The sequence below is a fragment of the Rhinoraja longicauda genome, chromosome 2 (genome assembly GCF_053455715.1).
Source record: "Rhinoraja longicauda isolate Sanriku21f chromosome 2, sRhiLon1.1, whole genome shotgun sequence".
In the NCBI taxonomy this organism is placed as follows: domain Eukaryota; kingdom Metazoa; phylum Chordata; class Chondrichthyes; order Rajiformes; family Arhynchobatidae; genus Rhinoraja; species Rhinoraja longicauda.
In genome coordinates, this window is record NC_135954.1 from 28,169,553 (window position 1) to 29,271,200 (window position 1,101,648).

Consider the following 1,101,648-nt stretch of genomic DNA (forward strand, 5'->3'; position numbering starts at 1 on the left):
CTGCAGAATGAAATAAATTATTTCAGTTTTGTAAACCAATCACGCAGGTAGAAAGTTCCCTTTCAAGAGGAAATATGAACAGCAAAACTCCAGCAACCATATCGAGTGTGTATATCTGACTAACCTTCATGTTGAAAATGTCATTGGAAACAGCCTTTCACAGTGCTTCATCAATGGTGCCAAGGCAAAAGGCCTACTGGGATGGTCAGTGTTTCCCACTTCAATGCACTTGTCAAGATGTTCCCAACCATTGTGCAGGTGACTGTGACTTCACTACTTGCCCAGATCTTGGTGAACTCACACCTCACAGTAGCGACCAACAGAAGAGTGAATATGCATCTGGCCAAATTTGGTATGGTCATCGAGCCATAGAGTGATCCAGTGTGGAAACAGGCCCTTCGGCACAACTCGCCCACACTGGCCAACAATGTTCCAGCTACACTAGTCCCACTGGCCTGCGCTTGGTCCATATTCCTCCAAACCTGCCCTATCCATATACCTGTCTAACTGTTTCTTAAACAATATGATAGTCCCAGCCTCAACTACCTCCTCTGGCAGCTTGTTCCATAAACCCACCACCTTTTGTGTGAAAAATTTGCCCCTCGGATTCCTATGAAATCTTTTCCCCTTCACCTTAAACCTATGTCCTCTGGTCCTCGATTCCCCTACTCAGGGCAAAAGACTCCGTGCATCTACTCGATCTATTCCTCTCATGATTTTGTACACCTCTATAAGATCTCCCCTCATCCTCCTGCGCTGCATGTAATAGAGACCCAGCCTACTCAACCTCTCCCTATAGCTCACACCCTCTAGTCCTGGCAACATCCTCGTAAATCTTTTCTGAACCCTTTCAAGCTTGACGATATATTTCCTATAAAATGGTGTCCCGAACTGAACACAATATTCTAAATGCGATCTCACCAACGTCTTATGCGACATGACCCCCCAACTTCTATACTCAATACTCTGACTGATGAAGGCTAAAGTGCCAAAAGCCTTTTTGACCACCTTATCGCCTTGCGACTCGACCTTCAAGGAACCATGCACGTGTACTCAGAGATCCCTCTGCTCTACAACACTACCCAGAGGCCTATCATTTACTGTGTAGGTCCTGCCCTTGTTTGAGGTCCCAAAATGCAACACCTCACATTTTGCTGTATTAAATTTCATCAACCATTCCTCCGTCCATCTGGCCAATCGATCCAGATCCTGCTGCAATCTTTCACAACCATCTTCACTATCTACAAAACCACTAACTTTTGTATCATCAGCAAACTTGCTAATCTTGCCCTGTATGTTCTCATCCAAATCATTGATGTAGATGACAAACAGTAATAGTCCCAACACCAAACTCTGAGGCACAGGCATCCAGTCCGAGAAGCAACCTTCCACCATCACCCTCTACTTCCTTCCATTGAGCCAATTTGCTATCCATTCAGCTATCTCTCCTTGGATCCCATGCGATCTAACCTTCCAGAGCAACCTACCATGCAGAACCTGGTCGAATGCCTTACTGAAGTCGATGTACACAACATCTACAGCTCTGCCTTCATCAACATGTTTGGTCACATCTTCAAAAATATCAATCAGATTTGTGAGACACGACCTCCCACGTACAAAACCATGCTGACTATCCCTAATCAGCCCTTACCCATACAAATGCCGATATATCCTATCCCTCAGAATACTCTCCAGTAAGTTACCAACTACAGATGTTAAGCTCACCGGCCTAAAGTTCCCATCATTTTCCCTGCAGCCCTTCTTGAAAAGAGGCACAACATTTGCCGCCCTCCAGTATGTCTGAATACTCTGACAAAGTAGAGTACACATTCACAATATCGGCAATATTTATGAAAAGGAGATACTTTATCACAGTTCACTTTTGAACTTTCTGTGCATTGTGGTGATACACAGGAGGTGATTGATGGACCCCTCCTCAGTCCACGAACTATCTCTGGCTCCTGCCTCACCACCTTATCTCCTCACTGGCTATCTTCCCACTCCACTCTCAGTTCTGACGCAAGGGTTTGACTGAAAATGTCAACCAAGGACGGCACGTTGGCGCAGCGGTAGACTTGCTGCCTCACAGTGCCAGACACCCGGGTTCGATCCTGACCACGATTGCTGTCTGTACACAGTTTGTACATTCTCCCCGTGACCTGCATGGGTTTACTCCAGGATCTCTGAGTTCCTCCCACATTCCAAAGACACACAGGTTTGTAGGCTAGTTGGCTTGGTAAAATTGTAAATTGTCCCAGGTGTGTTAGCATGCGAGGATCGTTGGTCGACGCGGACTCAGTGGGCCAAAAGGCTTGTTTCCGCCCGGTAACTCTAAACTAAACAAAACATTCCTTTCCACCCACAGATGCTGCTGGACTCTTTGAGTTCCTCCAGCAGAATATTTGTATTTTTCCATAACTATTTTAAAATCAATTTATGGTCACTGATTCCAAAGTGCTCCCCCATTGACGCTTCAGTCTGGTTCCCAGCTTCATTTCCCAATTGGAAGTTCAGAGTTGCCCTCTCTCTAGTAGGCTCTCTACATATTGCTTGACATTTTTTTCCTGGACATTCTTCACAAATTCTATTCCATCTATCCCTTAGTACAATAATAATAATAATAATAATCCATTTATTTTATATAGCGCCTTATCACATGCTCAAAGCGCTTTACAAAAACAATTAACATAGAAACAAACAGACAAACTATCCTGACGGAAAAGCGGCGAATACTCAACGCCAGCGTCCTCTCACGTCAGGGTCCGGCAGTAGACATTAAAAAGCACAAGACACACAGATATAATTTTTACACAAAACAGCCATCACAGTGATTGTTCTAGGCATACCCTCACTGTGATGGAAGGCAAAGTCTTATCTCCTCCTCATTCTTCTCCCGTGGTGCCACGAGGTGATCGAGGCTCCCAACTTTTTGAAGCCCCCACCGGGCGATGGAAAGTCCCAGGGCCGAGCCGAGCAGGCCGATGAAAGTTCTGAGCCCCCACCGGGCGATGGAAAGTCCCAGGGCCGAGCCGAGCAGGCCGATGAAAGTCCTGAGCCCCCACCGGGCGATGGAAAGTGCTGCGGCCGAGCCACGCAGGGCGATGAAGGGCCTGCGAGCGGGTTGATCATACCTCGCGCTTTGGGGCGGTCGAAGCTGCTACGGCTGGAGCTCCCAAAAACCGGTCACCAGCCAGGGACCTGCGAACTCCCGATGTTGCGGTCTGCAGGGCCCACGGCCGAAGCCTCCGAGATGGTAAGTCCAGGCCCTGCGACCGGAGTCTTTGAGGTCGATCCCAGCTGGAGGCCGCCGACTCCACGATGTTAGGCCGTAGCGCGAACGGAGATACGACACGGTAAAGGTCGCATCTCCGTTGAGGAGGAGATTTGATAAAAGGTTTCCCCCAACCCCCCCACCACCCCCCTACATACACAGAATTAAAAATAAAACAAAACGTACATTTAACAACGAAAATGACAAAAAAAACCAAAAAAACCAGAGAGACTGCCGGTGAGCCGCAGCTGCAGAACACAGCCACGCCCCAGCCAATGACCTTCTTACAATTCCTCTTCAAGTTATGATCTCCCCATTTCCACTTTCTCACAATCCTGGAGTTCTCTGCTTATCAGCAGATCCACATCTAGTGCAATAATTGAAGAGAAGGCCCTCTAGCACCTTCTTATAGGGGAATGCCTGTTGTGACTGCATGCCTCCATACTGTGGAATCAATAACAAATGTACTATGGTTAGTGATTAGACAAACTCCTATGCTGGTTCATGGCCACACTATATATAATCATAAAATAATAATAAATATACCAATATAGCATTGCCTCTGATGATTATTTGATTATTTTACAGCATTGCCTGAATGTTCAGAGGAATATAGGCCAAAGGCAAGCAAATGGAACTAACTCAGACATCTTGGTCAACATGGACGAGGTGGGCTGAAGGGCCTGATCCATGCTACGTGACTCTATGACTCTATGAATGCAAGGGGCTGACAGATCATAAGATCATAAGTGATAGGAGTAGAATTAGGCTATTTGGCCCAACAAGTCTAATCTGCCATTCAATCACGGCTGATCAATCTCGCCCTCCTAATCCCATTCTCCTGCATTCCCCCCCATAACCTCTGGCACCCACACTAATCATGAATCTATCTATCTCTGCCTTAAATATATTCACTGACGTGGCCTCCACAGCCTTCTGTGGCAAAGAATTCCACAGATTCACCTACCTCTGACCAAAGAAATTCCTCCTCATCTCCTTCCTAAAAGAACGTCCTTTAATTCTGAGGCTATGACCTCCAGTCCTTGACTCTCCCACTAATGGAAACATCCTCTCCACATCCACTTAGTAACAGGTGAAGCAATGCTTTCTATTATCCCACTACAACCTATACATTCATTCAGCAAGGACTACAAATCAACAACCAGAGCAATATTGGCGACAGCATTTTATTACACTCTGACAGATGCCAAGAGAAAAGAAGCAATTGATTATTTGCCTTGATTTTTTTTTATTTTAGTCACCCGTAAATTAAAAGCTGAAACTGCTAAACCAAAACTCAAAGACACAAGGGAGGTCACTCAGAAAGGTGGCAAATTTTCCTTAAGCTCCCTCCATTTGCAAAGTCCTAGATCGAGAGTCAACACAATTTGTTTGCCAACTGAACATGGTTTTGAGAACAAAAACCTTCAACCTTCCCATTCGTCTTTTCCTGTACTGGCTTCAGTTTCAGGCAGGTTATGCTGTCAGGTAATCTTAAAGGACAGTAGGTAAAATAAATGATCACAGAGTGACCAAACAGGGCTCGAGGAAAGAGACAAATGCATATACACACATATATATATATATATATAATTTATTTTAGAGATACATCGCAGAAACAGGCCCTTCAGCCCACCGAATCCGCACTGACCAGCCATCCCCGCACATTAACACGATCCTACACACACTAGGAACAATTTTACATTATACCAAGCCAACTAACCTACAAACCTGTACGTCTTTGGCGTGTGGGAGGAAACCGACGATCTTAGAGAAAACCCATGCAGGTCACAGGGAGAACGTACAAACCGTACAGCCAAGCACCCGTAGTCGGGATGGATCCCGTGTCTCTGGAGATGTAAGGCAGCAACTCTACCGCTGCATCGCCCTCTCCTCAAATATCTCCACAAATTCGGAAAATTAGATTGTTGATCTTGCGAGCAATTATTATAGCACAAAAGATGCAGATTCACACATTGCAACAACAGGCCCTTTGGCCCATCAGCCAAAGTACCCTGTCCATTAAGTACCCTTTTACACTAATATAAAATTAAGAGAGGCATACTGTAGATAGATAGGATAGATAGTCCGAGCCCTATTCCCTTGGTGGTAATGTCAAATACTTGAGGGCATAGCTTTACGGTAAGAGGGCGAAATCGGAAAGGGGAGTTACGAGGCAAGCATCTTAACCAGAGAGTTGTACCGTGCCTGGAGCACTTACAGGGAGTACTGGCCAGGGAGCACACATTCAGACAATCCTCAAAAATGCATGGTCATAAGGTCATAAGGTCATAAGTATTATGAGTAGAATGAGCCCATTTGGCCCATCAAGTCTACTCCACCATTCAATAATGGCTGATCTCTCTTCCCCTCTTAACCCCATTCTCCCCAAGATTCTAATCAAGAATCTATCCTATCTACCTCTGCCATTGATCCCTTCTAATAGTGCCTGTTTACCAGGGGATATCGATGTACTGAAACATAAAGTGGATTTTGCTAGGTTTAGTGAGAAAAGGGTGCTTTTATGCCTAGTATGATCTTGATGGGTCGAAGGGCTTGTTTTTGTGTTGTATCAGTCTATGGCTTTACGATTCTATCTGAGCAAACATGGCAACAGAGATCTATGTGATACAGGCATGCCAAGCCAATTGGGTGATGGGTAGATATCTCCTGCTGATACCTGCAGTGACACCAATGCTGAGATTGTGACTGAGTGTCAAAGTTGTTTCCTGGACTGACGACACCAGGATCTGGCAGGTTTTAGTAATGACTCTTTCTTTTGCAGAAGCATCAGAGCAAATTTTTGTGTACATACCTGAACTGCATTCTGCTGGACTGGATCACCTTCCCTTTATAAAACCAGTCTAATTCTCATCCGTACTACGAAAAAGCATTCCCAACAGATGAGCATATCAGGTGCTGGCAGCAAAATATCGTCATCCAATGCTTAAGTGTGATATCGACACTGAAGGAATAAGTCTTAATTAATGTTGTGATATTGTGAACTGCACTTAAATCCTTTCCTGTAATCTTCCTTCATCCGCAGACAGTGCAAACAATAAGGGGAGTGTAGAACACACAATATTGTGTGTCATGAAATGTTAAAAAGCCGCAGCAAGACTCCAATAAGATCAATAATCTCACTTTGCTCACCAGCGGAGAAGCAATGAATAACAAACAGCTACTCGGCGATCTGCAGATCACACACACACACACAACTTTAATAGCCATGAAAAACTGGGATGGGGATGGCCTGGACGGGGACAAATGCACCTGTGGTCACTGGCAATGTTTTTGACCAGTGACTAGCTGTCATTTCCTGAATCTGAACGTGAAGAGGTGAGTACAACTGGCAGCCTCTAGTCTCTAGTCATGCGTTTATTTACTGCCGCAGACCAAGGCTGAATTCCCACCCCTTTCTCCCCACCCCTTTCTCCCCACCCACTGTTCTTTTATCTGATTGCCAAACATCTGCACCCCAGTCCAGGATGTTACAGATATGTGCTGAGAACATTTCTAAATTAAAACCATGCAGGATTCATTCATCTGATTATGGTCATGTTACGAGACACACCATGATACTCACTTCATTGTACACTTGCCTTAAATCCACCGAATTAAGGTGGGACAGGATCCAATTTATGGAACCGTGTTGCACTGGCGTTTAACAAAAGCCTGTTAAAGGCATGAAAGCTCCATCAATACAGGGATCAGGTATGGGACGTTAACCTGTGCTCCTGCTCTCATGAAGAATGTAATGAATTTCTCACCCACCCCTTCAAGGTGCCAAAGGTTATATTTTCAGTTCTTACTGCATTCTCAATAACATGCCTAAGTATTTAACATATCAGGGAATTGTTTTCTTTCTCTTTGGTGGATTTTGTCAGAATTTTCCCCAGACGGGCGAATTCCAAAAATTTGACATCAAATAAACAACTCAACATAGCATTTATTAATAAACATGTTTTGGTTAAAAAATGATTATCAAAGTCAACTTGAAACAGATTATTAAATGGAGGGCAGCTACATTAAAACAGTTTTTTGTTCTGATTTTATATTCCATAGTTATTTGTATCCCCTGGGACCAATTATATATTCACTACAATGGGCACCTTTTCATTTGTGCCATCCCAACTGGGACAATAGTACAAAGATACCAACCCAGAGCACTGGAGAAAAGAACTCTGTGATGCCACGCTGAGCCATCCTGAATCGGTGCATTATTAATAAATAGAATCAATAACAATAATAAATCTTAAAGCTTTGTTGATAATTAATCCAAAACCTAATCTGAATTCAGTTTTAGTTTTTGTTCATCTGTTACCTCATCCATGACTATAAGACAAATTATCTTACCTATTAGCAGTAATATATTTATACATTATGGGAGTTGTAGTAATACATAGTTTAAATTGACATATTCTTGATTTGTAAGGATGTCAGGGGTTATGGGGAAAAGGCAGGAGAATGGGGTTGAGCGGGAAAGATAGCTCAGCCACGATTGAATGGCGGAGTATATATATCTATATATATATATATACGTATATATATAGATTTAATACGTTCCTGAACTACAGCCAAAACGGTATACGATAGCGTGACAATTTTAGCACCACCTTAATCACCATTGTCTTGTGGTTCAAATGGTTGTTATATTTTTTAAGTATTTCACGTTTTAAACTTTAAAAATCACCTTTTAAAAGTAAAAGAAAATACCTTCAGCCACGTTGGACATCACAATGGGACCCGCCAGAATGATGGGAGTGGCAGCCAATGGGGGGGGGGGCTGCTGAGCTGACGAGCTGAAACTTTACTAAATGCACTTCTCCCCCCCCCCCCCCCCCCCACCGCCAGGAGGACAGGTGCCCGTGGTGTAGCGCGGCGGCAGAGGGGGTCCACAGATCGTCAGTTGGTTGCCGGGTCCACAGCAGGAGAGTTCTCCTCACCCCCCCCCCCCCATTGACCGCCATTCTCGTGACCCGTGCAGGTCCCATTGTGACGTCAAACGCGGCTGACGGGCAGGGCAAGTGGAAAAGGGAGGGGCCGCCACCCTTTTACTTACGTAAGATGGCCACCGTATTCCCGTGTGTGCAGTTGGGGGAGGGTTGTCGCTCGGAGGGGGGCAGGACCCGCACGAGTTACGGGAGTGGTGGCCAATGGGGGGGGGGGGGGTTAAGGGGAGCTCTCCTGCTGCAGGCCGCAGGAGAGATTTTCACGGAGGGTTGCCGGGCCCAGCAGGAGAGATTTGGACCCAATGGGACCACGCCTGTCTAGTGTTATTTAATAGTCAGGTCCACATCTGCCATCGTGTCCTTCCTGCCCTGCCTCTGAATAATATTCCAAGCATTAATGGAGCTGTGCCCCACAAACTGGCTACACTTACAGGGTTGTGGAGTCGTAAAGAGAGCAGTAATGAAACAGGTCCTATGGCTACAGGTCCTATAACACTAACCATCTGCTGCCTATTCTTATAGTCTTATCTAGTCTTATCCTAACTCTAGTCTTATCCTAACTCTAGTCTTATCCTAACACACTTTATTCTCTACACAATCCATTATCTCCTCCACCCTTTTGTTCTACAACTCATCAGCCTGCCGGGCGTAATTTGTCACAATCAATTAAGTTAACAGCCAAAATCTTTATGGTATGGGAGGAAACCAAAACATCCAGACAAAACCACTTAAGAAGGATCCCAACCCAAAAGGTCACCTGCCCATTTCCCTCCACAGATTTTGCTTGACCCACCGAGTTCCTCCAGCACTTTGTGTTTCACTCCTGATTCCAACATCTGTGGTTTCTTGTGTCTCCAGAGGTAACCCATCCAGTCACAGGAAGAACCTGCAAATTCCACACAGAAAGCACCACAGATCAGAGTTGAATCCAGATCACTGGCGTTGTGAGGCAGCGACTGTGGTACAATATGGGAGAGGGAGCAACAAAGGCTTTGTGCACATTCTTTTCATTTATGTTTAATTCCATTTTGAAATGTGGTGACACTTCAATCACAAGATCAGTTTGAGTAGCGGACAACAGCAAAATGTTTTATTGCTGTTTAAGAATAAGGGGTAGGCCATTTAGAACTGAGATGAGGAAAAACTTTTTCAGTCAGAGAGTTGTGAATCTGTGGAATTCTCTGCCTCAGAAGGCAGTGGAGGCCAATTCTCTGAATGCATTCAAGAGAGAGCTGGACAGAGCTCTTAAGGATAGCGGAGTCAGGGGGTATGGGGAGAAGGCAGGAACGGGGTACTGATTGAGAATGATCAGCCATGATCACATTGAATGGCGGTGCTGGCTCGAAGGGCCGAATGGCCTCCTCCTGCACCTATTGTCTATTGTTTTGTTCACACAATCTGAGCTCTGCTGGCAAGGTCAACATTTCCATATATTCCAAATTGTCATCAAAGAGGAGGTGGCAAGACCACCTTCATTAAAAAACTGCATCAATTCAATACAATGCAGTGGGTTCCTTGATCAGCTATTTCAGAGGGCAGTTAAGAACCAATCACATTGCTATGGGATGGCCAAGTGTATGACACATTTCCTTCCCTAGAGGGCAATGGTCAACCGTACAATTGCTTTTAAAACCGTTTTCGAGATTTCTGCTCCCTATTACTGATGCTAACAAACATATTAACTAATTGCCCAAGCACACTGATGACGCTTGAACTTACATGTCTTGTTTTGTAGTCCTACAACACCAGAGACAGAAGCATCATTGCCACCAGTCAAGCCGGGAAAGTTCATAACTTCAGAAGTCATAGGAGCAGAATTAGGGCATTCGGCCCTTCGAGTCTACTCCACCATCCAATCATGGCTGATCCATCTTTCCCTCTCAACCCCATTCTCCTGCCTGTTCCCCATAACCTTCGACACCCTTACTAATGAAGAATCTGTCAATTTCTGCTTTAAAAATACCCAGTGACTTGGCCTCCACAACCGTCAGTGGCAATGAATTCCACAGATTCACCACTCTCTGACTAAAGAAATTCCTCCTCATCTTCTTTCCAAAGGTATGTCCTTTTATTATGAGGCTGTGCTCTCTGATTCGAGACTCTCCTACCAGTGGAAACATCCTCTCCACATCCACTCTATTCAGGCCTTTCATTATTCGGTAAGTCGCAATTGTCGGTCTCGTAAGTCACCTTAAACTTGCTTCAATATGGCATTGCAACATCACTGGCTTCCCATTTGGCAGTGGGACACCTTGTTGGTGAATCACACCACAATATAAAGAAGGCTCAATTAGTTCAGTAAAATCACCCTTTGAAACCTTTCAGGTTAATCTGACCTCTGCGACTCAGAAGCTTCGCCCCTTGCTGATATCCAGGAGCTTTCTGGAAATCTTGCTTCCTGTTTAAACATTGATCATTCTTCATGGTATCACTAACTTACCCAAGAAACTATGAAAATTATTATTCAGTGGTGACTATTGCCTAACATTTCATATATTCTTATGTCGAAAATAGCATCTGACTCAGTCAATGAATTAAATGTAGGAAAACAACACTCACACAGAGGGATACATTGGTAGTATATTAAGAGTAATAAAGAACTGGTGCCACTGATTAGTCTACTCGCAAAGTGTTGGGATGTCCACTCAGCTCTCTAACCTTGTTGTAATACTAAACCATGTAAAGGGGTTCAGAATCATCAATACATGAAGTATGATCTCAATGAGAATCACACGACAAAATAGACCTCCAGTGTCAAAGTTAAAAATTCCATTAAGGTTAGTACAACAAAAAAAGACACAATGTGCCGGAATAACTCAGCGGGCTTAGCAGCATCTCTGGAGTAGGTGACTTGGGTGGGTGACATTTCGGCTTGGGACCCTCCTTCTCTCTCTGTTAGGGTTAATGTAGGGTTCTAACAAGAGACAGAAGATAAATTTAAAAGATAGAAATGTCCTAAATAAGAATTTAGGCCTCAGAGTTTGTGTGGAGTTTGTACGTTTTCCCTGTGACTGCATGGGATTTTTCCGAGTGCTCCGGTTTCCTCCCACATTCCAAAGACATGCAGGTTAATTGGCTTCTGTAAATTGCCCCCAGTGTGTAGGACAAGGAAGAGGGATGACATCGAACTAGTGTACGGGTGACCTATGTTTAGTGTAGACTCGGTGGGCCGAAGGGCCTGTTTCCATGCTGTAACTCTCAACTAAAATTTTTTACGTTCCTCACTTCAACACTCTGAAGTGCATTGGAGTTTGGCTGGGAAAAAAATGGAGTTGAGAAACCAAAGTTAATTTTTTTAAATGAGTTGAACAAACATTAAACGTTCCTTGTTCTTGCTTTGATGCCCCTTTTATTACTCTCCCTCAAATTTCAAATTTATAGAGTGATTTTGTTTTCTTTCTGCAATTTCAAAGTCTGCATTCGAGTAAAAGCAACATTGAAATAAATTGCCATTTTATGGAGGATAACTACAGTCTTCAGTATGTGTACTAGAATTAAAAATAGAACGGAATGTCGATGATCGTGACATTTCAGAAAACTTTGGAAGAGCAGAGTGTTTTCAGACTGCCAAAATCTGACAGTTGACCTGCATGGATCCCAAAAACAAAAAGAGCTTAGATAGGGTCTGAAGAAGGGTTCTGACCTGAAACGTCACCTACTCCTTTCCTCCAGAGGTGCTGCCTGACCCACTGAGTTACTCCAGCATTTTGTGTCTATCTTTGGTGTAAACCAGCATCTGCAATTCCTTCCTGAACCTAGAGCTTGTTCAGCTGCAGTGTGTGCAGGGTTAATAGAATTGTCTTTGCTACCAATAATTCACTTAGACACCTTATTAAGAGAAAGAGTTACCATGTGACAAGCACATAGTTCACATATTTTCATAGCTCGTTAACATTCCAGTGCCTCGCTCCATTGCAGTGCAGAGGCTGTTTTCCAACACCTGACCACGATCATGATTTGTGCTGTATAAATCTCACATTACTCCCTCCACCTTTGATTCATTTCTAACCTTATGCCATGACTTTAGCTGACACTTCAAAGCAATTCAGATGGATTGTATCAATGGGTCCCTGTGCCAGGCACAGAATGAAGGAAGCCATCAAGGACAGAGGACATTGAACATGCCCCTCAGCCACGATGTTTGTGCCGAACATGATCACGAATTAAACTAACCCCTTCTACCTGCATGTGATCCATGTCCCTCCATTCCCCGCATACACATGCGCCACAATGTTAAATGTCACAATCATATCTGCTTCCACCACCATCCCTGGCAATGCTTTCCATGAACCCACCACTCACCATCCTACCAACAACTCAAGAGCAGTCCTGAACTACTATCTACCTCATTGGAGACCCTTGGACTATCTTTAATGCCTCCTCCACCTTCCCCCCCTCCCCCCCTCCCCCACAGTCAATGTATCAGCGACTCCAGGGAAGAAGAGGAAGGAAGAGGTGGTCAACACAAAGACGTGGCAGCTGGTGAGAGGGGAGGGAGCCCCATGGTGACCTATTGATGGCGGCGGCCCGATGAAAGCACTGCTCAGCCAGGAGCTACAAGGTGAGCCGCAACAACAGCTGCATCAACCGGACAATGCGGCAGCTGGTGAAGAAGGGCTCGTTGGTGCACTTTGTGGAAGATGTCAGTGACTCAGCCGAGAGGTGTTCTCCACTGCCTCCCTCGTTCTCTCTCACCATCACAGTGTCCAAGCGAGCCTGGGCGACGCTTTTATATCTTGAAGTGGACGGAAAGCCCTCACCATCCTCCCGTTGCAATAACACTGGTCATTCAGGAAAAGGGGCCAGCTATTGTGAATTGTTTATGTCAGTGTGAGTTTACGTAACTCAGCTATCCTGCAAGTCGGGGACTGCCCGTATAGCTAAGAAAGCTATCACAAACTCCTACAAAGTTCAATCATCCATTGGAAAGATTTAAAAATCAACATAAAGTGAATGAAATAAGTGTGGACAATTTTACTAACTGAAATAATAATGCATTTCACAATGGTTTTTTAAAAAGCTGTAACATGTAACATTAAATATATCTGAAATTTACAAGCTTTCAATTACTGTTGAATTCTTCTTATGCATGAGAGGTTTGTGTAGAGTTTACATTTCCACACCACGCTTAAAACCAGATGCACCACCCTTTGAAGGCATTTAGCTAAGAGGCGGATGTGAAGTCATTCCTGACCCTTTTTTCAACAGGTCTCAACTCCATCCCAGAATAAATGCACAGCTCAGCAATGGCCAGCACACCGAGGACTTTCATGTTCCATCGCATACATTGCAATTGCAAGAGGTGGGTTGATTTAAACGGCTGAAAGTCATTGCTTCCAACTTGTCGAATCATAGAAACATAGAAACATAGAAAATAGGTGCAGGAGTAGGCCATTCGGCCCTTCGAGCCTGCACCGCCATTCAATATGATCATGGCTGATCATCCAACTCGGTATCCCGTACCTGCCTTCTCTCCATACCCCCTGATCCCTTTAGCCACAAGGGCCACATCTAACTCCCTCTTAAATATAGCCAATGAACTGGCCTCAACTACCTTCAGTGGCAGAGAATTTCACAAAATCAACCCAGAACAGTTCAACCCCATGTGCACCTTTGCCTATAAAGCTCGTCCTGCAAATATCAAAGGGGTTAATTTTCCAACTTGGCTTCCACGGAGTCCCACCAGCCAAGAGCACATAATGTCCTAGGAAATGATGTGCTTCATTATCTCTAATGATCATAAAAACAACCATCAAATGCCCCAGAAATCACAATATATCCATTCAATGGAGAAGGCTCTCAAATAGAAGCCTAAAATTAGAAAATAATCTTTTCAAAATCCAAAACTTACATTAACCTACTGACCACCAAATTTCTGATCAAGTGGGAAGAAATGGAATTGTGTGAGGGATAGCATCTGGGAAGAGCAACAAAGGAACGAGAATAACCATTAAGTGTTGGGATGTTGAAAATTCTGGAGGTATGTATTGGAATGCCAGTCCACAGAACTTGGAAAGTAGTGAAACAGGTAGAAAAATAAGTATGTAAGAAGGAACTGCAGATGCTGGTTTAAACTGAAGATCGACCCAAAAAGCTGGAGTAACTCAGCGGAACGGACAGCATCTCTGGAGAGAAGGAATGGGTGACGTTTCGGGCGAGACCCTTCTTCAGACTGGTTCGGGATAAGGGAAACGAGAGACATAGTGGTGACGAATCTCCTCAAGGTTAAGGTATGTCTACTTTGAAGAAGTTCTCCTCTCTCCGACAAGGATTCTGCAACATCCTCTCTCGCTGCTCCCCCTCTGTGCATTCATTGTTCTTTATCTCTCCACATCACCGCCTCTTTCTCTCGTTTCCCTCGTCCCTAACCAGTCTGGAGTAGGGTCTCGGCCCGAAACGTCACCCATTCCTTCTCTCTCGAGAGATGCTGCCTGTCCCGCTGAGTTACTCCAGCTTCTTGTGCCTATCTTAGGTCGGAAAATAAGGTGGTTAATAAGGAATAAGTGTGACTTGTTTTTCTGACTGAGTCGGAGAATTGAAGAGCAGCAGTTAAATAAAAACTGAAGCGAAGTCACAGCTGGGAGACTGAACACAATTTGGTCACCACATTACAGGAAGGATGTGATTGCACCAGAGAGAATATGGAGAAGACTTATGGAAATGGTGCCAGGACTGGAAGACTTAAAAAGCTCTTGCTTATTGACTTATTGACTTGAATTGTTGTAATCTGCAAGGTTATGAGTCGAGAATTTTTAAGTGGGATTAGGCTAGAAGGCTGTTCTTCAGCCAACATGGACAGATGAGCCTCGTGTCTACTTTCTGCACCATATATTACTGTCATCCAATGATATTATAATATCTCCATTTTTTTCAGGCTGGCTACAAAACAAATGTCTGACTTCCCTCTGTGTCCAATCATTCTTAATTGTGACACTTGATCTGTGAAAAATTGTCTCATTAAAAGCTTCATCATGGTAAGACCTTCATAGTCGTGAAATTTTTCATGGAGTGCATTAGGGAGAGTTTAATCAATGAGAATAATCCTTTAAAACACCAAACCTGGAACATGCTCTGAATTCCAGAAAGACTGAAATCCTATCCGTTAGCAGAGCCAAGAAGGCAATTAAAGTTGCACTGTCAATTTTCACCCTCTGTTCTGAGTGGATTGGAAAGATACCTTGCGTCATAGGTACCTTGAGCCCTTTGGGCCCTTCGGTCAATCAAGTTGCTTAACCAAACTAGTCCTGCTAATCCATATACTGTACCTGTCCAAGTGCTTTTTAAAATGTTGTATATCACTTCCTTTCGCACATATACAATACCCTCTGCATGAAAAAGTTGCCCGTCAAGTTGCTTTTAAAACTTTCCCCTCACCTGAAACCTCGACCCTCTATTTAAGATTCCCTTAGCCTTGAGGAAAGCCTATGGCTATTCCACTTATTGATGCCCCACATGTTTTTTATACACATCCATACGGTCACCCCTCAGCCTCCAACACTCCAGGGGAAAGAATACAGCTTATCCAACCTCTCCTTATAACTCAAACCTTCCAGACACAGTAACATCCCCATAAATCTTGTTGCACCCTTTCCAGTTGTGTGATATCCTTCTTAACCTTCTTAGTGTACAGAATTGTACACAGTACTCCAGACATGACCTTACCACACCCTTATGCAGCTGTAACATGTCATCCAACGCCTGCACTCGATGAAAGCTAGTGTGCCTTCTCCACCACCTTGTCTATTGAAAATTGGCAGGTCCTTTAAAACAATGCATTATGGCGAGTCCGAGACTTGTAGTTGTAGATGAAGTTTATTGCAACCGCAATACACGAATACAGAATCAAAACAACAAGTCGCAGGACAACCAATATAAACTTACTGTCTTCCTTGAAGACTCAAACGAACTAACTCAATCGGGCGCCAAACGCACCCATGACATCGCTGACCAATCAGCGATGTCCTTCCCTGGACCAATCCCCATGGTCGCGTTCCCACGTGACCTTGCTGGCCAATCCGAGGGTTCGACGACCTAGACCATTCTCCATGGTCGCTACATGACCCCCCCAGAACCCGAGGTGCGGAACCTAGCTGGGAGCCTGATTTCGCGACCACAACGAGTACGGAGAGGGACAGCCTGAACCACAGGAGCCGGAGGTTCCGGACTTGGTGGAACAGCCGGGACGAGAGGTTCTGGAGGAACTACCGGCACGGGGGGCTCTGGAGGAACTGCCGAAACGGGAGGTCCTGAAGGAACTGTCAGAACGGGGGTTTCTGGACTGGGCGGAACTAACGGAGGTCGGCCTCTCCGAGGGGTTTGACCGACCAAAACTGGTTGATCCGGGTCCAAATGGGCAGGTTTGAGCCGGGCCACCGAGACGAGTTCGCTCTTGCCGCCCATGTCTAAGGTGAAAGTAGCCGTTCCCTTACGTAACACCCGGAACGGCCCTTGATAGACCCTCTGCAACGGGGCGCGATGGGCATCCTTACGCAGAAAAACAAACTCACAGTCTTTCAGGGCAGCCGGTTCATGCACCATGGAACACCCATGGCGTGAAGTCGGCACTGGAGCCAGGGAGCCCACCCGTTCCCGGAGAGATGCTAACGCTGATGGGACCGAAGGGAGCAGGGCTGAAGGGTCCGAAAAAAGGTCTCCGGGTACTCGAAGTGTCGAGCCATATACTAGCTCTGCAGACGACGCACCGAGATCTGGCTTAGGAGCAGTCCGGATGCCCAAAAGAACCCAAGGGAGTTGGTCCACCCAGTCCGGGCCTTCAAGCCTTGCACTGAGGGACGCCTTAAGTTGGCGGTGGAACCTTTCTACGAGTCCATTTGCCTGGGGGTGATATGCAGTTGTGGGTTGTAACTTGGACCCGTACAGTTCCGCCAGCGCGGCCCAGAGGGACGAAGTGAACTGTGGCCCTCTGTCAGTGGTAATGACTGCCGGGACCCCAAAACGAGCTACCCAATGGAGGGCCAAAGTCCTAGCACAAGACGCTGACGAGATATCAAACAATGGGAAAGCCTCTGGCCACCGGGTGAACCGATCCACCACCGTGAGGAGGTGGGTGTAGCCCCGGGAGGAAGGCAAAGGTCCGACCAAATCCACGTGGATGTGAAAAAAACGAAAGGGCGGGACCTCGAAATCCTGTACGGGGGGCTGGACGTGGCGCTGGACTTTAGCGGTCTGACAGGGCACGCAGGAACGTGCCCACCCCGCTACCTGTTTTCTCAGGCCATGCCAGACAAACCTCGCTGCTACCAAGGCAGAGGTGGAGCGGATGGACGGGTGCGCCAGCCCGTGAATGGCATCGAAAACCCGGCGCTGAAGGGAGGGCGGTACTACCGGCCTGGGGCGAGGAAGAGAAACATCGCACCAGACTTTCGTGCCCTCCGAACCACAAGCTACCTGGGCCAACTTCAATCCCGAAGTGGTGGACTGGTACGTCGAAACGGTATCCGCCAGGAGCTGTGCCTCCGCAAGCTCCTGGGGATCCACTTCGCAGTCCACCGCCGAAATAGGGGGAAAAGCAGGTCTAGACAGGGCGTCAGCAACGGCATTCAGCTTACCCGCGATATGACGGACATCTGTGGTAAATTCTGAGATAGCCGTGAGGTGCCGCTGCTGGCGGGCCGACCATGGGTCAGACAATTTCAAAAAAGCGAATGTTAATGGCTTGTGGTCCGTAAATGCCACAAATGGGCGGTCCTCGAGGAAATACCTGAAATGACGGACAGCTAAATGGAGAGCTAGAAGCTCTCGGTCAAATGCGCTATATTTCAGCTCGGCCGAATTTAGTTGCCGGCTGAAAAACGCTAAAGGCTGCCAACGGCCACCAACCTGCTGCTCCAGAACTCCACCCACCGCCACGTCAGAGGCGTCGACCGTCAGGGCCGTGGGGGCTGAGGGGCTCGGATGGACCAACATGGTGGCGTCTGCCAAGGCTGCCTTAGCTGCCGTAAAAGCCGACTCTGCGGCCGGGGACCACAACAATTCTACTGGATTACCTGCAAGGCATTGGAAAAGCGGGCGCAGGACTCGCGCCGCTGCCGGAACGAATCTATGGTAGAAATTAACCATGCCAACGAACTCCTGCAGCCCTTTTACTGTGGTGGGCCTGGGGAAAGCCCGAATAGCCTCCACCTTCTCTGGCAAAGGGGCAGCGCCGGCAGGGGTAATTCTGTGCCCTAGAAAATCGAGAGCAGGGAGGCCGAATTGACATTTGGAGGGTTGAATAATGAGCCCGTGGTCTTGGAGCCGCTGGAACACGGTCCGCAAATGGGCCTGGTGTTCCTGCACTGAGGGGCTAGCTACCAGGATGTCGTCTAGATAGATAAACAAAAAGGGTAAACCCCGGCCCACGCGGTCCATCAGTCGCTGGAAAGCCTGTGCCGCGTTCTTTAAACCGAAAGGCATACGCAACCATTCAAACAACCCGAACGGAGTTATAGTTGCAGTTTTTTGTATGTCCTCCGGTCGCACCGGAATCTGATGATATCCTCGCACCAAATCGATTTTGGAAAACACTACCGCACCTTCCAGCCCAGATGAAAAGTCCTGTAGGTGCGGTATGGGGTAGCGATCAGCCGTGGTGACAGCATTGAGACGCCGATAATCGCCACATGGCCTCCACCCCCCAGATGCCTTGGAGACCATGTGTAACGGCGAGGCCCACGGGCTGTCAGACTGACGGACAATTCCCATTTCCTCCATCTTCCTGAACTCCTCCTTTGCCACCACCAGTTTGTCTGGCGGCAGTCTCCTGGCCCGAGCGAAAACGGGAGGGCCTTCGGTGTGGATGTGATGGACCACACCGTGTTTAGCCGAAGGTGCGTCGAAACGTTGAACGAGCAGCTCTGGGAACTCGGCCAGAATCGCAGCATATGAGTCGGGGGCCGCGACGACGGCCTGGACAGTAGGGCTGAGCGAGGAGGCGATTGTCGGAGCGACGTGCTCGTCTTCGGCGGAAGGTCAAAGGTCGTTACCGCGGACATCAGGAACCAGTGAAAAAGCCCAGAGAAAATCTGCGCCCAGGATCGCTTGTTTGACGTCGGCTATGATGAATGGCCATTCGTACGTGCGGAGGCCTAAACCCAGGGACATTTTCCGTGTACCGAACGTGCGAATTGGGCTGCCGTTCACCGCGATGAGGGTGGGACCTGTCTTACCCGATCTGGTTTCGAGGTCGGTCGGCGGCACTATGCTGACGATGGCTCCCGTGTCTACCAAAAATTCTGTGTCCGTGAATCGATCATGGACATAGAGGCGCCGGTTCTGGCCAATCGTAACTGCCCCTATGTACGATCGGCCGAGGCATTTCCCGCGAAGGTACAAGGCAAGCGGCAGTTGCGGGATTCGTTACCCCATCGTAGGTGATAATAGCACCAGCCGCGCTTGTGCGGATCTTTTTGGCGGGCTTTCGGAGAATTGGCGGGAGACGTGGCGCCATCTTGCCGTCGCTGTGGCGTGGTCACCGAGGTCGAGACTTTGTTGATGGAATCTCCTGCCTTGTTTTTTCCTGCTATGAGCGCGTCCGCTTTCGCTGCATATGCTTCGGGGTCCTTAAAAGAACAATCCGTAAGCAGCAATCGGACATCCTCGGGGAGTTTTTCGCGGAATGCCTGCTCAAACATCGGGCAATCCGTATGCTCACCGGCTAGCACCATCATTTCGGCCATGAGGACGGAAGGCAGTTTGTCTCCAAGCTCCGGTAGGTGCAGAAGTTTTGCCGCACCACCATGCTTTTTTAACCCGAAGGTCCGCAGTAATACCTTCTTCATGGTTTCATACTTGTCTTCCGCAGGTGAATTTATTATGAACCGCATCACGCGCTTGGTTGTGTCCGGCGATAGCGCGCTGACGAGGTAGAAGTACTTCGTGGAATCATCCGACACCTTCTTTATATGGAATTGGGCCTCGGCGTGGATAAACCAAGCTTGCGGTGCGTACGTCCAAAATAACGGAAGATGAACGTCCGCCGCGCTTGACTCCGGTGTGCCCTGCTCGGTCATCGTCAACGAGGCGTCGGGTTTTTCTCAGTCGGTGATCGTCCAGATCACGTTCGGGGTCACCAATATGGCGAGTCCGAGACTTGTAGTTGTAGATGAAGTTTATTGCAACCGCAATACACGAATACAGAATCAAAACAACAAGTCGCAGGACAACCAATATAAACTTACTGTCTTCCTTGAAGACTCAAACGAACTAACTCAATCGGGCGCCAAACGCACCCATGACATCGCTGACCAATCAGCGATGTCCTTCCCTGGACCAATCCCCATGGTCGCGTTCCCACGTGACCTCGCTGGCCAATCCGAGGGTTCGACGACCTAGACCATTCTCCATGGTCGCTACAGCATGATATTTTGTGTAGGAAGGGACTGCAGATGCTGGTTTACACCGAAGATAGACACAAAATGTTGGAGTAACTCAGCGGGCCAGGCAGCATCTCTGGAGAGAAGGAATGGAGGATGTTTCCGGTCAAGACCTGCAGACTTTTGTCAGTGGCTTTAACCACGATGTTTGGCAGAGAAGAGTAATGGCTTTTTTGCCATAGCAACCTATCTGGGACTAGGCATTTGGACACAAAGAAGCAAGATAGTGTCCTAATGCAGGCAAACAGGATTACTGTGGATGGGTAAAAGGGGTCAGCACAGAAATGATGGACTGAAAATCCCATTTCCATGCTGAACAACTGTATGACTCTTTGAGCGTTCAGCTTCCAGTTCCATTCATTTCTCCAGCACCTTTTTCCTGAATGTTAATTTCTTTCAGCTCCTCGTTCACTCAAGATGTATTATTTTTCACACTTTCAGATAGATTTTCTGTGTTTTTCCTAATATCTGTTTAATTTCTCTGCCATTTCCTCACCCTATCCTCAGGCTTTTGGTTCTTTTCAGTAACATTATAAACATTTTTGTTTTGATCTTATACTACCTTTACCTTCTGTTGTTGGTTTATATGCCTTAAGGGACTGACATTTCCTGTAAACATTTTATTAATTTGTTCAATGTCAGTGATTGTTCATTTACTATTGTACCTAAATGTTGTTTCATAACAACCAAAGTTACCCCATGCCTCATACCTTCACGGTGTGCATTGTTTAGATTGAACACCATGGTTTTAGATTGAATTAAATCACTTTTAATTTAATATAAAATTCTAACATATTTTCATTAATCTTTTCTAAAGGACTCTTAACTAGCAGATTATTATTTTTGCATTATCTAGGGTGCATGAAAGGAATAGATAGGGTGAATGTAGAGTCTTTTACCCAGGATAGGGAAATCAAAAACCAGAGCTCGTAGGTTTAAGATGACAGGGGCAAGATTTAATACGAACCTGAGGAGACACTTTTTCACTCAGACGGTCGTAGGGATATATGAAGCGAGCTGCCAGAGGAGGAGGTAGTTGAGGCAAGTACAGTAACAGCATTTAAAAGTCACTTAATAGGTACATGGATAGGAAAGGTTTAGAGGGATATGGACCAAACAGGGACAAATGGGATTCTATTTGACTTTAACTAAATTGCTCACTTCCTAGTTTCTAATATGGTAATCTGGAAAACTATATCATTTACACTCCAAAAATTCATAATTCACACATTTTTCTATATTCAGGTTGATATCTGCCATGATAATTATTATTGCTACACGCATCTCTACTTTCCTTATTATTTAAAGCCTTATCCATAGTCCAAGATATTCAATTCACAAGTGAACTGAGCCTAGCTTGCTTCAAGTGATCAGTCCCAATAAAACAATTCCATCCCAACTGAGTGCGACATTTTCCCCTTGTCCTCACCTTTCACCCAACCAGCCACACATGCCACAAATAATTCTCTAATATTTCCGTCATCTTCAACACGATCACAGCACCAGTCACATCTTTCTGCCCCCTCACACGTTTCCATAGAACCAACTCCTTTGTTCACTCATCGATTCCCCTGCCACTCGTCCCCTCTCAGGACACTTTCCTCTGTAGAAGATGTAACTCCTGTCCCTTCACCGCCTCTCCCATTTCCATTCAGAGACCCAGCAATCCTTCCTGGCACCTCTTCCAACCTCACCTATTTTGCACTTGGTGCTCCTGATGTGGCCTCCTCTACATCGGTGAAACCAAACATAGACTGGGCGACCATTTTGCTGAACACTGTTCTCTCTCCATCAAGGCCTACTGGAGTTCCTGGTTGCTAAGCATTTTAACTCCAATTCCCAAACCAACCTTTCTGTTCTTGACCTCATCCACTGCCAGAGTTAAGCCACATGCAAACTGGAAGAAAAGCAGCACATATTCCTTTTGGGTGGCCGACAACTCAAAGGAATGAATATCGAATTCTCTAATTGTAAGTAATACCCATCTAAACCTCCTCCCCCCCCCCCCCCTGTCTGTACCCATTATGAACACATTTTGCCCACCACTGCATCATCCTGTTCCTTTCCCTTCCTCCTTATTGTTATCTCCCACCCCTTCCATCTCTGAGACCCCCATTGCTTTTTAAAATTCCCTTATTTTCCCTTCCCCCTTCCCCATTACACCCATATCCCCCACTCCAGCTTCACATTTCACTCTTCCTCTTCTTTCCTTCTCTGCCACCCTTTTGTCTACTTTTCACATCATGCCTTTGTCACTTGCTACAACCATCTGCCAATCACCCATCTTGCCTGTATCCACCTATCACTTGCCAGGCTTTGGCCTACCCCAATCACTCATTTCCAGCATTTCCCCGCCTACTCCATCAGTCTGAAGAAGGGTTCCGACCAGAAACATCATCTGTCTATTTCTTCCACAGATGCACCCAAACTTGCTTAATTCCTGGTTATTTTAGCTCAAGATTTCAGCATCTGCAGTCTCGTGTCTTCATTCTGAGTGCAAGAGATCATTCCTATGATATCAACTGGCGGCCACCTGACATCCCCTCTGGTTTTGGGAAAAACGGGAAATTACACTTGAGAGGCAAATGCAGAATCAAGTGTGTTTATTATGATGAAAAGTTAGCAATGTTTCCCTCTCCCCAGATGTTTCCTGAATCTCTGACTGCTTCATCTGTTTTTCTTTTAGAATTCCATTATCCACAATATTTTCCTTCTGATTCGACTTTCTTCAAAAAAATATGAAAATAAATAAGTGAAGTCCGAAGGAAACCTTGGATTGGCCGTGCCGTGATAGTGCTGTTGGAGTTAGGCCAATGCGCTGGAGAAATGCTGTATGTTTTCAAAAGCAGATGCTGGGGAAAGATTCCAAGAACTTATTAAACGCAATGTGTAACAAAGAAATGCAAGGAATCAAGTGACATCTGGGTGGCAGCCTGAACTGCATACTTTAACCATGTGATGAGAAAAGAGGAAATTTATTTGCTCAAGTAAAGCATTTGGCAGAATCTCAGAATGTGAAAGATAGAGGTCAGTTCATAGCCACCTGGCTGAGAATAGTACACAATAAAAGAGCCAGAAACTTACTCCAGTGGGAAGATCTTTAGAAACTGGCTGAACGGCTGTATTTGAAGCCAAATTTGATGGCACTTAGCAATGAAAAATGTCTAAAGGAGGAAGAAATACGGCTTGATTAAGTGTTATTACTACACAATTACATAAGGGACCTTTGAGACTTTATGCCTGAATTATGGCTGAAAAATAAACAACACATTCTGCCTGAAAAAAACACATTCTTCATTTTCTCAGTGTGACTGGTTTAAACTTGGTCCTTGACTTTTCACACCTGCTGTGATATCACCCACCCATCCCCAACTCCAACCCCATTTCAGTTCAATTTAGTTTATTGTCACGTGTTCTGTGAGAAGCTTTTGTTGCATGCTAACCAGTCAGCAGAAAGACAATACAAAGGTTTCAAAGGTCTTTTATTGTCACATGTACCAATTAAGTTACAGTGATATTCATATTACCATATAGCCATACTAAAAAAAAGCAATAAGACACACAACTGCATAAAGTTAACATATCCACCACAGCGGATTTCACATTCCTCACTGTGATGGAAGGCAATAAAGTCTAATCTACTTCCCTCGATTACAATCGAGCCATTCACAGTGAACAGAGTATCACAAGGAATAACGTTTAGTACAAGATAAAGTCCAGTAAAGTCCAATCAAAAATAGTCTGAGGCTCACCAATGAGATAGATAGTTGTTCAGGACCGCTCTCTGGTTGTGGTAGGATGGTTCAGTTGCCTGATAACAGCTGGGAAGAAACTGTCCCTGAATCTGGAGGCGTGCGTTTTAACACTTCTATACCTTTTGCCCGATGGGAGAGAGAAGAAGAGGGAGTGGCCAGGGTGTGACTCGTCCTTGATTATGCTGCTGGCCTTGCCGAGGCAGCGTGAGGGAGAAAATGGAGTCAATGGAAAGGAGATTGGTTTGTGTGATGATCTGGGCTGCATCCGCAATTTCTTGCGGTCTTGGTTGGAGCTGTTCAAAAAACCAAGCTGTGATGCATCCTGATAAAATGCTTTCTATGGTGCATCTGTGGAAGTTGGTGAGAGTTGCAGGGGACATGGCAAACTTCCTTAACCTTCTAAGGAAGTAAAGGTGTTGGTGCTTTATTGGTCGTTGCTTCAATATGGGTGGTCCAGACGTTGTTGGTGATATTGACTCCTACGAATATGAAGTTTTCAACCATCTCTACTTCATCACCATCAATGCAAACTGGGGTATACTGTATACACCGCTTCGTTTCCTGAAGTCGATCAGTTTCTCCTTTGTCTTGCTGACATTGAGAGAAAGGTTGGTGTCTCGACACCAGGACATGAGGTTCTCAATCTCGTTCTCAATCCTGTACTCCGTCTCATTATTATTTGATATCCGCACCACAATGGTGGTGTCATCGGCCACCAGTCTGCTACCAATTGTAAATTGAATTAGATTTGTACATGGCTCCACAGTCATGGGTGTACAAGGAGTAAATAAGGGGGCTGAGAATGCATCTTTGCAGAGCACCAGTGTTGAGGATTATCGTAGAGGATGATTTGTCCCCGGTCCGCACTAATTGGGGTCTCTTGGTCAGGAAGTCGAGGTATGCACAAAGGACTACGCACATTATGCCAATTCACAGTTGTTTCTTCTCTGCCACAGATGTGGCTGTAATCAGGATTTGTCTCCATCAGAACTCAATGGTCTAAATGCAGACATCATCTTCAGGAACCGTTGGACAAAAAAAGAATTTGCTTCATTGCATGAAACAATATCAGTGGATTGGTGACTGCTGTTAGAGTGTCTTAGAGTCATACAGCATGGAAATATGCCCTTTGGCCCAACTTCCCAAGTCGACCAACATGCCCCATCTGTACTAGTCCTACCTGCCTGCATTTGGCCCATATCCCTCTAAACCTAACCTATCCGTGTACCTGTCTAAACGTAACATAAAATAATCCGTCAGAATTAGTAGTTAACAGGTCCAGAAATGATCCGTTAATGCAGCATTGGAATGAATTGAGCGATATCTGAGGCCAGTGGTGTCTGTGGTCAGCTGTAGTTATCGAAGTTAGGCGAAGCAGCATTACATTCAGCTCTCCGGGCTTGGTTTATAGCTCCAAACTCAACGTCTGTCACACCAGTACCTGCTCCAAGCACTATACAAGCTCACCTTAAAAGATGACGAGGAGCTTTAGGTGCTGTTAGCAATTCATGATATTCAGAATAAAAGACATACCTTTAGAAAGGAGATGAGGAATTTCTTTAGCCAGAAGGTGGTGAATCTGGAATTCATTGCCACCGAAGGCTGTGGAGGCCAAGTCAATGGATATTTTTAAGGCGGAGATTGACAGATTCTTGATTAGTACGAGTGTCAGGGGTTATAGGGAGAAGGCAGAATGGGGTTGAGAGGGAAGGATAGATCAGCCATGATTGAATGGCGGAATAGACTTGAAGGGCCGAATGGCCTAATTCTGCTCCGACGACATTCTGTTCCAACAACCTTACAGACTATCCACCGACCTCTATCTGACACCACTTATCCCACCTGCCAAATGAGATTCCGACATTGACCTCATTGGCCACTGCAGAATCCAAAAAAACAGAGTGAAATCATGTCATCCTCAATGCCAAAGGATTGCTGCAGAACATTCGGGATTAATGAATAAAACCCACTCCCTGCCAGAAATCTTAGGATTAGAAATCTTGCCTCCATCATTTCGAAAGCCTAGACTTGGTACCATTAACAGAAACAATCACGATCTTGCTGAATCTTCCACTAAATAATGCCAGGAATAAAAGAATGACAAGAGAAAGGGATGCATAATCTAGTGTGTATCCCTTTGAAAGTGACGACTACTCAAGACAGTCAAGCGTCTCCGATATGTTAAATCGCCTTGGCTGGGAGTCGCTGGAGTCAAGATGCACCAAAGCCCGCTTATGTACTGTCTACAAAGAGACTCATGGCATCATCCCCAGTAACATATCTCACTTTATCCAATACCCAGAAATTTACAAGACAGTCCTCAGGTCACCATTTATACTAGAATTAGAGCAAACAAAAATAGCCACCTACAGTCACTATATCCACCATGGACTATTCCAGAGTGGAACATCCTTCCCGACACATGTGCATCAACCTTGTCACTCTTCAAGTCACAGCTCGACAACTTGGACATGGATCATCTCACCAAACTTGCCCACATAAAAATCTAAATAACCTCTTTGCAACCGGTACCCACGCGAGTGAAACCTGCACGAGATAGCCCAGCTGTTGGCGGTTGTGCAGTAGAAAACAGAAACAGAAACAGAAAGTAGAAAACTAAGGGGTGAACTAATTGGAATTTCTTGAATTCATTAAAAGATTTGAAAGAAACTTCATCCTCGAGTGAGGGATTCTGACAAAGGGAGAATAATAAACAATACCTGATCCTATGCCTTCTCTATCACCTCCATCAGGGAGCCCAACAGGCCTTCCAGGTGAGACAGACGTTTACTTGCACCTTCTCCAAACTCAGCTATTGCATTCACTGCCCTTGATGTGGGCTCCTCGACATGAGTGAGACCAAGCATAGACCATGCGACTGTTACACTAAACACTTCATCTCCCTCTGCCAGAGGCAGCCGTAGCTCCCAGTTGCAAGCCACCTCAATTCTCTTTCACATTTCCACATCGACCTGTGTGTCCTGTGTGTCTCTTTTGTTTTGTAAACCAGCATCTGCAGTTGCTTGTGTCTGTATTAAAAGGAAGGTGAGTGCAATACGGTTCAGGCATGACCTCACCAATTGGTGGAATGGGCTCAAGGACCTGACTGTACCACGTTTGTGTCCATGCTCTTATGTTCCTATGGGAGGAAGCAAAATCCAATCAAACTAGAATTAGATGCTGTTTCTGCTTTCTCACACTGAGATTTATTCACATCAAACTGCCCAGAGCTGATTGAGAACTTTTGTTATTTTTGGTTTTTATTCCTGCAGTCGCAAGTGCACTTTGATGTATGATGCATCGGCTTCCATCTGAAGTCATGATTGCAGCTCCTTTGAGGCGTCCATGCACCGACAAAAGAAAATACATCTTAATTCTGCACATAAATCTGGCAATGGGCATTCACTGGAGCTTGGGAGGTGGCTCCTCTTCTCTTTTAAATAATTTTCTGCATGTAAAAGGCTGTCAGTATTAGGAAGCTGCCAGGGTCATGGATTTATTAAGGGCTGGAAATCTTCCTTCAGTATATCATGGGCTCATTAGAAATGTTTGGATGAGGAACTTCTCTGAAGCTCATATGTTATACATTACACATCTGGGAATTACAACATGGTGGTGTCACTTAGTGCCAGGAGTTACTTAATTTTTTCCAGCCCCGTATGTTTGCATAGTCCTTTAGCACTGCTTTGGAGACAGGTTTTCTGATATCAAAAGTTTGAATACATCCACGTCACAAGTTTCTTTCTGAATCGCAACATGAAACTGATTTTTTTTTTAAATGGAAATTATTTCCAAGGATTATCCTGCCAGCTTCCAAGAAGCATAGGAAAATGCATATCGTCAATGGTTGAAGAACATAACTGGAGGCGCACAAGAGGGAGTTGATTTCTGGTTGTCGCAACTAGAATTTCCTCAGAAGTTCACTCACTCGGCCTCTTAACCCCAGACTGTTATGTAAGTGGGGGTTACTACAACTGGTCAGAAGCAACTCTTAGGTTATTCCTGGTGAATAACAACAGAAGAAACAACGTGGAAAGATTTCCTTTGATGGCTCCTGCCTGTAACATTGTAAGTGATCCAAATGAAGTGGATTTTTGATTCTGATGGAAATAATGACCAGGGATATTTTCCCACAATATTAATTAAGTTCCAATACATAGTGACCAGATGGCTCCTTACAGTTTTTTTTCCCCTCAGAATGAGACATCAGTGAATGGCCCATTACTTAAAATCACGAGGAAATTGAGTCAACCACATAGTGTGTGTGCATGGGTCATATTGACTGAGTTTTGTTGACCAAATGAATTTTTATGGCTATCATAAAAATGGTTTTATTAATAAGAAGCTGCCTTCATTATGATCATTTGCTTCACAACTAACCTCCAAAGCAAAGTTCTTTACCCCTTGCTTCATGGACAGACTGGTAGCAATGCTCATCACCTTGTTTAGGTTTATGTTTAGAGATACAACACGGAAACAGGCCCTTCGACCCACCGAGTCCATGCCAACCAGCGATCCCTGTACACTAGCACTATCCTATACACCAGGGACAATTTACAATCTTTACTGAAGCCAATTAACCTGCAAACCTGCATGTCTTAACCTTGGGCAGATACCATGATTGCTGAAAGGGGTTTATGTGAAGGGAATCACCCAAAGATACCTGTGATGCCTGCGAGAAGGGATATGAAGTGCTGGTCAGTGGGATTGCATCTTCTCTGTTCCTTGGACAATGAGGTGATATAAAACAAGAAAATGAGGGAAACCAGAATTAAAAATTGTGGGCAGCTGCTCTGGTACTTGAGATGGGCAATATACTCAGTTGTACATTGAACAGAGAGGTGCTTGAGTAAGTGGACACTACGTGGAACAATCACCCTTAATGGTTCAGCTTCCTTCATGTGGTCACTAACTCTTAGGTTCGTCCAACTCATTCTAGTCTGTTGCATCTCGGTGTACCTCGACTTTCAGAAAGCCTTCGACAAGGTCCCACAAAGGAGATTAGTGGGCAAAATTAGGGCACATGGTATTGGGGGTAGGGTACTGACATGGATAGAAAATTGGTTGACAGACAGAAAGCAAAGAGTGGGGATAAATGGGTCCCTTTCGGAATGGCAGGCAGTGACCAGTGGGGTACCGCAAGGTTCGGTGCTGGGACCCCAGCTATTTACGATATACATTAATGACTTAGACGAAGGGATTAAAAGTACCATTAGCAAATTTGCAGATGATACTAAGTTGGGGGGTAGTGTGAATTGTGAGGAAGATGCAATAAGGCTGCAGGGTGACTTGGACAGGTTGTGTGAGTGGGCGGATACATGGCAGATGCAGTTTAATGTAGATAAGTGTGAGGTTATTCACTTTGGAAGTAAGAATAGAAAGGCAGATTATTATCTGAATGGTGTCAAGTTAGGAGGAGGGGGAGTTCAACGAGATCTGGGTGTCCTAGTGCATCAGTCAATGAAAGGAAGCATGCAGGTACAGCAGGCAGTGAAGAAAGCCAATGGAATGTTGGTCTTCGTAACAAGAGGAGTTGAGTATAGGAGCAAAGAGGTCCTTCTACAGTTGTACCGGGCCCTGGTGAGACCGCACCTGGAGTACTGTGTGCAGTTTTGGTCTCCAAATTTGAGGAAGGATATTCTTGCTATGGAGGGCATGCAGCGTAGGTTCACTAGGTTAATTCCCGGAATGGCGGGACTGTCGTATGTTGAAAGGCTGGAGCGATTGGGCTTGTATACACTGGAATTTAGAAGGATGAGGGGGGATCTTATTGAAATATATAAGATAATTAGGGGATTGGACACATTAGAGGCAGATAACATGTTCCCAATGTTGGGGGAGTCCAGAACAAGGGGCCACAGTTTAAGAATAGGGGGTAGGCCATTTAGAACGGAGATGAGGAAGAACTTTTTCAGTCAGAGGGTGGTGAAGGTGTGGAATTCTCTGCCTCAGAAGGCAGTGGAGGCCAGTTCGTTGGATGCTTTCAAGAGAGAGCTGGATAGAGCTCTTAAGGATAGCGGAGTGAGGGGGTATGGGGAGAAGGCAGGAACGGGGTACTGATTGAGAGTGATCAGCCATGATCGCATTGAATGGCGGTGCTGGCTCGAAGGGCTGAATGGCCTACTCCTGCACCTATTGTCTATTGTCTATTGTCTATCTAACTGGCGTGATGTGCAGTTATTCAAAAGGGGAGCAAATGCACAAGCAAAGATGAAATAAAAGCTTCTTGAAGTGGCAACTACATGGCAGACAGGTTACAAATATGTTTTCTTTTAAAATGTATTCATTCATGGGGTCTGATCATTGCTAAAATGTATTGTCTGTTATGGAGGTAGTTGATAGTCACTGTCTTGGAGGGTCTGGAATGTTTTACAGGCCAGACTGGACGAAGAGAACAGGTGACCTTCAGAAAGATAAGCCAAGGGGTCAACAATGATTCAGTAGTTTATGGTTACCAATACCAATATTAGTGTTTTTAAAAGAATACAACTTTATTTCATTACTTGAACATAAACTCTCCAGCTATCATGGAGGTACGAGAAACTGAAAATGCTGGAGTCCTGAGTAAAACACAAATTGATGAAGGAACTCAGTGGGTCTCACAGCATCCGTGGAATGAAATGGATAGATGGCAGTTCAGAATCTGAAGAAGGGCCCTGAACTAAAAATTTGTCTGTCCATTTCCCTCCACAGATGCTGTCTGACCCATTGAGTTTCCCTAGCTATCCTGGTGGGATTTGAACCTATGTCAATACTTTAAATTTTAGAATCATACAGTGTGGGATTTAGGCCCTTTGGCCTAAGCTGCCCACACTGACCAACATGTCTCATCTACCCTAGTCCTACCTGCTTACGTTTGCCCCATATCCCTCTAAACCTATCCTATCCATGTACCTGTCTAAATGTTTCATAAACGTTGCAACTACCTGCCTCAACTACCTCCTCCAGCAGATAGACACAATATGCTGGAGTTACTCAGCAGGCCAGGCAGAATCTCTGGAAAGAAGGAATAGGTGGCATTTCGGGTGCACAAACACCCTTTGTGTGAAAAGAAAGTTACTCCTCAGGTTTCTATTCAATCTTTTCCCCCCTTGCCATTAACCTGTTCCCTGTTCCTCAACTCTGGGTAAAAGTCTCTGTCTGTTCACCTGATCTATTCCCCTCATGATTATCTACACCTCTTTAAGATCACCCCTCATCCTCCTTTGTTACCCAACCTCTGTCCTTTAACTTAACCACATCACAACAATGCCTCGATACAAATAGAAGCAAATCCAGCAGAGAAAAGGAGAAATTTCTCATATTTATTCAGTGTAATATTATCAAGTATATATAAAAAGAGATCTCCAATCTTTTAGAAACTTTTGGCAAATGAGCCGAAGACTTTTTAAAATTCCCCTTTGTAATAGTTTGGTATATTACATTTTTAATTTGTCTCTCTTATTTGGCACCGGATCCCACTGACTACATTTTTAGCTTTTGACTTTTGCCTGATGTACTACTTGTCTGGTAGACTTATTCCCAAACAGCAACTCATCTCGATTGAACATAATTATTGATTAAGTGGGTGGCTGCCCAATTAGGATCAGTTCTCCCTCGCAGTCTCTGGATATGCAATCAGCAATCATTTTCAAGCTTTGTGTGCTTAATCCTTCAGATCCGATGAAGAAAGCTAAGTGTTTAATGAGACCTCTACATCACAAAAGGCCTCTCTCGCTTATTGACTTTCACACAGTGGAATGCAGACTCTCCTCCGGAGATTTTCATTTTCCATTTGAAACTTGGAATGCACTTCTCCACTTTGCACTGTAATCAGATGCAGGTTCTTTATTGTGACTTATTTGGCTGCAGAGCGAAAAGGTTGTTTTTTGGGCTAGAGCTCACCTTTCATAGCGTACTTGCAGAATAGTCAGTGTTGTTTGTAACAGGCAGCTCTCACTTTTTAGCAAACCCTTCTCCTCCAGCAGCTCCCTTGTTACTTGTTCTATTGTCCCCCTAGGATACTTGACTTACTGGTTTAACTTTGGTATCCAGTGCTATGTTTTGTTCTACTTCAAAATCACGATTTTGATTATTCCACGCTAAAAGCACTCTGCAAGTAAAAATAATTCATTTTTTATGTATGACAATATTTATTCCCCAATAAAGGGCACACATCCTTACGATTTTCCCTTTCTAACCCCTACACAGACACTTTTAAGCGTTGCACCCCTGCAGCCTGCAGCCATTTCTTAGATCACTAGTCAGTTTAGTTTAGTTCAGAGATACAGCATGGAAACAGGCCTTTCAGCCTACCGAGTCTGCACCAACCAGCAATCCATGCACGCTAACACTATTCAACACACTCTAGGAACAATTTTACATTTATACCAAGCCAATTAACCTACAAACCTGTACGTCTTTGGAGTGTGGGAGGAAACCGAAGATCTTGGAGAAAACCCACGCAAGTCAAAGAGTGAACGTACAAACTCCATACAGATTGTACCCGTAGTCAGGATGGAACCCGGGTCTCTGGCATTTTAAGGCAGTTGCTCTACCGCTGCACCACCATGCTGCCCTGAACATTATGAAAATTTCTTTGGTCACTCACTTGAGGATATAAGGTAAAGTACAAATGCTCACTCTAAAACAGGTTAGCCTGGGTTAGAAAGTCACGTTAATTGAATAGCAACACCAAATACAGGACTCGCACATGAAGAAGATTAACCTGGAAAGCTCATGGCACTCATGGTACAAATTCCTTTACAGGAGGCCCTGAGTGGCAGTCTAGATCAGTTGAAACTGATAAAAGAGCACAAACAGATTTGTCGATGGGATTTTCATTCTCGCTGTCTGTTGTAATTTTATACGAAAACAGTGAAAGTGCATAATATTTGCAATGGGTGGTAGTCATAGATTCATACAGCGTGGAAACAAGCCCTTCGGCCCAACTTGCCCACACCAATAGTATACAATGGATCATATTGATTCGGTTACTTTGACCCCACTTCCCTGATTTTTATTCCATTGCAGTTACTCTTTCCTTTCTATATTACAAGGCAAAATGAAGGTAGAAGAATTAACTGTTTTGCCATTTTTTTAAAATCCAAACATAAACGTTATTCAGAATAAACTATATATAAAAACAAGAACTGTGCAAAAATTCTTTCGATGTTCTCAGCGGCTCTACATACCTTCATTTGTGTTGTGTTTGGTAGTGTTCACAGAACTATCATTATACCAGGCACCCTTGCCACTCGTGTAGCCCCTGGGGTGATATCTCTTCCTTTGTTTGAGGGGCATCTCCACCATAACCTGCCCCCCAATGGGCAGCAGCAGAAGGACCTTAGACAGTGGTCCTGCCCCACAGAGACTTGGCGTTGGCTGCACCAAGCTTCAGTGCACGTACTCCTGCAGTCTGCAATGGGCCAGTCGGCAACATTCAACTGACTGGTGGATACAGATTCTCTGCTATTTCTATTTCCATCCACCATAAACTTGCCAAGATACCAAGTTGTGTGTTCTGCCGCTCTTCCCACTGATAACCCAGTGGAGGAAAAGCTTAAATGCCCTCTGATAGTTAAAAAAAGATGATTTGTTTCCTGATGTAATGCATTTCTAGTCAGAAAGAAATCAGTCTCGGTCTCTCATTAGGGCAAAAAATACAAACTTCAATTATAAATCCTTTCATGAAATAGTTAAGCAGACAGCTTTTGCAATTACATAATTTCCTTTAAAAATATATACTGTAATCATCTCACTTACAGTTGCTACAATTGTGCTTGGCATTGATTGAACCACATCCCAACTATCGTAAATACTTATGGATTGTTTTGGAAGCAATTCAGCTTGGCTTCACTAAATTGATTCCTGGGGTGAAGGAATTGTCATGTGGAGCAATGCTGAACAGGGCTGGCTTAACTTAGAAAATAAGAATTGGTTTAATTGAAACACATGAGAATTTGGGCCCGAGGAAGGTGCAGCACATATAACATGCAACCATGGGTCTTCTGTTATCCCACTACAGCAGTTAGGTAATGATGGAAGCTGAGTGATGAGGCCTCTCACCGTGCACACCCCACTTCTCCCAACACCCTCCATCCGAGAGTCAACTCTCCCTCCTTGGCTGCCTTAGGTTGGGGCGGGGCGGGGCCGGCACAGTGGCACAGCGGTAGTGTTGCTGCCTCACAGCGCCAGAGACTCGGGTTCAATCCTGACTACGGGCGCTGTCTGCATGGAGTTTGTACATTCTCCCCGTGACTGCATGGGTTTTCCCTGAGTGCTCTGGTTTCCTCCCAAGCTCCAAAGACATACAGGTTTGTAGGTTAATTGGCTTCGGTAAAGATTGTAAATTGGCCCCAGTTGGTAGGATGGTGGTAGTGTAGGGGATCGCTGGTCAGTGCAGACATGTTGGCCATCATAACGAGAGGATTTGAGTAGAGGAGTAAAGAGGTCCTTCTGCAGTTGTATGGGGCCCTGGTGAGACCACAGCTGGAGTATTGTGTGCAGTTTTGGTCACCTAATTTAAGGAAGGACGTCCTTGCTATTGAGGCAGTGCAGCGTAAGTTCACAAGGTTAATCCCCGGGATGGCAGGACTGTCATATGAGTAAAGATTGGAAAGACTGGGCTTGTATTCACTGTAATTTAGAAGGATGGGAGGAGATCTTATATAAGCGTATAAAATTATAAAAGGACTGGACAAGTTAAATGCAGGAAAAATGTTCCCAATGTTGGGGGAGTCCAGAACCAGGGGCCACAGTTTAAGAATAAAGGGGAGGCCATTTAAAACTGAGGTGCGAAAAAACTTTTTCACCCAGAGGAATTTGTGGAATTCTCTGCCACAGAAAGCAGTGGAGGCCAAATCACTGGATGAATTTAAAAGAGAGTTAGATAGAGCTCTATGGGTTAGCGGAATCAAGGGGTATGGGGAGAAGGCATGCACGGGTTACTGATTATGGATGATCAGTCATGATCACAATGAATGGCTGTGCTGGCTCGAAGGGCCAAATGGCCTCCTCCTGTACCTATTTTCTATGTTTCTATGACTCGGTGGGCCAAAGGACCTGTTTCCGCGCTTTATCTCTGAACTAAACAGTAAAGCCAGCAAGGCCGCCGGCACTGGTTCCTAGTTAACTCTCCTCCATGTAGCTGGTCTCTCTTTTATCACCAAACACTGATGAGAAAACAAGGTATTGAGTCTGAGGCAGGATGGTGTGCTGTTTAGATGATGATGAGAAGGAGGATCCTGCAGTGGCATTCTGCCCTCTTGTCCACTGGAGCACCCAACACAAGAGCAGGAAGCAGAATGGAACACCTCCACCTGAATGTTCCCCTCCAAGTCACACACTTTCCTGATTTGAAAATATATCTTTGGACATTCATTGTCAATCAGCCTTAAATGGATGCACCAACTTTGTGAACTGTTGATAGAATACCTGTGAGATTAAAAGCATTGCCAAAGCATCATCAAAGGCAAAGGCTACTATTAGTTATAATGTGTACCACTGCAGAGGGTAGTACATATATGGGTTGAGGTGCCAGTGAAAGTTGTTGAGGCAGGTACAGTAACAGCATCAAAAAGACATTTGGACGGGGACGTAGATAGGAAATGTTCAAGGGGATATGGGTCAAATGCAGGCAAATGGGACTAGCTTAGATGAGCATTTTGGTTGGCATGATTGAAGAGGGCTGCAGGGCCTATTTCTGACCCTATGGCTAAAACCAAGCCAATGGATTTTCCCCATAACTCCAATTAGTGCCACTTATTGTACACCTGTTATGGGCAACCGTTCCAAATCACGCACATTGGTTCAGTCCATTTTCCTTGTGTATTGAGACATCTTTATAATTTAAAGCTGCTAAGCAAATGCAAATATCAGTGATCATGAAGGCAGTATCACGAGCACTCCAGGACTGTGCATTATTGCCAATTTGTGGCACTGAGGGAGTGCTGCATTGTTGCAGTTTTTAGTTTAGTTTAGTTTAGTTTAGTTTAGTTTAGTTTAGAGATAGAGATACTATAGTTTAGAGATATTACAGTTGCTATCTTTAAAAAAACCATCCCTAACTGGTTCTTTGCTACTCTTCAAGATGGAGGGCAGTGGAATCCTGTGGTACATCAGTCCCAAAAATGACTTTGAATTTGACACATATACAACTTGAGTTGAGGGTGTAGGGTAGGAAGGAGAGAAGAGTTCATGCAGGTTGCTGGGCATGAAGAGACAAGAAGCCAGGACCCAGAACCAACAATGATACTAATTATTTGTTAAATTTTACTTTCTATTAATTCCATATTTATGATGCTTACCAAGTGTTTGGAGAGGTTTTTGAATGTCTGAAACATTCAGAGTTTTTAACTGTTTGACAATGGTCCAAATCTGATGAAGAAGCTTAGCTGGCTGCTGTAAGTTTAACAGATGTCAATGGGTGAGGCGTGTTCTGGACATCCACGATTTCACCCCATAATATGATCCAACTTGGCCACAGAAGACACTGCAAAAGCACAAGGCCTCCATGCGAGGAAACATGCTGTTTGCAGGCACTGATCACATATTTAGGGCAATACTATACATGACGAAAACAAGCATTCCAAAGTGTTGTTCAACACTTCCCAAATTACACCATCCTCAGCTCAACTAAAATTCCCAATCACTCTGGCCTTGTGTCCCACCAATCACTTTGATCCAACTTCCAATGCTTTTCCATCATGTTCTCCTCATTCCTCCAACTCTATGCTTTTATTCCTTGTCCCGTCACCAGGCAGCTGTGCATTTCATATGTTTATATGTTCATAGGTTGTAGGAACAGAATTAAGCCACTGAGGACCATCACGTCAACTCTGCGATTTAATCATGGCTGATCTATCTTTCCCTCTCAACCTCATTCTCCTGCCTTCTCCCCATAACCCATGACACCCGTACTAATCAAGACCCTATCAATCTCCACCTTAAAAATATCCACTGATATTTGCCTTCTGCAGCAATGAATTCCATAGATACACCATTCATAGATATCTATTCCATAGATACACCATTCCATAGATATCTATTCCATAGATACACCATTCATAGATATCTATTCCATAGATACACCACCAAAGAAATTCCTCTTCATCTCCTTTCTAAAGGTACGTCCTTTTATTCTGAGACTATGGCCTCTGGTCCTAGGTTCTCCACTAGTGGTAACATCCTCTCCACATCCACTCCATCCAGGCCTTTCACTATTAGCCCTGCAACCTAAGCCCAAGTGTCTGAAATTCCCTCCTTAAAGCTTTGTGTGATCCCACATTCCTCTCTTCCTCCAAGGCCATTTGTAAAACCCATTTCTATTACCCCTAACATCTCCATCTTTGCTAGTCCTTTTTTTTAATACACCTGTGTATGAAGCCATGTGGGTGGGACCTACCTTTACATTTAAAGTGCTACATAAACTCCAAAGACGTACAGGTTTGTAGGTTAATTGGCTGGGCAAATGTAAAAATTGTCTCTAGTGGGTGTAGGATAGTGTTAATGTGCGGGGATCGCTGGGCGGCGCGGACCCGGTTGGCCGAAGGGCCTGTTTCTGCGCTGTATCTCTAAATCAAAAAAAAAAAAATCTAAATCTAAACAGTTGATTATTGCCTTGGCAATGATGGCAGATCTAATTAGAAATCAGGACGCCTTCAGAAATCTGTGTGCTTAAACCTTTTCCAATTTGGTGTCGGCTTTAATGCAGGAACAATTTGGTTTCCCTTAGCAACAACAACATGTTGCAAGCTGATGCTGTGGTGATATGCGGCAGTAATGGCCAAAGACAGCAGCAAAACTCAATTTGTGAGGGAACAGCTGTGAGTCAGAAAACCGGATGCCTGACCTATACAATTGACTTGCAGGCCACCCAATGTTTTAATGAGAGAGCACAAACAGTCCAGTCTTGGCATCATTCCACATTACTGAAAAGAATCAAAGGCTCTGTGTCATGTGGATAGCTAAGTTCTGCCCAAGCACAAACCCTTACCTTCTTACATGGGCGTAGGTACAGGATTAGGTTTTCATAGGCAGATGGAGGTCAGAATCTCACTGCATTTTCCTCCATATTTATTTATTGTACTTTTATTGGGCAGTCCATTATTTCTCAATATTGTTTTCCTCGGTTGGTGCATGTCTTTACCACCCTCCCTGAATCAATGTTGATACTGAAATGAAAATGACTGCTGCTTTATGGGTTCCAAAGAAATTGTAGTGTTGAGATATGTGGAGTTCAAGGGAGCCAGAAATGGATAGAGTTCATTACTGCCACAGGACTTGCATTAAAACCCCTTCCCAACCGATCTGGACATTTTAAAGTAAGTACCCACATGCCTCATTTGGCGATACAGGAGATGAACTTTCATAGAGTTGTGCCATTGCAGCACAATGACCTGTAAACCAGAGCCAGTTCCTGCAGTGCAACTGAGCGTTTACTGCAACAAGGTGCCAATGGATCCTTTAAAGCGAATCTAGGAGGCATCTGCCATGACTTGGAGTGCAGAGGGGGTGGGGTTGCTCTGATGGTAAGGAATGATATTCATTCCCTTGCAAGGGGTGACATAGAATCAGGAGATGTTGAATCAGTATGGATAGAAATGAGAAATTGTAAGGGTAAAAAGACCCTAATGGGAGTTATCTATAGGCCCCCAAACAGTAGCCTCGACATAGGGTGCAAGTTGAATCAGGAGATAAAATTGGCGTGTCAAAAATGTAATGCTACGGTGGTTATGGGAGATTTCAACATGCAGGTAGACTGGGAAAATCAGGTTGGAAATTGACCCCAGGAAAGAGAGTTTGTAGAGTGCCTTCGAGATGGATTCTTAGAACAGCTTGTACTGGAGCCTACCAGGGAGAAGGCAATTCTGGATTTAGTGTTGTGTAATGATCCTGATCTGATAAGGGGACTAGAGGTAAAAGAGCCATTAGGAGGCAGTGATCACAACATGATAAGTTTTACTCTGCAAATGGAAAGGCAGAAGGGAAAATCGGAAGTGTCGGTATTACAGTATAGCAAAGGGGATTACAGAGGCATGAGGCGCGAGCTGGCCAAAATTGATTGGAAGGAGGCCCTAGCAGGGAAGACGGTAGAACAGCAATGGCAGGTATTCCTGGGAATAATGCAGAGGTTGCAGGATCAATTTATTCCAAAGAGGTGGAAAGACTCTAAGGGGAGTAAGAGACACCTGTGGCTGACAAGGGAAGTCAGGGACAGCATAAAAATTAAGGAGAGGAAGTATAACATAGCAAAGAAGAGTGGGAAGACAGAGGATTGGGACTCTTTTAAAGAGCAACAAAAGTTAACTAAAAAGGCAATACGGGGAGAAAAGATGAGGTACGAGGGTAAACTAGCCAATAATATAAAGGAGGATAGCAAAAGTTTTTTTAGGTACGTGAAGAGGAAAAAAATAGTCAAGGCAAATGTGGGTCCCTTGAAGACAGAAGCAGGGGAATTTATTATGGGGAACAAAGAAATGGCAGACGAGTTAAACCGTTACTTTGGATCTGTCTTCACTGAGGAAGATACACACAATCTCCCAAATGTTCTAGGGGCCGGAGAACCTAGGGTGATGGAGGAACTGAAGGAAATCCACATTAGGCAGGAAATGGTTTTGGGTAGACTGATGGGACTGAAGGCTGATAAATCCCCAGGGCCTGATGGTCTGCATCCCAGAGTACTTAAGGAGGTGGCTCTAGAAATAGTGGAAGCATTGGAGATCATTTTTCAATGTTCTATAGATTCAGGATCAGTTCCTGTGGATTGGAGGATAGCAAATGTTATCCCACTTTTTAAGAAAGGAGGGAGAGAGAAAACGGGTAATTATAGACCAGTTAGTCTGACATCAGTGGTGGGGAAGATGCTGGAGTCAATTATAAAAGACGAAATTGCTGAGCATTTGGATAGCAGTAACGGGATCATTCCGAGTCAGCATGGATTTACGAAGGGGAAATCATGCTTGACAAATCTACTGGAATTTTTTGAGGATGTAACTAGGAAAATTGACAAGGGAGAGTCAGTGGATGTGGTGTACCTCGACTTTCAGAAAGCCTTCGACAAGGTCCCACATAGGAGATTAGTGGGCAAAATTAGGGCACATGGTATTGGGGGTAGGGTACTGACATGGATAGAAAATTGGTTGACAGACAGAAAGCAAAGAGTGGGGATAAATGGGTCCCTTTCGGAATGGCAGGCAGTGACCAGTGGGGTACCGCAAGGTTCGGTGCTGGGACCCCAGCTATTTACGATATACATTAATGACTTAGATGAAGGGATTAAAAGTACCATTAGCAAATTTGCAGATGATACTAAGTTGGGGGGTAGTGTGAATTGTGAGGAAGATGCAATAAGGCTGCAGGGTGACTTGGACAGGTTGTGTGAGTGGGCGGATACATGGCAGATGCAGTTTAATGTAGATAAGTGTGAGGTTATTCACTTTGGAAGTAAGAATAGAAAGGCAGATTATTATCTGAATGGTGTCAAGTTAGGAGGAGGGGGAGTTCAACGAGATCTGGGTGTCCTAGTGCATCAGTCAATGAAAGGAAGCATGCAGGTTCAGCAGGCAGTGAAGAAAGCCAATGGAATGTTGGCCTTCGTAACAAGAGGAGTTGAGTATAGGAGCAAAGAGGTCCTTCTACAGTTGTACCGAGCCCTGGTGAGACCGCACCTGGAGTACTGTGTGCAGTTTTGGTCTCCAAATTTGAGGAAGGATGTTCTTGCTATGGAGGGCGTGCAGCGTAGGTTCACTAGGTTAATTCCCGGAATGGCGGGACTGTCGTATGTTGAAAGGCTGGAGCGATTGGGCTTGTATACACTGGAATTTAGAAGGATGAGGGGGGATCTTATTGAAACATATAAGATAATTAGGGGATTGGACACATTAGAGGCAGATAACATGTTCCCAATGTTGGGGGAGTCCAGAACAAGGGGCCACAGTTTGAGAATAAGGGGTAGGCCATTTAGAACGGAGATGAGGAAGAACTTTTTCAGTCAGAGGGTGGTGAAGGTGTGGAATTCTCTGCCTCAGAAGGCAGTGGAGGCCAGTTCGTTGGATGCTTTCAAGAGAGAGCTGGATAGAGCTCTTAAGGATAGCGGAGTGAGGGGGTATGGGGAGAAGGCAGGAACGGGGTACTGATTGAGAGTGATCAGCCATGATCGCATTGAATGGCGGTGCTGGCTCGAAGGGCTGAATGGCCTACTCCTGCACCTATTGTCTATTGTCTATTGTCATACGTGATTGCCGTTATGTTTGTGAGGGTACGGGCAACAAGTTTATCACTTTTACTGGGAACAAGAAGATTAAAGTACACAGGGCAGAGAGTTTCCACTGATTGGCAGGAATACCTTGAATGCAAAGCGCTACATGTAGTTATTGTGTGGACGGCACTATCTGTCATAGTAACTCGTGGCTTCACATATTAAATAGGAATAGGGCGGTGGGTGTATGGAACAAGCTGCCAGTTGAAGTAGTTGAGGCTGGGACTATCCCAACATTTAAGAAACAGTTAGGTAGGTACATGAATAGGACAGGTTTGGAGGGATATGGACGAAGCACAGGCAGGTGGGATGAGTGTAGCTGGGACATGTTGGCCGGTGTGGGCATGTTGGGCCGAAGGGCCTGTTTCCACACTGTATCACTCTATGACTATAATTACAATATGGAAAAACATTGTTCAATCCAAACAGTCAGAGTTGACATTATTCCTTCACTGTAAGGTAACTCTGTGTTCCTGCCCAGTTCCCATATCCTATTCTCTGGGCCAGTTGCAGCTGGGACTGTAAAATGGCACCTCCTGCAAATGGACAGTGGGCTGATCTGTATATTCGGTACTGACCGGGGGATTGTGCTCGTCCATGGGAATAGTCTTGCTGAGCTGTATGCAAAAAATACCAGCCCAGCCCCAAAAATAGTCCCAGCCTCAACTACTTCAACTGGCAGCTTGTTCCATACACCCACCGCCCTATTCCTATTTAATATGTGAAGCCACGAGTTACTATGACAGATAGTGCCGTCCACACAATAACTACATGTAGCGCTTTGCATTCAAGGTATTCCTGCCAATCAGTGGAAACTCTCTGCCCTGTGTACTTTAATCTTCTTGTTCCCAGTAAAAGTGATAAACTTGTTGCCCGTACCCTCACAAACATAACGGCAATCACGTATGACAATAGACAATAGACAATAGGTGCAGGAGTAGGCCATTCAGCCCTTCGAGCCAGCACCGCCATTCAATGCGATCATGGCTGATCACTCTCAATCAGTACCCCGTTCCTGCCTTCTCCCCATACCCCCTCACTCCGCTATCCTTAAGAGCTCTATCCAGCTCTCTCTTGAAAGCATCCAACGAACTGGCCTCCACTGCCTTCTGAGGCAGAGAATTCCACACCTTCACCACCCTCTGACTGAAAAAGTTCTTCCTCATCTCCGTTCTAAATGGCCTACCCCTTATTCTCAAACTGTGGCCCCTTGTTCTGGACTCCCCCAACATTGGGAACATGTTATCTGCCTCTAATGTGTCCAATCCCCTAATTATCTTATATGTTTCAATAAGATCCCCCCTCATCCTTCTAAATTCCAGTGTATACAAGCCCAATCGCTCCAGCCTTTCAACATACGACAGTCCCGCCATTCCGGGAATTAACCTAGTGAACCTACGCTGCACGCCCTCAATAGCAAGAATATCCTTCCTCACATTTGGAGACCAAAACTGCACACAGTACTCCAGGTGCGGTCTCACTAGGGCCCTGAAACAACTGCAGAAGGACCTCTTTGCTCCTATACTTAACTCCTCTTGTTATGAAGGCCAACATTCCATTGGCTTTCTTCACTGCCTGCTGTACCAGCATGCTTCCTTTCAGTGACTGATGCACTAGGACACCCAGATGTCGTTGTACGTCCCCTGTTCCTAACTTGACACCATTCAGATAATACTCTGCCTTCCTATTCTTACTACCAAAGTGGATAACCTCACACTTATCCACACTAAACTGCATCTGCCATGCATCCGCCCACTCACACAACCTGTCCAAGTCACCCTGCAACCTCATAGCATCTTCCTCACAGTTCACACTACCACCCAGCTTTGGATCATCTGCAAATTTGCTAATGGTACTTTTAATCCCTTCATCCAAGTCATTAATGTATATTGTAAATAGCTGCGGTCCCAGCACTGAGCCTTGCGGTACCCCACTAGTTACTGCCTGCCATTCTGAAAGGGACCCATTTATCCCCACTCTTTGCTGTCTGTCTGTCAACCAATTTTCTATCCATGTCAGTACCCTACCTCCAATACCATGTGCTCTAATTTTGCCCACTAATCTCCTATGTGGAACCTTGTCAAAGGCTTTCTGAAAGTCAAGGTACACCACATCCACTGGCTCTCCCCTGTCAATTTTCCTAGTTACATCCTCAAAGAATTCCAGAAGATTAGTCAAGCATGATTTCCCCTTCGTAAATCCATGCTGACTTGGAACAATCCTGTTACTACTATCCAAATGCTCCGCAATTTCGTCTTTTATAATTGACTCCAGCATCTTCCCCACCACCGATGTCAGACTAACTGGTCTATAATTTCCCGTTTTCTCTCTCCATCCTTTCTTAAAAAGTGGGACAACATTAGCTACCCTCCAATCCACAGGAACTGATCCTGAATCTATAGAACATTGGAAAATGATCACCAATGCGCCCACAATTTCTAGTGTCACCTCCTTAAGTACTCTGGGATGCAGACCATCAGGCCCTGGGGATTTATCAGCCTTCAGTCCCATCGTCTACCCAACACCTTTTCCTGCCTAATGTGGATTTCTTTCAGTTCCTCTGTCACCCTAAGATCTCTGGCCTCTAGAACATCTGGGAGATTGCTTGTATCTTCCTTAGTGAAAACAGATCCAAAGTACCGGTTCAACTCGTCTGCCATTTCCTTGTTCCCCATAATAAATTCCCCCGCTTCTGTCTTCAAGGGACCCACATTTGCCTTGACTATGTTTTTCCTCTTTACATACCTAAAAAAGCTTTTACTATCCTCCTTTATATTATTGGCTAGTTAACCCTCGTACCTCATATTTTCTCCCCGTATTGCCTTCTTAGTCATCTTCTGTTGCTCTTTAAAAGAGTCCCAATCCTCTGGCTTCCCACTCTTCTTTGCTTTGTTGTACTTCTTCTCTTGTATTTTTATGCTGTCCTTGACTTCCCTTGTCTTACTCCCCTTGGAATCTTTCCTCCTCTTTGGGATAAATTGATCCTGCAACTTCTGCATTATTCCCAGGAATACCTGCCATTGCTGTTCCACCGTCTTCCCTGCTAGGGCCTCCTTCCAGTCAATTCTGGCCAGCTCCTGCCTCATGCCTCTGTAATCCCCTTTGCTATACTGTAATACTGACACTTCCGATTTTCCCTTCTCCCTCTCAATTTGTAGAGTAAAACTTATCATATTGTGATCACTGCATCCTAATGGCTCTTTTACCTCGAGTCCCCTTATCAGATCAGGTTCATTACACAACACTAAATCCAGAATTGCCTTCTCCCTAGTAGGCTCCAGTACAAGCTGTTCTAAGAATCCATCTCGGAGACACTCCACAAACTCCCTTTCCTGGGGTCCGTTACCAACCTGATTTTCCCAGTCTACCTGCATGTTGAAATCTCCCATAACCACCATAGCATTACACCGTAGGTAGTTCTTACGACACAACTAACGACACCAATATCACCATAATTCTGCTTCAATCACTGGTGAGACATTCCTGCACATTACAATCCTGTGAAAATCAAGCATGTTATCCTCAATTAATGTTCAGCTGATATCTGACTAGAGAAATAAAGTGTTAACACATCACGCAGGTGCTGCCAATGAAATGCAAAGTTGAAATAGAGAATGTTGGAATACTCAGCAGGTCAGACAGCACCTGAATCATTGAGTAACACAGACAAATGGCATGGAAACAGACCCTTCGGCCCACTGAGTTCATACCGTCAAATATCCATTTACACTAATCCTATGTTAATCCCACTTTTTATTGTCCCCCGTGTTCTCAATAATACACCCCAGATTGTACAACTCATCCACATCCTCGAGGCAATTTATAGTGGCTAATTAACTTACCAACCTGCATGTGTTTGGGATGTGGGAGGAAACTGCAGCACTCAGGGGTGCAACCCACTGGTCACAGGGAAGAACCTGTAAACTCCACACAGACAGCACTCAAGGTCAGGATTGAACTTAAGTCTCTTTTGAGATACACAGCGCAGAATATAATTCTCAGCATTGTAGCGCATCAGTTCCATAGACAACATCCAATGTCTGCAATGAGGTATAAGTGAATCAAGCAGTACTCTATCTTGTGGAAGGGCAGTTCAGAAGCCAGATATCAGAGGGGAAGAAGCTGTTCCTGAGTTTGGTAGTGTATTCTTTCAAGCTTTTGTACGTTCTGCCAGATAGGAGCAGGGAGAAGGTGGAATGACCAAGGTGGGACGTCTTTAATTAAGTTGGCTGCTTTTCTAAGGCAGTGTAAAATATAAATGTAGTCAATGATGGGATGTCTGGACTGTGTGGTGGACTGTGCTGTGTCTACAATTCTGTACAGTTTCTTGCAGTCATGGGCAGAGCTCATGTCCCAAACCAAGCAGTGATGCAATCCAACAGAATCCTTTCTATGATGCATTTGTAGATGTTTGTAAAAGTCACTGGAGACTTGTCGAATTTCCTCAGTCTCCTCAGGAATTTGAGGCATTGGTGCGCCGCGTTGGCTCTGGCATCAATGTGGTTGGTCCACAACGGATCGATGGTAATATTAACACCAAGGAATTTAAAGCTCTCAACCATTTTCACTTCTGCACCATTGATGCTGACAGGGGTTTGTAGAAGTCAGTAACTAGCATCTAGTCCTTCATCTTGCTGACATTGAGGGAGAGGTAATTGTCCTGACACCTGTCACTAAGTTCTCTATCTCCTTCCTGTGCCTTGTCTCCTCATTTTTCATGTTCTGGCCCACCACATCTGCAAATTTGTAGATGGAGTTAGAGCGGAATTTGGCTGCACAGTCGTGAGGCACGTTTGCGGGACATTAGTGTTAAGCATTATTGTGGAGGAGGTCACGGTGGCGCAGCGGTAGAGTTGCTGCCTTACAGCGATTGCAGCGCCAGGGTCCCGGGTTCAATCCCAACTACGGATGCTGTCTGTACGGAGTTTGTACGTTCTCCCCGTGACCTGTGTGGATTTTCTGCAAGATCTTCGGTTTCCTCACACACTCCAAAGATGTACAGGTTTGTAGGTTAATTGGCTTGATAAATGTAAAAATTGTTCCTAGTGGGATAGTGTTAATGTGCGGTGATCACTGGTTAGCACGAACCCAGTGGGCCGAAGGGCCTGTTTCCACGCTGTATCTCTAAACTAAGCTAAAAAGGTGTTGTCCACTATCCTCACTGATCTGTGGGTTAGAAAGAAGAGGATTCGATGACAGAGGCAGGTGCTGTGTACTAGGTCCATGAGTTTGCAGAAGAATTTGGATGCGATTATGGTGTTGAAGGCGAAGCTATAGGTGATAAATAGGAGCCTAACATAGGAGTTCTTGGTGTCTAGGTGTTGCAGAGATGAGTTTAGAGCCAGGGAGATGGCATCTACTGTGGATCTGTTGTGGTGGTCAGTGTGGATAAGGAAATGGAATATCATAGATCTAGTATGAACAGGTGATTGATGGTTGGCATGGACTTGATGGGCCAAAGGACCTGTTTCCATGCTGTATATTTCTACTCCACTTTTATGTGGAAAAGTGGGGAGTGAATTTAGTTTTGTACTGAAAATAAAATCAATTTATATTTACAGCCGGGTTTGAGGGACCTGAACAAGCACATTTGTTCAATCAGGTGCCCTGTCCTTAAGGACACCCCCCAGTTTTAACCTTAAGGCCCTATTGGACCCCATCCTTCAGTACATCTCCCACCAACAGACTTTGACTTCAATGCTTCAAAGAATGCAGTGTTACCTACCTGCTTCCTCTTTCCCACTGTAAACAGTCTGTTTTTCTGCTGGCATCATGGCAATGCATTAAAAAAAATCCCTGGCCCTTTCAGAATTGCTGACAGACCAGATGGTCAATTGGGATACAGCCCTGGCATTTTGGGAAACGTTCCTTGTGCTGGCAGTCAATTCCAATGAAAATTTCAGCGCAATCTGCTGCAGGAAGAACAGTTGGATGCCCACCGGTACCAGGATAAACCAGCATAAACCTTGTTACAAAATTAAAGCTCTGATGCAGATCACCAGAAAGGTCAGAACGCACGTTTGCAATGTAATAATGCTGAGGTTCATAGCTCTTTAAATTGTTACGTAACTTTTTTTTCATCATCGATTCCAGGGTCTAATCTATCAATTGCACCAGCTAAAATCAAAGGGTAGGACATTAATTTTCCGGTCAAATTTTCTGAAAGAACTGGAGCCATAAAGGAAGGAATCTGTGTCATTTGGGAGGTTTGCCAAAGGGCTGGGAGTGGTTTTGCGTAGTTCCATTAAATACAAGCACTTCAAACAGTCTGCAAAGAATAAACTGAAAGAGAAACGCACACGGCTTACAGAGATCAAAATAAACTCCTTCAGGTAGTAACAATGCAGTCTAAATATTATTCCTTTAACTTTACCCAACCTGTTATGCAGCTACTAAACAATAGAAATAACAATTCCATAATCCATCACATAAATCCATGATGGATTAATTAGGCTCATAAAGTCATTGTCTTTAGAGACCCTATGTACTGAGACTGGGTGAGCAAGGTAGATTAAATGACATTTTCTCATGATGTTTGATTTTACAAGTAAATAGGAAAGGTGTAGGGTCTTTTGTAAGATTGGTGATTGGTTTTCTCGATGTGATCAAGTGCAGTAACATGTTCTCATTATCTCTCACTTTTTCTATCTCGCATTGTGACGCGGGTTCAATCTGACCTCTGGGACAGTCTGTGCGGTGTTTGTTCACTCTCACTGTGTTCTGGTTTCCTCCCAGCTCCTGACGACATGTTCATTGGTTTAATAAGCTGTAATGTATCCCTAGTGTAGGTGGGTGGAAGGAGGAAAAGGCAGTTGAAGGAGTTAGACCTTTTCTCTGAATTGTAGAATGCTGTACACTATATTTTGCACTCTGGTATTTTTATTTTTGCCTGTGTGTTGCACTCACGTATAGTATGATCTGATTTAGTTTATTTTAGTTTCGAGAAACAGCGTAGAAACAGGCCCTGTGGTCCACCGAGTCCACACTGACCAGTAATCCCCGCACTTTATCACTATTCTACACGCACTAGGGACAAATAAGCATTTTACCAAGCCATTTTTACCTATAAATTCGTACGTCTTGGTGTGTGGGAGGGAACTGGAGATCCCGGAGAAAACCCACGCAGGTCACAGGGAGAACGTACAAATTCCATGCAGACAGCACCCGTAGTCAGGATCGAACCTAGTGCTGTAAAGCAGCAACTCTACCACTGCGTCACTGGGCCGCTCATGGTTTGCATAGCACGCAAATAAAAGCTTTTCACTGTGTCTTGGTACACGTGACGATAATAAACCCGTACCAATACGTGTTCACAAGGTAATAAGTGAAGGAATGGATCTGAAGAAAATGCTCTGAGAGGTGGTGTAAACTCAATGTGCCAAATAGCCTTTTTCCTTGTTTTAGGAAAATGTGAGAAATAATATGAGAATGCTATTTCCTCACTCATAGCCTTTCTAATTTTCACTTAGTCTCAAAATAGATCCAGTAGCCTCGTTGTTCGGTTATTAGATTAGCTTGAGTTATTAATCTGGAACTGTGAATTCAAATCCCACATGGCAACTAGAGAATTTAAATTCAAATAATTAAATAAATCTGGAATTATGAAGCCAGTAGCAACTGTGAAGCTACTGCCAGTGCTTAAAAATCCATCTGATTCGCTCATGTCATATGTAGAAGAAAATCTGCTGGTCTTACCCAGTCTGGCCAGTAAACGACTCCAGACGCCTCAATGGGTTTAACTTGTGTGTATCACTTGGGGTTAACTTTGCTTTAAATGTATTCCATATAAAGACATTGTTGTTATTTTTAAAAGGCTTAAAAATTCTCAAGCTCTTTACTTTTAGTTTTAAAGATACAGCAAGAAACAAATCCTTTGAGTCCATGCCGACCAATAATCACCTGTTGACACTAGTTCGATGTTATCCCACTTTCACATTCACTCTCTACACACTGGGGGCAATTTGCAGAGGTCAATTAACCTACAGACCCTCACGTCTTTGGGATGGAGCACCTGGAGTAAACCGACGTGATCACAGGGAGAACATGCAATCTCTACACAGACAGCACCCAAAGGCAGGATTGAACCTGGGTCTCCGCCATCGTGAGGCAGCTCCCGCAGCTGCACCACTGTGCTGACTGTCAAGTATTTTTACAAATCTTTTTATGAATTTTGCAAGTATTTTTAATGAAATAATATTTTGTCCATTTATTGTGGAAACCCACATCAAAGTTTTTCTCTCACACATTTTGTGAATATTGGATTCACTGTTTTAAGGACCAGATTTTCACAATGATTTAATTAACACAGGACGTCATTGAAGGGGCGAAGCAAAGTGAAATTCAAAATAAATAATGTTCTGAACATTGCATTTTTAAACAGCATGTCTCATAGAACATTCTAATCACCTTATTTTTGGTGATAATTTGAAGTGGCTTTGAGACGTCAATAAATTTCACTATTAGCAAGCTCATGGAGTGATCTCCACAGAAATATGAGACATTGAATATTATTAAAGTCTGCATTAACTATGAGTGCTGGCGCCACATACATACGTTCACAAATATGTGCCTGTCTGAAACAATTTAAAATATTTTTGGCAATAGTAACATGTTAGAAATACAGATTCAAGAATGTGCTAAGTATTAGGAGCTGCAGGATTGAAGTATTATATCTGAAACCCTTCACTTTACATTTACCTTTAACAAGGTCTCACTATCAGTGGCTCAGCTGCCAGTTGGGTAATTTCTAATAGCCATCACACAGACCTGGTCCGGGACTTCATGATTAACAACGTATTCCATCAGCCTAAATGCCTCGTTGCAGTCCTTCCAAATGCTGATATCATCAACAGGGATCCTTTGACATGATGTTGTACCTGAGACAGATAAGAGTTGCTACCTTTGTCAACGCAACACGACAATTGGGAATAAAAAGAACACTGTTTTACATTTCTGATTCTTCTTCTACATCACAAGTTGATAGGTGACCTCCATAAAGAAACAGTACAATATATATTTGAATACGTGGGATGGGCATATTGCTTTCACCCATAAATTAAATTGATAATCATTCCTTGATCCTATACAGGAGGTAGTTACATTCTTGAGGAGTCTCGTACTTTCCGTTCCATGTGCATTAAAAAAAAAATACAAATCACATAAATTAAAGAGGAAATATTTTAAAGAACAGATCCAGGTTGAGTGAATATCTGCTGACTGTCAGAAGAGGAGGTTCAGCATAATGATGTGAAGTACATTGTGCCGACCATCTGCATGTTCATTCACAGGCTTTCAGTCATTTCATAGCTCTCAAGTTAAATGATAGTCACAGTCATACAGTCCCTTTAGCCACCTTGTCCATGCCAACCAAGATGCCCCATCTACGTTAGTCCACCTGCCTGCATTTGGCCCATAACCCTCTGAACCTTTCCTATTCCTGCGCCTGCCCAAATATCTTTTAAGTGGTGTTATAATACCTCCTCTGGCAGCTCGTTCCTAATACACACTGTGTGGAAAAAGTTGTCCTTTAGGTTCCTATTAAACCTTTCCCCTTTCACATTAAACCTATGGTTCTTGATCCCACTACTCTGGGTAAAAGATTCTGTGCCTTCACCGTAATTCCCCTCATAATTTTATGCAGCCCTCCCTATAGGATTAGCGTCATGTGCTCCAAGGCATAAAGCCCTAGCCTGTCCAATCTCTCCCTTTAGTTTAGGCCCTTAAGTTCTGGCAACATCCTCGTAAACATTCTCGCACACCTTCCAACTTAATGGAATCCTTCCTATAGCAGAATGACCAAAACTGAACACAATACTCCAAGTACGGCTTCACCAACATCTTGTTCAACTGTAACATAACATCTCAACTTCTGTACTCAGTACCCTGACTGACGAATGTACCACAACTCTTCGGGCTACCCTATCTACTTGTGACACCACTTTCAAGGAACTATGTACCTGCACTCCTAGATCCCTCTGCTGTATAACACTCTCCGGGGCCCTTGCCCTCGCACCTATGTGTATTAAACTCCATTAGCCATTCCTCAACCCACTTGCCCAGCTGAACACGATTCTGTTGTAATTTTTGATAACTATCTTCGCTATAACATATAACATATAACATATAACAACTACAGCATGGAAACAGGCCTGTCCGGCCCTACCAGTCCACGCCGACCATTCTCCCTGACATAGTCTCATCTACCTACACTCAGACCATAACCCTCTAATCCCCTCCTATCCATATACCTATCCAATTTACTCTTAAATAATAAAATCGAGCCAGCCTCCACCACTTCCACCGGAAGCCCATTCCATACAGCCACCACCCTCTGAGTAAAGAAGTTACCCCTCATGTTACCCCTAAACTTTTGTCCCTCAATTCTGAAGCTATGTCCCCTTGTTGGAATCTTCCCCACTCTCAAAGGGAAAAGCCTACCCACGTCAACTCTGTCCGTCCCTCTCAAAATTTTAAAAACCTCTATCAAGTCCCCCCTCAACCTTCTACGCTCCAAAGAATTAAGACCCAACCTGTTCAACCTCTCTCTGTAGCCTAAGTGCTGAAACCCAGGCAACATTCTAGTAAATCTCCTCTGTACCCTCTCCATTTTGTCGACATCCTTCCTATAATTTGGCGACCAGAACTGCACACCATACTCCAGATTCGGCCTCAACAATGCCCTGTACAATTTTAACATTACATCCCAACTTCTATACTCGATGCTCTGATTTATAAAGGCTAGCATACCAAACGCCTTCTTCACCACCCTATCCACATGAGATTCCACCTTCAGGGAACAATGCACAGTTATTCCCAGATCCCTCTGTTCCACTGCATTCCTCAATTCCCTACCATTTACCCTGTACGTCCTATTTTGATTTGTCCTACCAAAATGCAGCACCTCACACTTATCAGCATTAAACTCCATCTGCCATCTTTCAGCCCACCCTTCCAAAAGGCCCAAGTCTCTCTGTAGACGTTGAAACTCTACTTCATTATTAACTACACCACCTATCTTAGTATCATCTGCATATTTACTAATCCAATTTGCCACACCATCATCCAGATCATTAATGTAAATGACAAACAACAGTGGACCCAACACAGATCCTTCGGGTACTCCACTAGACACTGGCCTCCAACCTGACATACAATTGTCAACCATTACCCTCTGGTATCTCCCATTCAGCCATTGTTGAATCCATCTTGCAACCTCACTATTAATACCCAACGATTTAACCTTCTTAATCAACCTTCCATGTGGAACCTTGTCAAATGCCTTACTGAAGTCCATATAGACAACATCCACAGCCTTGCCCTTATCAATTTCCCTGGTAACCTCTTCAAAAAATTCAAGAAGATTAGTCAAACATGACCTTCCAGGCACAAATCCATGTTGACTGTTTCTAATCAGGCCTTGTTTATCCAAATAATTGTATATATTGTCCCTAAGTATCTTTTCCATTAATTTTCCATTAATTAATATCTACAACATTTGCAAACTTACTCAGCATGCTTTCTACATTCTCATAGAGTCATAGAGTCCTACAGCACAGAAAGAGGCCCTTCGGCCCATCGTGTCCGCGCTTCCCGTTACCAAACACAGTCTAATTTTAATCCCATTTTCCCGCATTTGGACCGTAGCCCTGAATGTTGTAGCATTTCAAGTGCCCATCCAAATGCCTCTTAAACGTTGTGAGTGTTCCCGCCTCCACCACCACCCCAGGCAGTGAGTTCCAGACTCCAATCACCCTCTGGGTGAAAAAGTTCTTTCTCACATCCCCCCGAAACCTCCCTCCCCTTACCCTGTATCTATGTCCCCTCGTTGTTGAACCTTCCACCAGTGGAAGAAGTTCCCCGCCATCTACCTTATCTATGCCCCTCATGATCTTGTACACCTCGATCATGTCCCCTCTCAGCCTTCTCTGCTCCAGGGAAAACAACCCCAGTATGCTCAGTCTCTCCTCATAGCCGAGGCCCTTCATCCCTGGCAGCATCCTGGTGAATCTCCTCTGCACCCTCTCCAAAGCTATCACATCCTTTCTATAATGTGGTGACCAGAACTGTACACAATACTCCAGCTGTGGCCTCACCAGTGTTCTGTACAATTCCATCATTACCCCCCTACTTTTATATTCGATGCCCCGGCTAATGAAGGCCAGTACCCCATATGCCTTTTTGACCACCCTGTCCACCTGTCCTGCTGCCTTCAAGGACTTGTGTACCTGCACTCCAAGGTCCCTCTGTACCCCTGTCTTCCCTAGGGTCCTTCCATTCATGGTGTACTCCCTCTCCAAGTTATTCCTGCCAAAGTGCATCACCTCGCACTTTTCAGGATTAAATTCCATCTGCCACTGCTCCGCCCATCTGACCATTTCATCTATATCTTCCTGCAGCTTGCAGATCCCTTCCTCGCTATTCTCATCCAAATCGTTGATATAAACCAATAGGTCTCACACTGATCCCTGAGGCACAGCACTGGTTGCAGATCTCCAGTCCGATAAATAGCCTTCCATCATCTCCCTGTGCTTCCTTCCATGAAGCTAATTCTCTCTCCAGTTGGCTAGCTCTCCCTGGATCCTATGCCATCCAACCTTCCAGAGCAACCTATCATGCAGAACCTTATCAAAAACCTTGCCGACGCCTATATAGACATCACTCTCGTCGACCTTTTAGGTTACTTCTTATTTCTCAACTCAACCCATATAGCCTCACTAAACGAACCATCAGTAATGTCATCTCAGACTACTGCTGTGACATTTTCCTTAATCAATAAAGCAACACTCCTTTCCCCTTTACCTCTGTCTCTATCTCACCTGTAGCACATGTACCTTGGAACATTAATTTGCCAGTCCTGTCCATCTCTTAGCCAGATTTCTGTAATGGCCACAACATTCCAGTTGCATGTATCTATCCATGTCCTGAGTTCATCCGTCTTACCCTTTTGGCTTTTTGCATTAAAATAAATGCATTTCAACCCAACAGTGCTTCCTTGCTCCCTGCAAGGCTCCTACATAACCTGTCCACCAAATTTGCTTTCATCACCTTCCTTACCGATCTTCAACCTCTCACCTGCCTCAGTCCTGCATTGCATCCCATCCCACTTGCAATCTAGTTTAAACCCGCACAAGAAGCACTAGCAAATCTACCTGCCATGGTATTGGGTCCCTCCAGTTCAGGTGCAACCATTTCCTCTTATACAGCTCAGCTCTGACCCAGAAGAGATCCCATGGTCCAAATATCTGAATCCCTGCCACCTCCACCAACTCCCCCACGGATTCATCTGTCCTACCTTCCTGTTCCTACCTTCACTAGCACATGGCATGGGTAGTAATCCAGAGATCACTGCCCTGGAGGTCATGCTCTCTAACCTTTTGCCTGGCTCCCTTAATACACTTCACAGGACCTCATCCTTTTTCCTACTTGCGGCATTTGTGCAAACGTGCACGACAACTTCTGGCTGCTCACCGTCCCCCTTGAGAATGTTGTGTAGTCACTCCGATATATACTGGACCGTGGCACCCTGAAGACAACCTACCATCCTAGCCTCTCATGTGTTGCTGCAGCAGAAGATTTGCTGCCAAGTGGCAGAACGGTAGAGTTGCTGCTTTCCAGCACCAGAGACCCAGTTTCGATCCTGACCATGGGTGCTGTCTGTGCCGAGTTTGTTCATTCTCCCTGTGACTGCATGGGTTTTGTCGGGGTGCTCCAGTTTCTCCCACATTCCAAAAACATGCAGGTTTGTAGGTTAATTGGCTTCTGTAAATAGTCCCTAGTATGTAGGTTAGAACTAGTATACAGGGATCGCTGGTCGGCACAGATTCGGTGGGCTGAAGGGCCTATTTCCATGTTGTAACTCTAAACTAAACTAAACTAAACTGAACTAAACCACAGAATCTCCTGTCCGCCCCCTATATAATGAGTCTCCTACCAGTATGGCTCTACCTGACATTACCCTTCCCCACAGTGCCTTAGAGCCAGGCTTGATGCCACTGACCTGACTGTTGCTGCTGCTCACTCTCAACAGACCATCTCCGCCACAGTATCCAAGAGATACACCTGTTTTGAAGGGGGAATAGCCACAAGGGTCTCCTGTTCACTCTGTCTGCTCTCTTTCCTCGTGCTCACCCATCTACTCTCTCCCTGCACCTTAGGTGTGACCACCTCGTTATAACTCCTATCTATGAAGCTCTCAATCTCCCAGACGTTCGTGAAGTAATTTAGCCACTGCTCCAGTTCCCTAATGCATTCTGTAAGAAACTGCCACTGGTCGCACGTCCCTCACGTGTAGTCATCTGCAGTACCAGCAGTGTCCCTGACATCCCACATCCTGCAGGAGGAGCATTCCACCATTCTACTGCACTAAAACCAGGAGAAAAATAAACCACAACAATCACATACAAGAAACAGCAGACTGTACCTATACCTCCGCTCACTCTCTGCTCAGCCTCGTCACCGAAGCCTCTTAAGCCAAGGCCTCACATTTGCTTCTTAGTAGTCATCCCATTTCCTTGAAAGAATGATTACTGAAACGGGACAAAGATGTTGATTGATGAATGGTGCCAACAACTGTGTTTATTTATTTTTTAGTGCTCAAGACTGATTGCCTTTAAGTAGATTCATCCACACAAGTTTCTCCATCTTGATTGCAATATTGAATGTTGAAGGTTATCCTCAGGTTGCTATCAGGCTTGAGGGCAATCTGAACAGACCCATCATTTGATCATACAGGGAGGTTTGGCACTAGTTGTTAAACCCGAATATCTATTATAACTCACAATGTCTAGAACACTTTATGAAATGCATCTTTCCAACCACGCCGCAGAATTTCATGAGAAAACATTGTATTGCTTGTCTTCACTGCCAGGTTGATAGTATTCTTAAGATAGACACCAAGTGCTGGAGTAACTCAGGGGGTCAGGCGGCATCTCTGGGGAAAAAGGATGGGTGACGTTTTGGGTCGGGACCCTTCTTCAGACTGGAAAGTCTGAATATTATCCATTGTCAGCTACCTTGCCAATACCGCTATTTATTACTATCCTTGTCAGCTCTCCCATTTTCCTAGGGGTGCGGGTGGAATCTGAGAAGAAAGATGTTTCCAACCCATGGATATTTGCGGTGTTTGAAGTAAAAAGAAAAAACAAAAGTAGAACGATGTCAATTGATAGTAGTTGCCAGAGCAGAACAGAAGCATGGACAAGGAAGGAAATAGAGAGAAGAGGCACAGGTATATTTATGAAACCTACCGGCTCCCACAGTTAGTTATCTGCACCATATCTCCTCCACCCTGCCTCTTGCAAAGACACCATCCCCCTCTCTCACTTTCTCCATCTCCACCACATCAGCTCCCAAGAGGTGGCTTTCCATTCTAGGACTTCCGAGATGTCCTCTTTCATTAGTAAATGCAGATTCCCTCTTGCTGTCATAGAGTCATCTTCTAGGCCATCCCTCACCCACGTCTTGCTGTCATCCCCCACCCACGTCTCCTCGGTGTCCCGTAGTTCTGCTCACACTAAAGTTTATTTAGGGCAGTGTCGTGCATCAAATTTACAACCTGGCTGATACAGTTCATCACAACGGGTGCAACTGGTAATGTTGACGAGGCAGCCAACACAGTAAGAAATCTGAGTTACTTTCATCCCTGAGTAACAGAGGGAAAATATGGACAACCATTCAGGACAGAGATGAGAAGACATTTCTTCATCAGGGGAGTAGTGCACCTTTACAATTCTCTATCCAAGAGGGTTGTGGAGGTTCAGTGGTCGAGCATATTCAAGGCAGAGATAAATAGATTTTTGCATATTACAGGAATTTGTCATCATGGAGTTGTTGCATGGAGAGTTGTGCTGAGGTGAGTGATCAGCCATGATTATATTCAATGGTAGAGCAGGGACGTGGATCTCAATGGCCTGTCCCTGCCTCTGTTTCTGTCTCTTATTTGCCCTTGCTCTTATCGGGTGTCAAGGGTTATCGGGAGAAGGCAGGAAAATGGGATTAGAAGGCAGAGATCAGTGGAGTGGACTCGATGGCCAAATGGCCTAATTCTACTCATATAACTTGTGAACTTACACATCAATTTGCACATAATTTGGCAAGGTAAAATCTGGTGGAGCCAAAGGATTTTACAGCAAAGAAGGTAGCCACTCAGCCAATTATGATTCAGCTGACTACCTCCGCTTCATTATTTTAAAAGTTTGAGCATATTTCTCTTTTAAGACCTATTGTGGATTATGTTTCTATTGTACTTTTGGTAGGATAATCCACTTCGCAGCAAAGATAAACTCTCCTAAATCTCCCTTTTCTTTCATTTGACAGCTACTGCTCAGCTGGAAGCACGGAGTCAGAAAGACGTGGGTTCAAGTTGTACTCCATAGAATTAAGCACAAATTCTAAGGTGGTATTCTAGCTGAAGATTGACTAAGTGAGTGATTGTGCATGTAAGTGAGTATGAGTGAGCATGAGTGTATGAGCATGAACACGAGTGACTATGAGTAAATGTGAATGTGTGTGTAAGTCAATGTGAGTGTGTGGGAGTGAGTGAATGGGTGAGAAAGTGACTAGATAGCATACAAAACAAACGTTTTCACTGTATCTCGGTTGATTAATATACCAATACCAATACCGATACCAATTACTGTGCTATTTTGCTTCACTATCCACACATCCCTTACTTCACTCAATATTCTAAAATCTATTGATTTCAGTTCTGAATGAACTTAATGACTGAGCCTCCAGCATAGAAAGTTCCAAAGCCTCACAACCTTCTGAGTAGAGAAATTTATCTTTATTTCAGTCCTTAATCTGAATCTGAGACCTTTGGATCTTGGAAATAGCCTCCCTGCACCCTGTAAGAATATTTTATGTGACAATAAGACCACCTCTCATTCATCTAATTTTTGAAAAGGAAGTCTAGTTTACTCAAATTTTCACAAAAAAAATCTTACCATTCTCCGAACTAGTTCTGGTGATTCATTATTTAGTTAGATTTGGAGACCAAATTTGTACGCAATACTGTTATCGCTCCAAGGCCCCACTACAATTGTGGTACAACCGCTTTATTAATAAAATTGGACCTCTCACTTCCCCTCCAAAATGCTGTCTGCATATGCTGGATTATAATTAGATTTCAATGACTTATGTGCAAAGACAAGCAGGAGCCTTTGAGCATCAACATTTCCCAATATCTGCCCATTTTAAAAGTATGATTGAGTGAGTGTGAATGAGTTTGAGTGCATAAGTGTGAGTGGCTTTAAGTGTTGGCACCTCTTTCAAAATTCCGATACGTAGTTCATCTGAGTCCGAGGGACTTATTTGCTTTCAATCTGATCATTTTTTATACATTTATTGTTACTTATTTTCTTCATTTCCTCATTCTCACCAGAGTTCCGCAATATTTCAACTTTTTTTTTCTGTTTTCTTCTGTGAACACAGCCTTAAAGAATTTGTTAATTTCCTGCTACTTCCTTCTTCCCATTGTGAATTGTCCCATCTCTGTCTGACCACATTTGCCCTCTCCAATGAATTCCTTACTGTACAATTGTAGAAGATCTAACAGACTGTGTTGATGTTTTTAACCAACTTGCTCATATTTTGTCTACCCTTTCTTCATCAATTCCATGTTCTCTTCAGCTAAGTTCTAAAAATGGCCCCAATCTGTTGGCCAACTGCTATTACTGGCAACTTTACAAGCCTCTGCTTTTGATTAAATAGTATTTTTAATCTGTCATCCAAAAAGACCACATTTTCTGTTGTGCTTCTGTGCTTTGAAAGATGTTTTGTGTGTTTTTTCCTTTTAATGCTCGCAATTGTCTGTCCGCTGCCATATCTCTTAATACATTTTCCCAGCCAATTTATCCTTTATTGTTTCTTTGTTTAGATTTAAGACCCAAATTCCAAATTGAATTAAATCAATTTCGAACTCTCTGTAAAATTCTATTATACTATCATCACTCTTCTCTAGATTGTTAATTATCACTTTTTTCATATAGGAGATTTAAAATAGCTTTTTACCTTGATTAGTCCCTCAGCATACTGAGCCAGAAAGCAATGTTACATACTGATCATTAATTTATCCTCCAACGTCTTGCAGCTACTTTCATTTTCTCAATCTGTGTGTAGATTAAAGTATCTCATGATTAGTGTATTATGCTTAATATGTTCTCCTCTTCATCAGGAGATTGATAAAGGTAGGACAGTGGATGTTGCATACATGAATTTCAGTAAGGCTTTTGATAAGATCCTTGGTGGCAGGCTGATCTGGAAGATTAAGATGTTTAGGATTCACAATGACTTGGTTGTATGGTTTGGGGACTGGCTTATGCATAGAAGACAGAGGGTTGTGGTGGAGATTTTATTCTAGCTGGAGACTCTAACCAGTAGCATTCCGCAGGGATCTGTACTGGGACCTCATCTGTTTGTAATGTATATAAATGACCTAGATGTAAATGTAGATGGGTTGGTGAATAAGTTTGTTTTTACCCCAAAATTGGAGGATTTGCAGTGTGGAAGGCTGTCAGATGCAGCAGGATACAAAATCAGCTGCAGAAATGGGCAGAGTAATGACATTTGGAGTTTAACCCATGCAGGTGTGAGGTGTTGCACTTTGGGAAGTTGAATGTAAGGAGAGAGAATACAGTTAATGGCAGGACCCTTAACAGCACTGATATGCAGAGGGATCCTGGAGTTCAAGTTCGTAGATCACTAGAGGGGCAGCGACAAGTCAATAGGGTGGTAAAGCAGTCATACAGACAGATTAGACAGTCAGAACCTTTTTCCCAAGGTGGAAATGTCCAACCCTCGAGGGCATAGCTATAAGGTGAGAGGGGGGAAGTTTGATGGAGATGAGCAGGGCAAGTTTTTTGTATAGGCGGTGTAGTTCCTATGCTGTACTGTTCTGTGTTCTATGTTCACCTCTATTTTTGTGGTGTGTGCTGTGCCCAATATTATAACTATTATTTGGTAACTTATAAATAACTTCCACCAATGTTTTCTGCATTTTGTTGTTTCTTAGCTCCATCCAAAAGACACATCTAATTATACATAACAAAATAATGCTGGAAATACACAACAAAATATTATTCCATGTGGAAGGGAAACAGAGGCAACTGTATTTGTTAGAGTTTTTCAGTTTTCCAGAGCCTCTGACCTGACACATTAACCCTTTCTCTTCCCACAGATGCAGCCAGGTCTGCTGAGTATTTCCAACACTTTCTGCTTTAGTTTTAGATTTCAACCATCTAATTATACAACATGATCTGTACAGCCAAGATCATTTATCTCCATGTAGACATAAGAGAATGCAGATACGGCAATCTTGAGCAAAACACCAAGTGCTGGAGGAATTTAGAGGGTCAGGCAGCATCTGGGGAGGGAATAGACAGGTGACGTTCTGGGTCAGGATCTTTCTTCAGATCTGCATGAAACATCACCAGTCCATGCTCTCCCCAGGTACTGCCTGACCCATTGAGTTCCTCCAGCACTTTCTATTTTGCTCATTTATCAGCATAGCATTTATCTATTTTCTTATTAATAGTGCTTCTATTAACACCCGATCTTCTTTTCCTTTTTGTCTGTCTTTCCTAAATGTTGAGTATCCTTGAACAATCAGCTCCCTATTAGGATAATGGTGCAGCCATGATTCAGTAATGAGAATTGGATCATATCTTTTTTATTTTATATGTTGCCAATTCATCTACTTTGTAGCAAATACAACATACTTAGATGTTGTACTTTTAATGTCGCACTTCAACATCTTTCTGTGCCTTAACCTCAATTATCACTCAATTTTATTTATTTTGCCTATTTATTTTGTTTACTATTTTTCAAACTTTTACTTCCTGCTTTGCTCCTCTTCTTCCTGAATTCTACCCAAAGGTTCCTGTCCACCAGCAAGCTGCTTTAAACCTTCCACAATATTCTTTGTAACCTCCCTTCCCATTTGTACCAGTGTTTGTGAGTGAGATGGACTCAGCAACTCATAGATTACCTGATCCTTGTGATCTGTCTAATGGTCACACAATCCCTCTCTGTCTGCACTGTCTTAGCCTACAGTGTGACGATCTCTCTAAGCTTGTTATCCACAAAGCCTTGCAAATTGATCCCAGTGGCTTCAGCCATCGCTCGAGCTCCACAGCTCAGACCTCAAGCTGCTGCAGCTGGAGACAGTTCCTGCGCATGCGGTTGTCCAGGAAACTGTAAGGATCCATAATTTAATGCATATTCGTCTCGACTGAGCAGGCTTGCCAGCCCTCAACGGCGCTGTGAATAAAACAGAAATGAGGAAATAAATAAATATATAAATAAATGGAATCCATTTCTCTCTCATTAGAGTAGTCTAAATTTTGTGCGTTTCTTTTTATAAAGTTTTCTATTTCTTCATTCATTTATGGCTTCAGCAAGGAAAGGGCTTGATGAATTGTATCCCAAGCTGCGATAGGAAGAAATGGAGATCTTTGGGGCATGGACATAGATATTTAAATCTTTGCTAGTCACAGATGAAGTGCCCAAATGGCTGGAGGCAGCAAATGTGGTATTTTGTTCAAGAAGAGTAGTAGAGACAAGCCTGGTAACTCTAGACCTGTGAGTCCAACATCAGTAATCGGGAAGATGTTGGAAAAAAATCAGAGGGATAAGATTAATCTATACTTGGAAGGATGCAGTTCAATAAAGATGGTTGACATGGTTTTGTCAGGGGGAGTTCCTGTCTGACCAGTTGATTGAATTTTACAGAGGCAATAAAATATGTTGTTGAGGGTAATGACTTGGGTTAGACCCCATTGGATCCAAGGCAAATTGGAGCCAAAATCAGCTTGGTAAAGGAAAGATGATGGAGGAGAGGTTGTTTTTGCCATTGGAACCCTGTGGCCAGCAGGGCACTTCAGGAATCAGAGCTAGGATTCAAACTATTTTTTTTAAAGACATTAGCAATTTTTATTATAAATTAATTAGTAATTTTCACATTACTTTAAAACCAGTGGTATTGTTAACAGTGAAGAGGATAGCTGAAGGGCACAGAAATAAATTGAGCAGTTGTGAAGATGGATAGAGCAATGGCAGATGGAATTTAATCCTGAAACGTGTGAGGAAATGAATTTTGGGAGGACAGAAAAGGATAGGATTTGTACATAAAATGGTAGGATGCAAGGGAATACATAAGAATAGAGAGACCTTGGCATACAAGTTCAATGATCCCTAAAGGAGGCTGAACACATGGATAAGTTAAGGATGAAGAAGGCATTTGGGATGCTTGTTTTCATTAGCTTTGTCATCGGATATAGGAGCAGGGAGGTAATGTTAAAGCATTGTAAAATATTATTTAGGCCACAGCTGCAGTGAGTGTGTATAATTCCGGTTGTCACACTATAGGAAGGACATGATTGTACTGGAGACAATGCAGAGGAGATTTATCAGGATGTTGCCTGGAAAAGTGATTATCGGTTGCGAAGAGATACTGAATGAAGTCATCAGTTATGGTCATACAGCATGAAAACAGGCCATTTGGCCTAACAAGACTTATGCACCCATTCATGTTAATTCATCTTCCAGGCACACACCCTTCAATGCTTTGGCAATTCAAGAACTCATCTAGAACTCATCCATTAGCCCTTACGTTAAATCTGTGCCTTCTAGTTTTATTTACCTCTGATAAATTTAAAAGAGAAGTGTGGAGCACGTTTGTTTTACACAGAGGGTCATGAGTGCCTAGAAGAAAGGTATGTAGGTTAATTGACTGGGTAAATGTAAAAATTGTCCCTAGTGGGTGTAGGATAGTGTTAATGTACGGGGATCACTGGGCGGCACGGACTTGGAGGGCCGAAAAGGCCTGTTTCCGGCTGTATATATATGATATGATATGATAACACACTGTCACGGGTGGTGGTGGTGGAGGCAGATAAGACGGTTGTTTAAGAGGCTTTCAAATAGACACATGGATATGCTAGGAATGGAATGGATCATTTGAAGCCGATGACAATAGTTTATTTTGGCATTATGTTTGGTACAGACATTATAGTTCAAAGGGCCTGTTCCTGTGCTGTACTTTTCTATGTTGTACGTTCTCTATTCTAAATGCTTTCTAATGGGATTAGTGTAAGAAAATAACTGCAGATGCTGGTACAAATCGAAGGTATTTATTTCACAAAATGCTGGAGTAACTCAGCAGGTCAGGCAGCATCTCAGGAGAGAAGGAATGGGTGACGTTTCGGGTCGAGACCCTTCTTCAGACTGATGTCAGGGGGGCGGGACAAAGGAAGGATATAGGTGGAGACAGGAAGATAGAGGGAGAACTGGGAAGGGGAGGGGAAGAGAGGGACAGAGGAACTATCTAAAGTTAGAGAAGTCAATGTTCATCCCGCTGGGCTGCAAGCAGCCCACGCGAAATATGAGGTGCTGTTCCTCCAATTTCCGGTGGGCCTCACTATGGCACTGGAGGAGGCCCATGACAGAAAGGTCAGACTGAGAGTGGGAGGGGGAGTTGAAGTGCTCAGCCACCGGGAGATCAGGTTGGTTAAGGCGGACTGAGCAAAGATGTTGAGCAAAACGATCGCCGAGCCTGCGTTTGGTTTCGCCGATGTAAAGAAGTTGACATCTAGAGCAGCGGATACAATAGATGGGATTAGTGTAGATAAGTGGCTGATGACCTTTTTTTGTGCTCGTTGACTCCAGACTCAATGACTTTGTGACAATGGACATAGAGACAATCAATGGATTACTTTATTCCCTTTTTCAAAATTTTGCAATTTTATGGAAGTGATGAGCAATAGGATATAATCAATTATTTCAAACGTGTGTGAGAGGCCAGGGAAACCAATAAAGAAAATGCACTGTGATGATCATTACAAGAACGCTACTGTATTAAGAGTTTTGCTCAGGGATGATTTACTGCTGAAAAGAGGCAAGCTAAACTTGCACGCATTTGAACACGGATACAGAAGTGATGCTCACGTAGCAGGGGAACTTTATAGCCAGGACAGGAAAAGAAAGATAGAAATCAAATGCTACGTGGAAGACAAGAGGATTGTTTCGTGTTTTTGAGGAAAGAGTTAACTCTGATTTTGAAGATGTACAAAAGGAAAATGAGATTGGCATGGGGAAGCTGGAAAAGATAGATCAGTGGTGAGAAGTTGATCGGAAAGAAGTTGAGAAAGTAGCAGTGGCACAAAGGTGAGACTAAGGAAGCGGAGTAGATAATGACATTGGTGCTGGAGTCTGGACACAAGAGAAGGGGAGGATGCAGCAGGTGCAATTACATGGCTAAACTCAATCTTGACAACTATAAATGTCAAAAGTTACTCTTCCTCATGAGGTATAAATCCAGGAAAAATGTATTCATAGAATCTATTATTGATAGAAAAAATTGTCTGAATATCTCTTACCCTTACAGAGACCAGGTTTGACTGAGAAAAAAAGATGCCATGTTAGCTTCTCATGATTAACTTGCATTTGGCAATGAATAACTGCATTGGGTCAGACATTTGTTTATAACAGATTGTACGTGACAGACTCAATCAGTTAAAAACAAATAACGAATATGATCATTATAAACAAAAAGCAAATAACAAATATGAAAACAAATAATAAATATGATTATCCCATCATCTCTAGGGATGATGAGATAATCATAGAGGGAAAGGGTGGTTAAGCAAGTTGGTAACTGCAAAGGAATCAAAGGCAAAGACTTGGAGTACTGTGTGCAGTTTTGGTCTCCAAATTTGAGGAAGGATATTCTTGCTATTGAGGGCGTGCAGCGTAGGTTCACTAGGTTAATTCCCGGAATGGCGGGACTGTCGTATGTTGAAAGGCTGGAGCAATTAGGCTTGTATACGCTGGAATTTAGAAGGATGAGGGGGGATCTTATTGAAACATATAAGATAATTAGGGGATTGGACACATTAGAGGCAGGAAACATGTTCCCAATGTTGGGGGAGTCCAGAACAAGGGGCCACAGTTTAAGAATAAGGGGTAGGCCATTTAGAACGGAGATGAGGAAGAACTTTTTCAGTCAGAGAGTGGTGAAGGTGTGGAATTCTCTGCCTCAGAAGGCAGTGGAGGCCAGTTCGTTGGATGCTTTCAAGAGAGAGCTGGATAGAGCTCTTAAGGATAGCGGAGTGAGGGGGTATGGGGAGAAGGCAGGAACGGGGTACTGATTGAGAGTGATCAGCCATGATCGCATTGAATGGCGGTGCTGGCTCGAAGGGCTGAATGGCCTACTCCTGCACCTATTGTCTATTGTCTATTGACTATTGACTTCAGTTCAGTTCAGTTCAGTTTACTTTGTCACCTGTAGCTTTTCACAGTGAAAAGCTTTTTGTTTTTTGTTGCCTGCTAACCAGTCAGCAGAAAGACAATACATGATTACAATCAATCCATTTACAGATACAGTACATGATAGGGGAAGAACATTTAGTGCAAGGTAAAGCCAGCAACGTCCGGTCAAGGATAGCCTGAGGGACATCAGAGGTAGATAGTTGGCTTGGAGGGGTGAACCTTTAAAAACCACTGAAAACAAAGGAGTATTTGTTCTCCAAAGGAAAGTTGATGAAAGCATTATTGTTGGAGGAAGGCAGCAATATTTGGTTTGTAAGAGGAATGAAGAAATTATTCAGGGTTCTTTAAAACTCTTACAATCAGCTATCCGGCTATTTGGAACAACTAATGGTTCGGCATTTGGCAACCTAGATAATGTTTTCCGCACTGACTTTTCACTCACCAAGGCTCCCGTTCCAATGCTCCCGCTCCATTCCCGGACGCCCAGTTCCCACACTTCCTTCCACTCACCAGGGTCCCAGTTCTGGCATTCTATTACCACTCACCAGAGGTCCTGTTGCTGCACTCATTTTCAATTTACCTAGTTCACCGGAAAGCCTATTATTGTTATATGTAACATCTTTAAAAAAGTGAATTAAAATAGGTGTTAAGGTATGAACAGAGATGACATTCATTAAGTGGAAAATCTGCTACTTTGGCCTCACCAAAGTCCCAACCATGTCTAGGACACCACTGTGTAAGGAGGAAGTTGTTGCAATCTACAGGCAAGTAGTTTTGTGCAATCATGTCAGTACAATCGTACAATAAGATCAAGATCATGTAGAAAACAGAGAACAAAGGACCAGTTGCTGACCGGTGGCACATTCCAGTACACAGTGAAGAAAGAGAGATTAGATGAGCAAGAGATTAAAAAAGAATATTGGACCATCCTTTGGCATCAAAGTAAACTGTGATATAAACATGAAAGAGAAAAGATTTGTCAGGTAGTGTATCCGAGGACATCATAAGGTCATAAGATCATAAGGTCATAAGGAATAGGATTCGGCCCATCAAGTCTACATCACCATTCAATCATGGCTGATCTATCTCTCCCTCCTAACCTCATTCTCCTGCCTTCTCCCCATAACCACTGACACCAGTACTAATCAAGAATCTATCCTTCTCTGCTTCAAAAATATACACTGACTTGGCCTCCACAGTCATCTGTGGCAAAGAATTCCACAGATTCACCACCCTCTGACTAAAGAAATTTCTCCTCATCTCCTTCCAAAAAGCACGTCCTTTAATTCTGAGGCTATGAAAAGAAAACTACTCAATTCATCAGAGGCAAAGGTTAAGGGTAGATAGTCCAAATGGTTCGAGAGCTAATGAGGAATAAGGTAATTCAACTAATGGTAAGGAGGAATGAAGATTACGCCTGTTGATGAGATCACAATGGCCTAGGACACAACTCAATTCTGTTACATTGCCAAACTAAATAGAAATAGGTTGGACCATCTAACATTGATTGAGGCATAAAATTATAGTTTGTTGATGACATTCAGTGTGTCTTTAAGGTGGATTGTGAGCAAGATGCAGAGGGGTTTCAAGGAGACCTGGACATACTTTATAAATGCATGACAATATCACAGATGGGACATTACGTGGAAATGTGAAGTCATCCTCTTACGATACAATACGATACGATACGATAGAACTTTATTCATCCCTGGAGGGAAATGGGTCTGCCAATAGTCATTACACACAAGAAGGTACACGAAAACTTGAAATTAAAATTAAATTAAAAGTGAGAAAAAGAAAAAGACAAGCGACTGTTGGCTGATTGCCGTGTGCATATAGCGCCTTAACTGGAACGAACGAACAAACAAACAACAAACCCAGGCTATTTCTCCATTCCCTGCTTATCCATGTGTCTATTCAAAAGCCACTTAAATAGACAATAGACAATAGGTGCAGGAGTAGGCCATTCAGCCCTCCAAGCCAGCACCGCCATTCAATGTGATTCTCTGCCTCAGAAGGCAGTGGAGGCCAATTCTCTGAATGCATTCAAGAGAGAGCTAGATATAGCTCTTAAGGATAGCAGAGTCAGGGGGTATGGGGAGAAGGCAGGAACGGGGTACTGATTGAGAATGATCAGCCATGATCGCATTGAATGGCGGTGCTGGCTCAAAGGGCCGAATGGCCTCCTCCTGCACCTATTGTCTATTGTCTATTGTGATCATGGCTGTTCATTCACAATCAGTACCTCGTTCCTGCCTTCTCCCCACACCCCCTGACTCCGCTATCTTTAAGAGCTCTATCTAGCTCTCTCTTGAAAGCATCCAGAGAATTGGCCTCCACTGCCTTATGAGGCAGAGAATGCCACTATTGTCCAGGTACAATAACAACATTTAAAAGACATTTGGACAGGTACATGAATAGGAAAGGTTTAGAAGGATACGGGCCAAATGCAGATAAATGGAATTAGCTTAGATGGGCCTGTTTGAATGGCCTATATACATGCTCTATAACTCTGTGACTCCATGACTTATTAGTGAACGGCGCCATGTACAGCTTTATGGTAGATCAAAGATAAGTAACAAAATAGTTGATGATTGCCCAAGGTCTCATTCCTGAAGGAACTCATCCAGTGATGTCCGAGGGCAGGGATGATTGACATTTAACTACCGTAACCATCTTCATTTCTGTGATGAAAATGCTGGGAACTATAGGCCGGTGAGCTTAACATCTGTAGTTGGTAAGTTATTGGAGAGTATTCGGAGGGATAGGATATACAGGCATTTGGATGGACAAGGGCTGATTAGGGACAGTCAGCATGGTTTTGTACGTGGGAGGTCGTGTCTCACAAATCTGATTGATTTTTTTGAAGAAAGGTTGATGAGGGCAGAGACATTCGACAAGGTGCCACATCGTAGGCTGCTCTGGAAGGTCAGATCTCATGGGATCCAAGGAGAGATAGCTGAAGGATCGCAAATTGGCTCCATGGAAGGAAGCAGAGGGTGATGATGGAAGGTTGCTTCTCAGAATGGATGCCTGTAACTACTGGTGTGCCTCAGGGTTCGGTGCTGTGCCCGTTACTGTTTGTCATCTACATCAATGATTTGGATGAGAACATACAGGGCAAGATTAGAAAGTTTGCTGATGATACAAAAGTTAGTGGTTTTGCAGATAGTGAAATTGGTTGTGAACGATTGCAGTAGGATCTGGATCGATTGGCCAGGTGGGGGGAGGAATGGTTGATGGAAATTAATACAGAGAAGTGTGAGGTGGTGCATTTTGGGGCGTCGAACAAGGGCAGGACCTACACAGTAAATGGTAAGCCTCTGGGTAGTGTTGTAGAGCAGAGGGATCGAGGAGTACAGGTGCATGGTTCCTTGAAGGTTGAGTCGCAGGTAGATAAGGTGGTCAAAAAGGCTTTCGGCACTTTGGGCTTCATCAGTCAGAGTATTGAGTATAGAAGTTGGGAGGTCATGTTGCAGTTGTATAAGATGTTGGTGAGACCGCATTTAGAATATTGTGTTCAGTTCTGGGCACCTGTTATAGGAAAGATATTGTCAAGCTTGAAAGGGTTCAGAAAAGGTTTACGAGGATGTTACCATGACTAGAGGGTGTGAGCTATAGGGAGAGGTTGAGTAGGCTAGGTCTCTATTCCATGGAGCATAGGAGGATGAGGGGAGATCTTATAGAGGTATACAAAATCATGAGAGAAATAGATTGGGTAGATGCACAGAATCTTTTACCCAGAGTAGGGGAATCGAGGACCAGAGGACATAGGTGCAAGGTGAAGGGGAAAAGATTTAATAGGAATCTGAGGGGTAACATTTTCATACAGAGGGTGGTGGGTGTATGGAATAAGCTGCCAAAGGAGGTAGTTGAGACTGGGACTAATCCATCGTTTAAGAAACAGTTGGACAGGTACATGGATAGGAGAGGTTTGGAGGGTTATGGACCAAGCGCAGGCAGGTAGGACTAGGGTAGCTTGGCCGGTGTGGGCGAGTTGGGCCGAAGGGCCCATTTCCACACTCTAACAATCTATGACTCTCTATGACTCTATGTACCACTCCAACTGTTTTCGATTGACTTAAATTTTACTTGGGCTTCTAGATGCTACTCTGAATTAAATGCTGCATTGATGTCATGGCAGTATTCAACTCTTTGGTCTATGTTTGGACCTATGCTATGATACTGTCTGCAGCCATCTGGCAAAAGTTGTTTGACAGCATAGTCAGTGACAGCTGCCATCACTTTGGTTGATGCTGAGAAGTACACAGGTTAGGCATAATCGGCCAGGTTGTATTTGTCCTGCTTTTTGTCTTCGGTTTACCACATTGTCAAATAGATGCAAGTATTGTACTGGCTACTATTGCAGCTAATCCTAAGGGCAGGTATTTAGTATTATGACTTGCATATTGTCTGGCGTGCAGCCTTATTCTAACTGCTCTCAACCGTTTCTGATATCATATGGCATGTATCCAACAAACTGAAATCTGGCTTCTGTAATGGTGGAGAAATCAGGAGGAAGCAGACACGGATAATCCGTTCTTCTCTTCTGGTGGAATGTGGTTGTGACTGCTTCAGCTTCTCGCACTCACATATTGAGCCTCACCTTTGCTGAAGAAGGTGATATTGTGGGAGCCTTTAATTATTCATCACCATTCATGACTGCATGTGATAGCACTGTAGAATTCTGTTTTGATTAGTTGATAGGTGAGCTAAAAATAGTATCACATGACAAATTAAGGTACAGAAATTGAGGAAATGAAGGAAAGAGCAGGAAATAGACTGCGTGAATGTGAGTACAGGGTGGAAATTGTTGATTATTTTTCAGCTCAGAAGAAAAGAGGGAAATGCCACATATCCATTCATCAACATTTCAGAAAAAATGGAAGAGGAAAACTGATTAGACCTGAAACAGAATGTTATGCATATTCTTCAAAACATCGGCATTGGAAAGACCCATAACAAATTTTCATTGAAAAAACTTTTATTTGAAGGAATTGAAGAAAATATGACAAGTTCAGCCAAATGCGGTAAGTGGAAAGGAGGAGGACGGTGTAGACTATACATAGGAGGATTCTTTTACAGGAGGGATTTCAATTCCAAATGTAATGTGATATTTTACAACTATTATTTTTATTTTGGTCCATTGATTTCCTTGTGAATCCCGGGGCCCTATGGATTGTCAAATATAAAACATTGCAATGTCATTGAGCAACAATAATGGGTTGGGCAGTTGGAAAATACACTGATAATTTTATCAGGGACAACTGTAAGAACAGTAAATAACACTAGCAACAATGTTGTCTGGCATCGAAACGTTTGACTCATTGCTTTTGATGATTCATAAATTGGTGTTGGTATTGTTTCATTATGAGGGGAGTAGATGGGATGAATGCACATAGTCTTATTCCATGTGGAAGAATCAATGACTAGAGGGCACGGTGAGAGATTTAATAGGAACTTGAGGGGAAGTTCACTATTTAACCAATAATATTTTACAACTGATTATTCTTGTTTGGTCCCAAGACCTTTCAGTAAATTCTGCAGTCTGTTTACATTCCTTACAACATCAAGGGTGTGAAGAAGCTTATGTCGAGTCAGAGATTTTCAATGACTTTAATCAAACCAATAACCAGCATAAAAAACAATACTTTTAATATATATATAGCATTTTAATAACATAAAATTGTTTAAAATCACCATATTAAGATGTTTGATGTTTGAAATTATTGACTCTGTTAATGTTTGGCATATCCGCCAAGGTTTATGTGCACTGATGTTTGTTCCAGTAGGTTATTTGTTTACTGTTCGCTGCAGGCACATTTGAAGAGATTAGAAAATCCAGGCAAAAAGTCTTCAACAGACCCAGGGAGGCTTTGGTAGTTCCTTGAAAACATCTTAAGTTGAAAATTGGATTGCATACCACTATAATTTTGTACTGATTAGACCTGAAACAGAATGTTAAGCATATTCCCCTGGTGGCCGATTAGGAAAAGGGGAGATGCAACGAGACCTGGGTGTCGTGATACACCAGTCATTGAAAGTAGGCATGCGGGTGCAGCAGGCAGTGAAGAAAGCGAATGGTATGTTGGCATTCATAGCGAGGGGATTTGAGTATAGGAGCAGGGAGGTTCTGCTACAGGGCATTGGTGAGACCACACCTGGAGTATTGCGTACAGGTTTGGTCTCCTAATCTGAGGAAAGACATTCTTGCCGTAGGGGGAGTACAGAGAAGGTTCACCAGATTGATTCCTGGGATGGCAGGACTTTCATATGAAGAAAGACTGGATAGACCCGGCTTGTACTCGCTGGAATTTAGAAGATTGAGGGGAGATCTTATAGAAACTTACAAAATTCTTAAGGGGTTGGACAGGCTAGATGCAGAAAGATTGTTCCCGATGTTGGGGAAGTCCAGAACAAGGGGTCACGATTTAAGGATAAAGGGGAAGTCTTTTAGGACCGAGATGAGAAAGTTTTTTTTCACACAGAGAGTGGTGAATCTGTGGAATTCTCTGCCACAGAGGGTAGTTGAGGCCAGTTCATTGGCTATATTTAGGAGGGAGTTAGATGTGGCCCTTGTGGCTAAATGGATCAGGGGGTATGGAGAGAAGGCAGGTACAGGATACTGAGTTGGATGATCAGCCATGATCATATTGAATGGCGGTGCAGGCTCGAAGGGCCGAATAGCCTACTCCTGCACCTATTTTCTATGTTTCCGTTTCCTCAACAAGCCGGCACAGCAAGGACCCTTACAAAATTTACATTGAAAATCCTTTTTATTTGAAGGAATTGAAGATAATATGACATATTCAGCCAAATGAAGAGAGAGGAAAGGAAGAGGATGGTATATACCATGCCTAAGATGATTCTTTTAAAGGAGGGATATCAATTCAAATGTAACATGATATTTTACAACTTTTTTTTGGTCCATTGACATCCTTGTGAATTTTGGGCCTCTATAGATTGTCAAAGACAGTACTTTTACAATGTAATTGAGCAATGTAATTGGTTGGACAGTTGAAAAAAAACATTGATAATTTTCTCAGGGACAATTGTAAGAACGCGGAATAAAACCAGCAGCAGTGCTGCTTGGCATCGAAACCTTTCAGGATTTCTTGGGCAGCACCAGGCTGGTGCGGGGAACTCAACTGATAAGTCATTAAGTATTACCCACTAATGCTTTGTAATGTCCACTATACTCCATGGCAGTGCCCCGCAGAAAGTTTACAATGCCTGGCAAAACATGTGTCCCAACTACCAAACTAGGTCCAATCCCACCCCTCCATCTACCGCACCCCCTCACTACCCAACTAGTTACTCCTTCATAAATCCATAACAGACCTATTACCATACCAACTATCAACCCTCAGTCAAAATTACAATAGTATCCTTCACAATTGGTCTGTACTATCCACAGATAAAAACATTTCCTATATATTTGTCCTATCAAAATCTTTCGTTGTCTTCAAACAGGTATCAGGTAGTCTTCAACTCAGTATCAATTTTATGAAGAAAAGTGCTCCAGCCCGACTTTTTATCCTGATAAATTTTTACCCTCAATTCAGATATTATTCTTATGAATGTATATGAATTTTATCTGGAGACGAAAAGAAAACCAGTATCCAAGATGTAGACACAAGGAAACTGCCGATGCTGATTTTAACAAATAGTGCTGGAGTAACTCAGCGGATCAGGCAGCATCTCCGGAGGAAATAGATAGGCAACGTTTAGTTCGTAATATTCTTCAGACTCTCTTTAGACAAGATGGTCTTACCAAAGATCAAAACAAGCTAAAATTAACATTGGGTTTTTCATTTCTATCCCCATGGAATGCAATTTCTCTCAATCAACAGAAGAGATGAAGTCATAACTGCCTGAGTATTGGTGGCTTGGTCTTTGGTCGTCAGGTCATGGCTCAGGAGATTTCAAAGGAATAGACAGAGTCAGCACTTAATTTCATCAAGGTTGTAGTCTTTCTTACCCATCATAGGTTTGGTGGGAATGTTATGGTTAGATCTGAATGAATCAAGAGTGCTGGAGATTGGAGAAAGTGAGTTAAGTGAGAAAAAAAAAGTATTGGAGTAATCTGTTCAGTTTTGGTAACCCTGCTATAGGAAGGATGTCTTTAAGCTGGAAAGAGTACAGGGAAAAATTACAAGGATGTTGCCAGAACATGAGGGCCTGAGCTATAGGGAGAAGTTGAGCAGGCTAGGATTTCATTCCTTGGAGCACAAGAGGCTGATGGGTGATCTTACAGAAATTGTGAGGGGAATAGACAGAGTAAATGCACAGTCTTTTATCGAGAAAAGGGGAATCAAGAACAAGAGGACATAGATTTATGATGAAAGGGAAAAGATTTAAGAGGAACCTGAGGGGCAATTTTTTCACACAGAGGGTGACAGCTATCTGGAACGAGCTGCCAGAGGAGATCTAGAGGCAAGTACTATATCAACATTTAAAAGACACTGGACAGGTACTTAGATAGGTAAGGTTTAGAGGGATATAGACCAAACATGTGCAGGTAGCACTAGTATTGACCGGTCAGTTTGGTTAGCGTGGGCAAATTGGGCCAAAGGCCCTGTTTCTATGCTATACGACTTGATAACTCTATGACTTCAGGAATATATGTCAAATGCAGGCTGATAGGGTGAGCATTTAGATGCTTTGATTAGCATTTTGGTTGGAGTGGACGAGTTGGTTTCAAAGGCCTGTTTCTGTGCTGTATGACTGACTACAATTGCCACTCATCTTGATTTACCATAATACCCCACAACCACCACCCCTTTAATAATTCCTACTTGCTATTTGATCTTAATTCTCCCTACATGATCCAATTACATTGGATAGCACCTCCAAATATCCTGCTAGAGCATGCAATGCTGATGCACGTCTGATAGTCAATCCTGATTCCCACTTTTCTCAGACACTCAATGTTACTAATCCTTCCCATTTGTACTATTGGCATGCCGCTAATACCCACAAAATGCTGTATGCCGTTTGCAGTGTGAGTTATTCCTATGTGGACAATCCTTCTCCATTTAAGTAAAAGGTTTATGAGTTCGACCACACTCCGGGGACATAAAGAGAGAATCCAGCCTGCTAATACAATGTGCTGCTAAAGGCGCTCTGTGCTGTCTGAAGTGCAAATGACTTACAAAACTGAGGCCCTGATTGCTCTCTTGGATGTGAGTGCAAAAGATCCCTCAGTACTACTTGGAAGAAAGCCAGCAAAGTTATCCCCAGATTCCTGGCCAATATTATTCTCTCCAGCATCAATAAATAATAACGTTTATTGGCGATTCACACATTGTTTTTCACAGAAGTTTGATATGCCCAAATCGATTGCTGTGTTTCCTGCGATATTAATTTCAAAATTGTTCCACTGCCTGGAAAATAATCTAGGAGTTGCTGAAATTATGAAAGGTCATTTTTTTAAAGCAAATTATTATTTTATAGTAGGAAGTTATTGTCTCATTCAATCACTCCTTCAATGAGGAAATATTACTTTTAAAGAATATCTCAGGATAAATCTTCAGTTCTCAGTCAATAGGCAATAAAATGTCTGATTAAGCACAAAGAACATTCCAAAAGGTCTACTTGGAACTGGGTGGTACAGAGTGCAAAGAACTCTTTCCCTTGCAATATTGGCCACAATCCAGATCAGACAAGGGCTTAAAGACTTTTCTTGCTTTTAATTATTGCGTAATACTAAAGCAATATTAACATTATTTGCTTTAATCAGAGTTGACTCTACACCACAGAAGTGGACTTCGCATTTTACAACTATGACATACATTGACTGTTCTTTCTGAAAAAGCTTCAGTTTTATTGCTTTCCATAGTACGTTTCCATGGCAGCTTCCACACGAAATGTTAATTCACGTCATCTTTTCATCTTGCGCACAGTTGCAATGCAATATCTCACATCAGCAAAATATCAATTCAAGTGATGTCATTGTGAAATTTATTATAACCCTGTGTAACACCAAAAAAGTCATTCAGGAGTGAGTTGCGGCGTTAACTAAAATAACATTCAATAGTCCCCGATATTTACGAGCCTGGCACCACCAAAGTCCAAAGCATGCTGGATGATCGTAGTGTTGCTGTGTTGAGTTTATTTAAGGCTGAGACTGATAAGTGGGAATCAAGCAGAAAATGAATTTGAGGCATGAGATCAGCCAGTAGGTCACTGAATGGTGGAGCTGGCATGAAGGGCGGTTTAGCTTACTCCTGTTTTAAACCTTTGTGTTGGAGTCCATCTTTGTGGACTGCACTAAAAAAAAGATTGTTTAGCTATTTGCATTTTACAGGGGCAAAACACAAAGTGCTGGAGGAACTCAATAAGTCAGGCGGCATCTGGGGAGAGAATGGACAGGTGACAATTTGGGTGGGGGCCCTTCTCAGACTGATGAGTCTGCCATTAGTGAGCGTCTTCAGACTGAATCTGAAGGCAGTCACTTCAAAATGTGTGACATTTTCAGTGAAGGACAGCACAAAAAGAGGGCATTGAGCCCATTGAACTGTGTTGGCTTCCAATAAAATAATTTTGTCAGTCCCACTCTATTTTATTCTTTCTTTCTCTGTTGGTTGTATGCCACTTCTGATCTCATCAGAGTTTTAGGGCACATAAACAACAAAACATTTTCTTATATGTTTCTGTCTCAATTCTGATCAAATTGAACTATATTTCCTGTCTGCAGCAGATTAGAGATAGGTACTAAGGTATTTAATTCATTTAAATAAAAATCTTTGGGAGTTATACAATTACCTTTGGCAGAGTTATAGGGTCATGGAGCTGTAAAACATGGAAACACTACCTTATCCAACCCTTGGTATACTGGGCTAATCCCATTTTCCTGCATTTGGCCCATAACCCTTCAAGCCCTTCCTATCTATATATCTGTCCAAATGTCGTTTAAAAATCGTAATGGTATCCGCTTCTATAGATTGCTCTGCAGCATATTCCAGATATTCCAGAACACAAAAAATTGCAGAGTTGGGGGACGTAGCCCAGACCATCACGCAAATCAATCTCCCTTGACTCCATCTACACTTCAGGCTGCTACCGGCATTATCAAGGACCAGTCTCACCCCGGTCACTCCCTCTTCTCCTCTCTCCCTTCATGCAAGAGGTACAGATGTTTGAAAATGCATGCCTCCAAATTCTGGGACAGGGTCATCCCAGCAGTTATCAGGCAACTGAACGGTCCTCTCATCAGTTAGAGTGCAGTACTGACCTCCCATCTTACTCAATGGAGATCTTTGAGCTAGCTTTAATTGGACTTTATCTTGTAGTAAATGTTGTTCCCTTTATCCTTATATATGTGCACTGTGGACAGCTTGATTATAATCATGTATGGTCTTTGCTTTGACTGGATAGCACACAAAGAAAGCTTTTTACTGTACCTCAGTACACGTGACAATGTGAAACTAAACTAAAAGATATGGACTTCCTTCTGAGTGAAAACCTTTCCTCTGAGGTCCCTCTTAAATATCTCGCCACCTTACCCTATGCCCGCTCGTTTTAAAATCCTCTACTGCAGGAAAAAGACTGTGAAGGTTAACTTTATTCATGTGCCTCATGATCTTGTACATCTCAATAAGGTTACAGTCTGCTGCAAAAACTCCCAGCCAACCCAACCTCTACTTGTAACTGAAGCCCGCAAGCCCAGGTGACATTCTGGTGAATCTCACCTGCACCCTTTCCAAATTAATGGCATCCTTCCTATAGTTGGGCCACTAAAGCTGCATCATGATGTCCTTCCTTTTGTACTTAATATCCCATCCTAATGAAGGCAAGCATGCCAAATGCCTTTTTCACCACACTATCCATCTGGCTCGCCACCTTTGCAGAACCATGCACCTATACTCTTCGATTACTCTGTTCTGCAACACTCCACAGGGCACTACCATTTACTGTATATCCAGCCCTGGTTTGACATACCAAAATGCCATACCTCAGATTTAAATTATATTTTCCATTCCTTGCCCCACCGTCCCACCTGATAAAGATCCGGATGTAAACTTAAGTATCCTTCCTCATTATTGCCTACTGTACCACCAAAATTGGTATCATCCATCAATGTTCAAACAATGATAACTATACTGTCATCCAAATTGTTAATGTATACAACAAACAGCAGAGGACCCAGCACCAACCCCTGTGGCACTCTACTGGTCACAGGCCTCCAGTCAGAAAAACAACCCTCCTCAACTACCCCAAGTTATCTCAACCTATTCAATATTGGCCAATTTTCAAATCTATAAGTCTATCTGCAGCCTTTCAATTAGGGGTTCACAGCAAAGGAGCGAGAAAAGGAGCAAAGGAAGAGTTAGTGGTTTTACAGGACAATGTAGCACTTGCACACGATCTATTATTTACGACTTCACAAGAAGCCAATTACAAGGAAAATATATATTGCATTACTGCCACTTGTTTATTTATTATTGAATCAATTTATTCCATTGCCTAGAACTAGATAGATGTCTGATTTAATCTAACATCACTATGTTCAGCAGATAAGCATCATCTGACTTTCATTAATGAATACAAATATACTGGAGAATTCTCTGTTCCTACCCTGGGCATGCTAGAGATATACCCTATACTGGGTTTTCTGGCCATCTGGGCAGGGTTTTCTAGTGGAATTACACTGGCTGCCTGAATAATTTCAGAAGATGACGCGATTTCTTGAGAGTCACTCCTGTGGATTATTGTACTTGTTGTGAGTGGCAGGATTACAAAATATACCCATTCAAAAATGATTACATATTTTGTAGATAAAATAAATATATTTTAATAATATATATGCTCAGAAAATGTAATTCAAATGTATTTATTTTTATATGCACCCCAGCAAAAGTAAATGCTAGGAAAGTACATGCACTCCTATCATCCAGCGTTGTTGTGGTGTGCTTATGGGTTTATTATTAATTGCATTTAGAATTAACTAGACCAAGTGGACCCGTTGGGCCCAAATCTTTCCTGCATTGGTGCAGCATGCTCTCCTCCCCCCTCTCCCCTTCCCCTCCCTCTCCTACTCCATTCCCCTCGACGCCCCTCATCCTCCCTCCTCCCCCCCTCCCCTCTCCCTTCCCCTCCCACTCCATTCCCCTCATCCTCCCTCCTCCCCTCCTCCCTCCACCCCCTCCATCCCTTCCTTCCCCCCCCCCCCCCCCCAGGACAATAGACAATAGACAATAGACAATAGGTGCAGGAGTAGGCCATTCAGCCCTTCGAGCCAGCACCGCCATTCAATGCGATCATGGCTGATCACTATCAATCAGTACCCCGTTCCTGCCTTCTCCCCATACCCCCTCACTCCGCTATCCTTAAGAGCTCTATCCAGCTCTCTCTTGAAAGCATCCAACGAACTGGCCTCCACTGCCTTCTGAGGCAGAGAATTCCACACCTTCACCACCCTCTGACTGAAAAAGTTCTTCCTCATCTCCGTTCTAAATGGCCTACCCCTTATTCTCAAACTGTGGCCCCTTGTTCTGGACTCCCCCAACATTGGGAACATGTTATCTGCCTCTAATGTGTCCAATCCCCTAATTATCTTATATGTTTCAATAAGATCCCCCCTCATCCTTCTAAATTCCAGTGTATACAAGCCCAATCGCTCCAGCCTTTCAACATACGACAGTCCCGCCATTCCGGGAATTAATCTAGTGAACCTACGCTGCACGCCCTCCATAGCAAGAATATCCTTCCTCAAATTTGGAGACCAAAACTGCACACAGTACTCCAGGTGCGGTCTCACCAGGGCCCGGTACAACTGTAGAAGGACCTCTTTGCTCCTATACTCAACTCCTCTTGTTACGAAGGCCAACATTCCATTGGCTTTCTTCACTGCCTGCTGAACCTGCATGCTTCCTTTCATTGACTGATGCACTAGGACACCCAGATCTCGTTGAACTCCCCCTCCTCCTAACTTGACACCATTCAGATAATAATCTGCCTTTCTATTCTTACTTCCAAAGTGAATAACCTCACACTTATCTACATTAAACTGCATCTGCCATGTATCCGCCCACTCACACAACCTGTCCAGGTCACCCTGCAGCCTTATTGCATCTTCCTCACAATTCACACTACCCCCCAACTTAGTATCATCTGCAAATTTGCTAATGGTACTTTTAATCCCTTCGTCTAAGTCATTAATGTATATCGTAAATAGCTGGGGTCCCAGCACCGAACCTTGCGGTACCCCACTGGTCACTGCCTGCCATTCCGAAAGGGACCCATTTATCCCCACTCTTTGCTTTCTGTCTGTTAACCAATTTTCTATCCATGTCAGTACCCTACCCCCAATACCATGTGCCCTAATTTTGCCCACTAATCTCCTATGTGGGACCTTGTCGAAGGCTTTCTGAAAGTCGAGGTACACCACATCCACTGACTCTCCCTTGTCAATTTTCCTAGTTACATCCTCAAAAAATTCCAGTAGATTTGTCAAGCATGATTTCCCCTTCGTAAATCCATGCTGACTCGGAACGATCCCGTTACTGCTATCCAAATGCTCAGCAATTTCGTCTTTTATAATTGACTCCAGCATTTTCCCCACCACTGATGTCAGACTAACTGGTCTATAATTACCCGTTTTCTCTCTCCCTCCTTTCTTAAAAAGTGGGATAACATTTGCTATTCTCCAATCCACAGGAACTGATCCTGAATCTATAGATTTAAACTTTAAAATGTGAATAATTTTTAAAATATAACACCATTAGCACCAAAGGGATGATGGTGAGTAAGGTGGGCGTAAAATTGTCGCGCTATCGTGTACCGTTTTGGCTGTAGTTCAGGAACAAACAAACTAACGAGAGTTTTAGTATATAGATGTTTGCCACTGCTAAGGCAGGTTTGCCACTGCTAAGGCAGGTTTGCCACTGCTACATGGGTGGGTTTAAACTAAATAGTGGGGGGGGGAGACAAATTGGAAATACAAGGATGGAGTTCAAGGGAAAGAGAGTATAGGAAAAGTTAAGAAAGACACCAGAGTTAACGGGACAAAAAGCTCACGAAGGGATAGTATGGCCAAGTGAAATAGGAATTGATGTGAAAGGTGAGGTGAGTAATGGATTCAAAGTATTATATATGAATGCGCAAAGTATAAGTAATAATGTGGATGAGCTTGAGGCTCAGTTAGAGATTGGTAGATATGACATTGTGGGGATTACAGAGACATGGCTGCAGGAGGATTGAGGCTGGGAACTGAATATTCAGGGTTATACGTCCAAAAGAAACGAAAGGCAGGTGGGCAGAGGAGGTGGGGTAGCTGTGGGTGAGGGATGAAATTCAGTCTTTTGCGAAGGGTAATGTAGGGACTGACAATGTAGAGTCACTGTAGATAGAATTGAGGAATTGTAAGGTAAGAAGACACTAATGGGAGTTATCTACAGGCCCCCAAACAGTAGCCTGGATATAGGGTGCAAGTTGCAGCAGGAGTTAAAATTGGCATGTAACAAAGGTAATGCCACTGTAGTTATTGGGGATTTCAATATGCAGGAAGACTGGGAAAATCAGGTTGGTTCTGGACCCCAAGAAAGGGAGTTTGTAGAGTCCCCTGCAAGATGGATTCTTAGAGCAGCTTGTACTGGAGCCTACCAGAGAGAAGGCAATTCTGGATTTAGTGTTGTCCAATGAACCAGAATTAATAAGGGAACTCAAGGTAAATGAACCAATAGCAGGTAGTGACCATAGTATGATAAGTTTTAGTCTGCAATTTGAGAGGGAAAAGGTTAAATCAGAAGTGTCAGTGTTGCAGTTGAACAAAGGGGTCCATAAAGGCATGAGAGAGGAGTTGGCCAAGGTCGACTGGAAAAGGATCCTAGCAGGAATGACAGTGGAACAGAAATGGCTGGAATTTCTGGGAATAATCCAGAAGATACAGGATAATTTCATTCCAAAGAGGAAGAAAGATTCGAAGGGAAGTAAGAGGCAACCATGGCTGACAAGGGAAGTTAGGGATGGAATAAAACTAAAAGAAAAGGTGTATAACACAGCAAAGAGTAGCGGGAAGCCAGAGGATTGGAAAAGTTTCAAAGGACAACAGAAGGTAACAAAAAGGGCAATACAGAGTGAAAAGATGAAGTGCGAGGGTGAGCTGGCCAAGAATATAAAGAAGGATAGTAAAAGCTTCTTTTGGTATGTTAAGAGAAAAAGATTAGGAAAGACAAATGTGGGTCCCTTGAAGGCAGAAACAGGTGAAATTATTATGGGGAACAAGGAAATGGCAGAAGAGTTGAACAGGTACTTTGGTTCTGTCTTCACTAAGGAAGACACAAACAACCTCCCAGATGTACTAGAGGACAGATGATCTAGGGAGACAGAGGAACTGAAAGAAATTTGCTTTAGGCAAGAAAGAGTATTGTGTAGACTGATGGGACTGAAGGCTGATAAATCACCAAGGCCTGATGATTTCGTGGATGCATTGGTGATCATTTTCCAATGTTCTACAGATTCAGGATCAGTTCCTGTGGATTGAAGGGTAGCTAATGTTATCCCACTTTTCAAGAAAGGAGCGAGAGAGAGAAAACAGGGAATTATAGACCAGTTAGCCTGACATCGGTGGTGGGGAAGATGCTGGAGTCAATTATTAAATAAGTAATAACGGCACATTTGGATAACAGTAAAAGGATTGGTCCAAGTCAGCATGGATTTATGAAGGGGAAATCCTGCTTGACTAATTTTCTTGAATTTTAATGAGTAGGCTATTAACATTGATAGAGAATTGGTTGGCAGGCGGGAAACAAAGATTAGGAATGAACGGGTCCCTGTCGGAATGGCAGGCAGTGGTGAGTGGGGTGCCGCAAAACTCGGTACTGGGGCTGCAACTATTTACAATATATATTAATGATTTAGATGATGGAATTAAAAGTAACACTAGCAAATTTGCAGATGACACAAAGCTGGGTGGCAGTGTGAACTGCGAAGAGGATGCTGGGAGGTTGCAGGGTGAGTTAGACAGGTTGAGTGAGTGGGCAGATGCATGGCAGATACAGTATGGCAGCAAAAACAAGGAGGCATATTATTATCTCAATTGTGTCAGATTAGGAAAAAGGGAAGTGCAACGAGACCTGGGTGTCCTTGCACACCAGTCACTGAAAGTGAACATGCGGGTACAGCAGGCAGTAAAGAAAGCTAATGGCATGTTGGCATTCACAACGAGAGGATTTGAGTAAAGGAGTAAAGAGATCTTTCTGCAGTTGTATAGGGCCCTGGTGAGACCACATCTGGAGTATTGTGTGCAGTTTGGGTTTCCTAATTTGAGGATGGATATCCTTGCTATTGAGGCAGTGCAGCGTAGGTTCATGAGGTTAATCCCCGGGACGGTGGGACTGTCATATGGGGAAAGATTGGAAAGACTGGGCTTGTATTCACTGGAATTTAGAAGGATGAGATGGGATCTTATAGAATAGAAATATATAAAATTATAAAAGTACTGAACAAGCAAGATGCAGGAAAAATGTTCCCAATGTTGCGGGAGTCCAGACCAGGAGCCACAGTCTAAGAATAAAGGGGAGGCCATTTAAAACTGAGATGAGATAAAACTTTTTCACCCAGAGAGTTGTGAATTTGTGGAATTCTCTGCCACAGAAGGCAGTGGAGACCATTTTCACTGGATGCATTTAAAAGAGTGTTAGATAGAGCTCGGCGCTCGCGGAATCAAGGGATATGGGGAGAAGGCAGGCACGGTTACTGGATAATCAGCCTAACGGCTGCGGCTCGCTGGCAGTCTGTTTGTCCTTTGTCCTTTTTTGTTTGTATGTTGGTGTTGGGGTGTTTTATTTTTGGCTGTGTATGTGGGGGGGGGGTGTGGGGGGAATCTTTCTTTTTTTAGGTCGCTTCCTCGGGGCGAGGCTCGGCCGCGGGGCCTTCCATTGCCCGGTGCGGCTCGGCCGCGGGGCCTTCCATCGCCCGGTGCGGCTCGGCCGCGGGACTTAACAGCGCCCGGTGCGGCCGCGGGATTTTCCATGGCCCGGTACGGCTGCGGGATTTTCCATCGCCCGGTATGGCCGTAGGACTTTCCAGCGCGGCGCAGCTCGGCCGCGGGACTTTCCAGCGCCCGGTGCGGCTCGGCTACGGGGCCTTCCATCGCCCGGTGCGGCTCGGCCACGGGGCCTTCCATCGCCCGGTGCGGCTCGGCCGCGGGGCCTTCCATCGCCCGGTACGGCCTCGGGACTTAACAGCGCCGGTGCGGCTCGGCCACGGGGACTTCCATCGCCCGGCACGGCCGCGGGACTTAACAGCGCTGGTGCGGCTCGGCCACGGGGCCTTCCATCGCCCGGTGCGGCTCGACTGCGGGGACTTTCCATCTCCTTGCGGGGGCTGTGCGGGTCGGTCGCCTCGGTTGGGGTCGAGCTGTCTGTCCGTGGGAGGGGCATGGGGCAAGAGAGAGGAAGTTTTTTTTGCCTCCATCAAAGTGAGGGGTGTTTGGAGTCACTGTGATGGATGTTTGTGTTGGGGTTGTGTGTCTTGTGTTTTTTGTTTTTTGTACTGCTGGCAAATTAATCTCGTTCGTTAAAACGAATGACAAATAAAGCTATTCTGTATTCTGTATTCTGTATTCTATTCTGTATTCTGAATGGTGGTGCTCGCTCGAAGGGCCAAATGGCCTCCTCCTGCACCTATTTTCTATGTTTCTATTTTTCATTGAATGCTCAGCATTTATGTTAGGTTAGTTGCTCTGTACCTCAACATCTTTGCCTCTACTTCTGCCGAAACACATAATAACTCACCTCTCCAAAATCAGATATCAATTACTTCATTATGATGTGTATTCAATAGTCCCTTGAAGACAGAAGCAGGGGAATTTATTATGGGGAACAAAGAAATGGCAGACGAGTTAAACCGTTACTTTGGATCTGTCTTCACTGAGGAAGATACACACAATCTCCCAAATGTTCTAGGGGCCGGAGAACCTAGGGTGATGGAGGAACTGAAGGAAATCCACATTAGGCAGGAAATGGTTTTGGGTAGACTGATGGGACTGAAGGCTGATAAATCCCCAGGGCCTGATGGTCTGCATCCCAGAGTACTTAAGGAGGTGGCTCTAGAAATAGTGGAAGCATTGGAGATCATTTTTCAATGTTCTATAGATTCAGGATCAGTTCCTGTGGATTGGAGGATAGCAAATGTTATCCCACTTTTTAAGAAAGGAGGGAGAGAGAAAACGGGTAATTATAGACCAGTTAGTCTGACATCAGTGGTGGGGAAGATGCTGGAGTCAATTATAAAAGACGAAATTGCTGAGCATTTGGATAGCAGTAACGGGATCATTCCGAGTCAGCATGGATTTACGAAGGGGAAATCATGCTTGACAAATCTACTGGAATTTTTTGAGGATGTAACTAGGAAAATTGACAAGGGAGAGTCAGTGGATGTGGTGTACCTCGACTTTCAGAAAGCCTTCGACAAGGTCCCACATAGGAGATTAGTGGGCAAAATTAGGGCACATGGTATTGGGGGTAGGGTACTGACATGGATAGAAAATTGGTTGACAGACAGAAAGCAAAGAGTGGGGATAAATGGGTCCCTTTCGGAATGGCAGGCAGTGACCAGTGGGGTACCGCAAGGTTCGGTGCTGGGACCCCAGCTATTTACGATATACATTAATGACTTAGACGAAGGGATTAAAAGTACCATTAGCAAATTTGCAGATGATACTAAGTTGGGGGGTAGTGTGAATTGTGAGGAAGATGCAATAACGCTGCAGGGTGACTTGGACAGGTTGTGTGAGTGGGCGGATACATGGCAGATGCAGTTTAATGTAGGTAAGTGTGAGGTTATTCACTTTGGAAGTAAGAATAGAAAGGCAGATTATTATCTGAATGGTGTCAAGTTAGGAGGAGGGGGAGTTCAACGAGATCTGGGTGTCCTAGTGCATCAGTCAATGAAAGGAAGCATGCAGGTTCAGCAGGCAGTGAAGAAAGCCAATGGAATGTTGGCCTTCGTAACAAGAGGAGTTGAGTATAGGAGCAAAGAGGTCCTTCTACAGTTGTACCGGGCCCTGGTGAGACCGCACCTGGAGTACTGTGTGCAGTTTTGGTCTCCAAATTTGAGGAAGGATATTCTTGCTATGGAGGGCGTGCAGCGTAGGTTCACTAGGTTAATTCCCGGAATGGCGGGACTGTCGTATGTTGAAAGGCTGGAGCGATTGGGCTTGTATACACTGGAATTTAGAAGGATGAGGGGGGATCTTATTGAAACATATAAGATAATTAGGGGATTGGACACATTAGAGGCAGATAACATGTTCCCAATGTTGGGGGAGTCCAGAACAAGGGGCCACAGTTTGAGAATAAGGGGTAGGCCATTTAGAACGGAGATGAGGAAGAACTTTTTCAGTCAGAGGGTGGTGAAGGTGTGGAATTCTCTGCCTCAGAAGGCAGTGGAGGCCAGATCGTTGGATGCTTTCAAGAGAGAGCTGGATAGAGCTCTTAAGGATAGCGGAGTGAGGGGGTATGGGGAGAAGGCAGGAACGGGGTACTGATTGAGAGTGATCAGCCATGATCGCATTGAATGGCGGTGCTGGCTCGAAGGGCTGAATGGCCTACTCCTGCACCTATTGTCTATTGTCTATTGTCTATTCAAACAATTACACCCATAGCAACTGCCTCGCTAATCATAATGCTCGTGGTGCTACAAACCCATATTTAGAAAATGGCAAAACTCCATCCATAATAGTTTAATCAATTTAATGCATATATCACCTTTGACTCTATAACTATAGGAAACACAATGAACAGCTGACAACCACCCCACCACCTTGATATATTTTTTTCACTTATGTTTTTCTTGATCTACCAACACCAGCGGCTAAAGAATTCCAATACATTATTTATATCCTCAGCATCCCTGTGATGTTTTATTACAATTATAAAATCCAGTTAAAGTTTCAAATGATTTACGACATTTAATACCAAGACGTCTGAGGTGGTACCTTTGGCTGAAAAGACAAGAAAAGACAATGTAGATGAAATGACACAGTTCTAAAGAGTGTTCAGTAACAGAGGATCCTGGGTGTATGTGCGCATAAATCTATGAAAATTGCAGGGAATATTGAGAGGGTGGTTAGCAGAGCATATGGAATTGTGGAATTCACAGACTGAAGCGTAGTGTACAATAGCAGGGCGGTTACTTTGGAAAGTGTACAACGCTTGGTTGGGGCCACAACTGTCATGTTGCATTCATTTTCAGCCACTTTGCTGTAAGGATCTTAAAGTCTTTGAGAGGGTGCTGAAAATATTTATGACGATGGCTCCAGGGATGAGAAATTTAAACTGTAAAGTTAATGCTGCAACAAAAAAGATTCAGATAATTAAGTGGTGTAGTAGGATAAACAGAGAGAAGCTGCTTTTGTTAGCAGATGGTTCAAAGACCAGGGGGTACAGATTTTAACCTTTGACCAAAGAATATGAGAATGGGAGAAAAGCCTTTTCACTCATACAGTTGTTAAAACCTGGAACTTATTGCTGGTTGGTTTATGGAAACAGAATTAACCTGACCTTTTAAAAATAAATTAAATAGCATTACTGAGGGGGTAATTTGGAAAAGACCCAGCAAAATGCCAATGGGCCAAATGGCCTTCTTCTGTGCAGTAACAATTCTATAATTCTGTTATTCTTTGTTCAATTTCATTTTACTTGCTTATCTTCAAACTCTTATGGAAATGTTGCAAATTTACAGACTTAAAACCAGAAGCAATGATTTTTACTAATGTAATATTTCCTAGACCTTAATAAATTCTGGTAGAAAGTAACATCCATTTGCACGGCTTTGATTTAGTTTCCCCATTAAAAGTAATTAGACAGGAGCACAACAGTAATGTACTGACGAGACTGGAGCTTGCTTTTCACTGCTGCAAGTTTAATTGTGGATGTGGGCGGAACAGCTATTGTCCAGGTCATACAGAGCACAAGCTGAGCCCAGAGTCTGGTCTGGCTTTCACAGTCAATGCTTGTACTGTGCCAATTAAAATATAACAAAGAGAAAACTAATCCCTCTGTTAAGAAGGTTGTGCAGAGACTCAAACTGGCCATGTAAATTCATGATTCCGTTTTGGTGGGTATAGTTATTAACCCTTTGAGAAATGCAGCACCATCTCTATTGCCTAATCATAAAAAAACACACAAAGTATAAGTTGAGAACAAGTAAGAAATGATTCATGAACAAGTAAAACAAAGAGATATGTATTAGGTGGGAAAGATAAATGAGTATGATTTACTATTTGTTAATCATTTTAGCTGGGAGAATTTTGGGAAATTATTGTGCATGATCAACATTCCTTATGGAATAAAGGAATTCCCCTGAGGAGTACTTCAGATCTTGCATTTTATACCCATGCATGAAAGCTTCTATAAAGGCACATTCTCCTGTAGTCAAATGCTAAAACTGTATTGAAAGCAAAATCTCATTGTTATCAGTAGTTTCCAAGGTAATATGAACGACCTGTTCCCTTTGATACAAATTCTGTTATATAAGCGGGAACTGATACATACTTTCTGAAGAAGGGTCTCGACCCGAAACGTCACCCATTCCTTCTCTGCAGAGAAGCTGCCTGCCCCGCTGGGTTACACCAGCTTTTTGTGTCTATCTTCGGTTTAAACCAGCATCTGCAGTTCCTTCTTACACATACTTTGCAGGTTCTTTTGATGCCATTTTTGCATTTATTGAGGATGAACATTTTACTCTGGCTGCATGTTTCCATCTCTCCTCCAGCAGCAGCAGGTAAAACAACCTCCAAATTACTTGTCTGTGTGAGCTTTTCTCTGACAAGACTTCTGATATGAGAAGAAGAAAAGTTTTTTTTAATCCAATGGTTGGCACCATGCTTAAGACTACCATGACCTGGGTGACGTGGGTTCAAATCTCACCTCATGGACTGTCTGTGTGGTGTTTGCTCATTGTTTTTGCTCATTCTTTTCAGTTTTCCCCTCACATCATAGTGGCATGCTGGTTGTTAAGTTAATTTGCAACTGTAAATTATACCTAATGTTAGGTAGAAGAACCAGTGCTGTATTGATCGGCATTGGAGACAGAATAGGTTACAGAGAAATAAGTCAAAGAATGGGTTGATGGGAGTGTTCAGACAACCTAGACAAGCATAGACATGATGGGCTCATTGGCTCCTTCTATGCCACAGGAGAATATGAGATTATGATTAGGATTCTGTTCCTTGGAAGGCTGTGGATATTCATTTTTTGAGTATGTTGAAGTCTGAGACTGATAAATTGTTAGACACCAAAATATAAGGAAATGTGGTCTTGATTTGAATGATAGGGAGGACCTCATTGAAATTTACCGACCATTGAAAGGCTTGGATAGAATGGATGTGGAGAGGATGTTTCCACTCGTGGGAGAATCTAGGACTAGACGTCATAGCCTCAGAGTTAAAGGGCGTTCCTTTAGGAAGGAGATGAGGTGGAATTTCATTACTCAGAGGGTGGTGAATCTGTGGAATTCTTTGCCACAGATGGCTGCGGAGGCCGTCAATGGATATTTTTAAGGCAGAGATTTAGAGATAGATAGATTCTTAATTAGCACGAGTATCAAGGGTTATGGGGAGAAGACAGGAGAATGAGTTAGGAGGGAGAAATAGATCAACCATGATAGAATGGCGGAGCAGATTTGATGGGCTGAATGGCCTAATTCTGCTCCTTATGACCTTATGATCAACCATGATTTTATTGACTGGCACATCTCCTTGGTCTATCCCTGTTTCTATGCCATGTATTCTTTTGATAGTATCTGCCTGATCAATAACTGAGAAAAAAATTATTTTCTATTATTCTGCACAAGCATTTTTACTTTGGCTGGACTATTTGGCCCATAATAATAGTATCTCCATCCCAGGAGAAGTTTACAATATTTGGTTTTGTAAATATTCAAGACCCGGTGCCTGATTTAGTATGATATCCACTCAATTACCAAAGAAATTGCAGTGCAGAATGCTTCACCGTGATGGATCCTTGACTTGAAGGTGCAAGTAATCAATTCTGGGCAATTGCTCGATCCACTTGACCCTAAATATCTTGAATTGCAACTTGTGAACCGTTAACAAATAACAAGAGCCTCCCCTTGGTACCAGCTTATTCTATTACTTCTCTCTCCTGTCAAGCCAAGATTTTGCACTTCCACATGAGACTTTTAAGAGTCATTCAACTGAGAAATCTGAGTATGAGTGACAGACAAATTTAAGACATGGTCTTTCAAAGTCATAGACGCAGCCGCTTGAGCTACTAATCCGCTAGATCTGCCAGTTTTTTTAGGATGATTCATGCCTTATTATCCATGGAACCCTTTGGTGGGCACAGCTGGAGTGAGTCCATAACATAAGCTGTAAACTTTGCCCACAGCAGCACAAGCTCAAATCTGTTAAAATCTGAATACCAAGTAGATGAAAGCAGTGCTCAGACTCTACAAGAGAAGAATGTCCATTATGTTATTTTTTGACTAAAATACAAAATCAAGTGATAGATAAATTGAAGTAATATACTTGGAAAGTAAGTTTGCCCAGGGTCCGATTCTTTGCTTCGCCTTACTACCAACAGCACCCTCATCCCACCTCTCCAACACATAGGCACACGCACATCCTGCATGTGATCAGCAAGAATAAGGAAAACACCTCTTCACCCAGAGAGTTGTGAATCTGTGGAATTCGCTGCCACAGAAGGCAGTGGAGGCCAATTCACTGGATGTTTTCAAGAGTTAGATTTAGCTCATAGGTCTAAAGGAATCCAGGGATATGGAGAAAAACAGGAACAAGGTACTGATTTTAGATGATCAGGCATGAACATATTGAATGGCGGTGCTGGCTCAAAGGACCGAATGGCCTACTTCTGCACCTATTTTTCCATGTTTCTAGCAATGCTTTTTGCTCTTCCTTACACTTTCTCCTCAAATTTCACAATTACACACACATACATCTCTGGCAAGGCTCACATTCACAATGAATTGTGCCTGCTAGGCTTGTCTTTGTTCCTCAGCTTACACCAATTGCGCAAGATGAAATATCTTTGATACATGCAGACAAATGATGTAATGTAAAATGCACTGCAACATGATCTGAATGTTAAATTGCGAAATGGTTTTCTTTTCCACCATAGGAACTTTTATTTTTTAATTTAGTTTATTTGAGTTTAAATTTTCACCTGAATGTTGTAATTTGTAGAAACCTGTGGCTAGTCTAAATTAATTATGTTAATGACTGTCTAAATAGGTGATTTCATGCATTTGTGGGAAATATTTCCATTGAAATATGCGCTGGATGGAAAATGCCAATGGTTCATTTTTTTCTTAGAAGCATTCTTGTGTACTTTATCTGCACTTTCTTAGAATTTGGATTTTAGCACATTCATATGGGTGATAGAGGGTTAAGTGTTGAAGTAAAAGAACAGCTGGTGTATATTAGTCTTGTATTCTGGGGTGATATAACTGAGATATCTGGACATTCTCCTTCACTAGAGGTAGTAGAAGAGGTAGGAGAGATCTGGATCTTTCACACCAACAAACCTATTAAGGCTAAGAGCATTGAGATTTTCAAAACTGAGATAAATGTTTTTGTGAGACGATATGATTAAGGGTTAGGCCGCTAAATAAAATTAATGCAACCACGATAAAGACCAGGCGTGATCTAAATGAAAAGTATTGGAGATTCCAAATGGACTGAATGGCTTGTTCCGGTGACAGACAATAATTCAAAATTATTTTTGACCCAAATCAAATGTTGTGCCTGAAAGAAATCATCTGCATAGCTTACCTGAAACTATGAAAATAAAGTGATAGATTTGATTTGCAGTAGCCTAAGTAACGAAATAACGGTTGGCTTTGAAGAGAAGTTTGAAAGAAAGATACAGGTTGATTATTACATTTCAAAAAAATATATGCATTTTAAATGCAAATCAAGCTAGATTTAGCATCTGTCACCAAGTCCTAAGTCCCAAACTGAAAGTCAGGGACTTACTGTAATTACTTGGGAGCAGCTGAACACTGCCGTTTCCCATTGGAACCAGGGGCAAATTATAATGCCTAAAACAAAAGTGCCCCGTAGCATTTGTTTTTATTTTGGTGTTTGAATAACACAAAATAATGTAAACAAAATAAATATATCTCAAATTAAAGGCTGCACCTTTACATTCAAATTACAAAATAAATGTCCTTATAAAATGCAAGATGGGAGTGACAGGAATGAATTGAAACCACTGACTTCACTGGCACGTATAGCACAGCTGCTGGAATGATATTAGATCATTCTGTGTCACTTGACAACAGCTGCATGAACACTGAATTGAAATCATGAGTGTAATACTCTGTTTGCACTGTCCTTAAAAATCTGGAGGGCTTCCCATTTCCAGCACAAAGCAGTTTGTGAAGAACAGTATTAATGTGTAGACAGATACACAAAGCAGTCCAAAGTTATTTTTCTGTGTCCCCTTATCTTTGCTAATCCAGATCTTTGGAAGAAATAAGATGCATTGAGACTAATCATTCCTTTCTGCATACTTATTTGCAGCTGCGATACTTACTTTGAAAGGCACATGCAGTTACCTAAATCTGGCTATCTAAAATGTAATTCTGCACCAATACAATAAATTCACATATTATTTTTGCAGATGCTGTTAAATGTTTACTTTTATCTTCCCCATTCATCATCATATTGCATTTGTGTCACTGTACTCTTTCAGTGACTTTCAAAAGTAATTTAAGTCAATCTGGAAAGTTTGTGCACCTGTGTAGAATTTCCAACTCATTATGTTAACAAATATGGTTTATATGTATGCCTAATGGCGAATCACCCAAGAGCATCTGATAAATGGAAGGCTCTTGTAAGTAAGGTAGGAAGAGTTCAGGGCCACCATGCTCTTGTTAGAGTGAGGGCAAGGCTGGCTGGATTAGGAACCTTGGTTGCGGAGTGATATTGGGGCTCTAGAAAAATGAGGTATATGTCAGGTATAGGCATCTGGCAGAGTGAATCCCTGGAGAGGTATTGGTGGGAAATCAGAAGGGCAAAAATGAGTTAGAGAGAGTTCAGGGCCAGTGTGTTCCTCTTAGAGTGAAGAACAAGGCTGACAGGATTAGGGAATTCTGATTGATAATTATGTTGAAATTACCTACTATTACAATCTACAGTTCCCACACCCAAGTATGATTTCCCAACATATTTGTTCCTCTAATTTCCGCTGACTACTGATGTATAATCCAGTGCAGCATAATCACATCAAAGTGATCACCCCTTACTTAGTTCAAAATTTTACACACTGGACATTTCTCCCAGAAGATTCTCTTTAAGTACTGCTGTGATGTTCTCTCTAATCAATAGGGCAACTCTCCCTCCTATCTTAACTCCATGTCTATCTCTTCAGAGGTACCTGTATCGCAGAGCATTAGGCTACCAGTACTGACCAACTATCAACTTTGTTTCTGTAAAAGCTGTAATATCAAAATCCTCCGTGTCGATCCATGGGCTGAGTTCGTCTGCTATACCTGTCGAGTGTAGCCTATCAGACCTTCCTCACCCACTTTGTGCCCCTATCTTTTAGGTTTAGATTTATTATTGTCATGTGCCCTGAGGTACAGTGCAAAGCTTTGTTTAGCTGATCCAAACTGATCAGGTCTACCATACATGAATACAATCAAGTTAAACTAAAAAAAATATGTAGGTAGCTCAAAGGGGAAGATAAAGAGAGCAAAATATAGTTCTGAGCATTGTGGCGCATCAGTTCCATAGACAAAGACCAATGTCTGCAACAGTTTGAGGTGAATCGGACACTATCTAGTTTATGGAAAGACCGTTCAGAAGATTGATAACAGAAGGTGCTCCTGAGTCTGGTGCTGTGTGTTTTCTAACTTCTGTATCTGAAGAAGGGTCCCAATCTGAAACATCACCTATCCATATTCTCCACAGTTGCTGCCTGATTCACTGAGTTACTGCAGCAGTTTGTGACTTTTTCTGTACTTTCTGTCAGACAGATACAGGGAGGAGAAGAAATGACCAGGGTGGGACAAGTCTTTCTGCATATTGGATGTCTTTGCTTTAACATCTGTATTTGGTACCAATCGTCTTTCAACCCCCACGCAACTCACATTACTGCTTCTGAAGCTGTTGATTAGATTTCTACCCTTGACATTGAAGAATGACTCCTTTTTCCAGGCATGTATATTTCATTAAAGCACAGTTTTAAAGTAGGTGATATATGTGTATTGATGAGAGAAGATACAGTATGAAGAAAATTCAACTATGCAATAAACATTATATTTAGTGGTGTGAATCACTTAATACAAAGGTATTTATCTCCAATATTATTGTTAAATAAGTACATGACAGACATTTGATTACTACAGCAATTGCTGAATTTGGCTTGACTATAAATCAATTATTATTGATCCCTACATAAATGTTTAATCAATTATTCATGAATATGTATTTGATTAAATTATTTAAGGCAATGCACATTTATAGCATACCCTTCTGTGAAATGCCAATCACTTAGGTCTCTATATAAAATATCTATGCTGCATATCATTGTATGCAATCTATTATAATGTTTATTGCTAAAAGAAAATGAGAAAAATATATAAATTCATGCAAATTGTCGCTGATCATATCTCTGTGAAAATGCATTGAATCATTATTAGAACCACAAAGCTAACAATAGGTCATTAAGAAATTTCTTAACAAATTGGGAAGGACAAGTGTCCGCGGGTGAGCCTTTTGGAACCAGCGATCGACCACATTTCTATTAGCTTTAAATAGTTATGGATAAAGGCAGGGCAGGTCTGCGAGTTAAAATTCTAAATTGGGGCAAGGCCAAATTTGATGATATTAGACAGGAATTTGTTCAAGTTGATTGGAGTATGTTGTTTGCAAGCAAAGGAACGTCCAGAAAGTGGGATGTTTTTGAAAGTGTGATGACAAGAGTTCAGGGAATACATGTTTCTGTTAGAGTGAAAAGGCCTAGGCAGGTGGGCATAAGGCAGCCGAGAGAAATTAAGGATCTGGCCAGGAAAAAGAAGGGGGCATGGAACAGGGAGAGGCATCTGAGATCAAGTGTATTCCTGGAGGAGTTTCAGGAACTGGTGAGCATACTTTAGAAGGAAATCATGCAGGCAAAAAGGGGGCATGATGTAGCTCAGGCAGGTAATCTTAAAGGAAATCCAAAGTGATTTTATGTACATTAAGGGAAAGAGGGTGACTAGGGAGAGACTAAAGGGCCTGTCCCACCTAGGCGATTTTAAGGCGATTGCCGGCAACTAGGCTGTTGCCGAACGTTCGCCGGGGTGTTGCGGGCATGATCGTGAGGAGTCTTCAATGAATCGCAGCGGATCTCGGCGCGTCGCGGAAACATTTTCCTGATAGAAATTTCTCGGCGACAGCTGGCATGTCGCCAGGTATCGTAGCTTATTGCGGGCGCTGTCGCATGCTGTCCCCAGGTTTGCTAGGTTGTCACAGATGCATTTAGAAGCACGTTATATTAAATTAAGAAAAGGCATTTGAAGATACCAGAAGATAGCTTTGTTTAACCAATTTATTTACCATCAGGACATTTGACAGGTAGATTGGAGGCGACAGTTTGACAGTCAGGTAAGCGTGGGAATTTCGCAATGTTTCCGAAGACGGTGTAATCTCTTAGCCAGGTGCTAGTTTCACAAAAAAAGTAACTTGTATCGACCTGACTCGGCATTGTCGTGGTCATTGTCGTAGGGTAAAAGAAAATGTTGGCGATCTGCTACGACTTTGACAGTCGCCGGCAGTCGCCTAAAAATCGCCGAAGTGGGACAGGCCCATAAGGCCTCTCAGAAACCAAAGCGGTCATCTCTGAGTGGAGCCGCAGGAGAAGGACAAGGTATTTCTCCTCTGTTTGTACCATGAATAAAGACATATAAAGACTGGGGACTCAAGTCGCAGTTCATGGAATTGTCTTGAGGACTGTCAGTATTATGGTCGCAGAGGTGCTGAACATCCAAATGCATATGAAGGCAGATAAACCTCCCGGACCTGATCAGTTAGATCCATGGACACTGTGGGAAGCTCGTGAAGGAATTGTAGACACCCTGGCTGAGATATATAAATCATCCTCGGGTACAGGTGAACTGCTGGAAGACTGGAGGCTGGTTAATGTTGTGCCTCCATTTTAAATGGGCTGCGATGAAAAGCCTGTGGACTCTCGACCACTAAACCAAACATTTATTGTTACAAAGGACTGTAGTTGCTGGTTAATGCACAAAAGGACACAAAGTGTTGGAGTAACTTAGCAGGTCAAGCAGCCTCTCTGGAGAACATAGACTTCTTCAGACAGATTATGAATCATCCTTAGGTACTGGTGAACTGCCGGAAGACTGGAGGCTGATGAATGGTTGTGCCTCTATTTAAAATGGGCTGCGATGAAAAGCCTGGGAACTCAACCAGTAAACCAAACATCTATTGTTACAAAGAACTGTAGTTGTTGGTTAATGAACAAAAGAACACAAAGTGCTGGAGTAACTCAGCAGTTCAAGCAGCATCTCTGGAGAACATTTCGGGTGGCAACCCTTCTTCATAGATACATAGATACATCGAAAATAGGTGCAGACTTAGGCCATTCGGCCCTTTGAGCCAGCACCGCCATTCAATGTGATCATGGCTAATCATCCACAATCAGTACCCCGTTCCTGCCTTCTCCCCATATCTCTTGATTCTGCTAACCCTAAGAGCTCTATCTAACTCTCTTTTGAATGCATCCAGTGAATCGGCCTCCACTGCCTTCTGAGACAGAGAATTCCACAAATTCACAACTCTCTGGGTGAAAATGTTTTTTCTCATCTCAGTTCTAAATGTCCTACCCCTTATTCTGAAATTATGGCCCCTAGTTCTGGATTCCCCCAACATCGGGAACATGTTTCCTGCATCTAGCGTGTCCAATCCCTTAATAATTTTATATGTTTCTATAAGATCCCCTCTCATCCTTCTAAATTCCAGTGAATATAAGCCCAGTTGTTCCATTCTTTCAACATATGACAGTCCCGCCATCCCAGGAATTAACCTCGTGAACCTTCGCTGCACTCCCTCAATAGCAAGAATGTTCTTTCTCAAATTTGGAGACCAAAATTGCACACAATACTCCAGGTGTGGTCTCACCAGGGCCCTGTACAACTGCAGAAGGACCTCTTTACTTCTTTTCTCAAATCCTCTCGTTATGCCCAACATGCCATTGGCTTTCTTCTCTTCCTTCTGTACCTATATGCTTACTTTCAGTGACTGATGTACAAGGACACCCAGGTCTTGTTACTACTTCCCCGTTTCCTAATCTGACAACATTCAGATAATAATCTGCCTTCTTGTTCTTGCCACCAAAGTGGATAACCTCACATTTATCTACATTATACTGCATCTGCCATGCATCTGCCCACTCACCCAACCTATCCAAGTCACCCTGCATCCTCATAGCATCCTTTTCACAGTTCACACTGCCACCCAGCTTTGTGTCATCTGCAAATTTGCTAATGTTACTTTTAATTCCTTAATCTAAATCATTAATATATATTGTAAATAGCTGTGGTCTCAGCACCGAGCTTTGCGGAATCCCACTAGTCACTGCCTGCCATTCTGAAAGGGACCCATTAATTCTTACTCTTTGTTTCCTGTCTGCCAACCAATTTTTCATCCATGTCAATACCCTACCCCCAATACCATGTGCTCTAATTTTGCCCACTAATCTCCTGTGTGGGACCTTATGTCAGAAAGTCCAGATACACTACATCCATTGGCTCTCCCTTATTCATTTTACTTGTTACATTCTCAAAAAATTCCAGAAGATTAGTTTAGTCAAGCAAGATTTCCCCTTCGTAAATCCACGCTGACTTGGACCGATCCTGTTACTACTATCCAAATGCGCCGCTATTACATCTTTAATAATTGACTCCTGCATCTTCTCCACCACCGATGCCAGGCTAACTGGTCTGTAATTCACTGTTTTTTTTCTCCCTCCTTTCTTAAAAAGTGGGATAACATTGGCTTCCCTTCAATCCACAGGAACTGACCTAGAATCTATAGAACATTGGAAAATTATCACCAATGCGTCCACAATTTCTAGAGCCACCCTGGGATGCAGACCACCAGGCCCTGGGGATTTATCAGTCTTCAGTCCCATCAGTCTACCCAACACCATTTCCTGACATATGAATTTCCTTCAGTTCCTCTGTCACCCTAGATCCTCTGTCCCCTAGTACATCTGGGAGGTTGTTTGTGAAGTGAAGACAGAACCAAAGTACCTATTCAACTCGTCTACCATTTCCTTGGTCCCCATAATAAATTCACCTGTTTCTGTCTTCAAGGAACCCACATTAGTCTTAACTAATCTTGTCCTTTTCACATACCTAAAGGTTTTTACTAGCCTCCTTTGTATTCTTGGCGAGCTTACCTTCGTACTTTATCTTTTCTTCCCGTATTGTCTTTTTAGTTACTTTCTGTTGTTCTTTAAAAGTTTCCCAATCCTCTGGCTTCCCGCTCATCTTTGCTATGTTATACGTCTTCTCTTTTAGTTTTATACTGTCCTTGACTTCCCTTGTCAGCCACGGTTGCCTTTTACTTCCCCTAGAATATTTCCTCCTCTTTGGAATGAAATGATCCTGCATCTTCTAGATTATTCCCAGAAATTCCTGCCATTGCTGTTCCACCGTCAATCCTGCTAAGGTCTTTTTTCAGTCAACCTTGGCCAGCTCCTCCCTCATGCCTCCATAGTCCCCTTTGTTCAACTGCAATACTAACACTTCTGATTTTACCTTCTCCCTCTCAAATTGCAGATTAAAACATCATATTATGGTCACTACCTCCAAATGGTTCAGACAGATTGTAGGGGGGAGACAAAAGCTGTAAAAGGGAAGAGGCAGGACAAGGCATGGTAGATAATAAGTTGATATAGACAAATGGTTGGAACAAAGGTTAGAGATAAGAAAGGAAGGTGTAGGACAGGTGTATGAAAAAAAACTGCAGATGCTGGTTTAGATCGAAGGAAGACATAAAATGCTGGAGTAACTCAGCGGGTCAGGCAGCATCTCAGGAGAGAAGGAAAGGGTGACGTTTCGGGTCGAGACCCTCTTCAGACAAGTCAAGGGAGGGGGCGAAACAAAGATAGAATGTAGTCGGAGACAGGAAGATTAGTGGGAGAACGAGGAAGGGGGAGGGGATAGAAAGGGAAAGCAGGGACTATCTGAAGTTAGAGAAGTCAATGTTCATACCGTTGGAGTGTAAACAACCCAAGTGAAATATGCGCTGTTCCTCCAATTTGCGCTGGGCCTCACACTGACAATGGAGGAGGCCCAGGACAGAAAGGTCAGATTGAGAATGGGAGGGGGAGTTGAAGTGCTGAGCCACCAGGAGATCAGGTAGGTTAAGACAGACTGAGCTGAGGTGTTCAGTGAAACGATCGCCGAGCCTGTGCTTGGTCTCGTTGATCACACAATCACAATCACAATAAAACTTTATTAGCCAGGTATGTTTTGCAACATAGGAGGAACTTCATTTGCCATACAGTCATAACAGTAAAAAGCAACAGGACACACAAAATACATTTTAACATGAACATCCACCACAGTGACTCCTCCACATTCCTCACTGTGATAGAAGGTGAAAAACAGTTCAATCTCTCCCTTCTTTGTCCTCCAGCGGTCGGGGGCTCTAACCTTCCGTTGACGGGATGATCTTGACTCCCGTAACCGGCGGCGAGCCTTCCTCGTCAGGGAAATCAAGCTCCTTCATCGGGGTGGAGGGGGATCTCAGCTCCCCCGTGCCAGCGATCTACCCTGGGCCGGGACCAGTCGAACCTCGTGCAGCTTTTGGAGCTCCCGACCGGTCTCAACCCGAGACTGCGAGCTCCTGATGTTAAAGTCCGCAGGCTGCATTGGAGCATCGATCCCAGGCAAGGAATCACAGGCTCAGATGATAAGTTCATGCCCCCCAAGCACAGAGGTTGAGACCTCCAGCTCCGTGATGTTAGGCCGCAGAGCGACCAGAGATACGATCCGGAAAACAATCGTATCTCCGGCAAGGTAAGAGATTGAAAAAAAAGTTTCCCCTGACCCCCTCTCCCACCCCCCACATAAAACAAACCAGAGAACATTTACACAAACTAGTCAAACTTACCAAAAATAACAAAAAGAGTTTGAAAAGGACAGACAGACTGTAGGCGAGGCAGCCATCGTGCAGCACCCCCTGGGATCAGGGCCGTTTTTACAGCATTATGGGCCCCCGGGCAAAGCAGTGTACTGGGGCCCCTACCGTTACTCTCCCCCACCCCCCTTTCCCTACCAGCCCCCCCCTGTCGTGCCGGTGAAAAGCACTTACCGAGAAGCACTTAGCGATGGACTTAGGGTGCTACATTGTTGCGAAAAGCACTTACAGATCGCTGTGAGAAGCACTTAGGGAGCTAATTGTTGCGAAACAGATCGCTGTGAGAAGCACTTAGGGACCGAAAATGTTGCGAAAAAAGCACTTATTGAACCTACATTTTTAAAGTAGTATTTATTTATTGCAAGTCACTTAACATACACAGATCAGCATGGGGCCCCTATGCTCGTGGGGCCCCGGGCAAGTGCCCATCAGGCCCATGCGTTAAGACGGCCCTGCCTGGGATCCCATTGGAGGTGGCGAAAATGTTGAAGGATCCTCCAATATTTTCGCCACCTCCAACTGGATCCCACTACTGGCCACATCTTCCCATCTCCACCCCTTTCTGCTTTCCACAGGGACCGTTCCCTCCGAAACTCCATGCTCCACTCGTCCTTCCCACCCAAACCACCCCCTCCCCAGGAACTTTCCCCTGCAACCGCAGGAGATGCAACACCTGTCCCTTTATCTCACCCCTTGACTCCATCTAAGGACCCAATCAGTCTTTCCAGGTGAGGTAGAGGTTCACCTGCACCTCCTCCAACCCTATATACTGTATCCGCTGTTCCAGGTGTCAACTTCTCTACATCGGCAAGACCAAGTGCAGGCTCGGCGATCGTTTCGCTGAACACCTCCGCTCAGTCCGTATTAACCTACCTGATCTCCCGGTGACTCAGTACTTCAACTCCCCCTCCCATTCTCAATCTGACCTTTCTGTCCTGGGCCTCTTCCATTGTCAGAGTGAGGCCTAGAACAAATTGGAGGAACAGCACCTCATATTTTGTTTGGGTAGTTTACACCCCAGCAGTATGAACATTGACTTTTCTAACTTCAGATAGTCCCAGCTTTCCCTCTCTATCCCCTCCCCTTCCCAGTTCTCCCACTAATCTTCCTGTCTCCAACTACATTCTATCTTTGTTTCGCCCCCTCCCCTGACATCAGTCTGAAGAAGGGTCTCGACACGAAATGTCACCCATTCCTTCTTTCCTGAGATGCTGCCTGACCCACTGAGTTACTCCAGCATTTCCTGTCTACCTAAGGTGTAGGACAGGTTTGAATAGCTGTGGATTGTGAAGCCAGAGAGAAGAAAGTAGCAGGAGGAGGATGGGTTGCTGGAGGGGAGAACTGGGTGGGAGTCCAGGTTGTGCACAGCGGAGGAAAGCAGGGAGGGGGCAAATGGAGGGGAAGTGTAAGGAAGAAGGTGGGGGGTTTAGTGAGAGGTTACCTAAAATTGGAGAATTCAATGCTCATACCATTGGGTTGAAAGCTACCCAAGTTTAATATGAGATGCTATTTGCGCGTGGTCCCACCCTGGCAATGGAGGAGGCCCAGAACAGTAAAATCAGTGTAGGAATGGGAAGGGGAGTTAAAATGGATAGCAACCAGGAGATCCTGCAGGCTTTGGTGAATAGATGTTAGTCGATAATCTGTCCCCTGTGATGGAGGCAGAGAGATCAAGAAAGGGGAGAGATGTGTCAGAGATAGTCCAAGTAAATTTGAAGGCAAGGTGGAGGTTTGTGGTGAAGTTAATGAAATCCACAAGTTTTGCATGGGTGCAAGAGACAGCCCAGATGCAGTTGCCAATGTATCAGAAAAAGATTTGGAGGATACATCCAGAGTACACTGGAAATAACTTTTCAACGTAACCGACAAAAAAGCAAACATACTGTAGCTGGTGTAGGAAAGAAGTGCAGATGCTGGTTTAAATCAAAGACTGGAGTAACTCAGTGGGACAGGCAGCATCTCTGGAGGGAAGGAATGGTGACGTTTCAGGTCGAGACCCTTCTTCAGACAATGTTTCAGGTCATGGCCCTTATAGCTGGTGCCTAGTCAAGTGCCCATGGCTATATCTTTAACTTGGAGGAAGTGAAAGGAGTCAAAAGAGAAGTTGTTGAGACTCAACAACTTCTCTTGACTCCTCGGATGTCCTCCAACTTAAAGGTGTAGCCTTGATGTCTCCATCACAGACAGACGATCGAATTATGTCTTCTATAAACCGACCAACTCCCACAGTTATCTGGAGTACATTTCCACTTGCAAAAACTCTATTCCCTCCTCTCAATTCCTCTGTCTACACCACATCTGCTCCCAAGATGAGAGGAGCATCTTGCTCCATTCTTAGACATCTAAAATGTCCTCCATGTGCCATAGATGGATCTCTCACCCGTGTCTCTTCCCTCTGGCTTCACAATCGGCAAACCTTTAAAGCTGTCTCACACCTTCCTTTCTTATCTCTGGTCTTTGTTACAACCATCTGTCTATCAACAACCCCCCCTCACTGATGTTGATCTAATACCCGCCACACTTTGTCCTGCCTCTTCCCTTTTTCCAGCTTTTTCCTTTTAGCTAATCCCCTCTTCTGTAATCCAAGCAGCATTCTGGTAAACCTTTCTTGCACCCACTCCAAATCATTCCTGTAATTGGGATGACCAGAACTGCTTTCGTTACTCCACCTGAGACCTAACTAAAGTTCTATGAAGTTCCAACATGACTTTCTGACTCATACACCCAATGCCCCAATCTGTGAAGGCAAGCACATCATATGCCTTTTTTACCACTTTACCACTTTATCGACTTGCATTGCTACTCTCAATGAGCTATGGACTTGCACCCCAAGATCCCTCAATACAACAATGATGCATAGATTCCCCAGGCATTTCAATCCCAAAGTGCAACTTCTCACACTAGCGCAGATGAAACTTCATTGGCCATTTCTCTGTCCATATCTGTAACTGATCTCTCTCCTGCTTGATCCTTTGACAGCTTTACTCACTGTCCATAACATCACCAATTTTGGTGTCATCTGTAAATTTTCTAACCAACCATACTACATTTTCGGCCAACTCATTTTAATATATATAAATAATAAATAATATTTTTCAAGCAGAGGGTGATGGGCATTTGGAAGGAGCTGCCAGAGAATGGTCGTTGAGGCAGGTACTATAACAGCATTTGAAAGACACCTGGACAGTTACATGGATAGGAAAAGTTTTGAGGAATATGGCCAAATGTGGGAAAATTAGACTAGCTTATATGGGGAATCTTGGTCAGCATGAACAAGTTGGACCAAAGGACCTGTTTCTATGCAGCATGACTCTATGACTCTATAAATTAGTTTGTGATGAAGATGGAACATACTAGAAGTAATCAGCAAATCAGGCAGCATTTGAGGAGAGAAAAACAGAGTTAATGTTTTATGTAGATGCTCTGTCAGTAAATTAGCCAGCGTCATGATAAAGTATGACAAATTAATGAGTCATAGTGAATAGACATTAATCAACTTAGAAGATTCCATCTACAGTCCTTGACTGTGAGCAACATGCAAACTAACAAATCGCTGTGAGAAATCAATACAAATCACTGAAACAATGACATGATGAGGATTTACAGGACATTACGAAATCGGCAAAAGTCAACCTCAAGCTAAAAAGGCCCTTTACTAATTTGTCTAAAAGAACGATTGCATGGTGACATTTGCAAATCAAAAAGAAAAGGGTTGGAGTGTGTATAATGACAAATATACACATATTTCTGTAATACAAATTGCACAAAAAAAGGCTTTTGTGTGGAATGAGGTAATTCATTTTGAGTAATATTCAATCTCATGACAAAATAAAATCGTTATTGCAAGTTAAAAATAAGCAATATTGTTGCACATATGAAATGCTGTAAATACTCAACAGGCCAGGCAGCACATTTGGAGGGAAGCAGACTTAATGACCTGCATACTCACCCTCTCACATGGACTGCAGGGGGGGGGGGGGGGGTTGACTTCTGCAGATAAACACAGAATTATTTCTGCAGGAATATCTTGTAAGAACACTGTAGTTACATATAACATTTGTGAATACATTTATCTTGAAGGACTTAAATAATTTTATCACCAAACTTGACTGACAGGGCAATTACCCAAACATTTCTATTTTGCTGAACTGCAGAATTACCATTACAAGCAATCTTAAATGTAATAGTTGATGTGCGAATTTCAGCACTTCATTTTTCATCCGGCACCAGGCCAACTTCTCAATTTGTAGATGAGGAATTGGAGTAAATAAATAGCAAAGATGTCTTGTTCAATTCATCAGGATCTCCATCTTCTGGTAAACTGATTTCCTCCCAGCAAATAATAGCTCCTGCTCCCTTCCTTTAAGTATAAGGACCATTAATTCTGTTTCTCTCACTCGACAATTGATACCTGATATGTTAAGTGTATTCAGCATTTTTAAGTTTAATTTCATGTTTATAGTAAATGCAGTGATTTGGTTTTGTTTCAGTGTGTGAATTAAGCATATTACTGAAAGAAACCGATGTGAGAAAAGTATTATTATCAGTATAATGAGGGTACAGTGGCGAAGGGCCTGTTTCCATGCTGTTTCTCTAAATTAAACTAAACTCAGCTAACTGATGTATTTACAGAAAATAGCGCTACATTTTAAGAAACCACCGTTCAGTGATTTCATAGGAAATGAGAGGGACTGTGATAAGTCTTCAAGATAAACTCGATATTTAGTGGAGCAACAAACAATTTGCTGGAGGCACTCAATGGGTTATGCGGCATCTGTGGAGGGAAATGGATCGAGGAGTTTTCTAGTCATGCTTCTTCACCTGAACTGAAAGAGTCCAGGGGAGATGCCCAGTATAAAGAAATGAGGAGGAGGGATGGGCTGAAAGCTGGCAATCAATAGATGGGTCCAGTTGAGGAAAGGTTGATTGGCAGATGGAGGCACATGGGGGAATGAAGGTTAGAAATAGTGACAAAGGCTGGGAGGTGATAGTTGGAAGGAACAAAGCACTGCAGATGATGGAATCTGTTAAGAAAGGAAGGTGAGGCAAGGTTTATGGTGTCAGAGACATGCTTTGTCCCTGATAGGTCATATCTTATAGCTTGGTTGAGATTTTGCATGTTCATAGATACAGGTGCAGAATTAGAGCATTCGGCCCATCAAGTCTTCTCCACCATTCGATCTTGGCTGATCTATTTGTCCCTCTCAAACTCATTCTCCTGCCATCTCCTCATAACCTCTGACACCTGTACTAATCAAGAATTTATCAATCTCCACCTTAAACCTTAAATAATAATAGACTTTAGAAAGAATAAAACGGACATGGTACCATTATCTATCAGAGGGGAATGTGTGGAGAGGGTGGCGGATTTCCGCTTCCTGGGAATCCATATTGAGGAGGACCTGACGTGGAGCGTGAACACCTCTGCGCTGCTGAAAAAGGTCCAGCAGAGACTGCACTTCCTGAGGGTGCTCAGGAAGAATAACATCACTCAGAGACTGCTGTTGTCCTTTTATCGGTGCTACATTGAGAGCATCCTAACATACTGTGTATGCGTATGGTACACCAGCTGCACAGCGGCTCAGAGGAAAGCGCTCCAGAGGGCCATTGACAACGCCCAGAGGATTGTCGGCTGCCCTCTACTTACCTTGGAGGACTTACACAGTTCCCGCTGCATCAAAAAATCCCAGAGTATTATAAAGGACATTTCCCACCCCGGACACTCCCTGTTTGAACTGTTACCGTCAGGCAGACGGTACAGATCTACAAGGACAAGGACAAACAGATTTAAAAATAGTTTTTACCCCACTGCTATAAAGGCACTAAATGTAGCCGCCAAGGAACGCAGGGGCGATACATAATAAGAGACTGTGAAATCGACAGAAGGATGTAGGGTTGGGTGTTTATGCGTGCTATTTTCATGATATTTATTTTAGTTGTTTATCTGTTTTAAAATATTTTACCTTGTATGTATCGTTAGCTTTTAGAAATGTTTGAATGGTGCACTGACTGGCTGACATTTTACAATTTCGTTGTACATGGCTCATGTTACAATGACAATAAAGGAACTATTCTATTCTATTCTATTCTAAACGTATCCATTGACTTGGCCTCCACAGCCTAATTTTTGAGTAAGTGGCAAAGATGATTAATGAGGGTAGGGCAGTGGATATTGTCAACATGAATTTTAGTAAGACATTTGATAAAGTCCTATATGATAGGCTGATCCTGAAGATGAAAGTACATGGGGTCTATTGTGATATGGTGGTTTGGATTCACAACTGGAAAAACCATTGTTTGTTTGTTGCGCCAGATTCCAGTATCTGCAGACTCTTGTGTCCCTATTTTAATGGGATGGGCGGCACAGCGGTGCAGCTGGTAGAGCTGCTGCCTCACAGCACCAGAGACCCGGGTTCAATCCTGACTTTGGGTGCTGCATGAGCAGAGTTTGGACTTTTTCCCTGTGACCGTGTGAGTGTCCTCGGGGTGCTCTGGTTTCCTCCCACATCCCGAAAGGCATATGAGTTTGTAGGTTAATTGCTCCTAGTGTGTAGGGAGTCAAGAGTCAAGAGCGCTTTATTATGTCCCAAAACTAAGCAATGAAATTCTTACTTGTTGCAGCACAATAGATATGTAAACATAATACTCTGTAAAACCATAATAAACAACAACAAAAATTCAGTATATATATAAAAACAAAAACAGAAAAATAAATAGACAATAATAGGTCAAAATCAAAAATAATGCCTGCAAGTCGATATGATTTGGAGTCTATTTGCAGATTGCTCCTGCTCCTCAATTTGGACATTACAGTTTTCAAGCTCCTATACCTTCTTCCCGATGGCAGGAGTGAAATGAGACTGCGACCAGGGTGGTGTGGGCCTCTGATGATGTGGGCTGCCTTTTGAGGCAGCGACTCTTATAGATCCCTTCAATGATGAGGAGGTCAGTATCCATGATGGACTGCACACTGTTCACCACTTTTAACAATCTTCCTCATTCCTGGGGTTTCGAGTTGTCAAATCAGGCTGTGATGGAACCAGTCAATACGCTCTCTATTGTACATGTGTAGATGTTCAAGAAAGTATTCATTGACATATCAAATCTCCTCAATCTTCTAAGGAAGTAGAGGCATTGATGGGCTTTCTTTATGATTGCATCAATGTGCTGGGTCCTGGACAGATCTTCAGAGATATGTATGCCCAGGAATATGATGTTTTGACTCTCTCCATCACCATCCAGTTGATGAAGACAGGATTCGTGTTCTTCCTCTTCAAGGTTTCAAGGTTTCAAGATCAGTTTATTGTCACATGTACCAATTAAGGTACAGTGAAATTTGAGTTGCCATACAGCCATACTAAGTGAAAAGCAGCAGGACACACAACCACATAAAAATTACCATAAACATCTATCACAGTGGATTCCACATTCCTCACTGTGATGGAAGGCAATAAAGTTCAATCTACTTACTCTTTGTTCTCCAGCGGTCAGGGCAGTCAAACCATCCGCAGTTGGGGCGATCAAAACCCCCGCAGCAGACCATCGAAGCCCCCGTCAGGGTGATCGAAACTCCCGCGTCGGGGCGGTTGAAACTCTCTCCGTGGCTTGGAGCTCCCGAGTCGGCCTCTTCTTACCAGAGGCTTTACGATGCTAAAGTCCACAGGCCCTGCGGTTAGAGCTTCGATCCCCGGCAAAGTGATCGCAAGCTCCGCAAGTCCCGTAGCCTTCCGCGGCTTGGAGCGCCGGGTCGGTCTCCAGGAAAGGCCGCTAACTCCACAATGTTAGGCCGCAGTGTGAACGGTGATACAATACGGAAAAAAATCACATCTCCGTCGAGGTAAGAGATTGAAAAAATGTTTCCCCCAACCCCCACATAAAACAAACCAAGGAACATTAAAACATACTTTTTAACACATACTAAAAATAACAAAAAAGAACCGACAGACTGTTGGCGAGGCAGCCACTGCTGGTGGCGCCACCTGGTAGTCCTTGGTCTTGCTGGCGTTGACAGCAAGGTTGTTCTGGCACCATTTGATCAGTCGATTGATCTCCCTCCTATATTCCGACTCATCATCATCTGTCCAACAACGGTGGCGTCATCAGCAAACTTGAAGATGGAGTTCGAACTGTGTCCAGCTACACCTTCGTGAGTAGAGCAGGGGGCTGAGCATGTAACCTTGAGGTGCTCCCCGCTGATGATAATTGAAGGGGAAGTGTTGTTGCCAATTCGTGTAGATTGTGGTCTGTGGATGAGGAAGTCGAGATCCAATTGAAGATGGATGTGCAGAGTCCCAAATCCATGAGCTTGGTTACCATCTTGGAGGGGATTATGGTGTTAAACACCATGCTGTAGTCTATGAACAGCAGCCTTATAGATGTGTTTTTATTGTCAAAGGGGCCAGTACAGAGTGGAGAGCTAGCGAGATTGCATCCTCTATTGACCAGTTGTGAGGGTAGACAAACTGTAGCAGGTCCACGTTCTCTTCAGGAAGTTGACATGCACCATAACCAACCTCTCTTAGCACTTCATCACCATGGACGTTAGTGTTACTGGTCGGTAATCATTGAGGCACGTAACCTTACTCTTCTTGGGTACCGGTATTATTTCAATAGGCGGGAACCACAGACCAAAGTTATGGGAGGTTAAAGATGTCCACAAAAACTCCGGGCAGTTGGTCTGCACAGGTTTTAAGAACACAACAGGTATACCATCAGGTCCAGATGCTTTTCAAGGGTTCAACCTCCTGAAGGATCTTCTGACGTCAGCCTCTGTGACTGAGATTGTAATACCATCGGGGGCTATGGGGCCCAGGAAGACACATCAAGACTATCAAAGTGTATAAAACTCATTGAGCTCATCTGGGAATGATGCTTCACCGTCGCTTGAGCTGCCCCCTGATTTCATGGCATACAAGCCCTGCCACAGCTGACAAACATCCACCTCATTAAAAATGGATATGAGAGTAGGATAACATAGAACTAGTGTGAATAGGTAAGCGATTGTTGGCGTGGGCTTGCTGGACCGAAAGACCAGTTTCCATTCTGTATCTTTCAATCAATCAATTATACAACACAAGTTGCATATAAAAATATTTTAGAGCCTTTCATACTCCTTCTGTATGTTTAACTTATTGAGTTTTGATTTCTAAGTTGTAATTAAAAAATGCATCAGCTATCCAAATCCATATTTCTAATATTGCACTGACAGGTATTTAATCACCTCAATGAATCCCCGTCGTCCCAATTAGAAAATTAATCCAGTTTCTTTAAGAAGCTGATTATCTAAGTATCCGCTCATTCGGTGGGAACATTGGATGTATTTTTTGGTTTATTTCAACAATATATCAACAATGCGTTATCAGGGACATGCAAAACACCAAAGTTTGAAATACATTTATCTAAACTTCCTGCTTTCTGATAGGATTATTTCCTATGCTTTTTGGTATTTAAATCATCTGGCAAACTCTTTCTGGTTCCGAGGAACAAAGTTAAGTTTTAATCAAAAGTTTAAGTTATGATTTTCAATATTATCCTAGTAATCTTCCCCGTACCCTTACCTACACATCAAAATCCAAACTGCACCCGTTACGACAATGCACCTCCTCCAATTGTACATACAAAAGTGCCCTGGGGGTGGAGCCGGGATTGGAATTTTGCTCACAATATACATGAGTGTCACCGAAATCTCTGCTCAAAGGGGAGAATGAACAAGGACCTTGAGTGCAAGCAGAAAAATTAGACTACAGATGCTGGAATCTGGAGCAAACAAAATACTGCTGGAAGAACACAGCGCGTCCTGTGGTGTCTATGGTCGACGTTTCGGGTCGAGATTCTGCATCAGGACTATTCTACCGATAGTTTTTTTTTAACATTGACAGCAACAATAGTGGTGTGCGAAGTTGCATCATGCATTCAGTTGCGTTGAAACCTGCCCAAAACGTGTCTGTTTTATTTTTGCGCAGTTCATATAAAATTGAAATGTTTGTAAAATCGCCGCGGCAACAATCCTCGGTGAAATATTTGGATTCAGTGAATTCCTTCAGGATCCAATTAGAACATTGAGGATCACGAGATAGACTCGGATGAGAAGGTTTTTGGGTCGATCAGTATAAATCTAAAAATTAGTTTGATTGTGGCAAGTATATGTGAGGAGAAAATGAATGAATGAAAGAGCAGTGACAAATCTCAGGGGGATGGGCTGCGAGAAAATAGGACGCGACGGCGCATTAACATAAAATATGACAGACCTCAAAACACTGGAGAATCAAACTGAGCCACACGATAAATTATTTATGTCGTAAAAGCATTCCGCTACAAATTATATATGTTTTTTTGTGTGTGAGAGACTGCTAACAAACTAGGGTTGAATCTCTGCAAGGCATAAGAATATCATAGTAAAAGCATCGAAGAATCGAGGTATCAGTATCTCCGCGAGAAACGAGTGGGGCGTGTCAATTCCATCTGGTAAGGAATTTCAGATAAGGATGGGGTCCAGGAAATGGGTGTGAAATAGGCGTCACAATAACCCGCTGCCATTATTTTTGCCCAATAAGGGATCAATCAATAAATGACATTTCTAGCAGAACGTGCTGGAAAATGTAAAATGTTGCAGAGAACTACACCCAAACCTGCCTCTCCCGAATTTGAATTGGGGTTGAATGAATAATCAGCTACGTGGCGGCATCAAACTATGGAATGTGTCGCCTAACCTCTCAACGTTGCAATTACACGCTCTGCCACAGAAAATAACTGTTCTGTGAACTATAGTAAATTATCCATCCATCCCCACGCTTAATTTCTATGCAGCTCACATAGTGCTGAAGATCACACACTACAACGATCCGCGCTGCGTCCACTTTGTTTCCTTTTTTTCCCAATGTATATTTGTTTTTTAAAATTGAGGAATCACATTCTGCGGGCACACGTTGGAAAGTGTTGGGGGTTGGTGAAGAGTGGGCTTTAAGACAAGATATCTGAACGGGCGTTTACTCGGGAATGTAGCAGCGTTAACAAGTGCATGGATGTTTATGTCTGAATGGGGGGGGGGGGTGGTGAGGATAAGGGAGCGGTAGCAGCGCTGCGATCACCAGCCGGTGGGGGAGGGGGATCAGGAGGAAGGAGGGGGGGTGTTTGTGAGGGGAGGGGGTCAGGAGGAAGGTGCGGGAGTGTGTGTGAGGGGAGGGGGTCAGGAGCGGGAATGTGTGTGAGGGGAGGGGGTCACTCATGTTGAAGGAGCGGGAGTGTGTGTGAGGGGAGGGGGTCAGGAGGAAGGTGCGGGAGTTTGTGAGGGGAGGGGGTCACTCATGTTGAAGGTGCGGGAGTGTTTGTGAGGGAAGGGGGTCAGGAGTGTTTGTGAGAGGAGGGGGTCACTCATGGTGAAGGAGCGGGAGTGTTTGTGAGGGGAGGGGGTCATGTTGAAGGAGCGGGAGTGTGTGAGGGGGTCAGGAGCGGGAGTGTGTGTGAGGGGGTCAGGAGCGGGAGTGTGTGTGAGGGGGTCAGGAGCAGGAGTGTTTGTGAGGGGAGGAGGTCACTCATGTTGAAGGAGCGGGAGTGTGTGTGAGGAGAGGGGAGTCAGGAGCGGGAGTGTTTGTGAGGGGAGGGGGTCAGGAGCGTGAGTGTGTGTGAGGGGAGGGGGTCACTCATGATGAAGGAGCGGGAGTGTGTGTGAGGGGAGGGGGTCAGGAGCGTGAGTGTGTGTGAGGGGAGGGGGTCAGGAGCGTGAGTGTGTGTGAGGGGAGGGGGTCAGGAGCGGGAGTGTTTGTGAGGGGAGGGGGTCAGGAGCGTGAGTGTGTGTGAGGGGAGGGGGTCACTCATGATGAAGGAGCGGGAGTGTTTGTGAGGGGAGGGGATCAGGAGGAAGGTGCGGGAGGGAGGAGGAGGAGGAGGGGCGGTGAGGAGAGGAGAGGAGGGACGAGCCTTTCCGTTGGCCCGGAGCTGGGAATAAATTGTTGGAAAGAGGGAAGGGAGAAGGGGGGGGGCGGAGAGAGAAGGAAAATAGGTGGGAGGCGGATGAAAGGCTCGGCCCCATTGGCCATAGTGCGGCACCATGCATGCAAACCCGGGAGTGATTGGTCGCTGGCCGGCGGCTGTGTTCTCGGGCGATATTTTTCTCTTTTTTTTTACGCGGATTCGGTGAAGGGGAGAAAATGAAGAAAATAATGGCGGCGGCGAGGAGGAGTGGGGCTTCACGTCGGTGTTGAACCTTACCGTTGGCTGCCTGTGTGAGGGAGAGGGAGGGAGAGATAGTGGCGGAGGATCGCCGCTGGACTCGAGGGAGTGGCGACTGACAGCAGCTGGAGCGGAGCGGGAGGCGGAGGGCAGCCCCGAGGTCGGAGAGAGAGAGAGAGAGCCATGGCGGTGGTGGCGGCGGCGGCGGACGGCGAGTTGGCGATGGCGGCGGACGGCAGAGTGCGGTTGGCACCGCGAGACAACGGCGCACGGAACCTTCTGGACTGAGCCCGAGGGGGGTGGGGGCGATAAGGCCCACGACGCCACAAGGTGCGCTCTCGGGAGAAGGGTCCCCTCTCTCCCGCTCCACGGGAGCGGAGCAAAGGAGCAGAGGCTGTGCACCGAGCAGATTGTTATCCGACTCGGCTTCAGTGGACAATTAATGGGTGGGGGACAGATAGATGGAAAGGGGGGGGGGGCAGATAGATAGATAGAGGGGGGGAACAGATAGATGGAAAGGGGGGGGGGGCAGATAGATAGATAGAGGGGGGGAACAGATTGATGGAAAGGGGGGGGCAGGTAGATGGGAGGGGGGACAGATAGATGGGAGGGGGGACAGATAGATGGGAGGGGGGACACATAGATGGAAAGGGGGGGACACATAGATGGGAAGGGGGGAAGATAGATGGGAAGGGGGGACACATAGATGGGAAGGGGGGCAGATAGATGGAAAGGGGGGGGCAGGTAGATGGGAGGGGGGACACATAGATGGAAAGGGGGGGACACATAGATGGGAAGGGGGGCAGATAGATGGAAAGGGGGGACAGATAGATGGAAAGGGGGGCACAGATAGATGGGAAGGGGGGCAGATAGATGGGAGGGGGGGACACATAGATGGAAAGGGGGGGACAGATAGATGGAAGGGGGGGGTGCACAGCTTGGGATGTGAAAATCGGCTCTGCCTCTGTTGAAGGTCTTGTACAGGAGGTGATTCCTCCCCCCCAATCTCGGAGCCGGCACATATAATATATTGACTTGCAAGCGTGGGAGACACTTGCAGATTTTATATTCACATATCGCATCCTCGGTGAAGTTAACGGGTGAGAATAATGACAGAGAACCACCTACAACAAATGGGTGGTTGTCAGGGGCTGTTCGTGTGCACTGTTCGGGAGGTACTGTTAAGATTTGCTTGCAGGCGTCATCTGAACCATCTTCCTTTTTGTTAAAAATCAGTCACTTTTTGTTCAAGGGGTCTTTGTTTTTCAGTCCGGGGTGGGGGACGCACGTATCCGAGCGGGTTGGGAGAGAATCGGAGGAGAAAATGAGTGACTGGGCTTTGGAAGATGTTTACAGCACAGCTTCTATAGGAAAAGCTATCTAACAGGAAAATATATATATATATATATATATATATTCCCTAAGCAAAGGAGGCGTTTCCTCGTTTGATGAAGTGAGATTTGAGTTCCTGCCGGGATGATTGAGTTTGAATCGGAATATTCTATGATTGCTATTTCTTAAGGCGAGCTGCAAGTACGAATTATCGTATAACTTCTATATTTGCGACGCACACTGATAGTGTATGCTTTTTAATTTTTATTTCAGATCGTTTCAGAAACGATGAAGAACGGGTAGATTGTCGATTATCATCTGGCTGCTTTTTTGTTGTTGCTGTTCATGGATTTTTCAACGTACCGAGCCAAGGGAGTGTTCTCTTGATCTGGATTCGCTTTAAATTGGAATGAAATAATGGCGACACGTAGGTCCTGTCCAAGTGAAGAGGAAGATGGAGATGTAAATGGAAAAAAACGCCCATATGCTGGGGAGGACGAGGTATGACTAAGATTAGATGTCATGTCATTTTTTAAAATAAATGTACATATCGTAATTTTGAGCGTTCATTGCTTTCACACTCGGCTCAATGTGAAAGGATCAGCAATTGCTTTTGTGCCTTTTGATTTACCATGTGTCATCTTGTCGTATTGGGCGCACTGCCCGCCAGGCTCAACAGATTATGCTCCAGAGGTTTAGCAAGGGCTTGTGTATTATAGGTTAAGCTTCTCCGCGTAAATTGTGTCAACTGTTAGTTTTAACGGAGAGGTTGATCTGCATTTCCCGGAGTCGTGTTTCAGCAAGTGTACAAGTGCATTCGAAAACATTGAACTTTTAAATATTTGAATATGTGTTGCAGCGATAAGTTTAACAAAATACTAATTTTCAGGATAAATTTGTAAATTGTCTCTACATCGATGATGGTAGCAACAAAAGTTTTTTTTTCCAAATACCGGTTAAGTAAAGCGAATCCGTTGTTGGAATGACGAGTGAATTTAAGGCAAACCATGATTGAAATTGTGTGCGCTTCATTTGTTTTGGTTGATAAATTAACACTGAATCCGGAAAGATTCTAGTGACTGTTTATTGTTAATTGCTTTTCATTTTCAACGTACAGTTAGTTTGTTGACTACGTTGATGTGTGAGGTTTGTAAAATATTACATCAGTAAAGTGTGTGTAACCGTGAGATTTTACAGGAAAGCATATTGATAATTGAAAGTTGGTACTTTGTATGAGGGACATCTGTTACAATCACAGTACTGCAGCCAAAGTTCTAAAAATGAAATGTTGATGTTGCAGGTGCAATTATCATTTGAATGTTCACAAAAAGATAATGCAAGCCTGCAAACATAATAGGCTGAGAATGTAAAACAAAACAAACTAGAAGCACATCTGTGTCAAGAGAAATGGATAATATTCCATGCTGTTTATTTCTTTGAACCAAGAATATATTCTGGTGGTCAATAATTTCTGCCTAACTTAAGATGCTGCTCAGTGGTCCTGATGAAGAGGCTATGGAATAGCTAAGGTGTACAGCGTTTGATGTAATTCCCTGATCTCCATTCTCAACAAATGAAACTGTGGCACTTGCATTTCACAGCATACAAACTAGCCAAATAATGTATAGTACCAAGAAGCCTTAAATGCTTTTTGCATCACTTTTTGCATTAATATTAGTACGGTGATTATCTTGTCCAAAATCAAACTACTGGAAAAAATCGGTGGGCCAAGCAACATTTGTGCTGCCTGACCCACTCCGTGACCTGCTGAGATCCTCCAGCAGTTTGTTTATTGCTCCAGTTTCCAGCATCTGCAGTCTCTTGTGTCTCTGTTTTTGTCAAGACGGTCTGCCGTTGGATGTTTTAATGATTTAAAATTATACATCTCAAGTATGTGAATGCACATACACCTGCTAAACTTTTAATTTATGTCAACTTTGTAGGAATTTTGTTTGTGCTTTCTTGTAATTTTTAAAATAATTTTCAAATTGTTTTCCAGAACACACTAATGATTCTTTACTCTATAAAAGATATGGAATCAATGGGAGGGGAGTGGAGGGGGGGGGGGGGGGGGGGGCATTTGAACTATTGAGTCCATGTAAGTCAGAAAAGTCATGTCCAGACCAATGCACTTCTCAGTTTTTGGTCGGAAAACATCCTCGCTATGATACATGAAGACATCAACCGCTTTTGAATGTGGAGAGAATTTTGTCTTGTGACACCCATTCAGGCAATGTGTACCAGAGTTCTGTTATTTCGATCATATTCCACTGCAAGTATATTGCTTTCTAAATTTTGAGGTTGACATATTTTGCAGTGGCTAACAACATATCATTTAATGCTTAATGATTTATTAGCATGTATTGGAAAATCTATTCCCTGTAAAATTAAAAGAATGTATCAAATACAAAAACGAGACGTATATGATAAGGGTTTGCACTCTGGCTTATGATGATTATAAGATGTACTGGCATTGGAGGCAGTTCAAATGAGAGTCACCAGGCTACTTTTTGGCATGTGAATGTTGACCTATCTTAAATGGCTAAGAAATTATATTTGTACTTGGTAGAGATTAGAAGAATGAGGGTTGAAGACATTGAAACATTAAAGATCCTTTATGGGACATGTCAAAATGCTTCCACTGGTGGGAGAGTATCAAATGAGAGGACATTCGTAGCTTCACAATGATTAGGGGCAGTCATTTACAACTGAGTTGCATAGCAACTTCTCACAGAGGGTGGTGAATCTCTGGAATTCTCTCCCCTGGAGGGTTTTGAATGTTAGGTCATTGGCTATAATTAAAGAAGTAAATAATTTTTTGAAAGTTCAGGGAATTGAGGGCTAAGTGAAACTAGTACAGAAGAGAAAGTGGGTGAAAGACAGATCCGCTATGATCATGTTGAATGACAGGGCATGCTTGAGGAACTGATTGGTGTAATTCTCAACCTATATATTTTTTACATTCTTAACACCAGTATTGTATTGGATAGAGCAGTTTGTGATGTTTTAAGAGAACAAGATAATTTTCAGTCAGGTCTATTTTAAAACTGGAAAGGTATAGCTTTTTTTTGTTTATTGGTGTATATTGGTGTATTATGATATGCACCACCTGTGTGAAGAGTTTTGAATTATTTCACTCTTGGAGGATTTATTTTCTGTATTTCTGTTCTTGTGTAATAATGACATTTGCATTTTAAACAAAATTCCAAAAGACTTTTAAAATCATGTAATATATATTTTAGTTGTGGTTACTGTTTTCACTCTACAGAGTTTGTAGTGAGAGATAGAATTAATGAGGTTTAAGTAGATTATTGGGTGTGATTTGACTGAATTTGTGGAATGTTAACATTTAAAGTGGCTTCAGTTCTGGTAGCTTTTTTTTAAAAGGAAAGGGATTTGTTCAAATATGTGTAAGATATCCTTGGACTTGGCATGCACTTAAGGTTCTCAATTGATAAGGTACTTGTCAATTAATTACATAACACTTTGGACTTGAGTATGCACTGTTGTGGTAGTCCTAATAGTAAAACTATGCTATAAATGACATAATATATTGAAGCAATTACCAAGAGTGTTCAGTTTCTTTAGATGGATTGTACGTATCAAATTGAAGACAATAGAACTAGAAATGTTTTCCCTTTGATTAAAAAAATAATTTAACTTATTTGAAATATGAATTGATGTCTGGGGTTTACCATTTCCTGGCTCAACAGTCCACCTCTCTTATACAAATCACAATGAATAGCAATAAACTTATTAACCTGTGGAACGGAGAGAATTTCTGTTGGCATCAACTTGTCATTGATAGCAATTAGTAAATGAATGTTGGTTTAAAAAATGTTCGGATTGCTCAAATTCAAAATCACTGGAAGAATGATATAGTTTTTTTGAATACAGTTCATTTAATTAGCTTTTATTGCCCATGAAATGATACTCCCTGTTGTCATTTGTGTTTTGAAATAAATGTTTCTTTCAAGACTCTGTTCTTTCAGGTCAAATTCCAATTACTTTCTGAAACAGTTCTCCCAATCAGTAGAAGTAGTCCTTTTGTACTGTTCTGGCAACCTCAGCGCTTGAAGTTGTCGCTCATTAACCTTTATATACACTGAAGGAGAGAAACCTTTGCTGCCGCTGCTCTGGTCCTTCTCTCCTCAGGCACCTGAAATAAACTATTCCAAAGATTGTTATATTTGTGCTAGTAACTCCAAAACCTTTTATGTTACATCTACGGAAATTAACAAAGGTGTCTTAAAATACCACTATTAATAATTTTTTTCAGTACTTTTTCCTCGTAATGCTGGTGTATATATAGAACATAAACCAGTACAGTACAGGAACAGGCTTTTCGGCCCAAGGTGACTGCCAAATGTGATACAAACTTAAACGTACCTACTCTGCATGTATGTAATCCATATCCACACATTCATTTGCTTGTGTAAAAGGCTCTTAAAAGACACTATCATATCTGCTTCCACCACCCCAGGCAGCGGCATCCAGACACCTACACCTCTATGTTTTCTTCAAAATCTTGCCCCGCACATGTCCTGTAAACTTTGCCTTAAACCTCACCTTAAAGCTATGCCGTCTAGTCTTTGATATTTCCACTCTGGGAAAAGGTTCTGGCTATCTACCCTCTCTATGCTTCTAACAATTTTATGAACTGCTATCCGATCTTCCCTCAATCTCAAGACACTCCCAAGGAAACAATCCGAGTTTGTCTGGAAACAATCCAGACTTATTTACCTAGAATAAACAGTCTGAAGAAGGGTTCTGACCCAAAATGTCATCCATCGTTTTTCTCCAGAGATGCTGCCTGACCAGCTTAGTTACTCTAGTACTTTGTGTCTATCTTTGGAATAAACTAGCACCTGCCATTCCTTTCTACACATTCAAGCTTAGAAACATAGAAACATAGAAAATAGGTGCAGGAGGAGGCCATTCGGCCCTTTGAGCCAGCACCGCCATTCATTGTCATCATGGCTGATCGTCCACAAGCAATAACCCGTGCCTGCCTTCTCCCCATATCCCTTGATTCCACTAGCCCCTAGAGCTCTATCTAACTCTCTCTTAAATCCATCCAGTGATTTGGCTTCCACTGCCCTCTGTGGCAGAGAATTCCACAAATTCACAACTCTGGGTGAAAGTTTTTTCTCACCTGTTTTAAATGGCCTCCCCTTTATTCTAAGACTGTGGCCCCTGGTTCTGGACTCGCCCAACATTGGGAACATTTTTTCCGGCATCTAGCTTGTCCAGTCCTTTTATAATTTTGTATGTTTTCGTAAGATCCCCTCTCATCCTTCTAAACTCCAGTGAGTACAAGCCTAGTCTTTTCAATCTTTCCTCATATGTCAGTCCCGCCATCCCAGGATTCAATCTCGTGAACCTACGCTGCACTGCCTCAATTACAAGGATGTCCTTCCTCAAATTAGGAGACCAAAACTGTACACAATACTCCAAATGTGGTCTTACCAGGGCCCTATACAACTGCGGAAGAACCTCTTTACTCCTATACTGAAATCCTCTTGTTATGAAGGCCAAAATTCCATTAGCTTTCTTCACTGCCTGCTGTACCTGCACGCCAACTTTCAGTGACTGGTGTACAAGGACACCCAGGTCTCGCTGCACCTCCCCCTTACCTAACCTAAGCTTGTACACCCTCTCCTTGGAGCTAATGCTCTCTAATTCAGACAGCGTCATGGCAAACCTCTTCTGCATCCTTAACAAAGCTGCCACACCCTTCCTGCAATGGGGTGGTCAGAACTGCATTGTATTCCAATCTCATCTTAACCAACGTTTTATAAAGCTGCAGAATGACTTTCTGATTCCTGCACTCAATGCCCTGACCGATAATAGAAAGCATATTGCATGTCTTCACCACTTTATCTACTGTGTTTGTCACTTTCAGAATGCTATGTACTTGTACCACCAAGATCCCCTTGCATCAATGCTGTCCTTCTATTAAATGTATATATTCCCCTTTAGATTTGACCTCCCAAAATGAAACGCCTCACACTTGCTTAGATTAAGCTCGATCTGCCATTTGTCCACTTGCATCTGTAACCAATCTATATCCTGCTGTATCCTTTGACAGCCCTCCTCACTCTCTGTATCTTCTGCAAACTCACTAACCAACCCATCTACATGTTTGTTCACGTCATTTGTAAGGAACAGCACAGATCCCCGCGCAACACTGCTGGTCATGGATTTTCTGACCGAATATCTTTTAATCTGGATTGGCCTATCATGAATGACCTTATCAAATGTCTTGCTACTCCAACATCCACTGTTCTACCCTCGACTCCCCAAAAACTCAATCAAGTTGGTAAGATGTGACCTACCCTGGACAAAGCTATAATGTTTTACAGAAAATTAGTTCCTTCATTTGTATTCTATTATGTAAATGATTTTTTCAAATCGATCTTAAGTGAATTTTTGCCATGGAATTTAAAAAATATTGTTTAAGAAAATATTGATTAAGAAAGGAAAGTGCAAGTAATAGATTGTTGCAAGCTACTAATGTCCAATGAAGGAAGGAAAGGTGCTCTTGTCTACTCTTGTCTACTTTTGTCTGCATATGACTGAACCCAGAGTAACATGGTTGCCTTTAATTATCCTCAAAGGCATTGGCGTTTAAGTGGCTTTTAGATGGTCACATGGAAGTGCAGCAATTAGAGGGATATGGATCATGTACAGGCAGATGAGGTCAGTTCAGCTAGGCATCATGTTCGGCACAAACATTATGGGCTGAAGGGCCTCTTCCTGTACTGAACTATTCTATGTTAAATTGTTTATATCAAATAAGTGAATTACAAAGTCCATGAAGACGCAGCCATCTTCTCGGGGCAATTAAATCTTTGTGATACACTTATAGATTTATAGGAATATATATCTCTGAATCTGGCGTGTCTGATGCAAATTTTCCATACCACCAGAACACAAAAAAGTCTGCCTATGTAAGAAATGGCAAGTACCTCTGTTATTTCGAGAGATTTGGGCCCTTGTAGTTATATAGTATGTGTGACCTTTGATAATTTCTCATTTCATTCAGTTGGTGATGACAGGCTTTTGGAATTTTGTTTGAAATGAATACAAGTTAATACTTTTGGCTGTTTTGAAAATGAAGTGATTCAATAGGTTTTCTAAATTAAACTGAGGAAGGTTTATTCATTGCTCGAACCACAGCAACTGTCCCCTTATTATCTGACCTTTTGAAATGTAATTTACGAATGTCTTTAGGTCTTAAAGCTACTTATTTTTGCATGCACTGTTGATCAGGGAGAATAATTGTTGCCAAAATGCATCATTCAGTACTGACCATCTTTCCAGATATATTTAATGATTTAATGCTTTTACATTGCCTTTAAATATATAAGTGGCTACTTGTGATTTGGAGTGGGCGGGGGTCTCTTTTATTTGAGTTTGATAGAAAGAAAATTATTGAAATTTCGGGTGCTTGCACATGTATTCTTAGTAACCTCGTACTTTGGTGGGTTCAGTGGGGAAGATATGGAAATTATATCAACTGAGCGAAACAACTAAAGTACAATGGCAAATAAATTTAAGTTCTACCTTTATTTTCATTATTTCTATTACATTTTGCCATAGTTAAATTATAACTAAACTGACATTTGCCTCCTTTTTGAGCGTTCGGGTGGCAAAGGCAGGCATGTGAAGTTTCCGCGTTTCCGCGGATTTCCGCGTTTTAAAAATCAATTTTCCGCGCCTTTTGCATTATTTCCGCGTTTTTCACTTTGCCAAATAAACAGGGAAATCGGATCGAAAAAAAGAAAGAAAAAAAAAAAGATGTATAGACTTGTAATGAACACTAGGATTCCGCTAAAGGTCGCTAGGGGTTCCGCGAGAAATCCCCCGCGCCCTGGAAGTCTCCCTGATAATGCGGCGGCTGGGCAAGGCAGCCAATCTCGACATCGGGACTTCCACGGCCGTTCTGTGGGCTGAATTTGCAACCTGTGGCCGGGGCTCTGGAACTCCAGCCCAGCTGGAGCCAGCAAATCTATCCCCATAGCCGACTTCCTTGGCCTGCTAGATAAAGCAGCAAAGCTCTGGAACCAAAAGTGCCAGAAAATCAGTGGTGGAACTGTAATGAGTAAATATTAAATTTAAGTGCAAGATTATATAACTAATTTAATTAAGACTGGATTAAAATATAAAACACAGCAGAAAAGCCAATCACCACCTTTTTGGGCTGATTATCAATTAATGTGCGAATTTACTTCAAAATGTTATTAGCGACATATTCGCATTATTTTGTAATGTCTGTTTTTACTTTGAAATGCACTAAAAGAGGCTTGAAACGGGTAATTTTGTGTGTAAATTTTCAAACATTTTCCTATTTTTTGACCCCCGTTGTACAACCCACTGAGCAAACACTCGGCTCTTTTCCTCTTTTTTTTTTTTTTTACCTCACTCACATGCCTGCAAAGGTCAAATTCTTTTACGGACTTTTACAGCCATATTACACATGGGCACTAACAAAGATCACTTTTAACATTTATTATGTCAGATTATGAACTTTGTCTCTGTTTATCATTGGATATTTAAAAAATCATGTAAATCTGCATCAGCCACTATCTTCTCGGGCTACTACAGAGCTCATTTAATATATTTATCAACAATTACATTCCGCTGAATGCATGTTTCTTTTCCAATAATTTGGTGAGTGCCTTTCTTCATCTCGAATTGTACTCTTCTCTGCCTCCCATATCAAACCCAGAATTTTATTTGTGTTTCTGTATAGCCCAATTACGGTCTTCACCCTTCTGGAAAATACTCTGTATTTCCACAGTTCAAAAGAAGTTTGCATCCTGATGTCCCAACTACTAATTAAATCATTGTTCATATTAAGCATGTACAGTAAAAGTCAGAGAATCGTTTATGCTCTCGTGACTTGGGTTAATCATACAAGTACTACAAAACATTTTAAATGTTTATAAATATATTATGCAGTATAATTTATCAGTGACCCATATAACTTTAAAGGGTAAAAGGGAGAGGTCCAAGGAGAGAGAATTGGTTTCATGGAAGGAAGGAGAGGGTGATGGTGGAAAATCGTTTTTTGGACTGGAGGTCTGTGACTAGTGATGTGCCTCAACATTTGGTGCTGGTCCCATTGCTGTTTGTCATCTATATCAATGATTTAGATGAGAAAGTACAAGACACAATTATCACGTTTGCAGATGACATTAAAGTGGGTGGTATTGGAGATGGTAAAGATGGTTGTCAAAGATCTTGATCGGTTGGCCAGGTGGCCTGAGGAATAGTTGATGGGAATTTAATGTAGAGAAATGTGAGGTGTTGCATTTTGGGAAGTCTAGCATGGGGAGGACCTACACAGGTAAAGGTCTGGGGAATGCTGTAGAGTAGGGAGATCTAGGAATGCAGGTACATAGTTTGTTGGAAGTGGCATTACGGGCAGAGAGGGTGGGCAAAAAGGATTTTGGCACATTGGCCTTCATCAGTCAAAAGTATTGAATATAGAAGTTGGGAGGTCATGTTAAGGGCCTGTCCCACTTTAGGCGATTTTAAGGCGACTGTCATTCGTAGCAGATCGCTGAACTTTTCGTTTACCCGACGACAATGACCACGACAATGCCGAGTCGGGTCGAGATTACACCATCTTTGGAAACATTGCGAAATTCCCACGCTGTCAATGCTGAAATCACTGACAAGTCGGTAAGTACTTGAGAGTTTTGAACTATAACATCTAACATAATAAACAAGCATCACTGTAACAAGGCATAAACTGGATTTACTTCCAGTTTACTAATAGCTGTATTAAAAATAATCATTTTAAAAGTGGTTAAGTGGATTTTTGTGAAAAGTGTGTGGGTATTCTTTGAAAATGTATGAGAGATGCATATCTGGTTTCTGGGTTGCATATCTGGGTTGGGAGTCCACATTAAATACAATGGCTGATGGCCATAAACATCGCAAAATTCCCATGCTTACCTGACCGTCAAACTGTCGCCTCCAATCTACCTGTCAAATGTCCTGACGGTAAATAAATTGGTTAAACACAAGCATTTTATGGTATTTTGAAATGACTTTACTTATTTTAATATAATGTGCTTCTAAATGCATCTAAGAGAACCTAGCAAACCTGGGGACAGCATGCGACAGCGCCTGCAATAAGCAACGATACCTGGCGACAAGCCAGCTGTCGCCCAGAAATTTCACAGGATGATTTCTCAGCGACGCGCTGAGATCCACTATGATTCTTGGCAGACTCCACACGATCATGCCTGGCGAACTGTCGGCGACAGCCTAGTCGCCGGCAGTCGCCTTAAAATTGCCTAAAGTGGGACAGGCCCTTTACAGTTGTATAAGACATTGAGGCCACATTTAGAGTCGAGAGGGAGCGTTGGTGCCAGGACCCTGTGAGTTGGGAGGGTGATCGAAACAAGGGCTCTGTTGTCTGCAGGGGAGAATGGGCAAAATAATCCGAGAGCAAATGATCAGGGATAGTAAAAGCTTCTTTAGGTATGTTAAGAGAAAAAGATTAGTAAAGACAAATGTGGGTCCCTTGAAGGCAGAAACAGGTGAAATTATTATAGGGAACAAGGAAATGGCAGAAGAGTTGAACAGCTACTTTGGTTCTGTCTTCACTATGGAAGATACAAACAATCTCCCAGATGTACTAGAGGATCTAGGAAGACAGAGGAACTGAAAGAAATTTGCATTAGGCGAGAAATAGTATTGGGTAGACTGATAGGACTGAAGGCTGATAAATCCCCAGGGCCTGATGGTCTGCTTCCAAGGGGGTGGCTCTAGAAATCATGGGTGCATTAGTGATCATTTTCCAATGTTCTATAGATTCAGTATCAGTTCCTGTGGAGTGGAGGGTAGCTAATGTTTTCCCACTTTTCAAGAAAGGAGCGAGAGAGAAAACGGGGAATTATAGACCAGTTAGCCTGACATCGGTAGTGGGGAAGATGCTGGAATCAATTATTGAAGAAGTAATAACGGCGCATTTGGATAGCAGTAAAAGGATTGGTCCAAGTCAGCATGATTTATGAATCTTCTGGAATACTTTGAGGATGTGACAAGTAAAATGGATGAAGGAGAGCCAGTGGATGTAGTGTATCTAGACTTTCAGAAAGCCTTTGATAAGGTCCCACACAGGAGATTAATGGGCAAAATTAGAGCACATGGTATTGGGGGTAGGGTATTGATATGGATAGAGAATTGGTTGGCAGACAGGAAACAAAGAGTAGGAATAAACTGGTCCCTGTCAGAATGGCAGACAGTGACGAGTGGAGTGCCGCAAGGCTCGGTGCTGGGGCCGCAACTATTTACAATATATATTCATGATTTATATGATGGAATTAAAAGTAACACTAGCAAATTTGCAGATGACACAAAGCTGGGTGGCAGTGTGTAATGCGAAGAGGCTGCTAGGAGGTTGCAGGGTAACTTGGGATAGGTTGAGTGAGTGGGCAGATGCACGGCAGATGCAGTGTAACGTAGATAAATGTGAGGTTATCCACTTTGGTGGCAAGAACAAGGAGGCAGATCATTATCTCAATCGTGTCAGATTAGGAAAAAGGGAAGTGCAACGAGACCTGGGGGTCCTTGTACACCAGTCACTGAAAGTAAACATGCAGGTAGAGCAGGAAGTGAAGAAAGCTAATAACATGTTGGTCTTCATAACGAGAGGATTTGATTATAGGAGTAAAGAGGTCCTTCTGCAGTTGTACAGGGCCCTGGTGAGACCATATCTGGAGTATTGTGTGCAGTATAGGTCTCCTAATTTGAGGAAGGACATCCTTGCTATTGAGGCAGTGCAGCATAGGTTCACAAGGTTAATCCCCGGGATGGTGGGACTGTCATGTGTGGAAAGGCTTCTATTCACTGTAATTTAGAAGGATGAGAGGGGATCTTATAGAAACGTATAAAATTATAAAAGGACTGGACAAGCTCGATGTAGGAAAAATGTTCCCTATGTTGGGGGAGTCCAGAACCAGGGGCCACAGTCTAAGAATAAAGGGGAGGCCATTTAAAACTGAGATGAGAAAAAATCTTTTTCACCCAGAGAGTTATGAATTTGTGGAATTCTCTGCCACAGAAGGCAGTAGAGGCCAATTCACTGGATGAATTTAAAAGACAGTTGGATAGAGCTCTAGGGGCTAGCAGAATCAAGGGATATGGGTAGAAGGAAGGCACGGGTTACTGATTGTGGATGATCAGCCATGATCACAATGAATGGCGGTGCTGGATCGAAGGGCCAAATGGCCTCCTCCTGCACCTGTTGTCTATGGGTTTTTTTCAATGTCAAAGATCAAAAGTCAAAAGGTGTGAGATAGGGATAGGTGAAAATTGTGAAACCAGAGTAGGAATATGGAGAAAGGGGATAAATGGGTGTGGCCAGGGAAGAGAGGGGGGAAAAGGGGGGGTGAGTGATGTTGTTACCTAACATTGGAGAATTCCATGTTCATCCCATTTGGTTGTAAGCTACTCCAGCAGAATGTAAGGTGACGTTCCTCCAGTTTGCATGTTGCCTTGCTCTGGCGAAGGAGGAGCCCAAGGATAAGATGGCCATAATGGGAAGGCGAGTTAATATGGTTAGCAACCGGGAGATCCTGCAGGCCATGGCAAAACATTCGCCATTTTCAAAGTCCACACTCCAGTTCTGATGGGCAGTGCCTGTTCCATGCAAGTCCTAGGCTCATCCGGGCCTCCACCCATCTCCTTCCTTGGACACCACGACTCTCCTCGCCCGTCCACCTTTTTTTTCCCGGGGGTGTCTCCCACAGCCGGCCATGAGCGCGCAGTAGACCAGACCCCGGATCCCTCTCCTTTCTTACCGACCTTGCTACGTGCCCATTGTGTCTGTCATCGCTGCCTCCATCCTGCTTCGGGGGACAGACAGTGGCTGGCTTGGCAGGCTCCCCCTCGAGGGCCGGCGGTCTACCGTGTCCAACAGGCAGGAGCCCCGCTCAGCGACTTACTCTTGCAGGCTGCGATCCGCCGGGTGTTACGTTTGGCCGCGGGTGACCCGGTAGGCTTCCCCTGAAGCAGCGATCTGTCGGTCCAGGTCTTGAGTTCAGCTGTGCAAGGGCTGTGGCCACCTGCAGATACTTCGTCTTGCTGATATAAAAGAGGCCCCATCGGGAACACCGAAAGCAGTAAATGAGGTTATGGTGTCTCACCAGGCAGAATTGTGAGGGAGGAGGTATAGGGACTGGTGTTACATCTACATTTCTCGGGGAATGTACCGGCGAAAAGGATGGTTTGGGCGGAAAGGGATGAGTGAACCAAGGAGTTACAAGGTGAGTGGTCTCTGTGACAGGCCCTAACTCCCTCTTCCTTGTGCCCTACCTGGCCCTCTAGCCATTTCTCCTCTCCCCTCCACCTAAATTCATTACTCTGGCTTCATAATTCGCAACTCTTCTACCTTTTGTCTTCGCTGACATTTGTCCAACCATCTGTTTATCCACCCCCCCCTCAACTGTATCCAGCTAGCATTCACCAGGCTTTGTCCTGCTCCTCCTCTCTTCCATTCTTGCCCCTCACCACAGTCAGTCTGAAGAAGGATCCCGACCTGAAACACGTCCTATCCATATTTTCCAGAGATGCTGCTTGACCCACTGAGTTACTCCAGCTTTGTGTCTATTTTTGTAAACCAGCAACTGCAGGTTCTTGAGTCTGCAAGGTGAGACAAGATGTTGGATACTGTATTAGTAAATCAAGTCGTAAAGAGAATGTAAATCAAGTCGTAATGAGAAGGAGAAATATTGTTTAACATAGCTACAATTAATTATTTTTCTAATTTTTCACTTGTGTAGAAGGGGCTGCATTTTCTCTGGCCAGAACCAGATTTTCTGAAGACACTTCAAACCTGAAGAGTTTGTACTCTGATCCTCTATCAGCGAACGGTTTGTGCTTTTGGTGATTAGCTGCGGGTTGCACATTGGAGCTGCATGGTAATGTGCTTGTGAAGAGCATTGATGTGTTAGTCGGAGCTTTGAGCTTTATTTATGGGTATCCCTATGGTCCTGTGGGGAAAGGGCGTATTCACAGTGTGACAGTTTACATTATAGTAACACACAAAGGAATTTATAATGGAAATTGACTGCATGCAATGTACATACATTCAGTTCTTGTACATTGTGTTTTGGTTCTCACAGATTCAAAACCTACATGCTCTTTTATCTCCTTGCTTATGGTTTATTTTTCATTCTAACAGAATTAAATGAGAATGTAATAAAATTGCTCTGCCTTCTGATATTCATTTAGGAAAGAGACTCAAGGGGAATAAAGAAAACCATAAGAAAGGAAAGGAAATAATAGCAGTGACTTGTAAAATTACTGAATTGGAAGAGTGAAGTGGAAGCAGATAGAAAAAGTAGCTGAACACAGAGGAGCGGAGGAGAGTGAAAATGGAACAATGAGAGGCATACCACAGATGTAGAAGCAGTTAATAAGGATGTAACTCAACAACATAATGTTGAGAGATTGAAATAAAAGCTAATTGGAAGCCACCCATATTTAAAACAAATGTAAGATAGAATGAAATTGACTACATTATAGCAGGTAGGGATGAAGCCCTGCACATCCAAAGTCGACATGATTATCCTGGCAGGGTTCTGTAAAGTGTCTCTGTGTGTCGATCAATATTGAGGTTTTATTCGTGTGTACACTTCCTGGATGACATTTGCTGTTATGTGCTTCTACATTGATATAATATTCCTGCCATTAAATATCATGTTGATTTTGCTAGCTTCTCAGGTCTGTAATGTGGTAAATTTGTCCAAAAGCAAAATTATTGCAGATGCTAATGATAACACACAATGATGGTAACGCACAAATTATTTTTTATTTCAGTTTGCTTTTATAATTTAAACACTGGAATAAAGTGAATGTAATTTGAAGGCTAAAAACTCTAAAAGTAACAAAACGGTAAATGGGTAGGATAGGGCTGGTTGGAGGGTAGATATCGAGCAGAGCATGACACCACCTGACACTACCATCTACAAGACACTGGGTGGTGAAAATCTTTTCACTTGTTTGGTTAAGGGCTGCTCTAATAACACACAAGAAGCATAACACTATTTAGGACAAAGTAGCTAGCTTGGCTGACAACCCACCAATCACTTGACACTTGACTCACTCTGTTGCCAGTATATAATGCACTGCAGTGATTTGCCCAAGTTACTCTGACAGGATCTCCTGAAAGTACAACCTCACAAACGACAAAGGACAGTGGCAGCAGGTGCATGGGAACGCCAACGCATGCAAGTTCCCTTCCAAGATGCGCATCATGCTGATTTGGAAATGGGTTGTCAGTTCTTCCTCATTGCTTGGTCCAAATATTGAAATTCTCTACCCAGCAGTGCCGTGTGAGTATCTTCACCAGATACTAGTTCAAAAGCTGGCTCATTATCACTTTCATAAAGGTTTTTGGGGGTGGGCAATAAATACTAGGCTTGCCAAAGATGCTTGGATCTTTAACACAACTTAGTAACATGGTGTCAAGAGTCTCAATGTCAACAAGATGAAGTGGGTAGTTATCGACCTCGGGAGGCATGGTGGACTATATGCCCAAGTCAGCAACAATGGTGCCGAAATGGAGATGGATGAGAGCTTCAAGTTCCTTGAATATTACCAATTATCTGCCGTGGACCAACTACATTGATGCGGTACCTATCCAGGCACACCAAAGCCTCTGCTTCCTGAAGAAATTAGGAAATTTGGCATGTGTCAATAGACAATAGACAATAGGTGCAGGAGTAGGCCATTCGGCCCTTCGAGCCAGCACCGCCATTCAATGTGATCATGGCTGATCATTCTCAATCAGTACCCCGTTCCTGCTTTCTCCCCATACCCCCTGACTCCGCTATCCTTAAGAGCTCTAACTAGCTCTCTCTTGAATGTATTCAGATAATTGGCCTCCACTGCCCTCTGAGGCAGAGAATTCCACAGACTCACAACTCTCTGACTAAAAAAGTTTTTCCTCATCTCTGTTCTAAATGGCCTACCCCTTATTCTTAAGTCAAGTGACTTGGAGTCATACTGCATGGAAACAGGCCCTTTGGTCCAACTTGCCCACACCGACCAACATGTCCCATTTACACTCGTCCCATCTGCCTGCCTTTGGCCCATATCCCTTTAAACCTATCCTATACAGAACCAGGGGCCACAGTTTAAGAATAAGGGGTAGGCCATTTAGAACAGAGATGAGGAAAAACTTTTTTAGTCAGAGAGTTGTGAATCTGTGGAATTCTCTGCCTCAGAGGGCAGTGGAGGCCAATTCTCTGAATACATTCAAGAGAGAGCTAGATAGAGCTCTTAAGGATAGCGGAGTCAGGGGGTATGGGGAGAAAGCAGGAACGGGGTACTGATTGAGAATGATCAGCCATGATCGCATTGAATGGCGGTGCTGGCTCGAATGGCCTACTCCTGCACCTATTGTCTATTGTCTAAATGATTCTTAAAAGTTGTGATAGTACCTGCCTCATATACCTCCTCTGGCAGCTCATTCCATACATTCGCCACACGGGGTAAAAAATAGCTATCCCTCCGGTTCCTATTAAATCTTTCCCCCCTCACAAAACCTATGTCCTCTGGTTCTTGATTCCCTCACTCTGGGAAGGAGACTCTGTGTTTACCTGATCTATTCTGCTCATGATTTTGCACACACCTATAAGATCACCTCTCATCCTCTGGTGCTTCAAGGAATAAAGTCCGGGTCTGCTCAACCTCTCCCTATAGATCAGGCCCTCGAGTCCTGGCAACATCCGTGTGAATCTTCTCTGAACCCTTTCCAGCTTGACAACATCATTCCTATAACATGGTGCCCAGAACTGAGCACAATACTCTAAATGTGGCCTCGCCGATGCCTTATGCAACTACAACATGACCTCCCAATTTCTATACTCAATACTCTGACTGATGAAGGCCAATGTTACGCAATCCTTTTTGACCTCCCTTTGGAAAGTGACGCCACTTTCAAGGAACAATGTACCTGCACTCCTAGATCCCTCTGCCCTACACCACTCCCCAAAGCCCTACCATTCACTGTGTAGGTCCTGCCCATGTTAAACTTCCCAAAATGCAACACCTCCCATTTCTCGGTATTAAATTCCATCAACCATTCCTCAGCCCACCTGGCCAACCGATCAAGATCCTGCTGCAATATTTGAGAAGCAGCTTCACTATCTACTATACCACCCACTTTTGGGTCATGTACAATCTTGCTAATCATGCCATGTATGTTAACATCCAATTCATTGATGTAGATGACAAACAGCAATGGGCCCAGCACCGAACCCTGAGGCACACCACTAGTCTTTGGCCTCCAGTCCGAAAAGAAACCTTCCACCATCGTCCTCTGCTTCCTTCTATGAAGCCAATTTTCTATCTATTCAGCAATCTCTGCTTTGATCCCGTGCTCTTACCTTCGAGAGCAACCTACCATGCGGAACCTTGTTGAATGCCTTGCTGAAATCCATATATGCAACGTCTACAGCTCTGCCCTCATCAACCATTTTGGTCACATCTGCAAAAAATCAGATTCGTGAGACACGACCTCCCACGCACATGCTGACTATCCCATATCAGCTCTTGCCCATCTAAATGCATGTATATCCGTCTCTAATAAATTTCCAACCACAGATGTTAGGCACACTGGCCGGTTCCCAGGCTTTTCTCTGCAGCCTATCTTGAATAGAGGCACAACATATGCCACCCTCCAGTCTTCATAAGCATCAGGACCTTCAGCACCACTTTGACCGTCATACTGACTGCTCTCAAGACACTCCCATTTATTGTTGCAAGTTTCCTAGTCCTCGTGTCTTTCTCCACGGTAAAAACAGAGAAATACTCGTTGAGGACCTTGCTCATCTTCTGTGGCTCCACGCCAACATTGACCATTTTGATTCCTGAGGGGTCCCACTCTCTCTCTGGTTACCCATTTTCTTTTTATGTATTTATAAAATGTCTTGAGATTATCCTTTTTTTGGTTGCTCCTTAATTCCCAAAACTCCTCCAGGGATATACTTGATCCCAGTTGCTTATACCTGTTAAATGCTTCCTTCTTACTCTTGACTCCAGAACCTTAATTTCTCTAGACATCGAAGCTTCCTTATACTCGCCCGCCTTGCCCTTCACTCTAACAGGAATGTGCATGTTCTGGACTCTTGTCAGCACACTTGTAAAAACATCCCACTTCCCTGATGTTCCATTTCCTTCAAACACCCTACAATAAACTTGAGCGAGTTCCTATCTCATACCCTCAAAGTTGGCCTTGCCCTAATTTAGAATTTTAACTCGTGGGCCCGCCTTGCTCTATCTATTATACTTGAGTTTGTACTATTTATGTATAGTATTATCGAATTGGAAAGCATACAAATCAATTTTTTTCATTGTATCTCACTCAGTACACATGACAATAATAAACTTAAGCCTATCCCTGAAAATGAATAAATGAAAGTTAATGAGTGACAACTGATGTCCAGATCAAAAATGACCGAAGAGTATACAGGTAATGTTGTGGGGTGGTTAAGTTCCAAGAAAGTGGTGACTATTGTGAATTTTTTTTAGTGTAGATGACGTGGCTTCACATTATCTGCACATCCGTCAAAAAATACAAGTTGACAAAATTCCGTAATGAAATAAATATTGAAAAATCTTCATGATACAACAAATATTGAAGTAATCAAAATTGTCCCAACACTGAGTAGGCAATGCATTATTTGAAATTATTACCCTTCAGGGAATACTATGTGCTTAATCATAGAGCCTTTATTCTAACACGTTTCTGTTCAGCTCCATGGTCTTTGATAACTTTTTGCATTATTATGTCTTACTCTGCTGAACAGTGGCTATGAAACTTTTATTTCTCAGCCTCTCACAAATCTTGTTATTCAGCTCCTAACTTTCACACCTTCTACTCTCCTCCCCAAATCTGTGCTATCCTCTGGATTGTGACTGTATTTTGAATGGAAATGTCTAGAAAGTCTTTTTGCAGTCTTCATGCGTAAGTGAATCTCACACCCTAGCTTAGTAATTTTCTGAGTTGGAGACAATCCTGCAGATGTTTGTACAGGACATTCCTGCAGTCCATGAACTCTTATACTGCAGTCTATGTTTAAGAGACACTTACATCCACTTAAATAGACAAGGCATAGGCAATTACAGTTTTAAAGCAGAATTAGAGTAAATGGAAAAAGGTTCAGCATAGTTGTAATTAGCCGAAGGGCCATGTCTGTGCTATATGACTCTTGACTCAGTGAAATCAATATATTTTTTGATCAGCAAAGACCTGACTAAAGCCTTAGGGATCACTTAAAACTGATTAGAAATTGATAAGGAAGATGTCAGTGTCTTGGCCTCTGATTTATGGAAACTGGCTGTTTGGCCCAACGTGTCTGGCCTCCATCTTGATCCTCTCTCTTTCCTGTGCCCCAGCCATCCCCCTCGTTCCCCAGGTCTATGCACACACACCTACTATCCCGTTCCTCTTTCATCCCTTCTTTCCCTTTCCCTTCCACCTATATCCCTTAGGCTTTCTGTTTCACTGCTCTTCTTGTCTGACACCCTTTTGTCTCCTTTTCATCTCTCACCTTTGACACTTACTCCACCCATCTGCCAACAAACCCTCCTCACCAGTATCTACCTAACACCCTCTTCTTTCCAAGTTGCATCGCCAGCTAGTTCCATATGCCTTTCCTATTCTTGCAGCTGAACTATGTATCATCATTTATCCCTTCCAATCCAAATCATCCCCCCCTTCCAGGTACATTCCCCAGCAACCACAGGTGATGCAATACTACCTCCCTTGCCTCCATCCAGAGATCCCAGCAGTCTTTCCAGGTGAGAAGGAAGTTCATGTGTACCTCGTTGACTGCATTTAGTACTCCCAATGTACCCTTATTTCCATCTGCGAGACTAGGCGACAGTTTCACCAAACAATAATGTTTGGTCAGCCAGGACCTGGTTGTCTGCTGGTTACTGACCATTTTAATTCTCCTTCCCATTTCCATGCCAACATTTCTGTCCTGGGCTCCCTCCATGGCCAGAATGATGCAAACTGGAGGAACAACAATTCCTATTCTGCTTGGATGGCCTCCAACCTAATGGTATGAACATTAAATTCTCCAATTTTAAATAATACACTCTCCATCTTGATCCTCCCTCTTTCCTGTGCCCCAGCCATCCCCCTCGTTCCCCAGGTCTATGCACACACATTTCTCCTACATTTCCCCATTCCTCTTTCACCCCTTCTTTCCCTTTCCCTTCCACCTATATCCCTTAGGCGTTCTGCTTCACTGCTCTTCCTGTCTGATACCCTTTTGTCTCCTTTTAATCTCTCACCTTTGACACTTACTCCACCCATCTGCCAACAAACCCTCCTCACCTGGATCCACCTAACACCCCCTTCTTTCCAGCTTTCTCCCCCCTTATTACAATCAGTCTGAAGAAGAGTCAACAATCCAAAATGTCACCTCGACAGATTTTCTCCACAAATGCTTCCTGACCTGCTGAGTATTTTGTGCTTTGTTCAAATGTATGCCTGTAATTTTAGACTCCCCTATCCTGAAGAAAATGTTGTAGCTATTTCACGCAAGATTTTATCTACCACAATAAGATTACCCCTCAGCCTCCTACGCTCTAAGGAATAAAGACCGAGTCCATCTAACCTCTCCTAATTCAAACCCTCCAGACCAGACAATACCCTCAAATCCTTTTTTACACCCTTTTCAGTTCAATGACATTGTTTTTGGATGGATGAACTGGAATACACAACTTCCCTTGTTGATGTTCTTATCGGTTAGTTGGAGCAATGTTGCATAGAAAGTAGTTGTGCTACATTGTTACCATACTTTTTTGCCACTGAGTCAGACAAAGCTGATAAAAAAACAAAGGAAAAGCAAAAAGAAAGGTTTAAAAGCAAAGTGGTGATGATTGAAAGGGATCAATTAATGAGATGATAAACTAAAAATAAAATTATGATAGAAGTAAAAGATAGGATTAAGGAAAGCATACAAGATGAGGCTGACTAGAAATACAAAACCAATTTAAAATAATTGAACCTTATTTCCCAAAATACTTACGTGCATAATTTCTAAAACAAAGGCACAGGATCAGATTAGAAAGTTAACTGGTGGTCAGCGCCGATGAGCTCATTGGTGACCAGATATACCAGATTTATTCTGGGTATTTGTCTGCAGTATTACATATACTTTTGTGGTTTCCTGAGCCAAATAACTAACTGGAGGGTATTCAATTCTGAATACAGATCAAAATGCTAGCGTTTATTTTTTGTGATTAGCTGCTTTTATTATTATTTCCATTTGAGCACTCAAAGGACTAAAGTATCAAAAGCAACATCATTTCCATGTTTTGAAGAGTCCAGGTCAGCTCTTGTGCTGTTCAGAAATTATAGTTACAATCAGTTGAGCTACTCTGCATTGTTTAATTCTTGATGTTTCTCGGGTGAACTGGAGCTAATTATTTGGATTGTGTCCTCGCCACTATTGCAAATAATATATTCTGTCATAAATGCTAAAAAAATTTAACATTGAGACTTTTGATATTTTAAAGTGTTCAGATATACAACTAACATTAAAGCTAGAGTTAGAAAATGAAGGAGCCCCATTGATTGTCAATTCACAGACGTGGATTGACAGCTGCTTTATTGTGAATCTGGATATTTACAGCCAATGTTGAGCATTAATTTGCATATATTTGCATTAGATCTGCATTTTCCTTGATTATATCTTAATAATTGTATTACTCAACAGATGGAAATCCATATTAATATGTATAACATTTTAAGCTGTGGCATTTAAAATGGAATTTTAAAAGTCATGTTCTAAGTCCTGGGGTGTGAGATGAAAATGCAGTTAGTTATTAGACATTTTTGACAGGCATGATTGTGTGATAGGGTGTGCCTTTTAAATGCAATATTTTCTCCTTGATTTGCTATTATTTGATGGTGTAGAAAAATTATCTAAAAAGGGTTGGTGATCGTATAACAAATGTAGCTGTGCTGAAATCTTTTTTCCTGTTTCTTCCTCTTTAATTGAATAGGTCTCCTTTTATTGCTAATTGCCAATTCGCAAGTTTTACCTTTCTTGATGAAAGTGGCAGCAATACTGTTGAGTACAAAAATGGAATAGCTCGAACAATTAAATGTACTGTATAATAACATGAATGCTTTAATGGTACAAATAATCCTCGTCATAACGGGCCGTGGGAGGGTGAAGGGGGGGGGGGGGGGGAGGGGTGGAGAATGATGCCCGTCATTGCCGATTGTCTGCTATAACTGAGTATGGGATTTGCTCCTATTACAGAGCGTCAGATGTTTCTTTCAAATAAAGTTCCTTTTAACAACAAAATATATATTTTTGTTACTGTAAGGTAAAAATACTAAAGGCTATTTGTTACTTTGTTTACTAGAGTGTCATTGCACAACTATCAATGGAAGCAATTGCTTGTTAATTTCAGTGATCTCTTGCAGTGTAACTGGCAGCCTAGGTTCTTAAAGAGGCAGTAGTGTCTGATTACTGTGGGGAATGCTCCGTCCGCTATAACCAAAATCCATTATAAAGAAATCCGTAATAACCAGGGTAGGCTGTAGATGAGTTTAGATTTCTTTAAGTTGTTTAACTAGGAGCACAAAGTTGTTTTATTTTTAATTATTACGACTCTAAGATTATTTATTTAGTGTTGTGCATTGTGTATAATTGGAGGACATACTATTGTGACATTTGGGCTATTTAGTTCATATCACATCATATCATATATATACAGCCGGAAACAGGCCCTTTTCGGCCCTCCAAGTCCGTGCCCAGTGCTGAACATGATGCGTAGACTGATTCTCATCTGATTGCACAGAAGCCATATCCTCCCATTCCCTGCATGTACATGTGCCTCTCCAATAGTCTCATTAAGTGCCATTATCCTATTTGCCTCCACCACCATCCCAGCAGCCCATTCCAGGCACTTATTGCCCCACATATCTCCTTTTAAACTTTGCTGCTCTCACCTTAAAGCTGTGCCCTCTAGTATTTGATATTTCCATCCAGGGTAAAAAGATTCTGACTATCTCTCCTATCTATGCCTCTCATAATTTTGTATACTTCTAGCAGGTCAGTCACTCTGCAACCTTTGGCGTTCCAGAAAAACGAACCCAAGTCTGTCCAACCTCTCCCTGTAGCTAATACCCACTAATCCAGGCATGATTGTGCTAAAGCTCCTCTTTTCCAGTCTCCACATCCATCCTATAATGGGGTGACTATAACTGTGGGCAATACACCAAATGCGGCATAACCAAAGTCCTTTAAAGCTGCATGATGACTTCCTAACTCTTGTATGCAATGCCCCGACCAGTGGAGGCAAGCATACCATATGTCCTCTTTACCACTCTATCTACTTGTGTTGCTACTTTCAAGGAGTTGTGGACTTGGACCCCAAGATTCCTTTGTGTACATCAATTCTGTTCATGGTCTTGCCATTAATTGTATATTTTTCCCAATCATTCGACCTCCCAAAGTGCTACACGTTTTTGCTCGGATTAAGCTCCATCTACCATTTCTCTGCCCATTTCTGTAGCTGATCTGTATTCCGCTATGTACTTTGACAGCCTTCCTCGCAGTCTGTGATCCCAGCAATATTGATGTCATCTGCAAACTTACTAACCAATCATATATGTTTTTATATATATCGCAAAGGACAGAGATCCTAGCACAGATCTCTACAGAACTCCACAAGTCACGGACTTCCAGCCTGAATGTTGCTCTTTCACCACAACCCTCTGTTTTCTATCAGTAAGCCAGTTCTGAACCCATTCCACCAAATAATTGTTAACCTCGTGCATCTTAATCTTTGGATCATTCTACCATGGGGGACTTAAATAATAACTTGGTAAAATCCATGTAGACAGCATCCACTGCCCTACCTTCACCTTTGTCACTTCCACAAAAATAACACCAAGTTAGTAAAACACAACCTGCTACAATGCTAACTGTCTCTAATTAATCCATTCTCTTCTAAATGGTGGTAAATCCTAAGCTAATGAATCATCGATTGTAACATCTAGTCCTACTAATCAATCCAATAGCTTCCCTTCAATGACACCAAGCTCAATGAAGCCAATTCCCTGGATTCTCTCTCCTTCTGTATTTGCCTCTGTACTCCACAATTTGAGATTTGTAATAGAAAAAATCACATGTGGTTAAATTGTCAGATTTTAATAAAGGCCATTTTTATACATTTTGGTTTCACCATGTAGAAATTACAGCAGTGTTTATACATAGTCCTCCCATTTTAGGGCACCATAATGTTTGGGGCACATGGCTTCACAGGTGTTTGTAATTGCTCAGGTGTGTTTAAAGAGCTCTCAGCACCTAGTCTTTCCTCCAGTCTTTCCATCACCTTTGGAAACTTTTATTGATTTTTATCAACATGAGGACCAAAGTTGTGTCAAGGAAGCCTTTATGAGTCTGAGAAACACGAATAAAAGTGTTAGAGACATCAGCCAAACCTTAGGCTTACCAAAATCAACTGTTTGGAACATTATTAAGAAGAAAGAGAGCACTGGGGAGCTTACTAATCGCAAAGGGACTGGCAGGCCAAGGAAGGCCTCCACATCTGATGACAGAAGAATTCCCTCAATAATAAAGAAAAATCCCCAAACACCTGTCCGACAGATCAGAAACACTCTTCCGGAGTCAGGTGTGGATTTGTCAATGACCACTGTCCGCAGAAGACTTCATGAACAGAAATACAGGGGCTACACTGCAAGATACAAACCACTGGTTTGCCGCAAAAATAGGATGGCCAGGTTGTAGTTTGCCAAAATGTACTTAAAAGAGCAACCACAGTTCTGGAAAAGGTATTGTGAGACATAGATTAACTTATATCAGAGTGATGGCAAGGGCAAAGTATGGAGGAGAGAAGGGACTGCCCAAGATCCAAAGCATACCACCTCATCTGTGAAACATGGTGGTGGGGGTGTTATGGCCTTTGCATGTATGGCTGCTGAAGCTACTGGCTCACTTATCTTCATTGATAATAGGGAGGGGGAGGGAAGGGGTGATGGGGAAGTGGGTGGGGGAGAGGGGAGGGAGGGGTGAAGGGGATGGGGGAGTGGTGAGGGGGAGGGGCCAAGGGGAACGGAGGGAAGGAGGGGGTGCTGCACCAATGTAGGGGAGGTTTGGACCCAACAGGTCCACTTGGTCTATTGATAATACAACTGCTGATGGTAGTAGCATAATGAATTCTGAAGTATATAGACACACCTTATCTGCTCAAGTTCAAACAAATGCCTCAAAACTCATTGGCCAGTGGTTCATTCTACAGCAAGACAATGATCCCAAACATACTGCTAAAGCACCAAAGGAGTTTTTCAAAGCTACAAAAATGGTAAATTCTTGAGTGGCCAAGTCAATCACCCGATTTGAACCGAATTGAGCATGCCTTTTATGTGCTGAAGAGAAAACTGAAGGGGACTAGCCGCCAAAACAAGCATAAGCTAAAGATGGCTGCAATACAGGCCTGGTAGAGCATCACCAGAGACAACACCCAGCAACTGGTGATGTCCACAAATCGCAGACTTCAAGCAGTCATTGCATGCAAAGGATATGCAACAAAATACTAAACATTGACTACTTTCATTTACATGACATTGCCGTGTCCCAAACATTATGGTGCCCTGAAATTGGGGGACTATATATAAACACCGCTGTAATTTCTACATGGTGAAACCAAAATGTATAAAAATGGCCTTTAATAAAATCTGACAATGTACACTTTAACCACATGTGATTTTTGCTATTACAAATCTCAAATTGTGGAGTACAAAGGCAAATAAATAAATGATGGGTCTTTGTCCCAAACATTATGGAGGGCACTGTATGTGTCTCTCTTTCTCTTGGATGATCTTGGGGTCATCTTGCCACAGCTCCAATTCCCACATGCCTGTGAGTCAGGAGCAGCAGCTGGATGCACTTCCCCCAGGTGTAGTCCTCGGGGACACTGAATGTCTGCCTGACTTGCCACGTCAGCAGGAGTGATATACCAATGTCCCAACTGCCATCTCTACTGCACTAAGTCTTCAGGTGCTGTAATCAATAGATGTGTAGAAGATTATGGCTAAGGGCTCTGCAACTTCCTCGCTGATTTCCTCCAGTAGCTTGAAGACGTCCTATCTGAATCAGGCGATTTTGTCAACTTTAAGGGCAGGTAGCCTTTCCAGAACCATATCAATTTTTAGCATATTCATATTTTCAACTACATCTTTGCTGTGATTGCAGTAGCACTGTCCTTCTTGATAAAGATTGATATTATGTTTTCCATTCATCTCGTCAACCATGCACTCTGCCTACAAGCATAAATTTCATTTTTGTCATCGATTCGTGCCAACAGTACTCCTAAATCTTTGTCATGTTCATGTGCTTCTGTAATATTTTTTGGATTTTTTGGATTCCCTTTAATTCTTTTTCTAAATTATTGCCTTATCATCTTCTTCTGAGCTTTCTATAGTCAGCCTACTACTCACTTGTGTTGTGCAGAATGAGTACAGGAATTTGCTAGTCCTTTGGCACAAGAAGCCACCTGAGAGAGGTAAATCAAGTTAGCTTTTGAAAGGGGTAGTAATAAGTTAAGAGCAAAATTTGTATCTGTAACACCAGTCTCATTGTTGACCAGTCTGCTGCATTATCTGAATTTAATGATTTTGTTTTGTTTGTGTCTGTGGGTTACATAAAAAGTTTCCATAGATCTTTTTTCTCAAACAATTTATTTTTACTTATTTATTATCCTGATTAATTCTGGCTATTCTTGATAAATTTGCTAACTATTGAATTGGTGACAAATACATTTTAAAGCACTTTACTAAGTTTGATTTATGGGTAGTTCCTATGAATCATCCATTAGAACTCTTGTGCCTCTAATCATTTGTGCCTCTAATTGTCACTGCCATTAGGTTCAATGTTTGGTTTTGTTGTGGAGAAATAAGCCCTATGGTTTGTGTTTGGACATTAAGCATTTCACTTAAAATTATAGATTTAATGTTAATTTATTGCCTGGAGTTGCAGGTTACACTCAGCCGGTGTGCAGAGCTCACAGATTGGTGGGGAGAAAGGAAGTCACGTAAGAACAGTATAGATTGTGATGCAGAAGAAAGCAAAGACGTATACTACCAAGGGGGATAACTATGGCCCAGTTCACAGTTTTCGACTGTGTTAACCATAACTGGAGTTTGATTTGTAGCTTATACTGTGGCTGGAACAAACAGGTTTGTTTATATATCTATCATTTGCTGTTGTGTATGGAAACTGTTTAGACCATGACACAGCAGTTCACACGAGGCTGTATATTCTGCATCAATTTGGTGCAGTTATATTGCAGGACATGTTTTCAACTGCAAAATTAATAAGTGCCTATTGAATTAAAAATGTGTAGGAAAAGCTGTAATGCCGCAACACAGGTTTTGTATCGTATGTATTATATAATATTAAGATGGAAATCTTGGTAAATTATTGCCTTTAATTTTGATATCTGATACAGTGAACAAATTATATGGAATGCTCTACATAAAATTGTGCAATTTAACTGTTGAAATGATCAGTAACATTCTTTGCTATTTATTCTTAAGCTAGATTTATTTTCATGAGATTCGGCCTAGCTTTTCCTTGAATGGTTTAATGCTGCATAAGCAATTTGTCATGGTGCAGACCTGACTAAAAATTATTTTATTCCGAAAGTTGAAATAGTCTGAATCTAATATCTGAAACAACTACATCATATATGGTCTGTCATGTAATCAGGATTAGTTAACAGATAACAGATATATTTTGCTGGACTTGGTATAATTGGGGAAAAAGGAGGAAGTTAGTCATCTAAGAACATTCATCATAATTTTTTTCTTTTATTTACCTATTAATATTTATGCTCACTCTACTGATAAATATAGCTAGCTTTATAAATGTATTCCTGAACAATTTGACTTATTCGGAACATTCTTTCCACAATTCCAGTCAGGCCATATTGATGCAAAGAACAGTTACTGTTTCATGAGTTCTGATTAAAGTAGCCTTGATATCAGGGAAACATTACTCTAGCTTTGAGATCAGGAATTTATTGAAGTTGGGGGATAAATTGCTAACAGAAACAGTCTGAAGAATGGTCTTGACCTAAAAAGTCACCCATTCCTTCTCTCCAGAGATGCTGCCTATCCTGCTGAGTTACTCCAGCATTTTGTGTCTAACAGAAATGAAGTTGATTATTGGTGGGTGAATATGTTTAACTGTACAGTTAATAATGCCTTCCGTCACTTTCTGATGATTAAAATTAGACTGATGGGACATTGATTGGCAAGATTAAATGTATGTTTTTGTACCCGGGCAATATTTAATTGTCATGTAGATACCATTATTGCAATCGCATGGAAGCTGTAATCTAGAGGTAGTGGGTGTCTTAGTTGTTCCCTCTCTATTTTTAGAAATCATTGGCTTAATCCTATGAGTCATTGAAGAAGTTGCAGTTTATCAAGAATTCTTTCAGAACATCCTTTCAGAAATCTTAAAGGTTTCCGATGTCCACTGCCCGTCAATGACGTTGATGCATTATAGGAATGTGCTGATGACTGCTGCTTAATAGAACATGAGCTGAGGTCACATTTCAGGTCTTAGTGCACTGAACAAGTGTTAAAGGCTAATGGCTCTGATGGGAATTGGAGCTGGTGATCAGTTTCTTTATCAATGCTTCACGTTGAAGAGTGAAGCTTACACATAGCCTGTGATTCCTATATTGCTTGATCATGCGGCGGTATTGTTTCATGTGAACAGGTTGATCAAAGGTTCTTTTTATGTGCTAGGCCCATTCCTTTGTACCAGTCATTGAAAGACTCGGCAATCAGTTGGAGCCAAGTGCTCAAATGTGCATATAAAATAATTGTTTATTATTTGTAAAAGAATTTCTAGTTGGGATGATCTTGGTTCAATCTTTGCTATCTCCACTAAAGAACAATTTCCTGTTTGCCCTTTAGACTACCTCCATTCTAGCGGGTAGCTTGTTGAGGTGATGTATTTTAGCAACCCAATATGTTGCCTGGCAGTTTCTCACCATAGGTACTGCCTGTCACACTGAGTTCCTCCAGCAGTTTGTGTTTTGCTGAAAATTCCAGGATCTTGTGTTTCGTGTCTCCATAAGAAGTTGTTTGGTGGGATGATGTAATCGTACTTAATCCCGCACACATGAAATTTGGCAGTTATGGGCCTGCTGATTAGGTTTGTAGTAAGAGCGTAAGGTATGTATGCCTTCATTGCTCAGGACTATGAATCACAGCTCTATAAGACTAGTTAAGCCAATTTGAAGTATTGAGTGCAGTTCTGGTCTCCCCATTACAGGAAGAATGCAGAGGTTTTTGGAGAGAGTTCAGAAGAGGTTTACCAGAATGCTGCCCCGATTAGGGAGTACTAGCTACAAAGAGAGGATGGACGGACATGTATTGTTTTTCTGGTGGCCGAAATTGAGGAGAGGCATGATAGAAGTATAAAAGGTTATGAGAGGCATATACAGAATGGACATAGACAGTCAGAACATTTTTCCCGGGTTGGAAATGTCAAAGGCTGGGAAGCATAGTTTTAAGGTGAGAAAACAAAGTTTAAAGATGATCGGAGCAGATTTGTTTATACAGAGGGTGATGGGTGCTTGGAATGCATTACCAGGAGTGGTGGTGGTGGAGGCAGATCTGATAGTAATGTTCAAGAAGATTTTAGATAGGCACATTGCAGAGAATGGAGGGATATGGATCATGTGCAGGCAGATGAGATTAGTTTATCTTGGTATCATATTTCAGCACAGACATTGTGGGCTGAAGGGCTTGTTCCCGTGCTGTACTGCTCTTTGTTGTACCGTTGCTTGCATATTACTATTATTGGCACAAATGAAAGGGAGGAACTGAGTGAAATCCAGGTTAGTCGGGAAGTGGTGTTAGGTAAATTGAATGGATTAAAGGCCGATAAATCCCCAGGGCCATATAGGCTGAATCCCAGAGTGCTTAAGGAGGTAGCCCCAGAAATAGTGGATGCATTAGTGATAATTTTTCAAAATTCTTTGGATTCTGGAGTAGTTCCTGAGGATTGGAGGGTAGCTAATGTAACCCCACTTTTCAAAAAGGGAGAGGGAAAACGGGGAATTACAGACCAGTTACTCTAACATCGGTAGTGGGGAAAATGCTAGAGTCAGTTATTAAAGATCTGATAGCAGCACATTTGGAAAATAGTGAAATCATTGGACAAAGTCAGCATGGATTTATGAAAGGTAAATCATGTCTGATGAATCTTATAGAATTTTTCGAGGATGTAACTAGTAGAGTGGATAAGGGAGAACCAGTGGATGTGTTATATCTGGACTTCCAGAAGGCTTTCGACAAGGTCCCACATAAGAGATTGGTGTACAAACTTAAAGCACACGGTATTGTGGGTTCAGTATTGATGTGGATAGAGAACTGGCTGGCAGACAGGAAGCAAAGAGTAGGAATAAACGGGTCCTTTTCAGAATGGCAGCCAGTGACTAGTGGGGTACCGCAAGGCTCAGTGCTGGGACCCCAGCTATTTACAATATATATTAATGATTTGGACGAGGGAATTGAATGCAACATCTCCAAGTTTGCGGATGACATGAAACTGGGGGGCAGTGTTAGCTGTGAGGAGGATGCTAGGAGGCTGCAACGTGACTTGGATAGGTTAGATGAGTGGGCAAAGGCATGGCAGATGCAGTATAATGTGGATAAATGTGAGGTTATCCACTTTGGTGGCAAGAACAGGAAAGCAGACTATTACCTGAATGGTGGCCGATTAGGAGAAGGGGAGATGCAACGAGACCTGGGTGTCGTGGTACACCAGTCATTGAAAGTAGGCATGCAGGTGCAGCAGGCAGTGAAGAAAGCGAATGGTATGTTGGCATTCATAGGGAGGGGATTTGAGTATAGGAGCAGGGAGGTTCTGCTGCAGTTGTACAAGGCATTGGTGAGACCACACCTGGAGTATTGCGTACAGTTTTGGTCTCCTAATCTGAGGAAAGATATTCTTGCCATAGAGGGAGTACAGAGAAGGTTCACCAGATTGATTCCTGGGATGGCAGGACTTTCATATGAAGAAAGACTGGATAGACTCGGTTTGTACTCGCTGGAATTTAGAAGATTGAGGGGGGATCTTATAGAAACTTACAAAATTCTTAAGGGGTTGGACAGGCTAGATGCAGGAAGATTGTTCCCGATGTTGGGGAAGTCCAGAACAAGGGGTCACAGTTTAAGGATAAGGGGGAAGTCTTTTAGGACCGAGATGAGAAAGTGTTTTTTCACACAGAGAGTGGTGAATCTGTGGAATTCTCTGCCACAGAAGGTAGTTGAGGCCAGTTCATTGGCTATATTTAAGAGGGAGTTAGATGTGGCCCTTGTGGCTAAAGGGATCAGGGGGTATGGAGAGAAGGCAGGTACGGGATACTGAGTTGGATGATCAGCCATGATCATATTGAATGGCGGTGCAGGCTCGAAGGGCCGAATGGCCTACTCCTGCACCTATTTTCTATGTTTCTATGAAATTGTAACAAATCCAAATTTTAAAGGCATGTTTGGTAGTCCTTCTCTGTTGATCGATTTAACAGTCATGTAGATTGGTTGGTACTGCTTTATTTGGGGTCTGTGATCCAGAGGGCTAGATGTGCATTGCAGCTCTTGGTGGGTTAAATTCAAACTGTGATGCTGTGAGGAGTTCTTCAGCCACTGGAAGGTGGAGGACGTTGAGAAGGATCATCTTTCCCTAGGGTAGACAAGATTAATATTTTGTGTAATTGGCATAAAATAAAGTGCTGGACAGACTCAGCAGCATATGTGTAGATAATGTACAGGTGACGTTTTGGTTCGGGACCCTTTTTCAGATGGATGGGAATAACCAATAATTGCCGACCCACCCCCAGTTTGTACCGCCATCCCAGCCCCTGCTTCTGACACCATTCCCAGCTCTCGAAATGCCACCCCCAGCTCGCAAGATGCACCAGCAGGTCCTTCCCCAACCTCCTGGTCCGGGTGACGCGGCTGTTGTTGCAGCTCATGTTGTAACTCTTGGCAACAGTGCTTTCTTCAGGCCGCAGCCACTGAATGGATGCACTCGGCTACCTTGGGGCTCCCTCCCCTCTTACCAGCTACAGCTTAATGGTAAGGAGAATTATTGAATGGATCTTAATAAAGAGACAAAGCTACGGCAGACAGGAAGAAGCAGCAGCTGGTGAGAGGGGAGGATGCCCATGGTGACTAAGCGCATCCTGTTGGTGGCAATGGCCTGAAGAAAGCGTTGTCCCAAGGGGGGTACAATTTGAGGCACACTAACAGCCGCGTCAATGCACCGCGCGGTGGTGAAGAAGGGCTCGCTGGCGCAGACCAGTAGCATCGGCGCCTCGATTTCAAGTGAAACAACTCAAAATGCTAGAGTAACTCAGCAGACTGAATCAGTCTGAGGTAGAGTCCCGATGTCACCTATCCATGTTCTCCAGAGATGCTGCCTGACCCGCTGAGTTACTCTAGCTGCACTTTTGTGTCCTTTTGTGTATTAACCATCATCAGCAGTTCTTTGTTTCAACTACATACAATGATAATCCCTGTCTGAAGAAGGGTCTCGACCTGAAACATCACCCATTCCTTCTCTGCAGAGATGCTGGCTGGCCCACTGAGTTACTGCAGCAATTTGTGTCGACCATGATAATCCCTTACTTGGTTATAGTGGACAATCAGCAATAATGGACACTATTCCTCCCCCCCCCCCCCCCCCCCCCATGGTCCGTTATAATGACGGTTTACTGTAATGTCGTTAAGAGATTTTAAGAGAGGCAAAAGCAGTCATAAAAATGGGAAAGGAGATAAATTTCCAATGCGAATAAAAGAACTTTCTTGATCAATGCGTCTCCAGATTTGTGAAAAGGGAGGCATTGTTGCAATTGGTTCTGAAAAATGAAACAACTCATTCATGCAAACTATTAAATACGACTGGTACAAAAATTACATCATATGCAGCAGACTAATTGGGTATTGTAAAAGGGATATCGTTACTTCTTACACTGCCCAGAGAGATATATTCCTGGGGCAGTCTAGTATGGCACCAAATATTATTGGGTTTATTACACCCTCTTAATATTTATCACTATTACAACATTGCACCTTATCTACATCCAGTGAGTAGACAAGTTAGTTTGTCACTAATCTACAGTGTCCTCCATAATGTTTGGGACCAAGACCCATCATTTATTTATTTGCCTCTGTACTCTCTATTACAATTTATGATTTGTAATAGAAAAAATCACATGTGGTTAAAGTGCACATTGTCAGATTTTATTAAAGGGTATTTTATACGTTTTGGTTTCACCATGTAGAAATTACAGCTGTGTTTATATAGTCCCCCAATTCAGGACATCATAATGTTTGGGACACATGGCTTCACAAGTGTTTGTAATTGCTCAGGTGTGTTGAATTGCCTCCTTAATGCAGGTATAAGAGAGCTGTCAGCATCTAGTCTTTCCTCCAGTCTTTCCATCACCTTTGGAAACATTTATTGCTGTTTATCAACATGAGGACCAAAGTTGTGCCAATGAAAGTCAAAGAAGCCATTATGAGACTGAGAAACAAGAATAAAACTGTTAGAGACATCAGCCAAACCTTAGCCTTATCAAAATCAACAGTTTGGAACATCATTAAGAAGAAAGAGCACTGGTGAGCTTACTAATCGCAAAGGGACTGGCAGGCCAAGGAAGACCTCCACAGCTGATGACAGAAGAATTCTCTCTATAATAAAGAAAAATCCCCAAAAACCTGTCTGACAGATCAGAAACACTCCTCAGGAGTCAGGTGTGGATTTGTCAATGACCACCGTCTGCAGAAGACCTCATGAACAGAAATACAGAGGCTACACTGCAAGATGCAAAACACTGGTTAGCTGCAAAAATAGGATGGCCAGGTTACAGGTTGCCAAGAAGTACTTAAAAGAGCAACCACAGTTCTGGAACAAGGTATTGTGGACAGATGAGAAGAAGTTTAACTTCTGAAGAAGGGTCTCGACCCGAAACGTCACACATTCCTTCTAATAAATAAATCTAAACCTAAGCCAGTGCCAAATTCAAAATTTGCTTGTGGAAAGGAGTCAAAGGGTAGTTGTAGAGGGTTATTTTTCTGATTGGAGGCCCATGACCAGTGGTGTGCCGCAGGGGTCAGTGCTCAGGAGGCTGAGTTAATTGAAGTGTACAAGATGGTTCAATGCTTCTTTACTGTCACATGTACAGTGAAATTCTTTTTTGCATACAGTTCAGTTAATTATTACTCTACATAAACACAATCTGAGATTAAGTACAAAGTGTATATAAGTAGGCCGCTGAGACCATGTACAAGAGTCCCCAGGTTTGGTGCCATTTTCAAAGTTGAAGCTGCAGCTGGCCATAAAGACCCGTTGCAGCTGTCACCTCCATCCAGATTGTCCAGCGAACCATCGTCCCTCTCCTCCCCCGGCCACCATTCAGCCTTTGCGCCTCCCACAGCCAACCTTAAGGGCGTGAAAGGGAAAACCCCCAGTTCCTCTTACCAACCCTTTGTTCGTGCGTCCACTGTCACCGACTGCCTCCACCCTCATCTCCAGTTCTGCCGTCCTCGGAGGCGAGCAGGGGCTGGGTTCGGTGGCTTCCCCCTTCGGGCTTGGTGGCTTGGTTGGTGAGCGTAGTGCCATGTACCCCGATGGTCCTCAGTCTTTTTCTCGGGGTAGAGAATTCTAAAACTTGATGCATTGGCTCAAGGTGAGAGGGGAGAGGTTTAAGAGAGGCCTCGGGGACAAGTTTTTCATACAATGGGTAAATTGTATCGAAAATAAGCTGCCCGACACGAGAAACGGATACAATTATGACATCTAAAAGACATTTGGATAGATGTATGGATAGGAATGGTTTGGAGGGCTATGTCCAATGCTAACATGAGAGTAGCACAGTATGCCAACTTGCTTGGCATGATGAAGTGAACCATAGACCCTGTTTGTATGTTGTGCAGTTCTGTGACAGGATTTTTTTGATTATTTTAATAAATTAGATTTCTAAATTGATGTTTCAATTAATATACAATTATGGTCAACTACATTTATTAAGAGACTAACTTTAAGGTGAGAAGGGAAATGTGTTTCTGGGAATTTGCAAGGCGGGTTTTCTACACAAAGATTGGAAGGTGCCTGAATAGTGCTGAATAGGAAAGGAGGTGGGAATAGATATAACAAAGTTTAGGAGGCATTTATACATGCACAGAGTAGGCAGGGGGAAAGAAGAATATAGACCATGTGAAGCCAGGTATGATTAGTTTACATTGGCATCGTATTCAACAAAGACATTGTGGCCTGAAGGGCTTGTTCCTGTGCTGTATTACGTTCTATTGAAATTGAAGATGAAGAATTATGCTTGAAACAAGTGCTGTTCAGCTTTGATCATTGAATCTATTCTGGCAAAAGAGGTCAGAAAAATTAAATTTTATAATTTACCTATTTCAAAATATAAAATTAAGGTAGCCAAATGTGTTTTTGGATGTGGGCCATTTATTTACAGAAATATATAATTCTATCAAAATTATGTCAAATGTATATCTTAAGGGGTTAATTTTGTGACCAATCTTATCTGTTTTATTATAACATGTGGGGAATAGAACAATGTAGCATAAATTTTGTATTTCTGTATTTAATTACAGACTGTAGTTTCCTGAATTTTATATCTTGCTTCAATACTTAATCAGGAAGTCATTGAGCCTATGACCTGTTCACCCGAGCACAGATTTTAACAAGGCCTGTTTACTTTGGTTTATGCAGTCATGACCTAAATTAAAGAATGCCATTTTGAACAGAATGGGACATAAACGTAGGTTCATTTTCCAATTGTTTTGAGAGAGCTTGATTTAAGTAGTGCCACCTCACTGTAACAGAACTTGCTAAAACATTTAAGAGCCATTGATTTCCTGTATCATTATCATTCACCATCTTTTTCTTGAGTAAGATATTTAATATTAAAATTAAATTCTGCAACTTTGAAATAAACCCAAATGTTTGAAATGATCAACTGGACGTAACATTTATGCACAATGAAACACAGTTAATGTTTCAGACCAATCATGTTTCATCAGGCTTTAGTTAAAAAAGGATGTTTCAAGTTTTCAAGGTTTCAAGGTCAGTTTATTGTCACATGTACCAATTAAGATACAGTGAAATTCGAATTACCATGCAGCCATACTAAAAAAAAAGCAACAAGACGCACAACTACATAAAAATTAACATAAACATCCACCACAGTAGATTCCCTACGTTCCACGCTCTGATGGAAGGCAATAAAGTCCAATTCTCTTCCTCTTTTATTCTTCTGTGGTGAGCGCAGTCGAACCATCCGCAGTCGGGGCGATCGAAGCTCCCGCAGCCGGCTGTCGAAGCCCTCCGCGTCGGGGCGATCGAAGCTCCCTGCGGCGGGCCGGTCGAAGCTCCAGTGGTGGGGCGATCGAAGCCCCCAGCGTCGGGGCGATCGAAGCTCCCTGCGTCGGGGCGATCGAAGCCCCCAGCGTCGGGGCGATCGAAGCCCCCAGCGTCGGGGCGATCGAAGCTCCCTGCGTCGGGGCGATCGAAGCCCTCTGCGTCGGGGCGATCGAAGCCCTCCGCGTCGGGGCGATCAAAGCCCCCAGCATCGGGGCGATCAAAGCTCCCTGTCTCGGGCCGGTCGAAGCTCCAGTGGTGGGGTCTCTACCTAGAGGCCGCGAGCTCCGCAATGTTAAAGTCCGCAGGCTCCCGCGGTTGGAGCCCCCAAGACAATCCCCCGACAGGGATCGCGAGCCCCGTGATGGTAAGTCCGCAGGCTCCCACGGTGGAGCTCTCGAAGTCGGTCTCCAGCAAGGGACGCCAACTCCTCGATGTTAGGCCACAGTGCGGACGGAGATATGATACGGAAAAAATATCGGATCTCTATTCCCCTCATACACTTTTATAAGATCAGCCCTTCAACCTCCTGCACTCCAAGGAATAAAGTCCTAACCTTACCAAGCCTCTCCCTAAAACTCATGCCCTCAAGTCCTGCCATTTTTGTAGATCTTCTATGCTGAACATCCTTCTTATAACAGGGTGACCAAAACTGAACACAACACTCCAAATGCGACCTTACCAACGTCATGTACAACTGTACTATAATATGTTTTTCTTTTGACTGTAGGAAGCAAAACTGTCGTTAGTTTTATTGCTATTTCCCTTGACCAGTCCAAGGTCGTCAGAGAGCAAATGTAACTTAAGATAATGCCTTAAATTTGTAGAAACTAAGAACTGCAGATACTGGGTTACAAAAAAAGACTACTGGAGTAATTTCTCGGGTCAGGGAGCATCTCCGGAGAACATGGATAGGTGACATTTCGGGTTGGGACTGCAAAAGGTCCCGATTAAAAGGTCACCCATCTGTGTTTTCTTGAGATACTGTCTGGCTCGCTGAATTTACTCTAACACTTTGTGTCTTTTCTTGAAACTTGTGTTGGGGCACAATGTTATGTGGCTCGAACTGTGTTTCCAGTCATTGCAGAGCTAAATATTAATGTCTCACTTGTCCATAAGGTGGTCGCTTCAGCCAAGGCCAGTCCTTAATCTGTTTAAGAATGTTTTGTATTCTCTGCAACAGGTTGAAGCCCAGTTGCTAGATTAGATAAAGGGATTTGACTAAAGTAAGTGTTTAATATGTTACCCATCGCAGGGAGTTCAATGATATTCAAATCTCCAGGTCTTAATTAAGTTGTATGCATTTAGGTACTCAATAAAATCCATTGTTCTTTTGGTCTTGTTGATGAACAAGGATCTGAATGATGACATTTCTAGCATGAAAGGTCCCAGAATTTGAATTAATGATACTGGGACACTGTTTCTGGCTGCTATGCTTCTGTAGTTGCATGTATTGGGATTTTTGTCAGGGGACTGACAACTCGCCTTATAACCATATAACCATATAACAACTACAGCACGGAAACAGGCCCGTTCGGCCCTCCTTATTCAGTCTCCTCTATCATAATGGCCTAGATGTGTCAGAAAACAATTCTATATAACAGCATGAAGGTATTTAAATTAGTAATTCAAAAACAAACTGCTGGAGGAACTCAGTTGGTCAAGTACCATGTTTCGAGGCAAAAATATGCTAGTGCATCACTAGGACAAAAATGTCCTAGTGCATCAGTCACTGAAAGGAAGCATGCAGGTACAGCAGGCAGTGAAGAAATCCAATGGAATGTTGGCCTTCATAACAAGAGGAGTTGAGTATATGAGCAAAGAAGTCCTTCTGCAGTTGTACAGGGCCCTAGTGAGACCGCACCTGGAGTACTGTGTGGAGTTTTGGTCTCCAAATTTGAGGAAGGATATTCCTGCTATTGAGGGCGTGCAGCGTAGGTTTACTAGGTTAATTCCCGGAATGGCGGGACTAGGCTTGTATACACTGGAATTTAGAAGGATGAGAGGAGATCTTATCGAAACGTATAAGATTATTAAGGGGTTGGACACGTTAGAGGCAGGAAACATGTTCCCAATGTTGGGGGAGTCCAGAACAAGGGGCCACAGTTTAAGAATAAGGGGTAGGCCATTTAGAACTGAGATGAGGAAAAACTTTTTCAGTCAGAGAGTTGTGAATCTGTGGAATTCTCTGCCTCAGAAGGCAGTGGAGGCCAATTCTCTGAATGCATTCAAGAGAGAGCTGGAAAGCGCTCTTAAGGATAGCGGAGTCAGGGGGTATGGGGAGAAGGCAGGAACGGGGTACTGATTGAGAATGATCAGCTATGATCACATTGAATGGCGGTGCTGGCTCGAAGGGCCGAATGGCCTCCTCCTGCACCTATTGTCTATAATATAGTCAACTTTTCAGGCCAAGTTCCTGCATGAGTGTAGAGGAGAGAGTGGAATTTTAGGATATCAAATGTATAGAAATCCCATGATTGAAGCCTAAGCACAGTCCTTTCAGGTATTTTGCAATAGGGAAATAGATAGGGTGAATGCATGGGGTGAATTTACTCAAAGTATGGAAATTGAGAACCAGCACATAGGCTTAAGGTGAGATTTAATAGGAAACTTAGGGGAATAGAGGATGGTGGGTATAAGGAACGAGCTGCCAGTAGTTGTGGCAGGGACTATAGCAACATTTAAAAGACATTTGGACAGGTACGTTGATATAGAAGGTTTAGAGGGATATGTGTCTAACGTGGGCAGGTGAGACTAGTGTAGATGGGGTATCTTGGTCGGCTTGGTAAGTTGGGCCTGTTTCCGTGCTGTATGACTCTATAATCATTAGATACCTATCCAAATTAGCATATGAAGGTATTGGAACCTCTGTACTGGCAAGTGCGAGTGGGACTTCCTGCAGCTTTCCTGGAACAGCTCTGTGAATGTTCAGTTTTATTGTAATTTCATTTATTTCATTTTAAAAGTTTGGACCAGATTTGATGTGGTTGGAATAATGAAGGAATTTGTTCAGGTGAATATAGGGAATATATTTCCCTTTGCAATACCCATATTCCCAGGAAATATATGGTGTGCATAACGTCGCATGTCTGGTGATATGGCCTTTAAAATCTTTTATATCCCATCCATTGCCTTTATACATTTTTCATAATGAAAGTATGGCCAGAATTGTATACAATATAGTATGGTCTGGCAAGGTTTACAATCAGTTAGTGCAGCTCTGCTTTTCAATTCCATGTCTCGAAAGATGCATCAAACAGTTACTTACTAATTTATGTATTTGTACCCCCAAGTCTCTTTACAGTGTCTATTCTTTTTTGATTCTTCCAATATGTCACTTATTTTTTTACTAATGTTTTACTTTAAACAGTGGAGGTTTTGATTTCCAAGTTCAATGCCAATTTTTGTGAGTAAATTACTGATTAATTTATAACAGTTCTTGGTTTGGCTGTGCCATTCCTTCCATCCAATCCCACCCCTTTGAAATATGTGTCATGCCAATTCAGATATGTTTTTTATTTCAAAATCTAAATCCTTAACAAATGATGAACAACTGTAGTTCCAGCACTGATCCAAGTGGGACTCCACATTTAACTGCCACTCTAGAAGTTATCTTTTACTACTTCTCTCTATGTTTTATAAACTGTTATTACTTGTTTTACTAAGTTATTACTAAGTTATTATATCCTCTGACACTTACTGCTTTCATCTTGATCATTAATCTAAGATGCAATACATCTAGCACATTGTCATTGAGGAATCTCTTTAAAGAATTCAGTGACGTTGGTAAAATATGATTTTCACTATTGAAATCCTTGTCTTTTCAAAATATTTTTACGTTTTTAGTCGAGATTCTTTCATTTTTCCCATCACTGATGTTAAGTTGACTAGTCAATATTCTATTTAACTACTTAATTTTGCGTATGATGTTGACTTTTTGGTAATCAAATAATTAGAGGTTTGATGACTTATAAATAACAGCTCTACAGCTCTTAAATTATGCAGATGTAATCCAGCTGACATGGTTTTTAGTCTTTTTGAGTTTATTTATTGTTCTATTTTAAATGTGGTTATATTCTAATCACATGTTTTAATTCAACATCTACATGACCTGTTTTTCTGGTAAATAAACAAAGTCATTATTTAGTATTTCAGCCATTTGTTCATGCTCTGTTTCTGACAGAGTTGTCATTGATTTTGGCCGTCGGTTTCCAAATTTGCATACATTTATTACTTGAACTGTTATAGACAATAGGTGCAGGAGGAGGCCATTCGGCCCTTCGAGCCAGCACTGCCATTCAATGTGATCATGGCTGAACATGTTGCCCCCCCCCCCCCGGCTGCTCAACTATGCTGTTACTATCTCTAAAACTTTTGAATCAAAAGTTAATACACAATTTTGGCTGTTTCATTATAACTCAATAACTGTATTGTGAAATTTTCATTTATACTACCAGTTCTCAACTGATTTATTTTCTTCCCATAGGGAAAACATAAGAAGGATGGATGTGGGCAAGTCGAGAGCACTTCACCACAGGTGGATGACATGTTCTCATGGGCAGGCCCAAAAAACATTAATCTGCAACGGAATTCACAGGGTTTTGGGTTTACGTTGAGGCACTTCATTGTATACCCACCGGAGTCAGCTGTACATACCAATATGAAGGTCAGAATCAACAATTTATTGAGCATGCTCAAAATACCACCATTTTAAACATTATTTTGTCAGAAATGCCTTCTTAATTTTAGTACTGTTAAATTAAATTGAATGACATGCTCATAATTGTCATTTTTTGGAGCTTTAATTGGCTCGTCTTCTCATCCTCTCGAGTTGCAATGTGGTTCTTGAGAAGGGCCAAGCTCTTACAGACCAACAAAAATGATCAAAAATCTGAACGCTAATGAAGGAAATTGTGGAACAGTCCACCATATTGGCTTGCTGAGCTTTTTTGGAATGTCAGTTTTGTTAATTTTTTATAAGAATGGATTTAAATGTAGTATTGAAAAAAGAAACTGGGAAAAAATGCTCATATATATTACTTTTTGGAATTTGAACACTGGAATTAACTTTATTTATTTTTCCAGGATGAAGAGAATGGAAATAAGGGAGGTGAGTATGACATGCACATCTTTTCAGTTTATAAGAGTAGTGATAGCATAAGGCAATGGTTTAAACTTGGTATGCGTGTTATATAACCTGGGCCCTGAAATGAAGGTTTTCATAGCTCTGTGCTAACCCTAAATTTAATATACACCTATGTGTACCAATTGTAAATTTCTCAAGTGGTACACATACATTTACTTGTACTAGTTTTGAAGTTAATTCATATTTTCTCAAATAGATTTTTGTAATTTGTATGTGGCCTAGCATTGTCAACATGCTCAGTAACTATTATAATTATAAATATCCTAATTCCCTTTGAGCACCATCTCTTTGAACTGCTGCAATCCTTCTCATGAAGCGAGAGTTCTCATGCTCATACTGTAAATAGAGAGTTCTAGACCCAGTGAAGATAACGGATTGGGGATATATTTCCAAGTCGGAGTTATGTGTCACTTAGATGGGAATGTACAGGTGGTGTTCCTATGCAGTATATGCATGCAGTTCACTGGCAAAAAATGGTCTTATTGATACATATGATGCCCCTTGTTGAATCTGGCTATCCTTCAATGTGCTAAGATAAGATGTTAAGATAATTACACTACATTGCATTTTAAAGATCTAATGAGGAAACCCCTAACTTTTTTTTTACAAATAAAGACCTAGAAAATCTACTGAGCAGCATTTTTTCTTTCAAACCCTGCCATGACACAAAATGAAATAGAACAATTGACATTTCTGAATCCACAGCAATTAGGAAATTTGGCACTTTCTAATTTGTGTCACTGTTGATTCTTGGGATCGCCCAGCTTGCAAATTATTTTGATTTGCTTGAATTTTTAGGCCATTCTGTTGTTTTTAAATGTCAGCAAATTTTCTTGCAAATAGCCTTGTTTCTGACCAGGATGCAAAAGACAGAGCTTCAGCTTCTAATAGCTATATTGCAATCTTTGCCAGGCTGTGTATGCATGTAGACAAAGAGGATAAAATGTAAACCCACTAACTAAATCAATCCAAACTATGTAGCAAAGCATAGAAGTATTTTAGTGTGCTAATGTAAAGAGTTTGTTTTAACTCTCTTTGCTTTAACAAAAAGTTTGCTTTAACATCTTAACGGATTCTTTACATATCATTTCACATACGTTTATCTTGATCAGATGGGCAAGTGTGCTGAGGAATGGTTAATGGAATTTAATGCAGATAAGTGTGTGGTGTTGCATTTTGGGAAGTCAAACCAGGCAGGACCTTCACAGCGAATCCCAGAGCTCTGAGGAATGTTGTAGAGCAGAAAGATCAATGAGTGCAGGTACATAGTTCCTTGAAAGAAGCATCACAGTAGATAGGATGGTTTTGAAGGTTTTTGGTATATTGACCTTCATTGGACAGAATATTGAATGTAGATGTTTAAATGGTGTATAAGATGTTAGTGAGGGCACATTTGAAGTATTGTGTTCAGTTTTGGTCACCCTGCTGAGGGAAGATGTTTAGAGATACAGCGTGTAAACAGGCCCTTTGGCCCACCAAGTCTGCCCTGACCAATGATCACCCATACACTAGTTCTATCCTACACATTAGGGGTAATTTACAGAGGCTAATGAACCTACAGACCTGCATGTCTTGGAATGTGGGAGGAAACCAAAGCACCCGGAGAAAATCCACGCAGTCACAAGGAGAACGCACAAACTCTGTACAGACAACACCCGTGGTCATGATCGAACCTGGGTCTCTGGTGCTGTAAGGCAGCAACTCTACCACTGTGCCACTGTACCGCCCTTAATGTTCTGAAGCTAGAAAGGGTGAAGAGAAGATCTACAGGGATGTTGTAGAGACTTGAGGGCCTGAGCTGTCGGGGATAGGCTGGGCAGGCTAGGACTTTTTCTTGGAGTGCAGGAGACTAAAGGGTGATCTTAAAGAGGTGTATAAGATCACTTTATTCACAAAATGCTGGAGTAACTCAGCAGGTCAGGCAGCATCTCGGGAGAGAAGGAATGGGTGACGTTTCGGGTCGAGACCCTTCTTCAGACTGATGTCAGGGGGGCGGGACAAAGGAAGGATATAGGTGGAGACAGGAAGATAGAGGGAGATCTGGGAAGGAGGAGGGGAAGGGAGGGACAGAGGAGCTATCTAAAGTTGGAGAAGTCGACGTTCATACCACCGGGCTGCAAACTGCCCAGGCGAAATATGAGGTGCTGTTCTTCCAATTTCCGGTGGGCCTCACTATGGCACAGGAGGAGGCCCATGACAGAAAGGTCAGACTGGGAATGGGAGGGGGAGTTAAAGTGCTCGGCCACCGGGAGATCAGTTTTGTTAATGCGGACCGAGCACAGGTGTTCAGCGAAGCGATCGCCGAACCTGCGCTTGGTTTCGCCGATGTAAATAAGTTGACATCTAGAGCAGCGGATGCAATAGATGAGGTTGGAGGAGGTGCAGGTGAACCTTTGTCTCACCTGGAAAGACTGTTTGGGTCCTTAGATGGAGTTGAGGCGGGAGGTAAAGGGACAGGTGTTGCCCGGGGTTGGGGTGGTTTGGGTAGGAAGGGACGAGTGGACCAGGGAGTTACGGAGGGAACGGTCTCTGCGGAACGCAGAGAGGGGAGGGGATGGGAAGATATGGCCAGTGGTCGGTCCCATTGTAGGTGATGGAAATGTTGGTAGATGATATGTTGGATCCGCTGGCTGGTGGGGTGGAAGGTGAGAAGGAGGGGGATTCTGTCCTTGTTGCGAGTGGGGGGAGGGGGAGCAAGAGCGGAGCTGCGGGATGTAGAAGAGACCCTAGTGAGAGCCTCATCTATAATGGAGGAGGGGAAGCCCCGTTTTCTGAAGAACGAGGACATCTCGGAAGCCCTAGTGTGAAACACCTCATCCCGGGTGCAGATGCGGCGTAGACGGAGGAATTGGGAGTAGGGGATAGACTTTTTGCAGGGGACCGGGTTGACTTCATACACTTCACCTCCAATTTCCATCCTGCCCTTAAATATACCTGGACTATCTCTGACATCTCCCTCCCGTTTCTGGACCTCACCATCTCCATCACAGGAGACAGACTAGTGACGGACATTTACTGTAAACCCACTGACTCGCACAGCTATCTGGACGACACTTCTTCCCACCCGGTCCCCTGCAAAAAGTCTATCCTGCGTATCATCCACCAACATTTCCGTCACCTACAACGGGACCCCACCACTGGCCATATCTTCCCATCCCCTCCCCTCTCTGTGCTCAGCAGAGACCGTTCCCTCCGTAACTCCCTGGTCCACTCGTCCCTTCCTACCCAAACCACTCCAACCCCGGGCACTTTCCCCCGCAACCGCACGAGATGCAACACCTTTCCCTTTACCTCCCCCCTCAACTCCATCCAAGGACCCAAACAGTCTTTCCAGGTGAGGCAAAGGTTCACCTGCACCTTCTCCGCTGCTCTAGATGTCAACTTATTTACATCGGCGAAACCAAGCGCAGGCTCGGCGATCGCTTCGCTGAACACCTGCGCTCGGTCCGCATTAACAAAACTGATCTCCCGGTGGCCGAGCACTTTAACTCCCCCTCCCATTCCCAATCTGACCTTTCTGTCATGGGCCTCCTCCAGTGCCATAGTGAGGCCCACCGGAAATTGGAAGAACAGCACCTCATATTTCGCCTGGGCAGTTTGCAGCCCGGTGGTATGAACGTCGACTTCTCCAACTTTAGATAGCTCCTCTGTCCCTCCCTTCCCCTCCTCCTTCCCAGATCTCCCTCTATCTTCCTGTCTCCACCTATATCCTTCCTTTATCCCGCCCCCCTGACATCAGTCTGAAGAAGGGTCTCGACCCGAAACGTCACCCATTCCTTCTCTCCCGAGATGCTGCCTGACCTGCTGAGTTACTCCAGCATTTTGTGAATAAATCGATTTGTACCAGCATCTGCAGTTATTTTCTTATATGTATAAGATCACAAGGTGAATGCACAGAAGTTTTTTTTTACACAGAATAGGGGAATCAAGAACATGAAGGAATACTGAGATGCTCTTCTTTGAAATTGTGCAAAATGTGTATTTATTTCTTGCACCCCAGTGTTGTCAGAAATGGCAAAGTGGCAGTAAAGCATGGTGGATATCTGTTTTTTTGTCTGCTATAAACTCAGTACTTCATTAGGGAAGAAATGTATGCGATAAAAACAATGTGGTTTAAGTTTGCCAATAATTAAAGCTGTCATATCATACTGTAACATGAGATTAAATTTACGGCCAAAATAACACTTTAATTTTAAATGAAAATGATTTGTGGTAATGTGATATCTATGAATTTTTGCAACTGTCAAACAGAACACAAAATAAACTGGCATTTATATTGCATCTGGAAAAAATGATTCTAAAATAGCTATCTCGACCAGAAAATAAATTGTAAATATTGAAGCATTTATTTTATTTGTAATGTAGTTTTGTTTATTGTCATGTGTATCGAGGTACAGTGAAAAGTTTTTTTGTTATGTGCTATCCAGTCAGCGGAAGGACTATACATGATTACAATCAAGCTGTCCACAGTGTACAGATACATTATATAGGGAATATGAATTGAAATTGAATATTCTCATGGAAAGTCTGTTATTTTAAATAATGGACTCAACCTATTATCAGCACATAACCTGCCATTTTATCATTATAGCAACCATACTAACTGAAAAGAACCTAAAGAAAATTACACTAAATGTTATGTAAAAATTATGTTCACACTGATGTCCTTTCTTTTGCTTTAGAACTCTTTATAAAGGCCATTTGAAAGCAGTCTTCTAAAAAGAAGCAGTTCTTCTAAAATATTTTTATGAATACAAAGTACAGTATTTATCATGATAATGGTATGCAAATATGTAACCTCCAGGAGATTTGACATATATTTTCAGATCACTTCTAGTCAGAAGGTTTTAGGCATAAATTTAATTGCTGGGTAGTGAGTTCGTTTTGTCGCAGTTCTATTGTTAGATTTCAATTAACTTTCATACATGAAACAATTTAAGTTTGGATGAGGTTTCCTTTTCCTTACCAATTCCCCCCGTTGGAAGTGGACAAACATTGATGGCTGTATCCAGTTGACCGAGTGAATGCTCATCAACCTGTTATAAATAAGATTAATCTTGTGTTATTTGGGCAAGTAACTAACCTGTAGGAGCCATTTGGGTTTATGCTAGCTGTTTTAGCATATTGTATTATTTTGTATTTGGTTGTATTATTTTTGGACACTTGGGGGTTGTCGGGAGATGAATACATATATGGGCATAATGGATTGGGAGAAGCCAGAACTAGGTACTATATCTGGAAATGCTGAGATGGGAGGGGCAGACACAAGGAGCATGGCGAGATATAGTTCTTACCAGACCTGCGACGAGAGAAAAGTTTGGAAAGATACAGATCAGTTTGTATTACTACTTCAATAAACGACTAATTAAACTGAAACGTTTTGAAGATCTCTCTGTTTGGTTTGCGTTAAGATCAATCACTCCACTCCCTGTGAAGTAAGACAATCAGAAAGGACTTCATTGGAAAAGGACTGAAATTGCCAATACATAACCTGATACAAAAACAGAATACTGTAAACACGGAGCTGGTCAGGTAGAGTTTGAGGAAAAAAACCTGAAATAGTGTTTCAGGTCAAAGACCCATTGTAAGTTACAGAGTTGTAGAGTGATACAGTGTGGAAACAGGCCCTTTGGACCACTAGCCCACACCGGCCCACGTGTCCCAGCTACACAAGTTCCATCTACCGCGTTTGGTCTATATCCCTCCAAGCCTCCAATCCATGTACCTGTCTAAATTTTTCTTAAATGTTGTGATAGTCCCTGCCTCAACTACCTCATCTGCCAGCTTGTTCCATACACTCACCACCCTTTGTGTGAAAAGGTTACCCCTCAGATTCCTATTCAATCTTTTCCACTTCAAAAGTTACCCTTTAAAATCACTTTATCACTTTAAAAGATACCCTTTTTGCATTTCCAGTGTTTTCTCTTTTTGTTTGATTTTCTTCTGCATGTCCTAAAGAAAGTGCAGATTAAAAAAAATTGCAGTGCCAGCATTGACAAAAGCTGGAAGATCAGGACTGTACCCTAGCTTATGTGAGGACTGTACAATAGTTGAACAGCAAGGAAGAAGCTGTTTCTGAACTTTGTGGTTGCTCTTTTAAGTACCTCTTGGCAAATTGTAACCTGGCCACCCTATTTTTGCAGCTCCAGTGCATTCAGAAAGTATTCAGACCCCTTCACTTTTCCACATTTTGCTACGTTGCAGTCTTATTTTAAAATGCATTAAGTTCATTTTTTAATCAACAATCTACACACAATTCCCATAATAAAAAAGCGAAAACAGGTGTTTAGAAATTTTTGCAAAGTGATTAAAAAGAAACAACTGAAATATATCATTTACATACGTATTCAGACCCTTTGCTATGACACTCAAAATTGAGCTTATGTTCATTCTCTTTCCATCAATTATCCTTGAGATGTTTCTACAACTTGATTGGAGTCCACCAGTGGTAAATTAAATTGATTGGACATGATTTGGAAAGGCATACACCTATCTATATAAGTTCCCACAGTTGACAGTGCATGTCAGAGCAAAAACCAAGCCATGAAGACTAAGGAATTGTCCGTAGACCTCCGAGACAGGATTGTGTGAAGACACAGATCTGGGGAAGGGTATAAAACAATTTCTGTAGCATTGCAGGTTCCGAAGAGCACAGTGGCCTCAATCATTCTTAAATGGACGAACTTTGGAACCACCAGGACTCTTCGTAGAGCTGGCCGCCTGGCCAAACTGAGCAATCGGGGGAGAAGGGCCGTGGTCAGGGAAGTGACCAAGAACCCGAAGGTCACTCTGACAGAGCTCCAGAATTCCTCTGTGAAGATGGGAGAACCTTCCAGAAGGACAACTATATCTGCAGCTCTCCACCAATCAGGCCTTTATGGTAGAGTGGCCAGGCGGAAGCCACTCCTCAGTAAATGGCATTGCAGCCCGCTTGGAGTTTGCCAAAAGGCACCTAAAGGACTCTCAGACCATGAGAAACAAGATTCTCTGGTCTGATGAAACCAAGATTGAACTTTTTGGCCTGAATGCCAAGTGGCACCGCTCATCACCTGGCCAATACCTTACCTAAAGTGAAGCATGGTGGTGGCTGCATCATGCTGTGGGGACGTTTTTCAGCAGCAGGAACGTTCGAGGGAAAGATGAACGGAACAAAGTACTGAGAGATCCTTGATGAAAACCTGCTCCAGAGCATTCTTGACCTCTGACTGGGGCGGAGGTTCACCTTCCAACAGGTCAACGACCCTAAGCACACAGCCAAGACAACGCAGGAATGGCTTTGTGACAAGTCTGTGAATGTCCTTGAGTGGCCCAGCCAGAGCTCGGACTTGAACCTGATCAAACATCTCTGGAGGGACCTGAAAATAGCTATGCATCGACGCTCCCCATCCAACCTGACAGAGCTTGAGAGGATCTGCAGAGAAGAATGGGAGAAATTACCCAAATACAGGTGTGCCAAGCTTGTAGCGTCATACCCAAGAAGACTTGAGGCTGTAATCGCTGCCAAAGGTGCTTCAATAAACTAATGAGTAAAGGGTCTGAATACTTATGTAAATGGGATATTTCAGTTATTTCTTTTTAATTACTTTGCAAAAATTTCTAAACACCGGTTTTCGCTTTTTTATTATGGGGTATTATGTGTAGATTGATGATTTAAAAAAATGAATTTAATGCATTTTAAAATAAGGCTGTAACATAGCAAAATGTGGAAAAAGTGAAAGGGACTGAATACTTTCTGAATGCACTGTAACCAGTGGTTTGCATCTTGCAGTGTAGCCTCTGTATTTCTGTTCATGAAGTCTTCTGCGGACAGTGGTCATTGACCAATCCACACCTGACTCCCGAAGGGTGTTTCTGATCTGTCGGACTGGTGTTTGGGTATTTTTCTTTATTATAGAGAATAATTCTGTCATCAGCTGTGGATGTCTTCCTTGGCCTGCCAGTCCCTTTGCGATTAGTAAGCTCACCAGTGCTCTCTTTCTTCTTAATGATGTTCCAAGCAGTTTATTTTGGTAAGCCTAAGGTTTGGCTGATGTCTTCACAGTTTTATTCTTGTTCCTCAGTCTCATAATGGCTTCTTCGACTCATTGGCACAACTTTGGTTCTCATGTTGATAAACAGCAATAAAAGTTTCCAAAGATAATGGGAAGACTGGAGGAAAGATTAGGTGCTGAGCTCTCTTATACCTGCATTAAGGAGGCATTTAAATACACTGAGCGATTACAAACGCATGTGAAGCCGTGTGTCCCAAACATTATGGTGCCCTGAAATGGGGGGGGACTATGATTAAACACAGCTGTAATTTCTACATGGTGAAACCAAAATGTATAAAAATGGCCTTTAATAAAATCTGACAATGTGCACTTTAACCACATGTGATTTTTTTTTTCTATTACAAATCTCAAATTTTAGAGTACAGAGGCAAATAAATAAATGATGGGTCTTTGACCCAAACATTAAGGAGGGCACTGTAGGTCCCTTTGAGAGCATATGACTGTCAAGCAAGAAAAGGAGATCAAAACTTAACTGAGCTGGACAAGGATCTCTGCCCTATCTCTGGCAGGAAGTGTAAACTGTCAATGGACCTCATCAGTCTCCTCGGCTTAGGCAACTGAACTCGAAGCAAGCCATCCTCAACTGCCAGTGACTGCCTATGAATAGTTTTAAAGATGCAAATCTCTGTTGCAGCAGGATTTGTTTCCAGATTCTTCAGTAGTTTCTTGTGTAAAATGCTCATAGAATATGAGGTTTGGATAATCCAATTATGGCAGTGATACGCTTATTTTAGATTTAATTCGAAGCAAACACCTTTTGGAATTAGTAGCAAAAATTCCAATTGCTTTCATTGAGCGATATTTTACATTATTTTAATCCCAATAAACACTGAGGGAAGGAAATAGTTTAAGTGACTGACAGAAAATAATGATCACAGTTATTCCATACATGATTTTGGACAAGTATGTAATAAGGTTATGGTGAGCATGCTAAAACTAAAATTCTGAATAATGGCTTTTTTAAAAAAAAGCTAGGCAAAATATATATGTTGAAAAGTGATTATGTACTTCCATTTAAATCAGATTCTGTGATTACATTTTGAAAAGCTGTAATTATCAAGATGGACATTTAGTGGATGCTTACAGGAATGAAATATGTTGTTGATGTGGGGTATAACAATAATGTTATGATGTGACCAATTAACGATGAATAATAAATTATTTCTTTTGAATGATGATCAGGGTTGTAATTTCATTACTGAGGAGTTACTGTAAACATAGAAACATAGAAAATAGGTGCAGGAGTAGGCCATTCGGCCCTTCGAGCCTGCACCGCCATTCAATATGATCATGGCTGATCATCCAGCTCAGTAACCTGTACCTGCCTTCTCTCCATACCCCCTGATCCCTTTAGCCACAAGGGCCACATCTAACTCCCTCTTAAATATAGCCAATGAACTGGCCTCAACTACCTTCTGTGGCAAAGAATTCCACAGACTCACCACTCTCTGTGTGAAGAAATGTTTTCTCATCTCGGTCCTAAAAGACTTCCCCCTTATCCTTAAGCTGTGACCCCTGGTTCTGGACTCCCCCAACATCGGGAACAATCTTCCCGCATCTAGCCTCTCCAACCCCTTAAGAATTTTATATGTTTCTATAAGATCCCCCCTCAGTCTTCTAAATTCCAGCGAGCACAAGCCTAGTCTATCCAGTCTTTCTTCATATGAAAGTCCCACCATCCCAGGGATCAATCTGGTGAACCTTCTCTGTACTCCCTCTAAGGCAAGAACGTCTTTCCTCAGATTAGGAGACCAAAACTGCACACAATACTCCAGGTGCGGTCTCACCAATGCCCTGTACAACTGCAGTAGAACCTCCCTGCTCCTAAACTCAAATCCTCTTGCTATGAATGCCAACATACCATTCGCTTTCTTCACTGCCTGCTGCACCTGCACGCTTGCTTTCAATGACTGGTGCACCATGACACCCAGGTCACGTTGCATACTCTGCTTTCCTGTTCTTGCCGCCAAAGTGGATAACCTCACTGTAGTTCAAGAACATAAAAATTAATTTGGACAATTTTGTGCAAACCTTTGGTAGAAAGCTTTGCTGTAGGTTTTTGTGTTATGGGCCCAATATGTTTCTTTGTTAATTGTAGCCAATCCAGCCAGCCACTTTAATTATTTATTGGATATTGTACTTACTCCGAGGATATGATGATAGAGTTATGTAGTGTGGAACTGGAGTCACCCATTGGCAGGATTGGGTTAGGCACCGAGTTCCTTTCCAGGACGCATTTTATTGTGCCACGTAATTTTTTTCCCAACAATCCAGTTGCGTTCATGGCTAGGTACTGCTTCCAAACCAAAAACAGCCAGATAATTTTGCAGTTCAATGTCATGACTTCTCATTTGTACTTAAAACGCATTGTCATACTGAAGAGAAAAACACATTGTTGCTGTAAGTTACAACAAATAGCACAAAGTAAACAAATTGTGGTATGGCATGTAAGGAGCTAGTTAATTAAATATGCTGATGCAACAAGAGTTGGTGGAGCCCCTCCCTTCCACCCGGTTCTTCAAGGATTTTTTTAAGCAACTAAACCATCTTAGCAGCTGGAAATCTGAAGTAAACACAGAAAATGCATGAGTCCCTCTCCCTTCCCAGATTTAATCACTGTTATGAACATCCTTTTCTTGTTTGAATTTTAATTTTTAATGGCATTTCCTGAAATTGAGTTTTTATCAACACTGGACTATTATCTGAAAATAAGTTGTCTCAAAAAAGAAATTTTGGGAAGGATATGTTATTCATACATTGTATCCAGGGGAGCAGTTCTCATCGTATAATCTCCAACATCTCGACTAGATTGAATCATTTCAAAAAAGTTACAAAACCTATCAAGCCCATTTAATTTGACCTCCATACTCGTGGATATCAAACAGAACCTTTGCATGAGTAGTTGGGGGCATAATTCATCATTCTCTTCCACCTACCCCTCCTCCTTAAAGGCATTCATCAAAACTTTATCTGCAGAAGAATTTTAATCATCTATTAAGGAAGGAAATTAATTACCAAGCAAAATCTGCTCCTCCTGCCCCTCCATGCCATTTCCCAACTACCTCCTGACCTTGTTTGTAAGATCTTATTTATAACAACGTCTTTGCTTTGAGAAAGCTCTTTATTCCTCATTGGTGGCAGCCTGTAGTGTCCCACAAAAGAAAAATAAGTCATCAATTGCTACCTTTCATAAAGTCAGTATTCTCAAATAAAGATAGAAATAACTGGAAACATGCAGCAAGCCAGGCAACATCTGTGGAAAGAGGAAAAACGACTCAACATTTTAGCTTTTTCTGCTTAGAAGTCATCTTTGTGTGATATTGACTCAGTTCTCTCTTCATTACTCTGATTTGCTGGTCATATCCTACCACCCTGCATTTCACACCATTTAATGTTTTTGTTCATATTTTAACTCCCTAACTGCCCATCAACTGGATGACCCCTTACAGCTGCTCATAATGGCGGCACTGGCCACAACCTATCCCACCTCCTCTGCAGCTTCAAACAACATGGTTTTCTTGCTGTCCATTCTGTCAGAGGGCAGAATTGCCTCTGTTTCTCTTTTCCCATGTGCTGAGTGTTTGAGCGTTCTCAGTTTTTATTTCAGATAGCCAGCGACTATATTTTTTGTAATCATCTTAATTTAATCATCTTAAATTTTCTCAGTCATAGTAACTAAGTGAGAGATTCTTGCCAAAGGGTTTCCACTTGATTTTACAGATAATTGAAGTATATGCATTCTGTGCCTTTGTTGTATTCTTTATGGACCCATGTCTCAGTCTTTATTTACTTTCGTAGGCTTGAATATTGATTGGAAAGAGTGGGGTCAGTTTTTTTAAACTATTACCATGAGTTAGCAAACTGGTGTTGAGCACATTTCTACTTTTAATTTCCTGAATACCCATAGAAACAGTACAGCACAGGAATAAGCCCTTTGGCTCACCATATCTGTCCCAAACATGATGCCAAATTAAACTCATCCCTCTGTCTGCATGTGATACAAATCCATTCCTTCCATACGTGCTATCTATAAGCCTAAATGCTTCCACACCGCCCTTGGCAGCTTATTCCAGGCACCAAAAAAGGTGCCCATCGCATCTCCTTAAAATTGGCCCCCTCTTGCCCTCTTGTAAGTTGGTGATGTGAGGAAGGAAGGAAGAAAATGTTGTCAAGTACGAAAAGCAAAGAACAAGAAGGGAAAGTAGCTCATCAATCAAAATAAAATTATGAAAGAGGAAATCAAGTAAAACAGCCGAAAAAGAAAATGATGTGGAAATTGGGTCTACAACATCACCCAGTGGCCAATACATGAATCTACAATGCAGATGACAAATCAGGTGTCTTGGATATTACTCGTTCCACTAAAACTTTGTTGTTAATTTAAATGACAAAGTAGCAGATACTTCTGAAGTTCAATTACACGTCTTCTTATTTGCACTTACAGTGCATTACCAAAACTGAGAAATAAAGCAAAATACATCTGTAAGTTACATGTGCAAACAAGTTCTCTTAAAAAGAGAAATCATGGGAAGAAAATTTTAATTGTACATTGTGTTTCAATTTTTCTCCAAAACATTGAATTTATATGACTGGTAGGTTTAAGTTTGTTATTGTCACTTGTACTGAGGTACAGTGAAAATCTTTGTTCTGCATGTTATCCAAACAAATCAGGTTTACTATACATAAATACAATCAAATCAAACTTGAGTATAATAAATAGAGCAAAGAGAAAGATACAGAGTGCAGAATATCGTTCTCAGCATTGTATCGCGTCACTTCCATAGACAAAGTTCAATGTCGGCAATGATGGCCCCTTGGGACAAATTTAATTCCAGATGTTACTGTCACAACTGTCCTGCAGAGTGGCCAACTAATGCCTAGGCTTTAAGTGGCAGAACCAGAAAAGCACCCCACACTCCACCCCAAGATGCTGATAGCTTGTGTTGTCCAAAGCCTTCTCAACTATAGATGTATCTATATGTCGCAGATAATAAACACTTTAAAACACAAAGTATATTTGTTAAAATGTTCAAATTTAAATATTTTTCAAATCCTATTTAAATCACGGAGGTTGGATATTTAAGGTGGCGGGATTGTTAGTAGGGAGGAAGAAGTAATGAGGTTTCAAAGAGGTATAAACAAGCAGAGTGAATGGGCAAGATGGTATTTAATTTGTAAAAATGCGAGGGTCATTTTGGTGTACGAAACAAGCGTGATATTCTTAAATGATAAGTTAGAATCATAGAGTCATACAGCCCAGAAAGACGTCCTTTGGCCCAACCTGCCTATGCTGAACAAGATGCCCCAATACACTGGTCCACCTGGTCGTGTTTGACCCATATCTCTTTAAATCTTTCCCATCCATGTACTTGTCCAGTATCGTTTAAATGTTGTTGATGTTCACAGGAATCTAGGTATGCTTATAAAGTCAAGTTGCTGATAGTCGATATCTAAGTGCAGCAACAGGGTAAATAATTAAATAGTAAGTTGCCCTTTATTATGAGAACATTTTAATTTGAAGTAAGGAAGTCATATTCCACGTGTATGGGTCTGTGGTGAGGCTGCATCTAGATTTTTGTGTACAGTTTTGGTTTCTTGTCCTTTCTTACCTAAGAAATTATGTACTTGCCAAAGTGGGAATTCACTGAAGATTCACTAGACTATAAGAAGAGATTGTTTAGACTAGGCCTGTATTCTCCAAAGTTTAGAAGAATGAGAGGGGATTATACTGAAATTTACAAAAAATTCTTGCAAGCCTTGACAGGCTGGAGGCTGGGAGGATGTTTTGCTTGGCTGAGGAGTCCAGGATAGTTTGGGAATAAGGAGAAGACTGACTACTATTGAGAAGCAATTACTTCTTTGAGGGTGGTGAATCTTTGGAATTCTTTATTCCAGAAGCCTATGGATTTTTGGTCATTAAGTTCATTCAAAACAGGAATTGATAAATTTCTGGAAATTAATAGTATTATAGTGCTGGAAAATGCATTGAAGTAGAAAAATAGTCATGTTCTTCATGACCAGTAGAAAAGGCATAGTTCTTGGATGCCTTTTGAATGAGTTTTGTAACCTCTTATTCGCATTTTGCCAACATTCACCATCACTTCTACAAATACACAAAGGGATCTAAAATGAAGTTAGTGTTTAAGAAGGAACTACAGATGCTGGTTTAAACTGAAGATAGACACAAAAAGCTGGAGAAACTCAGAGGGACAGGCAACATCTCTGGAGAGAAGGAATAGATGACGTTTCGGGTCGAGACCCTTCTTCAGACTGGTTAGGGATACGGGAAACGAGATATATAGACGGTGATGTGGAGAGATAAAGAATGAGAAATGCACAAAAGTTACGATGATAAAGGAAACAGGCCATTGTTAGCTGTTTGTAGGGTGAAAATGAGGAGCTAGTGCAACTTGGGTGGGGAGGGATAGAGAGAGAGGGAATGCCAGGGCTACCTGAAGTGAGATAAATCAATATTCATATCACTGGGCTGTAAGCTGCCCAAGGAAAATATGAGATGCTGTACCTCCGATTTGCGTTTAGCCTCACTCTGGCAATGGAGGAGACCGAGGCCAGAAAGGTCTGTGTAGGAATTAAGTCGTCTTAAGTACAAGATTGCAAGAATAATAGATTTATACTGAGGCAGTACACAAGGGTCACCACGTTTCTGGTGCCTGAATTATGTGAGAAACATTTCCCATTTTAAATTAATTCACAAGTTTACTTTCATTTTGCAGCACAAACCAGAGGCAAATTGGAACCAATGGACACTATTTTTGTAAAGCAGGTCAAGGAAGGTGGACCAGCACATGGAGCTGGGTTATGTACAGGTAACAATTTGGGTTTTTGTCCTATATTATTTTGAGTTCTAAGTTATGTCAGTGTTTTAAATGATGTATATTTGATACATTGAGTCGGGTGAGTATTGATGCTAAATTTGCCTTTTACAGAAGTTTTAATATTTAATATTCTATTAAAAATTTCTCTACAGAAGTATAAACCATATAATGGTGGCTTAATTAAATACCCTTAAACCACATTTGTGACATTTGAAAAAATGCAGATGAAAAAATGATCTATATAAAAGACTCTAATCATCCACGTATGGTAATTGAAATCTCTTGCCCTTGCTCGTATTTACACAGAACAGAATAATACATGGACAAGCCCTTCAACCCAAGAGGTCCGTGCCGAGCATGATCTCATACTTGATTGGATTAAACTCCCTTTGCCATTTCTCTGCCCATGTTTCCAACTGATTTTCTGATCTTCCAAAACACTGATTTTCCCAAATAAATGCAGCAAACCCTTGTTTGAACAGACCCTTTTATAACCCTTCGTGGGTTATAGCCGACGGGCCTGCCAACGCCATCCCGACTCATGTCGCCACCCCAGCCCCGCCTTCTCATGCTAACCCCAGCTCGCAATGTACACCAGCGAGCCCTTCTTCATCCAAAGCGTGGCTATTGTTATGGTTCACGATGTAACCCCTGGGGACTGTGCTTTCTTCAGGCCGCTGCCACCGGCGGGACGCATTTGGTCACCATGGGGCTTCCTCCACTCTCACCGGTTTCTGCTTATTCCTGTCAGCCTGTCGCTCTGCTCGCTCGGCCTCTTCTTCCCCCCTCTGCCACCAAAGCCTTTAAAGGTCCTGCTATTAACTGACTACTTTCCTTTGGCCTTCCAAAATGCCCGGATATAGATAAATTTGTTGATATATTTGCTTTGCTATTTGAATAGCCAATTTTACCCCATATAAATAGTTTGTGTTATACTCAGTAATGTGGAAATTAAGGTCAAATAAGAAATATAACGAAAAGAACAAGCAGGTTTGTACTAAACAAGGTAGTGAAGCAAAGTTCTGTTATTTTAAGATAATTTGAATACTTTTCAGATCTGACAAAGGGTTGTGATTGAATAGGTTCTGTTATTTCCTGTAATCAGTTTTTCACTGAAATCTTTTCTTTTTATTACACAGGTGATCGGATTATCAAAGTAAATGGGGAAAGCATTATTGGGAAAACGTATTCTCAAGTTATAGCCTTGATTCAGGAAAGGTATGAATACTATTTAATTTTTGTAAATTACTGATATATATTTTATTAAACAACGAGCCAGAATTGCTAATCTACAAGAAATACGAAGTAAGTTTCTTTGTTTTGACGTATAATGACTATGGAATCTCAGAATTGTGATTGCAGTATTAGTAATCTATATCTATCTATCTATCTATCTATCTATCTATCTATATAATACTAAAACTCAGATCTTGTGTATATATTTTTTTGTGGTTTGGCCTGATATATTCGTAACAGTGATTGCAGCAAAACGGCGGACCGTAGCGCGACGGTTTTCGCACCGCCTCAATCGCCAATCTCGCGCTCGCTCGGCCGTGATATTTTCATTTAATTTGGTCGCGTGTTTTTTAAGTTACAGAGGTTTTAAAGCGCTGCCCCCCCCCTTTTTCAGGGGGGCGCTGCGGTGCAGATTTAGTTTTCAGCTTGTGGCTTGTGACGGCTACATTGTTTCGAAAAGTTTTTAACACTACGAGGACGGGCCCAACGGGGAAAGAGGGGTACTGGGAAAAGGGGAGGTCCCCCTCCCTCCCTCCCTTCCCCCCTCCCCTCCCTCCCCATCCCCTCCTCCCTCCACACCTCCCTCCTCCCTCCCTCCCCCTTCCCTCCCTCCCCTCCTCCCGGATACAATGGAAACCCTACGAGGACGGACCCAACGGGGAAAGAGGGGTACTGGGAAAAGGGGAGGTCCCCCTCCCTCCCCTTCCCCCCTCCCTCCCCCCTACCCCTCTCCCTCCCCCCTTCCCCCCTCCCCTCCCCCCTCCCTCCCCCTCCCCTCCCCCCACTCCCTCCCCCTCCCCCCCTACCCCTCTCCCTCCCCCCCTTCCCCCCTCCCCTCCCCCCCTCCCTCCCCCTCCCCTCCTCCCTCCATACCTCCCTCCTCCCTCCCTCCCCCTTCCCTCCCTCCCCTCCTCCCGGTTACAATGGAAACCCTACGAGGACGGGCCCAACATGGAAAGAGGGGTACTGGGAAAAGGGGAGGTCCCCCTCCCTCCCCCCTTCCCCCATCCCATCCCCCCTCCCTCCCCTCTCCCTCCCCTCTCCCTCCCCCCCTTCCCCCCCTCCCCTTCCCCCCCTCCCTCCCTCCTCCCTCCACACTTCCCTCCTCCCTCCCTCCCCTTCCCTCCCTCCCATCCTCCCAATGCTTGTGTGAGATGGGTGCTACATTGTTTCGAAAAGCACCACTAACAGATCGCAGTGAGAAGCACTATGTGACCGCAAATGTTTCAAAACAAGCCCTTAAAAAGCACTTATCTTTTTTTTACGTCTTTTTTTTTATTGCAAGTCACTTAACATACACAGATCAGCATTGGGCCCCTATGCTCGTGGGCCACCGGGGCAAGTGTTTCGAAAAAAGCACTGAGAGTGTGTCTGGGGGAGAGAGAGAATGGGGGGGGGGGTCTGAGAATGGGGACTGGGGAGGGGGACAACAGGGGTCGTTGCGGAGGGGGCTTGGTGGTGGAGGAAAGAGGGGTACTGGGAAAAGGGGAGGTCCCCCTTCACCCCTCAACCCCTTCCTCCCCCTCCTTCCCATCTCCATCCCCACTCCCTCCCCCCCTCCTCCCCATCCCTCAACCCTCCCCCCCTAACTCCCCCCCTCCCTCCTTCCCTCCATCCCTCCCTCCCCCACTCCCACCCCCTCCCTCCACCCTTCCATCCCTCTCCCCCTCCCCCCTCCTTCCACCCTTCCTCCCCCCTCCTGGTTACAATGGAAACCCTACGGGGACGGGCCCAACGGGGAAAGAGGGGTACTGGGAAAAGGGGAGGTCCCCCTCCCTCCCCCCCTCCCTCCCCCCCTTCCCCCCTCCACTCCACCCTCCCCTCCCTCCCCCTCCCCTCCTCCCTCCACACCTCCCTCCTCCCTCCCTCCCTCTTCCCTCCCTTCCATCCTCCCGGTTACAATGGAAACCCTACGAGGACGGGCCCAACGGGCACACTTGTGCTAGTATATTACTAAAACTCTCATCTTGCATATTTGTGGGTTTGTGGATAGATTTGTTCCCGAAATACAGCCAAAACAGTACACGATAGGGCAACAATTTTAGGCCCACCCTACTCACCATTCCCCTGCGGTCTCAATTGATCAGGTTTTGTTACATTTAAAAAACAATTAACTTAATAAACTTTAATAAATGCGCTCCCCCCCCACTGGGACGACCGGTGGCCGTCCTGGCGTGCCCCGCGCCTATCCTTCCTTCCGTGGTGCAGCGCAGTGACAGAGGGTCAAACAAGATGGCCTTCGCCGCCATGCTGGCGCTGCAGGAGGGGTCTCCACCCAACGGGTCCACAGCTTGCTCTGGCCGACGCGATGGCCGCCGGGGGCCGAGGTGAGTGGCTCCCATTCCCCTTTCCTCTTCCCCCCTCGCCTGCCCACGGCCCCGGGGGACACTCCCCAGCCGGCAACGGGACCATGGATCGTCAGTTAGGGGAGAGTTGACGGGGCCGCAGAAGTGGTTTGCACCCAACAGGGGTTGCCGGGCCCGCGGGACAGGTTTGGACACAACGGGGGTTGCCGGGCCCACAGGAGAGGTTTGCACGGTGGGTTGCCGGGCCTGCAGGAGAGGTTTGGACCCAATGGGTCCTCGCCCAGCTAGTTGATATTATAATCTTCTCATTATCATAAAGTTCAGTGAAAAGTTAATATTACTGGCAGTCCATAGCAGCCTGAAGGTGACTGTTGCTCCTTAGCATTTAATTGCAGCATGTAATAAAGAAAATATTAGAACTATCCTCTTTAGGTACTTGTCCCCTTTTTGCTCCATCCACATCAGTGCAGAATTAAACTTTGGCATTCGTGCAGAAACAGAATGAAGTAGACTGACTAAAAGAATAGAGGAACAAACTTTGAGATCTTGTGTTAAGTCCATACTTCCATATAAATCATTGTTCTCATAATGCTCCCTGTAGCAATGAGCTGCCGAGCAATTTGCTATAAATCAGTGGATCATTTAATGGTCAAGACAAGAGTATCATATATCCCATTTTACTTGCCATTTACAGCATGCTTTTGATGAAGATTTGTTTGCATTGTTGATTGTACATGCAGATAGTCATTTTCTTCTTGAGAAAAAGGCCTGCAAATTCTGTTCTGTCAGCAATGTTACTCCAATATCTCCATTAATGTGTTCGGTGTGTCAGTAGCAAATCATCCTTTCAGCTGACAGAAGCTTGAAGTATCCTCTGTCCTCTATCCTCTGCAGGCTGTTCACCATTTTTGCTTTCTCCTTCACCTAATTATGCTCGCATGTGATGTGTGAGGTCTCAAGTGCAAACCAAACTATCGATCTTCCTGATCCTTGCATGATGTGAACATCTGGACTTGATGCATGACGTGCTGGAGTCCTAAGGTGGTGCATGCTTAGATGAAGTAACTTTATCTGAGTTGATGTTGCTATTCTTTTGGGTGACTTCCTGCATTAGCGCCTCTGATGGATTAAAGACATGTAATAGAATCACAAGCGTTGATTTTTATAAGTTGACAGTAAGAGCATGTTCTTCAGTTGCTGCTTACATCATGTAAACACGTGTGACTACAGTCTTTCATGTGTCTGTCTGGGACTTAAAGATATAACAACTAGTTGGTGGCCTTGTCAAAAGTAGCTTTTTATCAATCAGGAACACTGTCTTCATGGATTTCCACTACCGCCACCTGTACAGCTCATCATTTGTGAGACAAGTGAAGGTCCCCTTTCAGTGCGCTAACCAACCATAACCTCCACATTGTGTTTTGTGCTCTCTTCTCACGCAGAGGCTGAAAGAAATAACACATGACAGAGAATTGGAGAATGTAGGGCATTTCATTGAAAAAGAGAGCCTTGAATGCATAAAGCTGAGTTAGTGGTGACTTGTCAGAAGGCAGTTTGAGTAAGTGTATCACTACAAGGGGATGGACCCATATGGAGGATAAATTAGTTTAGTTTAGAGATACAGCGTGGAAACAGGCCCTTGGCTCACCGTGTCCGCGAACACCAGCGATCACCGCACACTAACACTATCCTACACACACTAAGGACAATTTACAATTATACCAAGCAAATTAATCCTACACACCTGTACATCTTTGGAGTGTGGGAGGTAACCGGAGTTCCCGGAGAAAACCCATGCCCATCAAAATTATTTTGAGTGATATGCTAGAGTTAGTATGGAAAAATGATGAAGGAATTGGTGTGATTCTCACATTAGGAGCAGGTGTCTTTCCTGCTCTGCTGTGGTTATTAAACTGCTTTTGGCAAGAACAGCATCATTCTTCTGCGGCTGATATCTTGGGCAACCTGGACTTCCCTCAGTATTGTACCAAATATGACATCTATGGAGTGGGATTTGAAACCACAGCATTTTAACCTGATAGCAATTTTTGTACTTCCTGAGAGACAGTCAAACTCCTATATGGTATTTAACACACACATGACAGAGTAACAGTGGATTTTCCTAAGTTTTGGGTTTTGTTTTATTTTAGCACTATATTGCTTTTATTATTTATTGAGCTTTTTTTGTCTATATTATATTATTTATTGAGTAATGTATTTTCAAACCTGTTATGCTGTAAAAGAGTCATACATCGTGGATCAGGCCCTTCGGCCCAACGTGCCTGGCGCCGACCAACATGCCCCCATCTACTTTGGTCCCACCTCCCTGTGCTTGGCCCATATCCCTCTAAACCTATCCTCTCCATGTACCTGTCTAAATGTTTCTTAGACATTGTGACAGTAGCTACCTCCCCTGGCAGCTTGTTCCACACACCTACCACCCTCTGTGTAGAAAAAAATGTTGCCCCTCAGGTTCCTATTAAATCTTTCCCCGCTCACCTTAAACCTATGTCCTCTCGTTCTCGATTTCCCATATGCTGGGTAAAAGACTCTGTGCATTTACCCCATCCCACAGTTATTCCTCATCCTCCTGTGCAAAGAGCAAAGTCCTAGATTGTTCAACCTCCCTGTAGCTCAGGCCCTCGAGTTGCCGCAACATCCTCGTAAATCTTTTGTGCACCCTTTCCAGCTTAACAACATCTTTGCTATAACAGGGTGACAAAAACTGCACACAGTGTACTAAATGTGGCCTCACCAATGGCTTGTAAAACTGTAACATGATCTCCCAACTTCTATATTCAATAATCACTGATGAAATCCAATGTGCCGAAAGCCTTTTTGACTACGAAGGTAGACACAAACTGCTGGAGTAACTCAGCGGGTCAGGCAACATCTCGGGAGAGAAGGAATGGGTGACGTTTCGGGTCGAGACCCTTTAGACTGATGTCAGGGGAGGGGGCGGGTCAAAGACAGAATGTAGTCGGAGACAGGAAGACTAGTGGGAGAACTGGGAAGGGGGAGAGGATAGAGAGGGAAAGCAGGGATTATCTGAAGTTAGAGAAGTCAATGTTCATACCGCTGTGGTGTAAACTACCCAAGCAAAATATGAGGTGCTGTTCCTCCAATTTGCACTGGGCCACACTCTGACAATGGAGGAGGCCCAGGTCAGATTGGGAATGGGAGGGGGAGTTCAACTCCCCCTCCCATATAGAAGTTGGGCGGTCATGTTACAGCCTCCGGGAGATTTTTTCGTACACATTTTGCCTTCTTTTCTACACTATCTACCTGTGATGTCGCTTTCAAGGAACTATGTACCTGCACCCGTTGATCCCTCTGCTCTACAGCGCTCCCCTGAGCCCTGCCATTCACTGTGTAGGTCCTGACCTGGTATGACTTCCAAAATTAATCCCTTGCACTTCTCTGTATTAATCTCCATTATAACCATTCTTCAGGCCACCCGCCCAACCGAACAAGATCCCGGTGCACTTTGTGACAACTTTGCCATCTACAATGCCACCCACTTAGGTGACATCTGCAAACTTACTAATCATGCTAGTACGTTCTCATCCAAATCACTGGTATAGATAACAAACAGCAGTTTGTTCCAGCACCGAACCCTGAGGCACACCACTTGTCACAGACCTGCAGTCTGAAAAACAACCTTCCGCCATCACCCTTCCATGAAGTCAATTTTATATCCAGTCAGCTAGCTCTCTTTTGATCCCATGCAGTCTAACTTTTCAGACCAGCCTACCATGTGGAAGCATGTCAAATGCTAATGGTGTTGCTGCAAGTAAAAATGTATTTGTTCCGTTTCAGGCCAAATGACAATAAAACACTCTTGACTCTCATTTATATTGTCTTTCCATGAGGTTTGGGGAAAATGGTTGTTAAATTGTGTAGATTAAAGAAAACTTGCCTTTTTATAAAACTTGCGATTGTGAAAGTTACTAAATTCAGCAGTTAAACAGTAACAGTTGAGCATATTGAAGCCGAAAGGTGAGGATTAGATTGGATTTTCACAAGTTCAGTTGGTAGTATAACATATTCTGGTTATTGGCGGCAAAACAAACAACGAATGAATATGTTTATCCTGTTTTACAGTGATTCTGTTCTGGAACTTTGTGTTATGCCAAAAGATGAAGACATCTTGCAGCTGGTAAGTTTATTGGTGTTTACCTTGTTGCTTGCAGGGGGAATTCTGTTTGATTCACTTGGTTTTACACCCTTTGGAACAAGCAGTTTATTCAATAATCTAGTGATAATTGGGCATACTGATGCTCAAGTTTAACGATCAATATCTTCACCATTCTCCTTGTATTTATTTAATGGCCTGAAATTCAACTTGACATTTCAGTTACAGCAAAGGTTTGCCAAGGTTCTATCTGTGTTATCCACTGCAACAAATTTTCTGTGCTTCCGTTTTCTGTATATTCAGTAATTGCAATTAATCTGATCAAATGGAAACTTGGGCTAATGAATTTATCTGCTCTGTCTTTTCATAGCAAAATTGATCAATAATGAATCAGCACGGTATTCATTGCTTGCACAGTATTCGTTGACTTGATTTGTTTTCAGCTGTTTGCTGCAGAACTTTCCATAAAATGGAGAAAACGGGCAGTAACATTTTGAACAAAGGACCCTTCAGTTTTAAAAACAAAACCCAAATTAGTGGCGCAACTGAGTGGATCAGGCAGCATCTCTAGAAGACGGATAGGTGACATTTTAGGGCGGAAACTGTCTTCAGACTGATTGTAGTAGGGTGGATAAAACTGGAAAAGAAATGGTGCCAGGAAAAAGATTGGCAAGGGATAGGTGGATACAGGTCGGAGAGGTTCGGATTGGCAGATAGGTGGACAAAGGCAAGAAATGAAAAGAAGACAGCCTTTAGCTTGTTCTAAAGGCTGTAAGATAGGAGGAAAGAAGAGTGAAATGTGAAGCCAGAGTATGGGATATAGGTGCAATTAGACTGACGAAATGGGACAGAGTTAGTGGGAGAAATGGGTGCACATCAATGGTGCATGGGGAAGAGAGAGGTTAAGCTACCCATGTGGAATAAGGTGCAGTTTGCGCGTGGTCTCACTCTGACAATGGAGGAGGCCTAGTTCAGAAAGGTCAGCATGGGAATGGGAAGGGGTGTTAAAATGGTTAACAACCAGGAAATCCAGCAGGCCTAGGTGGACAGAGAGCAAGTGTTCAGTGAAACGGTCACCTAATCTACGCTTGGTCTTGCCATGTAAAGGAGCTCATATTAGAAGCACTGAATGCAATTGATGAGTTAGAAGAGGTGCATGTGAACCTCAGCCTCACTTGAAAGGGCTGCTGCGGTCCCTGGATGAGGGAGGAATAGGGACACATGTTACATCTCCTACGCAGGATTTCAGCGGAAAGTACCTGGAGAAGGAGAGTTTTGGGTGGGAAGGGGCAAGTGAATCAAGGAGTTGCGGAGGGAATGGTCCATACGCAAACTGGAAAGGAATGGGGATGGGAAGATGTGACTAGTGGTGGGATCACGTTAAAGTGGCAGACATGTTGGAGAATGATATTTGAATGCAGAGGTGATGGGATAGAAACATAGAAAATAGGTGCAGGAGGAGGCCATTAGCCCTTTGAGCCAGCACCACCATTCATTGTGATCGTGGCTGATCATCCACAATCAGTAACCTGTGCCTGCCTTCTCCCCATATCCCTTGATTCCACTAGCCCCTAGAGCTCTATCTAACTCTCTTTTAAATTCATCCATTGAATTGGCTTCCACTGCCTTCTGTGGCAGAGAATTCCACAAATTCACAACTCTCTGGGTGAAAAATTTTCTTCTCACCTCAGTTTTAAATGACCACCTCTTTATTATTAGACTGTGGCCCCTGGTTCTGGACTCCCCCAACATTGGGAACTTTTTTCCTGCATCTAGCTTGTCCAGTCCTTTTATAATTTTATAAGTCTCTATAAGATCCCTCTCATCCTTCTAAACTCCAGTGAATACAAGCCCAGTCTTTCCAATCTTTCCTCATGTGACAGTCCCGCCATCCCAGGGATGAACCTCATGAACCCACTGCCTCAATAGAAAAGATGTCCTTCCTCAAATTAGGAGACCAAAATTGCACACAATACTCCAGATGTGGTCTCACCAGGGCCCTATACAACTGCAGAAGGACCTCTTTGCTCCCATACTCAAATCCTCTCGTTATGAAGGCCAACATGCCATTAGCTTTCTTCACTGCCTGCTGTACCTGCACGCTTACTTTCAGTGACTCGTGTACAAGGACACCCAGGTCTCGTTGCACTTCCCCTTTACCTAATCTGACAGCATTGAGATAATAATCTGCCCCTGTTTTTGCCGCCAAAGTGGATAACCTTCATTTGCCATGTCCAAGTCATTCAACCTGTCCAAGTCACCCTGCAACCTCCTAACATCCTCTTCGCAGTTCACTCTACCACCCAGCTTTGTGTCATCTGCAAACTTGCTAGCGATACTTCTAATTCCATCATCCAAATCATTAATATATATTGTAAATAGTTGCGGCCCCAGCACCGAGCCTTGCGACACTCCACTTGCCACTGCCTGTCATTCTAAAAAGGACCCGTTTATTCCTGTTTGCCAACCAATTCTCTATCCATGTCAATACCCTACCCCCAATACCATGTGCTCTAATTTTGCTCACCAATCTCCCGTGTGGACCTTATCAAAGGGTTTCTGAAAGTCTGGATACACTACATCCACTGGCTCTCCTTCATCCATTTTACTTGCCACATCCTCAAAAATCTGAAAAGTAAGGACCCGAAGAACTCTTATCAGTGTTCTGTCAAGGGAGAGGGGGAGCACACATCCCTTCCAACCCAAACCACCCCCTCCCCAGGTACTTTCCCCTGCAACTGTAGTATATGTAGCACCTGTCACTACATCTCCGTACCTATAATGCAACCAGTCTTATTTAGAAACTTAGTGCCAGACTACAAGACCAAAGCTTTATGGGACTGACAAAATATACCTGAAACTGACAAGTTAGAACGTTTGTTTTTAAATTAGCTATCTAGTTCTAGAAAAGCAAAATCACCCCACACATGAGTGCAAAAGGAAAATGACCAGAGTGCAGAATAGAGTGTTACAATTACTGAGAAAGTGCAGATTTTAAAAGTGCAATGGCCGCAGTGAGATATATTGGAAGATTGGGGCTCCAGCTCTAGGAACACTCAATAGTTTGATAGGAAGCCAGTCCTGAATCTCGTGGTTCGTGTTTTCAAGCTTTTCTATCTTCTGCCCAACGGGAGAGGGGAATAAAGGGAATGACCAGGGTGTAAATGTCCTTGATTATATTGGCTGTTTTCCCTGAGGCAAGACAAAGTGTAGATAGAGTAGTCATGTTGGCCAGATAGCCGAGTACTGCTCATGCCCAGGGTTCTTGTGTTTTAATGTAGTCATGAAAAACTGCGCCTATTTGTAAAACTTTAAAATGCATGGGAGTAAAAATTAGTTACATGAGTTGGAAAGGGAATGAAGGATTATTGAATAAAATTCATGGAAATGAAGTTCCCTGCAAATTCCAAAGAAAGCCTGCTACGTTGTTCACAAGGTTTCCTGCTCATCCAGATTGACATGCCAGGTGCCGGTCATAGGTGGTACAATATTGGCAGCTGATAACTCCACTTCTTCTCGCTTACTTTTATCGACTGGGAATCAGGTGACTAAAAATACTTTTTTACTTTAACTACATCTTTCTTTAAGTGATTTTAGGAAACAAACTGCAGTCTGGGAGGTGCTCCCACTTTCTTGACTCACCTCAAGTTAAAGCAGTAGTAGCCAGACTGGGAACAGATTTGAAATCTTTGAAGGTTAGAATTTTCCCAGTGCTTTCAAGGTTAGCACAGCATTCTACAATGTTTTTTAATTGTTGTAGAATACTTAAACAATAGCTATTTTGAGTATGAATGCAATTACATTTTATAGGCTCTCCCAGTTTTAAAATACTATACCTTTTGATCTGTGGTCATGGCTACCTACACAACTTTTATTGTTGCATACGTGATGGGTGGGACAGTGTTAATGTTTGTGCTTGTGCATGTTGGGATTTGAACAGGAAATTTTGTAACTTGAAACTACACCTTAAGTGAATTAAGAGCTCTTGAGTTTATTTTGCTTTCAACAACAGGGCAGAGAACGTTTATATGTTCACTCAATTTGGATGCATGTGGGTCAAAATAGCTATGCAACAAATTAATTTGTCATATAAATTTGATTGTAAAATGATTACTGAGATTCCCATTGCTTCAGAAAATAAATGTAGTGAATTACGTTTGACGGGTTTTCAGAGGAACCAAACTTTGAAACACGAGGTGGGTGTCTTGAGAGTATTATTTAAAGAAATTTCACAGTAAAGCTATTTAGTATTGTACTTTGTTTTCCACTTGAGTATATTGTGTCAATTGTATTAATATTTTGTTGGATTTGGCTTAGATTAAAGCTAAAAGATAATCTGATTAAAAAAATTACTTTGAATTTATGCATTTTCACCAGAGCTTTAATGTTTGAACTTTCTGTTCATCTAACGCTAATTTATTTACATAATTATTCAATTCTAGGTGAATAAAACCTTTAAAATCTCTTCTCTATTTACTATATCATAAATTAGAATACAAGCAAAAGTATTTTGTTGAATTGAAACATAGTTGGAAAATTAACAATCTTGAGTAAATTATTTTAAAATTGAATATGTTAGAACTTTAAAGTAAATGTAGTGCAGATGAACTGTGGATTTAGTAACAAAACCATCTGCATACATCTCAAGAAACACAGATTGAAAAAAAGTGTGCTGTTTATTTATTTTATTCCACACAAATTCCATTGAGAGCAAATCTTATCCATATCTCAAATTTTGGGATTGTCATTTAGAAATTCTGCTAGGGCAAATTTCCCTAAGTCAAACAGCTGTAATGTGAGTATTTATTCACAAAGTGCTCGAGTAACTCAGCAGGTCGGGCAGCATCTCGGGAGAGAAGGAATGGGTGACGTTTCGGGTTGAGACCCTTCTTCAGACTGATGTCAGGGGGGGCGGGACAAAGGAAGGATGTAGGTGGAGACAGGAAGATAGAGGGAGATCTGGGAAGGAGGAGGGGAAGAGAGGGACAGAGGAACTATCTAAAGTTGGAGAAGTCGATGTTCATACCAAGGGGCTGTTGTCGTAGAGTAGGAGGCCAGGAGAAATCACAGAGGGGGAGCAACGAGAGAGCATGTTGCTAAACTCTCGTCGAAGAGAGGAGGAGTAATGTGAGGGTTGACTGTAGCCATGTTTTGAAATTCTCTGCCATTGGGTAGTGTTCACTTCTTTATGTTGATGGATTAAATGCTATAGAGCGTTTAATATTTATTTAGAGGGGTGAGGGAACAGAAGAATAGCTAAACATAAGGAACTGCAGATGCTGGTTTATAAAGAAAGTCACAAAGTACTGGAGTAACTCAGTGCAGTCAGGCAACATCTTTGGATGACATGGATAGGTGATGTTACGGGTCAGGAACCTTCTTCAGACTGATTAGAAACATAGTAACATAGAAAATAGGAACATAGAAAGGGCCATTTGTCCCTTCGAGCCAGCAGCGCCATTCATTGTGATCATGGCTGATCATGCATAATCAGTAACCTGTGCATGCCTTCTCCCCATATCCGTTGATTCCGCTAGCCCCTAGAGCTCTATCTAACTCTCTTTTAAATTCATCCAGTGAATTGGCCTCCACTGCTTCTGTGGCAGAGAATTCCACAAATTCACAACTCTCTGGGTGGAAAAGTTTCTTCTCACCTCAGTTTTAAATGGCCTCCCCTTTATTCTTAGACTGAGGCCGCTGGTTCTGGACTCCCCCAACATTGAGAACATTTTTCCTGCATCTAGTTTATCTAGTCCTTTTATAAATTTTATAGGTCTCTATAAGATCCCCTCCCATCCTTCTGAACTCCAGTGAATACAAGCCCAATCTTTCCTCATATGACAGTCCCACCATCCCGGGGATTAACCTTGTGAACCTATACTGCACTGCCTCAATAGCAAGGATGTCCTTCCTCAAATTAGGAGACCAAAACTGCACACAATACTTCAGATGTGGTCTCACCAGGGCCCTATACATCTGCAAAAGGATCTCTTTGCTCCTATACTCAAATCCTCTTGTAATGAAGGCCAACATGCCATTAGTTTTCTTCACTGCCTGCTGTACCTGCTTGCTTACTTTCAGTGACTGGTGTACAAGGACACCCAGGTCTCGTTGCACTTCCCCATTACCTAATCTGATACCATTGAGATAATAATCTGCCACATTATTTTTGCCGCCAAAGTGGATAACCTCACATTTATCTACATTATACTGCATCTGCCATGCATCTGCCCACTCACTCAATCTGTCCAAGTCACCTTGCAACCTCCTAACATCCTCTTCGCAGTTCACTGTGCCACCCAGTGTTGTGTCATCTGCAAACTTGCTAGTGTTACTTCTAATTCCATCCAAATCATTCCTTCTCTCCAGAGATGCTGCCTGACCTGCTGAGTTACTCCAGCATTTTGTGATACATCCAAATCATTAATATATATTGTAAATAGTTGCGGCCCCAGCACCGAGCCTTGCGGCACTCCACTCGCCACTGCCTGCCATTCTCAAAAGGACGCATTTATTCCTACTCTTTGCTTCCTGTCTACCAACCAATTCTCTATCTATGTCAATACCCCTACCCCCAATACCATGTGCTCTAATTTTGCTCCCGTGTGGGACGTTATCAAAGACTTTCTGAAAGTCTAGATACACTACATCTACTGGCTCTCCTTCATCCATTTTACTTGTCACATCCTCAAAAAATTCCAGAAGATTAATCAAGCAGGATTTCCCCTTCATAAATCCATGCTGACTTGGACCAATCCTTTTATGGTTATCCAAATGATTGTGGCGGGGGAGACAGTTGGAAGGGAGGGTGGGGCGGGACAAAATCAGGCAAGTGAGAGATTGATAGGTGAGGGGGGTTTGATTGGCAGGTGGGTGGACAAATGCTAGAAATGAAAAGAAGACAAAGGGCTGTGTTACAAGAAGAGAAGAGCATACTTGCATACTTGAGAAGGAAATCAGAAGGGTAAAAATGGGGCAGGAGATAGCTCTGACAGATAATGTTAAGGACAATTGTTCAGTATTGTGTTCAGTTCTGGGCACCATGTTATAGCAAAAATATTGTCAAGCTGGAAAGGGTACATAGAAGATTTACGAGGATGTCGCCAGGACTGGAGGATATGTTTCAAGGGCGAGGTTGAGTTGGCTGGGACTCAATTCCTTGGAGCGCAGGAGAATGAAGGATGATCTTATAGAGGTGTATAAAGTCATGAGAGGAATAGATTGGGCGGATGCAGAGTCTCTTGCCCAGAGTAGGGGAATCGAGGACCAGAGGACGTAAGTTTAAGGTAAACACAAAAAGCTGGAGTAAGTCAGTGGGACAGGCAGCATCTATGGAGAGACGAAATGGATGACATTTTGGGTCGAGACCCTTCTTCAGACTGTCTAGGGATAAGGGAAACGAGTGATATCGACAGTGATGTGCAGAGATAAAGAACAATCAATGAAAGATATGCAATAAAGTAACGATGATAAAGGAAACAGGCTATTGTTAGCTGTTTGTAGGGTGAAAACGAGAAGCTAGTGCGAATTGGGTGGGGGAGGGATAGAGAAAGAGGGTATGCCAGGGCTACCTGATGTGAGAGAAATCAATATACCACTGGGTGTAAGCTGCCCAAGCGAAATATGAGATGCTGTTCCTCCAATTTGCATTTAGCCTCACTCCGCCAATGGAGGAGACCTAGGACAGAAAGGTCTGTGTAGGAATGGGACAGAGAATGATAGTGTCCAGGTTCAGGCGGGCTGAGCGACGGTCTTCCGCGAAACTATCGCCCAGTCTGCATTTAGTATCCCCGACGTATGAAAGTCTACATCTTGAACAACGGATACAGTTGATGAGGTTGGAGCAGGTGCAAGTGAACCTCAGCCTAACCTGAAAGGACTGCCGGGGTCGCTGGACAGAGTCGAGGAAGGAGGAATAGCGACACGTGTTCTATCTTCTGCGGTTGCAGGAGAAGGTACCTGGGGAGGGGGTGGTTTGGGTGGGAAGGGATGAGTTAACCAGGGAGTTGCGGAGGGAATGGTCTCTGCGGAAGGTGGAAACGGGTGGAGATGGAAAAATGTGGCTAGTGGCGGAATCCCATTGGAGGTGACGGAGATTTCAGAGGATTAGGTGTTGTATGTGACGGCTGATGGGGTGGAAGGTAAGGACTAGGGGGACTCTGTCTCTGTTGTGACTAGGGGGAATTTAATAGGAATCTGAGGGGTAACTTTTTCACACAAAGAGTGGTGGGTGTATGGAACGAGCTGCCAGAGGAGGTAGTTGAGGCAGGGAACGTTTAAGAAACAGTTGGGTAGGTACATGGATAGGACAGGTCGGAGGGATACGGGCCAAACGCAAGCAGGTGGGATGAGTGTAGCTGGGACATGTTGGTCGGTGTGGGCAGGTTGGGCCGAAGGGCCTGTTTTCACGTTCTATGACTATAAAATTCTAAAAGATTTTATGTACATTAAGGGAAAGAGGGTAACTATTGAGAAATTAGGGCCCCTCAGAAACCAAACTGGTCAGCTTTGTAGAGCCGCAAGAAACGGGCAAGGTCCTCATTGAGTATCTCTGTTTTTACTGTGGAGAAAGATGCGAAGACTGGTATCTTGGAACAGTTAATGGAGAGGTCTTGAGGACAGTCAGTATTACAGCCGAGGAAGTGCTGGGCACCCTTCGACATATGAAGGTAGAAAAATCTCCAGGGCCTGATCAGATATATCCAAAAACACTGCAGGAAGTTAGAGAAGGAATTGTAGGTGGCCTGGCTGAGATACATGAATCTACCCATTAGACCCGGGTGAAGTGCAGGAAGACTGGAGGGTGACTAATATTGTGCCCCGATTTAAGAATTGGTGCAAGGAAAAGCCTGGAAACTGTAGAACAGTGAGCCTAACATCTGTGGTTGGCAAGTTACCTGAGAGGATTCTGAGGTATAAGATATAGACAATAGACAATAGTTGAAGTGCTCAGCCATCGGAAGATCAAGTTGGTTAAGGCGGACTGAGCGAAGGTGTTGAGTGAAACGATCGCCGAGCCTGCGTTTGGTTTTGCCGATGTAGAGAAGTTGACATCTGGAACAGCGGATACAATAGATGAGGTTAGAGGAGGTGCCTCATCTGGAAAGACTGTTTGGGTCCTTGGATGGAGTCGAGGGGAGAGGTAAAGGGACAGGTGTTGCATCTCCTGTGGTTGCAGGGGAAAGTGCCTTGGGAGGGGGTAGTTTGGGTAGGAAGGGACGAGTGGACCAGGGAGTTACGGAGGGAACGGTCTCTGCGGAAAGCAGAAAGGGGAGGAGATGGGAAGATATGGCCAGTAGGGGATCCCATTGGAGGTGACGGAAATGTTGGAGGATAATTTGTTGGATAGGCTGGCTGATGGGGTGGAAGGTGAGGACAAGGGGGACTCTATCCCTGTTACGAATGGGGGAGGGGGATCAAGAGCGGAGCTGCGGGATATAGAGGAGGCCCAAGTGAGAGCCTCATCTATAATGGAATTTACATTCTCATGCAAATCGTTATAATGTATCATTAATACATTACCAGGTGACACTAAAGTTGGTTGTTTTGTTGATAGCAGAGTGGTTATCAATAATTACAGCAGGATCTTGATCAGTTGGACAAGAGTGGGAGAAATGGTTGACAGAGTTTGATGCAGATATGTACAAAGTATTGCGTAATTGGAAGGAACTTCACAGTAAAGGGTAGGAGCCTGGGGAGTGTTGTAGAGCAGAGGGATCCAGGAGTACTGGTACATAATTCCTTGCAAGTGATATCACAGGTAGATAGCATGGTCAAAAAGGCTGTTAGTATATTAACCTTCATCAATCAGAGTATTGAGTATAGAAGTTGGAATGTTATGTTACAGTTGTACAAGACATCGGTGAGGTCCCATTTGGAGTATCATGTTCAATTTTGGTCACCCTGCTAAAGGAAGGATATTGTTAAGCTGAAAAGAGTTCAGAGAAGTTTTACAAAGGTATTGCCAGGACTTGACGGCCTAAGCTGTAGGGAGAGGTTGGACTTAATTTCTTGGAGCATAAGAGGCTGAGGGATGCTCTTATAAACGTCTATAGATCATGAGGGGAATACATAGGGCGAATGTACAGACTTTTACCCAAAGTAGGGAAATCAAGAACCTGGTTTAAGTTGGGAGGAGAAAGATTTAATAGGAATCTGAGGATGATTTTTTTTCACACAGCATATATGGGTATATGGAACGAGCTAGGATGTGGTTGAGGCAGGTACTGAAATAACATTTAAAAGACATTTGGACAGATACATGAACAGAAAAGGTTTAGAGGGATATTGGTCAAACGCAGGGAGGTTGGGCCAGCGTCGATGAGGTATCTTGGTCGGCATGAGCAAGTTGGGCGAAGTGCCTGTTTCTATGCTGCATGACTCTGCTTCTCTCACTAAGAGCTGTGAAATTGAGGTCAGCGGAAGGGATACAGTTGGAAGAGGATGGGACAAAGGGGCAGGGAGTAGTGGATAGTGTGAGAAATGGGTGCACATCTAAGAGTAGTGGAAAAGGGGGAGTTATGGAGGCAATGGGGAGAGGAGGAGGTGGGTGTTTGCTTAGTTGCCTAAAATTGGAGAATTCAGTGTTCATACCATTTGGTTGTAAGCTATCCAAGTAGAATATGAGGGATTGCTAGCGTTCCTCTCCACCTTTTAGCCAGTTATAGAGATAGTATAATTCTGGAGAAATTTGAGACATTTCAAAAATGTATGAAAAATGAGATTCACTAATGTCCATTGATGTAAAAGTAAATGAAGTGAAGTAGAATTATATGTATCAAGCCAAATAATAGGAAGGTTCCTTTAACACACAAGAACATGTTGAGAGTGACTCCTAACAAATAAAGTTTAAGTTTGTTTGATCGTTGGTAAGAATCTAATCTAAAACTGAATCTTATCATTCCTGGTGTGACGTTGGATTGATTATTTGTCATGGATAACTGATGAATTGTATCACTAAGTTTTGCTTAAGCAACTGAAGGAATCAGAATCATTGCAGGAAAGTGGCTGATGTTGTCTGTGTCTACTTCAACCAGTTTGAAACAAGCAAAGAATCTGGGATGCAAAAGGTTTACTGAACTTTACAGCAGAATTGATTAATTGTTTAAAACGTCTTATGTCCTACCTGGCAAACAGCTGGTTGGCAAGATAACTGGCAGAAGGGAAATAATACCTAAATCATGAAACTGCAGGTGGGTGCCATATTTTCCAGTAATTGCAGATGGAGTTTAATCTGAGCAAGTGTGAGGTATTGTAGATTGGGAGGTTGAATGAGAGGGGAAGGTTTATGGTTGATGGCAAGACCCTTAACAGCACTGATGTACAGAATATTCTTGGGATCCAGGAACATATCTCCCTGAAAGTGACAACACGAGCAGTAGAAAGGTGTATGGTATACACCCAGGCATTGATTGGAGCATTGAGTATAAGAGACAGAAAGTCATGATGCAAATCGATAAGACTGTGGTTTGGCCTCATTTGAAATATTGCATACAGATCTTATTGCCCCATTACAGGAGGATATAGAGGCTTTGGAGAGGAACCAGACAAGGTTTACCAGAATGCTATTTGGAATAGGTGGTGCTGACTATAAGGGGAAGTTTGACAAATTTGGATTGTTTTTTCCTGAACCCCAGAGGTTGAGGGGAGACCTGATAGAAGTATGAGAGAGTATAGAACTTATAAGAGACATGGAACTTTTTTCCCAGGGTGGAACTATCGAAGTCTAGAGAGTACAACTATATATTATATGAATATGCAGGGTATGGAGGGATATAGATCATGTGCAGACAGATGAGATCTTGGCAACATATTCTGTACAGATCTTGTGATCTGAAAGACCTGTTCCTGTACTGAACTTTTCTAATGGAAAATCCCAGAAAGATTTGGGGAGGGGGGGGGGGGGGGGGGGGGGGGGAAGGGGAGTTAGCGGATGTGTAGCTTATTGGGTGAAGGTGGTGATTGCAGGGAAAAGGGGTAATGTGGATATCTGGTTGTGGGGATACTAGTGAATATGGCTCAAAGGATGTGAAAGGCATCTTCATGAGGCCTGAGGAGGAAATGCTCCCATTGACCCACTGCAGAATCCTAAAAGAATGCCCACTATCCACTGCAGTACACAAATTGTTGGAAGTAGGTTGGATTTGAGTTCCTGGGGTATTTCACTTTCTAACGCATGCCTGTTTGTGGAAGTGCTTGTCAGTGTCAAATCTTGTTCTTTCAGAAACTGAACACTTTATGTGAAATCCATAATGGAGAAACTGAGGTGATTAGTCATATTTTTCTTGGCTTCATGCTCCTGAATTTATACTACACTGAAACCAAAACAGTAAAATCTATTAATTAGTAATTTTTGGGCTCTCAGAGTAAAGTTTCATGTAACAATATTAGGAATGTGACTTGTTTTCTAATTTTTTAATTTAGTACATCTTTCTTTTCAGGCTTATTCTCAAGATGCTTATTTAAAAGGCAATGATCCATACACAGGCAATGCTCTGAACATCCCTGAACCACCACCTGTGTGTTATCCTCGATTAACTAACACTGCTTCATCTGTGCCTCAGCCTATGGAAGTTTCACCACCAGAACCTTCTCGAGGGAGGCAACAAACTAATAGACCAGCGCAGGCAATTGCTACACCCGATAAAGGATCTCGGACTGAAGTGCAAGTACCAACTTCACCAATAGATATTGCAAAAACTAATACTGCTGTTTGTGTTTGCAATGAAACAGTAAAGACTGTTATTGTGCCTTCAGAGAGGGTTGATGATTTTGCATCTGGTAGAATTAATCATTCAAGTCCAGCTCATAGAACAGAAGAAGTACGGTATGGGTCGACTGACCACACAACTGGGAAATCGAGGGCAAGGACCGCTTCTTCTTCAGCTCTGTTGACCAGTACGACAGTTCAGCAGGCTTCAAGTGGTAGGGCAAAAGATTCTACAGTAACTACCTCTACCACTAACACTGGTAAACAGACAATCCATGGTTCATGTATGGACACTGCTTCTAGCAGGGCTACACCTCAAAGTACAGAAACTTCAACAATCACAAATCAACAGGCGTCTCCAACAACTGTAATCGCACACCAGAATATAGACTGGCGCAATTATAAAACATACAAAGAGTATACTGAAAATAGGCGTTTGCACATGTATGGCAGTAGGACAATACAGGAAAGATTGGATAGTTTAAGAGCAGCTGTTCAAAACTCAACAGAGTATCAACAAACAGCTCCAACACATATTACAACTCCAGCACGACGTCGGAGCACTTCACATGAGCGATCTTCCCAAGCAACATCAATGAGATATCGTAGCGTGTCTCAAGAAAGATTAGGAGAGTCTGTTTTAATGAAAGATTGGCCACGAAGTGCTTCACAAGATGCATTAATATCACCAGTAATTGGGCCACAGGACCACAGGACACAATCATGTGATTATATTGGAAAGCAGCCAGAGATGCCCGATATTCTCTCTGTGGATATTGCAACTTCAAGGTCAGATGATCCTGCTGATGGTAGGGTGCAGCGAACTTATGACCGGACTGCTGGAGTTCATGAACTTGGTAATAGACCTATTTCTCGAGAAGGATTCCGGCATCCTGTTAGACAAGTAGGGCAGCCTGGATCTCGGATATCTATTGGTAGTGCAACACAGTCACAGAACAATAATCTTTCACCAAATCTTTCCAATGCCGACAGTATAAAGATAAGACCTAAAAATCGAAACGCAGCCCATTCTAGTCCTGCCACTTCAAGGTGGAAGGTTGCCTCAGACATGAAATCTGTTCAGCATTCAAAGGACCACCAGTCTACCAATACAGGCCAGCAAGCTCAAATTCCTTCTCAAGAAAAGTCTTATCCACCAATGTCATTTCAAACTACTCTGCCAAGTTCCTTGTTAGCCACTTCCATTTCCTATGCAATACCACCAGTCATCTCTCCTACCCAAAGTATTGGCATTGATGCAATAAAAGACCAAAGAATGGTAAATCGTGCTAATCGATGTGAACAGCTCTTGGATCAAAGAGCAAGAGCTGAAAGTGTGCCTGAGTATCCAGCAGAAGTGGTTGTTGGAGTGAGATCAGCGTCATGTTCTACACCAACATCTGTGCAGCCGTTTGTGGCAACGAGTAGGATCGTAAAGGCCTCTGCTACCTGTGGTGTTGCAAATGCAGCAGTTAGACAAAAGAGCAAGGAACCAGAAAAAGGTACACTTGAAAGTAAACAAGAGGAGAAAGTAAGATTGGGTGTTAAAAATTCCCTTGAAGAAAATAAACATCCCTCTGCGCACAAAGAACAGGAACTTTTGGACAAAAAAGAAACCGTTGTCTTGAGGGGAAAGCCTGCGGCAAGTCGATTAACACCGCAACCACTAAGACACCAGTCATATATTTTGGCTGTAAATTCACCTGATACAGTAACCGATCCTACCTGCTGGCTACCTAATGATGCCCGCCGTGAGGTAAATATCAAGCGAATGGGTGATCAGCGAAAGGCATCGAGTTCAAGCCCACAGGATGACTCGTTAGCATCTATCCCGTTCATTGGTAAGACCAGAAATATTTTTCTGAATAAATAAAAATGTATAAAGCTCATTCTGCTAGTATATCATTAAAGAATGAGGGTGGGGGGAGCATTGAGAAAGCTTGTATTGTTTTTTAGTGATCATTCTGTTAGTTGCTTAAGTTATTTTTATTATAAGTTCTAAAGATAGATTTACAAAATTAAATAAAATATATTGGCTTTTGTTACCTTATTCTTTCCCTTACCTTTTTACTTGTTACTGGTATGTTCACATATCAATGATTTGGGATTTGGGATTCATAAAAATGAATACAAGATAAAAATGAGAAAAATACTTGCTTTGTAACATTTTTAATATACTAAATGTATAGAGGTACTTTGAAATGCGTTCATAGCTCCCATCAAAATGGCGACACAAATGGATAGGGTAGTGAAGAAAGTGTTTAGCTTGTCTTGATAATCAGTGGTATTGAGTTCAAAGATGGGGACATCATTTGCAGCTGTACAAGATACAAAGCCGGATAGAAAATTGGCTTCATGGAAGGAAGCAGAGGGTGATGGTGAAAGGTTGCTTTTCGGACTGGAGGCCTGTAACTAGTGGTGTTCCTCAGGGTTCAGTGCTGGGCCCATTGCTGTTTGTTACCTGTATCAATGCTTTGGATGAGAACCTACAAGACATGATTAGCGAGTTTGCAGATAATGCTAAAGTGGGTGGTATTCTAGATAGTGAAGATGGGTGTCAAAAATTGCAGCAGGATCTTGATTGATTGCCCAGGTTGGCTGAGGAATGGTTGTGAAATTTAACACAGAGAAATGCAAGGTGTGGCATTTTGGGAAGACTAACAATAGACAATAGACAATAGGTGCAGGAGTAGGCCATTCAGCCCTTCGAGCCAGCACCGCCATTCAATGCGATCATGGCTGATCACTCTCAATCAGTACCCCGTTCCTGCCTTCTCCCCATACCCCCTCACTCCGCTATCCTTAAGAGCTCTATCCAGCTCTCTCTTGAAAGCATCCAACGAACTGGCCTCCACTGTCTTCTGAGGCAGAGAATTCCACACCTTCACCACTCTCTGACTGAAAAAGTTCTTCCTCATCTCCGTTCTAAATGGCCTACCCCTTATTCTTAAACTGTGGCCCCTTGTTCTGGACTCCCCCAACATTGGGAACATGTTTCCTGCCTCTAATGTGTCCAATCCCCTAATTATCTTATATGTTTCAATAAGATCCCCCCTCATCCTTCTAAATTCCAGTGTATACAAGCCTAATTGCTCCAGCCTTTCAACATACGACAGTCCCGCCATTCCGGGAATTAACCTAGTGAACCTACGCTGCACGCCCTCAATAACAAGGGCAGAACAGAGGGATCTAGGAGTACAGGTACACAGATGCTTGAAAGTGGGTAGGTAGGGTGGTCAAAAAAGCTTTTGGCACATTGGTCTTCATCAGTCAGAGTATTGAGTATACAGGTTGGGAAGTCATGTTACAGTTTTTTCAGACATTGGTGAGGCCACAGTATTGTGTTCTTTTTTGGCCACCATGTTATAGGAAAGATGTTGTCAAGCTGGAAAGCGAGCAGATAGCATTTGGGAGGACGTTGCCAGGACTTGAATTTGGACAGGGACATGGATAGGATAGGTTGAGAGGGTTATGGGCCAAGTGCAGATAGGTGGGACTAGTGTGGATGAGGCATGTTGGTTGGCCTGGGGAAGTTGGGATAAAGAGCCTGTTTCCTGACTCTGTAAGATATTGGTTAGGCCACATTTTAAATATTGTGTGCATTTCTGGTTATCATACTATATAAAGGATGTTATAAAGTTAGATATAGTGCAGAAGAGATTCACAAGGATGTTGCCCGGAATGGAGACTTTAGTTACAAGGAGAGATTAGATAGGTTCAGATTGTTCTCACTGGAGCGCAAGAGGCCAAGGGGTGACCGAATAGATTATATGAGAAGCATAGATAATCACAATCTTTTTCCAAGGGCAGCAGGCTAAAACCAGAGGACATAAGTTTACGGTGAGAGGAGAAGTATGTAAAGGAGATCTGAGGGGTAAGTTTTTGACACAGGGGGTGGGGGAGGGAGTAAGTATGGAACAAGCCGCCAGAGAAGCTGGTAAAGGCGAGTACAATCTATGCATTTAAAATGCAGTTGGACACGTCCATGTTAGGAAATTAAGAGAGGTGACTCTAGACCAAATACAAGAAAATGGGATTTGTGTAAATAAGCATTTAGATTGACATGGACAAGTTAGGCTTGTTTCTGTGCTGTAGTACTCTATGACTGTGCAGCCAAAAAAACGTGAATGCTGGAAATACTCAACATGTCAGGAAGAACCAGTAGATAGAGAAATAGTTAACATTTTAGGTTGATTTTTTTCATCAGTTATGTTAAATTAATAGTAAATGTACAGTCTGCAGCAAACACAATATTACTTATACATTATTAGAGTCACAGGCATTATTATTTGTTTTTGAAAAGCACATATTTGAAAACACCTTCATATATTAATCAAATTGTAACACCCAAATTTAACTGCACAGATTGGGCCTCACAGTGAGCAGTGCCTGAATAGTTCTTCTTGGGCTCTGCATAGTTTTATTGAGTTACTGCACTAACACAGAATCTTAATTGAGGAAATGTTGACCTAACTGAGCTATTACTACCATCCTAAAGGGTTTTTCCTGATATTTTCGTAATGGGACCTGTGTCGCACCTGGATTTACACCTATTTCTCCCCTCCCCTTCCATCTATATTCCTTCCTCTAGCTTCACAATTCACAACTCTTTAATCCTTTTGTCTCACACCTAGTCTTTTTATGTCTGGCCTTTGTCCAACCATCTGCTATCAAAAAGCCCTCCTCACCTGCATCACCCTATTACCTGCCAGGCCTTGTACTGCCCCACCTCTTTTCCAGCTTTCTCCCCCACCTTCTACACATAATCAGTCCGATGAAGAGTCCTGATCCAAAACGTCACCTATCTACATCACCTAGAGATGCTGCCTGACTGAGTTACTCCAACACTTTGTGTTTTCATTTCTAAATCAGCATTTGCAGTTCTTTGTTTCTACAAAAGACTGAAACCAGGCAAGTGCAGTCCCAGTTTGCTACATGTTGAACAGAATGGTTTAAACTAAAGCTTTGCATATTTATAACAAATTCAAGCATATTGTGCCGTGAATTGGGAAACAACAACATTTTCTGGAAAAGGAAAAACGGGCAATTGTTTACAATGCCCGGGCAATCAATTTATTTTAAGGACAAAGTGATAATGCCAAACTAAAAAAGGGAAGATAATGTCTGAGGTGAAAGAACCATGAACAAGCTCAGCTAATGTAGGGGCCATGAGGAACATTGATTGAATGAAGGAAATAGAGTCCAAGGGACATGATATTGGTCTGACTAGGTAAGCAAGTCTGGACTAGGGCAGAGAGTAACCTTTGGAGACATTCAAGCTGGTGACAAGGGATGGAAGAGAAGTGATGGAGCCAGTTAAACATTAGTGTCAGTCTCTGTGACAAGATATCCATTGGATACTTCCATTGAAGATTATAGTGAAGATGTGGAAATGAGAAGATAGAATTTACCTTGCATTTCAGAATGATCTTGAAATTGTGAGCATTTTGTTTAGTGGTAAGCAGGATCTAACGGTGCTTTTTGTAGTCCAGTCACATATAACCATAGAGATTATGTCTTTCTCACTTAAATGCATCACTCTATTCCAGTCTTTTAAACTACACTGACAAGCACCATTATTTTCTTCCTTTCTTTGTCTTTCTTGAATAACTTGCTTTGTATCTAAGGTTGTTAGGTTACGAGTCCTTCCCGACTTTGAACAGGTCTTTGTTATGGCCATGGGTATGTTGGTCCTATGTGGGCATATGTACAGGGCCCTCCATAATGTTTGGGACAAAGGCCCATCATTTATTTATTTGCCTCTGTACTCCAGAATTTGAGATTTGTAATAGAAAAAAACACAAAGTGCTCATTGTCAGATTTTAATAAAGGCCATTTTTATACATTTTGGTTTCACCATGTAGAAATTGCAGCTGGGTTTATGCATCGTCCCCCCATTTCAGGGCATCATAATGTTTGGGACACATGGCTTCACGGGTGTTTGTAATTGCTCAGATGTGTTTAATTGCCTTCTTAATGCAGTTATAAGAGAGCTCTCAGCACCTAGTCTTTCCTCCAGTCTTTCCATCACCCTTGGAAATTTTTATCGCTGTTTATCAACATGAGGACTAAAGTTGTCGCCAATGAAAGTCAAAGAAGCCATTATGAGACTTTATTTATTTATTTATTACAAGAATAAAACTGTTAGAGACATCAGCCAAACCTTAGCCTTACCAAAATCAACAGTTTGGAACATCATTAAGAAGAAAGAGCACTGGTGAGCTTACTAATCGCAAAGGGACTGGCAGGCCAAGGAAGACCTCCACAGCTGATGACAGAAGAATTCTCTCTATAATAAAGAAAAATCCTCAAAAACCTGTCCGACAGATCAGAAACACTCCTCAGGAGTCAGGTGTGAATCTGTCAATGACCACCGTCTGCAGAAGATTTCATGAACAGAAATAAAGAGGCTACACCGCAAGATGCAAACCACTGGTTAGCCCCGAAAATACGATGGCCAGGTTACAGTTTGCCAAGAAGTACTTATAAGAGCAACCACAGCTCTGAAAAAAAGGTATTGTGGACAGATGAGACGAAGATTAACTTGTATCTAGTGGAGATATATTAACTTATATCATAGTGGAGAAATGGCGGCGCTGCCCTAGCAGCTGCGGCTTACCTGCGGTCCGTTTGTCTTTGTGTTTTTGTTGTTTTTTTTTGTCTCAATTGTAGATGTGATGTCGTGTTTTTGTGGTTGTGTACTATGTGTGTGTGTGGGGGGAGGGGGGAACTGTAAAATTGTAAATTTGTCCCTTCCGAACGGAGACCCGACCTTTGTTTTCTGGGTCGGGTCTCCGTTCCTGCTGCAGCCTACCATCGGCCAAACCCCTGGAGCTGGCGGCCTCCAGGGCTCTGGTTCGTAGAGCCTGCGGACCGGACTCACCATCAGCGGAGCCGGCCGTCCTCGGAGGCTGCGGGAGCGGCTGCGACTCGCCTTAGGCTCGGGCCGCGTGGATGCCGACATCGGGAGCTCCGGCAGCGGCAGCATGTTCGACCGCCCCGGATCGCGGGCCTTGGGTCGGCCCGCCGCGGACATTTCACCGTCCGGCGCGGCCTGAAATTGGCTGCGGGTTTTTTCTCCGCTCGGCGGGGGCTTCAATGTCGGGAGCCACGACCGCCCCGACGTACAGCGGCAGCGTCTTCGCCCGCACCAGATCGCGGGGCTGGGGTCGGCCCGCTGCGGACCTTTCACCGTCCGACGCGGCCTGGAACGTGGCAACGACAACAGCCTGACCGCAGGAGAAGATGGCAGGGGAAGAGAAAAGACATTCTGGCCTTCCATCACAGTGAGGAGGGGACTGGAGGAGACTCACTGTGATGGATGTTTCTTTTTTTGTGTTGGTTGGGGTTGTGTAATTTGCTTATTTTATTGCTCTTATTGTTGGACTGTGGGTGACTAAATTTTGTCGAAAAAATTTGTTTTTTGGATGACAAATAATGATATCCTGAATCCTGATCAGAGTGATGGCAAGAGCAAAGTATGGAGGAGAGAAGGAACTGCCCAAGATCCAAAGCATACCACCTCATCTGTGAAACACGGTGGTGGGAATGTTATGGCCTGGGCATGTATGGCTGCTGAAGGTACTGGCTCATTTATCTTCATTGATGATACAACTGCTGATGGTAGTAGCATAAGAATTCGGAAGTGTACAGACTCATCCTATCTGCTCAAGTTCAAACAAATGCCTCAAAATTCATTGGCCGGCGGTTCATTCTACAGCAAGACAATGATCCCAAACGTACTACTAAAGCAACAAAGGAGTTTTTCAAAGTTTAAAAATGTAAATTCTTGAGGGGCCAATCTGAACCCAATTGAGCATGCCTTTTATATGCTGAAGAGAAAACTGGAGAGGACTAGCCCCAAAAACAAGTATAAGCTAAAGATTGCTGCAGTAGATGGCTGCAGATGACCTGGCAGAGAATCATCAGAGAAGACACCCAGCAACTGGTGATGTCCATGAATCACAGACTTCAAGCAGTCATGCATGCAAAGGATCTGCAACAAAAAACTAAACATTACTACTTTCATTTACATGACATTGCTGTGTCCCAAACATTATGGTGTCCTGAAATGGGGGGACTATGTATAAACACAGCTGTAATGCTACACGATGAAAATGTATAAAAATGGCCTTTATTAAAATCTGACAATGTGCACTTTAACCACATGTGATTTTTTCTTTACAAATCTCAAATTGTGGAGTACAGAGGCAAATAAATAAATGATGGGTCTTTGTCCCAAACATTATGGAGGGCACTGTACATGCAGCTCATCAATTTCATTTACTACTTTAAGACTATAACACAATTGATAAAGTAATATAATAATAACACTTGGGATGCATTCCCGAGAATGAGAAGGCTAATGCAAACAACCTAAATACGGGCTATTACAACTTGATTTGCTCTATAAGATTTAAAGAGAGAGAGAGAGAGAGATACATTAACATTAAAAAAAAATGGAATCAGGAGTAGATTCTTTAAGCCTATTTTACTGTTCAATATGTTCATGGCTGATTACCCACTTTGATACTCAGTTCCTGCTGCCCCACCCCAATGATCTGTTAAACATTAAGAAATATATTTATGGTCGCCCTGAATATTTAATGACTTCTATGGTTGAGATTTACACAGGTTCACTACCCTCTGGGTGAAGAGGTTTGACTTGGTCTGTGACCTGAATGACATACCCCAAATCCTGAAATTGTGATTAAAAAATGTTTTCATTGCTGTAGGAAGGAACCTGGTTTATACCAAAGATAGACACAAAATGCTGGAGTAACTCAGCGGGTCAGGCAGCATCTCTGGAGAAAATGGATAGGTGACGTTTTGGGTCGGGACCCTTCTTCAGACTGATTGTAGAGAGGAGGGGAACTGGAAGCAATAGAAAAAAAGTAGGTCACATCAGGGTGGCAACGGATGGCCTCAGGCAGGGGAGTTCTCTGATGAATATAAAATGTTGGAGAAACTCAGCAAAACAGGCAGCATCTCCGGAGAGAAGGAATGGGTGACGTTTCGGGTCGAGGCCCTTCTTCAGACTGATGTCAGGGGAGTGGGCGGTACATAGATAAGGAAGTGTTAGGTGTGAAAACTGTCCTGTTTGATGGAGATCAAAGGAAAATGTAGAATAGAATATTGTTAGTTGGGAGAAGGTAACAACAAAGCAAACAGAAATAAAATATAGTCGGAGATAGTAAGACTGGTCGGAGAACTGGGAAGGGTGGAGGGGATGGAGAGAGAGGAAAAGCAAGGTTTACTTGAAGTTAGAGAGGTCAATGTTCATACTGCTGGGGTGTAAGTTTGGGAATGGTAGTGGGAGTTAAAGTGTTTAGCAACCAGGAGACCAGGCAGGTTTAGGCGGACTGAGCAGAGGTGTTCAGCGAAACGATCGCCGAGTCTGCGCCGATATACAGGAATCCACGCCTGGAACAGTAGATTATCTACAGAAGATACAGTAGATTAGTCCTTCCTACACATGTTCTCTGATAAACTGGTGGTTGGCTAGAACAGTGTGATCCCAAGAGGGATACATTGTTGCGAACAGGGGAACTGGTTAACTGACTTTTAGCTGAGAGTGGGGCAGGGGAGTGTTTGTAGAAGAAAGGGTCTTGACCCAAAACGTCACCCATTCCTTCTCTCCTGAGATGCTGCCTGACCTGCTGAGTTACTCCAGCATTTTGTGAATAAATACCTTCGATTTGTACCAGCATCTGCAGTTATTTTCTTAAACTTCTACAGAATTCAACGTTCATGCTGCTGTGTTGTCAGCTACCTAAGTGAAATCCTGAACTTGTGATCTTGGAATCCGGAATCTGAAACCCTTGGGATATCCTTCCTGTGTCAAATCTGTTTAAAGCTGTTATAATTTTACAGGTTTCTATGAGCCCCCTCTCTTTCCTCTATCCTCCAGTGACTATAGGCCTAACCAACCCAATATCTCCTCAAAAGTCAGTCCTGCCAGTCTGGAAATCAGTCTAGTAAACCATCAATTCATTTCTCCCAGAGCCAGAACATCCTTTCTGAAATAAGAAGGCTGAACCTGCAGATGGAATCTCAACAAGGTGCAACAACACATTCTTGCTCCAGTACTCAAATCCTCTTGCACCAAAGGCCAACATACCACTTGCCTTGCTAACTGCTTACTGCACCTGAATGTCAGCTTTATTGTGCCTAGTGGGGCCTGCACTGATCCTGTGGTGTGCTACGAGTCACTGCCTGCCACCTACAAAAAGACCTGCTCTTCCTGCTTTCCATTTCCTCTGTGTCATCTCATTCTCAGTTCATGCCAGTACATGAATTTCAGAAGGCTTTTGCGAGATCCCATGTTAAAGGTTGGTACGTAAAATTAAAGGGCATGGGAGTGTGCAAAATTCAGAATAGAGCCTATCCTTTGGTTCTCATTAATCTATCTGACTAGTTATACTTTAAAAGGAAAGTAGTTAAACACGATTTCCATTTCGTAAATTTCCACTGACAGCGCAGCTATACCACGAACTGGAATAAAATCCTTACCACAATGATGGGTTCTCCTCTGCTTGGAGTGGAGTGGTTCCCTGTTGAGGACTGGCTTTGGGAAGGCCTGGGATAGCACTCTGGCCAGCACAGTGAGTGTGAACTATTCAAATGGACTGCTTCCATGTGCGAACATACAACCTAAAACCTATTGTCTCTCACATCACTTTGTGTTGGGTAGTATAAAGAGAGCAAGGCCACAGTTTCCTACTTTGGCTGCACAGCTCTCTCCAGCTTGCAGATGTCTCTACTGGAACAAGCCCAAGTTCTACCTTCGTGCCTGGGGAGAGCTGTGCACCCAACAAAGAAAGAGAAGATGTCAGCTTCCATCAGCTCCTACAAGCTGTGATGCGACTGTAAGAATCCAGCCAGTCTTTCATGCAGCTGGTGCTGCATATCGTTATCTATGCCCCACGCTCACTGTCCCAACCTAAGTGCAGCTCTGAACTCTACATCTCAGTGCTGCACTTAGCCTGCCCAAGTACTAGCTTTCATAAAGTGTAGGAAGGAACTGCAGATGCTGGTTTATATCAAAGATAGGCACAAAATGCAGGAGTAACTCAGCGGGACAGGCAGCATCTCTGGAGAGAAGGAATGGGTGACGTTTCGGGACAAACCAAAACGTCACCCACTCCTCTCCAGAGATGCTGCCTGTCCCACTGAGTTACTCCAGCATCCTGTGTCTATCTTAAAAGGTTTCATAGTCAGTCATTCCACCACAAGCCATGAATGATTTGCAGCAGCAGACAATAGTATTTTGTGACAGGTTCCTGTACCTATGTTCCCATCACACATACACCAGCTAGCTCCCCACATAGCAGTGCAGGAGTTGATTTTTTTAGGTGCAAGGCAGGAGGACCCATTGCACTGAAGGAATAAGTACCCTGTGGGGTGAGTCTTTGTGGTGTCACAATGGATTCAGATAATTTAAAATAAAATTATTATATCAAGTAGCAGTTAAATAACAGCAATGAAGAATGTGTGCTTTTCAGGTTTGTCACAAACTTAGTTCTTTGGCATCAGTCCAAGGAATGTTTCGGTTATTTCTTTCAAGAGCACAGTTTACACTTGAATTCAATCTTGTTTCATATTTACACTGCAATACTGATTAGCTGACACTGAATTCTAATCTATTTCTATTAATAATTTTAGATATGTCCTTGTTCTTATTTATGCAAAAATATTCTGGTTTGGAATTTATCTCTATTGTTTTGGCATCCATTTCAAAGCCAGAATGCATCATTTTAAATTGGTTTCATGTTGGAAGTGGTTTCCACATGATCATTTTTGTCATCTATTTGAAAGACAGATAATTAAATTGTTTACATGATATAAAAACCGTTAAGTCACTGGAATTGTACAAAGAATCAGGTAACTTTGTACGGTTTTGTTCACCATATCATAGAAAGCAAATAGAAACCCTGAGTGAGATCGTAAAGTGCTTTTATGAATGCAAGTTATCTGAGGAGATAATTGCATTGCTCATAGTAAAGTCTGCTGGTGCTTTAGTAAATGTTGCGTTATTTCCAGCATTTAATTTTTTTAATTTTAGTTTTCTGGTACGTGTAGTATTTTCTCATGACATTTTGGTATGTTTTACATTGCCTCAAAAAGTACACAATATCTCATAGTTTATTTAGTGTAAGAAAATAACTGCAGATGCTGGTACAAATCGAAGGTATTTATTCACAAAATGCTGGAGTAACTCAGCAGGTCAGACAGCATCTCAGGAGAGAAGGAATGAGTGACGTTTCGGGTCGAGACCCTTCTTCAGACTGATGTCAGGGGGGCGGGACAAAGGAAGGATATAGGTGGAGACAGGACGATAGAGGGAGAACTGGGAAGGGGGAGGGGAAGAGAGGGACAGAGGAACTATCTAAAGTTGGAGAAGTCATTGTTCATACCGCTGGGCTGCAAGCTGCCCAGGCGAAATATGAGGTGCTGTTCCTCCAATTTCCGGTGGGTCTCACTATGGCACTGGAGGAGGCCCATGACAGAAAGGTCAGACTGGGAGTGGGAGGGGGAGTTGAAGTGCTCAGCCAGCGGGAGATCAGGTTGGTTAAGGCGGACTGAGCGAATGTGTTGAGCGAAACGATCGCTGAGCCTGCGTTTGGTTTCGCCGATGTAAAGAAGTTGACATCTAGAGCAGCGGATGCAATAGATGAGGTTGGAGGGGGTGCAGGTGAACGTCTGTCTCACCTGGAAAGACTGTTTGGGTTCTTGGATGGAGTTGAGGGGGGAGGTAAAGGGACAGGTGTTGCATCTCGTGCGGTTGCAGGGGAAAGTGCCCGGGGATGGGGTGGTTTGGGTAGGAAGGGACGAGTGGACCAGGAAGTTACGGAAGGAAGGGTCTCTGCGGAACACAGAAAGGGGAGGGGATGGGAAGATGTGGCCAGTGGTGGGGTCCCGTTGTAGGTGACGGAAATGTTGGCAGATGATTTGTTGGATACGCTGGCTGGTGGGGGGGAAGGGGAGAACGAGGGGGATTCTGTCCTTTTAACGAATGGGGGGGAGGGGGAGCAAGAGCAGAGCTGCGGGATGTAGAAGAGACCCTAGTGAGAGCCTCATCTATAATGGTGCAAGTAGTCTTGTATGTTCCCTTTGTTTCATTGATTAATAACTTTGAATTTCATTGAAACTTGCCATTAAACTTGGTGTTTTTACGTGACCTTTGAGCTTGGCAAGTTAAATGATATATTGACAGATTGTTTATTGCAAGAGAATGGTAGGGATAACAGTACATAGAAAATAAAACAGAAAATAGCTGCAGGTGGAGGCCATTTGGCCCTTCGAGCCAGTAGATGATATCACAAACTATATCTAAGTGGAATTCACTTATATGTAGGGAATGCTGACTTTTATGATATTTGTTTGAGTCATTAGTTGCTTGGTTGTCTTAAGAAAATGGTTTAGAATTTTATGCAGTTAACACATCCTGACTTTCAGGAAATAACTTTCTAGCAAAGTTTTGAATTCACCTTTCAGCATATATGTTGTGCTGAAATAAGAGTGATTTTTCATGTGCTCTTTCAATTTATTTTGTTTGAATTGATCTTGAAAAGCATTATTCAATTGAAGAAAGCCAGCTTTTGTGTTTATTTCAAGTCTGGGAAATAGCTTTCGATGTTATGACTGCTAGGGGTATTTAACAAAAGCTATTTTCTTTGCATTTAGTATCACAAATCACTTCTGCCAAGCCTCTATGCTATCTACATTGCCAGTGTATTTACTTTCTCGATATTTAATGAAATGTAAGAGTACATGATAGGAAAGAAAATGTGTTCACCATCACTTTACAAGTTATTGGATTTAACATGTATCCTTATGTCCCAATATGTAATATGCACAGCATATTAAACTTGGCTGCATGTTGTAGTCTAAATATTGAATTCCTGTCCAAAAATATTGGGTTAAATCGCATACATACCACATAGAAAAGTGCAGCACAAGAACGGGCCGAAGTGCATCTGTCAACACATGATCCATCCCCTCAATTCCCAGCGTATCCACATCTAAAAGCCACTTAAATGCCATGATCATATCTGCCTTCACCACGAGCCTTGATAGCATGTTTTAGTCACCCACCTCTCTCTGTGTAAAAAAAACTTGCCCTGCACATTTCCTTGGTGGAGGAAATAGGGGGAATTGAGGAATAATGAGGGGGGATCTTATTGAAACATATAAGATAATTAGGGGATTGGACACATTAGAGGCAGGAAACATGTTCCCAATGTTGGGAGAGTCCAGAACAAGGGGCCACAGTTTAAGAATAAGGGGTAGGCCATTTAGAACGGAGATGAGGAAGAACTTTTTCAGTCAGAGAGTGGTGAAGGTGTGGAATTCTCTGCCTCAGAAGGCAGTAGAGGCCAGTTCGTTGGATGCTTTCAAGAGAGAGCTGGATAGAGCTCTTAAGGATAGCGGAGTGAGGGGGTATGGGGAGAAGGCAGGAACGGGGTACTGATTGAGAGTGATCAGCCATGATCGCATTGAATGGCGGTGCTGGCTCGAAGGGCTGAATGGCCTACTCCTGCACCTATTGTCTATTGTCTATAATAAATAGGGTAATTGCACAGTCTTTTACTCAGAGTAGGGGGACCAAGAACCAGAGGACATAGGTTTAAGGTGAGGTGGGAAAAAAATAATAGGAACCTGAGGAACAACTCTTTTGCACAAAGGGAGGTAGGTATATGGAACGAGCTGCAAGAAGCAGGTACTATAATAGAGCTTAAAAAATATTTGGACGGTTACGCGGGTCAGATAGGCTAAGAGGGATATGGGCCAAATGCATGCAGGTGATACTAGTGTAGATGGGGCATGTTGGTGAACATGGAGAAATTGGGCCGAAGGGCCTGTTTCCATGTTGTATGACTATGACTCTATCAAGCCTCTCCTTAATCTGGTATTCTAGAGTAAACCATTCCAGTTTTTTCAATTTTCTTTTACATTCCCTCCTAACCTCGGTAGCATTTTAGTAAAGCTCTTTTGCACCCTCTCCAAAGCCTCCACATCCTTCCTTTACAGGGGTGACCAGAACTGCGCACAAAATTCCATAGGTGGGTTCACCTAAATCTTCTTGAGCTGCATTATGACTCAGTTTAGTCTATTGTCACGTGTACCGATTTACTGTGAGAAGCTTTTTTGTTGCATGCATTCTGAATGTTCTCTGAATGCATTCAAGAGAGAGCTAGATAGAGCTCTTAAGGATAGCAGAGTCAGGGGGTATGGGGAGAAGGCAGGAACGGGGTACTGATTGAGAATGATCAGCCATGATCACATTGAATGGTGGTGCTGGCTCGAAGGGCCGAATGGCCTCCTCCTGCACCTATTGTTTATTGTCTATCGTTGCGTCCTAACCAGTCAGCAGAAAGACAATACATGATTGCAATCGATCCATTTACAGTTATAGATTCATGATTAGGGAATAACATTTAGTGCAAGGTAAAGCCAGTAAAGTCCGATCTATAGTGGTCCAAGGGTCACCAAAGAGGTAGATAGTAGTTCAGCACTGCTCTCTGGTTGTGGTAGGATGATTCAGTTGCCTGATAACAGCTGTGAAGAAACTGTCCCTGAATCGGGTGGCGTGCGTTTTCACACTTCTATATCTTTTGTCTGATGGGAGAGGGGAGAAGATGGAGTGGCCAGGGTGCGACGTCATTGATTATGCTGCTGGCCTTGCTGAGACAGCGTGGTATAAATGGAGTCAGTAGAAGGGAGGTTGGTTGTGTGTGGTCTCTTATATTCAATGCCCTAGCCAGTGTGGCCAAACATACCATATGCTGCCTTTACCACTCTATCTACTTGTGTTGCCACTATTAGGGACCCCAAGATCCCTCTGTGCATCAATGCTGTTAAAGGTCTTGCTATCAACCATGTATCTTCCCCTCACATTCAACCTCGCAAAGTGCAACACCTCGCTCTTGCTCAGATTGAACTTCATCAGACAGTCATCTCTCTATTTCTGTATTTCAAGATTTTCTGGAAAATGTGGATTTATCTGTAATGATGATATAATTTTAGCACTTTACAAAGAGTGCTGTAAATATTGTACATAAAAAGCTCACCATGGAATATATAAAAACATGCAGGGTATGTGTTAATAAGAAAATATATTATTCTGCAAATTTTTACAACTATTTGCTCAAACCTAACATTTTATATTGATTTTTTTTTCATTAAATGCTTTTATTTCTGAAACATTTGATATTTGAATGTGATATAGTATATCTGTATACGCATGAATGAAATGACATATTTAATGGTTGAAAATTTATGATGTTCTTACCATTATTCCTAGATGAACCTACAAGTCCCAGTATTGATCATGAATCTGCTCACATTCCTGCATCAGCAGTAATTTCAGCTGGAGTCTCTGAAGTACTAAGGACAGCAGCAGTAACTTCCAGCCCGACTAAACCAGCCCCTTTTATTCGTCGTCAGTTATCACATGATCAAGGTGAGTGCTTAGGTACAAATTTAATCTGGAGATGTTTAGCTTTTACAGGCAACCCCCACTTTACGGAATGAGGGGGGGGGGGGTGCATTCCTAGAAAATAGTCTGTATCACGATTTTCCATGTGAAGCCACATAATCTGCACTGGCATCAAGAAATGAGAGTTGAAAAGAAAAATAATTCGCATAAATTTCTTGTGAGCAAATTTTATTCCAGATCTCAAATTTTTGGGTAGGAATTTATGAATTCTGTTACCTGAATTGCCATAATGTAGTGATCTCCTGTGGTCAGTGCAATTGCTACAAATTATTGAATGTGATCATGTTGCATTGCTAATTATAAGAATTTACTTTAGATGCCATCAGAACTTCGACTCCTGATTCAAAGCCCAGTGGAAAAACTGAGAGATCAAAGTCATATGATGAAGGATTAGATAATTATAGAGAAGAAAAGTTGTAAGTTACTGATTCAAAGAGGCAGTTTTTCTTGAATTTTAATTATAGAAATAATTAATTGTAGAATTAATTAGCTTTTTAATTATATTTTTTTACAGAAAATCATTGAAGCAAGTGCCTAGCCTGAAAGGTTTAAAGAAGGTTTGTAATGTGCAAAAAAATTGAACTGCTTTCCACATCCATTCATTAATTTCCCCACACTACCACATTTCAATTAAAGGTTCCCGTAACGTAAAAAAACAAGGTAGTGACTTGCCTCCAAGATTCAAATATACAATGTCTGAAAACGTTAACCCAGCACTGCAGAGGTGTACAAAGTGACGTTCATAATTAAAAGCTATATATTATATTAATCTTCCTAATTTTTTAGCAACCTCTTTTTGGGACAAATAATATTTTGCATCGATGTTAAGAATGTAGACATGAACTTTCCTTTGTAGGATGCTAAAACAAAAGTATTTTCAGTTCAGAACTCGGCCGTAGCCTTTTATTGCCATGGTGTTCCAAGTGCACACCAATAGGTTTAAAGATAGGGGGTAAAAGATTTCGAGAGGATTTAAGAAAGAATATTTTCATCCAGCAGGTGTTTGAAATCTGCAGTAAGTTGCAGGTTTGGTGAAGACACCGAATGCTGCTTCGGTGTTGTGAGAGCATGTGTCTTCACCAAACCTGCAACTTACTGCAGATTTCAACCACCTGCTGGATGAAAATATTCTTTCTTAAATCCTCTCGAAATCTTTTACCCCTTATCTTTAAACCTATGTGTTCTGGTCTTGGAACTATGGAGAAATGTTTACTATTATCTAGCCTATCCATGCCCTTCCTAATTCTGTGCATCTCAATCAGGTCCTCCCTCAGTCATCTCTACTTCAATGAAAACAAACACCAGCTATGAAGCTTAATCACGTGGCGGCGCCTAATAGCAGCGGCTGACTAGCAGTCTGTCCGTCTTTTTTTTGTTGTGTGTCGGTGTTGGGATGGTTTTTATATATATTTTTTTGGTTGTGTATGTGTGGGAGGGGGTGGTGGTGTGGGGGGGGGGGGACTTTTCTCTTCCTCACGGCGCGGGGTGCGGCTCGGCTGCGGGGCCTAACATCGCCCGCTGCGGCTCGGCCGCTGGACTTTACATCCCGGTGCGGCTTGGCCGCTGGACTTTACATCCCGGTGCGGCTTGGCCGCTGGACTTTACATCCCGGTGCGGCTTGGCCGCTGGACTTTACATCACCCGGTGCGGCTTGGCCGCTGGACTTTACATCCCGGTGCGGCTTGGCCGCTGGACTTTACATCACCCGGTGCGGCTTGGCCGCTGGACTTTACATCCCGGTGCGGCTTGGCCGCTGGACTTTACATCCCGGTGCGGCTTGGCCGCTGGACTTAACAGTGCCCGGTGCAGCTCGGCTGCGGGGCTTAACATCGCCCGGTGCAGCTCGGCTGCGGGGCTTAACATCGCCCGGTGCAGCTCGACTGCGGGGCTTTTCATCGCTGGTGCGGCTCGACTGCGGACTTGACATCGCCCGGTGCGGCTCGACCACAGGACTTAGCTGCGCAAGGCTTGGTCGCGGGCCTTTCATTGCCCGGTTCGGCCGCGGGACGTTTCAGCGCCCGGTGCGGGGACTGTGCGGGTCGGTCGGGGACAAGCTGTCTGTCCGTGGGCGTGGGGAAGAGAGTGGAAGTTTTGTTGCCTCCATCACAGTGAGGGGGTGTTTGGAGTCACTGTGATGGACGTTTGTGTTGGGGTTATGTGTCTTGCGTTCTTTTTTTTTCTATGACTGCTATGTAGTTTCGTTCGGTACTTCGGTACCGAACGACAAATAAAGCTCTGTTATACCTGTTATACTGTTAATAGTTAGGCCCATGTTTACCAATTCCTTGATCATCTTTTCATGAATGTGCATGACCATGACAGTTCTGTCATTTTGTTGTCACTAAACGGAGGAGACATTTTAGAATTAACCACATTGTTTTTTTGTGGAGTTAAATGTATGCAACCCAGGTAAAGATTTAAAAAATTTAAAAACAGACGGGTGCTGCAAATCTGGAATAAAAACAGAGCTACAAACACTCGGCAGGTCGGGCAGCATCCATGTAAAGAGAAACAGCATTAATTTTTCATGTTAATGAAACTTTCGTCAGATGATGTCAGATTTTCTTCTTTGAAGGGCATCAATGAAATAGTTGGTTATTTATGGTATTCTGAGTCTGGATTTTTAACATTCGTGGCTTTATTTAATTATTTGAATTAATTCCCCCCCAATTGTCTTATTGGGAATGGTTAGCACAGTAACTTAACCACTCCATTCCTATGCCTGTTAGAACTGTCCAGAAGCTAGACTTTCAAAAGAACATTTGTTAATTTTTAATTAAATTCTCACAGCACTTCTTTTCTCCCCAAATGATTTTTTATAAGTATGAATATAAATAAATTAGCCTGATACTTATAATGTTCACCGGAACAAAGGTCCCTTAGAAAGTGAAAACAAAGATTGGTATCACATTCGTGTCTTTGTAGGCTGAGTACAGTGGTGCACTGTAAGAAGACATTGTAATACCAACGTTGAGCAGTCTGCACTGTATTAACTTAGCTGAAGCATTACTGCAGTCTGTTGGCATGCTTCTCTCATATTATTGAAAGGCGAATGCTTAAAATGGGTTTTCTGAACTTGGAAGTTCATGTTATGAGAACATGTCTAATTTGAATTTAAAAAAATAGTTGGTAATCATAATGTATCATTATTGTGTCACCCCATGGGTTACAACATAGCTGAAATAATGTTTCTGGGAAGAAAAAAAAAAATCTGCTGTTATTTTTTTCTCATTAAGGAATATTTGCATTATTACTCTACCATTTTCTTTAGGCCTCTGAGAGCCTGAAATTTTCAGAAGATGGGAGCCCAAGAAGAGATTCATCATCAGAAAGCTTTAGCGATGCTTCTAAGGAAGGATGGCTGCAGTTTTGGCAGATTCTTACAGAAAAAGGAAAGGTAATGAATTTTCATGACTATGTCAAGTCTAATTTATTGAAAGTATGTTTAAAATTTAATATAAAGAAAATAGAAATTGTCCATTTCATATAATACTGGGAATAAATATTGCTTTTCATGAGATTAAATATGAATACATCAATAAAATCAAGCATCAATATACTGACACTTTGGTATGATTCTGATCCCAATTGGTAAGTAGTTATTGTGACTCGTTTTTGTCCACCAACTTCCAATTGTTTACTGAGTAAAAGGGTCCCAACCGCTGGAACCTCAGCCAATTAACCTACATACCCACAAATCTTTAGGATTTGGAAGGAAACTGAAGCACCTGGAGAAACCCATGTAGTCACAAGGAGAGTTATATAGTGTGGAAACAGGCCCCTCGGCCCAACTTGCCCACACCGACCAACAAGTCTCATCTACAGAAGTCCCAACTGACTGCGTTTGGCTTATATCCCTCTAAACGTATCCTACCCATGTACTTTCTAAATGTTTCTTAAATGTTACGTTAGTACCTGCCTTAACTACCTCCTCCGGCAGCTTCTTCCATACACCCACCATCCTTTGTGTAAAAAAAGTTACCCCTCAGGTTCCTATTCAATCTTTCCCCCTCACTTTAAATTTATGTCATTTGGTTCTCGATTCCCCTACTCTGGGCAAGAGACTCTGTGCATTTACCTGATCTATTCCTCTCATGATTTTGTGCACCTCTTTAAGATCACCCTCCGTCTATAAGACCCGCCACCATCATCATCCTGCGCTCCAAGGAATAGAGTCCTAGCTTGCTCAACTTCTCCTTATAGCTTAGGCATCATCGTCGTAAATCGTCTCTGCACCCCTTCCAGCTTGGCAACATCTTTCCTGTAACATGGTGCCCATAACTGAACAGAATAATCTAAATGTGGCCTCACCAACGTCGTATATGACTGCAACATCATCATAGACTCATTGTCATAGAGTGATACAGTGTGGAAAGAGGCCCTTCAGCCCAACTTGCCCACACCGGCCAACAAGTCCCAGCTACACTAGTCCCACCTGCCTGCGCTGGTCCATATCCCTCCAAACTTGTCCTATCCATGTACCTGTCTGAGTGTTTCTTAAACATTGGGATAGTCCCAGCCTCAACTACTTCCTCTTGCAGCTTGTTCCATACACCCACCACCCTTTGTGTGAAAAAGTTACCCCTCAGATTCCTATGAAATTGTTTCCCCTTCACCTTGAACCTAGTCTTCGATTCCCCTACTCTGGGCAAGAGATTCTGTGCATCTACCCGATCTATTCCTCTCATGATTCCTCTCATGATAACATAACCTTCCAACTTCTATACTCAATGCTCTGACTGATGAAGGCCAATGTGCCAAAAGTCTTTTTGACCACCCTATCTACCTGTGAAACCACTTTGAATGAACTATGTACCTGCACTCCTAAATCCCTCTGCTCTACAACACTCTCTGGAGCCTTCCCATTCACTGTGTATGTCCTGCCCAAGTTAGACTTCTCAAAATGCAACACCTCCGATTTCTCTGTATTAAATTCCATCAACCATTCCTCAGCCCAGCTGCTCAACTGATTAAGACCCTACTGTAATTTTTAACAACCATCTTCACTATCTACAGTCCCACCCACCTATGTGTCAAAAGTATACATATCGCGCCTGGCTGCCAACATGCAATGTAAACTCAGCAGCTGAACAGGGACTCAAACCGTGGACCCTAAGATTGAAAGTCTGATGCTCTACTGACTGAGCTACCCAGGCTGTGGGTATATATACAAACCAACAAACTCTAACATATATAAATGCATACAAACTCTACACAGGCAGCACCTGAGGTCAGGTTCGAACCTGGGTCTCTCGTGCTGTGAGGTTGCAGTTCTACCAGCTGCACCTCTGTGCTACTCCAGAGTGTTTAGGCTGAGTCTGTTTGTCTCTCACCCTTGTGACTCATCAATCAATCTGGTGAAACTTGTTTGCACACATTCTATTGCAAGTATGTTCTTTCTCCTTTGCACAATATTCAAATGCACTTTTACCATGACGAGGATATAACTAAGATAATTGTCTTTGAGAGAGGAGATAGATAACAAATTATCAATTAAAATTATCATTACACTTGCATCTATTTACACTTATAAAGTGTCAAAATGAGTGAATAGGTAATTTCCTGATGCTATACATTTTTAAATGCCCGGACTGAGTTTGTACATTCTCCCCATGACTGGAGTGGGTTTTCTTTGGGAGCTGTGGTTTCCTCCCATGCTCCAAAGACATATATACAGGCTTGTAGATTAATTGGCTTGGTAAAATTGTAAATTGCCCCTAGTGTTAGTGTGCATGGATCTTAGGTCGACACGGACCCGATGGGCCGAATGGCCTGTTTCCGTGCTGTATCTCTAAACTAAACTAAACAAGTGAGGGCATTTTATAAACCGCACTGTATTGAGGTTATTCCAAGCTATATTTCCTGTAATTGACTAAATCAAATGTAGACTTGGGGTAGAAAGGTGGTGAGGTTCCAGCATCCTATATTCTATCCTGATGTCCAGAGTTGCCTTTTACTGCATTGGTTTCCTCCGTGTTCCAACTTTCTCCCATATCCCAAATATGTACAAGTTGGTAGGTTATTTGCCTCAGTAAATTCCACGTAGTATGCAGATATGGTAGAATGTGAGGGAAATTAATAGACAATAGACAATAAGATGCAGGAGTAGGCCATTCAGCCCCTCGAGCCAGCAATGTGATAATGGCTGATCATTCACAATCAGTACCCCGTTCCTGCCTTCTCCCATAATGATAATATAGGGAAAATATATGGTGTTCTTGTAGAATTAGTGTAAAACTGAATGTTTGATGGTTGGTGTGGATTCGGTGGATAGAAGTGTTCTGAGCTGTTGATTATGTTGCTAATCAGCTCCTACCTCAGTAAGGGACTGGACCCATTACAATTTACCATCCCGCTACTAGGAGTGAGATCTCACTGGCTCTGCACAGGGCCACCGGGACAGTAAGACTACAGGTCGGCATTCAAACCATCATCCCCTCCAAACATATTAGCAAACTTGGAGACCTGGGTCTCTGCTCACCACATGTAACAGCATCCTTGACTTCCTCACTGGCAGACCACAATCAGTACAAATTGCCAATAGCCCTTCTTCCTTGATAACCATCAGCACAGGAGCATCTCAAGGCTGTGTGCTCAGTGCCCTGCTCTGTTCTGTGTATACCCAGACACGGTTCCCACGCACCATCTTTAAATTTGCTAACGATACCACCTTTTAAGAAAGAATAATAGGTCGTAATGATTCAGAATGGAGAAAAGCCATTGAAAATCTGATTCAATGGTGCCAGAACAATAATCTTGCTCACAAAAGTCAGCAAGACCAAGGAGCCGATTATTGACTTCAGGTGGGAAAAGCCAAGGATCCACAAATCTTTCATTGGTGGATCGGAGGTGGAGAGAGACAACAACTTCAAGATCCTGGACATGCATATTTCTGAGGAGATCAGCATGTGAACAAATATTCTATTGAACTTCTACAGGTGTATGGTAGAGAGCATACCAACAGGTTGCATTTGGTTCGGCAACTCATATGCCCAGGAATGACAGCGATTACAGAGAGTGGTAGATGCTGCCTGGTCTATCACAGGTACTGACCTTCCATCATCGAGGGGATCTATAGAACATACTGCCTCAAAAAGGCAGGCAATATCATCAAAAAGCCACACAGCCTTGGCCATGCTCTCATTTCATTCCAATAATAAGGAAAAAGGTACAGGAGCCTGAAAACCATGACCACCAGGTTCAAGAATAACTTTATATCAACAAAACCATCAGGCTCGAACACTACACAATACTAACCTGAGCAAAAATAAACATTTATGGACTGTCTTTAGTTACACTTAGGGCTTTTGTGGGTATTGTGTTTACAGCCCTGTAAAGCAGCTGCAAATAAGAATTTCATTGTTTTCTTATGTACATATACAATTAAATGCTTTTGACCGTCTCTTGACTATTATTCTTTCAATGCCACGTATAACTTTTTAAAAAGGAGACCAAAACTGCACAGAGAATCATGTTGTTTTGTCGTTTCATTGGATTATCCTTGATAAATATTCTGTTCTGTTAACACCATCATATTTTGTAGTTGCAATGAAGTCCAGTGTGTAGGTTTTGTTCATAGAGGTATTAATTATCCTTGTAATTTTTTTGCCCTCATTCGGTTGTTGGGAATTTGGAGCAGATTCATGGAAATGAGGGATATGGATCATGTGGAGGCAGATGAGATTAATTTATCTTGACATCATGTTCATTCAGTAATTGTAGATCGAAGGGCCTGTTCCTGTGTTGTCCTGTTCTATGTTTTCTGTTTTGACTGAACTTAATGAGTGAGCATCTACCCAAAGCGACAATTTCTCCTATGAAACATTGGGAGATTTTGTATCAAAAAATGCATGGTTTTGCAGATAATTCTCTTATCATTCTTCAGTCATTTTGTTGAGAGGATAAAGTATTAAAATTGTTCAATGTGATCATTTTCTGAATGTCATTTTTTTAATGTTACAGCGGGTTGGTGGCAGCATTCGACCATGGAAGCAAATGTACGTGGTTCTTCGTGGGCACTCTTTATTTTTGTACAAAGATAAAAAAGACAAGGCATCCCATGCAACTTGCCAAACTGAGGAAGATCAACCAATTAGCATCAAAGCCTGCCTGATAGATATTTCGTATAGTGAAACCAAACGTAAGCACGTGTTTCGATTAACCACTTCTGAGTGTGAATACCTATTCCAGGCTGAGGATCGGGAGGATATGTTGTCATGGATTAAGACTATACAAGAAAACAGCAATTTGGACGACGAAGTAAGTGTATTTTGTGATGTATCAGCAGAAAGAAGTAAAATGATTAACAAGACTACAACTTTTTGCCGCTTTTGCGCATATCTCTTTGATCTGAGAAATATGCTGTTGTATCAATATTTTTGAACTTTGCATTTTTATCTTGCAGCTAAAACAGCCCCAACAAGCTATCAGAATCAATATTGAGAGTAATGAAACTGCATATGCTTCTTTAAACACAGATTTTAATTGTCCAACAATTTTACAGCTGATTTTATAAATGTTCTTTGGATGTGAGATTGACAGTGTTTGAGACAAAGACCCATCATTTATTTATATGCCTCTGTACTCCACAATTTGAGATTTGTAATAGAAAAAAATCACGTGGTTAAAGTGCACGTTGTCAGATTTTATTAAAGGGTGAAGGGCAACAGGGGAAATCTTGGGAAATGACATTTTACTTTTAAAAAATCGTTTCTGTCCATATCTAACTTCCTTAGAGAATGTAGCAGCTTCACACCCAATGACAATGAAGGGCTGGCAGTGTAGGCCAAGGCAAGATGTGCGATTTGGAGGAAAAATCCGGATGTGGAATAAAAACAGAGAATACTGGAAGTAGAGTAGGTTTAGTAACATGTATGGAAGGAGAAACAGAATTAATGAAGTGAGAAAACGTGAAAGAAAAGAGCATTTATGTTATTATATCAGATTTCCAGTATCTAGGTATCCCATTTCCAATTCAGTTAGTGATGTTCCCATCTACTTGCTAGTCTTGCCCATCTTGTTTGTAGAGGACATGGGTTTGAGAGGAGTGAGAAATTTTTAGAAACCAATAAAGAACTATTTTTAAAAAGTGAAGGGGGAAGATAGAATATGAGAGCAAACTAGCAGATAATGTACAGGCAGCAAGAGTTTTTACAGACATATAAGAAGTGAATGGCTCTTCTTCTGAGACCCCCTCGGTCATGGCTGCCCATGGGTGATGCATCCTAGTTGGCTGCTTGCTCCACTCCTCAGCTAGAGCAGCGTCCCTTGTGGCTGAAGAGACCAATGCGGGAGTGAGAATCTCTGTCGCAAAGGTCAATTTTGTGTGTGGTCTCTGGTCTGTTGAAGTTGCTGCGCTCCTTTCTGCGTGCCCGCATGTCTGCCGCTGCGTTCATCAGTTTCTCTTCCCCTGTTTTGAGATGTTGGTTCAGGGTACCTCTCCACCTCGTACGGTCAGCTGCAAGGCTCTCCCAGGACTCCACATCGATGTCGAGCACCTTCAAATCTCTCTTGCAGACATCCTTGTAACGTAGCTGGGGGCGGCCGATGGTTCTCCTCCAAGATGTTAGCTCTCCATAGAGGATATCTTTTGGAATACGGCCATCCTCCATGCGGTGGACATGGCCCAGCCACCGCAGCCTGCACTGCCTGAGTAGAGTGTACATACTCGGAAGGCCAGCGCGAGACAGAATCTTGGTGTTGGACACTCTGTCTTGCCAGGATATACTCAGGATACGGCGGATGCTTCTAAGGTGGAATGTGTTGAGTCTTCTCTCCAGTCTGGCATATGTAGTCCATGTCTCACTGCCGTACAGCAGCGTGCTGTTGACACAGGCGTTGTAGACTGCTATCTTGGTCTTCACTGTCAGCTTTGGGTTGGTCCACACTTGAGTTGTGAGGCGACCGAGAGTTGTAGCTGCCTTCCCGATCCTCTTGTCAATCTCTGTGTCCAAGGAGAGGTTGTCGGTGATTGTGGAGCCGAGGTACGTGAACTGATGGACGGCATCGAGTTCGTAGTCATCGATGGTGATGACAGGCGGTGCCTCTGTATCCTGTCCTAGGACGTTCGTCTTCTTCAGGTTGATGGTCAGCCCGAAGTCCTTGCAAGCCTGATAGAAGCGGTCCATCAGTGACTGTAGTTCCTGCTGGGTGTGGGACACAACTGCTGTGTCATCGGCGAACAACATGTCTCTGATGAGAGCTTCACGTACTTTTGTTTTGGCTCTGAGGCGGGTGAGGTTGAAGAGCCTGCCGTCTGATCTAGTACGTAGGTAGATCCCCTCTGTTGCGGTGCCGAAGGCATGTTTCAGGAGCGGAGCGAAGAAAATCCCAAAGAGTGGGAGCGAGGACGCAGCTTTGTTTGACACCACTGCAGATGTCGAAGGGCTCCGAGAAACTGCCATTGAACTGCACTGTCCCCTTCGTGTTGATGTGGAAGGATTCTATCATGCTCTGCAGTTTTGGTGGGCAGACGATCTTTGAGAGAGCCTTGAATAGGCCATCTCTGCTGACGAAGTTGAACGCCTTGGTGAGGTCAATGAAAGCAATATACATGGGCATCCGCTGTTCTCTGCACTTCTCCTGGAGCTGGTGAAGGGAGAAGACCATGTCTACTGTTGACCTTCCAGCTCGGAAACCGCACTGTGACTCTGGGTAGACACGTTCTGTCAGCTTCTGCAGGCGGAACAAGATGACCCGAGCAAAGACCTTGCCAACGATGTTGAGGAGGGAGATGCCTCTGTAGTTGTTGCAGTCGCTTTTCTCGCCCTTGTTCTTGTAGAGGGTAATGACCGTGACATCCCTCATGTCCTGCGGTACAGCTCCTTCTTGCCAGCACTGGAAGAGGACTTCATGCAAAGGAAGCAGTAAGGTAGTCTTGCAGTGCTTGATCAGGTCAGGAGGAATCCCGTCGCTGCCTGGGGCCTTACCTGAGGCCAGGCTGTCAATGGGCTTGCCACTCTTTGAAGGGGGAAGATAGAATATGAGAGCAAACTAGCAGATAATGTACAGGCAGCAAGAGATTTGACAGATATATAAGAAATGATGGCTAATGGAAGCATAAGGACAAGACAGGGAAATCAAAATATTTAAAACAAAGACAAAGATTCCAAATAGCTACTTTTGATCCATCTTCACTGTAGAAGTTTCTTAAAGCATCCCAATAATAATATTTTTAAGAATCTACTGGGAGGAAGCAACTTAAAACAATTTTTACTAGTAAAAAGTACCAGGCAATCCAGCATATTGTTATGAAAGGGAAATCATGTTTGACAAATTTGCTAGATTTCTTTAAGAATATAACAAATAGATAGATAAAGAGCAGGCAGTAGATGAAATATGGAGAGACAAGTTTAGTTTTGTTTACAGATACAGCGTGAAAACAGGCCCTTCAACCCATTGAGTCCATGCTGACCAATGATTATTTGTACACTAATTCTATTCTACACACTAGGGACAATGTTCAGAAGCCAATCAACCTACAAATCTGCACATCTTTGAGATGTGGGAGGAAACCGAAGCACTCAGAGAAAACCCACCTGGTCATAGGTAGAACATACACATACAGCGCAGGCGGCACCTTTGTAGTCAGGATCAAACCTGTGTGTCTGGCGCTGTGAGGTAGCAACTCTACCGCTGCCCCACTGTACCGCCCTAGGTGTGAAATGTTTGGAATTCCAATAAATATTTGATAAGATTCTTATCAAAGATTCCTGCATAAAATAAGAACACACTACATTAGGGGTGATATGTTGGCATAGATAGGGGAGGGCTAAACTAATAGTAAAAGTCTGTACAATTGATTCATTTTGCTAATCACTAACTAGTGGGGGTGCCACATGGAGCATTGTTGGGTCCTCAACCACAGGTGACCTTGCTATTACAGAATCTGCAAATCTCCAAAAATTTGGCACATGAAATACGATTTTTTCTCACTGTAACTGAAAAAAAGTAAATAAATCGACACAATTTATTTACAACTCCTGTGGATACATGTGGATGACCATTTCAGGTTATGGAAAATCGCGATATGGACCGTTTTCTGGGAATGCGAGTCCCTGTTAAGTGGCGGTCATCTTTATTTACAATCTATATCGATGAATTGGATAAACAGTCTTTGAGTGTGCTATGAAATAAATATACACAAGCTCTGTGAATGTATAAGGAGACATAGAGTTATATAGCAGAGAAATAGGCCTTTCAGCCCAACGTCCATGATGTTTATCTGAGGTAGTTTCATTTGCCTGCATATGGCCTATATGCCTCTAAACCTTTTCTATCCATGTACCTGTCCAAATGTCTTTTAAATAGCGTAATTGTACTCGCCTCTGCACTTTCTGCAAGCTCGTTCCAAATACCCACCACACTCTGTGGAAAAGATGGTCTGTTAAAATATATTTGTTTTAAATCATTCCCTTCTCACCTTAAATTTATGCCCTCTAATTTTAGATTCCCAATTAGATTTTAGATGGAAAAGGACTGACCATCCACCTTATTTACATCCTTCATAATTTTATACGGTCATTTTAATCCCCATGCTCCCAGGAAAAACGACTCTGCCTATCCAACTTCTCCATACAATTCAAGCCTTATTGTCCCAGTAAAATTCTTGCGAATCATTCTTCACCCATTCCAGCTTAATGATATCCTTACTTCAGCTGGGCGAACAGAACTACAGACAATATGCCAAGTGTGATCTCAACAAAAAGTTGTACAGTTGTAACATAATGTCCCAATGCCTGTATTTATTGCCCTGATTGATGAAAGCAAACATGCCAAATGTCTTCTTCATAGTTCTTGAGTCACCAGATTCAGGGAAATATGCATCTTTTTCTGCTTTGGACAGCCTCCAATCAACAAGATTTTGGGAGGTTAAATATAATGCGGGTACATTTGATGCAATGTTAAAGGGAGGTGCTGCTGAGACTGCACCTGAAGTATGTCGTGGAGATTTTGATCTTCATATTTATGACGACAATGCACAGAAGGATCATTAGATTGATTCCTGGGATGCAAGATTTGATGTATGTGGAAAAATTGTAGAGATAAGGCCTATGCTTATTAGAATATAGAAGAATATTCAAAATCATGAGAGGAATAGATCGGGTAGATGCACAGAGTCTCGTGCCCATAGTAGGGGAATCGAGGATCAGATGACATAGGGATAACTTTTTCACACAAAGGGTGGTGGGTGTATGGAACAAGCTGCCAGAGGAGGTAGCTGAGGCTGGCACCATCCCATCATATAAGAAACAGTTCGACAGGTACATGGATAGGACAGGTATGGAAGGATATGGACCAAGCGCAGGCAAGTGGGACTAGTGTAGCTGGGACATTGTTGGGCGGTGTGGGCAAGTTGGGCCGAAGGGTTTGTTTCCATATCGTATCACTCTATGACTAAGAATGAGTAGTAATCTCATTGGAATATAAGATGTCTGAGAAAGGTGAATGGGGTTAATATTGAGATTCCCTTTAGAGGTTTATCCAAAACATGGGAATTCAGAATTGTGTTTGTCCTTTTTGGGTAAAGACAACCAGGAATTTGTCCTTTCAGGGCATCACGTCTTTTGTAAGCCTTCCCAATTTATGCCTTTGAAATGGAGTACTTTATAGTTCGTCAATTAATTAGGTTTATGATGAAGAAATAACAAGGACAGTAAAAGGAGGGTAAACTGGTGGGGGAAATTAGAATTAAATCAGATGCAGCAAGGAAATTAAGGGAAAGAAAGAGAGAATAGTTCAAAAGTAAAATAAAATTAATCAAATGGAGTAGAAAAGTTTTCATATCTTATGAAAAGGGACCACTTCATCAATTTTATCTATTGATTCGTTTCACAGAACTGGGTGTTACTGGCAAGATCATAATTTATCGATCTTATATCATATCATATCATATATATACAGCGAGGAAACAGGCCTTTTCGGCCCACCAAGTCCGCGCCGCCCAGCGATCCCCGTACATTAACACTATCCTACACACACTAGGGACAATTTTTACATTTACCCAGTCAAATTAACCTACATACCTGCACGTCTTTGGAGTGTGGGAGGAAACCGAAGATCTCGGAGAAAACCCACGCAGGTCACGGGTGGAACGTACAAACTCCTTACAGTACAGCACCCGTAGTCAGGATCGAACCTGAGTCTCCGGCGCTGCATTCGCTGTAAAGCAGCAACTCTACCGCTGCGCTACCGTGCCGCCCATCTTGAGATGGTTAACTATCATCTTGAACCATTGCAGTCCTTCTGATGAAGATATCCCATGGTGCTGATGGGATTTACACACAGTTCAAATAAAATAGTGAGATATTTCCAATACAGGACGGTGTGTGGCTAAAAATCAACATCCTTGGAGCAGTGGTTCCAGGCACCCAAATGCCTTGTACTACTTGTCGGCTGATGTCATGGATTTGGGAGATGCTGTTTAAGTAGCCTGGACAAGAAACTGCATTGGATTTTGTAGATGGTATATTCTGCACTGACAATGTACTAGTAGTGGAAGGAATGAATGTTTAGGATGGGATACAAATCTAGTGGATAGTTTTGATCTTTTTGAGTATTGTTGGAGCAGCATTCATCCATGTGAGTGGAGAGTTTTCCATTATACTCCTAACCTGTGTCCTGTAGTTGAAATAGTTTGGTTTGTCAGATGAGGTGATCACTGCAGAATACCTGATTACTAACCTACTCTTGTAACCACCGTGTTTACATGTTTGATCTTGATCATGTAGACTGGAAAGGGATCCTAGAAGGATTGACGGTGGAACAACAATGGCAGGAATTTATGGGCATAATCCGGAAGACACAGGATCATTTCATTCCAAAAAGGAAGAAAGATTCTAAGGGGAGTAGGAGGCAACCGTGGCTGACAAGGAAAGTTAGGGATGGAATAAAACTAAAAGAAAAGATGTATAACACAGCAAAGAGTAGCCGGAAGCCAGAGGATTGAAAAACTTTCATAGGACGACAGAAGGTAACAAAATGGGCAATACGGGGTGAAAAGATGAAGTACGAGGGTAAGCTGGCCAAGAATATAAAGAAGGACAGTAAAAGCTTCTTTAGATATGTTAAGAGAAAAAGAGTAGCAAAGTCAAATGTGGGTCCCTTGAAGGCAGACACGGGTGAAATTATTATGGGTAACAAGGAAATGTGGCAGAAGAGTTGAACAGGTACTTCGGATCTGTCTTCACTAAGGAAGACACAAACAATCACCCAGGTGTACTGGAGGACAGAGTGGGGTAGAGGAACTGAAAGAAATTTTCATTAGGCGAGAAATAGTATTGGGTAGACTAATGGGACTGAAGGATGATAAATCCCCTGGGCCTGATGGTCTGAATCCCAGGGTCCTCAGGGAGGTGGCTCTAGAAATAGTGGACTCTTTGGTTATCATTTTTCAATATTCAATAGATTTAGGATCAGTTCCTGTGGATTGGTGGATAGCTAATGTTATCCCACTTTTCAAGAAAGGAGTGAGAGAGAAAACGGGGAATTACAGACCAGTTAACCTGATTTCGGTGGTGGGAAAGATGCTGGTGTCAGGTGACCTGGACAGGTTGAGTGAGTGGGCAAATGCGTGGCAGATGCAGCATAATAATATAGATAAATGTGAGGTCATCCACTTTGGTGGCAAAAACAAGGAGGCAGATTATTATCTCAATGAAGTTAGGTTAGGTAAGGGGGAGGTGCAGCGAGACCTGGGTGTCCTTGTACACCAGTCACTGAAAGTTGGCGTGCAGGTACAGCAGGCAGTGAAGAAAGCTAATGGAATGTTGGCCTTCATAACAAGAGGATTTCAGTATAGGAGTAAAGAGGTTATCATATTATATCATATATATACAGCCGGTTCTTCTGCAGTTGTATAGGGCCCTGGTAAGACCACATCTGGAGTATTGTGTACAGTTTTGGTCTCCTAATTTGAGGAAGTGCATCCTTGTGATTGAGGCAGTGCGGCGTAGGTTCACGAGATTGATCCCTGGGATGGCGGGACTGACATATGAGGAAAGATTGAAAAGACTAGGCCCCAAGACTAGTATTCACTGGAGTGTAGAAGGATGTGAGGGGATCTTATAGAAACATATAAAATTATAAAAGGACTGGACAAGCTAGATGCAGGAAAGATGTTCCCAATGTTGGGCGAGTCCAGAACCAGGGGCCACAGTCTTAGAATAAAGGGGAGGCCATTTAAAACTGAGGTGAGAAAAAAACTTTTTCACCCAGAGACTTGTGAATTTGTGGAATTCTCTGCCACAGAGGGCAGTGGAAGCCAAATCACTGGATGGATTTAAGAGAGAGTTAGTTAGAGCTCTAGGGGCTAGTGGAATCAAGGGATATGGGGAGAAGGCAGGCACGGGTTATTGATTGGGGATGATCAGCCATGATCACAATGAATGGCGGTGCTGGCTCGAAGGGCCAAATGGCCTCCTCCTGCACCTATTTTCTATGTTTCTATGATCCAGGAGAGCCTTGAATAATACAGCACAAAAACTGCTCATTCAGTCTAACATCCATACCGACTGAGATGCCCATCTGCGCGTCCCATTTTACCCACGTTTGACACATGTCCCTCGAGTAGCTGGCATGTAGTCTTTTGCTTCTTGCTCGTTATTAGTCCGTGGTCATATGTTGCCTTGGTCTTGCAGCACGTTGGCATGGCATCTTCATTTGCTGAGGAGTTGCAAATGGGATTGAAAACTGTATAATCATCTTTGAACATTCTCACTTGTACTTTAATATTATGACCTGATACATGTTGCTTTATAGTGTGTATTTGTACAAAATGAAATAATATGTTTAACTCATAGGACACGGGAGTTACAAGCCGAGATTTAATTAGTCGGAAGATTAAAGAGTACAGTACCATGATGAAGTAAGTGGTCTTGATTTCCCGGTCTGCTCTTTGAGTGTTATGTTTTTGTAACATTAATTCATTTTTGCATTGCAATTTAAATGATCACAAAATTAAATTATCACCAAACTGTGTAGAAGTTTGGGTTCAGAAGAATTACCTTCCGTATCATTGTATGTTCTATTGAAAGTTGTTAGATAAGGAGAGACATGTCTGTTACTAATATTGGTTCACTATTAAATGAAAGTACAATAATGAAAAACAATACAAAAAGAAGTGGAAAATCTTCATTTAAAGTGATTGTTACATGTACAATAATTCCAATAAAATATCTTACTGGATTATCTTTTTTCAGTACTTCTGGCAGCAAATCAGAACCATCTCCAAAAACACCGCGGCAGACTCTCAGTATTAGGCAGACCTTCTTGGGATCCAAAACTGACCCAAAGAGCCCACATTCTCCAAAGCAAGAGTCGGAAAGAAAACTTATAAGTATGTATTGTTGTGTTACCAATCATCTGAAATGCTCCCACTTTTTAAGAAAATCTATCATCATTTTTTTGGTGGCTTCATTAAATGGATATTATTGTTTACATTATTTATATAGGTAGAAATAAGTTCACTTGTGCAGTTTACCCCCCAAAAATAGCAATTTTTGGAAAAACAAGATACTGCAGATGCTAGAATCTTGAACAAAAAACAAACTGCTGGAGGAATTCAGCGGGTCATACAGAATCTGTGGAGGGAAGTAGACAAACGATGTTGCAGGTCTGAGCCCTTCTTCAGACTGAATGTGTATCTGGTAAAGTCAGCTCCTCGTATTCGCTTATATGTTCAAAAATAAATGTACAGATAGATAAAGGCATTGATAGGGTAGGGAGTCAGAACCTTTTTTTCCCCAGGGTGGAACTGTCAAAGACTACAGGGCATACAGCTTTAAGGTAAAAGGGGCAATGTTTAAAGAAGATGTGCTGAGCAGGTTTTGCACAGTGGATGGAGGGTTCCTGGAGCACATTGCCAGGAGTGGTGGTGGAGGCATAGTGGCATGTAAGAGGCTTTTAGATGGGCACATGGATATGCAGGGATTAGTTCAGTTTGGCATTATGTTCGGCACAGACATCGTGGGCTGAAGGGCCTGTTCCTGCACTGTATTTTTCTATGTTCCGTATAGAAGCATTGGAAAAGATCCAAACTAGATTGGCAAGCATGATTACAAATGTAGTCCTAAATAAAATCCCTTACTCGCATCTCTTCTGTGTCCCGGAGTTCTGTTCTCGCTCCATCCAGACGAAACAAGGACAGAATTCCCCTGGTCTTCACCTTGCACCCCACCAGCCTCAAGCATCTAACACATCATCCTCTGACATTTCTGTCACCTCTAATGTGATCCTACCACTAATCACATCTTGCAATCTCCACCCCATTACCCTTCTGCAGAGACCGCTCTCTCCGCAATTCCTTGGTTCACTCATCCTTTCCCACCCAGGTACTTTACTCTGCAACCGCAGGAGATGTAACACCCGTCCTTATACCTCCTCTCTCAACTCCATCCAGGGACCCCAACAGGCCATCCAGGTGAGACAGAGGATCACATGCACTTCCTCCAACCTCATTTACTGCATCCGGTGTTCCCAATGTAGGCTCCTGTACATTGGCAGGCCAAAGCCTAGACTTGACAACTGTTTCACTGAACACTTATGCTCGGTCCACCAATGCCTACTGGATCTCCTGATTGCTAACCACGTAACTCCCCTTCCCAATCCCATACTGACTTTTCTGTCCTGGGCCTCCTCCATTACCAGTTCCACATTCACAACAATGTATCCCCCTTGGGCTCACCATCTCAAGCCAACAATCAGCCTATCAGAGAACCTCCTTGCCTGAGGTTATCTATTGCCAGCCCTGATTTGTCCTGGATTTTTCTTGCTTCCAGCTCCTCTCCCCTCCCCTTACAAGAAGAGTCCCAACACAAAACGTCTCCTATCCATTTTCTCCAGAGATGCTGCCTGATGTGCATAGTTACTCCAGCATTTTCTATCTATCTTTAATACATAATGTATTGGATATGGAAGATTAGATGATGTGGATTAGGATAGTACTTGTACTCTTGATCATAGACCCATTGAAGTGAATGTCTTGCCTTGTTACTGGGAAGTGCAATGTGATCCCACCACCAGTCACATCTTTTCTCCTTCCCCATTATTTATTTATTAAGGCAGGGGTGTATACCTGATTTTGGTGTTTGGAAATATTTGAAAATTATTATTTACTATTAATTATTAAAAACTAATGCAATGCAGTTTACCTGGTAATTCTTAGTTATTTAAGTGCTCATTTGAAACTTAATGGTGAACGTGTAAATTTGCACCAAAAACATATACTTGTATTCCGAAAGTTCAAATTAGTTTATTGCCAGGGTGCAATGAAATTATTTCTTTGCATGGTCACAGAATAAACAGTGTAAGATAATGACAGATACAAGAATAAATACAAATATCGCAATAAATAACCATATTAATGAGGACCTGAACATTATTCTTCAAGTAAGTATCAGTTGCAAAATACTTCATCTAAAATGTTATTAATGATGCAGTATTTAAATCATTTTGCTGTGCATTCATATCAATTAAAAGTTATTTTACCATTCAGATGACACAAGTCCACCAAAAGACAAGGGAACATGGCGAAGAGGTATTCCCAGCATAATGAGAAAAACCTTTGAGAAGAAAGCAGGTCCTGGTGTAACATTCGGTGTCAAGCTAGATGATTGTCCACCTGCTGTTCACAATAAGGTGTGTAGTGGTCAGTAGAGAATGTTGTCAATGTTTCATTGGTATTTATTTTATTTATGATTAAGTCACTGAAATAATAGGTTTTCCTATAAAATAAAACATTTTTGTTCAAGAGCCTTCTGAAAACTGGCTAACGTAAATTTTCCTACGTATTTCTTACCAGGCTTTAAAGTGACAACTCAGGAGGCCCAGCATAATTAACTTTCATGCTGAATTCCAATAAAACCAATAAACAGTTCTAATTATTGAGATTTAATAATTGGATTTGTACCATTTTTTAAAGGTTATTTTAAACTCTTCTAATAATAGGCATTTCTCTATGGCATTTATTATGCATTTTATTTGCTTTTTCTATTTTGGACACTTTTCCCACATGTACATTTGTCAGACATACAAATGATTACATTACCTCAAGACGTTCTGATTTAATACAAGAATGTTATTGAGTTGAAAGTGCTTTTATTTCGTTGACGATAATGTTATTGATATTATGATTTCAGAAACCTTTTGTGCTCAGCACTTCACTTGCTTAACCATCTCCAAAGCCTTGACATTTCATACAGAATGCCATTAAGTAACCTGTTGCTAATACTCCATGCTTTTCAATTAATTAAAATTTCCCACTCAGTACTTCATAATAAAATTCCACCTACTCATCATTCAACCATTTGTAATTCCCTAAACTTCATTCTGATTATAACTTCACAATTACCTTCTGTAAACAATGAAGAGATTCATGGCCAAAAATCAGATCATGTTTCCCTTTGATCTTAAGAAGTATACATTTGAAATATGATAGTTATGTATGCAAATATCAAAATTCAGTTGTTATTTATGAAATGCAGCATTTGTGAAATTTACTTAAGTCATAATGTGGTCCAAAATAAGTTAGAAAAAAATTAGCATGCAGGACATGTGCTGATTAGATCTTGTTTTTCTGCTTTGGAAATACTATTGACCACTCACAAGGGAGCATGCTTTCAGCTTTCCATTCCCTGCAACTGTGTGAGACTTTTTATATGAGTCATGGTTTGAGTCTTGACTTTGACATCTTTCTGCCATCTCTGGGAGCGCCTTCTCTTAACCTCTTACGTCTGCACACGTGGTGAACAAAAGCAAAGCAAACATCGACCTTGCCACCCTCTCGCCCATCCCTTTCACATCACTCTAACTTGTCTGTCTTGTACATAATTCTAATGAGGTACAACATGAGCTTGAGAAACATCTCCTCAAATAGGCATAGTGCTGCATCCAGTCTTTATATCCAGGGAGCAAATAATAGGAAGGAAAATGGTAGGAAGTAGTTTTAAGGCATAGAGAATTCATGCTGACCACTTACCCTTTTGAATGATTGGTGATCTGTTGAGTTATTGAACAGTGCTATCAATGTGATAATGTTCTCTCGACTGAGCATATCAGTTTCAGACCTCAAAATATAACTTTGATCCTGACATGATGGAAATTCCTACCACCACTGTAATTGTTCCATAATTGCTCCTATATCCTATTTTTGTGAACAGCTGGGAATGGACAATAGATGTGCCCCTGCCAATGACCTTATCCTGCAAGCAAAATAAAAGTTATTGGTTCTTAGGTGTGAATCCTTTTCCCAAAATGGCAAATTGTCAAAATTTAAGTTTCTCATTTAAAATACAAATTGCAACTCAAATGTAGATTGAACAAAATGTTATAACTTATATTTTAAAACTTCCCATATTGTGTTTTGTAGTATGTACCATATATAGTTGAGGTCTGCTGCAATTTGGTTGAAGAGAAAGGACTTGAGTACACTGGAATCTACAGAGTGCCTGGAAACAATGCTGCTATATCAAGCTTGCAAGAAGAGCTCAACAAAGGAATGACTGATTTTGACCTTTTGGATGATGTAAGTTTTCTATTTAGTTTCCTTTTGATTATCATTCTGCATTTAAAAAAAATTATGGTAGTAACATTTATTCTCCTCTGCAATGTTTTGAAAATACAGAAATGGCGCGATCTGAATGTTATCAGTAGTTTACTGAAATCCTTCTTCCGAAAACTTCCAGAGCCTCTCTTCACAAATGGTAATTATATCTCTGATTGTTTTAGTCCATCCCTTGTTCTAATTAGTCAACAACAAGAAGGGATGTGACTTGTGAGATGTCATAATTGTTTTTGGATATACCCTTCATTAAAGTCTGCAATTTGTTTTGTATCCTGTTTGAAGTTGATAGTTTACTAACAGCTAACTTGTTCAGAATTGTTCAAGTCTTGGTTGCCTTCCCTTGGAAAGTTGGCATCATGGACAAAGTTCAGTTGGTGTGCCATGTCAAAATGACCTAATCCTTTAGGAAATAGAGCCTAAAAAGAGAAACAGCTGTTTAACCACTGAACTCTGCTTTACTCAAAGCCCATTAAGGCTCTGTCATTGAATTACCAGTACGGCTTGCTGATTTTGTTTTTGCCATCAAGAATTAATGTAAACTTAAGTGACGTTTTTGTGAATGCAACAAATGACTGAGGGTACAGGTCTATTGGTTATAAGCCCAACAGATTTATTAAGTAAATTGTATCTAATACCAAGTAGCAATAATTCATTGCGACGATGATCAGTCTGTTCTCCATGCCCTTGGGGACTTGGCTTCCGAATATTAGGGGTGCAATTTCATTTTCTCCTTTTGTACCCAGTTGACTGCAGGTTCTCTTCCTTCCTGGTTGTGCTTGCTGTCTCTCCCACCCCATGCTTGTACAGGCAGTGTTTCCATTATCTTGCACAATAACAGGCGGTCTCCTGAGCAATTATTTGCCATTTCAGTTTTGTTTCTAATATTTTATTCCATTTTGGCATTTTTTTTAATCATAGAGTTGTATTGCACAGAACAACCCCTTCAGTGCATTGTGTCTATACCAACCTTTGCTCAAACTAGCTCCATATTCTTCTATGCCTTGCTTATTTAACGGTATATCTAAATATCTCTTAAACATGGTAATTGTATCTGACTCAATCACTTCCAGATATCAACCACTCTGCAGAGAAGATTTATGGGGATGTTGCCAAGACTCGAGGGCTTGAGCTATCGGGAGAGGTTGATCAGCCTAGGACTTTATTCCTTGCAGTGCAGAAGGATGAGGACTGATCTTATAGAGGTCTACAAAATCATGTGGGGAATAGCTAGAGTGAATGCACAGTCTTTTATCCAGAGGAGGGGAATCAAGAACTAGAGGATATAGGTTTAAGGTGAGGGGGGAAAGATTTAACAGGAACCTGAGGGGTAACTTTTTTACACAATGGGTGGTGGGTGTATGAAATAAGTTGCCAGATGAGGTAGTTGAGGTAGGTTCTATCCCAATGTTTAAAAGACATTTGGGCAGGTGTATGTGTCGGAAGGAACTGTGGATGCTGGTTTAAACCGAAGATAGACACAAAAGGCTACAGTAATTTAGCGGGTCAGACAGCATCTCTGGAGGAAAGGAATATGTGACGTTTACGGTCGAGACACTTCTTCTGAAGGGTATCGACCTGAAACATCACCTATTCCTTTTCTCCAGAGATGCTGTCTGACCTGCTGAATTACTCCAGCTTTTTGTGTTTATGGACAGGTACATGGATTGGATAGGATAGGTATAGAAGGATTTGGGCCAAATGCAGGTGTTTATACCTTCTAAATAAAGTAAATTCAAAACACAGAAATAATTAATATTAAAGCAAAAAACTATGAAAGAAAAACCCTTCCCTATCGTTTTCTTATTTGTAGGTCCAAAACCACATGAATTTGGATCCTATGCTGGTCACACCTGGCACTAGATACATACAAAGAATCCCAGCTGAATAATCCTATTAAAAATGTTATGCTCGATGTGGGGCACAATGACAGTTTATGCATCTAGAATTTGAAACTAGAACCTGGATTCTCAGCACACATGGGTTTAAATCTGGAACTTAATTCAGTCCAGGCAGCTGAACAAACAGCAGTTCCAAAAGGAACCCTAGATCACGGTCACACTTCTTAGTCCACTGTGTTAGGAAGTAATCACATTGCAATAGCAAGTCCTTGGTTGATCTTCCCTCTTTACTAAATAACTGGCCTTTATTTGCAAAGGATTGAAAAAAAATTAGCAATTACAGTCCAATGACAGAAATATCCACTCAAGCTTTAAAGAGATTAACAACTGATTTGCGAGGATTGTTTAAAGTAGTTCTGACGAGTGCTGGTGTTTGATTATTGTTGCTATAATGGGACTATATTATAAAGATTGTTAAAATATATACAATATGTATTATATACAATGTGTATTAAAATGACACAAGGGAATGTGCTATGTTAAAACACATTGGTTGCTTTTGAAAGCCTGTCGAGTATATTGCGGAGGTGGTTCAGTGACTGTTTACAATACACCACAGTTTTTAAGTGTTAGTAAGTTAGTCATACAGCGTGGAAACAGGCCCAACTTGCCCACCTGCTCAACCGATCAAAGATCCTGCTGCAATTTCGACAACCATCTTCACTATCTACAATACCACCCACTTTAGTGTCACTTTAGTGGAAAGGTTATCAATAGCCTATCACTTCATGAAGTCTTTGAGAGTGATCTGATGCAATATTCAATATTCATGCAGATAGTTTCTTAATAGCAAGGGAATGAGGTTTCATCTTGTCCTCCTATTAAGATTTCATCTGGAAAGTTCACATGTTCTGTGCTTACACTGCCCTGGGGAATTTGCACAAATTGAGCTGAGATGATATATCTGCAACAACTACAATCATCCTTCTGCTCAGGATGTCTTCAGCCAGTGGAGAGTTTTCTGCAGATTCCTGTTTATTGGGCCTGCACTGACCCAGCGCTTTTGTCCAAGTTTTGACCAACACTAGAATGAGGTCAGTGGACCAGGCTGAATCCAGATTAAGTATCAGTGTACAGAGTAAGGGTGGCACAAGCATAGTTTGTTATGTTGGTTAAGTGAGTTTAGACTTTAGGATAATTGGAAAGATTGGAATTATCCTCCTCTTTGTGGGCAGTTTTCAGGGGTGCTATTAATCGAGCTTTCCCGAACAGATTAGAGTAGAGCTAATTGAAGCACAACAGCAGGCATATTTAAGTATGATATTATTGATTCCTGATTTCAATATTGTAGAAGTCTTGTGTAATTCCCTCTATAGCTAACATTATAATACTGATCACTATTTATTAACATTATTTATTTGTATGTTACAGATAAATATGCTAATTTCATAGATGCCAACAGAAAAGAGGATTCAGTGGATAGACTCAGAACCTTAAAAAAATTGGTAATCCTAATCCGTGACTGGTTCAACTTTACACATGGTTAACATTGAACCTTGTTTCTATAAATGAAAAAAAAATGTTTTTTGTTAAAACCATTTCAGATCCGAGATTTGCCAGATCATCATTATGAAACATTAAAATTCCTCTCTGCACATCTGAAGACAGTAGCGGAAAACTCTGAAAAGAATAAGGTATCCCCTTTCACGATCCTTCAGTATTTTGAATCTATGCGTGTGCACATATTTTTGAAACATTAAAATTAGGAATACAGGTCATCTCCAGGTTGAGGATAAGTTTCACTTTTGTAGATGTCCATCAGTCAACTTTGTCCATGAGTTGGAAAATACAGTCACTTGATACAATTAACATAACTCCTCAGTGTTGTGATGATTGGTGATGATTAGGGCCAATTAACATGAACATTTATTTATTTATTGTGCTCCCCTGCCCAGTTACAATGGTACGGGTCAGAATGTTCCAAGCTCATTGACTGGTTTCGATGAGCTTTGAAGTATCAGACCATGTTACATTGTTTAATAGAGTATTGTTGTACAAGTATCAATACAAGTGATTGCTTGTCATACAGAAGTTAAAATGTTGTACTTAAATGCGCGTAGTAAAAAAATAAAGTGGATGAGCTTGAGGCTCAGTTAGTCATGGGCAAGTATGATGTTGTAGGGATCACTGAGACATGGCTACAAGAGGACCAGGGCTGGGAACTGAATATTCAGGGGTACACAACGTATAGAAAAGACAGACTTGTGGGCAGAGGGGGTGGGGTTGCTCTGCTGGTAAGGAATGATATTCATTCCCTTGCAAGGGGTGACATAGAATCAGGAGATGTTGAATCAGTATGGATAGAAATGAGGAATTGTAAGGGTAAAAAGACCCTAATGGGAGTTATCTATAGGCCCCCAAACAGTAGCCTCGACATAGGGTGCAAGTTGAATCAGGAGATAAAATTGGCGTGTCACAAATGTAATGCTACGGTGGTTATGTGAGATTTCAACATGCAGGTAGACTGGGAAAATCAGGTTGGAAATGGACCCCAGGAAAGAGAGTTTGTAGAGTGCCATCGAGATGGATTCTTAGAACAGCTTGTACTGGAGCCTACCAGGGAGAAGGCAATTCTGGATTTAGTGTTGTGTAATGATCCTGATCTGATAAGGGGACTAGAGGTAAAAGAGCCATTAGGAGGCAGTGATCACAACATGATAAGTTTTACTCTGCAAATGGAAAGGCAGAAGGGAAAATCGGAAGTGTCAGTATTACAGTATAGCAAAGGGGATTACAGAGGCATGAGGCAGGAGCTGGCCAAAATTGACTGGAAGGAGGCCCTAGCAGGGAAGACGGTAGAACAGCAATGGCAGGTATTCCTGGGAATAATGCAGAGGTTGCAGGATCAATTTATTCCAAAGAGGTGGAAAGACTCTAAGGGGAGTAAGAGACACCTGTGGCTGACAAGGGAAGTCAGGGACAGCATAAAAATTAAGGAGAGGAAGTATAACATAGCAAAGAAGAGTGGGAAGACAGAGGATTGGGACTCTTTTAAAGAGCAACAAAAGTTAACTAAAAAGGCAATAGGGGGAGAAAAGATGAGGTACGAGGGTAAACTAGCCAATAATATAAAGGAGGATAGCAAAAGTTTTTTTAGGTACGTGAAGAGGAAAAAAATAGTCAAGGCAAATGTGGGTCCCTTGAAGACAGAAGCAGGGGAATTTATTATGGGGAACAAAGAAATGGCAGACGAGTTAAACCGTTACTTTGGATCTGTCTTCACTGAGGAAGATACACACAATCTCCCAAATGTTCTAGGGGCCGGAGAACCTAGGGTGATGGAAGAACTGAAGGAAATCCACATTAGGCAAGAAATGGTTTTGGGTAGACTGATGGGACTGAAGGCTGATAAATCCCCAGGGCCTGATGGTCTGCATCCCAGGGTACTTACGGAGGTGGCTCTAGAAATAGTGGAAGCATTGGAGATCATTTTTCAATGTTCTATAGATTCAGGATCAGTTCCTGTGGATTGGAGGATAGCAAATGTTGTCCCACTTTTTAAGAAAGGAGGGAGAGAGAAAACGGGTAATTATAGACCAGTTAGTCTGACATCAGTGGTGGGGAAGATGCTGGAGTCAATTATAAAAGACGAAATTGCTGAGCATTTGGATAGCAGTAACAGGATCATTCCGATTCAGCATGGATTTACGATGGGGAAATCATGCTTGACAAATCTACTGGAATTTTTTGAGGATGTAACTAGGAAAATTGACAGGGGAGAGTCAGTGGATGTGGTGTACCTCGACTTTCAGAAAGCCTTCGACAAGGTCCCACATAGGAGATTAGTGGGCAAAATTAGAGCACATGGTATTGGGGGTAGGGTACTGACATGGATAGAAAATTGGTTGACAGACAGAAAGCAAAGAGTGGGGATAAATGGGTCCCTTTCGGAATGGCAGGCAGTGACCAGTGGGGTACCGCAAGGTTCGGTGCTGGGACCCCAGCTATTTACGATATACATTAATGACTTAGATGAAGGGATTAAAAGTACCATTAGCAAATTTGCAGATGATACTAAGCTGGGGGTAGTGTGAATTGTGAGGAAGATGCAATAAGGCTGCAGGGTGACTTGGACAGGTTGTGTGAGTGGGCGGATACATGGCAGATGCAGTTTAATGTAGATAAGTGTGAGGTTATTCACTTTGGAAGTAAGAATAGAAAGGCAGATTATTATCTGAATGGTGTCAAGTTAGGAAGAGGGGATGTTCAACGAGATCTGGGTGTCCTAGTGCATCAGTCACTGAAAGGAAGCATGCAGGTACAGCAGGCAGTGAAGAAAGCCAATGGAATGTTGGCCTTTCTAACAAGAGGAGTATAGGAGCAAAGAGGTCCTTCTACAGTTGTACCGGGCCCTGGTGAGACTGCACCTGGAGTACTGTGTGCAGTTTTGGTCTCCAAATTTGAGGAAGGATATTCTTGCTATTGAGGGCGTGCAGCGTAGGTTCACTAGGTTAATTCCCGGAATGGCGGGACTGTCGTATGTTGAAAGGCTGGAGCAATTAGGCTTGTATACACTGGAATTTAGAAGGATGAGGGGGGATCTTATTGAAACATATAAGATAATTAGGGGATTGGACACATTAGAGGCAGGAAACATGTTCCCAATGTTGGGGGAGTCCAGAACAAGGGGCCACAGTTTAAGAATAAGGGGTAGGCCATTTAGAACGGAGATGAGGAAGAACCTTTTCAGTCAGAGAGTGGTGAAGGTGTGGAATTCTCTGCCTCAGAAGGCAGTGGAGGCCAGTTCGTTGGATGCTTTCAAGAGAGAGCTGGATAGAGCTCTTAAGGATAGCGGAGTGAGGGGGTATGGGGAGAAGGCAGGAACGGGGTACTGATTGAGAGTGATCAGCCATGATCGTATTGAATGGCGGTGCTGGCTCGAAGGGCTGAATGGCCTACTCCTGCACCTATTGTCTATTGTCATTTGCCAAAGCTAATGTGCCGTGAAATTGGTAGCCTAAATGCTTTAGAGGGAATGGGGGTGTCTAACCACTGCAGGGAAGTTACATGTAAACAGGTTTTTGCTTCATGATTAGTTCTCATTTAAATTTGATAGTATCTAAGGGACGTTGTTCATCTAAATTAGGAATTTGTAACCTGGCGAGGGTCTGAATTAAATTTGCCTTTGCATATTGAGATTTTAACTTCCAACATGAGTTATAAATTAAAACTAATATGAACACCAACAGGACGTTTGGGGAGGAGCCAGCGCTGCCCTCGCAGCTGCGGCTTGCCTGCAGTCCGTTTGTGTTTTTTGTTGTTTTTGTCTGAATTGTAGTTTAAATATGGTGTAGTGTTTGTGGTTGTATGTTATGTGGGGGGGGGGGGGGGGGGGAACTGTAACATTGTCTCTCCCAAACGGAGACCCGACCTTTGTTTTCTGTGTCGTGTCTCCGTTCCCTCTGCGGCCTACCACCAGCCATGCACCTGGAGCTGGCGGCCTCCGGCTGGGACCACCTGGGCTCTGGTTCACAGAGGCCGTGGCCCGAACTCACCACCTGCGGCGCTGGCTGCCTTCGGATGCTGCGGGAGCAGCTGCGACTTGTCTCCGGAGGCTCCGGCGCGGGCCGCCTGGACGTCGGAAGCCCGCAGGCCCCTGGGTGGGGGCCAACATCGGGAGCTCCGGCAGCGGCAGCGTCTTCGACCGCCCCGAATCCGGCACGGCCTGGAATAGGCCGCGGACCTTTCACCGTCCGGCGCGGCGCTTCAATGTCGGGAGCCCCGACCGCCCCGACGTGGCAACTCCAACAGCCTGACCGCGGGAGAAGACGGCAGGGGAAGAGAAAAGACATTCTGGCCTTCCATCACAGTGAGATGGGGACTGGAGGAGACTCACTGTGATGGATGTTTCTTTTGTTTGGTGTTGGTTTATGATTGTATGTGTTATTGCATTTTTATTGATTATTCTTATTGGTCTTATTGTTGAACTGCGGGTAATTTTTCATTTCACTGCACATTTATGTGTATGTGACAAATAAATGACTATTGACTATTGACGTTTAAAATTTAGAAAGATGTCCAAAATACTCATTTTCTTTTACTCAGGTTTTCTAATGTCAGTGAATGTAGTTTCCAGATCTGTCGTTATAATTCCTATGTCTAATTAGAGAAACTTGACAATAAACTAAACAAAATGTTCGGTGATCGTCAACAATGCTGTCTGTCAATAATCACAATAAGAAGTGAGAGTGATACGGTCTTGTAGTACAGTGCTTTCAACTGGTTTGTTTTTTATAAATATGAAACTGTTGTGCCCATAGATGGAACCTAGAAATTTGGCAATTGTTTTTGGTCCAACCCTTGTCAGAACATCAGAAGACAACATGATGCACATGGTTACTCACATGCCAGATCAATACAAAATAGTAGAAACACTCATACAACATGTAAGTTTGTTTTATCGATGATTACTAGAATAATTTATCAATAATTATTTGAGTTGGCAACTAAATTGTAACAACCATTGATCTGATTGCATTTTCAGTATGACTGGTTTTTCACTGAAGAAGGTGATGAAAGTGCTACCGTAAGTAATAATAATTTCAAATATATACTTAGAGATGTGCAACAGACCAAAGTGGAGTTGATGTCAATCTCATTCAGTATCCTTGCCTGCAGTAATGTCGATGGTTTTAAAAATCTCTTCCAAGTTGTTTGTTTTTGGGTAACAACATTTATCTGTAAATTTATTTTCTAATAGCTTTGTAATCTTAGCACATTAATTTATTAGTATAAATGCCAAAGAAGGCCGTTAAAACTGAATTTTAATCAAAATCGTGCGCCTTCATTGCCTTCAGTTACAAGGTTGGTTTTTTTTGCTGTTGAAATTTTCAGATTTGTTATTGCAAATTAGTTTAAATCTAAAAATATAAGATTTGAAGGAAGTACATTGATGCAGCACTGCAGTCTGTTGAAATAATGACATTTAAAATGCATGAATAACCTCTAGAAAATGTAAAGAAACGACTATGTTGCCATTTGTGATTTTTGAGGTTCAGAAAAGTGCAAATAGCAGAAAGCTGTAATTAATGCACTGGCTCTCCCATCTGGCTCTCCTTGCATGCTAAATCATTCTTTGGAGCCCTGATTTTATTGAACATTAATGGACACCTTTTTATTAATTCTTGATGTATTATTGATACAGAAATATACATGTTGAGTAAAACTAATATTGGTCTTCATGTGAATAGATGATATGAGTTTTGAAGCTACTGAAATCTGTTTGTTCTCACTTGAAATCCAAGTGAGTTCTTTACATTGTGTCTAATAAGGTCATGGTACCAAGGTATTCAGGTACCTATTAAGGTCACGCTTTGGTCTTTCTCCTGCCATCAGTATTGTGTGGTGCTTCACTGTGAGAGAAAAGTAAGCTTTTTGTTTGAAACAGACTGTCACTATTTTGGAAGAATCTGATTAATGCTTGCAAGGTTTTTAAGCATTCTCTTTTTTTGTGACTGATTCTAATTCTAAATTCTGAAATAGGTATAGAAAACCTGCCTCAAATTTGGAGGAAGCAGAGGGAGGGGAATTTCCTACTGGACCCTGTGAACTTTACTAATTTTATTTCAGGAAATGGCATGCATAGACTGCTGTAATTCACGAATGTTACTGCAGAAATGTAAACCTTTTCATATATAAAGGTTAATGGAGATTTAAAAACAATTGAAACTTGGTTGTCCAGGTACCTCAGTTTTTATAATGGAGGCAAAGTAAGTAGCCCCCTTTTAATGTGTGCATTTCCGGTGCTAGTGGTGATTCCTTATCCTGCACTGGGTTTAAAGCGATTGCAAGTTTACTTCTCACATAAATCTCATCTGGTTATTAGCATTGACATGAGTATCTTCGTGGGGGGGGGGGGGGGGGGGGGAGAAATTATTTAACATTTCGGCATACAGAGATGGCACAGCAGTTAGGTTACCATCTAATAACCCAATAATCCAGAGATCTGAGTTTAGATCTCATCATGTCAGTTATTTAAAGTTTAGTTATTAACTAAATTGAAAAGTATAGTGGTCATTGGTAAAAATAATCACAAATAAGGTAGATTGTTATAACAACCCATTTGGTTAATTGATATTCTTCATGGGTGGCAAATGTTGGAACCTTTGAAAATGGAGTTCAAACATATGTCATCTTTTTGTTTGAAATAGACTGTCACTATTTACTTTAGACATTAGACAAAAGGCATAAAGCAGTAATTGATTATGTGTTCTTGCATATTTGAAATGTAACATTTGGTGACATCCTTTCATTAAATACCAACACAGCAAAGAGGAGTCCTGTTTTCTCAGAAAGGAAGTGGGTCCATTATTTAAAGCATTGAAAATATTCACTCAAAGAATAGCTTTTATGTTTAAACCAGGCAAACTACCTTTTTTAAGACCCTGGTTAAGGCATTTCATTGATGATGATATGCTATTCAATGACAATCTTGCCACACTGGAGAATGTAAAAGTCTACTGTTCATTTAGACTTGGATTACTGGTGTGTTTTTTGTTCTAGTAAAAGAAAAACAACTTTCTGATCTTCTTACTCTTGTGAATGTAGACACCAGTCCAGGAAGAAAGCACAGTTGATACACAGCCAGTGCCAAACATAGATCATTTGCTAACCAACATTGGGAGAACAGGAACTACTCCAGGAGATGTTTCAGGTAACTGCCTGAACAAGACACTGCAGAGTTCGGTAACAGACAGTGTCGTTGTTACTGACCAACTTCCTACAGAAGTAGACAGTTCAAGATTGAAATGCTTGTATTTGCCCATTCAAAACTGCAAATACTTGTAGGGGAAATTTACTGCATATGTGAATCAATTATAATAACTTCAAATTATGTACATAACTATTCAGAGGTGTATTGTTTTTTGGTTATCCGTGAATATAATTTTTAAAGGTAAATGGTTTTATAACATTGTGATATATAATGTCCTATGCACTTTAAGTTATAATTTTACCATAGGACTAAAGTGTTTCCAGAAATCTCAATTTTTATTATGTATGTGTTGGCTTGCATTTTGGTGATTGTTGCAAGGTGAATTGAAACATAAGTGTCAATATTAAGGCTGGTGAAAACTATAAAGCTAGGGCTATTCTGGAAGCTTGTGTGCTGTACTCTGTGGGATTGTGATGTGTGAATGTGTTAGTCATGACAGTATCACTTTTTATCTTGTACTTGGGCTGGATTTACCTTGCATTGGCAAACTTTCAAAAGGTCTTTTACTTTCTTTTTTCCAGCCTATTTCGACTTAACTGAATCAAATTACACTCTTATTTTGGTGACAGTAATGTCATTAAATTTAAAAATACTGGATTTTTTTTTAATATCCGGGGCACTTTAAAATAATTTAGCATTCATTTTATTCTATGAGATGTGCAATATAACTTACACAACAGAATGAGAAAAGAGATACTGATTTATTAAAGCAAGTTATCTGACATAACTGAATGTATTCAAGAGTTTTGATTAAAGCAATGTTTTCCACCTGAGCTTTTATTATTGGAAGATTGTTAGAGAATTTATGTCTGCAAGTTTTGTGACTGTCTTCTATAAATTGATTGTCAATTAAAATTGCACAATAATTTGCACTTTATTGTGATAAGTTGTTTATGCTGTGCCATTTCTTTATCTTCTGATCTTACTCTTGATATCATAAATTATGGTCTGGAAGGATGTTTCTGTCCATTAGTGTGAACTTGCCATCCTATCCTCTGTCGAACTAACCCAGCATGTCTTTTCCCAAACTTGTCAACTTTGTCACAAAGCTCCTGTCTTGAGTGTTGAAGGGTTTTTTCCAGCATTTACACATACTGATCTTGAAACAGGCGAAGTTGGAGGAGTCTATCAGACTGTGTTGTCACTGATGGATTCTGTGATGTCACTGATGGACAACTGGAACTGTAGGAAGAAGGAGGATTGTTGCCCTCATTGCAGCTGCCTAGTCTGCAGAAACCCCCGTTTCTTGTAAAATGGAAAATTATCGTCTGTGATGTAAATTTGATGTTATTTTTAAAAGACCAATATTACTTTCTTAAAGTCTTTCTGCTGTTTCTTATCATTTCTGAAGCAGACCCTGAGGAGAAATAGCCTGGTATGGTCTATTAGTTTTTATAGTCGTGTAGCATAAACCATGTTTCAAAAGGGGTGTGGCTGGGGGCTCAGCTCTTGGTCTGACTTACAGACTTGCAAAGTGAACTGTAGGAATAGTTTTAATGTACTATAAAATGACAAAAATTTATATTTAAAATAATTGGAACTTTGCTAGCCCCTTTCTGCCCCCCTCGTAATTTTATAGCCTCAGCTGTTGCCCCATAGTAAATCACTTTTTGCAGCTTTCATTCTACATTTCATCGTACCCTTGTTAAATTTGAAAGTCACATGCTTTTGTGTGAATTCGAAGTGTACACAGTTGAAGTAATGTTAATATAGCTAAAGCAAAAAAAAACATTACTTTCTGTGTTTTATGTTCAGTGCGTTGTTTGTTTTGGGCTGCAATCATTTGCCTTAATTTCTCCTGCAATAATTCTTGTAAAGTGTCTTTTAAAGTATGATCTTATAGATGTAAGCCCCTTAGACTGATACAAACATTTGTGTAGGTGCAACTCAGAAACCTACAGCGTGTTTAGAAATATGAATGCTTTAGTTTTCATAAAGCACGTTATGAGGACACATTTCAAAATAAAATTGAAAGAATGAGTTCTGCAAGTGGAAACAAGAATAAATTGTTTCAACATGTATTAATATTTAATTAGTGTTTGTGTTTTTTCTAAGAGAACAGGGTCCCTTTGCCATCCCTCTCATTGAGCTGGTTTAACCCCAATTTCACAGCATACTTTCATGGTGGTGGCTGTCTGTGCTGCTTTTCATCTCAGTGAGCTCTAACTTCCACTCTGTGCCTTTTTTCTATTGCAGTCATACTGTTTTCTATGAATTATGATTTTGCTTCATAATTATAGATGTGTATAACATTGTTTGTAAAAGATAAATACAATGCCTTTCTCCTTTTTTAACAGATTCAACCACTAGTGACTCAGCAAAATCTAAGGTGAGGGCATAACTCTAAATAAAATATAACCTCTGATAATCCATTTGTTGCAAGCATAGAAAGTGTGTAGTAAAAAGATTGGGCAATATTGTTGAATTTTAGAGTTTAAAAGGCTCTCCCAAATGATTATTGAAGATGTAATCAAGTGTTATCTTCACCAATCTCTTATGTAGCATTCTACATATCATTTCTCTGAAATATTTTTTGCATTGTATAAAATATCCTGTAAAATTACTTGATGTAGAGTATTAGGTTTCTCAACCATCTTGGGTATTATTTATCCATGCCTTTTCACAACCCATCTGTAGCCTTTGTTGCCCCTATTATGCTCATCCAACGCCTAGTCTTGGTTGTTCATCGTGCTACCATTCTGTTTATCAACTGTATCCTATACTTGGCATAAGCATTTGAAAATAAAGCATCATTCCACATTCATGCTGATGGCATCATCTCCATTAGCTTCCTATTTTGCTTATCCTATATCGGGCGAGCAGAAATTTCCTCTTTTATTGGGAATGTTAAAGCTGTTAATTTAGAAAGTGTGTAGTTTTTACATTGTGTTACTTCTGGTATGACATTTTCTAAGCGGCTTCCTTAGCATTCACTCTGATGGTCTCTTTCCCAATTACTGATTAATTGCCTAACGCCCAATCATTAGACCAATCCCCCTTACTCCTTGTCACATCTTTGTTCAAACCTAGCTCCAATCCCCACCTCAAGTAACCTACCATCTCCATCACAGTCTGCATCTCAATTGATTCCTCCACTAGATTCACTGCAACAAAAAAAATCCCACAGTACTTGCTAGGAATGAAACTAAGCAAAATTTGACACTGTGGAACATAAAGTGATTTGGGGAATTTTGACAAATAGCTTGGTCAAAGAATCATGTTCTGAGAAGTATTCTATAGAGGAAGTAAGGTTTCTGAAAGTGATTCCAGATCTAAGGATGTGAGCAGTTAAGGACACAGCCAATTATGTTGGTACGGTTAAATCTGAGGAAGAACAAGAGACACGAATTGGAGGAGTGTGTCTCTCTGATGATTGAAACACAGAATACTCAGAGGAACTCAGCAGGTCTGGTAGCATCAGTGGAGGGGATGGACAGGCGGCATTTTAGGTTGGGTTCCTTCTTCAGACAGTTATGCTGACCCAAAACATCAGGTTAATTCCCTCCACAGATGCTGCCGAACCCGCTGAGTTCCTCTAGCAATTAGTATTTTGCACAAAGTTCCAGCGTCTGCAATTTCTTGTATTTGTCTAATGATTGTACATTTGGAAGAGACTGCAAAGACAGGAAATGGTAAGGCCATAAAGTGATTTAAGAACAGTGTTTAGTTTAGTTTCGTGCTACAGGGCCTTCGGCCCACCGGGTCCACACCGACCAGCGATCCCCGCCCATTAACACTATCCTACACACACTAGGGACAATTTTACTTTTTATATCCCAAGCCAATTTAACCTCCAAACATCTTTGAAGTGTGGGAGGAAACCGAAGATCTCGGAGAAAACCCACACAGTCACGGGGAGAATGTACAAACTCCATACAGACAGCACCCTTAGTCGGGATCGAACCCGGGTCTCTGGCGCTGCAAGCGCTGTGCGGCAGCAACTCTACCGTTGCACCACCGTGCTGCCCTAATCCTAACCTTATCCAACAGTGGATAATTTAAAAATTAAGTTATTTGTTTAGCTCAGATTTGTATAGCTCAAAAAGTAGTAGTGGAAAGGGTTCTGAAACTTAATTAGTTTATTGTCACATGTACCGAGGTACAGTGAAAAGTTGTTTTGTTGCATGCTATCTGGTCAGTGGAAAGACTACACATGATTACAATCCACCCATCCACAGTGTGAAGTACGCTTCTGATTTTGCTCACTTTTTAAGTTAAATTGCAAAACAAGGTTCCTGCACAAGCACATAGACCGCAGTCCCAAGTTTGAGTGGTTAATTTCCAGTCATTGAGAGTGATCATCATAATTTATCCTCAATTACCAGCTCACTGGTAGCCGTGCTAACTTCATTCCATCATTAAATAATTGCATCTTCAATGACAAGCATACAGTTGAAGGCTTCTTGATGTAAGGTATGCAAATTGATCTTTTTACTTCCTTAAAAATGTGGTCAATTGAAGGCACTAAATGGCCTATTTAGGTTGCTTCATTTACAAGAGCTTGATTTCAACAGAAATAGTGTGCATGAAATTCTGCAATATTTTAGCCAATTTCAAGCAAATAATGCAGAGGAAATGTGGAAATTATCAGAAATTTAGGCTTGTGAAAAATTAATAATTGAGCTCTACACCATAGAAATGGGCGTTTTGGCCCAACTCATTCATTGAGCATAGAAAAGCATAGTTCAGCACAGGAACAGGCCCACGATGGCCATGTGAACATGATACCAATTATGCATATTCATGTGCCTATCTAAAAGCCTTAAATGGCACGATCATATCTGTTTCCACTACCACCAACAAAGCTACAAAGATCTCCAACAATCTCCTTCCTTGCTTCTCGTAGCATTCTGGAACAGAACCCATCAGTCCCTATTCACCTTAATATCTTTCTCCTTCCGGATGCAGAAATGTTCTGGAATAACAGCGTACCCCTCCCCTAACATCCTTTTACCTGGCGATTGAAAAAAAATCTTTACTAACCTCAGATTTTTTTTAAATGCTAACATTTGTTGAGATCATGGAAACAGTCCAAAGGGAATTGGATAAGCATGAGAACTTATTTGAAAATCCAAAAACTGTTGAAGCTGGAAATCTGAAATAAAAACAGAAAATGCTGGACAACACTCAGAAGATGTGGAAAGAGGTGTGCAGCCGAGATTTTGGGTTGCTGGGAAATTGTGAGGGAATGAGATAGATAGCATTACATTACAGGGAGCTGCAAAAACTTAGTGACCTCTGTTTGACAGTTCTATGAATCTAATTTATTTATAAATCTCACATATACTTTTATATAAGTCTTTGATAAAATGGAACTATATTCACAAAGATAGTTATGGTTAGTTCCACGATAGAATTTTTGCAGGTGTAAGAGACTTATCATATCATATCATATATATACAGCCGGAAACAGGCCTTTTCGGCCCACCAAGTCCGTGCCGCCCAACGATCCCCGTACATTAACACTATCCTACACCCACTAGGGACAATTTTTACATTTACCCAGCCAATTAACCTACATACCTGTACGTCTTTGGAGTGTGGGAGGAAACCGAAGATCTCGGAGAAAACCCACGCAGGTCACGGGGAGAACGTACAAACTCCTTACAGTACAGCACCCGTAGTCAGGATCGAACCTGAGTCTCCGGCGCTGCATTCGCTGTAAAGCAGCAACTCTACTGCTGTGCTACCGTGCCGATTTGACTTGATTTGACTTGATTTGCAGAAATTAGTCCAGCTATAAAAAGACGTTTAAGAATCATTCCTGGGACCAGTACACTTGTCTCTTCAATTCAGTGTCCCATTCCCCTATTCTATTTGTTCTATTTTTTTAAAATAACAAAATGGTGTTTTCAGCTTTCCCCATTTATTAATTATCACATCCTTATAACAGAAATTGTATGTGTAAACTTACCATCTGCATTTATACCCTTCAGCCAGTACAGCAGCTCAGTTTTGCATCCATTTTGGCAGTTAATGCAAATCTACTCCTTTTGCTTCACAAATTCTCGTGTGATTCTCTATGTTACAATAAAGGCTGTGTTTATTTTTTGTAATTTATGTTCAATTGCATTTTCGTTCTTTAAACTTTGGTCGGTTTTATCTGCCATTTGTACAATTACAATTTAACCTGGGAGTTGAAATACATCTAATTATAAATCCACAAAATGCTGGAGTAACTCAGCAGGTCAGGCAGCATCAGATGCTGCCTGACCGGCTGAGTTACTCCAGCATTTTGTGAATAAATACCTTCAATTTTTGTACCAGCATCTGCAGTTATTTTCTTACACTAATTATAAATCCAAGTCTTATTCCTGATTAAATTTGCTTACAAAAGAGTACGTTTGGAATTTCACGGGTCTTATAATGGCAAGTACATGAAAGGTTTTACAGTATTAACGATTACATTTCTCTGTAAGGTTCAGACCCATGTATATAGATGCAAAGTGTTCTGATTTTGATTCATAGTAACCTCTAATGTGTGCAGGCTTTAACGGTGATTGGAGGCAATGTGGAATCAAGACCTGCAAAGCAAATAGCTTGATCTTTCAGCAGAACCACTTTTTGAAACCAGAATGGTATTATGAAGAGGCACTTTCTGTAAATTGTCCCAAGCTAATTGAGATTGAACATCTCAGCATTGGGACAGTTGTATTATGTGATATTTTAAATTAAGTTATTGAGTGTTTCATGTCCCAGTGCTTGATTTTTTACTATACAACTTCATAAATGTTCCACCATTTTAAATATCTACAAATATTTAAGTAAAACTGGTATTGGTTTAATCAATGTGTTGCTGCTATGCACCCCAGCTTAAGTGAGTGTATTCTGAGAGTTTAAGAATGACTGAGATCACATGGTGAGATTATTATTTTGATATATTTTACATACAGCTGTACCCTGGGGTAATAATCTGAAACCAGGGTTGTTGTTTATTCTGTGAGCATTTCAGGAAAATGGGAGAGGAAATAAAAGGTTGAACATTCTTTCCCTGACCAATATAATATTGTCTTTCAGATTCTTTTTCTATTACTGATGACTTCAAATGAAAGGAAATATGAGGCAAAAAGAAACTGCCAGTTCCTACATGCCATAATGACTTACTATAAAATGATTGACTAAAGCTCACAGATTTTGTAAACTCCATAGGTGAAACAGCGTGCTAAACATGATGTGTTTATTTTGCTCAAATGTCCAATAAGTTTGGTTTGTGATTGTGCTGTCCTGAAAATAAAGTATGGGGTCATATGTAATACAGAACATTTTTTAATGCACTCAAATTAAAATCAGAAACTGCAGATGCTGTAATCTGGAATAAAAAGAGAAAATGGTAGAAATGCTTAACAAGTCAGGCAACATCTGTAGAAAGACAGAATAAACATTTCAGGTTTTGATGAAGTTTTCCACCTGAGACATTTACTGCTTTTCTTTTTAATGTTATTTTCAAGATGCATAATCTACTTACAAAGTCTGTTATCTTGCAAGAATTTGTCAAATTAAATGTTGCTTTATATGGAAAAGTTCATGCAACAGCATTTTTGGTAACATTTTCTTCCATATTTAACAGGGTTCTTGGGGATCGGGAAAGGATCAATACAGCAGGGATCTGCTTGTGTCATCCATCTTTGCTGCAGCCAGTCGTAAAAGAAAGAAAAAGGATATAAAGTTACATCAAAGTAGTTCAGATGATGAGTTGGAAAGTGGATTTTCCAGGAAAGAAATATTAAATCGTTCCCACACGGGTGTAGCAAAGGAACTAGGAAATAAAGGAGAATCTGAAAATGAAGTTGAATTATCTGAACCAAAGGGAAGGCAAGATGATTGGTGTGGTGAACAGCAAGAGAAAGGAAGTCCGGGGGAAATAAATGAATCTTTAACCATGGCATTAATTGAAAAATATGAATCGAGAAAGCAAGCCTCTCCAGAAGAAACAAGCTGCACAGAGGAGAAACTTCCAGAATACTGCCTAAAATGCACAGACTCGCCTAATGTCAGCTTTTCCAGTCCACAACTAATTTCAAGCACAAAACCCATTTCTACTATTGAGGTCACTCCCAGTAACGTGAACCTCCACACAGATAATGCTGTAACTGACTTAAATACCACAATTAATAAATGTTCTCTGGACTCTCAACAGCAAATTAACTTAAGCAAGTCAAAGAAACCAGCAGTTAAAATCAGAGACACAGTTACTGCAGATGTAAGCTCCATTGCTTCAGAATATTCCACAACGTCTTCTATAGCATACCTTCCAGGAATGGAGTCCCATGTGTTGAATGCCGAAGTTCATTCAGTGGCAGAAAGCAAAGGTGATGAGGCTGATGATGAGAGAAGTGAACTTGTCAGCGAAGGACACCATGTGGAAACAGATAGTGACAGTGATTTTTCTGTTTTTGCTGCAAGTTGTGCACCTGAAAAGCTCCTACGTATAATTAAACAGGATCCATCAAAGAGTGCCAGGAAAAACTCAGAAGGAAGTGACAAGACTGGAATAGAGAGAAGTTCAACACCAAGGTTGGATGATAGGAAAGCATTCAGCTCGCGTAAGCTCATTGAGAGTGATACACTTTCCAAGAAAAAATCATTTCGATTAAAAGGTGATAGTGAGGTGTCAGTAGGTACGGAACAAGAAGAGGCAAAGAGAGACCACACGGACTTTGATGTAATGAAGAAAGGGAAATCCACAAGCAGTCTGGCTTCATTCAATAAAAATGAACCTGATAAGATAGAGCCTGGATGGAAATTGAAAATTACAGAACGTTTAAAACTACGTCTCAAGATTTCTGCAGATGACATGTTTGGAGTTGGCGTACAAAAGTCAAGCTGTTCTGATTCCAGTAGGAAAAAAAACATTAGGCGGAGGCATACCATGGGAGGAAATAGGGATTTTTCAGAACTCAGTGTTCTAAATGCATGGCGAGCACAGGAACAAGAACAACATTCCCCAGGTAATGGAGATAATGAACATCAATTGTCAGCAATGGATCGTCTCAAACCAAAATGTCACTCCCAAGATCTTTCGATCACTGAGTGGCTTGTTCGAGAACGCTTACGCATTAGCATACCAGATTTGCACACGGAAAAAGACTTGGACCCAAGAACTGTGGTCATCAGTTTAGACAAAGGTACAAACACACAGTTGTCTGCTTCATCTGGAGAAGATGCAGTCAGCTCTGGTAGTGTGACCCAATTCAGCCACCCTTCCCCTTCAACATCTCATAGCCCACCATCCTCAACAGAACAAGTAAATGGTGACAGCCACCAAAGCAAGGGAAAAAACAGTTTTAGTACAACCGTTGATGCTCATCCCTTTAAAATATCCAGTAATCAAGTAGTCAAGTCTCGCTTCTATCAGTACTTGTAGGTCTGCAATTATTTATGTGTCTAGTGCTGCAGAAAATTGTACAGCAAATTGCTTGTCAAACAGTATACTGTTTTTCTATATGAATTTCCTGTACATATTTCTATCTGTACTTGAATTTTGAAAAAGTTGATGCTCTGCCTATAATACAGGCTGGTTTCTGTGCTGGGTACTGTGGAAGCTCATTGTGTACACTGACAGCCAGAAAAACGATAAACTTTTGTATAAAATAAATTTATAAATTGAGTGAAAAAGAGCATCAAGTGCTGAAGTCTTCAGACGCAAAATTCCATGAACTAATTATACTGCATGATCAGCGATTCCTGCATAAATGTTCTAAATTTTATTCAGCTGCATATATTTCAACTTACAAGGGTGAGCGAAACAAACTCATTGGATTTGATCTTTTGAACTTCATTTGCTTAAGAAAGTGCCTCATCTCAAAAAGGAAATTGGTTTAGATAGGGTGCCATATTGTCATTTTAGTTTAAAAAAAGATTAGAAATCTACTGTGAACAAATTATTTTATCTGTAAACAAAACAAAAATATCATTAAAATAATTTTCCAGATTTTATTAACTGAACAGCTAGAGCTTCCACACTATAGGCATTCCAGTTGGATCTTAAGAACATTTTTTAATTCAGACTTTTAATACGGTCTTTGTATGGGACTTGATTTTTTTAAAGTTTCTGTAAAGATGCATAAATGTATATAATTGCATGTGTCGCTTTTTCAAGTTTGAGATTTGATAAAAGCTTTGTAACATAGGCATGTAGATAGTGTCTCTGGAAAAACTGGTCCCTTGCTCATTTTTCATCATCTCTAAAGAGAATCTTAACTGTGCATGAGAACTGTTTTCTCAGACTCAACATTGTATTTAGCCTGTGTACAGATAGAGGCAAATTGTTTGTAAATGTGCCCTGGAAACACTGGAAATAAATTTTTGTTTCTGTGGTTCGTGGCTTCTGTTTTGCTCTTCTTAAAAGCATCAAGCTCAAATATATTTCTATAATGCTTTTGCATTTTTGTTCTTGTGGATGGTTAAAAAAAACCTGCACTTTACTCAATTTGTTTCCTTTACGATCTGGTCCTAAGTTTCCATCTATCCCACAAAGATTTTGGTTAGAAATAGCAATGGTGCAGTGAAGATAATTTCTTAGAGTTCTTGGTGAATAATTATACCAACATGGATAAAGGTTGAAGTGGTAATTGATACTGTGGTGAAGGTATATAAATAGCATCGAAATAATGTGTTAAATAAAATGGGGATTGAGAGTTTGGAAAAGGAAATGGGGGAAAATGAGACAAAATACTGCATTTTAATCATGATATTAAGCTTTCCTTGTCTACGGGTACAAAATTATTTCCTTTCTGACCCATAGTGTCACTTATCATGTTATGAAAAGTGTTTTTAATTGACACTCCTAACTTTCAGCACCGGAATAACAGATACATTAACTTAATTTTCCTGCCTTTTTCCACATACCTTAAATCTGAGAATCATGGAATTTTGTGAACCAAAATTAACAATTTCTTTTTTCAGAAATGTTCCAAACTCCTGCCATCCATTGTATGTACAATTACAAAACCATTCCTGAAAGGTGTCACTGCACTTAGATTCGGGACTCTTCTTCAAAAGGGTCCTCACCAGAAATGTCACCTATCCATTTTCTCCAGAGATGCTGCCTGATCTGCTGAGTTACTCCAGCACTTTGCATCCTTTTGCATAGACTGGCATCTGCAGTTCCTTGTTACTGCAATTTAAAGATTGTGTGCCTTGTCCTGGACCTCAACTATAAGTAGCTGTTTCCCTTAACATCTTAAACCATCAAATTGTGACCTAAATAATTCTACTCTGTCGTTCCTTTATTATGTTAACCTTTTGGAGTCTACTTAATCTGAACCTTCCAAAACCAATAGGTCCTTTCTTTGATGTAAAACATGAATCTGACAGTAAGCCAGTACATTATAGCCAAGTTTTGGATAGTCTTTACTCCACTGTTCCCTTCCTTTAACTACACCGCCCATGAGTCCATGAAGATTGAAGATCGACACAAAGGATAGACACCATCACCAAATTCACTTGGAGATGTCTGAGATGGTCCGTGAATTTGAGTGCAGAATGGAAATTAATAATGACGTCAAATGAACGTCTCCCTTCCATTTCCTGATCTCACCAGGAGATAGACTATCAACAGACATCTATTATAAACCTACTAACTCCCACAGCTTCCCACCCTGCCTCCTGCAAAGACTGTATCCCTTGCACATCTGTGCCTTTGGTGGGAGGAGCCAGCGCTGCCGTCGCAGCTGCGGCTTGCCTGCAGTCCGTCTGTCTTTTGTGTTTTTTGTTGTTTTTGTATGAATTGTAGTTTTAATATGGTGTAGTGTTTGTATGTTATGTTTGGGGGGGGGGGGGGGTGGGAGGGAACGGGAACTGTAAAATTCTCCCGAACGGAGACGCGACCTTTTTCTGTGTCGTGTCTCCGTTCCCGCTGCGGCCTACCATCAGCCATTCACCTGGGACCACCTGGGGCTCTGGTTCGCAGAGCCCGCGGCCCGGACTCACCACCTGCGGCGCTGGCTGCCTGCGGATGCTACGGGAGCGGCTGCGATTCGTCTCCGGAGGCTCCGGCGCGGGCCGCGTGGACGTCGGAAGCCCGCAGGCCCCTGGATGGGGGCCGACATCGGGAGCTCCGGCAGCGGCAGAGGCAGCGTGTTCGCCCACCCCGAATCGCGGGGCTTGGGTCGGCCCGCCGCGGACCTTTCACCGTCCGGCGCGGCCTGAAATAGGCCGTTGACCTTTCACCGCCCAGCGGCGGCTTCAATATCGGGAGCCCCGACCGCCCCGACGTGGCAAATCCAACAGCCTGACCGCGGGAGAAGACGGCAGGGAAGAGAAAAAGACATTTTTGGCCTTCCATCACAGTGAGGAGGGACTGGAGGAGACAACCTGTGATGGATGTTTCTTTTTGTTTGGTGTTAGTTGTGATTGTATGTGTTATTGCATTTTTATTGATTATTCTTATTGGTCTTATTGTTTAACTGCGGGTAATGTTTCATTTCACTACACATTTATGTGTATGTGACAAATAAACGACTATTGATTGACTATTGATTGAAAATGAGGTGTTCCACACCAGGACGTCCTAGATGTCCTTGCTATTTAGGGAACGGGGGTTCCCCCCTTCCATCACAGATGAGGCCCTCACACGGGTCTCCTTGGTACCCCACAGCTCCATCCGCTCTTGCTCCCCCAGTTGCAATAGGGACAGTCCCCCCAGTCCTCACCTTTCACCCCATCAGCCGTCGTATAAAGCACATCATCCTCTGATATTTTCGCCACCTCCAACGGGATCCCACCACTACTCACATCTTAACCATCTCTACCCCTTTCCGCAGAGATCATTCCCGCCGCAACTCCCTGTTAACTCATCCCTTCCCACCCAAACCACCCCCTCCCCATGTACTTCCCCGTACAACCGCAGGAGATGCAACACCTGACACTGTACCTCCTCTTTCGACTCTGTCCAGGGACCCCGGCCGTCATTTCAGGTGAGGCAGAGGTTCACTTGCACCACCCCCAGCATTATCTACTGTATCTGCTGTACCAGGTGTAGACTCCTATATATCACTGATCAGCCTAGTCCTACCAGATCTCCCGGTTGTTAAACATTTTAACTCCCTCTCCCATTCCCATACTGACCTTTCTGTCTTGGGCCTCCTCCACTGTCAGTGTGAGGCCTGACATAAATTGGAGGAACCACCTCATATTTCACTTAGGCAGCTTAGAAACCAGAGGCATAAATATTGATTTCTCTAACTTCAAGTCACCTTTGCTTTCCCTCTCTTTTTGTCCCTCCCCATCATAGTTCTCCGACTAATTTCACTGTCCTGATTAAATTTTACTGATTGTATACCTCGCTGTCATCTAATAATCAGCTAATAATGACCAATTCTACATTTTCCTTGATCACCCTCACCTTTGACCTGTTTTTTTCACACCTTACCCTCACATATCATTATGTCTCCCTCTCCCTTGACTCTCAATCTGATGAAGGGTCTTGACCCGAAATGTCACCCATTCCTTCTCTCCAAAGATGCTGCCTGTTCTGCTGAGTTACTTCAGCATTTTGTGTCTATCTTGGATGTAAACCAACATCTGCAGTACTTTCCTACACAGCCTCTTAACGCTTCTTGTTTGAATATAAATTATGTCCATCCAAATGCAAAGTTGCTACATTTACATTTTCACTGTCCAGGTTGGGGGAAGAGAAGAGGATCTACACACCTTTGAAGTCCAAAGTGATAAATTTACATTGAGCGAATGAGAAAAAATTATGGCAAATGGATTTCAACAAAAGCATTAAATGCCAATGCTGCCTGCCTTTGTCATCAGCAAACCTAGAAAGTGCATGATCTAAGCAATATATTCACCGAATATTTCCCCAAAGCAGATTGTTAGAAATTTGAGGTTATAACTAGAAGGATAGATAAGGTGAAACATATTAGAGTTATACAACATGGAAACCAGGCCCTTGGCCCAATTTGCCCATGCCGAACAAGGCGTCCCATCTACACTAGTCTCCTCAACCAGTGTTTGTTCCATGTCCTAAACCTGGCCCTGTGACTTTGAAATATAATAGTAACTGCCTCCTCCGGCAGCTCGTTCCATATACCCACCAACCTTTGCGTGAAAACATTTCCCCTTGGGTTCCGTTAAATCTTTCCCCTCTCACATTTAACGTGTGTGCTCTGGTTCTTGATTTCCCTACTTTGGGTAAAAGACTTTGTGGATTTACCCAATCTATTCCCCTCATGATTTTCTACAACCTCACAAGATCACCCCTCATACTGAACTCCAAGGAATAAAGTCCTAGCCTACTCAACCTCTCCCTGTAGCTCAGGCCCTTGAGTCCTGGCAACATACAACCAGAGAGCAGTCCTGAATAACTATCTACCTTATTGGTGACCATCGGACTTTCTTTGAGCGGACTTTGCTGGCTTTACCTTACACTAAACGTTAATTCCTTATCATGTATCTATACACTGTAAATGGCTTGATTGTAATCGTATTGTCTTTCCGCTGACTGGTTAGCAGGCAACAAAAGCTTTTTACTGTACCTCGGTACACATGGCAATAAAACTAAACTGAACATTCTTGTATATCTCTGCACCCTTTCCAGATTAACAATACCTTTCCAACAACAGGGTGACAAAAACTGAACTCTAAATGTGGCTTCACCAATGTATATACAATTGCAACATAACATCCCAACTTACTAATCATCTCTTGTGCAATCTCATCCAAATCATTCATATAAATCACAAACAACAATGTGCCCAAAACCGATCCCTGAGGCACACCACGAGTCACAGGCCTCTAGTCTGTAAAACAACCGTCCCCCATCAACCTCTGCTTCCTTCCATGAAGCCAGTTCTCTACCCAGTCGGCTAGCTCTCCCTGGATCCCATGCGATCTTAACTTTCCACAGCAGCCTACCACGTGGAACCTTATCAAATTTCTTGCTAAATTCAGTATACACAGGGGCTTTGCCCTCATCAACCTTTTGTGTTACTTCATAAAACTCAAGATTTGTGAGACACGATCTCCCATGTCCAAACCATGCTGACTATCCCTAATCAGCTATCTGTGCAAATGCATATACATCTTATCCTCAGAATATTCTCCAGTAACTTGCCTACTGAGATGATGCCTGATCTGCTGAGTTACTCCAGCATTTTATGTCCACCTTCAATTTGAACCAGCATCTGCAGTTATTTTCCTACACATCTTTCCTACCACCGATGTTAGGATCACTGGTCTCTAGGTCCCAGGTTTTTTCTTGCAGCCTTTCTTAAATCAAGGCACATTAGCCACCCTCCAGTCTTTCAGCAACACACCCATATCTAATGATGATTTGTATATCTCAGCCACGGCACCTGTAATCTCTAGCTTCTCAGCCTGGGAGATTTATCCATCTTCATACGCCTAAGATGTTGAGCACCTCCTCGATTGTAATGCTGTCCTCAAGACACATATTAACTGTCCCATGTTCCCCAGACTGCACATCCTCAGTTCCCGACACTCCAAGGATACACTTAATCTCAGCGTCCATTACCTCTCGCCATCCAAGCCACTTTCCCTTCACTCTAACAGGAACATCTATGCGCGGAATTCTTGTCACCACACTTTTAAAAGCATTCCACTTTCCGGATGTTCCTTTGCCTGCAAACAACCTGCACTCAACTTGAGCAAGTTCCTGTCTAATACCATTAAAGGTGGCCTTGTACCAATTCCAGAGAATCTTCAGTTACTTGCCCTTCACAATTTCCTCAGAGTATATCCAGCTTTGCCCTCGCCTGTTTATATTTCCTGAACATATTTCACAAATTCCACCCCATCCAAGCCCTTGGCATTGCAACAGTCCCAGTCTATATTGGTAAAGTTAAAATTGCCTGTTATGACTACCTTAAGAGCCTGCAATCTCTTGGCATATTTGGTCCTCCAATTCCCACTGACTATTTGGTGGCCTGTAGTACACTCCCAACAACATGTGATCATCCCCTTTTTATTAGTTCCATCATAGAGATTCACTGGACGAACCATCAGTAATGTTCTCTTGGACTACTGCCATGACATTCTCCTTAGTCAATAAAATAACACCCACTCCTCTTTTACCCCCATCTCTATCTGTCCTGTGGCACCTGTACCCTGGAACATTAAGCTGCTAGGCGTGTCCCTCTTAGCCAGGTTTCCACAATGGCAACAACATCTCAGTCGCCTGTACCTATCCACGCCCTGATTTCATCCATCTTACAAGTCATATTAAGTGCAATTTAAGCCAACAGTCCTTCCTCACTCCGTGCCGTGCCGTGCCGTGCCCCTGCCTTTTCTGTCCACTGAACATTCTCGTGTGTATTTTAACTTTCAGGGGCTTTCAATAAAATGATGTCAGGATAAAGCTCGTGGGAATGAGAGTGTGAATGGATGAACATGGGTTGAGAATTGATTAATGGGCAGAAAACAGGAAATTAGTTATTTTCAGACTGAAAAGAGAATCTTGTAATATAGTTACAATCTATATTAATGATCTGGACAAGGGATCTACTGTAATATATCTAAATAGTTGATGATACATCATTGAGTTTGTGGGTTGCGCAGAGAATACAGAACTGCATTAAGGAGATATGTATAGGCTAAGTGAATGGGTGAGATCTTTCAATTTGATAGAAAAAGAAAATAAGTTCCCTTTTAATTGGTGAGAATTTGAAAGATGTATGAATTCAGATGGACCTGGCTGTCTTTGTACATGAATTGTTGAAATGTAATGTGCAGGTCCAGCATGTCTTTCTCCTTTTCTTTTAGAGCATTTTATTTTTCTTTTAGCTTTGTCCATTGTTCCTGGTTGGATTTTTGGTAAGAATTGAGTATTTCCATCCTGGAAAAAAGGTTCTGACTATCTATGCCTTCATCATTTTATATACTTCTATCAGATCTCCCCTTAACCTCCAGCATTCCAGAGAAAAGAATCCAAGCTTGTCCAACTTCTCCTTATAGGTAATACCTTCTGGAGAACATGAATAGGTGATGATTTGGGTTGGGACCCTTCTTCAGACCCTTTAATCCAAGAAACATTCTGGTAAACCTCTTCTGCAAACTCCAAAGTTTCTACATCTGGTGCCATTTTCAGGGAGCAGTGGACTTGGACCTCAAGGTTCCTCTGCCCATCAATGCTGTTACGGGTCAGGTCATTAACTATATACTTTACCCTTACATTCGACACCTCCCGCCCACTCCCAAAATGCAACACCTCACACTTGATGAAAACCCATTTCCCATTTTTCTACCCATTTCGGTAGCTGATCTATATTTCACTGTATACATTGATAGCCTTCCTCACTGGCTGTAACTCCCCTAACTTTAGTGTCAGCTGCAAGCCTACCAATCAACCCATGTACATTTATGCCCAAGTAATTTATATCTATCTATAATACTAAAACTCTTGTTTGTTTGTTTGTTTGTTCCTGAACTACAGCCAAAATGGTACACGATAGCGCAACAATTTTAGGCCCACCTTTCTCACCGTCGTCCCTTTCGTGCTAATGGAAGAAGTTTCATTGAAATTGGTGTAATATTTTTAAAGTTATTCTCATTTTAAAGTTTAAATCTATCTCCTAGGGAGGGAGGGGGGAGTGGGAGGGAAAGGGGGGGAGAGGGGAGGGTGGAGGTAGGGGAGGGTGGAGGGGAGGAGGGAGTGGGGGAGGAGAGGGTGCTGCATCAATGCAGGAGATGTTTGGCCCCAACGGGTCCACTTGGTCTAGTATATTCCAAAAATCAGAAGTCCCAGCACAGATCCCTGCTGAACTCCACTGGTCAGACCTCCAGCCAGAATTATACACTTTAACCACAATTCTTTGTCTTGTGTGAGTAAGCCAGTTTGGAATCCGTGTGACCAATTCACCATGGATCCCTTGCATCTTAATCTTCTGGATCAGTCCATGTTGATGGACTTCATCAAATGTCTTATTAAAATCCAAGTAGACAACGTCTACTGCTGTACCCTCATCAATCAGCCTCGTCACTTCCTCAAAGCACTCAATCAAGTTTGTGAAATATAACCTGCCATGGACAAAGGCATGTTCATTGTCCATAATGCATCTCTAGAGACCACACACTCTGCAATTCCTTGACTCGCTCATCCCTTTGCTTCCTAGGGTACTATGCTGCAACCGCAAGAGATGACACACCTGTCCCTACACCTCTTCCTACACCTCTTCCCTCACCTTTTTTAACCTCTATTCTGCTGTTATGTCTATGCCATTTGGTCAACTCTATTCGTATTAAGTTTCTCACCAGTTGGAACAGTATTTTAGCTCTATTGATGTATGTTGATGGTTCTACTCCAGGATTGTCTCCTCCAACTCTCCAATCATTCCACCAATCATCATTCCAACAGACTGTGGGCCCACCATTCTCACAAATCACCACCTCACATCCAACCTTGTTCAAAATTCCTCTATAGGTTGCAGCACAGCACAATTCAACCCCTACCTCCAACAAGTTCATAACCATCTTACCTGGAATTCTAGCTCTGTCATTTAAAGCATTCAACACCATGATGCCCAAGATAATTTATATTTTCTTGTCTTCCTCAAATTGGCATTGGCCTTTGTCAACTAGGTCAGCATTCTCCACCTTGTGACCAGCTGAAATGGACTGTACTTGCTTCGTTTAGTTTAGAGGTACAGCATGGAAACAGGGTTTTCAGCCCACCGAGTCCACACTGACCAACAATCACCTAATCACACTAGTTCTATATATTCCCAGTTTTCTCATCAATTCCCTATGCATTAGGGGCAATTTTACAGAGGCCAATTATCCTACATACCTGCATGTCTTCGTGGGATAGACGCAACAGCGGGTCAAACAGCATCTCTTGAGAAAAAGAATAGGTGACCTTTCGGGTCGAGGCCCTTCTTCAGACTGAGAGCCAGGGGAAAGGGAAATTAGAGATTTAGACAGTGATATAGAACAAATTAATTAAAGATATGCAAAAAAGTAACGATGATAAAGAAAAATGCTGTTGTGTTCTTTAAAAAGATACAGTGAATCCGACTGTGTTTTTACGCGAGTGTTTATTCAACCGCCATCTGCTCCGCCGGGCTCTTCCCTGTCGCCCCCTGATGACCCCCCTACCAATAGACCTGTGTAGTTTTAAAGGCACATTGCAATAACACCACATCTCCCCTTTCTAGAATCAATCGGTAGACTGCGGTTGATTCACCAGACCTTAGAGGATTATTCTGCCTCTTTAGCTGGAAGGTCTGTTCCTATCTGAACTAAATTAATTCAACATAAGTACATGTAAACACATTGTCTTAGTGAAAAGGATTTTACCCTTTTCACTAAATTAGAAAAAAAAAAATCTTTAGAAACTCTTTTTTTTCCACTTATAGTTCAACCTATCTGGTCTCACCACTGTTCTCCCAAACCTGGTTCTGGGAGTGGATGGCAGTTCTGGAATGTTCTCTTTTGGTGGTGCTGCTGAGCTCTGCTCTGGAATGTTCTCTTTTGGTGGTGCTGCTGAGCTCTGCTCTGGAATGCAACCCGGGAGTTGCTCTTTCATACCACCCCCACTCTGGTCCGGCAAGGGTTTCATGGAAATTAGATGGCGACGGTTTCGCCTGACCGTCCCGTGAGGTCCCTCCACGATGTAAGAGCGGGGGGCGGTGTGGCTGCCGATCACAGCTCCAGCTTCGCCTTGATCCGTGACCCACACTTCTTGTCCGGGAAAGAGCCTGTCGAGACTCCATGCACGATGCCGCAGGTTGTACTGTTGTGCATCTCTGATTCTCTTCTCCTTTTCCTTCCACGCAACCACTTCATTGTCGGGAAGAGCAGGATTCAGCAGGGCTGGAAGTGTTGGTACCATAGTGCGAAGCCTTCTCCCCATAAGGAGTTGGGCTGGGCTGTACCCGTTTTGCAGTGGGGTCGCTCTATATGCAAGTAAAGCGAGGTAGGGATCCGCCGCTTTCTTCAGGAGACCCTTCACTGTCAACTGCACGTTCGGCCTCCCCGTTACGCTGAGGGTATCTCGGGCTGCTTGTGACATGGCGGAAACCATACGACTTTGCAAACGCAGTAAAGGCGTTTCCGGTAAACTGAGGCCCATTATCTGTGACCAATGTCTCCGGAATGCCATGACGTGCAAACATTGATTTGAGGTGGTGGATTACATCTGTCGACTTGGTGGGGCTGAGTGGAGCGATTTCCACGTATCTCGATGCATAATCCACTACCAGCAGGTAGTTCTTGCTTCCCAGCATGAACAAGTCAGCTCCCAGCTTTTGCCATGGTCGGCCTGGGTATTGTGATGGCATCAGCGGCTCTGTGTGGTTCTGTCTCTCTTTGCTGCATGTCCGGCAGTTGAGGACCAATTCGTTCAGCTGCTGACTTAGTCCAGGCCACCACACTGACCGTTGTGCACGCTCTCTACACTTCACCACTCCCTGGTGACCTTCATGTAGTCTGGTCAGCACGTCGTTCCTCATAGTTGAGGGTATGACTAATCTGTCCCCTTTGAGTAACAGTCCGTCATTTACCGTGAGCAATGCTTGTTCTGCCCAGTACAGCCTGAGTGCCGGTTCACTGTTGCTATTCGTTGGTCATCCTTCCTGACACAGCTGCATTACGCGTGCGCACACACTGTCCCTTTTTAGCTCCGCTCTCAACTCATCCAGGTAGGCAGTGCTTGCCGGCAGGTTCTCTATTATCATGTCCACATAGATGTTTGTATTCTCAAACAACTCCCTTTCGTCAGGCGTTTCCCCCATTTTCACAGGAGCACGCGACAGCGTATCAGCTGTCCACAGACACTTTCCTGGCACATGAGAAATGGAGTAAGAATAGCGCATGAAGCGCATCCGGAAATGCTGAATCCGTGGAGGGAGAGCATCCAGTGCCTGTGACCCCAGCAGACTCAGGAGAGGCTTATGATCCGTCTCCATCTGGAAGTGTTTACCGATGAGAAAGTTGCGGAACCTTTCACAAGCCCAGGTCAGGCCCAAGGCCTCTTTCTCCACCTGCGCGTATCTCTGCTCCGTCTGTGTGAGAGATCGCGACACGTAGGCTACCGGTCTCCACTCCTCATCCCATTTTTGGAGAAGTACACTTCCCAGGCCGTAAGATGACGCGTCTGCTGAGACTTTGCATTCACGGTTCGTGTCGTACATGGCTAGTACAGGTGGGGATACCAGTGCATTTTTCAAATCTTGAAACGCTCTTGCCTGGTCGACGCCCCACAGCCAGCAGTTCCTCTTTGACAGGAGGTCTCGCAGAGCCTTGTCTCTCTCTGCTAGTTGCGGGATGAACTTCCCCAGCTGGTTAACCATTCCGAGAAAGCTCCTCAGCTCACTCACATTGGTCGGCTCCTCCATCTTCCTTACAGCCTCAGTCTTGCTCGGGTCAGGACTAATGCCACAGGAGGAGAGGACATGACCAAGAAAGGTCACCTCTTCCTTCGACAGGTCACATTTGTCAATGTTAAGCGTAATGCCCGCCTTTTGGATCCTCGCCAGCACAGTATGCAGACGAGCGTCGTGCTCCTCTCGTGTTTGGCCCCAGACCAGTACATCATCCATGTGGCAGACGATTCCCTCGAGTCCCTCTGTGACCTCTGACACCATCCTATTTTGAAAGTGTTCGGGGGCAGAGGGAATGCCGAAGGGCAGCCGCTTGAAGTAGTAACGACCGAAGGGTGTGATGAATGTTGTGTATTTTGCTGAGTCTTCGGTCAGGGGTATTTGCCAAAAGCCCGTGTTGGCATCCAACTTGCTGAATATTCTGGCTCCAGCCAGCATCCCCAGTGTTTCCTCCACCGATGGCAGGATGTACTTTTCTCGACACACCGACTCGTTGAGGTTAGTGAGATCGACGCATATGCATACGGCTCCTGTCTTTTTCGGCACCACCACCATGCCTGAACACCAGTCAGTAGGCTCTTCAACCCTGGTGATCACCCCCAGGCCTTCCATGCGGGACAGTTCTCGCTCGACTTTACCCATCAGCGGCAACGGAATCCTTCTGGGTGTCTTCAATGAGAACGGTTGGGCCCCTGGTTTCAGCTTGATGGCATACTGCTGTCGTACCTCCCCGAGACCGCTGCATAGCTTCGGGTAGCTAGTCTTAAGTGTCTCTATGGTGATGCTGTCTAGCCGAACCACAAGCTCCAGCTTGCCGATAGCAGGCCTCCCCAGCAATGCAGTGTGCAGGTGTCGTGTGACGTACACATCCTCCATCACCCTTTTCTCACCTTTCACCAGGAACAGCCCAGCGACGCCCATAACTTCTAGTGGACTCCTCCCGGGTCCCAGCAGTGGCTTGGTTGCTTTACGGAGGGTAGGTGGATCGCTGTCTCTATAGATCTCTTTAAACACGTTGTGGGGTAGGACTGTAACATCGGCACGGGTGTCAATTTATGTCGATGTTTACCATCCATGGCTCTCCATCGGCTGTGACGCTGCCTAGGAACATAACACCCTCGTCCTCTTCAACTTCCTGCACGGTTCTGGGTGATCTACACACACGCTTGTAGTGTCCCTTTCTCCCACATAAATGGCATTTCGCATCCTTTGCCGGGCAATCCTGCCTTGGATGGGACGGAGAGCTGCCACATTTATGGCACTGTACACTTTCCCCCCTGCTGTGTTGGGCGCTGTGTGTTTTGAGTTGGTGGCCATAAGCCTGGTGAGGTTTGTTTCTGGCACCTTTACTACTGCTCTTATACACTCTGTCCACAGATTTAGCATCACTTGCCTCTGTCCTGGTGTCACCTCACAGAGAAGATTGTTGCCGTTTCACCTCCTCACTCTGCCTCGTCATATTGACGGCCTTTTCGAGCGTCAATTCTGCGTCAAGCTGCATACGTTCGGACAGCCGCTTATCCATCAGTCCGACAACAAGCCTGTCGCGTATCAGCTCGTCGTGTAGCACCCCGTAGTTACAGTGCTCTGCCAGCACATATAACGCAGTGACAAAGGCATCCACTGTTTCATGTTCTCCCTGCCTGCGCATGTTGAACTTGGCACGCTCATAGATTATATTTTTCTTTACTATGAAAAATCGTTGGAAGCCATCGCGCACCCCTATGTACGTTGCGCTTTGTGCTACTGTCAGGTTTAACCCGCGCAGAACATCGTCCGCCTCATCTCCCATGCAATAAATTATCTTCGGAGCTGGCATTCAAGTTACTTGCCAGACGGAACCTTTCGAACCTCCGTATCATTTGGCCCACTCTTGCGGCTTTGAAAAGTCGAAGGACTCCGGAGGCTGGATGCTAAATGTAGCATTTGGTCCTACCGGGGCTCTCTGTGCGTTGTCGTCTTGCATGTCGCACTCTTCTTTCTCTTTTGCCGTCAACGAGCTCCAAACGATAGTTGTTCGACTCAAAGTACACTTCACGCAACCCTACAGGACTTCTGACACCATGTTGTGTTCTTTAAAAAGATACAGTGACTCCGACTGTGTTTTTACGCGAGTGTTTATTCAACCGCCATCTGCTCCGCCGGGCTCCTCCCTGTCGCCCTCTGATGACCCCTCTACCAATAGACCTCTGTAGTCTTAAAGGCACATTGCAATAACACCATTGTTAGTTAGGGACTAGGTAAAACCGAATTACAGACAATGATACTCAACAAGACGACTTTGAAACTAGTACGACTTGGGTGGGGGAGCGATGGAGAGGGGATGCTAGGGATACTTGAATGGAGAAATCAATAATCCAATATCAATATCAATAATCTATTCCACTAGGTTGTAAACTGCCCAAGCGAAATACGAGGTGCTGTTCCTCCAATTTGCATTTGGACTCACTCTGACAATGGAGGAGGCCCAAGACAGAATGGTCAGTGTGGGATTGGGAATTAAAGTGTTTGGCAACCAGGCGATCAGGTAGGCCCAGATGGACTGAGCGAAGGTGTTCAGCAAAACAATCGCCCATTCTACATTTGGTCTCACCGATGTACAAGAGTCCACACCTTGAACAATGGATACAGTAGATGAGGTTGGTGGAGGTGCAAGTGAACCTCTGCCTAATCTGAAAGGATTGTTTGGACAGTCTGATTGGGAGATACAGTTGAGGGAGATATAGGGACAGGTGTTGCATCTCTTGTGGTTGCAGGGGAGGGTACCTGGGGAGGGGGTGGTATGGGTGGGAAGGGATGAGTTAACTAGGGAGTTGCGGAGGGAACGGTCTTTGCGGAAGACGGAAAGGGGTGGACATGGGACGATGTGACTACTGATGGGATCCTGTTGGAGGTGGTGAAAATGTCGGAGGATTATGTGTTGTATGCAACGGCTGATGGGATGAAAGGTAAGGATACAAAGCTGGGTGGTAGTGTGAACTGTGAGGTAGATGCTATGAGGTTGCAGGGTGACTTGGACAGGTTGTGTGAGTGGGCAGATGCATGGCAGATGCAGTTTAATGTGGATAAGTGTGAGGTTTTCCACTTTGGTGCTAAGAATAGAAAGGCAGAGTATTATCTGAATGGTGTCAAGTTAGGAAAAGGGGATGTACAACGAGATCTGGGTGTCCTAGTGCATCAGTCACTGAAAGGAAGCATGCAGGTACAGCAGGCAGTTAAGAAAGCCAATGGAATGTTGCCCTTCATAACAAGAGGAGTTGAGTATAGGAGCAAAGAGGTCCTTCTGCAGTTGTACAGGGCCCTAGTGAGACCGCATCTGGAGTACTGTGTGCAGTTTTGGTCTCCAAATTTGAGGAAGGATATTCTTGCTATTGAGGGCGTGCAGCGTAGGTTTACTAGGTTAATTCCCGGAATGGCGAGACTGTCATATGTTGATAGACTGGAGCGACTAGGCTTGTATACACTGGAATTTAGAAGGATGAGAGGAGATCTTATCGAAACGTATAAGATTATTAAGGGGTTGGACACGTTAGAGGCAGGAAACATGTTCCCAATGTTGGGGGAGTCCAGAACAAGGGGCCACAGTTTAAGAATAAGGGGTAGGCCATTTAGAACTGAGATGAGGGAAAACTTTTTCAGTCAGAGAGTTGTGAATCTGTGGAATTCTCTGCCTCAGAAGGCAGTGGAGGCCAATTCTCTGAATGCATTCAAGAGAGAGCTAGATAGAGCTGTTAAGGATCGCGGAGTCAGGGGGTATGGGGAGAAGGCAGGAACGGGGTACTGATTGAGAATGATCAGCCATGATCACATTGAATGGCGGTGCTGGCTCGAAGGGCCGAATGGCCCCCTCCTGCACCTATTGTCTATTGACAATAGGTGCATTGGGGGGCTTTGTCCTTGGTGCGACTAGAGTGGGGTACCGAAGAGACACAAGTGAGAGACTCATCTATGATGGAAGAGGCGAACCCTCATTCCCTAAAGAATGAGGACATCTCAGATGTCCTAGTATACAACACCTCATCTTGGGCGCAGGTGCAGTGTAAACGGGGGAATTGGGAGTAGGGGCTAGAGTCTTTTCAGGAGGTAGAGTGAGTAGAAGTGTCATTTCGATAGTTGTGGGAGTCAGTAGGTTTATAATAAGAGTCAGTCAATAGTCTATCTCCCGTGATGGAGATGGTGAGATCAAGAAAGGGGAGGGAGGTGTCGGAGATGGTCCAAATGAATTTGAGTGCAGGATGGAAATTGGTGGTGAAGGTAATGAAGCCCATGAGTTACTGCATGGGTGCAGGAGGCAGCACCGATGTAGTAATCGTCAATGTAACGGAGATAAAATTTGGGCATAGAGTCAGTGTACGCCTGGAACAGGGATTGTTCAAAGTACCCATCAAAGAGGCAGGCAAACCATGCATGCCCATAGCTACCCCTTTGATTTGGAGAAAGTGTGAGGAGTCGAAGGAGAGGTTGTGAAAGGTTAGGACCTTTGGTCCGAAGTGGAGGAGAGTGTTAGTAGAGTTGGCTGGTTCTGCGGTCGAGAAAGAAATGGAGTTAAGGCCCTCCTGGTGGGGGATGAAGGTGTAGAATGACTGAATGTCCACAGTAAAGATGGGGGAGTGGGGGCCCGAAAAGTGGAAATCATTAAAGAGACAAAGGGCCTGTGAAGTATCTTGGACATAGGCCGGGAGGGATTGGACCGGGGGATAGGACAGAGTCGAGGTACTTGAAAATAATATCAGTGGAACAAGAGCAGGCCGAAACAATGGGTCTGCCAGGGCAGTTATGTTAATGTATTTCGGGGAGTGGGTAAAACCGGGCCGTGCATGGCTGGGGAACGATATGGTTGCTGTGGAGGGCATACAGCTGGAAGTGGTAAAATGGAAGATAGTCTGCAAAATGATGGCCTGGTGCTCATCTGTGGGGTCATGGTCGAAGGGTAGGTAGGAGGATGTGATTCAAATGTGCACAGATCAATGGTTCAGCAATCTATTCGCTGGTTCTAATGAATAACTCAGCGGATCAGACAGCATCTCTGGAGAACATGGATAGGCCATGTTTTGGGTTGGGAAGGATCTTGGCCCAAAAGATCGCTTACCATGTTCTCCAGAGTTGCTGCAAGCATATGCCATTATGTCTTTTTTATACCTGACCATGCCTCCTCCAGAGCCTCAATTTCTCTCGTTATCTAGGGTTCTTTACTCTTACCTGCCTTGTCCTTCACGAGAACAAGAACATGCATACCCTGTACTCCCACTACATCACTTTTAAAAGCATCCCATTTTCCAAATTCTCCTTTGCCTGCAAACATCCTAATCCAGTCAATTTCCGCAAACTCCTGTCTAATACATTCACTTGGGCAGCTTACAGCCCAGTGGTATGAATTTTGATTTCTCTAACTTCAAGTAACCACGGCATTCCCTCTCTCTCTATCCTTCGTTCACCCAAGTCGCACCAGCTTCTCGTTTTCACCCAACAAATAGCTAACAATGGGCTACCTTTATTATCGTGATGTTTTTGCATATCTTTAATTCATTGTTCTTTATCTCTCTACATCATCGTCTAAATCTCGTTTCCCTTTTCCCTAACTAATCTGAAGAAGGATCTCGACCCGAAACGTCACCCATTCCTTCTCTTCAGAGAAGCTGCCTGTCCTGCTGTGATACTCCAGCTTTTTGTGTCTATCTTCATTTAAACCAGCGTCTGCAGTTCTCTCCTACACATAATAATGCCATTAAAGTTGGCTTGCCCCAATTTAGAACTGTCCTGTCCATATCCATAAAAACTAATAGAATCATGATTGCTGGTCCCAAAAGACTCATCCAATGACTTGCCCTGCCCAATTCCCTCAGAATAGGTCAAGCTACACTCTTCCTTTTTGGGCTGTGTACATATTGCCTGAGGGAACTTTCCTGAACATAGTTGCCAAATTCCATCCCATCTAAATCTTTTGTCACTATGGCAGTCCTAGTCGAAATTGGGATAGTTAAAATCCCCTCCTAAGACAACCCTATTTGTCCTCCAGTTGCCTGTAATCTTGCAGCATACTTGTCCCTTTAGTATATTGTACTTGTAAATTATATATTAATTATTAAAAAGTTGCCATTTGCTAGTTTACTGCCAAATTTCTTAATAGTTTTAATTTTCTTCCAAAGCCAACTGATGTCACTACAATTTGGTTTTAGATTGAACTAAATCAGTTTTGATTCTTATATAAAAATTTTAATATTATCACTGTCCCTAAAGACTGCTTTAATTAACCCATTCAAGCAATCAACTAATCCATTTTCTATTAAACATAATTAGATCAAAAATAGCCTCTTCCATCATTTGTTCTCCAACTTGTTAATCTACCCAGCAGTGCTCACTTCCCTAAACAATGGATAGAAAAAATAATATTTTCTTTAAATGTTAATACCCTACATTACTAGGAGCAATTCTCCATTACTAGGAGAATTACTGGGAGCAATTCTGCAATGTTTAAAGAGGCCTTTTTTAATTAACATTTTCCAACGGCTATCTTCAAAGTCTAAGTCTGGAATTGTGCCGAGATGGTTCTAAACCTACCTTTACTAGTGTTTTTTTCCCAGAAAGGACATCTCTGTATCAGGAGCTTTGGATTTTTTTTCCATGCCTCATTTTCTCTTTCCCTTCTTAGCAATTCAAGCTGTTGAAGCCTGCGATTGTTCTTACGTAGTTCTTGGTCCAATGTGCCTGGTGGCAGAATCATGTTGAAGAATGGCAGCAATGTCAGAGAATGATTGTTGTATGCAGAGGTTGGTGGGGTGAAAGGTAACGTTGAGGAGAACTTCATCCTTGTTCTGTCTGGGGGAAGGGGGAGCTCGAGCAGGACCATAGGGCACAGGAGATGCAGGTGAGGGATGAGGATCCATCTATGACATTAGAGGGGAAAATCATGTTTACTAAAGAGGACATCACAGATGTCTTGGAACGGAAAGCCTCATCTTGCGGCAGAGAAATGAAGATGAAGGAATAACGTCTTTGCAAGTGGGAGGGTGGGAGTAGGTGTGGTTCAGATAACTGTGGGAATCTTTGTGTTTGTAGTAGATGTGAGTTGATAGTCTGTCCCCAGTGATGGAGACAGTGGAATTATGAAAGGGGAGAGAGGTGTCAAAGATGATCCAAGTGAATTTGAGGGCAGGGTAGAAGTTAGTGAAAACGTTATTGAAATGAAGTTCTGCTCAGGTGCAGGAGGAGGCCCCTAGGGAGTCATCAACATAGCAGGGAAAGAGTTTGGAGATGGTGCCTTTTTTGAGTGGGTAATACTTATAAGTAGAGCAGGCACCTATGCCGACACATTGGATCAGAAATCCCCTGACATCGCATGGGAAATCAATGAAAGATTCCTCACAGAACACAAATGCAATCCGATGCATCCATTTCGCCCAAAGAAGCTACTGGACCACAGAGAGGAGATGATTAATGCCATCTGAAATTAATGCCCCACATTCCCTCCTACATTTGGAAATAAATCTTCTTAGAACCTACATCTGCAGTTTAATAGCGACCGTTGATTGTGGGAGCAGTAACAAATTTGCATGTCATCAGAGGACAAGCCGTGGCAACCCAGGTTTAACAGCACAAGGATGGATAGGCCAGACGAGGAAGAACTATTATCTGAATCCATAACCTCATTGCCTATCTTCCCCAAGATTCTTTTTCTGCTCCTCATGAAGTGTTTCCCGTTCTCAGCAGAGGAGAATTGACAACGAAGGGCAAGAATGAGGCAAAGAACAATAGGAATGATAAGGGGAAAAAGGTGAATCTCAATCCTGGCAAGTAAAGAACCTACTAGTCTTTGGCTAGGCTGCAATAAGGCATAAAGGACTAGGAATTATACCTGATATTTGAGTGAGAACAGTGGGTGAATATTCCAGAACTATCAGGAAAGAAGTCTGTAAAAGCAAATGTAATCATTTTTCAAAACCTTGCTGTGGTCAGGATGCGATGTGAAAATAATTGTGGATGATTATTTTATTCAAGTGCACATTTGTCTGATTCACCTTTCGAATAAATATTTGTGTATGATCCAATGAAAACTTGTAAATGTGAATAACAAATCATCAGCTTTGGGCCCAAACCTCTCCTGCATTATTGGTGCAGAACACTCTCCTCTCCCCCTCCCACTCCTCACCCTCCCCCTTCCCCCCCCACTCCATCCCCCTCAACAACCCTTACCCCCCCTCACCCTATGAGATAATTTAAACTTTAAAATGTGAATAACTTTAAAAAATATAACACCGATTTCAATGAAACTTCTTCCATTAGCACCAAAGGGATGATGGTGAGTAAGGGGGAGCCTTAAATCGTCATGCTATCGTGTACCGTTTTGGCTGTAGTTCAGGAACAAACAAACAAACAAACAAGAGCTTTAGTGTATAGATTACAATTCAGGCAACTAGGAGTGCACATTTCACACCATTTATCATGATAACTGTTTCATAATTTGTTAAATGCGTGATGAAGCCATCCCCTCTGCAATGAAACTGAGCTGAACATCAGTAATAATGTCAGGGCTTGTTTTTGTGGTTGTATTACTCTATGATTTTGAAATTCACTCCTCCTCTACTGCAGAGACCTCAGAAGACCAGTAGAGGGTGCACATGTTTCACTGCTGAAAACTCCACTTGGTTTTGGGCAACATACCAATTAAGGCACTTAAAGTCACAACCAACCAGTCTGCAGTGTTAAACTTGCATTATATTATTTGCTATAAAACATCATAGATTAACTGATCATTTATTATGTGTTCAATATTTTTTCCTGCTTTACCACTCATCAGATTCATCCATCTATTTTTGTGTATCTTCATTAATTTTTCATTAATATTTCTATAAATCAAGATTTGTTATTCAGTGGGAGCTCGTGACCGCATTGTTCTCTCCTTAAAACCCATCTCCTTAAAACCCATTCTCTCCTTAAAACACCAATATTGTGCCAAATTCAAAACATTCAGTCCATCTACAGAGCCATTAATGTGCAGCAAAAAGTAAACAATTGTAGCACTGATTGATTGTGTAAGGCAATCGCTGAACAGGAAACCTCACAAAAGAAAATGCATGAAAACTTCCATCAAGCTTTTGAAATAACAATATAACTTTATCTAAATAAAAATATATGCAGAAAGATGTATGTGGGTAAGAGACTCTGTACACCCATTGTCTTCACCTGATCTACCCATAATTCTTAGCGGGATATGCGCCAAATACGGGCGGGGGGGACTAGCGTAGAAAGGGTGTTCCAAAAGGTTTCCAAATCTCTAAACAGTTTGGGCACACAACGTGTCTCACACCATAGGTAGAAAATCATCCAGGGTAGGCAAACTTCCATTCAATCGTTTTAGAGGAGTAAGGGGTCTCTGTACTGCCGTCACCCGAATGTGGACCAGATAAGAGGGAGAGTTGGTGGGAAGGACTGTCAGAAAGGGAATAACAATATTTGGTTGTCAATCAGTTGGCGCTCACTTTGTTTCCAGCAGCTTGCCACTTGTTTTTGCTCTCTAAGTTTGATTATTCCGTGCCTGGGACACCCAGCTCGTCCCCGGGGGCTGGGCTTGATGGCGCCCAGAATATTCAAATATGACCTTTTGTCCGACCACAGCAATCAACTAACATTCACATATCTGCCACCACAACAAGCTATCCCGCCTCATTTATCTGCAGCCTTGCGGATTCAAATGACATGTTCGTTTATTTGACATCACATTTAAGTGACTTGACAATTACACGGTGGTGCATTTGACCATCCCTGGCTCTTCCTACACTTTTCCAAGAAGATAGTACAGTCCTCCATTGCTTCCAATATCTCATCGTCAGATGAATGGAAACCACCTCTGATTTAACATTGGGAAGGCTGAAACCATTACCTTTAACTGGAGCTCAGACTCTTCCCCCTGAACACCCCCCCCCCCCTCTAATTGCATGAAGCCAAACAAGACTGTTCACAACATTACTGTTATATTTGGTCCACCATAGGTTTTTGAATCCACATCCTCCCCTGGACTAAAGACTGCATACTTCCAACCTCAGAATAATGCTCCACCTCTGTCTCAGCTTAACTTTGCCAAAACCTTAATCAATGTAGTCAATGTTGAAAAGGATTGTTGAACCTGGATGCAACAGTGTTCTCTTGGGCAGTTATCCAACAGCCACAGCCTTCATCACCCTTCCACATCCACCCACGCTCCCACTCAACCCCCCCAAAAAATTGGAGTCCATTCAAAACTACCAGCATTCTAACAAAGTCCTATTAATCCAATAACATGTTTCCTCTTGTACTCCCTTAAGTGGAACTCGATCCAACAATGTCTTCTTTGTGTTCACATCCCTCCATGGGTTCACCCCTCCTGATCACTTTAATCTCCTCCAAAATCTCTAAACATGGATAATTCAATGAAGATTGCCCATTTTTAACATTTAGACTCAGAGGGATACGATTCAGAAACAGGTCCTACACTCCCACTGAGTCCACACCGACCATCAACCACCCATTTGCACTAATCCGACATTGATCCCATTTTCCCCCCATTCTTCACACATTCTCTTCAACTGCTGTCTGTCCGTGGGCGCGGGGGGAAGAGAGTGGAAGTTTTGTTGCCTTCCATCACAGCGAGGGGGTGTTTGGAGTCACTGTGATGGATGTTTGTGTTGGGGCCGTGTGTCCTGTGTTCTTTTCTTTTTTGCTGTGTCTTGTGACTGCTGAAATTTCGTTCGGTATTTATACCGAATGACAATAAAGTTCTGTTATATAAAGTTCTGTTATATTCTCCTACACACTGACACGCAAAGAGTCATTTACGTATCTGCCTCTGTTTGTGGGATGACTTGTTCACACACCAGCCAGGCCTGCCAGCATTTAATTGCACTGGGATGAGAGGAGATCTTATTGAAACGTATAACATTATTAAGGGGTTGGACACGTTAGAGGCAGGAAACATGTTCCCAATGTTGGGGGAGTCCAGAACAAGGGGCCACAGTTTAAGAATAAGGGGTAGACCATTTAGAACTGAGATGAGGAAAAACTTTTTCAGTCAGAGAGTTGTGAATCTGTGGAATTCTCTGCCTCAGAAGGCAGTGGAGGCCAATTCTCTGAATGCATTCAAGAGTGAGCTAGATAGAGCTCTTAAGGATCGCGGAGTCAGGGGGTATGGGGAGAAGGCAGGAACGGGGTACTGATTGAGAATGATCAGCCATGATCACATTGATTGGCGGTGCTGGCTCAAAGGGCCGAATGGCCAACTCCTGCACCTATTGTCTATAATTGGTATCCCTGGTTACCTCCAAGTAAATTTCATCCTTCTGATGAAGTTATCATTACAATTGTTCAGGGAGCGGGCTCCAAGATTTAGACCCACAAATGCATAATTCAGCATGGAAACAGACCCTTCAGTCCAACTTGCCCATGTTGACCAATATACCGACCAATGGTTATTCATTTGAAAGTCAGGATAGTAGTTTGCTGCAATTAGATATTACTAAGTTAGATCATAAGACCATAATGAGATGTAGGAGCAGCATTAGGCCATTCAGCCCATCGGGTCTACACTGCCATTTAATCATGGCTGATCTATTTTTCCCTCTCAACCCCATTCTCCTGCCTTCTTCCCGTAACCTTTGACCTGTAGCCCTTCCTAATCAAGAACCTATCAATCTCTACCTTTCAATGTGAAACATAGCCCTGAAGTCACTGAGGGTTTTGCTTGGAATCATTGTGCAGGCTCTGGGATTTTGAGCGGAGATCAGAGAGAGAGCTCAATTCACACATGCACTGGTGCTCATCAATGGGCGAGGATGAAATGCAAATTAGGAACAGAGGTAAGCCAGTCGGCCCATCAAGCTTTTCAGACATGTAACAAAAACATAGCTGATCAAAATGTAACCCCAATGTCTGCATTCTCATCTACACATGGTAACATTTAATCCCCTTTCTATCACTAGAACCATTCAAAGGTTCTGCATCTATCAACTTCAGGGGAAGAGAGCTCCGAAAACACAACCGTCAGGGAAAAAGTAGTTTCATCTCTGTCTTAAATGGTGTTCCCTTATGTTGAATTGGTATTCTTCCAATGCCTTGAGGTGCAAGCTGTTGGTAGTCCAGGTCTTGGAAGCATTTACGAGGACAAGGATTCTCCCCAATAGACAATAGTTGCAGGAGTAGGCCATTCGGTTCTTCAAGCCTGCACCACCATTCAATGTGATCATGGCTGATCATTCACAATCAGTACCCCGTTCCTGCCTTCTCCCCATACCCCATGACTCCGCTATCATTAAGAGCTCTATCTAACTCTCCCTTGATAGTTTCCAATAGGAAACTTTCTCCACATCTATACTGTCATGGCTCCTCAGAATATTACACGTTTCATCAACGTTGCCTCTCACTCTTCTGAATTGAATTGAATTGAATACATTTTATCAGCCAAGTATGTATACATACAAGGAATTTGCCTTGGTGCTTTGCTCGCAAGTTTGGCTGTTGAGTAGAGCTACTGCTCATGGAAAAAAAGCTCTTTTTATGTCTGGCTGTGGCGGCTTTGACAGTCCGGAGTTGCCTTCCAGAGGGAAGTGCTTCAAAGAGTTTGTGGCCAGGGTGAGAGGGGTCAGAGATGCTCTTATCCGCTTGCCTATTGGCCCTTGCAGTGTACAGTTCGTCGATGGGGGAAGGTTGCAGCCAACAACCTTCTCGGCTGATCGAACGATGCGCTGCAGCCTCCAGATGTCAAGCTTGGTGGCTGAGCCAAACCAGACCATGATGGAGAAGGTGAGGACAGACTCTATGATGGCAGTATAAAACTGGACCATCATTGCCTGTGGCAGATTATGTTTTCTCAGCTGCCGCAGGAAGTACATCCTCTGTTGGGGCGTTTTTGACCCCAACCAATACCAGCTTAAAGTGATCTCCCTCCCTCATAAGATAATCCATCCATTCCAGCTGTTAAAAATCAAAACACTACTAATGTTGGAATTCTGAAATAAAAACAAAAATTGCTGCAAACAATCAGCAGGTCAAGTAGTATCTGTGGAAAGCTAAGATTTAGATGCAGGATCCTTCATCAGCACTGGAAAAGAGAGAAAACAGGTTAGTTGTTACTTTCCTCTCTCCTTATTTACCCTGCAAGTTAGTTACATTCACAGTTCTGATAGAGTCTGAACTTAAACCTGTAACTGTTTCTCTTTCCACAGAAGAAGGAATCAACAACAACAAGGTGGTGCAGTGGTAGAGTTGCTGCCTTACAGCGCCGCAGACCCGGGTTTGATCCTGACGATGGATGCTGTCTGTCTGGAGTTTACACGCTCTCCACGTGGGTTTTCTCTGAGATGTTTCCTCCCACACTCCAAAGACGTACAGGTATGTAGGTAAATTGGGTTGGTAAATGTAAAAATTGTCCCTAGTGCTAATATGTGGGGATCGCTGGTCGGCGCGGACTTGGTGGGCGAAGGCCCTATTTCTGCATTGTAGCTCTAAACTAAAATACTAAGATGCTGCATTACCTGGTATATATTTACAGCATTTTCTTAACTAATTCCAGGAATTAGTTCAGTAAACCTTTTTTGAACTGTTTCTGGTGTATTTATCATCTGACATTAAATAAAGAGACCAGTACTGTGCACAATGCTCCAGATATGGTCTCACACAAAAAAAAAGCCTATATAACCAAGCAGCAGTCATCCTTGCCTTTGTGAATGCTTCCAAGATCGGGACTACCTACAGCTGGCACCGCAAGGCACTGGAAAATTACCACTTGTGCCTTCCAATACATTGGGAGGACAAACAGACAGTATTAGCATCCACTCCCAGTCCTACAGCCCTGCATTGAGACCCTCAATCAATTACTTTGGGCAGACCACATCACTTGCCCACTGAAAATCAGACTCCCAAAGTTCTGTAAGTTCCCAAAGATCCAGGTTCTGTAGTGGGAGGAAATCACCAACTGGACAAGGTGGAAAAAGATTCCTGGATATGGTCAAAGCTTCTTTAGAATTACAATATCCCACTAACCTAGCCAATGACCATTCAAAATGGAGAAGGAACATTTGGGTTGGAATTGAGAACTTTGAGGCCTTGCATACACAAGCCCTGTAAAAGTATCTAAATTTAAATTTAATTAGCCATTCCCCAGCCCAACTTGCCCAGCTGATCAAGATCCTGCTGTAATTTTTGTTAAACTATCTACAATACAACCCACTTTAGTGCACACTTACTAATGCCTTGTACATTCTCATCCAAATTGCTGATATAAATCACAAGCAGCAATAGGCCCCGTACTGAGTCCTGAGACGCACCACTAGTCACAGGCCTCCAGTCTGAAAAAACAACCTTCCACCACCACCCACTGCTTCCTACCATCACGCCAATTCTGTATCAATTTTGATAGTTCTCATTGTGTTTGCTTTCTTTACCACTGATTCGACTTTCAGATGAACTTTTTGGGAATCCTGCTCCAGCACTCCGAAGTCCCTTTGCACATCCGATTTCTGGATTCTCTCCCCATTTAGAAAATAATCTACGCCTTTATTCCTACTACCAAAATGATTGACTCCACACATTACTACACGATATTCTATCCGCCACTTCTCTGCCCACTCTCCCAACCTTTCCAAGTCCTTCTGCAGAGTCCCTGCGTTCTCTACACCACCTGCCCCTCCACCTATTTTCATGTAATCTGCAAACTTGGCATCAAATATAAAAATCCACGAGTCATGTTGCAGCTGCATAAAACATTTGGCAACATTTGAAATACTGTGTGCAGTTCTGGTCACTAGACTGTAGGAAGGATCTAGAGGCTTTGGAGAAGGTGTAAAAATGATTCATTTCAATTATAACTGGATTGGCCATAAGGAGAGATTGAACAACCTGAATAGTTTTCTTTGGAGTGCTGGACGCCAAGGGGCAATCTGATGGTGATGTCTGTAAACTATGAGAAGCATAGATAGAGAAGATAGTAAGAGTGTTTTCCTAGCGTAGAAATTTCAAATACTAGCTTTAAAGTGAGAGGGGGTAAATTTAAAGGAGATTTATGAGGCAAGTTAAAACACATTGAAGGTGTCCAAACCACACTGCATGGGAGTGGTAGAAGCAGATAGCAAATGCTTAGGAGATCTTTAGACAAGAACATGAGCAGACATAACATCTTCATCACCATAATTCCAACCAAACTCATCTCCAAAATCCTGGACCTAGGACTCAATACCCACCTCTGCAACAGGATCTTTGACTCACTGACCCGTAGACTGCAATCAGTAAGTTTAGGCGACAAAACATCCTCTGTGATAATTCTCAACACCAGTGCCCCACAAAGCTGCGCCCCCAACTCCTACACAATCACAACCTTGCAGGCAAATCCCATTCTATCCCCATTTACATGTTAGCAGTAGTTGATGGATCTCAAACAACGACGAGAAGGAGTACAGGAGGGAGGTAGAGATCTCAGCAACAAGTGTCAAGACAGCAACCTCTCCCTCAGTGTTAAAAAAATGAAGGAGCTGGTCAATGACTAGGAAGCAAAGTGGAAACACGCTATATTGGTGCTTTGTTTCACTGGTGCTGAAGTGAAGATGGTTGAAAGTTTCAAGATCCTAGGTGTAAAAGTCACCAATGTTTTGTCCTGGTCCAACCACATTGAAGCCACAACCAAGAAAACATACTGTTACACTTACTTTCTCAGAAGGTTAAATAAATTCAGCAGCCCGCCAATGACTCTTACTAATTTCTACAGATGCAACACAGAATGCACCCTTTCCTGATGTCTCACAGCTTGCCATGGCAACTGTTCTGCCTAAAACCACAGGAAATTGCAATTGTGGGAGCAGCCAAATTTCATTACACCATCAGCCTCCCCAATGCCCCCCTCCCCCCCAACCCAACAACCACATCTATACTTCCACGCTGCCCCGGAAAAGCAGCCAACACGATCGAGGAATATTCAAACCCGAGTCATTCTCTCTTCTCCCCTTTCCCATCGGGCAAAAGATACAAATGTTTGAAAGCACATAGCACCAGATTCAAGGACTACTTCTTCACTGAAGTTATTAGACTCTTGAACAAGTTATATGCTACATGCTCTCATTTGCTAAGAATGAATTCCCGATCTTCCAGTCTACTTCACTGTGGCCCTTTATTCACTGTAGCTGCAACACAATATTCTGCACTCTGTCAATTTTCTCTTTTACACTACCTCATGCACTCTTGCATGTTGTGATCTGCCTGGAGAGTATACAAAGCAAAGCTTTTCATTGCATCGCCGTACATAGATCGGGAATTCATTCTTAGCAAATCGCTGTACATATGGCAATAATAAACCAATACCAATACAGTATACAGACCATGTGCAAGCAGATGGGATGAGTTTGATTGGCATTGTAGTCAATAGACGATGGGCTGAAGGGCCTGTTCCTGTCCTGTAGCACTCTATGCACTCTGTTTTTCTTTCCATAGTTGCTACACGAGCTGCTGAGAGTTTCATTGACAATAATACTTAAATGGCTGGTTGTGATGAAAAGGCATTGATTCTACTGACTCTGTTTCGCTTTCCGCAGATGCTGCTGAGCCTGCTAACTCTATCCAGCTAATTCTGTTTTATATCCACTTTTAAGCATCTGTAGGAATACATCGTTGCAATTCACTTCTTCAGGGGCTCTGGGACCCACAGCCATCAGCAAAGCCATTCTGGAATGTAAACATGACAAGAGCACAGCATTTTCATCTTTGGTTTGAATGAAAACCTACATTTTGCTGACCTCTTTCACGTGACATTTTTGCTTAGTTAGTTAAGTATAGCTCTGGATTCAGTGAAAGCTTTTTAAACTTTGGAACGTGCAGGGTGTCACTTGGTTACACGGTGATTTTCCATTATATTTGATGCTCTTCATATATGATTGGAAATGTCAATTTCCAAATGTGCCACAGACAACCTTCCCAAATTGCTGATCCTTTGGGATATGGTTTGTCCTTCTGGAAAAATGTGCAAACAATTCCCAAGGCAGTATCAACCTTCTGCTGTAATACAAATACAGTGGTGAAGTATTTCATCGCTTTTTCGTCTTCTTCACCAGCCGGGAACTATGCAAATTAACATTGAAAGGAATGCACAGGAGATTGGCTGTGAAGTGTAAATGGAGCACAGGAGAGTGTGCGTGAGAGAGAGATTGTGCTTGTGTGTGTGTGTGAGAAAGGGAAAGAGTGTGTAGGTGTGTGAGAGAGAGTGGAGAGTGTATGTGTGTGAGAGAGAGAGGAGTGTGTGAGAGAGAGAGGAGTGTGTGTGAGAGAGAGTGGAGAGTGTATGTGTGTGAGAGAGAGAGGAGTGTGTGTGTGTGTGAGATAATGTGAGAGAGAGAGAGTGAGTGTGAGAGAGAGTGAGTGTGAGTGTGAGTGTGAGAGAGAGAGAGAGAGAGAGAGAGAGAGAGAGAGAGAGAGAGAGAGAGAGAGAGAGAGAGAGAGAGAGAGAGAGAGAGAGAGAGAGAGAGAGAGAGAGAGAGAGAGAGAGAGTGTGAATGAGAGCAAAAGAGCGAGAGAGGGCAAGAGTGAGAGATAGATAGACACACACTCACACCCACACACACACACACACACAGGGAGTGTGATGGCAGGGTGGAAAATGGACATTTAGTACTCTACAAATAGATTATACTGATCCACATACCATTACTCAAACGACAATAGATAGAACTACAAGCATGCGGCCCTTTATTTCATTGCTTCTTCACATGGCTAGAGTTTGCAGTTCACCACAATGCTGTCTTTTACAATATAATATGTTTTACAAATAACAAACCTATGTACAAAAAAAAACCTCTGGATGTGCAAACATGCCCCATCTTATAGATCACATATTCCCATCTGATTCTTAAAATATATCTTATAATAAAAAGACATGCAAATAAACAAACTTTGGTACTAGAGTGAAAACTATAAGCATCCCTGCAGATTTATAAGCAGATATTGTGTATAACTTCATATACACACAAAACATATAGGTTTGCGAGTTTTACAAGTCTCTTAATTTTTTTTTTAATAAGTAACTGCGACTAGCATTCACTTTCATGAAACTAGGCAAAAGAATTAGTTTAAAAACAATTGTGTAACTATGTCTTAAAAACTATTAAATTGAAGTACAAACAAAGCTTGAAGCAATTAGAGAGAATAATCAGTTTTACATAAAAACTGATGCAAAATAGGAAACAGCATTTCATCAATCACTCCAAAAAAGCAATACTTATATTTTTATTATTGAGAGAATGGCAGTACAACACAAATAGTATATCTACAACATTACACCAGTCTTGCACTCATCCAAACAATGTATTTGATCAGCATTATCATGTCCCTTTTCATCATCTTGTGAAGCATTATTATTTATAAAAACTCCCAATTGTGGAAATGGAAACTTAATTGATTGATTTAATGAAATATGTAGCAAGCTATGGTCAATAAAAATGCAACAGATCATCTCCTTAAGCTACAGGTAGCTAGCTGTCCATGACATAGCATTATTAGCTGCAGGTAAAACCCACTTGCTAGGATTAAGAAACAAGCATTAAATATAGCATTTATGTCATATAGCAATCTAATGTCAAATATGCTGAAAAAAACTTAATTCAGTGCAAACTGTGTGTGCAGTTACTTTGTTAATGTTTTACCTTTTGAACTTATATTCATATTTCTATTACAGTTCCCCAGCTTTTCCCCCTGTATTGTGACATTTTGGTATGGAATAATTTATGTTAGTTTTAAAATCAATATCCCAGTGTCTATTATTCAAACTTTACAATAGTTAAAGCAATGCCAACTGCACAATGTGAAAATATACTCTGTATAAAAACAATGTGCTTGAAAAAATGTTGCCAGCAAGTGAATGTCTTTTCTACTATGGTCATTATACCTCAACACCCAATCTTTTATTTATTATATCAGCTGATTTTGAATCGGCTTAACTAGAATAATTATTTACAGGCAAGTTACTTCACATTTGCATCAAAACCGCACAAGGAATTCAGTGTTCGTAGGTCTACAGCAATCTGTTAATTCTGTCTATGCTGAATGCACATTATGTGAGGAACTTTATAAAATCATAATGAAATGAAAAGCAATCTACTAAAACGTTGAACAAAATAAAAGATGAAGGAGGGTTCCACCACGCCTCTATGCCGTTTCTTTGACAGTGGATTTGCTGGGGTTGATGGTCTGTTGCTTGTAGCTTGCAAAACTAGCGGTATGGATTGTCCGGATGCTCTTCGCTCCTTGAGTCAGTGAGGTCGGGGAAACCGGGGAGGGGCCAGAGGGTGAGGAAGATGAAGCGGGTCTGCCATTTGGAAAAGAAAGAGGCTGTCCTCTGCCTGTTAAGGCAGGGCTTTGAGCATGAAGCTTAAGTGAGCCATTAGAGGTAGAAGGAATATGGGATACAGATGGAGCATGGGCATTGCGCCCTGCAGCTGGAGTGAGGGAATTAACAGTGGGTAAGGGATGTTTACTGGAAGTACTGGGATGGTTAGTGCTTTCATTGCTGGGACTAGTCACAGAGCTACTTTTCCCAGAGCTAGCAGAGAGGGCCGGGATCTTAGAAGCAGGTAAAGTAGGGGAAGTAGCCTTACTCTCCCCACCAGGTTTCTTAGCACTTCCATTAGCCTGCAAATAAAGATGGCAGGAGATAAGTTTGTCAGAGAGCCACCAACATTTTAGCCATGGGGCCTGCCAGAACAGTCCCAGTCAGACAAAAGAATTAACAGTGCAGAACCTTATTATCCTGGTGAGCCTTGCAGGGGTTTAACGGACCTGGTAAATCCCACAACATATAAATGTGGAAAGAAAGAAAATAAAAGAAAAAAGTATGATTATTGAGAATTATTAGAACCATGCGTTTCTACTATTAGAATGCAAGCTTGGAAAATAAACTAACTAACTAGTCATTCATATTCCAATCCATTCAGTAAACATAAGTTATCATGGCAGTTAGTTTAGATGTAATGGTTAAATCTGGTTACTTTAGTCGTTCCAATCACACACTATAAAACCTGATGGAAAATTAATAGGAAACAAGTCAATAGCAAGTTACTTGTTAATGGGTTTGCTACACAAAAGGTTACAGACATTCAATAAGAGGTGGCTGACAGAGAAATGGGGAAATCCTTGAAGTATTATAGCAGAAACACCAAATATTTCACAGTTCATCAGCATTTATAAGCTGATACCAGGTCCGGTTTATAGATTAATGGAGTAATTTAAATCAGATATTGTACCACTGACATTTAATTAAGAAAAAGACTAAAGTTCATAAATATTTTAATTTCTTTCTTAATTTTCTGGACTGAGTTCTAGAACAAAACTACCTGTCGAAACTGTCGCTGGGAGTCCTGAAGCTTCTGCTTTGTCACCTTTTCTGTGCTTCCTTGTTGCTGCCGTAACTTTGATCCCACAGAGACAGGCATTCTGCTGGTTGGGGACATCAGACTTGAACCCTGCAAGAAAATCAAATCATTGCACTTAAAACAAAGTAGAGAATTATCCTTACTGCCCGCAACAAGGTGCATTAGCAAATCTTCAGAAGATCAGAAAAGAGCGTGCCTCCTTGCAGATCACTACTACCCAAAACACGGCAGAAATGCATTTACCTTAACATGCACAGGGAACAGAACTGCGGTTCCCATTTCAACCAGATTCAAGCTTGATTAGAAGTGCATAGATGGAAAATCAAAGTTATTTTATAAGCAGCTTACATTAATTACCTGGAGGTCAAACACCCAGTTAGACCAAAGCTTAATTACAATTTCAATTAACAAAGATCAAATCAGCTTTCAGATTAATATACATTAGCTTTGCCCAACACCAATGTTCACCAAACCATTAACCAGTTATGCTTCAGGTATTAGAAACCAGAAAGAGGAATCACATCACCCGCATGTAGCAGACTAGAGAAACAAAAACACAACAGGACACCTGGTGTTCACTTGATTTTGTGGAGATATTTGGAAGGAGAGGCGGTTTGATCTTGGTAGTTTGAGTTGTCTTTGCAGAGGAATGCAACAGGTAATCAGTGGATGATTTGATTTCATCCCCTAATACCGGCCCTTGAGATGATTCACAGATCTCTGAAGAGCATGTTGTGTACTTTCCCTCTGCCATCTTTGGGCTCATTTCACTAATAGTCGTTTCTAACTGTTTGATGGTTTGCTCAAGACTGTCCAATGTCTTGTAAGTATTTTTCCGAATCTGGTCAGTTCGAGATGGATTAGATGCCGTGTCAGTGTAACCAAGTTGCCTTGATTCTGGGGCTTCATCTTTGCTCTTTGATTGTTCAATTTCAAATCTTTTCGCTTCCTTATGCTGTTTCACTGTTCCATCGGGTTCTTCTTCATCCTCATAAACAACCACCTGCAAGGTTTTCTTCCCTGTCTTTGTGCCGGTTTTAATAGCTTGGGTCAGAGCTGCAAACTGTTTCTTGGGGAATTTGAATTTAAACCTTTTCTTTGCGTCTGCCTTAGAGGCAAATGGGCCCCCTTCCACACAATCTGATTTTGAGCCATCACCTTCTGCGGCACCAAATTTACTTTCTTTTGGCTCACTGACATCAGTGGAACAAAGTTGTAACGTGCTGTTGGTCTTTTCGCACACCAAGCTGGGTGCTGACACCACAGTAGGAGAAATATTTTTCAATTGTACTTCATCACCAATACTTGTGGGTTCTTCCAATGTTTCTTCCAGGGTCGATGTTTCAGATTCTTCATTCTCTTCTTCTATTATGTTTTCTTCAGCCATCATCTTTTCCAACTCTTCATCACATTCTTCAAACACTGTTGATAACCTCTTGTATGCAGATCGGATGTCCATTGGCTCATCAAAGATAATAATGACTGGTTTTCGGTCCATGTAGAGCACTGGGTTTTCCTGGCCAGACTCCTGGTAACAATCCTGAAACGATGTCATGTCTTGATTTGCATCTACATTCACGGTCTGAAAGTATTCTCCTTTCCTGTTTACAATGTCATTAACCTCCCCACTGGATAGAGCCTGGACCTCAGTGTTGGTGATCATGAACGCGATGTTGTCACTTGTTGGGGAATCTTCACCAGAGGAGCTTGAAGATTCATCATCCAGGAATTTAAATGTTACATTTTTGGGGAGCTTCTGTCGCAATACCACCTGCTGGCTAAAGTCTTCTTTCTGTTTATTCATGTCTGTTGAATCCATGCTAGGAGTTTTCCCCATTTCCCAATCAAGGGGTTCACATTTGTTGGCAAGTGAGTCGTGATGGTCTGGAACGACGGTGGATCTTACCAAGGGTATTGCTAGACTTGATTTCTTAAGGCTGGGCTGAACACTCTGTCCAATAACTTCCTCAGCTGTGGAAATATTTGTACAAGCTGACTTCTCTGCTACATGTGCTGAGCCAAAGTCCTGCAGCCCACTTTTTGTGTCGCCCATCACAATGAATTCATCAGTCTTTATTGCTGGCAAAATTTCTTTCATTAGAGTGATATCTTTCTTATTTTCAACAGATTGAATGGCAACCTGTGGCTGATAAACCACAGATTCCTCTTCTCCATCTAAGCATTGTGACGTGTCCTTGTGGTGCGATGAAGACTCAGGGGTCTCTTCCTGTGGCAGAGGCTCCATTTCAGTAAAAGCTGGTTGAATATTGTGGAATACAAACACGTTGGAAGCCATTGTAGTATCGCAAGAAACCTGCAAAAAAAAGAAGAAAATCTGCAAATATAAGTATATTCTGCAATGCAATATGTTAAAATCAAAAATATCTATCAATAATAAGAAATATTAATAATTTGCAACAGAAAGCAGGTCTCAGGTGACACCTTTTTAGATTACTTACCACTTTAGAATCCAGCACAACTTTGTGTTCATTCTCTGTGCATATAACCTGCTCGCCAAAAGTGTCTGGTTTCTGCTAGGATAGTTGATTATGACAAGTTATTGCACAACAAATGCTCTGGAAATCAGTAACTATATTTACCATAAAGCATTTAAAGTCTGTAACAGACCTCTCATTCACCTGTCTGCAGTGCCATCCGTCACAAGCATTATGCACAATGCAATTTAAAATATTCTAATCAAGGCAACAAAAATATTAGAATGGAATTTTTATTATCTTAATTACATCATATTAAGCATTCACAAAGCAAAAATGACCAGGCAAAACATGAGCAAAATCCCATAAATTATCCCAAGATTGAATAACAAGTTATAGATTGGACAACATTATTATCAATCACCAAATATCAAAATCCAAACAGCCCTGAGCATCAGATTTCAAAAGAAACATTGCTAGCACCAAGGCCAGTCGCCAATAGCCAAAGTTACAAAACAAAAACAACAACAGTAACATCCTAGAAATTTAACAAGCAAGCCCAAAGAAGCCAAGACAAGTAAAGAAATATCAAAGGAGCAGGAATGCCTTTAAAGAAATTTGATTCACACCATACACAGCAAACAAGTATTAATTCAAATTTGAGATTGTAGGACATCTGTGATTTCAGTATCTATAAAAGTTTCAGTCTTCCATTCTGCAAATCTTTTGCTTATTGCTGGGAAACTAGTTTTGTTTCTCTTAATTCAAATTCCCTGTTACCAGAAATCCAGATACAAATCAGCAGCAGTAACAGAAATGCAGCTAATCTGTATCCAAATAGTGTTTGAATGGAATAGTAGTCGAGCTGATAGGCACTGAAGCCTCTTTCCTTATAACTTCTATATGGATATTGTGGTTATTGCTGCAATAATCCGAGTTTCAATCCAACGATTATTCGTGCTATTTATGGCAGCAAAAATTAAAATACAGCTTCATCTTGCAACCTACTTGAAAACTGTTCAAACGTGAAAACACAGATGTTTAAAAATAGATTGTAAACCCCCAAAAATCTCTGCACTGCAATCAAAGAGCTCAGCAAGTCCCATTATATGAATCGACTTGGAAAGAAGGTCAGGACTCTATCCTGAAGTTAAAATGGGCTTCACAAACGAGTATAACATTAAATTTGCAATTCCACAAAAAAATTCATATTGCCCAATCCAGAAATATCAAGTAGATTCAGATAATAGGAATGTGCTGGATTATTGACGGTGATTCTGCGCTTTGTAAGAAAACAAGGAAATACAAGACTTTGAAGCTCAACTTCAACATTTTCTCGCAAAAGTAAAAGTAAAAACGAGCACAGAAATCAAATGAAGAATCAGTTTAACGTCATAGTCTAAAAGTGTTTTCGCCATTTAAATTACCATACCATTGCAAATAAAGTCTATTGAACTTAGACCATGGGTTAGCTATTGAATCATTAAACTAATTTGATATTTTGCGATATGGACTCTAATGCGACCATTAGCGGTTGCGCTGTTTTTGGGGAGATGTCTGAGACTCTCTTAATTTGCTGCATGAAATAATCATAATTTTTATTAATATGTACAGCTGATGTAGTACTCATCAGCTTTGTTCCCCATGGTCTAATGATTCTTAGACAAACATTTAGTATTACAGAATATAAAATGCGCAAATATCAAACAAGTTCTTTAATGCATTTTTTAATCAACAGTCAAACCCGCAGCGAATGCACCATTGCCCCCCTTCATTCGTAATCACAAACTATTTTTTCCTTATAAACATAATTAATCGAGAGCTTGGGTTAAACAAATAAAGAAGCAGAGTAAAGTTGAGGAAGTAAGAATAAAGCAAGATTGTCTGCTGCTAAGGAGTGGACTGAAAACATCGATCATTCCATTAGCCAGGAAACAAAGGTTGTTTGCAATATAAAATTATCAATAAAGCTTACAACTGTCGAGATTCAAGTAAAAACTTTAGCAAGTTTTGCTAAGGCTTCACTTCAGTAATACTGAGCTAAAATTCTGAGCTAAAGTTCCTAGTACCAACAATAGCTGGTGCAAGTAAATACCCTGCTAGGCAGCTGGCTTGTTTTTCACCGAGTAAAACAAAAGGAAGACTGAGGTAGTTCTCCGAAGATAGACACAAAAAGCTGGAGTAACTCAGCGGGACAGGCAGCATCACTGGAGAGAAGGAATGGGTGATGTTTCGGGTTAAGACCCTTCTTCAGACTGGTTAGAGATAAGGGAAAGGAGAGATATAGACGGTGATGTGGAGAGATAAAGAACAATGAATGAAAGATATGCAAAAAAGTAACGATGATAAAGGAAACAGGCCATTGTAAGCGGTTTGTAGGATGAAAATGAGCAGCTAGTGCGAATTGGGTGGGGGAGGGATAGAGAGAGAAGGAATGCCGGGGCTACCTGAAGTGAGACAAATCAATATTCATACCACTGGGCTGACAGCTGCCCGAGCGAAATATGAGATGCTGATGCTGTTCCTCCAATTTGCGTTTAGCCTCACTCTGACAATGGAGGAGACCAAGGACAGAAAGGTTTGTGTAGGAATGGGAAGGGGAATTAAAGTGTCCAGCAACCGGGAGATCAGGTTGATTCACACGAGCTGAGCAAAGGTGTTCCGCGAATCGATCGCCCAGTCTGCGTTTGGTATCGCCGATGTAAACCAGCATCTACAATTCCTTCTTACACATGAGGTAGACCACCTTTTGATGTTACAGGACGAGGAGGAGGAGGACAATGTACAAATGCAGCCACAAAATGGTCAGCTCGAGCAACCAGCACAATGATTTTAAAAGCTATTTTAATGAAATCATCCCTTTTGGAGATATCCATAAATTACACAACAAAACAATATAATACATTATTTTCAGCATGAATTGGAGTGGTTTATAAATGTAATACACTGAGGGTTATTATATTTGTGATTTTATTTTTGCAAGCATGAAATACATTAAAGCCTGAAACAAAAGGTGTTTGAAAATATTGCAAATTTTAACTACTACCTTTCCAATGGATTATTAATTTTCACTAAGCTCGTGGGAATTATAATAGAGGTCTGGGAATACTTTGCTCTATGATAACATTTTACATTGTGACGAGTATCATCAATTAAAATGTTTCCATCTTCCATCAATAATATCTGGCAAGTTTAAAAACATCGAATAAGCAGAAGATATTATGGGAGAAAAGACAACTACATTATCATGGTCCTTTTGTTTTCAAATCTATACTCCTTTTGCTGCAGATTCCAGCATCTGTAGTCTCTTGTGTCTCACTGAAATAGATTCTTGTTTGACCTTTTGATTTTTATTTATTTCGAAGGAGGTATTTAAATGAATATGAAAACATTTTGCCTTCCTAGCTACTGAACTATAAAGTCGTTATTCAATCAGATGTAACACACAGTATACATCAAAGCCATGCAGTTTTTAACATATTTTCTATATTATATTCATATATGCATTATTCATGGACTTTTTTTTTACTCATTAGGATGGGTCGATGAAGGAACTAAATGTAAGATCCTGTTCAGTAATGCCGAACGATTAATGGATTTGACAAATACTTGCATGTTCTATTTGCATTAATGCAAAGCGAAAGTCCTTTCTTATTAAAAGAGGGAATTAGAGAGAAAATACAGGGAGATTATAGTTGTCTTACAATTATGTATTAATCAGAAAGATGTTGAATGAAGAGGGGAAGAACAACACAGAAAGCAGAGGAACGGGGCAGGTAATGGGCTTGAATTGGATTGTCCAACCAAAGAACCTGCACTAGGTCAATGGACCAAATCACCAGCTCACACTCTGTCTCATTCAATGACAATGATGTATTACTACTCTGCCTTTGAAAGCTTCTAGATAATATAAACGTTTTAAAGGCATTACAATGTACCACTTAATTCAATTCAACAAAGAGAATTTTAAGTTACACTTAAAAGGAGGAATATCTCTCCCTGCAGATCATTAGCAGGAGATGTTAATGAATGGTCAAAGCTGCATGGCAACTGATCTTTTATACATGCAGAACCATTGCAGAAATGGTTTAAGACACTTGGCCGCAAAGCATGCCAGTTTCATAGAGTGTTTGGAATATAGGCTCCAGCAAGGAAGAAGTGTGGTTAGTATTGAAGTAGGAAAAACTGGAGCAGAGCAAGCTCATATTCTGATGCCATACATGTTACCTTCTTTTCTTTGGGTGATAAGGTTGTGGACCTTACATCTCTGGCTTGCAATTCAACTTTCGGATGTTCAACAACTGATTTGGAACTTACATCCATAACTGAACATTTCTGGAAAGCCTGAGAGGTTAAAGTACAGGATGTTAGCCACAAATACATTACTCACATACCACTTTACACAGAATCCATGAACTTTGTTAATGCAGCGACACCAGAATGTCACAGTCAAACCCTTGCCGAGAGTGATCATCACAAACACTCTGACACTTGGTATTCAAGAGTTACATCATTAAACTAAAGTGGCAATAAAGTGCTGCTTCAACAACAAAGCCACTTGATTTTATCACTGGCCTACTCTTTGAAGAAATTGCATGCAAACCAGATGCCAACATATTCTGTTGACAATTCTAAGTACAAATTCAGCTGTGCTTCACTGAATGAAACCGTTCAGTTCGAAGGCCGTGTGTTCAAGTCCTGTGTCCATGCCATGAGCACAAAAATATCATTGCCATTCTCGGGAAACTTCACCACGGTGTCCTGGCCAAGACTTATCCCTCAAGCAACAGTATTAAAGAAGATGACATGATCATTATCAGTTTGCTGTCTGCAATTTCACTATATTTTCTAAATTACAACCTGGCTGTATTTCAACTATTTAATTGGTTATGTGGCATGTTGACATGACCCAAAGTCATGAAAGGTGCTTTGTAAAGTGAAAGCTTTAATTCCCAGCAAAAAATAAGACAAAGATTTGTTGCAATTTCACATACTATAAAAATATTTAAAGGCTTACTTATTGTAAATATGCAGCTTTTATTGCAGCCAAAATTCAGCACTCAAAATTCTTGTAGGAGAGAATTGCTGATTAGTTGACCCTTTTATATGAATTAATTTCTCAGATACAATTGACTGAACATTTGTTGATAAGCAAAATGTTATTTCTATTGATCATTAAGTGAAAATATAAACAAGTACAGTGTGAAGACTAGATATCAGGTGTAGAGGAATACAAGACCAATGCAGGCATATGGATTAGTTTAGATGGCCATTTTGGTTGGCAAGGACAAAGTGGGCTGAAGGACCTATGTCTGTGCTGTATGACTCTATTTCTCATCACAGAACTTTTTTATTATGCGCAACATCTCATTCTAATGGTCAATAAAATTTATTTCAAACTAGATCTAATCAATCCATTAAATTAGTTGTCTTATACCCAGTGCACACTTCTTAAAAGCACCAAAATGAAATTCAATAACAAATTGTAAGAATATTGGCTGATGACAAAAATAATCTGCATTATTATAAAGTCATGGTGGCACAGCAGTGGAATTGTTGCCTCACAGTGCCAGAGACCCGGGTTTGACCCTCACTACAGGCGCTGTCTATATGGAGTTTGTACGTTCTCACCGTGATAGTGTGGGCTTTCCCTGGGTTCTCTGGTTTCCTTCCACACTCCAAAGACATACAGGCCCCTAGGTTAATTGACTTCGGTAAAAATTGTAAGTTGGCGCCAGTGTGTAGAGTGTGCTAGATTAATGGGGGTCGCCGATCAGTGCAGTCTCGGTGGGCCAGAAGGCCTGTTTCCGTGCTGTATCTCTAAACTACACTAAACCAAACTAAGGGGAGTACCAGTAGTATAAGAAAATAACTGCAGATGCTGGTACAAATCGATTTATTCACAAAATGCTGGAGTGACTTATTACAACGTCACTTGGTATTTTTAGAATGCAGCAGGTTGGAGTAAATGGCGTGTACCCGGTCAATTTAAAGGAATTGACCGGGTACATGTTCGGACAGTGCCAAAGGAACAGGTGGCCGGAAGGAGCACCCCGGGGGAGGGTGGGCATCGCCAAGGGAGCGACGAGCATGTTTGATTCACCTCCACCTGTCAAGTCTGGCATGTACTGAATAACCAACAGCTTTGAAAATAATTTATTCTCAAGTGTTATATCTGTATACTTTCCTGTAGGTAACAATCCAGCATTAGTAAATACAAACCTTAACTGATAAATATGCATCTAACCTTTCCAACTTGCAACTTACTCATAAGAATGCTGAATATGAAGAATTCAACAAAAATCCCAAATGGAGCACATGGTATTAAGACCTCACACTGCAAAAACAGTGGTGTTCAATACTGGAGCACTCTGCTCACATTAATCATTGCCTGCAGACTTAAAGTTTATTGTGTTTTCTCCTATGCAGAAATCACACACACACACACGCGCGCACGCGCACACGCACACACACAGCGCAACAGAAGAAATGAACTGAAAAATCTTGGAATTAACTGAATGAAAGTGACAAAAGCACCACACATTTTTTGGGGGAGGAAAATAAAGACAAAAAAAAGCACTGCTGCAACACAGTATTAACGTGGGTCCATGGAAAAACAGATCCATTACTTCTGCTGTGGTGACATGGAAAACAATGTGGAGTATGTGGATGGTATCCAGTGACAGGCTTGAGAGACTGTAGTGCCCCATTACAGTGATCTCTATCAGTTTCTGTAAACGTAAATGCTCATACAGTAACCTCTAGCAACATTCCCTGGCTAAAGCATTTCCACAGTAGTTATGTATTCAACGTGAAATTTTAACTTTGTGAGATAGATGGTAGATGGTTTTGGATAGATTTAAAAAAATATTTATCCAGAGATATAACAAATAACTGTGCTCAGATATTCACTACTTTATAACAAAAAGTATCCCAACAATTGAAAATGGACTGCTATGTACAATATGTGCACGATGCAAACCTTACAGTGAGTGATCGCACAGTGAGTTACAGGGAAAGCTGCCCTGTGGTGGGATTCCTGGAGAGGTCTGAACCAGGAGTGCAATGGGTCAAGCTCGAGCCAGACCATTTCCTGTGCTCAACCCCCTCACAAATCTCCCCCCCCCCCTCCCTCCCACTACAGCCTTCCCAGCTCTTGATGCAGCCGCACTTTGTGCTGGCCAGAGGTCTGATACCCTGGAGGGCTCGCTGCTGCTATTGCCTTCCAGTGAAATGCAACAACGCGCCAGTTAGCAGCCCCCAGCAGGCTCCAGGCAAGGGATCTCACGCCCCCATCCCTGGAGGGCACTTGCTGCTGTCAAAGATCTTTGATATCTTGGAACAATTTAAAGCAGATAGCAATAATTAAAATAAGACCTATTACAAATTTAAAAAATAAATGTGCTTCAGGCCTAATTAACTGATATAACTTACTTAAAAAACAATTAAAATAATAATAACGATCTCTGCAACCAAGGAGGCCAAATATTTTGAGATGAGAGGGGACTTGCTATGTTTTAAATGCCCGATACATTCATGCTCTGGCCTTGAACTCAGTGTCGAGTCATAGAGTGATTGTGTGGAAACAGGCCCTTCGGCCCAACTTGCCCACATCAGCCAACATGTCCTAGCTACACTAGTCCCACTGGCCTGCGCTTGGTCCATATCCCTCCAAACCTGTCCCATCCATGTACTTGTCTGACTGTTTCTTAAATGTCGTCCCAGCCTCAAATACCTCCTCCAGCAGCTTGTTCCATAAACCCACCACCCTTGTGTGAAAAAGTTACCCCTCAAATTCCTATTAAATCTTTTTCCCTTCACCTTTAACCTATGTCCTCAATTCCCCTACACTGGGCAAGAGACTCCGTGCATCTACCCAATCTATTCCTCTCATGATTTTGTACACCTCTATAAGATTACCCCACATCCTCCTGCTCTCCAAGGAATAGAGACCCAGCCTACTCAACCTCTCCCTAGAGCTCACACCCTCTAGTCCTGGCAACATCCTCATAAATCTTCTCTGAACCCTTTCAAGCTTGACAATATCTTTCCTATAACATTGTGCCCAGAACTGAACACAATATTCTAAATGCAGTCTCACCAACATCTTATACAACTGCAAAATGACCTCCCAATTTCTATACTCTATGCTCTGACTGATGAAAGCCAATGTGCCAAAAGCCTTTTTGACCACCTTATCTACCTGCGACTCGACCTTAAAGGAACCATGCACCTGCACTCCTAGATCCCTCTGCTCTACAACTCTCCCCAGATGCCTACCATTCATTGTGTAGATCCTGCCCTTTTTAGATGTCCCAAAATGCAACACCTCACACTTTTCTGTATTAAATTCCATCAACCATTCCTCGGCTCACCTGGCCAATCGATCCAGATCCTGCTGCAAACTTTCACAACCATCTTCGCTATCTGTAAAACCGCCCACTTTTGTATCATCAGCAAACTTGCTAACCTTGCCCTGTATGTTCTCATCCAAATCATCGATGAAGATGGCAAACAGTAACTGGCCCGACACCGAACCCTGAGGCACACCACTAGTCACAGGCTTTGTCTTATCTCCAGTGGGCACAGTAGGAGGTCAGGGTTACGTTCACATATTGATTGGCCTGTCTTGCTTTGACCATCTTAGTCTCTCTGACACTTTCCATCAAAATTATTGAAGGAGGGCATGATTTTCAGGTGGAGCACAGGCTAATTAATACCTTTGCCCACTCCACACTGTAATAAGCCACACAGTAATACTGTCATCTTACTTTCCCTCCATGCCCCCACTTAAACTGACAGGGGCATTTTTTATAAATACCATCTCATCTTCTTCTGCTTAAACTATTTCCAGTGTTTAGATGTCACTGAAAAAAACTCAAAATGTTAGGATAACTTCAGAAGGTCAGACAGTAGCTATAATTGACATGGACGGGCGACATTTTGGGTTGGGGCCCTCCTTCAGACTGATTGCAGTGGAGAGGTGAAAAAGCTGACAAAGTGGGAGTGAAACAAAGCCTGGCAAGTAATCATTGGATACAGGTGAGGGGGGAGGAGGTTGATTACCTGTATCCACCTATCACTTGCTAGGGTCTGTCTTATCTCCACCGCTTTTTCAGTTCTCTCCCCACCCACCCCCTCCACACCTACAATCCGTCCGAAGAAGGGTCCCGACCCAAAACGCCACCCATCCATATCCTCCGGAGATGATGCCTGACCCGCTGAGTTACTCCAGCACTTTGTGTTTTTTTAATAAACTAGCAGTTCCTTGTACCTTCGGTTGTCATTGAGCAGTGATCCTTTCATTTTTCCAGTTTAGATAATATCCCAGGTCCCCTCACCTTAAGACTAAAGAGCCAGCTGAATAGGCAGCTCCTTTGTCCTATTCCTTGTTCCCGTCAGGCAGAAGACACTGAAGCTTGAAAGCACACACCACCAGATTCATAAACAACTTATCCCCCTCTGTTATCAGGCTCCTGAACGGATCCTTCCATCGACTAGGGTGCTGTCCAATTCTCCTTTCCCACATTGAAGACATTGGACTTTGTCTCTGCAACTGTTGCGCTTCAATACTAAAAACTATATTCTACACTCTCCATCTGTCCCCTCACTCTACGTCGTGTACTTGAAGCTGACTTGATAGTAATAATGTATAGTATTATTTGATTTGATTAGGTTGCATGCATCTCGGTACATGTGACAGTAATAAATGTAAGCCTAAACCATGAAACTAATATACAGTATAAGTATAACATCTCACTCACATTATGGCATCAGTTTGGGGAGAAATTAGAAAGCAGATAATCAAACTTCAAATAATCAAGTGTAAGACTATTTAGTCTCAAATAAATCAGTGGCATTTGCTGATTTCATTATTGGTTGGGGGGGGGGGGGGGGGGGAGAGAAACACTGAAATTAATTAGTACTATGTTTTAATCATTGGGGGATTCTGACTTGATCTTTTGAGTGGTGTAATTGTTGACTTCACGAAAGTCAGGTTTATTTCTCTGAACGTATCTGTGGTAGTCCAAAATAACTATGGACAAATAGGCTGGCCACAGAATTCAGTAAAGCCTGCAAAATCTCCATCTTATTTTCCAGTAGACATCATTGAAGATGCTCCAGTTTCCTTCTCAGCAGCTTACTTTTGGTTTTAGTCATAAGGTCACTGATAATCATGTCACTTAACAGGGTCAGGTCAAAAACACCCCAAAGATTAGAACACACTACTAATTAATTTCAATGCTCCTCCCTCAAACCTGCCCTGCTTATAATCAGCAGAAGACTCAGTTATTTTTTATTAGATAGCCTCATACATTAAGTTAGATTTTTTCTGTCTATTTTCTAGTTTCAGTTCAATTTGTTGGTTTCTAACTGTGAGTTGAAATATTACACTTCGCCAAATCATGGGGATATCAGTCACATTACAGACAGAGCTAATGTGCAGACATTTAACTTAGAAAACACTCTCACAAGTCCTGCACAAATTATATGCTGTTTAGTCCAACAATTTAAAGCTTTCTGTTCAGGATTAAATTACATGTTTAGGATGAAATAATATAAGATATACATGCTCCATTTGGAAATCTTAATTAAAACTTTACATTTAATGATATTGGAAAACATTCCCCGCATCGTCACTTGTCATTGCATCAGATATAGAAACAAGCAGCACTATGCTAATTAAATGTTACTGGGTCATTTGTGAGATTAACTCAACCATAAGCATTCACTGCAGTTTCTTCAGACATTACAAAACAGCCGGTTGGGACTATTCAAACTAAAATTTGGCTTTCTTCATGAAAGTATTATGTACCTAGTACACTCAGATCCAGAATACTCATCAGGGAGACAAGCATAATAATTCTGTCATCAACGTAAAGAAAGGAACACAACACAACAGGTGCTGCAAACTTCTCATTCACATTGGCCAATTCACCAAGGCCCACTGCAGGTAAATTGGGCTGACAGGCATTTCACAATACCTCATTCAAATGGAGGTCCCAGCTTTCCTTGTCATGTTAAGCAGCTAATGCCACTTGTCAACGAAAAGGCAGCACATGTGCCAGGAAGAATAACAAAATGCGGGGTAAAAAAAAAAGGTTCCCTTAAGACATCCATGAATAATTAATGAGGGATTTGCGATAAGTGTGATCAAATAAAACAGCTGACAAGCACGTCGTGATGTGGACATCCTTTCAAAAAGCTTTGCTATTGCAATCACTAAAGTCAGACTGCACCAAAACCAACTTCTCAAGCCATTGTCACTTTTTCCAAGCACATTGAAACAACACCATTCATTGTTCACTAACCGGGTTGGCTTTCTCAATTTATCAATTGAAAGTCTGGTTAAGTAAAGCCAGACAATGGGCAATATTGCTTCACAAAACAGATTCAGCAGGGACAGTTAATTCCTTCCTTCATTTTCCATTGCCAATATTTTCCCAATTCCCCATTTTTAATCACTAAGCTCTTTTTAATGGATGTGGTCTACAATATAAACTTATTCCTCTGCTATCAAGTTGAAAAATTAGCAATTGTAGATTTTTATTGTGGAGGTAAGGTTGGACAGATGAGGCTAGTATTCTTCTTAGAAGAGTAAAGGGAGCCTATAGGATGCTGAGGGTCTTGACTGGGTATATGTGGAAAATGTCTTCTCTTGTGGGAAAACCTAGAATGAGGTGTCACTGTTTAAAAATAAGCGGTTTTCCACTTAAGTTTAGTTTAGTGTAGTTTATTATTGTCATGTACACTGAAAAGCGTTTTGTTGTGAGCTATCCAGTTAACGAAAAGACTACACATGATTACATTCAAGCAGTCCACAGTGTACAGATACAGGAAAAAAATGTATAACATTTAGTGCAAGATAAAGTCCAGTAAAGATTAATTCTTCGATTAAGGGTAGTTCAAAAGGTCTCCAATGAAGTGGATGAGGGCAGGGCTGCACTCTAACTGGTGAGAGGGCGGTTCAGTTGCCTGATGACAGCTGGAAGAACATCTGTACCTCTTGTCTGATAGGACAGGGGAGAAGCGGGAGTGTCCGGGGTGACACTGGATCTTGATTGTGCTGGTGGGCTTGCCGAGGCAGCGTGAAATAGATGGAGTCCATGGAAGGAAGGTTGGGTTGTGTGATGGTCTGGACTACGTCCACAACTCTCCGCAACTTCTTGCGGTCTTGGATGGAACTGTTCCCAAACGATGCTGTGATGCATCCTGATAAAAAATGCTTTCTACGGCGCATCTGTTGAAGGTGGTGAGGGTTGTTGGGGACATGCCATACTTCCTATGCTTTCCAAGGAAGTAGAGGCATTGGTGCGTTTTCATGGCCATAGCTTTGACGTGACTAGTCCCGGACAAATTTTGGGTTGTATTTATTCCTAAGAACTTGAAGCTTTCGACAATCTCTATTTTAGCAGCATCAGTGTATACTGGTGTGTGTGCACTGGGAATACAGAGCTTTATTGTCATTCGATACCGAGATACCGAACAAAATTACATTTCCAGCAGTCACAGAACACAAAAAAAAAAGAACACAAGACACACGACCCCAACACAAACATCCATTAGTGACTCCAAACACCCCCTCACTGTGATGGAAGGCAAATAAACTTCCTCTCTCTTCCCCCCACGCCCACGGACAGACAGCTCGACCCCTACCGAGGCGACAGACCCGCACAGCCCCAGCAAGGGGATGGAAGTCCCCGTGGCCGAGCTTCGCTTCATGAGGTCAATCCCAATCTCCTTTGCCCTGCTGACATTGAGCGAGAGGGTTGTTGTCTTGGCACCAGGTTACGAGGCTCTCAATCTCCTTCCTGTACTCTGTCTCGTCATTATTTGACATCTGGCCCACTATGCGACCTTGTAAATTGAGTTGGATTGGAATTTGGTTGCAGTCATGAGTGTCTAAAAAGTATAGAAGGAGGCTGAGAACGTATCCTCACGGGGCACCACTGTTGAGGGTGATTTGTGTAGATGATGATTTTTCACCTATCCCCGCTGTTGGTCAGGAGGTTGAGGATCTAGTTGCAGAGGCAAGTGCTGATGCCAATTTCCCTGGGTTTGGAGATGAACTTGGTTGGGATAATGGTATTGAAAGCAGAGCTGTGGTCCATGAATAGAAGTTTGATGTAGGTGTCCTTCTAAGACAGAGATAAGGTGAATATATTTGGAATGCTCTTCCTCAAAGGCTGTTGGAAGAGTCTTCAATTATTTAAGACTGAAGCAAATAGAATTTTGTCATGCAGGGAATGAAATATTACTGGATATATCCTTTAATAAGATCAGAGTTGAGGTTGCAGACAAATCAGCCGTGATCTTAATAAATGTTCTGTGGCCAAGTGACCTACTCTTGCTGTTAATTCATGTGGATATTCATATATGTGCCTGTTAGTTGCCGCTTGTGCAAGTTTCATGTAAAGTTCGCCCTCGGCCTCATGAATGTTTTCCATACATCAATGAAATATTCACAGAGACCAGCAAAGTGCCTGATCCACGCTGAAAAACAGGACAATTGCCACGGGAGGCAGCTATTTTAATTCTGGAGTACCCAAGCAGCTAATGATCAGAGGGATGGAGGCATAAAAGACTGTGCCAGCGTCAATCTAGAGCAAGAAAACAAACTGTTAAAGAAACTCGGCGGGCAGGTAGTGTCTGTGGAGGAAAATTGACTCCGGGTCGAAACCCTTTATCTAGACTGACTGATGGTGAGAAAATGATCAGAGATGCCCAAAGAAGCTCCTTCTCAAGGAACTTATTAATGCTTTCAACAGCACTGCTTTGATGCATTTCCCCCACAAACTTGCCCTTCTTAAAATGAAGGGGGTTTACAATGCTGGGCATGACTATGGTTGTTTCCTATTCTGCGATAAGTGGGGAGATTTCGCAATCAAATCTTTGCATTATTGTTAAAATCTGACAGCTGTACACAAGACCAAAGCAAATGACATGAGATGGCGAGGTGTCGCTGATAACGTATATTAATCGGGCACCAATCTAATGCATGTTCACACAGTTTTACTGCCTGTTTTATTATTGTCAGACAGCAGCATTACAATTGCAATGTTACAAAGTAAGAAAGTTGGTGAAATTATTCCATGAACACCCCTCAGACACAAATAGAGGCAATGGCATGAGGATGAACAATCATTGTAAGGGCAGCCACATTTGCTGCCAGAGGTCACCTGCACAGCTCAACCCACCCGTAATGGCGATTAAAGTAATTGGCATCCACTGAGGAATGTCCAAAATACCCAAATAAATTTCACAAATCCAATTTCAAAATAATGGAGGATGTGGACGCATATATACGTGCGTGGTGGAAGCAGTCATTGCTTTCTTAGTTCTTATGGATTTTATTGTACATTGTGCAAGAGGTCAGTTTTCACTAAACCTGAACCAAGGGAGCCTATGGCTCCATTACAACTAACACATTACAGACTGTTGAAAAAACAATACTATTTTTAATTCTCCAAAGGTTCAATCTACAACTCTGCACTACAATGAAAATCAGCAGATTTGGCTATGTTTGAAAAATGCAACTCTAAAATGTTTCTGCTACTGTTGTTTTCTGGTTGACTTCCCTTTATCCATCTCCCTCTGCCTTGTCAGGCCATGGGCTAACTGACGGATTACTTCTCAGTCTTTTGTCACCAGCATTTTAAATTCCCTGCAGATGTTGTTTGAGCAGAACCTCAAGGCAAAGTTCTTTGATTCCCTTCAGCCATCCTCATCTCATCTCTTCTGCCAGATTCAACCCGCAGAGCTGACACTGGAAATACAATGCTCCTAGCCTTTAAATGACACCACAATTAAATGGGATTAAAATATTTTTTGCAAACTTGGTCTCGTCATTAAAAATTAAAATAGTCATAACCTTCGAATCATTGTCCGTATCTCCGATGGGAAAATTAAATATAAGTGTCCCCCGTGTGAAATTACCTTTGTGGATTTGAGAGCATTTGCACACTGGTCTATGGTTAACACAGTTGGTTTTGTTGTTTCGTTTCTAATAGCACTGGTCATCAATATTTACCTGTAACTCGGCCATTATCCGGCTGCCCTCATCTTCGTCTTCTTTGATGGCAGATGCTACTATTGGTGCAGCGGTCAGTGTCAGGTCCTTTACTTCCACAGGACTTCTTGGCGATTTGAGTAGCACTGGGCTGTTCTCTTCAGACTGACAAAATGAACAAGAATCCTTTTACCCTACACACTTACGACAAAAATGAGCAATAACAACATGGCAGAACACAGCTCCTTATGTGAAGACACAAGAGACTGCACTTGCTGGAATCTGTAGCAATAAACGTGGCGACACGTGGCGCTGCGGTAGAGTTGCTGCCTTACAGCGCCAGAGACCTGGGTTCAATCCTAACGACACGTGTTTGTCTGTACGGAGTTTGTACGATCTCCCTGTGACTGTGTGGGTTTTCCCCGGGTGCTCCGGTTTCCTCCCACACTCCAAAGACATACAGGTTTACAGGCTAATTGGCTTGGTATAATTGCAAATTGTCTCATAGTGTGTGTTGGATAGTGTTAGCGTGCAGGGATTGCTGGTTGGCGTGGACTCAGTGGGCTGAAGGGCCTGTTTCCGCATTGTATCCCTGAACTAAACAAACAATCTACTGCACTGACTCAGCAGATCAGTGTCTGTGGAGGGAAAGGAAATGTTGACGAGACAAATCCACAATTCCTTTCCCCTCCACAGAAGCGGCATGTTCTGCTGAGTTCCTCCAGGTGATTGTTCACTGTTCCTTATTTGCTGATCTCTGAGAGGGCACGGGTGGGCCAATGTGGGAAAAACAAGTGTGCAGGAAGGAACTGCAGATGCTAATTTATACCGAAGATAGGCACAATGCTGGAGTAAATCAACGGGCCAGGCAACATCACCGGAGAAAATGGATGGGTGACCTTTCGGGTCGGGACCCTTCTGCAGGCTGACATAAGACAAACTGACCTTAGTCTGAAGAAAGGTCCCGTCCTGAAACATCACCCATCTCTTTTCTCCAGAGATGCTGCCTGACCCGCTTAGTTACTCCAGCATAAGGTAATAAGTGATAGGAGCAGAATTAGGCCATTCGGCCCAATAAGGCTACTCCGCTATTCAATCATGGCTGATTTATCTCTCCCGCCTAACCCCATTCTCCTGCCTTCTCTCCATAATATCTGACACCCATACTAATCAAGAATCTATCTATCTCTGCCTTTAAAATATCCATTGACTTGGCCTCCACAGTGTTCTGTGGCAAAGAATTCCAAGGATTCATCATCCGCTGTCTAAAGAAATTCCTCTTAATCTCTTTCCTCAAGGAAAGTTCATTAATTCTGAGGCAATGACCACCAGTCCAAGACTCTCCCACTAGTGGAAACATCCTCTCCACGTCCACTCTATCCAAGCCTTTCACTATTCGGTACATTTCAATGAGGTCCCCCTTCATCTAAACTCCAGTGAGTACAGGCCCAGTGCCGTCAAACACTCATCATATATATGATGGCGAAACCAAGCGTGAGGCTCGGCGATCGCTTCGCTGAACACCTGCGCTCGGTCCGCATTAACAAAACTGATCTCCCGGTGGCCGAGCACTTCAACTCCCCCTCCCATTCCCAGTCTGACCTTTCTGTCATGGGCCTCCTCCAGTGCCATAGTGAGGCCCACCGGAAATTGGAGGAACAGCACCTCATATTTCGCCTGGGCAGTTTGCAGCCCAGTGGTATGAACGTCGACTTCTCCAACTTTAGATAGTTCCTCTGTCCCTCCCTTCCCCTCCTCCTTCCCAGATCTCCCTCTATCTTCCTGTCTCCACCTATATCCTTCCTTTGTCCCGCCCCCTGACATCAGTCTGAAGAAGGGTCTCGACCCGAAACGACACCCATTCCTTCTCTCCCGAGATGCTGCCTGACCTGCTGAGTTACTCCAGCATTTTGTGAATAAATTGACTCATCATATGTTAACCCACTCAAAAGGAATACTTTTCGTTCAGTGAAATATACAGAACCAAAGAAAGCATCTGCATGGAATTAGATCATTTGCACAGCTCGCTCACTAACATTAGGTAATAATTAAATTAACACATTGGTCTTCTGGTCCAGAAGCAAACACCTACTGTAACAGGACTGCTTTCCTTCTTGACAGTATGTACCACTTCTCCAGACCTTGTCGTGGTCAGACCAGAACCAGGTGGGTACGATCTGCGTGGAGGTGGTGGTGGTGGAGGAGATTTCATCGGCTTCTCATTCCCTGCTTCAAACAATGGCACCTCCTCTGCAAGAAACCAAGCAGCACATATCACTATGCCATACTTAAGACAGGTGCTCCTTGACACCGGGTCAGAGGGTAGCGTGGGGAAGTTAAACCATAACTCATCATGCTCAGGTCAAGCCAACTTGGGTGCATAATCTTGCTTTTCACACCTTAAAGACGTCTAACAATGCAGGTTATCTGTTACATGTCAAATGCATTGCTGGTGCTTAATATCGATCAAAACTGCACTGAAACTTACCACAGCTTCAGCTAAAATAAAACTTTGAAATAACATTTTGAAAAATTGTCCTTTTATTCTCCAATCCTAACGTTTGCCCTTTCCAAGAAAGATGATGTTCATACCTAATTGTTTGATTCCATCCACTTCCTCTGCTTTTACAGTTGTTTTCTGATCAGGTTCTACTTCAAGGCTAGGAATTCCCTTCATCATGTTAGCTTCGGCCTCCTTCAAAAGTCGTTCAAACTGCTTCTCGTCGTACTGATTCATGTTCTGCCTCTTTTCTTCCCACTCTTTCTCTGCTGCCTGTGATCAAAATAAAATTGGTCCTCAGATTTAAACGTATTTAACTAGAATTGCTGATGTAGCTGCACGCATTTGAAACTTTCAGGAAGAGCATTAATCGAATTTATCCCATAAATACAAAAAAGGAGTACCTCGATGGTCATTTTTCGATGAATGCCTTTTTTGGTACTTGTTGCAGCATGAATTTCATCAAAGAAGAGGTTCTGACCAGGAGGAGCCTGGGCATTTGATGGCGGACTCTGAAACTGGTGAACTGCAGCACTTTGGGTCTGAGATACTCCATCCGCCAACTCCTGAGATGGTCTAATGATCTGAAGCTGTGGCTGAACACTGGATAATGCACTGTGTGGTTGCTTGGGCAAGACCAGAGGACTCGGGGTAGAGTGAACCAATGCCGAGGAGTGGCGAGATTGGTGAAATAGGACGGGAGAACTTTGAACATGGTGGACGACCAAATGTGACTCCGATTTCACCAGGGAATTCTGAGCCTCAGAGACTGTGCCCGAGGTGCTGAGAGGCAGAGCAGCTTGTGCAGCATTAGTCGACTCCTGAACTCGCAATGGAGAATCTTTGGATATTTCAGTCTCAGCAGCCGTGACAGTAGTTTCAGTATTGCTTGTCTGTGATGGACGAGGACACTCTCCTCCTCTCAAAAGGTCTTCAGTTACATGTCTGTGCAGGAAAGAAAAAGCAGCGTTTTAAGGATTTAGTCTTTGGAGATTTTAGAGATACAGCATAGAAACAGGCCCTTTGGCCCACCAAGTCCGCACCACCCATCGATCACCCTGCACACTAGCACTATCCCACATGCTAGGGACAATTTACAATATTTTTACCAAAGCCAATTAACCCACAAACCTGTACGTCTCTCGAGTGTGGGAGGAAACGGAGCACCCGAAGAAAACCCACAATATCATAGGGAGAACGTACAAACTTTGTATAGACAACACCCATAGTTAGCATCGAACCCGGGTCTCTCGCACTGGAAGGCAGCAACTCTACCGCGGCACCATTGTGCCGCCCTTGTGTGATGAGTGTTTTGTTTGGTGAGATTTGGACTAAACACAAATTTATGGAATAGATAGTTTAATCAGGGCTGGAAGGATTGTCACATTTTCATACGAATTTAAATGTAGATGGAAGGCAGGCAAAGTCCATAAATTTAACCAGATAGACACACCCCGAGAACAATTAGTTAGCCAATAATGCAAAGTGAGGTGGTGCACACAGACGATATAAGCTCCAAACACTTCTATGGTTCTTGTAATAAAGATATCTTAAGAGGAGAAGAGGAGAATAGCATATTCAGCAAGCAACCCGATGAAGTATTTGAGGATTAGAGAGATGGAGCCACAAAGCTTTAGATGACTGTCAAAGTGGATGTATTGCTCTGTAGGCTTGGAGAAAGGTAGCTTCTTCTATTTAATTTTTGTTGTCATACCATCCAATCACCTTGCTTTTATTGACAATGAGACCAGCTGTCTTTACGTTGACCTAGGTCAGGGAGACCTAGATATTGTAACTGGAGCAGCTGTAAAGCAAGTCCACAAGGTAATTTGCTCAATGCATGGTGTAAATATTGTGAGGAAGGTTTCTGCTCCTTTGACCTCACTGTGCCCAGACTGAAACTCCAAACCCTCCAGACTACCAATGGCGATCAGTGCAATAGGTTCTCTTCACTGCCACAACCCAACTGCAATCCAAATGAGCAATGGAATCAAACCCTGTGTGTAAGAATTGAAAGCCAATCAAAGTCTGAAAGATGTGCCTCGTTTTTATTTTACAAACATTCCATAGCAGAATACAAAAGTAACAAAACACGATGGAATCTCATTCCATCAAACGAGGATGGGACATGTTGGTGAGTTTGGGGAAGTTGTGCCGAAACTGTACTATTCTCCTTTTGATCATGAAGAAGGTATGAATTCCAAAGATGAATAATTAGAGAATTAATCACAGTTTACGGTTGAAATGAACTTAGAAACAAGATTGGGGGGAGAAAGAAGATAGAATGAGAGACTGAACGGATTTTCAAGACCTTTTAAGTATTAACAAAACCAAGTCAAAGAAGGAGGATCCTGACTCGAAGACTGCCTGACACCACCACAAAACCAGAGCCTTTCTGCTTTCCAACAGAATATACAGACAAGAAGATAGACACAAAACAACAGAGTAACTCAGCTGGACAGGCAGCATCTCTGGAGAGAAGGAATGGGTGACGTTTTGGGTTGAAATGTCACCCATTCCTTCTCTCCGGAGTTGCTGCCTGTCCAGCTGAGTTACTCCAGCATGTTGTGTCTATCTTCGGTGTAAACCAGCATCTGCATCTCCTTCCTTCACATAAACAGACATCTACTTTATGAAATAGATTTCTCTCATGCCAGCCATATTTTTCCACTGAGAAGCATTAAGGCACTGTCAGTTCAATTAATATTTCTCAAACTGAAACAAAAACCTATTGTAAAACTGCAAAACTAATCCACATTACAGTGCACTTGAACAAATTGGATGTTACCTCCTTAAACCTGTGAGCACCTCAGTCATGCTCTTGACTCTCTTTAGTAGACTCTCCAACTTATGCGGCTCTTCCTTCAAAAACTTCACAGCTTCCACCTCCACACGCAGAACCGCTCGCATCTTATTTTGCAAAGTGGGGAACTCAACTGGAGATAAAATAAAAGGCAAAGCAGGTGAGAAACATTGGGAGCTCAATGCTCATTTTCTTTCCCGATCCATGTGTAAAGAACCAATAATTTTTGTTTACAGCAGTCGATTTTCAGTTTTCTCGGTTTAGGTTTATTATTGTCCCATATACTGAGGAACAGTGAGGGGCTTTGTTTTTGCATGCTATCCAATCAAATCAGATAATACTATATATAAATACAATCAAGTACCATAGATAAAGCAAAGAGTGCAGAATATAGAGAGTGCAGAATATAGTTCTCCACATTGTAGTGCATCAGTCCCAGAGATAATGTCCAGTGGGGTAGAGGCAAATAGGACTGTAACCTAGCTTATGGAAGATTTGTTCAGAAGCCTGATAAACAAAAGGGAAGAAGCTATTCCAAAGTGTGGTGTTGCACATTTCCAAGCTTCTGTACCTTCCGCCCGATGGGAGTGGGGAGAAGAAGGAATGACCAGAGTGTGACTAGTCTTTGATTATATTTAGGAAGGAACTGCAGATGCTGGTTTAAATCGAAGATAGACACAGAATGCTGGAGTAACTCAGCGGGACAGGTAGCATCTCGGGAGAGAAGGAATGGGTAAGGTTTCGGGTCGAGACCCTTCTTCAGACTGAGTTACTCCAGTATTTTGTGTCTAGTCTTTGAGTATGTTGGCTGCTTTTCCCCTTTAAAGAAATCAATCTTTCCAACTACGATGCTTAATGAATCCCATGGGTGCTGCAAATATCATGAAAGAAACAAAATTCCAACTTTCTCTGGTGAACGTTGATGCCATCAGTGCAATGTAAAAGTTATCAACTTTTTTTTACAAATACACCCTTTACCTAACAACACAGTAGTTAAATGTAACAGATGAAGATACAAAACTTTCCCATAATCTTGACCAATTTTTTTCCAGCACAAAAACCAGGAGGCAAAATAAGCAAGGCCTTGGCAACTGCAAATATTGGGGAAGAAATAAGAAAAACAAGCAGCATTTTCTTAATTTTTACAAATGCAAATAGTTTCAAGAGTATGAGCATTGATAGCTTGCTTTTGTACACTGCATGTGATGTATAGAAACATCCCATTGCGTTTCAGACAAACATGGTGAACTCAATGGGCTGTTTTAAGGATGATCTGAAAGAAGGAGTAAAGAAAAAACTTCAAGAGGACAAATCCAAGGAAACTGAAGGCATGATGACCAGTGGAATGGTTGAAGGGGAGGCAGTAATGCCAATAGACTGGAGTCGAACAGAAAGTTGTGTAAGATTACAGGTTACAGAGCAAGGGAATACAGAGTCTTTAAAAAGACAAGCAAGGCTCATTTTAAAAATCGGAATGTGACCAGAGGCCAATTTATTTCACCTCCATACATAGAACTTCTCACATCTTATTCTGCAAAGTGGGAACTGAACTAGAGGTAAAGTAAAAAGCAAAGCGTGATAGAGAGATGGCCAGCTCAATGTTCATATTCTTTCTGATCCAAGTATAAACATTCTTATTCTTATTTACAGCAGACTTTCAGTTTCCTCCCATTTAAAGGGATATGTCTTTTCAACTCCCTTGCTAAATGAGTCTCCTGGGCCAGGTGAGGTTCCTTTCCTGTGATCAAGAAGTGTCACTTCTTACCGGACGTTTTGTGTTAAAACGTATAAAGTGAAGGAATGGTCAGAACAAGTTCCCTCACCTTTGAGACCTGCCAGCGATTCACCGACATGGCGCAGTGCAACGGCTCCTTCCTCCACGTCCTTCAAGGTGACGACTTGCTGGATGGAAGAGGCATCCTTATTCAGCCCATCTATGGATTTCTCCAACCCACTGCAGATCAAAAAGATCAAATTAGAACCCTTCAACTCTTGATTGCAGGCTTGCCACAAACACCTTCTTGTGGCTCGTCTGCATAATCTTCCTGCAGTGGGCAACACCAGTGTTTAGAAGGGGTGGCAGTAATCATTGTGCAGTTATCAAGAAGTTCCACATATGCAACTTCTTTGTTCTTCCTTTCATTTCTTTTTTTTTTCATTTAATAATTTATTTGAAAAAGGGACAATGTACGTTAATTGACATTTAAACAAATGTAAATGTACTCGAGTTAACCGAGAGGCTAGTTTTTATCGACAGTCCCTTAGCCTGATGTTGTTAGGCATCCTAGAAAAGAAATACAATACAATATGTACAATAGTTAAAAACATAGTACATTACCATACAAAGCAATACAGTTAATTAAAATGAGCAGACAAAACCCAAACAGCAGATGTAAAAATACAGTATAAGTACAGTCTTAATTTAAAGTTTACATTTTTTAAGTCTAAGTTTTAAAAGTCACATTCAAGTTGGATAAAACTAGCATCAGTGTTGACATTGTTGGTTCTCAATAAGCCATTTCTTGACTTTATGCTTAAATGAATAATATGATGGGGAATCTCGAACTGATTGTGGTACTGAATTCCATTGATACAGATGCTGCGTGACTATCTAGATGTCAAGTAGTATTTTCTGCTTTTAATTTGGATTTTAAGCATAGCTGCAGCATTTCGCTAATTTGGGTTAAGATATGCAACCCAGATATTGCCAGATAGCTCATTTAAAATTAATATATGGGCAAGTTTTGAAGATTGTTCTGGTGCCAATTAAGCAAAACGACATGTTTTTAGTGAGAGAAGTGTGAGCAGCACGGTGGAGCAGCGCGGTGGAGCAGCGCGGTGGAGCAGCGCGGTGGAGCAGCACGGTGGAGCAGCATGGTGGAGCAGTGGTAGAGATGCTGCCTTACAGTGCAAGACATCCAGGTTCAATCCTGACAATGGGTGGTGTCTGTGCGGAGTTTGCACAAGCTCCCTGTGACTGTGTGAGTTTTCTACAGCTGCTCCAGTTTCCTCTCACATTCCAAAGACATGCAGGCCTGTAGGTTAATTGGCTTTTGTAAATTGCCACTAGTGTGTAGGATGCAAAAGTGGGATAACATAGAACTAGTGTACGGATGATCGTTGGTTGGTGCGGACGCGTTGGGCCAAAGGGCCTGTGTAGGAGCCATTTAGGTTTAATTCAGTTATTGTCATTGTGTTATGGCTATGTTTTAATATTTCTAGTTTATGTTTTTTTTGCCTGCTTGTGGGTGTGACTTAATGCGTAATGGGGAGTGTCTAGATGGGAGGAAGCTAGTGTGGCGACAGAGGTTGTGGGTCAGTTTAGACTCGGAGGATGGTGAGCATACAGTTCTTTACCACGCGCTCGCACCAGCTATATTTGTAAGAACCATACGGTAATAACTGCAAGAATTTCTAGATATTGTTTGAAGAAGAAACAGTTGATAAAGTACAGAAACTGATGAATTACTCTATGATTTGTGCTATTTTAATAAAACCAATTAATGAAGAAAAGAAGTTTGGAAGATTCGTTTTGTCATATCAGGGTGCGACGTGTGCGTGAGCTATAACTACATTTCATCCCCGAGAAGTAATGGCTATCGAAGTGGGATTTCGAGATGGTATAGAAACTGCCATTACAGGCCTGTTTCACGCTGTATCTCTTAAGCTAAACTCAAGGATGGGGAAAATGGTCAGAACACTAGAGGGCAGCACCTGATCAGGAACAAATCCAAACTCTGCTCCCATTTTCCAGTCAGTAGAGAAGCCCTGCTTGTAGTTAAATGGATGCGATGATTGATCAGGGTGAACTCTTCCACCCCAGCAACGTTTCTCATATGTATTCACTGACCATTTCTCAGTCCCTCTGCAGGTGACGCCGTGCAACAATAAACACCTAACATTTTCAGGGTTAAATGCCTCAAGGTATTTCACAGGAAAGGTACGAAACCGGAAGTGACACTGAACCATGTTGCAAGTCAAGTCAAGTCAAGTTTATTTGTCACATACATATACAAGATGTGCAGTGAAATGAAAGTGGCCACGCCTGCGGATTGTGCTAAACTACAAAACAGAATAGAAAAAAAAAATTAAACACAAAAAATAAACTAATACAATAAATTAAATTAGTCCCTGGTGATATGAGAGTTAACAGTCCTGATGGCCTGTGGGAAGAAACTCCGTCTCATCCTCTCTGTTTTCACAGCGTGACAGCGGAGGCGTTTGCCTGACCGTGGCAGCTGGAGCAGTCCGTTGCTGGGATGGTAGGGGTCCCCCATAATGTTGCTGGCTCTGGATCTGCACCTCCTGATGTATAGGTCCTGCAGGGGGGCGAGTGTAGTTCCCATAGTGCGTTCAGCCGAACGCACTACTCTCCGCAGAGCCTTCCTGTCCTGGGCAGAGCTGTCCCCAAACCAGATTGTGATGTTGCCGGACAAGATGCTTTCTACAGCCCCAGAGTAGAAGCACTGAAGGATCCTCAGAGAGACTCTAAATTTCCTCAACTGCCTGAGGTGGTAAAGGCGCTGCCTTGCCTTACTCACCAGTACGGCAATGTGTGTTGTCCATGTCAGATCCTTTGTGATGTGGACTCCCAGGTATTTAAAGCTGCTCACCCTATCCACAGTAATCCCATTTATCTCCAGTGGCGTGTACGTCCTCAGATGTTGAGCCCTTCTAAAGTCTACAATCAGCTCCTTAGTTTTTGTGACATTCAAGAGGAGGCTGCTGTCCTGACACCAGAGTGCCAGATCAGCCACCTCCTCCCGGTAGGCCTTCTCATCGTTATCGAAGATCCGGCCCACCACCACAGTGTCATCAGCAAACTTGATGATGGAGTTGGAGCTGAACCTGGCCACACATTCATGGGAGTACAGTAGGGGGCTAAGGACGCAACCCTGGGGGGATCCTGTGTTCAGGGTGAGGGGGTTAGAAGTATGTCTCCCCATCTTGACCACTTGGGGCCTGGCGGTGAGAAAGTCCAGGACCCAGGCACACAGAGGGGTGCTAAGCCCCAGTTCCAGCAGCTTCTCAGCAAGTCTGGTGGGGACTATTGTATTGAAAGCTGAACTAAAATCAATGAACAGCATCCTCACATAGCCCCCCTTCTGGCTGTCAAGATGCGAGAGAGCGGTGTGCAGAACCTGGGAGACCACATCATCCGTGGATCTGTTCGGACGGTATGCGAACTGCAGCGGGTCCATATTGCGAGGGAGGAAGGCACAGATGTGCTTCTTGATCAGCCTCTTGAAGCATTTCATGACCACCGAGGTGAGGGCCACCAGTCGATAGTCATTCAAACAAGCTGGAGAGGCATTCTTTGGCACTGGTACGATGATGGATCTTTTGAAGCATGCAGGGACCACGGACTTGGCCAAGGAGAGGTTGAATATTGTGGTGAGCACTGGAGCAAGCTGAGTAGCACAAGACTTTAGTACTCGCCCAGATATACCATCTGGGCCTACAGCTTTCCTCGTGTTCACACGCGTCAGAGCCCACCTCACCTCATGCTCGGACACCAAGAATTTGTGCACATCCCCGGCGGTGGATCCCTCTCCAGCCTCGCTAGCCAGCATGCTGGCAGTGTTGTTTTTAGACGGCGAGCTAGGGGTAATGTTGCCCGTCTTGAACCGTGCGTAGAAGGAGTTCAAGTCATCAGCTAGGGAGGTGCCGGCACTTCCGGTTGAGGGGGTGCTGGACCGGTAGCTAGTTATAGTCCGTAGCCCCTGCCAAAGGCGCCTGGTGTCCTGCTGCTCCATCTGTGACTCCATCCTGTCCCGGTACCTCCTTTTTGTGTCCTTCACCGCCCTTCACAGTTGGTAGGACTCTACCTTGTAGTCGTCCATATGGCCAGATGCCAGGCCGGAGTTGTAAGCAGCAGTGCGAGCATTCAAGGCAACGCGAATAGACCTGTCCACCCAGGGTTTTTGATTAGGAAAGATACTAACCCTTACTGTGGGGATGATGTTATCGGCTATTGTTGCAATGAAGTCCGTAACCGCTTCCGCAAACTCACTGACGTCTCTGGAACTTGCTTGGAACATATTCCAGTCGACATCGCTCAGTGCATCTTGCAGCATGGCCTCTGAATGGTCAGACCACCGCTTTACGTCCCTCGTCACCGCCGTTTCCCGTACTATCCGTTGTTTATACTCCAGCAGCAAGAAAATGGCAGCGTGGTCAGATTTTCCAAAAGGAGGGAGAGGAACGGCCTTGTAGCCTTTCCTGAACGGCGTGTAGCAGTGGTCCAAAGTTCTTTCCCCCCTGGTGACACACGTGACGTGTTGGCAGAAGTTAGGCATGACCTTTTTGAGATTTGCCCTCTTAAAATCTCCAGCCACCACCACAGCCGCATCAGGGCTCTTGTTGTGGTGTCGACACAACACATCGTGTAGGGCCGATAGGTCCACGTCGGTGTCCGCATGCGGTGGAATATAGACGGCTGTGATGATCACCGAGCTGAACTCCCGGGGAAGGTAAAATGGACGGCATGAGATAGTCAGATGCTCCAGGTCCGGCGAGCAGGAACGAGAAAGCGTCTTAATATTCCTAGGGTTGCACCAGTTATTGTTGGTCAAGAAGCAGACTCCTCCGCCCTTGGATTTCCCGGGTCATTCCGTTCTGTCCGCACGGAAAACAGTGAAGGACTCGGTTGGGCAGATCACCTGATCCGGCACCAGCGGGGTCAGCCATGTCTCGGTCAGACAAAGGATGTTGCACTCTCTTATGTCCCTGCGTTGTTTACAGTTATTCGGGTTGGTACTCAGTGACGGTGGACGAGTAATTAGTTCCTAAAGAGAGGTGTATTACTCTCCAGCAGGCACTGGATTTATTTGTCAGCTGCAACAATGCACTATGCTGCACATTTTCCTGTTACATTTAAACAGCATCGATTTCTTCTGGGAAAGGAATGTTCTGTTTGTAGGCACGGTTGTCCACAACATAAATCTGCCTCCAGCTTTCGTGTCAGTTGAACTTAATTAAAATTATCTTCAGTTAAGAACAGCTTCGAGCAATGTTCCTACTTGCTGCAAGTCGGACACACCTGTTTTTTTTCCAGTGAAACACCACGGGATAGTTTAGGATCGAAATCACCTTTGTTCACTGCCTACACTGAAATTATACCTTTCTATTCAAAAGAAAATGGACAGGATTCTAAATTTACTTTTAAAGTGATTTTATTCAGTGATATATGGAACAAACAGAGGCATCCTTGACTATTCAGTGAGCACAGCCAAAGAGAATTTACTGTCTTCTGATGAGGGGTCCCAACCTGAAATGTCACCTATCCATGATCTCCAGAGATGCTGCCTGACTTGCTTACTGTTACTGTTACCAAACTAAACCCTGTTTGATCTCTGACCGTGGCCAAATCTACTCATTTCCATCAAGGAGCAGTGAGAATGTACATGTCGCCTTAAGTCTTCTCTGTCCATTTCTAATGGGGAGCGAGTGGGAGCGCAAGGTGCAGGGAGGGAGCATGAGAAGCAGTGAGAGAGCAAGGAATAGACATAGGGAGGGAGAGAGAGACACACACATGGGAGGGAGAGGGGGAGAGGGAGAGGGAGAAAGATATAGAGAGAGATGCAGAGAGAGAGTAAGAGATGTGGAAAGAAAAACAGACATGGAGAAAAAGAGAGAGCCATAAAGTCATAGAGTGATACAGTGTGGAAACAGGCTCCCCGGCCCAACTTGCCCACACCGGCCAACATGTTCTAGCTACACTAGTCCCAACAGCCTGCGTTTGGTCCATATCCCTCCAAACCTATCCGATCCATGTACCTGTCTAACCGTTTCTTAAACATTGGGATAGTCCCAGCCTCAACTACCTCATCTGGCAGCTTGTTCCACACACCCACCACCCTCTATGTGAAAAAGTTACCCCTCAGATTCCTATTAAATCTTTTCCCCCTCACCTTAAACCTATGTCCGCTGGTCCTCGCTTCACCAACTCTGGGCAAGAGGTTCTGTGCATCCAACCGATACTATTCCTCTGGGGGGTTTATACACCTCTATAAGATTACCCCTCATCCTCCTGCGCTCCAAGGAATAGAGACCCAGCCTCACCTATCCCAGTCCCAGTGGCGCCGGGAGAGAGAGAGGCACAGAGGCAGCGGATAAAAGAGTGAGGTGAAGGGGGACAGGCGCAGAGAGAGAGGCACAGAGAGAGGGGAGCACACAGGGGGAGGCTTGGGGAGAGGGGGACGCGGGGGAGGCGATAATCACACTGATCTAAATGCAAAAAAAAATTCACTGTCTCTTCGGTACACGTGACAGTAAAAGAACCATTGAAGAACTCCAGAGGTGAATTGTTACCAGTCTGGCTTCTCTCCAGATACTGACTGATCTGCTGACGGCTGGTGGCATTTTCTATTTTCATTTAAAGAATGTCTCACACACACTTCTGTACATTCGTGTTAATGGCAGCAGAGGGCACTGGTATCTGCAGGAACAGGAGCAGTCCCTGCAAACTGACATACTTTGCGATTCATCATTTCATGTGCTCGGATGGTTTGGACAGACAACAGGAACCGATCAAGCACAAGGAGCACCAAATGGTTTGCCCATGCAGCAGCTCGGGGTAATTAAAGCTAAACACAGAGGCCATTGCAAGGTTGTTCCTAAATCTGCCCTCAAATCCTCTCAGGAGCCCAGGTTACTATGGGCAGACAGAGAGCGTGTTGAATGGCACATCCCACTGATCAGAGTGTCTGGCACCGCCGTGAAACGGAACATGGTCAGAGGGTGATAATAGACAATAGACAATAGACAATAGACAATAGGTGCAGGAGTAGGCCATTCAGCCCTTCGAGCCAGCACCGCCATTCAATGCGATCATGGCTGATCACTGTCAATCAGTACCCCGTTCCTGCCTTCTCCCCATACCCCCTCACTCCGCTATCCTTAAGAGCTCTATCCAGCTCTCTCTTGAAAGCATCCAACGAACTGGCCTCCACTGCCTTCTGAGGCAGAGAATTCCACACCTTCACCACTCTCTGATAGTGTGGAAACAGGCCCTTCAGCCCAACTTGCCCACACCCGCCAAGACCTATTGTCTTTAGAGATGCAACGTGAAAACAGACCCACTGAGTCCGCACCGACCAGCGATCACCCCGCCCGCACACTAGCATTATCCTACACACTAGCGACAATTTTTCAATTTTACCGAAGCCAATTAACCTACAAACTTGTACATCTTTGGAGTAGGGGAGGAAACCGGAGCACCCGGAGGAAATCGCTCACAGGGACACCGCACAGACAACACCCACAGTCAGGATCAAACTAAGTCAGTCTCTGGAAGGCAGCAACTCTATCGCTGTGCCACCGTGTCGCAAGTTGTCTGGATTTTATTTTTAAACACTGAGAGAGGTGGCTGCTGGGGTAGTGGAAACAGGCACAATAGTGGTGTTTAAGAGGCATTTTAGATAGATACATGAATAGGCAGGGAATGGAGGGATATGGAGCACATACATGCAGGCAGAAGGCATTAGTTGAAGCAAATATTGGGTGCGGCAGAGACATTGTGGGCTAAAGGGCCTGTTCCTGTTTTGTGCTGTTCCACATTAAATGAAGGCTCAAACCCGGGTCTCTGGTGCTGCAAGGCAGCAGCTTCACCGCTGCACCACTGTTTTGCCTCTCAGATGATGATACATTACTAGGTGTATGGATGATTGAGCATTTTTGTATTTGTGGTATCCGACACAATAAGTAATTGTAAACTGAAAGAATTGCAACTGAGATGTATTGGTTTGAAATTGATTCTGCTGCAAAACAAATTGGTGATTCTGAATGCATATTAAAAGGGGGGAATATTAATATCAAGGCAAGAAAAAAAAGCCGCATGCAACTTGTTGGATGTTTGACATGGAATCAAGTCACTGCGCCAAGCAAGCTTGTGTTCCGGGATACCGCTTATCAGGAACTTACTTTGGCAAACACCAGCTTTCCTTAATCTCCTTACATTTGCTCAGGCAAAATGATTAAGGCACTGTATTGGGGGGGGGGGGGGCAGAACTATTTGCTCCGTTTCATGACTTGATTCAAAACGTCAAGGGAACACAACTGACACTCTTGACTTTTGCAGATATTAAATACTGCCAAGGTGATAAATATTACTATCTGCATCACCGATTTGAAGGAGGTAGCAACTGGAGTCAAGTGTAATGCGAATTTCCCCGTCCGTGATCCACAGGGATAGAAAGGGGCAATTGGTGCACTCATTTCTCACTCAAATAAATCCGAGCAAGAAACAGCAATTTCACAGAGCTTTACTCTGCAGCCCGAGATCACCTGAAGATCATCACATTGCTCTCCTGGCAGTGTTCAGATAACCAGAACAACCCCAGCAAAATGAATTAACTCCAATGCATCTGACTGTGAGAAGCATTGCATCAAAAGACCCTCCTGAGCTACAGTGCCCTCCATAGTGTTGGGGCAAAGACCCATCATTTATTTATTTGCCTCTGTACTCCACAATTTGAGATTTGTAATAGAAAAAAAATTGCACATTGTCAGATTTTAATAAAGGCCATTTTTATACATTTTGGTTTCACTATGTAGACATTATGCTACTACCATCAGCAGTATGTATAAACACGGCTGTAATTTCTACACGGTGAAACCAAAATGTATAAAAATGGCCTTTATTAAAATCTGACAATGTGCACTTTTACCACATGTGATTTTTCTATTACAAATCTCAAATTGTGGAGTACAGAGGCAAATAAATAAATGATGGGTATTTGGCACAAACATTATGGAGGGCACTGTATGAGGAAAACTTCAGAAGATTGTGGAGTATAGTATAGGAAGGAACTGCAGATGCTGGTTTACACCGAAGATAGACACAAAATAAATGCCCGAGTAACTCGGCAGGACAGGCAGCATCCCTGGAGAAAAGGAATTGCAACGTTTCAAGTCGAGACCCTTCTTCAGTCTGCAGAAGGGTCTCAACCCGAAATGTCACCCATTCCTTCTGTCCAGAGATGCTGCCTGTTCCACTGGGTTACTTCAAAAGATTGTGGTTGCCTTGAGAAGGCAGCAAAGTTGCAAAAAAAGTTACATTACGTTTTATTAATTACAGTAACTTGCAGAAGTCAGGAAACAAATGCATTCCCGAGAAGAAAATTGCTAAAACTACAACAGGTTATAGTCATACAGCATGGAAACAGGCCCTTCGATTCAACTTGCCCATACTGACCAACATGTCCCATCTACACTAGTCCTGCCTGCGTTTGGCTACTTCAATCAAGCCAAGTTCATAACGTTCACCTCAAATACCATTAACATTCCTCCCCCCACACCACCACACTCAAGGTGTTCACTCTCTTGACCACTGCCATGCTACCAAGTACGCCAGTCACTCCATTCCTCACACTCATTCCAGCCCAATCATCGGTTGGTGCTGCTTCTGCACAGAGATTGAATCACAAGGCCCTAAATCACATGTTCTAAAACTTTTTAAATATTAAATTTGTGCCATTACATTATGTCTGTTGAATCTTTTATCTTGCTGACCATTGTAACTTTTTTTTCCATATGATGTCTCTTTGCTATAATTGTTGTCATGATTGCTTTGTTTTGTGGGGACTGCTGTAGGGGTCCAGTCATTCTGTTGCCTGGAAATGTCTGGCAGACCAGGAGTTAGACTGACGGGGATTTTGAGTGGACTCAGGGAGGTTAGAGTTCTGAGAGCAGCCGAGATGAAATCCTAGAGCAGGAAATGGGGAACCCATCTACCTGCTACGGTAGAGGCCTGAGGCCTGATAAGCAGGATCGGGTCAGAAGATCTGGCCCGTTGTGGTAAAGCTATGATATTGTGGTATCCATAACTTCTGCAGCACTTGTCTAGGCAAGGCCTTAAACCTGCATTCGGTCTCCAGCAGGGAAGAGGGCCACAAATTCCTAGCTAGGTGGCCACTGTTAGTGTAGGTGACTTGGGGAATCTTAAGGGAGTTGATTAGAATGTGGGAAAAAAATAAAAAGAGATTACTGTAGGTTTAGTGTAAAAGGGTGCTTGATTTTTATTTAGACTTTTAGCTTGGAGCAGGTCCTTTGGCACACTGAGTCTGTCTGACCAGCGATCACCCCAAATACTAATACTATCCTACACACTAGGGGCAGTTATACCAAAGCAATTAACCTACAAACGTGCACGCCTTTAGAGTGTAGGAGGAAACCGGAGCTCCCAGAAAATGTACAAAGTCCATAAAGACAGTGTCTGTAGTCAGGATCAAACCCAGGTGTCTGGCGCTGTAAAACAGCAACTCTACCACAATGCCACTTGGCCACCCAATAATTGACAAAAACTGGATGGGCTGAATGGTCTGTTTATGTGCAAAATAACTGTGAAGAAAATACATCCACAAGAAAATTTAGACAAGACAGGCCATTTGGCCCCTCTTAATTCACCCAGTTGAGACTCTCCTTCCAGTGAAGAGCTGGCAAGGTCAGAAATTATGGATGTACACACACAGAAAAATTCATAAGGGTGTTGCACACTCAGAAGGTTTGATGGATTGTACCCAAGTTATAAACAGCATTAAGTGTCAGGGCAATGCATCTGGAATCGTTCTCAGATACATGTATGCGTAGTTCTGTCATTTCTTGCTTATTGTACCACTGGTCACATGGGGCTATGCTTAAACCATCAGTCTAAATACACACGGCAATCTGGGTCTTGTAGCTTTGAGATTGTAAGTCTAAACACTACCGAGGAATGGTGACAATGGAGAGGACTGAGGGTTAAATGGTAAGTTTTATTGGTGGCCTTACAAGAATGGAGAAGTAACAGAAAGCCCAGACTTCATCCACCGTTCTGCTCCAACCCACCCCATTGCGACCTGGCCTTTCTTCCCGCCAGCCATCACTTCCTTCCAATCCAGCAGTGGATGAGAGTCAACAACTCAAAAGTAAGTCATATCCCTCAGCCCATAACTTGAACTTTGAAATTTCAAACATTTGAACTTTGGTTTGTGTCATTCAAAGACATAAATCATTCACTGCCATGCAGAATTTTTTCCACATGCTCTGCAAGGAGAAAAGCTTATAGACTGTTGCTTCCCACTGCGTGCCACGGTGTTTGGATTTGCCGTGGGCTGGTGCACTTCTTCACGACAAGGATGTCTTTCAGGCTGGACTCTCATCAGCGTTTGAAAGCGTTTGGTCTCCTAATCTGAGGAAAGACATTCTTGCCATAGAGGGAGTACAGAGAAGGTTCACCAGATTGATTCCTGGGATGGCAGGACTTTCATATGAAGAAAGATTGGATAGACTCGGCTTGTACTCGCTGGAATTTAGAAGATTGAGGGGGGATCTTATAGAAACTTACAAAATTCTTAAGGGGTTGGACAGGCTAGATGCAGGAAGATTGTTCCCGATGTTGGGGAAGTCCAGAACAAGGGGTCACAGTTTAAGGATAAGGGGGAAGTCTTTTAGGACCGAGATGAGAATTTTTTTTTCACACAGAAAGTGGTGAATCTGTGGAATTCTCTGCCACAGAAGGTAGTTGAGGCCAGTTCATTGGCTATATTTAAGAGGGAGTTAGATGTGGCCCTTGTGGCTAAAGGGATCAGGGGGTATGGAGAGAAGGCAGGTACAGGTTACTGAGTTGGATGATCAGCCATGATCATATTGAATGGCGGTGCAGGCTCGAAGGGCCTACTCCTGCACCTATTTTCTATGTTTCAATGTTTCTAAAGCACTTCCGTGCCATCTTTTAATACAACGTTAATAAACACCAAATCCCACTTGTCCCTTAGACCTGTCGCCATGGCTACTGCCCATGACCATTCCCCCAGCCCAGCTGCTGTGCTCAAATCAAAGTGACAGGAATGTTTCTCCACTCAAGCACGACTCCTCCCCTCAGGTGATGGAACACACAGTCCCAAGTTCACAAGTTAATGGATCACAGATTTCAGTGCAAGAAAATGATCAGGGACAAAATCACTTACATGTTATTCAGACATATTCAGTCCTGTTTTGTGGAGAAATTTAGTTTTGATTTTACATAATATTGCATGCTTTCTTTCTTTAAAAACCAGAAAGTGTGCCACAATAGAAAGTCTTCACAGGTTCATAAGTGATAGGAGTAGAATTAGGCCATTTGGACCATCGAGTCTACTCCGCCATTCAATCAAGGCTGATCTCTGCCTCCTAACCCCATTTTCCCGTCTTCTCCCCATAACCCTTGACACCCGTTCAAGAATTTGTCGATCTCTGCCTTAAAAATATCCACTGGCTTGGTCTTCACAGCCCTCTGTGGCAATGAGTTCCACAGATTTACTAACCTCTGACTAAACGAGTTGGAGGTGAGGTCACTGGCACCCCCTCACCTCTTTTCTGAAAGAGCACCCTTTAATTTTGAGGCTATGACCTCTGGTCCTCGACTTTCCCACCAGTGGAAACATCCTTTCCACATCCACTCTATCTATGCCTTTCATTATAATGCAAGTTTTAATGAGGTCCCCCCTCAACCTTCTCAACTCCAGCGTGTAGAGGCGCAGTGCCGTCAAACGCAAGACGCTCAGAACTGTATTCAAGTGCTCAGGTCTCACCCATTCCTTCCCTCCAGAGATGCTGCCTGTCCCGCTGAGTTACTCCAGCTTTTTGTGTCTATCCTGCGTTGAATACACTTGTACTCAGCCATCTGGTGCCAGTGACCTCACCTCCAACTCCTTTCCCCAGACTAAAGTGCCCGCAGCTCTGACTCCCACTGGTTTCCTTCCAAGTTAATACTCCGAGCAGCGAGCCACAAATGCAGCTCTGACAGGGGAAGAGATAAGGGTTCAAAACAACCGATTTTCTCTCTTTGAGGAACTGACTGCGGATAACCCCTCCAGGATTTGCAGTAATGGATATCGCCATTACAACAGATAAGGCCATTACAAAGCTTGCCCCAGATGCTGTAAGCAGTAATTTCATATTCCTCATTCCTAGTCTAGATATACTAAAACCAAGCAAACGTTTCCTTTATGTGTAAGAAAGAACTGCAGATGCTGGTTTAAATTGAAGGTAGACACAAAATGCTGGAGTAACTCAGCGGGACAGGCAGCATCTCCGGATGCTTCCCATTCCTTCTCTCCAGAGATGCTGCCTGTCCCACGGTGTTACTCCAGCATTTTGTGTCTCCCAAACTTTTCCTTTATTTCCTTCTAATTAGATCCCTCGAGGCTGTGCCAGCTCAAACAGCAACCCTATTCTGCCAGTAATCTTCCCTATAATTGATTCCCATCAACTCTACCCAGCTTCTAACACACCTACATATTAGGGCAATTTACAGTGGCCAATTACCTGTGCAAACTGTGTGTTGTTTATCTGTACTTTCACTGTTGCTGTAAAACTATATTCTGCACAGTTTCCATTCTCTTTTTGCACTACCTGTTGTACTCATGTGTGGTATGATTTACATGGATCGTACACCAAACAAAGTTTATTACAGTATTTTGGTACATGTAACAATGATAAACCAAACCGATATATCTAAAACATATGCTGCAGATAAACCTTTCCAAGTTAACCATTGGATAAACACAGTGCCTAGCTAGTATGATACAGAAGCAGGGCAGCCTGATATCCAAGCTGGTTTGACATTGAATTAGCCATCTGGTGTGAACCCCCCACCAACCTTGCATGTGTGAACCTATTACCTGCCACACTTTGTCCTGCCTCTCCTCTCTACCAGTCCCCCCCGTCGTCCCCCCACCACCACAATCAGTCTGAAGAAGGGTCCCAACACAAAACATCATTTATCCATGTTCTCCAGTGATGCTGCCTGACCCACTTAGTCACTCCACCGCTTTGTGAAAATCTCTGTGATTATATCTTCCTGACTGCTATTCAGTATTCTTTGTATGTATATGTGGTGTTGTAGAGGGGGGGGGGCAATGCAGGAGAGTTCTCAGTGACCATGCCCAGAGTAGTTTAGTTTAGTTTATTGTCATGTGCAAGTATAGTGAAAAGCTTTTATTGTTGCGTGCTCTCCACAGCAGAAAGATTATACACAATTACAATCAAGCCGTCCACAGTGTACAGATACAGGATGAAGGGAATAACGTTTAGTGCAAGATAAAGTTTGATTAAAGGTAGTCTGAGGGTCTCTAATGAGGTAGATGGTAGACCAAGACTCCTGTCTGGATGGTGATAGAATGGTTCAGTTGCCTGATAACAGCTGGGAGGAAACTGTCCCTGAATCTGGATGTATGAGTTTTCACACTTCTGTACCTCTTGCCTGATGGGAGAGGGGAGAAGAGGGAGTGTCCGGAGTGAGACTCATCCTTGATTATGATGGTGGCCTTGCTGAGGCAGCATGAAGTGTAAATGGACCCACAATTCTCTGCAATTGCTTGCTGTCATGGATGGAGCTGTTCCCAAACCATGCTGTGATGTGGCAATATGGCAGACTGCTAGTATTCACAATCTAAAAAGCTCAGTGAGCTCGCTGATCCAGATGGAGTAAACAAAGGAGAAAATTGTGGAAGAATTTAATTCTCGAGGGGAGGGTGAAAAGTGTCAAAATGGGATTGTAACTTTATGAAGAAAATTCAGAAAGGACTAAGTCAGATGTGGCTGAAACTGGGTGATTTTATTAGATCAATGGAGTGCAAGGTGGCATGTAATTAATAGCTTCTCAGGTACACTGAGCATCACACAGTCAGACAAGCCAGGACATCAGTGAAGGAGGGAAGTCTAATTGTGTAAATTTTAAACTTAGTAGTTCACTTCAAAGAGAGATAAAGCAAAACCCATTGGCACCACATTAAACAGTCTGGAAAACCTTGCAAGCCTCCCGCGTGCACCCACCGAAAGAAACTGCTCCTCCCTCAACTCCTCCATCAGTTAACTGTGACTACAACATCAACAGGAATATTTTAGAAGTTCTGCCAAGATCCTGCCTCACCTACAACAAGTAATTTGCACTATTTTTGGAACAGGATAATAAATAATAAGATTATAATTTGGAAAATTGGGCTGTTTACACCTGGGAAAAGAAAATGACTAATCAACAGACATGGTGCATCCTTTAGTTCCAATCAAAGGAACTCAACCAAAACCATGAACAGTTTCATTTTCTATTGACACTGTCTCATACGCTGAAGATTTTTCATCATTTTGTATTTTTACTTAAAACTACAGCTATCTGCAGGATATAATGCACTCCCGACACAACAATCCTTTCCCGAGGTGATCGGAGGGGCAGATCTTCCACATGCACATCAGTGCATCTATCGGAATGACCCACATTCCTTCTTTATTTAAGAAGGGCTGCAAGGATCAGCCTACATGCCAGCATAAATTAGCGAATTGGAGAAAAAACAGAAGGGTCCCGACCCGAAATGTCACCTAGAATTTTTCCCTCAGAGAAGCTGCCTGACCAGCTGAGTTTCTCCAGCACTTTGTGTTTACATTTGGATAGAAAAATTGGCTTGGTGGGGGTTGTCAGAAGGTGGTAGAAGAGGATTGTGAACAAATGTGAGGTGTTGCACAATGGGAGGTCGAATGCAAGGGGACAGTATGCATTTAATGCCTTAACTGCAGTAATGTACAGAAGGATTTTAGGATCAAAGTTCATAGCTCTCTGAAAGTGACAACACGTGTAGATAGAGTGGTAAAGAAGACAGATGGTATGCTTGCCTTCATTGCTCAGGGCATTGAGTATAAGAGCCAGGAAGTCATGATGCAGCTTTATAATACATTGGTCAGGCTGCTTTTGGAGTACTGAGTGCAATTCAGATCACAGGAAGGACGTGGAGGATTTGGGGTGGGTGCAGCAGAGGTTGCCCCCTGGATTAGAGGGAATTAGTAATAAGGAGAGGTTGGACAAACTTGGATTGGTTTCTCTGGCGTGTTGGAGGCTGAGGGGAGACCTAACAGAGGTATACCAAATTATGAGGCATAGGTAGGGCAGACTATCAGGCACTTGTTCACAAGGTGGAAATATTTAAGACAACTGAGCATAGCTTTAAGGTGAAAGGGATCAAATTTGGGTCAAGTTTCTTTCAAATACAGAGGGTGGTGGGTGCCTGGAATGTGCTGCCAGGGATGGTGGTGGAGACAGATACGATATTGGCATTCAAGAAGATTTTAAATAGACACATGAACATGCAGGGAATGAAGGGGTAGGGATCATGTGCAGGCAGATTAGATTAATATAACATGGCATTAGGTTCAGCACAGATATTGTGGTCAAGGGGCCTGTTCCTGTGCTGTACTTTTCTATGTTCCATGACTGTTATTCAGATTGGATACCTGTGTCTAGTGGTGTGCCTGAGGAATCGGTCCTGTTGTTTGTCATGTACATTCACCCGGATGACAAGGTTGTCAACAGTTTGCGGACAATACCAAATCAGTGGGATGGTTGACTTGTGACGGTTACCCAAGATTACAACAACATCCAGATGAACTGGGGGAGTGAACTGTGGAATAGCAGATAGAATTAACTCCTGACAAGTATAAGGTGTTGCATTTTGGTACGTTAAAAACGGTGGGACTTGCACAGTAAGTGAAGGGCCCAGGAGAGTGTTGTAAAGATGAAATAAGTAGTACAGGTACAGATTTCACCAAAAGTAGTGATGCAGGTAGGCTGGCAGATGAAGGTGGTGTATGGTGGGCTTGGCACACTGCCCCTCATAGTGATGGCTTGAGATTGGGTTGATAGATCTCCAACAACCACAAAAACCTCCCTTTGTGTGAGGCAAGATGCCAACCACTAAAGCATTTTCATGCAACATCCAACTACTATTGAGTACGTCTAGCAAATGGGAGAGCCTGAACCTGCTTTTGTAGCCGATCTGCACCAATTTTGTTGCTCAGTCAGTGCACTATGAAGTAAGTGGTCTACTGCTTTGGAATCATGACAGTATTATCTTTTAGGCTTTTAGTTTGGTGCCAGAAGCAAGACTGGTGGTGTGTGACGGAGGAAGAAAGACAAATGCCATTTAGTTCAAACTTTAAGCACCAATTTAGATGCTTTTAGAATAGCTGAATAGGCGCAAAGGCGCTGAAAGCATCCAGCCTGACAAAAGAGATTGTGTAAAATGTAACAGACACGTGGATTACCCACAGGAAATCCTATAATCAGTCAAACAAAACTGACAAGAGAAAAATGTGCACAATACAAATACAAATACAAATGCTAAATACTGTTTGCATTGTGCCAAACTATTGTAAAGCTGATTATGAAAACAAAACAGTGAGGTAATCTATGATGTGCAATGTCACATGTTGCTGGCTTTATTCTCCCTTCACACTCAAAAAGGCAAAGACTGGATTAGCTGCTCGTAAAAGATTAGGCAATTTCACAGTTGCTTCTCAATTAGTAAAATCAAAGATCTTTAAACATGGGCATACTTTTATGTCCATTTTATAATTGCAGCAGTTCAGGTTCCATCATAGAAAAAAGAACAGTCCAGCACAGGAAAAGGCTCTTCGGCCCACCATGTCTGCGCCAACTATGATGCCAATCTAACCAATCCCATCTCCCTGCACGTGGACCGCAATCCGTCCATTCCCTGCCTGTTCATGTGTCTTTCTACATATCTCTGAAACATTCCTGTTGTATCTGCTTCCACCTCAGTACTTTAATGGTCCCAAGGGTCCTGCTATTCACGGAATTCATTCCACCTTCATTTGTCCTCTAAAAAAGCGCCACCTCACACTTGTCCCAATTAGACAACATCTGACATTTTCCCTTCCGTTTTATTCAACTAATCTACATCCTGCTGTATCCTTTGACAACCTTCCTTACTATCCACAACTCCACCAAGTTTTACATCATCTGCACAGTTACGAATCTGCCCATCTTCATCCAAATCATTGATATGTATTGCAAACAACAGATACTCGCACTGACCCTTACAAAGCACCACTGGTTAAAGAATTTCAGCCAGAAAAACACCGCTCTTCCACTAACCTCTGTCTTTTACAGGCAAGCTAATCTTGGCACACAAGAGACTGCAGATGCTGGAATGTGGAGCAGAAAAACCCAAACTGATGAAAGAACTCAATGAGGTGAGGGATGGTGGGAGCCATGTGAGAGAAGTCTAGAGGCAAAGGCTGGTGGGCAATAGATGGAAAAAAAAACAACCGGTATATGGAGCCAGATGGAGTGAAAGGAGGGGGAAGGGGGAGACATTGGCTGGAAGGCGGTTAGTGGAACCAGATTCCATGGCCTTCACCTCATTTAACATAGGTAAAAATTGCTCATTTAACAAATGGCCCATCTCCATTGACTCCACTTTGATTACTGTGTTGATCCTTAGGGAAACCTATAATCCTCCTTGTTAACCTTTTGCTCTCAATATATTTGTAGAGTCTCTTAGTATTTCCCTTTAGCTTGTTTGCTAGAGATATCTCATGTCCTCTTCCATCCTTCCTGATTTTCCTCTTAAGTGTACCCCTCCATTTCATATATTCCCCAAGCCATTCGTTTGATCCCAGCTGACTCTACCTGGCATATGCCTCCTCTTTTCTGACTAGTGCCTCATTATGCCTTGTCAACTTAGGTTCCCCAAACCTGTCAACCTTACCTTTCACTTTAACAGGAACGTGCTGTCATTGACTTATCTCAATCCCACCTTTAAAAGCCTCCCATTTATCAGTTATCCCTATGCCTGCAAACAGCATTTTCACCGTCAACCTCTACACGTTCCCACCTATTACCTTCAAAATTTGACTTGCCCCAATTTTGGACGTTAATGTGGACCAGTCCTATCTTTTGTCCAAAACTACAGAACAATAATCCCAAAATGTTCTTTACTTACACTTCAGTCACCTGCCCAGCCTCATTCTCCGGTATTTTGTACACTGTGGTGCTCTTTCTAAATTGTTCAAGAAAACTTTCCTGGACACAAGTAATTCCAACAGGTCCTGTGGGGTTTGTAGTCATGATAAGGGAATTTAAAATCACGTACTATTACAGCCTTATTTTCTTACAGTTATCTGCAATCTTTCCTCATGTTTGGGTGACTTACGGAATGGGTGGCAGTGTCTTGAAGGACCATGTTTTTAGGGAGAGAAAATAAGGATTGACGGATTTCATTGTTGGAAACAACAAATGTGGAAAATATCCTGCAGCAAATCTACAATGTTTTATCCTAATGAGTGACATTTAGCATCCTCATTACAATCAAGACATTTCTTCAAAATATCAAATTATATTATTCTTGGTCATAATTACAGACTCCTGCTATTAGGATGAGAGTCCCATAAAAATAACATGACATGTTTGATTTTGAACAATGTCTTTATTAGACAAGACCAGATCACAAGTACTTGCAGTTGACAATCGGAAGCTCACTCTATAAAGATCAGATATAAAAGGAGCATTGTTATTTGACTACAGAGAGGCTTCACTCTCTTTCACCAACAATCACCCACCTCCGCCAAATCCTAATTCATCATTGGAAGAGGCTCACACAAAATGCTGGAGTAACTCAGCGGGTCAGGCAGCATCTCAGGAGAGAAGGAATGGGTGACGTTTCGGGTCGAGACCCTCGATCTGTCTGAAGAAGGGTCTTGACCCAAAACGTCACCCATTCCTTCTCTCCTGAGATGCTGCCTGACCCGCTGAGATACTCCAGCATTTTGTGTCCACCTTCGATTTAAACCGGCATCTGCAGTTATTTTCCTACACATTGGAAGAGGCTTCATGCATGTTGTTAGTCCACCTGAATGGGTAACCCCCATAGGCGGCAACTGAACTATAATAAGCATCAAGATCAAATAAATCCTATACTCTTCTGATATTCCCAGACTAATTTTTAATAGCCGTCGCTGAAGTTGTGATCTTGGATAGCTATGAGACCAATCAAGTACTGAACGACTCCCTACACAAAACCTGACATCCCATACATGCGAGAAAGTAAACCAAACTATTGTGATGCTGCAAACCTAGGGCCGTACAGATTAGTGTAGAAGGATTTTTCTCTACTCTTTGTATCAACAAGGCACGGGCACATCCTCTCAGGGGCAAACCTCTGCTGAAATCTTCCATCAGTTTGTTTTTTCACTCAAGATTCCAGCATCTATGGTCTCTTGTGTCTCCACCGGTACGTTTTTTTAAAATCAAGGAACAATGCAAAAACAAACAATTAAATTTGCCGCCTGAACCATTAAACAACACTTACGATGGTCCAGCAGGATGAAAGAAAAAGTCGGAGTAATGCAACTGTCAAAGTGATGATAGAACATTCTACAGAAAGTAAAACGATGTCATTATAAATAATTGGACATACCACAGTTGTTGTACAATGTTCTCCTCATCAGCCAAGTACTTCTGACGCTCCACTTCCACCAGTACACGCTGTCTCTGCAGAGGGTCTTCTGTTCTCCTCACTGCTTCAATTACCCTGCCGTTTATTTCAGACTCTGCTTTCTTGAACATTGCTTTGAGTGTCTCTTGGTTTGTGAGCTGGTGGTGAAAAATAATTCAGGCTCAGTTTTGTCTGCATGGTCAATGTCTTCAAAACTCAAGTGGCCTTCAGACGCCACTCTTCCCTGCACGAGCGAAATCCCATTTTTGGCTTGTATGTTATTTCGCAGGGATGGCACAGACACAAGTCAAAAGCCAACTAGCCATTCAACTGGAGAAAACTGACAATGATTGCCGCAGTTAGATTACTGGCTGTAATTAAAGTTGACACTTGGAACTCCATTCCATTCAATCTATGGTGTCTCATTTCCTCCTGGTTTGTTAATGGGAGGGAAGTCAATTATTCATACGCAATCTCTGAACTCTGCAGTAGAGGAACAGAAAGGAATCTTGTTAACCAGCACCTGAAGCTCTTTTTTTTTAATGAATGAGGCATTCACAGTCACATCTCAATCAAGCACACGAATGTGCCACCAAGAAGTTAACATGATGCAGCTGTGATGGTTTTCCAAGAGCATGGAACTGCAGCACCGAAATTGGCCCTTCATCCCACAATGTTTGTCAAACTTGATGTGAAGTTAACCTGATCTCATCTGCCTGTACATGATCCATATCCCTCTATTCCTTGCATTTCCATGTGCCTATCTAAAAACCTCTGTAACGCCACTATTGTATCTGCCTCTACCACCACCCCTGGTAATGCGTTCCAGACCCCACTATTCTCTGTGTAAAAAAACTTGCCCTGCACATCTCCATTCAACTTTCCTCCTCTCATCTTCTACCTATGTCCTCTAGTGATGGACATTGCCACCCTGGCAAAAAGGTTCTGACTGTCCACGCTATCTCTGCCTCTCATATATTATAAGAACCAAAAGTAAAACAGAAACCCAAATACAAATTTATCTCGCTTTCCCAAGCGTAGACTCAGCAACCGTTTTGCTGAACACTTGCGCACAAACCGCCAGGGCCTACTGGATTACTTGGTTGCTAACCATTTGGCCTCCCCTTCACATTCCCATACTGACCTTTCTGTCCTGGGCCTCCTCCTTTGCCATAGTGAGGCCACATGCACACGAGAGGAACAGCACTTCATATTCTGCTTGTGTAGCTTCAATCCAATGGTTTGAACAATGAATTCTTCGATTGCAGGTAACCGCTAACAACCCCCTTCATCCCCTTACCTTTCTCCCCCACCACATCCCCTTTTGTTCCCCACACACCTCATTTGCCCCAGCTAGACTCGCAACTATTTTTCACCGTCCCCTCCCCCTACATTCCTTTCTCTCGCTTCACAATTTGCAACTCTTCATTCCTTCTATCTCACACTTTCTGTTTGAATCTCTGGGCTCTGTTCCAACCATCTGCCTATCAACCTCCCCCCTCCCTCACCTTGGTCACCTGCCACACTTTGTCCTGCAACTCCTCTCTCCCAGCTTTCTTTCTCCACACCTCCATATAATCAGTCTGAAGAACGGTCCCGCCCTGAAACATCATCCATCCATTTTCTCCAGGGATGTTGCCTGACCCACTGAGTTACAATAGACAATAGACAATAGACAATAGGTGCAGGAGTAGGCCATTCAGCCCTTCGAGCCAGCACCGCCATTCAATGCGATCATGGCTGATCACTCAATCAGTACCCCGTTCCTGCCTTCTCCCCATACCCCCTCACTCCGCTATCCTCAAGAGCTCTATCCAGCTCTCTCTTGAAAGCATCCAACGAACTGGCCTCCACTGCCTTCTGAGGCAGAGAATTCCACACCTTCACCACCCTCTGACTGAAAAAGTTCTTCCTCATCTCCGTTCTAAATGGCCTACCCCTTATTCTCAAACTGTGGCCCCTTGTTCTGGACTCCCCTAACATTGGGAACATGTTATCTGCCTCTAATGTGTCCAATCCCCTAATTATCTTATATGTTTCAATAAGATCCCCCCTCATCCTTCTAAATTCCAGTGTATACAAGCCCAATCGCTCCAGCCTTTCAACATACGACAGTCCCGCCATTCCGGGAATTAACCTAGTGAACCTACGCTGCACGCCCTCCATAGCAAGAATATCCTTCCTCAAATTTGGAGACCAAAACTGCACACAGTACTCCAGGTGCGGTCTCACCAGGGCCCGGTACAACTGTAGAAGGACCTCTTTGCTCCTATACTCAACTCCTCTTGTTACGAAGGCCAACATTCCATTGGCTTTCTTCACTGCCTGCTGTACCTGCATGCTTCCTTTCATTGACTGATGCACTAGGACACCCAGATCTCGTTGAACTCCCCCTCCTCCTAACTTGACACCATTCAGATAATAATCTGCCTTTCTATTCTTACTTCCAAAGTGAATAACCTCACACTTATCTACATTAAACTGCATCTGCCATGTATCCGCCCACTCACACAACCTGTCCAAGTCACCCTGCAGCCTTATTACTCCAGCAATCTGTGTCCTTTTGTGTAAACCGGCATAACAGTTCCATGTTTCTCCATTCCTCTTGCTTTCATTGTTTCTCACCACTTCCCATGTTTCAAAACACTATCCAATTTATTATAAAAAGGCTTAGTGGCAAATTGCAAATTTGCAACATTCAGATTGCTTGCAGCTCAACATTCAGATTGCTTGCAGTTTCAACGATTCACATTACATACAAGTCACGTGTACTTTTCAATCAGTGTTAATCAGTAAGGTTGCTTTGATGAGATTTATATCATGTCACCTAGCACTTCTGAAGACAACTAAGATCATTAGCTCTCTTATTGCTAAATACACTGTCAACGGAATATTAATACTTAATTAACAACATGATCTTTGGGTGGACTTTGATTAGTGTTAATTAATTAGTCTTTCATTGTTAACCTCAGAAGAGAAACCCCTGTACATTTTTACTCTTACTCTGGTGGTAACTAATAATTGAAGAGAAAGGGATGCCAGGGAACTACTTTCCATTGATTTCAATGCCATTTTGGTTTGTGCTGGAAATTTTAAGAACGAAATCCAAAGTGACCAAAGCCAGGGAAAAATTGTATCACTTGAGGCGAACCAGAATTAACGGATCAAAAAAACTTCCTGTCTGGGAGCTGCCTCCAAAAAATTAAGAAGCTTGGCAGATCGTCTGTGTGCAGAGACATCTTGCTTGCCCACAATAGACTTTTAGAACTAGATATTTAAAACTACATTATTAAAGGCTTTCAGAAGACCTATACTTGAAAGTGTGGCCTAAAGGCATGAAATCCCAGAGTATTACTATGTTTGAGGATTTTAAAAAACTGGCAGGACTGATTCAAATGATTACTGACCAATGGATAATTAAATACCCTTTTGTTAGGGTATTGGAGACGGCAAATTAGAAGCATCACAGAGCCACCTTAGAACAGAAAGGGCTGTACATTTACAGCACATATACCATTTGCATTCAAGGAAATTATGGCAGAAGTCAGGCTATTTAAAGATCAAGAGTGTTTTTTTCGTCATATGCACCGGATACAAACCAGAACAGTGCAATTCTTATTAGCTTCAGCTTTGCTCACACAATAGATGATAAATATATAATTTTATCGCACCAACACTTCCAGATAGTTTAGAACTCCTCCATTCTTTCTCCGATTGAAATCCCCCTCTATTTCCCCCACAGTAGTCAATCAGCCTGACAACTAGGTCATCTTTGCATATGGGAAGAAACCAGAGCACCTGTGGAAAACCCACCTGCCCAGAGGTGGAACATGGTTTGTGTAATTAATACTTCAATTTAGTGTGTGTACATTGGCCATATTTGGAGTGTGATGTAGCTTATCATGCAATTCTTTATCACATCAGGGTTACAAGGTCTAAAACTAGAGGACACAGGTTTAAGGTGAGGGGATCAGAACGATAACTTTTTCACACAAAATGTAGTACAGATATAAAACGAGGTGCCAGTGGCATGGTAGAGGCGGGTACAATGACTACATTTAAAAGGCACTTGAATAGCTAGATGGAGAGAGGTTTGGAGGGAAATGGGCCATGTACAGGTGTGTGGCACTAGGCAACTTGGTCAGTATGGATGAGATGGGCTGAAGGGCCTGTATCTGTGATATAGAGCTCTATGACTATTTCTCGTGCCATTGCAACACTGCAGAATAGATATTTGATCATGACTGGTCAGTTCTTCCATTCACAGTTTCCGAATCCTCCTGGCAGGTCTCTGTCAGAAGGACAATAGACAATAGACAATAGGTGCAGGAGTAGGCCATTCAGCCCTTCGAGCCAGCACCGCCATTCAATGCGATCATGGCTGATCACTCTCAATCAGTACCCCGTTCCTGCCTTCTCCCCATACCCCCTCACTCCGCTATCCTTAAGAGTTCTATCCAACTCTCTCTTGAAAGCATCCAACGAACTGGCCTCCACTGCCTTCTGAGGCAGAGAATTCCACACCTTCACCACTCTCTGACTGCAGTGCATTCCGGGAATTAACCTAGGGACTGCAGTGTTCCTTTCAGTGAATGATAAAACTTTTCTTCTCTCTCCTGCATGGCAGCTATAAATTGCCTGATTGCCATGTAGAGGGTCTTTCAGCCATTGGTGTACAGAAAAGTGGCACTTGCTGCACTTGATTAGATGTGGTCCTGCCAGGAACTACTTTGGAACAGGTGTCTGCATTTGATTCTGGGTGAAAGCCATTCTAACACTGGCTCGAATAAAATGTCACTGTTATTTTTTACGAGGGATTCAATCAGGCAATCAAACTAAACAAAGCCTTATTTAATGCTCGCAATCCATTCCAATGTTTTACACATTACTTCCATTTTGTAGATAAATTATATTTTGAAGGAGGTTTGGATCAGTTTATTTATTTTTAAATTATTAACATTAGAATTCCACAGACTAATCATTTCTAGCAGAATTTGAAAATTGAAATGAAGTTTTACTATTCATTGGCCCTGTCTCTGCAAATTTGCTGCGCTGGTACCAAGGTTGGTCCTGCCTGGTTTCACAAACAAAACACAAATGGATTCCGAGAAGACCCTAATGATTGGAAAAGTAGATCTGCGATACAGAATCAATCTACTTGTTATACCAGGATGGTCTGCACAAATCGTGCTTTATGTTCAGTCCACAATGGTTTGATTTAGGATGTTTGCCCAACCTCTCCCTTTAGCTCAGCTCCTAGAGTCCTGTTTTTTCTTGTTCATTCCTTGCACTCTCCCACACCCATTGCCTAATCTATTGCTTCTCATGGAACAACCACAGTGCCCTCAAGTCAAGTCAAGTCAAGTTAAGTTTATTTGTCACATACATATACAAGATGTGCAGTGAAATGAAAGTGGCCACGCCTGCGGATTGTGCTAAACTACAAAACAGAACAGAAAAAAAAAATTTAACACAAAAAATAAATTAATACAGTAAATTAAATTAGTCCCTGATGATATGAGAGTTAACAGTTCTGATGGCCTGTGGGAAAAAACTCCGTCTCATCCTCTCTGTTTTCACAGCGTGACAGCGGAGGCGTTTGCCTGACCGTAGCAGCTGGAACAGTCCATTGTTGGGGTTGCAGGGGTCCCCCATAATGTTGCTAGCTCTGGATCTGCACCTCCTGATGTATAGGTCCTGCAGGGGGGCGAGTGTAGTTCCCATAGTGCGTTCAGCTGAACGCACTACTCTCCGCAGAGCCTTCCTGTCCTGGGCAGAGCTGTCCCCAAACCAGATTGTGATGTTCCCGGACGAGATGCTTTCTACAGCCCTAGAGTAGAAGCACTGAAGGATCCTCAGAGAGACTCTAAATTTCCTCAACTGTCTGAGGTGGTAAAGGCGCTGCCTTGCCTTACTCACCAGTACGGCAATGTGTGTTGTCCATGTCAGATCCTTTGTGATGTGGACTCCCAGGTATTTAAAGCTGCTCACTCTAGCCACAGTAATCCCATTTAACTCCCATCATTTATTTATTTGCCTCTGTACTCCACAATTTGAGATTTGTAATAGAAAAAAATCGCACGTGGTTAAAGTGCACATTGTCAGATTTTAATAAAGGCCATTTTTATACATTTTTTCCACCCTCACTGTATAAAAATACCCTTTAATCAAATCTGACAATGCGCACTTTAACCACATGTGATTTTTTCTATCACAAATCTCAAATTGTGGAGTATAGGGGCAAATAAATAAATGATGGGTCTTTGTCCCAAACGTTATGGAGGGCACTGTACATTTGAAATGCATTCCTTCCCCTTCTCTCCAGAGATGCTGCCGATCCCGCCGAGTTACTCCAGCATTTTACGTCTATCTTCAGTGTAAACCAGCATCTGCAGTTCCTTCCTACTCACTTGAAAAATCATTGTTTGGCTGTAAAATTTAGTATGGATATTTTAACTTCACGGAAAATGCCAGAATTTCTTTTAATTCCTTCTTTGCTCCATGCAGAAATAACGACATTTTACAAAATAGTTGGTTACTGCCATATCCAGTTTTGGTACTTCTCCCCGAAGGCCCAAAATATGCTGATGACCAGTTGGAGGGTCTGCAGAGAACCTCGGCTTGACTGCAATGTACACAGCAAAACATTCTGGCTGCTCCATTTTGTGGATAAGCCATATGTTGAAGCACAAAGGCCTGGAACACGCTGGAGGACAAGATGAGCACACATCTGGTCTCTTGCTTCACTTGGCCTTGGCACTGAATGCAAGGCCATTGCTGTGCCGAGGGGCTGGAGTGTTTGAATGAAGTCGCTCACCTTCTTCAAGAAGATAAGACCTCCAGACTTGTATCGTATTGTAAGTCTGGGTAAAGTTTTTGTTTACATTTCTTTATTTCATGATATATTTCTCATTTTAATCAATTAATAGCAGTTTAAATGAATGTTTTATGTTTTCACTTTACATTTTAATGTTTTGACTGGTAATTTTTGATTGTTGATTCTTTTCATCGTAGACATCTGGAAATGGTATAAAGGCCGCTGACAGAACGAGCTGTCAGGGAAACCATCAGGAGAGAGAGTGATACAACCTCAGGTTGTTCTCCATGAACGGTCTTGACCCGAAACGTCACCCATTCCTTCTTTCCAGAGATGTTGCCTGTCCCGCTGAGTTACTCCAGCATTTTGTGTCTACCTGAGGTTGTTCTCCATGATGTCTTATCTCTGTTTGCATCCCCCTCTACTTTGCGGGGTGGCTATGGTGGGGACAGTGTTGGGAGCCACACCATCGCAAGACTGGTTGCAGCACATGGGTGGGTGTGGGCCAGGTGTGGTGCCACTCAATCCACTGCTTTCTTTCCACCCTCACTGAACCTTGTCCTCCACGGAATGAATCGCTCATGGTAAACTGCAATTCATGAGCGAGAATGTACGGCAGTCAATCTCCATAGGGTATTAACTCACCTTCCAACCTGCAGATCTGCTTTAATTATGCTACAAACACAATTACATGCAACTCAGATTTGTAACAGTCAGTAATTTATTAATTATTGCAATCAGTATTTGCCCCCTGCTGCTCACTGCAGATGATCTTAGCATTCAATTATTTTGGCAGCCATTTCAAAGGAGACTTAATGCTTATAACATTAGACACTAAAGCTAATTTCTACACATAGACGTCTAAGCAGCAGCTGGTTATTGATTTGCCCTACAATTTACAGCTCAGGAAGCTGCACAAGGTTAAGGTTCTTAAACCCAATTTCTCAGTACATGCACATCACCTTCATAATTAAAGTCCTAACAATGAACTCTGTCTTAAGCCTGCAACATACCATTTCTGAGGACACGAGGAGACAAGTAAAGCGCTAAGCCCAATTAAAACATCATGAGATGGTAGCAAAAAAAATCATTATTTGCTCATTTATGTTACTTTGTCTTTTCATACAGAAAATGCTCACAGCCACGCAGCTTTCTACGAGTCATATAACTTCACATTAAGAAGATATTGCTATTTTCTGAAGGATTCTGAACTACATGGATTTGGGTACTACAGTTCGGAACAGATCTGGTTCAACACACAGTTCCTCCAATCAAAAATTACTCCCTAAACTGCTTCATTCTTAAATAATAGTTTAGGTTTGATTTAAGATGTGATTACAGCCATCATTCTCTTTTGATTCTCCAGGTCCCGATGGTGATTTGGTTTGGTAGGAGGAGATTATTTCACTGTATTTTAAGAGAGACACAGTTCAGAAACAAATCCTTTCATCTTAGCAAGCCCATGGCAACCATCAGCCATCATTTATGCTAATCTTATCTTTTTTTTAAATCTCCCCAAATTTTCATCAAAACTACTCATAGTCTACCGCTCACCTACCCACTAAGTGCAACCTATGGTGGCCAATTAACCTACAAATCTTTGGGATATGGGAGGAAACTAAAGCAACTACAGAAAACCCACAAGGTAACTGGGAGAATGTGCAAACTCCACACAGACAGCACTCAAGGTCAGGATTGAGGCCAGGTATCTCGCAGAGTGAAACAAGAGCTCCACTAGCACACCTCTGTGCCACCCTGATATAGAAAATATATATAGAAACATAGAAAAATAGGTGCAGGAGTAGACTATTTGACTGTTCGAGCCAGCACCGCCATTTAATATGATCATGGCTGATCATCTAATTTAAAATCAGTACCCAGTTCCTGCTTTTTCCGCCCACATCCCTTAATTCCCTTAGCCCTAAGAGCTAAATCTAACTCCCCCTTGAAAACATCCAGTGAATTGTCCTCCACTGCCTTCTGTGGCAGATAATTCCACAGATTTACAACTCTCTGGTTGAAAAGGTTTTTCCTCATCTCAGTCCTAAATGGCCTACCCCTTATTCTTAAACTGTAACCCCTGGTTCTGGACTCCCCCAACATCGGGAACATTTTTCCTGCATCTAGCCTGCCCAATCCTTTAAGAATTTTGTATGTTTCTATAATATCTGATATGAAGTGACAAAACTGACAAAGCAGCAGCAAAATAAAATACATCAGAGGGAAAATTAGTAAGTGAGGGAAGCAGACAGAGTAAGGTCCTACTCTTTGGGGTGGGATACGTAGATGTAGGTTATGCGCTGTCCACGGGCACCCTGGAGGATTTCCGGGACCGCTGGGCACTGCGGGGGATTGGATGCATCCTGGATGGGGATTGGAATATAATTGTATAATAGTTTCATTTTTGTATATTTGTTTGTATAGTATTCTGGTGGTGGGTTATGTTTTGTTTTATTGTATTGTAAATATTGTTTTTAAATAATTGAGTACAATTTTTGATAATAAAAAAAAAGTAGATGTAGAGAACAATACACTCATATCATATCACCTCTCATATCACCAGGGACTAATTTAATTTACTGTATTCATTTATTTTTTGTGTTAAAAAAAATAATTCTATTCTGTTTTGTAGTTTAGCACAATCCGCAGGCGTTGCCACTTTCATTTCACTGCACATCTTGTATATATATGTATGTGACAAATAAACTTGACTTGACTTGACTTGACTGAAGACAGAAAAGGTGCCAGACAAGATGTAAGCAAACTGCCCATGGCGAGGGAAATGAAATAATGAGATAGAGATAAATATTCCTGGTTACTAGCACTAAACATGTGCAAGAATAATAGTCTATGGTTGTTCTCTCCTCCACGTATTTCAATTTTAAGATAAACTGAGCATCTGTTTATACATTTTTTTAAATTATGTGTTCCACACTGCGTGTTTTCAGCCCATCAAAGGTTTTTGTTTAATTGCTATTTTTAGAATTGTCTTTAATGATTTCCTCTTAATTCCATTTGGTCAGACTGAAAAAACATACGCTTCCATAATCTACAAACACTTGCCTTATCAATTTGCACTTGAGAATCAATTTTGCAGTTCATTTTTGAGTTTCTTTTCCAATTCCTATATTTCTCCTGATGGAGTGACCTTAAGTGAAAGGCAAGTGAGGCACTGTAAACCGAGATTGCATTCTCCCACCATTACAAAGTACTTAAAAAGGCCATTGTCCATAGATCTGAGCTAATGCGTTATTCTCCATGTAAACTTCATCCTCCTCCTTCACCCAGTCAACATATTTCTTTTATTCCTTTCTCTCCTGGGTAATCAGCTAGCTTCTGCTTAAATGCTTCAACACAAATCACCTTAAAATAATAGTAGTGGGTTTCACATTCCAACCAATCTCAAGATGTTTTCAGTATTTCATGCTGTTTGCTAATGGCTATCTTACAATTTATTATCACAAAGCATAGAGACACATAGCATGGAAATAGGCCCTTTGTCCTATTAAGTCTCCACCAACACAACTCTCATTTAAACAAGATTCAAGAACAGCTTCTTCCATGCTGCTATGTACTTGAATGGACTCCCATGTACTTGAATGGTCTCTCATATGATAAGGATGAATTCCCGTTCTTCCAATCTACCTCATTGCTGCCCTTTCATTATTGTTTTTATCTGCACTTTCACCGTTGCTGTACAACTATATTGTACACTCTGTCTATTTTCTCTTTACATAACCTGATGTACTCATGTATGATATGATTTGCGTGGATCAAAGTTTTTACTGCCAAATAAAACCACCATAAAATAAATTACATTATTCCAATACAAATCCCATTTTATTCTCCCTTTATTTTTATCAACACCCCACAGATTTCACCACCTGCCGAAATCTAGGAGAATTTACAGTGACCAATTAACCTATCGATCTTTGAGGTGTGGGAGGGAACCACAGCAATAGGAGGAATCCCATCAAGTCACAGAAAGAACATGCAAACTCCACGTAGACAGTAGGATGTCAGGATTGAACCCAGTTTGCTACAGCTGAGCGGCAGCAGCTCTACCAGTTGTATCACTTTGCCACATGTTATCCTATTAACCTGCCAGTAGAAATTAGTTCTCTTTATCTACCTTATCATGCCTGTCTTTCTCCAACAGGCTATGTGTTTGATGTTAAATGGAGACCATCCTGGAACTGATATAATTAACTTCACTTCACAATGTTTCTGCATTAAAATAATAAATTTGCAATTCCCTCATCAAGTCTTCCCATGACAATTCAATTCAATTCACTGTCACATTTTTTAAATTCATTAATTATGTTTTACAATAATTAATATTAAATTTCACTAAATTCCTCTGCTGCTGAAATGCCCATCCGTATCTTGATACCATAATTCAAAGGCATTTCTGGTAAGCCTCCTACATTTTGCTCTATATGAATTTGAGATCAAAACAAACTACACAATCATCCATCTGCCCTGTGCCAAAAAAAGACACAAGGCGCTAGGGTCGGGCAGCACCTCTGGAGAACATGGATTGGTGACATTTTTGGTCGGGATCCTTCTTAGAATGATCGTGGTGAGGGGGAGAACGCCTGGCAAGTGACAGGTAGATACAGGTGAGGTTTCTTTTCATTAGCAGATGGTGGGACAAAAGCCTGAGATGAAATGGGGAAAAAAAGTGAGGTAAGATGTTAAGGATAGAAGAGGTGCAAATTGTGAAGCTGGAGGAAGGAGTAGAGATGTGAGGAGCTGGGATTCTAAATCCAGCTTCCCCCCCCCATCACAAAAAAAGGTATCGATTTGAAACAGTGATGGCACAATCATTGTAAACACAACACAATGTTAAAATTGGAGCACTTGCCATCACTCCCTCCAATTTCTAGTACAGACACTCTGCCATTTACGCAGGGGTTTCGTTCCGTAAACCTTTATATAAGTTTGATTTTACGCAAGTCGGAATTACCTTATAACTAGGTATAAACAAAGAACTGCAGATGCGGGATAATACACAAAATGATCCAAAGTGCTGGAGTAACTCAGTAGGTCAGGCAACATCTCAGGAGAACATGTGATAGGTGACATTTTGTGTCGGGACCTTTCTTCAGACTAAGTCAGACCCGCTGAGTTACCCCAGCACCTTGTGTCATTTCACCATAAAACTAGGTTGAAATGCCACTTGTCTACATAAGCAAGCTCTTCTTCACCAGCTGCCACACCATCTGATTGACGTGGCTATTGATGTGGCTCATGTGTTGCCCCTGGTCAACAGCAGTTTCTTCAGGCTGCCTCCACTGACAGGATGCACTCGGTCACCAAGGGGCTCCCTCCCCTCTCACTAGCTGCCTCTTCTTCCTGTCAGCCGTTGCTTTGTCCGTTACCCCCTCCACCGCTGCCTCCTCCACCTTCTTCGCCGGAGTCACCAAGGTAGAAGATGTCAGCAACACCTGGGTAGGAGGATGTGGCAGTGGTGGAGGGGGGAGCGGCAGAGTGGACAAGGCGATGGGAGTTTACGCAAGTTGCCTATTACGGAAGTCGGTGAGCGCCTGTATACTGCCATGCCACAATCCTCCAATTCCACAACTCTGGCCCCATGTTTAGTTACTTGCCTGTTGGTGCTTGCAGAAATGAATTCGGGACACTCCTTACATCCACCTCTTTGACGAATCTTTTCCGTCACCTGGCTTTGAATTTCCTTTTGTACATTGTTGATGAAAGTTTCTTGGCACTCCTTGAAGTACTTTACCATGTTTTTCTATGTGTAAAGTTCTACATCAATACACCTTGTTTTAATTTACTTCCCACATGTTATAAGCCCAACAAAAAATTAGTAGATGAAAATCAAAAACAAAATGTAGATGCTGGAAATCTGAAATTAATAACAGAAAAGGCTGGAAACACTCAGCAGGTTCAGGCAAAAGGTCTTTGATCGAAAAGATTAACTCCAAGTTTCTCTTTCCACAGATACTTATCAGCACTGTAGAGTGTTTCTAGCATTCTGTATTTTTATTTGTGATAAATTAGTAGACTTAAATGGCAATTTAAATGCAACATTCCATTGTTTTAAAATGGTTTAACAAAGGATAACAAGAAACTGCAAATGTAAAATGTATGACATTTAAAACAGATATTCAGATCCTACCTACAAGGCTCCAGACCTACGAAGGACCTACAGGTTTTTTCAATTGATTTCATGGAAACTACTGAAATTTTCTTTGCAGACTGCAACAATGTGGCAAGATTTATTGAACACTCCATTCATCTGAGTGAAATCAGTGCATTTAAATAATGCTATTTTCAAAGTAAAACATCGAGAGACTTCACGTTATGTGCAGTAATTGACCTTTTAATTTACCTTTACTTTAATACAGTCTTGTGCACTTTCAAACCTCTGTTACATTCCCCAGCGCACTTTTCTGTCAATGTTGTAAAGCATTGGAGACTTGGAGCCAAGTCGAAACGCAGGTCTTCATCTTTAGTTTTTCTACACTCACTCAGATTTATCTAACCCACATTCCTTTGCTTGTATATTTTTAACAATCTGGTGAAATTCCTACCGCCTTTATCTTTCTGGTTGTCCCACAATTGAAGGGAAATATATTTACAGAGGAATATGCTGAAGTAGCGATGAGAAGAAAAAAGGATCATCTCTTCTAATCAGTGGCAATGCATTCCTTGCCTAAGAACATTTTTGAGAACTTTGATTTCAGCATTGAACACTGTACTCCCACTTGTAGTTATTCAGGAAAACATAGACACACGAATGCACATAATGACTACATTTTAGCCAGTTTCATTCAGGACTTTAATAGAAAGCAATAAAACTATGATTAAAACAAAACAACCACTTGCCCAGCAATTATGATGGTAATTGATTTATAATATTCTAAGGGGCCAAAAGAGTAAAAGATCAACAAGTGCAACCTAATGATAGAAAGAAAAATAAAGACACAGGAAATCAGACAAAACAAGGTGCTTGGAAATCGCAAGGCAATCAAACCTTTAAAAAGGATTTAAAATTTCAGCCATAAATAACCATCAGAAGACAAAGAGCTCCATTTTACATTCTAATGCTCAATGATGAGTTGTGTCATTTGAAAATTTAATGCATTGTACTGTGTTTCAATTAGAACTACTCATTCTGGTCTGCACAGCTGCCGAAAGCTCATTCCCAGTGTTCTTATTGCATTAAGTGCTTTGCAGAAGAGAGAGAGAATGTGCAATCACCCACCCACCAGCCTGCAGTAAGTGCCTGCAGTTATGAATCAAATGTGATGTTATTTAATGTCCTGAAATATTAAAATCCCATTGGCCAAGAAGTAATGCACACTGAATGCTGACGGAGCTCTCATCAGGCTGAGTGATGTCCAGACTGCACTCTGCAGACTCCTCTCGACATCCATATTTATGATTTTGTCTGTACTTTAATAGCAACCTTAGAATGACACTGGTTTCAGCAAAATACAACAGTATTTCATCTAGGGACGGAGTAAATTAGCGATGGACTACATTTTGCTATAATGGAACTGTCTTTTTGTAGGACAGTTAATCTCCAATTGTGTTAACACTGCCTCGGACAGTTTCTTCTCAGCTGCTATCAGGCAACTGAATGGTCCCCCTCATCAGGTAGAGAGCGGTTCTGACCTCCAATCTACCTCATTGGAGATCTTTGAACTATCTTTACTCAGACTTTATCAGACATTATCTTGCACTAAACATTGTAGTACCCTTTATCCATATACTGTAGATGGCTTGATTGTATTGGGTGTAGGAAAGAACTGCAGATTCTGGTTTAAAATGAAGGTGGACATAAAATGCTGGAGTAACAGCGGGACAGGCAGCATCTCTGGACAGAAAGAATGGGTGACGTTTCGGGTCGAGACCTTTCTTCATACTGAAGACGGGTCTCAACCCAAAACATCACCCATTCCTTCTCTCTAGACATGCTGCTTGTCCCGCTGAATTACTCCAGCATTTTGAGTCTACCTCCGCTTGATTGCATTCATCTACAGTCTTTTCTTTGACTGGATAGCATTCAAACAAAAGCTTTTCACTGTACCTCGGTACACGTGACAATAATAAACTAAAGTAAACTCCTCTTCACCAAGACTCTATGCCTCTTTGAAGGGAAAATGCTGAAGAGATGCCTTTTGAAGGAAGCGAAATACCAGAAGAGAAAGAATTAATGCACAATCCACCTGTCATCTGGCAAACAACATTACTCAAAACAATAAAACCTACGTTCTCGAGAATACATTGGTTGCAGCATTTGTAGGAAAAAATGACAAAAAGGAAGATCAGTCAAACCTATGACCTTTTACACGATTCCTTTGCAATGGAGCATGAAATAAACACACTCTAGCAGAAAACATGGACATGAATATTTTTGGTACTAATTTAAGGAATAAAATAGTTACTGATCTTGTTTTTCTTCAGGTTACTAAGTTTCTCTTTTTATGGAATAGTATTATAGATTAGTATTACCCAGATAAAGCAAGGTAACAATTGTGTCCTTTCATGATAAGATGGAAAGCACAAATGATGAAAAATAATAAGCCAATAAACCAAACTGAATGTACCTTCTCAGTTATTTATGGAATTTTAGTAGATTCTTTTTTGCTGCAAAGCAAGCCCAAATCAAATGTGAATCTGACAAATAGGTTATCAACTATATATCGGCATAGAACATTGTAGGGCAAAGTTCCCAACGGGCATTATTCACTGATGAAAAACAACTCAATCACTTTTGCAACTTACTCTTAAAACTGTCCACTCATGTCAAAGAGCTGTTCTAAATAGCAGCTTACTCTTATACTATCAGCTTTCATTCGTCAGTCTTGCTGATTTTCTTTACAAATTACCTGGATGTCCCACGTCCTACCCTGAGAATTGGGTTGCGAAATCCCAGACCTAGGTTTGCAATAATATAGACAACACAAGTAGACCGTGCAAGATATTGGTACGGCTACATTTGGAGTACTGTGTATGGCTTTGGGCGCCCTGCTACAGGAAGGATGTCATTAAACTGGAAATGGGGCCACAAAAGATTTATGAGGATGTTACTGGAGGTGGAGTGTTTGAGTTATAGGGCGAGGCTGGATAGGCAGCATCTTCTTACCCTGGAGCATAGAGGGGTGAGCATGACATTGGAGGTATATAAAATCATGAAGTGCAAAGATAGGCTAGATAGCCACAGTTCTTTTCCCCTGCGTGGGAGAGTTAAAATCTGGAGGGTATGGTTTTAGGATGAAAGGTGAAAAATTTAAAGGGACCTGGGGGAGGGGGGGAGTTGGAATTTTCACCCAAAGGGTGGGAGTCATGAGGTCATAAGGAACAGGAGTAGAATTAGGTCATTTGGCCCATTGTCTACTCCACATTCAATCATGGCTGATGTATATCTCCCTCCTAACCTCAATCAGGGTGTTGCCATGGAGCAGACTGCCTGAGGTGATAAAGAATTGCACAATTATCACATTTAAATTGCACTCAGACAGTTACATAGATAGGAAACCTTTAGAGAGATATGAATCAGGCATAGGGAAGTCTGGCTTGCGAAGCCAAGCAACTTGGATGGCATGGACGTTGGGTGAAAGGACATGTTGCCATGTGGTATGACTATGACATTACACTAGCATAAGTTAGATGAGAACATGTCTCTCAAGTATAAAACTTGCCCATATTAAAACATTAAAAATAATAATTGCTGAATAATTTAAATCTATATTTATGTTTGAAGGGATACATAAATTGATTCGACAATTTAAACAGGTTTTACAGCTGGTAAGCTTAGCAGGAATGAAGCTATTAAGGAGTTACATTCATAACCCTAATGGTAAGTTTGACTTTAGACTACAGAGAAACAGCGGGGAAACAGGCTCTTCGGCCCACAAAGTTCGCACTGATCAGCAATCACTCCGTACACACACTATCCTACACACGAGGGACTATTTACAATTTTACCAAAGCCAATTACCCTAAAAACCTGTATGTCTTTGGAGTTTGGGGGGGAACCGGAGGACCCGGAGAAAACCTATGCGGTCACAGGGAGAACATACAAATTCCACACAGACAGTACCCGTAGTTAGGATTCAATCCAAGCCTCTGGCGCTGTAAGGCAGCAATTCTACCGCTGCGCCACTGTGCCACCCACTGCTGATAAAGTATTGCAAACATCGGGAACAAATTCCTGCTACTGTACCATCTCCCATCTTTTCCCCAAGTGAATTAAATGGCAGTACCTTACAGATCTAACTGTTTCTGGTTCAGGGGGCATGTCTTGGAAAGCTGCCAAATTATTCTGTGGGACTCCAGAGCCCTTCAAGATAGATTTAAATTTGCTTCAAAAAAGGTGCATGAGAATCCTGCCCCACTACATCTGTTGGAAAAATCAGTGATTCATATCCTGGGGTCATTCAATCTTGGGACCTGCCTGGAGCTCGAAATTTGTAGTTCAAGTGCTGAGGTTGGCATAATTCGAGAATTTGTGCTATGCGCTTATTTTATAATGGGAAGCTGATTTTTCCATTTAAGCACAGCGTGGTCCATTCATTCCTGGGCATATATTCACTATTGGCTCATGAGGAAATCACAGTAAAATACTATAACCACAGGACTTAATCTTGTAAACCTATTTTCTCACATACTTCAAAGTAACACTGTAACATAGAATGTTATTTTAAGTGGGCAATATATTTTTTTTATTTCTCTATTTATATAAAAAGATTCATTTAAAGGGTCAGACATGGATCAGTTGATAGCACTGTAAATCGAGTCAGAATGTTGTGAGTTCAAATCCTGTTCCAGAGACTTGAACATAAAAATCTACGCCAGCACTGAGTGTTCCCCATTGTTGAAGGCACTATTTTTCAGATGAAGCATTGGACCAATGCTTTATTTGTTCTCATAGGCAATAGATCTCATGGCCAACATTTAACCCTCAAACTAACACCACTTACAAATTACAGAGTCAGTTGTTCTTAAAAAAAAAAGTGCTGTGAGAAACTCAGTGTCGCGGGCAGCATTTATGGAGGGAAACAAACAGAGGACATTTCGGGTCAGGTCTCTTCATACTGATTAGAATGGGAGTGAATAGCTGGGAAAGAGAGGTGGATCAAAGGCTGGTAAATGATAGGTGTAATTGTTTGTTGTAGCTTAGTATGTATAAACTGGCACTGGACCTTTTAATATAATGGAAATTACAATTTGTGTAGGAAGGAATGTGTAAGAAGGAATTGTGTATGCAGGTTTACATCGAAGATAAGACACAAAATGCTGGAGTAACTCAGCGAGACAAGTAGCACCCCTGGATTGAAAGAATGGATGATGTTTCAGGTCGAGACCCTTCTTCAAGTTTCAGGTTCAGAGATGCTGCCTGTCCCGTTGAGTTCCTCCAACATTTTGTGTCTATTCTCAGTATTTACAATTCATTGCCTTTACATTGATTGTAAAATGTTTTGGGACTGCCTGAGGTTGTAAAAGTCATTATATGAATATAAATGTTTCTTCTAATGCACAAAACCAAACGATATTGCTCCTTTCCAAAATATGGCCAATACAATTGCTGATATGAAAGCGTCAAGGGAAGACATGGGTTATAGAGAATTACATTAGCCATCTGGTTGTCTAAGCACAAATCTGGAGTGGCACCATAATTGCTCCTCTGGTGTGCATTGACTTCCAGTTTGTATTTGTCATTGTTTCAGATGTTCAACAGTCACATTTGTCAGATGGTCAACAGTCACATGTCTGAACAATAGACCCACTCTGAGTCTAAAAGTGTTGGAGACATTAAACCAGCAATAGCAACTGTGGAGCTTTTCAACCAAATAAGGCTGGAACTACAGATTTGATGCAAGAGGTTTACCATACAGAATCAGGTCATTCAGCGTAATAGATCAATGCCAATGCTTTTGCTACCCACTATCTTACTCCAACTTAGTGAAAAAAAGTACATAGTTACTTTACAGTGGTGACATAGGTAGACAGAGCAGTGAAAGAGGATAGTTGCATTCATCGGATGGACGCTGAGTACATGAGTTGGAACATCATGTTACAACTGCACAAGAAGTTGGTGAGACCACACCGGAAATATTGAGTGCAGTTCCAATCACCATACAGATGTCATTGTTGCACAGGGTGCAGTGAAGATTTGCAAGGATGTTGCTAGGACTGGAGGAATAAGGGTTATGAGGAGAGACTGGAGAAGTTATGATAATTTTCCTGTGAGACCATACCTAGAATATTGAGTGCTGTTCCATTTGCAACACTACGCAGATGTCATTAAAGTTGAGAGGGTTTAGAACATAGTTTGCTGGGACTGGAGGGCTTGAGTTATTAGGAGAGACTGGAGAGGTTATGATTACTTTCCCTGGTTCATAAAATCATGAGGGGTATAGATATGATGGATTGTTACAATCTTTCTGAGGGAACATAACTCGGAGTGCATGGTTTTAATTTGAAAGGGCAGAGATTTAAACAGGACATGAGAGACAAGTTATTTACACCAAGGGTGGTGGGTATATGGACCGAGCTGCCAGAGGAAGTAGTAGAGGTAACTGTAAACATTTACAATGTTTAAAATACACTTGGACGGGTATGTGGATAGCAAAAGGTTCAAAGAGAAATTAGCTAAAAGTAGGGAAATAGGACCAGCTCAGGAAGACTCCTTGGTCTACATGGACCAAGTTGCACCAAAAGGCCTGTTCTATGCTGGATGACTCTATTACGTCAGTCGAACAGCACAAGATATTTATTTTGTGACTGCGGTACAGAGTTCTGAAGCTCAGTATTGATCTTTGGCAGTGTAGTTTCTTCCAGAAGAGGCAGTACAGCCACACTAAAAATAACTCAGAAAACCTTGATCAGTTGCCAAACTCCTCACTCAAAGCCCTGAGGAAATACAACACTGATACAACGGGTTCCATTTGTCCCTTCAACATCCTTCACAGGTGAAGATGAGCTGCACTTTAAACTGTCTAGGGCTCTCTTTCATCTTCTATGTAGGACACTGAAATATCTCCCTTGTTCTGGCTACCTAAGCCAGAAGTCATACAGCCTGTGCATGTATCTTCCACTGCAAAGAGATGGCAGAAATGTTACTCCCAACAATGCCATTCCTAAATACAGAGAAGCATAGCTCACCTTCGCAGTGAAACTGTGCTGTACAATAAGTTGCTTCAGAAATAAATGCGGCATAAAGATGTGTTGCACTGCTGCTTAGCAAGGACATAGGCAGCTTGCTACTGTATCACAGTATGGCAGCATTTAACACTGAATGCAATCTTTGGCATATGAATCTACAATGCAGAACAAATTCTTGTTCCAATCCTAACCATAGGATGAGTGAGAATAAAGTAACATTCATTCATAATCTCATCCTAATCCGAACAATCAACAAAACTTTTAATCTCTGAGGGGAAACATTTAGATACTGTGGCAAGTTTATGGTCTTTTGGGTGGAAACGTGAACAGATACCTGTGATTGTCTCAACTGCTGAAGCTGCATGCGCAGGTCGTGAATATTCTTCCGTAAATCATGCACATTGTTTTGAATTTTCTGCTGACAGGAAGCAGGGGGTTGGGCAGCTATGCCCGACGATTCCAGAATCACCACGAAGGATTCACTTGTTACACCTGCAAGGGAAAATTACTCCATTAGCGGGAAAAACCCCCAAACAAAAGCCCTTTTTGGGAAGAATTAAATATGGCTGCAATCAATGCTCAATGTAATTCTGAGGAAACACCTGGCTGCTTGCAAGCATGCAGTTGTAACAGATGTCCCCAACTCTTTTAGTCAGAGAGTTGTGAATCTGTGGAATTCTCTGCCTCAGAAGGCAGTGGAGGCCAATTCTCTGAATGCATTCAAGAGAGAGCTAGATAGAGCTCTTAAGGATAGCGGAGTGAGGGGGTATGGGGAGAAAGCAGGAACGGGGTACTGATTGAGAATGATCAGCCATGATCACATTGAATGGCGGTGCTGGCTCGAAGGGCCGAATGGCCTACTCCTGCACCTATTGTCTATTGTCTATTGTCTGAAAGGTTCATATTAATACCATGGCAAAACACAATTTTCACAATGCACAAGCATATCAATAAATCCAGATTACAGAATGAAACATAATTCAGCCTGAATTGAGCAATTTAAATTTGGAATTTAAGAAAACAATTATCACTAGAAAAAGATTAATACTCTGCAATTTATACATTTACATGATAAGAGAAAGACATTTCACACTTAAAATAAAAATTAGTTTAAAGTATCAAAATGTTACATTTTATTTTATATATTTTGTATGCATCATCAAACATTGGAAATAGTTTACGCAGTTTTCTAGAATCTATCAGATTTAACCTCACCTGACTGTACAGCTATGATTATTATTCTACTTTTTCTCACATTTGGACTAAGTGTGGTGTATCTGCTTTGAACAGATTGCAAATGTTCTTCAATCACTTTGGCACATTTTATTAGACAGTAATCACTCTGAAACTTGAATTTCAAACTAACCTAGACAGATGGAATGAGTCAGCTCCCTATAATCACTGCTAAGGTTCCTAAATCATATGTGTAGCTAATTCAGTCCTAATTGAGTTGGAGCCCGAGACTCTGGGATAAACGGAATTCAAAATTAAATTAAACAATCCTATCAGAAACCCACAAAAAAACATAAGTGGGTGGGTACCTAACATGCCACCATTATAATTGGAGGCAAGAGTATAAAATTTCAACCAGTACAAACACTGTGTGTTTTAGTCACCAATAGGAAATGATGCTCTCAACAAAGTGTCCCGACTTGAAATATCATCTATCTGTGTCCTTCAGAAACGCTGCCTAACCTATTGAGTACTCCAGTACATGGTGACTTTTTTGTAAACCAGCATCTGCAGTCCCTTGATGTTAGCCTCCCACTGAGGTAAAAAATAATTTCACTCATAATACTGAATCGTCTTATCCCGTAAAATACAATACCATTGAATCTTCAAAACCCTAAGTTTCAAAGTGCAATGTATCTTCTTTGCTTAATTTTGAAATCAGTACAGAATGCACATGGAGTGTGAAATAGACCATAGAAATTGGTGCCGCTGCTATCAAAGAGAGATAAAGAACAGAAATCAGAATGAGTTTTCACACAGTGAATAGGAATGTGTGGAGGAGGTACTGATCTCATTGCTTGCTGCAGTCATAACAACAGGATACAGATGCAAGACCATCACAAACTAAACAAAAGGAGAGATTAGCGGGAGTCATTTTATAACAGTGTGATCCACGAACAACATTGGAAGCAGAATTCACAAACAGAAAGCAAGTGGGTAAACGCTTGAAATTAAAAATGATTTAAAAAAGACATGGAAAGAGCAGGGAAGTAGAGCAGAATGATAGCTCAGGCCTGATGGTCTGAATGGCTTCTTCCTGCACTGAACAATTCTGTAAATCGTATGTGCAGCTTTGTTAAAGAAATGTTATTCAATCATTCAGAAACTACACTCACATTTTTCTCCCTGTGACCATACCACTTTAATCTCAATAGGAAATGGTCCTTTGGCTCCCTTGGTTTCCGTGCCCAGGCGATTTATGGGAAGAGCACATCAGAATGGTTCCTGTAGGGACACCTGTGGAATGCTCACGGCCGTGAGGGGGGGAGGGGATGAACAATGGGCAATGGGGATGGAGGGGGTTGAGGGAGGGAAAACAATGGGAAATAGGGAGGGAGGGGGTTGAGGGAGGGAAAACAATGGGCAATGGGGACCTGGTGTGGGGGAACCTCTGTGGGGGGGGGGGGGGAGACAGTGGAGGGGCCAGTGTACTTTGTAACTTTGTCAGTGCTGTAGGTGGCTGCTATTTGTATACCTTATGTATGCAAGCAAAGAATTTCACGGTGCTTTGTCACATGTGACAATAAAGTATTCCATTCCATTCCAATTTTCCCATTTGTGAACCTTCATTTCTGTTTTCTCCTCGCCAATTATCTTCCTATGCACAACACAACCTCACTGCGGCATCACTTTTGCTGCGCCCCTTATTTAGGATCATGAAGTGCCATTTTGAAAATACACGTTACCCACATACAGGGCAGCCCAGTAGCCATTGCAACAAGGTTGGTCAGGTATGACTTATCTAAAAAAAACTATCAGAAAATACCGCATGATCCCACTTCTGTAACAAGATAGTTTAATCTCCCGCAATGACGACTAGTTTCCTTACATGCCAGACTGATTGACTGCACTAAAATAGCAGCAAGACAGTAAGGCTCCTCTACAGTCCCACAGTGTAAGAGTCTTGCTGTTTCTTCATAGGCAATAAAGAGTTTGTACATTCTCCCTGTGACCATGTGGATTTTTTCCAGGTGCTCTAGTTTCCTCCTACACTCCAAAGGCTTGCATGTTTGTAGATTAATATGCTATGGTAAAATTGGCCCTGGTGTGCAGGATTGTGCTAGTGTTTGGGGTGATCACCAGTCAGTGTGAACTCAGTGCGCAGAAGGGTATGTTTACGCGCTGTATCTCTAAAGTCTAAACAGGAGAAACGATGAGCATAAATGAATAAGTTATGCTGATGCACGTAATAGCTCTCAATTTCCCAGAGTATCAGACTCCGCAGTACACAGACAGCTCAGAGTTCATCGTTTAATTTCATTTAGAGATACCGCACGGAAACAGGCCCTTCGGCCCACTGAGACCATGCCGACCAGCAATGCCCACACACTTACACCATCCTACACACACTAGAGACAATTTACAATTACACCAAGCCAATTAACTTACCAACCTGTATGTCCTTGGAGTTTGGGAAAAAACACACGCAGGTCACGGTAAGAACGTACAAACACTGTACAGGCAGCACCCGTAGTCAGGATCAAACCTGGGTCTCTGGTGCTAAAAGACAGCAACTCTACTGCTGCGCCACCGTGCCGCCTACAAGTGCACTGAAACAATCTGCCTGGCATGCACTTATTTCAGTCTGGAATAAATGCAACTCTGCTTTCAACCCAAGCCAGCACAAGAGACAAATGCAGATAGCTGAATTTTATTAAAATATTCCAATGCTGTCATCTCTCCAGCAAAGGATTTAAGCTGTAATGTCAGGCAGGTGCAATAACCTCAATGTTGCCCAGGTCAGATTCAGAGTACTTCAATAAAAAATGAATTATAACTAAAAAACAAAGTTTCAAACACAGAGTGAAAAACTTCTCAATTCCAATATCCCACAAAGCCTTCTGATACCTCTCCACTTGTTCTATTGGTCTCCTCTTGGATGTGCTGCACTGACTTCAAGTTGATTATAATTTTTTTAGTGTAGTTTAGAGACAGCACGGAAAAAGGCCCCGCACACTTACACTATCCAAGAAACACTACAGACAATTTACAATTATACCAAGCCAATTAACCTACAAACCTCTATGCCTTTGGAGTGTGGGAGGAAACATGATCACCTGGAAAAACCCCACTCAGGTCACGGGGAGAATGTACAGACAAGCACCCATAGTTAGGATCAAACCCGGGTCTCTGGAGCTGTAAGGCAGCAACTCTACCGCTGCACCACCGTGCCGCCATTTTCTTTTGCCTCAATGTATATTTTCTTTTTGAGGGTCAACTCTATTTCCTCCAGATTGTCTGCTGCCAAAGGAAGTAGCCAGTCATCTGCAAGGTGTGTGTGCCTTTTAGGTGGTATATGTATCCAGTTTGCAGTCTGAAGAAGGGTCTCGACCCGAAATGTCACCCATTTCTTCTCTCCTGAGATGCCGCCTGACCTGCTGAGTTACTCCAGCATTTTGTGAAATAAATATCCAGTTTGCTCAATTGATGTACTCGTTCGGTCCGCGTTGGCCAAACTGGTCTCCCGGTGGCCGAGCACTTCAACTCCCTCTCCCATTCCCAGTCTGACCTTTCTGTCATGGGCCTCCATCAGTGCCATAGTGAGGCCCACCGGAAATTGGAGGAACAGCACCTCATATTTCGCCTGGGCAGCTTGCAGCCCAGTGGTATGAACATCGACTTCTCCCACTTTAGATAGTTCCTCCGTCCCTCTCTTCCCCTCCCCCTTCCCAGATCTCCCTCTATCTTCCTGTCTCCACCTATATCCTTCCTTTGTCCCGCCCCCCTGACATCAGTCTGAAGAAGGGTCTTGACCCGAAACGTCACCCATTCCTTCTCTCCTGATATGCTGCCTGACCTGCTGAGTTACTCCAGCATTTTGTGAATAAATACCTACTTGATCTTCCAAGTCAGCAACTTATGGTTTAATACTACTTCAGGAATTGAGCCAAACATTTCTGTACTGACATGGTACCATATTTTAAGAACATGCCTCCTTCAAATGAGGCATTTAAAGCAAAAACCAAAGCCCTCTCATGCTGCCAGGTTAGAGGAAGAGGCTACTGAATGTATGAGAAGTTCAAAAGAACACGCTCATCTCCTGGATTAAAATTGCAGGTGATGTTAAATTGGTCCTTTCCATTTCCTCTGAGCTATAAAACGTGTGAGACATGGTGTTGCATTTACTCACAGTGAACAATCAATAAACCTGAAGTATTCTAAAGAAAATGTTTCCCTTAGGAGATGAAGAATAATTACCTTGTGTCTCATTGATGCTGGCTTGTGGCACAACTTTCAACTTCTCACTGAGGAAAGAAAACCAAGGAAGTGTGTCAAATTTTTATTTACTGAATATTTCCATCATTTTCTATTTTTATGTTCCTTTTCTCTTACCTGGGAAGTTCTTTTGTACCACTGCCTCCCTTGAACAGTGCAGACTGAACAAGTCCTGTCAAACTAGCAATCTGCTTCTCCATAGCTTTCATTCGTTCCCTAAGTAAAAAAAGTCAGATTTTAGTCAAGTGCATTAGAACAGACTAATTAGTCATGAGTGATACAGTGTGGAAACAGGCCCTTCGGCCCAACTTGCCCACACCGGCCAACATGTCCCAGCTACATGAGACCCACCTGCCTGCGTTTGGTCCAAAACCCTCCAAACTTGTCTTATTCATGTACTTGTCTAACTGTTTCTTAAACGTTGGGATAGTCCCAGCATCGACTACCTCCTCTGGCAGCTTGTTCCATACATCCACCACCCTTTGTGTGAAAATGTTACCCCCTCAGATTCCTATTAAATCTTTTCCCCATCACCTTCAACCTATGTCCTCTGGTCCTTGATTCCCCTACTCTGGGCAAGAGATTCTGTGCATCTACCCGATCTATTCCTCTCATGATTTTATACACCTCTATAAGATCATCCCTCATCCTCCTGTGCTCCAAAGAATAGGGACCCAGCCTACTCAACTTTTCCCAATAGCTCAGACCCTCTAATCCTGGCAACATTTTCTCTGAACCCTTTCAAGCTTGACAATATCTTTCCTATAACATGGTGCCCAGAACTAAACACAATACTCCAAATGCGGTCTCACCAACATCTTATACAACTGCAACATGACTTCCCAACTTCTATACTCAGTACTCAGATTGATGAAGGCCAATGTGCCATTATTATGTGCAATTAGGAGCAGGAACAGGTCATTTGGTTGCTTGAGTCTCCTCTCCCATCAAAATTCAGGACCAATAAGTAAATGTCCTTAAAATGAACAGCTCATGAGCTTAGATAGCTGAGTGGTTAAGGTGCTGGACTTAAAATTTACTGAGGATTCCTCACACAGGTTAGAACCCTGCTGCACATTCTTGATAATGTACTAGTGTCATAGATAGGAAAGGTTTAGAAGGATATGGACTAAATGCCGGCAATTGTGAGTAGGGCACCATAGTGGGGCAGCTGGTAGAGCTACAGCCTCACAGCACCAGAGTCCCAAGTTTGAGCCTGACCCTGGGTGCTGTCTGTGTGGAGTTTGTACATTCTCCTTGTGACCCTCCCCCCCCCTTCCCCCCACCAGTGTTTCCCCTGGGTCCTCCAGTTTCCAACAACATCCCAACGACATGGGGTTTGTTGGTTAATTGGCCTCTGTAAATAAAAAATTACCCCTAGTGCAGATAAGAAAGTGGAATAACGTAGAACTAGTGTGAAGAGATAATCAGAATGGACGAGTTAGATAACAAGACTTATTCCCGTGCTGTATAATTATGATTTTAAAGTCTTTTCATTACTATTTTCAAGCTAGTAATGACTTGGTCACATCTATTTACTATCCATTTCCAATTAACCTGAGCTTGAGTTAGTGAGCTTTTACTCAGCAATCATGGCACTAGCATGGGATTTAACATTCAAAGCCTGTGCTGTCCTATAAATCTAACAAGATAATAAAAATACTGTAAGCCCAGTCAGAGAAGCAACTCACACTGTTCACAGTGCACACACAGCAGGCTGCTAATTACATGAAATACTTCCACAGCACAATAAAACATGAAGGGGGAGAGGAATGGCTTAAACATCATTTGTAAACTGTATTTAAATCCAAAAATACCTTTATTTGTTTGACTTTATTGAAAAACATTAATTGTAATAACAATTGGATATTATTATACGGGCAGCTCGGCTTCAGGATTTAGACCACATAAGCAAAATCCTGTCTCAACATTCAGATAATAAGCCTTTCATACCGCTGAAATAATCCCCATAAATCTACCATGTTCCTGTGAAATCCAATCATGTGAAAATAGCCCACCTGTGGAACTTTGGTCTGATGTGCTAAACTGGTTTATAAGTAGAATTTTGTGACCTTCTAAAGCTCATGATTTATTTTTACATTGGGAAGTGGTTTTAATAGCATGAAATGAAGAAAATAGCTGGTTTCGTGTGAATCTCAATTAGAGTGGTCAAAGCCAATGAGTTTAAGACATTTACAGCAGTAAATTTCTAGAACAGAAAAGCATGAATACACATTCTCATTCCAGGGATATGCCAACATTCATCATGATACGTGATCGGGAGAAAAACATGCAAACACAAATTGAAAATTGCTGACTAGTTACTTTTGTCTATTAAGTAAGGATCAATACCTTCTCATAATGCAAATTAAGTGTATTTGCAGAGTCTACAGATTCAGAGATTAATTAGATCAGAAAGAGCACCACTCAGCAGATTCACTGGGGTAGTTCATAACCTCGACACATTCAAAGAGGTCAGGCAGCATCTGATGATCATTTCTGTGGCTCTGTATCTGCCCAGGAGATGGCTCTCGGCTTTGGATTCTATAAATGGTTCCCCGACATTATCGAGTGAACAACATGCAGAAAGAGGACATTATGGTGGACACGTGGAGGATTGGTGATGAAATGGTCAATTATTGCCGGGAAATGATACGGATCAAGTTGGGAAGGTATGACATCCAGGCTAGGGTGGGGGAAAAAAGGCCATAATCAGCACTGGGGAGGAGTAAGTTTTAGGAAGGAGTCACGGGGCATTCCTGCTCCTCTTTGTTCACTGCCAGTGGTGTGAAACAGGTGCTTAGATTATTCAGTGAGCAGGTTCCACCCTCTTACAGCCTGGTTTCCCTAGCCTGGGAAAAACACACCACGATAGTTAGTAGTCTGTAAACAAGCCTCGACTTGCATTTGGATGTTAATATAATGAATGTACTGCCTCATGGAGATAAGCTCAGAGCTGAACTACTATCTACCTCTTTGATGTCCCTCAGACTATCCTTGACTGGACTTTGGTGGCTTTATCTTGCACAAAATGTTATTCCCTTATCATCTATATCTATACACTGTAAATGGATTGATTGTAATCATGTGTGTTCTTTCTGCTGACTGGTTAGCACGCAACAAAAAGCTTTTCACTGTACGTCAATACACGTGACAATAAACTCAACTGAACTGATGTCACAAAACTTGCCAACGTAAAAAAAACAATGTGATTGGAGTGGTAATTTGTGCATTTAGCTCTTCAACTCAGCTCCCTCCTGCTAGTCTTCGAGGCATTAATACTGAGGTCCTTTGGTCTGAACACTTGCACAGCATTATGTACGATTGCTGATGGTAAAGCTGTATTTCTATATCCACAGCAGCAGACCAAGGCCATGAACTGATCTTCACACTGTCACCAAATTCTCCATGGTTAAACATTTTAAGTGCCAGTAGGTACCCTATTCATGTTTCTTCAAAAAGATTTAATATAGTAGTGCAAAATAAAATGTAACATTAGAAGCCAAGTACATGCATCTGTCTAATGCAACAATTCTTAGTTGTGTGGTCGCACAGAAAGAACATTTACAAATGGCGTCCACCACAACTTCCCTTCCTGCAATTTTTATCAGATGGCAGTGGAGTGACATCCTCCAACTGACCAATTTTCATCTCCAATTGAGCTAGGACTCTCAGGACTGACCAAGCTCGGGTATGGGGATTTTAGACCTGTTCCATTTAATAGTGTACAGCCTGGTGGGCAGTGCAGTGCTGACACCCTCCGGGAGATGTCCCGAGTGGCAGCATAAGGGGTGGCTTAGTGATATGGCAGATGACCTCCATGCCAGACAGATCCATAACATGGGCTAAAGTATCACTGAAACCAGGTGATGAACTCTGAAACACTCTCCCCCTTGGCTAACTATGGTCCCAAGATAATCATTTGCTCCTCCTGCATCGGGGAGTAAATGATAGCACTATCAGGCATGATGACCTGTGCAGTTTTCACTGAGTTGCGCTTCAGTATTGTGCAATCTTTGGGGTGAAAAATCTAGATGTTCATCATTAATATTCTGGGTTGTCATACCATATTGACAAAGACCTTCTCGTGGACTCAACAGGCCAAATGGTCCCCTTGGGAAACTGAAAACATTGTGACCACAGGGAATAGCTCAATCTCATCCAAAGTAAGTGTAAATTCAAACTACCAAAGGCAAAGATCAAGGAAGAGTGCTGGTTCTGCTGCCCTTCATGCAACTTCCATTTGAGAAGATCATATGACAGTCTGACATAATAGTTCACTCCATAACAATTCTATCAACATGCGAGTTTCAAGAAAATCACAGCCACCATACACCATGTAGACTGCCATTGCCCCATTCACTGCCTGAGTGGGGTACATAACATTATCTCGACTGTGGCAATGGTACCATTGATGGTACCAGTTTCATATTCAGAATTCTGGAACTGCTGAAGAAACAAAGGGAGAGCTTTTGAAATGGTAATCTAATTTATCTCTGCTTTCTGTCTAATGGCATTGCTTTGGCGTCAGTTCAAGGAGGCCACACTGCATGTAGATTGGGAAAGATGCCACTGGGCAAGATGCAGGTTACTGCAGTTGAAAGATAAAGGAGGAAAACTCCAGGAATAACTAAAAGGGAATGCCTGGCATTCAGTCATTTAAGAGAACTCTCTGAATAGGTTGAACAGACATGGGCACAAATGCAGGAATTTTAGTTAATTTCATGCCAGATTTTCTCCTCTCCTGAAGGTATTCACTCTTCAATTTCACCAATTGCACTCCAAAGCAGTTTGCTCTAGTGGTCATGTGTGTGTGAACCTGGATCGTCACGAGTCAAATGATTCCACTACGAGGAGCATCACACTCGTCTCCATCCTCGGACGCCCATCCACACTTACAAAAGAGTAACTTTGGGTGGCACAGCTGCTGCCTCACACTGCCAGAGACCCGAGTTCAATCCTGGCCTTGGGTGTTGTCTGTGCGGAGTTTGCACATTCTCTCTGTATCCGCGTGGATATCTTCCAGATATGTTTGATTTCCTCCCACATCCCAAAACGTGCAGGTTTGTAGGTTAATTGGCTTCTAAAAAAAGTTGCCCCCAATATGTAGGGAGTGAATGAGAAAGTGGGATAACACAGAACTAGTGTCTATGGGTGATCGATGGTCAGAGGGGACTTGGTGGGCAGCAGGGCCTGTTTCCATGTTGCATCTCTAAAACTTAAACTAAAGAGCCAGAGGACAATTATCAGAAGCAGAAACCTTTCTTGATTCTCCCCCAATCCTAATCCAGAGGCTATTTATAGCAACACAACGACAGCCCCCAACAGAACCATCTAACTGCGCCAGATCCAGTGACGGGGCCAATGGGGGAAACTTCAGCCTGAGCACACTACTGGGAAAACCTGTGCATCCAGCTCCAGTAAATCTAACAGCTCAATCAAATCCGGTCAATGCATTGTTGAAACAACTTAAATGAATGCACGTACACAGTGCTCCAATTGACCACCCACCCAGGTTAAATATAACCAAGAAATCTTGAACCACTGCCAAACAAAAATCCTATTAGGACAGTTGCTGATTATTCATTGTGAGTGTATTTTATGTTTCACTTTTCTGGAGCAGACTCCCCAGCATTTTAAAAAAAAAATATGCAAGCAGTTTTTGTGCACAAAAAATAAAAGTAGTAATAATAACTCTGGTATTTGAAACTTGGCCACATTATGACTTATTTCAATAACCAGACTCGCACAATAAAGGAAGAGCAGATATGTGGGATTTCAGGAATCTGCACAGGGAGAGTTAAACACTCAAGCGTCAGCCAGTTGAACTTTGACTCGCTCCAGTGTTTTGTTTTGGAGACATGACCACAATACAATTACTGAAAAAGGCAAGGGAAAAAAAAGTCCATCAAGTTGGTGTGAGTGCTTCGATCAGTTGGCGGGACAGTTGAGTAATGCTTGGGAGAAGAATAGCCCCTTCACTCAAACCGCACTCACAATTGGTCACACCAATTATCGGAACACAAAAAACTCAAAGAAGGAACAGGAGTAGGCCTCCAGCTCCTACAAAACTGCCCCACACATCAAAACCATCTGTACGGAGTTTGTACGTTCTCCTCGTGACCGCATGGGTTTTCCCCAGGTGCTCCAGTTTCCTCCCAAACTCCAAAGACGTACACGTTTGTAGGTTAATTGGCTTTGGTAAAGATTGCAAATTGTCCCTAGTCTGTAGGATAATGCTAGTGTACGGGGATCGTTGGTCAGCACGGACTCAGTTGACCGAAGGGCCTGTTTCTGCGCTGCATCTCTAAACTAAACTAAAACATGATTGTGGCTGATCTATGCTGACCTCAACTCCTCTTCTGCACCAGTTCCCCCATTGCTCTCAATTTTTTCAGTCTTTCAAATATGTGTCTCTCTCCACCTTAAATATCTCTAATGATCTAGCCTCCACTACTCTCAGGGACAGAATTTCACTACTCTCTGAAAGAAAAGTTACTAGAATTTTTATGTTATTCCTCCTGAGCTTTACTGTAATAATAGTTCAAACTTAGATGGACCATTTTGTTTGGACCAGGACACGAGGATGTCAGAGTGGTCATGGTGGTGCAGCGGTAGTGTTGCTGCCTTACAGCGAATGCAGCGCTGGAGACCGATCCTGACTATGGATGCTGTCTGTACAGAGTTTGTACGTTCTCCCTGTGACCTGCGTAGGTTTTCTCCGAGATCTTCGGTTTCCTCCCACACTCCAAAGACGTACGGATTTGTAGGTTAATTGGCTTGGTAAATATAAAATTATCCCTAGTGGGTGTAGGATAGTGTTAATGTGCAGGGATCACAGGTCGGCGCGGACCCGGTGGGCCAAAGGGCCTGTTCCCGCACTGTATCTCTAAACTAAACTAAACTAAATAAGGTGCCGAAGAAGTTTACTAGAATGACACCATGGAAAAGGGATCACACTTAAGGAGAGATCAGAGAAGCTGACGTCACTCTCCTTAAAATAGGAAAAGTCGAGAAATTTGACAATGTTGAGAATCATGAAGCAATTTGGTAAGATAAAACTTGTTGAAACTGCTTCCAGCGGTAAGAAAGTTGGCAACCAGGGGATGTAGATTTAAGGCAGCAGCCAAAAGAACTAAAGGCCAGATTAAGAAATATTTCACTTTATTTTTAAACAGAATTTTTGTGATCTGGAAAGCACTGCCAGGGAGCACAATGGAAGCAGATTCAACCATAACATTCAAAACAGAACTTGACTGCAAAAGTATTTCACTGTGTCTAGATACAAGTGACAATAATAAACTAATGCTAAGCCAAGGGCAGGGCTAAAAGAAACATCAGGAGACTGGGGTTACATGAATAGATCTACCCAAGGACGAGCATGCACATCAACTGAATAACCTCCTCATGCTGCATTTTATTGATCTGACACTTCCATAAATGTTTTAACAAAATAAATTTACTCTGATAACAATTTGTTGTGCAGTCATCGCCATTGAAATGGGGGTGAATTGTGGGACGTGGACATAACATGGGTTTTCTTTACCTCAGCTAAACATTTAATTGCTTTGATTATTAGCTGTCAAACCTTGAAGTGAATAAAGTTGTTTCAATCAGATTGAATGCACCTTATATCTTTCATTTAGAGTCATAGATTTAAACAGCAGTGAAATAGGCCCTTCAGCCCAACTTGTCCATGCTGACCAAGGTATTCCCATTTGTCCGCCTTTGATCCACATCTCTCTAAAACGTTTCCTATCCATGTACCTGTCCAAATGACTTTTGAATATTGTCATTGTACATTCCTCAACTACTTCCTCTGGTAGCTCATTCCATATACTGTACCACCATCCTCTATGTGAAAAATCTGCCCATTAGGTTCCTTTGAAATCCCTCCCCTCTCAGTTGTAAATCTGTGGAATTTTCTGCCTCAGAAGGTAGTGGAGGCCAATTCTCCAGATGCTTTCAAGAGATAGAGCTCTTAATGATAGCAGAGTCAGGGGGTATGGGGAGAGGGCAGGAACAGGGTACTGAAGGTGAACGATCAGCCATGATCACATTGATTGGCGGTGCTGGCTCGAAGGGCCGAATGGCCTACTCCTGCATCTATTGTCTATTGTCACAAGCCCATATCCTTTAGTTCTTGATTTCCCTGCCCAGGGAAAAAGACTGGATTCACCCTATCTATTATAAATTTATAAACCACTATGAGATCACTGTTCGAGGTCTTGCATGCCTCAGAATCATGTCTGAGCCTTCCCAGCCTCGCACTGTGGCTCAGACCCTCGAATCCTCCCAATATCTTCGTAACTCTTTTCTGCACACTCTCTCCAACTTAATGGCACCGTTCCTACAGCAGAGCGACCAAAACTGAACAAATACTCCAAGTGTGGCCTCATCTGTGCACGGTCTTGTACAAATGTAACTTAATGTCACAACTTCTATGCTCAATTCCCTGACTGGTGAAGGCCAGCATGCCAAAAACCTTCTTCATCACCCTATCTACCTGCAACACTGCTTTCAGGGAACCATGTACTTCTACTCCTACATCCCAATGCTCTACAATACTCGTCAGGATCCTACCATTCATTGTGAAGGCCCTGCCTGGTTCGATTTCCCAAAATGCAACTCCTCAAATTTATCAGAATTAAACTCCTTTTGCCATTCCTCTACACAAACCACCCTCCCTTCCATTGACTTCATTTAAACCTCATGCTGCCTCGGCAAGGCCAGCAGCGTAATCAAGGATGAGTCACACCCTGGCTACTCCCTCTTCTCCCCTCTTCCATCGGGCAAAAGGTATAGAATGTGAAAACGCACACCTCCAGATTCAGGGACAGTTTCTGCCCCGTTGATATCAGGCAACTGAATCATCCTACAACAACCAGAGAGCAGTCCTGAACTCCTACACTATCTACCTCATTGGTGACCCTCGGACTATCCTTGATCGGACTTTGCTGGCTTTACCTTGCATTAAACGTCATTCCCTTCTGTATCTATACACTGTAAATGGCTCGATTGTAATCATATATTGTCTTTCTACTGACTGGATGGCACGCAGCAGATTTTCACTGTACCTTGGTGCACGTAACAACAAACTAAACTGTAAGCTGATCAAGATCTTGCTGTAATTCTCAATAACCATCTTCACTGTTTATAATTTCACCTATTTTAGTATCATCTGCATACTTACAAATCATGCCTTGTACATTCTCATCCAAATCATTGATGTAGATGACAAACAACTATGGGCCCAATACTGACACCTGTGACATATCTTTTACTCCGGAAAAAAAAAAATTCCACTTTCACCTGCTTCCTACCGTCAAGCCAATCCAATATCCAGTTTTGATTAATTTTGGAAGTAAAATGGCAGCATTCTTGTCAAAAGGAAAGTGAATAAAAACACTGTTCTTTCTCCATGAAACAGCTTCATGGGCATCAGCAAAATTGTTTTTTTGACAATTTACAAATAAGCATGATGCAAAAGACATTCAACTCTCAAAAGGGTTAAGGCAAATTGAAAATATGAGCAACTACCGTTTGAAAAAAAATCAGTCCCTGAGTCAGCTCTCCTCCATTTGCAAAGAGCAATAGTTGAGTTTAGTCAATAGCTCGGTGAAACAGTGTACGGCCATGCCTGGTCGTACAACACTTGCAGAAATGATCAGGACACGATTAATCAAGTTTTGAGTGTCACCTCAATGACACATTCCACTGGTTTTTCAATAGATTGGGACAGAATGTTTCGAAGTTGGCAGCTATACCTGTCGACATGTTTGTGGTGCTGACAAACCTACAGGGTAATAAAGAGTCATCATGTTCTGTTTTAACAGATGGTTCAAATGACTGCCAGGATCATCATGAACAGAGGAGGTCAGTGAACAGAATATTTTCTTTCTCTGAACCACCTCATGTTAAGGCACAAGAGAGACATCAGAGTGAAGAAGACCGAAGGTAAATAACAGCTCACAAGAAAATTACTAATGTAAAATATTTTGTTTAGCCCCAGATTGATTAAAATGACCGCACAAACCAATCTGGAATAACAGGAGTTCTACCTTTAAAGTAATTATATACCGAAAAGAACTTTACCATGTGCTACGGTTTGGGTAAAGTTTCTTGGCACCAATTCACATCTGGGAGATGAAGGCACAATGCTGCTGTTTTATACTATAGTGAGGATTACAGGGAAGGCACATGAGGGAGAGCTAAAATAACCGCATCATCCAAAATGGAAGAATCTAAGTGTGTTCCAGCCAAGGCTCTGCATGATATAAATCACGCTTTCCTCCTGTAGCCCGAGACCCGAGGGCAGTGGGTGTTGGGGAATGTCATCATCTAGAAGTTCAACTCCAAATCCCATTATTGCTTCTTCGTTGCACCTAGGCCCAAATCCTGGAACCTTGTGTAAATATTTCATAAAATGTTAACAAATCTACTGGTTCTTAGCTGCACTCATCTCAGTCCGAGAGTCAAAAGTCATAGAGTCATACAGTGTGGAAACAGGCCCTTCGGTCCAATTTGCCGACACCGACCAACATGTCCCATCTAAACTAGTCTCACTTACCTGCATTTGGCCCATCTATATACTAAAACTCTCGTTTGTTTGTTTGTTTGTTCCTCAAATACAGCCAAAACGGTACACAATAGCGCGACCATTTTAAGCCCTCCTTACCGTCATCCCTTTGGTGCTAATGGAAGGAGTTTCATTGAAATCGGTGTTATATTTTTTAAGTTATTCACATTTTAAAGTTTAAATCTATCTCCTAGGGAGGGAGGGAGGGAGGGAGGGGGGAGGATAAGAAGGGTTCAGGTGGATGGAGTGGGGGGAGGGGAGGAGGGAGGAAGGGCATGAAGGTGGGAGGGGGGAGGGGGAAGGGTGGAGGAGGAGGGGGAGGGGGAAGGGTGGAGGCGGGAGAGGGGAAGGGGAGGGGTGGAGGGGGAGGGAGGCGGGAGGGGAGAGGGGAGAGGGGTGAGGGGAGCGGGAGGGTGCCGCACCAATGCAGGAGATGTTTGGGCCCAACGGGTCCACTTGGTCTAGTATCCCTCTAAACCTGTCCTATCCATGTACCTGTCTAATTGCTTCTTTAAACGTCGTAATAGTCCCAGCCTTAATTACCTCCTCTGGCAGCTCGTTCCATACACCCACCACCCTTTGCGTGAAAAAGTTATCCCTCAGCATCCTAGAAACATAGAAAATAGGTGCAGGAGGAGGCCATTAGGTCGTTCGAGCCAGCACCGCCATTCATTGTGATCATGGCTGATCATCCACAATCGATAACCTGTGCAGGGCCGGATTAAGCTAGTGTGGGGGCCGTAGCATAAGTTATAAAGGGGCCTTAAATAGGGGACAAGGTGACGTCACCGCCCACGCCCCACGTGACCTCACCCAGCCAGCGGCCACGTGCTCCCGCTCCACCAATGACGGGCGCCCGGGCCGGGAGGCAGGTTGCAACTTCTGTTCGGTGAACACACTCGGCTCCGCTCCTTTACACACTCGGCCCTGTTCCCCGAACGCACTCGGCCCCGCTCCCCGAACACACTCGGCGCCGCTCCTCGAACACACTCGGCACCACTCCCCGAACACACTCCGTCCCGCTCTCCGAACGCTGTTAACGAGGTCCGTTAGCCTACACTGTCCAGGCCTACAGTGTCGGGGCCTACAGCGGCCCGCGGGCCTAATACGGGACTCTCAGAGCGTGTGTGATGGAGGGCGTTAGTTTAGAGATACAGCGCGAAAACAGGCCCTTCGGCCCACCGTCCGTACCGACCAGTGATCCCAGCACACACTAGGGACAATTTTACACATACACCAAGCCAAGTAACCTACAAACCTGTATGTCTTTGGAGTGTGGGAGGAAACCGAAGATCTCGGAGAAAACCCACGCGGTCACGGGGAGAATGAACAAACTCCGTACCGACAGCACCCATGGTTCAGATCGAACCCGGGTCTCCGGTGCTGCCATCGGTACAGTACATATACTGTACATGCATCTGCCCACTCACTCAATCTGTCCAAGTCACCCTGCAACCTCCGAACATCCTTTCCACAGTTCACATTGCCACCCCGCTTTGTGTCATCTGCAAACTTGCTAGTGTTACTTCTAATTCCATCATCCAAATCATTAATATATATGGTAAACAGTTTCGGCCCCAACTCCGAGCCTTGCGGCACTCCACTCCACTAATCCCCACAATGTCATATCTACCAACCTCTAACTGTGCCTCAAGCTCATCCACTTTACTTCTTATACTTCACGCATTCATATGTAATACTTTTAATCCATTACTCATCTCACCTTTCACATCGATTCCTATTACACTTGGCCATACTCTCCTATCCCTTTCTGTCCCGTTAATTATGGGGTCTTAACTTTTCCTATACTCTCCCTTTAACTCCATCCTTGTCTATCCCATTTGACCCCCCCCCCACTATTTAGTTAAAAACCACCCATGTAGCAGTGGCAAACCTGCCTGCCAGAATGCTGGTCCCCCGCCTGTTGAGGTGCAACCCATCCCTTTTGTACAATTCACCCTTACCCCAAAACAGATCCCAGTGGTCTAAGAATCTAAATCTCTGCCCCCTGCATCAGCTCCTCAGCCACACATTCAGATCCCCTATCTCCCTGTTCCTGTCCTCACCAGCACGAGGAACTGGAAGTAAATAATATCTTTATCTTTTTTCCTATAAAATCTTGCCCCCTTGGTTCTGGTTCTCAATTCCACCACACTGAACAAGTGACTCCATGCGACCACCTGGTCTCCTCCTCTCATTATTTTATACACCTCCATAAGATCATTCCTCGTCCTCCTGCGCTCCAGGGAATAGAGTTCTAGTCTATTCAACAATTCATCTAAAAGCCTACAGTGTTCACTTTTCCAAAAAAAGCTCCATTCTTCAACTCTTTATCAGCATTTCGAATCACCTGTTGGTCACCCTCACCTGGTCTCTGGATCATTTGGTGTCCCTGCAGCCCCACCATAGCCTGGCTGCTTATCAGCTGAAAACGGCACCACATCAGAAATGGAAGGCGAGGAAGCAGCGCTACGCGACTTGATCACTGAGGATTCCATGACCATCGGTGGCCCAGAGTCTTTCCTGAGGGAGTTTCGTACAGAGGATGACCTGTCAAGCTGGGCCGGGTGAGCCATGTGAGTGCTCTGCCCATGTATATCCATCATGCGCATTTCACTTAACTTCTGAGGAGAAGGTGGTGGTGTTTTGGAGCTAATTGCTGGTGCATAGCCATCAGAATATTTTCTGGGCTTCGTTCTGTGCATCGACTGTTCCATCATGTCAGCTTGCCCACTGATGTTTTGGTATGGGTTGCCAGACCTCAGCGCAGCCCGGTGGTACAGCATGTGGTCGGGTACATCCCTGGGGATTCCAGCACCGGATGAAGCGATGCTCATTCTTCCATCGTGATACATGTAAGGTTCAGCGTACAGACCTTCATTTCGGAAGAGGGGAATATTTTTACCACTCATATCTTCGTCGGGCTTCACATCTCTCCTCTCCAAGATGGCACTCGGACTGGGGGATATGGACCGTGATGGCGGCACGCTGGACAGTCGGTCCCGAGGGACGGTGTTACTGCCTGGCATAGGTAAGGTCCTTCCTCCATTGTACGGGATTCTGGATGGTGAAGGTGGCATTGATTGAGTTATCGGTGGAGAATTTGGTGGCCCGTGAGGAAGAGGACCATGGTGGCGAAAGGAAGGAGGAGCTTCTTTCGTGTAAACCATCTCCCTCTGCATCTGGGGAAAAAAAGGAAGATTATGTTAGGAGCTTAAGGTGTCAAGACATTGACCATGCTGCTCAGGTAAATATGTGTTCAAATAAAACTGTACATTGTACAAAGAGTTGCAATAAATGCAATATGCAGGCTCCAATCTGGCTCAAATCCCAATCTGTACTTCATACACAGGTGGTCAGCATTCATTCTGTGGGAGTCTTAAACTGAAGGTTTGATCAAACTTTGGCACTTCCCAGTAACATGCTACAGAGAGTTTAGCAAACATCTCTAAACAGATAGGAAGGGAAGGAACCAAAAGACAAGATCTACACACGACCCACTCCCGAATACCTTGTCATGTCATTTGCTTGCAGAATTCAAAGACCTTTTCCCCAGGTCAAAAAACAATCAAATACTGCAAACAATTCATCAAAGCCTCACAGTTCCAGAGACAATGAAGGACTCTGGCAACCACAATGATGTTTCGCCCTCACTCTTACCTCTTTCCAGTCAGTTGTTTATCAGGATCTTCACCACACCCTGTGATTCCCACAACATTGCTGCTAATACCCAGCACCTGCAACGCCTAATATTCTGTGCTGGACCCCCAACTTTCTCCAGCTGAAGCCCAACACCACTGCTCACCGATGCCAGTTTCATTAGGATGAGAAAATACGCCCCTGCAAAGACTTCAGACGGCTCACAATCTCAGCCGTCTGGCAACCCTGCACAAATGCATTCCAAGTCTAGACATCCATCACGATACTTTAAAAAAATAAGGAAGAGCCTGTTTAAGATGGGGATGAGGCAAAATATTTTCCTTCAGAACGTAGCAGGTCTCTCTCTCTCTCTCAAAGGAGAATGGAAGAAAGATTTTTAATTATTTTAATGACAAAAACAAATAATCTTGAAAATTTACTCTGGGTTTGCAGGAATGCAGATTACAATCAGATCCTTTTGAATAATGGAATTGATTTAAAATGCTTACTCCTGCTCGGTATTTGTACAGTCATTTCCTGCACATTATGGATTTAAAAAAGAGGAATGAAATACAAATACTTAGATAGAATAAATCATTGGCCCACTTGGGTCAAATAGGTAAAGAACCTTGGTCAACAAACATCATGGTGCCTTTGAGTTATTTTAGACAATAGACAATAGACAATAGGTGCGGAGTAGGCCAAACGGCCCTTCGAGCCCGCACCGCCATTCACCGTGATCATGGTTGATCATGCACAATCAGTACCCCGTTCCTGCCTTCTCCCCATATCCCTTGACTCTGCTATCATTAAGAGCTCTATCTAACTCTCTCTTGAAAGCATCCAGAGAATTGGCCTCACTGCTTTCTGAGGCAGAGAATTCCAGGGAATTTTGAAGAATTCAGGAATTCCAGAACTGGCTGCCCAAAACCCTGGCAAAAGAAAATCAATAATCCCTGGTTCCCAGAATAAGTTATAGAAGCAGAATGAGGTCATTCGGCCCATCAAGTCTACTCCACCATTCATGGCTGATCTATCTTTCCCATTCTTCTGCCTTCTCCCCATTACCCCTGAATCTGATGTTACTGCAATTGAGTTCACAGAATCATAGAGAGATTACAGCAGGGAGGGCGTTATTTGTCACATCAAGTCTGTGGCAGCTCTATGAATGAGCAATTCAGCAGACACTTAGTTTGTAGTTTAGTTTAGTTTTTGAGATACAGCATGGAATCAGGCCCTTCGGCCCACCAAGTCCACGCCGACCAGCGATCACCCCGCACATTAACGCTATCCTTCACACACTAGGGACAATTTACACATACACCGAGCCAATTAACCTAAATACCTGTATGTCTTTGGAGTGTGGGAGGACACTGGATACCTCGGAGAAAACCCACGCGGTCATGGGGAGGAAGTACAAACTCCGTACAGACAGCACCTGTAGTCGGGGTTGAACTCGGATGTTCGGCGCTGCAAGCGTTGTAAGGCCACAACTCTACCGCTGCGCCACCGTGCCGCCCATCCAGTTCCTTTCTGAGCAGTATGATTGAATTTATGGAATAGTGGTGGTGGAGGCAGGTGCAATTGTGACATTTAAAGGACACCTGGGCAGGTTTGGAGGGATATGGGTCAAGCATGTCATGTGGGATTAGCTTGGTTAGACAATTTGGTCGGCATGGACGAATTGTGCCAAAGGGCCTGCCTCGGTGCTATATAGCTTCATGAATCCTTGACTCTATGACTTAAAATTTAATTTTCCAAAATGCATGATATCAGATATGCAATCATAAAAATTAAATATTTCACAAAACATGTCAATTGAATTGCTATGCACGTCAGAGTAAATTCTTTCATATTGCAACCAAGGCCAAGAAGCTCTCAACTTCTCAAATGTTCTTTTCGTGCCATTAATATATCAAAAAACATCCTACATCTGCGGAGGATACATCTGAGCAGGACTGTTATTTACTGCCAATCCCAACTTGCCCTGTAATGGCAGCGATAAATTTAGTCTTTAAATCATTATTTTCCTAATTACATGAGATACGGAATTCTAAATGAGAGTGATTTGGGAGCTCGTAAGGGAAAGAATGCCAGTGGTTTTCCAAATAGACTTTTAAGTTTATATATTGGTACAGAAAAATTACAAATTGTTATTGACTTTAAAAGAAAGTCTATATTTGTCCACAGTTTAGATCTTGACTTGCATTTTTTATGTAAGCTTTGCCAGTATTGGCCATTTGAGAGGGAATCATGTAATGCACAATTCTTACGTCGCATTCGATCCCAGATAAGACTTAGGATTAAAGATTGTGGCTCTGCTCAGGAAAAGGAGGCAAACATCAGATTTAGAGAGTTGGGATGAAATAAATCCCTCCATGAATATAAGAAGTGTAGGAGTACCCTTAGGATGGTGATCATGAAAGAGGATGAAATAGAACTGGCAGGCAAGGTAAAGAAAAATTCCAAGAGATTCTGCAGGTCGATTAAGAATAAAGGATTGCTTGCGGAGGTTAGCTCCCCTTAAAGATCAGCATGGCTGTCTTTGTTCGTGTAGAGCCACAAGAAATGGAGGAGATCTGAAATGGATATTTCTCAACTGTTTTTTTACTGAGGGGAAAATCATTGAAGCTAATCATGGAAGCCAAGGAATTGTAGCATGGGAGTTGTGATGTCTTAAATTTGGTACAAATTAACAAAGAGAAGGCGTTGGCACTTTTAAAAGACATTAAGATGAATAATGCCCGGGGCTAGACCAAGTGCCTCCTCCGACATTGTGGGAAGCCAGGGATTAAATTGTGGAGATCATTCCAGTGATATTTGCATCATCTTTAGTCACAGATGACATTCCAGAAGACTATAGGGTGGCTAAATGTTATACAATTCATTAAGAAAGGCAGCAAGGACAAGCTAGGGAACTACCATTTTCCAATAACAACCTTACTGCTAACCTAACACTCACAGGCTTCTAATTACCTGGTTTATCCCAGTTGCCTTCTTGAATAAAGGTGCCATATTTGCTGTTCTTCCATCAACTGGCAATCTTCTTCTGGCCAGCACAGATTTAACATTTTTTAATGTCCCCGACTGTCGTGGTAACTGACGTCATATTTAAATGTATCATGTGTTACTATGAGTCGGAAAGGTCAGAGGACACATGTTGTCGGGATGTAAAGGAATGGCAAACGAATAAAACAGTGTTTATGTTCTTGAAGCGTGTTTATTACATTCGAATCAAGGCGCGGTTGTGACACAGATACTGCCCTCCTGTGTGCCCATTGCGTCTTATGCTAGCTCTCACCATACCTTAAAATCATCCAACTATATAGGCCCGTTAAGATGTCTAAAACCTCATCCTTCCTAAAGATGATGTGCACTTGGACTTCGCTGCCTCCTTCCTGCATTCTCTAAACATCATGCCCTTCTCCATGGTGAACACAGATGAGAAATATTCATTTAAGACCTCACCTATGTCCTCTGGCACCAAGCATTGAATGGCCTGATGACTCCAAAGCGCCTTCCTGTTTCACTCGTTGCCCACTTAGATTCATAGCCATACAGCGTGGAAACAGGCCCTTCGGCCCAACTTGCCCTCACCCTTACCCTGAAAACACTCACAAAATGCTTTAAAGTTTCCCTTGTATGCAAGTGATATTTTGTGCTCCCTCTTTGCCCTTCTAATCTCTTCAGCTCTGCCATCACAAAGAGCAGTTATGTACACCTTCACAACCTGGTGAATCTATCCCTGCCCAAGCTCATTTCCAGATCTAAGCTCTCCAAACCCCAACACTTGACTACTCCAACACACCCTCGGAAATCTCCCGAACACAATCCTCCATTGCTTTGAAATAATCCACAACTTAGTTGCTCACATTCCAACTCAAGTTCACACATCACATCCACACTTTGTGACCTGCAATAGCTCCTAGTCAAGCAAAAACTCAATTTTAAAGCTCTAAATGTAGTTTCCACAGTCTCATTCCTTTCTATTTCTGTAATTTCACCGTGAATCAATTCCTTTAATTTAACCCTCTTTCTGTCCCTCTCTCTCCTCCTAACTTGCTCCACCATTGCTCATTATGTTTTCAGCCACCGTGGTCCTAACCTCTGAAACTCCCTTCTGTAACCTCTTCTTGTGTCTATCTCTCTCTCCTCCCTTCAGCTGCTCCAGCAAAACCTCTGACCAACGTCCTCTGCATCTCAGTGGTCAAGTATTTGGCGGCACCCTTGCAAAACGCTAAGAAATCTGGCAACGTTAAACCTGTTGTTTTCTGCCTTTGTTTAGACAAAACAATTTCAAAAATAAACCAAAACAGCTTTTGAGTGGAAGTTCCATATCAAAACTATTCCAAATGTTTCTCTTGAAAAACTTCAGTGTTCAGTGCAGGGATACAAAAGCATTTGATGGTGCCTTGTGTTTTCAGATGTTTACATTCAGAATTCCAAAATAATGATTTACACAAAGTTTTAATTAAGAAGCAGTAAACCACAATGTCTTCAAAGAACAGAAGCAGAAAGAAAACACATAATTATTGTCAGGAATCAAATATAGAAAATGTTTTCACCTCAATTTCCAAAATTAACACATGCACAAATATTTCTAAAAGTTTGAGAGGGAGACAACAACTGATCTTTTGTTAGCTGTTAAACCATCTTTGGGCCACATTGACATAAATTAATGTTAGGTCTTTTTACGAATATTACTGAACAAAAGAAGATCTATAGGATCCAGGTTATATTTTGGAAGCACAGTTTTGTTGCCTCACATGGACCTGGTAAGCGTGTTAAACAGCAATTAACACAACCTTCCGTTCACATGATCACGTAAATGAGTTTAATTGGCATTGACTGTGCAGAAAACCCTCTTACCTGCTCCATTAATCACTCTCAATAAAATGGAAATTCATTTGCACAGAAGCAAAAACTATCCAAGGGCACGGCAGGACTTGTGCGACTGCCTGCCTGTCACCACACTGGAGCTTGCCTTTATACTGAAACGCTGGTGCCTGCCAATGATTGGGTGGGAGGGTCAGCACCAAACTGAAACCGAGTACTTCCCACAAAGAAAATATATTGTGAAACCAGAGTGCATCGCAGGGTGAAACTTACCCTGGAGCAGTCGGTGATATCTTTTGGCTGGCGATTACAAAGCCTCATTGGTTGGCCCAGCAGCAATACAACATTTGAGTTAGAACTGAATAAATAAAAATTGCATTCAACAGCTGTGCATGAGCATAAATAAGCATAACCAGTACAGGAGGCACTGGCACAAGGCCATTAGATGCGATGGTGAAGAGGAACACATTGTTGGAAGTGTGGACAGGAAGGAAGTGGTGCCAACAATTACTGGGGAGCTAGTTGAGCCTGGAAGAACAGCTCCTCCCGTCTCACGAGCAGTGGAAGAATGGCACTCCCTTCAAGGATTTGGTCCATTACAACTTCTTCCAACTCCTGGGTTCCTCCAAGACCCGAGAAACACATCTACACAAAAGGACACAAAGTGCTGCAGTAACTCGGCAGGTCAGGCTGCATCTCTGGAGAACATGACAACGTTTGCGCCAGTTTGCATTGACAGTGCCGAAGTAAAGATGGTTGAAAACTTTGAATTCCTATGAGTCAATATCACCAACAAATTCTCCTGGACCACCCATATTATAGACAATAGGTGCCGGAGGAGGCCATTCGGCCCTTCGAAGCAACGGCCAAGAAAGCACACCAATGCCTCGACTTCATTAGAAGGTTTGGCATGTCCCCTACAACTCTCACCAATTTCTACAGATGCACCATCAAAAGCATTTTATCAGGATGCATCACAGTTTGGTTTGGGAACAGCTCCATCCAAGACCTCAAGAAATTGCAGCGAATTGTGGACGCAGCCCAGACCATCACACAAAACAACCTCCCTTCTATTGACTCCATTTATACCTCACCCTTCTTCGGCAAGGCCAGCAGCATAATCGAGGACAAGTTGCACCCTGGCCACTCATTCTTTTCCCCTCCCCCATCAGGCAAAAGGTATAGAAGTCTGAAAACGCCCTCCTCCAGATTCAGGGACAGGTTCTTCCCAGCTGTTATCAGGCAGCTGAATCATCCAACCACAACCATAGAGCAGTGCTGAACTACTATCTACCTCATTGGTGACCCTTGACAATCCTTGATCGGACTTTGCTGGCTTTACCTTGCACTAAATGTTATTCCCTTATCATGTATCTATACACTGTGAATGGATCGATTGTAATCATGTATTGTCTTTCTGCCGACTGGTTAGCACGCAACAAAACCTTTTCGCTGTACCTCAGTACAGTTGACAATAAACTAAACTAAAACTAGTTTTAAGAAGGGTCTCAACCCGAAATGTCACCTGTGCATGTTCTCCAGAGATGCAGCCTGACCTGCAGAGTTGCTCTGCACTTTGAGTCATTTTGTGTATTCACCAGCATGTACAGTTCTCTGTTTTATCTGAGATTATAAAGAGGACACCTGTTAAAATATAGGAAGGAGGCTTTTGAGAGGGTGCAAGAGAGGTTTATCAGGATGCTGCCTGGATTAATTTAATTTAGTGTAGTTAATTGCAATGCGTAGCAAGATACAGTGAAAAGCTTTTTTTGTTGCGCGCTATGCAGACAGTGAAAAGACTACACATGATTAAAATCAAGCCGTCAATAGTGTAGAGATATAGAATAGAGTGAATAACATTTAGTGCAAGATAAAGTCCGGTAAAATCCGATAAATGATAGACAGAGGGCCTCAAACGAGGTAGATGGTAGGTCAGGATCGCTCTCCAGTTGGTGATAGGATGGTTCAGTTGCCCGATAACAGCTGGGGGTATTAGCTTCACAGAGGGTACGAGCTTTAAGGAAAGGTTGGAAAAACTTGGATTGGATTCTCTGGAGCTTTGAAGGTTGAAGGGAGAAATGATAGAAGATAGTAGAGTGGTGAATCTGTGGAATTCTCTGCCACAGAAGGTAGTTGAGGCCGGTTCATTGGCTATATTTAAGAGGGAGTTAGATGTGGCCCTTGTGGCTAAAGGGATCAGGGGGTATGGAGAGAAGGCAGGTACGGGATACTGAGTTGGATGATCAGCCATGATCATATTGAATGGCGGTGCAGGCTCGAAGGGCCGAATGGCCTACTCCTGCACCTATTTTCTATGTTTCTATGCTCCCAGACTTACGATGTTTCGACTTACGATATTTCGACTTTGCGATGGAGCAAACGGCAGCGACCTGTAGCGAGCCACAGCTCGCTTCCGGCCACGTGATCAGGTGTATTAATGCATTTCGACTTACAATATTTTCAGTTTCCGATGGGTTTCTCGGTACATAACCCCATCGTAAGTTGAGGAGCACCTGTATATAAAATTATGAGATGTGTATTACAGTAGACAATCAGAACTTTTTTCCCCCCGAGGATAGAAATGTCAAATATGAGAGGACAGAGCTATAAAATGAGAGAGGGAAGGGGATGTGTGGAGCAAGTGCTACACACAGAGTGTGGTGGCTGCCAGGGGTAGTGGAAACACGCACAACAGTGGTGTTTAAGAGGTTTTTTAGATAGGCAAATGAATATGCAGGCAATGGAAGTATATGGAGCACATGCAGGCAGAAGGGATTAGTTTAAGCAAATTAGTTTAAGCAAGTATGTGTGTGGCACATACATTGTGGACATAAGGGCCTGTTCCTGTGCTGTATTGTTCTATGAAAATGAAGGCAGGAAGTCTCATTATACGACTTTAACGAACCAACTAATTGCTCCACAGGTTGCCCATCTCCCAACCAACAGTTGGTGGATGGGTTTGAGACTGGTTTAACTTTCATCCCAGTTATTTTTGGGGGGGAATAAAGATTCTGTGCTTTGAACATAAAGTAAGCGTAATCTTAAGCTTCAGATCAGTTTAATGTCATATACATCATGGTGCAATTATATTCCTCGTTGATGTGAAGGTCACGGAGTAAACAATGCACATGGTCATGATAGATATAATAAATATGACAAATGCAATACAGCAGAATGATGCAAAGATTGTTGTGCACTCTGAAGTATTGCAAAAAAACCCGAAAAGGGCAATTGCAAAATAATCGAATAGAGTTAAGAGTAAGAGTATGTGTCAGTACCATTGGGAAGAGGTTATAAAAGAGAGGATTCGTTCAGGAATTTGATTGTAGTAGGGAAGAAGCCTTTTCAATTTGTGATCAAATATCTTGCTGTTTCTTGACGTGCAGAACCAAATAATTCATTTTGCAATGCACTCATTCCCTAAGGAATAAAAATTTGCCTAGGCCAAGTGGCATGACCAATTTTACACCCTTTTACTTTTATACAATTGCACGGCAGCTTTCTATTCCCAGCAGGGAAAATAAAATTAACAATTTTACCGACTGATCACTAACAGTAAATTTGTATGAGGTCAACATGTGGCTTGGTTATGCATTGGACGAGCACAGAAAGAGGGAGTGGCTTGCATTTACAGAGGTCCTTGCATGACCTCAGAATGCTCCAAAGTAGTTTTAGTTTTAGAGATACAGCGTGGAAACACTTCAGCCCACCGAGTCTGTGCTGACCGACGGTCACCCGTGTACCAGTTTTATGTTATCCCAGTTTCGCATCCTATACACTAGGGGTAATTTACAGAAACCAATTAATCTATAAAGCTATAAAACGTGGGAGGAAAACTGGAGCACCCAGAGAAAACCCAGCAACTCTACTGCTGTGTCACTGTGCAGCCCCTAATATATTAGGAAAATATTAGGAAAATGGGAGAGTTTAGACTATTTAGTGCTTGTACTGCTGTTTTCTGCTTGGTTTCATATAAAGAGCTTGGTACTTTGCCAGATGCTGCTCCACTTTTGTGAGTAATCTTGGTTCAGGATTACTCATGAGCCAGTGACAATCTTGTGGGGTTTTTTCAGCAAAGAGATGTTGAGAGTCTACTTGAAGTATTTTCTCATTTCTCCTAGAGAATAATTACTATGACAGTGACTGGCATGTCATTGAGTCGTACAGCACAGATATGGGTGCCATTGCCAACCATTCAGTACCCTTTTAAACAAATCTTACATTAATCCCATTGTATTCTGTTGGCCTGGAAGTCTGGTGTGAGGAATGCATACCATTGGCCAAACATCTAAACTGGTTCAAGGAAATCAGTGCTTTGATACTTGGGATATTGCACGAGAGAAGTCACACATATTGGTTCCCCTAACCTGCCAGTGGAATTGGAGCATTTAGCAGATTGGTATTTATTCTCCATCCTGTACAAAGGTAGCAATGTGGTGTCACCCACATCGGTGAATCTAGAATCACAGACAGGCCAGCTCAGATAAGAATGGAAACACTCTTTCCCCAAAGAATTTTCAAAAACAAGATAGATTATTACAACAATCCAATCGTCCCATGGTTACTACCACTGAAATGTACTTAATAATTTAATTCTGTTAAATTCCCCAGTTGCCACAGCTCGATTCATATTCATTAATGGCTGCCAGTTCAATAACGTAACTACAATGTTACTGTTCCCCTGAGATCTGAGTACAAATTTCTGGTCTGTGATATGAATCCCCAACATTTTGACTCAGGAGAGAGGATGCTGCTCAGTGATGCACAGTTAATGGTTTAAGAACCGGCACAACAGGCTCAACAGTGCAGGCCTCCCTCCTGCACTGGAGGAAACATTCTTTAGACTTTACTTTACTTTAGAGATACAGCATAGAAATAGGCCCTTTGGCCCATCGAGTCCGCACTGACCTGTGATCACATCGAAAGCTAATACTATCCTACACACTGGGAGCAATTTACAATTTTACTGAAGCCTATTAACCTCCAAACCTGCACATCTTTGGAGTGTGGGAGGAAACCGGAGCACCTGGAGAAAACCCACGCAGTCACAGGGAGAACGTACAAACGTCATACAGACAGCACCCGGAGCCAGGATCGAACACAGGTCTCTGGTGCTGTAAGCCAGCAGCTCTATTGCTACGCCACTGTGCCGCCTCTTTCATTCTGCTGAAAGCCAATTCCGAATGTGTGCATTAAAGTGCTTTAAAATGCAAGTGGAAATCCGTACACTGGGCTTGTACAGATATCACATCACAATCCAATCTGTTCACAACTTCTATGCACATTCCTATTTTGTCGTCACAATTAACTTTTCAGCAAACAGAATGCTATGTACTGCTGCTGCCATACTTGGTCACTTGGTTTTGACCATTAGCACACAATAGGTCAATGGTTTACAACATAATATACACAGATAACCTTCAAATGTTTCAAGTTTCATGATGTGCAAAACAAAAAAAGTCCACAAAAATAATCCTGAGGTTTGGCTGACAATTTCCAAATTTCCAAATTTGAGGAAGGATATTCTTGCTATTGAGGGCGTGCAGCGTAGGTTCACTAGGTTGATTCCCGGAATGGCGGGACTGTCGTATGTTGAAAGGCTGGAGAAATTAGGCTTGTATACACTGGAATTTAGAAGGTTGAGGGGGGATCTTATTGAAACATATAAGATAATTAGGGGATTGGACACATTAGAGGCAGGAAACATGTTCCCAATGTTGGGGGAGTCCAGAACAAGGGGCCGCAGTTTAAGAATAAGAGGTAGGCTATTTAGAACCTTTGAGTGAAAAGGTTACCCCTCGGATTCCTATTAAATATTTTCCCCTTCACCTTGAACCTATGTCCTCTGGTCCTCGATTCCCCTACTCTGGTCAAAAGACTCTGTGTATCTACCCGATCTATTCCTGTCATGATTTTGTACACCTCTATAAGATCTCCCTTCATCCTCCTGCGTTCCATGAAATAGAGTTCCAGCCTACTCAACCTCTCCCTATAGCTCACACCCTCTAGTCCTGGCAACATCCTTGTAAATCTTTTCTGAACCCTTTCAAGCTTGACAATATCTTTCATATAACATGGTGCCCAGAACTGAACACAACATTCTAAATGCGATCTCACCAACATCTTATACAACTGCACCATGACCTCCCAACTTCTATACTCAATACTCTGACTGATGAAGGCTAAAGTGCCAAAAGCCTTTTTGACCATCTTATCTACCTGTGACTCGACCTTCAAGGAACCATAAGTATAAGAAAATAACTGCAGATGCTAGTACAAATCGAAGGTATTTATTCACAAAATGCTGGAGTAACTCAGCAGGTCAGGCAGCATCTCGGGAGAGAAGGAATGGGCGACGTTTCGGGTCGAGACCCTTCTTCAGACTGATGTCAGGGGGGCGGGACAAAGGAAGGATATAGGTGGAGACAGGAAGATAGAGGGAGATCTGGGAAGGGGGAGGGGAAGAGAGTGACAGAGGAACTATCTAAAGTTGCAGGCTGCCCAGGTGAAATATGAGGCGCTGTTCCTCCAATTTCCAGTGGGCCTCACTATGGCACTGGAGGAGGCCCATGACAGAAAAGTCGGACTGGGAGGGGAAGTTGAAGTGCTCGGCCACCGAGAGATCAGATTGATTAACGCGGACCGAACGCAGGAGTTGAGCGAAGCGATCACCGAGCCTGCATTTAGTTACGCCGATGTAAATAAGTTGACATCTGGAGCAGCGGATCTGGGTTACAAGGGAACACTTCACTTGATGCATTACAGGAGATCCTGTACCCACAGTCCACATTTTGCTGCTACCATCAGACAGGATGTGTGATCACCACCAGGTTCAGCAATAGTCATTTTCTTACAGCCAACAAATTTCGAACCAACCTGCACAACCCTAATTCTATCTCAGCAATGGAACACCATGGACCATCTAGAAAAAAGGAACTGCAGATGCTGGTTTACAAAAAAGACACAAAGTGCTGAAGTAACTCAGATCTGGACCTTTTTCTTCAGACTGATGGACTATCTCTTGCACTCTTGCATTACCATGGACATGTTTTCCATTCGTGTTTTGCACTAATGTTTTTTTTGCATGGTCTTTTTATTTTCATTGTCTTGTAGAATTTATGCTTTCTGTGTTGTAGAAACACAGAAAAATAGGTGCAGGAGTAGGCCATTCAGCCCTTTGAGCCAGCACCGCTATTCAATATGATCATGGCTGATCATCTAAAATCAGTACCCCGTTCCTGCTTTTTCCCCATATCCCTTAATTACTTTAGCCCTAAGAAATAAATCAAACTCTCTCATGAAAACTTGTCTGTGCCTTTGTGTCTGTGATGTTGCTACAAGCAAAATTTACATTGTACCTGTGCCTCACAAGAATGTGCATATGAGAATAAACCCAATTTGACTGGACGACCCATTTTGTTAGAAGGTAAAACTGTCACCTAAAGTAAACATGATGGTGTGAGATAATATAATGTCTTTGCATTTGCACTGGGGAATTTACGCTCTCATTTATCTGTTAATGTACATCACTGGAAGGTCTTGAGACTCTTCATGGACAGTTAATGCATTCCAGACAAAAAGTAACCTGCATATAATTTTGCATGACCTAAACACATAACTATGAATTTGTAAGTTGGACCCACACTAGCATGTCACTGTACCAAGTTGATTTTTGTCACCTCTGCATCTTTTTTTAAAATTATGATCTCTCTACTATCTCAAAATTGTCAAATTGGTTGCCTGATATCCAAAAAGAACAAACAGAAATATTCTCTGATAAAGTACTGATAAGACTGAAGGTACTTCCTTTAATTACTGCCACAAACCCCACTTCTGAACACTGACTCAATGAATCTCACTGGCTATTGACTGAGGCTGAGCCAGATTGTTCACAACTTTGCTGTCATGTTCAACACCAAGATAAACTTTGGACTTCAAATCTACCTCATCACGAAGATGACCTGTTAACTTCTCCATCCACTATGACCTTTTTCCCCAACTACACCAATTCCACGTGCCGTATTAGGTTCATATCCTTGTGTGCTTTGTCAATTTAAGAGCCTAAATGTCTCTTTAAATGCAGTGATTGTATCTCACTCCACCCCATCCTCTGGTGGTAGTTTCAATATCAACCACTCACAATGTTAAAAAAAAACCCTACCCCTCAGATCTTTAATTCTCCTTCCTCTCACCTTGAACCTATGCCCACGTGTTTTATCATTTCTTCAAAATGGTTTTTCACGGTCTCTGGAATTAAGATAGTTTAAAGCAGAATTGAGATAAATCTATGATTAATTAAGTGGTATCAGGGCCCTTAGAAATTAATATGATTTTGGCAGAATCAACATGGATTGATGAATGTAAAAATCACATTTGATAAATTTATTAGAGCATTTGTGAAATTGTAACTATGAGAATAGATAAAGGGGAATTCTGGCTTTTGCATTTGGGTTATCAGAAATGCTTCGTTAAGGTGCCATGTTGGATGCTATTAAAGTTAAATTGCATGTGATTGTTGAATAACATCCTGGTATGGTTTGAGGATTGGTGGAATAAACAGAATAAGAAAGAGAAGAACCAGATGAGTTTGTGGATAGAAGGCAACAGGGCTCGGTGTTAGGACATCAGGTATTCGTAGAAGTATTCGTTTGGATGAACAACCAAATATAATCCAAGTCTGTCGATGAAACTGAGTGTCGTTGTGGGTTGTAACAAGGAAGCAAAAAGCCTTAAGTAAATTGGTAAGGAATTTGCAGAAAAATGTGGCATCATACTCTTTGGTAAAAAAAATAGATGTTTTTAAAAAAAAAGTAGTGTGAGATTGAAATGTTTGGATGTTCAGTGACACCAGGGTATCCTTGTGCATGGAGCACCAAACGTTAACAACCAGGTTGTAGCAAATACATTGTTTTTTATTCCAAGAGGATTTGGGTAAAATTGTTTTAGTGCAATAATATTGTGTGATCAGGAGATGGCAATTGGAATACTGTGTTCCCCTACCAAAGGAACAAGGTAAATCTAGTCCCCCTACCAAAGGAACAAGGTAAATGTAATAGGATTGCAATGAAGTTTCACCAGATTAATTCCTGGGATATATCCTGTGAGGAAAAGGTAAACAAATTGGCTAATACTTTCTCGTGATTAGAAGAGAAAAGATCATCTCAATGAAGCATTCTTCAAGGCTTGGCAGGTTAAAAACAGTGGATGATGTTCCCCCTGCCTGAAGTTTTGAGAACCAGGAGTCACGATTTCAAAGCAACGAGTCCACAAGTCAGGACTGAGATGAGAAAAAATTCTCATCTAGAGGGTTGTGAACATTGACAATCTGTACCCAAGGTATTAGAGGAATTAGCATTGAGAAAAAAGATCAGGTCTGACCTAATCCTTTGGCAGTGTAGGCATGAGAAGCCAGATGACCTACCTCCAGCCACTACAATGGATCAGGAAAAGGTAACCTTGGGACTCAACTCACTACTCAAAGTGGGTTGGGGTGGCATGAAGATGGCAGTAAACGCTGACTTTTTTCTTGCATCTGTACCTCATCATAAGGCAAAGCCCCCTCATGGTTTGTGTAAGATTGAAGAGTTTCCAATGACACAGTTCTCACTGTTCTCACAGTTCGCAATTGTCAGATGGTTAAATAAGAGTGTCAGAACATGCCTGGCTGATGCACTCTCAAAGAAGCCCAGAATGCAAGAAAGTCAAACAAAGGCTGATAAACTGGGATGCTGACGTTTTGGAAACCCAATGTGGGACAGAGGGACTGTATTAAGGTATTTCAAACAAGAAATGCGTACTTTGGCAAAGTGTTTGTTTCTCCAAAAGGAGAAATGTTGGCAACAGCTAACATAAGGGTACGGTGAGATGACTGGAACTGTGGAACAGTGTGTGGTGGTAAAACCAACACTGATGTTCCATAGAACATATGGTAACCCAATTTCCAGGATTAGTGATTTTAAAGAACTAAGCTCTCAAAAAGCCCCATGTGAACCGTGATGTAAGCATTTAACTGTGAGGAAGAATTCTCAATAGAGCTTAACAGAAGTGTTGCTTTGACTCTCAAACTTTGAAAGATTAATGTTGCTTATGTTGGATGAAAGTACAAGTCTTCAATTGAATGCAAACACATGAACGCTATGATTCCAATATTTCACCATTTTCTTTGAACCATCTATTTGTAATGGTCTTACATCCTCAGCATCAAGAAAGTTGAAGTACAGTAAGAATACCTGAGAATGGTTGACATTGCAAAACTCACCAAACTCAAACTGAAGAAGGGTCTCGACCCGAAACGTCACCCGAAACTGCATCTCAGGAGATCCTTCTCTCCTGAGATGCGGCCTGACCCGCTGAGTTACTCCAGCATTTTGTGATACCTGAAGATAGTGTGCAATCGATTGATGGGGAGACTGTGATGAGAGAGTCAAACGGCAATTGGGGGGGGGGATTTGATTGTAGTTCTGAGGAGGTGGCACTAGATTATTCACACTTAACAAGGGAATCAGAGGACTAGTCAAATGAGAGATGGAAGAGATGGAAGTGTTCCACTTAATTAGCTGTGGTTTTGGGAGCCTGGACTCATGGGTACCTGGCTGCACAGAGAAAAGACAGAGAAGCCTACGTATATCAGTCCCTCAGGTTCATCTTCAAGGGGTGACAGAGGCCGACAAATGTGACATTCAAAGCCACAGCGGTCCTTTGTGACAGCAATACAAAGCTTTCCCCTTTGCTGCAACGGAGTAAGAGTAGGTTCAGTGTGATCTCCTGCAGGTCTGTGGCAAGGGACCAACCAGAGACATGACCAACCTGGGGGCACACCTCTGTCGGAAGAGACGGTGCTCAAAATGAGTCAGAATCCTCTGGCCATGATGATGGACATTGCGGCTCCCAACGCTGTTATTGGGCCACCTATCCCACTGCATGTTGAATCCATGGACCCTGTGCTAGTGGTGACACATGGAACCCACAGCAACCATCATTGCAATTTGTAAAACACTTTAAAGCTCCCAAGGAATTATTTTGAACAAGGAAGCATTCAGAGCTGTCTTGGAAGAAGGCCAACACTGGAGGAAGAGTCTTTCTATTTCCAAAACTTCTGTGTTTATTTCAAACATTAAAATGCCCAACACAGCTGATTTAATCTTGTTTGAACTATTTATACGGTTGGATCCACCCAACCTTACAATGTAAATCTATTGCTGAGATTACTTGACCTAACCTGAGGTGCAACAAATGTAAGTCTCCCAAAAAAACCGCCTCCAAAAAAATCTCTCAAAGCTCATCATGGAACATTCATCAAAATGTCAAAGAAAGCGCTCAAAGACTAATTATGGCACAAACTGATTGTAGGACCAGAGCCTAGGATCGGCAGCTGAAAGCACAACTACCGATGGTGGAGAGATTCAAAAGATAATTGTAAAAGGCTACTCCGTAATGAAGTGTGTAATAGGAGGAGGAAATAAGTAAAGCAATGAATAAGGAAAACATTATTTCAATTAGGAGGATAGCAAAAACAAGAGTGTGTATGTGAGAGAAAGGGGATCTGAGGGGCAAATCTTTTGGAAAACAGAGTGGGTGTTAGAAAGAATGCAATGCCAGAGGAGGTGGTGGAATCAGACGCAATTACCACGTTTGAGTGGTATTGCGACAGACTCTTAAATAGGCAATGCATAGAATGATACCATCCAATTTCAGGCAAATTACATTGGTATAGGTGGGCAAAAAAGTCAGCATGGATGTGGTGGAACAGAAGGGTCTGTTCCTGCACTGTTTGACTCTATGACATTATACCCAAAATATAATCAAAGTTATAATCAAATCGAATTTTAGTATCGGAATAGTTATCTGGCCCTTGTAAAAAGAGACATAATTTACTCAACTCGTAATTCAAAGTCAACATTGCTACATACAGTAAGTCTCCGAGCATTTGTTCTGCTATAGGGCTATAGGGATGTACCATTTAAGACTCAAGAGTGAATGATACAGGTTGTCTCATCCTGTAATGCTCTTTTACATAGCAGCACTCATGAGAAATGCACACAACATAAAATCGTCTTGTTTATACAAATCCTCACTATTTTCAATGGTGTATTTGAGACTCTGGTGCACTGGTTGCTAAGCAGAGTATTTTAACACTCAAAAGAAAAGGTGCTTTCATGAATGCTCTCATTTTGAGACTGGAGCAATTTTAAGAATTCATGCTCCCGGTGCAACTTTCCGCACGTCAGGAATGCATGTCGAAAATCTAAGGGTGTGCCTTCAACCATTTTCTATCCATTAAAAATAACGACAAAACCCTTCTCCGGGATCATAGATTTGTGAACATAACCTCTGTGGGTTTGCTGCAATAGGGACACACCCAGGTTCAGTAAAGTTTACAATTTGCTGAGAAACAAATTGGAAGAGGAAAAAGATCAGAACAGAATCTTGTGTTGCAATGGAAAAGCCTTGCACACATATGGTTGCAAACTGACTGGAGCAGTTGGGAAAAGCTAATACATTCATTCAATTGCCCATTGGGCCGCGCCAGTCCCTCATTTATTTGGCATTGAAAGAAGTGCCAGACAAATTCCAATGAGCAGAAATTCCCCAAACGAGTAAACCATTCCGCATGGCTGAGCCTTAATTACAAGAAACTCAATAAAGTGACACAGAACTGAGCAGGAAACTATTTGGTGTTTTAGAATTACATCATGAGCAGATTTAGAGCAGAATGATATTTAGAGCGGGGTCTGTATGATGCAAAATATTACAGTATAATGATATCCAATCAAGGAGCCAGACAGAACAGAAACAAGCCCTTTGGCTCACCACACCCATGCCAACCATTATTTGCCCATCTACACTAATGGCGTTTACCAGCACTTGGTCTGTAGCTTTCTTTGCCTCGGCATTTCAGCCAATATTTATTAAATGTGGCCTGGGTGTATAGTTTTTGACACCTCTTTTATTGGGAAAAGCTCCTAAACCTCCTGCATTCAAAGAAACAAACCCACCTTATCCAGTTTCTCCTCATAACAGAAACACTTCGCCCTAGAGAAACCCTGGAGCATCCCCTCCAGCTCAATAATGTTCTTCCCACAGCATGATGACCAAAACTGCACACAGTTCCCAGCTATGGTCCAAACTAAGTTTTATAAAGCTGTACCATAACCTCTCACCTCTTTATTCACAAAATGCTGGAGTAACTCAGCAGGTCAGGCAGCATCTCGGGAGAGAAGGAATGGGTGACGTTTCGGGTCGAGACCCTTCTTCAGACTTCAGACCTTTCTTCATTCAGTCTGAAGAAGGGTCTCGACCCGAAACGTCACCCATTCCTTCTCTCCCGAGATGTTGCCTGACCTGCTGAGTTACTCCAGCATTTTGTGAATAAATCGATTTGTACCAGCATCTGCAGTTATTTTCTTATACTTCTCACCTCTTATTCGATACCTCAAATAATGACGACTAATCATAGAGTCATAGAGTGATACAGTGTGGAAACAAGCCCTTCAGCCCAACTTGCCCACCTGGCCAACGTTCCAGCTGCACTCGCCCTACCAGCCTGCGCTTGGTCCATATCCCTCCAAACTTGTCCTATCCATGTACCTGTCTAACTGTTTCTTAAATGTTGGGATAGTTCCAGCCTCAACTACCTCCTCTGGCAGCTTGTTCCATACACCCACCACCTTTGTGTGAAAAAGTTACCCCTCAGATTCCTTTTAACTAGTATCCGGCATGCCTTCTTCACCTCCATATCAACCTGTGCTCTCACATTCAGGCTCCTTGGACATGGCACGCAAAATCTTTCTATTCTTTAATACTCCTGAGGGCCATGCCATTCATTGTGTATATCCTACCCTTATTAGTTCTTCCAAAGTGTATCACCTTGCACTTATCAAGATTGAACTCCATCTGCCGTTGGTCTATTTTACGGACTTTTCAGTTTGCATATCGAGCTAAGCGGTCCACTGAGGATGCCATCTTCTCTGCTCTACATCCAGCCCTCACCCACTTGGACACTAAAAACTCATATGTTAGGATGCTGTTCATAGACTTTAGCTCAGCATTCAACACCATCATCCTCCAGCAGCTGGTTTGCAAACTAACAAATCTGGGCCTCAGCCCCCTTCTCTGCAACTGGCTGCTGGACTTCCTCACTGCCAGACCCCAGTCTGTACGGGTCGGCAGCAACACATCGGACACCATCACGCTGAGTACGGGGGCCCCACAAGGATGCGTGCTAAGCCCCCTGCTCTTCACCTTGCTGACCCACCACTGCACACCCACCCACAGCTCCAACCACTTCGTCAAGTTTGCGGACGACACAACCGTGGTGGGTCTCATCAGCAACAACGACGAGACCCACTACAGGAAGGAGGTGAACCAGCTGGCCGCGTGGTGCACAGACAACAATCTCTTCCTGAATGTGGAGAAAACAAAGGAGATTGTTGTCGACTTCAGGAGAACGCACACCCAACACCCCCACCCACTGACCATCAATGGTGCTGCTGTGGAGCAGATGAGCAGCACCAAATTCCTGGGGATGAACATCACCGAGGATCTCTCCTGGAGCAACAACACCACGTCCATCGCCAAGAAAGCCCAGCAGCGCCTCTACTTCCTCCGCAAACTGAAGAGAGCAGGAGCCCCCACACCCATCATGTACACTTTTTACCGAGGCGCCATTGAGAGCATCCTCAGCAGCTGCATCACTGTGTGGTTCGGAAGCTGCACAGCCTCCAGCCGCAAGACCCTGCAGCGCATAGTGAACACTGCTGAGAGGATCACTGGCGCCTCACTCCCAACACTCGTGGTCCTTTACACCACCCGCCTCACCCGCAAAGCACTGAGCATTGTGGGTGACCCCTCCCACCCCTCCAACAGCCTCTTCACCCTCCTGCCTTCAGGGAGAAGGTTTCGCAGCCTGAGGTCGAGCACCACCCGACTAAAGAACAGTTTTTTCCACCAGGCTGTCAGGATGCTGAACTCTCTCCCCTCCCTCCCTCCTCTCTCCCCTGCTCCCATTGGACCTGGACTTTAACACCCCACACACACGCACATCCAGCACCAGACACTTTTTTTAACGCTGCTATGGACAGGCTTTGCACTACTGTTCATTATTTTTTATTGTAATATATTCATCTTCATCTTTTTTTTCATTAAAGTGACTATATTTTATTAAACTGTATACATTGATTGTTGTTTGCTGTGCCTTTTTGGTTTTAACTTGATTTAGTGCACTTTATTCCTCGGGATTGTGGGAAACGGTATTTCGATTTTCTGTCTAGGTAAACTAACTGAAAATTGACAATAAATTTGACTTTGACTTTGACTTACCAAATGACTGGCATCTTTCTGTAACCCAAGACTATTCTTCTAACTATCCAATTTGCCAATTTACTCTGGATCCTATGAACTCTGAACCTTTGGATTAGACTTCTGTGCAGGAACCGGTCAAATGTCTGACTGAAGCCCAATGCAGCCGACATTAATCATATTTCCCACAGCAACATACTTTGCCACCTCTTTAAAAATTACAAATTGAGCAGATAGGGTCTTCCCCCAAATAAAGTCACGTTAACTATTTTTGTCACCCATGGTCAGTCAAGAAAGGAACTATTTTTGATTAATACTTACCTTTCAATATATTCTGTCCCTCAAAACCTTTCTCCAACAACTTCCCTACCAATGACATTAGACTCACAGGCTTCTAGTTACAGTTATCAGGCTTATCCCTGGTGCCCTTTTTGAATAAAATACATCTCCTGTTCTCTCTTCATCTGGCACCTCAACTGTGGCCAGCAAAAATGTAATAGTTTCTGTCCTCCTTGCCTCCATAACAACCTGGGATAAATCTCATCGGGCCTGAGATTTATCCACCTATAACACTGAACATTTCCTCTTGTTTGATGCTAACTTATTCTGGAATTATACCATCCTCTCCCCTGAATTCTTGAATTCCAGTTACATTCTTCTTAGTGAATACATTTCAGACCTCGTGAGAAATTAAAAGTTCCTGATTAAAGAAAGAATTGAAAACTACCTTATTCCAAATTTCCAAAGAATTTTCATAAATCCATGTTCATAAGTTGTCGGAGCAGAATTAGGTCATTCGGCCCATCAAGTCTACTCCGCTATTCAATCATGGCTGATATATCTTTCCATCTCAACCCTGCTCTCAATCCTGCCTTCTCCCCATAACCCTTGACACCCTTACTAATCTCATAGAAACATAGAAAATAGGTGCAGGAGGAGGCCATTTGGCCCTTCGAGCCAGCGCCACCATTCATTGTGATCATGGCTGATCATCCACAATCAGTAACCCGTGCCTGCCTTCTCCCCATATCCCTTGATTCTGCTAGGCCCGAGAGCTCTGCCTAATTCTCTTTTAAATTCATCCAGTGAATTGTCCTCTAATGCCTTCTGTGGCATAGAACTCCACAAATTCACAACTCTCTGGGTGAAAGTTTTTTCTCATCTCAGTTTTAAATGGCCTCCCCTTTATTCTTAGACTGTGGTCCCTGGTTCTGGACTCCTCCAACATTGGGAACATTTTTCCTGCATCTAGCTTGTCCTGTCCTTTTATAATTGTATACGTTTCCAAATGATCCTCTCTCATCCTTCTAAATTCCAGTGAATTCTCCACCTTAAAAATAACCTTGACGGCCTCCAAAGCCGTCTGTGGCAATGAATTCCACAGATTCACCACTGTCTGACTAAAGTACAATTACTTTTATTCTGAGACAATGGCCTCGGTTCCTAGACTCTCCCACCAGTGTAAACATCCTCTCCACATCCACTCTATCATCCACTGTAATAACAATTTGCCTTGGAAGAAGGAATATTTAAATGATTTGTATAAATGTACACTACAAAAACCCTACTATTTAGGCAGGTCTGCACAATGCTAGTATTTAAGCTCCACATTCCCCAGATCCACAGCAGGGCCATGCCCTCTCCTCACTGCCAGCGTGGGCAGGAGGTACAGTAGCTTGAAGTCCCACATTACCAGGTTCAGGAACAGCAAGTTCCCTACTTCCATCAGGTTACTGAACCGACATGCACATCAGGAATCCTACTTTGACAATGGAGAACTACAAACCACCTCTTGCACAACCATGGACATGTTTTCTGATTGTATTTTGCACAAATATCTTGATTTTTGCTGTTTTTTTCTTCCCACTGTCTTGCAGAATTTGTGTGTAATTCAGGCACAAGTTGGGATTTTATGTGTTGTCTGATTCCATGTGCCCATGATGATATTGCAAGATTTTTGTTGTCCCTGTACCCCACTGTATCCCACTATGCCCAAGCCAATAAACTCAACTTGACTTTTCCCATTTTGGTTTTATCATATCATATCATATATATACAGCCGGAAACAGGCCTTTTCGGCCCTCCAAGTCCGTGCCGCCCAGCGATCCCCGTACATTAACACTATCCTACACCCACTAGGGACAATTTTTACATTTTACCCAGCCAATTAACCTACATACCTGTACGTCTTTGGAGTGTGGGAGGAAACCGAAGATCTCGGAGAAAACCCACGCAGGTCACGGGGAGAACGTACAAACTCCTTACAGTGCAGCACCCGTAGTCAGGATCGAACCTAAGTCTCCGGCGCTGCATTCGCTGTAAAGCAGCAACTCTACCGCTGCGCTACATAACTATAACCTTGCTGGTGAAGTGATTTATGCAACTGAACCCCAAGCTCTTCGTTCTCCTCTCCACAATAAATTCAGCATACTTTTTTAACAACATGGAGCATCTATTTTCTTCCCTTCAAAATGGTGTCATCTTATACCATTGAAATCTATTACACACATTAAACTCCATTTCGTTGATCTATCCTAAAAACAGAAATGCTGAAAGAATGCAGCCAATCGAGCAGCATCTGCAGTTTTATTTGCTAATTTCTGCAAACAGAATAAAGACAGATAACCCTAATTATAACAGACCATGGGGGGGGGGGGATGGTGTCCATTATTGCTGATTGTCCAACCACCTTGCAGTTACTCCGTGAAACAACGTTGTTTTCCAATACAATACAAAGTTCTTTTTAACATATAGCTAAAAATATCATTGCACAAGTGCAGAGTATTGCAGAGTACACTGCAGTACTTTGCGGAGTATCATTGCACAAGTATCGATTAAGGCAATTGCTTTTCAATTTCAATCGCCTCCCTCAGTGTAACAAGCAGCCTCTCTCTTAAAGAGAAAATGGTGTCTTATTACTGTGGGACGATCCGCCTGCTATTATCATAATCCATTATAAAGAGGTCCGTAATAAGGAGGGCAGACCGTATTGTACTTTGCCATATGGGTTGGTGGCTTCACATTTTAACTTTCATGCGTGAAGTGTAAAGAACGGCAAGTGAGGCTCCAAGTCTGAGCACTCGTCTGCTGCCAGTGTACTCCAGTCACCTTTCATATATTGTCCTTTATGGCATCAAGCTATTCATCTTTCGGAACAGGAGCAAATGAGGCTAATATAATTCTTTGTGCATTTGCAATCTTCCATTTCGTTCATGGGATATCACTATATATTAATGATTTGGAAGAGGGAATTAGAAGCAACACTAGCAAGTTTGCGGATGACACAAAGCTGGGTGGCAGTGTAAACTGTGAAGAGGATGTTAGGAGGTTGCAGGGTGACCTGGACAGGTTGAGTGACAATAGACAATAGACAATAGGTGCAGGAGTAGGCCATTCAGCCCTTCGAGCCAGCACCGCCATTCAATGCGATCATGGCTGATCACTCTCAATCAGTACCCCGTTCCTGCCTTCTCCCCATACCCCCTCACTCCGCTATCCTTAAGAGCTCTATCCAGCTCTCTCTTGAAAGCATCCAACGAACTGGCCTCCACTGCCTTCTGAGGCAGAGAATTCCACACCTTCACCACTCTCTGACTGAAAAAGTTCTTCCTCATCTCCGTTCTAAATGGCCTACCCCTTATTCTTAAACTGTGGCCCCTTGTTCTGGACTCCCCCAACATTGGGAACATGTTTCCCTCCTCTAATGTGTCCAATCACCTGAGTGAGTGGGCAGATGCAGTATAATAATATAGATAAATGTGAGGTTGTCCACTTTTGGCGGCAAAAACAAGGAGGCAGATTATTATCTCAATAGAGTTAGGTTAGGTAAGGGGGAGGTGCAGCGAGACCTGGGTGTCCTTGTACACCAGTCACTGAAAGTTGGCGTGCAGGTACAGCAGGCAGTGAAGAAAGCTAATGGAATGTTGGCCTTCATAACAAGAGGATTTCAGTATTGGTGTAAAGAGGTTCTTTTGCAGTTGTATAGGGCCCTGGTAAGACCATATCTGGAGTATTGTGTGCAGTTTTGGTCTCCTAATTTGTGGAAGGACATCCTTGTAATTGTGGCAGTGCAGCGTAGATTCACAAGATTGATCCCTGGGATGGCGGGACATCACTGGAGTTTAGAAGGATGAGAGGGGATCTTATAGAAACATATAAAATTATAAAAAGGACTGGACAAGCTAGATGCAGGAAAAATGTTCCCAATGTTGGGCGAGTCCAGAACCAAGGGCCACAGTCTTAGAATAAAGGGGAGGCCATTTAAAACTGAGGTGAGAAAAAGCTTTTTCACCCAGAGAGTTGTGAATTTGTGGAATTCTCTGCCACAGAGGGCAGTGGAGGACAAAGCACTGGATGAATTTAAGAGAGAGTTAGATAGAGCTCCAGGGGCTAGTGGAATCAAGGGATATGGGGAGAAGGCAGGCACGGGTTATTGATTGGGGACGATCAGCCATGATCACAATGAATGGCGGTGCTAGGTCAAAGGGCCGAATGGCCTCCTCCTGCACCTATTTTCTATGTTTCTATGTTATATAGCCATTTCAGTTGATTTCTTCCCCTCTCACCGAATACACCCATGTGCATGTTTGATGACTTTCCTGCTGTTATTCTGTTTGAACTTTGATTTAGACCATGGAGGCTTCCTTTCAAATCAGCCTTCAAAGGGAGGTGTCTGTAGAAGTGCAGAAAGTGGAACAGATGAAACTAATCCAAACCACAACTCCAAGTCCTCGCAGGTGGACGATGGGATTTCGGTCCATTGATCAAAGTGAGATCGGGACTGATGCCAGCTTCAGGTGGATCCTGAGGGCATGACCCAGCTTCCTGAAAACTTGCGGGGTGCAAATTGGTCCCAGGCACGTCATGTGATGCTAGACACAAAGTTGGAGTAACTCAGCTTATTGTATTTATCTTCGGTTTAAATCAGCATCTGCAGTTCCTTCTTACACCTGTCATGTGATGCTCCTGACTTACTAATTCCCATTGGCGTGCCTTGTTGGAGAGCTCAAATACTCTTTGTATAAGTAAGGCAGACCGCCTGTGTCCAGATGAGGCAAGTTTGGAGGAGTGGAAAATATTGATTCTAAGTGCAGATCCCAATACGGTAAGTTACAGTGCCCTCCATAATGTTTGGGACAAAGATCCAGCATTTATTTATTTGCCTCTGTACTCCACAATTTGAGATTTGTAATAGAAAAAATCACATGTGGTTAAACTGCACATTGTCAGATTTTAATAAAGGCCATTTTTATACAATTTGGTTTCACCATGTAGAAATTACAGTAGTGTTTATACATAGTCCCCCCATAATGGGCACCATAATGTTTGGGACACAGCAATGTCATGTAAATGAAAGTAGTCATGTTTAGTATTTTGTTGCATATCCTTTGCATGCAATGACTGCTTGAAGTCTGCGATTCATGGACATCACCAGTTGCTGGGTGTCTTCTCTGGTGATACTCTGCCATTTTCAGCTTATGCTTGTTTTGGGGGCTTTAGCAGTATGTTTGGGATCATTGTCTTGCTGTAGAATGAACCACCGGCCAATGAGTTTTGAGGCATTTGGTTGAATGAGCAGATAGGATGTGTTTATACACTTCAGAATTCATTATGCTACTACCATCAGCAGTTGTATCATCAATGAAAATAAGTGAGCCGTTACCTTCAGTAGCCATACTTGCTCAGGCCATACCACCCACCCCCTCCACTGTGTTTCACAGATAAGGTGGTATGTTTTGGATCTTTGGCAGTTCCTTCTCTCCTCCATACTTTCCTCTTGCCTTCACTCTGATATTAGATAATCTTCGTCTCATCTGTCCACAAGACCTTTTTCCAGAACTGTGGTTGCTCTTTTAAGTACTTCTTGGTAAACTGTAACCTGGCCATCCTATTTTTGTGGCGAGCCAGTGGTTTCCATCTTGCAGTGTAGCCTCTGTATTTCTGTTCATGAAGTCTTCTGTGGACAGAGGTCATTGACAAATCCACTCCTGACTCCTGAATAGTGTTTCTGATCTGTCGGACAGGTTTGGGGATTTTTCTTTATTATAGAGATTTCTGACATTAGCTGTGGAGGTCTATGTATGTGATTTTTTCTTTTAAAAATCTCAAATTGTGGAGTACAGAGGCAAATAAATAAATAAATGAGGGGTATAAGAAAATAACTGCAGATGCTGGTACAAATCGATTTATTCACAAAATGCTGGAGTAACTCAGCAGGTCAGGCAGCATCTCGGGAGAGAAGGAATGGGTGACGTTTCGGGTCGAGATGCTGCCCGAGATGCTGCCTGACCTGCTAAGTTACTCCAGCATTTTGTGAATAAATAAATGAGGGGTCTTTGTCCCAAACATTGTGGAGGGCACTGTACATTGTGGGACATTCTGAGAGTTGTGGATGTAGCCCTGACCATCACGCAAACCCAACCTCCCAATCCACTGGCTCCATCTACACTTCCCACTCGGCAAGGCCACTAACATAATCAAGAACTAGTCTCACCCTGGTCACACCTTTTTCTCCCCTCTCCCATCAGGCAAGAGGTATAGAAGTTTGAAAACGCATACCTTCAGATTCAGGGACAGTTTCTTCCCAGCTGTTATCAGGCAACTGAACTATCCTCTCACCAACTAGAGAGCAATCCTGACCTCCCATCTACCTCTTTGAAGGCCTTCGAACTATCTTCATTCTGGCATCACTGGACTTTATCTTGCACTAAATGTTATATCCTTTATCCGGTATCTGTACACTGTGGACGGTTGATTTTATTCATGTATAGTCTTTTCGCTGACTGGCTGACTGGATGGCAAATGCTTTTCACTGCACCTCGGTACACGTGACAATAATAAACAAAACTATATACTGTTTGGATTGGATGAGGAAGCATCTTCAGTGAGAAAATTAAAATTAAAATTGGCAAAGTACTTGGGAAAAATACAGTTGGACGATGGGAAAAGAGCAGAGTTATGAAATGAATGTTAAGTTCTTCAGTCTGAATAATACAGTCCCTCTCCTCCCTGTATCGTAATGACAAATTTTATCTGTTTCTTCATTGTCGAGATGCTCTCTGTACAGCAACAGCTCCAATCCCTAAATTTGTTTTTTAAGCTAACAAATGGGTAGTCACACTGATCAGCATAGCTGGAAAGATGATCTGGGAACAGAGGAAGAATAGTGCAGCGACTGTGATGGTCCGTGGGATGTTTCTGTACAGCTCACCAGCTCTACTCACCAAGCCCTTACCCACACTCCCCTGCAGCAGCAAGAAGGTCCAGCTCGAATCAAAGAGATACAGTGCACCACAGACCATTCTTGCTGCAAACAGCAAGCCCTCGTTCTTTGGTCAATTACACCAAACCTACCTGTCTCCCTTGTAGCTGTTCTTCCCTGTTGAAGTGCATGGAGGGGTAACTGCTGGGGAACTGCAGGAAGTTGACACCCTGCCACTGGTCACACGTTGAATGGTAGCCAGAACACTGCCAACAAGGTAACTTCATTTGCATGAGTGACCCTCAGAAATTATGTTGATTATCCACCTGGTTTTCTCCACAAAAAAAGTTGAGTATCATTGAATTAGAGGGGAACAAGGGACAGATGTATCTCCGGGCCAGTTGAACTGTGAGCCCCTGAATCATTCCACATGGGATTCCCAATTCATGTTCCACCACTAGTGATCATATTTGAAATCAGGACTTATAGGTCAGAGCTTTTTATTCACAAAATGCTGGAGTAACTCAGCAGGTCAGGCAGCATCTCGGGAGAGAAGGAATGGGTGACGTTTCGGGTCGAGACCCTTCTTCAGACTGATGTCGGGGGTGGGACAAAGGAAGGATATAGGTGGAGACAGGAAGATAGAAGGAGATCTGGGAAGGAGGAGGGGAAGGGAGGGACAGAGGAGCTATCTGAAGTTGGAGAAGTCGACGTTCATACCACCAGGCCGCAAACTGCCCAAGCGAAATATGAGGTGCTGCTCCTCCAATTTCCGGCGGGCCTCACTATGGCACTGGAGGAGGCCCATGACAGAGAGGTCAGACTGGGAATGGGAGGGGGAGTTAAAGTGCTGGGCCACCGGGAGATCAGTTGCGTTAATGCGGACCGAGCGCAGGTGTTCAGCGAAGCGATCGCCGAGCCTGCGCTTGGTTTCGCCGATATAGGTCAGAGCTTGGTATCTAACTCTGTTCCACTCAGCCCATCTATTTGCTCATTAGTTTAGAACAACACTGCATGCTTTATCGAACTATTAATATATATTCCAGTGTTTAGTTTGACCTTGATACACACTGCGCCTGCACTTTAATTAGCATTAATTGCTTGCAAAAAGCGCTGGACCTCCCTGGAGACATACTTAAGTACCATATAAATGCAAATTATTTCCTTTGCATTCCCTTTTGTGCAAGTCCAGAACACCAAATTAATTTAAATTAGAACATATAATCGGTATGTTGTTATAAAAGCCCATTCAATAGCAAATATTTTCTGTGTTAAAGTATTCCACCAGTTGCAATGAGTTCGTCACAAACTAGTCTCTTGCTTTGAATGTGAATGGTTGCATTGTGATTACCTTAGTAAGTGAGAATGATGTTCTGCAGGTCAGTTATTTTCCCATTTTCACATGCTGTTATTTTCTCAAGACAAAGATTCTGCATGGCAGTACAGAGAAAGACTTTCACCAATGATCAGATTCCAGTGTCAAGCTTCCTTTTGAGTGTTTATCCATCTACTACGCACTTAGAATTTGTTGCATGACTTCAGATTGCACAGCAATCTTGTGCCATTCTGCTGTCTTGCACTCATTATTGTACTTTTCATTACTGTGTGTATGCTGTTTACTCTGTGAGCTTATTGCAAACAACCAGTATTATTGCATGCTGGTCTATAATTAATAAATTAATCTGAATCTGAGCTATTTGATTTGTTGAGCCCATACTAGGTTATAGTTTTAGTTTTAAGAATGGTCTCGACCCAAAATGTCACCCATTCTTTCTCTCCAGAGATGCTGCCTGTCCCACTCCAACATTATGTGTCTATCATCGGTTTTAAACCGGCATTTGCAGTTCCTTCCTACACATGGAAACAGGCCCTTTGGCCCACTGAGCCCAAGCCGGCCATCAATCACCCATTCTATGTTATCCCACTTTCTCATCTACTCCTTACACACTAGGGGGCAATTTACAGAGGCCAATTAACCTACGAAACCGGAGGACCTGGAAGAAACCCATGTGGTCATGGTTCTTTTTGCAAGAACAATCAAGTTGGTCTTATACTTTGGCTTTTTCCACATGACTCAGCTTTTTATTTGGTTTCTGCATATGCAAAATTTATTGCAAAGTTTAAGTGTGCGCTGTTTCTCTACTGTAATTGAAAATGCATTTGGGGTAGTATCACATTCTGTGCAATTACACAAGGTAATATTCAATGCTATCCTCAGATGTTTCCTTGGCCAACATTTTTATGGAGTTACATTAACATCAAGCAAGACCATACTCCTGTAGCAAAAGTAATTAAAGGTCTGACTGAAAAGGCCATTGCAGACATAGTAAAGAGACTCAGACAAAATTCCACAGCAGTATTACAGTATAATCTCAGGCCACAGGTATGCGCCCTTTAGGAAAACTGTATCATTACACTTTGTTTAATTCCACAAACTATGTGGAGTTTTCCCCTGACTATAGGCTATAGATCATGTTTGTGAGGCACTTATGGTGTCCTGTTGTGCCAAGTTTATTGCTAATTTAGAATCAAATATACAGGTGCCAGTTCAAGCCACGAGACTGTTTCCAGAGTGGTTCTGTAACATCAAAAGCCCACAACAGTTTACTAAAGCAGTTGAAGATTAACATATAAACCTGAGTACCAGAGTGATTGCAAGAGGTAGGATTCCAAGCCCTTAATGCTGCATTTCTGAAACTGTAAAAAAAAATCATGAACTGGTTTTCACATTAACTACTCTTTCCCTTCGATCCTTCCTTCCACATATAAGTTACAAATGTGCTTTGCCTAAAGTTGGGGTAGGTTATCAAGGGGATTATGCAATGATCAACAGCTTGAGGACCATTTCAGGATCAACATTTAGTGTTTACCTCAGTATTAAAAATAGCTAATAAAAGAACAATTCCTTTGAGGGATAAAAAGTATCAAGCCCTAGGGGTGGGAGTAGGTGGAAGGGAGTGAGGAAGAATGAGGGGGAAAGAGAGAAAATTAACATGAGCCACAAATATGTATACTATTTTTATCGTGCTAATTTGATACACATGCAGAGTGGCGGTTGCTTGACTCCATTTATATCATGCACTTACCAGCAAATAATAAAAAAAGATTGCCAAGCACGTTTATGGAAACAGTCCTTTAAAGACGTTAATACCAGGACAGTCAGGATAAATCAGTCTCACACTACTCTTTACTATGGTTCAGGCCGTGCCTTCCTAGCATGTGTTTGTTCAGATGTTCTCCTTGTGCCATTGTGTTTAAGGAAAGCATGGTTTAATTACAAAAACTGTATTAGTTAATACTTGGTTTAAAGATTTACAAGACAACAAACAGTTGCTGGAATAAATGAAGTACTGTCCCACACAGAATAATTTCAGTCCAAAGTATGATGATTATGGCGTTAGTATTGTTGCTCTGCAACTACCATCACATGTCTTTACAAAGATTATTTGCTTAACTTGCTGAGTGTCTGTGCAATGAAAGGCCCAGCACTAAAAACAGCTGGGATTTGGAGATTTGGTGAGAGCCCTCGGGCTATCTTTGATTGGACTTTTCTGGTTTTGTCTTGCACTGAACGTTATTCACGTTATTCCCTTTATCATGTATCTGTACACTGTGAATGGCTCGATTGTAATCATGTACTGTTTTTCTGCTGACTGGTTAGCATACAACGAAAACTTTTCACTGTATCTCTGTACAGGTGACAATAAACTAAATTAAACTAAGACGCAAAGAGACAGCAGCATATTTCATACCATGAGAGGTGAAGGATCCATTCCTTGGTTAGGGGGTCGGGTGGGGGAAAGGCGGGGGGGGGGGGGGGTGAAGGCGAGGGGAGGGGGGGGATTGCTGAGGGAGTGCAAGCACTGGTCACACTCACCTCCCTCATTCATTTCCAGTGAATTTAATTGAAACATATTGTTATGTTTTGTGTTGTTTTAGAGGGGTTTTGGTTGGGTGGGTGTAGGGTGGAAGGAGAGGAAAGTAAGAACCAAATTAGAATCCAACCCATCTCCTAATAACTGGCTAAAGCAAACTGCAGTAAAATGTGCTGAAGCAAAACTGCACGTGGAGATATAGAATAAGGATTGGTAGGCAGGAGCTATGCGTACCAGATGATGGCCCTGCTTGTATTTGTTTTAAAATAGCCTTGGCCAGACAGAATAAATTTTACTGACCTCCCACAATGATTCAGCAAAATGCACAGGAGACTCACAGAGACTAGGGAGGTGTTAGCTGAGCCAGTGGCAGTTCGGTAAGACACTTGGGTTCAGCACAGCATTACAGTTTATTTGATAATTTTCATTAGAACCATCTTGAGCTTTATTATTGTGTGATGGACATCATTGAATACAAATTATCAGGAACACATTTTGCATCGTAAGGGGAAAAAATACACCACACAATAACCTGGCTGATAAACAGTGGTTGTTGGACAAGGACAGGACTGGATTTGTCGGTGATCTCCAGAGGTTGAACAGCGGGCGAATTTTTCAATGCCAAGGCTCGGACTTTCATGATGACCAGGTCAGAGAAATCAATGCCAAGATTCAGACACAAATGATGGTCAAATCAAAAAAGCATCTGACTAAGATAGATGTTTCTGTACCAAAGAGTAAAAAAGTATTTGTGACAGCAGAACATTGAAAGAGCTGTCCAGGGGAGGGGGGGTGAAGAGAGTGTGGGATGCAGAGAGAAAGAATATAAATCTCTCATCGTCTTACCACAAGTCTATTAATGTTGAGTTTCTGCCAACACCACAAAAAGTTTATATAATAACATAGCCTTACTTAAAGGCCATAAGAGAGCAGCGACACACTAACATTTCAATGGCAGAGAATGCTTTCACTTTCTCATTCAGTGCTTTATGAATGAAAGTTCCACTTGTCAATTCAGCACATAATTATTTAATTCCATGAATCTTTATGCCACTTGTTCTGATGCTGCTACTGCACCCATAATTCTGTTCACTATTCTTATACAGCTACAAGTCTACAGCCAAACAACCTCTTCCTTTCATGTCTGAAACTGGTAATCAGTTTGTAAGTTTTATCGCTAGAAAACTGCACACCTCTCCTCAGCAACACCAGACAACAACTTTGATTGTCGGAGAGTTGATTTACAAAGAGTTAAGTCAGCCCAGATCACAGACCTTCACGACAACTTTAATGTATTCTCAGGTCAGAGTAGTTTCTCATGCAGGTTCAGAGACAATCTGCTCTATCACTGTGTCTGCTCTGAACACAGAATGCAATTTAAACACACTGGTTTAACCTCCGCACCCCTTGAACACAATGCACATCAACCCCCTTCTTACTGGTAACTTGATGTTGAAGTTCATAACCACACGTACCTTCACCAACCGACGTCTCACTAAATCTTCATTTTAAATGGACTGCAGATGTTCTTTTTCAAAGCATTTGTTCTCTCAAACCAGGCTGCGAATGAGTAGCTTCAAAAAATACATTCTGGAATGTTCTTTTAGGAAAACATTGATCTAGGCTGAGGAGAGTGTGCAGAAAACTCACCTCTGAAATCAGACGATAGAAACACTTCACTGCTGTTTATCGTAAATGCAAACAGATACAGCGGAGGGAGGAATGATATGATTACAGCCTGAAAATAGCTGCAAGACCACACCTAAAATCTATTGCTGAACTCGTTTAAAAACACAGCCAACAAGCTCTCACTGCTCCACATGTTTCTCTCTGGCAAGGAGTACCAGTGCATGTAATATCTGAGAACACAAGGGCATTTGTGAACTCTGTACATATTGATGTAATCACTTTGGATTTTAATGGAAAGAAAACCTGTGTGGACTGCCACTCGGTGTATTAAAGGAACTTTCAATGCAGCACGATCACAAAGAACAATGTAATGACTCATCCTCAACTGAGTTTCATTAGGCTTTTTGTTTAATAGGGAACTTGATAGCCATGCATTTGAACACAATAGTGGAATTGCTGAATTTCCATGTAGCAAAGGGTACTATGATTTTTTACAACTAACTAGTACAGTTCAGTGTGACTAAATAATGCGCACTATTAGTTATCATCCTGTTTTGAATCTAACATAATATTGCATCTCCCCAAAAAATTATTGCAAATGCATCAACTAAAATGTCACCAACTTAGCAGATAAATTCAGTAAAGATTCTGCTCGAGGCTATAATCGCACATTGGTGACTATTAGTATAATGGTTCTAGTCACTTTCTACATGTTGACAAGGATGTTGATCGGGATAGCAAGATTATGCTGTTTTTTAAATGATAGGATTAGAAATCATTTCTAAACTGAATCCAAAAGAAAATACCATCCCATGAAAATATTCACTTTAAAAGGCAAAAATAAAGGTAAAAAAATAGACTGCCTCTGTGAGATGGCTTTCCAGTTTTAAAAAGTGACACAATCCAGTGGTTCACCCACAAAAAGACCTGCTATCAATATCACAAAAGTGGAACCATGTGCTGCAGGGGTTGACTTACACAGTATCTACAGGACAGAGAAAGATCAAAGCCCAGATACATTTTCACATTATTCCATCAGCCGTCTACACCTCAATTCATTCTTGTGAATGTCCATAGCCAGCCAAAAGTTCACACAAACATCATTTGATCAGTTATAGATAATTGAGAAATTAGGATAACAAGTATCTCAAACGCGCACACACATACATACAGTCTTATGTGTATAATTGTACTTACTCTTACATCTCCATTTAAAGCCTTTGAAGAATGGTTAAAAGAAATGTGAGCAGGATCCCTGTGGTAAACCTTCAATAGTGCTCGGTCTTGTATGTTCCTAGAATCAAACACATCACTTATTATGGAAGAAGACAATAGTTCGATTTCTACCATTTTCTTTGATGACATATGAGCTCACAACCGCACAGCTGATATATCCTGACTACCACAAAGCAAATTTGCCAATACAGAAAATTTTATTTCATGTCAATAATCTCTATATCTGTGGAGAGAACATCCACAACAGTTTTTCACCCATCAGATTGTGTGATATTAATAATTTAAATATAATTAACAATGCATGTTATTAAAATAGTTTTTTTACTTGATGCCAATATCCACCATAAGCAGATTGCAATTTTGACAGATATGGGTGACTAATACTATTAGTTTATGCTTTTATGCTTACATCAACATAAAGATGTGAACCTTTTCTCCTGAACCCACCCCCACCCCACAATTTAAAGATATGAAGCAGTAATAGAATATTGGTAAGATTCCAACAGATGAATACAAACCTTAAAGCCTGTACATCTTTATTAAAGAGGGACAGCTAATCTGAGACAATGCCATGGTCACTCATTGTATGTTGATTCTATTTCTTAAGGCAAATCTGCCAATTAAAGAAATTGACAGATGTCCAAGAACCATTTTTGTATAAAATCACCTTGTAAAAGGATAGCAATTTTAGAGCGAATGAAGGCTGTCAGTATAATGTCGCACAACACATTTCACCGTGACTTGAGCATGTTTATGCCAACACCATGATGCCACAATTATTTTATGTCTTTTCATTGCTCTCCCCAAACAAATTCAATCTGTTATATTTCTCATTAAAAATCATGATACCAAAGATTCAATGTACCAGTTATTCCCACATTAATAACATTGCCATTATATTGAGAGAGAAAACAATTACAAAATGATGTATTTGAGAGTCATGGAACTACTGCCAAATTCACAATAAACCGTTACTAAAAATAGTACGTCTTTGTCTAAATACTAATCTTACTACCAGACAACTATGTCAGCATTCTGTAGCATGAAATGAGCGTTAAAAGGTCCCACTGTCATGTTCTAGATATAATGTCTGAAATCGTTTGATCATTGGTATAGGACATTAACCAGATCTTCAATGTCATAATGGTTTGATAACAGCTTCATTCCCACATTATACTACATGTAGTCACTAATCATATGCGCAAGCTTCTAATTAAATAATCAACCCAAAAGCATTGTAGTTGCATTTAAACTCACCAGATTTGCCACAATCAACACTAGCAATCATCTGGAAAGTTCTTTTAAGGCTTTAAAAAAAAAATGTGTTTGAAGACTAACACGTCTCCAAGTCCTTTGACCACAGTGCCTGTTTCCATTCTACATGCAAATTAATTCCTGATTAAAAAAAGGAGGGGGTTCAACCTTCCACAATGATTACTTATAAAGTAAATTAACTGTAAAATTATAGGCTTGTATTGCACATTTCTTCTTGAGCATACATGTTGAATTAGCGGATTTCTCCCAATTATCTCCCAGTCAATGCATGCAGTTACCTACAGTAAAGCTGTCGTCAAAAACCCAATTCTACAAAACGGATCAAACACACAAGCATAACCACATCCTGGTACAGAATCAAAGGCAGATGCCAATGTTGAGAAATTGTTACTGATCGACTGAATGGGAATAGAAAAAATAATTTGATAAATCTCTAATAAAAACAATATGGCAAATGGAAACCATTACGGCGAAATACTGAATAAAAGCCTTCCTCAAACCTCGCAGACAGGAAGTGCAATTTCACCAAATATTTTAATTAATCCACGTGATGTGGGTATTCGCTGTTATTGTCCATCCTCAATCACCAAGCAGCAAGTGGTTGCCCAATTTCAGAGGCCGTGTATCCTGAGATGCATAAAGTGTGTAAGGGTATCACAAAATGCTGGAGTAACTCAGCGGGTCAGGCAGCATCTCTGGAGAGAAGGAATGGGTGACGTTTCAGGTCGAGACCCTTCTTCAGACTGATGTGTGTAAGGGTGGTCGATTTCCTTCCTCTGCAGGATATCAGTGAATTACGTCAGGGTGTCAGTCTTTATGATCGTCTGGGATAAAGTTCTTTGGCCATAATTATTGAGACTAGATTTTGAACTTTAAATTTAGCTGCAGCTGTGAAATACTTAAAAGTACTAAAATAGGTTGTACAGTAGTAAAGCAACTTCGATTTACATTAAAAGAAAGCCTCTAATTCAGCTACCTTTCACGGCTTTGCAATCTTCACCTGTTTGTCATCAAGTCTGGAAGTAAATGTAAAACACAGTGTATTTGCTAGGTTGTCAAGTCCACCTAGCTCTGCAAGGTCACCAGTTTTTGGCACTCCTTCACCACAATGGTTAAGGAACTCATCCAATTATTTGCTATTCTCCAGATTCATGCTCTCCTGGCCAGCCGCCTAGCTTCAATGCTCCACAAAATTACCACTGTAACATTGCTGCCATCCCAAAATCCACACCATAACCCATCCCAAGCTCATGTATTACCGCTATTAAATTGTTACCTTCGTGTTCAACTTCAGATCTAACTTTCACCAATCTTCCAACTGCTTCATGCTTCTCCAACTTGAAAAACTACTATTTGTCATCGTCTTAGCACAGCTCAAAAATTGCAATTACTTGCATCTATACCTCTCTTATTTAGACATCCAGTTTTGGAATTCCTTCCTGAATCCCTCTGCTTATTTTCCCTTATTTAAGAATCTCCCGGATCTCTGGACAAAGCATTTAAGGACCGGTCCTAATCACTCCTTCTTTGCTTTTGGATTTAATTACATCCAAGGTTTAAGTATACCCAGAAGCAGTTTATGCGTTATCCAATCAAATCAGATAATACTATATGCGAATACAAGTGGATGTGATTTGCAATATTTTAACAGACTAAACTGCAATGTAAATCAAATTTGTCACTTGTATTTGTATCTAATTACAATCTTTGAAATGCTTTAGGGTGTTTTCTTATGTGTTTATCAAATAAATGTTCTTCTTGTTGTTTTGAATAGTCATGGAGTCATACAGCATGAAAATCGGCCCACTGGCCCAACTCATTCATGGCAACCAAGGTCCCATTTGCTTGCCTTAGACCCATATCCCTCTGAACCTTTCCTTATCCATGTGCTTGTCTTTTAAATGTTGATATGGTAACGGACTCAACCATCTCTGCTAGCAACACTGAAGGTGCTGGAGGAACTCAGCGGGTCAGGCAGCATCTATAGAGGAGATGGACAGGTGACATTTTGGGGCGGAACCCTTCTATCATTCTGAAGAAGCATTCCAACTCAAAATGCCATGTCCATTCCCTTCACTGAGTTCCTCCAGCACTTGGCGTTTTGCTCAAAATTCCAGGATCTGCAGATCAATGTGTCTCCACTTCCTCATTCCATATGAGTGCCATCCTCTGTGTGAATATGTTGGCCCTCAGGTTCAATTAAATATTTGCTCTCTCATCTTAAACCTATGCTCACTAGATCATGATTCCACAACCCTGGGAAAAAAGTCTGAGTGCACTCCTCCTTTTTCTGTCCCTCGTGTTTTGATACACCTTTATAAGATCACCCCACAAAATAAAGTCCAAGCCTGTCCAACCCCTCTAGTTCATTTCATTAGAAATAAATGTTAATCCATGGCTGAGCTCTGCAATTAGAGATCAAGTTTTGTTAGGTGCATTGGAGATACAATTAGTAACTTGGATAGATTAGGCGAGTGGGCAAATGCATGGCAGATGCAATATAATGTGGATAAATGTGAGGTTATCCACTTTGGCGGCAAGAACAGGAAAGCAGAGTATTACCTGAATGGTGACCGATTGGGAGAAGGGGAGATGCAACGTGACCTGGGTGTCATGGTGCACCAGTCATTGAAAGCAAGCATGCAGGTGCAGCAGGCAGTGAAGAAAGCGAATGGTATGTTGGCATTCATAGCAAGAGGATTTGAGTTTAGGAGCAGGGAGGTTCTGCTGCAGTTGTACAGGGCCTTGGTGAAACCGCACCTGGAGTATTGTGTGCAGTTTTGGTCTCCTAACCTGAGGAAAGACGTTCTTGCCTTAGAGGGAGTACAGAGAAGGTTCACCAGATTAATCCCTGGGATGGCGGGACTTACATATGAGGAAAGACTGGATAGACTGGGCTTGTACTCGCTGGAATTTAGAAGACTGAGGGGGGATCTTATAGAAACATATAAAATTCTTAAGGGGTTGGAGAGGCTAGATGCGGGAAGATTGTTCCCGATGTTGGGGGAGTCCAGAACCAGGGGTCACAGCTTAAGGATAAGGGGGAAGTCTTTTAGGACCGAGATGAGAAAACATTTCTTCACACAGAGTGGTGAGTCTGTGGAATTCTCTGCCACAGAAGGTAGTTGAGGCCAGTTCATTGGCTATATTTAAGAGGGAGTTAGATGTGGCCCTTTTTGTTAAAGGGATCAGGGGGTATGGAGAGAAGGCAGGTACAGGCTACTGAGCTGGATGATCAGCCATGATCATATTGAATGGCGGTGCAGGCTCAAAGGGCCGAATGGCCTACTCCTGCACCTATTTTCTATGTTTCTATGTTTCTAAAGGCTGATGAACTTTCACTCAAAGTTTACTTTTATAAGCCTTCCTTGTTCAATAAAGAGTCACAAATGTCTTGTTTCTTATATGTTATGATGGAGGTTTATCTCTTTTGGGGTGCAGAGCTCTAAATCATCTTTGCACAGCAATTTCTATCCAATGTCACTAAGATCAACCTTGAAGTGACAATGGATAAGAAATGGCAGATGCAGTATAATGTGCATAAATGTGAGGTTAACGACTTTGGTGGCAAGAACAAGAAGGCAGATTATTATCTGAATGGATTCAGATTAAGAAAAGGAGAAGTGCAACAAAACCTGGGTGTCCTTGTACATCAGTCACTGAAAGTATGCGTGCAGTTGCAGCAGGCCATGAAGAAAGCAAATGGCACATTGGCCTTCGTAGTGGGAGGATTTGAGTATAGAAGCAAAGAGGTCCAACTGCAGTTGTACAGGGCCATGGTGAGACCACACCTGGTGTATTGTGTGCAGTTTTGGTCTCCAAATTTGAGGAAGGACATTTTTACTATTGAGGGAGTTCAGCGTAGGTTCAGCAGATTAATTCCCGGGATGGCAGGACTGACATATGATGGAAGAATGGGTCGACTGGGTTTGTATTCACTGGAATTTAGAAGGATGAGAGGGGATCTTAAAAAAACATATCAAATTATTAAGGAATAGGACAGGCTAGATGCAGGAAAAATGTTCCCGATGTTGGGGATGTCCAGTACCGGGGATCACAGTTTAAGAATAAGGGGTAGGCCATTTAGGACTGAGAAAAGGAAAAACATATTCACCCAGAGAGTTGTGAATCTGTGGAATTCTCTACCACAGAAGGCAGTGGAGGCCAATTCACTGGATGGTTTTAAGAGAGAGTTAGATTTAGCTCTTAGGGCTAATGGAATCAAGGGATATGGGGGTAAAGCAGGAATGGGGTACTGATTTTGGATGATCAGCCATGGCTCGAAGGGCTAAATGACCTACTCCTACACCTATTTTCTAATGTTTCTATGTAAGAAAGCAAGAAGCCGCTACAGCAAGGAATATGAAGCAAGAAACACAGATAATTGGGATGCAATGGATTGAGATTGGAAGAAAGCTGGCTAGCAAGAAATAGTGAATGGATTAAACGTTTCCAAGGACAGAGGAATGGAACCAAGGCACATGTAGAACTTACAGGACATAAACTAGTACAGTGCAGGAACAAGCCCTTCAGCCCACAATGTCTTTTTCTGAACATGATGTCTAGTAAAACTAATCTCCTCTGCCTGCATATGATCCACTGTCGGGGGGGATTGAACAAAGGAGGAGCCGGCGTACTTTGTAACTTTGTCAACGCCGTAGATGGTCGCTATTTGTATACCTTGGGTATGCAAGCAAAGAATTTCACTGTGCCTTGTCACATGTGACAATAAAGTATTCCATTCCATTCCAGCTTTATGGGATTGTGGTTCGTCCGCATTTTGAGTATTGCAGTCCAAGAGCATAGCTCTAATTTTAGGAAGCTATGGAATTGGGCCCCAAGATCCTTCTGTACATCAATGCTGTTACGGGTCTTGCCATTAACTATACTTTCTCCTCTTTTCGACCTCCCGAAGTGCAACCCTCACACTTGCGCAGATTAAACTTCATCTGCCATTCCTCTGCCCATTTCTGTTGTTGATATCTATATTGCTGTATACTTTGACGGCCTTCTTCATTGTCCCCCGTAACACTTTGGTGTTGTCTGCAAACTTACTAATCAACCCATCTAAGTACAGATCCCTGCAAAACTCCAATTGCCACAGGCCTCCAGCCAGAATACACCACAAGTCCTTGACTTCCATGAGTAAGCCCATTCCGAATCCAAATAACCAAGCCATCCCGAGTCTCATGTATTTTAATATTCTAGATAAGTAGTCATGGAAGAGTTTATATTTTTATTTAAAATATTGGAAAGTGCTTAGTGAAGCCCAAAGCCGATGTTTTACCTAACTTGACTGGTGGCACGGTCCAGTAGAGCTGCTGCTTTACAGCGCCAGAGACCCGGATTCAATCCTGACTACGGGTGCTGTCTATATGAAGTTTGTACGTTCTCCCCATGACCTGCCTGGGTTTTCTCTGAGATCTTTGGTTTCCTCCCACATTCCAAAGACGTGCAGGTTTGTACGTTAATTGGCTTGCGGTAAATGTAAAATTGTCCCTAGTGTGTGTAAGGGAGTGTTAATGTGTGTGGATCGTGGTAAGTGTGAACTCGGTGGGCTGAAGGACCTGTTTTCGTGCTGTATCTCTAAACTTGACTACTAATTTCTGCTCTGTCCAACCATATGAAAGTGCAATGTTATTGATTCTTGGAATATTAATATATTCACTAAATAACCAAAAAGAACAAAAAAATTCTGTGCGACTGCATATAAAAAATATATTTTGATCCAGAGAGTTGTGAATCTGTGGAATTCTCTGCCACAAAAGGCAGTGGAGGCCAATTCACTGGATGTTTTCAAGAGAGAGTTAGATTTAGCTAAGGAAATCAAGGGATATGGGGAAAAAGCAGGAACGGGGTACTGATTTTGGATGATCAGCCATGATCATATTGAATGATGGTGCTGGCTCGAAGGGCCGAATGGCCTACTCCTGCACCTATTTTCTATGTTTCTATATTTCTATCCATCGGGTCATCAATCAGCTTCTTCTGGCCTGGAAAATAGATGTTTTTCTCTTCCAAATCTTCCAGAGCATTTTCCTGAAGCTCAAGGCATACCTTGCTTAAAACAATGATCTAAAAACTGGTACAAATATATTTTAAATGAGAGAATCACTTCTAATTGTCATACTGAGAGATTCATGTATATATATGTGCCTTGAAGTATACTTCAAATTTAACAAATATAATTTTGTCAACTGTTAATTACGGCGTTTAATTTAATACTCTTTTTTTCTAATATAATATCCAAAGAAAAGCATGAACACAAAAGCCATTCTGAATAACTTATCAAAATCTATAATACACAAGATTTGCAGGGATTAGTTCTGGGTCCTCATATGTGTGTGGCATGAAAAAATATGTGGATGGGTTGCTGAGTAACTATGCAGATAACATAAAAATTGGTGGAGTTGCGCCAATAAGGCAGGCTGTCAAAAGATACAATACGATATTGATCAGTTAGAGATGTGGGAGGAGAAATGGCAGATGGAGTTTAGTGTTTAGTGAATAGTTCTGGAAAATATATTTAGCATTTCAATAGTTAATTAACTTAATATTATGGACCCTTATTCACTTTAATCCTCCTACAAGGAAATGTCTACTAAACATTACCTTCCTACATGGAGTTGTGATTTTTTTGTGGTTTCTCTTTCCTAATCATTTCTGGTCGAGTAATTTATTATAAAGACCAGTTTAAATTTATTTTTTTGCCGAACTATTCACCTTGCATGCTCAAAATAACTACTTCAACCGCTTCAATCTGTCGCATTATGCAACCATTCTTTTTCTTTGCACCAGTCCAAATTTTTCCAAAGAATAGAAAACAATCTCCAGCACAGAAATCGGTCATTTGCCCAAATTATTTACACTAGTTTTTAAACTCCACTCAGGCCTCCTTCCGCCACACTACATCTAATCCTATCAGCACAAGATTTTATTCCTTTCTCCTTCATGTTCATCAAGATTTCCTGTAAAAAACATTGCAATGCCAATTCACATTATAGAGAATATTTCCACAAATGGAAAATGAAGAGTGATTACTGTGGGATACATCTCATGGCTGAATTAATTGTTCATCAAATTAAAAGGAAATGGGGAGGTTCAGTGATTTTAATGTTAAGCTGGCACATGCCCAAGTTAACTTGCATGTCATCAACTCTACCAATTCAGGGGAACTGTTGTGCACATCAGTGATCTCATTGTGGTTAGTTTCAAAGACCATGTCAATGTCTGCTCATCCACAAAATCAGAGCATACTTTTCATGTTGTAATCAAGTTAATGCTTTAAAGTTTCAAGGCTTAACTGAATAAACATTATTCCTCAAATGCTCGACCAAAAAGGCAATTGTAGGTGTAATATGAGCAACTCTCTCAACAAATGTAATGATTTGAGCACAACTGGAAATGCAAAGTATAAAATATTTAATGCACATTCTAAAAGTAAACATTAAAAGAAACCATGAAAGCCATTTCTCACCGCAAGACTATGCTATTTTTATTCAGTTACTATGACCACACACTATTTCTTAGACGTTTAAACAGGGTATGGGAAGAGTTCAATATCAGGGGAAAGTCTTAGTGCCAAAAGAAACCATGGTACTCAAAATCAAACGTGGTTCCACTATTTTTATTCTTTTCAAGCCCATGCATACTTTTCACATATATCAAATTTGAATGAAGAAAAACTTTCTTATTCCACATATGGCTAAAAAAATGAAGTTGGATATGGGATTCCACACAGAAATTTAAAAAATGATTGTTTGCAAATAGTGAACAGAATGACCAATTGATGTTTAACTGTGCTGTTAGGTGAATAATTTTAACATTCATTGAAATAAACCAAAATGGAAAGATTACACATTATGTAAAATTGTCTGTGTGGCCCAGCAATTGGAATTAGTATCACACAATTTATTGTTCTGCAAAAAATTCAGTGTAGACAATAGACAATAGACAATAGGTGCAGGAGTAGGCCATTCAGCCCTTCGAGCCAGCACCGCCATTCAATGCGATCATGGCTGATCACTATCAATAGGACAATATAAATGAGTACATTTTACTAATCTGTGGTTGTAGAAATTCACAATGCTGTATATGATGTGAACAATGCAACAGAACCACATATGAAAGTTTCCTGATGGTGTGAAGATAGTCAGCATTGTACATGGAAGCAGGAGATTACAAAAATATTTCTAGATTTTAAGTTAATAAACAAAATTGTTGCAAATGGATTTCAATGTAGAAAAATGAGCAGCACAGAGGATCCAAATCTTTCACATTACTAGTGATTATTCTGGAGTATTAAACTTGTTATACAGTATATATTGATTTTATGTGTTGTTGTGTAGAACAAATGCACACAGATTGTTCCATGTGAGAGCGTGAAAGGATAGCAATAGAAACTAGAGGGACGATGAGAAGAACATATTTTTATAAAATGGCTGTCGAGCTTCTGTCTGCAGTGCTTGGAACAATAGTCGAGGCAGATTAAGCAGCATAGGCACAAATGTGTTGTAAATTCCCCACAATCTTCTAAGTCTACTTTTCTTCAGTGAATTGTTTGTTATTTTAAAAGAGAAATCTGCAGAAGCTAAGTGGACAGTAGTACGAAAGGACAGCTACAGTGGGTCGTATGAAGTACTTCACTTCTGTACGATGTCTTTCTAGAGGATGTGTTAATTGTTGGTAATATTTAGTGGATAGGAAGTAGAGACTGATATTATCATGAATTGCAGTACAAAAAGATAATTAAATGACAGGGGTGATCACAACTCAACCTGACATTTTCCCTGCTTCGTTATTTGGTTGCCAATTGGTAAACTAAGAGATAGAGAGATGCAGCATTGAAACTGGCCCTTTGGCTCACACCAACCATCAACCCTTCACCTTCCTCACCACTCCTCATGTAACATTAATTCCATAACCCCCAGCTCTTCATTCTCATTTGTTGCAACACTTCAGTTTTAACATTTTCCCAACTGGAAGGTGTACACAAAATGCTGGAGGACAGGCAGCATCTCTGGAGAGAAGGAATGGGTGACGTTTCGGGTCGAGACCCTTCTTCAGACTGATGTCGGGGGGGGGGGGGGGGACAAAGAAAAGATATAGGTGGAGACAGGAAGATAGAGGGAGAACTGGGAAGGGGAAGGGGAAGGGAGGGGCAGAGGAGCTATCTAAAGTTAGAGAAGTCAATCTTCATACCGCTGGGCTGTAAGCTGCCCAAGGAAAATATGAGGTGCTGTGCCTCCAATTTGCGGTGGACCTCACTATGACACTGGAGGAGGCCCATGACAGAAAGGTCAGACTGGGAGTGGGAGGGGGAGTTGAAGTGCTCAGCCACCGGGAGATCAGGTTGGTTAAGGCGGGCTGAGCGAAGGTGTTGAGCGAAACGATCGCCGAGCCTGCGTTTGGTCTCGCCGATGTAGAGAAGTTGACATCTGGAACAGCGGATACAATAGATGAGGTTGGAGGAGGTGCAGGTGAACCACTGCCTCACCTGGAAAGACTGTTTGGGTCCTTGGATGGAGTCGAGGGGGGAGGTAAAGGGACAGGTGTTGCATCTCCTGCGGTTGCAGGGCAAAGTGCCCGGGGAGGAGGTGGTTTGGGTAGGAAGGGACGAGTGCACCAGGGAGTTACGGAGGGAACGGTCTCTGCGGAAAGCAGAAAGGGGAGGAGATGGGAAGATGTGGCCAGTAGTGGGATCCCGTTGGAGGTGACGGAAATGTCGGAGGATCATTTGTTGGATACGCTGGCTGACGGGGTAGAAGGTGAGGACAAGGGGGACTCTGCCCTTGTTACGAATGGGGGGGAGAGGGAGCAAGAGCCGAGTTGCGGGATATAGAGGGGGATATAGAGGAGGCCCTAGTGGGAGCCTCATCTATAATGGAAGAGGGGAAGCCCCGTTTCCTAAAGAATGAGGACATCTCTGATGCCCCAGTGTGAAACACCTCCACGTTTTTTCCATCTATTTGTAATTTCCAATATATACTATTTGACACACATAACTTGTAGAACTTAGAACAGTACAGCACAGGAAAAGCCCCTTCAGTCCACAATCTTTGTGCTGAACATGATGCCAAGTTAGACTACTATTCTGTGCCTGCTTGTGCTCCGCATTCCTACATTCCCTGCACATCCATGTGCCTATCCAAAACCCTCTGAAATGTCACTATTGTGTCTGGCCACTAACTTGATACTTAAAACCTTAACAAACAGTGCACCTAATCTTCTTGATTTAACCTGTTCAGTGCCACCCCCAAGTATACTCGGGTCAGAATGGTTACATCTCAGCACCACCCCCGAGTATACGCGTTTTGGCTTAATTTTGGCTTAGTGCCGTCGTCCTTGACCCAAAAAAAAAACTCGGCAAAGGGTGGCCAGCAGTGAAAAAAAATCTTAGCTGTGGACAGGTTAAAGATGAATATGCTACGCAAAGATGACGCAAGGATTTCATAACTAAAACAATACGGGGGAATAAAATGAAACTTATCAGAACTCTGGTTAGGCTGCTGCTTGAATAATTCTCCTTCCCATTCCTACACAGACCTTTCTGTCCTAGGTCTCCTCCATTGTCAGAGTGAGGCTAAACGCAAATTGTAGGAACAGCATCTCATATCTTTGCTTGGGCAGCTTACAGCCCAGTGGTATAAATATTGATTCCTCTCAATTCAGGTAGCCCCGGCATTCCCTCTCTCCCTCCCTCTCTCCCTCCCCCACCCAAGTCGCACTAGCTTCTCATTTTCACCCTAAAAACAGCTAACAATGGCATGTTTCCTTCATCATCATTACTTTTTTTGCATATCTTTTATTCATTGTTCTTGATCTCTCCATATCACCTTCCATATCTCTTGTTTCCCTTATCCCTAACCAGTCTGAAGAAAGGTCTCGTTCCGAAATGTCACCCATTCCTTCTCTCCAGAGATGCTGCCTGTTACTCCAGCTTTTTGTGTCTGTCTTCACTTGAATACAATTTCCTGCTCTTGCCCCAAGACATAACGCAGGGCGGTCACGGTGGCGCAGTGGTAGAGTTGCTGCATTGCAGCGAATGCGGCTCTGGAGACCCAGGTTCCATCCTGACTATGGGTGCTGTCGTTTGTACGTTCCCCCCGTGACCTGCGTGGGTTTTCTCCGAGATCTTCTGTTTCCTCCCACACTCCAAAGACGTACAGGTTTGTAGGTTAATTGGCTTGGTAAATGTAAAAATTGTCCCTAGTGGGTGTAGGATAGTGTTAATGTGCGGGAATCGCACGTTGGTGCAGACCCGGTGTGCCGAAGGGCCTGTTTCCGCGCTATATCTCTAAACAAGGAAAACATTCATTGAAGTACGAAGTTCCTTTTAGAAGGATGAGAGGAGATCTTATCGAAACGTATAAGATTATTAAGGGGTTGGACACGTTAGAGGCAGGAAACATGTTCCCAATGTTGGGGGAGTCCAGAACAAGGGGCCACAGTTTAAGAATAAGGGGTAGGCCATTTAGAACTGAGATGAGGAAAAACTTTTTCAGTCAGAGAGTTGTGAATCTGTGGAATTCTCTGCCTCAGAAGGCAGTGGAGGCCAATTCTCTGAATGCATTCGAGAGAGAGCTGGATAGAGCTCTTAAGGATAGCGGAGTCAGGGGGTACGGGGCGAAGGCAGGAACGGGGTACTGATTGAGAATGATCAGCCATGATCACATTGAATGGCGGTGCTGGCTCGAAGGGTCGAATGGCCTCCTCCTGCACCCTATTGTCTATTGGCAGGGTGGCAAGGGGTTAATGTCTGAAAACAAAGATCTGGCGAATTAAAAATAGATCAGGAAAGAATAGATTGGTCACTGAGCATCGTAGAGATGTAAGCTAGATGATGGAAAAGTAATGTTTTAATTTTTTGGAGGCCGGATATTCAAACCAGTGACAGAGAAATTTAACGATGATATCAGCAATTCAACATTAAAAAAAAGATTTTCACGTAAATTAGAAAACCTTGAGAATTAAATTGATGCTACATCTGCAACGATTGAAGAAAATTTAAAGAGAATATATTTAAATGGAATAAATAGCAATTCCCTTATGTAATACAAAAATAATCATATATCATTATTCACATTGAAACTGGTCAATAATTCACTGCAATATTTTTCATCTCTGCTCAAGCTGAAGAGCATTCAAAGGGGAATATGAATCAATTCTATGAGAACAAAAAAAAGGGACTGCAGATGCGGTAATAAGGAACATAAGACAGAATGTAGGAAGGATTCAGCAGGTCAAGCAGCATCTGCGGAGTCAAAAGTTTTAAATTTAGATTGAGACCTGGCAGCAACGAGAAGCCGACAGTCTGTGCAGCCAACAGATGCTGTGTAATCTAAGCATAGGAAATTCAGCATGACCTGATTCAGGACTTCTGAAAGACAATGAGGGTGTAGATTCAAGTTCAACTGAAGAATAGATCAGCTTGCCTCCAGTGAGGCTCGAGATCATAAACACTCTCCACCTCCCCATCATGTGAAGTCGGAGAGTTATGAAATTGCCTCACAGCAGGATTAATCAATGCTATGGTAGACACAAAATGCTGGAGTATCTCAGCAGGTCAGGCAGCACCTCTGGAAAGAAGGAATGGGTGACTCTTCGGGTCGAGACCCTTCTTTCTTTAAAAGAACAGTTTCAATTTCTGTTTAGAAGGTGATGCATCAACAGTCAATGGCAAACTGGTGTACATTAAATCAGGAGCTTTGTGAATTCAGAAGAAACCATAAGAATAAATAAGACTGGAGGGTGACTCATCCTGTACCAGTATTTAAGAAGGGCAGCAAGGCTGGCGACCCTGATGTCAATGGTGGGTACAATGTTGGAGGGGATTCTTAGAGGCAGGATCTACCAGAATTTGGAGAGACTTGCACTGATGAGGGATAGTCATGCAGAGAAAATCATGTCTCTCAAAACTGATGTAGTTTTTGGAAGAGGTCACCAAGTGGATTGCTAAGGGCAAGCCAGTGGACATTGGCTATGAAGACTTTAGCAAGGCCTTCAAAGTTAGATCATACTGCAGGCTTGGCTGGAAGGTTAGATTACATGGAATCCAAAGCAAGCTAGCCTATTGGATTCAACAGTGGCTTGGAGGAAGGAGTCAAAGGATAGTTGCATCAGATTGTTTTTCTGATTGGAGGCCCGTGACCAGTGGTGTGCCACAGGGGTTGATGCTGTGACCCCTGTCATTTGTTATATCCATTAAAGATTTGGATGACAATGAGGTAACATTGTTAGTAAATTTGCAGATGACACCAAAGTTGTTGGTAGAGCAGACAGTGAGCAAGAGTACCTACACTCACAACAAGATCTGGGTCAGTTGGGGGGGTTGACCATATCTGGAATGAAGAGGAAGCTTCAGAGATGGGTACAATCACAATTACTGTCAATGTAAAATCAATGCTACTATGCATTTCCCATCCAATTAGCTCTGGTGGAGACACAAGAGACTGCTGATAAACCACCTATCTCATTCCAGCTCTTGCCCTCCACTTTTTACCTGCTATCTCTCCTCTACTCCATCAGTTTGAAGAAGGGTCCCAATCCAAAACTACATCTGGCCATATTCCTCCACAAATGCTGCCTAGCTTCGGTGAGTTCCTCCAGCAGTTTGCTTTTCGCTCAGTTGCTCAGAAAAAGAGGAACTAAAAGATCTGCAGATTTATACTGCAGCCTATTAATTCAAGTAGAAGTCAATATAAATACATCAGTATCGTGGCACAGAGCTGCTTTTTGGCAACTCCAACAGCCCAGATTTGATCCCGATTTCCAGTCAGGTCTATGGTATGTTTGTATGTTCTTCTTACAATAGTGTAAGAATTGATTAGTACAGGTGTCAGGGATTACAGGGAGAAGACATGAGAATGGGGTTAGGAGGGAGTGATAGATCAGGCATAATTTTATGGCGTAGCAGATTTTGATGGGCCAAATGGCCTAATTCTGCTCCTATCACTTATGACCTTATGTAGGTTTCCCTGGGTACTCCAAATTCCTTTTGCTTCCTAAAGACATGCTGGTAAATAAGCTTGCAACTTAGCATAGTTGGGCAGCAATAACATCAGGAGGGGTTGGGCATGTGAGAAAAGATAGGTTAAGGGAATTAAATCAGGGAATGCTTCTTATGGGAATGCTCCAAGAATTGGTATAGACTCATTGCACCAAATAGCCTCCTTCTCTATTGTAACAAAAACATGAGAAAAGGTAGAAAATGTTTGAAATCATTCAACATACTCAGTACAGTCATAAGATGGATTACTCTCTCTCATCAATAGTTGATTGAGGATTTCTTCGATCAGGAACATTTTATTAAAAATAATCAGCCCTGGAACTTTTCAATGAAGCTCAGCAATTCAGTATGTTTCGTTCTGTGTGGTCATGCAGCTAAAGTAATTATACTCAGAGAAAGATAAACAAAACACTGCTTTTCTGTGAACCAACAACTTACAGAACTGTCAAAAGTTCATTTTAATCTAACTTAATCTCAAACTCCCGGAATACATTTAAAATAGACAACTTACATAACACATTATAAATAATGAATTTAACTTTCTCCTTTTTTCTTCCCCATTTTACCTCCCTGTTGCCAAGACGTGCCACATCATCACCTTTACTGCCAGCACAAAAAACAGACTGCGAGAATAACTCACGGAGCCAAGCAGCATCTGAGGAGGCAAAGGAATGGTTGACACATTGATTTTTTTTTTAGATTTAGAGATACAGCGCGGAAACAGGCCCTTCGGCCCACTGAGTCCGCGCCACCCAGCGATCCCCGCACATTAACACTATCCTACACACACTAGGGACAATTTTTACATTTACCCAGTCAATTAACCTACATACCTGTACGTCTTTGGAGTGTGGGAGGAAACCGAAGATCTCGGAGAAAACCCACGCGGGTTACGGGGAGAACGTACAAACTCCGTACAGACGGCGCCCGTAATCAGGATTGAACCTGAGTCTCTGGCGTTGCATTCGCTGTAAGGCAGCAACTCTACCGCTGCGCCACCGTGCCGCCCTTTATTGGGACTTCCATTGACATATCAACCAGCACTTTTCCTTCATAAATGCTGCCTGACCCACTGAGATCTTCCAGCAGTTTGTTTTTTGTTCCAAATTCCAGCATCTGCAGCCTTTACTGCCAGCCCAGTTAAGGTAAGCAAGATAAAAATGTTCCGCAAATGGACCAGTCTGAGCCTGTGTAATTCTGTAGCTTAGGTACATTTACTAAGGAACAATCAGAGAGCCTGGTAATTTCAATCCTTGCATTGATATAGTGTGTTCCACGATAGAACTTTTAAATAGGATTAATAAAAGGCAATAGATGGCAGCACTGTCTCAGTCAGTTACTAGCACATCACTAAAGCAGCACTTGGAAATAACTGAGATGGGTGCATCTGCTTATGTATAGACACCTGTATCTAAGTAAGAAAGTCCAGTTAAAGTTGCCAACTAACTTCACATGTAGGTTATCCCTCTGACACACCAATGACACTCACTATATTTTGTCGCTACCCATCTTTGAACACTGTTGAAAAAAAAGCAAATATTCATGAAATGGTTTACTACATGAGAAGAAATATTTATAACCTACTCTGAAAGGAACACCAGTATGAATGGCTTGTTATTAAAAGTTAAAAAAACACATTCGCAACTGCTCTAAAACAGAGGTTGGACGGCAATGAAGACCTAATACCACAGCTGGAATTCCTGTTGTTTGCCCAGATTCCAGGGCCATCTGGAAGTGATGTTTGAAAAGGTTTCTTTTAAAATAAACTGTTGAATCAGATGAATTCAATAAGGCTGAGAGTGCAAAGTATGTGGACTCTAGGGTGAATCTCGAGTTTCTGATTTCCGGTTGTTTACATGAGGCTTTATTCTGGAGTTCACGATAGTGCATGTGAATTCATCAACAGAAAGCCCCATTTACACAGGGCTTTAGTCTTAACCAACTCTAGCTGAACACTTATAGTGGAATTGGCAGCAAAGGCCACAGAATATTATATGGCACTTCTAAAGCAACTATCTATATTCCACTTTTCCTGTTGGAAAGATGACTAAAAAAATTTATAGATCAGAGAACAAAAGTAAGAATGGGAAAAATAAAATCAAGGGTTAAAGTTGAAGAAGACATTTGTAAAATGAGGCCAATGATTGAGCAATGCTCTGATTGGAGTCATAGGGATGAAGGTGATGATTGAGCTGGGGGAGGGAAAAGGAGATACCATTAAGTAATTTGGAAAATGAAATGGCAAGGCTTGGTATTGAAGATAAAGACCTATGGAGTTAGTAATGGCGTGATGACTAGGAAATGGAAGTACAGTCCTCCAAGAGGTAAGAATGTCCAAGACACAAGCATTCTAAATGTATTGCAGGCAGGATGTCCAGGAAAGCCAAACCCGCAGCCGATGGAGACCTGGATTAGAATTCTTCAAGCAGTGTCCCATTGAAAACAGCTAAGCATGGCAGTCTAAAGATAGAACAAACATGAGAAGCAATGCGATCCAGCAACATATCTAAGTTCCACTCACCGAGCACATGATAACTTATGTAACTGAAGAAAGAGACATGTAGGAGAGTTGACAGAGATTTAGGTCCAATGAACTGGAAAGATTTACTGTCCAAGGGTAAAATAACATGCATGCAAGTAAAACTGAGCAGGTTTTCTACATTTATAATGCTCTCTGTCCATAGAGCTATAAATAGCTGGCTTTAGACAGAGCATACAATTTATATGAATACTTAATGAAGAATGATGACAAGCACATAGATGCACAGAACATTTTTTGTACTCCATTCTCCCACTATCCATTCTTGTCACAATTGATTAGTTTCTATTTACAAGCCTTCACCAACATCTCTTAGTTAACACCAATCCATCATCCATTTTCTCTAAACCTGCAACCTATTAGGTATTATCTATATTCTCCCCCCCCCCCTCACCCCTCTTTCAACGTAAAACATACCAGTTTTCTAAATTTCCCCAGTTCTGATCAAAGATTATGGATATTAACTAAGCTCTTCTTTCCACAGATGCTGCCTGACCTGCTGAACAGCTCCAAAGTTGTTGTTTTTTTGTTTCAGATGCACTAAATGGCATGGAGCACAAATAAATGCAAATACGTTAAATGACATGTCTAAACCAATGGCATCCAGATGACCTCATGAATATAGGGTTATGCCATCCATCCATCCATCCACCCGCCCGCCCGCCCGCCCGCCCACCCACCCACCCACCCACCCATACCCACCCATCCACCCATCCATCCATCCATCCATCCATCCATCCATCCATCCATCCATCCATCCATCCATCCATCCATCCATCCATCCATCCATCCATCCATGAAGGGGGTGAGTGAGGGGTGAAGGGGATGGGTGAAGGGGAGGGGGGACGGGAGGGGACGAGGGGGTGCTGCATGAATGCAGGAGAGGTTTGGACCCAGTCCACTTGGTCTATTTACACTAATGCAGTATAGAATACAAATTCTCAAGTTTGCCAACTATCTCACACTGAAGTCACTGGCTGGATCATCCAAACAGTTGATACATTAACTCTAGACTAGATACGGCTACAATGTGTCAAGAGAATCAAGATTGTTTAAATGTTATAGGCACCGACATTGGAACATGGACATTCTTATTTGCAGCAGCATAACAGGCCTGTAAACACTCTCCTCATAGATAACATATAAGAAGTTTAAAATATGAATTAATTAATAACCGCAATACTACTGCAAAAAAGACTGAGACAGTCCATTGTTCCTAGTTTAGTTAGTGTTGTATAGTGTAGTCACAGAGCTAAAGAGTCAAACAGCACAAAAGCATGCACTTTGGCCCAACCCAACCAAGATGCCCCATCTAAGCTAGTTCCATTTGCCTATATTTGGCCCATATCTCTCCAAACATTTCATATCCATGTACTGGTCCAAATGTCTTTTAAATGCTGTTATAGCTGTTCAAGAGCCTGATGATTGCTGAGACCATTTACAATTTTATCGCAGCCAATTAGCCTACAAACCTGTACATCTTTGGAGTGAGGGAGGAAACTGAAGCACCCGGAGAAAACCCATGCGGTCACAGGGAGAACGTACAAACTCCATACAGACACCATCCAATGTCAGGATCGATCGCGGGTCTCTGGTGCTGTAAGGCAGCAACTCTACCGCTGAGCCACTATGCCGCGCCAAACGTTTGTTGTTCACTGGCTTGTGGGGAAGCTCCCATGACTGGCCTCCATGCATGCTGATAACAGTCATGCTTGGCCCTACCGGGAGAGTGACATGGAAACCCTACATAGCTATTCTCAACTGAATTTGTTTTTGAGGTAGCAACTTGTTTCATACTCATACACCCCTATACATCCTAAATGCTGGCATCAACTTTTCCCTGTCAATAACCTGAGAGGGAAGGAATATTTTTTAAATGTATAAATTTTACCTTATAGCCCGCTTTACTCTTGTGCCTAATATTCCCCCGTCTATGAAATTATAAGTTCAGAACTTTATTCCTTTCTTAATCACCTCCATTTGCATTCCCAAATATCACCCTCCTAGACAATCCCCATCCCAAACCACCCCCAACATTGCTCTTCTGGAATCTCCATGCTGATCCCGACCAAACCCTAGACTGAACCAGTGATGCTGTTGTTTATAGGTTTTTAGTCATTAGGGGGCAACACACCACTCAGTCATCCCAGTACAAAGGAAACTCTCAGTAGAACCTGCTAGGAAAGAAGTGGAGAGGACACTGAATGCTGGAGTAGCTCAGCGGGTCAGGCAGCATGTCTGGACAGAAGGAATGGGTGACGGTGACGTTTCGGGTCGGGACTCTTCTGCAGAAAAAGATGGATAGGCGATAATTCGGGACCTGATGCGAAACATCGCCTGTCCATGTTCTCCTGGAGTGTTGCCTTACCTGCTGAGCTACTCCAGCATGCTGTGTCTTCTTTTGTAAACCAGCATCTGCAGTTTCTTGATTCAAGTAAACAGGAGAGGCTGGCTGCTAATGTACAGGCTTGGGGAATAATCTCCCAGCAGTGTTGGGAGGCCACATCGAGGGATCCAACTCACCAGCAAGTGGGAGGTTGGGAGGTGGGAAGGTCAGCGATCACTGAGGGACTTCACTGGTACAGCCAACAGCAATAGAGCCAATTGCAGTCAGTTACTCCTGCAACTGCCAGTCTGTAGATCGGACATGACCTGGTCCTTTATGAAACAGTTTTCATGTCTGACCCCAAACCTAAGGTATCGCATGTCATTATCCCCATCAGATTTTCCAGCCACAGCTGGTCACACATGTATTAGTTGAAAACAAGGAAAACCGCAGGTTATCACATAAGAAAATATTTTAACACACGGAAAAGGCATATTATGGTCTGGTACAGCAGGAGGGTATTACCACAATTAAACACCGACGAACTTTAATTTTGCACGTTCAGCTATATTCCCGCAACTCAAGAAAAAAATGTAAACTGGTTTGAGAATAAACCTTAAGTTCATTTACCAAAATTTATTTACAGAAGCAAACCTTAACTTTAAAAATTGAGATAATTCAAATCTAATGATATGTATTTTTTTTTGCCTGTTTTTAGGACTTTAAGAACAAAGTTTTCCCATATCCAACTGTGTATGAATTGACATTAAGAATGTTGGCACCATTTGCTTACCTCAAGTCAGTTAGCTCAATGAACATATTCCTGGCTTCATCATTAATACACACAGCTACATGTTGAGATTCCAGCATCTTCATCGTGAGTTGTTTCGGGAAGGCACGTACAAATAGTGCGTGAACTGTATCCATTGATGTAATTTCATTCGGCATTGTAAATTGTGTCATTTCGTCTCCATACTGAAGATATAATGCACCTGGAAACAAAAATAAGAAATTAAAGATACAAAGATAAAACTAGATTAATTTAAAACCTGCCATTCCAGCACTATAAACATCTCAAGTACACAAATGCAGGAGCAGGAGTTGCTCACTCAGTACTTGAACCTGCTCCTACTAAACAATAACAGCTTATATTGTGTGTTCTCTTTTGCTCCACAAGGAGGCAAGAAATATTGAACTATGTTACAAAAATAAGCTCCAAATTCCAAATCTCATTTTAATTTCCTCAGCCAGAATAGTAGTCCTTCATTCCCCAGAGTCGAAAAGAAAGCAAAACAGGTTCAAGTTTATTGCCATATGCATGAGTACAGTAAGACACAGGTACAATGAAAAATCGAGCTTGCAGCATGTTCACAGGCCCAAAGACTCAGAAAAACATTCATAACTTACACATTAAATTCTAAAAGAATACTGTGCAAAAAAAAAAAGACTTTAGTGCAAGAACATAATTGTAGAGATGGGATTGAGATTATGTCGGCTGGTTCAAGAAACCAATAATTGTTGGAAAGTAGCTGTTTCCTAGCTTGATGGTGTAGGACTTCAGGCTTCTGTGCCTCCTATCGGATGGTAGCTGTGAGAAGTTGGCATGATCTAGATGATGGGGATCTTTGATGATAGATGCCGGCTTCTCGAGGCTTTCAATGGTGGGGAGGACTGTGCCCGTGACGGACCAGGCTGATTCCACCATTCTCTGCAGCCTCTTCCATTCCTGTTCTTTGGAATTGCCATGCCAGGCCATGAAGCAACTAGTCAGAATACTGTTGGGATGCATTCAGGATACAAACAAAATGTGTCTCCCAAGGATCCAGCTTTCGACAACTTTCCAATTAGTTTTTGGATGTGATGCAACAAATAGGTCCTGTTTGGATATCTAATACAACATGAGCATGTTAAGGGTCTCTCACAGCTTGAGGTTGTCACAGTGGAAAAAATACATTTTTAATTGTGTTTAAGATGTATTCTGCACACCCTGAGTATTCAAAAATTTAAGTAAAATGAATCATATGTTGAAACAAATCCTGGAGCCAAGTCTATTGTTGAACTCAACTGCAATACCAACTGGTTTAAGTGGTCACGCTACATTGCAATTTTAAAAAAAAATGTATTTTCTCCTTTGGTGATTAGAGCATCCATCTTCTACTTTATAATTCTGATTTTATTTTGTGAAGTTGCAAAAGTAGATAAAGGATTCAACTGTTCTGGAATGGAAATATATTTTGTCTGATTAGCAACATCAGTTACTTTCAAGTCAGGCATTCCACATTTCGAGTCAGAATGAAGCTACCTACTCCCACTCCTGTTTTCTTATGTCCGTGTGTGATGGGCAAATTAACAGTTTCATCTTAAAAAATACAACTTCCATTTTTTTTTAAACGAGCCTCTATCACCTAGCGTGTAGGAAAATAACTGCAGATGCTGGTACAAATCGAAGGTATCACAAAATGCTGGAGTAACTCAGCAGGTCAGGCAGCATCTAGGAGAGCTCAATTCCCTCAATCACCTAGCTATCTTTCTGGGCAAATTTACTATGCAGAAGCAATTCACCTTTCCCAGCATCATAAGGGTTAGGAGATAGAAAGTCAGAGCTAAAATTTGACTGAATTTCAAATTCTCCATTTCAGCAACACAAACTTACTCTGCGGTGCCCCTTTGAGAATCAAAGGGGATTGACGACCAGGATTAATCACACAGCGCAGATTATTTATTGTTGTTTAATCACAATGGTATGGTCTTGAATGATTTGGCTTACCCAATACTACTTTTGGTCTAAATATTTTCCACTTTGTTGATAAGATCATGAGGGGAATAGATATGGTAGATGCACAGAGGCCTTTACCTAGAGTAGGGGAATCAAGAAACAGAGGCCGTAGGTTTAAGGTGAGAGGGGAAAGATTTGATTGGAACCCCCGAGGGGCAACTTTTTCCACACAGCGGTTGATGGGTGCATGGAATCAGCTGCCAATGGAGGGAGTTGAGGCAGGGACAATAATAAAGACATTTGGACAGGTACATGGATAGGATAGATATAGAGGGATGTGGGCCAAATGTGGGCAGGTCCTGCTTCCATGCTGTACGACTTTACGTCTCTGACTTTAAATTATATTTTAACAGTTTGTCTTTCTTGCCTTTTTGATTAAATCTTAGCACATGTTCTTTGAACACCTGAAGGCAAGTGGCAAAGACTCATTAATCTCTGGACCAACCTATAAACCAGGCAATATCAAATAGAAGAGCAAAACAGGTTTTGTTAGAACATAGTTCTTTATTTTATGGTGCTTGTTTCAAAATAAACCTCTTAAAACATCCAAGATTCACAGGAGTACAAATTTAGTTTGTGCTTGAGCACTAATGCACATGGGTTTAGATGCAATATGTTTTCTTTATTGACTATAACCTTTTAGCCATAACTGCAAGTAATAAGGAAAATCTACTTTGCTACTTGTTATTGTATCAGGCTTTATATTAAGACACCAAGACAAAGGATGATTCAAAACGTTTCTCTAGTTGTGCGATTATTGCAAAGACCTTCAGTTGATACCATCCCTGGAATACAAGTGGACAGAGGTGAAGGATATACTGGAAATTCCTCTCAGCATCCTCGGGTAATGTGTAATTTTCTGGTACTTGCGTTGTTTCAGTTGGAAGTCAAAAATAATTGCTCCAAGATTACTTAATGGAAGGCAGGACTTCTTAAAAGAGACTCTGGCTGCAGATTCCACTGAATACTTGAACAGAAAGAAGTTCACTTTGGACGAGCAGATTGTGCAAGCAATCATGGCCACCACAACTTAAGAAAAGATATCCTGGTTATGGAGGGGGTGTAGAATGGGTTTACTGGGAATAATACCTGGGTTCCAATGGTTAAATTCACAAGGGAGACTGCAGAAACATGATTATTAGATTAAAAAGTGATTTGTTTTAAATTTCCTATATATTAAGGAGAATTTGAGGATGAAGTTCTCATACTCCTTGTCACATGGAAAATGAAGGACAATGATCTTAAAATAAAAAACATGCCTTTCAAGAATGTAATGAGGAAATATTTCTACACATGAAGGGTGACAAAAAATCTGGCACTCTGATGCCGGTGATAATGCATAGCCAATTTAAAATCTGAGATTTATGAATTTTGTTAACTGGAAGGATAAGCGCAAAACATAGACTCTATTACTAGCTCTATCAGGGAAAGAGATTACTAGACAGGCAGAGGCAAAGATTAAAGGATGCACTCAAAGCTTCCGTGAAAAAAACCCAACAATCCCCGTCCCCCCCGCCCTACCCCAGACTCTTGGGAATTCTTGGCTCAATACTGGCCAAAGTGGTGGAGGAGCATTTTGGATGGTATTGAGAAACTGAAGTCCATGCATCACCACTATACAGAAGCCCTGCATGGCAAAGGAGCACACCACCTCACAAACTACCCGCAATGCTATCCACCCACCATCACCTGCCCACACTTCCTGCCCCAGGTGTGACAGAGCCTGCCATTCCCACAAAGCCAATAAAGTCATAAAGCCAAAGTGGAAACAAGTCATCCTCAATTGCTGAGTGGCTGCCTGTGAAAATATAGTGGCTTCATATTCTCAGATAATGGTCCAGTTCAAGAAAGAAATTTCAAACAGATAATGGTCCTTTTCCGGCATTAATTAGAAATAACTTGCAGGTCTATGGAATGGAACAAAGGACACAATATGTCAACTTCCGCTGATTGCTCAAATAACTCGATGATTTAATGCATCGTGTGGTCAACTCCATCAGTGAAACCATGGTCCCTCTCCATGGTCCCTCTCCTAGAGCTGCCGTGGGTGTGAAAGAGGACTTGAGGAATAAGATCAGTATATCTGGGGGCGGCTAAAAAAGCTCACAATGCCAGAGCGCTCACAATAACTACTATTGTGAGAGTGATAGCTAGTTGGTTAAGTTACTCAGCTGGTTTTCAATGGCCTGGACCACTAACGTGGAGAGAGTGTTCAAATTCCACCCCGGCAGCAGGGGTCTGAAGAACGGTCATGACCCTATCCATGTTTTCCAGAGATGCTGCCTGACCCATTGGGTTACTCTAGCACTTTGTGTTGTTTTGTGAAAACCAGCATCTCCAGTTCCCTGTTTCTGCAGGGAAATTTAAATTTATGTGGTTAAATAAATCTGAGTAAAACGCTAGCATAAGCAATGGCTAACAGGAAACAACCGTTGTAAATGCTCATCAGGCTCACTTGAGACTTTCAGGGAAGGAAATCTGCCATCCTTACCAGATTTGGCCTAATTGTGACTCCAATTGTGACCAGTGGCGCTGATCTCACACATCACACACATCTCACACAGCAATATTACATATGCACTGTGCAATAACTGATCACTTAAATTTAATTCTTATTACAATGCACATGACACTTTCAATGCCTTGTAACGGTATCTTTTGGCTGGTGACAGACCAATTTCCCTCAGGGATAAGTAAAGTTGTATCTTATTGTATCGTAATTAGGTATCTCCCTGATTCAAGGTCGACTAAGAATGGGCAGTAAATGCAGGCATTGCCATGATGCCCATAACCTGCAATTTCTTCAGATCTGTCTGAACAATCATGCAACATCTTCTATAGTTTGTGAACCACTGTGGACAGAGTCTTCCAGGTCTTGTGCAACCTGTTCCAGAACAGAATCATAGACTTTCTTTAGGCTTTCGCGGGAGAATGCCCTTGGCTGTTTTTGAGAGGAACCTAGCGTCTTTTCTCTATCTGCCCTCCATTGCAGCCCTTGATGCAGCTATTCCCAGTCACGTTTGTCTGCTTTGCTGCTCATCTTCTCCCTCCGGGTCTGAAGGCAGCTTCACTGGACCACCCACAACTACCGTTGGAAGTACTTTTAAGTCAGCCACCAACATAACAATAGCAAAAGTCTGCTCCATGCACGTAGAAACGAACTTTCCTTAATTATAGAAAAACTCAGCTGACAGACACCCAAGCACTAACTGGCAGCCTGCAATTACAAACCAGCTGCAATTAAGCTGCATATTTCCCAGAATCAATTTACATAGCTCTAGTCACACACAGCTCTCTCAGATAAGCACTGAGCGGCATAGTGGCGCAGTGGTAGAGTTGGTGCCTTAATGTGCCAGAGACCCTGGTTCGATCCTGACGACGGGTGCTATCTGTATATTGTTTGTACATTCTCTCTGTCACCGTCTTTGTACAGGCCCTTCAGCCCACCAAGTCCATGCTAAGCAACGATCTCCCATACACTAGTTCTATCCTACACACTTTACAGAGGTCAACTGGCCGACAAACCTGCACATCTTTGGAATGTGGGAGGAAACTGGAGCAACCCCACGCAGTCACAGGGAGAATGTACAAACTCCACACAGACAGGTAGTTAGGTTCAACCCCAGATCTCTGTGCAGTAAGGCAGCAACTCGACTGCTGCGCCACTGTACCGGCCAAAAGACACAAGGGACAGCAGATGCTGTAATCTTGTGTGTAACACAAAGTGCTGGAGTGAGTGACTCAGTGGATCAGGCAGCATTTATGGACGACAACTCTGAAGAGTGTGAAGAAGGTACCCAAGCCGAAACTTTGCCTGTGTCTTTCAGAGATGCTGCCTGATCCACTAAGTTATTCTAGCACTTTATGTTCCAATCTGACCTCATGTGTTTTTGATTTTGCTCAAGATTGCAGCACCTGCACTTTCTTGAGCAACAGGGACGTGAAGTACGAATTGATTTTACCAGAGAGAGCATCAGCTCTTCTCGGGTGCGTCTTCTCTTATCACTCTCTACAGCATCCTACCTCCCCACCAAACCCACGCCCCAATTCTTAGCATTCCCAATTGGAAAAAAGCACCTTTGATTCCTCACTTACTATAAAGCCTGCTCCAGGAATAACTTTGCAAATAAGTACTTATTTTGAATAAAAAGCAAGAATCTTTATTTTAATTATTTAATCCATTTGAACTTGCCAGACACGTAGTTTTCAGTTAGAATCTACCACATATCATAGAAAATAGTTGCAGGAGCAGGCCATTTAGCCCTTCAATATGATCATGGCTGGTCATCCAAAATCAGAACCCCATTCCTGCTTTCTCCCATATCACTTGATTCCGTTAGCCCTAACAGCTATATCTTAACTCTCTCTTGAAAACATCCAGTAAATTGGCCTCCACTGCCTTCTGTAGCAGAGAATTCTACAGATTCACAACTCTCGGGCGGCACGGTAGCGCAGCGGTAGAGTTGCTGCCTTACAGCGAATGCAGCGCCGGAGATTCAGGTTCGATCCTGACTACGGGCGCCGTCTGTACGGAGATTGTACGTTCTCCCCGTGACCTGCGTGGGTTTTCTCCGAGATCTTCGGTTTCCTCCCACACTCCAAAGACGTACAGGTATGTAGGTTAATTGGCTGGGTAAATGTAAAAATTGTCCCTAGTGTGTGTAGGATAGTGTTAATGTGCGGGGATTGCTGGGCGGCATGGACCCGGTGGGCCTGTTTCTGCGCTGTATCTCTAAATCTAAAAAAAATCTCTGGGTGAAAGTTTTTCCTCATCTCAGTCCTAAATGACTTACCCCTTATTCTTAAACTGTGACCCCTAGTTCTGGATTAAACTGTGACCTTTGGTTCTGGAACCCATGTGGCACCTTCAGGAAGTGCAAAACACATTCAAGGTAATTCCTTTGCTCATATTATTTGGTGTGATCAAAGTGACTGACAGGCAACCAGCTCCTCTCCAGGAGCACGTTAACAACAAGTGTCAACACATAATGTGATAACAACTTCAAACTTTTTCCCACTTCCAATGCCACAGAGACACAAGAATGAAACCATTTTAATAATGAACTTGACATTTATCGACTCCATTCACTGAATGATGCACATGTTGAAAATAAATTTGTGCACATAATTATTGTTTCACTGCTTAAGTGATACATGTGTGAGACATTCTGACTTGAAATATTATGCATTAAGTTTATTTACAAGATGACATTCAGCTAATACATAATATCCCACCTCAAGGCCAATTTCACCATCCACAGATGGTTTTAAGACCAATACCTATCATGGTTACAATAATCTTGGAATGTCTGTATTTAACTATCACTAATTTGGAGCGATTTATTAATTCTTATGGTAACTCAGCGGGTCAGACATCATCTCTGTAGAAAAGGAATAGGTGATGTTTCGGGTCGAAACCCATCTTCAGACTTTTTTGTGTCTACAGGGACTCGACATGAAATGTCGCCTATTTCGTTTCTGCAAAGATGATGCCTAACCCGCTGAGTTACTTCAGCATTTTGAGTCTATCTTTGGTTCAAACCAGCGTCTGCAGTTCCTTCCTACACATATTCATTCTTACAGATTGCTACCAGGCATTAATTGACTTTCTAATTTCTCCTAAAGATGTATATAAACAATTAAAAAGCTCACAAGATTCGCCCAACATTTGTATCAAACAACCTTTGTAGCTTCTAAAGCAGTGGAATCCTACAAGGCAAAGGTAGTTGCAATATATTATACACTGAAAATTAAAAAAACTGTAGATGCTGGAAACACTCAGCATGCTGGTAGCAGCAGTGGAGCTAGAAACAGTGAATGATTCAGGTCAAAGACCCTTTCCTCTCTTTTTCACATCGGATAAATGGTCTTGCACCTCGACTCATACAGAAAATGCATCATTTTTGTTGCCATTTTCTACCCTGCTCTCACCTTCACGTGGTGTATCTCTCTGACTCTTTGCTTCCCTTTATAGATGTCTCAGTCTCCATCTCAGGGACAAGCTGGACAGAAACATCCATTACAAGTCTCCAGACTCCCAGAGTTTATTATAGATAAATCATCCTACTCCGCCTTCAGGAAGGACCATTTCATTCCTGCTGTTGCTTGCAGTTGTTCTGATGATGAGATTTTTAACACAAGCATCTCTGAATAAGGCTTTCCATTTTGTCATTTGGAAGCAGACCAATATATACAACCGCAGTTTGGGCCAAATCCCCAGCTGCAAAAAAATTAGCTCCTTCCAGAGAGAGTTTAGAATTTGCAGAATGATATTATTGACCCGAATAAAATGATTTACTCTCCTCTGATCCAAGCTAATTGTACTGCCTGAATCAGTATGGCCGGCAATCAACTGCAGCAGTATGAATCAATTGCTTCATCACCCAATGCCATACTTTTAGCAAGAAAAGTTATTTATACCAAGCCTTAATCACTGAATGGTTCACAATAATAAGATGTGTAGGAAAGAACTGCAGATGCTGGTTTAAATCGAAGATAGACACAAAATGCTGAAGCAACTCAGCGGGACAGGCAGCATCTCTGGAGGGAAGGAATGGGTGACGTTTCGTGTCGAAACCCTTCTTCAGAAAGGCCAAATGGTTAAATATAATTACATATATTCACTGATGTATGATTGATGATTCACTGGAAGCTTTCAAGAGAGAGTTAGATATAGCTCTTAGGGCTAACGGAATCAAGGGATATGGGGAGAAAGCAGGAATGGGGTACCGATTTAGGATGATCGGCCAGGATCATATTGATTGGCGGTGCTGGCTCTAAGGGCCGAATGGCCTACTTCTGCACTTAGTGTCTATGTTTCTATGTACATACGTAAATACAGCAGAAGAAAGGATTGAGATTAAAGCTGAAAAAAAGTGAAAGGTCTAGAATTGGTTTTGTGCACGGATTGCGATCACGGTACAGAGAACATAAAGAAACGTGTCGGCACTTCATTCTGTCTGATACAAATTATTCGTGGATTCTAAAAGTTGCGATAATAGCAAACAGAAACAGCTGAAACCATAAAGATAAATAGACACCTTCTCTGCCAGCTATTAAAACTTGAGTGATACTTGATCAGGCTCACGTTAAAAAACCTTTCTCGCAACAACCTTTCTTTCACGAAAGAACAGCAACTATTGCTTTATTGTTTATTTAACCTAAGCTTCCGCAGAGCCTTTGATGTTATATAATGAAGTCAGACAGGAAATCAATGCCACGGTCATTTGTTCTGGTGTAGATTCAGGTTTATTGAAGCTTCTCACACAAGAGAAAAAACCTACCAACTTATTTTCCCTGTCCCAAGACTGTCAGAGATGAATTTTGAAGCTCTGCTATTCCATGAAAGCTTTAAGTGACTATATTTTCATTCCATTTCATGGTCTCTGAGTGAACCTTCAGCAAAGGACTTAAAAGTGGTTAAAACAAATTAATTTGAAGGAAATCAGCATCTATGAACGAGCGTGTAAATTTTCATAAATTGCTGGTATAAGTCAGCGAGACAGGCAGCAACTCTGGATAGAAGGAAGGCGTGATAATTTTGGTTCGAGACCCTTCTTCAGACCCGAAAGGTCACCCATTCCTTCTATCCAGAGCTGCTGCCTGTCCCAGTGAGTTACTCCAGCATTTTGTGTCTATCTTTGATGTAAACATATAAGATAATTAGGGGATTGGACACATTAGAGGCAGGAAACATGTTCCCAATGTTGGGGGAGTCCAGAACAAGGGGCCACAGTTTAAGAATAAGGCGTAGGCCATTTAGAACGGAGATGAGGAAGAACTTTTTCAGTCAGAGAGTGGTGAAGGTGTGGAATTCTCTGCCTCAGAAGGCAGTGGAGGCCAGTTCGTTGGATGCTTTCAAGAGAGAGCTGGATAGAGCTCTTAAGGATAGCGGAGTGAGGGGGTATGGGGAGAAGGCAGGAACGGGGTACTGATTGAGAGTGATCAGCCATGATCGCATTGAATGGCGGTGCTGGCTCGAAGGGCTGAATGGCCTACTCCTGCACCTATTGTCTATTGTCTATTGTCTAAACCAGCATCTGCAGTTCCTACACATGTAAGACATGGGTGGCGCCGTACAATGGCAGCCTCGCCAACAGTCTGTCACGTTCTTTTCTTTCTTTGTTGTCTTTAATATGTTGTTGAATGGATGTTTTAGTGTATCTTTAGCTTTGAATGATGTGGGGGGGGGGGGGGGGGGATTTGTGGGAATTTTGTTATATCTCTTTCCTCGACAGATGCGATTTCTCTCCGTATCATATCTCCGTCGAGGAGCTGGTGGCCTCTTGCTGGGGATCGACGTTGGGAGCTCCAACCACACGAGCCTGTGGACCTCTCAGTCTCTTGGTTAGGGACCGACTTCGGGAGCTCCAGGCCACAGGAGCTTCAAATGCCCTGATCGCGGGAGCTTCGATCGCCCCGACGCGGGAATTTCGATCGCCTCGACTGCGGATGGTTCGATTGTCCCGTCCGTGTGAGAATAAGGAGGAAAGAAGATAAGATTTTATTGCCTTCCATCGCAGTGAGGAATGTGGGGGAGTCACTGTGGTGGATGTTTACGTTAACTTTTATGTAGTTGTGTGTCTTGTTGCTTTTGTTCTGGTTTAACTGTATGGTAAATTAAATTTCACTGTACCTTAAATGGTACACGTGACAATAAAGGACCATCGAACCATTGAATTTCATATATAACTCCATTACCCGTGTTTCAAAGCTAAATTGTACTAATTAGTGCAGACCTCTCTTTAAAAGATTGGACCAAATGATGAGATCCCATAAGACTAGATCCAATGATTTGGACGATGGGATTGAAGGGTTTGTGGCAAAGTTTGTAGATGATACAAAAATAGGTAACAATATATAGGTGACAATAGAAAAGTCAATGGGGAACTGGTGGATATATAGCTTTCAACTGTGATGTTATTAAATAAAATTAAATCATATGAGATTGGAGGTTGTATAGCAGCATGGATTGAAGACTTTCAATGTGGATAAATCAGCAAATAAAAATAAACAGATCATTTACAGTCTGGTAGACTGTGACAAGAGATTATTTTTATTTAATCATTTTTGGGGAGATAGGGGCATTATTAGCAATGTCAGCCCTAACTTCCCTTGAGAAGGTGATGGGGATCCACCTTCATCAACAGCCACAGTCCTTCAACCAACTGCATTCCTACAGTGCCGATGAGGAGCAGCTTCCAGGATTTAGACCAAGAGACAACAAAGGACTTATTTCCGAATGCATTTATTTGGATTTATTTCCTAATGCATAGCCTGGAGGTGATGGTGTTCCCATGCACCTGTTTCTCTTGTCCTCCTTTCTGGTGGAAGTCACGGGTATAGAAGGTGCTATCAGAGTAGCTGGGTGAGTGACTGTTTATTATATAGAGTCCCAGTCGAACAGCATAGAAACAGGCCCTTTTCCCATGCCGAACAAGAGATCTTATAGAAACATATCAAATTGGGGATCTTATAGAAAGATATCAAATTGGGGATCTTATAGAAACATATAAAATTCTTAAGGGATTGGAGAGGCTAGATGCGGGAAGATTGTTCCCGACGTTGGGGAAGTCCAGAACCAGGAGTCACAGCTTAAGGATAAGAGGGAAGTCTTTTAGAACCGAGATGAGAAAACATTTCTTCACACAGAGAGTGGTGAATCTGTGGAATTCTCTGCCACAGAAGGTAGTTGAGGCCAGTTCATTGGCTATATTTAAGAGGGAGTTAGATGTGGCCCTTGTGGCTAAAGGGATCAGGGGGTATGGAGAGAAGGCAGGTACAGGTTACTGAGCTGGATGATCAGCCATGATCATATTGAATGGCGGTGCAGGCTCGAAGGGCCGAATGGCCTACTCCTGCACCTATTTTCTATGTTTCTATGTTTTTGGGGGGGGGGGGTTTCTATGTCTCATTTGCACTAGTTCCACCTGCCCGTGTTTGGCCATATCTCTCGGAACTTTCCTATCTCTGTACGTGTCCAAATGTCATTAAAATATTGTTATAGTATCTGCCTCAACTACCTCCTCTGGCAGCTCATTCTGTATACCCACCACCCTCTGTGTGGAAAAAATCTTCTTAAATCTTTCCCCTCTCACAGTGCGACCATTGTGCTCTTGTGGTTGGGGAAATTAAAGTTAAGGGTGGGTGAGAGGCAACATGACGGGTGGTTCAGAAATAGCAACTCTAGCAGTTAGATTCTTTCTTGTTGGAAATCGTTCATGCCGAGCACTTTTGACAATGTTACTTAAGATTACAATCAGATCATCCATAACATTATTGGAAGACAGAAAACCTACTCCAGGTCTGTCACTTCAGTCCATAATTGAATGTTGTCCATATCTTGCTGCAACTGCTTCTTTTTTTTGAGGAATTGTAATGGAATTCAACATTGTACAATTACAAGCAAATATCTCCACTTCTAACCCCATTGTAGCAGTAAGTTTGTTGATGAAGCAGCTAAAGACTAATTTAGCTTTGGACACTAGCTAGAATTCTCACATTCCCACAGTGAAATTCAGATGTTCTGAGAACTGGAATCACAATTATCTTCTTCAAGCAATTGAATTTATGTTCATAAGTGATAGGGGCAGAATTAGGCCATTCGGTCCATCAAGTCTACTCTGTCATTCATTCATGGTTGATTTGTCTCTCCCTCTCAATCCCATTCTCCTGCCTTCTCCCCATAACCCTTGACACCCCGTACTAATTAAGAAACTATCCATCTTTGCCTTAAAAATATCCATTACTTGGCCTCCACAGCCTCTGTGGCAATGAATTCCACAGATTGGCCTCTCTCTCGCCAAAGACATTCTTCCTCATCTCCCCACGAAAGGAACATCCTTTTATTCATGAGGCTATGACCACTGGTCTTAGGCTCTCTCACTATTGGAAACATCCTCTCCACATCCACTTATATCTAAATCTTGTTCCCTCCTTTGATGCCTAACTTACCAGGATGCTTGATTCCACACCCAGTCAAATGCTGCTTTGACATCAAGAGCAGTTGCTCTCACTTGACCTCTGGTATTTAGCTCTTTGGTCTATGTTTGGACTAAGGAGACCTGGAGCAGATTACATGGGCCCCAAGTGAAATTTATTTCAGTTTGCTCATGGCTCTAAACTTGGTGGCAGTGTGGCCTGTGCGGAAGATGTAATGTCGAGCATCAGGGTTCAGAGACTCAAAAGAAGAGTAAAGGCAAACATCTGGATTAACTCAGCGGGCCAAGGAGCATACGTGGATGGAATTAGATAGACAGTGCTTCAGGTCAGGACCCTTCTCCAATCTTAATCTTCTTCCATTTCCCTCCGCAGATGCTGCCTAGCCTGCTGAATTCCTCCAGTTTGCTTTTTGCTCATGATTCCAGTAGGTGTAGTCTCTTGTATCTCAAAATAAGAGGTTGGTTATTCAGATTTGAGAGCAAAAGACATTCCTTCACCCGTGGGGGGGTTCATATTGGAACTAATTACTCAAGAGGACTGCAGAGGTTCAGTTATGGAGTACATTCAAGGCAGAAATCAATAGACTTTTATTGTTAAGAGAAGCAATGGATAAGAGTATACTGTTATACTGTCGGAAAGAGGTACCAAGGTAAAATATGTCACAATCTTATTGAATGGGGAAACAGGCATGAGAGACTAAACGGTCTACATCTGCTGAAGATAGACACGAAATGCTGGAGTAACTCAGTGGGACTGGCAGCATCTCTGAAGAGAAGGAATGGGTGACGTTTTGAGTCGAGACCCTTCCTCTACATCTGCGTCTATCTGCTTATGTTTAACTGTGTCCAAGTCCTACATCATTGCTCGGATGCCTGTGATGCTGAAAGTGTAAAACACTCATCACTCATCATCTGGAATGTGGCAATGCAGCCCGAAGTACATATGTACACCCTTGGTCTTCATAAAAATTAACAAATAAACACTTAACGTGATTAAGATGGATGTGAATTCTTAAGTAGATTCAATTACAGTCAAGAGTGAATGTACTGAGTAATAGCTGTAGAGTCTCTGCCCTCTTCAAAGAAAGAGAGCAGTCCAAACACCTGATATAGTTGGCGCATTAAATCACATTTTCTTTTCAATGGTCCTATTATTGAGTTGGGGCAAATCGGGTCGTTTAACAGAAACGTTTACCTTCTGGCGCAGAACCGGAAGGAAATTGAATGTCTGCCCTAGCCAATAAATCCACAACTCATACAAACCTCAACCCACAATTACTAACCACTGTCATTTTTTTAAGATGGATCGAAACGCCTTAATGCAATGGTTTGTTCCACGGAGAGCAATAATGCTGACAAGGTTCAAAATATTTTCTTTCCTTTCCCTGCTTTGCCCCAAAAATTAGACAACAGAAAGACTTTTTAAACACACAAGAGCTTGTTGAAATAAAATTATCCTTTTAATATAAAGTCAAAGACAGAACTTGGGTTTGAGGAAAATGTAAAGACATAAGAACTAAGAGTATAAATAATACCATCACACCATATGGCTCCTCAACCTGCTTGGTCTTTCAATAAAATCATGGCTGATCTAAGCTTGAACTTAACACCACTTTCCTGCCTTTTCCCCGTGACTCTTAAGTCGTCTGCATACCAAAAGTCTGTTCATTTGACCTTGCATATATTCAGTGGCCTTGAAAAATTCAAAGAGATACAAAGAAATTCCTCCTGATCTTAACTCAACTGAGTGACTCCTTCTTTGAAACCGGGACTCTTACTTCTAGATTCTCCAACAAGGGGAAACATCCTCTAAACCTCTGCCCTTTAAAATTTTGCATAAACTAACAGCACCAATAAATTAATCAAACATCTCAAAGAAAAACAATTTTCATACACCCCGTGGTAGGAAGAATCGATGGAGTTCATTTTAACGGCACAAACTGAAATGTGGGTATTTTTTAGGCCGTTTGGGCCATCTAGTTCCCCCCTAGTCTGTTTCAGTGTTGATTAGCATTGTTTTTAATCTCGTCAGAACTAGGAAGTCAATAATTCAATGTAATACGAAACACTAGTGAGACAGAAATTGCAATAGATTGGGTTAGATAGGTGGGTCATCCCCACCAAGCTCATCACCAAACTCCACCAGCTAGGCCTCAGCTCGTCATTATGTGACTGGATCCTGGACTTCCTGCTGGAACGACCGCAGGCAGTGAGAATGGGCCCGCACCTGTCCTCCACTATCACCCTGAGTACCGGCACACCACAGGGCTGTGTTCTGAGCCCCATGCTCTACTCCCTCTTCACACACGACTGTGTTCCTGCATTCGACACCAACACCATTGTCAAGTTTGCAGATGACACAACGGTGATCGGGCTGATCACCAACGGGGATGAAACAAACTATAGAGCAGAGGTGCAGAACCTGGCGGACTGGTGCTCAGATAACAACCTGTCCCTAAATACCACCAAGACCAAGGAGCTGATCATCAACTTCCGTAGGTCACATAACGGGGAATATGCCCCGATCTCTATCAACGGGGACAGTGTGGAGAGAGTGTCCAGCTTCAAGTTTCTGGGCACTCACATTTCGGAGGACCTAACATGGTCCAATAACACTGCTGCGCTGGTCAAGAAGGCACAACAAAGACTGTTCTACTTAAGAACACTGAAAAAGTCTGGTCTACCCCAACAGCTGCTGACGACCTTCTACCGCTGCACCATCGAGAGCATCCTAACGCATGGCATCCCTGTGTGGTACCTCAGCTGCACGGAGGCAGAAAGGAAAGCTCTACAGCGGGTAGTCCATAGAGCTCAGAGGGCCATCGGAACACAGCTACCAGACTTAGAGGGCATCTACAACACACGATGCCTCAGAAAAGCCACCAGCATCCACAAAGACTCTTCACACCCCTGCAACAGTCTGTTCGAACTCCTTCCATCGGGCAGACGATACAAGGCCTTCTACGCCCGCACCTCCAGACTCAGGAACAGCTTCATCCCCAGGGCCATAGCTGCTATGAACCGGTCCTGCTGAGCCGGATGGCCACAACGCATAGATCAACTTGCACTTTACCCTGTCCAAAACTGTTACAACTGTTTCATTTCGTTGGGTTGCTGCTGTCTAAATTACTTAAATTATTGCATCGTATGGGAGGCGCATTCCCAATCTCGTTGTACCCCTGGGTACAATGACAGTAAAGATATATTGTATTGTATTGTATTGTATTGTAGATTCTGTTCAGTCCCTACAACATCGAAGTCATCTTCAATTTATGATATTGGCTAAAGGGAGCTCAAGTGAAATGACCCTCCAAATAAATATAAGCTGCACAATCTCCAAAACGTTCCTACCTTGTACAACTTCGGCATTAAAAGCAGAGGTAGTGAATTGGTGCCAAACATAATTTGGAGAGTTCCTGATCAACACTTTACAATAAAAAGATTCTTGCCACAGAGAACAGAAATCATCTCATGTAAATCAAACACAATGAAATAGACAGTATTGTTAATGCCAAGGATTAAAAGTCAGTGAGATGATTCACGTGTCAGCTATTTAGTGTTTACCAAGCCTCAGCAGATCTTCAGCAACATCTGACAACATCGATCAAAAATGTTGTCCTCTGCAAGTTACATGCGGGTGTGCCCTTTTCCCTCTGACTAAGCAATCTTTAAAGCCCACATTGGAGGTCACAAAAGACTGGTCGGTTTACTGTGCAAAAAAAGATCAACTAATACAATGGCCATCCTAATTGGTTGGGTGGAAAACGAAAGTACGGCACAGATTCACTAAGAGAGTATACAGAAACAGAGTTTTTTTTCCTCTAAAGGTCATAGGAGCATATTTAATTTCCCTCGTTTTAAATTATGTCTTGCTCCTCACCAACTCATTTCCTTCTTGTGGCAAACTGCTAGAGAAATTGACTGAGTTTGTTGGAGGTTACCAAAGGGCAGTAAATGCTGCTGACATGCACTTTAGCAAGGCCTTTGCAAAGACCCCACATGATAGGCTTCTCCAGAAGGTTAGAACACATGGGCTCCATAGTGAACTAGGCAATAGAATTCAACATTAGCTTGGTGGTAGTGGATGTCTGAGGTGGAGGAGGGTGGGGTGGGGTGGGGCGAGATACTGGTGCCATTATGGAAGGTTTAAACTGGCTTATCAAAGGGATGGGAACTACTGCAGGTCTGGGAAGGAGAGAACTATAATTGGAGTCAGAAAATCAGGGCTCCGTAAATGAACCCAAAAACAGAGGAATGAATTTAAACGGCAGAGTAAAACAAAATTTGGAATACAGAACAGGCTCCAATTGCATCAGTACGTATGATTGAATGTAAGGAATTTAGGAAATGAAGGCATCCACAACGGGCAGACAGCACATTTGACAGTAGAATATCATGGTTGTTATGAAACATGGCTGATGGACAGCTCAATGTTACAAGATGTTCATATGAGATAGAGAGGACAGTTAAGCATGTGAGGAAACATTGGTAAAGGAAATTATTATGACAGACAGTGGGGACAATGTGCTAGGCAGGGCAACAAATGAGCTGAGCTATCTTGCTGGAAGCCTGGTTCAGTTCAGTCTAGTTTATTGTCACGTGCACCGAGGTACAGTGAAAAGCTTTTGTTGTGTGCTAAGCCATCAGCAGAAAGACAATACATGATTACAATCGAGCCATTTACAGTGAATAGATATATGGTAAGGGAATCGTTTAGTGCAAGGTAAAGCCAGTAAAGTCCAATCAAAGATAGTCCGAGGGTCACCAATGAGGTAGATAGTAGTTCAGGAATACTCTCTAGTTGTGGTAGGATGATTCAGTTGCCTGATAATAGCTGTGAAGAAACTGTCCCTGTATCTGGAGGTGTGTGTTTTCGCACTTCTATACCTTTTGCCCAATGGGAGAAGGGAGAAGAGGGAGTGGCCAGGGTGCAACTCATCCTTGATTATGCTGCTGGCCTTGCCGAGGCAGTGAGAGGCCCAGCAAAGGCCCCCAAAAAGTAAAAGTGAAAAGTAAGAACATATGTAGGGTTACATTTCTGATGTATAGAAATAACCAGGCAATCACAGGAGGTGTCCATTTGCCAAACATTAACTGAAACAGGATCAGAGGAAACTGCAGAATGGAATCATTGTGCCCTACAGCACAGAAACAGGCCCTTCTGCCCAAGTCACCCATGCTGGCCAAGACACCCCTTCTAAGCTGGTCCCATTTGCCTGCATTTGGCCCATGTCCCTCTAAACCTTTCTGATTCATGTACCTGTCCAAATGCCCCTCAAGCCTTGGCAACATCTTCGTAAATCTTCCCTGCATCCTTTCGCGCTTACTGGCAACTTTTTCACAGCAGGGTCACCAAAACTGAACACAATACTCTGTGTTACCTCACCAACATCTTGTACAACTGTAGCATAATGTCCTAATAATCAGGAACTGCAGATGCTGGTTTAAACCAAAAAATAGACACAGAAAGCTGGAGTAACTCAGTGGGTGAGACTGTATTTCTGGAGAAAAGGAATACACGATGTTTCAGGTCGAGACCCTTCTTCAGACTGAGAGTCAGTGGATTCCGAAATATCGGCGAGACCAAACGTAGACTAGTCCGCCTGGGCCTAAGTGATCTCCTGGTTCCCAAACACTTTAACCCCCCTTTCCATTCCCATACTGACCTTTCTGTCGTGGGCCTCCTCCATTGTCAGTGAGGCCAAATGCAAACTGGAGGAACAGCACCTCATTTTCACTTGGGCATCTTACAACCCAGCAGCATGAATATTGATTGCTCTAACTTCAAGTAACCCTTGCGCATCTGGTCTCTGTCTGTCTCTCCCCCACCTTAGTCATTGTACTTGTTTCACTATTGTCCTGGTTTATACACGAGTTTCATTGTATAACTCGTTTTCACCTAGCCCACAGCTAACAATGGCCTGTTTCTTTATCATTGTTACTTTTTTGCATATCTTTCATTCATTTGTTCTATATCTCTCTACATCACCGTCTATATCTCTCGTTTCCTTTTCCCCTAACCGTCAGTCTGAAGTAGGGTCTCAATCCGAAACGTCACTTATTCCTTTTCTTCAATAATCAATTCCCTGACTGATCAAGGCCAGCATGCCAAAGGCCTTCTTCCCCGTCCAATTTTAATTCAAAGCCACTTTCAGGAAATTTCAAGGTGCAGAATTGGCCTAGAGAATTCTTTAAACGCATTCAAGAGAATTTATTACCACAAAACCCATTAGCAATGTGCAGGGAATGAATCTGGGCAATTGACAATAGCAGTAATGAGAGAACATTTTAATGATAGCAGTCATTGTCCATGTCTATACTGGATGGTACTAGGACAAGATAAAGACAGAGAAGGAGCTAGAATTTATGTTGCCCAGAGAGTTGTGGGAATCTGGTGCTGTCTGAAAGAGAAGTACAGGGAGAAACATTCATTACATTTTAAAGATACTCACCTGAACAACTGAATAGCCATAACCTACAAGATTAATGACAGAGAATCGTACAGTATAAACAGCCTAAATAGTTCAATATTTGACAAGCATGGATGTGATGGGACGAATGCCCCCCAACTGTGCTGTAAATTTCAATGTATTTATGAACTCCTGATATATTTGACAATAAAAAACATTCCCCATTGTTCCAGATCCACATAAAACCAAATAAAGTTTTACTAACTGCTACAATCACAGCTTTATAAAACACAATTATAAGTAGCATTCACTTTCCTCATTAATTTTCAAAAGTCCAATAAAAAATAGTCCTTTGCATTTCTAATTACAATCATTCTGTTATAAAGCAAATTCAAAGGTATTACAGTATTTCACATTTTGTGGTGAAGAAAACCCTGTTTTCCTGACACTGCTGCATATGATCCACACAAGGCCTGGAATCCAAATTAAGAGGAAATAACAGAACATTTTCTTTGACTTATACAGCATTTTAGTTTCGGGATTGAGTACAGAGATGCAGTGTGGAAACAGGCCCTTTGGCCCACGCCGAACATCAATCCTCGTACACTAGTTCTATGTTATCCCACTTTCGCATCCGACCCACGAGGGGCAATTTACAGAAGCCAATTAACCTACAAATCTGCACTTCTTTGGAACGTGGGAGAAAACCAGAGCACCCGGAGAAAACCCATGCGGTCACAGGCAGAACATACAAACTCTGCACAGACAACACCCGCAGTCAAGATCGAACCCAGGTCTCTGGCGTTGTGAGGCAGCAGATCTACCGCTGTGCCACGGTGCTGCCCTCAATTTTGTTGGTATAAACCTTGTTAGTGACAAAGGCCACAGCAAGATTTCCAGGATAACTCATTACAGGTAAAAATGTAAATGAAAATGAGAGTGCAGTACAGTGAAAGTGCCAAGGCTACCTTACCCAATGATAGGTCCTTCGTCTGATTAGTTGATCGAACTACGGGGAGGCTTGCACGCAAGCGGGTCCCTCTGTTAAAAAGATGTAATGCATCTGGCTCTGCCATTGCTTCAAATGAATCTGCCGATGCAACTGAGAGGTGCTCAGCCTGCTCCCCGAGACCAGGCTGGGAGCTTCTTAAATGCTTTGGGCTTCTGCTCTGCAAGAAGGAAAAGAGGAATTTTCTTTTAAAATTCTGACAACATGTTGCTCCACTCAAGACATTTCTGCAACCATAACACAATTTAGAAACAAGTCAAACACAATCCCTTTACGTCATGCATTGTAAGAAGGTACAGCAGATCGTGTTAATTTTCTTGCAGCAAAACTCATTCAGATGGCGGTTAACCTCTCTCCTTGTACCACAGCTATTAATATTGGCCAAGGATGCAGCAGGATACAGGCCATAAACTGAAATCTTCATGATAAATCTCAAAACAACATACCCCTTTTTACATTGAAAATCCAGCGGATGATGGACTTTGGTACATATTTGGAAACAATTTAAATCATTAATCATCAGCCAAGAAGTGATTGATGTTGAGTCACTCTATACACTGGGATCAGCCAATCTTCCCTGTCCCGCCTGCAACTGGTCCAAAACGCCGCAGCGAGACTCCTGACGGGTACCCGTAAAAGGGACCACATCACCCCGATTCTGGCCTCTCTCCACTGGCTCCCTGTACGGTACAGAATCAACTTCAAGCTCCTCCTATTCACGTATAAAGCCCTAAATGGACACTCCCCCCCCTACATCAAAAATCTTCTAACCCCCCTCTCTAACTCCAGGTCCCTCAGATCGGCCGACTTGGGGCTATTCACTATCCCGCGGTCTAGGCTTAAACTCAGGGGTGACCGCGCTTTTGCGGTTGCAGCTCCTAGACTGTGGAACAGCATCCCTCTCCCGATCAGAACTGCCCCCTCCATCGACTCCTTTAAGTCCAGGCTCAAAACATATTTCTACTCCCTAGCGTTTGAGGCTCATTGAGGAGGCGCTGTGAACTGTTTGCGTGCTACTGTATGTTTTCATTTTTTTTCTATTGGAACCTAATCAAATGTACAGCACTTTGGTCAACGTGGGTTGTTTTTAAATGTGCTATACAAATAAAATTGACTTGACTTGACTTGACTCACTTTTCTGGACTAATTGGATTAGCCATAAAGAATCCCAAACCCAAGCAAAAATCAGGAGAAAATGAAGCATAATATATCCCCAGGGTTATGTTCTCCTTCTTTTCCCAAAAATATCTGGGCCATCCTTCCACTCAGGGTACAGAGAGCTGCATAACATCCAGGCATTTTGTAAGACCAAAGGAGAGAAGGCATGCAAGTAGTACAGCAAGCCTTAACTATTTCTTGTTTTCTCATCACTCTTCGTGCAGAAGCAACTTCTCAACTACCTCAGATGACTCAGTCAACATCATAAAGATTACCATAGGAATCTTGTCCAGCTAAAGGGGTAAACATAGGAATGAAGGAATACGAGAATTGCAGGTACCATCGCAACGTTAAAGAAATATTTAGGCAGGATAGAGTAGGTTTAGAGGTACTAGCATAGGACTAGGTGGGACTAGTATAAATGGGACATGTTGGCCGGTGTAAACAAGGTGGGCCGAAGAGCCTGTTTCCACTCTGTATGACTCTATGACACGAAGAACAAGCTAAGTATTTTTTCCTAAATTCCTCTCACTCCATTTGGTTTGTGGAGCATACATGAAGGATTTGAGTTCAAGCGGTCTGTTCTATCTACTTCTGGATGTGGAATGCAAATATGTTACATCAAAGAACTGTATATGTTTCATATTTTAAATCTTCCACCAATTAATAAATAAACATATGTGAATGGGCAACTATGACACACAATATGTTTTTTTAGATTTTTTTAGATTTAGATTCTACATGTTAGAATGATTCTACATGTTAGAATTTAGATGTTATTGGATTACTATACAGAATCCTGGTGTATTTTTATCCTCACTTAATTGTCTAATGACATTTAAGATAATCAATTGAGTAGTATTGTTCAGTTTATTGGTATTGCTGCATAAACCAATACTGTGGTCCCTAATCAGAAACTGAATTTATCTACATCTTGCAATAACTTTGTCCAAAACTGTGGAGAAATGGCACAAACAACTGTGATGTCATCAGTGTTTAGATAGCAATATCAAGTGAACACCCTGGGAAATTCTAAAATCAGCCAAGTGTTTCAAATTGGGGTGACACACACCATTGCACTCAAAAACTGGTACTTGTAAAGCCAATTATAAAGCTTTTTTTCTAATACTTGAGAAAATGTTAATTAATGATGATTGCTCTACAATTATTCAAGCCCTGGATGTCTAATGGAAATTACTGTGAAATGCAATGGCTCAAAAGCACAATTGTAGATTCCAAATGTGAGTTTCCCATGTACTGAAGAGCTGAAGGTGGCTGAATGATGATCAATTGACATTTTAAATGAACAGTTGTTTTTAAATGTAAGAAAGGGGAGCCAAATTCCCATGAACAAAGCAGAGAAATATTAAAACCACTGAAAAACTAACTGTTGCTCAGAGAAACAGATATCCTCAAAACTCATGCATGCATCTCAACTGTTTGAGTAATTGTTACAGAATGAGCTAGTTGCAAAAATAAAAGTCACATTTTTTCATGGAATCACACCATCCCAGTTAGTAAATGAATAAGGGCTAAAACAAACAGCAGGATATACTTCATAAGCCTTGAATTATAAATTTGAACTATTTATAATTCATTTCACGATAGAGGTACTCTTTAGCAAGATATTGTTCAAGTGTCATGTTTAGGTGGGGAACGCGCATCTCTGTTGCTGGCACCCGAATGAGCAATCAGCAGGAAATGTACATGGATCAAAGTGTCCATAGCTCATTTGGAATGTCATTATAATTGGAACTAATTGCATTCACAGGTACGAACAAAAATGTTCAAACTAATGCCCGCTGAAGTATGCCATTCCATTGGTGTAAATCCAATTTTTAAAATGAAAAGTTCCAATTTATTTCAACAAGTTGCCCAGATAGCAGCCATTTATACTAGCAACAGATCCATGAGGACCATCCCCATCCAAATGTGGTGCTTGCACAAAACCGTTGTTTATCAATCAAGAGGAATAAGCACAACTCACTGTGAGAAACAAAAAGACATGGTACTAACTCTCTGAGATGATTCAATTTTCATCAAGAACCTTTGCATGTCAAGCTCAGACTGAAGGGATGCCAACATGCATTGCAAAGTCTGTGATTAGCAGGAAAAAAAAGAAAGTGAAGATAACTCAGAAATAAATAATTCCACCTGAAATAAATGAAAAACAAATGTGAAATAATCAATGCATACAGTTGTTTTGCACCAGCTTCGAGATGATACACTTCAGTTATCTTATATCTAAATTATTTGTTTTATTGCGTTTGCGTAATCCTTCAATATGTGAAATTTTTGGCATTCCATGGCATTTTGTTCATTAATTCAGCAAAAGAACCAATAAAAGCACAATCCTTAAAAAAAAAAGCATAACATTGAAAAAACAATGCAAATATGCGAATAGTTTTCAAATGGTAATGGTACAAGCTTGGAACAGGGCATTTCCTAAAATATAACCAGACACATTTTTAATAAATAGTTCAACTCAAATGAGAACAAATAGAAGCCAGATTCTTCATTTCACAAAATGTAATAATGTCATCAGGCAGAAAGAGATCTTCAGTAAAAAGGTACACAGCCATTTGCACTGTACAATTAGAGGACATTTAATAAAGCTGAGCAATAAATTTTAGACAGAGGCACCTTTGTCATCAGGAAGATTTTATTGCACTGCAATAATAATGTGTTATATATATTTTTTAAAGACCATTCACTTTCACTGAAAGCAAAACTTTCCTCCATCCTGGGTTAATTAAAATTTTCCACGCTGAAATGGATATTTACACATTTAAATCTATTGTTTGAATAAAACATTAAAAAATTCTATAATGGCTATAATCTTCCATGTGGCAACATCAACTTTTACTCAAGCAGGAAGGGTGCCCAGTTCTGAACAATATGAAGTTAGCAACGGTTACAACAGATAACACGGTTACAACAGATAACAGAGTCAATGGAAGCAGATAAAACTAATTTGCTTGAATAGATGGCTACATTAATGAGCTTTTGTTTATTAAACCGTTCAGTTGCAGATCCTCATAGCCATGAGTGGAGAATCTCAGGCTTCCTGAATGGTTTGTTGTGCCACTTCATTATGGAATAAAGAATTAGAAACATTGGTGTGAGACAGGAGTCATAGATAGACCTATTTAAGAGAAGGTGTTCATTCCAAGATGGGTTTTTATTGCCTCGTGTTTGTCACTTTACACAAACAAGTACAGGCAGTTCTGTTGTAACACAATAGTTGCATTCCTAAGAAACCTCCCTTTATTGAACATCACGTTATAAAAACAGTTATGCCAATGGGGAAAGGGGGTTGGGAATAGAGAAACTCACAAGAACAAGAGTTACTTATCCGGCAGAATTTTCAAACACAAATGTAACTTCAATAGCTACAAGTTTATCTTTGTTACTGCAAGCTAAAAATACTAAAGGCTGGAGGTTACATTCTTCAATAGAGTAGCACTGCGCACACAAGTATCAATGGAAACAATTGCTTGTCAATTTCAGTGACCACCAGATGTGAAACATATAAGAAAATAATATCTGATTACTGTGAAAAGATTACTTAGAAACATTTATTTTCCTCCTTAGCTGTTTTCCCTCAGACAGTGTTTTTTCTCTGCTTGTCAAATGCCAAAACAAGTTTTAAGTGCTTCTCTAGTTTCCGATCCAAATCGCATTATGACCAATTCGACCCACGTGATTCAAAATGCGTTGCCTAATTCATCAATTACATTATATCCAACTAGTTTAGTTTAGTTCAGTTTATTATCACGTGTACTGAGGTACTGTGAAAACCTTTTGTGGTGTGCTATCCAGTCAGTGGAAAGCCAATACATGATTACTGAACTACTGTTATGGACTCATGCATCTGAGCAGATTACCTGTTTCAGACTCAAAATACTGTCAATACTCAGCACAGGCAACACCTACAGAGAGAGAAATAACTCCAACTATTACCTATTCCGAAATTAGGATTTCCTACGGTTTAGTTTAGCATTAGTTAAGAGATACAGTGAGGAAACAGGCCCTTCAGCCCACCGGGTCTGCGTCGACCAACGATCCCTGCACATTAACACTATCCTACACCCACTAGGGACAATTTTTACATTTACCAAGCCAATTAACCTACAAGCCTGTACGGCTTTGGAGTGTGGGAGGAAACCAAAGATCTCAGAAAACCCACGCAGGTCACAATAGACAATAGGTGCAGGAGGAGGCCATTCGGCCCTTCGAGCCAGCACCGCCATTCAATGTGATCATGGCTGAGGAGAGAAGGTACAAACGCCGTACAGACAGCATCCGTAGTCGGTAGTGAACCCGGGTGTCCGGCGCTGCATTCGCTGTAAGGCAGCAACTCTACCGCTGCACCACTGTGACCTTCCATCAGGACCAGAAAAAGGTACGGGTAAGGCAACTATTATGTCACAGAGAATGTTAGAGGTAGTTGGGTGGGGATGGGGTGGGGTGGGAGTAATGGAAAAAAAAAGTTTAAATCTGTGATAGAATAAAAAGCAGAAAAGATTTAAATGATAGTGAGGGGTCGATGGGTATGGCATTAGATTAGAGACAAGCAAAAATATAAATTTGGAAGCGTTTTAACTGAGAAAATATAAATATAACAGTGAGAGCAGTTAATCTAAGTGGTACGAAACGGTACTGTACGATATAACTTTATTTATCCCAGGAGGGAAATTTATCTGCCAACAGTCATAAAAACACAAAATACATGTAACATGAAATTAAAGTGATGAGTGGAAAGGATTGGGGGGGTGCAAAGATTGGGGGCGGAGGAGTCAGTCTCAGAATCAATCTACCCCACGACAGAAGGGGGAGGAGTTGTACAGGTTGATAGCCACAGGGAACAAGGATCGCCTGTGGCATTCTGTCCTGCATCTTGGTGGAACCAGTCTGTTGCTGAAGCTACTGATCAGGATGACCAGAGTGTCATGGAGCGGGTGAGCTGTATTGTCCAGGATGCTCCGCAGTTTGAGGAGCATCTTCCCCTCCAAGACCACCTCCAATGAATCCAACTCCCCTCCCAGGACAGAGCCAGCCTTCCTGATGAGTTTGTTCATTCTATTGGCGCCCGCGGCCTTCGCCCTGCTGCCCCAGCACACGGCAGCGAAGAAGATGGCACTGGCTACCACCGATTGGTAGAACATCTGCAGCATCTTACTGCAGAACATGTTTACATCTTGTACAGAAAATGTTTACATCCGCAAGATAAAAATCTACAGAAGAAGCTTGGATAATGAACGAAATGGGTCAATTCCTCAGATTCTACAGCTATTAATCTGTCTAACAGGCATGTTTTTACATCAAGGCATCACAATTAATTGAAGTGCAGGAAGTGTAACAGTGGTTCTGCACCACGAAAGACTGATCAAACCAAATCAGTAATGCGAGCTGCAGACTGTTGACAAGTTCCTGCACGGAACAAATGCCTGACGTCTGGACCAAGACTTAAATAATTGGAAAGTCTGAACGTTATCATGAACAGTGAATGTAGTTAACTGACGTAAAACAAAGTGCGATATTAAAATGTTAATTAACATTAAACAACTAGAAAATGGCAAGAATCCTTTTCTCGTTCCCTTCCTTCAATTCATTAAGTTCTAAATTGCACATTCATTTGATAAAGAATCTGTAAAACGATCACACCTAAAACTATTGAGATTGCACTGCAACAGAAGTGCCTTTATTGAAGACCTACTGCTACTTACAAACAAAACAAACAACTTTATACTGAGATTGCAATTTAGAATTTCAAAATGGTAAGCTGCCAATTTAGAGAAATCTTCAGTCAATGGGAATGCTAATAAATACAAATGGATTAACTAGAGAAGCAAATACAACTAACCCTGGAGATGCACACTAGGATCTCTAGAGTCTGGAGGGAAAAAGGATGGATTGTGAAAGCACAGGGTGGAATTGGTAATGGGCAGGGAAATGGAGGATCTGTGCCTTGGATGGGCACAAAGACAGCATCAGGTGGCATAAACTATTTTCAGTTTCTGGCATCACTAACCAATTAATGTGAGCTTAATGTATTGGTCATGAATGGGTTCTTTGAGTGATTATGGGCAGTTCATCACATACGGTATCTACAAATGGGTAATCCAAGTCAGAGGGCCACCATTAAGGGGATGGCATGTGGAAAATGCAGACATGCTTCCAAATATGTCATACCATTACCAAATGTGTCATACCATGCTTTCTGTGTCATACCATTACCACTCCAAAAAAACTCTTATCTGAAGCAATCTTTAGTGGTGTTTCAAAATCCTTTCATCTCTTTGTGCAAGTAGACAGATTACGCACAGTGGAATCTGCCTATCTGGCCTGAAAACCGCAAAGATGTTCAAAAACATGCAACACTCAAATTTCAATACATAAGCTTTGCTGTATTGGTATAGAAATTAATGTGTATGAGATGTAATGAGACCATGTTACATGACCTGGTTGTTGGTCTTCAATGAGACCCTGTATTCCTAAAATCCACACCTCCTTGAATTCATTTGATGCAGTACTCACCAGGTCTACAATAATTATATGTGCACCATTTCCTAATACATCAATGTTATCCACAAGGATAGTCATGGACAGGAAGAAAATAAACAACTGTAGCACAGCTGGGCCAGAAGAAAAAATAAAGAGATTTGGATCTCAAAATTCCAAAGTTGATGCAAAGCAGTATTGCCAGGACATCAGAACTCTGGCAACACACAAGAGAAAATGTCTACAATATGATAGAGAGGCAGTAACCCTGTCAGCACCACTTTGACAAAATCAACAAAAGAGGCAAATACAATTGGTGATATAGAAGGAAAGAGACAGACAATAACAACCAGAGTAAGTACAGAAGAGTGCAGAGTGTTTCAAGCACAGTGGCCTTAATGGATATGCAGGAAATGGGGCAAGATGATAATCAAGGACAAGCAGGACATACAAAGAGCCCAAGAGTATACTATAGACCAAGAGTGTTCCTCACAGCAGGACATACAAAGAGCCCAAGAGTGTACTATAGAGCAAGAGTGTTTCTCACAGCATGTACAGATAAAATGATTGTCACTGCAAATAATATCTAAGACATTAAGGCACATGTTGAAGAAACACAGGCATAGGATGCTGCTTTAAAAGTGCACAAGGTTATTCCATTTGTGGGAATTGGCTTTTCGACCAATGGCATGCTCATCAATCCGACCGCCCCGCAAAAAGGCAAAGGAATTTCATACAATAATGCAGCATAGAAATTAAGGGTTTATTTCAATGCACAGACTTTGATATGGTACCAAGTTACAAGTTTGATGGGGGGGAAATAGTCAGTTACATTTCAGGGATATATCAAGACATTGCAAAGTTGATGAATTCTTATATTGTGCACATTGGTAGCACTGCTCTAATTAGCTGAGATAGACATGGATTTACAATCAATTGTAAATAGATGTGTGTATTGATGGGTAATGTTGGTTAGATAGAAAACAACAAAAAAAGTCATGATGAAGATATAAAAAGGCTTCAAAGGGATATAGACCAGGTAAGTGAGCGAGAAAAAATATGGCAGATGGGATACAATGTGGAAAAATATAGTTATTCACTTTGATAGAAAAAACCCATAAATAATAAGTATTCTAAAGATGGTTTCCAACCTGAAACATCACCTATTGTTTTTCTCCAGAGAAGTCACCTGATCTGCTGAGTTACTCCTAAAGAAGGATGCTTTGGTTATATTACCTCTACAATGGCTTTGACTTTGATCTTGACAAATTGCTAAAGATTGGCATACTTATTTAATCCTAGATGGGCAATTTCTGATTGAAAAGTACGTTTAATTAGTTGACTTTCAATGTTGATTACTGATGTAATGTAAGGATAAAGACTAAAGAGACGTCAAATGTTGCATTCTGGAATAAAAACCAGGACACTGGAATAACTCACTGGAATAACTCACTGAGTCAATGCTGTTTGACCCACTGAGTTCTTCCAACATTCTATCTTTTGTTTAAAAGTGTACGATTATCTTCCTCAGAGGTAATGACAATGCAAATATTATACCTAAATGCCTTAAGGGAAGAAAAGATATGATGAATTATTTTTTTACACCGGCCAGCAGCTAATAATGCAGCCAAAAGGTCTGTATACATTCTTAAAGAACCTTTAATGAAACAAATTTTCACAAGGTCGTTGTTGAAGTCTAACCAGCTAATTTCTTATTTACTTATCATACAATGTGTGGCAATCGGGTGACACGGTGGTGCAGCGTTAGAGTTGCTGCCTTACAGCGTCAGATACCCGAGTTCAATCCTGACTACGGATGCTAGTCTGTACGGCGTTTGTGACCTGCATGGGTTTCCTCCCACATTTCAAAGACGTACAGGTTTGTAGGTTAATTAGCGTGGTATTATTGTAAATTGTCCCTTGTGTGTGTAGATTAGTGTTAATGTGCGGGGATTTCTGGTTGGCGCGGACTCGGTGTGCCGAAGGGCGCTGTATCTCTAAACTAAAAAACCCTGCAGAACCTATCACAGGAGGTAAAAATTGACAAATAGTCCAGTCAGGATATCAGACATTCTTCAGACTATGCCATTTTTAGGTTGGGTGTGGAACAGAAGATTGGAGAATTTACTATCATTCTCGAAGGAGATCAGAGCCAAAGACATTGCTTTTGCGCAACCACTCAAAACTACACTCAAATTCCATTATGATTCTTGTGTTACTTTGTTTGTGCCACAGATTTCGCATCCCATTTCTGCGCAAACCAGCACTATTACTTTACAATCTGAAGGCTGAAAAACTCCCAAAGAATATAAAGGGATGAGTAATGAAATTTGCATAGTGCAATGCAATCAGCAGTCCATAAGCAAGCTAACTTGGAGCTGTTCCATATGTCAACTTCTCTACATCGGCGAGACCAAACGCAGGCTCGGCGATCATTTCACTAAACACATTCGCTCAGTCCGCCTTAACCAACCTGATCTCCCGGTGGCTGAGCACTTCAACTCCCCCTCCCATTCCCAGTCTGACCTTTCTGTCATGGGCCTCCTCCATTGTCATAGTGAGGCCCACCGCAAATAGGAGGAACAGCATCTCATATTTCGCTTGGGCAGCTTACACCCCAGTGGTATGAACATTGATTTCTCTAACTTCAGATAGCTCCTCTGTCCCTCTCCTTCCCCTCCCCCTTCCCAGTTCTCCCACTGTCTTCCTGTCTCCAACTACATCCTTTCTTTGTCCCGCCCCCTCGCCTGACTTCAGTCTGAAGAAGGGTCTCGACCTGAAACGTCACCCATTCCTTCTCTCCTGAGATGCTGCCTGACCCGCTGAGTTACTCCATCATTTTGTGATACCTTGGGGAAACTACATGCAAGAACACCACACAGCTTAACATTTGCCTTTGTTCAGAACTGAGATAGCTGAATCTAAGAGACTGTACAATAACAATTCAAACTATGTGCATGAAATGTTAATCATCATCATCATATATATATATACAGCCGGAAACAGGCCTTTTCGGCCCTCCAAGTCCGTGCCGCCCAGTGATCCCCGTACATTAACACTATCCTACACCCACTAGGGACAATTTTTACATTTACCCAGCCAATTAACCTACATACCTGTACGTCTTTGGAGTGTGGGAGGAAACCGAAGATCTCGGAGAAAACCCACGCAGGTCACGGGGAGAACGTATAAACTCCTTACAGTGCAGCACCCGTAGTCAGGATTGAACCTGAGTCTCCAGCGCTGCATTCGCTGTAAAGCAACAACTCTACCGCTGCGCTACCGTGCCGCCCCCTCAGAGCATCAAACAGGTCCTTTGGCATATAATGTCTGCGCCAACCACAATGCTAATATAAACTGTGCACCTGCCTGCACGTGATCTATATCCTTCCATTTCCTGCTTGGTCATGTATGTGTCTAAATGCCTCAAAAGTTGCTACCATACTTGCTGCCACCCCATTTCCCTTGGCAATGTGTTGCAGCCACTCATTGTATAAAAGTCTTTCTTTGTAAATCTTCTTCAAAATTCCCCCTTCTCACTTAAAGCTATTCTTGTTGATACTTAACATTTCCACCCTGGGAAAAGGCTTTATCTATCCCTCTCATAGCTTTATATACATATGTCAAGTCACTCCTCAAGCTCCAATGCTCCAGAGAAAACAATCCAAGTTTGTCCAACCTATCAATATTACTAATACCATCTAATCCAGCATTCTAGGAAACCTCTTCTGCACCCTCTCCAAAGCCTCCACACTCTTCTTGTAATAGGGCAAACAGAATTGCAAATAATACTCCAAATATGGCCCTCTTAAAGTTCTATAACGCTGCATCATGACTGACTGCCTCTCGTACTCAATGCCACAACAGATGAAGGCAAGTATGCCAGATGCCTTCTTTACCACCCTATCTACTTGTGTTGCCACTTTCAGAGACCTGTGGACTTACACCCTATGATCCCCTTGTATATCGATGTGGTTCAGCATCCTGCCATTAACTCTTGTTTCTCCCTACATTTGATCCCCCAAAGTGCAACACCACACATTTCTCCAGATTTCTCTGCCCTTACTTCTAACAGTTCTATAAACGTGCTGAATCCTTTGCTAAACCTGCTCACTATCAACAAACTTCATTTTTTAATGTTCTCTGCAATTTACTCATCTGCCCTCCTACATTTTCATCCAAATCAGTAAATAGGGATCCTTTGCAGCGATCATTGTAGAACACCACTGGTCATAGACCGCCAGTCAGAATAATACAATAACTCCCCTTCTGCATTACACTCTGTCCTCAATGGACAAGCCAATTTTCAATGATTCTTCATTATTAAATGTATCCTGGTACAGTAAAATTCTTTTTTTGCATCCAATCTACCAAGTCTCCATGTATCACATAGAAACATAGACATAGAAAATAAGTGCAGGAGGAGGCCATTTGGCCCTTCGAGCCAGCACCGCCATTCATTGTGATCATGGCTGATTGTCCCCAATCAATACCCCGTGCCTGCCTTCTCCCCTTATCCCTTGATTCCACTAGCCCCTAGAGTATCTAACTCTCTCTTAAATCCATCCAGTGATTTGGCTTTCACTGCTTTCTGTGGCAGAGAATTCCACAAATTCACAACTCTGCGTGAAAAAGTATTTTCTCACCTCAGTTTTAAATGGCCTCCCCTTTATTCTAAGACTGTGGCCCCCGGTTCTGGACTCGCCCAACATTGGGAACATTTTTTCTGCATCTAACTTGTCCAGTCCTTTTATAATTTGATATGTTTCTATAAGATCCCCTCTCATCCTTCTAAACTCCAGTGAATACAAGCCTAGTCTTTTCAATCTTTCCTCACATGTCAGTCCCGCCATCCCAGGGATCAATCTCGTGAACCTACGCTGCACTGCCTCAATTACAAGGATGTCCTTCCTCAAATTCGGAGATCAAAACTGTACACAATACTCCAGATGTGGTCTTACCAGGGCCCCATACAACTGCAGAAGAACCTCTTTACTCCTATACCGAAATCATCTTGTTGTGAAGGCCAACATTCCATTAGCTTTCTTCACTGCCTGCTGTACCTGCACGCCAACTTTCAGTGACTGGTGTACAAGGACACCCAGGTCTCGCTGCACCTCCCCCTTACCTAACCTAACTCCATTGAGATAATAATCTGCCTCCTTGTTTCTGCCGCCAAAGTGATAACCTCACATTTATCTATATTATTATACTGCATCTGCCACGCATCTGCCCACTCACTCAACCTGTCCAGGTCACCCAGCAACCTCCTAACATCCTCTTCACAGTTTACACTGCCACCCAGCTTTGTGTCATCTGCAAACTTGCTAGTGTTGCTTCTAATTCCCTCTTCCAAATCATTAATATATATGGTAAACAGTTGCGGCCCCAACACCGAGCCTTGCGGCACTCCACTCGCCACTGCCTGCCATTCTGAAAAGGACCCGTTTACTCCTACTCTTTGCTTCCTGTCTGCCAACCAATTTTCTATCCATGTCAACACCCTACCCCCAATACCATGTGCTCTAATTTTAGTCACCAATCTCCTGTGCGGGACTTTATCAAAGGCTTTCTGGAAGTCTAGATACACTACATCCACTGGCTCCCCTTCATTCATTTTACTTGTCGCATCCTCAAAAAATTCCAGAAGATTAGTCAAGCATGATTTCCCTTTCATAAATCCATGCTGACTTGGACTTATCCTTTTACTGCTATTCAAATGCACTGTTATTACCTCTTTAATAATTGACTCCAGCATCTTTCCCACCACCGAAGTCAGGCTAACTGGTCTGTAATTTCCCGTTTTCTCTCTTGCATATGCCTTAACCTTCTGCTGCAGCCTACCATGAGAAACATTTGTCAAATGTTTTACTAAAGTCTATGTGTACAGCTTCCACTGCTTCATCAATAATATTTGCCACCTCAAATTCAATCAAGGTTGCAATGCATGGCCTACACAACACAAAGCTATGCGACTTTCCCTTTTCCTGATGCGACCTCATCCAATCCCTAAGAACCTTTTCCAATAATTTGCCTACCACTGACGTAACATTCACCGACATACAATTTCCTGGTATGTCCCTATTGCCTTCCTTAAATAGCAGAACAACATTGGCTGTTCTCCATTCCTCTGAAATGTCACCTGTGGCTAAAAGGAAGGAAAAGATCTCTGTCAAGGCCCCAGCAATTTCCTCTCTTGCCTCTCTCTATAGCCTGGGACAGTTCCCATCAGACCCTGGGGATAAATTCCTTGAGACCTCCAGGGTTTGTTGGGAACTTGATTTGAGTTTTTTGCTTCGAGTTTCTTGAAATGGCTTCTCTTTGCGCGGATGCTGCCTTACCTGCTCTGTTGTTCCAGCATTTTCTTTTGAGAAGTTGTCAGAATTCATTCCCCAGAACTGCCATTTAAGCTGCGTGAGGGGTTGCTGTTTTTAAGTGGATCTTGGGAGGATCTGAACAAACAGCTGCAGTTCCACAAAATTGGCTCCTGCGGGGTGAGACTGGCAAGTGCAAGCCTGTGCACTCACAAACAGCATGCCGGGAGCTGTGCTCACTGGAGCCCGGTGAGAAGAACTCATGAGGTAATCTGTTCTTCATAAAAATCAGTGAAAAAGCTAAACACATGCAGGAGGTTCCAGGAGGCCATTTCGGTCTCAGTTCAAAAAATTAGAAAAAATGCAGCTGGCCATTCAAAAATCAATCTCATGCAACCCCCCTTCACATTTGTGAATGCCAGCTTTCAGGCTCAATGCTCCAACTCATTTATTATCTAGTTTGGTTTTGCACAAAATTAATCATTAAGTAATATTTTCATCACATTTCCATTAGGATATCAAAATACATTGGAGAAATGAGAAAGAAATGAACCGATACTTACCGTCCTACCTTACTTTAAACACAAGTGCTTGAAAAATACCTAACATCTAATTAAGCACCAGACAATTCCATTGTGGATAGGTACTCTTGCAGTTCGAACTTTCCTTACTTATTCCTTACTTACATTTTTAACTGCTACAGAGTTTGTATTTCTAATTCAACAGTAATTGAAATTACATCACAGCAACACTCTCATGATAAGCTAGAACTTGACTAAAGATTTAACAACAGTGAGGTTAAAATTGTTCAGTTAACATTCAGAGAACAGAAATTTAGGTTAGAAAGTGCAACAAGCCCTCTCAGAAAAAAGATATCTCCTTTTATGGCTTGATACCTAGTCAGCTTGGAGGTTGAATCACCACCAAGATTTATGAGTAAAATTGTCTGAAACTATATGGCAAATTCAAATACTGTTGTGGAAGGCACAGCATTGGTTTAAACAGGTTTCTCGCTGGACACTCAATAATCAGGACCCTTGCTTGCTGACTATATTTGCCTAAAGCAGAATAAAATGATAGAGTGTAACATGAAAGTAAAACATTCATTCTTTTCACAGAAGTATTATTTTTAGGACACATAACTGATCCAACCAAAGATTATTACATACAGTGGCCATAATGTTTGGGACAAAGACTCATCATTTATTTATGTGCCTCTGTACTCCACAATTTGAGATTTGAAATAGATTTGAAACATTATGGTGCCCTGAAATGGGGGGACTATGTATTAACACAGCTGTAATTTCTACGTGGTGAAACCAAAATGTATAAAAATGGCCTTTATTAAAATCTGACAATGTACACCTTAACCATGTGATTTTTTTCTATTACAAATCTCAAATTGTGGAGTACAGAGGCAAATAAATAAATGATGGGTCTTTGTCCCAAACATTATGGAGGGCACTGTAGATACTTTATACTCATGCTGAACCCGGCACCCTGAAGAGCACTCTAAAATATGATCCCCGCAGAGTTATTCTCCATCGGTGCTTACACCTGATAGCTTCTCTTTCTTAATTACTTCAGTGTCTTCCTCAATGTGCTTGTCGTCATCTCTGTTTTCATCATCCTCCTCTGAAACATTTAAATTCTTCGTCCATATGAATTACACACATTCCCAAAGTATTATTTCTCTTTGATGTTAAAAACAGAAAATGCTGGAAATACTCAGCAGGTTAGGCCACATCTGTGAGAAGAGAAACAGAGTTGATGTATCTGGTCAAGACCCTCAATTGTGAGCTGAAAGTGACTACCCTCAACATCAACGCAGCTTTTGACTAGGTGTGATATGAAGGAGCCCTGGTAAAAGTGATGTCAATGGTCAACCAACAGAAAACATACCACTGAGTTTAGTTTATTGTCTCGTGTACCGAGGTACAGTGAAAGGCTTTTGTTGCATACCAACCAGTCAGCGGAAAGACAATACATGATTACAATCGAGACATCCACAGTGTACAGATACGTGATAAAGGGGATGACATGAATAATGTTTAATGCAAGATAACGTCCTGTAAAGTCCATCAAAGATAGTCTGAGGGTCTCCAATGATGTAGATAATAGCTCAGGACTGCTATCTAGTTGTTGGTCAGAACATGTATAAAAGAAGATCATTGAGATAGTTGATTATTGATGGTCCTTGCTCCAAAACGATTTCCTCAGGATTTAGTAGGAAGATAACTGCAGATGCTGGTACAAATCGAAGGAGTCACAAAATGCTGGAGTAACTCAGCGGGTCAGGCAGCATCTCTGGAGAGAAGGAATGGGTGACGTTTTGGGTCGAGACCCTTCTTCTGACTGATGTCAGGGGGGGCGGGACAAAGAAAGGATATAGGTGGAGACAGGAAGACAGTGGGAGAACTGGGAAGGGGGAGGGGAAACTGCTCAAGCGAAATATGAGGTGCTGTTCCTCCAATTTCCTCCAATTTGCGGTGGGCCTCACTATGACCTGGAGGAGGCCCATGACAGAAAAGTCAGACTGGGAGTGGGAGGGGAAGTTGAAGTGCTCAGCCACCGGGAGATCAGATTGGTTAAGGTGGACTGAGCGAAGGTGTGGAGCGAAACGATCGCCGCGCCTGCGTTTGGTCTTGCCGATGTAGAGAAGTTGACATCTAGAACAGCGGATACAATAGATGAGGTTGGAGGAGGTGTAGGTGAACCTCTGCCTCACCTGGAAAGACTATTTGGGTCCTTGGATGGAGTCGAGGGGGGAGGAAAGTGCCTGGGGAGGGGGTGGTTTGGATAGGAAAGGACGAGTGGACCAGGGAGTTACGGAGGGAACGGTCTCTGCCGAAAGCAGAAAGAGGAAGAGATGGGAGGATGTGGCCAGTAGTGGGATCCCGTTGGAGGTAACGGAAGTGTTGGAGGATAATTTGTTGGATACGCTGGCTGATGGGGTGGAAGGTGAGGACAAGGGGGATTCTGTCTTTGTTACGAATGAGGGGAGGGAGAGAAAAAGCGGAGCTGCGGGATATAGAGGAGGCCCTAGTGAGAGCCTCATCTATAATGGAAAAAGGGAAGCCCTGTTTCCTAAAGAATGAGGACATCTCTGATGCCCTAGTGTGAAACACCTCATCCCGGGCGCAGATGCAGCGTAGACGGAGGAATTGGGAGTAGGGGATAGACTTTTTGCAGGAGACAGGGTGGGAAGAAGTTTAGTCCAGATAGCTGTGGGTGTCAGTGGGTTTGTAGTAGATGTCGATCACTAATCTGTCTCCTGTGATGGAGATGGTGAGGTCCAGAAACGGGAGGGAGATGTCAGAGATGGTCCAAGTATATTTAAGAGCAGGATGGAAATTAGTGGTGAAATGTATGAAGTCAGTGAGTTCTGCAAGGGGTACAAGAGGTAGCACCAATGCAGTCGTCGATGTAGCGGAGGTAGAGTTCGGGGATGGGGCCAGTGTACGTCTGGAACAGCGATTGTTCGACGTACCCAACAAAAAGGCAGGCATAGCTCGGGCCCATGCGAGTGCCCATAGCTACGCCTCGGGTTTGGAGGAAGTGGGAGGAGTCAAAGGAAAAGTTGTTGAGGGTGAGAACCACCTCTGCTAGGCGGAGGAGAGTGTTGGTAGATGGGGATTGGCTGGTTCTACAGTTGAGGAAAAAACGGAGGGCTTCAAGACCATCCTTGTGGGGAATGGAGGTGTAGAGTGACTGGACATCCATGGTAAAGGTAAGGGAGTGGGGGCCTGGAAACCAGAAGTTATTGAGGAGACGGAGAGCATGTGAGGTGTCTTGGACATAGGTGGGGAGGTTTTTGACCAGGGGGGATAGGATGGAGTCGAGGTAGGTGGAAATTAATTAATCGATGTATGGGAACAGTACTATCTACAGGTTCTACCACACCCCTTTCACGAGGGTTGCCAACTATCCCATATTAGCCGGGACATCTCGTATTTTGGGCTAAATTGGTTTGTCCCGTACTTTACCACCATTGACCCGTATTAGGCTCGGACGGCACTGTAGGCCCGGACACTGTAGGCCCGGACCTGTAGCCCGGGGGCCGCTGTAGTCCCTGGACAGTGTAGGCCCAGGCGCCGCCAAACGGAGGTTGCTTGGCAACCCGCCTCCCGGCCCGGGCGGCCACCATTTGTGGAGCGCGAGCACGTGGCCGCTGACTGGGTGAGGTCACGTGGGGCGTGGGGCTGTGACGTCACCCTTTGTCCCTTATTTGGGAGTGAGGAAGTTGGCAACCTTACCTATCCCCCACCAAGTCATACCCATCCTGACTTTTTATCATAACCTCTTTATTACTGAATATAAATCTTGGATCCTCCCACTCAAGAGTATTGTGCGTGCAACATCACCAGAAGCACTGTTGCTCGCGTCGTCTCAAGACTGTAAATTTAACACTGTAAATTTCCCCGGTGTGGGACGAATAAAGGAATATGTTATTATTATTAAGATCAATTAGGTATTGGCAACAAATTCTGGCCTTGCCACTGTCACCCACATCCAAAAAGGTAAATAATTTATTTTAAATTCTCCTGTCAAACCCATAAACTCGAAACACAGAAGATTACAGATGCTGGAATCTGGAGCAAAAAATAAACTGCTAGAAGAACTCAGCAACATCTACAGAAGGAATAGACAGTTTGATTTGAAATCCATTCTCTGGACTGAAAAAGTAGATGGGAGATGGCCAGTATTGAGGTGAAAGGGTGAGTCCATTCTTTGTTTTACTTTTGTTCTTTTATGAGTTAGTCACTAAAATTTCAGATGAGAAGAACTTTTTTCTCAGAGAACAAGTTTGATGGTAGAAAACTGCAAATCTTATCCCACTACTCAGGGTGGGGGAAGGGAAAGGAAGATTGGGAAAGAGGAGAGGGGGGGGGGGGAGTGAGGAGGATAATTGAGCCAGGAAATGATAGACCTGTTGATCTAACATCTGTTATGATGTACTGGAAATACATAATTTAGGAAGGAGTAAATGTGCACCTGGAAATTTGATCTGAATAGAGTGAACCCACATGGATTTGTAAAGGGTAGGTCGGAGCTAATATGCCTAAATACATTTTTGAGGGAGTAACTGTAGAAGCAGAAAGGGAAAATCGATGGAAGTCATTAATTTGCACTTCCAGAAGACATTTGGTCAGCCTCCAGCACAGAACCGACTATTAGCTGAAATTAAAACTCACAGAATTTAAATCAAATTAATGAAAGTATAATCAGGAGATAGTATAGTTAGAACACTGGTTACACGATGAGATAATGGACATGTACTCAAATGTGGTGTCCCCCAAATACATGCAGTGAGACTTGTTTATCTACACTTTCAGCAACTTGGATTACACAATGTATAGCTATATATCCAAGATTCTGATACACAAGGACTTCTATCTGCAACAAATGATGCAAGTAGAAACACAATTACAGAGATGCTGATTCATTATTTTGCTGGCAAATTTGCAGCAGATGAACCAACTTTGGTAAGTAAGAGGTCACTCCATTTGGATAAAGAAGAACTAATCTGAGTACTATTTAAATGGCGATAAACTTTGAATACCACGGGTAGAAAGAGACTTTGAATACTGACCACCAAAATCTAATTAGATAGGTACCAAGAGAATAGTTAAAAAGGCTAATGGAGCATATTTCTTTATAACCAGGAAAGGAAGTTCAGCTACAGCTGTACAATGCCTTGCATTTCTATTGTGGATGCTGCAATCTGAATGATTGAAATGCCGCATGACTTGAACATGGAGTGCACAGTGCTAGATTAGACACAAAAGGGACACCATGTGCCATCCTTCTATGCTGAAAACAAATTCTAACCTGACACTTTATGTAAGCAAAGAAAATAAATCAAACTACATACTCTCATCATTGTTCAGTGATACAAAATCTCTCAACTAATTATTATACAATCATAATATTGAACTTAGATAAGAGACCATCTTGCCAGGACTAGAGGGTCTGAGCTATAGGGAGAGTTTGAGTAGGTTCGGACTCCTTGGAGCGCAGGAGGATGAGGGCTGATCTTATCTATCTATATATTAGAAACATAGAAAATAGGTGCAGGAGTAGGCCATTCGGCCCTTCGAGCCTGCACCGCCATTCAATATGATCATGGCTGATCATCCAGCTCAGTAACCTGTACCTGCCTTCTCTCCATACCCCCTGATCCCTTTAGCCACAAGGGCCACATCTAACTCCCTCTTAAATATAGCCAATGAACTGGCCTCAACTACCTTCTGTGGCAGAGAATTCCACAGACTCACCACTCTCTGTGTGAATATTACTATATCTCTCATCTTGTTTGTTCCCCCGTTTGTTTGTTCCCCCGTTTGTTTGTTCCCCCGTTTGTTTGTTCCCCCGTTTGTTTGTTCCCCCGTTTGTTTGTTCCCCCGTTTGTTTGTTCCCCCGTTTGTTTGTTCCCCCGTTTGTTCCCATGTTTGTTTGTTTGCACCGTTTGTTTGTGTCCGTCATCCGGAAATACAACAAAAACGTTACACGATAGCGCAACAATTTTACGCTCACCCTACTCACCATTTCCCCGCAGTCTCAATAAATCAACATTTGTTACTTTTTGAAAACAATTTACTTAATAAACTTTAATAAATGCACTCCCCCCCCCCCACCAGGAGGACCAACAGGAGGACTGGCGCCCGTCCAGGCATGCCCCGCGCCTGACCTTCCTCCCGTGGTACAGAACGACGGCACAGGGTCCAACAAGATGGCCGGCACCGCCGTTCGCCGCCCACCACTGCAGGAGAGGTTTCAAGTCCACGGCTCACTCTGGCCGCAGTGCTGGCCGCACGGGGACAAGGCGAGAGGCTTCCTCTTCCCTTCCCTGCCCCCCCCCCTCATCCCCCTTGCCCACCCACGGCCCTGGGGGACGTTCCCCGCCCGGCAACGGGTCAACGGATCGTCAGTTGGGGGGGATGGGATTGCCGGGCCCATAGGAGAGGTTTGCACCCAACGAGGGTTGCCACACGCGCAGGAACACCCGCAGGAGAGATTTGGACCCAACGAGTCCACGTCAGTCTGGTAGTGTATCAAATCATGAGAGGAATAGATCAGGTAGATGCACAGAGTCTCTTGCCTAGAGTAAGTGAATCGAAGACCAGAGGACATAGGTTTAAGGTGAATGGGAAAAGATTTAATAGGAATCTGAGAGGTAACTTTCTAACACAAAGGGTTGTGCATGTATGGAACAAGCTGCCAGAGAGGGTAATTGAGGCAGGGACTATCCCAACGTTTAAGAAACAGTTAGATAGGTACATGGATAGGGCAGGTTTGGAGGGATATGGGCCAAACGTGAGCAGGTGGGACTAGGGTAGCTGAGACCTGTTGGTCGGGGTGGGCAAGTTGGGCCGAAGGCCCCGTTTCCATGTTGTATTCATCTATGACTCTATGACTATGAACCATAATATTGGACAGAGAGGAGACTAATATGGCATTTATCTTTTTTCTTGATTCTGAATCCTATTTGGCTGTTTTTATAGATTGGAAAAGAGTACAGTAAAATCCAATTTAATCAAAACAAGATGGCAGCCAATCCCCACATTTAAATACCCAGGCAGCCCCGTGGTTCCATCATCAGTAACAGTGGTCTACTTGTTTCGTAATTTGAGACATACCATCCTCATTTATTGCGCACATATTTTAATGGGTTTACAAAACCCCTCACATCAAAGTGTGCAATTTTGAATAAAATCAATCTTTTAAATGCACAAAGAGCTGTCTGACTGGATTTCCAAAATTATCCAAAATGTATGAAAATTAATGGATGCTGGAAGGAAGTACTACAATTCATTTTGCTTCACTTCAAATTTAAATAGATAGAACACAACAGACATAGAGTTGTAGTTTAATGTAAAGTTAAAAATGTTTAATGGGATAAAGTAATGATCAAAAACTTATTTTACTAGGAGAGTGGTATACTTAATAGAAATCTGGAATTAATATAATGCATCTTCAAAGTAGAGGACGAGAAAAGTTTCAATTTAGCCATAGTTTCATTATGAGATTATGAAAAACTACTGAAAGTCGCTTAAGCATGGCTAAATTTGGGCATTTCAAGGTGCTGGGCTCCAATATTACTTTGCTAGACTATACAGTTCTTATACAATGCAGATGATATATGAACACAGACAGCTAAACCAAACACAAGGCAGGCAAGTTCACTTTCCAGTTCAAAGCAGTAAGGATACACACAAGTTTTGCATTAGCAAGGGGTCATGCTTTCAAAGACATTGAATGCCACATTTTTTAAATTTGCAGCCAGAAAGAAATGTTTCTACCTGCAAGTTATCATTCCTTTAGTATATAGTTCAAATTTTATGCAATTCAGTAAATGAAACACAAGTAAATAAATAATACCAATTCATTTGATAAAAAATCAGACACAGAAAGAGAAAAATATTAAGTCTTGTACCATAGACACAAAAAGCTGGAGTAACTCAGCGGGACAGGCAGCATCTCTGGAGAGAAGGAATGGATGACGTTTCGGGTCGAGACCCTTCTCCAGACTGGTTAGGGATAAGGGAAACAAAAGATATAGACGGTGATGTGGAGAGAAAAAGAACAATGAATGAAATATATGCAAAAAAGGTAACGATGATAAAGGAAACAGGCCATGATAAGCTGTTTGTGGGGTAAAAATTAGAAACTATTGCGCCTTGGGTGGGGGAGGGATAGAGAGAGAGGGAATGCCGGGGTTACCTTAAGTGAGAGAAATCAATATTCATACCACTGAGCTGCCCAAGCGAAATATGAGATGCTGTTCCTCCAATTTGCGTTTAGCCTCACTCTGACAATGGCGGAGACCAAGGCCAGAAAGGTCTGTGTAGGAATGGGAAGGAGAATTAAAGTGTCCAGCAACCGGGAGATCAGGTTGGTTCACGCAGGCTGAGGGAAGGTGTTCTGCGAAACAATCACTCAGTCTGCGTTTGGTCTCGCCGATGTATAAGAGTCCACATCTTGAACAACGGATACAGTAGATGAGGTTGGAGGAGGTGCAAGTGAACTTTGAAGAAGTCTTGTACTATGTTCATTGCAGTGGAACAGAGAATGTTACAATGTAATCGCACTGCAATGCAAACATTTCTGCCCATTTTAAAATCGTCCAAAGTAAAATTTTGCCTTCTGTATGTTTCAGAGCCCTATAACAGCTTAAAAGAAATCTGTAGCTCAAGTAATTGCAAGTGCTGCTATTGTGCACACACGTTACAAAGAGCCTCGAGACAAAAAGAGAACAAAAGTATCACGGCTGTCAGCTAAATCACAAATCAGCTTAAGGCTCCACCCAGAAAATACCAGACTCAACATTTTACAGAAATCTGGGGTCATTATTTTAGAGGCTCATTATGAAACAAAAAACATTTTGGTTTGAGAAGTTGCAAGAGTTTCTTTTCATCTATTTTCCAAAAATACAGAGCAAATGTCACAGCAATGCCGATGAAATGGATTAACGAAGGGGAAATCATGCTTGACTAATCTTCTGGAATTCTTTGAGGGTGTAACTAGGAAAATTGACAGGGAGAGCCGGTGGATGTGGTGTACCTCGACTTTCAGAAAGCCTTTGACAAGGTTCCACATAGGAGATTAGTGGGCAAAATTAGAGCACATGGTATTGGAGGTAGGGTACTGACATGGATAGAAAATTGGTTGACAGACAGAAAGCAAAGAGTGGGGATAAATGGGTCCCTTTCAGAATGGCAGGCAGTAACTTGTGGGGTACTGCAAGGCTCGGTGCTGGGACCGCAGCTATTTACAATGTACTTGGATGAAGGGATTAAAAGTACCATTAGCAAATTTGCAGATGATACAAAGCTGGGTGGTAGTGTGAACTGTGAGGAAGATGCTATGAGGTTGCAGGGTGACTTGGACAGGTTGTGTGAGTGGGCGGATGCATGGCAGATGCAGTTTAATGTGGGTAAGTGTAAAAGGATGCCACTCGTAGGCAGAGTCTTTTACTATATAAGTTTATTAATGACACTACACATACATTATGCCCTAGCTGTCCGTGGTCATCACTGGCACTAGAGAGCGAGCTGGAGGTGGGGAAGTTACAATTATACCAGAGACAATGGGGAGTGGTTAGTAGTGGTGAGGTCACTATGTTAAAGGAACATGCACTGATCTACATCCTTCCTCTTGGAAACAAAGTGACCACGGCTCATGCGCTAGGCTCAAACTACAAGCAGACTACTCGTACACACCGTACCGGACAGGCGGCCTGACCACTCTCCCAGAGCGGGTGCGCAACCCACCATCCCCTCCGGTCGAAGGAGCAGCATGAACGGGTGCGGGTACAGAGGCTGGGGAACCAGGGGAAGGAGGAGGACTGGGAAGCGATGCACGCGCAGGCGAGGGAGGGGAAGGTGGCTGGGGCGACTGCGGATGTACCGGAGCAGGAGGCACATCAGGCACCGCGGACTGGACGGGAGGTGAATACGGGATCGCGGGAGGCGGTGCAGGCTCGTTTACCAGCATCAGGTGCTGGCGGGTACGACGGTACACGGTGCCCTCGTAGTTGACCAGGTACGACCGTGGAGAGTCAGCATTGCCGACGACCACGGCCAGCCGGTGGTGACCGGAGGTCGACTCCATCCGGACAACCTGGCCAGCGAACAAAGGTGGAAGGGGACGGGACGACCTGTCAAAGGAGCGCTTCTGAATGAGCTGCTTTTCAGTGATGCGCTCCCTGACAGCGGCAGGGCTCCGAGCCGTGGGTTGCAGGGATTGCTGGGAGACGGGGATAGGGGGTCCCACTTCTGACACCATGTAAAAGGATGCCACTCGTAGGCAGAGTCTTTTACTATATAAGTTTATTAATGACACTACACATACATTATGCCCTAGCTGTCCGTGGTCATCACTGGCACTAGAGAGCGAGCTGGAGGTGGGGAAGTTACAATTATACCAGAGACAATGGGGAGTGGTTAGTAGTGGTGAGGTCACTATGTTAAAGGAACATGCACTGATCTACAGTAAGTGTGAGGTTATCCACTGTGGTGGTAAGAATAGGAAGGCAGATTATTATCTGAATGGTGTCAAGTTAGGAAAAGGGGATGTACAACGAGATCTGGGTGTCCTAGTGCATCAGTCACTGAAAGGAAGCATTCAGGTACAAGATTCAAGATAGTTTTACTGTCATCCAAATTGGACGAAATTCAGTCACCCACAGTCCAACAACAAAAGTATTAAAATTACACAACGCCCAAAACACACAAAAGAAACATCCATCAAGAAAACATCCATCACAGTGAGTCTCCTCCTCCAGTCCTCTCCTCACTGTGATGGAAGGCCACAATGTCTTTCCCTTCTCCTGCTGTCCTCTCCCGCAGTCAGGTTGTTGTGGTTGCAGGCCGCGCCGGACGGTCCGCAGTGGGCCAAGCCTAAGGCGAGTCGCAGCCGCTCCCGCAGCCTCCGAAGACGGCCGGCTCCGCCGATGATAAGTCCGATCCGGGGCGGGCGAACACGCTGCTGCTGCCGCTGTTGCTGCACGTCGGGGCGGTCGTGGCTCCCGACATTGAAGCCCCCGCCCAGCAGAGAAATATTCCGCGGCCTATCTTAGGCCGCGCCGGACGGTGAAATGTCCGCGACCCAAGCCCCGCGATCCGGGGCGGGCGAACCCGCTGCCGCTGCCGGAGCTCCCGATGTCGGCATCCACGCAGCCCGAGCCTAAGGCGAGTCGCAGCCGCTCCCGCAGCCTCCGAAGACGGCCGGCTCCGCCGATGATAAGTCCGATCCGGGGCGGGCGAACACGCTGCTGCTGCCGCTGTTGCTGCACGTCGGGGCGGTCGTGGCTCCCGACATTGAAGCCCCCGCCCAGCAGAGAAATATTCCGCGGCCTATCTTAGGCCGCGCCGGACGGTGAAATGTCCGCGACCCAAGCCCCGCGATCCGGGGCGGGCGAACCCGCTGCCGCTGCCGGAGCTCCCGATGTCGGCATCCACGCAGCCCGAGCCTAAGGCGAGTCGCAGCCGCTTCCGCAGCCTCCGAAGACGGCCGGCTCCGGTGATGGTAAGTCCGGTCCGCGGGCTCTGCGAACCGGAGCCTTGTTGGCCGCCAGCTCCAGGAGTTGGGCCGATGGTAGGCCGCAGCAGGAACGGAGACAACACCCAGAAAACAAAGGTCGGGTCTCCGTTCGGAAGGGACACCTATTTACAATTTTACAGTTCCCCCCTCCCCCCCCCCCCCTCCTCCCCCCTCCCCCACAGCAGGCAGTGAAGAAAGCCAATGGAATGTTGGCCTTCATAACAAGAGGAGTTGAGTATAGGAGCAAAGAGGTCCTTCTGCAGTTGTACAGGGCTCTAGTGAGACTGCTCCTGGAGTACTGTGTGCAGTTTTGGTCTCCAAATTTGTGGAAGCAGGCAACGTAAGTTTACTAGGTTAATTCCTGGAATGGCGGAACTGTCATATGTTGAAAGACTGGAGCAACTAGGCTTGTATACACTGGAATTTAGAAGGATGAGAGGGGATCTTATCGAAACGTATAAGATTATTAAGGGGTTGGACACGTTAGAGGCAGGAAATATGTTCCCAATGTTGGGGGAGTCCAGAACAAGGGGCCACATTTTAAGAATAAGGGGTAGGCCATTTAGAACGGAGATGAGGAAAAACTTTTTCAGTCAGAGAGTTGTGAATCTATGGAATTCTCTGCCTCAGAAGGCAGTGGAGGCCAATTCTCTGAATGCATTCAAGGGAGAGCTAGATAGAGCTTTTAAGGATAGCGGAGTCAGGGGGTATGGGGAGAAGGCAGGAACAGGGTACTGACTGAGAATGATCAGCCATGATCACACTGAATGGCGGTGCTGGCTCGAAGGGCCAAATGGCCTACTCCTGCACCTATTGTCTATTGAAATCAGGCAGCCATTTATTTCATAAACATATTCCAAGGTTCGTATCACAAAAAGGAGACAGCTATTCAGCCTTAAAAGAATGAATTAGTCTTATTTCACTACCCTTTCCCCATGATCCTGGAAGTATTTCTTTACCAAGTACATATCCGGTCACTTACAGTGATTTGGATGATACAGTATATAAATGACTACAGAAGATGTTTCCCTGTGGCAGACTATAGGCTCAATCTACTGAAAACATGGTACTCAAAATCTAGGCTGATGCAAAGATGCAGTACCAGGGGAGTGCTCTGCTGTCAGATATGCTGTTTGAAATGGTATGGTTATGTTTTTTTTTATTGTACGGGTGTCAGGGTTGTGGGGAGAAGGCAGGAGAATGGGGTTAGGAGGGAGAGATAGATCAGCCATGATTGAATGGCGGAGCAGACTTGATGGGCATGTGGCCTAATTCTGTTCCCATCAATTATGACATTATGATTTTAAATGCAAGTCTTTCTTTTCTTTTCCCTTCCATCTTAACTCAATGTCCTCTAGTTCTGAATTCTTCCACCTTTGGAATTAGCTTCTTTTTACTTTGCCAAAATCCTTCAGCAGGATTCAACAGACTGGTAAATGGCAATAGTATGGACAGGGACTTGACAGTCAGCATTGACATGGTGGACTGAAGGGCCTGTTTCTGTACGTATATTTCTATGACTCTATGGATTTAATTTTCTGTGGTCCAATAAGAAGAATTTAGCTTATATGGTTTCCACATAACTGAAGTCCGACATTGTTTGCACCACCATGGTAAATGGCTGCTTCCTCTCAAAGGCCTTAAATCCTTCCTCAAGTATGATGTCTGGAATGAGGCTTCTCTAATGGTCATTTATATTTAACTCTATGACTCACCATTCTTACTCTTGTATTCCACGTCTCTTGCTATAAAGCCATTGACCCAAAGTCATTTAGTTTTGCTTAGAGATACAGCAAGGAAGCAGACCTTTTGCCCCACCAAGTCCATGCCGACCCATTCACACCAGTTTGATATTATTCCACTTTTGCATCCACTCCCTACACACTAGGGGCAATTTACAGAGACCAATTAACTATATATCCACATGTCTTTGGGATGTAGGAGGAAACTGGAGCACCTGGAGGAAACTCACAAAGTCACAAGGAAAACATGCAAACACTATACAGACAGCACCCAAGGTCAGGATTGAACCTGGGTCTCTAGCGCTGTGTAGTAGTTTCGTAGGTCTTGTGCTGGTAATTTTAAAGCATAGAATTTTTCTACACCTTCAGATGTCTTCAATAAATTTTAACTTCACAGATTTAACTTTCATGTCCTCCCATGTGCTTAAAACATTGCAATAATTCACACATTTCTGTACTAAATGTCACCTGTGATTGCTCATTTCTCCAGCATGCATCATCCTGAAATTTGTGAATATCATCAATTTGTCATCTGCATACTTTGAAATTATGCCTCAAACTAATTCTAAATCATTAACATATATCAGAAAGAGCAATACTCTAATTGCCATCCCCTGCAGAACATCAATAAATAATTTCCGCATGTTTCAAAAACAATACTGTTGGAGTCATTGAGTGATACAGTGTGGAAACAGGCCGTTCGGCCCAACTTGCCCACAGCGGCCAACATGTCCCAGCTACACTAGTCCCACCTGCCTGTGCTTGGTCCATATCCCTCCAAACCTGTCCTATCCAATGTACCTGCCTAACTGTTTCTTAAACGTTGGGATAGTCCCAGCTTCAACTACTTCATCTGGCAGCTTGTTCCATACACCCACAACCCTTTGTGTGAAAATGTTACCCCTCAGAATCCTATTAAATCTTTTCCCCTTCACCATGAACCTATGTCCTCTGGCCCTCGATTCCCCTACTCTGGGCAAGAGACTTTGTGCATCTACCCGATCTAGTCCTCTCATGATTTTATACTCCTCTATAAGATCACCCCTCATCCTCCTGCGCTCTAAGGAATAGAGTCCCAGCCTACCCAACCTCTCCCTATAGCTCAAACCCTCTAGTCCTGACAACATCTTTGCAAATCTTCTCTGAACCCTTTCAAGCTTGACAATATCTTTCCTACAACATGGTGCCCCGAACTGAACACCATATTCTAAATGCAGTTTCACCAACATCTTATACAACTGCAACATGACCTCCCAACTTCTATACTCAATACTCTGACTGATGAAGGCCAATGTGCCGAAAGCTTTTTGATCACCTTATCTACCTACGACTAGACCTTCAAGGAACCACACACCTGCACTCCTAGATCTCTCTGCTCTACAACACTCCGCAAAGGCCTACCATTCACTGTGTTGGTCATGTCCTTGTTAGACGTCCAAAAATGTAACACCTCACACTTCTCTGTATTAAATTCTATTAACCATTCCTCAGCCCACCTGGCCAATCGATCCAGATCTTGCTGCAATCTTTCACTTGTTAATCTTGCCCTGTATGTTCTCATCTAAATCATTGATGTAGATTACAAACCGTAATGGGCCCAGCATCGAACCCTGAGACACATCACTAGTCACAGGCCTCCAGTCCGAGAAGCAACCTTTCACCATCTCCCTCTGCTTCCTTCCATGGAGCCAATTTGCTATCCATTCAGCTATCTCTACTTGGATCCCATGCGATCTAACCTTCCATGGATCTAGCCTACTATGCGGAACCTTGTCAAATGCCTTACTGAAATCCATGTATACAACATCTACAGCTCTGCCCTCATCTACCTTTTTGGTCACGTCTTCATTAAAATCAATCAGATTTGTGAGACACGACCTCCCACGTACAAAACCATGCTGACTATCCCCAATCAGCCTTTGCCCGTCCAAATACCTGCATTACCTATCCCTCAGAATACTTTCTGGTAACTTTCCAATTACAGACGTTAAGCTCACCAGCATATAGTTCTCAGCATGATTGGTTGGACTAAGACCAGAGATGAAAAAAATGTACGAGACAAAAGGGATGCTGTCTGACCTCTTGAATTACTCCAGCACTTTGTGTCTCCATTTTTTTGTAAAACGACATCTGCAGTTCCTTGTTTCTACATTACTGTTCTCTGCTTTGTCTCAAGTATTTTCTTTTGTCAGTGCTTATTTTGAAATAGTTTAATCCAATATGTTCAACCTCCAAACTAGCCAATCATGTTCAACTTTATTAAATATCTTTTGGAAGTTCATGGGTTATTGATTCTGCACTCCAGTTCATCAAACTTCACCATTATTTCAAAACATTCAATTGAGTCGGTTGGGGTATTTTGTAAGCCCCCTTATACTAGTCTCCTTGTCTCAAAGAAGAATTGTTCTTTATTTTTTATGGAACAATTATTTTCTTTTCTGGAAGTGATGGGGAAACAATATTTAAAACAATACCTCAGGCTAACAACAATATGGTACTTATAGTATATGGAAATGCACAGACTATAATTCAATTTTCATTTTAAAAGGCACCCTGGTGGCTAATTGAACATTTAGATGGCAATTAAGAGTAACAATGGATTAGTTAGTCATCCATTACAAGTGATGTGAACTTGGGATAAAAGTTACCACCGGCAATCCAGGAAGGGAAATGTTTTATGAGAACATTCCTTGGAAATATGGAAAGCACAAAGAGGTGCAGTTCAAAACGTTCTCTGTATTTCAGTAGATGGATGGGGAAACCAGAGACTACATGAATACATGATTTCCCAAGTTCCAATAAGGCTGTCAGCCTGATAATGTGAAGGTTTACACTGTGCACGAACCAGTTGCTGACATCAACAAATCATATAAAGACTGTAAAACTGTTATTTTAGAGGAAAGCAGACTTTATAATGCTGTAGTTTCAAATAACACATTTAAATGGTATTGCATGAGTTACCGAGTTTTTTATTTAAAACAACTGGTTAGAATTTTGTTCCAAGTCAGTGGTACTACTGAGTCTGAAGAGGTGTGCCAGCCTAAAACGTCATCTGTCCACTCCCTTCACAGATGCTGCCTTACACAATACAATACAATACAATACAATACAATATATCTTTATTGTATTGTCAACGAGATTGGGAATGCGCCTCCCATACGATGCAATAATTTAATTAATTTAGACAACGTTGAGTTCCTCCACCACATTTGTGCTTCAAAGAATGGCAGTCAGTCTCGAAAATGTATTCCAATGACATTTTGTGGTGAAATGACTTTAGTGCTGTCAATGTGAACATCTGGGCCAAGACCATTCCATCAAAGCAAAAGACCTGTTCTTAACATCCATGAGTGGCCCTGATACTGTTGTCCAGCCACTCTTTGGAGCTGTGATTGTTTTTGCATAATCTAGAATGATACCAGACAGGATTTGTTTGGCAAAGCAAGGTCTACAGGCTGAAGGGATCCATTCACTGAAGGAATTTCATGCTCCATTTGAGTTATTACAGTATGTTTTATGACCTTTTCTTTGGCGTTAGTGCAGAAATAACCTGCTTAATTTGACCTTTCAAAAATCATTACAACTGAACCACGACACCTATTTTGCAATGATAGGATACAGGTCTTGCACACTTTTAATCTAATTCCCAACCTCGGTTCCATCACTGAATTGAGATTCCCATTAGAAGTCAAGTAGAAGGCAAAACAAAAATCAGTTAAATCCATCATATGCGACACTCTCAATCAGTCCCATTATTGATTGCAATAGTGGAGCAGGTGACTGTCTTTAATCTTGACTACAGCTGTTTTGGAAAGATGGGTGTGGGGACAAAGTTTAATTTGGTTTATTATTGTCACGTGTACTGAGAAACAGGGAAGATGGTGGTGTTCATAGGCAACAGTACCGGCTTTGTGTGCTATACCATGAGCACATTCATACACAAGTGTAAGAATGGAATGATTTTAGTGGATATTAGTAGATCCTCTTCAGGAACGGCATGCAAAGAGTCGGCATGTTCCGGCACCATCTGGCAACTTTCAACCCTCAAGTTTCTGAAATGAAGTTTGATCATGGCCTGAGGAGATAGGTATTTCTTATTTTATCAGGGAGTAATATAAAGTAATGGTGTTTAAATTTCAAGTTAAGGTTTTTAAACCTTTGTTTAAAAATCAGCAGTACAAAACTGTAAAATGTGAAATGAAAGGAAAGCTGTAAAGGTTTAACAAGATACTCCTTTTTAATATACCCAAGCAAATTTTAAGGTACTTTTAATAAAATGCTGAATATTGTTTGCATAGACAGAGTTTGCATTTTGCACACAACACTCTACATAAAAACTATGAAAGTAAACAGAAATAACTACACTATTTCCATACAGGACAGGTTTACATTTGACCGGAACGTACCTGAGAGCTTGACTAATTTTCCAGAAACTCTCATTTCAGGATGAAATGCACTTTATATGTTGATGCATTTTTTTAAAAAAAGTTAAAAACATTGAGGAATTAGTGCAGGGAAAGAAATAAAGTACCAAATCCTAACTCAACACCTGTTTTCTTTCATACCATTTTTTCCCAGCGCAACTACCTTCCTTCCAGGCTGGTTTGAAGCAGCTGGAAAGCTTCACAACATTGGAACAAAGAGATCTATTGTTGCAGCAAGTTTTTTTTCCTCTGGGGAGCAGACAGCACACATCAGGTGACAATGAATAAATTATTATGTATGAGCATGTTTGATCCAGCCAGGAGAATCCAATTATCAGCACAGTTGGCTGCTCATCAAATGAACCTAGTCACAGCCAAGTCATTAATACAGTTTATTACCAGTGCAGTAACAAGAGGAAGCAAAAGGGCGCATTCAATCTACCTAAGAGGGCCATTCCAAATATTGTTTTAAACTGTTGAATGAGCTTCCTGAAACACAAGTGAAAAACTCAATCCTGATTGGAGTGACAGCCAACAATGAAGTTGACGACATCTACCATTTGTGGAGATCAAGTGTTATTTTGTAATCTCTATCATCTTAAAAATGAAATATTCTACATTTGAAAATGCACTAATAGATATTTAAATCATTTCATGGCATATCAACATTTGAGACAATTCATATAAATTCACGAAACTAAAAATCATGCATTTAGTAACGCTTCAAATGACAAATACCAATTGCAGGTGAAATTTGTTCTCACAGAGTCACAGAGTGATACAGTGTGGAAACAGGCCCTTCGGCCCAACTCGCCCACACCGGCCAACAATATCCCAGCTGCACTAGTCCCACCTGCCCGCGCTTGGTCCATATCCCTCCAAACCTGTCCTATCCATGTATCTGTCCAACTGTTTCTTGAATGTTGGGATAGTCCCAGCCTCAACTACCTCCTCCGGCAGCTCATTCCATACACCCACCACGGTTCTGTACCTCTCAATATCCTATTTCATATAGTACTTCATGTAATTCCTCTTAATAGCTCAAATATATTAAGATGCTCAAACTAAATTCCTGTGCTGCCCAAATTAATTTAGCAACTTTGAAAAATATGATAAGTCAGTTCCTGTATGTTATAGAATAATCACTCATTTTGAAAATAAAGCCTTCTATACAAATAACATCGCTAATTAGCAACTGATTAGTTGGACACGTTAGAGGCAGGAAACATGCTCCCAATGTTGGGGGAGTCCAGAACAAGGGGCTACAGTTTAAGAATAAGGGGTAGGCCATTTAGAACTGAGATGAGGAAAAAACCTTTTCAGTCAGAGAGTTGTGAATCTGTGGAATTCTCTGCCTCAGAAGGCAGTGGAGGCCAATTCTCTGAATGCATTCAAGAGAGAGCTAGATAGAGCTCTTAAGGATAGTGGAGACGGGGGTATGGGGAGAAAGCAGGAACGGGGTACTGATTGAGAATGATCAGCCATGATCACATTGAATGGCGGTGCTGGCTCGAAGGGCCAAATGGCCTCCTCCTGCACCTATTGTCTATTGTCTGTTGTCTAACTGGAATAAATTTCAAAATACAACTGGAGTGCTGACCAGGTTGAAAAAATAACAATGAATTTAATGATATGATAATCACAACTGTGTAAGTGAGGTTCTGGAATATGCCGTTTCCTCGCTAATTTTAATCTTTGATCTTTCTTGATGAGCATGCCTTGTCTTGATGATCACAGATGGCTATTTGCGATCATTTATCAAATCTGCTGGAAATATTCTATCAACAGGAAATTGCATTATTACTCCATGGGGATTTGAGTATCAATGCCTGCAGGACGAAATATGTTCTGTCCTTAAAATGGTCTGTAAATGACCACTTCTCCAATCTGGAAAAATGGAGGGAATAAAATTGGGTCAGTGTAAAAATGGATATTTGATGGTTGGTGCCGATTCAATGGACCGATGGACCTTTTTTCATGCTATGACTCCGACTGTATGACTGTGTGCAGTTTTGGTCTCCAAACTTGAGGAAGGATATTCTTGCTATTGAGGGCGTGCAGCGTAGGTTTACTAGGTTAATTCCCGGAATGGCGGGACTGTCATATGTTGAAAGACTGGAGCGACTAGGCTTGTATACACTGGAATTTAGAAGGATGAGAGGGGATCTTATCGAAACGTATAAGATTATTAAGGGGTTGGACATGTTAGAGGCAGGAAACATGTTCCCAATGTTGGGGGAGTCCAGAACCAGGGGCCACAGTTTAAGAATAAGGGGTAGGCCATTTAGAACAGAGATGAGGAAAAACTTTTTCAGTCAGAGAGTTGTGAATCTGTGGAATTCTCTGCCTCAGAGGGCAGTGGAGGCCAATTCTCTGAATACATTCAAGAGAGAGCTAGATAGAGCTCTTAAGGATAGCGGAGTCAGGGGGTATGGGGAGAAGGCAGGAACGGGGTACTGACTGAGAATGATCAGCCATGATCACATTGAATGGCGGTGCTGGCTCGAAGGGCCGAATGGCCTACTCCTGCACCTATTATCTATTGTTTATTTACCTATCCATGACACCTCCATAGTAGTTTTTCTCTCTTTTTCCTTAAAATGCTTTGAAATATACCAACTCCAGAAGCATTTTGTTTCTCCGTCGACTGTGAGATGTGGAGGGATGGAAGTGGAGCTAATCGCCAGCACTAAGAGAAAACTAATCAATCTACAGCACTACGTTTCAGAACCAAGGTCACCTAAACCTCAGTAGTCGGGCTGTGGCATGCACATAATGTTTTGTGTTTGCGCAGGTTCAGAGGCAGAGTTCCAAGACACTGACAACTCGTTCACTGGCGCATGCAGGAGAGTGAGTTTTACAGTCTTAACACTCGCAGGCCAAAGATCCTTTTTCAACTCCCCTTCTTGTGCATCACTGCCGTTCGGCGAAAACGATTCACTCAGTGACCCTGGAACAATATGTGAACCACTTCTCATAACGATGGAGCCACCTCTTGGCACCAGCAGATATCGAAGATGAAACATTGTTGCTTTCAAGATACGAGCAGAGCCATTAGTTGACTGAGGAAAAGAGTTTTTGAAAGTCAAAACCTCATACCTGATGCAAAACTCATGGTCTACTGGGCAGCAGTGTTTTCTGCTCTCCAACATGCTTCTGTAACCTGAACTACCTAGAATAGGTACCTCAAGGCACTAGAAAGATGTCACCAAAATTCTATCTGCAAAATCCTACAAATTTTTCAGAAGGGTAAGTGAACCAACCAAGGGATTACTGGGCAGACAGAGGAAAATATTTTAAAAATGTACTCAATGCCTCTTGTGGATATCTCTGACCCACAACAGTTCAAAGTGGAGGAGGAGCATTGGGATGGCATTGAGAACCTAGAGTTCATGTATCAGGAGACATAGAAGCATTGCGTAAATGGCAGATTGAGCGCTCACTTCACATACCATCCACCTGGTCATCTCATCATCATATTGGCCACCTCGGAACGCACAGATCTGAAGCAGAACCAAGTCATGCTCAACCCAGAGAACTGCCTGGGGAATACTGAGAAGGATGACAAGTTGAGCTAGAAGCAACACTTACCTTCTGAAATCTTGAGAATTTTTAACCTAAGAACAGCATTCATTATTGGAAGGGTGTCAGATTTCCATGTACATTTTATGGACTAAAGGGGATTTTCATTTTTTTGTTGATGTCTCCCACGTGGAGCCAAAAGGTGTAAATTAACAGGCCATTGTAGCTGGAGCAGAAGCAGACACTGGAAGCAATGATGACTTAAAAAACGTGCCGGTACCGACAGCTTACAGGTGAAATGGTGGTGTTCATAGGCAACGTTATGGGGGTCTCTGCAAACCTTCTGATGATGCTGCAAACAGATTTGAGATCCAGCTCAAGACTGAGGAGCTAGGGTCAAGAGTGCGAGAATTACTAGGTTAATTCCCGGAATGGCGGGACTATCATATATTGAAAGACTGGAGCGACTAGTATACACTGGAATTTAGAAGGATGAGAGGAGATCTTATCGAAACGTATAAGATTATTAAGGGGTTGGACACGTTAGAGGCAGGAAACATGTTCCCAATGTTGGGGGAGTCCAGAACAAGGGGCCACAGTTTAAGAATAAGGGGTAGGCCATTTAGAACTGAGATGAGGAAAAACTTTTTCAGTCAGAGAGTTGTGAATCTGTGGAATTCTCTGCCTCAGAAGGCAGTGGAGGCCAATTCTCTGAATGCATTCAAGAGAGAGCAAGATCGAGCTCTTAAGGATAGCGGAGTCAGGGGGTATGGGGAGAAGGCAGGAACGGGGTACTGATTGAGAATGATCAGCCATGATCACATTGAATGGCGGTGCTGGCTTCAAGGGCCGAATGGCCTTCTCTTGCACCTATTGTCTATTGTCTATTGCTTAATTGTCATATGTGTCGAAACAGGTCATTGAAATTCTTTCTTTCAGCGGCAGCATAATGGGTTTATAAACAAAGTATTCAATAGATGACATAGCAAAACAAAAACAAAAAAATTTAAAAACCCAATATAATGCAAATCCCAGTCTGAAGAAGGGTCCTGACCCAAAATGTCACCTATTCCTTTTCTCCAGAGATGCTGTCTGACCCACTGAGTTACTCCAAAGGTTTGTATCGATCTTCGGTGTAAACCAACATCTGCAGTTCCTTCTTACACTACAATATGGGCATAATGTTAAAAAGAGCCAAAATGATAGGGCGCAGCACTTCAACTCCCTGTCCCACTCCCAGTCTGACCTTTCTGTCATGGGCCTCCTCCAGTGCCATAGTGAGGCCCACCGCAAATTGGAGGAACAGCACCTCATATTTCGCTTGGGCAGCTTACACCCCAGCGGTATGAACATTGACTTCTCTAACTTTAGATAGCTCCTCTGTCCCTCTCTTCCCCTCCCCCTTCCCAGTTCTCCCACTGTCTTCCTGTCTCCCACTACATCCGTTCTTTGTCCCGCCTCCCCGACATCAATCTGAAGAAGGGTCTTGACCCAAAACGTCACCCATTCTTTCTCTCCTGAGATGCTGCCTGACCCGCTGAGTTACTCCAGTTTTTTGTGATACCTTCGGTTTGTACCACATCTGCAGTTATTTTGCAGTCAGAGAATCACAGTATGGAAACAGGCCCTTCACCCCAACTTGCCCACACCGGCCAACATATATATCCCAGCTACACTAGTCCCACCTGCCAGCATTTCATCCGTATCCCTCTAAACCTGTCTTATCCATGTACCTGTCTAACTGCTTATTAAATGTTGGGATAGTCCCTGCCTCAATTATCTCCTCTGGCAGCTTGTTCCATTCATCCACCACCCTTTGTGTGAAAAAGGTTATTCCCTGAAAAACTATAGTCCCTGAGTATGCAGCTTCAATTTGCAGTTTTTTTGCAGGGCAAGTGCAGAATTTGCTCTTACAGAAGTGTGGAACGAGAAAACAGTTAAAATAAAACGAACTTATTGATGGAGTTGCCTGCACTCAAAGGCTTTTGTGCTGCGCTGTCTAGACAACCTATAAATTATAGTGGGATGTATTTACTTCTCCTCCACCGGTGCACAATAACCAGCTGTGTACAGACCTGACAGACATTAAACAATGCATGTGATATGGTCATATTTTATAAATCCTTTTCCTGAAACAGTGGCAACATAAAAAGCAAAGATATGAGTGCAGATATTAATATGCTTCATAACTATTATTCCAAAGAGACAATGAAATACCAAGTTTCTGATACCAAGTTTGCTTTAGATAGTCTGTTTTAGAAAAGTCTTTCGTTCAACAAATTCTTTTTGACATGATTAGAAGACAGCAACCATTCTGCTCTATAACTGGCCACCAGGAGGTGTCAGAGAGCAGCACAAAATATTGCCAATCAGTCTTTCTCTTGAGATGGAGGAGAGAGCACTTCGGTTGTAGAGTCAGAACCAACATCTAACTGTGAAGAAACAACTCTGTAAATCTACACCTTAACATCCCATTGCAAAATTCACTTCAGCACTCAACAACTGCAGAAATGAATTTTGGTACTCAGTACGAGCATTCCCAGAATTGCAAGCAACCCGATCAACTAATTAGAAACAAGGAATTGCAGATGGTGGTTTACAAAAGAAGATACAGAGTGCTGGAGTAGCTCAGCAGGTCAGCCAGCATCTTAGGAGAACATGGATAGGCGACGTTTTGGGTCAGCAGCCATCTTGCTCAGCGGACCAGGCTGCATCTCAGGAAAACATGGATAGGCAACATTTCGGGTCAGGACCCTTCTTCAGTCTGAAGAAGGGCCCTGACCTGAAATGTCATCTATCAATGTTCTCCTTAGATGCATGCAGGTACAGCAGGCAGTGAAGAAAACCAATGGCATGTTGGCCTTCATTGTGAGAGGATTTGGGTTTAGGAGCAAGGAGGTCCTACTACAGGTTGTACAGGGCCCTGGTGAGACCACACCTGGAGTACTGTGTGCAATTTTGGTCTCCTAATTTGAGGAAGGACATTATTGCTATTGAGGGAGTGCAGTATAGGTTCACCAGGTTAATTCCCGGGATGGCGGGACTGACGTATGATGAAAGAATGGGTCAACTGAGCTCGTATTCGCTGGAATTTAGAAGGATAAGAGGAGATCTTATAGAAACATAAAATTCTTAAAGGATTGGACAGGGTAGATGCAGGAAAAATGTTCCTGATGTTGGGGAAGTCCAGAACCAGGAGTCACAGTTTAAGAATAAGGGGTTGGCCATTTAGGATTGAGATGAGGAAAAAAGATTTTCACCCAGAGAGTTGTGAATCTGTGGAATTCTCTGCCACGGAAGGCAGAGGTGGCCAATTCACTGGATGTTTTCAAGAGAGAGTTAGATTTAGCTCTGAGGGCTGAGAATCAAGGGATAAGGGGAAAAAGCCAGAACGGGGTACCGATTTTTAATGATTATCCGTGATCATATTGAATGGCAGTGCTGCCTCGAAGGGCCAAATGGCCTACTCCTGCATTTATTTTCTATGCTTCTGTCCCGTCGAGCTACTCCAGCACTCTGTCTGTTTCTAACTAACTAATTACTAGTTTAGACTGGTTTGGAATTTCTGCCTTCAGAAATTCTACATTCCCTGGGCAAGATGGAAGCATGGGCGAAAGTGACGTTCTGCGATGGCCACATCGCTAACATTTCACTGATTGTGGCAGCCATTTTCTTACCTGTAGCAGCCCACTTTCATATATAGGTGTACGTGATCAGTCCCTAACTTTGAAAGCTTTAATGTAAAAGTATATAAATGCACAGTCTGAGCCAGAGATTGGGAAGTGTTCCAGTCTCTTGAGATTCATTCAGTCTCACTGTATTCAATTACAATGGTGTAAATTCTTCCACTCCAAACCCAAAGCCTCACCCAACCTGAGAATAGATTATACAGACAAGCACTGATGCCCAATTAGGAAAAAATGGGAGGCGCCAAATCAAGTTTTGATTCTTTACGGTTTGATTCTATGGGGTGTCACTCTTTCCCAGAGGCAATAACTTACAAAATGCCTCCCAACATTCCTCCCTCACAGAAGATCACTGCTTAGAATTTCATGCTCATTCAAAGGTGTAGTAGGCCTGGCATTGACAAATGCACAAAGGCAGGAGCTTACCATAAATAAGGAAAACCGTTGCAAACACATCATTTCTCGTGAAGTGTTACACCCGAGATGTTAATCTACCTTTTCAAACAGTTTGGCTCTCTCCTTGGTGCTTCATCTTTTCTTATCAGGGTTATTCTCAATGCACACACAACTATCCTGGAATCAAAAATAACCCAACAACTTAAATATTTCAGATGGGTGTGAAATTCTTCATGTCCAGAAAAGTAATAATTTCAACACTTCATAGAAACATAGAAACATAGAAAATAGGTGCAGGAGTAGGCCATTCGGCCCTTCGAGCCTGCACCGCCATTCAATATGATCATGGCTGATCATCCAGCTCCATAGCCTGCACCTGCCTTCTCTCCATACCCCCTGATCCCTTTAGCAAAAAGGGCCACATCTAACTCCCTCTTAAATATAGCCAATGAACTGGCCTCAACTACCTTCTGTGGCAGAGAATTCCACAGACTCACCACTCTCTGTGTGAAGAAATGTTTTCTCATCTCGGTCCTAAAAGACTTCCCCCTTATCCTTAAGCTGTGACCCCTGGTTCTGGACTCCCCCAACATCGGGAACAATCTTCCCGCATCTAGCCTCTCCAACCCCTTCCTTATCCACTTTCATCAAAAATGTAGGAAATTCACTGCTGGCCTTCATTCGCTTAAATTAATGTTGCAGTGGGAATCTCACACCCACAAAAGCTTTTAACTCTCCATGCCATCTCATCAACACCATGCAAACGTACAGAAATACACTTGATATCTCGTTAATTACACATCAAGATATTTTGGTCCCTTTCGTCATCTCTGCCAAAAGGTACAGAAATATACTTGCTATCACTTGTTAATTACATATCGAGACATCTTGATCCCTCTTGCCAATGGCGCCAAGAGGAACAGAAATATACTTGATATCACTTATCAATCAAATGGCAAGATATCTTGAGCGATTGGAACATGGCTGTGGAATGAAGGGATAATTTACAGACTACGCAATGAGAACGGAAGGCTGGCCTGTGAACCGTAGCATTATTGAATCATGGAGTCATAGAGTGATACAGTGTGGAGACAGCCCCTTCGGTCCAACTTGCCCACGCCGGCCAACATGTCCCAGATACACTAGTCCCACCTGCCTGTGTTTGGTCCATATCTCAGTTTGGACTGGTTTGGAATTTCTGCCTTCAGAAATTCTACATTTCCAGGGTAAGATATAAGCATGGGCGAAAGTGGCTTTAGTTTCTTTCTGATACGTCCACATCGCTAACATTATACTGATGTGGCAGCCACTTTCTTACCTGTAGCAGCCCACTTTCATATATGGGTGTATGTAATCACTCCCTAACATTGAAAGTTTTAATGTAAATAAAAGTATATAATTGTACAGTTTGAGCCAGAGATTGGGAAGTGTTTCAATCTCTTCAGATTAATTCAGTTTCACTATATTCAATTACAATGGTGTAAATTCTTCCACTCCAAGCCCAAGGCCTCACCCAACCTGAGAGTAGATTATACAGACAAGCACTGATGCCCAATTAGGAACAAATGGGAAGCGCCAAATCAAGTTTTGATTCTTTACGGTTTGATTCTATGGGGTGTCACTTTTAGCCAGAGGCAATAACTTGCAAAATTACTAATCTGTCTTCACTAAGGAAGACACAATCTCCCAGATGTACTAGGAGATTAAAGAGAGTTAGATAGAGCTCTAGGGGTTAGTGGAATCAGGGGATATGGGCAGAAGGCAGGCACAGGTTACTGATTGTGGATGATCAGCCATGATCACAATGAATGGCAGTGATGGGCCAAATGGTCTCCTCCTGCACCTTGTTTCTATGTTTCCTAACATTCCTCCCTCACAGAAGATCACTGCTTCGAATTTCATGTTCATTCAAAGGTGTAGTAGTCCTGGCATTGACAAATGCACAAAGACAGGAGGTTACAATGTATTTGTATACATTGGGTATGCAAGCAAAGAATTTCACTGTGCCTAGTCACATGTGACAATAAAGTATTTCATTCCATCCTTCAAAACCTATCCTATCCATGTCCCTGTCTAACTGCTTCCTAAACATTGGGATAGTCCCAGCCTCAACTACCTCCTCTGGCAGCTTCTTCCATACACCCACCACCTTTTGTGTGAATTATATTAAAGCTTTCACTCTTCCTGATATCAGAATGAGCAGAAAATGAAAGTTCTTTAAGCTTTGCTTTTTGCATCACCCATTCAATTAAACAAAATAGTTAGAGGTGAGCCCATGTTATTGAACTGCATGAAGATGGAAGGGACAGCTGACAGCCGCTGGTGTCCAGATGGCTCACTGCGGCCGAAAGTGCAGGCAGCTCTGCTAACCTAGAGCACCAGAATCGCAAATTATCAATCACAGCCATGATTGCTGCCACAGAAAGCTGGCTAAAAGTTCCCTTCCTGAATTCCCATTCCAATTAATCTTTTCAATTACCAGTTTTTTTGAAAGAAAAATGAGCTATGTTCCTTCGAGTCCCTGATTCACACTTTTGCTGCCGAGGACCAGCTGCCTGATGATGAATTCCTCTGCTGGTGCCTCAAAACCATGTAACTTCCAGGTGAATCTGTGACTCCTTCCATCTCTCCATCTTCATGCACCCATCTGCAAGGTTCACTTCTGACACCAGAGGACTTGAACCAGGGGCCACAGTTTAAGAATAAGGGGTAGGCCATTTAGAACAGAGATGAGGAAAAGCTTTTTCAGTCAGAGAGTTGTGAATCTGTGGAATTCTCTGCCTCAGAAGGCAGTGGAGGCCAATTCTCTGGATGTATTCAAGAGAGAGCTAGATAGAGCTCTTAAGGATAGGAGAGTCAGGGGGTATGGGGAGATGGCAGGAACGGGGTACTGATTGAGAATGATCAGCCATGATCACATTGAATGGTGGTGCTAGCTCGAAGGGCCGAATGGCCTACTCCTGCACCTATTGTCTATTGTCTATTGAAACTACCACTTCAGTGCAGCACTAGCTAATGCTCTGCAGCACTTCACAGATTCCATAGCAGTGAAGATGGTTTTCATGCAAGAGCAGGGTGAATATCTTCACAAATGATTAGCTGGGGTAGTCAGAGTGAAAGAGTTGTAGGGTATTGCAGCACAGAAACAGGTCCTTTGGGCCATCTTATCCAAGCCGACCAAGGTGTCCCATCTAAATTAGTCCCATTTACCCACGTTTGGCCCATATCCCGCTAAATCTTTCCTATCCCTGTATCTGTCCGTGTCTTTTAAATGCTGTTATAGTATGTGCCTCAAATACCTCCTCTGGCAGTTTGTGACATTTATCCACCACCTTCCAAGTGAAAAAATTGCTCTTCAATTAAATTTTTCCATCTCACCTTAAACATATGTTTTCTGGTTCTTGGTTCCCTTATCCTGGTGCATTTGACAATTAAATACACTTGACTCTTGTTCTAATCAAGTCCCTTCTCATGCTTTACATCTTCAGCAGATACAAGCTCAGCTAGTCCAACCTTTCCCAATAAAGCAACTCGTCCATTCCAATATTAGCATCCATCTGTTTCCAACCAAGCACCATACTTTCTCAAGTCAGGGAACCAAACAGTAAGCAGTACTTTATCACCAATAACTGCTATAACTGAACAGCAACCTCTAGTTTTCCCCATCAATATTTCACTTGACAGATTAATCATTGCTATTCTTTGATTTCTGCTTAATGAAAATTTACAGGGGTTACTTCCTCTATACTTATTCACGTAGTCAGTCTGTGTTATCCATAGAATAAAATTCTTGTTAATGATAATGATACTAAGCTATTAGATTATCCCAGTTCCTCGGAACTGCCATTTAAAATTATAATAAAGAAATAGCTCAAATGCTCAATTAAATGAACAACTTTGTGTGATTTACAATTGAGTAATAATACAGTAAGAATTTTTTTCTTTAATATCTTGATAAATTGGAATGCGAACATTGTGCTCTTTATTTGATGCATATGGGCCTCCAAAGCTGCCATTTTGTTATTCAATACATTTTACAAATGGTTGCACTTTGAATCCAGAATAATTGGAAGAGCACAGTAGCATCAATTCTCCGATGCATTGTAAATAAATGTATATATGCAGACAGGCAAATGAAAAAGTGCATTTATGAAAATCAAACACAGTGTACTAATTTGATCTGGTATTTGTTCCAGCCTAACTTCTGAATTAGTGTAAACAGCTAAAATAACAATTTACTTTTGGGATTTCATTTATAAATCGATGCAGGAAGATCCGCTGACGTGACATTACGTTCTGTTGTGTTTCTGAATGATATTTAATCAGCATGGCAAGAACCAGCAACACAGAGATATAAACTTTATTTGTAAACAATTTGCATGAAAGAAGATTTCATAAAGAAAATGAAGACGTTTAAGCATCTCAAGTGGAACAGTTATCATTATTTTTGATAAATCGGGCAATTTTAAAACCTCAGTAAAATCAACAATTATCAGGTATTTCATCTTCAGGAAGTGTAATTAAAGTTTTACAGGTCAGTGGAAAAATAATACTGTTCAAAGAATCAGTGTGTCAGTTTTAATTATTTCTACACTCCAACCTTTGTGTCCGTAGGCTCCAGGTTCAAATTCCACTTGAATAATTGGTGCAAAAATATCTAGGTTGAAAATCCATTGACATGCAGAGGGAGATTAAAACTGAAATCCCCAAAGTTCTTACAGGTATTCATTTTCAATGGCAAAAAATATCTAATAGTGCTACATTTTCAGAGCAAGGGAGTGTTTCCTGGTTATGTATGGTTAGTCCTGCGATCAACATTATTAGAATCAATAATCTGATTCATTTACATTGCCGTTTGTGAGATTTCTGAGCAGAATTTGGGCACCCTGCTTCCCACATTACAAAATCCAATACAATTCAAAAGAGCTTCAGGGCATTCTGAATGGCATATGAGGAAGCAATTTAAACGGGATTTTAGAGACATGTACATTAGCTGCACAAAAAGAGAAAGCAACCAGAGGAATTTATCAGGTCAGGTAGCATTTGTGAAGGGAAAGTGCCATTTGACACTTCGACAAGAAGGATCGCAACTCGAAACGTTGCGTGTCTATTTCCCTCCACATTTGTTACCTGAACCTCTGAATTCTTCTGACTGCTCTGCTTTTTTGCTCCAGATTCCAGCATCTGCATGCCTCCATTTATTCATTGTAATTGGATATACGGTCAAGGGTTATCATCAGCCCTTTTCATATCCAAAGGTCAGGCTTCACAATGGGCTATTCATAAATTTCTGAAACAAACCATCTCCCAAAATGTCAACCGAGGGCAAGGCAGTTTTACATCCCACTTCTACATCTCATAACAGAGTCACATTAGTTTTAAGTTAAGTGCAACTTCAAATGAAGTTCCATCAGCGACAAACTTAAAGCTCAAAACTTTCCTACATCTTGCCTGGTTTCAGATCCCAGAAATGCAGCAAACTCAGTCACAAAGTGTCCTTTGCACAGCTTTTAACTCGAGGAATGAAACAGAGCCCCAGCACATAATTTGTGTTCACTGGAGCCAGGAAGGAATGATCTTTGAAGTCTGATGATGGGTACTACAGATAAACCATATTTTCTTTCAAACCACGCATGTCATTACAAGCAAGGTCCCTGCTTGCAATTTATCACAACACACGCTTCATCTGAATTGATCTTCAAGTAAACCATGTATATTCAAGGCAATCAGCAAATTATAGAGTCAGAGTCACATAGCACAGAAGCAGGTCCCTGAGCTAACCACGCCCATGCCAACGATCAAGCCCCATCCACGTCAGTCCCATTATTTATCAATTGGTTTCCAACCTTTCATGCCATGGTGATTCAAGTGTGTGTCCAGCAAACTCCTTAAATGTTGTCAGAGTTGCTGCCTCCACCACCTCTTCAGACAGAGTCCAAATTTCAATCAGTTAAAAACAAAATTCTTCCTCAGATCTCCTCTCAATCACCTACAGCTGAATGCATTTACAACATGGAAGTTACAGCCAGATTCTGACAGAGGAATTTCAATTAAAAACCTATTTTTTTAAAAAACATTTGACAACAACACTTGTAACTTTGTCAGTGCCCTATATGTGGCAGCTCTTTGCATAACTTGGGTATGCAAAACAAAGAATCTCACTGTGCATGTCCCCAACTGATTTACATCCAATACATTACACATGACGCTTAGTCAAAGTTACCTGCTTTTAGGTTCAAAAGGCGCCATTAAAATAATGGGGAAATCCCAGTTTTTACATCAAGCACAGTGGTATTAACAAAGTTAATCCAATACAAAAGGAGATGGTAATTTCTTATGCTTCCCAAATATTCACCTGAGATTCAATGTGCTCAAACCATTAATAAACAAAGTAAACTAGCAGGTAACTGGGTTCATTGAGCAACAGTTGTTTGTTGCTGTGGTCAGTACAGATTGTAACCCAACACTAAAGCTAAGGGATTAAATATCCAAGGAATCACACCTTAATCATCGATGAACAGCTGACTGAGCAGCTGAAACTGCCCAAAATAGCTGGTCTTTGAACATGCTTTAATCATGCTCTTTATCACTGAGAGGGGGAAATGGCAACCTTGAGTTTCCTGGTAATAATTACCCGCCGTAATAATCATGGGTGTTACTGGTTGGAAAAATGACCTTACTGGTTGGAAAAATGTCAGTAAATCAGGTGCTTCTTTCAATTTTTTCACCTTATTTTTAATACCCACCATGTGGAAATGAATTAAAAAGTCAATCTTCGCAATGAACACAAACCAGATGTCAGAATATAAGCAACACTCCCCTCCCTGACCAACGATTGAATGATTGAAAGATACAGCATGGAAACAGGCACTTTGGCACCTCTGTAAATGGCTCTCAGTGTATGGGGGGGGGGGGGGGGGGGAGTGGATGTGAATGTAGGATAATGCACTGTAGAACTAGTATGTCTAAGTGATCCATGCCGGCCATCGATCACTTAGTCATGCTAGTTCCACAGTGTGTTATCCTACTTTCACATCCACTCCCTATACACTGAGAGCCATTTACAGAGCCCTACAAACCCATATGGCTTTGGCATGTGGGAGGAAACCGGAGCACCCAGAGGAACCCTATGGGGAATACAGGCAAACTCCATACAGATAGCAATGGAGGTCAGGATCAAACTTGAGTTTCTGGTGCTGTGAAGCAGCAGCTCTACCGGCTGCGCCACCTCAATGGTTGAATTCTAGCTGAAAGAACATCAACAGGCACAAAATTTGCTATTTGATCAACATTCGCTGAGCTAGCAGAATGATAGAAATCAAAATCAAATATTTTGTGACATATTGCACTTCAAGTATTTATCGTCATATACACAAGTACAATGAGGTACAGATCCAACAAAAATATTACTTGCAACAGCATCAAAGGCACATGGACTCAGACATCATGCAATCCATGCAGGTGGCACAGAGGTAGAGTTGCTGCCTAACAGCTCCAGAGACCCGGGATCGAACCTGCCTATGGGTGCTTGTCTGCACAGAGTTTGTACGTTCTTCATGATCTGCGTGGGTTTTCCCCGGGAGCTCTGATTTCCTCCCACACTCCAAAGATGTACAGGCCTAACGGTTAATTGCTTGGCAAAATTATAAATTATCACTAGTGCGTAGAATGTTGTTAACATGCGGAGTTCGCTTGTCAGTGGGCCGAAGAGTCTGTTTCCACGCTGTGTCTCTAAACTAAACTCAACATAAATTATACAATACAGTGAAAAGGAAAACTTCAAACACAAGACATTAGCGCAAAAGCACATTTAGAAAACACGTCCATGTTAGTGCAAGAGGTGGCAAGAGTTGCAAGAGGATTGTGTCCCATTGCTGAGGTAGGATTAGGGTTGTTTAGGTTAATTCATGAAGCGATTGTTGTAGAAAAGTAGCTGATCCTGAACCTGGCGATGTGGGACTTTCGGCTCTGTACTTCCTACACAATGGTTGTAGGAAGAAGAGGGAATGACCCAGATGGTGATGATAAATGCCGCCTACTTGTGGCAGCACCTCGTGTAGATGCTTTTCATGGTGGAGAGAGCTGTGCCCATAATGGACTGAGTCAAGACCACCACGCTCTGCAGCATCTTGCATTCCTGTGCGCTGGAATTTCTGCAACCACTTAAGATACTTTCTACACTGCATCGGGAAAAGTTTGTAAACGTATTCAGTGTCACACCAAATGTCTTCGATCTTCAAAGAAAGCAGAGGCATTGGGGCACCTGCTACAGTAAATCTACCCCTGGTCCTGGTTAATGGGGACTGAATGGTTTCAATATGGAGTAACTAAAAGTCAAGACAACAAAAATGCACATTGAGTTTTTCAATCACAGCACACAGGTATTTAGTTTCTTCATGTAACTTTCTCTTTCTGTATTGATAATGCTTCTTTGTTGTCATGCTATAGGCTGCCTTCACCCAACATACTGATCTGACATACTGACTGATTATCAGTCTGAAGAAGGGTCTCGACCCGAAATGTCACCCATTCCTTCTCTCCTGAGATGCTGCCTGACCTGCTGAGTTACTCCAGCATTTTGTGAATAAATGACATACTGACATACCACTTTAAAAACCAGAGGACATAGGGTTTAAGGTGAGGGGGGGGGGGGGGGGAGAGATTTAATAGGACCTCGAGGGACAACTTTTTTTTTTACACAAAGTGTGGTAGGTATATGAAACGAGCTGTGGAGGAGGTAGTTGAGGCAGGTACGGCTGCAATGTTTCAGAAACATTTGGACAGGTACATGGATGGGGAAGGTTAGGAGGAATATGGGCCAAATGCAGGTATGTGGGGACTAGTATAGATGGGGCATTATGGACGGCGTGAGCAAATTGGGCCAAAGAGCTTGTTTCCACGCTGTATGACTATGTATGGCTCTACTGCTAACAGCAAAATAAACTTGCAGGACTCACGACAACCACCCTCTAGTGGCATCCAGTAAAATAACTTTATTTTGAACCCATTGCTTGTTTAATGTGTCTGGGATTGTTGCAAAGCCTGTGCAATGATTGATGCTACCACCATGAGAACTATATCAGCGACATCTTAAATTAACTACTTGGATGGCTTAGATCAAATGACTGCTGTTTCTATAGCACGGATCAAAATGTCAGGGCTCACCTAATAACTTTTGTTAATAAGTGAAAACAATTTTTGAAAATGGCACCAGCTTTACAGACAAAAACCACCCACCCACAACCTCCTCACCCTCTCCCCTCTCACAAAAAAAAAACCTGGGCCTCATAGATCTCAATAAGCGCAAAAACAAAATATTCACAGCAACAGCACAATTTTTCAGACAGTTGCGAATAGCTGAGCTCGCAATGGGGTCTTGACTTTGCCTTTCTGACTGGCTGCACCAAAATTAAACTCCTGTCTCGAAAATGACAAAACACAAACCAGATCAGAATTAACCTGAACTATCACAGTCTGATCGGGTCAGGGGGAAAGTGCAATTGCCAGCAAAACATTCAGTGGGATAGCCAGTTTTGGCAGCAGATGCAATTTCCAATGGACTTTGATAAAAATCTTCCTCTCAAATCTGACTCACGATATATTCATATCATATCATATCATATATATACAGCCGGAAACAGGCCTTTTCGGCCCACCAAGTCCGTGCCGCCCAGCGATCCCCGTACACTAACACTATCCTACACCCACTAGGGACAATTTTTACATTTACCCAGCCAATTAACCTACATACCTACATATTGATCAGAGTCCAAGTAAAAGTAGGATAAAATGGGAAGAGGTTTAAAGGAGATCTGATGGGTAAATGTTTTACTCATAGGATGGTCAGTATCTGGAATTAATTACCAGGGAAGGTGGTGTAGGCAGGTACAGTGACAACATTAAGTAGGCATCTAGACAAGTACTCAAATGAGCAAGGTACACAGGGATGTGGAATTAATTCAGGTAAGTGGGATTAGTATAGATCACTATGGTGATCAGCATAGACACAGTGGGCAAAGGGTCTGTTTCTATGCTGTACAACTATAAGACTCCAAAAAGCTGTCTTTGTGCTTTCATTTGCTATAGCTCAACCTTCACAACATGTTGAGGTTGAGGTTTATTATTGTCACATGTACTGAGGTATCGTGAAATGATTTGTTTTGCATACTGCCGATGCAGATCAGATATACCATACATAGATACCATCAGTTTAACTCAAGTACAATAAAGGGGAAGATACAAAGGGTTCATTTGTTCTTTGTACATATCTCTAGTTTCTATGTCCCCTGACTCTCAGTCTGAGGAGAAATGTCTTCTTTTCCTTTTCTCCAGAGATGCTGCCTGATCCACCTGAGTACTCCAGCATTTTGCATCTATTACCAGAATGATGCCTGAATTAGAGGTTATAAGCTATGAGAAGGGGTTGGACAAACTTGAATTGTTTCGTCCAGAGCGTCAGAGGTTGACCTGATGGAAATATATAAAATTGTGAGAGGACGCAACAATCTAATTTTAAAATATTAACAATCTAATTTTAAAATATATAAACTATTAAGAGAAGCTACCGTCATGTCAGCTGGTATGGAGAGCAGGAATGGAACTTGGTTGGTCAGCATTCTTGTGAGTAAAGGAAGTGCTTCTAATAATGAGTAATAATGTTTACAATTAGCCTGAACATTTAATCTAATTTAGTGAATAAATATTTAATCCCAAACGTTGGTCAAAATAAATGTTATGCCACAAATCTCATGAACAGGTAGATGGATGGGAAAGATTAAGAGGGATATGGACCAAACGTGAGCAAATGGATTAGGTTAGATGGGGCATCTTGGTCGGCACGATCAAGTTGGGACACAGGGCCTGTTTCCATGTTGTGTGACTCTATAACTCCATATATCCATACACGTTTCTTTTTGTCTCATTTCCGTTATCCCTAACCAGACACAAACTGGAGGAAAAGCATCTGCTTGAGTAGCTTCCAAGCCAACTGTATGAAGAAGGATCTCGACCCGAAACGTCACCCATTCCTTCTCTCCAGAGATGCTGCCTGTCCCGCTGAGATACTCCAGCTTTTTGTGTCTGTCCATACACGTTAACTTTTCCTGCAGACAGACAGGACTTCAGCAGCTTGGTCCTCAAAGTTTGTATTTGTCAACAACAAAAAACTTTGGCAGAGTCGAGATTCCTCTTTCGTTGCCTAAATTCTGTGGTTGCCGGAAATACTCTGTGACCTTCAAGTGAAAAATCTCACAGGAACATTGAGCAACTTTGTGAACCTTGTGTGCACCAGTGACTTCACCCAAGTGGAAAGACACAAAGGGAGATAGATGGCCATGACAAGGAGAAAAGCAGAGCAGTAGCAGAGAGCAATACTTTGTAAGGGGGACAGGAAACAAGGGAATGCTGGTCTACTCCAGTATTAACTCCAGGGTGGTGCAGCGGTAGAGTTGCTGCCTTACAGCGCTTACAGTGCCAGAGACCCTGGTTCGATCCTGGCTACGGGTGCTTGTCTGTACGGAGTTTGTATGTTCACCCCGTGTGACCTGCATGGGTTTTCTCCAATAACTTTGTTTTCCTAGCACACTCCAAAGACGTGCAGGTTTGTAGGTTAATTGGCTTGGTATAAATGTAAAAATTGTCCCTCTCGTTAAAGTGCAGGGATCTCTGGTCGGCGCGGACTCGGTGGGCCGAAGAGCCTGTTTCCACGCTGTATCTCTAAACTAAACTAAACTGCATTGGGAAAAGGACTGCTGGTTAGGATGGAAGTGAGGTTAAAGAATTTTAATGGAGAGTTAGAAGATAAGAGCCAGACAAATGTGTTTGAAGACTACCGAGTAAAACAGGAGCAGTGGGGAGAGGTTGAGCAGGCTAGGACTTTAGTCCATGGAGTGCAAGGATAAGGGGTGATCTTATAGAAGTGGATAATGTCATGAGAGGGGAGAAAGATTTCATAGGAACCCGAGAGGCAACTTTTTTTTTTACACAAAGTGTATGGAACGAGTTGTCAAAGGAGGTAGTTGAGACAGGTAATATTACGTTTAAAAAACATTATAGACAATAGACAATAGACAATAGGTGCAGGAGTAGGCCATTCAGCCCTTCGAGCCAGCACCGCCATTCAATGCGATCATGGCTGATCACTCTCAATCAGTACCCCGTTCCTGCCTTCTCCCCATACCCCCTCACTCCGCTATCCTTGAGCTCTATCCAGCTCTCTCTTGAAAGCATCCAACGAACTGGCCTCCACTGCCTTCTGAGGCAGAGAATTCCACACCTTCACCACTCTCTGACTGAAAAACTTCTTCCTCATAGGACTCATTTGGACAGGTACATGGATAGGATAGGTTTGGAATGATATGGGCCAAAAGCAGGCAGGTGGGACGAGTTGGTTGGCATGTTGGTTGGCATGGAGAAGATGGGGCAAAGGGCCTATTACCATGCTGTGTGACTCTACAAAACATTGACCATCCCCCTGCCTCCACAGATGCTGCTTAGTCTGCATTCTTCTGGTATGGAAACACAAGAGACTGCAGGTCCTGGAATCTTGAGCAAAGATCAAACTGCTTCAATATGAAGCGTCCCAACTCAAAAAGTCATATGTCCACTTTGCTCCACAGTTGCTGCCTGAACCGCTGAGTTCCTCTAGCAGTTTGGATTGTGCACAAGCTTCCAACGTCTGCATTTTCGTGTCTCCATTTCACTTCACCACTGCAAAATCTCTCAAAGTACGCCCACTTTGAAGAAGTTCTCTTGAGACTTTAGAAATACAGCGTGGAAACAGGCCGGAGTCCACAGTCCAGCGATCACCCCTATACACTGACAGTAACCTGCGCACGAGGGACAATTAACAATATTTACCAAAGACAATTAATCTATAAATCTGTACGTCTTTGGAGTGTGGGAGGAAACCGGAGCATCCTGTGAAAGTCCACACGTTCACAGGGAAAACATACAAATTCTGTACAGACAGTATCGAACCTGGGTCTCTGATGCTGTAAGGCAGCAAATCGACCATTGTGCACCGTGTCGCCCCTCTCTGACGAGATTTCTATGATACCCTCTCTCGCTACTCCCCTCTACAATCTCTGCTGCTCTTCTACCTCTGACTCGGTTCCGCTGCCACTTGCCTTTGCCGCCATCATATCCCATGTGGCTTCAGGCTCAGTTTCCAGGCCTCCCATTCCATTCATTACTTCTCAGAAAAGTTTTCCCTAAGCTTTACACTCTTCGTCCATCCTAACCCAAAACATCCTCTATGCGTTTCCTTCCACAAACACTGCCTGACCCACTGAGTTCGTCCAGCAGTTTTTTTAAAACTTTAAACCAAGAACCCATTTTGTCTCTCGGTCAAACATAAAAATAATTCACATCACCCTTTCAGAGAGGGCTAAGGGAGTTTATCCCTGATGTCCTGGCTAATAATCATCCCCAAAACAACATTCCCATGGAGATCACACATTCTGTAACAGGGAGCTTGCTCGGGAGAAGCAGCAGCACAATTTTCAACACCACAATGTGACTGTACTTCAAAAATATTTCATTGGCTACAAATTGCTTTGGGAGTTTCTGAAAGACATGTGAAAGGAGCTAAAACATTTATGTCCTTTTGGCTTCTTTCGAATGGAAAGGAAAATTTTAAAGGCTGCCAATTATCCAGCAGTGTGATCACAAAAACCTTTTTAAAAATTAACTCAACATATCTATCTTCCAGAAAATAATCCAACCTTGACAGGACTCAGGCAAAACTTGGAAGAAGCACATGGAGTAGAATATGACTCCACGAATCAATAAAATGAAAAAAAAGGATTTAGTTCTGGGTTTTAAAACACTGATGTAAGAAATAAATCTACCAAACTTAAGAAATTATTTAAAAATACACACATAACTTTCTGTTCACTGCAATCCCAAGACAAGCGCAAACTTGAAGGAACATTTTTTACCAGATAATTAAATAAAAAGTAACTCACAGGGCAACTCTGCCTATGCCGTCTCATTAATCCTGATACAGACACACCCCGCAGCAAGTGCTTCCTACTTGATCCGTGAACATGCACTGAACGAGGCAAACTAATTAGGAACGCTGTGGCTCATTGCTGACTAAATAGAACACCACATTGTCAAAGGATTCAATCAGATTCTGCCTACAGTCAAAGCAAACTTGCGGCAGAAGTAATGTGATTTTACTTTTCAACAGAGTTTGGCGTGGCAGCTTAGTAAATAAAGCAGCCAACTGCCCAACAGGCACAAGTACAGAAAATGATTCAATATTCACTCCATCAGATTGATCTGTTTTCATTGCTACTCATTGTAAACAGAACTCAAGCAGAGGAAACCAATCCTTGTAAACACATTCTTTCTGGCAAGTTTGTGTGCTTCCGCAAGTCCAATTTCCTGCCACTGAAATCGTTTCACAATTAAGGTCACACTTAATCCAGATAGAGTCAAGTCCTGTGGGAATTTAAATGAATCTGCTTAAACCCGTGCAGCACCAAAGCACTTTACTGTGCTTGAAGTTTCATCAAGCTTATCATGCAATGTTTTATGTTAGATAAAGCAGATTAATATGGGCAGTGCTCCGGGATTTCTTGTTCGTGAAAATAAGGTGGACCCTCTATTTTGATGGCAGGGAGCCTGCCCACTGATGATATTAAAACAAGGGGATTTAAGATTATATGTGGAGGAAGGAACTGCAGATGATGGTTTAAACCAAAGATACACACAAAATGCTGGAGTAACTCAGCGGGCGGGACAGGCAGCATCTCCGGAGAGAAGGAATGGGTGACATTTTGGGTCAAGATCCTTCTTCAGACTGAAGACTAAATAGAACACCATAGAAACATTAAACAGACCCTTCTTCAGACTGATTTCAGTCTGTCCTGTTCTGTCTGGGGAGTGGGACGCAACAGAATGGAATGGGTGACATTTAGGTCGAGACCCTTCTTCAGACTGAAGAAGGGTCTTGACCCCAAACGTCACCCATTCCTTCTCTCCAGAGATGATGCCTGTCCCGCTGAGTTACTCCAGCATTTTGTGTCTAATTTAAGATTAGACTAAATTTTACTAAAATTGTACTAAAATTTCAAGCACACCCACTTCTCAACCACCTTCCATTGCACCGATTCAATTGTATAAATAGTGCAACCACTTGATTTGGTGTCTGGATGTTGACACTACTTATGCAGATTTCTCAGGCTCAATTTTCAACACCACAATGTGCAACGCCTCCTAGGGCAATGCCTCCTTCAAAAGTGGTCCTGAAGGAAGTATAATAGCTAATTAATTGTATAATAATTATTTTAATCATGGCCCTTTGTACCTTATATGGAAAATTCATAATTCTAAAAAATCAGGATAGGAGTAAATGGGCCATAATTACAAATTAACTTAAATTTTTACAATAATAATTACAAATAAACGTTAAATACCTGAATAAACATTCTTATTTTAGCCGTTATGCCTTTATCATGGCATTGCTTGCAAGATTACAATTAGAATAACTGACTAGCTACACTGTGAAGTGTCCTCCTTTGAAGCCAATCAGATTTTATGGTTTCATGTGTCAATTTTCAGCTCAAAACTCTCAATTTTAGAAGAAAATTATGAAAAAATGTTTTTGCTCAGCCCAGGAATTTAATATGCAAACATGAGCCTTGTAAGGATTATTAGTTCTGAAGGCAATTTTTGATTGTGTGAAGAAGCATGCATTGTTCTCAAGACATTCAGTGATTAGTTTAAAATTACCATCAGCATAAATCTACTAATGATATGAATAAGCATCTGTCAGGGAAATCTGTTTATCATTTACTTAAACCAGCGTGAAAGAAAACAAAATGAAGGCATATTTTTACTTCCAGTCTTTGTAATTAAGGGGGTGACCATAGTGGTGGGATCACATTGGAGGTGATGGAATGTTGGCCTTCGTAACAAGAGGAGTTGAGTATAGGAGCAAAGAGGTCCTTCTACAGTTGTACCGGGCCCTGGTGAGACCGCACCTGGAGTACTGTGTGCAGTTTTGGTCTCCAAATTTGAGGAAGGATATTCTTGCTATGGAGGGCGTGCAGCATAGGTTCACTAGGTTAATTCCCGGAATGGCGGGACTGTCGTATGTTGAAAGGCTGGAGCGATTGGGCTTGTAGACACTGGAATTTAGAAGGATGAGGGGGGATCTTATTGAAACATATAAGATAATTAGGGGATTGGGCACATTAGAGGCAGATAACATGTTCCCAATGTTGGGGGAGTCCAGAACAAGGGGCCACAGTTTAAGAATAAGGGGTAGGCCATTTAGAACGGAGATGAGGAAGAACTTTTTCAGTCAGAGGGTGGTGAAGGTGTGGAATTCTCTGCCTCAGAAGGCAGTGGAGGCCAGTTCGTTGGATGCTTTCAAGAGAGAGCTGGATAGAGCTCTTAAGGATAGCGGAGTGAGGGGGTATGGGGAGAAGGCAGGAACGGGGTACTGATTGAGAGTGATCAGCCATGATCGCATTGAATGGCGGTGCTGGCTCGAAGGGCTGAATGGCCTACTCCTGCACCTATTGTCTATTGTCTATTGTCTATTGAAATGTCGGAGTATGATGTGTTGGATGCAGAGGCTTGTGGGGTGAAAGGTGAGGGCATGGGGAACTCTCTCCTTGCTCTGAAGATAGACACAAAATGCTGGAGAGAAGGAATGGGTGATATTTCCGGTCGAGACCTTCAGACTGAGGTCAGTCTGTCATTCAGTCTGTCCTTGTTCTGTCTGGGGAGTGGGACGCAAGAATAGAACAACGGAGCATAGGAGACATGAGTGGGCGAACCATCCATCACAAAATGGGGGAAACCACACTTACAAAAGAAAGAGGATGTCCGAGATGGAAAGTCTCATCTTGGAGCAGATGCGGCGATGGAGGACTTGAGGCATCGTTCCCTCCGCAACTCCCTGCTCGCTGTTCTCTTCGTAACTCCCTGGTCAACTCGTCCCTTCCCACCCAAACCACCCCCTCCCCAGGTGCTTTCACCTGCAACTGCAGGAGATGCAATACCTGGCCCTATCCCTCCCCCCTCGAGTACGTCCAAGGACCCCAACAGTCTTTTCAGGTGATGCAGAGGTTCACTTGCACCTCTTCCAACCTCATCTACTGTATCCACTGTTCCAGGTGTGGACTCCAATATATCGGCGAGACCAAGCTCAGGTTTGGCAATCGTTTCGCTGAACACCTCCACTCAGTCCGCCTAAACGTATCTGATCTCCCGATTGCTCAACACTTTAACTCCCCCCCTCCCATTCCCACACTGGCCTTTCTGTCCATTGTCAGACTGCGACCCAGCGCAAATTGGATGAACAGCACCTCATATTTTGCTTGGGCAGCGGTTTGAACAAGCGGTTTGGACTTCTCTAACTTCAATAACCCTTGCTTTCCCTCTCTTTCCATTCCTCCCCGTTCCCAGTTCTCCGACCAATGTGACTGTCTCTGACTACATTTTATCTCTGCTTTGTTGTTACTTTCTCCCAGCTGACAATGATCTATTCCACATTTCTCTTGATCCTTATCCCCTTTGTCCTGTTTTCACACCTTACACTTCCTTATCAATATATCTCCCTCTCCCGACAACAGTCTGAAGAAGGGTCTCGACCCAAAACGTCACCCATTCCTTCTCTCCAGAGATGCTGCCTGTCCTGCTGGTTCTCCAGCATTTTGTGTCTATCTTTGGAGGAATTGAGAGTAGAGAATAGTGTCTTTGCAAGAGACAGGGTGAGAGGAAGTATAGTCCAGATAACTATGGGACTCGGAAGGAAGCAATTTTTAAATGCCTTAATATCATGATTAATGTGGTCAAAATCGCCTGATCTGTTTTCCAGCTTTTAAAAGGCATTTCCAATATTGTGTTAAGTTGTTCACAATTGGCTCAATATCTTGCTGGATTAAGAGCAAGAAACTGATGCATGGTCTTGACCAGGAAAGTTGACCATCCCTTTGCCTCCACAGATGCTGCTTGACTCACTGAGTTTTTCCAGCAGTTTGGTTTATTTGCTTAAGATTCCCACATCTGGAGTATCTTGTGGCTCAACATCCTTCCTGTCTTCATATAGTCTTTTCTCCTTAGGCACTGAATTCCAGTGTCCAGTTGTGTCTGGACATTTGTGGAATCGACCTGACAGGTTCCGCTTGAGGTCCATGGATCAAATCAATCTAACAATTGCCCTGGGAATTGCATTGTATGAATATTTGAAAATACGTGCATACACATAGGCATGTGAATACACGTAGGAATACACAGATGTTTAAGCCAAGAACACAAAATCAAAAAAAGGGCACTCCAGAAAATTAACTCCTTTAGTCAGAGTGAAGGCACAAAGTTCAATAATGCCACTGCGAAGATGCAATCATTAACTTGAGGTTTAGCAAACAGAATTTTTTTATCTCAGCAGACAACGTCCAAATTGCTCCTAATCACAACTTCTCTTTGACTTCTTTCATTTTCAAACCACCTAGATCTAAAAAGATAGGATTTACCTGCAGAGCACAAAGCAGATTTCTGAAATTCCCAAGCTGTATTTGGGGATCACTGAAACTTGAAGCTAATGAATGGTTTATAGAGTGTCCTCTTTCACCAGGAATGACTGTCATGTTCAAAACTAGTTGTAGAACTGGTTGTGCCTGTTGATATATTTACCTTAGATACTTATATCTGGCGATTAGTAACCAAATAGAAAAAGGGGAAGAGTGGAAATGGCTCAGATAGAACATTGACATTAATCACTCCGTGACAGTCAAGATGATTTTAACTTAATGGGTAAAATATGCTGGTCACACAGACACTGCAAGTCTGTGGGCTATAATTACATGCATCTTGAACTATAGCCTTAAGATGTTGAATTAATTAATTCAAATGCTTCGGGAATATGAACAAAAGCAGACATGCAACATTTCTGTCATGATATCATCCAAAGACCTGCACCAGCATGCGTTTTAAGACAATAAAGGATTTCCAAATGACTTCTGGCAAGCATAAAGTGATTCAACATGATCGGAAAAGTTTAAGTCAAATATAGCTGGCTAGCTTTGTGTGCTCAGTTTTATAAGACAGCTGCCCAGGTGCATGCACCATGTGCTGCACACTCACCACTGCAAACACTCCCTTGGTTCCATTATTTCTGCTTTATTTTGCAATGCAAAACACCCTGATGTGGAAACTAAAGGCAAAATACTTCAAATGCTACAAATCCAAAATAAAGACACTAGAAATACAGGTCAGACAGCACCTGAAATCAATCTGAAGCATTAGCTCTGTCTCTGGCTCCATGGATCCTGCCAAACCTGCTGAGCCAAATGGCGCCAAAACCTGGTGCCTGTTATGTATGAACTCAGTGGACTATTTCTATCGACTTTGCATGTAATCAGGGAATTATTACTTATATCAAGTAATAATTTACTGAACAGTATGCAAATAAAAACTTCTCTGTACCTCTTCACATGTGATAACTTTAGTTTAGTTTAGAGATACAGCGTGGAAACAGGCCCTACGACCCACCAAGTCCCTACCAACCGGCGATCCCCACGCACTATCCTACACGCACTAGGGACAATTTACACATAAACCAAGCCAATTAATCCACAAACCTGCACGTCTTTGGAGTGTGGGAGGAAACTGAAGATCTTGGAGAAAACCTACGCGGTCACGGGGAGAACATACAAACTCTGTACAGACAGAACCTGTAGTCGGGATCGTACCCGGGTCTCCGGTGCTGCAAGGGCTGTAAGGCAGCATCACTCTACCGCTGCGCCACCATGCCGCCCTGTTGAGTATTTTCTGTGACTCCTGGTGTTATTTGGCTAACGAGGAATACATACAGGCATTTTGTTTAATTAATGAAGAGAATTCCCCCTGCCCACCACTCAACACACACACACAAAATGTGCCCCTTATGTCTGGAGAACATTCACTTTGTGGAGATGTACATAAGGAATGTAGGATAGGTGGAACAGTGGCACTGGATGGGAATATGTCAACATAAACCAAGTTCATAGTTTATTCTGTCAAACAGAGCTCCCTCCAGATTTATTCAAGCACAAGAATGACCAAAGAATAATATCCACTTAAAGAATGAGAGGACTTGTATTTCTCTAGTACCTCTCGTGGTCTCAGGAAATCCCAACGTATTTTACAATTAATAAAATACTTCTGTGATACCCTCAGACCAATGGGCAAACCTGGTTTCAAACAGTAAACACCTAAAAAACAGTAATGGTATAAAGACCAGATGATCAGTTTAAGTGATGTTGATGGGAAAACAAACTTTGGTAAAGTCAGCTTTTTTAAAAATTACTGTTTGTTCCAAATAATGCCGTGGAATTTTCAACAACTACTCATGGGGCCAGATTCTCAATTGAATGTCAACGCTACACCCTTGCTAGTGCAGGATTCCACAGCACTGCACAGAAGTGTCACCAGAGCAGAAGATAAACCCAGAGCTTCGACTTAGAAGACAGTGCATTACATTCATACATGGTGAAAGGTAAAAAGCACCATTAAATGGTTGATTATATTCATGTATAATCTTTTCTTTGACTGGATAGCACGCAAACAAAAGCTATTCACTGTACCTCGGTACATGCGGCAATAACTAAACATGACTAAATTCACCGATGCTATACTCTCAAATAATTTTCCTGGATAAATGAATAAATGCATGGGTATAGCCATAAAGAGTTGCATGAAAGCACGTCTATAATTTTACGTGCGTGTGGGGGGAGGGGAGGAATGGGGGGGGGGGGAGGAGAGGTGGAATAGAAACAATTCTCCCTGTTGTTTTCAACTATTTCATAAAACAACCTCCTCCATAAGTTTTACCACTTGGCAAACAGTCTGGATAAATGCTATCAAAAACAAATAGATCACATATTATAAACTGAATTATGTCACGTGAGGAGAAAACAAGTGGTACGATCATTCTGGCACTAAGGATTATTGCTGATGTTCAAATGCTTAATTATGTCATGTCTCTTCTGATCTCAAAATAACAATTAGATTTTTCCAGGTTCAGCAAAAAATGCGTGTGATAGGACACAAAGAAATGTTCCACTTTAGTGAATGTGCAATTGTTTTATTTTGACATATGTCAGCTTTTGAAAAGCATGAGACAAGTTACTAGACTCACAAAGGTCAAAGCAACTTATCAGAACTGATGCATTGCTAGGTAAGGGACTGCCATGTTTTGCTAACTCGTTTTTTAATCTTGACATTCACAGGAAAGAAAAGCAACCGGAGGCTGTGTTATAAAAATGGCCATACCCCAGCGTAAATGGTTCACAGTGGAGGGGTGACATCTTCCTAGTGTGACTGGCAGTCCAATTCAAAAACAGGTCAGAGAATGAGCTTTGTGCTTGTGCAATGAATGAAGATTTCCGGGGGATAGAAATCCATTCTCAGCCATGGATTAAACTGTACCAGCAATATACACGCGGCTGTATTGTACACACTCTGAATTTCATTTCTCAATGGAGTCTTCAGAGCTTAACATGACAGTGCAACCATATCATGCACACAGCACATTCCACTCATTACAAATTCTAACTCTCAATCCCAAGCATTTTTAAACAATTATGTTTAAAACTTCATTTTAATGTCCATGCCAATACAAAGGTACAGCCAACATTGGCATTGTGAAATAACTACAAATCAACACTCAGGTGACCAGGCAACCACTATGGAGAGAGGCTATATCTTTTGTTGAAAGGTCATCTGCCATGTAAAAAATTATGTTTAGGAAGGAACTGCAGATGCTAGTTTGAACCAATGATAGACACAAAAAGCTGGAGTAACTCAGCGGGACAGGCAGCATCTCTGGAGAGAAGGAATGGGTGGCAATTTGGGTCGAGACCCTTCTTCAGTCTGGTTAGGGATAAGGGAAACGGGAGATATAGACAATGATGTAGAGAGATAAAGAACAATGAATAGAGATATGCAGAAAAGTAACGATGATAAAGGAAACAGGCCATTGTTAGCTGTTAGTAAGGTGAAAACAAGAAGCGAGGACGACGGGTGGGGGGAGGGATATTTATGGGGAGGGAAATTTATGTTCCTCAGAGGAGAAACATGTAGAGAGTGAAGAGTAATGGATGGGGAAAATAAAAGCTCTGGGAAACATGCTTGATTTAGTAGAGGTTTTTCTCAGGCTACATATAACAGCAGACATGTATCAGATGCACCTTAAACATCTGCCTGAGAGGGTGGTAGAACCAGGTATACTCTTAACAATGGAGTAGTGTTTAGATGAACACAATGTGCCGTGGCATAGATGGGCCAAGTGCTGAAAAATGGGAAAATAAGATAGCAGAAATAAGTATTTGATGACGTGCACAGACACAGTCATTTCTACGCAATAATGTAACACTTACCATATGGCATATTATGTTTCCTTTTTTAAAAAGTAGTTTAACAAAATGTACAAATTTATAAGTTTAAGCAATAAACTACATGTTTAATTCTTTTCCATCAATCTAATTGTTCTGGGATTGCTTATGCTAATCCGGAAATCTCTGTTGTATTGATGTAGAATTCTTGTCTGGATTCAATAGACAATAGACAATAGGTGCAGGAGTAGGCCATTCGGCCCTTCGAGCCAGCACCACCATTCAATGAAAATAACACTTCTTTGAACTGTAATTCCTGGCTCCATGTCAACTCACTTTGCAGAGTTATAGTCATAGAGTCATACAGCACAGAAATAAGCACTGTGTCCCAACTCATCCATGCTGACCAAGATACCATCTAAGCTTGTTGCATTTGCCCACATTTGACCCATATTCCTCTAAACTGTCCCGAACCATGTACCTGAGTTATACAGTGTATTCAGAAAGTATTCAAACCCCTTCACTTTTTCCACATTTTGTTACGTTACAGCCTTATTTAAAAATGGATTCAATTCTTTTTTTTTATCATGCGACCACCATGCTTCACCGTAGGTATGGTATTGGCCAGGTGATGAGCGGTGCCGCTTGGCATTCAGGCCAAAAAGTTCAATCTTGGTTTCATCAGACCAGAGAATCTTGTTTCTCATGGTCTGAGAGTCCTTTAGTTGCCTTTTGGCAAACTCCAAGCGGGCTGTCATGTGCCTTTTACTGAGGAGTGGCTTCCGTCTGGCCACTCTACCATAAAGGACTGATTGGTGGAGAGCTGCAGATATAGTTGTCCTTCTGGAAGGTTCTCCCTTCTTCACAGAGGAACTCTGGAGCTCTGTCAGAGTGACCATCGGGTTCTTGGTCACCTGTCTGACCAAGGCCCTTCTCCCCCGATTGCTCAGTTTGGCCAGGCGGCCAGCTCTATGAAGAGTCCTGATGGTTCCAAAGTTCTTCCATTTAAGAATGATGGAGGCCACTGTGCTCTTCGGGACCTGCAATGCTGCAGACATTGTTTTATACCCTTCCCCAGATCAGTGTCTCGACACAATCCTGTCTTAGAGAGCTACGGACAATTCCTTCGTCTTCATGGCTTGGTTTTTGCTTTTACATGCACTGTCAACTGTGGGACCTTATATAGACAGGTGTGTGCCTTTCTAAATCATTTCCAATTGATTTAATTTACCACTGGTGGACTCCAATCAAGTTGGAGAAACATCTCAAGGATAATCAATGGAAACAGGATGAATCTAAGCTCAATTTTGAGTGTCATAGCAAAGGCTCTGAATACGTATGTAAATGTGATATTTCAGTTATTTATTTTTAATTACTTTTGCAAAAAATTCTAAACACCTGTTTTTGCTTCTTTACTCTGGGGTATTGTGTGTAGATTGATGATAAAAAAAATGTTTTAACCCATTTTAAAATAAGGCTGTAATGTAACAAAATGTGGAAAAAGTGAAGGGGGTCTGAATACTTTCTGAATGCACTGTAAGATTCAAATAGGAGATTTGTAGTATAATCAAACATAATCTTTTTCATTACTTCCCTAAATTTTTGTTGAATTGGTCTACAAGAATCTTTCTTAATCACTCATCTATTCTTATCTATTTACTTTCACAATCTCCTTGACATCCTATCTTGTCATCTCCAACCTGCCTTTTGCTGTCAATACAGAGTTTATCATGTGATCTGAAGCTTTTCCCTTCATAGCATGCATCATGGCATTTGCTTTGCTTTACTCAATGTTCTCCCATCCTAACCCTCTACATCAGTATCTCTGCAGGACTGCATCCTGACATACAAGGAAATCAATGAGTCGATTCTTCAGAGTAAGACCTGAGCACCATGCATAACTTGCTTTTCTAGTATAAATACACCTTCACTGTTTGAAGCTGGATGATAGGGAGATGTAAAGCAATGTCTGAACCCATTCCATTTCACAACCTGTTCAACTGAAGTAAATGAAATTGCCGACAGTTGTCCAACACAATATCCTCGCAAGATCTTGGCTTGGAGTTCTTAGTGATGGTACATGACCCCACGGCACTTTACATCGCACCTTTTTGAATGTTCATCAACATCTTTCTCCAGCAGTGTGTATATTTGTACACTGGAATGGCTACGAGGCACATTTGCAGTGACTTTCTTACTATCTCTACCAGTCGTATAGATATATTATCCGTTACTACCTGTAAAATGAAAACGACGTCTTCCAGCTGTGTTAGTATGTCTGGCAATGACAAAAATGCATCTGCTTTGATGCCTGATATTTATTTTCCAGAGTTATTGAACCATACAGCACAGAAACGGCCCTATCAGATCCCTGCCATAATTTGCCAGTTTTAGATCTACAGCCTTGTCGGCCTTTAATATCCTTTATGCCCTTGCATCCACCGCCAGGCCCAAACAAACAACTTATTTCTGCACAGAGACACATTTATTCCTCTTCAGCTTAACGATATGCTTACAAAGGTTCCGGAAAACATGTTCAATTTTTGCAGATTTACTTTTACCGTTGTGATCAGACGTTTATCTTGGTTGAGTTAACAGTGCTAGATTGCCTCTAACATCTTCTTCAAGCTTAGCTGAAATATTTTGAGTTTAGTTTAGTTCAAACTTCTTGGACCAGTGGGCAGCCCTTGGATGCCATCTTGCAGTGGTAATATCATGGCATAAGATAATTTGTTGCCTCCATCACAGTGAGGGGGTGTTTGGAGTCACTGTGATGGATGTTTGTGTTGGGGTCGGGTGTCCTGTGTTCTTTTCTTTTTTGCTGTATTTTGTGTGACTGCTGAAATTTCGCTCGGTGTTGTGCCGAGTGACAATAAAGTGTTGTTATGGTTATGTTATGGTATATGAATGATTCATTATTTTTGTTATTTATTAAATAACATTAGCTTTCGTTATCCATGTTTACCTGTCCATACACATGGCATACTCTCTACTTGGTAAAGGCTGTAACCCTGCCAATTCAGTATTCAAACCCTGCAACATGGGCAGAGAGCATTGTTCACCGCCTATGCCCTTGTTGAGAATATCTTTATAGATTCAAAGCTGACTTGGCAGCACAATCATGGGTTTCATCCAGTTGCTCTGTCCAGTTTTAACCTACACACCATGTAATTTGAGGTTTTGCAAGACTTTGTGTACTTGAGCATTCAGCCCACAGCAGTAGCACGTTACTAGCAGTAACGTGACTTTTTGTTAAAATTCTTGGTGTATTAACTCTGCCCACAACCACGCAGGCAAGATATGTATTAATCAATTGTCCAGATTGTTAACTTTGACTTCAGTTTTAAAATCTCTGTTTAAAGAGTGGTGAGGTATGTGCTGTTTGAGTGTTACATTTCACACTGCACATCAGCAACAAGCCTTTCCTTTATCGCTTTCTGTTATCAACTTTACCCCGATATTGAGAGAAACTAGTTGGCTGGCGTTATTCTGGCTTGCAATTGTGAAACTAGCTTACATACTAAAATGAGATGCACTTTCACGTTGAAGTATTTCACAACTCCAGCAGATGGGTCTGGGCTGTGGTCAAAGCTGGGAACTGAACATTTGACATTTCAGAAAGACAGGCAGAAATCAAAAGGAACTGCAAGAGCTCTAGTAATGAATGGGACATACTTGCAGCGCTGTGGAATGATGTTGGATCAGAAGCTCAAGATTTGTAAGAATAAACAATGTTTGAAAACAACATTCAAGCCCACAAACAGCAGCTATTGGGCAGAGTTTAGATCCATTAATATTTCAGGCTTTAAGTAAGACATTGCAATAATCATGGATGATTTTAATTGCCAGATCATTTGGACAACTCAGGTTGCCAAGGGTGGTTTTGAGATTGAGAGCTATTGCCCCGTTACAAAAAAATGTTGGTTCAAGTTCTCACTCCAGAAACTTGTGCCGATCATTGCTTCTCATTTCACAGAATTTGAGCATTATTTATTGTCCATTTCTGATTGCTCTTGATCAAGAAAAGTAACCAGCCTAACTCAGACATTTCAGAAGGCAATCATGAGCAGCCACCACACTGTGAACCTAGAAATATGCACAGGCCAGGCCATCAGAAGGACAGTAATGAACTAAGTAATTTTCCCACTGTTATTAATACAAGCATTTGTAATCCTCATCTATTTAAATTAGCAATTTAAAATTGTGGAATTTGGATTCCAGTAACTCAGTCAAATGTCAGTGTGGGCCAATAGACATTAGTTTGATAACTGAACCACAATGCTACTGACATTTAAATCTAGGCTGACACAAGGTGGGTACTGCAAGGCACTATCAGCAGTGCAATCTTTCAGATGAGATATTAAATGATGGCTCTGTCTGTCCACCAGAAGGACACAGATGGTGCAACAGAATTACTTTGGAAAAGGCGGAGGAGCTCTCTTCATAACATGACAAATATTTAACCATTTTCGCTTCAACAGATTATCTGGTCATTATCACATTGATATTTGAGAGAATCCACAACATGCAAATTGCCTGTCAAATTTCCTGCATTACAAGAGCATTGACACGTTCAAAGATGTTCCAAAAGTACTTCTGGAAACGTGGGGTCATGAAAGATTGAAAATGAAAGGTCCCAACCTGAAACATCACCTATCCCCGTTGAGTTACTCTAACCCTTTGTTTCTTTTTCATGCAGGATTTTCTTCCATTTCCAATCCACCTACTTACAATTCTACATTTTGCACTTAATACCAGATTTTATGCCAGATGGTTCGAGATGCTATTTCCAGTTTTCAAATGATTATGTTTGCAGCAATTAGATTAAAACTTGTGAATATGTAGGCAGAATGATACTGCAACAAGAATGAATGTACAACAATACCATTGCCAAATAGTTTTATGCTTCCAAAGCATTCAAAGGCTTCATTATGATGCGAAAAGGGGAAACGTTTCAGCTCTGGACAAAGTTACGTTGCACTTAAATTTAATAGCATAATCACAATATCCTCACATTTGGGCAGGATATCCATGAATTATAGAATAGGCGGCCAATTTGATCATCATGTCAGCACGGGCCAAAAAAATTGCTAAACGGATTTTCTATTTCCTTTGACAACAGGCTTAGATTACAACACATCAAGTGCCCAAAGATAGACACAAAAAGCTGGAGTAACTCGGCGGGTCAGACAGCATCTCTGGAGAAAAGGAATAGGTGACGTTTCAGGTCGAGATTCTTCATCAGACCTGGAGAATGGTCTCGGCCCAAAATGTCACCTACTTCTTTTCTCCAGAGATGCTGTCTGAGTCGCTGAATTACTCCAGCTGTTTGTGTTTATCTTCAATTTAAACCAGCATCTGCAGTTCCTTTCTACACATCAAGTGCTCATCCAGGTACTTTCCAAACACATTGAGGCCTTAAAAACATAAAAAATAGGTCTAGGAGCAGGCCATTTGGCACTTTGAGCCAGCACCACCATTCAATATGATCATGGCTGATCATCCAAAATCAGTACCCCGTTCCTGCTTTTCCCCCCAGATCCCTTGATTCCGTTAGCCCTGAAAGCTAAATCTAACTCTCTCTTGAAAACATCCAGTGAATTGGCCTCCACTGCCTTCTGTGGCAGAGAATTCCAGATTCACAACTCTCTGGGTGAATAGGTTTTTCCTCATCTCAGTCCTAAATGACCTACCCCTTATTCTTAAACTGTGACCTCCCTAGTTCTTGACTCACCTCAGAAGCTTCTGCTTCTAGCAGTAAGTTAAGGACTTCATCATTCTTTAGGTGAAAATATGTTCCTTCAAATTCTTCTTTTTATTATGCTAAATCTAAACTCTCCACTTATTAATCCCTTTGCTCGTGGAAATAGCTTCAACACTCTCCAAGCATTTAAAATTGATTAATGCTCTTTTAATTAAAACTATTTCCTCAGGCATTTAATAACTGCAACTCAGTTTTATTATGATAGCATTTTCAATAAAGCCGTTCCAGTTCTTCCTGCAAGTTGCCATTATTTACAATCATTGAAAATTACCATGAAATATCACTTTGAATTGCTCACAATTATACTGATATCAAACAAATTAAGTTGTTAAGAAAATCTGACGCTGTGGAAAATGAGCACAGTTTCGAAAGAGAAGCAGAAAAACAAACTCTGGAGGAACTCAGTGGGTCAAGCAGCGTCTTGAAGGGCAAATGGCGGTCAGTGTTTCGGATCTCGACCCTGTATCAGGACTGAGAGAGTGTAGAGGGCAAAGATGGTTCAATGGTTCAAAGAGGCAATATCGAGAAGTGAGAGAGGGAGATGAAAGGTGGAAACAGAGATAGACAATAGACAATAGACAATAGGTGCAGGAGTAGGCCATTCAGCCCTTCGAGCCAGCACCGCCATTCAATGCGATCATGGCTGATCACTCTCAATCAGTACCCCGTTCCTGCCTTCTCCCCATACCCCCTCACTCCGCTATCCTTAAGAGCTCTATCCAGCTCTCTCTTGAAAGCATCCAACGAACTGGCCTCCACTGCCTTCTGAGGCAGAGAATTCCACACCTTCACCACCCTCTGACTGAAAAAGTTCTTCCTCATCTCCGTTCTAAATGGCCTACCCCTTATTCTTAAACTGTGGCCCCTTGTTCTGGACTCCCCCAACATTGGGAACATGTTATCTGCCTCTAATGTGTCCAATCCCCTAATTATCTTATATGTTTCAATAAGATCCCCCCTCATCCTTCTAAATTCCAGTGTATACAAGCCCAATCGCTCCAGCCTTTCAACATACGACAGCCCCGCCATTCCGGGAATTAACCTAGTGAACCTACGCTGCACGCCCTCCATAGCAAGAATATCCTTCCTCAAATTTGGAGACCAAAACTGCACACAGTACTCCAGGTGCGGTCTCACCAGGGCCCGGTACAACTGTAGAAGGACCTCTTTGCTCCTATACTCAACTCCTCTTGTTACGAAGGCCAACATTCCATTGGCTTTCTTCACTGCCTGCTGTACCTGCATGCTTCCTTTCATTGACTGATGCACTAGGACACCCAGATCTTGTTGAACTCCCCCTCCTCCTAACTTGACACCCCATTCAGATAATAATCTGCCTTTCTATTCTTACTTCCAAAGTGAATAACCTCACACTTATCTACATTAAACTGCATCTGCCATGTATCTGCCCACTCACACAACCTGTCCAAGTCACCCTGCAGCCTTATTGCATCTTCCTCACAATTCACACTACCCCCCAGCATACTATCATCTGCAAATTTGCTAATGGTACTTTTAATCCCTTCATCTAAGTCATTAATGTATATCGTAAATAGCTGGGGTCCCAGCACCGAACCTTGCGGTACCCCACTGGTCACTGCCTGCCATTCCGAAAGGGACCCATTTATCCCCACTCTTTGCTTTCTGTCTGTCAACCAATTTTCTATCCACGTCAGTACCCTACCCCCAATACCATGTGCCCTAATTTTGCCCACTAATCTCCTATGTGGGACCTTGTCGAAGGCTTTCTGAAAGTCGAGGTACACCACATCCACTGACTCTCCCTTGTCAATTTTCCTAGTTACATCCTCAAAAAATTCCAGTAGATTTGTCAAGCATGATTTCCCCTTCGTAAATCCATGCTGACTCGGAATGATCCCGTTACTGCTATCCAAATGCTCAGCAATTTCGTCTTTTATAATTGACTCCAGCATCTTCCCCACCACTGATGTCAGACTAACTGGTCTATAATTACCCGTTTTCTCTCTCCCTCCTTTCTTAAAAAGTGGGATAACATTTGCTATCCTCCAATCCACAGGAACTGATCCTGAATCTATAGAACATTGAAAAATGATCTCCAATGCTTCCACTATTTCTAGAGCCACCTCCTTAAGTACTCTGGGATGCAGACCATCAGGCCCTGGGGATTTATCAGCCTTCAGTCCCATCAGTCTACCCAAAACCATTTCCTGCCTAATGTGGATTTCCTTCAGTTCCTCCATCACCCTAGGTTTTCCGGCCCCTAGAACATTTGGGAGATTGTGTGTATCTTCCTCAGTGAAGACAGATCCAAAGTAACGGTTTAACTCGTCTGCCATTTCTTTGTTCCCCATAATAAATTCCCCTGCTTCTGTCTTCAAGGGACCCACATTTGCCTTGACTATTTTTTTCCTCTTCACGTACCTAAAAAAACTTTTGCTATCCTCCTTTATATTATTGGCTAGTTTACCCTCGTACCTCATCTTTTCTCCCCGTATTGCCATTTTAGTTAACTTTTGTTGCTCTTTAAAAGAGTCCCAATCCTCTGTCTTCCCACTCTTCTTTGCTATGTTATACTTCCTCTCCTTAATTTTTATGCTGTCCCTGACTTCCCTTGTCAGCCACAGGTGTCTCTTACTCCCCTTAGAGTCTTTCCACCTCTTTGGAATAAATTGATCCTGCAACCTCTGCATTATTCCCAGGAATACCTGCCATTGCTGTTCTACCGTCTTCCCTGCTAGGGCCTCCTTCCAATCAATTTTGGCCAGCTCCTGCCTCATGCCTCTGTAATCCCCTTTGCTATACTGTAATACCGACACTTCCGATTTTCCCTTCTGCCTTTCCATTTGCAGAGTAAAACTTATCATGTTGTGATCACTGCCTCCTAATGGCTCTTTTACCTCTAGTCCCCTTATCAGATCAGGATCATTACACAACACTAAATCCAGAATTGCCTTCTCCCTGGTAGGCTCCAGTACAAGCTGTTCTAAGAATCCATCTCGAAGGCACTCTACAAACTCTCTTTCCTGGGGTCCATTTCCAACCTGATTTTCCCAGTCTACCTGCATGTTGAAATCTCCCATAACCACCGTAGCATGACATTTTTGACACGCCAATTTTATCTCCTGATTCAACTTGCACCCTATGTCGAGGCTACTGTTTGGGGGCCTATAGATAACTCCCATTAGGGTCTTTTTACCCTTACAATTTCTCATTTCTATCCATACTGATTCAACATCTCCTGATTCTATGTCACCCCTTGCAAGGGAATGAATATCATTCCTTACCATCAGAGCAACCCCACCCCCTCTGCCCACCTGTCTGTCTTTTCTATACGTTGTGTACCCCTGAATATTCAGTTCCCAGCCCTGGTCCTCTTGTAGCCATGTCTCAGTGATCCCTACAACATCATACTTGCCCATGACTAACTGAGCCTCAAGCTCATCCACTTTATTTTTTATACTACGCGCATTTAAGTACAACACTTTAACTTCTGTATTTACCTCCCCTCTCACATCGTTCACAATTGGCCCTGCCCTTAATTTATTTTCCCCTCTAGAACTTCTGTTCCCATTCTTCCGAGAGTCTTTTGCAATATCTCCTGTATTCCCTTTTACCTCATCTTCATATTCACAATTTGTTAACCCCTCCCCCCCACTACTTAGTTTAAAGCCACAGGTGTCACACTAGCAAACCTGCCTGCCAGAATGTTTGTCCCCCTGCTGTTAAGATGCAACCCGTCCCTTTTGTACAAGTCACCCCTAGCCCAGAAGAGATCCCAGTGGTCCAGAAATCTAAATCCCTGCTCTCTGCACCAGTCCCTCAGCCATAAATTCATACCCTCTATCTCTCTGTTCCTGGCCTCACCAGCACGAGGTACCGGTAGCAGTCCAGAGATAACCACCTTCGACGTCCTACTTCTCAGTGTTTTTCCCAACTCTCTAAACTCCCGCAGTAGCACCTCCTTCCTCTTCCGCCCGACGTCATTCGTGCCCACGTGCACAACGACTTCAGGTTGATCGCCTTCCCTCACTAGGATTTTCTGAAGCCGGTCTGTGATGTGTTGAACCCTGGCACCAGGGAGGCAACAGACCATCCTAAAGTCCCTCCTGCTGCCACAGAATCTTCTGTCCGTCCCTCGGACTATGGAGTCACCGACCACTACGGCTCTTCCAGACTTCGGTCTCCCCTGTCGAGTATCCTTGCCAACAGGTCCGCCACTCGGACTGGAAACGTCTTCTGCCCCGACAGTTCCCAAGAGGGTATACCTATTTGCAATAGGCACAGCCACTGGGGTCTCCTGTAGTCCACGTCCACTCCCCCCTGAAACAGTCTCCCACCTTCGCTCGACCTGGACCCTTGGCGTGACAGCCTCACAATAGGTCCTGTCCAGGAAACTCTCGCATTCCCGGATGGCCCTGAGGTCATCCAACTGCCTCTCCAACTCCACCACACGTCCCTTCAGGAGCTGCACCTGGACACAGTTCTTGCAGGTGTAGCTCCCAGAAGCTCCAGCGACGTCCCTGTCTTCCCACATCCTGCAGGAAACACACTGCACCAACTTTTCCGCCATCACCTTGTGCCTATAACCAGCTCTGGCTTAAAACAATTGTATCCTCCTCACCTCAGCCTCCTCACCTCAGCCTCCTCGCCGAAGACTCGCAGCCGAAGACTCGCAGCCGAAGACTCGCAGCCGAAGACTCGCAGCCGAAGACTCGCAGCCGAAGACTCGCAGCCGAAGACTCGCACTTCCCTCACTGGGCTGCACCCGAACAGGGCTGCACCCTTATATCACCAATTAAATTGCCTGATTGCCCAATTTACCTGACTTCTCACTTAAACTAGCACTTCGTTTTCTGCTCAGCCAACGGGCGTCCTTGCTCTGCTCCCGGACTTTTCAAATTGACTACTAGCTTCCTTTTAGCGCTCTTTTTAAACTGCCTGTTCAACTGTAATTAGCACTCACTTTTCTGCTCAGCCAACGGGCGTCCTTGCTCTGCTCCCGGACTTTTCAAATTGACTACTAGCTTCCTTTTGGCGCTCTTTTTAAACTGCCTGTTCAACTGTAATTAGCACTCACTTTTCTGGGCAGATGGAGGCAGGACAGGAGAAGGGTGTGCTAAGAAAGCTGGTAGGTGAAAGGTGGAATCAGATAAAGGGAAGGGTGATGGGCAGATGGAACAAGGTGGAGAGAGGAAGGAATGGAAGAGATCAACCAAGGGAGCAGTAACCAAGGTGGATAGGTATGTGGGCAATGGACATATGAAACCTGATGGAAGAGAGTAACACGTCTTGGAAACAAAGGAAAGGAATGGAAAGGTGAACAAAACAGAGAATTTGGGTGGATTAGTGGGAGAGGGAAAACATAGAACTGGTGTGAATGAGTGATCGATGGTCCCTGTGGGCTAAAGGGTCTGTTTCCATGCTGTATCTCTAAACTAAACAAACCCCACAGCATATAAATAGGTTTGCTGCCTGGAAGTCACTTTAAATATGCAATGCGCATCAGGCCAGCATACGTCTAACCTCAGGCACGCTTATGACTGTGAAATTCTTCAGCACTCAAGGTCCACAATGCTGAAAGACAATAGCCAAACAGATAAAGGAAATGAGTAGATCAGAGAGAAACAAGGTACTTTAGATGCTGGAATCATGAGCAAAATGCAAAGAGCTGGAGGAACTCAGCAGGTAGGGCAGCATCTATGGAGGGAACGAACAAGTGACGTTTCAGGTCAGGGCCCTTTGCCAGAACGTTGCCTGAGATCCTCCAGCATTTTATGACTAAATTACAGATCCAGTTTACAGGTTGTGGGATCAGGATCATTTTGGTGAAGAGGCGAAGAACATTGAGGCCCAGGTTGGATCTGTCTGTTGTGGGAACAGGAAGATCCGGGTGAGAGCACTCAGGGAGAGGCCTCATAAAAAGTACTAACATACAGACGGCGATATGAAGTGGTTATTGGCTACCAGACCCACAACTTTAATGATAAAGGAAGCCTCTCACGTGCTGTCTAGCAGCTGTGCATTTGTAGTTTTTGGAGCTTTGTAATTTAGGGCAGGTGAGACTTTGCTTTACTCTTTCACCTGAAAAAAAAGGAACCTCCATCAGTGAAGTTCTTGCTCAGCCCAAATGTTATTATTTTCTACACATGAAATGCCATGTATTATACTCAGTTATAGTGGACAATCGGCAATAACAGACATTTCCCCCACCCGCTACGGTCTGTAATAAGACCAGTTTACAGTATTAGCGTTTAGTGCGTAAAAGATCTGGAAGAAAAATTGCAGAAACAAAAACATCTGTATTAAGGTCATAAGGTCAGAAGCGATCGAAGCAGAATTAGGCCATTCGGCCCATCAAGTCTGCCCCACCATTCAATCATGGCTGACCTATCTCTCCCTCCTAACCCCATTTTCCTGCCCTCTCCCCTGACACCTGTACCAATCAAGAATTTATCTCTCTGCTTTTAAAATATCCAGTGACTTGGCTTCCACAGCCTTCTGTGGCACAAAATTCCACAGATTCACCACCCTCTGACTAAAGAAATTCCTCCTCATCTCCTTCCTAAAGGAAAGTCCTTTAATTCTAAGGCTGTGACCTCCAGTCTTAGACTCTGCCATGAGTGGAAACATTCTCTCCAAATCAACTCTATTCAAGCCTTTCACTATTTGGTAAGTTTCAATGCCATCCCCCCTCATCCTTCTAAACTCCAGCGAGTACACACCCAGTGCCATCAAATGCTCATCGTATCTTAACCCACTCATTCCTGGGATTATTCTTGCAAACCGCTTTGCCTTCTTTACTACCAATTCGACTTGCAAATTAACTTTTCGGGAATCCTGCACCAGCATTCCCAAAATCCTTTGCACCTCCGATTTCTGGATTCTCTTCCTATTAAGAAAATAGTGTACGCCTTTATTCCTACTACCAAACTGCATGACTCCACACTTTGCTACACTATATTCCATCTGCCATTTCTCTGCCCACTCTCCCACCTGTCCAAGTCCCTGCAGAGTCCCTGCTTTCTCTGCACTACCTGCCCCTCCACCTATTTTCGTATTCTCCACAGAATGCTGGTTGACATGCTGAGAATTTCCAGCTTTGTTTTATTAACATGTCAGGTTGAATGACCTGCACTTTGAAACATTGTCAGCCTGAAACATTAACTCTCTTTCCCCATAGACAATGCCTGAGTCCCGTATCTGCAATTTTATGATTTTTTTCATGAAAATTGTAGACTTTGTGAGTTACTCAGTAGGTTCACAATTTTCTTTTGCCAATCTTTTCCTTGAAGCTGTATCACAGAGTGCTCCCAAATGTCAGCTATGCAATAGAATCTCTTGGTCTTTAACATATCAAAACAAATCCCACAGTATTAATCAGATGGTAATGTCATTAATGGTCCCTAATTTACATTTCCATTAGCCGAACTGCAAACTCTCATTCCTTGTCCTTGCCCATGACAAAAAGAGAACATAAAACAGATAATAGAGAAATAAAGAACTATGAAATAAAAGGCACAATGTGCTGGAATAACTCAGCAGTTCAGGGAGCATATCTTGAAAACATGGATAGGTGATGTTTCTTCAGACCGTAATGATAGAGATAGGAGAAGGTAGTGTAAGAAAATAACTGCAGATGCTGGTACAAATCGAAGGTATTTATTCACAAAATGCTGGAGTAACTCAGCAGGTCAGGCAGCATCTCAGGAGAGAAGGATGACAAATAAAGATATCCTGAATCCTGGGTTACTCCAGCATTTTGTGAAAAAATACCTTCGAGATGGGAGAAAGGATCGCCACTGAGAGGTGAGGACTCCTTACCAGAGAAAAAGGCTCGGAGGCAGAGGCAGTGGAAGAACGAGCTCAACATCATGATGGGTCTGTAAACCCGCTGAGGTGTGGGCATAAGGGTACAAAGATAACGCCTCTGCTGAGGACTGACCATTCTGCATTGGAAAGAGGCAGGTCAGGCAGGTGCATAAGGTTATAAGTGATAGCTGAATTGGGCCATTCGGCCCATCGACTACTCTGCCACTCAATCATAGCTGATCTTTCTCTCCCTCCTAACCCTATGGTGGTCACAACCCAGCAGGGTTGAAACCCAACAGGGGTAAAGGCTGGGATCAGACCCAGGGTCTGCGGGGGGCAGAGGGAGGCTGCGGAGAGTTACCATGAAGGGATGATGGGGGCTCAGTAGGTAGAGGGGTGTGTGTGTGGTGGTGTGGGTGTGGAGGATAGGAGAAGCAGCATGGTTAGCATTGGGGGGGAAGAGCACCAGGACCCAGTGGTGCCATTATTGTGGTTTCCTGTTGAATTGGGGGGGGTAGCAGTAGGACCCAGGAGAGACAGTCCAGGAGACGGGGCTGGAGCCAGCACTGTGGAGGCCCCAGGCTTCGAACCGGGCCTGGAATCCAGTTAAGTCGATGGCCCCGGCCTGCTGGTGGGCCGGGAGCAGAGGTGAGTATGGGCGGAGTCAGTGGCCTCAGCCTGCGGGTGACCGGGGTGAAGGCGAGGGGGTGGTTTCGGTAGGCCCGGCCTGGAAACAGCTGGGGATGTGATGGAGGATGGACACAGTAGGCCCAGCCTGTGAGTGGCTGGGGAGGTGGTGAGCATTGGTGCTGCTTCTTCCGGCAGCAATGGTATTGCGGGTCAAACAATTCTTGCTTAAACGTATTTCATAAGTTCATAAGTGATAGGAGCAGAATTAGGCCATTCAGTCTACTCCGTCATTCAATCATGGCTGATCCATCTTTCCCTCCAAACCCCATTCTCCTGCCTTCTCCCCATAACCCCCGACATCCGTACTATTCAAGAATCTATCTATCTCCGCCTTAAAAATATCCATTGTCGTGGCCCCCAGAACCTTCTATGGCAATGAATGCCACAGATTTGCCACCCTCTGACTAAAGAAATTCCTCCTCATCTCCTTCCTAAAGGAAAGTCCTTTAATTCTGAGGCTATGAACTCTGGTCCCATCCACTCTATTCGGGTCCTTCACTCGTCGGTAGGTTTCAATGAGGTCCACCCTCATCCTTCTAAACTCCAGCGAATAGAGGCCCAGTGCCATCAAACACTCATCATATGTTAACCCATTCATTCATGGAGTCATTCTCATAAACCTCCTCTGGACCCTCTCTAATGCCAGCACATCCTTCCTCAGATATGGGCCCCAGAATTGCTAATAACACCCCAAAAGCAGGTTGAACAGTGCCTTATAGAGCCTCAGTATTACATCCCTGTTTTTGTATTCTAGTCCTCTTGAAATAAATGCTAGCATAATTGAGATTTGTTAACATTAATCATCTCATTCAAATTTCAAAAATGTTCAATTCATATGATTTGATGCTAGGTCCAATTGCTTTCCCTAAATTGGAGCTTTTGATCTGAAGAGGTCTCGACCCGAAATGTCGCCCGAGATGCTGCCTGTCCCGCTGAGTTACTCCAGCATTTTGTGTCTACCTTTGGAGTTTTTGATTGTTGCATCAAATCACAGGAACTGCTAAATAAGGAATCGCCATCCTGTTACCGAATCAGGTGAATAATTACATCCTCAAATCACTCAGCGTCAGGTACACAAAAAAGTCACAGCTTTCTTCACCTTCACCAGATTCAAGATTAGCTTCCTTCCTGTGTCGCAGACACGTGTGGTTGGGAGGACAGGAATGCCCCCTGCTCCGAGGAAGCAGAGCACTCACGACTGGCTGCTGGAACCTAGGCGAGCTGGGAATAGATTGTTCCAAATGAAAGGCACAGGGGAAGACGAATTTATAGCTCATTCAAATAATGTTTACACAAGGCCAATAGACAGGGTGAATGCACAGATTCTTTTACCCAGTAGGGGAATTAAGAACCTGAGGGGCAACCTTTTTCACACAGAGGATTTTGGGTATAAGGAAAGAACCGCCACAGGAGATAGTTAAGGCTGGTGCTATAACAACAATGTCCAAAAGGACATTTGGACAGGAATATGTATCGGACAGGTTTCGACAGATATGGGTCAGATAGCATAAATGGGACAGCATGGACAATTTGGGCCGGGGGGGGGGGTCTGTTTTCATATTGTATATCTCTATGACACATATACTTTATCCCACTATTTAAACAGAGGTTATTGATATTCAAATTCAGTCCACAGAAGTGTTTTTTTAAACAAAGAATATCAACATCCATTATAAACAACATCTTCATTTCTCAATGTCATTAACACTTCAATATACAATCTTTCCGTCAATATTTATGGCCGTTCTATGCGGTTGGTGCTTGCATTACGGAAATAATTCTTACATGTTATCAAAAATGTCTCATTAGTTGGAATGCAGCATATAGTTGGTATTTTTACATTATAGCAGCTTCTCATATCAATATCCACCAACAAAATGAATCAAGCTATTATCTAAACAAAATCCAACTGGTTTGGTCTTATGAAATGGATGAAGGCACCTACTTCATAACAAGCGTACCGCCAGAGGGCAAGTTGTTCTATTAATTCACAAGACCAGCTAATTCAGAACCAGACACTTGCGAGAAATCCGCATTATAGATAAATAAAGACACTTATTGAAGTCCACACCTCCTGAGGCAGCTCAGCACATTCACCAATGATCTTCCATCCCACCAGAAACAATTTACTTATCTTCGTGACCGCAGATATTTAAGCATGAAAACATAAGAAAGGAAAGGGCAGAAACTCCAGGATGTTCTGCTTGCCAAAAAACTCCACAAAACATTTTTTATCTCCATCCACCACAAGAAACAAGTCTGTCCCCAAACTAATTTAACTCAGTAAGAGTATTAAGCTGCAAGAGAATACTTACTTACTTTATTCTGTATTTTAATAAATTAAATGATAAAACATGAATAGGGATAAGTTAATTGTGCTCTTCCCATTTCATTTCAAACTCGTGTGGATTGAAGAGAATCAAATATTAGAGTCTAAAATAGTGCATCAACATTTTGATATCATTAAAATTGCAAGTCTGAGGGGAATTTCAACAAGTTTACTGCAAGAACTGAGTAAACAATTTATATTGCTTTGTAACAAAATTCTTTTTTGGAAGTAAATGTGTGCAAATTAGCAACATCTCACACGCAATAAGCTGTAGGGCATCATTTAGCAGTTTAATATGAAGTTTATCTGTGTAAGTGGAAACTGAGCTGGTTTGAAATACAAGCAGAGCTGCAGCTGTTGAGCTTGCCTTCCCTGAACACCCCTGTTCTGTGATCAAACCCGATAAGTTACAAAGAAACCTGTGCATTACTCCGACAATCACAAAAGATGGCACCACTCTAGATCTTTTTACCAGTGCCAGACTTGAAAACTAAGTCAGAGACAGCTGCCTCCACGAACTTTAACACCAAAAAAAAGTTACTCCTGACTTACCACAATCACTATCCGCTGTTAATCAAACTTGCATTTCAACCAAATCTAATTGAAGCTAAAATGCTTTAAAAAATGTGACTTGAATCCAGACACTCAGCTCAGGAAGTATGCATAGAGCTGATCAAATTTCCACTCAATGTTTGTACTCCACAGGTGTCTGCAAACCGACTACAAAGTTTAGGCCCATGGTCATCTGTCGTTAGATCCTAATTTTTTTCAACTTCTCCCGTTTAAAAGCCTTGAACTAACCATTTTCACTAACTGGAAGAACAACACTGAGGCAGGATCGAGCTTCATCACTTGAGCGAGCGAGGTTGTTTGCTTGCAGCAAACATTGAGTGGCAGATAAAAAGCACAAGAAGGCAGCAGCTTCGGGCCTGTGGCTCTCCTTTAACTACAAGAAGCTGCTTTTGCTGCCTGTTGTGTCACTTTGACATCAAATGCATTGCATAACCATAGATTCGCATGTTCCCAGGGAGCACCTTCAAAAAAGTGCAGGACAACAAGCTTGCTATCAATTTGGTTAGACTGAAAAGGTCTCTGAAATCTCTGAAAAGATTGCCAGAGCACTTCAGAACAAACAACGAAAAGTTCTCCTTCAACAGCTCACTGTACCTGCAAATCCTCTATGTCATTGGGAGCAGTGTAATGATTTCATCCGTCTTCAAAGTCTTCAGAACGCTTCCACTTCTACTTCAAGGTAATCCAAATATGGGCAGAGGTTTCACCTCCTTTGTGCACTGTAAATGAGCTACTTGGGCAACATGATAACCAACTATTTGCATAACCCTCCCTCCCAGCCTGCAGGCCTTTCCTGCAGACACATGTGAAATGAGCTGCAACAACATGCACTTTCAACTGTGACATCAGCCAAATCCATGGTTACCAGCACTCCTCTGAAATACCTGTGTGCATGCCAAAACATTACCTGTCAGACCTGCCTCGCCACTTAAAACGACAAACCTAGCTGCATTTTTTTTTCATTGTTGTTTCTCTTCCCATTGCTGTTCCAATAAAGTTCCACGTGAGCGCAATGAACAGCGCCTCGGCTTTGAATAAAACTTTCCAAATTCAGCGTGAAGTTCAACGAATTCAAACCCATTACACCATTTCAACAGCAAACATTGATTCTGCTCTCCTCCAGACATATATATTTCCTGTGTTATTTCCTGTTACCAACTCATTTTGTCTTGTACACTCATCTCTTTGTCACAAAAGCTCACTTTATCACAGATCTTCCATTTATTCTCCTCTCATTCCTCATTTGCTTAAAAGCCCGCTGCATCAAGAGTGTGGAGCGGTTGTAATATGCAATTGTAGATCTGCTTCTGTGGTTAGCACGCAAATAGTCGCCTGCGTTGGGCGCCATCTTGGAAGCTGTACTGCCTGGCCTGCTGAGTAAGGTCAATTCCCTGGATGCTTTCAAGAGAGAGTTAGATAGAGCTCTTAATGATAGCAGAGTCAAGCGATATGGGGAGAAGGCAGGAACAGGGTACTGATTGTGGATGATCAGCCATGATCACAGTGAATGGTGGTGCTGGCTCGAAGGGCCGAATGGCCTACTCCTGCACCTATTGTCTATAATATTACTTTTCTATATTCTTTAAAAAAAAATCTGGACCCTCCCTCCCTCGCTCCCCCTCCCTCCCTCTTCCCCTCCCTCCCTCTCCCCTACCTCCCTCTCCCCCCTCCCTCTCTCTCCCCTCCCCTTCTCCGTCTTTATTTTAAAGCAAAATTCATTTGCCATTTCCATCAAGTAGGCACCTACAATTGTTCTTTAGCATCAGTTTTCAAAAAAAACAATGGTTCTTGTTAGATCTGTCAGCAGATGGTGCCGTTTGATGGTCTGAACTATTTTTTTTGTTTGCTATTGAAATAGTCTCAGGTCAAATGGAGTCACGAGCAGCAACATCAATCCCCAAGTTTCCTGTTAACGGCAGCTCCACCTTGTGTGAACTTGACATGAAAGCGAAGACATGGAATTGCATTACAACTCTATTCAGCATCACTGGGAGAATCCAGCTGAACCAGGGGAATGAAATCCTATCAGAAGAATGTGAAGAGGAATCCGAAACATCACCTATCCATGTTCTCCAGAAATGCTGCATGACCTGCTTGGTTACTCCAGCACTTTGTGTCTTTTTTTGAAAGAAATCGGGCCACAGGGGGCTTGGTAACCCAACTGGGTGAAAGTTGAATGATCCACTTTCTGGTAACCTGCACCCTGTGTTCCTTTATCTCTCCTTCTGATCCACACATGTTCTCTCACCCAACCACCTCCGCCCCCAATCCTTCTTTCCAAACTACCCCCACAACCCCGTTCCCCAGTCTCTTTCCCTACACCCAATTCACTCCATCTATGCAACACCCACATAATCTACCCGCTGGATCTCCTTACCCCTCGGCCACTGGTTCCATCTGCTCATCATCCATCCTTTATCTGTTTATCTTATCAGATTTCAGAATCTGCAGCCCGTTGTTTTCTCTCCCTCTCCCCTCTATATCTCCCCTTCCCCTCTCCATATCTGTCTCCACCTGCCCATCATCCCCTTCCTCACCTGGTTCCACACATCCAAGTTCGGACCCAATCCTGGATTACAGGTCCCGCCAGTTCCATCCATCACCTGCTAGCTCCTACTTCACCAACCAGTTCCCCACCCTCAATCGCACCTCTTTATATGGGCTATCTCAAAAGTCAAGAGTGTATAAATTGTCCTATGTATTGACAATGGTACAATGAACTCTTACTTGCAGCAGCATAACAGGCCTGTAAACTAAATACTCATACCTAGCATATAACACACAAAAATAAATCTAAATTAATAACCACAATATTCGTGCAAAAAAGCCCAAAGCCCAAAGTGCAACAAAGACAGTCCATAGTTCATAGCTTTGTAGTATTCAAGATCCTGGTGATTGTTGAGAAGAAGGTCTTCTTGAACCCAGGGAGGTCATGATTTTACGATATGATAAAACTTTATACATCCCCGGAGGGAAATTGGACTGCCGACAGTCACAACACAAAAACTTGAAATTAAAAGTGAAAACAAAAAGAAAAAGACAAGCGACTGTTGGCAGGCTGCCTTGTGCACAGGGCCTTCACCGGAACAAACGAACAGACTCCTATTCCTTCCTCTCGAGTGAAATGAGAGCATGACCAGGGTGGTGTGTGTCTTTCATGATGTTGTATGCCTTGCGAGGCTGTGCCTCCTATAGATCCCTTTGATGATGGTAAGGTCAGTACCCGTGATGAAATAGGCGGATTCCACCACTTTCTGAAATCTCCTTTGTTCCTGGGTGTCAAAGTTACCGATCCACGCTGTGATGCAAGCAGTAAATGTGCTCACTACCATACAACTGCAGTAGTTCGAGAGAGTATTCGTCGACATAGCGAATCTCCTCAATCTTCAAAGGAAGTTAGAGGCATTGATGGGTTTTCTTTATGATCACATCGATGTGCTGGGCCCACGACAGATCTCCAGAAATATGCTTGCCCAGGAACTTGTAGTTATTGACTCTCTGCACCACCGGCCCATTGACGAAGACCGGTTCATGGATCCTTGGCTTCCCCCCTTCTAAAGTCAACAATCAGCTCCTTGGTCATGCTGATGTTGAGAGCAAGGTTGTTGTTCTGGCACCATTTAATCAGATTATTACTATCCCTCCTATACGCCAACTCATCATTACCTGGCTTTGGAACTGTGGTGGCTACAACGTGGAAGCATATGCACGTTGTTGAAGCGACTAATTGAATGCGCAGTTAGTAGTTAAGGGATATGATATAGTTGGAATTACGGAGACATGACTCCAGGGTGACCATGTCTGGGAGCTAAACATGCAGGGGTATTCAACATTCAGGAAGGATAGACAGAAAGGAAGAGGAGGTGGGGAGACATTGCTGGTTAAAGAGGAGATTGATGCAAAAGCAAGGAGTGACATTAGCTTGGATGCTGTAGAATCGATATGGATAGAACTGCGAAATAGCCAAGGGCAGAAAACGCTTGTTGGAGTTGTATACAGACCACTAAACAGCAGTCGGGGGAGAGCACCAAACAGGAAATTAGGGATGCGTGTAGCAAAGGTACAGCAGTTTTCATGGGTGACTTTAACCTACATATAGATTGGGCCAACCAAATTGGTAGCAGCGCTGAGGAGGACGATTTCCTGGAATGTATACGGGAAGGTTTTTTAAATCAATATGTCGAGGAGCCGACTCGAGGGAAGGCTATGCTAGACTGGATATTGTGTAATGATGAAGGATTAGTTAGTGATCTTGTTGTGCAAAGCCCCTTGGGCAATAGTGACCATAATATGGTGGAATTCTGCATTCGGATGGAGAGTGACACAGTTAATTCAGAGACTATGGCCCTGAACTTAAAGAAATGAGACTGTAAAGGTATGAGATGGGAATTGGCTAGGATAGACTGGCAAATTATATTTAAAGGGTTGACGGTGGAGATGCAATGACAAAGATTTAAAAACTGCATGGATGAACTCCAAAAATTGTTCATCCCTGCAAGGCGAAAAAATAAAACGGGGAAGGCAGTTCAACTGTGACTAATGAGGGAAATCAAGGATAGTGTTAAATCCAAGGAAGAGGTATATAAATTGGCCATAGAAGGCAGCAAACCGGAGGACTGGGACAAATTTTGAACTCAACAGAGGAGAGCAAAGGGGTTAATTACGAGGGGGAAAAAAGAGCATGAAAGAAAGCTTGCGGGGAATATAAAAACTGTCTCTAAAAGCTTCTTTAGATATTCTTTAGTAAAAAGGAAAAGATTAGTGAAGACAAATGTAGGTCCCTTAAAATCAGAGACAGGTGAATTATAATGGGGAAACAAGGAAATGGCAGAACAGTTAAACAAGTACTTTGTTTGTGTCTTCCTTTGTGAAGACAGAACCAATCTCCCAGAAATACTAGAGGACCGAGGATCCAGTGGGAGGGAGGAACTGAATGGAATCCACATTAGTTAGGAATGGTGTTAGGTAAACTGTTGGGACTGAAGGCAGATAAATCCCCAGGGCCTGATGGTCTGCATCCCAGAATACTCAAGGAGATGGCCCTAGAAATCGTGGATGCATTGGTGAACATTTTCCAATGTTCTCTCGACTATATTAACGAGGGTTGCTGATGTAACCCCACTTTTTAAGAAAGGAGGGAGAGAGAAGACGGGAAATTTTCGGCCAGTTAGCCTTACTCTGGTAGTGGGAAAGATGCTCAAGTCGATTATTAAAAATGTTATAGCAGCGCATTTGGAAAGCAGTGACAGAATCAGTCAAAGTCAGCATGGATTTATGAATGGGAAATCAAGCTCAACTAATCTTCCAGAATTTTTTGAGGATGTAACAAGTAGAATGATAATGGAGAGCCAGTGGATGTGGTGTATCAGGACTTTCAAAAAGCCTTTGATAAGGTCCCACACAAGGGAATAGTGTGCAAAATTAGAGCACATGGTATTGGGGGCAGGGTATTGACATGGATAGAGAACTGGTTGGCAGACAGGAAGCAAACATTAGGAATCAACGGGTCCTTTTCAGAATGGCAGGCAGTGACTAGTGGGGTGCTGCAAGGCTCAGTGCTGGGACCCCAGTTATTTACAAGGGAATTAAATGTAACGCTTCCAATTTTCGGATGACACAAAGCTGGGTGGCAGTGTGAGCTGCGAGGAGGATGCTATGAAGCTACAGGGTGACTTGGATAGGTTGGGTGAATGGACAGATGCATGGCAGGTGCAGTATAATGTGGATAAATGTGAGGTTATCCACTTTGGTGGCAAGAACAGGAAGGCAGATTATTATCCGAATGATGTCAGATTAGGAAAAGGGGAGGTGCATCGAGACCTGGGTGTGCTTGTACATCAGTCACTGAAAGTAAGCATGCGGGTACAGCAGACAGTAAAGAAAGCTAATGGCATGTTGGCCTTCATTGCAAGAGGATTTGAGTTTAGGAGCAAGGAGGTCCTAATGCAGTACAGGATTCAAAGAGTTGGATTTATCTCTTCGGGCTAAAGGAATCAAGGGATATGGGGAAAAGGCAGGAACTGGGTACTGATTTTAGATGGTCAGCCATGATCACATTGAATGGCGGTGTTGGCTCGAAGGGCCGAACGCCCTACTCCTGAACCTATTTTTCTATGTTTCTAATCATGGGTACATCCTCCCCTCTACATTTTTTCAGTCGTCATGCAGGGTCTCAACCCAGAATGTCAATTATCCCTCATCCTCCAGCAGTTTGTTTTTTTGGTCCATATTCCAACATCCACACAGAACATGGAGCAGTACAGCACAGGAATGATCCATTTGGCCCATGATGTCTGTGCCGGACATTATGGCAGGTTAAACTGATCCCCTGCCTTCAAGTGATTCACGTCCCTCCATTCCCTGCATATCTATTTGCCAGTTTCCTCTGAATCCGTTCATTCTTTAGTTTATACAATTGTTTCATTTCCCTTTAAGGATGGTCCAATTAATTCCAAGTAAGATGCCTTCTTGTTTGTCTGAAACCTGATGATTCAGGGTAAAGGCTGTCTGTGGCCAAAAGTTCATTACTGGCATAAAAAACAAAACACTGGAGGAAATCAATGGTAGTAAAGGGGTGGTTAACGTTTCATATCGAGAATGGAACTGATGTTCAACAGAAAATTGCATGTAAAAGAAAACCAATGACATGCTGACAGCATGCAAATAGAACGTTGAGTGGGGTGGGCTGAATCACCTGTAGCTCAACACCAACAAGACAAAGGTGCTAGTGGTGGACTTTAGGAGGAGAGGAACACCCAGTCCCCTGTCACCATCAAGGGTGTGGATGTGCAATTTTCCAAGGAGTACAAGTACCACTGTACTGGTCCAGGAACCCTGAGGCCCTGTACAAGAAGGGACAGAGCTGTCTGTACTTTATGAGGAGGCTCCATTCTTTCAACGTCTACAGTAAGATGCTGCAGATGGTCCACCAATCGGTGGTAGCCAGTGCCATCTTCTTCACTGTCGTGTGCTGGGGTAGCAGGCGAAAGCCACGGACTCATCGGGAAGGCTGGCTCCATCAACAAACTCATCGGGAAGGCTGGCTCCATCCTGGGAGTGGAGTTGGATTCACTGGAGGTGGTCTTGGAGGGGAGGATGCTCCTCAAACTGTGGAGCATCTTGGACAACACAGCTCACCTCCTCCATGACACACTGGTCAACCTGAGCAACAGGCTGGTTCCACCAAGATGCAGCACAGAACGCCACAGGAGATCCTTTAGCCCAGTGGTTATCAAGCTGTACAACTCCTCGCCCTTCTGTTGTGGGGTAGACTGATTCCCTTTCAGCTCCCCCCTCCCAATCTTTGCACATCCCAAATCCTGGACTTTCCACTCGTCACTTTAATTTCATGTTTCATGTATCAAGTTGTGGTTTATGACTGTTGGCAGACCAATTTCCCTCCTGGGATAAATAAAGTTCCATCGTATCACATGATTTGAGTTCTGCTGCCAATGCGATATTTCAAATATTTGTCCTGTATTGCAAATTTTCCAAAGAGTTGCAGTAACCCAAAATATCCCACTGCCTCCACAGATGCTGCCTGTCCTACTGTGTTCCTCCAGCAGTTTGTTTTTTTAATCAGTGATTGAAAGTTGCCAAAAAGCAGCAATATAATGCTGTTTTTTACAATGCAGTCAAAATCATACATATTTTAATTCATTTGTTCAGGTCCTAAATGCCATCCAGCCATCCAACAGCCAGAGGAGTTTTAAATTCTCAAGTTGTAAAAAATGATAAGATTTGCGTTAGGCAATTCCATATTTTCTTCAGCCCATTATCATTCTGTTGCTAAGCAACTCATGCTGAATGAATTTGTTCTCCAACACATTAGACGTTGAGTGCTCCAGCATTATTAGTCTAAATTGAAGTTGGCCTAAAATACTGTCAGGAATTAATTCTTGAATCTGGAAGTGAAGGTTGCATGGGAGTATTACTTCCACCAATCTGCCTCCTAATTTACTATTTCAAGTCATTCTAAATGTTTCCGATTTTATCATTACCAAAGATGGTTTCCAGTAAATAGAAGCTTCAAAACTGTTAAACCTATACATGCATCAGAACAAAACTCCAAATTTAACTCTGCACAATCACTTATGTCTATTGCACAATTCAGATCTTTGAATTATTTTATAAATGCATTACTTATTATAATGGAGGGAACTCTGAGTTCAGAATAAAATTTATTGGCAGCATGACACACTATGTTTTGCCCCAGAAAAATGTTCACAGATAAGTAGAAGCACAGATATTTTAAGCATTGTCCAAAGTATGACATATGAAATGGAGATTAAGTTCCTCTATTCCCTTTTCCATTTTAGGGATTTGTACAATCTTACATTTATGCATTAAGAATGCCATTCAGTCAAATGTAAGATTTTTTTTGTGGCAACAGTGAGACTAAAACATGCAAGAATAAAAATCATGAATAAATAATTATGTTTACAAGACATTAAAACTGTTGTGTTTCTAACTTTAGTCTACAAATTCAATTGACTGCATTTTTTCTTAAAACATACACACATTTACTTTCCTACCTTACATTTACAAAGATTGACTGCAGCAATCTATTCCTCAGGGATAGCAAATGAACCAAATGAGAGTTCAAAATGGGACTTCAGTTAAAACTAGCTAGAACTTCTCAACTCCAATAGAAACTCCCTGCAAGGCTCTGAATTAATGAATGCTTTGGGAGTTGTAGTCGTGGTATTTTAATGATTACACCAGCCTGATCACGCTCCAATAACCCCAGTAGCAGTAGTCATGGTGCCTATTGTAAGGCCTTTCGCTTTGTTTTTGCTCCCTTAGCACACCCACACACACAAAAAGTCTCCACCATCTACAGATTACTTTCTGCAATGATATGCAGAGAATTACTGACTGACATTGCCAAACTCTCCACAGATGCTACCTAGCCTCCTGAGCACTTTCATCATTTATAGTGTTGCAGACAGTGAAGAGGGTTGTAAAAGATCAGTGGCAGATATGGGTGGAGAAATGGCAGATGGAGTTTAATCCAAGCAAATGTGAGGTATTGCACTTTGGAGGACAATTGTAAGGAGAAGGTATACAGTTAGTGTTAGGACCCTTAACAGCATTGCTGCACAGACGGATCTTGGGATCAAAACACAGCTCCCTAAAATTTGCAACATAAGCAGGTAAAGTGGTAAAGGAGATGCTTGCCTTCATTGGTCGGCAGACTGAGTATAAATGTCAGGAAGTCATGTTGCAGTTTCCTGAACTTTGGGTAAACCTCATTGAGACTACTGTTTATAGTACTGTTTGTCCCATTACAGGAAGGATATGGAGGCTTTGGAGAGAATGCAGAAGAGGTTTACCAGGATGCTTCCTGGATTGGAGGGTTAAAGCTATCAGGGGAGGTTGGATAAACTGGGGGTTTTTTGGAGCATCGGCGGCTAAAACCTAACAGGTTTATAAAATTGGGTGATGCATAGGTAGGTTAGACAGTCAGAACATTTTTCTCATGGTCGAAATGTCAAACACTAGAGGGCATAGTTTTAAGGTCAGAGAAGGAAAGTTTAAAGGATAGAGTGGTAGCTGCCTGGAACATGTATAGAGTGGTAGCTGCCTGGAATATATTGCCAGGGGTGTTGGTGGAAGCAGATACAATAGTCGTGTTTAGGAGGCTTTAAGATCGACACATGAATATTCAGGGCATATTCAAGTTCAAAATAAAGACCTCAAAAAAATATTCCTAAACTCCTTTAAGTATAGAGTGGAAGAGGGAGAGAGTGCTTCAGTTAACATGTGCAATCTAGGTGATATCTGGAGTCTAAATGGAGCACAACCTAATTTGAGTGTGAGGGAAATTGGAGGAAATAACAGATGTAATGGCCATAATCTTTCAATGCTCTTTGGATGAAAGGTTGGTGCAAAAGGGTCTCAACTCGGTCACTTCTCTACCTCGAGCCTGATGGAAGAGGGAAGAAGTTTCAAAGCACACTCCTCCAGATTCAGGGACAGTTCCTTCCCAGCTGTTATCAGGCAACTGAACTGTCCTCTCACCAGCTTGAGAGTGGTCCTGATCTCCCATCTATCTCATTGGAGACATTCGAACTATCTTTAATCTGATTTTTAAAAATAGATTTAGAGATACAGAGCAGAAACAGGCCCTTCGGCCCACCGGGTCCGTGCCGCCCAGCGATCCCCGCACACTAACACTATCCTACACCCACTAGGAACAATTTTTTTTAAACATTTGCCCAGCCAATTAACCTACATACCTGTACGTCTTTGGAGTGTGGGAGGAAACCGAAGATCTCGGAGAAAACCCACGCAGGTCACGGGGAGAACGTACAAACTCCGTACAGATGGCGCCCGTAGTCAGGATTGAACCTGAGTTTCAGGCGTTGCATTCGCTGTAAGGCAACAACTCTACCGCTGCGCCACCGTGCCCTTTATCTTGCACGACACATTATAACCTTGATCCTGTATCAGTACACCATGTATGACTAGATTGTAATCATTAATGTCGCTGACTGGATTGCACACAACAAAAAGCTTTTCACTCTACCTCGGTACACGTGACAATAATAATAAACTGGAGAATGACAAATGTTCATTGGGGAGTAAGGATAAGTTACCAACAATAGAGCAGTCAGTTTACTCATAGTGAAACATTGATCCAGGGCAGAAATAACAGTCACCTGGTAGAAGATACATTAATTAAAGCAGACCAACATGGATTTGTTAAGGAAGGAACTGCAGATGTTGGTTTACACCGAAGATAGACACAAAATGCTGGAGTAACTCAGCAGGACAGGCAGCATCTTTGGATAGAAGCAATGGGTGATGCTTCGGGTCTTAACCCAAAATGCTATCCATTCCTTCTATCCAGGGATGCTGCCTGTCCCACTGACTTACCCCTGCATTTTCTGTCTATTTTTGGATTTGTTAAGAGCACATTGTGTTTAAGCAATTTGAATCCCTTTGAATACAGTGGAGAATACTGATGCAGACGATGTTGCCTACCTGCTCTTACAGGAGACTTGGTAAGCTCCACATACTGTAACAGGCCTATCTATAGATAGGGCCAGATGACATCCTTTAGAGCAGTAACAATTCTATTAGCAACATGAAAGTGAACAGACGGCTAATGCAGGCAATTTATAAAGACCAGCAAACCACCTTGGTCCAATGTTTGACTTCACAATGAGCATCTGACTATCAGTTCACAGGACAGTTGCCGTCTAGACCTCCATTGTCATTTGATGTGTGTCATCAGACATCAGACATGCTGCTGATGTCCGCATCTTGCATCTTTGTTATTCTTAGATGTTGGATCACTTCTGGAGTCATGGAAATAAACAGGCATGGTCCCATGCCTGACCTGCTGAGTTACTTCAGCAACTTGTTTTTTGCTTAGGATTCCAGAATCTTCACACTCTTGTGTCTCCTGTACGCAATACCGATGAAGATAAGCCTACCAGATGCCTTTGTCACCACCCTGTGCACCTGTGTCAACACGTTCATGGAACTAAGAACCTGCACCCGAGATCTTTCAGCTCTACAACACTCCACTATCCTAACTACCAGCAGCAAACTTCACCACAAGGCAAACATACATCGCAAAAATATATTTCAAAGCACTGAGCAGAATATGAATAAAAGGGGAGATGAGTGCATTGAAGGAAAAAAAACAGCTAAAGCTTTTGAAAATAGGAAAATAGAGAAAGGTGGATGGACTTTGGAAGATAATTATACCCAGCAGACAGAGGCAATTTTTAGAAGAACCGAGGCTGAGACCATCATAATGGGCTTAAACAGAGTGAGGGTAGGAGATGTGCACCTGCCTCTTATCATTCCTCTTCAAAGAAGGTCAATCTGTAGAATGTTGGTCTAGTAAATAAATTATGTTAGCTGAACAATGTTGCATCCTGTCATAGCAACTCGGACAACTCTTCAGTTCATTTTTTAGATCATTAAGTGCTGACAGTCTTTCGTATTTCAGCATATTCTTATAGTTTTCTTCAGGGTGCCAGGTTGAGCATGAGTACAAAGTATCTACAGTGCCCTCCGTAATGTTTGGGATGAAGGCCCATCATTTATTTATTTGCCTCTGTACTCCACAATTTGAAATGGCAGGCAGTGACCAGTGGGGTACCGCAAGGTTCGGTGCTGGGACCCCAGCTATTTACGATATACATTAATGACTTAGATGAAGGGATTAAAAGTACCATTAGCAAATTTGCAGATGATACTATGCTGGGGGGTAGTGTGAATTGTGAGGAAGATGCAATAAGGCTGCAGGGTGACTTGGACAGGTTGTGTGAGTGGGCAGATACATGGCAGATGCAGTTTAATGTAGATAAGTGTGAGGTTATTCACTTTGGAAGTAAGAATAGAAAGGCAGATTATTATCTGAATGGTGTCAAGTTAGGAAGAGGGGATGTTCAACGAGATCTGGGTGTCCTAGTGCATCAGTCACTGAAAGGAAGCATGCAGGTACAGCAGGCAGTGAAGAAAGCCAATGGAATGTTGGCCTTCATAACAAGAGGAGTTGAGTATAGGAGCAAAGAGGTCCTTCTACAGTTGTACCGGGCCCTGGTGAGACCGCACCTGGAGTACTGTGTGCAGTTTTGGTCTCCAAATTTGAGGAAGGATATTCTTGCTATTGAGGGCGTGCAGCGTAGGTTCACTAGGTTAATTCCCGGAATGGCGGGACTGTCGTATGTTGAAAGGCTGGAGCAATTAGGCTTGTATACACTGGAATTTAGAAGGATGAGGGGGGATCTTATTGAAACATATAAGATAATTAGGGGATTGGACACATTAGAGGCAGGAAACATGTTCCCAATGTTGGGGGAGTCCAGAACAAGGGGCCAGAGTTTAAGAATAAGGGGTAGGCCATTTAGAACGGAGATGAGGAAGAACTTTTTCAGTCAGAGAGTGGTGAAGGTGTGGAATTCTCTGCCTCAGAAGGCAGTGGAGGCCAGTTCGTTGGATGCTTTCAAGAGAGAGCTGGATAGAGCTCTTAAGGATAGCGGAGTGAGGGGGTATGGGGAGAAGGCAGGAACGGGTTACTGATTGAGAGTGATCAGCCATGATCGCATTGAATGGCGGTGCTGGCTCGAAGGGCTGAATGGCCTATTCCTGCACCTATTGTCTATTGTCTATTGTTAAAGTACACATTGTCAGATTTTAATAAACGCCATTTTTATACATTTTGGTTTCACCATGTAGAAATAACAGCAGTGTTTATACATAGTCCCCCCATTTCAAGGCACCATAATGTTTGGGACACAGCAATGTCATGTAAATGAAAGTAGTCATGTTTCGTATTTTGTTGCTTATCCTTTGCATGCAATGACTGCTTGAGGTCTGCGATTCATGGACATCACCAGTTGCTGGGTGTCTTCTCTGATGATGTTCTGCCAGGCCCATATTGCAGCCATCTTTAGCTTATGCTTGTTTTGGGGGCAAGTCCCCTTCAGTTTTCTGATCAGCATATAAAAGGCATGCTCAATCGGGTTCAGATCGAATGATGGACTTGGTCACTCAAGAATTGACCATTTTTTAGCTTTGACAAACTCGTTTGTTGCTTTAGCAATATGTTTGGGATCATTGTCTTGCTGTAGAATGAACCGCCAGCCAATGAGTTTTGAGGCATTTGTTTGAACTTGAGCAGATAGGATGTGTCTATGCACTTCAGAATTCATTATGCTACTACCATCAGCTGTTGTATCATCAATGAAGATAAGTGAGCCAGTACCTTCAGCAGCCATACATGCCCAGGCTATAACATCCCCACCACTGTGTTTCACAGATGAGGTGGTATGCTTTGGATCTTGGGCAGTTCCTTCTCTCCTCCATACTTTGATCTTGCCATCACTCTGATATAAGTTAATCTTAGTCTCATCTGTCCTCAAGACCTTTTTCTAGAACTGTGGTTGCTCTTTTAAGTACTTCTTGGCAAACTGGAACCTGGCCATCCTATTTTTGCAGCTAACCAGTGGTTTGCATCTTGCAGTGCAGCCTCTGTACTTCTGTTCATGAAGTCTTCTGCGGACAGTGGTCATTGACAAATCCACACCTGACTCCTGAAGAGTGTTTCTGATCTGTTGGACGGGATTTTTCTTTATTATAGAGAGAATTTTTCTCTCATCAGCTGTGGAGGTCTTCCTTGGCCTGCCAGTCCCTTTGCGATGAGTAAGCTCACCAATGCTCTCCTTCTTCTTAATGATGTTACAAACAGTTGATTTTGGTAAGCCTAAGGTTTGGCTGATGTCTCTAACAGTTTTATTTTTGTTTCTTAATCTCTACTAATGGCTTCTTTGACTTTCATTGGCACAACTTTGGCCTTCATAGTAATAAACAGCAATAAAAGTTTCCAAAGGCAATGGAAAGACTGAGGGAAAGACTAGGGGCTGAGAGCTCTCTTATACCTGCATTCAGCAGGCAATTAAACACACCTGAGCAATTACAAACACCTGTGAAGCCATGTGCCCCAAACATTATGGTGCCTTGAAATGGGGGATTATGTATAAACACTGCTGTCATTTCTACATGGTGAAAGCAAAATGTATAAAGTAGCCTTTAATAAAATCTGACAATGTGCACTTTAACCACATGTGATTTTTTTCTATTACAAAAATCTCAAATTGTGGAGTTCAGAGGCAAAGAAATAAATGATGGGTCTTTGTCCCAAACATTGTGGAGGGCACTGTGTGCCTCAATGCCTTTGTGTAGATCTGAAATGAAACCTGTTAGCAAAGGAAGTAATTCTTTTTAAAAAGGTTATCGGAAAATAGAACTGGAAATGATGCACTCTCTTTTCCACCCCCTAAGGTTTGTCATTCCATAAGTTTTTATCCCGGCTAAAATGCACAATCAAAATTGCAAAAGTAATGACAAAAGGACATGAAGGGAGAATGAGATGGAAACCTTATTAAAGAAAAAGCTCGCCCAAAAGCTAGAAAAAAATGCTTTTGGAGTCAAATTTAGACAAAAGAAAAATGGTCAGCACTTTGAAAACCACAAAGTATATTTTCCCTTCAATTTGTTTGTGCAATATTTTCAGTTTGAAATTGCCATCAATTTTAATGCAAATTAAGGAGCATTTCACAAAAGAGCTTTTCATCATAGGTGTAAGGGAAAAAAAGACTGAAGCTTCAAGTACCTGAAACAGTCGCTTGTAAGGTAGCATCAAATATTTTTAGTACAGTCTTAGTTTCAGGACACACATGCATGAGTCTAACTCAAAGGGGCAGCACAGTGGCGCAGCTGGTAGAGCTGCTGTCTAACAGCACAACAGACCCATTTTCGATCCTATGCTTGAGTGTTCTCTGTGTAAAGTTTGAAGCTTTTCCCTGAGACTGCGTGAGACGTACATGTTTGCCGGTTAATAGGCCTCTGGAAATTGCCCATAGAATTTCGGAAGTGGATGAGAAAAGTGGGCAAATAGACCAAATCGATTGTCCAAATGGACTTGGTGTGCAGAAGGGCCTGTTATCATGCTGTATTTCTAAACTAAACATATAAACACTCGTCAATCTCAAAAGTAACCAAAAACCTTGTCTTAATGATATTTTGGGTTTTCGGATGCCACCACAAATTCAAAATTGGGGGGGGGGGGGGGGGTGGGGTGGGGGGGGGGGGGGGGGGGGGGGGGGGGGGTGTGTGTGTGTGTGTGTGTGTGTGTGTGTGTGTGTGTGTGTGTGTGTGTGTGTGTGTGTGTGTGTGTGTGTGTGTGTGTGTGTGTGTGTGTGTGTGTGTGTGTGTGTGTGTGTGTGTGTGTATACACATGCACACATACATACACACACAAAACAAATAGGAGTACAGTAATCATAATAATAATAGTCTATTGTAGTTGAGCTTATTTGAGGTTGCATTGTTTAATAGCCTGATGGCTGGAGGGAAGAAGCTGTTCCAAAACCTGGACGTTACAGTTTTCAGGCTCCTGTACCTTCTTCCCAATGGCAGGGGTGAAATGAGTGTGTGGCCAGGGTGGTGTGGGTCTCTGAGGATGCTGGCTGCCTTTTTGAGGCAGCGACTCCGATAAATCGTGGGGAGGTCAGAGCCGGTGATGGACTGGGCAGTGTTTAGAACCTGAAGTCCAGCCTTATATAGACAATAGACAATAGCCTTCTCCTCAGCTAAGCATTAGCCTGGGCACACTGTGCTGCACCAGCAGACAGCAGCCTTCATTAGATTTCCCAGCTGCTCAGTGAGGAACTGTCCCCAAACAAGCTTGAGCAGATACTGGTCTGGGAGAGCAGTGGGAAGAAAGGACTGTGTAAAGAAGGTTAAAAGTTAATTCCCCTCACATATGACTTCATTCGGTTGATGTATATGTATTCCACTATTTTCAATAATGTACAAATACGTCTGTGTTTTAAAAAAATATTTTACCAACTTAAAAAAATATATACTTTTATTTTTCAACAGAGCCAAGTATGTTAGTAGGCCGGAGGCCTTGCTCTGTACTGGACTCTCTGGTCGACTGGGAGTTGACCTTCCAGTTTCACCTCCTAGTGGAACCCATCCCTCCCATAATGGGAGAAATTGCAAGAAGGAGCATCTGTCTGAGCACGATAACCAGTGAACTTGGACAGCTCGCAAATCAGTGGACGATTTATAGACAATAGACAATAGGTGCAGGAGTAGGCTGTTCGGCCCTTCGAGCCAGCACCACCATTCAATATGATCATGGCTGATCAATCTCAATCAATACCCCGTTCCTGCCTTCTCCCCATACCCCCTGACTCCGCTATCCTTAAGAGCTCTATCTAGCTCTCTCAGAGAATTGGCCTCCACTGCCTTCTGAGGCAGAGAATTCCACAAATTTACAACTCTCTGACTGAAAAAGTTTTTCCTCATCTCCGTTCTAAATGGACTACCCTTTAGTCTTAAACTGTGGCCCCTGGTTCTGGACTCCCCCAACATTGGGAACATGTTTCCTGCCTCTAACGTGTCCAACCCCTTAATAATCTTATATGTTTCGATAAGGTCCCCTCTCATCCATCTAAATTCCAGTGTATACAAGCCTAGTCGCTCCAGTCTTTCAACATATGACAGTCCCGCCATTCCGGGAATTAACCTAGTAAACCTACGTTGCACGCCCTCAATAGCAAGAATATCCTTCCTCAAATTTAGAGACCAAAACTGCACACAGTACTCCAGGTGCAGTCTCACTAGGGCCCTGCACAACTGCAGAAGGAACTTTTTGCTCCTATACTCAACTCCTCTTGTTATGAAGGCCAACATTCCATTGGCTTTCTTCACTGCCTGCTGTACCTGCATGCTTCCTTTCAGTGAATGTAGCACTAGGACACCCAGATCTCGTTGTATGTCCCCTTTTCCTAACTTGACACCATTCAGATAATAATCTGCCTTCCTATTCTTACCACCAAAGTGGATAACCTCAAACTTATCCACATTAAACTGCATCTGCCATGCATCCGCCCACTCACACAACCTGTCCAAGTCACCCTGCAACCTCATAGCATCTTCCTCACAGTTCACACTACCACCCAGCTTTGTATCATCTGCAAATTTGCTAATGGTACTTTTAATCCCTTCATCCAAGTCATTCATGTATATTGTAAATAGCTGCAGTCCCAGCACCGAGCCTTGCGGTACCCCACTAGTCGCTGCCTGCCATCCTGAAAGGGACCCATTTATCCCCACTCTTTCCTTTCTGTCTGCCAACCAATTTTCTATCCATGTCAGTACCCTACCCCCAATACCATGTGCTCTAATTTTGCCCACTAATCTCCTATGTGGGACCTTGTCGAAGGCTTTCTGAAAGTCGAGGTACACCACATCCACTGACTCTCCCCTGTCAATTTTCCCCTGCTAGGGCCTCCTTCCAGTCAAATCTGGCCAGCTCCTGCCTCATGCCTCTGCAATCCCCTTTGCTTTACTGTAATACTGACACTTCTGATTTTCCCTTCTCCCTCTCAATTTGTAGATTAAAACTTATCATATTATGATCACTGCCTCCTAATGGCTCTTTTACCTTGAGTTCCCTTATCAGTTCAGGTTCATTACACAACACTAAATCCAGAATTGCCTTCTCCCTGGTAGGCTCCAGTACAAGCTGTTCTAAGAATCCATCTCGGAGGCACTCCACAAACTCTCTTTCCTAGGGTCCATTAGCAACCTGATTTTCCCAGTCTACCTGCATGTTGAAATCACCCATAACCACTGTAGCATTACATTTGCGACATGCCAATTTTAGCTCTTGATTCAACTTGCACCCTATGTCGAGGCTACTGTTTGGGGGCCTGTAGATAACTCCCATTAGGGTCTTTTTACCCGTACAATTTCTCATTTCTATCCATTCTGATTTTATGTCACCCCTTGCAAGGGAGTAAATATCATTCCTTACCAACAGAGCAACCCCACCCCCTCTGCCCACCTATCTGTCTTTTCTATACATTGTGTACCCCCTGAATATTCAGTTCCCAGCCCTGGTCCTCTTGTAGCCATGTTTCTGTAATTCCCACAACATCATACTTGCCAATGTCTAACTGAGCCTCAAGCTCATCCACTTTATTTTTAATACTTCGCGCATTTAAATACAACACTTTAACTTCGGTATTCACCTCCCCTCTCACACCGGTCACAATTGGCCCTGACCTTACTCTCTTATCCCATCTAGAACTTCCCTTCCCATTTATTCGAGAGTCCTTTGCAATTTCTCCTGTATTCGCTTCCCTTTTAACTCCATCTTCATATTCCCAATTTGTCAACCCCTCCCCCCCACTACTTAATTTAAACCCACACGTGTAGTACCAGCAAACCTGCCTGCCAGAATGTTGGTCCCCCTGCTGTTAAGGTGTAACCCGTCCCTTTTGTACAGGTCACCCCTACCCCAGAAGAGATCCCAGTGGTCTAGAAATCTAAATCCCTGCTCCCTGCACCAGCCCCTCAGCCATACATTCATATCCCCGATCTCTCTGTTCCTGCCCTCACCAGCCCGAGGTACAGGAAGCAGTCCAGAGAGAACCACCTTCGACGTCCTGCTTCTCAGTCTTCTTCCCAACTCTCTACACTCACTTTGCAGTATCTCCTTCCTCTTCCTCCCGACGTCGTTCGTGCCCACGTGCACAACTACCTCCGGTTGATCGCCTTCCCTCGCTGGGATGTTCTGAAGCCGGTCCGTGATGTCTTGAACCCTGGCACCAGGGAGGCAACAGACCATCCTCAAGTCCCGCCTGCCGCCACAGAATCCCAATGAACTGAATTCCCCATGCAATGAGGCTTGGAGAACATTTAAGTTTAGGCTAATTAATAGCAAGCAACTGTACCAGTCTCGAAGCAAAGAAAACCTCTCGCATCCCTTGACTTTTGACTTGATTGCTAGCACAAGGCCATCAACATTCTCAGAATCACATGGTGAAGAAATTCACTGAGGGGCGAGAACAATCCTGAGGTTAAATATGTTGTCACGAGTGACCCAACTGCTGACTTATTAAAGCTTTTCTCCAATGAGAGAAATTTCCCAGCATGTAGAAAGGAAAATCATTCACTCCCATTCACCGCACAGGCTCGATCTGATGCAGGTCCAGGAGATGGACTACTCTCTATCTTGCCTGGATGGAAACACTTCTAAAAACCTGTGAAAAACCTGAGGACATCTTCAAGGAAAAGCTGGAAATAACTGGAAGCCAATCTATCACCCTGAGTATTTACTCCCTCCTCCATGACCAGCGCACCTCAGCTGCAGCATTTACTATCTGCGAAACACAATGTACCAAGGCTTCTGCAACCATACCTCCCAAACCAGCAATCATGACCGAGTACAAGGACAAAGACAAACTACAACTGGGAAACCTCTGCCTTTACTTTCAGCTCCAAGTTACACACCTTCTTGACCTGGAAATGGCAGTATTCTTCCATCTTGCTACGGTGTAAATCCTAGAAATACCTACCTATTCTAGAAGTACCATGAAAGTCATGGACTGCAGTGGCTCACCATTTTAATCACCATAAGGGCAATTAGGAATGGTCAATATATTCCAGATTAATAAATGGTATACAAATAAACTACTCCTTAATTAAACATTGTAAATTAGTCTGAAGAAGGGTCTTGACCCGAAACGTCACCCATTCCTTCTCTCCAGTAATGTTGCCTGTCCCGCTGAGTTACTCCGGCATTTTGTGTCTATCTTCGGTTTAAACCAGCTTCTGCAGATCCTTCCTACACATTGTAAATTAACGAATGGACCAAACCATGTTGAGATATTTGATCAGAGGTCCCAGTATTCAGCCCCATGCATTGGAAATGTGAACGGTGGAACCTATTAATGGATTTTGGCTTCGAAAACTTGCACTAAAAATAGGCATTAATTACCCTTGCCTTTGATGAGATCCTTTCTGTCATGGGATCTCGGCTTGCATGGCTGAGTTGTGTTCTCTTCAAAACTCCACCAACTGACCCCAAGCAGGGCTGTCCATCAGATATGCAATTGTTTAACTGTCTGATTTTTCGCAGCCAATTGATTCTTCAACAAACTCTTCAATGGACTGACAGCCTGGAGCACGGCCTCAGCTTTCTCCTCCGAGCTCTGTGATCTGGATTAAGATATCACTGAAGGGTGCCAAATATTTTTGCCACCCCACAGAGAGGAGTGGAAAATTGTTTTGCAAGTCTGATCCTCAGCTGCTCCAGAGGTGGTTTTACATTGGCCTGTTTAATTAGATTATACGTTTGATGTTTGAGAGCCAGTGTCCCAGCATTCATGCTGCAATCTAATTACTAGCTTCTTTAGCAGTTTTTGAGAAAGTTAATAATAGTTTTGAAGAAAAGCCTGGATATAGATCACAGATGTTTTAGTCCTTATCATCTGCTATATTGTTGAGCATATGGAAGCTAAGGAGCAGGAAGTTAAAGCAACATGACTGAACCCACCATCTCCGGTGGTATGCCAAGGTAGACAACCCGACACAGTGAGCTGGATTCCATCCATCAATCTGGTCTAGAGATATATGAGGCTGCAAATGCTGGAATCTGAAGCAAATAAACTACTGGAGAAACTCAGCGGGTCGTGCAGCATCCGTGGAGGCAAATGGCAGGTTGAAGAACATCATTTCATATTTCACTTGGATAGTCTACATCACAATGGAATGAACACTGAAATTTCCAATTACTTACACGCACTGTGTTCCATTCTCACTCCACCTAGGCTCCCTCTACATCTGTTCACTTATTCATTTTCAATTCTCTTGCCCATTGCTACAACCAGGTGCCATCTGCCCATCGGCCACACGCTAGGTTTCTTCTCCTTTGTCTACACTTCCTATCTCCACCCTCATCTGGTTGCAATTGTGCATCACCCCTCCCTTACCTGATTCCACGGCACTTGCCAGCCTCTATCGCCAATTCTCCCCTCCCTGTTATCCCACCTGGCTTCATCTGTACTTCATCACTCACTTCACCTGGTTCCACCTATTGTTTACCAGCCTTTCTTTCACTGCTCCTTCTCAGGACTTTTATTCTGGTTTAAGTCCCTCTACATTTTCAGTCCTGATGCAGGGCCTTGACCAGAAATGTCACCCAACCTTTTGCTGCTTGGCCAACTGAGTTCTTCCAAAAGTTTTTTTTTTTTATTACTTGGACTAAACCTAGAAATAAGTCCTCACAGAGTTCAAGCCTTCTTAGGGCCGCTGGTTCCTTTTACATAATGCACAAAATTTGTGTTAGAATTTCACAAATGCACATAAAATGCAACTACTTTTGTTTGAGGTATTTTGCAAAGGTATAAAAGCCTGCTCCCAACATACTTGTGTGTTTCTCAGGTACATATCTGAAAATAGTTTCTCTTTAGATTTTGTTCCCTGTTAATTAATCTGCAGCTCCCATTTGTGCCTTGCTTTATTTTAAGTATGTTTACTTGGCAGTTTAACAAGGATCATGCATCCAGTGACTGGGGAAGAAATCCTGTCAAAATCTAGAGCTTCTGAGGTTAAGCAAAGAAAATGGAAAAAAGGTGATTGTTTGACAAATACCTTGTGAAACGCGATGCAGAAATCATGCACTTGTTCGTAATAACCATGCTTGTGAAATGTTGGATTCAGATTTGGTTGTTGGTAGGCACTCTGTTGGCCTGTTTTTTGTTAGTTGTCAGCATTCACCAAAAATACAGGGTTAGTCTGACTGCCTAAATATACTTGCATAATTATACTTGGAGATTTACAATTTTATGTGCTGATAAGCTGCTTATCCACAGGTGATGCTGCTATAGTAGTCTCCAATGAATGCAGCAATGAGCTTAGAATAATAATGACTGAATTAGCATGATAGAATAGTTAAAGACCACAGAATAGCTTAAATCAAAACTAAGGATGTATTGATTCAAGGGCTGATAAGTATTAATTATTCTGAATAACCTCTTGAAATATTATTTTATAATTGTAGAGTCTCATTCCCTCAGATTGAGATTCAAGCAAAAAGCAAACTGTTGGAGGACTCAGTGAGCCAAGCAGCACTTGTGCGGGGGGGGGTTGTCTATGTTTCGGGACAAGACCCTGCATCACGTCTGAGAGTGGAGAGGGAAAATCACCAGTAAAAAGAGGAGAGGGAAAGGGATGAGACAGAGGCCAAGGGAAAATAGGTGGACCAAGGAGAAGTAAAAAGTGATGGGCAGAGGGAGCCAGACAGGGGAGGAGGAGGGTGGAATTGGGAAACATAGATAGGTAATTGATAAACAAGTAACCTTGTTAATACTTTTGTTTCTCAAATTTCATTTCCTTAATTCCATTTCTATTCCTCAACCTTTATTTTCTATGCACCGTTATTTAGACCTTTTGATTTGACTTTGATGTGACTCAGTGAGGTTTCCCTTTTGATTTGACTTTGATCTGGCTCAGTGAAGTTTCTTCTCTGCCATTGTTCCCATTCTGCTCTCACACACCTCAGACCATCTGCAAAGGTCACCATGCTAGTGAGGATACATGGATAGAGGACATTTCTCACTTTCAATTCTGCCAGGAATCTGCAGTGTGCAGCCAAAGAGGTGAACTTCACAGTCAGCAGAATACAGGGCATTGATTTTCCCATGCAGTTTTCTTATTCAATAATTACAACACTGATTGAGCCATTCACCGATTGAGCCCATGCCAGCTCCCTACAAGGCAATGCCATCAGTTCCATTCCCTCTACTCATACCCCCTACTCCCTCTACCCATCCCCCATATACCTGTGTTCTGCCACTTACATATACTTGGATAATTTAGTGTACAATTATTCTCCCAGTGCATCCTCGTGTCGTGGGGTGAGGGAGGTGGGAGGAAATGAAGCACCCAAAATATTCCACATGGACATGGGGAGAATGCGTATTCAGGATCAAAATCGAACCAGGGTTCCTGAAGCTGTGAGCTCTTCATCTGCACCACTATGGGGAAATCCTCAAATCTTGACTTTTGAGATAGTTTGACCCAGAAAGTGTTCCTGTGCAGGAGAACATATCACATTCTGGGCCAATTCTACCTTTAGCAGTTAACTTTAACTAACAACACTAATTTTTCTCTGCAGAAATATTCAGTGGACAAAAAAAAACTGAAGCACACTATTTGTACTCTTGTACTCAAACCACCCACACTATAGAACTCACTGTATTTTATGTCCATATCAAATTCAACTTGGCTTGGAAACTTTAGCTAATAAATGAAAAACAGAGAAATAGATAGCACTACCAAAGAGCAAAAATGTGCATCCTTCACGTTGCAAAGTTCCGTGGATGAATCATTGATTGATCGAGATTCACAGGAGGGGAAGAAACAATTCATGCCTTCATGTTTATACCAGCCTGATATCCAGGAATTCAAAACAAATCCAGTTCACTGTTCCCCACCCATGGGTTTATTCTTTCCAGACTTCAAACATTTATCCAATTATTCCGAGTGTCCATCACAAATTACAAAACCTTCTCCAGGTCAAAGTACAAACTGATTTGTTTCCCCCACAACTCTGCAGTCATGAAATGCCAAATGTTTCAAAAAAGATTGAACAAATTGTTCCAAAAAGAGGTTTGTTTACAAGGATGTAATTACTGGAGAGCCATTTGGATGTTTTACAGCTGCTGCAGTATTAGTTCTGAATATCTTGGAAATAAATTTGCTCTCTAAACTGCAGTCTCTTCACCTCCTTTTCTCCTTATCAGAAGATAGTGGAATATGGGTACAGTAAGAAGTTTGCCTTACAAAACCATGGCTGAGAATAAATATCCACATTACCCTGTATTCCTTAAAAAGTGGTGAATACTGCCCAGCCTATCAGGGGTACTGACCTCCCCACCACCAAAGGGATCTACAGGAGACGCTGCCTCAAAAAGGCAGCCAACATCATCGGAAACACACACCACCCTGGCCAGGCTCTCATTTCACTCCTGCCATCGGGAAGAGGTAGAGGAGACTGAAAACTGTAATGTTCAGATTCAGAAGCAGCTTCCTTCCAACAACCATTAGGCTATCAAACACCACGAACTCCAATTAAACTCCGAATTACACACTACCTCAATTGCATTAAGGACATGGGCAGAGCGAGGCATTGTTTTTGGCTTTGCACTCTGCTGTTTGTTTGTTTTATATATATATATGGAACTTCTTTTTGTTGTTTATTATGGTGTCCACAGAGTACTATGTTTACATACTTGTTGTGATGCTGCAAGTGAGAGTTTAATTGTTCCATTTCAGGGTACATGACAATAAAACACTCTTGACCATCACAAACTCTTGACCATCACAAAACAAAAATCTTTCAAATTAACCATCACCTTAACATCATTAGATCCTTACAGACACTCGTTGACCTTGGGGCGTTCCGGCAACAAAAATAAGCTTGGTAGCAGATAGGTGGCATTCACCATCAATGTGAGGCAAAAGCCATAACTACTGAGGCAACGCTATGGAAGTTGCACCAGAAAGTTCTCCTCCTTTTGACACCCGGCTCTGTCCACAGGAAGGAAACTGAAGAAATGTAATCAAATAATTGTTAAGATTTAGGTCAATGTTCTCATACCTGATCTTTGAGACGTTCTTGCTGCCCCATAATGGCATGTGCATGATGTGGATATTTCTGCTTCAGATGTTCCAGGAAAGCCTCCCTTTTCCTGTCCATTTCTGATGGCTGCATTCCCAGTATTTCCTTTGCACTGCGAGCTCCACCGACAGTGTGTCTCCGTGGGATGTTCCGAGCAAGTTTTGAACTTGAACCACGGTTATTTCCATTAGCGAGGGTTTCCTTTGTTTTAATGCGCTCAGCGTCATCTAATGAGGTTACACGCAGGTTCGACTTCCCATGATCTAAAAAAACAATCAGAATACAAAGAGATTAAAGAATATGCAACATTTCCTCAGTGTCTCAGCCTGACTGTTTGTGCTATTTGCCCCATTGCATTTGGGCAAGACACATTACATATCAGTCTGAAGAAGGGTCTCGACCCAAAACGTCACCCATTCCTTCTCTCCAGAGATGCTACCTATCCCGCTGAGTTACTCCAGCATTTTGTGTGTACACATTACATTTATATTTGCTTCACGAGATTCTGATTAATCTTCCATCCCAACATGCCTAGCCCCCTTCCTGTGCAACTGCAAGATTTGTTCCAGCCCTCTAGATTCCTAGGGCTCCAACACTATTTCACAGTGATTTCCTCAAGCTTCTATCAATTTCATATATTAGTATTCTGAATTGGAGCAAGGCCAATGTTGCTGGCATTAGACAGTAACTTGCTAAAGTTAAATTGAGTAGGTTGTTTGCCGGGAAAGAAACGTCTGGAGAGCAAGATGATTTAAAGAAATGTGATGACAAGAGCTCAGGACAGTTAGGTCAAAGGGCAAGGCTAGTGGGAGTAAGGAAATTTGGATGATGAGGCTCTAGTCAAGAAAAAGAAGGCATGGGACAGGTACAGACTGCTGGGATCAAGTGAATCCCCTGCAGGAGATTCGGGAACAGAGGAGCATACTCAATAAGGAAATCAGGATGTCAAAAACGCTGCAGGAGATAGCTCTGGGCAGATAATATTAAGGAAAATCCAAATACATTTTGTAAGGACACGAAGGAAAAGAGGGTGACGAGGGAGAGAATAGGGCCCCTCAGAAACCAAAGCATGGAGTCACAGGAGATGAGTACCATCCTCAATGAGTGCTTCCCCTCTATTTTTAGAAAGAGAAAGACATGGAGACTGGGGAAGTTGGGACAGTTAATGGAGATGTCTTGAGAACACCGAAGGGTCTCGACCGGAAACATCACCCCTTCCTCCTCTCCAGAGATGCTGCCTGTCCCACTGAGTTACTCCAGCTTTTTGTGTCTGTCTTGAGGATAAACTGTATTAAAGTCGAGGAGGTGCTGGACATCTTAAAACATATGAAAGTAGATAAATCTTGCAGGTCTGAGCAGATATATCCAAGGACACTGTGGGAAACAAGAGACGAAATTGCAGGAGCACTGGCAGAGATATACAGTGCCGTCCATAATGTTTGGGACAAAGACCCATCATTTATTTATTTGCCTCTGTGCTCCACAATTTGAGATTTGTAATAGAAAAAAATCACATGTGGTTAAAATGCACATTACCAGATTTTATTAAAGGGTCTTTTTTATACATTTTTGTTTCACCATGTAGAAATTACAGTTGTGTTTATACATCGCCCCCCATTTCAGGGCACCATAATGTTTGGGACACATGGCTTCACAGGTGTTTGTAATTGCTCAGGTGTGTTTAAATGCGTCCTTAATGCAGGTATAAAAGAGCTCTCAGCACCTAGTCTTTCCTCCAGTCTTTCCATCACCGTTGGAAACTTTTATTGCTGTTTATCAACATGAGGACCAAGTTGTGTCAATGAAAGTCAAAGAAGCCATTATGAGACTGAGAAACAGAATAAAACTGTTAGAAACATCAGCCAAACCTTAGGTTTAACAAAATCAACTGTTTGGAACATCATTAAGAAGAAAGAGAGCACTGGTGAGCTTACTAATCGCAAAGGGACTGGCAGGCCAAGGAAGACCCCCACAGCCGATGACAGAATAATTCTCTCTATAATAAAGAAAAATCCCCAAACACCTGTCCAACAGATCAAAAACACTCTTCATGAGTCAGGTGTGGATAAATGTTACACTGTTCTGGAAGAATGATCTTCTAATTCTATTCTGGCAGAGTATAAATAATTTGACCTCTCATTGCTGTTTGCACCTGGAGGACAAACTTGGAAGAGTCCCACCAGAAATATCTACCACAATCCATATAGTTTGTGTCTTAACTTTAGTGCTTGCCTGCTGGATCAGGAATTTTTAATAGATATTCGCAGTTGGCAAAACAGGATAGTTACCACGAGAGAATTCAACACCATCCAAGATCTTGCCTTTAAGCTGAGATGAACAAAAACCTGAAACCTGATCCATGAGTTAAGACACGGTAAAGTCTTGTGGCACGACCTAATGATCGTTACTGATCTATGAGTCAATGTAGAAAAACTGATAAACCCATGAAAAAGTAGCAGAAGGAAGCCATTTAGCTCCTTGACCCTGCTCCACCAATCAACAAGGTCACAGCTGATCCACATTTCCTGGGGTTCACATTCCCATGCTCTCCCATAACCCTCCTTCGCTTTACTGGTTGAAAATCTATCAACCTCAGCTTTGAGTATTTTCTAGGGTATTCACCCTTCATGGGTTCTGAAGCAGACTTATAATCATTAAAAAAAAAAAATCTTCCTTATTCTCAATGGGCATTCCTTCCTTCTGAGAATATGGACTTTTGTCCTCACACACTCCCAGCATGTACCCAGTCAAGTACATTAATGACCTTATATGCATCAAAAAGATAACTCTCATTCTTCTAAACTGTCAAAATGTCCTTAAAAAATAAGCTCAATGGTCATTTCATTTGCTTACTCTGAACAAAATTCTGGCTGACACATTTCCCTGTATAATAACTGTGATTTACCGCAATTTGAAATATTTTAAGTCATTCAGAGAATGCAATAAAGTATGAGGAAACTGATACAGACACAAAAAGTTGGAGTAACTCAGCAGGACAGGCAGCATCTCTGGAGAGAAGGAATGGGTGATGTTTCGGGTCGAGACCCCAGGAAACGGTATGTTCTTTCTAACGTTTGGAAATCTATACAATCTAATTGGATAGGTATATGGATAGGAGGGGATTGGAGGGTTATGGTCTGAGTGCAGGTAGATGAGACTAGGTCAGGGAGAATGGTCGGCGTGGACTGGTAGGGCCGGACAGGCCTGTTTCCATGCTGTAGTTGTTATATGTTATATGTTATAATTGCAGAACAATTGAGACCATTTATAATATAATTTACCAGCCTGTGCTAACATACCCCAACATTTGGCTTTGGATCTTTTAACTTTTAAAATGCATTGAATTACAAACATTAATTTATATTGAAAGAAAAAAACCTATTCTCTCCATTAAATTGTATTACATATTTAAACACAGATTAAAAAAATGTTCAGCCAGATCGACAGCAAAATTTGCTTTCAAACTGAATTTATAATTTGGATTTTGGGATGTCGAACACGGGCAGGACTTACACAGTAAATGGTAGGCCTCTGGGTAGTGTTGTAGAGCAGAAGGATCGAGGCGTACAGGTGCATGGTTCCTTGAAGGTTGAGTCACAGGTAGATCAGGTGGTCAAAAAGGCTTTTGGCACTTTGGCCTTCAGGAGTCAGAGTATTGTATAGAAATTGGGAGGTCATGTGGCAGTTGTATAAGATGTTGGTGAGACCACATTTAGAATATTGTGCTCATTTCTGGGCACCTTGTTATAGGAAAGATATTGTCAAGCTTGAGGAGCCAGAGGAGCTAGTTGAGGCTGGGACTATCCCATTGTTTAAGAAACAGTTAGACAGGTACAAGGTTAGGACAAGTTTGGAGGGATATGGACCAAGCGCAGGCAAATGGGACTAGTGTAGCTGGGACATTGTTGGCCGGGGTGGGCAAGTTGGGCTGAAGAGCCTGTTTCCACACAGTACCACTCTATGGCAATGATGAAATCTAAAAACAATGTAAATACTGATCCATCAGGCATTATTTCCAAGAGAGATCCATGATATACTAGAGAGAAATTAAAAGTAAATTCCATTTAATGGGCTCATTATATATCACTAAAATGAAAATCAAACATAATTAAATTTGAAATAACTTCTGAGAGCTCTGTGATAATTCGAGTAATTATTACGATCTGAATTTCCATTTTAACATTTGCCCTGCAATTGGCATACATTGTTAATGTGGAATTCTACACTCTGATTTGCAACACATTTACACACACACACAAGAAACACAGTGAATGGTGGGGCTGTGGGGAGTGTTGTAGAGCAGAAGGATCTAGGAGTGCAGGTGCATGGTTTCTTGAAGGAGGAATTGCAGGTAGATAGGGTGGTCAAAAGGGCTTTTGGCACATTTTTGCCTTCATCAGTCAGTTGATTGATTATAAAAGGTGAAAGGTCATGTTGCAGTTGTATAAGACGTTGGTGAGGCCACATTTAGAGTATTATGTTCAGTTCTGGACACCATGTTACAGGAAAGATGTTGTCAAGCAAGAAAGGGTACAGAGAAGATTTACAAGGATGTTGCCAGAAGTAGAGGGTCTGAGCTTTAAGGGGAGTAGGCTGGAACTCTATTCCTTGGAGCGCAGGAGGCTGAGGGGTGATCTTATAAAGGTGTATAAAATCATGAGAGGAAGAGATTGGGTAGATTGCACCTCGAGAAAATGTGCCAAACGCCTCTTGCCCTGAGAAGGTTAATCGAGGACCAGGGGACATAGGTTTAAGGTGAAGGGGAAAATATTTAATACAAATCCCGATTGCCCCTCAAAGGGAGGTGGGGGTATGGAACAATTGCCAGAGGAGGTAGTTGAGGCAGGGACTACCCCAATATTTAAGAAACAGGTAGACTGGTACATGGTTTAGGACAGGTTTGTAAGGATATGGGCCAATTGCGGGCAGGTGGGACTAGTGTAGCTGGGTACATTTTGGTCGGTGTGGGCAAGTTGGGTTGAAGGTCCTGTTTCCAAGCTGTGTCACTCTATGACTATATATTTCACAATCGACACATTTGTCAGACTGCAACCAACAAGTTCACTTCATTTCTGTCACCGGTTACTCAGGGGGATGCAAAAATACAGGAACATAAAACACAGGAGCAGGATTAGACCATTGTGCCCCTTGTACCTGCTCTAAAATTCAATAAGATCATTCATGGCTGATTCTTTGCATCAACACCACTTTCCGACACTCAGCCTATAAATCTCCATTCTCTTAATATCAAGCCCTTCTTTAAGAGCTTCATACATTGTTCCCGACGTTGGGGAAGTCCAGAACAAGGGGTCACAGTTTAAGGATAAAGGGGAAGTCTTTTAGGACCGAGATGAGAACTTTTTTTTTCACACAGAGAGTGGTGAATCTGTGGAATTCTCTGCCACAGAAGGTAGTTGAGGCCAGTTCATTGGCTATATTTAAGAGGGAGTTAGATGTGGCCCTTGTGGCTAAAGGGATCAGGGGGTATGGAGAGAAGGCAGGTACAGGCTACTGAGTTGGATGATCAGCCATGATCATATTGAATGGCGGTGCAGGCTCGAAGAGCCGAATGGCCTACTCCTGCACCTATTTTCTATGTTTCTATGTGAGTGTAGGTCCAATTTACCTCTCTCTCCTGATATAGCAATCCTCCCATCCTGAAAATGGGAATCTCTGCTGTGCCCCTCAGTTGCAAATATAAATGCTTCTTTCGATAGGGTATCGTACATTTGATTTCCTCTTCAAAATCCAGGATGTGGATTGCATAGATCGTTCTCTGCAGCAGTCAAGTAGTCACAACCTCACTATCATTTTGTAAATTCATGTCGATTCCACCCAATTCTATTATGTGACCCTTTACCGCCACCTTCATAATAGATTCCAACATTTTCTCTGTGACTGATATTGGGCGAATTGGTTTATTGTTCTGCTTTCTCTCACCCTTTATTAAATTGTAAACTTATGGGAAGAATGCACAAAAAAAGGAATCACAAATTTCCTCCCCCTTTCAGTCCTCAATATCACACTTGTTTTTAACTCTCGTCTAATTATATCTCAGCCTGAAACTGCTCATTGTAATTCAGAGCAGAGATATCCTGCACCAGTTATATATGAAAATGTCAGACCCATAGAGCACAGACAGCAGGTGAATCAAACTGAAAGACTGCGAATGCAGCAGGTGCTCCAGCAGATACTTATTCCGACTTACATGCCTGAATGTGCAACTCTGTAATATAATTGAACAACTCAATACACACATCAGAAAATAGTTGCATCTTCTGACTGGCAACCCCCTACTGCCAGACGATGACATCGAGTATGTCAATTTAGAGATCAAGGTACAAGGGCAAGGACCAAAACATAAAGCAGCTTTACATTTGATAGAAACAGAAACATGGAAAAATAGGTGCAGGAGGCCATTCGGCCCTTCGAGCCAGCACCGCCATTCAATATGACCATGGCTGATCATCTAAAATCAGTACCCCGTTCCTGCTTTTTCCCTATATCTTTTGATTCCTTTAGCCCTAAGAGCTGAATCTAACTCTCTCCTGAAAACATCCAGTGAATTGGCTTCCACTGCCTTCTGTGGCAGAGAATTCCACAGATTCGCAACTCTCTGGGTGAAGAGGTTTTTTTTCATCTCAGTCCTAAATGGCCCTTATTCTTAAACTGTGACCCCTGGTTCTGGGCTCCCCCAACATCGGGAACATTATTTCTGCATCTAGCCTGTCCAATCCTTTAAGAATTTTTTATGTTTCTATAAGATCCCCTCTCATCCTTCTAAACGCCAATGAATATAAGCCCAGTCGACCCATTCCTTCATCATATGTCAGTCCTGCCATCCCGGGAATTAACCTGGTGAACCTATGCTGCATTCCCTCAATAGCAATAATGTCCTTCCTCAAATTAGGATTTGCACACAATACTCCAGGTGCGGTCCCACCAGGGCCATGTACAACTGCAGTAGGACCTCCTTGCTCCTAAACTCAAATCCTCTCGCAATGAAGGCCAACATGCCATTAGCTTTCTTCACTGCCTGCTGTACCTGCATGCTTACTTTCAGTGACTGATGTACAAGCACACCCAGGTCTCGTTGCACCTCCCCTTTTCCTAATCTGACGCCATGCAGACAATAATCTACCTTCCTGTTCTTGCCACCAAAGTGGGAAACCTCACATTTATCCACATTATTATACTGCATCTGCCATGTATCTGCCCACTCACCCAAGCTATCCAAGTCACCCTACAGCCTCACAGAATCCTCATCACAGCTCACACTACCACCCAGCTTTGTGTTATGTACAAACTTGGAAATGTCACATTTAATTCCCTCGTCTAAATCGTTAATATATATTGTAAATATCTGGGGTCCCAGCACCGAGCCTTGTGGCACCCCACTAGTCACTGCCTGCCATTCTGAAAAGGACCCGTTAATTCATACTCTTTGTTTCCTCTCTGTCAACCAGTTCTCTATCAATGTCAATGCCCTACCCCCAATATCATGTGCTCTAATCTCTTGTGTGGGACCATGTCAAAGGCTTTTTGAAAGTCCAGATACACCACATCCACTGGCTCTCCCTTATCCATTCTACTTGTTATGTCCTCAAAAAATCCCAGAAGATTAGTCAAGCATGATTTCCCCTTCATAATTACTTTGACCGATCCTGTCACTGCTTTCCAAATGTGCTGCTATAACATCTTTAATAATCGACTCAAGCATCTTCCCCACTACTGATGTAAGGCTAACTGGTCTGTAATTCCCCGTTTTCTCTCTCCATCTTTTCTTAAAAGGTGGGGTTACTTTGGCTAACCTCCAGTCCACAGGAACTGATCCAGAGTCGAGAGAACATTGGAAAATGATCACCAATGCATCTACAATTTCTAGGGCCACCTCCTTGAATATTCTGGGATGCTGACCATCAGGCTCTAGGGATTTAACTGCCTTCAGTCCCAACAGTTTACCTAACACCATTTCCCAAACTAATGTGGATTCCCTTCAGTTCCTGCCTCCCCTAGTATTTCTGGGAGATTGTTTGTGTCTTCCTTAATGAAGACAGAACCAAAGTACTTGTTTAACTGTTCTGCCATTTCCTTGTTTCCCATTACAAATTGATGGTTATAAATCATATACCCATATACCCAAATTAATAATATAAATTTAATAAAACGAAAGAGACAGGAAAGATCAGAAAGTAATGATAAAAGGAAAAGTCTGGGTTTTAAAATCCTGAAGAACAAGCAGCTAGTAAGAACTGAGCAATACTGAATGATAAATCTTGATTTCAACTCAGTGAGAAATCAAGAGGTAGAAAATAATGCATAATAAAAGATCATAATAGATGTTTGGAGAAGTCATGATCACAACAGGATAAAATAATGAGCTCAAGAAAAGAGTGAAATGCAGCTTGGATGAATAACTATGTTTGTCAGATGAGTTTCTTCCTGTAACTGAGAGGTTTGAAGCTACGTTAAGAGTTGGCCTTTTCTGTGAGACAGATAGTTCCCAATCCATTCTAACACCCATTTCTGTTATGATGGTCTATTTATTCATGCACCAGCTTTCTATGATACCTTGTGAAATGTCTTTGGGAAATCTAAATGCACTCCACCTACTAGTTCACCTCTAACAACTCTCCATGTTTGGCACATTGTGGGTTGAAAGGTCTATTCCTGTGGTGTACTGTTCTATGTTACATGTTAGATGGGACAGACATCCGGCAGCTTTGGCAGGGTTTGCACACCATCACTTCCTACAAGACAAAATCAAGTGGTAGCTCAAGTGACTGTGAGGCATCTATGCTCACTTCAAATGGGAGAACATTGATATACCTTCTTGGTTCCTCCATAGCCCCCAATGACACTGTAATCTCAGTCACTGTCTCGGCCAATGTCTGAAAATCCTTCACGAGGGTGAACCTGCGGAAAACATCCGGCTCTGACGATATGTGTACGAACTGCAGATGCTAGTTTAAACCAAAGATAGACACAAAGAGCTGAAGTACCTCAGCGGGACAGGCAGCATCTCCTACCAAGGTAAAGGAGCATGAAAGCCACGACCACCAGGTACAAACACAGCTTCCTCCGGGAACCATTAGACTCTTGTACGCTGCGTAACACTAACCATTACTTCAGCAACTATGATCTTCTTTCAGTGTACTACAGACTTTGATTTTGAATTATGGTTACCAATATTATGCTTAATAATTTATGGTATTATTAATTAATATATATTAATTGTGTGATTATGCATTAATGGGCCTGTTAAATTACAGCAAGTAAGTTTTTCTCCCATTGTTACATTGCTAGCACATATGATAATTGAACACTCTTCACCCTTTGAACAAACTTGTCAAGAGCAGCCAAGAGAATAAAATAGAATGAAAAGTGGAAGAATTAAAAAATAATAGTAAAGAAAACTGAGCACCAGAGTACGATTGTGAGATATTTTTATGTAAATAAGTCATCTTTTGTGATAAAACATGAGTGTCAGTTGTTGGTCGGTAACCGGTGGTGCAGCGGTAGAGTTGCTGCCTTACAGCTAATGCAGCGCCAGAGACTCAGGTTCGATCCTGACTACGGGCGCCGTCTGTACAGAGTTTGTACGATCTCCCCGTGACCTGCGTATGTTTTCTCCGAGATCTTCGGTTTCCTACCACACTCCAAAGACGTGCAGGTATGTAGGTTAATTGACTGGGTAAATGTAAAAAAAAATTGTCCCTAGTGTGTGTAGGATAGTGTTAATGTGCGGGGATCGTTGGGCGGCGCGGACTCGGTGGGCCGAAGGGCCTGTTTCCGCGCTGTATCTCTAAATCAAATAAATCAAATCAAAGCATACACCCACCCTCTGAAGCTCCTGCATCTCCTGGAGATAATTGTCAACTCACCATCCCTCTAGGACCGGCCCATGGACCACTGTCAGTTTGAAACAACTGGCAGGCATTAGCAGCAGCAGTAAAAAAAATGATTTGAAAAAGCACTCAGGCATTGCTGATTGATAGCATTGGCCATAGGAGCCGAAGACTTCACGGTGAGTGAATGTAAATAACGTGGGTGTCAAATATATCTTGGGTATGCAGTGTGTCAGTAAATCTGAGGCAAAGACAGACAGTGGTGGCTAGAGCACAGAGAAGAACGCAGGACACAGGAGAATTAAACTGACAGGGTGAGGGAGTTGAGGATAGAGAAGTCCTGAAAGCTGCTACGTCCCTATTTAGACAGGGATAAAATTGCACTTCAAGCACTAATAGGCCAAATGGGGAATCTAGGCATGTACAACTGAGCACGAGAGTCCTTCGTAAAATACAAGAATAGAAATGTTCTTCGTAGCCAACAATGTTTTCCATGCAGAGGATTATGCTGGAAATTCACAGGCACCAAATAGTGCACCAAAGAGAGCACTAGCACCATCAATTGAGATTATACACTATCGACACCAAACACAGAATCTGGAGCTCCACAGATACCAGAAGCCGCATTCACAGAAGCTACATAGAAATTGGAGAATTATTTCAGTCCACAACCACTTGAGAGAGCACAGAGTTAGTTACACCATCAAGAATCAGATTCCAATAGTCGACATTTGGGCGGCCTGTACACCATCATATTAATGGTGGATAAAACAGGAAACAGCAACATTTCAAGATTGAAGTATAAATGAGCATCAACAAAGCATTCAATTGTCTTATCTTGATAAGAGATACCTATATTATTATTTGTATACCCATGCTGTGAAGCTCCCTTTCTGTCCTAGAGATTAGATTACCACAATCAGTAATTAGCAATACACAGTTCACCTCCAGATAAACTACAGTGACAACAATGTCTACATACAAAGAGAGGAGAGAAGAAGACAATGAACTGGAAACCATCCCAGGATGCTGGAATAAATCGATGAATTTGCATTGCAACCAAACTATCACCAAATTCCATTTTGTTACAATTTAAATATTTAAACATACCTCAAGCACACCCTTTTTGGAGTATTTGAACATCTGAGTAAAGCTGCCCAACTACATTTATACAGGTAGGAAGGAACTGCAGATGCTGGTTTAAACCGAAGATAGACACAAAATACTGGAGTAACTCGGTGGGGGATGCAGCATGCAGAAGGAATGGGTGACATTTCAGGTCGAGACCGAAGAAGGGTCTTGACCCGACACATCACCCATTCCTTCTCTCCAGAGATGCTGCCTGTCCTGCTGAGTTACTCCAGCAATTTGTCTCTATCATACATTTATATGGGGCCTGAGTGAGAGCATGCAGTTACAGTCTTGGTCTCCTAAAGGAGTGTACTTGCTGCAGAGGTAGTGCTGTTGAGATCCACCACACTGGTTCTCAGGACAGCACACTTGTCAAATGCAGATTGAGGAGACTAGGCCTCTGCTATTTACAGTTTAGAAGAATGAAGTGTAGATGCTTTGAAACAAAGAAAATTCTGACAAAGCATCTTTGACCTCAAATGTTTGCAACCAAAACAACCAATATTGTTTCTCTTCCCAACTACATTTATATAGGTAGGAAGGAACTGCTGGTCTAAAACCGAAGATAGACACAAAATACTGGAGTAACTCGGTGGGGGGTGCAGCATCTCGGGAGAGATGGAATGGGTGACATTTCGGAATGCAGTGTAACCTGTTGAGTATTTCCAGCATTTATATTTCCACCAACTTCAATTTTTAAACATTTTCAGAGATAATCGAGGCGGGTACTATGACAGCATTGCAGCACGACACTTGGACAGGTAGATGAATAGGGAAGATTGGGGAAATGGGACTAGGACAGATAGGGCATCTTGGTCAGCATGGATAAATTGCCCATTTCTGTACTGTGTGACTCGCTTTATTGTGAGTCTTATAAAAAGCCTATTAAAATCAAAATGCTGAATATATGAATGGGACATTGGTTACTGATTAAATAAGAGATACAAGGCTATTGTATCTCTGCTTGACATTAGTAATTTGGAGTAAATTTAAACGTATCATTGTGCGGCTTTCAATGAAACTTTGTATCCAGAATGGGGCTTGTTAGGTGTCTAAATATTCATTGCTGGTTGGTTGCAATGCTGAATACATTGCATAGTCACATTGATGCTTTGTGGTCTGCTTCTGAAAGTCTTTCCATTGGCGAAAATGGAATAGATTTCAAAAGGCCTTATAAGGAACACCAATGCAACTTCAGCCTGAATTTGATGCACTTGAATGGAAGTGAATTCCTCAGAACATATACCTGCCTTAGATACACGGCAACAAAGATTCACGAGGTCCATTTCTGCAATGAGGAGAAAGCCTTATGGGAAGTTGAGTTCTTTTGGCTCATGTTTCCTTCAGTTTAAAAGAGGTGCGTTTATCTTGCTGTGGAATTTAGAACTAGAAATCACACAGATCCTCTGTGATATTTCTTCTTGAAAATAAAAATATTAAAAACACCTGATGATGGAATTTTAGGGCTGGTGTGTGCAGCTCGCAGAAACTTTCACAGGGGAATTTATATCTTTTGAACTTTCCTGTCAATGAAACAGCCGCATCAGGGAATGCCCAAGGATATTCAGTGTCGGGATAAAGACATTTTTTAAAAGCGTTTGATAATGGATTGGAGGGTATGGAATGGATTGTTCTTGCACCTGTGTGTATTTGTGCACCTGGACGAAAAGGAAGAAAAATAATATAGAATAAATTGGCAAAGGACAAAAAAAGGGTAGTCACAAAGCATGCTATCCTTTAAAGATATACACCTGAACTCTGAGTAAATTGGATTTGCAGCAATGCAAGATTAAACCCATGTAACATTATTTTGGCTAAATAAGATATTGGAAGTATCAACATCTTTTTTTCTGTTTGTACAAATGCAGTGCTCCATCAGAAACCACATATATGCAATAGAGAGTATCACAAAAGCAGGTGATTGATGACCATTTACCAGATAAGTAAAATCATATGCGATAGGCTGCAGTATTGAGTCTGTGCTATCTTTAGTAATCATTAACTTCTAGATACAATTCCACCCACCCCAATAAATTCTTCTTTTAACACAAAAAACAGGAATGGAATTTCTCGCATACAGGGCCTTGTAAGCAATACAAACGGCGTAAAAGATCCAGAAACTCTGACACATCTGTCAAATATAATTACACAAATGAATATCCTTGTTCTTTCACAAGAGTACATCAATCCTGTGTCCCATTCTCAGTCAGGGTAATAGCTCCAACCCACGCTAAAGAACTGTGCACCTTAGGTGTTTGAAATTGTATTGGTTTTAAATATATGTAAAATCATGCACCAAATTTCAAACACATCAGTAAACAATTTTTCTTGACATCTATTACAACTTTTTGACCTATATTTTAATTAAATCAAACTGTATTTTCTCTGCAATTGAACGCAATGTTAAGACATCAGTACAAATCACATCAAAGACTATGAAGGCTACATGCTCTGAAACATGCTCTTGGGCATGTTATGCCCAATGTAGATAATTGATAATTAAATGCCTTAAAATATCAATTTTTATACTTAATGTGTGTCTTTGCAGCTTTCACCAGGCCCAATTGTTTACACTAATTATACCCATGCTTTTGATCTGACAATGCTGCAGGATATATCAAAGATAGACACAAAATGCTGGAGTAAGTCAACAGGCAAGGCAGCATCTCTGGAGAGAAGGAATGGGTGACGTTTTGGGTCAAGACCCTTCTACAGATTGAGAGTCAGGGGATATGGAGTCTAGAGATATGAAAGGGTAAGGTGTGAAACCGACAGATCAAAGCAGATGATAAGGGCGCGGTACACAATCAGTGATATTTATTCAAGAGGACAGCAGAACTACTCGAAGAACTCGGATGGGGGAAGAACAGAAGATAGAGGGAAAGCAAGCGTTACTTGAAGTTAGAGAAATCAAAATTCATACCGCTGGGGTGTAAGCTGCCCAAGCGAAATAGGAGGTGCTGTTCCTCCAATTTGCATTGGGCCTCACTCTGACATTGGAGGAGACCCAGGACGGAAAGGTCAGTATAATAATAGGAGGGGGAGTTAAAGTCTCGTTGTACCCCTGTACATTCTCGTTGTACCCCTGTTCAATGACAATAAAGATATATTGTATTGTAATGTTTAGCAACCGGGAGATCACGTAGGCCTAGGCGGACTGAATGGTGATGTTCAGCGAAGCAATCGCCAAGACGGTACTTGGTCTTGTCGATGTACAGGAGTTCACACATGGAACAGTGGATACAGAGGTTGGAGGAGGAGCACGTGAACCTCTGCCTCACCTGAAAGCACTGTCGGGGTCCTTGGACGGAGTCGAAGGAGGAGGTATAGGGACAGGTATTGCATATCCTGTGGTTGCAGGGGAAGGTTCTTGGGAGGGGGTGATTTGGGTAGGAAGGGATGAGTTAACCAGGGAGTTGCGGATGGAATGGTTTCTCCGGAAAGCGGAAAGGGGTGGAGATGGGAAGATGTGGCGAGTGGTGGGATTCCGTTGGAGGTGGCGAAAATGTTGGAGGATTATGTGCTGTATGCGACAGCTGATGGGATGAAAGGTAAGGACTAGGGGGACTCTGTCTCTGTTGTGACTGGGGGAAGGGGGAGCAAGAGCGGAGCTGCGGGGTACCAAGGAGACCTGTGTGAGGGCCTCATCTATGATGCCCATTCTCTAACGAATGAGGAAATCTCGGATGTCCTGGTTTGGAACACCTCATCTGGGACGCAGATATGGCATAGACGGAGGAATTGGAAGTAGGGGATAGAGTCTTTGCCGGAGGCAGGATGGGAAGAAGTGTAGTCTGCATAGCTGTGGGAGTAGTTGATTTATAATAGATGTCAGTCGATAGTCTATCTCCTGTAATGGAGACAGTGAGATCAAGAAACGGAAAGGAAATACGGGCATTTAAATAGACAAGGGCTGATTAGGGATCGTCAGCATTGTTTTGTATGTAGGCGTGGCTGTGTTCTGCAGCTGCGGCTCACCGGCAGTCTCTCCGTTTTTTTTTTTGTTTTTTTGTCATTGTTGATGTTAAATGTACGTTTTGTTTTATTTTTAATTCTGTGTATGTAAGGGGGTGGTGGGGGGGTTGGGGGAAACTTTTTTTTAAATCTCCTCCTCAACGGAGATGCGACCTTTACCGTGTCGTATCTCCGTTCGCGCTACGGCCTAACATCGTGGAGTCGGCGGCCTCCAGCTGGGATCGACCTCGAAGACTCCGGTCGCAGGGCCTGGACTTACCATCTCGGAGGCTTCGGCCGTGGGCCCTGCAGACCGCAACATCGGGAGTTCGCAGGTCCCTGGCTGGCGACCGGCTTTTGGGAGCTCCAGCCGTAGCAGCTTCGACCGCCCCGAAGCACGAGGTACGATCGACCCGCCCGCAGGCCCTTCATCGCCCTGCGTGGCCCGGCCGCAGCACTTTACATCGCCCGGTGGGGGCTCAGGACTCTCATCGCCCTGCGTGGCTCGGCCGCGGCATTTTCCATCGCCCGGTGGGGGCTCAGAACTCTCATCGGCCTGCTCGGCTCGGCTCGACCCTGGGACTTTCCATCGCCCGGTGGGGGCTTCAAGGGGTTGGGAGCCTCGATCGCCTCGTGGCGCCACGGGAGAAGAACGAGGAGGAGATAAGACTTTGCCTTCCATCACAGTGAGGGTATGCCTAGAGCAATCACTGTGATGGCTGTTTTGTGTAAAAAATTGTATCTGTGTGTCTTGTGTTCTTTAATGTCTACTGCTGGACCCTGACGTGAGAGGACGCTGGCGTTGATTATTCGCCGCTTTTCCGTCAGGATAGTTTGTCTGTTTGTCTGTTTGTTTCTATGTTAATTGTATTTGTAAAGCGCTTTGTGCATGTGTTAAGGCGCTATATAAAATAAATATATTATTATTATTATTATTATATCTCACAAATCTGATTGAGTTTTGTGAAGACGTGACCAAAAAGGTCGATGAGGGCAGAGCTGTAGATGTTTTATGTAGAAAATTGGCTTCATGGAAGGAAGCAGAGGGTGATGGTGGAAGGTTGCTTCTCGGACTGGAGGCGTGTGACTAGTGGTGTGCCTCATGGTTCGTTGCTGGGTCCATTACTGTTTGTCATCTATAAGGATGAAAATATACATGGCAAGATCCGCAATGACCAGAGGACATAGAAACATAGAGGTGCAGGAGGAGGCCTTTTGGCCATTCGAGCCAGCACCGCCATTCATGGTGATCATGGCTGACATTGGTTTAAGGTGAAGGGGAAAAGATTAAATAGGAATCTGAAGGGTAACCTTTTCTCACAAAGGGTGGTGGGTGTATGGAACAAGCTGCAAGAGGAGGTATTTGAGGCTGGGACAATCCCAATGTTTAAGAAACAGTTAGACAGGTACATTGTGGATAGGACAGGTTTGGAGGGATATGGACCAAACACGGGCAGGTGGGACTAGTGCAGCTGGGACATGTTGGCCGGTGTGGGCAAGTTCGGCCAAAGGGCCTGTTTCCACGCTGTATCATTCTATGACTCTATGAGAGATGCTGGAGATGGTCCAAGTGAATTTGTGTGCAGGATGAAAATATCAATATGTACAAACATCTGAAAACTGGCAGTCACATACATTTTGAAATCCAGAGATAGATACAAAATGCTGGAGTATCTCAGTAGGACAAGCAGCATCTCTGGAGAGAAGGAATGGGCGGCATTTTGGGTCGAGACCCTTCTTTAGACTTGTAATCCAGAGATCCATTATGACAATTTGAGAATTCTAATTCAGATTTAGAACAAAATCCTCACATGAAGGATCGAAGACAGAGAAGTTATCCTCTGTGCATAGATTTGTTGTAAAATTCTAACTGGTTCAGTAATATCCTTTGGGGAAGGAAATATACCATCCTTTGCTAAACTCAGAATAATGAGGCTGGTACATCACTGGCCTCTGAAATAGCCCAGCAAGATGACACGTCAGTAACATTTTCACAACGGGATATACAGATGGGCTTTCATCTGAGGCATGTGTAATGATGTGTTTGTGAACTGTTTGTAACAGCTTCTACATTCTGTATGTGATGCGGCAGCTGTTGCAAACAAAGCAACGATTAACTCAGGTTTGAAAATCAACAAAATACAGATGCTGGTAATTTGAAACGTTTAATCAAAATTATAACTTTGAGATGAAAGGAGCAAATGTTAAAGGAAATGCGTGGGTGTTTTTTTAAGAACAGAGATTGGTGAGTGCCCGGACCACAGGGGTGGAAGTGATACGATGCGATAGTGGCATTTAAGAGTCATTTAGATCGGGACACTGATGTGCAGGGAAAGGTGGGAAATGGATCACGTGCAGGCAGAGATTAATTTAACTTGGCATCATGTTCAGCAGGCAGAGGAGATTAGTTTAACTTGGCATTATGCTCAGAGGGCTGAAATGCCTGGTTCTCTGCTGTGGTGATCTATGTTCTATGATCACAATCACCGGTGCTGTCTGTGTTTGTTTGTATGTTCTACCTGTGACCGGATTGATTTTTCCCAGGTGCTTTTGTCCTCTGGTTTTCTCAAACGTCCAAAAAGACATCAGGCCTGTAGATTAATTGGCTGTGGTAAATTATCCGTAGTGGTGGAGAATGATGCAATAGAGAACAGGGAAATAAGTGGGGCCAGTTACTGATGGGATTGTTCAAAGAATGACCATAGTGTCAAAGGGCCAAATTACCTCTTTCCACGTCACAAGAAAATGTAAAGAAAAATAAATAAGCCTCACTATATCCCCCATCTCCCACAGTTTTGTAGTCTCAGCAATCATTATCCACGATCTAACCATCCAAATGATGTAAGTTGCAAGCAATTCGGGCCCCAGCACCAATCCCTCTGGCAACCCTCGGGTTTCATATTCCCAATCAGATAATGACATAACTTGCCGTTCGTTAATCCATGCTGATTTTGCCCATTATTATGCAATTATTTTTCAAGTTTCTATCACCACTGTTTTAACAGCAGTTTCCAGCATGTGTTCTATGGGGAAAACGGTAGCAGGTGTTGGTGCAGACAGAAATGCAATCCAAGCAACTCATTTGTACTTCTTCCAATCTGGTGTGTGACATTCAGTGTCACAACAATGTGGTCTCCTCCACACTGAATAAACCAAAAGCAGACTGGGTGACTGCTTTGATCAGAGAACCTCCTTGTCTTTGACCTCCAACATGTTTCCAATAAAGCTCAACATCAATTCAAAGTTCAGAATTTCATGTTTTGAGCAGGCAAGCAGCAACACTTAAACTCAACAATTTCAGACACTCAACGTCTCCAGAGCCAGCCTGTTCTGATGAAACATCATCAATCTATAACATAAAAACTCTTTTTTTTCCTCTGACACTGCCTGACCCAATGAGTATTTCTAGAATTCTCCTTTATTTCAGATACCTGGCACAGGGGTGTTTTCAATAACTTACCCTTCCATCTATTTACTTCTCCTCCATATTAAACCGCTGCATTTAATAAGCCTTCACCGCCCTCACTCAACCAGCACCAATAATATTTGGTGTCATTCACATCCTCTTGAACTATACTTTTCACAGACTTTCCTACTGTTCCCTCCATTCCTCTCCCATCTCTGCAACTTAAAATAGGATTAACTCCTGGTTCTATATCATTCTATCATGAAACGTTAGATAGACACAAAATGCTGGAGTAACTCAGCGGGACAGGCAGCATCTCTGGATAGGAATGGGTGACGAAGGATGAAGATGGGTCTCGACCCAAAACATCATCTATTCCTTCTATCCAGATATGCTGCCTGTACAACTGAGTTACTCCAGCATTTTGTGTCTATCTTCAGTTTGAACCAACATCTGTAGTTCTTTAATACAACATTATGAAACGTTAACTCTGCATTGGTGCTTCCTGACAAGTTATCTACAGCAGTTTGTATTTTTAACACAGGTTTGCTGCTTTTAAACATTTGATAATGTGGAATTAGAGCTTATCCTTGATTGCATTTGGATCCTTGTTAACGAGCCTCCCTTAGTTCCTCCATTAGCCTTGAACATTGTGCAATTAAGATGCAGCTTCATTATTGACCTTAACCCTTTTCCAAAATAAAAATTGAACTTGTAATTCCTGGTTTCGCTTGATGGGTTTCTCGGGCGGTTGAAATACTTTCTTATGTACTCAGCTAATTGAAAACAAATGTATCAGAGTCATACTTTCACTCTGGCTTGTACCATGTAAGCCTTGATTAAAATAGAACAGGCTTCATCTGACTGGGTATAACATTTCAATAGCAAAAGGCTGCTCATGACAGTTCGTTAATTGTAATTGATAATTTAAAACTTGTCGTCTAATCTGTTGAAATTGCATGCTGCGGACATTCGGATATTTTGTATCCCCTAAAACTAAACTTGTTTTCTTTTTTTCCCCAGTTGTGAAGAACTATCTTTAAACTGAATCATTGACTCAGTTTCACTTTCCATGGATGCTGCCCAACCTAGAGTTAGAAAATCATAGAGTCAGATGAAGTAACTACTTTTGCAAATCTTCAACAAATTACTTTTGCAAATCTTTATATGCTTGGCCAGCTTCCCCTCATACTTCATCTTTTCAGCCCGTATTGCCCGTTTTGTTACCTTCTGTTATCCTTTGAAAGTTACCCAATCCTCTGGCTTCCCGTTACTCTTTGCCATATTATACATCTTTTCTATTAGTTTTATACCATCCCTAACTTCCCTTGTCAGGCACGGTTGCCTCTTACTCCCCTCAGAATCTTTCTTCCTCTTTGGAATGAAATGATCCTGCATATTCTGGACTATGCCCAGAAATTCCTGCCATTGCTGTTCCACTGCCATTCCTGCAACGATCCTTTTCTAGTCAACTTTGGCCAGCTCTTCTCTCAGGTCTTCATAGTCCCCTTTGTTCAACTGCAACATTGACACTTCTGATTTAACCTTCTCCCTCTCAAATTGCAGATTAAAACGAATCATATTATGGTCACTACCACCAAGTGGTTCCTTGACCTTGAGTTCTGTATGTCATGTTCTGTAAACAGCAACTGAGGCTTCAGGTAATCCAAGACTTCCATTTTTAGCACCAAACTTGAACATCAAGATCCCATTTCAAATACAGCATGGCTGGACAATTTGAACCAGTTTAATGTGGAGTGGTGCTCCACCTACTGGATCACTGCAATTTTGGCTTCCAAGATATAACTGCATTTCTTTGAAGAAAAACATTTACAAATAACATAGAACTGGATCTTACCTACTGGATCTCTACCTCATTTCTTAAGATATCATGAATGTATATTTGCAGTGCAATGGGTTGGGTTAGGTAAGGCTAGGACGAACAATAGCAGTGCTATGGGAAGGTAGGGCTAGGACGAACAATATTGCTCTTCCATGGAGATGTCATGGACATGACAGTCTCCTCCTTCATTGAAACCTCTACACTCTGATCAAAATTATCAGTGCAAATTGGTTGCGTATTCTCCTATGAGGTTCTCAACACCACCTCCATAAGTTGAAAGATTGCAGACTGGAGTGGACGTGAAGAATTACTGATTTAGTTAGACTCAGCCAGATCACACAGCACACTGCTCACCTGAATGGCTTTTCAATCCATTTTAAGTGGCTCCATTAAACTTGCACCATCTACTCTCCATCTCAACGCATGCAAGGACCTCATGAACTTTTGGTCACCAAGATTATTATTCAAATGATAGGCACAAAGTGCTGGAGTAACACAGCGGGTCAGGCAGCATTTCTGGAGAAAAAGGATAGTTGATTTTTCGGGTTGGGACCTTTCTTCAGACCAAAAGTAGGGGGTGGGTGGGCTTTAGATTATTCAACTGGCTGCTCTCTTTTTCACACCCACCAGGCCAAAGTTTCTTGAAGATTCCACTGCTCAGATATCTTTTTTCCATTCTCTCGTCTCACTTCGTCTTTAAGTCCAGCTTGTACAAGGAACACTTTGCATGCTCCAGCAGGTTTGTACTCATTACCATTACCCATACCTCCAGGGACCCCGACAGTCCTTTCAGATTAGGCAGAGGTTCACTTGCACCTCCTCCAACCTCATCCACTGTATCCGTTGTTCAAGATGTGCAAGATGTACATCGGCGAGACCAAATGCAGACTAGCCGATCGCTTCGCGGAACACCTTCGCTCAGCCCGCGTGAACCAACCTGATCTCATGGTTGCTGGACACTTTAATTCTCCTTCCCATTCCTACACAGACCTTTGTACCCTCGGTCTCCTCCAATATCAGAGTGAGGCTAAACGCAAATTAGAGGAACAGCATCTCATATTTCGTTTGAGCAGCTTACAGCTCAGTGGTATGCGTTTTGATTTCTCTCACCAGGCAGCCCCGGCATTCCCTCTCTCTCTCTATCCCTCCCCCACCCAAGTCACACTACTTCTCATTTTCACACTACAAACAGCTTACAATGGCCTGTTTCATTTATCATCGTTACTTTTTTGCATATCTTTCATTCATTGTTCTTAATCTGTCCATAACCATCTATATCTCTTGTTTCCCTTATCCCTAACCAGTCTGGAGAAGGGTATTGACCTGAAACATCACCCATTCCTTCTCTCCAGAGATGCTGCCTGGCCCGCTGCGTTACTCCAACTTTTTGTGTCTATCTTCAGTTTGTACTCATTACCCTTCTAACCAACCAGCAAGTCCTCCTGGGTCCTGTGTTGCTGATGCTAATAGTTCTCACCTCTTCGGTGCATCCCTCCTCTTTTTAAAGTTGCAGTCCAACATCTGCCTCAAAACACCAACTAATGACTGCCCTGAGGAAAAGGAAACACTGGCCAAGATCCGTTCTTGAACACACTGATGTATTCACAATGCATATCCACCTTTCCTCAAACTCCAAGATTGAAGCTCTTTAATTACATTTCTAACCTAGCAATAATACATACTTCATGACAGTAACAAAGATAAAGTGTCCCTCATTCTCCTGCTCATCCAGTCCGGAACTTTGGACATAATTGACCATGCCATATTCTTCCAAAACCTCTCCAATGCTGACCAGCCAGGCTGGTTCCATTCTTATCCAACTTGAGAATCAACCTGAAGCCTGAAAATCCGTTGAAGCCGGAGGATCGTCTGAAGCCAGGGAATCCATACGAAATATCTTTTCTTCTCTCTCCTACACCACTTGCCCTGGTGCAAACCTTTCCTTCTTGGGATGACCCATGTCACTTCAGATTTACTGTCTATATCATCAATTCACAGCATTAACTTCCACAAACCCCACTCTAGCTCAACCATCTCCTCTCTCAACCACTGCAAACTCCCCAAATGGTCAAACTGATTTGCTGACATCCATACTGGCAGATCAGAAACTTTCTCCAGTTACATGTTGGGAAGTCCAATGCCATCTTATTTAGTCACTGCCAAAATCTTCAGCTTTCTGCCTTACTTTCTCAAATGGATTCCATATTTCACAGATTTGTTGTCATGTTTGAACTTCAGGTCACATAAGGACACAAAGTGCTGGATTACCTCAGCGGGCCAGGCAGCATCTCTGGAGAACATGAACAGGTGACTTTTCAGGTCAAGACCCTTCTTCAGATCACATACCCATCTCATCACTAATACCATAATTTTGAACCACCTCAAAATGCTTGAATCTGACCTCTCAAATGTTGTTAAAACCCTCTCCCCCTTGTTACCTTTTAACTTGATGACTGCAACACATTTCTTGTCAACTCTGTCATTGTATCTTCCAATAAAATTAGATTATCTAACCATCGGCTGACCAGATACATCTTCCCTTCATTTATCACCCTCATGCTCATCGACTGACATGGGCTATGGGTCATGTAAGGCTTCAGTTTTAGAATTTGCATTTTTAAACCAACCCTGGCCTCACCCCTCCCCATCTCTAAAATCTACTTCAGCTGCATAAAGCACCATGATATTTGAGCTTCCTTAATTAAGTGCTCCAGAGCATCCCAGAATTAAATTAAATTAAACCACTCCATCGTTGGTCATGATGTCCTCAGCCACCCGTTTACAAAGCTCTGGAATTCCTTTGCTAAACTGCTCTGTCTCGCTGTCTCTCTTAAAAATTCATCTGACAAGCTTTGATCAAATATCCTAATAATGTCTTGAGGGTTAGTAACAATTTTTTCCTGAAAGCGTTCTGTTAAAATGCACGACATGAACACATGCGTTGCAGTTCAATTTGCTTAATTAAAACAATGATAAAAGTTCAATGCACTACATTGGGGGGCGAAGCACTTTGGGTCATCTTCAGGGAGTGAAAAGGGGTGAATGAATCCACAAGGTTCTTGCTTCACAGAAATCTTAAGGAGTCCAATTTAGTCGAATGCTTAATAACGCAGAGATATAAATAAACACTGTAAGCTCTTTTTAATTGAAACATTTTGCAGAGATAATCTTAACTGATAAATCCCATCTTTCACATTTAGAAAATGGCTCATGAGCAAAGCTCACACGAAGGGGACCTCCATGTCCTTCCATTGCCTTTTTGACTGCCACATAAATATGTGGCTCATCACACTCTGTCTAACACGGGCCCATTTAACCAGACTGCAACAAGCACACTAAAACCTGACAGGCGAGTTCATGTAAAATGGAGAGAATGGATGTTCATTTAATTAAAACAAAAGCTATGACTTAAATGGTTAAAAACACACCGTGTTATAAGAATCAGTTGTTTTATCCTTCAAGGATCTCTTCTCATGCTTTTGCTTATATTAGAGGCGATCCATGTTTTCAAGGCATCAGACATTTTAGTTTCACATAGAGTGCAGGCTTGGTCTTTAAAGCAGAGTCTGGTTTCAATTAAAATGAACTTTTGACCCACAGATGACTACAGGAATGTTCTTGTGTTTGGTAAACTTACATTATGTTAACAGTGCCCTGTGGCAGAGAAACACAAAATCAGTCACAGCAGGATACAAGAAAAATAGAAAAGATTACCTGAGAGTGCAAAACTGGAGGTGGAGATGTGTGTAATATAATTTCACTAAGCATAAAATAGTCAGAAAGATAGCATGCAGATATCAGATTACTGGAAAATAAAGACTGACGACAGCATCTTCAACACACTGGAATGTATGGCCTGAAGGTGGAAGGGGGTGGAGGGGTTAAGGGAGGAGATGGGAGGGGGGAGGGACAAGTGCTGGTGGATGGGATTACTATAGATGGGTGCTTGATGGTTGACATAAATGTGAAAGCTGCAAGGCCTGTTTTTCATCGTCATAAGTGATAGGAGCAGAATTAGGCCATTCAGCCCATCAAGTCCATTCCGCCATTCAATCATTGCTGATCTATCTCTCCCTCCTGCCTTCTCCCCATAACCCCCGACACCCGTACTAATCAAGAATCTCTCTATCTCTGCCTTTAAAATATCCATTGACTTGGCACCCACAGCCTTCTGAGGCAAAGAATTCCGCAGATTCACCACCTTCTGACTACCATTAGCAAAAGTACCATTAGCAAATTTGCAGATGATACAAAGCTGGGTGGTAGTGTGAACTGTCAGGAAGATGCTATGAGGTTACAGGGTGACTTGGACAGTTTGTGTGAGTGGGCGGATGCATGGCAGATGCAGTTTAATGTGGATAAGTGTGAGGTTATCCACTTTGGTGGTAAGAATAGGAAGGCAGATTATTATCTGAATGGTGTCAAATTAGGAAAAGGGGACGTACAATGCGATCTGGGTGTCCTAGTGCATCAGTCACTGAAAGGAAGCATGCAGGTACAGCAGGCAGTGAAGAAAGCCAATGGAATGTTGGCCTTCATAACAAGAGGAGTTGAGTATAGGAGCAAAGAGGTCCTTCTGCAGTTGTGCAGGGCCCTAGTGAGACCGCACCTGGAGTACTGTGTGCAGTTGTGGTCTCCAAATTTGAGGAAGGATATTCTTGCTATTGAGGGCGTGCAGCGTAGGTTTACTAGGTTAATTCCTGGAATGGCGGGACTATCATATGTTGAAAGACTGGAGCGACTAGGCTTGTATACACTGGAATTTAGAAGGATGAGAGGAGATCTTATCGAAACGTATAAGATTATTAAGGGGTTGGACACGTTAGAGGCAGGAAACATGTTCCCAATGTTGGGGGAGTCCAGAACAAGGGGCCACAGTTTAAGAATAAGGGGTAGGCCATTTAGAACTGAGATGAGGAAGAACTTTTTCAGTCAGAGAGTTGTGAATCTGTGGAATTCTCTGCCTCAGAAGGCAGTGGAGGCCAATTCTCTGAATGCATTCAAGAGAGAGCTAGATAGAGCTCTTAAGGATAGCGGAGTCAGGGGGTATGGGGAGAAGGCAGAAACGGGGTACTGATTGAGAATGATCAGCCATGATCACATTGAATGGCGGTGCTGGCTCGAAGGGCCGAATGGCCTCCTCCTGCACCTATTGTCGATTGTCTATAAAATGAAATGAAACAAAGTATTTGCACTGCACCCTAGTCTTCCAAATCTCCAAGGTTGTCACAAGCATTGACAGAGCTCGACTGTAAGTTCTTCTTGTGGACTCTTCCCAGAATTGAACTTTTGCAACACCTTGGAACTAATTCAGGTCAGGGAGCACAATGGCGGTAGCCATTTTAATAATGTACATTTCTTTTCTCCCTGGTTCACAAATAATGCATTCCTAAACACTTCCCATACCCATGAATGAGAAAGATTAGACAACAAATCAAGTACTTCAATTTGAATTTTTCAGATTTCTCCAGTTCATTGGGAATATCCTACTTACAGTGACAAAATATGTCATTTGGTGAAAATGACTCCTTCTGAATTGCTTCTACTTGTTTGAATGTCTTTATAAAAGATAGCACTCAAGCTGCAAGTGCACACTTGAATACAAATTCAAATCAATCCAAAGTAAGCTTTAATGTTTCAATATGATTTTGCCATCTTCTATTGAAAATATATATTTTTTCACAGCCACACAGGGTAAGCCGCTGTAATCTTAGAACAAATAAAACTCATGCTGAGGAATCCGGTAAAGCGGAGCATGGAGGTCACTGTGAGCTGGATTATTTAGCTGGAAGCAGATGAGGTGAGTGCAGCCTGGGGCATTGGAATGACAAAAAAGGGCACAACATTAATTATTCACCACCTCAGTCAAAAGTATAATTCAGAACTCCTGCACAGTTTAGATTAAACTACATGGGGCTTCAGATAACAGGACACAGAGTTACAACCTTGAAATTTTTTATTTGGAAACACAATATCTTCTTTAAAATCTAAATAAAGGGGCGTTCATGGTCAGTCAGATTCAAGGAGGAGATATCAATATCCAAGGTCTGACGTGCAGTTGGTTATAGTTACTGATTAAAGAGATGGTATCAGTTATATTCTGATTCAATTTTATTTTTTAAAAATCACGTTTTGATTTGCACAGAGAGACTTTACATATACCTATTATGAATATCATATCATCATATATATACAGCCGGAAACAGGCCTTTTCGGCCCTCCAAGTCCGTGCCACCCAGTGATCCCCGTACATTAACACTATCCTACACCCACTAGGGACAATTTTTTTTTTTTTTTTTTTTTTTATTTTTTATTTTAATTTTTTTACATTTACCCAGCCAATTAACCTACATACCTGTACGTCTTTGGAGTGTGGGAGGAAACCGAAGATCTCGGAGAAAACCCACACAGGTCATGGGGAGAACGTACAAACTCCTTACAGTGCAGCACCCGTAGTCAGGATCGAACCTGAGTCGACGGCGCTGCATTCGCTGTAAAGCAGCAACTCTACCGCTGCGCTACCGTGCCGCCCTATGCAATGTAGTCATTTTTTCAATTTCTGCAATAACCTTATGAGCTAACTCAACACTCGCCAATATGTTGAATATTGTTCAATATTCCGGGGGAGTGGGGGGTAACGTGATGAAAGTCTGCATCTAGAAACCATCAAAAGATAAAAGATAGATTGAATTGGAGTAATTCCGAGAAACAGAAAAGGGTATCAATAAGGTCATTAAAGGATGCAGAGAGACACAATTTAAGAAGAGAATCATGCAAATACAGGGCTACAGATGATGGGTCTGCTGCCAGTGGTGGGTGAATTTAACAGGAGACAAAAATGAGGGTAGAAGTTGGAACGCAGAAAAGCGCAGAATTAAATTAAAGGGCAGAGGTATTTTGTCTGAAGAAGGGTTCTCTCCTGAGATGCTGCCTGACCTGCTGAGTTACTCCAGCATTTTGTGAATAAATACCTTCGATTTGTACCAGCATCTGCAGTTATTTTCTTACATTTATGTAGGTAATGAGTACAAGGCCACAGAGCATGTATATCAAGCACTAACTTTGGAACATGATACATGATACGGAAGACAAGGTGTTCCAGGAGAACATTAGTGGAATCATGTCTGAAGGTGCAAAAAGCTGATTGTGTTTTAACTCGGGGGTGATTATGATTGTGTTGATTAGATAGAAGCAAAGGGCCTTGCGAAAGGAATATTAGGGGGTGAAGTTTTGGTCTGGGTTCGGTCTTACGATTTTACAGAATATGGTTCAGATAGCCAGAGTGGTTTATAATCAAGCATAGACCAGAGAGGTGACTAGAACCGACTGCTTTTTTATTCTCAACATTGAGCTGAAAAAAAATTCTGACTCATCCACAACTCAGGTTAAGCAACAAATCTGACATGAGCGGAAATGGTGGGTGAAAAGGGTGGCAGGGAGATAAAGATGAGTGACATCTGAATATACACACTGAAGCTGATCCCGTTCCTGCAAATGATAGCAAGTAACAGTAATAAGAAGCAGGAAGGAGACTGTGACCAAGAATAGAGCCTGGGTGAGTGAGCTCCACTGATAACTTTGTAAGTGAAGGTGAAGGGCAGGGAGAGATGCTCCAAGCGTAGGACAATAGACAATAGACAATAGGTGCAGGAGTAGGCCATTCAGCCCTTCGAGCCAGCACCACCATTCAATGTGATCATGGCTGATCACTCTCAATCAGTACCCCGTTCCTGCCTTCTCCCCATACCCCCTCACTCCGCTATCCTTAACTAAAACAAACCCACAAAATTAGAAAAGCGCAGTGAGCAAGAGCCATAGTGAAACTACTCAAGTAATCACTGGAAAGAGCATGGAGTTGGGAAGCATTAAGGAAGTCAGAGAAAGAGGAAATTAAAAATGGGGCAGGATCCAATCTTTTTTTTGAAAAGTGCACAAACTTCCAAACTACAAAATGGATTGAGGAGAAGCAGAGAAACATGATCACAGGATGTTTTGCAATTCAGTGTTTTGTGGCCAGCCATTTTCATATACTAGACCTAACATCCAGAGGACAAAACCAGGAGTATTTCAAGTATCATGATGTCTGTACTCCCTCTCTCTTACTCCATTAAATTCTACTAATTACGAGAAACACAAATCTGGAAAAGTCTTAATTTCTCGGCAATTTTTCTTTTAGTTCTGCTATGTCAAGTTTGTGTGTGCAACGTAATTCAATTTCCAATGAAAAATCATTCACAAAGAAAAATAATGAACTTATGAACTTACAGTGAGCTCCATGACATCTACAATTTTCCTTCCAGAGTTTCCAAGCATCCGAATTGCTAATAGATTGAGTCATTTGGACTTGCACAGTGCCTTTCAATGGAGCATTAACTTTGGGCAACAGATTCCTCCTTGAAGATGCATTAGCATAAAAGTAGTTTCTTACATTTCTTCTGATATGCTGAACCAAATTAGTTTCCAACTATATAATTGGAACATTGTTCATCGCACATGCTTGATGCAATGTTAGAAGCAAATGTGAAACGTTTTTCTCTGACCACAAAATTGGTAAAATGTGAGCTGATGCCGACTACAAGGTCTCAGCTCCAATTCAAAATCTCTGCTGCTTTAGTTGCAATCAACCGCAAATGTACCTGGCATATAAGAGTGGACAAGTGTCCTTCACGGATAGAGAGGTCAGGGAAAGAGGGAGGGGGGGCAGGGAAAGAGGAAGGGGGTAGGGAAAGGGGGGGGGCAAGGAAAGAGGGAGGGGGCAGGGAAAGTGGGAGGGGGCAAGGAAAGAGGGAGGGAGGAGGGGGCAGAGAAAGAGGGAGGCAGGGAAAGAGGGAGGAGGGGAGGAAATTAGAAAAGCGAAAAAAAGATATGAGGCTGCTTTGGCAAGTAATGTAAAAGTAAACCCCAAGGGGTTCTACAGATATGTCAATAGCAAAAGGATAGTGAGGGATAAAATTGGTCCATTAGAGAGTCAGAGTGGACAGCTATGTGCTGAGCCGGAAGAAATGGGGGAGATATTAAACAATTTCTTTTCTTCGGTATTTACCGAGGAGAAGGATATTGAATTATGTGAGGTAAGCGAAACAAGTAGAGTAGTGATGGAAATTAGGAGGATTAAAGAAGAGGAGGTACGGACACTTTTGAAGAATATAAAAGTGGATAAGTCTCCAGGTCCTGATAGGATATTCCCTAGGACATTGAGGGAAGTTAGTGCAGAAATAGCAGGGGCTATGACGGAAATATTTCAAACGTCATTAGAAACAGGGATGGTGCCGGAAGATTGGCGCATTGCGCATGTTGTGCCTTTGTTTAAAAAAGGTTCTAAAAGTAAACCTAGTAATTATAGACCTATTAGTTTGACGTCTGTGGTGGGAAAATTAATGGAAAAGATACTTAGGGACAATATATATAATTATTTGGATAATCAAGGCCTGATTAGAAACAGTCAACATGGATTTGTGCCTGGAAGGTCATGTTTGACTAATCTTCTTGAATTTTTTGAAGAGGTTACCAGGGAAATTGATAAGGGCAAGGCTGTGGATGTTGTCTATATGGACTTCAGTAAGGCATTTGACAAGGTTCCGCATGGAAGGTTGATTAAGAAGGTTAAATCGTTGGGTATTAATAGTGAGGTTGCAAGATGGATTCAACAATGGCTGAATGGGAGATACCAGAGGGTAACGGTTGACAATTGTATGTCAGGTTGGAGGCCAGTGTCTAGTGGAGTGCCCCAAGGATCTGTGTTGGGTCCACCGTTGTTTGTCATTTACATTAATGATCTGGATGATGGTGTGGCAAATTGGATTAGTAAATATGCAGATGATACTAAGATAGGTGGAGTAGTTGATAGTGAGGTAGATTTTCAAAGTCTACAGAGAGACTTGGGCCTTTTGGAAGGGTGGGCTGAAAGATGGCAGATGGAGTTTAATGCTGATAAGTGTGAGGTGCTGCATTTTGGTAGGACAAATCAAAATAGGACGTACAGGGTAAATGGTAGGGAATTGAGGAATGCAGTGGAACAGAGGGATCTGGGAATAACTGTGCATTGTTCCCTGAAGGTGGAATCTCATGTGGATAGGGTGGTGAAGAAGGCGTTTGGTATGCTTGCCTTTATAAATCAGAGCATCGAGTATAGAAGTTGGGATGTAATGTTGAAATTGTACAGGGCATTGGTGAGGCCGAATCTGGAGTATGGTGTGCAGTTCTGGTCGCCAAATTATAGGAAGGATGTCGACAAAATGGAGAGGGTACAGAGGAGATTTACTAGAATGTTGCCTGGGTTTCAGCACTTAGGCTACAGAGAGAGGTTGAACAGGTTGGGTCTTTATTCTTTGGAGCGTAGAAGGTTGAGGGGGGACTTGATAGAGGTTTTTAAAATTTTGAGAGGGACGGACAGAGTTGACGTGGGTAGGCTTTTCCCTTTGAGAGTGGGAAAGATTCCAACAAGGGGACATAGCTTCAGAATTGAATGACAAAGGTTTAGGGGTAACATGAGGGGGAACTTCTTTACTCAGAGGGTTGTGGCTGTATGGAATGGGCTTCCGGTGGAAGTGGTGGAGGCTGGCTCGATTTTATTATTTAAGAGTAAATTGGATAGGTATATGGATAAGAGGGGATTAGAGGGTTATGGTCTGAGTGCAGGTAGATGAGACTAGGTCAGGGAGAATGGTCGGCGTGGACTGGTAGGGCCGGACAGGCCTGTTTCCATGCTGTAGTTGTTATATGTTATATGTTATATGTGAGCGCAGGTGAGGCAAGGCAGGGGGTGGAGGACTAGGGATGGAGGGTCAGAGGGATAGAAATAAATTGGTCAGGTTTGACAACTGTTGCACTGATGAGAATGTTAGGGTGGCACAATGGTAGAGTTGCTGCTTTGCCAGAGACCCAGGTTCAACACTGACTACAGGTACTGTCTGTAGGGAGTTTGTACGTTCTCCCTGTGACCGCCTGGGCCTTCTCTGGGTGCTCCGGTTTCCTGCCACACCGACCGCAAAGACATACAGGTTTGTAGGTTAATTGGCTTCTGCAAATTGTCCCCAGTGTGTGCAGGATAGTGCTAGTGTATGGAGCGATTGCTGGTTGGCACGGACTCGGTGGGCCGAAGGGCTTGTTTCCACGCTGAATCTTTAAAGTGATAAGTCTAAGGTCGAACCACCAGACCGGGTAGAAGCTCAAAATATGGAAGCACAGGAGACTGCAGATGCTGGAATCTGGAGCAAAAAGTAAGAAAGCTGCTGGAGGAACATAGTGCTGCTGCAACATGGTGTGACTTGACCAGCTATCTGAATAAGTTCACAGTGGAAGGACAGGCAATAACGTGAGGATCAAAAGATGCTTGGATAACTATGCCCAACCAGGATTCCATGTGCCCCCACAATTTTAAATAGATTGAATAGATTGAGATGATTATTTCATCTTGATCACTTGATTCAAAGGCTGAAGATGATATCAGTACACTCAAAGCTCATTCACAATAACAAACACTAAATTACACATCTAGCAAACCCGTTGCTCAACCGAAAACCACAAAGTGCCTCAGAGTGAAGCAAAAAAGGTGAAATCAGATACATCATTGTTTTTTGATGCAAAAAGTCGGTTAATGGGAAGCATCTCAGCTGTTTGGCCTCAAAAATAGACATTACTGGCAAATAACTGGGGCATTACCCAGATAAAACATGGCCTTTCTTCTGTGTGAGCTGAAACTGACCCATCGTGATTTCATCATCTTTAAAATACATTGGAGTCCCAGTTGCTCCCGACTGTTACTTCACTTCAGTTGTTAAAAAGTGCACAGTGCTATGAAACAGTTAACATGGACTTCAACCTTTCACTTGTCCTTGTTTAGAGAGTCCAGACTCTGCTCCAAGCATCAGCTGCTTGCTGGTTACTCAATTTATACTCTGACATCAACGTGAGAAATCCATACACTAGTCAGGCTATTTTAAGATAGCTTCCCTCAAAACAAACAAATCCGGCTCAAAGCGAGATTCGGCAATCAGCAAACTATGGGTACTTTTCATGGCCATTTTTTTGTTATGTAATTCTGAGTTCTGAAGCATTGAAGAGTTCATATTTGTACAGTAATCCATCCATTCAAGCACCGGTGACTTACCCATAAGCTGTCTGCTGTCTGGCACTTTTAGACACTTCTCAGCCTCATGGATTGAAATTGCTTCCATTTTCTTCGACCAGCTCAAATGTTTTATAGATACCTACACTTCCAGGGGCACAGCTTACTTTTCTCAAGCACTTTATAACATAATACTTCTGCAAGCAGGCGTATAAGGTAAACAGGCTTTCAGCGGCAACAACTTTCCTTTATTTAACACTAATGGCCCTCAGTGGAATAGTGAGCCGCAGTATTCCTGAAAGAAGCCACCGGTCGATTAATCTCTGCGCCGCTCTCGTTAGGGGCCCAACAGGTGTCTTTTTTTTTCAGCACGCATGACTTTCCCAGTTTTCCCATAACAGTACCTCCTAGACCAATAATTTTGCCTCGCAATTTGAAGAGTAAAAATACAGTCTCTCTTTAAAGTGTTTTATTAAACGTAGCTGGATGAAAGACAATTTAAAACTAGTTTGGCACGTTCTGAACATTAAACACATTGTTAAGTGGGATTTGAATACCTCTAAGTGAGGTCGACACATATCTCTTTGTGTGAACGGTGGCCAAGAAGTGATTAACTATTATATATTACTGAAAAACAGATTATACTCCAATTTTGAAGCACTTATGTTTTCACAGTTAGCAGATTTATTTTAACAACGGTTACGTGTGCAAAAAATGTTGTGGTTCCCATTTTACGCATTTGACACAAACAACTTTAAATAAAACCACACTAAAAATGTAATTCCATACTGACCTGAAGAAAAGATAGTTGGCATGATGAAACAAAAAACATTTTTTTCAAAGAATGTGAATTACTTTGTATTATCACATGGCTCTGGCTGCACAGAAATCATTTTTGACTATTCATAACTAACACTGTCAAAATGTGTACTTCAAGGAATATTTCCTCTATGCACTACATGAACCTACACTGTAAATGAGTTTAAAGTTGCAGTGCAAGGTGTGGGCCATTTATCCCAACGTTCAAACACTTCTTAAATAAAGGCTTTGCTGGAATACCCGTGGAATCAATGCAGAAATTAAAATTCCTAGCCAGTTTTAACATGGTTAAATATTAGCAATTGCATTTTATACAATCAAATTAGAATCCATTTTCAAACAAAGCCAAATTGCTTTAGTCAGCAAAGAAAACTTTGCTTAAACTTATGTTTGAATTTCTCTCTTCGTCTACCAGATTGGTGGTTTCCTCACAGAAAATGTAAACAATATCTGGTTTTATAATCAAAGCACGTGTTTCACTTCACTGAGCATTGCAAGCTATCTATGTAGTTTGCATTAAGTCCCAAAGCAGTCATTTCTCTTTAATGGACTAAGCTGCACTCGAGTTGCATACTTGTTTATTGCATGCTGAGGCTGTAACAAATTCCCAGCACATGCACAATTCCATCAGACAAGGGCTTCCTAACATATATTTTGAATACTTTACTGACTCTTTAACAGAGAGACATCAACACTCTCCTTTATCATCCCCAGGGGCAACAGAAAATGTGGAAAGGATTCCTTCTGTGGCTTCTTGCAGAACTCAGTGTTTTAGAAAACAGGTCCAATTACACTTCCAACTCCACACAAAGGGTGCTCATAGGCAGGGCCGTTTTTACAGCATTATGGGCCCCCGGGCAAAGCAGTGTACTGGGGCCCTCACCGTTACTCTCCCCCACCCCCCTTTCCCTACCAGCCTCCCCCCCCCCCTCGTGCCGGCGAAAAGCACTTAGCGATGGACTTAGGGTGCTACATTGTTGCGAAAAGTACTTACAGATCGCTGTGAGAAGCACTGAAAATGTTGCGAAAAAAGCACTTATTGAACCTACATTTTTAAAGTAGTATTTATTTATTGCAAGTCACTTAACATACACAGATCAGCATGGGCCCCCCGGGCAAGTGCCCATCAGGCCCATGCGTTAAGACGGCCCTGCTCATAGGTTCTGCCTGCCACTTCCCCCAAATCCAAAGTGTAGCTATGGGCACTCGCATGGGCCCTAGCTATGCCTGCATTTTTGTAGGGTACATCGAACAATCCCTGTTCCAGGTGTACACTGGCCCTAACCCCGAATTCTAACTCCGCTACACTGATGACTGCAGTGGTGCTACCTCTTGTACCCATGCAGAACTCACTGACTTCATCAATTTCACCACTAATTTCCATCCTGCCCTTAAATATACTTGGACTATCTCCGACATCTCCCTACCGCTTCTGGACCTCACCATCTCCATCACAGGAGACAGACTAGTGACCGACATCTACTACAAACCCACTGACTCCCATAGCTATCTTGACTAACACTTCTTCACACCCTGTTTCCTGTAAAAACTCTATCCCCATCTCCCAATTCCTTCGTCTACGCTGCATCTGCGCCCAGGATGAGGTGTTTCATATTAGGGCATCAGAGATGTCCGCATTCTTTAGGAAACAGGGGTTCCCCTCTTTCATTATAGATAAGGCTCTCACTAGGGTCTCCTCATTATCCCACAGCTCCGCTCTTGCTCCCCCTCCCCCCATTCGTAACAAGGATAGAGTCCCCCTTGTCCTCACCTTCCACCCCATCAGCCGTTGCATACAACAAATTATCCTCCAACATTTCCTCACCTCCAACGGAATCCCACTACTGGCCACATCGGCCCATATCCACCCCTTTCTGTTTTCCGCAGAGACCATTCCCTCCGAAAATCCCTGGTCCCTTCCCATCTAAACCACCCCCTCCCCAGGTACTTTCCCCTGCAACCACAGGCGAGGCAACACCTGTCCCTTTACCTCCCTCCTCCACTCTATCCAAAGACCCAGTCTTTCCAGGTGAGGCAGAGGTTCACCTGCACCTCCTTCAACCTCATCTATTGTATCCGCTGTTCCAGATGTCAACTTCTCTACATTGGCGAGACCAAGCACAGGCTCGGCGATCGTTTCGCTGAACACCTCCGCTCAGTCCGTCTCAACCAACCTGATCTCCCGGTGGCTCAGCACTTCAACTCCCCTTCCCATTCCCAATCTGACCTTTCTGTCCTGGGTGTCAGAGTGAGGCCCAGTGCAAATTTGAGGAACAGCACCTCATTTTTTGCTTGGGCAGTTTACACCCCAGTGGCATGAACATTGACTTCTCTAACTTCAGGTAGTCCCTGCTTCCCCTCTCTATCCCCTCCCCCTTCCCAATTCTCCCACTAGTCTTCCTCTCTCCGACTACATCCTATCTCTGTCCCGTACTCTCCCCTGACATCAGTCTGAAGAAGGGTCTCGACCCGAAACGTCACCCATTCATTCTCTCCCGAGATGCTGCCTGACCCGCTGAGTTACTCCAGCATTTTATGTCTACCTTCGATTTAAACCAGCATCTGCAATTTTGTTTTCCTAGACATCGCCCACAATCTGCTGGAATTCCTCAATCACGATGCATGAATGTTAAGAATGAAACAGACTGATAATGATCACAACATTTTTTTTACAGTATAAAGAGCACAGAGCTGATAAAGTTTGCTAACAACAGAATGATAAAGTAAATTAATATTATCTATTTTTGTAGTATCTCACTATTTTAAAATCATGCGCAGTAGTCAAAAGTTGTTTTTTTTAAAGACTATTTTAGATCTCCCAAAATATTAACTAATCTAAGCAGCACAATGGCGCAACGGTAGAGTTGCTGCCTTATAGCGCTAGAGACCCCGGTTTGATCCTGACTATGGGTGCTGTCTGTACAGAGTTTGCACATTCTCACTGTGACCGCACAAATTTCCTTCAGCTGTCCCAGTTTTCCCCCCACATTTCAAAGACGTGCAGGTTTGTAGGTTAATTGGCATCTGTAAATTATCCCTAGTGCATTGGATAGAAATGGTGTATGGGTGATTGCTGGTCAGCACGGACTCGGTGGGCCGAAGGGCCTGTTCCCAAGCTGTATCACTAAACTAAACAATAACAAGATAGCGAGATGATACAGAACCCGTTTTCTATGTCAGCTATTAGCATGCTTTGTATGTCATCAATTTCATATCAGGCGACAAGTAGAGGATGCACACATGCAAGACTAACACTCAACTGGTACAAGGTCCAATCAACAAACGCTTCATTTACATCAATCAGGTCAATGGACAGTAAAGATCATAATAGCAGGCCACGGAATCCTCTATTTGATGCATGAAATTATGTTGTCATTTGCTGTCTCACTAAACACAGCCTTTAAAAGTTTCTGTACATTAGCTGCAATCTAGGCTAAAGCCCTGGCTGATTAACACAAACTTCTGTTAAGTTTTACAGAAACAAAATGCCAGAGCCAACTGCTTCCAGCAATTTTCAACGGGTAATCATTCTTTGACAAAGGCAATGAATCGTTGAATGACTCCTCACTCCACTTGCCCCCACCCCACCACGTTTGAAGCATGTGTGTTAACTGGAACTAAATGGCATTGCACTCAGTCTGTATTAATATGTTTTCACGGCATTCCCTGCCTCAAGGCACACTGACCTTCATGCTAGAGTGGCCCAGAACTTGCTGGGCAAGCATCTTGTGGTGTCCCTGTTAATTAAACATTTTAAATCACACCCTGGAGTTTAAAAATATTTTACACTATAAATTACTGGAAATGCAAACTGGCAAAAGGCACACATGGGGCCAGAGTGAACATCAAATCTAAAGAAGTTTTCTCATCAGCCAATTACAATGGAAACAGGAAATTGACAGATAAGGAGCTAGTGTGAATCAAGAGCTAGTGTGAAGTCCAATCAAATACATACAAATAAACTGAGAAGCAATTGGGTGGAGTAAAAGTAGATATGATTGTGGTGTTTCAGAGGCTTTTAGATATACACCAGGATATGCAGAGCATTGAGAGATATGGGCCACATGCAAGCAACGAATATCAGATAGGAAATATTAGATTCTCTGATCCAATCTCACCCCCACTGCAATACCCACACTGGTTACCCTTCCCCAATATCTTGTCAATTCATATCTGCTTCCACTTTTACTCTTCACCCAATTGTTTACTTAATTTCCTTAACCCTTTTCCACCCACTTCCCATTAACTTATTATGTTTTAAGATTTATCATTGAGTCCTGAATTTTAAGTCGTATCCTTGTGCAACTGAAACAACTCTCTTCTCGCATTGATGTTCCGAAAACTTGTCACAAGATTCCACTTGGAATTCAATCAAGTTTGGAAGAGCTTTTCTTTTCCACATGTCAGTTTATAAAGAAACAAATCTGACATGCTTCTGTTGGACACAAGTATAGTTTTTGGTTTCTCCTGCCAACTTTAATAATCTGAGTCCACCCATTCCCAGTTTCATCGGTTCCCTTTCATTTATGCTGCAACTGCTCAATGTTCCAAAATAAAACTCCACCTTTGTTTTCAGCTCCCATATGCTTGCCGATGTCACCAGGCATCGGATGGTCACTTCCATCCTCCTTATTGGATCCCAATTTTCTTTCCACCACTCAATTTTAAAATGATATGACAACTCCATGGAACATCACGGTAAACTGCTCTTTACTCCTATGCATTGACTGTTACTAACCCACAAAGTTTTTCTCTCGTTTCCTTTTCCCCAGACTAACCTGAAGAAGGGTCTCAACCCGAAACGTCACCCATTCATTCACTCCAGAGATGCTGCCTGTCCCGCTGAGTTACTCCAGCATTTTGTGTCCATCTTCGGTTTAAACCAGCATCTGCATTTCCTTCCCACTCAGGTTTTCTTTGATAATACCATTGCACTATTATTCCCATGAACTTTAACTTTGTTAATGGTTTTGTTGTACTTTTGTAATTATTTTTGTAATTATTTTTGTTATACACCATTTAAAATCTGAATATGCAATATCAATCACATCATGTGACAATAATAAACCTAAACCTGAACCTAAATCCTTTTAATTCATTGAACAATCATCCTACTATCACCAATAATTAAATTAATGGAATCTTACACTGTAAAAAGTCATTATAGAATATTATTATCGTTATTGCTAGCTCAAAAAATGCTTTTAAAAGTATATGGGAGAATTTGCATAAACATAGAATTCCATACATCAGACCACTTGTAACTCAGGGATTACCTGCACTGGAGACTTTAAATCTAACAAAGATTAATTTTAAGCCTCCATGGTAGATGCAAATAACACAAAATTGTTAATATTGATCAATTAAACTTCAAGTGATACATAGTTTTCTGCATGGAGACTGCTTCCACGAGGATGTGTTTTTTTTAGACATGCACCAAGTGGTTCCAAAGTTCGAATTTTCGAAGTATGTCTCCTGGAATTAAGTTAGCAACCCTTAACTCTGACTTGATGTTTTACAGTACATTGTGCTGTAGATACATAACCCTCTCTCACATGAACTGTACAAGATATCGAGGAGAATTAGATATCAATTGATTCAGTGTGATGCTTGCAGGATGTGGGAGGTCAGGGACACTGCTGGTACCTCTGGCTGCTACAAGTATGAGAAGTGTATCCAGGTACAGCTCCTGAAGCACTGTGTTGGGGAATTTGAAAAGCAAATGGTGACCTCAGGTTCGTCCGAGAAACTGAGTCGTTCCTCACCAAGTCCTACAGTGCGATTATTACACCAAAGGTACTGGAAGAGAAGAAGGTGGGTGGCGATGAGAAAGGGAAGGAAACATGGAATGCAAAGGTCCCCGGGTGTTGTGCCTCTTGAGAACAGGTTCACCCACTTGGAAGCTGTCGAGGAAGATGACGTTACCGCACTGAGCGGCAGGCTGGCTTGCGAAGCAAAAAGTGCTGTTGAGCTAAAACCAAAGAGGCCGACGTCAGGCAACGCCATGGTGGTAGGAGACTCTATTGTGGGAGGTACAGGCAGGGGTTTCTGCGGCAACAGACGGGATTCATGGATGGTTACTGCCTCCCTGGTGCCAGGATCCAGGATGTCACAAAAATCTTCAAGGGTGAAAGTGAACAGCCAGAAGTGGTAGTGCATGTCGGCACAAACAATGTCGGAAAGAAGGGGATGAATATTCTGCAGCGTGACTTTAGAGAGCTCGGAAAAATGCTGTTTGCTTCCAGTTCCTCGTGCTGGCGAGAGCAGGAACAGGGAGATACAGGACCTGAATGTGCGGCTGAGGAAATGGTGCAGGGGGCAAGGATTTAGATTCTTAGATCACTGGGATCTGTTTTGGGGTACGGGGGAATTGTACAAAAGGGACGGATTGCACCTTAACAGGTGGGGGACCAGCATTCTGGCAGGCAGGTTTGCCACTGCTGCACGGGTGGTTTGAAACTAAATAAGGGGGGGGGTGTCAAATGGGATAGTCAAGGATGGAATTAAAGTGAAAGAGAGTAAAGGGATAGTTAATGACCCCAGAATTAACGGGAAAGAAAGCTCACAAAGGGATAGGAGAGTATGGCCAAGTGTAATAGGGATCGATGTGAAGGGTGAGATGAGTAAGGAATTAAAAGTATTGTATATGAATGCGCAAAGTATAAGAAGTAAAGTAGATGAGCTTGAGGCTCAGTTCGAGGTTGATAGATAAGACATTGTGGGGATTACAGAGACGTGGCTGCAGGAGGATCGGGCCTGGGAACTTAATATTCAGGGTTGTACATCCTATAGAAAGGACAGGCAGGTGGGCAGAGGCGGTGGGGTAACTCTGCTGGTGAGGGATGAAATTCAGTCCCTTGCGAGGGAATTCATAGGGACTGACGAGGTAGAGTCACTGTGGATTGAGTTGAGGAATTGTAAAGGCAAGAAGACACGAATTGGTGATATCTACAGACCCCCAAATAGTAGCCCGGATGTAGGGTGTAAGATGCAGCAGGAGTTAAAGCTGGCATGTAAGAAAGGTAATGCCACTGTGGTGATGGGGGATTTCAATATGCAGGTAGACTGGGAAAATCAGGTTGGTTCTGGACCCCAAGAAAGAGAGTTTGTAGAGTGCCTCCGAGATGGATTCTTAGAGCAGCTTATAATGGAGCCTACCAGAGAAAAGGCAATTCTGGATTTAGTGTTGTCCAATTAACCAGATTTGATAAGAGAACTCGAGGTAAAGGAACCGCTTGGAGGTAGTGATCATAATTTGATTAGTTTTAATCTGCAATTTGAGAAAGAGAAGGTTAAATCGGAAGTGTCAGTGATGCAGTGGAACAAATGGGACTATGAAGGCATGAGAGAGGAGCTGGCCAAGGTAGACTGGAAAGGGATCCCAGCAGGAATGATGGTGGAACAGCAATGGCAGGAATTTCTGGGCATAATCCGGAAGACGCAGGATCATTTCATTCCAAAAAGGAAGAAAGATTCTAAGGGGAGTAAGAGGTAACCGTGGCTGACAAGGGAAGTTAGGGAAGGAATAAAACTAAAAGAAAAGATGTATAGCACAGCAAAGAGTAGCCGGAAGCCAGAGGATTGGGAAACTTTCATAGGACAACAGAAGGTAATACTGGCTGAAAAGATGAAGTACGAGGGGAAGCTGGCCAAGAATATAAAGAAGGACAGTAAAAGCTTCCTGAGATATGTTAAGAGAAAAAGAGTAGCAAAGTCAAATGTGGGTCCCTTGAAGGCTGAAATTATTATGGGTTACAAAGAAATGGCAGAAGAGTTGAACAGGTACTTCGGATCTGTCTTCGCTAAGGAAGACACAAACAATCTCCCAGGTGTACTGGAGGACAGAGGATCTAGAGGGGTAGAGGAACTGAAAGAAATTTTCATTAGGCGAGAAATAGTATTGGGTAGACTAATGGGACTGAAGGATGATAAATGCCCTGGGCCTGATGGTCTGCATCCCAGGGTCCTCAGGGAGGTGGCTCTAGAAATAGTGGGCACATTGGTGATCATTTTCCAATGTTCAATAGGTTCAGGATCAGTTCCTGTGGATTGGAGGAAAGCTAATGTTATCCCACTTTTCAAGAAAGGAGCGAGAGAGAGAGAGAGAACGGGGAATTACAGACCAGTTAGCCTGACTTCGGTGGTGGGGAAGATGCTGGCGTCAATTATTAAAGAGGTAATAACGGTGCATCTGGATAGCAGTAAAAGGATAAGTCCAAGTCAGCATGGATTTATGAAAGGGAAATCATGCTTGACTAATCTTCTGGAATTTTTTGAGGACGTGACAAGTAAAATGGATGAAGGGGAGCCAGTGGACGTAGTGTATCTAGACTTCCAGAAAGCCTTTGATAAGGTCCCGCACGGGAGATTGGTGACTAAAATTAGAGCACATGATATTGGGGGTAGGGTGTTGACATGGATAGAAAATTGGTTGGCAGACAGGAAGCAAAGAGTAGGAGTAAACGGGTCCTTTTCAGAATGGCAGGCAGTGGCGAGTGGAGTGCAGCAAGGCTCGGTGCTGGGGCTGCAACTGTTTACCATAAATATTAACGATTTAGAAGAGGGAATTAGAAGCAACACTAGCAAGTTTGCGGATGACACAAAGCTGGGTGGCAGTGTAAACTGTGAAGAGGATGTTAGGAGGTTGCAGGGTGACCTGGACAGGTTGCGTGAGTGGGCAGATGTGTGGCAGATGCAGTATAATATAGATAAATGTGAGGTTATCCACTTTGGCGGCAGAATCAAGGAGGCAGATTAATATCTCAATGGTGTTAGGTTAGGTAAGGGGGAAGTGCAGCGAGACCTGGTGTCCTTGTACACCAGTCACTGAAAGTTGGCGTGCAGGTACAGCAGGCAGTGAAGAAAGCTACTGGAATGTTGGCCTTCATAACAAGAGGATTTCAGTATAGGAGTAAAGAGGTCCTTCTACAGTTGTATAGGGCCCTGGTAAGACCACATCTGGAGTATTGTGTACAGTTTTGGTCTCCTAATTTGGGGAAGGACATCCTTATAATTGAGGCAGTACAGCGTAGGTTCACGAGATTGATCCCTGGGATGGCGGGACTGACATATGAGGAAAGATTGAAAAGACTAGGCTTGTATTCACTGGAGTTTAGAAGGATGAGAGGGGATCTTATAGAAACATATAAAAGTATAAAAGGACTGGACAAGCTAGATGCAGGAAAAATATTCCCAATGTTGGGCGAGTCCAGAACCAGGGGCCACAGTCTTAGAATAAAGGGGAGGCAATTTAAAACTGAGGTGAGTTTTTCACCCAGAGTTGTGAATTTGTGGAATTCTCTGCCACAGAGGGCAGTGGAAGCGAAATATGGATTTAAGAGAGAGTTAGATAGAGCTCTAGGGGCTAGTGGAATCAAGGGATATGGGGAGAAGGCAGGCACGGGTTATTGATTGGGGTCGATCAGCCATGATCACAATGAATGGCAGTGCTGGCTCGAAGAGCCGAATGGCCTCCTCCTGCACCTATTTTCTATGTTTCTATGTTTCACCATCACCTCAGGATGCAAATCATCCCACAGTTGCACTGCAATAGATTAATTAAGTTGCAAATACGTATTTTGCAAATTGGTTTCAAGTCACAATTAATTCATTTCAGGCAATATGTTGCTTCTTCATCAGATTATCCAGTAAAAAACCCATTCAAGGTGGATATTTGCTGAATTTGCTCATCTATTCAACCTAGTGACAATTCAAGTTTCCCAATTAACTTCACCACTGTACTGAACAGTATGCATGCATTAAGAGATACTGCAAATTCACTGTCATTGTCATTTCTGCTGCATGTGCAGCTTCTGATGAACTTCTACTGTTATGCTGACCCTCTGCTGTTCAATTATGCCAAACCATGAAGCTGACCTCAGCATTTGGCTGCTCCTTTGATGCTCCAAAGCCACATTCATTTCCCATTAGCAAGTAGACTGAATTTCACTATCTCTCAGGGACATTCTGATTTTTTTTTAAATTGTGTGCCACCTAATACCACAAGTGTTTTCTGTCATGAGCCATGAAATGGACAGCAACTTCCAAGTAGGTTCATCTGGAAATTGATAGTAGTACACCTTTGTGCCTTTCCTGTCTGCAGATAAACAGAACCAGCACAGACTCCAACAACTAATGAAGTAGCAGCACTTTAAAATATTTTAGTTATGGGAGTTTTTCCAAAAGAATAACAAATAATTAGCAAGCCATCTGACTGCAAGAAATGGTTTGTTATGTGATTTTCCCAGAATGTGAATACTTCCACGTACACTTTCTGGGAACTGTCAACTATCTGACCAAGTTCCAGCTCCAGCTGAGTGAGATGTGTGAGGCAGTCAAGAAGAATGTGGGATGGGGTGTTGATTGATTTTAGATTTAGAGATACAGCGCGGAAACAGGCCCTTCGGCCCACCGAGTCCGAGCCGCCCAGCGATCCCCGCACATTAACACCATCCAACACACACTAGGGACAATTTTTACATTTGCCCAGCCAATTAACCAACATACCTGTACGTCTTTGGAGTGTGGGAGAAAACCGAAGATCTCGGAGAAAACCCACGCAGGTCACGGGGAGAACGTACAAACTCCGTACAGTACAGCACCCGTAGTCAGGATCGAACCTGAGTCTCTGGCGCTGCATTCGCTGTAAGGCAGCAACTCTACCGCTGCGCCACCGTGCCGCCCTTGTACACTTGGACACTTATGCAGCAGAGAAACAAAGTAAAGAGACAATAACAACCATGTCCGTCTTATGATAAGAAGCTGATATTTCAGGAAGTGGCCTCAGCAATGGATTTTCATCTTGCAAGATCAGCCAAAGGCCCTGACAGATGCATCGAAAGGCCATGCACAAAATGGCGAGTCTAGAGATTTTTCACCGATTAACATAAATGTGCAGAGATCAAGATCCATTCTAGATCATTGCCGTTGCATCCTGCCATAGAACAATACAGAGGCTGCAGGGAATGCTTGCAAGTTTGCAGACATACAATGCAAAGATTTGGTACGTTTTCAAGTGAAGGTTTGCTTGCAGTTGATACACTTGGCCGAGCTCAGCTCAAGGATATAAGGAAGACCAAGGGCGCTGGACTTGATGCAGTCAATGTGGCAGGATTTATTCCAGTTTGTCAGCCACTGATGCAGGAGATAGAGGAGGCTACTAGACAAGGTGCCGTGATGCAGCTTGGATATTCAACCTGTTCTTAAGATCATTTCTCTATGTAAGAGACATCTAGAGACTTTAGAAGTGAAAGAAAAAACATTTTCTACCTATAAAGGTACATGAAAGGAGCTCTCTATGCAGTAGGTGAATGGTTAGTTCTGCAATGTTAAAACCAGCCCAGGCCAGAAAAGAACGGGAAAATTGGAGTCCATGTGCGGGAATGCAAGATCTGCAGGCCTGGAGAATGAAGCATAAGTGTCCAATCAACACCACATCCCACATTCATCTTGTTCAGTTGGCTCGATAGCCTCACTTAATTGTTTCTTTCTAGCCAAGACATCCTAAAGCATGGGCCAGTCAGCATGATGGGAAGTTATCTGCTGCCAATTTTCCAGATTTCTGGGAGATCGTGCCAGACATGACATCCATCAGCACTGATTACATACAAATCGCCACAGTGCACAGGAGGCAATTTGTGAGGGTCGCCAAGGACCAACTAACATTATGTGTCTATCTCAAGTTTAAACCAGCATCTCAGTTCCTTCCTACACCCACTAACATTGCATTCCCTCTCTTTCCATCCCTCCCCACCCAAGCCACAACAGCTTTCATTCTCACCGAGGTACAGCTAACAATGGCCTGTTTCCTTTATCATTGTCTTTTCCTCCTTCTTTCATTCATATGTTCTATATCTCTCTACATCATTGTCCATATCTTTTGTTTCCCTTTCCCGTGACTTACAGTCTGAAGGGTCTCGACCTGAAATTTCACCCATTCCTTCTCTCCAGAGATGCTGCCGGTCCTGCTGAGTTACTCCAGCATTTTGTGTCCACCTTCGGTTGAAACCAGTAGCTGCAGTTCCTTCCTACACATAATCCATCATATCCTGGAAAAATGGCTCAATGTGATAACAGCAACTACTTTGGGGAACAGGAAAGGGAATACTTCAAGGGCTCTTTGTCAAAGTAAACCACACTGTGACAAGACAATTATTTTCATGTCTTATTTAATTTGTTTAAAGAAAGGATGTAACGAATGCCATATATAAGATCAGTGCCTAGACAATGATTGCTCTTCCATTGTTGTCACCCCTTTAAGGATTGTTCGTTAAATGTTGCATTATGGTTTGGGAAGGAACATTTAATGAGGCTGTTTGAAAGAAGTTACCTTTTAGACTGAATAAGTGGGTACACAAGGACACTGACCAAAACTTCTGATCAACTACACACGCTAAAATAAAATGGCTCACTAAAGTTTTAAGTAAATGTCGGTGATGCAGTGTCATCTGCGATTTGTTAAGCAAAGCATCTGTGTTCATTACAATAATTAAGTAACTTTACAGCAAACAGACTCTGGGCATTTAGATTAGTTGATTGTCAAATGCACCAGGGTCCAATGAAATACACCCATAAATAATTTTTTTAAGTTCAAAACAGCAGATTGAATTGCAAAATCCAAGTTGCGCAAAACAATATGAAAGTGGAATAACAAAATAACCAGGTGAGGTAGAGTTAGGAATAAGAGAAGATAGACACAAAAAGCTGAAGTAACTCAGGTAGCATCGGGACAGGCAGCATCTCCGGAGAGAAGAAATGGGTGACATTTTGGGTCGAGACCCTTCTTCAGGCTGAGATAAGTGTTTGTGGCAACACCTCTGGGAATGAGGTGTGAAAGCGGTAATTAGTTCAGTAATTACCAGTTCAGTAGTCTGATAGCAGTAGAGAAGAAGCTGTTCTCAGGATGTCTGAGCTTTCGAGCTCCTGTTTCTTCTCCCAGAGGTAGGGGGAGAGAAAAGGGAATGGACTTGGCAAAAGGCATCCTTGACAACACTTGCAGCCTTCCTTGCAACGCACCACAAAGACGGACTGGATGGAAGGAATTGGCGATTCTGTGATGGACTGGCCTGTGTTCATCACTCTCTGCAGGTTCAAGCAGTCAAAAGCAGAGTAGCTGCATACATTAAAAAAATATACAGTCTGCTAACGGTTTCAAGGTTCAATCTATTTACTTTTTTATGAAAGTGTGGCTGACACTCTGTTGAGGGAACATTCTGCTGTTGGATGTTCCATCTTTTAACTTCAGTATTAAACCAAGGCATCACCTACACTTCAAGGCTAAAGTAAGAGGTCCCAAGGCACAATTTTAAGACACGTGGAGAAGTTATCACTGGCACCCTGGCCAATACTTATCATTCATCAAAATTACTCAGAACAGATCTTCGCCTTGCTGTTTGTGGAAGCTTGCTGCTTTTCTTATCACGGCAAATGCATTTCAAAAGTATTTCATTTATAAAATGGTTTAAGAATTGTCCAGTTTTTGAAAGGGTCTACAGAGAAATATTGGAATATGCTTGATTTTATCCCTTACTTCTGCAAAACCCATTTGCCAGAGAGTATTTATTTATTCAGACTTTTAGTACTTCATAAACCTAAACCTAACACTTCCTTTTTATTTAATGCTACCATCCGCACTGTTCATACTGGCATCTGTCTTTGCACATTTGTAGACTGGCATGGCTTTCCATCCCATCGTGTCGGACACTTAAAGCATGATGCATCCTTGTCAACCCCAAAACCCATCTCTCAAACTCTCCCCTATTTCTCCCTTGTAAACCCTCCACCTTCCCCCCCCCCCCTCCCCTCCCATAACTCCTGCTACTTTCCTCCCTCAGGTGTGACAATTCAGAACTCTTCAAACCTGTCTCACAAGTCCGTCCTTATCTCTTGGTGGGTAAGGCAAAGCAGCGCCTTTACCACCTTAGACAGCTGAGGAAATTCAGAGTGTCTCTGAGGATCCTTCATTGCTTCTACTCTGGGGCTGTAGAGAGCATCCTGTCCGGCAACATTACAGTCTGGTTTGGGAACAGCTCTGCCCAGGACAGGATGGCCCTGCAGAGAGTAGTGCGTTCGGCAGAACGCACCATGGGAACTACACTCGTCCCCCTGCAGGACCTATACATCAGGAGGTGCAGATCCAGAGCAAGCAAGATTATGAGGGACCCCTGCCACCCCAGTAACGGACTGTTCCAGATGCTACGGTCAGGCAAACGCCTCCGCTGTCACGCTGTGAAAATGGAGAGGATGAGACGGAGTTTCTTCCCACAGGCCATCAGGACTGTCAACTTTTATAACTCCAGAGACTAAATTTTCGTCTACACGATAGTAACATTAACTTTATTTATATGCTGTAACTGTATTTCTTTTTTGTGCACAACCCGCAGGCATTGCCACTTTCATTTCACTGCACATCGTGTATGTACATGTGACAAATAAACTTGACTTGACTTTGCTCCCCCTCAGCTATGTCGACCCATTACCTGTCAAACTTCCTCCTGCTTCCCCCCTTTTCCAGCTTTGTTCACCTCCGCTACAATCAGTCTGAAGAAGGGTCTCGATCTGAAACGTCACCTATCCATGTTCTCCAGAGATGCTGCCTGACCTGCTGAGTTACTCCAGCACTTTGTCTTCTTTTGTGTCTTAACCAGCATCGGCAGTTCTTTGATGCTACAGATCCTGTCATACCCCATTAGCCACACACTACCTTTTATCACTATTCTCACTATCTTTATATTCTATCTATTTTCTCACCAGAGCAATAAAGTGCCTTCAATCCTACACACTTTAACTTCATCTAATGGTCTCATGCAAAATATTTTTTTCAAATCTATTCTGGAAATCCATGTAAATAACATCATGAGGTGTTGTCATCTTCAAAAGGTCAGGCTCACCAGACATGACATCCATTTGGCAAATTCAATATTACCTATTATCCCAATCAGTGAACAGCTAATTACAATGGCTCCATGCCTTATTAAAAATAATGGTGATCATTAGTTTACTGAACTAATGAAAATTCCATTACCAGTGGCACACCTTTAATAGTTGTTTGATGTAGTGGGAGTTAATGAATCCGCCATACTACCTTATCAAAGCAAATCTGGTCAACATCATTTAATCAGCTTTAAATAAACAATGCGCTATATGCATATAAAATACATTTCTAGGCATTGATCCCAAACACTAGAATAATCAACGTGAACCAATACTAATTTTAATGCCCAAATTTATGCATTTATTTATTGCAAGGCCTGGATAAAAGTTAAGATTTAGGATCAAGTCCATCAGCTTTTTCACAGTTTAAATAAATCAAATGAAAGAAAAAAACTTAAATAGCTTAGTCCTTTTGGTTAACAAATAATTTAAAAAGTAAATTTATTCAAACTTTGAGATATAAATTCCCTTTAGTGGAGAGAAATTAACTTTTGTAATACCGCGTTGCAAGGAAATCAATTTAATCAGTAGAATTCTGTTGTAAAATTACCAACGTAGGAACAAGGGAAATAGTTTAAATAGCTTGTGTAGCGAGAAACTGCAGATGCTGGTTTAAACCGAAGATAAACACAAAAGGCTGGACAGGAGGTCAGGCAGCATCTCCGGAGATGAGGAATAAGTGACGTTTCGGGTTAAGACCTTTCTTCAGTCCGGAGTCACCTTCCAGAGGGAAGTGCTTCAAAGTATTTGTGGCCAGGGTGAGAGGGGTCAGAGATGATCTTACCCGCTTGCTTCCTGGCCCTTGCAATGTACAGTTCGTTGATGGGGGGGCGGGGGAGGTTGTTGCCAATAACCTTCTCGGCTGATTGAATGATGCGCTGCAGCCTCCAGATGTCATGCTTGGTGGCGGAGCCAAACCAGACCATGATGGAGAAGGTGAGGACAGACTCAATGATAGCAGTATAGAATTGGACCATCATTGCCTGTGACAGATTGTGTTTTCTCAGCTGCCGCAGGAAGTACATCCTCTGTTGGGCCTTTTTGACTGGAGTCGATGGTGGCTCCCCATTTAAGGTCCCTGGAGATGATGGTTGCAAGGAACTTAAATGACTCCACAGATGTGACTGTGGTGTTGTTGATGGTGAGTGGGGGGAGGGGAAGGGGAGCTCTCCTAAAGTCTACAATCAATTCCACTATCTTAAGAGCATTCAGGTTGTTGCGATGGCACCAGGATGCCAGCTGTGTCACTTCCTGTCTGTAGGCAGATTCCTTCCCATCCTTGATCAGTCCAATCAGGGTTGTGTCGTCTGCAAACTTGAGAAGCTTGACAGAGGCGTCTGTGGAGGTGCAGTCGTTAGTGTAGGTGTAGAGAGAGTAAAGGAGAGGGGAGAGTACGCAGCCTTGCGGTGCTCCTATGCTGAGGGTCTGCGGGTCCGAGATGTGCTTTCCCAGCCTCACATGCTGCTTCCTGTCTGTCAGGAAGTTGGTGATCAACTGACAGAGGGGCTCAGGCACAGTCAACTGGGAGAGTTTGGAGTATAGTAGTTCTGGCACAATGGTGTTGAATGCAGAGCTAAAATCCACAAATGTTTGTCTATCCACAAACAAAATCCTTGTTTAGGTCCCCTGGTGGTCTAGATGCTGGAGGATGAAGTGCAGGCCTAGGTTGACTGCGTCGTACACTGATCTATTGGCCCGGTATGCAAACCGCAGCGGGTCCAGCAGGGGGTTCGTGATATTTTTCAGGTGGGCCAGCACAAGTCTTTCAAGGGACTTCATGATTACAAGAGACCATTATATAAAATGGGGTGATATATCAGCAGGGATCAAGAGCTAGTTAGTCATAAAATAGGATGGGTCACTTGTGGATGGACAGGCTTTTGTTAGTGGCAGATCCATATTTGCCGATTTACAATCTGATGGAAACACCAGCATCTGCAACATTTTGCTTTTACAGTCTACCAAAGATTTAGATGCTGAGAATGGGTGTAACGCATCAGAGTTTTCATGCAGAGGGAGCTGGGAAGAGGAGGCAGAGTGGTTGTAAATAGCAAGGTAAAGTGAGCAGACAAAAATGTGACAGATGGAATATGTTGTGGGGAAATGTGAAGTTATTTACTTTGGTAGGAAAAGTAGTATATCATTTTTATTTTCAAACATGTAAAACCGCAAAATGTTAGTCTTCAGGGAATAGAAAATTGGTTGACAGACAGAAAGCAAAGAGTGGGGATAAATGGGTCCCTTTCGGAATGGCAGGCAGTGACCAGTGGGGTACCGCAAGGTTCGGTGCTGGGACCCCAGCTATTTACGATATACATTAATGACTTAGATGAAGGGATTAAAAGTACCATTAGCAAATTTGCAGATGATACTAAGCTGGGGGGTAGTGTGAATTGTGAGGAAGATGCAATAAGGCTGCAGGGTGACTTGGACAGGTAGTGTGAGTGGGCGGATACATGGCAGATGCAGTTTAATGTAGATAAGTGTGAGGTTATTCACTTTGGAAGTAAGAATAGAAAGGCAGATTATTATCTGAATGGTGTCAAGTTAGGAAGAGGGGATGTTCAACGAGATCTAGGTGTCCTAGTGCATCAGTCACTGAAAGGAAGCATGCAGGTACAGCAGGCAGTGAAGAAAGCCAATGGAATGTTGGCCTTCGTAACAAGAGGAGTTGAGTATAGGAGCAAAGAGGTCCTTCTACAGTTGTACCGGGCCCTGGTGAGACCGCACCTGGAGTACTGTGTGCAGTTTTGGTCTCCAAATTTGAGGAAGGATATTCTTGCTATTGAGGGCGTGCAGCGTAGGTTCACTAGGTTAATTCCCGGAATGGCGGGACTGTCGTATGTTGAAAGGCTGGAGCGATTAGGCTTGTATATCATATCATATCATATCATATCATATCATATCATATCATATATATACAGCTGGAAACAGGCCTTTTCGGCCCTCCAAGTCCATGCCGCCCAGCGATCCCCGTACATTAACACTATCCTACACCCACTAGGGACAATTTTTACATTAACCCAGCCAATTAACCTACATACCCGTACGTCTTTGGAGTGTGGGAGGAAACCGAAGATCTCGGAGAAAACCCACGCAGGTCACGGGGAGAACGTACAAACTCCTTACAGTGCAGCACCCGTAGTCAGGATCGAACCTGAGTCTCCGGCGCTGCATTCGCTGTAAAGCAGCAACTCTACCGCTGCGCTACCGTGCCGTATACACTGGAATTTAGAAGGATGAGGGGGGATCTTATTGAAACATATAAGATAATTAGGGGATTGGACACATTAGAGGCAGGAAACATGTTCCCAATGTTGGGGGAGTCCAGAACAAGGGGCCACAGTTTAAGAATAAGGGGTAGGCCATTTAGAACGGAGATGAGGAAGAACTTTTTCAGTCAGAGAGTGGTGAAGGTGTGGAATTCTCTGCCTCAGAAGGCAGTGGAGGCCAGTTCGTTGGATGCTTTCAAGAGAGAGCTGGATAGAGCTCTTAAGGATAGCGGAGTGAGGGGGTATGGGGAGAAGGCAGGAACGGGGTACTGATTGAGAGTGATCAGCCATGATCGCATTGAATGGCGGTGCTGGCTCGAAGGTCTGAATGGCCTACTCCCGCACCTATTGTCTATAAAGTAACATAGGGGAACAACAAAATGCAACCTTTATTTCTATGAAGATACACGTAACTGCAAATGAGCGAAATATCTGGATTGTAAAAGTACATATGTACTATAAACAATCATGATGGTTGACAAGACCACGCTTGCATTATTGCATACAGTTTTCTTCGCTTTAAATTCAACAAAAATCCATAATACATAAAGGCATTAATGAATTGAGCATGACAGGACCCAAATGCTATAATACAATTTAGCACTTCTAAAGTAGGATGAAACTCCAGGAGAAAAATCTAATTTTGAAGAAAGTGCAACAAAATCCTTTGGGATAAATCAAATTTCCTAGGAGAGGGTATCAAGTATTTTAAACCAACATTCTTGAGTTTAGAAGAAACATAATTGGAAAGTATATTTTTTAAACAGGCTGAATAAAATAGATACTGGCAGGATGCTTCACTTGGTTGGAGCATCTTGGATTAAGAAATGAATTCTTAAAAACAAGGAACAGGAATTTGGGTCTGAACATGCAGTTCTTCAGTCAAAAATCTTTGTAATTTTAATCACACCAGGAGCTTTATAGTAGATTTATAGATTTTTAGATTCTAACAGCATCAAATATATGAGTGGCGCAAACAGATGTCAAGGTAGAGTAACAGCCACAGTTTTATGAATAATAGTCTATATGTTATAACAGAAAAATGGCCCATTCCGACTCATTTTTTTTCTTATGTTAAAAATAAGAGTAAATCTTTGGGAATTAATTAATCAAATCCACTGGTTATAAATAAACCAGTCCCATTTTCAAACTTTATGAATATCCCTTCATCCCTTCAGCTGCCCATGGAATTGGTTATACTGTAATGTACTGAGCTTTGGTGAAAAATCACTGACTTGAAACACAAACGCTCTCTCCATAGATACCATCTGACCTGCTGAGTGTTTCCAATAATTTACAATAATTTGTTTTAATTTCACATTTGCAGCATCTGTAAGTTTTGCTTTTGAGTGATTCATACCATCTGTTTCAATTTTATTTTTTGAGAACTCAATTGGCACTAAACACTCTTTCCTAATTTAGTATCTTATCTCTGGGATTTAAACCCTTCTCAAAACGAGTCATATCCAAATTGATTTTAACACTTCCCTTCACAATTCCGAAATTGCTTTAAGGTGAGAGGGGCAAAATTTAAAGGTGATGTGCAAGGGCAAGTTATTTTTTACACAGAGAATGTTGGTGCCTGGAACACAACGCCAGGATTGGTGGTAGAGGCAGATATGATCGTAGCAGTTAAAAGGCTTTTTTATTAAGCACATGGATATGAATGAATGAATGAATGAATGAATGAATGAATGAATGAATGAATGAATGAATGAATGAATGAATACTTTATTGTCACATGTGATAAGTCACAGTGAAATTCCTTGCTTGCATACCCAAGGTATACAATAGTTGCCCCATAAAAGGCGCCGACAAAGTATCCTGCACCAAGTCCACTTTTGTTCTCCCCCCCCCCCTCACAGCAGTTCCCTCACGCCAGGTCCTCCACTGTTCTTCCTCCTCCCTCACGGTGGTCCCCTCGGCGGTGGCGACCTCACTCCCACGTGGTCCGTCCTCATCCGTCGGTCGGTGCCCTCATCGACCTCTCCACCATCGCTGCCGGGTCCCCTCCTGATGCCTCTATGGTGCCAACCCAGGCCCCAGCCGAATGCTTCGTCGACCCAGGCTCTGCAGGAGATGTAGGGATGTGGATAGTGTTCGGCTCAGACATTTGTGAGCAGAAGGATCTGTTCCTGTGCTGTACTCTTCTATAGACACAAAAAACTGGAGTAACTCAGCGGGTTAAACAGCATCTCTAGAGAAAAGGAATAGTTGGCGTTTTGGGTTTAGACCCTCTTCTGACTCTTCTATGTTCTATATTAACAATTAAAAGCTTCCAAAAAACAGCCTTTGCCTGTGATGCCCTGTCAAGGAATTGCCCTAACATTTGCTTATCTGTACAATCTCAGGAGGCTTCCAGAGGGATGAAAAAAACTAAAGATTCCTCAGAAGTTGACTGCCGTTAAGGAGCTTTGAAAGGAAAGTGAACAGTGGAGGTAACTGGCCACACGACTACAGCTCATAGGAAGCATAAAAAGTAATACAAAGTAATAGATCAATAGCCTGTCCTCGTATTGAAATGTCTATGTATCTCCGCGCAGAGAGGTTAAAGGTTCTTACCAGTGTATCTGAGATCTTGAACCACTAATATATTTTCTTTAATAGAGGTTATGGGGAGAAGGCAGAATGGGGTGAGGAGGGAGAGGTAGATCCCAACATTCTTTTTCAAACAGCCAAATGCTGTGTCATCAGATTAAACAAAGCATCAAGAATGAAACAGCTTAATTTACAAACTGATTACACAGATTACAGTAGGACACAACAAAAGTAAAATGTAATGCTTGAAACAGTGACTACATGATCACTCCATTGGAGATTAAATCTTTTTTTTGAAAAAAAACATATTCATCACTCAACTTGAAAAGCAGCAGTCTGTTCAGGATGAAACAATCTAGTGCAGATCTTAGAGTCGCAAAGCTTTAAATGAATAACTCATATCTCCCATAGAGTTGAGATCTCCAGATACATTGTAAACCAGGTTAACCCAGAGTCATGTTTTATTACTATTGTAAACCTTTCAAGTTATAAAACTGCCAATGACAACCTGAAAACAAAAGTGTATTTGCAGAATCACAAAAGGATGTACACAGAAGGAAGAAATTCACTCCAGCACACTGGGGCAGCTCTTTAATGAAGCTACCCATTAGCCCCCTCTCTGATCCCCATACCTGTGCTGCCTGGTCACTAATTTCGAGAATTCTTTCCCCAAATGTTACAGACTATTAACTGCTCTCTTCCTCGGAAAAGCCTATTTCTTGGCCATGCTTCTTACCACCTGTCCGGAACTCAATGTCAAGTTGATTTCATAAGATCATAAGATCATAAGTTTTAGGAGCAGAATTAGGCCATTCGGTCCATCAAGTCTACACCGCCATTCAATCATGGCTGATCTATTTCTCCTGCCTTCCTCCCATAACCACTGATACCCGTACTAATCAAGAATCTATCCATCTCTGCCCTAAATATATCCACTGATGGCCTCCACAGCTTTCTGTGGCAAAGAATTCCACAGATTCACCACCCTCTGACCAAAGAAATTTCTCCTCATCTCCTTCCTGCAAGAACATCCATTAATTCTGAGGCTATGACCTCTAGTCCGAGACTCTCCCACTAGTGAAAACATCTTCTCCACATCGATTCTATCAGGCATAGATTATTATATTAAATAGCAAAGCACACAGGATATCTGACTAAAGAACCACTTTACATTATTTTAATTTATTGTAGATCAGCAAATGCAAATATTTGTGGTTATATATACAGTGCATTCGGAAAGTATTCAAACCCCTTCACTTTTTCCACATTATGCTACGTTACAGCCTTACTTTAAAATGGATTAAAAAAAATAATTAAATCATCAATCTACACACAATACCCCATAATAAAAAAGCGAAAACAGGCGTTTAGAAATTTTTGCAAATTAAAAAGAAATAACTGAAATATCACATTTACATAAGTATTCAGACCCTTTGCTATGACACTCAAAATTGAGCTTATGTTCATCCTGTTTCCATTGATTATCCTCGAGATGTTTCTACAACTTGATTGGAGTCCACCAGTGGTAAATTAAATTGATTGGACATGATTTGGAAAGGCACACACCTGTCTATATAAGGTCCCACAGTTGACAGTGCATGCCAGAATAAACATTTCTAAACACCTGTTTTCGCTTTTTTATTATGGGGTATTGTGTGTAGATTGATGATTAAAAAAAAAGAATTTAATCCATTTTAAAATAAGGCTATAACATAGCAAAATGTGGAAAAAGTGAAGGGGTCTGAATACTTTCTGAATGCATTGTATCCGGTTCATATTTTGAAAATTACCACTGAATCAGTTTCCAGCCGTCCATTTTGATCCTGCCATTTTGGGAGTGTAGGGATGGTGTATTCTATTATATTTCCCAGCTGTTCCAATATTCAAAACATATGCAAACATTAAAAAATATGAACTCTATCCTTGTGCAATGTTAAATCAGCAGCCATTAAAATTGGCAAATTGGTATGCATGGGAACAGCCAATTCATACACAAACATTCCCAAACCCACAAAGAGACATTATATAGCTTTGCTCAAAAATAATATTAAGTAGCCTCTTACTGCACAAAGAAATTCAGTCATTGGTTTCTTAAAAGTCTAATTGGTAAAGCTCTTTGGTGGTACTTAAATACTGAAAGACATTCTGAATTGTGAAATGTGAGACCTGTCTTCAGGCACACTCGCATAGAGTCTGGGTATCCAGCAACAAATGAGTTTCCTAACACTTCAAAACCATCATTTTTGTCATTCTTGTAAACCTCATCTGGACCCTCTCCAGAGCCAGCACATCCATCCATTCTCCCATGCACCAGTATGAATTAAGAGTCTGGGGTTGATCAGACATAGATTATTTATATTACATAGCAGGGCACCCAGGATGTCTCACTAAAGTCCAAGGACTTTATTCCTTGGATTCCTGGATGATGCAGGGTAATCTTACAGCGGTGTGTAATATCATGGAATGAATAGGATGAATGCACAGAGCTTTTTACCCAGAGTTGGGTAATCAAGAGCCAGAGGGCATAGGTTGAAGATGAAAAGAGAAATATTTAACTTTTCACACAGAGGGTGGTGGGTGCGAGCTGCCAGAGGATGCAGTTGAAGTAGGTACTATGGCAACATTTAAAAGACATTTGGACAGGTAATGGATTCGAAAGGTTTAGAGGGATACGAGCCAAACGCAGGCAGGTGGGACAAGTGGAGATAGGGCATTTTAGTCAGTATGGGCAAGTTGGGCCAAAGTGCCTGATGACTCAATGATTGTATAATATCGAATATAATCATACATCAGGCTGATGGGTGCAAAGAGAAAGTCACCTAACTTTATTCCATCACTTGTGGAAAAATATAATATATTCTAATGTGGTTAATTAGCCAAACCTTAAATTATTTTTTGCAACAGCACTTCCTGTATTTTTTTTCCACTGGCAAAGGTACAAAGGTAAATTATTTTCAAATGGCTTTTGAAGAAGGTGAAGGTAAAACTTCACCTTCTTCAAAAGCCATTTGAAAATAATTTGACCAGAGAAGCCATGCATTTATAAAAATAATTATCAACCAGTGTAAATGATTTTAACAGTCACATCCAATATACATGCACAGCAGCAGGAAATATGAAAAAAAAAAGCTTGAAAGGTTACATTCACAAATTCACAATCTCATTCTCTAGAGGGCAAATATACAGATTTATTAAAAATTCCAGAAGTTTCTCGCCTTTATCTCTCCTTCCCTCCTGAATCAATTTATTTTTACCCTGAATTGAAAGCGTTATACTTCGACCTACACTCCACACGTCTCAGTGAGCAGTCTTCACTTAAATGCATCAGAGACTCACTATTGCTTTCTCTACTCAAAGATTCCAACAACTCCCTCACCAAAGGTATGATGCTGAAACAAACAGTGGGAAACTGGACCTCTACAACAACACAACCCCAAAATATCTGTGGGCAGCTGCACACAAGATAAACAGCGTAAGCAGATTCCTTGCCACAGAGTTGAAATTCTGCGCCATTATTCTAACTGCTTTAGTCTTCAGCGATAAAGTGCAGAAACAGGCCCTTCGGCCCACCAAGTCTCTGCCGACCAACGATCACCCCTTACACTAACACTTTCCTACACACTAGGGACGATTTACAATTTTACCAAAGCCAATTAACTTACAAACGTAACAGAGTACAATTTTGGAGTGTGGGTGGAAACCGGAGCACCAGGACAACACCCATGGGGTCACAGGGAGAATGTACAAACTCCGTACCGACAGCATCATTGGTCAGGATCTTGTTTTTGGCTCTTGTCACAATGGCTTGATGGTTGTCAATTAGATCCATGCTCTGTACCCATTCTGAATTGTCATTGTAATAGGTTACAATGAAAGATAATCTCCTCTGGCACTGTGGTTGTTCTGAATATGGCAGGCATTCTCAAAATCCTAATTAGCAGTGAGGCGGATTTCAATTACCTGCAATAAGTCATGTAAAACAAGTTGGGGAGCAATATTATACATTATGGGCCAAAGGGCCTTCTCCTGCACTGCACTATTCTATGTTGCTGAATAGAAATTGCTAAAACATAGAAAAATTGGTGCAGGAGTAGGCTATTCGGCCAACACCAACAATTCAATATGATCATGGCCGATCATCTAAAATCAGTACCCAGTTCTTGCTTTTTCCCCCATATCACGGTTCCTTTAGCCCTAAGTTTGGAAAAAATTGGGGGAAAATGTTGGAAATCTGGAAAGAGATGTCCGAGTGGGATTAAAGCAGAGTTACAGTGACAGACAGCTGGGAGCTCAGGGTGATGCTGACTGACTGAATGAAGGTGCTGTGCAAAGTGGCCACTTAATCTGTACTGGTTTCCGGAGTGTGGGGAAAACTAGATCACTACCAATGAAGAAGATATCTTAAATCAAACAATGTCCTGGAACTCTCTTCTTTAAAATCCTGGTGTATCAGCATTGGATAGATTCATGATAAGCAGGAGGGTGGAAGGTTCCATGGATAGACAGTGATATGTAAGTGAGGTTGCAGTCATCAGGCTAAGTGCCTGACTCCTCTTCCAACTCTTGTTTACAAATGCAGGTAAATCACTGTTTCACCTCTGAAATGCCCTCAACAAGCTTTTCTTTTTTACTTGGATGCAGAATCAGATTCAATTTTAATTACTGCAGCTACAACTGTGAGATTATTCTATAAAGGGTTAAATCTCAACAGTGAATCCCTTGACCGTATGCAGTCACCTCTCAGAACCAAAGATCACATGTAGTTAAGGATAATGGTTCCACATGAGTGCTTCAACAAAGGTTGTGACCTTGCACTCTGCTCAGCTCTCAGCATCACAGAACTTTAAAGTCATTGATTTCTGCTAATGCTTTGAGTAAATTGAGCTGTGCTTCAAAATAATTTAGGGTTTCAAATCTTTGTCTAAGAATTCAAAGTTTTTATACAGTAAACTCTTCCAATACTTTAACACAAGGCTTTTTTTCTTTCCTGTTTAAATTGAGTATTTATTCAGTACAACTTGGAATTCCTGCAGAAAGTCTGAATGCCATCGGAATTTTAAAAAATGTTGGCGGTCTCATGTAAAAATAATGCTGTATTTCATATAGATTACACAAGCCTCATCTTCCATCCGCACCTCAAAACACAAGCCCAGAAACTGCATGGTGCCGGTGAAGGCAATTTAATGGGGGAGTACACGATGGAACAACCAACATTTTGTCCGAGGGTTTACTGTAGTAAAATTCAGTAACATGAGGCCCAAGCACTTGGTGCCACTGAAAAACCCTTCCATTCTCAAAGGCCTCTCTTACATGTGTGGCACCATGGCTCAACAATTGTTTTCAGTGGCCAAAGAAATGCTTTCAATAGACAATAGACAATAGGTGCAGGAGGAGGCCGTTCGGCCCTTCGAGCCAGCACCGCCATTCAATGTGATCATGGCTGATCATTCTCAATCAGTACCCCGTTCCTGCCTTCTCCCCATACCCCCTGACTCCGCTATCCTTAAGAGCTCTATCTAGCTCTCTTTTGAATGCATTCAGAGAATTGGCCTCCACTGCCTTCTGAGGCAGAGAATTCCACAGATTCACAATTCTGACTGAAAAAGTTTTTCCTCATCTCAGTTCTAAATGGCCTACCCCTTATTCTTAAACTGTGGCCCCTTGTTCTGGACTCCCCCAACATTGGGAACATGTTTCCTGCCTCTAACTTGTCCAACCCCTTAATAATCTTATACGTTTCGATAAGATCTCCTCTCATCCAGTGTATTTCATATTTCCTGAGATGCAATGTTAGTTTTGCAATGCAATATTATTATGACAAATAATCTATGGTTTTCTCTCATGTTGAGATAATCAAAAGATCTAGCTAAATTAATAAAGAGAGATACTTATGTAACAAGAAACAATGAATGGCAGTGACTGCACAAGGTAACAGCTCCTAAATAATGGATAATATATAGAAACAAAGACTTGCAGACACCCGTTTATACCAAAGACAGACACGAAGTGCTGGAGTAACTGGCATCATCGCTAGAGCAAAAGCATGGGTGACGTTTCGGGTCCAAGACTTTGGAGATAAATTTGGATGGGATTAGGGTGTTGAAGGCAGAGCCACAGATTTGTCTGGATGGCTTGCACAACAAAGTTATTCACTGCATCTTGGTGCATGTGACAATAATAAACTAATACCAATACCCAAAAAAAGACACAAAGTGCTGGAGTAACTCAGTGGGCCAGGCTGCATCTCTGGAGAGAAATGAATAGGAGACTCCAGCACAGTGTTTGCTTTCATAAACCGGCATCTGAAGTTCCTTGTATCACCAATACCCAATTCGCAGACCTGTTTGTGGGAGTGCCACACTATATAAAAATCTGCCCTTTGAGTTAGTTCTGTCCGTTCCTTTTATTTCCTCCTCTTTAAACTGAACCCCCATTTGACACATCAAATTGTCATTGAATTCTAATGTTGATGTGCTGAGAGTTCTCTTGCTGTCTGATCCAATATTTGTCTGTCAACCACACTGTCAAGTTCAGGATATCTTATTTTTCTCATGGTTGTTGTAAAATCTTGCCAAAAGTTGCAATTCCTTTTGGAGTAATGAACAGAATTCATTAAAAAAAATTAAAGGCTAAAAAGTTTGGCATATCATCAGAACATGAAAGACTATTAAAAAAAAGTATAATTTTTGTTTTACTGAGATGCTGCAAAGTGGTACGAGGTGATGAAATAAAATATTGCTTTAATTATCCAAAGGTTTTGCAAGGAAAAGTTCCCAAAGTCATTAAAAATAATTAGCTTTTATTACCCTCACTGGCTATTCTTTCTAAATAACTCCAGCATAAAACACCATATATAATCTACCAATCTGTTGTTATATAGCCTTTCACCGAACACATTACTTTTCTCGCAGTTTAATTTAATTTAGAAATACAGCGCAGAAATAGGCCCTCATAGTCCGCACCGACCAACGATCTCATACAATATCACAATCCCGCACTAGGGATCATTTACAATATTTACCAAAGCCAATCGACTCTCAAACATCTTTGGAGTGTGGGAGGAAACTGGAGCAACCAGGGAAACCTCACACGGTCACGGGGAGAACATACGAACTCTATACAGACAAACCCATAGTCAGGATTGAACCCGAGTTTCTGCCACTGTAAGGCAGCAACTCTACCGCTGCGCCACCGTGCCGCCCTTTTTCTCTTATGAGCGCAAACATTAAATTTACTAACCAGATGTTATATTGCACTCAGAAGAAAATTGACATTCTGTGGCCAATCCCCAGACGTGTCCTCTTCATCCCAGTGGTGAGAAATAAATGTGACCCAGGTTTCTCTCCATCGAGCTTTAGAGTGTCAACAGGGAGTGTCTGTTTTCAGTCAACCCATGGTCCTTGGGTGAGGGAGGACAGTGCAGCTCGACCAGATACTTTGCAGTGGAATTGAGTCAAGAGTACTTGCATCAAGGACAGCAGTTCTCAGTGTTTGTTCCAGTGGCGCTGATTGTTTCTTTGTGCTCAGTAAGTTCACGCCCACTCTTGTCTCTCCATGTGGTGGGCATCAGCGAGTTTGGGCTATATTCAGCCTTGCCAGAGCTGAAGAACCTGCAAATATCATGGCTAGCAGGAAACTCTTGAAGCTCCTGCCATCTTACCACTCGCATCTGTTCTTTCGGTCACAACGTTTCTGCTGGAACTCTACCTTCAAATGTCTGTAGAGTTGTTTCAATGTTCTAAGGTGCAGTGAACATCAGAGGATATTTGGCCCATCAAGTCCTTGCCAGCTTTCAGGGTATTTACATTAATTTCCATTCACTCAATAACTTCCCTACAACTTATTTCATCTCTAGCGTCCACTAACTCTCCCTTGGATCTCCCATCACCCGCTGACACGATGGTTCATTTACACCATCCGAATAACCTACCAAGCAGCACATCTTTGGACTGCAAGGTTAAAGGGTAAGGCTCAATCACAGCAAGGACATGCAAATCCCACTTCAGATTCTGACCAGTTTGTCATGTACACCAGGGTGTACACCAGGGTGCATGAAATTCCTAGTTCATGTGAAGCTCACAGGGGAAACAGTGCAGATACATACATGGTACACTGGAAGCTGAGGATCTAACACAGGTCAGTGCAGATGTGTGGCAGCAAGCTCTACGTGCCATGCTGCTGTGCTATCACAAGGATGATCAAGAAACACGCGTTTGCAGTTAATTCTTAATTGTTTATAACACCATTAATCTTCATGGGACGCACCAGCCCTATTTTTTGTAATCTTTTTATTACAAACATTTACAGATTATGCCCAGTTTATAGCAGGGTTCATTCCTGTGAACTGTCTGTAACCTAAACAGCTCACCTGTTGGAAACGCTGTGCAGCAGCCCACAAATTCATCCCGCTGGTCTTGGGAATGATCGCTTGTATGTACGGGCTGTACATGTCAGGGTTTTGTAAGCTGAGGAGGACCTGTGCAGGTAGGGAGGTTAAATGGCAATCATTAACTATCCCTAGTGTGGATGGGCAGTAGGAGCATTGGGATGTAGGAGACAAGAGTTGATGGTAACGTCAGATTAAATGGGATTGGTGTAAATGACTGCTTAATGCCTGGTCAGTAGGCTGAAGGACCTATTTCTGGGATAAAGGGTGCAGGAAGATTTACGAGGATGTTGCCACGATGGAAGGGCCTGAGCACTGGGAGACGTTGAGCAGGATAGGACTTAATTCCTTGGAGCGCTGGAGGATGAGGGGTGTATACAATCATGAGAGGAATAAATTGGGTAGACGCACAGAATCTTTTACCTAAGGTAGGGGAATCAAGAAACATAGGTTTAATTGAGGGGGGAGCGATTTAATAGGATCTGAGGGGCAACTTTTCTTTTCACACAAAGGGCGGTGGGTATTTCAAATGAGCTGCCAAAGGAGGTAGTTGAGGCAGGTTCTATCACAACTTTTTAAAACGTTTGGACAGGTACATGAATATGGGCTAAATGCAGGCCGGTGGGACTAGTGTAGATGGGGCATGTTGGTCGGCGTGTGCAAGTTGGGCCAAAGGGCCTGTTTCCACGCTGTGAGATTCTTTGACTCTCTGTGACTCTATAACAACTCAGCACTCCAAGAAGCCAACCTCTGCATTTCCGTCTTTAAATGGACAGGTGCAGATGCATGAAGTTGCCTTTAGATTTAAATGCTCACGCTGCTGTATTCAACATTATTATTGCACAAACCTCATCCGGAAAGGGTGCAGAGAAGATTTACACAGACATCCAACTCCCAACAGGGATCTGGCATATGTCTTACAACAACAATTGTTTCACGAGTTCTGGATGTAATTATTTTTTGCAAACCTAATCCGAAATAAATCTTGCTCCAAGAAACACAAATCTTATAGGAGAATACACTTGCACTGACAATTTGCCTGAGTGCCTATGGTTTCAGTTGACCTTCTGCATAAGTTATGGCAGCTGATTGGGAAACGTGGGAGGAAACTGCCAGCATGAAACTCGGTACAAATGCAATGCTATTACGCCAAACCGATTTTCTCCACAGACCACCTGCTACATATTGTTTAAGAATTTGTCCGCCATTCCTCAAGTCATACGAATGAGTCATCATTTTCTGCTTCCTGAATATCAATAGGCATATGCAATCAATCAAATACCTTACTCTCTCAATTTAAGGAAGTAATTATATGTATTAAAAACATATTACTAAGCTAGCAAAAAACAAACCACTGGAAGAACTAGGTGGATCATGCGTCATCTGGTGAGGTAAGGGACAGTAAATGTTTTAGGACGAGACTCGGCACCAGGACTGAGATGTAGAGGGGAGATAGTGTAACAGAGATATACAGCATGGAAACAGGCCCTTCGGCACAACTGGCCCACACCGACACTTGGTACATATACATTCAGTATATTCCTCATCTACACTGGCCCCATCTGCCTGCCCATATTCTTCTAAACCTTTCCCATCGTATCCAAATGTCTTTTGAATGTTATGATGGTACCTGCCTATCAGATACCTCGGGAACCTGAGGAGGGTACCCGAGGAGGCAGCAGTCCTGAACTACTATCTACCTCATTGGTGAGCTTCGGACTCTTTGATTGGACCTTACTGGCTTTATCTTGCACTAAATGTTATTTCCCCGTCATGTATCTGTACATGATGAATGGCTCGAATGGAATCATGTGTTGTCTTTCCGCTGAGTGGTTAGCACGCAACAAAAACTTTTCACTGTAACTCAGTGCACGTGAAGATAAATTAAACAGAACCTCGGAAGGACTGAGTAGCCATCTGCCATTACACAGCAGTCACAAGGGGAGGGGGATCAATGATGGCAGACAAACTATGCCAGGCGGCTTCCTGCCTCCCTGCAGTCTCCCTCACCCATCTTGGCATCAATTACATCAATCAAGACTGCCCATCTCTCTCTCAGAAAATCTTCCCACCGATTCCATGGTGCCTCTGGCCTCAGATTTCTACATCATCACAGCCGCTTATTTGTTGATGTTGCAGCAGCTGCTTTAAGGGCCAAAAGCCACGCTGTTCAGATCTCCCACTTGCAGGCAGTCGGTCTGATAAAAATGTAGAGCTGTTTCTTTGTGTTGTTCTCCACATAAAGCAGGGTTTGCCATTTCAAACACAACAGCAGGATTTGTCAATGTTGCCAATTTAATAATTTAATATAATAACAGCAGATTTACTGCACATTAAACGCTTCAGGATATCTCAATGATGTTTGTTCTGCTTTACCCAACGTCCAAGTCCATAGAATTACTTGAAACCACATTCAGCTGGTATAAAGTTAATTAAAAGCAGTCAGTTAATTAAAGAAAGACTATTCATTTACATTTACAAACTGGCGGGCCACCACCTTCAAATGAATGACAAAGTGCTGGACTCGGCAGCCAAGAGGCCAGATGTAAAGTACATCTGTCCTTTCAGCTCAATGACCAAGCCCCATTTCGGGACGAGTTGGCATCTCCAGCAGGAACATGGTGATCTCATGGGTCTGCTCACCAATGGTTCGCCATCGATCTCCCAGCAACAAACCATGCATGATGCAATCCAATAGAAACTAGGGTCAAAATCCAGGATTTAAGGTGAAGTACAGTCTTCCGTGTTTAGAGTTTAGGGATACAGAATGGAAACAGGCCCTTCAGCCGACCATCGATCACCTATAAAATAGTTCTATTTTACCCCACCTTCGGATCCTACACACTAGAGGCAATATACAGGAGCAAATAACCTACAAACCCTCACGTCATTGGAATGTGGGAGGAAATGGGAGCACCCAGAGAAAATCTATGCGGTCACAGGAAATCTTACAAACATGGCACAGACAGCACCTATATTCAGGATCAAATCCGGGTCTCTGGTGCTGTGAGGCAGCAGCTCTATCACTGTGCCACTGTGCATCAATGACGCTTCAGTCAACGGAGTGCATTTCTGAAGGCTCTAACTTACGCAGTTCCATGAGTGGACTACTCCTCAGGTTTCCGAACCAGAGCTCCTCTTCTTCCTTTGGCTTATCCTGAAAAGTAGGCCTCGCTTTCAACCTCTCTCCTCTTGCTGAGGCCGAATATGACATCAGCAAAAGATTTTATTTTTGGAAGCAAAGTTGAGGCCTTCAAGAATTCAAGAATGATCCAAAAACTCCCAAATTGCTGCAGCTGTAAGGTTCTGCGCTATTGAGCCAAACTAATTGTGCAACCGATTCCCAGATGTCCAAAATAACGTGGGTGCAAGGCTCATTCCACCTGCTCCCAGTCTTCAGTTCCAACATGTGGCCATCACTGAGTTAATTAAGCAAATACCTCGGAGGTGTCGAATGCGCACTGCATTGTGACCGAGCTTCTGGTGTACTCTACACAATTTGAGCATGTGTGCAAATGACGTGAGCATGAAAATACAACAGAAACTTTTGAGAGTGCACAGAGGGTCTGCGCAATCCATGATCAACTTTACAATTCAGTTCAAAAGAAAGAGCTACACGATCAGGCCTACTTTATTCATTACCCTATGAAGTGCCTTGTCAATTGTCCAAGCAATTAATTTTAAATGACTGGAGACTCCAATATAATCCTAGCTTGAATGGCAAAGTACCCTGGGGAAAGAAAATATCAATGAAGCACAAACAAAAAAAAATATTTTCTTTCGAAATAGAAACAGAGCATAGAAACATGAAAGCATCAGAGATTTGCTATAGTTTTAGATCGCTTGACAAGTTCATGCTTGCCTTACTTTCCAGTTTTTATTTCCAGTAACCACCAATACGAAAGATACTCTGGAAATGGATGGGTCAATGGTGCAGCCAAATTGGCTTGTACATTAGAAACGGAAAGTAGTCAGATTGTGTAAATGAACCATTCATTTCCTGATAACAGGCTGGAATCCAGATGGGCAAATTATCTTGTAAACAGAAAATAGGATAGAAACATAGAAAATAGGTGCAGGAGCAGGAGTAGGCCATTCGGCCCTTCGAGCCTGCATTCAATATGATCATGGCTGATCATCCAGCTCAGTAACCTGTACCTGCCTTCTCTCCATACCCCCTGATCCCTTTAGCCACAAGGGCCACATCTAACTCCCTCTTAAATATAGCCAATGAACTAGCCTCAACTACCTTCTGTGGCAGAGAATTCTGTGTGATATCCTTTAAGTCAATATTTTGTTTAAATAGCTTTGCTCATATCAATATTAAATTGAACAATTGCAACGTGAATGGACTTTTGTAGCAATGCTCAATTTCTTAATTTTTCTTAATGATGGTAGACCTAAATATATTAACGTTGAAACAAGAAACTACAGATGCTGGTTTATACAAAACAGAAAGTGCTGGAGCAACTCAGCAGGTCAGGCAGCATCTTTGGCGAACATGCTTGGGTGAGGTTTCACATTGGGACTCTTCCTCAGAGTGCAGAAGTCCGAAGAAACAGTCTGAAGAAGGGCCCTGAACCAAAACATCACCTATCCATGTTCTCCAAAAATGCTACCTGACCCGTTGAGTTACTCCAGCACTTTGTTCTTTTATTTTAACATAGATTTGCTTTAAAAATCCATTCTTTAAAAATATTTTGATAGGGTTTAAAGAAAATCCACACATATTTTCATAAAATCCATCTCCCAAATGTAATAGATTGTTACAGGCTTTTATATCTGGCACAGAGTAAAAACAAATCCCAGGGATGATTAGATTAACATATGATGAGTGTTTGCCGGCACTGGGCCTGCACTCGCTAGAGTTTAGAGGGATGAGGTGGGGCCTCATTGAAACTTACCAAATAGTGAAAGGACTGGAAAGAGTGGATGTGGAGAGGATGTTTCCACTAGTGGGAGAGTCTAGGACCAGAGGCCATAGTCTCAAAATAAAAGGACGTACCTTTAGAAAGGAGATGAGGAAGAATTTCTTTAGTCAGAGCGTGGTGAATCTGTGGAATTCATTGCCACAGTAGTTCAGTTCAGTTTATTGTTACGTGTACTGAGGTACAGTGAAAAGCTTTGTATTGCGTGCTAACCAGTCAGCAGAAAGACAATACATGATTACAATAAATCTATTTACAGCGTATTGATTAATGATAAGGAAATAATGTTTAATGGAAATAAAGCCAGCAAAGTCCAGTCAAGGATAGTCTGAGGGACATCAAAGAGGTAGATAGTCACTGCTTTCTGGTTTTGGTCGGATGATTAAGTTGCTTGATAACAGTTGGGAAGAAAATGTCCCTGAATCTGGTGGTGAGCGTTTGCACACTTCTCTACCTTTTGCCTGATGGTAAAGGGGAGAAGAGGGAGTGGCCAGGGTGCAACTGTGGAAGTAGAGGCGTTGGTATGCCTTCTTGGTCGTTGCTTCAATATGGATGGTTCAGGAGAAGCTGTTGCTGATATTGACTCCGAGGAATTTGAAGTTTTTGACCATCTCTACTTCGGCACCATCAACGCAAACAGGGGTATGTGAACCGATTTGCTTCCAGAAGTCGATCACTATCTTCTTTGTCTTGCTGACGTTGAGAGAAAGGTTGTTGTCTCGACACCAGGACACAAGGTGCTCAATCTCCTTCCTGTACTCCGTCTCATCAATATTTGATATCTGGCCCACAATGGTGGTGTCATATGCGAAGTTGAAAATTTAATTAGATTTGTACATGGCTGCACAGTTGTAGGTGTACATGGAGTAAAGAAGGGGGGCTGAGAACGCATCCTTACGTAGCCCCCGTGTTGAGGATTATCATGGAGGATGATTTGTCCCCTATCCTCACTGATGGGGATCTGTTGGTCAGGAAGTCAAGGATCCAGTTGCAGGTGTGAGTGCTGACCCCAAGTCCTGCGGGTTTGGTGATAAGCTTGGATGGTACAATGGTATTAAAGGCAGAACTGTCGTCTATGAATAGGAGTCTAACGTGGGTGTCTCTCTTCTCCAGGTGTTCTAGGGATGAGTGTCGGGCTAGGGCAGTGGCATCATCCGTAGACAATGTTGTGGCGGTAAGCAAACTGCAGTGGGTCAAGATCGCTGGGTAGACTGGATTTAATGTGTTCCATAACTAGCCTCTCAAAACATTTCATGATGGTGGGTGTCAAGGCCACTGGACTGTAGCTGTTTAGGCATGAGATCTTGCTTTTCTTCGGCACTGGGATGATGGTGGTCTTCTTGAAGCAGGTGAGTACTTCCGAATGGAGTAAGGAGATAAAGATGACTGCAAATACTCCCACTAACTTGTCAGCGCAGCTACTAAGGACACGGCCAGGAACTCCATCTGGGCCAGTTGCTTTTTGTGGGTTTACCCTCAGGAAGGCTAATCTAACTTTTGCTACATTCATCCTGGGGAGAGGCACACTGGAGTCTGAAAGGCCAGGTGCCACCGCCCTGTTGGCCTTCTGCTCAAAGCGAGCATAGAAAGCATTCTGTTCATCGGGTAGGATTGTATTATCACCAATGATGTTGCCTGACCGTGCTTTGCTGTGGGGGCCAAGTGAATGGATATTTTTAAGGTGGATATTGATGTCCTTGATTAGTATGGGTGTCAGGGGTCATGGGATGAAGACAGGAGAATGGGGTTGAGAGGGAAAAAAAGATGAGCCATTATTGAATGGCGGAGTTGACTTGATGGGCTGAATGGCCTAATTCTACTCCTGAAACTTATGAACTTATGAACAAATGTGATATCGACCAAGCAAAACAGCAAAAGAATGGGCATGTCAGTTTTTGCCCAACAAACACGTCTGAACATCTGGAGCTCAAATCTGCATGATATTATGCAAAGTATGTGTTCAACATGCCCTAATGAAGAATTTCAAATTCCAGTTTAGGCTTTTCTGAAACCATGTCATCTGTGAAATGTTAGCTCCTGAAGAGTTTTATACAGTATTTCTTCTGACTTAATCTGGTGTTAGCATAATGTGAAATTACATTAATTTAACTAAGCTATTTATGCAACTATTTATCATTTTAAAAATAATTGTTGGGATATTGTTTTCACTGGTAAGAGAAGCATGGAGTACACTTCACTGGTTCAACTGTTGAGAAAAGTGGCAAGTCTACTAATAAAGATTACCTATCCATTTCCTACCCATGACGTTCAATACATTACCATCACCATTAAACATCATTACCAGCGAATCACCAATTGAGTTTAGTCTACTGTCACATGTACCGAGGTAGACTGAAAAGTTTTTGTTGCATGCTAACCAGTCAGCGCAAAGACAATACATGATTACAATCGAGCCATCCAAAGTGTACAGATACATAACAAAGGGAATAACGTGAATGTTATTTACCAAAAAACAGCATTTTTCAAAAGGTCAACAAAACCATCCACATAAATACCATGGCTAGGTGAAAGCTGGGATATACTATGGTGAATTAACCACCACTTGAGATGGTTAGTACAACACTCTAAGCCCTTTCCACCATCTACAAGGCACAAGTTAGAGCATAACAGAATGATATTTACCTAGACGAGTGTAGATCAGCAAATCTCAAAAAACTTGGACAAATCAGTCTGCTTAACCAGCACCCCATCCACCACATTCATTCACTTCATCACCAGCATAAAACGTGGCATAGAAACATAGAAAATAGGTGCAGGCAGAGGCCATTCGGCCCTTCGAGCCAGCACCGCCATTCATTGTGATCATGGCTGATCATCCCCAATCAATACACCGTGCCTGCCTTCTCCCCATATCCCTTGATTCCACTAGTCCCTAGAGCTCTATCTAACTCTCTCTTAAATCCATCCAGTGATTTGGCTTCAACTGCCCTCTGTGGCAGAGAATTCCACAAATTCACAACTCTCTGGGTGAAAAGGTTTTTTCTCACCTCAGTTTTAAATGGCCTCCCCTTTATTCTAAGACGGTGGCCCCTGGTTCTGGACTCGCCCAACATTGGGAACATTTTTCCTGCATCTAGCTTGTCCATTCCTTTTATAATTTTATATGTTTCTATAAGATCCCCTCTCATCCTTCTAAACTCCAGTGAATACAAGCCTAGTCTTTTCAATCTTTCCTCATATGTCAGTCCCGCCATCCCAGGGATCAATCTCGTGAACCTACGCTGCACTGCCTCAATTACAAGGATGTCCTTCCTCAAATTAGGAGACCAAAACTGTACACACTACTCCAGATGTGGTCTTACCAGGGCCCTAGACAACTACAGAAGAACCTCTTTACTCCTATACTGAAATCCTCTTGTTATGAAGGCCAACATTCCATTAGCTTTCTTCACTGCCTGCTGTACCTGCATGCCAACTTTCAGTGACTGGTGTACAAGGACACCCAGGTCTCGCTGCACCTCCCCCTTACCTAACCTAACTCCATCTGCCTCCTTGTTTCTGCTGCCAAAGTGGATAACCTCACATTTATCTATATTATACTGCATCTGCCCCACTCACTCAACCTGTCCAGGTCACCCTGCAACCTCCTAACATCCTCTTCACAGTTTACACTGCCACCCAGCTTTGTGTCATCCGCAAACTTGCTCGTCTTGCTTCTAATACCCTCTTCCAAATCATTAATATATATGGTAAACAGTTGCTGCCCCAACACCGAGCCTTGTGGCACTCCACTCGCCACTGCCTGCCATTCTGAAAAGGACCCGTTTACTCCTACTCTTTGCTTCCTGTCTGCCAACCAATTTTCTATCCACGTCAACACACTACCCCCAATACCATGTGCTCTAATTTTAGTCACCAATCTCCCGTATGGGACCTTATCAAAGGCTTTCTGAAAGTCTAGTTTTAGTTTTATTCCATCCCTAACTTCCCTTGTCAGCCACAGTTGCCTCCTACTCCCCTTAGAATCTTTCTTCCTTTTTGAAATGAAACGATCCTGCGTCTTCTGGATTATGCCCAGAAATTCCTGCCATTGCTGTTCCACCGTCAATCCTGCTAAGATCCCTTTCCAGTCTACCTTGGCCAGCTCCTGTCTCATGCCTTCATAGTCCGCTTTGTTCCACTGCAACACTGACACTTCCGATTTAACCTTCTCCTTCTCAAATTGCAGATTAAAACTAATCATATTATGATCACTACCTCCAAGCGGTTCCTTTATCTCGAGTACTCTTATCAAATCTGGTTCATTGGACAACACTAAATCCAGAATTGCCTTTTCTCTGGTAGGTTCCATTACAAGCTGCTCTAAGAATCCATCTCGGAGGCACTCTACAAACTCTCTTTCTTGGGGTCCTGAACCAACCTGATTTCCCCAGTCTACCTGCATATTGAAATCCCCCATCACCACAGTGGCGTTACCTTTCTTACATGCCAGTTTTAACTCCTGCTGCAACTTACACCCTACACCCGGGCTACTATTTGGGGGTCTGTAGATATCACCAATTAGTGTCTTCTTGCCTTTACAATTCCTCAACTCAATCCACAGTGACTCTACCTCGTGAGTTCCTATGTCTTCCCTCGCAAGGGACTGAATTTCATCCCTCACCAGCAGAGCTACCCCACCGCCTCTGCCCACCTGCCTGTCCTTTCTATAGGATGTATAACCCTGAATATTAAGTTCCCAGGCCCGATCCTCCTGCAGCCACATCTCTGTAATCCCCACAATGTCATATCTACCAAACTCTAACTGAGCCTCAAGCTCATCTACTTTACTTCTTATACTTTGCGCATTCATATACAATACTTTTAATTCCCGAAACGTCACCCATTCCTTCTCTCCCGAGATGGCGGCACGGTAGCGCAGCGGTAGAGTTGCTGCTTTACAGCGAATGCAGCGCCGGAGACTCAGGTTCGATCCTGACTACGGGTGCTGCACTGTAAGGAGTTTGTACGTTCTCCCCGTGACCTGCGTGGGTTTTCTCCGAGATCTTCGGTTTCCTCCCACACTCCAAAGACGTACAGGTATGTAGGTTAATTGGCTGGGTAAATGTAAAAAATTGTCCCTAGTGGGTGTAGGATAGTGTTAATGTACGGGGATCGCTGGGCGGCACGGACTTGGTGGGCCGAAAGGGCCTGTTTCCGGCTGTATATATATGATATGATATGATATGATATGCTGCCTGACCTGCTGAGTTACTCCAGCATTTTGTGAATAAATCAACTTTTAATTCCTTACTCATCTCACCCTTCACATCGATCCCTATTACACTTGGCTATACTCTTCTATCCCTTTATGAGTTTTCTTTCCCGTTAATTCTGGGGTCATTAACTATTCCTTTACTCTCTTTCCCTTTAACTCCATCCTTGACTATCCCATTTGACCCCCCCCCTATTTAGTTTAAACCCACCCGTGCAGCAGTGGCAAACCTGCCTGCCAGAATGCTGGTCCCCCGCCTGTTAAGGTGCAATCCGTCCCTTTTGTACAATTCCCCCTTACCCCAAAACAGATCCCAGTGATCTAAGAATCTAAATCCCTGCCCCCTGCACCATTTCCTCCGCCACACATTCAGGTCCTGTATCTCCCTGTTCCTGCCCTCGCCAGCACGAGGAACTGGAAGCAAACCGGAGATAACCACCCTGGAGGCCCTGCTTTTCAGCATTTTTCCGAGCTCTCTAAAGTCACGCTGCAGAATATTCATCCCCTTCTTTCCGACATCGTTTGTGCCGACATCACTACCACTTCCGGCTGTTCACCTTCGCCCTTGAGGATTTGCTGCACTCTGTCCGTGACATCCTGGATCCTGGCACCAGGGAGACAGCACACCATCCTCGAATCCCGTCTGTTGCCACAGAAACCCCTGCCTGTACCTCTCACAATGGAGTCTCCTACTATCACGGCGTTGCCTGACGTCGGCCTCTTTGGTTTTGGCTCAACAGCACTGGCTTCGCAAGCCAGTCTGCCGCTCAGTGTGGTAACGTCTTCTTCCCCGACAGCTTCCAAGAGGGGGAACCTGTTCTCCAGAGGCACAACACCCGGGGACCTTTGCCCTCCATGTTTCCTTCCCTTTCTCACCGTCACCCACCTTCTCTCTTCCAGTACCTTCGGTGTAACAATCTCACTGTAGGACTTGTCAAGGAACGACTCCGTTTCTCGGACGAACCTGAGGTCATCCACTTGCTTCTCCAGTTCCCCAACACGGTCCTTCAGGAGCTGTACCTGGATACACTTCTCGCACTTGTAGCAGCCAGAGGCACCAGCAGTGTCCTTGACCTCCCACATCCTACAAGCATCACACTGAATCAGCTTGCTTGGCATTTCCTTCTTGCGTCTCGCCCTCTCCAGCGTTTGGTGTGGCGTCCTCCATCAGGCTTCTCGCCGAAGACTCGCAGACAAGGACTCGCACTTTACTCACAGGGCACTTCCCTAGGCAGGGCAGCACCCAGACAACGGTATACCAACTGCAAAGTGCACTGTGGGTTTGGCAATATTGTTGGAATAGCTTGGGCAATGGCAGCATATGGACAGGAATGCCACCACTTGCAGGCTTCCTTCCCAGTTTCACACCATCCTCGCTTGGAAACACATTTCTGGCCCTTCAAAAATCAGTGTGTCCAGATCCTGGGATTCCATGCCAAATAATAACGTTGGAGTCATTTCACCAGAGAAATGGCAGCAGTTGAAGGCGACATCTCTGCACTACCTTCTCAAAGGTAATTAAGGATGGGCATTCAGTCTCAGCCTTGCTGTAACTGCCAGATTTTTAAAAACTGGTCAAAATTACTGTTCAGCAACCTCCAGAGCATTATGTTAAAACCACTGAACACATTCTGTTTCTTTCGCATGACTGAAGCAAGCAGTAGATAATAAATTTCAACTTATTAGGCAATAATTTGAACATCGTGCCCTTTTATGCAGAAAATTCACTCAATCTAGCTTCCTTTTTTTGTGCAATTGGGTGGATTCATTCTTCTGGAAGATACCTTTGACCCACTAATGTTATCTTCTCGTTTTACTGCGAACAATATGCCTCTCCAGCTTGAGTATTTGCCTGTTAAACTAATGGCTGGAAACAAACTCAAAAGCATGACCTCTGATTCACTCCCCAGTTAACAGTTCGGCAATAGTACAGAAATTCAAAGTGACTACTGCCCTCCCGGGAGAGGTTTCCTGCTTTCATTGAACTTTCTTGCAGAGGTGCTGTTTGATATACCCCATAGCATTTCGCACACAGCCTCCCAACCCTTTTTCTCTGCTGAAATTATCACGTTGTTATTGATTTGTCACAAGGCCACAAGGGGAACAGTGTGATAGCTCACCGACTTCAGTCCTTCAGTGTCTGGAGACGGGCTCCCGGCTAGTTCCCTGTTGTTTAAGAAATTCCTGGCTTAATCCCATTTTTAAAATTGTAGGTTATTTTTTCATTCAACCTTAATGGCCTGGAGTGCTAAGTTATCCTATCTCAAATTTAAGAATATCTCCCACATTAAATAACCGGAAATCCCAAAGCATGCTCAATCAAAAATAAAGCGCCAATTTAATGAGTATTAATTTATTGAAAAACTGATTGCCATCAAGTGAAATGACAAAGTCAGGTGCTCTGATATATAATTTTTGTTTTGCAGCATGTTCAGCAAGAAAAATGCTTCATGTGGAAATAATTGGCCACAGAAAGGTAGGAAGTGGGATCTGTACAAGCTTAATCCAGCAAGACAACCATGCAACGAGATCACAGGAACAAACTATCAGCTGTCAAATCTTACAAATCCCTTATCCACGTTCTAGCCATCTCATATCATATCATATCATATATATACAGCCGGAAACAGGCCTTTTCGGCCCTCCAAGTCCGTGCCGCCCAGCGATCCCCGTACAACACTATCCTACACCCACTAGGGACAATTTTTTTTTTACATTAACCCAGCCAATTAACCTACATACCTGTACGTCTTTGGAGTGTGGGAGGAAACCGAAGATCTCGGAGAAAACCCACGCAGGTCACGGGGAGAACGTACAAACTCCTTACAGTGCAGCACCCGTAGTCAGGATCGAACCTGAGTCTCCGGCGCTGCATTCGCTGTAAAGCAGCAACTCTACCGCTGCACTACCGTGCTCTGGAATAACCTGCCATGTTAGTGAAGTTACACAAGTCTATCTTCAACAAATATTATTTTAAGCATCCAGCAGGCTGGCAAGGAAAAGGAACAAAACACTAAGGACATTCTATTTTTCTAAAACATATTATTTTGAAAGAATTTTTTAAAAAACACTCTTCCTGAAATAGAATGTATTATATTATGTATTATATATCTGTTTTGAAATATAAAATATTTTATCAAGCCATCAGAAAAAAAGCTGTTCACAGATAACAAAGTATAGGTATTTGTTACTGATGCGGCTGCAGTCTGATCTGAAACCTCACAGGTTGATTTCACACAGCAGAATGGAGTTATTAACAAGAGACTTCAAACACATACATGATTAGAAAATCAGTAGCAATGTTGTAACTTACAGTATATGGCTAGGTGTAGGCCAAAATATACCTCAAAATCCGTTAAAATAAACATTGCCATATCTTTTATTCTTCCTTTAATTAAACAAAAGGTCAGACATCAGAATTCTGATTAGGTCCCATCGCAGTCAAAGGTTTTGGGTGTTAGCAATCATGGAAGGAACAAAACATGTAGGTAAATCACATCTCACCTACCCCTCTTCAGATTCCTTTTGAATATAGTATTTTGATGATCTGACTACATACTGCCACACTACACTTATCCTATGAGCCTTGTCAGAAGGTTCCTGACTTTCAGAGATTTTTCTGCACAAGTAGTTACATTCCATATATTTAATCGCGAGGCATACTAATAAAAGGTTAATCTGTGTTTTCTCAGGGGGGGAAATAAAATCAAGATTGTGTTAGATTTCTAAATTGTTCAGAAAATACTTGACATTCAAAACGCCAGAGGAGATGGAAGATGTTTCCTGACAGAATGGGAAGGCATGCATTTGCTGAGAGTTGACACCAATTTAACTGTGCCTTACAATGCAAGTATCTATTAACCACCTTCAACTACCACCAACCCACCCCACCCCAGCAAAACTAATTCATTTTTATTAGGAAACTTAAAATACTTATGAACATCATAACTTCTCAATTGAAGCCAGTAACGACAGAAGGAAACATATTCTCAAACCTAATAGGCACAAGTCAACAAACATTATAGGCGTTCATATCCACTAACTTTGTCAGGTTAAATTGTTTGCGGGGAGTACCTTTTGACAATATTTATAATATCTTTATTGCTGTGACTTTTGACATTGGATAGTAAATCAGTTGGGGCACTCTTGAAAAAAAGTTCCCATTTTTGCTTCAATCTACAAATATATTGCTCTTTGGACATTGTCAAAGAAATTAATGTTGTTGACCTGGAAGCAGCAAAATCATTGGGATCAAGTTTTTTTTAACCAGAAAAGAATAAAAATAAGAACAAGTGTCCTTCGTTTTGAAATGCATACTTTTACTGCTAATTTATTTCCCTCCACGCCTTTTACTTACGGATAATATATTATGGCCTCAAACACAAAGTAGTAAAGAGACTCCACCATAAATGTATAATCAGAATTAAAGCAGACAAAGTGATGCTGTCACTCTCAAACCCACCCTCTAGTTTGAAGTTCTAACAAATCTCCACGATCATCTGTCTGCATTCTCCAAAAAGAGTATGAGGATCACTTTTAAGGAAGATTCTCTGACTGATGACAGTAAGCAAGTAGCATTCTGGAAATGTGTTCACATTAGACTTTACTGGACTGATCTTATTCCCTTTATCATGTATCTAAATACTGTGGATGGCTCAATTGTAATCACGTGACAATAAACTAAACTAGACTATAGGCCGAAGACTTTGTGAATGATTCAAAACCCAGCTATTTAGCTAACCAATCTGGAGGCAATTCAGTGTTGTTGGAGTCCATGATAGTATGACTCCATCTGAATTCACAGATCCTTCACCTGTTATACTGGCATAAGGACTCAATAGACTTCTCCCAAAATTTTCAGTATTCATAGGACATGATTTAAAGGAGTTAAAACAGATCAGCAGGCATTAATGTAAACCAACATGATTAACACAGTGCATGTAGATTGTTACCCCAGTAACAAGTTTGAATCTTGGTTGATATGCTGAAATAGATGCTTGCTAAGACTCAGTCACCTTGGTAGCCAGAGAGTATCCCAACAATAAATCAATCCAACACATCTGGGCAGTCAACGAAAGCACCAATCCCACCTTAGAACACAAAACATAGGACAGTACAACACAGGAACAGGTCGTTCGGCCTATAATGTCTGTGCTGAACTTGATGCCACGGCAATATCTTATTTGCCTGCACATAATCCATATCCGTGCATATCCATATATCTACCCAAAACTCCCTCAAATATCTCAATCCCCAGCAACTGCTCCATTCCAAAGAAAACAATCCAAGCCTGTCCAACCTCTCCCTACAGCTGATACCCCTTAATCCAGGCATCGTTCTGGTAAACCTCCTCTGCACCCTTTCCAAAGCCTCCATATCGATCCTGTAATAGGACAACCAAAACTGTATGCAATACTTCAAATGTGGCCTAGAAGGCTGCATCACAACTTCCTGACTAACACTCATGGCCCCGACCAATGAAGCCAAGCAGACCATATGACTTCTTTACTGCTGTTGCCACTTTCAGGGAATTATGAAGAAGGGTCTCAACCCGAAGCATCACCCATTCCTTCTCTCCAGAGATGCTGCCTGCCCCGCTGAGTTACTCCAGCTTTTTGTGTCTATCTCAGGGAATTATGGACTTGGGTCTCTCTGTACATCAATGCTGTTATGGATCATGCATTAATTGTATATGTTCCCCTTACCTTCCTGCTTTTTAACAGTGAATTCCAGTCCTGCATTGCTCTGAATTACAGATCATTTCTGTTCAAATATAAAAATATACTTATGCATACAGAACATGTTTAAGTGTTGAGACTTTTGCTTCAGATTTTATTTTATACAGTACCAATAAAGTACCAACTGCAGCCTAACATCGAGGAGCTGACGGCCTCTTACTGGGGATCGACTTTGGGAGCTCCAACCGCGGGAGCCTGCAGGACTTAACATCGTGGAGCTTGCGGTCCCTTTGCCAGGGATCGGCCTCGGAGCACCAACCGCGGGAGCCTGCAAACTTTAACATCGCGGAGCTCGCGGTCCTTTGGCTAGGGACCGACTTCGGGAGCTCCAGGCCACAGGAGCTTTGACTGACCCAATCGCGGCAGCTTCGATCGCCCCGACGTGGGGGCTTCAATCGCTGGCTGTGGGAGCTTCGATCGCCTCGACTGCAGATGGTTCGACTGCCCCAACCGCGGGAGAATAAAGAGTGAAGATTAGACTTTATTGCCTTCCATCACAGTGAGGAATGTGGGAATTCCGCTGTGGTGGATGTTTATGTTAACGTTTATGTAGCTGTGTGCCTTGTTGCTTTTTTAGTATGATTGTATGGTAAATCGAGTTTCACCATACCTTAATTGGTATACGTAACAAAAAAAAACCCTTTGGACCCCTTGAAGTCAGGAAAGAAACTGCTGGATTATCAACATTTCGGATCAACACCCTGCATCAGGACTTGAAGCATCAACCATCCCTCTGCCTCCATGGATGTTGCTGACCCACTAAGTTTCTTCAGCAGGTTTTTTTGCTCCAGATTCTAACATCTGCTGTCTCAATAGACAATAGACAATAGACAATAGGTGCAGGAGTAGGCCATTCAGCCCTTCGAGCCAGCACCGCCATTCAATGCAATCATGGCTGATCACTCTCAATCAGTACCCCGTTCCTGCCTTCTCCCCATACCCCCTCACTCCGCTATCTTTAAGAGCTCTATCCAGCTCTCTCTTGAAAGCATCCAACGAACTGGCCTCCACTGCCTTCTGAGGCAGAGAATTCCACACCTTCACCACTCTCTGACTGAAAAAGTTCTTCCTCATCTCCGTTCTAAATGGCCTACCCCTTATTCTTAAACTGTGGCCCCTTGTTCTGGACTCCCCCAACATTGGGAACATGTTTCCTGCCTCTAATGTGTCCAATCCCCTAATTATCTTATATGTTTCAATAAGATCCCCCCTCATCCTTCTAAATTCCAGTGTATACAAGCCTAATTGCTCCAGCCTTTCAACATACGACAGTCATGTTTGCCAATAAACTCACATCTTCAATGATGGTTACTGAGGCATAGGAATCAGATGATTCAACTATGGTAGAAAGTCAGTGGTTTCCATCAGCTGTATCAGCTCTAAGGTAACAGCTCACTGATTAGGATTACGTGCGTGAACAGTGCCAGTTTCCACATTTAAACACATCTGAAATGCAAACCTCACTTATGCAGCAATCTCATGACTGAAAATCTCAGGCTGAGTACCTGCTTGTCTTGACAGTTCTGTCAAGATTGCTCTTCCTACTCAGCTTAATGGCTGGAACCAGTGAAGAATAAAATTGAGACCCAATTAGTAAGCAAAAGTTTACTGAAATGCCAATAAAACAGCCCTAAAACTCAGTGGCAGAGATAAACTCCTTTTTAAAAGAAAATCCTATTTTATTTCCTTGTTCCAAAATTATATGTCTGTAGCAATGGGAACTGCTTTTGAGCTACGCTGCTGGTGATGGGTTTGTTGGATGCCACGTCAAAGCAATTCAACCAATTTATTGTGCTTCAGAAATTGGGTCACTGCTCCAAAATTCCAGCTCATTGGCACCTGGCACAGTGTCAGCTAAGCACAATTGTCAAATCAACGTCTGCCCTGGGATTTGAATTGTCACTCTCAATATCATTGCATGCTGTAGCCCTGCAATCCTGCTAAAATGTTACACTCCTTCATTTCAGACCTTGTACTATTTTATTTCTGCGCTCTAGAGGCCATTCAGCTGCCTCGTCCAATTTAGGAATTCCCTTCCTAGCCCCATCCATCACTTCCTAGCCCCATCCATCACTTCCTAGCCCCATTCCCCTTCCTAGCCCCATCCCCCATCACTTGCCACTTCATTTTGTCATGTCCCCCTTTGAGACATTTTAAATACAAATTCTTCAACCACGCATTTTGGCCTCTATTCTCATATCAGACGAGTGTCACATCTTGTCTGATGACACTCTTGCAACAAAACTACTTTGTGTCAGATTAGTCCATCACGATTTGTATGCAAATAAAACAACAACAAAAACTCGACTTTTATAATGTGCCTTCAACATAGCTAAACATCTCAGAGCAGCCTGTCACAGAATTACAAACAAGGATGCATAAGGAGATCTTTGGGCACATGACCCAGACATGGGTTAAATTAATCAGTTTTTAATAAAAGCTCAGATGGGGAAAGAAGTGGAGAGCAGAGGGAGTCAGGAAAGAAATTCTACAACTTATGACAGCTAAAGGCCTCGGCACCAAGGTGAATTATGATGTTTTACTTAATCGTATCTGCCCGAGCTATTTTATGTCCCCTTATTGCCCTCCTGGTTTTCTTCTTATGTATCATTTTTAATCCCCTAAACTCTTCCTGGCATACACTTGATCCCAGCTGCCTATACCCAACCCACATCTCCTTTTTTTTTCTGAGCAGAACCTCGATAGCTCATCATTCAGTGTTACCTACTCTTGTCGACCATGCCCTTCAATCTAACAGGAACATGCACACCGTGAACTCTCACTATATCACCTTCAAACACTTTCCACTTGCCGAATGCCCCTTTGCCGGCAAACAACCTACACCAAACTATCATCTGTTTAGACAAGCTCTTGTCTAATACCATCAAAATTAGCCTTACCTTAATTTTTTTTTTTAAACTTGTGGACCAGTTTTGTCCTTTTCCAGAATTATTTTAAAACTAAGAGAACTATGGTCACTGGTTCCAAACTGTTCCCCCAATGACAATGCAGGCACTTGCTCTACCCTTTTTACTCAGAGTAAGTCAAGCTTTGCCCTCTCCCCAAGAAGACCTCCATACATTGCCTAAGGAAACTTTTATGCACAAATTACACCTCATCTAAGCCCATGGCAGTCCCTGTCTATATTAGGAAACATAAAATCCCCTCCTACGACAACCCTATTATTCTTGCAACTAGCTGCCATCTCCCTACATGTCTGCTCATCCAATTCGTGTTGACTACTTGGGAACCTATTGTATACTCCCAACAAGGTGATCATCCCCTTCCTATTTCTCAACTTCACTTAGAAAACCTCACTGGATAATTCTTCAGTAATTTAAGCTCAGACTACTGCCACGCTGTTCTCTTTAATCAAAAAATAACAACTCCCCCTCCTCTGTTTCCTCCAACTCTATCCAACCTGAAGCTCTTGGAACATTAAGTTGCCATTCTTATCCCTTCCTTAGCCACAATTCTGTAATGGCCATAACATATCAATCTTACTGAGCTACCCATGTTCTGAGGTCATCTGCCCTCCCTGTCAGGCCTCTAGCATTGAAATAAATGCAATCTAAAACTGTTTTTTCTCACTCCCTGCTGTGCTCCTGTCATTGACCACTGAATTTGCTATCCTGGCCTCTGTCATCTCATCTGAATATCATTCTTTGAGTAAGGAGACCAAAGCTGTATGTAATGCTTGAGATGTGGTTTGATCCAAGTTCTAAATAATCGTGATAAGAATCCCCTACTCTTGTACACAAAATCTTTTTGCATTAAAGGTTAACCTTATTTGCCTTCATAAATGCCAGCTGTATTTGCTTGAGCTTTCAGAGATATACGAACAAGAACATTCAGTTTCCTTTGAAAATCAACTTTCCAAATGTTTCACAATTTACAAGAATGCTCACCATTTCCGTTTACATTTTACAGAAGTGGAATATTTCACATTTTCCCCACATTGTACTCCATCTCACTTATCTCTTCTTCTTGAAGCTTCTTTGCATTCTCATCATCACTCCATTCCCATTTATCTTCATGTCATCAGCAAACTTAGAGGTTTGTGATCCCCTCAGCCAAATTCTCAATTTGTAGGGTGAATAGTTGAAACCAAGCACTGATCTCTGCATTGTCCCACGAGTCACAGCTGCCAATTTGAAGAGAATGTGTGTATTCCTCCTATTTTTCCCCCATTTGTTAACCAACTCTCAATTCATACCAATACCTTATCACCAATACCTTATCTAATACCATACCAATACCTTGTCTAATGAGATGGGGAAGAATCAAAAGTTTTACGAAAATGCAAATAGACTACCGCAACTAGTTCCATCTCATCTCCCCATTAGATATCTCCTCAAAGAATTCCAAACAATCATGATCATTGAATCTTTCACTATAAACATCCTGGGTATTACCATTGACCAGAAACTGAACTCGGTGGCGCAACGGTAGAGCTGCTGCTTTACAGCGAATGCAGCGCCGGAGACTCAGGTTCGATCCTGACTACGGGTGCTGTACTGTAAGGAGTTTGTACGTTCTCCCCGTGACCTGCATGGGTTTTCTCCGAGATCTTCGGTTTCCTCCCACACTCCAAAGACGTACAGGTATGTAGGTTAATTTGACTGGGTAAATGTAAAAATTGTCCCTAGTGTGTGTAGGATAGTGTTAATGTGCGGGGATCGCTGGGCGGCGCGGACTTGGTGGGCCGAAAAGGCCTGTTTCCGCGCTGTATCTGAAATATATGAAAAAATATATATAATATATCGAGTAGCCATAGAAACACAATGTGGCTACAACAGCAGGTGAGAAGCTAGGAATCCAAGAGCAAGTAACTGACCTTCCAACTCCCAAACCCTGTCAACTATTTACAATATTCAAATCAAGAGTGCGGTGGAAAATTCTCCAATTGCCTGGATGAATTCAAGATTTGTTCTCCCAGTGACTGCCAAGGATTTCCCCAGGTGCTCTGGTTTCCTTCCACTCTCCACAGATTTGCAGGTTAATGTGTCCATAGATTGTAAATTGTCCCTGGCATATAGGATATTGATAGTGTATGGAGATTGCTGGTCGGCATGGACTCAGTGGGCAGAAGGGTGTCCTTGTACATCAGTCACTGAAAGTAAGCATGCAGGTACAGCAGGCAGTGAAGAAAGCTAATGGCATGTTGCCCCTTAAAATGAGAGGATTTGGAGTATAGGAGCAAAGAGGCCCTTCTGCAGTTGTACAGGGCCCTGGTGAGACCACACCTGGAGTATTGTGTGCAGTTTTGGTCTCTTAATTTGTGGAAGGACATTCTTGTTATTGAGGGAGTGCAGCGTAGGTTCACCAGGTTAATTTCCGGGATGGCGGGACTGTCATATGATGAAAGAATGGAACAACAAGGCTTGCATCCACTGGAATTTAGAAGGATGAGAGGGAATCTTACTGAAACATATAAAATTATTAAGGGATTGGACACACTAGATGCAGGAAACATGTTCCCGATGTTGGGGGAGTCCAGAACCAGCGGCCACAGTTTAAGAATAAGGGGTAGGCCATTTAGAACCGAGATGAGGAAAAACATTTTCACCCAGAGAGTTGTGAATTTGTGGAATTCTCTGCCTCAGAAGGTAGGAGGCCGACACACTGGATGCATTCAAAAGAGAGTTGGATAGAGCTCTTAGGGCTAGTGGAATCAAGGGATATGGGGAGAAGGCAGGAACGGGGTACTGATTGTGGATGATCAACTATGATGCAATATAATGTGGATAAATGTGAGGTTATCCACTTTGGCGGCAAGAACAGGAAGGCAGAGTATTACCTGAATGGTGACCGATTGGGAGAAGGGGAGATGCAACGTGACCTGGGTGTCATGGTGCACCAGTCATTGAAAGCAAGCATGCAGGTACAGCAGGCAGTGAAGAAAGCGAATGGTATGTTGGCATTCATAGCAAGAGGATTTGAGTTTAGGAGCAGGGAGGTTCTGCTGCAGTTGTACAGGGCCTTGGTGAGACCGCACCTGGAGTATTGTGTGCAGTTTTGGTCTCCTAACCTGAGGAAAGACGTTCTTGCCTTAGAGGGAGTACAGAGAAGGTTCACCAGATTAATCCCTGGGATGGCGGGACTTGCATATGAGGAAAGACTGGATAGACTGGGCTTGTACTCGCTGGAATTTAGAAGACTGAGGGGGGATCTTATAGAAACATATAAAATTCTTAAGGGGTTGGAGAGGCTAGATGCGGGAAGATTGTTCCCGATGTTGGGGGAGTCCAGAACCAGGGGTCACAGCTTAAGGATAAGGGGGAAGTCTTTTAGGACCGAGATGAGAAAACATTTCTTCACACAGAGTGGTGAGTCTGTGGAATTCTCTGCCACAGAAGGTAGTTGAGGCCAATTCATTGGCTATATTTAAGAGGGAGTTAGATGTGGCCCTTTTTGCTAAAGGGATCAGGGGGTATGGAGAGAAGGCAGGTACAGGCTACTGAGCTGGATGATCAGCCATGATCATATTGAATGGCGGTGCAGGCTCGAAGGGCCGAATGGCCTACTCCTGCACCTATTTTCTATGTTTCTATGTTTCTATGATCACATTGAATGGTGGTGCTGGCTCGAAGGGCCGAATGGCCCACTCCTGCACTTATTGTCTATGTATCTATGTATGTTTCGTGATAGTTCACTCTCATGTTCCACTTTCTGTATCACTATCTTGGTCATAGTTGTGTAATTATACATCTGGTGGGCCAAATGGCTGTTTCCATGCAGCAGTGTCAGCGCAATTCTGTGCAATCGGTCAAGTGCTGCAAATGAAATTTCATTTGTAACTGAACAACCCAAAATTTTAAATTGCAGCGTGCACATTAGTAAAGAGACAAAAGCCAAACTCTATTTCTGCAGGTCTGCTGACATTTAATGAATTAGCTAGAAGCTTCTTATGTTGGCTTGGAAGCAGTGTTATCCAACTGTGGCCTACAATAGTTTTATATGCTGTAAATGCCACATTGGCAATGATATTAACATTGCTTTTTGTGGATAAAAATAGGTGCTAATAATATTTTTCAGCCAATATCTTTCAATATGCTTATTCTTGTTAAAATCCAGCTGAATTCTCAATGATTTGGAAGTCAAGTAATAAAAAACAAATATTGCTTCTAAAAGAAAATGATTTTTAAAAATGGTATTAAAATAGATCAGAAAAGATTTTAAGAATTGTCAAATTAAATCCAGATTTTGCAACTGATGTTTAATAGATAGAACTTGGACAGATTGGGAGAGTGGGCAAAGAAGTGGCAGATAGAATACAGTGTGGCAAAGTGTGCAGTCATGCATTTCGGAAGTAGGAATAAAGGCGTAAACTATTTTCTAAATGGGGAAAGGATTCAGAAATTGGAGGTCCAGGTTTCCTAAAAAGTTAATTTGCAAGTTGAATCAGTAGTAAAAAAAGACAAATGCAATTTATTTTGAGAGGACTAGAATATACAAACAGGGATGTAATGCTGAGGCTTTATAAGATACTGGTTAGACTGCATATAACAGGTATAACAGTTATAACAGAGCTTTATTTGTCGTTCGGCACCGAAGTACCGAACGAAACTACATAGCAGTCATAGAAAAAAAAGAACACAAGACACATAACCCCAACACAAACGTCCATCACAGTGACTCCAAACACCCCCTCACTGTGATGGAGGCAACAAAACTTCCACTCTCTTCCCCACGCCCACGGACAGACAGCTCGTCCCCGACCGACCCGCACAGTCCCCGCACCGGGCGCTGAAACGTCCCGCGGCCGAACCGGGCGATGAAAGGCCCGCGACCAAGCCTTGCGCAGCTAAGTCCAGTGGCCGAGCCGCACCGGGCGATGTAAAGTCCCGTGGTCGAGCCGCACCAGCGATGTTAAGTCCCGTGGCCGAGCCGCACCGGGCGATGTTAAGTCCCGTGGTCGAGCCGCACCGGGCGATGTTAAGTCCCGTGGTCGAGCCGCACCGGGCGATGTTAAGTCCCGTGGTCGAGCCGCACCGGGCGATGTTAAGTCCCGCAGTCGAGCCGCACCAGCGATGAAAAGACCCGCAGCCGAGCCGCACCGGGCGATGTTAAGTCCCGCAGCCGAGCTGCACCGGGCGATGTTAAGTCCCGCAGTCGAGCCGCACCAGCGATGTAAAGTCCCGCGGCCGAGCCGCACCGGGCGATGTTAAGTCCCGCGGCCGAGCTGCACCGGGCACTGTTAAGTCCAGCGGCCAAGCCGCACCGGGCGATGTAAAGTCCAGCGGCCAAGCCGCACCGGGCGATGTTAGGCCCCGCAGCCGAGCCGCACCCCGCGCCATGAGGAAGAGAAAAGTCCCCCCCCCCCCCACACCACCACCCCCTCCCACACATACACAACCAAAAAAATATATAAAACCATCCCAACACCGACACACAACAAAAAAAAAGGAAAAAAGACGAACAGACTGCTAGTGAGCCGCTGCCGTTAGGCGCCGCCACTTCCGGTTCATTGTGAACAGTTTTGGGCCCCGTATCAGAGGAAGGGTGTGCTGGTGTTGGAGAGGGTCCAGAGGAGATTTACGAGAATGCTCTCGACGATGATTGGGTTAATAAATGATGAGCGTTTGATGGCACAGGACCTGTACTCCCTTGAGTTTAGAAGGATGAGGGAGGACCTGATTGAAATTTACCGAATAGTAAAAGGCCTGGATAGAGTGGATGCGGAGAGGATGTTTCCACTAGTGGGAGATTCTAAGACCAGGGCCATAGCCTCAGAATAAAAGGACATACCTTTAAAAAAGAAATGAGGAGGAATTTCTTTAGTCAGAGGGTGGTGAATCTGTGGAATCCGTTGCCACAGACTGCTGTGGAGGCAAGTCATTGGGTAGTTTTAAAGTGGAGATTGTCAAATTCTTCATTGGTAAGTGTGTCATGGGGAAAAGGCAGGAGAATGAGATTGAGAGGGAAAGTTGGATCAGCCATGATGGAATGGCAGAGTAGGCTCCATCGCCCGGCGGGGGCTTCAATATTGGGAGCCTCGATCGCCTCGACGAAGCAGATTGACTGTCTGACCGCGGGAGAAGAAGCAAGGAAGAGATCAGACTTTTTAAAATATTACCATCGGATTCAGGTGTAAAATTATCCTTTGCCCTGTACTCCATAACCATGCTCTCAGCACTCATGATATGCAGGATTAGAATTGGAACCAACATAAATATCTGAGCCTTTACTTCTCGACCCCCTCCTGACTAACTCAGTTAGGTAATCATAACCATGATATCCACCGTGGGATTACAAAAGGAGGAAAGTGGTGAATTATCAATCGGTTCCTTTGTGATGGGACTAATGAGGACCAAATGTTGGCTCAGACACCAAAATAACTCTCTTCAGTTTTCATCAAAAGTGATATTGAGATCGTTGGTGTCCACTTGAATCAGAATAAAAAAATAAATTGAACCTTATTTAATGGTTCAGATGTTACCGCAGTTATGACAGCAGGTCCTATTAGTGTTGGCTGTTCTCATTCCCTCAAACGTGACATGAATCACAGGTTTGCTCACATGCTGGGTTTAACAAGGAAATCCCAAAGTTCTGTCAGTGATTTAACTTTCCACCACAAGCTGCGCTTTTTCAGCCTTCCACATGATATCAAAGGAACTCACTTGCACTGACAATAACTTGAACTACTCACCATTCGGTTTTGATTTATGATGTTTTGCAAACTTTGTTATATCAGGTTGGAGGATTTTTTAAAGTGGTAAATTAAAACAGTTACTAATCAGCAAATACTGACTCCAGAACTAATTAGAGTTCAATTTTATTCTTGTTTTAAGTTTATTCAAGCTATCTCAGCTTCCGCATTATTTATATGCATGTTTTCCAATCTTTCTTTAGTGTGCAGTAAAGTGATTGAAACGTTAACTTAAAACACATCCTGCCTGGTTTACTACCTGTTCATACTTAATACAATTGGCATGTTCAGCACAGTTGTTATTTGACTACATCTAACATTTACGAAGAGGAAAACCCTTATCACAGAGATTGAAAGATTTGTTTTCTCTCTGGTGAGCTTTCTTTGTAGTCAGCAACAAATATTATTGCTTTGCTGACTGCAACTTCTAGACAAAATGTCACGTGAAGAATAAATTTATAATGCTTTGTCAGAAGTGCTATCAGTTTATATTGTATACTTGTCTAAATGAGAGACTTAGTCAATAATGACACTGCTGCCTAATGAGATTATTAATATTTAATCGACAAACATTGGATTAGTGGCAAGCAAGAGCAAGGGTCGGCAGAAAGACTGGGCTCTGCCATTAAGTTCCACATGGATTCTAGCAATTGATAATAGAGACAGATACAGACTCTCGCCACAACCCAATCTGCCATAAGCTTCGAGCTCAGAGTGCATGTGCACATGAAGGGTCTTGGCCTAAAACATCGACCATCCCTCTGCCTGCTCCAATGCTGCTTGACTCACTGAGTTCCTCCAGCAGTTTTCTTTTGAATAGCTGCACATTGTTTTCCCTTTGGAACCACCAGTTGCAGTATGCACATTTTGGCATGGTTATGTTGTTTGTAAATACACTGTAACTATGTATTATGAATATAATATGCAAAGAATATCTTGTACTGGAAATGGGTCCCATAAGTGCAATGTGTTAACAGCTAACAAATTTGCTGCTCAGATTTATCTCTTTTTTTTAAGATCAACCTAGATCATTTCCTAACTGTGCTCCAAATCACTACAGCCATCAGTGAGCTAAAAACATACAATTAAGCTTTGTCTGACATAATGTGGAGGAGTATGGTATCCAAGGCAGAGGCCCAGATCTCCCAATCCCCTGTTTGCCAGTGCTAGCTCTAAAGTTACAAACACCCTTGTAGTCATCCATTCACAATCCCTCACAGATCATGCTAAACTGGGAACTTGATAATCAATTGCATTATCAAATCCTATGCCACAATGGCACATTCGGTGGCTAGTTCCTGAAGGCACCAATGACCTAATTTTCAAGTTATACCTTTCATTTCACGAGGTTCATTAGTGTATACCAGCTGATAAATTTTCATTCGGTGGCATCAGAAAATATATCAACTGAAAGAATCAGCAGGTCACATTGAAGATAAATAAATGATACTTTGGACACTCAGCAGCTGTTATATTCCAGTACTTTGATCCTTGTAATTATATTATTTTGCAATTAAATTGGGAATGCATTGTCCATGTCATCACAAAGACAACATGCAACTTTAGAATGATTTATCACCAGGCTATTATATTACCACTCCTATAAAAGGTTTGTGTACCATGGAGAAATAACAACGCAAAAAGATTGCAGCGGCTGGACTTCTACCTGACATTTTAGGAATGAGAAGAGCCTTGATTTCAATATACAAGAATGTATACTAATCCAGACCCAATGGGCCAAATGGCCTCCTCCTGCAAGATAAGATAAATTGTACTCGTTGGGTTTCCGTGCATGTAATGATAAATGATACCAAACTATTAAGCTTAACACATATTCGGTGTGCAAGTTTGCTAATGCCTCATTGAAATTTAGTTATCTGAATGGTCATTCGAACCCAGGGGCTTTAGAAACATAGAAAAAATTTAAATAGGTGCAAGAATAGGCCAATCAGCCCTTCAAGCCAGCACCGCCATTCAATATGATCATGGCTGATCATCTAAAATCAGTACCCCGTTCCAGCTTTTTCCCGATATCCCTTGATTCCTTTAGCCCCAAGAGCCAAATCTAACTCCCTATTGTAAACATCCAGTGAATTGGCCTCCACTGCCTTCTGTGCAGAAAATTCCAAAGATTCACAACTCTTTGGGTGAAAAAGATTTTCCTTATCTCAGTCCTAAATGGCTTACCCCTTATTCTTAAACTGCGACCCCTGGTTCTGGACACCCCCAACATCGGGAACATTTTTCCTGCATCTAGCCTGTCCAATCCTTAAAGAATGTTATATGTTTCAAAAGAACTCCTCTCTTCCTTCTAAATTCCAGTGAATACAAGCCCAGTCGACCCATTCTTTCATATGTCTGTTCCACCATCCCGAGAATTAACCTGGTGAACCTACGCTGCACTCCCTCAATAGCAATAATGTCGTTCCTCAAATTAGGAGACCAAAATTGCACACAATACTCCAGGTGCGATCTCACCAGGGCCTTGTACAACTGCAGTAGGACCTCCTTGCTCCTAAACTCAAATTCTCTCGCAATGAAGGCCAACATGCCATTAACCTTCTTCACTGCCTGCTGTACCTGCATGCTTATTTTCAGTGAATGACATACAAGCACACCCAGGTCTCGTTACACCTCCCCTTTTCCTAATCTGACACCATTCAGATAAAAATCTGCCTTCCTGTTCTTGCCACCAAAGTGGATAACCTCACATTTATCCACATTATACTGCATCTGCCATACTTCTGCCCACTTACCCAACATATCCAAGTCCCCTTGCAGCCTTATAGCATCCTCCATGCAGCTCACACTGCCACCCAGCTTTGTGTTATGCGCAAACTTGGAGATGTCACATTTAATTCCCTCGTCTAAATCTTTAATATACACTGATGAGCCAAAACATTATGACCACCTGCCTAATATGCTGTTGGTCCTCTGTGTGCCGCCAAAATAGCACCGACCCGCTGAGGCATGGACTCTACAAGACCCCTGAAGGTGTCCTGTGGTATCTGGCACCAAAACATTAGCAGCAGATCCTTCAAGTCCTGTAAGTTGCGAGGTGGAGCCACTGCGGATCAGACTTGTCGATCCAGCACATCCCACAGTTGCTTAATTGGATTGAGATCTGGTAATTTGGAGGCCAGTGCAACACAGTAAACACTTCATCATGTTCCTCAAACTATTCCAGAACAATGTGTGCAGTGTGGCAGGGCACATTATCCTGCTGAAAGAGGCCACTGCCATCAGGGAATACCATTGCCATGAAGGGGTGTACCTGGTCTGCAATGATGTTTAGGTAGGTGACACGTGTCAAATTGACGTCCACATGAAGGGCCGGACCCAGGGTTTCCCAGCAGAACATTGCCCAGAGCATCATACTCCCTCCACCGGCTTGTCATCTTCCCACAGTGCATCCTGGTGCCATCACTTCCCCAGGTAAACGGCGCACACGTACACTGCCATCCACGTGATCTAAAAGAAAACGGGACTCATCGGACCAGGCGACCTTCTTCCACTGCTCCAAGGTCCAGTTCCGACGCTCACGTGCCCAATGTAGGCGCTTTCGACGGTGGACAAGAGTCATCGTGGGCACTCTGACCGGTCTGCGGCTACACAGCCCCATACGCAGCAGGGTGCGATGCACTGTGTATTGTGACACATTCCTCCCGTGACCGCCATTAAAATTTTCTGTGACTTGTGCCACAGTAGACCTTCTGTCGGTTCGGACCAGACGGGATAACCTTCGTTGCCCCCGCGTAATGAGCCTTGGGCACCCAACACCCTGTCGCCGGTTTGTGGTTTGTCCCTCCTCGGACCACTGTCGGTAGGTACTCATCACTGTTGACTGGGAGCACCCCACAAGCATTGCCGTTTCAGAGATGCTCTGACCCAGTCTTCTGGCCATAACAATTTGGCACTTGTCAAAGTCGCTCAGGTCTTTACTCCTGCCCATTTCTCCTGCATCCAACGGATCAACTTCAAGAAATGACTGTTCACTTGCTGCCTAATATATCCCACCCCTTGACAGGTGCCATTGTAACAAGATAATCAATGTTATTCACTTCACCTGTCAGTGGTCATAATGTTTTGGCACATCGGTGTATATTGTAAATAACTGGGGTCCCAGCACCGAGCCTTGCGGCACCCCACTAGTCACTGCCTGCCATTCTGAAAAGGACCCGTTAATTCCTACTCTTTACTTCCTGTCTGCCAACCAGTTCTCTATCCATGTCAATACCCTACCCCAATACCATGTGCTCTCATTTTGCACACTAATCTGTTGTGTGGGACCTTGTCAAAGGCTTTTTGAAAGTCCAGATACACCACATCCACTGGCTCTCCCTCATCCATTCTACTTGTTACATCCTCAAAAAATCCCCGAAGATTAGTCAAACATGATTTCCCTTTCATAAATCCATGCTGACTTTGATCGATCCTGTCACTGTTTTCCAAATGCGCTGCTATAACATCTTTAATAATCAACTCAAGCATCTTCCCCACTACTGATGTAAGGCTAACTGGTCTATAATTCCCTGTTTTCTCTCTCCCTCCTTTCTTAAAAAAAAAAGTTACATTGGATCAGTTCCTATGGACTGGAGGGTAGACGGACTCGACAAAACATTGGAAAATGATCACCAATGCATCCACAATTTCTAGGGCCACCTCTTTCATGAATGTTCTCAATTATGCCGATAAATATTTTGGTTGTATAACAGAAACTAAAATAATGTTTAAATGGTGCAAGAGCAGTTTTGTTTTGTTGGTTGTATTCCCCCCCCAAAGTGGTCTGGCAATCCTCGCCTCGGAATCTATCATTACTGTCAGCGGGGGATACAATCTGAAGGAGAGTAGAAGCCCTTCTTGCTTAAGTCCATACTCCGCCACCTCCAGTTTAAATTCCATTTGGAATATTTTGGAGGACCAAGAACCTCCTCAAGTACTCTGGGATGCAGACCATCAGGCCCTGGGGATTTATCTGCCTTCAGACCCAACAGTTTACCTAACACCATTTCCTGACTAATGTGGATTCCCTTCAGTTCCTCCCTCCCACTAGATCCTCAGTCCCCTGGTATTTCTGGGAGATTGTTTGTGTCTTCCTTAGTGAAGACAGAACGAAAGTACTCGTTTGACTGTTCTGCCAGTTCCTTATTTTCCATTTTAAATTCATCTGTCTCTGACTGCAAGGGTCCTACATTTGTCTTCACCAATATTTTCCTTTTTACATATCTAAAGAAGCTTTTATAGTCAGTTTTTATATTCCCCACAAGCTTTCTTTCATGCTCTTTTTTCTTCCTCTTAATCAGCCCCTTTGTTCTCTGTTGTCTAAATTTCTCCCTGTCGTCCAGTTTGCTGCTTCCTCTGGCCAATTTATATGCCTCTTCCTTGGATTTAACACTATCCTTGATTTCTCGTTAGCCACAGTTGAGCCGCCTTCCCACTTTTTTTTTGCCAAACAGGGATGAACAATTTTGAGTTCATCCGTGTGGTCTTTAAATCTTTGCCATTGCATCTCCACTTTTAAGTGTAATTTGCCAGTCTATTCTAGCCATTTCCCATCTCATAACTTTGCTGTGTAGTTCCTTCTATTCAATATTTTCTTCATTCAATCCATCTGCATATATTTGCCATGATTCATGTTGATATCCATCTAGATGTTTGCTGGCAAATTCACATTCATCTCCATTTCATATCAACTGTGTCCCAAACTGAGTCAGAGATATCAGACCTTCTCAGAGTCTGAAGAAGGGTCTCAACCCGAAATGTCACCCATTCCTTCTCTCCAGAGATGCTGCCCGTCCCGCTGAGTTACTCCAGCATTTGGTGTCTAACTTCCCAGAGTCTCAGTTAGGCGAACAGATCAGCATTGAAAAATCTTACCATTATTAAGATTGGCAGTGGTGGTAACCAGCATTGAAAAATCTTACCATCATTAAGATAGGCGGTGCTGGTAACCATCAGCGGAATCAAAGGCTGGAAGATTTGAGCTGCACTTGTGCGAAGGGCTGGTTTAAAGGACTAACAGGGTGGGTCAGAAGTTCAAGGATCAACGATCAGTGTGCCTGCTGACCCAAACAGCAGGCAAAGTCTGGTGGTCACCTAATCCACCCCTTACAATAAAGAGCTAGAATACTTGTGGAGTTAGAAGGTGATCAACAGGAAAGAAAAAAAATATATATATACAAAAGAAATTCAGGATGGAGGGAAAAGAAAGACAAATGCCCAAACTGACAGCATTTTTCAACGTCTTGCTTTGTGTTCATTTCCACTACTGAAGGCAATGGCTTATTTGAGGGAATTGGATGGCCAGTGCACAAGGACCACACAAGCAGGGCTCAGCAGAAATTATGAAGTTTTCTTGGTATTACTTGGAGATATTTGATGGAAAAATCATAAAAATATAACTGAAAATAGTGTGGGTTTCTCCTTTTTACCATAATCCTTCATACTTTACATTTCAGAAGTCTAAAAACTTAGGAAAAGTGTGTTGGAGAGGTATATCATATGATGACGATCACAGGGACACACCCAATCGATGCTGTGATACAGGCTCAGTGAGCAAACTTCATCACTCAACCACAATGGTCAGGACAAAACATTACCTTTAACCAGGTATGAAGATAACTTCCTGCAGTTATCAGATCTGACTGATCACTCTCTCCTAAAGTGCATTCAACTCAACAAGTCAGCAGAATCTGTTACTCTTTAAAATAGGCCTCGTTTAACTCAATTAACATGGCCCATCCAACCAATTTGACATGGTAATCATCACCCACCATTATAGTGCAAGGCATACTTATCCAATAAGCCACTGAAACAGAACTTTTGAAATGGTGACCTCAATTTAAGGCGTTTCTTTTGTCATGATGTGGAAATAAGGAAACCAATTTTTTACAGATTTTAGATCCTTTACAGGTCATTAAAGCCAAACCCAAGGCAATGATTTGAGATTTTCCTTCCTCTTTGCTTCCCCTTTCCCTCTCCCTCCTCATGGCCAATGTACTATAATTTCCACACAGCACGCAAAAAGACTCAAACACACTGAGACAGCAAACTAATTTGGAAAGACAGTGTTAAAATGTAAATCTCGTGACAGAATCCTGCGAAAAGATACTTCATCACAATCATGTCCAAGGGTTTCTAAACATACAGCTCACAGTTACTTTTGGTGCAGCCAGTACAAATAATAATATATTTTATGCACCGAGTTTGAATTTTCCCAGCGATATCCCCAAAAAGGTAACATCATAACCAGCTCTATTATTTTACCATCATTTTATTTTTTCTACAAATATATCTAGTTACCCATTTAAACCATAAACCAAACAAGAGTGCATAGTTCAATAAATTATCATGAAGTCCACCCTTTATTTCTCATATACACTTGCCACGATAAAACAAAATTATAACTCTTTGGCTTGAAAATGGGTGGGTAACTCTCAGAACAGTTGAGTTAATTATCAGAAGAAATCTAGTCAAAGTTTCTTCCAGCTTCTACTTTGAAAGCATACACACAGAACTGTCAATAATCTCCAATAACCGCCAAGAGATTTCATTCAAAACAACACACAGAAAATCTAATTTTTCAAAATTTCAGCAATTCTGCGGGGTTTTTTTAACTTCTCAAAGCGCATCACCTCACCCTTGTCAGGATTAAGGACAACCTGGGCGAGCAGAGCACGACTTACCCTCGTGAATCCTAAGCAACATTCTTGCTGCTCCCAAGCCCCTGCCTGGGTCTCTGCTGGCTCTGGATTTTATTTTCATTTGCCTTTGCTTGTTTGTGGCTACAGAGACGTTCCTACTCAGGCCACAACTTTTACACAAAATAGTCAGAGACTGATGGCACCTCTAAATCTACACATTTAGGCATGTCACATCCAGATGAATATCCTTAGCCTCTCACTCAGAAAAATGGCAGAGGAGTGGGTCTGAGGCATCAATAGGCATGTCGGCCAAGAGATCCAAACCTCATGCTTTATTTTAACTGGACAATGAGATGATTAAAATCCTGATTAGGAACGGGACCTGATCAGGGAATGGGGAGGATCCTGCAGAATAAGAAATAAGTAATAGAGGTTACATTAGTGGGGTACCAGTCCAGAGAAGCATTATTAACAGCCGGCTGTCCTCGTAGAACAAATAACAGGCACCATTGGGACAACATTGACCGATTTGCTAAAAGGTGCCTTCACAAGAGTGGATTTTTTTCCTGTCTGATATTGTGCACGTGTCAGCTCTGCAATCACACCTCGTGCCAGGAAATGCACAGTGAAATTCCCTGAATGACGCAAAACAATCCAGAAATGATCATCAGTGCCTATCACTCCAGGGAAAGTCCATTTGCAAATCGTGTCACTCTGAAATAAACAATAACACATAATCAAATCGCTAATTCAGACTCGTTCACTGCTTCGAGAAGCACTGCTGATGTTGGAAAGGTTAATGGAAGAATGTCAACAAAAAACACCGAAGGTAGACACAAAATGCTGGAGTAACTCAGCGGGACAGGCAGCGTCTCTGGAGAGAAGGAATGGGTGAGTTTTGGGTCAATCCAAACCATCGCTCATTCCTTCTCCCCAGAGATGCTGCCGGTCCCGCTGAGTTACTCCAGCATTTTGTTACTACCTTCAAAAAAAAAATTAAGTCTTGTTTTTCTGCACTTGAAAGCCTTCAGTAATTTCATAATCATCATCATCATATTTACATTGTACTAAATCCCATCCCTGTCTTTTCTAATTGCTCTTCAACTGTACTCAAAAATGAAACTCACTGCTTGTTTCAGATATCCTGGGAACTGGAATCAAACACTATGCAACGTCCTTCCAGTAAACTTTAAGTGGGAGGAGCTGGCATCTGTTGCAACTGGAGAAATACAATGACACATACTTTTCATGGAACTTTGAAAGGACCTGTAGAGATTTTTATCAGCTAACAAATGCAGATAATGTTAAATTAAACACAGCTGTCACAGCAGATGAGGCGAACATTCCCAGAGCTCCCTTCACTATAATCCTACTCTAAACCATTTGTGACAATGAATTTCAGAGATTTGTATCACTGTTAGTCCTAACTGACAGTTTGTTAACACCTCAAGATGCATCTTTATGCACAGTGGGAAGATATGGACCATATTTCCATCAAGGTTAAATTGCATGCGACAAATGATATTGCTAACAAACCTTATTTATTCCTTATTCAAAGGTTTTATTTTTACACAACTCCCATTGATGCATGACCATTTCCTTAATTCATGATTGCACCACTTGCCCTGGCCGCTGTCTTTGACTGAATAAGACCTTTAGCATCCTGGCCATCCTCTCTGACCCAGGGTCGACATTCCGAACATGTAGAAATGAAGAACTGCAGATGCTGGTTCATACCATCCAGAGATGCTGCCTGAACCGCAGAGTTGCTGCAGCACTTTGTGTCTAACGTCCGAACATATGTCTGCTTTAAACTGCTTACTTCAACACCCATAAGTTAAATGTTGTTTATCTGGTGCAAAATCCCTCAGCTTTGCCAATGTTAGGGTGAGCCTAATCATTAAATCATTAATCTACTATAAACCCACTGACTTGCACAGCTATCTGGACAACACATCTTCTCACCCGGTCTCCTGCAAAAAGTCTATCCCCTACTCCCAATTCCTCCGTCTATGCCGCATCTGCGCCCGGGATGAGGTGTTTCACACTAGGGCATCAGAGATGTCCTCATTCTTCAGGAAACGGGGCTTCCCCTCTTCCATTATAGATGAGGCTCTCACTAGGGTCTCTTCTACATCCCGCAGCTCCACTCTTGCTCCCCCTCCCCCCATTCGTAACAAGGACAGAATCCCCCTCGTTCTCACCTTCCACCCCACCAGCCAGCGTATCCAACAAATCATCCGCTAACATTTCCGTCACCTACAACGGGACCCCACCACTGGCCATATCTTCCCATCTCCTCCCCTTTCTGCGTTCAGCAGAGACCGTTCCCTCCGTAACTCCCTGGTCCACTCGTCCCTTCCTACCCAAACCACCCCATCCCCGGGCATTTTCCACTGCAACCGCAGGAGATTCAACACCTGTCCCTTTACCTCCCCCCTCAACTCCATCCAAGAACCCAAACAGTCTTTCCAGGTAAGACAGAGGTTCACCTGCACCTCCTCCAACCTCATCTATTGCATCCGCTGCTCCAGATGTCAACTTATTTACATCGGCGAAACCAAACGCAGGCTCGGCGATCACTTCGCTCAACACCTGCGCTCAGTCCGCATTAACCAATCTGATCTCCCGGTGGCTGAGCACTTCAACTCCCCCTCCCATTCCCAGTCTGACCTTTCTGTCATGGGCCTCCTCCAGTGCCATGGTGAGTCCCACCGGAAATTGGAGGAACAGCACCTCACATTTCGCCTGGGCAGCTTGCAGCCCAGTGGTATGAACATTGACTTCCCCAACTTTAGATAGTTCCTCTGCCCCTCTCTTCCCCTCCCCCTTCCCAGATCTCCCACTGTCTTCCTGTCTCCACCTATATCCTTCCTTTGTCCCGCCTCCTGACATCAGTCTGAAGAAGGGTCTCGACCCGAAACGTCGCCAATTCCTTCTCTCCTGAGATGCTGCCTGACCTGCTGAGTTACTCCAGCATTTTGTGAATAAATACCTTCGATTTGTACCAGCATCTGCAGTTATTTTCTTACACTAATCATTCTAATGCTCCTCTGGCCAACATCTTATTTCCCAGATTCCATATACCCAAGCTCCTCAAAAACTGCCACTCCTCAAGACTAGCCAAATCCCTTGTAACTACCATTACCATATCACCTATCACAAAAGATGGACACTAAATGCTGGAGTAACTCAGCGGGACAGGCAGCATTTCTGGATAGAAGGAATGGGAGACGTTTCGGGTTAAGAACCCTCTTCGGACTGTGCGTCATAAGTTCACAAGTTATAGGAGTAGAATTAGGCCATTTGGCCTATCGAGTCTGCTCCTTCATTCAATCATGGCTGATCTTTGCCTCCTCATCCCATTTTCCTGCAATAACCCTTAATCACTAGGTGGCGCCATACAATGGCAACCTCGCCAACAGTCTGTCTTGTCCTTTTCTTTCTTTGTTGTTTTTAGTATTTTGTTAAATGTATGTTTTAGTCTATAGCTTTGTATTATGTGGGGGGTGGGGGGGGTTTGGGGAAACTTTTGTTTTAATCTCTTTCCTCGACGGAGATGTGATTTTTTACCGTATTGTATCTCCGTCTGCACTGCGGCCTAACATCGAGGAGCTGGCAGCCTCCAAAGAGGGAACATACTGGCTTTGAAAAGAGCGCAGATTTAATCTTTCAGAACAATATCTCTATTCAAAAAAATTTACAAGAGGTCACAGATGAAAAACGTGGTGTATATTCCTTGAGAATTAAATTAGGAATAATTTGATTTAAGTATTTGAGGTATAAGCAGATAGGAATTGGTTGGACTTCTCAGAAAATCTACGACGAGTTCAATCATTAATTTTAAATCCGAGACTGATCAATTTATACAAAGCAAAAGTAATAAGGAATGTGGGAAAACCAGTTACCTGGCGTTTGATCATGAAACTACCAAGATCTAATTGAAATGGCAGTGCACATTTGGGGGTTAATTGGTTTCTTTGTTTTTGCATTTCAAAGGTGATACACAGATTAATCTTCTCAAGATAATTGTCTCAATTTTCACTATACTAAGTAGTTTAAATTAGAAACTTTATAACACAACATGAAATCATGAACATTTACCCATTTGATTGAATTTTCTATAAGGCACTGAAGTTTACAGCTGTGGAAGAGGTTATTCAATGCTTTGATAACGACAGTCGAATAATCCCATTTCCACTCTCCACAGTTCTCTTTTTTTCATCCATTTTTTTCCTCATGACTGCAATAACTATACTTTGCTACAACAAATATGATTTAATCTGATTCTTGCGTTTGAGGCAGCAGAGGTTATGTAACACCCTCCAGGCGCTGTAGCCAGTGCAATGTGCTGTTGTCGAGGGCTGTGAGGTCTACCCCTCCACCAAGGGGACGGAGGACAGTGCAGTCGAAAATGACGTTCTGCGCTGTTTGCTGGTCTGCTCTACACACGCAGGCTGCTGATGAACACAACCCCCAATGATGCATGTTGGCATCGAACCGGCCGACCCCTGTGCGGTGCCGGTTCAGGGTAACCCACTCTTTGCGGGGCATGTCCGAGCCGGGTGGGGCTGTGGTGTTCGGTGCGACAGTGAATTGAGGAGGTCGCGATGTCTGTTCCCGGCTGGTTCTCCACGCTCCTAGTATGTTGAAACCGGAGCCACAGAGGGTCGCTGTGTGACGGGAGAAGGGGTGTCGAGATGACAGGCGTTGAGGTCCCAGTTGCTGTGAATCCTGGGCGAGGTGGTGCAAAGGATGTTTGGCGTCTGATGAGGCCTTACACACCAGTCAATGAGTGAAGAACTCCCTGCGAAGCTTGGCGGGTGCGATACCTGTGAGCGTTGGCAGGAGATCCATCGGAGTAGGGCGTAGGCAGCCAGTGATGATCCGCATGGTGTTGTTGAGGGTGTCTAACTTGGCGTCTAGTATGAGCGCTGCGGCACCATGCTGGGGCGGCGTACTCAGCGGCGTTGTACACGAGTGCAAGAGCACTGGTTCGAAGAGTAGATGTCCTGGCGCCCCATGACGATCCGGCCAAGCAACGCAGGAGGTTGTTCCGTGCCGAGATTTTAGCACGGAGAGCTTCAAGGTGTTGCTTGTAGGTCAGCTGCCCATCTAGTTTCACCCCAAGGTATGTAGGAAATGGGTTGTAGGGTAGGGGTGACCCATTGAGGGTGACGGTTAGCTGGCGTTGAGCTTCCTTGTTGTTCAGGTGAAAGGCCGTTCTGGGGCTCATGTTGTTGATCTCCCCGTGGTGAGCCCTGTCAACTGACCCCAGTCAGGCGAACGACAACAAACAGAGAGAGCAGAAGCAGAAATATGATTTAATGAAGTTAAACTAGTTAATCAAAGACCATCCATAGCCGAGGCAAATGCTAAAAGCAGACAAGATCCAGTTACATATTTTTTATGCTCTGGCCTTGCCCCAATTTGCCTGCCTGATTTTTGATAGGTTAGTCAGTAATCTTCAGAAGAATCATCTTCATTTAGTCCATATTCACAGACAAAGATTACTAATTTTATTAATAAATTAAACGGTGGTGTCGCGGTAGAGTTGCTACCTTACAGTGCCAGAGACCCGGGTTCGAACCTGAACTACGGGTCCTGTCTGTACGGAGTTTGCACATTCTCCCCGTGACCTGCATGGGTTTCCTCCCACACTTTGGTCAGGCTGCGTTTGGAGTATTGTGTGCAGTTCTTGTCGCCCCTTTACAGGAAGTGTATGGATGTTTTGTAGAGGGTACAGAAGAGGCTTACCAGAATACTGCTGGAATTGGGGGATAATAGCTACAAGGAGAGTTTGGACAAAGGGTGGCACGGTGGCACAGGGGTAGAGTTGCAGTGCCGTCGACCCGGGTTCGATCCTGACTACGGGTGCTGTCTGTATGGAGTTTGTACGTTCTCCCTGGTGACCTGCGTGGGTTTCCTCTAAGATCTTTGGTTTCCTCCCACACTCCAAAGGTGTACAGGTTTGTAGGTTAATTGGCTTGGTATAAATGTAAATCGTCCCGTGTGTATGTAGGCTTGTGTAATGTGCGGGGATCGCTGGTCGGTGCGGACTTGGTGGGCCGAAGTGCCAATTTCCACACTGTGTCTCTAAACTAAAAACTAAACTAAATAGCATGTGCACAACACATATTTAACAGCAATATATTTAGGAATAATTTATGAAATAACTATTTTGTGATTTAGGTCAAATTAAATATTGTTTGACATGAGAAAATAAATGTCTTAAAGAGTGCTGTTTTTCATATCAGCGTAGCTTGAGTCATTCTACAAAGTATGGTTCTTGATATATAATTCAGCTCTATCTTAACTCCAATACCATCATCTCATGGAAAGGTCATCCTTGTCTGCTTTTAATATTTGTCTTAGCTTTAGATGGTCTTTGTTTAACTAGTTTATTAGATGCTATTTATTGTGTGAAAGTATATTTTACAATTCAGAAAATGTCCCCAGCAAAACTATTAAAAAAACAGATTGATATTATTAATGAATTAATACTTTATTTCACATGTGATAGGTCAGTGAAATTCTTTGCTTGCATAACCAAGGCATGCAAATAATTGCCCATAAAGTGCACTTAGAAAGTTACAAAGTAAGGGTGCCAGGTCCCCTATTGTTCTCCCCCCTTCCCCTTCCTCACGGCAGTGCCCGTACACCGGGGCATCCAACACACTCTTAAGATATATAAGAAAGTAACTGCAGACGCTGGTACAAATCGATTTATTCACAAAATGCTGGAGTAACTCAGCAGGTCAGGCAGCATCTCGGGAGAGAAGGAATGGGTGACCTTTCGGGTCGGTCTGAGGAAGGGTCTCGACCCGAAACGTCACCCATTCCTTCTCTCCCGAGATGCTGCCTGGCCTGCTGAGTTACTCCAGCATTTTGTGAATAAAACACTCTTAAGATATTTCCTTTCTCATGTCATTCAGTATTTCACTCAATTTAAATACAAGCAAGGAATACAATGTTTTAAAACCCAAATATATGCAAATTCTGGTCCAGAAGGAGTTTGATTACACAACCCTTTTCAGATTCAAAAGCCAAATTAAGATGTTTATTTAATTAGATTAAAGCCATCACAATGGAATTACCATCTTTTGTGTTACAGGAAACTGCTATTTAAATCAGAGATCATCTGCAATTTAAATCAACAAACCAATCTGGTGTGACATCCAAGAAGCTCTTTGAAGTTAAATTAAAGTTATGGAATACAAGCTATTCAGAACCAATCAGAAAGCTGTCAAAATTTCTGTAGTTCATGGAGGCAACTGAAAATGATCCAAAAATGTTTCTTCTCTTTCATCCCCTTAGTTATTTTACTCTGCTTCTCTGTGTTTAGAGCAGAAAGATATCAAACAAATATATTCTATATTCCCTAGCTTCTGAAATATCTTCCTACTACACTGCTCTAGCAGCTGCGGCTTGCCCGCAGTCCGTTTGTCTTTTGTGATTTTTGTTGATTTTTGTCTTAATTGTAGTGTTTAGATATGATGTAGTGTTTTTTGTGGGGGGGGACTGTAAAATTGTCTCTTCCGAACGGAGACGTGACCTTTGTTTCTGGGTCGTGTGTCTGGGTCGTGTCTCCGTTCACGCTGCGGCCTACCATCGGCCAAACACCTGAAGCTGGCGGCCTCCAGATGGGACCACCTGGGCTCTGGTTCACAGAGCCCGCGGACCGGACTCACCATCTGCAGATGGTGAGTCCATTGGCTATTCTCCAGACCACTGGCACCTTGCCAGGCAGGCGCCTTCTATCCCATCAGCCGTTACATTCAGCAGATCTTCCATTGCAATTGTCATCGCATTCAATAAGATTCCACCAGCAGGCAGGTCCCTTTACAGCATTTCCAAGAGATTGCTGCCTTCATAAAGTTCTGGACAATTTTTCTATTTCCATTTATTCCCCTTTGAGAGATTGACAGACTCATGATTAGTGCGGGTGTCAGAGGTTATAGGGAGAAGGCAGGAAAATGGGGTTGAGAGAGAAAGATAGATCAGTCATGATTGAATGGCGGAGTAGACTTGACAGGCCGAATGGCCTAATTCTATGAACTTCCCATGGTTCTTTCCCAGACATCAGCAAGGAATGTAATACCCGTCTATTTGACTCTTCCCTTCGCAGGTATCTAAACAATCCTTCCTGTGAAACAGCAATTCACTTGCATGTCTCCCAATCTAGTATACACATCTGATATTCACAATGAGGTCTCCTCTGCAGTGGAGAAACCAAGTACAGGTTGGGTGATTGCTTTTCAGAGCAGTTATATTCTCAGAACTCCGTTGCTTCCCCCTTAATTATCCTCACTACTCCCACTCGGACAAGTCTGATGTTGTCCTTCCTGTGATGGCAAATCCAAGAGGGTCAATACAAGTGAGGAACAACACCTCATCTTCTTCCTTCTGGGCACATTGCAGAACTCAAGACTCAATATTGAACTCTACAACTTTAGGTAACTTGCTTTCTACATCATAATGGGCTGGTCCATCTGCAATAATGGTTCAAGTTTATCCTTTGTCCATCAGCACAGCCTGGTCTGCTAAAGATCGGTATATTGGAATTTTAATATTTATTTATGTTCTCACTCTTTAACTGCCCTCATTTTGTTAACTTTTATGTTCCTGTTTCAATTCCATCTAACTACACCTATTAACCCAACAGTTGCATAACCTCATTGGCATCTTATCCCCACAACAACTATGGCATCACCTCATTAAAGATATTCCTTTTGTCTATTCATGCTGCTATCTCTGCCATCAAATATACCTGATTTTCTCTCTTTCTCACTTCTAATGAAGGGTCTTTGAACAGAAATGTTAATCCCGTTTCCCTTACCACAATTATTACCCGAGCTGCTGTGTGTTTCCAGCATTTTTTGGTTTTTTAAAAATCTTTTACACTGCTTCTGCTTGCTGTTTACAATTCTTTATTCCAAGAGATCACAATCAGGATTATGATTCAACAGCTCCTTTTTTCAACAATTTATTTTTACCAAGGTAAACAGATTTATGCAAGTACAAGTAATGGGACAGCTGTGTTTAAAGACTGCTTCATGTCTTTATCAATGCATACTAAGCACTTTTGCCATTCATAGTAACACAGGTTGATTTTGCACTCATTTGAAAGAAAATTCTGCATGAGCAATAAATCACGTTCAATTTCGAGTAATAAAGCTAGGTTGAATACAGTATAAGATGCATACAAAATTGGAAACTGTGTACATCATAAATCACTTTATTGCAACGTCTGCAAAGAGCACAATATATATTTAGGTCCCTCTTTCCCCTTATGCAGAGAGATATGAAGATGACTTGCTTCCACTCTGGCTCCATGGTTTCTGAGATGATTGATGATCCCAAGGTGCAAGTATAAAGAATCTCAATGCCATCGTGAATGCTCCTTCTCTCCTTTGAACAGTCATAGGCCAGATGTTCTCAGCAGCGAGTGAGGATGTTATATTTCATTTAAGCCACATTCTCGATTCTTTGCCTGTGACTATTTTGTGATTATCTGTGAAAGAGCTCTGAAAACGATGCCTGTTTCAGGAGCCTGGCGTTGGACTTGAGAATGATATGGCAGCCAAACAGGTAGCAAGATTTGTAACAAATCTAGGCAGCAACTCCTCAATGCCTGAAATGTTTGGCCTGGGAGAGAACACTAATGTTTATTCACTTATGCTGAAATGTTGGTGATATTTTTCAAGTGCCTGCTGCTACTGGCTGTGGATGATCTAAACTTACCACCCAACCCAACTGTGTTTACATCCAGAATAGAGGGCACAGATCAATGCTGCCCAGTAGACCACGAATTATATTCCAGATCTGAGGACTTGATTTTCAAATACCCATTTCCTAATCGACCAAAGGCTCTGGTGGCACATTGATGAAAAAATTCACTGTCAGCTTCAATGTCTACCTTTACTGAGAGATTGTTCCTGAAATATAGGAAACAGTCAGGGTCTTGTTGTAAATTTATTGTGGGCAGACAGTGTTGTGCAGAAGGGACAAGTTGGTAGAGAACCTTCACCTTGCCGATGTTACACAACCTCTTGCACGCTTCATGAAATGAATCAAAGACGGCTTGGAGCTTGTCACCCAAATGTGTGTGATGCATATAAACAATGTGGACGTAAATATAGACAGAGGCCATTCGCTATAAAAAGTTGGACAAACTTGGATAGTTTTCTCTGGAACCTCGGAGGCTGTGGGTAGTCCTGATAGAAGTTTGTAAAATTATGAGAGGCCTCTTACACTGCCTCTTACACTGCCTTGAGGACATAAAATGTTGGATGGCACAGAATTTCCTCCAATTAAATGAGAGCAAGTCTGAGGTCATCCTATTCGGCCCCCCCGACTCCATCAAATCGATAACAGGCAATCTTGGAAGTCTATCCTGCCTAGTCAAACCGCATGTCAAAAACCTCGGCATGATATTTGACTCTGCATTAAAATTTGATAAGCAAGTCAACGCTGTGGTAAAAGCCAGCTTCTTCCAACTTCGAACCATAGCTAAAATCAAACCTTTCCTCCAATTCGACGACACAGAAAAAATCATTCACGCTTTCATTTCCTCCCGCCTAGACTACTGCAACTCCCTATACACTGGGATCAGCCAATCTTCCCTGTCCCGCCTGCAACTGGTCCAAAACGCCGCAGCGAGACTCCTGACGGGTACCCGTAAAAGGGACCACATCACCCCGATTCTGGCCTCTCTCCACTGGCTCCCTGTACGGTACAGAATCAACTTCAAGCTCCTCCTATTCACGTATAAAGCCCTAAATGGACATTCCCCCCCTACATCAAAAATCTTCTAACCCCCCTCTCTAACTCCAGGTCCCTCAGGTCGGCCGACTTGGGGCTACTCACTATCCCGCGGTCTAGGCTTAAGCTCAGGGGTGACCGCGCTTTTGCGGTTGCAGCTCCTAGACTGTGGAACAGCATCCCTCTCCCCATCAGAACTGCCCCCTCCATCGACTCCTTTAAGTCCAGGCTCAAAACCTATTTCTACTCCCTAGCGTTTGAGGCTAATTGAGGAGGTGCTGTGAACTGTTTGTGTGCTACTGTATGTTTCAATTTTTTCCTTAGTACCTAATCAGATGTGCAGCACTTTGGTCAACGTGGGTTGTTTTTAAATGTGCTATACAAATAAAATTGACTTGACTTGACTTGATAGATGGGGTAGATAGTCAGAACCTTTTTTCCCCAGAGCGTAAATGTCAAAGACGAAGTCATAGTTTTCACGTGAAAGGGCTATGTTTATATCATTATGATACTTTATTATCACAGTTCCATGAGGTCGAGGAAGATTTTCGTCCGCTCCGGGTCTAAGGATTCACAAGGCTACTGAGATGGCCTATAGGAGCTCTGAGAACTGTTGTCCATGGGGCAGAAATTGTTTGATGAGGAAGGTAGTTGCATTTTGAGGGATAAAATAATCTTATTTAACTATACATTATAAGGCCTATAGTAATTCAACTCACTTTCATCCACAATGAACTTGTAATCCACACAGAATCATTAACAAAAATAATTTCAGTATAGGCTTTAAAGTTGGTCATACGCACGCAAACAAAAAGACACGTATTGCTTTTTATTACCTGATCACTGATCAAAGATGTTTGAGGAAAATGTTCACGAGAACATAAAGGCTCTCATTTATTAGGAGAACATTATTTCACAGTGAAAGGGTGTAATTACTTTCTCATATTAACCATATTAATTTAATTGTGATATTTATGTTCTCAGTACTTACTATACAAGTTCTACCAGGAGGAGTAAACCCACTTCCAGTAGCTGAACTGAATGATCAATAACGTCTACATTCTTCTATCTGAGAAGTACTGCTTCTGGAGAATGAATGATTTTACTAGTCAGAAGCAGCACCATTTCATGCAAAAATAATCACTTTTTTTAAAATAACGTGTGACTGCATTAGCCAATTGCTGCAATAATAGTGTATCAGAGCATTTGCTTTTCCTCAGGGTTCAAAGTGCAAGTTTGCAGAAAGAAACTGGCATGTTGAACATCCATCAACACACATCTAGAAACCTGCATAATGCAACTCAACAATTGAGGTTTGGATGACAAATGGTTCTAAAGTATAGTTGCCATTTGTTGAACCGTTTCTAATCCGAAGATCAGCTTCACTCCCACCGGAAAATAAAACAAGACTCCAGAACTGAAACTCAGCAGTGAAGATCTTCAAGTGCAATTCCCTAATATTATTCTCCCCATTCGGGACGACTAAGTTATCCCTGGGACTTCCAAGGTACTGTCATTGCGACCTTCTTCAAGAAAAAGGATAAGTCTGATTGACTTGTCAAACTTTAGACTACAGAGTGGGCTGTCACAGGGAATGTATTCACCAGAGTCCTCCTCAACTACTTGCCCCCAGTGTCTAAACAGTTGTAGGGGTGGGGTGAAGGGGCAACACCAACAAAAATGCAGGAGCAGCAACAGCCACAATACATTTTTTTTTTTTACCTCACTGAAGCATTTGACTCCATCAAATGGAAATGAACGCCTTCTCAAATTCAGCTGCCAGCAGAAATCTTCTGTTGATCTCAGTGAAGACAGGCGTCAAACCAGGCACGGCATTAAACCAACACGTTTCTCAGTCCTTCTCATCACAACGTTGCACTTCATCTCCAACAAGTCAGAGTAGTACTGCCTTAAGCTCCAAGCAACATTCCAACATGTAGCCATTTCTTCAACCAATAATAGCCATTGTTGTCTTTTTATGTAACTTCTGGTATTAACAATACAGAAACCCATATCTAGTCCAAATAAATTAATTATTTATAAATTGCCCACAAATCCAAAATTGTGACAACTGCAGTCAGAGTCATACTGCACAGAAACAGCCCCTAAAGCTGACCATGTCTAACTTGATGCCTATCTACGCTAACCCACTTCTTCTCGTCAGATCCCAGAACAATTGAAACCCCAGAAAATGCTTTTAAGTAGATCGTCCCAAAGAAAAAAATCACACATTTCAAAATTGGGCTGTATATTACTCTGAAACTTTATTGTTCACTCTGCAAAGCCAGCGAACATCAATGTAGAGCGTAAAAACTGAAAGTCCAGCAGGGGCTAAAGCTGAAACAGAGTTGTTCCATCAATGAATTAAACATCCGGTATAAACACTGAATTCTCCAATTTTAACAAACACCCTTAATTCTCCCTTTCTCATTCGTGTGATACCCCACCCCCAATCCACACCCTACAAGTCTTCCAGCACCTCACTTGTAATTAATAGGGCACCTGCAATTTCCACTCTAGCATCCCACAGTGTCCTGGTCAGGCCCAGGAGAATTGTCTAGCTTCATACGCATTAGGATCTTTAGCAGGTATCACAAAATGCTAGAGTAACTCAGCGGGTCAGGCAGCATTTCTGGAGAGAAGGAATGGGTGATGTTTCGGGTCGAGACCCTTCTTCAGACTGATCTCAACCCGAAACGTCACCCATTCCTTCTCTCCAGAGATGCTTCCTGACCCACTGAGTTACTCCAGCATTCTGTGATACCTTTGATTTATACCAGCATCTGCAGTTATTTTCCTACAGGATCTTTAGCACCTCCTTGCTCATAATACTGATTGCCATCAAACACTTCCATTGACTACCCCAAGTTCCTCTATCTTCATGCTTTATCCACAGTAAAATTTCAAATTTAAATGCTTGAATTTGAATTCCTGAATTTAAATACCCCCTTCTCATTCCAAATCTCTGGACTTCCTTCCCTGAACTTCCACTTTGTTTTACTACAAGACGTTCATTAAAACTGCAACCTCAATAAGACTAATAATGCAAATGTGATTAGGGTCAATGTTTGTTCAATTAACACCATGCAAAGTACTTCTGCCAGTGGAAGTAGCTGTAAATCTTTGGCAGAATTGTTTGCGACATGAACTCAGCTCTCAATAACACCTGCTTTGTCTTCAAGCCACAAACCTCTGCTCCAAGTCCCATATATTGTTCAGACTAACTATAATGTTACTAAATCTATTGATTAACAGTTTCTACTTGGAGAAACGCACCACAAAGCTACAATCAGTTTGCTTTGCCCAGAGGTTCACTGACTGTGACCAGCTACGGCGCACGTCAGCATTGAAATATGCAGGCAGGAACTGCAGATGCTGGTTTACACCGGAGATAGTCACAAAATGCCGGAGTAACTCAACGGGACAGGCAGCATCTCTGGAGAGAAGGAATGGGTGACGTTTCAGGTTGAGAAGGGTCTCGACCCAAAAGACGAAAGGGTCACCCATTCCTTCTCTCCAGAAATGCTGCCTGTCCCGCTGAGTTACTCCAGTATTTTGTGTGTGTCTCCAGCTTTGAAATGCCACTTCATTCAAAAGAGAATAACAGTTCAGAGAAGTCTCATTTCCACTACTTGCAAAGTCAAACACTGGTTACAGACAAACACCAAAAAACAGATGTATGACATAATGCAAGTTGCAGCTGAAAAGATTTCAGACAACCCGAGAATCGTGGAAATGCACAAGTACAAAAACAGCCCTTATCGGGCACCTCAACCATGCTGAATGTGATGACTATCTATGCTAATCCCATTTGTTTGCATTAGGCCCGCATTCTTACACTCCTTTCCGATCCATGTACCTGTCTAAATGCCTTTTAAATGTAATAGTATCTGTTCCCCCTACCTCCTCTAGCTGCTGTTCCAAATATTCACCACGCTCTGTGTGAAAAACTTACCCCTCAGACTTCCTTTAAATTAATTCCCTCTTACCTTAAAACTGCACTCTATTTTTAGACTCCCCTGCCGTGGGAAAATGATTCTGACCAACTATCCTGTCTATGTTCAATGTTTACTCTGTTGTTAAAATTCAAAAAGTAGTTAAATATTAACACAATCGGACAATTTGCAATAATCAAAAGTTAGGAATTTTAACGTGGTCAAAGAAACCTACAACAAATCAAAATATTTCTGTCAACAAGCCAACAACAGGTACAATGGGAACTTTCACATCAATTTAATTTTATTGGAGCCAGCTCTCAGCTCCTAATGTCCAAACCTGATCTAATGCTTTAGAAGTTAATTGGAAATTCCACACATGTAATAAATATGCTGAGAAGTTGTCCTTACTGTGATTGACTCCTTCCTCTTCTGCTGACATGTTCAGAGCTCCTCCCCCACCCCAAAACGCATACATATACACACAGACTAACACACACAGCCCGCCCCCGCGCTTTACATCCTCACAGACAGAAATTCTACTCCATTACCTCAGGAGACTTAATGCTCATTAAGCATTGCATTCCAAGGATTTCCCTTGTCAGCAAATGAAAAGGAATGCGCTAAAGCTGTAGGTATTTCAAGAAAAACCCTCGTTAGGAATTTTAGAGTTCATTTACATTTCTATTCCTCACAGTTATGTTACAATACAAAAGACTGCAGAACATTAAGATTTCCAATTGCTCATTAGAACTAAACTTAATGTGTTACATTCTTTACCATTACTGAAAGTGGAAGGATACAGTCTGAATATACGATGTTCAAATCAATGTTTTATCAAAGTAATAGATCTGCCAGAGTACAGTATTACACAAATAAATCAAAGACGATCCACTACGAAACAATCTTGTATGCATATGTTTTTTTAGATTTCCTAGTATAGCAACTAGGTAAGAAAGGCCAACCTTTTTAGCTCTAAACTGGTAATGAAACTGGATTACTTACTCATAGTTTCTGCAGAATCTGCTTTATGCTTTGATTTGCAATCAAGCTCCACGGTCACTGAAGATTCACAAGCCATTTTTATGCTGTGAAAGTCAGATGAAATTGCCAGAAAAAGCAAGCTGCAAGGAGGTGAATTCCTACCTCACATGACTGCTGTTTTGTCTTTAACTGCCAATGGAGTCTTTACCATCTGCATTTCACTACTTGACTATGAAGCTTCAAAACCATATGAATCCGATCTCACCACTAACTCGAGTTACATTTACCCTTTTGAGTTTACACCAGAACTGCTATTGACACTGCACCAAACATAATTACTTACTCACGTTAATAAGCGTACTTAATAAAAATACTGATGTTAATAAAGATTCGCTATTTCAAGATACTTATGGTGAAGATACTCCTAACTAGAGATGACTAATGTTAATGAGGCAAGTCTTTTACAAAGTAAATTGATAAATATTGCTTTTCACAGGCAGCTTTAGGTTCCATTCCACTTAGGAGACCAGTCGATCTAGAAATCTTTTCATTCAAAAGTAATACCCAGTCAGCTTAGTTTAAAAGCCTGGAGAAATGAGACAGGAAATCTCATTGGTTAACTTGCATTTGTGGTAATGTAGGGTCCCGTCTCATTTAAAAGTCTGAGTAAATCCAGATGATACATGTATATAATTGTGAGCCGCTTCCTTTCTGAAGCATCATCAGAGAAATGCAACCGCCTTGGTCAATAACTTCATCAATATATCAGTTCAAAAGTCCACATTTTATACCGCTTATTAATAAAAATTAAAAATGATAAACAAACTAGTTACATACCATCATGGAAATTTAAGAATACTGGCTGCAAATGCACATTCGATTGATTGGGGGGGGTTTTCTTCCAAGGTAATCTGGAACTGTTTCCAAAATCACACAGGATCTCTCTTGACCCCCTTCACTCTAAAAATTCTTCTGACTGAAGTGGCCGTTACATGCAGTGTTGTTAAGCAACCTGTTCAACAAACTTTTCATTCAATATGTCACAGTGCCCTTTTGAAAACGTCTTTTCTCAATGTGTTGTATCCTTGTCCAGATGATGTTATTTCATAACACCACAGAGAACTTTAGAGGAAATGCAAAACGCCCTTGTAAAAAAGCAGGTTCGCGAGAAAGCATTTGGTGGATTTCCTGCAGTGCTCTCCCATGGAGCACAAATTGGAGGGGGTGGAATTTGTGTGCTGAGTTCCTATATCTATTGGTTGTAAACAACTCAAAATAGGACCAGCTTCAGTTGAACAGGCTCGTTACTGCTCACCAAAGCCCTGGCCCCATCCGCAATGAAACAATTGCTGATCAAAGATAGACTCCTGAAACTACAAATCTGACAGGAAGCAGGATGACAGCACCCATTGTTACGGTGGCTTTGAGGTTGAAGCTTGAAACTCTATTTAAATCTGAATCTAGTGGGAGAGCAATTAAAGTACAAGTCACAGGAGAGCAGTTCAGAAGATCAGCCACACTTTAATTTTGTCAAGTTGGTATTACAGATAAAGTACTACATTTCCACTAGATTTGAGTCTCTTTGTTGCAGTGTTTGTAACTTTTGTATAAAGCAATGGTTTTCTAAATTGGAAGAAAAGTTAGCTGGATTACTGCAACATTTTTAGTCATCAGAGGCCAAGGGCAATGAAGAAATGTTTCACTGCAATATTTTCCATTCATTATTAAAGTGACAAGCAATTTAGCTAAATTGTTCACACAGACCGCTGCTGCACTCCACAATCGATTCAAATAAAATCATAAAGAACCAACTCTATAAGGTTGGCAAACAAAACCATAAATTATAATTTCAACAAATTGTCAGAAGAATCATTCCAATCATCAATTGCGTCAGAATCTTTCAGCAAATTTTCCCCCATATAGTCCAGAAGAATCAAATGGCTCATAAATATATGGGGTATTCAACTTCCCACTAAATACTTGCGCCTTCACAGCAGATGACTTTTCCATCTCCGTAAATAGTGTCTGACTCTGTCCTTCCTTAGGTCATCTGCTGATTGAAGCTTAATCAGTGTTTTATTCCGCTTCTGCACTTTACAATTCCAATGCACTCTCTGCTGACCTTCCGCCTTTCATCCTCCTAAACTCAAAGTCGCTGACAATTCCTCCATCTGCATCCTGACTCACAACATCCCATTCATCCACCAAGTGTGCCGTAAGCCACACCCACCCTAAAATCCTCATCCTTACTCCTGGATCACTTTATGCCCTTGCCCCAAAATGCCCTGAATATCTTCCAGCTCTACAAACCTCCATGATCTCTGCAAAACTCCTTTTCCAAGGTGAAGCAAATTAATTTCATCTGGTTACTGAGCAACATCAGTTATTACCATAATAAGGAAGTTAGAAAAAAAACGTGCAAGTAAAAGGGATACGGACAGGACATGATATTTGCCACTATGCCAAGGAGATTGGGTCCTGCTCAAACTCATTATACCCATTGGTCATTTATATTACGTACGTCTTCCCCAACTAATCGTCCAGGAAATTCTGGGTAAGAAGGAACTGCAGATGCTGGTTTAAACCGAAGATAGACATAAAAAGATGGAGTAACTCAGCGGGACAGGCAGCATCTCTGGAGAGAAGGAATGGGTGACGTTTCAGGTTGAGATGCGTCTCGACCCAAAACGTCACCCATTCCTTCTCTCCAGAGATGCTGTCTGTCCCGCTGTGTTACTCCAGCTTTTTGTGTCCAGGAAATTCTGCTTGAAGTGCTCCAGCCTGCCAGGGTCTCGCCTTTCTCTGTGAAGGAATTCCATCACACTGAGCAACCAACCTCTTTCTCGTTTACACCTCACACAGATTCTTATTTTCTGCCTGATCTCACCATTTTGATACCGTTTTGCAATCCTACTAACAAAGTAAATGGTTCTTTTCAAAGCCTTAACTATTGTACACCTTTTCTCTCAAATCCATTCTCAGGGTAAGATCCAGTTGTCCTATCCCAATGCTTCCAAACCCTGAGGAACCACCCCTTGTTTCTCCACATTCAGGAACTTTCTCAGTGATGGCAGATACCATCCCATCCCTACAATACAATACATACAATACAATATATTTTATTGTCATTGTACAAGCACAACAAGATTGAGAATGTCACTTCCACATCGATGCTATCAAATATATAAATAAATAAATAGATCATGGTGGAAATGAAAACAACAAAAGGGGGGGGGAAAGAAAAAAGGGGGGAACAAGGTAAAGTGCAAAAAAAGGTTCATGCAGGGGTCAGTTGTGCCAGATGACCCTGAGGGCAGAGACAGATTATGGCGGGCTCTCAGCAGGACGATTCAGAGCAGCTATAGCTCTAGGGATCCCAGATCCCATGCATCCACCCAACTACAGTTATTCAGGACACCAACTCAGAACCACTTTTTCAGTTTCCTTGAGCTTATCCACAACTTTTTGTCAATCTAACCTCACAATACCCCCTTCAACCTATCTACAAATGATCACAAATTCCTTCCATTCCCAAAGCTCCAAGATCACCGTCCATTGTACAAACAGTTGCACATGGACGGAAGGCACATGGTGGTGCTGGGAATGGAGGGATATGGGTCACTTGTAGGCAGATGACATTAGTTTACCAAGACAATATGTTCAGCACAGACATTATGGGCTGATGGGCCTGTTCCTGTGCTGTACTTTTCTATATTCCAACCAGAGGCTTCCAGCACAAAATAACTTGCACAATGCACACACTGCCTACGTACACCCGTAACATCTTCCGTAGCCATTTTCTACCACATCGGGATCGAAGATAAAATTAACTCCTCAATATAGGTAGCTGATAGAAGGAATCACAGAGGGGGCTCGGAGGGAAGGAGGAATTACAGAGGGGGAATCACTGAAGAAGGGTCTCGACCGGAAACGTCACCCATTCCTTCTCTCCAGAGATGCTGCCTGCCCCGCTGAGTTACTGCAGCATTTTGTGTCCACCTAGCTGTTAGCAGAGTCATGAATTTATCATTTCCAACCATGATTAATATATCAAGCCTAAATCTATCACTTAATTGCACTCTTGACAAAGATATTTATGGAGATTCCAGAACACTGTAGCCGTGACAATTACTTTCTGCTTTGGCAGTGCCTTTGGATCATAAATGACTTGCTTCCACTCCAATATCAGGTGTTTTGAGGTGGCTGGTGAAGCTGGTGGAGGGACTGCTGACTCTCCAACAGTTGAGATGCCGATAGCTGAGCAGCAGCTTGGTGCACTCTTTCCACCATTTACTCAGGGACTTTCCATACCTCCAGTTGCATGGCCTCAAGGAACTCATTATCATCCCAAAATTTAATTTTCCACTTTGAGAGGTCAATGGGAATGTTTCAGTTATTCAAAGAAGTTTGGAGCACGTTCTTGCATCTTATGTTCCCTGCCTGCCTGTTGCCTGCACATGACAAAGCTCGAGATTCCAGCATCTGTAGTCTCTTGTGGCTTCTGGAATAATGTACCTGTTTCAGGAATGCAAGCAAGGTGATCAATTGAGATAACTCAAATCTCAGTGCTGGGAACCTTGGCCCGGGACAGGACACTGAAGTTTGATTTGTTCATCCTTCGAGTGAATTTGGAGGATTTTGCGGAAGCAGCGTTTGTGGAATTTTTCCAGTGCCTCGAGAAGTCTGCAGTAGGTAGTCCATGACTCAGAAACACTCATAGGCCTGAACAACGTACTGCATGGCCCACTACGTTTGACATTGCAGGGACAAACAATTGTGATATATTGCTGAGACACAAGGAACTGCAGATGCTATAATCCTGATGCTCTAAATTACTCCAGGACCGAGTTACTCCAGGACTTTGTGTTTTAGTTCCAATATTTTGTTATTACTGTGTGCAATTTTCTGTCACTTTGGCTGCATTAAAATGTTAAAATAAAGTGCAATCCAGAGCTGAACCCCAAAAGCAATGAGCACAAAATGTAGGCTCGTGCTCCGGGTGGAGCTGCACAATTCATGATGCTGTCTTTCGGAGGAGCCATTAAGTGAAGCCCAGTCTGCTCTTTCAGTTAGGTACAAAGCACCCTGAGGCACCATTACATAGAGAAGGAAAACTATTCATGTTGTCCTGGTCGAGATTGATCCTTAATTAAGATTTCCTAAAACTGATTATCAGATCACTACTGTACAGCTACTTCTGGAATTTGCTGCATAAGATTGCCTGTCTCATTTCCAACATAACATCAATGTTTGCATTCCAAACGAAAAATACTGGCTGCAAAACAATGAAGGATTTTCCAAAGGGGGCATGAAAACCCATGTGTAAATGTATTTCTCTCTAATTACTATTTGTAAAGTTTGTGAACGAAGCAACAATTTAATTCCCCATACCGCAGGATTTGATCTTACAGAGATGTATAAAATCATGAGAGGAATTGCTAGGGTGAATGTACAGTCTCTTTCCCAGGGTAGGGGAAGCAAGAACCAGAGGACATAGATTTAAGATGAGAGTGGAAAGATTTAATAAGAACCTGAGGGGCAACTTCTTGATTCAGTGGGAGGTGGATCAGCAGAGGTAGTTGAAGCAGGTACAATAATATCATTTAGAAGACACTTGGAGAGGTATATGGAGAGGAAAGATTTAGAGGAATTTGGGTCAAATGCAGTTCAATGGGACTAGCTTCATTGGCATGGACAAGTTGGGCTGAAGGGCTTGCTTCCGTGCTGTATGACTCTATGACTCTCTATTTGTTCACTTGGAGATGAATCTTCAGACTTTAAAATGGTACATTCTAGTTCACCCGCAGCTCTTTTATAAAGGCATCATAGATTATGCCTTATGAAGTGTAATACAACTGTCACAAAGAGGTACACAGTTAGATTTACCGTGCAACGCAGTGCCACAGAACATATTGACTCCAGTAAATAAATCACAAGGCATCCATCATAACTCAGGCATCATGCATTTACACTTGGAAATTTATGTTTCTTGCATGAAAATGGATAGAGATAGAGGAAAAGGTTATTAGTTCAATCACACAGAGAAATCACATTCCCTCAGAAAATATGCAGGCAACATAAGAAATAATAAATGGAATTATATTTTTTTTAAGTAGCTGAGCTTCATTTGATCCGAGAAATAGTCTTTAGCTGATCAAAAAAGGAAGCACGAACTTCATTTTTTCAATGAAGTTACACACTAAATTACACCAGCGACAAATACTGCTTGCAAATTACATCGTATAAAGTTCCCATCATTTCAAAAACTGTCGTGAGCAGTATTACAGTTCCATACTGGCAAAATGCAATAAGTGGACTAACTCTACACTAATTTAAGATTAATGAGGAAGTGTTACAACTGCTGTTCAATTCCATAAGGACTAATATCAAAACTACTCGAGGCTGATTTCACCAATATTAACTAGATCCAGAGAACTGCTTGCTGTCAACAAAGGGCATGTGTGAGAGAAGACATTCAGTAGCAGATGGATCTGAGATTAGAAGCCAACACAAACACCAAACCCATGAGAATTTAAAAATGTAGGCATTACCGGGCAAGGAGCCAAAGTTTGTTGGAAAACACAGAGGTTATGGACGAGTACAACTTTATGTGTATTTGGATATGGGTTGTAGTTATTGGCATGAGCTCAGAGGGAGACCAGGCAAATTGTTATTATAGCAGCCATGTCCAGAGGTAATAAAGGTATGGCTTAAGACTTCATTAGATGAGCGATAATGCGTCTTTACTGCATGAAAACCTGAACAATATAATGTAAATGATGAAAAACAGTGCCTTATCAAATCTCCCCACATTTCAGCAATTGAAGAGAGATGCTCTGCATTTACACTCAAAGCAATTGGGATGTTATGCCCTCAAGTGATCAACACAATGATGTAAAGCCCCATACACTGATTAATTATGGATGTTTTTATCCAAAGAGATTCTGATTGCGCAGAACTCAAGTGATTAAATAAATGATGTGTTTATCTGATGTTCTTGTGACCAAGTTCCTCACAATTGTATCTATGTTTTCATATCATATCATATCATATATCTACAGCCGGAAACAGGCCTTTTCGGCCCTCCAAGTCCATGCCGCCCAGTGATCCCAGCACAATAACACTACCCTACACACCTTAGGGACAATTTACACATACACCAAGCCAATTAACCTACAAACTTGTATGTCTTTGTAGTGTTGGAGGAAAGCAAAGATCTTAGAGTAAATCCACGTGGTCACAGGGAGAAGGTCCAAACTCCGTAGTCGGGATCGAACCCGGGTCTCTGGCAGTGCAAGCGCTGTAAGCCAGCAACTCTACCACTGCGCCACCGTGCAGCAATAGAAAACAATTATGTCCTCTACCGCTACACGGTGGTACAATTATGGATAAATTTGGACAATTATGGATTAATTTGTGACAAAACAACACAGCGTTGTTTCCTACAAGGTTAACCCAAGCAGCACATGTGACAGTGACACACCATCACACGAGCTCAATGCTTTCCATGTATATGAAGGAACTGCAGATACTGGTTTACACCAAAGATAGAAATAAAATGCTGGAGTAACTCATCTCTGTGGATGTACAGTTGAGAGAATACCAGTGGATGCAACATGGCCTGGTTCAGTAATTTGAACGCTCAAGAATGTAGAAGTCTGCACAAAGCAGAGAACATCGCAGAGTCTGATCTCCCCATCATCAAAAGGGATCTATGGGAAGATGTACACACAAGGAACTGCAGATGCTAGTTTATCAAAATGGACTCAAAGTTCTGGAGTAACTCAGTGGGTCAGGCAGCACCTCTGGATAACAGGGATATTTTTGGAAGATAGAACATAGATCTATAAGAAGCACTGCATCATGAAGGCAACTAAGATCACCAAAGATCCACACCATCCTGGCCATTTTCTCATCTTTATGCCACAATTGGGAAGAAGATACAGATGATACAGAAGCCTGAAAACCGTTAACTCCAGATTCAAGGACTGCTTCCTCTCATCAACTCTCAAGTATTTGAATCACCCTGCACAACACTATCACAGCACCAAACCATTACAGATGACTAATGCATACATGGTTTTTATCAAGGTCAGAATTACTTACAATAACTGAATATTTCTTTGTTATTGTTACTGCATCTCATGTGCCTGGAAAGCTGCAGTAAGCAGGGCTCCTCACTGTCCTGGTTCATGTTCACTGGATATGAAAAATAAAGACTCTTGATTGGAAGTGGCAGCAGTACTTATAAATAGTTTGGAACAGTCTATTCTATAGATATGTTTCCAATTTGTTCACCTCCACTTTACCTTAGTTCTGAAGCTCTCTGCAGCTCAGTACAAACCACTAATAATCCGTTTTTCCCCCAGATAGTGCACATCCTTCAGTTAAGGAGAAATGTCAGATCCCTTGCTTCTTTCCATTTGATGATATAACCCATTGCACACAATAAATTATAGAGTGCCAGTCATTGTTCAGGGGGTTGAGAGTTTTTAAAAACCATCCTCAAATTCAAGAGCAGCAAGGGGTACATGTGTCTTCAGATTCATATTTTCATATTATCTTCATATTTGAGAACTCCCACAATATGAATCAATGCCAATGTTATATTATTTATTTAATTAATTGAATTAAATGCGAAGCTGCAATGGAGGGTCATAGAGTCATACAGCACAGAAAAAGGCCCCCCGGCCCAACTTGCCAATGCCAACCAAGATGCAATAAAAAATGAACTGCAGATGAACAAAGACAGAGACAAAATATGGAGTAACTCAGCGGGTCAGACAACATCTCTGGAGAAAATGGACAGGTGATGTTTCAGGTCGGGACCCTTCTTCAGGCTGATTGTAGGGGGGAGGAACTTGAAGTACTTAAAGACCAGGACAAATCGGGGCCAGCAACAGATGACATCGGGCAGGGTGATTCCGATAGGCTGACTGTTGGCTAGTGACAGCGTGATCCCAAGAGGGATACATTGTAGTGAACTGTGGAACTGGTTAACGGACTTCTAATGAAGGGAGCGGGCAGGCGGAGGGGAGGGTTTGTAATAATCTATATTAGTTCTACCTGCCTGCATTTGGCCCAAATCCCTGTAAACCTTTCCTATCCTTGTCCAAATGTCTTTTAATTGTTGCTATAGTACCTGCCTCAACTAGCTCCTCTGGTAGCTCATTCCATATACCCACCACCCTCCGCGTAAAGAAGTTGTGCTTCAGGTTCCTATTAAATATTTGCCCTCTCACCATTAACTTATGTCCCCTAGTTTTTCATTCCCCTGCTCTAGGTAAGAGTCTCCATTCACCCTATCTATTCCTATCCTGATTAAATGTATCACACAAAATCAATCCCTCTATCCTGGAGGGAATTTTATCCCATGCTACTCCACGCTTGATAAAGAACCCTACATCTACTGCCTCCTCTATCTGCAGTAAGTCCTTTTAAGGTGTTTATACAGCATTTCACCAACTTGTTATAAGAGTGGAGTGTGGGGTTGTATGAATTATTATCATTGAGTGTGTGACAAATCATGGAAGAACCAGGGCTGGAGATGCAGAACCTAAGATATGAGATGAGTTGTCACAGCATTCAAAGGAACTGAGAAGAGTTGTGTGTACAGGAAATATGTCAGACTGGGAGAGATAGTGCGTGATTTAAATTCTGGATGCAGTAATGTTTGATGTGGTGTGTTACAGACATACTGTAAACGCTGATGGCAACACTGGCACTCAAGTGATTTGCAGAACATTTCCAAGGATTTCACAGGTAAAAATGTCAACTCATACATTGCATTTTCATTCATATACTTATCCCAACAATTGCTCCTTTCATAAATGCAACTGCAGCACAGAACAACTGGTTTAGTTTCGTTTATAATTGTCGTGAGAACAGAGGTACAGTGGAAAGCTCTTGTTTGTGTTCCAGTCAGACTATACATGAATACAATCAAGCCGTCCGCAGTGTAGAGATAAAGAATAAAGGCTACAACATTTAGTGCAAGATATATCATTGAAGTCGGATAAAATCTGATTGATGATAGTTCAAAGTTCTCCAATGAGGTAGGTGGGAGGTCAGGAACACATTTGAGCAGATGAGAGGACCATATGTTGAAAGGCTGGAGCGATTGGGCTTGTATACACTGGAATTTAGAAGGATGAGGGGGGATCTTATTGAAACATATAAGATAATTAGGGGATTGGACACATTAGAGGCAGGAAACATGTTCCCAATGTTGGGGGAGTCCAGAACAAGGGGCCACAGTTTAAGAATAAGGGGTAGGCCATTTAGAACGGAGATGAGGAAGAACTTTTTCAGTCAGAGAGTGGTGAAGGTGTGGAATTCTCTGCCTCAGAAGGCAGTGGAGGCCAGATCGTTGGATGCTTTCAAGAGAGAGCTGGATAGAGCTCTTAAGGATAGCGGAGTGAGGGGGTATGGGGAGAAGGCAGGAACGGGGTACTGATTGAGAGTGATCAGCCATGATCGCATTGAATGGCGGTGCTGGCTCGAAGGGCTGAATGGCCTACTCCTGCACCTATTGTCTATTGTCTATTGTCTAAATGGTTAGGTATCTGAAAAAAGTTCTCTATTTTGTGTTGCCCCAAGGTTATTATAGGCAAGGCCTTTCTTTGGATGATGGAAATATTTACAGATGAGAATAGATTTACTGGGCAGCAAGATGAATTGGACTCACCACGGATCCCATAACTGCAGTTGCTGAAATCATTTAAATGCAAATAAACTGAAGCTCTTCCTTTATTTTAAGTACTGCTCTCCAAAAATTGAAAAAACTAAGATTGAACCACAATGGATTTTTATTGTACATGATACAAAGTGTCAGTTTAAAGGAAATCTTTTGGGACAAGTAACACGACACAGTTTAAGAAAAAAAATCACTTAACTGTTTCTGCACAATGTTGTATATTTATAACCCAACTACAAAATAAATTTTATATTCTACCTTTGATGTAAGCATGTGTTAATATTATTCAGCCAATGCAACACGAGTAGGGCAAGTGGTACCCATTACTTCATGTCGAGTGTCAAGAGTGTTTTATTGTCAAATGTCCTGAAACAGAACAATGAAAATCTTACTTGCAGAAGCACAACAGATAAGTAAACATAGTAATCTAAACAAATAAACAAAAAAGTTACCCAAGTTACAAAAAGTTACAATTATACATATGTTAAAAAATAAACAATCATAGTGCAAAGAACAACAGCAATGCCCCCATGTACATGCAGTTCAGGCCCTTTTTGGCCATGGTAGTGTTTCATAGCCTGATGGTTGTAGGGAAGACGTTGCTCCTGAACCTGGACGTTACACTTTTCAGGCTCCTATACCTTCTTTCCGATGGAAGGAAGAAATGAGAATGTGGCCAGAGTGGCGTGGGTCTCTGACAATGCTGGCTGCCTTTTTGAGGCAGCGACTCCTGTGGATCCTGTCTATGGTGGGGAGGTCAGTACCCGTGACGGACTGGGGCGTGTTCACCATCTTCCTCATTCCTGGCCGATCGAGTTGCAGAATCAGGTCATGATGCAACCAGTCAATATGTCCTCCTGTACACCTGTAGAAGTTGAAGGGAGTACTCATTGATATACCGAATCTCCCAAATCTTCTAAGGAAGTTGAGGCATTGATGGGCTTTCCTTCTGATTGCATCATTATGTTGGGTCGAAATGCACTACCAGGAATTTGCACTTTTTGTCTCTCCACCACTGTCCCATTGATGAAGATTAAAGGTTTATGGATCCTCGACCTTCCTCTTCCAAAGTCAACAATGTTCCTTGGCAGACTTTAGAGATACAGCATGGAAACAGGCCACGCTAACCAGTGATCACCCTTTATACTAGCACGATCCTACACACTAGGGACAATTGACAATTTACAATTTACAATTTACAAAAGCCAATTTACCGACAAATCTGTATGCCTTTGGACAATGGGCGGAAACCGGAGCAAGCGGAGAAAAAGCACGCGATCACAGAATACAACCTCCATACAAAAAGCAGGATCAAACCCGGGTCTCTGATGCTGTAAGGCAGCAACTCGACCGCTGCACCACTGTGCCACCCAACTACACATACCCTTTGGAAAGCATGTCATATTACTGCAGCTTGGACTTGGTCTGACTCACTCAACCTCGACATGTGCAAAGAATATATGTTTCCTTTATTGTTAATATGTAGAGTTAACTCAGAAAGTTAGCAACACAGATCATCGGTCAATAACATCCTAGAATTACTGCATTGTTAGCAGGCACAACAGGACCTGAAACATTTGCTTTCTATTGAAAAATTATTCTGAACTACAGTAAAACCCTTGTGATAATAGACCTCTTTAACACTGTTATAGCAGACCAAATCTGTTGTGGATTGAGTTTGTTGATTCACAAAAAGACCACTAGATGGATGGAGCGATTCTTGGTTTAGTTTCAGAGACACAGGTACTGTACATTGATGTTGCTCTGTTTCATCCTTGTCCAGACACAAATAAAAGCGTTTTGAATATTTCAGAGAACTACACGTTTGAAGAATGGTTTTGAACCATTTTAGTTTAGAGATACAACGTGGAAACACCGTGTCTGTGCTAACCAGCGTTCACCCATACAAGAGTTCGATCCCCCAGCGTTCACCCATACACCAGTTCGATCCCCCACAACAGGGACAATTTGAAGTTGGGCTCATAGTTCTACCCTACACACTAGGGACAATTCACAGGGTGCAGAATAGAACTGCCGCAGCGGCTCCTCACATACTGTGAAGACAAATACATTGTGATGGCGTGCAGACCTGCAGCCCTACTGGTCTCCGCGAACCACCACCCCACACTGACAGAGACCCCACCCCACCAGTGGCTGGAGTCCACCAGTCAGTCTGATTTAGTTTAGAGATAGTGTGGAAACAGGCCCACCGAATCTGCGCCGACCAGCAATCCCCGCATATTAACACCATCCTACACACACTAGGGACAATTCTACACAGACACCAAGCCAATAAACCTAAATACCTGTACCTGGGCTAGCGGAATCAAGGGGTATGGCAAGAAGGCAGGAACGGGGTACTGATTGTGGAAGATCAGCCATGATCACAATGAATGGCGGTGCTGGTTCAAAGGGCCGAATGGCCTCCTCCTGCACCTATTGTCTACGTATCTATGTATTTATGTCTTTGAAGTGTGGGGGGAAACCGAAGATCTCGGGGAGAACGTACAAACTCCATACAGACAACACCCGTAGTAGAGATCAAACCCGGGTCTCCGTGGCTGCAAGGCAGCAACTCCACCGCTGTGCCACCCGTGGCCAAATGTGGTCAGAATATTTTTCCTTTATACAACTCTCTTCACCTCAGACAGTGTCCATGCCTGTGACTATCTAACATTCCACCATAAACAAGTAGCAAATCCTTTGCAGGTGATCAGGAAAGAATAAAAAATGTCCTTCCTTAAAGGACACTAATGAACCAGATTGGGTTTTTTTTAAAGTTATTTGAGACCATCCTAGACTTATTTAGTTTCTTGAAATAAGTTTCCCAGCTGCCGTGGTAGGAGGTGGACTCATCCCTCTGGATCACTGATCCAGAATTCTGGCTGCTAGTCCACTAATTTAATCACAATGCTGTCATATCCCATACTGTATAACAGCAACATTTCACATTTTTCAACAAAGCCACTTGGGAATGCAGCAACTGTTTGGAACAGGGAGAAAACATTCCGAAACACCCGTGACAATTACATACGTACGTTGGATTTACTTGGTTGTATTTCACCGTCACACCTTTGGTCACCTACCTACATTATAAAGTGGAAACACGAATATTGGCGGGTCAATCAGAGCATGTAATTACAATCCGAAAAATCAGTGTTGCAGGAATGATAAATCTGAACACCTACGGCAAATGGCAGAAAATAAAATGGAATTGGACTTGGTTGGATACACAATATTCAATTATAGTCAGTCCTTGCTATTGTTAATTCATCAGGAATGGTGAAATATTGTCCATTTATTGATATTCCCAAGATGCGAGTTTTTCTATCATAATGGATTTGCAGCCAGCTTTAACTTTAGAATAGAATATTTGTTAAAGTCATTGAACAAGTCTGAGAGAAAACTAGCACATGCTCTCATATAAAGCTTGGAACATATTTTAAACTTGGTTACTTTCCAAATCTCAACAAGTTATGTGCTTTTATTTTCCATCCAAAAAATTTTTACTGCTTGAATGGCTCATGAAAAAATTAGAGACAAAAGCTGACCATAAACACAACTTTACAGCAAACTAGGATAACCTATGCCTATAGAGCATTATCCAAATGCAAGATGAAAGCTGACCTAAACAGAGGAGATTCTTTACAACCATAGAGAGCACAGCACTGCTGAACTATACACACTTAGACAATAGACAATAGACAATAGGTGCAGGAGTAGGCCATTCAGCCCTTCGAGCCAGCACCGCCATTCAATGCGATCATGGCTGATCACTCTCAATCAGTACCCCGTTCCTGCCTTCTCCCCATACCCCCTCACTCCGCTATCCTTAAGAGCTCTATCCAGCTCTCTCTTGAAAGCATCCAACGAACTGGCCTCCACTGCCTTCTGAGGCAGAGAATTCCACACCTTCACCGCCCTCTGACTGAAAAAGTTCTTCCTCATCTCCGTTCTAAATGGCCTACCCCTTATTCTTAAACTGTGGCCCCTTGTTCTGGACTCCCCCAACATTGGGAACATGTTTCCTGCCTCTAATGTGTCCAATCCCCTAATTATCTTATATGTTTCAATAAGATCCCCCCTCATCCTTCTAAATTCCAGTGTATACAAGCCCAATCGCTCCAGCCTTTCAACATACGACAGTCCCGCCATTCCGGGAATTAACCTAGTGAACCTACGCTGCACGCCCTCCATAGCAAGAATATCCTTCCCCAAATTTGGAGACCAAAACTGCACACAGTACTCCAGGTGCGGTCTCACCAGTACTCTGTCATGACTTGATCAAAGCTCATCTCAAAATGATAAGAAATGAATCCACATACACTAAGCTGGCAGATGTGGAGATGCTGACCCATGTTGGAGATGCAGATGTGGAGATGCTGACCCATGCAAGAAGTCATATTATGTCTGTTATATTCCAAAATGCTGGCAGGCATTATTTGTCAAAGACAAAGTCCATATCTATGAAATCAATAATTGGGCTTCATTTAAGGGTGCAATGAAAATGAACTGAGAAAAGAGCTACAATAATTGAGAACAATTCATCCTCAGCTTCTTACTTATCTCACCTACCTGAAACTTGTCTTCCTGGCCCCAATACAACACCCTAGGCAATTATTTTTAAACTGACCTTCCACCGCACCAGGGGAGTCAAACCAACACAAATGATTGAAACTTAGAGAAAAAAGTATTTGAGGAAAATACACAACCAGAAATGACTGCAATATCTTAACCTTGCAATTCCATCAAGTGCCTTTACTCCTTCCCTTTTGTCTCCCCAGAACGTCTGACTTAAGGTCTTTGTCACAGTCTGGCCCTGAAAGTCACTCATTCTAATCTGCCCCTCCCCCTTTCTAAAACAGAGCATTTTACATTCATGGTCCTTCGAGTCACATAATAGAATATTAGTCAATGTGAAATTGGCTACGTGCATCTAGAGCCCGAGTTCATGTTCTGAGAGTTCAGTACATCTACAGAAAGATATGCAATTGCGTGTATTTGCACAAAACACACCCATAGGACTGGTTTAAAAATCATTGCATAAAAACAGCTTGAAAATGCTACCATCAGAATATAATTGGAGACAAAAATTGCACTGAAGTTGATCAGAGGTAAAATCCTTATAATCAATAATTATGCGATCTATTATAATGCTGCCAAGTTATAATTACGTTTTAACACCAGAAGACAAAAAATATTCAATACTGATATTAAGCAAGACTGGCTGTCTGAAACTAATTAGCAATTCTTCAGGTTGAGGTCAGTGAAAGTCTTGAGCCACAAAAGAAATGGCTCGTTGCAAAAATCAAGTCAGCTTAACATTTCTAGATTCCAGAGCAATAAGGCAATTGAATCGAGTCCAAATTGTTCTTTCTCTTGACAGCATTTTATGTGTTAATACTTAATAGAATTCAATAGAATGGACTACTTTGAAGAATGCAGGAGTCCCTTGCCTCCAGTCAGATGATCATTCCACAGTATAGAGCAGTCATGCATGCTCAGAGTATTAAACTCAATCATTTTAAGATGACAAATAAAATTAAATTATGGTGGGATATATCTAAACCATTTTGTATAATTATGCAGTTGCCCAATACAATGATTTCTGCATATATATATATGAGGCAGAAAGGAAAGCTCTACAGCGGGTAGTCCATAGAGCTCAGAGGGCCATCGGAACACAGCTACCAGACTTGGAGGGCATCTACAACACACGATGCCTCAGAAAAGCCACCAGCATCCACAAAGACTCTTCGCACCCCTGCAACAGTCTGTTCGAACTCCTTCCATCGGGCAGACGATACAAGGCCTTCTACGCCCGCACCTCCAGACTCAGGAACAGCTTCATCCCCAGAGCCATAGCTGCTATGAACCGGTCCTGCTGAGCCGGATGGCCACAACGCATAGATCAACTTGCACTTTACCCTGTCTAAAAACTGTTACAATTGTTTCGTTTCGTTGGGTTGCTGTTAATTACTTAAATTATTGCATCGTATGGGAGGCGCATTCCCAATCTCGTTGTACCCCTGGGTACAATGACAATAAAGATATATTGTATTGTATTGTATGTATATATATATATATATATATATATATATATATATATATATATTTATTATTAAAACTCTCATCTTGTATGTTCCCCACTTCCTGTATGTTTGTTCCACGTTTGTTTGTCCCGTATGTTTCTTTGTGCAGTTTTCATCCAGAAAAAAAATGGTACACGATAGCACAACAATTTTAGGCTCACCCTACTCACCATTCCCCAGCAGTCTGAATAAATCCACTTTTGTCACTTTTTGAAAACAATTTACCCAATAAACTTCAATAAATGCGCCCCCCCCCCCCCCCCAGGAGGACCGGTGCCCGTCCCGGTGTGCCCCGTGCCTAACCTTCCTCCCGTGGTGCAACGCGGCGGCAGAGGCAGCAACAGAGGGTCCATCTTGTTGGACCACGCCCGACCCGACCCGCAGGAGAAACGGGGCCGAGGTCAGTGGCTTTTCCCTGTCCCCCCTCGCTCACCCATGGCCCCGGGGGACACTCCCCGCACAGCAACGGGTCCACGGTTCGGTAGGGTTGCTCGGCCCGCACGAGAGGTTTCCACTCAACCGGGGTTGCCGCACGTGCAGGACCGCTCGCAGCAGACATTTACACCCAACGGGTGCACACCCGTCTAGTTACTTATAATTGTACCATTTTGACAGCCAGTAGCGGCAGGATTAAATAAATCCAGCCGAGGTGGCGGTTCTGTCATTACTGAGACCACAGGAGGTTAAGATCTATTCTTAACAAGTATATTTTGGCACAGATCAAGACGTGTCAGGATTTAATTACCATCCAGTTTCATATTCTTCCACCAGATGGAAAAGATCAACGTAATGGAACCACAAGAGGAAACCATTAACATAACTCTGAGGACATTCTCCACATGACGTGTTGCATTGGTGGTACAATCACAGAGAAGTGCCCCTGGCTCTTATTTGTCCTTCAGACAGCATCTAATCCATATGATTTGATCATGCATTTCATTTGTGGGCGTGGAGGTTTGCTATGTGAAAATTTAGTGGATTCAATAAAATGGAGACCACCACTAGGAAGTCCTTCAGAGCCCCTTGAGAGACTAGCTTGAACCAAGGCTGCAAAAGTTGCTTTTTAAATGCAACCTCGCTTTCGAACTGTAAAGGACTTGTTTCTGAAATAAATGTGCAATGTCACAACTTTGTGCAGCTCGCACAATTCATTTAAAAGGTGCTACTTCTCCATCTAATAACTTCAGAAGACATTCATCGAGACCTGCCAGCAGCTGTAGGAAAAACAAATAAAAACCACCCAAAAATTATTTACTTTGAGGTAAATAATTAATCAGTAAAAAGAAATTTAGAAAATGCTGCAAATAATTGATAGTTCAAGCATTAAAGCAAACAGAAACAGTTAATGATTCAGGTTGAAAACTCCTTTCAGAACTCTTATTTCACATTTCCTGCAGTTTTTGTTTTAATTTCCAGCAGAGAGATATGAATTTTTGAAATGGATAACGCAAAATATCACACCAATTTATTTATTTTCAATTATGAATTTTGGGACATTTAAACTTGTGCCTCGATAGTGATTGAGGAGGTTTGGAGGCAGGCCAGAGGTGAGGAGCAGTGAAATAATTATTGAATTTTACAGAACCTATCTCATTATAAAACTTGAAATCAATTTGCAATAACCATTCACAGGTGCCTGCAAGAAAAGATAACTTCACATTTTCATTTCTCACATGGCCTATTGCTCAAGTTAAGCTGCAAGTTCCTGTTAACCACCAATCTTCTTCTCTGACCTCCCCACATGATGGAGGGAGGATGTGAAATGTGGGAAAAGGCAGGGGATGTTGTTGAAGAGAACAAAGCCACACCTATTAAATAGCTGAGGTTACAAGGATAGTTATTCCCGACCCCATTTAGCTAGATGACAAAGTTGTTAAAAATACTCAATGATTATCAATATTTCTGCCAGTTATAACATCTTAAAAAAACATTTAAAAATGATCTATTTTAATAAAAATTGGAAAGTTGGAGAATTTTGTGACATTTAATTTAATGGCAATCTCTTGTGAAGTTATAAATCTAAAAATTAAAATCTAGAATATAGCTTCACCTTTGGTAATTCTTCTTCTTTACTGAAACCAAACCTGGTTCCTCGAGTGGATTGCCGATTAGGTAAAGGGGAATTGCTGACCATTTGGCAGACAGGAGGAATACGGGAGGATTCTGCTGGAACACAGGAGGATTCAGAGTTTTTCAGAATTCTAAATTATCAGCAAACAATTGCCAGAAAGTGTGGGATTCTGCATTATCACATGTTTGATCAGAAATTTAGAATTTACTTTGTGGAAGAATTGCCAGGACCCACAGCTGTTTCACAGCAAAATAAGCTGTACGATAATAAGATGTAACAATACAAGATATTAGGCATTGCAAATTGTCAGCGAAATAATAAATGAACTTTAATTTGTAGCATTATGATGGCACACTGACATGAACAGGAACATTAATTACACCTCGATGATTAGAAACAGACTGAGACACAAGTAAAAGATTTGGGTGGTCCACTCATCAGAACCAATGTCGTAGATCAGCAAAGCAACTAAAATGCTAACAAAGCTCTGGGATTTATTTCAGTAAATGTGAAATTCAAAACCAATTCAGTTACATTAAATGTTCCAGCTAGACCACATCTGCACAGTTATCAACTATATACCATAAAATGGCCACAGAAATACTGCAAAAAAAGTACAAAAAAGATTTACAAGTGCCTGAACTGAGAATAAACAAATATCAGAAATAAACAGACTGGAGCTTCATTCATGGAGGCAATAGATCTTTAAAACAGTTCATTAGACAGGTGCATGGAGAGGAAAGATTTAGAGGGATATGGGTGATAGGCGGGACTAGTGTAGATGTGGCACCTAGTGAAATAACTATATCAATTTTTCTTTAGTATGGTTGGTAGTTATTCTGGTGACTGCCTTTCCATAGCTTCTCTGCTGACCTGGCCACTTGTCACCTTGGTTAGCATGGGCAAACATGGCTGAAGGGCCCATTTCCGATCCATAAGTCACCTCTCAGCCTGCTGCACTGCAGGGAGTAAATTTCACTGTGAAGATCATACCCTAGTCAAACTTCCCAAAATGCAGCACCTCACAAATATCGGAATTAAACTCCAGAAATGTTACTTTGAACTATAAAACACAAAATGTTCTGCATTTGGGAAATATACAATAAATATTGTCTAGGTTTAGTTTCGAGATATAGCATGGAAGCAGCATAGAAACAGGCCCTTCAGCCCATCGAATTCACACTGATCCATAGATCATCCGTTCAAGCTAGTTCTATGTTATCCCACTTTTACTTCCACTTCCTACACATTCGGAGCAATTTTCAATGGCCAATTAACCTACAAACCTTTTTAGTTATTAAATGTTAAAACTCATGACTTTGTAAACTCCATTTAATAAACAAGTATAATAGTAAAATGTATTGATAAATGGGGAAAATAAGGCAACATATCAATAAAAGAGCCACAATTACATTGTACAATTATGATGTTGCTTTGATTGGAATTCTCAGTCTTGTGCTCTAGTATGTAACATCTGTTATCTGGTAATCACAGCAACATGTACGGATTCACTTACTATATTTTCCAGAGAAATAAAGCTCAGTCACTTAAAGAAAAATCAATAGAGAAGAACTTCTGAAAATCTTGCACTGAACCATGTTCGTGCCTGGCTTCCAAATGTAGTGTAATTTTCCCGATAAAAACGCGCTTGCACTGATACAATGCAAAATGCATCAGTGGAGTTCAGCAACTCTTACATTACACAATGTATATAATCGGTACAAATAAATTTAGATTGTACAAGCTTGCAAAACACTACTGAAAATTTGATTTTATCAGTTGCATGAATAATGAAACAACTGGTACAAGAATTGCTTTTATGTTTCCAACCCCTTTGCAAATAGTCATTACCTAACAAAACAGGAAAGAATCTACAGAAAAATTAAAAGACTTAATATGTCTTTTGGATTTCAAAGGAAGCAACTTTGATGGTTATTGATGGGGAAGAATAATATTCAAACAAATTCATCTAGCCATAGGGCTTACTCCATCCCAGATTTTTCTTTTATTATGCATGTAATATGCCTTTCTTATCCCATGACAAATCATGAGGAAACATGAAGAACTACGAGTAGATCTAATTTATTCCATTCTCTCCAATTACTCAGAGCATGTCAAATCAAGTCAAGTTTATTGTTCTATGCACAAAAACAGTGAGCTACAGGTCCAGTGAAAATCATGCTTACAGCAGCATCACAGGCATGTAGACTGAGACAACGGAAAACAAATCATACATGAATTACATGAGACAGTGAAAACCACTGTGTAAAGAACAAAGCATAGTGCAAAAAGTACAACTATAAAATAAGTGCAAGAGGTGGTCCATCATGCTGCATTACTGAAGGATTAGGGTTGTGAAGGTTGTTTCAAGAAACTGGTGCTAGTAGGAAAGCAACCTTTCCTGGGCCAGGTGGTGTGGGGACATTTGGCCTCCTGCCCAAAGGTAGCAATGGCAAGAGGGCATGGTTTGGAAGGTTGGGATCCTTGTTGATACATGCTGCCTTCTTGGTGCTGTGCCTGCCATAGACACTATTGATGGAGGGAGGGCTGTGCCAATGATGAGTCCATCACTCTCTGCAGCCTCTTGCCTTCCTGTGCATTGGAATTGCAACACCAGGCCATAAAGCAACCAGTCAGAATACTTTACACAGGGCATCTTAGGACGTATTTGGTGGCATGTGTCTATGTAACTATGTATCTAGGAGGTGCAAAGAACAAAAGGAATATCTAGGATAGAGCACGTCGAAAATGGTTCAAAGGGAGCAGTTACCAGCATATTAAGTTACTTACAAACAGAGGATAAACTGAGCCAACATGACATAAAAACCAAAGAAAGAAAATTCAAGAAAAGGTCAACAAGTTAGACAGACCTGTAGAAACTGATAATGGCAGATTTATACATTAGATTACCAAGGGAATCAAGAGAAATTGGGTTTCTTCAGGAAATTGATGCCAAGCGAAAGATTGATCATGATATTATTGAATGACCGAGCAGGCATAAGGGGCCAAATGATCTATTCTGGCATTTATTTCTTACGTACAACACCAGGTACTATCCACTTATTCTGGCTTGTCTTCACAGAATTATATTTTCAAATATAGCTTTTCAATACTTATGGGAAAGGTTAAGACTGAGTAAATTAATTTACACATGGCTTGTTAAAAATTTGACTACTGTAACCAACTTAATTCTCCATAAGTTCCCAATAATATGCCTGCGTGGTTTTGAAGCATCCATGCTAAACATCCCTTTCCAATTCAGCTTCAATTCTCTTAACAAATCTTTTCCATCAATGTTAGTCAATTAGTATAAGCAGCTGATCATTCTAATTCACCGAACACACTTCATCCGACTTAGACACTCCAATTTGCAAAAAATATATTTTTACATTAACCAAGTATTACTCATATCATCATATCATCATATATATACAGCCGGAAACAGGCCTTTTCGGCCCTCCAAGTCCGTGCCGCCCAGTGATCCCCGTACATTAACACTATCCTATACCCACTAGGGACAATTTTTACATTTACCCAGCCAATTAACCTACATACCTGTACTCCATAGTGTAAATTCTTGTGCAAGATGGAATAATTTACTGTCATAACAAATGCTGGCCATTGAATCATAGTTTTGCCATCAAGTCATTCTGCTTTCCAATAATGCAACAGTTGATGTAAATGTCATACAAGCCCAAACTTCCATTGTGCAGATTGTTCTCAGTGGATTGTTCCTTGTGAAAACTTCCAGATTGTGAACTGATCAGACTGCTCAAATTGTTTTGGCAAACTGTCTTGGCTGTAGATATTAAAATGCAATGGTATTTGTCCTTTTCTTTCGGAAATTCAAAATATTTTACCACTTTGAATTGATAAGAATTCAAGGGATTCCTTCCCTTACATCCTTAACAATAACGCATATCAATCTCACCCAGAAATGCAAGATTCAAAACCTAGCCTTCACTACCACACCAAGAATACCATCAGCAATTGTATTCACACCATGCTTTGGACAAATTCCTTCAGCATTCTTCAATGTCTCTCATAGGCATCACAATTTTGCATGCAAGATCAAAATCGACACATTGTGAGTTTAATACATTTGAACAAATTTGCCCGTTGTTTAAACCACAACTTGCCAGCAAACTGTCCAACAAAGTGCAAAACTGCAGGATTGAGATAGGTTCATCAGACAATTACTTAATCTCGCCAGATTTCGGAGTCTATGTGACCATTTTCTGAAGAGTTTCTGAAGATTTGGAGTTAAAACTATATTGTAATTTTTGTGTTACTTCTTTAAATATAACTGCTCTCTGTAACATTTGCTAACCTACCATACATTTCTGAACCCATTTCAGTTGCGAGAGGAAAATTTGGTCAGACACAGCTGGTGGGATGAATATGGAGAGGATGTTGGCCTTATCTCCCACTGGCCTACGTAGCTTTATTAATAGCTCACATCAATCATAATTAAAACCTAGTCGATTTCTCCAGAGAGTCATGTCACAGAACTGAACAGCAAGGAAACAGGGCAGTCGGCTCACCTTATCAGATTCCAATTGAGTTGGCGTTCTGGGCTAGTCCCACTTGCCCACATTTGGCCCATATCACACTAAACTCTTCCTATCCATGTATCGATCCAAATAGTTTTTATGTCACAGTTTTATCGGTGTCTAGAGCTTCCTCTGGCAACTCATTCCAATAAGGATTATCCTCTGGATGAAAATGTTGCTCTTAAGTCCCTCTTAAATCCCTATCCTCTCACTTTAATCCTCTGCTCTCTAGATTTGGAGTCCTCTACCCTGGGAAAATGATGAAGCGTTCACTTTATCCAGGCCCCTCATGATCTTGCCCATTTCAATGAGGTCAGTTCACAACTGCCAATGCTACAGTGAAAATAGGCCCAGCCTATCCAGCTTCTCCCTATAACTGAAACCCCCCTAGAACTGAACACACAATACTTCACGGGTGGTTTCACTAACAACTTGTACAGCTTCATCACAATATTCCATCTTTTTAGCCAACACCATTTCCAATGAAGGCAAGCATCAAAAACGCCTTCTTCACCACCTGAAATTGCCATTTTTAGTGAATTTATACTACTAGACCTTACTGTTTTACAATATTCTCCAGGGCTCTACCATTTACAACTCCTGCCTTGGTTTGACATACGAAAGACCAAATTCAATTTTCCAGTTAAATTCCATTTGCCATTCCTTGGCCCACCTTCCCAACTGATCTACATTCTGTCATAAACTTAGACATCCTTCCTCACTGGCCACTGTACCACCCTATCATCTGCAAATTTACTAATGACATTAACTATATTGTCATCCAAATCGTTAATGTATAAAACAAACAGTGGACACTTCATTCACATGCCCGCCCTCATTCCCCCAAAAGGAGATCCAATGTTGTGCCCTCTCTGGCAAGGTCCTCCATATATCGATTAACAAACATTTCTTGCACATACTTAACAACCGCAGGGCCGTCTTTACAGCATTATGGGCCCCGGGCAAAGCAGTGTACTGGGGCCCCTACGACAACTACTCACAGGAATAAAAATGTCCCCGTCGCCCCCACCGTTACTCTCCCCCACCCCCCTTTCCCTACCAGCCCCCCCCTGTCGTGCCGGCGAAAAGCACTTACCGAAAAGCACTTAGCGATGGACTTAGGGTGCTACATTGTTGCGAAAAGCACTTACAGATCGCTGTGAGAAGCACTTAGGGATGGAAAAGCAAAGCACTTAGGGAGCTAATTGTTGCGAAACAGATCGCTGTGAGAAGCACTTAGGGATGGAAAATGTTGCGAAAAAAACACAGGGACCAAAAATGTTGCGAAAAAAGCACTTATTGAACCTACATTTTTAAAGTAGTATTTATTTATTGCAAGTCACTTAACATACACAGATCAGCATGGGGCCCCTATGCTCGTGGGGCCCCGGGCAAGTGCCCATCAGGCCCATGCGTTAAGATGGCCCTGAACAACCCCTTTTCAGGAAGACCCAGTCAATATAAGGGAAATTGAAATCTCTCACTTTAGTTTTGGTTAGTTTAAAGACACAGCGTGGAAACAGGTCCTTCAGCCCACCCTGACCAGCGATCACCCATACACCAATTCTATCCTACACACCAAGGACAATTCACAGAAGCCAATTAACCGACAAATCTGCACATCTTTGGAATGTGAGAGGAAACCAGAGCACCCGGAGAGCACCCACGCAGCAACAGGGAGAACGTACAAACTCCGTACAGACAGCTCCCGCAGTCAGGATCAAACCCTGGTCTCTGGTGCTGTGAGGCAGCAACTCTATCGCTGCACCACTGTGCCACCCATTTACACTAATCAATAGACAATAGACAATAGACAATAGGTGCAGGAGTAGGCCATTCGGCCCTTCGAGCCAGCACTACCATTCAACGTGATCATGGCTGATCATTCTCAATCAATCAGTTCCTGCCTTCTCCCCATACCCCCTGTGTAAGCATAGCATAATCCTATGCTAATCTTCATCACTTCTCATACCACAACCACCCTACCCAAGGAATGGTGATCCTACATTGCATTTTCTCTATTAGTTTAGATTAGAGATACAGCATGCAAACAGGTGTTTCAGCCCACCAAGTTCACGCCGATCATTGATTACCCGTTCACACTCGTTCTATGTTATCCCACTTTCTCATCCACTCCCTACACATTAGGGCCAATTTACAGAGCCCAATTAATCTACAAACCCACTTGTCTTTGGGATGCAGGAGGAAACTGGTGCACCCGGCTAAAACCCACTCTGTTCACAGGGGAAAAAATTGTAAATTCCACACAGCCAGCACCCGCGATCAGGATCGAACCCGGGTCTCTGGCGTTTTGAGACAGCAGCTTTACCAACTGTGCTGCAGTGCTGTCTTTTCTGATAGTGGGGAGACCAGCCTGCCCACAACATCTCTTTATGACTGTACTCCAAGCCTGTCCCAAAGGACAATGTCTATTTGTCTTTTTGATTGTTTGTTAGCTCCATATTTCCACCTTTATCTTTCCAGCACATTATTTTCTATTTCAGCATTATCTGACCATTCTGTACCTGTACCAGCTAGAATTTAATCAGTTTAATGTCATTTTTCACACATTGACAATCTTATCAAAAATCTCCAATTCTAACCAATATCTGTAACCATGCCAACAAGAAACTGCAGTTCGACATGAGATTGGATTAAAAAGTAATCCTTTATTTGTGACTCTATCTGGTTCGCGGTTTTAGCAACATCAAAAGCTGGTTGACTGAGACAATTTAATTGGTACTGTATCAAATAAGTTTAATTATTCCAGTAAGTCCCATTATTTTGCAGCTCAATTTATTCTGATGGTGTAAGAATCAAATCGAAATATAAACTCAGTTAACTATTTCCAACATGTGAACGAGTTGTCTAAGAGGAAGCATCGCAAGCATTTCTGCACAAGAAATGTGACATCGGCACTCTAGTACAATAAACTTCACCAAATACTCATTGTAATCCAGTTTTTGTATGTGTTTGCTTGGGCCTATACCACTCACTGCAATGGAAAGAGAACTCCTCACTGCGATTAATCAACCAATTTAATTACTTAAAGATTAATTATTTTCCTGGATTTAAGCCTGTTTATGCATGAACCTGTTAAAAAGCATAAGTGAAGATTCTTAATAAGTGTAGGTATCACAAAATGCTGGAGTAACTCAGCAAGTCAGGCAGCATCTAGGAGACAGGGAATGGGTGACGTTTCGGGACGAGACCCTTCTTCAGACTGAAATTCACACTTCTTAATATGTGTGATAACTCAACTATTTGGATAGCTTGAGACTGCCCACAGTAAAGAGGCAGATTTTAAATCTCGAGCTTTAAACTTGTTGTTTTGCAACAAATCCTAGCATCACAAAATATTCAACAAAACTATCTTGGTGCATTGTAATGTGCATGCAAAATAGGGTAGATAGATACTTTGTCACATGTATCGTGAAGGTACAGTGAAATTCTTTGTTTCTACATAAACAGAACACAAAAGAGTCGCCACAAGCTGGCATCCAATGATCTAAGACCCCAAACTGAGTTTTTCCCCCCTTTAGCTCTATAGCAGATACATAAAGGGCCAACTATGTGCATTGGCCTGTAGAGAAAGAATTCAGATTTTTGGATTTGTATTTGCAGCAGAGACATAAGGTTAGAGGATACAAATTGATGGAGTAACTCCGCAAGTCCAGCAGCATCTCATAGAAACATAGAAAATAGGTGCAGGGGGAGGCCAATCGGCCCTTCGAGCCAGCACCGCCATTTATTGTGATCATGGCTGATCATCCACAATCAGTAACCTGTGCCCAACCTCTCCCCATATTCCTTGATTCCACTAGCCCCCAGAGCTCTATCTAACTCTCTCTTAAATTCATCCAGTGATTTGGCCTCCACTGCCCTCTGTGGCAGAGAATTCCACAAATTCACAACTCTCTGGGTGAAAAGGTACATTCTCACCTCAGTTTTAAATGGCCTCCCCTTCATTCTAAGATTGTGGCCCCTGGTTCTGGACTCCCCCAACATTGGGAACATTTATCCTGCATCTGGATGTCCAGTCCTTTTATAATTTTATATGTCTCTATAAGATCCCCTCTCATCCTTCTAAACTCCAGTGAATACAAGCCTAGTCTTTTCAATCTTTCTTCATATGACAGTCCCGCCATCCCAGGGATCAATCTTGTGAACATAGGCTGCACTGCCTCAATAACAAGGATGTCCTTCCTCAAATTAGGAGACCAAAACTATACACAATACTCCAGATGTGGTCTTACTAGGGTCCTATACAACTGCAGAAGAACCTCTTTACTCATATACTGAAATCCTCTCATTATGAAGGCCAACATGCCATTAGCTTTCCTCACTGCCTGCTGTACCTGCACACCAACTTTCAGTGACTGGAGTACAAGGACACCCAGGTCTCGCTGCACTTCCCCCTTACTTAACCTGACACCAATGAGATAATAATCTGCCTCCTTGTTTTTGCCGCCAAAGTAGATAACCTCACATTTATCTACATTATATACTGCATCTGCCACACATCTGCCCACTCACTCAACCTTTCCAAGTCACCCTGCAACCTCCTCTTCGCAGTTCACACTGCCACCCAGCTTTGTGTTACTTCTAATTCCTTCATCCAAATCATTAATATATATGGTAAATAGTTGCGGTCCCAACACCAAGCCTTGTGGCACTCCACTCACCACTGCCTGCCATTCTGAAAAGGACTCGTTTACTCCTACTCTGGAGAATATGGATAGGCATCATTTCAGGTCAAGACTCTTCGAGAAGGTCTCGACCCGAAACTTTACCTATTTGTGTTCTCTAGAGATGCTGCCTGATCTGCTGTATTACTCCAGCACTTTTGCCCTTTTGTGTATTAACCAACATCTGCAGTTCTGTTTCTACACGAGGTTAGAGGTTTAATCTTTAGCTTTGTGCATAGTGAGCAATAGAGTGGTGGCTGTGCACTGTATTCCATTTTGGAAATTCACTTCCCTGGGAGTGCCAGCTGGAGAGTACAGCATTCATGTAGTGCAAGTGACTGAGAATAAACCTCCACCCCAATGAATTAAAGGGCATTGGAATCAAGACCTTAAAGCAAAAAAGATGTCAATGGCACACAACTGGACAGGTGATAACATGGAACGATAGAAAGATTAAGCCACTCCTGATGCGATTGGTAATAGGGCTAGTGTTCACAGAACTGATGACCGATTTTCATTCTTAGGATACAAATACAAATGCCAGAGGGCAACACACACTCTCAAAATAGTCACTACCCCCACCTCTGAGAGCAGCGCTATTAACACACGCTCAGCCTTTGTTAGTAAAAGCACTTCAAGTGCATACTTGGCAGTGAAATGAGTAATTGTCATCCAGGACAGCAAGAACATTTACAGTGCCCTCCATAATGTTTGGGACAAAGACCCATCATTTATTTATTTGCCTCTGTGCTCCACAATTTGAGATTTGTAATAGACAAAAATCACACGTGGTTAAAGTGCACATTGTCAGATTTTAATAAAGGCCATTTGTATACATTTTGGTTTCTCCGTGTAGAAATTACAGCAGAGTTTATACATAACCCCCCCCCATTTCGGGGCACCATAATGTTTGGGACATTACAATGACATGTAAATGAAAGTAGTCATGTTTAGTATTTTGTTGCATACTCTTTGCATGTAATGACTGAAGTCTGCGATTCATGGACATCACCAGTTGCTGGGTGTCTTCTCTGGTGATGCTCTGCTATGCCATTGCAGTCATCTTTAGCTTATGCTTATTTTGGGGGCTAGTCCCCTTCAGTTTTCTCTTCAGCATATAAAAGGCATGCTCAATTGGGTTCAGATCGGGTGAATGACTTGGCCACTCAAGAATTGTAGCCGTGTATATGTGGGGGGTGGGGAAAACCTTTTGTTTTAAATCTCCTCCTCAACGGAGATGCGACCTTTTTCCGTGTCGTATCTCCATTCGCGCTACGGCCTAACACCGGGGAGTTGGCAGCCTCCAGCTGGGATCGACCTTGACGACTCCGGTCGCAGGGCCTGGACTTACCATGTCGGAGGCTTCAGCCGCAGGCCCCGTGGACCACAACATCGGGAGCTCGCAGGTCCCTGGCTGGCGACCGGCTTTCGGGAGCTCCAGCCGTAGCAGCTTCAACCGCCGCGAATCGCAAGGCTCGATCGACCCGCTCGCAGGCCCTTCATCGCCCTGCGTGGCTCGGCCGCGGCACCTTCCATCGCCCGGTGGGGGCTCAGGACCTTCATCAGCCTGCTCGGCTCGGCCTGGGACCTTCCATCGCCCGGCGGGGGCTTCGGGAGTTGGGAGCCTAGATCGCCTCAAAGCAGCAGTTTGACTGCCTGACCGCGGGAGAGGAACGGAGGAGTAGATAAGACTTTTCTTTGCCTTCCATCACAGTGAGGGTGTGCCTGGAGCAATCACTGTGATGGTTGTCTGTGTTAAACTGTAATTGTGTGTCTTGTGCTCTTTATTGTCTGTGACTGCATGGTAACGACAATTTCGTTCAATTCATTTTGAATGACAATAAAAAAAAGCTATTTGATTTGATTTGTCTTTATTATAAGAGAGAATCTGTCATCAACTATGGAGGTCTTCCTGGGCCTGCCAGTCCCTTTGCAATTAGTAAGCTCTCTTTCTTCTTCATGATGTTCCAAACAGTTGATTTTGGGAAGCCTAAGGTTTGGCTTATGTCTCTGACAGTTTTATTCTTGTTTATAATTGCTTCTTTGACTTTCATTGGCACAACTTTGGTCCTCACGTTGTTAAATAACAATAAAGTTTCCAAAGGTGATTGAAAGACTGGAGGAAAGACTAGGTGCTGAGAGCTCTCTTGTACCTGCACTAAGGCGGCATTTAAACACACCTGAGCAATTACAAACACCTGTGAACCCATGTGTCCCGAACATTATGGTGCCCTGAAATAGGGCACTACGTGTAAACACAGCTGTAATTTCTACATGGTGAAACCAAAATGTATAAAAATGGCCTTTATTAAAATCTGACAATGTGCACTTTAATGAGGGCACTGCAACTGTTGATGATCTAAATCAGGGGTGTCAAACTACCGGCCCACGGGCCGCATCCGGCCTGCGAAGGAATCCAATCCGGCCCGCGGAATGATTTGGGAGGAAAAAATGTATATTCGCCACTCTCTTTCCCAGGACAGGCTATTCGCTCCAGAGATGCTGCTTGGCTTGGAGAGATCCTCCAGCCGTTTGTGTTTTGTTTGCTCAGATCTTTATATAAATGCAGCCAGCGCTGTTAGATTATACACAGAAAGTGAGCTACATGACCGCTTAAACGTGCAGGAAATACGAATTTTGCGCAGAAGGAAAATGCAAGTCCGATCTGCAACTGTCATCTCCCCACTCCCCAGCTCCCGGGGGTGAGTGGAAGCAATGCCCATATCCGGGAATGTAGTGGTGCGGGTGGGAAGTGGCCGGCGCTGGGGAAGGTGGGGAGTCTCAGCGTTGTTGTGGACACCGGGAAGTGCCTGGGCTGCCACCACAGAGACCACCACCATGTACCTGAGACCCAGGTGAGTGCGTGGATGGAGGGTGGTGGGAAGTCGCCACACAGTGAATGGGGCCGTAGCCAGCGATCCAAAACCTGAGCTGCTCTCCAGGGTGGGGGCTCTGGGTTTGGGTTAAGGTTAGGTGGGATGTGAAGACGTGCTGGTAGTTATGCGGGAATAGGGAAGAAAAGGGAGAAGGTGGCGGTAAAGGAAGGGGAGGGGGAGCAGATGAGGGAAGGCAGGGTTTTTAGGGATGAGGAAGGGAGGAGAGGGTGTCGAGGGAGGGGAGTGGGAGAGTAGGTGGTAAAGAAAGGAAGTAGGGAGGGAGGGGGGAGGAAGGGAGCAGATGAGAGAAGGAATGGTGTTTAGGGATGAGGGAAGGGAGGGGATTTAGGGAGGAGGTAAGGAAAGAGGATGAAGTAAGGGAGGGGAATAGGTGAGTAGTTGGAAGGAAGGAAGTGGAGATGAGAGAAGGGATAGGCTGAGGAAAGGGAGAGGGCAGGTGAGGGAGAAGGCGAGGGTATGGAAGGACATGAGAGGTGAGGGGAAGGAAGAAAGACACAAGGAGAAGGATGGGGAGCAGGGCCTTCAGATGAGATGATGGACAGACCATCTTTCACCTTGCCAGGTAGCTGCTGTTTGTTTGTTCACCGCCCAGCCAGCCCATTGTGGGCAAAACATAAACACTGTAGGAAGACTATAAGACAGGGGAACAGAATTAGGCCATTTAGCCCATCATGTCTACTTTACCATTCAACCATGGCTGATCTATTTTCTCTCTCAACCACATTCTATTGTCTTCTTTCTCCCTGTAACCTAAGACTTATCAATCTCTGTGTCAGAAATACCCAATGACTTGGCCTCCATTGTTGTCTGCAGCAATGAATTCCACAGATTCACCACCCATTCCTCCTCATCTCCATTTTGAATGTATGACCTTTTATTCTGATGCTGTGACCTTTGGTCCTAGACTCTATTACTGAAAACATTATTTACACATCCACTCTATCTAGGGCCTAGATACTAATCATAAAAGTAATGCTTCCTAGGCAATCTTCTTCATAAGAAATGAAATTCGTAAAGTGAAACACTTTGTAGTTATAGCAGAGACTGAGACACATGAGAGCAGGTTGAAAAAAAACGAAGGCAACGAAAGCTGTGGGAGTACGCGCGCGTGCGTTTGTGCGTGCACAACTGATCCGGCCTGCATGATGTCGCATTTTGCCCATTCTGGCCCTTGGCCTAAAATGAGTTTGACACCCCTGATCTAAATGGACTATTTCCAAACACAGGATAAGGTTATGGTATCAGTGGAACAGTTGTTCATAGGTTTGAGACACTCTGCCTGTACACGCTTACACAGGAAGTTTTTCCAGATGCTGAAAAAAAAACTAATATAAATGGAGTGGTTTTCCTTTCAGCACTCTGGCAAATTGCTCCCCAATTTATTGCAGTATTAAACAATGCAGAAATGCAAACTTTCCATTAGCATTTTCATGCCTGTTAATTTTAAAAAGATGTTAAATTCTGGGTAGATTGTTCCTGAATTTCACTCGGGTGCTGTCAATTTGAGGAATTCTTATGTCCTGACAGTGAATAAAGTTGTGACATTCAATTAAATAAAATATGTTGCAGAAGCAGAGGAGAAATGAAGGTGGTAATCTCATATCAGCCAAAATTTAAAAGCACATTCCAATCTGCAAAAGTTCTCTCGCGAACTGAAATTGACCTCAGGCTTGCATTCGGTTTTCCCTTACAGTAATCAGACACAGTGGCATGAAAGGGCCAGGCTAAGGTAAACACATCTCTACCTTTGTAATAGTATTACATGTAGATAAAACCTCACTTCATTTGACGCACCACGAGCAAAGCCACAGAAGAAAATGGAAAAAATATGCTTTGAGGATCAAACATAAAGATAGTGAATATTACATAGTCAATAAGGGTGCACAAATTTGATTTGGTTGTGATGCAGCTTAACTTATAAAAAGGACTGTAAAGGCATCCAATCTTAAGGAAACATACTTGTGCTCAAAGCTGCCACAGCAAACCGACTGCTTCAAGACGACTGTTTATTTGTTGCAACCTTATTTGATGCAACACTGGTGCTAAGGAGAAAAGTTTCAACCCCATTACTATCCTGATTTTTACTTGGAGATAAATTCTCTAGTTGTTAGATTGGGTAATAGGACTGATATTTAAGTCAAGTTGCTCTTCTTGAACCAAACGATTGTTGGAAAGGTGCAGGTATATAATGTTAATTTTGAAGGCAATTTGATACGTGAATGGCAAAAGATTCAACCACATCAGAAAAAGAGCAGGATCACAACAACTGGACACAGATAGACAGCAGGAGATCTCCCAAATGACAGTAGTGACCCAGTTGAGATATTGTAGCCTAGTGCTCTCTAAAAGTCTAGAAAATGGTGTTCCAATACTTGAAATACTTTGGGTGAAACATAATCATTCCTTTCACAATCTATACCTCTTGATAACCAGTCCTGTATCATAACCCATCCACCATTGAACCCTGATTCATCAGCTGATTCATCTCCATGACTGCTTAAATTTCCAAGTCAAATCATCTTTTTATTAATCACCAACCCTACTCATCATCTGTAGGAATTTGGGAGGTCAGAGAGAAAAGCAGAGGACTGAGAAGATTAATAGGTGGAGACAGAGAGAAGATAAGTGGGAGGTTGGGGTTGGGAGGGGTGTAAAGGGAGGGGTAGAGAAGCAGAAGAAGTTATGGTTTGGAGCATTCATTCATGGAGGATAGTGGGGGAGAATGGAATCTGATCAAGCGATAGGGGAAATTAGATAAATCGCCACATTATTTTGCAATTTGTGTTTGGCCCAGAACCAGAGGTCTAAAGAGGTTGTGGAATAGTGTTCATGAAAGGTCTCAGAACAGAGAGATTTCAGTTCCAGGGGTAAAATGAATCAACTGGGATTGCAAGATAATTTGACAAATGTGTTCTAACTCAGAGAGTTTAGACAAACATTATTTGCATTGGTCGTAGGTCTATGATACAAAGAGCATAGATTTAAAGTGATTGGCAAAAGAGACGGGCAACTATAAGAAAAGCAATAATTTCCATAGTGAGCAGTCCAAATCGCAAATTCACTCTGATTTAAAAAGTAGTGCAGACTGACCAAACAGTCGTTTCAAGAGCAAGATTCACATGCTCGCTGACACTCACATGCTAAATATGCACTGATCAGGAAAAATCTATTTTTTACCATTTCCCACCCACCATTTACCCCCCCACCCCACCCCAACATCCTGCAACATTTAAGATTTTCCAGGCCACATCAGTTTTACTAGCATCCTATATTTTACAATTGTGACACCCCAATTCGTTTCGGCTTCTCTGTTACTCTTCATTACATTTTAACTATCATAATCATAATAATCATAATCATAATAGTACTTTATTAGCCAAAGTATGTTTTGCACAGTACGAGGAATTTGATTTGCCATACAGTCATACGAATAAAGAGCACCAAGCCACCCATATACATTTTTAACATGAACATCCATCTTTTTATCCAACAAAACCAGTTCCCATCAATAAATCACTCACCAATAATTCCGATCGGTTCAGTGGACTTGTACAGTCAATATGTCAAACAACACATTCAAACCATTTCTATAGAATTCCTCTAATGTATTACAAAGTTTTTGAATTTGAGCTTTAACAACTTAAATGCAATATTAGACACAATTGCACATACATTATTTTCCATTAAAAAAAATTATACCTTTTGAAGCGCAACTTTTCTTCTGTGCAATTAGTGGCGTTACTTGCACGGGTTGTATTTTACTCAGGGTCCCTTCACTTCCAGTCCTCTGGAGCTTTTGACTCAAGCTATTGGTCTTTGATTTGTGGCTGGAAAGTTCTTTCCTTGCTGTGCAGAGCTTAGAAGCTGCGCTAACTGATGAAGGTCTGGCCAGTCGCGATGGCTTGGACATTTTTCTGTTCTTTTCCTTTCTGCTGCAATATTCTCCGTATGCAAACTCTACAACCAAAACAAAGCCGTCCTGCAGGCATATGCTAAATGCACATGATCGGTGCAGAGGGCATGGTTCAACTGAACTGAAATTCAGTGCAACAGTAGGTAGAAACAAAAAGGCACTGTGTGATTTCACAGACAGTTTATCAGACCTGTGGAATGTGGATGTGTTGGGATGAAGTCGATGACTGGCCTGCTGCTGGTGGGTCTCGCAGCGTACTGGGAACAGATGCTCTGTCAGTTCTTATTAAACCCCGAAACAAGCAGAGACGAGACACTGAACAGCACCAAAGCATACCAGGAATTTCACCTTCACTGGCCTCTCAGGTATGACAGGGAAAAATAAACCAGATGTAAAGTCAGAAAGCAATGAATTATCATTTATTGCAACAGTCCAGCTGTCACAAATCAACTACAAAGTTGTTTTTTTAACATCTTCTGTTGCTGCACTCAACAACATTCAACAGATTTTACCCTATAATTATCAAATACTTGCTTCTGTCAACATTAAGCTGCCCACAGCTACGGTTATATAAAATGTTACTGGATGCAATCCGGTTGGTAATTTCAGGTTTACAGACAGGATTTATTACAAAAAATCAATGTGAAAGTGATTTTTAAATGGCAAAAAATCCATGCTCGCATTTTGTTTTTATTACCGGTGACTTAATGCAAATTCGATTAGCAAAATAAGTATCATGTACTAATAATTAAACTGCTCACCAAAATCAAAAAAGCAACTACTATCTAGGGTTTTGATACAGGTGTGCCAAACATTCAAAAGTAATGATTTTTAAAAAATTACTATGTTGCAAGTGCATATTTTTGATAAGATTTACCCCCTCTTTGTAATGAACACGAATTATTGACATTTGATAAATTAGAAAATAGTTAAAGGCAGCCGCAATGACAAGGTTGGTTGCTTCATAATGTTCTTTGGATCAACATTCATTGTTTGTAGTTTGTCTCAAAGTTGGATCTAGTTTATGTTAGTCAATTTCGGCTTTTCAAAGGTGACAGAACCCAATAACATCATTTTATTATTTAAATTTACATATAGTAAAACAAGTTACTTGGTTAATTTTTAAAGCAATCTATTTGTCATTGATATTTTTTTTAACTAACAATTCAGGTTTCAGATTTGCCTATTCATGACAGTGGACAAAGCTTTTTTCTCTATAACACCTTTCAAAGCCATACCAACTTTACAACAATGACACAATTTTGTCAATCAATAACAAACTTGAAATGTAGATTGGGAGCGTTGGAGGCAAGGCAAATGGAGCGTTGGAGGCAAGGCAAGTTCAATGGCAAAGTAAGAAAACCAGGACTTTATTCTGTGGGGTGCAGGATGCCGAGAGGTGATCATATAGAAGTGTGTAAAATCATGAAGGGAATAGATAAGGCAAATACACAGTCCTAGGGCACGAGAATCAAGAGCTAGAGGGTACGGGTTCAAGCTGCAAGCGGAAATATTTAATAGGAACCCAATGGCAACTTTTTACACAGAGAGTGTGTTGGGTATATGGAATGAGCTGCCAGAGAGGGTAGTTGTGCTATGTACAATAACAACATTTATAGCAACAACAATAACAACAAAAGACGTTTGGACAGTTACATGGACAGGAAAGGTTCAAGGGATATGGGTCAAACGTGGGCTTAGATGGATTATCTTGGTCAGCCTGGACGAGTTGGGTCGAGGGGCCTCTTTCCACACTGATTGACTATAAGAGACAGAACATGACCACATAAATTTTCTGAATGTCAAGTGAATAGTTTACAGCCATAAATCTTTTTTCCAGAAAATAATGAAGCCCAAACCAATCAAATGTGTAGGAAGGAACTGCAGATGCTGGTTTACACCGAAGATAGACATAAAATGCTGGAGTAACTCAGCGGGACAGGCAGCATCTCTGGACAGAAGGAATGGGTGACGTTTCGGGTTGAGACCCTTCTTCGGGCTGAGCATCACGGGAGAGAGAGTTACAGAGATAAGGAAGTGTAAGAGATCAAAAGAGATGAAGCTCAAGGAAAATGTAGAATATAACATTGTTAGCTCGGAGAAGGTGACACCAAAGTAAACAGAGATACAATGTAATCAGAGGGACAGTCAGACTGGTCGGAGAACTGTGAAGGGGGTTGGAGAGAAAGGGAAAGCAAGGTTTAATTGAAGTTAGAGAGGTCAATATTCATACCGCTGGGGTGTAAGCTGCACAATAAAAACACAAGGTGCTGTTCCTCCAATATGCGCTGGGCCTCTCTCTGACAGTGGAGGAGGCCCAGGACGGAAAGGTCAGTGTGGGAATGGGAGGGGAAGTTAAAGTGTTTAGCAAGTGGGTTCCAGGTGTGGACTCTTATATATCGGCAAGACCAAGCGCAGGCTCAACAATCGTTTCGCTGAATACCTTCGCTCAGTTCGCCTAAACCTGCCTGATCTCCCAGTTGCTAAACACTAATTCCCCCTCCCATTCCCACACTGACCTTTCCATCCTGGGCTTCCTCCATTGTCAGAGTGAGGCTCAATGCTAATTGGAGGAACAGCACCTCATATTTTGCTGGGGCAGCTTACACCCCAGCGTTATGAATATTGACTTCTCTAACTTCAGGTAACCCTTGCTTTTCCTCTCTCTCCATCCGTCCCCCTTCTCCAACCAGTCTAACTGATCTGCTGATTACATTGCATCTCTGTTTACTTTGTCATCACATTCTCCTATGGTCTATTCTACATTTTCCTTGATCGTTATCTCCTTTGATGTCTCACGCTTCCTTATCTCTAACTCCCTCTCTCCCGATGCTCAGTCTGAAGAGGGGTCTCAACACGAAACTTCACCCACTCCTTCCTTCCAGAGATGCTTCCTGTCCCGCTGAGTTACTCCAGCATTTAGAGGTCGATCAATAATGTTTTAAAAATTACTGTTGCATGAAAATGTTGAAACTAATGTGGTTGTTTAGAGTTAAATCTTGGTATGGATTCAGGTGTGCATTCTTAAAAAGCCTATAATTTTGTTTTAGATTATTCTTGCCAAAAGGGCTATAGATTGGTGCAGCACATAGTGCTGAGGTCATTTCCAGCAATCTCCAAGTTTGAACCTGACTTCTAGTGTTGCTTATGTTTCGAAGTGACTGAGTGCATGGGTTCTCCAACACCGCACCTTCCCTGCCTACTTCCCCTCCTTCCCTCTCACAGATGAAATATAGAATCATAGAGTGATAGTGGGGAAACAGGCCCTTCGGACCAATTTGCCCACACCAGCCAACATGTCTCACCTGCCTACGCTTGGTCCATGTTCCTCAAAACTTGTCCTATCCATGTACCTGTCTGACTGTTTCTAAAAGGTTGGCATAGTCCCAGCCTCAACTACCTCCTCTAGCAGCTTGTTCCATACACCCACCACCCTTTGTGTGAAAAAGTTACCTCTCAGATTACTATTAAATCTTTTCCGCTTCACCTTGAACCTATGTCGTCTGGTCCTCGATTCCCCTACTCTGGGCAAGAGATTCTGTGCATCTACTGGATCTATTCCTCTCATGTTTTTATACACCATAATAAGATCACCCTCATCCTCCTGGGCTCCAAGGAATAGAGACCCAGCCTACTCAACCCAGCCTGCTCTCCCTGTAGCTCAGACTCTGTAGCCCTGACAGTGGCAACATCCTCGTAAATCCTCTCTGAACCCTTTTAAGCTTGACAATATCTTTCCTATGATGAAATATATGCTTGTTGTGCCTGCAAATTCCCCGAGTGTAGGTAGGTGCCCACAGAAATGGGAAGAATTGATGGGCATATGAGAGAGAATAGGTTATTTGAAGACATGGGACGTTGGGCATGCTCTAGGAGCCATCTTAACTTAATAGGCCAAATGACCTCCTATATTGAAAATAAATATGAGAAACAATGCCATTACTGAAAAATATTCTTAGAACAGGCAGATTATCAAGTCAAGTCAAGTCAATTTTATTTGTATAGCACATTTAAAAACAACCCACGTTGACCAAAGTGCTGTACATCTGATTAGGTACTAAGGAAAAAAATGAAACATACAGTAGCACGCAAACAGTTCACAGCGCCTCCTCAATGAGCCTCAAACGTTAGGGAGTAGAAATAGGTTTTGAGCCTGGACTTAACGGAGTCGATGGAGGGGGCAGTTCTGATGGGGAGAGGGATGCTGTTCCACAGTCTAGGAGCTGCAACCGCAAAAGATTATGATTGTAGATTAAGGTCTACAATATAACTAGGACCATGAGAAGGATGTTCTGCATTTTCTGCAATAATGTGAAGTAATCAACATTGTGAAGTGCTGTCAGAACTTTATAGAACCCAGAATGAAACAATAACTCTACTGATGGCCAGGAGGCATATAAGGGATTGACTGATTGAAGATCAGTCATTTCTTTTATTTTAATCAGGAGGCAGAAGAGGCCAGGACTTGGTGATGTGATTGCAGGTTACAACTCTTTTCATTTTGCTCCAACTGAAATATGCAGTGCAATACCTCCAAATGAAATATAATTTTGAGTTGAAAGGGAATATGGCTATACTTATTCAGCACCATCACTTTTACATTAAAGAATGATGCTATCTCTCCCACTTCAAGAGCATGTTGGTTAATGGATAACGGGCAACCAGGGGCAAACTATCTATTCAATTAAAGTAAATGACTCAAAATCCAAAACAACTGCACTCTTTACTTAAAACGAAGATTTAAACATCTTACCAAAAAGATTGTTTATTAATCCAAGATAAAAAATACTGATAATTAACTCTAAGAGCCAGCTAAAAGATGACTTCAAAACTAATGTTCACTGCAAAAGGTCCATCACCAAGAGACCATCATTTCTCAATGATACACAAATTGATTTACAAAGCAAACCAGATGTTGTTTGTGCAAAGAAGGCAAATGTACACAGAACCAGCATTTTATGTGGAAAAATCAACAATTATCTTAATTTTAAATGGCTGTTAACCACATCATGGCAAAATAAAATGGAATAGAATCAATATATATTCCATGAGTTGTGCTATTACTGCCTTTGTGCAAAGTTTTAAATGCCGTTAATCTGGCATGTAAAAGAAAACTAACACTTTTTGGCTACAACCCTACTGTAAGAAGAACAAAACTGCAATAAAATAAACAGAGCACAAATTGTTCAGATAAGGAACATTTAGCATTATGACTGACTGGTATAAAATTGAAAAGTAATGGTATTTTACTGTAAACCTTCCTTCGGGCTACAAAAGGGGGAGAAAGCATGGGTTATGTTTCTTGCAATAGCCCTACAGGCAGATTAATAGAAGAGAAAGTTTTCCCTCGCCCTCTGTCAACCTCACAGAAGTAATTGCACATACCAAGAATATCTAATAAGTTTAGGATCATTTTGCTTCAGTAGAACCTGACACAAGCCACAAAACTGAGAACAGATACCTGTGGAGGCAGGATAGACAAGTACAAACCAGAGGAAACAAAAGAAAAATTACTTCAGATCAATAAACTAGTAGATAGATTGGACGAGGTTAAATGAAATGACCCCTTCTGCTCAGTGACAATAAACAAAAAAATCAGAAAAATACATCTGAACAGAGCAAATATTGTAATTAACAATCTCCAAACTCTATACAATCAGGTAAATTAAGAGTGCCTTAGTCTCGTACATAAAACGAGAGTCTACGTGAGTTTCCATTGCTAATTCCCAAATCTCAAACAAAATTGATGTTGAATAATAGGAGAGTTCAATATAAAAAATATTAATTAAAATCATAATGCTACCTTGCTGTGCATGTATCATTAGCCTGTCAGTGCAATGTTATTATCTTCATCGTGCACTGCATCAGAACGTGTTGCTCCAAATGCCACATTGTCCAGTCATTCAGCGAACACTATGCGAGAAGGTAATAGTCTGACTTTTTTCTTCAAGTTAAGACTGGGCACCCATGTTACTCGACATCAAAGGCCAAGTAAAAACATTGTTTAAGTAGAGTTAACTGAAAGGCAACAGAAGTCCACTTGTCGGATGAGTGAAGGCAAGCACAACCCATTATTCTTCCTACAAAGTACAGTGCAGCCATCTGTCAGCAGTTGCTCTCAAGGTTTATACATGAAGCAAAGCTATCTGGGTGGGGAAATATGGCATTCACCACCATACATTTCTGCAGAGTAAGAGCTTTTACAGTGAATAAACTACCAGGAAGAGAAGCAGGTGATACATTTTACCTCAGCCCAACTTGCCTGTCATTCACCGAGTTAAGGTTTCTAAAACAATTAGAACCTCAAGATGCCCCCATACATCATTTCTAATTAACGTACAATTTTATAGGCCAGAATGAAGTCCTTTTTTCAAGAATCCAAAATCACTATCAAGCTTTCCAAGCAGGAATGTATAAAATACAGCTTGTGATTCATTTTAATTCAACGTGCAAACCTGCTGTATTAATGCACCAATTAAAAGTCAAGATTCAAAGTCATCTACATCTGAGATGCTGGAAGCCCCAAGGCTAATGTTTCAAGTGTTTGTGCAACTATTCTTAATCAACTTGTCAGTCAAGCCCAGAAGGATGAATTGCAGCATTAATTACCTGGCTAGAGAAGGGTTTTGAAACTGATCTATTAGTTGTTTTTATTCATACATATTTCTAATATTTTTGCTTTGACACAATAAGCAAACACGATGTTAGATGGGTGATAAGGCAGTTTTCATTCAGAGTGAATGGTCACGAATTCCAGATTGAGTGTTGTTCAATCCTGACCTCTGGTGTAGTCTGTATAGTTTGCATATTCTCCAGGTGGGCACCTTCTTGGAAAGTGACTGATCCCATCAGATACCTGCCCCCACCACCCCCTCTTTGCCAACATCCTCAGTGTTATCCCCTACTATTTTCACAATCAACCTCCATTCCATGATCATCTCCATAAATTGGGTCCCCTTCCCATCCCATCAGATATTCTCCCATTCACAATTCTCTCCCAGCTAGTTACAGTCACTGTCAGCAAGATGCCCACAAATCCGATGCAAACACCCTGCGCCATTTTAACGCGATTGGTTGGTCGCATTACAAGTTCCAGCCAATAAATCTCATCAGCTGGCTGGAGAGGCACATTGACAAACCTATACATCTGTTAATGAGATCTTCAGTTATACACACTAACTTTGCTCCCTCTGCTGATTTGAAATCAATCTGCAGCTTTAAACAATTATACATCGACTGGCATCCCATGAATAGTCCCAATAAAAGATGTACCAGTTGAAAACAGCAGTCATTAATTTGTCTTTATTCGTTACAAAATGCATTGTTAAATATTGTTCTTTACCATATCAAAATACAATCTGGAATAAGCGAGTTTGATATCTCGACTGCACATGCCCAGGTCATAGGTCATTTGCGATGGAGAATAAGCAAGTTCGGTATCTCGCTTCTTCAGACTTCTGAAGAAGGGTCTCGATCCGAAATGTCACCCATTCCTTCTCTCCCGAGATGCTGCCTGACCCGCAGAGTTACTCCAGCATTTTGTGTCTACCTTCGATTTAAAGCAGCATCTGCATTTGTTTTCCTAGAGTATGAAGGGAGTTGGGCAGGAACAGTTTCCCCTTGCAAATTTACAGTTGTGGCTGTCACACACATTCTGCATCCACTTATTCAGATGATACGTGCTACTCCCACAGCCCAAAATTGCACATCTTTGCATGGCTTTGCCCAGTAACATGCAAAACAAAATAAATAACAAAGTCAATCATATGTTAATTCAAATAGGGTCCTGTAAGCATGTCCATTACAAACCGGTTACAATGCAAAAGAAAATGGTGCAAGTATATTAAACTAATTTATACAATCACAAGATTATAACAGAAAATTAGAATGTCAAATACTGATTAAAATTATCCATTGTTATGGGAATCAGAAGAGACATGATTAGTCAGGAGACTTGTGACTAAGTTTTGTACTACACAACTGTACTTACACATGTACATGCAGAACTCATTCAGAAGTCTATTGATAGTTATAGAAATCATACATTTCATTGCATTCTCCCCCCCAAAAACAAAAACAAATACTTGTTATTCATCATCACGATCTCGCTCACTCACCGAAGCACAAAGCAATAAAACCAACAAAATCATCGTAGTTTTGTACAAATTAACTGTAAATAGACCTAGTTAATAGTTTTGAAAGCAGTATTTTCTTACCTCGAGGAAGCAAAACTGGAAAATATGGTTGAAACGCAGGTCTGTATATATGCAGCAGCTCAGCCGCCGAGAATGTTTATCACGAATGACCTATGACCTGGGCATGCACAGTTGAGATACCAAACTCGCTTATTGCATTGAAGTTATTATAATCCACAAACATATGCTAATCTCAACATGTCTTTTTTGATAAAGATGAAGGGTCTTGACCCGAAACGTCACCTATTCCTTTTCTCTAGAGATACTGTCGGGCTCACTGAGTTACCCCAGCTTATAGTGTCTATCTTCGTGCCTTTCTTGATTTCCTTTTATGCACACTAACAAAGCAATGCTATGGATCATTGAATATTATTTTCCCAAGGTCCCCAAAAGAGGAGGCTATTGTCTTACACGGCTAGCTGCATCTTGCTGTCTGTCTATTGGCAGTCATATTTCCCTATATTACCACATATCCAAACTTCAAAAGTACTTCACTGACTGTAGACCACATGCCCGCAAAACACTACACCCGAAGGTTTAGAAACATAGAAACATAGAAAATAGGTGCAGGAGTAGGCCATTCGGCCCTTCGTGCCTGCACTGCCATTCAATATGATCATGGCTGATCATCCAATTCAGTATCCCGTACCTGCCTTATCTCCATACCCTCTGATCCCTTTAGCCACAAGGGCCACATCTAACTCCCTCTTAAATATAGCCAACGAACTGGCCTCAACTACCTTCTGTGGCAGAGAATTCCACAGATTCACCACTCCCTGTGTGAAAAAAAACGTTCTCATCCCCCTTATCCTTAAACTGTGACCCCTTGTTCTGGACTTCCCCAACATCGGGAACAATCTTCCTGCATCTAGCCTGTCCAACCCCTTAAGAATTTTGTACGTTTCTATAAGATCCCCCCTCAATCTTCTAAATTCCAGCGAGTACAAACCTTTGAAAGGTTCTATATGTTTTGTTTTCCATCATGCTCCTCACAGCAGTTTCCAGCAGTGAACCTCACTGTGAAAGAATAGGGGTAGGGGGTAGATTCAAGGGCCATGCATTAGATTGCAAATCAAATGGTAGCCACATGATTGGAGATGACAGGTCTACTCCACACACTGCTGCATTATTACAGCCACATGGAAACTTTCCAGCAGACTACTTTTATACAGGTTTTGAGATGGGGGCATGGGAGATCAACGCCTCAGTTTAATGGCATGTGGGTTCTGTAAAGGCAGCAAAAGTAAAATGAAGCAATCCATCCTATGTCTCAGTATATCTGGAAAAAGGCTGAACTACTAACTGATGTGGTAAGCAGGAAATAAATGTCTCTCTACACTCAGTGATAACTTTCCTTCTATGTTTGTGAACACGCTGTTTAAATGTTAAAGACAAAATTAAAACGTTGAAAAGACTTGATGAAATTTGCAGACCCTAAACAGGCAAAGAAACATTTGATACTCAAAACATTTAAAATATTTTAAATACTTTAAACTTCTTATTCCACTTCCTACAGCGAGGTAACTCTGGTAAACACCAAATGAAGCTTAAATTGAACAGTTTGTATAAAGTAATATTAACAACCTGCTAGATTACTACTTGCGTCCATCAGCAAATGCAGTTTCAATGGACCAGTAAAACATGATACAAAACCTCCTTGCGTATATTAAGTATTATGTATAATACATTTTAGAACTTAACTAAATTATTACATTCCATTCCAAAAAAAAAATCATTCCTTGCCATTGAAACAACATTCTAAATTGGTTCTTAAGAATGCAAATCTTTAAACAACCGTGTTAGCTTTGCAACATTATTCTGACATCTTCCCCGAGGCTAATCATGTATATTGCCAGGATGAATTAGTCAGTGGGTGTGCAAACCCAAGTATTAGGACAAATAAAACAGACCACCCTTGAATATTTGCTTGAGCAAATTTTTAGGAATTTACATTTTTGTCATCTCTCCTTGAACTTTGAGGACTTCGGCAAAGTGATACAACAGGATTAAATTACAGGGCTAATATCTACAGCCACAGGCACAAGATTAAATCCCACCATGCCAGCTTGAGAATTTTAATTTGCATAATTCATTGAAAAATATAACTGGAATAAAAGCTAATATTAATAAATGGCAACGAAAAACCATTGTGGATTGCTGGAAAAGTCTACCTGGTTCAGTAATGCCCTTTGGCAGAGGGAACTCTGCCATCCTTACGAGGCCTAGCCTAGAAGAAGTGGTTCCAAATTGATCAACATACTTCAATATTAATGGCCTTGGTTTATGGGGCAATCACAATGGATAATAAAAGCTAGCACTGCAAGTGTTGGCAACATGAACAAATAATAAATATATTTTGCAGGTAAATGCCAAGAAACAGTCAGCATATCTGTCTACACATGCCTCCAAATTCAGAAGCCCCATGCACATGCACGCAAACATGTTGACCATTCTTTGCCAGTTTTTTTTTCTTTCCCCATCTTTCCCCAATGCTTGTCTCCTCGTGGAGCCTGGTGATTTGAGGTCAAAGCTGTGGAAAACTCCCAGAACTTGCATTGGATAATCCACTTAAATAACTTGCTTCAAGTTCAATAGCAGATGCCTGCAAGGGTCATTTTCATTTACTGAAATTTGTGTTTTATGAATAGTTTTCAAAGTGCTCAAGTGCTTTCAGATGAATCAACTTTTATTTCAACAGTTATAACAGCTTTTCATTCTATTCATTTGATATTTAAGTGTTTAATTGTTTCTGAATGTCCATATTTTTGACAGCCAAAACACTGCCTTGTCCTGGCCTCTGGAGATGCTGCCCGACCTGCTGAGTTACTTCAGCATTTTGTGTTCTGTTAAATGTGTAGGATGGTTTTTAATCAACAGGATTTACTCTGACCATTCCCACAAATGCACACAAGGCCATGCCTCCACACAACCCCTTGTCTTTGAGGATTAGATCAGAACTTTTCAGGATGTTGACATCAATAGATCCCCAAAAGGCAGGTTTGGACAATCCCCATGAACATGGGGGAAGTTGATATAAATGTCTAAAGCATCAGTTATAGCACAGTTTGGTATGCATCCAAGATGACAGCAGGCAAAAGTTGACACAAATGAAATGAGGAAAATATTTGCTTTTATTTTTTCTAGATCCCAGTTCTAGTCAATACTTGTGAATTTGTATACATTAAAATTATAATAACTTGAGTGCAATTCTCTCTAAATCATTCTGAGACAGGTTCACGGGAATCTAATTCTTAATGTCAGTGAGCTTGGTGAGAGTTGCAAGTTTAATATTACTTATTTCTTGTTCTGCATTTTGATGGCCTGTTCACTGGAGGAATTTTAATGATCTCAACTTTAAAGGAATGTACTATTTTCTGCATTCACAGCAGCAACCTTGCGCTGACCTTCTGTTCTCTCATTTAGGTTGGTTTGGCTTTAAAAAAAAATCTAAAAGTATGTTTCAACAAAGAGAATGTGGTGGGTATAATCTCCAAGGAAGGTTTAGAATATTTTGCTATAATAATATATTATAACTTGTATATGTATTCCCTGCTGTAAATTAGCAAGGATTCCATCTGGGGGAGAACTACATTGTTTTTCTATTTTGCTTAAACTGTGTGCTTTGCAGCCTTGAAATTGGGTTGAAGTCATTAAATAGAAGAATCCTACAGTGTAGAAACATACTTTTTAGCTCTTGTGCCCATATCAACCCAAGTACATGAACCCCACTTAGCCCATAGCCTTCAATGCCTTGGGGACAATTCAAGTACTTGGCCAGATATTTAAACCTTGCAAGAGTCTCTGCCACCACTCATGCATTTCAGACTTCAAGACCCTTCAGGTGAAAAAGTTTAGATCCTTTGTACAGCCCCTAAGAATAGCTTAAACCTATGCCTCTGGTTTTATACGCCTCTACAATGGGGCATGTCCTCTGCCTTCACATATAAACTGCCCATTGGTCTCTAAAGCCTTCCATTATTTCCCTGGTTATTCCCCACCAGCCAGCGTATCCAACAAATCATCCGCCAACATTTCCATCACCTACAACGGGACCCCACCACTGGCCACATCTTCCCATCCCCTCCCCTTTCTGCGTTCCGCAGAGACTGCTCCCTCCGTAACTCCCTGGTCCACTCGTCCCTTCCTACCCAAACCACCCCATCCCCGGGCACCTTCCCCTGCAACCACAGGAGATGCAACACCTGTCCCTTTACCTCCCCCCTCAACTCCATCCAAGGACCCAAACAGTCTTTCCAGGTGAGACAGAGGTCCAACCTCATCTATTGCATCCGCTGCTCCAGATGTCAACTTCTTTACATCGGCGAAACCAAACGTAGGCTCAGCGATCGTTTCGCTGAACACCTGCGCTCAGTCCGCATTAACCACCCTGATCTCCCGGTGGCTGAGCACTTCAACTCCCCCTCACACTCCCAGTCTGACTTTTCTGTCATGGGCCTCCTCCAGTGCCATAGTGAGGCCCAGCGGAAATTGGAGGAACAGCACCTCATATTTCGCTTGGGCAGCCTGCAGCCCAGTGGTATGAACATTGACTTCTCCAACTTTAGATAGATCCTCTGACCCTCTCTTCCCCTCCCCCTTCCCAGTTCTCCCTCTATCTTCCTGTCTCCACCTATATCCTTCCTTTGTCCCGCCCGCCTGACATCAGTCTGAAGAAGGGTCTCGACCCGAAACATCACCCATTCCTTCTCTCCTGAGATGCTGCCTGACCTGCTGAGTTACTCCAGCATTTTGTGAATAAATACCTTCAACTCTTACCCATAATATATTTATAAAATGCTTTAAGGTTTTCCATAATCTTGACCAGCACTTTTTTTTGCTCTCCTAGTTTCTTTAATTATCCTTTGCACTTTTCATACTCCTTTGGGCCATCCCAAATTTCTCGTTCCCTGCCAAATGCTTCTTGAGAGCCTGGATCAGTGCATGGAGCTGTAATGTTGCAGCAGTTACAGAGACTTGGTTGTAAGATGTTTCACACATGATTTGGAGGAGTAAAAGAAGTGGAGTAGTTACATTACTAATCATGGAGAATGTCACAGCTGCACAGGGAGGACATACTGGAGGGATCATCCACTGAGATAAACACAAAATGCTGGAGCAACTCATCGGGACAAGCAGCATTTCTGGAGAGAAGGAATGGGTTAGATGAGAGAGATGCTGCCGGTCCTGCTGAGTTACTCCAGCATTTTGTGTTTATCTTCAGTTAAAACCAGCATCTGCAGTTCCTTCCTACACATCCACTGTGTAGTGTAGTGGTCCATGGGCAGTTTATATGTGTAGTGGTCAAAATAAGAAAGTCGCATCACCTAGGTGGCATTATACTATAAGCCATCTAATAACTACCAGGAGATAGAGGAACAGGTATAGATAAAGGCGTAAAAGCTACTCCAAAATTGAGCTTCTCCAAAATTGATTGGAACTTCTCCTTGACACAAGAGGCTTAGATGGGACAGAATTGTGTTAGGTGCATCCAAGAGGGCTTCCTGAAACAGTATGTGGATAGTCCAACAGGAGGAGCATCCTACTGGACCATGTTCTAGGAAAGGAGCCTGGCCAAGTGACTGGTGCTTTCGTGGAAGAGCATTTTGGAAACAGTGATCACAACTCTGTTAGCTTTAAGATACCTCCAATAATAAATGTACTAAATTGGGTGGGGCACATTTCAACATTATTAAGCAAGAGTTCAGAAGCATAAACTGGGTGGGATCAGCTCCTACTGAGTAAGTGCACATCTGACATTTGGGAGCTGTTTAAAGATCAGCTGATCAGAGCCGAGGTCTGGCATGTTGCTGTAAGGAGAGAGGACAAGGAGAGAGGACAAGGATGGCAAGGAACGGGAACCTTGGATGATGAGAGAGGTCGCAAAATAGTCAAAAAGAAAAAGGAAGCATATGCATGATATGACATCAGACCAGGGCGTTTGAGATACAAGAAGAAAGCAGGAAAGAACTCGGGGTCAAAAGGAGCCATGGAAAAGTCATCAGCAAGTCAGATTAAAGAGAATCCTAAGCATTTTATGCGTGCATTTTAAGTAAGGCGGCAAATAAGGAAGTCTTGGTGCCACTCAAGGTAAAGGAGGGAATTAATGTTTGGAGTCAGAGAATATAGGCAAAATACTAAATGGGCACTGTATTCACCAAGGAGAAGGATATGGTGGACAGTGAAATCAGTGTGGGGTGCAATAATACGCATTTAGAGATAAAGGAGGTTGGTTCTCTTGAAGAGCACGAATGTGGGTAAGTCCCCAGACCTTCGGGGATCTATCCCTGGTTATTTTTGAGAGGCAAGAGATGGGATTGCTGAGATCTTATTGAAGATTTTCGCATCCCCTCTAACCACAGTCAAGTCTCCAAGGACTGGATTGAAACCAATGTTGTTTCTGTGTTGAAGGGGAAATAGGAATCCTCCAGGAAATTATGAGCTGTTGAATTTCAAGTCAGTGATAGGGGGGCTATTGGAGAAGATTCTTCTGGATATGAATGACTCAAATTTAGAAGAGAATGGACTAATTAGCAACAATCAGCATGGCTTTGGCGCGACAGGTCATGACCGAGTTTGACTCATTGACAAAGGTGATTGACATGAACAAGGCAGTGGTTATTGTCTACATGGACTTTAGTAGGCTTTGATAAAGTCACTCATGCTTGGCTGAACCAGAAGATTAAGATGCATACGATCCATAGTGACTTGGCTCTTCAGATTCAGAACTGACTTACCCATAGAAGAAAGAGTAGTGGTGGAAGGGTGTGGTTCTGGTTGAAGGTCTGTGACTAATGGTGTTCCACAGGAATTGTTGCTGGAATCTCTTGTTTGTGATTACATTAAAAAATGACCTGGATGAAAAGTGATTAGGTTGGATATTAAATTTGCAGAAAACTCAAAAAATGGTGGGGTTGCTTGCGGGCAGTGAAAGTGGCTGAGGCATTTTTTTTCCATTCATTCACAGACACACACTCACAGTGATAGGTGTCTGAAATGCTTTGCCAGAGGCACTGGTGGAAGAACAGTGGCGTTTAAGAGCCTTTTAGGAAGGGACATGAATTTTCAGGAGATGAATTGATATAGATCACGTATAGACAGAAAGGACTAGTTTAATTTGGCATCATCTCCAGCACAGGCAGCATGCGCCGACAGGCCTGTTCCTGTGCCATTCTATGTTTTAATGTTCCAAGAAACTCACCTGTATGCACTTGAAAAATTCTATCGCCTCAGCCTTTCACTTTAGCAAGATTCCAATTAATATTTGAGGATAGTGGAAACTACAAAACTACTTTATTTGTAAATAATTCATGAAAAAGATTTTGTGCCTGGTGATTTGATGCTTCTCTGGTGGAAATGCTACCCTTCAGGATGGTGAAACAGGAACTTAAGTTTAGTCAAGTCAAGTCAAATTTATTTGTCACATACACATACATAATGTGCAGTGAAATGAAAGTGGCAATGCCTGCGGATTGTGCACAAAAAAGAATTACAGTTAGAGCATATAAATAAAGTTAATAAGTTACTATAGTGTAGACAAAAATTTAGTCTCTGGGGTTATAAAAGTTGACAGTCCTGATGACCTGTGGGAAGAAACTCCGTCTCATCCTCTCCGTTTTCACAGTGTGACAGCGGAGGCGTTTGCCTGATCGTAGCATCTGGAACAGTCCGTTACTGGGGTGGCAGGGGTCCCTCATGATCTTGCTTGCTCTGGATCTGCACCTCCTGATGTATAGGTCCTGCAGGGGGACAAGTGTAGTTCCCATGGTGCGTTCTGCCGAACGCACTACTCTCTGCAGGGCCATCCAGTCCTGGGCAGAGCTGTTCCCAAACCAGACTGTAATATTGCCGGACAGGATGCTCTCTACAGCCCCAGAGTAGACGCAACAGGTTTGCTATTTCCACACTGTACTTTCCCAATTTCCACACTGTTTCCCAATTTACCAACATGGCTCTTGGCTCTCCACTCACAGCAAAACAATGAGTTGATCAGAAAGAAAGTCAGGAACAAACCATGACTTCAGGGTGCTGTGTGACTGCCAGTAACCTATGACCGAGTGCTATCCGGGAGCTGCAAGGTCAATTGGAGAAATCTATGAAAGCAATTTCTTCGAGAGAATGGTCTAATTTAGGCATTAGGCCAACTTCGGCACCCATTTAGCATGGGTGAAATCCAGTTCCTAGGCCTGTAGGTTCATGTACATTAAAGCTGCAACATTGGTCTTCATAATGTTATTCTGACATAAGAAATGGATGCAGATTTACATTCTGCTTGTCAAACCACAGAAAAAGAAAGATCAGCGCATTTCAACAATGTTCAGCAAGTGATCAACCGAAACAAGACAAGTACAAAAACACTGAAATCAATCCTCGACCAGATGTTCCATGCATGGTCCAGTGGCACTTCTGTAAATGTACCAAGTATATTTTGCAGATTGCTGTTGTTACTTAATTAGCTCAATATTAAATAATTGTACCATTGATATTCAATTTGTCTTAATGCAGAGACTAAAATGTACTGCCACGAGTTCAGAATTGTTATGGCTTGGCTTACACTCATTTTCAACAGGGTCAAGGGGATAAATTGAACCCAAATAATTTAGAGCAGGCTTTTGAATTATCCATTGATGGATATAATGAAAATGGGAATGGTTTCCCAGGCAATCAATAAGCTTTAAAAACACAATCTTTTGGAGAAACTAAACAGGTCATGCAGCAACCATGGGGAAAAGGCATTTGTCAATGTTTAAGATCAAAACCATGCAACTGGTCCATGCAGAACTTCTTCTGCTCAACCCAGTGTTCCTCTATCAGATTGTTTCATGCTCCGGATTCCAGCATCTGCAATCTCTTGTATCTCCCAATCTAGTAGAAGCATCTAACTCTTTATTAGTAGTATTCCCAACTATCCATTCAAAGGGAGATAATCATACAGCAGACCTCACCTCAGCAGTACACAAATGTCCGCACGTTTTGGCACCGACAAAGTTACAAAAGTTCACCGAACATTCCTATCTACTAGTCCCCCATCGTTCTTGGCTCCCCCCCTGATCACCATCAATTTGAATTGTTGCAACAACATTGAAGCTATGGCAAAGAAAGCACGCCAATTCCTCTACTTCAGTCTGAAGAAGGGTCTCGACCCGAAACGGCACCCATTCCTTCTCTCCCGAGATGCTGCCTGACCTGCTGAGTTACTCGAGCATTTTGTGAATAAATACCTTCGATTTGTACCAGCATCTGCAGTTATTTTCTTATAATTCCTCTACTTCTTCAGAAGACAAGAAAGTTAGCACGTCTCCAACAACTCTAACTAACTTCTACACATGTACCACACGAAGCATCCCAATGGGACACATCACAACCTGGTTTGGCAACAGCTGGCTTAAAACGAGATAGACACAAAAAGCTGGAGTAACTCAGTTAACATCTCTGGAGAGTAGGAATGGGTGATGTTTCGGGTCGAGACACTTCCTCAGACTGGTTACGGATAAGGGAAACGAGAGATATCGACAATGATGTGGAGAGATAAAGAACAATGAATGAAAGATATGCAAAAAAGTAAAGATGATAAAGGAAACAGGCCATTGTTCACTTTTTGTAGGGTGAAAATGAGAAGCTAGTGCGACTTGGATGGGGGGGGGGATAGAGAGAGAGGGAGAGGGAATGCCGGGGCTATCTGAAGTGAGAGAAATCAATATTCATACCACTGGGCTATAAGCTGCCCAAGCAAAATATGAGATGTTGTTCCTCCAATTTGAATTTAGCCTCAGTCTGACATTGGAGGCGACCAAGGACAGAAAGGTCTGTGTAGGAATGGGAAAGAGAATTAAAGTGTCCAGCAACCGGTAGATCAGTTTGGTTCACGCAGGCTGTACGAAGGTGTTCCGCGAAACAATCGCCCAGTCTGCGTCTGGTCTCACCAACGTACAAGAGTTCACATCTCGAACAAAGGATACAGTAGATGAGGTTCAAGGAGGTGCAAGTGAACTTGGCCTAACCTGAAAGAACTGTTGGGTCCCTGGACAGAGTCGAGGGAGAAGGCATAGCAACAGGTGTTACATCTTCTGCAGTTGCAGGGGAAGGTGCCTGGGGAGGGGTGGTTTGGGTGGGAAGGGATGAATTAACCAGGGAGTTGCGGAGGGAACAGTCTCTGCGGAAGGCGGAAAGGGGTGGAGATGGGTAAATGCTGCTGATGGTGGCGGGAATTTCGGAGGATTGTGTTGTAAACGACGGCTGATGGAGTGGAAGGTAAAGGCTAAGGGGACGCTGTCTCTGTTGCGACTAGGGGAGGGGGAGCAAGGCAGAGCTGCAGGGTGAGGGCCTCATTTATGATGGGAGAGGGGAATCCCCGTTACCTAAAGAATGAGGACATCTCGGATGTTCTAGAATGGACACCTCATCTTGGGCGCAGATGCCGCGCAAACAGAGGAATTGGGAGTAGGGAATAGAGTCTTTGCAGGAAGCAGGGTGGGAAGAAGTGTAGTCGAGATAGTTGTGGGAGTCAGTGGGGTTGTAATAGACGTCAGTAAATAGTCTATTTCTTGTGATTTAGACTGAGATCAAGAAAGGGGAGGGATGTGTCGGAGATGGTCCAGGTAAATTTGAGTGCAGGATGAAAATTGGTGGTGAAGTTGATGAAGTCCACGAGTTCTGTGTGGGTGCAGGAGATAGTACTTGTTAATGGGTTGATTATACTCATACATGGTATGATTTGACTGGACAGCGACAAGCAATTTTTCTCACTGTATCTCGTGACAATAATAAACCAATACTGATAAGAATAGTTTCCCAGACCTTTGCTGAAACTGTTCTCTCAAAAATTATGTTACAAAAGACAATTAATATTTACATTGTTCTTGCTCCAGGGATCACAATGGCATCTTTGCTTCTTGCTATTTTTCTGTCTAAACCTCTTCATAGATCCATATGGAGTATTCTTTCCAGTGGAATCAGCCATATTCCACAACAAACAGGGACATTCATGTATCCAATGATAATTTCAGACACTTTCATTTCACGGCACATCGTGTATGTGACAAATAAACTTGACTTGACTTTCAACAACATTCTAAGATGGACAAATATATCTTATTAAATCACTTTGATAATGGAAAGAATGGAGGATGATGTGTAGCCCCATATCAGATTAACTGCAAGGACTAAGTAAATATTATATTTCCAAAGAAACAACCATCAAACAACAAATTCAACATTTTGCTATAACAAAACATTTATAACATAAAAGATTAATTAGCAGACTTCAAAAAGTTTCCTCTATTAAAGTGAATCATAGCTTCCAAGGCTAATTAGAACAATGACTATGATCTAGAGTTTAATTTAGAGTTGCTTTGAGCCACGGCGATTTTGATATACTGCTCTCGTCAGTGGAACACTTTTGATATAGATGTTGACATCAAAATGCAAATACAGCCATGCTGGAATTCATGGGTTTATTATGTTTAATGTTGAACCAAGTCATTCAGTAGGATGGCTCTGCACATAGGTCATGCCTGTTATTGTCAGACATACTGCCTGACAAGTGGATGGCACACGTTTTCACCCTTGCTAGCCAATAATATAAAGGAGGATAGTAAAAGCTTGTTTAGGTATGTGAAGAGGAAAAAAATAGTCAAGGCAAATGTGGGTCCCTTGAAGACAGAAGCAGGGGAATTTATTATGGGGAACAAGGAAATGGCAGACGAGTTGAACCGGTACTTTGGATCTGTCTTCACTAAGGAAGATACAAACAATCTCCCAGATGTTCTAGTGGCCAGAGATCCTAGGGTGACGGAGGAATTGAAGGAAATTCACGTTAGGCAGGAAATGGTGTTGGGTAGACTGATGGGACTGAAGGCTGATAAATGCCCAGGGCCTGATGGTCTGCATCCCAGGGTACTTAAGGAGGTGGCTCTAAAATCGTGGACGCATTGGTGATCATTTTCCAATGTTCTATAGATTCAGGATCAGTTCCTGTGGATTGGCGGGTAGCTAATGTTATCCCACTTTTTAAGAAACGAGGGAGAGAGAAAACAGGAAATTATAGACCAGTTAGTCTGACATCAGTGGTGGGGAAGACGCTGGAGTCAATTATAAAAGACAAAATTGCGGAGCATTTGGATAGCAGTAACAGGATCGTTTCGAGTCAGCATGGATTTACGAAGGGGAAATCATGCTTGACTAATCTTCTGGAATTTTTTGAGGATGTAACTAGGAAAATTGACAGGGGAGAGCCGGTGGATGTAGTGTACCTTGACTTTCAGAAAGCATTCGACAAAGTCCCACATAGGAGATTAGTGGGCAGAATTAGAGCACATGGTATTGGGGGTAGGGTACTGACATGGATAGAAAATTGGTTGGCAGACAGAAAGCAAAGAGTGGGGATAAATGGGTCCCTTTCAGAATGGCAGGCAGTGACTAGTGGGGTAGACAATAGACAATAGACAATAGACAATAGACAATAGGTGCAGGAGTAGGCCATTCAGCCCTTCGAGCCAGCACCGCCATTCAATGCGATCATGGCTGATCACTATCAATCAGTACCCCGTTCCTGCCTTCTCCCCATACCCCCTCACTCCGCTATCCTTAAGAGCTCTATCCAGCTCTCTCTTGAAAGCATCCAACGAACTGGCCTCCACTGCCTTCTGAGGCAGAGAATTCCACACCTTCACCACCCTCTGACTGAAAAAGTTCTTCCTCATCTCCGTTCTAAATGGCCTACCCCTTATTCTCAAACTGTGGCCCCTTGTTCTGGACTCCCCCAACATTGGGAACATGTTATCTGCCTCTAATGTGTCCAATCCCCTAATTATCTTATATGTTTCAATAAGATCCCCCCTCATCCTTCTAAATTCCAGTGTATACAAGCCCAATCGCTCCAGCCTTTCAACATACGACAGTCCCGCCATTCCGGGAATTAATCTAGTGAACCTACGCTGCACGCCCTCCATAGCAAGAATATCCTTCCTCAAATTTGGAGACCAAAACTGCACACAGTACTCCAGGTGCGGTCTCACCAGGGCCCGGTACAACTGTAGAAGGACCTCTTTGCTCCTATACTCAACTCCTCTTGTTACGAAGGCCAACATTCCATTGGCTTTCTTCACTGCCTGCTGAACCTGCATGCTTCCTTTCATTGACTGATGCACTAGGACACCCAGATCTCGTTGAACTCCCCCTCCTCCTAACTTGACACCATTCAGATAATAATCTGCCTTTCTATTCTTACTTCCAAAGTGAATAACCTCACACTTATCTACATTAAACTGCATCTGCCATGTATCCGCCCACTCACACAACCTGTCCAGGTCACCCTGCAGCCTTATTGCATCTTCCTCACAATTCACACTACCCCCCAACTTAGTATCATCTGCAAATTTGCTAATGGTACTTTTAATCCCTTCGTCTAAGTCATTAATGTATATCGTAAATAGCTGGGGTAAAGAGGACGTACAACGAGATATGGTACTGCAAGGCTTGGTGCTGGGACCGCAGCTATTTACAATATACATTAAAGACTTGGATGAAGGGATTAAAAGCACCATTAGCAAATTTGCAGATGATACAAAACTGGGTGGCAGTGTGAACTGTGAGGAAGATGCTATGAGGTTGCAGGGTGACTTGGACAGGTTGTGTGAGTGGGCGGATGCATGGCAGATGCAGTTTTTATGTGAATAAGTGTGAGGTTATCCACTTTGGTGGTAAGAATAGGAAGGCAGATTATTATCTGAATGGTGTCAAGTTTGGAAAAGAGGACGTACAACGAGATATGGGTATCCTAGTGCATCAGTCACTGAAAGGAAGCATGCAGGTACAGCAGGCAGTGAAGAAAGCCAATGGAATGTTCGCCTTCATAACAAGAGGCATTGAGTATAGGAGCAGAGGTCCTTCTGCAGTTGTACAGGGCCCTAGTGAGACTACACCTGTGTGCAGTTTTGGTCTCCAAATTTGAGGAAGGATATTCTTGCTATTGAGGGGGTGCAGCGTAAGTTTACTAGGTTAATTCCAGGAGTGGCGGGACTGTCATATGTTGAAAGACTGGAGCGACTAGGCTTGTATACAGCGGATACAATAGACGAGGTTGGAGGTGAACCTCTGCCTCACCTGGAAAGACTGTTTGGGTCGTTGGATGGAGTCGAGGGGAGAGGTAAAGGAACAGGTGTTGCATCTCCTGCGGTTGCAGGGGAAAGTGATTTGGATCGTGTATAACTTGGATGAGAATCTGCAGATGATGGCAAAGCCTTAGTGGTAGAGGTTGTAGATTTGGGGCATGCTGCTGGAATAACCTAGTCACTACATTTTGCAGATGGTACATCAGACCAGTAGAACATTTAGGATTGCAGGTGAGGTACCAATCAAGGCGGCTGCTTTGTCCTAGATGGATTAAAGTTTTTTTGAAAAGGTCTTGGAGCTACACTCACCCAGTCTACAATATTCCTTTAAACTGACTTGTGGATAGTGAACGTCAGGAAGCAAATTGTTCAATGCAGAATAACTTTCCGCTAACTGGCTTTTGCAGACATGGTATGGGGCTAACCTAGCGGGCTTCCCTTCTGGTGTGCGAGTACTATGAGCAGGGCCCTGCTCGGCAGCTTCCTCCAGCAAGGCGCAGTCTGCCGGGTCTTGAATTCAGCTGTGTGGACCAAGTTGGTGGCTTCCCCTTGCAGGCCACAGACAGCCAGTACTTTCTTCTGGCCGCGGGAATCGGGTCGGCAGCTTCCCCCTGCAGGCCAGGGACCAGGTTGGTGGCTTCCCTGTGTAGGTCATGGACAACCAGGTCTTGCCTTTGGCCGAGCAAGGGGCGCAGCCCCCTGGGTGTTTCTTCCACTTGCACCCTGCATGTTCCATATATTTCGTGGAGATTTCACAGAACCCCCACAAAATCCTATCTGGTTAGATTCCATATAGATAGGATGTTCCTGATAGTTGGGAAGTCCAGTAGCAGGGGTTCACATTAAAATTTTAGTTGAGGAGCAATTTCTCCCAGTGAGTGATGAACAAGGGGGATTCTCAACTACAGAAGGCAGTCAAAGCCAAATCAATACATTTATTGAAGAGTCGGTTTTTTGTAAGAAACTACTGATCCTCAGAAGGATCATGGGATGTAGAGGGAAAGCTGGAACATGCTAACGATCTTGCATGCCAGCTCGAAAAGGGAATATGAACTACTCCTCTTCTACTTTTCTAATTTCCCTTTGTTGGAGAAGAATATGATCAGGCATGTCTGTTTCTTTTAGAAATGTGATGTATTGGTTCATGCCTGAATGTTGTCTATTCTTGCTACTGCTTGCAGGTGTGGGCAATTCGAAGTTGCAAATGGAATCGAAAATTGTGGAATCATCAGCCATTCATTTCAGTTTTAGCAGGTCTCTTTGACCAAATATCACACTTGATCAAATCCCTGCCTTCATGTCGAGAGCAACACAGTGGCAGAGTTGTTGCATTACAGTGGCAGAGACCAATCCTGCCTTCAGATACTGTACTGTCCAGAGTTTGTACGTTCTCCCTCTGACTACATGGGCTTTCTCGGGTTTCCTCCCACGTTCCAAACACATGCAGGTTAATTAGCTGTTGTAATTTGTCCCTACTCTGTAGGATAGAACTAGAGTGCAGGTGACAATGATCAGCACAGGCCCAATGGAGAGCAAGCAAGATTTTGCCATCCCAGCAACGGACTGTTCCAGATGCTACGGTCAGGCAAGCGCCTCCGCGGTCACGCTGTGAAAACGGAGAGGATGAGATGAAGTTTCTTCCCACAGGCCATCAGGACTGTTAACTTTTATAACTCCAGGGACTACATTTTGTCTTCTTTGTATTAACTTTAATTTATATGCTGTAACTGTAATTCTTTTTTTTGCACAATCCGCAGGCATTGCCACTTTCATTTCACTGCACATCGTTTAGGTGTATGTGACAAATAAACTTGACTTGACTTGAATCTCCAAACTAAAGTCACTCTCACTTTGCTTCCGAAATCCACTTTGATGGTTCATCTTTAGGGCACAATTGTGTGGAGATCATGACTCAAACTGTGAAAAGTAAAAAATCAGTTTGACTACCATGCAGTTTTGCTCAGATAAATCTGGTTTGTAAAGCCCTCTTAGCTCTAAAGTGTATTCCTCCTCTTGGAAGCATTACAAGCCTCCTCCTTTCATATGCTCCTTAATCTCTTCAGATCTAACTTCCTTTGAAGTTATTTCACTGTTACATGCACACTGATTAAGAAATAAATATTAATTCATCCTACATCTACTCTTATACCTTCTCCCAATGTACTTCATGCAATAAAGTTTACAACTTTGGTTGCCACTTAAATATGTCACTCAACATTTCAAATGTCAATTCTATGTGATTCCTCTTTCCATGAAGATATCTTACAAGGAGACTTCCAAATAATCTTCTCCCATTGCACAAAATGGTATTGATGACTAATCTATTATTATTATTTGAGGATACCATCTCTCTCCAGAGACCTGCCAGAGAGAAGGAGCATGTGCAGTGGTTTTGAAAACCTCAATGCCATGCATCAATAGAAGCTCTGTTTAAGCAGGCATGTACCACCCACCTCCCACACCTCTTGTGACAGAGTCATGGTTTCCATAGCGGTTTCGTTTCATGGATTCCAAGACAGATGAAGTGGATGAGAATAAATCTTAACCTTCGAGCAAAAGAGAAAAAACTCAAAGCCAAAGTGAGCTACCTTTCGAATACAATATTAAGGTTTCCAGCATTTGTTCTGTAACAAGGTCCTCAATAGGGACCAATACCAGGTGGTTACATTACTGGCAATGCTGAGCTTACAGGTTTGTATACACTGGAATCTAGAAGGATGAGAGGGGATCTTATCGAAACGTATACGATTATTAAGGGGTTGGACACGCTAGAGGCAAGAAACATGTTCCCAATGTTGGGGGAGTCCAGAACCAGGAGCCACAGTTTAAGAATAAGGGGTAGGCCATTTAGAATGGAGATGAGGAAAAACTTTTTGAGTCAGAGAGTTGTGAATTTGTGGAATTCTCTGCCTCAGAAGGCAGTGGAGGCCAATTCTCTGAATGTATTCAAGAGAGAGCTAGATAGAGCTCTTAAGGATAGTGGAGTCAGGGGGTATGGGGAGAAGGCAGGAACGGGGTACTGATTGAGAATGATCAGCCATGATCACATTGAATGGCGGTGCTGGCTCGAAGGGCCGAATGGCCTACTCCTGCACCTATTGTCTATTGTCTATAAGATTTGCCCAAATCAGTAGAAGTATCCAACATAACAAAAGTGATTTACATGCAATCAAGCATAAAATGTTACTGATATAATTATACATGCATGTTCATATGTTCTGTCATAGCCCACCAATTTCTCAGGTGCTTTCCAACCAAAACATCTGCCATTGTTCCAAAGAGAGTAGTTCCATCATTAATCTTCGGTTTCCAAGACGTGTATAAACAGTGCCTGCCAATACACAGTTCTTCCTCCTCATAGCTAGCTGGACCATGAACTGAAGAGCACCAGTTTAACTTTCTCTTGGCAGCATTTAAAAAAAATAGAATTGCACATTACCAGCATAATGTTAATTAATGCATTACACCAAATAGAATAATTCAGACCAACTTGGTTTGGTTCAATGCAGAAAAGTGAAATTCCAAAATGTAAATACTTTTAATTATAATCACTTCATGCTTTCATCAGTATGCTGTATAACAGCTCCCCTGGTTAGGTTCAATCTTGTACTTTTGACATTTGTTTGCTTCACAGTATTAATAATTATTAATTGAAATGTCAATCTTGGCCCAGTGACTTTGCAGCTCTTAATCAGTCTTTGATCACAATTTCTGCATATCTGGCAATTTTCTTAAATATCATGTTGAATCACAATTTTCGATTAACTTTAAAGCAATTTGTTCAGCAATTTGTTCATGGGGCGGCACGGTAGCGCAGCGGTAGAGTTGCTGCTTTACAGCGAATGCAGCGCCGGAGACTCAGGTTCGATCCTGACTACGGGTGCTGCACTGTAAGGAGTTTGTACGTTCTCCCCGTGACCTGCGTGGGTTTTCTCCGAGATCTTCGGTTTCCTCCCACACTCCAAAGACGTACAGGTATGTAGGTTAATTGGGTGGGTAAATGTGAAAATTGTCCCTAGTGGGTGTAGGATAGGGTTAATGTACGGGGATCGCTGGGCGGCACGGACTTGGAGGGCCGAAAAGGCCTGTTTCCGGCTGTATATATATGATATGATATGATATGATATTGCCAGATTAAGCAAAGAATGTTCCCCAAAAAGAGCCATGGGATGTTTGTCTTCATAAGCAGCACCTTGGGATCAGGAATGACTGGCCTCCACTTGGACTTTGAGTATTCTGAGGTAGCGATGTGGCCAATATGGGAAGTGCAGATTCTTCCACACATGAAGTAACAAGAGGCTGGTGATGTTGACAGACATATTGTTTCAGGAAGTGCCCTCCTTCCACTGCTTACGTAAGGTTTCGAGTACTTCTAATGCATGGTCTTGAGGTATTCAGTAGTATTCTAAATGCTCCTTCTCAGCTTTGAACAATCCTGGACAAGAGGCTTTCAAGTTTCAGTGGGGATGTTGCACTTCCTGAAGGCGTTTACATGTGATGACATGGGTGTTAAAAGCACAAGACCACTACTTGGAAGTTGCCCTCAAAGCTACATGGAATCCTAACTTGGAAACATATTGCTGCCCCTTCACAGATATTGGTCAACATCCTGAAACACCATCGTGGATATACCCACATCTTAAAGACTGCAATGGTTCAAGGTGGCAGCTCATCACCACATGGGTAATTCGGGATTGGGAATTAAATGCTGGTTTAGCCTATGAAGACCACATCTCTTGAATGATTCATATTTAAAAAAAATAAAACTTATTATCAAAACCCAAACATAACCATGAAATTTTAATAAATTGTCGTAATTTCTTTGAGAATGTGCACCTTGATCCCACCTAAACATGCTAATTATCTGGTATCATTGTTGAATTATAATATTCATCATTTGCCTACAGACAATATCAGAACAAGGATCAAATCATAAACTTATGCCAGAAGTTCTTTATCTAGTCTATTTTAGCTTAATTAGACAATAGGTGCAGGAGTAGGCCATTCAGCCCTTCCAGCCATAATTCAGCCATAAAATATAAAATCCAGGAAACACTGAAGTCAGGCCATAAATTCAGTCAGAGAGTTGTGAATCTGTGGAATTCTCTGCCTCAGAAGGCAGTGGAGGCCAATTCTCTGAATGCATTCAAGAGAGAGCTAGATAGAGCTCTTAAGGATAGCGGAGTCAGGGGGTATGGGGAGAAGGCAGGAACGGGGTACTGATTGAGAATGATCAGCCATGATCACATTGAATGGCGGTGCTGGCTCGAAGGGCCGAATGGCCTCCTCCTGCACCTATTGTCTATTATCAGAAAGGAAACAGTTAATGTTTCAGGTTGAGGACCCTTCATCAGGAAAAGTCAACAAAGCATCTTTGACCTGAAACATTAGTTTCATTTCTCTTCCCACAGATGCAGCCTGATCTACTGGTATTTCCAACATTTTGTTTTTATTTCAGATTTCCACCATTTGCACTTTTGTTTGATTTGCAGCCTAATTCAGTAATCTAGATCAGTGCTTGGGAAAGCCCTTGGTCCTAAAAACAGGGAAATATAGCCTACAGATTTACAACAGCAAATATGTGGCCATCTTTTGGCCGCATGTCCTTGTGTGATCATTTCACCATCAAAAGATAGTCAAAACAAAACAGCTGTATCGCATACGAGCATACAATGCTGGAAAAAGTGGTAACCAGTAAATATAGGCAATGGTGCACATGGCTGTATATAGCTAAAGGTAACCATATCTTCCTGGACCATCTGTGGTTAGTTTGCCACATGAAGATGGGCTTTTAAGGTACAACATTATTTGGATTCTGCACAAAATGCAGATTCAATCATTGCCAAAAGAAAAAGCATAATCAACACCATTTTTCAAAATGCATACTTTGTAAAATCTTTCTTTGTTGGGATGTGAAAACATTGATTAAGTCACTCGGAATCTGGAATTCTCTCATTTTAACAACTTATGGGGAAAATACCTCCATGTCTTCCTTCAAATCAAATCACATCTTAATTTTTTGGCTTTAAAATGAAAGCAAAGTACTTCACACAGTTATTTATATCCTAACTGAACAATATAAATGTTAGCTAAAACCAATACAGGTATGAAGAAGTCCCCCATCCATGTTCTTCAGAGATGCTGTCTGACCCATTGAGTTACTCCTGCAATGTACTTCTGTGCAAATCAGCATATGCAGTTCCTCGTTTCTAAATCAGTTTACACATTAAATATTTGAAGTGAAAAACATTGTAATGCAGCTTAAATTGGTCTCTAATGTTCCATGCTCATCATTACTATGTGCACAGAGATCAGTAAATGGTTTTACATAAACTAAATTCTGCCCTGTTCAAACAATTGTTTTAAAATGCATTCTTGTTAGTTATCCACCGGGTGGCGCTTCGATGGCTGCCTCACCTACAGTGTCTGTCGTTTTTGTCTTTTTTTGTTATTTTTGGTGTGTTTAAAAAGTATGTGTTACGGTTCTCTGGTTTGTTTTATGTGAGGAGTGGGCGGGGGGGGGGGGGGCGGCGGGGGAAACTTTTTTCCGATCTCTTACCTTGCAGGAGATTCAATTGTTTTCCCGATTGTATCTCCGGTCGCTCTGCGGCCTAACATCGTGGAGCTGGAGGCCTTGCTCAGGACTGACCTTGAGCCTCACCGCGGTGTGTGGACTTACCATCGGAGCCAATTCCTTGCCTGGGATCGACGCTCCAACTTTAGCATCAAGGACGTTAACATCAAGGAGTTCGCAGTCTCGGGTCGAGACCGACGTCAGGAAGCTCCAAAAGCCGCACGACTTGAGTAGCCCTGACCCGGGGTAGATCGCCCGGCGTGGGGGAGCTGAGATTCTCCCTCTCCCCCCCCCCCCACCCCGATGCAGGAGCTTGATGGCCCCGACGATGGTTTGCCGCTGGCTGCAAGAGTAAGATCGTCCCGTCAACGGAAGGTTAAAGGCCCCCGACCGCTGGAGGACAAAGAAGGGAGAGATTGAACTCTTTTTCCCCTTCCATCACAATGAGGAATGCAGAGGAGTCACTTCTGGTGGACTTTCATGTTAAAATATATTTTGTGTTCTGTTGCTTTTTAATGGTATTCCTGAATGGCAAATTAAATTCCTTGTATGTTGCAATACTTGGCTAAAGTATGATTATGATTGTTGGTTTATGTACACATTGTTGCTCAAAAGGTCAGGTTCTACTGAACCAATTCATATTGGTTTTCTTTGCAGGCACGAACAGAATGACTTCACTGCACTTTAGTGATCAGAGGTAGAAAAGAAACACCAAAAGCCAACAAAAATGCTTTTCAAGAATGATTGTATAGGGCTCTGCTGTTTCCATTTTAAGCATTTTTTCCAAGCAGAGCATGATGAATATACTGGTTAAGAATTATGTCATACTCTGGACTTGGAAGGAATTCAGATCAGGTTTATTACCTGCAGAGTAGGCAAAGACTTCATGCTGGAAATGCAGCTCCATCTAGTGTAGCAAGTAGAAAACAGTCTTCATTGTTACACATCACTGCATACAAGCTCCAAATTACCTGCGGGTACAAATCATCTTCCTAAAGAATCTCAAAGTTTCATTTTAAACTAACCCAAACGAGAATTCAGGAGACTAAATTTTGTTTTGGCATACATACAAAATCAACTTCCTCATGAAAATATTCCAAATAAAAACTGACGGGTCTCGACCCGAAATGTCACCCATTCCTTCTCTCCTGAGATGCTGCCTGACCTGCTGAGTTACTCCAGCATTTTGTGATACCAAATAAAAACTGATGCATTGAGACTGATGCACAAAGAATTCTGTCGATGGTTAAATTAAATTGCGCACTTGCAACTCAAGCTTTATTGCAGGTTATTTTTAAAGTTACACATTTATAAAATGTCTTGCAGCAAATAAAACTACAGATCTATCCATGACTGCTGAAAATAGCATTTAAAATTTGCCTCAAATTATTAACACCAGTTTTCTGGCCCTATGACAAGATCACGTATCTCTGGTTATTGCTTTTAATACAATGAATTTTCTTCACTTTCCCATGTGCCCCACCCCTTAAAGTACATCACTATAACTGGGAAAGCAATCTGTTTACCCAAATGTCTGCAATTTGGTGAGCTATTAAATCTAAAAGTTCTCTCTACTCAGCCAAAATGCATATCAATTCCAAAAGTAAACTATTGCAAGTCCTGGAAAAGCAAAACAAACGTTAAAATGCTGGAAATGTCCAGATTGAGGTTGGGCAGAATCTGTGGAGGGAGAAAACCATAACCAGATGCAAGGCCATTGACCCAAAACTCAGTTTCTCCATAGATACAAACATAAAATAGGTGTAGGACGGAGGCCATTCTGCCCTTCGAGCCAGCACCGCCATTCATTGTGGATGATAGCGCAGTACGGTAGCGCAGCGGTAGAGTTGCTGCTTTACAGCGAATGCAGCGCCGGAGACTCAGGTTCGATCCTGACTACGGGTGCTGCACTGTAAGGAGTTTGTACGTTCTCCCCGTGACCTGCGTGGGTTTTCTCCGAGATCTTCGGTTTCCTCCCACACTCCAAAGACGTACAGGTATGTAGGTTAATTGGCTGGGTAAATGTAAAAATTGTCCCTAGTGGGTGTAGGATAGTGTTAATGTACGGGGATCACTGGGCGGCACGGACTTGGTGGGCCGAAAAGGCCTGTTTCCGGCTGTATATATATGATATGATATGATCAGCCATGATCACAATCAGTAACCCGTGCCTGCCTTCTTCCCATACCCCTCGAATCCGCTAGCCCCAAGAGGTCTATCGGACTGTCTTTTAATGCATCCACTGAATTGACTTCCACTGCCTTTTGTGGCAGAGAATTCCACAAGTTCACAACTCTTTGGGTGAAAAAGTTCTTTCACATCTCAGTTTTAAATGGCCTCTCCTTTACTCTTAGGCTGTGGCTCCTGGTTCTGGACTCCCCCAACATTAGGAACATTTTTCCTGCATTTAGCCTGTCCAGTCCTTTTATAAGATCCCCTCTCATCCTTCTAAATGAATACAAGCCCAATCCTTCCAATCTTTCTTCATACGACAGTCCCGCCATCCCAGGGATTAACCTCGTGAACCTACGCTGCACTGCCTCAATAGCAATGACGTCCTTCCTCAAATTAGGAGACCAAAACTGCACACAATATTCCAGATGTGGTCTCACCAGGGCCCTGTACAACTGCAGAAGGACCTCTTTATTCCTATACTCAAATCCTCTCGTTACGAGGCCAACATGCCATTAGTTTTTTTCACTGCCTGCTGTACCTGCATGTTTATTTTCAGTGACTGGTGTACAAGAACACCCAGGACTCGTTGCACTTCCTATTTTGACACCATTGAGATAATAATCCGCCTCCTTGTTCTTGCAGCCAAAGTGGATAACCTCACATTTATCTATATTATACTGCATCTGCCACGCACGCACTCACTCAACCTGTCCAAGTCACCCTGCAACCTCCTAGCATCCTCTTCGCAGTTCACACTGCCAACCAGCTTTGTGTCATTTGTAATGCTTTACTATTTGCAGTTAAGATGATTTGTACAATGTGCTGAAGCAACAACGTCATTTGGTGACAAATTGCTTGGCCAGTAATGACAGTAAAAACTATTTTTCCAACAAAATGTTTCAGTTGATCAGTTACTATTCAAGTCCAATGATCCTCCACTGGTGAGGTTTATATTTCAAATTTACTGAAGACTTTCTAAACCAAACTGGTGCAAAATAAAAACAGGAAAATTGTAGGTGTACCATATTTTTGGAAGAAAATGTCTCAGGCCAACCAGATTTCATTTACAAGAATTGTAATTGTTTATGAAAAAACCTACCAGGGAGAGAAAATACCAAGTTCAAAGGTCTGCAGGAACCAACTCAGATTACCATTACATTCCATGTGATGATATGTCAGAAGCCTAAAGTTGGAAACCAATGTTGGTTGACACAAAAAGCTGGAGTAACTCAGCGGGACAGGCAGCATCTCTGGAGAGAAGGGATGGGTGATGTTTCGGGTCAAGACCCTTTTAAACCTCACCCCAAGATGTCACCCATTCCTTCTCTCCAGACATGCTGCCTGTCCTGCTGAGTTACTCCAGCTTTTTGTGTCTATCTTCAGTTTAAACCAGCATCTGCAGTTACTTCCTACACGTAACCAATGTTGGTCTCCGCTTTTGCTTAGCTTGGTGCCCCACACGCGTATTGACATGCTGCCTGGTGCTACAACTTGAATGAGGAAATATTAAGATATTGAATTCAGCCTGGGAGGGAAAAAAATGTTAAGCTGAGGAAATCAATTGACGACATTCCAGCACAAATTTGAGCTCATCTGAATTGCTAAAATTAGATGACACCAATGAAACCATTTCCTCTGTCAAGAGAACATCTCTCTGGCGTTGGTCCCAACTCTACAAATTGAACACTTCACTATTTTTAATCTATGTGGTTCTCCACCTGACCTATCAAAATGTTGTATTTAAGAAACAAATTAATTGACCTAATTTCTTCAGAGGAAACAAGATAAAGATCTCTTTTCTTCTGGTATCCATTAACTACTTTGTTTAGTTATTTGATGTGGGAAAGCAATACATCATGACGGTCACCATTCATCCAGATTAATGTTTAATTTGTGTAATAGTTTTTGAATGTTTTGTTCTTCCAGATCAGTGGCATTACCAAACACTAAATTCAATTGTTCATTAAATACCATTTTCTATACCAGAGGATCCCTTTGATCAGTCACGTAACGTCCGAATGATAGTACATATCCTTTAAATCTTCATGAGGTAAGCTACGACTGTAAAGCAAAATGAAAACTTGGGATTCAAAAGTAACAATCATCAAGTGTGCTTAGCCAGTCACTGAAAAAGCTTTTAATGGCCAAATGTTTACAAATGCCTTTGGTCAGTATCATCAAATTATGTGGGTAGAGGGGAAGTGTGTTGCTGATAATTATGTATTTGCAGCATAGCATGAAAATAATGCACAATATTGGATTCTGCTGCCTGACGACTCAAGTAACCCGGTCCTTTCCTGCCACAATGTCTACTATTTAAAATAAAGACCACACATAATTTCTGTTCTAGGCAGCAAACTTTGGAAGATTGCTGTTAATTTCTGCCACATGGTTAAATAAAATGGGATGATGAATGTACCAATAAAATTAAACATACTCCTGCTTTTTATTCCCATTTCCACTCCTTTCAATTACTTGGACATCAGTGCAAGAGAAATAAAGTTATCAAATATTAAATTAAGCACGTGTAGGAAAAAAACTGCAGATGCCGGTTAAAATCGAAGGTAAACACAAAATGCTGGAGCAACAGCGGGTCAGGCTGCATCTCTGGAGAGAAGGAATGAGTGACGTTTCAGGTTGAGAGTCGAGACTCTTCTTCAGACTGATGGCAGGGGAGGGGGCGGGGCATAGATAGAATGTAGTCAAGGACAGGAACACTAGTGGGAGAACTGGGAAGGGGAGGGGATAGAGAGGGGAAGCAGGGACTATCTGAAGTTAAATTCAATGTTCATACCACTGGGGTGTAAACTACCCAAGCTAAATACGAGGTGCTGTTCCTCCAATTTGCGCCAGGCCTCACTCTGACCTCCAATTAGTGCCGGGCCTCACTCAAAAAAGTATTGATTAACTGCAAGAAGGGTCTCAACCTGAAACGTCACCCATTCCTTCTCTCCAGAGATGCTGCCTGACTTGCTGAGTTACTCCAGCATTTTGTGTCTACCTTCGATTTAAACCAGCATCTGCAGTTCTTTTCTACACAAATGCAATGAAACTGCTTTCCTCCTTTAAAGACAAAATGTTAGTTTAGTTTAGAGATACAGCGTGGAAATGGGCTCTTCGGCCCACCGGGTCCTCACTGCCCAGCGAACCATGCATATTAACATTATAGAAACATAGAAAATAGGTGCAGGAGTAGGCCATTCGGCCCTTCGAGCCTGCACCGCCATTCAATATGATCATGGCTGATCATCCAGCTCAGTAACCTGTACCTGCCTTCTCTCCATACCCCCTGATCCCTTTAGCCACAAGGGCCACATCTAACTCCCTCTTAAATATAGCCAATGAACTGGCCTCAACTACCTTCTGTGGCAGAGAATTCCACTCTGTGGCAGAGAATTCCACACATACTAGGGACAACTTTTACATTTACCAAGCCAAGTTACCTGTACGTCTGGAGTGTGGGAGGAAATCGAAGCCCTTGGAGAAAACCCAGGCAGGTCACGAGGAGAATGTACAAACTTCGTACAGACAGCACTTGTAGTTGGGGTCGAACCCGGGTCTCCGGTGCTGCAAACATTGTAAGGCAGCAACTCTACCATTACACCACCGTGCCGCCCATCTAGTCTAGTAATTTTATAGAAATCTTAAATAAAAGCACTGGAAACCAGGTCAAGAAACATATGTGGAAAGAAAAACAGTTAACATGTCAGAAAAACAAAATCAGGATTGGAAAAGAGAAAAACTTGGTTTTATCAGTGATTGTGTGATAACTTTGGTGATTGGCTTAACTCATTTAGTTGTAACACTTGTCCTTCAGTTTAACTGACAGGATAAAACATTTGACAAACATTAAACTAATACATCTATTTGTCAAAACTAAAACCACTGCACTCCCTTCCCATTCCTTCATAGGAAAAGACTGTACACCATTTCCCACCCAGATGGGTCTGATGGTCCAAACGGGCCTTGTGGAGAACCGACCGGCCTGCTTCAAAAGGCCAGGCAAAGTCAATTACAACAAGGTGGTTGTATTTGTGAAATATGGTCTTAACAAAGTGGTTCAATACTCTAATGTACTTTCCTCCTGCAATGTTGTGTTATGAACAGCAAAAATAAAAGTGCCAGATTGAGGTGACATTTTGCAAGCAGCAGAACAGAATAACATTAAATAGAAATAGGGAACTGCAGGTGTGAGAATCTTGAATAAAAAAAAAAATCCTGGTGTTACTCAGCGGGTCAGGCAGCATCTGCTGATGTAATGGATAGACAAACATTTCGAGCCGGGACCGTTCTTCAGACTTATCATTTTAATAATAATAATAATAATAATGCATTTTATTTATATAGCGCTTTTCATATACTCAAAGACACTTTACAGAGATTTTGAGAACATAGGGAAATGAATAAATAGATAAATAAGTAAATAAATAAATGAACAGAGAAAGGAGACAGAAGGTGAGGTGACCTTCAGTGGTTGAAGGCAGTACTGAACAGGTGAGACTTCAGCGATGTTTTGAATGTGGTGAGTGTGGAGGAGTCTCTAACGGTTTGGGGTAGTGAGTTCCATAGGGTGGGAGCAGCGATGGAGAAAGCCCTGTCCCCCCAGGATCTGAGTTTGGTCCGGATGTGGGGGGATAGGAGATTGGCAGCGGCAGAGCGGAGGGTGCAGGTGGGAGTGTGCCTGTGGAGGAGGTCGGTCAGGTAGGATGGGGCCAGGTTATGGAGGGCTTTGTAGGTTATGAGGAGGATTTTGTACTGGATTCTCTGGGGGATGGGGAGCCAGTGGAGTTTATAAAGGACGGGGGTGATATGGTCACGGATCGAGGTGTGTGTGAGTAGACGGGCAGCGGAGTTTTGAATGTATTGAAGTTTACTGATGATTTTTGAGGGTGCGCCATAGAGGAGGCTGTTGCAGTAGTCCAGACGGGAGGTGATGAAGGCGTGGATGAGGGTTTCTGCAGCTGTGGAGGAGAGGGATGGACGGAGACGGGCAATGTTTTTGAGGTGGAAGAAGGCTGTCTTTGTGATGTGTTTGATGTGTTTGTCGAAGGAGAGGGTTTGATCAAGGATGATTCCAAGATTCCGGATGTGAGGTGAGGTGGATACTGGGAGACCATCAATGTTGAGGATGAAGTTTTGGGTGGATTTGGTGAGCGTTTTTGGACCAATGATGATGATGATTTTGAACTATGAAAGTTAAAAGAAACAGCATAAATCATTGCAGTTGCAGACAGGCTGTTGTCCATTTAAATGGATTAGCTCCATTGCCATCTCCTGAAGCCAGAGGAGTTCCAACCATGCATACCATATGAACAAGTACAGTAGTTGGAAGCACCAGGAAAGCCTACATGGTCATCAGAGCACAGAGGACAACCTACCCCACTCCGGTGTATCCTCTTGGTCAAGGTACAGACCCTGGAAGAGTGGTGACTTAAGGGAAAGGTTACTGTACCAAAGAAACACGAGCGAATCTTCTATGTCTCAGAGACGTGTCTCACCCCAGCTCTCCAGCCTGTAGGTTTCTCCATTCGTCACATGGAATGGTTGACATCATCAAGAAAAGAGGGGCAGAGACGTCTGCCTCTTGATAAAACTCATGGCGCTCAGAAGTAACTGTATTATACAACTAGTGCCCCTACACCTGGAACATCTAACAGTGAAATGTTCAGCTGGCACTGGAACATCATGTTGAATGAACACCAAACAATTTCCCCAGATAGATTTCTGCACTGAACATTTGGACAATAAAAATGTATACGTCAGGCTGATGTTCAGTGAATACATCTATGCACTCAACACTATCATCCCCTCCAAACATATCAAACTCAGAATACAGTGTCTCCACTCATTCATATATAATTGGATTCTTGCCTTCCTCATCGGCAACAGAAAGAATTGGCAACTACATTTGCTTCTCGATAACCAGAGGAGCACCTCAGGGCTGCATGCTCTGCCCCTGCTCTACTTTCTCTATACCCATAACTGTGTCAGCAGACAGCTGCAATGCCATCCTTAAAATTTGTTGACAATGCCACCATTGTAGGAAAACGATGAGTCAAAATACTGGAAGAAAATTGAAATTCCAATTGAAAGGTGTCAGTAAAATAATATTGCTAGTAAACAAAAGGAGCCGATTGTATATATTGGAAAGCTGAGGATAGACTAATCAGTCTTCTTCAATGGGATAATGGCAGGGAGAGTTAACAGCTCGATTCCTGGGTGTGCAAATTTTCTGAAGATCTGTCCTAGGCCCAGCAGTTCGATGTAATGACAAAGAAAGCCCATCGACACTTCTACTTCCAAAGATTGAGGAGATTTGGTATACAGCATGGATAAAGGCTCTTCAGCCCAACTATGTTGACGAGTACTCTATTGAAAATCTGCAGATTGGTTGCATCACAGCCCCACTCAGCAATTTGAATGCCCAGGAACTAAGGAGAGTAAGACACTGCCTATCTATCAAGTACTAACCTCTCGCCACCATTGAAATAATCTAATGGAGGTGGTTCCTAAAGAGTCAGCCAATATCAAAAGAACCACACCATGACAGCCACAAAATCATTTCATTAGTACCATTGGGAAGGTGGTATAGGAGCCCGAAACCGACCATCAGGTTCAAGAAAAGCTTCTTCCCAGCAACCATCAATGTTTTGAAAACCTTGTAGAAGAGAACACGGTCTTGAAAGAAGACCTTGTAGAAGAGAACATGGTCTTGAAAGAAGCTGTTGCCGTAGAAAGAACTAGTTGCTACAGTACATTTCGTGGATAATTTTGACAATCACTATGCTCCAGTAAAGAGCAGAACAAATGTTTAGTTGGTGATTATGTCATCAATTTACAGGCAGCTTTGACCTGATGGTGTCAAGACTCTCAAGTTGAAGCTGCACGCATCCAGTGGAGTATATTCAACCACACTCGTAACTTGTGCTTTATAGACAATAGACAATAGGTGCAGTAGTAGGCCATTCAGCCCTTCGAGCCAGCACCGCCATTCAATGCGATCATGGCAGATCACTCTCAATCAGTACCCCGTTCCTGCCTTCTCCCCATACCCCCTCACTCCGCTATCCTTAAGAGCTCTATCCAGCTCTCTCTTGAAAGCATCCAACGAACTGGCCTCCACTGCCTTCTGAGGCAGAGAATTCCACACCTTCACCACTCTCTGACTGAAAAAGTTCTTCCTCATCTCCGTTCTAAATAGAGTACCCCTTATTCTTAAACTGTGGCCTCTTGTTCTGGACTCCCCCAACATTGGGAACATGTTTCCTGCCTCTAATGTGTCCAATCCCCTAATTATCTTATATGTTTCAATAAGATGGATTGTGGAAAGGCATCAGGCTATCAAGTTAAACTCTGCAGAGCTCCGAACCTCCAAGCTCTTAAATACAATGCACGTTGTTGGTCAGTTGAGATTTTGAATGCAGATATTGCCATTGAATATCACAAGGTTAAAATCTCTTCTTGTTGGAGAATGAATTTTACGGATCACTTATCAGCCGTGCCCAAAATGACATCTAGGTTTTGTGGCTTGTCAGCATTGACTGGTTCAGTTGTTAAGGGATTGTGAATGGGATTGAACATTGTGCAATTACCACCAATATACCCTTTTTTTAGTCTTTGGGTGGAAGGAGGATCATTGCTGAGTGTATAGTTGGGCTTTGGACACTGTCAGATATTTCCTTCAGGGGTGTGCTCTGACAATTTTCCCTTCTACTAGGTATTACCAGGAAATATTTTGATCTATGCAAATGTACTGGAGGGGCTTGGATTTTTCTTGGAACAGAGGTTGCGAGGGGCTGTTATAAAGGTGGTATTTAAACATGAAAGATTACAAGAAACTGTTCCAAATGGCATCAGAGTTAAAGGGGAAGAAAATAGGTGATTGCCAACAACAACAAAAATCACAAGTACTTGAAAAGAAAATGTTTGCAAGGTTATGGGAAAGAAAATAAATATGATTAGCTCGGGGCAGACACAGACTCTGGTCTTTCTAACATAAATAAGTTCCATTCTGTGATGTGGAGTCTAACAGTTCCATCAAGGAATAACTGAGGTTATTAGAGTTGGGGAAAGCTAGATAAAATATGGAAGGAAAGGGGTTTGAAGTGGCAGAGGATGACAAACACCTGAACAGACATGCTTGATGGAGCAATTTGTTTCTGTAGTGCAAGGACTCTAATCACCAGTTAAGTATTTATAGATCAGGGATATATCAGATTGCTTCATGGTATCAAATCTACTGGGATGCAACACTATTCTTTTAACATCAAGAATATGCACATAAGTTACAAAATAAAAATCAATATTAAATATTACAACCCATGTTGAAATGCAGTTTGCTTCTATTATAAATGTGAAGCAGTTGGGTATCATCCAAACTATTTTCCTTGAGTCAGTTATAAGCAAAAGCAAAGCTGCGGGACCAATTCATTCTCACTGGGCAGTCTTTGGGAGGAAGTCAATACCTTTCTTCGTCCTCAGTATTTCACAGACATTGAGAGTTTCAAATATACTCAAAGTATTTTATTTTCTTCATAGTCAATCATAGGATCGTGGAAACTCAGGGCAGGCTTTTCACCTATTCGCCTCCAATGTTCTATAGTGCCCTTTCTAGCATCCACTGATGTTTTCTAATGATTGGAAATTTACCCTTGCATTGACTGATTTTTCATAATTTCATTGCAAAGCAAAGTTTATTACGCAATTGCTTTAAAATGAAATGAAACAATCAAAAAGCAAGTCAATTTGGAGAAATAAAGGACGAGAGGTGATCATCTTTTTTTGCTTGTAAAAGTGTACTCGAAGTTTCTCTTTTCAGCTTTATTTTTTGTGCAGGATGTTGAGTTTCATACATATATTGAATCCCTCCTCACAACCAGAGTTTTAGAAAGAACTGTGATTCTCCCCATTTTAACTGACAAAATGTCTCACGGTGAGTATTATGAAAATTGGAATTTATAGAACCAAGCACAAATCTCAGTATTTAATTGGCCACTGTATTGTGGATTCCATTTATTATGTAAACCACATGTAGCTTCTATAACAGCAGCTAGATTATACTATGATTTATTCATATTATGATTTATTTTCCAACAATTGCTTACAAGATCATAAAGCAGCACCATATGTCCCAAAAGAATAGTAAAAATATAAATTGCTTCAGTCTGAATGTGCCATTGCCATGCAATAATTGTTCCTGAGTATTGCTCAGTGAATGGAACATTTGTGCCCTTTAATATTTAGCCCAGCTTTAAACAAATTGTAGCATTCTAATATTCATTTATCTTCTTGCTTTACATAAGCTCTGAAGATTTTTTTTAAAAATCATTATATATATTCCTTTATTCGTCCCACACTGGGGAAATTTACATTGTTTGCTTTGACTTTGACAAAATGTCCAACCTTTTAGATGTGGATTCCATATTTAGCTTTGATTCTCTTCACATTTCTCTGCAAATGGGATCAGGAATTGCTATGGATCTCTGCTGACGACAGTGCGTAGCGGTGACATTCTTCCTTCCCTAATCTTGAGATTTACCTAAAGATTCTCAAAATAAAGTCAATTTCTCCTTGGTCTCCAGAGTAAGGGAAGGAAGAATGTCACCGCTACGCACTGTCGTCAGCAGAGATCCATAGCAATTCCTGATCCCATTTGCAGAGAAATGTGAAGAGAATCAAAGCTAAATATGGAATCCACATCTAAAAGGTTGGACATTTTGTCAAAGTCAAAGCAAACAATGTAAATTTCCCCAGTGTGGGACGAATAAAGGAATATATATACATTGCCATCTAGGAGCTTGAACGGCATGAACAATCTGAAGAAGGGTCTCGACCCGAAACGTCACCCATTCCTTCTCTCCCGAGATGCTGCCTGACTTGCTGAGTTACTCCAGCATTTCGTGAATAAATACCGTTGATTTGTACCAGCATCTGCAGTTATTTTCTTATACGGCATTAATACCATTTTGAAGAGTTGGTTTAATATAACCTATACTCCAAAATTAATGTGCAATCAACACTGCATATATGAAACAGGTTGACATGCTCAACTGAAGTGTTCCCAAGGAAACATTAAAAGCAATTCAGTCCTCAAAAGCAAACCACCCACTTCATTGAGGACGGCTGATGTTCTAAGAGATCAGAAATCCACAGGCTAATAAACCATTCTAATCTGTGTGCATTAAAGGCAAGCCTTCCAATTAACATTTAATTTCTACAAATAAAACAAAAATCACAATTTTATCTCATTAATACACTCAGTCATAGTGTGGCAACAGGTCCTTCGGCCCAGCTTGCCCACACCACCTAACATGTCCCAGCTACACTAGTCCCACCTACCTGCACTTGGTCCATATTTCTCCACCTGTCCTATCCATGTACCTGTTTAACTGCTTCTTAAATGATGGGATAGTCCCAGCCTCAACTACCTCCTCTGGCAGCTTGTTCCATACACCCAACCCCCATTTGTATGAAAAAGTTACCCCTCGGATTCCTATTAAATCTTTTCCCCTTCACCTTGAACCAATGTCCTCTGGTCCTCGAATCCCCTACTCTGGGCAAGAGACTCTGTGCATCTACCCGATCTATTCCTCTCATAATTTTGTACACCTCAAAGAAAAAAACCCTCAGCCTCCTGCACTTCAAGGAATAGAAACACAGCCTACCTAACCTCTCCCTGCAGTTCACACCCTCTAGTCCGGAAAACATCCTCATAAATCTTTTATGAACCATTTCTGAACCATCTGCCACAGAAGGCAGTGGAGACCAATTCACTGGATCAATTTAAAAGAGAGTTAGATAGAGCTCGAGGGGCTAGTGGAATCAAGGGATATAGGGAGAAGGCAGGCACCGGTCACTGATTGTGGATGATCAGCCATGATCACAATGAATGGCTCGAAGGGCCAAATGGCCACCTCCTGCACCTATTTTCTATGTTTTGATTTCAAGCTTGACAATATCTTTCCTATAACACTGTGCCCAGAATTAGACAATAGGCAATAGACAATAGGTGCAGGAGTAGGCCATTCAGCCCTTCGAGCCAGCACTGCCATTCAATGCGATCATGGCTGATCACTCTCAATCAGTACCCCGTTCCTGCCTTCTCCCCATACCCCCTCACTCCGCTATCCTTAAGAGCTCTATCCAGCTCTCTCTTGAAAGCATCCAACGAACTGGCCTCCACTGCCTTCTGAGGCAGAGAATTCCACACCTTCACCACTCTGACTGAAAAAGTTCTTCCTCATCTCCGTTCTAAATGGCCTACCCCTTATTCTTAAACTGTGGCCCCTTGTTCTGGACTCCCCCAACATTGGGAACATGTTTCCTGCCTCTAATGTGTCCAATCCCCTAATTATCTTATACGTTTCAATAAGATCCCCCATCCTTCTAAATTCCAGTGTATACAAGCCTAATTGCTCCAGCCTTTCAACATACGACAGTCCCGCCATTCCGGGAATCAACCTAGTGAACCTACGCTGCACGCCCTCAATAGCAAGAATATCCTTCCTCAAATTTGGAGACCAAAACTGCACACAGTACTCCAGGTGCGGTCTCACCAGGGCCCGGTACAACTGTAGAAGGACCTCTTTGCTCCTATACTCAACTCCTCTTGTTACGAAGGCCAACATTCCATTGGCTTTCTTCACTGCCTGCTGTACCTGCATGCTTCCTTTCAGTGACTGATGCACTAGGACACCCAGATCTCGTTGAACATCCCCTCTTCCTAACTTGACACCATTCAGATAATAATCTGCCTTTCTATTCTTACTTCCAAAGTGAATAACCTCACACTTATCTACATTAAACTGCATCTGCCATGTATCCGCCCACTCACACAACCTGTCCAAGTCACCCTGCAGCCTTATTGCATCTTTCTCACAATTCACACTACCCCCCAGCTTAGTATCATCTGCAAATTTGCTAATGGTACTTTTAATCCCTTCATCTAAGTCATTAATGTATATCGTAAATAGCTGGGGTCCCAGCACCGAACCTTGCTGAACACAATATTCTAAATGCGGTCTTACCAACATCTTATATAACTGCAAAATGACCTCCCAACTTTTATACTCAGAGCACAAGCAACTTCAGGTGTTTAACAGAAATTATACGATTAACGTCAAGACACTTAACAGCATTGAGGTATGGAGGGAACTTGGGGTCCAAGTCCACAATTCCCTAGAAGTGCCAAAGGCAGCATATGGCATAATTTAAAAAAAATGTTGGAATAACTCAGGTCAGGCAGCATCTCTGGAGAACATGGATAGGTAATGTCGGGTTTGGACCCTTCTTGCTGATTTTGGGGGGGGGGGGGATGGAAAGAAGAAGGCCGAAAGAGAGGGGCACTGCACAGCCTGGCAAGTGATAGGTGAAAACAAGTGGGAGGAAGGGATGACAGGAAGATGGTTGATCAAAGGTCAGAGATGTAGCAGCAAAAAGGTGCAAGTTAATGGAAGAAGTGTGAATTGTGAAGCCATAGGAAGGAATATAGATGAGAGGAGAGGGGGAAAAAAAGAAACAGGTGCAAGTCCAGGTGGGGCACAGGGAAGGAAAGTAGGGTTATTTGTAGGTTAGTTAACCAAAATTGGAGAATTCAATGTTTATATCGTTAGGTCATAAGGTAACCAAGTTGAACAAGGCTGCACTGTTCCTTCAGTTTGCAAGTGGTTTCACTCTGGCAATGGAGGAGCCCATGGAGAAATGGGAATGGGAAGGAACGTTCAAATGGTTACCAATCAGGAGATGCAACAGGTCTTTGTGGACTGATGGCAAGTACCAGTGAAACAGTCGCTGAGTCTACGCTTGGTCTCACCGATCTAAAAGGGACAACATCAAGAAAACTGAATACAATAGAAGTTAAAAGGAGGTACATGTGAATCTCATGTCACCCGGAAGAACTGTTGGGTTCCCTGGATGGAGGCGAGGGAGGAGGGTTAGGGACGTGTTACTTCTCATGTGGTTGCAGAGGAAAATACCTCTGGAGGGGTTGGTTTGAGTGGGAAGGGGTGAGTGAACCAAGGAGTTGCAGAGGGAGCAGTCTCTGCAGAAGATGGAAAGGAATGGGTAAAAGTGACTGGTGGTGGGACCATGTTGGAGTTGATGGAAATGTCGGAGAAGAATGTGTTGATGTGGTGGGGTGAAAGGCGAGGACCAAGGAAACTCTATCCTTGTTCTGTCTGGGGGAGAAGTGGGGGGGGGGGGGGGGGGGTGCAAAGAGCAGAACTGCAGGACACAGAAGAAATATGAGCAAGGGATCCATCTATGACAGAAGGTGGGTAGGGGACATAACATTTACCAAGGAAAGAGGACATCTCAGAAGACCAAGATTGAAAAGCCTCATCACGGCATGGAGGAAGGAGAAACTGAGAGCAGGCTTTGCAAAAGACAGGGTGGGAGGTAGGACAATGCAGATAACTGCAGGAGTCAGTAGAAGACGTCAGTCAATAGTCTGCCCATGATGAAGAACAGATCAAGAAAGCCAAGTGAAGTGTCCACGGAGGTCAAAGTGAATTTAAGGTTTAAAGAGGCTGGGTGGGAGGGAGGTGGTGTCATCCAGATAACTATGGAATGCTGACCTTCAATTATTGTGCGCAGTTCTGGTTGCCCCAATATAGCAAGGATGTGGAGGCTTTGGAAGGATGAAGACATGGTTTGTCAGAATGATGCCTGGATTAGAGGGTATTAGCTACAAGGGGAGCTGGACAGACTTAGATTGTTTTCTCTGGAAAGCTATAGGTTGAGAAATTGGATAGAAATATAAAATTATGAGAGGCATAGATAGGATAGATGGTCAGATCAGTTTACCCAGGATGGAAGTATCAAATACTCAAGGGCATAACTTTAACGCGAGAAGGGCAAAGTTTAAAAGAAGGTACGAGTTCCTCCAGCATTGTGTTTTAAACGATTAGCAAGTTTGCAGATGACACAAAAGTGGGTGGTACTGTAGATCGTGAAGTTCGTTGTCAAAAATTGCAGCAGAATCTTGACCAGTTGGGCTGAGGAATGGTTGATGGAATTTAATACAGAGAAATAAGAGGTGTTGAATTTTTGGAAGTCTAACATGGGCAAGACCAACACAATGAATGGTCGGGCTATTGGGAGCGTTGGAGGGCAGAGGGATCTAGGATTACAGGTACATAGTTTGTTGATAGGGTGGTAAAAAAATAAAATAAAAAGGCTTTTGGCACATTGGCTTTCACCACAGCATTGAGTATAGAAGTTGAGGGTGTGTGTAGGAAAGAACTGCAGAAGCTGGTTTAAACCAAAAATAGATATTTAAAATGTTGCAGTAACTCTCTGGAGAGAAGGAATGGGGATGCTGCCTGCCCTGCTGAGTTACTCCAGCTTTGTATCTATAGAGGTTGAGGGGTCTTGTACAGTTGTAACGGGCATTGGTGAGGACGCATTTACAGTATTGTGCTCAGTTATGGGCACCATGTGATAGGAAAGATGTTGTCAAGCTGGAAAGCGTGCAAAGAAGATTCATGATGATGTTGCCAAGACTCAAGGGCCTGATCTGGAGAGAGAGATTGAGCAGGCTAGGATTCTATTCCATAGAGTGCACGAGGATGAGAGGCAATCTATTCGAGGTGTACAAAATAATGAGGGGAATAGATCGGGTAGACTGTACAACTGCTCATATTTTATATCAGCATTTAAAATTACTATGTTTTTACTTCCTTTATTTGGAAGACTTTTACTATTTGAATGCATGTTTCTTAATAAAGTACAGAAATAAAAACACTTCAAAGTTATCACTGACATACAAAATACCAAGTTCACCATTTAATGCAGAAGGCCACAAGAGGAGCCTTGGCAATAATTTCAATGGAACAATCCAGCAGAAGTTTAAACTGGAACAGAGATTGTGTCAATTGATGGATCTTACGGGAATAGGATAATTATAGTAATTAATGGAACCAAATGTGGCTGATGAAAGCAATGACTTCTATGCCCTTGTTTATCATCTGCTTCTAAAAGGACCACAAAATTAAATTTAAAATGTAATTATGGGGATGCAATTACAATAGATTCAGAAAATGGAACAGTTGAATTGGAAGACATAATTAATAGTACAATTTAGAATTCTCTAAAGCTGCAATAGTATTTCTATTCTCTTAATTTACCAAGTAGATAAATATTCAAAGCATTTTCTTGATATGTTGGCCTAAAGCATCACGAATACCTGCAGAACACTGACTTTTCTAGGACTGGAGAGTCTGCTTGTTTAATACTCAATGAATCATGATTACATTCTCTCACCCACACTTTTCTTCACTTCATATTCCTGCAGCTCAAGAACCGATCTGTTGTTCTTCCTGAATTATAAATTATTTGATGCATTTTTGCACACGACCTCCTTTAAGACTTCAAAGAGACAGCATTTCAATTCCCATCCATGTGCAACGCCTATTATTTCTGCGAGTGCATGTAAACAATTTTCACAGTTTTTCCATACACCATAAAAAATTTAAGCAATTTTCAACGATTTCTTTGACATGAACTCTCCAATCATGATTAAAAAATTAAGATATAGATCACAGTACTGAATTGCTGCCATAAATTTAAATGTCTGGAACTGAAATGTCTGTTCAATGAAAAAGTGAACTTTATTGCAAAACTAAAGTTTAACGAGGCAGTTGAGAAAGTGTGGAATCTTTTAAAAGGTTCAGGACAATTTTCCTTTTAGTTCATTTAGAATCCTTTTCTGAGGTACGAGACAAATATGGCGGCGGCTATGTATTCAGAAAGTAGGATTACACTTGTATTTAGCCAGAACAGAAAATCACAAGAGCATCATTAGCAAAATTAAAATTACAGACCTAGAACTTATTTCCGCACTATAACTGTGCAGTGAAAAGTTATCATTGTAGATGGTGAAAACGTCCGGCAAACTGGTTTCTCCATATTACAGTATTCCCTCGCTCCCATAGGAAAACAATAGTTGGAAATGGGTTTAAGCATTGATATTTCCCAGTTAACTAGGTGCAGTATAGAAAGAGTGGCAAGACCATAACAGAGCAACCAGTTTTTTAGAAACAAATCCCAGATGGAATAATAATTTCCATTGGTGGACAAATGTGGACCCCAGGAAAGCAAATCGAGTATTCCCAATGGAGGAAGAACATTCTTGAACTGTAGACCATTAGTCTGCAGTGGTTCACCATGCAGAACTACCAAGATGAAAACTAGTGTTTAATTAAGATGAACTAGAGAACATTTTTATAAAATCTCTACTCTGTTGAGTTTCGAAAGCAGTACTGTTTACAAAGCTAATAATTCCATGATCTTGTGCAGACCATCCAGCCACTGGAGTCAAAGCACAACACTGCATTGATCACAGGAAGATGTTAGAGTGCTGGAACTGCAGTCTATAGTAAAGTTGCAGCTGTCAGGAACAACTGCTAAACAGTTTATTTTCACACTAAGTGAAAAGCTGTTGCCTTAACACCTACTAAGTAGATGGTCATTTATCAGTCCCAGTAAAACTCTCAATAATCCTTTCAGTCACAGCCCTGCCTTCAATAACAAGCTTCCTCAGCTATACCAAGAGAATTCTACTGATTCCATGTACCACAATTTTAGCTACATTGAAAAGCATTTGATATGTTTATGCTCAACCAAAGTTCAAAAACAACTCAACCTTTTACCTTCCGTCTATTAACTCCGCATCTATTAAATTCCTTATGGCTTTTTTTAATATACTCTACAAACCTTTTACAAGATCACCTCCCTGATCAGCTCATACTTTCCAAATAGTTAAAGGAAGAATTTCTTCAACTTTGTTACTATTCCCAATATAGAACAAATAATTTTAAACATTGCTTTCAGCTGGGATCCATATTCTTATAACTCTGATCATAGGAAATGCAAGATGAAAAAAAGATCAAGGTTCACCAAATACCCTTCTATCTTCCGACTTGACACACGATTGATGAGACATCTAAACAAGGATGTCCAGCTCCTTGAATCTTATTCACTATTTAAATACATTTAAACTAAATCGGCATCTCTTCTTCAGTTGCCAGTATTTCCTCAATATCTTGATACTCTCATTTGTGCTCAAGTTTTGAGAATGTGAACGAATTCATCACAATCAGAGAAGTAGCAGGATTCAGATTTCCACTCCTTGTAAAACAACTTTGTTTCTTTTCTAAAATGGGGTCCAGCTCCAAAATGTCATTACACGTAACATTTTGGATGGCTCAGTAGAAAGAGTTATTATCCCCACTTAACCTACTATGCTAGAGGTGGTCTAGGGAGCCTTGGCTATCATCAGCATCCATTTGAAGAGATCTGTAAATTAAAAGCCAGGAGTGGAAGGAGGTACTGGATGTGAAGACAGGAAGGATTCCTGGAGGGATGGAAATTAAGTGCCTTTATTACATACACTCCTCAGTTTATGGTGAGCTACATGTGAACTAGAAATTTCACTGCACCCTGGTGAACACGGCAATAACATCAATCTTCATCTTTAAAAGAAGATGAATGCAAACAAATATTTTCCTCAACTTAAATCGAATGTGGATAAATCCATACTAATTAAAATACATATTTTCACCTATGACGGACAATATCGCGAGTTCCATACCACATTCACAATACAATACATCTTTATTGTCATTGTACAGGGGTACAACGAGATTGGGAATGCACCTCCCATACGATGCAATAATTTAATTAGCTAGTCAGTATTAATTTAAACAACAACCCAACGAAACAAATTGTAACAGTTTTAAGACAGAATAAAGTGCAAGCAGATCTGTGCCGGATCACTGTGCGATGTGACCATCCGGCTCAGCAGGACCGGTTCATAGCAACTATGGCCCTGGGGATGAAGCTGTTCCCGAGTCTGGAGGTGCGGGCGTAGACGGCCTTGTATCCTCTGCCCGATGGAAGGAGTTCGAACAGACTGTTGCAAGGGTGTGAAGAGTCTTTGTGGATGCTGGTGGCTTTTCTGAGGCATCGTGTGTTGTAGAAGCCCTCCAAGGCTGGTAGCTGTGCTCCGATGGTCCTCTGAGCTCTATGGACTACCCGCTGAAGAGCTTTCCTTTCTGCCTCCGTGCAGCTGAGGTACCACACAGGGATGCCATGTGTTAGGATGCTCTCTATGGTGCAGCGGTAGAATGTCGTCAGCAGCTGTTGGGGTAGACCAGACTTCTTCAGTGTTCTTAGGTAGAACAGTCGTTGCTGTGCCTTCTTGACCAGCGCAGTAGTGTTATTGGACCATGTGAGGTCCTCCGAAATGTGAGTGCCCAGAAACTTGAAGCTGGACACTCTCTCCACACTGTCCCCGTTGATAAAGATCGGGACGTATTCCCCGTTATGTGACCTACGGAAGTTGATGATCAGCTCCTTGGTCTTGGTGGTATTTAGGGACAGGTTGTTATCAGAACACCAGTCCGCCAGGTTCTGCACCTCCGCTCTGTATTTTGTTTCATCACCATTGGTGATCAGCCCGATCACCGTTGTGTCGTCTGCAAACTTGACAATGGTGTTGGTGTCAAATGCTCGTTCCTTTGCGAATTCCAATCGAGATCAAGACCAACATTTGCCACGTTATGTTTATCTTCTGCTTGCACACGATCCATACAATTCCATTCTCGCATATCCATATACCCTTTGCCAGGGGTCGACCTTGGAGCTTCAACCGTGGGTGCATGTGGACTTTAACATCACGGAGCCCACGGTCTCTGGTTACAGTACGACTTCGAGGACTCCAAACCACGGAAGCTTCGACCACCCCGACGGATGGTTCGACTACCCCGTCCGCGGGAGAATGAGGAAGAAGTATGGACTTTTTTGCCTTCCATCACAGTGAGGAATGTGGGGAATCCGCTCTGGTGGATGTTTATGTTAACTTTTATTTAGTTGTGTGCCTTGTTGCTTTTTTTCTCGTACGTCTGTAAGGTAATTCGCATATCACTGTACCTTAATTGGTACATGTGACAATAAAGACCTTTGACACCTTAAGAGCTTTTGAAACTTTATATCTGCCTCCACCATCACCCCTGGAAGTGCATTCCAGACACCCAGTCTTAAAAACTTGCCATGCACAATAAACTCATAACCTGCAACAATAACCCCATTACCACTAGGTTCTGGACTTCAAATTGCCTCAGCATATTAATGTTCCCCACACTGATATCACTATCTTTCTTCTGGACGAAAGAAATGCAGACGCTGGTTTAAATCGAAGAGAGACACAAAATGCTGGAGTAACTCAACGAGACAGGCAGCATCTCTAGAGAGAAGGAATGGGAGATGTTTCGGGTCGAGAACGTTCTTCAGACTGATCGTCAGTCTGATGAAGGGTCTCGATCTGAAACATCACCCATTCCTTCTCTCCAGAGATGCCGCCTGTCCTATTGACTGTCATGTGTTGAAAGACTGGAGCGACTAGGCTTGTATACACTGGAATTTAGAAGGATGAGAGGGGATCTTATCGAAAAGTATAAGATTATTAAGGGGTTGGACACATTAGAGGCAGGAAACATGTTCCCAATGTTGGGGGAGTCCAGAACCAGGGGCCACAGTTTAAGAATAAGGGGTAGGCCATTTAGAATGGAGATGAGGAAAAACCTTTTCAGTCAGAGTTGTGAATCTGTGGAATTCTCGGCCTCAAGGCAGTGGAGGCCAATTCTCTGAATGCATTCAAGAGAGAGCTAGATAGAGCTCTTAAGGATAGCGGAGTCAGGGGGTACGGGGAGAAGGCAGGAACGGGGTACTGATTGAGAATGATCAGCCATGATCACATTGAATGGTGGTGCTGGCTCGAAGGGCCGAATGGCCTACTCCTGCACCTATTGTCGATTGTCTATTGTCATTTTAGTGTCCATCTTCACTATCTGTCATGTTCTTTTCCTTGATGAATGCAGATGCAATGTGATTGTTTGGTACCTTACCTACAACCCAATTCCCTCCTTTATCCTGAGTGGTTCACCTTTCCCTGGTGACTCTTGTTCTTAAGTGTAAATAAAAAGCTTTATACATACAATTATCATTTGTACATTCTAATCATCCTTCTCAGATCCAACACCTATGATCCGACACAGAACTTTATCTTCCACAGATTTACCAATTCACTTCGTAAATTTAGATTTATTTTGTAATTATCTCTCCAACACAGATATCCTCACCCAGGTTCCAAGGTCAATCTTCTGCTTCACTGTTGGAGCTTTCATTCCCATCCTTCAGGTTGGCCCTAGGTCCTGAAACTCTGCTCCTCTACTCTTTCACACAGACTCTGTGCACATTCCTTGCAGGAGAAATAGACCAGCTGTAACACTATAGAACTGTGAGCAAAGGCCATCTGTGCTGCACATGCTCATGGCTGTTATTCATGCCTTGTCTGCCCGTCAACATTTATCCGCTGGGATTGTATACCAATATCTACAAAGTCACCATGTCTCCAGTTGTCTGCGTGGCAGAAAAGGAAATTATTTCTACTGCATTTCCAGCAATATTTCCAACCCAGTGTGATGTTATCCCTTAAACTGCTGCCAAGTTCAGATTCTTGGACTGCTCCAGAACCTCAAGAACTCCCAGTCCACTTTCTTTCCACATCAAATGGGGAAAAAAGAATAAAAGGGACAGTAATATGGTCATAGGCCTTAGTTAACATGCAGGGGGAATACCTTGATTTTTTCCCCCAACCAATCGGAAGGCACAGTAGAGTTGCTGCCTTACAGCGCCAGAAACCTGGGGTTGATCCTGATTACAGGTGCTGTCTGTACAGAGTTTGTACATTCTCCCAGTGATCTGTGGGTTTTCTCTGTTATCTCGTTTCCTCTCACACTCCAAAGATGTACAGGTTAGTAGGCTAATTGGATTGGTATAATTGTCCCTTGCATGTAGGATAGTGTTAGTGAGCAGGTAGTGAGCGGCACGGTAGCGCAGCGGTAGAGTTGCTGCTTTACAGCGAATGCAGCGCCGGAGACTCAGGTTCGATCCTGACTACGGGTGCTGCACTGTAAGGAGTTTGTACGTTCTCCCCGTGACCTGCGTGGGTTTTCTCCGAGATCTTCGGTTTCCTCCCACACTCCAAAGACGTACAGGTATGTAGGTTAATTGGCTGGGTAAATGTAAAAATTGTCCCTAGTGGGTGTAGGATAGTGTTAATGTGCGTGGATCGTTGGGCGGCACGGACTTGGTGGGCCGAAAAGGCCTGTTTACGGCTGTATATATATATGATATGATATATATATGATATATGTATCACTGATCAGCGTGGATCCGGTGGGCCAAAGGCCTTGTTTCCGTGCTGTCTCTCTAAACTAAAGGCAGTGGCATAAATAATCTGTAAATATAAATAATCTTTCACAAACAATACCTCTAATCAAATAAGTAGGAAAGAACTGCAGATGCTGGTTTAAATCGAAGGTAGACAAAATGCTGGAGTAACTCAGTGGGACAGGCAGCATCTCTGGAGAGAGTCGAGACCATTCAACAAATAAGGTTTGGCTTGATTTGAAAGAAGGCAAATCAATATTAACTTTTAGAAATTAAAACCAAAAGAAATGAACGCCAAAAGAAAAAACAATCCAGCTGAAATCTGCAGAGCATAAATTAAAGAACGGAATATGCATGCAATCTATCACTCAGTTCAAGTTGTCTATTCATCCACACATAAATTACCACTAGCACCTGCCCCACCTGAGATTTAACTTAATTGGATTCAAATTTTCCTTCTTCATAGACAGCCAATAGAGCCAAAGGAATTCACACCTCCCACAGCAGTAAGACAGCGAATCTTATTACAACTGCATAATCCACATAAAACTAGCAGTATTTGCCATTATTATTGTAAAATTAATAGCAATTATAAAAAAGCTTATTTTAAAATTCCTAATGTTGGAATAGTCCTCCACAGACTATGCTGCTCTATGGTCTTCTCTACTGCAGTTCAATGGAATTGCTGAAATGTCAGATATTTACAAACTAGTCTCATCATTAGCTACACTTACAATATTTTATTGCACAAAATAAGGTCATAATTATTACTTAATAAACAGAATGGCTTTTTTTTAAAAACTAGTTTTACATAGACGCAGGGAACTGCAGATGCTGAAATCTTACTCAAAACAAAGTGCTGGAAAAACTCAGGTAAAATGTGTAGGAAGGAACTGCAGATGCAGTAAACACTGAAAATAGACAAAATGCTGGAGTAACTCAGCGGGACTGGCAACATTTCTGAACAGAAGGAATGGGTGACGTTTCCGGTCGAGACCCTTCTTCGACCAGAAACATCACCCATTTCCTTCTCCAAAGATGCTGCCGGTCCTGCCGAGTTATTCAGCATTTTGTGTCTATCTTTACTGGAATAACTCAGTCGTTTAGGTTGCACGTGTGTTGGGAATGGATAGACAATATTTCAGATCTTGGATTTTGCTTCAAACTGATGTACATCATCTAAAATATTTATGAACCAGAATTGGAAAACTGGATTTTTAATATTTTTATTTTCAAACATAACTCATGAAACATTAGTTTCTATTTTAATATTAAATGAAAGTTCCAATCTCTAGAAAGTGCTCTGTTAGATAAAAGTTGCCCCCGGTTTACAGTGTGAAAATTATTTAAATGTGAATGGCAGATCCACCAGTTCATAGAAACATAGTTCGACAACATTACCATTGCTGGACTCTTGAGATTCCCAAAGCACGTCTTTCCACCATCGACTAGGCACAAATCAGGACTGCGATAGAATATACTCCACTTGCCAGGAAGTGTGCAGCTCCAGCAAATCAGAAGCCCAACACCGTCCAGGATAAAGCATCCTGCTACATTGCCCTTCCACCATCTTAATCACACGTCCCCTCCACCATTCGTACATGGTGACTGCTTATGTATCATTACAAAAATACATTGCAGCTACGTACCCAGACAATCCTACACAACATTTGCCAAAACATCCAATCTCCATCATTAAGGGCATTTCGACATGGGAACAACATGGCATGCAGGTTCTCATTCAATATGCACAGCACACAGATCTGGAAATAAATTATATCTTGTTGATCCTTCATCATTGTTAAGTTTAAAAACTTCCCTATGGGAATCTGTGACTGTTCAGAATTGCCACCACCACTTCTGAAAAGCAATTAAGCATGGGAAATAAATGCTGGTCTTGCCAGCAACACCTAGATCCAAGAGGGGGAATAAATAAAGTCAAAACTCAGAACGGAGCATAGAGATTAAGAAGGGTCCCAAAACATTACCCATTCCTCCTCTCCAGAGATGCTGCCTTTCCCACTGAGTTACTCCAGCTTTGTGTCTATCATTGAGATTACATATCCAGTTGCAGCTTTGTTCATGTGGCTTCTCCAAGCACTGCCGCTATCTTGCCAACCATAAAACTCATACCATGTATATCAGAGGAACCTTTTTGCCTCAATGAGAAGATTGCTCAAAGGCTGGGCATCGATGAAACCTCAAAGTCAGGTGTAAATTTGCTCTCTACTTCCCACTAGGACAAAAAGTCCTTTCAGCTAACTGTACTGGGCACCATTTTTAAAATTTACTATGCAAGGCTTGGTTACAAATTCATTTAAAAAGAAATATGTATTCCAGTTTGAAATTGGATGGACCATATTGCTTTTTATTGAGAGAATTTATGGATTGAAGAACAAGTTCTGAATGGTCAAACAAGTTCTAATTTTCTCAACAAGAGGTGTCTGAATGTTGACCATTTCACTTTCCATAGATGCTGCCTGACCTACTGATTCAAATCTTCTATTTCTGATTATCAGCAGCTGCAGTTTTTCCTTTTTTTATTTTGCCACAGAAGCACTGTTGTCAGTCCCTTTACAAAATTAATGTGCAGGCGCTGAGAACCAAATCACTCCCAACAAATAGCTGGGATAGAGACTACAATGTTTGCAGTTATGAACACAACAATATCTTATTTTGATAATGCCACAAGTTCTAAATTATAGCAAAATTCACAAGTTTAGGTTCATTACTGTCATTTGTACCAAGTAACAGTGAAGAGCTTTGTTTTGCATTCTGATCAAACAGATCAGATATATCGTACATAAATACAATCGCCAAACTCAAGTACAATAGATAGGGCAAAGGGCAAGATAAAGAGTGCAGAATATAGTTCTTTATTCACAAAATGCTGGAGTAACTCAGCAGGTCAGGCAGCATCTCAGGAGAGAAGGAATGGGTGACGTTTCGGGTCGAGACCCTTCTTCAGACTGATGTCAGGGGGGCGGGACAAAGGAAGGATATAGGTGGAGACAGGACGATAGAGGGAGAACTGGGAAGGGGGAGGGGAAGAGAGGGACAGAGGTCAATGTTCATACCGCTGGGCTGCAAGCTGCTCAATCGAAATACGAGGTGCTGTTCCTCCAATTTCCGGTGGGCCTCACTATGGCACTGGAGGAGGCCCATGACAGAAAGATCAGACTGGGAGTGGGAGGGGGAGTTGAAGTGCTCAGCCACCGGGAGATCAGGTTGGTTAAGGCGGACTGAGCGAAGGTGTTGAGCGAAACAATCGCTGAGCCTGCGTTTGGATTCGCCGATGTAAATAAGTTGACATCTAGAGCAGCGGATACAATAGATGAGGTTGGAGGAGGTGCAGGTGAACCTCTGTCTCACCTGGAAAGACTTTGTGTCCTTGGATGGAGTTGAGGGGGAGATAAAGGGACAGGTGTTGCATCTCCTGCGGTTGTCGGGGAAACTGCCCGGGGATGGGGTAGTTTGGGTAGGAAGGGACGAGTGGACCAGGGAGTTACGGAGGGAACAGTCTCTGCGGAACGCAGAAAGGGGAGGGGATGGGAAAACGTGGCCAGTAGTGGGGTCCCGTTGTAGGTGACGGAAATGTTGGAGGATGATTTGTTGGATACGCTGGCTGATGGGGTGGAAGGTGAGAACGAGGGGGATTCTGTCCTTGTTACGAATGGGGGAGGGGGAGCAAGAGCGGAGCTGTGGGATGTAGAAGAGAACCTAGTGAGAGTCTCATCTATAATGGAAGTGGGGAAGCCCCGTTTCCTGAAGAATGAGGACATCTCTGATGCCCTAGTGTGAAACACCCAATCCTGGGCTCAGATGCGGCGTAGACGGAGGAATTGTGAGTAGGGGATAGACTTTTTGCAGGAGACAGGGTGGGAAGAAGTGGAGTCCAGATAGCTGTGCGAGTCAGTGGGTTTATAGTAGATGTCAGTCACTAGTCTGTCTCCTGTGATGGAGATGGTGAAGTCCAGAAATGGGAGGGAGATGTCAGAGATAGTCCAAGTATATTTAAGGGCAGGATGGAAATTGGAAGTGAAGTGTTGAAGTCAGTGAGTTCTGCAAGGGGTACAAGAGTAGTACACTAATGCAGTCGTTGATGTAGCAGAGGTAGAGATCGGGGATGGAGCCAGTGTACGTCTGGAACAGGGATTGTTCGATGTACCCGACAAAGAGGCAGGCATAGCTAGGGCCCATGCGAGTGCCCATAGCTACGCCTCTGGTTTGGAGGAAGTGGGAGGAGTCAAAGGAGAAGTTGTTAAGGGTAAGAACCAGCTCTGCTTGGCGGAGGAGTGTTAGTAGTTGGGGATTGGCTGGTTCTATGGTCGAGGAAGAAACGGAGGGCTTCAGGACCATCCTTGTGGGGGATGGAAGTGTAGAGTGACTGGACATCCATGGTAAAGATGAGGGAGTGGGGGCCTGGAAACGAAGTTATCGAGGAGATGGAGAGCATGTGAGGTGTCTTGGACGTAGGTGGGGAGGGATTTGACCGGGGGGGGGGGGGGGGGGGGGATAGGATGGAGTCGAGGCAAGTGGAAATAAGTCCGGTGGGACATGAGAATATAGTTCTGAGCATTGTAGAGCACAAGTTCCATAAACAAAGCCGAATATCGTTAATGGGGTAGAGGCAAATCAGACATCATCCTAGCTTATGGAGGTCCGTTCAGAAGTCAGATAACTGTTATAGAATCTGGCGGTGCGCACTTTCAAGTATAAAGCATAGGTCACAAAATGTTAAAACCAATGTGCAGAAGTGCCATTCAAGTGCATTTGCTGAATAGTTTTCAGTCCAGCACCAAAAAAAGTTATTCTACTGATTTTTTTTTCATTGTAGTAATTTAATTTCTACTAAAGTAATTTACTGAAAGCTGTAAATCTGAAATAATCTCCACCGACAGCTGCTGCACAAATGAGGTTTAATGTAATTTCACTGGCACGAGTGCAAGGATGACTCAAAAGAGAAGCAACCCCCACAGACCATACAGTTAAGGATCACACAAATTAAATAGTGCATTTTACCAAATGGAGCCCTTTCTCGGCCATGGGTTAATTCTATAGCTATATCCATAAGGGATGTGGGGAGAAAACAGGAACAGGGTACTGATTTTGGATGATCAGTCATGATCATATTGAATGGCTTGAAGGGCCAAATGTCCTACTCCTGCACGTAGTTTCTATGAGAACTACTCAGAACCATTAAGTTAAGCATGGAAAATTTGAAGAGTGGCATGGCGAAGACAAAAATACCCGACAAGCTGTGCATCTGAGAAAATTGTACGAGGAAATAAGTCAAAGTAGCGAAGGGATTGCTAGTTACCAGACATTATTTGAGACAAACCAGTCTCCGAAAAGACACCCCTCCCAAAAGAGAAAGCTGCACATGGATCAATAGTCTCAGATGGAATAGAGTTGTAGAATAAGACATACATGGGTGCTTTAACAATAGATTGAGCAAGTCTAGTTGGAATTATAGATCAAAGTAATATGTTGAACTATGAGACGTGCAGTAACTGAGTTATGCAAACAGAATAGTGATAGGCAGAAAGTGTACACATGGAAGGTACGTAGTAGTCTTTCTGGAACGCAACTGACAAAAGAATAGATGGAAGACCAGATGCAGTGTAATAAATTCAGCAATTTCTTTGCTATGGCATTTTTACTATGGCCCTGGCAGTTGTACAGGGCCCTAGTGAGACCGCACCTGGAGTACTGTGTGCAGTTTTGGTCTCCAAATTTGAGGAAGGATATTCTTGCTATTGAGGGCGTGCAGCGTAGGTTTACTAGGTTAATTCCCGGAATGGTGGGACTGTCATATGTTGAAAGACTGGAGTGACTAGGCTTGTATACACTGGAATTTCAAAGGATGAGAGGAGATCTTATCGAAACGTACAAGATTATTAAGGGGTTGGACACGTTAGAGGCAGGAAACATGTTCCCAATGCTGGGGGAGACCAGAACAAGGGGCCACAGTTTAAGAATAAGGGGTAGACCATTTAGAACTGAGATGAGGAAAAACCTTTTCAGTCAAAGAGTTGTGAATCTGTGGAATTCTCTGCCTCAGAAGGCAGTGGAGGCCAATTCTCTGAATACATTCAAGAGAGAGCTAGATAGAGCTCTTAAGGATATTGGAGTCAGGGGGTATGGGGAGAAGGCAGGAACGGGGTACTGATTGAGAATGGTCAGCCATGATCACATTGAATGACGGTGCTGGCTCGAAGGGCCGAATGGCCTCCTCCTGCACATATTGTCTATTTTTCCCCTCACAATTTTAACATTCAATGTTACATTACCTGGTATGTTAGCTGCCCTATGTTTTCTCTTCAGCTTTCATCACATTTGTGTTCTTTGAGCCACCCATCATTTGAACCCAACATCAAAATTCAATTCTAAATCATCCTTCGCCTGTTTCTTACTGATATCACCCAATGATCAAGCATGCCACCCTCGGCAATTTTCTCAAAACCTACAATCACATTCACACCAGCCTTTCTATCTGGTGCCCACATTGGTTCCAACAATAAGTTCCATTTATACAAGTACCCTCAGCAAAGTTGAATCGGAATCGGTCAAAGCGGGAAATGCACCAGAAATAAGAGTCTTGCTGGCTCATACTCCCAACTACTTACTCAGACTTGGCCAGATACTGAGCAACCTCAATAGTCAGTGCCAAATTCAGCATTATTAACACAACAAAAATAACTGCTGGAAACAGTCAATGGGCAAGACAGCATCAAATGGGGGGAAAAAAATAAAATAAAAAAATCACATTTCAGTTTAAAGATACTTTGCAATCATTCCACCAATTACAACTCAGCCTCCAGCCACCCAAGGATCCAAACTTTAATGCACCTCTTTTTCATTTTTTAAGGGACACCTTAAAACTCAAACTTTTGACCAAGTCAAAGGTTTTTCATCATGTGCCCTCAAATATTGGGCAGTAGGCAAGCCAGAAATCAACAAAAAGGGGAAAAGTAAGCAAAATGTACCACTGAAATAATATTTTCAACATTGCTTATACCTTCCCCCCCCCCCCCCCCCCCCCCCATCACCCATCACAAAGCACCAGTGAGCAAGGATAATTGGTAAAATAACAAATACATGCAAAGGAAAAAGAATGCAAATGTTGTAACAAATTTTGCATCAGGGTCCTGTAAAACACCTGCAGGCTTCTTTCCAAGGCGCTAAGCAAATAATATTGTTGTGTTCACCTGCGGGCATCATCCAGTAGATCAGAGGGGAAATATGCAAGCACAAAAAAAAATCCAAAAACAAAGTGCCTAGCACTGGCCCTTGGATCACCTCATTTAAGAGTCAAGAGTGTTTTATTGTTATACATCGCAAAATGGAACAAGGAAAATATTACTTACAGCATAGAGTTATACAGCATGGAATCAACTCATTCGGCCCAACCTGCCCACACCGGCCAACATGTTCCAGCTACACTAGTCCCACCTGCCTGCATTTGGCCATATCCCTCTAAACATGTCCTATCCCTGCACCTGTCTAATAGTTTTATATACAGTGCAATAGTTCCCGTCTCAACTGCCTCCTCTGGCAGCTCGTTTCATACACCCACCACCCTTTGCGTGAAAAAGTTACCCCTCAAATTCCTATTAAATCTTTTCCGCTTCACCTTAAACCTGTGTCCTCTGGTTTTCTATTCACCTACTCTGGGCAAGAGGCTCTGAGTCTACCCGATCTATTCCTCTCATGATTTTATACACCTCGATAAGATCACCCCTCATCCTCCTGAGCTCCAAGGAATAGTCCCAGCCTACTCAACCTCTCCATATAGCTCAGACCCTCTGGTCCTGGCAACATCCTCATAAATCTTCTCTGTACCCGTTTCAGCTTGACAACATCTTTCCTATAACATGGCGCCCAGAACTGAACACATTACTCTAAATGGAACCTCACCAACGTCTCAAAAAACTGCAACATGAACTCCCAACTTCTGTATTCAACACTAACTGATGAAGGGCAATGTGCCAAAAAACCTTTTTGGCCACTCTGTGTACCTGCGACTCCACCTTCAAGGAACTATGTACCTGTACTCCCAGATCCTTCTGGCCTATAATACTCCGCAGAGCCCTGCCATTCACTGTGTAGTCCTACCCATGTTAGACTTCCTAAAATGCAACACCTCACATTTCTCGATATTAAATTCAACCATTCCTAAGCCCACCTGGCAACCGATCAAGATCCTGCTGCAATTTTTCATGACCATCTTCACTATCTGCAATACCACTCACTTTTGTAACATATGCAAACTTGCTAATCTTGCCATGTACATTCTCATTCAAATTATTGATATTGATGACAAACAGTAACGGGCCCAACACCGACCCCAAGGCACACCTAGTCACAGGTCTCCAGACCGAGAAGCAGCCTTCCACCATCACCTGCTGCTTCCTTCCATGAAGCCAATTTTCTATCCATTCAGCCATCATTCTTTGGATCCTAAGGAGATCTAACCTTCCAGAGCAACCGGCCATGTGGAACCTTGTCAAATGCTTTGCTGGTCCACCTATACATCTACAGCTCTGCCCTCATCAACCTTTATGGTCACATTTTCAAAGAACTCAGATTCATAAGACACAACCTCTCACGTACATAACCATGCTGATTATCCCCAATCAACCCTTGTCCATCTAAATGCATGCATATCCTATCCCTTAGAATACTCCCCAATAGCTTTTTTGTACTAAAAGCAGTACAACAGATAAATACAGTACTCTGTAAACATCATAATAAAAAGTTCAGGAAACATAGAGCTAAAAAAAACTGTGCAGACAAAACATCTAAAAAAATAAAAAGTATAAACAAAATAAAGTCTAAAGTTCAAAGTCTAACAATGCCCCAAAGACTACATAGTTCAGAATTTTGAGGTTGGTTTTTAAACAGCCTGATGGTTGTAGGGAAGAAGCTGCCCCTGAACCTGGATGTTACAGTTTTCAGGCTCTTGTCCCCTGGCCCTGATGGTTGGAGCGAAAGGAGAGTGTGGCCAGAGTGGTGTGGGATCCTGACTATGCTGGCTGCCTTTGAGGTAGTGACTCGTGTACATTCCTTTGATGGTGGGGAGGTCAGTACCCATGATGGACTGGGCCGTGTTCACCACTTTTTGCAATCTTCTTCATTCCGGGTCATTGGAGTTGCTGAACTAGGCAGTGATGCAAACAGTCAATATAATCGCAACTGTACACCTGCAGAAGTTCAAGAGAGTATTTATTGATATACTGAATCTCCTCAATCTTCTAAGAAAGCAGAGGCATTGATGGCCTTTCCTCATTATTGCAAGATTGTGCTGGGACCAGGACAGATCGTCAGAGATATGCATACCCAGGAATTAAGGTTTTGACCCTCTCCACCACCATTTTGTTGAATTACATTGAAAAAACTGTTCAGTTCCAACCGTAGCTAGTGCTATTCTCCTAACATTGCTGCTCATATGATTTATGGAAGGCTTATCTGTACCCTATATGCCTGGGGAGGTAGGTTAACATTTGGGCCAAACACCTTTGTGCCAGAGAACATTGCTGGCAGCTATCCAAATCCAGGATGTGAAATTATTATTTCCTTCGTGTGACAACTAGATCCAGATATTTCTGGTGAGTTTACTAATGCTTCAGACATTTATATCCATGTCAATCTTCTTTTATTTCACATATATTTGCAAGTGTGGTCTCTATGCTCATTTCATCTGTCCAATATTGGCCGAACTCCTATTTGTGTCCTGATTTTTTTTTTCTTTAAAACTTGCCGGAATGGTCATCTGAGAATGCACCCAAGAAGGCAACTGTGGCCAAAGTAACACCTCAGGAGGGATGGGTGGGAAAGTAAAGTATCAGATTAATCAATTTAAATCTGAAGAGGTGGGTATCACAAGGGGAAAAGTAATGGAATTGTGGAAATCAAAAAGAATGATTGGAAAAAAAAGGTTGTACAAAACTTTAACTGAAATGACTCAAGCCACACTTGAATGTTAGGAGGGTGACTGCCAAAGATGGCAAAAAAGAATGCTTTGCATTGCAAAATGTAGTTTAGCTTCAGCACGCCTAATGCGTAATATTTAAATTATACTAAACAGTAACTTCCAGTCCATCATGCTTAGATCTGTCGACCAGTTGCATCATTGCAATTCTAAATATTATGCTCCTTTGGAAGTTGCCTCGTAAATATAGATCTCAGGTCAAGCGAATCTTTGAAAAACAAAACAATATTCCACAGCTTTATGTTTCAAACATCTACTGAGTGCTACTGTAAATTGCGTGGAGGCTGCATAGGGCTTGAAGTGGGATACTAAGTTGGGGAGAAGGCAGGAGAATGGGGTTAGGATGGAGAGATAGATCAGCCATGTTTGAATGGGAGAGTAGTCTTGATGGGCTAAATAGCCTAATTCTGCTCCTATTACTTATGTGGAAAAGTGCATGGCATTGGACAAGCAGCAGAAACCCGTATGGTCACTCTGTGCTCAAAAATAGGGCAGGGACTGCTTGCTGGCAGGCACGGTGACCCATTGGCATCACTTGCTCCATGAATTGACAGCCCCTGGATCCTACAGTCTCCGTCAATATCTTCAATTGAGTGAGCAACTCTCGTGGCAGAGCAAGAGCACACGGCTGAGACTGATTGGAACTGAGCCTACTTGGATAAAGAAGGCATTTGGAGGGCTTGTTCTAACAGCATGAAGCAAAGCAGCATATTTCTTCATAACTCTGGCTTGCTGACAAATGCAATTTGTGGAAATAATCTGATATTTTAGTTTCTGTAATATAAAAATCAAAACAGCAATGTGAAATTAATTGCTCAACAAGTGAGCAATCTAAGCCAAGCTTATCACCAAGCTCACGGGACTTGGCGTCAGCACTAATCTCTGCAACAGGATCTTCGACATCCTGACCAACAAACCAGTGAGTATTGGGGATAAATTATCCTCCACAATAATCCTCAACACGGGGGTTCCGCAAGGATGCGTTCTCAGCCCCCTTCTGTACTCCTTGTACACCCACGACTGTGCAGCCATGTACAAATCTAATTCAATGTTCAAATTTGCAGACGACAACACCATTGTGGGCCGGATATCAAATATTGATGTAATGGAGTACAGGAAGGAGATTGAGAACCTTGTGTCCTGGTGTCAAGACAACAACCTTTCTCTCAATGTCAGTAGATAGTGATCAACATCGAAGCCAGGCCAGGCGATCGGCGAGGAGAGGCCAGGGGCGAGGGATGAGCCATGTGTTTTGTGGAAAAATATGAGGCAAAATCAATATCACCAACAATTTCTTTTGAACCACCCATATTAAACCAATGACCAAGAAAGCACACCAGCCCTCTACATCCTTAGATGCCCAAGGAAGTTTGGCATGTCCTCTGCAAATCTCACCAACGTCAACAGATGCACCATGGAAAGCATTTTATCAGGATACATCACAGCTTGGTTTAGGAACAGCTCCATCCAAGACTGCAAAATATTGCAGCAAATTGTGGACAGCCCAGATTATCATACAAACCAACCTCCCTTCTGTTGACTCCATTTATACCTAATGCTGCCTCCGCAAGACCAATAGTATAATCAAGGACGAGTCGCACCCTGGCCACTCCCTCTTCTCCCATTTCCCTCTGGCAAAAGTGTGAAAACACACACATCACCAGATTCAGAGACAGTTTCTTCCCAGCTGTTATCAGGCAATTGAATCATCCTACCACAACCAGAGAGCAGTGCTGAACTACAATCTACCCCTTTGGTGACCCTCGGACTACCCTTAATCGGACTTTACCTTGCACTAGACGTTACTCTCTTATCATGTAAATGGATCGATTGTGAGCATGTATTGTCTTTCTGCTGATTGGCTAGCACACAAGCTTTTCACCAAACCTCAGTACACATGACAATAAACTAAACTGAACAGCACAGAATACAAAGACGTAATGCATAGCGTATGCATATGTGATCCCAACCGCAAACTCTCCAGAGGGCCCATTAAAATCGAACATCCATATTGACTTACTACTGTAATTAAATCAAGAATAGTAGCCATTTCTAGATAAACATGGATTACCATCAATACTCATCATTTAGTGTCTGCATTTGATAAACATAAAACCAAAGCTCCTTTGAGAAACCTACACTGCATGCACATAAATGTAAAGCAAAGGGAATGTTCAGAACAAAATCCAAATGATGTGGAGGTTAAAAACCTGAAATAAAACTAGAAATGCAAGTGTTAAAAAATATATTGTGGAGCAAAACAATATGAATGTTGCAGGCCATTGATCTCTTCATCAGAAGATTGACACAAAAAGCTGGAGTAACTCAGCGGGTTAGACACCATCTCTGGAGAAAAGGAATAGGTGGCGTTTTGGGTCGAGATCCTTCCTCAGACTGAGAGTCTTTCAATCATTTTTAAGATGTGTAGAGGCACCCAAACCCAGCAGGAACCACAGTCACTGATCACAATAAAACTTTATTAGCCAAGTATGTTTTACAACATGCGAGGAACTTCATTTGCCATACAGTCATAACAATAAAAAGCAACAAGACACCTGATGGACCGCTTCTATCAGACCTGCAAGGACTTTGGGCTGACCATCAGCCTGAAGACAAAAGTCCTGGGACAGGATACATAGGCACCGCCTGTCATCACCATCGACGACTACAAACTCGATGCCGTCCATCAGTTCATGTACCTCGGCTCCACCATCACTGACAACCTCTCCTTAGACACAGAGATTGACAAGAGGATCGGGAAGGCAGCTACAACTCTCGCTCGCCTCACAACTCAAGTGTGGACCAATCCAAAGCTGACAGTGAAGACAAAGATAGCAGTCTACAATGCCTGTGTCAACAGCACGCTGCTGTACGGCAGTGAGACATGGACTACATATGCCAGACTGGAGAGAAGACTCAACACCTTCCTCCTTAGAAGCATCCGCCGTATCCTGGCAAGACAGAGTGTTCAACCCCGACATTCTGTCTCGCGCTGGCCTTCCGAGTATGTACACCTTACTCAGGCAGCACAGACTGCGGTGGCTGGGCCATGTCCACCGCATGGAGGATGGCCGTATTCCAAAAGACATCCTCGATGGAGAGCTAACATCTGGGAGGAGAACCATCGGCCGCCCCCAGCTACGTTACAAGGATGTCTGCAAGAGAGATTTGAAGGTGCTTGACATCGATGTGGAGTCCTGGGAGAGCCTTGCAGCTGACCGTACAAGGTGGAGAGGTACCCTGAACCAACATCTCAAAACGGGGAAGAGAAACTGATGAACGCAGCGGCAGACAAGCGGGCACGCAGAAAGGAGCGCAGCAACTTCAACAGACCAGAGACCACACACAAATGTGACCTTTGCGACAGAGACTGTCACTCCCGCATTGGTCTCTTCAGCCACAAGAGACGCTGCTCTAGCCGAGGTGTGGAGCAAGCAGCCAACTAGGATCCATCACCCATGGTCAGCCATGACCGAGGAGGCCCAAAGAAAGGAAGAGGTGGAGAAAATGGAGGGATGTGGCAAAGGGGAGAAAATTGGGATAGTGTGAATTCAGGCAAGACCAAGAGGCAATGGTACATGGAAATAAATGGATGGTAATGGGATTAGGAAAAAATGGGTTAGGGGAGGCAAAATGGGAATAGCATAATTACAGGATCCCATCTAGAAAATGCGAGAACTCTTGTTAGAATCTTGTTCAACTGTATAATATGGTTATCAAATTGTTAAACTCAATATATATCTTAATGTACATGGTCCAGTAATTTACATTCCACAGTCATTTACCAGTTCAAATTGAGTCAAAACTGTGGAGTTAAATTTTGTATATAACAGCCACATGTCATCTTAAAATAATTTAGTAGCTGCAGAGTGAAACCATTTAACTGAAAATGCAATGATCTTGTCCCCATTCATTATCATCGTCCCCATTTCATATCCATCTGGAAGGCCCTGGCTCATGACAGGCATCCCTTCAAGGCAATCCTAGAGCTGATAGAAATTGTGAATCAATGCAGAAATTAATACTGCAAGCCATAGCAATGGGAAAAGTGTGTGTGTTTTTTTAAAATGTGCTCCTTTTAATTTAGAAACAATTGGAGATTAGAACCTTCAATAAATGTGTGCAATTGAATACATCAGGTAATGTAATAGTTGCCTCCATGTCAAACTGCTGCTGAATATTTCTTGAAGAAAATTTTCCCCTCTCCCCAGATAGTTCAGCCTGTTTATCTCATGAACAGTTAAGCCTTAGAGACAAGATAGTCCCTGCTTCATTTCAAACTCTGCTTACTGATCTTATTTCAGCTGAGAACGAAAGGGGATGCTGAAGTAGCTCCCTTGGGCGACAAATGAGAAAAACAAAAATCAGCATTCGTAATCCTGGTATCTTTCCAGTGTGCGTTCAGAGAGGCATGCCTGTGTGGACACTGGGCAAGAGAAGGACTGAGCTGGATTTTCTCAATCAACTATGCTGCCAAGCAGGCATAATGGTCATTTTTCCTTGTTACCAGTTACTATCAGTTGACTCCCTACCCAATTCAGAGTCAATAGTTTCAGATGAGGAAGTATGCAACAAAAAAAAAACTTTACAGCTCATCCAAAACTTTGTCAATGGTGCAATCTTACCAAACAAAACATGTACATTCCATAAATGTGCAACTTTGTTTGAGCAATAATCCAAGATACCATAAAGTGATTACAGATGAAAACATAGCGCAGCGGTAGAGTTGCTGCTTTACAGCGAATGCAGCGCCGGAGACACAGGTTCAATCCTGACTACGGGTGCTGCACTGTAAGGAGTTTGTACGTTCTCCCCGTGACCTGCGTGGGTTTTCTCCGAGATCTTCGGTTTCCTCCCACACTCCAAAGACGTACAGGTATGTAGGTTAATTGGCTGGGTAAATGTAAAAATTGTCCCTAGTGGGTGTAGGATAGTGTTAATGTACGGGGATCACTGGGCAGCACGGACTTGGAGGGCCGAAAAGGCCTGTTTCCGGCTGTAGATATATGATATGATATGATATGATATGATATATGATATGATATGATAATTCTAGAGAGATGATGCAGAAAATTTTGAAAATTGCAATTAGTTTGCATTTTTGTTCAACCCGAGTATTTCATTGCTTTACATTGTAAAATCTATAAAAATAAAAAAACTTTGCATGCTTAGAAAAGTTGGCAAACCAAGTGATTTGCAGCAATTTTTCTGCTAGTTTTCAAGTTCTCTTGGGGGGGATTAGAAAGCAGCTGTTGAACATTAGAGCCTCCCTCAGAAGCAGATAGACTATGAATGGGCATCAAAGCTAGATAGGATTCAATGTCCGAGTTAAGACAATAGACAATAGGCGCAGGAGTAGGCCATTCAGCCCTTCGAGCCAGCACCGCCATTCAATGCGATCATGGCTGATCACTCTCAATCAGTACCCCGTTCCTGCCTTCTCCCCATACCCCCTCACTCCGCTATCCTTAAGAGCTCTATCCAGCTCTCTCTTGAAAGCATCCAACGAACTGGCCTCCACTGCCTTCTGAGGCAGAGAATTCCACACCTTCACCACCCTCTGACTGAAAAAGTTCTTCCTCATCTCCGTTCTAAATGGCCTACCCCTTATTCTCAAACTGTGGCCCCTTGTTCTGGACTCCCCCAACATTGGGAACATGTTATCTGCCTCTAATGTGTCCAATCCCCTAATTATCTTATATGTTTCAATAAGATCCCCCCTCATCCTTCTAAATTCCAGTGTATACAAGCCCAATCGCTCCAGCCTTTCAACATACGACAGTCCCGCCATTCCGGGAATTAACCTAGTGAACCTACGCTGCACGCCCTCCATAGCAAGAATATCCTTCCTCAAATTTGGAGACCAAAACTGCACACAGTACTCCAGGTGCGGTCTCACCAGGGCCCGGTACAACTGTAGAAGGACCTCTTTGCTCCTATACTCAACTCCTCTTGTTACGAAGGCCAACATTCCATTGGCTTTCTTCACTGCCTGCTGAACCTGCATGCTTCCTTTCATTGACTGATGCACTAGGACACCCAGATCTCGTTGAACTCCCCCTCCTCCTAACTTGACACCATTCAGATAATAATCTGCCTTTCTATTCTTACTTCCAAAGTGAATAACCTCACAGTTACCTACATTAAACTGCATCTGCCATGTATCCGCCCACTCACACAACCTGTCCAAGTCACCCTGCAGCGTTATTGCATCTTCCTCACAATTCACACTACCCCCCAACTTAGTATCATCTGCAAATTTGCTAATGGTACTTTTAATCCCTTCGTCTAAGTCATTAATGTATATCGTAAATAGCTGGGGTCCCAGCACCGAACCTTGCGGTACCCCACTGGTCACTGCCTGCCATTCCGAAAGGGACCCATTTATCCCCACTCTTTGCTTTCTGTCTGTCAACCAATTTTCTATCCATGTCAGTACCCTACCCCCAATACCATGTGCCCTAATTTTGCCCACTAATCTCCTATGTGGGACCTTGTCGAAGGCTTTCTGAAAGTCGAGGTACACCACATCCACTGACTCTCCCTTGTCAATTTTCCTAGTTACATCCTCAAAAAATTCCAGTAGATTTGTCAAGCATGATTTCCCCTTCGTAAATCCATGCTGACTCGGAATGATCCCGTTACTGCTATCCAAATGCTCAGCAATTTCGTCTTTTATAATTGACTCCAGCATCTTCCCCACCACTGATGTCAGACTAACTGGTCTATAATTACCCGTTTTCTCTCTCCCTCCTTTCTTAAAAAGTGGGATAACATTTGCTATCCTCCAATCCACAGGAACTGATCCTGAATCTATAGAACATTGAAAAATGATCTCCAATGCTTCCACTATTTCTAGAGCCACCTCCTTAAGTACTCTGGGATGCAGACCATCAGGCCCTGGGGATTTATCAGCCTTCAGTCCCATCAGTCTACCCAAAACCATTTCCTGCCTAATGTGGATTTCCTTCAGTTCCTCCATCACCCTAGGTTCTCCGGCCCCTAGAACATTTGGGAGATTGTGTGTATCTTCCTCAGTGAAGACAGATCCAAAGTAACGGTTTAACTCGTCTGCCATTTCTTTGTTCCCCATAATAAATTCCCCTGCTTCTGTCTTCAAGGGACCCACATTTGCCTTGACTATTTTTTTCCTCTTCACGTACCTAAAAAAACTTTTGCTATCCTCCTTTATATTATTGGCTAGTTTACCCTCGTACCTCATCTTTTCTCCCCGTATTGCCTTTTTAGTTAACTTTTGTTGCTCTTTAAAAGAGTCCCAATCCTCTGTCTTCCCACTCTTCTTTGCTATGTTATACTTCCTCTCCTTAATTTTTATGCTGTCCCTGACTTCCCTCGTCAGCCACAGGTGTCTCTTACTCCCCTTAGAGTCTTTCCACCTCTTTGGAATAAATTGATCCTGCAACCTCTGCATTATTCCCAGGAATACCTGCCATTGCTGTTCTACCGTCTTCCCTGCTAGGGCCTCCTTCCAATCAATTTTGGCCAGCTCCTGCCTCATGCCTCTGTAATCCCCTTTGCTATACTGTAATACCGACACTTCCGATTTTCCCTTCTGCCTTTCCATTTGCAGAGTAAAACTTATCATGTTGTGATCACTGCCTCCTAATGGCTCTTTTACCTCTAGTCCCCTTATCAGATCAGGATCATTACACAACACTAAATCCAGAATTGCCTTCTCCCTGGTAGGCTCCAGTACAAGCTGTTCTAAGAATCCATCTCGAAGGCACTCTACAAACTCTCTTTCCTGGGGTCCATTTCCAACCTGATTTTCCCAGTCTACCTGCATGTTGAAATCTCCCATAACCACCGTAGCATTACATTTTTGACACGCCAATTTTATCTCCTGATTCAACTTGCACCCTATGTCGAGGCTACTGTTTGGGGGCCTATAGATAACTCCCATTAGGGTCTTTTTACCCTTACAATTTCTCATTTCTATCCATACTGATTCAACATCTCCTGATTCTATGTCACCCCTTGCAAGGGAATGAATATCATTCCTTACCATCAGAGCAACCCCACCCCCTCTGCCCACCTGTCTGTCTTTTCTATACGTTGTGTACCCCTGAATATTCAGTTCCCAGCCCTGGTCCTCTTGTAACCATGTCTCAGTGATCCCTACAACATCATACTTGCCCATGACTAACTGAGCCTCAAGCTCATCCACTTTATTTTTTATACTACGCGCATTTAAGTACAACACTTTAACTTCTGTATTTACCTCCTCTCTCACATCGTTCACAATTGGCCCTGCCCTTAATTTCTTTTCCGCTCTAGAACTTCTGTTCCCATTCTTCCGAGAGTCTTTTGCAATATCTCCTGTATTCCCTTTGACCTCATCTTCATATTCACAATTTGTTAACCCCTCCCCCCCACTACTTAGTTTAAAGCCACAGGTGTCACACTAGCAAACCTGCCTGCCAGAATGTTTGTCCCCCTGCTGTTAAGATGCAACCCGTCCCTTTTGTACATAGTTCGCACATAGTTAACAAGTATTCCAAATAGTGAAAAAAATAGCCAACTATAATTCATCAGCAAAATTCTTTAAAGATATCTAATCTGAATCAGAAATATGAAATCACAGTACATGACTGTGCAAACCTTCCAAAATGGCCTTGAGCCTCAAGAAATACAAGTAATTTTTCACAATTCTGACGCATCTCCAGATGCTGGAGTTTAAAAAGTAATGACGCTCATGCATCTTTTCTTTCAGAAAGTTGGAGATCAGGGTTTTTTTGACATTATTACAATGCACCATACTAACAGTGAGCCCACAGATGGTGGATGCATTGAATGAGCCGCTAAGCAAACTGACTGCTTTGCAGAGTACAGTTTGAGCTTTCTTGGAGCTTGAAACTATTCCAATGAAACTCCTGATATGACAGTCATTTCCCATGGACAACACAATTTTGCTCTCAATCTAGCGGTCAAACCGATTCCTTTGGTTAATTAAACTGATTATGAGCTATCATGCCTTGAAGGGGGCTCCCTCTCTGGGATGTGTTCTTAAAACCCAAGTGCACCAACTGACTGCAGTTTTTGCAGACATCTTCAACCTCTACCAAGGATCAGTTCCTGTGGTTTGGAGGGAGGCTAATCGTATCCCACTTTTCAAGACAGAAGCGAGAGAGGAAACAGGGAATTATAGACCAGTTAGCCCGACATCAGTGGTGGGTAAGATGCTGGAATCAATTATTAAAGAAGTAATAACGATGCATTTGGATAGCAGTAAAAGGATTGGTCCAAGTCAGCATGGATTTATGAAGGGGAAATCCTGCTTGACTAATCTTCTGGAATTTTTGAGGATATGACAAGTAAAATGAACGAAAGAGCCAGTGGATGTAGTGCATCTGGACTTTCAGAAAGCCTTTGATAAGGTCCCACAAAGGAGATTAGTGTGCAAAATTAGAGCACATGGTAATGGGGGTAGGGTATTAACATGGATAGAGAATTGGTTGGCAGACAAGAAACAAAGAGTAGAAATAAAAGGGTCAGAATGGCTGGCAGTGGCGAGTGGAGTGCCACAAGGCTCGGTGCTGGGGCCGCAACTATTTACAATATATATTAATGATTTTGATGATGGAATTGGAAGTAACACTAGAAAATTTGCGGATGACACAAAGCTGGGTGGCAGTGTGAACTGCAGAGGATGTTAGGAGGTTGCAGGGTAACTTGGACAGGTTGAATGAGTGGGCAGATGCAGTATAATGTAGATAAATGTGAGGTTATCCACTTTGGCGACAAGAACAAGGAGGCAGATTATTATCTCAATGGTGTCAGATTAGGAAAAAAGGAAGTGCAACGAGAGCTGGGTGTCACCTGTCACTGAAAGTAAACATGCAGACACAGCATGCAGCGAAGAAAGCTAATGGCATGTGGGCCTTCATAATGAGAGGATTTGAGTATAGGAGTAAAGAGGTCCTTCTGCAGTTGTATAGGGCCCTGGTGAGACCATATCTGGAGTATTGTGTGCACTTTTGGTCCCTTGCTATTGAGGGAGTGCAGCCTAGATTCACGAGGTTAATCCCCAGGATGGCGGGACTGTCATATGAGGAAAGATTGGAAAGACGGCTTGAATTCACTGGAATTTAGAAGAATGAGAGGGGATCTTATAGAAATATATAAAATTATAAAAGGACTGTGCAAGCCAGATGCAGGAAAAATGTTCCCAATGTTGGGGGAGTCCAAAACCAGGGGCCACAGCCTAAGAATAATGGGGACGCCATTTAAAACGGAGATGAGAAAAAACTTTTTCACCCAGAGAGTTGTGAATTTGTGGAATTCTCTGCCACAGAACGTAGTAGAGGCCAATTCACTGAATAAATTTTAAAGAGTGTTAGATAGAGCTCTAGGGGCTAGCGGAATCAAGGGATATGGGGAGAAGGTAGGCACATGTTACTGATTGTAGATGATCAGCCATGACCACAATGAATGGCGGTACTGGCTCGAAGGGCCAAATGGCCTCCTCCTGCGCCTATTTTCTATGTTTCTATGTTAAGGGAGGAAAGCCAGGAATTCACGAATCAGTCTTCATCGATGAGGTGGCAGTGGAGAGAGTCAACAGCTTAAAGTTCCTAGGTGCGCACATCTCTGAAGGTAACCTCAAAGAAAGTATACAAACACTTCTACTTAGAAGCTTTGGTATTTCAGTAAATATGAAATGAACTGTGTATGGTGGAGAGTATCCTGATTGGCTGTTCTGTAACTCTAATGTTCATGAACGAGGAAGTGGTAGATGCTGCCCAGTCCATCACTCGTGCAGGATCTACAGGAGGCACCACTTCCAAAAGACAACTACTAACAGAGACCCACACCACCCTGGCCACACTCATTTCATTACTACCATCGGCAAGGTTTCTGGAAGAAGAAAACCATGACCACCAGTTTCAAGATCAGCTTCTTCCCAGCAGCCTACAGACTCCAATGCACTACTAAACACCAATCTCAGTAACCACAATCTTCCATAGATTTTGTCTTGGTTGCACTATGGACTTGGGTTTTTCATTATTTGATAACCTGGTATTACAGTTATTTATTGCGTCACAGATTATTTATTCATGCGTGTATTTAACGTTTACAAACCTGTTAAATTGCAGCAAGGAGGAATTTCATTGTTGTCGGTACACATGACAATTAAACACGACATTTTTGGAAGTGATCATTGGTATTTGGGACTGGCAAGTGGAAAGTGCACGCTTATTTTCTATAATAGTTTAGTTTAAAGATACAGCACTGAAAGAGGCCCTTCAACACAAGAGTCCGCACTGACCAGTGATCCCTGCACTTCACTTTCGTTTGTGAAGCTACCAACCAATTGCACTGAAGAATTTCCATAAGCAGCAAAGGGGAGTAAAAAAGATAACTTTAAAAAATGGAACAAGGCAAGGAAGAAATCGGAATTTTAAAATCCATTATATATTTTTAATTGGATTAAATTTAAAATTACGACGAGCACCAGTAAAAATGATCTAGATATAAAATTGGGTACAAAACAGCTAAGCAGTAGTAATTATAATTCACTTACCAATTATGTAGAAACAAAAGCAAAGACTTTCCATCCGTAAAGCCTGCCATAACATCAAACTCCACCTCAGTGATAATATCTTGCATACATCTTGTCACCAGTCCCCAAAGATTGGCAAATGCTGCAAAACAGTACTCCCTGGGAATTAGCTGGGAATTACTGATTGTATGTTGTGGTTTTCTGCTTGCTGCTGTGCATCTGCATACTCCAGAAGATGCTATCAGTTTCATTGTGCAAAGACACAGGAACTGCAAAAATGATATTTCAAACCCAGATTTTAGAATCAATTATAAAGGATGAGGTTACGCAATACTTGGAAGATCACGATAAAATAGTCCGAAGTCAGCATGGTTTTATGAAGGGAACATCTTGCCCAACGAATACGCTGGAGTTCTTTGACAGAGGGGAGGTTGTAGATGTTGTTTACGTAGATTTTCAGAAGGCCTTTGATACGGTCAGGCTGCTAGGGAAGATGAGAGCCCATGGTATTAAAGGGAAGATATTAGCATGGATAGCAGGTCGGCTGGATGGCAGAAGGCAAAGAGTTGCAATAAAAGCCGCTTTTTCAGGTTGGCTGCCAGTGACTAGTGGAGTTCTGCAGGGGTCGGTGCTGGGGCCACTTCTCTTCACGCTGCTTATGAATGATTTGGATAAAGGGATTGAAGGCTTTGTGGCCAAGTCTGCAGATGATGCCAAGATAGGTGGAGGGGCAGGCAGTGTAGAGGAAGCAAAGACTCTGCAGAAGGACTTGGACAGGTTAGGGGACTGGGTAGGGAAGCGGCAGATGAAATTCAGTAGAGCAAAGTGTGGAGTTATGCATTTTGTTATAAGAATAAAGGCATAGCTTATTTTCTAAATGGAGAGAGAATCCAGAAATCAGAGGTGTAAAGGGACTTGGGAGTGGTGGTGCAGGACTCCCAAAAAGTTAATTTGTAAGTCAAATCGGTAGAAAGGAAGGCAAATTCAATGCTAGCATTTATATCAAGAGGACTGGAATACAAAAACAGAGATGTAATGCTGAGGTTCTAAGGCACTGGTCAGGCTGCATTTGGAGTACAGGGAGCAAATTTGGGAAGGATGTGCTGGTTCTGGAGGGGGTCCAGAAGAGGTTTACAAGAATGATTGCAGGAATGTGTGGGTTAGCATATAATGAGCGCTAGACGGCACTAAGCCTCTACTCACTGAAGTTTAAAAAGATGAGGGGGGGGGGGGGGGGACCTCATTGAAAGTTACAGAATAATGAAAGGCATAGAGTGGATGTGGAAAGGATGATCCCCACTGGTGGCAGGGCCGTCTTAACGCATGGGCCTGATGGGCACTTTCCCGGGGGCCCACGAGCATAGGGGCCCCATGCTGATCTGTGTATGTTAAGTGACTTGCAATAAATAAATACTACTTTAAAAATGTAGGTTCAATAAGTGCTTTTTTCGCAACATTTTCGGTCCCTAAGTGCTTCTCACAGCGATCTGTAAGTGCTTTTCGCAACAATGTAGCACCCCAAGTCCATCGCTAAGTGCTTTTCGGTAAGTGCTTTTCGTCGGCACGACAGGGGGGGGCTGGTAGGGAAAGGGGGGTTGGGGGAGAGTAACGGTAGGGGCCCCAGTACACTGCTTTGCCCGGGGGCCCTTAATGCTGTAAAAACGGCCCTGACTGGTGGGAGTGTCTAGGACCAGAGGTCATTGCCTCAGAATTAAAGAGAGCTCTTTTAGAAAGGAGGCGAGGAGCAACTGCTTTAGTCAGAGGGTAGTTAATCTGCAGAACTCATTGCCACAGAGGGCTGTGGAGGCCAAGTCAGTGGATATTTTTATGGCAGAGATGGACAAATTCTTGATTAGAACAGGTGTTCAAGGGTTATGGGGAGAAAGCAGGAAAATGGGATACGGAAGCAGAGATCAGCCATGATTGAATGGCAGAGTAGACTTGATGGGCCGTTTGGCCTAATTCTACTCCTATAACTTGAAGACTGTTTACATATCCACCCGGAAGAAAGTCTGGAACCTTGATTCAACTCGTATTCAAAAGATGACATCCCTGGCTATGGATTGTATTGTACTGAAACGTCTGCTTTTGATTACATGTACAAGCTTGTGGGCATCCGAATCCACAATCTTTTGATTCTGCAGCATGAATGAACACTGAACCAACTTAAAAGTGGAATGTGCATAAGATTCGCCAGCAAAGATTAAATTAAGAGTGGTTTAGTAAATGAATTGAAGCTACTCCCCAAATCCTAACAGTGTAGCGACCATAGAGAATGGTCCAGGTAGTCGAACCCTCGGATTGGCCAGCGAGGTCACGTGGGAACGCGACCATGGGGATTGGTCCAGGAAACGACATCGCTGATTGGCCAGCGATGTCAGGTGCGCGTTTGGCGCCCGTTTTAGCCAGTTCGGCGAAGTCTTCAAGGAAGACAGTAAGTTTATATTGGTTGTCCTGTAACTTGTTTTTTTGACTCTGTATTCGTGTATTGCGGCTGCAATAAACTTCGTCTACAACTAGCAAGTTTCGGACTCGCCATATTGGTGACCCCGAACGTGATCTGGACGATCACCAACTGAACAGGAATCAACGCCTCGTTGACGATGACCGAGCAGGGCGCACCGGAGTCAAGCGCGGGAGGCGTGCATCTTCCGTTATTTTGGACGTACGCACCGCAAGCTTGGTTTATCCACGCCGAGGCTCAATTCCACATAAAGAAGGTGTCGGACGATGCAACGAAGTACTTCTACCTCGTCAGCGCTCTATCGCCGGACACAACCAAGCGCATGATGCGGTTTATCATAACTTCACCTGCGGAAGACAAATATGAAACCATGAAGAAGGCATTACTGCGAACCTTCGGGTTAAATAAGCATGGTGGTGCGGCAAAACTTCTGCACCTACCGGATCTTGGAGACCAACTGCCTTCCGTCCGCATGGCCGAAATGATGGTGCTAGCCGGTGAGCACACGGATTGCCCGATGTTTGAACAGGCATTCCGCGAGAAACTTCCCGAGGATGTCCGACTGCTGCTTACGGATTGTTCTTTTAAGGACCCCGAAGCATATGCAGCGAAAGCGGACGCGCTCATAGCGGGAAAAAACAAGGCAGGGGATTCCATCAACAAAGTCTCGACATCGGTGACCACGCCACAGCGACGGCAAGATGGCGCCACGTCTCCCGCCAATTCTCCGAAAGCCCGCCAAAAAGATCCGCACAAGCGCGGCTGGTGCTACTATCACCTACGATGGGGTAACGAATCCCGCAACTGTCGTTTGCCTTGTACCTTCGCGGGAAATGCCTCGGCCGATCGTACATAGGGGCAGTTACGATTGGCCAGAACCGGCGCCTCTATGTCCATGATCGATTCACGGACACAGAATTTTTGGTAGACACCGGAGCCATCGTCAGCATAGTGCCGCCGACCGACCTCGAAACCAGATCGGGTAAGACAGGTCCCACCCTCATCGCGGTTAATGGCAGCCCTATTCGCACTTTCGGCACACGGAAGATGTCCCTTGCGTTAGGCCTCCGCACGTACGAATGGCCATTCATCATAGCCGACGTCAAACAAGCGATCCTGGGCGCAGATTTTCTCTGGGCTTTTTCACTGGTTCCTGATGTCCGCGGTAACGACCTCCGACCCGCTGCTGAAGACGAGCACGTCGCTCCGGCAATCGCCTCCTCGCCCAGCCCTACTGTCCAGGCCGTCGTCGCGGCCCCCGACTCGTATGCTGCGATTCTGGCAGAGTTCCCAGAGCTGCTCGTCCAACGTTTTGACGCACCTTCAGCTAAGCACGGTGTGGTCCATCACATCCGCACCAAAGGCCCTCCCGTTTTCGCTCGGGCCAGGAGACTACCGCCAGACAAACTGGTGGTGGCACGGGCGGAGTTCAGGAAGATGGAGGAAATGGGAATTGTTCGTCAGTCTGACAGCCCGTGGGCCTCGCCGTTACACATGGTCTCCAAGGCATCTGGGGGGTGGAGGCCATGTGGCGATTATCGGCGTCTCAATGCTGTCACCACGGCTGATCGCTACCCCATACCGCACCTACAGGACTTTTCATCTGGACTGGAAGGAGCGGTAGTGTTTTCCAAAATCGATTTGGTGCGAGGATACCATCAGATTCCGGTGCGACCGGAGGACATACAAAAAACTGCAACTATTACTCCGTTCGGGTTGTTTGAATGGTTGCGTATGCCTTTCGGTTTAAAGAACGCGGCACAGGCTTTCCAGCGACTGATGGACCGCGTGGGCAGGGGTTTACCCTTTGTGTTTATTTATTTAGACGACATCCTGGTAGCCAGCCCCTCAGTGCAAGAGCACCAGGCCCATTTGCGGACCGTGTTCCAGCGGCTCCAAGACCACGGGCTCATTATTCAACCCTCCAAATGTCAATTCGGCCAGCCTGCTCTCGATTTTCTAGGACATAGAATTACCCCTGCCGGCGCTGCCCCTTTGCCAGAGAAGGTGGAGGCTATCCGGGCTTTCCCCAGGCCTACCACAGTAAAAGGGCTGCAGGAGTTCGTTGGCATGGTTAATTTCTACCATAGATTCGTTCCGGCAGCGGCGCGAGTCCTGCGCCCGCTTTTCCAATGCCTTGCAGGTAATCCGGTAGAGTTGTTGTGGTCCCCGGCCGCAGAGTCGGCTTTTACGGCAGCTAAGGCAGCCTTGGCAGACGCCACCATGCTGGTCCATCCGAGCCCCTCCGCCCCCACGGCCCTGACGGTTGACGCCTCTGACGTGGCGGTGGGTGGAGTTCTGGAGCAGCAGGTTGGTGGCTGTTGGCAGCCTTTAGCGTTTTTCAGCCGGCAACTAAATTCGGCCGAGCTGAAATATAGCGCATTTGACCGAGAGCTTCTAGCTCTCCATTTAGCTGTCCGTCATTTCAGGTATTTCCTCGAGGGCCGCCCATTTGTGGCATTTACGGACCACAAGCCATTAACATTTGCTTTTTTGAAATTGTCTGACCCATGGTCGGCCCGCCAGCAGCGGCACCTGACTGCTATCTCAGAATTTACCACAGATGTCCGTCATATCGCGGGTAAGCTGAATGCCGTTGCTGACGCCCTGTCTAGACCTGCTTTTCCCCCTATTTCGGCGGTGGACTGCGAAGTGGATCCCCAGGAGCTTGCGGAGGCACAGCTCCTGGCGGATACCGTTTCGACGTACCAGTCCACCACTTCGGGATTGAAGTTGGCCCAGGTAGCTTGTGGGTCGGAGGGCACGAAAGTCTGGTGCGATGTTTCTCTTCCTCGCCCCAGGCCGGTAGTACCGCCCTCCCTTCAGCGCCGGGTTTTCGATGCCATTCATGGGCTGGCGCACCCGTCCATCCGCTCCACCTCTGCCTTGGTGGCAGCGAGGTTTGTCTGGCATGGCCTGCGGAAACAGGTAGCGGGGTGGGCACGTTCCTGCGTGCCTTGTCAGACTGCTAAGGTCCAGCGCCACGTCCAGCCCCCCGTACAGGATTTCGAAGTCCCGGCTTTTCGTTTTTTCCACATCCACGTGGATTTGGTCGGGCCTTTGCCTTCCTCCCGGGGCTACACCCACCTCCTCACGGTGGTGGATCGGTTCACCCGGTGGCCAGAGGCTTTCCCATTGTTTGACATCTCGTCAGCGTCTTGTGCTAGGACTTTGGCCCTTCATTGGGTAGCTCGTTTCGGGGTCCCGGCAGTTATTACAACTGACAGAGGACCACAGTTCACTTCGTCCCTCTGGGCCGCGCTGGCGGAACTGTACGGGTCCAAATTACAACCCACAACTGCATATCACCCCCAGGCAAATGGACTCGTAGAGAGGTTCCACCGCCAACTAAAGGCGTCCCTCAGTGCAAGGCTTGAAGGCCCGGATTGGGTAGACCAACTCCCTTGGGTTCTTTTGGGCATCCGGACGGCTCCTAAGCCAGATCTCGGTGCGTCGTCCGCAGAGCTGGTATATGGCTCGACCCTTCGAGTACCTGGAGATCTGTTTCCGGACACTTCAGCACTGCTCCCTACAGTCCCAGCAGCGTTAGCAGCTCTCCGGGAACGGGTGGGTTCCCTGGCTCCAGTGCCGACTTCACGTCATGGGTGTTCCATGGTACATGAACCGTCTTCCCTGAAGGACTGTGAGTTTGTTTTTTTGCGTAAAGATGCCCATCGCGCCCCGTTGCAGAGGGTCTATCAAGGGCCGTTTCGGGTTTTACGTAAGGGAACGGCTACTTTCACCTTAGACATGGGCGGCAAGAGTGAACTCGTCTCGGTGTCCCGGCTCAAACCTGCCCATTTGGACCCGGATCAACCAGTCCTGGTCGGTCAAACCCCTAGAAGAGGCCGACCTCCGTTAGTTCCGCCCAGTCCACAAACCCCCATTCCGACAGTTCCTCCGGGACCCCCAGTTTCGGCAGTTCCCCTGGGACCCCCCGTTTCGGCAGTTCCTCCAGGACCCCCCGTTCCGGTAGTTCCTCCAGAACCTCCCGTTCCGGCTGTTCCACCAAGTCCGGAACCTCCGGCTCCTGTGGTTCAGGCTGTCCCTCTCCGTACTCGTTATGGTCGCGAAATCCGGCTCCCTGCTAGGTTCCGCACCTCGGGTTCTGGGGGGGGTCATGTAGCGACCATAGAGAATGGTCCAGGTAGTCGAACCCTCGGATTGGCCAGCGAGGTCACGTGGGAACGCGACCATGGGGATTGGTCCAGGAAACGACATCGCTGATTGGCCAGCGATGTCAGGTGCGCGTTTGGCGCCCGTTTTAGCCAGTTCGGCGAAGTCTTCAAGGAAGACAGTAAGTTTATATTGGTTGTCCTGTAACTTGTTTTTTTGACTCTGTATTCGTGTATTGCGGCTGCAATAAACTTCGTCTACAACTAGCAAGTTTCGGACTCGCCATAACAGTGCATTTCTTTAATCAATTAATAGAAGATGTATTATTCTCCTAGAACTTGCTGTTTCAAATTACAAAGTATTTGATTGTAAAATTCTGGAGGTGCAGGTTTGTATAGCCAAATATTTGAATAGTATGTACAACAGGAGAATGTAACAATGAGCTCAATATGATTTCCCAGCAAGGAAACCAAACAGAAACAAAACAAAGTGCTGGAGGAATTCAGCAGATCAAGCAGCATTTTGGGAGGGAATAGATAGCTGACATTGTGGGGTCAGGACCCTTTGTCAGACTCCAGGCAAGATTGGCAATATTGGCAAGATCATAAAATTAAAGGGGAATAGTGTGGCAGTCATCCGACAATGATAAATAGAACACGTAGCATATACAATTAGGCCAATCTCTTTTCATTCCTGTACTCCTGATTTTGCAGCTATTATAGCAGGGAAGAAATAATTTGATTCCCTTCAAATATATTAAAAAATAACATTAACATTATAAAAGGCTTTGCAAATACACGAGTCAGTCCATATCTGAATAACACTTGACATGCATATTTTGCAGCTTCACCGATAATAATTTTCAACCAACTGAGCTTATATTTGTAATGTTTCAAACATTCACTGCAATCTACAATTTCCTTGAAGCTGTTAATACTGCCGCTGCTCCAGTGAAAAAGTATTTAAACCTGCAGGTGAAATAACTTGCATCAAGTCATGGGATGGCTATTTGAATACCATAGCTACAGCAATTTGTTTAAAACTCATGTCAAATTGTATGCAAAGCTGCATTGAAATTCCAGAGCAAACAAAATAATTCAGCCTGCATTAATGTAGATAGGAGACAAATAGATCCAAGATTGTTTTTTAAACTGCTGGAGAAACTCTGGAGGGAAAGGGATGCTCAACTGTGTCAGGAATGAGAGTGGAGCAAAGATTGTCAGTGTACAGAAGTGAAAAGCAGGGGCTGGATGGTAAGAGGGGGAACCAAACAAGGGAGGGATGAAAGACAGATGGAACTAATCTGGGGAAGGGGTAGGTAAAGGAAAGAAAAATCCCAGGTACATAGGAACCAAAAGAAAGAAACTGCTGGAGGAGCTCAGCAGGTCAGGCAGCATCTGAGGAAGCAAAGGGATAGTGAATGTTAAGTCCAATCCTTGCAAAAAGAGACAGCAAATCTCAAAGTTACAAAGAAAACATATTTGACCACAACGGCAGATAATGCTGGAACCTGTGGGATGGTTTCCCCAAGCTGATTGGCAAAGTCATTCACAGAATGCTTCATCAGAAATCACAAGCATGCTTGAATGGCAGTGAGAGAGGCCTTCCCAATCAGTTATTGCCTGCATTATCAACACACGCTGCCCTCAAGATGGTGGTGATGCAGATGAGAAGACCTCCCATCTCTTTGTAGGACAAGGTTTTGAAAAGTTTCAGGTCGAGATTCATGCCAAGCAACTGTGTAACATAGGACTATCTTACCTATGGGCTGTCTCCAGAGATACATAGAGGGATACATACAGAGACAAACATTAATTGCTGCTGGAAGATCATTAACCATGAGAGATGCATATTGGTTTATCCTAACCTGTTGGCCTTCCAGCGCAAGGAGATGTCTGCAAGTGAATGATTGCGACAGACATATTCCAAGGAGCTGGAGTATATGGAGAGGGATTTAGTGAAACAATGCAGCCACCGCAAGGGCTGTGTGAAGCAGTATATCTAGGGACTGGTGCCACTGGACATGGAGGAGCAGGGCCCTGTACAGCAGCCTCTCTAACATTTCATGGTGTAGTGCATAGAAGCACAGCAGACTGGAACAGAGTTGCTGCCTCACAGTACTGGAAGCCCAGGTTCAATCCTGATCTCTGGTGTAGTCCATGTGGAGTTTGCATGCTCTTCAGTCCTCTGACAGTCTTGAAGTTGGTAGGTTAATTTGTCCTTTGTGTAGTAATCATATCATATCATATATATACAGCCGGAAACAGGCCTTTTCGGCCCTCCAAGTCCGTGCCGCCCAGCGATCCCCGTATCCGAGGAGAGATGATGACGAGAATATGCAGAGAATAAAAATGTAGGACTAATGCAAGTGGGTAGTTGATGGTCGATGTGGATTCAGTGAGCTGAATGGCCAGTTTCTGTGCAGTTTCGCAACATATAGCATTGATAAATTGCAATTGAATGCCTCGATTGGACAGTACAGTGAAAGTAGAAAGAAGCATTTAATTATTCAGAAAAATATACAAGGGGATAATACATTTTGAAATAAGTAAACTACATCAGTTTGTAGCTCTAAACTATATAGTGGATGTTTAATCAGAGTTTACATTCATATTTCTTTGCCGACATCAAATATTCACTTAAGACAACCAAAAGTTTCACATTCTTTTGCTATTTTCCAATAAAAAATTACAAAACCAGAAGCAGTCATTTATCCATATCCAAATATTTATTTAAATGCACGAAGGAATATTCTTCAGTTGGCTGAAGGACTAGGCACCTTACAGGGCATTCGATTCAAAAAATAATTTTAACTGTACGTTGTTAGTTTGGCCAATGGAATATAGCCACCTTCTCAACTAGGCTGCAACATCAGTAGAAAGTGGAGTTAGAGACAATGCAAGATACAAGCAACATTCCCATTAATATTGTACAAGTGCCAAGAGTGGGGAATCTTTCCAACATTTCATTATATTGGAACACAATGACATCTCATAATGTGAAGCCATCTGTTCTCTGGGGCCTGTACCTGTCCCTGCTCTGTCAATTTAAAACAGTACCATAGATAAAGCAGGAAGCTATTTGGCTCCTCAAGCCTGCTCTGACTTTCATAATCCAACCTTAATCCACCTACCGGTGGCTCAGCACTTCAACTCCCCCTCCCATTCCCAATCTGACCTTTCTGTCCTGGGCCTCCTCCATTGTCAGAGTGAGGTCCAGTACAAATTGGAGGAACAGCACCTTATATTTTGCTCGGGCAGTTTACACCCCAGCAGTATGAACATTGACTTCTCTAACTTCAGGTAGTCCCTGCTTCCCATCTCGATCCCCTCCCCCTTCCCAGTTCTCCCACTAGTCTTCCTGTCTCGACTATATCCTATCTTTTTCCCGCCCCCTCCCCTGACATCAGTCTGAAGAAGGGTCTCGACCCAAAACGTCACCCATTCCTTTTCTCCCGAGATGCTGCCTCACACGCCGAGTTACTCCAGCATTTTGTGTCTACCTTAATCCACCTGCACTCAATTTGTGATGTTCTAGTATCACTCTTAAATATACATAGCATTATCCTTCAGGCTAGAGAATTTTAAAGCAGTTTAAATGAGTAAATATTGAGAAGACCTTTTTTAAATCACCTTAAACATCAGCATTATTCAGAGAAACTGCGTACTAGTTCAAGGCTCTTCAGTTTCTATAAACATTCTTTCAGATCTAACCTGCCATACTTTGGGCATTTGTTGAGATCATTTTTTACTACACTCGAGTATATGTTGTCCTGGCCTATTTAATTTGATGTGATGGCGTAATTCCATTTGCTCATTTCAGAATTTAGCCAGATGAATTATTACTATATTCTAAAGCAATAGAATATTCCTCAGCCATGGAAACCAAAGCAGCATACAGAATGCCAAATGCATTTCACCAGAACCCAACATCATTTACTTGTATACTGTTGCAATAAAGTCAACATATACTTTTTTCACCTAGTTGCATTTACACCTGTTTGTTAACTTGTGAAGATCTCCAGTTGTGTGTTAACCATATGTTAACTTGTGGTACTCGTGTACAATCCCCATGCCCCCACCCCCCCCCTCCCTCCCCCCAGACTGCAGCGTGCAGCAGAAGCTCCCAGAGCATGGTGGCCTACAGGGAGCGGCCTATGAGCCGGTCCCCCATGACCAAACACACGACGTGGCAGACCGCAGCTTCGAACAAGAAGCCCACCAAGCCGGCCCCTGATCGATGAACCTGGCGGACCACAACCTGCAGGGGGAGCCTGCCGAGCCGGCCCCTGCTCATCCCCAGAAAACAGAGGATGGAGCTGGCATTGACAGACACGACTGGTGAGGAGCGAGGCCAGGAGGAGAGGAGGGGGAACCGGGGTATGGCCGACTGTGCCTTCAAGGTCAGCTGCAGGAGGCACCCCCGGGGTACAAAGGTGAACAGGCAATGAAAGGGTTGTTTGTTTGCTGGTTGATCCGCACATCCAAGGGAAGCCAATGGCTGGAGGTCCTCCAGCAGCCTGGAACAGACACTGCTCATAATGCCTAGAGTGGGGACTGGGCTTTGAAAATGGCATCAAAATATTGTGACGCTTGCATGCAGGATCAGTAGACAATTTCTGTACAATTTGCTAATTGGGATGTACACGTGACAATAAAAGCACCATTGATTGAACGGACCTCCCATCGGATGCTTAGGAAAATAACAGCAGATGCTGGTTCAAATTGAAGGTAGACAAAAAATGCTGGACTGAAGTGTGAGGAAGATGCTATGAGGTTGCAGGGTGACTTGGACAGGTTGTGTGAGTGGGCGGATGCAGTTTAATGTGGATAAGTGTGAGGTTATCCACTTTGGTGGTAAGAATAGGAAGGCAGAGTATTATCTGAATGGTGTCAAGTTAGGAAAAGGGGACGTACAACGAGATCTGGGTGTCCGAGTGCATCAGTCACTGAAAGGAAGCATGCAGGTACAGCAGGCAGTGAAGAAAGCCAATGGAATGTTGGCCTTCATAACAAGAGGAGTTGAGTATAGGAGCAAAGAGGTCCTTCTGCAGTTGTACAGGGCCCTAGTGAAACAACACCTGGAGTATTGTGTGCAGGTTTGGTCTCCAAACCTGAGAAAGGACATTCTTGCTATTGAACGAGTGCAGCATAGGTTCAGGAGGTTAATTCCCGGAATGGCGGGACTGTCGTACGTTGAAAGACTGGAGCGACTGGGCTTGTATACTCTGGAATTTAGAAGGATGAGAGGGGATCTTATTGAAACATATAAGATCATTAAGGGGTTGGACACGCTAGAGGCAGGAAACATGTTCCCGATGTTGGGGGAGTCCCGAACCAGGGGCCACAGTTTAAGAATAAGGGGTAGGCCATTTAGAACTGAGGTGAGGAAAAACTTTTTCAGTCAGAGAGTTGTGAATCTGTGGAATTTTCTGCCTCAGAAGGCAGTGTAGGCCAATTCTCTGAATGCATTCAAGAGAGCTAGATAGAGCTCTTAAGGATAGCGGAATCAAGGGGTATGGGGAGAAGGCAGGAACGGGGTACTGATTGAGAATGATCAGCCATGATCACATTGAATGGCGGTGCTGGCTCGAAGGGCCGAATGGCCTTCTCCTGCACCTATTGTCTATTGTAACTCAGCGGGTCAGGCAGCATCTCAGGACAGAAGGAATGGGTGACGTTTCGGGTCGAGACCCTTCTTCAGACTGAACCAGATGCTAACAGTTAACATTCAGTCCTAATTTATCAAGTTTTCTGCTTGTCACACTAATGTGGAAAGCTTCATTTTATATTCCTTCTGTCAATTTCCTAGACATTCAATTAACCTGCGACACAAATAAATAATTCCAGACCAAGCTGAAGTCACAGACACCTGTTTATTGCAGCAAGGCTTGCACGTACAACAGGCCACAATAGTTCAGTTCAGTTTATTGTCACGTGCACCGAGGTACAGTGAAAAGCTTTTTGTTGCGTGCTAACTAGTCAGCGGAAAAGCAATACATGATTACAATTGATCCATTTACAGTGTATCCATACACAAACAAAAGCTTGGAGGAATTGCTCGTAACAATGCATCCCTTGTCGACAGGCTCAGTGTATTTTCTACTCGTTTTCAACAGGTCAGTGGAATTACTTCACCTACAACACTGAGAATTATGTTCTGCACTCAGTAACTTCCCATTTGCTCTATTATACTCGTTTCACTTGATCGCATTTATATATAGTACTCAGATCTATTTGGATAGCATGAAAAACAAAGCTTTTCACCGTTCCTTGGTACATGTGACTATAACAAACCCAAATGCACTCAGACTGTCGAGGATGCACCTGTTGAGTAGGTCACAATCGCAAACGTCAGACTGGCCTTCCTGTGAGAACCTGCGGAAAGCAACTGGCCCAGGTGGAGTTTCCGGCAGCCTTCTCTGAACCTGCCTTGACCAGCTGGCAGGAGTATTTGCAGACATCTTTAACCTTCCCTGACTCCAATCTGCTGCAAGTCCATGGCAGACACCATCTCCCTGGACCGACCTTTACCCCTTGAACATCTGATAACAAAGGCACCAACATCTGTCTCCTATTTATCAACTACTGCTCCACCAACATATCTCCAAACTCATGGACCCAACACTGAGCACCTCCCTCTGCTACTAGATTCTTGACTTTCTGACCCAGAGAACACAATCAACAAGGCAGGCGACAAAATACCCTCCACAATATTTCACAACACCAGTACCCATAAAACTGCATTCTCAGCGTCTTATTACACACCCTATACATCTCAACTGTGGAACCAAATCCTGCTCTAACTCCATTTACAAATTTGCAGATGACTCCATCATAAGCGGGCTGGATCTCAAACAGAGATAGTGCACAAGATGGCAGAGAGCTTAGTAACATGGTGCCAAGATTAGGTGCTAAAATGGAGACGATCAAGAGCTTCAAGTTCCAAGATGTAAATATCACCAACAATTTGTCCTGGTCCAACCACAGTGACACTACAGCCATGAAAGTACATCAATGGCTCTACTTCTTGAGAAAGCATCCCATTACCCTGTGGTATGCAAAAGCTCTATCCAAGATAACAATAAATTGCAGTTCTAAACACAGCCTATTCCATCAATCAAACCAGCCCCCCTCTTAAAAACAAAAATCACCACCTATTTTTACACTGCCTCAAGAAACCAATCAACATAATTAAGGACTATTCCCAGGCAGAAGATACTATCATTCTACCGTCGGGCAGAAGATACAAAAGCTTGGAAGTATATACGAAAAGATTCAAGAACAGCCTCTTCCCCACTGTTAGAGTCTTGAATGGACTTCATGTGCTGCAGGTGAATTCCCAACCTCCCAATCTACTTCACTGCAGCCCCTCTCTTAAAAAAAAAATCTGTGCCCTCTGCAGCCGTGACACTATATTCTGCACCATTTCCTTTCTCCTGTGTTTCCTGATGCATGGTACAATTTGCCTGTAAAACAGTATTTTTCACTGCATGTGTACATATGACTAGTAATAAACTAAAGCAAACCTTTAATCTAAAAACATCTTTACTTTTCTCTTTGGCCATGTATTCCTACTGCTGAAAATTATGAAATGATCAGTCAAATGGTTGCAATTGCTGATCTGCCGTTTGCTTGCCAATCAAATTCAGCTAGCTCTCGCCTGACATTTACATAGTTTCACAGGATATGTTTTGTTCGGATTTAAAGCCCTACTTTCAGACTTAATGGCATCTCTCTCAAATCCACTATAAAATCTTATTACACAAAGACAGTGACTCATTTGCTATGGTTATTAATTAAACTTCATTTTAGTGCAGAATATTGAATCTAAAATCTCCAATTCCCTAGTTTGTACTCCAGTTCAATATGAAATTGACCTGTGTGTTAACATTGGAAATAAGATTTGTCCAACATACATGAAGATATTGAACAAATCAAGTCCCCTTGGGTCCTTGTAGTCATAGATTGGAAAAGGATGCATTGAAACTGTAAAATGGAGTCTAACTTCTAACATTCCTTTCCTTAAAAAAAGGCAAACTGTTGGAGGCAGATTCAGCAGCAACCACAGGAGAGAAATAAATCGTTGACATTTTGCATTGAGACCTTGCATCTTACCTTAGCTAATGAGTTCTGGATCTCAGTTCCACACTAGTTTCTTTCATCTCTACTGCCATCATTCATCTGCTGCTATTTAACACTCCTCCAGACAGATCAGCAATAACCTAGAGAGATCGTGGTGATTGCCTTCATTCTCCCCACCTTTCCTCCTTGCAACTTCAAAAACTTGTTTTCTTACTTTTCTAGTTTCAATTATGGATCATTCTTCCTTCGTTGAATTGACTCTTTACCCTTCTCTAATAGTGCCTCCTGACCCTCCTTTCTAGTCCAATAGGATTCAAAAGGAGATTTTAACATCCAAAATTCAGATAGTTTATCATATCCTCGAGGGTGCAATGAAATTAATTATTACATTCTACACTGGTAATTCCACATTATCAGAAGGGAATATTTTTAAATCATTACTGATATCACAACTAACATTTTAAGAAACATTGATTTTCTCTCTGATGCATCATACCCATGTTCTATACCTCTTTTCGCTCCCTTCAGAAAAAAAAATAATCAGGAAATGAATGTCTTTTCCTGACTTTACAGTACTCTCTATTTTATTTTGTTTTTAAGGCCATCTTTATGCTTACAAGCAAAGTTACTGTCTCCTGACTGTGTCTGTCCATTCTACCTACGCTATTTTGTCCCTTTTTTCCCCCTAATGATAACATATCCTGGAATGCACAATTGTGAACTTCAATCTCTGCACCATGCCTCCACAATAGCTCTTATAAAAGTACATGTTTCAAATCAAAACTGCTGAAAATGGTTTGCCTTCTCCTCAAATCTTTATTTTTCCTTTACATATAAATAAATCACCAGGAGACCACTCAGCCCCTCAAAACTGTACCTGCATTTAAAATGATCAGATTGCAACCTCAACACCACATTCACACTATTGGTGTTAACTTTTCAGCAATCTATTCCCACTTTACAAATTTTAAAAGAATGAGGTGGAAAGATTTACAATCCTAGGAGGGGAAAAAATTGCTTCATCACATTAAATGGGTGACCCTAATCTTTAAATAAAACAACTTCATATCTACTGTCAAACTCTCAAAATCTTAAATGTTTCTATTGTCACTCAAATTACAGTCGATCATGCCAATCTAACCTCTGTTCATGAGACATTTCACTGACACTCGGCATCATTCGAATAAACCTTCATCACAGTTCCCAGTGCACATTTCCCTTCCTTAAATGAAGACACTAATATTGCATACACTACTCCAGATAGGGTTTCACCAACACAATATACAACTGAAGCAAGATCTCCCCATTTTAGCATTCAATTGCCCTCAAACTTTGCTACATTTCCTAATGACTTCCTTACCTCATAAGCTACTAGTATAACCAAATTCTTCATCTCAGCCCTCCATTCCCACAATATGTTTTATTTGCTGCACTAATCTTTAGTGCAGTATCTTATCAAATGCCATTTGTAAATCTATGAACAGCATATCCATAGGCTCCGTTTTACACTCAGATTTCTTCAAAAATGATCACCAATAAATTGGTCAAATGTAATACCTTCACAAAACCATGTTGTCTCCGCCCACATGGTTCAAATTTTTTAGTGTCCTGATGGTTTTGTTAATAGCTTCTGACATTTACTCTCTGACTAACAGGCCTGTAATTTCTCAGATTTCTATCTTCACACATTTTTGAATAAATTAGTTATGTTTCCTATTATCAACATTCAACTCGACCTTCACCAATAGTGGGCTTCTCTATTTTCTTTATAAATCTGTCCTTTTGTAATCCATTCTGTTGGATTGCCAAAATTTACGACTGACTTGATGTTTCCTTTATTGCTTTTGAATTTTCTTTTTATTGAATCCTTCACTTCCACAAACTCCCATTTTTGTTGATATTAAGTTCAATGTACCAGGCTATTCTATTTCTAAAGGCACATATATCAACAAGTTTAAATAGAACTAAAACCAAAAAGGTAGTTTCTTCTTTCCACAAATGGGACCAACAGTCAAGAAAATGCATTTCTCCCAAGCCCCATTTCCAACCCACTATTTGCTTTCTAAAGCTTTAACCCTGTAGCCAATTTAGAGATACCTCAGATAATACTGGTAAAACCTATTCCTACAATGAACAGGGAGAGTCTGCCAGATCTGGAGCTCGCAGCAAGATGCTCGGGGCAACGTCAAGGCAACAAGGGAATGCCTTTGCAGCATACAATTGAATGCGGGGTGACTTGTACAAAAGGGACGGGTTGCATCTTAACAGCAGGGGGACAAACATTCTGGCAGGCAGGTTTGCTAGTGTGACACCTGTGGCTTTAAACTAAGTAGTGGGGGGGAGGGGTTAACAAATTGTGAATATGAAGATGAGGTAAAAGGGAATACAGGAGATATTGCAAAAGACTCTCGGAAAAATGGGAACAGAAGTTCTAGAGGGGAAAAGAAATTAAGGGCAGGGACAATTGTGAACGATGTGAGAGGGGAGGTAAATACAGAAGTTAAAGTGTTGTACTTAAATGCGCGTAGTATAAAAAATAAAGTGGATGAGCTTGAGGCTCAGTTAGTCATGGGCAAGTATGATGTTGTAGGGATCACTGAGACATGGCTACAAGAGGACCAGGGCTGGGAACTGAATATTCAGGGGTACACAACGTATAGAAAAGACAGACAGGTGGGCAGAGGGGGTGGGGTTGCTCTGATGGTAAGGAATGATATTCATTCCCTTGCAAGGGGTGACATAGAATCAGGAGATGTTGAATCAGTATGGATAGAAATGAGAAATTGTAAGGGTAAAAAGACCCTAATGGGAGTTATCTATAGGCCCCCAAACAGTAGCCTCGACATAGGGTGCAAGTTGAATCAGGAGATAAAATTGGCGTGTCAAAAATGTAATGCTACGGTGGTTATGGGAGATTTCAACATGCAGGTAGACTGGGAAAATCAGGTTGGAAATGGACCCCAGGAAAGAGAGTTTGTAGAGTGCCTTCGGGATGGATTCTTAGAACAGCTTGTACTGGAGCCTACCAGGGAGAAGGCAATTCTGGATTTAGTGTTGTGTAATGATCCTGATCTGATAAGGGGACTAGAGGTAAAAGAGCCATTAGGAGGCAGTGATCACAACATGATAAGTTTTACTCTGCAAATGGAAAGGCAGAAGGGAAAATCGGAAGTGTCGGTATTACAGTATAGCAAAGGGGATTACAGAGGCATGAGGCAGGAGCTGGCCAAAATTGATTGGAAGGAGGCCCTAGCAGGGAAGACGGTAGAACAGCAATGGCAGGTATTCCTGGGAATAATGCAGAGGTTGCAGGATCAATTTATTCCAAAGAGGTGGAAAGACTCTAAGGGGAGTAAGAGACACCTGTGGCTGACAAGGGAAGTCAGGGACAGCATAAAAATTAAGGAGAGGAAGTATAACATAGCAAAGAAGAGTGGGAAGACAGAGGATTGGGACTCTTTTAAAGAGCAACAAAAGTTAACTAAAAAGGCAATACGGGGAGAAAAGATGAGGTACGAGGGTAAACTAGCCAATAATATAAAGGAGGATAGCAAAAGTTTTTTTAGGTACGTGAAGAGGAAAAAAATAGTCAAGGCAAATGTGGGTCCCTTGAAGACAGAAGCAGGGGAATTTATTATGAGGAACAAAGAAATGGCAGACGAGTTAAACCGTTACTTTGGATCTGTCTTCACTGAGGAAGATACACACAATCTCCCAAATGTTCTAGGGGCCGGAGAACCTAGGGTGATGGAGGAACTGAAGGAAATCCACATTAGGCAGGAAATGGTTTTGGGTAGACTGATGGGACTGAAGGCTGATAAATCCCCAGGGCCTGATGGTCTGCATCCCAGAGTACTTAAGGAGGTGGCACTAGAAATAGTGGAAGCATTGGAGATCATTTTTCAATGTTCTATAGATTCAGGATCAGTTCCTGTGGATTGGAGGATAGCAAATGTTATCCCACTTTTTAAGAAAGGAGGGAGAGAGAAAACGGGTAATTATAGACCAGTTAGTCTGACATCAGTGGTGGGGAAGATGCTGGAGTCAATTATAAAAGACGAAATTGCTGAGCATTTGGATAGCAGTAACGGAATCATTCCGAGTCAGCATGGATTTACGAAGGGGAAATCATGCTTGACAAATCTACTGGAATTTTTTGAGGATGTAACTAGGAAAATTGACAAGGGAGAGTCAGTGGATGTGGTGTACCTCGACTTTCAGAAAGCCTTCGACAAGGTCCCACATAGGAGATTAGTGGGCAAAATTAGGGCACATGGTATTGGGGGTAGGGTACTGACATGGATAGAAAATTGGTTGACAGACAGAAAACAAAGAGTAGGGATAAATGGGTCCCTTTCGGAATGGCAGGCAGTGACCAGTGGGGTACCGCAAGGTTCGGTGCTGGGACCCCAGCTATTTACGATATACATTAATGACTTAGACGAAGGGATTAAAAGTACCATTAGCAAATTTGCAGATAATACTAAGTTGGGGGGTAGTGTGAATTGTGAGGAAGATGCAATAAGGCTGCAGGGTGACTTGGACAGGTTGTGTGAGTGGGCGGATACATGGCAGATGCAGTTTAATGTAGATAAGTGTGAGGTTATTCACTTTGGAAGTAAGAATAGAAAGGCAGATTATTATCTGAATGGTGTCAAGTTAGGAGGAGGGGGAGTTCAACGAGATCTGGGTGTCCTAGTGCATCAGTCAATGAAAGGAAGCATGCAGGTACAGCAGGCAGTGAAGAAAGCCAATGGAATGTTGGCCTTCGTAACAAGAGGAGTTAAGTATAGGAGCAAAGAGGTCCTTCTACAGTTGTACCGGGCCCTGGTGAGACCGCACCTGGAGTACTGTGTGCAGTTTTGGTCTCCAAATTTGAGGAAGGATATTCTTGCTATGGAGGGCGTGCAGCGTAGGTTCACTAGGTTAATTCCCGGAATGGCGGGGCTGTCGTATGTTGAAAGGCTGGAGCGATTGGGCTTGTATACACTGGAATTTAGAAGGATGAGGGGGGATCTTATTGAAACATATAAGATAATTAGGGGATTGGACACATTAGAGGCAGATAACATGTTCCCAATGTTGGGGGAGTCCAGAACAAGGGGCCACAGTTTAAGAATAAGGGGTAGGCCATTTAGAACAGAGATGAGGAAGAACTTTTTCAGTCAGAGAGTGGTGAAGGTGTGGAATTCTCTGCCTCAGAAGGCAGTGGAGGCCAGTTCGTTGGATGCTTTCAAGAGAGAGCTGGATAGAGCTCTTAAGGATAGCGGAGTGAGGGGGTATGGGGAGAAGGCAGGAACGGGGTACTGATTGATAGTGATCAGCCATGATCGCATTGAATGGCGGTGCTGGCTCAAAGGGCTGAATGGCCTACTCCTGCACCTATTGTCTATTGTCTATTGTCTATTGCACCAGAAAGCCAGGCAAAGTACAAAAGTGAAATTAAAAGAAAAAATAACAAGGCATGAAAAAAAAAAATTAAAATTATTTTACTTGTCAATAAGTACCCAAGAGCATAATTGATAACATTGGAAAGAGAAAGTCATCTTAATGACAGAGGGGTAATCCTTGGCAGGGGTACAACATTAAGCCACTTAATAAATATTTTATTGCCACCACAATTTAGGAGGGGAATGCCACCAATGTTATAGTTAAGGAAGACCAGTACAACACACTGAGTAATACAAATTTAGTAAAGGTGGTGCTCTTAAATGTTTTGGAGTCAAAGAAAATGCTTAAATTGCCAGGCCCAGACTAAAATATATTCCAGGCTGTTATACGTAGCAAGGGAAGTTACTGTGGCATCTCCAACTTCCCCTATTCTTCCCTGGCTACAGCAATAGAGCCTGAGGACCGGAGATCCACTACCATTTTAATGTCGTGAAAGAAGTGCATAAAAGTGGCAAGCCAAGCAATTACGTCAACTATTTTAACGTTGAATTATTCAAATTTGCCCTCAAGGACAGTCAGTTTAGACTTAAGTAAAGGCCATGTATATGCAACTTGATTGCGGTTTTTTATTTGAGGAATAGATGTTAACAAGGTCAAGACAGTTGATGGCAGGCGTGTTGAAAAAATAAAGCCAAGGTATCCGAGGGCAAAATTGGTACAGAAGTTGAAGAAAAGGAGCCTTTTGTGACCAGAAGGCTGTCAACTGTGGGGTTCCACAGGACTTGTATTTGATCACTTCTTGTTTGGAATATATATTAGTGATTTGGATACAATGCGGTCATAGAGGTTTTTAAAAAAATGTTGAGGTAGACAGGCAGGAGAAAAGCTTTCGACTGCCGGCAACTAGATGGGTGGGACAATCAGCCAAAAAAAAAGAGGCAAATGAAATTTCATTGAGAGAAATGCAAGGTAATCTGTTTGGGAAGGAAAGAAAATAATAGGAAATAGGACAATATTATGAAACAACAACAGACATGCTTTGATATATTCCCACAGATTCTTAAAAGTATAAGAACTTAGTAAGATGGTTAGTAAGGCCTACAGAATGGCATCCTTTGCTATCTGAGACACAGAATACGAAAGCAGGGAGGTATACAATGCTAATTGTGCCTCATGGACTAAAGCCATCAGCTATGATCATATTATTTGAGTGATACGATGCACTGGAGATCTACAGAGACGTTACCAAGACTACTAAATCATGGATGCAAGAACAAAAATGGATAAGATGAGGTTATTTTCTTTGGAACAGAATGGCCAAAGGAACTTTTAATGGGATTTATAAAATGAGGGCCTTAGATAAAACTCCTTTGTCAGGATGGTCAAATACAAAAGGACTGGGAGGCAGGATAAGAGTATTAAGTCTAGAACTGACTGGAAGGGTAGCAAAGTTAGAAACCTTCACTAGATAAAGTACTTCACGGTTTAAGGTTTCAAGGTCAGTTTATTGTCACATGTACCAATTAAGGTACAGTGAAATTCAGATTACCATACAGCCATACTAAAAAAGCAACAAGACACACAACTACATAAAAGTTATCATAAGCATCCACCACAGCGGATCCCCCACGTTCCTCACTGTGATGGAAGGCAATAAAGTTCAATCTCCTTCCTCTTTATTCTCCAGCAGTCGGGGCAGTCGAACCATCTGCAGATGGCGGTCGAAGCCCCCGTCGGAGCGATCAAAACTCCCACGGCTGGAGTCCCAGATGTCGGTCTCTAACCAGAGAACATGGGCTCTGCGATGTTAAAGTCTCGCAGGCTCCCACGGTTGGAGTCCCAAAGACGACCCCACGACAGGGATCGCAAGCTCCGTGATGGTAAGTCCTGCAGGCTCCCGCGATGGAGCTCCCGGTCGATCTCCAGCAAAGGCCACCAACTCCATGATGTTGGGCCACAGTGCGGACAGAGATACAATACAGGGAAAAAAATTGCATCTCTATCGAGGTAGGAGATTAGAAAAAGTTTCCCCCAACTCTTCCATCCTCCCCCACCCCCCACTCCCCCACACACACAAAACAAACCAAAGAACACTAAAAAAACATACATTTAACACATACAAAACAGACGCAAAGGAAGGGACAGACAGACAGTTGGCAAGGCAGCCATTTTTGGCACCTTCAACATTGTGCACTTCAAGAACAGCGACCTGCAGGGCCATGGACAGAATACTGGATGGTATGATTCAGCCAAGGAACTTCCTTTGACGGCAACAGACATGAGCTGAATAGCATCCTCCCATGTCGTGTATTTCCAGTTTCCTCCGATTAATACCAGTGGGATTCTGTGCTTCAATTTTAAAATACAGTACACCTCAAACTCATTTCCAACTCCAAATGTTGAAGCTTCTACATGGAGCAGGGTTCCTTCTCTTTACAGTTCGTTACTCTCCAGATCTCAGGAAACGCCCTTAACCCTAGCACTGGGCAGTCAAACAAACAGCCCTTGCAAGTCCTAGCCATGTGTGCAGACGACGGCTCTTACACTGGTTGCACCATCCTCTACCAATACCATGTTACTCCACTCTCTTTCAACTGAAATGGCTTCCTATTTTATGGCCATCCACATTTCAGAGCCACTGAGAGCCCTAGAGTTATACAACACCGAATCTTGCTCTTCAACCCAACTTGTCCTTGCTAATCAAAATGCCCCATCTAAAGTAGTCTTATTTACTTGCATTTGGCCCATATTCCTCTCCATGTACATATTAAAATGCCTTTTAAATGTTACTGTACTTGCCTCAACTTCACCGGGCAGCTCCTCCTACATACCCATTTCCCTTTATGTGAAAAGGTTGCCCCTCAGGTTCCTATAAAAAGCTTTCCTTCTCACTTTAAATCTATGCCTTCTCGTTCTCGATTCCCCTACACCGAGAAAAAGACTGCATTCACCCTATCTATTTCCCTTCTAATTCTATGCACCTCTAAGATCACCCCTTATCCTCCTGTGCTTCAAGGAATAAAGTATTAGCCAGCCCAACCTCTCCCAATAACTCAGGCCCTCGAGTCCTGGCAGCATCTTTGTAAATCTTTCCAGCTCAACAATGTCCTTCCCATAGCAGGGTAACCAATGAACACCATGTGAGGCCTTGCCAATGTCTTGTAGATCCAATTCCTATACTTGGTGCCCTACCCGATGAAGGCAGCATGCCAAAAGCCTTCTTCACCACCCTGTCTACCTGCAACATCACTTTCAGGGAACTATGCACTTGGACTCCTAGGCCCTTGGTATCTGGAACAATTCTCAGGGCCGTTCTGCTCACTGTGGAGGTCCTGGCCTGGTTTGACTTCCAAAATGCAACACCTCACACTTTTCTGCATTAAATTCCATTAACTGTTCCTTGGGTCACTTGTGCAGCTGATTAAGAGCCTGCTGTATTTCTAGGTAATAATCTCTGCCGTGTACAACTACTATTTTAGTGTTGTATACAAACTTACTAATAATGCCGTCACACATTCTCATCAAAATCATTGATACAGATGACAAACAGCAATGGGCCCAGAACAGATCGCCAGGGCACTCCATTAGTCACAGGTATCCAGTCGCCCACCAACTATTGATTCCTGCCATCAAGCCAATTCTGTATCCAGTAAGGTAGATCACCCTGAATCCCACACAATCTAACCTTGTGGTTAATCTGTGGAAGTCATTTACTCAGACAGCTGTGGACTCCCAGGTCTTCAGGTATTTTTAAAGCAGAGATTGACAAGTTCTTGACTAGCAAGGGCATCGAGGATTACAGGAAAAGGCAGGAGAATGGGGTTGAGGGAAAGATAGATCAGCCATGATTCAATGGTGGAGTCGATGGGACAAATGGCCTAAACTTCTGCTCCGACAACTTATGAACCTCCAGAACAGGTTATCATGCAAAACATATTTAAAGGCATTTTGGATGTCCATATAGACTGCATCCAAGGCCCTGCCGTTGTCAACCTTATTGGTTACTTCTTCAATAGGTTCAGTGAAATTTGTGAGGTTATTCTTTGCACCCCTTCTTAAATAGAGGTACTACATCAGCCACCCTCCAGTCTTCCACAAACTCAGTGTAGCAATGATTTGAATATCTCAGCTAGGGCTTCTGTAATTTATTTCCTAGCTGCCAGTGTCTCTGGAGATGTATCTGCCTTTGTACTTAGACGTCAAGCACCTCCTTGACTATAATACAGACCTCTTAGATATCTTATTTAGCTGTCCAAAGTTTCATTGTCTTCATGTCAATCTCCGCAGTAAAAACAGAAAAAATCATTTGTATATTCACCTGGTGCACCTCCTGCAGTTCCACACATAGACGACCACTTTGGTTTCCAAGGAATTCTACACTCTCTTTAGTTACCCTCTTTCCTTTAATATCTATATATTACTAAAAATCTCATCTTGTAAACGGTACCCGATAGCGCAACCATCTTAGGGGCACTTTACTCACCATTCGCCTGCAGTGTGCAGTATCAAGTTTCATTGTTGCGCTATCGTGTACCATTTTGGCTGTATTTCGGGAACATATATATATACACACAAGATGAGATCGCCATTTTGATCTAATACTTCCGTGTTCATCTATCTATATATATTACTAAAAATCTCATCTTGTATACTCATTTGCACCATCTGTTGTGGCTTGATGACAAATACTTGATCAAGTGCACCTTGAAGGGGAGTGACCAAGCAGCCTTTGGAGTTAACAGATGAAATTGCACAGTACTTGACTGGCTTCACAATGGGAACCCAACGGGTCCATGGGTCGTCTCGTACATATTGAAAATCTCTTTGGATTCTCCTTAATCTCATCTCCCAGAACCTTCTCATGCCCCCTTTTTGCCCTCGATTTAATTCTGAAGCATGTTCCTCAATCCTCCAGGGATACACTTGATCCCAGCTGCCTAAACCTGACATGCCTCCTTATTCCTCAGCAGAGCTTCAATTTCTCTCATCATCCAGAGTTCTTTACTCCTACCTGCCTTGCCCTTCACTGCAACAGGAATGTGTGTACCTTGACCTTTCACCAGCACACTTAAAAGCATCCTACTTTCTGGACATCACCTTTGCCCACAAACAACCTACACCAATCAATTAAATTTCTGTCTAATACCGTTAATGTTGGCTTGCCCCATGGAACCAACATCCTCATTTCTTGAATAATTGCAGAGATGGGAAGTATATTGGAGTACAGATGAGAATCAGGATAAATGTTTCATGTCCTGCATTGCAGAGATAATAATTTTCAGTGATTTCTCATTCCAATCAAAGAGTTACAGAAAGAAAGTTGGTTATAGATGGATAAGATTTGATAAACATTTTCTAAATAAATAAATATTCAAAAATGAATCAAGTTCATCCAGCTAAACTTTAATTTTGACATTTGTTAAAAAGTGGAATTCACGGTCTTTGTTCATTTTCAGATGCCAATTGCAGATTATTCCTTGATGTTTTACCAGTTTGTAAACAACAAGGTTGTACAATCAGTTGCCAATTCTAAGCAGAAAATTGTCTACTAGTTGGCCTCAATGCTTTGGAGAATTAGAAACAATACAAATGCTAATTCAAGGCAACACTGTTGGATTTTCACCAGTATGTTTGTACTAAAAGCCCATTTAGAATGCTAAAAATAAAAAGTTTATAATTCACAAAAAGTATAAATGGCATAGAATTCCCCAATACTAATCTATGTCTTGAACTATAATCTAATCTAATTTATACCTTGATTCGTAAGGGTGTCAGGGAGAGAAGGCAGGAGAATGGGGTTGAGAGGGAAAGATAGATCAGCTGTGATTGAATGGCAGTGTAGACTTGATGGGCCAAATGTCCTAATTCTACTCCCAGTTGATCTTGGGTAAAAGGACACAGTACTCAGCAGATCAGGCAGCATCTCTGAAGAACATTTTGGGTCAGGACCCTGGTCTTGAGCAATGATGGTTAACCAATCTGAATCTCACTTAGATCTTTCTTTGAAACTAATTTTCAGAATACTTAAGAAAAAAAATGTGAACAATTAAGCTTATTTAGCCACTTCAAATAAACCTCATTGGAATACCATAATAGTTATTACTCATTTCTAATGATCCAAGTGTGTAGGAAGGAACTGCAGATGCTGGTTTACACCAAAGATATACACAAAATGCTGGAGTAACTCAGCAGGACAGGCAGCACCTCTGGATAGAAGAATGGGTGACATTTAGGGTCTCCACCCGAAACATCACCCATTCCTTCTATCCAGAGATTACACCTGTCCCACAGAGTTACTCCAGCATTTGGTGTCTACCTTACTTTTACCATACATTTACATTGATCCATTTTTATATTTCAAAAGGACACACTGAGAGATGACACCCATTTTTTGGTAAAGTAGGCTCTTAAAGGCAGAGGTCAAAGTAAAGTTTAAAAAATCAAGGATTCTTATGGTTTGAGGTCATTAAAGCATGCCCAAATTCCTTGATTTGTCCAACAACTGTCTTCACCAAATGTTATAACAGATGACCCTTTGTGCCATGTGTAAATGACTGGCACCTGCAAATAACGAACTACATAATTACAAACGCCAGGAATTCTCTTAGAATGCTTAATGTTGCATTTCTTCAAACATCATTATTTTCCAAACAAGTTTGCATACATCATGAATATCACATGGGATTTAGCTAGCTACACCTGTAAGAACTCAAGTGCGCATCCTGGTACAATTGCGGTTATAAATTAAGCAAAAAAACCTGCCACCTCAAGTCAATCGTCTGATCTTACAGATAGTCAAACTCCACAAAAGATTAGTTCGAACAAGCAAAATATTCTTCTCTGCCTTGTCATTGTTAATACAGGTATTATTGATAGAGATGAACTATCATTTTTAATCACGTCTAACTAACGTAACGATGAAAACAATGGTTGTTTGCATTCAGGCAAGTTTGTTTAAAAGATTAATTTCTACCCATCTTACACTCATACCACAAGTCGCAATAACATCATTAGATGGGGGATGAGGGATGGGGGGGGGGGGGAGTGAGAGAAAGAAGATAAAAGACTGGGAAATGTATTAAGTAGGAAGAAAATACAGGCATTTCCAGGAAAACGAAACATGTTACAACTTTTACGTTCTGTTTAATACGTCACAGCTTGCAGATTAAATCTCAATATTAAACGCTGTGATATTGACTCTGCCTTTCAAAGCAACCAGAGTGTTACTACAGCTCCAATCCATTCGCTGTCAAAAGGACGAAAGTTACACGTCGCAAGGAGCGGGCTGTCTATACAGTAGTCTCTACAAATCCACGGAAAACTCCGCACCACTGCAACTTCGCCCTGTACTCCAAGGGTGAGCTTGGCTTAGGTCACAAAATGCGATCAATTAATTTACTTCAACAACACGCGCTTCAGCTCGGAATAAGTGAAAACTTTCCTTTAAAAAAATAAACACCTACGTGCTACTTTGTAGCGTTCCTCCTTCGCATCTCCCGGTGGCGGTGGTCCTGCAAACTGGACCCGGTTTCCAGACATCTACCGCCGAATTGTGTTTTTTTTTTATTCCTGTACTTCTTCTCGCGAAGGCTGATTGTTCCTTGCTGCGCGTTTAAGCGGTGAATGCGAGGGTTTCCGTGGAGCTGGAGCTGGAGCTGACCGCCTTGCAGACGGCAGCTCGGGCTCTCGGGCGCTCATGCACTCGGGCTGCTTGCTGTCAGAGTGCAGCGCACTCCACGCCAACACTGCAGTAGTGGGTCCGCCCCTCGCCCTCACCCTCACATGGCCGGAAGCCCCCGCCTGCACCTGGCCAGCTACTCGGGAGGGCGAGCAGGGGGACTGAGAAACCCGCTGAGGGGAACTAGTGCAAGCGCCGGCCGCGGCTGCATCCAGTCAGCAATTATTTATATAAAACGATTGCAGCTAGACTGCGTCATCTTTAAATCGGTTGCTGCAAGGTTGATATACGTAAATAGAGAGGGGAAAAAAACCCTCCCGTGTATTTAAATTGTGAAAAGAGAGGGTGTGGATTGTGCATTCAATTATTGGGTAAATATTCTGCAAAAGCATATCAAATATGTGTGCGTTTTGTTTTAGTTTCCAGAAAGCCAAGACGCCTTTTTGGGGGTTTTTTTCAACTACTGAAATGAAATAGCTGTTTTATTGCATTTTGTATTGAAAGTCTTATTTTGTCATTTCAAAGTCTCTGCTGGGATGGCGTGGAACCGCCTTGTTCCAAATTAACCAACTCAGCTGTTTTATCAGTATTGTGCATATGTAACGTTAAATTTGACAAACCAATTTGAAATAAATAAATTTGTTGGTATTAAATTTCCTCAATGTTTTGAATTGTGCCTCTCCTGGTTGCGTTTACCTAACTTTATTTCGGAACGGATTTTAATTGTCATTTCTTCGAAATTATGAGGCAGTGGTACATAATAAGAAACACGAATCAATATTTAACAAAATGAATGGAAATAAACAAAATAAACTAGAAAAAATGATCAATATTTTAAAAGTGCATTTCTATCGTACAATACAAATTGTGATCCTAACACGAGTTAATGTTTATCTTTAACTAGATCTAACATTGAGATAGTGCTTTAAAAAGTCCTGTTTAGCGTCAATATAAACCATTAATTTAATTGAATATTGTTGACTTGAGAACGTGCATTTACTTTAATTAATTGCACTGAGTATAATTTTTTAAATATTTATCTTATGTTTTCATTATTCAAAGATTAACTTGATTGCTTTCTCGCAAATAATTACAATGACTACCTTTGGAATATAGTATTTGCAGTCCAATGTATTTTTAGTATACTACAATGGTTATTAATGGAGCACCAAAATCCTTTCAAGCAATAATCAACGATTGGTTGGTTCAGGAGTTTTAACAACTACATTCTTTTAACCTTTTCTAATCAATGCAGTTCTCGCTCACTGTTAGTTACCTATAACTTTTTTTTGCACCATGCTAGGAGGAGCCATCTCTCAAATCCCTTCACCTCCAAAAATGCAATGAGGTCAAAGTCTTCTTTCTTTGCCACAAACTATAAATAAATGTCAAGTCTTGTTGATATGCCCGCTGGGGATTTTGACAGTTCAAAGGTACATTTGGAGTCAATCAAAATGATGGAGAAAATGATTCTTGATATGGAATGGCTGGCACATTGGTGCAACTAGTACACCTGCTGCCTCACAAATCCAGCAATACTGTTGGTCCTCACCTCTGACACTGTCTGTGTGGTGTTTCTCCCTGTAACTGCATTGTTTCCAACAGATACTCTACTTTCTACCCTCATTCCTAAAGACGTTGGTTAATTGGCAGCTGGAGGTGAACATTAGAATTGATGGGAATGTACGGAGATTCAGTTACAGAAAGATTGCTCTGTGAGCTGCCATGGACAATGATCCAAGAGATCTCCTCCTATGTTGTATGGAAATAAGGAAATCATGGGCGACTAATCCCCTTTAAGTGTCTCCCTCTCATGTCCTATGCCTTCTATGCTTCTCCTGCAGGATGTGGGAGATCAGGGAAACTTCCAGTGTCCACGGTGCTGTGCCAATGGGAAGTGTGCCCAGCTGCAGTTCCTGACTGACCACATTAAGGATTCCTTCAGGATCATCCAGGATGCTCAGAACATCACAGATAGTTTTAGTGAGGCAGTTACACCTAAAGTGCAGGCTGTAGGAACTGGGTTAGGAACCTGGAAGGAACCAGGAAAGATAAAGGACATCGGTAGGCAATACAGTGTTCCCATGTGGACATTTCCCTCAGTGTGGCACAGTTGCATAGCTGGAACAACTGCTGCCTCACAGCGCCAGAGAACCAGAAGGCATGTCTCTGCTGTTTCTCCAAACTAAATTAAGCAGATATATATGTTTGGATACTCCAGGACTCCATTGTGGTGACCAGAACTGTACATAATACACCAAAAGTTGCAGCTGCAACATGACAGTCCAACTCAAGTTGGAAGTAAGTTGTCTCCTGAGCTTGTCTTATATGTCTGCATTTAGCGATTATCCCCTAATCAGTCTATGGGTGTACCTAGCAAATGACTTTTAAGTGTTGTAATTAGACCTGCCTCTACCACATCGTGTGGTAATTCAGTCAACATACCCACACCCTCTCAGTGGACGGCTTGCTTTTCAGGTCCCCTTTAAATCTTTCACCTCTTACCTTAAATCTATGTCCTCTAGTTTTGGACTTCCGTATCATGGAAAAAAGACAGCAACTATTCACTTTATGTCTGGCCCTCGTGATTTTATAGAGCTTTATAAAGTCAGACCTCAGCCTCCAAAACTCAAACCTATCCAGTTTTTACTTATACGAAGCCTTTGCCTATGAAAGTAGGTATGCCAGTTGCCTTTTTAGCCTGTTTGCCATTTTCATGGAGCTAGAAACTGACACCCCAAGGTCCTTCTGTACACCAACATTCCTGAGGTCTATGCCATTTCCTGTATCTGTTCTGTTTGTATCCCAAACTGCATTACTTCACACTCGTGTGGATTAAATTCCATCTGCTCTGCCCAACTTTCCAACTGATCTATGTTCCTCTATATCTTTTTACAATCACCTATTTTATTTAACACCAGGGTGGGAGCTGCTTTACGTCCTTGTCGTCCACCCTGGATAGTTCTACGGAACTGGCAAAATTTGCAGCAAAGCGTCAACTACGGTACCCTGAAGCACCAATTGCCACTTTTGACTGTTGTAGTTGACATACGAAAGAAAGATTTAACACCAATTTTTGTGCCATCAACAAATTTACAAGTTCATCCAAGTTTGGCATAGATAGGGTAGACAGTCAGAACCTTTTTCCCAGGGTGGAAGGTGGGAGGGATGCCGGAGAGTGAGGAGGGTGTCGGTGAGAGTGGAGGGCCGTCGGAGAGCTGTGCCCTGTGTGAGTACTGGCGGTCAGTCAGTTGAGGATGAGCTGCATGAGTCCTGGCGGTCCGTCGAGGACGCGCTGCCGAGAACAAAGGGGGACAAGAGGTGGGCGAGATGGAAGAGGGACCATCGGGACTATATTGAATACTTTTTGTCACTTTGTCGACGCCCTACACGTGATGACTCATGGAATAGATGTGTATTGTATGTAAAACAAAGAATTTCACTGTACCAAGTACATGTGACAATAAAGTATCAATAAAGTTTCAATTAATCCAACACGAGCTGTAAGGGAGGGGGGGGGGGGGGAGTTTAATGGAGATGTGGGGGCAAATGTTTTACACAGAGAATGGGAGGGGCTTGCAATGCACTGTCAGGGGTAGTGGATTCCTGCTACCCCTGCATAGGCAGACACGACAGTGGTGTTTGAGGTTTGTGGATAGGCACATGGAAGTGCAGGGAATAGTGGGATATGGATCATGTGCAGGCAGATGAGATCAGTTTAAAGGCATCATGTTCAGCAGTTGAACACAAACATTGTGGGCTGAAGTGCCCTACCCTGTCCTGTACTGTTCAATGTATCCACCTGCATTCCCATCCAAATCATTTACACATTGGCTCCAGCACTGACCTCTGCTGTAGGTCACTGGTTACAGATTTCCAGTCAGGAAACCACCCCTTGACCACTATCCTCTGCGCCCTCTCGCCAAACAATTTGTCAATGCACCTTGGGTCCCATTTGCCCTAATCTTCTGCATCAGCTTACCATACCTTGTCAAAAGCTTTAATAAAGTTCTTGTAAACCATTTCTACTGCGCAGGTTTACCTAGGTGTTGCAGGAAAGGGAATCTGAAGATTGCCCAAGGTAACTCCAGACCTTGTAGCCTCAATAGTCCTCAATAGTCCTCAATGTTGACCAGATCTCATGAAATGAGAGGCAAAACGTGGCGTTGAACCAAAGCCGAAGAGACCGACATCAGGCAGAGCTGTAGCAGTAGGGGACTCAATCGTGAGAGGTACTGGCAGGGGTTTCTGTGGCAACAAGCGGGATTCAAGCATGGTGTGTTGCTTCCCTGGTGCCAGGAACCAGGAAGTCACGGACCAAATGCAGTGCATCCTCAAGGGTGAAGGTGAGCAGCCGGAAGTGGTAGTGTATGTCGGCACAAACGACGTCGGGAAGAAGAGGAAAGATATTCTGCAGCGTGACTTTAGAGAGCTCGGAAGAAGGCCGAAAAGCAGGACCTCCAGGGTGGTTATCTCCAGTTTGCTTCCAGTTCCTCGTGCTGGTGAGAGCAGGGACAGGGAGATACGGGACCTGAATGTGTGGCTGAGGAGCTGGTGCAGGGGGCAGGGATTTAGATTCTTAGACCACTGGGATCTGTTTTGGGGTAAGGGTGGATTGTACAAAAGGGACAGGCGGTGGACCAGCATTCTGGCAGGCAGGTTTGCCACTGCTACATGGGTGGCTTTAAACTAAATAGGGGGGAGTGTTTCAAATGGGATAGACAAGGATGGAGTTAAAGGGAAAGAGAGTGTAGGAATAATTAAGAAACACCACAGAATTAACGGGACAGAAAGCTCATGAAGCAATAGGAGAGAATCGCCAAGTGTAATAGGAATCAATGTGGAAGCTGAGACGAGCAAAGGATTAAAAGTACTATATATGAATGCGCAAAGTATAAGAAGTAAAGTGGATGAGCTTGAGGCTCAGTTAGAGATTGGTAGGTATGACATTGTGGGGATTACAGAGACGTGGCTGCAGGAGGATCAGGACTGGGAACTGAATATTGAGGGTTAGAATATTGTCCTATAGAAAGGACAGGCAGGTGGGCAGAGGAGGTGGGGTAGCTCTGTTGGTGAGGGATGGAATTCAGTCCATTGCGAAGGGTGACATTGGGATTGACGATGTAGATTCACTGTGGATAAAGTTGAGGAATTGTAAAGGTAAGAAGACACTAATGGGAGTTATCTACATACCCCCAAACAGTAGCCTGGATATAGGGTGTAAGTTGCAGCAGGAGTTAAAATTGGCATGTAACAAAGGTAATGCCACTGTAGTTATGGGGGATTTCAATATGTAGGTAGACTGGGAAAATCAGGTTGGTTCTGGACACCAAGAAAGGGAGTTTGTAGAGTGCCTCTGAGATGGATTCTTAGAGCGGTTTGTACTGGAGCCTACCAGAGAGAAGGCAATACTGGATTTAGTGTTGTTCAATGAACCAGATTTAATAAGGGATCTCAAGGTAAAGGAACCGCTTGGAGGTAGTGACCATAATATGATTAGTTTTAATCTGCAATTTGAGAGGGAGAAGGTTAAACCAGGAATGTCAGTGTTGCAGTTGGACAAAGGGAACTATAAAGGCATGAGAGAGGAGCTGGCCAAGGTCGAATGGAAAGGGATCCTAGCAGGAATTACGGTGGAACAGCAATGGTAGAAATTTCTGGGCATAATCCGGAAGATGCAGGATCATTTCATTCCAAAAAGGAAGAAAGATTCTAAGGGGAATAAGAGGCAACCGTGGCTGACAAGGGAAGTTAGGGATGGAATAAAACTAAAAGAAAAGATGTATAACATAGCAAAGAGTAGCGGGAAGTCAGAGGATTGGGTAACTTTAAAGGACAACAGAAGGTAACAAAACGGGCAATATGGGCTGAAAAGATGGTGCGAGGGTGAGCTGGCCAAGAATGTAAAGAAGGATAGTAAAAGCTTCTTTAGGTATGTTAAGAGAAAAAGATTAGTAAAGACAAATGTGGGTCCCTTGAAGGCAGAAACGGGTGAAATTATTATGGGTAACAAGGAAATGGCTGAAGAGTTGAACAGGTACTTCAGATCTGTCTTCACTAAGGAAGACACAAACAATCTCCCAGATGTACTAGAGGATGGAGGATCAAGGGAGACAGAGGACCTGAAAGAAATTTGCATTAGGCGAGAAATAGTATTGGGTAGACTGATGGGACTGATAAATCCCCAGGGCTAGGTGGTCTGCATCCCAGGGAACTCAAGGAGGTGGCTCAAGAAATCGTGAATGCATTGGTGATCATTTTCCAATGTTCAATAGATTCAGGATCAGTTCCTGTAGATTGGACGGTAGCTAATGTTATCCCACTTTTCAAGAAAGGAGTGAGAGAGAAAAAGGGGAATTATAGACCAGTTAGCATGACATCGGTGGTGGTGAGATGCTGGAGTCAATTATTAAAGAGGTAATAACGGTGCATTTGGATAGCGGTAAAAGGATTGGTCCAAGTCAGCATGGATTTATGAAAGGGAAATCCTGCTTGACTAATCTTCTAGAATTTTCTGAGGATGTGACAAGTAAAATGGATGAAGGAGACCCAGTGGATGTAGTGTATCTAGACTTTCAGAAAGCCTTTGATAAGGTACCACACACACGGGAGGTTGGTGAGCAAAATTAGAGCACATGGTATTGGGGGTAGGGTATTGACATGGATAGAGAATTGGTTGGCAGAGAGGAAACAAAGAGTATGAATAAACGAGTCCTTTTCAGAATGGCAGGCAGTGGAGAATGGAGTGCCGCAAGGCTCGGTGCTGGGGCCACAACTATTTACAATATATATTAATGATTTGGATGTTAGAATTCGAAGTAACACTAGCAAGTTTGCAGATGACACAAAGCTGGGTGGCAGTATGAACTGCGAAGAGGATGTTAGGAGGTTGCAGCGTGAGTTGGACAGGTTGAGTGAGTGGGCAGATGCATGGCAGATGCAGTATAATGTAGATAATTGTGAGGTTATCTACTTTGGCAGATTATTGTCTCAATGGTGTCAGATTAGGTAAAGGGGAAGTGCAATGAGACCTTGGTGTCCTTGTACACCAGTCACTGAAAGTAAGCGTGCAGGTACAGCAGGCAGTGAAGAAATCTAATGGCATGTTGGCCTTCATATCAAGAGGATTTGAGTACAGGAGCAAAGAAGTCCTTCTGCAGTTGTATAGGGCCCAGGTGAGACCACATCTGGAGTACTGTGTGCAATTTTGGTCTCCTAATTTGAGGAAGGATGTCCTTGCAGCATAGGTTCACGAGGTTAATCCCTGGGATGGAGGGACAGTCATATGAGGAAAGATTGGATAGGCTTGTATTTACTGGAGTTTAGAAGGATGAGAGGAGATCTTATGGAGATTTATAAAAGGACTAGACAAGCTAGATGCAGAAAAAATGTTTCCAATGTTGGGGGAGTCCAGAACCAGGGGACACAGTCTAAGAACAAAGGGGAGGCCATTTAAAGCTGAGGTGAGAAGAAACTTTTTCACCCAGAGAGTGGTGAATTTGTGGAATTCTCTGCCACAGAAGGCAGCGGAGGCCAATTCACTGGATGGATTTAAAAGAGAGTTAGATAGAGCTCTGGGGGCTAGTGGAATCAAGGGATATGGGGAGAAGGCAGGCACAGGTCACTGATTGTAGATGATCAGCCATGATCACAATGAATGGCGGTGCTGGCTCGAAGGGCCAAATCGCCTCCTCCTGCACCTATTTTCTATGTTTCTATGTTTCTATGTAAATTTCTAGGCCACATGTCAAACGTGCAGGAATGCCTCTTTGCAATCTATCTACCATCCTCCCAGAATGGTACATTGGCGCAGCGGTAGAGTTGCTGCCTGACAGTTCCAGAGATCCAGGTTTGATCTGGCTAAGGGTGTTGTCTGTAGAGAGTTTGTACATTCTCTCCGTGACTGTGGGAACTCCAGTTTCTTCCCACATTCCAAAGACATACAGGCTTTTGTAAAAATTGTAAATTGTCCCTAGTGTGTTGGATAGTGCTAGTGTACAGGGATCGCTGGTCGGTGCGGACTCCGTGGGCCAAAGGACCTGTTTCAGCGCTGTATATCTAAACTAAACTAAACTAAACTGATGATGTGGTGTTCTTTCACATTATGGACCACTTGGTAAAAGTACCAACATGTACAAATACATCAAATGCATCTGGATAGATGACCTCAGGATCTTAAACAAACCAATCAAACTTGCTGATGCCTTAAGGAGATAGGTACAAGTCCGGGTCTCTACTCCTTGTAACTGCTTGGACTTCCACCAGGTTCTCTGCTTTATCCTCACATCCCAAAGACAAGCAATGTGCAAGGTTAATTAGCCACTGTAAATCACACCTAGAGTTTGGATGAGTGGTGGAATCTGGAGGAATTAATGGGATAGTGGAGAGAATAAATGGAATCAGTGTAGGATGAATGTAAATGGGGCTTGATGGTCAGCATGCACACAATGAGCTGTTTGAATGAATGAAAGGCCTGTTTCCATGCTGCATTTCACCATGACTCTATGAAATGATTGAGAGCACAAGATAAGCAAATACCTCAGCTTCAGAATTAGCCGCATCTCTTGCCAAACTGTTCCATTACAATTACAACATTCACATGCACCCACAGATTGGAAAATTGCCCAGATACATCCTGTTCACAGGAAGCTGGACAAATCCAATCCTGCTAATTACCTCCCTATCAGTTCCACTCTCAATCTTCAGTAAAGTGAAGGAGGGTGTCATTGATGTAAATCAGCTCTTGCTCACCAATGCCCAATTTGATTTTTGCAAGGACCATTTGGCTTCAGATCACATCACAGCCTTGGTCTAAACATGGACCAAAGATGTGAATTTCAGGGCTGAGGTGAGGGTGCCTACACTTGAAATTAAGGCAGCATTAATTGAGGGCTACATCAAAGACCTTGATAGAATTGGTTCATTACAACATGGGAGAAATAAAATTCCAATGACTGGAATTATATTTCCTATAAAGGAAGGGTCTTGAATGGTATTGAAGGACATTGCTGTGGTAAAAACTAAAATCAAGGGGAAAGTACTCGGATGGTTGCAGTCAAACATTTTAAACGGATGATTGTGGTTTTTGGAGATCAATCAACTCAACCCCTGGACATGATTGATCCTCAGGACAGTATCTTAGGTCTAAGTGTCTTCTCGACACAGTTGACCCTGCCAGAGACACGTACCCAGAGTTCAGTCTGAGCAATATAGTTACAGAATTATATATTTCATCCAAGTCCTCAGAATCATCGTTAGATATCATCATTTTATCTGGGCATTCCTGTTCCATTTGCACATCATTTCCATCAAAGATGGTGGCACTGTGTTATACTGGCAAAAATGGGTGGTCCTGCAAGAATAGACAATAGACACAAAATGCTAGAGTAACTCAGCGGGTCAGGCATCTCGGGAGAGAAGGAATGGGTGACGTTTCAGGTCGAGACCCTTCTTCAGACTGAATAGACGCTAGGCAGGGAGGGATGAAAGGATATGTGTGGAGGCTTCAACGTCCTGAGAAAGAGGCCTGGTAACACCATTGACAGACAGAGTTGCCCAGGATCTGAATAAGATGGTTGCTAGACTGACTAAGGTAGCCCATGAGGAAAAACCTACATAGCCATCATCAAACCGCTTGTCTCTAATGCAATAGATAATTGTTGCTACTGGAAAGAGTAGCCACCTCACTATGCTTATGGAGATTCTATCTGGCCTTCACATTCAGGATTGCACTGCACAATTATTATGTTGTGCTAAATTCTGAACAGGTCCAGCTGGTCAAAACAAGAAATCTATCAGTCAAAAATCATCAGTAGCAGACAAATTGTAGATCATCATGATGCAACTTCAGGGTAGAGTGTATTCAATTCTCTTGCCTTACCTGGTGCAGTCCCAGAGTTGGTTTACTTCCTTGAAAGAAGAGGCACTAATAATACACAAAAAAAAGTGGAAATCTGGTATAACTTCAATACTGGACGCATGCTAGATAGCAGAATTATACATCAAGCAATGTTAACGTGATCCCATGGATCAGATCAAAACTTTGCAGCCCTGCTGTGAATAGTGACAATGATGGAAGGTGTTCACTTCACAACCATCCGCTTCTTAATGCTGTTAGAACAAGGCCTGCAAGTGTAAGAAAAAATCTTGAAACATTTGTAATCAATTATAGCCAGCTGTGCCAAGGGAAAGATCTGTCAGCCTCTCATGAGTCCCCTATTATTACAAAGGCCTGTCTTGGGTAATCTCAGTTCACTCCAGGAAATATTAAAAATTGTCCAAAGCCACTGGCAACAACAAATACAGCAGTCCTAACAACTTCTCAGCTGTAGCATTTAAGATATGTCAGTCCAGAATGAGTCGAGAACACTCAAAACTTAACAACATTGGAGACAATGTCATCTGCCCACACAAGTCCCATCCATTACCTTAAACAAAAAGCAATTCATGAAAGCTTCTTCAGCATCATCTGGAGAACCATCTTGGTGTACATTAGTGCTGCAATCTCAGCATTAAATTCATGTGGCACGTGTTTATGAGGCAAGAAATAGGAAGATAGTTCCTCTCTCACGTTAAACATATGCCCTCTAATCTTAGACTCTCAAACACTGGGAAAAAGACAGTGACCGTTCACCTGATCTATGCTCCTCATGATTTATATACCTCTCTAAGGTCAATCCCTGGTCTCCAATGCTTCAGGCCCCAGCCTCTATTTATAACTCAATTTGGTTATCACTAACGTTGTTATCCCCAGCAATATCATTAAGAATCTTTTCTGCACCCTTTCCCATTTGCCAGATGCCACTGTATAGGTGCTCTCCAGGATACAAAGGGATTCCGTTCCTGAGAACTGTTCATAACCTGAAAAATGCACAGTGGAAATGCAGCTGCCCAGCAATATCTATAAATAAAAACATCAGTCAATGAAGGTCAACAGGTAGTTAAATCAGGGTGATTAACTCAACCATCTAGATGTCTCTGTGAGTTGCAAAGATATTGCTGCGAACCAAGTTCCCATATGATGGATGACACCTGCACCTGCATAGCAGCCAGCAAATCCATCCCACTTGTCCCCAAAATATTCATTTACATGTGCGGGCTTACATAAGTCAGGAATCATCATATAACTTGCAGGCCAGTCCTATGTTTTACCATGTGTAGGAGGGAACTGCAGATGCTGGTTTACACCAAAGATAGACACAAAATGCTGGAGTAACATAGCAGGTCAGGCAGTATCTCTGGATAGAAGGAATGGGTGACATTTCTGGTCGAGATCCTTCTTCAGACTGAGAGTCAGAGGAGAGAGAGACACAGAGATATGGAAGGGTAAGGTGTAAAATCGAGAGATTGAAGGGGACAAGGTTCAAGAAAAATGTAGAATAGATCACTACTAGATAGGGAAAGGCATACAGAGATAAAATTTAATCAAGAGGACAGTTAGACTGGTCAGAGAATTAGGGTGGGGGAGGGATGGAGAGAGAGAGAGGGAAAGCAAGGGTTATTTGAAGTTAGAGAAGTCAATATTCAAACCGTTGGGGTGTAAGCTGCTCAATCGAAAAATGAGGTGCTGTTCCTCCAACTTGCGCTGGGTCTCACTGACAGTGGAGGAGGCCCTGGACAGAAAGGTCAGTATGGGAATGGGAGGGGGAGTTTAAATGTTTAGCAACTGGGAGATCATGCAGGTCTAGGCGGTCTGAGCAGAGGTGTTCGGTTCATTGGTCACAAGCGCTCCTCCACTGACACTTGCCCTGCCACATTCCCCAATTGAAGGTTAAGTCTTTCTCCCTCTCTCATAAGGCCATTTACATCCTCTGCACATCCACCTCTAACCAGGCCTTTCACTATTCGGTGAGTTTCTATGAGGTTCCCCCTCATCCTTCTAAACTCTAGCGAGTGGAGGCCCAGTGCAGAACAAATGTCAGGAGTGGTCAAAGATATAGCAGTTTTTGTCTGGTTTGCTCTTCTGTTGGGGGTGAGCCTTAAACTGGTAAATGTACTTCAGAGCACCTAAATTTCCATATTAAATCTGCCTAGAAAACCATGTATTATTTAACCTGAGGAGCACCAGGCAATTTAACTGTCAGGGCGTGCAGTGGAGTCTTGTTCTAGCCTCATGTGATGCCAAGCAATGAATTTTTCCAGAAGGCTTTGATGTCTTGTTCTGATAAACACAACTTCTGGCAATAATTTGTGGAATTTGGCCTGTGGTTAACTGACATCCCATATGAAAATCTGCCTGGTCCAGTTAATTCAGCACAGACCACGGTGGCATGGGACTAATATGGTTTCTGTGGCCGAATACCATGCAAGAGGGTGTATTCATCAACTGACTCACTGGACTAGTAACCAGACGAAAGCTTTGAATTGCGCTATTCATTCCAGTTAAAGTTCAGGAAAAAGTTTCCAATTGCAAGTTTGAAAATATTTAGTTTCGGGTTAGGTACAGTGCCTGAAAGACTAGAGAAATATAATTTTGTTTTAATATTTTTTTTGGAGTCTATTTCATGTCATACTTTTCACTCATCGTATCCTGAAAGTATTATATTTAGTTGGTATATTTTTCCACAAGTGAGAGTAATTCTTCAGCCCTCACTCAAGTGGCCATTTGTCAGATGAGAACCTGGACAAGAAATGCTGGTAGACTTTTTTAAATCTTTTGACATGAGAAGTATGACCGGAATATTAAATGGAGATCACAATGGCTTGTCAATGTGACTGAATATGTTATTGGTTTATTTATCTAATGAATCCCTTGCCAGAGAGAACCATTCCTAATCTTATGTAGCCCATCACAAGAATAATTTCTAATGCTTAAATATTTTTTTTCAGGATTTCATCATGGCAGACAACATATTTTGCCCATTGCTATTTGCCTTTGAATTGAGTGGTTTGCTCTGCTATTTCTATCAAGTGCAGTGATGGCTAAGGAGGCACTTGGAGTTCAGACTAGGGAGTTTGATTGCACTGTAGATTGTCACAGATCCAGTGATCTAGCATTAATCCAGACCTCCAGGGCTATCAGTATGCAGTTTGCACCTTCTCCCGTTACGGCATGAGTTCCCTTCAGGTGCTCTGATTTCCAACCACACCTCAAAGATGTGCAGGTTTTTAGACAAATTGGCTCTTGTATGTTACCCTCAGAGCAGATGACTAATGCGGGAATCAGGTACATAGATACATAAACAATAGGTGCAGGAGTAGGCCATTCGAGGGCTTTCAATGTGATCATGGCTGATCATTCACAATCAGTACGGGGGTTCAGCAACAAAGAGCTACAGGCCAATATCACTTCTTTGCCACACCTACAAGCTGTTTGAGCGACTCATCTTGGCCTGCCTCAGCCAGGCGATAGAGCCATCCCTAATAAAGGAGCAGGCAGGATTCCGGCCTGGGAAGTCCTGCTCAGGTCAGCTTCTCAATCCCACCCAACACATAGAGGACGGCTTTCAGGAATGTGTTACCACCAGGCGCTGTTTTTGTAGACCTTTCAGCCGCTTATGACACAGTAAACCATCACCGACTGTTACACAAAGTACTTAATTTGACACACAACTTGCATCTAACCAACCTGGTGAAGACTCTGGTCGAAAACAGACGCTTCTTTGTCAAGCTGTCAGGAAAGAAAAGTCGCTGGCACAGGCAGAAAAACGGCCTCCCTCAAGGAAGTGACCTGGCACCCACCTTGTTCAATATCTATATTAACGACCGGCCTATCCATCCCAACACCAGGAGTTTCATTTATGCAGATGACCTGTGTATTACAATCCAAAGTGCTGGCTTCCTCAAGACAGAAGCTACTCTGTGTGAGGCTTTAGTCAACCTGTCCTCATACTACAAAGAGAATCACATGAGAGTCAATCCATCTCAAACCCAAGTCTGCGCCTTTCACTTGAAGAACAAGTCGAAGGTTGAAGATCACATGGAATGGAGTCAGATTGGAGCACTGTGGCAATCCAGTCTATCTCGGTGTGACTCTTAATAATAATAATAATAATGCGTTACATTTATATAGCGCTTTTTATACACTCAAATACGCTTTACAGGGATTTAAAGAACATAGGGAAGTGAATAAATAGATAAATAAGTAAACGAACAGAGAAAGGAGACAGAAGGTGAGGTGACCTTCAGTGGTTGAAGGCAGTACTGAACAGGTGAGACTTCAGTGATGTTTTGAATGTGGTGAGTGAGGAGGAGTCTCTGACGGTTTGGAGTAGTGAGTTCCATAGGGTGGGAGCAGCGATGGAGAAAGCCCTGTCTCCCCAGGATCTGAGTTTGGTCCGGAGGGGGGGGGGGATAGGAGATTGGCAGCAGCAGAGCGGAGGGTGCAGGTGGGAGTGTGCCTGTGGAGGAGGTCGGTCAGGTAGGATGGGGCCAGGTTATGGAGGGCTTTGTAGGTCATGAGGAGGATTTTGTACTGGATTCTCTGGGGGATGGGGAGCCAGTGGAGTTTGTAAAGGACGGGGGTGATATGGTCACGGATCGGGGTGTGGGTGAGTAGACGGGCAGCGGAGTTTTGAATGTATGAAAGTTTACTGATGATTTTTGAAGGTGCGCCATAGAGGAGGCTGTTGCAGTAGTCCAGACGGGAGGTGATGAAGGCGTGGATGAGGGTTTCTGCAGCTGTGGAGGAGAGGGATGGATGGAGACGGGCAATGTTTTTGAGGTGGAAGAAGGCTGTCTTTGTGATGTGTTTGATGTGTTTGTCGAAGGAGAGGGTTTGATCAAAGATTATTCCAAGATTCTCTTGATCGATCTCTGACCTACAAAGCACATATCACCAAGATTAAAGGAAAAGTCAGTTCCAGAAATGCTCTACTTAGCAAGCTGAGTACCTCAAAATGGGGAGCAAATTATAAAAGCATGCGATCAACAGCTCCGGCTCTCTGCTTCTCCACTGCCGAGTATGCCTGCGCAGTATGGGAGCGCTCAGCTCATGAAAGGAAGATTGATCCTGTGCTAAACACAAACTGTCACTGCATCAGTGGATGCATGAAACCTACCAAGACTGACAACATCTACCCACTTTCTGCCATTGCACTTCCTGGAATCAGAAGAGCTGTAACCAGTCAAAAAGAACGCCAGATAATCAGAGGATGAAAGACACCCCCCCACATGACCACCCTTTGCTAACTCAGCGTTTGAAATCACGCAGAAGTTTCCTCTCTTCTGTCCATCCCCTGGACTGCAGTGTATCATCCAGAAGGCTCAAACTCTGGGAGGAGAGACCAGAGAAATTTCCGGAAGACATTCACATGGCAATCGATCCCTCTGAGAACCTCCCACCAGGTTCCAACCAACTGTGGATAACCTGGCCAAATGACTCTATGGCTACAAAGACTGCAGACAGGTATGGGGAGGAGCAAATCGAACATGCTGAAGTGGGGATATACTGAAGATGCGGCAGACTGCGAATGCGGACGGGGCCTCCAGACTATGGAACATCTCCTGATCTGTGACATGCTGCATGACACATGCACTGCAAAGGATCTTGCAAAGGCCAACGATGTGGCACTAAAATCTGCTCGCTATTGGCAAACAGTTGTGTGATGACACGAAATAAAATAAATAGACCCGTTCCTGCCTTCTCCCCATACCTCTTGATTCTGCTAGCCCTAAGAACTCTATCTAGCTCTCTTTTGAATGCATCCAGTGAATCTGCCTGCACAGCCTTCTGAGGCAGAGAATTTCGCAAATTCACAACTCTCTGTGTGAAAAGGTTTTTCCTCACCTCAGTTCTAAATGGCCTACCCCTTAATCTTAAACTGTGCCCCCTGGTTGTGGACTCCCCCAACATAGGGAACATGTTTCCTGCATCCAGCGTGTCCCATCCCTTAATAATTTTATATGTTTCTATAAGATCCCCTCTCATCCGTTTAAATTCCAGTGAATACAAGCCCAGTCGCTCCATCCTTTCATCATATGACAGTCCCGTCATCCTGGGAATTAACCTCATGAACTTACGCTGCACTCCCTCAATAGCAAGAATATCCTTCCTCAAATTAGGTGGGAGGGAAAGTTTTGTGGGCTCATGATACAAAATATGTTACAGGGAAGTATATGGTTAGATTCATGAGAATGTTCTGAGAGCTGGCACAAACTTGTTGTATTATGTTTTATTTTATTCATATTTTTGAATTTCAAACAACACTGGCCTGTTTTTGTGCTATACAGCTCTGTGATTCTTATCAGTCCATCTTTCTTCTGCTGAGCAAAAGTTTGACTCTTAATAAATATAGAAATTCATCATTATAATATCTAAATATATAAAATGATGATTATGTAGCATTGTCATTGGTAGAAACCATGTTCCAGTTACCACATTCATCAAAATCTTATGAAGTCCACATGCTAATCTTCCTGTATTCTTTCTTGATTACTACATGTTGGTATGTAAACGATGCCCATTATTCAGAATAGTAGAAACATCATATTGTTTTTTTAATTGATTCTCTGACTTCAAGTAATCCAGGCATTCCCTCTCTCTCTGTCCCTCCCCCGCCCAAGTCGCACCAGCTTCTTGTTTTCACTAACAATGGCCTGTTTCCTTTATCATCATCACTTTTTTGCATATCTTTCATTCATTGTTCTTTATCTCTCTGTATCATTGTCTATATCTCTTGTTTCCCTTATCCCTGTATTGTCTGTAGAAGGGTCACCCATTTCTTCTCCCCAGAGATGCTGCCTGTCCCATTGAGTCACTCCAGCTGTTTCTGTCTATCTTTTGTTTTTTAAATCCTTTTCAATAAACAGGAAACTGTAATTAGCATTCATGTTGTGTCGTTAACAGGGTAAGTCATCTTAGACAGGAAACAAAGGGGGTGCCAACCCTTAATGGGACCATTCGAAAAGGTGAATATATAAGGAACAGATATGTGAAATGCCTTGTGAGGTGCACTTCAGAGGAGTGAAAAGATCATGCACTAGATCTTCTGTAGAGGGCCCACTGCCCGGATCCACTACAAGTACCCCATCAACCGCACTCAACTGGGTATTTCAAGTGCAAATCATCCACTCTGGCCTATTCAAAAATTGTGTAAAGAATAAAAGTAACAAACCTTGAATTAGGCGTAAAAAATTAGATGCAAGGTCCCAACCCAAAACAGAATCCATCCATCCATCCATGTATGTACATATCTGAGATTTGGTTATTGAACTACAGCCAAAACGGTAAACAATAGTGCCACAATTTTAGCACCACTTTAATCACCATTGTCCTGGCGACCGTTAACAACAGGTTTCATTCAAATTGGTGTTATATTTTAAAATTAGAGAGATTTTAAAGTTTAAAAATGTCATTTTAAACCGATTTCATTACGATCTTCAGTGTGTGACATCACAATGGGACACGCATGAGTGCTAGCCAATGAGGGAGGGGGGCCAGGGAGTCACGGCCAATGAGGGGGAAGACTGACTTTAACAAATGCGCTCTCCCCCCCTCCCGGAGGACCAGCAGGATGACCGCCACCCGCCCCGGCATGCCTTGCGACTGACCATCCCAGGGGCAGTGGTAGAAGGTCTAACAAGATGGCCATCACCCACCACCGATCAGCGCTGCCTCTCCACTCTCTGTCGTTTCCAGCAGCTCACCGACGAACGGCGCTGAACACATGGGCCAGGACCCGGGGGACGCTCCCTGCCCGCAAACGGGTGCGCGCATCGGTAGGATTGATGGGCCCAAGCCCGTGGATCGCCAACAGGTCCGCGCCTCCGCAGTTGGGGCCCATTGATATTGAGAGGGAATGGGGTGGGTGAGTGGGGAACAAAAATTCCATAAGAAAAAACGCTAAAAAGACCCATTTACTTCACAGATTAGACTTTTTTTTTAAAAGCCGTTAAAAAAAGATAACAAACCCAAAGAAAAGACATTTCCATTTTTTAAAACAACGTTAAAAAGACCCATACGCAGCTCGGAGACATTTCCATTAAAAAAAACGTTAAAAAGACCCGTGCCCCAAGACCCGCCCGAGTGACGGGAGTGGCGGCCATACCAAAACGGGAGCATCAGGGGAGGGGGGCAGGATGGGGGGGGGGGGAGAAGCAGTGGAGGGAATGGAGTGGGTAGAAGGGGGGGGGGGGATGGAGAGGCGGGAGGGATGGAGGGGGGGTTGGTGTGGTGTGGGGGGGAGATGGAGTGGGTGAGGGGGGTAGGGGGGTAGGGAGGGGATATGGGGGATGGTGGGTGAGGGGGGGATAGAGTGGGTGAATGGGGAGGGAGGGGGGATGGAGTGGGGGAGGGGGTAGGGGGCGTGGAGTGGGGGGCATGGAGTGGGTGAGGAGGGGGGAGGGTGAGGGAGTGGGTAAGTGGGGTGGGAGAGGGCATGGAGTGGGTGAGGTAGGGGGGGATGGAGTGGGTGAGTGGGGGGGGGGAGGAGGGATGGTGGGTGAGTGGGGGAGTCCCGAAGAGTGGAGGGGGGGGGTGAGGTGAGGAGGGGGGGGGGGGTTAAGGGGGGTTGAGGGGGGATGGTGGATGAGTGGGGGGGAGGGGAAGCGGGGAGTCGGGGAGGGGAGGGTGCTCCACCAATGCAGGAGAGCTTTGGGCGCAACGGATGGCTGCCGGATCCGCGTGAGTGCGGTTGGGGGAGGGTTGCCATTTGTGTTCAGCTCCGACCACACGCTCAAAGCCTGATTGGTCCGGAACCGACGTGGGGGGAGCGCCAACGCTCCCAGCTCTGATTGGTCGCCGGCGCGTCCTGATTTGCGCCTGCCACTCACCCCCACGTGGGGTCCATTGATTGGCTCTGGCTTCCCGCTCGACACCCAATTGGTCCGGCTCCCACGTAGGGGGGGGTAGCGCCGACGCTCCTGCTCTGATTAATCGCAAACAAGTCTTGATTTGCTCCTGCCGTTCACCCCCAAGTGGAGTCCATTGATTGGCTACAACCTCCTTCTTGATGCCCGATTGGCCAGGTCCCCACGTCAGGTCGAATGATTGGCTCCGACCTCCTGCTCGACGCCCAATTGGTCCAGGTCCCATGTGGGGGGAGCGGATTCTTCCCGCTCAAAGCAACTGCCGTCGCAGTCGAGCTGATGCTGCTGCTGAATGAGGGCACAGTCTCGAGGATCTCCAAGAGAGGATTTTAACTATAAGAAGCAAAAACATTGCAGATGACATTTATTTTATTTTTGAGGAAAAAAACGGCGTTTATTTTAAAGAAAAAACACGATTTCCCCAGGTCACGATGGGAATCTAACAAGGAATGGGCCCAACTTGGTATATTACTAAAACTCTCATATTTTTTGTTTGATCCTTCCTTATTTTTGTGCCCCCGTCACACGACAGCATGACAATTTTAGGACTACCTTACTCACCATTGTCCTGGGGTCACTTTAATACAAGTTTCATTTAAATCGGTCTTATATTTTTAAAGTTAGAGACATTTTAAAGTTTTAAAATTACCTTTTCCAAGTCCCTGGCCGTCAGACGCATTTGACGTCACAATGGGACCCGCCCAAGTGACAGGAGTGGCGGCCAATGAGGGGGGGGCACGATGACCGCCAGGGACGGGACCCACCGGAGTGACGGCCAATGAGGGGGGGGGATTCCAGGCTGTTGAGCTGCCGCTAACTCACCCATTCCATCCCCCCTCAACCCTCCTCCTCCCCTCCCCCTCTCACCCACTCACCATCCCCCAACCCCCACCTTATCCCTTACCCCCCTCCCTCACCCACTCAACCACTCCCCCGCCGGGAGGACAAGCTGTGTTTTTGACGTTAGTCCACACGTGCGCAGTTGGGGTAACCTACAATATTTTGACTGCAATAGTGCAAATGGCAGCGACCAGTAGCGAGCCACTTGAGGGGGGATGGAGTGGTTGAGTGGGTGAGAGGGGTGGGGTGGGAGGGAGGGGGGAGATAAGCGGGGAATGAGTGAGTGAGTGGGGGGAGAGGGGAGCAGGGGGTATAAGGGGGGGTTGAGGGGGCTTGGAGTGGGTGAGTGGGGGGGAGGAGGGGGAGATAAGGGTGGTTGAGGAGGGATGGAGTGGGTGAGTGAGGGGGAGGGAGGAGTGGGGAGGGTGCTAGACCAATGCAGGAGAAGTATGGGGGGTTGAGGAGGGATGGATTGGGTGAGTGCGTGAGGGGGAGGGGAGGAGGGGGGTTCAGGGGGGATCGAGTACATGAGTGGGGGGAGGGGAGGAGGGGGTGGATAAGGGGGGTTCAGGGGGGATTGAGTGGGTGAGTGCGGGGGAGGGGGAGTGGGGGAGGAGAAGGTGCTGGATCAATGCAGGAGAGGTTTGGGGCCAATGAGGGAGAGGGGGCTGCTGAGCCCATGAGTTGCCACAATCTTTAATAGATGCGCTCACCCCCCCCCCCCCCACCGCCGGGAAGACCGGCGCCCGTCCGGGCATGCCCCGCGCTTGACCTTCAACCTGTGGTGTAGCAAGGCGGCAGAGGGTCCAAGAAGATGGCTGTCACCGCCGTTTGCCGCTCTGCCGCTGATCGCCACAGGAGAAGCTTAGGGTCCACCGCTCGCTCGGGCTGCAGTGCTGGTGGCACAGAGCCAAGGTGAATGCCTCTCTCTCCCCTTCCATGTCCCCCATCACCCGCCCACAGCCCCAGGGGACACTCCCCGCCAGGCAACGGGCTTCGTCAGTTGGAGAGGGTTGCAGGATCGTCATTTTGGAGAGGGTTGCCCCAGGAGAGGCCCGCAAGAGTGATTTGGACCCAATGGGTCCACCTCAGTCTTGTTCTCCAAAGATGTGCCTGACCCACTGAATTATTCCAACATTTTGAGCTTTTTTATCCCCATTAACCTTCCTTATTGGAGTTGTGCATGTGCATAGCATTTGCCTGTACATGAAATATCATCTGATCAACTTCATTTTCCTATCTGATTTTTATAATTACTAATTCCTAATCGGCTGAAAATCTACTTCTGTTTTGAATATATTCAATGAGGCAACATTCATTGGTCTCTGAAATTCACAGCGCTTTCAAAGAAGAAATTCCTCTTCATCTCTCATACATAGGAGCCCCTAGGTAACGAAACAAAATCCCGATAGCAAGGAAAGCTCTGACGTTCAAGTGGAAAGAAGGAATCACCGCTGAGTACATCAGCATGAGCAGTGGGATTTGAGGTGAGTGTGAGAAGGCTCTCAGGAATTCTGCAGTGAATAGGCAGTGTGCCATTGCTATGGTGTGAATCTTTCTTGCTGGATGAAAGGGGAAGTGATATCATCCCTCCGCAAAGAGAAAAAAAGATCTCTGGTCTAACCATTAAGGCAAAAATATACTATTATCTTGGAGCCTGAAAACAAAATAGGATAGGTTTAGGTTAAGGTTTTTTATTGTCACATGTACCGAGGTACAGTGAAAAGCTTTTTGTTGCATACGATCAAAAATTATCAGATATACTGTACATAAATGCAGTCAAGTCAAACTTAAGTACAATAAATAGAGCAAAGGGAAGATACAGAGTACAGAATATAGTTTTCAGCATTGTCGCACATAAGTTTCACAGACAAAATGTCCAATGCCCACAATGGGGTAGAGGTGAATCGGACAGTACCCTAGCTTATGGAAAAATCATTCAGAAACCTGATAACAAAGGAGAAGCAGCTGTTACTGAGTCTGGTGTTGCACGCTTTCAAGCTTCTGTATCTTCTGCCAGCCGAGAGCAGGGAGACAAAGGAATAACCGGGGTGAGACAAGTCCTTGGTATTGTTGAATGTTTTTCAGAGGTAGCATGAAGTATAGATGGTCAATAGTGGAAAATCTGGTCTGTGTGATGGACTGGGTTACATCTGCAACTCCGTGAAATCTTTTGTGGTCTTGGGCAAAGCTGTTCCAAAACCAAGCTGCAATGCAACCTTTAGTACATCTGTAGGGAAATTCCCAGAGAATTTCAAAGACATTTGAATAGATATATGCATTGGTAAGGTTTAAAGGAATATGAGCCAAATGCCAGGCAAATGCAGCTAGCTCAGGAGGGTATCTTTGTCAGCATGGACACATAAGGCCAAAGGATCTGTTTCCATGCTGTATATGGCTCTAAAACTCGTTTTTATTTTATGTTAAGTTTCTGGTCATGTTGAAAATTAAACCTGGAACCTGATTTTTCAAAATATTTTTAAGGAAAGCAAGAAAATATCAATGTATGGAATAGCAAAAGTGGCCAAAGGAAAATTAAGAAGTGTGTAGAATGAGCCAAGGGGGAGTAGAAAGTGTGAATGTGTCTCTGCAACAGGGCCATTGCACCCTGTAAATGGCTTCAGACAGAACTGATGGATTAGCAAAAACAAAACAAAACATTAATCTCAAGGAAAGAAAATATCTTGAAATTCTATTTAGCAATAGTGAACAAGTTGCAAATTGCTAGTAACCTATGTGTGAACCAGATAAACAACTTTACTTTTTAATTTCCTCTGATAGGTTATGCTTGCAACATATTGCTACTACCATTAAAAAGCATTTCTTCACCAATTAAAATAAATCTCCAATTTCCCACCAACATGGAACTGATGCTCTCCAATGCCCTACAACACTGAGAACTATATTCTGCATTCTGCATATCCCCCTTTGCTCCATCTAGTGTACTTGAGTTTGACTTGATTGCATTTATGTATGGCACATCTGATTTGTTTGGACAGCATGCAAAACAAACCTTTCTCACTGTACCTACATATAGGAGACAATAATAAACCTAAACCTAATTACCAGGTTAACATTAGCTGAATATGTTTTACTTTGCTTCGATGAAGTGATATGGTACCATCCTCACACTGACATCTCCTCCCATAATGTAGAGTGCCACTCCAGTTGCACCATAAGGGATAGGTCCCAAGAATATCTGATGTCACAGTCATAGAGAGTCATAGAGTCATATAGCATGGCAACAGGCCCGTTAGCCCAACTTACCCACACTGACCAAAATACCCCATCTATATAGTCCTACCCACCTGCATTTGCACATACCCCTCTAAACCTATCCTATCTGTGCATTTGTCTAAATTCTAAATGTCTTAAACAATGCGATGGTACCTGCTTCAACTACCTCCTCCATCAGTTCATCCCATACTCCCACCACCCTTTGTATAAAAAGGTTACCCTCAGGTTCCAATTAAATCTTTCCCCCCTCACTTTAAACCTATCCCCTCTGGTTCTCAATTCCCCTACTCTGGGCAAAAGACTCTGTGCATTCACCCAATCTATTCCTCTCACGATTTTGTACACCTCTATAAGACCACCTTTCATTCGCCAGCTCAAATTCTCCCTATCGCCCAGGCCCTCGAGTTCATCTCCCAATCTCGTTGTACCCCTGTACAATGACAATAAAGATATATTGTATTGTATTGTATCACAGTAGTTTGAATTCAACCAATTCGATTCACTCTGGGTGATGTCAAGGAACGGCTGATATCACGAAGTACAGTAAACCCTTAACTTCTGAAGTTTCACTAACTCTTGGTCAACTCCCAATGGGTATAACAATGTCTAGCACATTTACTCATTAGTGTTGAATACCTCAAGTCCCTTTTCCCATACAGACTAAATAAATAAGTAATGTCAATCTTAAAAAAAACCTGTTGAGCAGCCATGCTCTTTCATCTAGCCATAATGGTGAATGACTCACATGTTTTAGCTTGTCAAACAAGTGTGGTTTGCTTTTGATTTACTGCATCCTTGCAGCGAGGTGATTGATGAGCTTCTGGCTGTTCTCACCATTCACAGCAGCTGATAGCTGGTGGCAACCTCTGAAGCTGCAAACAGCAGGGCTACCATAAAGTTCACATTCGTGACAGCTGCATTATCAGTACATATTAAAATAAGTTTATTAACAATGTGACATTCCTATTTATTAGACTTCACCTACATACTCTTCTTAAGTTTTTCGGCTTTTGTACAGGTTCACAGCTGTTCCTTGAATGTAACCTCCATGACAGCTGAGGGTTTTCTGTGTAGCTACGACATGGAACCAGATAACATGTGTAAGAAGGAACTGTGGATGCTGGTTTACACCGAAGATAGACACAAAATGATGGAGTAACTCAACGGGACAGGCAGCATCTCTGGAAAGAAGGATGTTTCGGGTCAAGACCCTTCTTCAGACTGAGAGTCAGGGGAGAGGGAGACACAGAGATAAGGAAGTGTAAGGTGTGAAAATGAGTCATCAAAGGGGACGTTGTTCAAGGAAAATGTAGAATAGATCATTGTTAGGAGCTGACAACAAAGCATACAGAGATACAATTTAATCGGGGGACAGTCAGACTGGTCAGAGAACTAGGAAGGGGGAGGTATGGAGAGAGATGGAAAGCAAGGGTTAATTGAAGTTAAAGAAGTCAATATTCATACTGCTGGGGTGTAAACTGCCCGTGAAATATGAGATGCTGTTCCTCCAATTTGCGCTGGACCTCACTCAGACAGCGGGGGAGGTCCAGGACAAAAAGGCCAGTGTGGGAATGGGAGAGGGAATTAAAGTATTTAGCAACCGGGAGATCAGGTAGGTTTAGGTGAATTTAGCGGAGGTGTTCAGCAAAACGATCGTTGAGCCTGCTTTTGATCTCGCCGATATATAGGAGTCCATACCTGCAACAGTGAATACAGTAGATGAGGTTGGTGGAGGTGCAAGTGAACTTCTACCTCAGCTGAAAAGACCGTTGGGATCTGAGACGGGCTTGAGGGAGGAGGTATAAGGACAGGTATTGCATCTCCTGTGGTTGCAGGGGAAAGTATCTCGGGAGGGGATGGTTTGGATGGGAAGGGACAAGTTAACCAGGGAGTTGCAGAGGGAAAGGTCCCTGCGGAAAGCGGAAAGGGGTGGAGATGGGAAGATGTGGCTAGTGGTGGGATCCCGTTGGAGGTGCAGAAAATGTTGGAAGATTATGTGCTGTATGTGATGGCTGATGGGTTGGAAGGTGAGGATTAGGGGGACTCTGTCACTCTTGCGACTAGGAGGAGGAGGAGTAAGACCAGATAATATCTTGGCTGTGGGTATTGAAGACTTGAGCTAACTGCACCTCTAGTCAACCTATCCAAAACAGTGCAGTTCTGTGCATACTCCAGTACAGTATGTCCTGTTCGCAAATAGCAAGATAAATCCAATCTGCTAATTACTGCCCTGTCAGTCCACTCACAGCTATTTTCAGGTCTCTCCAGAGATGTTCAATCAGGTTCAAGTCCGGGCTCTGGCTGGGCCACTCAAGAATATTCACAGACTTGTCACGAAGCCACTCCAGCGTTGTCTTGGCTGTGTGCTTAGGGTCATTGTCCTGTTGGAAGGTGAACCTCCGCCCCAGTCTGCGATCCAGAACACTCTGGAGCAGGTTTTCATCAAGGATCTCTCTGTACTTTGCTCTGTTTATCTTTCCCTCGATCCTGACTAGTCTCATAGTTCCTGCCGCTGAAAAACATCCCCACAGCATGATGCTGCCATTACCATGCTTCACCGTTGGTATGGTATTGGCCAGGTGATGGTTTCCTCCAGACATGACGCTTGGCATTCAGGCCAAAGAGTTCAATCTTGGTTTCATCAGACCAGAGAATCTTGTTCCTCATGGTCTGAGAGTCCTTTGGGTGCCTTTTGGCAAACCCCATGCCTTTTACTGAGGAGTGGCTTCTGTCTGCCCACTATACTATAAAGGCCTGAATGGTGGAATGCTGCAGATATAGTTGTCCTTCTGGAAGGTTCTCCCATCTTCACAGAGGAACTCTGGAGCTTTGTCAGAGTGACCATCAGGTTCTTGGTCATTTCCCTGACCAAGGCCCTTCTCCCCCGATTGCTCAGTTTGGCCAGGCGGCCAGCTCTATGAAAAGTCCTGGTGGTTCCAAAGTTCTTCCATTTAAGAAAGACCGAGGCCACTGTGCTCTTCGGGACCTGCAATGCTGCAGAAATTGTTTTAGACCCTTCCCCAGATCTGTGTCTCGACACAATCCTGTCTTGGATGTCTGCGGACAATTCGTTCGTCTTCATGGCTCGGTTTTTGCTCTGACATGCACGTTCAACTGTGGGACCTTATATAGACAGGTGTGTGCCTTTCCAAATCTTGTCCAATCAATTTAATTTACCACTGGTGGACTCCAATCAAGTTGTAGAAACATCTCAAGGATAATCAATGGAAACAGGATGAACCTCAGTTCAATTTTGAGTGTCATAGTAAAGGGTCTGAATAATTATGTAAATGTGATATTTCAGTTATTTCTTTTTAATTACTTTGCAAAAATTTCTAAACACCTGTTTTCGCTTCTTCCTTCTGGGGTATTGCGTGTGGATTGATGATAAAAATTTTAATTGAATCCATTTTAAAATAAGGCTGTGACGTAACAAAATGTGGAAAAAGTGAAGGGGTCTGAATACTTTCTGAATACTTTCTGAATATTACTGTTCCTCCTCTGTGGTTGAGACTAAATCCTAGTGCACCCAATGTCACTCTGGGAGCACCTTGACCTGGAGGACTCCAGCAAGAAGGCAGTGCATCACCGCCTTCTCAAAGACACTTATGGTTGAGCACCATATTCGGGCCTTTCCAGCAAGGGGCAGATCACACAAATGGTCGTAAAATGTCAATATTTTACATAGCAAAAGATGTTAGATACCATTTAGTTATTCCCAGATGTTTTCATTGACACCAATTCCAAACAGTAATGGAAACTGTTCTATCCCAGCTGTCATAAACGCAACTGATGTTAGAAAATTTCTGTCAACATTTTGTTGCCTTTCTTCAAAACATTCAAATCCGCATCTGCTGTCTGGCAGCCTATCAAATTTGTCTGGAGGATAAGCATATTCACACTGGTTTTAACTAGAGAGGAGTATGCACATGAGAACAGGTGGCTTTTACAATTTTGTTGGAAAATTGGCATCCTCACACGGACAGAAATGCATAAAAACTGTGGATGTTAGAAATCAGATATCAGAACAGAAAGTGCCAGATCAGAAAGGTCATTGGCCGGAAACGTTAACTCATTTTCTCTCTCCATACATGTAGCCTGAATTACTTGATATGGATAGATCTCGGTTCGGTTTGTATGTCTTTCATTTTTTAAATATATGAGAAAGCAAAGCAGAGAGGGAGAAAATCTATTGCATGAAATGTAAACACAATAATATATAAGACTGTTACATTGCCTTAAGGGTGTATGGCAGTGTGGACACGGAAAGAGTATTTTATTTGGTAATTTAACTTGCTATTTTTAAATTAAAAAACATTTTAACATTTGATGCTGCTGTGGCACATTGAAAACACATCCTATTTTGGATTGCATATTCAGTACCTGTCCTTTTTCAAGTTAATGAAGCTCAATCCAGAGAAGAGGGAGGGAGATAATGCATTTGGGGAGTTGCAACAAGGCAAGGGAATAAATGGGATGAGGGTGGGTATTTAAAGATGTGGAGAGACTGAGGGACCTTGGAATATTTGGCCACAGATCCTTCAAAGAGTAGGACAAGTCAATGAAGTGATTAAGAAAAGGCATGTGGTATGCTCTTGTTTATTAACCCAAGTATAAAATATAAGATTAGGGAAATTATAGACGGGATGTATACAACACGAATTAGTTCATAGCTTGAGTACCAGGCGCATTCTAGTCATCATGTTACAGGAAAAATGCAATGGAGTGGTTGAAGTGGAGATTTATAATGTTACCAGGACTGGAAAATTATAACTATGAAGAAGGAGTGGATGAGGTATGGTTGTTTTCTTTGGTACAAAGGAAATTGAGGAGAGACTTAATTGAGTTCAGTTCAACAGTTCAACAGAGCTTTATTTGTCATTCAGTACCAAGGTACCGAACGAAACTACATAGCAGTCATACACAAAAAAGAACACAAGACACATGACCCCAACACAAACGTCCATCACAGTGACTCCAAACACCCCCTCACTGTGATGGAGGCAACAAAACTTCCACTCTCTTCCCCACGCCCATGGACAGACAGCTCGTCCCCGACCGACCCGCACAGTCCCCGCAAGGGGATGGAAGTCCCCGCGGCCGAGTCGCACCGGGCGCTGAGACGTCTCGCGGCCGAACCGGGCGATGGAAGGCCCCGCGACCGAGCCGTGCGCAGCTAAGTCCCGCGGCCGAGCCGCACCGGGCGATGTTAGGCCCCGTGGCCGAGCCGCACCGGGCGATGGAAGGCCCCGCGGCCAAGCCGCACCGGGCGATGTTAAGTCCAGCGGCCGAGCCGCACCAGCGATGAAAAGTCCCGCGGCCGAGCGGCGCCGGGCGATGTTAAGCCCCGCGGCCGAGCCGTACCAGCGATGAAAAGTCCCGCGGCCGATGTTAGGCCCCGCGGCCCGGGCACTGTTAAGTCCAGCGGCGGAGCCGCACCAGCGATGTTAGGCCCCGCGGCCGAGCCGCACCGGGCACTGTTAAGTCCAGCGGCCGAGCCGCACCAGCGATGTTAGGCCCCGCGGCCGAGCCGCACCGGGCGATGGAAGGCCCCGCGGCCAAGCATACACAACCAAAAAAAAAACAAAACCATCCCAACACCGACACACAACAAAAAAAAAGGAAAAAAGACGAACAGACTGCTAGCGAGCCGCAGCCGTTAGGCGCCGCCACTTCCGCCAGTACAGTTTTTAGGGACCTAGATTGAGTCAAGAGGAAGGACCGGCACTCGAAGGCCATGGTTATAGGAAGAGGGTTGGGCAGGCTAGGACTCTATTTCTTGGAGCGGAGGAGGCAGAGTGGTGATTTTATAGAGGTATAAAATCATGAAGGGAATAGAAAGGGTAAATGCAGTCTTTTACACAGAGTAGGGGAATGAAGTACCAGAAAACATAGATTTAAGACATATGACATAAGGACATAGAGGAAAGATTTAATAAGAACCCGAGAAGCAATTTTTTCACTCAGAGGGTGGTGTGTATATGGAACGAGCTGCCAGAGGAGGTAGTTGAAGTGAGTATTGTAACAGCATTTAAAAGACACTTGTACAGGTAAATGGATAGGAAAAGTCTAGAGGGATATAGGCCAAACGCAGGCAAATGGGACTCGCTCAGATGGGCATCATCATCAGCATGGATGAGTTGGGCCAAAGGGCCTGTTTGTGTGCTGTATAATTATGACTAAAAAGAGAAATCTATGACCCATTTCCCTTAGTACTGATGCCAAAAAAAGGGAGCAAACCAATTTGTGGAAGAAAGGGAGGAAATACTAGGTCAAACTTTCTTCACTCAGAAAGGGATGGATGTCTGGAACTCACAGTGTGAAAGGGCAGGAGAGGCAGAAACCCTAAACATATTTAAATAGCTAGATCAAGGACAGAATTATAGGGTTGGAGCTCCTTTTGTGACCAGTACAGACAGGCAGGTTTGATGGCTTCCCTCTATATTCCCTATGATTCAAGAGTGAAGACTCAAGAGTGTTTTATTGTCATATGTCCCAGATAGAACAATTAAATTCTTACTTGCTGCAGCACAACAAAATATGTAAACAGAGTATCCTGTAAACAATATAATAAACGAGAGAGCAAAACAAGTTCAGTGTGTATATATACACATACTCACATGTACATATGTACTGTATATATATATTATATATATATATATATATATATATACACATACATACACGAACACATACATACACACAAAAAGCAAACAATAATTTGCAATAACAACATCAACAACAACAACAACAACAACAACAACAATAATAATAATAATAATAATAATAATAATAATAATAATAATAATAATAATAATAATAATAATAATAATAATAATAATAATAATAATAATAATAATAATAATAATAATAATAATAATAATAATAATAATAATAATAATAATAATAATAATAATAATAATAATAATAATAATAATAATAATAATAATAATAATAATAATAATAATAATAATAATAATAATCTATTGTCATTCAGGTCTGAATTGTAGTTCCAAGGTCTGAACAAGCTGGATTATTTGTCATCTGTTTCTATGTGGGTTCATCACAAATATCTAAACCTGACACAAATAACATAACATAACATAACATAACAACACTTTATTGTCATTCGGCACAACACCGAACGAAATTTCAGCAGTCACAAGACACAGCAAAAAAGAAAAGAACACAGGACACCCGACCCCAACACAAACATCCATCACAGTGACTCCAAACACCCCCTCACTGTGATGGAGGCAACAAAACTTCCCCTCTCTTCCCCCTGCACCCACGGACAGGCAGCTCGACCCCTACCGAGGCAACCAACACGCACAGCCCCCGCAAGAGGATGGAAGGCCCCGCGGCCGAGCCGCCCCGGGCACCGAAATGTCCCGCGGCCGCACCGGGCACCGAAACGTCCCGCGGCCGAGCCGCACCGGGTGATGTTAAGTCCAGCGGCCGAGCCGCACCGGGCACTGAAACGTCCCGCGGCCGAGCCGCGCTGGCGATGTTAAGTCCAGCGGCCAAACCGCGCCGGGCACCGAAACGTCCCGCGGCCGAGCCGCACCGGGCACTGAAACGTCCCGCGGCTGAGCCGCGCTGGCGATGTTAAGTATAGCGGCCAAGCCGCGCCGGGCACTGAAACGTCCCGCGGCCGCACCGGGCGATGTTAAGTCCAGCGGCCAAGCCGCACCGGGCACTGAAACGTCCCGCGGCCAAGCTGCGCCGGCGATGTTAAGTCCCGCAGCCGAGCCGCGCCGGGCGATGGAAGGCCCCGCAGGCGAGCTGCGCCCCGGGGAAGAGACCTAATAAAAGAAAGGTTTCCCCCCGCCTCACCCCACCCCCCACACCCCCACCACACATACACAGCCAAAAACAGAAACAAAAACCATCCCAACACCGACACAAACAAAAAAAAAGAAAAAAAGACAACAGACTGCCAGAGAGCCGCAGCCGTTAGGCGCAGCCAACTCCTCCCTTAAATAGACTTGCCATTAGCATTATATTCAAAGCAGAATCTTAGATCAATATTCTATTGCACACAGATTATTCACATTCTACTTCAATAAAGTTATTAATCCAATTAGCAATTTTTGGGGCAATTTATTTGTCAAGATCGGCAGAGAATGTTGTTCCGAAAACAAATATTGGAGATGGTATTGCTTTCACTTTCCATTATTTCCCTTGCATTCACTTTCATCATTGCTTAAACCATCCAACCTACATGTAGACAAAGATTCCATAATGAATATGGTTTTCCATAAACACAAAAAAACCACAAAATGTTTTTTGTCAATGCAGCTAATATGCGAAGAACTTGTTTTAGCCCTGAAGCACTGCCTGCCTCACAAGAGGTGATGATGGGGCTGCACAGCAGCTGCGGCTCACCTGCAGTCCGTTTGTCTTTTGTGTTTTTTGTTGTTTTTTGTCTTAATTGTAGTGTTTAGATGTGATGTAGTGTTTTTTGTGGTTGTGTACTATGTGTGGTTGGGGGGGGGGGGGGGGAACTGTAAAATTGTCTCTTCCGAACGGAGACCCGACTTTTTTTTCTGGGTCGTGTCTCCATTCCTGCTGCGGCCTACCATCGGCCAAACACCTGGAGCTGGCGGCCTCCAGCTGGGACCACCCGGGCTCTGGTTCGCAGAGCCTGCGGACCGGACTTACCACCTGCGGACCTGGCTGCCATCGGAGGCTGTGGTGGCGCTGTGAGAGCGGCTGCGACTCGCCTTCGGAGGCTCCGGAGGCTTCGGCCGTGGGCCGCATGGACGTCGGAAGCTCGCAGGTCCATGGGGCCGACATCGGGAGCTCCGGCAGTGGCAGTGTCTTCGCCCGCCCGAATTGTGGGGCTTGGGTCGGCCCGCTGCGGACCTTTCACCGTCCGGCATGGCCTGGAACAGGCCGTGGGATATTCTCCGCCCGGCGGGGGCTTCAATGTCGGGAGCCACGACCGCCCCAACGTGGCAACCTCAACAGCCTGACCGCGGGAGAAGACGGCAGGGGAAGAGAAAAGGCATTCTGGCCTTCCATCACAGTGAGGAGGGGACTGGAGGAGACTCACTGTGATGGATGTTTCTTTTTTTTGTTTTGTGTTGGTTTGTGATTGTGTGTGTTATTGCTTCTTTTTATTGCTCTTATTGTTGGACTGTGGGTAACGGAATTTCGTCCAAAAGACTTGTTTTTTTGGATGACAATAAAGGTTATTCTGATTCTGATTCTGAAGAGGGTAATTTTTTTTAACAAAATGAACTATTACCAACATAAAAATGAGTAATGGGATATACAGAGGCAGCAAAAAAATGAGGGGATTCAATGACTTAAATTCTCGTAACAGGTATGTTTAAATTATAGAAAGAAGAGAAATTGAAATATGGTCAATTAAGAAATTTGAAACTTTTTTGATTTTTAATTTTCTTTAAATATCCCACTGGCTACAGCTTGAGATTCTACTGGAAAGCAATGGCGTTCAGTCTTTTGAACAGCGGTAAACCCTGGCCTGCCAATTGTGGGAACCCTGGATTTACTAACCAATTTGGAAAGCCAACTATATCAGTTTGTTCCACTGCTGGACTGAGAACCTGGGGAATAGTTTATTGAATTGGGGAATCTCCTTTCAGTTCTTGTGCCAGCTTAGACCTGGCAAAGTATCTCCGACCCTATTGATTTCATGAAGAAGACCACGGAAAAGGTTTAGGAGGCAAAGGGTGGTTAAGTTGCATTTATTCATTATCTCATTTTTACCTTAATGTCTTTACTTTTAGTGTTTCTAGCTTTCATATTTTTAAAGTATTTTTTATTTCATTTTTGGTCAATTTAATCATGAATATGCGAGAGCTATCAAAACCATTATGGCTTTCACAATTTCCATAGCCCTGCCTGCAAGCATAGTCTGAAGAAGGGTCTCGATCCAAAATGTGATGATGGAAATTTTGAGACAGATGCCCAGATATTCAATCTCTGAGAGATTGCTAAATGTGCTATGTTGTAGCAAATGTATGTGGTGCTCTGTCTTTGAAATCCAGTTCCATTGACTTCTGTTGGATTGGCTTTGGAAGGCAGAGTATAATACCCTGCTGCAACAATGTAGCTTGTTGAGTGATGCTTCTTGGAGATGAATTTCCAGACAATATCATTCCATTAAAATATAGGAGAGGTGAGTAAATGAACAATGTGATCAGTATCAATTAGGTGACCTTGGGCAGGTAGATAAGTTCATAAGTTCTAGGAGCAGAATTAGGCCGTTCAGCCCATCAAGATTACTCCACCATTCAATCATGGCTGACCTATCTTCCGCTCTCAACCCCATTCTCCTGCCTTTTCCCCATAACCCCTGAGACACTTACTAATCAAAAATCTGATAATCGTAGCCTTAAAAATATTTACTGACCTGGCCTCCACAGCTGTCTGTGCAATGAATTCCACACGTTCACTACCCTCTGACTAAAGAAATTCATTCTATTCACATCAGTCTGAAGAAGGGTCTCGACCCGAAACATCACCCATTCCTTCTCTCCCGAGATGCTGCCCGACCTGCTGAGTTACTCCAGCACTTTGTGAATAAATACCTTCGATTTGTACCAGCATCTGCAGTTATTTTCTTATACTATATATCATTCTATTCAGTTCTTTTATTCGGAGGTTATAGCCTCTTGACGGCACCATGGGAACTACACTTGTCCCCCTGCAGGACCTATACATCAGGAAGTGCAGATCCAGAGCCAGCAACATTATGGGGGACCCCTACCACCCCAGCAACGGACTGTTCCAGCTGCTACGGTCAGGCAAACGCCTCCGCTGTCACGCTGTGAAAACAGAGAGGATGAGACTGAGTTTCTTCCCACAGGCCATCAGGACTGTTAACTCTCATATCACCAGGGACTAATTTAATTTACTGTATTAATTTATTTTTTGTGTTACATTTTTTTTCTTTTTTCTTTTTTTCTATTCTGTTTTGTAGTTTAGCACAATCCGCAGGCGTGGCCACTTTCATTTCACTGCGCATCTTGTATATGTATGTGACAAATAAACTTGACTTGTCCTAGACTCTCCCACTAGTGGAAACATCCTCTTCACATTCACTTTATCCAGGATCAAGCATTATTTGTAAATGCTCTACACTGAAGACATTAACATTTAAATCAAGGAACAACATTACTTTGGACAGGGAATACTTTTTATTCTTTCCACTGAAGTGGATGATCTTCAATTTCCTGCATTATACTGCCAGAATTTTACCCACTCATTTAACCTTGCACTATCCCCAGGCAGGATCTGTGCATCTTCCGCACAACATGGTATAGACTCAGTTGATCAAAAGGGCTGTATGATTCATACAATCTGTGCTGTATGATTCTACGATTAATCGTCATAAGGGAATATAATACAATATAAGGGAAGGATGTTAATGTTTTTCAAAGTAGTTGACTGAAGGTTTTACTTGACTAATACCAGGAAAGGGTGGATTGCCCTATGAGGAAAGGTTGGGCAGGCTAGACTCATTTCTGCTGGAGTTTAAAAGAATGAGAAACAACTTGATTGACTCATTGTAATTTTCTTCCTCACAGGATAGTGGAAGCAGAGTCTTTGGATATTTGTATGGAATGGAGAGATAGATTCTTCATCGGCGAGGTGGTGAAAGGTTACTGCAGGTGGATAGGAATGCAATGTTAAGGTTTTGATTATTAATGGGGAGGTCCATTTGAGGAGCTGAGCGACCTACTCCTGTATCTATTACTCATGAGTGTACGTTCTTATCACACTCTCTTGTGATACTAAAGTTCAGTATTGTTTTTAACAGGCCTCTGATGTAAATATTCAATCTAATATATCTGGTCTTCTTTGCACCTGGCCACAGGGATAGTTATGTTTTGCAATAACTTTCTTCAGATTTCAGGTGGATGCCTATTTGCATATCTTCACAGTGACAATCGTCCCAAACCTACTAAATATTCCATCCCATTACACCGAGCACACAGGTACAATTGCTTTTATAAAGATTCCCTCTCTAATATTTTCATTCACATTAGTTCAGCTACATTGGAGCAGTGACAAACATTCAAAGGTTAATGCAGACTGCTGAACATTCTGGCCTTGCAGTCAATTAAAACAAAATCTGCGTGAAGTGCTGACAATTGAATAACACTCTTAATAAACACTAGAAATACTTTTTAATATACTTAGGCATGGGCTGATGGATGCCAATTAACATTCACCGGTTATATCTTCTCTAGATGGAGGAAGTCCAAACAGTGGTTTTCTCCATCACGAGAAAGTCTAACCACACACCTTTGACATTCAGTGGCATTATTAAACATTAATCAACATTGCCATTGATTAGAAATTCAACTGGACCAACCACAAACAGTGGCTACAAAGCAGGCAACTGAACCATCCTACCGCAACCATGAGTCGAGTGCAGTCCTGAACTACTATTTACCTCATCAGGGACCCTCGGACTATCTTTGATCGGACTTTGCTGGCTTTACCTTGCACTAAACGATATTCCCTTATTGTATATCTGTACACTATGTATGGCTCGATTGTAACCATGTATTGTCTTTCTACTGGCTGGTTAGCTTGCAATAAAAGCTTTTCATTGCACCCTGGTACACGTGACAAGAAACTAAACCTAAATGAACTGAACTGGTTAGTACGGGTATAAGCTCGGCGATCATTTCGCTGAACACCTCCGCTCAATCAGCTCAAACCTACCTGATCTCCTGGTTGCTAAACACTAACACCCCTTCCCATTATCACACTGACCTTTCTGCCCTGGGCCTCCTCCATTGTCAGAGTGAGGCCCTGCGCAAATTGGAGGAACAGCACCTCATATTTCGCTTGGGCAGCTTACACCCCAGCGGTATGAACATTGACTTCTCTAACTTCAAGAAATCCTTGCTTTCCCTCCCCCTTTTCAGTTCTCCGTCCAGTCTTACTGTCTCTGACTACATTTCATCTCCATTTGCTTTGTTGTTACCTTCTCCCAGCTAACAATCTACATCACCCTGAATGTTCATTACCTCCACCAACATTGAACAATGGCTGCAATGTGTATCATCTTTCACATACACTGCAGTTATTCCTTTAGGATACTCTAAACACAATTCCCAAACCCATGATCTATGTCACCAAGAATACTAGAGCAGAAGGTTTATGGAAATAGCACCACTTGCATGCTCCCTTCCAAATCACATCATACTGGTTTGGAAATATATAATAATAATAATAATATATTTATTTTATATAGCGCCTTAACACATGCACAAAGCGCTTTACAAATACAATTAACATAGAAACAAACAGACAAACAGACAAACTATCCTGACGGAAAAGCGGCGAATAATCAATAAATAATCAATAAATAATCAATAATCAATAAACAATATCATGTTTCCTTCAATTTTGCATATCTCCCAACTAACACCATGGTGAGAGCACCTGATGAACTGCAATGGTTCAGGAAAGTGGTTTATCACTACTTTCGTAAAGGCAATTAGAGATGGATAAAAATTGCTGATCTTGCAAACAACACATTCTAAAAAAAATTCTTGTGTGAACCTATCCGTTTCGTCAATTTTGTTAAAATCCATGAAAGCCAGTCTTACCATCTTCCTTGAAGTCTGAAGAAGGGTTCCTTTCAAAAACGCCATCTTCAGCAATGCTGCCTGACCTGAATTACACCAGCACTTTGTGTCTTTTTTTGCAAATCAGCTTCTGCGATATTCCCTTTGTCCATTTGGGGCTTCTGGTATCATTACTCATATAATGAGGTGGTTTTATTGAAAATAAATAGTTGATAGATTTTGGCCAATTTAATTCCTCAGTCAGTTTCAAAAAAAAAATTATCCAGTTATTTACATTGTTGTTGAATGCTAGCTGTGTAAAAGTTCTCTGCTACATTTCCTACAATATTCAGGAGCCACATTTGAAAAGTTCTCTATTGTCATTAAGGATTTAATAAATATGTGAGATGATCTGAGTCCTGGAAGGTGCCTCTTATTTTATATTTTATTCGTTTTGTACACTAGCATTTGTAACTGTTGGCTAATTTGCACAAAGTGGTATTCACTCTGTAATTGCAATCAGTGGAGAGTGATGGGAGCCCTATAAACCTAAACATACACACAAGGAGGTAGGGTATCTGACTTTGAAATCAATTCCTCATTCCCCACATGCCCCCAATAGCATGTTCATCATCTTTCCTATCAAGAATATATCCATACCTGTCTTAAAAACATTCCACCACACTTTCAGGAAGAGAGTTCCAGTGATTCACAATCCTCAAAGAAAAACCTCTCCTTCATCACTGTCTTAAATTGGTGACACATTAATTCTTAAATAGTGATGCTGAGTTCTAGTTTCAACCAAAAAAGGAAACATCCTCTCCACATTCACGTTGTCAAAACTTCCATGGGATTTTGTATGCTTCAATTAAGTTGCCTCTCACACTTTTAAATTCCAATGGAAAAAGGCCAAGTTTGTCCAACCACTCTTCATGGGACACAAAAAGCTAGAGCAACTCAGCGGGACAGGCAGCATCTCTGGAGAGAAGGAATGGGTGACGTTTCAAAGGGTCTCAACCCGAAACATCACCCATTCCTTCTCTCCAGAGATGCTGCCTGTCCTGCTGAGTTACTCCAGCTTTTTGTGTCTATCTTCGGTTAAAACCAGCATCTGCAGTTCCTTCTTACACATTCTTCATGGGACAACCTGCCAATTCTCGATATGAGTCTAACATTCATTCTCCAAATTACTTGCAATAATCAATATCCTTACTTAAATAAGGACAATATTACAGTACACCATACTCCAGAGGTGATCTCACCAATATCCTCTCGGCTAAAGCTTAACCTCTCTCCCTTTATTTTCAATTATTCTTGTGATAAACAATAATACTCTGTTAGCCTTTCTAATTACTGGCATATTATTATTTTGTGAATCTTGCACTAGGACACCTAGATCTGTCTGTAGCTTAGAGCTCTGCGTTTTCTCACAATTAAGGTCATATGCTGCTTTCTTTTTCCTGCCAAAAGGGACAATTTCTTTGACCCACTGCAATTCGTCTAGTGACACATCAGGACCATGGCTGATGCCATCTCCTGGCCCTACACTCATCCCTGGAACACCTAGATAAGAGAGACACCTACGTCCAACTTCTATTCACAGACAAGAGCTCTGTTTTTACTAACATTAGCCCATCCAAGCTCATCAACAAATTCGTGGAACTTGGAGTCAGCACTCATTTCTGCAAATGGATCCTCGACTTGCTGAACCAACAGACCACACTCAGTGAGGATAGGGGACAACTCATCCTCTACAATAATTCTCAGCACTGGTGCTCCGCAAGGATGTGTTCTCAGCGCCCTTCTCTACTCCTTATACACCCACGATTGTGCAGCCATGTACAAATTTAATTCAATTTACAAATTTGTGGGCAACACCACCATAGTAAGCTGAATATCAAATAATGATGAGGCGGAGTACAGGAAGGAGATTGAGAACCTTTTGACTCGGTGTCAAGCCAACAACCTTTCTCTCAATGTCAGCATGACAAAGGAGATAGTGATCGACTTCAGGAAGCGGTACACGTACCCCAGTAAACATTGACAGCACCAAGGTAGAGATGGCTGAAAGCTTCAAGTTCCTAGGACTAAATATCATCAGTAACTTGTTCTGGACTAGCCATATTGAAGCAATTGCCAAGAAAGCACACCAACACCTCTACTTCCTTAGAAAGCTTAGGAAGTTCGGCGTATCCCCAAGAACTTTCACCAACTTCCACAGATGCGCCATAGAAAACATTTTATCAGGATTCATCACAGCATGTTTTGGGAACAGCTCCATCCATGACCACAAGAAATTGCTGAGAATTGTGCACGCAGCCCAGACCATCACATAAACCAACCTCCCTTCCATTGACTTCATCTACACTTCACACTACCTTAGCAAGGCCACCAGCATAACCAAGGATGAGTCTCACCCCGGACACTCCCTCTTCTCCCCTCTCCCATCAGGCAAGAGGTTCAGAAATGTGAAAACGCATTTCTCCAAATTCAGGGACTGTTTTTTCCCAGCTGTCATCAGACAACTGGACCATTCCATCCTCAACAAGGGAACGGTCCTGAGCTACTATCTACCTCATTGGAGACCTTCGGACTATCTTTAATCAAAGTTTATCTTGCATTAAATATTATTCCCTTTATCCCGTATCTGTACACTGTGGACGGCTCGATTGTAATCAGGTATAATCTTTCCGCTGACTGGTTAGCACATAACAAAAAGTTCTTCACAGTACCTTGATATACATGACGATAAACTAAACTAAACTAAAAGACTCGACTCTTGACTATCAAACTTTACAATCAGGACTTAATGAAGATGGTAGATGTCAAAATACCGAATTAAATCTGCATAATTGAGATCAAATTTACAAGATGCAAATCAGATAAACAAGTGTTTCTGTGAAATGGTGCTCTCCGCAGTTGGCTTCTGGCTGTCCTGCAATTTTAGTCTGTTGAACAGATTTGTTAAGAGATGGAAATTGGTACTTTATTGCAAATTACATCAAATATAAAATATTACTGGTGTATTTTATACTGTAAATAAGGTGTTTCCAATTATTTTCCATGTCTCTGGGAAGCAATAATTCCTCTTTAGCATTGCAATGTATAACTATAATGATAAATCTGCAAAAAATGTAATCTAACTTTTGTTCTATTTTGCTTTTCTATTGAAGAGGAAGAATGACATTGTTTTTGAAGAATGGCTTTACTGAGCCTTGGGTGATGTGTATAATTAACAACGAAGGAAAGAAGTAGGCCTCTGCAGAATTTCTACATATCTCAGACATTTAACAATGAATCTGCTTGCATCTTTGTAACAAAAATCTTTGTGGACCATATTTTTGGTACTCCCATTATCTCCCCAGAAGCAATTGACATTTCAATCATATTCCTTCACATTCACAACCCACCAGAGTTCATGGCTGTGCTGGAAAATATTAAGTATATATGAGTATATACAAGTGGAAACATCCTCTCCACATCAACTCTATCTAGGCCTTTCATTATTCAGAAAGTTCCAATGAGATCCCCCTTCATCCTTTGAAACTCCAGTGTGTACATGCCCAGAGCCATCAAATACTCCTCACATGTAATCATCCCCACGATCCTTCCCATAAACCTCCTCTGGACCCTTCCAATGCCAGCACATCCTTCTTCACAAGTGGGGCCCAAAACTACTCACAATACTCCAAATGCGGTTTCACCAGTGCCTTTTAAAGCCTCAGCATTACATCCCTGCTTTTATCCCTCCTCTCAAAGATGATGTCTTCCTTACTACCGATTCAACTTGTAAATTAACCTTTTCGGGAATCCTGCACCAGCACTCCCAAGTCCCTTTGCACTTCCGATTTCTAAATCCTCTCCCCATTTAAAAAATAGTTTGTGCCTTTATTTCTACTACCACGGTGCATGACCACACACTTTGCTATGCTGTATTCCATCTGCCATCTCTTTGCCCACTCCCCCAACCTGTCTAAGTCCCTCTGCAGCCTCGCTGCTTCCTGCATGTTGCCTGCCCCTCTACCTATCATTGCATTATCCGCAAACGTGGTCACAAAGCCATCAATTCTATCATCCAAATCATCAATATATAATGTGAAAAGAAGCGCCGATCTCTGTGGTACACCACTAATCACCAGTAGCCAACCCGAGAAAGCCCCCTTTATTCCCACTCTTTGCCTCCCGACATTCAGCCCATACATCATAGTACCATCCCTCGACTACCATTGGCTCTCGTCATGTTTAGCAGCCTCACTTGCGGCATCTTATCAAGGGCCTTCTGAAAATCCAAGTAACCAACATCCACTGACTCTCCTTTGAATATCCTACTATTTACCCCCTCAAAGAATTCCAACAGATTTGTCTGCAAGATCACCCCTTCACAAAACCATGCTGTCTTCAGGCTATTTTATCATAAATAATGGAACCCTGGTCCCAGCAAGGTTCAGGTGGAGTCTGTCCCATCAGAACAGCTCCCTCCTTCCCCAACACTTATGCCAATATCCCACGAATTCAAACCCACTTCTTCCACACCAATCTTTGAGCCACATGTTCAACTCTTTGATCTTCTTGGCCCTATTCCAATCTGCTCATAGCTAAGGTAGCAATCCAGAGGTTATCAGTCTGAAGAAGGGTCTTGACCCGAAACACCACCCATTCATCTTGAGATGCTGCCTGTCCCGCTGAGTTACTCTAGCATTTTGTGTCTACCTTCGATTTAAACCAGCATCTGCAGTTCTTTCCTACACAATCTAGAGGTTATTATCTTTTTGGTTCTGCTTTTTAATTTAGCCCCAGCTGCTCAAATTCCCTCAGCAGTGCAGGGGAGAACCCTGACAACAATTATCTCTCTTGCATCACGGCTTAGAACAAATTGGTACTTATCACATAATGGTGAGTAATTTAGCTCCCTTGAAATGGTCGGCATTGATCCAAGATTAGATGCACATGACTTAGAAAATAAGTAAGGATAAATAGAGCTGTAAGGTTGTGTAATTTGCTTCCAAGATTAGTTGAGACAGAAAATATATCTGAATTTGACTTAACTCTGCATATGAAGAGAAAGGAAGAGAGGCCTGAAGGGTGCATGTAGTTAAGTGAGATGAGAATAGTTTATTTGCATTGAGAGCAAATACCAGCATGACTTTTGCTGTGCAGTATAGACATGTACCTCTAACTAAAACCGACCTTGGTTGCTGTCAGTATGGAGTTTGCATGTCTTTCCGTAACGGTCAGGTTTTCTCCAGTGCTCCAGTTTTCTCCCACATCCTAAAATACGTGGGTTTGTAGGTTATTTGGCCTTTGCAAATTGCCCCTAGTGTGTAGGGAGTGGATGCAAATGAAAGAAAACAAAGAACGAGTGTGAACGGGTGATTGATGGGCAATGGGCCGAAGGGCCTGTTTTCATGCTGTATCTATCAATCAATAACAGTAAAATATGATAAAGATCTTTTTTATGTTTGAGAAATGTGGGTTAAAGTATAAATATTAAAAGCAATAATATTGATTTTATAATTCCCATCTGAAATCAAGAATGTGCTAGACTAACCAATATTCTGTAAAATAAAATTATTGGTACTCAAAAATGTAATCCATTAAGTGGATTTTCTTTTACAACTTTCACTTTCCTACACATTAACATTTTAGAACCAGAGGGAGACACAGCTTAGAAGAAAGTGGATCGATGCATCAAATGTAATTTCAATTTAAATGAACTGCATGCACAAAAATGAGTCGATGATCACCTCTCAGCTCAGAGAGTAGGGGAGATGTGACTGAGAAGGTCCAGAACTGTGCTGATTAATTGACTGTGGCAAGGAAGCAGATGAAGTACAACAAATAGCCTCGTCATCTCTCTTATGAGGGAAAAATATCAGTCAGGTTCCCACTCGAGCTGTTACTTAATAACTCCCAGTGAGAATTGGAGCAGACTAGTTATAATTTTAATATCCATTGGCGGTTAGCACACGGGGAGCTACACCACAGCAATGCCAGCTGCTCCATGACCAGAGAGAGAGGCTATGCATTGTTGAACTTAGTTGAACTCATAAATATGCACTTAAACTCCAAGCTGACTCTCCAGAGCAATACTGAGAGAGTGCCACATTGTTGGAGGTGTCATCTTTCAGTGAAATGTTAATCCAAGGTTCTGTTTGCAAGAGATGCTGCCTGTCCCGTTGAGTTACTCCAGCATTTTGTGTCTATGCCAGTGAGCTTGACATCTATAGTTGGAAAGTTACTAAAGAGTATTCTGAGGGATAAGATATATATGCTGATTAGGGATAGCCAGTATGATTTTGTACGTGGGAGGTGGTGTCTCACAAATATAATTGAGTTTTTTGAAAATGTGACCAAAAAGGTTGATGAGCGCAGAGCTGTAGATGCATATATGGACTTCAGCAAAGCATTCGACAAGGTTCTGTATGGTAGGCTGCTCTGGATGGTTAGATCGCATGGGATCCAAGGAGAGATTGCTGAGTGGATAGAAAATTGGCTTCATGGAAGGAAGCAGAGGGTGATGATGGAAGGTTGCTTCTCGGACTGGAGGCCTGTGACTAGTGGTGTGCCTCAGGGTTCGGTGATGGGCCCGTTACTGTTTGTCATCTGTATCAATGATTTGGATGAGAACATAAATGGCAAGATTAGCAAGTTTGCTGATGATACAAAAATGGGTGGTTTTTCAGATAGTGAAGATGGTTGTGAAAAAGTACAGCAGGATTTTGATCGATTGGCCAGGTGGGCTGAGGAATGATTGATGGAATTTAATTAAGAAAAATGTGAGGTGTTGCATTTTGGGAAGTCTAACATGGGAAGGACCTAAGCAGTGAACGGTAGGGTTCTGGGGAGTGTTGTAGAGCAGACGGATTAGGAGTGCAAATGCATGGTTCCTTGAAGGTGGAGTCACAGGTAGACAGGGTGATCAAAAAGAATTTTGGCACTTTGGCCTTCATTAGTCAGAGTATAGAAGTTGGGAGGTCTTGTTGCAATTATATAAGACGTTGGTGAGGCCACATTTAGAGTATTGTGTTCAGTTCTGGGCACCATGTTGTAGGAAAGATCTTGCCAAGTTGGAAAGGGTACAGAGAAGATATACGAGGATGTTGCCAGGACTACAACAGTCTGCGGTATAGGGAGAGATTGAGTTGGCTGGGACTCAATTCTTTGGAGTGTAGGGGAATGAGGGTTATCTTATAGAGGTGTATAAAATCATGAGAGGAATAGATCGGGTAGACGCACAGAGTCTCTTGCCCAGAGTAGGTGAATAAAGGATCAGAGGACATCAGTTTAAGGTGAAGGGGAAAAGATTTAATAGGAATCTGAGGGGTAACTTTTACACACAAAGGGTGATGGGTGTATGGAAAGAGCTGCCAGAGGAGGCGTTTGAGGCAGGGACTATCCCTACTTTTAAGAAACAGTTAGACAGGTACATGGCTAGGACAGGTTTGGAGAGATATGGACCAAACGCGGGCAGGTAGGACTAGTGCAGCTGGGACATATTGGTCGGTGTGGGCAAGTTGGGCCAAAGGGCCTGTTTCCATGATGTATCACTCTATGACTATGTTTCTATGCAGATGTTGGTTAATATACAAAAGGACACAAAATGGTGGAGTAACTCAGCAAGGTCAGGCAACATCTCTGGAGAACGCTTCGGGTCAAGACCCTTCTTCGGACTGATTGTAGGGTGGAGAAGAAAGCTAGACAGATGGGAGAGACAGGACAAAACTTAGCAGGTAATAGGTGGATGGAGATGAGAATGGTTTTTGATAGATGTTTGATACAAATGCTGAAGAGGTGAGATAAAAACAGAAGGTGTGAGACAGGGTTCAAGAGTTGTGAATTACGAAGTTAGAGGAAGGAAAGGAGCAGATGGGCAGGTGGGGGGAGGGGGTAGACTAGGTCAGGCAGAGGGGAAGAGAGGGCAGGGGGTAAGATAAGGGAGGGGGTTGTGGGGGAGAAAGAGGGGTGGGGGTAGATGGGGGGGGGGTGGGGGGTAGTAGGAGGTTACCAAAAATTTGAGAATTTGGGTGGCTTGATCAATATTTATCATATAATCAACATTATTTACAAAGATTCTTTATCACATTGCTGTTTATGCGAACTTGTTGGATGCATAATGACTGCCCCATCTCCATATTGCAACTTCGAGTACACTTCAGAAGTATTTTGTTGATTCAAAGCTCTTTCAAATGTCCTGAAATAGATGTGGAAACTGCAATACATCATTCTCTTTTCATTAGTGAACGCCCTCCAAGGAGAAAGGAAGTTTAGTTTTAGGAGCTGAAGATACTTGCCAAAAGACTCTGGAGTATTAAACCTGTCAAAACGTCATCATAATTCTGAAACTGGAAATGGAAGCACTGGAACGGGTTCAATGATTGGAGTCAAGAATTTATTATTGCTTGTTGTGTTCAGGAGATTAATTATAAATCCCTGGGAATTACAGAATAATCTTGGAGAGTTATATTACATTAATTTATTTGTATTCATTAATGGGATGTGAGCATCAGAAATAAGGCCAACATTCACTGGCTATCTCTAATCGCCTAAGAACGGAGTGGCTTGATCTGCGATTTTAAGAGACCAGCTAAAGGTCAACTGTATTGCTTGGATTTGAGCCACATATAGACCAGAATGGGTAAAATTGCATTTGTAGATTATTAAACTCATTTGACTTAATTTTTTTTTTAGATCACCATGACAGCAACATTCTTCTCATCTCACACACGATTACTTTGAAAGGAATGAGAGAGTTTCTGGCTTGCACTGCCGCCATTTCTCAGACTTTGTTAACTTTTCATTTTTAATGTTTTTGAGACATGGGTTTTTACACTGAATATGTTTGCCAGCTTGCATTGTCAGAATTTAAAACAAGCAACAAAATGGATGCATCAACATTCACAAACAAAACAGTGTTCAGTCGAATTGCAGCTGTACGTGACACGAGCACGCAGATAAATGATACACCTCATTCAAAGCTGTGGTTTAAAAGACGGTGAATTTGTTCTTCGTTTTAAAAAAAGGGCCATGCATCTCAGCAGTAAACTCATTCACAAGTGATGCTGTGATGTTTCTTTCACAAGTCTTACTCAGTTGTTATAAACCATTAGCGAACAATTGCCATATTATTGCTCAAGGAACCAGTCATTTTGAAGCAGGAATCATTCCATTCTTTAGGCTGAGTACTAAAATCTCATCTATCATCACAGAGATAAAGTTATTTCTCATTTATGATTAAACAGTCTGAAGGATATAGAAGCAGCTGATGAATACAGTTTTTAATATCTCATAAATAAAAACTGATGTTGGAAATTCAATATTAGAAAGAGAACATATTAAAAATAATAAAATGAAGCAATTTAGTGTATTCTGACATATTGCATTCTCTGAAGAACTTTATTCCATTTTCTATTTTGCTTGCCTGAATATTTTTGTTCTCTAATAATGTTATAGTTCCCTGTATTCAATTCTATCCATGAAACTTACAAAGCAACTCTAGTAAGCGAATAAATTAATCGTGGATGAAATTCAACACGGCCAAATGCAAAGTGCTGTTTATGGGAAACAAAAGTGACGTTTTAACTGGTTAGGTTTGGAAACTTCCCTGGAGCTTTTATTCTTTTGTTGAATGTTGATTGCAAGGCCATTATTTTCACACCCCCAATTGTCTTGACGGTGATGAAGTCCCACCTTTAATCATTGCAATTTTATGGTTTCCACCATCACCAATCGATTAGGAGTTCCAGAATTATAACACAACAATAACAATGAAGAATCAGCAACGTGTTACCTAATCAAGAAGATGTGTGACCCATAGGGGAACTTTCAGGGAGTGTTATCCTAATGCACCTGTTGCCTTGTCTTTCTTGTTGATAAAGGTTGAGGGTTCAGGAGCTGGCTTCAGAGAAGCCGTGTGAGGATTACTGCGTTGAAATGCTTGGGTCTCCCAGAGTGAACAGTTTGCTGATATTTGCTGCTGCAGTGGGCAAAAAGCACATGCACATTCAGTCAGTTCCATGGTCCTGTACTCTCAGTATTTGCTTCGTTTCAGTGTCTAGAAAATTATTTAACAAGTAGGAACCAGATCTCTGTGGTACAGAGCCAGAACAGTGGCTCGAAAGTGGTTCTTTCATTAGGATGTGAATGAACAGAAGGAATTTGCATATGTGAACTCTCAATAGACCCTGAAGGTACCCCGACACCACGGCCTGGTAGAGGGCAAGTTATGTTTCATGAGAGTAATGACAAGATTTGTATGGTTATTACTTATCTATGGACATTTATCAAAATTAATTTGAAAATGAATGCCAGTAGTCATAATGTGACTGTAATATTATCAGGTACCCATCCTAGAATATAAATTATGCAGGTGGCCCGATCATCTGAATGTAAGGTGCATTAATGATATATGATGATGTCTTTTGATACAAAAAATGTTCATTGTGTTTGCAATCCATTTGTCGACTGTGAGAAGCCAGTGTGAATGGAGTGCATTCTGTGGGTAGCTAACCATATGGTACCATCTTAGTATTGTTCAAATGGAGAAACGTATAGAGTCGTAGAGTCATACAGCATGGAAACAGGCCCTTGAGCCAAACTTGCCTATGCCAAACAACACGTTCCCCATCTACACTAGTCCACCTGCCTGCATTTGGCCCACATCCCTCTTAACCTGTCCTATCCATGTACCTGTCCAAATGTTTCTTAAACATTGCGATTGCACCTGCCTCAAATACCTCCTCCGTCAGCTTGATCCATACACCCACTACCCTTTGTGTAAAAATGGTACCTCTCAAGTTCCTATTAAATCTTTCCCCACTCAGATTAAACCTTTGTCCTCTGGTTCTCGATTCCCCTCCTCTGGGAAAAGGCTCTGTGCTTTTACCCAATCTATTCCTCTTTTACTCCATTAAAAATCTTCACAAGATCTCAACATCTTCCTCCCCACCTCAGGATTACTGCGTTGAAATGCTTGGGTCTCCCAGAGTGAACAGTTTGCTGATATTTGCTGCTGCAGTGGGCAAAAAGCACATGCACATTCAGTCAGTTCCATGGTCCTGTACTTCACAAGATCTCAACCTTTGTCCTCTGGTTCTCGATTCCCCTCCTCTGGGAAAAGGCTCTGTGCTTTTACCCAATCTATTCCTCTTTTACTCCTTTAAAAATCTTCACAAGATCTCAACGTCTTCCTCCCCACCTCAAAAAGCTGTCAACAACTTTACCGATATTACCACTTTGCTGCCAATTTCCACCCTGCTCTCATATTCCATTCTCTAATTTTTAAGTTCCCTTTCTGGATCTCTCCAACTCAGAGATAACATAGCCACAAACATCCATTACAAGACCACAGACTCCCACAGCTAAAAAAAAGACACAAAGTGCTGGAGTAACTCAGCAGCTCAGGCAGCATCTCTGGAGAACATGGATCAGAACCCTTCTGACCCCTCTCACCCTGGCCACAAACTCTTCAAAGCACTTCCCTCTGGAAGGCGACTCCGGACTGTCAAAGCAGCCACAGCCAGACATAAAAACAGCTTTTTTCCCCACGAGTGATAGTTCTACTCAATAACCAAAGTCTGTAGTCTCTTTTTTGCTTTGGTTTATTTTCACCCACATGTTTAGACCGTAATGTATCCTTATTGTTTTGATGTGGTTATGCTTTATTCTTAATTGTTAACTGTGTGTTTGTGTTGTCATTTATGAGCGGAGCACCAAGGCACATTCCTTGTATATGCATACTTGGCCAATAAACTTATTCATTCATTCAATCATTCATTCATTCATTCATTCATTCATTCTTCTGAGTGATTACTATTTTGACTGTGCTTCTTCCCATCCTACCTTCTGTCAGGTCTTCATTTCTTTGTCCCAGTTGCTCTATCCCTGTCATATTTGTTCCAAAGATGAGACATTCCATACAACTGCCTTCCTTCTTCCTTCTTCCTTCTTACTGAACAGTGGATTCCCTTCTATCATTTTGCATAGTCGTTGATCACATTGCATTTATTTCCCAGAAAGAAGAGAGGAAGAGATTCTCTCTCTTTCCTGGAGAGAGGAAGAGATTCCCCTGTCCTTAGATTGCCCCCAATGGTGTCCACATTCAAGAGATCATCCTTAGTAATATCTGCCAGTTTCAATAACATTTTACCACCAGATATATATTGTTCTCCACTCTCCTTTCAGCATTTTAAAGGGATCACGCCCTTCATGACTCCCTGACCCAGTCTTCCATCTCCCACCTACCACTCTCCAGTTTAGTGTAGATGGAACGTGTTGGTTGGCATAGGCAAGTTTGGCTGAAGGGCATGTTTCCATGCTGTAAGACTCTACGACTCTATACGTTTCTGCATTTGAACAATACTAAGGTAGTACTATATGGTTAGCTACCTACAAAATGCACTCCATTCACACTGGCTTCTCACAGTCAACAAATGGATTGCAAACACAATGAACAGTTTAGTTAGAGCAGTTTCGCATGCAACATCAGGAGATGTGATAGCTATCCTTTCACCCTTATTATCATCCAGAGACATAGACAGTCTTTCCAGGTGAAAAGGTAATACACTTGAACATCTTCCAATCTATTGTACCTCATTCAGTTCCCAATGTAATTGAAGGGTCTCGACCCGAAACGTCACCCATTCCTTCTCTCCCGAGATGCTGCCTGACCTGCTGAGTTGCTCCAGCATTTTGTGAATAAAGTAATTTCCTCCATAATGTGTGACCCAGAGCTTTAGGTCATCTGGCATTTTAAATCACCATGCTATTCCCATTGCTGATCCATCTGTATATGGCCTCTAGCAATGTTACAGTATGACCCAGCACAAACTATAGGGACCTCATCTTCTGTATGGGACATTGTAGCCTTCTGGACTCCATACACAATTCACTCTTTCTGTCTGTATTGGAACTGGCCATTACTGCCTGTTGAAATTTGGCTCCTTTTTTATATTGGAATAGCTTGGCCTGCTGGACATGTCTCACATTCTTGCCATTAACAGCTTGTAACACAGACAAGGAAGCATAATCTGCTCAAACTGCTACTCTGTGACATTCACTCATTTGTTTTTATCCTATCAGAGATAGACACAAAATACTGGAGTAACTCAGCGGGTCAGGCAGCATCTCGGGAGAGAAGGAATGGGTGACATTTTGGGTCGAGAACCTTCTTCAGACTGATGTCAGGGGAGGGGACTGATGTCAAGGGAGAGGTCCTTCTGCAGTTGTACAGGGCCCTAGTGAGACCGCACCTGGAGTACTGTGTGCAGTTTTGGGCTCCAAATGTGAGGAAGGATATTCTTGCTATTGAGGGCGTGCAGCGTAGGTTTACTAGGTTAATTCCCGAAATGACAGCACTCTCCTATGTTGAAAGACTGGAGCGACTAGGCTTGCATACACTGGAATTTAGAAGGATGAGAGGGGATCTTATCGAAACATATAAGATTATTAAGGGGTTGGACACGTTAGAGGCAGGAAACATGTTCCCAATGTTGGGGGAGTCCAGAACCAGGGGCCACAGTTTAAGAGTAAGGGGTAGGCCATTTAGAACGGAGATGAGGAAAAACTTTTTCAGTCAGAGAGTTGTAAATGTGTGGAATTCTCTGCTTCAGAAGGCAGTGGAGGCCAATTCTCTGAATGCATTCAAGAGTGAGCTTGATAGAGCTCTTTTAAAAATAGTGGAGTTAGGGGGTATGGGGAGACAGCAGGAACGGGGTACTGATTGAGAATGATCAGCCATGATCACATTGAATGGTGGTGCTGGCTTGAAAGGCCGAATGGTCTCCTCCTGCACCTATTGTCTATTGTCTATTGACAAAGATAGGATGTAGTGGGAGACAGGAAGACAGTGGGAGAACTGGGAAGGGGGAAGGGAAAAAGAGGGACAGAGGAACTATCTGAAGTTAGAGAAATCAATGTTCATACTGCTGGGGTGTAAACTGCCGAAGCAAAATATGAGATGCTGTTCCTCCAATTTGCGCTGGGCCTCACTATGACAATGGAAGAGGCCCAGGACAGAAAGGTCAGATTAGGAATGGGAGGGGGTGTTGAAGTGCTGAGCCACCAGGAGATCAGGTTGGTTAAGGCAGACTGAGCGAAGGTATTGAGCGAAACGATCGTCGAGCCTGCGCTTGGTCTCGCCGATATAGAGAAGTTGACATCTGGAACAGAGGATACAATAGATGAGGTTGGAGGAGGTGCAGGTGAACCTCTGCCTCACCTGGAAAGACTGTTTGGGTCCTTGGATGGAGTTGAGGGGGGAGGTAAAGGGACTGGTGTTGCAGGGGAATATATCTATCAGAGATATTCTTCGTGCTCTGACCAACTGCCTTCCATCTTCTCTGCCACTGATAACCAACGTCTTTTCTCCAAGTTCTGACAAAGAATACTGGAACTGAAACTTAAACGGTGGCATCAGTGTGGACCTGTAGAACCTGAAGCACAGCATTACAAAATACTGCAATTTCTTTCCCTTTGTGCTTCTTCTCTATCTATCTGACATGTTTGCTTTCTCATCATACCATCACTTCTTAGCTGTCTAATACACCTGAGTAAGATAATCCTTCTTTTTTGTTATTATTTTGTTTTCCTTCCTCAGTTATCAGTGATATGCTTTCAAATATTTTCTAGGACACATTGTGCTCTTCAGTTCAATTGAAGAACTGCTGGTCACAAAAGATAAAGATATACATCTTCTTTTAAGGAGCATCATTTTTCAAATGTGCTGAAACACTTGCATAACATTTATGATTTAAACACAAGTGTCAACATAATGCCTTTTACCACCAGCATCTCAATTTAAAACACATGTCTCTGTTCCATTTAAAATTTGTATGCAATTGTCAATTTCTGCCTGAGTTGAACTTTCAGAATAGCAGTTGAGAGGAAAATCACAAGACCTTGTCCCATTTTCAATCTGGAAGAAATATGCTTGGAGTTCAGAGAATAAGGAAAGGGCATGTACTGGTTGTTGATTTTTTAAAAACAGATTTCCCACTGTATTTAGAGAGGTGACAAAAGTAATCTTGTCACTAGTATTTAGAGTCATAGACATATGCAGCACGGAAACAAGCCCTTCAGCCCAACTTGTCCATGCTGATTAAGTTTTATAGCTGAGCTAGTCCCATTTGGCTGCATTTGGTTCATCTATATACTAAAACACTCGTTTGTTTATTTGTTTGTTCCTGAACTACAGCCAAAACGGTACACGACAGCGCGACGATTTTAAGCCCACCTTGCTCACCATCGTCCCTTTGGTGCTAATGTAAGAAGTTTCATTGAAATCGGTGTTATATTTTTTAAGTTATTCACATTTTAAAGTTTAAATCTATCTCCTAGGGAGAGAGGGGGAGGGAAGGAGGGAGGGGGTGGAGGGAGGAGAAGGGGGTTGAGGGGAGTGGAGTGGGGGGGAGGAGAAGGGGGGAGAGGGAGGGGAGGGGGAGGGAGGAGGGAGGCAGGGGGGATGGGGGAAAGGGGGAGGGGGGGAAGGGGAGGAGGGGGAGGGGAGGGGGTGGGGGGAGGAGGGGGGCAGGAGGGGGGTGGGGGCATGGGGGAGGGGGGGATGGGGGACGAGGAGAGGGGGAAGGGGGGGGGGGAGAGGAAAAGGTGCTGCACCAATGCAGAGGTTTGTGCCCAATGGGTCCACTTGGTCTAGTATCCATCTAAATGGATGTCTGCATGGAATTTGCTGGGGCATTTGATAAAGTCCCGCATTGAAGGCTAATGCATAACATTAAGATGCATAGGATTCACAGTGACTTGGTTGTATGGGTTCAGAACTGGCTTACTAATAGAAGAGGTTTGTCATGGAAGGGCGTTATTCAGTCTGGATGTCTGTGACCAGTGAAGTTTCACAGAGATCTGTGCTGGGACCCCTGTTGGTTGTGATATATATAAATGACTTGGATGTAAATTTATAGGAAAAAAAACCGTAATCATTCTTTTTTATGCTTGTGAATTAGGGAATTTGTGGAATTCTCTGTCACAGAAGGCAGTGGAAGCCAATTCACTGGATGAATTTAAAAGAGAGTTAGATCTAGGGGCCAGTGGAATCAAGGGATATGGGGAGAAGGCAGGCACAGGTTACTGATTGTAGATGATCAGCCATGATCACAATGAATGGCAGTGCTGGGTCAAAGGGCCAAAAGGCCTCCTCCTGCACCCATTTTTTGTATGTTTCTATGTTTCTATGCCTCCCCATCTATGTTTGATCTCTTCTACTCTGGGAAAGACAAATTCCCATGTGTTTGTAATATAGATGTTTATCAATTCTTGTCCACATTCTGCTTATTTCCATAGTTTTGATTTTTGATATGGTTGGTCTTCTTTGATGAGAACAAATTAATCAAAATACTGATTACCATTGCAAATATGATTAATTTGTGTGATTACAGTTAATGAACAGTTAAGGTTGTTTAAACTGCAGGCTGGAGACAAGTACTTGTGCTGCCTTTCTGGGTGTTTCTGGCAACATACTGCAATAAAAATACTGACTAAACCGAAATAAATATTTGCAACATATAACTTGTTTAGACATTACCTGGGGACATGATTGTGTGCATTTTGCTCTGAGCAGCAAACAAGCAGTAAGACATATGCAAAGCCACGCTTATCAGGGTGGGTTGAAGCCGATTTTTAACAACCTACCATTCAAAATGTTTTGCTCCCTCTAAAGGTCAATGGATTGGTCAAAGGGATATACTGTTGCTCAGCCTATGTGATCAGGGCAAACAACTTTAGCCTTTCCTTAAGCAGTGGCATTAAAAGTAGTTAATGAGCAAGAAACTGGAAATGTCAGGCTAATTAATTCAATGTCAAATCAAATGTAAAACAGAAGACCAGGAAAGAGAATCATAAAAAAGTCTGAAATGGCCAGTTTCCAAAAGCTTATTTTTAAATGACAACAAAGTTAAAAAGCAGAAACACACCCCTTGTAAGATTTCATGTTATGTGCTGGAATGCTTGTGTGACAATAATTAAGACTTGACATGCTATTAAAAGGTTACCAGAACAGAATGGATTAACTTTTAACCTTTGTTTGGTGAGTTTGGTCTGTAATTGTGAGTTAAATGCAAGAGATTCATGCCTTTGGGTGCATTTAAATAATGAGCTAGATGACAAGTTACAATGTTTATACAGCAATCGGAGGAAAGGCAAACCCATAAACCACCTGGTGTTCTGTGTTTAGCTGCAGATGTGGTTTCTGAAATTGGTGTTTAATTTACACGTAAGAAACAATGATTGACAGCTCCATTCATATTAAATCTCTCCCTGAAGGTATCACAAAAAGCTGGAGTAACTCAGCGGGTCAGGCAGCATCTCAGGAGAGAAGGAATGGGTGACGTTTCGGGTCGAGACCCTTCTTCAGACTTCACATCAGTCTGAAGAAGGGTCTCGACCCGAAACGTCACCCATTCCTTCTCTCCTGTGATGCTGTCTGACTCGCTGAGTTACTCCAGCTTTTTGTGATATCTTTGATTTGTACCAGCATCTGCAGTTATTTTCCTACACAAATCTCTCCCTGATATCAGCTTCACACCTGGCGGGCTGGCATATGATTGGTGAGTCCATTCATTAGTTTAACTTCAGATAGTTCCTCTGTCCCTCTCTTTCCCCGCCCCCTTCCCAGTACTCCCACTGTCTTCGTGTCTCCTACTACATCCTATCTTTGTCCTGCCCCCTCCCCTGACATCAGTCTGAAGAAGGGTCTCGACCCAAAACGTCACCCATTCCTTCTCTCCTGAGATGCTGCCTGACCCGCTGAGTTACTCCAGTATTTTGTGTCTCCCTTCGATTTGAACCAGCATCTGCAGTTACTTTACTCACATTCATTTCTTTTGTTTAGTTTAGTTTAGAGATTCAGCATGGAAACAGGCCTTTTGGCCCACTGGGTTTGCACCGACCAACAATCACCCATACACTAATTCTATCCTACACACTGGGGAAAATGTTTCGGCTAATTAACCTACAAACCTGCAGGTGGCTTGGAATGCGGGAGGAAACGAGAGGACCTAGAGAAAACCCATGCAGTCACAGGGAGAATGTACAAGCTCCATGCAGATAGCACCCAAATTCAGAATCGGACCAGGGTCTCTGGTGCTGTAAGGCAGCAACTCTACTAATGTGCTACCATGCCGCCCTCATATGAATGCGGTGGATGACCATCTGTAAAAAGGTTAAATTATTTTAATATTTTAATTATTTGTCAGCATATTACGGTTTTTACCACATTTACTTTATTGTCATTTATATTTCTATTTGAATAGTTTTTGAATGCCTCTATCAGGGAACCGTGGAAACATCTCAACAGTCTTTGCTCGCCTTAGGTTGTCAAAAGCCATCAGCATGTTGCGAGGAAGGGCCCCAGCAGTTTTTAACCTGAGGCCTGGTCATCACTCAGACTGACTTGCCACATGAAACACACCTTCAGTGCAGAGCGTCAAGTGACACTGTCCTCTGCATCCATTAAAGGCAAATCCAGGCAGGTGGGTAGAGCAAGAGGCAATAGTAGACTGCCCAGTGCCGGATTAAGTTAGTGCGGGGCCCATAGCATATGTTATAAAGGGGCCATAAATAAGGGACAAGTTGATGTAACCCCACGTGACCTCACCCAGCCAGCGGCCACTTGCTACCGCTCCACCAATGACGGCCACCCGGGCCGGGGGGCGGGTTGCAACCTCCATTCGGCGAACACACTTGGCCCCGCTCCCCGAACACACTCAGCCCCGCTCCCCGAACACACTTGGCCCCGCTCCCCGAACACACTCAGCCCCGCTCCCCGAACACACTCAGCCCCGCTCCTCGAACACACTTGGCCCCGCTCCCCGAACACACTCGGCCCCGCTCCCCGAACACACTCGGCCCCGCTCCCCGAACACACTCAGCCCCGCTCCCCGAACACACTTGGCCCCGCTCCCCGAACACACTCGGCCCCGCTCCCCGAACACACTCAGCCCCGCTCCCCGAACACACTTGGCCCCGCTCCCCGAACACACTCGGCCCCGCTCCCCGAACACACTCAGCCCCGCTCCCCGAACACACTTGGCCCCGCTCCCCGAACACACTCGGCCCCGCTCCCCGAACACACTCAGCCCCGCTCCCCGAACACACTTGGCCCCGCTCCCCGAACACACTCGGCCCTGCTCCCCGAACACACTCGGCCCCGCTCCCCGAACACACTCGGCCCCGCTCCCCGAACACACTCAGCCCCGCTCCTCGAACACACTTGGCCCCGCTCCCCGAACACACTCGGCCCTGCTCCCCGAACTCCGTTAACGTTAACAAGCTCCGTTAGCCTACACTGCCCAGGCCGACAGCGGCCCGCGGGCCTAATACGGGACTCTCAGAGAGTGTGTGATGAAGGGGTTTAGTTTAGAGATATAGCGTGAAAATAGGCCCTTTGGCCCACCGTCCGTACCGACCAGCAATCCCCGCACAAACCTGGGACAATTTTACACATACACCAAGCCAATTAACTTACAAACCTGCACGTCTTTGGAGTGCGGGAGTAAACTGAAGATCTTGGGGAAAACCCACGTGGTCACGGGGAGAACGTACAAACTCCGTACAAACAGCACCCGTGGTTGGGATGGAACCCGGGTCTCTGGTGCTGCAAGTGCTGTAAGGCAGCAACTCTACTGCTGCGCCACCATGGGGAGAATGAGTGGGAGTCGAGGGTGCCAGAGAAGTAGAGACAGGGAAGGCCGGAGGAGTGAGTAGAGGCGGGACTGGAGGTATAGGGGTGAGAGGGACGGAGTAGGGGCAGGGAGTGCTGGAGCAGTGGATGCTGAGCGCATGCAAGGTGTGGGTAGAGGAGGTGGTAGAAGAGTGGAGGAGGAGACAGGGCCCGGGAAGTGAGGAGAGAAGGCCGGGGGATTGGTGAGAAAGAGGGCCCGAGCTTTTTAGATGGGTGACAGGGAGTTGCAGGATTTTGGGAGTATGGGCCAGAAGAGTAGAGAGAGGGAGAGGTACGGATGGGTAGGGGCTGAGAAAAGGCCAAATGTGTGAGGGAAAGTGCCTATAGAAATGGAAGTAAAGGCCAGAGTAGGGGGTGGGGAGCATGGAGGGAGGTGTGGAGGAAAGAGGTTCGGAGGAAACGGGAGAGCATAATGGAGAGGGAAGGGGGACTGGGGAGAGAGACGCCCAGTCGAGTGGGGAGAAGGAGAGAGCCGGAGGAGTGGGGAGAGAGAGAAGACTGCAGGAGTGAAGAGAGAGAGGCCCGAGCAAGGAGAGGGAGGGGCGGAGGGGTAGGGAAAGAACAGGCGGGAGGTATGCTGAAGAGTGAGCAGCGGAGGATTCGGGGGAGCAATGCCAGAGGAGTGGGGAGAGAGCGCTGGAGGAGTAGGGAGGAGGGCCGGAGGAGTGGGAGAGATGGGGAGGGGGGTGATGAGGTGGTGAAAGTGGCCCGGGGACGAGAGAAAAGAGCCGATGAGCAAGGAGTGAGAGGGCCGGGATGTGTGGGGAGACAAGCAGAGAGGTCCAGAGGAGTGAGGTGTTTGTTGAGGCCGGAAGGGTGTGGGGTAAGACGGCTGGAGATTGGGCGGTTGGGCGGTGATGCGCCGGTTGCCCATTGGTCCGCACGGCCCCGACAACACATTCAAACCGCGGCGGTTGGGGAGCGGCGCGCGCAACACAGCGCCCCCCAGTGGGATGCTGGTTTCAGGCATTTAGCTTGCAAGCATTTAGTGCGGGGCCCTGAAAAGTGCGGGGCCTTTAGCAAATGCTACTTTTGCTACTATGTCTATCCGGCACGAAGGCTGCCTCCTACACCATCTTGCCGATCATGTTTACAGCAACATTTGACCCGTTCAGGAACTGTAAACATGTGAATGTTTTTTCTTCCTGTCATCATCTCCACAGCTTCACATTGTGTGTTTTTTTATGCACATTAAAGAGCTTATCAGAACAGTTTGAGTATAGACAGATTGTTTGACGAATTATGATCACTTAAAAAGCTAAGACTTTTCCTGGAACTGATTGGTACAGTTGCAAGTAAGAATTTCATTGTTCGGTTTCAGGACATATGACAATAAAACACTCTTGACTCTCTTGACTGTAAATTATAACTGACTGTTGTACTGGCGACACAAACAAAACCTTTTCACTTCAAAGCTCAAATAGTTAAGGGCCTGTCCCACCTAGGCGAATTTTTAGGCGACTGCCAGCGACTGTCAAAGTCACAGCAGGTCGCCGAAAAACTGGCGACTGGACCCCCCCTACGACAATGTATACGACAAGCTAAAACAACCTACCATCTAGTCGACGTCAAGCTACGGCAAGCGACCAACAACCGGAGACCCAATCGTCGCGAGTAGGACGTCCACCTACGACCGCACCTACGACAACCTACGACCACACAGGTGACAACCTACAACAACTGAAGTCAACCTACTTCCACCCGCGACAAGCTACGACCCTGTCGGCGACAACTGAAGACAATTCACGTCATTTTGGTGTCCGGTTTTGACGCCGGTACCTGTCACCTGTTGACGTAGGTTGAAGTAGGGTAGTCGCCAATGGAATTCATCAAAGTCAGCACCGGCGACAACCTACATCACCTGGCGACAACCTACGACAGCACCTACGTCAGGACACGTCAAGCAATGTTCATTGGTGTCAAATCCACTGTCGCCGAAAAATGTTCAACATTCTGAAAATCCAGCGGCGACCAGAAAGGCGCTACGACTCTTTGGAGACTACTCACAACCATACAGGTGACACCCCAGCGACCATGTGGCGACAGCCTAGTCACTTGTAGTCACCTAAACAATCGCCTATTTATTCACAAAATGCTGGAGTAACTCAGCAGGTCAGGCAGCATCTCAGGAGAGAAGGAATGGGTGACGTTTCGGGACGAAACCCTTCTTCAGACTGAAGAAGGGTCTCGACCCGAAACGTCACCCATTCCTTCTCTCCTGAGATACTGCCTGACCTGCTGAGTTACTCCAGCGTTTTGTGAATAAATACCTTCGATTTGTACCAGCATCTGCAGTTATTTTCTTTAAAAATCGCCTAAGTCGGACAGGGGTTTTAGGCTTTCTGTCTTATAATTTTCACATTTTGCTGGACTTGTTATTTTGTATGCGTCTTACTTCAGCAGTTGGTTCTGTGTGGTGTTGCTGCCAATCCAGTCCTACAGTCTGTTTTTGTTTCCTTTTGGTGTGTGGTATAGCCGCTGTACAATAGGTCCATTGTGGCATCTGTTATTTTCTATAATGCCCGATAACTGATTTGAACTTTGGCCAAGTTGACGATACAAAGATACTAATTTAAGATTTGACTTCTTTTAATTAATGTGGTGGTGACCTATCCTTCAACTGGCTTGTAATCTGTTTGCCTGTATTGACATCTGTATTTCTGATAAGTCTGTTTATTGTTCCTCTCAGTTCCATCTCACCAGCACAGCTTGAGGATTTTCTTAACTATGCATGGCATAGATGCAGTCACAGCAGCTCAGGAGCACATCTGCTGTACTCATTCTCCACTGACAGCTAAGCACTCTGATAGTATTGTCAGATTGGGCAAACACTAATTTAAAGAACCAGATACATTTAAATTTACCAGATGAAACATGTATTTTTTATATATAACTTTAATGGTTAAATAAGGTAACCCAAGTCTTCTATAATTTCATAATAGCAATTGCATGTACCGAGTGTAATATATATTCTGAGGTTTTTCTTTGCTGCTAAGTTACATACCAGGACACTAATGGGTCAATAGGTGAGGAAAGAAATCAAGTAATTACATTTTAAAAGATTGAAAATCAGGCACCCTCTTAATATCACATTTTTTTACAAAAATATACTTGACAGGGATATTTCAAGAGCCAAAAACTAAATCATTTTAAGTATAACAAAATGTGTCCATTTCACTATTTGCGGAAGCCAGTCCTCAGCCAATTTAATTCATTCCATGTCACACCAAGAAACGGCTGAGAGAACTGGAAATAGAAAAGGCTACACGACCAGATATCATCCCAACTTCAATACTAACTGTTCTCCAGAATCAGCTGTGCCTTTCACTCCTGTAGCAGCACCATTACAACACTGGCATCTATTCCAAACTGCGGAAAATTGCCCCTGTACTTCCTGTGCACAGAAAATAGGACAAATTTAATCCAACTAACAACACCCTAACTGTTTGTCTTCACTCATCACCAAAGTGAATATGTGGTCATGAACAGGATCGTCAAGCAGCATTTACTCACCGATAATTTACACAGCGATGCCAAGTTTGGGTTTTGCCAGGATCACTCAGCTCCAGGCCTCATCATGACCTTGAATAAACAAAGTCCAAGATTCCAGAGATGAGGTGAAAGTAACTGCCCTTGTAATCAAGGCAGCATTTGACCAAATATAACACGAGGAAGCCTGGTGAAACTGAAGTCAATGACTATTAAAGAGAAAATACTCCAGTGTCTAGAGTCATACCTGACACAAAGAAACATGGTTATAATAGTTGAAAGTCAATCAGCTCTGTTGAATCATCGCTAAAATCACATCTGCCACATTACTATCTTTTCAAAAATATGACATCTCCCCTGTATCTCCACCCACACATCCCTTAGACATTTGCGATGGAAGCCATCTGAATCTAGTGATTAGCCACCCTAAGTGTGACCCTCACAATAACAGACCAAGGCTTCCATTGCAACCCACCCCCTTCCCCCCCCCACTTCTGCCAGTTACCCAATGAGCTGGCACCACATGGCATGTTTCCCGTTATGGGAGCACAGGGAGCGAGCAGCATGAAGGCAGTGTGAGTACTGGACCTATCCCAGGTGCACCATGTGTGGGGCTGGAGGCTCTGCAGCTCCCCGGCCTGTGAATTCCCACTTGTTTAACCCGACAATAACATACACCATCCCCCCATCCACCCTCCCCCCCCAACCCCCGCTGCCGTGGTCCATAATAGTGAAGGTTCACTGTATATCGTATCTATCAATTTTCACCTTATCCATTACAATTACTATTTCTCCCCAATAGACTGACAAATAACATTCTCATATCTTCCCATGACATTAAAGGAGGCTCCTTAGGCCGTCAGGTATTCTTAGAGTATTCTCATTCCCCTACGTATTTCCCTGCAGCCTTCAGATGCCCATCAACTTTCCCTGATTCTCCTGCCACTCCCCACTTCTTGGCATTAATTTACAGTAACCAAATAACCTACGGGCACATATTTGGGATATGAGAAGGAACTGAAGCACCTGGAGAGAAATCTCATGAGAGAAGGAATGGGTGACGTTTCGGGTCAAGACCCCTCTTCAGACTGTGTCAATTGGGCCTTGTGGCAGCTGGTGAAGAACGGCCCACTGGTGCACCTTGTGAACCGGGGGTAGCATTGGCAGCATCAGTAAGTCCGTTCGTTGTAACCAAAGTCCATTACAAAGGGATCCATTAAAACGAGGGTTTACCGTCATGTGAGATCATTCACTTGGCTACAATAATAGAAACATTTCAAATTTGTTAAATGGGGAGTGATTGGGCAGATCAATGTTATTCCTTTTCTTCAGAGATGCTGTATGACCCATTGAGTTACTCCAGCTTTTTGTGTCTATATTCGAAAGGACATAGGTATACTTGTAAACATGCATGTCCAAGCAATTAGGAGGACAATTTATAAATTAGCCTTTATTATGAGATGATTTAAATGCTGGAGAAAGGAAGTGTTACTGCAATTGCATGCTGTATTAATGAGATCCCTCCTCATTTTTCTCATCCTATTCTTCCCTGTGCCCCACGAGGATTATGCACCCATATTCCCACTATCCCGCATACCTCCCAGGAGGCCGCGAATGGCAAACGCCTCCCAGGAGGTCGCGAAGAAGTCGGGATCCCCACGGCTGGACTCTGGGTCAGCGCCACAGAGGCATCAGAAACGGACCCGGTGGCGATCGCTGATGGCGCCGGTGGTCAAGGTCGGCGGTTGTTGAGGTCCGTGGTCGAGGAGGTCGTCGGTCGAGGAGATCGGCGATCGAGGTCGGCGGTCAAGGTCGGCAGTTGTTGAGGGCACTGGTGGTCGAGGATGGGTGATGTGGATGCCGGAGGACGGATGTGCCGTTGAGAACAAAGGGGGACCTGGCACGGGGGAACCGCCATGAGGGGGGGAGGGAGAACAAAGGACACCTGGTGTCGGGGAACCACCAAGGGGGAAGGTAGAACACCTGGTGTGGGATACATTATAACTTTGTCGTCGCCCTATATGTGGCATGCCTTGGGTCTGCAAAACAAAGAATATCACTGTGACAATAAAGTAGAATTCATTCATTCTTTGCCCTTCCCCCGTCCACTTACACCGACATCCCTTCCTCTGGCCCCACAACTAATGCCTCCTATTTCTTAGCCTTTCATCTCCTTTTTGTTCACCCATCTGTCAATCAACCCCTATCTCCCCTGTATCTACCTATTGCGTAGAGTCAAAGAGTCATACAGCACAGGAACGGGCCCCTTCATCCCAACTCTTGATGCCCCATCTACGCATGCCCCATTTGACCCATATGCCTCTAAACTATTCCTATGCATGTCCCACATGTCTTTTAAATGGTGTTATTGTACCTGCCTTAAACACTTCCTCTGGCAGTTCATTCCATATACTCACCAATCTCTCAATTAAAAAAATGCTCCTCAGGTTCCAATAAAATCCTTCCCCTCTTACCTTAAAGCTCTGTCTTGATTGCCCTACCCTGGTTAAAAGTGCATTCACGCTTTCAATCTCCCTCATGATTTTATACACCTCTATATGATCACCCCCTAGCCTTCTATGCTCCTAAAATCTTAGCTTGCCCAATCTCTCCCTGTAGCTCAGGCCCTCGAGTCCTGGCAACATTCTTGTAAATCTTGTCTCCAGTCTTTGCAGCTTAATGACATCCTTCTTACAGTAGGGTGGCCAAAACTGAACACAATACTCCAAATATGGCCTCTTGTACCACTGTAACAAAACATCTTCAATAGAACTGATGAAGGCCAATGTACCAAAAGCCTTCTTTACTTTCCTATCTGACCTGTGACACCACTTTTAGGGAAATGTATACCTGTTCTCCTGGATTGCTCTGCTCTACAACACATGCCCAGGCCCCTACTGTGAAGTTTCTGCCCTGGTTTGACTCCCCAAAATGCAACACCACATATCTGCATTAAACTCAATTAGCAATTCTTCAGCACACTTGTCCAGCTGAAGAAGATCCTACTGTAATTTGTGATAACTAGCTTCACTGTCCAAGATACCACCTACTTTAGTGTCATCTGCAAACTTACTAACCATGCCTTGTACATTCCCAAATCGTTGATATAAACCACAAACAGCAATGGGCCCAACATTGATCCCTGAGGTACACCACTTGATGCAGGGCTCCCGTCAAAAGAATAACCTTCCTCCACCACCCTCTGAGGAATTGAGGAGAGGCGATCACAATTTGAGCAAATAAGAGGTGGGCCATTCGGGACTGAGATGAGGATTTTTGTTTCATACAGAGGGTGGCAAATCTTCAGAAGTCTCCATTCCAAAGGGCTGCGGAGGCTCGGTTGTGTTCACTCAAAACCAAGAATTATATATTGGTGAATGCTAAGGCAATCAAGGGATATGGGGATTGTGCCAAAAAAATGGCATTAAGGTGGATGATCAGCCATGATCTTAATGATTGACAATCCATGTTCAAAGCATTACACTCCCGTTATGTCTTATGTTCTTCTGCAACATGTGTTATTAGATTGCCGCTTTTAGGAGCTTGCTGGGCACATTGTAATAGTCACAACACTTCCTGAGCACTTTGGATGTACCCTGAGTTAATGACAGGTGTCGCAGCTGCGGCTTGCCTGCAGTCGGTCTGTCTTTTGTGTTTTTTGTTGTTTTTGTCTGAATTGTAGTTTTAATATGATGTAGTGTTGTATGTTATGTTTTTGGGGGGGGGGGGGGTGGGAGGGAACGGGAACTGTAACATTCTCTCACCAGAACGGATACGCGACCTTTGTTCTGTGTCGTGTCTCCGTTCCCGTTGCGGCCTACCACCAGCCATGCACCTGGGACCACCTGGGGCTCTGGTTCGCAGAGCCCGCGGCCCAGACTCGCCACCTGCGGCGCTGGCTGCCTGCGGATGCTGCGGGCGCGGCTGCGACTCATCTCCGGAGGCTCCGGCGCAGGCCGCGTGGACGTCGGAAGCCCGCAGGCCCCTGGATGGGGGCCGACATCGGGAGCTCCGGCAGCGGCAGAGGCAGCGTGTTCGCCCGCCCCGAATCGCGGGGCTTGGGTCGGCCCGCCACGGACCTTTCACCATCCGGCGCGGCCTGGAATAGGCCGTGGACCTTTCACCGCCCGGCGGGGGCTTCAATATCGGGAGCCCCGACCACCCCGACGTGGCAACTCCAACAGCCTGACCGCGGGAGAAGACGGCAGGGAAGAGAAAAAGACATTTTTGGCCTTCCATCACAGTGAGAAGGGACTGGAGGAGACTCACAGTGATGGATGTTTCTTTTTGTTTGGTGTTAGTGTATGATTGTATGTGTTATTGCAATTTTATTGATTAATCTTATTGGTCTTATTGTTCAAGTGCGGGTAATGTTTCATTTTACTACACATTTATGTGTATGTAACAAATAAACGACTATTGACTATTGACTATTGAGGTGCTAAGGCGCAAACATTCCCTGCTGATGCTATTAAAACATTTTAGCTCCATTGTCACCTCAAGCAACATTCAGCCCTACTTTTGCTGTTTCCCACCACTCTTTTGTTGGCAGTCTCAGATAGGCAAGAATGAGATTGCTGGCTGTCCTTGCCATGTAAACAAAATGACCTCCTGCTGACCTTGAATATTCTGACAACCCCTGTGGAGAAGACATTGGTAATAACTTTCCTTCATCACTGCCAGCCTCAGACTCAGTAAAGAAGGAGTCTTTACTTCAACGTAAGAATGAGGAGGGATCTGGAAAATGTATAGTGTCTGTAGAAAAATAATACAAATAATATCATTAAGGCATCATTGTATCAGTCAGATTTAAACAGGTCTTTGTTATGAATAATAATTTGGAGTCACAAATCACAACAAATAAGAGAATGCATGGATCGAAGTGATGAAAGTGAGCATTGAATCTACTAATGCAAAAAGTGCCACCAAATGCAGAGAATTCAATACAAATATAAAATGGAGCAAGAAATATCATATACATTCCTCAGTATAAGTAACATGACATTGGGGCTGATCTTGCTTGGCACTCTCAGTCACTTCCGTTCATTCTTACCTGGGCCTGAGATGGTTGATCAAATTTTCTGTACGCAGGAGGTTCTGGTAACTAACAGTGAAGTATCAATAACAACAAGTAGGTTTAGGTTTAGTTTTGTATGCTAATTAGATTAGTCAATACTATATTTAAATACAATCAAGCCAAACTCAAGTAAAAAAAAGAGCAGAGTAAAGGGGAAGAAAAAAGAAAAGGGGAAGAATAAAGTGCAGAATATAGCTTTCAGCATTGTAATGCAACAGTTCCTTAAATGGTCCAATGTCCGCAATAGGGTAGAAGTGAATTGGACAGTACTGCAGCTTATGGAAGGACAGTTCAGAAGCTTGATAAGCAGAGTGGAAGAAGCTGTTCCCGGAGTCTGGTGGTGTGCGCTTTCAAGCTTCTGTATCTTCTGCTCAATGGGAGTAGGGAGATGAAAGAATGACCGGGAGGGAAAGGTCTTTGATTATTTGGCTGCTTTTCCGAGGCAGCATGAAGTGTAGATGGAGTCAATGGTGCAGAGTTTGGTTTGTATGCTGGGCAGGGCGACTTCCACAACTCTCTGCGATTTCTTGTAGTCTCGGGAAATAGATCAGCTGGAATGTTGGGTAGAGCAGTGGCAGAAGGAATTAAATCCAGACAAATATAACGCAATGCACTTTCGGAGGTCAAATTCTGGTAGGACATGTGGAGTAAATGGCAGGTACCTAATGAGCAATGATGTACAGAGAAATCTTGGGCCGCAAGTCTACAACTCACTGAAGGTGGCAACACAGGTGTATTGGTTGGAGAAGACAGCATTTGGTATGTTTGCCTTCATAGGTTGAGCACAAAGGTAGGACGTCAAGTTGCAGTTGCATTGAACATGAGTAAAGCCGCACTTAGAATATGTCCTGTTCACCACATTACAGGAAAGATGTAGTAACAGGAAAGAGTGCAGAAAAGATTCTTCTCTAGACTAGAGGGCTGCAGTTATAAAGAGAGGTTGGATAGCCTGGGTTCATTCTCACTGCAACAAAGGAGACGGAGGGATGACCTTCTCATAAGTGATAGGAGCAGAATTAGGCCACTCAGCCCATCAAGTCTCCTCTGCCATTCAATCATCACTCTCTGACTAAAGAAATTCCTCCTCATCTCCTTCATAAAAGAACGTCCTTTTATTCTGAGGCGATGTCCTCCAGTAAAAGACTCTCCCATCAGGGGGTCACAGTTTAAGAATAAGGGGTAGGCCATTTAGGACTGAGATGAAGAAAACCTTTTTCACCCAGAGAGTTGTGAATCTGTGGAATTCTTTACCCCAGAAGACAGTGGAGGTCAATTCACTGGATGTTTTCAAGAGAGAGTTAGATTTAACTCTTAGGGCTAATAGAATCAAAGGATATGGGGAAAAAGCAGGAACAGGGTACTGATTTTGGATGATCAGCCATGATCATATTGAATGGCGGTGCTGGCTCGATGGGACAAATGGCCTACCTCTGCACCTATTTCCTATGTTTCTATGTTTCTAATGTAAACATCTTCTCCACATCTACACTATCTAGGCCTTTTAGAGTTATGAGGGTCATAAATATTTCAGATAATGCCAATGCTTTCCAATAAATTTGCTATTTTACATCAAAGGGTAAACCATTATTATGTCTGTCTTTCAGGATAGTGGGAACATCAAATAGCGCTCCATGTTGAGTATACTATGAACATTCCACAAATAATTCTCTCAGCAGTTTTTAAATATGAAAAAAGAAGGCACACAATGAATGCTTAATGATCTAATTGAAGATGAAAGATATATATTGATGTGGATAAGTATGTTATTCACTATGGCATGGAAAATATGTGTACACAATGAGAAGTCCATAAGCAAATGTGGAAAACAGATTTGTGTAATAACAATAAATGTTTCCAGCCAATGTTATGCTCTTATTAAAAGACAATATTGACGTCAGAATCTGATGGAAATATATCAACTATTCATATAATATACTGCATGTTCCATTTTGGAAACAAATCAACAGAAAATTAGGATTGTGATCAGAAATATGAAACTAATTGCACAATTGCAATTCTATAGTGCTTAAGTGGTATAGTTTGCTCAATAGCCATACCCCACGCACAAGCACACAAATGCACAAACGTGCGCACACGCACTCACGCACACACACATACAACACCTCATAAAAAAATTCTCAACAGAACATTGCCCTAGACCTGTGCGATTATATCTCAGTTAATTAAAAATAAATTATTTTCACCTGAAACCCATTCTTAATTTGAACACAAAGATAGACACAAAATGCTGGAGAAACTCAGCGGGACCGGCAGCATCTCCGGAGAGAAGAAATGGGTGACGTTTCGGGTCGAGACCCTTCATCAGACTGACTTAATTTGAACACTGTATTTCTGGATCTGGTGTTCTTCACTATCAATCACTTTTCCCAATCAAAAATAATTTGGCTTGTAAGTAGATTATAATCTGTCATTGAGTATTTGGAAAATGTACTGTGTTCAGGAATTAACTTTATTCGATCATAGAAATTATGAAAATGTAAAGGGCCATCATTTTCCATCTTCCTCTTACTCCAGGAATAGTGTTAGTAGATTTTAAACAGCTAATGTTGTACAACTGTTTAAAAAGGGATAAAAGAAAAGGAAAAATAGTATAGGTCAGTGAGCCTCTCATGTTGATGGGCATATTATTGAGAAACATTCTGTGGGACAATTTTAGCATTTTGAAAGAAACAGATAAATCAAAGAGAGCATAGATTTATTGAGAAACGAGGAACTGCAGACGTTGGAATCTTGAGCAAAACACATAGTGCTGGAGTAACTCAGCAGGTCACGCAGCATATGTATAGGGAATGGCCTCCTGCTATTTTGGGTCGGGACCTTCTTCAGACTGATTTCTTGTGTCTCCAGTGAGTGATAAATGTTTGTTAATCATGGATGAACTGTTTGCAGGAGATGTAAGTAGAGGAGGATGAGTAAGGACAGAAGAGAAAAATAAAACGAACAGTGAAATTCAGAACACAATGCAAATTAGATATCTAAAAGAGAATTCAAAATATACTCAACAGATGTGGTAAAGAAAGACTGAAGACCCAGACTCAGGAAAAAGAAAATTGAATATGTCACAGGTGGGGAGCTTTACAGCCAAACTGGTTAGTTCTGTCACAAAGAGGAAAAGCTGTGTATCTGAAATCATTGAATTCATTATTTAGTCCCAAGTACTTCAAAGAAGCTTGATGTAGCTCAGTGGTGCAGCAGTAGAGTTGCTGCCTTACAGCGCTAGAGATCCGGGTTCGAACCGGACTCTGGGTGCTGTCTGCACGGCGTTTGTATTTTCTCCCTGCGAACATGTGGTCTTCATCCAGGTCCTCCGCTTTCCTCCCACATTCCAAAGACATGCAGGTTTGTCGGTTAATTGGCCTCTGTATATTGTCCCTAGCATATAGGATAGAACTAGTGTATGGGCGATAGCTGGTCGGCGCAGACTCGATGGGCTGAAGGGTCTGTTTCCACACTGTATCTCTGAAGCTAAAACTTAAAAACTAAAACTAAAGGCAATGAGGCTTTGTACCTCAAACTTACAATGGGTATCTTGCAACAGAGTAAAAGATCAAAGACAGAGAGATCAGATTGTTGGAGGATTACTGTGGCTGGCAACTGGAAGCTATTGGCTACACTTGCAAACTGAACAAAGATATTCAGCAAAATGGTCCCCCAATTTGTTTATCCATTGTTGAGGAGATTACATCATGAGTTTTGCATCTGAGCTAGAGATAAAAGAACAGGTCTAACCTCTCCTGGCGGTGAATGGGAAAATGCTACGAGGAGAGGAATTATTGTGTTAGCAATGGAAAAGAGAACCAGAAAGTTATGGAGAGAATACTGAATAGTGAAAAAGGAGCGGAAAATACATTTGCTTATGACATCTCATGGAAGGTGGTGGAAATTATAAAGGAGGATCTATTTGATGTGGACATCTTTGAGATGGAAGGTAAGGACAAACATAACCCTATCCTTGTTCTCCCTTGTTTCTCCCGAGCCTTTGATGTTGTCTGACATGCTAAGTATCTTTAACATTTTCTATTTTTATTTCAGATTTCCTGTACTTGCAATGGTTTGCTTTTGTACAAATCATCAGTTACATGATCTAGGTTTGGTCTCGACCTACACAGGTCAACAAAGGTCTAGTCACCAATTTGCTGGAAGATTCTGATTAAATAAAAGGGCTTGCAGGATATGCACAAAGATGATGCCACAGATGAAGAATTTTAGCGGATAGAAAGGACTGGGTGTATTAGCCTTATTCTCTTTGCTCAAGAGAGGATTTGGAATATATACTTTATTTATTTTGTGGGACCCTAATAGTGGTTGAGAATTTTCTGTTCATCATAGCATTATGGATGTTATCAAGCACAGTCATTATTGAGATCAATGGGTTTTGGCCATAGGGAGTTCAGGGACATAAAGATCAGGCAGCCAAATGGACAAAGCACATGATCAGCCTTGTTTCAATTGAATCATTGACAAGAGTTGAATGGCCATAATGCCCAGTTCTATTTTTTTCTTGCATTTTTGAGACTCAATATTGAACTTAATGATTTCAGATAACTGGCATTTGCCAGTCAAAAATAATTAATTTGGATAATTTTACCTACCTGTGACATATAAAGTTCACTCCCTTCTGTGTAAGGGTCTTCATTCTCTTCACACTTGTCCTGCAGGATTTTTCTAGAATTATTTTTTATTTTAGATTTTCATTAACTGTTGTGTTCTGAAATTCACGGTTCAGACTTCTGTTTTTTTTCTTTCTCCTTTTAATAATTAATAAATCCAAAACACTATAAAAAATCCATGATAATATTTTGTTATGTTCTGACAAAGAGAGGTCTGAAGCAAGGAAGCAAAGACCGAGAGAACAGCTGAGGCAAGGAAAAACAGTTTTTCACCTTGAGGCTGTTGAGGATATCAGAAAAAAACATGCCCGTCAGGAAAGTGGAGACGAAAACCACACTGAGTTTGAAATTGCTTAATTGAGCCATGAAATATCGCACCCTACAAGATCACAGGCGAAGAGCTGAGAAGTAGGATTGGGATGAATGGTTCCCCCGCACCTGTCTCCACCTATCACTTGCCAGTCTTTGTCCTGCACCCCACTTCTCCTGCAGCTTTCTCCCCCCCCCCCCCCCCCCCCCCGCTCCCCACCACTACAATCAGTCTAAGGTAAGGTCCCAACCCCAAACATCGCGGGGACGAATAAAGGAATATATTATTATTACCCAACACTCTCTACATAAAACATTTGCTCCACACATCTCCTTTAAAGTTCCTCTCTAAACACAGAATCTCACAATGGGATGCAACCTCACAAGAGTCAAGTATTTTATTGTCATATATCTCACAACAGAACAATGAAATTCTTACTTGCAGCAGCACAACAGATATGTAAACATAGTACTCAGTATTTACTAGTATTCCTCACAAGGAAATGGAGGTTGGGGAGAAATTTAACTTCTGCACAAAACTAGAAAACAGACTTAATGTGAGCTCAGGTCAGCAATAACTTCTGTGCTCAAATAAAACCAGGAGAAACATTCATGTTTTTCTGGTTCCGCATAGTTTAACTTGCAATAAGTTCTGTTTTGAGTAGTGTTTCACAGTTCCTGCCTGAATTGCTAGTTAGGTCACTCAAGATATGGTACAACTGGAAGGAACGCATGATATACAACAACTTGCAACAATATACATTAATGACTTGGATGAAGAGATTAAAAGTAACATTAGCAAATTTGCAGATGACACAAAGCTGGGTGGCAGTGTGAACTGTGAGGAAGATGCTATGAGGTTGCAAGGTGACTTGGACAGGTTGGGTGAATGGGCAGATTCATGGCAGATGCAGTTTAATGTGGATAAATGTGAGGTTATCCACTTTGGTGGTAAGAATAGGAAGGCAGATTATTACCTGAATGGTGTCAAGTTAGGAAAAGGGGACGCACAACGAGATCTGGGTGTCCTAGTGCAACATTCACTGAAAGGAAGCATGCAAGTACAGCAGGCAATGAAGAAAGTCAATGGAATGTTGGCCTTCATAACAAGAGGAGTTGAGTATGGGAGCAAAGAGGTCCTTCTGCAGTTGTACAGGGCCCTAGTGAGACTGCACCTGGAGTACTGTGTGCAGTTTTGGTCTCCAAATTTGAGGGAGGATGTTCTTGCTATTGAAGGCATGCAGCGTAGGTTCACTAGGTTGATTCCCGGAATGGCGGGACTGTCATATGTTGAAAGACTGGAGCGACTAGGCTTGTATACACTGGAATTTAGAAGGATGAGAGGGGATCTTATTGAAACATATACGATTATTAAGGGATTGGACACGTTAATGTTGGGGGAGTCCAGAACCAGGGGCCACAGTTTAGGAATAAGGGGTAGGCCATTTAGAATGGAGATGAGGAAAAACTTTTTTAGTCAGAGTTGTAAATCTGTGGAATTCTCTGCCTCAGAAGGCAGTGGAGGCCAATTCTCTGGATGCTTTCAAGAGAGAGCTCTTAAAGATAGCGGAGTCATGGGGTATGGGGAGAAGGCAGGAACGGGGTACTGATTTTGAATGATCAGCCATGATCACATTGAATGGTGGTGCTGGCTTGAAGGGCCGAATGGCCTACTCCTGTACCTATTGTCTATTGTTACAAGTATGTGATATCTAGATCTCACTGCTACAATTTATTTGACCTTTAAAACATTGCCACGCCCTTTTTCGAGCTATGCATTTTAATTTCCAAAAACATCTATGTGCCCGTGAATCTTTCTCAGTAGAAATCTTCACTGGTCATTTAAATCCGATGGTTCATAATTTTGGAGCTTTTGAATGCAGCAGAGTTCTGATGACGCATTCCCAAGCTTCTTATAAACATCACTCCCAGTTCCCCCTGATATTTATCATCTACAACAGCTCGTTTTATTGGAATCTCGAATAACTGCCTTATCTCTCATTAAATAACTTAATAGATAGATTGATTTAAAGAAACACAATGGAAAGAGGCCCTTCGGCCCACCAAAACCACTCCTGTGCACAATAGCTCTATGATATACCATTTTCCCATCCACTCCCGATGGAAGATTTTACCTTAGTCAGTTAACCCACAAACCCCCACATCTTTAGGATGTGGGATGAAACCAGATCACCCTGAGAATCCCACATGATCGCATGGAGAACGTCCAAATTCCACACAGACAATGTCTGTGCCAGACTTGATGCCAATCTCTTCTGTCTGCACACGATATATATCTCCACACACATTGCACCCAAGATCCAGATCAAACTCGGGTCTCTGGATTGTGAGGCTGCAGCTCGACCAGCTCTAAGACTTTCACCTGATATTTTTGAAAAAGGTAAAAATAACCACATAAACCAGACATGCTGGAATGGACAATGTATAGTTGTATGGCTATGTACTAAGTAGAATTGAAACGACCACTCTAATCCTACCTCTGCAATGGAATGCAATGAAGTACCTCTTGTACTAACACGAACTTGTTTCCAGTTGTGTTTTGTAGCAATGTTTTGCTTTGCAGTCTTTTCTTTTCACTGTCATGTGTAATTTATGTACAATTTACGTTTAATTATTATTTTGCAAAGTCTCTGAGTCTACATGCCTGTGATGCAGCTGCAAGCAAGATTTTCATTGTACCTGTGGTTCAGCATACTTATGTGAATGACAATAAACTTGACTTGACTTGAATTGACAGCTGAAAATATGTTGCATGAAATTGCTCTATACTGATATCTCTTATTTGCAGATAAATGTTTCAGTTTTCATACTTCCATATTTTTTTTTCAATATAGGAGGCAATTTGACCCAGTGAGTCTGTGCTTGCTCTCAGAACAATCCCATCAATCCTGTTGCTCTGCTTACTTCCATGCAACTCATTCTCTACACATGCAGATAATGTGGGAATAAAGGCATAGAAAATTTTCCAAACAGGGAGAGAATTCAGAAATCAGAGGTGCAAGGGGATTTGGGAGTGCTGTTGCAGGATTCCCAAATAATTAATTTGCAAGTCGAATCAGTAATAAGAAAGGAGAATGCAATGCTCGCATTTATTTCGAGAGGGCTAGAATACAAAAACAGGGATGTAATGCTCAGGCTTTATAAGGTACTGGTCGGACCGTATTTGGAGTATTGTGAGCAGTTTTAGGCACAATATCTGAGGAAGGAAGTGCTGGCATTGGAGAGAGTCCAGAGGAGGTTTACGAGAATGATCCCAGGGATGATTGGGTAAACATAGGATGAGCATTTGACAGCCTGGGCCTGTACTCACTAGAGTTTATAAGGATGAGGGGACCAAATCAATGAATATTTTTAAGGTGGAGATTAATCGGTTCATAATTAGTAAAGCTGTCAAGGGTTATGGGGAGAATGGGGTTGTCAGGGATAGTTAGATCAGCCATGATTGATTGGCGGAGTAGACTTGATGGGCCAAATAGCCTAATTCTGCTTCTACAACTTATGAACATGAATTTATATTCATTCACACCTTGCTGATTCTCCTACCTCCCATCCACAGTCGTGGTATTTTCAGTAGCCAATTGACCTAACAGCACTTCTTAGGTATGTGTGAGAAAACTGAAGCACACAGAAAAAAATCATGTGGTCAAAGAAAGATTATACAGAAGCCAGTAGCAGCACCAAAGGTCAAGATTATACCCCGGTGATAATTGGTGGATGATATTGTGGAATATTAGGAAAACCTACAAGCAAAGTATTGCCAGATCTGTAAAAGGAAGCCCTAAAATGTTGTATCATATCACTCTGCAGAAAGTATGAAATTTGCTCGAAACATCCTCCTTAATTGGTTAAAAACATTTCAGTTCAGTGTATTACAGCAAAGATGCTGAAAACTCAACTGAAAGATGAAGCAAATCTTCTGTATCTCATTGCCATCTTGCCTCCATCACTTTTATTTGTTGCTTCTTGGCTTCCTTCCCAAAGTGTTTTTTTTTCCATTTACCGCGAGAATAGCAAATTCACAAGTGACCTTTAATGGCTGGCAGAGCAAAGCAGTAATCCAATACCCTTAGGTGTTTTTGAAAAGGCACAGACATGTAACTGAATGTTGCGGACTTTTATGGAAAGGACAATATATATCATTATTTGGATAATCAAGGCCTGATTAGAAACAGTCAACATGGATTTGTGCCTGGAAGGTCATGTTTGACTAATCTTCTTGAATTTTTTGAAGAGGTTACCAGGGAAATTGATAAGGGCAAGGCTGTGGATGTTGTCTATATGGACTTCAGTAAGGCATTTGACAAGGTTCCACATGGAAGGTTGATTAAGAAGGTTAAATCGTTGGGTATTAATAGTGAGGTTGCAAGATGGATTCAACAATGGCTGAATGGGAGATACCAGAGGGTAACGGTTGACAATTGTATGTCAGGTTGGAGGCCAGTGTCTAGTGGAGTGCCCCAAGGATCTGTGTTGGGTCCACTGTTGTTTGTCATTTACATTAATGATCTGGATGATGGTGTGGCAAATTGGATTAGTAAATATGCAGATGATACTAAGATAGGTGGAGTAGTTGATAGTGAGGTAGATTTTCAAAGTCTACAGAGAGACTTGGGCCTTTTGGAAGGGTGGGCTGAAAGATGGCAGATGGAGTTTAATGCTGATAAGTGTGAGGTGCTGCATTTTGGTAGGACAAATCAAAATAGGACGTACAGGGTAAATGGTAGGGAATTGAGGAATGCAGTGGAACAGAGGGATCTGGGAATAACTGTGCATTGTTCCCTGAAGGTGGAATCTCATGTGGATAGGGTGGTGAAGAAGGCGTTTGGTATGCTTGCCTTTATAAATCAGAGCATCGAGTATAGAAGTTGGGATGTAATGTTGAAATTGTACAGGGCATTGGTGAGGCCGAATCTGGAGTATGGTGTGCAGTTCTGGTCGCCAAATTATAGGAAGGATGTCGACAAAATGGAGAGGGTGCAGAGGAGATTTACTAGAATGTTGCCTGGGTTTCAGCACTAGGGCTACGGAGAGAGGTTGAACAGGTTGGGTCTTTATTCTTTGGAGCGTAGAAGGTTGAGGGGGGACTTGATAGAGGTTTTTAAAATTTTGAGAGGGACGGACAGAGTTGACGTGGGTAGGCTTTTCCCTTTGAGAGTGGGGAAGATTCCAACAAGGGGACATAGCTTCAGAATTGAGGGACAAAGGTTTAGGGGTAACATGAGGGGGAACTTCTTTACTCAGAGGGTTGTGGCTGTATGGAATGGGCTTCCGGTGGAATTGGTGGAGGCTGGCTCGATTTTATTATTTAAGAGTAAATTGGATAGGTATATGGATAGGAGGGGATTGGAGGGTTATGGTCTGAGTGCAGGTAAATGAGACTAGGTCAGGGAGAATGGTCGGCGTGGACTGGTAGGGCCGGACAGGCCTGTTTCCATGCTGTAGTTGTTATATGTTATATGTTATATGTTATATGATCAGCAGTGCCACTGTTCTAACAAATAGATTCATCATGCATTGAACTGAGAAACCAATTCTTAAAGGCTGCTGAGATAAGAAGGTCATTAATATATTAATTTCAGTATCTTGCTGATTTATATCAAGCACTTTTATCCAATGTACAATGCAAAATAATGATTATGCCTTTGCCTTCAGTTTCTCCTTCAACAAAATCATTGCTTCATTTCAAACCACTCAGAACAGGGAAATTGAAAAGAGACGATAAATGCCAGCTTTGCCATTGACATTCACATCCCAAGAACAAATTCATAGAAATAGTTTCATCTGCCATCTGTAAAGATCCACGTACATATTCCCCCGCTGCCCCTCCCCAAGGTGTTTCTATTTTTTATCTCTTTAAACTTTGTACCTTTCAATTGACATTGTCTTTTTTTAATCTTCCAACCAAAATATATAATTTTATGCTGGATTTCCTCCACATTTTTTCTCTTCATTCTTTAATACATATCCTAGTCTTGTATCATTTGCAATTGAGTCCTGCATTCATCTGTAACTTGGATGTAATGTTACAATTATATAATACATTGGTGAGACTCCATTTGGGGTATTGTATTCAGTTTTGGTCACCCTGTTATAGGAAAGATGCCACTAAGCTGGAAAGATACAAGGTATTGAGTTATAGGGAGAGGATGAGCAGGCTGTGACTTTATTCCTTGAAGCATTGGAGACTAAGTCTCCAGTGGTACTATAGAGGTGTACAACATCAAGTGGGGCAAAGACCGTGTGAATGCATAGTCTTTTTCCAAGGGTAAAGGAATCAAAAACTAGAAGGCATAGGTTCAGGATGAGAGGGGAAAGATTTAATACAAACCTGAAGGGCAACATTTTCACACAGAGAGCGAATTGTATATCAAAGGAGCTGCTAGAGGAAGGTATAATAACACCAAAAGGCATTTGGGCAGGTACATGGATAGGAAAAGTTTAAAGAGATGTAAAATTCAAGAATAGTTCAAACAAAATGAATTAAAAGAAAATCTTCCCAACAGAAGATAATCAAGAACCTGAGTAATAGTAATTGAAAAAATAATCATGGTGTGACTCAAAGGATTAATTTTCTACTTGAGAGTTAGCGAACTCTGTAATTCACTGCTGAAGGGATGATGTTGCCCTTATGTTTTCTCAGCACTTCGACCAATATCTCTTTAAGTGTGGTTTACCCAGATGTTTTAAACTTTCAAGACAAACAAAAGGGCACACTTAATCAGACTTGATTCTCAGTCAGAGTCCCAAACATTATGCGTCACAGGCATCTGCACTAGACTAAGGCTCTCTGTTCTTCCCAAAAGTTGGTCTCCAGTCTCCTGTTGGTGCTGTCTTCATTCCTCACCAAAGATACTAAAGGAACAAGATGGACCACTCCATTGAAATTGCCTATACTGAAGTGTAGTACGCAAAGGAGCTATTTTAGTAGGCAAAACCCACCATTCGTTATGCCTCTCGCAGTGTAATCAGTGTTTTGGGGGAACAGTATGTGTGATACCATTAAAATGTAGAATATATCTAATCTATCAATTCACAGATTTTTGTTATTTTTCTTTTAAAACGTTTCTGCAAGTTTCTGCCTACTAAAATGGCGTCATGACATTCTAAGGTTTTTAGGGTCGAGTGGTCTATCTTGTTCCTCTAGTATTTTTGCTCCTCACTAGCTGTGGTCCTCACTGGCTGCCCGCGAGCTTCTTCATTGTTGACCACTCGGACAGATATTATCTCTACTTTGGCTTGCAAATGAGAGTTTATATACCTTATATAACCTTACAGAAACACCTATCAACTTGACCAATTGGCAAGGTATGAGAGTCACTACGTCACTTGAAAGAATTATGAGTTTGAGAGAAGCTTTGAAATTAACTCTCCAAATGAGGTAGGGGGAGAAACCTAACTTCCATTCAGTCTGCCTTTCTCTGGACCAATGCGTTTTATTAAATATTAGACCAAGTGGACCCGTTGGGTTCAAACCACTCCTGCATTGGTGCAGCACCCTCTCCTCCCCCACTCCCCCCTCCCCTCCCCCCTCTCCCCCCTTCCCCCCCTCCACCTCGCTCCCCCTTGGCCCACCTCAGGCTCGTGGTTACCCGGTCACATCCAGGCCCAGGCCCATGCTCCGGCTGCTTCCCCCAGCACCAGGCCTGGCTCTCCCGCCCCCATGAGACAGGCCGCCGAGCCCTACTCAACTGCGCAGGCGTGGATGCGTTTGTTCTGCGCATGCGCGGATGCGGCGGCCATCTTATGTAAGTACCAGATCAACGGAGCCTCAACTGCACGTGCGCGATTTTTTAAACTTTAAAATGTGAATAACTTTAAAAATATAACGTCGATTTCAATGAAACCTTCCATAGGACCACGGAACGACGGTGAGTAAGGTGGGCCTAAAATTGCTGCGCTATTGGGTACTGTTTCGGCTGTAGTTCGGGAACAAGTGAACAAACGAGAGTTTTAGTATATAGATTCAATCACTAATCAAGGAATCAAGAACCAGAGGATATAGGTTTAAGGTGAGGGTGGAAAGATTTAATAGGAACCTGAGGTGCAGTAGGTATATGGAATGAGCTCCCAGAAGAGATAGTTGGGGCGGATACTATCACATTTAAAAAACATTTGGACAAGTACATGGATAGAATAGGTTGAGAGGGATATGGACCAAACACTGGCAAGTGGGACCAGTGTAGGTGGACCATGCTGGTCGACATGGGAAAGTTGGGATGAAGGGCCTTTTTACACACTGTATGATTATGACTCTGTGAGTCTATGACTAATTGAAAGTCCTGCATTGTGGTTACTAGCATCTAATCATGCCAAACTATCACTACCTGTGAACTAAGACTCCCGGTTGCCAAATACTTTAACTCCCCTTCCCATTCCCATTCCACTGCCAGAATGAGCCCAATTGAACATTGGAGGAACAGCACTTCATATTTCGCTTGGGCAGCTTACAACCCAGCGGTATGAATATCGATTTCTCTAACTTCAAATAACCCTTGCATCCCCTCTCTCTCTGTCGCTCTCCCACCCTAGTCATTGTACTAGTTTCACTGTTGTCCTGCTTAGTTTCACTGTTTGTATCACTCATTATCACTTTCTCTACAGCCAACAATGGACCTCTGTGGGCTCCACCTTTCCTTGATCATCATTGCTGCCTGTGATTTGTCTTTTTACACACCTTTCAACAGTTCAACAGTTCAACAGAGCTTTATTTGTCATTCGGTACCAAGGTACCGAACGAAATTACATAGCAGTCATACACAAAAAAGAACACAAGACACATAACCCCAACACAAACGTCCATCACAGTGACTCCAAACACCCCCTCACTGTGATGGAGGCAACAAAACTTCCACTCTCTTCCCCATGCCCACGGACAGACAGCTCGTCCCCGACCGACCCGCACAGTCCCCACAAGGGGATGGAAGACCCCGCGGCCGAGTCGCACCGGGCGCTGAAACATCCCGGCGGCCGAGCCGGGCGATGGAAGGCCCCGCGGCCGAGCCGTGCGCAGCTAAGTCCCGTGGCCGAGCCGCACCGGGCGCCGCTAAGTCCAGCGGCCGAGCCGCACCAGCGATGTTAGGCCCCGCGGCCGAGCCGCACCGGGCAATGAAAGGCCCCGCGGCCAAGCCGCACCGGGCGATGTTAAGTCCAGCGGCCGAGCCGCACTGGGCGATGGAAGGTCCCGCGGCCAAGCCGCACCGGGCGATGTTAAGTCCAGCGGCCGAGCCGCACCAGCGATGAAAAGTCCCGTGGCCGAGCCGCGCCGGGCGATGTTAAGTCCAGCGGCCGAGCCGCACCGGGCGATGTTAAGTCCCGCGACCGAGCCGCACCGGGCGATGTTAAGTCCAGCGGCCGAGCCGCACCAGCGATGTTAGGCCCCGCGGCCGAGCCGCGCCGGGCACTGTTAAGTCCAGCGGCCAAGCCGCACCGGGCGATGTTAAGTCCTGCGGCCGAGCCGCACCGGGCGATGTTAAGTCCAGCGGCCGAGCCGCACCAGCGATGTTAGGCCCCGCGGCCGAGCCGCGCCGGGCACTGTTAAGTCCAGCGGCCAAGCCGCACCGGGCGATGTTAAGTCCAGCGGCCGAGCCGCACCGGGCGATGGAAGGCCCCGCGGCCGAGCCGCACCCCGCGCCGTGAGGAAGAGACCTAAAAGAGAAAGGTTTCCCCCACCCCCCCCAACACTCCCCCACCCACACCACCACCTCCACACATACACAACCAAAAAAAAAAAAAAAACATCCCAACACCGACACACAACAAAAAAAAAAGGAAAAAAGACGAACAGACTGCTAGCGAGCCGCAGCCGTTAGGCGCCGCCACTTCCGCCAGTCTAAGACAGACATTTGTTCTCTGTACCTTTTCATATATCTAATCTCCCTCTCCCCTGACTCTCAGTCTGAAGAAGGGTCTCAACCCAAAATGTCACCTATTCTTTTTCTCCAGAGATGCTGCCTGACCTGCTGAGTTACTCCAGATTTTTGGTCTATCTTTGGTGTAAACCAGCGTCTGCAACACAGATGCCTTCCTTCCCACACAGCTAAGACTGAATGTTTGGCCCAGCTAACTTTGTGAATTGGACTCATTTTCTCATGATTCCCAGCTCCCTGTTCTGAGGAGCTGTTTTGCGACAGTGGTGAAAGCATGATCAATAGTTACTTCCAAAAATCAGAATCAGAATAACCTTTATTGTCATCCAAAAAAACAAGTCTTTTGGACGAAATTCCGTTACCCACAGTCCAATAATAAGAGCAATAAAAATAAGCAATAACACACACAATCACAAACCAACACAACACAAAAAAAAACAAGAACAAAAAAAAAGAACATGTCTATTCCAGTCACCTCCTCACTGTGATGGAAGGCCAGAATGTCTTTTCTCTTCCCCTGTCGTCTTCTCCCCGCGGTCAGGTTGTGACCAAAAAGGAAATGAATAGATTAATGAGGGAAGTCCTCAGCTACTGGGAAAGAGCTAGTGACTGGAATTCATCTTTACCATTTTAGAAAGCCCACAAATAATTAATGGGATGGATGGCTCCATTCATTTTCCTAAAAATCCTAATATTCTTTGCATACCTATGTAGGTTATTGTGTGTCACCTTATGTAAATCAATCAAGATGTCATCACAGATAAATATTGAAATTTTGAGATAAATTGTAAATAAAAAGGCATTTTTAAAGTATCTCAATCCCTGTTACTCTGCAGGGTGAAAGCTAACTCTGCATAATTTCTCCTTACAGGGCAAACATATTCACCTCAAGAATCAATGTGGTAAAACACTGCATAATCTTTATTTAAAGTATATCCTTCCTCATATGGGTGACCAGCCTTTTATACAATGCTAGACCAAGTGGACCCGTTGGGCCCAAACCTCTCCTGCATTGGTGCAGCACTCTCTCTCCCTCCCCTCACCACCTCCCCCTCCCCTCCTCCTTCCCCTCCCCCTCAATCCCCCTTATCCTCCCCCCTCCCTCCCTAGGAGATAGATTTAAACTTTAAAATATGAATAACTTTAAAAATATAACACCGATTTCAATGAAACTTCTTCCGTTAACACCAAAGAGACGACAGTGAGTAAGGTGGGCCTAAAATTGTCACGCTATCGTGTACCGTTTTAGCTGTAGTTCAGGAACAAACAAACAACTGAGAGTTTTAGTATGTAGATACTAGATGCGGTCTCATCAATGCCCTGACATAATTTAGTAAGACATCTTTAGTCCTGTGCTCAAATCCTGACACTGTATAGGCCAATTGTACATTGACTTCCATCGAGTACACAGAACCATTTTGAGGATTTCTCTTAATATTACCAAGTCTCACCATTTAAAAAAACTCTTTTTTGCTTCCAAAGTTTATGATCCCACACCTCTGGATATACGAAAGGTAGTGCCCTTGTCCAAATAATTGATGTACAGCGAGGGCAAATGTGGCAACCCAGTACTCACTGCCCTACAATATTTAAAACAAACATTTATTCACGCTCATTTACCTTTACAAAATTTTCCATCCATTAACCAATCCTAATTCCCTGCCAACATATTATTCCTAAAACCATGTAATCTAATTTTCTTTAATAGGATCTTATCAAAGATGTTATGCTTGTCCAAATATGTAATAGCTTATATTTCCCCTTCATCTATTATGTCAAGAAATTTCAGAACAGATAGATCAAGCATTATTTCCTTTTCATTAACCAAAGTTGATTCAGTCCAATCCTGTGTTTATTATTGAAGTGGAATGCTACCGCATCTTTAATAATAGATTGCATTTTTTCCCTTCAATTGATGTATGGCTAAGTGGTCTATAATTCCTCCTTTCCTCTCTTGTTTCTTTCTTTCTTATTTTTCCTCTTCTTTTTTCCATCATCTTCTCTCCTCCCTGCAACCCCTCCCCCATCACTTGGGATCACGGTTGATTTGCTTCTCTGGTTTTATTGGTTCTGCAACAACTGATGAGATACTGTCATAGATGAGATCTAAGGTGCCTGATGGAACTTGTGAAGTAGTCTGCATCTCTCTGTTCCCAATGCATGACCTTGAGGTTCTGAATACCATCAGAAATGCTCCTCCTACCGTGACTGACCATAGATTAGAGATTCCCAGGAATAACTGTGAAATTTGTGCTTCTTAACAAAGCTTCTTTTTTTTTCTCTTCTGGTAAAAAAATTCTGGAGTAAAATGTCTACTTCGGAAGTCTTATGACAGGTATGCAAATCTTGTGCACAACATACTGTTGCTCAACTGAGCGTAACAAAGAGATGGGTCCCCAACACCACTGTCATTGGCCTGGGAGAGGATACTGATGTCAATTTTCAAGATTCAAGATTCAATTTAATTGTCACATGTACCAATTAAGGTACAGTGAAATTTGAGTTACCACACAGCCATACTAAGTAAAAAGCAACAAGACAGCCACCTAAAATAAAATTTTACATAAACATTCACCACAATGGATTCCACATTCCTCACTGTGATGGAAGGTAATAAAGTTCAATCAGCTTCCTCTGATAATAAAAAAAAGAGTAGAAAGAACAGACAGACTGTTGGCGAGGCAGCTTGTCATTCCATTGAATTTTGAGGATTTTGTGAAGGTTGCATTAGTGGTATTTTCCAGTACTTGCAGTAGATATTCCAGGTCTCATGATCACTGATGCCTTGTAGGTCAAATATTTTCTTCAAGGTCCGAGATTCAATTATCCTTATCCACAATGACAAAGCTTGTGCTGGCACATAGAAAGCAGTGTGAATGTTATTATCAATGTCTATTTGGAATAATTGAATTTTGGAGATGACAGTTAGTACATCCAACCCTTCAGATGTAGATCATCAGATCCAAAGCATTTATTGGCATCCAGTCTAAATAATTTGTGCAAAATTATTTTTTCACTCATGCTAATTTCATTTGGCTCCTTCACAATTTTGAGATTTTCTGCAGAGGTAGACACAAAATGTATGTGTAATTGCTCTGCCATTTCCTTTTTCCCCATTATAATTTCTCCAGCCTCAGTCTGTAAGCAACCAACATTAATGTTGAATAATGTTTTCTCTTTTATATGTCTGTCGAAGATTTTAGAGAACATTTTTAACCTTTCACCAGATTAATCTTGTATTCTACTTTCCCTATCCTTGTCAATTTCTCCATTGCTGCATTCTGAAACGTTGCCAATTCTCAGACTTGCTAATCTTTTTGGCAATATTATTAGGCTTCCCCTTTGTTCTAATACAATTTTTAACTTCTCTTGTTGCCCAGAACTAGACCACTTATTTTATTAAAGAAGTCCATATCTGCTATCAACTGTATATAATTTCTTTGTGCTTATGTCATAAGATCAAAAGATCATAAGTGATAGGAGCAGAATTAGGCAGTCGGGCCATCGTCTTCTCCGCCATTCAATCATGGCTGATCTATCTCTCTCTCCTAACCCCATTCTCCTGCCTTCTCCCCATAACCTCCGACACCCGTACTAATCAAGAAACTGTGTATAGTAATACTTTTACTGAACTATATGTAAAAACAGAATTTCACTGTACCTAGGTACATGTGACAATAAAGGACACAATTGAACCATTATTTTAAATATTAGCTGTTGGTCATTTGCAGTCACACCTTTAAAAGCAGTTTCCCGGTCTACTTTAGGTAATTTGTCTCATACTTTCATTGTATTTTTAGATTTAATTTCTTAGAGTCAGTTTGAATTAAATCACTTTCAATCTTTTTTCTATTTATGATCATTCAACCCTAAAATATAATGTGGGTTAATGTGAAATTGTCCATTTTGGTGGCAAAATATAGAATCATATAATCTAAGGAAACACAAGAGACTCCAGATGCTGGAAATTTGAACAGAAATCAAACTGCTGGAGGAACTCAGCATGTCTCTCAGCTGCACCTGCTGAGTTCCACCAGCAGTTTGTTTTTGCAGAGATTGCAGATCTCTGAGATGCAAAAGAATATGGGAAGCATCGTTTGCAAGAGGTTGGAATGTTTTTGAAGAAAACAAATATATTTTTTACATTTCAGTCAGAGGGACTAAGTGCAAAAGTAGAAAAGCTATGCTTCAATTATGTAGGGCATTGGTGCAACCAGAATCTGACGTATTGTCCACAGCATTGGTCTTCTACTTTAAGAAAGGATGTGATGGAAGCAGTTCAGAAAAGATTCCAGCAACGAGTGGATTGTGTTGTCAGGAACGATTGACATATTGGTCTTATTCCCACTGGATTTTTGAAGCGTGAGAAGCGATTTGTATGAAACCTATATGATCCTGATGGGATGGATGTGCAGAGGATGCTTTCACCTTTGGGAAAATATAAGATAAGAAGTAATTGTTTAAAAATATGTTTTCCCATTTATGACAGAGATGAGGCTTCTTCTCTCAGAGATTATTGGCAGATGGATGATGGATGGGAGGAAAGGTGGCAAAAGGGTGTTAGATATGGAAAGAAGAGGTGGTGTGAAATGTAAAGCCAGAGGGAGGGATGCGAATGGTAGGGGATGGGGAGGAGAAAGAAATGGGAATAAAAAGGGAAATGTGGAACTCGGGAATGGGAGATGAGCGCAGGGAGGAGGAAAAAGGAGCAGAGTGACGAGGGTGGTGTGAGATAGTGGGAGAAATGTTGGTAACCTGGAGTGGGGCAGACAAAATGGGGGTGGGGGGGGGGGGGAGTAACTTGAAATTGGAGAATTGTAGTACTGAAGTTGTCAAGGCATTGGCAGCCATGCAGTCACAAAAAATAAGTCTGACAGCACAAATCTGCATCAGCGACACCAAAGTAGTACACGAGCAGAATATTTTTAAATGTTAGACACTAATGTAAATTTTTTAGTACATGTTCTTAAAGTAAACTTGTTATAGGTACAAAGTGCTGGAGTAACTCAACAGGTGAGACAGCATCTCTGGAGAAAAAGGATGGGTGACATTTCGGGTCAGGACCAATCTTCAGACTTCAGTCCCGACCCGAAATTTAATTCTGAGGCTATGACCTCCCGTCCTAGATTTTCCTACTATGTAAACATCCTCTCCACATCCACTCTATCCAAGCCACATCTTGCACTCTCACCCAGATGGAACAACGCTAGAGTTCCTCTGGTCCTCACCTTCCACCCCACCAGTCTCTGTATCCTACACAACATTTCGGACATTTTCACCACCTTCAATTGGATCCCATCAACAGTCACATCCATTTCCGTTTTCCGTGGAGCCCATTCCTGCAAATTCTTGGTTCGCTCATCCCTCCCCATCCAACCAGTCCCCTCCCCATGTACGTTCCACTGCAACCATAAGAGATATAACTCCTGTTACTACTCCTCTATCACTTCCATCCAGTGACCACAGCAGCCCTTCCAGGTGAGACAGAAGTTCATGTACACCTCTTCCAATCTTGTCCGCTACATTTGGTGCTCCTGATGAGGCCTCCGTTACATTGGCGAGACCAAGCATATCTTAGATAACTGTTTTGTTGAATACTTGGGGTTTGTCCATCAAGGCCTGCTGGAGCTCCTGGTGGCTAATTATGTCCATCCATTAAGACCTTTCTGTCCTAGAGCTCCTCCATTGGCAGAGTGAGGCTGCATGCAAACTGGAGGAACCTTGTATTCCACTTTGGTAGCCCACAACCCAATGCTACAAACACTGAATTCTCCAATTTCAAGGAATAGCAGCCCAGCACCCCCCGCCCCCCATCCCAGCACCCCCCGCCCCCCATCCCAGCATGCACACTTTTCTACCACCATCTCACTGTTGCCCTGCTTCTTTCCCCTCCTTCATACACTCCTCCCAACCCGAGCCCAACACTTCTCTTTTATTCATCCTCTTATTCTTCTCCCAACTCCTTCTGCCCATATCCTCATCCTTTTCACTTCTTATCTGACATACCTTTGCCTTCTTTTCACCTCTTACCTTTGTCACTTACTGCACCCATCTGCCAATCACCATCTCCCCCTCCCTCATCATCTGTATCTGCTCATCACTTGCCAGGTTTTGTCCCGTCTCCACCTATCTTTTCCAGCATTCCCCTCCCCCAACCACTCCCCCCCTCCCCTCCCAATCCTATCCCATATTCCCGACGCGAAACATGGTCTATTCCCTCCGCAGATGCTGCCTGTCCTGTTGATTTCCTCCAGCAATTTGTATTTTGCTCAAATTTCAGCATCGGCATTTTCCTGTGTTTCCTGCATCCTTTTCCAGTTGCCTTATTGTCTCTTTTGATGAGCCATCCAACTCACTGACGCACGATCCTCCTACAATATCTGGCTGCTGCCATCTGGGTGATTGGAACTATGCTTCCGTTTCATTCTCATCTATCCAGTCATAGCCACAGAATGACCAGGAATGACTCTCTTTGCATGCTGCTCCAATACTGCTGGCCATAGAGTCATCTAGTCATAGATTGATACAGTGTGGAAAGGATGTGATGGAAGCAGTTCAGAAAAGATTCCAGCAATGATTCCACCAACTTGCCCGCACCGGCCAACAATGTCCCAGCTACACTAGTCCCACTTGCCTGCGCTTGGTCCATATCCCTCCAAACATGTCCTATCCATGTACCTGTCTAACTGTTTCTTAAACGACAGGATAGTCCCAGCCTCAATTATCTCCTCTGGCAGCTTGTTCCATACACCAACCACCCTTTGTGTGGAAAAAGTTACCCCTCGGATCCCTATTCAATCTTTTCCCCTTCACTTTGAATCTATGTCCTCTGGTCCTCGATTCACCTACTCTGGGCAAGAGACTGTGCATCTACCCGATCTATTCCTCTCGTGATTTTGTACACCTCTATAAGATCACCCCTCATCCTCCTGTGCTCCATGGAATAGAGACCCAGCCTACTCAACCTCTCCCTATAGCTCACACCCTCTAGTCCTATCAAAATCCTCGTAAATCATTTTTGAACCCTTTCAAGCTTGACAATGTCTTTCCTATAACATGGTGCCCAGAACTGAACACAATATTCTAAATGTGGTCTCACCAACGTCTTACACATCTGCACCATGACCTCCCAACTTCTATACTCAATACACTGACTGATGAAGGCCAAAGTGCCAAAAGTCTTTTTGACCATCTTATCCACCTGTAACTCAAGGAACCATGCACCTGTACTCCTAGCTCCCCCTGCTCTACAACACTGTGGGCGGCACGGTGGCGCAGCGGTAGAGTTGCTGCCTTACAGCGAATACAGCGCCGGAGACTCAGGTTCGATCCTGACTACGGGCGCCGTCTGTACGGAGTTTGTACGTTCTCCCCCTGACCTGCGTGGGTTTTCTCCGAGATCTTCGGTTTCCTCCCACACTCCAAAGACGTACAGGTATGTAGGTTAATTGACTTGGTAAATGTAAAAATTGTCCCTAGTGTGTGTAGGATAGTGTTAATGTGTGGGGATCGCTGGGCGGCACGGACTCAGTGGGGCCGAAGGGCCTGTTTCCGCGCTGTATCTCTAAATCTAAAAAAAATCTACCCAGAGGCCTACCATTTACTTATGTCCTACCCTTGTCCGACGTCCCAAAATACAACACCTCACACTTCTCTGTATTAAATTCCATCAATCATTCCTCCGCCCACCTGGCCAATTGATCCAGATCCTGCTGCAAACTTTCGCAACCATCTTCACTATCTGCAAAACCACCCACTTTGGTATCATCAGCAAACTTGTTAATCTTGCCCTGTATGTTCTCATTCAAATCATTGATGTAGATGACAAACAGTAACAGGCCCAACACCGAACCCTGAGGCACACCACTAGTCACTGGCCTCCAGTCCGAGAAGCAACCTTCCACCATCACCCTCTGCTTCCTTCCATAGAGCCAATTTGCTATCCATTCAAATGGATATCCATTCATGGGATCTCCTTGGAACCCATGCGATCTACCCTTCCAGAGCCGGCGACCATGCGGAACCTTGTTGAATGCCTTACTGAAAGTACGCAACATCTATAGCTCTGCCCTCATCAACCTTTTTGGTCACGTCTTCAAAAAGGTCTATCAGATTTGTGAGACACGACCTCCCACATACAAAACCATGCTAACTATCCCTAATCAGCCCTTGCCCATCCAAATCCCTGTATTACTATCCCTCAGAATACTCTCTAGTAACTTCCCAACTACAGATGTTAAGCTCACTGGTCTATAGTTCCCAGCATTTTCCCTGCAGCCCTTCTTGAAAAGAGGCACAACATTTGCCACCCTCCAGTCTCCTGGCACCTCTCCTGTATTTAAGGACGACTCATAAATTTCATCCAGGGCTCCTGCAATTTCCTCTCTAGTTTCCCACAATGTCCTCGGATATACAGTATCTGATAAGGCCCTGGAGATTTGTCTACCTTCAAAACTTCTTCGATGGTAACACTGACTGCTCTCAAGACATTTCCATTGACGGCCCCAAGTTCGTCCATCCTACTGTCTTTCTCCTCAGTAAATACAGAGGAGAAATACTCATTGAGGACCTTGGACCTTGCCCATCTCCTGTGGCTCCACACAGAGGTGACCGCTTTGATTCCTGAGAGGTCATACTCTCTCTCTAGTTACCCTTTTCCCCCTTATGTATTTATAAAATCTTTTGGGATTTTGTCCTTAATGCTACCCGCCAGGGCTATCCCTGGCCACTTTTTGCCCTTCTGATCTCCTTTTTCAGTTTATTCCTTAGCTCCCGAAACTCCTCAGGGATGCACTTGATCCCAGCTGCCTATACTTGTCCCATGCATCTGTGTTGTTTTTGACCAATGCCTCAATTTCCCTCATCAGCCAAGCTTCCTTACGTTTGCCTGTTTTGCCCTTCACTCTAACAGGGTCGTACACATCCTGAGCATTCGTCAGCACACTTTTAAAAACATCCCACCTGGCCGATGTTCCTTTCCCCTCAAATAAACTGCTCTAGTCAACCTTCTCTCATACCCTCAAAGTTGGCCTTAATCCAGTTGAGCATTTTAACATGTGGATCTTCTCCGTCCCTATCCATATCTATCTTAAACCTAATCAAACTGTAGTCACTGGTCCCAAAAGGCTCCTCCACAAACACTTCATTAACTTGCCCATCCCAATCTCCCAATACTCGATCCAGTGTTGCCCTCTCATATGTGGGGGCCTCTACATACTGCTTAAGAAAACTCTCCTGCACACTTTTGAGGAATTGCAACCCATTTAAACCCTTCACACTATGATTTTCCCAGTCCTTTTTGGGAAAGTTAAAATCCCCTGCTGCAACAACTTAATCTGACCTGCAGCTGTCTGGCATATCTCCTGGCATAATCCTGGCATATTTGTTCTTCTAATTCCCGTTGACTATTCAGGCGTCTGTAGTACACCCCCAACAAGGTGACCATCCCTTTCTTGTTCCTCAGCTCCACCCATATAGCCTCACTAGACGAACCATCTGTAATGTCACCTCTGATCACTGCCATGACATCCTCCTTAACTAACAATGCAACCCCCCCCCCCCCCTCTTTTTCCCTCACCCCTGTCTCTCCTGAAGCTCCTGTACCCCGGAACATTGGGCTGCCAGTCCTGCCCCTCCCATAACTAGGTTTCAGTCATGGTACAACATCCGAGTCGCTCGTACCTATCCATGCCTGAAGCTCATCTGCCTTACCCATCAGGACACTTACATTAAAATACATGCAGTTTAAACCAACCCTCCTTCCTCGCTCTCCACTTTTCACCTGCCTATTCTGTCCACTAACCTTTTCCACACCACCCTCCACACCAACTTCTAGCCTCTCACGTGTCTCTGTCCTGTACAAGATCCCCCCCCACCCACCCACCACCAATCTCGTTTAAACCCTCCTGTGTAGCATTAGCAAACCTGCCCGCAAGGATGTTGGTCCCCCTCCAGTTAAGGTGCAACCCGTCCTTTTTGTACAGGTCACCCCTGCCCCAGAGGAGATCCCAATGATCCAGAAATGTAAATCCCTGCCCCCTGCACAACTCCTCATCCACACATTTATTTTCCCTATCTCCCTGTTCTTACTTTCACTAGCATGAGGTACTGGAAGCAATCCTGAGATCACTACCCTGCAGGTCCTGCTTTTCAGTCTTCTACCCAATTCTGTAAACTCGTGTTGCAGAACCTCCTTCCTCTTCCTATCTATGTCGTTCATGCCAACATGCACAACAACCTCCGGCTGCTCCCCCTCAACTCTTGAGGATGCCGTGCAGTCAATCCGAGACATCCTGGATCCTAGCACCTGTGAGGCAACACACCATCCTGGAGTCTCGCCTGCTGCCGCAGAATCTCCTGTCTGCTCCTCTGACTATCGAGTCCCCCACCACTACAGCTTTGCCTGATATCACTCTTACCCGTTGAGCCTCAGCACCAGGGTTGGAGTCACTCAATCATGTCGTCCGCTCCGACAGCTCCCAAGAGAATGTTCCTGTTTACAATAGGTACAGCCACTGGGGGGTCCTGCACTCCAGCGGTCAGGCAGTCAAAATTGCCATGTCATGCCGGTCGGGGCTCCCGACATTGAAGCCTCCACCGGGCGGTGGAAAGTCCCAAGGCCTATTCCAGGCCGCGCTGGACGGTGAAAGGTCTGCAGCGGGCCGACCCAAGCCTCATGATTCAGGGCAGCCGAAGACGCTGCCGGTGCCGGAGTTCCCAAAGTCGGCCCCAACCCTGGGACAGCACTTTCTAACAACAAAGGTTCTCACTGACCCTCTTATAATACTAAAGGTGGGAGGATAAGATTCAACAATTACTTTCAAAACAGAAATTGATAAAATAAATACTGAAAAGGAAGTTGTGGATTTGCAAACAAGCAGTAGGTTAGTAGCACTCCTGAATAGTTCTTTCAGAGATTAGCAAATGCACAAAAGTCACAGAATGGCTTTCTTCAGAGCTACAGTATTCTCGGATTCTTGCCTGACCACTTCATACAAGTGTTCTTAATTTCTCCTCTCTGTTCCATTGCCTTATGATTATGGTACTTAAGCCATTTAACCATTTTGCTTTCTCCATGAGAGCATTTCGGGGTCATTCAATTTCTTAATCCATGTGTTTTCTCCACCACATTTCTTTGCTCCATTCTCTTGTAATTATTACTTGGTAATAGCTTTCCATTCTGTTAAAGGCTTCACAATGGATTCATTACCTCGTCTGTTCTCTCCGCAGACTTTGACTGACCAACTGTGTTTCCACCATTCAATGTTTTGTTTCTTTCCAAAGGCAGAAAAGCAACATCAATGGCTCTGCTATGGAAAACATGAACTTTATTAAAGACACAATGACTCGACAGTGATTAGGATGTGAAGGGAATCTTTTGATTGAACTTGCTCCAATATTGTTAATTACTGAGAATTGTTTCTGTGATTATTTACTTCTGCTCTTAATAGGTTTTTCTTAACATTTCATTTCTTTGACTTTAATAGATTGTGAACATTTTTGTATGTGTTTGAATGTAACATTCAAAGTACTTGACGGTATTTACAAACAGTAAAAGATAAAGCTTTCCCAGGTGTCAAACCTCTTCCAATTCTCACGGTAATTGTTATAAATTTTCCTCTGAGCTCCCTTTATTCGAGGGAAGAAATCTAATTGTACAGTCTGTCCTGGTATCATCCTTATCAAATCAGCCCTGTTCTTCTTGCTAGGGATGCCAAGAGCATCTCTCAAGTGGCAATTCAAGTAGAGTTAATGGAAGCTCATACCCAATGGACACCCTGTGGCTCCTGTGTGCTGTCTATTGACAGGTTGTCTGGAGACTTTGACTGCTTCACTGAAAAATGAAAACTTTTTCACAATTCACATACAATGTCCAGAGAAAGCAAACATGAAGCCATCTAAGAATTCGAATGCAAATAGATTGTTAGGGAAAATCTCTTAAATATAATTTGGTGATAATTTCTGCTCAAAATATTCTCTGGAAATAATTTAATCTTTAATTTATGCAGCAATCATTTATTATCATCATTATGCAGTATTATCTTATTATATAATGTTTTTTTTCTGAATTCCATGGTGTTTTCTGAAACCTTTCCATGAGAGTCCTGCAACTGTTGAAAGCCTTCGACAAGGTCCCACATAGGAGATTAGTGGGCAAAATTAGAGCACATGGTAGGGGACTAGTATGGATAGAAAATTGATTGACAGACAGAAAGCAAAGAGTGGGGATAAATGGGTCCCTTTGAGAATGGCAGGCAGTGACTAGTGAGGTACCGCAAGGCTCGGTGCTGGTACCGCATCTATTTACAATATACGTTAATGACTTGGATGAAGGGATTAAAAGTACCATTAGCAAATTTGCAGATGATACAAAGCTGGGTGGTAGTGTGAACTGTGAGGAAGGTGCTATGAGGTTGCAGGGTGACTTGGACAGGTTGTGTGAGTGGGCGGATGCATGGCAGATGCAGTTTAATGTGGATAAGTGTGAGGTTATCCACTTTGGTGGTAAGAAAAGGAAGGCAGATTATTATCTGAATGGTGTCAAGTTAGGAAAAGGGGACGTACAACGAGATCTGGGTGTCCTAGTGCACCAGTCACTGAAAGGAAGCATGCAGGTACAGCAGGCAGTGAAAAAAGCCAATGGAATGTTGGCCTTCATAACAAGAGGAGTTGAGTATAGGAGCAAAGAGGTCCTTCTGCAGTTGTACAGGGCCCTAGTGAGACCGCACCTGGAGTACTGTGTGAGGTTTGGTCTCCAAATCTGAGGAAGGATATTCTTGCTATTGAGGGCGTGCAGCGTAGGTTTACTAGGTTAATTCCCGGAATGGCGGGACTGTCGTATGTTGAAAGACTGGAGCGACTAGGCTTGTATACACTGGAATTTAGAAGGATGAGAGGGGATCTTATCGAAACATATAAGATTATTAAGGGGTTGGACACGTTAGAGGCAGTAAACATGTTCCCAACGTTGGGGGAGTTCAGAACCATGGGCCACAGTTTAAGAATAAGGGGTAGACCATTTAGAACAGAGATGAGGAAAAACTTTTTCAGTCAGAGAGTTGTAAATCTGTGGAATGCTCTGCCTCAGAAGGCAGTGGAGGCCAATTCTCTGAATGCATTCAAGAGAGAGCTAGATAGAGCTCTTAATGATAGCGGAGTCAGGGGGTATGGGGAGAAGGCAGGAACGGGGTACTGATTGAGAATGATCAGCCATGATCACATTGAATGGTGGTGCTGGCTGAAAGGGCCGAATGGCCTATTCATGCGCCTATTGTCTATTGTCTATAACTCAAAATGCGGCAACTCTTTTAATTGTCATAAACGTTAATTCATGCAAAGTCATTTACAAAAGTGCTGAGGGTGGAATATAATTTAGGCAATGCTCAGGCTGCCTAGAGGTCAAGCAAACTGTATCAGGGTTGAGTATTTGTACACTTACTGGAGAGGAAGGGAAGGCTTGACCTTTATTGGCTGACCTCCATATTACCTCGCATGCAGCGATTGCTCATTCAGTTATCAAATTATTTATTCATTTTCCATCTGGATTCAGAGACCATTCAGTATTAAGCTGCATCTCAGCACAAATTACATTGTAATTGTGTAAAACCGTTCATTTGATACCATGAACGGTGATCCCATTCAAGTTTCAAATGCAATCATCAGTGCATGTTTCAAAGGTCAGGTTATGGTGTTGAGCAGCTGCATTTCCTGCAACATTTTTGTTTCTTTTTTCGAAGCTGTATGGATAAAATAGCACGACAGATCATACCAATGTGAAAAAAATAATTTATTTAGGAAAGTGTATTGTTCAATAAACTTGTTTAAATTCCATAGGTAGGCAAGTGTCGAATTGTATGCAATTAAAAAGGCGTTTTAGGTACATCCATGTCTAAAGAGCTATGGGTTAATGGTGTGGAGCTGAAGATCAGAATGTTTCTGAGATTTGGAGTGGGTACGGAATGTAACCTATGTCCAAATAACTGATAGGATGTTTTGATCTTATCTTTGTCCCACCAGCAGTACCAGCATTTTGTACTTTACCTGAAAAAATGATTCCATTGAATGTGATAAACCATCAATTCAGTAACAATTTGTCCGAGACCGACTACATTGAAGCTACGGCTAAAAATCCACACCAACACCTCTACTTCCTCAGAAGACGAAAGAAGTTTGGCATGCCTCCAACAATTCTTACCAACCTCTACAGATGCATCATAGAAAGCATCCTATCGTGATATCACAAATTGCTGGAGTAACTCAGCAGGTCAGGCAGCATCTAGGAGAGAGGGAATGGGTGACGTTTCGGGTCGAGACCCTTCTTCGGACTGATGTCAGGGGGGCGGGTCAAAGAAAGGATATAGGTGGTGACAGGAAGACAGTGGGAGAACTGGGAAGGGGGAGGGAAGAGAGGGACAGAGGAACTATCTAAAGTTAGAGAAGTCAATGTTCATACCGCTGGGCTGTAAGCTGCCCTAGCGAAATATGAGGTGCTGTTCCTCCAATTTCTGGTGGGCCTCACTATGGCACTGGAGGAGGCCCATGACAGAAAGGTCAGACTGGGAGTGGGAGGAGGAGTTGAAGTGCTCAGCCACCGGGAGATCAGGTTAGTTAAGGTGGACTGAGCGAAGATGTTGAGCGAAACGATCGCCGACGTGTTTCACTTCTCTAACTTTAGACAGTTCCTATGTCCCTCTCTTCCCCTCCCCTTCCCAGTTCTCCCACTGTCTTCCTGTCTCCACCTATATCCTTTCTTTGTCCTGCCCCCTGACATCAGTCCGAAGGGTCTCGACCCGAAACGTCACCCATTCCCTCTCTCCTAGATGCTGCCTGACCTGCTGAGTTACTCCAGCATTTTGTGATACCTTCGATTTGTACCAGCATCTGCAGTTATTTTCCCACACATCCTATCGTGATACATCACAGTCTGATTTGGCAATAGCTCTGCCCAAGGCCCCAGAAATTACAGAGAGCTGTGGATATAGCCCAGTCCATCACATAGACCAGCCACACCACCATTGATTCCACCTATACTTTACACTGCCTCAGGAAAGCAGCCAACGTAGCGGAAAGCCAGAGGATTGGGAAGCTTTCAAAGGACATCGGTAGGTAACAAAATGGGCAATACAGGGTGAAAAGATGAAGTACAAAGGTAAACTCGCCAAGAATATATAGTAAAAGCTTCTTTAGGTATGTTAAGAGAAAAAGATGAGTAAAGAAAAATGTGGGTCCCTTGAAGGCAGAAACAGGTGAAATTATTATGGGGAACAATGGCAGAAGAGTTGAACAGGTACTCTGTTTGTGTCTTTCTTAGTGAAGACAGAACCAATCTCCCAGATGTACTAGAGGACAGAGGATCTAGGGAGGCAGAGGGACTGAAAGAAATTTGCATCAGGCGAGAAATAGTATTGGGTAGACTGATGGGACTGAAGGGTGATAATTCCCCAGGGCCTGATGGGCTGCATCCCAGGGTTCTAGAAGGGGCTCTAGAAATCATGGACGCATTGGTGATCATTTTCCAATGTTCTATAGATTCAGGATCAGTTCCTGTGGATTGGACGCTAGCTAATGTTATCCCACTTTTCAAGAAAGGAGCGAGAGTGAAAACGGTGAATTGTAGACCAGTTAGCCTGACATCAGTGGTGGGGAAGATGCTGGAGTCAATTATTAAAGAAATAATAACGGCACATTTGGTCCAAGTCAGCATGGATTTATGAAGGGGAAATCCTGCTTGACTAATCTTCTGGAATGTTTTTGAGGATGTGACAAGTAAAATGGATGAAGGAGAGCCAGTGGATGTAGTGTATCTGGACTTTCAGAAAGCCTTTGATAAGGTCCCACACAGGTGATTGGTGGGCAAAATTAGAGCATATGATATTGGGGGTAGGGTATTGACATGGATAGAGAATTGGTTGGCAGACAGGAAACAAAGAGTAGGAATAAACGGGTCCCTGTCAGAATGGCAGGCAGTGGCGAGTGGAGTGCCGCAAGGCTCGGTGCTGGGGCCGCAACTATTTACAATATATATTAATGATTTTGATGATGGAATTAAAAGTAACACTAGCAGATTTGCAGATGACACAAAGCTGGGTGGCAGTGTGAGCTGTGAAGAGGATGCTAGGAGGTTGCAGGGTGTCTTGGACAGGTTGAATGAGTAGGCAGATGCATGGCAGATGCAGTATAATGTACTGTAGATAAATGTGCGGTTATCCACTTTGGCGGCAATAACAAAGAGGCAGATTATTATCTCAATGGTGTCAGATTTGGAAAAAGGGAAGTGCAACGAGACCTGGGTGCCCTTGTACACCAATCACTGAAAGTAAATATGCAGGTACAGCAGGCAGTGAAGAAAGCTAATGGCATGTTGGCCTTCATAACAAGAGGATTTGAGTAAAGGAGTAAAAAGGTCCTTCTGCAGTTGTACAGGGCCCTGGTGGGACCACATCTGGTATTGTGTGCAGCTTTGGTCTCCTAATTTCAGTAAGGATATCCTTGCTATTGAGGCAGTGCAGCGTAGGTTCACGAGGTTAATCCCCGGGATGGCGGGACTGTCATATGATGAAAGATTGGAAAGACTGGGTTTGTATTCACTGGAATTTAGAAGGATGGGAGGGGATCTTATAGAAACATATAACATTATAAAAGGACTGGACAAGCTAGAGGCAGGAAAAATGTTCTCAATGATGGGGGAGTCCAGAACCTGAGGCCCCGTCTAAGAATAAAGGGGAGGCCATTTAAAACTGAGATGAGAAAAAAACTTTTTCACCCAGAGAATTCTGAATTTGTGGAATTCTCTGCCACTGAAGGCAGTGGAGGCCAATTCACTGGATGGATTTAAAAGTGAGTTAGATAGAACTCGGGGCTAACAGAATCATGGAGCATGGGTAGAAGGCAGGCACGGGTTTACTGATTGTGGATGATCAGCCATGATCACAACGAATGGCAGTGCTGGCTCAAAGGGCCGAATGGCCTCATCCTGCACCTATTTTCTATGTTTCTTTGAATGGCCACCTTGGCCAGGCCCAGGAGCAAACCAACCAGGACATCCTCTGATCTACCCAGTCCCCCACACACTGGATGCCCAAAGTTTAGCATGGTGGGACTGAAGTGGAGCCAGAAAGATTTCTTTGTAATATGTATTTATACTGCAAACAGCAGTTGTCAAAATTATCCATGCAAAAGAAGCTTGATCATTTCTGAAACAATGTAATTTTCTTTTGGCAATATATAATATCTATGTGTTTACACAACTGTATTTTCTTGTGGCATCAGAATGTGTTGTACTTATTTTCTCACTTGTGTTCTCCTTATTTACTTTTTTTAACTTTTCAGCTGGCTGTGAGATGGCTGATCTGCTCAATGTTCAGATGTAGTAAAAGAAGTATAAGAAGATAACTGCAGATGCTGGTACAAATCGAAGGTATTTATTCACAAAATGCTGGAGTAACTCAGCAGGTCAGGCAGCATCTCAGGAGAGAAGGAATGGGTGACGTTTCGGGTCGAGACCCTTCTTCAGTCTGAAGAAACCCACTAATAAAAGGAAGTGTCATATTTTTTGACGTTAACACCTACCAGCTCATCGAGTACAAAAATAAATTGCAAAACAATTGCAAAAAATGAAAATAGTTATTGAAATGCTTCATTAAAAAACAAACAGAGAAAAAACTATGAGAGTTAGTCAGATTCTTTTTCTGTTTCAGCAGATTATATGTTTGTCAAAGAATGGGTGATGTTTCAGGTCGGAACCCTTCTTCAGACCTGAAACATCACCTATCCTTTTTCTCCGGAGATGCTGCCTGACCCACTGAGTTACTCCAACACTCTGTGTCTATCTTCAGTACAATCAGCATCTGCAGTTCCTTCTTAAACATATGTTAGTCAAATATGGACTGAATTCAAATAACCTGATTCCCAAAACGTATATCTACAAGTAAATTTTCATTGGAAACTTCTCCTTGTACTCTACTGCTTCAACTGGCAACATGATACTGTGATGAAATAAAAACGAAAATGTGTATTAATATTTTATGAATTCAAATCCGCCTGAGAGATCTAAAGCCTCTGACAACTGCCTGTAACCAACAAATGGAACAGTGCACAAGAAACTATTTTATTTTTAATTTCTGCTGATGTGTATGAGAATAGTAGAAATATGCAATATTTCAAAAATATTTCACCGGTGCTTTATTTCAGCACTTTGACCGCAGCATGTAAATTAATTTTCCAAAGGAATCATGTTTTAAGGCCTTCCGAATTGAGTAGATACAGTCGGCTACTGAAAATTATTGTAACTTGCCAGTCATATGACTGGATTAGAAATAGCTCCTGACAGCTCAATTATCACTGTAAGCAGAAATGTGCATCTTGCAGTGACACTGCAGTGAATTTTCAAGCCTTTCCGAAGAGATGGCAATGCCCTTAAAACAGTGAGCATTGGCTTCTGTCCCATTTTCCATTGTTACTGTGATAGCAGCACTGTTATCCCAAGCCCTCTGCTGGACAGCCAAAGTTCCTTCTGATGTCAGGTTACGATGACATATTTAAGAGCAATTAGACCAAAGTGGACCCGTTGGGCCCAAACCTCTCCTGCATTGGTGCAGCATCCTCTCTTCGCCCCCTCTCTCCCCTCCCCCCTCCCCCTCCCCCTCCCCCTCCCCCTCCCCCTCCCCCTCCCCCTCCCCCTCCCCCTCCCCCTCCCCCTCCCCCTCCCCTTCCCCTCCCCCTCCCCCTTCCCCTCCCCCTCCCCCTCCCCTCTCCCCCCTACAGCCCCTCTCCCCCCTACAGCCCCCCTCCCCCCTCCTCCCCCCTTCCCCAAGCCCCCATTCCCAAGGGGAGGGGGAGGGAGGGGGGAGTGGGGGAGGGAGGGGGGGTGGGGGGGAAGGGGAGGAGGCGGAGGGGAAGGGGGGAGAGGGAGGGGAAGGGGGAGAGGGAGGGGAGGGAGGGCAGGAGGGGGAGGAGAGGGGGTGAGAGGGGAGGGGAGAAGGAGAGGGTGCTGCACCAATGCAGGAGAGGTTTGGGCCTAACGGGACACTTGCTCCAGTAAATACTAGAAGGCATAACTTTAAGGTGAGAGGGACAAGGTATAAAGGAGAACTGCAGAGCAAGTTTTTTTACACAGAGGGTGAGTGCCTGGAATGTGTTGCTGGAGGAGCAGGAGGGGGAAGGTGGTGGTTAAAGCAGATACATGAGCAGCATTTACAATACTTTTGATAGGCATATGGATATGCAGGGATTGGAGGGATATGAGTTATGTGCGGGTAGATGTGTTGGTCTTGGCATCATGTTCGGGGCAGGCCAAAGGCCTATTCTTGTGTTGTACTGTCCTACGTTCTTAATACAATCAAGTCAAACTCAAGAAATTTAGGCAGGGCAAAAGGGAAGATGCAGAGTACAGGATGCAAAATCAGGTTTCGCAAGACACGGTTAAGTAGCTGTTTTATGCCTCCACCCTTCAGACATAGTCTAATTTTCATCGGAGAAAGCAACAACTTCATGATAATTGCATTTGTCAAAGAACGGATGGGCATGCTCCTCAGCTGTAACGTGCAAGTCAAATGCCCTGCCACTTGTACACGTCCTCGCACCTTAGCAGATTGTTATTGGGACTTTCTGTCAATTGAATGGAAAGAAGCAGTGTGCGCCAAGAGGTTCAATCTGCGGCCATGAGGCTTCAAGTGACAAATCCCTCTGTTCCTTTTCCAAGCCATTTGTGATGATCAGGCACGGCATAATTTGCAGTAAATTAACCATTGGCCTTATGCCTTTTTAAATAAAATAGATTAGGGTGGGTGTAGGGGTGTTGCAACAAAATAGTTTCTGGCCAGTTACTTGTGAGGTTACACAGAATTCATCTCATCTTTGTTGGCCTCTCAGTCAGAAAACACATCATTGTCAGACCACCCTCACTGTTTTGTTAGTATCTGTGCTACAAATTGTGGGTTAATCCAGCATCCCTGTTGGCTTGGCTAAAGTATGTGAAAATGAAAAACATGAAAGGAATTCTACAGCTGGGAAATTACATGTCTTCACTTCCACAAACATTGAGTCAGAGTCATAAAGTATAGAAACAGGCCCTCCCGCCTCGCTTGTCCATGCTGACCAAAATACCACATCACAGTTCCCTGTTTGCCCCATATACATCTAAACCTTTTCTATCCATGTTCCTCTTTTAAATGTTGTTATTATACCCTCAATTACCTCCTCTGCCAGTTTGTTCCTTGTACCCACCACCTTCTGTGTGAAAAAGTTGCCCCTTAGGTTCCTTTTATATCTTTCCCCTCTTAAACCTATGTCAGGGTTTCACGTGACTGCACACGTGACTGAATAGGGTCCGCAATTTGAGGCATCTTGGTGGCAGCCCTTTCTTGATTAGCATCTCTTGAGAACATTTGCAGAAGGGTTGCTGAAACATCATCTATTCACATCTCCAGAGATGCTGCCTGACCAGCTAAGTTACTCCATCACTCAGACGATCGTTTCGCTCAACACCTTCGCTCAGTCTGCCTTACCCAACCTGATCTCCCGGTGGCTCAGCACTTCAACTCCCCCTCCCACTCCCAGTCTGACCTTTCTGTCATGGGCCTCCTCCATTGTCATAGTGAGGCCCAGCACAAATTGGAGGAACAGCGTCTCATATTTCGCTTGGGCAGTTTACACCCGAGCGGTACGAACATTGACATCTCCAACTTCAGATAGTTCCTCTGTCCCTCTCTTTCCCTTCCCCCTTCCCAGTTCTCCCACTGTCTTCCTGTCTCCAACTACATCCTATCTTTGTCCCGCCCCCTCCCGACATCAGTCTGAAGAAGGGTCTTGACCCGAAACGTCACCCATTCCTTCTCTCCTGAGATGCTGCCTGACCCACTGAGTTACTCCAGCATTTTGTGTCTACCTTTAAGATAAAAGTATGCTCAACCACACCCAGTCTCCTCAAACCATGCAGTCACCTGCATTCTCTACCACTTACTGTTGTTGTGCTGTATTCAAAGACAATGATGCAAGCAACAAACAGTCTTATATTATTCATAAAGTTTCTCATGTGTTTTGCTAATGTTATGTCCAGTGATGGAAATGGAGGAGGAGGACAGCGTTCCCCTAGTTTTCAATTTCCAGCTCGGGTTTAATGAATACTGCAGAAAGATTCGAGTCGTTTATCACTTTATTCAACTCAGACGAAAACGATTTGTTAACTGCCACTGTTAGCACTTGTTAACAGCCAGTAGTTAACAGGTAGTAGTTATACAATGTGTCATCAATACATCGATCCACATTCCTCAGTAAATGTAATTGTGTTTTGACCATGTATTAATGACACCGCGTTCCTTTGAATAAAATTCAAGGGAGAATTTCTTAAACTCACTGTTAGGGCTACCCGACCGCGAGCACGGGCTCAGGTAAAGTCACGTTATTTTATTATTCCATGTTATTTTATTTGCCGCTCTGTGGCTGTGCCTCAGTTGTTTCAGTTAAATTAGAATGGATGGGGAGAAAATTAAATAAGTAGTACCAATAGTTTTTTCCCGCCCGCCTAAATCGTGAGTGGTGAATATATTATTGTGGGCGGTTTTATTTAGCAAAACAATAGAGCAAGCGGAAATATTTTATTATATATCACTATCAAATTTTATTATATATCACTATCAAATCACTATCAAATATCTATAAATTTCAGATTTGTGTACCCCTGTGAAAATGAGCATACTGAGATACTTTGAAAGACAGCGTCTTCAGATCGATGAAGAAATAAATGATAATGAAAACACTCAGCCAGAAAATAAGGCAAAATTACTTGAAAATGATAATGTAACTGATGCAGCTGTTTCGCCTGATGCTGCATGTGAAGACATTTCAAAAGATATTGAAAAATGTGATCTTCCAGACTGTTGGACACAAGAAATGTACTTAAACAAAAAGAAAGAATATCCCTGGCTAATTGTTAAAAACAGAAAACTAGGATGTAGTGTATGCAACAAGTGTCATCTTGGACTTGAACGAACACAAGGAATTCATTTGTCTCGTGAGTGGTGCAGTGTTAATGTAGTAGGAGTGAATGATGACAAAGCAAAACAGTTAATGAGTTTAAGAAAAAAGATTTTTAAGCACAAAAATAGTGAGTGAAGCTCATATCAAATGCTAAAAAATCAATGAAACAGTTGGAAAAAAAAGCAATCGAAAATGTAGTGTATATGTCACTGAAGAAGGACGAAGCAAAAACAGGTCGAGTTTTTAGAACTGTATATAATATTGTACACAAAGGTAGGCCCTACACAGATATGTCTTCTGACATTGAGAGTGTTCTACACCACTCTCGTAAGCCATGTGCAGATGTTTCTCACCACATAGGGAACCAGATGCGAAAGACAGTGGTGGAAAATATAATTACAAAACAATCTAAAATGTCTATTATGATTGATGAATCTACTACTATTAATGGGAAAACTGTTCTAGTAGTCTGCCTGAGAGCAGCAGTTGGTGAATCTTCCCAACCTATATCATTCTATTTTGACTTAGAACATATGAGTTTTTGGTGCAAATGCAAAATCTATATATGACGGGCTTTTAAGTTGCTTACGAAGAGGTGGTTTTTCAATACAGTACCTAAAAGAAAATGTGATATCATTTGTAGTTGATGGTGCATCAGTAATGTTAGGACAAAATGCAGGGGTTGCAAAACTATTTCTTGATGATTTCCCTAATGCAACTGTTTAGCACTGTCCTAGTCACAGGCTTGAACAGTGTAGGTGATGCTATAAATGAAGTTGCAGGTTTGAATCATTTTCAGATATTTTGTGATAAATTGTATTCCTTATATCATAGGTCTCCTAAGAATCAGGATGAGTTAACTGCATGTGCTGAGGCTCTTCACTGTCAACTGTTGAAAATTGGTCGTGTTTTCAGTGTGAGATGGGTTGCTTCGTCTTACCGAACTGTAAAGGCAATGTGGCAGTCTTATAAAGCTATTTGGGAGCATTTTGGAAAAGCACGCTGTGATGCTTCAAGATCTAGTGCAGAGAGAGCAAAGTACGAGGGGCTGAAAAAAGTATTAGAGTCATCAGCTTTCGTAAATAATTTGGGCTTGATGATGGACAGTTTGCTAGAGTTGGCTGAACTGTCACTTGAACTGCAGAATCGAAATTGTACACTTAGTAAAGCACATGAGGAAATTAAACGAACTATCAAGGTTCTTGAATGTTAAATAGAGAAGCCAGGAAAAATTTATACTCATGTGGAGAAAGCAACAAGCCAGATGATATTTAGTGGAATAAATGTGAGAGCTAGTAAAGTACCTACCATAGATAACAGTTTTTGAGGAGTTTGGTCAATAATATGAAATCCAGGCTGCTTGAATCTACAACAATGATAAATGTAAAAAGTTAATTAACAAGTCAAAATATTTAGATATTAACAATATTCCAGAAGATTCACTTTTTACCTTTGGGGGTAATGATGTAGAAGAAATGGCAGAACAATTTGGCTTAAATGGTCGGCTTTGTGTCAGAGCCTTCAGAGAATTCAAGGAATCTAAGGGGAAGATAGTTTCTGCAGATTTTCAGCAGCTGGTAACGGCTGTAAATACAATTCCGGTATCAACAGCAGAAAGAGAAAGAAGCTTCAGTGGCATGAATTTCTGCATGTCACCACAACGTGCAAGACTTCAAACTGATCATCTCTCAACTCTTCTATTTATTAAGTTGGTGGGACCTCCTCTGTCAAAATTCAACCCCGAAGAATATGTGAGGACATGGCTTCTTAGTGATGGAAGGCGTGCTGAAGAAACGGCATGTCGAAAGAAAGAGGAGGTCACAGAAAAAAATGGAGATTATATACCATTATGGAACATTTTGTAATGTAAACAGAGAGAGAGAGAGAGAGATGCCAGAAAGCAGCTATGACATATAATACACAATAAACTATATCATAAATACACAATAAACAAGTTATGCATTCTTGTACTCTTACATGGGTATGACCGCACATAAAAAAATCCCCCCCCCACCCCCCCTTCCTTCCCAACCTGAGCCTCACAGACCTTAGGGTACCCCTAGTTCCTAAAACCCATTTCCATCACTGGTTATGCCACATCTGTGGTATTTGTAGGTTTATTTTGTGTAAGCTCAACTTTTAAAATGTAGGTTGCTAAAATCTTTGCATTGGTAGCGCAACATATGTAACATTCTCAGTTGAAGTGCTGAGTAACTGAGCAACCGGGAGATCAGGTAAGTTAAGACAGAGACACAAAATGCTGGACTCAGACACAAACTCAGTAACTTACCTGATCTCCCGGTTGCTCAGCACTTCAACTTCCCCTCCCATTCCCAATCTGACCTTTCTGTCCTGGGCCTCTTCCATTGTCAGTGTGAGGCCCATCGCAAATTGGAGGAACAGCACCTCATATTTCACTTGGGTAGTTTAGACCCCAGTGGTAAGAACATTGACTTCTCTAACTTCAAATAGCCCTTGCTTTCCTTCTCTATCCCTTCCCCCTTCCCAGTTCTCCCACCAGTCTTACTGTCTCCGACTACGTTCTATCTTTGTCCTGTCCACTCCCCTGACATTAGTCTGAAGAAGGGTCTCGATCCGAAACGTCACCCATTCCTTCTCTCCAGAGATGCTGCCTGTCCCACTGAGTTACTCCAGCATTTTGTGTCTACCACTGCTTATGAGTGTTGAATTATAGCCCGAGTCATTTTATGTTCTGTCTTACAGAAACTTATTTGAAATTTATCCAATTGATTATGTTTAAAATCCTTTTGGGCAAAAATGAAAAGATCTTTTTATCTCTTTTATTTTTGGCGGCTATGGTTGCTGCCTTACAGTGCTTGCAGCACCGGAGACTCGGGTTCGATCCCGACTACGGGTGCTGTCTGTACGGAGTTTGTACGTTCTCTTTTCTCCGAGATCTTCAGCTTCCTCCCACACACCAAAGACTCTCTCAATTCGCCCTTGTGAGTTCAAGTTCTTCAGACGCTGGTGCAGAGTTGTACTGACTCATAAAGAATAAAGGAGTTCAGGTCTGGTCTTTGTGTTTGGTTGATCAACCTCAGCTGCAGTAAAATATGGAACCATTATAATTTATTTTAACATTTTTAGAAAGAGAAGAGCAAAATAAGGCATTCATATTTTGCCCTCCTGCAGAAAACTGTTCACACAAAGATATGAAATTCAAATTCAAATGAATTCAAAGATATGAAATTCATGTTTCCAAAATACACAGGGTAAGATGTTAAAAATCCAGTGCTAAATGTCAAGTTGCTCCCGGTGGAGATGGGAGGCTTATGCACTCACCTATGCTCCTCCGATCTTGAGAAAGGCCAGGCAGACACGTCATTGGGGTTATCAAGTGGGCACCTACTTTCATCAACGTTTCGCTGATTGGACCCACGATGTCTCCAGTAGGCTCAATGGTGCATTCTGGCGTCCCAGAACAACCCCCCTCTGCATCTGTCTAGCCGGTTTATTTGGGATACCAAATGGGGTCTTTCCTCTTCAGCCAGAGCCACTGGCTACTCCGCTCTGCCACCCGTGATGTTTCCTTGATGGCCTGGCGTAGGACTTGTCCGCAGATCCCCAGGTCCTTCATCAGTCTTATGGTAGATGTTGCCACGAATCCTCGACATCCAACTTCTACCGGGCAGATCTTTGCTCTACAGCCCCGCTGTTCTGCCTCCGCTGCAAGCTCTGTGTAGCACAGTTTCTTCCTTTCGAAGGCTTCCTGCACAGCATCCTCCCAAGGGACTGTGAGCTCCACAAGATACACCATGCGCTGAGAGTTGGACCAGAGGACAAGATCAGGCCTCAAGTTGGCGATGGCTATCTCTGATGGAACTGTAAGCCGTTGGTCCACATCCACCAGCATCTGCCAGTCCTGGGCTGCCTCCAGCTGTCCAAACCTGGTCCTTGGTGGAATTTTCCATTGCCTTTGTTCCCCCTCCCGAACATAGGCAATTAGCATAACTGGGTTGGTTGTTCTGGGCGGCAGGGCATTGTTGGTTGTTCTCCTGCTTTCCAGAGTCGCTGCCAGGCATTTGAGCACTTGATTATGTCTCCAGGTCTACCGTCCCTGGGAGGATGTCCTTAAGCGTGGCTGGTGTTGAACACAGGGGGCATGATGGATTTTCGCCCAGCTATTGGTTGAGATTTTTTGGGCTAGGAAGGACATCATAGGTTGCCCGAATGAGGAAACTTATCCTGCTTGTCTCCACCTCCTACATGTCCTTCCAGCTGATCTTCCACTTTTCCACACTCTCCCATCTCATCCACTGGCCCTGTTTAGCTTGCGACACAGCCTTGGCACACCTACCCGACTCCTCCTGTCGGCGGACTTCGGCCGGGACCAACTTCCGGCGCTCCAGTGACGATGTCTTGTTCCAGCAAGGTCGCTTTCCGCCAAGCCCCAAGCCACTTCTTCCGTGTTGGACTTGCCCTGTCATGTTGCCTTGGTGGAGAGCAGATTTTGCCTGCTGTGTCGCATTCTTAGCCGTCCACTTCTTTCCTATTGCCAGGGTTGGGGCAGCAGCTCGGATGACAGTGTCCCTTGATTCTGCCAGGGTCATCTCTAGTCTGACTTTAGTGCACTTGAACTCCTCTGTGAGGCTAGAGAGAGGCAGCTGGAGTACCCCCTGACCGTACAGGCCTACGCTGCTCAGGCATCGAGGAACACCTATCCACTTTCTCAGAGCTGAGTGTTCTTTCCATTTTCTTGACTCTTGTGAGGGTGATGTCATACATGGTTAGTGGCCACATAAGGCGAGGTAGTAACCCAAACTGCAGGCACCAGATTTTCAGCTTTCCTGGCAGCATGGATCGGTCAATGTTCGCCAGACCTTTGATGATTTCTTGCCTAAGCTCGTTTGCCTGATCAGTGTCCTTCAGTTTAGAGTCATACCATCTTCCCAGACTTTTGATTGGCTTCTCTGACACAGTTGGGATAGGTTCTTGATCAATGAAGAACCTTTGGTCTGTCAGATTGCCTTTGATTATAGAAATGCTTCTTGATTTGGATGGTTTGAATTTCATTCTGACCCCAGTGATGTTCTCTTGAAGCTTCCCTAAAAGGCGCCTGGTACAAGGTGCCATTGTTGTTATGATTGTTATGACATCCATGTAGGCCCTGATGGGTGGTAGACGGTATCCAGACTTCAGCCGCTCACCACCCATTACCCACTTGGAGGCCCTTATGATGACTTCCATAGCCATTGTAAAAATCAATGGGGAGATGGTACACCCTGCCATTATGCCAATCTCCATGCAGTGCCATGTGGTGGTAAAGTCTGGCATGGTGAAACAGAGCTGCAGATCTTGAAAATAAGCCTTGACAAGGCTTGCGATAGTCTCTGGTATCCTGAAGAAGTCAAAGGATGCCCAGAGGAAACTGTGAGGGACAGTTCCGAACGCGTTGGCAAGGTCAAGGAAAAGTAGAACAAGATCAAATTCAGTTTGGATTAACTGATCTTCTGGGCAAAATGACAAATATCTAGGATGGAGAAAACAAGTAACCTGTCGGAGGAAGGGTCTTGACCCAAAATGTCCCCCTATCCATGTTCTCCATAGATACTGTCTGACCCGATGAGTTAATCCAGCATTTTGTGACTCTACTTTTAGTTTAATTTTAGTCTAGGGATACAGTGCGGAAACAGGCCCTTTCAGCCCATTGGGTCCACGCCGACCAGCGATCCCCCAAATGAACACTATCCTACACCCACAAGGGACAATTTTTACATTTACCATGCCAATCAACCTACAAACCTGTACGTCTTTGGAGTGTGGGTGGAAACCGAAGATCTCTGAGAAAACCCACGCAGGTCACAGGGAGAACGTGCAAACTCCCTATAGACAGCACCTGTAGTCGGGATCGAACCCGGGTCTCTGGCGCTGCATTCGCTGTAAAGCAGCAACTCTACCGCTGCACCACCGTGCTGCCTGTAGGTTCTCCTAGCAGGTTCTTTGTGATTTTAAATTTTTAACACAAATTTTCAATTTCTCTTTCAGATTCTTTCAAGGTTCTCATTCTGAAGGTTTTGGCATGAAATAAAAAATTACAGAGCAGTTTCAGAAGCCCGTATAACATTTTCATGCTTGCTCAGTGCAGTGTAAATGTATTTTCTTCTAATCCCCCCATGGAACCTGAGGAGCAAGTCTAATAGGTCTGTGTATATATATATCTATATATATATATATGTGTGTGTGTGTGTGTATGTGTGTGTGTGTGTGTATGTGTGTGCGCGTGTTGTTCAATTTGTTTGAATAATGAGGAAAGAGTTTCTTAATAGTTTAGTTTAGTTTAGTTCATTGTCACATGTACCAAGGTACAGTGAAAAGCTTTTGATGCGTGCTAATTAGTCAGCGGTAAGACAATACATCATTACAGTGCAAGATAAAACCCAGTAAAGTCTGACTATAAATAATCCGAGGATCTCCAATGAGATAGATCGTAGCTCAGGACTACTGTCTAGTTGTTGATAGAATGGTTCAATTGCCTGATAACAGCTGGTAAGAAACTGTTCCTGAATCTGGAGGTGTGTGTTTTCACACTTCTATACCTCTTGCCTGTTGGGAGAGGGAAGAAGAGAGAATGGCCAGGGTGAGACTCGTCCTTGATTATGCTGGTGGATTTGTCGAGGCAGTGTGAGGTGTAACTGGAGTCAATGTTGGAGTGGTTGGTTTGTGCGATAATCTGGGCTGCATCCACGATTCTCTCCAATTACTTGGGGTCTTGGCAGGAGCTGTTCCCAAACCATTCTGTGATGCATCCCAATAAATATTATGCTTACAAACGGGAAGCAACAAAACTTCTTAGATACTGTAAACGAAACTTAAGCAAGAAGCTTTAGGGGAACTGAGAAACAATTACAATGCAAAGTAATAGAAAAAAAGATTGGATTTTTAATTATACGCATGTATGTTGATTTTTTTTCCAAGGCCAGAGTCTCAGTTTGTTGTTCAACTAATGTTATTATTCTATCAAGCTATTTGATTTGATTTGTGCACTGAACAATCAAACTTAGAACATATAAGCGATAAAGATAAGATTGCAAATGTGAGAACAGTAATATTTGCAAACAGCAATTAATTGATAAGCTAATTGTTTTGTAACTGAGAAGTGGACCTATTCTGATCAGGAAGGCGGAGACACAAGGAAAACAAATTTTCAATTTCTCTTTCAGATTCTTTCAAGGTTCTCATTCTGAAGGTTTTGGCATGACACAAGGAACTGCAGATGCTGGTTTATAAAATAAAACATAAAGTGCTTGAGTAACTCAAAGCAGCATCTCTGGAGAACATGAATAAGTGACGTTTCCGGTTGGGACCCTTCTTCAGACTGATTAAGGTCCCAACCTGAAATGTCACATTCACATTCTCCAAAGATGCTGCCTGACCCATTGAATTACTCCAACACATTGTGTGTGGGTTTTTTTCTGATCAGGAAGGCCATTAGTTTGACAGTAAATCCATAAATACATTTATTTCATCAATGATAGGAGGTGCTATATTTTATCTCAGTGCCCTTCAAATAGAGAAGAGTATGTCCTCTAATCTTCCTGCTCCTGATCACTATCCAGTGGCAGAAGTGAAGGAGGGATGGGGAAGTGTGTTAAGCCCCTTTTAAAATTTAGAGTTGACAATCCAATGTGTCACAAAAAGACAGCCTAGTCTCTATATTGCAGCACATATCTCTTTCACTGTCATCTCTAGCACATGATGTCAAGAAACCAATTGATATCTTCACCCATCACTGACATCTGTTCTGCTCATGCCTTTTATTCTTTTCTATTTAGTATCTCTGCATATTAGAGGAGCCTGAAATGGCAAAGCTACTAATAACCCTAGCAGATTTTCTGTTGGTTTTTAAAGATTTTTAAAAAAATGTCACTTACCTAAAAATCAAACATGCAGAATTGAACGATTTTAGTAAAACTGTTAAACTCCTTAAAATGACATCTGTTTTCAACATTTTGAGACCAATGCATCACTGGTATTTTCACATCAGCACTGGGATCCTGACTTTGGCAAATGCCTGTTATAACTTCTGTTTATAATCATAAACAGGGTTTCAGCCACATTCAGCAAATTGTAGTCAAATTCCCTTATAAACTAAAATAGGTTTAAAGCAGACAGCAACATAAATCTCTTTAGTTCCCTTTGTACGTAGTTGGATTGCAGGCAGGCAAACAATCTCAACATTTGCAGTTGTACAGCAGTTATCGTGCATGACTTTAATCTACATATAGATTGGGCCAACCAAATTGGTAACAGCGCTGAGAAGGAGGATTTCCTGAAATGTATACGGGATGGTTTTTTAAACTAATATGTAGAAGAACCGTCTGGAGGGCAGGCCATCCATCGACTGGGTATTGTGTAATGAGGAAGGATTAGTTAGCGATCTTGTTGTGCAGAGCCCCTTGGGCAACAGTGACCATAATACAGTGGAATTTTGCATTAGGATGGAGAGTGGCTCGGTTAATTCAGAGACTAGGGTCCTGAACTTAAAGAAAGGAGATTTTGAAGGTATGAGATGGGAATTGGCTAGGATCGACTGGCAAATTATACTTAAAGGGTTGATGGTAGAGATGCAATGGCAAAGATTTATAGACTGCATAGATGAACTCCAAAAATTGTTCATCCCCGACTGGCGAAAAAAAAAACGGGGAAGGCGGCTCCTCAACCATGGCTAACGAGGGAAATCAAGGATGGTGTTAAATCCAAAGAAAAGGCATATAAATTGGCCAGAGGAAGCAGCAAATTGGAGGACTGGGAGAAATTTAGAGCTCAACAGAGGAGGACAAAGGGGGTAATTAAGAGAGGGAAAAAAGAGCATGGAAAAAAAGCGTGTGGGGAATATAAAATTTGACTCTGAAAGCTTCTTTAGATATGCAAAAAGGAAAGGATTAGTGAAGACAAATGTAGGTCCCTTACAGTCAGAGACAGATGAATTTATAATGGGAAACAAGGAAATGGCAGAACAGTTAAACATGTACTTTAGTTCCGTCTTCACTAAGGAAGGCACAAACAATCTCCCAGAAATACTAGTGGATCGAGGATCTCGTGGGAGGGAGGAACTAAAGGGAATCCACATTAGTCAGGAAATGGTGTTGGGTAAACCGTTGGGTCTGAAGGCAGATAAATCCCCAGGGCCTGATGGTCTGCATCCCAGAGTACTCAAGGAGGTGGCCCTAGAAATCTTGGATGCATTGGTGATCATTTTCCAATGTTCTCTCAACTCTGGATCAGTTCCTGTGGACTGGAGTGTAGCCAATGTAACTCCACTTTTTAAGAAAGGAGGGAGAGAGAAAACGGGGAATTACAGACCATTTAGCCTGATGTTAGCTGATAGAATTCCATGAGATTCATCAGGCAAGATCTCCCCTTCACAAAACCATGCTGACTTCAGCCTATTTTATCATGAACTTCTAAGTACTCCATAACCTCATCCTTTATAATGGACTCTAAAGATGTGAATGTGTTCATTAACTTTGCAAGGATTGAAGATCAGGTTAAAAGAAGATCAGGAAATCAGGACAATTGGCACCAGAGCAAACCGATCCTAAAGGGTCTATGGAATAGGAAAGTCAAGTTGTGATCCATCCTGCTACACTGGAATGGATTGGAGTTATATTAAAATGAGATTTTCCCACAGAGGTGGAGAACAAAAATATAAACACTCCAGAGAAGGCAGTTATTACTTACCGTAGATGAAATTACAAGGACGTTAAGGTGACTTCAAACAGGTTGACATCAGTTGTGAGGCAGAACAGAAGGTATTCCAATGAAGAGCTGTGGCAGATCAGGGCACAGAGTTGGGTGCAGGAAAGTCAGGATGGACAATGTGTATTTGTTTATTTCAGGCACAATGTAATGATAGTTTTTAAAAAAAGCGTGGATGGAGTAGACATTCAAAGGTTATGTTAGTGAATATGGGACAAAGACAGATGGCCTTTTTCTTACTAAATGAGCCAAGGGAGTATCCGTCACCCAAAAATGAACCATGCTACATTTCCTTAATCAACAGCTGCTTTGATTTATCATTTTCACACCTTACATTCTCTTTGTCCCCTTCCATATCTTCAAGTTCCCTCTCCTATGACTCAGCCTGAAGAAGGGTATCAACCCGAAGTGTCACCCATTCCTTCTCTCCAGAGATGCTGCCTGTCCCGCAGAGTTACTCCAGCATTTTGTGACTATCTTCAGTGTAGACCAACATCTGCAGTTCCTTCCTACCCATTTAATATTTGCTGATGATCTCATGATAGGTAGTTCAGGGTGTGCCGATATCCTATTGTCAGGCTGTACCTTTGGGATTGGGAAGGAGGGCCGGGTAGCCAGAACAAATCTGTTCTCATTCTGATTTGATAATTATATCTTTCAACACAAGTAGAGAGAATGGTAAAGAACGCTTATGGTATGCTTGCTTTCATAGGTCAGAGCATTGAGTATAAGGGTCAGGAAGTCATGATGCCACTTGATAGGATTCTGGTTAGACCGCATTTGGAGCATTGCATGCGGTTCTGGTTGCCCCATTACAGGAAGGATGTGGAGTCTTTGAAAAGGGTGAAGAGGAGGTTTACCAGAATGATGGCTGGATTAAGCGATATTAGCTGCAGGGAGTGGTTGGACAGACTTGAATTGTTTTTCCTGGAATACCGAAGGTTACGAGGAGTCCTGAGAGAACTTAAAATTATGAGAGCCAGTGATAGGATAGTTTACCTAACACTATTCCTGACAGAATCTTTTTTCCCAGGGTGGAAAAATCAAATGCTAAAGGACATAGCTTTAAGGTGAGAGGGGCAAAGTTTAAAAGAAATGTGCAGGCAAGCATTTTTTCCACAGAGGGAGGTTATCTGCCTGGAACGCGCTGCTTGGGGTGGTGATTGAGGCGATAGTGGCATTTAAGAGATTTTTGGATAAACATATAGATATGCAGGGAATGGGGGGATCTGGATTATGTGCAGGCCGATAAAAATGAATCTTAGCATCATGTTGGCACAGACATTGTGGGCCAAAGGGCCTGTTCTTATGCTGTGCTGTGTTCTTTCTGTCTCCACACCACAAACACAACTTAGACATCCAACTGGGATTGCTGGGTAATGATCAATGAAATCAAATGAAGCTCATAATGCTCTTCTTAACCTCAGATCACAGAGCCATTGGTAATCTTCCTACTGAGATCAATTGACTAAACCCAACTAGGGAACGACCCTGATATACTTTCATTTTATGTCTCAATCATTACATAATATTCAACAGTTCTGAACTCTTCCAAATTACAGGTCAATATTATTTGAGCCAGCAATGAAATGGTTAAATTGAAATGGTAGCTGTGGAAATTATTTTGCGCAATAAAATTAAATTTATGTTTTTCAATTAAGTTTATTGGTAGGAATGTTAATGAAATTTTGGCTCTGATCCCAGAAGCTGTTGCAACTTCTGCAGTGACAAAGCCCCAGTCAAGCAGATTGCTGACCTATTTTGTTGAGGAAAGTGCCATAATGAGTCAATCAACTAAAGAGATGGCAAATGAATTATTAGAACAATTAATTTTTAATTGAATCCTCATGTGTTGGTAGATATTTAGATTATGTCCTGCTTTGTAAGGATGATGGTCATGAAATAGAAATGTGTTTTAATTGAATCCTCAACCTATGATGTGTTGTACTAACGTACTTACATCCTTTTTTCTGGTATTAAAGTTCATGCTTATAGTCTTTATAACTCAACAAAGTGGTGCAGTGACTAAAGCTATTGCCTCACAGCTCCATTGATCCAGCTTTCATCCTGACCTCTGCAGCAGCCTGATGGAGTTTGCACATTATTCCTGCACTATGTGGTTTTCTCCTGTTGCTCGTTTCCTTCCACATCCAAAGATATCTGGGTAAGCAAGTTAATTGGTGATTGTAAGTTGTCCCTAGTGGGTAGTGGAGTGGTTGAATAGAGGGAGTGGGGAGTTGATGGAAACATGATGAAAATAAAGTGGGATCAGTGTACGATTAGCATAAATTGGAACCTGTTCCTAAAATAAAATGTGAAATTGAGAAATCAATGTTTATGCCATTGGGTTGTAGACTACCAAGGCAGAATATGAGGAAGGAGCTATTCCTCTCGAGTCACATGGTACTTCGGTCCAATTTGTCCATGCCAACCAGGTTTGTAAATCAACTCGTCCTATTTACCTGCATTTGGACATAGCCTCTAAACCCTGACATTCCATAAAACTGTCCAAATATTGTTTAAAAGTCGTAATTTATCTGAATGGTGTCAAGTTAGGAAAAGGGGATGTACAACGTGATCTGGGTGTCTTAGTGCATCAGTCACTGAAAGGAAGCATGCAGGTACAGCAGGCAGTGAAGAAACCTAATGGAATGTTGGCCTTCATAACAAGAGGAGTTGAGTATAGGAGCAAAGAGGTCCTTCTGCAGTTGTACAGGGCCCTAGTGAGACCGCACCTGGAGTACTGTGTGCAGTTTTGGTCTCCAAATTTGAGGAAGGATATTCTTGCTATTGAGGGCGTGCAGCATAGGTTTACTAGGTTAATTCCCGGAATGGCGGGACTGTCATATGTTGAAAGACTGGAGTGACTAGGTTTGTATACATTGGAATTTAGAAGGATGAGAAGGGATCTTATCGAAACGTATAAAATTATTAAGGGGTTGGACACGTTAGAGGCAGGAAACATGTTCCCAATGTTGGGGGAGTCCAGAACCAGGGGCCACAGTTTAAGAATAAGGGGTAGGCCATTTAGAACAGAGATGAGGAAAAACTTTTTTAGTCAGAGAGTTGTGAATCTGTGGAATTCTCTGCCTCAGAGGGCAGTGGAGGCCAATTCTCTGAATACATTCAAGAGAGAGCTAGATAGAGCTCTTAAGGATAGCGGAGTCAGGGGGTATGGGGAGAAGGCAGGAACGGGGTACTGATTGAGAATGATCAGCCATGATCACATTGAATGGCGGTGCTGGCTCGAAGGGCCGAATGGCCTTCTCCTGCACCTATTGTCTATTGTCTATTGTCTATTGTCTATTGTAATTGTATCCGCTTCTATAGCTTCCTCTGGTAGCTCATTCCAGATACTGATTACCTTCTGAGTGTTAAGGTTGCTCCCAGGTCCCTCTTACACCTCTCGCCTTATGCCTATGCCCTTTAATTTTAGAATCCTGGATTTAGGACTGACAGTGTTCACTTTATCCATGCTCCTCATAACCTTGTACACTTCAAATACAGTCAGCATTCAGATTCCTCTGCTCCAAATAAAAAAGTCCCAGCCCATCTCAGTCTAAGGCTAAGGGGTGATCTTATAGAGATGTATCAAATAAAACGTGGAATAAAAATAGGGCAAAGGTAGTTTTTTTTACCCAGGGTAGGGAAATCAAATACAAGCGGACATAAGTTTAAAGTTAGAAGGGCAAGATTTAATACGAACTTGAAGGGCAACTTTTTCAGTCAGAGGTTGGTGGGGATATGGAAGTAGCTGCCAGAGGATATAGTTGAGGTAGATACTATAACAGCATTTAAAAGACACTTGGACGGTGACATGCATAGGAAAGGTTTGGAAGATATTGCCTGCAAATGGGATCAGCTTAGATGGGCATCTTAGTCGGCATAGGCAAGTCGGGCCAAAGGGCCTGTTTTGTACTGTATGACGCTATCCAACCTCTCCCGTTAATTCAAGCTTGCGAGCCCAGATAACATCCTGGTGAATTTCCTGGAGAGCTGTGGAGGCCAAGTCAGTGGATATTTTTAAGGCTGAGATAGACAAGTTCTTGATTAGAAAGGGTGTCAAGGGTTATGGGAGATGGCAGGAAAATGGGAATTAAGCCATGATTGAAAGGTGGAGTAGACTCGATGGGCCAGATGGCCTAATTCTACTCCTATAACTTGTGAGCTTGTGAACGTGAATTTACTGAGTAAGTCTTGCTCTGGTTTACCTTCTCAAAATGCAATACTTTTCTGAGTTAAATTCCATTCTCAGTTTATCTAGATAAACATAGAAACATAGAAAATAGGTGCAGGAGGAGGCCATTTGGCCCTTCGAGCCAGCATCACCATTCATTGTGATCATGGCTGATCATCCACAATCAGTAACCTGTGCCTGCCTTCTCCCCGTATCCCTTGATTCCACTAGCCCATAGACCTCTATCTAACTCTCTTTTAAATTCATCCAGTGAATTGGCCTCCATTGCCTTCTGTGGCAAAGAATTCCACAAATTCACAACTCTCTGGGTGAAATAGTTTCTTCTCACCTTAGTTTTAAATGACCTCCCCTTTATTCTTAGACTGTGGCCCCTGGTTCTGGACTTCCCCAACATAGGGAACATTTTTCCTGCATCTAGCTTGTCCAGTCCTTTTATGATTTTATACGTCTCTATAAGATCCCCTCTTATCCTTCTAAACTCCAGTGAATACAAGCCCAGTCTTTCCAATCTTTCCTCATATGACAGTCCTGCCATCCCAGGGATTAACCTCGTGAACCTATGCTGCACTGCCTCAATAGCACGGACATACTTCCTCAAATTAGGAGACCAAAACTGCACACAATACTCCAGATGTGGTCTCACCAGGGCTCTATACAACTGCAGAAGGACCTCTTTGCTCCGATACTCAAATCCTCTCATTATGAAGGCCAACATGCCATTAGCTTTCTTCACTGCCTGCAGTACCTGCACGATCCTGTTGTAATCTAATTATGATAACCTTCTTCACTGTCCACTATACCATCAATTTTGGTATAACATTACTATATTTACTGCAAACCTATGTGACCAGTCATACTTGACCTCTGACCCTAAACAAATATTGTCAGCATAACATATAAAAATTTCACTTGATATATAGGCAGTGAAGAAAGCTAATGTCACGTGGTGGCGCCTAACGGCAGCGGCTGACTAGCAGTCTGTCCGTCTTTTTTTTGTTGAGTGTCGGTGTTGGGATGATTTTTATATATTTTTTTTTGGTTGTGTATGTGTGGGAGGGGGTGGTGGTGTGTGGGGGGTGGGTGTGGGGAACTTTTCTCTTCCTCACGGCGCGGGGTGCGGCTCGGCTGCGGGGCCTAACATCCCCCGGTGCGGCTCGGCCGCTGGACTTACATCGCCCGGTGCAGCTCGGCTGCGGGGCTTAACACCGCCCGGTGCAGCTCGGCTGCGGGGCTTAACACCGCCCGGTGCAACTCGGCTGCGGGACTTTACTTTACACCGCCCGGTGCAGCTCGGCTGCGGGGCTTAACACCGCCCGGTGCAGCTCGGCTGCGGGGCTTAACACCGCCCGGTGCAACTCGGCTGCGGGACTTAACACCGCCCGGTGCGGCTCGGCTGCGGGACTTTTCACCGCTGGTGCGGCTCGGCTGCGGGACTTAACATCGCCCGGTGCAGCTCGGCTGCGGGACTTAACACCGCCCGGTGCGGCTCGGCTGCGGGACTTTTCACCGCTGGTGCGGCTCGGCTGCGGGACTTAGCTGCGCAAGGCTTGGTCGCGGGCCTTTCATCGCCCGGTTCGGCCGCGAGACGTTTCAGCGCCCGGTGTGGGGACTGTGCGGGTCGGTCGGGGACGAGCTGTCTGTCCGTGGGCGTGGGGAAGAGAGGGGAAGTTTTGTTGCCTCCATCACAGTGAGGGGGTGTTTGGAGTCACTGTGATGGACGTTTGTGTTGGGGTTATGTGTCTTGTGTTCTTTTTTTTTTTCTATGACTGCTATGTAGTTTCGTTCGGTACTTCGGTACCGAACGACAAATAAAGCTCTGTTATACCTGTTATATATAAGTCATATATACAGTACAAAACAATATATCTGTAATGCTTTCAGAATTAGAAGAGATGTATTCCACAATTTGTCACATTTTTGGTCATACACGTGACTAAGAATAGCCCAAAAGTGATAGGAGCAGAATAAGGCTATTTGGGCCATCATCTACTACTCCATTCAATCATGGCTGATCTATCTCTCCTTCCTAACCCCATTCTCTTGTCTTCTCCCCATAATCCCTAACACCCATACAAATCAAGAATCTATTTATCTCCACCTTTAAAATATCCATTGACGCCCTCCACAGCCTTCTGTGCCAAAGAATTCCACAGATTCAACACCCTCTGCCTAAAGAAATTCTTTCTCATCTCCTTTGTAAAGGAACGTACTTTAATTCTGAGGCTATGACCTCTAGTCCTGGACTCTCCCACTAGTTGAAACATCATTTCCATATCCACTCTTTCCAAGCCTTTCACTATTCTGTACATTTCAATGAGGTCTCCCCTCAATATGATCTGCCACTTTTTAGATTTTAGATTTAGAGATACAGCGCGGAAACAGGCCCTTCGGCCCACCGAGTCCATGCCGCCCAGCACACTAGGGACAATTTTTACATTTAACCAGTCAATTAACCTATATACCTGGACGTCTTTGGAATGTGGGAGGAAACCGAAGATCTCGGAAAAAACCCACGCAGGTCACGGGGAGAACGTACAAACTCCGTACAGACGGCGCCCGTAGTCAGGATCGAACCTGAGTCTCCGGCGCTGCATTCGCTGTAAGGCAGCAACTCTACTACTGCGCCACCGTGCCGCCCGTGCCGTGATCATATTGAATGGCGGTACTGGCTCGTAGGGCCGAATGGCCTACTCCTGCACCTACTTTCTATTTTTCTATGTTCTGAACTCCAGCGATTACAAACCCATCAAACGCTCATCATAAGTTAATCCACTCATTCCTGGGATCATTCTTGTAAACCTCCTCTGGACCCTCTCCAAGGCCAGTATATTCTTCCTCAGATATGGTAGAGACAAGCCACGGAAGGCTGTGGAGGCCTTCAATGGATATTTTTAGGCAGAGATAGATAGAATCTTGATTAGTATGGGTGTCAGGGATTATAGAGTCAGAGTTATAGAGTGATTATAATGTGGAAACAGGCCCTTCGGCCCAACTTGCCCACACCGGCCAACATGTCCCAGCAACAACACTAGTCCAACTGCCTGCATTTGGTCCACATCCCTCCAAACCTGTACTATACATGTAGCTGTCTAAATGCTTTTTAAACATTGGGATAGACCCATCCTCAACTGCCTCCTCTGGTAGCTTGTTCCATACACACACCACCCTTTGTGTGAAAAGGTTACCCCTCAGATTCCTATTAAATCTGTTCCCCTTTACCTTAAACCCATGTCCTCTGGTCCTTGATTCACCTACTCTGGGCAAGAGACTCTATCCCATCTATTCCTCTCATGATTTTATACACCTCTCTTAGATCACCCCTCATCCTCCTGTGCTCCAAGGAATAGAGTTGCAGCCTACTTAACCTCTCCCTATAGCTCAGACACTCTCGTCCTGGCAACATCCTTGCAAACCTTCTCTGTACCCTTTCCAGCTTGACAATATCTTTCCTATAACCTGGTGCCCAGTGCTGTACACAATACTCTAAATGCTGTCTCACCAATGTCTTCTACAACTGCAACATGACCTCCCAACTTCTATACTCAATACTTTGACTGATGAAGGCCAATGTACCAAAAACCTTTTTGACCACTTTACCTGTGACTCGACCTTCAAGGAACCATGCACCTGCACTCCTAGATCCCTCTGCTCTACAACATTCCCCAGAGGCCTACCATTCACTGTGTAGGTCCTGCCCATGTTAGACTTCCCAAAATGTAACACCTCACATTTCTCTGTATTAAATTCTATCAACCATTCCTCAGCCCACCTGGCCAATCGATCAACATCTTGCAGCAATTTTTCTCAACCATCTTCGTTATCTGCAAAACCACCCACTTTTGTATCCAGCAAACTTACTAATCTTGCCATGTATGTTCTCATCCAAATCATTGATGAAGATGACAAACAGTAATGGGCCCAGCACCAAACCCTGAGGCATACCATTAGTCACAGGCCTCCAGTCCAAGAACCAACTTTCCACCATCACCCTCTGCTTCCTACCATGAAGCCAATGTTCTAACCATTCATCTATCTCTCCTTAGATCCCATGGGATCTAACCTTCCAAATCTTGTCGAATGCCTTACTGAAATCAATGTTTTCAACATCTACAGCTCCGCCCTCATCGACCTTTTTGGTCACATCTTCAAAAAACAATCAGATTTGTAAGACACGACCTCCCATGTCCCCGGTTATGGGGAGAAGGCAAGTGAATGGGGTTAGGAGGGAGAGATAGACCAGCCATGATTGAATGACAGAGTAGACTTGATGGGCCGAATAGCCTAATTCTGCTCCTATTACTTATGACATTAACTTTTTGGAAATCCAGCACCAGCATTCCCAAGTCCCTTTGTACCTCCGATTTCTGGATTCTCTCTCCCCATTTAGTAAATAGTCTACGCCTTTATTCCGACTACCAAAATGCATAACTCCACACTTCACTACGCTACACTCCATCTGCCACTTCTCTGCCCATTCTCCCAACTTGTCCAAGTCCTTCTGCAGAGTTCCTGCTTTCTTTGCACTACCTGCCCCTCAACCTATTTTACTATCATCTGCAAACTTAGACACAAAGCCTTCAATCCCCTTATCGAAATCAGTAATGTACAACGTAAAGAGTAGCGGCCCCAGCACCGACCCCTGCGGAACTCCGCTAGTCACTGACAGCCAACCACAAAAAGCCCCTCATTGCCTTCTGCCATCCATCCAACCTGTTATACGCGCCAACCAGCGATCACCCCCGCTAGCACTATCCTACATACTAAAGACAATTTACAATTGTACAGAAGCCAGGAATATTGTTCTCCTCTGAAGTGACTTCTTCAGAATCCTCTTCTTGATGACAAGACCTCACAGCAAACAGAAAAGAAATGAAAGACAGGATCGTACAGAGAGGTTTGATATTGACATATGACATTCTTGAGAAATTAGCATGAAGTGATGAAGCTTACAAAAGTAAATGCAGAATTACAAGAAATATGCGAACACTCTGCTCAGTTAAGAAACCAAGATCATCATCCCAAATATTCATGGATCTACCTGCACTTCGTGCACTAAAGGTGCAGCAGTTATAATGGGTGACTTCAATCTACATATAGATTGGGTGAACCAAACTGGCAGGGGTGCTGAAAAAGAGGATTTCTTGGAATGTTTGAGAGATGGTTTTCTAAACCAACATGTCGAGGAACCAACGAGAGAACAGGCCATTCTAGACTGGGTATTGAGTAATGAGGAAGGGTTAGTTAGCAGTCTTGTTGTGCAAGGCCCCTTGGGCAAGAGTGATCATAATATGGTAGAGTTCTTCATTAGGATGGAGAGTGACAAAGTCAATACAGAAACAAGGGTTCTGAACTTAAAGAAAGGTAACTTTGAGGGTATGAGGCGTGAATTGTCCAAGATAGACTGGCGATTGATGCTGAAAGGGTTGACGGTGGACATGCAATGGAAGGCATTTAAAGGTCGCATGGATGAACTACAACAAGTGTTCATCCCAGTTTGGCAAAAGAACAAACCAGGAAAGGTAGTGCATCCGTGGCTAACAAGGGAAATCAAGGATAGTATTAAAACAAAAGATGAAGCATACAGATTAGCCAGAAAAAGTAGCATACCAGAGGACTGGGAGAAATTCAGAGTCCAGCAGAGGAGGACAAAGGGCTTAATTAGGAAAGGGAAAATAGATTATGAGGGGAAAACTGGCAAGGAACATAAAAACTGACTGCAAAAGCTTTTATAGATATGTCAAGAGAAAAAGATTAGTTAAGACAAATGTAGGTCCCTTGCAGTAGGAAACAGGTGAATTGATCATAGGGAACAAGGAGATGGCAGACCAATTGAACAAATACTTTGGTTCTGTCTTCACTAAGGAAGACATAAACTGTCAGCCGGAAATAGCGGGGGACCGGGGGTCTAATGAGATGGAGGAACTGAGGGAAATCCAGGTTAGTCGGGAAGTGGTGTTAGGTAAATTATATGGATTAAAGGCAGATAAATCCCCAGGGCCAGATAGGCTGCATCCCAGAGTGCTTAAGGAAGTAGCCTCAGAAATAGTGGATGCATTAGTGATAATTTTTCAAAACTCTTTAGATTCTGGAGTAGTTCCTGAGGACTGGAGGGTAGCTAATGTAACCCCACTTTTTAAAAAGGGAGGGAGAGAGAAAACGGGGAATTATAGACCAGTTAGCCTAACATCGGTAGTGGGGAAAATGCTAGAGTCAGTTATTAAAGATGTGATAGCATCACATTTGGAAAGTGGTGAAATCATCAGACAAAGTCAGCATGGATTTACCAAAGGCAAATCATGTCTGACGAATCTTATAGAATTTTTCGAGGATGTAACTAGTAGAGTGGATAAGGGAGAACCAGTCGATGTGTTATATCTGGACTTTCAGAAGGCCTTCGACAAGATCCCACATAGGAGATTGGTGTACAAACTTAAAGCACACGGCATTGAGGGTTCAGTGTTGAGGTGGATAGAAAATTGGTTGGCGGACAGGAAGCAAAGAGTAGGAATAAACGGGTCGGAATGGCAGGCAGTGACTAGTGGGGTACCGCAAGGCTCAGTGCTGGGACCCCAGTTATTTACAGTGTATATTAATGATTTGGACAAGGGAATTGAATGCAACATCTCTAAGTTTGCGGATGAAGCTGGGTGGCAGTGTTAGCTGCGAGGAGGATGCTAGGAGGCTGCAGAGTGATTTGGATAGATTAGGCGAGTGGGCAAATGCATGGCAGATGCAATATAATGTGGATAAATGTGAGGTTATCCACTTTGGCGGCAAGAACAAGAAAGCAGAGTATTACCTGAATGGTGGCCAATTAGGAAAAGGGGAGATGCAAAGTGACCTGGGTGTCATGGTGCACCAGTCATTGAAAGTAGGCATGCAGGTGCAGCAGGCAGAAAGCGAATGGTATGTTAGCATTCATAGCAAGAGGATTTGAGTTTAGGAGCAGGGAGGTTCTGCTGCAGTTGTACACAGCCTTGGTGAGACCGCACCTGGAGTATTGTGTGCAGTTTTGGTCTCCTAACCTGAGGAAAGACGTTCTTGCCTTAGAGGGAGTACAGAGAAGGTTCACCAGATTGATCCCTGGGATGGCGGGACTTTCATATGAGGAAAGACTGGATAGACTGGGCTTGTACTCGCTGGAATTTAGAAGACTGAGGGGGGATCTTATAGAAACATATAAAATTCTTAAGGGGTTGGAGAGGCTAGATGCGGGAAGATTGTTCCCGATGTTAGGGGAGTCCAGAACCAGGGGTCACAGCTTAAGGATAAAGGGGAAGTCTTTTAGGACCGAGATGAGAAAACATTTCTTCACACAGAGAGTGGTGAGTCTGTGGAATTCTCTGCCACAGAAGGTAGTTGAGGCCAGTTCATTGGCTATATTTAAGAGGGAGTTAGATGTGGCCCTTTTTGCTAAAGGGATCAGGGGGTATGGAGAGAAGGCAGGTACAGGCTACTGAGCTGGATGATCAACCATGATCATATTGAATGGCGGTGCAGGCTCGATGGGCCGAATGGCCTACTCCTGCACCTATTTTCTATGTTTCTATGTTTCTACCTGCTATAATTCTCAGAGCATTCAGGAAGGGAATGAGTGAATAAAAAGTTAATAGTTCTAACATAATTGTGGAGAAAGTTCCTGTAAGGAGGTGAATGCTGTGCTGGTGTTGAGAACTGAAAAGTGAATGCTATTATTTTAGCAAAGAAGATACATATAAGGTCAAAAGGTCATAAGGAATAGGAGTAGAAGTAGGCCATTCAGCCCATCAAGTCCACTCTGCCATTCAATCATGGCTGATCAATCTCCCTCCTAACCCCATTCTCCTGCCTTCTCCCCACAGCCTCTGACACCTGTGTGCAGCATATATGCAGCAAGGATATTGGAGGATTGGAATCTGCATTGACAGGTTGGCCAGTTATGGAACTTTGGAATTTTATCAACTGGCATAAGGTAGAACCTTCACAGTGAATGGCATGGCCTTGGGGAATGGTGTAGAGCAGAGGGATCTTGAAGTGCAGGAACATAGTTCCTTGAAAGAGTTGTCACAGATAGATAGGGTGGTGAAGAAGGCTCTCAGTACATTGGCCTTCATCGGTCAGGTACAGAAGTTGGAATGTTATATTACAGTTGTACAAGATGTTGGTGAGGCTACATATGGAGCATTGTGTTCAGTTTTTGGTTACCCTACTATAGGAAGGATGTTGTTAAGCTAGAAAGAGTGGAGAGAAGATTTATGAGGATGTTGCCAGGAGTTTAGGGCCTGAACTATAGGGAGAGGCTGGGCAGGCTAGGACTTTATTCTTTGGAGTGCTGGAGGCTGAAGTGTGATCTTATAGAGGTGTATGATGAGAATAATAGGGTGAATATACAGCGTCTTTTACCGGGAGTAGGGGAATCAAAACTCAGAGGACATAGGTTTAAGTTGAGAGGGGAAAGATTTAATCTGAGTTTTTCACTCAGAGGGTGGTCGGAATTTGGAATAATTTGCCAGAAGAGATAGTTGAGACAGATACTATAACAATATTTAAAGACTTGGAAGATACATGGATAGCAAAGGTTTAGAGCATTATGGGCCAAGCGTGGGAAAATGGGACGAGCTTACATGGGGCATCTTGGATGGCATGGGCAAATTAGGCTGAAGGGTCTGTTTATGTGCTGTATGACTTTAAGAGTCCATGACTTGAGAATAATGAATGAAAATGAAGCATAGATCAAGATTGGAAGGGTTGGAAGAAGTGGCATTTTTAGTTCATCTGGAAACGTTATCAAGCTTCTTCAAGCACTATAATGATAGCATGGGGCATCAATGAGATACAGTCAGTCAATGCCTCTTCCCTTCACACAGATCATATTATAGATTATTGACTCAGTTCTGCTCTCTGAGTTCAGTCTGAACCCTGCAGGTGGGGTAGAGCAGTCAAAGCAACACAATCTAAAATGTTCTTAAAGCTTTCTTAAATCAAATAAATGCAACAAATAAAATATGGTTCTTGCATTTAATATAATAAAACATAAAGTACCCACACTAGAAAATATAATAATTTACAAAATAGATCATCTTTATACTCTAACATGTCCATCACAGTTTCAACTCACAATGGTAATTTCATCTCAAATGCCTTTCACCCTAACTCTTGACTCTATATTCATCTCACTCCAGTGACCCCTTGCAGGAGCTTGTTTGGTTTTGTACAGACAATTAGTCCTGTTCGCTCGCTCGCACGCACTACCCCCTCTCATTTATCCATTTTTAACATTCAAAAATCACATCTGTGACAATTAATTCATGCAAACTCCGCCCTTTTAATTGTGCCATCTGTGCCTGGCTATTCCTTTTAAGTCCATGCACTGCTCAAGTTAATTAGTCCTTGTCATTAGCATTTACAGAAAAGTTGTTTTGATGGGGAACAGGTCTGGACTTATCAGAGTCTTGAAACATTTTCTACACTGCGGAACACTTAATTGTTGATAAAAAATTCTGTGGACAGTTATACCACAGAAGGTCTGTGAAGAAACGAAATAAGTACAGTGTGTTCTTGGGTTAGCCTTGTTTGTATTTCTGTATGCATGACTCATTTTGTGGATTATTTATCTTTCAATCAGTTATAAAAATAATTTTTAAAAGTCCTGTGGTTCCTCATAGGATGCTGGGACAGGAAATTTGGTCCAACCTATGTGTGAAGACAATAGCTTTATTTCACAGTACAGCCACTTGTCCTCCTTGATGTTGGATTCCTAAACTCAAAATACTCTTGCTACAGGCTTGGCTATAATAACATTACATTGTTAAATCTTTGACTACCCAAACAGATCATCCCTCACGCTCTATATCTGCATTTCACAGGTATGCAGGCCTGGCTTCATTTAAAAAAAAATCATTTGAGTGGCATATCATTTTTTGATGCCACCTGTCACTGCCACTCAAACAGACATCTCTTATAGTCTGCTATTACACCAAATTTCCACCTCTTCTCCAGTAACCATATTGTCATAATCAAACTTGATTTTATTTTCGTCAGGATTTTTTTCCCCATTGCCTGTTCCAATTTTGTCTTTCTCACTTTAGCAGGTTTTCCAATATCGGTGGGCCTTAACGTAGGCAGGAAGCTTATTTTATAATTGGCCCTGGGCTCAAAGCCTAGGACTGGAAATCAGCCATGTGAGGAATTGAAACCAAAATCCTTCAATTGACACAATGTTACTTTGCTTCTGAACTGCTTTGGCTGATTAAATGATTAGAACTTCACGTTATCACTATACCTTTTAATTATTTCTTGAATGCAAAAAGTTTGATCTTGACATCTTTCCAGAATATTGCAGAGCCCTTTATGAAATGATATGCACTATTTCTACAAGAAAGAATTTTCACCAAAAATAGTGTAAATAAAATGTGAATAAGTACATGCAGAAACCAGGAATCCAAATGATAAATCTCTCAACACTCCTGGGTATTGCAAAGGCAGATATTGCAGGAATTAATACAGTTGCTAGTAATTTATCTTTATACCATTTTATACCTCTGAAGCTTGTCGGGGAATATTTCAATTGAATAACATTTTATTTAGAATTGTTTGTTCTTCCTTGCCAGCGTTCCTTGGATCTTAAAACCTCCTTACACATGAAAGTAAAATCCAAATCAAGTATTATTTGGTTTGATGGGATGAAGTACAAGAAAAGTCGTTGCAAGCTGTGTTGTTAATTACATTTCACAAAGCAGAGGATTTAGATACAATTTGGCGTCCAGTTTCAGTACCAGATGCTCACAACACAGTAGAAGCTTGATTAATTTATGCTTTGTAGTGAATGTGCTGCATTGCTGTACACTATTAATAGTGGGTTGACTCCCCCATCAATCCGCACTCCATCTCATCCCCAGGGAAAAAATAATGTTTGCTTCCTTGCACGTTTCATTCATGATAAAGCTTAAGAACTGAAGTTTGGAAGTCCCTCCAGAGCTAATAAATCTTATGTTTGAGAGTTTCTAATAATGTACATTTTATGTTCCATCATAAAGATCAATATTGGAGATGAAAATTCAGAGACATGTAAAGAAGAAGATCAGCAAGGACAGTAAGTGTGGTGTTTAATCCTCGGCTGCTCAATTTAGCCTCACATTTACACCCCCACCAAATTTCAATGTCGTCAAGGTAATATCACCCTCAAAATATACTGATTAACTAAAAACCTTATCTGAACGCTGAAAAGTAAATCGGCACAAATTAAAACAAGTGATGGTAGAAAAAAAATATTGCAAGTGCAATGCAGGATTGGCTTACATGGTATAAGTAAGGAAATAATGGTTATGTCAAACACACTAAACACCTGTCCCTCAATTAACACACGGTCTTGACCAATGTTGTATTTGCATTTAACACATCAGATATTCTTATTGTTTCTCATTCCCTGTTTGTGAATTGTACAGTCTTGCTGTTGTTCATTTGGGCATGATTAAGTCGCAGATATGAAGGAGCAGTGTTCCAATCCATTACTCCATTTTTTTCTATTTTCATTTTGACCGTGAGCACTGACATTTTCACAAGTACTTATTTTGTTAATGGAGACACTGAAGGTTGCAGAATATAAAGAATGTTTCACTTCTGAGAGAATAGCATAAAAAACATGCTTCACATTTTAAATATTTGAATGTTTTAAGTGGAACAGAAATTACACATTGCTGGAGTCATGCCTGAAACCATCTTTCAGCTGATTAACTTTGACATTATTCTTTGTTTATTTAACTATTCTCTTGCACAGTCCAATGTGTAACTCCTGCTTTTAGTAGATTTTGAAAGAAAGCAGACAATTTATGGAATGAAGAAAGATCATTTAGCACATTGGCACATTCTATCCAGCACCTAATCAATAATTAATGCAGGCTCTCTGCCTTATTTGGTCTCTTTACATGTTTATGCAATTTCTCATTCCTCAGACATTGTGTGAAGCAATGCAAATAAATCAATTTAAATATATTATATACTAGACCAAGTGGACCCGTTGGGCCCATTCCTCGTAAAGGGAGGACAGGGAAGGGGAGAGGAAAGGAGAGAAGGGGAAGGGAAGGCAGCCAGAGTGAGCTACCCCCCCCCCCGTCCCTCAACCCGGGCATCAATCAGACCCCCCACCTCGCCCTCCCCTGCAAGAGATTAATATATATTGAAAGATATACAATATAACATTTAATATTTGCACATTATTATATTTTAAGTATTATAATGTTATATTATATTATTATTACCATGTGTATGTGTATGTGTGTGGTGGGGTTGTTGTCCGGTGGGTGATTGTCCGATGGCTGGGGCGGGAGGGTGGTGGGGGGGGAGCTAGGACTACACCTCCCGGTAGGCAGCACGGGAGGAAGGTCAGGCGCGAGGCATGCCAGGACAGGCGGCGGTCCTCCCGCTGGTCCTCCGGGGGGGGGGGGGGGGGGGGGGGGAGGAGGTGCGGGGGAGCGCATTTGTTAAAGTCAGCTTATTGGCCTTGACTCCCTGGCCCCCCTCCCTTCTTGGCTGGCACTCGTGCGGGTCCGATTGTGACGTCACACGCTGAAGATCATAATGAAATCGGTTTAAAAGCTAATTTTTTAACTTAAAAATCATTCTAACTTTAAAAATATAACCCCAGTTTGAATGAAACTTGTTTTAAAGGGCCCCCAGGACAATGGTGAGTAAGGTGAGTCTAAAATTGTCACACTATCGTGTCCCATTTTGGCTGTGTAGAGGGCATGGTACACACATAAACACATAAACATTTACACACAAACAAACCGAGAATTTTAGTAATATAATAGATAGATAGATAGATAGATAGATAGATAGATAGATAGATAGATAGATAGATAGATAGATAGATAGATAGATAGATAGATAGATAGATAGATAGATAGATAGATAGATAGATAGATAGATAAAACAAAAATGTTGTAATATTTACAACTTGTACTTACTGTATGACTTACAGTACAAAAGCAACTGAGTGGATATTCTATATACCAACTCCAGCTGAGTCAGAAATTTAGGTGGTGCATAGATTGAGTAGTGGTCATCTCTTGGGCTTTAATCTGAAAAACATTTACATTTTATTTGTGTTTCAAAGTATATGCAATGAAAGTTAATGTTACAAATCAATCCAAAGTGCTTATAAAAAACATTGTGCTCTTCTTGACTTCATAGGATCGATGCAAGCTGCAATTGTATTGCACAGTCAAGCATTTGTTCTATCAGTTACCCGAGGGTCACTGTCAGCAAGACAAGAAACCTGAAATACATCCTCTGAAATGGTTGGCAGAACTGGTGTTAGCAGCTCACTAAATTTACTGAAATGAGATTTGAGATGCAATTCCAGTCCTGGGCCTCTCAATCGAGATGTCTCTATCTACAGTATATACTACAAATCTTTGTTCTGGAAATAAACAACAAATTGATTACAAAGATTTTCTAATCAATACTCTATTTTACATTTCTGAAACGGAATGATATAGGAAATCAAACTCATTATGAACTCATTCGAGTCCCTGGTGTTACAATAAGTAATATCCCATCTGTCTTTAGAGATACAGCCTGGAAACAGGCCCTTCAGTCCATCGAGTCCGTACCAACCAGCGATCACCTTGTACACTAGCACTATCCTACACACTAGGGACAATTTACAATTTACAGAAGCCAATTAACCTGCAAACTTGTATGTTTTTGGAGAGTGGGAGGAAACCGTAGCACCTGGAGAAGACCCATACGGTCACAGGGAGAATGTACAAACCCACACAGCACCCACAGTCCACCCTTGCTCAGCTCTTGCTCCTCCTCCCCCAAGATGGAGCAAGGGTGGAGTTCCCCAGGTCCTCACCTTTCATTGCACCAGCTGCCAAGTCCAGCACATGATACTTCAACATTTCCTCCAACGTGATCTCACCATTTGTCATGTTCCCATCTCCACCCCTTTCCGCCTTACACAGAGACCGCTCCCTCCACAACTCCTTGGTTGACTCATCCCTTCCCACCCCTTCCCAGGTCCTTTCCCTGCGACCTCAGGAGATGTAACTCTATCCCTCGCCTCCATCCAGGGACCCCAGCAGTCCTTTCAGGTGAGACAGAAGTTCATGTGCACCTCCTATAACCTCATCCACTGCACCCGGACTTTCCAATGTGGCCTCCTGCACATCGGCGAGTCTAAACATAGACTCAGCAACCGTTTCAACAAATACTTGCACGTGGATCGCCAAGGCCTACTAGATCTCCCAGTTGCTAACCATTTTAACTCCCCTTCCTAGCCCCACACTGACTTTTATGTCCTCCAATGTTAGAGTGAAGCTACATGCAAACCGGAGGAACAGCACGTCATATTCTACTTGGGTAGCTTACAAGGTATGAACATTGGATTCTCCAACTTTAGGTAACCTCTAAATACCCCCCCCCCCCAACTCCTCACTTATGGCAACCTATTACCTGCCACACTTTGTCCTACTTCTTCCATGTTCCAGCTTTCATCTCCCACCCCCCTCCCATAATCAATCTGAAGAAAGGTCTCAACCCAAAATGTCACATCCATGTTCTCCAGAGATGCTGCCTGACCCGCTGCATTACTCCAGTTTGTGTCCCTTTGTGTATTAACCAGAATCTGCAATTCTTTGTTTCTCCAAGTTAAAGAATTGCCTGGCACATTCGTTCAATTGTCAGTATTCAAGCAACAACTGCAATGATTAGTTTTTCATTCAGTCCTTCTTAGCTGGAGCCACAGTAAAGAATAGACACACAGTAGAAACTATAAATGGCTTCTATGCACTTGAGTTAATGAAGGAATAACCAAGTTGCCAATCCTGATTGCTTTGCATTAACCCCAGTTGAAGGTGAGTGCATATGAATGCCAAGATTAGATACAACAATACTACTCCTTGCCTTCCAAAGTCAAAAACCTACCAAAGCCCACTGCCATGCCTCATGTGTTAATGAAAGCTCCTCAATAAATCGACTTTGCCCGCGGAAAAAAATGGCAGCAAGAAGTTAACACTTCCGAGAACCATTTGGGGTTGGTGGGTTTTGGTCATGGGAGGTACAGCACAGAGTGGTGGCAAGAGGAAGGAACGAGAACAAATAGTGACAAGATCTTTGCGCTATTATTGTAGTTGCCAAAGTGTTGTAGTGAAAGATGGTCATTGAAAAATACACTATTTGCGCCTTTGACTTGTGTTCATCGTTTTATATTACATCCCATCATAGGTCCCTACAACCAAATGCCAATGAGCTCAGCATTGCATCAGAACTGCTTCGCAATGCCGAGTTAACGGATGCTCTTCTCATTTTGAAAAGTTAACTTGAATAAGTTCATTGTCTCTTTGACTGTTTTGGTAATTTTATTTAGTTTTAGTTTAGTTTAGTTTAGAGATACAGCATGGACACAGACCCTTCGGCCCACTGAATCCGCACCGTCCAGCGATCCCCGCACATTAACACTATCCTACACACACCAGGAACAATTTACATTTATACCAAGGCAATTAACCTCCAAACTTGTACATCTTTGGAGTATGGGAGGAAACCAGAGATTCATATCATATCATATATACAGCCGGAAACAGGCCTTTTCGGCCCACCAAGTCCTTGCCGCCCAGCGATCCCCGTACATTAACACTATCCTACACCCACTAGGGACAATTTTTACATTTACCCAGCCAATTAACCTACATACCTGTACGTCTTTGGAGTGTGGGAGGAAACCGAAGATCTCGGAGAAAACCCACGCAGGTCACGGGGAGAACGTACAAACTCCTTACAGTGCAGCACCCGTAGTCAGGATCGAACCTGAGTCTCCGGCGCTGCATTCGCTGTAAAGCAGCAACTCTACCGCTGCGCTACCGTGCCGCCTAGATTCTGGAGAAAACCCACGCAGGTCATGGAGAGAACATACAAACTCCATGCAGACAAGCACCCGTAGTCAGGATCAAACCCGGGGCTCTGGCACAGTAAGGCAGCAACTCCACCGCTGCACCAGCCCTTCCTATTTGAATTTAGAAAGGACATAACTTTTTACTTTCTCCCCTTGAGTGGAATATCCAGCAATAATTATACAGGGGAAAATCTCATTGAAACCTTGTTCCATTCTGCATTGTGCCCCACCTTTTTCAATGGTTTATGTGGCTCCTTCAGTTTCAGCACTTTCATGATTCTCATTTTAACTATACTTCAATTGCTATTTTATTAACAGTGTATAAATTTAAGATCCAAACTGAATATGCTTAATTACACATTACCTATATTGCTTGATCAAGATTTGCATTAAATCTTTAAATAAAGGTAGAAATGTATATCAACAGCTTGAAATTTGTTGCTGTTGAGTGCTGTTTCCACTAGAGGTCCTTAAAGATCCAATGCTTTATGTTTTCAGCTGTGAAATTGTCAAAACTTGTTGGCTTGTGTATCAAAAATAATGGTCGATTCAAATCTTTTGAATTTTTAAGCCTGGCAGATATTGCAGTAAATGGGCAAAAACAAATGGAAAATTGTCATGGATGTGTATTGTCAGATGATGACGAAATGCCCTTTTAATTGAGTTTACCTTTCAGTATTAAATTGGAGAATTAAGTACAATATCATATCATATCATATCATATATATACAGCCGGAAACAGGCCTTTTCGGCCCTCCAAGTCCGTGCCGCCCAGTGATCCCCGTACATTAACACTATCCTACACCCACTAGGGACAATTTTTACATTTACCCAGCCAATTAACCTACAATTATGGAATGATTTGAATTTCTTTAAAATTATGAGTGCAAAGACAAATTTAATAGATGCCGATTTTTAAATCATGATTGATGAGTTTAGCATGAGTTCAATTCTGAAATTAAATGTAAGACCTCTGGTTCAAAAATGTATTTTCCAGTGAGAGTTGTGAGGCCATAAAAATGTCACAGCAGTTCATATCAACAGTTAAGAATAAATTGAATAAGTGTCTGAAAGAGAAAAAAAAGGAAACAGAGTAAATATAATTACAATTTGGTTGAAAGAAAACACCAATGTGACTTATTTCAATCGTTTTCGAATCCCTCCATAGGCTTTCTCCTGCATATTTCTGCCATCTGGTCTAGTCCTACAAGACCGTGATCTATCTACATTCATTCAGTTCTGGCCTTTTAAGCATTCCTGATTTTCAATGCTCCACCATTTACACCCATGCCTTCACTTGCAAAAACTGTAACCACTGGAATTCCCTCCTTATTCCTCTTTGCTTGTATTTTTGTCTAATAACCTACCTTGTTTCATCAGTCCTAAAATTTCCTTTCTGTTTTTTGATAGCGAACGCTGTCTTTATGAAGCACCTTTGATATTTTTTGGTGCTCAAGGCACAATATTTGGAACTGCTCCCTAAGTTCATGAAAGATTTTCCTGTTACAGATATATGATAAAGTGGAAGCATGCTAGGTTAAATAAAAGTTCATAAGATCATGTGATAGGAGCAGAATTAGGCCACGTGGCCCATCAAGTCTACTCCGCAATTCAATCATGGCTGATTTATCTCTCCCTCCTAACCCCATTCTCCTGCCTTCTCCCCTGGTCCTCCACTGGGTGACGCCAGCAATGGCTGCCTCGCCAGCAGACTTCTGTTTGTCCCTTCCTTTGTTGTTTTTTTTAGTATGTGTTAAATGTATGTTTTAGTGTTCTTTCATTTATTTTATGGGGGGGGTGGGGGTTGGGGGAAACTTTTTAAAATCTCTTACCTTGACGGAGATGCGATTTTTTTCCAGTATCGTATCTCCGTACGCACTGCGGCCTAACATCGAGGAGTTGGCGGCCTTTGCTGGAGACCGACTTCGGGAGCTCCAACTGTGGGAGCCTGTGGACTTTAACATCGCGGAGCTCGCAGTCCCTGGTTAGAGACCGACTTCGGGAGCTCCAGCCACAGGAGCTTTGACCATCCCGATGCGGGAGCTTCGATCGCCCCAACTGCGGATGGTTTGACTGCCCCCACCGCAGGAGAATGAGAAAGAAGATTGGACTTTATTGCCTTCCATCACAGTGAGGAATGTGGGGAATCCTCTGTGGTGGATGTTTATGCTAACTTTTATGTAAACATAGCACAAAAGTAAGGAAATTTGTGTTTGGTAGATTATTTCTTTGTTGTAACAATGCTTCTTGGCAATAAACCTTATACCGTTGGAAAGCCTATTTATTTCCCTTTTAAATGGTGCCACATTTGTAAGGAACATGCATTTGTGGGATGAGCAGCAGAGCTGAGAATGTGGGTTGCGCCCATGAAAAATCTGCCAAATCTCTGCCAATGCCAAACAGCTTATTCTGCCATTGACTCTTGTTCAGTGTTGTTTGGTGGATTGGATGATTGAAGTCTGAAGAAACAAGACATATTGGCAATTTAACAATTTATTCATTTAATAAACAGGAGCCTCAGTAGCGTGTGGAAGAACCATACACAGCCACAACAGCCTGGCACCTGCTCCTCATGCTGATCACCAGCCTGGTCACACACTGTTGTGGGATGGCATCCCATTCTTCAACCAGCATTTGTCGCAAGTCAGCCAACGTGGTTGTGTTGGTCACTCTGGCACAAACAGCACGCCCAAGCTGATCTCACAAGTGTTCAATGGGGTTGAGGTCAGGACTGCTGGCAGGCCATTCCATCCTCTTCACTCCCAAATTCTGGAGGTAGTCTCTGAGAAACCCTGCTCTGTGGGGGCGAGCATTATCATCTTGGAGGATAGAGTTCGGTCCCAGACTGTGGAGATATGGGATTGCCACTGGTTGCAGAATCTCATCTCGATATCTCTCTGCATTGAGATTGCCTCCAATGATGACAAGCCTCATTTTTCCAGTGAGGGAGATGCCGCCCCACACCATCATACTGCCTCCACCAAAAGATGTTACTCTATCGGTGCAGCAATCAGCATAGCGTTCTCCGCGTCTTCTCCACACTTTGACCCTATGATCCAACTGCCGTAGGCAGAATCTGGACTCATCGCTGAACATAACGTTCCTCCACATGTTCAAGTTCCAGTGCACGTGTTGCCGACACCAGCAAAGTGAAGGGCAGTCATGGCAGGCCTCCTGGCAGCCCTATGAGATCGGAGATCGGCTGCGTGCAGTCTGTTCCGAATTGTCTGGGCAGAGAGCCGTCGGCCATATCGTCCTGCAAACCTTGACTGCAAATCTGTAGAAGACAGCCTACGGTTCCTAAGTGCTGACAGGGTGAGGAAACGGTCTTCTTCGGGTGTCGTCTTCTTGGGACGCCCACTTCGCGGCCTGTCTCTGACATCCCCCGTTATATGGAACTTGGCCTTCACTTTGGAGATGGTACTAGGGCTCACTCCAAATAATGCCGCAACTTGGTTTTGCGGAACACCAGCTTGAAGTTGCCCTATCACACGGGCCCTATCAAGATCCGTCAAACGTGGCATGCCGATTCTTGGAGCAGACACCTACTGACCACTGCAGCAGGGCCCATGCTCACAGATGCTGCCAATCAGGTGCCAATCAGGCACCTGATTGTCAGCACCTGGGGGTACCAGAAGCTCAAAACAAGAGTCAATAACAACAGCAGAATAAGCTGTTTGGCATTGGCAGAGAAGATTTGGCAAATTTTTCATGGGCGCAACCCATATACTCAGCTCTGCTGCTCATCCCACAAATGCATGTTCCTTACAAATGTGGCACCATTTAAAAGGGAAATAAACAGGCTTTCCAACGGTATAAGATTTATTGCCAAGAAGCATTGTTACAACAAAGAAATAATCTACCAAACACAAACTTCCTTGCTTTTTGTGCTATGTTTAGTTGCTTTTTTTTAGTATGGTTGTATGGTCATTCGAGTTTCACTGTACCTTAATTGGAACATGAAACAATAAACTGACCTTTGAACCTTTGAACCTCTGACACCCGTACTAATCAAGAATCTATCTATCTCTGCCTTAAATATATTCACTGACTTTGCCTCCACAGCCTTCTGTGGCAAAGAATTCCACAGAGTCACCACCCTCTGACTAAAGAAATTCCTCCTCATCTCCATCCGAAAAGAACATCCTTTAACCTCTAGTCCTAGACTATCCCACTAGTGGAAACATCCTCTCCACATCCACTCTTATCCAAGCCCTTCACTACTCTGAATGTTTTAATGAGGTCCCCCCTCATTCTTCTAAGCTCCAGCGAGTATAGGCCCAGTGCCATCAAACGCTCATCATATGTTAACCTACTCATTCCTGGGATCATTCTTGTAGACCTCCTCTGGACCCATTCCAGAACCGGCACTGCCATCCTTCCTCAGATATGGTGCCCAAAATTGTTCACAATATTTCAAATGCGGCCTGACCAGCGCCTTATAGAGCTTCAGCATTACATCCCTGTTTTTTATACAAGCCTTCTCGAAATAAATGCATTTGCTTTCTTTACTCCTGATTCAACTTGCAGATGAACCTTTTGGGAATCCTGCATCTGCACACCCAAGTCCCTTTGCACCTCCAATTTCTGGATTCTCTCCCCATTTAGAAAATAATCTAAGCCTTTATTCCTACTGCCAAAATGCATGACTCCACACTTTGCTACACTATATTCCATCTGCCACTTCTCTGCCCACTCTCCCAACCTATCCAGGTACTTCTGCAGAGTCCCTGCTTTCTCCACACTATCTGCCCCTCCGCCTATTTTCGTATCATCCGCAAACTTGGCTACAAAACCTTCAATCCCCTCATCCAAATCATTAATATACAACGTGAAGAACAGTGGCCCCAGCACCGAGCCCTGCGGAACTCCGCAAGTCACTGGCAGCCAACCAGAAAAAGCCCCCTTTAGTTCTGGAATTGTCAAAAACAAAAATGGGAAATGCTTATTAATCTATGTAGTGAACAGATTGACTCTTTCTGATTGAGTCTTTGATTAATACACTTTTCATCAAGATTAGAAAATAGAATTACATAGAACATCGAAGAATACAGCACAAGAAGAGGCTCTTTCGCCCACAATGTCTGTGACAAACATGATGCCAAGTTAAACTAATCTCTAATATGAATATGGACTTCTCTAACTTCAAGTAACCCTTGCTTTCCCTCTCTCTCCATCCCTCCCCAGTTCTCTGACCAGTGTGACTGTCCCTGATTACATTTTATCTCTGTTTGCTTTGTTGTTACCTTCTCCTAGCTAACAGTGATCTATTCCTAGATTCTCCACCCCCTTTGAAGTCTTGTTCTCACACCTTACACTTCCTTAACTTGGTATTTCTCCCTCCCCCTCCCCTGACTCTCAGTCTGAAGAAGGGTCTCGACCCGAAACGTCACCCATTCCTTCTCTCAAGAGATGCTGCCTGTCCCCTGAGTTAATCCAGCTTTTTGTGTATATCTCCCTATAGCTAATACACTCTAATCAATTTGAATAGTATTAAAAAAACAACAGAATGAAGAAAATAGGTTTTTTTTTAATGGCCAGGTTTGATTAACAGGTTAACATTGTACTAACAAGAGATTATGGAAGACAAAAAGAGAAATATCAGATCTGTCAACAAGATTGAGAGTGGACAAATGGCTGAGATGTTAAGGTGAATACATTCCTTATAAATATAGTATGGTTCTTTTACAGACAGCAAATAATCAGAAAGTTTTATTTTGGGTTGAAATCAAAGAAAATGCGAAGGCTATGAAACAAAATGTTGCAATTGATTAAATTAGTCAAATTGAAGAGCAAGCAAACTGGCCAGCGATGTTTAGATCAGCTGACAGCCACTAGATGGCTCAAGTGATTGTAAAACAGTACTGGAACTGCTGCTGCTTAAGCACAAAGTTCGTACAATGAAAGGAATATGGTGCTGCAATCAATGTGTAAGTTGCGTAACCTTTTATGCCTTTACACCATGCACTTAATTGAAAATTCAATTAGTATTTGTCATTGGGGAAGATGTTTTACAATTGGTACCTAAAATAATTTTCGATAATTGTACATGCAATGAAAGGCATTATGTGCGTCTGGCATGGAACTATTGGTAATTTGGAAATTGTAAGCAGCAAATGCCATTTAAGTGATTTGGCTGTCAAACTGTATTTGTGAATTTGGTTGTTTCTTTCAATTGGATTCAACATTTGTACATGTCCCTTCTATGCACACACAAATATCCTTTTAAAGAAAGGCGTCCGAAGATTAAAAGAATAAGTGACCATGACTGACATTTTTTCATGTTTTCTTAATTAACAAAACTCATTTTGCAATTATCCCTTTAACTCATCACAGATCTTCAATGATCCAACATCAGTCTGATTTGTTTGTCAGTCATGACTGACAATTAAATTTAGTGTGACAGCCACTTAAAGCAACCTTATTGATGCATAAGATGAAAGGGACCATAATCCTGAGTGAGTTTATTGATCTTCCAGTAAAGGAATGGTCCAGATTGTTGCTTTAAACAGGCGCTTTGTCTCTGTTAGCATTTTTGTTCATAACAGAGGCTTTGTGGCCCAGAACGTCTGAGATGTGTTCCTGAAGCTAAAAGTTTACAGACTTTTCCGGTTGCTGGGACTCCTGGTTTGTCTTCAGGAAAAAGTCTGTATGGGAAAAATGCAATTCCTTGTGTAGCCTGTGACCTCCTCTGGCCTCACTTAATAAACGTTCTGTGTGACCACTTGGTTTCCAACAGCCTTAACCTCCATTGAAGTGCTTTGACCTATGAAATTAATCTAACACAAACAGTATGTTTTTCTTGTCTTGAGTTCTTTTATTCCTTTCAATGGGTAGAGTGCAGTACTTGTACCAGACAGGAATATGTAAGCTGAAATAAGAACCACTTTAAAATGTAAACTTCATTGCTATGAAAACATCTTATCTTTTGAGGTAGTAATCAGCTTAGATATTAGTTAATAGCTTTTTTAAGTATGTTTGCAGATGCATGTGATGTTGCTGCTTAAAAAATATTGTGTTATAAATTCTACAAAATAATTCATTGAATGCCACCCCATTGACACTTCTGAAATTTAAAATAGAAAATCTCTCAATTGTTTTCTTTTCCAATTTGCATTTGATTTCCATGTCTTATGTCAGACGGTGGGATGCCAGCATGATGCACGGAGCTGGAATATGAGCTCCAAATGCTCACACATAATGCGGAACATTGTTCCTGGCTGCAGATGGCCCATTGTTTGCATGTCGTGGGGGTTCTTTATAAGTAGCCTGAGGGCTCACTCTGATATAGCTGGATGCTGGCACTTATGACTTAAGCCTAAGTAGAACAGGGGAAAAAAGGCCAATAAATGTTTTAATTAAGTGATAGCAAAGCACTAAATATCTGCACATTAAGTGTACACAATCTAAAGAATGATCAAAAAACAAAATACCCATTAGTCATGAATATAATTAAATTCGGGTTAATAGCATCAATGTGTGACACATTTTAGTGAGCTGATTAGTGCAGCAGTACAATACGTCTGATGATATTATTGGTCGTCTTGCAATCAAATTATATTGTAATTTTTGTAACCAACTCTTTGCACTTGTTGGGTCTTGCATTCAATTACAGCGCAATCTCAGACAGGCAATCTTTGGCATTCCTGTTTGAGATCCAGCAATACAAGCCCACAGATGTATCCACACAAGCTTTACTTCCATTACACCTGCTGCAATATATTAATCTCCATAAGGGCCATTCTTAGTCACGTGTGTGGCCAAAAATGTGAAAAATTGTGGAATACACCTCTTCCAATTCTGAAAGCATTACAGGTATATTGTTTTGTACTGTATATATGACTTATATATGTCGAAGTTTATCAAGTGAAATTTTTATATGTAATGTTGACAATGTTTGTTTAGGGTCAGAGGTCAAATATGACTGGTCACTTGTGTGACCATTTGAGGTAGACTGGCTAGCATGCTACAAAAAACTTTCCACTGTACCTCGGTACACGTGACAAAAAACTAAACTGGACTGAGCTGGCCACATAGGCCCATTGCAGCCTTCGCCACCATTCCTGATGTCCCATGAACTGTCGTCCCTCTTCTTGCATGGCCCTCTTCAGCCCTAGTTCCCCAGGGGGGCACCTCCCACAGCCAAACTTGAGGGCATGGAAGGTAAGACCCCCCCCCCCCCCCCCCCCCGCCCCCCCCGATTCTTCTTACCCTTTCTCCAGCAGCATCCGCCATCATTTCCTTTCATCCTCCTCTCCAGGGCTTCCTCCTCCAGGTGGTGGGCCAGCCAGGCCTGCCGCTGAGAGACCCTTTCCCACACATATTGCACAATTAAGGGAGAAAGTTGCTATGAATGATGTCCTCTATCTGGATCCCAATCAAAATAATGGTGCATCTGGGTTCAATCCTGACCTCGATTGCTGTTTGTGTAGAGTTTACATTTTCTCCCTGTGACATAAGATATGGCAATCAAATGCAAATTGCCCCTAGTAAGTGGTGCCATCTGAGGAGAGGTGATGGATTTTAAGAAGAATAAAAAAAGGGAATTAAATAAAATGGCGGTTAATCATCAGTGCAGACTTACTGTATCTTTCTATGACTATGATTCCAGAAACAGCTAACCTGTGACACCTGGTCTCAGCCTTCTTTGCAATACCTCATGAGTTTTCACACTGTGAATGAATTCATTCAATAAGAAATGACAATCTCTAGCTCATTTCGCTGTTTAAGACTGTTTAATTCTGTTGTGCTGCTGCAAGTGAGAATTTCATTGTTCTATCTGGGACATATGGCAATAAAACACTATTGACTCTTGACTCTTGATTAGCACCAAACAAAATTTCAGCCATTAAATGTTGAGTCTATAATCACAACCAAACTGTCATGCTATGAATGACACTCTCAGTTTACCCTCCCTTCCTTCCTTCCACCTTGAGCAAGTCTGGATATTACTAACATGGCCAACTTTTATAGCCTGTCCCTTCAGTAAAGGTACTCCAACACATGCTGTTGGAAAAGGAATTCCAGGAATTAGATGGTAAAAACTGATATATTTTCAAGTCAGGAAGATGACACTTGGAGTGGGATCTGCACATGTACATGTTCTCCTGTCGTTGTCCTTCCCAGAAGGTGTATCTGGGATGTGATGTTGAAATGGTCGAGATGATGAACTGTAGCACACATTAACCCAAACATTGGTCCCAAGATCTATCAAGTCTACAGAACAAGAGTGAACAGGAAATATAGTGGCCTGGTATGGCAACTCTAACTGAATGCCTGCAGATTATGGAAAAAAATTGATGTTCTTACCATGAATGAAACTCTCCACTATTGTTAAGTAAGACATTGAGGGAACCAAGGTGAGCACTATTCAACACAGGCATGTTGGGAGGACCATGGCAGGGGAAGCCCAATAATGGGTTACGATTTCTATCCATCTAGATCTCAATCCCAATCGACTTTCCTGTGCTGAAAAGTATCTTGATTTCACAATAGGTTCCTGGTGAGATTTTCATTAGCAAAACAAGGAACTCGGCAACATAAAGACAGAAAAATACCACCATCTGAAAAGATCCCAAGTGCCAAATATTATGAGGGACATGCAAAGTTGAGGAAGTAGTTGAGGCAGGTACGATGATGACATTTAAAAAATATTTGGACAGATACATGGATGGAATAGAATGGAATACTTTATTGTCACATGTGATTAGGCACAGTAAAATTCTTTGCTGCATGCCCTGTGTATACAAATAGCAACCACCTACAGCATTGACAAAGTTACAAAACACGCCGGCTGCTCCTTTTGTTCTCACCACCCCCTCACCCACCCCCACAGTGGTTCCCCCACGCCGGGTCCTCCATTGTTCTTCCCCATCTCCCTCACGGTCGTCCTCCACGCTCTCATCGACCGTTGATCGCAGGTCGACCCGCAAGGTACAGCCACCGTCGTGAGGCTTCATCACCGCTGAGGCCCCATTGTCACAAGGCATCACCACTGCCACCGTTTCACCACCACCAAGGCCCGGCCCCTCCGTCCAACCCTCAAGGCCCCGGCCAGGCCTCGACCCAGGGTTCTACATGACGATCCGGGAGGCATCAAGACTGCGGTGACTTGATGAAGGCCTCCGGCCGCGTTCCCAGACCACTGCCGCGGCCCGTCGGGAAGCCTTCTGGCTGTGCGGCTCGTCGGGAAGCCTTCTGGCCACACGACCTGTCGGGAAGTCTGGGATGGGAAAAGTTTAGAGCGATATGGGCTAAATATGGATAATTAGGACTAGCTTAGATGGTGCATCTTGGTCGGCATGGAGGAGTTGGGCTCGAAGGCTTGTTTCTGTACTGTATAAATCTATGATTTCATGACTGCAGCTGCTGGAGTATGGAGCAAAAAACTAATTCTGGAGGAACTCAGCGGGTTAAGCAATGTCTGTGGAGTGGATAAATACTATGTGGAAGCAAAGAGTCCTGATGCAAGGTCATGACCCAAAATGTCAATTGTCCCTTTGCCTCCACAGATGGTGCAGAGCCTGCTGAGTTCTTCCAGCAGACGAAATGTGTAGCAAGGAACTGCAGCTGCTGGTTTAAATAAAAAATAAAGTGCTGGAGTAACTCAGTGGGACAGGCAGCATCTCTGGAGAGAAGGAATGGGTGGCATTACTCCAGCACTTTGTGTCTGTCTTCGAGTTCTTCCACCAGTTTGCTTTTATGCTAAATATCAATACTTTCACTGAAGACTCAACTGAAACTAAGGCTTTCGTCAGATAAACATCTTGGTTATATTGGAGGGAGCGATGATCGCTGCAAAGCCCTCTCATGCTACCAAAGCTTGACCGTCACCTTCTAAAGCTTAACACTTCTATTGTGATGGCAGTCATGGCAGGCAAGGTGCAAACAATAATGGCAATGGAGATATGGGAAAGGTAAACAAGGCACAAAATGCTGGAATATGCAGCAGGTCAAGCAGCATCTGTTCAGAGAGAAACAGAGTTAGCATTCATGTTTGGTGATCTATCATCAGAATTTATAGGGAGGGGCATAACCTGTCTGGTATAAAATACTTCACCAGAAAAGGTTCACTCTTTTTCATTAACTTGAAGCCACTCTCATGAGGAAGAAACCCCCCAATAATTTGATTTATAAATATTTTTTGTGGAATCAACTAAAAAGAAAATATTTCTCCATCATATTTATATTTAAAATCCATTGTTTTTAAATAATTTCAACTTGTTCTGTAAATGTACCTTGCCAGGTTATTAGGGAGTCATATATTGCCTAGCCTGAACTTGTTTACAATTTATCCCCATGGTCACCCTAGTTTTACCCTATCAATGACATCGTCCACCCCTATTTACTTGAAGCTTCTTTTGTCTCCTTCACAGTTCTGACAAAGGATCTTGAAGGCCAATAATATAAAGGAGGATAGCAAAAGTTTTTTTAGGTACGTGAAGAGGAAAAAAATAGTCAAGGCAAATGTGGGTCCCTTGAAGACAGAAGCAGGGGAATTTATTATGGGGAACAAAGAAATGGCAGACGAGTTAAACCGTTACTTTGGATCTGTCTTCACTAAGGAAGATACACACAATCTCCCAAATGTTCTAGGGGCCGGAGAACCTAGGGTGATGGAGGAACTGAAGGAAATCCACATTAGGCAGGAAATGGTTTTGGGTAGACTGATGGGACTGAAGGCTGATAAATCCCCAGGGCCTGATGGTCTGCATCCCAGGGTACTTAAGGAGGTGGCTCTAGAAATAGTGGAAGCATTGGAGATCATTTTTCAATGTTCTATAGATTCAGGATCAGTTCCTGTGGATTGGAGGATAGCAAATGTTATCCCACTTTTTAAGAAAGGAGGGAGAGAGAAAACGGGTAATTATAGACCAGTTAGTCTGACATCAGTAGTGGGGAAGATGCTGGAGTCAATTATAAAAGACGAAATTGCTGAGCATTTGGATAGCAGTAACAGGATCATTCCGAGTCAGCATGGATTTACGAAGGGGAAATCATGCTTGACAAATCTACTGGAATTTTTTGAAGATGTAACTAGGAAAATTGACAGGGGAGAGTCAGTGGATGTGGTGTACCTCGACTTTCAGAAAGCCTTCGACAAGGTCCCACATAGGAGATTAGTGGGCAAAATTAGAGCACATGGTATTGGGGGTAGGGTACTGACTTGGATAGAAAATTGGTTGACAGACAGAAAGCAAAGAGTGGGGATAAATGGGTCCCTTTCGGAATGGCAGGCAGTGACCAGTGGGGTACCGCAAGGTTCGGTGCTGGGACCCCAGCTATTTACGATATACATTAATGACTTAGATGGAGGGATTAAAAGTACCATTAGCAAATTTGCAGATGATACTAAGCTGGGGGGGTAGTGTGAATTGTGAGGAAGATGCAATAAGGCTGCAGGGTGACTTGGACAGATTGTGTGAGTGGGCGGATACATGGCAGATGCAGTTTAATGTAGATAAGTGTGAGGTTATTCACTTTGGAAGTAAGAATAGAAAGGCAGATTATTATCTGAATGGTGTCAAGTTAGGAAGAGGGGATGTTCAACGAGATCTGGGTGTCCTAGTGCATCAGTCACTGAAAGGAAGCATGCAGGTACAGCAGGCAGTGAAGAAAGCCAATGGAATGTTGGCCTTCATAACAAGAGGAGTTGAGTATAGGAGCAAAGAGGTCCTTCTACAGTTGTACCGGGCCCTGGTGAGACCGCACCTGGAGTACTGTGTGCAGTTTTGGTCTCCAAATTTGAGGAAGGATATTCTTGCTATTGAGGGCGTGCAGCGTAGGTTCACTAGGTTAATTCCTGGAATGGCGGGACTGTCGTATGTTGAAAGGCTGGAGCAATTAGGCTTGTATACACTGGAATTTAGAAGGATGAGGGGGGATCTTATTGAAACATATAAGATAATTAGGGGATTGGACACATTAGTGGCAGGAAACATGTTCCCAATGTTGGGGGAGTCCAGAACAAGGGGCCACAGTTTAAGAATAAGGGGTAGGCCATTTAGAACGGAGATGAGGAAGAACTTTTTCAGTCATAGAGTGGTGAAGGTGTGGAATTATCTGCCTCAGAAGGCAGTGGAGGCCAGTTCGTTGGATGCTTTCAAGAGAGAGCTGGATAGAGCTCTTAAGGATAGCGGAGTGAGGGGGTATGGGGAGAAGGCAGGAACGGGGTACTGATTGAGAGTGATCAGCCATGATCGCATTGAATAGCGGTGCTGGCTCGAAGGGCTGAATGGCCTACTCCTGCACCTATTGTCTATTGTCTATTGACCTGAAACATTGACTCTGTTCTCTTCCCACAGATGCCGCCTAACTTTTCTGAACATTTTCAGCATTTTCTGTTTTTTTAATATAACTTATGCTATTTAACATATATTGGGCAGATTGCTGCTCAGGAGGGGCGCTGCATCTCACCACCACTCCCCTCAAAGCCTTACATAGAAACATAGAAACATAGAAAATAGGTACAGGAGGAGGCCATTTGGCCCTTAGAGCCAGCACCGCCATTCATTGTGATCATGGCTGATCATCTACAATCAGTAACCTGTGCCTGCCTCCTCCCCATATCCCTTGATTCCACTAGGCCCGAGAGCTCTATCTAACTCTCTTTTAAATTCGTCCAGTGAATTGGCCTCCACTGCCTTCTGTGGCAGAGAATTCCACAAATTCACAACTCTGGGTGAAAAAGTTTCTTCTCACCTCAGTTTTAAATGGCCTCGCCTTTATTCTTAGACTGTGTCCCCTGGCTCTGGACCCCCCCAACATTGGGAAAAAATTTCCTGCATCTAGCTTGTCCAGTCCTTTTATGATTTTATACGTCTCTATAAGATCCCCTCTCATCCTCCTAAACTCCAATGAATACAAGCCTAGTCTTTCCAATCTTTCCTCACATGACAGTCCCTCCATCCCAGGGATTAACTTCGTGAACCTACACTGCAATGCCTCAATAGCAAGGACATCCTTCCTCAAATTAGGAGACCAAAACTGCACACAATACTCCAGATGTGGACTCACCAAGGCCCTATACAACTGCAGAAGGACTTCTTTGCTCCTGTACTCAAATCCTCTCGTTATGAAGGCCAACATGCTAGTAGCTTTCTTCACTGCCTGCTGTACCCGCACGCTTACTTTCAGTGACTGGTGTACAAGGACACCAAGGTCTCGTTGCACTTCCCCTTTACCTAATCTGACACCATTGAGATAATAATCTTCCTCCTTATTTTGGCTGCCAAAGTCTGCCAACCAATTCTCCATCCATGTCAATACCCTACCCTTATTTTCTACCCTATCACCCCACTGCCTCATAACATACTCTTGCAACTAACACTCAATATTTAAGTGAACACTATTTGATACAAGCTTCCTAGACTACTGATCAGTACATGTGACAGTGATCTATTCAAATTCAAAGTAAGATTTCTAATTAGGTCTTGCAGTATATGAGTGATCTGACTCAGTTGTATGGTAAGTGTGCTGTGCTTGAGGGTAATAGGTGATTTTGGAACAATGTTCACACACTGACCCTCAACACTGGTGTCTCTCAGTGTTGTGTGTTCAGTCAGTGTGTTCATTGTGGCAAAGTGCAGTGTCAATACAATATTAAAGTGTGCCATGATATCCTTAATGTTGGCCTGATTAACAACAATGATGAGATGGAGTACACAAAATTATGGGAACCAGGCAAATGCGACCACCGTAGATGGGTATCTTGGACAGCATTGATGAGTTGGGTCAAAGGACATGTTTAGGTGCTGTATGACTCGATAACTCTAACCTTGTATCACGGTGCCAGAACAATAATCTGTCTCTTAATGCCAGTTGATTGTTGACCTAAGGAAGCAGCAAACACAACCCTATACACATCAAGTTCCTAAGCATTTCTACCACCAGCAACCTAACCTGGTTCTTGTATGCTGATACAGTAATCAAGAAAGAGCACCAGCGCATTTACTTTCTTGGACATCTGAGAAGATTCAGCAAGTCCACGACAATTCTCGGGAACTTCTACAGATATGCTATAGAAAGTATTCTGTTAGGATGCATCTCAGCATGGTATGGCAACCTGATTGCCTGAACTTGCAGAGAGTGGTAAACAAAACCCAGTCGACCAGCAGTTTATCACTTTTTTCCATCCAGTCCACAACACGTTGCACTGCATCAGGAAAGCTAGAAGTATCATCAAGGAAGCCTGATACCTTAGCCATTGTCTTTTCTCTCTTCTATCTTCTGGGAGAAGGTACAGGAGCTTGAAAGAGTAGACACATAAACTTAAGGAGAGCTTCTTCCCAACTGCTATCAGACTCCTGAACCACTCAGCTTTTTTAAACCCCCCTTCCCGGTGGTGCTGCCACATATTCTTGCTCTTTGTATTTAGCGTATTTTGCACTACTTCAGATTGCACCATAATCTGCACCTTTCTGCTGTTTTGCACTCGTTATTGTATTTAATGTTGTATTATCGTGTTGACTCTATGAACATCACACAAACAAGAGAGTTCATTGCACATTGGTGCACATAACAATAAACAAATCTAATCTAATCTATAACTCTCCTCTATTAGACTTTCCTTTGTCGCAGGTATCATTCTGTTAGAGTAATTAAGAGGGATTAATTGCTAAGATCAGCCAATAATTACATTATTGCTTTACAATATAGAATGGCACAAGATAAACTTTTACCATTTATCATCTGGCCATTTCCAAGTCCTTGTTGATAATAATATAAATGTGAACAAAATGATAACTTTGATATAACTTTGGCTTCTTATCAATTCATAGTACCTTTCTTCAGTATTTTTTAGATCTTCTGATTTTTTTAGCACTATGTAAAATACTGAGAATTGGCATTTCACTCAATAGCATCCAGTGAAAACACCACAAAGACACCACATTCTCTGTTGTTTAATTGCAATGCTGTAATTCTCAATCATTTTGGCGTTATATCCTCACTAGCTATTTGAAGCATGTAGTAGAGTCACTGCCGAACAGTGCCAGAGACTTGGGGTTTGATCCTGTGTTCCTGCTGTCATCGTGGAGCTTGCACATTTTCTTTCACTGCGTAGGTTTTCTCTGCTCCAGTTTTTTTTACCACACTTCAAACACATGTGGATTTGTACCAATTAGCCACTGTAAATTGTTACTCGTGTGGAGTTGACCGGTAGAATCTGGGAGGAGTTGGTGAGAAGGTGGGAGGATAAAAAAAGGTCAATGTAGGATTAATGCAGCCCGAACATTTACATTCAAAACACAGTGCTTCGGTATGCAATTGTGGATGCAAACTAATCAAAAAATTGCTCTTTGAAATAATTGAAAATGCACAAGGAAACTTTTTTTAAATGTGCCATTCAAAAGATTTACTATAATCTACAAATGATTTCTGTTAATATTTTGGGAGGAACACAGAAAATTTAAATCATATTTGTCCATTAAGCTTCTTCAATAACAACTTTATTGTGCAATTTTTTTTGTTCCCAAGAATATGTAGATGTGAAATCTGAACGACTATGTTGTTTCACGTTAATCTCATTATCTATGACTGCACGTAAAATATCTTTAACTGATTATGCTTCAGCATCTGATTCATTTATTACCTGTGACAAATTTTTGAAGCAAAGACCAAGAATGATGAGTTCAGTCGGATAAACATTGTCTACATGGATTTTAGTAAGGCTTCACAAAGTACCGCATGATCAACTTATCTGGAAGGTTAGATCACATGGGATTCAGGGCGAGCAATTGAATACAAAATAGACTTGAAGGTAGGAAACTGAGGGTGGAGATAGATGATTGTTTTTCAGTCTAGAGGGCTGTTACAAGTCGAGTACCACAGTGAACAATGTTTGATCCACTGTTGTTGATTATTTTATTAAAGATTTGAATGTGAATGTAAGTGGCATTCACTTAGTAAGTTTACAGATTGCACTAAAATTGGTGCTACAGTGGACAGTCAAGAAGGTTATCTGTGTTTACAATGGGATCTTGATCAATTAGGCCAATGGGCCGAGAAATGGCAAATGGAATTTAATTTATACGTATTTAATTTAGACCTGGGTTCGATCCTGACTACAAGGGCTGGTTGTAGGGAGTTGGTATGTTCTTCCTGTGACCGCATGGATTTTCTCCGGGAACTATTTTAAAGCTAAAAGAACAGAGAAACATAGAAACAGAGAAAATAGGTGCAGGAGTAGGCCATTCGGCCCTTCGAGCCTGCACCGCCATTCAATATGATCATGGCTGATCATCCAGCTCAGTAACCTGTACCTGCCTTCTCTCCATACCCCCTGATCCCTTTAGCCATAAGGGCCACATCTAACTCCCTCTTAAATATAGCCAATGAACTGGCCTCAACTACCTTCTGTGGCAGAGAATTCCACAGACTCACCACTCTCTGTGTGAAGAAATGTTTTCTCATCTCGGTCCTAAAAGACTTCCCCCTTATCCTTAAGCTGTGACCCCTGGTTCTGGACTTCACCAACATCGGGAACAATCTTCCCGCATCTAGCCTCTCCAACCCCTTAAGAATTTTATATGTTTCAATAAGATCCCCCCTCAGTCTTCTAAATTCCAGCGAGTATAAGCCTAGTCTATCCAGTCTTTCTTCATATGAAAGTCCTGCCATCCCAGGGATCAATCTGGTAAACCTTCTCTGTACTCCCTCTAAGGCTAGAATGTCTTTCCTCAGACTAGGAGACCAAAACTGTACACAATACTCCAGGTGCGGTCTCACCAAGGCCCTGTACAACTGCAGCAGAACCTCCCTGCTCCTATACTCAAATCCTCTTGCTATGAATGCTAACATACCATTCACTTTCTTCACTGCCTGCTACACCTGTACGCTTGCTTTCAAGGACTGATGCACCATGACACCCAGGTCACGTTGCATCTCCCCTTTTCCTAATTGGCCACCATTCAGGTAATACTCTGCTTTCCTGTTCTTGCCGCCAAAGTGGATAACCTCACATTTATCCACATTATATTGCATCTGCCATGCATTTGCCCACTCGCCTAATCTATCCAAGTCACTCTGCAGCCTCCTAGCATCCTTCTTGCAGCTAACACTGCCACCCAGCTTCATGTCATCCGCAAACTTAGAGATGTTGCAGTCAATTCCTCGTCCAAATCATTAATATATATTGTAAATAACTGGGGTCCCAGCACTGAGCCTTGCGGTACCCCACTAGTCACTGCCTGCCATTCCGAAAAGGACCCGGTTATTCCTACTCTTTGCTTCCTGTCCGCCAACCAATTTTCTATCCACCTCAACACTGAACCGCCAATACCGTGTGCTTTAGGTTTGTACCCCAATCTCCTATGTGGGACTTTGTCGAAGGCCTTCTGAAAGTCCAGATATAACACATCGACTGGTTCTCCCTTATCCACTCTACTAGTTACATCCTCGAAAAATTCTATAAGATTCGTCAGGCATGATTTGCCTTTCATAAATCCATGCTGACTTTGTCCGATGATTTCACCACTTTCCAAATGTGATGCTCACATCTTTAATAACTGACTCTAGCATTTTCCCCACTACCGATGTTAGGCTAACTGGTCTATAATTCCCCGTTTTCTCTCTCCCTCCCTTTTTAAAAAGTGGGGTTACATTAGCTACCCTCCAATCCTCAGGAACTACTCCAGAATCTAAAGAGTTTTGAAAAATTATCACTAATGCATCCACTATTTCTGAGGCTACTTCCTTAAGCACTCTGGGATGCAGCCTATCTGGCCCTGGGGATTTATCGGCCTTTAATCCATTTAATTTACCTAACACCACTTCCCGACTAACCTGGATTTCCCTCAGTTCCTCCATCTCATTAGACCCCCGGTCCCCTGCTATTTTCGGCAGACTGTTTATGTCTTCCCTCGTGAAGACAGAACCAAAGTAGTTGTTCAATTGGTCTGCCATCTCCTTGTTCCCTATGATCAATTCACCTGTTTCCGACTGCAAGGGACCTACATTTGTCTTAACTAGTCTTTTTCTCTTCACATATCTATAAAAGCTTTTGCAGTCAGTTTTTATGTTCCCTGCCAGTTTTCTCTCATAATCTATTTTCCCTTTCCTAATTAAGCCCTTTGTCCTCCTCTGCTGGACTCTGAATTTCTCCCAGTCCTCTGGTATGATGCTTTTTTCTGGCTAATTTATATACTTCATCTTTTGTTTTAATACTATCCTTGATTTCCCTTGTTAGCCACGGATGCACTACCTTTCCTGGTTTGTTCTTTTGCCAAATTGGGATGAACAATTGTTGTAGTTCATCCATGCAATCTTTAAATGCCTTCCATTGCATGTCCACCGTCAACCCTTTAAGTATAAATTGCCAGTCTATCTTGGACAATTCACGTCTCATACCTTCAAAGTTACCTTTCTTTAGTCACTGTACCAAAAGGTTCGCCCACCAACATTTCCTAAGAGCAGGTCACCCACACTCAAAAGACGTACAGATTTGTAGATTAATTGGCTTGGTATAAATTATAAATTGTCCCTGGTGTGTGTAAATGCATGGGGATTGCTGGTCGCGTGTGGGCAGAAGGGCCTGTTTCCACGCGGTATCTCTAAAATAAACTAAAACGAAACTGCTGATGATACATGGTTTGTTTGGCCACACAGCAAGTAACACATGCACAACTACAAGCCCATTCCATGACCTTGTTGCATTCACAATGAGATACCCTCAATCTAACCTCTGCTGCCAATCTCTGATCCTATTAAGATCAGGTTATGGCCATTAAACAAAAGTCTGGTCCGTCTATGCGCTCGGTCTACTGGAACATTAACTGATCCAGGTAAGCCCAGGCTCTTGCAGGGCCTTCCACTATCGCTCTCGACTGGATCAGCCAACGAACAACGTCCTTCTTATGCAAACAGTGATGGTGCTGTGTTTTATTTGACTGTTACCTTCTCCTGAATGCAGGGCACGTGGCAATAGGCTCCTTGTTAAGCTTCAAGATCAAAAAAAGTATTCCTTGCCCTCAATATGCCAATTATATTTTACTAGCACATGCATTCAATGTTGCAATGTAGTTTGCAGAGGTCACTTATTCTTCAGGAAAACATACTGCCTTAATCCTCCAGCAGTCTGCAGCGATTACTTTGTAATAAGGTTGTCATAGTAGTGGATTTTAACTATCCCAGTATTTATTGGGACTAGTTCCAAAGGCTTAGACAGGATGGAATTTGTCAAATGTGTCCAGGAAAGTTTCCTTAGGCAATATGTAGAGGTCCCTGCAAGGGAGAGGGCAAAGCATAACCTGCTCTTAGGAAATGTTGGTGGGCGAACCTTTTGGTACAGTGACTACAGTTCTTTTAGCTTTAAAATAATTATAGATAAGGTAAGGACAGGGCAGGCCCACAAATTAAAGGTCTGAATGGGGGCAAGACTAACTTCGATGTTTAGTCAGCATTAGACAGGAACTTGTGAAAGTTCACTGGAGTGCGATATTTGCAGGCAAAGGGATGCCTGGGATGCTTTTAATAGAGTGATGATGAGAGCTCAAGGCATGCGTTCCTGTTAGAGTGAAGGAAAAGGCAGCTGGGAATAAGAAAACCTAGATGGCAAGGGAAATTGAGGCTCGGATCAGGAAAAAATAAGCATGGGCCAGTTAATGGCTCCTGGGATCAAGTGCATCCCTGGAGGTCTGACAAGCATACTTAGGAAGGAAATCAGGAAGACAAAAAGAGGGCAGGAGATAGCCCTGGCAGATCTATTAAAGAGAATCCAAAGAGATTTTATTAGTACATTAAGGGAAAGAGGGTAACTAGAGAGAGAATAGCACCCCTGAGAAACCAAATCTATGTGTGGAGCTGTAGGAGATGGGCAAAGTCCTCAATGATTATTTCTCCTCGGTTTTTACCATTGGGAAAAACACGAAGACTAGGGAATGGAAGAGTTAATGGGGATGACTTGAATGCAATGCATATCAAGGTCAAGGATGTACTGCATGTCCTAAGACTAACTTGACTGTGTTTTTTTGAGGAGGTGACAAAGGAGATTGATGTAGGGTCAGGGGTGCAGTGCTGCCAGAGTTCACCGGAGCGCCGCTCCGACACCTCTGTAGAAAAAAAGCCAAAATAAACAGCAGGGAATTTTAACCAGTGGGGAATTTAACAGCGGCCACATATCAAATTAAGGGGATTTTACGGAAACGAAGGTTGGGGGAGATAAGATAATAATTTATGTAAAGATTCAACCTTCTTTAACTTCTTATATATCTAAAAACTAAACAGGATTTGTATTGGTCTACTAACCATGTAATACCCCACGTGTGAGGATATTGTGAGTATCGACACATACACTTCCTGTCCAAACATTTCTGGGAGAGAAACAGTACGAGGCAGAGCTTTTGATACTAATATTCTGCGATATTCGTGGCTTTAGCAATAGTTCATTAGACATTCTTTTTTCATAATTGATTACTTGGTTGAGTTGGTTCCAATTTAGGTGGCTAAAATGCAAAAAAACGTATTTACTTTATTTCGGTAAATTCTGTTACTTTTATAACTACAGCTTAGTAATACTGCTAAGCGTTGCAGGCCCTGCTCTCTGCTCCGACTCAGTCGCATTAGTTAGGCTACATCTGTGGTAGTCCGTGCCACTCCGTAGATTACTCTCGAAGGCTAAAGTTAATTTTTCTCACTAACAACCCTATGGCTTCTACGCAAACAACGTTAACTTCTTTCTTTCGTAAACAAGCTGAGGAGTGTAACAAGAATAATGTACAAGATACTGATAATAGTAAAAGTGACAAAAGCTGTTTTTCTCCTGCTTCGAGTTCAAATTTTCTAACCGGGTTCAAATATAGTTCTGAAAGTAATGATGTTTCGAAATCAGGCTTGTATCCCTGTTCAGGTTTTTGGACTGAAGAAAAGTGGAAGAAAAAGAAAGAAAACTTATCCCTGGTTAGACTTCAAGAATGATAAACTTGGGTGTAAAGTATGTGCAAACATTCGAAATCTGACACTTTTCATTTCTGAGGGTTTGAGGCTGTCAAATGAATGGCAAATGTATGGCAAATGAATGGCAAATATCCTATTATGGAGCCAATCAAAGTACACGCTTGAAGTCTCTCAGAAAAAAATTTGTTGATCGCAAACTATCAAAAGCTCACACTGCTGCCCTACGCGTTGAAAATAAAGAGCATCTAGTGAAGATGCTCTTGGAAAATTATGTGACACCATGAATGCTTCGCATCTAAAGGCAACTTGTTCAATTTTGCATTCTGCATATTATTTAGCTCAGAATTATTTAGCTGATCACTTTGGCTTACTGGAATTTCAAAATAAAAATGGTATTGACATTGGAATTGGACTGCATTCCTGCACTAGTGTTACAGAGATCATTAACCACATAGCCATTAATATGAAAAAGAAAATTTGCCAGCATATCAAGCAGATAAATGGCAAAATTTCTGTTTTCATTGACGAAACAACAAGTCTGAGCAGCAAGACCGCCCTAATAGTTTATTTGAAATGTGAAGGTGATCCCCATTTTATGTTTCTAGATCTAATTGAACTGCCTGATCAGAAAGCTGCAACTATTGCTAAGCATCTATTGAACTGTCTCAGCAACCATTGGTTTGATGACTCTTATTGAAACAGAACCTTGTAGCATTTGCTTGTGATGGGGCGTGCGTAATGCTTGGTGTCAAATCTGGTGTTGCTACAATCCTCAAGGAACATTACCCTGATGTGATAATTTTGGCACTGTCTTAATCACAGATTAGAACTTGCCATAGGTGATTCGGTGAGAGACGTTCATGGAATTAATCATTTTTAATCATCTATGGACAAATTGTACTCTGTTTACAGTAGACCACCTCGAAATCAAAAGGAACTATCTGAATGTGCCTCTCAACTAGAACAAATTTGCAAAATAGGCCGTGTTCTGGGCACCAGGTAGGTAGCTAGCTCGTTTCGAACAGTTTCAGCAGTGGCGCAAAATTATGAAGCACTGTGTCTTCATTTTTTAAAAGCAATGAGGGGTGAAACAAGATCTGGGAGTGACAGAAAAACCTATGAAGGTCTATTGACAAGACTCTCTTCAGAACAGTTTCTATTGGATTTAGCTCTAATGTATGACATGTTGCATGAACTTGGTTCATTGTCAGAGTGTTTACAGAAACGCACTACTACAATTGTTTATGCAGACAAACTGATCCAACGGAGCATAAGATCACTGCATGGACTGAAAGAGCCACCTGGTACAAAAACTCTAGAAGCTCAAGAGGCAGTTGAAAAGGGGAAGTTTGGAGAAATTACCATAACGAGCAACCACAAAATTGTCTCCATTAATTATCAACAGTTTCTTACTTGTCTTATAAACAGTTTGCAGCACTGTATGCTGCACTGCTTGCAGCACTTCACGACAACTTCCTTGAAAAGTTCTCATTCTTCTGAACTTCATAGTATGTATAAATTCCTGCTAAATGAATTGTGTGTCCTTGATAAATGCTGTTGGCCTGCTGAAATACCACCTAATTATGGAGAAGCTGCAATACCATCTCTCTGTAAGAGGTTTAAGCTTTCTTCTTCCTCTGTAATAAATGCCTTCAAAGATTATGTGGAGGATCGTGGATGCCACATCCCCCAAGATATACGCCCATTACTGAGCTGTTCATGTTATTCCTATTAGTACTGCTGAGTGTGAGAGGGGAATGGTGTCAAGTTAGGAGGAGGGGGAGTTCAACGAGATCTGGGTGTCCTAGTGCATCAGTCAATGAAAGGAAGCATGCAGGTTCAGCAGGCAGTGAAGAAAGCCAATGGAATGTTGGCCTTCGTAACAAGAGGAGTTGAGTATAGGAGCAAAGAGGTCCTTCTACAGTTGTACCGGGCCCTGGTGAGACCGCACCTGGAGTACTGTGTGCAGTTTTGGTCTCCAAATTTGAGGAAGGATATTCTTGCTATGGAAGGCGTGCAGCGTAGGTTCACTAGGTTAATTCCCGGAATGGCGGGACTGTCGTATGTTGAAAGGCTGGAGCGATTGGGCTTGTATACACTGGAATTTAGAAGGATGAGGGGGGATCTTATTGAAACATATAAGATAATTAGGGGATTGGACACATTAGAGGCAGATAACATGTTCCCAATGTTGGGGGAGTCCAGAACAAGGGGCCACAGTTTGAGAATAAGGGGTAGGCCATTTAGAATGGAGATGAGGAAGAACTTTTTCAGTCAGAGGGTGGTGAAGGTGTGGAATTCTCTGCCTCAGAAGGCAGTGGAGGCCAGTTCGTTGGATGCTTTCAAGAGAGAGCTGGATAGAGCTCTTAAGGATAGCGGAGTGAGGGGGTATGGGGAGAAGGCAGGAACGGGGTACTGATTGAGAGTGATCAGCCATGATCGCATTGAATGGCGGTGCTGGCTCGAAGGGCTGAAGGGCTGCACCTATTGTCTATTGTCTATTCAGTCACATGAACATGATAATAACACCAACACACTCAAGAAATCTCATAAATCATGTATCAGCACTTATGTTTGTTAAACAACATGGACCTCCTCTGGTTCAGTGGAATCCTGGGCCGTATGTCACATCATGGCTGCGGTATCACAGATCAGCAGAAGACACCAGGACAAGAGTTGCTTCAGACCCCCTAACACAAATTATGCCTGACCCTTTGTGGAAATTATTGTGAAACTTCTCACTGGTGGCATTTGGTAAGTAGGTAATTACTTGTAAATTGGTAAAATACATGATTACCGTCTTTTTCTTTACTTGCTTGATAATTATATTTTATGATAATTAGTGAGTGCAACTGTGCAATATTTTGTCATATTATTAAATTAAATATTATATGTTTTATTGTACAGGTTATACACTGGGATGTAGTGATAGGCTATAATCTTGTCTTATCCTCTTGGGAGACTAGTTTGCCCCCCCCACCCCACCCCAAGCCCCAGTTTGACAGCTGTAGCACCTAAAGAGTTAGCACTGCAACACCCTGTAGGGTGGTGGATGTTGGTAAAGCTTTTGATAAGGTCCCCCATGGTAGGCTGATCCAGACGATTAAGGTGCACAGGATTCACGATGACTTGGTCATATGGTTTCAGAACTGGCTTATTCAGAAAAGACAGACAGTTGTGGTGGAAAGTTGATATTCTGGCTGAGGTCTGTGACCAGTGGGGTTCCACAGGGATCTGTGCTGGGACCTCTGCTGTCTATGATATATATAAATTACCTAGACATAAATGGGTTAGTGAGTAAGTTTACTGACTACACCAAAATTGGAGGAGTTGCAGACAGTGAGGTATGCTGTGGTTTACCAGAATGCTGCCTGGATTGGAGTTTCAGCTATAGGGAGAGATTGCAGAGACTTAAGGGCCTGTCCCACTTAGGCGATTTTAAGGCGACTGCCGGCAACCAGGCTGTCGCCGAACGTTCGCCGGGATGTCGCGGGCATGATCGTGAGGAGTCCTCAATGAATCGTAGCGGATCTTGGCGTGTCGCGGAAAAAAATTCCAGATAGAAATTTCTCAGCGACAGCTGGCTTGTCGCCAGGTATCGTAGATTATTGCGGGCGCTGTCGCATGCTGTCCCCAGGTTTGCTAGGTTGTCGCAGATGCATTTAGAAGCACATAATAATAAATTAAGAAAAGGCATTTGAAGGTACCAGAAGATAGTTTTGTTTAACCAATTTATTTACCGTCAGGACATTTGACAGGTAGATTGGAGGCGACAGTTTGACGGTCAGGTAAGCGTGGGGATTTCGCGATGTTTCCGAAGATGGTGTAATTTCTTAGCCAGGTGCTAGTTTCACAAAAAAACTGACTTGTATCAACCTGACTCGGCATTGTCGTGGTCATTGTCGTAGGGTAAAATAAAATTTTGACGATCTGCTACGACTTTGACAGTCGCCGGCAGTCGCCTTAAAAATCGCGTAACTGGGACAGGCCCTTTAGAATGTTTTACTTTGGAACATCAAAGGTTGAGGGGAGTATATAAAATCATGGGAGGCATAGATTGGGTAGGCAGTCAGGATCTTTTTTACCTAGGGTGGAAATGTCCAAGGCGAGAGGGCAAAGCTGTAAAGTGAGAGGGGGAGAGTTTAATGGAGATTTGTATTTAAGACACGGAATGATGAGGACCTGGAATGCACTGTCAGGGTTGTGGTGGAGGCAGATACAATAGTGTTTAAGAGGTCTTTGGATAGGCACATAGAAGTGCAAGGAATAGAAGGATATGAATCATATACAGGCAAATGAAATCTGTTAAATTTGGCATCATGTCTGGCACAAACATTGTGGGATGAATGGCCCAATTCTGTGCTGTACTGTTCAATGTTCTCTGTTTGACAGTAGATAAATCTCCCCCGCCAGATCTGATTTATCCAAAGGTGCTGTCGGAAACTAGAGAAGAAACTGTAGGCACCCAGGCTGAGACATAGAAATCAACATTAGTCTACCAACCTGACCTCCCGGTGGCTCAGCACTTCAACTCCCCCTCTTACTCCCAAGTCTGACCTTTCTGTCATGGGCCTCTTCCATTTTCATAGTGAGGCCCACCGCAAATTGGAGGAACAGCATCTCATATTTCGCTTGGGCAGTTTACACCCCAGCGATATGAACATTGACTTCTCTAACTTCAGATAGTTTCTCTGTCCCTCTCTTTCCCCTCCCCCTTCCCAGTTCTCCCACTGTCTTCCTGTCTCCTACTACATCCTATCTTTGTCCCGCCCCCTCCCCTGACATCAGTCTGAAGAAGGGTCTCGACCCAAAACGTCACCCATTCCTTCTCTCCTGAGATGCTGCCTGACCCGCTGAGTTACTCCAGCATTTTGTGTCTACCTTCGATTTGAACCAGCATCTGCAGTTATTTTCCTAAAATTAACACAGGTTAGGTGCCAGATGACTGAAGGGTGGCTAATATTGTCTTTCTATTTAAGAAAGGCTGCAAGGAAATGTCTTGGAACTATAGACCAGTGAGACTAACATCTGTGGTAGGGTAGGTAAGTTAATGGAGAGGATTCTGAGGTAACCAAAGGTTGGCATGGACAAGGCAGGACATATTGTCTATATGGACCTCTGCAAGGCAGGACATATTGTCTATATGGACCTCTGCAAGGCCTTTGATAAGGCTCTGCATGGTAGGCTGGCCTGGAGAGTTAGATCGCAAGGAATCGAGGGAGAGCTAACTAACTGGATATGGAATTGGCTGCATAGAAAGAAGAGAGGGTGTTTGTGGGTGTTTTTCACGCTGGTGGCCCATGACGATTAGCGTGTCTCATGGAATAAAGCTAGAGCCATTTTGTAGTTGATATCAATGATTTGGATGAGAGTGTACAAGGTATGATTGGTAAGTTTGCAGATGACACGTAAAGCGGGTTGTTGGTGGTGAAGGTGGTTATCAAAAATTATAGCAGGCTCGTGATCAGCGAGATAAATGGATTGAGGAATTGCTAATGGATTTTAATGCAGATAAATGTGAGCCATTTCATTTTGGGACATAAAACCTGGGCGGAATCATCACAGTCAATGGTAGGCACCAGGGAGTAATGTCAAGCAGAGGGATCGAGGAGTACAGGTAAGCAGTTCCCTGAAAGTGACGTCACAGATAGATGGGGTGGTCAAGAAGGATTTTGTTTTTTTGCCTTTCATCAGTCAGGGAATTGAGTACAGAAGTTGGGATGTTAAATTACGATTGTCTAAGATGCTGGTGAGGCCACACCTGAAGTTCTGTGTTCTCTTTTGGCACTCTGCTATCGAAAGGATGTTATAAAACTGGAAAGAGTGCAAAGATTTATGAGGATGTTGGGGATAGGGTGAATGCACAGAATATTTTACATAGATGGAAGAATCAAGAACAAGAGGACATAGATTTAAATTGAGTGGTGCAGGATTGAACATGAACCTGAGCAGCAACCTTTTCACTCAGATGGTTGTGGGTTTCTGGAACAAGCTGCCGGAGGAGGTAGTTGGGGCAGATACTATAATGGTATTCAAAAGACACTTGAGCAGGTACATGAACAGGAAATATTTAGATGGATATGGGTCAAACACACACAAATGGGACTAGTTTAGATGGGGCAACTTGGTCGGCGTGGGCAAGTTGAACTGAAGGGCCCGTTATATTGTGCCATAATTAAGACTCTCACATTCCAATGAATAGATTCTCCCATCCATTCTTATATTTTAATCGAAACATAGAAAAATAGGTGCAGGAGTAGGCCATTCAGCCCTTCGAGCCAGCACCACCATTCAATAAGATCATGGCCGATCATCTAAAATCAGTACCCCATTCCTGATTTTCCCCCCATATCCCTTGATTTCTTTAGCCCTAAGAGCTAAATCTTACTCTCACTTGATACCAAAGTGTCAATAATCCCAGCACTTCCTGAATGGAGCATAAAATATGCTAAATATCGGCTGCCCACTGCAGTGTTATAATTCATGATTGTATGATTTAACAGGTTTAGTTGGATCTCAACAGCTCATGATATTGCTGATATATTCCTGGAATTAAAGCCACAAGAAACCAAATGAATGCTCAATTCATTATTTTTAAATATTTGGTCCAGATTTTTTAAATAAAAATTAATTATTTGCAAGAAGAATAATTAAGGCAAAGTCTCCAGCTGGTCATGTGTTAATGAATATATGAGTTAAACTCGGTTTCTCTTGAGAATCAAAAGTACAGCAGATTTTTATCTTATTAAACATACCAGGGAAACTGGATAAAAATCAGCTGTCGGGTTTGAGTAAGAACGTTTATGGTACTTTAAGAACACAAAACTCTTCCAACCAAAAACAGACTCATAATTCAGCATGCAAGTCCCAAGTTCCCTAAACAAGAAACAGGAAAAAGAGAATAAACACTGGAAACATTGTTCAATGCGACAAAATCAAGGAACTAATCATTGGCTTCGGAAAAGACCAGTTGGGAGTCACGTGACAGTTTTCATTGATGGGTTGGTGGCGGCGAATACGTTGCTTCAAATTGTTGGGTGTTATCATGTTAGATAACCTGCCATGGGTTCAGCATATGGAAATAACCACGAAGGTGCACCGGCATCTCTGCTATCTTAGAAGTTTAAAGAAATTTGGCATGTCACCGAATACATAAACTGTTACAGTTGCATTGTGTCCTGGAATGGCAATTCCAATGCAGAGGAAGGCAGAGATAACAGAAAGCGGTGGGCTCAGCCCGGTCCATCACAGGCACGGCCCTCCTCAAAATCAAAACTATCTACACGAGGCACTGCCTCAAGATGGTGGCATCTATCATCAAGGATTCTCACAATATATGCCATGCCATCTTCTTGCTGCTTCCTTCTTAGAACTTTAAAGTGATTTGGCATGTTTGGGGTGCCACAGTAGCGCAATGGTAGACTACTGCCTCACATCAGCAGATACCCGGGTTCAATCCTATTTACAGGTGCTGTCTGTGCGGAGTTCGTACATTCTCCCTGTGACCACATGGGTTTCTTCCAGGTGCACCAGTTTCCTCCTACATTCCAAAGACGTGTAGGTCAATTAGGTTAATTGGCCTCTGTAAATTGTCAGTGTGTAGGATGCGAAAGTGGCATATTGAACTATTGTAAAGGCGATTGATGGCCGGCATGGACTCCGCAGGCCAAGATCCTGTTTCTATGCTGTGTCTAATAATTTAACTAAACTAAATTAAATTTAATGTTACTGAATGATTGACATATGCACAGTAGAAAGTATGCTGACTGGTTACATCATGGCCTGAAATGGCAATTCCAATACACAGGAACATAAGAAACTGCAGCGAGGGTCACAACCCGAAATATTGTCTGTCCATATTCCCTTGCAAATGCCGACTGACCTATTGAGTTCCCCAAGCACTCTGCCATTTACTCAAGGCTGCAGAAAGTGGTGGACTCAGCCTGGTAATTCACTGGCGCAGCCTTCCCCACCATCAAAAGTATCTACATGAGGAGCTGCAGTTGTACCGGGCCCTGGTGAGACCGTACCTGGAGTACTGTGTGCAGTTTTGGTCTCCAAATTTGAGAAAGGATATTCTTGCTATTGAGGGCGTGCAGTGTAGGTTCACTAGGTTAATTCACGGAATGGCGGGACTGTCGTATGTTGAAAGGCTGGAGCAATTAGGCTTGTATACACTGGAATTTAGAAGGATGAGGGGGGATCTTATTGAAACATACAAGATAATTAGGGGATTGGACACATTAGAGGCAGGAAACATGTTCCCAATGTTGGGGGAGTCCAGAACAAGGGGCCACAGTTTAAGAATAAGGGGTAGGCCATTTAGAATGGAGATGAGGAAGACCTTTTTCAGTCAGAGAGTGGTGAAGGTGTGGAATTCTCTGCCTCAGAAGGCAGTGGAGGCCAGTTCGTTGGATGCTTTCAAGAGAGAGCTGGATAGAGCTCTTAAGGATAGCGGTGTGAGGGGGTATGGGGAGAAGGCAGGAACGGGGTACTGATTGAGAGTGATCAGCCATGATCGCATTGAATGGCGGTGCTGGCTCGAAGGGCTGAATGGCCTACTCCTGCACCTATTGTCTATTGTCTAAAAAGGGTGCATTTATAATCTAGGATTTCCAACATCTGAGCCATTCCTATCTCTCTCTGCTACTGTCAGACAGATGCAGAAGCCAAAATTCCCACACCATCAGGTTCAGGAACTACAACCATTAGGTCCTTGAATGGACCTAGACAACCCTAATCCCACCTCAGCAATGGAATATCACAACCACCTGTTGCACTAACATAGACTAGTTTTCTAATTGTGCTTTTGCACTCAAGTCTTGTTTTGGCATCGACTTTATCCATTTCACTGAATATATAACTTACGTATAATTTATGTATAATTTATTATTTGTATATTGTCTGATTATACATGAAGCTGCTGCAAGAAGATTTTCATTTACCTGTACCTCATGGTACCTGCGTGTATATGACCATTAACTAAACTTGATTTGATTTGGAGACTAATTGTGCTACATCCTAAAGATGGGCTTGTACATTCCTAACTATAGGCAAGCCAACCTAACCCACTGCACTGACTCAGGAAGCCATGGAAACCTATGTCCAATAAACAATTCATTTTAATATACCTAATAGTTTAGCTATTTAGACTACATATTAGCTGCACAGAGTTTCGTCTGACTGTTTTTATATCAATTTTAGATCGGAATATAATAATTTGCAGTGAACAAAATCCAATTAAATTACTGAGATGCTTAAATTGCCTCTCACATGGGACACTAAAACAAATCCTGGTAAGCTTCAGTGAATAATCAGTGTTGTAGTCTATCAAAAATCCATGAGTTGCAGACTAAGCTAGGGCATGTTACCTTATTAAATTAAAATGAATGATGATCACAGGCAGACCTCTGACAGAAGATTCTATTTTTGGAATAGAAAAATGTTACGCTTACACTGGTAAGATGAATCATTTGTGAATTTCTAATTATATTTAAATTATATTAAAATTGATTACAAATTTGGGGATAACATTTCTGGAACAGAAGGTAAGAGTGATTACCTGCTGTAACTTTGACAGAATTTTTGAAAGAGGCACTCAGAAATGGAACAAATTGAATATATGCTGGGTCCTTAAGGATTTCTCTTGATCTTCTTATTGGGAAACCATCATAGAAATTCAAGCCTTAATTCCAGTGGTAAACTTTAGTTTATGAAATAAACTAAGATGAAGTTTGAAACAATAAAAAGGTGGGGCTGGTTTTTTAGACCTGTGCAGCTCTATGCTTAAAGTTAGTAGGCTCATTGTGTTCTGAATTAATTAACCTGAATTAATTCTACTAAGCCAACAAGGGAAAAATGGATGGGCAGCAGTTTAGTGTAAGCAAGGTTGTTGTAAACAGAGGTGGTGCCTCGGGATGCACTTATCAAGAAGATAAAAAATCCCATTTGGATATAATTTATATTACAAATATTTAAAAAATCTAAACATAAATTAAAATTCCAGTGCCCTGTTACACTATTCATTCATAAGGACCTCAATAAAACAGCATGGTTAAAAAAAAAATTGCAGCAGTGCTATGCTCATGCAGCTGTGTGCAGCTAATTATTTAATATTGGTAAATAAACTCGTAATTGAGACACTCATAGTTGTTGTGACCTTTGTAGCGACTGGCCATTTGATACCCACTATTGAGCTGTTCTGGGTCAAGTTACAACACACTTTACTGATGTCTTCTTTTGTAGAACACAGCTATCACAAGAACTACTCCTCAAAGGCTTTGAGGCACCAGACTGAGTCTGTTTATACTGATGTGAGATTATACCAGGCGCATCTCATTCAACACTTGCACAATCTACTCAGGGACTGTTTCACCCATTATTCTTCTTTGTCCTTCAAAATGAAAAAAAAAGAGATCAAATCCTTTTATAAATGAAGTGGTGGCAGGAAAAAATGTAGAACAATAAACAATAAGAGCCTAGATAATAAGCAGCACCACCAAAAAATGATTGGATTGCGAAAAAAACTTTATGAATATGTGCCCAGTCTTTTCTTTTTAATCTATATATTCCTTATCTCTTTTGAATAAACCCCCATTAAACTCAAGGAAGATCACTATATATAGCACAATTCATCACACCACAGTATCCTAAAGCACTTCACAATCAATGAACTATTTTTGAAGTGCACTCACTGTTGTAATACAGTAAAAGTGGTCGCTGATTTGTACAGATGTCTCTCCTAACAGTGATGTAATAATGACCAGGCAATCTATTTTAGTTCATATTGATAGAGAGATAAGTATTGGCCAGGGCCCTGCTCTTCAAAACAGCATCATGGAATTTTTTCCATCGACTCAATATTGCAGACGGGACCTCAATTTTAGATTCTATCTGACAGATAGCACTTTTTTCACCACTGCGCTGGAACAACAGCCTGGATAATTATGGAACGTGGCTGAGAACCTGTTGTCTCAATCAATGAAATAGAGGAAAATTGTAACCAATTGTAACCATAATTCTCTCATTCAAACAGATTGAAGGTACACAGTTCCCCAAAAGGAAACGTTGGACTGCCAAATCAAGGACTCCATGGATGACAAAGTGAACAGAAGGTAAGATAAAAGAAAAAAGAAAAGCATAGGGAACAGAGAGTTTAAGAATACTGTATAGGAAGTGAGGGGGGGGGGGGGAATAAGGGGAGAGAAAAGCAAAGAAAAGGTATAAAAATATCAGCAGCCAAAATAAAAGAAAATCCAATTCAATTTTATAACTTACTAGACGACCCGTGGACCCATTGGGTTCCCGTTGTTACTAAAGATTCTTTAGTAACTTGTCAGTTGCTTTGTTGAACTAAATTAAGGCGCATGTTGCAATCAAAACGCTTGAACAATTGGTTGGGCAGAAAGCAGCCAAAACGGTACATGATAGAGCAACAATTTGAACGAAACACAACCCGTGGACCTGTTGGGTTTCCGTTGTGACAGCGAATGATGAAAAAAAAGACACACAATTTAAATATTATTGAGTGGTCAAACTTTAACTTGAAGAAATTTGAGCATTTACCTCAGGAGTCATCGTTCAATGAAGCACGCATTTAATGACAACATTGAACACGGAAGTATTAGATCAAAACGGCGATGTTTATGTTATGGGGGATGTGTTTGAAATACAGCAAAAATGGTACACTATAGCGCAACAATTTGAACAAAACTTGATACTGCACACCGCAGGCGAATGGTGAGTAAGGTGCCCCTAAAATTGTTGCACTATTATGTACCGTTTTGGCTGTATTTCAGGAACATACATATATATATATATACTACTATTTTAGTAATATATATACTAGACCAAGTGTATATTGGTCTACCGTTGGGCCTATTCCTCGTAGAGGGGGGGGCAGGGAAAGCGAGAGAGTGTGAGTGAGTGAGCCCTGGATCCAAAGCCTTTCCTGTATTGGTGTAGCACCCTCAACCACCCCAAATCAATCGCCCTCATCCCCCCCTTCCCCCCGATCCCCCCCACTCTCCCCCTCTCGCACCCCCTCCTCTCCTCCCCCACCCCCACTGTCCCCCTCCCCTTTCCCCCCCACCCCCTGCTCTCTCACTCCCTTCCCCCTACTCTCCCCTCTTCCCCACCCCCTCTTCCACACCCCCACTCTCCCCTGACCCCCACTGTCTCCCTTACCCCCCACCCCCATTCTCTCTTCCCCCCACCACCACCCCCTACCCCCCACCCCCACTTTAAAATCTCTCCAACTTAAAAAATATCGACCAATTTGAATAAAATATGTTTTGAACAGTCGGCAGGAGAGTGGTGATTAAGGTGGCACAAAAATTGTAGCGCTATGGTTTATCGTTTTGGCTGTAGGTCCACATTTCCAGACACATATATATACATGCAAATATATATATATATACAAGATCTGAGTTTTAGTAGTATAATAAAAAATAGATATATATAGATATTACAAATGTAATTATTTCCAGACACCCCCTCCCACAGAATCAGTCAGACCCCCTACATTGCCCTCCCCTGCAATGCACAGCAAGATCCCAGTTTATACTTAAATAATCCTTGCATTTGAACCACAACCCCAATGGGCTCCAAACCCCTCCTGCATTAGTCTAGCACCCTCCCCTCCCCCAATCCAAAAGCACACAGCAAGATCCCAGGGTATATCCGAGGCTGTGGCGGCCAGGGAGTCTCCCCCGGGGCCGGGGTGGGTGAGGGGGGAAGAGGAAAGGGGAGAGGGAGCCACTCACCCTGGCCCCAAGCGGCCATCGTGGCGGCTAACAGCAGGAGAGTGGCCGCAAGTCGCTACCCCATGTTTGACCTGCCGGTGGCCATCTTCTTTGACCTTCTCTCTGCTGCCGCACTGCACCATGGGAGGAGGTTCAGGTGCGAGGCATGCCGGGACGGGCGCCAGTCCTCCCGGTGCTGCTGCGCAGGCATGCCGCCGCCTGGCCCAGCAACCTTCCCCCAACTGCGCACACACAGATACCGGGCCTGGCAACCCTCCCCCAACTGCACAGGCACAGCTGCCGGCCCCAGAAAGTGGGAGGGCACTGCGCAGGAGTGACTGCCACGTTGAAACTTGTCCCATTCACAGTATAGAGTTTATTAAAGTTTATAAAGTGAATTACTTTTAAAATATAACAAAACTTGATACTGCATTGTTTGGAGAGTTACAAATGTTATTCCAATGTTCAAAAATGGCCAATGACCACTAACTAGTCTGGTCAGTTTAACCTCAGTAGTGTGAAAGGTTCCAGAAACTTTGATCAGGGACAGTATTGTCACCTGGAGAAAAATGGATTAATAAAGGCAATTGCCTTGCCTTTCCTCTTTAAATGTTTGTATTGCTAGAATGCCTTTAGCTCATTTTGGTGCTTTTCATCTAATTTTGAAACAAAACAGTATTGAAATTGATTTTACCCTGTCCTTTCCCGGGCGAGGTGAGGGCGATGGTTCGCTGGACGATCCGGATGGAGTCGACGGCTACAAAGAGCCCTTATGGTCAGCTGCAGCTTGGACTTTGAAATTGGCGTCATACCTGGTGATTCTTGTATATGGTCTCAGTGGGCTTTGTACTTAATCTGGGATTGTGTTTATGTATAGTAATAATTTACTGAACTGTATACAAAAAAATGTCACTGTACCTCCGATAATAAAGAACCACTGAATTGATCAATGAAAGAAAACAAGCAACTTATAATTTACTTAATTTTATATTACACTACTTAAAATGAATATTTATACCTAGGAGTATCAGTTGATTTTCACTTGCTCATGCTTTTTAAAATCTTAATTATTGTGAAACATGGAGCACACTGAGCAGCAGTCCATGTGGATGTATTTCCTCCAAAATCCTGCAAGATTTTTTCCTTCACAAGTATTTACCCAAATCTTATTTAGAAGTGACAATATGCTTCTATTCCTTATTTTGTTAATGCACTAAGTTGCCTAACAAATTACTATTTAATAAAAGTCTCATCTACTTTGTGATTCTTTTCATTAATCATATAAACTTGCACAACATGAGGCTGCCCTGTGGCCCATACAGTGCATTCAGAAAGTATTCAGATCCCTTCACTTTTTCCACATTTTGCTATGTTACAGCCTTATTTAAAAATGGATTAAATTCATTTTTTTATCATCATTCTACACCCATAATAAAAAAGCAAAAACAGGTGTTTAGAAATTTTTGCAAAGTAATTAAAAAGAAATAACTGAAATATCACATTTACATAAGTATTCAGACCCTTTGCTATGACACTCAATTGATTATCCTTGAGATGTTTCTACAACTTGATTGGAGTCCACCAGTGGTAAATTAAATTGATTGGGCATGATTTGGAAAGGCACACACCTGTCTATAAAAGGTCCCACAGCTGACAGTGCATGTCAGAGCAAAAACCAAGCCATGAAGAAGGAATTGTCTGTAGACCTCAGAGACAGGATTGTGTCGAGACACAGGTCTGGGGAAGGGTATAAAACAATTTCTGCAGCATTGCAGGTCCCGAAGAGCAGTGGCCTCCATCATTCTTAAATGGAAGAACTTTGGAACCACCAGGACTCTTCAGAGCTGGCCGCCCGGCCAAACTGAGCAATTGAGGGAGAAGGGCCTTGGTCAGCGAGGTAACCAACAACCCAAAGGTCTCTCTGACAGAGCTCAAGAGTTCCTCTGTGAAGATGGGAGAACCTTTTCAGAAGGACAACTATATCTGCAGCATCCACCAATCACGTCTTTATTGTAGAGTGGCCAGACGGAAGCCACTCCTCAGTAAAAGGCACATGACAGCCTGCTTGGAGTTTGCATAAAGGGCACCTAAAGGACTCTCAGACCATGAGAAACAAGATTCTCTGGTCTGATGAAACCAAGATTGAACTCTTTCGCTTGAATGACAAGCGTCACAGCTCATCACCTGGCCAATACCATACCTACAGTGAAGCATACTGATGGCAGTTTCATGCTGTGGGGATGTTTTTCAGCAGCAGGAACTGGGAGACTAGTCAGGATCAAGGGAAAGATGAACGGAGCAAAGTACAGAGAGAACCTTGATGAAAACCTGCTCCCGTGTTCTGGACAGACTGGGGCGGAGGTTCACCTTCCAACAGGACGATGACCCTCAGCACACAGCCAAGACAATGCAGGAGTGGCTTCGTGACAAGTTTGTGAATGTCCTTGAGTGGCCCAGCCAGAGCCCGGACTTGAACCCGATCACACATCTCTGGAAGGACCTGAAAATAGCTATGCATCGGCACTCCCCATCCAACCCGACAGAGCTTGAGAGGATCTGCAGAGAATGGGAGAAATTACCCAAATACAGGTGTGCCAAGCTTGTAGCATCATACCTAAGAAGACTTGAGGCTGTAATCGCTGCCAAAGGTGCCTCAACAAAGTACGGAGTAAAGGGTTTGAATACTTGATATTTCAGTTATTTCTTTTTAATTACTTTGCAAACAATTCTAAACAACTGTTTTTGCTTTTTTATTATGGGGTATTGTGTGAGATTGATGATTAAAAAGTTAATCCATTTTAAAATAAGCCTGTAACGTAACAAAATGTGGAAAAAGTGAAGGGGTCTGAATACTTTCTGAATGCACTGTATGTAACAAGTAAAATGGACAAGGGAGAGCCAGCGGATGTAGTGTACCTGGACTTTCAGAAAGCCTTTGATATGGTCCCACACAGGAGATTAGTGGGCAAAAATAGAACACATGGTATTGCGGTAGGGTATTGACATGGATAGAAAATTGGTTGGCAGGCAGGAAACAAAGAGCAGGGATTAACGGGTCCCTTACAGAATGGCAGGCAGTGACTAGTGGGGTGCCGCAAGGCTCGGTGCTGGGACCGCAGCTATTTACAACATACATTAATGATTTAGATGAAGGAATTAAAAGTAACATTAGCAAATTTGCAGATGACACAAAGCTGGGTGGCAGTGTGAACTGTGAAGAGGATGCTATGAGGATGCAGGGTGACTTGGACAGGTTGGGTGAGATGGCAGATGCAATATAATGTGGATAAATGTGAGGGTATCCACTTTGGAGGTAAGAACGGGAGGCAGATTATTATCTGAATGGTGTCAGGTTAGGAAAAGGGGAAGAATGAGACCTGGGTGTCCTAGCACATCACTCACTGAAAGTAAGCATACAGGTACAACAAGCAGTGAAGAAAGCCAATGGCATATTGGCCTTCATAAAGAGAGTTGAGTATGGGAGCAAAGAGAGGTCCTTCTGTAGTTGTACAGCGCCCTGGTGAGGCCACACCTGGAGTATTGTGTGCAGTTTTGAGGAAATACAATCTTGCTATTGAGGGACTACAGCGTAGGTTCACGAGGTTAATTCCCAGGGTGGCAGGACTGTCATATGATGAAAGAATGGAGCGACTGGGTTTGTATTCACTGGAATTTAGAAGGATGATAGAGGATCTTATAAACACATAAAATGTATTAAGCGATTGGACACAGTAGCTGCAGGAAACATGTTCCCCATGTTGGGGGAGTCCAGAACTAGGGGCCACAGTTTAAGAATAAGGGGTAGGCCATTTAGAACTGAGATGAGGAAAAGCTTTTTCACATATAGTTGTGAATTTGCATAATTCTCTGCCTCAGAAGGCAGTGGAGGCCGATTCACTGGATGCATTCAAAAGAGAGTTAGATAGTGCTCTTAGGGCTAGCGGAATCAAGGGGTATGGGGAGAAGGAAGGAACGGGGTACAGATTGTGGATGATCAGCCATGATCACATTGAATAGCGATGCTGCCTTGAAGGGCCGAATGGCCTACTCCTGCACCTATTGTCTATGTATCCATGTCGAGCTAATAAAAAGCAATCCTAACTTATTCCACTTTTCAGTTCTCAGCACATAGCAATATATCAAATATCTTTTAAATGTGATTTTTTTTTTGCCTCGACTATTCAAGCATTCACCATCACCTGATTGAGATTTCCTTTCATCTTTTCCCCAATATTGTCATAGCTTATAATTATATACTCGATTGTTAAATTCTACTGAGATGATTCAGATTTTATATACGTCCAAGCTCCTTTTTCAAAAGAAAACAAACCCAGCATAACTTATCTTTCCCCTTAACAAAAATTATGTGCTCATCAACAAATGCTTTCTGGTTAGCTGGATTCCCCACTCCCCATGAAATAGTTATATTAATTTTGTATATTACATTCCATTTCTAATTTTTCAATATATTAATTCTATTTTGTGTTCAACAGGATTTAATTTACAACCCATTCACTTCATTGACTGATGAGCACAGAATTCAAAAACCAGAGCATACAATTTTCAAAATTGTGGTCCAAAAACTCCTCTTCTTTTGGGAGCATAGGAGGAAATTAGGCTGAGGAAGATGAGTAGTCTCATGCCACTTCAGTTTAAAAGCACCGTTGAGCCAGCTCTCAAATGTAGCTGAAAAATCATTCAAAGATAGTTTAGAAATCCAGCTGGGATTTTCTTTTGAATGCTGGACAACAGAATATAATGGTTTATTCCACATAACAAACCAGGCTGATGTCCTCAATGCAAATTGCAATGGAAAACAAGCCATTTGGCCCAACTATAGTAATATTTATGTACCATATTAAACTCCTTCCATCTTGCTTCATCTGATACACTGTTCTGTCCCCCCCCCACAATCAGTCAGGGTATTGAGTATAGAACGATTTATTCACAAAATGCTGGAGTAACTCAGCAGGTCAGGCAGCATCTCGGGAGAGAAGGAATGGGTGACGTTTCGGGTCGAGACCCTTCTTCTATATAGAAGTTGGGATGTTATGTTAGTTGTACAAGATGTTGGTGAAGCCACGTTTGGAGCATTGTGTTCAGCTTTAATCATTCTGCTTTTGAAAGGATGGTGTTAAGCTGGAAAGTGTGCAGAGAAGATTTACAAAGATGTTCCCTAGTCTTGAGGATGTGAGCTGTAGGAAAAACCTGAGGTTTTGCAGGCTAGGACTTTATTCCTTGGAGCACAGGAGGACAAGGGGTGATCTTATAGAGGTGCATAAGTCCACAAGTGGAATAGATGATGTGAACGCACTGAGTCTTTTACCTGGAGTAGGCAAATCAAGAACCAAAGAACATAGGTTTAAGGTGAGAGGGCAAAGATATAATAGGAATATGAGGGGCAATCTTTTCCACACACAGAGTGGTGTACATGAAACAAACTGCCAGAGGATGCGACTCAGGCAGGTACCGTAATAATATTTAAAAGACATTTGGACGTACATGGATAAGAAAGGTTTCGGGGATAGGGGCCACACGCAGGCAGGTGGGACTAGTGTAAATGGGGCACTTTGGTTGGCATGGGAGTTGGGCTGAAGAGGCTGTTTCCATGCAGTATGACTAAATGACATGAGGAATCTAGTTATCTGCATGAACTACTCTCAATGTTAAATTCCTATCCACATAATAAATTCATGGGAAACTTGTCCAAATTATTTTTTGTGTCCTGCTCAAATTCGATCAATGATCCAAAGCAGAACATAAGACAACATTTAACCTACATGTTCAAACATTCCAGATTGCATTGGTTCTTTACATTCTAAACATTTAAAACCAAACTATTCTTCATTTCATTACTTAAATAGAAGCTTCTACCTAATTTGTAGTTCTCGATTTACATCACAAGGTTTTGGACCTACGTCAAACTGAATGGATACTTAGAAGACCCTTCAGTAATACATCAAATATTTAAACTCAAGCAACTACTTATGAGAAATTGTATGAGTTTTATTCATTCCATGTTGATTAATAAATGTATAATCAATACAAATACAGCAGTTGCAAACTTGTTACAGGTTTGGCCCTGCAAACCATCTCAGGAAGTTAGAAGTTCAATGTATCTTGGACAACATAAAAATCAGAAGTGAAAGGGCAGATAATAGAAAACAAAAATCATCAAGTGAAGTAAGCTTGTGAAGATCTGAAGCCTCAAATTATAAAATCAAGGCAGCAATTTAATAGCAACCAGCCACCTGCCAGAATACATAAACTTAAGAGGTAATACACCAATAAAACAATGATTGCATAAAATGCACCATAAACAAATATTTCCAAAGTGTTCTCCAAAAGAAATAAACCTCTCCAAAGCAGAGACTAAACAAGTCATTTTCCAAACACCAGAAATGTAAAATATTACAAAAATATCAATGAGACATTTTTTCCCATTCAATTCTGTGGTCTCAACTCCAATAAACCCGATTAAAACTCAGGTGTCCCAAAACCTTCATCAGTCTAAGCTCGACCATTTGGTTAAACATTCATGAATTCACACATTGAATTAAGGCGTTATTTATATAATAGATTTTAAGATCCATTTAAAGTGCCATTAGCCTGATCAGAATGTGTAAGAATTTCAAATAAAAGAATAAATCAAAAGTGTATCAACAATATCTACAATTCAGAGTGCCAGTCTTACTCATTTAGGTTCACTAGCTTATCAGGGAACCTCAAGTCCTGACAAACGCTGTAACGTGGAAGGACTCAAAAGCAACCGTTTTGTTCAATGTACATTTTTGAAAGAGAAGCTGCCATGGCTTTGGCTAATTCTTCGTCTCTTTTCCTCTGAACGTGTGTCTGTGCACACCACGTTTCGTACTCTGGGTTGGGAAGCGAGTGATCAAAAACTGCGTCGTAGTGCCCATTGCTCAGCCAACTCAGCCATATGCTGGGTTTGGCCTGGTCTTCGGGACCCAGGCAATGCACCATAGTAGATACGGTTGGGCTTTCCACGCTACCTCCAGTGGTTAGGTAGATATTAACCTTCAGCATTTGACTCATAGCCAGTAACTCCGGGTAACCAGCCCATGCCCCGTCCTGAGCGGCGTTGATCAGAAACTCTCCAACATCACCTTCGATGATGGGGTTAAACTCGTCCAGGTGATCCGCAATGTGGTACACAGTTTGCTCCCTCAGCTCCTTGTGCATGGTCTGATCGCCATAGACGGCCTTGCTGACCGCCCGGTACAGGCAGTTGCCGTCGGGGATGCTGTGAAACCTGTACCTCTGTTTCTCCCTCAAGTAAGTGTTTTGCTTTTCCACCTCGGCCCAGTAGCGAGCAATCCGGGCGTGTTTCTCCGACCTGTTCTCCACCACCAGGTCCACCGTTCGGTATTCAGTGCCCAGCTCCAGTTCCCCTGCCTGCGAAGCCGGGCCTCGTTCATGGCTCTCGGCTCGGCTGCAATCGAGGGCCCGGCTGTTCACCAGCGCAGGCCCGTTGCCCAGCCGCGCCGTCTCTTCCTCTGCCTCTCCGGAGACTCTCTCCTGGCCGTGGCCCCAAACTTCCACCGGCGACCCGTCGCCGTCTTCTTCTTCCAGCCCGAAGCCGCGGCCTCGATCAGTCCGCTCGGATGCGGCGAGAGCCCTCTCGTTCAGTGCCTGTACGGGCACGCCCCTCTCCAGCGGCCGCAGAGGGATCCTGGCGGTGGAGGTGTAGAGGTGCACGGCCGGGCCTGAGCCCGGGGTCTGGGGTAGCAGGTCGCAAGTCGAGAATGCGGGCATGGTGGCGGGGGAGCAGGAGGCCTCGCCTTTCACCGCGGCGCTCGGGTTGTCGACTGGAGCTTTGTCCGCTGCTTGGATGGAGACCTTGAAGGCGGCCTCGGGGTAGTGGGTCAAGACGCTGCTGTAGAAGCGCATCTCGGTCTTTTTATAGCAGCCAGTGCGAGTCGCCGTCAGAAATAGCAGCTGTCATCACCAGTGCCCGCATTGGGACGCGCTGTCTTTAATTCCAGCTACGACATACACAACCCTAACATTATCCGGATTAGCTCAGCCTCGATCCTTTAAATATAGCGGAGTGCGTCCTCTGGTCTGCCCGAGCTCAGCGGAGCCGCGCTGCGTCTTCTCAAAGGCATCCGAGTGCACATTCGTCAAGGGTGAGCGAGTCTGGTGGAAGAGCCTGGATCCGGCCGGCCGTCCCTCCCCCTGTGCCCGGGGACGGACGGGCGACCTTGTTTACAACCAGGCCGGCTGCCTCAGCGCGCTGGAATGCCGCGTCCTGCCAAGAGCCGCAACCTGCCTCCAGACCTGCACACTGGCGCTGTTTCTGCTTATCAAATCTCCTGGTTGTTAAATGGTCGTCCACGAACATTGACATTTTTTGGAATGGCGTATTTGGGCCAGTAACTTTCTACCCAAATGCACGATTTGGTTCAGTAATTTTCTACCCTCATGAGCAATTTCAGCCAGCAAATTTCTATCCTGCAACATTCTGAAAGGGAACTTCAAAGGCACTGTAAAAATGTCAGATTGTTTAAAGAATAACCGTGATCACTAGAAATATCTTGTGGAAATTGGCTCCCTCCAAATATCAAAACTGCATTTTTAATATAAATGGGTTATTTTTTTACGGCTCGTGAAGCCATAAAGTGACTCCAATATCACAACATTAAGTATTAATATAAATCAGATTTGTATAGTTTAAAGAGACAGATGTTTGATAAAGAAATGCCCATGTAACTTATTGGTCTGGAATAGCATCTCAGAGCATGATTCAGAAAGTGTTGGGAGAAATTCTGGGATAAAAAATAAGGAGGCAGATTATTATCTCAATGGTGTCAGATTAGGTAAAGGGGAAGTGCAAGGAGACCTTGGTGTCCTTGTACACCAGTCACTGAAAGTAAGCGTGCAGGTACAGCAGGCAGTGAAGAGAGCTAATGGCATGTTGACCTTCATAATGAGAGGATTTGAGCACAGGAGCAAAGAAGTCCTGCAGTTGTATAGGGCCCTGGTGAGACCACATCTGGAATACTTGTGAACAGGTTTGGTCTCCTAATTTGAGGAAGGACGTCCTTGCTATTGAGGCAGTGCAGCGTAGGTTCACGAGGTTAATCCCTGGGATGGCGATATGAGGAAAGATTGGAAAGACTAGGCTTGTATTCACTGGAGTTTAGAAGGATGAGACGGGATCTTATAGAGACGTATAAAACTAGAAAAGGACTAGACAAGCTAGATGCAGGAAAAATGTTCCCAATGTTGGGGAGTCCAGAACCAGGGGACGCAGTCTAAGAATAAAGGGGAGGCCATTTAAAACTGAGGTGAGAAGAACCTTTTTCACCCAGAGAGTTGTGAATTTGTGGAATTCTCTACCACAGAAGGCAGTGGAGGCCAATTCACTGGATTAATTTAAAAGTTAGATAGAGCTCTAGGGGCTAGTGGAATCAAGGGATATGGGGAGAAGGCAAGCACAGATTTACTGATTGTAGATGATCAGCCAAGATCACAATGAATGGCGGTGCTGTCTCGAAGGGCCAAATGGCCTCCTCCTGCACCTATTTTCTATGTTTTTATGTTTCTTCTTCAGTCTGAATTAAGGACCCAATTCAAAACGTCATCTGTCCAGTCCCTCCAGTGTTACCTGGCCCACTGAGTTACTCCAGCACTTTGTTAGTCAAGATTCCAGCATCTGCAGTTTCTTGTGACTTCACAAATATCAGCAGAAGATTTTTTTTAAACTCAAACATGAGCTGATCACTACATGCCATAGTCAGTGTATCTTCTTAACAAATGAGATTAAAGGATTAGACAATGAATAAGAGCAGAGAAGGCCGAATTAGAACAGATACTTGAATGGAGGAAGGGGAGAAATATAACAAAATAAATGCATTCATCTACTTTAGGAACACAGAATGACAGCAATATTAGAAAATGGGCAGAGAAATTCCACATGGAATTTAATCCTGATCAGTGGGATTCATTTTGCGAGGACTACTAAAGCTAGGATATACGGTCGATATACACCCTTGGAAGTACTGAGGAACAGAAGAACCTTTGTGTGTTTAAGGATCCCTGAAGGAAGCAGCAATTAGATAAGCATAAAACAGGACAAATAATTAAAATGGGCAAAGAATACAAGAGCAAAATGGTTTATATCAAGCATGGCTGAGGTAGACACAAAATGCTGGAGTAACTCAGCGGGACAGGCAACATCTCTGGAGAGAAGGAATGGGTGACGTTTCGGGTCGAGACCCTTCTTCAGATTGATGTCAGGGGAGTGGGTGGGACAGAGATAGAATATAGTCATTTAGAACCGAGATGAGGAAAACCTTTTTCACACAGAGTTGTGAATTTGTGGAATTCTCTGCCTCAGAAGGCAGTGGAGGCTGATTCACTGGATGCATTCAAAAGAGAGTTAGATAGAGCTCTTAGGGCCAATGGAATCAAGGGGTATGGGGAGAAGGCAGGAATGGGGTACTGATTGTGGACGATCAGCCATGATCACATTGAATGGTGGTGCTGGCTCAAAGGGCCGAATGGCCTACTCTTGCACCAATTGTCTATGTATTAATGTATTGTCTATGTAGTCAGAAACAGTAAGACTGGTGGGAGAACTGGGAAGGGGGAGGGGATGGAGAGAAAGGGAAAGCAAGGGCTAATTGAAGTTAGAGAAGTCAATGTTCATACTGCTGGTGTGTAAGCTACCCAAGCGAAATATGAGGTGCTGCTCCTCCAATTTACGCTGGACCTCACTCTGACAATGGAGGAGGCCCAGGACAGAAAGGTCAGATTGAGAATGGGATGGGGAGTTAAAGCGCTGACCATCTGGGAGATCAGGCTGGTTCAGGCAGACTGAGCGGAGGTGTTCAGCAAAATGATCGCCGAGCCTGCGTTTGGTCTTGCCGATGTACAGAAGTTGACACCAGGAACAGCAGATACAGTAAATGAGGTTGGAGGAGGTGAAAGTGAAAGTATCGGGTGTGGTTCAGTTTGTGACACACTAAAAAGGACAGGATTGTACTGGAAAAGGTGCAGAGGAGATTCACCAGCATGGAGCAAAAACCAAACCGCTTGAGAAACTTAGTGAGTCGAGCAGCGTCACTAACTTAGTGAGTCGAGCAGCGTTGTTGAACCTGAGACCCTACATCAGGACTGAGTGGAGAGGAAATTGGCAAAGATTGTTGTTACCATGGAAAATGGCAGAACTTGTTCTTGCCCGATAAAAAGAAACAAAGATGCACACAGTTCCCCTCTACTAATACTCTCATCTGCCTGGCAAAATCTGTTCTTACCCTGAAGGTTTACTACTTCATTGGGAATGAGAAGAAACCCGACAGGCTGAGCTCGTTTTCCATAGAATACATAAGGCCGAGCAAGAATCTGTTTGAGGTGTTCAGAATTAAGAAATACATTCAGAGAGGATAAATAGTGTGAAACTTTGCTCCTCAGCAGAGGTATGTATGACCAGTGGGCATTGTTTGACTCAAAACAGTGGGCAAAGACTCTCATTACATTCAAGAAGCCTCTACATACACATGCCATGTTATAGAAGACTGTAGGCTGGATGCTGGAAAATGGGATAAAAAAGATAGGTAGATAAATGGCACAGACATGGTGGACTCAATGGGCTGTTCCCATGTGCATGACTGTGACATTAGGACAGCTTTGGAGGGAGGTGGGCCAAACACAAGCAAATGGAGCTAACTCGGTTATGCAATTTGGAAAGGATGAGTTGGACCAAAGGGCCTGTTTTTGTGTTGGATAGCTATGAATCACAGACCATATAGAAAAAGAGTAGTAACCAAATTTAAACAGAAGCATAACCAAAAGTAACAGCCTTTTATTTTAAAACGGTTTGGAGCATGTGAATAATAGATATTTACTGGCCATCCCTAATCTCTCCTGAGCTGAGGTAGGCATTAAGGGGAAACTGCATTGAGGGTTCTTGAGATGTATTAAGGCCAGGATATTTTTCCAGGTCAGGCAGTCCAAGGATGGTTGTTTTCCTTCCCATAAGGATCATGGTTTTTATGCCAATCCAATAGTTCCAAGGTTACCATTGTTGAGACTTTCATTTAAATACCCAAAATGCCCTGGTGAGATTCAAACTCATGTCCAAAATTCTGTTTGCAGTTTAGTAACTTACAATAACTATGCCCAATTGAAATTGGATAATAAAATAAAGTGGAACTTACAAACAGTGGTTGTTTTATATTTATATATTGTTTTATATATATAATCATATATATGTATATACATAATCATATACATATATATATACATAGTCATATACATATATATATGTATATATAATCATTATATATATGTATATATATTCATTTTATATATATATATATAAAATAATGATTTAAGCCTGTTTGATGTTTGAAATGAAAACAATTCTTTTGCTAAGCTTCTTATCTAAGCACATGCCTCTTAATCCTGCTAGATCTTGCTTTCTCAGAATTGCATGAAAATATGATTGAATGGTATGAACGAAATATATGGCATTATATTTGGACTGACTAGGTCCTTCATTTGAGATCAAGACATTCCTTTTTCAAAAGACACAAAGATAATTTTTCAATCAATGACACATACAGAAATGTGGAGTATAAAATGCCAGCATTTGACTTGAGGATAGGTTTTGAACTTTAACATTTTATAGGCACCACATACACTCCGGGTCAAAGTAACCATTATGCACCTCCTTTCATAATGAACATTATGCATGTATTAACATTTCACTAAGACTGAAAAATCTGATCAGTCAATCTTCTTCTGTCTGGTGACCTTTTACTGACAGATGAATAACCCAAACTATTTCATCCTAGTGAATATCAAGGTCAAAACCGATGGCATGTTTGTATTTCCTGGCCTTCATTCACTTAAAAAAATAGTCTTATCAGAAGCAGAAGGATAGCTTCTGTATTAAACAACTCAATACCCAGGAGTATCCATCATTCAAGTTAGGAAAATCACAATATCTGGAAACATAACAAATAACATTGTTTACAGTACCAAAATGGCTTTTATACGATTGAAATAACATTACTGATTACAATTTTTAACATACTATATTTTACTAAAATATTTCTAGTATAATGAAGAATTAATTATGTGGTTAAGTGTTCACACAGTAAAAACAGTAAGTTAATATTAAACAAATACATGTTGTAGAGCAGAGGGATCTAGGAGTGCAGGTGCATGGTTCCTTGAAGGTCGAGTCGCAGGTAGATAAGGTGATCACAAAGGCCTTTGGCACATTGGCCTTCATCAGTCAGAGTATTGAGTATATAAGTTTGGAGGTCATGTTGCAGTTGTACAAAATGTTTGTGAGATCGCATTCAGAGTATTGTATTCAGTTCTGGGCACCATGTTATAGGAAAGATATTGTCAAGCTTGAAAGAGTTCAGAGAAGATTTACGAGGATGTTGCCAGGACTAGAGGGTCTGAGCTGTAGGGAGAGGTTGAGTAGGCTGGGTCCCTGTTCCTTGGAGCGCAGGAGGATGAAGGGTGATCTTATAGAGGTGTATAAAATCATGAGAGGAATAAATTGGGTAGATGCACAGAATCTCTTGCCCAGAGTAGGAGAATTGAGGACCAGAGGACATAGTTTCGAGGTGAAGGGGAAAAGATTTAATAGGAATCTGAGGGTTAACCTTTTCACATAAAGAGTGGTGCGTGTATGGAAGAAGCTGCCAGAGGAGGTAGTTGAGGCTGGGACTATCCTAACTTTTAAGAGACAGGTACATGGATTGGACAGGTTTGGAGGGATAAGGACCAAACGCAAGCAGGTGGGACTAGTGTAGCTGGGACATGTTGGCTGGTGTGGGCAAGTTAGGCTGAAAGGCCTGTTTCCACACTGTATCACTCTATGACTCTAAGTGATAAAAATAAACATGTGTCTAAAGCTCACTTTAGGGTTAATTATTTTCAATATATTATTTCTACAATCATGTAGTGAATTTTCTGTTACCCAAAGTATTGAACAGAATTATACTTTCACTCTGTTTGAATGTTATCCACAACATCCATCCTACGTTACAGGAATATCTTAAATAATTACATTTATGTTTACCTTCATCTCTTTAATTAGGCTAGGTACCCACAAATTCTTGATGTGGCCTACAATAAAATCAATTAGAAAAGCAGATGAATGGGAATATTTCTGTGTTCTATGTTGCACCATCAATTTTGTGCCGAAGTGGCATTAAAGACCGCACATAAAAAAACTTGGCTCACAGCACTGTTTTCTCAAGATATCCAATATCGTCTATGCTGAATCCAATTGATTTTGGATAAACCTCAGGTACTCCATATAGATTTTAGCCTCATGTTATGACTTTATATTTAATATGATTGAAGAAATAAGGTACTTTACAAATTCACTCACAAATAACTTACCACAATTATTATCTGCCACTGAATCATAAATTAAAGTCCAATATTTTATCTCCAGGCTAAATGGTTATTAACAGCACAACCTAAGGATGTCCAAAAATTATTTTAATTCAAAACCGTACTTTAAGTTTACTGAATTTTGATATAAATAGAAAATGCAATAACTATTTTCTACACAGTAAAATCCAAACATATGAAAATATAATTATTTTAGATAATTTGTTTTCAGACATTGATTGAGGAATCATTATTAGCCAGGCTAATGGGGTAACTCACTTGCCCATCTTCAAAATAGTGCAACGGAATGTTTGCATCCATTTGCAAAAGGACCTCATCAAATGATTCATTTTAGTACTTCAAAAGTACAGCACTGGATCAATACCGATGTGTTAGTTCATGGTGCTGATATCTTTGGAGTATACTAGAACTTATAATCTTTTGACTCACAGGCAAGCATTCTACCAACTGAAGAGTTAACAGATCATTCTTGCAGATAACTTAATTTTGTTAGATTTGGGATCCACTGATTTAATGAATTATTGGAACTAGATCATCTCCCAGCCTCCTATTTTTCAGCAGAAAAAGAGACCTATATTAGCCATCTTTATGGATATGACCTTGTACGTTCAGCATCCGTAAATATTCTAATTGTACCTTGTTTATAATTTGTCAATCAAAACCATACGTAGTTTAATCAATGTTAAAATCAAATACAGTAACCTTCTCTACTTTTCAATTTGAACCCTCGAGTTAAATGCTGAAGCTTGATTTGGCATGTTTCCATCCTGATTAAGCGGCGTTGTTGCTTTTGGATATGTGTCTTTGTGCTTCCCCCATCTCTTTACTTATTGTGTAGGAAGTCTGAAGAAGGGTCTCGACCCGAAACGTCAGCATCTTGTGTCTACCTTCTTTACTTATTGTGCTCTGTTAATGTCATTTTTGAAACAATATATGTGACTTCCTAATTTCTCTTAACAATTGCGATACCTTACTGTGTTTTAAAAAATTCATTTGCAAATGATATACCAATTGGGCAATTTTATGAATGCGTTCTTGGAATTTAATGTTGAAAGTTGCACTGAATCCTAGCCAGCATTACATAGTGGATTGTCTTTCACGCACAACACACGGAGTACAGAACATATACACAAATCCATCGCAAGCACAGCTGATCACCTGCTAATTGTGAGTTGAGCAACGAGAAACACATGGTATTTGGTTTCTCAGCATTGTGTAGTTGCTGGTGTATCTCACAAGCAGTCCCAAAATAAAACTTAATGAGGAAGATCAGCAAAAATCCAGGCAGTACTAAGACACATCACCAAACAGAGCAAGGCAGGTCAGCAAGGATATGCATATGGTAAATTAATGAGATCAAGAATTCATTAAAAATAAATGAATACTAAATAATGTATATATGTTCCTCAAAGACATTTAGAGACGGCTGAAAAGGTTCTCGTACAGAATGAGGTATATTCAGGACTGTGCAGGAACAAAGCCTAAGACAGTATCTCGAACCATTCGGGCTCCAGCAGTTTGTAAGCTAGGGACATGTGACTAGTGGATGCCAGAGTCAGGCACCATAGAGATCAAACCCATCTTCTTCAGACATTGACTATTTCAAAGCCTGGTATCAATATACTAAAACCCTTGTATGTTCGCTTGTTCCTGAACTAGAGCCAAAACGGTGAAAGATAGCGTAACAATTTTACACCCACCTCACTCACCGTCGTCCCGTGGTCCTATTGAAGAAGTTTCATTGAAATCGGTGTTATATATTTTTTTAATTTCATATTTTAAAGTTTTTTTTAAAACGTGCATGCGCAGTTGGGGTTCCGTTGATCTGGTACTTACGTAAGATGGCCGCCAAGAGGGGTGGGGGGAGAGAGGGGTGGGGGGAGAGAGGGGTGGGGGGAGAGAGGGGTGGGGGGAGAGAGGGGTGGGGGGAGAGAGGGGTGGGGGGAGAGAGGGGTGGGGGGAGAGAGGGGTGGGGGGAGAGAGGGGTGGGGGGTGGGTTTGGGTGGGGGGGACAGGAGTGGGGGGGGACAGATGAGGAGGGGGCACGGGGAGGAGGTAGGGAGGGAGAGGGGGAGGGAGGTAGAGGTAGAGGGAGAGAGGGAGGGGGGAGCGGAGGGGGGAAGGAGGAGGAGGGGGAGCAGAGGGAGGGGGGAGGGGAGGGAGAGGAGAGGTGGGGGAGGGGAGGGAAGAAGGGGAGGAAGGAAGTGAGGGGGGGAGGGGAGAGTTGGAGGGGAGAGTTGGAGGGGAGAGTGGGTGGGGAGAGTGGGTGGGGAGAGTGGGTGGGGAGAGTGGGTGGGGAGAGTAGGGGAGGAGAGTAGGGGAGGAGAGTAGGGGAGGAGAGTAGGGGAGGAGAGTAGGGGAGGAGAGTAGGGGAGGAGAGTAGGGGAGGAGAGTAGGGGAGGAGAGTAGGGGAGGAGAGTAGGGGAGGAGAGTAGGGGAGGAGAGTAGGGGAGGAGAGGGTGCTGCACCAATGCAGGAGAGGTTTGGGCCCAATGGGTCCACGGTCTAATATTCATTTATTTACCATTAATATCAACCCAGAGTTCAACCTTAGTTCAGAAGGGCTCCATCATTCTTCTCCAGAGATGCTGCCTGATGCAATGAGTTACTCCAGCACTTTGTCTCTATCTTCGGTGTAAACCAGCAACTGCAGTTCATTTCTTCACGTTTTGTTGGGAGCAGTACCAGACCACGAAAAAAATAATGAAGTGTCAGTCTTTTGAAGCTGCACTACTGGACTACTTGAATTCTAAACAACAAAAACAGCATGCAATAGAGAGAGTTGTGATCTCATAACCGACAGGTCAGTTTAGCACCCTGCATTCACATCCAATCATGAATGGCTGTAGACAATTAAAAATGTTGAGTAAAACGGCAGAAGAACATCTCCATCCTCAACAATGGAAGGGTTCAGCCTGTGACAGTTGAAGGCTGAAACATTTAAACCAACATCTGCAGTTCCTTCTTACACATTCATAATCATGTTCAGCTACGAATGCCAAATAAATGTTCCACTCTGGCTTCCTTTGAGATCCCTAAATCATAGAAGATGCACTCCAGTTAATTTAGAAACAACTGAGAGCACTGGAAAGAGCAACGCTACATGTCCAGACAATATCCTAGCTGTGGTTTCAAAGAACTGTGTTCCAGAATCAATTGAACTTCTAGCCAAGCTGTTCCAGTTAAACACTGGCATTCAACTCAATAATAAAGAAAATTGCCTAGGTATGTTTCATTAAAAAAAGTAGGACAAATCTAATCTGGCTGGCTGATTACTGTGCAATCTGTCTACCTCAATTGTCAACAAAATGATGAAAAACATTGTGTTATCAAATGACCGTTACTCACCAATACCCTATTTACTAATGCTTAATTTTGGATTCCCCAGGCCCACTCAGATCCAGCCAGACATTTATCATATCCTTGGTTCAAACATTAATCACAAAATTGAATTCTGGCAGTGAGGTGAGTAAGACTGACCTGAACATTACGTTGGTTTATGTTCCAGCATGGCATCAAGGTGCCCTCGTTAAACACAAGTCAATTGACATCAACTGAAAACACTCCAATGACTGAAGTCAGAAAGCAAGATACTTGTGATTGTTGAACATCGATTTTACTTGTCAAATCTTTGGAAATTTGCCATCTGTAAAATTAGCGCTTATCCACAATGCTGCCAATTTTCCATTGAAATGTAAGAAAAGTGATCAATTCATTCCTGGAGTTTTGTTTTACAATATTTGTTTTTTATCTTGCCTAATCTCTACCTTAATTCCATTAACCGAGCTTTGTTCCTTAACTCTTAGCGATAGTACCAAATGAAACATTTTGGTCCATTTTGAAAGTTTCAGTTCCAATCCTTAGTTTTCAGGGACTGGATTGCTCCACTTTTTTTTAAATTGGAAAGCAGCTGAAGGAATTCAGCGGGTCAGGAAGCATCCGTGGAGAGAAATGGACTGACTCTCGGCGTTTCTAGTCGAGACGGTTGCACCGAGATGACGGATCTCGACCATTATAATTTCGTCATAAAATGCCCTTAAATTGTGCGTGGCCGAGAACCTCCTCCCCCTCCATTGAGAAACATTTATATATACTTGAAATATTCATGCCTGGCATCGAAGTGTTGCAAGAAAAATGCTTTATTTCCCCCTTGTAGGTGGCGTACCTGAGCTTTGCCTTTCCACTGTATCCTTTTGTCTTAACTATTGCAGGCTGCATTCCAAAGCAGAGCCTTACTCTTCGGTTAAAACAGAATTTAGGAATGTGGTTCCAAAGCACTAATATTTTCGAATCCGATGAACTATATGACGAATAAGTAATTCGACATCTTAAATCAGAGCTGTTGGAATTGGATTTTCCGTGAAGTTTTTAAAAAAGTGAACGATATATTTTTTTCTGGGCTGATATCTCGATGAGGTGGGTACCCAACGATGTAGAGTTTCGCTACCAAACCGGCGGCCGTTCTGCACGACTCAAGCCTGGGTATGACCTGATATTTCGTGCCTGATGGCCGAGGCCACAGGATAATGGATGGGCCATTCGGTGCAAGGCGGTTGATGCCGCCGCGCTCGCGCCCTGCATCGGCGAGCCTTCCGCGCACGTGCGTGTGTCCGGCCCAGGGACCCGCCCGCGGCCACTCGCAGCCGCCTGCTCTGTTACCACGGCAACAGCAGCGCTGACCGGGCCGGCCCCAGAATGGCGACGATCGAGTCTCCTCCGGTTGAGCCCGAGCACAGAGGCGACGAGGACCCGGGCCCGCTGACACCTCGTTCCACCGATGAAGACTGCCTACCAAGGTAACTTCGCTCGGAGTCGGCTGGTTCATCTGTAGTTCTGCTCACCGCTGTCAGTTATCGTAAATGCAAAACCTGTTGGTGCCCGCACAACAGAGTTCTTGGCTATCTATTTTTCTTCCCTTTCTGTATTTTCTTGCGCCCGTATATTCGTTCTCAGCTCAAAAGTTTTGGTTGACACCTTAACAGCTGTTTGAAGTTCTTTGAAATTGTGTACCTTTTAAAAAAAAACGTTTTTGTTGGTATTCAGGGCAGGGCGATCAAGAATGATTCATTCAATGGTACTTTATTGTCAAGTGTACCCCAGTGCAGTGACATTCTTATTTTGCACATAGTTCAGTGGCCACCCTACTGTACATTAGGCACAATCATACTAACTACAAAAATGTAGGATAGTGGACCACACTGCAATAAGTTATTGCCCATTCTCCATTCCTCTGAGGGTGATAGTGGATTGCAATCGTTGTGAAGGTATTTCCACGATGCTGTTGCAAACATCACCCGTACTGTCCGAAGGAGAGTCCTGATCCGAAATGTCTCCTATCCATGTTCTCCAGAGATGCTGCCTGACCTTCAGAGTTACCCCAACACTTTGTAATCCAACAACTGTAGTTCCTTGTTTCCACATTCTGGTTTATTCTGAATGGTATCAAGCATCTTGAAAGTTTTGAGGCTATATTTCTGATGTGTGCCTTGTAAATGTCAGGAGGCGACATGCTCTTCAAACCATATTTATGTATTGATCCAGTTGAGTTTCTGGTCAGGGAACGCCCCAAGAATGTTAATGGTTCAGAACATGATGGTGATTGATTAGATCATTTAAAGGGCAGATTATTCAACTCTCTTTTGTTGAAGATGGTCAATGTCTTGGGTGGTGTACATGTTACTTGCCAATTACCAACCAACTGGAGTGCTTTCTCCATGATGCCCATTGACTTTAGTTTTACAAGGTGACATTGTACTTAATTCTGTAAATTGCTATCTTAATTACAGATACCTTCATCCTACCTCTGAAATATGAATGAATGAATAAGTTTATTGGTCAAGTATGCATACAAGGAATGTGCCTTGGTGCTCCGCTCACAAATGACAACACAAACATACAGTTAACAATTAAGAATAAAGCATAAACACATCAAAGCAATAATGATACACCATTACGGTCTAAACATGTGGGTAAAAATAAACCAGAGCAAAAAAAAGAGACCACAGACTTTGGTTATTAAGCAGAACTATCACTCGTGGGAAAAAAAGCTATTTTTATGTCTGGTTGTGGCTGCTTTGACAGTCCGGAGTCGCTTTCCAGAGGGAAGTGCTTCAAAGAGTTTGTGGCCAGGGTGAGAGGGGTCAGAGATGATCTTGCCTGCTCGATTCCTAGCCATTACATTGTAAAGTTCGTCAATGGGGGGAAGGTTGCAGCCAACGACCTTCTCAGCTGTACGAACGATCCGTTGCAGCCTCCGGATGTCGTGCTTGGTGGCTGAGCCAAACCAACCATGATGGAGAAGGTGAGGACGAACCCAATAATAGCAGTATAGAATTAGACCATCATTGCCTGTGGCAGATTGTGTTTCCTCAGTTGCCGCAGGAAGTACATCCTCTGTTGGGCCTTTTTGACTGTGGAGTCGATGGTGGCCCCCCATTTAAGGTCCCTGGAGATGATGGTTCCAAGGAACTTAAATGACTCCACAGATGTTGTTATGGTGTTGTTGATGGTGAGTGGGGGGAGGGCAGGGGGATCTCTTCGAAAGTCTACAATCAGTTCCACTCCCTTGAGAGCATTGAGCTCCAGGTTGTTGTGATGGTACCAGGACACCAGCTGTGTCACTTCCCATCTGTAGGCAGATTCCTCCCCATCCTGGATCATATTCATATTTGAACCAAGGCTGGAATAATGACATTTTCCATCAATTTAAATATCATTGAAAACAGAGTTATTCGGAAAGTAATTAGCCTGATATATTCTGCTTTGTGTGAACTGAATATTGTGGAGTAGCATTCGGTTAGTCATTATGCTAATACTTTACAGTCCAATTGTAATATGTTAGACAATAGACAATAGGTGCAGGAGTAGGCCATTCAGCCCTTTGAGCCAGCACCACCATTCAATGTGATCATGGCTGATCATTCTCAATCAGTACCCCGTTCCTGCCTTCTCCCCATACCCTCTGACTCCGCTATCCTTAAGAGCTCTATCTAGCTCTCTCTTGAATGCATTCAGAGAATTGGCCTCCACTTCCTTCTGAGGCAGTGAATTCCACAGATGTTGGTATGACTGTGGAGGTATGCTGATTTAATCCCCATGCTATTGATTACTTTATCAACTGCTCAATAGTAACCAAGAATAGGAACCCTGAATCATCCTAGATTCCTTAAACGCTGAAAGTTAACCCTACTTTGTGGCAGATAATTTAGCGTAATCTAGAAATTAAACATGGTAGGGATCAAGAATTAAATGGGATAAACCTGCAGGGCATCCTGATGTGTAGCCTTGCATTTTTATTTTTACATCTTACAGCCTACAATTTTATCACTCCTCCATTTTCTTTTTTTAAAGTATTGCCCCTTATTTTGTTTGCTTCAGGAAATTATATTTTGCCATTCCGGAGTGATCTCTTTTACAAATATATAAAATGTTTCACAATTTTTCCTTTCAGTCCTGCACCTTCAGATCTGTTGAAGGTTGGCTTCTTTAAAACAGACCGTGCTACTCAAACTGAAGTCAGTGACATATTGGAACTGAAGGAACTAAGTACTGCAGTTGAGACTCTAGAAAAGGTACTTGAGTAATCATTAACTTTTATTACAATGTAGTACTTAATTTTAAATAAGAGAATGTGCCAGATTGAATCAAGAGTACAGTTGCAGCATGCATAGTAAATTGAACACCGACACCACTCGTCTATTTTGGTGAATGGTTATTTGACACCAGAGAAAAGTATACAATAGAGTTTGAAGCGATCGATGTCCTGTTCTTTTTCATTACTGGCCTGTACTTAGATGCACTGGGCACAATTTCTCTGGTAGTTTTCTCCTTTTGATAAAGTGATGCATCCAAGGTTATTACAGAAAATAAAAGCTGTTTGTGTTGGAATTAGCATGATAACCTTTTATAATTTTGTATAAATGACGGCTGCACAATGGCACAGCGGTAGAGTTGCTGCTTTACAGCGCCAGAGACCTGGGTTTGATTCCAACTACAGGTGCTATTTTTACCGAGTTTGTACGTTATCCCTGTGACCGCATGAGTTTCCTCCCACATTCCAAAGACATGCAGATTTGTAGGTTAATTTGCTTCTGTAAATTGACCCACAAATTCATCCACATATATGTTTCTATGCTTACAAGCATGTAAAGATATCCATGAACATTTCCTCTTGCATAGTCATTGAGTCGTACAGCATGGCTGCTTAGTTTTGCAGCACAGTGGCGCAGCAGTAGAGTTGCTGCCTTACAGCGACAAAGACCCGGGTTTGATCCTGACTAAGGGTGCTGTCTGTATGGAGTTTGAACCTTATCCCTGTGACTATGTGGGTTTCCTCGGTCCAGGTGCTCCAGTTTCCTCACACACTCCATCGATATACAGGTTTGTAGGTATAGACAATAGACAATAGGTGCAGGAGTAGGCCATTCAGCCCTTCGAGCCAGCACCGCCATTCAATGCGATCATGGCTGATCACTCTCAATCAGTACCCCGTTCCTGCCTTCTCCCCATACCCCCTCACTCCGCTATCCTTAAGAGCTCTATCCAGCTCTCTCTTGAAAGCATCCAACGAACTGGCCTCCACTGCCTTCTGAGGCAGAGAATTCCACATCTTCACCACTCTCTGACTGAAAAAGTTCTTCCTCATCTCCGTTCTAAATGGCCTACCCCTTATTCTTAAACTGTGGCCCCTTGTTCTGGACTCCCCCAACATTGGGAACGTGTTTCCTGCCTCTAATGTGTCCAATCCCCTAATTATCTTATATGTTTCAATAAGATCCCCCCTCATCCTTCTAAATGATCATGGGGTGATCATTGGTCAGCGCGGACTTGCTGGGCCAAAGGGCCTGTTTACAAGCTAAAAAAAAGAGATCCAATGAATTGGTCAAATATAATTTCCATTTCACAAAGCTGTGTTGACTTTGGCTGATTGCCTTGGATTTTTCTAACTGCCCTATTGTAATGTGAAATAATAGTTTTTTCCCTATGATGTTAACTGGCCCTGAGGTTTGGCTTTGTTTTCGATTTAAAATAGAATAGTTGCATTTGCACAGATTCTCGTCATGGATACCACTGAATTTGCAGCTCCGAGTAATATTGTTTTGGGCGGTGATATCTCATCTTCTAAATGAGGTTCTTGCAGGAGTGTGCATTACAATGTCTTATACTGGGGTAAACCAAGTATTTCTGTTGAATGAGATATGCACCCTTCTTATTGATCCTTAACTTTTTATTTGCATCATTACTATGCAAGTGGAAGGTGCTTTGTTTGAGTTTGGTTTAAGTGGATTAGCAGCATACTAGTCAGTTCTGATTAAAGGCCATCAACATGAATATGACTTCTGTTTCCCTCTACCTGGCCAATATTTCCAGCATTTTATGTTTAATATGGTGATTAGTCTCCCTGCTGCAGGTTTAATAGTTTATGCATTCTGGTGAAGTTCCTTGCTTGTGTTGCTAATGCCAGCTCTTCGGCTTAGAAAATATGTATATGTTTCGAAGGATTGATCATATGACATATCTATTAAAGATTAGAGAGCAGATGCAGGATATTGCATTGCAAGAGTGGGCAGCTGCGTTTTCCTCAAGTTTCATTCAAAAGCAGTGGTTTTCACAGAAACAATATTCACAGGTTTTCAATTTTTATAACTGCATGGTGATGGGTATATGGAGCGAGCTGCCAGAGGAGGTAGCTGAGCCAGGTACAATTACAGTACTTAAAAGACACTGGGACAGGTACATGGAGAGAAAAGGTTGAGTGAGATATGGGCTCAATGCCGGCAAATGGGGCTAGTTTAGATGGGGCATCTTGATTGACGAGTTGGGCCTACGGCCTTGTTTCCATGCTCTATGACTATGCAAGAGGAAATTTTCATGGACATCTTTACATGCTTGTAAGCACAGAAACGTACATGTAGATGAAATATGATGAGTTCTTGGACAAAATAATATTTAACAATTAATCATTAACTAGTTTTTCCCAGCATTGCAAAACTGAACAGTAAATCAGAAAAAATGTAAAATCATATTAAAAGCATAAATAATTTTATAGAAACTAAGGACTGTTATAATATGCTTAAGTTGATTTGTCCCTTCTTCAGGATAGTGCAATACTTCAGAGAAGAGTAGAAATTAACATACTGTCCCTACAAGCAGATTACCAAATGAAACTGGAAGAAAAATGCACATACCTCTATAAAAGAATGAATGACCAAAATCTTCATCTTAAGAAAAAGTATTTGCAGGTAATAAGTATGTTTAATTTCCTTTGAAAGACTATTGTTAATATTTCATTACATTTTAATAGATGTGTATGGCCAAGAAGTTGATGTCACCATAAATCATGTTGATGTCATCATTTCATCATAAATGGCAGAATACACAAACACCAACTGAGCTGAAATTAATCATCTTCAAAGACTATGCTTTCACTATAAATTCTCACTTCCTTCATAGAGTCATGCCACATTGGAAACAGGTCCATTGGCCCAACTTGCCCAAAACCGACCAACATGTCCCATTTACACTAGTACCTGCCTGCCAGGATTTGGCCCATATCCCTCTAAACCGATCCTATCTATGTATCTGTCTAAATGTTTCTTAAACTTTGTGATAGTACCTGCCTCAACTACCTCCTCTGGCAGCTCATTCCATATACCAATCACCCTTTATATATATATTTTTTAAAACCTTCAGGTTCCTATTAATTTTTTCCCCCACACCTTAAAACTATGTTCTCTTGTTCTCGATTTCCCTACTCTGGGCAAAAAACCCTAAACTGAACACAATACTCTAAATGTGGCCTCATCAACATCTTGTATAACTGCAACATAACCCCCCAACATCTTTACTCAATACACTGACTGATAAAGGCCAAAATGCCAAAAACACTTTTGACCACCCTATTTACCTGACTAGTAAATCTCAGCCAGGGCAACTGCAATTTCCTCTCTAGCTTCCCACAGTATCCTAATAGTCACTGAATAATCAAATTTCAATATTTCTGTTGACTAGTTGACTAGTTCAATTACTTAGTAACATAAATGGGGGAATGAATGTTGTGAAATAACATTTCTTGAGCTAATATTATTAATTCGTGTCATAAAGTTGAAATTACAAGATGCAATTTCTGTAGCCATTTGCAAAGTCCAATTTTGGCCTTGATTTTTAATTCTACAACGTTAAATATCTTGATTTCGCTATCTGTCAGTCAACTATCTCTGATAGAGGCTCAGTTAGTTTAAATTGGAGGAAATGCCTAGTCTGACTGCTAAGCATGTTTTCCTGCTCTGCCTTTCCCAATTCTGACATTCTTTTGTCTGTGTACTTTTGTCTACATTCTCACGCTCTTAACTGCTATTCACTTATTGATCAGATAACCATCTTTTCAGGTCATCCTCAATGTCGCCCTGCTTTTATCCTTTCACAGTCATCCCCCTCACCACCCTCTCTGGAGCTCCCAGAAGTCTTTTTACATGGTTACTACTATGAAGATAACATACTACATATTTTTGAAACAATGAACTGCAGATGATGGTTTACAAAATAAAGTCACAAGGTGCTGGAGTAACTCAGCGGGTCAGGCAGCATCCTTGGAGAACATGGATAGGTGACGTTTTGGGTCGGGACTAAAAAAGAGTCCTGACCTGAAAAGTCATGTATCTATGTTCTCCAGGGATGCTGCCTGACTCGCTGAGTTACTTCAGCTCTTTGTGTCTTTCTTTTACTACATATTTAGATTATTTTATTAGTCCTTCCAATTATCATTAACCCTGACTGTATCCAAGGTTTGTTTTCAGTGAGGGAGAGCAGGACACTCAGGGGTAATTATATATTTGAAAAAATGAGGGTAAGAACAAATGTGAAAAATAGATGTGTGACTGTTAAAGGGGTCAATTTATGGAATAGTTGCAACAATGAATTAAAAGAGTGTAGTAATATGTGTAAATTCAAGAAAATGTTCAAAAATATTATATTTGAAAGATACAAAATATGTGATCAGCACTGAAAATTGACTGACATGATAGAAATGATGGTTCTTGACTATGTTTGTGTTTCTTTCTATGTTTTGTTTATCTGCTTCTGACCTATGATGTTGTGTTTTTTTTACAATTATATTTTGTTAAGTATTAAGGGTAGGCATAATAAGCTTTGGCTTCTGCCTACACCTTTATTTTTTTAGGTCAGAAAATATGTGTGATTATATTGTTTTATTTTTTGATACAATGTTTTTTGCACTATTTAACTTTCGCAACTGTATGGTCAATCTGTTGTATTGTATTAACTGGAAAAAAATAATTAATAAATAAATACAAATTTAAAATTACCCAAGCCCATGAGGGCAGCACAGCGGTAGAATTGCTGCCTTACAGCACCAGAGACGCGGGTTCAATCCTGATTGCAGGTGTTGGCTATACTGAGTTTATACCTTCACCCTGTGATCACGTGAGTTTTCTCCGGGTGCTCCGGTTTCCACCCACACTTCAAAGACGCACAGGTTTGTAGGTTAATTGGCTGTGGAAAGTCGTAAAATTGTCTCTAGTGTGTGGGATAGTATTGGTGTATGGGGTGATCACTGGTCAGAGCAGACTCGGTGGGCTGAAGGACCTGTTTCCGTGCTGTATGTCTAAAGTCAAAGCAATATTTTATGTATTGATCATACTAAATCTTAAAATTAAAATCAACCCTTAGATACCCATATTTAATTCTAATATTTTGTAGAACAATTTTAAAACTATAAATCCTAACACTGTTGACCTCTTGTCACTCCAGGGTAAATAATGTACTACTAAATTTTAGTAAATACTAATGTATATAAATGGTATTGTTTTGGTAATTAATTGTCTGCTTCTGCAGGTGATATTTCCATAGCTGATATAAATATATCTGGGATGGTTGTGTGTATTGGTATTTAGTTCTGAAAATATTTAAAAGGAGGGGGAAAAAATAATCTGTACTCATACTTGATCTTTGTTTATCATAAAGGCAAGATTACAGTCTTTGACATCATCCTTTGTATGGTAGCTAAATTTCATTGCAGTAAATAGTTTTAATTGTTTCAGAGAGTTGAAATCCTTCGCAATAGTTTCAGACAACAACTTACGAACGCATTGGCAAAAATCAATGCTGAATGCAAGGTTAGTATTATTGAATCTCTTCATTTTTACCATAAAGAAAAAGAGTCCAGCATATGTGTTTTAATATGTGCTTCATTTAAAGTTATAGGGGACGGGGAAAGAGACAAGATGGATCGTCCATTCGACAATTCTTTTTGAAGATTCTTGCAGATGCTTCAGCTTTCTCTTTTACACTGATGTGCTTGACTCCCCTGTCATTGAGATCGGGAATATTTGAGGAGCCTGCTTCTCCAGTCATTGAAATACTATTCATGACTAGACGTAACATGACTATACAACTTAGATCTGATCGTTGGTTGTAAGATCAATTAGCTCTGCCAATTACACGCTGTTGTTTGGCAAGTAGTCCTGTCTTGTAGAAAACCAGGTTGATTCCCCATTCTGAGGTATGCCCAGTATTGCTGCTTGCATGCCCTCTTGTACTCCTTATTGAACCAGGGTTAATCCTCTGATTTGATGGTGACGGGTGCGCAACCATGAGGTTACAGATTGTGGTTTTGTACAATTCTGCTGCTGTAATGGCCCATAGCACCTCATGGATACCCAGTCCTGATCTCCTAGATCTGGTCACAGTCTGCTCCATTTAACATGGTAGTAGCGCCATTCCATACGATGACAGTGAAGTTGGGATACTGATACTGTCATGGACAAATGCATCTTCAACAGGTAGATTGGGGAGGACAAGGTCAAGTAAGTTATTCCCTCACCACCTGCTGCAGACCAAATCTAGCAGCAATATTCTTTAACACTCAGCCAGCTTGGTTGGATCCAATATGGGGTTCATACTCAATGTTGAGAACTCCCAGGGAAGTTTCCTCCCAGCTATATACACTATCTATCAGTGTACTAACTTTAATTTATCTTTGACCTTAAAATGATTTAAATGAGAACAGCAGAGATAATTTAACATGAATGTTAAATCTTCTATCTTAACAAAATAAATTTGTTACATTTACATGAGAATTTGAGAATGTATAGAAATGCTGGTTTAATGTTAATTTTTAAATATTGGTATTGGTTTATTATTGTCATGTGAACTGATATAAAATTACAAACTTTGTTTTTTTGCTAACCAGACAGATCATACATGTATGAGTACAATGGGTATGCAAAAAGAGAAAGGAAACAGTGCCAAATATAGTGTTACAGCTACCGGGCATAAGCTTTTAAGTGCAAGGACCGTAATGAGGTAGCTTGGAAGATTGGGGGTACATTCTTAGTATATGAGAGGTGTGTTTCAGTCTGAAAGTAGCGGAGAAAAAACGTATTGGTTCTGGTGGCGCGTGCTTTCAAGCTTTTGTATCTTCTGCAAGATCCAAGAGGAAAGAAGAAGGATTGACTGGGATGTGAGTGATCCGTGATTATGTTGACTATATTATCAAGACAGCGTGAAGTGTAGATGGAGTCGATTGGGAGAGAGGCTAGTTTGCATTACAACCTCTACAATTTATTGGGGTTGTGGGCAGAGTAGTTGCCTTACCATCCCAATAAGATGTTTTCTGTGGTGCATCTGTAGAAATTGGTAAGAATCATTGAAGACATGATATTCCCTTGTCCTCTGAGGATATAGTGGCATTGCTATGGTTTCTTAGTAGCATTATCAATGTGGTTGGACTAAGTCAAACTGTTGGTGATATTTACACCGACGAACTTAAAGCTCTCGACCACCTCCACTTCAGCATTATTGATGCAGATTGTGACATGTCATCCACTCCGCATCCTGAAATCTATGATCAGATCTTTTATTTTACTGACATTGAAAAAGAGATTGGTGTCTTGATACCATGGCCAGAGAGGTTGATGATGAATGGACATAAAATGCTGGAGGAACTCAGCGGGACCGGCAGCATCTCTGGAGAGAAGGAATGGGTGACATTTCGGGGCGAGATCCTATCTATAATCAGAAAACACTCATCAGGAGAAATGTCCTTGGCACTAAAATTAAGGAAAATCCAGGGCATTTTACGTACATATAAAACAAGAAGTGCACAGGGGTAGGTACAAAGGGTAGGACAACTCAAGGATGGTAATAATTTACTGAGCTGTAGGCAAAATAAAATCACTGTACCTTGATACATGTGATCATAAAGAACCATTGGTTTCCTTCCCCATTTTTTCTGATGTTTCATAGGATCTGGAATTAGGAATTAGAATTAATATTGCAAATTCCTTGGGCCACATTGCCAAATTGTTATTTGCAGGAGCTTGTGTGAGCAAATTGGCTGGTGTGTTTCTTACATTGTCACAATGTGTCTACTTTTTTCCTACATTATTAACTGTCAAGTGCTTTAGGATATAGTGAAAGGGATGTGAAAGGAACTATGTAATTAGAAAACCACCCAGTTTTTTTGCTCTTGTTTCTTTGTTCCAGAAAATTAATGTGAAATTATAAAAGTATTGCTATCTTTCCATTTAAAAATCTACTTCTAAAAATGTAATGTGCTCAATTAAAACAATTCACAACAAAAGCAGAACTTTGTTTAGGTATGGTATTGTTCTGTTTATTGATATTTCTGGTTGCGATTAAATCTTTTCATTTTGTTCACAGAGACATTGTGACGAATTCTGGGAAAAGAATAGGATGTCTCTTGAAACCAGCAACACAACACTACGCTTACTCAAACAGAAGGATTTAATTATTTTATCTTTAAAAGAAAAAATATCAGAGTGTGAAAGTTCAGGACAGGCCAATGTAAGTATAGTGCTTTGATATTGATTAATTTGGGCTATAATAGTGCCTCCAAGTTTGTGATTCCCAGTTAAACACAAATGTCTCAACTCGCAGGCTTTTCTAAATTGCAGAATTCTGCACTGGACTATCTTCTAACCAAGCACTGCCTGGTGCACTATGGAGGAATGGCAGCTTAGAAGAAGAGAATTAGATAATTTAATTTGTTTCCATTAAGATGAGTATAAGTAAATGGGGCATCACAAGTGGATAGGTCGTAAGGAATAGTAGAATTTGGCCATTCGGCCCATCAAGTCTACTCCGCCATTCAATCATGGCTGATCTATCTCTCCTTCCTAACCCCATTCTCCTGCCTTCTCCCCGTAACCTCTGACACCTATATTAATCAAGAATCTATCTACCTCTGCCTTAAAAATATCCACTGACTTGGCCTCCACAGCCTTCACCACCCTAAAGAAATTCTCCTCATCTCCTTCCTAAAAGAGCATCCTTTAATTCTGGTTTTACAGAGAATATTTATGAGGATGTTGCTTGGACTCCAGAGCTTGAGCTATAGGTAGAGTTGGGGCAGGCTAGGGCTGTATTCCTTGGATCGCAGGAGGCTGATGGATGATCATATAAAAATGTATATCATGAAAGGAACGGGATAGGATGAATGCACAGAGCCTTTTTTCCCAGGGTAGGACTCAGAAAGTCGAGGGTAATGGTTTAAGCTGCGAAGGGAAAGATTTAATAGGAACCCAAGGGGCAATATTATCATACAGAAGATGGTGGGTACATGGATCGAGCTGCCATAGGAAGTAGTTGAGACAGTACGATAATAACAATTAAAACACATTTGGACAGGAATAGGGGGGGTTAAGAGGGATATGGGCCAAAGACAGGCAAATGGGACGAGATTAGATGGGGCATGGATGTTGGGCTGAACGGCCTGTTTCCACGCTGTGTCAGGTCAAAAGGGATAGGAGTAGAATTAGGTCATTCAGCACTTCAAGTCTACTCCATTCAATCATGGCTGATCTATCTCTCCCTCCTAACCCCAATCTCTGCCTTCTCTCCATAACCCTCAACACCCGTACTAATCAAGAATCGATCTCTGCCCTAAAAATATCCATTGACAGCTTCCACGGCCTTCTGTGGCAAATAATTCCACAGATTCACCACCCTCTGACTAAAGAAATTCCCCCTCATCTCCTTCTAGAACGTCCTTTAATTCAGAGGCAATGACTTCTAGTCCGACACTGTCCCACTAGTGGAATCGTCCTCTCCACATCCACGCCTTACACAATTCGGTAAGTTTCAATGAGATCCCTCCTCAACCTTCTAAACTCCAGTGAATACAGGCCCAGAGTTGTTAAATGTTCATCATATGTTAACCCACTCATTCTTGCAAACCTCCTCTGGGCCCTCTCCAGAGCCAGCACATCCTTCCTTAGATCTGGTGCCCACAATTCTCACAATACTCCAAATGGGGCCTGACCAGCACCTTATAGAGCCTCAGCATTACATCCCTGTTTTTGTATTCTAGCCCTCTTGAAATAAATGCTAGCACATAAAGGCGGCACGGTAGCGCAGCGGTAGAGTTGCTGCTTTACAGCGAATGCAGCGCCGGAGACTCAGGTTCGATCCTGACTACGGGTGCTGCACTGTAAGGAGTTTGTACGTTCTCCCCGTGACCTGCGTGGGTTTTCTCCGAGATCTTCGGTTTCCTCCCACACTCCAAAGACGTACAGGTATGTAGGTTAATTGGCTGGGTAAATGTAAAAATTGTCCCTAGTGGGTGTAGGATAGTGTTAATGTACGGGGATCGTTGGGCGGCACGGACTTGGTGGGCCGAAAAGGCCTGTTTCCGGCTGTATATATATGATATGATATGATGATGATTGTGTTTGCCTTTCATTACTACCGATTTGACTTGCAAATTAATTTTATGAAAATCCTGCACCAGCACTCCCAAGTCCCATTGCACCTCCGATTTCTGGATTATCTCCATCTTTAGAAAATAGTCTACGCCTTTATTCATACTACCAAAATGCACTATCAGGTCCAGGTGACTTATCCACCTTCAGCCCTTTCTGCTTCCCAAGCACCTTCTACTTAATAATAGCCACTCCACTAACTTCCAACCCCTGACTCTCTTGAATTTCAGGCACGTTGCTGGTATCTTCCACTATGAAAACATGCAAAAAAGTGATTCAATTCCTCTGCCATTTCTTTATTCCCCATTATCACTTCACCAGCATCATTTTCCAGTGGTCTAACATCCACTCCTGTCTCTTTCCTACACTTTATATAACTGAAGAAACTCTTGGTATCCTCTTTTCTATTATTGGCTAGCTTACTTTCGAATTTCATCTTTGCTCCGCGTATTGCCTTTTTTAATCACCTTCTGTTGTTCTTATAAAGTATGAGTTTATGATTCTATATAAGTGTTAAATCATCATTTATTTTAAGTATAAAAAATAACTGCAGATGCTGGTACAAATCAAAAGTATTTATTCACAAAATACTGGAGTAACTCAGCAGGTCAGGCAGCATCTCGGGAGAGAAGGAATCGGTGACGTTTCGGGTCGAGACCCTTCTTCAGACTGATGTCAGGGGGGCGGGACAAAGGAAGGATATAGGTGGAGACAGGAAGATAGAGGGATATCTGGGAAGGAGGAGGGGAAGAGAGGGACAGAAGAACTATCTAAAGTTGGAGAAGTCGATGTTCATACCACTGGGCTGCAAGCTGCCCAGGCGAAATATGAGGTGCTGTTCCTCAAATTTCCGGTGGGCCTCACTATGGCACTGGAGGAGGCCCATGACAGAAAGGTCAGAATGGGAGGGGGAGTGGAAGTGCTCGGCCACCGGGAGACCAGTTTGGCCAACGCGGACCGAGCGCAGGTGTTGAGCGAAGCGATCGCCAAGCCTGCGCTTGGTTTCGCCGATGTAAATAAGTTGACATCTGGAGCATCGGATGCAGTAGATGAGATTGGAGGAGGTGCAGTTGAACCTCTGTCTCACCTGGAAAGACTGTTTGGGTCCTTGGATGGAGTTGAGGGGGAGGTAAAGGGACAGGTGTTGCATCTCGTGCGGTTGCAGGGGAAAGTGCCCGGGGATGGGGTGGTTTGGGTAGGAAAGGACGAGTGGACCAGGGTGTTATGGAGGGAACGGTCTCTGCGGAACGCAGAGAGGGGAGGGGATGGGAAGATATGGCCGGTGGTGGGGTCCCGTTGTAGGTGACGGAAATGTTGGCGAATGATTTGTTGGATCCGATGGCTGGTGGGGTGGAAGGTGAGAACGAGGGGGATTCTGTCCTTGTTGCGAGTGGGGGGAGGGGGAGCAAGAGCGGAGCTGCGGGATGTAGAAGAGACCCTAGTGAGAGCCTCATCTATAATGGAAGAGGGGAAGCCCCGTTTCCTGAAGAATGAGGACATCTCTGACGCCCTAGTGTGAAACGCCCCATCCAGGGCGCAGATGCGGCGTAGATGGAGGAATTGGGAGTAGGGAATAGACTTTTTGCAGGAGACCGGGCGGGAAGAAGTGTAGTCCAGATAGCTGTGCGAGTCAGTGGGGTTATAGTAGATATCAGTCGCTAGTCTGTCTCCTGTGATGGAGATGGTGAGGTCCAGAAACGGGAGGGAGATGTCGGAGATAGTCCAGGTATATTTAAGGGCAGGATGGAAATTGGAAGTGAAGTGTATGAAGTCAGTGAGTTCTGCATGGGTACAAGAGGTAGCACCAATGCAGTCGTCGATGTAGCGGAGGCAGAGTTCGAGGTTGGGGCCGGTGTACGCCCGGAACAGGGATTGTTCAACGTACCCGACAAAGAGGCAGGCATAGCTAGGGCCCATGCGAGTGCCCATAGCTACCCCTCTGGTTTGGAGGAAGTGGGAGGAGTCAAAGGAGAAGTTGTTCAGGGTAAGAACTTACTCTGCTAGGCGGAGGAGAGTGTTGGTAGATGGGGATTGGCTGGTTCTACGTTTGAGGAAGAAACGGAGGGCTTCGAGACCATCCTTGTGGGGGATGGAAGTGTAGAGTGACTGGACTGGACTTTTAAGTGTTCTGTGTTTTTCATTTTTGTCCACTACATTTTCATAATTGTTATATTTTCCAGTCGACAAATTTATTTGTAATACAAATTGAACATTTCAAAAAGTATTCCAGAAGCTTTTAGAAGCATTCAGTGACTGTATTGGTTCCCAAAATAGTAAAGTTGCTTTGTCTCTGAGTCTGTGTACCATACAGACATGATTAACCCTGTTAGATAAACACAGAGTATTAGTAGTAAGAAGATAGCAGCCTGTCCATCATCTTGCCTCATTGGTGAGGCTGTCACAGTGAAACACTTCTTCCAAAATTCCACCATGCATCCAAATTTTGGGAGGCAAAACGAAAGGAGAAAAACAAGACCAATAGATTGTGATTATTTTGGTTCTTGCCCCACAGTTTAGTAATATTGCTTGCTCAGTGTCATGTGCCAAATGTTAAATGAAGATTAATTTTTGAGTAAGTAAACTTTAAAGATGATGTCCACAATCCTCCTTCATTGATGAAGTAGAAGGTTTTAGTGTTGTTGATAAAGACTATTAGTTTAGATTAGGTTGGAGATGTAGCATGGAAACAGGCCCTTTGGCCCACTGAGCCTGCACCGACCAGCGATTCCCGCACATTAATGCTATCATACTCACACATTAGGGACAATTTTACATTTACACCAAGCCAATTAACCTACAAACCTGTAATTTCTTGAAATGTCGTACTCCTTACCTTAAACCTGTGTTCTTTGATTATAGACATTTCTCCTAATGGGAAAATTTTCTCACTATCTACCCTATCAATGCTTTAATAATTTTATACACCGCAATCAAATACCTTCTTAACGTTCTCTGATCCAAAGATAACAAACCCAGCTGATCCCGCCCCTCCTCAATGCTGAAACAGTCCATCGCAGGTAGCATTGTGGTGAATAACCTTCAGAACCCCCAACAGTGCAATCTCATTCTAACTTTAGTGTGATGACAAGAACTATAGACTGACCAGCTGAGGTCTAACTATTGAGTTATAGAGTTGTAACATAATTCCCCAGCTCTTGTATTGCATGCCCTTACTATGAAGACTTTTTTTTCCATATGCTCTTTTAATCACCATGGTGTAGGGATCCTTGGACATTAGCACCACAATCCCTTTCTTCCTCAGCATTTTCTAGGTCCTTATATTCATTGTGTATATCCCAGCTTTGTTAATCCTCTTTGTCGGTACCATGTTCACAGTCTGTAGAAGAAGCACAGCCAGGTTGTCAGATTTTCCAAAATGCGGACAAGGATTGGAACAGGAGACGTTTCTGATGATAGTATTGCAGTGGTTGGGTGTGTTGTGGCCTCTGGTGTTGATGGTAGTTCGGCAGATACTTCGTAGAACGATTCTGGTTGAAGTCCCCAGTGAAAACGAGAAAGGTGCCGGACATGCTGTTTCATACTCATTGATTGCGGCACTCAATTTCTTCAAATGTTAGTTTGGTGTCCACCTGAGACAGGATACAGATTGTTTTCATGATGATGGCAGAGAACTCTACTGGTAATTAGAACAGTTGGCACCTAACTGCCAGTTATACCAGGTCAGGGGAACAGGAATGACACAAATTCGCCACAGCTGAGCATCACATCAAGTTTATCATGAAGCAGACACTACTCCCTCTTCTTTACCTGACATTGTCCTCCTGTCAATGCAGTGGATGGAAAAACACTTGGCCTGGAGCACTGTGTCCAGAGAATTGGGGGTGAGCTCTGTCTCTGCAAAACAGAGCACACAACAATCTGTCATGTTCCTCTGATGCAGTAATCTTGCTCTTAGGTCTTCTGTCTTGTTCTCCAGTGATTGTACATTGGCCAGAAGGATGCTAGTGTATGAGTGTGTGTGGGGTTGGGAGTAGGAGTAGGGGTGGGGGTCACTTAACCACATCTCTTCATAGGATTTTATTTATTATTGTCAAAAGCTTTGTTTTGCATGCTATACAACAGATCAGATATTACATTCTTAAATACAATCAAGTCAAACTCAAGTATCATTGATAGAGCAAATGGGAAGATACAGTGCAGATTATACAGTAGTTCTCAGCATTGTAACGCATAAGTTCATTCAACAAGTGCAGTTCAATTCAGTCTTATCTGAAAGCCACCCTGACGACAACCTTTCCTAGCACAAAAGAAGCCACCCCAGCACTTCCAGATACCATCCTTATGGTCCAGGAGGTCAGGTCTGCTGAAGCTGTCAAGTCCATTGGACGATTGTAAGTTCACATACATTTGAATGTCTTAAAGGTGTGTTTCCTACTGCTGTACTTCTGGCTGTAGATTTCATCTTTAAGATGTCAAAATGCAAGTATACAAGTATTCTGCATGCTGAGTGCAAAATGTCGTCTCTCTCTAGCACCATCTTCAACATCTTGAGTTCAAGATAAGTCATGAATTCAAGCTGCTGGTTGGACTGTATGTTTTCTTAGGCAGCTAAACCATTGCCTCCAGGTGGTATCCAATCTCATCCAAATTCCGATCATGCCTGAATATGGTTAATTGGGAATTCACAGGGAGCATTATACAAATGTTGATCTATATTTCCTTCTAACTCATTGGTTCCAAGCAACTCCTTGCCAGGGTGTCGCGGGCATAATCGTGAGGAGTCTTCCAAAGATCGTAGTGGATCGTAGTGGATCTCGACGCGTCGCCGAGAAATCAAACGGTTTGAAATCTCTGGGCGACAGCTGGCTTGTTGCCAGGTATCGTAGCTTATTACGGTCGCTGTCGCATGCTGTCCCCAGGTTTGATAGGTTCTCTTAAGATACATTTAGAAGCACATAATATTAAAATAAGTAAAGTCATTTCAAAATACCATAAAATGCTTGTGTTTAACCAATTTATTTACCGTCAGGACATTTCACAGGTAGATTGGAGGCGACAGTTTGACGGTCAGGTAAGCGTGGGAATTTTCGCGATGTTTTTGGTCTCAGCCATTACATTTAAAGTGGGCTCCAAACCCAGATATTCAACCCAGAAACCAGATATGCATCTCCATTACATTTTCAAAGAATGCCCACACACTTTTCACAAAAATCCACTGAACCACTTTTAAAATTATTTTTTTAAATACAGCTATTAGTAAACTGGAAGTAAATCCAGTTTATTCCTTGTTACAGTGAAGCTTGGTTTTTAAGTAACCCATACAAGGTGTTATAGTTCAAAACTCTCAAGTAGTTACCGACTTGTCAGTGATTTCAGCGAAAACCGGGACGCCAGAGAAGCATTGACAGCATGGGAATTTTCGCGATGTTTCGGAAGATGCTGTAATCTCGACCTGACTCAGCATTGTCGTGGTCATTGTTGTCGGGTAAAAGAAAAGTTTGGCGATCTGCTGCGACTTTGACAGTCGCCGGCAGTCGCCAAAAAGATTGCCTAAGTGGGACAGGCCCTTTAATGTTGAGGACTCCCAGAGACACTCTGCCCTGTTATATCCTGTTATACCACCACTTGAGGCTTCATACAAAATTAAATGGAAAACTTTGTCCCCACTCCAGAATCATGATCTTTCCAATCTTAATCCTTGATTTATAAGAAGTTATGTTTCATGTATTTGCACATTTGGAGACCAACCCCAAGTTTTTGCTGACTTCATCAATCATTACAACACGTGGAAAAGAGCATGAGATTAAATGTCTGGAAGGCAAAGGTCCTTTACCAATCTACACCATTGCACAGCACCATTCCTCAACAATCAGGATGCATGCTAAGACTCTGGAAAATATGCACCACATTCCAGAGGTTATCTCTTAGCAAAAGTAGACGACAAATTACTGTTCAAAGGGAATGGAGAAAATGCTTCCAGAATAGTATCAGCCTCCTTGGAAAAAATTAACATCCTAACAGACTTTTAGAAATTCCTGGAGAATAGGCATCTGGGAAAGCACCGAGTTTGTAACGGGAACACATGGAGACCATGCTTAAACTATCTGCCCACCTGTCCCATTATGCAATGTTTGTCTCATTTGTGGCAGTCAGGAGATCCCTTGAAGGGTTGTTCAACCACATGAGCACTCATATCCTCGATCCGAAGAAGATGCTAATGGAGAATATAACTGTTGATCTACCATGCTGGTGTCACAGGATATAAGCAGGGAATATGATGAGCAGATTACCATCTCCAACCATGGCCAATTAACCGTGTGCTTCGTGTAATTCATGGTCCACCATGGATAGATAACCCCCCTGTTATGAACACAGTCAATAACTGAGCCCCCATAGCACTCCAATGCAGAGAATCCCAAATATTCTTCACCTTGTCAATTAAGAAAATTTGCCACATTTAAGTCCTAAATGGTATATCCCATATTTTAGAATGATCCCTCAGCCAAGCATTCTCTTTGGATCTCCCCTAGAGCCCCACTAAGATTTGTTTTTGCGTTTCGCATTCTTCTGAACTTGAGAAGTTGGAAGATTAGTCTACTCAATTTTTCCTCCCATCGAATCATACAATATGGATACAGACTCTTTGTGGCCCAACTTATCCATGCCTGTGCAATGTGCAAACTCCACATAGATAGCACCCGTGGTCAGGTTCGACTTGGGTTTCTGGTGCTGTGAGGCAGCTGTTTTACCAACTGTGCCACTGTTTAATATACGGTGAATATACAGAGAATCGTTTATATTATCGTATAATATACAGAGGGTGGGTTATGGTATAATATAAGGAACTGCAGATGCTGATTTGTACAAAGATAGAAACAAAATACTGGAGTAACTTACCGAGATCCACTACGACCCACTACGATCTTTGGAAGACTCCTCACGATCATGCCTGCGACACCCCGACGAACGTTCGGCGACAGCCTAGTTGCTGGCAGTCGCCTTAAAATCGCCTAAGTGGGACAGGCCCTTAACTCTAAATTCCATGGAACCTCAAAGCATTAGGTTAAACATGGGAGAAATCCTACCATATTCTCTCAGCTAATAATGCCGTACACCTCCAATCTAAACACTACATGCTATAAGCATTGAATGTAACAATGAAACAGAATGTATGCTAAATCATATACTCCAAGCAGGTACTGAACGCTTACAGCTTTCCTGTTTCAGAAAAAATCTCAAGGAGTTGCTTGGAACCAATGAGTTAGAAGGAAATATAGATCAACATTTGTTGATCAGCACTTGACAAATTGGGAATATGAAGATGGAGTTAAAGGGGAAGCGAATACAGGAGAAATTGCAAAAGACTCTCGAATAAATGGGAAGGGATTTATTCTCTTATCTAGATGGGATAAGAGAGTAAGGTTGGGGCCAATTGTGACCGGTGTGAGAGGGGAGGTGAATAACGAAGTTAAAGTGTTGTATTTAAATGTGCGAAGTATGAAAAATAAAGTGGGTGAGCTTGAGGCTCAGTTAGACATTGGCAAGTATGATGTTGTGGGAATCACAGAGACATGGCTACAAGAGGACCAGGGCTGGGATCTGAATATTCAGGGGTACACAACGTATAGAAAAGACAGACATGTGGGCAGAGGGGGTGGGGTCGCTCGGTTGGTAAGGAATGATATTCACTCCCTTGCAAGGGGGGACATAAAATCAGGAGATGTAGAATCAGTATGGATAGAAATGAGGAATTGTAAGGGTAAAAAGACCCTAATGGGAGTTATCTACAGGCCCCCAAACAGTAGCCTCGACACAGGGTGCAAGTTGAATCAAGAGCTAAAATTGGCATGTCGCAAATGTAATGCTACGGTGGCTATGGGAGATTTCAACATGCAGGTAGACTGGGAAAATCAGGTTGCTAATGGACCCCAGGAAAGAGAGTTTGTGGAGTGCCTCCGAGATGGATTCTTAGAACAGCTTGTACTAGAGCCTACCAGGGAGAAGGCAATTCTGGATTTAGTGTTGTGCAATGAACCTGGTCTGATAAGGGGACTCGAGGTAAAAGAGCCATTAGGATGCAGTGATCATAATATGATAAGTTTTACTCTACAAATTGAGAGGGAGAAGGGAAAATCGGAAGTGTCAATATTATAGTATAGCAAAGGGGTTTACAGAGGGATGAAGCAGGAGCTGGCCAGATTTGACTGGAAGGAGGCCCTAGCAGGGAAGACGGTGGAACAGCAATGGCAGGTATTCCTGAGAACAATGCAGAAGTTGCAGGATCAATTTATCCCAAAGAGGAGGAAAGATTCTAAGGGGAGTAAGACGCACCCGTGGCTGACAAGGGCAGTCAAGGACAGCATAAAAATAAAGGAGAAGTATATCATAGCAAAGAAGAGTGGGAAGCAAGAGGATTGGGAATCTTTTAAAGAGCAACAGAAGATAACTAAAAAGGCAATACGGGGAGAAAAGATGAGGTACGAGGGTAAGCTAGCCAATATTATAAAGGAGGATAGTAAAAGCTTTTTTAGGTATGTGAAGAGGAAAAAGATAGTCTAGGCAAATGTGGGTCCCTTGAAGTCAGAAGCAGGGGAGTTTATTATGGAGAACAAGGAAATGGCAGACGAATTGAACCGGTACTTTGGATCTGTCTTCACTAAGGAAGATACAAACAATAGAAACATAGAAAATAGGTGCAGGAGTAGGCCATTCGGCCCTTCGAGCCTGCACCGCCATTCAATATGATCATGGCTGATCATCCAGCTCAGTAGCCTGTACCTGCCTTCTCTCCATACCCCCTGATCCCTTTAGCAAAAAGGGCCACATCTAACTCCCTCTTAAATATAGCCAATGAACTGGCCTCAACTACCTTCTGTGGCAGAGAATTCCACAGACTCACCACTCTCTGTGTGAAGAAATGTTTTCTCATCTCGGTCCTAAAAGATGTCCCCCTTATCCTTAAGCTGTGACCCCTGGTTCTGGATTCCCCCAACATCGGGAACAATCTTCCCGCATCTAGCCTCTTCAACCCCTTAAGAATTTTATATGTTTCTATAAGATCCCCCCTCAGTCTTCTAAATTCCAGCGAGTACAAGCCCAGTCTATCCAGTCTTTCCTCATATGCAAGTCCCGCCATCCCAGGGATTAATCTGGTGAACCTTCTCTGTACTCCCTCTAAGGCAAGAACGTCTTTCCTCAGGTTAGGAGACCAAAACTGCACACAATACCCCAGGTGCGGTCTCACCAAGGCCCTGTACAACAGCAGCAGAACCTCCCTGCTCCTAAACTCAAATCCTCTTGCTATGAATGCCAACATACCACTCGCTTTCTTCACTGCCTGCTGCACCTGCATGCTTGCTTTCAATGACTGGTGCACCATGAATCTCCCAGATGTTCTAGTGGCCAGAGATCCTAGGGTGACAGGAACTGAAGGAGATTCACATTAGGCAGGAAATGGTGTTGGGTAGACTGATGGGAATGAAGGCTGATAAATGCCCAGGGCCTGATGGTCTGCATTCCAGGGTACTTAAGGAGGTGGCTCTAGAAATTGTGGACGCATTGGTGATCATTTTCCAATGTTCTATAGATTCAGGATCAGCTCCTGTGGATTGGAGGGTAGCTAATGTTATCCCACTTTTTAAGAAAGGAGGGAGAGAGAATACAGAAAATTATAGACCAGTTAGTCTGACATCAGTGGTGGGGAAGATGCTGGAGTCAATTATAAAAGACAAAATTGCGGAGCATTTGGATAGCAGTAACAGGATTGTTCCGAGCCAGCATGGATTTACGAAGGGGAAATCATGCTTGACTAATTTTCTGGAATTTTTTGAGGTTGTAACTAGGAAAATTGACAGGGGAGAGCCGGTGGATGTGGTATACCTCGACTTTCAGAAAGCCTTTGACAAGGTCCCACATAGGAGATTAGTGGGCAAAATTAGAGCACATGGTATTGAGGGTAGGGTACTGACATGGATAGAAAATTGGTTGAAGGACAGAAAACAAAGTGTGGGGATAAATGGGTCCCTTTCAGAATGGCAGGCAGTGACTAGTGGGGTACCGCAAGGCTCGGTGCTGGGACCGCTGCTATTTACAATATGCATTAATGACTTGGATGAAGGGATTAAAAGTAACATTAGCAAATTTGCAGATGATACAAAGCTGGGTGGCAGTGTGAGCTGTGAGGAAGATGCTATGAGGTTGCAGGGTGACTTGGACAGGTTGTGTGAGTGGGCGGATGCATGGCAGATGCAGTTTAATGTGGATAAGTGTGAGGTTATCCACTTTGGTGGTAAGAATAAGAATGTGGCGCGTCGAAAGAGGCCCGAAATAAAGGCGAGGAGCCGGGTATTTCGGGAGGTTTGGTTTTATTACAGTTATCAGACCGGTCAAGTCTGCTGGAATGACTTTGCGCCCAAAACCTCGTCCTTGTATCCGTAGCAATGGAGCGCCCCCCTGGACCGGTCCATTCCCGTGCCGAGGGGTCGGTAGTGGTATGGCCCGACCCTTGGGAGCCGCCACAGGACCCCCCCCCCACCCCCCCAGAACCGGGGCCACGAAGCGCCCAAGGAGGACCTGGCCTCTTCATCAGCGGAGCTCGTATACGGGTCACCGCTCACAGTGCCCAGGGAGTTCGTGCCCTCGTTGCCGGGGCGAGAGGAACCGCCCTCATCCACCCTACAGCGCCTTCGAGAGCAAGTTGGCAAGCTCGCACCTGTGCCGACGTCCCGCCATGGGACATTCCGCCCTTATGTGCCATCGGCCCTCCGGGACTGCACCTTTGTGTTCCTGCACCGTGATGCCCACCGGACGCCACTCCAGAGGCCGTATGAGGGCCCGTACCGGGTGCTGGAGCACGGACAGACAACCTTTGTCTTGGACATGGGGGGCCGGCCGGAGGCTGTGTCAATTGACCGCTTGAAGCCGGCCCACTTGGACATTGACCAACCAGTGGTGCGGGTTGCCCAGCCTCGGCCACGAGGTCGTCCCCCTTTGCGGGTCCCACCACCTGTCCCTTCAACTGTGCCTCCGCCGACCCCTTAGTCGACCGATTTTCGTACGCGGTCCGGTCGGGTTGTGCGACCACCAGTGCGTTTCGTGCCTCCGGTTCTGGGCGGTGGTCCTGTGGCGGCTCCCAAGGGTCGGGCCATACCACTACCGACCCCTCGGCATGGGAATGGACCGGTCCAGGGGGGCGGTCCTTTGCTACGGATATAAGGACGAGGTTTTGGGCGCAAAGTCATTCCAGCAGACTTGACCGGTCTGATAACTGTAATAAAATCAAACCTCCCGAAATACCCGGCTCCTCGCCTTTATTTCGGGCCTCTTTCGACGCGCCACAAGAAGGCAGATTATTATCTGAATGGTGTCAAGTTAGGAAAAGGGGACGTACAACGAGATCTTGGTGTCCTAGTGCATCAGTCACTGAAAGGAAGCATGCAGGTACAGCAGGCAGTGAAGAAAGCCAATGGAATGTTGGCCTTCATAACCAGAGGAGTTGAGTATAGGAGCAAAGAGGTCCTTCTGCCGTTGTATAGGGCCCTAGTGAGACCGCACCTGGAGTACTGTGTGCAGTTTTGGTCTCCAAATTTGCGGAAGGATATTCTTGCTATTGAGGGCGTGCGGCGTAGGTTTACTCAGTTAATTCCCGGAATGGCAAGACTGTCGTATATTGAAAGACTGGAGCGACTAGGCTTGTATACACTGGAATGTAGAAGGATGAGAGGGGATTTTATCGAAACATATAAGATTATTAAGGGGTTGGACATGTTAGAGGCAGGAAATATGTTCCCAACGTTGGGTGAGTCTAGAACCAGGGGCCACAGTTTAAGAATAAGGGGAAGGCCATTTAGAACGGAGATGAGGAAAAACATTTTCAGTCAGAGAGTTGTAAATCTGTGGAATTCACAGCCTCAGAAGGCAGTGGAGGCCAAGTCTCTGAATGCATTCAAGAGAGAGCTAAATAGAGCTCTTAAGGATAGAGGAGGCAGGAACGGGGTACTGATTGGGAATGATCAGCCTGGATCACATTGAATCGTGGTGCTGGCTCGAAGGGCCGAATGGCCTACTCCTGCACCTATTGTCTATTATCTCTGGAGAAAATAGTTAGGTGATGTTTCGGGTCAGGACTCTTCTTCAAGATTGGTTAGGTTGATCTTACGAAGTATATTGTGAGGAGAAATGTGTTCACAAGTTATAGGAGGAGAATTGGGCGATTCGGCCCATCGAGTCAATCAGAGCTGATCTCTGCCTCCTAATCCCATTTTCCTGCCATCTCCCCATAACCCATTGACATCCGTTTTAATCAAGAACTTGTCTATCTCTGCCTTAAAAATATCCACTGACTTGGCCTCCATGGCCCTCTGTGGCAATGAGTTCCACAGATTAACTTCCCTCTGACTAAAGAAGTTCCTTCTCACCTCCTGTCTAAAAGAGCGCCGTTTAATTCTGAGGCTCTGACCTCTGGTCCTAGACTCTCCCGTCAATGGAAACATGCTTTCCACATCCACTCTATATCTTTGCCTTTCATTATTCTGCGAGTTTCAATCAGGTCCCCCTTCAACCTTCTAAACTCCAGCGAGTAGAGGTGCAGTGCTGTCAAAAGCTCATCATATGCTGACCCACTCATTCCTGGAATTATTCTTGTCAACCTCCTCTGGACCCTCTTCAGTGCCAGCACATCCTTCCTCGGATATGGGGCCCAAATTTGCTCACAGTACTCCAAATGCTGCCTGACCAGCACCTTATAGAGCCTCGGCTCTAAATGTGTTGGGATGGTTCAGAGAAACCAGAGTAAAAAGGTTGGAGCCATGCATGTACCATAATATCAGTGAACTTTTTTTACTTTTCCTTCACTGATTTGCTTATTAAACTACCTTCTTTGCTGAATCTATGAGTGTGACATTTATTCCTTCTGCTAATCTCTCCAGGAGTCTCCAGCCACATCTTCAGGCCTCTTTCACTCCACAGCAGAGGCTATTTCCCTCTGTGCCCTTAAAGTCACAATATTAATTTCTCTGAGCGATCATCGAAGCAAGAGGCAGCCATTCTGTTCTCCAGAAAGTGGATCAGATCCTATGTGCATGGCAGAGGTTCAAGATTTCCAAAGGACAATTAGGAAAGGTCTGCCTTAATGCCTCCATATTGAAAAATAAATTTAAAGGAATTATTATCCAAATGGCGATTAATAATCTGCTTAGAAGGGTCGAATGGCCTACTCCTGCACCTATTGTCTATTATCTCTGGAGAAAATAGTTAGGTGATGTTTCGGGTCAGGACTCTTCTTCAAGATTGGTTAGGTTGATCTTACGAAGTATTTTGTGAGGAGAAATGTGTTCACAAGTTATAGGAGGAGAATTGGGCGATTCGGTCCATCGAGTCAATCAGAGCTGATCTCTGCCTCCTAATCCCATTTTCCTGCCATCTCCCCATAACCCATTGACATCCGTTTTAATCAAGAACTTGTCTATCTCTGCCTTAAAAATATCCACTGACTTGGCCTCCATGGCCCTCTGTGGCAATGAGTTCCACACATTAACTACCCTCTGACTAATTATCTCTGGAGAATTTGGATGATGGAATTAGAAGTAACACTAGCAAGTTTGCGGATGAAGCTGGGTGGCAGTGTGAACTGCGAAGAGGATGTTAGGAGGTTGCAGGGTGACTTGGACAGGTTGAGTGAGTGGGCAGATGCATGGCAGATGCAGTATAATGTAGATTAATGTGAGGTTATCCACTTTAGCGGCAAAAAAAAGGAGGCAGATTATTATCTTAATGGTGTCAGATTAGGTAAAGGGGATGTGCAACGAGACTTTGGTGTCTTTGTACACCAGTCACTGAAAGTAAAGTGCATTTTCAGCAGGCAGTGAAGAAAGCTAATGGCATGTTGGCCTTCATAACGGGAGGATTTGAGTACAGGAGCAAAGAAGCCCTTCTGCAGTTGTATAGGGCCCTGGTGAGACCACATCTGGAGTATTGTGTGCAGTTTTGGTCTCCTAATTTGAGGAAGGACGTCCTTGCTATTGAGGCAGTGCAGCGTAGGTTCACGAGGTTAATCCCTGGGATGGAGGGACTGTCATATGAGGAAAGATAGGAAAGACTGGGCTTGTATTCACTGGAGTTTAGAAGGATGAGAGAGGATCTTATAGAGACATATAAAATTATAAAAGGACTAGACAAGTTAGATGCAGGAAAAATGTTTCCAATGTTGGGGGAGTCCAGAACCAGAGGACACAGTCTAAGAATAAAGGGGAGGCCATTTAAAACTGAGGTGAGAAGAAACGTTTTCACCCAGAGAGTTGTGAATTTGTGGAATTCTCAGCCGCAGAAGGCAGTGGAGGCCAATTCACTGGATGAATTTAAAAGAGTTAGATAGAGCTCTCGGTGCTGGTGGAATCAAGGGATATGGGGAGAAAGCAGGCACAGGTTACTGATTGTAGTTCACTAATGAATGGCGGTGCTGGCTCGAAGGGCCAAATAACCTCCTCCTGCACCTGTTTTCTATGTTTCTATGTTTTCTATGAAAGATTATGGCTGTGAGAGCAGGTCAGAGATTCTGTGTCCTGCTATATACTGAACACCGTGAAATGAGAAGCAGCACACCAATGAACTGCATCCGCTGAGATACCTTTCAGAATTACCTTTCTTCTTCCTCAGACCCTAATCCTGTAACCTCATATTGAAACTTTCAATTTCTACTTTCTGCTACGCCACTCTACGACAAATCCCGTTATTTCCCCATTTCACTTTATCTGTTTACACCACCTCCCACAAATGACTTCCCTGGGAAATACGATACCTTTGTCCATTGATTTTATTTCCACATGATTCCATTAGTTTTCCTCTCGTCAAGTTGTTACTTCTAATACAATTGAAAATGTTTGTTTTGTGTTCTGTGTAGGCAAATTATACCATGCATGAGTACATCAGATAATGCAAACAAGAAAATAAACAGAGTGAAAAATATAGTGTTGCAGCCGCAGTGAAAGTACAGATAAAGGTGCTTGATTTCCTTCGTGTACACTGTCTCATTATTTGAGGTCCAGACCGCTATGCTGAAGTCACCTGCAAACTTGTAAATGGAGTTAAAGCAGAACATTGCTGCACAGTCGTGAGTGTGTCGGGAATATAGTAAGGAGCTAGAATGCAGCCTTGCGGGGCACCAGTGTTGCAAATTAACATGGAGGATGTTTAGTTTTTGCTTAATTTAATTACTTTTATTTGAGAACTCGCAATCCGATTCAAACCATGTGTTCTGAAATGTGACTGAATAATAGAAATAAGTTTTATCTCATTGTAACTACAAGATATAAGTGAATTTGTTATTTGTGAACTCATTACCTTTAGAAATGCACAGAAAATGAATTTAACTAGTTTTCTTTGTGCAACAGAGGACATTAGTATTTCTCATTTTACAATTATCTGCTTAACCTAGCAGTAACTCTCGTCTCTGAATTAGAAAGTTTTGGGTTTAAGTACCACCATGTACCATGAGCATATATTCAAGGCTGACCATTTGATGTTGCACTGAAATCTTTCAAATGGTCCATTGATGAGGATGCCTGAGATTCCATGGAGTAAACAGTATTGCTATTGTATTTTATAATCTTGTTTTCAAACATCATCTTTTAGTGTTTGGAAAGGAAATCAAGCTGAAAGTTGCAAATTGAGCAATTGAATTACAAGAGAGACCTCTGGTGTGCAATGAGAGATTCGTGTCAGCCGTTTGAATAACTATTGTGCCAATAAATATTATGCACTGTTACTGCATAATATTTTTACGAATTACGACTTTTTTGATTTATATACAACATCACTACTCATGTTAATAAAAGAATATAGCACATATTTTAACTTTATTTAAAATATATACACATTTAAGAATGGTGCTGAAGGTTAATAGCTTGTCTCAGAAACAATAATTAATCACAGTGAAATATTTCTCATTTGGCCAAAGCTGTTTTCTTTCTTATTGGCTGTCTTAAATGTAGCAAGTTTCTTAATTTTTTTTTTGAAGCTCAGGACTGCTGCTGGGGGCAGATGGCAGCGAACACCAGCACAAAACCTGCCACTCAAAGTGTAACAGATGACTGTAGCTACAGAAAACCGTCCCTTTGTTTGTCTTGCTAATGAGTGTCCTCATTGCTGCAGGAGACTTGAATAGTTAATTATTTGCAATTCTTAACTAAAACAGGTGGTGGAGCTAGAGGTAAAGATTATTCATTCAAAGCGCAAGTCAAAATTTGAAAGACAATTGTGCTTTGCAGTTTACGGGCGGTGTCAACAGAAACGGATACTTTATCCAGTGTAAATATTTCACTGTAATTTGTAATCATCATTCAACATAATATTAAAATAATTTTCTGGTGTTTAACCTTTAATCTCATTGAATTGTTGGAAGAGAAAAATAATGCATACATAGAGAACTCTTTGCTACAAACTATTACTGTTTAATGTTTTCTGTTGAGAATATAGCTTGAGACAAATTGTTCTCATGAATGCAAGCTAGCATGCCTAGTTGCAAGTTTCCTTTTCTTTTGGAGGATGGGCTATCTGAAATTTAAAAGTTACATTAGAATTACATAGCATTTATGGATAAGTAACTGCTTAGGTAGAAGTTTAACTTAAAACCTTACAGTAGTGATGAGCAAAACCTCTTTCTAGAGTGAAATATTCAGCAGTATCAAACCGCCTGCACAGCCTACGCGTGACAGGCATGCAGAGCCATGTTAATGTTCAGAATATGAATTATCTCCGGGTGGCTCCATCACAAAGTAGAAAACCAACTGTGTATATATCAGCAGACCTGATGGACTCCATGTGGCTTCAAGCCTGAAAACTTCACTACTTTGACATGTGACGTGCTCTTTATGACTGTGGCAGTACTGTCAGTGAGGAATGGCAACAATGGCAACAAGCCCCCTTCCTAGCTCTGCACTCTGCCACCCCTGGTGTTGTCCGGCTACACACTCCCTTGCCTGCCTAGTTACGGACAGCAGTCCTTGAGCACACAGGGGGATGTGGGTGGATGGGCCACAGCTGCCTGCCTGGACACAACTACCACAATACACAGACCTGAATGATGAGGGCACACAAACAGTATGATATGTATTATTCTCATCAATAAAATGTCCCCATGAATTATTGTCTTTGTATGTAATGTACTAGCGCCTTTTTACCAAGATTCGGTTTTGGTGGGTCTACTTTTTTCTTCTCTGCACATTTCTCTTTTTTTTGTGTTTGTTTCCTATTCATATTCCAAATGATTCATAAAAGCCAGAAAGTTGGATGACAGCTCTGTTGTGGAATCATTTTCATATCGGCTACACAGCTTGCCATTTCAGCTTTTTGTTTTCTGTTCTAACAAAAGAGTTCTGTGATTTTTCAGATCGATTTTGAAGGAAAAGAATCTGAAGATCTTATTACAATAAATCATGAACTGAGGAATCAAGTTAACTTCCTGAAGCAGGATACTGAAAAAATGGCAAAATCCATTATTTTGAAAGAAAGTCAAATGAGAGAATTAGGTAATGTAGGATTCTAGCAATAAACTCAGAGTGCAGAAATAATGTATTTACATGAAATCTCTCACTTGAATTATTATTTTTAATGATGTCCGATTTAACAGTAAAGTGAAAGGCTATACACTGATTTGTCTGGTATAGATCAATGCAAGGTGTGCACTTTTATAAGTTTGAGGAAGTAAATTTCCAACAGGTGTTTTTATTCCAGTCAAATGATGCAGGTGCTTTAGTTTACCCAACTGTTTAACTGTTTAATTTTTGTCTATGCATCATCATAATGTAGATCGTTATTATGTCTTACTAAAGCAAAGTCAATATACTCAAGCCAATATAAAAATAGTTTTCAGTAATTTATCAAAGCAAAATTGATAAATTGCATACAAAGGATTATCATCAAATTTAATTTGCTCAACATTCTTTGCCAATATGAAGACTTCCTCGTCTTTCATTCTGTTGCTTTATTATTTTTAGCCTTGACAGATATAAAAATATTGTTTATTCCAGAGATTCAGCTAATTTCAACAAATGGATGAGGTGGAACAAATCCATCAAAAGGTGCTACCCAGAAGAAATACATCACAGTTTATACATTGTGCGATGATACAGCAAAGATTTGAAATTTAATGAAAATCTTCATTCATACATAATGTAATTTGGCTAACATTTTATCGTAACTTGAATGACATAGGTGTTCTGAGAGCTCCTCTTTTTTGCAACAAATTGTTGCTTGCTGTCTGTAAACATATTAATTGAGTGCTTCACTCTGTTCAATTGAAAATGAAGTACAAAAATTTTCTTTGTACTTTAATTGATTAGATATAGTACAAGAAAATATTAAGTTGTATTTGACAGATACCGTATTACTTATTGCTGCTTGTGAGCTAATTTAATGGTGTGTCTTGTTTTTGATGAGAAGTGCTTTGAATAGATAAAGAACCACCTGCTAAAGCACTTTGTATTGGCTGTGACTAACAGACAACGACGTTCATGGGCTGGGCACACAGCCACACTTGGTCCTTGAACTACTACCTAATATCCATTAGACCAGCCGGCTAAACAGCAGGGGCAAAGCAATGAAGGTCAAGGGTAATGTTTAGGGTTAGTGTCCTGCCAGGTCCTCCATCCACTATGGATTCCAGTAGGCTATGGAGTTTGACCTTCAGCGCTGAGAAGGAACACAGACATTTGAAGATCTGATTTTCACAATCTGCTCTTCTTTATTTTCAGAAAGGGAACTTGACTCACTAAAACAGAAAACTGATGGCATTGTCCACAGCATGCAAAAGGTATTGTTTCTCAAGTATACATTTTTGTTAGTTCACTTTGAGGTATGAATCCTATGAAAGATGCAATAAATAGATTTGAAAGATATGTTTGATTGTTTTAACAAATATAAGCATATACAATTGCATTCTGATGTAATTTAAAGTGAAATATAATGTAGACTGATGTAGTAACAATCAATGAACGGAAGACATTTACTGATTTATCGCCACTAAAATGTAAGTGATCTGCTGAGATGTAAATGATAAGAATAGTTATTCCCTGCTACTGAGTTGGATGCCAAAATATTTGCTTATATTCTTCTCCTTTAGTTAGTTCAATCTGAAACGAATTTGAAAAGAACATTAGATGATGAAATAAAGAGAGGGAAAGAAATGGTGAGTAAATTGTCATTGTTTTATTGATGATCATAATGAAGGCAATATGGCTTCAATAAATTTTATACTATGTGATATTTATATTTATATATTTATTTATGAAATTTAAGAATTGTTTAATTCAAATGTTAATACATACTTCTCTGATGTTTATCTGAAAACTTTGCTTCTGTAAGCATAGAATAAAACCATTGCTTGTTTAGTTTAGTGTACCAAGGTACAGTGAAAAGCTTTTGTTGCATGCTATTCAGTCAGTGTAAACCATGGCAGCTTGCATTTTTCCATTTCTCCATTTAAGACTTATGCACATTTTATGACATAAATGCCTATGACACCACAATTGTTCCTTAATCTATCATCTAAGAAACTGTTTCATATATACTCAATGAACACATGTTCAAGATTACCTTTGCCAACTTGATTTGTCCAGGTTATATGAAGATTGAAGTCACTCATGATTATTACAGTACTTTTTTTTCAAACCACATCTCTCTGCACTATTTCCAGCTTAATGTCATCCTTCCTATAGCAGTGTAGGAAAATAACTGCAGATGCTGGTACAAATCGAAGGTATTTATTCACAAAATACTGGAGTAACTCAGCAGGTCAGGCAGTATCTCAGGAGAGAAGGAATGGGTGACGTTTCGGGTCAAGACCCTATTTCAGACTGAAAGTCACAGGAAATGGGAACGAGAGATATAGACGATGTAGAGAGGTACAGAACAAATGAATGAAAGATATCCAAACAAGTAACAAGGATAAAGGAAACAGGTAATTGATAGCTGTAGTTAGGTGAGAACGAAAGACTTCTCACCTTACTCTCTGAAGTCGAACAGTAAGCACAAAACCTTGTGCATCACGTATAGTCCACAATATTCTGCCCATTAGACAGAACCTTCTTCAGTCTTCTTCTCTTCCAGCTTAAGAAGTGGTCTGCTGTCAGTTCTCTTGATGCTTCACATGCAGGATTTTCCTTTGTGCTAACATATTTCCACTGTGATACATTAGTAGCATCCCTTACAAAAGAGATCCTGTTTGCTACAAATACTTGAAAGCGTTTGGTTTCATTGTTGATGTACTTAAGCACTGTCATGCTGTCAGTCCAGAAGGTGAATTCCTCCAGTTTATGCTGCAGTTCTTTTTGCACATTATGTCAATTCTGACAGCTAAGGCTGCGGCAGTAAGCTCCATTCTGGGAATCGTCATTTGCTTCAATGGTGCAACTCTGGCCTTTTCCATTAAGAATGCAACATGTACTTCATTGTTGCCATTTTCCAGTCTTAGATATGAAACAGTACCATAACCGCTTTCACTTGCATCAGAAAAGTGATGCAGCTGTGCATATTTGATTTGACCAAAGTTTGTAGGCTTCATACACCTGTCCACTCTGAACTCCGGGATCTTGCCGAGATCTGCGAACCACTCTGTCCATCGCTGAGAAAAGATTTGCGTTATACTCTCATTGCATCCAAGTTTCTTCTTACAGAGACCCTGCAAAATTAACTTGGCTGGTAGTGTAAATGGTGCAAGAAATCCCAAAGAGTCATAAACAGAACCAAGCACAGATAGGATGCCCTGCCTTGTACATGGTCGTTCCTGAATCGAGATTCTGAACTTGAACACATCTGTTTCAACACACCAGTGCAATCCCAGTGCTCTCTCCATAGACAGATTGGCTTTGTCCAAATCCAACTCCCAGGTCTCCTTGGCTCTGTTATCTAGTGGAATGGTTTCCAATACAGCCCAGCTGTTGCTGATCCATTTCGATAGCATGAATCCTCCTTTGTTGCAGAGGGAAGTCAGATGTTTTACCATTTGGATTGCTTCCTGTTCCGTAGACATGGATTTTAAACAATTGTCCACTTAGAAATTGTTCTTTACTGTGTTTGTCACTTCTTCTGGAAAGTGAGCTTTATTGTCCTCGGCGGTCTTCCTCAATGCAAAGTTTGCACAACTCGGTGATGATGCTGCACCAAAGACATGTACCTTCATCCGATATTCAACGAGATCTTGTTGTGCATCACCATCTGGCCACCACAGAAATCGCAGATAGTCGACATGCTTTTCCGCTACCTTGACCTGATGAAACATTGCCTTGATATCCGCCATCAAAGCCACCGGCTCTTGTCTGAATCTGATGAGAACTCCGATGAGTGAGTTTGTTAGGTCTGGACCCTGCAGCAGTTGACAGTTAAGTGATTTACCCTTGAAAACTGCTGCACGGTGAAGTCTTGGATTTAACATTATCCGTAATTTCCCTCGTTAGCCATGGTTGAGCCACCTTCCCTGTTTAATAGATAATGAGGAAGCATATCTTTGTTTACAACAAGATCTAGAGATGGTAAGGCGGGTCAGGGAATGTTAAGTGGAAATTAACTCTGGAGAAAATGTGATGTTTCGGGTTGGGACCCCTCTTCAGATGGATTGTAGTAGGGGGAGCAAGGAAAAGAAAAAAACTGTGGTAAACAAGGCATTTGGGACACTTGCCTTCATTAAGAAGGATATTAAGTGCAAAAGTTGGCATATCATGATGCAGCGGTACAAGTTATAGTATTAAGTGCACTTGAAGTACTAAGTGCAGTTCTGGTTGCCCAGTGGGATGACATGCTAGAAGGTTGGAAAAAGGAGTCAGGGGTAGTTGTGCAGGGTTGTTTTTTCTAATTGGAAACCTGTGACCAGTGGAATACCGCAGGTCTTCTGCTATTTGTTATATACATTCATGATTTGCATGACAATGTATTTAACATTGTCAGACAATCTGTAGATTACACCAAAATACACGGCATAATAGACAGTGAGGAACCATATCTAAGTTTACAACAAGATCATTTAAGGTGCAGATGAGATTAATCAGGATGTTAACTGTGTTGTAGGAGAGGTTAGATAGGCTAGAATCTTTTTCTTTGGAGTGGAGAAGGCTGAGAGACAACTTTATTGAGTTGTACAAGACCATGAGGGGCATCTATAAAGTGAACACTCATGGTCTGTTTCCAAGGGTAAAGGATTCTAAAGGGCTGGAGGGCATAAGATGAGAGTGGAGAGATTTAAGAGGGACATCAGGGGCATCTTTTTCACTCAGAGGATAGTCCACATCTGGAATGAGCTGCCGGAGTACTCTATAGAAGTGGATATAATTATGACTTTAAAAAAAACATTTGGACAGATACATGGATAGGAAAGGTTCCAAGAGCTATGGACCAAATGGAGGCAAATGGAACTACCCCAATATGCCAACTTGTTCACATGGACAAGGTGGGCCAAAGGACCTGTCTCCATGTTGTACAACCCTATGACTCTTTTACTATAAAATACTCAGAGTCTATTTAATTGATCATACAATTGCATTATTCCATTCAAAAGAAAACACCAAAGGCAGTCCATGTAACCTGACAAGCAGGACTGCTTGACTTTTAACTTTTCTGATTTCCTTAATTGACGTTATACTTACTGTTGTGTTGACCTCACGTCTGCACGTTCCACTTACCCTAACCCGAATCTCACAAGCAGTGGTCACTCAAAAGCTAAAGGGGCGTAACTACAAAAGCATGACACGTAACATGAGTGACACCATTACACTAATCTACACCCCCCCCTCTTAAAGAATCCACAACGATACAGACCCATAAACCAAGCACATCATGTATAACAATCGGTGACAAACTGGAGGAAAGTTAAACATAGTCCGGATACTTCACAACCGGCCTGCAAACACGACCAGCACGTGTACGATAGTGACCATCTCCATTCTTCTTATCCGGGGAGAGAGCAGGTGATTCCACAGGCGAGGGAGACTGAATCAACGTCCCTGGAGACGAAGCAGCAAACTGTGGAACAGGCGATGAATATGGAGGCGAAGATGGAACAGGCAGAGGAGCTGTTGCAGACATGGACTGTTGTGCTGGCAAAAGCATGCGAGTGCCACTAGGCGCAAACGGAAGTGAACTTGTACGATCTGGATTACACGGAGGAGGAACTGGCTCGTTCACAGGCAGGATATGTTGCCTGTTACGTCGGTAGGTACCGCCATTGGCACCAACGATATATGAGCATGGCTCCGAAGCAATTCCAGAAATTACTCCGATACGGTCATGGCCTCTGTCAGTCTGTAAGCGGACCGCCTGCCCTTTGGTCAGCGGTGGCAGTGGCCTACTTGTCTTGTCAAACCATCGTTTTTGAATGTCACGCTTCTGTTGCAACCTGGATTGAACCTCCTCCGGTGGAAACACTTGTGGGACTAAAGCCTGATTGGCTACAGGCACTGTGGCACGGGTTTGCCTTGACAATAAACGTTGAGCGGGTGAACCCAAGATGGGGTCACGGGAGATGTTGCGTAAGTTAAGCAGATCCAGGAATATGTTCGATTTTGCTCTGTAGGAACATTCCATGAGCTGTTTAGCACTTTAACAGCCCGTTCAGCCAGCCCGTTAGACTGGGGATATTCTGGGCTGCTGGTGATGTGGCAGAAATTCCAGTGTCTAGCGAACTCCCTGAATTGTTGGCTGGTGAATTGACTGCCATTGTCAGTTAGCAGTTTGTCCGGGGGTCCGTGGACTGAACAGTGGCGACATAACTTCGAAATCACTCCGCTGAAAGTGGGGCTGCTGAGAAAATCAATGTAGATTGAAAAATCCTCTTCAAAAACACGCCACCGTTCCTCGAGATCTGCATCAAACACCAAGATCTCCGGTTTCCTGAGAGCAAAAGCCATCGCACACAGTGGAAAAATAACAAACTAAGATAAAAACAAGAGGAAAACAATAGAATTTGGAGTAAGTCCGTACACGTCTGACACCATGTTGTGCTGACCGTATAATAACAGAAGCCTTACACCTGGATAATGATCCAGACTTTATTAACTACATAGCAAGCACGACCTCACGCCTGCACCTTCCACTTACCCTAACCCGAATCTCACAAGCAGTGGTCACTCAAAAGCTAAAGGGGCGTAACTACAAAAGCATGACACATAACATGAGTGACACCACTACACTAATCTACACTTACGGGGATAGAAATTCCTCTCAGTCACTTGCATTACATGTGCAATATGGTATAAACTGTGCAATGTATTCTGTGGAACCAAATCTTGGGATTACATGATAGTGTACAGCAGTTCCATCAAGTAAATTTAACACTAGTGATGGAAAATAATTTTCTTCAACCTAATCCAAATGGAACATGTACAGCTCGCAACAGGTGTTCTACCTTGTTATAACAGTCTAAAGTGATGTATGTTTCTCAGATGTAACCTGAAAATGATGATAATTTAAAATTAGCCTGGTTTTTGGTCAAAGTACAATTAAAATCTGAATGATCCCAATTTAGTTAAAATTTAGGTAAATGTTTAAATGAGACATATTTGCATTGTAGTACAGAACAAAATATTCTCCAATTCATTCTGTCCTTAAAAATGTGACATTTATTGATTTATAAATTCATAGATTTTCTCTGAAGAGAAACATTACTTCACTATCCACTTTGATAAGTCTGTTTCGGTCAAGTGCCCTCTCACTCTTCTAAATTCCGGTTGGTAAAATTTTGTTCAATGCTCTTCAGAAGACACCCAGCCTATTCCTGGAATTAGCCCAGCAAACTTTACATTAATTAATCCTATTTCATTGCACAATACCATTTCCACTCGAGCCTGCTCTTGGGACTCCAGAATATATGATTCCAAGAAACTACTTCAAAAGAACACGTCATCAAACCCTAATCCAGGTCATCTATGTCCATCTGATTTTTTGTTCTATGTTTAGGTTAAAATCATCCATGATTATCACTGTACCTTTCTAAAAAGTTTCCATTTGACTTGGTCCTGTGACACTGCACAATCCGCAATAATCCCCTATTGTTCATTGCATTAATTATTTCTGACATATCTATTTAAACTCCATTGTGCTGTTTAGTTTACATTCATCTGTGATTTTAACAAATTTGCATTTTGTTTCTGTATCTAGGTCATTAATTTAAATTAGAAATGTCTCTGATCTCAACACAGATCACTTGTACAAATAATTCAGTACTAAATACATTGAATTGACTCTTAAATATTTGTATTTACTATAGTTTAGAAAATTTCTCAACTTAGTGTAATACCTAAAATTTAAATTACTTTTTAGAAAACTACCCCAAGTAAATCTAATTATGACTTCTAAGGTTATTAATAGTCTGTTCAGGTGTAATTTTCATTAACAGATAATTAGCTGGATAATCTTTCCTTGAGGGTAAATGTACACTTTGAAAAATGAGCAGGATAATTTGTATCCTCCATGTCTAATGTTATCAAGTTTTTATTACCTTGTAGATTTTTTTTCATTTATGCTTGATGCTAAATTCCATTATTTTACACTGGGTTTGAGTGCCTATAGTTGCAAGTGCCTGCTTTGTCATGCTGTTAACTGAATAACACTAAAAGTTCTTACTGATTATATTAAGAAAAATAAGATGATTAAGTGTAATGTGGGCTATAGGTAAGATAGTGCCATTATGATTATCCATCATTAGGCAAGATTATCCCATCAGGCAAGAGAGTGAAAATGCATTCCTCCAGATTCAGGGACAGTTCCTTTCCAGCTGTTATCAGGCAACTGAACCATCCTATCACCAAGTAGCAGTTCTGACCTACCATCTACCTCATTGGAGATCCTTGGACTATCTTTAATCGAACTTTACTGGACTTGATCGTGCACAAAATGTTATTCTTGCATTTCCTGTCTTTATCACAGTAATTAAATGTCAACGTCATGTTTTTTTTAAACTAATGATTCCCAGGATGTGTAACAGGTTGCCAAAATTTTAACTCCCATTCCCATCCCAACCTTTCTGGCCTGGGCCTCCTCCGCTGTCAGAGTGAGGCCCCACACAATTTGTAGGATCAGCACCTCATATTTCGGTTGGGCAACTTGCAACCCAGCAGTATGAATATTAATTTCGCAAATTTCTAGTAACCCTTGCATTCTCTCTCTATCCCTCCCCCACCCGAGTTCTCCTGCTAATTTCACTGTTCGTACCCCTTCGTTATCACCTTTTCCACAATAGACCATTGTGGGCTTTATCTTTCCTTGGCCTCGGCTCTAATTTGTTTTGAACCTTTTCATACCTCTGGTTTCCCCATTCCCTTGATTCTCAGTCTGAAGAAGAGTCTCAATCCGAAACGTCACCTATTCCTTTTCTCCAGAGGTGCTGCTTGACCCGCTAAGTTACTCAGTTACTCCAGCATTTTGTGTCTACGGTATAAACCAGCATCTGCAATTCCTTCCTACACATTCCCAGGATGTTGCAGCTCGAGGAAGATTAATAGTAGTCTTGTTGGGTGTCAAGGGAAAATCATCAGGTTTCCATTATGCAGATGGTCAATGTTCAAATTGTAGACAGAGGTAATACCTTGCTGCTTTTAGGTTAAGGTTAATTCTAACATGCATACCAAGGTACAATGAAAAGCTTTGTTTTGCATGCTATCCAAACAAATCTGATAATAGTATACTTAAATGCAATCAACCCAAACTCAAGTACAATAGGTAGAATGAAGGGAAAGGTATAGAGTGCAAAATATAGTTCTCAACATTATAACGCAACAATTATAGTCAAATGTCCGTAAAAGCGTCTTAGGGATCTGATTGAGATTTTTGAAGAAGTAACCAAAAAGGTGTATGAGGATAAAATGTAGACATTGTCCATATGGACTTCAGCAAGCCATTTGATAAGGTTCTGCATAGTAGGCTGCTCTGGAAGGTTAGATGGCATTGGAATGGTATCTGACAGGACAGTGAATTTGTATCATGGAAGGTAGCAGAGAGTGATGGTGGAGGTTGTTTTTCGGATTGGAGGCCTGTGACTAGTGGTATGCCTCAGGGATCAGTGCTGGGCCCATTTCTACTTGTGATTTATATCAACTATTTGGATGAGAATGTAGAAGGCACGATTGCAGATTATACTAAAGTAGGTGATATCGTAGACAGCAAATATGGTTGGAGTGGAGAGTGAATCCATGGATAGATTAGTTAACCTTTGTAGCCCAGTTCATTACAAACGTTATCTTTTTGACAGTCGTAGAAATTTTAAAAAGCAGCAGCTTTAATCATTTAATCTTTTTAGATGCATTGCTTTGGTCATGAGGATATTTTCCTGAGTCTGACATCTTTTGTGGTTCATGAAGAGCTCTGGATCCTCGTGTGGTGCACAGAATTCCATTTTCCCACATATACCTGCTTAACCTACCAAAGGTTCAATAAAAATCAATACAGAAAAAAAAATCAATATCCTATATGCAAGAAAAGGTCTAAACTTGAATAATTAGGCACATATCAACCCTTCTTACCTACAGTATTCCAGGAACTAAATTTAGGGAAAGAGTCATCTTCACTTCCGGATTTGAGGAATGTAGGAGCTCTAAACGATGGCAGCTACTGGAAAATTGAAATGAACAGATGCTGGAAATACTCATCAGATGAGGCAGTTTCAGTGTGAGAAGAGGGAGTTCTGATGAATCTGAAATGTTAAGTCTGTTTTTCTATTTTTTATTTAACTTAATCCAGGCATGGATATGCGATTTTGGTTTAACACATAATATTCCAATTATGACTAATTTAAAAAGTATTAGGATCTGAACACATTTCTCCTCAGACAGAGGAAGCTGGAATATTGTTACCAGGAGCTTCTTTGTGACAATGGACCACTTCAAAGGTTTTCACTTTTTTAGGTTATACAATGCCCTCCATAATGTTTGGGACAAGGACCCATCATTTATTTATTTGCCTCTGTACTCCACAATTTGAGATTTGTAATAGAAAAAATCACATGTGGTTAAAGTGCACATTGTCAGATTTTATTAAAGGGTATTTTTATACATTTTTGTTTCACCATGTAGAAATTACAGCTGTGTTTATACATCGTCCCCCCATTTCAGGGCACCATAATGTTTGAGACACATGGCTTCACAGCTGTTTGTAATTGCTCAGGTGTGTTTAAATGCCTCCTTAATGCAGGTATAGAGAGCTCCCAGCACCTAGTCTTTCCTCCACTCTTTCCATCACCTTTGAAAACTTTTATTGCTGCTTATCAACATGAGGACCAAAGTTGTGCCAATGAAAGTCAAAGAAGCCATTATGAGACTGAGAAACAAGAATAAAACTGAAAGAGACATCAGCCAAACCTTAGGCTTACCAAAATCAATTGTTTGGAACATCATTAAGAACGGTACGGTAGCGCAGCGGTAGAGTTGCTGCTTTACAGCGAATGCAGCGCCGGAGACTCAGGTTCGATCCTGACTACGGGTGCTGCACTGTAAGGAGTTTGTACGTTCTCCCCGTGACCTGCGTGGGTTTTCTCCGAGATCTTCGGTTTCCTCCCACACTCCAAAGACGTACAGGTATGTAGGTTAATTGGCTGGGTAAATGTAAATGTAAAAATTGTCCCTAGTGGGTGTAGGATAGTGTTAATGTACGGGGATCGTTGGGCGGCACGGACTTGGTGGGCCGAAAAGGCCTGTTTCCGGCTGTATATATATGATATGATATGATGATGATATGAAGAAAGAGAGCACTGGTGAGCTTACGAATTGCAAAGGGACTGGCAGGCCAAGGAAGACCTCCGCAGCTGATGACAGAAGAATTCTCTCTATAATAAAAGAAAAATCCCCAAGCACCTGTCCAACAGATCAAAAACACTCTTCAGGAGTCAGGTGTGGATTTGTCAATGACCACTGTCCGCAGAAGACTTCATGAACAGAAATACAGAGGCTACACTGCAAGATGCAAACCACTAGTTAGCTGCAAAAATAGGATGGCCAGGTTACAGTTTGCCAAGAAGTATTTAGAGCAATCACAGTTCTGGAAAAAGGGCTTGTGGACAGATGAGACGAAGATTAACTTATATCAGAGTGATGGCAAGAGCAAAGTATGGAGGAGAGAAGGAACTGCCCAAGATCCAAAGCATACTGCTGAAGGTACTGGCTCACTTATTTTCATGGATGATACAACTGCTGATGGTAGTAGCATAATGAATTCTGAAGTGTATAGACACATCCTATCTGCTCAAGTTCAAACAAATGCCTCAAATCTCATTGGCTGGCGATTCATTCTACAGCAAGACAATGATCCCAAACATACTGCTAAAGCCCCCAAAACAAGCATAAGCTAAAGATGGCTGCAATACAGGCCTGGCACAGCATTACCAGAGAAGAGACCCAACAACTGGTGATGTCCATGAATCGCAGACTTCAAGCAGTCATTGCATGCAAAGGATATGCAACAAAATACTAAACATGACTACTTTCATTTACATGACATTGCTGTGTCCCAAACATTATAGTGCCCTGAAATGGGGGGATGATGTATAAACACTGCTGTAATTTCTACATGGTGAAACCAAAATGTATAAAAATGTATAAAATCTGATAATTTGCACTTTAACCACATGTGATTTTTTTCTATTACAAATCTGAAATTGTGGAGTACAGAGGCAAATAAATAAATGATGGGTATTTGTCCCAAACATTATGGAGGGCACTGTATGTAGATAGTGCCCGGCGCGGCTCGGCCGCGGGGCCTTCCATCGCCCGGTACAGCCGCGGGACGGTTCAGCGCTCGGTGCGGCTCGGCCGCGGGGCCTTCCATCGCCCGGTGCGGCTCGGCCGCGGAACGGTTCAGCGCCCGGCGCGGCCACGAGGCCTTCCATCGCCCGGCGTGGCTCGTCTGCGGGACTTAACATCGCCAGTGCGGCTCGGCCGCGGGACGTTTCAGTGCCCGGTGCGGCTCGGCCGCGGGACTTAGCAGCGGCCGCGGGGCCTTCCATCGCCCGGCGCGGCTTGGCCGCTGGACTTAACATCGCCGGCGCGGCTCGGCCGCGGGACGTTTCAGTGCCCGGTGCGGCTCGGCCGCGGGGCCTTCCATCCCCTTGCGGGGGCGGTGCGTGTCGGTCGCCTCGGTAGGGGTCGAGCTGCCTGTCCGTGGGCGCGGGGGGAAGAGAGTGGAAGTTTTGTTGCCTTCCATCACAGTGAGGGGGTGTTTGGAGTCACTGTGATGGATGTTTGTGTTGGGGTCGTGTGTCCTGCGTTCTTTTCTTTTTTGCTGTGTCTTGTGACTGCTGAAATTTCGTTCGGTATTTATACCGAATGACAATAAAGTTCTGTTATACTGTTATATCTTTACCTCTGCAATATTGCAAACACTTCCAAATTTCAACTTTAAGAGTTCTGTAAACTTATCTTGAATGAGCTTGTGGCCTAAATGTTTTCCCTTCAAGAAATGGTCCCTTTATAAAGTGCACAAATAGGGCATATCACTACAGTTTAATCTGTTCACTGTAGAACATTTGATTTCATGGGGAACTTCAGATGGATATAATGTGGATTGATATGAATGCTTCAGGATGTGTAAACAATCCACGCAGAAACACATTATTTAAACACATTTGCTCTAAATGCACAGATGTTTTTGTTATCCCATTTCACTTCCAATTTTGCTCAATCAGTTATTCGGGTAGCTCTTAGAAAACACACACAATGCCATTTAATTTCTGGACTATCCATTTTTTAAATGAATATATTATGATATTTTTGAAGGCTTCTCGGTGCTATATTTTACAATGTTAACCTAATCCATTATTCTGCAATTTCTGCATTAAGAAGATATTTTCTAGAGTGCTATGTAAAGGAGAATATTTCAATGTTGAAGAGTAAAGAACAGAAGCAGGAAAATTGAATAGTAGAAAACCATGTTTGTTTATTCGTAAATTGTGCATAGAGAGTGTTTTATGCATGTTTTCAAGTCTTTGCGCCTGTTCTCAGAAGTTATGCCCACTGGGAAATTGAATCGGACCACGTCCTGTTGAAATTCATGAGCCCATGGTTATTTACCCTTGTATTTCACATGCATAACGATGTAATCAATGTACACTGCACGTTTATGTTACTTAGTATCAATAATTGGATCAGCAGCACCCTCATATGACCTTCATTGTTCATTCAGCAAATCTGAAAACATCAGTAAGGCTTTTTGCGGGGCCATAATTTTAATATCAACTAATTTCCCCCACTTTGATTTTAATGTTCTAGCATTCAGCAGTCAGACTGCACTGAGAAAGACTACAGCATCTGCACACAAGATGATGCAATCCGTGGCCCATAATAAATGATATGTTCCCAGCTTAGAGCCTGATTAGACCACTCCAGAAAGTGAGGGACCCTCAGTGCCAAGCATTCCATCACGTACCCCTAATATCCTCCATGCCTAATTTTGCCCTTGAGTACTCCCATCCATTCCATTATTTCTCATCCAGTCTCCATTTTGCCTCATTGCTGTGGCGTCCTGTGAGGCCACAATGGAGGTGGGTTTTTACCAGTGCTGTCCTGATTCCCAGTAGACAGACAGCTCAGCAACCTGCCATCAATGAACACATGAGTTGACGTCAACTGCTTTTAAAAGGTTAGAAAACTTCTTAGAGATGTATTCTAATGTAGTGATGTTTAATTTAGTGATCCCTGTTTTGGCATTACGGTAAAACATTCCACCTGTTTAGCACCAAAAATTGATTAAATTCAAATTCTAGAATCATAAAATCGTACAGCATGGAAACAAGCCACTTGGCCTAAATCATCCACGCCAATCAGTGGGCACCATTCAAAATTAATGCCCTCGCCCAGAACTTGGTATATTGTCCTCTTTACCGATGCAATTCAAGTGCTCATCTAGACAATTAAATGTTAGCGACTTAGTTTCAACCACTCTCTCAGGTAGTGCCTTCCAGGTGCTCACCACTTTCTGGGTGGAGAAGGTTCCCTTTATAGCCCCTCTGAATCTCTTTTTATTTTATTTTCTATTGACAGTTGGAACTACAGAAAATTAAAATGAACAATGTATTACGTACAACCTTGCTGAAGGTAAGTGGCCCTTTTCTTGCAAGTCCAATTTCCAGAAAGATTGTGTAAGTGTGCCATGAAAGAAATAAATAGGTTAGTGAGTTTATCAAGGAATTAAGAAATGTTTAAAAATGTGATTTGCAGAAGACATAATAGTGGATATCCTTGTTCTTAAATATAAAGTTTTATGAGAAAGGTAGTGGACTGCCTGGTTTGGTAGAATTAAAAAGGAATCATAGGCATATAAAGCATCCTGATCTGGAACAAATGATCACAGTGCAAGATTCATAGTTTTATCTGATTATTTACCAGCATTTAATCAATTATGTTCAATGTTTTTACTGCAATACAATTGGTCATCTGGTTTGAACAGTCATAACGCGTAAATGAAGGGCATTAAGTAGCTATCTATCTTAGCTATTTATCTAAGACTCTATCTTAGGCAGGAAATTTATCTTTAGAAGATGAAAAATTATTTAAGAAAGATCAAAATGAAACAAGTTAAGCTGATAAGAAACTTTTCCAACACTGGGTCATCTTCTAGTACTGAGCTGGACCATTTTGCTCTCCTGACAGAAAAGGGTAGCTTGATGAGGGAGGCAGACAACTATGAATGGATGGGGACCGATTTTGTTTCCAAATGAAGGGATCTCTTGAATCTCTCCAAACTCAATTTATTTTTTAACTGCATGTTGTTCTTGAGAGACTAATGTATACTGAAATCTGTTTGGTTCCATATAGATTTCCAATTCTGTTAAAATACTCCTAATAATAAATCTACCAAAAGAAAGAATTTACATTTGCTTCATGTCAAACAATGTGTGTATTTTGAAAGCTCTGGGCACATTCAACTCAATGGTAAATAGACCCATTTCATGATGACTTCATTGTAAGCTGTGATTATAAATGAACTGTGAGAAATGGAAAGATGACTGTGTTAAAGAAACCTCATGGACATAGTGCACAATAACCGTGCATGACAATGACAGTGACCTCATATATCATTGTCACTGCCACACAAGATTAGAAATTGGCACACTTTGTATTTGTATAGCTAGCATCACAATATTATAGAAAAAAAAGTAAATCAGCTGGCCTGGAATTGTCAGAAACTGGCATACTGAAAAGCTGTCTAATTTTATTGAATATTACTGACAAAATGACAACTTTGCAAATTAAGAAACTGAAGCTCAGAACTATTTTGCCAATTTAAATACTTGTCAATTGATGGAATAAGTATTTTCTGTTTTAAGATACTTAAGTTGCAAAGCCATTACACTTGGATGTATACTGCAGAATCAATCAAATTATTTTTTGTAGCGTGATTGGAACTTATTTTCCCTCCGACTCCTTTTGTAACTATGATATGCTCTGCAGTACTATCACCAATCAGCTAAAGCTGACATTTCTTTGCAAATAAATTATGGATAATGTGACAACATTAAAGACCAAAGATTGAAATTAGTTGCATTTTTGGTTTTAGAGATGTAGTATTTCAGAAGAAGGAAGTCAATGAATTTTAAAATGACATGTTCAGCTACAAATATAATTACTTGGAGAAACAAAGAGCTGCAGGTGCTGGTAAATACACAAAGGGACACAAAGTTTTGGAGTAACTCGAGAGGTCAGGCAGCATTTCTGGAGAACATGGATATGTGATGTTTCGAGTCAAGACTGTTCCTCGGATTGATTGTAGAGGGGGAGAAGAAAGCAGGAAAAGGTGAGAGGCAGGACAAAGCGTGGCAGGCAATAGATTGATATAGGCAAGGGGGTTTTAGGATAAGTAGATGGTTGGAGCAAAGGCCAGCGATAATGACAAGATGTGAAGAGGATTGAAGGAGTGTTGGGATTATGAAGCCAGAGAGAGGAAAGTAGTAGGTGGGGGTGGGAGATGGTGGTGGGGAGAAATAAGTGGGAGGCCATGTGGGGCATAGGGGAGAAAAGGGGTTAGTTAGAGGTTACCTAAAATTGGAGAATTCAATTTTCATTCTATTGGATTGTAAGCTACCCAAGTGGATAATGAGGTGCTGTACATCCAGTTTGCATGTGTCCTCATTCTGGCAATGGAGGAGTCCCAGGAGAGAAAGGTCAGTGTGAGAATGGCAAGGGAGTGCACATGTTTAGCAACTGGGAGATCCAGTAGGCCATTGCGCATTCTGAAATGCCACATAGTTAAAAGTGTGCTGACGGAGCCCACGACCTACATGTTCCAGTTAGATGGAAGGGCAAAGGCGTAAGGAAGCTTGGATGACAAGTGAAATTGAGGCTCTGGACAATAATAAGGAGGCATGGGACAAGTATAGGTAGCTGGGATCAGGTGTATCCATGGAGAAGTTTCAGGAACCGAGGAGCAAACTAAAAAAGGAAATCATGAGGGCACAAAGGGAACAGGAGATAGCTGCAGCAGATAATATTAAGGATAATCCCAAGAGAGTTTATACATATATTAAGGGGAAAAGGGTAACCAGAGAGAAAATGGGGGTTGTCAGGAATCAGTGGTAAACTTTGTGCGGAGCTACAGGAGATGGGCAAGATCCGAAATGAGTATTTCTCGTCTGATTTTACTGTGGGGAAAGACATAAGGACCAGGGAACTTGGGGCAGTCAATGGAAGTGCTTGAGGGCAGTCAGTATTACGGATGAGGAGGTGCTGAAGGTCTTAACACGTAAGAAGGTAGACAAATCTTCCAAGCCTGACCTGATATATCCAAGGACACTGTGGGAAGCTAGAGAGGAAATTGCAGGTGCCCTGGCTGAGATTTATGAATCATCACTAAATATGGTTTTGTACATGGGGGATCATGTCTCTCAATTCTATTTGAGGTTTTGAAGATGTGACCAAAAGGTTGATGAGGGCTGAGCTGTAGACATTGTATGGATTTCAGCAAGACACTTGCCAAGCTTCCGTGTGGTTGGCTGCTCTGATTGGGTAGATCGCATGGTATCCAAAGTGAGCTAGCTGACTGGATAGGAAATTGGCTTAATGGAAGGAGGTAGAGGGTGATGGTGAAAAGTTGTTTTTCGGATTGGAGGCCTGTGGCTAGTGGTGTGCCTCAAGGATCGTGCTCGGTCCATTGCTGTTTGACATCTATATCAATGATTTGGATGAGAATATACAAAGCATGATTGGTAAGTTTGCAGATGACACTAAAGTATGTGGCATTGTAGATAGTGAAGATGGTTGTCAAACATTGCAGCAGGATCTTGATAGGTTGGAAAGGTGGACAGAGGAATGATTAATGGAGGTTATTACAGACATGTGCGAAGTGTTGCATTTTGGGAAGTTAAACCAGGGCAGGACCTGCACAGTGAACAGTAGGTCTCTGGGTAGTGTTGTAGTGCAGAGAGATGTAGGAGTGCAGGTACATAGTTCATTGAAAGTGGCATCACAAGTAGATAGGGTGGTCAAGACGTTTCATCAGTCAGCATATTGGGTATAGAAATTGGGAGGTCATGTTTCAGTTGTAGAAGACATTGGTGAGGCCACATTTAGAGTACTCTGTTCAGTTTTGGTCACCCTGTTATAGGAAAGTTGGTAAGCTGGAAAGTGTGCAGAAAAGGTTTACGAGGATGTTGTCAGGACTCGAGGGTCTGAGCTATAGTGAGAGGTTGAACAGGCTAGGATGTTATTTCTTGGAGCGCAAGAGGATGAGGGGTGGTATTATAGAAGTGTATAAGATCATGAGAGGAATAGATAGGGTAAATACAGTCTTTTACCCAGAGTAGAGAAAATCGAGAACCAGAGGGCATAGGTTTTAGGTGAGGGGGGAAAGATTTAATAGGAACCTGAGAGGCAACTTTTTTACACAAAGGGTAATAGATGTTTGGAACGAGCTGCCAGAGGAGCTAGTTGAGGCAGGTACTATCGAAACATTTAAGAAACATTTAGACAGATACATGCATAGGATAGGTTTAGAGCGATATGGGCCAAAGGGGGATAGGTGGACTAGTGTAGATGGGGCATGTTGGCCGGGGTGTTGGGTCGAAGGGCCTGTTTTTACACTGTACGACTCAATTGCTCTGTAACTCCTAAGAACTATTCGAGATGAACAGCAAATGCTGGTTCTGCTGGTGACAGCAAGAGATCAACAAATAATAACTTAAAAACAAAGTGCTGGAGGAACTCATCAGGTCAGGCAGTATCAGTGAAGGAAGTGGACAGACGATGTTTCAGGTCGGGACTCTTTTTCATACTGAGGGAGTAGGAGGGAGAGAGCTGAAAAAGAGAGATGTGGGTGGGACAAACCCTGGCAAGTGATAGGAAGGAACCACAGATGCTGGTTTAAATCAAAGTTAGACACAAAATGCTGGAGTAACTCAGCGGGACAGGCAGCATCTCTGGCGAGAAGGAATGGGCGAGACCCTTCTTCAGTCAAGCATTTTGTGTCTACCTGGCAAGTGATAGGTGGATAGAGGTGAGGAGTGAGTGGGGTGATTGGCAGGTGGATGGAATAAATGATAAAGGCTGGAGGTGAAAAGTGACAAACGGGTGTTAGACTAGGGAGAAAGCACTTCCGATTGTGGTGTTGTGAAATGAACTAGATTTGATTAGGGAGCTTAAGGTGAAGGAACCCCTCGGAGGCAGTGATTATAATATGATAGAATTCAACCTGCAGTCGGAGAGGGAGCAACTGAAATTGGATGTATTAGTATTCCTGTTGAGCAAAGGTATCTACAGAAGGATGAATGAGGAGCTGACAAAGTTGATTAGAAGGGGACCCTAGCAGGAATGATGGTGGAGCCAATGACGGGAGTTTCTGGGAGTAATTCAGAAGACGTAGGATTTTCTCATCCCTAAGAAGAAGAAACATACTAAGGGGAGAATGAGAAAACCATGGTTGACAAAGGATGTGAAAGACCGTATAAAAGCAAAAGAGAAGGCATATATTATGGCAAAGATTAGTGGGATGTTAGAGGATTGGGAAGCTTTTAAAAACCCGCAGAAGGCAACTAAAAAGGCAATAGAGGAAAACAGATGAAATATGATGGTAAGCCAGCAAATAATATAAGAGGATACTAAAAGATTTTTCAAATGTAAAAGAGAGGCAAGAGTGGATACTGGACCACTGGAAAATGACGCTGGTGAAGTAGTAATTGGGAACAAAGAAATGGCGGATGAATTGAATATGTTTTTTGCATCAGTCTTTATAGAGAAAGACACCAGCAACATGCCAGAAATTCAAGAGTCCGAAGGCATCAGTGAGGGCAGTCACAATTACTAAGGAGAAGGTGCTTAGAAAGCTGAATGGACTGAAGGTAGATAAGTCACCTGGACCAGATGGACTATATGTCAGGGTTCTGATAGAGGTAGCTATGGTGTTTGTGGAGGCATTAGTAGTGATTGTTCAAGAATCACTAGAGTCGGGAATGATTCCAGAGGACTGGAAAATCACAACTGTAAATCCATTGTTTAAGAATGGAGGAAAGAAGGAAATTATAGGGCGGTTAGCTGGACCTCATTAGCTGGTAAGATTTAAGAGACCATTATTAAGGATAAGGATTTAGGGTACTTGGAAGCACATGATAAAATAGGCCAAAGTCAGCATTGTTAAGGGGAGACCTTGCCTGACAAATCTGTGGGTCTTTAAGGAAGTAACAAGCAGGATAGACAAAAGAATCAGTGGATATTGCCTACTTGGATTTTCAAAAGGCCTTGATAAGGTGATGCACGTGAGGCTGCTGAACAAGATAGAAGCCATCGTATTAGATGCAAGGTACTAGCATGGATAGAAAATTGGCAAAGAGTGGGAAAGAGTGGGAATAAAGTGACATTGGCAAAGAGTGGGAATAAAGAGGGCCCTTTCAGGTGGCTGCTGTTGACCAGTGGTGTTTCGCTTCGGCCGGTGACAGGTCCGCTACTTTTCAAGTTATAGGTTAATGATCTGGATGATAGAATTGATGGCTTTATGGCCAGGTTTGTGGATGATAAGAAGATGGGTGGAGGGCCAGGTAGTGATGAGGAAGCAGGGTCTGGAGAAGGACTTGGACTGGTTGGGAAAGTGGGCAAAAAAGTATTAAATGGAATACAGCTGGCTTCGTAATTGAAACAATAGACAATAGGTGCAGGAGTAGGCCATTCGGCCCTTCGAGCCAGCACCGCCATTCAATGTGATCATGGCTGATCATCCACAATCAGTACCCTGTTCCTGCCCTCTCCCCATACCCCCTGATTCCGCTTTCAATAAGAGCTCTATCTAACTCTCTCTTGAAAGCATCCAGAGAATTGGCCTCCACTGGCTTCTGAGGCAGAGAATTCCACAGATTTACAATTCTCTGAGTGAAAAAGTTTTTCCTCATCTCCATTCTAAATGGCCTACCCCTTATTCTTAAACTGCGGCCCCTGGTTCTGGACTCCCCCAACATTGGGAACATGTTTCCTGCCTCATGAGTGTCCAATCTCTTAATAATCTTATATGTTTCAGTAAGATCCCCGCTCAACCTTCTAAATTCCAGTGTATACGAGCCCAGTCGCTCCAGCCTTTCAACATACGACAATCTCGCCATTCCGGGAATTAACCTAGTGAACCTACTACGCTGCACGCCCTCAATAGCAAGAATGTCCTTCCTCAAATTTGGAGACCAAAACTGCACACAGTACTCCAGGTGTGGTCTCACTAGGGCCCTGTACAACTGCAGAAGGACCTCTTTGCTCCTATACTCAACTCATGAAGGCCAATATGCCATTAGCTTTCTTCACTGCCTGCTGTACCTGCATGCTTACTTTCAGTGACTGATGAACAAGGACACCCAGATCTCTTTGTACTTCCCCTTTTCCTAACTTGATACCATTCAGATAATAATCTGCCTTCCTGTTCTTACCACTAAAGTGGATAACCTCACATTTATCCACATTAAACTGCATCTGCCATGCATCTGCCCACTCACACAACCTATCCATGTCACCCTGCATCCTCATAGCATCCTCCTCACAGTTCACACTGCCACCCAGCTTTGTGTCATCTGCAAATTTGCTAATGCTACTTTTAATCCCTTCGTCTAAGTCATTAATGTATATTGTAAATAGCTGCGGTCCCAGCACCGAGCCTTGCGGTACCCCACTAGTCACTGCCTGCCATTCTGAAAGGGACACGTTAATCCCTACTCTTTGTTTCCTGTCTGTCAACCAATTTTCTATCCATGTCAGTACCCTACCCCCAATACCATTTGCTCTAATTTGGCCCACTAATCTCCTATGTGGGACCTTATCAAAGGCTTATCAAACAGATTTAAATATTTTAGTTACCTAAAACTGAATACCGTTTGCTTTGATATCATTGCTGTTCTCTTCATAGAATCTATGATATTTTGTTAAAAGTGGAGTTTTAAAAACCTGCAGATACATTAAAAAACATAAATTTTATATATATTTGGGAAATTAATAATCATTGTCCCTAATAAGGGTGTTCACACCAATTTATCAGTTGTGGCTGCGCCAATTTACATTAAAGATTCAAACTTTTGTAGGTAGTATTTGACTCTGGAAACTTATACCTATCATTTAACTTTAAAAAGGGCTACACTTTTATTTTCTCTGACTATTTCTGTATAAACAGAGGAATAACATATACTGATATCATATTAATGGTGTATTGAATTATTAAATGCTGAGTCAAGTTGCAAAAGCAAAATTAAGATTCTGTAGCAATGTAGAAGTATCCCCAGAGGTAATTCTCTAAGAACTATTTTGGTAATTTAGTTGCTTTATATTTTCCTACACAACAGCTTTTCCATCTCTGTACATCGATGATGAATCAGCAAGAATTATTTACGTCAAAACATATTTTTGAAAATTAATTGAACTGGGAAGTATTAAACAATTAATATGACACATTTTTGAAAGGGTACTGAAAGCAACATTTTAAAATGCTTTTTGTGAGGAATATACACAATTACAACCAATTAATTGATCTTGTGTTAAAGGGGCTGTACAATATTTATTTTGTTATATGAAGAACACACATACTAAACTTAAAGTTCTCAAGTTCAACCTTTCTAAACATATGGGCTGTTCTCACCAAATGTCATGGCCTTGCCAAATGACTATGATTAATGAAATCAATATTTGCACATTTAGAATTGTACTTATAAAATGTGATATAACATGCCTCTCAAAAATAGTAAAACAAGATTGTAAATTTGAGTTCAATAAAGTAAAACTTTCTAAAAGGTAAATATTTAAGGTCAAGTAATAAACTGTTACATTTAAATTATTTTGCAAACAAAACAGGAAATATGTAATTTTTAAATAAAACAACTATCTGAGGGAATTTGGAAAGCAGGCAATGAATAAAATACAATTGGTCAGCTTTTGTATATTTCAGACTGAATTTAAAACATCAGCGAAGCAGAGGCTTTATCTGCAATATACTCCATCACAATATTAACCAAAAACACAATATTGTTTTTGTTATTGCTGGTCAAATAACAGTGAATTAATGGCATCCATCATTTTAGTTTGCAAAACTAGAGCAGTTTTGTGACAAGAAAGAGCTACACTATGTATTTTGATTCTTCTCAAGTTGTTCAATGTTAGCCTTGACAGAACAAAAAAAAGTTATCCTGCAATGTGCCCCCGAATGAAATTTATCAGTTTTTAGGAAATAGCGTAAGTGTGAATTGATTTCAGTGCTGTCATTAAGGCTCATTACTCAAGATCTAAGGACCTTATTAATGGCAAGATTAATGATCCTGACATGAAACCCAACCTTGAAAGCCCGAAATGGGAACAAATTAAACTCTGAAGTCTAATACCAGCAGGTAGTGAATTGTTTTTAAAGAGCTTTTTTTAAAAATCATTTTTATTCATTTGTCTCACAATTTTGTATTTCATAGTTCGGCTGGTGTGGGATGTATATCAATTTTAGAAAGTAAAGCTTTTTATGGCACAGAAACACAAATGGTATAAATATTTTCCAAAAGTAAATTTGGCTTACTCACTATTAACATCTCAAAGACTAAGGAATTAAATATTCATTCTCTTTCAATTTTAAGGAGTTTTGTTTAGACCTTCAATAATTGTTGTCTCCCAGCACCAGATACCTGGATTTGATCCTGATCCATGGGCTGCCCTTGTTGAGCTTCTTGTGATCATGTAGGTTTCTAATGTGTGCTCTGGTTAACCCACAAAAACATGCAAAGATGCATTGGTTCGTAATTTATTTAGCTACTATAAATTAACCTTGGCATAGGTTTGTGACATAAGAATTGGGGTGGAAGAGTTAATAGATATGTGAGAAGAAACATGGGATTAGTTGATGGATATTTGATAGTCATGGAAGAAGGGCTTTATACCAGGCTTTTTGACTCTGTGACCAATGGAACTACTCACAATCTGCTTATTTTCCTTATCCATGTTTGACTCTCACATTAACTTTCATTACTCAAAGAGATAGAGATTGGGAATAATACTCATGAAATCCCAGAAGTCATAAATGCGGGCAGGTGGGAGCATTTGTCAATTTGCAATTAAATTGCTCTTTGCATGAATATAATGTAAATTTACAAAATGCTGAGAAAACATAAGTTGTCAACAGAGAAATTGATAGAAAAGATTTCACTCTTTCCTAATAAAATATTCAACGGTGTATTCACAATATGTGTAAATCTATAATAAGAACAGAAAATGAAGTAATTACTCAGTGATACCTCGAGATCAAGCTGCATCCCCACTAATTATTCCTGACACGGGAAGTGCTTCCAGCATTTCAAACATTTCATAGTCATAGAGTGATAAAGTGCAGAAACAGGCCCATCGGCCCAACTTGCCCACACCAGCCAACATATCCCAGCTACACTAGTCCCACCTGCCCGCATTTAGCCCATATCCCTCCAAACCTGTCCTTTCCATGTACCTGTCTAACTGTTCCTTAAACAGTTCTTAATCTGTGGGGTTTTTTTGTTTGTGTTTTGATTACTCTTAAGATCCAGGCTAGATGTGTATTTTGAATAATCTTTCATAGAATTTGTGCTTTGTATTCACAATTTGCTGTTTATAAATTCTCCAAATGTCTGGCTACTTAATTGGTTGGCTTCATGACATCAGCATTTTTGGATGCTGGAGAAAACTTGGGACATATGTCTGAAATTGATCAGTTCTAGGAAAGGTGATGCCAATGCGACCATCAAACCTCCTTCGGCATTTATATTCAAGGTCAGAAAGGAGTAGAATCACATCACTCCTGAAGGCAAAAATTTATGTTAATGTAGCATGGTCTCTTTCTTGACATGTGCTAATAGTTTATTGTGTAATAATCTTGAATCCACTCAAAGCAGTAGCCTTTTAATTTCTAAGTAAAAAATAAAAATGTACATGGTATCTTATATCTTTATTTGCAGTATATTTTTAATGAATCAGGTTGTTGACTGGAATGGTGGACCTTAACTTAGTTATGGGAGGAGATTGGATAGACTGGGCATATTTTCCCTGGAGCAAAGGAAGCTGAGAGATGATCTGATAAAGGTATAATTAAAATTATGAGAGTCAGAGATATGGTAGATAGTTTGAGGGATAAGATTTTCACAGAAAGTGTAGTTGGTATCTGGAATGTGCTGCCAAAAGAGTTGGTGGAGGCAGGAACAGTAACAACACTTAAGAAGTATCTGTACAGGGAATTGAATGAACAAGCCATAGAAGAATATGGAATTAAAGTGGAACGTATAGATAAGCATCATAGACAGCAGGGCAGAGGGTCTTCTGTACACCACACAACTCAGTTTTACTGTACCTCTCTTTTAGCTCCTTACAGCTATCTGCAATGCATAAAGGGCGTGCATTACTGAAACAGGATGTCCTTCATCTATTGTTAACATTCTTTTCTTGCTTTCTGTTTCTTAAAATTTATAATTTCCAACTTCGTATTGACATTTTAAATATTTCTGTGGAAGTATTTTGTGTCATCACTTCCACTGAGGCATAAATGATGCCACATCCAAAAGTAAAATGTTATGAAATGCCAAAATTAAAATCCCATAAGGATTTATGTCAAAGTTCTTTCTGGGATTCTGAAACAATATTGGAGTTCCATACTCACTATTTGTCTTATCATCAAGACTACTCTGAGTTAACATTGTGAATTAACTCTACTTTCTCTCTCCACACAGGCCACTTAACCATTCTTATCTTTTCCATCTTGAAAAAATATGCCAACATCTCCTTTGCATGCTTATCTTTTCCTTTTGTGTTCTTTGAATCCAGTGTGTCATTCAGTTATCTAATTACAAATGCTGTATTGAAGACTTAATGGATTGCAGAAGCCGGTTTACAAAAAAAGACAACGAGTACCTCAATGGGTCAGGCAGGATCTCTGCAGGGAATGAATAGGTGACATTTTGGGTCAGGCCATTTTCTTCAGACAGAGAGCTTGGTGGGGTCAGAACAAAGCCACGTAAGTGATAGGTGGATAAAGGTGATGGGGGTTTGATTGGCAGATAGTTGGACAGACAGAGATGAAAAGAAAAAAGGCTAGGAGATAAGGAGATAAGTTTAAACAACGTTTAAAAACATTTGGGCAGGTATATGGCTAGGATAGGTTTTGAAGGATATGGGCGATATGCAGGCAGGATGGACTAGTGTAACTAGCGACCAACGCATGTTGGTCGATGTGGGCAAGTTGGGCCAAAGAGCCTGTTTCTACACCTTATGACTGTATGACTCTATAGCCTTGAAGATTCTAACATTTCTGTACTCATCTAGGCATCCCTTGAGTATGATGATGGTTCCTGTCACTGGCTACCTTTGCCGGTTCTCGTCCCTAGATTGCAATGAAAATGTTTATCATTTCAGATTTTTTAACGGTTAATATTGCATGTCATAGAGTAAAATGATTCTGAAGATATATAGAAAACAAATTCATAAAATAATGAATATTAGTAGCTGGTTAAAGTGATAAAGTGACTTGGTATTTACTTTTGTATATTGCATTTAATAACGACATTACACATTAGGAAGGCCATTGTGGAAACTTTAAAGCACTTTGTCTTTGCCAACTGTCGGTGAGATCTGCAGAGGACACGTTTCACTGCTGCACTCAGTATTGATTCACTCCGGTGCATTTGTTAAATTGCAACCTGAAAGACAAGATTCCATTTGTGAGGAATAACAGAAAAAAACAGCTTCACTGTGCTTAATGTTTGTGAGTGTTTACTGACAGCATAATTAAATGAAATTCTCTCATCAGGTTAGCACCTGATCATTGTTTGAACTCATCTACTGATTGTAAGAAAACTTCAGACAGGTTTGAGGGATCATTAAATTAATATTTTATGATCAGAGTCTTTGATATTGGTATTCATTATCCACATGTTAAACTAATTTCAACAGCTAAAATAAGAGGTTCTGCCAATTATTAACAACTGATATTAACAACTGATATAAACAACCAATAAAAACGTTATAAAACACCAAAAGATGATCTGGCTGTTGAACGAAACAGCAGCTGATGATAAACTGGAAAGTATAGGATTTCTGCAGTTTATTACAGCTCATTCTCTTCATAAATGAAAGAGAGAATGCAAATATTTTCATTACATTTCCTGATAAACAAGCTATGAGGCCTGGTAATTAGACCAAGGAAGCCAATTCATATAATATTCTACAATGGAAAAAATGCGACTGGCAGCTCAATCTTAATATGGATCATTTAAAGAACATTTATATTAAAACAAAAGACCTATGGGGTGATGAAACATTATTGGTTAATACAAAATATACGAAAATAGGTGGTATCATAGATAGTAAAGATGGTAGGCAAGAATCACAGTGGGATCTTGATCAGCTAGGCAAGTGGGCTGCGGAATGCTAAATAGAGTTTAAGTCGGATAAATGTGAGGTGTTGTATTTTAGGAAGCCAAACCAGAGCAGAACCTTCCTAACAAACTCCATGGCCCAGGAGAGTCTTGTAGAATACAGGGATCTAGCAATACAAGTACATGGTTCCCTGAAAGTGGTGTCACAGGTGAGGAAAGCTTCTGTCATATTGGGCCTCTTCAGTCAGGGAATTGTGTATAGAAGTTGGTTTGTTATGTTACAGTCTTACAAGACTTTGGTGAGGCCGCAATTGGTGTTTTGTGTTCAGTTTTGTTCACGCTGCTATAAGAAAGATGCCATTAAGCAGAAAAGAGTGCCAAGAAGATTTACAAGAACATTGCCAGGACTCGAGGGTCTGAGCTATTATGAGAGATTGGGCAGTCTTGAAGTTTATTCCCTGTGCATAAAATCATGTGGGGAACTGAGAAGGTGAATGCACAGAGTATTTTAGCCAGAGTAGGGGAATCAAGAACTGGAGGACTAAAGAAATGGGACTGGCATAGATGGGGCATCTTCGCCAGCATGGATGAGTTGGGCTGAAGGACCTGCTTCCATGCTTTATGATTCTATGATTCTATTAAATCCTTTAACTGTTTTTAAGTGTTTCTGACACTGTGTAGTCCATGTCATTTTGTGTGCCATTCAGCTTGGGGGGGATTTTAATGCAGTAGCTACTATTTTTAAAAAAAATGTTGACCACTTTGCAGAAATTGCAAAGTTGCTTTGTCTATGAGGCTGTGTACCATCCACTAAGTCTTTTTCTGTGACTAGGGGAATAAAGAACTAGAGGGCATAGGTTTAAGGTGAGAGGGCTAGATTTAATCCATACCTGACGGGCAACATTCTCACATGGAACGAGGAACGAGCTGCCAGAGGAAGTAGTTGAGGCAGGCAGCTGCACAGTGGCGCAGCGATAAAGTTGCTGCCTTACAGCGCCAGAGACCTGGGTTCGATCCTGTCTGCGGGGGCTGTCTACAGAGTTTAGACATTCTCCCTGTGACTGCGTGGGTTTTCACCGAGATATTCGGTTTCCTCCCACACCCAAAAGGGTAAAGGTTTGTAGGTTAATTGACTTGGTATAAATGTAAGATTGTCTCTAGTGTGTGTAGGATAGAGTTAATGTGCAGGGATTGCTGGTCAGTGCGGACTCGGTGGGCCTGTTCCCGTGCTTTATTTTTAAACTAAACTAAACTAAATACATTTAAACGACACGGACAGGTACACAGATAGGAAAGATTTAGAGAGCATTTGCCAAATTAGGGTAAATGGAACTAGTTTAGATGGGGTATCTTGGTCAGCACGAATGAGTTGGGTTTTATGGACTTGTTAATCTGCTGTAGGTAATTTGATTGACCACACCCTTCACCTTTGTTATTTTAGTCTGGTGCTTCCTTCTGTTGGCCTACTCCTGCACCTATTTTCTATGTTTCTGTGTCTATCTCTGCCTTAAAAATATCCACTGACTTGGTCTTCACAGCCCTCTGTGGCATTGACTCTGACTAAAGAAGTTCCTCCTCACCTTTTTAAAAGAGCGCCCTTTAATTCTGAGTTATACAGACAATATTGAATAATTTAATTTGTAAAAGTAATTATGCTCATTATCTGTTTCATTCCTTGCACATTTCAGTGATATAATTTCTCATTACTATTATCCATTACAATTCTCATTAGTTATCAATCTTCACTTGTGTCTTATTCACAATTTTCATTGGGTTATTTTTCCTTATTTTCCTAACTCATGTCACAGAGTTATTCAGCACAGAAACGGGCAAATTGCCCATCATGTTTGCAGCAAACAGCCAGCACCAATTTACTCTAATCCTCATTATTCCCATTTTATTCTTCCCTCATAACCCCCTCCCAGATTCTACCACACACCCACCCATGAGGAACAATTCATAGTAGCCAATTAGAATATGGAACAAGAATAGGCCCTTTGGCCCACAATGTCTGTGCCAAACATGATGCCCAAACCATCACTTATCTACCTGCACATAACCATAATCGCTCAAATTCCTGCATATCTAAAAGTCTTTAGAATGCCAGTAATTTATCTGCTTCAACCACTACCTCCGATAGCACGTTCCAGACACTCAACATCCTCAGTGTAAAAAAAATTGCCCTGTACATCTTTAAACGTTGCCCCTCTCACCTTTAAGCTGTGCCCTCTACTATTTGATTTTTCCATCCTGGGAAATAGATTCTGGCTGTCCAGGAAAGAACTGCAGATGTTGGTTTAAATCGAAGGTAGACACAAAATGCTGGAGTAACTCAGTGGGACAAGCAGCATCTCTGGAGAGAAGGAATGGGTGACGTTTTGGGTCTGAAGAAGGGTCTCGACCCGAAACATCACCCATTCCTTCTCTCCAGAGATGCTGCCTGTCCTGCTGAGTTACTCCACCATTTTGTGTCTACCTTCTGGCTGTCTACCCTCTCTGTGCCATTCATAATTTAAGACACTTCTTTCAGGTTTCCCCGCAATCTCCGGTGTTCCAGAGAAAACAATCCGTTTGTCCACCTCTCCATGTAGCTAATATCCCCTAATCTAGGCATCATTCTGTAAAGCCTCCTCTGCACCCTTTCCAAGGTCTCCACAGCATTTCTATAATGGGGTGACCAGAACTGCACACAATCCTTCAAAATGCAGCCTAACCAAAGTCCTTTCAAGCTGCATCATGACTTCCTTACTCAATACTCAGTGCACCGACCTATGAATGCAAGCATGCCATATGCATTCTTTACCACTCTATCTACTTGTGTTGCCATTTTCAGGGAATTATGGACTAGTATACCAAGATCCCTCTGCACATCAATGCTCTTAAGGGTCATGCCATTAATTATATATTTTTCTCTTACATTTGGCCTCCATAAGTGCAACACCTCACACTTGTTCAGATTAAACTCCATCTCCATATGGCCATTTGGGTAGCTGATCTATATCCCGCTGTATACTTTAACAGCCTTCCTCACAATCTGTGACCCAAGCAATGTTAGTGTCATCTGCTAACTTATGAACCAACACGTCTACGTTTATGTCCAAGTAATTTATATATATCACAAGCGCATCTTGTCGGGGACTACAACTTGAGCCGCAAAATTAGCCACGTCAACCGGTGAAGGAGGGCTCGATGGTGCAGACCAACGGCATTGGCGGTGAGTTTAAGGTGAAACGACACATCGTGCTGGAGTAACAGACCTAATACGGTGCAGCAAGTAAGAATACCATTGGTCCATTCCAGGTACATAGAACAATTAAACACTTGACTAAATCTATAAAATCTTTGCTGCCCCTAGCTGACACAACATGTTACCAATCAGTTTGTGTCCAACAGAGTCAAAGGTTATAGTCACACACTATCCAAATTAATTGTCGTTTCCTCATCATCACTTGGTATAAATCTTGGTGCTTCTTCCCCCAAAACTTTGAAAATACCTTTAATATGCTGCAATATTTCAAGATATGAAATAACCAATAAATGAAAATCTTACCACAAGATGAATGAAAGTGAACCCAAGGATGACTTTCTTCAATGAATCTGTGCCACTATGAATGCTGACATGCTGTCCCTCTAAATTTTTCCAACAATTCGCCCACCATCAATGTTAGGCTAACTAGCCTGTAGTTATGCGGTCTATCCTTTTTTTAAAAACAGCACCCCAACTGTGATCCTCTTGCACCATGCCAGTAGGCAGAGGATCAATATGTAATTTTCAAAGCCTGGCTTACATTTTATGTAAGTCAGGTGATTTTTCCATTTTTAAAACCACTAGACCTTTTGATGTGTCCCCTCACTCTAATTCTATCATTTCCCATATTTTACATTCTTCCTTTTTAATATCATTACCCATCTCATCCTCTTTTCTGTGATTACAGATACAAGTCTTTCAGAACTTTGCATGCGCACTGGCTGTGCACACTTGATATTGTGGGCATTCAATAGGACCTACTATTTTAATAAAATTATTATCCTTTTTACCTTCTTTGTTTTTAAATTCATCCTTGCATTTACGATAAATACCACCTGTGGTATTTCTCCTGTGTTGAGCTCTTAATGTTTCCTCTTGATAAACTTACTTTTTTTTGTTTTGTCAGTGGCTGGATTCCCTTGAAGAGCCAGTTGCATTTCTAGCACTGAGCAGACTTGTGCACTATGTACTTGAACATCTTGATCTACTGAGAAGTCACACATTCCCTTTGTGCCTGCAAGCATTTAACCTCTTCTATTTGCTAACACACTCTGCACATGTGGTTGACCGGGATGCAAGAAGTATGTTGAATTTCCCACATGCTACAGGACAAGCATTTCACAGGAATAAAGACCCTCTACTTATGAGAAGAACAAAAATCCAATGATTTTTTTCCAGATTCATTGTTACTTAATAACATTTATTTAATCAATTAAAACAACATTAAATTATTCACAACCAGTTTTAATAACACAACAGATCCTCCAACCCGCAAAGAACAAACCCAAACACACCACCATTCAAAATGGAAGAACAACATTGAGGATGTAATTGAGAGCCTCCATTAGGGGCATAGAGAACCCCTGTGTGAATGGAACAAGGTACGCACCACGTCTCATATTAGCTATCCATCTGCCCCATCAAGTGGCAGTTTATCCCCTGAGGCAAAGCCTGTATGCCCCACATTGACCTCATCAACCACCTCAGAATCCATGAAACTGGAATGAAAGCAAGTCATTCTTGAACCTGAGGACTGCCCAAGTGAGGGAGAGAAAGAGAGACACTCGCCCTTTGTACAATGGATACCCTTTAGATCAGATTTTTTAATCAATGTCATCACCCATATTGAAAACCTCATTGGAAAACTAATACATCATTCTCTTATCACAACATAGCTCTCAAAGAAATCAAAATATTAAAGCTGCACCATGGTAACTCAATTTCTGAATCCACAATAAACGCTGGAAATATATTTGCCCTAGAAATTCTTTTATTTCTCTGTAGACAAGTTAGATTTGGCAGCTTGGTGACCGTATCAATAGCAATAACAATGTCTTACCAGTTATTCTAGATAAGATCCAGGTGACATTTGATCTATGTATGCAGCTGTAATTTATTTTAAAATAAATAAGCAATAAGAAGAAATGATTCATAAAAGTAAATTGGTACTGACACACGTGGATATTTCCTAAAACTACCTCCTTTCAAAATACCTATCACAGTAATAATCTCAATGATGACTTAAACATTCTGCTGATTATATTTTCTTGGCTCTGTAAAGATTCAAATTGAAAGAGCTCAAAAGCTGTATTCAGTAATGCAGTCAATTATTAGACATTAAATCCATTATATCAGCTTCGAGATTCGAAAAATACTCGTTTGTAGTGGGTGCGGTCACCACAGAAATCAGGCCAGACGCCAGGTAAGTAGTAGCAATACTTTATTCCGCAACGAACACATACACCGCACTAAAACTCGTGAGTCGACGCACCCAAAACCCTTTATAGCCCCAGACCACCTGACCCAAGGGAATTGACCCAGGAAGTGACCTAATCCCCCCCGTCCACTGAGTGCCGAGTGGAATGACCAAGGGAGTGGCCTAGCCCCCGGGCGCCACCATAGGACCACCCCCCAAGAACCGAAGGCACGAAACGGACAGGGGGACGGACGAAACGTGACACGGCGGGCGTAGGAACCGGAACCACCCCGCCAGGGGAAGGCACCCGCGGGAACTCCGGGGGTAAGGGCCGGGACGCGGGACGACCCCGAGGGCGAGGCCGCGCCAGTAGAACCGGCTGGCTAACGTCCAACTGCGCCGGCTTCAGCCGCGAAAGAGAGACCGTCTCAGGGCGACCCCCCATGTCCAACACGAAGGTGGCAGAGCCCCGCTCAAGCACTTTGAATGGTCCCTCATAAGGCCGCTGAAGGGGTGTCCGGTGGGCATCCCGACGCAGGGCGGAAGGGACATGTGACCGCACCGAACCGTGGCGAGACGTGGGCACCATCTCCCAAAGGCGTTGCAGGGCGGCCGAGGGCTGTTCTGCCTGACCCTGGGCGGAGGGAACGAACTCCCCGGGCACCGTCAGCGGAGCCCCGTACACCAATTCCGCCAAGGAGGTGGCCAAGTCCTCCTTGGGGGCGGTGCGGACGCCCAGTAAAACCCACGGCAACGCGTCAACCCAATCCGGGCCAACGAGCCAGGCCTTCAGAGCGGCCTTGAGCTGGCGGTGGAAACGCTCCACCAGGCCGTTCGCCTGCGGATGGTACGCTGTGGTGCGGTGCAGGTTAACCCCCAGCAGTTGGGCCATGGATGACCACAGCTCGGAGGTGAATTGCGGCCCTCTGTCGGACGTAATGTCAAGCGGAACCCCAAACCTGGCAATCCAATGTGCCGCCAAGGCACCAGAACAAGTAGAGGCACACGTGTCCTGCAGTGGAACTGCCTCCGGCCACCGTGTGAAACGGTCCACCATAGTCAGGAGATAGGTGAAACCCCGAGAAGGCGGCAGCGGCCCCACGATGTCCACATGGATGTGGTCAAAACGGTTGCGAGGGACGGGGAACTCCTGGAGCGGCGCACGCACATGCCGCTGTACTTTTGCAGTTTGGCACGGGATGCAGGTGCGCGCCCAATATCCAACCTGCTTGCGTAACCCGTGCCAAACGAAACGGGAAGCCACGAGGGTCGTCGTCGCCCGAATGGAAGGGTGGGCCAGCCCGTGGAGCACCTCGAACACCCGGCGCCGCCAGGCAACAGGCACGATTGGGCGCGGCTGCCCGGTGGACACATCGCAAAGCAGCGTCGCGCCCCCAGTGCCACAGGGAACGTCCTCCAACCTCAGGCCCGAAACGGCGGTACGGTAGGCGGACATCTCATTATCGGTCAACTGGGCCGCCACCAGGGCTGAGTAGTCGATGCCATCGGCCACTTGCAGGACGTTGTGGACCACGGGTCGAGACAAGGCGTCGGCCACCCGGTTGTCTTTACTCCCGATGAAACGGATGGAGGTAGTGTATTCAGAGACGAAAGCCAGCTGCCGCTGCTGGCGAGCTGACCACGGGTCGGACACCTTGGCAAACGCAAAGGTGAGGGGCTTGTGGTCCGTGTACGCGGTGAAGGTACGCCCCTCGAGGAAATAGCGGAAGTGGCGGACCGCAAGGTAAAGGGCAAGGAGCTCGTGGTCAAAGGCACTGTAGTTCCGCTGTGCGCCGCTGAGGTGCCTACTGAAGAAAGCGAGAGGCTTCCAACACCCATCCATGAGCTGTTCGAGCACCGCCCCAACCGCTACTTCCGAAGCGTCGACCGTCAGGCTGGTTGGTGCATCCGCCCGTGGGTGCACGAGCATCGTGGCCGCAGCCAGGGCTTCCTTGGCGTGTTGGAACGCCGCCACCGCATCGTCGGTCCACTCAACCTCCCTGCGCTTGCCCGCCATGAGGTGGAACAGCGGGCGCATGATCCGGGCTGCAGACGGCACAAATCGGTGGTAAAAAGCCACCATCCCAACGAACTCCTGGAGGCCCCGCACGGTGGTCGGGCGTGGAAACTGGCTCACCGCGTCCACCTTGTTCGGGAGCGGCAGTGCCCCGTGCGGGGTCACGTGGTGGCCCAGGAAATCGATGGATGACACCCCGAAACGGCATTTGGTGATGTTGATGGCAAGCCCATGATCGCTAAGGTGCTGGCATAGCTGGCGGAGATGGGCAGCATGCTCCTGTCTCGAGCGGCTTGCCACCAAAATGTCATCAAGGTACACGAACACGAATTCCAGGCCACGGCACACACAGTCCATAAGCCGCTGAAAGGCTTGCGCAGCGTTCTTGAGTCGAAACGGCATGCGGAGGAATTAGAAAAGGCCAAATGGCGTCACGTACTTATCGGTCGCCGGGGGGGCGCGGAGGAAGGGTCGGACCAGGCGCGAGGTGGACGCGTCGAGGGCGCCGACTACGTGAAAATACTTGGTGTCGTCGGCAGTTACGCCCCGCAGGGCGAACTGCGCCTCGGCCTGGTCAAACCAGAAGTCGGGGTCGTTGGTCCACAAGGGAGGCAGCCTCACTGCCACGGCGTGGAGAGCGGCGCGGGCGGCAGGGTCCAGAGGCGGCTGACTGGCAGAGTCGGGTAGTGGAGCGTTCAGGTCCATCGCGACTTGCGAAGGAAAATCGGGGTCACCAGTGTAGTGGGTGCGGTCACCACAGAAATCAGGCCAGACGCCAGGTAAGTAGTAGCAATACTTTATTCCGCAACGAACACATACACCGCACTAAAACTCGTGAGTTGACACACCCAAAACCCTTTATAGCCCCAGACCACCTGACCCAAGGGAACTGACCCAGGAAGTGACCTAATCCCCCCCGTCCACTGAGTGCCGAGTGGAATGACCAAGGGAGTGGCCTAGCCCCCGGGCGCCGCCACACGTTCAATTATAACTTGGGGCAAAGGTTCAGAGGTAAGAAGATGGTGTCTAGGGGCGATTGAGGCAATTATATTCCTGAATCTTTTTATCATCCTCCTTGGCCATTATAACATTTACCTGGATAGAAGGTCAAGAGGCAGCAGCAGTTAAGGGTTTGAAGCTCCTTGGTGCTTGATATCTCAGATCATTACCAATCTATCAAGAACAATTTACAGAAAGCACCTCAACGCACAGGGAAATTATCAGCAATACTACCTCCTGAAAATCCTTTTAAATCCTGAGGGGATGGGAGAACCAGTGTCAATACCCCGGCTGCAAGTCTCTGATCATGTTTAACTCGCTTCAAGGAGAGGACAACATCATCTGCATATCTGATACTTGACTTCCTAAACAAGGCTGCAACTCAGTAAATGATTACCAGAAAGTCAGAGGATACATTTCAAGGATATCCGAAGATCCTCCTTAAAAAAATGGAACAACTTCTTGAAAATCTTAACGCTGAGGCCTTCGAACTGACAATGAAGCATATGGGAAGGTACTGAGCTCACGGGGGCCCTTTGATGGGAACTAATGGCCAGAAATACACAACAATCCAACCAACCCCAGCAAGCTTCACCCACCTTACCTAAGTGCATGTTCAACTCCAAGAGACTGCCTAAGAAAAATTAACCATCTATTTTCCCATTCCAATCCCCACACTTCCACAGTTTTTGAAATGCAATGATGGAAGTCCAGAAACGTACTGATAACTGGTCTCCTCCCTTTTCCTTCCTCCCATCTTCTTTCCCCAACCATTCTTTGTTTCTCTAGTAGCTTTGATTACTTCCAAAATTCAACACTTTTTTAAATGGAAAACTATTTAGAACAAGCAGAGAATTTTTTCCTTTTTAGAAATGATTTGAAAAGTAATTAAAATGAAAGCATTTAAAATGTAAAATATGATTAATTACCTGGTTTTGAAATATTTTATTACATTTGGGCAGTACATTGGCACACCTAGTAGAGCTGCTGCCTCACCGATCCAGCCACCTGGGTTCAATCTTGAACTGTGTACGTGAAGTTTGCATGTTCTTTGGATGAAAGATCGCATGGATCTTTTCTTGGTGCTCCAGTTCCCTTCCACATCCCGAAGATGTACATTTTTGTATGTTAATTGGCCAATGGTGTAGGGTGTAGGTGAATGTTAGAATCTGATGGGAGATGAAGTGAATGAAGACGGAATAAAATGGCTGCTTGATGGTTGCATGAGCTCGGTTGACTGAAAAGGCTGTTTCTGTGTGGTATGACTCTATGGTGCTGTTAGAAATTTTAAGATCCTAAGAAATGAGACATGATTAGGTCATATTGTGCCTCAAACCTTTTCTACCATTGGTCCAAAGCTCCAAACACTTACCACTCACAAACACATCACACATTTAAGCACACTACCAGTTATTTAACCATGGAACACATTTCTTACCCTTGCAAGAGAAGGTTGTGAGCAGCCACTAATTGTAGACCAGCAATGTCCTTCCTCAGTATTAATGAATCCGATTTCATTGAGAAGGGAATCATTGACTCAGCCATGACAGTGACTGCATTTGGTGAGGAACTGAAAAATGTTGAGTTTATAGTATATAGCTTGCTATTGAATCTGATTTCCTGTTTATGACCTTGCGATATGTTTATTACATATATACTGCCAAATATGATTGACCAGGAATCAAATTAATATTGCAAAGCAACATGTGTGGTACATGCTCCAGGTGTGTGGTATGAGACACATGGAGCAGCACAATTCAATCTTACAAGTTGCATAAACCATGCATTAATGTTCCAAGTATGAACTGTAATCCAAATTGCACTCAAGCAGTAACATTTTAAAAATGCACTGCATTTAAATTTTGGCACATTGATTTAAAAAAAAGATTTTACACAATCTATGATGCAAATGCAAAAAAACAAACTGCTGCTGGGACTCAAAGGGTCAGGGAGCATTTGTGGAGGCAGAGGGATAGTTGATGTTCCACGTCGAGCACTAATGCAGGGCATCGACCTGAAACGCGACTGTTCCTTTCCGTCCGCACATTGATACACCATTTTTTTATTCTTCACTATCACTGTTGCAAGGCTGGACTAGATATCATCAAATCAAAATATCTCTCATCAATTTGTTTAAAGTATAAACATTTAAATCCAGTCTGGCCGTGCAGCAGTGATCGTGAAGAAAAACAAAAGGCATATCATTCTGAGGACGGAAACGGATAGTCGAGGTTTCAGGTCGAGATCCTGCATCAGTCCTCGACATGAAACAACATCACTCCCTCTCCCTCCATGTATGTTCCCTGACCCGCTGAGTTCCATCATCCACCCAGCAGCCAATCCAGATCCTGACACCGTCCCAGCTACTGCAATCCTCATGCTGAACTCTCTTACCCGTGACTGGCTTTCAATCTGTGTGATGCCAGAGTTAGCATGTCCCTGTTCAGGTAAGAAAATTGACAGCATTTTTCTGTCAGTTCAGTGAAAATTTAACAGAAAGTCATGGTCCTTGGTACAACTAAATTACAAAGTTATCAAAACACTGCATAATATTTTAGAATATACTTGTTATTTAGAGCATTCAAAAACATTAAAATTAGTTGATAAGCCCAAGGAGCAGAATTAGCCAATTTTCAAGTCAGTTCAAGTTTATTGTCATATGCACAACTACAGTGAGGTACCATTACAATAAAATCCGTGCAGCAGCATCAAGGGCATATAGATTCAGTCAACACACAAAAACATGGATAGGAAAGGTTTAGAGGGATATGAGCCAAACACTGACATGTAGGCCTAGTATAGATGGGTCATCTTGGTTGGCATGGGTTAGTTGGGCCGAGGGGCCTGTTTCCATGCCATATGGCTCTATAACATAAATGATACATAAATTATACGTTAATGCATGCAACCTGGTGTGCATTGCTGAGGAACTGTAAAGTATTCCACGGGGCACAGAAGCAAAGGACAAGTAGAAAACCTAAGTGGTGTAACCTGCAGAAGAATTCCTGTCCTGGACACTAAAGCGATGAGCCTGACACAGATAATTTTCTTTAATTTGGGATGAAGTACGTCATTCCTGCCTTGTCGTGGCCTACTTTTACACCTATGGCCTGCAATATTTGCATGGAGGATACAGAATCTGTATGGGTCTTTGAGCAAATAGGTTTTTATTAAAATTTCTTTGTGTAACCCGCAAAAAAAACAACGCACAAAGTGAAATAATATCTAGACCCCAAATGTAAAAAATATCTGCCAATAATTAAAAGTTATTACCGCTACTTTGAAATGGGCAAGCCATATTTTTTTTAAATTATATTGTTCATTTTTGTGAGATATAGTCAAGAAATTCATGCAATTTATTTGAACTTGAGCCAGATAAATGCCATTTTAGAGAAGCTCTTGGAGAACTGCCACATCTGGGATAGTAACTTCTGTATCTTTGAATTTACCCCTCATTGCTCAGTCACCAGAAGTATCTGACCAGGTTTCACATAAGTAACAATAAGTATTTACAGGTTTTTTTTACTGTCCACAGGGTAGTTTATTGTCAAATATACTGAGGTACAGTAAAAACCTTGTGTTGCATGCTATCCAGTCAAGTAGTGTTGTTCGCCACATCATTATTTCTAGCACAAGTTCCTGTGGTTTGTTCCAGAAAGCTTGTTTGATATTGCAGTGCATTAATGAGGGTTTCTATGATTACAGGTTTTTGAGTGTTTGACAATTTATTTAATATAACCTCTATTTACTTAATGTATTTTTTGTTTAAGAAGTTTTATTCATTGTGCTTTCTGTGTATATGTAATCCATTCTGTTCTAAAATTGCACAGCTCACCTTTTCTCCTCCATCACACGTCTGCACCTGTCCACAAACTCACCCTACAGAAGCAAGTGTTTATAATGCAGAGAAAGTAGAATATGTCAGCAGCTGACAAAACAAAGTAGAGGTTTCAAGGGGATAGAGCTAGGGTTCATTATATTTTACAATACCAAAATTGAAAGTTCATCTTATAAAGAAGTGCAAATAAAATAACATGCCCTTCAAAGATGATATATTTCTTTTAGGTAGCAGTTAGATTTACCTCACCTGTTCTGATAACATGGTTAACAATGCAGCTGGATTTTCCATCCTTTACCAATTGAAATATAGAATCATAAATATTACAGAACTGCAATTATTATATGAAATAATGTTTCTCAATCACTAAGATAGTTACCGGATAATTAAGACATTTCTCATAAACCCAAGTTCAAGATAATACATTTCTTGTATCACACTATTCAAAATTCCAGGTTTAATTAATAAAATAATGTTTGCTCATAGATTTTATGTGTTGCATGTATCGTTTTATATATAGATGATATAGCTCATGTAAATCCTGTTAGGTTTAACCAGTAAAGTTGACTTAGATTGGCAAACCCAGAAATCCAAACTAAAACTTAGCTTGACCTCTACAGAAAGTAGTCTGCCTATGCCAGATGGCAAGCTCTTATTTTGCACCTTGAACCCTTTGCCCTCACCAGAAAAAAAATTTCCATTTAAATAGCTGTCGATTTTGGTGAAAAGGAACCTTTTGTGAGGGCAAAGAGTTGAAAACTGTATAAAAATTACAAAAAGAGTGCTATCCCAGTCATAATAGAATTATTAATTGCACTTTAGAATGCATAAAATCTTCAGAGAATTTGTCATGTGCACACTTCAAAGTGATATACTTTCTCTATGGTACTGTTAAGGCAAAATTTCTTCTCTTTGCAGTTTTTATTTGTCCTCTTCCAATTTATTTTTTACCTTATGGTTTTAATTCATTATTTTTTTTCTGAATAAAATCTTTATATGCCTACTTTCTTTTGTCTTAGATTATCCTGTTATAAATTGAGGATCCTTTTCTAAAAGACCTGGAAAGATAATTTCTCTCTTTTCATGTTTTTGACATTATATGCCACATATTCCAGAGTTATACCTTTATATTTACTGTTATAAATTCTTATATTTTAGCTTTAAACGCCTCTTTAACACACCATATTGTCTTGTAAGATATTTGTTACAAAATTATAATATTTGGGTGGAAACTATATGGATCTGTTTTCAATCTTTTGTTATATTTAATTTGATATAGAGTTAAACAGCTTTTTATTCATGATGAATCAGTTTATATTAATATCTGGTATGAATTATTTCATTGTTTATTGTTATGAATGTTCATGAACTTCTTTGTCACTGAGGTTGAAAGTATGCTTTCTAATGGTCTACCATGAGCCTTTCTGTCCAAAGCCTACTGGGCCAAACTTAGAATACTAACCTTTCCTCCACCACTCAGCCTTGATCCCAATACAAAGGTTTCTCTAACTTCTCTTCTATTCCTGCTTATGCCTGCTTTGAATTCATTTTACGACTCACTGTGTGGATTTACCCATCATGTTTCATCTCCCGCCCTTTTGACTAATATTGTACCTACGTCTCTCTCCTCAAGTAGTCTTTTTTGCCCTCAAATTAGCCTTCAGTATCCTTCTAATAAAATCAACTCTTCTGTCCCAGCAACTTTTGCTATCATCTTCAACTTGGAAAAGAAATGTGACATTTCCATAGAAAAATTCAAGATGCATGATATTGTTGGGGCAATAAACAAACTGCTGGAAGAATTCAGCAGGTTAAGCAGCATCTATCAAGAATTCCTGTACCTTCTTCCCAATGGTTGGCATGGAAGGAGAATATGGCCAGGGTAGTGTGGGTTTTTGATGACACTAGCTGCTTTTTTGAGGCAGTTTTGATTAATTATCTTCCAATTTTCAACATGTTTTTGGATTTGTGATTCCATATCTGGGCTCAACTTTTGCCTGATAGAATACTTCATTCTGTGTTGAAATAGGTTTCCTATAGCTTAAAATGTGTTTAATTAAGCTAATTATAAGGTTTGATGACTTTAAATTCAATTAAATGATAGTCACTGAGATAACTATCTAAAAATCAAACCAGTTATAGGATCTGTAAAAAAAATATTTGAGTCAATCAAATCAAGCAGCACCCGCTGAGTTCTTCCAGCCATTTGTTGTTTTCTCTAGGTTCCAGTGTTTGCAGTCTCCTGTATCTTGATTTCTATTGGGATCATGATAAAAAAGTGTTAGATCAGTGCCTGGTACCAGTTTTCACTGTTAATATTGAACCATCATATGATGATATATCCCTCGAAAAGCAGGTGACTTAATTAGAGAATGAATTAGGTAAATGTGTATAGAGTAAAATTTTATATGACACTTTGTTCAGCATGTTATTTGATTCTGAGCTGAATTTCTAACTGAATATTCTCACCTTCATAAAATTGGCCTTCTTGCACCTTTGGAACATAGACCATCTTTGTTCTGCCTCAGCATGTCTGTTGCTGAAAACTCACAAGCTATTGTTTACCTGAAGTCTCAACTCTGATGAGTGTAGGAGTCATCTTCTACACTCCCTGAACCTGAACTCATCCAAAGCTCTGCTGCACGTATCCTGACTTATAACGTTTCTTTTATCCATTACCTTTTTTCTTCATAACATGCGTTCAGGGATAGAAAGATTATAATTTGTAAAATTCTCATTTTTCTTATCAAAACTATCCATGGTCTCTCCCATCCCTTTCTCTGCATTTTCCTACAATCCTCTGAGAACTCTGGGTTCCATGTTCTTGATTTTTCAAATATTGCCTTTGTTCACCCATAATTGGAAACTTTATTGCACTAAGCTCTGAAGTACCCTCCCCACATGTTCCCATTTCTTTTCTCCTACTGTTTAAGACATTCCTGAAACCTTTCTTTGTTGACCATAGTCAAAGGAACCTGATCCAAATAACACCTTCATTAGTTTAAGAAGTGTAAGAAAATAACTGCAGATGCTGGTACAAATCGAAGGTATTTATTTTTAAAATGCTGGAGTAACTCAGCAGGTCAGGCAGCATCTCAGGAGAGATGGAATGGGTGATGTTTCGGGTCGAGACCCTTCTTCAGACAGACCCTTCATTAGTTTGATACCATTGTAGTCTGATTAAGTTCCTAAGATGGAATCTGGGACATTTAACAGAATGAAATGAGCTGTTCAGATATGTGTGTTTATTATTACTAATTTCATAGTTGTTTTGTATGAGTTCAATCCATAAATCACGTTCACAAGTTATAGGAGTAGAATTAGGCCATTTGGCCCATCAAATCCACTCCGCCATTCAATCATGGCTGATTGAACTAAGAATTAAAATGACGCCGACGACGGCTGCCACTGTGCTCCTTGCTGTTTTGTCTGTGTTTGTTCATTTGTGACATCTATGGAAATCCCATCAAGATTACTTTCATGAGAGAGGAAATCATTAACATCAGACATTTCAATATTCAATAGTCAATTTATTTGTCACATACACATAAATGTGCAGTGAAATAAAAAATTACCCGCAGTTCAACAATAAGACCAATAAAAATAAGCAATAAAAATCTGCAATAACACATACAATCATAAACCAACACCAAACAAAAGAAACATCCATCACAGTGAGTCACATTTGGTTCCTCCAAACATTTTTCCGGATTTCTCTCACCCGCTGGATTATTTGGATATACTTGTCAGCGGGGCTGTAGTTATGTCCAAGGCCATGATACGTAGGAGAACCTGGGAGAAGTGCTCTGGAGCAGTTGTCCGACTCTGGCAATGAGGATTACGCACACCGCTCCCAAGTATATTCCTTGCAAATCTACGTTCTCTCAACAACAAAGTGGATGAACTCCAACTCCTGTGCCAAACAAACAAAGACTTCTTTCGATCCGCTGCCCTTCACTGAGACCTGGCTTTATGAGTCGACCCCGGACCATGTGCTGCAACTGGCTGGCTTTCAACTACACAGAGTTGACCGCGAAGCAGAGGCAGCGGGGAAATCAAGAGGCGGTGGAATATCATATCATATCATATATATACAGCTGGAAACAGGCCTTTTCGGCCCTCCAAGTCCGTGCCGCCCAACGATCCCCGTACATTAACACTATCCTACACCCACTAGGGACAATTTTTACATTTACCCAGCCAATTAACCTACATACCTGTACGTCTTTGGAGTGTGGGAGGAAACCGAAGATCTCGGAGAAAACCCACGCAGGTCACGGGGAGAACGTACAAACTCCTTACAGTGCAGCACCCATAGTCAGGATCGAACCTGAGTCTCCGGCGCTGCATTCGCTGTAAAGCAGCAACTCTACCGCTGCGCTACCGTGCCGTACCGTGCACCGTCAAATTCCTTGTATGTATACACCGATCAGCCAAAACATTATGACCACCCAATCAAGATTACTTTGGGCCTAATATGCTGTTGGTCCTCCGTGTATTGCCAAAACAACGCCGACCTGCTGAGGCATGGACTCTACAAGACCCCTGAAGGTGTCCTGTGGTATCTGGCACCACATAATTGACAGCAGATCCTTCAAGTCCTGTAAGTTGCGAGGTGCAGCCGCCGTGGATCGGACTTGTCGATCCAGCACATCCCACAGATGCTCAATCGGATTGAGATCTGGAGAACCTGGAGGCCAGGGCAACACCGTGAACACTTCATCATGTTGCTCCAACCATTCCTGAACAATGTGTGCAGTATGGCAGGGCACATTATTCTGCTGAAAGAGGCCACTGCCATCAGGGAATTCCATTGCCATGAAGGGGTGTACCTGGTCTGCAACGATGTTTAGGTAGGTGACACGTGTCAAATTGACATCCACATGAATGGCCAGACCCAAGGTTTCCCAGCAGAACATTTCCCAGAGCATCACACTCCCTGGTCGTCTTGCCACAGTCAGTTCGGACCAGACAGGATAGCCTTCGTTGCCCTCGCGCATCGATGAGCCTTGGGCGCCCAACACCCTGTCGCCGGTTTGAGGTTTGTCCCTCCTCGGACCACTGTCGGTAGGTATTCACCACTGCTGACCAGGAGCACCCCACAAGCCTTGCCGTTTCAGAGATTCTCTGACCCAGTCATCTGGCCATAACCATTTGGCCCTTGTCAAAGTCGCTTAGGTCTTTAATCCTGCCCGTTTCTCCTGCATCCAACACATCAACTTCAAGAACTGACTGTTCACTTGCTGCCTAATATATCCCACCCCTTGACAGGTGCCATTGTACCAAGAGAACCAATGTTATTCACTTCACCTGTCAGTGGTCATAATGTTTTGGCTGATCAGTGTGCATACTTGGCTAATAAATTTATTCTGATTATGATTCTGATCTCTTTCAACCATGCCATGATGGCTTTGAATTCCAATGCATATCTATAAATCTATGCTATGTGAAATGTAGACCTAAAATTCCTTAGAGTAACTCAGCCGTTCAGGCAACATCTCAGGAGAGAAGGAATGGGTGGCATTTCAGGTCAAGATCCTTCTTCAGACTGTGTCTACCTTTGATTTAAACCAGCATCTGCAGTTCTTTCCTACACATCCTATGCTATGTGAAATACTAGTATAATTTTCCTGAAAACTTGGACTGATAGCAAAGTAATTTAAAGTTTTTGGGGTATGTTGCAAATTATTTTCCTACAGGCAAATATCACGTTCCACAGAAAACAGATCACGTGTCTTCAGATGGCCTTTCCATGCTTTCATTCCAAACTACCATCTTCACGGAGAATGACCAGAATAGCTTTTGTAATAATGCCAGGAACTCAAATTTTTTTTTACAGGTCCTATAGTTGGTCTGATATTAAGAGATTATCATTTAAATGAATATAAAGTCAGCAAATCTTACAATTAGCTTAATTAAACAATTTTGAAGCTTTATGAAACCTTCTATTTCAACACAGAATTAAGTATTCTATCGGGCAAAAGCTGAACCCAGATATGGAATCACGAATCCAAAAGCATGGGGAAAATTGGAAGATAATTCCTTAAAACTGCCTCAAAAAAGCAGCTAGTATCATCAAAGACCCCCACTACCCACATTTTCTTTTCACATCTACCATTGGGAAGAAGGTACAGTTCAGTTTAGTTTATTGTCAAGTGTACAGAGGTACAGCAAAGAGCTTTTGTTGTGTGTTATCCAGTCAGCAGAAAGCCAATACATGATTACAATTGAGCCATTTACAGTGTATAGATACTTTTAGGGCAAGGTAAAGCCAGCAAAGTCCAATTAAGGATAGTCCGAGGGTCACCAAAGAGGTAGATAGTAGTTCAGCACAGCTTTCTGATTGTGGTAAGATGATTCAGTTGCCTTATAACAGCTGGGAAGAAACTATCCCTGAAAGTGTGCATTTTCACACCTATACTTTTTGCCTAATGGGAGAGGGGAGAAGAGGGAGTGGCCAGGGTGCGACTCGTCCTTGATTATGCTGCTGGCCTTGCCAAGGAAGTGTGAGATATAAATGGAGTCAATAGAAGGAAGGTTGGTTCGTGTGATGGTCTGGACTCTTCTCCGTGGATTGTCACTTTGTTGTGGTGGAGAAGCGTGTGTGGTCCTGAGATTCTGAGAGCGATGCAGTCTGGAGCTAAGCTCCTGGGAGGGTCACCCATTGCGGTAAAGTCGAGGGGGAGGTCTCTGACAAAGAACAATCCAACCAAGACCTCAACGGTGGAACAGACGGAGGATGATGGCTGACCCTAGTAGAGCGTCACAACGACTTGGAAGGCGGATGAAGGCTGCAGGAGAAAAAGGTTCCCCGTCGTCTTGGATTCCATGCCACTGGATCCTGACCCAGATCTATCAAGGACCTTATGGTGGCTGTCTGTACACTAGTCTCCCCAGGTTGAACAAAGTCACGCACAGGCGTCCTCTATGGAGAGGACAGTCATACTCGTTTCGAGTGACTGCCGCTAATGGTCTGGACTGAATCCACAATTCGATGCAATTTCTTGCGGTCTTGGATGGAGCCGTTCCCAAGCCAAGCTGTGATTCATCCTGATAAATGCTTTCTACGGTGCATCTGTAGAAGTTGGTGAGAGTGTAGGGGACATGCCGAACTTACTAAGCCTTCTAAGGAAGTAGAGGCATTGGCGTACTTCCTTGGTCCTTGCTTCAATATGGGTGGTCCAGGAGATGTTATTGGTAATATTACTCCTAGGAATTTGAAGTTTTCAACCATCTCTACTTCGGCACTGTCAATGCAAACTGGGGTATTTGCTCTCCTTTGTCTAGCTGACATTGAGTACAGTACTGCTGTACCTTCAAGTTCAAGAATAACTTTTTCCCAACAACTAAAGTACTCTTGAACATTACATAACACCAACCTCAACTATGAACTGTGGACTGTGTTTGTTGCACTGAGGACTTGGGTTTTTTGCACTAGTATTGGGGTCACTATTTAATTGAAATTTTGTTTATTATCTATGTATATGGTTTTTCAGGTGTGTTATGTGCTGCAAGAATTTCAATGCTCTGCTGTTGGTACATATGAAAAGTAATAACTCTTGACTCTTGACTTACAAAACTAAATAATTCACCAATTTTACTCAACCAAGGTGAAAAATCAAAATTAATGACCATCTTTGCCATTTAAGTGTTACAAGTGGAAGAGAGGCTCCTACCATGGTGTTCTATCCATGAGGAACATCGACCCATCGTAAATTGTCTTGAAACTGTTGAAAACTCATTAATTTCTGCAGGAGATTTTCTTTAAATTCATCATCAATAACCCCTTTTTCCAATACAGAAAGAAAGTGAACAGAGCGCAAAAGATCTTCAATCCCTAAAAGAAAAGGAATGGGAATTAAGTCATCTTAATCTTGGCTCGTCTTCAGCAGAGCTAGATTCTGCAATTGAGAAAAAAGCGGTAGTACAGGTAATAAAGTACAAATGTTGCATTAACTGTTTACATGGAGTTTATTGTAGGAATAAACAGGATAGAGATCCAATTTATTTTGGTGTTCGATCTATGAGGAACATCGACCCATCATAAATTGTCTTGTCACTCCAATGCTGAAAAGACAAATCAAATATGTGAATAAGTAATTTACAAACCATGATGATACAGAAAATCTGAGAAAACATCTGAAAATGTTGAAAATTTTCAGCGCATAAAGCAGCATCCTCCCACATCTTCTGCAACTTCAAGGAAGATGAAAGCCTCCTGAAAATAGTACAAACTACATGTCTAGAGCTAATGATGAATTTGAGATAGTGCTATTATTCAAAATATTGAAGAAAACAATGGAACCAAAAGATAATGGTTTTGAAGGAGGCAGTTAGGGGGACAGTTGGATATGCTCGTTGGATTCAAGGTGGTCTGTACGTAGTTTATACCGTTTCCCGTTGTCCAGGTGTGTTTTCTCTGGATGCTCCAGTTTCCTCCTTCACTCCAAAGAAGTATAGGTTTATTGGTTAATTGGTTTCTGTAAAATTATAAATTGTCTCTGATGTATAAAATAGTGTTAGTGTAGTGATCGCTGGTCAGTATGGATTCGATAGGCTGAAGGGCCCGATTCCGCTTGGTATCTCTAAACTAAACTAGTTGTCCTTTTACAAAATTTCACCATTTTATTAAAAGACAACTGGTACATCCAACTACAGTGGTAAAAAATGCAATCCCACTATTTAAGAAAAGAGGGAGATAGAAAGTGGAAGTAATGACCAGTAGCCTGACATAAGTAGTAAAGAAATTGCTAGAATCTATTATTGAGGAAATGGTAACCAGACACTTAGAGATAATATTAGAATTAGGCAGAAAAACACAGAAGGGAAAAAACAAACCATTGCAGAAACTGACATAAAATGTTGGAGTAACTCAGGGGGTCACGCAGCATCTCTAGAGAACATGGATAGGTGACAGTGTCATTGGACTGGAGAAACTCATCCATTGAGCACTATCTGTGGAGGAAAAGGTATGGCTGACATTTCGGATGGTGACCCTCCATCAGGACTGAGTGTAGAGTGGAGATAGCAAGTATAAAGAGGTACATCATCCACACACTACACCTTCTGGTTTCTATAATCCACACACTTAATCTTCTGGTTCACCTGATTCCTTCTCTTAATGAAGTGGAGTCAGGGGATATGGGAAGAAGGCAGGAACGGGGTACTGATTGTGCATGATCAGCCATGATCATGTATCTCTGTATCCTCTGTATCTACTTCCACCCTATCCTCCCCCATCTGGCTCCACATGCCCTTTTTTATTCGCTATCCTATCTGTGTATCTTCCTTCTGAAGGGGGTGGAGGTGTTTGTAGGGGTAGGGAGAAGAGACGATGTGACATGTGGTGGAATCCTATTGGAGCTAACAAAAAGGCAAAGAATGATAAACTGGATGCACAGGTTAGTGAGGTGAAAGATGAGGACCAAGCAACCTCTCTTTGCTTTTTCCACGGAGAGGATGTATGAGAGTAGACATGCAGGAAATGAAGAAAATGTCTTTGAGGGCTCCATCAGCAACGATAGCGGGGAAGTCACTTTTCCCGAAGAAGGACATTTCATCCTGAGAACATATAAAACACGATGGAGAAACTGAGAAAGGGATGGTGCCATTACAAGGAGGCAGGACATATAGTCTAGTAGCAGTGGGATGTTAATAATAGATATTGGTGGCTAGTTTCTCTCATGTGGTGGGGACAGCGAGATTCAGAAAAGGAAGCGAAGCGTAAAGAAGTGAAGGGTGGCATAGTGGTGCAGCGGTAGAATTGTTACCTCACAGGGCCAGAGACCCGGGCTTATTCCCGACGATGGGTGCTGTTTGGCACAAATATTGTGGGCATCGTGTTTGGCACAAATACTGTAGGCCTGTTCCTGTACTGAACCTTTCTACGTTCTGCGTTCTCTTTCTCCACAGGTACTGACTGTGTTGTTGAGTGTTGCTGAGGACTGCTAAAATGCCCTCTTCATACTATTGAAGAATTCATTTCTAATTTTGTTGCAAAAGTACACATGAATGAAAGTTTGTAAATTATAAACACATATAAATTGTGTAATACATGTTATGCGTTATTACTGTCGTTATCGTTATAACTATTGTTATTGTTCAAAATAACTCATTTATGTAGTTGGCAAGTTTTTTGGAAGAGATGTCAGAAAACACTTGTTTTTCACTTTCATGTTTCTTCACAAAAGGAAACTGAATCTCTGAATACAGTTCAACTCCTTGAAGAGCTGAAAAATCTCAAGAAGAAAGAGAAGGAGCAAAAAAAAATTATAGAAGAGTAAGTGTCCAAGAATGTCATGTGAAGCATACAAATCAATAGCAGACCATGTCTGGGGGAAATTCACCATTGGTTGCAAGCACTAACTGCATCCAAGAGCATTAACAGCTACAAAAGACACTATGTTCTGGAGTAACTCAGTGGGTCAAATAGCATCTCTGGATAACATGGAAAGGTGACATTTCTGGTTAGGACTCTTCTTCAGACTGATTGTGGGGTTGGGGGGGGGGGGGGGGGGGAGAAGAGAGGAAGGGCAGGACAAAGCCTGGCAGGTGAAAGGTTGATGGAAACGTTTCAGGTCTCGACCCAAAGCATCACCTATTCCTTTCCTCCAGAGATGCTGCCTGACCTGCTGAGTTACTCCAGTATTTTGTTTCTATCTTCGGTGTAAACCAGCATCTATAATTCCTTCCTAAACAGGAAAAAGGTTGATACAGGTGAAGGTTTTTTTTTAGATAGGTAGATGATTGGACAAAAACTAGAGATGAAAAGACAAGGTGTGAGACAAAAGGATTGAAGAATTGTGAAGCTAAAGGAAGGAATGAAGGTGGAAGGGAAGGGGGAGGGGAGAAATAGGTGCAGGAGAGATGGGGAGGGATAAATTGGGGAGGGGGAGAAGGGAGAGGGGAGGGTTTTGTAGTTGCCTAACGTTGGAGAATTCAATGTTCAATGTAAGCTACCCAAGCAGAATATGAGAATTTGTTCCTCCAGATTGCATGTGGCCTCACTCTGGCAATGGAGGAGGCCGGGAATTTCAGGATGGAAATGAGAAGAGGAGTTAAAAATAGTTCGCAACCGGGAGATCCAGTAGGCCTTGGCGGATCGAGCACAAGTGTTCGTCAAAACGGTCGCCGAGTCTACACTTGGTCTTGCCGATGTACAGGAGGTCACGTCGGGAACACTGGAAGCAGTAGATGAGGTTAGAGGAGGTTCACATCAACCTCTGTCTCACTAGAAAGAACGGTTGGGGTCCCAGAATGGAGGTGAGGAAAAAGGTATAGGAACAGGTGTCACTTCTCCCACAGTTGCAGGGGATAGTTACTGGGGTGGGGGTGTTTTGTATGGGAAGGGTTGAATGAACCAAGGAATTGTGGAGGGATCCTAAGCAAAAGGTGGAAAAGGGTGGGGATAGGAAGATGTGGTGGGATCATGTTGGATGCGGCGTGGAGTGAAAGGTGAGGACCAGGGGAACTCCAAACATCTAGGGGGAGAGGGAGCGAGATCACAAAGGAGATGGATGAGGGATCCATCTATGACTAGTAGGGGGGAATCCACATTTACTAAAGAATGATGACATCTCCGATGTCTTCTTATGAAAAGCTTCATCTTGAGAGCAGATACAGTAAAGATGGTCCGAAGAGAGTGCGCCAACTATTAATGTCCTCCGATTGCTCAACAACAATACCAAAATTGTTATTAAACTGCCGACAAAGGAGGTGCGGTCGTTGTCTGGCAGACTGACCTCGACCGTGCTGTGACGAGGCACCAGCTCTCAGACACCTCCTTGGATCATTTGGTTCATTAACCTACATGGAATAAACTTACAGAACCATTGGCCAATATATTGTAAAATGCATTCAGCGTTAGTGATGGAAGATACATTTCTCTCTAGTTCTCAGCATAATTTGTTAAAACATTTTCACTGTTTTCTTCGACATTTCATCTTACCATTTTTGATTATATTGCTGCATTAACTACGAAAATAAAGGCTTACTCAGAGAGCAAATGACTCAACTAATTCCAAATAATTCAACTAATCTTTATGTGGTGGAGAAATGTGTTTGCAAAGTTAATTCATAGCTATCCACATTGTTGACCGAATTATAGATTTTGGTTTGGAACCTCAAGGTCGCATAGACAACTCCAGAAATAAGGATCGACTAGCTACACCACTGAGTCACCAACTGGCCTTACAAACCAATCCTAAACTGAAATCCCATCATGGCAGCTGTGGAATTCAAATTCAGAACAACAAGATAGAATCAAAAAGGAAATTCAAAAAATAAGATTAATTCAAAAAATTATCTGTAACTATAACAACTCTCAGATTATCACGCTTTAAATCTGACAAATTTACCAAATGCGACTTGAGGCCTCCGCCCTCCCCCCCCCCCCCCCCCCCCCCCCCCCCCCCCGATGTGATTGCAGCTCAGACAGTCTGGCAAGCACATAGTTAGTACAGGTGGCTTTGCCAGTAGTGCGTATATCCTGAAATATTTTTTAAAATCAGAAAAGAACACTAAGAACTTCTCATTCCCATTTTTTCTGCTTTGTTGGATGTTTGGAATAATTGGCCACACTGCATTTCCTCCAGGGTGGATGAGTAGCAGAATTTGGAAAGAGTTATTGAGAAAGCGTCACAGGGAAATGATATTACTTTGTGAGGCAGTATAACCTTCAAAGGTTTCAAAGGTATTTTATTGTCACATGTACCAATTAAGGTACAGTGATATGCGAATTGCCATATAGCCATACGAAAAAAAAGCAACAAGACACACAAATACAAAAAATTTAACATAAATTTCCACCACAGTGGATTCCCTGCACTCCTCACTGATGGAAAATAAAAAAGACCAACCTTCTTCCTCTTTATTTCTCCTGCGGTCGGGGCGATCAAAGTTCCTGCAGCCGGCGGTAGAAGCCCCCGCGTCAGAGTGATCGAAACTCTTGCGTCGAGGTGATCGAAACTCCTGTGTCGAGGTGATCGAAATTCCCGCGTCATGGTGATCGAGACTCCTGCGTCGAGGTGATCGAAACTCCTGCGTCACAGTGATCGAAACTCCCATGTCGGGGCAGTCGAAACTCCCACGGATTGGAGTTCCCGATGTCAGTCTCTGACCAGAAACCACGGGCTCCGTGATGTTAAAGTCCACAAGCACCCACGATTGGAGCTCCGAGATCGACCCCTGGCAAAGGGATCACGGGCTCCGCAATGTTAAAGTCCCGTAGGCTCCCCACTCAAAATAAGTCTCCAGCGAAGGCCGCCAACTCCTCAATGTTAGGCCACAGTACGGACGGAGATACGATATGGAAAAAAATCGCATCTCCGTTGAGGTAAGAGATTAGAAAATGTTTCCCCCAACCCCCCCCCCCCACCACCCACCACATAAAACAAGCTAAAGAACACTAAAAATGTACATTAAACACATACTATTTTTACACAAAGAAGGAAAGGACAGATAGACTGTTGACGAGGCAGACATTGCTGGCGCCACCCAGTCCTGTTGGACCAAATTAATCTCCCTCGACTTTGTAAGGAAATAATTTAAATCTTGGATGTAAGTTTGAAATTGTCTTGCATGAATATTTAACAGTTATAGTTCACATGTTAAGGCGAGTAAATCTCTGGGGCAGGCTTAAGGGACTAGTAGCCTACCGCTGCTCCTATTTATGAGTTCTTACGTGGACAAGTTTTAAGCAGCAGCTACTCTAATAGCCAGGTCCCTATTTGCTCACCAATATGAGTCAAAAATTCAACTAGGGACTTAATAGAGTTAGTATAATTAATTTTATTTTGCTCGTAATTATATTGAGGATGGTATACTAACTATAGTTAGTATAAGTTAATAATAACTATGTAATACTAACCATAGTTAGTATAAATTAGTTTTATTTGTGCAGAAGATTAATTCATACGTGTATATACTGTATATAGAAATATATGTGTGTGTGCGTGTGTATGTGTATATATATATATATATATATATATAGTGCATTCAGAAAGTATTCAGACCCCTTCACTTTTTCCACATTTTGTATGTTACAGCCTTATTTTAAAATGGATTAAAGTCATTTTTTTAATCTCCAATCTACTCACAGTACCCTATAACAAAAAAGTGAAAACAGATGTTTAGAAATTTTTGCAAAGTAATTAAAAAGAAATAACTGAAATATCACATTTACATGAGTATTCAGACCCTTTACTCAATACTTTGTTGAGGCACCTTTGGCAGCGATTATAGCCTCACGTCTTCTTGGGTATGACGCTACATGCTTGGCACACCTGTATTTGGGTAATTTCTCCCATTCTTCTCTGCAGATCCTCTCAATCTCTGTTAGGTTAGATGGGGAGGGTCGATGCACAGCTATTTTCAGGTCCTTCCAGAGATGTTTTATCGGGTTCAAGTCCGGGCTCTGTCTGAGCCACTCAAGGACATTAAAAGACTTGTCACAAAGCCACCTCTGCATTGTCTTGGTTGTGTGCTTAAGGTCGTTGTCCTGTTGGAAGGTGAACCTCCGCCCCAGTCTGAGGTCCAGAACACTCTGGAGGAGGTTGTCATCAAGGATCTCTGTACTTTGCTCTGTTCATCTTTCCCTCAATCCTGACTAGTCTCCCAGTTCCTGCCGCTGAAAAATATCCCCACAGCATGATGCTGCCACCATCATGCTTCACCGTAGGTATAATAATAATAATAATAATCCATTTATTTTATATAGCGCCTTACCACATGCTCAAAGCGCTTTACAAAAACAATTAACATAGAAACAAACAGACAAACTATCCTGACGGAAAAGCGGCTAATACTCAACGCCAGCGTCCTCTCACGTCAGGGTCCGGCAGTAGACATTAAAAAGCACAAGACACACAGATATAATTTTTTACACAAAACAGCCATCACAGTGATTGCTCTAGGCATACCCTCACTGTGATGGAAGGCAAAGTCTTATCTCCTCCTCATTCTTCTCCCGTGGTGCCACGAGGTGATCGAGGCTCCCAACTTTTTGAAGCCCCCACCTGGCGATGGAAAGTCCCAGGGCCGAGCCGAGCAGGCCGATGAAAGTCCTGAGCCCCCACCGGGCGATGGAAAGTGCTGCGGCCGAGCCACGCAGGGCGATGAAAGTCCTGAGCCCCCACCGGGCGATGTAAAGTGCTGCGGCCGGGCCACGCAGGGCGATGAAGGGCCTGCGGGCGGGTTGATCGTACCTCGCGCTTCGGGGCGGTCGAAGCTGCTACGGCTGGAGCTCCCAAAAGCCGGTCGCCAGCCAGGGACCTGCGAACTCCCGATGTTGCGGTCTGCAGGGCCCACGGCTGAAGCCTCCGAGATGGTAAGTCCAGGCCCTGCGACCGGGGTCTTTGAGGTCGATCCCAGCTGGAGGCCGCCGACTCCACGATGTTAGGCCGTAGCGCGAACGGAGATACGACACGGTAAAGGTCGCATCTCCGTTGAGGAGGAGATTTGAAAAAAAGGTTTCCCCCAACCCCCCCCCCCCACCACCCCCCTACATACACAGAATTAAAAGTAAAACAAAACGTACATTTAACAACGACAATGACAAAAAAACAAAAAAAACGGAGAGACTGCCGGTGAGCCGCAGCTGCAGAACACAGCCACGCCCCAATGGTATTGGTATGGTATTGGCCAGGTGATGAGACGTGACGCTTGGCATTCAGGCCAGAGAGTTCAATCTTGGTTTCATCAGACCAGAGAATCTTGTTTCTCATGGTCTGAGAGTCCTTTAGGTGCCTTTGGCAAACTCCAAGAGGGCTGTCATGTGCCTTTTACTGAGGAGAGGCTTCCATCTGGCCACTCTACCATAAAGGCCTGATTGCTGGAGTGCTGCAAATATAGTTGTTCTTCTGGAAGGTTCTCCCATCTTCACAGAGGAACTCTGGAGTTCTGTCAAAGTGACCATTAGGTTCTTGGTCACCTCCCTGACCAAGGCCCTTCTCCCCCGATTGCTCAGTTTGGCCAGGCGGCCAGCTCTATGAAGAGTCCTGGTGGTTCCAAAGTTCTTCCATTTAAGAATGACGGAGGCCACTGTGCTCTTTGGGACCTGCAATGCTGCAGAAATTGTTTTATACCCTTCCCCAGATCTGTGTCTCGTCACAATCCTGTCTCGGAGGTTTACAGACAATTCCTTCGTCTTCATGGCTTGGTTTTTGTTCTGACATGCATTGTCAACTGTGGGACCTTATATAGACAGGTGTGTGCCTTTCCAAATCATGTCCAATCAATTTAATTTACTACCGGTGGACTCCAATCAAGTTGTAGAACCATCTCAAGGATAATCAATGGAAACAGGATGAACCTAAGCTCAATTTTGAGTGTCATAGCAAAGGGTCTGAATACTTATGCAAATGTGATATTTCAGTTATTTCTTTTTAATTACTTTGCAAAATTTTCTAAACACCTGTTTTTGTTTCTTCATTCTGGGGTATTAATGATTAAAAAAAAGAATTTAATCCATTTTAAAATAAGGCTGTAACATAACAAAATGTGGAAAAAGTGAAGGGGTCTGAATATTTGCTGAATGCACTGTACATGTGTATATACTATATGTATTTTTATACACGTGCAGAACATAACACAAACACTTTTAGCCTATACAATCCAATTCTATATGTGAGCAGAGAATAAATATATACTTCTCAAACTGATACGTACTGACTGAATTTTTCCTAGTTTGTGGCTTGCCTAAGAGCAGTGATACTGCCTGTATCTGTTGATGAATTGTATATTTGCAAACCAGCATCAGCAGTTCCTTGTTTCTGCATATTTGTATTGTTGGTTCTTCAGATGTCTCAGCATTTAAAAAAATATCCTCTCTGAGCCATTCTTCCTGGAATTCCTTTCAGCTCTCTCAATTTTCTAGATACCTTGCATACATGTTCGAATAATGGTACCCTGACTCCTCTGGTCAGTAATCTAGATCAGTGTGGGATGCAGAAAAACCCTAAAATATTGTACTGTGGCTCCAAGGTAAAATACTAATGCTATTCAAGGATGCTAGCCTTGCCTTTGGGATCATCAAACTAACACAGGATCTGTATTGGCATCCTTCAATGGAAGGTTAGATTGCATGGGATCCAAGGATAGATAGCTGAATGGATAGCAAATTGGCTTCATGGAAGGAAGCAGAGGGTGATGGTGGAAGGTTGCTTCTCGGACTCGAGGCCTTTGACTAGTGGTGTGCCTCAGAGTTCGGTGCTGGGCCCATTACTGTTTGTTATCTACATCAATGATTTGAATGAGAACATACAGGGCAAGATTAGCAAACTTGCAGATAGAGAAGATGATTGTGAAAAATTGCAGCAGGATCTTAATCGAGTAGGCAGGTGGGCTGAGGAATGATTGATGGAATTTAATACAGAGAAATGTGAGGTGTAGCATTTTGGGAAATCTAACAAGGGCAGGAACTACACAGTGAATGGTAGGCCCCTGGGGAGTGTTGTGAAGCAGAGGGGTGCTGTGCATGGATCCTTGAAGGTCAAGACATTTCCGAATTAAACATTTTCCCTAAAATGGTGATGAAGGGGCAATGGTGAAAAATCTGTGCCCCCGTTTCCTAAGTAAGTGTGTGGTGTTCTAAAAAGTTGATTGACTCAGTCTCTATTTTCCTGACCAAAGACTTCAGCATTAAATTTCTCATGAGTATCAATGTTTCTCCCTGCTGCTAGATAATATTACTGGCTAAGCATGCTTAAAGATAAATGGAAATATGGCAGTTTTTAGATTAAAAAACTAATAATTTAATTTATAAATTTTTTGAAAGAGCTTGTTCATGCAAAAAACAACACTCGTCTCAGTTTGTTATTTTAATGTCCTGGAATATCTTTATATCTACCTGGTTTGAGTAAGACACGCATTATTTTCTCCAGGGACGAATCATGTTTCTTTGTTTCCCTGGAACATTTCTATCTCATTAAGCACTAAGATGAATCTTCAGCATATATGTACCTATCTGTACAATGAGGTATCATCCAACTCCTCAAAGCTGCAGGCAACCTCCCAAATACCTAGCTATCTTTTGAAATCAGTAGTCCTGAAAATGAAACTATATTTTATCTACATATAAATCATTACAGAATGGTAAATGGTGTTGACCTTTATTATTTTTTAGTTATGATAAACATGGAGATCGAACAACTCAAATATGGGAAAAGAAATTTGCAATACTGAAACAAAGGTATGATTTATAAAGCTCATAATCAATTTTTATTGATCACTGAAATATTGTGAGCAGTTTTGGACCCCATATCTGAGAAGGTATGTGTTGATGTTGAAGTGGATCCAGAAGAGGTTTACGAGAATTATCCTGGGGATGATTGGGTTAACGTATGATGAGCATTTGACGGCATTGGGCCTGTAGTCGCTGGAGTTTAGAAGGAGGAGGGGAGACCTTATTGAAATTTAACAAATAGCATAAGACCTGAATAGAGTGAATGTGGGGAGGATGGTTCCACTAGGACCAGAGGGCAGAGCTTCAAAATAAAAGGATGTACCGTTAGAAAGGAGATGAGGAGGAATTTCTTTAGTTCGAGGGTGGTGAAACTGTAGAGTTCATTGCCACAGATGGCTGTGGAGGTCGTCAATGGGTATTTTTAATGCGCAAATTGACAGATTCCGGATTAGGAAGGATATCAGGGGTTATGCGGAGGTAGGAGAATGGGGTTGAGAGGGAATGATCAGCCAAGATTGAACAGCAGAGTAGACTCGATGGGCTATATTGCCTAATTCTGCTCCAATGATTTATATACTTATGAATATGTTATTATATGCTTAATTATTGCTGTAACCATTAAACAAGATTACATTTATGCTCCATTGACATACAATAATATTTTATTAAAAATCTGTAAACTTTCAGTTATCATGCAATAAAGGATGAGATGTTTCTGAGATGTTCTTTGCAACGGCAAGCACCTATGCTGCACCGTGCTTTTGCACGTTATTCAGTAAGTACCAATTAATAAAATCTGTAATTGTAGAAATATTCACCATAAGTATTCCAACGTATAGTTGAAAAGTGTTTTTGCCAGCTAACGTTTGACAGAAATTTGACAAAAAACTCCACCAGATTTGTGAGGCATGATTTCTCATGCACAAAGCCATGATGAGTCATCCTCATCAGTCCATACGTACACAATTGTTAGCTCCTGTCCCGAAGAATCCTCTCCAACAACTTACCCACACCAGATGTCAGGCTAATCAGCCTGTAGTTCCCTGGATTGTCCTTGCTGCCCTTCTTAAATAACGATACAACATGAGGTACCCTGCAGTCTTTTGGAACTTCACCTGTGTCTGAGGAATGTGCAAATGTCTCTGCAAAAGCCTCTGCAATTTCCTCTCTAGCTTTCCACAAGGTCCAAGGATGTACTTGGTCATGACCTGGGGATTTATCCACCTTTGTGCTTTGACCTTTTGCACATGTAGGACTTTGTCAAAAATCTTGGTTATATTGAATGGCAGAACTGGTTTGAAGAGCCAAATAACTTGCTCCTCCCCCTGTTTTCAATTGTTTCATATTTCCATCAATGCTTCAGGCATTACTACTGGGTCCTCAACCACTGAGAATCTATATTAATGATACAAACGACTGTACAAAGATATGTGGGTTAGCAAATTATCCAAAAGCCTGAAAATTAATATAAATATAGGTTCGGTGAATGAGCAAAAAGTTGGCAGCTGAAAAATAATGTAGAAAAATATAAGGTTATCCATTTTGAAAGGAACAATGAGACAGGAATAATAGGGCAAAACAGTGGCACAAAGGTAGAGCTTCTGCCTCACAGTGCCTGGTTTCGATCCTGACTACGGGTGCTGTCTGTGCCGAGTTTTTACTTTCTCCTTGTGACCACGTGGGTGTTCTCCGGGTGCTCCGGTTTCCCCCCATATTCCAAAGATGTGAAGGTTTGTAGGTTAATCAGCTTCTGTAAATTGCCTCGAATGTGTCAGATGCGAAAGTGGGATAACATGGAAATAGTGTGCGGGTAATCAATGGTCAGCGTAGTGGGGCAAAGGGCCTGGGTTCTTGAATTTAATTTGCTTGTTTTATCTATTTATGTGTGTGTGTGCATGTGCGTGTGTGTGTGTGTGTGTTTAAGACAGATGAGAATGATTTTTTAAATATTCGTAGATCATGATGTAATTTTTAAAACCACACGGGGGGTTTTAAACTAAATAGGGGGGGGGGTTGTCAAATGTGATAGTCAAGGATGGAGTTAAAGGGAAAGAGAGTAAAGGGATAGTTAATGACCCCAGAATTAACGGGAAAGAAAGCTCACAAAGGGATAGGAGAGTATGGCCAAGTGTAATAGGAATCGGTGTGAAAGGTGAGATGAGTAAGGAATTAAAAGTATTGTATATGAATGTGCGAAGTATAAGAAGTAAAGTAGATGAGCTTGAGGCTCAGTTAGAGATTGGTAGATATTTCATTGTGGGGATTACAGAGACGTGGCTGCATGAGGATCGGGCCTGTGAACTTAATATTCAGGGTTATACATCCTATAGAAAGGACAGGCAGGTGGGCAGAGGAGGTGGGGTAGCTCTGTTGGTGAGGGGTGAAATTCAGTCCCTTGCGAGGGGTGACATAGGGACTGACGAGGTAGAGTCACTGTGGAAAGAGTTGAGGAATTGTAAAGGTAAGAAGACACTCATTGGAGTTGTCTACAGACCCCCAAATAGTAGTCCGGATGTAGGGTGTAAGTTGCAGCAGGAGTTAAAGCTGGCATGTAACAAAGGTAATGCCACTGTGGTGATGGGGGATTTCAATATGCAGGTAGACTGGGAAAATCATGTTGGTTCTGGGCCCCAAGGAAGAGAGTTTGCGGAGTGCCTCCGAGATGGATTCTTAGAGCAGCTTGTGCTGGACCCTACCAGAGAAAGGGCAATTCTGGATTTAGTGTTGTCCAATGAACCAGATTCGATAAGAGAACTCGAGGTAAAGGAGCCGCTTGGAGGTAGTGATCATAATATGATTAGTTTTAATCTGCAATTTGAGACGAGAAGGTATCAGGATCAGTATGATTCAGGATCAGTTCCTGTGGATTGGAGGGTAGCTAATGTGATTCCACTTTTTAAGAAAGGAGGGAGAGAGAAAACAGGAAATTATAGACCAGTTAGTCTCACATCAGTGGTGGGGAAGATGCTGGAGTCAATTATAAAAGACGAAATTGCGGAGTATTTGGATAGCAGTAACAGGATCGTTCCGAGTCAGCATGGATTTATGAAGGGGAAATCATGCTTGACTAATCTTCTGGAATTTTTTGAGGATGTAACTAGGAAAATGGACAGGGGAGAGCCGGTGGATGTGGTATACCTCGACTTTCAGAAAGCCTTCGACAAGGTCCCATATAGGAGATTAGTGTGCAAAATTAGAGCACATGGTATTGGGGGTAGAGTGTTGACATGGATAGAGAATTGGTTGGCAGACAGAAAGCAAAGAGCAGGAGTAAACAGGTCCTTTTCAGAATGGCAGGCAGTGGCGAGTGGAGTGCCGCAAGGCTCAGTGTTGGGGCCGCAACTATTTACCATATATATTAATGATTTGGATGAAAGAATTAGAAGTAACATGAGCAAGTTTGCAAATGACACAAAGCCGGGTGGCAGTGTGAACTGCGAAGAGGATGTTAGGAGGTTGCAGGGTGACCTGGACAGGTTGAGTGAGTGGGCAGATGCAGTACAATGTAGATAAATGTGAGGTTATCCACTTTGGCGGCAAAAACAAGGAGGCAGATTATTATCTCAATGGTGTCAGGTTAGGTAAGGGGGAAGTGCCGCGAGACATGGGTGTCCTTGTACACCAGTCACTGAAAGTTGGCATGCAGGTACAGCAGGCAGTGAAGAAAGCTAATGGCATGTTGACCTTCACAACGAGAGGATTCAGTATAGGAGTAAAGGGGTTCTGCAGTTGTATAGGGCCCTGGTAAGACCACATCTGGAGTATTGTGTACAGTTTTGGTCTCCTAATTTGAGGAAGGACATCCTTGTAATTGAGGCAGTGCAGCATAGGTTCACGAGATTGATCCCTGGGATGGCGGGACTGTCATATGAGGAAAGATGGAAAAGACTAGGCTTGTAATCACTGGAGTTTAGAAGGATGAGAGGGGATCTTATAGAGTCATATAAAATTATAAAAGGACTGGATAAGCTAGATGCAGGAAAAATGTTCCCAATGTTGGGCGAATCCAGAACCAGGGGCCACAGTCTTAGAATAAAGGGGAGGCCATTTAAAACTGAGGTGAGAAGGAACTTTTTCACCCAGAGAGTTGTGAATTTGTGGAATTCTCTGCCACAGAGGGCAGTGGAGGCCAAATCACTGGATGTTTTCAAGAGAGAATTAGATTTAGCTCTTAGGGCTAGAATCAAGGGATATTGGGGAAAAGCAGGAGCGGGCTACTGATTTTAGATGATCAGCCATGATAATAGTGAATGGCGGTGCTGCTCGAAGGGCCGAATGGCCTACCCCACCTATTTTTCTCTGTTTCTATATACACAATACCTCAATAATGAAGGCAAGCATACCATGTGCCTTTGTTACCAGTCTATCTACTTGCAATGCCACTTTCAGAGAATTGGAACTCAAGATCCCTCTGAACATCAATGCTGTTAAGCATTTTGCCATTAATGGTATATTTTCCCCTTACATATGACCTCCCAAAGTATAACATCTCAAATTTGTATGGATAAAACTCCATCTATAATTTCTCCACCAATTTCTGTAATTGATTATATCATACTGCATACTTTGACAGCCTTCCTCACAGTCCGCGATCCCCATCAATCTTGGTGACTTTTGCAAACATAATAACCAACTCTACATTTTGTCCAAGTCATTTATGTATATATCTTAATGCTGCAGCACCTCCTTCTTCTTAATCACAAACTGTCCTTGCATATTAGTATTCTTCACACTGATCTCAGAGTCCTCCCTCTCCCTGGTGAATACAGATATAAAGTACTCGTTTAATACCTTGCTTACATCCCCTGACTCAAAGCAGAAATTCCCCCCTTTATTCTTGAGCAGTCCTACCTTCTTCCTGGTTACCTTCATGTTTTTAATATAGGTATATAAAGAAAAAGGATTTTCTTTCATTCAACTCATCAAACCCATTTTAGTGGCTGCTTTTAGCCCTCCTAATCATCCGCTTGAGTATTTTCCTTCTTATTTATATTCCTCAAAGGCCATATCTGATTTCATCTTCTTAAATCTTACATTCACTTCCTTTTCCTTTTTAACCAAATTTACAACCTTTTGGTCATCCAAGGTTCCCCTACTTTTCCATCCTTATTCCTCCTCCTTACTGGAACATACCAGTCCCGAACTTTGATCACTTGCCCTTTAAATACAGTGCCCTCCATAATGTTTGGGACAAAGACCCATCATTTATTTATTTGCCTCTATACTCCACAATTTGAGATTTGAAATAGAAAAAATCACATGTGGTTAAAGTGCACATTGTCAGATTTTAATGAAGGCTATTTTTATACATTTTGGTTTCACCATGTAGAAATGACAGCAGTGTTTATACAGTCCCCCAATTTCAGAGCTTCATAATGTTTGGGACACAGCAATGTCATGTAAATTAAAATAGTCATGTTTAGTTGCATATCCTTTGCATGCAATGACTGCTTGAAGTCTTTAATTCATGGACATCACCAGTTGCTGGGTGTCTTCTCTGGTGATGCTCTGCCAGGCCTGCATTGCAGCCATCTTTAGCTTAGGCTTGTTTTGGGGGCTCGTCCCCTTCAGTTTTCTCTTCAGCATTTCAAAGGCATGCTCAATTGAGTTAAGATCAGAATTGACCACTCAAGAATTGACAATTTTTTAGCTTTGAAAAACTCCTTTGTTGCTTAAGCAGTATGTTTGGGATCATTGTCTTGCTGCAATAGACAATAGACAATAGGTGCAGGAGAGGGCCATACGGCCCTTAGAGCCAGCACCGCCATTCAATGTGATCATGGCTGATCATTCTCAATCAGTACCCCGTTCCTGCCTTCTCCCCATACCCCCTGACTCCGCTATCCTTAAGAGCTCTATCTAGCTCTCTCTTGAATGCATTCAGAGAATTGGCCTCCACTGCCTTCTGAGGCAGAGAATTCCACAGATTCACAACTCTCTGACTGAAAACGTTTTTCCTCATCTCCGATCTAAATGGCCTACCCCTTATTCTTAAACTGTGGCCCCTGGTTCTGGACTCCCCCAACATTGGGAACATATTTCCTGCCTCTAACGTGTCCAACCCCTTAATAATCTTATACGTTTCGATAAGATCCCCTCTCATCCTTCTAAATTCCAGTGTATACAAGCCGAGTCGCTCCAGTCTTTCAACATATGACAGTCCCGCCATTCCGGGAATTAACCTAGTAAACCTACGCTGCACGCCCTCAATAGCAAGAATATCCTTCCTCAAATTTGGAGACCAAAACTGCACACAGTACTCCAGGTGCGGTCTCACTAGGGCCCTGTACAACTGCAGAAGGACCTCTTTGCTCCTATACTCAACTCCTCTTGTTACGAAGGCCAACATTCCATTGGCTTTCTTCACTGCCTGCTGTACCTGCATGCTTACTTTCAGTGACTGATGCACTAGGACACCCCCATCTCGTTGTACGCCCCCTTTTCCTAACTTGACACCATTCAGATAATAATCTGCCTTCCTAGTCTTACCACCAAAGTGGATAACCTCACACTTATCCACATTAAACTGTATCTGCTATGCATCCGCCCACTCACACAACTTGTCCAAGTCACCCTGCAACCTCATAGCATCTTCCTCATAGTTCACACTGTCACCCAGCTTTGTATCATCTGCAAATTTGCTAATGGTACTTTTGATCCCTTCATCCAAATCATTGATGTATATTGTAAATAGCTGCGGTCCCAGCACCGAATCTTGCGGTACCCCACTGGTCACTGCCTGACATTCTGAAAGGGACCCATTTATCCCCACTCTTTGCTTTCTGTCAGTCAACCAATTTTCCATCCATATCAGTACCCTACCTCCAATACCATGCGCTCTAATTTTGCCCACCAATCTCCTATGTGGGACCTTGTCGAAGGCTTTCTGAAAGTCGAGATATACCACATCCACCGGCTCTCCCCTGTCAATTTTCCTAGTTACATCCTCAAAAAATTCCAGAAGATTAGTCAAGCATGATTTCCCCTTCGTAAATCCTTGCTGACTCGGAACGATCCTGTTACTGCTATCCAAATGCTCCACAATTTCGTCTTTTATTATTGACTCCAGCTTCTTCCCCACCACTGATGTCAGACTAACTGGTCTATAATTTCCAATTTTCTCTCTCCCTCCTTTCTTAAAAAGTGGGATAACATTAGCTACCCTCCAATCCACAGGAACTGACCCTGAATCTATAGAACATTGGAAAATGATCACCAATGCGTCCACAATTTCTAGAGCCACCTCCTTAAGTATCCTGGAATGCAGACCATCAGGCCGTTGGCATTTATCAGCCTTCAGTCCCATCAGTCTACCCAAAACCTTTTCGTGCCAAATGTGGATTTCCTCCAGTTCCTCCGTCACCCTAGGATCTCTGGCCACTAGAACATCTGGGAGATTGTTTGTATCTTCCTTAGTGAAGACAGATCCAAAGTACAGGTTCAACTCGTCTGCCATTTCCTTGTTCCCTATAATAAATTCCCCTGCTTCTGTCTTCAAGGGACCCACATTTGCCTTGATTATTTTTTTCCTCTTCACATACCTAAAAAAGCTTTTACTATCCTCCTTTATATTATTGGCTAGTTTACCCTCGTACCTCATCTTTTCTCCCCGTATTGCCTTTTTAGTTATCTTCAGTTGCTCTTTAAAAGAGTCCCAATCCTCTGGCTTCCCACTCTTCTTTGCTATGTTATACTTCTCCTCTTTTATTTTTATGCTGTCCTTGACTTCCCTTGTCAGCCACGGGTGTCTCTTACTCCCCTTAGAATCTTTCCTCCTCTTTGGGATAAATTGATCCTGCAACTTCTGCATTATTCCCAGGAAGACCTGCCATTGCTGTTCCACTGTCTTCCCTGCTAGGGCCTCCTTCCAGTCAATTTTGGCCAGCTCCTGCCTCATGCCTCTGTAATCCCCTTTGCTATACTGTAATACTGACACTTCCGATTTTCCCTTCTCCCTCTCAATTTGTAGAGTAAAACTTATCATATTGTGGTCACTGCCTCCTAATGGCTCTTTTACCTCGAGTCCCCTTATCAGGTCAGGTTCATTACACAACACTAAATCCAGAAATGCCTTCTCCCTGGTAGGCTCCAGTACTTTAACCACATGTGATTTCTTTCTATTACAAATCTCAAATTGTGGAGTACAGAGGCAAATAAATAAACGATGGGTCTTTGTCCAAACATTATGGAGGGCACTGTAACTCCCACATGTCAGATGTGGAGTTACCCAGTAGCAGCTAATACCCAACCCAATCTATCCTCTGGTTCCCACTTTTTTTCCATGCAATTTTAATTGTCATGTTTTTATTATAATTTGTGAAGTGTTTTATCTCAAAGGTGATAGGAGCTTCTGGAGTTGATTTTCAACCAAGAAATTATATTTCTCCATATTTCACATTGGTAGGTAAATAATAATTCTACATAAAATTTAAAACTCAAATACGCTTTGATTGCAAGAAGTTAACTTTGTTTTCATTGCTTTTAGCCTCAAATAGGGTACCAATCGATACCGCAAACAGCACAAACAAACCATAATATGGACAGACCTCCTAGTGCCCCTAGTGCTGTTAATTTAAGGTAAAATATCTAATAATCAATGGAAAATAATCTTGATCAATGAAGTAGTTGCATTTATCCGCTTTTTAAGTATGAAGGCATTATGCCGAAGTAATCAAGAATGTGAACAACATTGTATAAAGCAGGATAGCATCAAGCAGGAAATTAGGGATGTGTGCAGCAAAGGTAAAGCAGTTATCATGACTAATCTACATACAGATTGGGCCAACCAAATTGGCAACAGCACTGAGGAGGAGGATTTCCTGGCATGTATACGGGATGGTTTTTTAAACCAATATGTAGAGGAACCGACTGGAGGGCAGGCCATCTTAAACTGGGTATTGTGTAATGAGGAAGGATTGGTTAGCAATCTTGTTGTGCAAAGCCTCTTGGGCAACAGTGACCATAATATGGTAGAATTCTGCATTAGGATGGAAAGTGACACGATTAATTCAGAGACTGGGGTCCTGTTAAAGAAAAGAGAACTTGAAGTTATGAGACGGGAATTGGCTAGGATAGACTGGCAAATTATACTAAAAGGGTTGATGGTGGAGATGCAATGGCAAAGATTTAAAGACCGCATGGATGAACTCCAAAAATTGTTCATCCCTTTCTGGCGAAAAAATAAAACCGGGAAGGCAGCTCAACCGTGGCTAACGAGGGAAATCAAGGATAGTGTTAAATCCAAGGAAGAGGCATATAAATTGGCCAGAGGAAGCAGCAAACCGGAGGACTGGATTTAGAACTCAACAGAGGAGGACAAAGGGGTTAATTAAGAGGGGGGGAAAAGAGCATGAAAGAAAGCTTGCGTGGAATATAAAAACTGACTGTAAAAGGTTCTTTAGATATGTAAAAAGGAAAAGATTAGTGAAGACAAATGTAGGTCCCTTACAATCAGAGACAGGTGAATTTATAATGGGAAACAAGGAAATGGCAGAACAGTTAAATGAGTACTTTGATTCTGTCTTCACGAAGGAAGACACAAACAATCTCCCAGAAATACTAGGGGACCAAGGATCTAGTGGGAGGGAGGAACTGAAGGGAATCCTCATTAGTGAGGAAATAGTGTTAGGTAAACTGTTGGGTCTGAAGGCAGATAATTACTCAGGGCCTGATGGTCTGCATTCCAGCGTACTCAAGGAGGTGGCCCTAGAAATCGTGGACGCATTGGTGATCATTTTCCAATGTTCTATAGACTCTGCATCAGTTCCTTAGGACTGGAGGGTAGCTAATGTAACCCCACTTTTTAAGAAAGGAGGGAGAGAGAAAACTGGGAATTATAGACCAGTTAGCCTTACATCAGTAGTGGGGAAGATGCTTGAGTCAATTATTAAAGATGTAATAGCAGCGCATTTGGAAAGCAGTGACAGGTTCAGTCAAAGTCAGCATGGATTTATGAAAGGGAAATCATGCTTGACTAATCTTCTGGAATTTTTTGAGGATGTAACAAGTAGAATGGATGAGGGAGAGCCAGTGGATGTGGTGTATCTGGACTTTCAAAAAGCCTTTGATAAGGTCCCTCACAAGAGATTAGTGTGCAAAATTAGAGCACATGGTATTGTGGGTAGGGTATTGACATAGATAGAGAACTGGTTGGCGGACAGGAAGGAAAGAGGAGGAATTAACGGGTCCTTTTCAGAATGGCAGGCAGTGACTAGTGGGATGCTGCTACGCTCGGTGCAGGGACCCCAGTTATTTACAATATATATTAACGATTTAGACGAGGGAATTAAATATAACATCTCCAAGTTTGCAGATGTCACAAAGCTGGGTGGCATTGTGAACTACGAGGAGGATGCTATGGGATGCTGCTAGGCTCGGTGCAGGGACCCCAGTTATTTACAATATATATTAACGATTTAGACGAGGGAATTAAATATAACATCTCCAAGTTTGCGGATGTCACAAAGCTGGGTGGCATTGTGAACTACGAGGAGGATGCTATGAGGCTGCAGGGTGACTTGGATAGGTTGAGTGAGTGGGCAGATACATGGCAGATGCAGTATAATGTGGATAAATGTGAAGTTATCCACTTTGGTGGCAAGAACCGGAAGGCAGATTATTATCTGGATGGTGTCAGATTAGGAAAAGGGGAGGTGCAACGAGACCTGGGTGTGCTTGTACATCAGTCACTGAAAGTAAGCATGCAGGTACAACAGGCAGTGAAGAAAGCTAATGGCATGTTGGCCTTCATTGCGAAAGGATTTGAGTTTCGGAGCAAGGAAGTCCGACTGCAGTTGTACAGGGCCCTGGTGAGACTGCACCTGGAGTATTGTGTGTAGTTTTGGTATCCTAATTTGAGGAAGGACATTATTGCTATTGACGGAGTGCAGCGTAGGTTCACCAGGTTAATTCCCGGGATGGCAGGACTGACATATGATGAAAGAATGGATCGACTGGGCTTGTATTCACTGGAGTTTAGATGGGGGATGAGAAGGAATTTTATAGAAACATATAAAGTTCTTAAAGGATTTGACAGGCTAGATGCAGGAAAAATGTTTGCGATGTTGGGGGAGTCCAGAACCAGGGCTCACAGTTTAAGAATAAGGGGTAGACCATTTAGGACCAAGATGAGGGAAAACTTTTTCACCCAGAGAGTTGTGAATCTGTGGAATTCTCTGCCACAGAAGGCAGTGGAGGCCAATCAATTGGATGTTTTCAAGAGAGTTAGATTTAGCTCTTCGGGCTAAAGGAAGCAAGGGGCATGGGGTAAAAGCAGGAATGGGGTACTAATTTTAGATGATCAGCCATGATCATATTGAATGGCGGTGCTGGCTCGAAGTACCGAGTGGCCTACTCCTGCACCTATATTTCTGTTTTCTATGTATTGTTAACGAATAAATTTTCTGATTAAAAAATAGCTGGAGTTTTTAATGAAGTTATTAAGCAAGTAATGTTGGTCTTTGTTTCAACAATCCTGGCACAAATCCAACATCAAAGTTGTCAGTATAATATGAGCCTTTTTATGTTCTGTTATATAATATCGGCGTTGGTCAGTTAACCAAAGCCAAAGGGTTCACCATATTTTCATATTCTATTTGGTAAACACTATCTCTAAACAAATATCTCTTGAAATTTCTTACTAATAGTAATTTAACCCAAATATCAATCCTATTGCTCTAGAACTGATATATGGCAAGATATGTGGGTTGCATGAATTAATAACTCATTCAGACGTGAGCCACTTACATGAACAATCAGAAGACCAATACACAGACAGATACCTACGTCAGCATATTGAGACTGTTTTAGCATGTTTTATTTGAAGCCAGTAGGACAGGAAATATGACCGTGCACATGAATCATTATTTAAATGATACTTTATTGGATCACACAAATGTTACTTTATAGCATGAAAAATGTTATCATGGTGCACAACACCTATCAGCCTTCCAACATGTAGCTGAACACACCAAGAGATTCATATGCATTGGATTACAAGTTACCATAATATGAACAGGTAGCATGCTTATATTAATTTAATTCTTATTTTCATAGTTAAATAAGTCTGAAGAAGGGTCTCGACCCGAAACGTCACCCATTCCTTCTCTCCTGAGATGCTGCCTGACCTGCTGAGTTACTCCAGTATTTTGTGAATAAATACCTTCATAGTTAAATAGATCACCTAGCAAATCCAAGAATAGCATATCTAATAAATTTATAAGGTTATACATCAAAACAATAAACACATAGACACAAATTTTCAGATAATACATTTTCCTCACTGAGCAGTAGCTGGGATTTTTCTAAAGGAGGCCCAGTTGCTGGAATACCTGCTAAATTTGCTTCTTTCTGTCCCTAACAAAATATAATGTACATTGTAGTTACTTAAAACTGGCCTATTATGTCCATTTCAATTTAAATTTTGGAAACCTCTTTTCATGGCAGAATATCAGTCATGGTACTTTTAATTCTCAGTTCTATTTTCCAAATTTTATTGTTAGTTATAACATGCTTGGAGTAAACCTATGTTCTATTTGCAAAAGATAGCCATTCTATATTTAAAAGAAAGGATATCATTTCCATCATATGTGCCAAGATGTTTCGACAAGTTTATCTTTTCATTTTGAAGAAATTGATTTAAGTAAATCCTTATACTAGTCACAGTAGAGTACAAGCTCCATCACTTAATCTTTATGACTGTGTAATTTATGCACAATGTAACTTGGCGTGAAGCAGCAATCACCTGTTTTCAGATTAGTTATAGACGTCCTCACAAAAGTCGCCGCTTTTTGCTACTTATTTATTTACTTGGACATTCATATGACATTCCAAGCAGTGAAGGCTTCCAAATCATTTCAAACTATATTGCTAATAATTTAAAAATTATTCTCTGCACATGTAAAATATTCTAAAAGTCAGAATATATCTATGATATATCTATGCAGTGAGAATATATTTACTTATTTATTTAGTTAGACATTCATATGGCATTCCAAATAGTGAAAGCATCAACCTCATTCTAAACTTTATTTCTAATAATTTGAAAATCATTATCCATAATATATCTATATATAAAAGAAATTCCAGTAATGCCCAGATTCTGAGAATGTTTTCTTTTAAAAGATTTAAAGATGTAAAGATTTTTAAAATTTCTACAGTCGTTATTGTGAAATAATCTATTAGCTGAGTATAGTGATACCACTGTCATAAACATTAATGAATAACATGTATTAAATTTATACAACCTTATGAGAATTCTAGCTGACCTTAGATTAAATACCTTCCTATCATTAAATATTCTACAAATCTAGTAGAGAGGTAGTTTGGTGCTACAAAAAATTGGAAGGGCAGCATTAAAAAAATAACTATATTGGGATGTATTTCAAAATCATTGAAACCAACTTTCTGCTTTCTGTTGATTCACAAGAAAAGTCCAATCTCACCCTTTACAGATGTTCCAGTAAAACTTACTGCAATATGCCAGAATGATAAAACAATTCAAAATCTTGAAAATTATTTAAAGTCAAACATTTTAAAAACTTTTTTTTAAATGTAAACAAAAACACTCAAAACACATGAGAATGCTTGAACTAATTAAGAATATTTGACTAAACTAATTTAATTCAAAACATTTAAATTATCTGGTATTTTCGTTGCTCACGTTGCCATTCCTCTCCATTTAATGAAATGGACTCTAACTTTGTGCAGATATGGTAGGCAGATTCCATTGTGAGCGAGGACAATCTGTGATAACTTCACGCTGTATTACTAACTCCATGGTTTCCAGCACTGGAGTATGTTCAGAAAATCAACCGCAAAGAATGACAATCAAATTTGTGACTTCTGTATATATGTGGGAATCCCAAACTTATTTTCCCTTTACAGCACTGAAGGAGAACATCCAACCTGTTGATTCCATGTCAACTCCAGCAGAGCAATTCCATCGGTCACTACAATTATTTACTTTCTCTCATTCTTATATTCTCGCGTTTAGTTCTTTTGTGATTTGCCTACACTAAGGCAACCTACAGATGCCATCGAACCTACCAGCACATCTTTGGGATACAGATAGAAGTCTGAACAATCCCCCACAGAATCACAAGGAGAACATGCATGCTCCACGTCGAGAGCAAGCAAAGTCAGGATCAATTGCGTCTTCCGGGAGCTGTAAAGGACCGATAATTGATCGTTGGCAGCGGTTTTCACAAAGTATGCAGATGTTTGTTGTCAATAGAATACCACCAAAGATTCAACTGAGTTGGGGCTATCCCTTGTGTAAGAATTACCACCAAGAACAGACACTGAACCTGGCAAAGTACAATGGTAAGAGAGATGCCCCTTGTTTTGCATGCCGCCAGTGGGCATGTGTGCCAAGGTGCTTTGTTCTAGAAAATCTGCCATTAAAAACAGACCATTTAAGCTGATACAACTGAGGAAGGACATGGAGAGGAAATTACTAGAGAAACAAGCAGTAGAGTATTTAGAGTACTGTGTTCAATTTTAGTCACCATGTTATGGGAAAGATGTTGTCAAGCTGGAAAGGGTACAGAGAAGATTTATGAGGATGTTGCCAGGACTCGAGGGTCTGAGCCATAGGGAGAGGTTGAGCAAGCTAGGACTTTATTCCTTGGGACACAGGAGAATGAGGGGTGATGTTATAGAGATGTACAAAATCATGAGAGGAATAGATTGGGTAAATGCAGCCTTTTTCCAGAGTAGGGGGGAGGGGGTCTTAGGTAAGAGGGGAAAGATTTACTATGAACCTGAGGGGTAACTTTTTTACACAAAGGGTGGTGGGTGTATGGAACGAGCTGCCGGAGGAGGTAGTTGAGGCAGGTACTATCACAATTTTCTAAGAAACATGTAGACAGGTATATGGATAGGAAAGGTTTAGAGGGATATTGGCTAAATGCAGGCAGGTGGGACTTGTGCAGATGGGGCATGTTGGTTGGCATGGGCAAATTGGGCTGAAGGGCCTGTTTTCACATGCTGTATGACTCTATGACTCCATGGATGGGCAGAAATGGGGAGACATAGAAAATATTTCTAGCAATAGATGAAAGATGGCACATACATTAAATGAGCTGGAATTTATAAGGAGTAAAGTTCCAGCAGATTTACAGTTATTAAAATTTATGATTTTTTTCACCAGAAAACAGTATAATTTTTTATTGTCAATTATGTCTGCATGATAAATTCATAATTATGTCTTATAGCTGTAGGTGGCGCTGCATTTGGATTATTCTTTTCTCATTTATAACACATATGTGTTATATATTCTGACAGTTTCTCCATCTTTGTCATATCTATTCTGATGGTAAGACTTTCCATACAATTGCCTCTGAGATGTCTTCCTTACCATTGCTTCCCCTCTATCACAGTTGACTTCATTTTCAACTACAGCACTTAAATGTTATCCCTCCCCCTCCGCAAAACAATTTTGACACTAGAAATTCCCTATCAACTGTAAATGGTTCATGTATGCATGCAACTGAAGGCTTTGGCCATCTGAAAACATTGTCAAACAGATTTGGCTCTAATCAAAAACGTTAAACTGTCATCTTTTTATCATAACAAATTATGATCTTCAAATTGGCTTGGTACAAATCTAAATTGTCGCTAGGATAGTGTTAATGTGCGAGGATCGCTGGTTGGTGCAAACTCGGTGGGCCGAAGGGCCTGTTTCCGTGCTATATCTCTAAACTAAACTAAATTAAACATAATGGTTCTTTATCTCACAATAATGTAAATCAAATATATTCAGACAATTGCTTTTTGTTCCCTCTGATGCCCCAAAATTTTTGAAAACCTCAGTTTTCCTGAAAGCAAAAGTTTAGATTTGATATTTCTGTCGTCACCATAGCTGAATCTGGGCTGTGATGCCCAGACATGTACTGAGTAACAATTTTTCTTTGCTAACATATTATTGTTAAGTTTCACGCAGTTTGTGCTCATTAGTTTTCACATTTAATTCAACACAAGCTAGTAAATGAATCTGAAAATATGATGAAGGTGAGATTGATGTTGAATTTATTTTTTTGAAGCTGAGTCTGAGTTTTTGCGCATGTGTATGTGTGTGTGCGTGTGCATGTGTGTGTCAGAGAGTGAGTGATAGAGAGACTGGGAGAGAAATAATAATATGTAGGAATTTGTCTTTAGCTAATGGAGTTAAATGCAAATGTAAGTAGCATCTGCAGTTTATGTTCACCTCAGCATTTTCAACCCCATTTAAATCAGTGGAACTATGACACAAGGTTAAGATAACCATTATAGCTGACTCTTTTGGAATCACACTTTGGTACTTTGGACCTCGCAAACAAGGATGAACTTCTCCCATGTTATATCCAACATGCACCTTTATTGTACTTAAAAGCAAGATAATTTTCCCCAGAAATGTTTGGCTTGCACAAATAGGATGTAGAATCAGATTGCTAACATTTGAGACCATCAACAAACATGCTGCTTGAGGGGATGCACATGGATTTCTACAATTTGATTTTTTACAAAAACATGTTCCATATTTAAAATTACAGATCATTTTGAGGGAAATAAAGGAAAGGGAGAGGAAAGATGAAGGTAATGAGGAGAAAGGACCAAAAGTGTTTGAGGGTCTATTGAGCAGTGAATGGTGGTTAAGGGAGTGGGTGAGAAATTAAGCTAGAGAAATGAACAGCACAGCAACCCGTCGACCAAGGAACTAATCCTTGACATCAAGAGCAAGTCAGGAGATCAGGTACATTTTAATTGGTGGGTGAATAATGGAGAGAGTTAGCAGCTTCAAATTCCTGGGTGTTAACATCTCAAATAAACTATCCTGAACACAACACACAGTTGTAATCACAAACAAAGTGTGCCAGCACCTCTACTTTCTTAGAAGTTTAAAGAGATTTGTCAGGTCTCTAAATACCCCAATAAACTTCTACCAGATGAACTGTATCTTGACTCATTGCATCATGGCCTGGGATGGCAGTTCCCACGCACAGGATTCCAATAAGCTGCAGAGAGTGATGGCCCAGTCCATTACGGACACAGCCCTCCCCACCATCAAATGCATCTACATGAGATGGATACTAGCATCATCAAGAATCCCCACCATCCAGGTCATGCCCTCTTCTAGTTGATACAATCAGGCAGGAAGTATAGAAGCCTTAAGTCCAACATTACCCGAATCAGGAACTGCCACTTATAACTGTAGAAACAAGGATGCTGAAGATGCTGATTTACACGAAAGGACACAAAATGCTGGAATAACTCAGTGGTTCAGGCAGCATCTCTGGAAAACATAGATAGGCGAGGATTTGGGTTCGGACCCTTCTTCAGACTGATTGGGAGCGGGGAGGGGGGGAAGAAAGATAAGAAGGAGGAGAGGCAGGACAGTGTGGCAAATAATAGGTGGACACAGACAAGGGGGGGGGGGGGGGGGTGGAGTTGAGAGGCAGATGGTTGGAACAAATGCCAGAGATTAAAGCAGAAGGTATGACACGGACTGAAGAGTTGCAAATTGTGAAGCCAAAGGAAGCAATACAGGACGAGGAAGAAGGCGTGAAGAAAAGGTGGCAGTCCAGGTGGGGGATAGGGAAGAGTAGGAGGGGGGGAGATAAATGGGGGGATGGGGTGGGGGAAGAAAAGAGAGTGGGGGTATTGTTAGAGGTTACCTAAAATTGTGAAATTCAATGTTCATACCATGACTTGTAAGCTACCCACACGCAATTTAGGTGCTGTTCCTCCAGTTTATGTGTAGCCTCACTCTGGCAATGGAGGAGGCCCAGGACAGAAATGTCAGTACGGGAATGGGAAGGGGGGTTAAAATGGTTAGCGACTGGTAGATCCTGTAGGCTTCGAAATGAGCACAAGTGTTTGGCAAAATGGTTGCCAAGTCTACGCTTGGTCTCACCGATGTACTGGAAGCCACATCGGAAACACCAGATGCAGTAGAAGAGGTTAGAGGAAGTGCACGTGAATCTCTTTCTCACCTGGAAGGACTGCTGGGTCCCTGGATGAAGGGAAGGGTAAGGACTCAGACCTATCCATGTCTTTCAGAGATACTTCCTAACCCGCTGAGTTACTTTAGCATTTTGTATTTTTTCAGTAAACCAGCATCTGCAACTACTCGTGTTTCCTCTAGTCCCTCCCTTTCTTAACTACTTATCTACTGGTTTTGATAATTTTGAATCTGCTCCTTCTAGTCCCTAAAAAAACATGAAAGTGCTTAAGTAATTCAGCAGTCAGGCAACATCCGTGGAGGGACATGGATAGGTACAGCAGGAGTAAAGAAAGCCAATGGCATGTTGGCCTTCATTGCGAGAGGATTTGAGTTTAGGAGCAAGGAGGTCCTACTGTAGTTGTACAGGGCCCTGGTGAGACCGCACCTGGAGTATTGTGTGCATTTTGGTCTTCTAATTTGAGGAAGGACATTATTGCTATTGAGGGAATGCAGCAAAGGTTCACCAGGTTAATTCCCGGGATGGCGGGACTGACGTATGATGAAAAAAAGGGTCGACTGGGTTTGTATTCACTGGAATCTAGAGGGATAGGAGCTGGTCTTATAGAAACATATATTCGCTGGAATTTAGAAGGATGAGATAAGATCTTATCGAAACATACAATTCTTAGAGGATTGGACAGGGTAGATGCAGGAATCATGACCCCGATGTTGAGTGAGTCCAAAACCAGGGGTCGCATTTTAAGAATAAGGGGTAGGCCATTTAGGACTGAGATGAGGAAAAACTTCTTCATCGAGAGAGTTGTGATTCTGCCACGGAAGACAGTGGAGGCCAATTCACTGGATGTTTTCAAGGGAGAGTTAGATTTAGCTCTCAGGGCTAAAGGAATCAAGGGATATGGGGAAAAAGCAGGAACGGGGTACTGATTTTGGATGATCAGCCATGATCATATTGAATGGCGGTCCTGGCTCGAAGGGCCGAATGGCCTACTCCTGCGCCTATTTTCTATGTTTCTATGACTCCTTCGGGTCAGCCCCAACGTCTCCTCCCATGTCTCCAGAGATGCTGCCTGCCTGTTGAATTACTTCAGCACTTTAATGTTTTTTTAGGGACTAGGAGGAGCAGATTCAAAATTATCAAGGCTGTCATTTTCTTACATTACCCCTTCTGTTGCAGCCTGCAACTACTGAATTCTCTCCATGCCATATACCTGCTGCAGATAAAGCTTACGAAGGAACAGAAATTGACAGAAATGTAGCACTATTGAAGCCGAAGAAAACAGAAACAAAAACAGAAGAGCAATAAAGCAAAAACAATAACACAATGTCAAGGCAGACTGACCAATAGACTCTCCAGATTATCAAATACTAATCTTCAAGATATTGTCACATCCCTGTCAGAACTACTTTGGTCAGACAATTGTGGCAAAGTTTGGAAATAACATCTATTCAAGTCGTCAATAGAGTCATCCACCACAGAAACTTTCAAGTAACTATTTACCTGCACTCTTCGATGCCACTTTCAGGGAAGCATTGTAGAACAGAGGGATCCTGTTCTTCAACACTATCCAGAGCTCTACCATTCACTGTGAAGGTCCTGCCCTGGTGCAATACCTCACACATATCTGCTTTAAACAACATTTACCATTCCTTGGCCCTCTTGCCCAACTGATCAAGATGCTGCTGTAATTTTTGAGAACCATCTTCGCTATCTACGATATCACCCACTTTAGTGTCATTTGCAAGCTTACCTTATCATGCCTTGTACATTCTCATCCAAGTCATTGATATAAACGACAAACAACAATGGGCCCACACTGATCCCTGAGAGGCACACCACTAGGGTCATACAAACAGTGTGGAAACAGGCCCTTCGGCTCAACTTACCCATGCCGACTAACATGCCCCATCTACACTAGTTCCACCTGCCTGCAATTGCCCAATATCACTCTATGTCTATCCTATCCATGTACCTGTCCAAATGTTTTTTAAACATTGTGATATACCTGCCCTAACTACCTCCTCTAGCAGCTTGTTCCATATACCTACCACCCTTTATGTTCCTATTATTCTTCCCCACCTTCTTCCCCACCTACCCCTCTAAACCTATTGTGATATACCTGCCTTAACTACCTCCTCTGGCACTCAAAATTATCTGGTACTCAATTCATCCCATGATAATTTATCCCATCTATTTCTCTCATGATCTTATACACCTCCATAAGATCACCCCTTATCCTCCTGCACTCCAAGGAATAAAGTTCCTATCCTGCTCAACCTCTCCCTATAGCTTAGGCCCTCGAGTCCTAGCAACATCCTCATAAATCTTCTTTGCACCCTTTTCAGTTTAACAACATCTTTCCTATAACAGGGTGACCAAAACTGTTAACAGGGTGACCAACATTTGACACAGGCCTCCAGTCCGAAATAACAACCTTCCACCATCAACCTCTGCTTCCTTCCATGGAGACACTTCTCTATTCAGTTGGCTAGTTCACCCTAGATCCCATGCAATCCAACCTACCATGCAGAACCTTATCAAAGGCATTTAAAGGTCCATGGCTTTACCCTCATCAACCTTTTGTTTACTTCTTCAAAAAACTCAACCAGATTCATATCACACAATCTCCCACATACAAAACCATATTGACTATCCTTAATTATACTCTCGTGTATAAAATCATGAGAGGAATAGATCGGGTAGATGCACATCGTCTCTTGCCGAGGTTAGGTGAATCAAGGACCAGAGGACATAGGTTTAAGGTGAAGGGGAAAAGATTTAATGGGAATCTGAGGGGTAATTTTTTCACACAAAGGGTGGTGGGTGTACGGAACAAACTGCCAGAGGAGATAGTTGAGGCTGTGACTATCCCAACGTTTAAGAAAAAGCTAGACAGGTACATGGATAGGACAAGTTTGGAGGGATATGGACCAAATACGGGCAGGTGGGACTGGTGTAACTGGGACATGTTGGCTGGTGTGGGCAAGTTGGGCTGAAGGGCCTGTTTCCACACTGTATCACTCTATGACTCTAATTAGCCTCTATACTTTTATCATATCATCATATCATATATATACAGCCGGAAACAGGCCTTTTCGGCCCTCCAAGTCCGTGCCGCCCAGTGATCCCCGCACATTAACACTATCCTACACCCACTAGGGACAATTTTTCACATTTTACCCAGCCAATTAACCTACATACCTAGGTTATGAAAACTATGAAATTTTAATAGGTATCTAAAAATACATATTTCAAGAAAGTTAGGTAGATCTAATAATCTTACCTGATTGTAGTAAATTTATCCCAAAATCAGAGCGCAAGTCTCTTCCATGAGCTTTTCACAATGTTGATGGGATGAGAAACAAATATTTCGGTAAGGACTCCTCTTATATCAATGCATCACATCTGCAGAAAGAGAAATCAAAAATCAATTACCTGAAACATATGTAGCTGCTTATAAAAGTGTTCATACAAAAGGAATGAGTCAATATAAAGGAAAACTCAAACCTTGTTTCAAGACAAAACTTCAGAATGTTTTTGCACCATGTAAGCGATATCAGGTCGCCAACTCTCAGAAGAGATGAAGGTGAAACTGTGGTAGTCCTTAGCTTGGTTATAGACAAATGCAAGCTTCAATCAAGTCAATGAGTTGCATTGTCCAACAATTGTCTCTCTTTTATTAATACAGGCATTTTATCTCAGATTATTTGCTATATGCTGGAAATTCTGATAGTTTGAAACATTTTAAGAAGCCTCCACATTAAGAGAATTAATGTGCTCTTTAAATTGCATTTGTTTTGTATGAATAATTGAAACATTTCAAAATGATCCAATTAATAGAATTAAAAGAATACGACATATGAGCTGATAGTTTATTGGGGGGAAGAGTATAATAAGTGTTAATTATGCAATTCTGTGTGACTTCACACACTTTATGTCTGCATTAGTTTTAGTTGAGTAGAAGCAGCGTGTGAATTGTGTCCAACACTGCAGTTTTCAAGCTGTCTATGACATTTCAGTTGTAAACGCACATAAAATTGTTGGATGTTATTTGGACTGTGTATGAATAAAATCACTGGGAGTGCTTGTAAAACAGTTTCAAGCCTATTGTAAGGGAGGAATAATGGATTTCTCAGAAGCCATTTTGATTTTATGCATGTGCAGTGCCATTGTGAAGTTGTAGCATTGTGCAGCTTTCAGTGACATCATTTATCATTTCAACACCTCACCCCACCCCTCCCCCCCAAAAAATCACACACAAAACACTTCTATCAGGATTTGCTTATGTTCATTGCAAACATTGAGGCAGAATCAATGATAAACCACAATGGAGTTTTGTCACTTAATGGGACATGCAGAAGATTGACAGATTTACGCAACTATTGCTACTGGCTTCATGTTTTGGGGGAGTAGCTTATTAGTTCTGGCGTTGTTTTTATTTCATAGACCTTTAATGCCTTATGCTTAAACCTTGGGATTTCTAAAGGCAGATATCAATGACAGTACTACATTCAATGATTTGAGTTCATGTAATCATTAGAATGTGATTTAAAAATTTTGTTAGCTTGTAGAAATCATAAGAACAAATTGTTTAAAGCTATTTGTGCAATTTTGTTAGATCTGTGATTAATTTTGATTTTATAAATCAAATTTATAAATTTTACAAAATGTATGGATTCATTCTTAAATGTTGCAATTTTCCATAACCTTTCTCTATTTTGCAAGCTAAATTATTCTATGCAACATGTTGGACAATAAGGAGAAAATCTTGATTCACTTCAATTTATCAGTCACAATTAATCAAACATAACAATGGAAATAATGATGTGTTCAAAGGATCTGAGAGCTCTAGGTCATTTCCAGGGCAAGTTTCTTGTCTCTTTATAGCTTACATCTTTTTTTTAAATTCTGTTTTAGTTTTTAAAAAATTAAAGGAAAGGGCATAATTGTCACCCGACAAGGCTAATTATGTACAGACAATGACAGAATATCTTGAAATTTGCTCAAATACAAATATTACCTATTGGTCCTGTTTCTCTGGTTCCATGAGTGGCTTATTGTAAGTTTGCCAATTCCTGTGCTAGCAAAAGGGCTAACCTGCAGCTTGAGCTGGTTACACGCTTTAGTTAAGTGCTCCCACCCACTGCCTTTGGGTCTGTGCAAGGTCCGTGACCTTTTTTAGAATTGTCAAGTGAAATGTCATGTCGCCCCTCCCAAATGGGAGTTTCTCCTCTCATTTGATCAACAAAAAACGATTGGGGATGGTAAGATCTGTCTCTGTGTTGTAATGTGAGCAAGATCACAAAAATGCAGCATGGTAAACAGCTAATAAGTTTTATTATCACTAAAAGTCCACAAAACTTTAAACACATAATTTAGTGCTTTGACATCTTAAATATAGAAATTCTAATGCATGCTAAATGAAAGGAAGTGTAAATATGTTCCAAAACAAGATGGTAATGCTAAAATTATACTGTGGCTAACAAGATTATCTGGATCCCCAGAGATGGTGCCGGCAAGTGAAAAATCCGAGATTTGTAAAGGATATGCAATTATTTAATCTGTTCCTATCCTGAAAGGAAAGATGTCCAAAATGATATAGTAAAATAAACTAGCCTTCCTTTCAGTCCCTCTCTGATTCTTTTCTTTTCAGTTTATCAAAACATTTATTTTTGAAACTCAAAACTTAAGAAAGCAAAAATATGTCGGAGGACATCATGATTGAATACACAGACTGGTAAATAGTTGGTTTTCCAATGTATTCATGGACAGAGCAAAACGTTGAAATATTAGTATGTTGTGTTCTTTCTGATGAGAGAATTAATTATTTTTCCAACTATTTCAAAAGGTGTGGCCTTCAGCATTGAAAACTGTACCCTAAAGTGCCATCAGCCTCAGTTTTGCAGTAATTTGTCTTTGCAGGTTTTCTTTCCTTGGCTCCAACAAGATCCTATCACATGTTAAATGTCATGTGATCGATTCTACCAATAGCACTGCTTTCATTTATGTTGATAGAAAAATGGATAGTATTATTGGTGGAGTAGTTGAAAAACAACTATGATTGAAAGTCAAATGCTGAAATACATTGTCCAAAACAAAATCAGAAGTGCTGAAAATACTCAGTAAATCAAATAGCATCTTCAGAGGAGAAATGGTTGATGTTTTAGTCCATTCATCAAAACAGGGAAAAAGAGAAAAACATGTTCGTTTTCAGGAGGTGAGTAATTCAATCAAAGGAATATCTGAAAGGGCGAGTCCAAATTGTTTAATAGGTATAGCAACCAGCACATTAAGCTTTTTTGCCTATGTAATATGTTGTGAATGGCAAGGCGATGGGACATACATGGAAACATAAAAAATAGGTACAGGATTAGGCCATTCGGCCCTTCGAGCCAGCACCACCATTCAATATGATCATGGTTGATCATCCAAAACCAGTACCCTGTTCCTGCATTCTCTCCATATTCCTTGATTCCATTAGCCCTACGAGCTATATCTAACTCTCTCTTGAATACATCAACTCTCTCGAATCCAGTGGTCTCCTCCACATTGGAAAAAACAAATGCCGATTAGGCAACCACTTTACATAGCATCTGCATTCAGTCCATAGCAGTGACCCTGAGCTTCCAAATGCCTGTCTCCATAATTCCCCACACCACTTCCTCTCTGACCTTTATTGTCTGTGGCCTCCTGCAATGTTCCAATGAGACACATTGCAAGCTTGAGAAACAACATATTTTAATCTGCCTGGGCACATTGTATTCATACAGACTCAATATCAAATTCTCCAACTTGAGATAGCTCACTCTTTCTGACTTGCTATTGCTGCATGTGATTATGATGGCTTAGTTTTTCTTACTCTATTTGTATAGTCTGGCACATCCCAGAGCATTAACATTGACAACACATCAGACAGACCAAGAAACTTAATGTGCTAGTAACCGTCCCCATTAAACCATTTGGACACCCTATTGGAGATATTCCCATTGATGCACACACCTCTCCCTCCTTTTCTGCCATTAAAAACAATTATAATTGTTGACATTGACAAGGCCAATCATAAAATTTACGTATGATTTACAGTTTTTACTTAAAATAAATCTTACTTTTACCAATCTTAAACTCCATTTTTATTCTTTTTACCTTATCCACCAAATTTAGCTGCGTATTAAAAAAAAATCTTTAAAATGTAACATTTTATTAAAGATCTTATGCTCTTGATGGACGGCATAGTTGGTATATATTTTGTGCAAAACAAGTTCCACAAATAAGAGGATAAGTTACCAATCTGTTTCATGGTGTTGACTGAGAGATGTGATTCATTTATGTGGTTGTAACATGAAATATTTCAATGGAATGGAATGGCTAGAATTATATATAAAATCTAATTTCAAAGGCAGCATCCACAGCATTCCTCACTCTCAGACGTGATGGCGGCACGGTGGCACAGCAGTAGGGTTGCTACCTTACAGTGCTTGCAAAGCCGGAGACCCGGGTTCGATCCTGACTATGGGTGATATCTGTACGGAGTTTGTACCTTCTTCCCGTGACCACGTGGGTTTTCTCCGTGATCTTCGCTTTCCTCCCACACTCCAAAGACGTACAGGTTTGGAGGTTAATTGGCTTGGTATGAATGTAAATTGTTCCTAGTGTGTGTCGGATTGTGTTAATGTGCGGGGATCGCTGGTTGGTGCGGACTCGGTGGGCTGAAGGGCCTGTTTTTGCACTGTATCTCTAAACTAAACTAAAAAGGGCATCCGGCCAATTTTCTGAGAAAGAGGTGAGGAAGCTAGATCTAATAAAAGGAAACCATTACAGCACTAAAGCACTCCTCACATATATTGCAAATTAGGGTCTGGGTATTAGGTGCATCAATCTTTCTATTAAATGGTTGAAATGTCTTAATTTCATGAAAATTGATTCCTGGTTCCTGAAAATGGTTAGACTTCCTCAGGACTCGAATGAGATATATGTGCTTATTGTATCTGTTGCTTTAACATTGCAGGAAAGAATGACAGAGTAATTGCAATGATCCAAGCTTAATGAAAATCATTAAATCATTTAGCAGCATGTGACATACTTAGAACATAGAACAGTACAGCATGACAACGAGCCCCTCGGCCCTCAATGTTTGTGCCGAACATGCCAAGTTAAACTAATCTCATCTGTCTGTACATGATCCATATCCCTCCATTCTCTGCAAATCCATGTCTCTATCTTAAATGTTATTAAACCTTCTATCATTTATGCATCCACCACTATCCCTGGCAATGCATCCCAGTCCCCCACCACATTCTATGTATAAAACTTGCCCCACTCATCTCCATTATAATTTCCCTCTCTCACCTTATAGCTATGTCCTCGAGTGTTGGAAATTTCCACCCTGGGAAAAAGGTTCTGATTGTCCGATTGACCTATGCCTCTCATAATTTTATATACTTCTATCAAATTTCCCCTCAACCTCCAGTGTTCGAGAGAAATCAATACAAGTCTATCCAACCTCTCCCTGTAGCTGATTCCCTCTAATCCAGGCAGCATTCTGGTAAACCTCCTCTGCACCCTCTCCACAGCTTCTACATCTTTCCTGTAATGGGGCGACCAAAACTGCATGCAATACTCCAAATAAATGGTGCAGAGTAATAGTTATAATCAAATGCAATTAGTTTAGTTTAGAGATACTGCGCGGAAACATGCCCTTCAGCCCACCGACCAACGATCCCTGCACATGAACACTACCCGATATGCACTAAGGATAATTTTACATTTATACCAAGCCAATTAACCTACAAACCTGTACGTCTTTGGAGTGTGGGAGAAAATCGAAGATCTCAGAGAAAACCCACATTGTTCATGGGGAGAACGGACAAACTCTATGCAGACAGGCACCTGTAGTCAGGAAGAACCCGGGTCTCTGGAGCTGTATGGCAGTACGTCTACCGCTATGCCACCGTGACACCCTAAATTAGTTAAATCGATGTATCTTACTTCTCTAATAATATAAGGTGTAAAAGCAGATCATGATTCCCCAATTGTTCAGAACATTATACTTAAACAATGTGACTGTTAACAAAGTTCCTTCATTTCTAACCTCCTAGCAGGGTCCCTTACAGTTTTGATTTCTCTTCCCATTTAGACATTCAGTACAATGACTGAGATGCTTAGTTTACTTGGACAAGCTAATAAAATGCTTATTGTGTAATCTTTCTGAAAATTATTCTTCAAGAGGTGTCACCTGTGGTCTAGTTTTCCAGTCAAAGAGTTCTGGATTCAAGTCCCTTTCGAGAGAACTGTGTATCAAAACTTAGTCTGTGTAATATTGGGGAAATGCAGATATTAAACCATGGCTCTAAGGTTGGTGCCGCATTCTGAACTAAGGACTATCTTACCGAATATTTATTCCTCGTTCAGCATTACATAGAAACATAGAAACATAGAAAATAGGTGCAGGAGTAGGCCATTCGGCCCTTCGAGCCTGCACCGCCATTCAATATGATCATGGCTGATCATTCAGCTCAGTACGACAAACAAAATCAGGCCATATGTCAGAGCTTGCTGTGACAATTAGCTGTCGGGTTTCCCATATTACAACAATTTTGACCTAATGTCAAAATAGCTTAATTGACTACTTTGCATTTTCAAACATCTTGAAAACGACATGCAAAAATGCTGTATAACTACAAGTCTTTGTTTTCCTTAAAATAACAAATTCAGCTTGTTATCTCCAACAGTGCTTCCAGCTACAGTCAATGATATTCATCAGACGTTGTTCTTTGATACAATATTCCCTTCATGTGCAGTAGGAGCTGGTTTGTGTTGAAGATTTTAGGATGATCTGATATGTTTTTATATTGTATTATTGCTGTATTTGTAACCTGCTTATCTTCAGAATGCTCATCAGAAGTTTCATCTAAATTTAAATATAAAAAGGTGTACCCACTTTGCTACTTAGTCTCTTTAGCTTAGAAAGCACTTCAGTGGTCGAGGCTCCCTTTGAAGTGCTCAATTTTGGATAGTGCTGTCAGTTTCTCAAAATTTTGTCAGCTTTATAATTTTAAGAACAAAATATGCCTGGACACCTAGTTGTTGAAGAGAAGAGAGTAGGAGTTTATATTGTCCCCTCAGAGCACTCTAATGGCTAATGCTACTCCATAAAAGGAGCGATAACATTTTTGTTGTGCAATTTACAGGTACATGCTAATTGTTTTTGCTCTGATGAATCTAAAATTGGTTAGATCCAATAAAATTAAATTTTAAAAGTCATTCAAAGTTTTGGAGTAACTCAGCGGGCCAGGCAGCATCCCCGGAGAAATCAGTCTGAAGAGTCCCAACCCAAAACCAAATCCTATCCATGTTCTCCAGGGATGCTGCCTGACCCGCTTTTTTTTGTAAACCAGCATCTGCAGTTCCTTATTTCTACATTTAAGATGTTATGTTGCTTTTGCTTTCACTTTATTCTTGAGGTAGTGGATATCACATTTTCTTGGATCATGTGGGAACATATATAACCATATCCTGCCTCTAGGAAGTGGCTGTGCAGCTTTTAAGAATGGCCAATGATGTTTTTATTTTGCTAAGACACATCTTGAGCACCCTTCTTGAAAAAACATGAGAGTATTAATCAAAATATATTGCTCGTAATCTGATAAAAACAGAGAAGTGTTTGTAGTTCATGCCGCATCTCTGAAGAAAGGTTGGTAAGTACTAGTGGAAGGTAATTGACTAAAACAATTCTGAAGCATCTCCAGCTGCCTGTCATGTTGTGTATTCCAATCTTTCTCTTTATATTTCATAAAAACACACACACCAATTAGGAGTATGAGTTGGTCCCTTTGCCTGCATGTCTCATTCACCATTTTATAAGATCATGACTCCTCTGATTATAACTTCAACTCTTCCTTCTCATCTGCCCTCAGTAACCTTTCACCCCCATGCTTATCAAAATCCAATCTAGAGCTCCTTCCCTGTTATGACAAAGGGTCATCGACCTGAAACTTTATCTCTGCCTCTTCTCACAGATGGAGGCCTGGCCTGTTGAGTATTTGCAACATTTCCAACAATCTTATTTTAGATTTTCAGCTTCTGCAGCTTTCTCCTATGTACCATTGGTTTAAAAAAAATATATAGAAATGAAGGCCCTTTAAAAAAAAAAAGAACTCACAACACTCAGAGATTATTTTTGCATCATCTCTGACTTTAATGGACAGCACATTGGCGCAGTTGGTAGAGTTGCAGCCTCACAATGCCAGAGACCTGAGTTTGATCCTGACCTCGGGTGCTGTATGTGTGGAGTTTGCACATTCTCCCTGTGACTGCATGGGTTTGCTCCAGTTTCCTCCCACATCACAAAGACATGCAAGAGTTATTACACTCTGGTCATTACACCTGCAGAAGTCACTGGTTTCCAATGTTCAAACTAAAAGATAACTGCGCAAACCCTTCGAGTATGTTTGTAGGTCAATTGTCCTCTGTAAAATTACCTCTAGTGTGTAGGGAATGGATGTGAAGGTGGGATAATATAGAACTAGTGAGAACAGGTGATTAATTGTCAGCGTGGACTCGGTGGGCCAAAGGGGTCTGTTTCCATGCTGTATCGCTAAACTAAAAACTAAACACCTTATTTTTAAACAGCCCCCTTCCAGCAGAAAACATCATCCATATCCGTCTGAAGAAGGGTCTCGACCCGAAACGTCACTCATTCCTTCTCTCCTGAGATGCTGCCTGACCTGCTGAATTACTCCAGCATTTTGTGAATAAATACCTTCGATTTGTACCAGCATCTGCAGTTATTTTCTTATACTATCCATATCTACTCAGTCAAGACCCCTCAGGGCCTTAAATGTTTCAATCAAGCCACCTCCCACACTTCTAAACTCCAGCAGATACAAGCCTAGCCTATCAAATCTTTCCTTATAAGACTGCCCACAGGTATCAGCCTAGTAAACCATTTCTGAACTGTTTCCAACACATTTATATCCTGTTTTTCAATAAGGTGGCTCCACTCAAGATGTAGTCTCACTGATGCCACACATAACTGCAGCATCAACTCATTACTTGTGTACCTGATACTACTATTTACAGTATTTCTTGCTTTTATGTTTCAGACTTCTAGTATCTGCAGTTTCTTTAATTTCTCCCCACTTTTCTATTCAATTCCCTTTGCAATAATTGATAATGTTATGTTAGTCTTCCTATTTTTTTCTTCTTATGCATGATAGCCTTCCAAGGTCATGCTCAAGGATCCTCTGCATCTCAGAGTTCTGCAATACCTAACCACTTACATCATATGTTTATTTTGTTGTCAAAATAGACAATTTCACATGTTCACAAATTGTATTCCTTTTGCCAGCTCCCTGGCAATCTATCTGTAACCCTTTGTGCATTCACAACTTATTTTTCTCTCTACGTTTATGCGATCAGCAAATGTAGCCACTCCATCTTCAGTGCCGACATCCATGTCATTTATATCATTTGTAAAGAATAGAGGCCACAGCACCCATACCTGTAGCACGCCACTTATTATTTATTGCCAATCAGACAAAGACCCAATTATGTTAATTCCCAGTTTCATGTAAGACAGCCAACCTTGTGTCTTAACGTTTTGCCTTTTTAAGGCTACCTTTTGTCTTAACTTCCTACACCATGAAATATTATTTTCCGCAATAACCTTTGGTGTGACTTTTCATCAAGTGCCTTTTCGAAGATCAAACTCTGATATATCCAGGAGTTCCCCTGTATTAAAAAAAAACTTTGATTTACCTTGGAGTTTTTAAGTACCATCCTATAATTTCGTTTACATTTTATAATCAGGATCAAATATATTTGAAAAATATCTGAATGCGATTTGCTTTTAAATATAGAGACACGAGGAAGTGCAGTTACTGGAATCGTGCGTAATATTGCATGTAAATAAGAATTTGTTTTGTATGATACGTTTGTACCATAAGGGGGCATCAGGAATCATACCCCAACTTCAAAAGTTTGTAAACTGATAATATTTTTCCATTTTTTAATGTATTTGCAGATCACCTGATAATTTATGTTAATGGATACCGAAGTGGCGGAAACCCAAGTCTCACGCGTCAGCAGACGAGGACGCATTAATAAATTGGCTAGATTTGTAATTAAGAGAAATGCATGTCCTTTGCTAACCCTAAAATTTAAAGGTAAACTATGAATGTCGTCCAAAATTCACAGTGGAACTTGCATAAACAATAAACGGGCTGAAATTAATATTTAGTTATATTGCAGTTGCATCTGTTTTGTGTCAGAAACAAACAGATGAAAGATGAAATAACTATTTCAAAGTTGGATAATAACTCAAAATTGTAAAGCGTCCGTCAAGATTTTTTTTTACTGGAGGATTGGCAATAAGAACATGGTGAATGGGTTGCAATATTTTTTTATGCATTCGGTCGTTATGATGGTATAAACATTAAAACCAATGTGATATCTGAGCTGTTCATCGTGTTGTGGGACTGATTATTACTTTGTTAAATATTTTAGCGTTTTGATCCAGCACATTAAACTCATATGCAAATTGATATTAAGTTTTTGTAGATGTTGGTTCATCCATATCAAACAGCGCCAACTGGTTGTACAGGCATGAATTTACACTCTGTTTCTGACACAAAATGGTTTATTCTTCTCCCAATTGTGCGGTGCAACCGGTGGCGTCTGCCGCAACAGCAAGAAGATGCCAGAAAGATTTGAATAGTCAAAAGCTTTCGTTTTCAAATGCGTTTGTCATGGTAAAATACAGCCCCGGTCTTTCGCCCTCTCATAAATCAATATCGTCAGACAGAAAGTTTTATGGTGAGTTTAACACTAATTTAAATATTTAATAGGGAACTCACGGATTTGAGTTTTACTGGGCATTCGAGCGTTATCACAGGTTTCTAATATTACAGCATTTGTTAGAATGCTTTGTGTTTTGAGGTCACGTTCTCTTTGTCGCCGAGAATTTCAAAGTTATAGCCATTGCGAAAGCTGTTGTACATTTCCATGCTGTTCGACAGTCTTTGTCGAGGTGCCCCAGCTCATCCATAAAATCAAAGCAAAGACTGTACGGAAATGGTGGAAATTTCGGTATCTATGTATATTTCCAACCAAATCATTCATTTATATAAGAGACTAGAACAAGTGTGCCCGTTCAAAGCGGGCCCGTTGGGCCCGTCCCCACACCCCCCATTCTCTCCTCCCCCAGCCCCACTCTTACTCTCCAAGTGAAGTGTGCCCGTTCAAAGCGGGCCCATTGGGCCCGTCCCCACACCCCCCATTCTCTCCTCCCCCAGCCCCACTCTTACTCTCCAAGTGTGCCCGTTGGGCCCGTCCTCCTGATCTGTGTATGTCAAGTGACCACTATAACCCTCTTTTTTTTTTTTTTTCCTAATCAGATGTGCAGCACTTTGGTCAACATGGGTTGTTTTTAAATGTGCTATACAAATATAATTGACTTGACTTGACTTGACTTGACTTGCAATAACAAAACAATCAGTGCTTTTCTGGAAACTTTTCGAAACAATGTAGCCGTCACAAGCTGAAAACTAAATCCTTTTCTGGAAACTTTTCGAAACAATGTAGCCGTCACAAGCCACAAGCTGAAAACGAAATCTGCACCGCAGCGCCCCCCTGAAAAAGGGGGGGGGGGGGGCAGCGCTTTAAAACCTCTGTAACTTAAAAAACACGCGACCAAATTAAATGAAAATATAGCGAGCGCGAGATTGGCGATTGAGGCGGTACGAAAACCGTCGCGCTACGGTCCGCCGTTTTGCTGCAATCGCTGTTACGAATATATCAGGCCAAACCACAAAAAAATATATACACAAGATCTGAGTTTTAGTATTATATAGATATAGATAGATGTGGGCTCAAAAGGGAGAGCTGGGCTCATGTTACTTGTTCGTAAACTGGGTCTCTGAACTGCTCGACCGTCAACTTCACCGAAAGGGTTAATCGTAATCGGACTGGACCTTTCCCCAAAACTGGCTTTCAGACATTCCCACAAATGTCTGTGTTGACCAGTCGTCTCTGCAGCCAGACCTTCACCACATTTAGCAAGTTCTGCAAATCCTTGTTGGAGAATTAAACACGTCTCTTACTAGTTTCTGAAAGGGATAGTGGCTAAATAGACAAAGGGCAATTTAACCAAAGGATTAGACTATTAATCTATGAAATCACTGGAACCTTTCAGTTGAGTTAGTGACATTATCCCATCAAATCCATTCATAAAGCGGTCTCCTTGGTCCCTGTCTTCTGCTCTGAAAGGATAGATCTCTATCAGAGACAGTCATTCCTTTGCACAATTCACAGTTCTTTATGACAATAGATTTCTAATGGAGAATTTGAAGACATCAAAGCAAATTTACATCAAAATCCACAGTTTTCATTTTAGCTAAAGTTGAGACCGTGTCTACGTATAAACTATAAAACGTCGATACCAATTATGTATCATTTTCGTACGTCCAATGATAAAATTAAGTTTGAATATTCAAAACAAATATTGAAATCAAGGATAATATAATAATCTCCCATGACACCACACTCGAACAAGAACTCGAAAACTTTGATTTATCTTTTCTCAAATTTAACATGGAGAAGTTTCACACCTCGTTGTTTATGGTTGGAGAAACATTTATTTCACCTACCTGTTTCACCGCTGTGATGACAAAGTCATTAATTGCTCCTCGCAGCCGCATTGGTCTTAGAAAAGAAAACGCTGATGAGAAATGCAAGTAATACGAAAAATAAAGTAATTAATGCCTAAAAGTGTTTCGGGCTGGTTTGATATTTATCTTTCCAGGATGAGCCCAATGAACAGTGGTGACACTTGCTTTTTCACTTCGGAAACTAACAACCTCGGGGAACTGCTACTTCAACTATTTGAACGCAGAGGTCCGTTGAACTAGAGAGGTTGTAACAAGTTTTCATGTCCCCCAGCATACAACGTACATCTGAAAATGTGCATCGAAATACTTCATGCGCAAAGTGGGTGAAAGAAGAGCACCATTCATCGAACTCGAGATTGGAAGAACGAAGACTAAAGGATGAATTATGTTACGAGAAATATTTTGATTTCGATCTTGCTAATTTACTGAGTTAAATGTTTTTTAACATCCATGAAATATGGGGAATCGCTCCAACTGACATTGTTAAAAAGTACCATTCAAATAGTTTTGCATACATTTTAATTTTTATTTGAAAATGAATAACATAACTTAAGACACTTAATTGTTTTGAAAAATATTTATAATTTAAAAGTCTGCTGGAAGTATTCTTTGCTAGCTCGTGTTAGCGGTGCATTGCTCGCTACAGGCAGAGTCTCTCCCATCCGCGCTGCGCAACATGGCTTTTAACCTCATTCGCAAGATGTGCCTGAAAAGTTAAAAGATACAAAGATACTATTCTATAGCTTTGACAAAAAAGGCTAAACACTAAATAAGATCTTCAACTTGACCTTGGAAAAGGTTTTTGTGCCACTCGCTAATCTATCAAACCCATGATCCATGACAATGATGCACTTAAAAGTATGTCAGATGAATGGTTTGATAAATTCACTGCTGAAAACATTGGGGTCATTTGTAATGATGTGTTCAAAAGTAAGTCACTTCAGCGAGAAGTTTTGTTACACGATATAAGAAAACGAATCGCCAAATCAACACTGTAATATTTCTCAGGGCCAAAAAAAAAGCTGGGAACAATACTTCTCATATTTAACGCGATATTTAGATGCTTTGGTTTGGAACAAAAGTCATAGCAAGACGTCTTTATTGCTAATTCAGTCAAAGGCACATCGCTGGTTTTCCCGCAGAAAGGTCACTGTCGTTGTGTTCGGTCCACCGAGGGGGTGTTTTCAGATTGAAAACTGAGCCAGCTGTCTCTGTCATACTCTCGCCATTGGAGAGCACCAACTGTGCATGGTTGTTAGCCACATTCTACACCTGCAAAATCTACCGATTACCAACACTTTTCAATTTTTAACATGGGACATACAATGCGAGTAGTGGCTGACAGCATTTGACTGTGTGGAAACGATGGTAGGTACCAGCCTCGCAAATGCATGCGCTGCCGCATTGAGTGGGGTCAGTGGGCGTAGATCAAAGGACCTTCAAACAAGTGTAATACGTTTGAATTCAAACTGCTCAATAACTCTTCAAAGTGAACATTTTCCTTCACCATTCCACTATTATTATTATTATTATCAGTTATCTAACTTCCGAATTCTGGTTGTAATGTATGGGACGGGCCATGGGATAAGTAAAGCGCAGTAAGTGCACGCGAGAGGTATGCACTTAATACACGATCCAAAACATTATTACTTCACATGCTGCAGTGCAAGGATGTGAAACTACGTGACTTCAGCTTGAAATTAAGTGTCCCCCCCCCCCCCCCCCCACCCCTTTACCTGCACCGTGCATCTCGTAACTCGTTATAAACTAATATGATTACCTGCCATTTCTAAACTACAGTTTTTACAATCAGATTTTCCAGTGAAGATCTCAATCTTCTATTTCATTGGGGATAAATTTAATAAAATTTGAGCATTCATTTGGGGTTGTGGTCAGTAAGTACATGAAATTCCTTATATATGCACAGTGATTCCATGGTTGTTTGGTTAATAAATAAATATTGAATAATATGGAATAATAGCAGAAGTCATTATTGGTTCCTTGGGTTATATATTTGTATCGTGATTTGTTCTTTGTGAACATTGTTGGTTAGTATATCATACAGAGCACTTCAGCATTATAAATGGTTCAAGTTTGTCCCAGGGGATTGAACGCACACGGTTCCCAATACACCTGCATTATTTTTCCTCTTTTCTAGATTTTTACTATGTTCCAGTCATCTCTAGGAACAACTGATTTACTATTGAACTGCAGAGACGTTATTACAGAGCGTCGAGAGTGCATACATTACTGGAATTATTTGCGAGTTTCCAGTGGAATATTCTGGTTATTGAATGTTTGGA

The 1,101,648-nt window shown here is 42.6% G+C and overlaps 4 protein-coding genes across 21 annotated transcripts; 2 read left to right on the plus strand and 2 right to left on the minus strand.

Moving 5' to 3' along the window:
* Window positions 1-110,278: 110,278 nt before the first annotated feature.
* arhgap21a (Rho GTPase activating protein 21a) lies at window positions 110,279-249,476 on the plus strand. 10 transcript variants are annotated; one of them, XR_013548528.1, is made up of 27 exons: window positions 111,996-112,500; window positions 113,776-114,003; window positions 154,483-154,662; window positions 155,082-155,106; window positions 169,928-170,020; window positions 171,169-171,247; window positions 177,676-177,730; window positions 189,930-189,971; window positions 190,147-192,256; window positions 206,722-206,880; window positions 207,233-207,332; window positions 207,431-207,473; window positions 210,188-210,313; window positions 214,879-215,175; window positions 223,716-223,780; window positions 224,115-224,251; window positions 226,409-226,551; window positions 228,281-228,436; window positions 228,536-228,614; window positions 231,745-231,818; window positions 231,918-232,007; window positions 236,634-236,759; window positions 236,858-236,899; window positions 238,921-239,026; window positions 240,136-240,461; window positions 241,384-241,415; window positions 246,654-246,745. XR_013548528.1 is itself a non-coding variant. In XM_078416214.1 (27 exons), exons 2-25 carry the CDS (start codon window positions 113,920-113,922, stop codon window positions 240,455-240,457), a joined length of 4,431 nt encoding a protein of 1,476 aa, XP_078272340.1. In that variant the 5' UTR covers window positions 111,996-112,500; window positions 113,776-113,919; the 3' UTR covers window positions 240,458-240,461; window positions 241,384-241,415; window positions 246,654-246,755. The 10 variants fall into 10 exon arrangements, 7 of the variants coding, with proteins under 7 accessions (XP_078272306.1, XP_078272340.1, XP_078272347.1 ...); XR_013548532.1 differs by having other exon boundaries at window positions 240,169-240,461; XR_013548538.1 differs by having other exon boundaries at window positions 240,196-240,461.
* Window positions 249,477-278,063: 28,587 nt separating this feature from the next.
* Window positions 278,064-792,570, minus strand: LOC144603091 (sickle tail protein homolog). 4 transcript variants are annotated; one of them, XM_078416234.1, is made up of 21 exons: window positions 792,282-792,570; window positions 544,978-545,261; window positions 440,685-440,880; window positions 420,379-420,577; window positions 399,399-399,495; window positions 364,092-364,906; window positions 351,263-351,361; window positions 351,128-351,174; window positions 346,032-346,189; window positions 325,720-325,895; window positions 305,314-305,444; window positions 303,476-303,623; window positions 301,092-301,632; window positions 300,780-300,960; window positions 300,280-300,437; window positions 298,209-298,352; window positions 287,405-287,521; window positions 283,202-283,276; window positions 281,311-283,056; window positions 280,704-280,832; window positions 278,064-280,002 (listed from the first exon to the last, which is right to left on the minus strand). In XM_078416234.1, exons 1-21 carry the CDS (start codon window positions 792,355-792,357, stop codon window positions 279,520-279,522), a joined length of 6,000 nt encoding a protein of 1,999 aa, XP_078272360.1. In that variant the 5' UTR covers window positions 792,358-792,570; the 3' UTR covers window positions 278,064-279,519. The 4 variants fall into 4 exon arrangements, with proteins under 4 accessions (XP_078272360.1, XP_078272366.1, XP_078272381.1 ...); XM_078416248.1 differs by having other exon boundaries at window positions 279,870-280,149; XM_078416240.1 differs by lacking the exons at window positions 544,978-545,261; window positions 792,282-792,570 and adding an exon at window positions 520,587-520,710.
* A 171,805-nt stretch (window positions 792,571-964,375) lies between these two features.
* Window positions 964,376-966,634, minus strand: otud1 (OTU deubiquitinase 1). The gene has a single exon (XM_078416314.1). The coding sequence runs from the start codon at window positions 966,275-966,277 to the stop codon at window positions 965,126-965,128; it is 1,152 nt and encodes a 383-aa protein (XP_078272440.1). The 5' UTR covers window positions 966,278-966,634; the 3' UTR covers window positions 964,376-965,125.
* c2h10orf67 (chromosome 2 C10orf67 homolog) lies at window positions 965,479-1,097,150 on the plus strand. 6 transcript variants are annotated; one of them, XM_078416297.1, is made up of 14 exons: window positions 965,479-965,662; window positions 980,229-980,349; window positions 982,876-983,019; window positions 985,837-985,911; window positions 988,460-988,603; window positions 1,007,864-1,008,002; window positions 1,009,227-1,009,285; window positions 1,009,595-1,009,660; window positions 1,022,484-1,022,537; window positions 1,055,359-1,055,487; window positions 1,057,748-1,057,836; window positions 1,065,679-1,065,744; window positions 1,066,426-1,066,513; window positions 1,096,702-1,097,150. In XM_078416297.1, exons 3-14 carry the CDS (start codon window positions 982,939-982,941, stop codon window positions 1,096,708-1,096,710), a joined length of 999 nt encoding a protein of 332 aa, XP_078272423.1. In that variant the 5' UTR covers window positions 965,479-965,662; window positions 980,229-980,349; window positions 982,876-982,938; the 3' UTR covers window positions 1,096,711-1,097,150. The 6 variants fall into 6 exon arrangements, with proteins under 6 accessions (XP_078272423.1, XP_078272431.1, XP_078272393.1 ...); XM_078416305.1 differs by having other exon boundaries at window positions 982,881-983,019; XM_078416267.1 differs by lacking the exon at window positions 965,479-965,662 and adding an exon at window positions 976,914-977,574.
* The last annotated feature ends 4,498 nt before the right edge of the window (window positions 1,097,151-1,101,648 follow it).

What these genes read in the sequence shown, in the direction of transcription:
- c2h10orf67 (XM_078416267.1), top strand. Translation starts at nt 977,474, where the DNA reads ATGGCGACGATCGAGTCTCCTCCGGTTGAGCCCGAGCACAGAGGCGAC. An exon ending in TTGTCCACAGCATGCAAAAG is followed by an intron (nt 1,009,286 to 1,009,594) that starts GTATTGTTTCTC and finishes CTTCTCCTTTAG; the next exon opens with TTAGTTCAATCTGAAACGAA. An exon ending in TAAAGAGAGGGAAAGAAATG is followed by an intron (nt 1,009,661 to 1,022,483) that starts GTGAGTAAATTG and finishes TTCTATTGACAG; the next exon opens with TTGGAACTACAGAAAATTAA.
- otud1 (XM_078416314.1), bottom strand. Translation starts at nt 966,277, where the DNA reads ATGCGCTTCTACAGCAGCGTCTTGACCCACTACCCCGAGGCCGCCTTC.
- arhgap21a (XM_078416180.1), top strand. Translation starts at nt 113,920, where the DNA reads ATGGCGACACGTAGGTCCTGTCCAAGTGAAGAGGAAGATGGAGATGTA. An exon ending in ACAGCAATTTGGACGACGAA is followed by an intron (nt 215,176 to 223,715) that starts GTAAGTGTATTT and finishes TTTAACTCATAG; the next exon opens with GACACGGGAGTTACAAGCCG. An exon ending in AGAGCCTCTCTTCACAAATG is followed by an intron (nt 228,615 to 231,744) that starts GTAATTATATCT and finishes TGTATGTTACAG; the next exon opens with ATAAATATGCTAATTTCATA.
- LOC144603091 (XM_078416234.1), bottom strand. Translation starts at nt 792,357, where the DNA reads ATGTCTGGAAACCGGGTCCAGTTTGCAGGACCACCGCCACCGGGAGAT. An exon ending in CCAAATGATCCAGAGACCAG is followed by an intron (nt 351,362 to 364,091) that starts GTGAGGGTGACC and finishes TTTTTTACTTAG; the next exon opens with GGAACGAATGAAAGCTATGG. An exon ending in AACATTGTACAACAACTGTG is followed by an intron (nt 305,445 to 325,719) that starts GTATGTCCAATT and finishes TTTGATCTGCAG; the next exon opens with TGGGTTGGAGAAATCCATAG.